Source organism: Leopardus geoffroyi, chromosome C2 (assembly GCF_018350155.1).
Source record: "Leopardus geoffroyi isolate Oge1 chromosome C2, O.geoffroyi_Oge1_pat1.0, whole genome shotgun sequence".
Classification (NCBI taxonomy): Eukaryota; Metazoa; Chordata; class Mammalia; order Carnivora; family Felidae; genus Leopardus; species Leopardus geoffroyi.
Window position 1 is genome coordinate 60,648,022 of NC_059333.1, and position 1,153,433 is coordinate 61,801,454.

General features: G+C 37.8%; 4 protein-coding genes, 1 long non-coding RNA gene and 1 other non-coding gene across 57 annotated transcripts; 2 read left to right on the forward strand and 4 right to left on the reverse strand.

The window, feature by feature from the left end:
- Positions 1-24,939: 24,939 nt before the first annotated feature.
- Positions 24,940-66,969, reverse strand: DRD3 (dopamine receptor D3). Its single transcript, XM_045502105.1, has 8 exons — positions 66,623-66,969; positions 59,286-59,590; positions 47,571-47,683; positions 38,198-38,340; positions 32,195-32,391; positions 31,011-31,088; positions 27,446-27,791; positions 24,940-26,298 (listed from the first exon to the last, which is right to left on the reverse strand). Exons 2-8 carry the CDS (start codon positions 59,553-59,555, stop codon positions 26,102-26,104), a joined length of 1,344 nt encoding a protein of 447 aa, XP_045358061.1. The 5' UTR covers positions 59,556-59,590; positions 66,623-66,969; the 3' UTR covers positions 24,940-26,101.
- Positions 66,970-117,915: 50,946 nt separating this feature from the next.
- Positions 117,916-118,979, reverse strand: ZNF80 (zinc finger protein 80). The gene is given in 3 exon segments (XM_045500981.1): positions 117,916-118,356; positions 118,358-118,443; positions 118,446-118,979. Coding segments are annotated over 3 exon segments (774 nt in total). The 5' UTR covers positions 118,693-118,979.
- A 21,838-nt stretch (positions 118,980-140,817) lies between these two features.
- On the forward strand, positions 140,818-158,327 carry TIGIT (T cell immunoreceptor with Ig and ITIM domains). Of its 3 annotated transcripts, XM_045502106.1 has the most exons (5): positions 140,818-142,574; positions 143,576-143,905; positions 147,206-147,312; positions 156,011-156,311; positions 157,628-158,327. In XM_045502106.1, exons 1-4 carry the CDS (start codon positions 142,511-142,513, stop codon positions 156,260-156,262), a joined length of 753 nt encoding a protein of 250 aa, XP_045358062.1. In that variant the 5' UTR covers positions 140,818-142,510; the 3' UTR covers positions 156,263-156,311; positions 157,628-158,327. The 3 variants fall into 3 exon arrangements, with proteins under 3 accessions (XP_045358062.1, XP_045358063.1, XP_045358064.1); XM_045502107.1 differs by lacking the exon at positions 157,628-158,327 and having other exon boundaries at positions 156,026-156,323; XM_045502108.1 differs by lacking the exon at positions 157,628-158,327 and having other exon boundaries at positions 156,029-156,323.
- A 24,807-nt stretch (positions 158,328-183,134) lies between these two features.
- ZBTB20 (zinc finger and BTB domain containing 20) lies at positions 183,135-954,048 on the reverse strand. Of its 50 annotated transcripts, none has more exons than XM_045436892.1 (15): positions 953,938-954,036; positions 951,772-951,866; positions 801,315-801,366; positions 746,945-746,990; positions 649,420-649,493; positions 542,083-542,130; positions 434,859-434,897; positions 421,553-421,650; positions 370,075-370,129; positions 347,424-347,463; positions 238,494-238,594; positions 230,563-230,726; positions 230,003-230,190; positions 199,057-200,661; positions 183,135-187,533 (listed from the first exon to the last, which is right to left on the reverse strand). In XM_045436892.1, exons 12-15 carry the CDS (start codon positions 230,571-230,573, stop codon positions 187,112-187,114), a joined length of 2,226 nt encoding a protein of 741 aa, XP_045292848.1. In that variant the 5' UTR covers positions 230,574-230,726; positions 238,494-238,594; positions 347,424-347,463; positions 370,075-370,129; positions 421,553-421,650; positions 434,859-434,897; positions 542,083-542,130; positions 649,420-649,493; positions 746,945-746,990; positions 801,315-801,366; positions 951,772-951,866; positions 953,938-954,036; the 3' UTR covers positions 183,135-187,111. The 50 variants fall into 50 exon arrangements, with proteins under 50 accessions (XP_045292848.1, XP_045292884.1, XP_045292846.1 ...); XM_045436928.1 differs by lacking the exons at positions 370,075-370,129; positions 434,859-434,897; positions 953,938-954,036 and adding exons at positions 720,621-720,693; positions 787,341-787,406; positions 799,803-799,808 and having other exon boundaries at positions 801,310-801,366; positions 951,772-953,892; XM_045436890.1 differs by lacking the exon at positions 434,859-434,897.
- LOC123576282 lies at positions 569,628-569,781 on the reverse strand. The gene has a single exon (XR_006701292.1). It is a non-coding gene; the product is annotated as a small nucleolar RNA SNORA62/SNORA6 family (small nucleolar RNA).
- On the forward strand, positions 889,595-919,686 carry LOC123575921. The gene is made up of 3 exons (XR_006701087.1): positions 889,595-889,759; positions 906,165-906,375; positions 919,273-919,686. It is a non-coding gene; the product is annotated as an uncharacterized LOC123575921 (long non-coding RNA).
- Positions 954,049-1,153,433: the final 199,385 nt, after the last annotated feature.

Genomic DNA, 1,153,433 nt, shown 5'->3' on the forward strand with positions numbered 1-1,153,433 from the left:
TTACTTCCATCATTTTATTTTAGTCTACTACAGTGTATTCACTTTTTCAAATTTTCAAACGATTTCCTTTTTTAATTTTCTCTTTTTTCTCTTTTTCATTTCTTTTTCTTGAATACAGAAAGAGAAATCATTTTTATTTTTAATTTTTATTAAAAATATTTTTCTTTAATTTTTTTCTGCTATATTCTTTTGTGTAAGTTTTTTCAAATTCTATTTTACTCCCATAATTTCATTTTAATCTATTTCAGTGTATTCATTTTTTCAAATTCTCAAATGATTTCCTCTCCGCCCCCCCTTTTTCTCTAATCTGTCAAACCACTTTCAACGCCCAAACCAACACACCTAGGATCTAGCATCATTTATTCCATTTGTGTGTGTGTGTGTTTAATTTTTTAATTTTAATATTTTTTAATTTTAATTTTTCTACCTCATTAATTCCTTTTCTCTCTTCAAAATGACAAAATAAAGGAATTCACCCCAAAAGAAAGAGCATGAAGAAACAATAGCCAGGGATTTAACCAACACAGATACAAGCAAGATGTCTGAACCAGAATTTAGAATCACGATAATAAGAATACTAGCTGGAGTCAAAAATAGATTAGAATCCCTTTCTGCAGAGATAAAAGAAGTAAAAACTAGTCAGAATGAAATTAAAAATTCTATAACTGAGCTGCAATCATGGATGGATGCTGTGGCAGCAAGGATGGATGAGGCAGAACAGAATCAGCGATACAGAGGACAATCTTATGGAGAATAATGGAGCAGAAAAAAAGAGGGAGATGAAGGCAAAAGAGCACAATTTAAGAATTAGAGAAATCAGTGACTCATTATAAAGGAATAACATCAGAATCACAGGGGTCCCAGAAGAGGAAGAGGGAGAAATAGGGGAAGAAGAGTTGTGTGAGCAAATCATAGCAGAAAACTTTCCCCACCTGGGGAAAGACACAGACATCAAAATCCAGGAAGTACAGAGGACCCCCATTAGATTCAACAAAAACCGACCATCAACAAAGCATATTATAGTCAAATTCACAAAATACTCAGGCAAGGAGAGAATCATGAAAGCAACAAGGGAAAAAAAGTCCCTAACCTACAAGGGAAGACAGATCAGGTTTGCAGCAGACCTATCTACAAGAAACTTGGCAAGCCAGAAAGGAATGGCAAATATATTCAATGTGCTGAATCAGAAAAATATGCAGCCAAGAACTCTTTATCCAGCAAGGCTGTCATTCAAAATAGAAGGAGAGGTAAAAAGTTTCCCAGACAAACAAAAATTAAAGGCATTTGTGACCACTAAACCAGCCCTGCAAGAAATTTTAAGGGGGACTCTCTGAGGGGAGAAAGGATGAAAAAAAAAAATATATATATATATGTATACATATCAAAAGCAACAAAGATTACAAAGGACCAGAGAACGCCACCAGAAACTCCAACTCTACAAGCATCATAATGGCAATAAATTAATATCTTTCAGTAATCTACCAAATCATATCCCAACTACAAAAGAAGACTATAAAACTGTCTTAGGAGATGAGAGAATGTGGACAATCACTAGATGACAATATCAGTAGATAAATCAAAATGTTAAAGATGTTTATTATTCGTTCTCAAAGGAATAGAACTATGGACCAAATCAGTGAGGTGAGTTTGCCTCTGAGCTGGTGGCTGGGTCACTCCCACTAATTCAGTTTGCATGGTCTCCCTGGTAAGACTCCCAACAAATCCATAATCCCTCAAAAAAAGTATAATCATTCCCTTTTTATATTTGAGAAAACAGGCTGAAACAGTCAAATAACTGCTTAAAATTACTCTGATTTCAGGCATATCTGGTTCTGAAACCTGTGCTATTATTTCTACCCTCACCCCCTCCTCACTGGCGTGTGGGCCCAGGGTAAGCCCCTGCAATGGGTATGAAGACAATATAACCTGCCTACTCTTACTAAATGTGTTTTGGACACCTGGCTGTCTCTATCAGTGGAGCATGTGACTCTTGATCTCAGGGTTGTGAGTTCAGCCCCACATTGGGTGTAGAGATTGCCTAAAAATAAAATCTTTAAAACAAAATAAGCCTGTTTCTATGGACCCATGTCACCAGATTTTTTTTAACAAAATTCTGAAAAATGTAATTTATTCTTGATGTCTAAGAAGATAATCATGGGAATAGAGACCTTTTCTAATGACCCTGCAATTATTCAAAACCTTTTTGGAGCAGTATCTGGAAATCGAGTATGGGAAGGAGCTCAGACCAGAAAGTACATCAATGAGTACTCATAATGATAACACTGTATATGTGCTTTAAATTTTAGAAAACAACAAAAAGGTATTTAAATCCATGTCTCATGAGAAGGTCAAGCTAAGTAATTCTGGTTTTTAAAAGGATGTGGGTATACGGGTTGAAGTGACTGCAAAATAACTTACTGCTGGTTTCCTTGTGTGATTCTGAAGTCCATAACAAGATCCTAGCTACGTAGCCACATTTGGAGTGTTCATTTGGAGATTAGAAAAGCAAAAAGGTTTTCATTTCATAGTCTTAAATTTTTTTTTTTTCAACGTTTATTTATTTTTGGGACAGAGAGAGACAGAGCATGAACGGGGGAGGGGCAGAGAGAGAGGGAGACACAGAATCGGAAACAGGCTCCAGGCTCTGAGCCATCAGCCCAGAGCCCGACGCGGGGCTCGAACTCACGGACCGCGAGATCGTGACCTGGCTGAAGTCGGACGCCCAACCGACTGCGCCACCCAGGCGCCCCTCATAGTCTTAACCTGTTTAGATGCTCAGTGATATTTGTTGGTGAACGATCTATTCATTTCACAAACCTGTATTGCCTGCTTATGTATCCCACATTGGCTAGATGGTGGAGACTCAAAGGTGAAACTGTCAGGGTTTTTGCTTTTGAAATCAGAGCTTACTGGAGAAAATAAATGCTTCATTGCAAAACAGTACAGTAATCACTTTGCTGGTGGGATATACAAAGCACCATGGTATAAAAGTGTGAAAATTTTTCTCACCATGTTTTCTGAACCAAAATAAGAACATGTAGTTTGATGAATCCAAATCTACTTATGGGAGCAGAATTGACTTGGTAACTTAAAAAAGGATGTATAGAGTTTTACCAAGGGAGGAATATTCCAGGTCAGTAATTAAGTGGTCTGAGAGTTCCCCCCAGATTTGCCTATGTTCTTTCCACAATGCCCTGTTGCCTCTGATTATCCTTCCGTTATTTATCACTGACTCACTTAACCACAATTTACTGACTGACTAGGGTGGGCAGTGTAAGTGATACAAAAGCAAAAGAGCATTGCCTTTTTTGATAAAGCAAAACCTAGAACCTGCCAAGTGTAGCACTGGAGGAAGGTGATGCTCCATGAGGGGGTAGCCAGCTGACACTAGCAATTCCAGTGTTCTCCCTCTGAGATTTAACCTCCTCTGGAGCTTTTAGGCGGTCTGTTTCCTGTGGGCTTCTCTCGAAGAAACACTGGCTCAAGCTGGATTTGAAACGTTTGTTTCAAGCAGTTGAAATTTCATTTTTTTCATGTAATAGAGCAGATTTAGACTTACAGTCTTTACCCCCCCCCCACCCCCTTCAGCAACTGGGGATTGATACAGAGTGGGGACACAGGGGAGACTGGCCAACAATTGGGTGTCTGCTCCAGAGCAGAGCTAGGGGGTGTGTTGCAGCCACAGTCCTACCACTCCTGGAGTCAGAAGTGATTGATGTATTAATCAGGCTCAGCCTATCTCCAGTATCTCCTTTGCAGTGAGTTCAATAAACAAGACCCTCTCCATTCTTTGACAGTAACATTAGACAGCAAACTGGTGCCATTTTTTTAGTGGTAGCCAGTCAGTTCATGGCCAGTCTTGTGTTTTCTATTCTTATCTGTTCCCCTTACTCCCATCTAGATTATTTTAAAGAAAATCTCTGACATTTTATAGTTTCATTTGTAAATATTTCAATATGTATCTTTAAAAGATAAGGACTCTAGGGGCACCTGGATGGCCCAGTCGGTTGAACGTTTGGCTTCGGTTCAGGTCATGATCTTGCGGTTCGTGAATCTGAGCCTCACATTAGGCTCCCCGCTGTCAGCGCAGAGCCTGGTTGGGATCCTCTGTCCCCTTCTCTTTGCCCTTCCCCCACTCACACACACACACTCTCTCTTTTTCTCAAAAATAAATAAACATTAAAAATAAATAAAAGATAAGGACTCTTTAAAAATGTAAACACAATAGTATTATTTCACTTAAAAATTAATAGTACCTTAGTATAAGCAAATACCTAGACAGTATTAAAATCTCCTCCATCATCTCGTAATTTTTTACAGTTGGTTTGTTTGAATCAGCATCCATGTAGCTACTGACTGCTTGAAGTGTGGCTAGTCAAAATTGTGATATGCAAGTGTAAAATATACAACAGATTTTAGAAACTTAACACATAAAAAAGGTGTTAAACATTAATAATTTTTACATTGATATGTTTCAATAATAATACTTTTATATATTGGGATAACTAAAATATGGCATTAAAATTAATTTCATGTATTTATTTTTACATTTTAGATGTGGCTAGTAGAAAATTTTAAATTATCTGTGTGGTTTACATTGTATTTCTGTCGGATAGTGCTGATCTAGAGGCTTAATCAGGTTCAGGTTTGATTTTTTTGGCAGAACTATTTCATAAGAGGTGGTGGTTTGTTCTTTCATGTTGAGGCACATAATGGTTGGTTCACTTTTTATCCTGTTAAGGATTGATCGGTAGTTCTAGCATTGCAGCCTGATCCATTTGTGTCTACTACTCCATTAGCTTTTCACCTAGTGGTCTGAGCAGCCACTAATGATCATTTCTCACATCCACTCTTTCTTTTCTTCTTTTTTAAAAATTTATTTATTTAAATTCAAGTTACCATTGCTTTCAGGAGTAGAACCCAGTGATTCATCACTTACATATAAAACCCAGTACTTATCCCAACAAGTGCCCTCCTTAATGCCCATCATCCATTTAGCCCATCCCCTCACCCACCTCTCCTCCAGCAACCCTCAGTTTGTTCTCTGTATTTAAGAGTCTCTTATGGTTTGCCTCCCTCCGTTTTTATCTTATTTTTCCTTCCCTTCCCCTATGTTCACCTGTTGTGTTTTTTAAATTCCACATATGAATGAAATCATATGATATTTGTCTGCCTGACTTATTTGGCTTACCATAATACCCTCTAGTTCGATCCACGTTGTTGCAAATGGCAAGATTTTATTCTTTCTGATTGCTGAGTAATATTCCATTATATATATGTACCACATCTTCTTTATCCATTCAGCAGTTGATGGACATTTGGGCTCTTTCCATAATTTGGCTATTGTTGATAGCTCTGCTGTAAACATTGGGGTGCATGTGTCTCTTCAAATCAGCATTTTGTATCCTTTGGATAAATAGCTAGTAGTGCAATTGCTGGCTCATACAGTAGTTCAATTTTTCCCGATCCACTATTTCATTAGAGGGTGCTGTTGACTGAATGTTTGCGTTCCCCCCACCCCCAAATTCTTGTTAAACCCTAACCTCAGTGTGATGGTATTTGGAGGTGGGTCTTTGGAAAATAATTAGGTTTGGATGAGATCACAATAGAGTCCTTATGTGGGATTAGTGCCCTTATAAGAAGAAACCAGAAAACTTAGCTTTCTCTTTCTACTCTGTGAGGATACAGCAAGAAAGTGGCCATCTGCAAACCAGGAGGAAAGCTCTCACCAGGACCTGAGATCCTGGCACCGCCAGCCTACAGAACTGGGAGAAATGAGTGTTTATTTTTCATGTCACCCAGACTATGATATTTTGGTTTAGCAGCCCAAGTTGACTAAGACAATCCATTGTTCCTTCTGCTTTTAAGTAGGAGTATTTCTATTAAAAATTACTTTCCTTCATCAAAGATTTAGTTATACTGAAGTTCAAATTATAGGAGATGAAAAATTCTTTCCTGTGTTTACCAGTTGTCAAAAAATGAGTTGGTTTTTTGGCCTCCTTTAAAAGTAGCCAATGAGGATTTGAAAAAAAAATTATGTTTTAAGTATAATGAACTCATGGATTTTAACCATTTATTGTTTTAAAAACCATTCCAGTTATTTATTTATTTATTTATTTTTGATGCTCAAATTGTTTGCACTCTGACCAGTGGAGGGACGGGGACCATCATGCAAGCTTCTGAGTCCTTCTGACACAACCCCAATCTTTTTTTATTTTTTTCTTGCTGGTATAATAAGATGTTCCAGGATCACATTTTAAATTTCCTGCCCCCCAACCTGGAATTAATTACTTTCCAAATAAGTTCTGATTCCTTTTATTGGAAAGTGTTTTTTTCAGAGACCATAATCTGGGTTCTAAGAGTATTTATTGCTAAATTTATGGTCGTTGCTTCTAAGTACTTTAGTGGAAAGAGCAAAGAAATACATATTTTTTAAAAGAGAAAATACATTGTGTGTTTAAATTCAAATTTAGACTATGATGTTTTTACAGAACTTTTGTATTTTATATTTGTATCTCTTTGCACTAAAAACTTAGGTCCTGATGGCATCAGCCTAACACTTATTTTGCTTCATCCACACACAGACATATGTCATAGTGTCAGAATAACAATTTCAAATATTATTACTAACAATGCGATATCTCATAACCGTATAAAGGTTCTTTATAATTCTTCATGCTCTTGGAGATATACATGTCTTAGAGAGGTATGGTCAAATTACCGTGTTTTTGAAGTCACTTGAAATGACTCCTCTCTGTGGTTAAATTAACTCTCTTCACTCTCTTTTTAGGGGTTGCTTATTTTCATGAATATTTAATCCAGATAAGAGTGAGTGTTTTTTTTTTTCTTTCAATATTTTTAAATGTTCCATTCCATTCTCTTGTTGCTTGCCTTGTTTCTGAAGAAGTTTGTCATAATTCTTATCCTTGTTCTCTACAATTAAGTTGTTTTTTTCCCCTTTGGCTTCCTTCAAGACTTTTTTCTTCCTTCTTTGTCATTGGTTTTCTGCAGTTTGAATATGATGTTCCTAGATTTATTTATTTATTATTATTTTTTAATATGTATCCTGTTCAATGTTCTTTGAGCTTCCTGGATCTGTGTTTTGATGCCTGTCATTAATTTTGGACAATTCTTCTTCATTGTTACTTCAAATATTTCTTTAGCTCCATTTAATCTTTCTTCTCCTTCTGGTATTCCAATTACTGATATGTAACACTTTTTGAAATTATGCCATAGTTCTTGAATATTCTGGGGTTTTTTGTTTTTATTCTTTTTGTTCTTTGCATTTCAGTTGGGGAAGTTTCTACTGACACATCTTCACACTCACTGATTCTTTCCTTGACCATGTCCAGTTTGCTGATGAGTCCATCAAATGTATTCTTCATGTCTATATTTGTGTTTTTTTATTTATAGCATTTCTTTTTTATTTTTTCTTAGAGTTTTAATCTTTGTGTTTCATCTCTCCCATCTGCTTTTGCACCTTGTCTACTTTCCCCATTAGAATCTATAATATATCAATCATACTTATTTTAAATACCCTGTCTGATAACTTGAAAATCTGTCATAGCTGGTGCTTACTTTTTTTTCTTCAGGCTATGCTTTTTTCTTGCCCCCTCGGATGCTTTGTAATTTTTTGTTGAAATCCAGAAATGATGTATCAGATAATAAGAACTCAGGTAAGTAGATCTTTAGTGTGAGGCTTTATGTTAGTGTGACTAGGAGTAGGGCTGTATGTAATGTTTGTTATAGCTGTAGGTGTTGAAAGCTTCAAATTCTTTTAGTACCTTTGTTTTTTCCCCACTGTTGTTTTGGGTTTCCTTAAGAGCTCCTTCTTAAATAGAGTCTGTGCCTTGCAGCTCTTTCAGCTATCATCCAGTTCTCACATTGGAGCCCTGATGATATGGCAGTAAGATGTGTGGGAGGGGAAGCATTCTATAATCTTATCACTAAATCGCAGTCTGTTAGTGGGGCTGTGTCCCTGAGCTGTGACTTTCAGAAGTGTTTCTTAGTTTTCTTATTCCTGCCTCCCTGGCCCTTAGGTGAGACAGAAAGCCTAGAGAAGGCTGAATTTGGGTAATGATCCTTCCCATGAGGTAATATAAGACTGGTAAAATATCTTTCCTCTGTAATATAGGCCTTTGCTATGAAGAATACTTGGTATATTTCAAAATGGTTTTATTTCCCCTCCTCCTGCAAGAGACTGAAGAGTTTTTTCTTTTACTTAAAAAAAAAAATGTTTATTTGTTTATTTTGAGAGAGAGAGAGAAAGGGAGGGACAGAGAGAGGGAGAGGGAGAGAGAGAGAGAGAGAGAGAGAGAGAGGAGAGAATCCCAAGTAGGCTCCGTGCTGACAGGGCAGAGCCTGACGTGGGACTCTTTCTCACAAACCATGACAACATGACTTGAGCTGAAACTGAGTCAAATGCTTAACTGACTGAGCCACTCAGGCACCCCATCTTGGCTCTTCATCATGAGAAGCTGGTGTGGGGCCTCCCAATACAGTGGGCCCTTGGAGTCTCTCATTCTCACAGTAGTTCATACTCAGCCTCCAGCAATCTGTTAAAATGACCATTTAAGAGTTCCTACCAGAATCTTCTTCCTGATGTGAGCTGATATCAGAAAAGTTGTGCACCTGGGCGACTCAGTCGGTTAAGTGTCCAACTCTTGATTTCTGCTCAGGTCATGATCTCGTGGATCATGGGATCGAAACCCACATTGGGATCTGCACTGACAGCACGGAGCATGCTTGGGATTCTTTCTCCCTCTCTCTATGCCCCTTCCATGCTAGTGCACACATGAGCTCGCTCTCTCTCTCTCTCAAATAAACATTAAAAAAACCCTCAAACTTTCATTTATCATAAAAATGTTCCCATGTTATGAAAATTCCATGTAAATATTATTTAAAATATTTTCTAAATCTCTACATCTGCTCTACACCAATGCTTTCCAATAGAATTTTCTGTGTTGATGGGAATGTTCTAATGTGTGGTGTTTACAGAGTGACCACTGGCCTCATGTGGTTATTGAGTACTAAAAACGTTCCTAGGGCAATGAGGAACTGGATTTTTAATTTTACTTAATTTCAACTAATTTAAATTTAAATAGCCATATATGGCCAGTGACTATGGGATTGGACAGCACAGCTCTTGACACACTAGCCTTCCTTCAGAGCTTCTTTTAAAGCTTGAACTCACAAGTGTTTTTTTCCCCTTCTGGGACCTTCACATGTGTTCTCTGCTTTGCATGGAACAATCTGCCCCAGACTCATTTCATGGAAACTTATTTCTTTTATTTTTTTTTAATGTTTTATTTGAATTTTTGAGAGACAGAGTGCAAGCAGAGGAGGGGCAGAGAGAGAGGGAGACACAGAACCTAAAGCAAGCTCCAGGCTCTGAGCTGTCAGCACAGAGCCCAATGTGGGGCTCGAAATCACCAACGTGAGATCATGACCTGAACCAAAGTCAGACACTTAACCTCCTGAGCCACCCAGGCACCCCCATGGAAAATTTATTTCTATCCTAGAGGATTTTCTATGCATTCCTTCTTCAGATTGGTCTTCCCTGGCCCCTCAATCTATAGAAGGTTAGTTTCCCCTATTCTTGCTCATAAAAGTGTCCTTGCTTCTTTTATAGTATTTACCCCAACTTGTAATTATACCCTCATGTGTATACATCTTTATTTAATATCTCTTTCTCCTACCAAGCTATAAGTCCCATGAAGCCAGAGAGCACACTTGTATCACTCATCATTCTATCTCTGGGCTCCAGAACAACTTCTGGCCCACATTAGAACTTCAAAAATCAAAGGGAAAACAGTGAGTAGCATTCTGTTTGTGTAACTACTAGGGCAACACAACAAGAACCAATTGTTTAATTGTCCTCCTCATGTTTTTGGTTTTTTTTTTCCCTTGACAGGAATTAAAACACACATTCCCATTTCTACCCCTATGATGTTGCTCATCAATAGATAAAAGTAAACAAATAACATAAAAACTTTGAAATTTATCCTACATTTCCCAGTGTGAAACCTGGTAAAGGTTTGAAGGCAATGGTGATAGATGTGGGTGGAGATTGGTGGGATGAAGTTACCAGGCAAGCTTTTGTTTTCTTCTTCATTGAAAGGATACACTCCTAATTTTCTAGCTTTTCTCTAGCGTTGTCACTGAATTCTTTCTTTCTTACTAACATTTCTCAGAGCTGCTCTTTCTTGTTTCTAAGCCATCATTTAATTTTCACTTGATAAAGATATTTTCCTTCTTTCTATTTCTACTCTTTTAGAACAACTTCCCTTATCTCATAGGAACTTTGCTCCCTCACTTTTACCTCCCTTTGCAAATCCTGAGCAAACCTTGCCCTTATCTCCACTCCCCTCTCTCTATCTCAGTCTTCTAGACAGGTTTGTCTTTATAATATTTTCAAAAGTGAAGTAAATCATCTAACAGGATTGGCACATTGTTATCTCATGAAGCACTCCTATTTCTTCAGTCTTTTCTCAATTCCCATCTTTGTGGGGACAGGGCAATTCTTGAGTTAAAAAACTCATTGCTTGGAGTGCCGAGGTGGCTCAGTTGGTTAAGTGTACAACTTCGGCCCAGGTCATGATCCTGTGCTTTGTGGGTTCAAGCCCTGCATCAGGCTCTGTGCTGACAGCTCAGAGCCTGGAACCTACTTCAGATTCTGTGTCTCCCTCTCTCTCTGCCCCTCCCCTGCTTGCACTTGTCTCTCTGTCTCCCAAAAATAAACATTAAAAAAAAATAAAAACAAAAAACAAAACTCAGTGCTCAATGTTTTTTGCTCAAAACCTTCCCTTATGACACTTCATTTCTACTCAGTTTCACACCCAGAATCTCATCCTTGATATTTTCAGGCAACATATCAATGATTAAGCACAAGTAGTAGATACTCTTTTATAGATAGATCACACTTTCCAATTTAAATTTTCTTACCCATGATTTTCCCCCAACAATTCTCTAAAGTAGACAGGACAGAGGTCATTACCCTCATCTTACTCCTCAAGCAGCTGAGACATAGAAAGATTTACTCTTTAGAGTTTGTCAGCAGAAGGTGGACTTTAATTGAAGTTTATAGAAGCAGGTACATTAGGAAATGGAAATCCCCAGTAGTCAGGGGTTACAGACAGGGACAGCCAGTTCTCTCTACAAGTGCTTTCTTCATTTGGCTCCACTCATGGACTTCTCTGGAAGCAGTGGTAGGTGAGTTTTCCTGGTACTGACAAAGGCTTGCTCCAATACATGAACAGAAAGCATTTCAGTTCAACAAAAGCAGAGTCTGGGAGAAAAGCCCAAGAGGCTTGCAAGCATCCTGGAAGGAAGCAGGAAAACAACCAGAGGGGAAAAGGACAAGAGGAAAGTAGGAGGGGGAGGGAGAATAAGTGACAGAGAAGGAAAAAGGTGTGAAATAATTTGCCCCTAATTTGTCTTTATGAAAATTTGATATATGAAAATTCCTACTTGAAAATGAGATAAATAAAGAGGTAATTATTTGCATTACAAATTAACTCTTCACTTCAAAAGAGTATTTACCACAGGTGTGATTCTATGATGTGAGAATTTAGAAAGGAATATGACTTGGGGGAGGTAGGAGATTTAAACAATAAAATCCTGATTATATAATATAGTAGGAAATAATCCACAGATAAAGGGGGAGCCATCTAAAGAAGGAGGTGGTTGTACAGGGAGCTCTCTGCAGAGCTTAGGTTTTTTAAAAGGTATATGAACAAAAGACAGAGAGAGGGGATTATAGATAAGCTTGAACACAAAAGACTATCATACACCTTCAAGAATGAAAAAAAGGAGGCTAAAGTCAGGAATAAACCTAGCTTTACAAAAGTGCCAAAGGCTGCTATAAGGATGTAAAAGCTTTGCTTAGAGTTGAGGGAACAAACATGGGGCAACTTGTTCTTTGAAAGTGAGGTGGTGCAGTGTTAACAGAAGTTAGGTAGTTCTTATGTTTTTCAATTATTTGCTTCTTTTCCAAGGTGCAAAAAGACACAGGAAATTGGATTTTTCTTAGACAGTGTGGAAGGAGGGTATTGATATTAGCCCACCTGGGCAAGGAATGGAGATTCCCAGGGTTTAGTCATCAAAGACAGGAGAAGACGTGGGGCCTCCAGGCCAGATTTGGTAGAAAGGTGGGCAGGAGAAGACACGGGAGAGGGACAAAGCCAGGAAGACAGTGATCTGTCTCTTCCCTCTTCCACAATCTGCTCAGATGTTGAGTAAATTCCACTAAAACTTATTAATTGCTTAGTGTGAGTGGATTTCTTATAGAAATAGATGAAACTCAGCCTGGCTCTCAAGGGCACCTAGGGAAAATGAAAACCAATTTTTAGATGCAGGGGCCAGAGAAAAGGGACAGTAGGATATACCACCTTCAATTTTGAAAAGAAGGTGCAATGAGAATTGAAGTCCCACAGAGTTGAGAAAGGAAGAAAACAGGGAACCTTTCTAAAGTGGATTTAAGTTTCTAGAGCCAGAGGAATTATATGCCAGGAAATTGAAATAATGTGAAATAATAAAGGGGTTCTCAGAGCCTTTATCAGTAATCTATTGGTGAGTACAGCTAATGGAAGAAGTGCCTGAAGACTGAAGGCTTTTTACAAAGGGGAACACATTAGATTCTACCAACTATGGATCGGTGAGCCCTGACATCCATTCTACAGCAAATGATTAGCATAAGGTGAAGCCAATCATGGTATTACATTCCCTTTGCCAGGATGCATTGCAGAGTGCAACAGTGACTTAATCCTCATTAGGAAGACACAAGGGGAAGTCTGCTGGGGGTAACAGGCAAAGAAATGACACCAAGAGAAGGGTGGTTCTGCTGCTGGTAGACATTGTTGTGTTGGATAGGACTCCTGGAACTGCCCCATCATTACCTTGTACTCATGAGGTAGGGGATGAGGAGCCAGCTTGAGCACAAAGCCAGTACAGGTTTCCCCTGTATGTGAAAGTGGAGTGCTCCTATGAAACCTTTTGTAAGCCGAAGTGGAGTAAAGTGAAGAATCAATTACCATTAATTTATATGGAAAATTATTTGAGCATTCCCAGACCACCAAAATAACCTCTCAGGCCCTTTCTGATATCTTAGGACACACCTTGCTAGCAGATACACAAAACAAATCAAGATAAAGCACAGATGCTCACAGACACAGTTCAAAGCTCTGACAGCTTGATGCTGAGATGCTACATGTAGTTCCTGGGGAAGGAGCTTGGTGGGGTCACTCTGGCAACTCTGAATGCCTGCAGCCTCTATAATGGCTGGTTGCAACACAAACTCTGAATGCTATTTTTGCTTTTCACCTTTTTTCATAAAAGAGAAAATCCTTTTTGGATTTCTTTTGTTAGAAAAAATAGGTACTAATGTAGGTCTTTGTAAAAGCAAAGTGGCGTAACTTGAACTTTCAAGAAGCAGAGGATACCTGTACTCGGAGTTTAGCAGAGAGGTGAGCTAGAAAGAACCTAAATCAATGATGACATTGATAAACCACTGAATCTGCCAACCTGAAGCTCATACTACCTATAGTGTTCTTCCTAAGTGGTAACAGTAAACTTTCTAATTAAGGCAATTTGAGACCGGGTTTTCTGCCAGTTGGGGCAAAGAAATTGTAACTGATACAATGGCATATGCTGATTTCAACAAAACATTTTACAGATATTTTTATAGTGTCCTTGATATAAAACTAACTTGGGGCTGGACACAACAACTGCAAGTATATTTGTGGACTGTTGAAAGCGTGGTTATAACCTATGCAAGTCCTAAAAACATTGTTTGGCTCTGAGGATTGAAGCCTCATTTGTTTTATAAATAACTTGACATCAGCCCCTTTGATATCTTCAAAGCCAGTCTAAGACAGAAGATAGAGTTAAAATTCAAAGTGACTTCATATGCTGGAATGCTATGATAAAAGCAACAAGTTGAATAAAGGACAAATACAAGGTCCAGTACTGGCTCCAAAAATCTAGGACCCATATTAGGACACAGAAGTTCAAGACTTTAATGGAAGACATCTGGGAACTTTAGGTGAGCATGGATAGTGGATGCTCTTCTCTGCTGCCTAGATTTCCCTTTCTAAGCTAAGGCAACAGTTGCCCCAGTTGTGGGGTGTATTGGTGGCTAATGGCCAGTGGCTTTCAGCTGAATCCCTCTCCAGACATGGTCCTCAGCCGAAGAGAGCTGTGTCCCTCACTTCCCAAGTTGGGCCTCCTCCTTGGAGATAGCTGCTTTACATACTTGATCAATATGTGTATATAAAGGCCCATGTACCTAAGGGTAGGAAAAATCTGAAGGGCCATCTCAGATCCAGAAAACCATATGTGATCTTCTAAAGCCCTTGTTACAATTGAATCAGAGTGACTTGGGCCAGGACCTGGTAAAGCCTATGGTACAGGAAATATCATTGGTAGGAAAAAATACCCTGTAGATTTTATGGCAAGCCTTAACAGGAAAATCCAAAAAGACCCCTAAGATTCAGAAGTGAGCCAAGCTACCTGTAGCAGGGTACTATATCCCTTTCGAAAAATAACTCTTGGTGTGCTACTGGTTCTTGGTAGAAACAGAGAAGCTGATGATGTGATATCAAGTGTTTATGCAGCCAGAACTACCCATCATAAGTTTTGTCAGACCCCCAACAACAATCAAAAGGAAAAAAGTTGTACATCTGGGATCAAGTATGAGCATAGCCAGAGATAAATAATAAACTGCATGATTGGTGGCCCAGACTTCTATGTCACTCACCACCCTTGCACTGATACCTCACCCTTAGCTCATATTTATGGGTACCATGGGGTGAGAGGAAAAGCTGAATTTGGTTTATGAATAGGTAAGATCAATATGTGGTTGAAAAACTAAGTAGACTATTGCTGTACTTCATGGGTGCAACTCCACTCAGGGATGTCTCTGAAAGATAGGGATGAAAGGAATTCTTCCTAGTGGACAAAGCCTCAGGCAGCATGCCTGTCAAGAGAAATATTTTGAGGTAATAATATATATATATCACTAAAGGGCAGTAATGAATGACTTGGACAGTTAACTCTACACAACCTAGGAAACAGAATGTCTTAGCTAGTCGATGCCAGCCAACTTCTATCAATGCTGGCACAGTAGGCACATTAAGGGATGAGCAGGTAAGAAATGGACTCACCATCCTAGAAAGGCTGATTGATCTTGATCATCAGGAGAAGGTAGTTCTGCTCTTACATAAGGGAGACAGAAAAGAATACTCCCTTGCCCAAGGCCCCTGGGTGGCTCAGTCATTTAGACATCTGACTCTTGATATTGGCTTAGGTCATAATCTCAGCATTCGTGAGACCAAACCCTGTCTGACTCTGCACTGACAGTGTGGAGTCTGCTTGAGATTCTCTCTCCCTCTCTCTACCCTTCCCCTGCTTGCTCTCTCTCTCTCAAAATAAATAAACATTAAAAAAAAGAAGAAGAAGAAGAAACAGACCTTAAAGAATACTCCCTTGCTCAATATCAGTGGTAAGGGACAAATACAACAAACATGGCCTGAGAAATGGTGGCAAGGGTGAAGGTTATGTGTGGCCTCAAAACATGGGCTCCCACTTGCCAAGGCTTATCTAATTACTGCTGCTATTGAATATCCAGCTTCCTAGTAACAGACACCTGCACTGAGCTCCCAAAAAGGCTCCAACTCTTGAAAAGATCAACCAGCTTCTTAATGGCAAGTTAAATACAATGGGCATTTCCACAGTGTGATTCATCCTGATAGAAATTGACTGGAATCAACTAATATTCCAATATGGACTTCTCCTTCCTACTCAGACAACCTTAGCCAGACAGTGCTTATGTAGCGTTTGATCCACTGGAATAGAATTGCATCAGACCAAGATAATTGCTTATATCAATGGAGGTATGGCCATGTGCACATAACAATGAGATCCACTGCTTCTTTTACATATTACACCTCCCAGAAGCTGCTGGCCTAATGGAATGTGCAGTAGCTTTTTGCATGTACAACTGAAGCATCTGCTTGGAGCTGATATTCTGATGATGGAGCACCAGCCTTCAGACACAAGATACACTCCAAATCAAAGACCATTAATGGTGCTGACCCCATCAGTGGAATGCATGGATCTAGGAAACAAAAAATGGAAATAGAAGTGCCCCCGCCTAATGTTATTTTCCCTGACGCACTTGAGGGTCAGGGAAATTTTGTACTTCTTGTCTCTGTGCTTCTGGACTCTGCAGATTTAGAGGTCCTTGCTCTTCTTTTTTTTTTTTTTTAAGTAACTTTATTGAGGCATATTTTACATAGCATGTAATTCACCCACTTCAAGTTCATAATTCAATGTTTTTTAGTAAGTTCACCAAGTTGTACAACCATCACAATAAATCCATTTTAAAATGTTTGTGTTATCCCAATAATATTCTCATGCCCATTTACTATTAATCCCCATTCCCACCCTCTTCCCCAGGCAACCACTAATCTACTCTCTGTATAAGTTTGCCTTTTCTGGACATTTTATATAAATGGAATCCTACAATATATAGTCTCTTGCTGCTTGCTTCTTCCACTTAGTAAAAGCTTCTGAGACTTATCTGTGTCATAGTATGTGTCATTAGTTTGTTACTTTTCATTGTTGAACAGTATTTTGTTGTATGGATACACCACATTTTGTCTATCCATTCACTAATTGAAGGACATTTGGGTTATTTCCAACTTTTGGCTATTATGAATAATGCTGTAAAGAACAGTAATGTGCAGGTCATTGTGTGAATGTTTGTTTTCATTTCTTTTGGGTAGATGTCCAGGAGCAGAATCACCAGATGATATGGTAAATCTATGTTTAACTTTTTAAGGGACTGTCAAAACATTTTCCAAAGTGACTGCATCATTTTACATTCTCATCAGCAATGTATAAGGATCCCCATTTCTCTACCCACTCTCCAACTTTTGTTATTATCTTTTTTTTTTTTATTTTGTAGCCATTTTTGATGACTAATAATGATCATCTTTTTTATGTGTCTATAGGTAATTTTTAAATCTTTTTTACTAAAATGTCCATTAACATATTAAGCTTTTTTGGGGGGTGGGGTTAGGTGATTGAATTGTTTGTCTTATTGAATTGTAAAAGTTCTTTGTACATTTTTTTTTTTTTAAGTAAACTCTATGCCCCAGTGTGGAACTCACAACCCTGACTGAGATCAAGAGTCACATGCTGAGCCACCTGAGCCAACCAGGCATCCTCTTTATATTCTGGATACAGTCCTTTATCAGATATGTGTCTTGCAAATATTTTGCAAGCCAGTCTTATTGTTTCTAAATGGTGTCTATGACATGCAAAGTTTTGAGTTTTCATAAGTCCCATTTACCTTTTCTTTCTTTTTTATGGTGTTTGTAATGTCATATCTAAAAAATCTTTGCCTATGTTAAGGTCTCAAAGATTCTTACCTACATTTCCTTTTTAAAGTTTTATTGTTTAGCTCTTATATTTAATTTTATAATCCATTTTGAATTAATTTTTGGGTATAGCATGAGGTTGGGCCTAAATTTATGTTTTTGCATGTAAATATCTAATTATCCTAGCACTATTTGTTTAAAAGGCTCTCCTTTCCTCAATGGAAAATCAAAAGGATTTGTTTTTAGACTTTTGATTCTGTTCCATTGATCTATATAACTATACTATGCCAATTCCATACTCTTGATAACTGTAGCTTTTTAGTAAGTTTTGAAATTGGAAAGTAAACATTCTCCAACTTTGTCCTTCTTTTCAAAAATTATTTTAGCTGCTCTGGATTGTTTGCATTCCCATATAAATTTCACAATCTGCTTATAAGTTTCTGGGAGAAAAAAAAAAGATTTGTTGGACTTTTGAGAAGGATTGCATTACATACATAGATCAATTTAGAGAGAATTGCCATCTAAACAATGTTGAGTCTTCCAATCAAAGAACATGGAGCCTCTAGGTCCTGTTCTTTTTTATATTTTTTAAATTAAAAAAATATGAAGGTCAAATTCACATAACATAAAATTTACCATTTCAAAGTGAGCAATTCAGTGGCATTTAGTACCTCTATCTGTTGTGAGACACTTTTTCTGTCTAGTTCCAAACATTTTCATCACTCTGAAAGAAATCATACATCCATTAAGCAGTTAGTCCCCATACCTTCTTCTCCCACCTTTGGAAACCACCGATCTATTTTTATCTCTATGGATTTAACTATTCTAAATATCATAAAATATGTGACCTTTTGTGTCTGGCTTCTTCTACTTAGCATATTGTTTTTGAGGTTCATCTACATTGTAGCATGTACCAGTACTTCATTCCTTTTCATGGCTGAATAACATTCCATTGTATGGATATACCACAATTCATTTATGCATTTGTGTGTTGATGGCCATTTGGATTCTTTCCAAATTTTTGGCTATTATGAGTAGTGTTTCTATGAACATTTCTATGCAAGTTTTTTTTTTTTTTTTAAAGACTTGTTTTCAAGTCTTTGGGATATACACCGGAGTGAAATTGCTGGATCATGAAGTAATGCTACGTTTAACTTTTTGAGGTAAAGATCCTTGCTCTTAAAGGAGAAATATGTCTAGTAGGGGATGAAAATCCCATTAAGCTTTAAGTTATGTCTTTCACCTAGTCATTTGGAGCTCCTTGTGCTGGGAGACCAACAGATAAGAGATGGAGCATCCTGGCAAAGATAACTGAATCCTGATAAGGAGAAGTTAAGGATGTTGTTACACAATGAGGACAGGGAAGAATACATTTGGTGCCTGTATGGTCCACTAAAGTGTCTCTTTGTCTTCCTTTGTTTAATTTTGCCAATATATGGATAAGTGTAGCAGCCATGGTCTGAGAAAGTTACAATATCCCTCAGGGTCACTCCATCAGATTTGTCCCTAGACCAGTAGAGTGCTAATCAGTAGTGAGGGGCATCTAGAATAGATGATGGAAGAAGACAACAATGAGAATTATTTTGGCACTGAGACCAGTTGGTTTGACAGAGATTACAGTCCGTCCCACTCAACTTCCACAGAAAGAGAGACCAACTAGATTCCCGATGAAGCTGCTTCTAGAATTTATCATATAAAGAAAGTGGAACCAAATGGCATTTAGTGTATGCTGTGGTATGCACCCAGATCTCCCCTTCAGGATTGAGGAATTTCTTCCCCCAGTTGCCAGGAGTGTTGACAATGAGAGCTTTCAACTGCAGAGAGCCTCCTTGCCTAATGCACGTCTCTTTCCCAGGGATGGTCCACATCCAACTTCTGGCTGGGGCCATAAAAGTCCCTGCTCGCTGAGAAATCCCAGAAAGACTAAGTTCCTTGTATGACTGCATCACAGTTCAACTCCTCCTTCTGCTGAATCTGACTTCTAACTTGCTTTACATATAGGTGTTGATCCCTAAGGCATATCCCATCGAAGTTATCTATTCAGCATGCAAATCTCCTTCTTAGGATTTCAATAGGAGCCCTAAGAGTCTGTGTAATTTTTGGGGTCATTAAAAATAGAATATTTGAATTATGCAGAAATGAGTCCATAGCACTCTGAACTGGTTAAATAAATGGCATTTAGAAGATTGTATTCTATCTGGTGCCGTATATTTTAAGGGAAACACTAACAACATAGCTACATCCAGAAGAAATCAATGAAGATGGAAAGTGTAAGAAAATGTTACCTGGAGTAGAAAAAGGAATTGAGACTTTGGTGAACTGTCTTAATCCCACAATGACAGTCATTGGGAAGATGGAATAGAAGTTTCTGTGCTGGAGGAGGGAACAGGTGTGCAAAGATAGATTTTATAAGACAGATTTTGGTTGAAAGGAGGGAGAAATTTTCTGAAAGATAACCTGTCACTTGTCTTGGGGAGAAGTGATCCAGTTTCTTAATATGGCTGGATGATCATGGGTCAGAGATGTTAGAATTTCTGCAATAAGTTGGAGACTGGGCTAAAGTCCCTTCCAACTTCCAAATCCCATGATTTTAGGTTGTGATAAATGGAAGCTTTTCAGGGGTCTTTAATATAGAATCTTATGGAATCTGTAAACCATAATGCAGGTTAACTTAACTCTATTATGTGAAGTTTTCTTAGAAGGAAAATACTGTCCTTTACCTTAGCCCATCTGCAATGGTGCTAAATGGGGTAGGAGAAGTACATGATATTCCCTCAGCTTTCCTTAGCCCCAGTGGGTTTGCTGTTGAATTCCTTTTTATTTTATTTTATTTTATTTTATTTTATTTTGTTAAGACAGTGAGAAACAACTAAGGATGTTCTTTGAACAGTTTTGACTTTTATTAATAAGCATGTTTGTAGGTTTTTAGGCCTCAGAAGATAATTTATGCCCTTCTAGAATTATTTTTAGCTTGTCTTATCATAGCTTAGGAATCCAGATTTACCACTTTTACTGATAACAAAGTTAAGCACCAGGAAGTTTGCAGAATTGACTCAGGCCACTAAAGAGACTATATGCCAAGGCTGGAATCTAACCTCATATTTTAAGTGACAGAGCTTTTGTGAATTTCCACAAGTCATCCAAATTCCAAGTCCTCTTGCCTTCCAGATCACTTTCACCATATTTTATGGATTGATTTGTGTTCCCTCAAAAAGGTATTTTGAGGTTCTAACCCCCAGAACCTGTAAATGTAAACTTATTTTGAAATAGGGTCTTTGCAGATATAATCAAATTAAGATTGGATTAGGGAAGGATCTAATTCGATGACTTATAAGAAGAGGGAAACTTGAACACAGACATACAGCAAGAGAACTCCATGTGAAGAAGGAGGAGAGATTGGTGTTACTCTGCCCCACTTAGGGACATTAAGGATTGCTGGTAACATCAAGATCTAGGAGGAGGCTAAGAATGATCTTCCCCTACAGCCTTCAGAGAGCATGGCTCTGTCAACACCTTGATTTTGGACTTGGAGCTTCCAGAACCATGAGATAAATCTCTGTTGTGTTAAGCCACACAGTTTGTGGTCATTTGATACGGCAGCCCTAGGAAACTAATGCTCTGTATCCAGTGTGCTTCTCTCAGGAAAAAAGAGATGGAGTAAGAAGAAAAGCTGTTAGGATCATGAGAAGCAAAGATGGAAAGTCTTGAGGAATATCTGTGTTCTGATCCTCATTCCCTGGCCAGGAGAGGAACAGAGGCCCCAAGGTCACCTTTAGCAAGCACATATCTGCCATTAGCCTGGCATCAGATCACTCTATACTTGGGCACATGGCTGGATGAGCAGGGAAAGGGTGTGCTGTTAGGGACTAGCCATTTGCCTAACAACTTCACTACAAATCCAGCCAAGTATCCTGGGAACATTTAGGGAATAAAAGACAAGAGAAAAATCAGATTTCATGTGGGAGGCTGAACAGATTGTGCCTGATAGCATGAGACAATTAGAGAATCAGCAAAGAGAAAGAAAGATGGGCTGTGAACCAGATAGCAATGATAAAAATAGCTGCTTAGGGGGATGATGATGATGATGATGATGAAGATGATAATAATATCAATGATAATAATCTCTCACATTTGTTAGAGCTTATCGTTGTCAAACACTTCTAATTCATAATGTAGTCTAATCTTCGTCTAGTGAGTAAGGCCATTGGGATGGGTGGGGCAAGATGTCCCAGGACTTGTGCTTGGCACAGACTCCTAGGTTCTGCCTCTGCTAGTGTGTGCAACAGAGCAGGGCTGACATCGGCATCACCCTCCACTGAATCTCCGTGTCAGGAGGTAGTCATGGAAACTCACTTCCCTCCTAAGCTGATGAGGAGAGAATTAGGTAGAAAGGAGGAATCAAGTTAATTGCCTGTCATCCCCTCTCTGCTCTTTGTGTGTTGACTCAAATTAAGCTTTTTCAGCTTTCTGATATCAGCAGATACCAAAGGATGGGAGCACAGGCCTGGGAGTCAGGACCTGCTGGAAACAGCCAGTTCTGAGCAAATCCCTTAACCTTTCTGCTCCTCTGTTTAGTTCTGACCCAAGCATTCAGGAAGACAAATCTCTTTGCTTGACCCCCTCGATTTCTGACCCAAACTCTCTGAACTGCCTTAATTTTAACCATCTCTGATTCTACATCCATTCAGCCAGCCATTTCTCCACTTGTATAGAAAAGAGCAAAGAATTCAAATTGAATTTTGCATTTATTGAAATTCACTGTAGCACAGAGGGAAGTAATTAAATAAGTCAGTTAAGTAAGTCGTCTGTAATGTGTGTTGCCCACATGGAGGGAAGTGGGGGAAAGATCTAGAGGTTTTCTGCAAGTTGTATCACCACCTGCTCAGTTACCACCTAAGCAGAGCTGGAGGAGGTCTCCAAAGATGAGGCCCTTTCCTTTCCTGCCCTATGGCCTCTTCTCTACAGCCAGAGGGAATTATTTGAGATGCCTTGAATGCTTCTTCCTTGTTTACATCTTTAGCCCTTCAAAGGTTTTCTCTGCCTGGTACACCGTTCCTACTTTTTAATTATGTCTTAACTCTGACAATACTTGTCTGGGAAGACTTGTTAGGGCTGAATATTGAACTTCCAAACACTATATGAATTCTTTTTACTATAGACAAAAAGTAGGTCATTGGTATATGCATAAGTTAGGCTTTCCCAGTGTGCTACAAGCTTCTGGGGGCAGGGACCTTGTCTTCCTTGATGATGTTTCCCAGCACTAACACCATGCCTGGCACACAGAAGGTGATAAATCAACATTTATTTATTTATTGAATAAGTGATTGATTTAGTACATGAGCAATGAAAGTAGTGTTAGAGGATATGTGCTAGGAAAAGGAAATATTTACTTATGATCTAGAGTTGAATGTTGGTTGCAATCTATCTGGATTTCCACGCTTATTTGCATTTCACCCAAACAGTATGGGAAGCTCTGAGGCTTCATTAGGCCCCAGAACAGGTTTGCCCTCAACAACTCTGCTCTGCTTCATTCAGGGCAACATTTCTCCTGCAATTTTTGGCCATGCTGGCTCTGAGAGTGCAAAGCTCTGAGGTTAAGTGCTGGTTCATAGTGGGAACTATAGAGGTTGAGGTGGTAGAATGAAGAATCCCAAGATGAAGAGGCTGAAGGGAGTGTTTGGGATTCCCTTAGAAAGCTCTGCCTGGATCAGAAGAAAATTCTGGGAAGGGAATGTTGTCTCAGATTAGAGATAAGAGACACTGTCTAGGAGAAAAGAAGCCTCTCAGCTTAATGGTGAAGGTGACAGTATGACTTTCTCCTTGTATCTATATGGAGTTTATAGTTTTTATAGAAGAGTTCAGTATATTTGACTGCGTGTCTGTCATTAGCCAACTGTGGGACAATAGTTCTGGACTTGAGTTTCCTTTTGTACAAATGAAGGAGAGAGTAGAAACAAATACTCTCTAAATTCTGTTGCATGATTTTATAAAAACAGATTATGAATTTCCTGGGTGACTGTTTTAGAAATTGAACATGGCAGGAGAGTGAGAGCAATGCCTCGGGCTGGGTTCTTCAGGAATTTTAGGGGTGGCAGTGGGTCAGGTAGGCTGAAGCTCTCCCAGCGATCTTTGTCCCATTCTTTTCTCCCTTTTTCTCCCACCCATTTACCTCTCTGGTGGAAGGCAGTGTGTCATAGTAGTTAGTTGTATGGGCTTGCGAAGCAGGTAGAAGTATATTCAAATCCCAGCTCTGGGGGTGCCTAGGTGGCTCAGTCAGTTGAGTGTCTGACTTTGGTTCAGGTCATGATCTCACGGTTCTTTGAGGTTGAGCCCTGCAACAGGCTCACTGATGTCAGCACAGAGTCTGCTTAGGATCCTCTATCTCCCTCTCTCTGCTCCTCTCCCATTCCCCGCCCCTGTCAAAAATAAACAAACATTAAAAAAAAAAAAAAAAATCCCAGCTCTGCCACTATGTATAACCTGAGGCAAATTTCTTGACTTCCCTTAGCCTCAATTTCCTCACCTACAAAACTGAGTTTATCTTCTTAAGGTTATCATAAAGTTTTAATGATGTAAGGTTTTCGATGTAAGGAAGGATACACAATATTTGCTATTCATTCTTCCTCATAAATATATTAGTGCTGATGTGGCCTATGTTTTTATTTTTAGTACTCTAATTTTGACATGGAATTTTATTAATTTTAACCCACTATCCTACTTGTTTTCTGTTTATTATGCATGGGAAAATCTAGGAATCATGTACTTTTACTTCTTCAGATATGTAACTGTCTCAGTCCCCAGTTCTGCTTGCACCATAAACCTACTGAGCTAGATGGTATAAGGTACAAGAACTAGTGGGCACACAAAATTTTTCCACTGAGTTAAAATATAAATACTGATATACACAACAACATGTTAAAAATGCTGGCATTAAAAGCATTCAGGAGTAACAGGTAACTAAGTCACTGGGGATATATATTTCCTTCTTATACACTTAAGGGTTAGAGGAATAAAGATTGGGCAAAGGAAGCCTTGGATTCTTTGTAAAGTTCTTGTGCACTTTAAAGCTTTACCAGCACTGGGACACCTGGGTGGCTTAGTCCGTTAAGCGTCCAACTCTTCATTTCAGCTCAGGTTATAATCTCACGGTTCGTGGGTTCCAGCCCTGCGTCGGGCTCCGTGCTGACATCAGGGAGCCTGCTTGGGATTCTTTTTCTCTCTGACCCTCCACCATTTATGCATGCTCTCTTTCTCTCTGTCTCTTTCAAAATAAATAAATAAACTTCTAATAAAAAAAAAAGTAAAATATTACCAGGATTGCTGTGGACATCTGTCATGCCTGTGCACTAACAGCTCTTAACAGTAAATTTATTGAAGTTCGATATGATAACACTTCATAAATTATCTGTAAATTGTATCTTGATTCTGTAGTCAATAAGAAATAGCTTCTGTAGGTGAACAGGTAGTGGTGAGAATATTCAAGTTCCTTCTAAATGCAATTTTGAATGACATCGACACATTATTTTTATAATGCCTTTAATTTCAGTTGTTGGAGTGGTCACGTTCAGATTCTGCACTAGGCCTTTATAAAGACTGTCCGTGTGCTGTCTTTGGACAGCTACATGCCTGGTGCCCTCAGTTCTGAGGTCTACTGGCAGTCTAGGGGAGTCTCTTCCATGCTCACAAATGAACAAACATAGGAGCAGGTGGTGGGATCCTTGAGGGCAGGAGCTGTTTTATTCAGTCATATATCCAGAGCCTGAGAGGTGACCGGCACTTTGTAGACACTTAGGACTTACTGGGTTTAGGGTCTGAAAGTATTGGGTCTCTGTTAAGCAGGAGATGAAGATGCCTGGGAATAAAAAGTTTATAGCATTATGAAAAGCATATCTGAGGCATGTTATGAACTGCATGGTTTAAAGTGATATTACAGTGGGAACCATCATTCCTTTTCCACTTAACAACCTCATCCTGAATTACTCTGAGGTTGAGTCTCTGGGATTATGGGAATGGAGTCAAAGGGTCTTCTTAGCTAGAGCTACAATACAGGGGTAACAAGGTTTGAAAGGAAGCCCATGTCCCAATGTGGGACAATGTCTTCCTCAGGGCGAGGAATTTTCCTCACCAAATGCAGCCAGATTCTACAGAGAGGTAGAAGCACTGGCCTTGTCCTTATAGTTCAGGATACAATGAACCAAAGGAATGACCAAAAGGGTGTTGGCCCACAAAAGTACAGGGTCAGCCTGATAGTTTAATTATAGGCTCGAAGGAAGAGAGACTGGCTGTTTTGCAAGATGGTTTACTGGCTGAGATTTCAAGGACCCCTGGCGAGTTGACAATTATGAGATCTGTTCATTTTTCCTTCACTGTGATGAATCATGCCTCGGATGACAATTTGGTGTGTGTGTGTGTTTGTGTGTGTGTGTGTATAGAGTCGAGTCACGTTTTATCAGCTTCTCTCTGAATTATTGCTTATCATTCAGGGACCTCCCAAGCACTTGAAAATTTACAGGATGAAGTCAGAGTTTTAGCTGGGGAGGTAGAACATTCTGTTTAGGAAGAAGCAGTTGGTTACACCTGCTACTCAGGGATGTCCTGGCTCCAGGAATCCTCCTACCCCATGCCAGAGAACATAGCACAGTCTTTCTCAGCAGGCCCTGGCCAGTTGCCCAGTGGCCTGGTAGCTAAAGGTGGGCACAGCGAGTATGTTCTCCTCTCCTTCAGCAAGACAGGATCTTGAGGAAAGCTTTACGGAACTCAACATTGAAGGTGGTATAGATCACAGGGTTGAGGGCACTGTTCACGTAGCCCAGCCACGTGGTGGCGCTGTAAAGCTCTGGGGACACATGGCAGACTTGGCAGTGGGTATTGAGAACGTGGGTCAAAAAGAAGGGCAGCCAGCAGACAATGAAGGTCCCTGGGTTACAAAGGAAGAGAGAAATTGGGTAAGGGGTTTGCTTACTCTTTCTGTTATAACAATGAAAATGACTCATGGTTGTTTGTTATCTGCCAGCGGCTATGCTGGAATTTTACATACCCGTTTATTTGTATACCAACCCTATGAAGTAGGTGTGATTAGCCACTTTTTTGGCGGGGGTGGTGAGAAAACTACATGCTTACATCTTTGATTCATCTCAGGCCTTTGTTCCTAAATCAGTTTTCTAGTTTGCTATTTAGGTAGCTCTTTACCAGTCTTTTCTACTTCTCAATTCAATTCAAATGTTTATTTAATGTCTAGCTGTGCGAGACCTGATCCTAGGCACTGATAGGGAAGAAGACCTTAAAGACATGACTGACAGTTCCTGCTGTTGAGATTACATCTAGATGTTCTCTCAAAGTCCCTAAGATATGAAAAAGTGAGGTTTGTCAGTGACAATGAACAGAATAAATTGCCTTCACTAACTCTATATGGTACCTGTGACTTATTGATTTTTTTCTTAATTTAAATAAATCCTCTATTTTTCTCCTATAATGACTAACCCTGATTTTATTCATAACCGGAAACTTGGTAAATACAGAAATGTGAAGGAAGGAAAATAACCATCCACCACTCAAAGACAATCACTTTTGACATCTTGGTAAATTAATTTTCGTATTTCTTTTCTCTGTATTTAAAATAATCTAGATGTTATTGCACCATATGACTGAAGTTTTTTGCATCCCTATTTTTTTTCACTTAATAATTTAGAATACAAGTAAGCATTTATTAAATATCCAATATGTGCCAGAAATTTTTATTGAATTGTTATCTTCTTTATTATTTGATTTGTCCATTACAACTCCACGTGATGGGCAACAAACCCAATAGCTAAATGCAGCTCAACTAGGCCACTTGTTAAATTTCATGTTTCGTAAATTTCAGCCTAGGTCTTTTGAATTTTCACTGGAGTTAACATTTATACATAACCCCTCCTCAGTTGTATTGCAAACATTTATAAATATTACAGCTATTGAATTTCCAATTTCTGACGAATGCGGTTCCTTAGTACCCCCGGTCAGCTCCACCAACTCAACCTAACCTGACCAAATCCAATGCAACTCAATGCAACATGACCCAAACTCACCAAGTACAATGGCCAACATCTGGGTTGCCTTTTTCTCCCGAAGTGGCACTCCGCGGGATTGCAAGGGCCCCAACTTTAGAGATGTCGACAACCTGCCGTTACTGAGTTTTCGAACCTCTAAGCTGAGCTTGGGTGCCATGGTGGGGCTGAGGGAGTTCTGAGTCCTCCCCTCCCTTTTCAACTCTCCTCCTGCTTCTTGGAAGCCTGGTTGCCCCAAGGCAGTATCTTGGCAGATGCTGTAGTAGCGCTTCAGCTCCAAGTGTGCCCGGCCAGCGGATAGTGGCTGCAGGTGGGACAAGAGAGGGTCCTGAGACTCCTGGGGACACTGTTTACCTTCTGAATGTTCCTGAAAAGGAAAGAGGATGCAAAAAAGTTAAAGGAAACCATCATGTTGTGAAACCTACATCTGAAAGTAGTGGGATCACAAAAAGTTACGGTATGTGAAATCTGCTTCTGACTTTACAACTAAAAAACACCCATCAGATATAGAACATTTGAGAATCACAATAATCCCCTTAGGAGGGTCGTATAGGGTTATAGCCTGGCCTTTTTGAGCTAGAATGACCTGGATATACAGAGGAACACATTAAATGACACTACTAAGATGTAAATCATAAAATCTGGAATGTGGGGAAGTCTGTAAGATAAATGACTCAGTTTTCTTTTTCTCCAACAAATAAATTGCGACAAAAACAAGAGTAACATTTACCAGTTGCAAAGTATGGGTCTTATTTGAATTTTGATTCAAATAAACCAACTATGAAAAATTTACAAAACAATTGGGGTAATGTGAACACTGATTGGATATTTAATGATATTAAGGAGTTATTGATTTGATATTAAGGAGTTATTGATTTGCTTAGTGTGATGTCTTGTGGTTACATGTTTATAAAATAGTCTGTATCCCTTAGAGAGTCTTACAGAAATATTTTTGGCTTAAATGTTATGATACTTGGGATTTGCTTTGTAAGAATCCAGTAGGCATGGATGAGTATAGGTGGGAGTGTAGATGAAATAAGACTGGCCATGAGTTGATAATTGTTGAAGCTGGCTGATGGCTACTGAAGGATTTGTTATATTTGTCTTTCTACTTTTTTATTTTTGAAATTTTCCACAATAAAAAGTAGAAAGAAAGAAAGAAAGAAAGAAAGAAAGAAAGAAAGAAAGAAAGAAACCCAGGATTTTCATCTCAGCTTTCCTACTTATCAGATATATCCTTGGGCAAGTTAATTAAATACCTCTGAGCCTCATTTGTAAAACAGAAAAGAAATTGGGGGAAAAAAGGTTTAGGATGAGTAGACCCTGAGAGTAAAAAACTGCAGCTATTTGGATGTTTCTGGTATTTGGCGGGGATGTATGTGTTCAACATCTGAACTTCTTTCTATGCTTGAAGAATCAGACTCTGTGTCAATCTTGAGTAGTAGGCAGGACCCCTCAGCTCCCATTATTGAAACCATAAAAGCCATATGTTTACTCTCCCCATATCCTCACTGGTCATCTAGAACTCTGGCACATAAACCAAGCCCAGCAAATTAGAGAATTGTACCTAAGACCTTGAATTGGAGCTTGTGAAGCTGGGAGACTTTAGAATATGTCTAGCAGTTGGGGCACCTGGGTGGCTCAGTCAGTTAAGCGTCCGACTAGCTCAGGTCATGATCTCATGGTTCATGAGTTCGAGCCCCGCATCAGGCTCTGTGCTGACAGCTCAGAGCTTGGAGCCTGCTTCAGATTCTGTGTCTCCATCTCTCTCTGCCCCTCCCCACTCGTGCTGTCTCTCTCTCTCTCAAATATAAATAAAAACATTTAAAAAAGAAAAGAATATGTCTAGCATACTGTGGCAGTCAGTGTCCAGTGTCCTAGGTCTTCCAACCAGATTCTTCCTTAGGCATGAACAGCATCATCTGAAGTTATTCTTCATTGTCTGAGCTACTTTGGTATCCTTCTAGTAAATTCCTTTTTCTGTATGTTAGTCAGTGTTAGCAACCAAGAATGCTCACTACTTTCTCCTTAGTTCAAGGAATCACAGTGCTAGTGCACTGTACACACTCAGAAACATTGCTGAATGAATGAATGCAATAGGCCTTTAATATGATACAGTGTTTTTAAAACTCTGCTCCATACAGGTGTTCATAGGGATTCTAGTATAACATAATTTAAAAATTTTTGATGGGGTTTTAAAATAATTCATATAAACATACTGTGTTTTTTTAATTTTTAAAATTTATTTTATATATATGTAGAGAGAGCACAAGTGGGGGAGAAGGGCAGAGAGGGAGAGAGATAGAGAATCTTAAGCAGACTCCACGCTCAGCATGGGGCCCAACCCAGGGCTCAATTCCATGACCCTGGGATCCTGACCTGAGTTGAAATCAAGAGTTTGATGCTCAGCTGACTGAGCCACCCAGGTGCCCTAGGCATATTGTGTTTTTATCTGAATGGCCATTTAAAACCAATATTATGATTGTGCTGGCATCTAGTAATCTAAAAGTGACAATATTTAACTTCAAATGCATTACTTCTGAAACTAAAGGACTGGGGACAAATTCTTGAGTATTGTGAAATCTCAGGTTTGAGAACATTGATCTAGTATAATTTGTCTCTATTTTACAGATGTGGAAACTCAGTCCTGAAGAAGCAAAGTGATCCTTTCAAGCATATATATTGGTGAGTGTATTTTTCAGCTCTCTGCAAATGCTCATCACTACTGTCATGACCGGCATGAAGAAACACTGGATTCCTCTGGGTCTGGCTGACTGAGCCCTCCACTCCCAGGTGGTAGGACAGGACCTGTTTCTCCATACTCCTGGCAATGCCAGCCTCTTGGCTCTCCATTCTGTCTTTAGAAGTTACTGCTTTTCTTCCTTTTGGCCTTAGAGTCTCCTCAGACCTTAGATCTGCTATAGGCAACTTTAAAATTCTTGCCTATTTTTAAAAAATTATTTACAGCAAGAATCTCTATCTGCTATACCAGGCATGTGTAAAAAGTGGTTAATTAACTATACAGAGATTGGACAAAGCTCAGACCTTCATCATTATGAGGTTTTGAAATTTTATTCCTAATGTTTACTTGGAGTTCAGGGAGAGGAATATTGATCTTCTATTTAACAGCTCCATTCTGTGCTCAGCTTACTTGGGAAGGCAGGGCTGGATTGAAGTAAAAGGACAAGGATAAGGGTGACCACAAATTTGTCTTGGTTTTCCCCCATATACAGTGGGAAACAGAACACTTGAAAGTCTCACATTAGCATCTCTTCTCTGCTTTTTTGGCTCTGCCCATGTATGCTTCATTGATACCCTGTTCCCTCTAGGCAGGTGACTCTGGATGACATCCTCACACCACGCCAAGAGTCAGTGGCTCTAGTCATTGGGATCTATCTCCATAGTGATATGCTTTCTGAATATCATTTGGAGATTCCTATTCTGGAGCTCAAATCAGGATCTCATATTTATTAACAAGTAAGGGATTGGGGCCAGTCCATTCTGGGGTGGAAGTGGAAGCAAGTCAAGTCAGCATCTTGAGAAAAGGTATCCTATTCTCCTATAATCAAAGCCATGGCTTACTTACCATTTTCCCCGTGGCATCTGATGGAAATCTGTCCCTTATTGAAAACTGCCGAATGGGGTGCAGCCTCAGACAGGAAGACTAGGGTAGGTTGAAGGAGAAAAAGCTGTAGGTTAAGTTCTACGTGGTTGAGCCATATAGATGCCAATGTTTGAAATATAATATGTTCCTATCCTCAGTCTCAGGTCCTTACCTCTTATTTCATGGGGACCAATATTCTTGTTCTACCCAAGTCTTGGAATTTCAACTTTGAGAGACTGACTCTCACTCAGGTCATTATAGGTTAATCTAAACATCCAAATTGGACCTGCCTTCAAGATCAAATTCAGTTCTTACTCTGTTTTTGAAGCCCTTTCCTAAGCATATTGACCTCTCTTTTCTCATAACCTCCACAGCACTTATATTTTGGTGTTTAATTGTCTTCATCTCAGTTCATAAACATCGCATCCAGTTTGGGGCTGTTAGTTAACTTTGAGTGGAGGGAGGTGTGCTTTATTTGCTTGTCTGGATTCTAAACTCCATGAAGGCAGAGGCCGTATAATATTCCTGCTACCCCTTCTTTAGCAGATTGCAAGTGACTGGTATCCATCCATTTATGCTTCAAGTACATCTTGTGCCAGACACTGGGATAAATAGGCTTTATAGCTCAAGCAAATGGAAGATCAGTGCTGAGGTAGCTCTCCTTTTCAGGGCCTTGAAAGGCCCCATAAAACACATCATCAGTTTTCCATTTCACAAGCTGGGCAGCATCTTGACACAGGGGCAGATCTAGTAAGGAAAAGAGGTTTCCGTGGACCCCAGTGATTCTTAGAATAAGATGTCTGCTAAAAAGTCAGTCCTGGGGACCTACCAGTGGTGCGTGGGACAACTGCACACTAAGACTGCGAATCCTGTGTGACATTTGAACTTCTGGCCATTTGGGAGCAATGAAAAACTTTGATGGAAAGGAGAAGTCCAGAAACCATCCTATAATATTGCCAAGCAATTTGAGCTCCAAGGAAGACTAGCAGTGCACTTTTTGATTTAATTTCCTACTCTAAAGCATAGCTAATCCCAGCGGATTAGAAGGTGGGTGTCAGATGTGTGTCTCCTGAGGGGCAGTATGGCAAAAGCATGTCCTGCTGGACACAAGGCTGGAGGCCACCAGGCTGGGGACTGTTTCTCCTCTGTCCCTCCAGGGTGCTTACTTGTTGTGGGAAGCTAGGTCTGACACTGATGCACTGACTGTTCTGTCGAGTGAGGATCCGTTTCCGTCTCCTCTGTCTCAACACCACATAGATCCTGGCATAGACAAGGACCGTCACTCCAAAGGGCAGGTAGAAGGACACCACTGAAGAGTAGATGACAAAATCAGGGTTGGAGATGGAGCAGACAGTGGGGTCTCCTGTGAGTGAGAGAAAAGGAGAAAGCAAAGCAGTTTGCCAAGTAGGAGACATCAGTGGGGAGTGTACAATATGGTCTCATATCTTGTGTGGTGTCTCCACCATCTAATCCACACAGAGCTTTGGGAAGCAGGGCTTCCCAGCCCCCCCCCCCCCACTCCCTCATCATGTCTCGGTTCACATCCTACCTCATATGCAGAGGCTCTTAAAAGCCAGGAGCAAAAGTGGGTATAAGTATGCTTCTATTTGTGGAAAAATGGATATACCCACACATGGACACACACATGTGTGTGTCTACATGCTTGTTTCAAGCATTGTCTTTAAGATTACTAGTGTTCAGGGGCGCCTGGGTGGCGCAGTCAGTTAAGCGTCCGACTTCAGCTCAGGTCACGATTTTGCGGTCCGTGAGTTCGAGCCCCGCGTCAGGCTCTGGGCTGATGGCTCAGAGCCTGGAGCCTGCTTCTGATTCTGTGTCTCCTTCTCTCTCTGCCCCTCCCCCCTTCATGCTCTGTCTCTCTCTGTCTCAAAAATAAATAAACGTTAAAAAAATTTTTTTAAGATTACTAGTGTTTGTTTCTAGGGAGGGTCACAGGGCAGCTACCAATCTAGGGTAGAAGGGAGACCTACATATATGTATGTGTATATATATTCCCTCACACCTTATGTTTTACCATGGGCAAGAATTTATTTTCCCATTAAAAATATTGAAAGCATATGCATGAGAAAGAGCAAAGAGAAAACACAGAGCTATTTCAGAATCACTGACCCCTGAAGACCCTCAGTATACCATCACTGAGCCTGCACTGTCATCCTGTCCTTTCTCTCCTATCTGGGTAAACTGCTGCCTGTCCCTAGATTAGGCTTTGAGACCTCTCCCACAATTTCTCCATACTTGAAGTCCTGTGAAGCCTGTCAGTGGGCAGAGTGACACTATGGTGAGCAGTGAGTGGGGCCCTGCCCCAACTCCCATTGGGTCTGGCCTGAGTGTATGTCTTGTCAGTGGGGCAGCAATTCTGGAAGCTTCTCTCTGCTGAGTCCCAGATGAGGTGGTGAGGACAGTGAGTCCTCTCCCCCAGGAGATGAGGTGCTTTGTCTCAATTATTTCATTGAAATAGTACTGTGCTGTTGGTACAATAACTATTGGGTGAATCCAAGAATGATGAATATATGAGCAAAGCAGACAAATGAGCATTTTGCAGGAGTACAGAAGCAGTCATTGGCTGGAGCATAGAGGGGAAAGCCTCATAATGTGATTGACGATATTTACCACAAATAATTTCAACATTTAAGGAGGAAAGGATGATAAGCACTCACCAACTTCCTATTTCAACAAAAGTATATGGAGCACCTATTATGTTCTAGGCACCATGCTGGGTGATAAAAACATTAAGTAGCCTTACTAAGTGGTCAAAGAGGCTTTTGTGAGCTAGCCTGGGAACCTGAGTCCACAGAGGTGTGAGCTAGCCTGGGAACCTGAGTCCACAGCAGGGCTGGAAGCAGGTTGCCTTGACAGGTTCATAAACTTAAAGCTAATTGAAGGCTTTGTCTTCAGCTTGTTTCCAAAGACAGAAGAGCCTGATGCATCTGAACTTAGGATGAGTCTATTATTCTTTTAGTTTTGGGTTTCTCAACTGGGATCCCACCAGCTCCCGTGTTCTGAAAGCCAGATGAGGTGTTCTGCTCAAATCTAGATAGCAGTCCTCCATTTCCTTGTTTCGAAGGAAATTTAAGACCACTGTTTTTATCTGTGAAATGAAGGGGTTGTGCTGCCCATTCAGAGATTTTTAGAGTTTCCTCTAGAGCCACCACTCTCTGCTCCACTGCTGTCAATGATGGGAATTTCAGCTAGACTGCTGGGCCTCGGTGGGGAGCTGGGGCAACTCTAGTGAGCCAGGACCCCCAACCTGGGGACTCTCTGCAACCCAAGATCCTGCCTTATTTCTTATCCAGAAATGCATGTTGCTCTTTTCTCGTACAATGAGGACAACTCCAAGATGGAAGAAACTGATGTTCAACATTTTTCTGCCTTGTGTTGTCTGACAATTCACAATCTCATATAGCAGCCTATTTCATTAAAAAGAGCTCTGCCAGGGGCACCTGGGTGGCTCAGTCAGTTGAGCATCCGACTACAGCTCAGGTCATGATTTCACAGTTCCTGGGCTTGAGCCTAGCATCAGGCTCTGTGCTGACAGCTCGGAGCCTAGATCCTGCTTCAGATTCTGTGTCTCCCTCTCTCTCTGCCCCTCTCTCACTCATGTTCTGTCTCTCTCTTTCAAAAATAAATAAACATTAAAAAAACAGCTTTGCCAGAAAGTTCTTTTGTGTTGCAGTTCTTAGTGAAAATCCAGCCACTTCCAATATCAGGTGTCATTGGCAGTATCCTGCCCTTTTCTCCTCTACTTTTCACAGGGTGAGTAGAAAAAATGGCTGAGAGAAGTCATTTATATTGGGCTTTCGAATGAACTTGGGAACTTCCTTATAGATGGAAGAGGTGCTAGAGGAACCCACATCCATCACAATAATGAAACTGTACTGTGAAGGTCAGGCTGAGGCAGAGAAGGACAGCTGGGCTTCCTCCCTTTGAGTTCTCACTAATTCCCTGAACTGTGCTCTAGGATGAGGTGACTGGTCTCTATGTCCACCAGCAGAACTACTAGTGCTTAGATTTTCTTTGGAGCAGGTGCATAGTTAAATTTTGATGTATAGAAACCTTTTCTAATACACAATAATAACAACAATAGCATTAGCTCATATCCATTGGACCCTTACAATGAACCTGAAGCTTGGATGTGATACATGAATAAGTGGAGGGCTGACTATTGTCTTATTAATAAACTTAAAAGTAAGAGAGAGCAGGGCGCCTGGCTGGATCAGTCAGAAGGGCATGTGACTCCTGATCTTGGGGTGGTGAGTTCGAGCCCCACGTTGGGTATAGAGATTACTAAAACAAAAATAAATTAAAAAAGAAACTTAAAAAAAAATTGCAATAGAATAAAACATGTACTTAAAAAAAAAGTGAGAGAGAGATTGAAAGAGATGAGACAGAAGTGAGAGTGTACGTGTTAAGTCATGGGCATTTCCTGCCTTCTTAATCCTATATTTGAAAATCCTTTTGGAAAGATTTTTCTGAATTTTGTTTCTGGAATAATAATGATCTCACTGGTGACAACAACACCAATTAGCTCATCATTCTTCTGCACTTTAGATGTAGTCATTAACTGGGAACTCTGTCTAACGTCAGAGCTTGAGACTGTTTTAACTGTTACTAGGGTGCGTGTATCTGTGGGAGTGAGTAAAACAGCCCCCGCCAACCCCCATGAATGAGTAAGAGGAACCACTCACCCGAGTGAATGGTGGTGGGGATTTGCTGCTGGCCAGGGGCAAGCAGTGCCTTCGTCTAGCAGTGGTTGTGAGATCCCATACTACAAATTCCAACTTAGAATAATGTATTTTTGTATAGAAAGTAGGTTATAGAGGGTGGTTTAGTTATCAGACTAACCCAAAAAGCACATTTAACACTCATCAAAAATAGCATTTTATTTATTAATTTTTTTTTTTTAACATTTATTTATTCTTGAGAGACAGAGAGAGACAGAGCTTGAGCAGGGGAGAGGCAGATAGAGAATCCGAAGCAGGATCCAGGCTCTGAGCTGTCAGCACAGAACCCCACGTGGGGCTTGAACCCACAAACTGCAAGATCATGACCTGAGCCGAAGTTGGATGCTTAACCAACTGAGCCACCCAGGCACCCCTCAAAAATAGTATTTTAATGCCAGGCAGCCTCTTAGAGTTGGGTTAGGGAATGTTGCTTTGGGGAGTAAATGTGTGTCCACAACCATGTTTGTGTGTATAAAGTGTCATTCAGTGAAAACAACAAAGTAACTAATGGTAAAGAGTAATGCAAACATGATAGTAACATCGTATTTTAGGAACACCTTGAGTTAACTAGGCAAATATTTGTTGGATGATTCAGCTGCTTAACCTTTAATGAAGCAGAGAAAGAAGCCTGACCTTGAGCATGCAGTGTGTGTTTGGCAGGTCTATGTATGTTATTCCAATTTATTCTTGACTTAATCATAAAAAGAAAAGCTCTATGAAGGAAGGAGAGTGGAATTATATCACATGTAGTGTCAGAGTCTAAGGTCAGTGATGAAAGTGAACATTATATAGAGCTGAAATTTGCTTTGAAAAATCTCCTGAATCACATACAAAGATATACATGGTTTTATTACAGCCCTGAAAAGCAGTAAGTAAAGATGTGTGATACATACATTAATATGTCATATATGTATTCTAAAGAGTTCAAACACAGCATGCAATTTTAGAAATGAAGTTACTAGGTTTATTTGCAAGAGGCCATATATACAAATAAATGCTGGTAACTTTCTGACTGAGTATATAGACTCAGTCTATATATTTCAATTTGCTCAAGTTTATGCTTCAGTGTATCCCAAAGTTATCAATATGAAAACTTAGAAAAGTTAAGTAGATTGTTCAAGGAGACACAGCTGGTAAGTAGTAGAATTGAAGTTTGAATGTAGGTTTTTCTAATTCCAGAGCCTCTGTTTTCCTAAATGTGTTTTGACTTTTATTTTATTTTTTTTTAATTTTTAAAAAATGTTTACGTATTTATTTTGAGAGAGAGAGAGAGAGAGAGAAAGAGAGAGAATCTCAAGCAGACTCCATGTTGTCAGCATAGAGCCTGATACAGGGCTTGATCTTATGAACCATGAGATCATGACCTGAGCTGAAATCAAGAATTGGACGCTTAACCAACTGAGCCACCCAGGTGCCCTGTTTTGACTTTTAAATTATTGGTCAGCAAATGACTCTTTGATGACTATTTATACGTTAGGATTTGCCTGTAATTATATGCAATGTGTTACATATAATATCTGTATATATATAAATACACAGCTATGTGATTTGTACATATATATCAGAAATTAATGATCTTAGAAGATAGTAGGACTTAAATCAATCCAAATGGACAAAATAAGAATTCCAGGTGAACACTAAAACATGACTCAATTAGTTCTCTTTTAGCAAATACTCAGTGTTTATTATCAATACCTGTAACCTTACTATATATGCTAATAGTTTTCATTCAACACATGAAATTCCTGAGGCTGAAAGATGGACATGGAACAGCGAAAGAAGACTGACCCCTATGAGGTATAGATTTGGATCAGGGTCTTACGTCTAAAAACCAAACATCTCAGATATTCACATTGTTAATCCACATGTCCGTCCGTCCATCCATCCATCTGTCCATCCAATAGAAGATGTACCATGTGCCAACCATCATGGCCAGAATTTTTGTATATTAAGATATAGGAATATACTCTCAAATAATTTAGGGATCTATACTAGTTCTCAAATGCCAGAAATGATTTTTATGCAGTAAAAAATTAGAAATATAGATCCTGTTTGAGGGCTTTTATAGCATTATTTTGCATTGTAAGCCCATTATGAATTGTCATTTTTTCATTAGCAAACTTCACCTGAATTACTAAATAGCTTAATTTGTTAACTGGCACATTGCTTCAAATAAATACAATATCATTTCTTTCAAAATAAGGATATGCTAGAGTTTTCACTAACTCGGGCAGAACTTCATGTGCCAATAAGTGATGAGATTTTGTTTTATGCTTTAATCAAAATCCAAAACATTGCAGCCTATGGTATCCTTATTTGATTACAAAGTATGCTGATCAGGGTCAGAAATTTCCAGGCTAAGTACCACTGATAGCCACTCAGGCGGGCTATGAATCACATGGGTGTTGTAAGAGGGACCATCATTTTTACCTGTGGTGTTGAAGCCAAAGAGGAGAGGGCAAGACACGGCAAAGGCTAGTACCCACACGGCTGTAATCATGAGGGCCACACGCCGACAGGAGCTCTGTCCTGTGCCATGTTGGTAGTGGACTGGCATGACCACTGCAGTGTACCTGTGAACAGAAGGGGAGAGAGGATAAACATGATGAGAAGGGATGGGGGAATTGTTCAAAAGACAAGTTGATAGAGGCTCGTAGAGAACTAATGTGGGTGATACATGTGGCAGGAGAGAAACAGTTTGGTTGGAGGAAGAGAGAAAGGTTATTTGAGTAAAAATGCAGAAAGGCTGAGATAACAGAGATGAACCCACTGAGCAGGGAAAGGGAGAAAGAAGAAAAAAGTGAGTAAAGCAACAGACTGGGCGGCTGGAAAGCTTGTTTGCCAGTGGCGGTTGAGGACCAGCATACCTGAGCCTTGTATTCATGTACCCTAACCCTAGACTCTGGGTACTGGTCTGCGTGCCTTTACTCTCTCCCACAGTTTTTCAGGTAATGCTAGAACTGTGCCCAAAGAGGCTATTCACCCCTGCTTGTATCCTAATATAAATGCCAACCCTCATAGTGACAACTATTTCAAGTGGCAGACTTTTTTTTTTACAAACTTCTTTTTTTTTTAATTTTTTTTTTCAACGTTTATTTATCTTTGGGACAGAGAGAGACAGAGCATGAACGGGGGAGGGGCAGAGAGAGAGGGAGACACAGAATCGGAAACAGGCTCCAGCCTCTGAGCCATCAGCCCAGAGCCTGACGCGGGGCTCGAACTCACGGACTGCGAGATCGTGACCTGGCTGAAGTCGGACGCTTAACCGACTGCGCCACCCAGGCGCCCCGGCAGACATTTTTAAAAAATAGAGATGAGTAATATCTAGTGAAGGCTTATTTCAAAATCCAGTTTTCATGCTCTCTTAGTCCATTCAGGCTGCCGTAACAAAAATAGCATAGACTGAGTGGCTTAAACAACAAACATTTATTTTTCACAGGTCAGAAGGCTGAGAAGTCCGAGATCAAGGCACTGGCAGATTCATCGTCTGGTGAGAGCCCATTTCCTTGTTCATTGATGGCTGTTTTTTCACTGTGTCCTCACGTGGCTGAAGGGGCAAAGGAGTGATCTGGGGCCTCTTTTCTAACGGCATTAATCTCATTTCTGAGGGCTTTACCCTCATGACCTAATCATCACCAAAGGCCTCATTTCCTAATACCATCACTTTGGGGGTTAGGATTACAACATACGAATTTGGGGGAGACATAGACATTGAGTCTACAGCAAAGGCTCTTGCATGGTTAATACACAGTTCTTTGTGTTATTGGACATCGTCTTTTCTGTGGCAACTCCTCTCACACATTTCCAGCTACTTAGCAGAAACATAGCAGGTCCCATACATTTGCTTACTATGATGTCTTCCCCATTTATCCATGCATCTCTTTCCTACCAGCTGCTTTCTGTGATGGCCACAGCCTCCTGCAGGTCTCTGCTGCCAGGTTCTAAAAGGAAATTTAATCATGTCCTCCCCATCCCTGACCCCCCAGCTGGAAACTGAAAAAGGCAGAATTTCTGCCCTGTACAATCCCCAAAGTTGAATGTAGACTGAACTTGAGAATAGGACATGATGTCACTGCTGTGAATGGATTACTAATCAATAGACTGAGTTATTCAAAAGAGAGATTATCCTGGGTGGGCCTGGCTTAATCAGCCTTAAAAGGGATTGGGCAAGTTCACTAATGAGACCAGACAACTGCCTGCCTCAGGGTTGGAGAGAGATAGCTCCCAAATGATTTGTTACTTGATGGCCAAATCATTTTATAGCTTTGGTATTCCTCATAGGTCCTTGCACAAAGCAAGTAGGAAGAAGCTGTTGATTGATTGCCTTGTGGATTCTGAAGGCCTTCCACATGAGAGGACAATTCTAATTCTAGTCAGGCTCAAGGAATCCAGTGTGCATTTCTGTGTCCATAGAGGCTTAAGTTTTCTTTGTCCTCTCAGTGTCCAGGGAACATAGAGGCCAGATTCAGGGTAGGATCCTCCTTAGCTCCCTTGTTTGTCTCAAGGAAGGGGAGAACAGCCCCTGGGCGGGAGGGGGTGGGGCACAAAAGCTCCTCCTCTCTGTGCCAGCCTGCCTAAATCATCAGCCCCAGGTGCACCTGGCCTTGGAGTTCATGTGTTACATTTGCATTTCCACAAGAGCTGCTTGAGAGTCAGCTCTGAGGGCTGAGATGGAGGCAGACTCTGCAGGACTTGGCCTTGGTACCATGATATGTGACAGAAGTGGCTCCTTTCTCAAGAAGGAGAAATAGAGGTCCTTATTTAATAAGTTCAAATTAAGATCCCACCATCAACCCCAGGGGAGGCCTGTAGGAACTCAGTTCCCCTCTTCTGATGCACAGACATTATAAATCCTGCCTGGAATCCCTAACTTGGCGATCAGGGAGCAGGCCTGTAGTACCTCGTGTTCCTCTAGGCTTCTTGCTCTCCTCAGGGCTTTGGACTCAGGGCAGTGGGCTGGGGCTTTGAGTCAAATATGTCTGGCCCTCAGCAGTGATCCCTGAGGCACCTTGGAAGAAAGACTGAGCCTTGAAAACAGCTGTTGGGAGCTGGGCAGGAGAGGTGTGACCAACTTCCTCCCCTCTAGACCAGCAGTTGGTCCTGGGGCCTTCTATTTACATAATGTCTTTTGATAAAAAAGAGCCTGGCTCTCCAGGTGGAAACAGCCCTAATTTGTACCATTTGTCAATTTCCATGGTAGAAGTACTCCCACCTTTGCCCATTTCAAGCCACACCAAAGGTTTACTAACTGGTTCAAAAATTCTTAAAATGTTGCCCTTTCAGCTCTTGCCAGCTATTAGGAGCTGGCTCCAGGCATGCCGCTGAGCATTTTCCTAGGTATGCTTCAATGTTCAGCAACTCCTTGGAAGCTCCTGTTAATTCAAGAAGTGTGGGGAATGCTGGCTCCATTTTCTAGAGGAGGAATCAGAGACATAGAGAGGTTACATGATGAACCCAAGGTCCCACAGCTGGTCGTGGAAGAGCCAGGTCTCCCACCGCTGAGGCCAGTGTCTCTCTGGTGTGCCTCACTTCCTCTCAAGGACACTGTCAAGTCTCTGAGGCCTTTTGGGGAAAAGGGCTTTCTCAGGAAAGGCGGCATTCTATTCGAGAGCACGTGGGATTCCCAGGATTTTCCCCAGTTAGTTTGATTCTATTAATTACGGGCAGGGGTGCGGTGGGGCAGCGCTCCTGTTAAAATACAGATTCCCAGGCCCCAGGCTAATTTAATTAAGTACTTCCAGAGTGGAACCCAGAAATGCGCATTTTTAAATGCACCCCTACCTATCGTGGGGCCTATCGGGGCTTGAACTCACGACCCTGAGATCAAGACCTAAGCTAAGATCAAGAGTCCAAGGCTTAACCGATTGGGTCACCCAGACACCCTAAATGTGCATTTTGAACAAGCAAGTGTGTCTTACAATTAGACAAGTTTGAAGTCTGCACCAAGGAAAATTTCCGTCAGAAATTCTTGTAACGGTTAAGAAGTGAGAGGACGCTACATTTACCACTGTTATGTTACTTTTTTTGGGGGGGGGGTATTATTTTTTAAACATGATTAAACTTCTGGAATAATAAACGAGGCCCCCAAGTTCGCCTGCAGGGTTTTCCGCCAGGAAGCCTGTTGCGGGTGACCGAGACAAAGGTGCTGTTCCGGAACTAGCCATCGGAGGGCACCATAATGCAGCGAGAACTGCCAGCGCGGCAGGGTGAGAAGTTCACGGCTCACCTGGTGGCGTTCCGGACCGCGTGGGGAGGCAGGGGGGCGGGGAAGGCTCGGCTCTGCAAGTTCTCGGAGGCCTGCGGCGGCCCAGAATTCCCACCCGGGTAGGCTGCTCCACAGCTGGTCTCCTCCCGAATCGGCCGCAGGTGACCGCCGGCAGCGAGGGCAAGGCTGGACGTAGACGCGAGCAGTTGGCGGGCCTGGGCTGTCTCTAAGTGCGGCCGCTGCGCTCACCGAGCTGTTCCAGGGCGACTCTGCGCGCCACCTCGCTTCCTCGCCTCCTCCTGTTTGAGCGCCTAGTTCACCCGGCTCTTTCCTGCGGGGCTGGAGCACTGGCAGTGTGTAAGGTGGTTAAGTCCGTGGCGGTTGGAAACAGACTGATAAGGTCTGAATCCCAGTTCTTCCACTGAACTGTGTGGCCACGGGCCAGAATTTGGCTTCTCCGAGATACAATTTCCTTATGTGTACATTGGGGATAGTGATTCCGCCCGATAGGGCGGTTATGAACACTAAATAAGATTATCTCTGTGAAGTCTTTTAGCACAATGCCTGGTACCTATTCAACATTTAAAAAGCCCCATTATTATTATTATTATTATTATTATTATTATTGTCATAGTATTGTGCTAGCCCAAAGGATCTGTGATTATTCATATGGATGAGTTTACAGGTATCTTCCCCTTGTTCCTGGGAACATTAAAGGGAACATTATTTATCAAACAAATATATATAACACTTTCTATGTGCTAGGCAACTGTTTGAAGTGCTTTACAAATGTTAACTCATTTGATTCTTGTAATAACTGTGTTACTATGATCTCCACTAAACAGATAAGGGAACAGAGGCCCAGAGAGGGTAACTGACTGGCCGGTGGCCACATTGCTATTAGGTGGTAGGGCCAGGATTTGTAGCCAGGCAGTAAGGCCCCGGAGCTAAGGGGCCCAGAGTGTGGCTAGGCGCCTCTGCGCAGGGCAGTGTGCTATAGAAGAAAGCGTGTGACTGGATCCTTACTCCTGCACCTACCAGCGGTGTGGTGTGAGCAGACTACACAGTCTAGCCTCAGACTGTTCACTTGTAAAGTGGGGATAATACACCTGTCTCGCTGGGGTGTTGTGACGGTTAGCAATAATGAAAAGCTTTTAATGTGGCACACAGTACATTCTGCACAAGTGGTAGCTATTTGAGATTAGCACGGAGCAGCCAGGGCACTGAAGACATAGGAGATATGCCTCTTTTACTCCAAGTTGCAGTGGGCTGCCAGAGGCAGCATGGCCAGAAGCTTTACTCTTGATGTCCCATCCCTACTTCCACCAGTGAAGGGGTGGCTCATTATAATAGAGTACTGGTGGGGGAGTCAGGAGGCCCCAGTTCTAGTCCCAGACCGAAGAGGCTGTGGGAGCCCCTACAAGCATGTAACATTTCTGCACAAAAGAGTTAAACTACGATGCCCCTTCTGACTCCCAGTTCTGTGACTGGGCTTTGTAGGCTCCTCACTCTGCTGAAGCTCTCAGGATCCTGGCAGAACGTGACCTCCACCTGAAGCCCCGTCCTAAGGCAGGAGGTATGTGTGGGGGCACTGATGAAGGTGCCTCCTCAGGAAGCTGGCGTGCAGAGTGGGGGAGGAAAGAGACCGGTCTGGGTGGGAGGGCCTGAGTCTAACTCCCTGCCTGGGTTTAATGAGCCCCAGAGCTCTGTGAGGGCTGCTTTTCACCACCTTTTATTTGGTCAGACAGGGGGCTCAATAAATCTTTAGTTCTGTGGACTCCCCTCCTGAAATTGTTGAAGGAGAAAGCTTTTTGCAAATGACTGGAAAGCCCTTTGCAAATATAAAGTACTTATTTAGATGCAAACTAAAAATCCAAGGTGCCTGTGACTCATCTGGTACCTATTGTGCTTGCTGCAAAGACGCGGAGGCTTGCCTGTGTGATGGGTGCCATTTGAGAGCCACTTAAAGAACTCCCTGGTGAATGAATTTGGTTGCATTATTCCTGGGCCCCTAGCGGAGGACTCTAATTCTCACCACTCAGAACGTGTCCTCCTCCTCTGACACTTTCTCAGCCCTCTCCCAGAGTCAGTTCTGACCCAGGATGCTGTGGGAGGGGGCTGGTCCCCTGGGGAGGCAAGGAGCCAAGGAGGGGTGGGGGGGGGGGAAGTAGGGGTTTGTGCTTTTTAAAGAAGAAAAGGCAGCATTAATCCAAGCATCCAGGGCTATGCCTGAGAATCTAATGACAATAGTATTACTTGCTTTCAAAACCCTTTTTATCATTTCCTTTTCTTTCCTATCTCTTACTACCCTGTTATTACATAGCAGGGCTTCATGGCCAAAAAATGCTGAATCCATTTGGTCAAGTTTGTCAGACTGGTGACTAGCATTGTGTGAAGACCAAAGGTCTGCATGAATGACTGCATTTTTAATGAATTGACCAGTGATTTGGCATCACATGAACAGAATTTAATGCTGTGTACTGCACACTGCCATGAAGGATGATGGAGACAGCTTTTCCAAGGCCTGTTTTCATTCCTGGAATAGAGAGGAGCCTCCATCTTGAGATTTGGTGAGGATTGGTTCATGTAGATGTACCAGCCAAGAAGAAAGCATCCTCTGTTGGAGTCTAAGGCATGACTTGTTCCTCAGATTTCAGGTAGTGAGGGCAACGCCTTCTGGGAGTTGTCCCCTATGGGACAGAGCCAATTCAAGGTTTATCCTTTTGGTTGTGAAAGTGGTGAAAAGTAGAAGTGTCTGTCAAGCGTGGCTGCTGCCAGTGCAATGGTGCTCTTGTGCAGGCTAGGAAAAGGCCCCCTCTCTTGGCTGACTCAAGATTTGCAAAGAAACACTGGTTGAATTCAGTTCCCAAACACTTGTGCAGGGCACAACCTGCACAACCTCACCTGCCAGCCCCATGCTTGTGAATGTGTGTGGATGGAGTGTGTAGGCACACTCTTAAGAGGGTGGAGAGTAGGGTCAGGAGCCAAGAGGCAAGGAGGGGGCTGCCCCAGAGCCTCTTCTAAGAAGCTCCCTGCTCTGCTCTTCACCCACTCTCTCATGTTCTTTCTGAAGGTACACATTTGTGCTATAAATGTTGGCTACCCTCAGACAAAGACCGCTCAGTTTTTCAAGGTCTGTAATAGGCGCAGCAGGGAGACTCACAGTGATAAGGAACTAGGACTAGTATAAGAGTTTGGGGAAGTGGAGGTGATGATATAGCAAACTAGATGCAGCCTGCTATTTATGTAAATTATATATTTAGGTACTAAATGGCCAGAAATCACACAAAAGACTTAGAAGAGTTCTGTTCTCAGAGACCTAAAAATATTATAAAATCCCCAACTATCCCTTCATTTTAAAACAGCTTTATCAAGATATAAGTCACATGCCACATAATTCAATGTGTACCATTCAGTGTTTTGGGGTATATTTATAGAATTATGCAACTATCTCCCTTGATTTTGAAATACATTCTTTAATGGTGGGAGTCCCAGCTGTATGGACATCTTCTTTAATTTTCCTTCTCAGGTGGATAGCCAATCAAAGGATAAAGACAAAAGACTATCCAGTTGACTGGCTGGCCTGCAGTATCACTACAGGGAGGGGTTTTCACATCCATTCTTCGGTCACTGTTCAAGATTCCCATTTCAGCCCGTGAAAGGGAGTTTAGCGTGTTGATAGGGAGGGCACAACCCTGGGTGGTGCAAATGTCCAACACAGGGAAATGAGGAGGACCTGCTTTAGATCCTGTAGCGTAGTTACAGAAAAAGCGCTATGAGAGTTCAGGGGTAACTGAATCAAGTTTGTAGAAATTGACAAGTGTGGTAGACCTTGAAGCAAGAGAGGAACTTAGGCAGGGCAACCCAGAAAGTGATGAAATTGAAAAGATAGACGGAGGCCATATTGTAGAAAACTTTGAATCCTAGGCTGTGAAGGTAGTTTTAACATTTATTCCACAGGCCAAGGAGACGCTGAAGGGTTGTGAGTAGGGTAATGGATGTTTGGACTTTACTTCTGGGGAGAGTAATTCTGAGAGTGGTGTGCAGGACCAGTCAGGAGGCTGTGGCAAAAGACTGGGGGAGAGGTCATAGGAACCTAAAATAAGCAGGCATAGTAAGAAAGGAAAGATAGGGGCAAATTTGGGGGAAAATGGCAAAAATGGAGTCTGTAAGCCTTGAGTGCTTAGATGTGGGAGATGAAGGAGAGGAGTCGAACAAAACTGAGATTGTAAGGCAATGATGTTGCCAATAAGGGATGATCAAATTAAGATGGTTTTGGTTCTTTGATGGTTTGATGGTTTGGCTTTTAACGAGTTGCCTTGAAGGAGCCAGTGAGGTATCTAGGTGGTAATGCGGTTTGAAACTCAGGAGAAGTATTAGGGGTGTAGCTGGCGATTTGAGGAGGCTTAGCACAAAGCCTAAGATTATGAACTTGGAGTCAGACATGAATTCAAATGCTGGCACTGCTCTGTACTAGGGGTGTGACTTTAGGCAAATTCCTTAATTCCATTCAGAAGCCCGGAAATGAAGATAATAATAGCAGCTGAGTTGTGAAGATGAAGTGAGTTAGTGCACGTCAAAGCCTTAGTCCAGTATGGTAGATTCTCAGTGATTGGCAGAGTTTGTTTGGGAGTGAGTGGATGGTTTTGCTGGGAGAAAGAGTATAGGAGGGAGAAAGGATGGAAGAGGAGGGAGGTGGGAGGGGACTCAGAAGGGAAGGTTGGAGGCTCTTGTGCGGCAACAGAGGCTGTGGGCTGGAGAGCAAGCTCCTTTCCCCAGGGCCCCCTGTGGTCCTGGAAATGTCCATGGGAGCCATGAGCAAGTTCAAGGCCCAGGCAGGGGAAAAGGGAAAGAGGAGAGGAAACAAAAGGAGAGGAGAAGTGAGGAACAGAGGCTCCTAGGGCCAGGGCTGGGCACTCTTCGGTAGGGAAAGCGAGGCTGCTTAGGTGGGACATGCACCGAGGTGACTCACAATCACAGAAATCCACTCCACCAACCAGAAAGCAATTCTAAAAACATCACTGTTGCCTTGTTTTCCTTAAACTCCACGAAGGAAATAAATAGATCGTAGCCATAATGCCTAAAATCGCCTTTCTCCCCATATGCTTCTCTCTTCTCTCCCTCCTTGCAAATACTCCCAAGCATTTCTCTCTCCTCTGTCTTTGCCTCTTTCTCCTACCTCTTCATCAAAAACAAACAACATAATAATGGGAAATTTTTCCTCCAAAGTCTTGTCAGCTCACCTTTTTTGTCTGTGTCCTGCTCTCCCTTTTCTCCCAATTAGAAATCACAAAAACCCCAGAGGATGGTGGGAAGGCAAAACCAGAATCCTCTTTAGGGGTCTAGGAAGAAGGAAAGGCTAGGAAAGCTATAGGATAATTATTTTTCTCCTGCCACAGGGGTTTCTTCTCTTCTGCAAACATTAGTTTAAAAGAAAACGAGAGAGATGTCCTAAGTGGTTAAGTTCTACTTGACAGTGACCCCAGTGTCCTCAAGTGCAAAGCCTGGGCCTCAAATATAGCAGAAGCAGCTTTCCCAGGCTGGTTTCCCACACCACCTGGCAGCCTAGACCTGGTAGAAGGGGAATCCAAGCTCTACCTGTCGATGCTGATGGCGCAGAGGTTCAGGATGCTGGCTGTACACATCATGACATCCAGGGTAACGAAAACATCACAGCAAATTCGGCTGAAAGTCCAGACTCCACCTGTTACCTGAGCATCAGAGACAAGGATGTTAGTGTTTCCCCCGACAACCCAGTCAAGTCTGTTGCCTTCCCTAGGCTAGCCTGCACGTGCTGACATGCCCTCCCTCTGGCTGGTACCATTGTTGCCAAGGGGAGTCAGACACTGAGGAGTTCCAGGCTGCTCAAGATGATCGGTCACCCAAGAAAGGACAGATTCACAGAATGTTAGAAAATTAGTGCTGGAATTAGTCCAGTGTTTCTGAAAGTGTGGTCCACAGTGGGGTGCTTCTTAAAGATACAGATTTCTGAACCCTTCCTTAGGTCTACTGAGTCAGAATCTCTGAATCTGGAGCCCATGAATTTTCATTTAAAAAAATTTTTTTTAATGTTTATTTTTGAGATGGAGACAGAGCACGAGTGGGGGAGGGGCAGAGAGAGAGGGAGACACAGAATCTGAAACAGGCTCCAGGCTGTGAGCAAGCGGTCAGCACAGAGCCTGATGCGGGGCTCGAACCCACAAACCGTGAGATCATGACCTGAGCCGAAGTCGGACACTCAACCGACTGAGCCACCCAGGCACCCCCATGAATTTTCATTTTTAAATACTCCCTCTGGCCCTCTCCCCCACTCCCTCCAAATACACCAAGATTTGAGAATTACTGATCTAGTTCAAACTCAGGAGGCAACTAAAGCTCCTCGTGGTTAAGTGGTATGCCCGTAGATGCCCAGCTGGTAGTGAGAAGAGCTTGGGTGATAGCCAGATGTGTGCATTGTGCCAAGACTGCCTTTCTGAAGCCCTCCTCACAGTGGAGAGCTTACCATGTACCCAGGAAACAGGCTGGGAACACGTTTTTCATGACACTTACCTCTAAAATGAAAAATCTGTCTGGCTTCTGGTTTTAAAGCTTGGAAGCATTCTAGAACAATATCTGTAAGAACCTGTGTGAAGTAAGTCTGTGCCAATGTACCTGGCTTGGATGCCCTGGTTTCAGTCACCAGGAGGTGGGGGAACAATGGGTCCAGGGCATCAGAAAGGGGTGCTGATTCTATGACTCACAGCACCAGTGAGGATGGTCCTGGCCTCACGCATTTACATGTGTGTTCTAAGCTCCCAAACTTCCTCCTGGTCATGCTTACAGAGTGCCAGGAACTTAGGTAATTTAATTGGTATCCTAGCCCATTTCTATTTTATTTTAAAACTTTTTACATAAGCGAATCAAACCGGACATGTTCAGGGAGACTGTTACTTTCACAGTGCCCATAAACTCCATTCTTGGGCCCTGAGGCATTTGTGCCTCTGCCCTTGGGGACCATGCTTCTCAAGGGGAAACCTGTGAAGCTTTGTGCCCCTGGCTGTAGCTGGGTGCTCATGATATCCCTTCTGGGCAGGCCCAGTGGCTCTCTAAGAGAAAGGGGATTGAAAAATAGGTACACTAACCTCTGAGGTAGCTTCTCAAGGGAAAAAACAGGTATTGTCCAAATGAGAGTGTGTGAAGATGGTGTTGTTCCTCTGGTTAGTTTTTCTCATCCAAGATTCATGTTACGTGGCCAAGTCACTTTACTGTTCATTTCTGATTTATTCCACTAAAGAAAGGTTGTGGAAGTCTCTCTTCCCTAATCACTTCTTTCCCCTTAGATTTATTTCTTTTCAGCACCCGATGTTAGCCCTGTATTTGGTCTTCTCCAGACTCTATTTTGAGAAGCCTTCACCAAGGATATTTTGTTTAAAAGCAACAATGAAAAGTTCAAACTAGTGATGAAGTTGTTATTTTTGTTCATTAGGTTGTGGATTTACTTTCTTATAGTTCAACCATTTGGCTCTATATAAATAAGGCCTAATATGAATTTATAGGAATTCTGAGAATGAGAAACTCATCAAAAGGGAGCTGTATAGTCATAATAACACAATGATTTAAGGGAGCCAGGAGAATAAAGGATGGTTTTCTCAGTACACTGGATGGTTGTATACTCTAAAAGCTTCTTGCAGAAGTTGAATTTTGTATACTAAGTCTCATTTTAACATAAGTCTACTATGCAATTTATGTCTTAAATTGGGTAAAGCCTACTTTTTGTTTTGCAAAATTGTGAATGCCTGTGTCTGTGAGTTGGGGGTGAAAAAAATAGGTGAGAGAGGATAGTTAGAATAATAGCAAACTCCAGTGCTTGCTGGGTATTCGTTCATTTGTTCATTCATTCATTCATTCATTCATGAAGCAAGTAGTTGTGAGGCCCCTTAGTTCGTAGAAGGAGGATTTACTTTGTGTTTTAAGAGGTCTTAAGAATGTACTTCAGGCCTTGTCCTTGAAGAACTTATGTGATAACTGAGGAGCAAGGCATTCTTAAATAAAATGACTAGAGATCATTATGAGATCCTAACATTGTTAATACAATCTAACATTTATTGAGAACTTACTCTGCACGAGTCACTGACCAACATGACCCATTCTGGGAATGTCTATACCTTTGAAGCTTTAGATTCTGAAAACTGAATTTGTTCTTTACTGTATGTGCCCTTAAAGCTTTTGGGGGACAAATGATATGCTTACTTGATAGGAAATTGAATTACTGTTCCTTAATTCTGTAGGAGCAGGGACTCTTCTGAAAGAGTCAGTGGTCTCTGACATAACCTGTATTAGTACAAATAGCTAACATTTCTTGAATGCTTACTAAGTCTTGATTCTGCAAAGCACTCTACATACATGGCCTCTATTGCCACTTGTAATCCTATGAGAGACTGCTACTGTTTTTACCACAGAGAAAGGGACGAAAGCTGGGAGAGGGTCAGCACTTCCCCCAGGGTGGCACAGCTAGCAGAGGCAGACAGGGCATTGGGATGGAGGTCATTGCCTGCCCTGCTATACGGGGGTAGTGAAAGCACACACCTGGGAGGATTTTTGGTACCCTGCTTCTTTAGCCCCTGGAGGCCAAAGCCCTCAAGGTCTCCCCTGGCCACCCTGTTCTGGTTTCCTCTCTCTTTTTTTAAAAATATTTATTTATTTATTTTGAGAGAGAGAGAGAGAGAGAGAGAGAGAGAGGGCAAGCGGGGGAGGGGCAAAGAGAGGGAGACACAGAATCTGAAGTAGCCTCCAGGCTCTGAGCTGTCAGCACAGAGCCCGACGCAGGGCTCGAACTCACAAACTGTGAGATCCTGACCTGAGCTGAAGTCGGATGCTTCACCGACTGAGCCACCCAGTCGCACCTACTTTCCTCTTTTCCTGGCCCCACTTCTACCATCAAATTTCCCATTCTCCTTGATCTCAACTAATCAGCTGATTGAAGTAACTCCCACTAAGGTACCATCACTTAGCCTTTCCTGGAGCTTACTCCTGAAAAAGAATCTCTAACTGGTGGGATATGTAATGGAAATCCGTTTTTTTTTTTTTTTTTTCTTTACTGGAGTCCTCCACACCAAGTAAATACTAATAAGCAATCAATAGAGCTGCAAAGGACCAAGCACATGGTTAAGTAACTCTCACATGTGAATCTCATAGCAACTCAATGAGGTAAATGTTATTTCCAGGTTAAAGGTAAAGAAGTGGAGACTGAGAATGGCCAAGTGATTTGCTTAAGGACGCATAGCTAGTAAAAGCAGCTGGCGTTACAAACCCTGAATATTAACGATTACTCTATTTTGCCTCTCACAGGTTAGCACCTTGGAGCACACCTTCTGGGAAGTCTACAGGTCCACCCCATTCTACCACCTGGGAGGGAGAAGAGCTGGTCCTGGCCCATCCATCCACCACACAGCCGATATCAACTGAGTGTCTGATACTTCGCTCCGGTGAGCATATTCAAGTGAGTGGAGCCTGTGTTTGCCCCCAGGGCCTCAGACCGTAGTGTGCACATGTTCGGGGGAGTCACGTATGAATGGGTCCGGGGGTGAGCTGAGGGCCCATGAGAGAGACACGCAGGAAATAACTAGGATACAATGTGAAAAGTGCTCATGGGGACATAAGGACAAAGTGTGGGGAGAACATAAAAGGTAAGGTGAGCTTGGAAATTGAAGGAGAAAAAAAAAAAAAAAGCAAAACCAAAATCTGATCGATTTAAGGCCCCGTAGAGACATGATTCTACCTTTCTCCTAAATTCTAATGAATAACTCACTCCAGAATTGTGCAGTGGCCAGGTGGTGTTACTCTCACTTGCTAATGAATATAAGTAACTCCCTTTGGCAATACAGAAGGTGGGAGTGAGCAAGGCAGCGTCTTCAGGTACTGAAATTGGCTATTGATTTCCAACAGACACAGCCTGAGGCAGCATTTCCCAAATTTACTGATTAGAAGACAGCATTCCCCAAATCACCTGAGGCTCTTGTTAAACAAAATGATTCTCAGGCCCCACTCGGAATAATAAGTCCCTCCAGTGAATCTTACTGCCTGGGAGGTTTGGGAAACGCTGGTTTGGGGATGCGGGGGTGGGGGTGGAGGGCAAGACACTGTCTTCAGAAACGGTCATCCCTAAAGCACAGCTTCTTGAGCATTCGGTGCCCCATGGATCCCTTTGGTCTCATGGTTCCCTTTCCAGAAGAATATTTTCAAGTGCATACAATAAAATACAGTGAATCACAAAGAATATCAATTATACTGAAATACAGTTACCAAAGTATTTTAATGTATGTGCTTCTTTAATAATGCATTAAATCACAAGACCTAGTGGCAGGCAGGTCCAAAATGCCTGTAATTTCAAAGTACTGGTGAGTGTAAATGGTATTTCAAAGTGTCTGCAACAACTGTAATGCGATTTGAAAATGTAAATATCTGTGATTTCTACTGGTGACACTAAAGATTTTTTCTGCTGTGGGTTGATGCCTACATTCATAATTGAAGAAAATACTAAATGTCAGTCTAGTGAAAATAAAGGAGTAATTTTATTTACATCCAAGTTGATGGCCTCCCCTGATTAAGAGTGCTTGCTCTAAGGGATGGATTTTTAGTTGTTTGGGAGATGTCCAAGAGGCAAACATGGAACTACTTCTCTAGCCTCTTCATTCCATTTTTGTTTGCCACATTTGGAATCTTTTGGGGGAGGGGGGCAGGGGGATTGCTGTGGGGAAAGATAGGGGATTCAATGATCTGAATCCCAATTTCCTCATCTGTGAAATGGGGGGTTTTACAGATTAGTGGTTCCTAAATGTCATATGGTAGCAGATGCCCAGCTGCCTGCACAAATTACTCAGGCTAGGAGTAGGGCTGGGGCAGGGGGTGCTGGTACAGTTACTACAGACTTCCAGAGCCACCCCTGGACATTCTGGTTTGGGAGATCTTGAGTAGGTCCAACAGTGTGTATTTTGAACAAGCAGCTCCCTATAATAAAGGTTTAGCTCAGAACTGCTCAAAGTTTAGACGTGTAAGACTCGTGGAGAACCCATTTAAAATGCTGACTCTCCTTGGGACACCTGGGTGGCTCAGTCGGTTAAGTATCCGACTTTGGCTCAGGTCATGATCTCAAGGTTCCTGAGCTGGAGCTCCGTGCGGGGCTCTGTGCAGATAGTGTGGAGCCTGCTTGGGATTCTCTCTCTCCCCTTCTCTCTCTGCCCCTCCCCCATACATGCATGCTCTCTTTCTTTCTCTCACAATAAACAAACAAACAAATAAATAAAAGCAGAGATAAAAAAGAGAATATATAAATAAAATAAATAAATAAAATACAGACTCTCCTTTATTTCTAACAGTCAACATCATTATAAGGGCCAGAGGCTCCTTTCCCAAAACCCGGTAGCTCTTTCTCATCATCACTATCTGACCTTGATGACTCCCTGGGGTGAGTTTCCTTGCCTGAACCCCACCCTGCTCTTTTTTGCTAGGTCTGCATTACTTCACTCTCACATCTTTTCTCCTGTCCACCCTGGGACCCAAGTATTCTGAGTTTAGTATTCTAAATGTTCCTCTGGCTGCTTACGTTGTCTTTCTGGCTTGATATAAGTGCATTAAACATTACAAAAGGTGGTTAACCGAGTGGAACAAAATGGGATGTTTGTGCTTGGAGAGGGAGCTCCACACAGACTGCAGCTTCTAAAGCAGGAAATTAAAACCTTGAGAGGGAATCAGAGATAGAACTATTTGTTATGGCACAGAAAAGAGTTTTCGAGAAAATGCTGCAAACTGAATTAATGAGACAGCCAGGCCAACGCCCTCTAAAATAGAACCTGCTTTGAGACCACCTGCATGATTTTTATCCTGAACTTCCCTGCTAGGCCTGAGGACAAAGAACACTGAAGAAGGCCTCTGCTAGCCCCCCTGCCGAAGCCTAGGCTCCTGTGAGCCTTAGTGATGAGAATGGTATCAGTGAAAGCCACTGTAGTGCATACTAGCTGGTTGTTCTCTGGAAAGAACACATCATCTATGCTAAACCGACTCTTCTATCCAGTGATTAGTTCAGAGAAAATCATGTGCCAGAAGCCAGTTCAGTCAAAGTACACCTTGACACTTCTACTTGGAATTCTGAGACACAGATTTCCTCTCTTGGTGGAGTGGTATGGGGTACACATGTAAGGCCTATCACTTACCCTGTGCCTGTGGATAAGGCCAATACATAAAAGAGAGCTGAGAGAATTGTGGGGAAATGGAGCTGGAGCCCTGTTCAAACTGTGCCTGTAGCCCACCCTACCACAGGACTTTTAAAGTTCCTGGTATGAGAGCCAATGCATTCTGTTTATTGGCTTAAACAGTCAATTGGAACTAAGTTTTCTTTTACTTACAACTAAAAGTATCTTCCCCTCCCCCCCCCACCCTTTTTAATTTAAATTTTAGTTAACAGTGCAATATTGGTTTCAGGAGTAGAATTCAGTGATTCATCACTTATATACAACTCCCAGTACTCATCACAAGTGCCGTCCTTAGTACCCATCATCTATCTAGCCCATCCCTCACCCACCTTCCCTATAGCAACCCTCAGTTTTTTCTCAGTCATTAATGGTCTCTTGGTTTGTTTCCCTCTCTTCTCTTCCTTACCCCCTTCCCATATGTTCATTTGTTTTGTTTCTTAAATTCCACATATAAGTAAAATCATGTGGCATTGTCTTTCTCTGATTGACCTATTTTGCTTAGCATAATACACCCTAGCTCCATCCACATCATTGTAAATGGCAAGATTTCATTCTTTTTGATGGCTGAGTAATATTCCTTGTAAACATATACCACATCTTCTTTATCCATTCGTCAGTTGATGGACATTTGGGCTCTCTCCATAGTTTGGCTATGGTTGACAATGCTGCTATCAACATTGGGGTGCATGTACCCCTTCAAATCTGTATTTTTGTATCCTTTGAGTAAATACCTAGTAGTGCAATTGCTGGGTTGTAAGGTAGTTCTGTTTTTAGTCTCTTGAAAAAGTGTCTTAACTGAGATATTTATAGCTCACACTTCTTAGTTATCAAAGTGCTTTCTCAGTTGATGACAGTTAAGCCTATCATGAAGCCTGTGACACAGGGGAAGTATAGCTGTCACCTCCATTTGATTCACTTAATTCCATGTCCTCTGACTCCCAGTTCTGAGTCTTTCCGTAGAATAATCCTACGCTGGAATGACATTCATCCCAGTGAATTTCACCAGAAGTGCAATGTTATGGGACATTTTATTTGCCTATCTCACAGCAATTCCTCCCACCACATCTTCTTTTTAAATAAAACCCACATTTTCACTTTCTTTTCTATCCTCCCTTGTATCCTTCCCTTATGATCCAGCTTTGGCTAATTAAACTTAAGTGAAGTCCTTTAGGAGATGCTTTGAGGCACTCCAGGGAAAGGGCTTCTTTCTTTCTCTCTTCCTTTCTTTTTTCCTTCCTCCCTTCTGTTCACTTTCCTTCCCTTCCATTCCCTTTCTTAAAAAAAAAAAAAAAATTACAGTTTATTTACTATTGAGAGACAGAGACAGAGCATGAACCTGGGAGGGGCAGAGAGAGGAGGAGACACAGAATCCGAAGCAGGCTCCAGGCTCTGAGCTGTCAGCACAGAGCCCAACACAGGGCTCGAACTCACAAACTGCAAGATCATGACCTGAGCCAAAGTCGGGCGCTTAACCGACTGAGCCACCCAGGCACCCCTTGTTCCCTTTATTTCTTTTTCTACTGTCCCCACCCATCCTATCTATCTATCTATCTATTTAGTTTTAAATTTACATCTAAGTTAGTTAGCATATACCCACCCATCCTATTTTTGAATATGGCCATGATGCTGAGAGTTATGGCAGCCATCCTATGAGTAGCATGAGGCACTAAGCCAGTTTGCCAAGGATGGAAGAGATTGGTCCTTGATGACACCATGGTGCAACTGAGTCAACACAAACAATTGCCTTCCTCCAGAATTCTAGTTGTGTGAGAAAAGTAACTCCTATTTGTTTAGGCCACAGTTAGTCATATTTTCCAATATTTCTAGCCATACACACTGGAGCTGGCAAAATTTGGCAATTTTCCTTTGAAAGAAGGTATCTGGCTGGTATGAGCCAAAATTTCCTTCAAAGAATATGGATGTATTCAAGTCAAAGCACAGGAAGCTATGAATTTGGCAGCTAGTTTGGCCATCACATGGTGTTCTTCTCATTCCTGTGCTCTCCTCTTGGGTGCCCTCATACCTACAGCAGTCTCTGTGCTATGGTCAACATTGCATCCTTTCCTCTTTCTAAGGGAGCTCTTAGGTATGATCATGTAATTACTCGACCAGCTGCTGAAATCGTATGACCATTAGGACAAGTTTGTGAGAATAATGCTTTGCTCTTCTCGAAGTACTCGAAGTACTCTTTTCTCTCCTTAAGGTTCCCTGTCTACTTTTGAAGTCCACAGAAAGCAGGCAGGTATTTAAGATGAGGAAAAGTATATACTGTGGTTGGTTAGGGAGACCTGGTCCTTTGGATTAGAACCGTCTAATATCTTAACTGGCTGTCTGTTAATTATGGCTGCTTTAAGTCATGTTGTCTTTTATTGAGAGAGACTCTTAGTGGACTGTTGGCCAAATTGGTACAGAAATATTAAGTTGCATTGACTAGAGTTTTAAAGAAAGCGTGTAAGACAAAAAAGAGGTCCCAAAGGCCATTTCCCAGTGGAGAGATGTCTCTCAAATTTTCTCTATAAGATTGTAGACTTATTTGACCATGATTTTGATTACTGAATACTTGCCGCAAAGAACCTGTTGGACAGAATGCCTATGGGTTTTTATGAGAGGGAACCAAGAGCCCCACCAGAGCTCATCTCAGGAGGGAAAACTCATAATTTCCCAGGGTGCCTGGGTGGCTCAGTTGGTTAAGCATCTGACTTCAGCTCAGGTCAAAGTCTCATGGTTTGTTCATGAATTCAAGCCCCGCATCTGACAGTGCAGAGCCTGCTTCTGATCCTCTGCCTCCCTCTCTCTCGGCCCTTCCCCTGCTGGTGCTCTCTCTCTCTCAAGAATAAATAAACATTAAAAAAAAAAAACCCCTCATAGACCTAACCTACAGAAAGTCCAGTAAACCTCTGGCAAGATTTCCTGCTGGCTCTCTGTGGGCTCAGTTAGTCTTCTACACTCAGCAGTAGAAGGGAGACATCATCAATTTTGGCAGGTGTGGCTAGCAGGGGATGGCATGGGTGTCTAGTGTGGAAAAATCACAATGTCCATATCCTACACTGGTATCTACAGAGATTTCCCAATATGGTCTATCCAGAGTCTTGGAAGCAACCACAAATGGACAGTTGACGAGTGACCCTGAATGGCTTTGTTATAGACACCAGAAGACTGGTTTTATTTCAGAGGCAATTAAGGTGTTCATTATCATGGAGGTCCTCATCTTGACCTGTCTGACTGAAAGACTTAAGAATCTTTGTAATGTATACTGAGAAACACTCTGAGGTGTGGCATGGTGGTGTGTCCATATTATTTATTATGAATCACTAAATAATCCATATTGGTTTGTAGCACCTAAAGTCTGCCTTACTCTTGAACAAAAATATCATATGTGCCTAACTCCTTTTCAGTCTCACTATTGTTAGATGTAAAAAAAAAAAAAAAAAACAATTCATTGTAACAATAGATATAGCTGCAGACGGTACAAGCAGGAATTGCCCATATAATGCATACATTACAGAAAGGATGCATTTAATCATTCATATATCAAATATTTATTTAGCACATATTATGTGCCAGGTAGTACGTTTGGGCTACAGGAGAAAAAGAACAAAGATATAGCTTCTGACTTCAAGGTTGCTTCAGTCATTTTGGGTTGACAGAAAAGTCAAGATAATTATAAGATCTTTTGCCATCAGGATTATCCTAACTGGGAGAAATTAGTGCTTATTTTTTTGAAGTCTTTCCTCAGCCTTTACCTCTGCCCCAATAAGCCTAGATGTTTTTCTGCTTTTCCTTTACTTTTCTATTTTCTTGATTTCCTTCTTTTATGTTTCCCCTTTGAGATCATAAGTCTAATTTTAGTTCCCAGTCATTCTTTAATAGGGGTACCAGCCTAGGCAGTCTATGGTTGAGGTTTTTACTCTCCTGTGATATGTCATACTTAATTAACTGTCACCTTCACTATTAATATTAACTGAGATATTAATTTGATGAATTTTAATTTCTCTTAATCATAGCATCATTTTGATCCTTCATTGGATACCTCTTTAAAATGATACATGATACATGGTGCAGGAGAGACATATTTATAGTACATTAAAGTGTTTTTTTAAAAAAACTCTTCAGTAATTGCATGTTTTCCTGGTAAGAATATCTGTTTCTTGAACAGGTGTACCCTGATTCCTTTGTTAGCAAATGGATGTTTTGTCTTGATCACCTCCTGACTCTGTTTTACACTTTCAAATGAAAATACTTTCAAATTTAAGAACTGTTTCTCTCCAGAAGAATTCTCCAGGGTTTGCTGCATTATCTGACTGGTAAGGGTTCTGTACTATTAATGGAGGCATCAAAAATATAAATGTGAAGGTTGGGTCTATTTGGTAGCAGAGTCTGTGGAGAGCTGGTACCCAGGAGGAAAGAACTGAGTCCGAGGGCAACTAAACCATCAAAAGAAGTCTGATCTATTTGCAGACTGTTTTTTTTCTCTTTTTTCCCCTCATTCATTAAAAAATTCTTTCTGGTTTTTCTGTGATTCCTTCTGAGTGCCCCTGCACCCTCACTGTTGTCTCAGGACCTTTCTGTACATCCCCAGCCCTCTATCTATTGAAACACTGATGCAGACACCCATGGACTGCCTCCCCCAAGCCCCCACATCTTTGCAATGTGATTGGCAAAGAGAATAAACCTGATTAATTTTTTTTTAAGTAGGCTCCAAGCGCAGCGTGGAATGTGATGTGGGGATTGAACTTATGACCCTGAGATCAGGGGTCACATGCTCAACTGACTGAGCCACCCAGGCACCCTGGACCTGATGCATTTTTAGGATGAGTCTCCTCACTCAAGTCCAGTCACCTGGTTGTTGGAAACCCAGGAACACAATCAATTCCCAGCTCCTTGGTTCTGATATGGGCAAGTGAGGCTGGATAATGACAGCTCTCAGGCCTTCGGTTTCCTTATGAAAGGGAGAATGAGAGGGGTTCTCCTTCCTTCCCAGTCCCTGGATCATGGCAGGGAGCATTTTGAACCCGGAAGGCCAGTACTCAGGGAAGACAAGGACAAGTACAGTCACACAGGCAGCCTGCACTTGGGGCTTACTCACCTCCAGGTACACCACCCAGGGCATCACCAAGGTGGCCACCAGCAGGTCCGCCACGGCCAGGCTCACCACCAGGTAGTTGGTGGTGGTTTGCAAAGCCCGTTCCCTCAGCACTGCCACACATACCAGACCATTGCCGAAGACGATGGCCAGGATGAGCACGCAGTAGGAGAGGGCATAGTAGGCATGTGGGCGGGCTCGGCTGGCCCCCGTGGAGTTCTCTGCCCCACAGGTGGAGTTGATGTGGCCACTCAGCTGGCTCAGAGGCGCCATAGCCCAATGGGAGAAGAGTGACCCCAATGGGTTTCCTGGGAGGAGACAGAAAACAATGTCTATAAAATTGAATACTTTGGAGCTTTTTTATTTATTGCTTTAACAAATAATTATTGAGCACTTTCTATATGCCTGGTAGTGTTTTAAGCACTGGAAATACAGCAATGAACAAAAGGGATACATATTCTTGCCCTCATGTAGCCCCCATTCTGGAGGAAAATACAGTAAGAAATAAGATAAATAAAGGATGTAGTATGTTTGATAGTGATATGCATTTTGGAGAAGGATAGATCAGAGAAGGAGGTAAGGAGATGGGGAGAATTGTGTGTGTGTGTGTGTGTGTGTGTGTGTGTGTGTGTGTGTGTGTAGGATATCTGAGGGCAATTTTTAATCAGAGTAATCAGGAAGCTCTCGTGGAGAAGGGGACAACTGAGTCAAGACCTGGAGGACATGAGGAAGCCAACCATGCAGATATCTGCAGGAAGAGTGGTTCAAGCAGAAACGATAGCAGGTACAAAGGCAGGACAGGCTGATGTGTGGAAGGTGGCAGGGAACCAGAGTGTCTGGAGTGAAGTGAGGCAGGTACAGAGCAGAAGGGGGTGAGGTTGAGAGGTTGTGCAGGGCCATTGAGAGAGCTATGCTTGGACTCTGAGTGAGGTGGAGAGCTGTGGCTGGATTAGAATCCCAGCTCTGCCACTTTCTACCACTGGGCCCTTGGCATGTTATTGCATCTCCCTGAACTTCATTGTCCTCCTCTGTAAAGTGGAGGGAATCCCGTAGGGTTTTTGTGACTAGCAAGTGAGCTATTAAGTATGTAAGACATTGAAAGTTATGATACCTAGCAAGCTATGTAAGTGTGAGCTCTTTTTCTCTTACTGGTCTGTGTGCCTTAGCTTCCCATCCCTGTTTCCTTGTTTCCTCTGTCTTCTTCTCTGTTGCCTCTGTTTGCTTTTTCCCCTGCTCCCTCTGTCTCTTCCTTTAGTTTCCCATTCTCCCTCTTGTATTTTACATGAGGCATGGTAGGAATGCAATGCTGGCTTGTGGGAGAAAAACTCAAGAGTAATGGGGTATAGAGGCAGTACAGTGGTTTTTATGTTTAGGGAAAATCCTTGTGTGGAATTTTATTTGAAATCTCCTAATTTTAAAAGATTGGTTACCAATTAAAAAAAATATTTAAGCCCCGTGGAGTCCCTCCTCCTTCCACCTGCAAAATCCCACATCCATGGGCCAATGACCCATGACCATCAGTTTTCAGCCTCTGACAGGGTCCAAAGCCCTCACTTTCCAAACAGGGAAATTGAGACCCAGAGAGGTGAGTAATATGTCTTAGGTCGTAAAGCTTGTTAGCAGCAGAACTGGCATGCAGGCCTTCTGATTTTTCCAACACTCCCCTTTGGCATCTGAAAGCTACAACAGTTGTTGTGTTGTGATCCCACTGGGATGAACTAATCCTCAAACTGTGGGGACTTTGGACTTAGAGTGGGAAAGGCTCAGAGCCCATCCGTTGCCCCCATGACACCAGCCTGTTGGGGCTGAAGAAGAGACTCTGGGCTCTTAGAGCCACATTTGTGCATGCCTGGGTAGAGATGGGGGTGGGGAGGGAAGGAGACAAAAATCACCATCTCATGTAGAAAAATATGGAAATACCTGTGTCACAATGGTAGCAGTGCATCAAAGCCTTATGTGCTGGAAGAGGGACTCTTGCCCTGCAATCTTTGCTTTAGAAGGTCCCACTCTGGACCCCCTCTGTCATATCCTCCCCATGGGATGAGGTCATGCCCCCACCCCTCCAACAGTGCCAAGGAATGGGTCCACCAAGAGTTCACACTGCTATTCTGGATCACACTCGGGGTACCAAAGTCACAGAATTCTCTGCCCCAAATGCATGGACCCTGTTTCCAAGGCACAGGCCCTATTTTGGATCTGTCACCCTGAGGGTAGACTGTGTCATGTGTATTTGGGGCCCCTGGGCTCAAGCAATAGCTCTTTCGGGGGCCTCACATGAGTGGCTTGGGTGTAGCCTGAGGTAAGGAGAGAAGAGGATGGTGTCCCTGGGGCAGGAGTTGGGATGGAAGGCAGCTTCTCATGCCCTCTCACATTTTGCATTGAACTTTTAAGTGCCCAGGAATCCTGAATTCAAACCTAGCCTTCCAGATGGTTATGAAGGTATATTTGTCAAGGCAGGAGGATTAAACATTTTATTCACTGGTTTGTTGGTTATAACTAAAATATTTAGACATGGAGTACACAGGAACGCTCGCTCCAGCGTATCCCTGGCAGAGATAGAGGCTGACTTGGTGGCCAGGATTTGCTGTCAATCCTGTATCTGCAGCTCTCCTTCGATGAGGGGATTGGCCTAATCATGTCTGTCATTTTATGCCTCATTTTGAAATGTTTCATCCTGGAATGCAAAAGTGTTAAAATGAATAAATGATTGTAAGGGGCTGACTTGGAATGAATGCAGAGAATTGTTTTTTTAAAAATTGTTCTTTATCTTGGCACACTATTTGTACTCAATATATTTTAAAATATAATAATAGTTTTTGATAATAATTGTAATTTTCTCATTATTTGGAAAGGGCAGCTGCTACCCTGAAGATATCAGTGCTGCTGCCAAGAGCTTTGTGAAAAATACAATGCTTTCTGATTGTTCAAGGATATTTTCACCTTTGAGATTGGCTTGGACACAGAACACCTTTCCTTCTGTGACTGGACCACTTTGAAAAGTAGTGGCCAGAAATTGGTCTCTCATGGGGTCTGTAGCTGACCAATGATGTCTTAGTCTCATCTTGTCTGATAGGTAAGATAAAGCACAAAACCTTGGGATATTTGTTCTGATCTTGGACTTCTTACTCTGCTGAGGTTTGATAGCTACTTAAAAATAGTACAGCTGAGGGGCGCCTGGGTGGCTCAGTCAGTTGGGCGTCCGACTTCGGCTCAGGTCATGATCTCACGGTCCGTGAGTTCGAGCCCCGCGTCGGGCTCTGTGCTGACAGCTCAGAGCCTGGAGCCTGTTTCAGATTCTGTGTCTCTCTCTCTCTGACCCTCCCCCGTTCATGCTCTGTCTCTCTTTGTCTCAAAAATAAATAAACGTTAAAAAAAATAAAAAAAAAATAGTACAGCTGAGTGTCAATGACTAGTTATACAAAAAGAAACCCTCAACTCTGAAAGTCAATTCTGAGCCTGATGTTGGAATCACAACTGCATGGATTTGTGATTTATTATTATTTTTGCATTGTATCATATCTGGCCTAAGATTCTTTATAGTAGAAGGTAGGTGTGAACCTTGGTTGTCCAAGCAGTTCCTGATATGTTGTGGGTGTGGGGGATGGAAGCAGAATATGAGTGAGATGCTGGATTACTCCCTGCCTCTCAGCTAATTGTATCAACTTTCTCCCTCCTTAGGTCTATCTATCCATGTTTTCTTTCTTTCTCTTTCTTTCTTTCTTTCTTTCTTTCTTTCTTTCTTTCTTTCTTTTTCTTTCTTTCTTTTTCTTCCTTCCTTCCTTCCTTCCTTCCTTCCTTCCTTCCTTCCTTCTTTCCTCCTCCTCCCCCCTTTGCCCTCCTCCTCCTCTTTCTCCTCCTCCTCTTCCTTTTCCTTCTCCTCCTCCTCCTTCTCCTCCTCCTCCTCCTCCTCCTCCTCCCCCTCCTCCTCCTCCTCCTCCTCCTCCTTCACTAGGATTGCTTATGTAACACATAGCTGGGCTGGGCTTCTTCATTTCCTTCTCCCTCTGGTAAATATATTATCAGATAGCAAACTGGTTTCAGGAGAGCCTGGAGAATTTGTTACCTTAATAATCACTCTCTAAGTAATATATATTTATAGTCTGGTTTCCTCATCAGCAAAATGAGAATATCATACCCACTCCATGGAGTTACTGTGAAGATCAATAAAATTATATATGTAAAGGTTTGGCAGTACTGACGATTTGGGCTGGATAATTCTTTGTTTGGGGGACGGTGTTGTCCTGTGCATTTTAGGATCTTTAGCAGCATCCCTGACATGTACACACTAGTACCAGTAACACTTCCCTTCACCCAGGTTGTGACAACCAACAAATGCCTCCAGACATTGTCAAATGTCATTTGGGTGGCAAAATTGTCCTCCCAGGTGAGAATCATGACTCTAGCATAATGCCTGGCACAAGCACTTGAAGTACTGTGGCTTTTATTGTTAAAGGAGAAGAGGGAATAAGTGAAGCGGTCAGGTAAACTACCACTGCAGAGTGGCTAATGGACCTGGAGGTTAGGAGATTACTGGTGACCTCAATAAAGGGTGGTAGTAGTTAAGAATGGATGGGAGGTGAGAAAGTGGAGAAGGCAAGGACTAGAAGATTATGGCTGGCCTTACTCTTTTAAGATTCATTCTACATAACACTACTCACAAATTTTAATGAGCCTTTGATCTTCTTACAAAGTATTGATTTATTTTGGTCTTTATAGTTTATTTTAGCATCTCTGAAAGTGAGTGCATAATCTATTTTAAAAAGGAAAGTGACAAAGAGTGGTCAGGTCCCCATCAACTATGACATATATCCTGCTTCACTGATATTCAGTCCCTCAGGGCTGAGCTACCTCATGCCTGGAGCATTTGTGGGGTGCCTCCTTGGCACTTGGTTGCATACCAGGCTTGTTAGGAAGATACTCATTAAGGCTTACAAGGTTTTAATTATTTGTTCCCTTTCCTTAAGGATATTAAATTAGGCAAAAAACAAACACAATAAAAACTAAAACACTTGAGTTCTCATCTCCTTCTGAAGATAGTAGTCATCATCTCTTCTGATTACTACCATGGCCAGGCACTGGTACTTTACATGTATAATCTTAATATTTACAGTAGCCCTGAAGGTGGATATTGATATCCTTTTTTTTAATATAGATTAAAAAACCGAGTCAAAGAAAGGTTCAGTAACTTTCTCAAGATTGTATACTATATAGGAAGCTGTATAGAGCCTAGCTTTGATCTTAAGTCTCCTTAAATATCAAACTCACAACTTATTTAATGTGTCTATTCTGGGGGTGGACATTGATGTATGGAGTCATTTCCAAGTAGAGATGTTTTTTTTCTAAACCCAGAACAGAACACCTTAATAGCAGGGTTCCATGGCCAAATCTTCATTTGTATCATAGATTCCTGTCTTTTGCTATCTCTAACCTTTCACTCAGTTATATCCTGACCTCTAGTCTCCATAGCTTTTCTGGTTCTGGGCTTCAATGCAGATTTGCTATATTGGTTGAAAAGGTTGATAATTATGGCTAAAACTTGTAAGCATTTTCATATTCAAATCTCACAACAACCTGATAAAGGAGGTAGGTGCTAGTATTACTCCCATTTTGCTGATGAAGAAAGTAAGTAATAGAAAGGTTAAGTATCTTGTTGGGGTCATACAATAATAAATGATGAAACTGATTCAACCCAAGATCTGTTTCTAGACCTTATTTTCTTAACTACTCCACTATTGAGGTAAGGAAGACAAACTTGAAATAGAGACTCATTTGAAAACCTTGCCTTTTCAGAGTATCTTGTTCATAGCACCTGACCAAGAACAGTGAAGTCAGCACAGGTGCACACTGCATTTGAAATAGTGGGAGTTACATTGTCATTATTATTAGAGGTAGTCTTTAGCATTTCTATGGCACTTTGTTCTTGAAAATTGTTGTCTAGTTTATTTTCCTAATGAAGATTCGCAAATGCATTAAAATACATAGCATATTTATACATTTGGACATATTTACACTGTTGGAAATTGTACAGGGAAAAACCATAGCTAGTCTCTGAGATCCAGTAGCTAAGGTAATATACATTTTTTTCTCTAATTAAACCTGCCCCATAGAGCAGAGAATTCCCACTTTCCATTACAACTTCGAATGACCAAACATTTTATCATTCTAATCAGAGATAAAATGGGAACTCAATAGATCAGTCAATAAATAAGCAAATTATAATCAATGGCAAACTTCAGTGCATTAGGTATTGACTTTAATATTGAGTAAGACCTATTTGGTATTTGCTTTAATTCATATTCTATAATAAGCAACCTTATGTATAGATGCTTTAATATCAGGCATTCATTTGGATACTGTCAGTATTTTCCTTGCTTGAGACCCCTGCTCACTGCTAGCCATACAGACCTTTGAAAATGTTCAACTAAAAATAAACAAGTGTCTGAGTAAGAATCTTTTTCATATCATGTTTGCTTCTCTTTGGCTACAAGAGATCCAATGGTGTGTCAAGCAGTGATTCTTCACTCTTACCCCAGGACAGATATCTTACTGACCTCCTAGTATTAGTAAGCAAAGGGCTTCACCTATAAAGTGCAGATAGGAATGCAGAATGAGTTTAGAATCCAAGTTCCACTTTGCTATTGCTGCATTATTATTGTGCGTGCGTTTTGATAGTATTCAGTTAAACTAAATGCATGAACTGGATATGCATAAACTAAATGCATGCCTAATTGCAATGACTTCCATTGACCCAATAAGCTACAATAAGTAATGAAAGTCCAACAATTAAACAACAACAATACCCTCAAAATCATATGCTATCATTAAAGAAAACATACACAATCATCATCTCAAGTACTGCATATCTCTGTTGGGAATAATTGAATTCTGACTTGGAAACAGCCTGACTTTAAATAGACCATTGAAAACAATGCCTCTCTAAACCCTCAGCCCTGGATTACCAGGATGCTAAATTGGGAAGTTTAAAATGACAGACCCTTACAATTAAGTGAGACCCTTAAGGGGAATACAATCAACTTCCATACAAATCCCAGGGATAGTAACAGCTTTTTATTTTCCATCTTTTAATTCTGTCTTGATATAGCCTCTAGAGTCCATGAGGATCTAATTTTGGGGGAAAAAGAGAAAGAGAACAGGTTTCTATTGTTCAAGAAATGAGGGAAAAATGACAACAGTTTCTTCGGGGATTTTAGGTTTTTAAATAAGAGAGGGTACAGAGTTTTAATGCATATTCTTAGAGAACCACAGAACCCCAAGCTGGTTAAATAACCTTCCAGGAAATGCTGTGTATTAAATCAGAAACAAAAGGAAGAATTACTTACCCTGAAAATTTCTTCTGATTTCTGGAGACTGTGGAGTTTAGCACCTCAGCTCCTGCAGTCATTTACTGACAGCAGACATGCCCAAGCAAAGCAAACTTTGCCTTTCCTAGGACACAGAAACTGTGCAAATGAACAGAAAGAAAATCACCCATTTTTGCTTCTAAGGTGAAATCACTTGTGGGCTGCTCTTAAAGCTTTCCTATTAGACCTTACTGCATGCTTCATAGCTGCTTTCAAATTCATGCGTTTTCTCTGGAGGACTTGGGAGGGACCCTAAACTGATCGGTGCTTGGGTCAGCCCTTCAGAGGCTCTGTCCTTGGTGCTGAAAGCGAGATGTAGCAGGCTGAAGCAGGAATCGTTTTCTATCTCGCTCTCCTCTTTTCCCTCTGAGCCTCTATCTGCTGCGTGCTATGCTTTTTTAGTACATGTGTGTTTTCCCCTCGGTGCTCTTTTTATCCCAGTTATTCCACTGTCTTTCCTTCAATGCTTTAATTTCTTTTGAATAACTCTAACCTTCCTCAGCTTAATTGCCAGTGCAGGTTTCGGTGGGTGTAAAGATGATTGGTACGGAAGAAGCAACAGATCAACAAATCGATACCACAAGTGGTTAATATAAATCAGTGTAATTTAAAACACAATTGACAGAATAATTGAACTTGGAGGTGTAAGCTTGTCTGGGAAAAGAAAGTTAAAGGAAATATATTACAGTGGAAGCAAAACCAAGGCACGGAATATAACTGGTGATAAAGATGTGATAAGCTTAATACTGTGAAAAATGTTAAATATTTGTTTAACAGCACTCCTTGCACTCAGAGAACTTTACAAAATCATTTGTGGATTCATTCTCATTGTTCTTCTGAGGTATATGTGAGTAATTTTTCTTTTCTTTTTTAAGTTTGCTTTATTTTGAGAGAGAGGCAGAGAGCGGGGAGAGAGAATCCCAAGCAGGCTCTGCACTATCAACCCAGAGCATTATATGGGGCTCAAATTCACAAACCATGAGGTCATGACCTGAGCCAAAATCAAGAGTCGAATGCTTAACTGACTGAGCCACTGTGTGGCTGATGCCCCTATGTGAGTAAATTTTCTAATTTTAGAACTGGCTAAAGCGGGATACAACTAAGTGCAATGTAAGTAAAAGTCAGTTTCTGAAGCACCACTAGAACTTAATCTTAATATGGTCACCTGTCCATATAACATCCTACCATGGAATCCTAACTATTCCCTGTTCTCTTGTTTTTGAGCTCTTCCTCTTCCTTCAGACAGGGTGGCAATTCTTTCACTCCTTTCTCTGCCAACAGTGGATGTGCTTGGCAGTTGCCCTGCAGATTGTCATGGGGAAGCTAGTCCCAGTTTGACTATGCTGGAGACCTCTGCTGGCTGAGAAAGAAGCAGAGGCAACAACAAGGTTTAAATACTGCTGTTACTAACAACAACCACGTTTATTGAGCATATACTATTTAGTCAGTCATTTTTAATGCGCTCTTTCTTTTAATCCTTTCAACAACCCTGAAAGGTAGGTATTATTTTTACATCCCTAATTCATAAATAGGAAAACTGAGGCTTAGGGAGGTTAAAATAATTTCTGAAGGTCACACAGCTGACAAACGGTGAAGTCAGGATTTGGATCCAGACATCTTAGTTCTGGAGCATGTTCTCTTATCCACTGTGCTATAATTCTTCAAAGGTGAAAAATTCAGATTTCCTCAGAGACTGACAATATGTCATAGAGAATAATAATTATAATGACAAAAATTATGATATCAATGATACACTATTTGTATGGTGACTTATAATTTTAAATTCATGTTCTTGTCTGCATCTTACATAAATCCTTATGATGCCCATTTTTATAGAGGCTGTTGTGGATTTAATTGTATCCCTCCACCCCCTACTCCCACCCCAAATCCATATATTAAAAGCCCCTGAGAACATGACTAGATTTAGAGATAAAATCTTTAAAGAGGTGACTAAATTAAAATGGTGTCCTTAATCCAATCTCACTGGTGTCCCTATAAAAAGACAAAGATATACCAGGGAGACATGCAGAGAGGAAAGGCCATGTGAGGACACAACAAAAAGGCATCCATCTGCAAGTCAAGGAAAGAGGACTCAGGAGAAACCAAACCTGCTGACGTGTTGAACTTGGACTTCTAGCTTCCAGAACTGTGAAACAATTAATGTATATCATTTAAGCCCCAATCTGTGGTATTTTGTTATGTCAGCTGTAGGAAACTAATACAGAGGCTAGAGAGGTTAGGTCCCATATCCAAGGTTGCTTATGATTTATAAGGCATAAATACATTGTTATGTGGTATAATTGTATTGAATGTGCCCTAAACCTGGAACTCCCAGCTTGAATGTAAACCCTTAGTGTCTTCTCACGTGGGCTAGGGGATCAAAAGAATATGCACTGTCCAGGGTTGGCATGTCTGACATGTAAAATCAGAGAGAGTGTGTGAGTGGAATGAAGCAGAGGTGTATTAAAAATTCAAGGTCTTAAGTGCTCATTTTCAGTTCTGTGTTTATTTTCTTTAACGTCTGAAGATATTGTATCTAATGATAATACTGCTCTGGTAATGCATAAATGTAGCAGGGAAGGCCACATTTCTAAACTTTCTGTGTTGGGATCCCATGGTGTATCCTCACAGGGCAGCTATAAATGTTGCTGGCAAAATTTTCCTCAGCATTTTTTGGAATGTCTTTTTGGGCAAAGTTCAAAGGAAGATAATGAGGGATAAAGATTCTTATTCTAATTCTATATAGGAGCAATGGATAGAGGAGTTAACAGATCCAGGATGTCACCTCAGTCTCCAATAGCTGTCTCTCTCATAGACTTCCTGACTGCCTTGGTGAATAGAAGGAGATTGGTGTAGGAAATGAAAGGGGGTGGTGAGTGAGGTGGTCTTTTCTCTCAGGACATCAGTGTAGGTGAAGATCAGCAATTGCTCCTTTTAATCTGGCACTTTTCATTCATACTCACAACACTGAACAAATTTAATTATTTTAAGTAAATGGAACTCTTATTCATGATTGGCATTGAAGATTTTGAGATCTGCCTTCTGGGAAGAACTCCAGGACGCCTACAGAACAGACATGCTTGGGCAGAAATCAAGAAAAATGCAGATCATTTTTCTCATCTTCCTTCCAGGAACCCATCTCAATAGCATGACTGGAACATTCCCATGCATCAGCCAAACAGTGCTTCATGAGGGAAGTCTTTATCTTTTGAACTTGCAATAAGAGGTTTAGAGCAAGAGTTAAGAGGCAGTGGGTTTCTGATACATAGGCATGCTCAGTGGTTTTGTTTCAAAGGGAATTGAGGCAAACGTGTGGTAGAAATATTCCCTTATGATTTTTGCAGTACTGTTCCAGGGTAGCGATTCTTTGGTTTCATCACTGGAATCTTGCATTTCAGCACCAAAGACTGAGTGCAACATGGCTGTTTCGCACTACTCTAAACTTCCACAGAGCTCACACTCAGCAGGACAGTGTGGAGACCAAATGTGGAGGTGTGGGGAGCCAATTTACAGGGCCCTGTATGAACAGAGGAACATTTTGTTTCCATGTCTCAGCAAAACTAGCATTTCTTACTGTGAAATGGAAGATATGGTTATGATCATCTTAAATTGCATAAGTACCTATCTAGCCCCTCAATGTGTTTTTCCCTGGAATTGGACCTCATGTTATAGCATGTAAATGTAAGCTAGCAAATGTAGTAAGTGGTCCAGACAGTATAGTTGCCCCTTCCTATCCCAGCCCTATTCCTCCCAATGACACTGTGGTCTTGCCATAGATGAGAACTGTCTGAGAAAGCCTTAGGTCTTATGTTTGAATTCACTCTGCTGCAGTCGTAAATTTTTTGAAAGAGAAAAATAGCTGAATTCATTTATTATTGGCCAGTACTAGGCTCCAATATTGATTCCTTTCTACCAGAGAATGGCAGTAAATAACTTATTAGGCCTCCCAGCCAATCAGATTGGTATCCAGTCACTCTTTTACAGATAGCAGAGTGAGGGTAGGGAAGGTGGGGGTGATATTTGTCTTCATATTCAGACCTACTGTTCTGTGGGCTTGCATCTTACTTCCTTCTTAAACATCCTTCCTCACTTTTCCAACTATTTTCTTCCTGTTTTTTTTCTACTCTATATCAGATAGTCGTCTATTCTTCTACCTTTTCTTCAATTTCTTCCAATGTATTCTATATTTCTTTTCTTCTCCAAAAACATATAAATGGGAATGGAAGTGGGCTAGAATAGAAAATGTATACCATGATTAACTTATTGTATGTTCAAAAAGGATTTGGGGTTGATAAGTATGGCATATTGTATTTCCCAAAGATGACCACAATTGTATTTCCCATCCCTCATGCTCTTCTGGAATTTTGTCATTTCACCATCAAGAGGTAGAGTCTCTTGTCTCTCTTCTTGAACCTGGCAGGCCTTTGTAACTGCCTTAACTAATAAAGTATGATGAAAAGGATGCTGTGTTATTTCTGAGGCCAGGCCATGAAGATGCCATATACTTCCATTTTGTTGTTTTTGAGACACTTGCTTTTAGAACTCTGTCACCATGCTATGAGAAGCCCAAGCAGCCCATGGAGGGGCCCACATGGAGAGGAACCAACATGGTTGTCCCACAGACCTGTCTGAGCTTCCAGCTGAAAGCCATCACCAACTTGCCACCCATAAGAGTGATTCATTTTGAAAGTGACTTTTCTAATTTCCAATTGACCTATCCCACTTAATGTCATGTGGAAAGGAGACAAGCTGTTGTGGCAAATTTCTGCCCAAATTTCAGATTCATGAGCAAAATAAATGTTTGGTACTGTTTTAAGTTAGTAATTTTATTGTGTAGCAATAGATAATACATATACGGAGACTCAGTCTTTCCAGAACTTGTTGTATTTAAATTTTTTTTATGTTTATTTATTTTTGAGAGAGAGGGAGAGACAGAACATGAGCAGGGGAGGGTAGAGAGAGAGGAGGGAGACACAGAATCCAAAGCAGGCTCCAGGCTCTGAGCTGTCAGCACAGAGCCCAACATGGGGCTTGAACCCACGAACCGCGAGATCATGACCTGAGCTGAAGTTGGACACTCAGCCAACTGAGCCACCCAGGTGTCCCAAGAGAACTTGTATTTAGTGTTCAGAAATGCACATCTCAAATTTTATCAAATCCCATCACATTTTGAAACAATTGCCATTTTGTTATTTAGTGTGTTTTGTTTGAATCTCAGATGCTGTTTAGCTTAGACATTTTATAAAAATCTTGTTTCTCAAAGTATGGGCTATGGACCAGGTCTGGCAGCTTCAGTTTTACTTCGGAAGCTGTTAGAAATGGAGAATTTACAGTTGCACAAAAAACCATAAAATACCTAGGAATAAATCTAACCAAAGAGGTGAAAAATCTATATGCTGAAAACTACAGAAAGCTTATGAAAGAAATTGAAGAAGACACACAAAAAAAAAAAAAAAAAAAGGAAAAAGATCCCATGCTCCTGGCTAGGAAGAACAAATATTGTTAAAATGTCGATACTACCCAAAGCAATCGACATATTCAATGCAATCCCTATCAAAATAACACCAGCTTTCTTCACAGAACTAGAACAAATAATCCTAAAATTTGTGTGGAACCAGAAAAGACTCTGAATAGCCAAAGCAATCTTGAAAAAGAAAACCAAAGCAGGAGGCATCACAATCCCGGACTTCAAGCTATACTACAAAGCTGTAATCATCAAGACAGTGTGGTACTAGCACAAGAACAGACATTCAGATCAATGGAACAGAATAGAGAACTCAGTAATGGACCCACAAATGTATGGCCAACTAATCTTTGACAAAGCAGGAAAGAATATCCAATGGAATAAAGACAGTCTCTTCAGCAAGTGGTGCTGGGAAAACTGGACAGCGACATGCAGAAGAATGAACCTGGACCACCTTCTAACACCATACACAAAAACAAACTCAAAATAGATGAAAGACCTAAATGTAAGACAGGAAGCTATCAAAATCCTCAAGGAGAAAGCAGGCAAAAACCTCTTTGATCTTGCCTGCAGTAACTTCTTACTCAACACATCTCCAGAGGCAAGGGAAACAAAAGCAAAAATGAACTACTGGGACCTCATCAACATAAAAAGCTTCTGCATAGTGAAACAAACAATCAGCAAAACTAAAAGGCAACTGAAAGAATGGGAGAAGATATTTGCAAATGACCTATCAGATAAAGGATTAGTATCCAAAATCTATAAAGAACTTATCAAACTCAACACCCAAAAAACAAATAATCCAGTGAAGAAATGGGCAAAAGACATGAATAGACACTTCTCCAAAGAAGACATCCAGATGGCCAACCGACACATGAAAATATGCTCAACATCACTCATCATCAGGGAAATACAAATCAAAACCACAATGAGATACCACCTTACACCTGTCAAGATGGCTAACATTAACAACTCAGGCAACAACAGATGTTGGCAAGGATGTGGAGAAAGAGGATATTTTTTGCATTGTTGGTGGGAATGCGAGCCGGTGCAGTCATTCTGGAAAACAGTATGTAGGTTCCTCAAAAAGTTAAAAATAGAACTACCCTACGACCCAGCAATTGCACTACTAGGCATTTATCCAAGGGATACAGGTGTGCTGTTTCAAAGGGACACATGCACCCCCATGCTTATAGCAGCACTATCAACAATAGCCAAAGTATGGAAAGAGCCCAAATGTCCATTGATGGATGAATAGATAAAGATGTGGTATATGTATACAATGGAGTATTACTCAGCAATCAAAAAGAATGAAATCTTGCCATTTGCAACTACATGGATAGAACTGGAGGGTATTATGCTAAGTGAAATTAGTCAGAGAAAGACAAAAATCATATGACTTCACTCATATGAGGACTTTAAGAGACAAAAGAGATGAACATAAGGGAAGGGAAACGAAAATAATATAAAAACAGGGAGGGGGACAAAACAGAAGAGACTCAAAAATATGGAGAACAAACTGAGGGTTACTGGAGGGGTTGTGGGAGGGGGGATGGGCTAAATGGGTAAGGGGTACTAAGGAATCTACTCCTGAAATCATTGTTTCACTATATGCTAATTAATTTGGATGTAAATTTTAAAAAATAAAATTAAAAAAAAAAAAAGAAATGGAGAATCTTGGGCCCAATGCCACACTTACTAAATCCAGAATCTGCATCTTAACAAGATGCCCAGGATATTCTTTAAAGTTTGAGAAGCACTGGTATAAAGAATAAGCTCATAAAACAGATGCAGGTATAGACGTTAGACAACTTATTATTTGTTTTCCATTTGCTTTTCTTACCACCCTATGAATGAGGAGGCTGTGTGGGGGGGAGGAGGGGAATGAAGGAAATGGATGACAGGTGTTACAACAGAAGTAGAAATGGCTGGGAAAGTGAGGACATAGGAGCCCAAAAGTGTCCTTGAGACTCTAGACTATGTGGAGTATGTTTCAATTGTTTTACTCTTGGAGGTTTGGGACATTATGGGGAATAAGATGGAGGGATAGTAGAAGTAATTTACTTTTTCATAATTGACAATATTCTATTATAGAATAGACTGTGATTTTCTTGAAGATAATATATATGTTTATTTTGTAAAAATCATTTTAAAACCCTTTAGGATTTCCCAGGAGGAAATGTTCTCTGAGATTGGAAATAGACTATTATTATTGTTGCCATAAGTTGGGGTTTCAGTGTTCACATGCCATGCCTCTCTTGGGTAAGTGACTTTATAATGGCTTGATCCCTGCCCTAGAGTACAAAGGAGCTCTTTTATCTTCATATCTGATTTTTCAAGATACTCAGCATGTGTAAAGTATATCTATAGTCCATTCTCTACAGGTTACACTTTCTAATCCTCACAATTTAGTTCATACAAGCAGACAGGACTTGTAGAACTTTGTATGTTAATGACAATAATCTTGCATTCAGTGGTAGCTTTTGTTCCCTCCACAGCTCTTTAGCAAACTTTTCGTTGATGTCCAAATATCTTACTGCACTGCTATGATTGAAATATGTTCACTTCCAGAGTGAAGAGAAGTGACAGACAATTATAAATGGGCTGGTTTGGAAAAGGACAAATACAACCATCAAAACAAGGGCATTAGGTGTCATTAGAGCTCTTGAGGGATTTAAAAACTCTCATTTATTGAGATATTATCCTTTTTCCTAGACATGGCTATTTCTTCCTCTTTCCTATCTTATTTTATCTTAAGAGAGGATTTCTCTCTCAAACTGGTTTCAACTCTTTTTGTCTTAAATATGCCCTATAAAAGTGCTGATGGTCATCAGGCTTTGGTCATGGTAGGATACTTAGTAGAACCATAACTGATAGCTCAAGGAAGTGGATTGTGCTTATATCCATCCTGACCACACCTCTGAAATGAGTCAGTAGATAGAGAATTTCAATGTGGTCATGATTCCTATGCGTTAGGATTAGAAAAGGAAAGGAAAAGATGTGAGTATATTCCCCTCTGCATAAAGGTATCCAAGTGTGTTTTCCAATGTACAAAGGAAAGAATCAGTTTCATTATTTTGGCTGGAGCTTTGGCAAACAACAGAAAATGCTTTTTCTCAACTGAACTAAATGATAAGAAATTGATTATCTCACAGAGGAAGTTCAGAGGTAGGTGACTTCACACTGATTCATCAGGAATCATTTCTTTCTTTCTGTTCTGCCAATCTTAGCATATAGGTCTTGTCCTCAGGCTAGCTTGCCTCATGGTCATAAGATGTCTGCATCAGCTCTAGGTCTTCTATTCTCACACACTATCCAGAGGTGGAGAAAGAGATCTGCTTATAAGATGGAAGAAGCCCTTTCCTAGAAGTTATTTAGCAAATTCTCTTTATGCTTCATTTGCCACATTTACATCACATGCCCATGCTTGAACCAATCCCTAGCAAAGAGAATGAGAACACTGCTATTGAGAGATTTATCAGGACATTCCTGAGTCACAGGGGAAAAGACTGGATACCTGAACAAAATATGCAGTTTTGCTAGCAAGGAAGAGGGTAGGAAGTGGTGAATGGCTACTCTTGAAATTAAAATAACCCCCAACAATGTTGTTAGGGAGAACCACCTAAAATGGAGCCTAGGTGGCTCAGTTGGTTGAGCACTCAACTCTTGATCTCAGCTCAGGTCTTGATCTCAGGGTTGTGAGTTCAAGCCCCATGTTGGGTGTGGAGTCTATTTAACACACACACACACACACACACACACACACACACACACACCAAACAAAAAAGGAATATCATAGCTGCATTAAAATGTTTGTAAAAAGAACAACAATCATGCTACTTTAATTTCATTATGCAATTTCATTCTAATCTTTTTTCACATATGTGTATACTTTTACATAGCTGAAAACTTGGTTTTGTAGTCTGTGTTTACCATGCAAATTATTGTGAATAATATTTGTACACATTTTACATTATTGTTTTCACCTTTGATGACTAAATTATTTTTTATTGAGTTGATTTTAATCCATCTCTATCATTTGAACCTTTTACTGTCATTAATACCATTGCAAAAAAAACTTTAAAAGAGATATTTGTAGCAAGCAAACATGAAATATGAGGTTGTTACCAGCACATCAAGAAAAGCAAGGGCAGGTAGCTGAAAGATCATCAGACTCGGAATCTGAGACAAGAATTTTGTCTTAACTCTGCTATATGTTTGCTTTCACTGGATTATTAATCTTTTGGGCCTCCGTTTCCTTTCTTGGAAAAAATAATTTTGGAATAAATAAGGTATAGGATCATTTCCAGCTCCCATTTTCCATAATTTTATGAATTCTAAGATCCTTTGAAAAGCATAAGTGCTTGGGCCTCAGGCTGGAATATTGACTTAGTAGATTGTCTTATTGAAAACTGGTGGCCACGTTATGGCTGCAGAAAACTTGGGTTTAGCCAGCTCATTTTTATGTAAAGTGAATGCAAGTACTTTTTAGATAGAGCATGCATGATCCATTTAGACCACAGTTTTCTCCACTGTTGTCTTTCAGAAGGATGCCTCATGCTCTCATAGTACTTGTCTTGTCCCTGAAGGACTTTGAGTTTGCAACCCCTGGAAGAGGGTGAGACTTGTGATTAAATGAATCACCTACCTGAATTGAGCTAGCTTTCCATGGAAGTCTTCTTGTGGAGTATTGTTGAGAGGCAGCCTTATTTGTTCGCAAGATCCAGTGATGGTTTCCATGTTATGCACATAAACACCTTGTCAGGCACCAGAGACAGGTTGGAGAGGATGATTGATGGGAGTGGGCTTGTGAAATCACACCTGCTGTCACAGCAGATGGGGAAAAAAGCCGGAGTAACCTGTGGAATTGCTGATTCTTTTTGAAAATTCACTCCTAAAAACATTATTTTAGTTCTTTTGCATACTTTAGAAAGAGCCAGTATCACAATCCAGGCTCTAGGGGAGTGACTACTCTATGAGTTTTCAGGAGCATAATTTCAATAAAATAGCAAGAAGCCTTCAACAACCAGGTGAACTGGTGTTTGAGCTATGGGGTGGTGAGGCAACTCTTTCTTTGCCAAGCAAAAAAAAAAAAAAAAAAAAAAGATGTCATTCAAGCTGCAATTCCTGGCTAGCTGCCCACAGGGCATATAAGCCTATCCTCAGTGAATGTTATCCCAGTCCACACATAGCATTGCCTTTGGAGCACAAAATGCATCTTACAAAAAAAAAAAAAAAAGAAAGAAAGAAAGAGATGAAATTGACTTTGCACAGAGCAAACCAATGAATGGTCATTGGGAAACAAGGGATATTTATACCAATAGGGAATCCATGAAGCAGTGCTCTGAGATCACTGTTTAAACCTCACTTATTGTTGGCTCTGTCTTACCATTATGTTATCCTAATTTTACCTGATATGCATTAAAAAATGTATTCAACAAACTAGTTGACTCTCCACTATATTCACTGCACTGTTTTATGGAAGGTACAAAGAAGTATGTTTAGGTGGGGAGAATATATGCACATGTGCTGAGCTAAGAAGCAGGGGACAAGTTTAACAGGACTAGGCAGCAGGCTATAAAAGAGAGGCATCAAGGCAGGATATGATTAAATCCAAAGGAACCCTACAGACATAGCTGTGTGAAGAGGGAAAAGGTGCAGCATCTGAGTGGAATAAGACTTTCCAGAGAAGCTGGGAATTGATTTGGGTGTTACAGTGCATAGGAGTAAGGTTTGATCTAGGGTATGGTAAGGCAGAACAGTTTCACATAGTAGAGTCTAAAATCTCAGGCAGTTCAATTATTCACTCACTCACTCATTCATGCATGTATGCATTCATTCATTTGTTCAAAAAATACCTATTGAGCATCAGTGCAATGCCATTCCTGTTTTAGGATGAGGGATACAGTGAATAATCATGACAGACAAATCCCTGCTCTGATATGGGAGACAGAGAATAAAACCAGCAAACAAAGGAAAGTTTCAGGTAGTGATTAGCATTATGCAGAGAGGTAGAATTGGGTGATGTGACAGTGATTGGGTGACTACAACAGAGTAGGTACTTTCTTTGCTGCTCTGAAGAGATGATGCCTAAGTGAAGATCTGAACGACAGAAAGCAGCCAGCCGTGCAAAGGTCAGGGGGAAGAGCATTCCTGGCAGAGGAAACAGCTGGTGCAGAGACCCTGAGATGGGAACATGTTTGGCATATTTGAGGAGGCCAGTGTCACTGGAGTGTAGGGGATGACAGGAGGGGTGGAACAAGGTGGGACTGGAGAGGGAATATGCCAGATGGTATAGGAGTTTGGATTTTATTCTAAGTGGGATGGAAGGCATTTGAAGGCTTAAGCAGAGGAATGATATATTTGCAATGCAGAAATTTCTGGCTGCTGTATATGAGAATGGGTCACAATCAGAGGAAGAGAGGAAATAGTGGTCGGGGAAGGGGCTAGCATGGCAATCCAGAAGCACACTGGAGGTTCTTGGATTCCAGTGGTGGAACTGGAGATGGGGGAGAAGTGATTACATTTGGGTTACATTTGGGATACAGAGTTGACAGGACTTAACAGTAGGTTGAATGTGGCCGTGAGGGAAATGGAGTTGCCAAGATAGTGACAGCATTGGACTCACTTATTAAGAATGTGCTGATTTCTCTGAAATGCTTATGGAAGCTCTATCACAGCATTGAACTCTCCAAACAAAAGTTAATGTATTGTGAAAATAAACAAAGACCAACCAAATGAGAAAACCAAGGATTATTTATTCAGAGCTCTTAAAAGCAAGAGAGTCAGCCACTGTCACTAGTGTTATGGCAGACACTCAAAGGCAGGCAGCTTTGTAGTGAAAAAAACGGAAGGCTGTACATGTGCCCTGATTGGAGGCTGTTGGCCTGGAGGAGCTCTATGTGGGCTAGAGGAGGGTATCCTATGTGATTGGTTAAGGGGGGATATTTGGCGTTCTGTGGTTAGCCCTAAGTTGGAAGTAGGGAAAATCCTTAGGGAAGTTGTCAGTTACTAATGAAAACCTCTTCACTTCTGGCTGATTGTTATATAAATTATTATTTAGCTCCTGGGTTGTCACTAGAGATAGAAATCTGGCTTCCTGCAAGTCTGACTTACAGCAAGATGGCTTCCTGGGTTGTTTATTCTAGGTAAAGGGTTGCTTTCCTCAGAAGGTTGCTACAAGTTGTAGGGCCAACTTCTATTTTTATATATGGTCTGACTATTGTAGTCAGACTACATAGACTCTCAATGTCTTGAAAATCCTTGTTTTTATTTTCAAAGCATGTCATAAATTTCTACATATCTTATTTTTCCCTCCAAGCTCCTGCAAATCTATTTCTCTTCACCTCTTTCTTGTTCCATGTTTCTATTTCTGCTCCAACCTCAGTTTTCCATTGGAAATTAGACATTCCTTCAATGGCTCATAGAGCTCTCACCTCTCCCAGATAACTATTTTATAACAGATATTAGTTGAGTTTCCAATCATAAGACCCAGGGTTGCCCAATGACATTTTATGTCCACCTATTTTAATCATCAAAAGAACATTCTCTAGAGTTCAAAGAGTGGTTTACCAAGTAGTGCTGATAAGTAAACTTTGTTACTGGTCTGAAACAGGATAAATACAGAAATTGAGAGTAAGCCTTCAGAAACATGTAACAGTTTGACAAGATAAATTTATATCTGTTGAACTTAATATTTAAATTTTAGGCTTACTAGCTCTTTTTTTTTTTTTTTCTTTCCCCATTTCATCAATCCAGTGTATGGGTTGGAAATTTAAAAAAAACTCAGACTTTCATAACATTAGTTTGAGAAGCACTGTGCTAGAGTCCTCACAGGGATCAATACTAGAAAAACTGGAAGGAAAAGAGGAATGGAGAGGAGAACAGTTAATGCTTCCATATAGGGTTGAAGATAGTGGCTGAGCTGACTGAGGAAGGGCTACTTCTCCAGCCTAGAAGGCTTCCTGTCCCTATATCTCAGAAGGGTTCCTGAGTCAACTGGGCCTACACTGGACTTTGGTTTCTTAAGCTCTGCCAACACAGAACATCCCTACTGTGTATGGAAACATGCTCTGGCTTGGTGGGCAGAAGTGGGTACGGGTCAGGCAGAGGAGGAACACTGGCTCTTTCCTTGTTTCCTAACTGGAATCTCCCTCAAACACTCACACCTCCTCTTCCTGGGGTTTGTGTGTATCTAATCCCTGGAGTCCTTTACACATTAAAGACGTAGAGGGATACAATATCAAGGTCTAGAGAAAAATCTTAAAATAAGCATCTTAGATTTCATTTGTTCAGTTTTTCTGTGGATAAATGATCACACATGCACAGTTTGGGCATATGAACCAGGTTCAGTCAGCGTTTTTGTTGAGTTCACTGAGTAGATACAACTTAGGTTGTCTTGTTGCCCTATTCCTCCGTCACCATCCCTTCTGGGGTCTCCCGGTCAGTTCTAATTTAAAATATTCTATCGCATAAGTAAATTCCTATCTGTTGGATTATGTCTTCTGATTTTTGATTTATAGAATATGGTCAAGGTGTCAATCATATTCCATCCATGTCCACCTCAGTGACCAAGGTAGCATGCCCTAAATGATATCCCAAAATGACAAGTGTGATTTTTGTCCTTCTCCAAGTCAGTGTTTTAAAGTCACTTTCCTCATTCTATTTCCATCTAGCTAGTGGTTTTCCTGTCTAGTTGTGTTTTGGAAGGCACATGCTGGTGGGTCCTCCTGAATCCTAAATCCATTGCATTTTCTTTCCTTCACACCTCTATAGACGTGCCAGGAATGCCAGCCTTTCTGATCTTATAAAACCATGATGCATGCTGTCATCAGTTTTCCCTGGGATGACCTTGGAGTGACCACCTGCTTTTCCACATTCCTTTGAAGGAAAGCATGTTGTCTTATTTCACAAAAGTCACTTCCTGCCTTGCCTCCTTCCACAGAAAAGACTGACATAAGTCTTGGGTCATATTGCAAAGATTTTTTTTTTTTCTTTTGAAATCACTCAAGTAAAACAAAGTCTCCTCTTGCTTTCAAGTCATTTGCTACTAATGTTCAGAGCAAAATCTGCTTCTTGTAGTCATCCACAGTGAAGGAGGAACAACTTTCTTAAGACTTGGGGAAGCTGTCTGCTCTCAATTCTTGGGAAATTCCCCCAGGCAGCCGTCTCCAATCAGCTCTAATCTACTCATCAGTGATTTTCCTTCAAAAGGAACCACTTGAGGCTGAGCCAGAGGCTTTTCAAGTGCTTTAGGTCTTTTGGGGAGTGTGGAGGAAGGCAAAGAGGGTGGGTGAAGAAGGGGGGGGCGATGGAAGGATTTATGAATCTGCTACTAAATACCAGTAAAACCATTTCTGGAGGAAGACTGAATTCTAAGAGGGAGAATGTTATTTCATGTAAGTTACTTTTGTTTTATTTTTGTCTTATTTTCAATAACTGGAAGATAGTTTCAGAAATCTCTGCAAAATGAAGGCCAAGTATGTACAGCCCTAGTTTAGTGAAGGGATGCCAAGCTGACAGGTCCAAAAATGATAATGCACCCTAGGAAAAGCACGAACATCAAAATGAGGCAATGTTAAATGTTTGCAATCACATAGTCAATAAAATGTATAACATTATGGAAAGATTTCAATTTTTCACAAGTTGGCTAAGCAAAGTAAGTTCTATAGCTGTCTTTATTATTCACATAGTAGCAGAAACTGACAAAGAGAGACAATAAGACATAGTGTGACTTTTAAAAGTTATTGGCCTTGTGACTGAAAGTCTAGATAGTTTTGCTTTCCAGTTTGAAGTTAATTCAAAGTGGGGAGGGATAGCTAGCATAATGCAATGTTGGTTTTTGCAGTTAGGATTCAAAGGGTTAAACAGAAAGCATTTCTATTTATATCATAAAACAGTTTAAAATAAAAAAAAAATCTTAGTTCCATATAAAATATCAATTTATCTAAGTAGAGGATTTGACTTGACAATACGTAGGGGATTAACACTTTGTGGGGAGTGGTTGATTGGATTTTAAATTTAAAAAGATTTAACTGTCTGAAAATAGTGAGGCAAACCAAAAGAGAGACTCTTAAATACAGAGAACAAATGAGGGTTGCTGGAGGGGTGTTGGGTGGGGGAATGGGCTAAATGGGTGATGGGAATTAAGGAGGGCACTTGTTGGGATGAGCACTGGGTGTTATATGTAAGTGATGAATCCCTAAATTCTACTCCTGAAATCATTATTAAACTAATGTTGACTAACTTGGATTTAAATAAAATTTAAAAATTAAAAAAAAGGATTTAACAGTCTGATTAAAGGAAATGTCCACAAAACTTCAAAACTATGCCACCTAAGGCTGTAGAAGCAAAAATTTACAAAACCAGGGAGAGAATGTTCTCTTTGTGCTCCAAACTGTCCAGGCAACCTTTGGAATGTTGCTGTGCAACAAGAGCACATTCTGAGCAGGACAGTCCTACTGGTGGAGAGATACACGATGATGGTATTCATGAGGAAGCACTGACTCATGCAGTGTCTCTCACACTATGTTTCATAATCACCCCTAGAATTTTTTCTAATTTGAAGTATGCAATTCGATAAGTTTTAACATAAGTTTGGCACCCCTGGGAACATCACTATGATCAAGATAGTGAACAAATTCATCGCCCACAAGAGCTTCCTTGTGCCCATTTGTAATCGCTCCCAACCATCCCTTTCTGTATCCAACCCCTATTCCCAGGCAACCACTTTTCTGTCACTACAAATTAGTTTACATTGCTAAGAATTTTCTTTGAATAGAATCAGGCAGCATGCACTTTTTTTCGCCTTTCACTTGGCATAGTTATTTTGTATTTTCCTTCTTTTTATTTTTTTTTATTTATTTATTTTTTAATTTTTTTTTTTCAACATTTATTTATTTTTGGGACAGAGAGAGACAGAGCATGAACGGGGGAGGGGCAGAGAGAGAGGGAGACACAGAATCGGAAACAGGCTCCAGGCTCTGAGCCATCAGCCCAGAGCCCGACGCGGGGCTCGAACTCACGGACCGCGAGATCGTGACCTGGCTGAAGTCGGACGCTTAACCGACTGCGCCACCCAGGCGCCTCCTTTCTTTTTATTTTTTTAAAAAGTTTATTTATTTTGAGAGAGAGAGAGAGAGAGAGAGCAAGCACGTGCACACACATAGGGGAAGGGCAGAGAGAGAGGGAGAGAGAGAATCCCAAACAGGCTCCATACTGTCAGAGCAGAGCCTTATGGGGGCCTCAAACCCACAACCTGGGAGATCAGGACCTGAGCTGAAGTTGGACGCTTAACCAACTGAGCCACCCAGGTGCCCCTATTTTGTATTCGTTCATATGGTGAGTGTGTATCGATAATTCATTTCTTTTTAACACCAAGTAGTATCTCATTGTTTATTTATTTGTCTTAGTGCAGATATGTGCTCTATTTCTCATGGGTGAATACCTAGGAAGAATAGAATGGCTGGATCGTGTGATAGGTGTAAAAGAGTACCACACTGTTTTCCAAAGTGGTGGCACTATTTTACATTCCCACTTGCAGTGTATGAAGTTCTAGCTCCCCACATCCTTACCAATACTTGTACGGCCAGTCTTTTTATTTCAGTCATACTGATAAATGTGAGGTGATAACTCACTGTGGTTTTAACTTGTGTTACCCCAATGAACAATGATGTTGAGCATATTTTCATGTACTTACTTACTATCTGTATATCTTCATGTCAGTGAAATGTCTATTCAAATCTTTTCTTCATTTTATAGAGGGCATTTATTTTCTTATTACTGAGTTTTGAAAGTTTGTTATACATTCTAGATATATGTATTTTATCTGATATTTTCTTTAATAATATATTTTTCCAGTCTGATTTAGCTTTCATTTTTTTAATAGTGTCTTTTGAAGAGTAAAAGTTTAAAATTTTGATGAAGTCCAATTTATCAATATTTTCTTTTCAATGGATTATGTTTTGGTGTCTTGTGTAAGAAATTTTGCCTAAGCCAGGCACAAAGATTTTTTTTTTTCCCTAGAAGTTTTATCATATTAGTTTGTACACTTAGGTCCATGATATGTTTTGAGTTAATTTTTGTTTATGGTACAAGACATGGATTGGAGTTCATAGTTTTGCATAAGGTTATCCATTGTTTTCTACCACCAATTGTTGAAAAAACTGTTTTTTTCTGCACTGTATTGTTCTTGCCCCTTTGTCAAAAATGAGTGTCCTTATATGTATAGGCGTGTTTCTGGATTCTCTTTCGTTCCATTAATCTGTTTGTTTATCTTGACACCAGGACCACACTGTCTTGATTACTGTAGCCTTGTAATGGCTTGAGATCAGGTAGTGTGAGACCTCTGACTGTTTTTATTTTTCAATTGTTTGTCTGGTCTAGGTACTTTGTATTTTCATACAAAGTTTAAAATCAACTTTTACTTTTTACCAGAAATGTCTTCAGGGATTCTGTGTATGTTACATGTACTCCATAGATCAATTTGGAGTCTTCCTTACAAATGAATATTGAAATTTTCAACACAGGAATAAAGATATACCTCTTCATTTATTTAGGTCTCAGTTTTTCTCAGCCATGTTTTGTAGCTTTTAGTGTGTAGGCCTTTCATTTTTGTCAGATTTATCTCTAAGTATTTTATATTCTTAATGCTATTGGCAATGATATTTCATATTTCAAGTTCCAGTTATTTGTTGGTAGTATATAGAAATACAATGTTTTTTTTAAAAAAATGTTTGTTGTTTGTTTGTTTGTTTGTTTACAGAGGGGGAGAGAGAATCCCAAGCAGGCTCCATGCTCAGCATGGAGCTCAACACAGGGCTTGATCCCACAACTGTGAGATCATGACCAGAGCTGAAATCAAGGGTTGGTCACTCAACTGACTGAACCACCAGGTACCCTGAAATATGATTCCTTCTTATATATTGATTTTGTATCCTGCAATCTTGAACTTACTAATTCTAGTGCTTTTTAAAGGTAGATTCTTTTGGATTTTATAAATAGATGATTGTGTCATTTGGAAATAATGGTAGTTTCATTTTTTTTCCTATCTGGCTGAGGTTTATTTCTCTTTCTCTTTCTCTGTTGGTATGACTCTTTCTCTATAAACAAACAAACAAATATTTAAAAATTCTTACTGTGTTTCATATTTGATAGTTTCTATTTTTAATGTGAAATTTACTAATCTTTTCATCTGTGATGTCTAACCTGCCATTAATCCCATTCCATAAATTTTTCATCTCCCACATTGTAGTTTTCTTATCTAGAAATTCAATGTTTTTTCCTTTGCACGCTTGTACTTAACTTTCTGAATCTCAAGAATGCAGTTATAATAATTATTTTAACTTTACCTGCCAAATTTAATACCTGGATCAGTTCAGGGTCATTGTTGTTTGATATCCACCCCCACCCCCCCACCCCCCCACCCCCATTATAGGGAGTTAATAACTATTGGAACTAACCCCTGAGTGAGATTTAAAATTTTCCTGGTTTAACAACTGATTAGCAGGCCAAAAATTAAACAGTTCAAATTATAACGTAAATCAGAAGAGCCATGAAGAATGTCTTTAAAGAGAGGCATATACATTATTAATTGGTTGTTGGGAACCTGAAAGTACAAAGTACATTACTGATGAGAAGTAGATGAATGAGAGGTGACAACAGCTGCAACAACAGGGAAATACAATTAGAAATTCAGAAAAAACTAAGTATATACGAGAAAGTCATGTTCTAAAGATGAAGTAAATTACACTGTATGAGATGAGCCATTGATGGAAATGGAAAAGCAGCATTTTCTGAAATAATGAAGTAAGATTTCAAATATTTCAGAAAGATGAAGAGAACGAACTGATGTTTTGTATTCATGTGTCATTTCTTTGGGCTTGTTGTAATTACTAGATTTAATAATATTCCTGCAATGTATTTAGTTTTTCCCTCTTGAAACTAATTTGTCTTTTTTATAGACTATGTTTTCTTTCAGAGCAACCTGTCCCTATTAATTTCCTTTAAAGTTTCAAGCTTTGTTCTCTTTTTAAATAAAAAAATTTTTGTTCTTGTTGTTTAATCTTAGTGGTATCTTCAGATGCTTAAGAGACATTTGATGAAGTGTTACTTCTTGGAAAATTAAACTTATGCCCATTAAGAAACACATATTGAAAAACTTTCACGCAACTACTTAACCCTCTTAATCTCTTAATGATTTTCTTAAATTTTTTTTAACATCAAAGAAAAAAATTGGGGGATGGAAAAGTTCTTGTTTCAGAGAAATTATTTTCTGAAGTTCAGTGATGCCTAAGGTTTTTTTTAGTACATTTTTTTCTGTCACATTGACAATAAAATTATATCTCATAGTTTTTATTTAAGAAGAAAAGATATATATTGACAGCCTTTGTGTTGGGTAAGAAGTTTATCATTCATTTATTTCTTTCCTATCTCCTCTCCCAAGTCCTAGATTTTATTTATAAAATTGGACATCTTAAATCAGATTATTTTTGTTATCTTTTAGATTATTAGCTTTCTGACTACAGAATTACATTTGGCATTATTTTTACTTCTAAAAACAGTGAATAGCAATTCTTTTTTATTAGATGTACTGTAGGTGGTTGTCCCTGGGGAGCAAACATGGAGATATATTACAGTTCAACTTGTTCCTCTGCCCAATCCTGCTTTCCAGGACCCTTGTTCCTAGAGAGGATTTCCTACATCTTCCCTTTTAGGCTTCTCCCTCAGATGCCACCACCATTGCTGTTTCCTCTTATTGAAATGTTTTCAATTTTGTCCTTCAGATTTCTGCAATATTCAATCTGTTATTCATTTGTTTTTATGACTGTTTTTAATTCTCACAATAATGGCCTGCTTGTTTTAAGTCTCCATGAAATCTTTCTTTCTTTTATATTGCTTTCTCTTTATTACTAATGGTTTTAGTTTTGTAAATAAAATGTTCTTTCTCAAGAATTCTAAAAGAAACAAGAACATTTGGGGGACATTTCTCCTTCAAAGAAGACTTTTTTTTTTTTTCTCCATTAGAGTGATATTTTTCTCTGGGAGTATTTACATATATTTTAGATTATATTTTAATTTACTTATTGGTTTTTTAGCTAGAATATTTGTATTACATTTTATTGCTTGCTATAAGGTGTATAATTTACATCTGTAACTGTTCATTGTCTGTCTAGAATTAATATTAACAAGAATAGTATTCACTTCACATGAAATGTAAAAATATTTCAACCATAAAGGTCCATTTATTCCCACCCAGATCCAGATTCTTTAGGCTATGGTTGTTATATGTATTTCATCTGCATACATTATAAACTCCAACAAGGTAATGCTGTTGTTTTGCTTTAAACAATTTAATGTATTTTAATGGAAATGAGAAGAATAAATAGTCCTATATATTTACCAGGTATTAACAATTTCTGATGCTTTTCATTCCTTGCTGCAGATTTTTATTTCCATTTGACTTCATTTTCTTTTAGCCTGAAGAATGTCACCTGATTGCTCTGATAGCTCACATCTACTGCCGATGAATTCTTTTAACTTTCTTGATTTTGTCTCCTTTTTTGAAGGATATTTTTGCTGGATATAGAATCCTGGGTTGACTTTTATTTTTTTTTTTCCTTTCAGGACTTTAAGGTGATTCTCTCTTTATCTTTAACATTTAGTGGTTTGACTATGATGCTCCTGCTACACATCGTTTTCCTTGTGTTTATTCTGCCTAGAGTTGAATCTGCCTAAAGTGAGTTTGCAAATTTATGTTTTTCACCCACATTGGAAAACTTTTGGCCATTATTTTTCAAATAATTTTTTATTACTCCTTTCCACACTTTTCTCCTTCAATGACACAAATTATATATGTTTTAGACCTTTTGATATTGTCTTATGGGTCTCTGAAAGCTGTTTATTTTTTCTTCCAATACTTTTTCTTACTTTTTCAGGGTGAGTAATTTCTATCACTTTATCTTTGTTCTCTCCTTTGTCATCTCCATTGTATTGTTAGGTCCATGCAGTGATTAAAAAAAATGTTTTGATTTTTTAGTTCTTGAATTTATATTTGGTGTTTAAAATATAGTTTCTATATGTCTGGTGGGATTTTCTATCATTTTTTTTTTTCATTGCAAGCATAATTTTCTTTAACTCATCAAGTATAGTTACCACAGTTGCTAATCTAGCATTTGGGTCATTTTGAAGTTGCTCTTCATTTATTTTTCTCTTGAGAACAAGTCGTCACATTTTCCTGGTTCTGTGTGTGTTGAATAATTTCATCCTTGACATCGTGAATGGTAGGTGTGGATTCCATTATATTCTTCTACAAATTTATTTTGCTGGTATTGTTTTATTAGGCAATTAACATGATAGTACTAAAAATGCAAATTCTGTTTTTTTGATAACAACTCAAACCTTAATTCGTTTGTTTTATCTTTTAGTTGGAGTTTGCCCCATATATGTGTGGTTCAGGAGCTAACCAGAGATTTAGGTGGAATTTATACACAGAGTTTGAGGTTCTTCCACTCTGGCTCCCTTTTTTCTGGGATTCATCCCTCAATTTTCAGGGACTGTGGTTCTCTAACACTGTCATCTGGTTCTTCAGGCCAGACAGATTGTGATTTTCTGTTGGAGTTTTAGCTGCTCTGAACAGTTACTTACTGCAGCCTGCCTTCAACCTAAACACTATAAAAACAGCAATTTGACATGTGCTCATTCCTTTTTACACTCTTTTAACACTCCTCCATAATCTACCTGCTTTTGTTCATTCTCTGGTGCCTTTGGATAGTTCGCCTTTTGTATTTTGTGCAAAGTTCATAGCTGACATCTGCAAGAGAATCAGTCTGGTTGGAACTTACTTTGTCATAACCGGAATTGGAACCAAATTCTTTTCTTTTGAATCACAGAATCTTTATCAAGACAGTAATTTTCCTGTGCTTACTCATCTTTAAGAAGTCAATCTATGCTTGACATTTATCAGCTTACTGTAAAGCAAGAGTTGGAATGACTTTTTAAAGAGATTGTTGTGGTCAGTTTCTCAACCCCCAAGTGCAAAATGAAGAAAAAAGTGTAAAGTAAAAGTTTACTTATTTTGTAAATCTGTGTTTTTAGTGTAGAGATGCTGAAGGCTTAAAGGAGTGAAGAGGCAGCTGGAGCCAGGAGCAAACTCTACAGGGGATTTTGCCTCTGTGCCAAAGGGTTTCTCTTTTGTGTTTGGTATGGGATAATCTTCATATGTTTCTGATTTTTTGCCTGGCAGGGCAACCTATACCATATATTATGTTGGAACTAAGCCTCGCCTATCCTCAGCTAAGTACATGAATTAACTTTCTAATAACTAGAGGTTGCCAGTACTGAGTTTGATCCCACATAAATAGTGAGTTGTTTATCACTGGAATTATTCAAATAGAAGTTTGATGATTATCCATACTTTCTTATTATTACCTCTACTTTTATTATGAGAGGTAGTGGGAGAATATGTTACTGTGTTCCCCCTGGTACATAGTAGGTGCTCAATAACTAAAGGTTGCATAAACAAGTATTTATTGAACTCATTACATGAATGAATTGAAATAGAGGGGTTTTTTTTCTGCAACATGGGAAAGCATTTTGCATTTTGAAGGGCAAGGACTGAAGAATTAGGGTAAATATTATCTAATGTCTTTACTTTAGAATATTCTGGTGGAAGAGGACATGAATAGGGCATTAGAACATTTTTAAAAAAGCAATTATTTGATTACAATCAGTTATTTGAAACAATCAGCATATGAAACTGAAAATACCTATTTAAAAATAATTTGAAATTATCACTGTAGAAGAAATTTGGACCATGATGGGATGGCTCATGGCATGCTCTCAGAGCCTAGAAGAGTTTGTGTGTTTAACTCTGCATCTTTCTTTTGTTAGTTCTTTATGTTCTCAAAGAAAAAGCTGTTAGAGTGTTACACAACTGGAACACTCAAACAGGTGTTCCTTGTCTTCTGGTCTAGCTATCAGATAATCATTACAAACAGTACCAAAATGAGTCTTATTTCCTATTAAGAAAGGTTAGAACAGACTTGGTGTTTGTAATTAGTCATACTCAGGAAGCAGTGTGCTTTATCTGAAGATGTTGGCGCAGTCATATTGACTTTTCAAAAACATTTGTAACCATAAGGTGATCTGGACACTAGAAACTACCTGGAAGATTTTAATTGCTTTAGGGATTTCATCTTATTTTTACAGTTACTCCAGCCATGGCTATTATTCAATTCACACCTCCTTCCCTTACCTGCCCCACTTCATTAGTTGAACAAAGCAAGATTGCATAATAGTACAATAGAATACCATTCACATAGTAAGTGTCCATTAAATATTTGAATGGAGAAATGAATGGTCTATTTTATTCATCAGGTACCTGGAAACTAAAGTTAAATAATTCTTCCCTCATTTAAAGTGGCACAGACAGATGTTTATAAGCTTGGGTAGGAAAGTAACTTTGCTCTAAAATACTATAAGCTGTCGTCTAATGTACACTTTGATATGTGCCAGGCCCTTTCTTAGATAATTCATAATTTCATTTATACTTTATAATACCTTACGCGCTAGGCATTGTTATCCTCATTTTACAGAGAGAGAGAGAGACTGAAGCATTAGAGACTTTGGGTAAATAGCTCATGACCAATCACTCAAGAAGCTGCAGAGCCAGGATTTGAACCCCAGGACACCTGGCATCAAGTCTGAGTGCTTAACCACTGACTTAGACTGCAGTAGGAAATACAGCTGAGCAACATTAGAACCTGTGAAATCACTTCAAGTCCTGAGGGAAACTGAGGTGAAAAGAGAATGATCTAATGAAGGCAAATATGGCTTTTGTCTAATTTTTACCCGAGACCATGAGCATATGTCTGTTCTCTAAATTATCGTAGGCAATATAGTAATCTCTCCCCGATTCCTTCTCAGATTATTAGAGCTGAGAATTTACGGAAAGTATAGTGCTTCAAAACTGACAACCAAGGAAGTAGCTGTCAGTGGAAGCAAATCTGACTTCCCCTTACAACCTCTTTCGTGTCGCAGATCTGGCAGGACATAGTCCAAGGCATCCACACTATTGCCTGTATGGCCTCTGCTGATGGTTAAGTATTTAATTCAATAATGTGTCGAGCAGCTACAGTACTACATTATATTAATTATTTTTTTTTAATGTGGAAACATAGATATGACATAAAATTTGCCATTTTAATCATTTTAAGTGTACAATTCAATGATACTAATTACATTCATAATGCCACACAATCATCGCTACTCTCTGTTTCTAAAAACCCTTTCATAATCCCAAACAGAAACTCTGTACCCCTTGTGCAATAACTCCCCCCATTACTCTCTTCCCCTCGTCTCTGGTAATTTCTAATATACTTTCAGTCTCTATGAATTTGCCTATTCTATACAAAGGTGGCAGTTTCTCCACATCCTTACCAACACTTAGCTCCCTTTTAAAAAAAATGATAGCCATCTTAGTAGGTATGAAATGGTATCTCATTTTGGTTTTGATTTTCATTTCCCTAGTGACTAATGATGTTGAGCATCTTTTTATGTGCTTATTGGCCATTTGTATATCTTCTTTGGAGAAATGTTTATTCAAGTGCTTTTGCCCATTTTTAAATGGAGTTGTCATCTTTTTGTTGCTGAACTGTAGGAGTTACATTCAATATCTTTAATCTTTAACACAGCCCTGCTGTGGTATTAGGTATTATTGCCCTAACTTCACAGAGGAAAAAACCAAGGCTTAGAGAGGTTGGGTTGCTTTCCTGAGAGCCTACAATAAGTGGCAGAACCAAAGTTTGAACCCATGTGTGGATGAGTGGTAGGTAGTCGCTAGGATGGCTCCCCATGATGCCTTCCTCCTGGTATTCATGCCCTTGTGTAATCCCTTCCCCTTGAGTGTGGGCTGCTGTTAATGACTCATTTATAATGGATAGAATACAGCAAAAGAGATGGAATGTCACTTCTGAGATTAGGTTGCAGAAAAATGTGACTTCCATCTTGCTTGCTCCCTTTCATTCTCCTGCTTTTTGCTCTGAGAGAAGCTAGTTGCCATGTTGTGAACTATGTGATAGAGAGACTTCTGTGGCAAGGAGCTGAAGGAGGCCTCTGGCCAACAGCCAGTGAGGAGGTGAGGCCTTCAGTCCAGAATACTGTGAGGAACTAAATTCTGCAACAACTGTGTGAAGTGCTTAGAAGTGGATCTTCCCTCAATCAGGCCTTCAGATGAGACTGCAGTCTTAGCCAGCAGCTTGATTGTATCCTTGTGAGAAACCTGGAGGTACAGGCTTCTGGCTGATATGCACCCACATTCTTGATCCACAAAAACTGTGAGATAATAAATGTTTGCTGTTTTAAGCTGCTGTTTTGGAGTAATTAGTTATACAGCAACCCATAACTAACATACCATGTTTACTCCTCTTTTAGTAAGGACCTTACATTGGCTTAAATACTAGGCAAAGATACTTTAAAGAAGATAATGGGGTAAGTCATCTTTGTGGGCCTGTTTGGGCACAGCAGGCCAGGCCAGCCTAAAGAAGAGCTAAATTGGGAAGTGGGAATAGTTGAGCTCTCTGTGGTTGTGAATAGCATACAGAAAATATATCTGTGTATTGACTTCTAGATGGTTCAGGTTCAGCTGATACTCTCGTTTCCCTGGGGGAGCACAGAAGAACCATCTTCTGAAATATCTTTACCTGCTTCTCTGGCTTCTCTTTGTTCTATCATTGGGTAGAAAGGTACAAGGGAGAGGGATGAATGGGTTATGATTTCTTCCTACTATAGAACTTGTTGGAATTGCAACCACAATGTTTATATTCTAGAGTTGTTAAGGCTTTGGGAAGACTGAATTGTACAGGCGAATCCACCACCACCATCATCATCATCATCACCATCATCAACCACAGCATCAGTAACAACTATTGATGGTGACTAGTATTATGAGCCTGTAGTTCTTGAATGAACTATAGGGGGTTCCACGAAGCCCTTGAAATTATAAGCATGACGGTGTATGTTTGTGCAAATGTACATTTTTCTGCAGAGAGGGCCCATAATTTTCCTAGATTCTCAAAGGGCTATGGGATCCTGAAACAGTTAAGAACCACTGCTTGAGTTTCTTATTCCCTGCTGTAAGTCTCCTCACTGTTGTTGATTCTCTGTCTCAAAGCAATCTAGATGTTGGAGAAGATGTTACTAATGTTACTTACACATATGTGTATTTGCTTACATTATGTTATGTTTATGCACACACACATGTGGGTGTATATATATATATATATATATATATATATATACACACACATATATGTGGTATGTATATGGTATATATACATATATGTGTGTGTGTGTATGTGTGTGTGTGTGTATGCCATATATACCATTACCAATAAGTGTTAACATCTAATTTCCCCGCCCTGTAAAGAGAAGCCCACGCTGTAGTAGAGTCTTCCTCTACCATCTCCACTGTGGGAGTGGTGGCAGAGAGAGTAAAGAACTTGTATTTTTAGTCCTATAGCACATGATTAATCTGAGGGTATCAGATGGCAATGTCTATGCTGGGAATTGATTAGGGTACTACCAAACTAATTGAAAGTAAACTTACTGCCTCTCAGGCCAGTGAAAGCTTGGAATAGTTTGTATGATCAAAGAAATAAGGAGATATAACATTATTTAACAACTTGGTTCTTTGAGGTACTTTATACCACTATTTATGGTTATTTAGTTGTATATTGTTTATGGAAGTTTTCATACTAGATTTCCCAACTGGAATTTTAACACTACAATAAGGAGCTTGTCCATTTCAGGCATGTGTCTAAACAGTGATGATCTTTTTGAGACAGTATACAATCTGTATTCCTGTAGCTCTTCCCAGCTTACGAAACATTTTTTGTTTCCTCCAATAATCTTATAGCGTAGGCAGGGATCATTACCCTCTATTTTACAGATGAAGAAGCAGAGCCTCAGAGAGATCAAGGGACTTTCCAACAATCGTAGATTTGGTGAGTGGTGGTGGAGGTGGGTGGTGAGGGGGCTTCCGATGCAGGCTTTAGGTTCCAAGTCCTGGGTGCCATCTGCCACTGCACACAGTGGGGCATAGTGAGCCTGGAATGGAACTTGTGGGCTGTCCTTTTCCAGCTGGTACCAGAAAGGTAGGTTGGAGATAAAGAGTATCAGAATTGCCCTTCTTTTAGCTTCCTGTAAGAGACACAGAATAGTTTTTTAATAATGAAAGTATAATTTACATACAGTGAAATGCACAGACACTAAGTGTACAATTTGATCAGTTTTGACAAATGCAGATACTCATGTAATGCACATACAATCAAGATGTAGAATATTTCTGTCACTTCCTGTCCTTCTCAATCAATCTTCCCCTCCTTCCCCACCAGTTCCTTCAATCACATCCTCTTGCCAAATAACTTCAGTTCTGATTTCTGTCCCGTAGATTTGGGGAACTGGTTTATGATGGTTCTGTTGTGGTCACCTATGGGAACAGTTAGATGGGTAGCAGTGAATGTTATCTCTTTGGTTGCCATGGTCAACCTGGAACCAGGCTACATGTGAGCCACTTGGATAGGTCAGCCAACTTTATCACTGAACAGAGGCAGTGTCTCTGTGACAACAAGTCCCTTCTGTACTCACTAGGCAGTGAGGAGCATTTCAACAGCTTTGAGACCTCGCCTAAGGCTCTTTTTGGCACGCACATAACATAGCACTGGAATCCAGTTAATGTTGAGACAAAATATCACCCCCATCCCATTCCACCTCTGGGGAGAGTGGGTTATAAGCACACAGATATGTACTCCCGGGTTCCTCCTCAAGACACAGACTGTCCCCTGCATACAGGGCGGGGAAGATGAGTTACTCCCCAATGCCCATTAGCCAACATCATTGTCATCTTCAATTGCAACCACCACTACTCCCTGTTTATTAGTGGTGACTCTGGTGATTCTGTCTAGGTGATGTGCATGTGGGGGCCACTCCTTTTTAGGAGGGAAATGGGTTTGAGAAATTGTACAACAACCAGGAGGTGGCAGGTAAGTGACTGGACCAGACTCAGGAGGTGCTTCTAAGGAGAGATGCCTGGCTTCCCAGTACAGTGTCCCATACCTCAGGGCCATTTCTAGCCAGGAAACCTCTTTCAGAGGGTGGGGTCAGCCAGGAGGTTTTCCCTCCCATCCCAAAACTGTCTTCCTTGCCAGTTCCTTGAAAGGATATTCTTTGTCTGCTTCCTTCACACAGACTGAGAGAGTGAGGCCATTTTGTACTCGGAGCAAGATCCAGCTCATGGTTTTCCCATCCTAGGCTGAGCTCACTCTCTGCCCTGATTAGGAAAGGTGCTAGGAGTGTGGAGCACACTATCTAGCCAAGCTGGGGGCAGCAGCAGGAGAGAGCTTTTTTTTTTTTGGAACATGCTCACTGAAGGCTCTTCTTGGTCATGCCAATGAAGTGCAGGGGTGGGGACCAGTTCACCTACACATTCCAGGGTATGAAAGAGAGCATGGATCCAGACAGTAACTTGTTTGCATTTGTCATTGCCTATCTTTGTCTCCAACTGGCAAGCTAGAATGGAGTTGGCACTCCAGCAACGGCAGCAGGGAGTCATAGCCTTTTCATAAACGCGTGGAGAAACAGGGGATCAGCAGGTACAGGGTACAATGGCTCAGGTGGAGCACAGGGAATTTATGGTTTTAAAAAAAGATTCTAGGTTCTTCTTTTCCCCTCGCCAACTGATAATCAGTTTTCCCAGTTGCTTCCCTATTGCCCCCAACTTATTCAAAACTGCACAAATTCAGATAATCCCTCTTCATCTAGACAAAAAACATAAAAGGAAAAGACAGTCAGTCAAGAATCTGCTTGATTAGCGTTTCGGGAGAAAGCTAACACGAGTCTTCGGGGATGAAAATAAATGGCTCCGAGCCTGGGCTGTGGTCATAAGGCTGACCTTGTCACTGCCTAAGCGAGGAAGGCAAAGGAAGGAATTAGAGCTCCCGTCCCAGTGTGATTACAGTTATACCCTTAACAGGACATGGCGGTGTTTTTTGGCATTCAATTATGTTTGCTATGCGTGCGTGCATACACTCACACACTCACACACACAGAGCTGGAATTGAAATCATCTCAAGTGAGAATTCTTGTGATGCATTTAAGGGCCTGCATTTGACAGGTTGCTACCTAGTTATGGACTAAAATCTCACCAGGCACCCCCATAGCTTATCGCCTGTCATTTCAAAACAAAGACATCCTGCTTCCCCTTTCTGTGTCACATCTCATCGACTCATTCTCAGCAGAATCTTACTTTCATTACAAGCTTGGTGCCACCTCCCTGACTTTCATCAGATGAGAACTTGAAAAAAAAAAAAAAAGAATAAAGACAAAAAATCCCGTTCCATGTTTTGACTTGGACTCTAGGTGTTATTCTCTCAGTCCAGCTTGAAAGGAAAAAAGCCCACCCCACGAGGGGGCAGGCCTGCTTCCCTGTCTTCTGCCACCACACAGTCTCTGAAGTGTGTGAAGAAGAGAGGAAGAGACAATTAACACTCAGCACCAATCTGCATTTCCTTTTTAGCTGCCATTTACACGCTGCTCAGGTTTTGAAAACCAGCATTTCATGCTGCTCCCTAGAGAGCCAGCACCAGCTTCAGCAGGACCCATCTGCACAGCAGTCACAGTGCTGAAAGCTTCAGCCAACCCAGAATTCATTTATTTATTTTTTGAAAAATGAAAGAGAGGAAGAGAGAGTGCGAGCCAGTGAGCCGGGTGAAAAGAATAGATTGGAATCTGGTAATATTTAACGCACATGCTTGACCAATCCCTGCGCTGGTCTAGACAGGGGTGAGTCAGTGGAGGTTTTCTTTGATCATCTTCTAGATTAGTGTGAGCAGTGAGTGAATGAGCAAGAGCCATGTGACAACAGGGGCTGACAGGCTGTGAGGTTGGAGGCAGGAAGGACACACTCGATAAGTTTCGGCGCTGCTCATCAGCCTGTGTGTCAGCACGCTCTTGCTGACGGGGAACAGCAGGGAGGAAAGCCATACTGGGAAGTCACTGCTGGTGTGGGACAAGTTACAGGATGCTTCTGGAGGAGGAAAATGTGTGTCATCAACTCCTCAGGTCTGGCCCACTTGCTTTATTTCCTCCTGCCCACCCCCCGCCAAAGGGTTGGGAATGGAAGCATAATAGCTTCGATAACCTTTGTTATTTTATCATTATTATTTTTTAAACTGAATTCAGCACCACAGGAGGTCACAGAGTCAATGGTCACAGCTGGCTTTTAAAAAGGGGTTGAGTCATGTTGTGATTGGTAAACAGAGACTCAGCCTGAGATGAGGGCAATCAAATTTCCTGCTTCAAGGCATGGGTTGATCACCACAGGGGTCAGAAAGAAGTGTTTTTCTCATGCAAGTCCTGGCATGAATATCTAGGTGAATGCATAAAAAAAAAAAAAAAAAAAAAAAGCTAACTTCTCCCTTTGAAGAGGGAGAAGGGCTGAAAAGCCCATCCTTATTTCAATAGACCAATGAGTGTTCTGATTCCATCTAGCTCTGCTCAAATGGCAGTTGTGATTATAGTGTTAGAGATGCATTTCCCATCTAAGCAGGGCAAGATGTCACTGTCTGCTTGGGCGCAGATTTACCAAGGGACGTGCACAGGTGTGCTCAGATGGGGAAAAATACCTCAGGGCAGGTTTGGAGGGGGTGGTGAACATATGGCAGTTGGAATAGAAACTGCTGAGGTTTTTTTTGTTTGTTTTTTTTGAAGAAGACTCCTAAGAAACCCATAGTGATCTATGGATGCAGTTACATGTCAGGTCAAACAAGATGTTCTCAGGATAGATACAAGGGTGTTTTGAATCTCTCATAATAACACAGATATGTAACTTGAGTTTCTCAGCCTGCCAGACAGGGGGCAAAAATAAGGTTATAATAAACAGCTTTTGTTCTTTTGGCTCTGCCCTCACTAGGTGGAGCCTCCAATCCTTCAAATTCGTGAATAGTTCTTAGAGACACTGGTGGCAAGGATGTCCCTCTTCTACTGTTGTGACTCAATGCTACTGGAGTTAGATGGCATGGGTTTGAATTCCACATTCATTCATTCAAAATACATTTAGAAAGAGTGCCCACTATGAACCCAACACCATTCTAGATGCTAAAGAAAAGGTGGTCCAAGCTCCCTTTGTAATTGAGGTTCTAGTGAAGGGAGACAAATATAATAAATAAGCAACTAAATATATAATATTCCAGAGAGGGATAAATGCTATGGATAAAAATACATTGGCATGGGGGGGTAAGGAGAACAGGTGGTGAAGGTAATGGTGGTTCGATGTTAGATCAATTAGGCAGTGAAGGGCTCACTTTTTTTTTTTTAATTGAAGTTTAATTGACATACAATATCCTATTAGTTTCAGGTGTACATCACAGTGATTCAATATTTTTATACATTATGAAATGATCCCCACGATAAGTCTAGTTACCATCTGTCACCATACAAAGTTATTACAATATTATTGACTATATTCCCTATTCTGGAAGTGTGTACCTGGTAATCCCCTTCAGTTATTTTGCCATGCCCCCAACTCCCTCTTACTCTGGTAACCAACAATTTGTTTCCTGTATCTGTGAGTCTGTTTTCTGTTTGGTTAGTTCATTTGTTTTGCTTTTTAGATTCCACATACAAATGAGATCATATGGTATTTGTGTTTTTCCATCTGACTTATTTCACTTAGCATAAAACCCTCTAGAGTTGTCCATCCATGTTATTGCAAATAAAAAGCTCACCTCTGGGGTGATTCTTTTGTAGACACTGAAAGGGACAAGCTCTTTGGGGGAAGGAATCAAAGAAGAAAGAGCAGTAGGCACAAAGCCAAGGGAGCCAAAGTCCAGATATCAAAGGAGAGGTCCAGGCTGGACCTGTCACCTGAGGAATGATTGTAGCTGGAGGAGGGAAAAGATCTGAAACCCTAGGAGATTGTAACATCTCAATGTTGAGGGAGACCAGGAGGAATAAGCACAGGATACCGAGGTGGTCAACTGGTGAGGGAGGGTTGTCCCAGAATGGAAGGGGAAAAAAAGCATCTTAAGGAAGGTGTGGACACCTGCATCAAACACTACTGGCGGTTCATGTTAGAATGAGAATTTACCACTGCACTCAGCAATGAGAGGTCACTGCTGCCCTTGACAAGAGCTGTTTCAGCAGAATGGAGGGAACAAGAGCCTACTTAGGATGTGTTCAAGAAAAGACAGAAGAGAAGAATGGGAGGGAGGGTGTAAAGACAACCATTTTAAGGAGTTTGACTATAAAGGGGAACAGAAATGGAGTAGCAGTTTGATTTAGATGTGGAGTTAGAGGAAGTAGTTTGTGTTTTTGATCAGAGAAATAACATCCTGTTTGTATACGGATTCCAAGAGAAGGAAACTGGTACTAAAGCAGTGTCCTTGGGTAGGCATGAGGGGGTGGGCTCTAGTGCAAAGTGGAGGGATTGGCTTTAGAAAGCAGGTGGACAGTTCACCCAGAACAATGAGAGGCCAGGGAAACACATGGGCAGAAATGCAGAAAGATGGGCAGGCGTGATTGTAGAAACTTCACTTTCTCAGGGAAGTTATGAGCTGTGAGCTCTTTAGGGGGAAGAAGTGTTGGAGATTTCAAGAGAGAGGAGGTGAAAGAGTCCCAGGAAGGCGAGTGGACATGGAAGGTAGGCTGCCAGGCACCGCAGGGCCCACTTGAGGTTTGTGGTAACAACTAAAGGGAGATCAGTCAGCATGGTTGTTTCCTTCAGTTGCACTTGGCTGCCCCCATGCAGACATGGGGTAAGGGGAGAGTTGGCTTGAATAGCTTCGGGTTTTGCCAGCTGAGCATGCTGAAGGGAAATCGGTTGAGGCAGTTGAAGGTATACACAGGGAGTAACACCATCATGGTCCATGGAAGTTGGGTAAGGAGGGCAGAAGATAGTGAAGGGGTGAGAGACAATTATAGGGTACCAGGAACCTTGGCTTGTAGGTCCTGGTGTGGTCCAAGAATTTTTGGGGCTGGGGCATTAGAAAAGGTGAGCTGGAAAGGCCAAGAAGGAGATGCTGAAACAGAGTACAGCTGCAGTTGTGGTTAGTGATGATGTCTAGGCAGGAGCATGGACATGGGGGGCTAGCTAAGGTAGGTAGAAGAAAATCAGCTTCCTGTTGTAGTTTACATGGCGGTGCTCCCTGAAGTCCAACTCTGTGTTTAAAGCACCAGGAACTGTGATAGAAGTGGCTTTGGAAGGAGTCCAACTAAACTAGAATCTTCAAAGAATAAGTGGGAGGGACACAGAGGTCAGGGATAAGGAGGGAGAGGGACAGTGAAGAGGAAGTCTAGCTCACCCTCCGGCTTGAGAGAAGCTTGAGAGAAATGGAAGTGAAGACAACTCCATCTGGGGGGGTAGATGGTCCTCCATTTGTTAGCCATGTGACCCTTGGGGCGTTATTTAACCTCCTTGTGCCTTTGTTTTTGCAAATGTAGAATGGAGATAATAATTGTACCCTCATAGGATTGTTCTGAGGATCCAATGGGAATGTATGAGGTGTGCTTAGCACAGACCCTGGCCCAACATGGGTTTGTTTCTTTGTTTTCAATTGAAGCAGTTCTGTCAGCTTCAATCCGGGTCACCGGAGCTCCTGTTTTTCTGAAGGGACAAGAATGAGTCCTTGCCAGGTGCTGGGTGCTTCTCAGGGAGGGTGAGGTGCAGGGCTGAGACCAGGAGGAGATGCTGGCTTATCCATGAGAGGCACAGTTCAGAGAGGAGGGTGAGGCTAGAAGTCGTGCTGCCAAGACGGAGCAATTAAATATGTAGAAGGCGGAGAGGCTTGACAGAAGAAATGGAAGTAAAACATGTTTCTAATCAGAGCCACGATGAGGGCTGCCTGGAGGCTCTATTGGTAATTGATGTGCCTCTGACAATAATTAGAAACAATTTCTGGGGACTTACAGGATAGAGTCACCTAGTGATATTATTTACCATGGAGAGTAGTGTCTGGAGTGAAAATGGATGTTATTGTTTCCTCAGAACACATTAGAAGGTGACTTCATGGTGAATAGATTTTTCAAGATATTTGACATTCACTGACTTTCTATTTAACTCCTCTTAGTCACAGAGGCCATTACTGTAATGACAATACCTGGATTTATCTCTTTTAATGGCAGAAGACATGTGGGAGATAAATCCTCCCAGTGTTGGGTCCCCGACTCCCTGAGCTCCTGAGACACCTGAGGCATTCTGGGAATGCAGCAGCCCAGAGCACAGCTTCAGTCCAAGGGTGACTCACCCACAGAGGCTGAGGGGCAGGATTAGCACAAACCACATTGCCTTTTTCTAATGTGAGCTTTATTTTATGCTACTTGGGATTAAGTGTGATAATGTATGTAAAGTGCCAGAGCTTGGCACATAGCAAGCACTCAGAAAGTGTTGGCTCATTAATTATTATTTTCTTGGGTTCTTCTGATAAGACTTTGAGACCGAGCATATTTGGCATACTCCAAGCCCTGGGGATGGTGGTAGAGCTGAGAGAGAATCAGTGGCGTTATAGGGCCATGGAACTAGTGGGTTATATTCCTCTTGGGACAGCCATGGTTCAGTGGCTGGAGTTTTTCCTTGAGTTGACTTTTTTAAGCCTGTAGGCAAGATGCCAAATGGCAGTTCAGCAAGGGTACTACATAGGGGTTGGAAATAAAAACTTTACAGATCAGACAACATGCAATTGCCTTCTGCCCCCTCTGTGCTGGCGGACCAGGGAGCACTGATGTGGTGTCCATGGAATGGGGCATCTAAAACTGTAACCTAGCCTCCAGGCTAGAGGGGCAAATGGAGACCTGACAGCTTACCTCACACTCCTGCCAGTTCATCAGGATGTGAAACAACAATAAAGTCTTGTTGAGGTCTAAGCCCTACAGATGGTTCTCAAAAGGAGTATTATTGGCATTTGGGGTTGGGGTGGGGGAACAGTTCTTCACTGGGTGGGACTGTACCAACAATGCAGGATATATGGTACCTGAGGCCTCTGTCTCAGTAACGTCAGTAGAGCTTACCTCACAGGTGCTGCAAGAACCAAAAGGTTTCTTAACCTCCCCAGGTTGGGAACCACAGTGTGAGGAACGACAAGCCTGGGTTATCCTCCCTGCAAATATGCCTGCACACCTGCTAGCTGGTGGCCACCTGACCTCAGCTCCGTCACTCCCTCATCCTGGTTCTTTTTTTGTTTTTGTTTTTTATGTTTATTTATTTTTGAGAGAGAGAGAATATGAGTGCATGAAAGGGGAAGGGGCAGAGAGAGGGGGAGACACACAATCTGAAGCAGGCTCCAGGCTCCAAGCTGTTAGCACAGAGCCTGATGCGGGGCTCGAACTCACGAACCATGTGATCATGACCTGAGACAAAGTCAGATGTTTAACCAACTAAGCCATCCAGGCACACCCTGCCCACCGCCCCCCCCCCCCGCCCTCATCCTGGTTCTTAAGTGTATAAGGCTGGCAGAGTGAGTTCTCAGAGTTGAAAAGTATTTAAAGATTGTAGATCCTGACTGGCCCCTCCTTGGAGATGTGGCCTTTCCTGAGGGGGCTGTATTAGTCACACTACCCCAGTCATGCTTGAGTATGACCAGCAGAGAGTGATTGAACCTAAGGCCAATGGAGCTTCAGATTCAGAACCTCTTCCAAGGCTTGTGTATGAACGAAACTTGATAAGATTCCCAAATTTGAAACATCCTAGAATTTTAGATGACATTACCAGTAACTCCTCACTTGAGAAGCTTGGCAGTGGAATGATATTAAGAATAGCTGCAGATTATTATGTCTGTGTGTGCCAGGCACTCTGCACCAGGTGCTTTCAACGGTTCTGTGCATTCCTTTTTCATTACCCCTATTTTATAATTGAGGAAATTCAGACACAGAGAGGTGCTTAAGATCACACAGCCAACAGGGTTAAGAATCAGGATTCAAACCCCCACGTTTCTGACTCCAAAGTCCCATGTGTTCTGCATTTGGCTACACTGCCTTTCAGGTAGGGGGAATAGCTAATACCAGGAAGTGTGTGTCTAGTAAAGGGGTTTGAATTTATCTGAAGAGTGGGTGTCCAGCTTAGGCTGGCAGCAAGGGGTCCCTGCAGAGGCGGGCTTTGGGCGGGCACGGCGGTGAGTGGGAGCAGTTTAAGAGGAGAAGGGGTGGGGGTGGAACACTCCAGAGGGAACTTGAAGAGTCTGGCCAGGCCAAGTTCAATCCAGAAGTTACTATTCATGAAACAACAGTGGCATTGCCCTTCTCTCACTGATCAGAGGCCATGGAGCCCTCGGACTTGCCAGTTCTGGAGCAGACAGGCAAGGCTGGGCCAACAGGCAAGAGAGTCAGCAGAGAGCATTTCTCTGTTGGCAGAGATTTGGTATTTGAAGTACAGGTTGGGTAAGTATAGGCATTAAGAATGTACGTTTTCAGAAAAGAGTAAATAAAGGCACACGCACAAGACAGACACACCCCAGTATGCACTCACATGGGGCAAGAGCAGTGCCCCACAGAGAGGAGAATTCCAGAAAGGCCAGAAGGAGACACATTATCTTACCCACAGCAAGCAAGGGGATCTCTCCAATGGTTTCTTAGTGAGGAAGAGTTTGAAATGTACATGAGAAACCCCTCTTATCTCACTCGTTCAGTGTTGTATATAATTATGCTTAACTAAGCTATGTGTGATTCTCATTATATAATGTAGCTTCATTATCAACATTCCCCTCTTTGCCATCATAAAGTAAAGAATTAAAGATTCACTGGGTAATCTGACAATTAGCAAAATGGAAAATGCACAAGCTCTGTGAGCCGCTTGTTGGAACGTATCTGACAGAACTACTAGCATGGGTACATAAAGAAATATGGACAAAGATATTTATTACAGGACCAGTTGAATAAATTTTGGGTCAGTAGACAGTGGATTACTATGTAATCATTAGAAAAGGCTTGAATAGATTTATATTAAGTGAAAAAAAAAAAGCAATGTGTAGGATAATCTTATTGTGTAATGTGCAAACACAGTCTTTTTATTATTTTAAAATTGCTGTGTGTTATGTATATATCTACACATGTTTGTGTGAACAATGCAGAAAAAACTCTGGAAGGACTGTGGATACCTTTGAGAGCTGAAGTTAGAAATAAGAAGGAATTTTCAGTTTTTAATTTACACCATTCCCCAGAAGGTAGAAGTAGTGGGTTTGTGGGTGAGTTTTGTTTCCTTTTTGCACTTTTGCAATATTTTTCCAAATTTCCCATAAAGAACCTGTGCTGCTTTGATGATCGAACTTCATTTCTGCCTGGGAAGCAGCATGGTGTACGTAGTAGCCCCACTGTATGCAGAAGCTGAAGCAAAGCATATGGTTGTGCAGTCAGCACACCTGAGTTCACATTCCCTCTACTGCTGTGCAGTGGATGATGGCTGTGAAGAGATGACTTCACCTCTCCGTGTCACAGTTTGTATCCCATGAGATTGTTGGGAGGGTTCAGTGAGACCCTTTGTACAGAGGGTGTGGTCAGGATTTAGGAATGGTTGAGTATGGACTTCCTTGCAGGAAAGATCAAGCTCCAGTGCATAGGTAGACAGGTTGATGTTGAGCCAAGGGCTATGTTTTGCTGTCCCCATCTAAGATCGGAGGGACAGGACCCAACTGGAGGCAAAACAGGCCAGTGAAGAGATGAGAGTAGTGTCAGGACCCTGCTTGGGGTGCTTTTCCTCTCTCAGTAGAGCCACAGGGAAAAGGTCCAGAATAACCCTTCAATTTGAGTCCTTGCCCACCTTACATGTGGTCCAGTGAGGTTTTTCCTTCCTCCTACAGACCTCACTTCTGCCTGATTTTCTGGGACTGAAGTCTGAAGGTTTTAGTGGGGGACCTACCCTTACCCTCCTCCACTGGGAGGCAGGGAGAAAGGGAACCTACCCTTTCTGCCAAGTTCTACAATGCCCTTAGCCAATCTGGTCAGGTTGCACCTGTTACCCAATCTTCCCTCAGCTTTCTTCATTTTGAAGCTTGAACAAACCATCAGTCACCAGGAGCTGGGTTCTGCCTATGGTGGAAATTGGTTTCTCAGAATTTACTGTTGGCCTCTAAAATCATGAACACTGAAAATAACTCATGGCCCCATTTGTGGTTCCTTTTCAGATAAATCATAAGCCAGACAAATCTTGTGTGAAAGTCACAGTGGGCAATGTAGATATCAGCATATTTAGGCTCTCTTATTTGACTGATTTGACTGTTTAATGAAACAGGCCTCCAAATAACTGAAAATGGTCACCTGAAGGCCATGTAAGGACAACTACACACTGAAAAACACCCGAGTGTGTGGAAGCTCCGTGTCTGAAAGCACCCCTCCCTCTTGGTAGGTGAGAACACAGCTATGTCACTTTGCCTCTTGAGATCTCTTACAGTTCTGAGAATACAGGGGAAGGCACAGATGGCCAAGATGTCTCACAGTCTGGCCCTAGTCATTATTGCCAGCCTCACCTCCTACCAACTTCCCTTCCTGCACTTTGCCCCCTGCCTCCTAAACCATCTTGAGAGACTTGCTCCTCTCTGACACCTAAGACATGTGTCTCTCTCCAAGCCAGCTCACGCTTTCCCATCCATAGTGGTTTGTGTTGCTTCTCTGATTGGCTAATTCCAATGCATTCTGAGCGACCCCATTCAGCTATAATCTGCTCTAAATGTCTTTCCAGAGTCTTCTACCTTGGTGTTTCCTAAGACTTTGTTCATACTTCACTGGTCTTACTGTTTTTTAATTTTGGTAATATTTTGTTTACTTAGTTACTATTTGCTTTTATGATCTATACTTATACTTATTTATCTTATCATGGTGTGTTATATACTTAATCAGTAGCTCTCAAACCTCAGGGGGCAAAAGTATTTACAAGTGGCAGTAGCAACAACAACAATTTATTGAACACCTATAACATGCAGGCCTGGGATTGGTAAAATAGTGGACTACGCAATAAACTGGGTCCTAGGATGTATTTTATGTTATTGTGTTCCTTCTTCCAGAAGGGACCTCTGATTCCAGAGCTTTACTGTGGAGCCTGGGAATCCGCAGGTACTAATTACAACCCTGGATGATTCTGATATAAGTTGTTGGAGACACACTCTTTAGGTAACAGTGTAGTAAACTTACAGTTTATATGAATGTAATGAATATCATTTACAATATTGCTGTAGAATAAATTTGAATCCAAGTTCCTTGAGCCTGGTGTGTGAGAACTAGCCACTTAGTTAGTGAGCAAAGCTAATTAACCATCTAGGACCCTCATCTCAACGATAGTGTGTTGTGTTTCTCTTCCAGTCTTGGAGTAAATGGTGTAACATTTCCTAAACAAGTATACTAGTGAACCTAATTCTGCAATACATGGGAAAATGTACTAGGTGCTATAATTGCAGAATAAAGAAAGTGCTATTGGGTAACAGAAGAGGGAGAAATTAATTTTGACTGGGATAATTAATTTATAGCTAGCAGTTGAATGAAATGCCAAAAGCAAACAAACACACACAGGTGTTCAGGATTGTTTTTCTGACACCATTTGCTATTCATTTGTGTGTTGCTTGCTATGAGCAGGAACATGGGTATAACTGGAGATCTGTGAATGCCAATCTTCAAGACAAGGAGCTGCCAAGGAGGGCTTTGATATGGCCAAAGAATTTTATTTTGCATTTCAGAAATCTCATTACAATTATGCCTTAGTAGACAATAGTGAGATATATTCAATTCCAAGCCCACAAAAATCATAGCATGGAGGAAAGGCTCTGTAGAGGTTACACAATAACTTACCTTTATGGAATTTTTACATCTCCCAGAGGAAGCATGAAATTATGCAATTTTTATACGATTAATCAATTCCAGAATAGTCTGTCCAAGTAGCGGACTTTTGGGGCTTCTCTCTCCCTGTAGTAGTGCTTTGCTGGTTGGATGAGGATTTCGTCGGAAAACTGGGGAAAGATCCTGGAATTTAGCAAGAAACACCATATTAACATCAGACATGTATGTTTTCATTAACAACTTCTAGAACTATTTGTTGAGCACTTACTACGTGCCAAGCATAATGTTAAGCACTATAAGTCAATACCCCACAAAACAGGTCCTGACTTCACTCTCATGTAGACACAATCTAGTGGGAGTTACAGAAAAGTGAAGGGACATGGATTTACATTTGAAGTGATTGGTTAAAGTAGTTTGGTTAAAGTAAAGTGATTGGTTAAAGTAGTGATTGGTTAAAGACATTTTTCATGGCCCAAGAAGTAAGGGTAGGTAACAAGCAGTTCTTTGGGAGAGTCCATAAGCTGGCTCATAGGACAAATAAGAAGTACAGAGTCCGTAAGTAGGGACACCAAAAAAAGGCAATTAGAAGCAGCAATTTAAGGACTGGCCTCTGGGTGATCATTCCTGGGAATGGTCCTTTAGTCTGATGCCCTTAAAGACTGGCCATGGGTTTGCTGTGTGGCATATTGTCTTAAGGGTGCTGCTCAGGGACTAATGCTCACAGAAGAGAAACCCCCTGGGCCTGGAACAAGGTCAAGTAGACTGAACAAGCCTGTGCCTGGTGCCCCAGACACTTACAGTGCACTCATTGAGCTTTGTATTGGTGGACTGAGCTTCATACAACAGAAACCACTCTAGTGAACTTAAGTAGAAATATTACCAGATACTGCTATTACCAGATATTGGCTCAAAGAGCTAGCTCTAGGATTCTCCTCAAAGAACACTTCCAGGCTTCAAAGTCATACAAACCTCAGCTATAATCCAAGCAGTTGCATCTCTGCTTCAGGAGGCCACTGAATTAAGAGGCTGCTGACTCAGATTGCCTCTGCCTCAGTCCATACCAGCAAATGGATAGGTGCTTTTTGTCTTCCTCTTTTCAAGTTTATTCGGTAAAACTGGAGTTTTTCTGGAATTCTAGCTGCAAGGGAGCCTGGGAAATGTAGTTTTTGGCTTTCTGGACTCTTCAGCATAGGAAGGCACACTAAAAGGAGGTTAGAATAAATTTGGAGTAAACTAATTACAGTATCTGCTATAGGTATGCATCTCTCCCTGGTCTAATCAGGTACAAGTGGGAGATTCAAATACAACATATCCAACTTCCACCATTTTAATTAATAGGATGAAGGTTTTAGGGATAGAATATTGGATCTCCTGGCCCTGCAGGATCAGGGATTTGGGTACTTTTTCAAAGGTTGTAGGAGCTGGAGAAGGACAGCCATGAAACTGACAGCCAGGATGTAATGGAAAGGGCCAGGCACAGCCAACAGAGAATACTCTGGAATGCAGTGGGAGATGAGAGAGGAGTAATGGAGGTACATAATTCAGAGGGGTAGCTGAGCCTCAAAGGCCAGAGAAAGCAGTTGAGATTTCAAGAGCAGGAACTCAGGAATGGTTCACTTTGTTATTCTGATTAATTGAAGAAGTCATGATGTTGACCTATTACTGAGTTAATTAGGAGGGCATATGCATACCACCCAGTGTCTTCCCAACACTCCGGTCACTCAGTGGTTGATCTTAGTCTCAAGATTTCCTGAGAGACGCAGATCACTCAGTCTGATTACCTCACTGAGCAGCTTTCCTTCTGGGATAGGCTTTGTCTTCCCCAGTGGGACAGATTCACCTGCAGGCTCAGTCTGACCCAGATCCTGAGCCAACTGTGACAGAGGCAGGAGGTGAGAGAATTCCAGCCTCATCATTCAGGAGGATTCAAAGAGAAAACTAGATGCCAACAGACCTGGTATGTGGACCACTATGGGTTCATTCCCTTTATTCATTCACTTAACATTGAGCCCCTGTTATGCACCAGACACATGCACACTCTGCAGGGTGATCTAATGCAAGCAAGATGAGTCAGACACCATTAGGTGGAGAAGTGATGGAACAGCATATCATGCAAGAGAAAATAGGATGTGCATAAGCCTTGTGGCTGAAGTGGAAGTAATGAAAGTTAGCGTGGCTGGAGAGATGGGCAGGGGCTGGACAGTGAAGGCTTTATTGACTCCATTAGAGACTTGTGCTTTTTCCTAAGAGTATAGGGAAGCCATTGAAAAAGGTGTTAGGTGGGAAGATGGACATTAGATCACACTTTATCATCAGTCCCATGCTTGCTTTCTTGAAGGATTGATAAGATGGGGAGAGGCTAAAGTAGGTACAGGGAGATCAGGTAGGAAGCTCTGCAGTAGTAGTGAAGGTAAGAGATGATAATCACACAGAGGGGGGTAGTGCTAAGGAGGAAGAAATTTAGAGGAGGAAGAAGACAATATAAGAAATGAACAGTTTTGTTCTTTTCTCTCTAGTCACTTCAAACACTATTTTCATTTTTATTTTTTTATAAAAATTTTTAAAATGTTTTATTTATTTATTTTTTTTTTCGAGAGAAAGACAGAGTGTGAGTCAGGGAGGGACAGAGAGAGAGAGAGGAAGACACAGAACTTGAAGCAGGCTCCAGGCTCTGAGCTGCCAGCATGGAGCCCAACAGTGGGGCTTGAGTTTACAAACCGTGAGATTATGACCTGAGCCAAAGTCGGATGCCTAGCCAGCTGAGCCACCCAGGAGACCCTATTTTCATTTTTAGACTTGTTTTTTATTCTCATATTTATCTTTCTAACTTTTATACTAGCATAAGAAAATCAAAGGGAATAGATCTATTTAGGAAAAGTCACATCACAATATGGATATGCTTGCATATAACACATGCCAAAGATTCTGAAGTGGTATATAGTCTGTATTATATATAGTGCCATGGTTAAGAGCATGGATTTTGCAGAGTAATAGTGATGTGACCCCTCATGAGCTATTTCACCTTTCTGGGCTTCAGATTCAGTGTCTACAAAATGAGGATTGATAGTACCAAACTCGGTGGCTGCTCTGAGAATTAAATGAGACAATCCCTATAAAGCCATTAGCATAGGTCCTGGCATAATGAAAATGCTTGATGAATGTTAACTTGTGTTGTTCTTCATAGATATTATCTGACCATCCTCTACACAGTTGGTTGATGGTCCTGTGGGCCTTCAGAGCCACCGTGGAGCAATGTGTAAGCAATTATTGCAAGGACCCTAAAAAAGGTTATTCTTTAATTCTGCCTTTTTCCCCTAAAGCGAGGATCTGTCTCTGGGACTGCAGAACTTGTTGGAGAAGGATTTCATGGCAAGGAGGGTGGGGAGGAGGGAGGAGAAAGGATTGGTGAGGGGGAAGACTATGAAGTGGGACACAGGATTTCTGCTCCCGTTGGGGAATGTTGGTAATAGTTTTATTGTGGCTCATTTGTTGTAAAGCTCTCATTTGTTTTTTATTCCTCATTCATTGAACATTCACAGTGTGCCAAGCACTGATACAGGTATTGGGGATACTGTCATGAACAAAGTCTCAGCTTCTATGGAGCTTACCTTTTGGTGAGGTTATCTTTTTTGTCAGCAATTTTATCTTCCTGGAAGTCTTAGTTGGCCCTCCCTTTTTCCTCCATGATAGGAATGAAAGGATCCAGTAGAACACACTGCCTGTTCTAGATCCATATTGAAAAGAGTTTTATTGTGTGGAGTTTGGTGTTTACTCTTCCTATGGAAATTCAGTTTGTCTTCTGTAAGGAAGGGGAATAATAGAGAAGTTAATCACTCCAAAGAATCATCCTCCTATCAGTCTTCAAAATATCCATGTTGTCAGAGATGAAGAAAATGAGGCTGAGAGCTTAAGTGATTTTCCCAAGTGGAGGTGGGACTTAAGATTTGGATTTTACAATCCCATGCTTGATTTCTGTTTTCCACAAACTGGGAGTTATTTGCTGAACTGTAAACAAATAAATTGAATGGCATTAGCCCAGTTGACAGTTGGCTTGATGTTGGTGGTTAGAGTTTCCAGTTAATAGATTTTACAGTGAATACACTTTCAGATAGAGTAGTCTTCTTGGCATATGACATAGCTTAGTGGTTCCCAAATGCTGAGTCCACAGACCAATGTCTATGATAGAGTCATCACCAATCTCAACAAAATGCGAAATAAATTTAAGTTAAAGGCTGTTCTTCTCATAATGTCTTTTCAACTTTTTGTTATGAGATGATGATGAAAGTAAGAGGTAGTTAGGCGTTTGTTTTCAAATTGCTATTTTACAAAATAAAAACTTGGCAAGCCTATGTCTTGCAATTCTTTCTTTGTTACAGTTTACTGCTGGGTAAATTCAAAAGGTTGGGGAAAACTGATACAGCCAATGAAATGAAAAAATAGAAGTTCTGTTTCTAGAAATATGGAATACTAGGTGTTAAAAAAAAAAAGATCCTCCTAGTGCAAAACACCTAAAAAGGAAGTAAAATTGGAAAAATTAGATATAAAAAAATGCATAGTTGTATTGGCAAGAAAGGAAAATTCTTAGAGGCCAGAAATGACAAGAAGGCACAAATCAAAGAAAACTACACCTGAGAGAGACAAGACAAATCTCAAGGTGTGAACAATGTGGGAAATAGGATCTAAGACTTTTGCCTAAAGCTAGCGCTCCCCAATGGTCATATCCTTGGTGAAAAGAGGAAGTAAGAAAAAATAGTGCCCCTCAAAGGAAGCCCAGTATACAACTGCCTGTCTTACCTTTGGGATGCTAGGAAGGATGAATTTCTCCTAAGAAATTCTTAGCCATGAGTCATTCTCATAGGATTTAACGCTAGAATTCCCATTACTAATATGAGCTGAAAAATCCCAAGCTGAGAATCCAAAATAGTCTGAGTTGGGTAGTCTCTCTCTACAGGTACCTGATGGGAGCAGGTAAATTTTCTCTGAAGGCGTGCTTCTTGATTTCGGCCTTAAAGAATTCCTACAGATATAATTCCAATTAACATTAGCTCAAAATTAAAAACCACAAAATATATGAAGAAATAAGATGTCATGGCTAGCAATCAAGAGAAACATCAAGAAACAAAATCAGAACTTTAAAAATTTCAGATATTAGACATGTTGGATACAAAATATAAAAGAGGTATTAAAGTATAAGAAATTACCAGGTATATATATATATATATATATATATATATATATATATATATATATATAAATTTTTTCATGTTTATTCATTTTTGAGAGACACAGCTCAAGTGGGGGTGGGGCAGAGAGAGAGGGAGACACAGAATCCAAAGCAGTCTCCAGGCTCTGAGCTGTCAGCACAGAGCCCGATGTGGGGCTCGAATCCACAAACTGTGAGATCATGACCTGAGCCAAAGTCAGTTGCTTAACTGACTGAGCCCCCCAGGTGCCCCCCCCAGGTATATTTTTTAAAAAGAACCAATTAGAACTTGTATAAGTAAAAAATAAAACCACTGGCATTTAGAAGTTTCACTTACACAGGTGGAAAGAGAGTTAGTGAACTGGAAGATAGATATGAAATAATTACTCTGAAAGCATGGAAGAACCAGGTTGCAAATATGGGAGATAGATTAAGAGAAATTAAAGATAAAGTCAGAAGGTGCAATATACATCTAAGTAGAATTACAGGAAGAAATAATAGAGATAATGAGAGAGATGCATACCCAAAGTTATAATGAAGGGAAAACTTCCAGAACTGACGAAATAGAAGAAACCTTAAATTCAAAAATCCTTATGAATACCAAGCATGATAAATTAGAAAGCCACACCTAGGGGCACCTGGGTGGCTCAGTCGGTTGAGCGTCCTATTTCAGCTCAGGTCATGATCTCACAATCCGTGAGTTCGAGCCCCACGTCAGGCTGTCTGCTGACAGCTCAGAGCCTGGAGCCTGCTTTGGATTCTGTGTCTCCCTCTCTCTCTGCTCTTCCCCTGCTCACATGCTGTCTCTCTCTCAAAAATAAATAAAGATTTAAAAAAAAAAAAAAGAAAGCCACACCTAGACACACTGTATTGAAGTTATAGAATATAAAGATAAACAGACCTTGGAAAAGCTACAGAGAAAAGAAAAATAAGCTATGAAGGAATGATAAGAAGTTGATAGCTGACTTCTCAACAGCATCTATTGAAATTAAAGGAGAGATACACATTCACAATCCTTCATTGAAAAATAGGTAACAGGGGCGCCTGGGTGGCGCAGTCGGTTAAGCGTCCGACTTCAGCCAGGTCACGATCTCGCGGTCCGTGAGTTCGAGCCCCGCGTCAGGCTCTGGGCTGATGGCTCAGAGCCTGGAGCCTGTTTCCGATTCTGTGTCTCCCTCTCTCTCTGCCCCTCCCCCGTTCATGCTCTGTCTCTCTCTGTCCCAAAAAAAAATAAACGTTGAAAAAAAAAATTAAAAAAAAAAAGAAAAATAGGTAACAAGCCACATGTAATATCTAAAGAATTATATCCTCAAAAGGCTTACATTGTAGTAGCATTATGAAAACACCTTTTTAACCATAACTGGAATGAATTGGCCCACAAACTTGAAATACAGAATTTTTCCCCTATATTTTTAGCCAGCCATTTGATCACTCATGTGTCCCACCTGCTTTATTTTCAGGAAGCTGAGTGTCTTCTTTCGAGAGTTACCATGCCCCTTAAATTGAATTGTCTAAGAACACTGGATACTTACTCCAAAGTGTATTAGTCCTCTTCTAATGCCAGATGTAGAGGGAAATGGATTTGGTCAGTTTATACCACCCAGTGCAGTTACTTTTTCACTGATGTATGTATTGTAGTTGAATTTGGCCTTGAAAAATTCCATGGATATTTGTCCATTGCAAAGACATTTTGATGAGTTCAGATCATTGTTTGATCAGTTTAACTTATAACTTTCTTGAGTAGCAATCATAACCTCCCAGAGAGCAGTGGGTCACATTGACTACTACCACCATTTTCAGATGGAAAATTACTGTACTTATTTCCCAGAGTGGTCACCTGCCTTCTCAGAGTGGAGGCAGAGTTTTAAAACCATAGGAAACACCAAAAGTCTCGTATTCATCTTTCCCAGGGCAATGACACCTGCTTAGTCTATACTTATATGACCAGGGGGACTACTCAATGACCCTCACAGGATCTTCTCCAGGGGATCATTTCTCTTCTTCTATAGACTGAATGTTTGTGTCCTCTCAAAATTCATGTTGAACTCTAAGCTCCAGTGTGATAGGATTTAGAAGCGAGGACTTTTGGAGGTAATTAGGTCACGAGAGCAGAAGCCTCATGAATGGGATTGATACCCTTGTAAAAGAGACCCAGGAGAGCTCCCTTGTTCCTTCCACCATGTAAGGACACAGTAAGAAGACAGTTGTCTATGAACCAGGGAGTGGTTGTCACCAGACACCCAATCTGCTGGGGCTTTGATCTTGGACTTGGCCAGCCTCCATAACTGTGAGAAATAAAATTCTGTTGTTTATAAGCCACTCAGTTTATAGTATTTTGTTATAGCAACTTGGACTAAGACATTCTTCTAAGCTACAAGGTCTTTTCACTTCTCATTCACAGCCCACTTTCAGCAACTGATCCCAAATGGGCAGAATCTACTTATATCATGACACAGCTGCCAACTTCTCTTGCTAAAGGAGAACAAAACTCACAGAATCCATTTCTCATGGGGCAACTCTATGAGGCAGACTACTATAGCTGAAATGCCTGAACATACGTTTACCTGTGGGTAACAGGTATGCTTGTGTGAAAATCTCATTCCTTGCTTATTTCTAAATAGGGAAAGTATTTCTGATGGTATATGATTGCCAGTGAATGATGTGAACAAATATTCACATATATTGTGAGGGAGGGTGCAGGCAAGTCTGAAGGTATAATCAGTAGATATCAAACTTGTTTTCCTTTCCAGAAAATAGGTCTGATTGCTTGGCATGAATATTACATTGGAAAGAGGCAGAAATACTTCATTTCTTCTTTCAGAACGCAAACATGTATCATGAGGTCTGAAAGTAAATCCAGTATACCTAACCACATTCATTCTGCGGCAAATATCTAGAAATCAGCTGTGGCCTGCACACGTGTATTTATGTTTGTGTGTATGTGTGTGTGTACACAGATACATTGATTAATAGCAACAAGTACTTTCCTTGTGATCAAATCCAAGGAGATTAAAAACTTGACATCTAGTACCTAACCAGTTGCAAAAGGGTATTTATAAGTTACTAGGATTTCAAAGGAAATGAATGTTTGTTGAAGACTAGCCTATGCTGAGCTCTCTTTTATGTGTTATTCTACATATATGTTAGCTCAGTGTTTTTAAGCTACCTTATCATTTATTAAATGTGGTCAAGTAACTTTGGATCCTTGATCTCAGGTTTTTAAAGGCATAATAAAAATCCTGTAAAATTCAGGCCTTATAAGATATAATAGGAGTCATTTTTACTCCAAGGTGCTATTTTTATTAAAATATTGGAATCAATTATTACAAAACAATATGTGATGCTCATTTAAGAACTTGCAAACAATATTTCAGTAAAAACTGAATATTTAAAGTAAAAACTAAAAGTTCCCTACACCCCTGATGGATTCCACTTCCCACTGAGAGCCACTGGTAATAGCATTACATTTCTCCCTCCTGATCTAGTTTTATTTCCTGCATCATGCTCTTTTACTTAACACTGTATCTGGGAGATATGTTAACCTCAGTACTAACAGAGATAGATTGTCCTTCCATAGTACTTCATAGAACAAATATACCATAATTATTTCTTTACTGATACACACTTAGGCTGTTTTCAATGTTTCATTTATAAAAACAAATTTATAGCAATTATTTTTATACACATATCTCTGTACATTTGTCAGAATATTTCTCTTGAGTAGATTTCTAGAAACTGAATTAATATGTCAAAGGATCTATATATTTATATTTAATGGATATATTGTATTCATTAAAATTAAAAAAAATTTTTCCTTAAAGTTAGCTAGATTTTCTTTAGTTTGTTTTAGCTCCAATTTAACCTCTAGAAAACTGCTGACATGGCTTTGGAGAAGCCCCTCACAGAGGACTAAAGATGCTGAGAAAATGTGAGGGAAAGACTTTAGGCTCACCTGCCTGTGTCCCTGACAAAATGAATCAAAGCAAGTAGACAGAAGTTAAGAAAAACTGAGAGTGCTGGGTGTTCAAAACCAAAGATTTAGAAAAAAAATACCTTAGAGGATCCTGGCTAGCTCAGTCAGTTAAGCATCTGACTCTTGATTTTAGCTCAGGGCATGATCTCACAGTTTGTGGGATTGAGCCCTATTTTCGGTTCCGTGCTAGGCATGGAGCCTGTTTGGGATTCTCTCTCTCTCTCCCTTTCTCTCTGCCTCTCCCCTACTCACTTTCTTTCACTCTCTAAAAAATAAATAAACATTTAAAAAACTAAAATCTTAAATAGTCTCTCTTTTTTTAAAAAAGTATTTATTTTTGAGAGTGAGAGAGAGAGACAGAGTGCAAGTGAGGGAGGGGCAGAGAGAAAGGGAGACACAGAATCTGAAGCAGGCTCCAGGCTCTGAGCTGTCAGCACAGAGCCTGACATGTGGCTCAAACCCATGAACTATGAGATCATGACCAGAGCTGAAGTCAGATGCTTAACTGACTGAGTCGCCCAGGTGCCCCTCTTTTTTTTTTTTTTTTTTTTAAGTAAGCTTCATGCCCAGTGTAGGGGCCAATGCGGGGCTTAAACTCATGACCCAAAGATCAAGACCTGAGCTGAGATCAAGAGTCTGGCACTTAACCAACGGAGCCACCTAGTCACCCCAAAATCATCTAAATCTTAAATGATGCAGGAAGTTTCACAGGCAGTTGAATACGTAGATCCTTATCTCCTTAATTATAAAATAATCTTATGTGGCACTATTTTAAATATTCTAACTTTTTACAAATTTCAAGTATTTCATGACTTAAGCCTTCATATTTCTCACAAAGACTTATGCTCATCAAGACTAGAGGCAGCGTTTTGGAATAAAGAGTGCATTCAACAAATCCTTATAGAGCGACTCTCAACTGTCCAACTCTCCTGTCACTAGCTGTAAGTGAATATGTATATAAAGGACAAATAAAGGGCCAGGCCCTGTTAGCTTTCAGATATCCCCAAGGAAAGAAATGTATGCACATTTCCTTGGGCGTGGCTTTCAGAGAAATATGAGAGAAGCCGTGCACTCATTTGTTTTTGTTTTCTCTCCTGCTTCCTCCCTTCTCCTTGCTCTTGTTTGTTTGTTTGTTTGTTTATTATTTTGAGAGAGAGTGAGAGCATGAGCAGGGGAGGGGGAGAGAGAAAGAGAGAGAGGGAGAGAGAGAGAATGCAGGAGCAGTAGAGGGAGAGGGAGAGAGAGAGAATCCCAAGCAGTCTCCACACTGTCAGCATGGAGCCCGACACAGGGCTTGAACTCACAAAATGTGAGATGATGAGTTGAGCCAAAACCAAGAGTCAGACCCTTAACCAACTCAGCCACCCAGGCGACCCCTTTCTCCTTGTTTTTTGAAGTAATCTTGAAACGGGCTCAGTGACACCTATGGAAAGAAGTGTGACTGACCTTTCTTCTAAGTGCCCTACAACCAAGAGGTCTTTCTCCCGCATGAATATTCAGATGTCAAGTAAGAGGTTTTCTGTGACCAAGTGATTTTCCATAGTAGTTAGATTCAAAAGTCCTTTTCCCTGTATAAGTTCTTGGATGTTGACTGAGGTAGGCACGTGCAAAAGCCCTCCCACATATCTTAATGCTCAAGGAGTTTCTCTCCAACATGAATCCTTCAATGCTGAGTGAGCAGTGAGCAGCAGCTTCAGGCTTTCCTGTATTCACTGCATTCAGAGAGTCGCCCCAGCATCACTCCTTGGGTGTCAAGGGAAGGAAAAGCTGTTACAAAGGGCCTTCTCACACTATTTGTACTCAGCGTTTTCTTTCTCTAGAGCGGATCCTCATGTGCCTCCTTTTGCATGTGGACTAAAAGGAGGAGGGTAGGCAAGGGCTTTTCCACATTCACTGCACTCATAGGGCTTCTCTCCAGTGTGACTCCTGATGTGTTGAGTGAGGGAGACACTGTAGTAAAAACCTTTCCCACAGTCTTTACACTCATAAGGCTTTTGTGCATTGTGGGTCATGCCATGTCCAATAAAAACAGAGTGGTAGATGAAGGTCTTTCCACATTCGCTGCACGTGTAGGGCTTCTGTCTGGTGTGAATCCTCTTGTATTGAGTGAAAGCAGAGTTGTGGTGAAAGGCATTCCCACATTCGTTGCACCCGGAGGCTGGGTCATGCTATGCGGGACAAAAACAGTGATAGTTGAAGGTCTTTCTACGTTCACTGCACTTATAGGGCTTCTTGCCAGGGTGGATCTGCTGGTGATACATGAGGTGTGTACATGGATGTTGTCAGCATGGGGCTAACAACCTTTCCACACTCGATGTACTTATTGGACATCTCTCCAGTGTGAATCCTCATTTGTCAAAGTCTACCTTTTCATGAAAGGCTTTCCCACACTTGTGGCATTCTTAAGGTTTCACTCCAGTGTGAATGCACTGATGTCAGACAAGGAGGCAATTCTTGTTAAATGCTTTCCTGCATTCTTTGCATTTGTTTAGGATCTACTCTGCATGAACCAAAGTGCCTTTACTTGGTCCCTGTGAGTCACAGTCCTGGAAAGCATCTCCTGCAGTGTCTTGCTTCTGTAAAACCCTTGAGTGCAGACTCTTCATCTGTCCCCAGCCACTTGTATTCAAGGCTCATCTTCTCCAGGAGGGCCTCCTTGTGGGAGACTGTAACTGGTCTCAAGTGCCCTTCCTGCATTTCCAACAACCATTCCTGATCTCTGGCTTGCCTCAACCTGCAGGACCTTCTGGTGTCCTGAGTGAGTCTTGAAGCAAGTCCTTCTGAGACAAAGCTGGCTACTCTTGGGTTTAACCTGTCACCTGGACAGGTGCTTCAGTAAAGACCTCTCTGTCTCTTACCAGTGCCTCAGCTGTTAGGTCAACTCTGATTTGGGAACTGCATGCTCCAGTGAGACCGGGGGTCTGCAGGTCTCCACACGCACTCCCCAGAATGGGGTCCTCTGGGCCTGGTCCAGTTGCCCTCACTCCTTCCAAGTGAAGGTCATGGATGGGTCCAAACACTGCCTCCTGGAACGCTGTGCACAAAAGGCACACACAACACTGCTTCCGCCTGCACAGAGCTTGCCTGAGACTACGGATACCAGGGCACACAGTGCCCAGCTGCTGCAGCGGGACTACAAGTCCCAGAGGCCTTTAGTTTAAGTTTTTTATTTTTGGGAATTGAACCTTCAGTTACCCTGCAACAAAGTTCTTACATGTGTGGTAGGAAGTACACTCCAGTTGTGTCAGGTAGAACTTCTAAACATGTACTCAAATATGCATGTGACCATGCTGCATATTTTGTCATGCGGGGTGTGGGGCGTGTCCTACTTGCTGCTTTATTCTCCGTACTGACCCACATAAAACTGTACACAGGGGCTGGGTATGAAAGTCAGTCCAGTCCAGATACTGAGTGTTGGGGAAGGCAAGGAAATTCAAGATGTCTTTTATGGTGTGTATGGTTCTGTCTTTAGTAAAACTGCTTTGAGAAAGTGTGGCCTTGCTTCCTACCAGTCTTTCCAAGGAGAAGCTTTTCCATGTGTGCCTCAGGAGACATGTACAAGAATGTTCAGGACAGTAAACATCTGGAGGGAGTCCTGGAAAGAGGGTAGATGAATGCCTTCTCCACAGAATGGAACATTTCCTCAACCGTCTGACAGTGCTCTAGCCTAGGCTGTAGCAGGGAACTGGAAGCATCACAATTGACATTGCAGAACCTGGGAAAGTTAGGGCCTAGCAGTGCCAAGTTCCTCTGGAGCTGGTGAGGAGCAGAGGCCATCATGGGGAGCGTGGGGAGAGAGTTTGAGCATGACCCTGAGCCACTGCCCTCCCCTGTCGAAGCTGGAACTAGTTATGACCATGAAGAGCAGATCTTGGGACTAGAGAAGGAGAGGCTAACTTGAAGGTTCTGGTAGGCACTGGAAAGAACACCGGTGGTCACTGACACTCTGGATGTTGGGACCTCCACCTGTCATTGATCTTCTTGAAGTTGTTTGGAATGGTCATCTCTGATAGTATGACCAGCTCAAGAGGAGAGAGCTAAAGATGCTGCCAGTACAGGACTCCCAGTGAAATGGCTTGACAGGGTGACTTTCAGCCAATACTTAAACTTTGTTGTATTCTTCTGTCTTCTGTGCTGGCCAAAACCTCCATCTACAATGTTGAAGAGAAGGGGTGATAGCAAGTGCTCTTTTTATTTCCCTGATGTTAAAAAAAATCTAGTATTTCATAATTGAGATTATGTTTAGTATAGATTTTTGTTGACATTACCTGCTTGATCACTTTCATAACATTTGTAAATATTAGGGTCAGAGAAATGAAAGACTAGACAAACATATCACCTGGGAAGATCCAACAGAGTTTTCTCATCCATGGGACTTATTGGAAGTCAGTGCAGTGAGGATACAAGGCAGAGAGGTAGCTGTGTTTTCTCAATATCGAACTCTCTCCAGAATAAGAGGCAATAGTGGATGGCCATGACTATGGCTGGCAGCTATGCATGAGATAATCTGAATAGGTGCTGGACTGTCTTGGCCAGGACAGGTGCCCCCATCAGCCTCAGGATGCTACACATTTGAGACAAAATTTTCTCCAGCAGTGGTTCTCCAAGTGTGGTCCTTGGTCTCAGCTGTATTCACTTTTAAGAGTTCAAGAAAGGCTGGCCCCTAAATACCGATGTCATAACCAGGATAGTGTGGGCAATTACAAAATGAGTTAGCTTTGCTTCTTGAAAAGTCCATTTTTCTCTTTAGTGAATTTAAAATAGTTTCAATCATATAGAGCAGTTTCTGAAATGATTAATACTTTCAGTCATTTGAGCCATCAGTAGCAATGCTTTTAAGTAGCCTGAATATCTTAGCCAGGAGTTGGTACAAATTAGGTCACATCAGAAGCAATGCTATACTCAGAGTCTGTTATTAGCCATTCTCAATGGCTTCACATGAGGCTTCTGTGTCAGCCAGGGCTGCTGCAGTTGACAACCATTGTGAGTGCACACTGTCACAACTTTTGGTTCCTGACCATACCCATGGTCCACCACTATTCCTCTGCCTCCCTTTAGCATTGTAGTCCAAGCATGAGTATAGACTTTTTCTCTGGTATTAGACCGGATTATGAGTTTAATAAGACTTTGCTAAAGGCTGGGGATTTTGAGGGGCTTCCACACAAAGAATAACTTACAATTGGCTACTAGCTATCGTTCTTAAAGCCCTCAGTTCCTAGTCTGTCCTCCTGGGGCCTCCATAAGACTGCATTTCTATTCAGAGAACATTCTTTCCCCTTCAGGAAGAACCCAGGTTTTCTCTAACACCAAGAAACACCTTAAACATGCCTTAATTCCTCAGAGTCTAGGCCCCAAGACAAGGTGTAGGGAGAGGAAGTTTCCTTCCCAACTCCATCTTAGGCCTGTCTTTTACTACACCCACCAATCAGGAGAATGATATAGTATCTACTTCCTTTAGTGGAGACTCTGCCCCCATTCACACAGTATTACCCTGTGTCTTCGTTAGTACATCCCTTTAGGACATAACTGGGTAATATTTATATAAAATATACATACTTACTGGTTGATTGCATCTCCTGCCAAAGATGAAGTCCTAACCCCCAGTAAGTACACACAAATGTGATTTTATTTGGAAAGAGGATCTTTGTGAATGATAAAGTTAAGAATAAGGTCATTAGGATGGTCCCTAGACTAATACAGTTTATCCTTATAAAAAACTTTTAGAAAAAAGAGCTGCTTTCATTAGAAAGAATGATTATGATGGGAAAGAATAGTGTTTTCAACAGATGGTGCTGGGACAACTGGATCCTCATGCAAACGAAAGAACTTGAATTCTTGCCTCACATACACAAAAACTTAAAATGGATCATAGACTCAAATGTGAGAGCTAAAACAATAAAACTCTTCGAAGAAAACAGGCGTAAATTTCTGTAATCTCAGTTTAGGCAGTGGTTTCTTACACATGATACCAAAAGCATGAGCAACAGAAGGAAAAAATAGACAAACTTGGTTTCATACAAATTAAAAATTTGGGCTTCAAAGGACACCATTGACCAGGTGCCTAGATGGCTCAGGTGGTTAAGTGTGTGACTCTTGATTTCAACTCAGGTCATGATCTCACAGTTGTTTAGATTGAGCCCCACATCAGGCTCTGTGCTGGGTGTGGAACCTGCTTGGGATTCTCTCTTTCCCTCCCCCTTCCCCCCCCCCCCAAACAAACAAACAGAAGAAAAGAAAAACAAAAACAAAGGACACCACAGAATAGGCACAAATATTTACAAATTATATACTTGATAAGGGATTTGTATTCCTTGTACAAATAACTCTTATGACTTAATCAAAAGACAAAGAACCCAATTAAAATGAGCAAAGAATTTGAAAAGCTATTTCTTCATAAAGGATATGTAAGTAGCCAATAGCACATGAAAAAATGTTTAGTGCCATTAGCCATTAGGAAAATGAAAATCAAAACCACAGTGAGTTACCATTTCACACTTAGGGGATGACTAAAACTGAAAAGAATAACAAGTATTGGTGAGGATGTGGAGGAATTGGAACCCTCATATGCTGCTGGTGGGAATATCAAATGCTGCAACTGTTTTGGAAAACAGTGTGGTAGTTACTCAAAATTTTAAATGTAGAGTTAGTTACCATTTTAACTTTTACCATTTTAGTTTTGCTAAAGGCTAGGTTGTTTCATTTTAAATAACACCTTGTAGAGGACATCCACAGTGTAATCCAGGCTGCATTTCCACAAGCTCTGTGGGGATCTCCTTTCAGAAGCCCCGAGTGAGGTGAAGATCATCTACTTGGCCACTCTTTGGAAGAATCTAAATCTATTGTTAGAAAGGACATATTCCTGCAGACACCCTCTACTGAGGTACAAGTTTGTCTGCCATGCAGACTAGGAACTGAGGTCCTGTGAACTGAGGTCCACAGGACCACACAGAAAATGTAGCTTGTTGGAACCACAACAGCTCCATGATCTCTACTTTTCTGTGGTCTCCACCTCTTCTAGGAGGTGTTTCCATATGGTTAAGTTCCACTGGTGAATGCTGTGTTTTACCTATTCTGGAAAATATGTGTTTTATTTTCCAGATCTGTTCTGTTGCCAGTTAGCAGAAATACAATACAGTAAAACCTTGGTTTGCGAGCATAATTCATTCCAGAAACATGCTTGTGATCCAAAGCACTTGTATATCAAAGCAAATTTCCCTATAAGAAATAATGGAAACTGAGATGATTCGTTCCACAATGCAAAAATATTCATATAAAAACGATTACAATTCTGTAATATAATACAAAATAATAAATAAAAATAAATAAATTAACTTACCTTTGAAAACCTTCCTGGCTGGTCTGAGGGAGACAAGAGAGAAGAGAGTTATTGTGCAGGATGACTTTCACTATCACTAATGGAATTACTGCTATCTATTGGCTCAATGGAATCTTTTTCTTTCGTGCAACTTCAACATGGACCTTCTCCAATGACACTTTTGTCTCCCTTTGAGGATTTCACAGAAATGTGACGTTGTGTTGTCGTTAAACAGACTTATCGCTCACACTGCTATAGCCTTATTCGGGTGGTGATTTCTATAAAAATTTGCACTATTTCCCACATTTTCCACATCTCCCTAATCTCATTTGAAATAAGGGATTCCTCTGCCTTTTTCTCCTCCTCTTCTGTAGACAAGATGCAGACTTATAAAATCTGGCAATTTTGGCCACTTCGCATACCTCGTTTGTACTTCTCCATGATTTCCTTCTTAACTTCCACTGTAATCATCTCCTTCTTACCACCTTTCTTTTCAACCTTTTTCTGCATGGGGGCCATTGTATATAGTCGCACGGATGTTGACTATAGTACAGTATTAATAAACTCTTGCCATATACTGTATTTAATGTAACTGGCAATAAGGCAGCAGAGGAAAGGGTCTCTACCTGCAGGCAGCCTGACCTAGATTGAAGCAAAGCATTCCTAAGCTGACTCTTGTATGGAAAAGCTAAGGACTGTCCATAGGCACTTTGAAGTGATCAAAAGTACACTAGGGCAAGTTGTGGGCACCTTCCAATGTTTTGAAAAATCACTGTTTTTTGCCAAACACTGCAGCCTGAGACTGAGCATGGGAGACGATCACCCACAATCTCACAGAGAGAGAAAGAGAGAGGAGAACCATTGGCTCAGTTGTGATCATGGGACATTCAGTGTCACGTACTACTCATATTGCAAGACATCACTTGTTTATCAAGTTAAAATTTATTAGAAATGGTTTGCTCATCTTGTGGAACACTCACAGAACAAGTTACTCGCAATCCAAGGTTTTACTGTATTCCTGTCATTTCATCTTAGAATCTGACTCCTGAGTCCATCTGTAGTAGCAAAGGATCCCAGTTCTGTCTCAAAGAAGACCGGGAGCGAGTTATTTCCACCTGGGAAGTCCTTGAGCATGTAGAACGCCCTTTGACTTCTTTCCCACTCAGCACAAGGTACTTCATGGGTTCATCAGTGCTGCTAAGCTTAGAGTCTTCAAATTTATCCTATGCAAATGTTCAGGCCAGGGTGATTGTCCTTCACTTGGTCAGATCCATTTACCATGGCTCTCTGCATAAAACATAGAGGAGGAGAAGGAGGAAGAGGAACTTATAGCATGAAAACATGTAGGACCTTGCTGTGGAGCCAAACCTCCTGTCCCCTTTTCACTCTGTGCTGGTAGAAAGGAGGGGAGCAGACGGGCCAGGAATAGGCCTGGGAAATGGAAGAGAACTAGAAGGCTCCCAGCCCTGCTCAGAACTTCTCTCTGGATGCTGCTGGCCTCACACCAGACTAGCTAGTGGGAAACCCACTCAAAGCAAACCCACAGATTTCTAGAATGCAGTGCAGTCCTACCCCTCGCATCACAGCAAGCCTGCCCAGCCACTCTTTAAATTCCTCAGTAAGGAGATGGGGAAGAGAAACTCCAAAAGCTGATGGGCCGGGGCTCTTAGCAACAAGATCTCCTGACCTGCAGGCAGGAAAATGAAAATCAAAACAGTGACTTTTAAAGAAACTGACAAGAGTGATATATTTCAATGCTGGCACATACTTTGCCTCCAGAAGCAAAATCCAATGGAAAGGAAAGGTCTTGAAATGTTTTTAGAGGTGAGTTAAAACAGCTTTAAGGGCTGGTGGTCTTTTGATTGCTCCCCTCCCCCAGCCCAGGCTCCCAGAGGAGGGAAGCCCCGTGGGAGATTCTCTATTTAAAGCAAAAGGAAGCAAAGAACTAAATCTCCCCAGGCACTTCTGGTGGCCAGCCAGATTCTAGAAACTTTGTTAACTCAATTTCCTTCCTCCTGTAGAAAGGCCTCTTGAAGAACTCATCCTTTCCAGACTCACCTGTGATTTCTTCCTTCATCTCTTTGCCTGTTTCTTGCCCCTGCATGGCAAGTTTTTATTCCTTCTTTAAATGTTCAAGGCCCACCTAAAATGCCCTTCCTCTAAAAACGTGAATTCTCCTTGATTCTCTGTATTAAGAATAAATTCTCCTTTGTATCTCTCTAGTCCTTTATCCTTTATCTCATACCACTTTCACCTTCTGCCTGGTGATAAGGCTAATATTGTGCTCAGCCTGAATCTCCCCAGAGACCACGAGCTCACCAGACCAGAATTCCTGTTGAATTCATCTTTATATCTCCCAGAGTAGGAAACACTGTCCCTCGCATGTGGTCCTTGAGTGAATACATGTTTTGTCTAATTTGATTCCTTATATAACTCAGAAAAAAGGTGTTTTATACTCCTTTTTTATTGTGAAGTATAATCATCACACAGTCTCCTATCAGTTGTACATCATGGTGTTCATCGATCGGTTGTACATCATGGTGATTTGATACTTTTGTACATTACGAAATGATCCCCACAAAAGTCTAGTTAACCATCTGTCACCATACAAAGCTATTACAGTATTACTGACTATATTCCCATGGCCCAAAGAAGAGAATGAAGTCTTACCAGTGCTTCCTGCTTCAAACAAGATTAAGTCTAACAAACAACAAACAAAAATACCGCAACAAAACTCAGGGAAGTGTAGCCATTGATTATCTGTTTGGGGAGCCAGCTTCCCCTTGTGTGGGACTAGTCCACTTCCAAGGCAGCAGGTTGTTACTCCTGCCACCTTGAGGACCAGCTCCTCCTCCTTCCCTTCTGTGGGGAGTTGCCTGTGGGAAACGGAGCTACTGCCATGAGCTGAACACCTGCCTCTCACATGCCCAGTGGACTCTGAAGTCCCTTCCCATGGTGGTTGCTGTAGGGAAGGATGAATTTCTGTTTTCTTCAGAAAATATCCTTTCTGACTAGAGGTTTCCCATGTGCTTCTTGTCTGTTCTACTTGTCTACCATTTGCTGACAGGTTGCCCAACTCCTCAATTATTCATATGCATATATATAAATAAATACTTATTTATTTCTTCTTTGGCATGTTTCCCATTACCAGGCCGACGTCAGATCCTTCACAGGTTGTTATGAGATATCAAAGTCTCCCTCAGTAATATCCCACTAGAAACATTCAGGACTAGGAAACCGAGAGAAAACCTTGCTGTTTTTCGGTCAAGGAGAGTTTGACAACTCAAAATGTGAAGGCCAAGGTTTGAGATAGAATTGACTTGTTGGATAACCTTAGGAAATTCACTTCACCATTCAGTTTCTTCATTTGGAAAATGAAGGATGAGCTCTGATAATCTGGACCTATGAGTTTTCCTCTCACCACTTTTAGACTATCTCAGTCTTCAGTGAGACTATGGGATATGGGGCATCTGGATCCAACTGTGAAAAAAACTACATAAATCTCAGAATAAGGAGGGTACATTAAAGAGAAAATGTGATCAGGGGCACCTGGGTGGCTCAGTCGGTTAAGCCTCTGACTTCAGCTCAGGTTGTGATCTTGCAGTTCGTATGGTTGAGCTCCGCGTGGGCTCTGTGCTGACAGCTCAGAGCCTGGAGACTGCTTCAGATTTTGTGTCTCCCTCCCTCTCTTGTGCCTCCCCAACTTGTGCTTTGTCTCTCTCTCTCTCTCAAAAATGAATAATCATTAAAAAAAAAAAGAGAGAAAATGCCATCAGAAGCAGATTCATGAATTCGTAAAATCATAATTGCATGTATAACTCCAATTTGTAATTTAAAGGGCAAATATCACATGGACCACTGTTTTCTGTTTTAATTCAATATAACTCAGGATTCTCACCTCAAAGCTCTCAAAGTCCTTTGCCAAAAAGTCTGATCCAGTCTTGGCCATCTCTAAGTGTTGGATGGATGACCATTCCACCTCTAAGAACTCATTAACTAACTCCTCCCATGCGTGTCCTTCCCAGCCTGCCACCCCCAGCCATAAGATTGGACTAAGATGAGGAAGGAAGGATCCTGAATACAGTCTTTACTAAAGCCTAACTAGGGGACCTCCCAAACCATGCTTTCCCAGTCTTGGCTGCCTTAGCCATTATCCGTGGCTGCTTCTTGTTTTCTTATCCTTCCAAAGGCTGATCCATAGAGTTGCCCAAAGCTGCCAACTTGAATTCAGTCCCTTCTATCAGTGACTGAATAGGTGTGGCTGTTACTGTTTGAGACCTTCAACTCTCCTGAAGATTTTTTGGCTTCCCTTCCACAATGGGAGTGAATGGAGCTCATCTGGGAATGTTCTAGAAATGTTTTGACCTTTGGTAGAAGTAGGACTGGTTGCTGTGGTACTGCTCTCTGGAATTAGCCTGATACAAGATAGCCTGATTTATTCCAGCCCACTGTCTCTCCAGACTCTTCATTAAAAAAATGCCCAGTTTTGGGGCGCCTGGGTGGCGCAGTCGGTTGAGCATCCGACTTCAGCCAGGTCACGATCTCGCGGTCCCGTGAGTTCGAGCCCCGCGTCAGGCTCTGGGCTGATGGCTCAGAGCCTGGAGCCTGTTTCCGATTCTATGTCTCCCTCTCTCTCTGCTCCTCCCTCGTTCATGCTCTGTCTCTCTCTGTCCCAAAAATGAATAAACGTTGAAAAAAAAATTTAAAAAAAAATGCCCAGTTTTGTAGGTTTTTTTTTATTATGCCCACAGTTTGAAACTCTCCCCTCAGCAATGATAGGGGGTAGCTCCTCATCACTCCCATATTCAGAGTACATTCCAGAACCCCTCCATAACATTCTCCATAATAGAAGAGTATACATCCTTCAAAATACCCAACTGGTTTGGTCCCTAAATATTTCTCAAAGAGCCTCTTTGATTTATTCATTAAAGCTTAATAGATGGGGGCGCCTGGGTGGCGCAGTTGGTTAAGCGTCCGACTTCAGCCAGGTCACGATCTCGTGGTCTGTGAGTTCGAGCCCCGCGTCGGGCTCTGGGCTGATGGCTCAGAGCCTGGAGCCTGTTTCCGATTCTGTGTCTCCCTCTCTCTCTGCCCCTCCCCCGTTCATGCTCTGTTTCTCTCTGTCCCAAAAATTAATAAACGTTGAAAAAAAAAAAAAAAAAGCTTAATAGATGGACTGTGGTTCTGGCCAAGATAGAACAGCTCCATTTCTCACCAGTCTTCCCTCTTACAACTAAAAAGTTCCTGATATAACAAACACAGAGACTCTGAAAGGTAAATGGAACAGATGTATTGCCTTGAAACTCAAGACTTGAGAAATGATACAATGGTGAGCTTCCTGGGTTTGTTTGTTTGATTTTGCCTCTATAGCCCAGACTTCAGGATGCTGAAGTCTTCAACCTGAAACCTACAACAGGTAACAAAACAAAACAAAAACAACAAACAAACAGATAAAATCCAAGAAAAATTTTCTCTCTCTAGTCAAAAGAGCAGCCTAGTAGAACAGAAAATCTTTTTGGTACTACCTGGCTTACTCCAGCTAATGAATAGCCAGTATACTGGAAAAAGAACAATCAATTTGTGGTGGCAGATGTATAAAGTACGAGAGTGAATGAAGACACATAGACAGGTCTTCATGAAGATGCAAGCAGGGCCAACACGTGTCAGAGAGCTTGAGTGGTAGATGAAGTACTATTGCTGAAATTCTTTGGACTCTATTTTTTAGATAAATTTAGAGGCACTACAGACATGATTTAAGGAGATAACAACGGGTTCATATTTATTTAAGTTTTAGGTGCATCATGTCAAGGGCTAACAGGAGGCAACCGAAGTATTCCATGTGAGAGATGATGAAAGCTTCCATTTTGGCAAGGGCATTGGAGATGTGGAGGTGAGGGAAGATTCCAAAAATTTAAGGACTTGGTAATTGGATATGAGGGTGGTGGTAAAGAAAAATTAGGTGTCAAGAATGACTTTTAGGATTCTAACTTGGATGACTGTGTAGATGGATGCCATCAACTGAGATAGAGAGTATAGAAATGAGTGTGTTGGAAGTGGAAATGTTGAGTTCAGTTTTGAACATGGTGAGTTTTCAGTACCTGTGGGTCACCCAGGTAGAGAATTCTCCCCATATCATCAGTTGTTCAGGTGTGGAGGGGGTCTTACAGTAGGGAGGAGAATAGATCCTTGTTTTTATTTAAAGTCTTCTCTCTCACCAGGATCCAGGACCCAGGATCTAGATTATGACTAAGGGTTGGGAGCTAGGATGGATCCAAGTGACACATTCCATTCAGGAACTGACAGGAGCAGAGATTCTGAGAACTGAGGCTTTGTTCCTAAATCAGACTACCAGTGACTCATGCTGTCTTTTCATGCAGAGTCTTATTTCTTGGGATTTCTGGTTTTTTAGCAAATTTTCCAGTCTTTCCTGGGAGGTCTGCCCATCTGGGTCAGACATACCCACATTCCAATTTTTACAATACAAAGAAGGGGTTGAGATGGGAGCAGGGCAAGAGGCATACAAGATAGAAAATTGATAGCTCTGAGATACAGGGGTGAGAGTTATGAGCCTGGTAAAATAGCTCAAAAAGGGAAACAGAGGGCATCACAAAATATCTTCCCGGCATGATGAAGAGATAGGGTGGGCATGGAGACTATAGGAAGTCAGGACTTCCTATGACCTGGCATAGCAGCCAAGTTAGTGAACAAGGATCCACTATGCCAAAGTTGGAGTGTTTGGATCATTAGGAAAGATTCTGAAGAATTAATGAGGTCAGATGGCAGATGGGGCCTGAAAGGGACCATTTGGTTCTTATAAACCAGAGCCACCTTCATCGGCCCTCAAGAAACAGAGGGGAACTCATGGGACTAAGAATAACTAGTGTTTATAGAGCTCTTTTCATTTGAGTCAAGATGACTGAGTGGTAGGAAACTTTGTAGATGATAAGGCTGAACTGTAAATAGCTTACAGTAATTTAAAAAATGGCCCAACATTCTTTGAGACTACTTTCCATTGAGAGGTGGGGTCCATGTCCCCTCCTCTCAAATCTGAGCAGGTTTGTGATTATTTCGACCAACAGAGAATGGCAGAGGTGGAACTCTGTGACTTTTAAGTCTAGGTCATAAGTTCTCTTGAGGTATGCGTAGCATCCATGTAAAATATCTGACCACCCCAAGATGGCCAGGATGAAGATGCCATATGAAGGCTCTCTGGTCAACAGGCACAGCTGAACTCAGCCTTCCAGCCATCCCCACCAAGGCACCAGACATGCTATTGAAGCCATTTTGGATCCTCCAGGCCATCCCATCTGCAAACTGAGTTCTAATGAATGACATCAATGAATGCACTAGAAGCAAAAACTTACTGTTATGACCCAAATTGTATCCCCCACCAAATTCATATATTGAAATCCTGACCACCAATACTTCAGAATGTTCCTAAGAGTGTGACTGTATTTGGAGATAGGGTCTTTAGAGTGGAGATTAAGTTAAAATGACGTTGCATGAGTGGGCCAGAATCCAATATGACTGGGGTCCTTCTAAGAAGAGATTAGGATACAGACACACATAGAGGGAAGACTACGTGAAGGCATATGGAGAAGATGGCCATCTACAAGGCAGAGAGAATATTTTCCACAGCCAATTTACTGATGTAGTAGGTGTTTATTTAGTGATTCATGAATTAGGCAGCATCCATTCTAGAAGTTAGAAAGGAGCTCCAAAGCGAGAGGATTTTTAAAAACCAGAGTGAGCAAGAACAAGGATGTTATACTGGGCATTTGCTGACTGGTTGAAGCATAGTTAATTTTCTTATGTGGAGCAAAGAAAGTCTTTGAGGCAGGTCAGGTAACTCGTGGGGATTGGTTGATCCAGGCCTTCTTTTTTCTGGGAAAGCCTAACATAGAAACTTAGTTAAGTTTTGGTTTGCTGACATGTGGCTTAGCATGAGTGACTCCATCTTGGATATACTCTCATTACTTTAATAGGCCTCAGAAAATCAACCCTGCCTGGCAACACCTTGGTCTTAGACTTCAGAATCGTGAAGGTATTAATTTCTGTTGTTTAAACCACCCACTCTGTGGTACTTTTTTATGGCAGCCTGAGAAAACTAAAATATTCATACAACTAAAATACGAATGTCTCACCTTACAGAAATTGTGAAAGATACTTAAATGGCTACTGTTTTAAGTCACTGAGTTTTTAGGTAGTATGTTACACAGCAGTGGGAATAGGAACAAGTTTGGACTTCTCAAGTTCCTCTTCCTCTTAGGGTTATCTAGTTTCTAACTGCATTGTCAGTTTAGGATGGATCACAGTGAGAAACCTTGAAGAATTGAAACTACCAGAGAGAGAGAGAGAGAGAGAGAGAGAGAAAGAGGATGCTGTGAAAGGCCAGAGCTCAGACTTACAGCTTTTATGACACTGGAGAACCAGAAACTTATAAACAGAGGTTTGAAAATATTTTCTCATTAGTCTGAGAAAAATGGAAAGAAACTGTAAGCAGAATGCAGCTTCATATAGTCATTCTATGGCTATGTCATTTGGTCAGGTGGGATTCCTTGGGAGAGAGAATTACAGTACCAGATTGCAGGCCGAGGGCCCCGTCTGACCTAGATTCTGATTTTTTAAAAGAGTGATTATAGCTCTGGAGGCAGGGGTTAGGTCTCATGGCCCCCACCAGGAAGTACTTTTCTTAGCCGTGGGGGATATTACATTACAGCTAATTACAGGCTGTCTGCTAAGATTTTCTAATTACTTCACTTACATTAGTCTTCCTTTCCTAAGGATCCTGTCAGCTTTTGGAAAGCATCTTGAGGACAGGGGCACACGTCTCTGGGTTTTCTACCCCATGCTGTGCCCTCTTCAGTACCAGCCACCCCAAAGACATCAGCTAGCAGAGGTAGACAGTAGAAGATGAGTCACTGTACGCATGGGCTCTGGGGTCAGCCTGGTTGGGTTCAAATCCGAATTATACTTCTTATTAGCTTTGTGACCTGGGGAAAATTGGCTAACTTCTCCAAACCTGTTTCCTCGTCTGCAGAATGGGAATACTAACAGTACCTACCTTACTTATCATGCAGTTGGAAGTGTGCCTGTACTTCAGTAAATGAAGTAAATGCTTTATTCACATTAGTAAGTTCTCACATTAATATATATATATATATATATATATATATATATATATATATATACACTTCCATTTGGTTCTAAAAGTTCAAGAGCTTCTACCTACTCACTGCTGTCAGGTTTGGAGTTTTGCATGCAAGGAGGGGAGCAGACAGGCAGAAATGGTTGCAGCTAAAGAGCATGGGTTTGGGAAAGATCTAAACCCCAGCTTCCCTCTCTCTATAGGCTGGGTAAATTTGCTTAAGCCCATGTCTTTGACATCAGGCCACATGGCAAGGATTTCCAAGGCCTGGCTGTCACCACTTCTCTCACCTACTACTCTTACCTCCTAGTGGACAAATCCCAGGTGGCCATCTGTGTCAGACCAGAGGCCCCCACCAAAGCCAGAAGGACTGAATATCTACCCCTGCCATAGCTGGGGTTTGAGAAATTAAAAGGGACCATGTTAATTAGAAAATGCTTAATTAGGAAACCAGTTCCCTAGAAGAAAGGGAATTAATTGAAAAATAGACCTTAATCAAAAAGTTTTGGGCACAAAAATCCAGTGTGGGATCTGGTTTGTACTGGCTTGCGGACATGATTGTGTACTTTTCAAAGTTCATGTTCAGTGACATCATGTTGGGAATTTGAAATCACCATGGTGGGTGTATTTACACCACTGACATTGACAAAGCCTACAAACTTGGGACTTTTTTTCTGGGAGAACTGTTGTTCATCATGTACTACCACACAACTGCAAAAATCTAACTTGTATTCCAGTCAGAGGGCTCACTTGTGTCTGGGTCTAGAAACTTGTAGAATCACAGCCTTTGCAATGTCTCAATTCCTTCAAAGCTGATGTCTGCAACATAAGTTGCAAAGATGAGTCATTGGGGTACTTAAAGAAGATATCACATTTGTTATTTAAATATTTTTACATAATATCTAACTTTTTCTATTCTCACGTTCTGTTTTATAATGTATAAAATATGTTACTACAGCCCTATGTTTATATACTTCATATACATAAACATTAGGGAAGTCATTGCTTAATATTTTTTTAATTGATGGTATATAAAATTAAAAGGAAAAATGTGGAGAGCATTGTTTTAGGGTAAAAGAAAAGAGAATTGGTTCTAAGAAATTCAGACAGGATGATGTAGGAGTAGTGTGTGTATGTCGGCGTGGTAGTAGGGACATGAGATGTTAGAGGTGAAGATAAAAAGTAGAAAAGGTGGCCTCATTGCTATTTTAGGGTAGGATATGTTCATTGACATGCAAGAAGGAAGGTGGGCCACTGCAGTGATCAAGGCAGTGAGGCAGGCTGCTCCTGGATCTGGGAGGAGGATTTCACAACCTGGAGGGTTGGTTACAGTGACTGCTGGCCCCACCCCCAAGAGATTAGGATTCAGCTGGGTGGTGATGGGGCCTGAGAATTTGCATTTCTTCCAAGTTTTAAGCCATGTGATGCTGCTGGTCTAGGGTTACACTTTGAAAACAAGTGATTTAAAGATGAGTTTTCTCTTTTGAAGATAAAAGGGATATTGCTGATGGCAATCCATAGGACCTAGAGGGCAGAATAGGAGAGTTTGGAGTGGAGTAGGCAGGAAGGGTGGGAAATTGGGTCAGATTAAAACCTTAAAGGAAGAAGAGTCCAAGTGGCAAGCATTGACCTAGGAGCGTTCGACTTCTGGTGCTGGCTAAGACAAGCAGGAATATAAACCATGCTGGGCTTAGCCCTGTGTGCAATCTCCTTGTTGGCAGAGAGCTAAATTGAGAGAGCTAAATCGAGCTCTGAAGACCACACCTTAATTTTGACTATTTCTTCCTATCTTGGCAGAATTCTACATGCTGTTGGTTATTCATTCCTCAGATCATGTCTCACCTTTCTTATGAAGTCTTCTCAGACACTCTGGAAAGGGAGTGTCAATTCTATAAGTCCAAGAGAATGTGTGTCTGTTTTGAGGCAGGACTATGAGTGCCACAGTCTGACACGTCCACTCGCCCTCCAGCCCCACAGGAGACATGGTGTCCCCAATACTTTTAGAGGAGCATCAAGCCATTTGTGCTTACCACTTGACCTGCTCGGCCAAGGGGGCAGGCTATGCACATCAACCTTGTGAGATCAGGTGGGGATTTATGAATCAATGTTCCCCACCTTTACCGAGATTTTGGTCATACCTTCCCTTGAGCTATGACACCATTCACATCTATAATGTTTTGTTTTCCACAGCGTATGTTTGTAAACATTCAGTTTAAGCATGCCCGAGCGTCCCATCATATTTCTGAAGTGTTGCCTAGGAGCACACGAATCTGGGTATGTGAATTAACACTGTCATCGCGACTCTGTCCAGGCATTGGCTGCATGCCAACACTTGTTACTGCTTCTGCATGTGCCTTCATATTATTAAGCTATATCTCCTTGCTCTAAGATTAGATATCCATACTTCAGCCGCACAACTAGGCTTTCTTTTCTTACCTAATACAAATGACTATCCTATAAATCTACCTTTGCTTGTCTCTGCCAATCATTCGCACATATAGCCTACCTTATATTTTATGGTGTTTTTGTTTGGGCCTAAAACTTTCTACTTGGATTGTGAACTCCTTGAATAACCTTTTTCTTCTTTGTATCAACTATAATGCCTAGCACAGCAGGTTTGCAAAGTAAGTGCTCAATATTTGTTGATTGATTGACATGAAAAAATGTGTTAGGGCTGCTAGATTTGTTATGACAGAGAATCAAGCAGCCTTAGCTCAGACTAGGAACTGCCTACCCAATATGAGGAATTTGGCTAAATACTGAAAAGCTCTAGTTATTATGACATTTTAAATTAATTGTATATTTCCAACTGTATTTTTCAGTTTTATGCATAATTATTATTATGCTAAATGGTATTTATACTTAAATGTTTAGTAGTTAATGTAAGCGACTGAAATTAGTAATGTCTCAGTCAAACCAAATTCATTTTTAATTATTCTCTTCTCACAGCCTTTCTATTGACAATTCCACCAATGCAATGCACCCTTGAATTCTAATCACCCTGTACCATGTTCAGGTGGGTTAAAAGACAGAGGCCCCAAGTTCAGTCCTGAAATAGGTAGGGGCCTCCTTGTAAGGGGTCTCCCCTCCCTCCGCAGCACTGGCTCTTTGACCTTGGGCTTCCCCATCCTGACTGTGCATCCTGCCTGCTGCCTTCCTCTCCCTGCTGTTTCCTTTCCTTTAATTTTGACTTTTTACTATGAATTTTGAGTTTCTAGACAAGTAGAATGATAACGCTTAATACCCATATTCCTATCACCTAAGTTAAGCAGTCAACATTGTGCACCTTTTCTTTATTATTTTTTTAGGGATTTAAAAATCACAGACGTTATGGCATTTCACACTTAAAAGCTTCAGTGGAAATCTCCCCAGACTTTTCCTGTGTAGTCAGTGTCATTATCGCACCATAGTAGTTTGTTAGGGCTGGCATAACACTCACAGATACCACAGACTGTGTGGCTTAAACAACAGAACTTTATTTTGTCACAGTTCTGGAGGCTGGAAGGCCAAGATCAAGGTGTGGGCAGGTTTGGTTTCTTCTGAGGCTTCTCTCCTTGGTTTGTAGGAGATGATTTAAAAGAATATAAGCATTTGGTTAAATATATGATTTAAAAGAATATATTACATATATTGATTCAAGAATTCATTCATTCAAGAATATATATATTTATATATTATGTATATACATAAATCATGATTTAAAATCAATTGTATTTATAGTTCAAATTCAAATTTAATATTACAGGGGTTTATTTAATTATTTGAATGTATACTTTTATTTCCTCTTATGCTGAAAAGTTTGGTTTCTAACAACATTAATATAATTACCTATTTGTTATATTGTTTTTTCAAAATAATGAGAAAACTGAATGACTGGAATATATTTGTTTATCCTAGAATATATCCCACTAAGGAAACACAAAGTGCTAAGTTTTAAACTCAGTTAACTGTTTTCTCTGTGTAGTTATGCTGTTCATTTTAGATGCAATTAGATTAATTTGTTTCTTTATTCCTTCAATTTTAGGGATGGCCTTTCTTTCACTTTTGTTTTATATAATATGTATTTTTAGATATGTAAAACATTGACACCCTAGAAATTAAATGCTATACCCAAAGAAGTTTCTCTTCCATCCCAATACCCCCTCTATCCCGTCCCTCTTCTGCCATCTAACATTAACTAATTTAAAACATTGAGTTCTGATTAATTCTTAACAGTGTTCCTTATTACAAACATAGGCAAAATTGTGCTCATATTCTTATTCCCCTTTACCCCTTCCCATGAGGTTTGCATATTATACACATTTTTGGGCACCATACCTTTTCATTTAAGTCTTCTGGAGATCACTCCGTGTTAATATATCAAGATTACTCTCATTCTCTTCATGGTTGCCCAGTTGTGCCTCACATGAGGGTGCCAGAGTTTATTCAATAAGGAACTGGGTGTCACAGTTTATTCAACAAGATTGATAGACATTTGAGTCATTTCATGTTTTTTTTGCTAGTACACTTAATGCCTCAACGAGTAATGTTTTGCATATGTCATTTCACATTTGTTCTTCTAAAATTATTTTAATGTTTATTTTTGAGAAAGAGAGACAGAGACAAATATGGGGGAGGAGCAGAGAGAGAGGGAGACACAGAATCTGAAGCAGCTCTAGGTTTGGAGCTGTCAGCACAGAGCCCAAAGTGGGGCTCAAACTCACGAACTGTGAGACCATGACCTGAGCTGAAGTCAGACACTTAACTGACTGAACCACCCAGGAGCCCCTGTCATTTCATATTTGTGAAGTTATATCCTTAGAATAGATTTCCAGAAGTAGGATTCCCAGGTCCTTGATAGATACTGACAAATTCTCCTCCAAAGGAATGATGTCATTTCATATTCCCAACAGCATTCTATGGCAAGACTTGCTTCCCCACAACCTCACTACTAGAGTGTTTTGTTACAGTCCTGACGTTAGCCAATCTGGTGGGGGAGACATGGTATCCTAGTGTTGTTTTAATGCACGTCTCTCTCTTTACAACGGGGGTTGAAGAAGTTTCCATATGTTTAAGGAACATTTGTATTTCTCTTGCTATAAACCATCAGCTCGTGTATTTTGGCATATTCAGGGTGGTTGGTCTTTTTCTTTTTTGATTTCCAGGAACTCTTTATGTTAAAGAGATGAATCATTTGGCTGTGAAATAAGTTCCAAATATTTGTTCCTAGTTTGTCATTTGTCTTTTCACCCCTATGACTTTTTAGTGCAAAAATCTTTTTTTTTTTTTTTTTTAATATGTACTCATGGGTACCTGGGTAGCTCAGTGGGTGAAGTGTTGGAATCTTGATTTTGGGTCAGGTCATGATCTCATGAGTTCATGAGTTCGAGCCCTGCATTGGGCTCTGCACTGACAGTGAGGTGCCTGCTTGGGATTCTCTCTGCCTCGCTTTCTATGCCCCTCCCCTGCTTGTGCGCTTTCTCTCTCTCTCTCAAAAAAAAAAAAAAAAATATGTAGTCAAATTCCTCACCACGTTGTATTTATAGATTCCAGATTTTGAGTCACAGTTAAAAAGGTTGTCTCCACTTCCAGGTTTCAAAGGAATTCACAGATGTTTTCTTTTAATATATGTATGATTTCATTTAAAATTTTATTTGAATAGCTGATTCATTATGGGAAGTTTTCTTTGTATGACTTTTGCACATTTCTTGTTAAATTTATTCCTAAATATTCTTTCTTTTTTTTTCTTTTCTTTCTTTTTTTTTTTGCTGCTATTGTAAATGTGGATTCTCTCCCAAATATCTTACAACTGGTTGATGATTGTATATAGGAAAACTATTTGTTTATTTATATTAATTTTATATCCTGCCAATTTAACAGAATTCTACTGTTTATGGTATTTTTCCCATTGATTCTCTGGGTTTTCTGCTTATACAAGCCTTGATAACTAGAGATAGTTTTTTATATCTTTATTTCTAATTCTTATGCCTCTAACTGCATCTTTTACTTAATCAAATTAGCTAATACTTTTGATCAGTGGTTAACTAGTTGCAGCAATAGTGAGTACCTTGTCTTATTCCTGACTTTAGTGGGAATACCTCTAGTGTCTTCCCATCAAAACAGATGTTGGCTTTGGATGCCCAGGTGGCTCACTTTGTTGAGTCGGCTCTTGATTTCGCCTCAGGTCATGATTCTGGGGTCATAGGATTGAGCCCGGCATTGGGCTCCATGCTGAGGATGAAGCCAGTTTAGGATTCTCTCTCCCTCTCCCTCTGCCCCTCTCCCCTGTTTGCACTCTCTCTCTCTAAAATGAAAAATTAAAAATAAAAAAGAAGAAGAAGCTTTCTGTGTGGATTTCACTGTCGATCAATTCATTCGCTCAAAAAAAAAAAAAAGGTTTTGGCTTTGGGGCTGGTTGTGTGTGTGTGTGTGTGTGTGTGTGTGTGTGTGTGTGTGTAATTATGTTAAGAAAGAATTTATCGATTTTTATTTTGCTGAATGTTTTTTTAAAATAATTCATTGGATTGAATTTTCTTTTCAGCATCAAAGGAAATGACCATTTGCTTTTTCTATGTGGATATAGTATTTAATATTAATGAATTTTTTTTGGTATTGAATCACCCTGCAATCATGGTATAGACTCCCTGGTCATTGTGTATTCTGCTTAATATGCTTTTGGCATCTGTGTGGCAACTTTTATTTAGAATTTTTCCTTCAATATTCATAAGAGATTAGGATCTGATTTTCTTTTATTGTGTGCAATCTTAATCATTTTTTATATCAGTTTGAAATTCACTTCATAGAACTAATTTGGAAGTTTTCTTTTGTGTTGTATGTCTGTATATTTTCAGTAACATTGAAATGATCTTCTCTCTAAAGGCTTGTTAGAGTTCCCCTGTGAAATCATCTAGGCCTGGCATTCTTTTCAGTGGGGGAGGGAGAGCTCTTGATGGTTAGGAGTTTCCTTGAAAGATATTTCCCTGTACTTCTATCCCTCATCCTATGTGTTTGCAATACTGAGGGCTCCAGGTGGCAGGAAGTAGGAAATAAGGCTGCAGGGGTAAAGGATACCTTTCTAAAGGCAGATGAGGTCTGGGGTGGATTGAAAGTATAATCACCTTTAGGGTGGAGAAGGGACAAGAGGGGAGTAATGTCGGAGGGGAGGTGTGGGTGCGGCAGGAAGAGAAGCCAGAGAGGCCCAGGCTGAGGAGAGATCAGCTGCTTCTTCCCAAAGATTTTTCTTCTGACTCTGCATTCCAACCTCTCCTGGGGGGTCTCTGTCCTATTTTCACAGCTGAGAAGGCAAAGGAAGTTTCCCGTAGTCCACAGCCTCTGTCAGGGAGGTTCTCAGAATCACCTTACCTAAGGGAGCTTAGACTAACAACAGTCAGCAATCCCCTCCCCAGATTCTCCCCATTTGCATTTGTCCTGAGCCAGTTTTAGCCTACAAGTCCTGTGGCTCACAGACTTATTAAAAATCTTGAAGTCATAGACAGGTCTGAGGCAGCTCTCTCAACAAGAGGTTTGGAACAACCACTCCACTGCTCAGATAGCTCTGCTGTGAGATGGCTTTACTTTGGCAAATGGTAGATGGGGGTAGGCTCTTCTGGGTGCCTTGAGAGTCCATGCCACCTTCTTTCCCTTGCTTCCTGTCTCTCAGCTTCCTCGGCCCTCTGTGGACCTGCAGGAAACCCGCCTTGGCCACGATACAGCCTGTCACCAACAGGTGCTGGGGTCTGTGAGGTAAAGAGTGGGAGCACTTGGCTAGAAAGGTCACCTCCCTGCAGCTTCAGGATGTTGCATTTGATCAAAGACAAGGAAGGGGAGGGAGAGGAAAGTTGTGATATCCCTGAAGCTCCCCACCACTTCTGAACCCAAGGAAAGACTTTGGAGAGGCTGAAGCTCACACGCACTGCTGAGAGATTGTTCTGTGCTCCAAATGGTGTTTCCTGAGTACAGGTTGCAGGCCTTGTGGAAAGTGTGACCACTCTCAGTGCCCCCCTCACCCTGTGCTATGATCTCTTCCAGGCCACAGATTTCTAGCTGGAGCTGATGGAGTGGGCGGTGGGTTTGCAGGGCGAGGGAAAGGCTGGGGAGTGCTTTACATTTTAGGCCAGCAGTGGGGCCTGCTTGGGATTCTCTCTCTCCCCTTCTCTCTGCTCCTCCCTCCCTGGGGCTCTCTTTCTCTTTCTCTCTCTCTCTCAAAATAAATAAACTTAAAAAAAAAAAAAGAGTCAGACACTTAAAAAAAAGAAACAAATAGAGAAACTCTTTAACCTTTTTTAAAAAACTTAGTCTAAGTTTCTTGGGGTTTCTTATTATATAAGATAGATCCTACCTCTATGGTTTTCACCCATCCTACTGTGGAAACCCAGGCTGTAAATTTTTTATAACCCAAACTCCAGTGTCCCCCTCTCTGTGCTCTATTTCCACTACTTGCTCTCAGGTCTCCCACCCTGGGCTTCTCTGCCTGCATAGCCGGTTTTGGAAACACTCTGCCTGTTCAACTTCTCAACCCTCCCTTGGACACACATTAGGTATTACAACTTCCTCAGCTTCAGGCACTGTGACTGTTGAAAGGAGATTGGAAGAGATGTCTCTCCATGTGAGCCTTGAAGCTGAGTTATGGCAGAGAGAAGTTGATGAGGCATATGTTGTCTAAGAGGCTGGAGGTGGGCTATGGGGGGGTGCATGGGTCATGGTATCCAGTTAGGAATGGGTGGAACCCAGGGAAGACAGAAAGTGGTTTGAGATGGAGCATCCTGTGGGGGAGAAGGGGAACAGGAGGACAGGAGCGTGGACAGTGTGGAACACTCAGGTTGCTTCTCTGCAGTGGAGGGGCACAGCACCAGGCTTTAGATGTTCCTCCTGGTGGAACAGCAGATTTTCAGGATGTGCACCATGAAACATGCCCAAGGTAGCAGAGGTGAGCCCTAGAGGCAGGTGAACAGAGACCCTCCACCTCCTTCGCCCAGAGTGTAGCTTCACTGGAGAGCAAGCTTTGAGTATCTGAAGGCAGGGGCTGTGATTATTCATCCTGTGTTCCCAGAGCCTGGTGCTGAGTCTGGTGTTTCGTAGGCTCTTTGGACTCTCATGTGAATAAAAGAACAGAGGGAAGGAAGGAAGAAGGATGGGTCAACAGTACAACTTGATAATGAGCTGGAAACTCCAGATGAGTATTGATCAGCTCCTTTCCAGGGTCAGGTAATTGGGGCTCATCCTCCTCTGCACTAGTGATTTTCATGGGCAGGGGATGGGGGGTCACCAGTCATAAGAAAACTCCCTCTTCTGGTCTCCTCTGACTCTGCTGGGTTAGAGAAACTAAGCCAGAGTTCAACAAAATCTCAGTCCAGATAGACGAGACAGAAGAAATCAGATTCAAGAAGAGGACCTCATTTAAAGGAAAGTTGCTCTGTTGTCTGAGACTTTTTGTCCTGCCCACATCTAGTCTTTGAAGTAAATGCATCTTGTTCACTGGCTCATTAGATTTCAAGCGCAAGTCTTGGTCTGTAAAGTGTGCAAACTTAGATTGCTCTTAATGGGTGCACATTTTTTAGTAGGATGAAGCCAGGGGAGCCCAGTGACCTCCACAGGCTCTTCAGAATCTTGGGCGTTACCAGATACACAGGGCCCTTGAGCTTGTTAGACAAAGGCTGATACAAAACAAGTGCATCAAGACAGAATTTAAAAACAGCAGATTAACTAATAGTAACCCAAAGACCAATGCGTCTGTAACCACATTTTTGTTTATTTTTTAGTGTGTTTCCTTCATGGTCTTTCTTGTGGCTCACCCTATGCAGTTTGTGTACTTGTTGAGAGCTTTTTTTTTTAATCTGTCTCTGACATTGTTTCTGCTGAACTCAGTTTTTCCAAGACCCTCTCTCCTCATAGGCTCAGTTTTGGCCTGCCAGCCACAGTCCTCCAGTTTCCGTGGTAGAAGAGGCCTAGGCTGCTTCCTGTGGGCCCCCCGCTGGGCAGAAGCATGCAGTGGTATCTCCTCCTGATTTGGGCACAGGGGCTGAGGCAGGCTCCCCTCCCCACCTCAGGTAAGGCCTATAAATCCAGCCTGGAACTGGAGAAACAGAAGGAAGAAATAAGTCTGGGAGTGGAAGTGAGGGAAGGAAAGGCATGGTTTTCAGAATCCTGTGGCCCCTCGTGTGAGAAAAGGCAGCATCTGGTAAGCAGGTTCTGTTTTGGGTGGCAGATAGAGGCCTTGGGGTTGGGGTGTCTGACTGGCCAACCCAAGAAAGGAAATGGGGAGAGAAAGGAAACAAGGAGGAGGGATGATCAGTTTGCTTGTAGAAGTTCACTCCTGTTTCATCGTTCTTTCTTCTGTCCTTGAGGAAACTTCTAGAAAGACATTGTACATTTTCTGTGGATCAAAAATGTCTTCTTCACAGATTCCAGAGAGTCTACCATTATAGACTGAATTTACATTAGATATGGTTCCTTCCATAATAAAAATCATAGACATATGTTTCTGAGGGGGGCACAGATATTGAGACACTATATTATAATTTAATTTGTATGTTGTTTTTTTGAACCATTTGAGGGTGGAGCTGTACCCAGATGATGGGCGGTGGTCAGTGCTGAGGAGGGTGGTTTTGTCTAGGAGAAACAAGTTTCTCTCCAGTCTTCCTTTCCTTTGGATTTTGTGGCTTTCCTGAAGGTTTTTCCAGGCACCTCAAACAGCAGTTAGACAAACAGCAAGGTTTTATTTCAAGGAATAGTGTGCCCAGCGTAGAACTGGCTGCTGGAAGATGAAGTAAAACAGAAGTGGTGGCTGACAGGGCTTATGTTGTAGGTAGGGAGACAAAATAAGTACATGAAAATAATCAAAGAGCTTGTCATGAAGCTAGATTATAGCAGCATATCCTGAGTGGGTGAAGTGTAGCAGTTATAGTCCATGTGGGGAGTGACAGGATGGACAGGAGACACTGTCATTCCACAGACCAATTCTAGCCTCAAAGCCCTTTAGGATTTCTATAGGAACATTCCAGGACAGCTGTTGACATAGGACTCATGCACATTTTCTCCCCTTCCCTAGGAGCCGTGTCAGGCAGGGTAGTAACAATGGGGAACGTTTCTGCAGAGGAAGGTGGCTCTGTCACCTTGCAATGTCGCCTCTCCTCTACCACTGCCAAAGTGACACAGGTCAACTGGGAGCAGCAGGACCAACTTCTGGCCGTTCATCATGCTAACCTGGGGTGGTACCTCTGCCCAGCCTTCAGGGAGCGAGTGGTCCCTGGCCCCAACCTGGGCCTCACCCTGCAGTCGCTGACCAGGAATGATACAGGGGAGTACTTTTGTACCTATCACACCTACCCCGACGGGATTTACAGAGGGACACTCTTTCTGGAGGTCCTACAAAGCTCAGGTATGCACTCTGGAGCAGGGTGGCTAATGAACTTTCATCCTCCAGAACAGAAGATGTGTTCCTGCTAAACACTGTAAGAACAGGGTCTTTCAACCCTGGTTCACATTCAAATCACCAGGGAGCTTTTAAATGACACTGATGCTGGAGCTGCATCCCAGACCAATTTAATCAGAATCTCTAGGGGCAAAGTTGGGATGTAATAGATTCTAAAAGCATGCCTGGTGATTCAGATGTGCAGCCAGAATTGAGAGCCACTGTTTTGGTTAAGAAGGGCATCTTATATGTGTTGGTTAGGAAGAACACTTATTAAGGTCATTTGGGAAGGGTTATCATTTATTGGTTTAGGATTAACCAGGCAAATTAGAATTAGCTTCTGGGGCACCTGGGTGGCTCAGTCAGTTAAGTGTCTGACTTTGGCTCAGGTCGTGATCTCACAGTTCATGAGTTTGAGCCCCACTTTGGGCTCTGTGCTAACAGCTCAGAGCCTGGAGCCTGCCTCAGATTCTGTGTCTCCCTCTCTCTCTGCCCCTCCCTAGCTCATGCTGTCTCTCTCTCTCTTTCAAATATAAACATTTAAAAAAATAAAAAGAAAGAATTAACTTCTAAGTTTTTTTTTTTTATGTTTATTTATTTTTGAGAGAGAGAGAGGGAGCAGGGGAGGGGCAAAAAGAGAGGGAGACAGAGGATCTGAAGCAGGCTCTGCCCTGACAGCAGAGAGCCCGATGTGGGGCTCAAACTCTCAAACCTCGAAATCATGACCTGAACTGAAGTCAGATGCTCAATCGACTGAGCCACTCAGGCGCCCCTAGCTTTTAAGTTTTACAAAGGATTAAAACACAGTGTGTGCTAAATGTAAATACATACACTGGGTGTTGTATGGAAACCAATTTGACAATAAATTTCATATATTAAAAAAAAAAAGATATTTGAACTCCTATACAATGTAGGGAAACTGGAGATTTTAGTTAATTTGTTTAGAAAAGCACTTTTTTTCATACATGAATATATGGAATCTGAATGATTATATGTTTGAAAAGTTTGGCTTTTCTAACTAAATTATGATCCAGCATGTATAAAATAACATTGTCGAAATATCCCTTTAATTAAAAATTAATCAATAACCTGAAAAAAAAATAAATGTAAATACATAATAATTTACCTTTGTATGGTACTTCATAGTTTCCAGAGTGCTCTCACATTCATTATCACCTGAACACTTAAACCAGTTCTCTGCAAAGTGGGAAAAGATTTTTGCATCTGAGAAACAGTATAGCAGAGTGGTGATGAGCTCAGACTATGACACCAGAGAGCCTGGATCCAAATCTTGGTGCTGCTGTTGACCTCAGACAAGATTACTCAGCTTCTCTGTGCATTGATTGTCTCATCTGTGAAATGAAAATAGATGTAACCTTATGAGGTTCTAACATAGGACTGAATACCATACTACAAGAAAATGCCCTGAAACAAGCCCTGGAATGGGGCGCCTGGGTGGCTCAGTCAGTTAAGCATCCAACTCTTGGTTTCGGCTCAGGTCATGATCTCACGGTTTCGTGGGTTTGGGCTCCGCATTGGGCTCTTCACTGACAGCACTGCGGAACCTGCTTGGGATTCTCTCTCCTTCTCTCTCTGCCCCTCCCCCACTCATGCTGTCTCTGTCTTTCTCAAAATAAATAAATAAACTGAAAAAGAATAAAAGAAAAAACAAGGCCTGGGACATGGTAAGTACTGTTAGCTCTGACTGCCAGCCACTCCCATGTCACTATTTGATGGAGGTGGAGGCTGGGCCTTACAGTTGCTCAGAGCAGTAGAGCTGGTTTTAACACAGATGATCTGGTTCCATTAAATTACACCCTCAGAGCTTCTTGCTTTTTATTTTATTTTATTTTTTATTTGAGAGAGAGAGAGAGAGAGAGAGAATGAGAATCTTAAGCAGGCTCTGCACTTAGCGTGTAGCCTGACAGGGCTTGATCCCACAACCCCAGAATCATCGCCTGAGCTGAAATCAAGAGTCAGGCCCTCAACCAACAGAGCCACCCAGGTGCCCCTAGACCCTCAGAGCTTCTGCCTGTTACTATCGATTGTGTTGGAGATTAAGCTTTATGAGTTAGCAAAATATGTGTAGACTGAGAAGATAAAAGGCTACTTTAAAGTTCTTTTCAATGCTGCTTCTTGGCTGGCTCTGACATAGGTCAATGCTGCATGTGGGGAAGAGCCTATATACTTTCTGGTTCTATGCACAGCCCGCCGCAGCCCTTCTGCCCCCAGAAGCTGTGTTCTCCATGACTACTTTGCTCCCCATCTGCCCTCTTCCCCTACCTGTGGCCAAAGCAAGAGGCTGAGTCTGCAGTGCAAGAGGAACTCATCCTGGAGAGCTTGGGCTCCCTCCCCCCTGGTACCGTGTGGGTCTATGGGCACTGCCTTGTCCTTAGTGACTGCATTCCTTAGCCACCTTTCCCACAGTGTAAGCCCTTAGAGGGAAGAGGGCCTGCCTCTGCTACACCCTTCTCTCAAAACTTCCCTGCACCCCTGGGATCTGCCCAAGCTCCTGGGAAGGAGGTGGGAATAGGACAAGGCAGCCTGGAAACCCTTCTACCTACAGTACAGCACACATCTGAGCAATTGTTCTGTTTCTCTCTCGCTGTCCTTGGATCAGCTGTCACTCTTTTCAAAACTCCCTTTCTGCTTCTTCTCCTTACACTTTATGTCTTAGTGGAAATTCATTTGTTCATGCTTTAATTCCATATTGCAAATATTTATTAAGCACCTGCTATGTGCCAGGTGCTGAGAAAAAACAGGATAAACCTCCAGAACGTTACTCTCTCCAGGGTCTCACAGATGGAAAAATGTTACAGGTTTAATGTGAAAGGTTATATTCTTTCCCCCCTCTTTTTTGTGCTTTAATTAATTAATTTTATTTTAATTTTTAATTAAACATTTTTTACTAGTATGACTATAAATGTGAAATTTAATAAAATGTTCACTCTCTGGGTTTTTTTTTTTTTTTCTGGATGTTATTTTTTGTTTCATTTCATGATTAGCATGGAAAGCGATTTTGTCGAATAGAGGAAGGGAGTGTTAACAATGGTCTGCTTTGGTTCCAGAGGTTAGCCATTGATTTTACAGGGAGCCAGGTAGATGCTCTTCCGTTCAAGGAGTTGGGCTTAAAGACTCCAGTCCTATGGTTACAGAAAGACCTGGCCAGCCTGCACCTCTGTGCCCTGACACAGAGGCTTCCCTGTGTAATGGCTGCCCTTTGCTTCTGGCTTTCACCCCCCCATCTTCACTTTGTCGCCCCTCCAGTGGCTGAGCGCAGCGCTGGGTTCCAGATCCCACTGCTTGGAGCCATGGCCATAGTGCTGGCAGTCATCTGCATGGCAGTCATCGTGGTGGTCACATTGACCAGAAAGGTAAAGACTGTGGCTGCACATCTCAGTCATGGCCACTCTGCCCCTGCCACCCTGTCCTTTCATGTCCCCTTCCTGTCCAGAGAGAGACCTTGATGTGCTCTCCCCCGCTGCCCTACATATCTGTTTTACGGTCCTTGCTCTGCCTTTCAGTGAAGTTGTTTACGCTCTTCTTCTGTCCTTTTCCTTGTCTGGGAACTGCAGAAAGGCTGGACCTGTATTCCCCCCCATCTTGCTGTCACCTACAGCTCCTAGTTCTTGCCTGTCCCTGAAGCCACTCCCTAGAGAGTTTGATTTATCTATTGTGAGTTTGCTGTATTTTGGGCATCTACTCGGTACTAGGGATTTTTGTGTGTTAGCTTATGTAATTTTAACAACCTTCTGTGGTGTTGGGCTACTCAGCAGTTCTACAGGATGAGAAATAAACATTCCCCAAATTTAGGGGAAAAAGGCAAGATCAGTAGGCTATACATCCTCTGTTGCTCTAGGTTAAGAGGTCATGCAGCTGAAAGAGTGCTGGATGGGGAAGTAGACGATGTCGTGTCTGAGCTCAGCATTGAGGGTGATTACAGGGAAAGTTGTGGAGTCTCCTGGGTCTCCATTTCCTCATCCAGAAAGTGGGGATGATGGTGATTCTACTTGCTCTGTATCACAGAGCTGTGATGAACAGGTGGCACAGTGCCTGTGACAGTCTTGTAAACAACGAAGAATTAGATGAATGTGCTTGTGTTGTAAACTGGTAGCTACTGATTAGGATGAATGAAAGAATTTCTGCTCCCTGTTTTGTCTGCCCTTTTGGACTTTTAAAGCCATCCCATGTCGCCTTAATTTCAGTCACCAAACATTTGGGGGAAAGCAAGTCTGTGATTGCCAACATCGTTTTCCACCTCATCCTAGTCCCTCCTCCCTTGTTCCTGATTCACTTTCCCCCCAAACTGGGTTCGGCTCAGTGAACAACCCAGCTCTTCATCCCTGACATTTCTTTCTCTGGACCATGTGCTTGGTGCTGTTATTACTGATACATGTGGGTTTACAGCTACCACCTTATTTTCTTCATATATGTTTTGCCTGTTTTTTCCCCTACTCTTTCTTGCTGTCTTTTGAATTAAGTACTTACTATTATAAAAAGATCTATTTGGTAATTATGTTAGATTTGCTATTCTTTTAGTGGTTACACTAGATATTACAAATCATACCCCTGACTTATTCAAGTACAGTATAAATTAGTGCTTTAATCATGTCTTGGATTTGGCAAGAATCTTAGGGTGCATTAACTCTTTTTTACCTACTTTCCCAACTTATTGCTATTATTACCATGTGTTTTAGTTTTATATATATTTTAGACCCTGCAAGAAATTAGTATTGTTGTTCGAGCCACTATTCACTTAGATTTACTTTCCAAGATTTTACTTTCTGTTGCTCTTTACTTCTTCCTGCATTTCCTGTCTTCTACCTAGGATCATTTTCCTTCTGTCTGAACAATATTGCTTATATTTCCTTTTGTGTAGGTGATGAATTATCTTGTTTTTTTTTGTCTGAAAATATCTTTAATTTTTCCCTAATTTAAAAATGATATATTTGTTTTGCTGGGTATACAATTCTATGTTGGCAGTTACTTTCTTTCAGGACATGGAAAACATTTTTCCATTGTCTCTGGCTTCCCATATTTCTGTTGAGAAACTATGGGAATCTTATTTTTGCTCCTTTGAAGGTATGGCTTTTTCTTCTCATTCCTTTAAAAACTTTCTTTCTCTTTGATTTTCAGCAATTGTACAGTGATATAATTAGATACAGCTGGGAACATGTAGTACTCTCAAGGCGGGTGGCTTGAAGACAGTTTAAAACGGACAGTTACGAAGTACTGGGCAGCATTAAGGAAACCATTAGGAGAAGTGTAGCAGTGTATTGTCACCCCTAGTCTTTAAGGGAAAGGGGAGAAGGTGATTACTAGAACCTGGAAAGGGAGAGATGTGTGGAGGGGACCAGCTTGAGAAGTACTGTAATCTTTGATTGAAGGTTATAGTCAGTCTAAGGCAACTATGCAGAGAGAATGCCAGGGGAATATATATATATATATATATATATATATATATATACACACACACACACACACACACACACACACACACATACCCTCACTCTCCTTGCCTTCATCCGCTACTGTTGCTCTGCATTGGTTGAGCCCAAACCCAAGCCTGAGGGCAAGGAAGCCTGCTGATGCAGTACACATAGTTCAGTCTTCTTAGGAAACAGAATCAGGTGCAGAAGGCTGGAGAGCAGAGTTGGCAGGTGAACGGATGGTATCCACCCTTGCTGCTCACAGACCTGGAAACTGGGCAAGAGATTTTGACTTTCCAGGGGTGGGTTCCTGGTCTCAGTCTTCTCTCATGTATTCTCGATCTCTCGTCCATAGATAAGCAACACCCCTCCCTGTTGGTTGTCCATCCATATTTATCTTAGGAACACTGTGCTTTATTAGCCATCTTAATATCCTGGTGGGTCAGGCTGCCATTGCAGTAACTACATCCACTTTGTTTCTTAAGTGCTACCATCTGCCCCTATATCATTTTGGGGTCTCCTCATTCCTATTGCTACTAGGGATCCAGGTCTATAAAAGCATTCAGCCCCAGCCTACAGAGGAGAGATACCACTGAGGTTCCCAGTAATGCTGGTGCTTTCTTCACTAGCACATTCTTTTTCACCTTTGTGAAAGAGTGTCCTCTGGATCTTCCCTAGAAACATAATCAGCTATTGGATTTCCAAAATTATGTAGTACAGGGATCGACCAAGTTTCTCTGTAAAGGGCCAGGTAGTAAATCTTTTAGACTTTGTGGGCTATACGGTCTCTGTTGCAACAGTTCAACTCTGCCATTGCAGCATGAAAGCACCACAGACAATATGTAAATGGATGAGTATGGCTGTGTGCCAACAAACCTTTATTTATAAACACTGAAATTTGAATTTCATATAATTTTCATGTGTCATGAAATATTATTTTTCTTTTGAATTTGTTTTCAACCACTTAAAAATATAAAAATCATTTTTAGCTCACGGGCAGTACAAAAATCTGTGGTAGGCCAGATTTGAGCCATGGGCCTTAGTTTGCCAATCCCTGATTTAGTAGGTTATATTGGGGAAAACTCTGTTTTTTTCTTCTTCTCTACTCTTAACACTGCACAGAACACTTCTAAACAACAGATGGGTGGGTTTATTCCCACACTGACCAATTCTTCTATACCATCTGGGTGTCCTACAATCAATTCAGTTCTGACACTATCTACTTGGAGTTAACATCAGAACCCACACATTAAGGGCTCAGTCCTACAGGACTGCCCTCACTTTCAGACACCAAATGCAAGTCCCAGACTGTCACCTGTACTTCTGACTGACCAACTATAAATTGAAGTTTCTACAACCCCCTCCTTGGATTTGATAATTTGTTGATAGCTCACAGAACTCAGAGGAACACTGACTTACATTTACTGGTTTGTTATATAATAAAGAATATGATAAAGGATACAGATGAATAGCCAGATGAAAGAGATACACAGGATGAGGTCAGTAAGGGTCCAAGCACAAGAGTATCTGTCCCTGGAGAGCTGGGGGGTGTTACCCTCCTGGCATGTGGATATTTTTAGAAAACTGGAAGCTCTTTGAACTCCATACTTGTGGGATTTTTATGGAGACTTCATCATGTAAGCAAAATTGATTATTAGCTCATGTTCCAGTCCCTCTCCTTTTTCTGCAGAATGGGGGGTGGGGATGAAAGTTCCAAGCTTCTAATCGTGGCTTCGTCTTTCTAGTGACCAGCCTCCATCCTGGAGCCCACCCAACGTCACCTCATTGGAACAAAGACACTCCCATCACCAGGAAATTCCAAGCCATTTAGGAGTCCTGTGTAAAACATTCCTATCACTCAGCAAATTATAAGAGTTTAAGGAGCATTGTGTCAGGAACTGGGGTTAAAGACTAAATATTAGTAGAAACTGAGGATAGAGACCAATATATATATATGTTCCTTATGATTTTACATACGTCCATCATTACATCCCTACTTGTCTGAGGGTTTGGGTTCTTTCTTCCTTAGTTTGCCAAAGTGGTGTTGGTATGTTTATTGACAGCAGTGTATTAGTATTGTCTTCCAGGGTCCTTGTGAGGGTGTTATATCTTAAGTCACGAGATGTGTCCCAATATTGGCCAGTCTCATATTTTGCTTGCCCAGCATGCCCCTTCGCTCTGAGAATTCACTCCCAGACATGTTCTCCCATTGCTGCCAGTACATGTTGGCCGTGTCCTTTAGGTATAACCTCTCTCCTCCTTAAGCATTCCTGGCGTTCCCTCAGGTACTGTAGGCTGCAGTCTTGCCCTAAATATGGGGCTGATGGCCTGTAGGGAGCACAGGTCCTAACAGGGCCATAACTTCCATCAAGGAGAAGTGGGCCATTTTTGTAGCTCCATAGGATACAAGAGAAGCAGGTGGTTCTCAGTGAGTCTACCCAGAGATCCTCTTCCCAATTCATAGGTATCTCTCCTTTTCTAAGCATAGGAGACTTGCACAAGCTTACAATCCAGCCTGCTTTGAAGTTCTGTCTCTCTTACAGTTAGGTCCTGTGCCTGGTCTTCAGTGCCAGAGATGTGTGTTTCTTGAAATGCTATCAAGAAGGAGCTTTGACTCTTCACACTTTGCTTCCAGGTGCTGAGAGATCTGAGCCTGTCATGCTCCCCGCTCCCATGTACTAGGGAGAATTTAGTAAAAGCTACTCAATCCCACAGTTTGAATAACCACTCTTTTTCCATACTTCGCAAATGTCAGCGATGTGGCACCAGCTCAGATTCCCCTTCCATCTGTGTCCCATCCCATTCCACCACCACCAGTGGGGTTCGTATTCCCATCCAGCTGGGGAGGGATCCCTCCACAATACCATCCTGTGACTGCTTCTAGGGCCATTTCCAGGAGCAACTGTTTTGGATCAGATCCCCATAAATAAATCCTGACATATGAATTTTGGTGAGAGTGATTTACTGGGATGGACTCTCAGGTGAAGGGTAGTGAAGGAGTAGCTGAATAGGGCCAAGGGCAGAAAGCTCAGCCAGACTTGGTCTCAGTTGGAGACTTGACTGCAGCAAGAATTAATTGTATGCAAAGTTGGCTGTACCTTGAGGCAGGGAGCCAGATTTTTGAAAACCCACCTTAGTCAACCCCCAATTCCATATGCTAACCAGAGAGGGCAGGGCCCAACCATCATTCCCCAGAGAAGGGGCAGCTGTGAGCTGCCCACAGCCCATACTCTCAGTGTCTGGGGAATGGGATCCCTGGTCCAGCAGGTAGGATCTGAGCACGGTGCCAACAGCATTCCTTATAGACCTGGAGAGCCCATTGATTGCATTATTTAGGAGCGTGGACTTTGGAATCAGACAGACCTAGCTTTGGATCCTGGCTGTACCACTTCAGTAGCTATGGTAATATCTATAAAGTGGGAATAATTATGATGCAGCTCTCATAGCGTTGTGGGAAAACATCAGTCAAGTAATTCATGTAAGGCACTTGGCATTTTTCCCGGCATGTATTAATAAGTATTAGTTATTAAGTTCTTGTAATTATTATAGATTTTATTTACCGTGGCACTTTATAATACTTGGTACTCAAAAATATTGATATTGCATGGATGTATTATGACTAAATGAATGGATATTGTTTGCTAAGCAGGTATTGCAAAGAGTTTCCCTAGGGGATCTTCTGTGAGGGAAAAGAGAGATGGCTGTGTCCAGCTCCATAACACTGACTACCCACTGTCTGTCCTCCTCACATCTCCCAGGGGGCAGTGTTTGTCCTCATAGGACCCAGCTGCAGTCTCCCTTCTTGCTCCTATAGGACCACTTCAGCCCCAGGCTTGTTTTTTGTACTGGCAATGACAGAGCCCCGATACACAGGGATTAAATGAAAACTGAGCAGCTGAGAGACCCATCTCAGGAATGTTTACATTTCCCAGAAGACTTTGGAAGCCAAAATCGTCAAGATTCCAGGGCAAGGGTGGCCAGTCTAAGAGTGGAACTGAGAACACACCAGCACCAAAGGTCACCATCAGTTCTTTGAGAAAGAATTGGATATTTATATGTTTGAAATGGATTGGGTTGCATCAAGGGATGTAGCACTCTTTTAGCACAGCATCAGCATGACCAATGATGACCCCTTTTCTTCATACCTATGGTAAGGGTGCAGCCATTGCATTGAAAAGGAATGAATGAAACAGTGAGTGGGTAGAGACCACCTGATTCCTGTGTGTCCTTCTAAGACCATGGCTTCTATCTAGGCCAAGTTCCTCAGGGCCTACAGTGTAGTGCCACCCCTAATATTTGATATTTGTTCATGGTGTACATCCGTGCAGCCTATCCACCCTTCCCGTTAGCCTATATGCGTGCACCGCTGAGCTCACACTAGCCAGTAAGGATGCTATTTCCTCTCCTGGGAAGTAGTAGATGATGGGAAGAATGGGATTTGGTTTTGTGTTTGTTGTTATTTTCCAAGCCTGTGTGTGGCTTTTTGTAATTCTGTCATCCAGACCCGTGGACACACCCCATGGTGGGAGTGAGTGACATACTTTAGAGCAGAGTCTCCAGTAAGACTGAGAGGGTGTCACCTCTACAGTTGATGCCATTAGGTGTTTCTTCTGCCATCCTGCTTGTGCCTACTGGTCTTTGATTTCCTTGGCTTAGCACAATCTTCACCTGTGATGCTCTCATATGGGGGCAATGGCTGACCTCATACCCTTTGTTTTCCCAAACAGATTTCACTGTCTGTTCTATTTTCCCATAATAGCAATTGTAGCTGTCTGACTATGAGTCCCTTTGATTTGGAAAATCCTGTTCTTTTAGGTATGGGCTGAGGAAGAGTGTGTTTGTGTGTGTGTGTGTGTGTGTGTGCGCGCACACACGTGTGCACGCGTGCCTGTGCACGCACATGCATGTGTGAACACACACTTTTCAGTCCCAAAACATATATTGAATGTCTGTTATGGGCTCTGAGGTTACAAAGAGGAATACAGCATAGATCCTTCCCTCAGGGAGCCCACAGTTTGGAGAAGTAAGAGGGGTAAACAGATAAGTTCTAGACAGCATTGCATGTTACAACAGAGAACATCTAGAGAACAGGAAGAATGTCACTCTCACAGAAGGTCAGGGAAGGCTTCTTGGACAATGTGCTATGGAGCTGAGTCTGGAGGAAAGAGTAGACAACTTTTTGGAGATCATATAAAAAGTTGGGGGAGGCAGAAAACAGTGCATGGCATTTGAGAAGCAATAAGATGAGAGGCAGCCTGGCTGAGGAGAAAGAGCATGGCCTGGACCCAAGTCAGAACGGGGATCGTCCTTGGGTAAGTGACTTCACCTGTCTGCATATGAGCTCATTCCAAAGCAGAAACTTCAGTAGGGTTGTTGCTGAGATGACATGAAGAAGCTAGCCAGTACGTGCTCATAACAGCTTCTGAATAAATGCTCCCTGCCTGACACCCAGGCCGTATGCCAGGAGCTGGAGTGTTGAGTGGGGATGCACCACAGGTGATGAAGCTGCAAAGGTGAGTGTGACCAAATCACCAAAGGTGTTTTGGGGGGCATCACACACAATCTTCTGCAGGGAATGTAGTGAAATTATGGACTAACCTACGGTGTTTTACAAACCCCTTGACATCCACCTGCAGCCCCTCTAGGAGATTAAGCACCCTTCAGTAGGCAAGGGGAGCCATCCAAGGGCTTTTGGCAGAAGCATGGTGTGATCCAACTTCCAGTTCTAAATTACCACTGTGCTGGTGGCCATGTGAAAGTTGGACCAGAAGAAAGAGGGAGTTCAGAGGTAGGCGGGTGCTGGAAGCACAGGGCGAGATAAGACGTGGGGGTAGGAATAGAGAAGAGGGAAGTGATTTCAGAGGGACTTAGGAATAAAATTGGTTGGGAATTTATGGCCGATTGGAATTTAACATTAAGCTTCTGGTCATCTGGTGCTGTGAACCAGGAAAGAGAACGTAGGGACAGGAGCAGGTTTTGGGGGAGGGAACATGATTGTCTCATTTGAGACAGAGTGAGTCTGAGCTTGCTGTGACTGGCCATTGGGTGGTCTGGAGCTTGGGGCTGGAGCCCAGGGTAATTTGGGTAGAGATCTGGGAATGTTCAGAGGGCAGATGGTATTTGTAGAGGTCCATATACATGAGGTGACTCAGAGAGAGTGTTCAGAGTGAGAAAACAGAGGGCAGAGCTTGGGGAGTCCCTTTATTTGGGGAGCTAATGTGTGAGCAGGAGAAAAGCAGGTCCGGCTGAAGGTGAAGATGGGAGTTTGCAGGAGGAGGAGAACGGGGAGAGAGTGATACTGTGGGAGCCAGGGAAAGAGAACATTTCCAAAAGGAAGAGGTCAGCAGTGTCAGAGGCAGTAAAGAGAACAAGAGAATTGAGACAGAAAGCTGCTTCATGGGGTGTGGGGCTCACTGCATGTGGAACAAGGGTGGTTTCACTGGAGTGGTTAGTACTGAAATCTAGCTGCGATGAGGCTGAGAAATTAAGGGTTAAGGAATTGTTATTGGTAAGAACACAACTTTGCTTGTGTGCGTGTGTGTGTGTGTGTGTGTGTGTAAGAAAGGAAGAGAGAGATGATTGTAACTATGTATCATGTTGGGGAATAACTTCTGAATGACATCCCCTCCTCCTCACTTTGTAGTTTGTTTGTTTTCAGAAGAAATCTCTCAGAGCCCATTCTTCGGAAAGTGGCCTCAGGAGAATGCCTCGTGAACAGGAGGGATGGAGTGCCGGCGTTCTGTCATCTGCTGGAAGCTGCATCCAGGCAGAGGCTGTGCCCGTGGTCTTCTGCACAGAGCAGAGGGGAGATGACTGTGCTGAGCCACATGAATACTTCAACGTCCTGAGTTACAGGAGCCTTGGAAGCTTCAGTTTCCCAGCAGAGACCAGTTAGCTCCCAGAGGCATCGTCTGGGAGATACACTCCTGTCTCTGCTATTACAGGTGGATGATGTACAAGGGTCTGCAGTCTCCATTATTGCTGCGCGTGTGGGTGTGTATGTTCCGTTGAGTGAATGAATGTCATTCTCTTCTCCACATCTCCTCTGCCTTTCCCTTCCCTGGTGGCAGACCCAGAGTGAACAGCTTGTGTCTTGATTATGAATGCAAAGTTAAAAAAAAAAAATAACTTGACCTGGTTTGAGCGGATCTTATGGCTCTGAGAAATGCATTCCCAACAGGAGCACTGGGCAGGGCTTTGGGCTGCAGTTTTGTGATGGATGATGATGATGATATGATCATCTCATTTGTCATGGTCATTTTCATCAACACTCACACATTCAAGGCATTTTATGAACAAGGCATGACATGGGCATGGGCTTCCATGGGGCTATTTGGGCATGACTAACCCACCCTCTCAGGTCTCAGCCCTTATAAACCTTAAAGTTAAATGGGGTGATGACATTTGCATTAAAGGTAGTAAGAAGACAGGGAGACAAGACATGCGTCTTTGGGAAGAGATGTGGTACAGGCTGAGGTGGTCAGGATAGGCTTTGTCTGGGGCAAAGTCCTGGGAGGATGGAAGGAACAGTGAGGCTTATGTGGTCAGAGCAGGAATTTTGTCCAGGGAGGTCAGAGAAACCAAACAGAACTACTGAAATTCCCACATGGAAGATCCTGGCACCAAGGGAGCCAACAGGGCTTCAGATTTTACTCCCTGAGAAGTTAATTCAAGTCTCCTTCTGCTGGGTGTGCTTGGAGTCCAGGGATGGGCTGCAGCAGGGGACCCCAGGTCTTCCAGCTGCCCGCTGCGGGGGCTGCAGCTTAGCCCCTGGCCAGGATCCACCTTTTCTCTGTCAACCCACCACGGAGCCTGTGAGGAAAGAATCTGTGTCCACCAAAAGGAAAACCTGGAGTTTTAAAACAGGGACTCTTCCTAGGGGGGAGAAAAAAGAGTGATTGAGGGTTTAAAAATGAACACCCTCCCACTAGCTGCTCTGAACCCTTAAATTCACCCTCTGACCTCTTTGTGCTGGGCTTTGGGTGGCATCTAAGTGCGAGTTTCTGTTTAGCTGACAATCAGGCCTTTATCCTGCCATCACCTCTCTTATAGGATTGAGGAGGAATGCTGGGCACGGAGGTGACAGATTTTCTTTCATGGGCACAGGAAATGAGAGAGGATGTGAAGCAAGGCTGTCATTTGCCAACAGCTGAAGTGAAGTATTGCTCTGCTCCCTAAGTAGGCAGGCTGAGCAAGAAGAAAATTCAACTCCTACTCCTTGGATTTGTATTTTTATTTTTCTCGCTTCTCTACCAAATAGGTATGTACTTAGGAGCAACGAGCCCAAATCTGTCCGGAGTGCTGAGTCCTTTGGAAGACAGACAGATGCATGTCAAATGCTGTTCTGGGCCATGGCAGCCCAGCACATTCTTCTTGCCGAACTAGTGCAAACGGCTTGGGAGTAGAATACCATTCACTAATTGGAAATGAACTAAAACGTACTGACAAAAGGGAGCTGCAGTTTGCTTTGGAGGAGACATATATTGAGGTCAAGGCTGGACTGAGTGTTGGGTGTAATTTAACATGATTATAGTGACAGGGAAATATCTACAAATACCATTTGGATGGAGATAAAAATACAAAAGAACCCATAGATGCTATAAATGGGCCAGGTTGCTAAAATGAGATTGAATTAGACAGAAAATAAATTTTCAAGTGGAATTCACTGAACTAGATTTTCCTTGGAGAACCAGAGAAGACAATTTCCTAAAAGCCAGATTCCTGGACAGGTGTCCTGTCCGGTGCGGTAGCTGTTCTCCACAGGTAGCTGTCGAGCAGGTGAGATGTCATAGTCTGAATTGAGATGTACTGCGCTGTAAGTATAAAATGCACACTAGATTTTGAAGGCTGGTTGTGTGTAATAAAAACAAACTATCACGTTAGTAATCTAAACATATTGATGACATGTCAGAATGATAGGATTTTGGATATTTTGGATTAAAATATGTTATTAAAATTAATTTCACCTGTTTCTTTTTAATTTCTTAATATGGCTACCGGAAAATCTAAAATTGCATATGTGGCTCCTATTATATCTTGATTGGGCCATGCAGCACTAGACTCTGGACCTGAGCACAGCTGGTACCGGGGAAGGGTGTCCATCACTGATTGGTGGTCTCTCTCTTTTGCTCTCATTCAACATAGGGTTTGAGGAGACTTTCTCCTCTTATTATGTCTTTTGAGAAACACATAGGAGAGGATTATAGGGGAGATGGAGTTAGGAGATTATTAAGTGCAGACAGGAAGTGGTCCTAAGCTCTCTTGGATCCCCTCTTGGATTTCATGATAGGAGAAGGGAAGATAAATGAATTAAAGAATGAGAGTTTGGGGAAGAATAAATGTACTGACTCCCGACCCTTAGAATTACTCCACATTCTAAGCCTGGGCACGTACAGTCTGATCTCTAATCCAAAGAACTATCCTGAACAAATAGGAGAAATTTTGAGTCATAGAGCTTTGAGGTAGGTGATCTTCATGAGTAGATAAGAGTTTTCTCATGCAGTTTTATTTCATGACTCATTCCTTCTCACCTGTCAGCCCCTGGGGATGAATCATCACGCACTCAGGTTCATACGGATTCCATCAGTGCTGAAGCTAGACAGGGTGGCTGTGTGCTGTGTGCAAATGGCAGCATTCTGGTGGGCACGCCATCCCCACAAGGCGGAGGGAAGCAGCAGCATGGCTGTGGCTGCCAGCTGGGGGATGTGAATTTGGTTCCATCTTCTGGGTCTTCCCAGTGCTGCTTCAGGGCTGTAACTAGTAAATTTCTGCATCCACTCCAAAGTACACCTGTCAAGAGGCTCAGAGGAGCCTTATGTGTGCAAGAGCCTGAGCTTTCAGGAAGTCAGAATTATGAACTTCAATGTTTGATAGAATTTTTTTGCAGAAGGTTTAGGTCAGTACTGTCTAGTATAGGCTAGAGTCTAGGATAGTACTATCCAGTAGAACTTTCTTTGATGATAGAAATGTTTTGCATCTGTACCATTCAGTGTGGCAACCACTAGCTACACGTTGCTATTGAGCACTTGAAATAAGGCTAATGTGACTACAGAACTGAATTTTAAATTTTATTTCATTTTAATTAACTTAAATTTATTTATTTATTTATTTATTTATTTATTTATTTATTTATTTATGAGAGAGGGAGAGAGAAGATGTGTGTGAGTTGAGGAAGGGCAGAGGGAGCGAGAGAATCTCAAGCAGTCTCTACACCCAGCGCAGAGCCTGACGTGGGGCTCGACCTCATGACCCTGAGACTATGACCTGAACTGAAATCAAGAGTTGGATGCTTAACTGACTGAGCACCCCCCCCCCAAAGTGCCCCGTCAGTTAATTTAGACATCACAATTCTAGTAAGTCTCTTGCATGTGGAGAAAACACAGAAGAAGTATGTTTATAAGCCATTGGATGGGTCTACAGATGCTATGCATGTGGAAGGGTTCCCACCAGGAATAAGCATGGAGGTCCTCTTCCATTCTCCTGTGGACTTTCTTTGATAAAAACAAAGCATGAGGTGAAAAGCAGGCTGTGCATTTGTTTATTTCAGACTCTTCCCCAAAAGGTATCTGAGGTAGCCAAGGGGTTGTGTTCGTTTAAGCAGGGCTACGGTCCTCTAAAGGTTTGCAAGTCATAGGTGTTATGCAGGAATAGACATGCATCACAGGATTTGCCCTGGACTACAGTCATTCTGACTTTATGTCAGAATGTTGTGAAGAATACATCCTCTGGTGCTAGAAGTCTAGTTGATTTTACAGAGATCAGAAGAGAAGTACCTAGGGTGTGTTGTGGACTGGAAGGGGTGGGGGGACCCGGTTAAGTGCTAAGTGCTGCTACTGAGCTTTATGGCATTTGATAAGCCACTTAACCTCCTGATCTTCATTATAAATGTTTCCTTATTTGTAAAATGGTGATAATAATATCTACTTCTTAAGGCTCTTGGGAAGATGAAGAAAATGTGGTTGAGTCTTTGTAAGCTATAAAATGCAGAATTAATGTTATCATTATTGTGCCTGGCACTGCTTGTGATGCCACAGAGGTCCCCGAGGGGGCATCAGACCTTGTTGGGAGCAACCAGGGTATCTCGAATTATCAAACTCTTAAAAACTGGGATGTAAGGAATGCTAAGAGTTGCAGATATATCTGTGGGATCTGCAAGTTCTCTGTAAGTATTTTAAAATTTTGTGTTTGAAGTGAGACAAACTTTTAAAAAGTCAAACATATCTTGGATAATGATGACTTTTTAAAACAAGGTATTGTTGTTGCCTTCAGTTTCCATATTTGTGTTTACAGTTAAGTTGATTTCAAGACATGGAAGCTTAACTCATAGATGATCCATTTGCTCCAGGAGGGTGGACTGGTGGGAGATTTTGCAGTAGTTGAAATAGTAGGAAAATGGTGGGAAAGCTGTTTTCACTCTGTGCGCAGTTTGGATGCCACCCGCAGAGGGACATGGGACAGAGCAGGCAGTCCACCTCACTTTGTGAGCGGCAAGACATCACCCAGTATATTAAATTCATAGCTATTTTAAATTATTAAAATTAATAATCCATCAAGATGCTGCTACGGTTCACAAAACTCATGTAAGGGCAAACCAGGCATCATGAAATATTTTTTCTTTATTTTCTATTGCCTAGAGTATCAGGAGAACTTAGGGGTTCAGTGATTGAGTTGCAAGAACTTAGTATTTTAATTCACAGAGGTCACCTTTCAGCCCAGAGTTCTCCTTAAGACCCTTCCCCCATCCCACACCCCTGCCTAGGCATCTGTATTCCTCATACTGGTGGAGATGTCCATCCACACTCACTTCCTCCAACCCAAAGTCTGCAAATCCCTGGGAGTCCCCAAACTTGACTGCTTATTGCTTGGACCCTTCCCTGGCATGCCCAGCCCACAGATCTTTCTCTTAGTTTATCAACTTCCATGGCACTGACAGTCTGAATGGTACAACCTAGCTCTTGATTTTATATGAATCTTTCTTTCTGGTTGTTAGATTCTAAGGTTTACCAGGGCTAAAGTAATTTTCTTCATTTCCTTCATAAACAGCACAATGTTGAATGAAATGTAGATGCTTACTGAAGACTTGGTGAATCTACTTCAGTTGGGTTGACCTCCCTAGGTACAAACAAGACGTATGTTTTCTCCATCACACCAGTAATTTCTGTGAGGACCATGAGATTCGAGAATCCTTGTGGGTAAAGCTGCACATGAGAAAGGGACTATGGAGCAAATAGCCTCTTACGGGGTTTCAAAGTCATCAAATGGGGGCATATTTTGAGCCACCAGCTTTCCTTGGATACATGGGTAGAAGGGCATAGTGTCCTACAGTTATTTCCACAGGAGGCAGATAGATACTGATGTGCACACAGGAAGGGGGGAAAAAAGGTGAATCAATTTAGACAGGGGTAAATGAGCCACATGATCACGTGTGCATTTTGGACAGGAAAAGAAGATGCCCAAATTTGCCTTATGTAGCCTCAAAGTGATATCAATACACCAACCCTGGGATTCTTACATCTTGTATCAAGAGGACTGATGTGTTTAGAACTTCTCTGGCCTTTCAGGCATAATCCTCACTTTTGATAATCTCCAACTAGACCTAGACCACGGGGTATGAGAGAATGTGAAGAACTGCCTAAAACAGAAACCCTGCCACAGTACAAAGAAGACGCAATGGGAAACCCAGAGAAGAGTTGTTTTTTGTTTTTTTTTAATTATTCCTTCATATTCAAACTTCACAAACAGTGTGAACTTGTACAATACCTCGGAAAGTGAAACTTACAAAAAAAGTGCTGGTAACATTTAAAAAAAAACAACAAAAACCCCAAAAAACAAACATCATTCTTAGCAACATCAATTACTCTTCCACACAAAACAGAAACCTTGTAAAATTTATTTTCGTATTTTTAAGGCGTAATACTTCCGTATAAAGTATATGCAAGAGATAAAACTTCACAGTATTCCAAAATGTCACAATAATAATAATAATAATATAATAGTATAATGAAGCGCTACAGTTAATTTTTCTTTTTTTGAATGTTTTTTTCCTGTTTAAATAACAAATACAAGTCACAGGTAAATATACGTGAGAAAAATACGAGGCTAATATTAAATGGCAGGTAAGGATACTGTCACTGTAAGAAAAAACTGGCAGGATGTGTGTATTTAGTCTATATTTTAAAGCACTTGATAGAAAAGGCGTATGCAAGGTTTTTCAAAACAATTTTTGTTTGTTTGATAACTGACAACAATTTAAGAGTATAATGAGGAAAAAAAAAAAAAGGAACAAACTCCCTCTCAAAACTATTGACCTGCTCATCCCAAACCATGTATATACTGATGGATGGATGGATGTGTGTGTTGTGTACACATGGATTTAGAGGGTACACGGATTGATACAAGCAGTGTTCCATGCCCACCTGCAAAGATCGGAGGGTATAGTCTCTGCAGTCATTGAGCCCAAGTTCCTGTTGGGAAATTATTCTGTCAATTTAAAGCTCACTCTTTCCTTGTCTTTCCCCCTTTCCAAACTCTTCCCCAGTTCTCAGGTCTTCAGTCTGAAAAGACAATCTGGTTAGAAAAGTTGCCCTCCATTCAAAGTTCACTGGGAAATAGATACTGCATAAACAGTGACACCCGCACAGACATTGAAAATACCACTTGGACGAATGAATATGTGCATGTGTGTGATTGTGTGTGTGTGTGTGTGTACAGTAGCAATTGCAAAAAAGGGACCATATTCCTCTCCATACTAAGATACAATGTGATAAGAAACATTTCTGTGCAGGGAATAGGGTTTCTTCGAATCTTATCACAACACTGTGGCGGGAAAATCAGGAAATGGGTTCACCTTTCAGCAGTCACCACAGTAAACTTCATTGAGAACACACATGTCCAGACGTCTGGTCTGTGCACATGTGCATGTTAACAGCTAGCCATTCAGCCAACAGGTAACAGAAAGACAGCAGATAGCAAAACACGTCGATAAGGTGCTCAAAGAAAAAAGTGGCACCCACTCCTTGAATGGATGGCCACATTAAGGTGCTTCAAAAAAGTTTTTTTTTTTTCTTCAGTTTTTATTTCAAACATTAAGAGAGTACTGATTTGCACATGGTAGTTCTGAGCCAGGCCAAGGGTTTTGAGATTTCTGACATCTTCCATTGAAAAGGGCTTTCACTGTAGTTTTATTCAGTTTGTTGTGGGTCACTTGAGTCTAAAAAATTTTTTTTAATGGCCAAAAACTGAAATCAAATCAACGTTGACTAAAAGAAATAACAGGTGAAATGGTATAGAACATTACTGCATTCCCATTGGATCAAGATGGTCTCGCCCATTTTTCCTCTTTCACTAACACTGTTCCTTTTTTTTTCTTTGTTACAATCCATTCCTTGTGAACATACAGAAATAACCAAAGTCACTGCAAGTGGCTGTTTTTATTTTTTGTGATCTGTTGCAAGAGTCCAACCTTGTTTCCTCTGCTGCTGTTTGGGTAGCATCTGTCATGAGCATCTGGGTTTATGATGAACATCTGATTTTGTTATGTGCATGTGTGTATATATGCACATATACACGCCTATACATGTATAATATATACACTATATATATATGGATATATATAGGAAGTGTGTATACATTTATACATAATATAGTGTATATTGTTTCAACTGGAGATAAACTGAACTGGGTTCAGACACTAGCACATGTTTATCTTTCCCCTGCTCCCTCTGTACATTTTAAACAGTCTGGAGCTTTTATTTATTTTTTAAAGTGCATTTTCAATGCAGAATAACTGTGATCTACTGATTCCTTGGAAAACATTTTTGATGAGAAAAATCTGACGGTTCTCAGCCCCAAGCAAGAGAAACCTGGGTTTGATCGTGCCCGGGGCTGACGTGGCAGTGCCAGGCTTGTGCCTGAGTGATTACTGGGCATTCTGGACTCCGGGCACCTTTAGCAGCACAGCAGCAGCAGCACCTTGACGAGAAGGCGGAGATAAAAGAGGAAGAAGGAAGGAAAGCTCAGATGAGGAAGGGTGGGTTTGCGGTGTGTCTGCAGGTCGGAATTGTTCGCTTTGTATGGGTTTGTGCAGTTCCCGCTCGGCTCCAGCTAAGAGATGCCATCTAGTCTCTTCCCCGCCCACCGACACCAACCTCCCAGTGCTCCCCCCAACCCCCTCCCCCGCCCCCGCACGCTCCAGCATCGCCCGTGCGTCCCCACTCCCGAGGCTGACTTCCGTGTCCGTTCCCTGTGGGTATGTGAGTGCCAGCATCAAGTAGGAATAAGGCACCAGAGAAATCAAAATGTTACAAAAAGATGCAAAACCCCGTTTCAAAGAGCCTCTCCCATTGCTCCATTAAAATATTGCATGTGATACCATTCATTTGTGTGTACTTAAAGTGTGTCAAATGCAGTCTCTGGAAGGAACGCGAGTCCCTTCAGCACCAGAGATCTATAGGAATGCACCCTTTATCGAAGCACACCCACTCCCCCACCCCCACGCCCACCCCATGCCACGCTCAAAAGCACCAAATCCGGAGAACAAGGCTCTTTGCCCTTGCTCGCCTCATTTTGGATAAACATGAAAGAAGTCTATGAAATAGAATTTTCAGGAATTGCTGTACAGTCAAATGGGTTCAGGCTGTTATGTGTCTGGTTATGCGATGCTCCGAGTGTCCAAAGAGCATCGAAGGGGTTGAAATGTTTGTGTCAATATTTAGGGGAATGTGTTCAACAAAAACTACTTCTCAAACGATACCCAAGTCCTCCACTAACACTTCAACCTCCCCTATTGTTTTAAGCACTGTAAAAAGGAAGAGGTTCATCTAACTATAAAAGGAAGAAATGAAGGCACATGATTTTATTCGGTCCCACAATCCTTAAGAAAAATGGTATTTTGCAAGTGTGTGTGTGTGTGTGTGTGTCTGGGTGTGGGTGTGTGTGTGTGTGCACACACACACATGAAATGGGAGTCCGAGGGCCATTGGGGCAGTAGTCCAAGGGAAGGTGGAAAAGAACAAGAGAGAATTTTCAGACAGAGAAGAAAGGAGAAAGGAGGAAATGGAGGCCTCTCTTCGGCTTTCTGTCATTGACAGTCTCAAGATTTGGCTGCTTTAGGGTCCAGAACGGTATTTGTTTGTCTTGGTCTAGAAAGTGCCCCCAGTTAAATATCTCCAGTTAATCATGTTACAGCTTTTGGTGTTTCCCTTTTCCCTTCCCTCCAGCCAAATGATTTTTTTTTTTAAAAAAATCACAGTTTTTAAAAATTATTTTTTCAATGTTGAAAAAATATGGAAAGCTATTGAACAGCCTTAGGACACTCTGCCTCTCCATCTTCACAGTGAGCAGATGGATGGACAATCCACAGAATCAAAAACGAGGCAGACAAGATCCCTTGTGCTAGATGGTCCCTTGCCCTACCTTCCCCAGGGCTGGGGGGTGTCTTTAAAGCACCCAGCTGTTACTTTCAACTGGATCCTTCCTCCCCCAGCTGGTCCATAAAATATGGGCTGCGGAGAAAGGCAGAGCCAGTCTTGGAGAGCGGTGGTAACAGAAGGGTCTTAGAAGCTGAGGGTGGAGGTACTGGAAGGCTCTCTCCTTCAGAGGCAGCCGGCAAGCAGTGTGCCCTCTGGGCAGCCTTGCCTCTGGCAGGGAAAGCGCGGTCGCCTGCTGAGAGGTTGAAGTCCCACTCACGTCTACTTCCTGAGACCTCCGGGCCCCCTCAGGCTCACCACCTTTATGCTTCTCTTTGCATTGGCCCCCCAGCCCTCAAGAAGGCGATGATCCAAGACGGAGAGGCAGAGCCCACTGGCTGCGTCATACAAAAAAGGGCTACGGACAGTGGGATTTCAGAAACAAATTGAACTTTGGTTTTCTGACTTTTTCGAACCATAAAAATTAAAGCAGGGCTTCAGTGGCTTCCATCATCTGACAGCTGTTATATTTTTCTCATTTGGCAAGGCTAAGGCAGGGGGGAAGAGAAAAGGGGTTTCCCATAATTGGTCGAAGACACAGGGTGGTAAAATGCTTCCACACTTAAACTCACAGTCCAGTGTTTTTGACATTTCATAAATAGCTTTTTTTTTTCTCTAAAAAAAGAATAAAACAAGAACAATCCCTTTACTTACTCATCTGAAACAAAATAAACAGCAGTGGGTACAAACTTCTTCTTGTAACAATTACAAAAAACAACAATATAATCCCAACTTTTAACACGCATCTTGAATCAGTTATTTTTTTTTTTTTTAACCTCAAAACTGCAGCATATCCTTAAGGGCAAACTTTTCGATTAGTTTTTTTCTTTTTTTTTTTTTAAATAATGTCTTCACCAAAAAAACAGTCTTGTACCAATAAAATGCATTCAAAAATAGAAAATATTACACAACAAAAATATGTATCCTTCCTTTCCAAAAAAGATTCTTCACAAAAAAATGTAGAAAAAATTCCAACAATTTTTTTCCTCTCCTAAACATTAACTTTCAGTCTAGGGCACAATTAGTTATTGATTTAAATGTCTGTTTTTGCATAAAACATGGAAGATGCAAAACAATTACTGTATTAGGATTGTGAAGTTACATCCACTCCCACCCCTACTCCAAAACAAAACAAAACCAGAAAAACCCAGCAAACGTTAAACAAATGATACAGCCACGTGGCTAGGCCAAACACCTGTCCTTCCTTTTGCTGTGCATTTGTATGGGTTAACTGGCTGTGCTGGTATTGGGAATGCTGAAGAAGGGGGGTCAGGTTGGAGACAAGAGGTTCTTTAGCATTAGCTGATGTTCTAGTGACTCATTTAGTCTCCCATGTTGCAGGCCTACCTGCCACAAATCCTCACGGAGGAAAGAAACACGTGAGGCAATACATGGGCAAAGGACTGAACGGCATCCGCCTGTGTCCCATACACATCCCTCTAGGCAAGCCAGGTTTTCAACCATAGCACATCTTTTTTTTTTTTTCTTCTTCTTCTTCTTCTTCTCAAAACGCAGCCCAAGCATAAAAGGTAACAGAGTTCTAGGAGTTCTGGGCTTATTTCCTCCATGGTTGCGTCTCCCACATTTAACCCCTTTGGGCATTAATTGGAACAATCGCAAGATCTCAGATCTCAAAGGAATGCCCCATTTTCACCATCCCCACTGAGCCCAGGTTTCTTTTAGATTTTCAGCACTGTAACTTCTGTGACTTATCTTTCTAATTTGATATTTCTCTTTCGTGTGAGATGTACTTTGTGTATTTAGTATGAATAGATTTTTTTCATAGCCTTTTTTCTTGTTGGTTATTTGGTTGCTGGTTTTTTCTTTGTGGTTTTTGTTCTGTTTTGTTTTCTGAATTTGTTTCTGAACAGTGAAATGTGTCCAATTTTATTTCCAGTGCATTAAACAAATTTTAAATTAAAGAAAGAAATAAAACTTTTCCCCCCATCCTTCTAAAGGAAATGACTGAAAAGTACAATATAATAAAATCAGGCATCGCCAAAAATAGCATGATGTGCAACTTCAATTACATCAAATAAAAACAAACAGACAAACAAAAATTATAGAACAGAAGCATGAAGGAGCCAAGACTATATAATCCCAACTATGGTATGATTGGCAAGCACTGGTTAAAAAATAGGTAAGGCTACTCTTAGATTTCTAACTCAACATAGTTAACCACTGCTCTTCTGTCTTTTCCTTCAACTCTTAATCTTTTACTCACTAGTTCTTTATAACTTTAAAATGAACAAATTTGTTTTTTATATTTTTGGTCTACAGTAGAATTACATATTAATAATACAATAAAAAGATATTTCATTAACAGGTTGGTACTGCATCCATGTGGGGAAAATAGAAAAAAAAAGTACTCAAATAGACATAGCAAATGGACTCTATTCTTATAAAAATAACCACAAATATAATAGAAATTATAATTGGGGCAACAGATTCAACAGAAAAACAGGTGTAGAAAGATCTATTTTGGATAATACAAACTCTTGACAAGCTATGCCCTAGAATCACAGCCTCCACACCCTTTCTGTCATTTCCACCTTCCCATAGGATCACTCAAAATTCAAATGAAAATGAAAACAAAATGAAAATAAAGTGACAGGTGGTTGAGCCAGCCACAGCTTCCAAGTTATCTTAGTTGACTGGTCAAGACCAGGTGGACAGCATTCTGAGAAACTGGTAGGCCACAGGGGAGCCACTGATGGTATCTGTTTTTAATTTTGGAAGAGTTCCCAGCCCACTGATAAAGAGAAAAACCAAGGAACCAAGTAATTCTTCTGGTAACATAAAGAAATGAGATGACATATAATTCTGATAGGACAGGGGGGTGAAGTGGGAAAGAGAAGAGAGAGGGGAAATAGATAAAGTGTGGGTTTATCTATCGATAAACCCTTGTTTTTCTTCAACACATTGGTTTCCTTCTCTAAGCATTCGTTAAGACTAACTACAGGCCCAATGTGCTCTAGGCAAATATGTATCAGGTCGGCTCTCCATATCATATCTCTGCAGCCTTCCTAAGGGCTTGGTGGCTCTGGAGGAGCCCTGCCCCCCCCCATTGTCTCAAGCCCTTGATGAAGCAAAAGAGGGGCACAAAGTTGTAATGACAGATGCTCTTTATATTAACTATTCCTACCTGATGGTTAATTTACACTGAAGGTTCAGTGTGGGGAAAAAAAATGAAGGAAAAGAACACCAAGTATGAAGTTTTCTTTCAGGGAAAAGAAGAAGAAGGAAATGGAGAAGGAGAAGGAGGAGGAGGAGGAGCAGAGGCAGGATGATGAAGGGGAAGAGGAGGAGGAGAGGAAGAAGGAGAAGAGGCATCAGTCAGAAAATACTGCTTTTGGTTTCATTTAACATTGAACCATCCTTGGTTTTTCTCTCATTCAGTTGCTCCAGTATGAAGTACAATTTAGAATCTAGTGCAAATATCATCAAATCACATCATTCCAGGAGCAAAATATCCTGTCCCTTCATCCTAAGCGAATACTATCCCTTCAGACCTCCTCAGAACACTGGGGGTAATGGTCCAGAAAAGCCTAACTGAACAAATTATTGAGTACTTGCTACAAGAAAGGCACTGTCACAACAGGTCAGCCTCAGTATTGTCCTCGCCATGGGCAGGGACGTTTTAATCACTCCAGCAACCACAATGAAACCCAGATTGTGTCTTTTTCAATAATTGAATTCACTCACCAGTGATCTGACTCCCCTGGCCGTTGCTGTTGGCTCTGGCCATAAAGAACACTGATCTGCTCTGTTGTCTACACCGCCCCATGTTTCACCAATGATCTTTGTTTGGTTCTGTATGATTTAGCTCACTCTCTTCCATGGAAGTTTCTTTCTCTCCATCAGTCTTCAGGTCATGACTCTATTGAAGACTAGTTTACAGTGTCAAAGTACTTTTGTTTATTTTTTTCCCTAGTTTTTTAAACCTCTGACCAAACCCCAAGTCATAAAGACAGTTCAGTAGCTCCTTTAATAACGAGTCTCCTGTAAGTATCACTGTGAACAGAATGAAAACCAAAGCGTCTTCCCTTGACCACCAAAGCATACACTTCAAGCCTGTCATATTACTTTTGTCTGGGAGAGAGGAGATAGGGCTCTGGTGATTAAAATCTTTGGTGACAAAACTGGACCAGGTATGCAAGTTTCACGAAAAAAGTTGTTTCCCCAAAGCCTCAAGAGAGGTATCCTAGGACAGTTAATGTGAATGTATTTTAAAAGGTCAATTATTTCTTTCTATACCTTTGGTTTGTTGCAGTCAATATCCTCTTAGTGCTTTCTTACCCAATACACATCTCTAAGTACCTGTTAAGAGCTCTGAATTGAGAGTTTCTTCTTTAAAACTGAGATAATGCGGGGCGCCTGGGTGGCGCAGTCGGTTAAGCGTCCGACTTCAGCCAGGTCACGATCTCACGGTCCGTGAGTTCGAGCCCCGCGTCGGGCTCTGGGCTGATGGCTCAGAGCCTGGAGCCTGTTTCCGATTCTGTGTCTCCCTCTCTCTCTGCCCCTCCCCCGTTCATGCTCTGTCTCTCTCTGTCCCAAAAATAAATAAACATTGAAAAAAAAAATTAAAACTGAGATAATGCTTTGGGTGCTTAAGGGATTGCTTACATTAGTTTGAAAGCCCTAAGTGGTGTTTTTTCTGACTAGCAAGGCGGACAGTTTCCTTAAATTTTTTTTTTTTTTTTTTTACCTTGTAATAGTAGACTTGGATGGATGCTACGGAGGAGAGATAGGTATCAATGTTGTAATCTTAGGAAAGACACCTCAATTGACTGTTTTCCAAATTGATGTCCCCACATGTGCTAGTGTTCAGAGAAATTCAACATTAGCCATTTATATGTGCTGTGGCCCTTTCTTACTGAACCAGAATCTTCACAGCTGTCACCTTGGGTTCTGGAAGAGCTCTTCGGCACCTTGGCTCTTGTGTTATTAATGCCCCACACAATTGATTGCTTTTCCTGTGGCGCAAGGTTCTTTTATCAATAGTCACTGAAGAGCTGTCACCCTCTCATTACTTCTCAGGTTTAAAAAGGCAATAAAAATAAATCCAGTAAAAAAAAAATTGAAAAAATTCAGCAACTTCAAAACTAAACGTTTAGGCACTGTTAAGGTCTTCTGCTTAATAAACGATAGTCTACGATGGAGCAGCTAGTAAGTAGGTTCTGATCAATTTTCCAACCCTTCTTTTAATTTCAAAGTTGGCCCAGCTTGTTTCAAAAGAAACCCTTCACCTCACTGGTTTTCAGTGTTTATTGCACTGTTCCCTTACTGCCATCTTAAAGGATTTTATCACGTGCATGGCCTTCCTCTTTGGTTAGCCTGATCTAGGTCTCACCCAGGGATGGAAAAGCATGCTCAGGCTGAAAGGATATCTCCAACACAGACAAGGCAATGTTTGTTTGAAAGCAGCGCACACCATTGCCCTCTGCCACACGGAATGTGCATCAGCAAGGGGCTTTGGGTGGAGGCCAAGGTGAAGCCTTCCAGGTCACCTTGGTTATTAGTTTCCTCACCTTTGCAACTCTTACCAAAAGCTTGGTTGGAGACAACATTGGGAAAACTTTTCTTTAAACATCTTCAATTTACTGTACTAGCCCTGCTTCTTTATAATAAGAAAACAGATCCTACGAGCATGGCAGTTTCTGGGCCCGATCAAGAGTTAGCAGAGTCCACAGATTCTCACCAACCCTGCTAAGACCAAGCACGACAGAAACAATTCTCCATTTTTGTGATGCTTCCTGTTTCATAACTGCCTCCTTCTTCCCCATATGTCACACACTCTCTCCCAGCACAAGTAAATACATTTCAGTAGTGCAATGCAGTGCAGTCATATTTAGTGCAAAAAAAAAAAAAAAAACAAAAACAAAAACAAAAAAAAAAAAAAAAACAAAAAAAACCCCACAAAAAACAAAAAACAAAACACAAAACAAAACAAAAACCAAAAAAGACCCCAAGACCCCCAAAACAAACCAAAAAAAAAAAAAAAAAAAAAAAAACCAAAACCAAAACAACAACAACAAAAAAACCCAAAACAAAGAAAACCCAAAAACAAAACAAAACAAAACAAAAAAAGCCCTGTTATAGACCCAAGCTCAACCCTAAACAGCTCTTACTAAAGGTTACCAGTGCCACAAAAGTGGGAAATTCAGTCTTTACCTCACGCTTCTGTGAGTCATCTCTTGTTGCCCCTGTTTCAGCTCAGAGGAGAGAAACAACTAGCATGCACCTATGTATTATTCTGTAAAATGTTCAATCAATAGGCAGAAAATAAAGGAAAGTAGATGAGTTGAAACCAGGGGTAGTGTTTAGAAGAGGAAAATAGCTATTTAATGCAAAGGTCAGTAGTGGTTTTTATTGAATGGTTTTCATCATGTCAAATGGCTCTGATACTAAAGAAATGGGTACAGAAAAAGAAAAAACTTTTCTGTTTCCCCAAACATGTTCTAAATTTAACAGTGCTGGGCTCTTCTTTCAGAATAGTGCAATCAACTCTTCCTGGAGGATTTCTGGCTGTAGCCACCTCACCTAACATAAATAGGGACCCGAGGGGCACTCACTTCTTCACACTGACCACCGTCTCCCTCCCCTCATTCCTCTCCTACCCACTTTTTTCCTGACTACATATAAATACAGATCTACAGACACATACACAGAAATTCCCGAGGCCCCTCTCAGGATGACAGATTGAAAATTGGTACAAATAGCTCAGTGACACACACAAAAAGTACAACTATTAAATACAAAGGTGAATTATAATTACACTCAAATTAAGAATCTGTATTGTACCTCTTCTTGTATTATTCTGTAAGAAAAAAACATTCATAGTAGGATATGTCTTATGGAGCTTACTTCTCACTTAAGACTAATCAGGAACTGGTTTTGGATACGGCAGTACTGAGTGATTCTGGAGAAATGCTTTGTATTTGATAATCCTAAGAGTTGATCGTTTTGGTTTGTCTGGGTCTCCATTCTCCAAATGTCAATTTGCTCGTCTGCTCATACCCACACATGCATGTTGGAAGTCTCGGGAGAATCAATATATAGTTCAGAATAGATTGTAGAAACAAAGGCATTTGGCATTGTGGGGTCAGCACATCCAAATTACTTTAAATCATACAGTTACCATAGATTTTCTCTATCTTATCAGCTTCTTGCCTTTGTTTGCCATGATGAGGATTACTAAGAGATTCTACTTTCATTTTTTTTCTGAAAGCCACAATTTTTTCTACACTAGGGCAAAAAAGAAACCGATGTTAATTGAGTATGTGGAAGTTACCGTTAATTTCTATCTCAATAGGCCCCTCGGGAAAACTGAGGTTCAAGTCAATGGGATAAGGAAGTTTAACAGCTGACAATGCTTTTGAGTATTTTCTCCTACAAATCTACATCCAGATAGTTCCAAATCAAAGTTTGTCCCAAGGAGAGCAGGAACAGAGAAACAAGCCTTATTTTTCAAAGAACCCTCTGCAGTGAACATACACAAAGCACTTTAGATACTGTCCAAATCTTGTATCAAATTTGAACCATTACTTTATTTTCAGATCTCGATCTCTCTCTCTCTCTCTCTCTCTCTCTGCATATGCCCTGGAGAGATTAGTTATAGGAGCAGTCAAGGATCTGTAGGATTTCTCTATATGGGTTTAATACTAATAAGAAGTCCTAAACCATAAAGAAGTGAGGTTTTACTACTAATTCATAAGCCTATAATAGTAAGGATGGGGGACAATGGCAAAGGGTGAGTGGTGTTAGCTTTCTCTGGTAACGCTGAACACTGGCTTTAAAAATCCAGAACTGTATCAGGTTTAGTCCAATCACATTGCCCTATCGCCCCTCTTTGCTTTTCCTCTGTTCACCTAATTGAAATTGCAATTATTTTAAAGATTGAGCTAAAAATGCAAATTATAGCACAAAAGACAGGTTATAAAAAGGTTGTCAGGCCATCTGAAAATTGAGTTGAATTAAAAACAGTTGCTTTCAAATGAAGCACTACAATTTCTCCTTTTTTTTTTTCAAAAAAAGTTTCTAATTTGGTTTTTCCTTCTTTTGTGGTGGTGGGGGTATGCCGGGGTGAAGGAAGTGCTGGCAATGCAGTGCCAGGCTCCCTCTATGACTGTCACCTCCAGTGCCGGGTGGGGGAGATGGGAAGCAATGGAGAAGTGGGTGTCTCTCTAGTTAAGACCCCAAGGACACATCATAGTTTTGAAATGAATAGAAAAGAAACCTGAATAATTATAGAAATCTATAGATTGATTGACTTTGCATTTTAGTAGCATCCTTTCTTTGTCTTTTTTGGGTATTCTGCACTAGATATTAATAAGAAGCATCCAGTGCAGGTTTTCATTGAATTAATTTATTCCCAGCCTTATTCCAAAAATTGGAGGAGGCAATAAGGATTTGTAGTGCAAAATACATGACCTTCATCTGCAATCAAGTCCCATTCTTTGGCCCCAGACCTGTTAGTTTAGGTAAATGGGGTTTCTCTCAAGAAGTAGTTTTGATTTTAACTATTCTACCCTCAAAGTGCAGAGAGAATCTCTCTCCTCAAAGCTCTCACATGTTTATTGAAAAAGAAGATAAGATTTTCATGGAGAAAAGACTCCTTAATGGTGGGAAGGAAAGCTTTCACTCTAAAAGGGCAAGAGTATGGGAAGGGTGGGCATGATCTGACTGATACGTACGGCCAGGGACAGTATCAAATTAAAGAATCAAAATCTTTTACTATCTTGACAAGAAAGAGATAAAGGGAAACAAACAAACTTCACTAAAATACACATTCCTCCAGTTTCAGTTTTCTAAAAAGTAATAATTATGCTTAAATCAAGGTTTATAGATAGCAAAAACTGTTTTAATGTGTAAAAGTATTATCCCTTTGCTTTACTAGGCTAGTTTCACTTTCTTTGAAGGAATTGTATCTGTGCACACTTGTCCTAAAGTCCAGTGCAGAAAATAAACTGGTTTGGTACCAGCTTCAATCTCAGAACGTTTCCTAAGCTATATTTGCGAATCCTAAAACTACATATCTGTAAAATGAGATGCAGACTTTCTGAAATGCATTGTGGTGGTGGTAGGGTGGGATGGGGAAGCAAGCTTTTTATGGGGGGAAAAGAAGAAAGAAATCTCTTCTTATTCTCCCTATTATGTACTATAATGTTTATGACCATCATTTTGCTGCATTAGTTACTGATAGGGGCCTTGGTGCTCCTGACAGGTGTCAGTTTACAAAAGCAGGAGGCTCATAAGCAATAAGAAATTCACACTCTGTAGTCTCTAGAATATTATCAGGATTTACACAACAATCTAGACTAATGCAGAGATGTGGTGAGAAAACCTGGTCTCAGAGTTAGGGCTCTTCTTGGGGAGCCAGAAGGAACAATGTCAAGAAGGCATCCTGGAGAAATCTTTGTGATTGTGACCAAATGGGGCCTGTCAGAACTGGATCCTCTCATACTCCACATTACACTTTAAACAATAGTAGTTAGGATTTAAAAGAGAGTCTTTGTTTCAGAAGCCAAAGCCTGAGGAGAAGAGTACTTTAGATGAAGAATACTTTTTTAAAAAGATAGAGGGAGTTAGAACAGACAAATGAAGAGAAAGATGTGAGATTGACTGGGAAAACATGGCCAAGGGAGGATCACCATCCTAGGCCACATAAATACTGGCTTTAAGAAATGTTGGTGTCCTACTAGATGTATGACTCAGGAAGGTTTTGAACTCTCTGTTTCGTGGCTCTCTAAGGTGTGAGTTGACGTTACAGACTGATTTAATTAAGGGAGGAGATGGGTCAAGCCTCTAGTCACATTAAGAATATACCTCGGATAGGGGCGCCTGGGTGGCGCAGTCGGTTAAGCGTCCGACTTCAGCCAGGTCACGATCTCGCGGTCCGTGAGTTCGAGCCCCGCATCGGGCTCTGGGCTGATGCTCAGAGCTTGGAGCCTGTTTCCGATTCTGTGTCTCCCTCTTTCTATGCCCCTCCCCCGTTCATGCTCTGTCTCTCTCTGTCCCAAAAATAAATAAACGTTGAAAAAAAAAAATTTAAAAAAGAATATACCTCGGATAATAAATTTTGATTCTGTTTGTCAATGGGTAAAGCCAGAATTGAAATAGCATACCTCCAGTGCACTTCAAAGCAGGTAGTACTTTAAATGCCACAGAATTTGTCTGCAGGAGAGCCAAGAGGCAATGTAGGAGCATGGCAGGAGGGGTGGACTGGAAGTCAGGAAAGAAGCTATGACAGGAAAGAAGCTATCCCTGTAAAGGGATAGATCCAGAATGATATCACCCCTTGGGGCAACGCTTTAGCAACCGGATAGTTATAACTCATTAAAACGAGATCTAGCATGATGACTAAATTATATGTTGAATGTTTAGGTACTGGGAAGTGTATTCAGTATCTAGTCAAGTATCTAGTATCCAGTCAGCCCTATTATATATATGGTTTACATTTTAAAAATAGCTGCTTGCAGAATAGACACTTTAGATGCTTTATGTATCTTTTCATCTCTCAGTAAATTACTGCTTAAATTTCTATGTTAGTCAACAATTATTCATTTTTCAGAAAGGTAACAAATGAAAACAATTCTTCCTAATTGTTTCCTCCTACTTGAGTGGAAGTGGCTTTACTTGTTTTAGAAGAGCTCACTAAGGCTTGAGCAGTCAGCAAAATCATTTTAAAATGTTACCTCTTTTGTTAGATTTCTTTAAATCTCTTATCTGGTTAATATATCATTTGCCTAAATATTAGCAGGACTTGAAAGGGTCCACATTGATGAATTTTGGTCTCCCTCAGAAATGGTCCTACTCATACCAGGAATTTGAATGCTATGATATTTAAAGAAAAAAAACAAACAGAAAAACACATTTTTTTTTTTTTTCCTTTACCTTTGGCCACGTGTGAAGGTGAAAGGGATTAATGACCTTTCTGGTACAGATGACATTTAAAACTGTGACTCAGGTCCTCCCACTCTCAAAAGAATATTGATGACTTTTAAAATTTGAAGGTACAGTGAAGACATACTTCTTCACTCTGCCTACGAATCACAAGGAGCTGACTCCTGTCAGTGCTTTTTAACTGCACAAAGCTTAGAGAAGGGCATTCAGAATGGGGTGGGGGAAGGGAGGGAAGTGAGCACTCAGGAGTCATAATTATTCGCATTCTTCAGGGGTCGAGAAGAAGAGGTAATTTAAAGTAGTCCTAAAGAGAAACAAAAAATAAGGGGACATGGTTAGGAAAAGAAAAGGGGAAAATTGATACAATTTGGGTATTTTGCGAACACTGGAGAAAGCAACAGTCCCCTTGACTCCCATTTAATTCACAATTCTGTCTGTCCTGGAGACATATATTTAGTTGAAAGCTTTGGAGAAACAGATTTAGAATTCTGTTACTAGACTCAATATGAGCCCCTTCAAAGTAGGCTGGAGTAGGTCTACCAGGCTTCACAAGTGGAGGGTACTGCTAAGGGTGTGAATAAGGGGAGGGGAGATGAATCTTGTTGCCAGGCAGGGAAGGGGGAACACAGCAGAACAAAATGGGATTTGAAACTAAAAATCTATTAAGAAAGATGAAAGGATGGAATTGGTGTTATTTATACTGAGAGGCCTTAATATTGGTCCAGTGTGGGAAGGGCTTTCACACTGAGTATTATAAACAACTGTTTTCATTTTGTCCTGAATGGAGAACTGAGAGAAGGAATCTGGTTTTAGGTCCCCAGGATGGATGTAAAGTTTGTCCAACTACGGAGTTTTCCAGGCATTGGGTCAAGCAGCTAAGGGAAACTGAAGAAGCTCTTTATCTGAAAATACTATTTGAAAATGTTTCTGGCTGGGAAGACAGGATGCCCGATTTCTGAAGTTTCCATGATGGGCTGGCTAAAGAAGAAAGGCACTGAATCCCCACGTTGACAGACAAATGGAGAGAGACACTGAGGGGCAGAGACCCGAGAGCCAACATTTTATACATTCTGCAGGCTAAAAAATGAGATCCCTATTTCTCGGTTCTATTTCTATCAGCCTCTGTCATGAAAAAGTTCCTCAAATTCTGGTTTTATTTAAGAAAGAAAAATCTCCTAGGAAAATGAATGTTATATTGCCAAGCTGCCTCCAGGGAAGCATTGAAGACTAGTTAAAATAATTGTAAAGCACACTGAAAACAGAAATTAGTCAGGAAAGGAGCTGTATTAAAATAAATGTATGAAAACCCAGTTGGGACAGCTAGGCATTTCACTCCCTTATGCTTCTCAGATGAGCAGCCCTTTCAAATGCAGCCTGTAATTGTTGGTCAGATCATATGGAAATTAAGGAGCCCCTTGGTCATATTTTCAAAAGCAAATATAGAACAGTGACAGTCCTAAAAGGGAAAATCACAGATACATTCATATGCACTTCTTTTGTTCTTCAGATATTGAGAGGGCCAGCTAAACAAGATCACTTTGGATATGAACCTCTTTGTATCGGCCACACCGGAAAAGAAATGTTTTCTTAAAAAAAAGTTTTCACTTTCCTACATTTGCTAAGTCTGAGCTTTAAAAAAAATTCTAAAATCATGTCAAGACAATACTGAAGCTGATAATATAAAAAGCGAACTAGAGCAGTAATGATTATTATTAAATGCACCAGATTAACTGCAGCAGGTTGGTGATGGGTGATAAATGCAAAGAAATAATATTTCAATCAACTCATGATCATAGGCAGATTCAAAGTTAAAATGACTATAATGTAATATATATTTCAATATAGAGTTGTTATATATAATGTGTATGTTCTAGCTTTCAGAAATACTGCAATGTAGTGTACTGTACTTAAGTAAGCATACCTAAATGTAACTCATATTCTTCCACAAAGTCACTAGTACTGTTAATTAAAAAAAACAAAAACAAAAACAAAAACGAACAACTCATTTTTTCTTCCAGTAAAAAGAAATGCCTATGGTTACAGTCACAGACTTTTGGATATAGAAAGACAATATACATTTTCAAAGAGAACAACAACGAAAAGCTGCTAAGTGTAAGTAGCCTGCCTTAATGGGGGAGGGGAAAAGTCACCAAAATAGAAGAGGAAAGAAAATGTCCTCTGAATTCTGCGAATTAGCAGAAATAACCTACATGTCATAAAAAATAATAGACCATCTAGTAAAAGAAGGGCATGGGAGTGAGAAAACTGAACCCGATGGTTTCCAGGCCACCCTTTAAGGTCGGCTACGAGAGCCAGGTCCATTTGTGCAGACCAGTGCCCCAGAGCAGCGTTCTACTTTAACGTTTGAGATGGGCGAGAGCCATCAATTCTTACAGACTACCAAAAATGATTCCCTCCGAGAGTCTATTGGTTTGCTAGACACAGTAAACAACCCACTCCTGGAAAGACTTCGGCAAAGGCCACGTTGGTTTCAGGAGACACAGTCTGGAATTACAATGATGACCCCCCAATGCAAGCAGGATGAGGAAGCTTTAGTTTGGGAGTAAAACTTACGGGCGGGCGGGTGTTTGTGTGCACACATTGGGTTCCATAGAGGAAAGGAATGGAGGCTTTCAAGCCACGGACTGGCTCGGACCAAAGTTTGTCCCAGGCCTTGCTCCCTGGCCTCATGCCCCTCCTCCCCAGGAGACCAAGGGAGGTGCCCCAGCCTGCCGCTCTCTTGCTCTGCGTACCACTTGAGTACTTGTGTTCTACCTTCTCCTGGAGGAAAACAGCCTGTCCCTGTAGGTTTGCTGTGGATCCAACAAGCTGCCTTTGTTTCTCCCAACTCCAAAACGTTACAAAAAGCAACAGAGTGGGCAGGTGACTGCTTCCTGGGAAGGGAGCCACAAGTCTCGAGCACAATGGTAGGAAGAGGGAGCCGTATCTACGCACCAGGGCCTATGCCTGCGTGTGCCTCCTTTGAGAGGCACACACACTCCCAGACTACAAGTATACACGCAAACACATACGTATGCACACACGTCAGGAAATCCAGCAGAAGTACAGAGTTTGTTATGTGCACTCTACTCTGCACAGCATATTCAAGTTTCTCATGAAACAGGTACGTAGAAATGACTGATGGTTGACCTCTTCCAGAATGCCCTCATCACAGATAGCGGATGGCGCTGATGCACCCAACTAAGGCAACAGAGCAGAAGCAGATAGAAGATATGTGAGACCGTTGATTAGCTAGAAATTCCAGAATCTGTCTTGTCACCGGGGAATATGAACGCACAACAGTTTTGTACTGAGAGCACCTCACACTGCGTGTGTACATGCATAATGTGTACTCACGTATAGACATTTTGGACAGCAGCCGTGACCTACTAGCTGGGTTAAGTCCTTTTCATTACTGGAATCTACATCGAAATGACAAGGATTTTGCTGGGCAATTCCAAACTTCTGTTGTAACAGTAGTGGAAACAGATGTTTCTTATGGGGTTAATTTTTTTCTTTTCTATTTTACGTGTATCAGAATCTCACTGAGGTATTTGGAACCAAGGAAACCCCTGAAATTGCAAGAGGACTGGTAGGGACTTTCTATATCCTAATTAGGTATCTCAAAAGCCGGGATTCCCATAACTGTGGCTAGGTTTCCTCTATGATCTGCAGATTATGCTCCATCATTGAAGATTTGCGAGTTGTGAGTTTGCATTTAAACAAAGAACCACCAGATGGACCAGATGCTCACCTACACTGAGGAAAACTGAGTCTAGAAGTAAATATATACTGTATAGGGAAAGAAAGCTTTTTGTAGAGACTATTCTCCCAATTAAAGAAATGATTAAAACTGGCATACCAGGCACCTGTGATCATGTCTTATGGGATTTACTATTTGACTAATATGATGCCTATTTTACACCCAGCCCAGACCTATGTCACTGAAATAAGATATGAAAAAATAGCAGCCACTTCCTGAGAACTGTCAGTTCCAGAGAAGTTTGATGCCTCCCTGCAAAACCGCTGTTTTCATAGTCTTCACTCGTGAATAGGGCTCATTTTGATGATAATGCAACCATTAAAAAGCAAGAAATGTCTAAGTCTTCGCACCCTTCCAAGCTCTCTAACCTCTGTTCTCTTCCCTGGGCTTTCTGATTTAAGGCAATAATTCTTTACTGTAAGTGGCTTCTGGTGAAAATACCTCGACTGAGGTCACTTCAGATTAGATTTCAGCCTGAAGGTTTTCAATAGGCTGGGCCTCAGGAACCACTGGAACCCAGGGTGTTTCAGTCAGTTATTTCAACCCAGGACATTTTTACCACTTTTCAGTGAAATACATAGTTCTGACAAAGAACACCATGCTCATGCAGCCCTCATCCTCTACTTCTCCATCCTAAAAAGAATGAAAAACAAATCCTAGTGTTCCAAACCATTTTTGGGATCTGTTAAGGTGCATCTCTGACCACTGTGGATTCAGTGTTCAAGGACAAAAAATTATTGAGAGACTTAGAAAAATCTCTGGGCAATTTTGATCAGGCTCATTATCGTAATACCTAGTGCTAGAAATGATGCTTTGGGTCAGTAATTTCCATGTTTTGTGTTTACACGGACACTGAGTCACTATAGCTTTTCCTCTTGCAGAGGTTTAAGCAGTATGAGAAATGGTAACTCCACACAGAGAGCCCTTGGGAATATGAAAATATTCTCACTGGAGAGCAAGAGCTCTTCTGCGCCCCCTTTTCTGTCTCCACATGCTGCCTGAGCACCAGGGTAGAGATAGCTTTTGAAAGTTTGCCCCATGCAATCTATTTCCTGGGCACCTCAGAGAAGGGTCTTTTTCTTCATGACAACGTGAAGAGAAAGGGGCTGCCCCCATCCCAATGGGGAGGTTATGTCGAGCCTCAGAAAGCCCCAGGGGGCTGGGTCAGCACAAGCACTCTCTTCAAGCACTGCAGATGGAAAGGCCTTGGGTTGCCTTGCTTTTTCTATGGAATTAGGAAATCTATTGAAATTCTAGTGTGCCCTTCCTTTTGTTTGTTACCAAGTCACATGGTTCTGTCTTTAGTGTCCTATTTTATTTTATTTTTTTAAATTTCTTTTTCTGGGGGATAAAATTGGCCATTTAAAGAAAGTTCTTTTCTAGTGAGTAAAGAGGTTTCTCAGAGCCAGAAATCACTCAAAAGAAAGTCTGTCGACCCTACTACCCATGGAAAAGCCCAGAGATTTCTCTAAATACTTCTTGCCAAACTTCCTAGGGTTGGGATTGGATGTTTTTTGGTTTCGCATTATTGGGTGCTGAATACAGTGTGCAGTCCTTTTGTTCTCTTCCCCAGGGCTTCCATTACCCTGGACTTCAACTCATGACTAAATTAAAGAATTCTTTCAGGAGATTTCTTTTAAGAGTCAGGTCACAACAGAAACGGCACCCTCCCTTCGAAATCCCAAGGGCATCTCAGGTTGTGTCTGCTCTTGCATTGCACCTTCATTTTGTTTCTTTTTTGCACAGCAGAAGCAGTCCTGATTTGGTTATCTGATACCTCTTCTGCAGAATCTCATACCCTCTGCTCCCAGCCTCAGCTGATTAAATAACATCTTCTGTAACAACAGAGAAAGTCTCCTGAATGGGTATGTCGAGTATGAATCCCGGCCAGATCTAGCTCACTGCTCCCTTTCCTAAAGGCAACAGGTGTTGGGGAGCATGATGGAGGAAGCACATCTAGGAAGGTACATGAACCTTTATTATGTTCTGTCAGGGACCTGAGGGACTTTATAAGGGGCACACCTCATTTTCAACTGCCGAGGGAAAACAGATTTGGAGTATGGGCTGGGCACATACTGCTGGTGTGCTTGTAAGATGGACACACAAGTAGGTCAAGGCATTAGGACTTACTTGAAGCTCATACACCCAGAGGAAACCTTTTTACTTCTCATATCAGAATGTACAAATTCTAATGGTTCATGGGTTCCAAAGGGGTTTCTTGGTCCTTATAGAATATTGGGATGGTAAATAAAACCCATAACTTTTCAACAAAGCCAATCCAAGTCTTTTCCTTCTAGGGCTGCGAACTATTGTGGGCTCCAAGATGCCTCAGAAGAAGGAATAGACTAAAGCTGGAACAGAAGAAGGAAATTATCCACCACACTTACTCATGGCATAAACAGTTTCAGAGCATTAGGAATCTGGGCAGGAAAAAGCCTATGAAACTATTATTAGGACCTAAAGTTTACAACTCAATTAAAATATATAGTAAAAGCCATTTTGATACAGACACTTTCATTTCAAATTATTTTTGCCTTGCTTGTTTCTTAATCTTTTCCCATGTGTAAATCTGTATCAGATCCATCTGTTCCAATTCCTTCCTTTTTGGGGACTATATTTTACACATTTGGGTGTTTTTTTTTTGGAACAAATATTGGCATTTATTATAGTTATTGCCCTCTATGCTGAGATGCTACCAATGTTTTCAGTGCTGGGAAATTTTATTTTTCATAACTATATCTAAATGTCATGAGACAAATATTCTCCTTTGACTTTTTTCCTTTCCCTTGTTCAGCTAACCCACTTTTAAATCATAAATTACTAAAAAAAAATGTTCTTTTCCAAACCAGTTCTTGTTCCCTGTATTCATCCTAAGAGGTCTTAAATCTGGAACATTTGCTTCCATTTTATCTATTTTTTTCCCCTGACTACTGAAAAAAAATTTTTTTTAGCACTCATAGCATCCTAGCATGAAGTTCTAAATGTAAGAAGATTGTTGCATTTGAAACTAAAAAATAAAGGATTCATGCTCATCGTCTATTCTTGAAGCAAAATGTTTCCCCATTTCTTAAGATGTTGGGAATCATTTAATTTAAAAGTAAGGATTGCCGATCTAAAAGCATCTCTATCCTTTTGAAATAGGTACAGTCTAGTTTACATCAGTTTAGAAGGTAGCCCTTTCAAGAGATCAGTAATGACCCCGTAGCAAGTTCATGGCTCCCCAGTTTAGATCTGCAGTCTAGCTTCTTCCTCTCTCCAGAGAACAAATCTGCCAACTATTTTAGACTATGAGTGTTTGGGAGGAATAGACATACAGTAAGAAAAAGTCGACTGCTATGCAAACCTGGAGAGTCCGTGTGGTTATAATGACTGCATCACCTCCCCAAGAATTCTCGGGGAGTTCTCCAACATTTTTAAAAAAGAGATGCTTCATTTGAAGGGAAGGGATGAATATTAGTGTTTCAAACCCAAGTGGAAGTTCTTCCCTCTACATGTTCTATAGCAAAATGTGGATTTTATTTTAAACCAATTGCTTAGATTTTCACATGGCAAATCAGCATTAGGGTAAATGGGTCTCCCTCTGATTTAAAAAGCAGATTGCTAAATGTAGCCCACTATGGCACCCAAGATCAACTTTTCTAGAAGTACTGTAAATTCTGCCTACTTTGCTAAGGTTGGAATAAGGACACTATCTTACTTAAGTCAGCTACTGTCAAATAACTGAAAAAATTTTGAAGTGGCTTTTGGCTTCTTCCTTTGTAGCACATGCTGAGTGATTTCATGTCATTTTTCCTCCAGATTAAACAACTTTTTTTCTTAATGTCAATTTTTTCTTTTTTATGTCATGGGTTGAATGAGTTGTTTTCAAGAGATCAAAACAATTCCATGACATGGTTAATTAACTAATGCTCCCTCTGTTGGCAGTAAGTGGAAATATAGAGTCTTAACAACACTGCTACTTTAAAATGCAAAATTAGCAGAGAAAAATGGACTTTATCTTATTTCTGAAGCTGTTCCCCACTAACTTTTAAAACAGGTCAATTTTGGACACATAGCTCTTGTTATAACTCCTCTTAGAAATCATGATGAGTGACACTCATCAGTTAACCATCCAAGTCTACATTAAACTTCTAGCAAATTATTTACCGAATAAAGGACCATAGGACCAAATAAAACCCACATATACCCTAGTTGCACTAATCCTACTAAACATCACCAAGAACTTATGGAAAAGATCCGAGTTAACCAATATCTAAAATATACGAGTAAAAGCATTTTCGCCATTACAGAGTTGCTTCCCTTGGAAGATTTCTTCTCATTTGTTGCAGTTTTTGCAAATAAGTCGCTGACAGGAGAATTAAAATGCAAAGCAATTTTGAAACTAAAATACTGTCTTTGCTTCTTTTTTAAAATTGTGGTTTGGTGTTTCTGCTTTGTTTAAAGATGTCCTTTTCCCCCCTGAAGAGTGTTAAAACATGCCCAGCAATAAAATCACCTTTGGAATATTTGTTAGGCTTAAGAATTCTTCTATTTGAGATGGAATCCCTTCAGGACACTGTCTAGAATGGAAAAATCCCTATTACGATGCTTTGATCAGGACCGAGGAGAGAAATCCCAACTAGGAAGAGAGAGTGGCATCTAGGATGATGCAATGGACTGGTGGCCTTTTGAATGATGGATGTTGCCATCTGAGAAATATCTGTTAATTTCTTTAAAACTTTCCCAAAAGCAAGGGTTAAGAAATCATCTAAAGGACGGTCATCTTATTTAGCCCTCTCAACCATGGTGGAAATAGTCAGAAGGTGACATTTGAAAGGAAGAAAGTAATTTTGGCATCAAGGCATCCTGATCTGTACCAGGCTTCTGATAACGCTACTCTCTGTAGTTGTGAAGGGTGAGGAGGCCTGAACTCCTCCTCCTGGCTGACCACAAAAGGAAAACCCATTTGTCACGGCCTCTAGACTACTAGCGTTTCCTTAAAGAAAAGAAGTAAAGTCAATAGAAATTCTAGAATCATAAGATCTCAATGAACTTACAGAGAAGCAAGGAATCTGTTTCTGAAAGATAAAGTCCTCCCATGAAAAAGAACAGAATTCTAGATGGATCAGTTGAAAAAAATATTCAGTGGAGCAACTTAACGCTTTGCTAAAAGTCAAAGAACTACGTATCAAAATACAAAGCAGCAGGTTCAAATTACAGCAGGGATGGGCTGGCCACAGAGGCCCTCAGCAACCCAGGCAATACTTAAAATAATAAAAATTAAGAAAAATTAAAAAAAATATGAAGAAAATATCCTTCCTCTCTTTCAAATATAACTTTAATTGCCTTTTATTCTTTCTATCTGGAAGCAGTAGCGCTAACCTTAACAGTCTTGACTTACCAAAAAATATATATACGTGTGTGAAATAAAATAAAAGAGAAGGGATCGGTGGCAGTGTATGCAAAACCAAAACGAAAAAAAAAATTACTTTTAACAATCTCACTTTTTTTTGTTTTTTTTTACACAAATACTGTCGTAAATATATTAAAAAAATCAGCATTCTATCTGGTAAACGTCACTTTTGCCCCTCTATAAAATTTTGAATTAAAAAAGCCTCAAGAACTTTTTATTATTCCCCCCCACCCTCCATTTCTCTTTCTTTTTCTCTTCCACAAGAATATATCCTGACACTTTTTTTTTTGTTTTTTTTTTTTGCAAAGATTGTTGGAAATAATCCTTCTCTTGTACCTAGAAACGTAGGTGCAAACCTCTGATATCTTTGTTTTATCTGCATTCCTGCCTTTCATGAAAGTCCCTCTTGATTGTGCTGAGGCTGTGGCTCAGCGAAGACACTGAATAAATACGATAGCCACTGTTGCTTGATGCTTGTCCAAGTCTTCCTGGCTTCTGCTGAAAGGGGGGATATGAAGGAGGTGGGCCAGGGGGTGCGGACTCAGCAGAATCTGGGGGAGAAGCCTGCCATTCGCCTTTCCCACACCACCCGACCCACTGCCCGTTCCCACCCCCCCCCCCCCCAGCCCTTTTATGAAATCAGACAACGTGGTAGGTGGAAAACAGCAGGGCCTTTCCTCTGGGTTTTCAACCAGAAGCGATATTCCACAGTTTTAACTGGTTACTGTGAAGTCCGAGCGGCCAGAATTGTGAAAATGTCCACTGAAACACTGCAAGCGGTGTACTTAAAGACAGTAGGCCTTTTAGATTTTGTTATAGATTTTTTGTAGTGCTCTTCACAAGTGAAAAAAAAAAATTTTTTTTTTTTACTTTTTTTTTTTTTTAAAGATTTTTTTTTTTTTTTGTAAAGAAGGGTTGTATTTAGAGGCCAGTAGCTAGAGATCCAACCAGTGGACCTCTTGAAGCACTACCAGGCCTTAAGGCCACCATCCGAGGGAGGCTGGGAAAACTATCATTCACCCGAGCCTCCGGAAATGTAATGTACCAGCAGGCAAAAAACAGTTCTTCATGTAGTACAAAATGAAACGAAACAAAAAACAAAAACAGAAAGTAAAAACGAAACCAAAACATTTCTTAAATTCTAGTGCCATAGCTTTTTTTGTTTGTTTCTTTTTTGTTGTTTTGTTTTGTTCATAAGAAAGAGAGAAAGATAACTACTTATCCGTCAGACACGTGCATCCTCATGTGGTCGTTGAACTGCTCGATTTGGTCAAACTTTGCTGGACAGACGGAGCAGACGTAAGTGGTCCCCTCGGTGCAGGCCACCACCCCCGGGGGGCCGGCGCGGGCACCTGGGGGTGTTCCCGCTGGAGGGGTCCCGTTGCTGGCACTGTGCAGGGCCACGTGTCGCTCCAGGAGGGTCTTGTGGGAGAACTTCTTTTTGCAGATGTAGCACTCATAGGACTTCTCCCCCCGGTGGAGACGCATGTGCACATTGAGAGAGCTTTTCTGGGTGAAGCGCTTGTTGCAGATACTGCACTGGTATGCCCTCACTCCCGTGTGTGTCACCATGTGCTTGATAAGGTAATCCTTTAAGGAGAAGGAGCGCCAACAGATGCTGCATTGGTGGGGCTTCTCACCTGTCGGTGTGGGAAGAGACAGCGAGCAGGACGCAGCGAGACGCAGCGAGACACAGCAAGGGAGAGAGAATGAGAGACGGGAGAACAAGACAACAGAAAACAAAAACAAAACAATTAAAAAACAAATCTGACTGGTTCACACTGCCCTGGAAAGATCCAGGCCTTCCTGGCCTGTCATGTTCTGAGAGACCTTGCTTTAAGGTGATGCCAGGACCATCTAGTTTTCCACGTCCCCAGGCCAGAAAATGGCTCTCTTGGAAAGCTACAAGATAGTCCCCCCACTAAAGGCTTCCAAAGGACATTCTGTGATGAAAAGGGATGGCGACTTTTAGGGGGTTGTTTTCAGCATCATCATGAGGAGATTTAACTGTGTGTTTCCCATTAATTTTATCAAACACACGCAAGAAATAAGAGAGAGGAGAGATCTTTGAAGACGTAGGGTTCTCTAGAATCTTTAGAAACCCAGGACAGTGGTTATATAGCTTGGCTCTTCGGGGGACAGTCTCCGTTTCCAGTATTCTGTCTAGTGAATGCACCTGTGCCTTGACAGGTCTGGAAAATATTGGCCAAGTCATTACTGCTCCAAAATATAGGCACAAGTCGTTCTGAAAAGCTACACTTTAAATTTGATTTATTTTACACAAAAATCTCCCTGAAATGTAACGTTAGAGTTAACTGGCTATTCCATCTTGACTGCGCTGAGCTGCAGACTGGCTTTGTCTGGTACGGAGGTTGAGTAGGTGGTGGACAGCACAACAGAGTCAAATGGTCCTGTTCAAATCCGGGCACCAACGCTCGGCACGGCTCTCGGACGAATCTCCAAATGCCTCTGAGGTATACAGTCCTACTTACCTCACTGTGCTAGTGTTGACATAAATACATATGAAATCACTTTGCAGACCACCAAGGGTGGTATGGGAATACTCTCATGGTATTCTTATTGCAAGACTATCCTTTCCCCCGACCCCCAATTAAATGGTTCCATACGCATTTTTGAACTCTGGGGTCAATTTAAAAAATAGTTTTCTCTTTCTTTGTTCTCAGCCTGTTGGCAGAAACCCTTCTTTCTCCTGTTTACTGCTTTGGTTTGCTGTTGGCTTAGAAACCGAATGTTCAAGCCTGTTAAAAAGATTAAGGTAAGCAAAAATACTGTTACTAAATGTAATACTACTACTACTAAATGTAGCAACATCCACAGGCCTGTGACATCTCTTTGGATGAACAGACCCTTGTTTTTGTTGGTGCTGTTTGTTCTCAGCTCTGCTCTTGACAGGTGAGATGAAATGCATTAGGGCATTTCCGTCTGCCCCACCTCATTACTGATTGCCTAATGGAGGCACCCACCTCAGAGAAAAAAAGTCCTTCTATGTACTCTTCCATAACCCAGCCCAAGGCCCCAAGCCTTTGAAACTCTCTAGTGTAACTGTTCGATATCTGGATTATGTATCGGGGTAGAAAATCTATTTCTTAAAATTGAGTTAACTTCCAATTAAAATATGTGCCTTGGGGCGCCTGGGTGGCGCAGTCGGTTAAGCGTCCGACTTCAGCCAGGTCACGATCTCGCGGTCCCTGAGTTCGAGCCCCGCGTCAGGCACTGGGCTGAGCCTGTTTCCGATTCTGTGTCTCCCTCTCTCTCTGCCCCTCCCCCGTTCATGCTCTGTCTCTCCCTGTCCCAAAAATAAAATAAAAAACGTTGAAAAAAATACTTAAAATATGTGCCTTGACTGTGTTTCCGTTTTCCCCATTATGAAACAGAAGAGGTTTGAGGTGTCATAGTATAATGGCAATGAAAACAATCACCATGTATTCAGTGCTTAATATGTGCCAGGCTCAGTGTTAGTGCTTTATGTTCATGATCTGTTTTACAAAACTTGATCTCATCAGAAGCCTTTTCTCATTGTGTTTGTAAGTGTAAAAGGATGTGTTTTGAAGCACAGGACAGTGAGGAATGGATGTTTCGTTCAGGAATCACTCTACCAATTTCTTAACAATGTCATTGGTCTTTGAACCCTTTTTTCCTTAGTTATTCACAAATGTTTTGGCCTAGCTCCCTCTCCTCTCGACTCTTCTCTGATTTCTTTCCCTACATTCTCACTGATGGGACAGGATAGGTCCATAGGATCATAGGGTTAGAAGAGAAGAAGTTCACTTCTGGACAAATGGGGGACTTTAGGGAAGCCTCATTCCTAAAAGAAGACTTCAGTCTGTGCATGGTGTTTATGTAGGTACATTCTTTTGAAATGAGAGATTCCCAAAGAGAGACAGCCGTGTGTGTTATTTTTAGTTGGTACATTTCTGTCAGCTGTAAACATGCTTGAACTCAAGCTGGTCTTTGCCATCCTTGTGCTTTGAGTATGTACACTTTCTAGAGGCTACGATAGGCTGGCCAACCATCTTTTAAAACATATCCACCTATCACCTTTAACGGGAAGCTTGCCTTCTTAAGTTCCAGATGGTATTGTGGCTACTGAAACTTTATGTTTAAAATGCTCTTGCTATTTGAAACTTTCACCTTCTTACAGTGTGTTTTTCCTCTAGGCAAGGTCACTCATGAAGGCTTTTGTCACAACCTTCTAATCTGACTATAAATTGATTCTTCACAGTTGTTATCTTTCCCTCCATAGCATACATTTGTATGTTGTTTGTATGCATGTAGTGTTGGTTCAGCTGTTAATTATCTGTGTGACCCTGGGCTTTCTAAATCTCCCTTGGTTCGTTTCCCCTTCTGAAAGCAAGGAGCTGGACCAAGCACTTGCCATGGCCCTTTGCAGATTTAGTGGCCTTCTGCCCACCCTGACCCACAACCCCTGAGCACTCTAGTCCAGGCCTTGTCAGCACATGACCTGAGGGCAACCTGCTTCAATCACTCACTGCATTAGCAGTCCCACATTTTAAATAGGACAAAGTATTCTGTTCCCTTCCCTGCCACAGAAAATGGTATGATAGTTAATGAGGAAAAATGTTTGTAAAGCACTTGGGAGCTCCTTAAAGGAAAGTGCTCTCTATAATTATTAAGGTGCTGTGTTGGTAGAGCATAGGTATTTCAAGAACTGTCATACTAAATTGGGCATATTTTCAGATTAATCAGGTGTCCAGAACTTTCATTTATATATGTGTGAATTTGAGACACTATCACTCAGTAGAAATGTTAATATTTTTCTTTCTTGTTATTTTTCTGTCTGTTGCATATAGGGACCCCGAAAGGGCTTTCAACATTATACATGAAATGGATGTGGTCTGCTAATTGTTGCTTTCAGTGTGGAGAAATGAAGAGTTAAGATGAGTGGAAGTGGATGGCTCTTCAGGACTGAGACTATAGTCAGGAATGGCAAGCCCAATCATTGTGTTAGAAAGAGACACAACATCCAAAGCAGACACTAGAATTATAACATAAGGGAGAAGCTCATATAAGCCCCTTCACTTTAAAATGTTCCATTTTGGGCTATACCGATGTGGGAGTCAGATATGAATTCCATTTCCTTGGCTGAGTGACTTGGGTATGTTACTTAACCTCTATAAGCCTCAGTTTCCTTATCTGTAACTTGAGAGTAATACAATAAGACCTGTCTTGTGAAGGTATTTTGAAAACTAAAGAGATAAAGCACTTAGCACAGAGTATGTGATCATTTTAAGAAAAAAAAAAAAAAGTCAACTGTTCTTTTTAGTAGAAAGAAACTGATGATAAATGAAACCAACTGAGAAATAGTTTGCATTGCATGGGGAAGGCAACTCAGGATAAGAAATTTTTTTTTTTTCTGATAATCAATAAAGCAAGTGATTATACTGCAGCTATGTAATTCAGAGTTAAGGGTATAGTCCGCTCTCAGTTACATATGCTAATGACAGAAGCAGTATCATGAATAAAATGTCAGCAGACAGCGCTGACAGAGGGTTTCTGAGCAAGCGACAACTGAGTTCTGGAGGCCAAGAAACTATACGCAAGTGGAGAAACCAAAGGGGCGGCAGTGTCCTTTACAATTCCAACAGTGTGGGGGGAGCGGTGAGCGTATATACTCCTCCAGTTTTTGATGTCTGTTCTCTAAAGAGCCTCTTTTAAACTCCTTCTCATGGACCAGCACTGATGCTCTACCATGAATGACAAGTGAGGGATAAAGAAAAAAAAAAAAGAAAAGAAAGGAAGAGAGATACTGTTAGGTTAGTAGATACAGAGGGTCTGCCCAAAGTTTAAGTAAAAGATATCCTACTGGGCTGAGACACCCCAATTCTGAATAGTGACTTCTGTATTGGGGGCTCAGCAAGAACCCATTTATTCTGCTGATTCTTTCTCACTCTAACCAGGCTTCTCCAGGCTTGCAGAAAGTACAGTGAATGCTATTACCGGGATGTTTTCAGAGGCACTGTTCCCACCTGTCTCTACCATACTCTTGGCATCTCCATCATCTACTTTAACACGACACCTTCTTTTTTAGGTGAGTATGGTGAGGGGTCAGAAAACCAAAACTGGGAGCTTGGCGAGAGGGTAGGTAGCAGGGAAGGAAAAGGAGAGTAGGGGTCAGGGAAAGTGGTCACTTGTAAGGAAGGAGTCCTGGAATACAGAACATCAAGGTCAGAACAGAAAGTGGGAAAGGTTCAGTGGCAAGAATGGAAGGGTGCTCAGAGTCACAAAGAGCTTTCATTGGCTGGAAAGTCTGCTCTCCACCAGAGAAGTCTAGCTGAAGGAAGGCCTACACACCTGAGATATGGTTGGTGTCCTTTGTCTCCACTTCTGAGGGTGCGATCCTGGTACCAGCTTGGACTGTGAGGCTGACTGGGGGGGGGCTGTTTACTGGGGACACATTGCATTCAGAGAACATCTGTGGCTTCAGTGACAGGTAACATATTTTGGTGTTGGCAGAATTTTGAAGATCTCAGGGAACTTCATCCATGTTATTTAACTTTTCTTACAACTTTATGAGCAGGTAGATACTAACATCCCCAGAAGATGGTATTTCCATTAGAGAGGTAATGTCCTGAGGGTCACCCAACAAGTCAGTAACAGATGAGAGGATGATTTCGGCCTAGCCAGATTATCACTTCCTCCTCCTGTTAATGATTTCCTGCCCTCTGGATTATGCTGCAAAATATATGATATTACTGTAACATATATCTTCTTTTTTTTATAAGTTTATTTATTTTGAGAGAGAGAGAGAGAGAATGAGTGGGGGAGAGGCAGAGAGAGAGAAAGAGAGAATCCTAAGCATGCTCCATACTGTCAGCACGTAGCTGGATTTGGGGCTTGAACTCACAAACCATGAGATCATGACCTGAGCCCAAATCGAGTTGGATACTTAACCAACTGAGCCACCCAGGTGCCCCTAACATATGTTCTTAAATGGCTTTGGTAATTTTATGGTGTTTGTGGTTAAGTGCTTTCACAGAAATTATGCTATTTGATTTTTAGAGCAACCATGTAAAGCAAGTATTATTAAGATCCATATATTTTGTGGCAAAAAAACCTAAGGCTCAGATTGATTGCAGAACTTCTATAAGGTGAAGTTTACCACTCTCAGAGAGTGGTAAAACCAAGGCTTTCTTATTTCAACGTTTATTTATTTTTGGGACAGAGAGAGACAGAGCATGAACGGGGGAGGGGCAGAGAGAGAGGGAGACACAGAATCGGAAACAGGCTCCAGGCTCCGAGCCATCAGCCCAGAGCCAGACGCGGGGCTCGAACTCACGGACCGCGAGAACGTGACCTGGCTGAAGTCGGACACTTAACCGACTGCGCCACCCAGGCGCCCCAAGGCTTTCTTATTTCAAATCTTATACTTGTTCATTTCTTCACTGGCTTGATATAATTAATAGCCCAAATTCTGTGTGAGGATTATCACATTATTACCTTGATCTCAGCATTTTTACACTATTTCTGACATGTTATGTTACTAAATTCCTATATCCATTTACATCAAATTCTTGGCAGAAATAGCTGAGCTTCTCAAAGTAACAAACAAAATTATCATATATGCAGAGGACAGTAACAGACTAAAAACGGTCACCAATAAATGGGCTGTTGATAGTATGATTCAGAAAAAGCCCAAACATCTACCATTTGTTAGTGAAGAAAACACAAGTAGAAATGCAGATACAATAAATTCTTCAGAAAATAAAAAAAGAAAAAGAAGGAAAGAAAAAGAAATTTAAGTCTTGCTAGAAAATAATGCATTTATGTATAAGTCCCTTGAATTAAATTCTCTGGGAAAACATGCCCACATTTCTGAACATTCATTCACTTACTCACTCAAAAAGTATTTGTTAAGCTGCTACATATGCTAGCTTGTATTCATATATAGAATTTAAAGCAAAGAGTCCTAAGATTGGGTCTTAAAAGAAAGTTCCACCTGGATAGTATTGCGAGATAAAATACATGACACCCAGTGAAATCTGACTTTCAGAAAAGAAATGAATAATATTTTAGTCTAAGTATGTCACAAATACTGCATGGGACATACTTATGCTAAAAATACACTTGTTGTTTATCCAAAATTCAAATTTAACTGGACATCCTGTATTTGTGTTTGCTAAATTTGGCAAACCTATACCTGCTGGTAAATAAATACTTCAAATGCCATCCTGGTCATTCAGTTCATTCACTGATCAAACATTTATTGAATGTTTATTATGTGTAAGGTATTATGCTGGGTATATTGAAGTATAAGGTATATAAATATCTTTATCTATCTATCTATCTATCTACCCACCTACCTACCTATCAACCATTTCTGGCTCACAGAGTTCACATTATAATAGGAAGGTGCAGAGACAACCCCGTAATAATAATACAAGTCAGTATTTTAAGTGCCAGGAGGCGTACATCTGCCATGGTCCTTGTGCAGTTTGAGAGCCTTAGCTCACCTCTCATACATGAGATATTTGCCTCCGTAATATAATTTAGCCACTATAAAAATCAAGCTGTTATTTTCAACTGGTTTAGTTGTTGCAAATGCATAGGTTCTTATGAGTGGAATTTTAGGGAACAATGTTACATAACAAAAGCAACCTGATGCCATCCTCATCATCACCCAGCCTTCTAGGGAAATGATTCCTAGCTTAATGTGAATCAGGGCTGACTGAAACACAGATTACTGGGCTCCATCACAGTGTTTCTGATTCAGGTCTGGATGAGCCTGAGATTATGTATGCTGCTGCTATGGGGATCACACTGTGAGAACCACTGCTATTGGGTTATTTTTGCATTTTCCCTATTGCTTGACTTCCATATGCACACTGACACCCAGTCTTATCCTTCTGTGTCCTCTGTCCTTGCCTTCCTATTCTTTTGACTTTTGTTTTGTCTCTTGAGGGGAGGGGACATAGAAGAGCCCTGCTTTGCTCCATGACAGGATGGTTTGTGTTTTTGGTTTTTTTCTCTGACTCTCTTATTTTCAAATACCTCCTTAACTCTTGGTTTCCTTTCTCACAACTTTTATGAGGCTGTAGTAAAGTGAACTGGAGAAACTCTGAGGAGAAACTCTGTGGTTTGTTTGGGAGTGGATAGAATGGTTAGGTGAGGGGTTTTCTTTTACTCTTAAAAAAATCATTAAAGAATGAAAAAAAATGCTGATGTTATGAAGGAAGTTCAGGGGAAATCCAAGGAGCACCACATTGCTTCAGCATTTGAATTCCATAGAGGATGGAAACCTGTTAAGAGCTTATTATTCAGAGATGTGAGACAGAGCAAAGAATCCCAGTGTCTCTTGGGTGGAGGGGGCTAAGATAATAATGATGATGGGTTGTTTTTTTTTTTAAACATTAGCTAGTACTTTACCTTCTATGACAAGCTCTTAAATGTAGCATACCTTTACAGCTACTCAAAAGACAAGAAAATTATTATTTCCATTATAAACTCAAAGAATCTGAGGGTTATAAAATTAAGTGACTTGCTTATGGCCACACAGACAATTAAAGGAACCAAAACTGAACCCAAATAATATAGTTCTAGTATAACTGTCTTTCACTTATGTCCCACTCTAAATTTTAGTGGTTCCCTGGTTCCCTGGTTGCCTAAGGGAACCTGGTTCCCTGGTTCCCTAACGTAGAGCTTAGCTCCAAAGTCAATACAATGGACTACTGATTTGGTTCAAACACTTCCCTTCAATGAATATGTGGATCATTAACCCAGAGCCCCACAGAATTTTATTTGGAATCCCGATTTCAGAATAGATTCTCTGCAGTTGTCCAAAATAAGTACTATTTACATTAAACCTTTGAGTAACTGAAATGCAAAGCCAGGTACCCTGCATAATAGCTGTGATGCAGAGATCTCAAATATCTTTCCTTGTAATTCTATCAAGCTGCTCTTTCTCAGTAAGATTCTTTTAGATTAGATTGTAGAGATTATATAAAATTATATTAGATTATACAGATTATATTAGATTATATAAGAATACTGAAACCATCCGTACTTTTCCAAGTATTCCTAGTACTTTCTAGAATCTTTTTAGAGCAACATTTGGACTGTTTTTCTCTGGATTTTTATCATTTCCACTGGGCTCCTGTGAAGCTGGGAGGCCCCATTTTTTTTTTTTTTTTTTTATGTTTTCCCAAGAAACTGGAGAGAACTTTGTTTTGAAATGGAGGGCGCAGTGAATCCAGGTCCTGAATTACTTCCATATGTTCAGGCTGTCATGACTTTTGAAATATCTAGACCAATTGTTCTTTGACTTTGTTAGGTTATGGATTCGTTCTGTTAGACAAAGGTCTTGATAGACAGATGGCCCTTCCAAACTGCCACTGACAAATAATTCAGGGTGAATGGGAAGAATTATGCTTCTTTTGAATGAGGTGCTCAAGCGATATCTGTGTATTATTAATTGTTCCCAGACGTAGCCATGTCATACACACCAATACAAAACCTTCATAACTTACTGAGGACCTTCATAGTTTACTAGGTTATCTAAAGGCTAAAGGTTTGAGAATAATTTAGATTTAGATTTATGAAATGACTTTACTTGTAGGTTTTGTATCTATGATGTCTAAGTGTACAAACCCATTGCTGGTTTTCTCGTGGGCAAATCTAGTTATTTGGGTTAACCACAGAATCCTTTAGTGAATCCACTGGATAAATGCGTTTATATAGCAAAAAGACAATTTTTGATAGTGCACTGAAAATTTTATGTTCCAAGTTTAAAGTCTTATTTCAATTATGTGATCTAATAGAATTTGTGAATTTTATATCTACTGGGTCTACTGGAAGGGATGCACATTAGGGGAGGGGGGGTGGTAATAGAAATGTATGGATCCAAGACAAGCAAACTAAACTTTGGCTAAGGATACACTTCCACAAATGGTCTCTTTTTCCTCCTTAATCTTTAATTTGATGGTTTATGTGACAACTATTCAGGAAAAGAAAGGGAAAAAAATTTTGAGAGCACCTTTGTAAGCCATAAAGTGCCACATAAATAAAAATATTACTGCTTGATCCATTTACCAAATAATGATGATACCCATACCACATGGAAAACTACCCCTGATTGATCTCAGGTGATTACTGAATTCACATTTACCCCAAATAAACATAGTGACTTACCTACCTGATTTCCTGCTAAATTCAGTAGTGAGTTACCATGTTTATTTGGAGGTGTGAAAATTGTCATCTTTAAGAACAACTGATTCACATAAAGGCACATGCATAGATTTACATAATGTCTTGCCTTAAGCTGACAGTTAAGAAGGCAAAGTTCATTGTAAGTAATGTTCGGTTTTAGTTGTTCACTTCCATATTGGGTACCTTATCTCAGTGTTTGTTTTCCTTCCCTTCTATTTCTTAACTTAAGTTTATGTGCCTTATGTCCTATCCCCTAGATGCCTGCTACCTTATCTGAGAAACAAAGTTGCTTTGAGGAACTAATTTATTTTCATGTATTATAATTCTAGTATATAATTTTTTCTGGCAACTTTTTTTGTTTTTTAACAGGGTGTTCTGGAACCAGAGGTATACCAGAAGAGTGACTCTTGTGATAAGAATTTCAAATATGGTGATCACCATTGGGGTAGGTATTTTCAGGTACAAGAGAATCTATGTGACATCATATCACATATGTGGTCACTTAATATGGAGGAGCATCTGTGGAATCCTCACTTCTGTGTCTGTTCTGTTACAGAGCTGGAAAAGGGCAGCTGGGCTGGGCAAAGGGCTGGGAGGGCAGGAGATCTTAGCTCTAGAATCACAGAATCCAGGGATGAAACACCATCTCACCCAATTACTCACCTAATGATTGGGTCCCCCCTACAACATCCCTTTGAAATGATCATCCATTCTCTCCTTGAACACCTCTAATTATAGAAACTCAGTCCCTTTGGGGGCTGCCTATCCCATCTTAGAGCAGCTCAGACCATTAACAACCCTTTTCTTTTACTTAGTTGAAAGAATCTCCTTTATAATTTCCAATCATTGGTCCAGTTCTACCTTGTGGAGCCAAACAGAATAAGCTTAATGTCTCTTTCCTCCCAACCATTTAAATAAAGTTAGCAATACTAATGTTAGCTACCATTTATAGAGTGCTGATTATAGGCCGGGAATTGTTTTAAGAGCTTCGTGTATTAATTCATTTAATCCTGAAAATAACACTATAAGAAAGATGTATTACTATTATCCTGTTTATATAGACAAGGAAACAAGTATAGAAAGATTAAGCAACTTTCCCAAAGTGACAACGTTTAGTAGTGCCTAAGTCTAATTGCAAACCCAGGCAATGTGGGTCCAGAGTTCCAGCTTAACTACTACATTATGCTGTCCTTGAAGCTCAAATACTTGGATGTGGCTTCTATGATGCCCTGAGTCTTTCCTGCAGGTTGAACAGCCCTAGGACCTTCAACTATGATATGCCATGGCTTTGCCTTCCTTCGTCATCCTAATTATACTCCTCTGAATGGGCCCAATCAGTTTATTGTCCTTTTAAAAGGTAGTGCCCAGACTAATCTGTGGTCTCTAGGTGTTGAAAATAGAGAATAAGCAGTAGAAAATAGAGTGAGTCTATCACTTCTCTTCATTTCAGGGACCACAAATGCAGCATAAGCTTGCATCAGCCTTGTTGTGGTCTCTTCAAGCTGATGATTCATACAGAACTTACTACAGACTAAATCTTTCATTCCTATTCTGCGTATATGACTTTAGTCATATATGACTTTAGCCTATGACCACCGCACTGCTGTCGAAGGAGTGCTCACGGTAAAATGAAGTGACTAGAGTATATAATTTCCAAGGACTTTTCCAGTTCTAACCACCTAGGATCAAACAATGTATTACAAAGTCCGATGCATTTAAAGGATATTGTGCCTGCAAATTCTTCATCAGACTTTTTTCCCATTTGCCCTTCTACATAAAGGGTTTCTGTGATTTTGTATTTTGGTGGCACGATGCTTCATTCCTATGACGGGGGCACCCTTGGGGCTTCTAGAAGATGGCTCCTTCTAATCTGAAAGATGACTCCAAGACTTGCCTTCCACTGCTGTCCTGCCCCTCCCTTCCTACAGCCCCCCACACCCACAGCCCACTTCCAGGTCTCCAGGAGAGCCTACACTCACCTGTGTGTACGAACATGTGCTTGACGTAGTTCTGTTTGGCGGTGAAAGTCTTGTTGCAGAGAGTGCACTCATAAGGCTTTTTTTCGCCCTGCCCACTGGCTGTGCTGTGGCCTGCGGATGGGGCCAGGGGCTGTGGCGCTGGCAGCTGTGCAGTAAAGGTCGACAGGCCGGGCTGGGACACTGTCACAAACTGGGTCTGCTGGCCTGCCAGGGGCTGTGGCAGGCTGAAGAGGAAAGGCTTGGGGCCACTGCCCGCGGGCTGGGTAGTGAAGAGGGCCGGCAGGTAGGTGTTGCCGGCTGTGCCAATGACCTGTGTGTTGCTGGTCAAGGTCAGAGGCATCCTCAAGTTGCTGGTGAGGGTTTCTGTCTGGCGTAAGTAGAGCTGGGTACTTGGCAATGGCTGCCCAATGGACGTGTTGACCGAAGGCTGCTGCAGGACGCTCTTGTCGGAGCTGTTGCTGACAGTGATGACCGTGTTGTCCATCTCTACCTCGTTGCTTCTCTCCGGGGAGGAGGCACCTGTTTCTAGCTGGTGCGGCTGTGGGCCGCCCTCGGCAGGAGCTTCCGTGGCCTGTTCGGCTTGGGCAGGTTCGGCCTGGCCATCCCGCGCTGCCCCCGGCCCGAACTGCTGCTCCACAGAGTCAGGCTCGGTGCCTATGGAGGAACTGACGCCCGAGTCGAAGCTCTCGCCCTTGGGCTCACTCTCGGTGCCCTCCGCCTGGTCGGTGTCTTCCGTGCACTCCTCGGATTCGTTGCGCTCCAGGATCTGCACCCTTTGCTGCCCATAGTAGTCGTAATCGTCCTCCATCTCCTGTTTAATGTGGATGTTGCCCACCAGGGTCTGGATGCGCACTGGCCGGGGCTGTTTGCGGCAGTGCGTGGTCTCGGGGGTGGTGGACAGGTAGCGCTCCATCTGCTGCGAGCGCTCATGGATGCGCGTGATCCAGCTGGGGTCTTCCATGTGGTGGTCACGGGGCAGGCCGAGTGCAGTCTCGTGGTGGCTGACCACCGCACCGCTGTAGAAGGAGCGCTCACCGCTGCCGTTCTGCATGGAGCATGCGTAGAGTGCCGAGTAGATCCTGTCCACGCTGTGCTGCGGGTGGCTCTGCAGGTAGCCCGACTCAGTGTCGCTGCTCTGGCCCGATGTGCCTGACTCAGGAGTGCCCCGTGGCGTGTCCTGGCCGGAGTCCTGGATCCCCGGGAACACATCGCCCACGTTCTGCGACACGATGCGCGTGCACTCATCGATGACTGTTTTGATCTGCAGGATGCTGGCGGCCGTGAGGATCTGTAGGGCTTCCGACTGCGAGACGCGCAGCACGCCGCTGTACATGAAGTCAATGAGCTTTTGCACCGACTGCACCGACACCACGGATGGGATCTCGATGTCGCTGTAGCCCAACAGCAGCTTGTCCTGGAAGAAGGGGCTGCCGGCTGCCAGCACGCAGCGGTGTGCGCGCAGCATGCTCCCGTGGATGCGCACCGTCACGTCACAGAAGTGGCCACGGTTGCGCTGCTCGTTGAGGGTCTCGAGCACGGAATTGCTGAAGTTGTGAAGGTTGATGCTGTGAATGCGCTCGGTCATCCCCTTGCAACTGATGTCACCTGCACGGTGGGTGGCAAGACAGACACAAGACAGGGCGTGTGGGTCAGGGCTAACTGACTTCATTCCTAACACCCATGTCTTAGGTGGGTAATGCCCATGGCTCCTGGAAACAGCCCCAGCCCCCCACCTTGCAGACACAAGCAGGCTCTGTGGCGAGTTGGACATGCTTTGCACAGCAGGCTGAGGTATGATGGCCTACGGGAACAATGCCTTTCTTCCATTTGGCCCCAACAATGCCCCAGCTATTTTGGGTACTGAATCCCTGTCAATGCCCTAGAGCTTCAGCCAGGGTTGTCGAAGTAGAGCAGCCAAATAAACAGATGGGTCATTTGCCTGCTCTTACTACAACTTCAGCAAATAAGACCTGAAAAACAAATGGAAGATTGGTTCTCATGGAACTGTCTACTTCCACTTTAGACAGGTCTAAGACGAGGTCCTTCGGGAAAGCTTACATTTTTCTCAGTTTTTCAAGGTTCTTGATTTTATTCATAGACAGCAATAATATTCATTGTTAAAAAATAAACTCCCTTCCTACTCATTTATATGTATATTTCCAAACCCACACCATGTATGCAAAAACTCTTGGAAAATTCAATCCAGACTAAGACATCCACCAAACAGCTGCTGCCATGTTTTCCAGTTGAGGGACAGGTGATGGAATGCAATCTGCTGGTTGAAGGGGCGCTCACCCACTGTTTTCCGCATGTACACATTCTTTTTGTCATCTCTGACAACCTGTTTGAGAACTTTCTAACTTGGTTGTATGTGATACGGATGGTTTCCTGAATTTCCTGAAACTTAATGTAGAAGGAGTGTTAAAAAGGTCAGAGAGGGCAGCACTGACCTGGCAGACTGTAGTATACTAGGTGCTCATATTTAGTGTTCAAACTGGGCACTTCTGAGAGTGCAAGGGAGCACTGTTAATAATTAGGTGAGGACAGCAGGAGTAAAGCAAGAATGGGATGTGTGATCACCCAAGCCAATAGAGTGCTGTATGCACTTGCTACAGCTCCCCGTGGGAAGGCAATAGTGTACTATGGGGAGGCTGTGGATAGCCTGACCCATTGCTTATTCCCCACGTTCTGCAGACAAGGGATAATGTCGGTAACATCTGGATCACAGATTGAGAAATAAAATGGATGGCTGTAACACTAAGTCTTAGGGCTTTCCTATTTTTCTACCTCACTTCTCAAATGGCTCCAAAGAATCCTTTCCTCTGAACCATCCTTCATTTCTATTCCCTATTCTTGCCTTGATAACTGAACAATCAGCTTGAGAGGCCAAGTGAGTAGGCTTTTACCACCCAGGTGGCTCAAGCACGGATTGTTGGCCTGTGACCCGGATCTCTGTGTCTTGTGAGAAGTAACCCCCAGAGGTAATGACCTGCAGATGGGAGGAATGCCCACCTCCTTTGGTTCTTTCTCGTCCACCTTAGGAGAGAGGACCAGTTCAGGAAAGTCTGAGCTCAACTAGCTCTGCCTTGCTTCACTCGATCTCCTCCTCATGCTATTTGAGCTCAGTTGGTGTGACCACATCCTTTTACATACTCATTTATTTCCTTTGTTTCCATCTTTATATTTTGTCAGCCTCACATATATCCAGTTAACTTAATAAATGCCTAGAGGCTCTATGTTCACTTTCAGTGATATGATTTGCATTGGTTTTTACGTAAGAGAATTCCTTCTTGTTCTGGCTTCCATTTGGTCTATTATGTGCCTAAAATATTGTATTGGGCTACGGTTTCTATTTTTTTCACTGTTGTAAAACAAATGGTCTTTGCCAGATTCAAGAATCATGGTGAACCCTCTATAACCGTGCTAATACAAAATAGAGCCCTAGGGGAAGGCCCCAATAACCCAGGAAGAAATGTTCAGGAAATCAGTCAGCAGACCAATTTCTAAGACCTTGCTGAGTCCTCCATGCACATAGAGCATGATAACGACAAGAGCATTTATTTTTTAAAAGCCTACCACTTATTACCATATCATTTCACTGAATCGTCACAGCAACCCCTATCACATAGGTAGTATTATTATCCTCATTTTTCAAATGGGAAAACTGAGGCCAGAGAAATCAAGAAAATCACTCAAGACCACTTAGGCAATTGGTGAAAGAGTGGCATTTGAACCCAGGTGGCCTGGCCCTAGAATTCACATTCTTACCTGCTTCATTGCATTTGCATGCTTTGCCCCAAATGAAGTCTGGCCCTTAGGTGTCCATGGGTCCACTGTAAAGCTGCATGAAAAGGTTTGTCCAACATGTCCTTCAGTTACTTCTATATCTACCCATAAATTAGCACGGTGTTCATGTTTCTAGGCCTTGGGACTTCAACATGGTTTCAGTAATCTAACTTAAAGACATCTTTAAGTTGCACTAAAATGTAGTAAGACTACACTAAAATGTAGTAAGGCTTTTCTTTGTTTTAATATATTTTTTAAACGTTTATTTTTGAGAGGGGGGGAGGGAGAGGGGACAGAGGATCTCAAGTGGGCTCCGTGCTGACAGCAGCGAGATCCACAAGATCCTGGCCTGATCTGAAGTCAGATGCTCAAGTGACTGAGCCACCCAGGTGCCCCAAAATGTAGAGTTTTCTACATATAATTTTACTATCACTAAGGTCTTTTTTATTTAAGTTAACAGTGAGCACTAAAACTGGCCGAGTCTCTGATAAAATCACCATCTCTAAGTAGGATGGATTTATTAGATAACCTTTTTCCACACAGGTGAAAATACTTTTTTTTTTTTTTTTAACGTTTATTTATTTTTGAGACAGGGAGACAGCATGAATGGGGGAGGGTCAGAGAGAGAGGGAGACACAGAATCTGAAACAGGCTCCAGGCTCTGAGCTGTCAGCACAGAGCCCAACGCAGGGCTCAAACTCACAGACCACGAGATCATGACCTGAGCCGAAGTCGGACGCTTAACCAACTGAGCCACCCAGGCGCCCCAGGTGAAAATACTCTTTAAACACACATTTGCTCATAGCACCAGTCACAGACATATCACTAGATTTGCCATTTATGATGAAGAGGTGTCTTCCTTCTGATTAATTCTGGAAAGAAACTCTACCACAAGTATCATAATAATTAATATCATGTAGCATTTCACAATGGACAAAACTCTTTCACATATAATATCTTAATATTTTCTTAAAACCATCTTATATGTTTTCAGGACAAGTCCTATTACTACTATTTGATGTACAAATAAGTTGAGGCTATCGAAGTGTTTAAATGACTTAGCCTAGGTTTTACACAGCTAGTAAGAGGCAGGGTTAGGATTAGAACCCACACCCTTGATGTTCTTCCCACTGCATACCACTGGATCTCTGAAGAATGAAAACTGGATCGCCTAAAGATCTAAGGCCACCCTAATTCTCAAGACATAGAAGAAAAGATAAAAACACTGAGAGGGATGATGAAGGTTGCTTTACAGAGGGAAATGGTCAACACCAAAAGCTGTCATCACACTGCACGCATTCACACACACAATCTCATGAGAAAAATTCAAACTGCTTGCTTGAGTGAACTGGTCGAGTCTATCCAAACAATCAGGTAACCCTATGGAGAGAATCACAAAAAAACCCATTACATGGTCTGAATTATGGTTTCTGCAGTAATGTCAACCAACTTCGTTAAAGACCACAGTGACAAACTCCAACCTGCACACATGTACAACCTGACCTGACGAGCCTAGTTGGATTTTTATAGACACAATTTTTAAACATCTCCCTGAGTGCACTGGTCCCACACTGCAGTAAGCAGCCATGAAAGGCTGAATGGGCTTTGCTGATACGGGTACAGATGCTATGGGGGACCCTGCCTCTCCATTCAAGCGCGCCTGGTTCCTCCCGCACACAATGCTAAAGCAATTCTTTCCCAGGCTTTCTTTTATATTTAACACTAATACAGTGGGAAAAAGTTTCTGCCACAGCAAGGCAATGTCCAGGCTTTTGTGAAGCAGGCCTTTTCATCCAATGGGCATTAATGTATAGATTCCAACGGAATAAATCTGAAATAGTCTACTGTAGAAGATTTGTTCCCCATTGAAAACAAATCTTGATTAGATGGTTATTCAGGGACTGTATAGGAAGGAATGGTGTGAAAATGCTAACTCCATTCTTTCCTAGATTGGCACTGAATAGGCATTTGGGCTATTCAAAAACAAAACAAAACAAAACAAAACAAAAAACCACCAACCACCCTCTTAACTCTACAAAACCATACAACTTTCCAAAGATTATGTATATTTGGGGACGCCACCTCACCCCAAAAATACCCCACGATGATGTGAACATAGAACTGCGGGGGTAAAATGAAGAGTTGATAAAAATGGTTCTCTATGTGTTTAAAAATAATAACCGACCTCCTTTCCACTAGAGTAAAAATATAGAGTCAGCCTGAGATGGCATTCACTAGAAACACACAAGGCATCCTACCACAGAAAGTGGTCATGTATTCTGAATGACTGTGTTCTGTGAGCGAGCACAATACGGATGGGGCTGAAGCGGGGCGAGCACCGAAGGGAAAATCGGCTTGTGGTGAAAGAGGTGATGGAGGGCCTGGCTCTGCCTTGTAGGAACCCGGCTCCTGACTGTCTCTTAAACTGCGGGTGTTCGGGGACAGGACTTAGCATGAGAATAAAAAGCTGCTTGTGCACAAGGGAAAATGAACAAGAAAGGAAACAGCAGGCAATACAATCTCCTTTAATTAGGTGTGAAATCCAGTCCTTTCTCAGCCCCGGATATATAAAATCAGACCAGTGCAAGGGTGAGGTGCTATAGAGGGAGATGGGAATTTGAAGTCTCTGTGATTTGGGAGGAAACACCAGCTCTCAAATTAAAACCAACATGAATTTCGGTCAAGTCAACACGTCTAAGTCAAATGGCAGGGCCGAAAAGCCCTTGAGCTTTCAATCTGGGCCAGCAGGCTCACATGAGGTAAGTGGGTCAGCTCACAAAATAGGGCTAGGGTGGCCAGGCCTCCACAGCCCAGGCTTTTATATCACACTCTTTGCCACCTTGCACCTTGATACTTTTACTGTGTTGAAGTTTCTCTTTCGTGTATCAGGTGATTAGTGGTGATCGTAAGCTACCGTGTGTTGGTGCTACTTACCAAGTTCGTCATACTAGGAAAGACCCATTCTTCTCCTGAGAAAACAGGGATGCATGTGGTCACTCACGTCCCTTCCTCCCCAAATCTACATCTGTTGCCCCTGCCAGGGCCAAGACCTCGGATATTTGAGTTCACGTATGTGCTGGGGTGGGGAGGAGCTGCTGAGCCTGAGGAGGGCAGAGGTTGCTTCCTCACGGGCTTCAGCATCCAAAGCAGATGGCCCAACACATTCTTTCTATCTCAGGGGCATCTTCACGATCTTTGTGAGACAGGGAAACTGAAGGACTCCGTAAAAACCTGCTTTTTGTTCCCTTTCCCACTTCTATTCTGCTAGGACCTGCATCCCTGCCCTACACATGCCTTAATGTATGTCCTCCTTTGTAAGGGACAAGCAGTTCATGATCTCTTTGGGGTCTTCCAGCACAGCAGATAACATCTAAGGACTGACCAGGCAAGGTCATCATGTACATATTCCAGACCACTGGCGCTAGACATCTCGACGCCAACACCCCCTGGCTCCAGGGAGTAAGTGACTTATGATGGACACCTGGACTCTGTCCTTGTTCTGACCAGTTCCTGGATGACTGAGAGGACATGTGCACCAGACCACAATCGTCAATAAAAAATCCCCAGGCCCCAAGTGAAGATGAGACTCCCTCCTTTCCTTTCCGAGTCTCCCACACACTCTGTCTGTAACCCGCACTCTCTTTCTACCTTCAATAAACTCTGCTTTCACCTCCTCCTGGCTCGTGTTTGATTTCTATCCTGCACGCAGCCAGGAACCCTCTTGGCTGGTCCTGTGGGATGGCCTCTGGGTCGTGGGACCCAGCCTGTCAACATCATTTGGAGGGTGGCTGGGAGCACTGGAGAAATCACTTACCACTGGCTCCATACACCTAGCATATCCTAGCTGTCATTGCCTCTGGATGTGGACCGTGGGAGGGTCATTAGCATATGGGAAAGAGAGCTGCACTGCCTTATGCACCCACTCCTGGGTGTAAAGGGAGTGCTTTGGTTTGTCTCCCAGTGAGAGTTGTCCTCTACCTTCCTGATTGTCTAAGCCCAAGGTACAGGAACCATTAGAGGATATTCTCTTTTTCTCTCTCTTTCTTTTTTTTTTTTTTTTTTTAAATTTTTTTTTTTTTTCAACATTTATTTTTGGGACAGAGAGAGACAGAGCATGAACGGGGGAGGGGCAGAGAGAGAGGGAGACACAGAATCGGAAACAGGCTCCAGGCTCTGAGCCATCAGCCCAGAGCCCGACGCGGGGCTCGAACTCACGGACCGCGAGATCGTGACCTGGCTGAAGTCGGACGCCTAACCGACTGCGCCACCCAGGCGCCCCTTTTTTTTTTTTTTTTTTTTTTTTTTTTTTTTTTTACCGTTGGTAACAGAATTGTTCTCTTAAAACATTAAAAATTTGTTCAACTTTCAGAAATTAGATTTTCAAACTATTTTCAGGAATATACTACCTATGAATGTTGGGAACAGTCTGTATTTACTTTTGTAGTCACCACTTATTATTTTAGCTGGACAGAGATAGTCAACTTACTAACTTGCCTGAAGTGTTTACAACACCATTCTACTTATGATCTCAGTACCATAGTTGGATATGTCTTTCATATTCCTTGAACTCTCATTCATACATGTAAGGAACTTTCATTCCTTCCGAAGCACAGTTTAAGTATTGAAAGGTCTTTAGGAAGTGTATGTGTGGGCTTTAGGGGTATCCACATATTATCATGAATGGGCAAGTTTCTACTTTCTTAGGGATAAGGTCAATGTCTTTCATTAGAATCTCAAAGAGGTCTGTATTCCCCTCAAATTAAGACCCATGAATCGAGAATCAAGTATCTCTCCTCAGGCTGCTCTTAACTACTTTCAGTAATCAGAGCCTCTGAAACTGATGTCGCCTTCATGACTGCATCTGAGGTAGCAGGCCCCGCAGGCTGATGTTTCCCATTTACTTGAGTGGATGCTATTTTATGTGATCAACGCCACAGTCTTAGCCAAAGTGACAGCACTTACCTTTCCAAAGAGAATGATTCAAAAATAAAAATAGGATTGAAAAGGAAGAGAAAAAAAAGAGAGAACAGAAATATAGATGATAAAGTACTAACACTAGCTGAGATCTGGAGGAATAGAACAGAGCTATATAGTCTGACAACTGGTGAAGCCAACTATAGGTTTTTATCAGAGCGGATCCCCTTTGAAAGTTAACACAAATCCATATAAGAACTAGGAAATATCCTTTAATGTTTTTTGGACTGTTAAAAATGAGATATTGTGGTATAAATTGAACAAAAAATAAATACAAACTTAACATGCACTTCTTTTTTTAAAAATCTGAATGTGTACTTCCAATCTAGCCAACAAGGTAGAGTTCACCTGAAAGCCCTGTAGTACTTCAAACAGACAGCTTTTCTTTCTTTTTCTCCCTCCCTTCCTCTCTTCCTTCCTTCCTTCCTTCCTTCCTCCATCCCTCCCTCCCTCTCTCCGGTCTCTCTCTTCCTCCCTCCCTTTTTTCCTTCTGCTACACCCTTAAGTTTTCCTAAGCTTCAAGTATGGGGAACAAGGGGGAAAAACTGTGAATTAGTAACTCATATACTCTGTGATCTTCAGGCCCATTCCCAAATCTGGACTGAGTCTCCATTCTTGCCGTCCTTCCCCTCTCTTCACTCTACCAAAAAGCAAGAGCTTCATGCTTCGTCTGAAGGATAGGAAGAGACTGATACTGCCGGTGGGATTTCCAGGGCCAAAGGAAAAGTCCCACGGAAGCCTTTTGAGTTGGCTCTGGAGGCTCTCACAGTCTCTCTCAGACAGCCCAGGCCTTTGGCTTGCCTGATTCCACATTCAGTCTGCTGTTACCTCCAAGAAGGGACTGAGAAATGCCTGATTATGCATCTAACATTGCAAATACAACTGACTGATGGATGGAGTTGTTTTGGGGGTCACCTGAATATTCACCAATTCATGAGTGAAACATTTACTGAGAAAACCCTCTTGGAAATGGATCCATAAGGACACAAGTGATCTAAAATCTAAAACAGTGAAAAGAAATTGATCCATAAGGACCTTTGATATTTGAAACGTATACTCATCAATCAACTTCTCCCTGAGCTCAGTGCCCAGGAAAAGCTGGTTCTATGTTTATCTTTGTGGACCCTGTGAAAATCGTACCTGGAGCTCAGAATCAAAATTTAGGTCAAATTTTCAGAACTACATGGGACCTCATGGTATGCTTTTCTAAGTCAAATTTACCCCCTGGCCTCATTCTAGTGTCAATTCCTTATTTTACTTCAACTCTGATTTCTTTTTTATAGTTACATGTAAGTATATTTTCCTACATATTTACTAATGTATTGAGTATTCTTTTAAGCCAACTCAAATCCCTTTAGTTATGAGGTGAGGATATAATCAAACAATCAAGAAGTAATTGAACATCAATTTTATGCAACCAATTCTAAATATAAGTTAAAACTTCAGCTTGGGGTATTATCAAGCTACATGCTTTGTGAATTTCTATACTTTGAGCATCTGATTCCAGTGGAACAAAACACTGAATGTTCAAACACCTTCTTTATTCTCTTATAGTACAGCTTGTGAAAGCTAAGTTTTAACTCTGGGAACAAAGGCATCGGACAGCTATAATTCTAGACAACATTCTGAAAGACACCTATGCCCTCATTCCAATGCTGAAATGAAATGACTTCTTCTTGAGAAGGCAGGACCTGCTGGGACTAAGGAAGAAAGTCATTGAAATCTGAGGTTGATGCCTTTAAATCCTCTTATATCATAAACCTTTTGAGACACCTTTTAGGAGTTTGATTTTTTTTATAAAGCTCTTTCCTTACAAATTTAGCTGCTGCCCTATTGTAACCTTTTCTTTTGTTCACTAAATCTGGGGAACAAAAACACAGAGATGCTGCATCCGTGGGTGGGATACAAAAATGAACAAAGGGATCTACTTACATTCACAGTTAAAGTATGCAGTTTGAACTTGGCTTTGGATAGGCCTTAAAGAAGGATCTTTATATTCAAATGTACAGTTAATAAGTTCAGTTCTTTTCTTCTGCTTGAAAAGAAATTAAAAATTTTAAAGTGTTTATATAGAAACCGGCATCTTCTTACTTACTAATCTGTTCTTCTTTTGATCTGTATATCATCCTGTACTTATTTTAAAGGAAAAACACATTTTTAATCTGACTGAGTTCAAAGATCCAGAATAACTCCTAGGAATGGCATTCCTTTGGAAAATATCAACTGGTGTTAAAGTATAGTTAAGTAAGAAATTAATTTTTTGACTTTGGGACAACTTTTATCTGAATTTCAATGAGTGAGAAAACAGAACCCCATAGTGTCATTTTAAAAAAGCTGTTTTTTACTCAAATAATCAGAACTTCCCAATCCACAGAACTTCCTTTGGTCCTCTGTTGCTGCACTGTTTTGAAACTGCTTTTGAAGCAGATCTTCAGATTTGCTCAATGCTCAAATGTTCTCTTTGCTTACGTCTTCCGGGAAAAAATAAGTCACTTCCAATGTGACAACTGGTTTTCAAGCACAGTTCTGTGTATTGGTAGAAGGGGGCTACAGTGTTTCTCTATAGAGGGCATGGGCTTGAGCCATGATAGATTGTTTTACTGAAAAAATGAAGGCCTTCTATCTCAAAGCAACAAGGAAAAGCCAAGGAAAAAGGTTATTATTATTATTTTTTTCTGGATTACTAGAAAAGTTAGAAGCACAGAGGGGATTTGATGTTTAGGACAAGTAGTTGAAACTACCTCTCGACAGCCCAGCTAGGGCGATCCATCATGAAACCAGGCACAGAGTTTCCTTAAGAAAGAATAAGATGTAAGTCTTCTAGGATGAAGAAGATCCTAGGTAAGTGTTGTTGGAACTCAAAACCTTGGGAGACATGGATAAATAAAGGAAGTAGAAGGCATACTTCATATTATTCTAATGAGGAGTAAGATACTTCATTTTTGTTTTATTTTTATTATACTTTATGTGTTCTTTTATATAATATTTTAGTACTATTTACCTGTCATAGGAGAAAAGATATTAAGCTGTAAGAGTCTTCTATAGCTGTAGGTAACATTCTAATAATCTCATCTCACTTCACTGGTTTGATCTTATTTTCCCATTTTCCCCAAATAAAATCTTTGAACTAATCAAAGAAGTTAGACATTTTGCCATCTCTTGCATGCACTGCAAGAGCTTATTCTTAATTCTCCTCTGCTGAATTTGTCCTGAGTTCTGAAATTCTGTGCTTTCCTCTACTTACCAGACCTTACGACCATTTGAGAACCCTATAAAAAGTTCTTCCTTCTCTGTGGAGCCCTTCTCTGATTGCTGGGTCCATCTTAATTTCTCTCTTTTCTTAGTTCCGACTGGTTGGTGAGGTAATAGATTGAAACATTAATTTCTGTTTTGTTTTTTTTTTCTTTTCCCCACTGAATGAGAAAACTTTCGTAGCAATAAGGCAATTAAGAAAAGCTAAGCTCGGGGCGCCTGGGTGGTGCAGTCGGTTAAGCGTCCGACTTCAGCCAGGTCACGATCTCGCGGTCCGTGAGTTCGAGCCCCGCGTCGGGCTCTGGGCTGATGGCTCAGAGCCTGGAGCCTGTTTCCGATTCTGTGTCTCCCTCTCTCTCTGCCCCTCCCCCGTTCATGCTCTGTCTCTCTCTGTCCCAAAAATAAATAAACGTTGAAAAAAAAAATTAAAAAAAAAAAAAAAAAAGCTAAGCTTGTACATAGTTCTGGGCTCTCTTGTCTTAGGAAGTTGTGGCTTCACAGTCCAAATCAGAAGTTAAGCCCTAAAGACAAAGCCCCAAGATGGAGAGCTTTGTTTTGGGAATCTAGGCCCTCTAAGGGAATTAAGCTAGGCCCTTACTAGGGTGAGGAGGGTGAGGCTGGTGCTTTGGAGGTAGACTGAGGTGGCCTGTCAGGGGAGAACAATAATTGCCCCTCAAATGGGGGAAGGTGCTATGAAGTTTGAAGTCTCTGCTTACATACAACTCTAGTTGGGGTAATTTCTTGGTACACTTCTGGAGGATGGACATTAAAAAAAGGGTACTGCCTTGACAGGAGCAGTGATGCACCTGGGGCAAGGATGAGGGTGAGGGGCATCTCTAAACCCAGCTACAGCAGTAGTGCCCAACAGTCAGATGGACCAGGGTCTTTGTCATGTAGACAAGCAATGTTGATGATGGAGACTGCTGTGGACTAAGGATCTGACCTCTCCCTAGATTTTGTAAGTCCCTGTACAAGTCTGGGGAAGGGAGAGGAGCCTTGAAACCTCATGGAATTTCTTGCTATTTTAGTGACAGGTTTAATTTGCTTTAGAAATAAGGAAATGTTTCTTCCACCTGAATGTTGAGAAATAAGTCTGAACTTCTTACACATGTACTACCTAATTTAGTATATTATTGACCACTGTCTCTTTTCACTTGTGCTTGTCTGGGTCTACGAGAATAATCGAAGCATCCCGAAGGCTAGTACCCTGCCTTGTTATAACTACAGCTACAACTACAAATTACTGAACCTTCACACTGCCCAACACATTTCTTTACACTGAGTAGGTCCTAACTGAGCATTTGTTAGGTCAAGTCTCTGTCGAACTTCCTGAACATGCTGACAATATCAATGGGAACTTCAGGCTACACCTTTTCTCTGAGGTACTGCATGTTGTAGTCCCAGGGAGTCTTTCTGTCTCTGAAGTTTGAGCGATGCTCTTCTCCCTCTCCTTTATTACTCTACTGCCTCTCATCAAGGAAGAGCCACAGTTCTATTTTCAGTACACGTTTAAGGTCTAAGGCAATTGGTTTTTTATGAATTCACTGAGTTTCTCACAAACTGTGCTCAATCATTTATGATTTCTGACACAGGCCTTACTGTCCCCATCTCCTGGATTCCATTTCTCCCAAAAGACAGCTCATTAGGTCCTCCTGTCGGCTAAGGAGTCAGTGGAGCTCAAAGCAGAGCCATACCTTAAAACCCCAGGTGAGAAGAGACGATCAGTCTCTCATGTGATCTAAAAATGATCAGGCTAAAGTCCCACCACCCTTGCCTGACTTAGGGAAGCTAAACTGCTTGCTCACAGATGTTAGAGAGATCTCTATCAATCAGTTGTGATAACTGGATATGTATATTTGCATAAACAGTGTCAGAGATTGTTTAGAATATTTTCACTTGGTGGCCACTGGGTGTCCTCATTTACAAAGTAAATAAGTAAATACGCGCTATTTAGTGTAGGTCACCAGAGGGAATAAAGACACTAGATTTCTCTTTGGCCTTTCACATGCTGAGCATAATTTTTTTTATTGAACTTACAACCAGGTCAGATATCAGTACTGTTTATAAATGTTCGGGTAAAATTGGTAAGGTTTATAACCAAAGTAACTTTTGTAGGTTCCAGACATGAATTCATAAGGCCATTTCCTCAACAGAGGGGACCGCGATCTAGCTATTAGAATGAGCTCTTATTTGCTTGAAAATTGGCATGGGATTTTGACTATCTGCGAGAGAGCCAGGAGAGAGAGGAGCAGAGAAAGTCTTCATTTATTCTTAAAAGAAAAGAGAACACCAAATATCTCCATGGGATATTTGTTAGATTCTGTTTTTATCTCAGTTTTTCTGGAAACCAATTAAAAATAATAATGAGAAAGATAAAATATGTCCTTTTCCTGGGAAACCTAAAATAATGTGGAAAAACAGTACATTGAACTGGGGCATATAATGATTATGAATCATTTCATATTGAAAGACAAAGAATTAATTTTATTTACTTATTTATTTAGGTGGACCAGTTATCCCATCTGTAAAATGAAGATTCTTATGCTTCACAGGGATGTGGTAGGAGAAATAAAATAGAATATGGAGGCATCTAGGGATCCTAGGAAAAGCAACTTGTATACCAGATAGATTTTAGGGCAGTACTAACATTCTGACTGTAGCTGAGTCACAGTTGTGGATCTTGTTCCTAACAGCAGACGGGAGTCAAGGCCAGAGTTCATGCAGCCAACAGATATTTCCTGATTCAACCACTCTAAGGCACCAAGTGTGAGACACTGCGGGGCCGTCACTTTGTGCTCCGTAAAGTGATTTGTGCATGCCTAGGATTGTCAATGCTTCTAAACTTGTATTACATACATCCCTGATGAGATTCTTTCCTTGCAAGGCCAAAATGATTTCCATCTCCCTACTCTGTAAATTTCTCACACCTGAGATACAGAGCCACTGTTAAACTTCATATAACAATACTTGCCTTCCAATGTTGTACTTAACCGACTAGCTAACCTTTTTCAAAAGCAAAGTTAACTTTTCTGTAATAATTTTTTCCTCCAGTGCATATCCTCAGCTTAATTATTAGTCTCTGGCATGTCATTTCAGTATATAAATTATCAACATGATTCTGCGCCATAACCAACAGTTTACAACAGATAATACCAGGGAAACGAGGAAGCCCTGTGAGCTATTCACTGCCTTTCAGAGATGTTCTCAGGTCTTACTGGCATTGCTTAACAGCTTTTTTCTGTTTTTAAAAGACCACCCGCCCCCGCCTCTAGTAGAGCTGTCGGTAACTCTCAATCAACCGTTTAAACGCACAATGATGCACAATAGCCAGGTCACTTGCACCCTTGGATTCTACCAAAGGATCACAATGTACTCAGAGTGTATGGAGAAGTATCTCCTTTCTTCTAAAGATCCTTAAATCCCTGGGATTTATAGCATCTTCCAACTCTTTAATTAGTAGATTCATTTTTGAACTACTGTAACCCCAAAGACACATATCTGCAGAGCCCTTGTGACTGTGTTTTTCCCTAAGCCTTTACTCCTTTCAGTTTCCCCAGTTTGCTCCTTTAATTTCACTTTCAGAACTTCTTGAGGCTCAGTGGCTGAACACCACACAGCGCAGGTCTTATCTGATGTACCGGCGCCTGGTGTGGTCTAAGACACACTGGTGTTTTGTTCTTGAAGTACAGGACTGAAGTTCTGAAACCTAGACTCCAACACAAAGGAGATCATTAGCTCGTTTTAAGTGTCTCTTTTCTTCCCTCATGGCCCCCTCCTACCCACCCCAGTGCTTCCTTAGTCCTGTGCACTGGCCACAGATGGCAACCATATTCCAATTCCAAAGCTGAGTATATACAAAATCGTTCCATGGAGAACAGAGTGGCTTCAAAGTTAGCTTTCTATTCAAGTGGGATGGTGGAGACTCTGGAGGAGTGAACTCATCTCTCATTCATTTAACCCTCTATTCATTCAGCCAGAAGCCTGTTTTCCTACACATTCTTCTAGTGTCCAGCCAGTGGAGGGAGGCCGGGTGTGAAGAACTCTCTTGAGGGCCCTTCCAGCAGGAGGGCACTGGGATTCTAAGCCAAGCTCTTGTTTCCCTGGGCCAGCTCTGTCTGCTGCTGATCAAATCATGCCAGTCCCGTGAGAGGTGCTTGGGAGCATGTGTAGGGGGTGGGTTTCTCAAGAGCTGTCTCCTTGCTAGACTGACAGCACATACTGTATTCCCTAGACAAGGATTAGACCAGGGAAAAGGGTGAAACAAGGAGGAGGGTGTGGGGTTTCAGAAAACTCCGCAGGATGGCACAGTAATGGGAGGTGGGAGTGGGAAAACCTTTCCTTTTTCTTGTTTCAAGGTTTGCTGGAGCTTTCGCCTAATCATCTGTTTGAGCATCTTGAAAATAAGTATCTATTTTCATGATATCTATGAAAAAAAGGCACCAGATTATACTACAAAGTTGACCTTAACCCTGCCATATTGTTACTAGAATCAAAACATGTAGCAGCCTACATCCAACAGAAAAGGATTTTGTTTTCCCAGCATAAAAACCAGAGGGTATCTGCAATGCACTTTGTTTCGTAGGTCTGCTGAAGGAAAAAAATCTGATAAAAAATCAGTACCTATACTTTCACAAATGGGCAAAATGCTCACAAACACCATACACCCTTGCTTTTGCTCCATTCTCCCACACCACATTCATTCATTCATTTATTCATTCAACAACTATTCGCTGAGCACTTACTATGGTCAAACACTCTGCTGGGTGCTCAGGATCCAGCAGAGAACAAGACAGGATTTCTTTCCTCATGAGTTCTTCCAACTGGCCCAAAGAAGCACTTAATTTAACTGCTAGCATGTTATTTGAGGAACAGGGATGATTCGTCTTACCTAATATTTCTTCTGAGTCTTTCTGAAACATATTTCTTGAACGTCCAGACTCCTTCAACTAAGACGTTCTGTCTTGAATCTCTCCAGTTCTATTGTTGTATCCATTCCTTTCTTGGCTACAATGTTGAGAGTTCAGATTGCAACTGCTACCTTTTTTTTTTTTCTTTTTCTTTTGGTGGGGCTACAACCCTGAGGGATCGTTACTTTTCAAGCTGCACATATATTTTGTCTGTAGATATTGTACCATCTAAATGGTGTCTTTGGATTCTGCTGAATAGCCGTCAACATGATTTAAGGAAGACTTCATATGAGAATCAGAAATCACAAAATTTCATTATTTTAAAGCTCTGACTTGAGATTTATGTGGACTTCACACAATCTAGGTTAGCATTTCAACTGCATCTCTTACTAAGAGACCTGTGTGCTCAAGTTCCATACCCATGTGTCTCTGGAATTCTATACTCAGCGGCAAAAGTGCTCTGGAGGGAGGAGAAGCAAATGTCCACAATTATCTCCACGCATTACCCAAAACCCACGGGACAGGAAACGCGTACTCGGTACAATGAGCCAACAAGTCTTCCTGAATTTCTTAAGATTATATATATTCTTTCAGCTCCTGCAAACTGCTTCAGAATGGAAGAAGATAAGTGAGCTGGGAGATTCAGGGCAATCCTACTCTGCAGCAAAACAGAGTAACTGAGTTGGCCAACTAAGTTGGCCTCTATTTTCAATTCTTTCATAATACTCTGAAGCCATCGGGTGGACGGTCTTTCAAAAAGATGAAAGGTGCATTTCTTTAGTTGTAAGGATGTCTCTTTGGAGGGGGCCTGGAAGTGGCAGCACAGCTGTTGGCCCGTTCTGAGGACCTCATGTTTCGGCCTTTTCTGGTATTAGTGCTGGTAGGTGGCTTCAGGGAAAGGAAGGCGCGTGGGAGGGGTGTGTACAGATGCTACGAGCATCTGTATTCGGAGCTAAGGCAGCACACAGAGCCATTCTCTATAATTGGAAAATCTCTCACTGACTGGAATGCGCTTGAGGACAAGAAGGAACTCCACAGATCAACACTATCAGACTGTCATATCATATAAAGAATAATCTACACCTTCCCCACGTCGAAAAGGAAACATTCCGAGAGATTTTTGAAGCTGTTTGGGCTGCAGATTCCTTATCTGTAAAATGGAGTGTTTTTTGTGAGAATGACAGAATGTACCTGACACACAGTGGATGCAAATATCAGTCCTCTGCCAATGTCAGGAAAAAAACCAAAATCCACACCAAGACCAATGAGGGCGTAAAAGAAGGCCAAAAGATAATGGAGAGGCTTCCCAGTCCACCTGGGCCTGAATCTGAGAAGGGACAAGGAAAGGGAAAGTGGCCTTTTCCTGAAGTGAGGGGGAAAGTGTCCCACATGCTGTCCTACAGATCCAGGGCCTCTGTCTCCGTCATTCTCAAGGGGAAGTATGCGGCCCCTGCTGCTATGACATACATCATTTATGTTGCATCAATTTTAGTACATATTTACTTAATAATTTAAAACACTTAAACTATAGCTAATGCTCAAATTCTCTGAGTGTTGGCGGTCTTTCTGGTGCGGTTTTAGAAGCTTTACCTATAGCATTTCATTTACTCCTTATAATAACCCCACGAGACAGATACTATTCACATCCTCATTATGCATATGAGGAAATGGAAGTATAGGGAGGTTAAGTAAAAGCATGTAAAATGTATTCATAGGCTGAAGTTCACGTTAAAAAGAGCAAATAAGTAGACCGTGGGGGTGAGAAAACATTTTCTGAGCAAACCTACTCCATTACCAGGTGTTGAAGAAATGGCTTTAGAGGTCTGTTATACCTGTCCCTGCCCTGTGGGCATCTTGAAGAGACCCGAAAGGGCTCTAGGAATCAGTCCACATACGGATGTTCGCATCAGACTTGCTCTTTTGTTTACTTTTGGGGGCCAGGTTTGAGCGTGCAGATTCTGTTTGGGCTATGTCTTGGGGAAGTGGCTCTTTCCTTCTTTTTGTTCTCTGAACCCAGCCTAATGACAGCTATATACTGTGTCTCAGTATATATGCCACTTAGGCAAGCATACATGTGTGCATATCTTCTTAGGAAGTTCATAGACTCTGACAGGGAGGCCCAGTCATGGTATTTTGGTACCTCAACGATTCCTCTTCTAGAGGAATCCCTCTTCTGGAGCTAGAGGGTGACATCTCCATGAAGCCTCGGTCTGTATCACTGCCCAAGGACAGCAGGTCCGTTTGGAGTGCCTCTCAGCATGTAGACCCAGGATTACCGTCTACTTCAGAAGCCCAGGATCCAACCACTCCTCTGGGACCCTTAGGTCAGGAATATAATGGAATAGATCAGATTTCTGGGGGTTTTCTTAAAATTGGAAAAAAAAAATCCAAACCACCCTGTCCTGCATGCAGAAACCTACAATATTTCCCTGAGGAAAGGCTATGCATCCTTTCCCTTGGAGTTAACATCTAATGGTTGAAGTTCAGAATTTGCATGTGTATTTTCCATGAGACACGGAATTATGCTCTGTAGCTCAAATTTACATACACCTTTCTTCTACTGTCTCCTTTATATCTAAGTACCCAGTTGAGATATGGGGCAAAGAGACAATAAGTGATTATACAGAAAAGAAAATGATTACAAAAAAAAATGACAAAGGTAATTTAGATACCACTTCTTGAAATTCTTCATGTGGTGTTCTTCATGCCATGCCAAGCACTCTTAAAAATAAAATAAGATAAAAACCAAGAGGGAGGCAAACCGTAAGAGACTCTTAACTATAGAGGACAAACTGAAGGTTGCTAGAGGGGAGGGGGGCAGGGGATGGGCTAGATGGGTGATGGGTATTAAGGAGGGCACTTGCTGGGATGAGCACTGGGTGTTATATGTAGGTGATGAATCACTAAGTTCTACTTCTGAAACAAACAAACAAACAAACAAACAAACAAACAAACGAATTATGTATGCCTGCTTGAATACTGCATGGGATCTTGGTATACAACCAATAATATGAACTTAGTTAAAACCACTGAGAATAAATGAGTAGGAAGAAATTTTGTTTTGGAGTTGGATAGGAAAGGCAAAACTCAAGGTCCATTTTGGTATCAACTATGAATTCATTCTTGTGAGATGAGAAAGACTCACATTCAAAATTCTCCCATATGGTTGTTTATATAACTTCTGGTAGTGACAAAATAATTTTCTTATTAGTTTCAGAGGTAATTTAATAGCAGAGAGTTGCATTTGATGTAGTTGGTTCAGAGCACCAACCTGAAGTAGAAGGAAGTGTAGATACTGTGTGTCCAGGTGACAGTGGCCTTAGGCATGTCTTCAGCCATCAAAGAGAACAATACAGCCCAAATAAAAAGTTAAAAAAAAAAAAAAACCTCCCCAAAACAATGAACTTGAGGATCTCTTGTGCAAATGAAGAAGTACATGAGACAACACATAAGGTTGTTATCTGTAAAGCAGAGCTATTTGAATTGAACCTATCATAAAAAAATTTCACAGAATGTGGCAGTGGCTCAGTTGGTTAAGCATCTGACTTCAGCTAAGGTCATGATCTGACACTTCCTGAGTTCAAGCCCTGTGTCAAGCTCTGTGTTGACAGCTCAGAGCCTGGAGCCTGCTTCGTGGATTCTGTGTTTGTCTCTCTCTGCCCCTCCCCTGCTCATACTCTGTCTGTCTCTCTCTCTCTCTCCCTCTCACTCTCTCAAAAATAAATAAAACATAAAAGAAAAGAATGTGGCATTTAAAAGAAGATTATGCCTTAAGAGAACTTGTTTTAAAACATTTTTAGAAAATTTTAATGCTCAACGTATATGGTACCTGTCCTCTGGTTAATGCTTAGAGATTACTGAGGGTGAGTGAATGTTTGTGAAGGCATCCAAAGAAGACATGTACAATTCTTGCAGGGCATTAGTTCTTAGTAGCTGAAAGGAAAAGAAACCAATGTTGGAAAGGAGTAGAGAAAGAACTAATATACAATTACTGATTTGTTGGGTTTGGGTAGTGGCTTCAAATTTCTTTTACATAAATTTATCATCCCAATTGCCATGCACATGGAAGGTCTAATTCTCTCTCACCTTGACCAGTTAATTGCAGAGTCTCCCATAACACTGGTTTTTATTCTTTTGTCTGTAAATGGGCTTGAGACTCTCATATCATAAAAATATTCCCTACCCTACCTTTGTATTACCTGTTCATTATTTCTTTGTAAAGTATTAAACTTCTTTAAAAAGTAGTGCATGATTGTTGCTTTCTCATTCATCTTCTCATTGCTCTTAAACACCATTTTATGGTGTTTTTGTGATGCATCTGACTCTGCTGTCTTAAGAGCCACCAGAAAGCTCCCAATTCTTAATATCTGCAGCACCCAACACTGCTGACCCTTCTCCTCCCTGAGGGTCTTTCTGTACTATCCTGGTGTTCCTCCTATATCTTAGACCTTCCTTTCTTTTCCTCCTTTTGCTGGTTCCTCATTCTCTTTCTTTTCTTTTTTTAATGTTTATTTATTTTTGAGAGAGATAGAAAGACAGAGTGTGAGTGGAGGAGGGGCAGAGAGAGGGAGACACAGAATCCAAAGCAGGCTCCAGGCGCTGAGCTGTCAGCACACAGTCCAATGAAGGGCTCAAACCCATAAACCGTGAGACCATGACCTGAGCAGAAGTCGGAAGTCCAACCGACTAAGCCACCTAGACACCCTCCTCATTCTCTTTCTTATCACTCACTGTAAATATTCCATTTCCTTTTTTTCTCTCAACAAAGTCTTCTCTGAATTTGCTCCTATATTCGTGGCATAAAGTATGGCTTCTTGGTGAAAATATTTGCTAGTCCTAATTTCAAATCTTCCTGCTGTACTCCACTACCCTATTTGTGACTCTGTTAATTGTCTCCATTGGGTTTACCCCTGGTGTCTCATTCTCAGTATTGTTTAAAACTGAACTGTATTATACTCCTCTAAACATTTCCTTTGTATCTTCTCTTTTTGATATCTTAGAGTTATCTTTGGTGATTTCCTCTCTCTTAACTAACAGTCAGCTCCTGGAGCTGTCCACCTTCATCTACAAGGTCTGTTGAACCTGGCTCATCATTAGTTCCCTTCGGGTTACCAAAAGTCTGAACTACTGACAAAGCTTCCTAGGCTTTCTCCTCCCCCCCCACTCAGCCACCCCTTCCCACATCCATGCATTCTCTACACCCTTGCTGCTAAATTAGATCTTCCTACAGCAAAGCCTTGAGCATGGCAACCCTGAGTTTAAACCCGTCCACAGCTTTGCACCAAAATGCAAATTCCTTACATATTATCCTAATGCCATGCCGCCAAAAGAGTTCTATTTGTTTTTCAAGAGAGTTCAAATGGAATCTTTTTTGATAAACTCAATGGATATTACTATTAACCACGTTATAATGTATTTTATGAACTTTCTAATTTCTATCTCATATAATGGCAACTTAAGAACATACACTAAGTTTTAAGATTCTTGGTGGCAGGGTCTGGTTGTCTCTACATTCGTATCCCCACAGAACTCATGTAGGGTGAGGCACATAAGACGTACCCTACACATTCCTGCCAAGTGAATGAATCAATGCTGTGGTGAGTCCAGGTAAATGGGGACATACCTTTAACCACTCTGCAGGGTAGTTGTTTGTGAATGTCTATGATATTCTCTACGAGATCCCAAGTCTCTGTGCACAGGGCTCCAGTTTATAAAACTGCATCCTGCACAACACAGAGATCCAGTCCTCCACATTGAAAGCATTCAGTAGATTGACAAATGAAGAGTCCTGACTCTGTTCAGAAAACATAAGTTGTCCTTGAAGCCAACTGGGTACCAGGCTGCACAGTATGGTGAGAGGAGGAGTTGGGCTCCTGTTTGTCTCTTCCACTCACTATATGGAAACCTTTTGGTATGACACTGGCCCTCTTTGGGCCTCAGTTTCCTTATCTGAATAACAATGGATTTAGATCAGGTAAACCTTAATCTCTTTCAGTGCTGGTAAAAAGTACTAACTGCTACGCATTCCCTAAAGAAAACAAAGGATACAGAGGCAGAAGAAAAGCAAAAAGCGCTGATTTAGCTGATAAGTTAACGAGGGGGGTTGGGTTGACTATGGTAGTTGGATGTGAGGTGATTGGTGGAAGGGTTTGACTTGAAATTTCTTAAAGCAAGCAATTTCTAGAATCTTCGTACATGGTCTCAATTGATCCTAAATGACCCATCTCTGAGGCAAATTTTTGTTTTTTTTAAGTCAGGATGTGAGAATCCCTGACAGATATGGAGGAACACTAATTTTATATAATGAAATTTGCCACTAGTGGAGGAAGCACATATGAAACTGCCACTAGCAGCTGCAGATAAGAATTAAAGTTGGGAGATGGCAAGATGAAGAATACAGTCCTGAAAATCAGCAGGCTGTCTTACCAATTCTATGTGGGCAATCATAGGCACCTTTATGCACTATTTGGGAGAACAATAGGGCATCGGGTAACTTGAGGCAATGGGCCAGGATTTGCCAGGGGACCGGGGAGGACTTCATAAGAGGACAGACTGCTAGAATCTGGGGAGACCGTGAGTTAGTGACAGAGTTCCAGCGTGACACTAATAGGTGACTCTGTGGCTCCAAGAATGAATCTTTCTCATTAAGGAAAATTATTTTGAAATCTACTCATCGGAAAAGTATTTCCAGGTCCCTCGTAATACTTTCCTACATCTACTGATCGTATAAAAAGAGGGCATCTTTGCCCATTAGAAAATAAGTGGGCATCTTGCTTTACTTTTTATTTGGGAGGAAATGTCTCTAGAAGGGATATACAATTCAGCCCAGCTGAATTTTAATGACAGGCAATGTTACCCACATATAAACGGTCCTATTAGGTTTATATTAAAATGAAGTAAAGCCTAAGAAGGTTTTAGTATCATAACTGAACTACTCTGTTTACTGAAAACACCGTGCTCTGTCTGTCCCTGTGGCTTCCTTTCTGTTCCTTCTGTCTGGAATGCCATTCCCACCCTCTTTTGCCTTACACACACCTACTCTTTCATGATCCAGGCCTAATGTCACCTTCCCACTGCTTCAGGCTCCCTCGTCAGGAACGGTTTACTTCATTTTATTTTATTTTTATCTTTAAAAATTATTTATTTATTTATTTATTTATTTTGTATGAGAGAGAAAGCGTGAGTGGTAAAGCGGCAGAGAGAGAGAGAAAGAGGGAGAGAATCTTAAGCTGGCTCCATGCTCAACATGGAGTCAGACATGGGCTTGATCCCACAACTGTGAGATCATGACCTGAGCCGAAATCAAGAGTTGGACGCCCAACCGACTGAAACACCCAGACACCTTCAGAATACTTTAATACTGCATGTGTACACCCTTCCTCCTCTCCCTTACAGGTTTATAGTTTTAGCAGGGTGTTTGGGAACACTGAGGGGATAGTGGCCTGTTGCTGTCTTGACCCTTTGTCCTCACTGAGGACTTGGCATAGAAGCAGGGTTCAGTAGCATTTGATGGATGACTAAATGAAGGAATGCATGAATGAGTGAGGGAGAGGACTACCAGAAATTATTGCATTAAGTGACCATGGAAGACGGCCAGTTAATTTTGTGTTGTAGGGAGGGAACAAATTGAAAAAGAGGGACCATTTTATAAAAAGAGGTAACTGTGACATGAAACTTCAAGAAAAAGACTTTTAAAAATAAATGTGTCCCCAGATATACTAAGTAGAGACTCTAGGAATTAGAGCAAAAAAAAAAAAACAAAAAAAACAAACGAAAACCACAACTAACTGGGCTTCTCATGGGCAAGTGCTGGACTAAGCACCGACATCTCTAAATAAGAGGCTATCAAAGGTAATAAAAATAATTCCAAAGAGATTATGTATCAATTAGCTCAGAGGCAGAAAGGTGACCATTTATAAATGGTCTATAAAGACTATCTATAAAGATGTGAATCCACATTTAATAGGTAAGAGGTTTACTTGGCTAATGATATAGCAGAAAGACAATTTAAACTGTTAGCTCTGAAAAGGTAAATATGTAATTCTTTATGGTATAGGAGGTAGAATAAAGAGGAATGCGGGGCACTTGGGGGACAATGAGAACACATAGTTGTACCAAAGATGGCTCTATTTACTGTTTAACTGATACGGTCTCCAGTAGAAAATTAATAGCAAAGCCATAGGATAATAGCTATCTGTGGATACTCATTCCCTCCAATTTTGATTATGTTTCTTCTGCAAATTAGTGTGACCCCAAAATGTTTTCAGGATTGTCCAACTTGTCCTAAATTCCATAAATAAACTCTTTCAGAGGATGCTGTTTTTTGCCATGTCTCTATTACGGTTCTTCACAGATGGACCATTTTTGTCCTTCCAAAGCCTAAGAATAACTCTCTCAGTTATCAAGACATACCAAAATCCAGTTCAGCTGCTCCTGTGGGATTCCAGTTAGTTTAGACACATCTGCTGAGATACATGCATTTGAATCCAAATGAAGCTTTTGTTTGATTATACATTTTGAACAGTTAGGGAAGTTTTTTTGGGGGCCAAAATGTTTTTCATTTTTTGGCACTCCAAACAGAGATCTTCAGTTATAAACACTGCCTTCGGAGCACCTCCAGCAGAAATCCAATCTTTTCATGTGAACAGGTGCCTCAGGAAGATTTTGGAAGGTTTTAGATTGCATCAGCTTTCTGATTGGAAACTTTCTGAACACACACACAAATTTGCCAAGGAGACCTTCAAACTTGCTTGAGCAGTTTTCACTCATACAGACAGACATTCACACATACAGACAGCCCAAGTAAAAGCAAATCAGAGCCTTGTAAAACTGAAGTATCTTTCCTAAAGGTTAAATACCATAAGCAAACAAACTTGAACAAAAAGGAATGCATGGCAGGAGAGAGAACAAATTGATAGCAAGGACAGAGGTTCAAATTCTTCATGAGCATGCTCCCCTTAAAGCGTTACTGGAGAGTTTCAGCGGCACATCCTCTTAGTAGAATGCTATCTCACCCAGTCTTGAATAAACGCCCAAGCGTTTGTGATTTTAAACACTGTACCTTAGGGTATTGCTACTGATCCCTTTCACTCACAAACTTGTTCAAACATTTATTTTGAAACACTTCCTTCCCCAATGCAAATGGGTCAACCGGATTCAAATAGGAAGAGAAAATACTACTCTCTCAACCGGGCTCGTCAGCAAAGCCCATATTTTAGCTGGTTCCCTACAACTTTTCTAGTTTGAGCAGAAGCTGAAAAGTTGATCCAGAGTAAAATGACTTTTTAATCCTTAAGCCTGAAAAGTTATTACAGAGTAAAATCACTCTCCCATTGGGCATGCCCGGGATTCAGGGGGGCAGTCTGCTTCCAAGTTGTTCTTATAGCCCTGGACCAGATGCTCTAAGGTGGCCAGAAACCTTTGTCTACACCCACTTAGCAGATTTCTGGCTCTCTATCAGGGACTAAGAGGTTTATTTGCAGAAATGAATCATTTCCTTCAAAATATCCTTTACCCTATTTACATGCTTGCATATTCCTTCCATTTTGTTTTCCCCCTACAGCTTTACTAAGGGAATTAATTATCTAGAAGAACAGGAACATACAGTAAGTACATCTGAGATCCAGGATGAGACACAGTATGTCATCTATTAGGCCTGGCTAAGACCAGCAGCTGATGCTAAATGGGAAGGAACATGCACCAAATGTTTTTTAATCACAAAGTTAGTAATTAATTGCTCTTTAAAATACATTTTATGCTTCTTTCTGTCTGTGTACATGAAATGCACATTTATTACATGCCAAAAATTACAACATTATGGTTTAAATGTGACTGGCACGGAAGTCCGGAAATCAGAGTTAATGTTCCCACAGCAACTTTAATTCTGTCCGTGTGCACATGTAGGGCCATAACAGCCTTCCGTTCCAGGATAATACATATAGATGGTTTGGGGAGAGAAGCTAAAGACCCATAGCCTCAACTGTAGTTACAGGAGAAAAACAAAGGGTAAAAACCATGTTCCTTTCCACATACGTGGATAAGAAACAATGTTCCCGCGCCTGGTGTTGTGTAATCAGGGAATCAAAGAGTCTGCTGTGCTGCCTGCACTCAAGGGGACAGTTGCTGTTGCTGTGGGAACCTGAACTTTGCATTTCCTGACTTTGGGGTAATTAAAATGTCAGCCTTAATGTGGCATTAATGGAGTTTGCCATAAAAAATCCTCTTTGTTTTGTTCCCTAAAAATTGCTTAAAAGTTCAAACTGAACCAAGTGTACTAAAAATTTTAATCTTGGGGACTTGGATGGGGAGTGGTGGCGGTGGGGGGGGAGGTGGGGGGGGAGCGGAAGATTGGGAGGGGGAAGACCAATGAAGGTGGAAGGCCAGAGAGGGAAAGGAGGGGCCGGGCAGGCTCCTCCACGGTGCTCAGCCCCAGCAGAGTCATGCTACCTACAGAGCTAAAGTTAAACCCACCCACACAACAGTTTGGTAATGTGTAAAGGTTAAATTAAAAATAAATAAAAACTGTTAATGCATAAGTGCATCTTGGCAAGGACACAAGAAATGAGACAGCCTGATGAGGCCGGTGCAAAACACTAGAAGGTAAGTAACCGGGGATGTCAGCTTCCAACAAAACAAAGACATCAGAATAGGTGGATCTACAGCCAAAAGTAGGGAGGATTGCCAAAGGAGTGGGGGATAGAATCACTTGTCTCTTCATTGGGAGCCTTGTTTGGGGGAAAGCAAACTGGAGGCAGCACGCAAGTGAACGTTCTGGTGGAGTCTGTCACATGTATAGGACTGTGACGCACTACAGCTTGATAGTTGTCAAGACAGGGAGAGTGTCATCTGCCCCCCCCCCCCACTTGGTTTAGGCCTGTTTACGCATTTGAAGAGAGAGCCTGAGCTCAGCCAGTTCTGTCAAATACCTAAGGCTTTTCTACCCTTTGCATTCCAAAACTCCTCTTAACGCCTTCTGTTATTATTATCATCATCTGAGTCCATTTACCATTGGATTTTTAGAAATGGTGAGGGGGTGACAGGCTAGGAAGGCATGGGGGAATCCTGCTAAGAGACCATTGTCAGTGGGTGCACTGCAAAGTAACACACATTCCAGTAGCAATAATAACCTCATCATCTCACAAAGGAAAACCTCTCTCCACCATGTTCCTTCTTGTTTTGGATATTACAGGGATCTTTTGCAAAATTTGAAGTGTCTCGGCAGGTTAAATAGACAACTGAGAATTTCATGGGTCAGACATGTCTAAAACACTGTCCTTCAGATGCAACAACACTATGTCTGACCCACCCTTATGGTTCATATGCTGAGAGGACCCTTCTTCTGTGGGGATGCTGATCCCCTGTGTTTTAGAACTCGGTCACCGATATGAGTAGTTGCACATTTTCAAGAATGCCATTTATAGGCTTGGAACAGAGAATTCAGGCTGCCCACAGTAAGAGCAAATCCATAAACATCCCTCAGTATCCAAATGAGTTAACGACTGAGTAAGTCATTCATCTATAGACGTGCCAATTTTCTCAGTTTTCTCATCCATAAATTGGGAAGAATTAGAATGACTGACAGGAAATGGGCATTAAGGCATGGCTAAGAATACTTCTGCTAAACACATAACAAATAAAAAGGTGCTATAAAAATTCAGGCACTTGTGAAAGCTTGGAACACCACACACTGGTGGAATGTTTCTGAAGTTAAAGAGACTAACAAGTCCAGGGCACTATTTTTAAATGCCCCAAATCTGTTAGTTCTAAATAGGAGCTGAATATTTTACCTTAAAGAAATTAGGCTTTTAAATTAATCTGTGGTAAGAATGACATTTGAAAGTAAAAAAATAAAATAAAATAAAATAAAATCTTCTTGAATGCAAGAAGAGCATCCAAAAAATTTAACAGCTTAAAATAAACCTCTTTCCTGTCTTCTCTCAAGCAATCTCCAAATGGACAGATTTCTGTGAATCTTTCCTAAAAACAATTTTCTTCTAAGGGTAGGCTCAAATCAGGACACACTACAATCCAAATATATTTGTAGAAAAGTATAATCGATTGAAACAACAGGTTAGAGAAGAGAAGACTTACACATCTTAATGGCAAAATCAGAATGACTTTCTAAGCAGCTGGAGATTAGGTTTCTCCTCCCTATTTGTTCTCCTTCCAACTGCATTCAGACACCTCGCTGTGAGCTTAGATCTACTGGCTCCCGCAGGGTCACCGAGGAGCTGTGTGGCAGCAGGAGGCTCGTACAGTGGCTTGTACATAATCCACGCTGGTGCCAAGGCCTGGCCAGGGGATGCCTACGGTAAAGTACAATAACTGAAGCCCGGTGCCTTCTCTATTCAGCAAAACGTTCATTTTGCTGTAACAGGGGATGTCTGGGCTAAGGCGGTTCTATGCAATCTTCCCCATAAGGTGTGGCAGAAAGCCAGGCGATGAAGGTCTGCGTGCAGGAGCTCCAGGCCCTTCTCCACAGGAACAGGCTACCTTCCTGGTAGGTAGGGACAGTGTGCACATGTCTATGGGCACTGTGCCACGCTATTTTCCAACTCTTCCTGTAATTACTATTAGGCTGGAGACTGCCAGGCAAGAAGGGCCAAGGATGTCACTATTAACGATGGTCCACAGAACACAGTCCTTGCTTCTGACCCCCAGATTTCTCTATAGAGGCAGCAACTTTGTACAAGCCACACGGGCTGTAGAGATTTGGATCTCATTCTTTCTCGTTTCATTTTCTAGTGACAGTAGGGTCTCAGCCCAGCCACGAGTGGAACAAGCTCCTTTCACCCCAAACTCGATCCCTGCATTTTGTCCCTATACCTAGACGCTCTTACGATGAAACGAGTAAGGAGTGGGATCTCCCAGACTCATCCGCTTCGCGCCCACTTTGTGGAGTCAGGAAAATAACAATAGGAGATTTAGACTCTCATTTCCTAATTAATAATGTTTATGTTCGTGAATGGCATAACTGGAGTCCTTTTTTGAAAATGAAACTTTCTTGGTCTTATCTTCCTCCTTCTAAAAAAGAACACACCAGCTCTCTGCCTGTTACTAGACATCCTTTATGGAGATCAGTTCAGAATACTTGTTGGGTATCTCAAGACCGAAAGGAATATTCCTTCAGCCTGGACCCCAAAGTTATTCTATTCCTTTCCATTGTCAATACACATGTTCCTTTCTCTTTGAAGTACTGGGTTACACTTCAGAAAGAGAAAAGCTCCTAAACGTGATTTATCAACTTTCTTAAAATAGAATTTGAAGAAGTGACTCTCAGATTAGTGGGAAGACAGCAAAAATAAACAGCAATGGAGTGATTTCAATAGCGACGATCTCATTAAGCTGCCCATTTCCAAATTTAGCCCGTAGGCAGTTTTTTTAATTAAAAAATATTTTTAACCTGAATGCTTATTGGCTACGTGAAGTCTGGGTGGATTCTGAATTCTTGGAAGCCATTCTCTTTTCTTCTGTAAATTTATGCTATCCTTTAACCACTTCAAAATAAATTAAAAACTGGAAAGACGGAAATTCAGCCAAGCCAAATGAGACTCCAATAACTAATGCAAAGCTGACTTGTATTATGTAATTTCAAAATGGATGTTTCCTGTGTCTAACTGGCTTTTTGAGGTCCATATTTGGTGGTTCAATTTAGTCATGGTGGAAGTGCCATTATTCAGATCGCGGGGACAAAAGAATAATTAGAAAACAGTAACACAACTTCTTCTTCTTCCTTTTTTTTTTTTTTTTTTTTTTTTTTTTTGAGTGGATGCTATGAAAGAAAATGTGGTTCATGTAATTAATCAGCCTTTTGAGTCCAAATGGCTGGACACCTGGTTTTAAAATACACTGTAGCTTTGAAAATATAGATGTTGGCTGAATCAAAATGGAGGCAGGTTACTTTCGACTACTCTAGAAGACCAGAAGGAAACAGCTTGTTCTGAACGCAAAAACAAAAAAGCCAGAACCCAGGGGAGAAGCATGCTCCAAGCGCCGCGAAGACACCATCACCTTACTGGTGTACTCACAATCAGATGACCCGGTGTGAGCGTGAGAGTTTGTCAGTGAATGTGTTGAGTGGATGAGGGCTGGGTCTGGAGACAAAACAGCTTCAAAGTTCAGGCAGGGAAGGCCCGGCTTGGCGTTGGATCCACCCGGCTGAGTAATCTCATTCTCCTCAGATGCCTTCTGGTTTTCAGCTGTCTTGGGTTTCTTCCTGAAAATAAACAAAGGGCCCTTTGAAGGAACTGACTGCATATTTGGGAAAAGGCATTTTTAGAATCTGTTAAAGATAACTTGATTTTTTTTTTTTCTGAGGGGGGATGGGAGGGAGTCCAGTATGTCCCTTGTTTTAAAACAAGCTGATTCTTGTTTTTTTCCCTCCAGTAATGGCCTAACTGGGAACACATGAAAGCATATGGGCCAAGCAAACAGCACCACATTTGGACTCTGTTGGCTGCATAAAAAGACCCTGTCCCAGAACTTTAGACAGATTGAGCTACGTATGGCTGACATTATCCAAGAAAGCATCCTTTTTTCCCCCTTAAGAGTTTTAACATGGTCTGGAAAAATACTAGTGGAGGTTTACCGTTCTAGCATTTGTCAGGAAGCTTAGAGACAGGACCCGTGAAGTAATGGGAGGAGCACTGGACTGGGAGTCAGGAGACTTGAGCTATGGTACTAGCTGTGCCTCTAACTTGCTGTGTGGCCTTGGGCACCTCACTTCACCTCTCTGGGCTTCAGTTTCCTCATCTGTAAAATAAAGGGCTTGGATTAGAAGGCCTTAAATGTTCCTTCCAGCTTCAAGTTTCTATTCACGGAATACATTAAGGAACATTCAACTTTCTTGCTGTTATTAGATTTACTTCAGATGAACACATAATTTCAAATCACAATCTAAATTTGCAGGCTGTAGAGATGAAAGGGTAGTGATGGAGGTTTTTGTTAAAGTAGCAAATGAAAAATGAAAAGATGAGCTTAGCTGCTAGCAGGTAAAGCGGTAATGTGTCACATGGAGATCCTCTCTTCCAACTCTTTGCTCATCCAAAGCTTAACATTCCCTTTGTTTGTTGATTTGGTACATCGTGACCGTGGAGTGTGGGAGTGCGACTGTGAATTTGGGGCGCGAAGAAGAGATTGGTGAAGGGAATTAGAAAGTAATTGTTGCTAATTGCGATTTGGGGTCAGGAAAAGGAAGTAAAAGACCTCAGGTAGTGGTTGGCTCTGGTGTCCTCTCCCCAGGAGGATGAAACTGATATAAACACAGAAACACTTAGCTTATACTGCATGTGCCCTAGGCCCTAGGCACTCTGGATTATTAGTCATACCCTGAACACGCTCTCCAATTTCCATGGCTCCGTGCCTTTTTTCTATCATTATTTGATTGGTGACCAGAGAAATTATTTGATTTAATTTTTCGGTACAAGATTATGTGTGCAACAGAATTTGTTGTAAGTAGCTTTGCTTCCATGTCTTTCTTGTTTCTATAAGCCTGGCAATGGACTTGTCATACAGAATATTTTGTATCGAAATTTGTTGTACCGGGTAGTTAAAATCTGCCCTCGCAGAATATGGTGTTATGATTAGCATGCTGTGTTTCTCGTCCAACAGGTTGTGAAATCAAATCTGCTTTTTCAGAGGGCAGGAGGCAGAGATGGCATGGTAAAGATGAAAAGACAGGGGAAGTTTTCAGACATATTTTTCAGTATGGAGGAAGCCAATAAGAGAAGCAACAAATTGCAATGCTTTACCAACTGTTTCTTGGATGGGTGACTATGGAATCAATCCCCAAGACTTGAGTGTCTCCATGCACATCCAAGGACTACTTTCTGGGGTTCAGTTTAAGAAAATATCCAAGATCAAAGTCTCACCTTTTTTTAATCATCGAAAGCTAGTGCCTCCTCTAAGGTCCCATTTCCATCAGTGTTGTCTGTCACCAGGTTTGTCATCAGGTTAGAAACCTTAGGTTAAAAACACCTTGCTCTGCCTTAAAGCCAATTCATCAATACCTGAGAATACTGCTTCCTTCATATTTTTCGCATCCACGTTTCCTTTCCATTTCCACCGCTATCATCGTAACACTTTTATTTACACTGCTGTTAATTTTTATTGGCTCTCCATCCTCCTTGACCCCTCTGAGATAACCAGGTTAGCCTGACACCCCAAATGAGTTCTATACATGCTCTAGTTTAGCTCACATATCCTACATGTTGGCCATACAGGACTTTCGAGTTTCTTTTCTTTTTGTTTTTTTCTTTTCTTTTTTCTTTTTTTCTTTTCTTTTCTTTTCTTTTCTTTTCTTTTCTTTTCTTTTCTTTTCTTTTCTCCTTTCTTTTCTCTTTTCTTTTCTTTTCTTTTCTTTTCTTTTCTTTTCTTTTCTTTTCTTTCCTTTCCTTTCCTTTCCTTTTCTTTTATTTATTTATTTAGAGAGTGGGAGAGTGTGTGTGCATGAGCAGGGGAAGGGCAGAGAGAGAGGAGAGAGAGAACCCTAAGCAGGCTCCACACTGTCAGTGCAGAGCCCGATTCGGGGCTCAATCTCTTGAACTGTGAGATTATGACCTGAGCTGAAATCAAGAGTTGGTCACTTAACCTACTGAGTCACCCGGGTGCCCAGGACTTTCAAGTTTTTTGGATATTTGTAGAACATCTTTGGGAATCTGAACATCCTTGGCTCTACATCTTTCTTCAAGTTATTTCTCTTCAACTCTGTTGAAATTGTATTTATCTTTTAACTGTCTTGATTTCCCCCTCTACGAGATAGAATCTCTCTCTCTCTCTCGAGATTCAACTCCCTCCCACCTTTTTCTGAAATTCCAAAAATTTTTTACTTTTCCCTATTTTACTCACTAAATTTCTGTTTCAATGATAATTGTTTATGTGGTCATCACTCCTATGAGACTGTAAACTCTCTGAGGGAAATGTCTTAGTGATTTTTAAACGCTCTGTGTTCATCCTTTCCTTCCTTCTTCCTTCCCTCCCACTATTCCTCTATTCACATAGTTGTCTTATAAATATCATGTGCCTATGGTGTGCCTGCATAGGTTAGGGGATGCAACGAGCGTGGTTGCTACCTTCCCAGAGTTTGCTCTGTAGTGTGTACTGTTCATCAGAGTAGCTTAGACAAAGCTGTCATTCAGTATTTGTTTGTTGATGGAATGAAGCGGAATTGAGATGTAGCTATATTTTGAGAATAGTCCTCGTCTAAATCCCAATTAAGTTTCCTACACTTTATGCAGCAGTGAAATCTACATTGACTGGCTGCTTTTCCTTTGAATCCATGAAGGGCATTTGATAAGAAGAGGACAATTTCGCTCCCCGAAGCGAGCTTGGTCTTCCTGAGTCATTTAAATATCAGGATGAAATACTAATGACAGATATCGCTGCACAGAAAAAATATTTATTTCTGATGCTTATAGACAAAGCCTATGCTAGTTTTGGATGGGTGTTTCAGGCAGTTGAGAAAGCCTGCTTTCAAACATGTGTACATGACCACACAACCAATGTCACTCATTTTTAATGCTGCAAAAATGGTATTGTACTTCATATAAATGTCCTTGCTTCCTTCCCTAGATTTGATCCTGCTTCCTACCTGACATTTTGCACCACACCCTCTTGTTTGTTGTCTCAAGGATCATGCTCAGAGAACATTCATAGTACAGGGGCATTGAAAGCCACCTCTACAAATGAAAATATTGAAAATTCAACCTTTTGGTTCACTCCCTCATTTGCTTATCCTTATACCACTGGGATTTTTCCAACTTCACAGATAACAGAGAGCCACTCACTGTCCTTAGAAGCAACTCATTTCCCTCCTCACCCTCTCTAATAGTTCTGTTGGACTCCTTTCCCTGGAGCTGAGAGACACTGAAACGTAGCAGCAGGCTGTGTCTAGACAGGCACAGGTGCTGTTATTTTGACCCCATTTTTTCAGTTCATAGTTTATTAAGGAGGAAAGAGCAAGTCCTGTAGTAATTAATCGAAAATACCTTCTTTGGTTGTGTAAAAAGAATGATATAAACATGGCACATCTGAGGGTAACTGTCCAAGCCTCTGTGGCTCTGCATTATTCCTTGGAGCCTTTAGAGGGCAGCAGCACACAGGAGACTTGGGGCAGCATGTCAGAGAGGCAAACTCCCTACCAGACCAGAACCTTCTTCCCAGTCACCATGCCAAAGGTTGGTTTGCCAAGCTCTGGCCGCTCAGCCTCTTTCTTTCTTTTCAGTTCTCATTCTCTCTCTCTCTCTCCCTCTCTCTCTCTTCCCTCTCTCCCTCCCTTCCTCCCTCCCTCAATGTTAAAATTATACACTCTGATGAAGTCGCCCCTCAACCGGAAAATGAAAGCTCCAATGAAAAAGTTAGACAAGCCAACAACAACAAAGAAAGAAACCGGGAGAAAGGGGAAAGGGGGATGGTGAGGGGGAAGGATTTAAGAACAAGAAAAGGGCAGATGTTTCGTAAATATATGCAAAGCAAAACTGGGTGTACCCTGAACACTTCCACAGGGAAACAGACCAATCATTGTGCACTTCCTCCCGCCACACTGGTGGAGCTCTGCATTCAAAAAAAAAAAAAAAAAGAAAAAAAGTGTGGCTGGAGGCACCTGCCTTTCAACGGTCAGTTCTGACATTCTCACTGAATATCTCCCAATTGTCCAAAGAGAACAAAAACATTTTCATCTCCCCACTGCATACATTTCTCTTACGAGAAAAAGGGCTGCTTCAAGAACTGGAAAGGCATTTTAAGGTGACTGGTGGCTGGTTTTTAACTCTCATTGTGCCGGCCCTGGCAACAAGCTTTGGGCTGAAACATAGCAATGAGTAAGGTTGTGGATGATGCTGGCTCTTTCCTTACTAGACATATTGCGTGTGGAAAGAAATATGCATTGAAACATATTGATGAGATGGTAGGTATTAGGCATGTTAAACGCGTGGAAATTAACCAGATCGGTGGCATTTGATGTATATATTTCATACTTCTTTGCACATATTGCACACATACAGTGATGGCAGTGCTTTCTGCAACATATGGAAAATAAATATTTTATCCGTGTGAGCTCTTATCAGGCTCCTGGGGCTGTTGAGAGGCGAGTGCTCTCTTCCATCTCCCTCTCCCAATTTTCTCTCTTCACTGGGCTCCCACCCTCTCCTGCACATTAACATGCCTTCCACTTATCAGCCTGGATGGATAGGAAAGAATTAGTCGGAATCTCCTTTTGATAAATAATTACTCAGTCATTGAATCATGACAATTTAGACCAATGATGCTCTCCCCTCAATTTTGGGGGAATGGTAACCATTTCCTTATTCTCTTTCCCCAAAAACCATTGGAAAGGATCAAGAGAGTATTTGGGGAGGGGGGGAAGAGTGGAGGTGTAACAAATCACCCAATGGAACACAGTCCTACCATCAAGTAGCTGTGTGCCCTAGGCAAATTACTGTGTTTCTCTGGGCCTCAGTGGAAACAATGGAGTAATAATACCTACCTCCTTGGGCTGATGTGAGGATTAAATGAGATCATTCATGTCAAGTGATTGGCAGAGTGATGGCACATGGTCAGTGCCCAATGATGGTAGCTCTGAGAGCATCAGTTCTATGGTTTTCATCGTCTCAGCTATAAGAAGGCACTTCCTTTATCTTAGTAATCTTTTTTAATGTCTGGACTTGGGCAGGGACAATGGACTGTAATTGTAGCAAAGATGGAAAGAATGCTAGGATAAGCAATCTCCCCTTCAACACTTTGATCTTACTGTATTACCCTCCTGACACTGTCTTTCTGTTCACCTGTCTGTCATTGCTGCTCCTATACCAAAAGCTCCTTTTGAAGTTGAGGGTTAAGCAGGCTGCACCTGGACCCTGGAAGTCTATCAAACCTGAGCACTATGGTCCATGCACTGAGGTAAACCCCTGGGATTCTCACTTATCATGTCTACTTACAACTTATCCCTTTACTACTCTGTCTAATGTTCCCAGATCAATTTAAGATGTTTTCATAATGAAAACATTTTATTCCCTCGATTTTTTCAACCTTCGTGGCAAGGCTGATTTATAATGTTTTTCAGCGTATTTCTCCCTCACTGTGTCAGTCAGGATCCTGGCAAGAAACAGCTGGCACCCTCAAAGGTTTTAGCCAGAGAGGGTTTACTATAAGGACTGTATACTGAGGTGCAGAGGAGGTAAAGGGGCGTTCGAGGGATGGTGAAGCACCACCAGGCTAGCAGCGGGGGAGAGCTGTTACTCTCAGCTTTAAACTTAAATGGAAGGGGCCAGGAAGGCGTGGCATTTAGTCTAGTCAAAACTGCAGTTAGGGGGCTGGACAAATCAATACCTTGCCGAACGCGGGCTCCGTGAGAGTGGGGATTTTTGTTTTGTTTGCTGCCACATCCCTAGTCCTTAGAGCTGTGTCTGCAACATAGTAAATGCCCAGTGAATTTTAGCTGGTCAAGTAACTATATTCACTTCCGATGTGTCAGACATTATACACATATTATCTCACTTAATTATCATAACAATCCAGATAAGTAGGCAGGGCTGCTGAGTGTGGCTGTGCAGGTTGTGTGGGAGTTGGGCAGGTTTTCAAATCTAACACTTGTGCCCTCCGTACTCACCCCCAAGCCTTGAGACTGGCCCAGGGTACTGTCAACTCACTGAAGGGCATATTTTTGTAATTAGTCCACATTTTTATACTTTATTCACCTTAGTGGTTTGGTATCTAGCAAGTATGTAAGTTTTATTGCTGTTTCTTCTTTATATATGAGAGAGCTGAGTTTCTGAAAAGCAGAGCCTGCAAAAGTTAGAGCCCAATATGTCCCCGGTAGGACCTGTAAAGCGTGAAAGCAGGTGTTGCCACACAGGTAAAATGCTTCCTAGGGCAGAAACGGATGCTCACTTGTGGACCTCCCTGTGTTTTTCAGGACACTGTAAGTCCTGATTTCCGGGCCTGGATCACAGTTCTCTGCAGGAAGGTAGGAGTGGTAAAGACTCTTCCTTCTCCCAAAGGATACAGAACCTGGGAATCCCAGCTATACTCTAGCACAGCTGTGCCACTGGCACCAGCATAGTTATGCTGGGATGCAGAAAAACCCAGAAGACCATCCAGATGTGGGAATTTCTAAGGCACTCCTTGCACTATAACTTAAGGATGAATGAAGGTGTTCATACAAGTAAGTTCCTTGCATGGGTATAAAGAATTTTTTTTTTTTTTTTTAAGTAGGCTTCATGCCCAGCACAGCGGGGACTCACAACCGTCAGATCAGAACCTGTGCTGAGGTCAAGAGTCGGATGCTTCACCAACTGAGCCACCAGGAGCCCCTGAAGAAACTATTTTTGCTCTTCATCATATCTTTGGTCCCCAGTAGTACTGCAGATCGCTCTGATGGTCCCCATGTCTGTGCTGTCCAGGCAAGCCTGCCTGTCACCTACACAGCCACTACCACCAATCACCATCCAGGTGACTGAAAGCATTAAAGGTGAAAAGCAATGCAAAAAACAAAACAAAACAAAAACACCAGCTTTATCCCTTTGGGTATGATTTATGCCAGAATAGCTAAAGACGTAGAAAATAGGAATGTGAAAATCCTACCTGAAAGCCTAAGAGGGATGTTAGTCTCCCAGGGCTAGTGTTTTCCAGTAACAGAGATGTCTGTAAAACACCACCCCCATTACCTGCCTCAAACCATACAGGAAAGCTCGAAAACACAACTAGAACAAGGTTTTGTCCTAAAATGTATAATTAAATTATTTTGCAGGCATAGCCTCTAAATAATTTAAATTTCTGGCTTTTCCAGGAAAAAAAAAAAACGCATATATTCATCTGTTACTTTTAGCACCGGTTAATGAATACTTGATACCAAACTAAGTGTTTTCCTGGAGGCATCGTATCTCCCACCCCAACTTATTTCTGCACCTTGGCTTGTAAGGGCTGTATTCTCCTACATCAATGGCTGACACAGAGGAAACTAAATCACACTCACACAGCCATGCATCCAGAGGGCAAGGTTGAGCTGGAAGCAATGGCTGCGAGACGTGGCTGAGGAACCCAGAGTCCACAGGGAGAGCGTTGGCCTCCTAAAGGAGCAAGGAAGCAACAGCCCAGTGCTGGCATGCAACTTGGACAACAGGCAGATGCGGACGACAGAGCTGGCTCATGGATCTGAGCAGGGTGGCATGAAATGACAAGCTGCGGTGAGAGTCAACAGAAGGTGACGAGAGGCAAAGAGGGGGCGCGGGAGCCGCCATCGCTTCGGGTGGGGGTGCAGACGACCAGGCAGAAGAGCACCGGGCCCTGCAAGGTCTGCCCGGGTCTGGCTCAGCACAGCCCTCTGGTGAGGAGGGCTCGATGCTGCTCAGGGCGGGCGTGGCAGGCACCCCACGACTGAGTCTGGTGACCTCACTGTGTTCCAGACACGAAGCCATCTAAACTTTCATCTGCATGAAAGTTACAACCGTGTGAGTTTTGTTTGTTTGTTTGTTTTTTAAACTGGGCGAACTAAGAAGCCTTTCGTTGGAGGCAGGGTGTACTCACAGTAGTTTCCAAATCAATGGTGTCACTCTTCAGGTAAATCACTCCAAGGCTTGGGCCTAGTGCAGATGTTCATTGGGGCAGGGAACTGAGAGCGGCTGCATCTAGAGCAGACAAGAAAGAAAGACAGGCTGTTAAATGATAGGTGATGGTGATCATTCACATTGATGGAGACAGATCATTCACGTTGATGGGACTCAGGTGAGAGTCTGGGTCTGCACGTTTGCACCAGAGAGCAGCATGACAGGGGAGGCAGAGGAAGAAAAGAGGATGTCACCCAGGGTCCGTTCTCAGGGTGCCCACCTGACGGCCGGAGTGGTCTGGGATCTTCCACCACACCCTGTCTGTGCAGATGGAGTTGATTTTGTGGTGGGGAGATGCAAGCCTGCTTGGAGGATGGGGAAGGGTGGGGTGTCCTTCAACCTTGCCAAGCCTGCTCTTCTTCTGGTGTCCTTGACTCCACTGTAGCCCCTCCTGCTTTGGTGCCTAGTTCTTACCTGTTCTAAAACCACTACTGGCCTGGCCAAGGTCTGAGCTCTTACTGTCACTCCGCCCTATACTATGGAACCTCCACTGTCTCCTGTGTCCTCTAACCTGTGGCTTTCAGCCTTAGGGGCTACAGGACTGACCTCTGATTGTCTCCAGCCTCGCACCCAGAGGTCCTTCCCCAGGTCTTGCCCCTTTGGCCACACGGAGCCCTGACAACCACCTTATTCCCGAAACTGTCCTCTCTTCTCACTGGAACACTGCATTATCCTGACTTTCCTCCCACCTCTCAGTTCTCTCCTCTGCCTCCTTTGCTGGCTTGTCTTCTTTCTCCTGTTCCCTAAATGTACCTATTCCTCAAGATTCTCTTCTCAGGCTTTGCCTACACCCACCCTCCATGAACTCAACAATTACTTCTCCATAGTGAACACCCACATGACTATCTTTAGTTTCTGCTTGTCTACAGAGCTCCAGATCCACATTCTTAATAGCCTCTGGTTATTGGTTCATTCACTCCTTTGTTCATTCGTTCATTCATTCATTCATCTATTCATTCATGCGTGTTTGCTTAGCATCTATCAGGCACCGGGAAAAGATGAATAAGGTAGGGCCACTAACCTCACACCTCCATCAAATACAGCACAGGCACGTCTAATTCAGAAAGTTTAAAACAGAATTCATTGCCTTCCCTCAAACTATATTCCCATTTCCTGCCATCGATCAGTACCCTCTTCACCCAGTTACTTGGTCCTACCATGGAGGAGTCATCTTCAATGCCTCCTTTTCTTTTGCTTCTCACATCCAATCAGCTGCCAAGAGATGTGGTTTGTGCTGAGGCTGTGCTTCCTAAATCAACACCTACTTTCTATCCCAACACCTATTTGTCCCTTTATCACCTGAGCCTGGGCTCATGCCAGGGCCTCCCTATGGCTTTGCTTCCTCCAGGTCCTTTTTACCTCTAGCCAGTCCTTCACACCAATACCACATTAATTTTCCTCCAGTACCGTTCTAAACATATTATTTCTTTGCTCTTTGCCTAGTGGATTAAATCCAAACTTCTGAGTTTGGTATACAAGGCCTCTACAAGATAGCCCCAGTCTAATTTCTACTCCTTTACTCCTACACAGCAGCAAAGTTCCGTTCTTTTGCATCCAAATTCCACCTCATTTATGAAGCCTTTCCCAAAGGAAAGTGTCCTGAGTCCTCAAGCACTTTCTGCACTACTCCCTTTGCACGTTCTATGGACTCGGATTGTTATTGATGTAATTTGGCTCCTTCTCTATAAGCTCCTAGGAAGTAGAGACAGTTTTTACTTGGTGTGCCTCTGTAGTGTGCAATGCCTTGCACACAGACTTGCGCTCGGCTGGTGTCTGCTGAACCAAAGTTAAAAGGAATCAAAATTCTTGCTTAGATTCATGGAAATGGAGACTGAATTGGAAAGACATGAAAGTTCATCACCTCTCATTTTTCAGATGAGATTAAGGGAACTTACTTGCTCAAGGCCACATCCCTGTTCCTGGTTGAGCAGCAATAACTGATAGAAAAGGTTACGAATCTTTAAATATCTATCCCTGCTTGCTTGGCACCAATAGGCCCAGAAGACCGTTGACAGTGACCAGATCAGAGAGAGTGAGGGGCTAATGGGGTACACAGCCAGCAAGCATATACTGGGTTCCAAGATACAAAGAATTTTGTTTCACTTGTTCACTTCAATAAACTGAAATAATAAATACCCTTTTATAGATAAATGACGTTAAAAAAAAACGAGGTGGATTTCAAAGAACAAGGAAGCAAACCTTTCTAACATGATCCACAGAGACAATTATGAAAATATTGCAAATACCACTGGGGTGATAAACTCAGGGTGAAAACCAGGATGAAGAAATTCCTCATGCTTTAGAAAAGCAGTGGGCTCAGCTAAAGTTCTTGGTGAAAACATGCCATAGTAATTCTATGGTTAAATTCTCACCTTGTGGAACCAGAGGCTGTTGGCATTCCTGCTATAATGCAACCCACATCAGTACTTTTTCCACCTAGTTTTGTGTGGGATTTATCCTATAAGTTTGTTTACATTGTCACTTATTTTTCTCTCCTTGTGTCACGACACTTGTGGAAATGCATAGGTGAGTGCTCCCAGGTCTGTTCTAACTTCTTTCCTCTCTCATGATAGGAGAAACAGTAATTGCTTAATCTCCTTTCTATCCTCATCCTCAACCAGAATCCTTTCCTCTCACCCAAGGATGAAAATCTCCACCCAGTAAACACATGGGGATGACAGTGTTCACCTAGGTGAAAAAAAAACAGGCTTTTCCAGGAATCTCCGTAGTGTTCACTTGGCAGGAAAGCTGGGCTCTTAAATGGTAGCCTACAGTGCTATAAGACCTCATCTGCCTCTCTCAGGTGAGTACTTACTCATTGTTAGTCACTGGAGGAAAAACTTGGTACTATTAATCATATTCTTTTTGGCCAGTATGGTGGAGCCATGCTATGAATCGAGACATCCATTCAATAGCAACACCCCAGTAGCCACATAAACAGCAAATTGGGCTCAAGAGCTCTCTATAGTTCTTACTAAACCATCTTATGGCCAGACAGGTTATCAACACTTCACCAGATATAGCTTCCTTCTCTTTTCTCCCCCTGGTAACTACATTAAAATGATAAAGGATATCACTGACTGATATGTCTAGTACATTGCAATGAAAAATCACCTGAAAGCATACAAATTCATTGTGTAATTAGATAAGTGTACATTTTAAATATGCCTAACATTTGATTTAAGTTGTGCATTTTATAATTAAATGGAGACGGAATCTTTCTGTTCTTTACTCAAACTCCCCTTTCTTAGCCTCACATCCCACTGCTGTAATCTTCCTTTCATTTTTTGGCAGCCTGTCACCTAATCCCCCTTCTTACTTCCCTGCATGCCTCACCACACACCTAAGGGGCTATTAGTCAGAACTACTGCACAGTGTGGTATATTTTGTTGCTTAGACGGTGGTTAGGCTCTAAAAAAGACTCCATGAGGGGCACCTGGGTGGCTCAGTCGGTTAAGCGTCAGACTTTGGCTCAGGTCATGATCTCGTGGTCTGTGGGTTCGAGCCCCGCATCGGGCTCTGTGCTGACAGCTCGGAGCCTGGAGCCTGCTTCGGATTCTGTGTCTTCCTCTCTCCTCTCTCTCTGCCCCTTCCCCGCTTGCACTTTGTCTCTCTCAAAAATAAATAAAGCATTGAAAAAAAAAACACTCCGTGAAAATGCCTTCATGAGGTTTCATATTTATTCTATGCAACGGCTTTCCATATCCAATGTACTCATATTTTAAGTCAAAAGATCATCTTTTTTTTAATTTTATTTTTTATTTTTTAAAATTTACACCCAAATTAGTTAGCAAAAGATCATCTTGAGAGGCTACTGGGGCTATGCATTCTTCCCAGAATCTGGAAATCTAGCTGTTCTCTCTGCCTCTTACATCATCACTGTAATAAAGAATCTGCTCTTGGAACCCAGCTGGCAAAGTTCTTGATGGTGTCAGAGGCAGGGGAGACAGTGGGTCATTTCCACTCCAGTCTGTTTTATTGTTGTTGACGTCTCTGTAGCTCTGTCTTGCAAGCCCTTGGAGAGAAGAGCTGTTATGTAACACACTGCCGCAGATCACTGCATGGAATTTTCTGTGGAGGTCTCATTTCACTGTGGCTCCTCCCATTCTTTGGAAATCAAGCCAAAGCATTCTAAAATGACAGACGGGGCCTTTGTGACCAAAGCTTACAAAAAAGATAATAGTAACAACAATAGCTACCATTTGTTAGATGTCTACATTTTTGTTAGGGATGGCATGGGGAATTTTTACACATAAATACATCCTCAATCCCCACAGCAATGTTGTGCTGAAGGTATTAGCGTGCCCATTTGAAAGATGAGGAAAAGTGAGACTAAGAGAGCTCAAGTAACCACTTCAAGATTAGAAAGCCATGGATAGTGAGGTCAGAATTCAAGGTCAGATATGAGCCTGATCCCTCTGACTTTAAATCTGGGTTATTATTATTTTTTTTAATTATACAACTGTTCCAACACAGCATGGACACATTTCTAGTTCCCACTGTGACCTCACCACAAGAAAGAGGCTTATGCTATTTCCATGATGATTCAGAGCCACTGGAAACACAAAAACCGGGAGCACAGACGTCAGGTGAAGGAACTCTTTCAGAAACTATCAATAAATGGAGCTTCCTCCTAGCTCCTTTCTATTTGAAGATGAGAACATCTTATATCGGCCTTCTCAAACGCTAATGAACAAACGAATCATTCAGGATTTCTGATTCAGCATGTCTGGGACTGAGTCTGTGATTCTGCATTTCTAGAAAGCTCCCAGGTAATGCCGATGACACTGGTCTGGGTACCACAGGTCTTATGTCTGACTCTCGCCTTCCTACTGTTTTTGAAGGAGCAGTTCAAGCTGAATAACTTGGCTAACAGCACACACGGCATGACCGGCTTCTGATTCTGGGCCAGTTTGTCAGGTCATCAGGCATTAGACAGAATTCAAGGAGTTTCTGGCGTAGAGCACATTATGAAAAAAAAAAAAAAATTGTTCCTCGATCCCCCAGGGCTCCACTAACCCCATTGGAAATTAAAATGATAATGCCTCTAACATGTAAAGTTCCTATTTTTTACATTATTGTTATTTTTAACAATAATTATCTGGTAATAATTCAAATAACACCTTTCCTCTGAGAAATTCAACGAGCTTTACTAACCTTAATTGTCTAACAGCAATTCCCAGGTGTAGATAAAGCTGTCTCAAAGATCACAGTAAATTTAAAATTGTTCCACTTCCCTCCTTTCTTTGCCCCAAATGTAGTGAGGAATTAGTGGTGAGGGTTTCCTAATTGGCAAAGACCCACTGTCTCATAATTTGAGGCTAGGAAATTTTACAAAGGTGGGATAAATCCAAGAAATAATTGGCAGAGAGGTGGTTGTAGGACACAAAATATTGGTGAGAGAAAAAAGGAGGGAGAGTTAAAGAGAGCAAGAGGATGAAAAGGGAAAGTGAAATGATAGAACCAGCTGGATGACCTTGGATGAGTCATTTAACCTGTAGGAGGCTCAGCATTTTCCATTTTCCAGAAAACGTGGATTCTATGATTTTTAAGGGCCTTTAAAACTCTAATAGTCCCCTGAGAAGAAGGATGTGGGAATTAAGTTGCTCATCAACCTGCTAAACCATTAAACCTGTTAAAGAAATCTATTTGACTTTTAACTATTTAACTAATCACCTGAAATGAATTCCCAAGTCTACATCACTAATCCCACCCCTCTGGAAAGTGGTGAGAAAAACCATTCAAAGAATAAGGCACCGAAGGCATCATGGCCAGGCAAACAAGTCAGGAACCCCATCATCTTCAGCTTTCCAATGTTGTAAGAAATATTTTACTTTAAAATATTTTAGCTCTTTAATTAGCCACTAGTTAACCCATGTCCAGAAGAAATACCTCTGATGGCTTGAAGACCCCTGGGATGGCCCTGCAAATAGAAGGTCCTGCTGTTTGTCACATAAAATCTATGTTAATTTTCTCCATAGAGACCTCTGGATTCCTCTTTGACAATTCACAAACTCTGTTAATAACACTTGCATGTCCCAGGAGACATGGAGCTATCAGGTACAGTTGATTCTTGTTTTCAAAATAAGAGATCTTTGCGATCAGGTGACAGATATGTATCTCAATACATACGTATCATATATGGATATACACATATGTATACACACGTATACAGATGGTAATAATTTTTCTGGTTTTAATGAATGACTGGTGATGAGAACTCCTTCTCTAAGTCCCTCGACTCTGGAATCTTTCTGAGCAGAAAGTCTGCCACAGGTCCTGGCAGAAAGGTCATTTGAAACTATATAATGAGGACTCCAACACGGACACGATCTATGGTGCAGCATATTTGTGTTATAGCGGAGTTCTCTATACCTTGCTTCTTGTACTGAGTATGTTTTCTGGACTAGTCATTACAGGTTGTGGCTAAATGGAGAAAATAGGCACCAAGAATATCAAAATGACATTACCCTGGAGAACACACTGTCACTGTCTCCAGAGTGAACATCACTCCACTTTTCTTGCTTCCATCACCTCCATTGTAACCTGGATGCTGTTAACTAAATGCTGTGTGGCAGGTATTGTGCTTGGCACTTTTCATATATCGTTTAGTTTCGTTTCTTATAATCACTTTGGGGGTAGAGATTATATTCTGATTTTATAGATGAGAAAACTGACATTTAGGAAAGGTGAAAAATATATACCATAGGTCATAAAGCCAGAGAGGGTAGCAAAGCTGGGCTTTAAGGCCAGGTTTTAATCACAGTGCTCTGAATCTTAATCTACACCTAGCTTGTGATCTCCTGCCTGCATCCCACTCCTGTTCATTGGGGTGCTTGCCATAGCTTTATACTAGATTCTGCATCATGGTTCTCTGCTGCTTTCTTGAACCTGTTTTTAACCTTCACCCAAACCTTCCACATTTGATTTATATTTTCCCTCTATTTCAATCGATACTTTAGTACAAAACTCATTACCATTTTCCCCCATGGATTTTTACCACCACCTTTTCCAGTGACTTTATACCCCTCATCTTCGTTCCAATGTACTCTTTAAGGCTTCACATTTGACATCAAATGCTCCAACCCCAGCTTGAGAACCCCTTTCCTTAATGCCTAAAGAATCAACTCTTTTCACCTGGCCATTAGTAGGCCCGGCTGACTTCACTGGATGTCTATGTCCAGCCTGGCCTTACTCTATGATCAACCATTTCAACATTATTCTCAATAACCTTTCAGATTTCCTTGATCCCCGACCCTCTGTATACAGGGTCTTTTCTTGTGTTCTTCAACCATGAATCCATCACCACGTATCATTCTCTCCCGCCCTCAGTACAAAACCTGACACATGCATGTCATCTGGACCCTCACTCCTGCTCAGCGTTGCTTCTAAATACAAATCTCCAGTAATTTTTCTTTTAAAAAAATTTTTTTTAATGTTTATTTATTTTTGAGACAGAGCATGAATGGGGGAGGGTCAGAGAGAGAGGGAGACACAGAATCTGAAGCAGGCTCCAGGCTCTGAGCTGTCAGCACAGAGCCTGACGTGGGGTTCGAACTCACGGACCGTGAGATCATGACCTGAGCCGAAGTCGGATGCTTAACCGACTGAGCCACCCAGGCGCCCCTCCAGTAGTTTTTCTTAATATGTCCTACTTCACCGAGTTCATGCTCCATTCTCTTCTTCAGTTGATGACCTTGCCTCCTACATTGGTAAGATGATCTAGACCATCCAGTGTGGTAAGCTCATTGGCTCTTATCTTCTTCTCTGATATCTCTGGATTTTCATCATTTTGCTCTTCAAGATATATCTATACCTCTTCCACACTCTCTCCATATGCTGGAGGTTATCCTCTTTTCTTCTGATCTTTCTCCTTCCCTTTGGCCCCATCAATGATATCTTCTTCTCTGTAGTCGATGACATATCCATTCATAATAGTGCCAGATTAATCATCACAAGATAGTGTTTTGCCCTGCCTCCAACTCCTGCCCTTCAAAATGTTTCCAGGTGGTATATCTCAAAATGAGTTTTATGGAACACTAGAACTCAAAAATGCACCCCAAAGAAAATTCTTTGGTTACAGAAATATAGGAAACACTGTAGGCAATATGTTTCTCTTGCAAACTTATAATGCACATAAGGGTAGTAAAGGTGCTGAAGACACCCCCCGCCATTGCCCAGAGTTATTAGATTGCAAACCATTCCCCTGTCCTTTTTAGAGGGAACACTTATCAACCTCAGAATATACTTAGAGAAAAGATGGTTTAATGGATTTCCCTGGTTCCAGATTCTTTAGCCTGGACATGTAAGTTTACTGAATCTATACCAAATAGGCCCTCTCAGATTTCCTTTCTGTCAATACTCCATTTGGTCTAGCCCAGTTAACTTACAGGGTGTCAGAAAGACTGAGCACATTTGTATTTCTGAGCCCCTGAACACAGCATTTTGGCTGTTTAGTGCCTTTATCACTTTTTCTCATCTAAGCCTTTCCCCTTCTTCAAGGCCCATGCAAAATGATGTATCCCTTATGAAACTTTTCCTTGTGAAACTGTCTTGGCCCATATTGAGTTCTGCCACTCACTGAGCACTAAAATAAATGCATATAGTCTAATGCCTGTTTTCTGTATCATTGGGGAGAGTGTCTATTCTCTGGGGCATGGATCTTGTTTTGTACATTACAGAAACTCTAGCACACAGTGCAGCCCTTTGTGCATAGTATGGGGTTATAATCATATTAAAAGTTGCCATAGATACATATGGATAACATTGGGACATGGTAGATCCGAATTTGATTTCTGTAGCGATTGGGAGAGTTTAGTATGCTACAGACCCAGGTGGAATGTACCACCACCTTGTTGGGAAGAAATACCACCCACCATTACCATCATCACCTCTTCAAATGGTAACACACATGCTTTGAGGAGACAAAGACTAGACCTGGGTGAGCAAAGGCAGCTGTGTTCTTGGGTGAAAACAGGAATTTGCATTAGTTGACAACAAATGGGGAGAAGGGTAAAATACTCCAGGAACATCCAAGGACCTATAAAAGGTACCACTAGAACAGATGCCTCTCTACCAACGATGAGATTAACATTCATGATCATCAAATCATGGTAACCTGATAAAAAAGAAAAGGCTGTTTTCCTCTACAGGGAAGTCAGGGGCAGTCGTGTGTGAACATTCACTGCTTACAACGCGCCTGATACCCAGAGTATGTAGCGACCACCTGCAGAATGTCAAAGGACTGACAGTACTCTTCCTTTCACTCATATTCCAACTCTCTTTCCCTTTGGGTCATTGTGAAGACACGTTACATTGGAGAAGTCAAGGCAGCTTTACCACCATAGCACAAGATGCAACCCCCAAACAATGAATTCTATCTTTCTCATAAAGTTCTTTTACTGACACATCATTTAAGAGCAACAGCAATTGTAAGTCTCAGGCAATCGCCAGGTATTAAAAGGCTTTGCGTTTTCCAGATTAGCTGTTATCTGAAGTTGGGACTTAATGCGTTCTCTAATACTGAGTTTGTAGTGAGGCTAGGACTAGAAATTTGGTGTCTTGGTGTCTAGTCAGGGAGTAGTATTATGAGGGAAAAGACTATAGTTTTTTTCCTTAAAACTAAAGCAGAAACAAATGATATTCATCTTTTAGCAGAAGAGGACATGCGTTTTATTTAAAGTACAGTCTGTGAAGTATTTTGCTACCTTCCTGGATGCAAAGTGTTATACAAACACTTAGTTAAAAACTATTTATAAATGAAAATGTTTACTTAGGTTTACTTTAAAATAGGTATAGATTGTATTATGTAGTGTGTGAAAATAGTAGGATAATGGTAAAAATTCTATGGTCCTTAGTTAAAAGTCAGGAGAAAGAATTACAGTATTTATTATTGGTAGTAATTAATAAATAAGTGCTTTTAAAACTGGGATTTTCATTGTGGGAGATTACTGGGTTGGTAAAGCAAAACGGCTTAGATATTTTTCTGCCATGCTCCTTTAGCGTTGTCTTTCTGGACAATTTACACATTTGAGAGTGAAAATGAACGGTGGCCTGACTTTTGGATGTGTGATAGGCCATTGGGTCAAGGATGCTGTTTTCTGAGAGCCATGGGCTGTCTTTACAGTAAAATATCTTAGTTCCTTCTTTTTGTAGTAAAATAGGTAGTTTACTTTTATGTTCTGGGTGAAGTCTGAGATCTCTGCATCCCTCTCCTGGATGTCACCTGTGGCAAGAGACAGGGGACCTATTGGCAATGCATTACATTGGTCTAGACACATTAAAGGTTATGTGGTACTTTCATGGACACTCTCTAAAAATGAGTTCTCCCCATCATGAGTTACCTAGATGAGAAGACTGAGGTGGAGAAGAGAGGTTTAAGTTTCCTAGATAATGAGCAGTAAAGCTTAGTCTTAAAACCAAGGTTTTCAGAAGAACCCTCCCTCATTTTTTCCCCTAAAAATACCATGGCTGCCAACAAGCTTTGTATTGAATCTGAGAATCAGAGAACTAGGTGGAGAATCAGAAGATCTGGTGTATCTTCTGGATCTGGTAAGAATTAGCCATGTGACCATAGCCAAGTCACTAACTTTTCTGAACATTATAAACTCAAGTGCAAGGAATCAATGAATGGCATAATTACCTTCCAGCTATAAAGCCTCTCACCTGTAAAAGAGTATTGATTACAAAATGTGTGTTTTTCCTATCTTATAAAGTTGTGGGCTGAGGTAAGCTGAGTATGCGAAAGTAGTTTGCATTGTGAAGCACTGAATCATTGTAGTCTCAAAGAATGAGCACTAGAAGAATTAGGAATGGGTCCCCTGTGTGTGTGGGAGCTGACAGCCCAGTCCATTTCCATTCAGGTTTTGGGAGAAGCTGTAATAAATCAGTCAAATCCCACACTATCCCCTCCTCTCCCAGTCTGTCACAGAGCATCACTTGAGCCAAGTTCCTTGAGTGGGTGAGCCAAACCTCCAAGTTCCAACCTCTCTGAGTAGAAGCGACAGAGGATTCTGAGCCACAGTGCAGGTGACAATCCCTGTTCTTCCAGGTGTTTCTGAAACACTGGGGAGACCCTGGGGACAGTACGTCCAGGGAGCTGGGGAGGAAGGTCAGACGGCACTGCTCCCGAGGCCCAGTTTTCTCTTGCACGACTCTGCAGCCTGCATGATTTTACCTGACAGCCCCAGGAGACAGAAAAGACCCAGAATGAGCAGGGGCCTCCTATCCTGACAACCTAAGTGCTGCTCTGATTGAAAGGCAGAGGGTATCAGCAGAATGGCTGTACTGAGTCGGCATTGATTTCTCCAGCCTTTGTCTGCGTCTGGTTTCTGTCTCGTTTGGAGGTGGTTACTGTTACTACAAGCAGCATGAATCATGTCTCTGTTAAAAAACAGAGCTTCAATTGTCTTACATAACCCCTGGTAACTGAACGTCTAATAATAGCAAGCCATTTACAGGTAGGGAGTCTGTCTTCCTCCCAGACACACACATACACACACATACACACACACACACACACTACTCCCAGTGCCTCACAGTAAAGGGAGACAGACAGGGAGGAGCAGAGGGAGAAAGGGGACAGCACAATTGATTTTTTTTTATTTTAAAATATATTGAGTAATCGTGCATCACAGGCTTGATGACTGGTATGTTTAACTGAGTTTGTTTCATAAACTGAAGGAAACAAGCATTCTTCTTCAAAGAATTCGAAATAGCAAGAAACTCCAAACACGGCAGACAGACACCTTCTCTAACATTCTACGGCTGTGTGTAAAAGCCCAAACCCCAAAGACGGAAGGCAGGTATATGTGGTAGGAGGAGGGTTAGAAGTCTCATGGGGCTGGCTGCTCCACCACCAGCGAGCTTTGATTTTCAAAGGACTTTTCCTCCTATCCCTTCTGCTCAACCAGAGAGAGAGAGAGAGAGAGAGATTCCAAAGGTTCTTGGCTACCGTCATTGCATAAAATTCCAGAGAGAGAAAAGCAACTGAAAACACGGCTGCAGTGTCCCACTATGCCTGTGATACAGTGTCAGGCACTGTAATCTGAGCCACTCTCTTTGGGAGAGAGAACGCGTGCATCTGAAGACTTGTATTTTTCCCATGAGCCTAATCTCTGCCTTGTAAGACACGATGAGGTCTTTTCGTACATGATCCCCACTCAGCCACCCGTTAAGGTGATTACCAAAAAGCAAATAACAGGACAGGCTGAAAAATGACTCAAAAATTATAAAGGTAAGTTGTCTTTAAACCACCCATTTGGAGGAAAACATTAGGCTCCAGATGGCAAGTTAAAAAGTGTATGAGGGAAAAATAATATAAATTTGCAACTTGCATGTCTCCATTTCCTTACTGCCTCATCATGGCCAACCTAAGAACGATCACTGCAGGCATTACTTTTTGCGAGTGCATTCCCAAGAGCCCCACAGCTCTAAACATGGTGTAAAGTGGGCTGGGGGAAGACTTTATGGAAAATTACAGATGGATGCTACATTCTGCCACTCATTTGGGCTAGGCCTATAGAAGGAAAACTTTCTTCTCTCTTTTGGTTATTCAGTAACATGGAACAGTGGACTAGGCTAGTTCAAACCAAAGACTGTACTTGGAAACACCCATTTGGAAGACCAGCACCTGGGCTAGTCTGCTGCTCATCAGTTGTTAGTGATAGAAAGCGGCGTATGGATATGGTTATATGTCAAAGTGGTGTGTGTTCCCTCATAATAGGATTTACTGTGCCTCTTTTCCTTTCAGAATGCTTTCCAAATCCATAAGCAAAGTAGTTTTAAGTAAAGAAGAGAAAGAATAAAAGAATAAAAAAGAAGAGAAGAGAGAGGAAGAAGGAGAATTACTAATGTTTCATTAAGCCCACTTGCAAATCTGGCTGGAGTGCATAATAAAACTCCACTGCTGTTCTCTGATGGTCTTTGCTACTGGCCATATGGATGTGGCTTCTGGAGGAAATGAGTTCTAGGTTTTTCTCACAAATACACAAACGCATAACGGTAGGGATCGTCACCACTAAATCACCCCGCCTAACAACAGGACCACAGTGGTGGGATGTGGCTGATGGGGCTAGAATCTTCTGCTTATTTCATTCACTTTGCAAAGTAAATAGATCTTAGAGTTGGTACAATGGTCGACTAAATGTTTAATATGAATAGCCACAAGACGCCACTGTTTTCTTTATCAAAGTCTTTCCCTTCTAACTACTGTGGTGATATTGCTGAATGATTCCTGCTTCTGGAAGAGCAGGCAGGTTGCCTCTCCTCCTCTCAGCCTCACAAATTAGGCTCTCCTCTGCGTTTGTGAGGGGATTACACTTACCTGAAATTTCAGGGTACTATGTTAGTTCCTTCAACGTAGTGTGGTTGGTACCTGAGCAAGGACTTGGTGGGCCAGACACATTTCAAATGTGCAAGTGGATTATTAATATTATTTGCATTGCAATAATATGAGCATTTCTGGATGGTTGCTGACAGCTAGATCATAATAACCACATGTGGTGCAAGAAACCACATGACATTGTATCAAAAGCTTAGAGTTCATATTTCCAAATAATCTAGAGATTTTTTTTTTTTAAAGAGAAATGGCGGGTGCTGTCCATGCTGTCAGCATGAAGCCCAGTGTGGGACTTGATCTCACAAACCATGAGATGACCTAAGCTGAAATCAAGAGCTGGACGCTTAACCGATTGTGCCACCCAGGTGCCCCCTCCCTTTCATTAAGCATTTATTGAATGCCTCTTGTCAGTGATGTACTGTTTATTCACAGAAGGGAGCTGGGCTATGCCAGGCTCTCATCATGTTCTTTCTCCTCTAACACTGAACAAAATATCAGTATCAAGTCCAGCCTTTTTTGAACCCGATAGGCAATCAGTATGTAGTGACTGGCCATGCTGATGATGGTAGGAGCTGGTGATACTGATGGCAGTGGAATGACTTCCTTATAAAGGCACAGCAGTTTGGGAACATCTCAGGGACAGCTCTGAGGGGGTAAATGAGCAGATCTGGTCTGATCTATTTACGCATTCCAACAAATGTCTGGAGCTCCAGAAACTTTGAAAAATCTGATAATATGATCACGCTATTTTTACAGGAATGATATGATTCTTAGGAAAAAGAGGCATATATGTTTATCTAGTGAGCTTCTCCCTATTTGTAGAATACTCAGAATACTTCTGAGAACCCACCTTAATTTTTAGCATCATTTACAAGAATCCAGCAATTAATTATTATAAAGGAAACTTAAATCCAAAGCAATTTGAGAAGCTTGACAATTAAGAGACATTAAAACAACACTGGTGGAATAAGGCAAAGTTAGTGTTCTCTAAACTGATTTCAGAGAAACTTTAGAGATGACAGAATGGTTTGGCTGGAAGGCATCTGACTATAAATTGGAGGATCCGGGTCCCCTGGCCATGTTTGTTAATAACTGCAACTGTAAGGTTAATGACCTTACAACTCATGAAGCTTCTCTTGAGCCTTACTTTCCTCATATGTACAATGGGAGTGTTGGATGAGATGGTCTTTAAGATTCTTTCCAATTTAACATTTGCTGATTTTAACGTAAGGAAAGAAGACAGAGCAATTCCCCCTTCCTCTCATTTTGGTGAGTATGTTGCTTTCTCCTGATCTGTGTCTCTGTGGTTTGCATTAGGCTTAGGTTTCTGGATTCTAGATGTCATATAGTAAATAATTATGTCATTTTTTTCCTAGTATATGTGGGAAAATAATAGGAGAATAATTCTCCCTTTCCTTCTATAGCAATGTGTCTTCTCGATCAGATTTACACATTGAATAAAACCATGATCATCCAGGCCCTGAGGAAGATTCTTCCTTATCCTCATCCCAGCCCTCACTCATTCTCATGCAAGCTTATCTGATTGAGTTATTTCTATATTTACGTCCTGGCTATTTTTTCTCTTTCAACTTGTTGAAATCCCTGGTAAGCATAAAGCTGCAAAAAACCAAAACAAACAAATAAAACAAAACAGCTCTGTTTGAATAATTTACTTCAGTGAAAGCAATGTAAGAAAACACTGTAACACTCAGGGAAAAAGAAAAGCTTTTTAAAATGCTCCTGTATCTTAGAAAAGACCAAATAAAATGTTACTTCGATGATAGTTTCATATGTAGTTACTGTTTTTTCCTTTTCAAAGAGAATGTTACATATTGGGTTTAGAGTCTGTGTATAGACGTGTCTATTTCTCCCAGTATTTCTCAGGCCACTTCATCCTCAACGCCAGGAAGGTCCAGAGTTTACTGAGCTAGCTTTACGTAGACAAAGGAGCCACACAGAAAACCCAATACTTGGAGCTTATATCATATCCTGACTAGGCACTCCAGTTCCTCATGACTTGCTCTTTTCCATCTCTCTCCTGTTTCTTTGCTGGTTTAATTCCCGTCACCTAGGATGCCCTCTGCTTGCCTCCCTTTACTGCCCAAGATTCTTCCTATCTTTCAAGAGCCACCTAGCTCAAGCCCCATTTCTACAAAGCAGCTTATGTTGACCCAACTTGGGACCCAGTGGTAATTTTCATGGCTAGCGAGTGAAAACTAGCCTATGTGACAACCAGGAATTACTAACAACACATATTTAGCAAGTGCTCAGAGAACACCAGAGAAAAAGACTGTTAAGAGTTGCAGGGTCCTCACAAAAGGAAGAAAGGCTTTAAGAACAAGCCCAATATAGAGGCCATGGTACATAAGAGAAAAGCTGTAGCTTTGTAAATAAGAGTTGTGGCCTTGTAAAGGAAAGTTGGAGTCTTATACAGAAGGGATTGTTTTAGAATGGCCTGACCTTTCTTTTCTTTTCTTTTTCTTAATAAAGGAAAAGTAAGAACTCTCTTAAAAGAAGAGGTTAAGACATGGGATATAGCAACATATAGTGTAATAAAGTTTGATTGTACTAATTAGGAAGCTAAAATGTCAAGATTTTAATAGGGAGAATATGGGGCACAGCAAAAACAGGCAGACAGAGATTATGTGTATAGAATCTGAATTTCATCTACCCACAAACCCCCTCAGTCTGATGGCCACACAATGAATTATGATAAACTCTGACATTGCCTAGCTGGGCTTACGTGATGGGCCATGATATACTCTGATAGTAAAAGATAGAATGAAGCTCCGAAATGCTGGATGCTGTTATATATGTATATGATTTTATTTATGTGTATATTTTTATATCTATATATACAAACATATATATTTGTATGATGTTTGGCAACCTCACTCATGGTATTCCTGTGAAGTAGGCATGTGGTAAACATAATTAGCCCATTAAACAGATGGTAGGGCTCTGGCATATCTCACCATATTCTAAAATGGTGGAGCTGTGAGCAGGAGCTGAAGAGAAAGTGCAGTTTGATGCACGGTTCACTGCAAATCTCTGTGAATTGCTACTTTCCTAAAGACAATCTGGGTAGGCTGCGTTTGGCTGAGAACTGGGGATGGTTTGGGAAGCTTTAAAAATATACAAGGGGACAACTTTTCACATTCATTCAGATATAGTATCTTCATTTTTACTTACTAGGGACATTTTTTGAAAAACAGCTTTTTATCTTAACTCATCTGTGTTCCAAGCAAACTCCCAAATTGCTGAGCAGATTAAAAAAAAAAAAAAAAAACACACACCCACATGCCAAGTAGAAACACTGGGTAAGTGTGTGTGTGTGTGTGTGTGTGTGTGTGTGTGTGTGTGTTTTAATTGTCTTAACAAAGTGCACTATTGGAAAGGATGAAGTTGAAAAGAGCTTTGGTACCATAAACATAAACACATAGCTATCACTGTAGCACAGTGATCAGATACGTGCAAAAGCACGTGATCCACTTTTACTCAGCTGAAGTATGTGGCTGCGGCATTGCCACTCCATGGTACAGCTGGCTTTCGAGAGCCTGTAATTAAATATACCAGCCCAATTCTTTGTTGACAGAAACAGGGGCTAGCAGAAGGGAAAGGGTTACTAAAAGTTAAGACTTGCATTTACAAATGTATTTGAACTGGCTTCAAGAAGACATGAAACATCAATACATCTGGAGAATAGAACTTGCACTTGACTGTTCTTTACCATCTGGTCTCAAGAACATTTTCTGCTTGGAAGTTGCACAAGCAATGAAAACACACACAAACAACTTCCTGTACCATGTTTTTGGTCACTTATAATGACGTATTACAAAGTAAACCAGCTAAATAGGCGCAGCGGTGCCTTACTCCAGATGCCACCATACGTTATATAACTAAGATCAATGACAGCGAACATCTTTATTTTAAAAGATCTGGACTTGAACAAATATTCAAGAATAAATAGCCTTCCTTCCAAGGGGTTTTTCTTGAGTAGTGTTAGCTAGATTCTAGGTTTTTAATGTCACTGCAAGACTTCCTGATTTTTTTCCAAATTAAAAATAAAAGATCAAACAAAACAACAACAGCAAAAACCACTCTGGGGAATGAAATGTCCCATATATGGTTTTTTTTTTAATGACGTAAACTTGTCTCTTTAAGCAATAAACTATATATTACACTTTTTTTCAATACAAAACTTTTACATATCCCTGTTTTCATAAACAGACTAAGCGGATCGTGTTTACATTTTTTCATATGATACGAGGTCACCCTTGCGAGTGCCCATTGCTCCAGTTTTCTTGAGATTTGGACTCATCTCTCACTGCTCAGTCTAAGGGCCATCGGCTAAGTGGCAGCCATTATCCACTGCTGTAGCTCCCTGGCGTCACTGTCCCAGTTTTTCAGGGCCATCTCCTTCCAAACCTCTATGCTAGGTATATTTTCTAGTCCACTTTGGGTTCGAAAATCAGGTAAATGAGTGCTATAGGCACAATATTGCTTGAAAGGAGAGTTTGGTCAGAGACGTTGGGACACTCATTTGGATGTTTGAGGGTCTTTATTCACTTCTTTGTGAAGGGTAATTCAGAAGTCTGAACTGCCAGAAAATCACAACCTCAAAGTTGTGATTGTGTAACACAGAGTGTGACATTTATATTCTTTTATTGCAAGCATTCGTGTTTTCAAAGAAGTTGCTCAGTAATCCATTCTTGATTACTTTGCTTGTAGGTTTCTGATCCATTCCACTTCCCTCCCTTGATTTCTGCAGGCAATGTAACTAACATGTAACTTTGACAAGTAAAGAAATAGTACACTTTTAAGGGTAAGGTAAGTCTTGGAAATTCATCATAGGGGTGGAAGCAAAAATATATAGTCAAGTTAGAACATTTCTCTGGGCTTCCATTTCACCCCTAGATTTTGAACAGGACTCTGGCCTTATTGGACATAATGTAAAGGCTTTAAAAATTGTGAAGGTATTTGTAATAATTTATACGTTCAGAAAAGTAACATCTGATCATCTTTTTTCTCCCTTTCCCCCAAAGGGTAAATCCAGCATCATTTACAATCTGTGATAAGATAGGGATTGTGTTGAAATATACCTTTTCCCTATCTCTGAAAATGGATTTTTAAGTAACAGAGATTTTTAGTTTTCTAAGAAAAATAATTGTGTTAAGACTGTTGGGGAAGGAAACGGGAGAACCATGTTTAACCTATAGGAGGGGAAAAACTTTTTAAATAGTTTAAAATACACATATTTTATAAGCTAGTGACAATTCTTACTTTGAAGTCAGTTCTCAAGAAACTCTAGTTGTTAACAGTTTGAAATCTCAGTTCAAAGTACATAAAAATACTCCATGATGATTCATACTTTGAGCTAATGCAGATCAGTTGTCTGTTTCCTAGTTGGTCTGAACTGGTGAAGTTTTGCAAAATAAACAGCAAAGCTTCTTAGAGCTACATTTTCTACTTGTCTGATTGGTTTGTTAATTCTTGTAACCTGTTTATACGATGAAAAAATACTATGTAAGTGCTATGTCTACTTGTTACCGATTATTTTTGGATAAAGATTGTTTGCGGGAAAGTGTCGATTTTACAGCAGCCAAGGTTACTGCAGACTGAAGCAGAAATTCAGGCATAAACTGGTCTACCAGTTTTCCACAACAGCATCTGAGGACATGGTTAATGAGTTCTGAAATTCATTCGCAACATTGTTAATCTTTTAGGAATCTCATAACCTTGCCTGACCTTTTCATAATTGTGAGAGAGAAGCCTTGACGAAATTAGAACCAGTTGTCTTGTCCTGCCTTCCTTTCTTCTAGTTATTCACTTTCTTTTTCTTTCTTTCTTTCTTCCTTCCTTTCTTTCTTTCTTTCTTTCTTTCTTTCTTTCTTTCTTTCTTTCTCCTTTCTTGTATTGGGACAATCAAAAGATTCCACGTTTTGAAATTCCATAGAAGACTAATGATTGAATAATTCTCTCACATCTCTGTTTGCACTTTCGCAGTCTGGTTGCATTGATTTGTGTCTCATAAGTAGACATCTCCTTTGTTGGTTACAAATCAATGGTATAGAACAAACCTGCCGACACATTCCCACCTCCCCCACCCCTTGCAGTTTGAAAAAACAAAGCATAGTTTTCTTTTTAGAAAATAATTTCATTGGTTAGTAATATACTAAAAGAAGAGAAAGCCCAGAGTTAAAAAAAAAACAAAAACAAAAACAAAAAAAAACAGTCCGTGGGAACAAGAGCTCCTCCCAAGCTGGTCTCTGCTCCTTTCTCATCGCCTAAAGCAGAGAACTGCCTACTTGGAGGGCAGTGCTCCTGTGCCACTGCTCATGATGTGCTCTGTTAACCCAATTAAGGTCCTCGTCTTCATACATCACAAGGCTACCCAAAGCAACACACTGTGATGTCACAGTCAGATATGATTTCATGGCAGGAAAAAACAAAAACAAAAACAAAACAGGCAGAAAAGGTTGAATGTGTTCTGCTTTTATTCAAATCTTATAAGAGAGGGCAAAAAGGAAGATAATTTTTTGTTTCGAAGAGAAAAAGAGCACAAGCTTTCTCACGTGAATGTGAAAACTCAGTTCTGAAGATACCCTGGTGCTTTTACCCCCAAGTGGATAAGTATGAGTAAAGACGCACAAAGAAGTACTATCACCAGTCTGAATGCTCCTGCCTACACTTAGCTACAGGTGGAAAGCAGGCAGGCACGATCTGATTTACCTAGATTAAAAGAGCAATTTTCTGTCCTCTTTTTTTCCTTTTAAAAACAGCCAATCAATTTTGGCCTCGCTATTGCTGACTGCACCAGGCCCATTGTAATACACCACTGATTAAATGGTAGGTTCATGGCTGAAGGCACTACGGCAGGAACAAGCAGGAGCTGCTAAAGGAACGGAGATGGGAAACTGAAGCCCATTGCTCCGGAAAGCTGGCAGGCTTACTACGTTCGGCACTCCGTGCAGGCCACAAATACGAGCACTTCATCGGTGGACTATGAGATAGCACACTGTGGACTTGACCCAACTGAAATAGGAATCTGGGAGTTGGAAACCTGGAATTCATTTAAGCTTTTTAATTGTGACCTTAAGAATTACCGGAGGAAAAAAAAATCAAAGTCCTTTGATTTTTTAAAAATATGGATGGGGGAATATATGGTGTGTCCTAAGTTGCAATGATATCTGAAATGAAGGTGGCACCAGTCTATTTAACTATATCATGAAAAAGTTAAATTTTCATAGGTTGCAGAGTTAGGGTCATCTACCCAAGGGGATATAGTTAGAGACGCTGCTTGGTGAAATTGCATGGAAAGGAAATAATACAGGACTTTTTTATAGGGTGGCTATACCCAGGGATTCGTTGGGCAGCCCGCAGAAAAGTGAGATCTCCACTAGTTGTGGGAATAACCATCTGGATTATAATCAGAAAGTACAACCTTAACCAGAGTGTGTGGCGGGAAAAATATACAAGGGAGGGGCTCTTTCAGGTTACTGTTAATATCCACAGATGTTTCTTCCAAAAACGCCAAGTCTATCTGACAGGTGAGATTGTAGTTCCACAACTGACCTGAGGACACAGGAATTGGTCTGGGAATTTGTGAAATCCAGGTTTACAAAGTGAACCTACCTTTTTTGTTTCTTGTGCCTACTGCTTCTCCCTCCCCTCTTCCCCCCCCCCCTTTTTTTCTCTCCTATTATTGTTTACTTAATTTTCATCATGGCCTTAATGGAGACAGAACTGTATCCATAGGTACTGTTAAGAAATTTCAGGAAGAAAGATTTAATGAGGCGCTTAGGAGTTTTGGGAGGAGGAACAGAAAATTATTTAGAGAGAAATGAGGGAAAAACTAAGAAGTTACATGTCAGAATCAGCGCAATGGCTGTAGACTAGCTTGTTGGAGACACAGATGGTCTGCATTCTCCAGAACAAAAACAAACAGGAAGTAACAGGGCCAGAGCCCCCTCTCCCCTCCATTCCTCCTTCCCGGGTAAACTAGAAACACACACACGCGCGCGCGCACACACACACACACACACACACACACACACACACACACACAAAACCGAAATGTGTTCAGTTCAAAAAGTTTTCCTTTAAACACTGGAAAGTGACCAAAGTAAAAGAAACATGAGAGAGCTCATTCTAGCAGGTAAAATGCTAAAGGGACATCAGATTTTGGGGATTAAACCCGCACACTTTGGAGAAAAAGCAGGCTCTGTGGCTAACTAATATAGCACACAGGTGGCAAATTTGAATTCTGGAGGAGAGGGAGGACTTCATTTTGAGCAGTCTGTTTTCTGAAGGGTGTGTGTGTCCTGGGGCAAATGGCTACTGTTGGGGTGCAGAGGGGGACAGGTGACTCAGAGGAGGGAAGCAGAGGGAATAAATTGGGGAGCCGTCTGGGGGCACACTGAGTCAGTTAGGGTTTCAGTCTGGATGGCAACAAGCTCTCGGGACATGGGAAAAAACTGTCGCTGGGATGCATGGCTATTTGCAGAGTTAAAAATGACAAGCTATTCCATTCCTGAATTTGAATGCTGAAGTACTGCCTAAAGCAGCAAGCATATACATGCAAAACAAAGCAAAAAATCCGCAAAATGGGGGTTCAGGGCCAGAGAGGAGGTTCCTGACACGCACCTCCTTGCCCACAGCCCCGAACAGCATAGAGCTCTGGCAGGGTAATTGCCAGTGAAACCGGAGATTTACAAGCCTTCCTACAGAGATAAACCACCCCAGATCCCCTATGACTCCAGGCAGCAGTGAGGACAGTTTTCATGTTCCAAAACTAATTGGACAGTAAGGAGTGTCTGTAAGAGTAAAAGGGGGTGGGAGTGGAGGATGGAAATAAAAGGGAAAAAAGTGTCCTTGTTGAAAGTTTTAAATTACAGGCTCAGTAAAAAACTGGCATTCCACCACATCCGGTCTAGTTACCAAATGGAAAAATAGGGTCATTAACATGTTTATTTGAATTACATTAGTCCTTCTCTTTCATATTTAATTTATTCTGTTAGAAAAAAACCCACCACACACTGCATGCTGGTGAAAGGCGGGTGTGTAATGGATCAGGGAGCTGAAATGCAATGATCTTTACCCATTATCTACCCTGCTAAGGCTTTCCAGAACTTACTAGGATCATTCAGGGATTCTGCTCCTTAGGAAAAAGGGAAGGGTGCAGAAAGGAATAAGGTACAGATGCCTGTGGGTTATTAAAATAATATTGGAACACATTCAAATTAAGGAGTGGGAGTGGGATTTGACTACAGAAAGGAAGTTCAGGAAAAGAAGAAAACTGACCTCTTCTCTGGATTGAATGTCCAGACATAAGGTAGATGCTGGGCTTATAGGACCTTCTCCACAGGGTATGGCTATTGAAGAACACAGAGAAATCTCTGTGTTCTTGGTATTCTGCGTATAAAAAAGTCAAATCTTCAGGATGACCTCATAAGCCTTGCCATTGTCCAAAACAGTTTAGATCAACTATAATGTGACACATTTAGGGGAAAATGGAAGAAAGTTTATTTTTGGTGTCCAGAGATGACCTGGTTATCATTGTTGTAGTGACATGAAAAGGACATAAAACTTGCCCTACGATTTACCAGCTATACTTGTACACATATTTTAATTCAATCAGTTTTCCTCATCCATAAAATGGGCACGAGAACGGAGTTGGGAAGAGAGCTGATCTATGTGAAAGTGTCCTCTAAAGCACTGTACACATGTAAGACATTCCTATTTCCTGAAGACTGTGGTACCCAGTACAGATTGAACAGCATGTCAAATATCCTTAGAAACAGGGTTGGAAACAAAGGAGCAAAGACTCTGACAAAGCTGAGGAGGACACGGGTCTCCTATCTCAGTGCTGACTGTGTGTATGAGTTGCTCCCAGCAGGGATTTCTCACCGGGATGTTGACCTTGGGTTCACGGATTGCCTCCACCGTAAGTTGCCACCCACTCCCAATGAGTCATATAAAGTTCAAGTCTTGCTTCGTGCCGGCGATGCTAATGTAGAGGTAAGTAGTTTCAGGCTTGTTAGTGGCAGGTTTCTGCTGGCATTGTGGAAATGGTAGCCCCAGCTTCTCACTGCAACCCAGGCCAACCAGTCCAACCTAGACTTGGTTCTGGGTCCCTGAGCGTGCCAAGTCCGGCTTCCAGTTCCAACAGAACAAATGGGCTGGGCAAGCACTGCCTTGTATCTCTTTTTTAGGAACTCCAAAATGAGTAAACATTTCGGTCTCTCCCTTTTCCTTAAGGCAAGTTCCTCACTTTGCTACAGACAGAGTCGCATTTTCTGTGACCATTCTTCCTTTTGGTCCTGTTGGTTGGACATTTTGCCAGCTGCTTGTAAGCTGAATCTTGGCCCAAATATAATTGCATTCACATTAAGATAATTCTGGTTTGGGCCCAAAACCTCCTTGGGATATAATTTTGACAGAGGAAGGGGAGAGTTAAATCACAACAACTCTAGAAGATGACAGTGGCAACCCATGTGTGGGACAGTGTTTCTGGATGAAGTGCTTTAATACATGCATACATTCATATGTCCATATGAAGAGAAGAAAGCTCAGGATCAATTAAATAACCATGATATAAGATAAGGGTTTTCATCCATAACGATCAGATCCAGAAAGGGATATGGTGGTACATGTCTACAAGGAAATGAAAGCCTTGGTAAAGTGACTATAAATTTGTTTATCCTATGTGAATTAGAAGTCATCTTATTCTTCTTTGAAAGAAAGAGTTTAAGACAAAGTAAAATACTACTTTACACAGTAGGCAGTAAACTTATAAAACTCATTAGAGGTTGATGACAAACAGTATCACAAAGACTTAGCTAAACTCATGGATGAAAATTCTACAGTGGCTTATTCATGGAAACTAGGATGTCCAAAGGAAAGTCTCTCTAATTCTTGAAGTGAGCAACAAGGACAATTGTGTCTTACATGACAATTTCCTGGTCCTGTAATCAGAAGGTGAATGCAGAGCTGAAAGGTCCATGGGACCAACCCAGTGGGGGCTTTTCTTATAACCATATGGTCATAAGAAACGAGGGCCAAATGCAGTGCTATAGCAGGCATACTGGGCCCAGAAGTGCCACAGATTCTTCAACCTACCGTCACACATATCATACTGCCTAAGTCATGTCATACCACTCCCTCTCTGCAGCAACTGTGGTTATCTCCATGTTACACATGAGAAAACTAAGGATCAGAGAAGTTCAGAGAGGAAAAGGAATTTAACAAAAGTCACACAGCTCGTAGGTGGCAGATCTGGGATTTGAACTCAGGATTATCTATTTCCAAAGCTATGCCACCACACTGCTTCTGTTTTCTGCCCAGTAGCCTGACATAATAATGGTAACCTACTAAAGCTATATGGTCTTCTTTTTCATTTCCCTCAGTGTCTGAACAATGTGTGCAGTAGCTTCTTGCTAAGAAACCACATAAATATCTACTTGATATGAAGATGTCTCCTGCTGTCATTAAGAGGGAACAAGAGAAGCAAGGAGATCACGAGAAGGTAAAACCATGTAGCTACCAACACATTCGGCTATGGATTACTACAGAGTACCACAGACTACAATGTCAGTGAACAACAGCGTTCTCTGTTGGCTCATCCAGAGATTCATTCTTAGTTTTCCTAATCTAAACTCATGTATTTCAATGAAAGTGACATCTAGGAAGTGAATGAATATCACGGACTCCAACAACTTCCTTGATTGACTAGTTCTTTAAAAAAAAAATTTTTTTTTATGTTTCTTTATTTTTGTGAGAAAGGGAGACAGGGTGTGAGCAGGGGAGAGGCAGAGAGAGAAGGAGGCACAGAATCTGAAGCAGAATCCAGGCTCTGAGTTGTCAGCATAGAGCCTGACACAGGGCTCGAACCCAGGAATGGTGAGATCATGATCTGAGACGATCGTGACTGAGTCACCCAGGTGCCCTTTGATTGACTAGTTCTAATGTTGAATGGGTTATCAAAATGTAAGATGAAAAATGCAAGAAATTTCTGGTGGTGAGGAGAAGCATTGAGAGGAGCAGAAAAATTAAAGTCCAGAGTTTACTTTTCCAGATGCTGGGTGATCTAATCCTCCTGAGCTTTGTTTTCTCCATATTTTAAAGAGTTTAAATTCAGTTGCAGGAGATTCTGTGATGCGAGACTGTTGCTAACCTAAAGGCTGTGATGACATATTTAAGGAGCTTTCTCTCCCTCGTAACAAAAATAAAAAGCCTTTCAAAATTGTTTATGCCTTTGAATATGTTGGTGAATATTTGTATCTTAAATTCTGTCCTTGTAAAATGAGGCCAGTTTTTAAAAATAGATTCAAAATTATTGTATATATTTATAAATGAATAGGAACTATTTATGTATATTATGAAAAATTCAGGTAAAGTAAGCTCATCTATAATCTTTTTTCTAGGGTTCTCTTTCTTTTTCTTCTTTACATTTATGTTCTTCCCCTTACTTCTCCCCCAGGATTTTTGCACAGACATAACAGGTTTCTGTAACATAACTGACAATTCATTGCTTTCACCAATTTACCCCTGGAAATGGGCTCTTCCAACTAGTGACCGTCACCAATGGAAAAGTCAGTGTGGGTTGATATTATTTAGAAATGATTGAAATAATTCTCTGAGCAGAAATTATTTCATTCTTTAAGAACACTTCCCACTTAAAGACTTACTTTCCCTCAAAATTAATTTGACAATCTCACTGCAAGTAAGGCCTGGGATTGTGGCATGACTGACCCTCCCAGCCTATGTCATGATGTCCTTGCTTAACTGAAATGAAGGAACTGATCATGCCAAAGAAGAAAAGAGAGTATGAGGGAATGTCAGGGGGTTTTTGTGTAGGCCCAGAAAAAACTTCTCAACGAAGACCTTAAATTTACTAAAAGACTCCCAACATCATGTACTGACTGTACTCTCTTCTCCTTCCATGCAGCAATCTTGACTACAGTACTTAATTTTCATAGCCTCTTCTTAATGATAAGACCCCAGTGAAGACTGGTTAGCTCAGCTCAGCTCCTTGGACTGAATGCTGACAACCCTAAGTTGCTGGGGTTGATCTCTGCTTGGCTCAGGCCTTTTGACTTGGGGGAGGAAGGGCGTACAGCGGACAGAGCATTAGAGCGATGACCGCCAGCTCTGAGCTCTGGTTCTGGCTCTTGATGCTAATTAGATGTGCTGGGCAGAATGGACAGAATGACTGAACTGTCTAGGCTAAATGCCTTCCTCTGCAAAGTGAAGGACTCCTTTCAGATCTAAAGTTCTGATTTTGTGAGTCTTGTCTGGCTGGTTTTCTTGGTCAGAGTGTGGGTTTCATGAGGTTAACATCATAAATTCAGTTCTCATACAAATAAGATGGCCCTGTATAGTGCTTCACACATAGTACTTGCTCAATAGATACTTGTTCAATGAATACATGTCTTGGTCTAAAGAAAAACTCTATCATCTCATAATCAAAGATTCTACTTTAGGTTAAAATGGAGAGCTGTCAGGAGAGACCATAGGGCTTGGTACCAATGCATCCAAGCCCCTGGGAGAAATAAGTCAAAACACGGGTCTCACTAATGTTGAGCCTGTGGTATTGCTGTAGCTAGTGGTAATACAAGCACAAGGTTACCATTTGTTATTCCTCAGATCGGCTGAGAGTATACTTCCCTGAACCCTTTTCCAAAAAGATATTAATCCTAAGAGGACTCCCAGAATTTAAGATGACATGAAGAGCTCATCCATTCCTCACAACGTTCAGCTGAGGTATGGAAATTACAGATAACTTCCTCTCCATTTTTCTCATGGGAAAAGAGAAGGCTGATTCCACTGCAAGTCGCCTTAGTTCCTGCAGTGGTGGGAAGCAAGTCAACCGGTATTAAAATATTTGAGCATAGACTCTGCCTATGCTCAGGATACCCAATGATTTAGGCAGCAATCATGTGCCCCAGATGATGAGACTCATGTCACAAAAGGATATGTAAACATGTAAATTAACTGAGACTGTATCAACCACCTCATCAGTATGGTCAGATATACCGTAATTTGAATTCTTTACAAACTAGAAAGAGGAATTAGAACCGGGAAGGTGAAAAATCAGACGTTAGAACAAGTAACCTGGGGTTATAAATGTTCTTTGACATCTTCACTTTTGCTCCCAATATTTGGGTTCTGCTTGGCTTTCTTTGGTCTTTGGTTTCCCGTCTCTCTTTCTAGAGCCTGGCCAAGTGTAGACGTGGCGGGTGCAACCTAGTCACGCGGTGTCGACAGAGCTCCTCTTATGGCCTGCAGAACCGACCTACTGAGTCTCACATCTCCTGAGCAGCAGTGACAAGCAAACACTTGATTTCAGCAGCTCTGCTCTACTTCTGCGGGCGGCTGTCCTCACTGTATACAAGCAGTCCCTCCCTCTCTTCAGGGGGTGCTAACTCAACCATCAAAATACCAAAATATGCTCTGGTTTGAAACTTGGTGCACAGAGTCTCAAGCCCCGGAATGACTGTGGTTTGCGTCCAAATTTAAGAAAATATTGAGTTTTGTAGCTTAGTTGTTTACTGTTTTCAGATATGTCTGAAGAGTCCTTTAAACTTTCCATAGGAAAATGTACTAAAAAAGACATGCCATTTTACTACCTTTAATGATTCATTCTGAGTTTCAGCACACCACTGAAAAGGACTGAATGGTGGGAAAAAAAGAGTTTATTTGTTTTATTTTCTTACCAAATACAGATGTTTTGACCACTTGGGTCCTCATCAGTGTTCAAAATATTGGTGTGTTGTAACATAATAAAATAAAGGCGTTAACTTCTTTGTTTTGTTTCTTTCAGTGATGTGCAGAATGGATTAATGAGTTCTTGTTTTTGGCCCCTGTATAACTCAAAAACTCATTTCAACTTAAATAAATTAAGTAAGTAATTAGTTCATAATATGGCCTAATCACCTCTGGTATTTTGAAACAAACAAAAACACAAAAATGGCTGTTGCACATTTGTACTTAATTACTTCCATATAAAATACCCGTGTGGGTTTTATTACAGGTGACATAAATTTCAAGTGTAAGCTTTGTTTGTGAGAGAAACCTGGGCTATGGAATTCTGTAGACTCTGTACCCTTCCCTACTATTTTCCTGAAGAAAGACAGTCTATGGAACTACATTCTTGCTTTCTTAATTGGCAAAGGAGGGCACTTTTATTTCAAAAACTCTGGAGAATAGGCTGCTTCCTACAGAGGCCCAAAGGATGTTAATAAAAGAATAGTAGCATTTCTGGAATTTCTGTAATGTTCAATTTTTGCTCTTGGAGTCTGAACAGTTCTTGTTTGCATACATGTCTATCTGGGGATTGCTCTTGGTGATCAGGACAGCTTATGGAAATTCTTCCAGATGAATATACCCGATAGAGCAAAAAATTGTGCTATGTCTCTAATGTAAAGGAAAAAAAAAAAGACTTTTTAACAACTGTGTAATTGTGAGTTGTAGCCTTAAAGGAACTTTCTTGGCTTAGATTTCTTCCAACCTCCCTCTCAGATACTTAATAATCAAAGTATATGCCAAGAAACTAATGATGCAAACCAGCGTATTGCACATGAACTTGGGCCTCTTTTCCATTGTGTAGTGTGTATAGTGTAACTAAGATTGGGCCCAGAAAGTCAATGATAGAAAAAGACGGTACAACATGATATACAGCCAGGTTTCACTATCTTGGGGGACATTCAAAGATCCATGTCTTAGCCTTCATACATAGGGATAAAGAGCCCCAGTATAGGCTCTGAAGTTGCTAGGCTAATCTGACAACCAGCTGCAAGAGGAAGAAGGATCAAACCTTCATTAGTAAACATCCAGGTCATTTGCTTGGCACGAAGCCACTGCTGTGTCAGCCGCACACCTCACAGCTCTCTAGGTGATACCTGATATTATCATGTATCTGTAATACCTTTTGAGTTCTGATGTGGAAACCTAAGCACAAATAAAAATTTTCCCCACACTGTGGCAGCTTTATGGCTGTCACTCATTTTAGAATTTAGACCAACTTTCTTTTGGATGTTTGACCCGGGAAAGCTCCTTTAGCTTTCTGATTCATGCAAATCCATCGGATGCAGTGCTGTGACTGTCGCTAATTGTGGCCATTCATTCACTTAGTGATGTCTTAAACATAGTAGAAGGTCAATAAACCCTTGCTTTCCAAAATAGAACTGGTCTTATAGGAAGGGAAAAGGGAGTACATGATGGAGTTCTGGATGAACCTGAAGGAGGACTAATAGATGTGGAGTATATTAAAAAAATTCAAGCAGTGAAAACAGTTGGGCTTTGATACAGCTTCCCAGGGGAAGTAGTGGAAGCTTCATTACTCAGGGCACTTAAAACTAGAATAGACAAAACACTAGTGGGGTATGTTGAAATAAAATATGCCTAGTCCGTCTGTGAATTAGTGTTTACTTTCAATATAATTATAAGTGAAGCAACACTGTAATGGGAATTTTTCATACACACGAAAGCTATGGCTACTATGTTTCCACATCGACCATATGTTGCACATATTGGTTGGTGTGGATGTGTATCCCTACTGCCCTCTAGTGGATGAAATGTAAGACCTACCTGATCAGAAGGATCTAACAAGCTACTATGGCTTGGGGGTATATCAATCCTTAATCATTTAGGGTAGAAAGAAAATAGCTGTGTTGATGCATTTTCCATCAAATTATAAAATTGAAGGGCATTAAAAACAACAGAGTCAAACTCTGTAATTAAGACTGCCATTTAATGTTTGTTCGCACACGGTATTCATTTCTGGGTATCCCTGCCAAAGATCCATTGTGTAATGTTGTCCTCACATGACATTAAAAACACCAGTTCCCTGGAAAATGTAAAAAAGAAACCGTGCTGCCTTGAAATACATGGAGCTTACTTTTGGAAACAGAAAATTAATACAGATGCAGTAAGATAATTTGGAACACGAATAATGGCTAGAAGAAACTTGAAAATCAGGACTGCTCCTTAAATCTAAGGAAGCATATTAGCAATCTATGGGTGTGCTGGCTGATACTCAGAAGAGGCCAGGCAAAACAGGCTGCAGAACAGGGAAGCAGATTTGCAAAGGACTGACCGAGCCCACTTTTATATATAGTAATGGGGCAGGAAAGTAAGTCTAAACACACATTTTCTGGGATATATACTTAATGCTATCATATTTAGGCTGCTTTTCAGGTGTAGAATCCAGATGTCTTACTCCACCAAAGAAAGATATGGATCTGTAGTTCGGCAGCATTTTGTCATTAGTCATGGGATAAATCTGAAGGCAGGTCTCTCTGTATAATATTAATTATTTTAAAGGATTTAGACTTTGATCACTAAATTTTAGTCACAAACTTAGCATGTAAATTAATCCTCCTAAAATACTGAGAGGAAACAATTGTACAATTTGAGTTGTGAAAACAGCTGATATACTGGGTTGAGTAAACGCAAACTGAACCAAGAGAAACATATCCTATGCATGCTGAGCGCAGCAAGCCAATGGCCATCACTAGGAACGTGGAGGAAATAAATGGGCTAATTATTTAAATATCATAAATTATTAGAAGCTGGTGATGTGGGGCTACATGTACAATTGAGGGGAGGGGATCTAGTTGGGCATGGAGCCAGATTGCTCCCTTTCGGTTAGTGACGGTTTTCATAGTACAAGATTTGGTAAGGAATGACGGTTTAGCTAGCAAAGGTAGATCCCAAAGAACTTCTTTTTCAACTTAGAAAAAGAAAAAAAAAAAAGCAACAGACCTACCTAGATGAAGGTGAAAAACAACACAAAAATCTCTTATTACCTGAGTGACCTAGAAGAAAATCTGACCCAATAAATATCCTGGAAGCTTGGTTTTCATCTCAATCAGATTTCCATACGGCAATTAGCATCTCTATAGACAAATGACTGGAAGCCCCAGGAGAGTTGGGGGTAAGCAGTATGGGCCACAGGGAAAAAGTACAGCCAATTTCCTACTTAGCACCACGGACAGAGCTGTCAGCAGCGAGAAACATCCCTGGAGTTCAAGAAACACAAAGAAATCAGTGCTGCATTTTAAAGATGCTTCTTATCCGCAGTATGACTGGTTTGTGGAATTGTGTTGGAATTGTGTCCCACAGCATCCCCATAGTACAGCCGTTGGAGCTGAACAGGGCTAGCTCTAAATAAAAAGATGTCTTGCCCACCTGTACATGTGGATGAAGGCAAGGTTGATCGAGGAGAATGATGTCCCCTTGACCTTTCTCTGTCACTTTCTGGTTTTTGAAAAATCACAGTGCTCTGAGGAATAATATCTAAGCTTTTCCATGACAAGATGAGTCCACATGTATTTCAGCCTTAGGATCTGTAGGGCACAGAGATTGCTATGGGGCAGAACTAGGGGAGAGAATAAGTAAATCTAACTTTAAAGGGAAGTTAAGAACCCCTATTCCATCTCCTGTCATGGCAGATCACAAATCAGACCCTCTTTTTCCTCTCAGTTCTGGTATTGACAGAGTGAAAGGACTTTTGATTTTGTGTTTGAAGAACAGAATCTGGGAAATTAATCCCTCTCACATCTGAGCAGTGAGTGGGTCTCCTTTTCTGCCCTGCTGGACCTTGATGTAGAGACCTCATTTTATGAAAGAAAGCATCCTGGCACAAGCCATCTGGCATTAAAGCTCACTGTCACTTGCTGAGGATTTGGACTCATAGCTTCTTCTATTTGATTGCTAATAAGAAACATCCTATTTCTAAAAAGAATCTGATGGTAGGAAACTTCGGGGTTGCAGTTTTAATATATGTTTTTAGGGTTTTCTTTTATATCTTTTGTTTCTTAGTCCTTTATGTCCACAAAGAAGTTTGTGGAAGGTATAAAGGGAGTTGGAACCTGGAATTTCTGTCAGCTTACTACACATGTTCACCAAATGGTAAAGTCCTCACTTTAAACCCCAGCAAGACAAGATAAACTCTGTCTGCCCAGCAGCCTTTCAGAGGCATTAAGGGTAAGAGAGAAGGTAAGTAATTCACTATGCGTCCCCATTTCTATAATGGGGAAGGACGTCTTGATACATTTACAATACTCCTCTGGGGATATTTCATCAGTTATACCTAAACTCTAATGGACAATAATTGATTTGAACTTTCCACTTAGCACAGAGCTGTAAACAGCTTCACTGCAGCCGGCAGCAACGAGCCGACGTTTTGTAAAGTGGAGAGAGATTCAGAAAACTTTTGTACTGGGTCAGGCCGTAGCCTAACAGCTTTTGTATCCAGGGAAGAAACAGTTTGTCCTCCTGGTTTTAATAGCTGGGCTAATCGAGTTTCAAGCCTGCAGTAGGTATAGGTTATCTTCTGAAGGCATTCCATTTTCACCCCTCACTATTATGATGGGTTTACAGCCCAGCCGTAAAAATGCACTTGTGATTTAGACATACATCAAGACCCACTCAGAAACAGAACTTTCAGAATGCTAATTTCCTGATGGAAGGAAAAATAAGACATTATGGTCATTTTAAGACTGTAGTTGTTGTTGTTTTTCAAGCTCTCTGTGGTTGGTGAACCTCTCAAGGAAAATATTCCCTCTCCCTCCGTGTCCCTCATCTGGTTGACATCTGTCTCTTATCCTCTACCCCCACCTCCGCTTTGTCTCTGGCCATATCGTCATGCAGCCAGCCTCTCACAGAATGACCCGAAGACTAATCTGCTGCAAGGAATGGGCCAAGCATGAGTGTGTCTGTGTCCCAGAGCTTCCACGGGCCCCTCTCCAGCCTTGAGGAACTGAGAAGCAGACCAAGTTTGGAGGAATTCTTATTCTTTTTGAATCAGTTTTCTCTCTCCCTCTGGCATGGCAGCAGGGTAAAGAATGAAGAGAAATAAAAGACTTACTACATTTTGCTTAGACCACTGTGTGTTCTGCACACACTGTGGCTTTCCCCCACCTTGTCCTGGGGATTTCTCACAACGGGATTCAGAGCACAGCAAGCAGCTGGTCTAAGACAACAAAGGACAGAGGCCCCCTTGGAGTTGCTGCTGCCCCTTCTCTGGTGTCAAAGATCTACAAACCCCATGGGGCTGAAGTAGGACCTTATGTAAGCACCAGTTAGAGCTTTGTCAAAGCCATTTTGGTCTGAGGAACACACGGCAAGAAGGTACATTTTGTGAACATATCACTCCCTGTCATTACTCACTCACCTCATGTGAGCTTCACATAGAATATGAGTTTTTTTGGTAATTCAGCTGATGAGATTATAAGAGCAAAAACACTTCATTGTCAGAGAATAGATTTAACCTCCACCCCAACTGTGGCTCCCTTTCTAGAAATCTACAGAAAAAATAGGACACAATCGGACATTTTGTATGATGTTGTCCAAATTCTGATGTCGATTAAAATCAAAGGAAATATAACTTGCTCCACGTGGCCCTGACAACAACACTCTGTAGATTCTCTGTAGATAGATATCTGGTTTTGATTTTACCACTGATTGTACAGATAACATTAAGCAAGGCACTTAACCTTACGGAGGCTTAGCTTTCCCATTTCACATTTGGGGAACATGGTATCTGTCCATTCATATTCATTCATATGTGTATTCATTCATATTCATGTACTGATGAGATGAAGGGAGTGATATGATAAGCTATTGGATGCAAAGTTATATTATATATATATATATATATATATATATATATATACACACATATATATATGTGTGTATATATATATATATATATATATACACACATATATATATGTGTGTGTGTGTGTATATATATATATATATATATATATATATATATATATATATATTTAAGGTCAGTCACATTTAGAGTTGCATGACCAATGACTGACCATCATCAAAGTTCACTGCATTTTATCCCCTCTTGGGTAGAATGCAACATGGAAATGGCATTTCCTATCTGTGGGCTGCAAGGGCCTAGCCCTGCCCATATTCTTCTCCAGGCAAACCCTTTTCTTCCATGGTCAAAGGGCAACATTTTACTATCTGATCTTTGAATCAAAATTTGCATTTTCAAGTTGGTTTTACCAAGGTTTAAAACTCACTTAGCTTTCAGTTAAGTCACCAAGACCCTCTTTCAACATCAGGCTCCCAAGAAACACTCTTTATCTACAAAATTTCAGCCAGTGGTACCCAGTGACTTCAAATTACTTTCTGAATGATCAACAGCTTAACAATTACTAGTCTGTGAGGTGTTTATATTGCAAACCATAACTATATCAGGTTCAGCTCTCATAAATTGCACAAAGCATAAAATGTGCTTTATACATAAAATGATGACAAAAGTTAACAAGAAATGGATAACTTAAATTCACCCTGTGTTTTATATCAACCTTAGGATTCAAAGTTCCATAATTAATGGAAGTGGAAAGAGCTTAGAGAGGGTTCAGGGCAAAGGTCGAAGAACTTTCCCTCCTTTCTTGCCCCAAATATTTGAAGAGGTGATTTGATAATGGTTATCAGTAAGATGATGTGTTAATAGATGTTCTTTATCTATAATTCTGATTAAACATTTAAAAAGGGGGGTTAAGAAGCATCAGGGATTTGGTTTACTTAAAAAATTCTGACATATTTCAGGAGATATTAAATCCCCATATGAAATACTGTGATGTCCTATTATAAGTTTTATGAAATACATTTGGTCTCTTTTTGTCTGTGACAATTTAGGTAAAGTGTTGCTAGAAGGCAGGGCAACTGAACCAAATGAGTTCCAGACTTTGGATTTTATGAAAGTTAAAAATGAGTCGTAGAGCTTACCTTGAAATACTCTTTCACAAAAAGCATGTATGGGACACAATGACTGAAACTGCTCATATGCTAAGTTGACTACTGTCACAGGGAACCAATCTTATATGAACTGTTTAATTTCATTATCGATTGGTCTTTATAAATGTTTGGCAGAGGTTAAGGAAACAAATTTAATCCCCATAAAACAAATAAGAGATTTCCTTGTTTGCCTTAAAAAATAACATTTACTGATATTTTTCTTTACAGTATTCAGCTGTATGCAGCCATATTGTAATTGTCATATAATAACCTTAATTCAGGGGCACATCTTTTAAAACAATGTATTATTCAGCAACCTCAGGTAAATGTGTAATTGAGGAGTAGAAAAGATGCACACAGAGACAAGTAATCATAGATACAAAGCTTGGTGAATTTCTGTGCCATGCACTTCACACCCCAACTCATTTCACAGGGAAACTAGAGAAGGGGCAGAACCATTTCTATTATGATAATTCACAAAGGGAGGCCATATAGATATGCATGCAAAGTCTCTCCCCACCTCTCCATTTACATGCCAGGATTTCAACTCTGCGACACTGAGTCCCTTCATTTAGCCAATTAGTCTTTCCAGCTTCATGTAATGCACGCCAAGAAGAAGGAGAAATAGAAGTGCTGACGTTCACTGCTTTGAAAGTTGCTATTCTAATGCCAAAGCTGCCTCTTGAGCAATTTCCAGAATGTATTAACATGGGAGCAAAGCTCTATTCCCAAAGACATAGATCACATTATGCAGGGGAGCCCCCTTCAACGTGTCACAATTGCACAGAATCTCCTCCATCCCTCGTAAGACCTTAACATTTGTAGTTAGCATGGGCTCAAGTTTATGGTACTTACTCAGGCAAAACCTAGGAGGTCTTCCTGAAGAAAAGGGTCCAATTTAAAAATATTTAGCAAGCAAAGCATGTTTTCTGAATTATGCATTGGCCAAGTCTTTGGATGGCTGTACTGAAGAGAGCCAGTCAAGGTCCAGGGCAAACCAGTTTCTCAGCTTAGGTTTGAGTTAAGGATTCTTCAGTTTCTGCCTTCTTTGTGTTGTTTTAACCAACTACATGTAGGTTCAATTTTAACTATTTTAACTCAAGCAACCCTAGGATTTCCCCTCACTATTAAGGACCAAGTTGAAGAGTTGATATTTCGGTAAAATATAAATATGCCTCTATGCTTGCAAAAATGTATAGCTGTGCATCTTTAAGTGCCCTCTTCCACATGTGGTTTAGACACTTAGCAGGGAATGAGAAGTTGCTCTGAAATACTCAAAGGGATTCATTCCCTTCTTCTGGTTGACCATCCTGGCCACGGCTGAAGTAGTGACAGAGATTTTAATATCACTTTCTCCTTTTCTCTCTCATCAACGGATATACACAAGTCATTTTGCATTAGCCTGGCCCAAGACAGTTTCAGCCTTTCTTTGCTTAACTCCTAACATTTGCAAGAGGTGACTGGACAAGTCCTTCACCAAGGGAGCATAGCACAGTGACAAGAGCACCTGACTATGATCAAAGGCTCCTATGCCCAAGTCCTGGCTCTTCTACAAGTTAGAAATTCTTCTGCTTCTCTCTCCTAGGCCTCCTTTCCCCCAGACACAGAATTAGGGCTTTGGCAGAGATTATCCTGCAAGGCTCCTTCAAGCTTGTTTTCTCCCTAAAAAGCTTCTTAAAATGGCTTCCTTTTTTGTCTTCGGTTCTACAGTTTAAAATCTTGACTCAATCTTCAATTGTTCCCTCACTGTTCCTTTACTACCTCCTGAATATGCTGTCCCACAAAAAGCTGACATGCCCATAGTATTTTCTTTTTACAGTCATGTATTTGAGTCCATGCAGTCCTCTGTCCCTTCCCATAACCTACGTCAATTAGTTAGGGTTAAGTTAACTTAGCTAACACTTCCTCTTCCAAATATCTCTGATCAGATCTTTTGCTACGAACTCAATTTCCATCTAGAGCATTCTTTCTTTCCTTTGAAATTGTTCTACAATCTGAATTCTATATAACAGTCCATGACACGATCCGATGATAAACTTCCACATTTTAAAATATGTTGCTTCTCACATATAGACAATTATCAAATCCAGAAAATTTCTTATAATGATCTTAACTCAAATATACTTTTTAATTTTTTTTCATTTTATTTATTTTAGAGAGCACGGGGCAGAGGGAGGAAGAGAGAGAATCCCGAGCAGGCTCCAAGCTGTCAGTGCAGATCCCGACACAGGGCTTGAACCCACGAACTGATATCATGACCTGAGCCGCAATCAAGAGTCAGATGCTCAAAGAATTGAACCACCCAAGGGCCCCTCAAATATGCATTTTAAACTATTATCCTTGGGCAGCTTCTGATCACACTGCATGTGAGTTGTGAAAACTGCCTCCTCACAGCAAACATGTTCTCAGCAATTTGACTGTCATCATTTCCTCTTCAGTCCTCCAGTGGATTCCCATCTTACTTTGGGTCAATTGTGAATTCCAAACTCCCAGCACGGAAAGCCCTCACTGGGTTTGCTCATCTAGTTTGTCAGAAAATGGTGCCACAAAAGCCCACTTATATCCATCTGGCCTCTTCCCATTGAGAGTCTTCCTTTCATGTGGGAAAAGTTCATCTCTGAACCTTTCCTCCATAAACCTGCATCTGTGCTATTCCACAGATATGCACAGAATCCCTCATGCACCGAAGAACATCTTTCCTTCCCTCAAATTATAACTTAAACCCCATTTCTGCGAGAGCGATTTCCAAGATTACTATCAGCCAATTAAAACAAAGTAAAACTGATTTCATCCACCATATCATACTTAAAAACCTTATTGTGCTTTAAATGGATATTGTAGTTGCTTATAAATTCCACCAATGACAGGAAAAATATAGTGGGCACTCAACCAATAGTTATGATTAATTTGTTACCTTGCAAACTTAGGTCTTGATTTTAAATCCCTATATATAAAAAACTCCATCTGTCCTGTTTCATTACTTTAAAACATATAAATAAAGCCACTTAAATCTCCTGATTTTGGGGAACTGTCAACTGCTATGCATGTGGCAGGTATCAGCAAACACTTGTTGAATTGGATTGAGAAAGAACCATCTTAAACAGTTTACTCATGAAGGAAGGAGTAATCAGAAGAAGACTATTAGTGTAAGTATTCCATAACAACATCTGAGTGTAATGAAAAATAATACCCAAATGAGAGTTTCTAAAATCCTCTTATTCTCTTGATTATTTGATATTATATTGATAAAAATATACTTTTAAAAATAGCTTTGATTTTGAAACACTAAATTTACACACTAAGAATTAGACACCAGCAAAATCTCATAGTCTGATTTATTCCTCTGTAATATATCTGTCTTGAGAACATCAGCAGGAATACACCAAAGAAATATGCCCCTCACGGGATCAACTATATAAAAAGACAGAACACATCATCAGCACAAAAATCATTATCCATCTAATTTCTCCCATTCTAGATGGCTCCGGTGAGCCCCTCCATCATTACTGACTAGGGTTAAGATAGACCTTAATGGATTAATTAAACCAAAGCGGGACTGCATTGCAGACCAAAGAGGAGGAGATCCTGACACAGACGAGGCAGCAACCCTGTTCTTTCATTCAAACGTGCAAGACGTAGGTACCCCCTAGAGCTGTGTGCATTTATATTGTAAAGTAGTCTCCAAATATAAGATTTGGAGTTTGTTGTGTGGGTCTTCTCCTGGGCAGTCATCAAAATCTAATACGTGGGTGCTTATCAAAACTTCTCATGGAAGATATGAAATGTTAAGACTCTCTTTTTCTTCAGGAATGTGGGGAGCATTTGGAAAAGAGGTAAACCAATAGAGATGGCACACTCATTTTGGTAATCAAGAGGCACCAACGAGGGAATAAGTTATGTGAGTGCCAGTGTGATTCTGAGATGGCCAGGACACAGGACATTCACAAGAGCTGAAAGGATGAACTGCCCACAGCCTCAAAGTCACCAGGGACACGCCCAACGGGCAACTGCCATAATAGAGACCTTGAGGATTGTTCTTTTAAAGAGGACTTTGAAATGCAAATGTACAAGGAGAAACTGGTAATTCAAAGGGCACAATTTAGGGTCTTTTTCTTCTGGTAAAGGAAGAGGAAAAAAGGAGAGGGAGAAAAAAACAAAACAAAACAAACAAAAAACAAACAAACCCAGAAGTGTTGTACCATACTGGCAGTTTGCTGTCTCTTTAATGAACCAAATCAGTGTATTAATGACATGAAAGCCTACTTGCCTAATGAGGACAATCAGGCTCTATCACACATGACATTAAATATACAGGTATTGAAAAGGAAAAACAATACTGGAAACACCCCACTCTTGAAATAGTGGGGCTGACTGAGGCAGACTGTGTCGTTAATATCAAGCACACTGCGAGTCTAGGAAGGAATCTGTGTATCTAGACTGGAACTGGCGGACCTCACTTCCACCAGGGAGGAAGTACACTTAAAGTTTCCAGAAGGGGGACCTGGAAGCCTTCTGTCTCCTTTTGGGAAAGACAGAAACAGGGCGGGCTCCTCTGGGGTTCAGCATGACCCCACCATGTTGAGTCTGTGTCTAAATGATAAGTAATTGAAATGAAAAGACACCTATTTCAATGGCTGCCCTGAGTTTTAAAAGCAAGTACAAGTTTCCCGCCCCCCTAGATTTCATTTGTGATTTCTGCATTAGGGAAAAAGTTTGTACTAAGTTCGAACAATAGCACATCTCTCAAAGACACATGTCATTTCTCACTAGAGAGAAAGAATAGAATTATGGAGTTGGGAGGCTTTCCTACCTTTGTCATTATTTAATCTAGTCATCTTGTAAATAAGGAAACAGGACTGGCCAGTGGTCACAGAGTTTAATTTTGTAGCTGGCAATTTTATCAGTAATGAGTCCACAGGTGGATTCAGGGCTATTAGTGATCCAATGGAATTGGGTCCCTTGAGGCTTTTTATTTTAAACAATTATATATACAAATATATATAAATACATACAAACAGAGAGAGGGGGGTAGAGATCTATAGATATAGATAGGTGTGTATAAAATATATTGCTGGCAGTAAAAATAGGATCCTGTGTTGTAACACTGTCACTACTGTGGTCAAGAATCCACTGGCTAGATTTCATTTATTCATTAGACAAACGTTTATTGAGCTCCAATGATGTGCAAGTCTTATGAAAGTGAAAAGTGTATGATTAGGCATGGTTTGTGCCGTTTCAAAGAGTTTTACATCTGCAGCACAACCACCTAAAATAATCGCATAGCCACACTCATTCCCATTGGATGAATATAAAACATAATCGTTGATTTTTAAATCAGGAGAGAAGACATAAACTCTGCATTATACTTTAGTCAGAGGCTGGAAATAATTTGGAATGTTCCTAGCACCCTGAATCTAGAGGTTGAGCCATTGATGTCAGCTGCTCCCAGAACTTGGGCATGTTTTCCCTTCAGAATCTACTCCAGATTCACTGCCCTAAGTAGCTCAGAATCAGGGCTCTTTAGGCCTTGCTGCTCTGCTTCTGCCTGGTCTCTGAGAGGGTATTTAGGTCAAGGATGAGGGTGGAGCTGGGGATAAAGCAAAGAACCTGGCAGAGCCTGCGTCTGTCAGATCCAGCACCCTCCCTAACCTTCAAGTGATTTCACTTACAGTTATATTTCGGTACATGGTAAAGCACAGTGATCTCCTTTGAGATAAACAAAAACTGAGTGGCTAAAACCTAATGAATATGCTTGGTTGAAGTCATCTGGTTATGGAGAAAAATCACTAATAGTAGGCTTAAGACCAAAGAAGTGATCATGTCACCCAGGCATTTCTCTTCAAAAAGAAGGGAGGAGAGTAATAACATTTGAGTGCCTACCATGTTCAGATACTATGCTACATATCATTGTGATATGTGATATTCCACATATCATTTCAAACCTTATAAAGACCTTCCAGAGTAGACATTATCATCCCCGTTTCTTCAGGTAAAGAAACTGAGGCTCAGTAAGGCTGTAGTTGGATGAGACTCACAAAGCAGAACATAATTTACGGCACTCGTGTGTGGATCCGAGTTTGTCCATCTACAAAGTTTACTAAGAGGGAGAACCCAAAGGAGAAACAACGATGAATGTCACTGGCCGTATTTTTAGTGAGTGTCTGCTATATAGCGCTAAATCGTGTGCAGAAGTTGATGCAAATATAAACACACATTTTCTGCCACCTTGACATTTAAATATGCTAACACGAACACACTGACTTTAGACCCACCAAAAAGAATATTCATGTGGAAAATTCAAATGGTTCATGTACAAAAGAGTGTACATTTTTTCAGTTATAAAGACAGTCTACTTGACATTGCAAAGCTTTTGTGCAACTAATGTTTAAAAAACATAACCAAACAAACTTAAGACAACGAAACACTTTCAACACCAGAAAAACATGAGCAATCCCCACAAAAATCTAGCATGGTCAGTTCTTCATTAATTGCCAAAAGATAGGGATTTGTCCTCAAAAACATTTAAAGGTGAGCATACAGTTTATACTTGAAGGCTTCATTTTTCACTCCAGGGTTGACATTATCACTGCCTCTGCTTACCTTGTCTTTCGTAAAGCACGGGAAGGGAAAGGTTTGAGTTTTTCTTCCACATAATAAAGGTTTAGCTGTAGGGAAAGACTGTTTTGGTGAAAACACTCAGTTGCTTTCCTGGTGGTAGGCTAGGGCATTGGGAGATGCCCTCCTGCCTGCCCTCCACCATCCACGCATACAAACTTCCTCGCCGAGTTTCATGCAGGGTAGAAAAAGAAAGGGAAGGAAGGAAAAGCACGCAAGGGTGTAGGAAAGGAAGAAAGAAGAAGGGATAGGACGAGAGTTGTGGGAAGTGGTGATGTTCTCCAAGAGGGCTGCATGAAGTGAAAGCAGGCTAAGAGGGAGCTGAGGCAGCAGGGCGCCTCCCTGCTCCCAGGGGACAGCTGTGTCCCTGAGCTCCAGAACTGAAGCCCTCTGTGGCCAGGATGCTGCTGAAAGAAGGCGGGCACTGGACAGATGCTGCACGGTTTTTCAGCCCCTTCTACACCACACATAAAAACAATTCTTCTGGAAATACTTCACTTCCCAGAATATATTCAAGTGCGAGGGAAAGGTGCACTCTAAGATGAAATGTGACGTGAGAATTATTTATTATTTATCATGTGACAATTATTTATTGATCATTATTATCTAACGACGACACTGCAGGCTTTCATGGCCCCTTGCTAATCGAGTGTTGAGAACATGCCACTTTCATTGCTTTGTTAAAGAAATAAGAGGGAGCAACTGAGGTCGACATGAATTAATTGCATTGCAATCACAAGAACACATGACCCGTATCCCCAAATCAACAACAAAAAATGTCAATAGCGAGGGCCGAAAGCCCCGGATCTTTGCTTGATTTTTCCACAGTCAGAACCAAAGTGAAATTCGGGTTGCAACAGGCCCTCAACAGATAGTATCGATGGCTACTGCAGGCTAGCGTTTTCTGAATTAAATTTGTGATTGGGATTCCAGAGTCACCCATGCTGGAAGCAGCATTCACATTAGCTTTGCCAGCGAGCCACACATGGGAAGGAAAGGGTAGAAAAGGAAGCATTAGCACCAAAAATCTCCAGTCATCTTCGACCATCTTGACACGGGTTAGCTGAAGGCCATGGAGAATAACGGATGTGCAGTCGCCTCTTTCTTATACAGACAGCAGAGGTTGGGGGGCGGGGGGGAGCCACACACTTGTATTTTGCTAATGTAAAAGTCCCAGTGGAAACATTAGCACTCAAAGACATTAATGTGGATTTAGGACACTCCCTGAAGGATTTTGATTCCATTAGAAAAAAAAAAAAAAAAGAAGACGGTGACAGATATAATCCTGCTTTGATATGTTTAATGCCATTTAAAGAGAAACTGCACCCATTTACCTCAGGCCGGGACCCCAAGAGTTCAAAAAGTGAAATATCATTTCTCAGTGCAAAGAAAAAGCTTGGAAAATATTATGTGAAAATTAATTTGGCATGCTGCTTTGAAATTTTAGATTTCTGGGATGAGCAAATGGGTACAGTTTTCTTTTAACTGTTTTTGAACACCATGTGTTGAGAAGAAAACAACAGAATGGCAATTGCTCATCCAAAATGCTAACTTGTGGCATGGCACAGTCAAGATGGCCTGCCACAGCCAAAAAGCAGGTGTGCGCTATGCCTCTCGCTTCGGCAGCGTGCGCGCCACATGGCCCTGCGTTCCGCAACCTCTCGCATTTGCTTTGGGAACCTTTCTGAGGGGGACAGGAAACATGACTCAACAGAACGTCTAGCCTGGGAGGCACTGGCTCCCCCGGCTTTCTGTGAGACAGACTCTGAGGAAGAACCAAGGAAAAACTGGAATAACGTATCTATTTTGGAACTCTTTGCCACATCACGTCCTGTGACCCAGCGCAGAAGCGACCGGTTTCAGATCATTTTGTGTGGATGAAATTTAGGACTTAATCAAGTTAGAGAGTAACGGTGAAGGCTTTTGTGTGGCTGGAGAGAACCTATTAAACCGGCTGTCTCATTTGGGCTGAGGACACAGTTAATGTAGCTGCTACAGATCATAAGCACCTAATCTAATGGCTTAGGGTAATAAACCCCTCACCTCTACGGTCCATGAAAAAGTTCAAAACATAGATACACAAAATTATTTGATATGCTGGGATGCCAAAGCTTCCTCAGTCTGACATTATGAATCTATCATGTTTAAAAATTAATTAATTAATTAATTTATTTATTTTGAGAGAGAGCACGTGTGCACAAGCAGGGGAGGGGCAGAGAGAAGAAGAGACAGAATCCCAAGCAGGCTCTGCACCATCAGCACAGATCCCGATTCAGGGCTTGAACTCACAAACTGTGAGATCATGACCTGAGCTGAGATCAAGAGTCAGACGCTTAACTGGCGGTACCATGCAGGCGCCCCTGAATCTATTATGTTTTTTCCAGGAATTAAAAGATTTTTATACAGTCATAGGTCTCACTAAACTATATACAACAGTTCCGTGAGGAAGAAGAGACAGTAAAAAATTTCTTCTGCCCTGTAACAGGTTTGATAAGGAGACCAAATTAAAACTCATGACCATTCTTAAGCCTATGCCACATACCTCTTGGAATGAAATCTCAGGATATCTATATTGTGGGGGTTGAAAGGGTCTGAAGAAAAGCTGTAGAATGGGGATCAAAATGACTATTTTAACATAAAGAAATGGGAAATCATTGCTTTATTCTATGGCTTAAATTAATAAATCAATAATCATTTATTAAAAACCTACGATGTGCAAATACTGTCAGCCAAGAGTAAGGAAGAACGAAACCTATAAATACTAAATTGGAAAAAAAAAATCCTTAAGCTTTACAGATACAGCTGAGTGCTGTTCTCTGTAGGCTAGCTTCTGGATAGGCATTTAGAGAGTTCGGAAAAGAGTTTGCTGCCAAATACTGATATGCTATTGTTAATTTGACTCATTAAAATTACTATATTTACTATGTACCTTTTAGTTCTGCCGGTACTTTCTAGGTGTTGAAGGGGACACAAACTGTGTATAAACACAATCTCTGTATTTATGAAGCTTTCTGTGCAGTGGTAGGAGGAATGAGACACATATAAACATACTGTAGTATAGAACAGTATGTAATCAGTGCCACATGAGACATATAAATAAGTGCTTTAACAGCTGGGCAGAAGTAGGACCTTCTGGTTATGGAACAACCCTTCCACAGACTTACTAAAATGGTTCAATGCACAAAAAGGAAGGGACCTGGACCAAGCTTCAAGTCAACTAGCCATCAGTGTGCATAGTGGTTTAGCTAGGCTGTTGGGAGGGAGGGGGGCGAGGGGAGGGGATATGTACTCTGTATCCACAACACCTCTCACACTGAATTGTCTTGTAACTAATGTTTACCAAAAGCACCCATGGATGAAAGAGGAGTCAATATAGATGACAGGCTAGGTCAGGGGGCCTGCATCAGTCCTAGATATTAAGATGATGATTAATACTCTGTAAGAAGTTGGCATTGTAATGACATGATTTTTTCCCCCATACTAGTGTGAAAACTTCAGTACTTTTTCCACTCCAGAGTGATGGAAGGTGTGATTCAGGGTTTCATCCTTCTGAGTAAGCAAACACTTTGCCCATGAATTCCCTGCTAGCCCCTCAAAAGGATGAGTCAGAATGCACGCACTTTAGAAATAGTAATGGCAGTGGATCTGGGGTACTGCAGATATGTCGTGGTCCATATAAGAAGGCAGGCAGGCCCCCATGCAGAAAGAAACAGAATTTGGATGTTGTGGTTTCTAGGTCTAGGTTCTACCTATAGAATCACCTTTTTCAATTTTTATTCTTTTTGTTAACTCTAGCCCTTTGCATCATAAATAGTGGCCTTCCATATCTGATGTGTGTGTGTCTGTGTGTGTGTGTGTGTGTGTGTGTGTGTGTGTGTGTCTTTTTAAGGGGGAGGATGGCATTACTGATGTGTTTTTATAAAGGATTCAAGGTTGTCTGGATCCTCAAAGAATGCAATTGGAAAAAAAAAATACTGTTTCTTTGATTCAATGGTGCTTACATTTGGGCAGAGTTTTCTTTTTCCATCCTCAGATACAGTATTTGAGACAATCTGCCCACAATGGAAAGCTTTTAGAGCTTCAAAAGTGTAGGCGAACCAAATCAGAATTAATCTCTGTGAAAATGGAGACTCAGGCACATGGAAAAAGTTTAGACAAGAATCCAGGCAAGAGGCAATCCCATAGAAAGATATATGACATCTTCCCTAATTCCAGGTGAGCTGGAGTAGGACAGGTGAGGAAGGACCATGGGGAGTTCCAGCCACTCATATAATCCACCCTCTCACCTGTGCCTAGAGAACTGGGGTCTCTGTTACCAGGGGGTCTAGCTGATTTAGTTCCTATGTGTCCTGTGGTCTGACATGCATTGACTCAGAGGAGACTAACTAAGGGAAGTCTAGGCTAATTGGGGCCACAATAGCGTGGCCAACAGCTATTCACTCAAAATGAACTAACCAGATCAGTCTGCAGGGTAAAACCATAGCAGTGTTTGCTTTTATTATCATATTAAAAGCTGTGCATTTTATTGGGGGGAAAAACTCTTAAAAAAAAAAAGCCTTGCAAACCATAGAAGCAAAAAGGGTGGAAGATAATGATGATCACCTTTGAATACTTGGTATATACCCAGCAGTTTTTTTTTTTAATATATGTGGATTTCTTAACATATGCTATCTATTTGATGCTCATACCAAAAGAGCACAGGACTCATAGGAAGGAGTTCTATTTTGCCTGTTTTCTCTGAGGAGCCTAGGGTTCAGAGAGGTTAGGTGACTCTCCTGCAGTCACCCAGTTCACAGGGGCTAAGCTGGGATTCCAATCGGAGGGACGGGACACAAACCCTGTGCTCTTTGTCATGCCTTGTGCTTTTCGTGGCACAAAATCAGTGTTGGGGGAACTCTGCCCAGCATCTCTGGTTAGCAGAGTGAATCGCTTTTATCATTTGCCAACATGTCATAGAAAAACCCAAAACCACAAAAAAACTTAAAACTTCTGCCTCTAGGAGATTTCCTATTGACCACCTGAAGTTTGGTGTGGTTACATATTATTTGAATATCTGTCCATCTTATAGAAAGTCTAACAAGAGTAAAGAATTTTTCATTTATGCTAGCTTCTACATTAGTTAAAAGTCTCCTCTTCCTATATAACGCTGTGCCCTGGGAACTCTCTTGCTGCCAGAAACTCATCTGGAAATGCTGAAAAGTCAGAATTTGGGGCCTTTATAAGGACTAATATTACCAGCTGTGAGTCGGCTTGAACATCAGTAATATGATATTTCCCGCTACAATTTGATTTGGTTAAAACGTGTTTGAAGTTCACCCTTTTATTAACTAGAATTACCACCTCCTGTAACTGGAGGGCCCCTGAGAGCAGGCTGCTAGTGCAAACCAACCTCCTACCCGCCATCAGCGCATTTCCTGGCAACAAATACTATTAAATTGATAACTACAGAAACAGGTCAAAATGTCTTTTCAATAGTTGCTAATGTTCTCCTAATGCTCCATGGCCTCCCTTTGATTCTCCTGCTAACATTTTCTATCACATCACAGCAGCAACAACTAGTGAAGAGAAATGACTAGAACATGGTGAAGCTTGTGGAGGATGGAGGCACTCTTAGGAGTTTGCCAGATTGCTGGATAGAAGAGCTACGTTTTCCTCAGGGCTGGGGGGCCCTAGCTCAGCTCTGCATGTGGGTTGGGTGACCTGGGAGAAAAAGCCGGGTCCCATCTAAGCCTTAATACCCATGTCTGCAAAAGAGGAAACTCAAGGTGACTGATTATTCAAATTTGCAAAACACTCTGAGTTCACAGGAGGTAGGAGCCTTGATTTATCACAAAGCAGTCAGTTTTAAACTTATTTACTCTACTTTCATAACCATACCCATTAGGGCCTTGACTATCCAAGATAGAAACTTATTTTCATATCAAAAAAAATGTGACTGTGGCATATTTTTGTAACAGAAGACCCTCTGCAATCATCTGGGGTTTGATTATTCACTGTGTAAACCTACATTCCCCCCCCCCCCACCCCGCCCCCGCCTCTCCTAGGAAGAAAGTTTGCTTTTCTGAGTTCACATCACATTATGTGACCAAAGATAAAGATGGGGGTGGGTGGGTATAGTTGCATCGGGATGTCGCTGATTCTAGGCAGACTAGTTTGGCTCCTAAGAGACAGCCACCTATACAGTAAGCCTCCTTGTTCATGAGGTGCATTTCGATTGCCAACACCTCTTCCGAAATGCAAACATCCTGTGTGTGGGGGGGGTTAAGCCATTTGTGCCTCATGCTCTAAGCACTTTAACCCCAAGAGGGCTACCCCCCTTTAAAGTAGTTTTGGGGAAAAAAAATTAAAAAAAAAATAAAGTAGTTTTGAATTAGAGCTAGGGGAAGGCAGGGAGAGGGAGAAGAAGGAAGTCAGATTAACACAAGGACCTTGGGCCCTGGAGGCAGAGGAAAGGAGGAAGGGAGTGGCTATGACTGAAAAGGACTCAATTTCCTTTGCCATTTTTGCCCTGGGCCTCGTCTGGAGAAGCCAAGGTTTATGAATAAGGCTTTTGGCTCTTCTGTTGTGCCACGGTTGTGCTGGTGCTAGACAGGAGATAGGCACTGATTTAAAAACTTGCCAACTTCAGCCTACCTGGTTCAGGCAAGAATAGGCTACTCTAATCTGCAATTTAAACTTGCAAAGCCAACACACAGTCTAGGACGATTCCACCAGATTCCTCCCTCTTTTTCCTTTCCTAGAGAGGAAATGTGTAGAAAAGAGGGTAGAGGAGAAGGAGCAGGGAGAGGTGCAGGAAGCTAACCCTTCCTGAGTGAGCCTCTCTCCGGGTCCTCCCAACAATCCTGGAGGCATTATAAGTGATAGGAAGTATTTTTATAGGTTCAGAGAAGCTAACTAGCTTAAGGTGACCAGGCACGTTCCTTTTTTACATGTAACTCTCCCTGCTCCTAATTTCTCCTGTATATTTCCTCCTCCTCCTGCTTAGAAAATGGTTTATGGGCCGGTCATTAAGAATAGATCTTTTAAGAATGTTGAGGGTGTTCTGAGTCGTCAAAAGCATATCTGGCTAGGAGTCTGGAGGTTTGGATTCTTCTGGTTAAATCCTGGTTCTAACACACTGTCACTGTGGACAGGCCCATGCATCTCCATGGGGTCTAATCCAGGCTTTATGATTTTGTCATTCATACTCTTCTAGGTGGTGGCAGGGGTTAGCATGTATGTACAAAATTTAGCAAGAATCATTCTTATTAGATGCCATATGGAGACTAAAGAGAGGAACTTCCTCCTCCTCATGCCAGTTTTGAGTAAGAAAGATGAAGTGATGGGCTGAAGGCAGGAGGGGACGTGGGGAGGACAGAGGACACAGCTATGGCAGCCACAATGGTGGAAGTCTAAGAGAGACAGAAGCCCAGGGTCAGAGCTGGGAGATCAGCTTGTTTTTAAAATACCCTGGTGTGTCTGATAGCACAATGCTTGGGAAGTCCTAGTCTAAGGTTACTTGAATGTTAGATGTTCAATCTCAATTTAATGGTTGAAGTCTATGTTAATCATCCAATAAAGGGCAAAGACTTTAGTACCACAACTATTTCTCCCAAGTATCAACCTCTAGCAAAGGAAAAAAAAAAACCAAAAAAAAAAAAAAAAAAAAACACCAAACTTGGCTGTGACAACTACTACTGAGTTTCTGATTACAAGACAAGACCATCTTGATTATAATCATCTCAAGTTGTCTGGAGGATGGAAGGAGTGATGGGTTCTTCAGAACCACATTATATGGACAAAAATCTTCTAAGTTTAATACAGGAATTAGCTTCTGAGGAATTGAAAGAGGATTATTTTCAGTAAGAAGAAAAGACATGTGCCTGATACCTTCAGTTGGCATGCCAGGAGAACATAAATTCCAGGTAGGACCGACTATATAATTTGTAGGGTTTAAGGTAAAATGAAAATGTGGAGCCCCTTATTTAAAAACCATAAGAATTTCAAGATGGCAAGAGCAGAGCATGAATCCAAGCACACAGCCCTACTAATAAGCATGGGGCCCTAGAAGGTAGCCCTGATTCTAGTTATTGTTTTCACTAAGCCATTCTACTCCCATAGTTGCCAAGACCAAAATTAAGAAAGATGCACTACTGTTCTCAAAACTCTCAGTGAACCCTGTCTTTCTAGGGTAAGGACGCAACTGAAGTCTGTAGCAAGGATCAGAAATATCTGAGGTCTGCCAACATGTTTGATAGATCGCAACTGCACTGGCTTCTGCTACGTTTGTCACAGACACTAATCCCCACTTCTGTCACAACCCAGAGATGCCCAGGATATTAATGTCTGGGAATTTAAGCATATTTTCTAAAAACACAAATTTCCCTGAAAACACACACACACACACACACACACACACACACACACACACACCAAAACAAGCAGAAGTTACTAAAAAGAAACTGACTTTCCTGGATGTTAAGTCCTGTCCCTGATTTCTTTCTGGCCTTACCTTGAGCAGTTCTTGGACATGTGCACACAGGCTCAAAGCACAGGTGAATTACCACAATGACTCTTTTCAGTTTGGGAAAAAATAGAGGAAACAGGAGAACCTGGTCATAGCCCAGTAGAAACTCCTTGTTTCACTAACAGTATGCTTGTTCCCTTTCTCTCTCCTTATTATGCTAAGTTGGAACTATGACTTCACTTTTCATGCAAGCCAGTTTCTCTTTCTTGGATGCTTGGAATGGACCAAAAAAAAAGTTAGTAGTTGGTACCAGTCATGTCAAAAACATCACATTTATTTATCTTCACCTGCCTTCCTCATATCATTGCTATTCCACTGAGGTCTATATATAGAAAGTAGAGATTAAATAGCCAAAATGAACATCAAAAGAATTGTAGCAGTAGATAAAAGTGGCCTCCTTCCCAATGATCTTAGGGGCTTTATATATACTGAGTCTGATTCTCATTGGGACAGACGGGGAGCCTGGGCAGCTGCCTAGGATATTTGTATAGGTTGAAGCTATTCTCTCTTTATCCTTGTCCCATTTTCTAAAAAAGTAAGTGTCTAATACAGAGCACCAGTTCACTCTACAGCCAGAATTATACTTTGATACTACACCTTGATTTAGGATTTTCTTTACAGTGTCTATTGGCAAAGCTAATCATTTACTTTGCTTAGTAAGCTTCCACTGCCTTTAGTTAAGGCCACATGGGTCCATAAGTAGATAGAAATGTGTTTGAATCTCTATAATTATGCTTAGATTTCCAAAAGCTGTCCATCTCATAGAGGTGATAGAGGCTTACTTATCATTTCTGAATGTTTTAACAACTGGCAATTAATAACGAAGCTCTTAAAAAAAAGTGACTGACCTTCATTACAGTTGCATATATGAAATCCTGATTTGTTTATTTTTAAATCATTCTCCCCTGCTGTAAATAGATAGCTATAAATATATACATTTATATACACGTGTACAATCAGCCTTAGCAATACTGCTGTGAGGGAGATAGGATAGATGGTTTTCTTTTTTTTTTTTTTTTTTTTTTTTTTTTTTTAATTTTTTTTTTTCAACGTTTATTTATTTTTGGGACAGAGAGAGACAGAGCATGAACGGGGGAGGGGCAGAGAGAGAGGGAGACACAGAATCGGAAACAGGCTCCAGGCTCTGAGCCATCAGCCCAGAGCCCGACGCGGGGCTCGAACTCCCGGACCGCGAGATCGTGACCTGGCTGAAGTCGGACGCCCAACCGACTGCGCCACCCAGGCGCCCCTGGATAGATGGTTTTCTATTCATTTGACAAATGCACTGTTATATGGAAGGGTTAAGTGATCTGTCCTGTAAGGAAGGGTGGAACTTGGTAAAAACAACCCTGCCACATCTGTTCTCAAGTTATACCACTCTGGAATGGGGCAGCCATTGTTTTTGGGCTACCTGATCTAAAGATTAGGCAAGGCAATTTTCTGAAAAAAAGAGTTTAACTCTTTCTTCTGTCTCTCATACTTTCTCTCTCTCTCTCTTCCCCCTGAGATTATTATAAACTATTGATAAATGTGCCTGCTCTGTGCTTATACTTGCTCTTTGTGGGCTCTGATGGGTTTTAGCTTTTAAGAGAGCATCAGAAAAAAAAATCACCTCCAAAATGTTCGAAGGATAAAGAGAGCTGGAACAGTTAGTTTGAGTTAATGTGCCTAATAAAAGTTGATATTGATACAAGTGAGGTCTTGGACTCTCCTTACACAAGAACTAGTTCATAGGCTATAGAGTGATAGATCACTCAGCAGAGGCTTTTTGGAGGCAGGACTTGCTCATCCATACCCCTGTTGTCCTCCAGAGATCTCAGCTGAGGGCCAGAGTTTCTGTTGCCTCTTTCTGCTTTCACTTGCTCCTACTGTACCTTAGGGGTGCACCCTCTAAATTCCTGACCTTAGTCTTTCTCTGTGATTGGTACATATTTGCATGTCACATACAGTGCTCTTATTTGATTAAAAAGAAAGGAAGGGGGCGGACTGTTATTTGTCCAGAGAAAGACTATTCGGGTATTATTTTAATTCCTTAGGAGCTATTTTGTTGATTATTTGTGGGAATAAAAAAAAAATCTTACGTTTCTTGCCTCTGCTCCTATTTCCCAATGTTATCTGGTAAATGCTTAGGAAATACAATTTTAATACATCCTAAACAAAACTTAATTGTGCAAGAAAACCAAGAGAGAAGAACATATAATGAATTTGGAAGCTAAATGTGATATGTTACTTAATTCTGAAATATCTGCCATTCTTACTCGTTTGTATCAGAATGTAACACTGTTGACAGATTAGCTATCCACGTGAAGGTTCTTTTTTTTTTTTTTGAATGAAGGGACAGAATTATAAGTTTCCTTTCTGGTGATAAGAACTACAGCCCCTGCAGCACAACAGCACCTGAGTAGCATCTGCTACATGAAGCCGGCTTCTGTGATTCCTCGTGAAGGAGGCTGTACTATCAACATGTTCAAGAAAGCTGCTTCTATTTAGGACCCAGACTCCACGCAGGGTGCCCGCATTTCCCTCGGAACCTCTGCTGGCTGTCGTCCCACGAGGTGCCCAGTCTGCAGCTGCCACTCAGACGTGTGTGTGGGCCAGGAAGGGACACGGAGCTCTGTCGTACCAGTGCAATTATTGTAAGGAGCTAGCTTTGCTGCAACGGCTTTGCTCTTTTATATTCCAGGCAACACGCCGTTGAATATAATTCATAATGAACATATTCAACATTTTTCCATCAGTTCAATACATTATTCATAAATATTAGAGATGGAAAAGACCTAGTAGATTACTGAGTCTAAACCGCCTTCCCGCACCTCCATTCCCCCCAACTGTTGATGCTAGCTCGAAACAACAACAACAAATCACCCAGGAAAAGCAACGGATTCACAATTTTTAAGTAAAAAGGAAAGCTCCCAAGAAGCCTGTGTGGAGGGTGGGGAAGTCCGAGGCCTTCCCTTCCCACTGCTGTGGCTCTCTGAGGACAAGGACTACTGGTGACTCTTTGCTGTGAAGACAGGCCAAGGGAGAGAAATGCCCATTTCTCCTCTGGAGAATCTGAATTCAAGGTAAAGAAAGCCCAAGAGGCGATACCATGTCCTGGGGCAAGTGTTTACTATCTGTTTCCACAACCCGCGTGGACTCAGGCACTCTTCTCTCCAGTTAGAAGTTGAGATACTGACTATAATGATAAAAAGAAAATGTATAAATAAATAGAAAGTTAAAACTACTAGAGAATGCTCCCTGGGATTATCTGTACTATCAAGATAGGAAAACTTTGCAGATGCTACTGTCTCTCTAGAGGAATAAATGCTTGCATTTTAATATTCTCAGCAGCTGGTTCCTGTTGAATACCATCAGGATGATTCAGCCACCCACCAGGAACACCAGTAACAGCAAGTGCACACGCAGAAATCTGCAAAACTTTCTTCTCTTGATGCCAACACCATTACTCTGGCAAAGTCAGAACCCTTTACTGAATTACCAGTTCTACTAAATGTGACCCTTTCCCCCCCGAATACCAGCACACTCTCAAATAAATGGAACTTGTGGCTGAGTAAGAAGCAACATCCTTCCTGACTTGGGCATACCCTGCTAGCAGTCTCTCTTTGGCCATGGTCATATGACCTGCTCCTTTTGACATTTCTCATATATTCGCTGTAACCTTGAAAGACCAGCAAGATCCTTACACACCCTGAGTCCAACTTGCATGTCATCGCACTATAGTGGAAGCTGTGCACTTAATGCTGTATCTCTACACTGACCTGCCTCAGGTTATATCCTCACTTCCATTTTTCAGAAGTTTTCCCTTTCCACAGAATGTGGCTGCCAGCCAGGACACACAGAAATGTTTAGATGAACGGCACTGACCACCGACATCATTGATACAGAATTACCATGCCATACTCGAATTAGAGAAAAGTCTATACTTGCCCCCTTCTTCAAACAGACAAGATTAGGCATAAAGGGGAAAAAATGCCAAAGGTGATAGCTGGCTATCAAAATTGTCTCACTGCCTCATTTTCAGGTCCCCAAAGTAAAATCTAAGGACATTCAACACAGATTCAGGTGCTCTCAACAGCCATGAAAATATATGGCTGGAGAGGGAATCTATAAATGTAATGAATACACAATTGGCTTATAACAGATGCAACTAAAATTAAATTCAATATCTTGACCTGCTCTCCAAAGTGAAAGTTTCTAGTTCAGGCTACAGACAGAGGTATAACAAGCTCATTAATCACATGAACCAGAACTGTAAGCTGACATTTCTGGGGATGCTGCAAAGAGCAATCCTAAGTGGTTGGGGGGGTCTGTGAGGAACCTGGAAGGGAACGCGGCACTGATAGTGCACAGGGAGAAACAGATACCCTTATGGCATATGTAGGTCAGCACTGGCCACAACCAGCCACCATTCCAAACTTCCAGGAAACAAAGTAAGGCCCTCTATAAGGAAGTAATAGACCCTATGGACTTGCATAAGAAGACTCAATATATTTTTATTCAGTTCCTATTATGTAAAAGTCATTGTGTTTGCATTTGTTGCCTGAGGAGATAATGAACTCAATGAAGTCCATCTATGACCTCAAGAAGAATGTTGCTGGGAAAGAGCTACAGACAAGGGAATATTAATAACGGTAGTAGTAACAACAACAATGATATCAAGTGATAGCCACATGCTAGTCCTCGTGCCATGAACTTTCTATACTCCATTTCATAAAATTCTTACAATATCTCAGCAAGGTAGTTATTTTCCTATTTACAGATGTGGAAAGTGAGGCTCAGTGAAATTAAGTGCATTGCCCAAAATTACATAGACTTGTTCCTTACGTTACAAATAAATACACAAATGCCTAATATGTAAGACAGAACACGACAAGAGCCGTTAAAAGACAGAGTATATTGTCATGGTGCCTGGGTAGCTCAGTCAGTTAAGTGTCTGACTCTTGATTTCCACTCAGGTCATGATCTCACGATTCATGAGTTTGAGCCCCACATTGGGCGCCCCATGGAGCCTGCTTGGGATTCTCTCTCTCCTTCTCTCTGTCCCTCCTCTGCTCATGTTCTCTCTCTCAAAACAAATAAATAAAACTTAAAAAAAATTTTTTTTAACGTTTATTTATTTTTGAGACAGAGAGAGACAGAGCATGAGCAGGGGAGGGTCAGAGAGAGAGGGACACACAGAATCTGAAACGGGCTCCAAGCTCTGAGCTGTCAGCACAGAGCCCGACGCGGGGCTCGAACTCACGGACCGTGAGATCATGACCTGAGCTGAAGTCGGACGCTTAACCTACTGAGCCACCCAGGCGCCCCCAAATAAATAAAACTTAAAAAATAAATAAATAAAAAGAGTCTTGTAGAAATAAAGAACACCAAGGGAAAAGGAACAGGGATGTGAAAATGTGGTGTGTGCTTAGGAAGCAAGGAGTAGCCCAGTCTGTAATGTGTTTAAACTTGTTGGCTCAGCACCCTCTGATTAGAACTCATACTTTGATAAGATAATAAGATACATCCATCTGTACAAAAAGATTTCTAGGAAGAAGGACTTCTTTTCAAAAGATCTTCTGGCTACAGTTTCTCAAATTTTTTTTTCTTTTCCTTCCTTCCTTCCTTCCTTCCTTCCTTCCTTCCTTCCTTCCTTCCTCTTTCTTTCTTTCTTTCTTTCTGTCTTTCTTTCGGTGGGGGCAGATGGAAGAAGAGATATGACATACACTTTGGAGGAGATATGAATGTCAGGGGAGCAGTGATAACTGCAGAGGATGTCCAGGAAGTGCAAGATCTGGATGCATTTTCTTTTATTCCCCAGAATGCCTTATCCTTAGCACATGTTTGCCCCTGCCCCATTAAGGTAAGGTTATTGGTTAAGGCAATAGGAACCCAAAGGGCTTGGTTCCTTTGCTCTCTTACTCAATTACTTCTGGAATATCATTTAGTTTTTATTCTTATAAAAAATGTTTTAGGGGTCAGAATGTGGTTAGGAGCAGTAGCTAGAAAACCTGAGTTCTAATACAATTTGCCTTCCTCATCTCGAGAAAATTTTGTCACTTCTCTGTTTAAATTTTCTTATCAGTAAACTAAAGGGTTTAAGCGCAGATAGCATTTCTTAATCTGTCAACCCCCCTGTCCCTTTTGATGAAAATAAAACCTTATCCTTTTCTGAATTTTTTTCACTCTTCTCTATTTAGATCCCTGGTTCACAGAATCCATTGTATATCATCACCACTAGTCAAGATGAAATTCGTGGAGCTTTATTTTCTCTATTTTTTAAGCTTTCCTATTAAAATTTTTCCAAATATAAGTCATTGTAATACATAAAAAATACATATTTTCTCAAATTCTATGTGGTCTTGTGACCATATATTCAGTATTTTTTTTTCTGGAGAGTTTTCACTCACCCATATTGAGATATGTAAGGCTCCTTCAAGCTCTAAGATGTAATGATTATGATTCTATGATGCTGACATTTGCTTTGTTGACACTTAACACAGAGCTTTTCAACTTCAAACAACAGCATAACAAGTTGCTATAACAATTACACTTATAGGAATCTTTAAGCAGATGTATACAACATCTCTTTACCAGTATCACACTGGACAGCCAAAGCTTAGGAGGTTGTTAAAATTCTTCACTTGATTATATCTTATAGAAAAAAGGATTGCCTTCCTATCTACTTTTAAAATTGATTGACTCTATTTTTTTCCGGCATGTTAATTTTCCAGCATGCCACAGCTTTAAACATTCTCCAATAACTTTAATCACTAGCCCCCACCCTGTCACAGCCCCTGTGTCTCACCCTTCTGACCTTCCCCACTGAGTTCACTCTTACTGATGTAATCATACATGCTTCTTTGTAGTGACATTCGTCACAGTGCTCATTTAGAATTATCATCATTCCTACTGCACCCTAGGTCAACGGAACTAAACGTGCTTATGCAATTTGTTGCCATTTTAATTTTGTCAGTTAGGACTTCTTCATCCAGAAGAACAATTTATTTTATCTGATCGATATATAACTAGCCAGTCAAATGACTCTGAAAAATTGGCAGAAAATCATTGGTTGGGGCAAAATTTTATATCAAAGAGAGGGTTTTGTAAATCTGAAAAGTGGCATTTCACTGACCTTGAATCCACAGGTCCAAAATTTATTAGTGTGAACTTAGTTTTTCAGTCTATTAAAGCAATGAGCCTAAAATATAGGTGATTTATACTTACGTGTGTGTTGAATTTAATAAACTAGTCGAGAATCAGGCATTTTTAAAGAAATCTTCAGCCTGTTCCACATTGACTAATTCACTGATTTTGAGATGTAGTGGAAAATATTCTTTTTGCTGTAGCTTAAACTTTTTTTTTTTTTTTAATAAATAGAGCTCAGAGACTGCAAAGTGGCAATGTGGGTCACTGCGACATTCTATATATTTCTCAACTTTGCTCTTTCTATGGTCAGGGTATGCACAAATAAATAAATCCACAGTAGTTTAAAGATAGAAATTTGGCTTAACTATGATAACATAGCTTAATAGACCTGAAAGCTTGGCATCTCATCATGGCTGTATTTTATAAGGCTGACAATGCCACCTTATAAAAGATACATTCGGTTATTTTCATGTTCGATCAAAAGTGAGGGTTTCAGGAATGGGAATGGATTACAGATTGTTCTCTCCTGGTTATTTTTGGCTTTAAGTATATTGATCATTTTATCATTTTCTTGTTTTAAACTGCTTTAAACACAGCACAAATGTTATTCTCATCATGCCAGAAATGGGTTTGGAATTGATTTTCAGTTTCCATCAATTTTACTCTTTGCTCTCTGTGAGAAGTTTTTCACTTGCTTAAATTCAAAAGGATAGTTTTGTTCAAAAGATGTCAGAGTACAACATTTAGAGATCCTTAGCTGGACAAGAAAACTCACATTTTGTGCTTTAAAAAAGAATAAAAATCATGAAATTTATTACCATGGACTTTATTGAAATTAGTGAGGAATCATTCATACGAATGCAATTTCAAGGGCGTCCTCCCTCTTTCTCTTCATGTAAGTGTTCGACAAAAGCATGTATCTTCTGAGAAGCCGGCCTGATTGGTCCAGGTTGGCACTGTTTCAGTGTTTGGCCTACGGCGGCTGCTTAGGAATAATTTTGTCTCATCCTCTCTATTTTCCTGGACCGTATCGGACTCAGACACGTGGTATGCAAAGGAAATCCAAGTCCCTTAAAAATGCTATTTCTTTGGGTTCTAAAGCCAAGCCGAGTTCTACTTTGGCCAAATGATCTTATCAAGATTTAACAAGAGATATGCAATAATATCTCCAATCTGTGAGCAGACATTCACTAAAGAAGATAATTTACTACATACAGAATACATATATTTTCCCTCCTGATACTGGGGAGGGACATGATCGAACTTACTCTATTGGCGCTGAGAAAAACATAACACTGACACAAATTTTATGGCAATTATTCACTTCAGTTAATTTAGAAAGAAATAAACAAGTAGTTCTTTCCATATTAAAACAGATACCGGAGATCTATTTTCAGTTATTGCTGAAAATATTTTGGCTTCCATAAAGGCACCTTACTAACACAGCTGCTTTGCCCTCCTCTGCGCTGTCACAATTCAGAATTTGTAACATTTCAGCCAGGTTCTCTAGACTAATTGGATGAAACAATTGCATTACAGTGTTAAGATTCCTTTGCAGAATCAAATAAGAGGAGATCTGCACAGTTCAGATAGCCTGGAAGATTTGTAACAAATACAGCCCAAATCCTACATGTTCCATACATTTTTCTGCATCTAAAGTAATGATCACTTGTATAATAAGTGCTAGGATTTAACTTCACACTTAGGACTATCAACACAGGGAGATATTTAGATATGTAAACTTCATTTCCCTACCCCATCCTTACTTTTCCCCTGTACCATGTTTTGGGTTTCAGAGCAAAAGCTTTATCTCTTTTAAAAAGTGCCAGGAAATCTCTTCTCCAGTTCTCTAGGCCCTTGATTTTACATGTGTAGTAGTAATGACATACCTTGAAACAGCCCCACAAAGCAGAGTGGGACATTAATTTAAATACAGACTTAGGGGGAAGAGCTCCATCTACTGAATCAGTTAGATCATAGTTTGTACCCTACAGTTATCCCATTCACTACTTTCAACCTCCAGAGGCTCTGGAGAGAATAAAGAAAGTTATAGCCATCAAACAGCTTTGAGTCTGAGGCCATTTTGACTATTTCCCAGATACTCTGAGCCACTTTCCTTCACCCTTCCCAATCTCCAAAGCTTTCCATGTTTCAGTATAAAAGAAAAATGGGATGCTTTGCTATATAAACCATCCTTGGAAAGGCAGGAAGCCTTTGGTTACTAAAGGAAAAGCCTAGATAGCTAAGGGGAAAGCTACAGAAAGAAAACCACTCCACCTGGCCAGTTGAGTAGCCCAGGTAAAAAGCAAAGAGAAGTACTTACTCCTCCCGCCTTGCATCATTGCTGGGGAAGTCTGCAGCCACCCAGGATCAGTTCTTCTGGGCTCTCCCCAGCTGCACAGTGTTGTTGTGGCATTGGGAATTTGCTGTGGCTTCGTAAGATTATGGGGATATGCTTCAGCAAGCCAAAAGAGTCACAAACAAAATTCAGGAGAGAAAAAAAAAAAGTACAAAAACAGCTGATCTTACTGGAGAAGCTCTTGGCATTTTCCTACATATGCCACAATTTTCTTTGGTATTTCCTGGTTCTGTGATCAGAAAAATTATCTTATCATGTTGATTACTGTTGTTTTCTCAGGGTTGCTGGGGGTGAGGGGTAGCACAGTGAGGGCAAACAGACAGACTGGGCAGTAGCAAGGTAAAAATGACTTCTCCCACTTGTTTGAAAGTTTTCCAGGCGATCACAAGGTTAGAAAGTTTCTTCTTCATTATACTGAAGATATATAGAAATCATATATAGGAAAAAATGGCCATAGTCTTTCTAGGCTGGGAAAGTAAAAAAACTTCTTAACACAGTCACAGATATGGAACAAAGCAAACCGTATCTGAATAAACTGGAATGTTAATATAGCTGCATAAAATTCAAGTGTGTGTAAGACTTATAAAAATGCTCTATAAATTAAGATACCTTATTAGAATACAAATAGACATTAATAAGTAAATACATATATTAGATAATCAGATGGAGACAGTAGTTAACTGGATTTCTAAATTATAGAAAAAATAGAATACAATAAATTAATAAAAGTTTGCATTAATGCTAATCCTCTTTTATGTAAAAATAAAATTAATATAAATGTAAAGTGGAGTTGCGTATCTGGGTCTGTGTGTCTACGTATATCTGCACAAAGTATTTCTGACTGACATTGAAAGGTGATATGTTGCATGGAAATCGAAACTTTGAATTATTTTAAATTGTTCATTTAAAATATCAACATTAACCTGGCAGTTTTTCTCTTTCTTTTTTTTTTTTTTTACACATTTATTTTTCAGGTTCTGTTTTAAAGCATGAAAGGAAAGACAAATTAGAAAAACATTGCATATCAGTATGTATTTTGTAAAAGAATCCACCTGTATTTGCTAAAATATTTAGTTCTCAAAAAAAACAAAAACAAAAACAAAAATAAACCCAACAACGGCTCATTGGATTTTTTTCAAGTCTTTCCAAGACAAGTTCAGTTCTGAGTCAAGAAAACTATGAGAAATTTCACCTCAAAATGAAATTTGTTTGGATAGTTATAAAGGCCCGAAAAACAACATTATCTCCATCATAACTATAACAAACAGCTAATGAATAAATATATTTCTGACAAGAATCGATCAGAATTGCAAAGCCTGGGAGGGTCATCGCAGACTTGAGAAAGGTAACCAAGTGAGGAAACATCAAACGGAGTTAATGGAGATAAAACCTTCTGAAAAATGGAAAGTGTTAACAATCACTGACAGGAAAAAATATACTTCCACAACAGTGACAACAACAAAACAAAACAACCCAAAACAACTGGAAACACATATCTCTAGGAGCAAAATATATGACTACTTATTAAACAAGAGGAGAACCTACTTCTTTGTCATTCCCTTTGGAAGCCTGGCTAAAAAAAAAAAAAAAAGAAAGAAAGAAAGAAAGAAAGAAAGAAAAAAAAAAAGGTTGCACAAAAGATACATGTGTTCCTTTTCTGGTATTATTACAGGCCCACCTAGATTTAGCTTTCGATTCCAGATGAGATCAGGCATGTTCAGACTAGCACATCTTTGCTCTGTAAGAACAGAGCTGCTATCATTTCACTGGCAAATTCTCGTATCTCCAAATTTATGCACAATAGATGCCCTTAAAAATCTGCAGATTTTCTACTTCAGTCAAATACCTTACTGAGTTAAATTTTTTCTTAATTTAGTCTGCTAGTATGAAGCCGAAAAGTTAAGGCAAGCGACTCCTATAAGAAAGGAAAGTTGAATAGTACTTACCCTAAGTATAATGTGCAAGCCTGAATGGGGGAATCTACTTTTGCTCTATGATTTTTAGAAGGGAGTCCAGGTCTAAACTCAGCTCTCGCCCTTTTCCCTTCTGGAAAACTGAGTAGACTCCCTGAAGGTAGCTCTGAGAAAGATCATACAATTCAACAGCCTTACCTGTGGCCATTCAGAAGACTGCACTTTGGTGTGTGTTTAAAACTATGAATAAAGTCAGACACAGCGCATGCTCAGCAGGCAATTTAAAAATATTTATAACGTTGTTGTTTCAAAAACAAATTTCCTCAAACAAAGCAAAACTCACATTTCTTATCCATGCCAAGTTTAACGTTCTGAGACAAAGCTGTTTTGGAGTTTTCCGCTGGGGGAAAGAAAGGCTTCTAAAATTTTTTGTTGAACGAAAAATAGTTCTCCCTTCCCTTTTGGGTACTCTTAAAGGGGTGGAATAAATTTCCCTCCAAGTTTCAACAGAACTCACCTCTGGCTAAGATAAGCATTAGAAATTTAAGGTCTGTGAAAAACCATTTTAGAGAAACTAACAAGGAACTAACAACAGTGGGCTTAAAGAATGTAATGGTCATCTGAACATTCAGGGCTGTCTAGTTTATTACTGTACTTTAAAAAACCCTGATACAGACAGGATATATTATGCTTATGCGTAGATAAAGTACATCATGATGAGAATAATGCATAGGCAACCAGCCATTTGCACACACCTAGAGAAGTTATGTTTTTCTTCTGCTAACTAAAATCTGAACTCTCCAAATTGAAAAACAGATACATCAAAAATTTAGGAGAAACCCCATAATAATGTTAGTTTAATTCCTCTGTTTGATACAGGAAGCATGGAGGGAAGGCAATCACATTATCAATTGGCTAAATTGCAAGTTACACAAAATAAAAATTTGATTAAATATGATTCTCAAAGTACCAAATGCAGCAGGAATGCCTGTGTTACTCCTGCCTAGGAATTTCTCTCTTTCTCTTCCCTGAGTATCCCCAAGTTATGCCACTTTACCATCTATCACCAAACCCTTCACGGCCCCCCAGATCTCAGAGATCTTCTTGAAATCTCCCACTTAATTCTGAAGTCTCTGAATGACTTTCAGCCCTTGCTCTACTTTGCAGGGGTGCTCAGCTGACCTCACAAAAGCTCCACAGACACATCGTTCAGGATCTCTGATGCTTTCAAACTCAGCAGAGGGTGCCAAAAAAAAAAAAAAAAAAGCCAACGATTAAAAAAAAAAGTTTATTAAAGTGAAACTAGGAGTGCAGATTTGAAGAAGTTGCTTCTACTTTTATTTCCCTCTCAACTCGGCACAGGTGTTTCCTAACTCACACTACCCTGCATGCTGAGGAAGGGGGGGGGGGGTGGTTAACTTAAGGTAAGGGAGTGGGCCAAGGGCCGACCCGCAGCCAGTTAGGATCTCTACCCTCATGTGTTAATGGATGTGTTTAAAAATGGACCCCCCAAAAAGCCTAGAATGAGGTTTCTTTTTGGCAAATGATTAAACCAGTATACTGAAATAATTAAAGCTTTGTCCTTAAATAAAGCATCAGATCAACAGAACAAAAACAAAGATAAAAATTGCACACACATATGCATGCGCGCACACACACGCACACACACACACACACACACACACACACACACACACACACCCTCTCTCTCTCTCCCTCTCTCTCTCTCACACAGATACACAAAACTAGCGGGTGAGGGGAGAAGGAAATTAAATAAAAGAAAACAAACAGAGTCCTAACAGGCCATTCTCCGAAAAGGAATCTAAATAAAAAGTCATATGATATCTGATAGTGCAGGACACGTCGCCAAGAACTGGAGCGGATTGCCTACAGGAAGAAAGGGCCAGTGTATTCCAGCTCAAAGAGCTTTTCTTTCCTCCTCCTCTATTTTTTTTCCCTTTTCTCCTCGACTGTGAATGTGTTACTCTCAGGTCAGATCCACGAAGAATCTCAGAATGACAGCTATCACCTTTCACTATACTCTTGGCGGCACAACTAGCTGATAGGAGCTGCCTGAGTTGGGATCAAGAGGGGCTAGTGCAGCTTTCAGTAACAGCCTCTTACCCGTAGCCCTTCTGCCCCTTCATAGACCCCTTTGGTCCCATAAAAAATAGACCAAAAACAAAAAAAAAAAGCAAAAAAAAAAGCAAGAGCAAAAAAAAAAAAAAAAAACAAAAAAACAAAACAACAACAACAACAAAAAAAACCAAACCCAAAAAACCAAACCAAAACAAAAAACAAAAATGTAAACACAACAGCCCACAGCAACAAAAGAGTTCAGGGGAAAAAAAAATCAGAAAGAAGCCAAAAGTGTGTGTGTGTGGGGGGGGAAGCTCTTGCCTTCAATATAAAACTTTTTAGAGACTGAGTTTCTTTTCTCTTATTTTGATGACTTTCTCTTTAAAGATCCTTTTGTCCTGAAGCACTATTAGAGGCATAAAAATCTTTACAAAGAGAAAAGTCTGGAGGCAATACAAGAATCTTCCCGAAAAAGATACATAAATATAAGGGAGCTACCCTAGAAAATTTTGGATTTGTCAAAAGTTCCCCTAAATCTAATGTCTTTCAGGGAGTTCAAGTGGCCACCTAGTTCTTGTTTTTTGTCTGAGGGTCATTACTGAGGCAACACACACACAAGTAAGGTTTCCCGAAGAGTCCTTGTTATCAAGTTACTTCAAACATAAGGCGCTCACACCTCCCAGCCAGAAGGGTTTACTGACTAGTAGACATCACACTGCCCTGATATGTGTTACACTCTTAAGAAGTAGTTATATAAATGCAGTCTAAAAATATGAAAAAATGTATATATCTATATTTTCCCTACAGTTTTTCTCCCCAGGGACAGGAATAGATTGTATTTTCAGTGAATGGAAAAAAAAAAAAAAAAAAAAGAAGAGAAAAGAAAGAAAAGAGTTTCTGAATCTTGAAACAACTGTTGTAGCTCATTTTCACTTGGTAAAATAGTTATCTCTAGTTAGGTATTGTACATAATACATATTTAAGGATTTTTCTGGTGCTTGTGCATTTTCCTCCTTGTTCTGTTTTATGTCTGTTAGGTACCTTAAAAAGATTTCCAAGTGACAATCGAGATACAAATGCATTAGGAGGAGAACTTTTAGAAAGAAAGCATTTTCTTGAGTTTGTAATTCAAGAATATTAGTATAAAGATATAAATGCATTTAGAAAACGATGGAATTGGTTAGTACATTTTGCACATACAGTTCACATGCTGATTTCTTTTTTTCTTTTCTCGGAGCATTAATTTGAAAATGATAAGCATTCTGGAATGTTTGCTACAAACACAAATTCATGGTAAAAATATACAAGCATAGGCAAAAAATCAAGTGGAGAACACAAAGCTACATGGCAGTCAGCATCGCTGAAAAATCTCTGTCTAGACTCTATTTCACTTGAACTAGTGTATCATGGAGGGGGCAAGCCATCTCTCCGGGGGTTTTTGGCATTTACGTAATTAGATGGAAACAAAAATAAAATACAAATATCTGCTCCCTTTAGTACCTTTTCCTTAATAACTGACAAGTGACACAGGCAGTACCAACACTTGTGAGACTGAGTGAACTAGTGCACCCCATTGGCATTTGGGGAGCCCGAATCCCTTAATTAACTTTTTACCCAAGTGGCAAAAGTAGAGGATGTTCTCACCACTAAACTGATTATTTGGTGTACTCTCCTTCTCCCCTCCGCAGGATTTTGGGGACCCAGAAAGGGTAAAGAGATGATAAGAGAAGATACATCCTGAACAACTTTTATTGTGAGTAGAAAAAAATAGCAGAGTGAGCATAAGAACAGTTGGATTTAGAAAGATTAAAAGAGGAGAAAAGAGCAACATATCCAACTTCATTAGCCTTTTTCCTTTTTGTTTTTTATGTATATATCTTGGGGTGATGGGGAGAAAAGATAACCGGATTTCTTTTGAATGTCTTTGTGTCATTATAGAGTGAATGTTCTGTTCCTGTCTCTTTCTTTTTAGGCGAAAAACTAATAAAAATAGAAAAACATATATCAGACATTAAGCTCACTTCCCCCCCCCCCCCCCTTCCCTTTGTAAAGAACTCTTTGTTCTCTAGTGAAAATGCTGAAAAATCCCCGGGCAGCTACTCCCTGAAACAAGTGCAAAACACTTAGAGGCTTTTGGGCTGGCTGGGAGCCAGGAGCCCTCCCGCTGTCTGCTTAGAAGAGGGAAAAAAGAGGAGAGAGGGAGAGGGAGAGAGGGGAAGACGGATGGGGGGGCAGAGGGAGAGAGAGAGAGAGGGAGAGAGTGAGGGAGAGAGAGACGGAGAGAGAGTGGGAGAGAGAGAGAGAGGTAGAGAGAGAGGGAGACAGAGAGAGAGAGAGAGAGAGAGAGAGAGAGAGAGAGAAATTGGAGCTTCCTTTAATAGACATAGGAAGCAACGTTTTTTTTTTTCTTTTTCTTTTTTTTCAAAACTGGCGGTCAAGCGTTAAGTAACTCCCGTCCAAATCCACCTGCTAGAAATGAACTTGGGTAACCCCCCAGGGGTGCACAAAGACAGGGAAGACAGTAACATACTCCATACTCTTTCCCACCCCCCGTTGTACTGCTTCCATTCTTTCTGCTCCCATACACAAATGCCCACAGATCTCACGCCACCCCCCCTTACCCCCCAACAACAAACACAGCGAAATACATGCTCCCTCAGTCTCCTAAAAAAAAAAAAAAAGGCTTTTCCATCTCGGTTGCGACACAGTGATAAGGGGTAGCGAACATCTCATACCTGGTGTGAATGCTAATCAGTCAGGAGTTCTCCTTTTCCCAAGACAGGGAACTGTTTCCTTCCAAATTTATTAGAACCTCCTCCACTGCCTCTTTGAAAAACCTTCTTTGTCACCCTCTCCCAAGTCCCGATACTTCTTTAAAAAAAAAATGGCTTCGGAGCTCCTTCTATTCTTGATATTGATTCTCTCTCTCTCCCCCCACCCCTCCTCCTCTCTCCTGTCTGTGTCTCTTCTGAGTGGTCTATTGATAAGTCCCTGGAGGCACTGGGTCAGCCTGCCCGTAGGAAACCAGACACAATGCACAAATCTCCGAGTGCCATTCTGCCATCAGCAAGCAGACCACGTTTAGGAGAGAGAGAGAGGAAAAAAAAAACAGTAGAGCAAGAGACAGAGAGAGAGAGAGACCAACCGAAGGAGGGAGAGAGAGACCGAGAGAGGAAGAGAGAGGGGGGAGAGAGGGAGGGGGGGGGAGAGAGAGAGAGAGGGAGAGAGAGAGGGAGAGAGAGACACACACGGAAGGAGAGAGAGAGTGTGAGAAAAAGACTGATTGGAGCAGGAGGGAGGGAGAGAGAGAAAGGGAGAGGGAGAGAGAGCGCGAGGGAGAGCGACACTGCCAGTCAGGTTAATCATCCCTACTTTAATTAGCTGTTCGGCTTAGACATAAAACAATTGAATTTGAATGATCTGTCAGCAGGCTCGGCTGAACCAAAGGGGAAAAGCGAATATTACAAAAAGACTGTTGGTGTGTTCTGATAAGCAATACTGCTCGTACTGACAAATCCTCAAAGGGGGAACTATTAAAACTTACAACTAAACAAAAAGTGCAAATACAAATGGCACTAGATAGAGGTCTTTTAAAAAAGGGAGTTTTCTCCCCTAGTTTTATGAACAGTAGATATTTGTGTGCAGGTGCCCATATATTAGGGTCTGCGTGTAATGTGTGAAAGTTTATTAACGATGGTCTAGGAGCGTAGCAGACAGATGCTGCAGAGAACAAGACAGGTACAGTCAGATGCCTAGTCTAGATCTTGGAGGGAGATGGATGCTGGGAGAAGAGGCACCGTGGCAAGAGATCAGCACAGACAAAGTCAGTGGGCAGACAGGCAGACAGATTTTAGGCACGGCACGATCTCGTCTAAAAAGGCAAAAGTTCTGATGCAATAATAGGTGCAAAACAATCCATCCATCCTCTCTCCCGGGAGCACTCTAAGGTACAGTTAAAATGGATTAATCTTTGTGACAAACAGAGCTGGCAAGGCAGACTATGGCAGACACTGAAGGCGATTTGCAGACCCAGAGAATACCAGAGCCGGAAAAAGCCACGGAGATCAATCTCCCCAACGCCCTAATTTAGCAGACGAGGAAACTGAGGCCCGGAGACTCAGGCCAATAAATTACAAAGGCAATCACAAGTTGACATTGGAACCCAGGGTCTCAGCAGCCCACACCAGGCTGGTGCTCTGCCTGTCATACCAGCTAACCTCCAGTTTTCGTTACAGACTCTGGCCCAACAGGTATGGCTATCACCCTTGTCTCCAGAATAACAAGATTGCTCCATCCCTGCAGTTACTGCACAAACCTCCAGTTTTTAAAACGTCTAAATAGCTAAGTTGAAACATTTTCTTGTCCATTTTGAATTCTAAGGATAGGGATTTAAGTCTTAATTCAGTGTCAGGAAAAAAAAAAGTAGAAAAATACAGTGTGGTAGAGGGCCTGTCTCGACAAGGTATAGTTGGTGTCACATTCCAAGCTAATGAAGGCCAGTGGATCGATCCACAGAGATCTCTCCCAGAGTTTGCAATTCTATGTATATCATCTGCTGTATGTCACCATGTAAGAAGATGTTGTTTTCTCCTACAAGTCATTTTTAAAATGTAGGCACACTGTGGGTGAAAGAGATTGAGGCTATTAGCCTACAATGCCGTTCTAAATCACTGGTGAGATTTGCTACCTGGAACATTAGCTGTGGGCAACTCTTCCTATATATTTCAATTGAAATGAGCTCCTAAAAGAGAAAGGGAAAACAGTATTACCTGCCCATACATTGGATGGTATCTTTTTTTTTTTGACACATATGATCCTATTCAGTAAGGATCTCCCTTTTGACAACAGATAATTGAAGGTGCTTTTTTTTTTTTTTTCTTTAAGGGGGAAGAGGTGCTTATGAAAAGAGCGGTACCATCAGGTGTCACTGGAGAGATGAAGTCTCTTGTCCTAAAACAAGAATCATGGTGTACGTAAAAGGGAAAACTCCTTCTCAGTCATGCTTCAGTGACGCTGTTGCTACTTAGGGTGGAAGAAGAAAATTGACAGAAATGTCAGGCACCTGGGAGCCCACTGGAGGACGAGTAGGCTGAGAGAAGTCATAGCCAGAGTCATTTAGTTTATTTGTACATCAACTCTTTAACAATGGCTGCTGTGACGTGTCTAAAACACCTGGCCCACAGTCAGTCAATTCAGGGAGAGGTGGGACCAGAGGTGACACTGGTCCTCCTGCAGGTCTCAAAGCACCTGATAGGCAAGAACCTACAGCAGAGAAGTGATGTGCTTAGTAAATCCATGTGGGGTGAATTGGGTGAAGAAGGGAATGAGCTTTGGAGTCAAAGAGACCTTTATAACACTGTGTAAGTCATGGCCACTCTCAGAGCCTCAGTTTCCCTACCTGTAAAAGGTGATAATATTAATCCCACATGGTTGTTCTAAGCATGACATGAGCTAACATATATACAGTCCATGGATGGTATTACGTGGTAATTATTATCGAGGTAGGCATACAGTGAGGGTATAAATAAATAAAACTGCGTGCTATGGATGTGCTGAGTGTGTTATATTCAAAGCATGTAGGTTCAAGACAGGGATACTCATAGTAAAGCAAGGACCTAATATACAGATTTCTACTGGAAAGCACTGGCAGTAGAGATTACAAAACTTAGAATCCCAAAGTTCTAGAATTTAAACTCCAAACATCATCTGAGAATTGTTTGATCTCTTTCTACCCAGACTTTGGTATATTTCCCAGCTCATAATAATAATAATAATAATAATAACCAACGTATTACCGAGTACTTGATTTGTGCTCAGCACTCTGCTAAGTACTTGATATTTGTGTCATACCTTAGTGTCACAGCAACTCTATGAATTAAGCACTACAAATCCTCATTTCATAGAAAAAACCCCTGAGGAATAGAGGGGTGAGATAACGTGTTCAAGAGCACACATCTAGTTAAGTGTGGAGCTAGAGATGAAATCCAGGCAGGGTGACTTTGAAGCCTGTATCCTCAACCATGATGCTGGGCTGCCACACGGTAGGTATTATTCAGTAAATATGTGTTGAATATTTGTTGAATAAGACACCAGTGTTTTGATTTCATTAAAAATAAGTGAAAATCTGTGCACAATCACTTGTGCTCGGATTATGCAATCTGCACCTATATCTCTTCAGTAGCTCACTTCAGGTGGTGGCCCTTCCTCAGAAGCCAGGGTGAGCCCTGTCCCTGTGTGCTGTTGAAAATGGATGAGGCGAAGATTGCTGGCTATGACCACCCAGGGCATTTAAATATCTGACGACATTTTCAGCACTTTGAGGGTAGTGTTAGCACACGGGTTATTAATTGGCTTAATTCCAGTCCGGATAATTACATCGTGTCTCTTTAATTTTTCCCCGACTATGCCATTCTTCATTTCCTGTCACAAATGTGCTCTTTAAAAAAGCATAGGAACACACAAAAACATATAGTTATATTTAAGGTTTGCATAATAGTATGGGGTGTTCTTTTCTTCTAACTGATTACTGTATAGGAGCCATGTAATAAATGAATGAATGGGCAAAAGAATTAAAGTCATCACAAAAAGATAACTAGCTAAAGCTAATATTTGAAGTAAACAGATTTTTAAACCATTTCCTTGGTGACAGGATTCCAATCATATAGTTTTTTTCCTCATGGGCAGATATTTCAAGAGCTGATTTATCATGATGCTCATGATAAACTGATTTCCTTATACTGTATAGTTTCCAGCACAAAAATTAGCAATGAAAACTGATCTTTTAAAGTAGAAACAACACAGCTCTGAATGGTATAGTATACTGAACTCACGGGTTTTAGAACAGTCATTAATACAATTATTAGACCCTGACTTATTTGGCAGGTTTTTTCTTCACCAAACATATTACTAGAATAATCTTCAAAATTATGGAAGAAAAGGACAAAGGATCCCAACTTAATAAACTTAGGAAAGTTTGACAGTCATAAACACACACGACCCTTCTTCTTTTCCCAAAGAATTCTTGGCCTTTGAAATACAGACTGTGTCTACATGATACCAAAGAAAATCTCCTGGAGGCATGTATTTGAATCATGTGCACAAATAGTTGAGTGTATTCAAGGTAGAGCATGGTTTATTAGTCCTTTTCAGTGTACATTTGTATGAACAAGTCCACCAAATATAGGGAGCGCAGAAAGTAACAGAATAAAGGGTTAATTTATTTACTATGCATGAGAGTTTCTAGACCTTTGCTTCCTCGGCTTTTAGTTCAAAATTCCATGCATACTCTGCACATAATAATAAATGCCATAATTCAATGTATGCCATAATTTGATTTACTTTCAAGCACCTTTTCTGGTTCAGCTCTCAAAGCTTTCTTTCCTATAAACTTCCTCCAAATTATTCTTTGTGGCCCTCCGTAAATCATCATTTAAAATCAGTGTTTGCGGGATGACTCCCATGCTGTGGAGAGATCTGTATCAAACTAGCCCGATTTCCTTTTGTGAATCAGTGGTCAAGTTCCAGGTCTTATCTGAGAACTGAAAAAACAAACTGAAAAAAAAAAAAAGCAAAAAGAATAAAATCTCAGCCCTTTTCCATCTCTTTGACCCTTATCATAATGACAGCAGTCACTCAGTGACTATCCTCTAGTTTGTCATTCATGCCTTGAGACCGAGATCTTTGGGACAAGGTCTTTACACTCTCCTTGGCATATTTAATGTATTGTACCTGCTCTTGGTAGTAGATGGTATCTCAGATGAGCTGATGCAACAACTATTCTCTCTTAGTTCTTCATATGCAATTACAGTCTATTCTTTCTGTGTTCCTAGTATCCAATATGTACAATACTAGTGATTTGACGTTTAGACTAAAGTAGTATTATTGGATAGGATATTTAAGAATTAGGTAGCAAAAAGTACTTATACTGGCGATTTTCCTAGCCTCACCATGATTTTTACAGTAAGAAGTCCTTGGATAGCACAACTAAATTCAAAATTTAAGTGAATTTTGAATTCAAAAGAAAGGTGAACAAGATTTACTCTGAATATTAGAGGTGGTAAGCAAGCTCTTGCTTTTAGATTTAAATATCATCTAGATAGATTTAAGGAGGCACAGGATCTTAGATATAGGAAGTGTTTAGGAGATTCTTTGGTTCCGTCAGTTCACAGAGAAGAGCTGAAACATTTTAGAGACATTTTGTCAGATGAGCTTAAGATTACACAACTTGGTAGAAGCAAAACCAGTGCTGGAACCTAGTTCTTCTGTTTCCTGGTTCCATTCCCTCTTCTTTTTCATTGAACCTCTTACGTACTGCTGCCAAGAAAGAAGTACCATGTTCTTAACGTAGTCCGAGAAACATACCACAAAGAGCCTGTGGCAGGCTGAATAAAGACCCCACAAAAGATATCCATGTCCTAACTCCTGGAAACTATGAACATTATCTTCTATGTCAAAGGGGTCTTGCCGATGTGGTTAAATTAAGGATACTTAGATGGGGAGATTATCCTATATAAGGTAGGTAGTCCCTAAATGTAATCATGAGGTTCATATAAAAGAGGGTCAGGAGGATCAGAGGTAGTAGAAGGATCAGAGCTAGTAGTAACTGCTAGTAGTAGGAGATGATGATGGAGACAAGAGGTTGGAGTTATTTGTGGTCCTGGGCTGAGTAAAGATGGCCTCCAGAAGCTAGAAAAGGCAAGCTTCTTCCTTTTATTTTTTATTTTTCTTATTTATTTTAGCAGATGTATTACCTTGTTGACTCAAATTGAGCCTGTGATAAAAGAAACTTCACCCCAGTCTTCAGAAAAACGTTGACTAGGATAGATCAAGAATGGGTCTCTCTTTCTTGCCATTAAGAACATCCTAGGTTGACATGGAGAAATCTATCTAAAGATTGTTGGTTAATGGATCAGTTGTCTATAGAGCCATCTAATCACGTTTGCCATGTCCAGTCTTAAAGCATTTCTTCATTGCTGGGTTGGCAATCAGATACCTCCAAGTTAATCTACAGTAGTAGGGTTTTGCTTTCACAGTAAAAGGGTTTTGCTGTCCAATTCTTGAGTGCCAGAAGATTTAAACTCATTTTAAACAGCAAGGTGCCCTCTTACCAGCTCCCCTCCCCCCACCTGCTCTGCTCTTTCCCAGTGGAGGTCACAAATGGAGAAAAGAATGAGGCATGCGGTGGCATCATGCAAAACAAACTCCCTCCTTATAAGACTATCTTGCCTTAATGTATCATTGCCATTCAATTACTGCAATCTGTAGAACAGCACTCCTAAAACAGTGCTCCTTGGCAGCATTAGAATTGCCTAGAAAATTGTTAGAAAAATAAATTCTTGGGCTGTACTCCAGACCTAGTGAATCAGATACTCAGAGGTGGATATATCAGTGCCTATGTTTTAAAGATCCCTTTAGGTAATTCTAAAACCTGGCTGAGAAGCACTGTCAGAGGGCAAATCTGTGAGCCTTGGCAAGTCTGGTGAAAAATATGGGCTATGAGTGAGGTCACCTGCTCACCTGGGTATAACTGTGGCTTTGTCATCAGCTATGTGACCACAGATCATGTTCTTAGTTTATCTCCTCATCTACAAAATGGGAATGATGATGTTGATAACAATAATAATAATAGTCCCCCTGTCCATGCATACGGCTAATGTAGGACTTAATAAGATCATGAATATGAAAACATGCTATAACTGCAGGATTATCATTATGGAAGAAACATTAATTTGGATTGTGAGTGTCCTGAGACCAAGGTGTTGGGGATATCGCCTTGCTTTTTTGCATCAGCTGGGGCTCTGAAGTAATAATAGCAAAAATTCAAGCTTCAGGTGCCAGGTCTAACTCTGCAAGCCAAAATGAAGGCTGGAAGTCTGTAGACTTGTAAAGGATGCATTATTGAATGGAGGACCCACCGATGTTTTTAGTTTCTGGAACTAAATGCTGAATTTCTTGATTTGAAACTCCGCCTTTCTATTCATCAGGTAGCAAAATTTAGTGACAGCTCTGAATTCTATATTGCAAATGAAAGCTTGCAGCTTCTGCGATTCAGAACCATACTTCTTTATCAACTCCCAGTGATACGCAGTTTTAGTAAAGTGGCCCATGATCTCCATAATTTCCATACCATATTTTTAAATAAGCAAGAAGCTCCAGGAAGCCAGCCCAAAGACAACTGATTTTATTCACAAATTTTTCAACAGAAAAGACATAAATCTTGACAGGTGGGAAGGACTATCCAGGTCAGGATTGAAACTTTTTTAAATATTGAATCCCAAGCTCTTAGGGGGCTGGAAAAAACTCTGATATAACCAGATCAGACACAACCGTGATTTCATGGAAAACCATCAGGACTTTATCCAATCAGTAAGTATGAGAATTCTCAGAATTTACCAAGGACTCTATATAAGGTGGGGGGGGGGTGGTGGTGCACATGTTATAAAAAAGACAGCTAAGCACCCCTTTTCCTTCTTGCATGAAATCATAGCAGGTACGCCTCTTGGCCTGAGGGCTCTTCCATCCTCCGAAGATTTAAGTCTACAGGTCACACTCTGGCAACTCCTGTGTACCTTGAAGGATAGTTGTGGTGTGGCAAAGATTCCGTCTGGGTTGCTGTCTCCTCTGAGCCAGCCACACTGTGAGCATTAGAAGCAGGTGTGCCTTTTAAGAGCTCTGTGTCCTTAAGAAAGTCATCTGTCCTTGTAGACTTCATAGATTCTTCCATTTGTAAAATGTGGATAATGTGTGCCTTGCCAATCTCACAAGTTGTTGAGATCACACACTGAGGATCAAAAGGGATAATGTATCTAGAATGCTTTGTAAACTAAGGATCCCTTTTGCTTGGCATTATTGATGTTATTATAATTTACACTTCAGCAGAAGAGTAAGGTATGTGCAGAAATGTTGGGCATGGTAGTTTGCATACTTTGAGACACTTAAGTTGTATATACCTTCATGGTTTTCCCCTGAACTTACATGAACCTTCTTGTTAGGTTATGACTAAAGTGGTAACAAGAGATGTTATTTCCTTTTAGTCCCTATATGATCTCTGGGTTGATTATGATTGCTTATACATTGAACAGAATTTATTTTGGTTGCGTTCTGGTCAATGCTACTTTGAACATATCCACTATGTAAGACCAAATTCAGTATTATGAAATTGCAGAGAGCATGGCTTCCGAAGCTGGTATTGAGTAGTGAAAATATCTCCAAAAGCCATTCCTTGGCTGCTTGACATCAAACATCTACTTAGAAATATCTATTAGTTCAACAAGTATTCCTGAAGGAAAATTTGTAGTAAAGCTAACAGGCATTCAACATTTAAAAGGACAGGAACATGTATTCTGCCATAATGCAAGTTATTACTGCCTGAATTGTCCAAACTTTGTTGAAACATATCTGTGAATTGAATTCAGATGAAGATCTCATGGACTGTTGCTATTTAGGTGGCTATATGAATATATGGTACCCAATCAGTGAGTCCTTCAAGTGGAACAGAAATTAACTGTGTGGTATATTTTAATAAAATTATTAAGGTAATTGTGCAAAAAACACACTGGAATATCTTGAGCTGTTATTTAAATCTTTAGTTGTTGCGTGCAATTCCACTTTTTCTGTCATAGTATCCTTGACTATGTCAAGTATCCTTGACTAGACTATAGGCTCCTGGAGAATAAAACCTGACTTCTACTTCTCTGAATTTCCCGTTGCCTCCAGTACAGTGGTTTATACATAGCATTTGCTTCAACATATCTGCTGTTTAATTGGATTCACTTCTTATTGGCTTTTCTTGGGGGGCAACTAAGACACATAAAATGCCCATAGATAAGCGCATCATTATCACTGAGGTAAAAGTTGTGATTCTTAATTTTTTTTTTAAATTATGCATTGGGCCACTTATTTTTCCCATGTGACACCTGACCTGACTAATTATATAAGTGAGTAGAAAAACATGATTCTCTTTTAAACAGCTCACTTTACGTGTATGGTGATGAGGGTGGTGGTGAGGCTCTAAGTATTACAGCCCTGATGGAAAATATTTTAAATTAAAGCAAGCTACCCATAAAATTATACCAACAAAAATATGCACTCTCCCACAAACACACATTTGCACATTCTTAAACTTAAAATTAATGCAAAGAAAAGATATATTCTTTTGTTCTAGTGGAATACAAATGATGAAGACTAATAAATGAATAAATAAAGCACTGGGTAACCAAATCAATGTCTGCTCAATTCTGGTCAAGGAGGTGAAGTGAGGTTTCCCTTTGAGTCAGAGAATGTAGTGGATAAAAAGGACGTGAATAGCTGGGGGGATTTCCTGAGGCCATTGCAGACCAGCTCACACACTGTTAAGAGGCTCATTTTCATGAGACTTTTGGTTGCATTTGTAACACTTGCTCTAGGTCCCCTAGAGCATTAAGTGCCACATCACAGCACTACAAGAACAGGACTAAATGTGAGAAGGTGCATTACAAGGTTCTTTTTCTTTCAGATCCAAATATCCAGGAGTGTGTAGATACTTTCATGACAGCTTTTTTCTCCTTTGTTTCTCTCCCCCCTCCCCCAAACCCCACATACTCCTTTCAAGCAGGACTGTGGGGAAAGGACTTTCTGTTTTCAGTGAAAATCTAAATTCTTGTACTTAAAAAAATAACCAACTGTAAAAGCTGTGGATTAGTACAGTTAATTATTTCCATAGGTACAACATATTTCATTAAAAAAAAAAAAAACCAAAACCTGGTCGGACTGCTAAATTTGTTCTAGATTACGGATTTAGCCACAATTTGGTAAGTATTTGTTCTCTATTAGGCTTGGTGCATATTAATTGGTACATATTTTAAAATTCCACTACTGCATTAAATTATTAATAATTTGAAATTATTAGCTGCCACCATTTTCCTGAAGCAATGTGCTACCTATTTCTTCTAAGCTTGTCCCAAACAAAAAGTCTGGAATTTGATTTGTCAAGAAAACAAATGTGAAGTTCAGAAAAAGGATAAGAATCAACAAAAGAATGAGATTCAATCTCAAAATGATTAGGGAGAACAAGAGCTTGTTTAATCCTCAAAGTCAATGTAAAAGATAGGCATTCAGATTTTGGTAGATGAAAAACCTGAGGCTCAGAGAGGTTAAGTAACCCCCTCAACGTGCACAGTGAAGAGGTGGCAGAGCTGTGTGTTAAAGCCTCATCTGTCTGACAAAGCCAGTTCTCTTTCCTTTTAAACGTTCTATCCCTAGACACTTAAGGTCTCTGGCTATCCAGGAGTTTCTCTGGGATCTGCCATTGGGTAAATGGGGTAAAAGAGCAATGACAATCACAATAGTTGTTAAATAGATATGCATATGTATTATTCAGTATGTATAAGTGTATATACTTAATATGCATATGATTATATATACTATGTATACACCATATATATGAATACTTAACAGCCAACACTGATTAGCACTTAGAGCGTACCAGGTATTATTCTAAGTATTTTGTTATTTAGTATGTGGTATATGGTACTATTAGGTCTCATCACATCTCTATAAGATAGAAATCATTATGATTGTCCATTTTTACAGATGAGAAAAGTAAGGCACACAACTAATAAGTGGCACAGCCCAAGGTACTTTCCATTACGCTACCTCTTTCATGAACCTTTTCCTAGTTGTTACCTCCTTGAGAACATACCTGACTTCTAGTCTATTCTTCTATGACTTTGTTTCCTCTGAGATGGTAATGAGTGAATCTTAGAAGATGGGGGAACTCAACTATCAACTAGTCAATAGTTTGTTGCTAGGGAAGAAAAAGACACAATTTAGTGGAAAATCCCCATTTGTAGAAGAGAAAGTTCCCTAAGGAAGACATTATGGCCTGGAAAATAGGGGAAACACTTCGGGTGGATGGACTTCCTGGGTCCTTCAAAACATAATAGCCATTAATACATAAGCCCAATTTATCATATAAAACCAATTTAATATTTAATGAGGACCTGCTATGAACAAAGGACTTTGCTAGGATCTGAGCTCTAGAAAATAGCTACAAAGATAAATAAGAAGACATAAACCTAATATTTAGAATCTGGAAGAAAATAAACACCATATAATTAAAATACAACACAAAATAAGGCAAATACCATAAAAGGTTGCTAACAGAATTCTGTAGGTTTAATGGCTTCAGGAATATTATTTGGTGATGGACACTTAAAAAAGTTACCTGAAGAAAGCAGTGTTTGCGATAGACTTTGGAATATGGGTAAAGTTCTAACAGAACCTGGAAAGAGAAGTTTTAGGCAAGGGATACAGACTAAGAGCACAGGGAAAGGAAAGCACAAGGTGTACTTGGGATTGATTTGATTACTTCTAGACTACCCAAAGGATAGCAATAGGAGTTTGAGGTGCTGTGGGTGGCACATCCAGTGGAGATGTCCAGTGGCAGCTGGAAACCCATCTTCAGGGTACTAGAATTGACAGGTCAGAACTAGATATTCCAATCTTCAGGGGTGTTGCAGCTCTACGGGTTCCATGAACCTGCCCACAGGCTTCAAAGATGTCGTGAGGGAAAAAAGAAACGCAAACATACATTTTGTGAGCACATGAAGGGAGAATTATTGAAGGATGCAATGGAGCCCAAAGCTAAAGAATGCTCTAGAGAAGTGGAAATAGATGGCCCAAACCGTCAAATCAGAAACAGTAAAAACTAACACTGCCAGGAGAGAGCTGGAGTCTTCAGCTCTGTACCCATCCTTGAAAGGACCACCTCTTACTCATTTACACTTTTTCCCCCAACTCATACCTGTACTCAACCACACACATAAACACACATTTCCTTTTTCTGGGAAAAAAAATGGTATTATTAGCTCAAACTCTATCTGGAAGTTTTATGAGTAAAGTTCAAATTTTATTGCTTAAGTTTTACTTAAAAGATGACTGAGTTTTTGATGTGTGGGTCAATTGTTCCTTGGTGGGAGTGTAAATTTATTCATATTTTATTTAACAAATACTGTTGGAGTCTTTCCTATTTGCCAGGCACTGTGCTAAGTGGTGGCATCAGAAGAATTTCCACAAATGCTAAGATGGATTTTTCACCTGTGAGCTTTGCTTCCTATGGAAGCCAAGTGGGACAAAATTGCTTCCTATGGCCAAATGGGACAAAATTGATGCCTTTGTGATGATGAGTTTCAATTCCAGCCCTCTAAGAGTTTTTATGTTCATGTTATTAACTGCATATATATGTGTAGTTTTTCTGTTCCAAGATGTTTTTTTTTAAGTTTTGAATAACTTTTGGTGTTAGCAAAAGGTGCTGTAGATGAACAAACCCATTCCAGGGCAACACAAGAATTGATTCTCCTGCTTTGCCATGATGACAGTCTAGTATGTGGTCAAGCAGGAATATTTTTCAAGTATTTAAAACAACGATGGAAATCTTATTCTTGATTGTATGCTCTAAAGTATAAAGGCAAAAACAATCAGCTTTACAAAGATAATTGAAAAATAGCTCAGTATATGTTCCAACTGCTGGGTCAAAATGGAATAAGGAAGCTTTGGGGAAGTGAATCTATAAAGCTATCCTTAGGGCCTATTTATTAGTTTATTTGTACATATTTTTTACATATGTATATATTTTTCTAATACTGCCCTGAGACATCAGTTTAACCTTTTTCTTATATGCAAATTTTTCCCTTTTATAAAATAAGAATCTTGCTGCATACATTATTTTGTAAACTGCATTCTTTTAAGACATATATTTTTAAACCCTGCATAGTATTCCATTCCACAGATATGTCAACATATATTTAAGAAATTCCCAAGTTTTGAACATTTTGGTTACATTCCAATTTTTGTCACATTCCAATTTTTGTCATTTTCAATAACGCTTTGTTGAGTGCTATTGTGCAAAGCATTTGCGGTGCTATTATTTACTGGAAAGAAATTTTTGGAAGCTTTAAAATTTAAAACTACATGCAAAGAAAGAAAGGAACTTGCTTTATACATCTACCATAAGCAAAGGAAGAAAAGTCAAATGCTTCTAGGAGCCAGGATGATAGAATAAATGAGGGAGGTGGGTGTGGCATAAAACATGGGGTGATAGGAATTTTGTCAAACTGGAAAGGACATGGCTTGTCTGCAGGGAGAGGCCACTGTTCAGGTCCAGATATTGGTGCCATGTAAGAATGCAGGTCTAATACTGCCAGATCTCCAAATTAGCAGGAGAAGCCGGAAGAAGGTGGATTTTTTTTGGTGAGATTTCTTGATCTTTAAAGGCTGGCTCAAACTCTCAAATTATTTTAAGATACTCTTTGGACACCAGTTTCCCCTCATCCCCCCACCCCCCAATCTATGGGTTAGTTAGACACAGCTCACAGGCCACTGGTTTGTAATCTTCAAATGAAAGAAAGGGAAACATGGTATTTGGAAATACATTTCTATGTAGGGAGTTAAGCAAATAAAGTTTTGCTTCAAGTTTTTCCAGTAACAAGGGATGTGATGTGGAGAAACTGAACCTCAATATGCAAACCTTGGGAGATGGGTAAATACTGCTCTCCATTAATTACAAGCTTCTAAAGGGTCTCAAACTTCTCAAAGAAACATGCTTTAATTCCAGAAAACTTTAGCCCAGTGCTCTGTATTTTGACATCTAATGCTGATTTCCCTTCATTTTACAACTGAACAAACATTTCCCATTAACATCCACCTGCACTACTTCCTTGCGTTAAGAGGCGGTGGTATTTGGCTATGCTCTGGTTCTGATTCATGAGAACTCAGCCCAAGCCCAACATTTCTGTTCTTAACAGATTTTGGTTTTTAAATCTGTAGAACACAATGTTTCCCTGGGCTGAGTTCTAGCATGCCAAGTTTTGGCTGGCCACAGACTTTGACATCTGAGTGAAAAATCTTTCAACAATGGCATTTAAACTGAAGAATCAACAGACCTTTAATTATAACACTGCTTGTAATCCCCCCCCCCCCCTTTATCATGATGTTCAAATTGCCTCAAATCACTAACTGCACGGACAGCATGTTATTCATTTGCCATTCCATAATTTGGAAACTCAGTGACTTGAGATTGTGTATTAATTTTTGAAAAATCAGTATGACTTTATTCACTATAAATCAAAGAGGCCTATAGAATGCAGGTCAAAATCACTGATTCATTAGAAATAAGAAACAAAACCACTCAGCATACAATTTCTCAACTTATCTAAAACGTTCAAGATTTATTTAGATAAGAGTAATATTTCTACTTAGAAGTTAGGCATTAAATCTATCAAAATACGAAGTTTCTTTTTTGTGAGGTTTCACTAAGTGCCTCTGTATTTCTCCATAAAATGTTAAGTGACCGTTTTTTATGGCTTTTTTATGACACAGACTCAGATCACCCTACGTTTCCTTTATGTACAAAAGATACTTCTATACTGCTAAAGTACATTGGGAATCCTTTGAAAACTTCCTTTTTTGGAAATCAATGTTGAAAGGTACTTAGCTGATATTCAGCCTATCTGAATATATTTAGCGGGCAAATTGAGATTAAAAATGTAAATGTGCAAGATGTTTTTCTATTGTTAAATCCTACATAGGTTTTTGTTTGTTTTTTAATTTTTTTTTTCAACGTTTATTCATTTTTGGGACAGAGAGAGACAGAGCATGAACGGGGGAGGGGCAGAGAGAGAGGGAGAAGAATCGGAAACAGGCTCCAGGCTCTGAGCCATCAGCCCAGAGCCTGATGCGGGGCTCGAACTCACGGACTGCGAGATCGTGACCTGGCTGAAGTCGGACGCTTAACCGACTGCGCCACCCAGGCGCCCCTGTTTGTTTTTTAAATAGAGAGACTGGTTATAAGGAATGTGGGCATAATTTCAGTCCCTTTTCATCTTGAAGAGAAACCTGGCTCTAAATTTCCAGGAAATGTATTTATTTAGACCAAACAACATGCCAAGCTTTTAAGCATAATTTCTAATCTTTATAATATGTTTACAAGATGGATATCATTAATCTTGGTCAAATTACTTGATTTATCAGAGCCTCAGTTTCTTTATCAGTAACAGATTAATGATAGGGATTTTGGAGTCTTTTGTCCATGGATTTTAAGTGGTGGAGTTTGGAGGCAACTCCAGATCTGACTTCAAAACCTCTGCTTTCTCTTTTGTGGGTGGGGAGGAATACCTCCCTGGAATGTAGACACTTTTCCTTGTGTAATCGACCTTGCTTTCTTGATACAATGGGTTATCAGAGAAGTCACATTCTCAATTATGCTTAGCGCTACCTTGTGATTCTGAAATTCGTCTTCATCTAGAGTATAAAATTCACATTCTAAGAAAGATATGGTAAGTCTCATAGGTCTCTGATTTCCTGGACAGACCTGGTTTCAAATCTTGCCTTTTATTATACCCACAAATATGCTTATATTTATAAAATGATGTCCTGTCTTTGCTCAGAAAATAAGGCTCTCATTATCTACTTTGTGTGTAAACTGTAATAAAAAGGTCCAGGAACCTAGTACCGACCAGCACAGAACACTGAAGAATTGGACCCTCCAAGGTAGAACCGGTAGAAGGAATCCAATTCAAAGTTGTTGAGGGGAGTGGAGATGATAAATAATATTAATAGTAGTAACTATATATATTGGACACTTAACAAAACGTTGCTGATTCTATGTATCATATTTAATCTTCACAGATGCCCATTTTACACATGAGAAAACAGAGGCTTAGAGATGATAAATAACTTGCTTATGTTCATGTCCCTAGTGATTAGCATCTGCCCCCCAGTGCTTAAGCTTCACTTATTTACTAAACGATCTCCAAGAGCAGGGGAACAAAATGTAAAAAGGTAAATTTAAAGAGCAGTTATAAGATTATAAATAGGAGATGGGGCACAACTCAGGATTTGGAGTGGGGACAGAGTAAGACTGAAGGAGGTAGGTCCAACATGGTGGAGGTCAGCAGGTGTCTGCTATAAGGGTGTCATGTGACATTAAAAGTATAGGGACATGCAGAGCTGAGAGAGGAACCTTAGGTGGGGGGTGGTAGATAAGATACACTGGGATGCTTGGCTGATTGCCTATGTTGTTCTCTTTTACCAACATAAATAAAGCTTTGTATGCTGGGGGACAGAGGGCAAAGACGATGTGTCTGAGAGACCTACTTAGAAACATCTCTTTTCACATGTCACTTCCTGGAGGGGGGAAGAAACCCAGTTGTCTAACAAGTTTCTTTTTAAAAATACACATTTCTCTAAGAGGGTTAAACCTCATTCACACCCTTGAGTAAATTGCTTTAATGAGGTTGCCAGACCACCTGAGTGTAATTAAAGTCACGGAGCCACAGTTTTGGGAAAGGTAATGTAACGGAGCTGAAGCATGGAAGAAGGGTTGTGGGCGGTGATACAAATGAGGAGAAGGACTTTCCTAGGAGAGTAGGAGGGCGCCACATCTAATTCTGTGCAAATACTGTGAAGATCTACAGAAATGTCAAGTACTAGCATCATCATTATCGTTAATTCTACTCTGCGCTTATGTTTAGAATTTTGGTAATAGCCAGTGAGAAATCAAAATCACAATTGGTTGCTAATTTCTGATGTAAAGACCGAGCAGAATGCCCTACTTGTGGCATTTCCTCCATAAAGAATTGTCAAGCAAATGGGATGTCACAATTAGTTGTAAAGTTGGAAGCCCTCATATTTCCCAAATGCCAACCTGTTTCTGCAGTCTAGGTTAATCCAGCCCAACCTGTCAGTTTCAGCAGACTATTTCTTCAGTGGGAGGAAGGGAGAAAGAATATAGAAAGTGGAGAAAGAATGGATACCTCAGCCCCCTCCTGCTTTCCACCTGTGTGGCCCAGTACAGAACGCTCTAGGCTTTTGTGGGGACTTCAGAATGTATCTTCCATGAATGCTAAGCAATAAAGGAGCTATGTACAAGTTTAATTCTGAGGTGTGTGATGAAAAACGAACAAAGAGATGTTAAGATGAGCCCATTAATGAGAAAGCTCATGTGCCCCCAGTAGAATCTCATTAAGGTCTTTAATGTCATTCCAGACCTGTGCCGGGTCTATGGTGTGGTGGGCATGTTTGAATTCCCCCAAATTCACATGATGTAATTGTAATACCCAATGTAATGGTGTTGGGAAGAGAGGCCTTTGGAAGGTGCTGAGGTCACGAGGGCAGAGCTCTCCTGAGTGGGATTCGTGTTCTTATAAAAGATGCCCCACAGAACTTCCTTGTCCCTTCCACCACATGAGGATACAAACAAACAGAAGGGAACCATCACCGGCCTTGCTGGCACCCTGATCTCAGACTCTCAGCCTTCATAACTGAGAGATACATTTCTGATTATTATAAGCTACCCAGTCTGTTATAGCAGCCTGGACGACTAAGACAGTCTACACAGGTACTTCAGAAATGCTCATATATACAATCTGACAGGTACAATCAGAGGCAGCACAAGGACCACACGCCTCGACAAGCACAGCCAGAACAATAAAATCATCTCTAGAGCACAGGCGGACTTGAATTCTGAGAATGTAGATGCTCCTCAGGTGTGGCTGGAGGAGAGCATGCTGTATGTGTGCATGGTCATACCCTTCTTGGTTTTCTTCCCCTTCCATCTTCCCCATACACATATCTTTCCTATTTTATAACACCACAGGAGTCTTCCAAATTCAGTGCTTTTCAAATACACTTTGTATTTTACTCCTAACTTAAAGGGGGGGGGCGTGCTTTGTTATAGATGCACTGAATTTAACAGCAAATTTGTTATTTTGGATTCTTATTGGTGACTTGTGGCTCAAAAAGCACATTTTGTCTAAATATTGATAACACTTCAGAATATAGGAGCTGGGAACCCTAGCCCAGTGGTTACCAACCCATGCTGTCTATGAGTATCACCTTGGGAGATTTAAAAAATACAGATTCCTGAGCCTTGGCCCCCACCCCGTGCTTCCCCAAGTGAATCTGATATAATGTCAGTTTTGGCTGCTTGCAGCCAGTTATGGGGACTGAGGATCTTTTTTTTTTTTTTTAATTTTTTTTAACGTTTTATTTATTTTTGAGACAAGGAGAGACAGAGCATGAACAGGGGAGGGTCAGAGAGAGGGAGACACAGAATCTGAAATAGGCTCCAGGCTCTGAGTTGTCAGCACAGAGCCCGACGCAGGGCTCGAACTCACGGACTGTGAGATCATGACCTGAGCCGAAGTCGGACGCTCAACCGACTGAGCCACCCAGGCGCCCCCTGAGGATCTTAATCAACCTTTTCATTTAACTGACAAGACATCTGAGACCCAAAGAGGAACAGTGACTTCCCTAAGGTCACACAGGAATATATACTATGTATGAAGATAAAGATTGTGGATGATGTGAAATTGACCCCATTAGCTATATTCCAAATTACTTCCTTACTTTAGAATATATTTTGTATGTTTGTATGTATAATGCAATAATTCCTTCATCACCAAGCCACTAATGCGGCATTCCAAGTCTGATTAAGAAGAGGAAGGAAGTGAAAACAACTTGCACTCAGCCCAATCTGGCATCAGGTAAATCACACGTAAGTTTCTCTGATGGGCTTCGCTTCTTGCCTCTTTGTCCTCATCGTCTTTGAGACAGAGATGACTCCACATCTCTATCTCCAGGCCTGACCTTTTGGCTGCGCTGTAGTATCACGTCTCCAAAAGCCCCTGGGTATCTCATGGATACCCAGTCAGTACCTTGTTTCAGTGTGTTCAAAATTAAGCTCGTGCCTCCTCCTCCCAAATGTGCACCTGCTCTGTAGCCCTCTGCTTCCATTTATGGTCCCACTCTGGCTCAAAACCATAGTGATGTCTTTGGTGCTTTCTTCCCTCTTGCTCCCCAAAGATGATAGGTTAATTCTCTTTCTGCCATGTCTCATAAATCAGCTCAGCAGCTCTGTTCGCTCCCTCTGCCCCTGCCCTAGTTAGGGCCCTCACTGCCTTCTCCTGCATTGCTGTGATTGTCTCCTACCTGACCTGTGCCCTCTGGTCTCACTCCCTATTCGGGTCCGCTTTATTCACTGTTGCCAGGTTAATCTTTTCAAGGCACAGCTCTGATTATGTTACTCTCCTACTAAAAACTTTCAATAGCTCCCCGTTGTCTACGGAATAGAGTCCAAATTCCTTGGCCTGCTAATCAAGCCCTCTCACTTTCTGGTCTCCATCTGCTTCCACCGCTTTATTTCCCACTCCTCGCCTCTACACAGGGCATGCTCTAGTTAAACTCAACTAACTTCTCTGCAGAATCTTTCCCCTCTGATTCTTCCAAGCATTGTTCATGGTTTCAGAAATGCTCTTTTCTTTTCTCTATCTTTGTGTGCTCAAGTCCTCCTTGCCTTTCAAGGCCCAAATCCAGTATCAGCTCTTCTGGTAAATCCCCCCGTTGGCCCTTCTCTGAACTCCAGTATACTAGTTTATCTGTGTTATAGCAAAGTAGGCACGGGTCTCAGCTCTGCTGCTAGATTAAACTTTTCTGAGGGCAGGACTGGTGTCTAGTTTTTCTGTGTATCCTTTCCATTGCTGTTCACACAGTGCACTGCTCACAAATATTTGCCACGTGAACGAGTTAATGCGTAGACTTTATATGCAACCTAAACAATGTTGGTTGTTTGTTTTCCTAGCCCAAACCGGAATAGAAGTAGTGCATTTGAGAAGGAATGAGGATCTTAGAGGCTTGCACAACAAGAAGTAACTTGATAGCTAAAGAAGATAAATAAAAACTATAAAAAGAAGACATGAGGACTAAAAATATTATGCAGTCTGGGGGTAAATAAGCACAGAAGCAAATAATCTTATAGACTAAGGACCAAATGGTTAATGCCAAATGGAACTGGTTGGAAACCACAAAACAATATTCAAATATACAGAATTATTTTTATACTTCCACATCCCCATTAGACACGCAACACAATTATTGTTTAAAATGATGACCCTGAGTCATTGAAAAATGTTTGAATTATGGTAAGCATATTATCAGAAAGCTGGATATGCACATAAATTCAAGGCACTATACATCAAAACTTAATGTTAATAAAATAAAAAGTCCTTTGATAATTAAGAGGAAATAAACTTCTGTTTATCTGTTTTATGGAATATTCTGTTCCATAAACTGTTTTCCATAGTGAAGTCAGATAAGTAAGCTCTCTCTTCACACAGGAGTAAATTTATATATTTTCCTAAATATTGGGGAAGTAATTTTTGTATCATTAAAAATGAAATATGCTCATGATAGACAATTTTGGAAATATTGGAAAGCAGTAAGACAAAATAATTTAAAAATCTTAGATTTGCAAGATCAATTTTTTTTTAAGCTGAGATTATACAGTATGTAAATTAGGTATACTACTTTTTAACTAATATATAGCATAAAAAGTATAGGCTATTGTTATAAACTCTTTATAAATATTTTAACGGTTCAAACATTCCAACTAGTGGATATGTCATAATACACTTAGCCAGTCCCCTGGAGTTGAATATATAGTTTATTTCCAGTTTTATAATATAGATACATCTAACAAGATTTGCTGTGAGCTGATAAATTGTTGAAGCTGAGTGTGGAACTCACAGGGGTTCACTATGATGTTCTTCATACTTTTGTAAATGTTTGAAATGTCCAAAATAAAAAAGGTAAAAAAACACATTTATCTATGATAAGTATCTTGTTTACAATGATTTCTGTTTATTTGTAATGATTTTCTTGGAGTTTAGTACTAGCTGGGTGGTTAAAAGTCTGATTCTACTATTATGTAGTTATGAAACTGTCGCAAGCTGCTAATGCCTTCTCTGCTTCAGTTCCCTCATCTGCAAAATGGGTATAATAATGGTAACTTAAAAGACTGTTTTAAGCATTATATGAGACGATGTGCATCAAACGCTTTTCACAGTGCCTGGCACACTGTAAGTGGGTGATTAACATCAGCTTGAAAAGACAAAATGCCGGCTGCATAATTGTATGTGTTGTGACTCTAAAAAATCATCACGTATAAACTGAGAAACACGGCAGAAATAACACACTAAAGCATGCAATCACCTCCATCTCTAGGTTAGGCACTTAATTCCAAAGATACTGCCAAGGTTAAAATAATTTTGATTAATAATTACCATTATGGAGCATTTTTCTATGTGGCTGATACTGGGGTAAATGCTTCACAAGTATTATCTCATTTATTCTTTGCAAGAGGTCTGTGAAGTAATTACTATTACTATTCTTATTTTATAGCTAAGGGAATTGAGGTTTAAAGGTTAATTAACTTGTCCCAAAGGACACAGGAACAGGCAGAGCCTGTTGTCAAATACAACTCTGAGCCCCTGGAATTTGTCCCTCAGCTATTGGAAATGGCCTTTGGACTTCGGGCTCTTTTGCACAGATTCAGTGTTTCTAATCTTTATCCTTTAGAGACGAGATTTGAATTTGGGACAAATGTTTGGCCCAATTTTGGAAGTTTAACTGAATCTGTGGTTGGAGTATATTTTTCCTTCCCTTCACTTTAATCCGTCTTATTTGTTTTAAAAATCTTATTCTAGAAGATAATTTTTAGAGAAGAAAAAGGGGTACTCCATAAAATAAGGTGCCCTTCAAAGAATGTGAATCTCATGGTCCAGAAAGATTAATATACATCTCGGTTTTGAACTATGATTTCCCACCGGTTTATCTTATGTTCACTGTAAAATAATCCATTACCAAACACACACCTATACATGCTCTTTAGAAAACTTATAAAGTGGTCCATATTTACATGTTTCGCTTTAAATGTGTGATCTGTAAATGTGTGCGCATCTTTGGGTATGTGTAAGACAAAGACGGTGAAAGTCTGAATTTTGAAAATGCTGTGAAAGTCTGCAAAAGGTGGCTTCCTACAAAGATTATGAAAATTCAGTCACAGGTCGTGATTAAAACAAAAAAAAAGTTCCATGGCAAATTAACTCTTTTTTATTCTGGGTGGGGGGAGGCTACCCCCCATGCTGTCATACTCTCTAGACAGGAACTACCAAAGGGGAGGTTGCTACCCCTCTGCCTCAGACAGCACATTTATGCATCTGTATCACAAAAAATGTGCCAGCTCCAGCAAGCTCACAGCACTGAGCAAAGTGCTACAGTTACAGCTGGGGATTTGTCTTTCAGGGCTGGCTCTATTTCCTGGTTGTTTTTGACTGGTCTGTTCCTCCCTGGGGGAGGGGCCCAGTGGGGTGTTTTTGTGGGGCGGGGGTTTGAAGGAGGGAGTTTTTGTGAGTTCTATTTTGGATTTGGGTGAATAAGAAAAGCAGGGAATTTGCCAGCCTGTTACTCAGTTATACTGAAACATGATACAAACTGCCTCAATTTGGAGCACAGAAGGTGCTGAAAAATCTTTCTGAGGAGGTCTTGAAATATTGAAGCCTGTCTTCAAAGAAGGACTTATTTCTCTCAAAAATCGCCCTGTAAATAATAGAGGTGTGCTGTTGTCTCTTTGCCCATCCCTGGCCCCGTAAGTCACTACTCAAACTATCAAAATCTAAAGGTAACCAATATGAATTTTTAAAATTACATCGTAGTGTTCTTTATTCCCAGGAGAGTATTAAGAGGACTACACTTGAGTGTGGGCCTTCTTTAAAAAGTCACTTCTACGTGTGTACATTGTTAGGAACATGGGCTGCCAATGTGTGAACAAGCTGTACTTTCTATATTTGCATTGTCCTGTCTATTCTCTTTTCCCCTATTTTCCTGAATGTGCCTGAACATATGTGTCCAGTATAAACATACAATTGCATGGACAGGTCTGTGTGTGTTTCCAATTCTACACTACCTTGAAAATGGTTCAGATTTCTAGAAACACAGCCATATAATTTGTTTTGATTTGAAAAACTGCTCAGCAAATGCATGCCGGTCATGATGGCAGGTAACAGACCATTTATTGCAGTCCTGAAACAAACAGAAAACAAGTTCCAGGACAGCATCACAGAGCAGCACTTCCTTGTGAGATCCTCTTGGCTAAGTAAGGATTGAGTGAGACAATAATAAAACAAATACCTGTAGGCTTTTCAAACAGTAACAACCGGCTCAGGGTTATAGCAGCCTTTCTAGACCTTGATGGTAAATGGTATTCTCGACCTCTGCTTTCAGACACTGGATTGCTGCTTAAGTAGCCTTTATCATGCCCCCTACCCCCACCTAATTTTCATTGAGGATGCCCTTGAAATTAGATCATATTTGATCCTGACAAAGCATATGCATATTGTGGCATCACTCTAAAACCAAGGATTGGTTTTAGCTCTATGAGAAAAAAAATTCCAACAACCTTTCATGCTGAGATTTCTCATGCTAGTTCTCAGCACAGAAGTGATTTTTTTTTTTTAAGTTGCATAAAGCCTAGCAAGGTTTAAGTTTTCCCAGCAAGGAGAAAGTGTTTTTCAGCTGTTAAATTTTTCAGATGCTTTTTTTGAATTTGGAAAAAACTCAAAAACATGTTTGTTTTAAAATGTAAACCTTTTTATGTACAGAGGTTTGCATATAGAGAAATGCCATTACTATGTTTTATGGTACTTGCTTTTGAAATAAAGAAGTCCTAGGCATTTAAAGATAATAAACTGTACGTTGCATTATGAACATCTCATTAGGTGCTAACATAAATACGGTGTTCTGGAGGACCACTGATACACACGTTTGCTGACAGGATGACCTATAATACTGCTAGTGAATGTATTTCTGTGCGAGAGCAAAGAGTGGCCAGGTTTGAACTGAAGAGCATCTTTACAGTTAGTATGCTTCTGAAAGATCTTTTACTCCTTGTATGAGGCTTGTTGGCCCCAAACCTACTTGATTCCTCAGCTTCTTGACTGGGCCAAAGTTGATACAACATATGGTATATCAAGCACAAAAATGATGAAGAAACACATTGAGGTATAGCAGCAAGGCGGAGATGAGGGTAAATCATCAGAAGGCTTGCTACATGCCATTTTTAATGGGCTTAGTCACTCTTCAATTTTAAGCAAATTATAGATTGCTAAAAAGGAAAGATACTATCTTGATCTACCCAATTTCTTCAAACATTTTTATTGTATGTTTTAAACTGTGATCCAGTGGTTGTTTACATACATACATGGATATCTATCTATCTATCTATCTATCTATCTATCTATCTATCATCTATCATCATCTATCTATCTATCCATCCACCCATTCATTCATCCATTCTACCATCCATCCATCTAGATCTATCTCATTGGGATAAGGGAGTATGTGTGTACGTGTGTGTGTGTTTGTGTGTGTGTGTGTGTGTGTGTGTGTCAGAGGCAGAAAGTAACTTATCTACCCAAATTTTAAATCTTAAAAGATTCTTCATAATTACATTGATTATTTTATTGTTTGGAGAGCTAAATATCAAGGTCTAGAAATTCAGCACACATCGAACTTCTAATCAAGGATTTTCCAAAATTAAGAAATCTTAAGAAACCCGATCTTCTGGTTTAATCTTTGAAATGCCAACAAATTCTTTTTTCCCCTTATTCATTAATAACTTAATAATTTATTCATTTTCCAAACATTTATTGATACCCCACTACATGCTTTACACTACATACCTGCAACGTATTTTAGCCCAATTACTTTAACAGTTGCTTTAGGATTTATGGCAGGGTTGGCCAGATGGTTCTTGAAAAGGAAAATCTTCCAGAGTAAAACAACCTGTTCACAGTGTTTCTTATCTAGCAACCAAGAGCCCTGGTAGCATCTCTTCTAACCTCTTATTGTGGCTCCAGTATAAAATCATAAGTCTAGTTTTATTTACTTTTCATATTTAACCTTAATTAAAAATACTGAGTGCAACCATGAGATTTTAATGTCAGAATATTAAAAGACAATTTTCCCATAAGGTCTTCCTCATATATGACACATAGAATATTTATATAATTTTTTTGTGCTATAGAAATGCAGAGAACTGACCATTACCTACCTTTATAGTGATTTTTGAATAAATGAGCTAAAGCATGTTAAGTTCCAAGAAGTAGAGTAAATAAATAGATCACATTAGTGCCATTAGACAGTCTGTCTGCTCCCCTCTTAATGAGCACAGTATACATATGGTAGTAAGACAGGTCCTAGATACTTATTACCAGACCTTCTTTAGGTAGCCATGTCCTTCTATTCCAGTAGAAGTGATATATAAGTATATGGCTAGAGCCCAATTCAATTATTTACATGGCCTTTCCAGAAAATGGTTAATGCTATAGACCAGAGACTTAGAAAATGCGGAAGACCGAACAATACACAAGCGAATGAGACATTAGTCTCTATCCTTATGATGCAGGTCATGGTTCAAGGTCATGGAACTAATAGTAGGAGTTGCTACTTTTGAAGAGTGAAGTGCTTTGAGGCTTTTAGGAGAATTTTAAGTAAATTAACTTAATGTTTTGGGAATTATGATTTGGGCATTATTAAAATATTATAATTGGCCATTGTTTCATAAATACAATTACAGGCCACCTTTTCAAACGGCCTTCTTAATAAGTCTTTCAATTTTTTATGGGTATGCTTTGTTGTTTCCCTAAAGTTATTCCATTTTCCAAAGCTTCTTACTGTCTGCACAAATGACAAATTGGCTCATGCTCATTGGCACAGGGAAAGAAGTAACTGCAAAGGTCACATAAGTAGGGATATGGCAGGCTTCAAGCACTGGAGGCCAAAGGCACCAGAAACACAGGCAGACAGCTTAAAATTGTCCTTTCTTATGTTTTTGCATTGTTTCTATATGGAAAATTACATTTCTCTGAGAGTATATGTGTAAATATGCATCTGCTAGTGTTTTGGCAACTCTAAGTTACCTAAATTAGTTTTGATCAACACTGTCGGATTTTTAAACCCACCAACGTAATAAAAGCGAGTTTAAAAAAACACAAACAAACCCTACAGTACATTGTGTGCTCTGCTGTTCTAAGCCTCAGCTTCAAGACAAAAGGAGAGTGAGACTTTGTCATTTGCTAGCTGTTAATAATCAAGAGAAGATCTGCCAGACAAGCTCTTCGAGGGCTCTGTCTGTCTGGACCAGGTATATACTGCAATACACAAAGGGCTTTGCAGGGGGAGAAAAATGAGTGTTCGTGGACAATGATGCAGCTTTCTTAATTAAGATTTTCATTACTGATACATACATTAAGTTCTGCAACTGCAAGAGCCAAAGCACTGTCATGTGCAGGTAGATGTCCCTGATTCCATCTTCAGGCAGTAAAGCTAAAACCTATTAAATGTGCACCCAGCAAATGTTGTGGGAGCCAGGAGAGATCCAGAAATATTTCTGTTGGAATGCAGAGAGGCCCCATTAAAAGCAAATTTGTAATGCATCTAACAGGTACACGAAAAGCTTGCATCAATAGATTGAGTGTGCATGGGTGTATGTGTGTGCATGTGTTCCTGTATGGGACTGCTTTGAGGGCCTGAACCACAGACAAAGGTAGTTGTAGCTGACCTAGAAATAATCTCTATTTAAATACATCAATAGCTCAGGCCTTAAAAGGAACTTTGATCTTTAAGTTTTCCAATGCTTATTGTTAGGAAAGAAAATAAATGGCTGATCCGGGGTAGCTTTTGGAATATGGTGAAGACTCCTGTCCACAGCTGGCCTTGACTCTGTCCCTCTGGGTCACTCAGTCTATTTTCCCTGGATCCTCAGGCTGGTCCACAAGTCAGTGTGGTCTGCCAATGGGTGTACTGTTCCCATGAAATAATCTGACTGTGGTGTGGGGAAATCTTTCTTAGATCAAGTTATTTTTACAAAAATAATTTTGCTAAGAGTTGAGAAGAACTAAACTCTGCACAGTCCTCAAAATGGATGAGTATCTACAGTGCATGTTTTTTATTTCATCTTAACTAAAGCCTAATTCATTTTAGGGTTGCTGCTACTGTTGATGTGCATAGTGCTCTGTTGTTTTTCTGGTTTCTAGTTGCATCCCTTCCTGTTTTAAAGTTCACATGCATTTGGGGGGCTATCCTCTCTGTCTCCTCACTAAAGGAGACCTTCATCTCTTGGTGATCCCAGACTGGAGAGGAGTGTGAGATGTCGCACTTCATGAAATTTAATTTTATTATAATAGTCAAAAAGTACACATTCGTTTCTTATTAGGTAAAAACATTTATCTGGAATTTAAATGTAATCCCCCATTTTCTAAGAAGGAATAAACCAGAATCCAACACCAAAAGGGCTCAAAAGGAATTCTTCCAAGTATTTTGGCTGTAGTTCTTTGTTGTTTGGGTAAAAGGGAAAAATTCCAAATAATAGTGGCCAAGAAGATTACTATTGGATTCCTGCACCAAGATTCAGATCTCTGAAGTAGTTTTCTGGATGTTGGTGTATGTGTCTGAAACTCTTTCCCTAGATGTATTAGAGAGCTAGGGCAGAGTGGTAAACACACTGCCCGCTGTGAGATGGCTGGCCTCTGAATATTCTAGATGAGTGATGTTCATGACTGGTGGTAGTAAGATGATGAAGAAATCAATTCTTTATACGTAGATGCATAGATAGTATGCAGACACCCTGTTAACAGATGCTTCATGCATTTTGGGAAAAGTAAATAGCATTACGATTCTTCCTAATGGTTACCAAAAAGTACTGTTACAAAACTGGTTAGAGGAGTACGTGGAAGCTGTTGGTGAAGAACCAATATAGTAGACATTATCCAAGGCTTGTGATGATGTGAAAAAAAGAAGAGGAAAAAAATCCCAGAAGAGGATTTTAATTGCAGATTTCCCATTACTTCTCTTATGTGTCCTAGACTTCCTTCCTTGTAAGGACCAGACCAAAGGACATTGTTAAAGGATTTATGTGTACCTTTTCCTCAAATTCTCTCATGAGACACATGCTTCCCTTACTCGAAATACAGAGTCAATTTTAATTTAGAGGTGATAGTTATTTTCTACATACCCAAAATCCTAGAAATTTACAAGGAGGTACTAAATGTGGAATCCATTTTTGCCTACTAAAGTGTGAGGGGTAAGATGGCCCACTCTAAATAATTACCTGGAAAATGATTCTCTGGGATAAGGAAGTTATGCCTGATTTGTCATCAATGTGCCCACATTAGGAGAAATGAGGAATTAGAAAGAGGCTAGAGAAAGAATACATAAAAGAAGAATTTAATGGAAAAAAATCTTAATTTTATCACCACAAAGATTTCTTGTAGAAGATGCCTCTGCAAGTGCCCTAGTAGAAAACTTCTTTGAAGTAGATTGTGTAGGTACTACATAGATACAGGTAGAGATAGAGATGACAGAGGTAGAGATAGAGATAGAGATAGACATAGAGACAGAGATAGAGATAGAGATAGAGACAGAGATAGAAAGAGATAGAGATAGAGATAGAGATAGAGATAGAGATAGAGATAGAGATAGAGATATCCCTCCCCAGCTTTGAACAGGCAACCATGATGTTTGGGGAAGAAAAGAGAAGGGTGAGAAAGAACAAGAGGGATACTCATAATATTAATTAATAGCACTCAACCTTAATCATGTCCTCATTTGGCCTCTGAGTATAAGCTATGTTGTAGAGGCAGGTGTATAATAGGTGAAGTTTTCTAAGGGCATAAGAAAGCCAGACATTCAGCACTCTGAGCCCTGGGTACACTGAGCTAGCTGTATGGCCTCTAACAGCACCAGGCACTACTGCAACCTGGCTCTTAACCACATCCTTCCTCCCACCTCCTGGGGAGTTAGACTGTTCAGGTAGAGAACAAGCTGCTAACTAGGCCCAGTTCCTACCGCTTGCCTTAGCTTGTGGTTGGCCTAACAGGGCTTCCATACAATGTTTGACATGTTTTGCCTCTATTTCTTTCTGGACACTGTCTAAGGATTTAAGGCACACAAGACTTCCTTGTACAAAGTTTTTTGCCAAAGACGGACAAAGAATGCCCTGGAGTACATGCCATCCCTTATCATCTGCAAATGAAATTCTTGTGCTGAAAGAATGCTCCAGTTACCACTCAGAACAGTTGTGTACAACTCCTGCTCCTTTGAAAGACTCAGGGAACTCACTCCCAGATTCCAGACGCTCACTCCCTATCCCAAAACGCAGGGAAGACGCCCTGTCACAGTTTGTACTGTGGAAGCAGAGGCTGATGCTGTCAGTGTGGCATTTCTGCCTCTCCAGCGTCTTTCACTTTCCCTGAAGTTGCTGAAAAATATTCCATGTCATTAAGTATGTAGCAATACACATGGGAGTCAGAAAGAGAGAGGGAAAGGTGGAGGACATTGATGACATGGCCTCTAGCACTTTATTTATGAGAACATCCAGAAATCTCTATCTACATCTGGTAGAAGAATAGTGTCAATTCTGCCCTGGAGACATGGATCAGGCAATGTTGCCAGTGTGTATTTTTCCCTTCCCAATAATTTACTGATTTTGGAGTCTGATGGCAGAGCGCAGATGATCATTTTTACACTCATGTGAGTGAACAATTAGCTTGCCTCAATGGGGGATGGCAATACCAAATAAATATAAATATAAATAATATGAATATGAATATGAATATAAATATAAATATAAAAAGTGTAATCAAGAGAAGTACCAACCATCCCCCACCCAGAGACTCCTCAGGTTCCCTGACTGGTGCTTTGCTCCCCACCGCATTTCCCAGGCAGTGAGGGTTGGTGATGCCCCTGGGGAAAAGGAAACAGTGTTGGAGGTGTGCTCGCAGGACTTTGGGGAGCACTGCCTTTGCAGTGAAGAATGAGACTAAGCAGCTAAACATGTGTTAGACTGCTCGTTTGCCCTTCCGAATTTCTATTGTGTCATTCACCTTTTGATTGTTAATTTATAACCACTCTTAAAATATTAGGGATAGGTCACAATTTTTCCCAGTTAAAATTTTTTTTTCTACCACAGTGATTTTTATTTTCATGTAATTACAATTTAATATATTTTCTTTAAGGTTTTAGGCTTTGGTTTCATGCCTGGAAAAAGCATCCCATACCCCCAACATGAAAATATTCACTTATATGGAAAAAGCACAAAAATTGGCATTTGCCAAATTAGTGAAGATGCAGGGAAATGAGAAGTGTCTTTTTTCATTGGTGGAGGTATAACTTGATACATATGTACTGGAGGACAGTTTAGCAATAGATAAATTTTACTTTCATAGTTTCACTACTAGAAATTTATCCAAAGTAGATAATCAGGACAGGGCTTTTTAAATTTTTTTTTTTCAACGTTTATTTATTTTTGAGACAGAGAGAGACAGAGCATGAACGGGGGAGGGGCAGAGAGAGAGGGAGACACAGAATCGGAAACAGGCTCCAGGCTCTGAGCCATCAGGCCAGAGCCTGACGCGGGGCTCGCACTCACGGACCGCGAGATCGTGACCTGGCTGAAGTCGGACGCTTAACCGACTGCGCCACCCAGGCGCCCCCAGGACAGGGCTTTTTAAAAATGTATGTGTGTATAAAGACAGTTATTGTAGCATTGTTTAGTTAGACAAAAAGTCCAAATATCCTAAATGTCCATCAATAGGTGATTGACTAAATAAATTATCCATAGAGTACAATGTAGCTATCAAAAAGATAATGTAGATGTATATTTATGAAATTGAAAATGCTTATTACAATGTTGAGTAAAAAAGCAGATTAGAGAGTAAGCAGCTCTTCCTTTCATTTTGGAAAGAAAAAGACAAAGAGAAAGAAAAAGAGACAAATGAATCGGTAAGTATGGAAATGTATTTCCTAAAGCGTTAATCATGGTTGTCTTTGTGGAGTGAGATTTTGAATGAATTTTATGTTCTTCTTTGTATATCATCATTGTAACAAATGCAAACAAAACTAAGTGTATACTCTAGAACTAAAAATCAGAATTTTACTTTGAGGGTAAGAGAGCTTATATAAACCCTGTAATAGCTACTTAAAAATTCAAATATGAGTTTGATAGTCATTAGAGATTAGTGTCTCTCTTAAAAGGATGACATCATTGCCTCTCCACTCTCTTGATCGGTGACATCAGTGCCTGCCTCAACATTCCTTCGAGTTGGAAATTCCAGGTGATACACTGTATGTAGTTCTTGCCATATAGGACTTTAAAACTGAAATACTGGAAATAACCCAAATATGTATATCGAGGGCACAGCTCGGTAAATTCTAGGGGGTTACATGATTGATAAAAAAACTATTCGCATATTACAGTGGCATTTATAAAGAGTTTGTAATTACACCAGGAAGCACTTATATAATATTTAATTAAAAGTGGGATACAACTCTACACATACAATGTATGCCCAATTATGTTAAAATCCAGAGAAGAGACTAGAAGGTGATCTGAAAAATTATTAACAATAGTTGTTTCTGTATAGTGGCATTATAGATGTTTTCTCTATACTCTATACTTTCTTAATATTTTACAGTATGTGTGAATTGTAGAGTCATGAAAGAAGTAAATATTAAAAAAATACAGCTGCTTTGCTCAACAGCTGCCAAATTCTACCCCAGATGTAGCTGCAATTTAGTTTTGAGTCAAATGGCCCTAATGTCATTTCCTAGAGGAATCTAGCTAGCATAATGGAATGTGTTCAAATAAAGGAAAACTACCATTGCTACCACCTCTTTCTGTTACCATTTTATAATGCTCAGAATAAATCTGAGTAAGGAACCCTACTTCTCCTGGAAATTAGGAATTTCCACATTCTCCAGTTCATGTCTTAGGTTGCCAGAAGCTGGATTTAATTATTCTCTAGTACTCTGGTATGTCTCCAGGTTTGGAAGCTGCTTTGGGGAGGCTGTGGATGTAGGCCACCACTAGAAACGGAGGCTCAATTATTCATTTTGAGTGGGGGTTCCTCTGAAAAACAGGATGGGCTGTTAATATAAGATCTTCTGTAGTTAGTTTCCTTTCCTTCACTACCTTCCCTCCTCCTTCCTTCCCTTTCTCTTCTCTTCCTCCTCTTGCCTACCCACTCTTCCTCTCTCTCTCCCTCTTTTAAATAAATAGCCTTTCTGTACAGTTAGATGCCAGTTCTTAACATTTAGGGAAAATTCACACAGTACTAACATCACACTTCAAATAGATCATCTAATTGTTCCTAAATGATCATATTTTAGCAAAATGATGATGGGAGAAGTCAGAATTGTCACTCACATGTTTATGATGCATGTTAGAGGCTTGGCAATAAGGCAGGCAGTAGATATTTTTTGAGAAAGCAAGAACGTAACTAGGTAATGCCAGGGTGGGAGGAAGGAGCAGCCAGAAGAAAGAAGGAATGACATGGGTTTCTGTGTCTTTTGATAAAAGTTATCTAACCATGTGTTCCTGGACTTTTGGACCAAATGGCAACCTCCAAACTTCCCTACACTATGAGCTATTTTAGGGCAGGGATTGTGCCTTATTCACCTCCGTTTTTTTTCTGTATGCAATACAGTGCTTCGTGTAATGTAGGTGCTCCCTAGATACTTGGAGAACTGAACTGAGCCTTTTTCCTGCCCTTTTATTTTGGCCTCAGCTAGAAAGAAAGAAAGAAAGAAAGAAAGAAAGAAAGAAAGAAAGAAAGAAAGAAAGAAAAGGAGGGAGGGAGGGAGGGAGGGAGGGAGGGAGGGAGGAAGGAAGGAAGGAAGGAAGGAAGGAAGGAAGGAAGGAAGGAAGGAAGAAGGAAAGAAGAAAGGAAGAAAGAGAGAAAGAAACTAAAACCCCTAAATCTTTACACACGTACTGGGTAAAACCCCATTTGAGTTTGAACTCAGGTACTCATCTCTCTGCACTGCCACCTTGGTCACTGAATTGCTGGAGAAAATCACCCAAGACAGATGGATATCAACATTAACCCTCCAGACTCACCTAGGCCTTCCATATTGCCAAGGAGAATGCTCCTAGGTTGCTCTGGTCAACTTAGTGTCCCATTTGTCCCAAGAACTATTTTAAACTTTCACTTTCCTCAAATCTCCACCTCACTTATTCTTAGCAGGACCCTGACCCCCAGGAGCTATCATTTGAGAAACCACTCAGCCTCTCAGTATGTGGCACACATCTGCCCCCATCCTTTCCTTTTTCTTTCTTGTAGCGGTAGAAGAAATGTGGGTCCTCCCATCCCTCATTTATGCTCAGGATTCCATGTCTCTAGGCTTACCAGGAATCTTACATTACTAATCATCCCAACCTCTTCTCCCTTCCATAAACTGAATCTCTCCTCTCTACTGTATGCTTCCCATATGCATACAAAAATACCAATATTTCCATTTTTCTCTAATCTTCTGACTTCACTCTCTCCTTCCCAAAGCATGACTCTAGCTCATTTTCCTTTATAGTAAAGCTTCTAAGAGTTATCCACATTTGCTCTCTATTTCTTTACCTCTCACTCTTTCCCCATACCATTACAAACAGGTTATTGCTTCTACCACTTCAACAAAACAGCTTTTGCCAGAGTCAACAGCAACCTCCACATTAACATACTAAATGCAATTTTCAGTCTCTGACTGACTTCTCAGCAGCATGTCTTACTACAGACCACCCTGTTCAAAATGCTGTCTTCTCTTGACGTGTGTGCCAATGTTTTCTGGTTTTCCTACTATCTCCTTAGCTGTTCCTTCTGAGGGTGTTTCACAGCCTCATTTTTTTTTCTACCCGCTGATTAAATATTAAGAGTTCTTCAAGTCTTGGTTTGGGCTTTCTTCTCTATGGAACCCTGTTTCCTAGGCAGTATCATCCCTGCCGACAGCCTCATTTGCCTTCACTGTACTTCTAATATCCAATTGTGTATATTAACCTGCCTATTCAATATGCTCAGTTATCTTTACCAGAAATGCCTCACACTAGATATCTCAAAAACAGACCTTGTAATCTTCCCTCAATTCCCATTCTCCTTTGGTATTTCACATAACTGTGAGTGGCACCAACCTCCATACAGTTTTATGAGCATAAACCAGTAGTCATGGTTGCTCTTTCTCTCTCCTCCATCTCCCACATCCAGTCCATGAGAACATCCTGTATATCTTGCTTCTGTATTATCTCTTGGTTCCATTTATTTTTCTTCCATTCCCAGTAATTGCCCTGGTCTATCTCTTGTCTGTTATACTATAATAGCCTCCTTATTTTTGCTCCTGTGAAACCATTCACAACGATGGACTAGTTTGAGCTTTTTTGTTTTTCAATGTTAATCTTATGATTATTGCAGATTAATATGCAGTTGTAAGAGATAATACAGAGAGATCTGGTATACCCTTTACCCAGTCTCACCCAACAGCGATATCTTACATAACTATAGTAGAATAGCACAATCAGGAGATTGACCTTGGTTTTATAATGGTACAATCTACCCATCTTATTCAGATTTCACCAGTTTTATATGCACTTCGAGTGTGTTTAGTTCAGTGCAACTGTATCTCTTATGTAGTTTTGCATGATCACCACTATAGTGGAGATACAGAATAGTGCCATCGTGAGGCTATCTTGTGCTACCTTTTGACAGCCATTGGCAGCTCCATCTCTTCCCCACTCCTTACCCTTTGCCAACCACTAATCTGTTCTCCATCTTTATAGTTTTGTTGTTTTAAGGATGCCATATAAATAGAATCTTAAAGTATAGAATCATAAAGTATATAATAAAAAAAAGATTCACTTTTTTTCACTCAGCATCATAACTTTGTGATTAATCCAAGTTGTTGTATATATCAAGGGTTACCCTTTAATGCTAAGTAGTATTCCATGGTATGGATATACCACAGTTTGTTGAAACACTTGCTCATTGAAGGTAATTTGGATTGTTTCCAGTCTGGGGATATTATGAATAAAGCTGTTACAAACATTCGTGTACAGGTTGTTGTGTGGATGTTTCCATCTGTCTGCAATAAATGTGCAAGAGTAGCACAATCATTTTAGAATACAAAATTGGGGCACCTGGGTGGCAATTAAGCATCTGACTCTTGATCTCAGCTCAGGTCATGATCTCACAGTTTGTGAAACTGAGCCCCACGTTGGGCTCGGCACTGACAGCACGGAGCCTGCTTGGGATTCTCTCTCTCTCTCTCTCTCTCTCTCTTTCTCTCTCCCTCTCCCCCTCCCCTGCTTTCTCTATCAAAATAAATAAATAAACTTAAAAAATAGAATATAAATTGATCATGGCACATTCCTTCTTAAGTTTTCTTTTTCTGAGGGAGGTCTTTAATACAGCCTACAAAGATGCTGACATCCTTATATGTCTTTTCAACCTCAGCCTGAGCTGCTCTTCCCTTCATTCTCTCTATACAGCTCTATTTGATGCCTTCACCTATGCTGTGCCCTCTCCTTGGAAACCTCTACAACCACCTAATCTCACTTCTTGTTTTTCATCTTCAGATGGTAGCTCAAATGTCACTTACCAGGGAAGGTCCTTGTGAACTCCTAGACTCACTTAGATTCCCCTCTTCTATTTGCTCTTAGAGCCCCTGGAACTTATATTTCATAGGGGCAAGCACAGTTTGTAATTACAAGTTCTTTTGTGTGACCATTTGATTAGCGTGCCTTCCATCCCCTAGACTGTAAGTCGAGTAGGGCAGCGACCATACCTGTTTTGCTTTCCATTATCTTCAGCATTTAGTAGACATTCACTTTGTGTTTGATAAAATTTGGCCAAGGACTTTAAGACAGATAGTCTTGTATTCAAATTCTATCTTTATCACTCACTAGGCATTCTTTTTTTTTTATTTATTTATTTTTAATATATTTTTTTTAATTTTTTTTCAACGTTTATTTATTTTTGGGACAGAGAGAGACAGAGTATGAACAGGGGAGGGGCAGAGAGAGAGGGAGACACAGAATCAGAAACAAGCTCCAGGCTCTGAGCCATCAGCCCAGAGCCTGACGCGGGGCTCGAACTCACGGACCGTGAGATCGTGACCTGGCTGAAGTCGGACGCTTAACCGACTGCGCCACCCAGGCACTCCACTCACTAGGCATTCTTGAAAAAAATTACTCAAACATACTAAATCTCTGTTTCATCTTCAAAATTAGGATCACAATAGCATCTATCTAATGACTAGCTCTAAAGGTTATTTTGTCCAGTATTTTGTCCAGTGCCTAAAGCAAGTCAAGCACTCAACACATGCTAATTCTTACTGTGATTATTAGTTTAACTAAAGACAAGATTTTTCCGTATTTTTTTCCCAATGAGGTTTTAGTCCATTATCTTAATTTCTTGCCTGTGTCCTGGGGTTCTGATTCAGGTAACTTTGAGACTTTAAAAAGAAACCCTCAGTTTAGATCTCCAATAATCCTATGGCTACAGGCTCCAACCCAAGGTATGTCTCCTTAGATGGTACCTTTTTGGCTATGGTTCACATTTTCATCTCACTCAGTACTTCCTTCTCTTACTTTCCAGACCGTGCATCAGGGGGCTGGCTGGAATGCCTCTTCCCAACTCCTCGTGTTCAGAAGGAAGTTTTCTGAACATAACTTGTCTCTGCCTCATTCCTTATAGTTCCCCATGGAGGTGAATCATCTTGTGGATAAGATCGCTCTTGCTCCATGTCTCTTAATTAGGGGAACTGATATTGAGGTTTGTAACAGCAGGAGTTCAGCCTCTTTCTCTTTCTTTTCCTACAATGGGAGTTAGTAACCTGGAAGAGCACTGATCTTATGCTGATTCAGTTTGCCTTTGGGAGGGCTTTTTCAAAGTATAGATAGAAGGGAAGGGAGTCAATGAGCCCATTTTACCTCTCATCCATCCTACATCCTTCAACCAAGCCTTACCAAAAATTTTTGGTCCCTAGGTTATCAGTTATTTTGTCTTATTTTTCAACGGGTTTAGAACTTGAGTGGGAAAGAGCCGTGCCATTTATTGGACCCATTCAAAGATTCCAAAACTTAGGTTTATTCTTTTGTTTGGAATATCATTTTTTTTTGCTCTTCATCATTTTTTTTTAATTCTAGCCATTCTTCAAGACCCAGCTAAATCATATTTTACATGAAATCTTCCAACCCTCAAGGCTCTCTTTCATGAATGAAATCCTATAGTTCTTACTGGACTGTATCATTTGTTTTGGAACTGTCACTTATTGTCTTATGTGCATATGGAATACTCAACAGTATAACTTCTTTTGCTAATCCAATTTTGAGTTCCTTAAGAGCAAGCAAGGGCAATGTCTTAGATTTATGTTTTAACCCCATACTAAACACAATTCTTTGTATTTAGTAAGTGCTTAATAATATCTTACAGGATGATTGTGCTTGAAGCTGGCCCACTGACCAAGCTGTGGTTTGAAGGATCAAGTTACAATTAATATGGGTTAGTGGCTGGATAGTTTCTGAAGGGGTGGTCGCAGTGGCTAAAGGGGGGAAAAAGTTAATATGAGTATGTCCCTGAGATGTGTATCAGCACAAGTCTGGATACATATAGGTAGTGAAGCTTAATCTTGTTACGTGCTGAGTTTTCATCTTGATAATATATTCCCCTATTTTCCTTTATGAAAAACATAGTATACTCATGGTCTGATAGGTAGAAGGCTAAGAGAAATGCAAGCAGAGGGAAGCAATGCTCCTAGGTGTGGTAGGCTGGTCTGTAGTGTGTTTTGATTCTCTGAATTAGTTAAAAGATTGAAAAAAAAAAAAAAACCGCCACTACTACCTCAGGAAAAAAAAAATTAGAAGGAAGGGTCCTGAAAATGGTATCTGAGCAATGAAAGACAGTGAATATTTTAAAGATCACTGAATTTAATTTATTCAACCTAAATGCATAAAAGTACAGGTGGGAACATTATTTATGCAGGTATATGCAAATCACTTTATAAAATAGGCAAAGCCCTTCTGCTTTTTATAAGTTGCCAAGGTGGTTCCTGATATTTTAAAAGCTATGCACCTTTAATGTAATTTCCTAAGAGTTGGAATCCCTCTGTCGGAATCACAGTCATTGTCAGAGTGAGTATGTATATTTTTCTTTCCTCTGGGACTTCTACAAGGCTCTCATAACCATCACAAAAAGGGTGGTTTCCACAGAGATATGACTGGAAAAATCACTTGGAAGTCACTGAGGAGCAAGTCACAATGTTCAAAGCAGAGAACAGGGCCTTTGAAAACATGAACCCATCTGACCTCTTGAATTTAGTACAGTGAATTCCTGAGCTCTGAAACATGGGGCCCGGCTGTGCATGCCATATTGGTGCTATAAGACTGGCAGTAGGTTGGCTGTGGCATGGTCTATTTCAAACTCCTTCACAGTGCCCAGTGTTGCATGTTCCCAGATGACATTTGGTTGGCAGAAGCTGGGCTTCCAAAGCTGGCAGTCTGGAATGCAGCCCACTATGTTTTGACAAACACATAATTGACCATCTGATCACCAGCCTACAGTCTACACTCAGGTCACTGGGGGGACCTGGGCTTTCAATAGGTCCCTACTCCTCATCTTGTTCATCTTCTCAAACCTTTCTCCAGAAAGCAATATAGAGAAGACTTAAACACACCCACACATACCCTCCCATTTGCAAAGAGAACATGGTCCATGAAACATAAGCTGTTGAAAATTTCCTTTAAATTGTCCTGGCAGCCCAAAGTGAACAAGAGAAAAGCACATTTATGGTGAACTCTAATTCAGAAAGAAGGAAGAGACATACTGAACTGTTTCAACACCAGCAGTATATATGTTGCCATTCAGTTCAATGGCTTGGAACTTCTTAGAAAAGGACAGTATAGACAAATGATAGGAAGTTGGGTATTGCTTGGCTGTAGGGGGACATTACTGAGAAATTGTTTCATTTTCAGGTGAAAGAAGGGAAAAGCGGGACACTGGAAATGGCTTCTTCCTTATCTGCCTGGCACTCCCCCAAATTTACTATGGAAAAGGAGTCACACATCTCTGGAGACCAGCAGGCAGCATCTCAGAGTGAGGTCAGATTCAAACTCAGGTCTCTTTTGAAGCTCCTGTAAAGAGTGTTTTGGCCTGAAATTTGGCCCCACATAACACATCAACCTTTCTCCTAGAAGGCAGGGACTGTGCACTGGGCCAAGATATGCTGGCATCATGCAGATGTCAGTGTCTATGTCAACACTACCAGATAGCCTCTCTTCTTCGCTCCCACCCCCACTGTACAGTCCGGGCCCTTTGTTTTCACTTGTGACCCGGTCTCCCTTTTCCCAGCCATCTCTACATAGCCAGAGCACTCTTTGCTTAAAATTCTTCAAAGCCTCCTCAAGCCTGCAGCATCACATCTAAACTCCCCTGCATGGCTGACAAGACCCTCCGCAATCTGCTTCCTATCCACTTTCCAGCCTCATCTCCCAGGCTCCCCTTTCAACCACCATGTTCCGGCCATACTAAGCTACTGTCCTCTGGAGCAGGCTGCTGCTCGACACTCTTGACTTTGTAAATGCTCTTGCTTTTTTTTTGTGATTATGATGCCCTTTTCTTTTTCTTCCCCTACACTGACTTGGCAAACTGCAATTCATTCTGTAGACTCTTAGATCCAGCTTGCAAGTGGGCACTCCTTTCTCTTTGCTCCTTATTACACCTTTGTACCATCTCCTTGCTCCTCTTGTTACATCTTGTTTATGCCTCCATTCCAGTGTCCATCACATGCTGTAGCCTTTATTTACTATTTATCACCCCTACCAGACCGTGAGATTCTTAGCAACAGGGAGCATTTCTTATTTATCTTGGAGTTCCAGGAATGATGCACAATAACTAGCTTTCCATAAATGTTTGTTGACTGAAAACTGAATAAAGAACTGTGCATGATAATTAATCAAAATGAAGCCAAGCAGTAGCGTTAGCCTCTATAAGCTAAGCATGGAGCCTATTAGCAATCTAAGGAAGGCAGAAGATCACAGCAGTAAGGCACTTTCTGGCGGTTCTCACAGGGTGAAAGGAAGAATGAGGGATAGAGAGTGTGATGGAGGAATGTCTTGTTAGCAGAGAATGCCACTGAGGCAGTGAATTTGCAGCCTTTTCAACACGGGAGTTTTCAATACCGGAAGGTTTTGTTCTGAGAATGAATCTGAGTCTGAATCGTGGAGAGGTCTAATTTATAATAACCTGGTTTCTCAAATAGGCTCAGTCTGTGCTACCTGCTTCCAGGCAGCGTGGCAGGTTACGGCAGGCTCCTCTTTGTTTCTGCTAAAGAGTAACGGAATAGAAAACTCTTGGGGGGAACATCTGGAAGCTGTTCAGTTCCCATTGAAATCTGTGTCAAATCCGGATTGGGACTTTGGACTAAATGCAGTGCCAGGAGAGAAGGCAGCATTCTGCACCTGTCTGGAGAAGGCCATTGAAGAGGCACTAGGAGCTAGAAGCGCTGGGGAGATAATGTTCTGATCTGTTCCCAGGAACTTTTCTTTTCCCTTTGATAGGTATCTGGGGCACCACCCCTGGAGCCATCAGCTGTGTCTGTGGGGCACTTGAGGACAGCAGGGCTATCACAGGCCCTGTCACCCTTGAAAGAAAAGCAGCCTTGGGATTTGGAACAACCCAAGCAAGCATGAAGCCTGGCCCAGGGGTGGGACAAGGTTAGGGGGTACAGGAGTGGGCTATCAGCCCCATTACAGGTCATTCTCCCAGCTTTATCTCTGGTTAAAAATTAGGATCTCTCTAGAAGCTGCCTGATTAATGGTGGAGGTATCATAGAATCAGTTTCACATTTTCCTATGAGCCAGAAACAGCCTTTCAATTACGTTTTTATCTCAAAGGTCTCCCCCTCGATTTCTAATCTGTGACACAGGTCTCCAGTCCCCTGTACTGCTTGTGTCTGAGGCTTGCCCTACGGTGCTGACGTCATAATAGCTGAGCCGTGCGGGCAGGAGTGCACGGTGCTGACTCATCCCCAGTGATGTGAGGATTAATGCCTTGTCTAACACGGAGCTATTCTGTGAACTGTTTTTACACAAAAGAACTGTAACAAAAATGATTTGCCAGTCAGAGGACTAGAAATATGCAGTGCTAGGTAACTGAAGGAGGGACACAGAAACACAAAGTGGTAACCAGAAGCATGTACATTCACACCCTCCAAAGCATTGACAGACCCGCTCTATCAACATGGAGAATAAGGAATAACAAGACCTGCCAGGGACAGGGAGGATCCGGCCCTGCTGTATAAATGCATTACACACAGCACCCGTCGTCCTTGGGGAGTTTCACCAATCTCCTTTCTCTGTCAAACGGCTGTCACTTTGGACTTCAGTCTTAGTGTCCGTCCTTGGGGGGGATACTGCTCCCTTAAGTGTATCTGCAACATGCCTCTAGGAATGTTAGTGGAAGCCACACACGTGCAAGAGAGCCATGGGACCCCCTTTCTGTGCAAATGAGGACCACACAAGAAACACCTCGGAGAAGTCAGTGAAGCAGGACAGAATGTTGTGAATCAGGGACAGTGTTCACCAGAGAGGGAGAAGCAGCTGGGAAGATCTGATGCTTATTTATCACAGAAGGTGACTGCCACCACCTGTAGCGTGTCTTGGGCAGTGTCTCATGCAGTGAGTGACTATGATTATTTCGGTTCACTGCCACAGAATCTCTTTCAAGCAGCCCAAGGTATAAACTTATCCAACACATTCGATGCAGCCTGATTTGGGCTTTAAATAATAAATGTTCTCTCTTTTCATCTGAAATCAAGTTTTCTCTCTCGTTTTTTCTCCTTTTTCAAATGACTCCCATCTTTTTTGAAAAAGGATGGTACCTTCTATAAACCTCTCGGCAGATGTAATCCTGGCTTTCTCTTTTTTTTCCCCCTGGACTTGTGATTACACACACAACTTTAGCCTAAATGGGTCAAGCCTTATAGTTCACTCTTGCACTTCTTAGTAAAAGGGTATGGAAATTTTGTCCATAAATGAAAGATGTGATGTAGGAGTTGAAATTAAAAACTACGGGATGTAGACATGGGTATATAGCTGATGAATAAATAATTGCCCACTGATTGACAGTGGAGCAAAAGCCCAACTATTGCTGATATCTGACTGAAGAATGCAGGCTATGGTTTAGAGGAGCAGTGACTTCTGCAAACAGCAGCTGCCGCTGAGAAAAATGCAGTCTTTATGTAGTCCAACGCCCGGGCCCTGGGCTTTCCAGCTCACTCACGGATGGCAACTACTACCGGCACCAACAGCATCAATTCCAAACCCAAAGTAAGCTAATACATAGTGAAGAAGTGCTGGGAACCACAACAAAGTCAACCAGAAACCATGCCAATAAAGATCTGAATCTCCCAAATATGACACTTTATGGAAAAGTAAAGAAACCACTTTTACTTACAGAAAGAGAAGGGGCAGGCCACAGACTGATGGTCAAGGAACTGAAAAACAAAAACAAGGAATTAAAAATAAACCCAGTGAGGGGAAGGAGAACGAATCTAAGTTGTAGACAGAACTGGTTGCTCCTAAGGGTTAACAGTAGGAACCTGTTTTATTACCTGGAGCCCAAGGAAAAAGAGATCCAGCCCCATACAATTTTCCAAAGGCCATGACCTCCTGCTATATGACCAACACAGCACTCCAGCACATGGCATGCCAACCTCCTTCTTTGCTAACTTCATTCTGATCTGAATGGTGTGAGTACTTTCTAGAGCTGTGCTCCTCAGAACAGTAGCCACTAACTATACTTATCTATTTGAATTAGTTAAAATTTAGTAAAAAACTAAATGGTTAATTCCTGGTCACACTAGCCACATTTCAAGTGCTCAATAGGCCACCTGTGGCTGGTGGCTGCCTTCTAGGGAGAACATTTCTATCACTCCATAAATATCTATTGGGCAGCACTGATGAGAATAGGTAACAGCCATCCCGCATAGCACAGGGCAAATCTTAGATAATTTTGACAAAGATGAATGAAACTGATTAATGTTGGCTCTTTTAAGGGTAAATACAGTATGTTTAATGCGCAGAAGACCCTCTGGACAAATTCAACATGTACGTGTATCATTGGCCCTCAACTGAGGACTTGGTGTAATGTTGCCTCTTGTCGGCTTGGTGCCCACTGAGGACCATATACTGCCTCATCTGCCCCTTCTCTCCAGCCTAGGAATGCCCCCGCTGACAAAATGATTTTAAATGAAAGCATCTGTCTCCCAAAACACATCTCTAAGGATGAAAACCTCAGGTTTGCAGGGAGTTGATCTTAACAGTTCCTCCGTCTGTATTTCAAATCAGATAATTCTCCTTTGTCATCTTCAACTCACAAGCCAAATGAGCTATGATGGGACTGGCCTGCTCACACTACTGTTTTGACAGCTTCTCTTATGGAAAAATAAAACTGAAGTAACAGAAGATCCATGAGAAATTAATAAACCAAACAGGGATACTGAAAAAACAAAGCAGGTCTCCCCACCCACACCCCACTCAAATATATCAAGGATTTAATATATGCTGATTGAACTCTTTCCTCTCTGACACCATGATTTTAACCACTTACATATAAGGCTTCTAAAAAAATGCAAAACAAATTATACTAAAAGAGATCAAGTACAGAGATATGATTATATAGTTTGGTGTAGAATAAGGCTAAAAGCAAAAAAAAAAAAAAACAAAAAAAAACCCAAAACAGAACAACAACAACAACAACAACAACAACAAACACCCCTGTCAATTAAAGAGATTTCACTTCTCAACAAGTTTTCTAGACAGGTGCACTATCATAGAGATTCCTCCAAAGAAAAAGTTTCCTCTTTATGGCTGAGGTGAAACCCTGTACATGCACATGTAAGTGTGAAGGATGGTGTTCACCTTCTTGAATAAGAAGAGTTAAGATGAAAATTTGCAGCCTAGATCATAATGTATGCTAACGTGAGAGAGGCTGGGAGTCTCCAATGCTTTCAAATTATTTCACAAAATTGATGAGTTTAGTGAAAACTTTAAGCAAGACAATTAGATTATGTATGATTCATTGGAAGTACATACAAACTTGAAATATATATAAAGATTGACTAGTCTTCAAAGACTTTAAAGTTTTAAGTTTTGCTAAGTTCTAGTCCCTTCTATAAGCCAAAATCCTAGACCATAGCACTAGTCTATTTTTTAAATCTCCTTCCTTCCTTCCTTCCTTCCTTCCTTCCTTCCTTCCTTCCTTCCTTCCTTCTTTCCTTCCTTCCCCTCTTCTTTCCTTCCTCCCTCCCCCCTCCCTTCTTCCCTTCCTCCCATCCTTCCTTCTTTCCTTCCTCCTTCCCCCCTTCCTTCCTTTCATGCTTCCCTCCCAACTTTTTTGAGCTTGTTTTTTTTCCTCAGCCTTTGAGAAAAAGGAGAAAGATGATTAGTGGTTATCTATGAAATATACTCACTTATCATTTCTCTGTTGCACATTTAAACCCAATAACTCTCAATAATACATTGTGCTTTTTAAAAACTATACTTAGCATTTATGTTCTTATATCTAAGCACATAGGTTTCCTTTTCAAATTCCAAGGAGCATTTATTCATAAAGTTAATCAGTCAAAATTAAATTTTTGATGTGATCAAAAGAGATCAATATAAATTGTACCCAGATTGACTAATACATCCAAGGTCTGGAATGAAGAAGAAATATCTTTCCTGGATGTTAAGTGACACACAGGCTGTCAATGACAGGAATCCAAGATGGAAAGAAAAATCACAGTGTGTATGTCACAGTCTAAGACAAATTAAAGCCAAGTTAAATTGGAGATTTTACTGGATATAATTGTTGTCTTTATATATTAATGAAAAACAATAATACCTATCCAAAATTTAATATTAAGGCAAAAAATTTAATCTCAGAGCTCTTATATAATTTATAAATGTTCATAAACGTCAAAAGGCCCCTACTTCTTGATTGAATTACAATCTGCAATTTTGAGAATATGTATTAATCTACATAGGTTTATTTCTGTTCAGTTCAAATTGTTATTTTATTGATAATGTGCCCTTTCTGCCTAAGTGATATTTACCTTATACGTCTGTAAGTTGTTTTCATCTGAAATGCAAAGAATTATCATAATAGTTTTGCATATGATGAAAAATATTTGCGTTACGCATGCTAGGTTCAAAGCATAACTATCTAGCAAAGAATATATAACTGTAAAGCCCAAATGAATCAGGACCTTAATACATTGTGGGGGGGGGGCAAGAGTAGACAGGGGGAAAAGGGGTGGTTTGTGGTGAACTCTGATCGTGTTTTGTGATATTCTAGTAGAAATTATTGTATAGTGTCAATCTCCAAGGAACTAAATGTACTATTAATTAAATGGATTGTTAATAAAGATTAATCAATTCTGATTTCAGTTTACATTATGTAACAGTCAAGGGAAATTGGTTTCCAATATTTCCAGGTGATATGGATCCCAATGAGAATCCCCTCCCAAAGAAACTCTTTAGAAACACCAAGTTTCAAAAATCTTCCAGACCCCATGAAGGTTGCTCATGAATTCCAGGTTCATCACCCTTGGCTTAGGGGGAGAGGGGAGAAAATGCTCATGCAATCCCACTGCTTATCACCTCTAGGAAGCTTGACAAGTCGCTCCAAGCTGAAGCCAGAAAGAAGCAAACAAAATGTATAGAAAATAGAGCTCTTCACGGGTGTGTGTGGCTAGAGACACACAGACTCCTCTAAAGGCCTCCCAGACTCTGACTTCCCTAGTTCTTTATGATTTCCATAGAGGCTTAGGAACAGTGAGATAGACGAGTAGTGAGCAGAGACATAAGGGTTACTATTTACTCAGCACCTCCTGTGGTTTCAGGCATCCTGCTAAGTAAATGCTTCTCAGATTTGGATGTGGGCATATCCAGGGACGTGGAGCAGCGTAACGGGAGTGCACCAAGCCACAGAATAAGTAATAAAGACATAACTGTCTTTCGGGAGGGTCAGTTGTTCTTGTGGCTAAGCCATTTAAACCCTTATTTGTACACATATTCATTTTCTTGGATGTTATAGGAGGAATAAAACAGATACTGTTTTGGTCCTCATGGAACTTCTAGTTTAGTGAAACAAACAAGAACATAATGAGTAGAATGCTAAATTTGTATGTATTTGTAGGATGCACCCTGAGCCATCACTGAAAAGTCTCATTTGTGGCAGATTGCTTCAGGCAATGGCCCAGCACCCTGAGTACTGGATCACTCACTTGAAAGGGAGGATCACCTCTGTGCAAGAGTTTGAAAAGCAGCATTAGCAGTGTATCATTTAATCCTGACTAGAAGAGGAAATACCATTAACTCCCAATTTACTATAGAAAAAGGGAGATTTGAGAAATTAGGAAACTTACCCCAAATCCCACAGCTGCTGGGATCTGAATAAGTCTGCCCCATTCCAAAGTCTACATATTTTTAACCACTAAATTACACTACATGTAGGTATTTCCCATTTTATGTTTCCCCTTGAAATCTGGGCTCATTCAGGATTTTGTAGGCTAGTTTAAGCTTCTCCTTTGGAAGGAGACAGGTTTGGCTTGATTTGTATTCTAAATATTTCACAGTGGTAAGGGAAAGCTATTATTATACCCATTTTATGGTGCGGAAGCTGAGCCACTTGCCAGCTGAGGTATCTGGCTGGGTTAAAAACGGAATCGGGCTGTCAGTCTTTCATTCCTCTTGACTGACTGAAGCCTAGGCAGCGGTCCTGTCCCAGGGCTTTTTTGTACATGGGATTCACACCGGCTGAGAAAGCGTGAGAGAAACTTTGCAAAGGGAAAATAATAGTGCAATACAAAAATGGAAAATAAGTAATCATAACTCACTCATAAAAATTGGTTACTTTTAGTGCTGTGAATAGAAAAGAGAGAGCTTATTCATCACAAATGAATCAGAAAATTAGAATATGTCACAGCATTGATGACAGAGCTGAGGAACTCAGACAAACTGAAGTTCAACACTTATCCTTCTATCTGAAGAGGTTAAATCGTGTGACAACAGGGCAGAGATGACCTCTTACACACACCTTTAATCTTTCCAGTCTTTTCTCTTCAACCCTCTCTCTAGAAGTTGGGTCGGTTTATGTATCTTTGTTTTCTATGGGTAGAGATAACATTTTAGCATCCTTTTCATGTTCTAGAAGTATTGTGTTAATTAATTCTTATGTGGGAGTCATTCCAAATAGTAGGATGAAGATTTTTACCTTATTGATTTTCCTAGTACCTCTCTGGCTTCTGTGTTTTCAAAGGCTGAGGCACTATTGGATTTTTAGATTCATATGTCTCTCAGAATAAGTGCCAGCTTCATAGGTTCCTGTCAATTGATATTCCATCTTCTCTATGGATACATGATTTCCTTTATCTGACAGATTCAAGAAATTTTATGCTAGATTTAATGACATTTCATGCACCCTGAATTTGGAGGTTTTTAATTCTCTATTTTCTATCTGGCAAAAGGTTTACAAAGTTAAAGTCAGAGGGAAGGGTTATTCAGAGTGCACACAGAGCCTGTGCAATCTCCCGCTAGGTACTTCGGAGCTTCCCAAAGAAAAATCTCTTGAAGTATTTTCATTCCTTTTGGTCAGTCCTAAGAAGACTATAAATGCCACAAATGGTCATTAATATCTTAGGGTCTGCTTTTCAAGACCATCCACTTTTTTGGATCCATCTTGAGAAGAATGGTAAAGAAATCACAGTAATGCCTTACCTGTCCTCAATATACTATATTAACTCTCAATGAGTTAATATCACTCTGAAGGAATCATGTCTACCTTAAAAAAATTTAGGTGATCAGATTTAAAAACGAAGGTTCAGCATTTAGGTCTAGGACTGTTCCTAAGCCTGAGACATTGCTAAGATATAACTCGACATTCCACCCCACTCCATACAAATCCTCCTGAGTCTTTCTGATTTTTACAGGTATAGGGACCTGAAAGACAAGAATGAATTAAAAGCCAGGGAGCCAGGTAGGGTGCAGGGCAGGGCAAAACGCAGTGTCAAGGACTGAATGTGTTTAATACAATTAAGATGATTTCTTACAGCTCCTAAAATAGACCAAACTCTTGTCAGGATGACAGTCAAGAGCTCTCTACAATCTGATCCCAAACAACTTTTCCTTCTTCTATATCTCAAACCTCTGCAGTTGCAGCTTCATGGATTCCAAACAGATCGGTATACCAGGGACTTTTACTATATATAGTACACTGATATCCTTTAGGGGATGCTAGAAAGGTCTGGCATTGTTATCATGTGGTCCAATCAATTAGAAATATTTGGTTAACACTGCTTAATGCCATTAATGCCATTTGGCACAAAAAGGTTGTGCCTAATACAGGGGAAACTCATCTTGAGACTCCTCAGTGTGTAAACTCAGAAAGTAACATGTTAGTGGTACAGAGGGCTTTGGAGTAAATATGGGCACAGCAGGAGAAAGAAACATCCAGATCAGTGTGAACAGAAGGCTGTCTTTACTCAAATGGTTCCCTCAAGTGTTTTTTTTTTTAATTCAAAGGGAAAAATCATGACATAAAATTTATACCAAAAGATATAAATCAAGAAGGTACTTATACCCAGTGATCTGTTAGATACTAAACCAAGAAGACAGCATGCACACAGTATGTGTTTTAAAGACCTGGAAAGAGCTTTCCACAATATAGACTGAAAAATGTTACTTTTGTCCTTGTCACCATCAACTATTTGCTTAAAGGAATCCACAGTCTTTCACAATCTGGCCCCAATCCACCTCTCTTGTTTTTTGTTTGTTGTTTCTGTCCCCCCCCCCCCCCCCCCGCTGCTTCTTCCTTATATACTGTGACAGGCTATTGGCTCCTCCCTGAACATGCCTAGGACATCTTTGTCTTTGAGTCTTTGCTAACAGTTCACACTTGAATCTCCCAAGCCTAGCATAGTGTCCTAAACACAGCACGTACTCCAACATTTGTTGAAGAAATGCTGTCTGTCTATTTTAGGAGACAAAGAGGATAGAAAAAAGTTGTTAAATCGGTAAATAAATAGCACAAGAGAGAGGTCAAGGAAAAGTTAATTTTAGTGTGTTTTAGGAGTGGGGGCAAGATAAGCTTTAAGATTAGGAAAACTGATGCTCTTTATTCTTGGGTCTAGCCAATGCTATGAGTCAGTTACTTTTTTGGGAACAAGTTTCAACCTCAAGGTTAAATGAACACAAATGCTCTGTCCATCAGCATATAATGAAAAAGCTGTGGCTATTTCCACATCAGCACAGTGAAATTAAAATATGCAGTGTCTTTTTCAGAGGCATCATATATGACAGAACTTTTTAAAATAGTCCCCTTTGCCACTCTCATACAGAAAGAGCTATAAAAACAAAAGTGAATGTTTAAAAAAAAACACTGGGATAATTTTGCTTCAGAAAGAAAATGCTGAGGTATATCTTCATGGTTTTCTGACTATAAGAGTTGTTATAAAGAAGATAATGATCGACATTTTTGTCCTAGGGCATGGTGATATTAAACTGTCCAGTGAAGAATTTAAGTTAAGACTTAAAGATGAACATCCTAAAGGTGCAAGTGGTAAATAATCAAATACATTGCTAAGAGCAGTTACAAAATTTCTATCTTCATGGCTATTTAAAAATAGGAAAGATCTTCATCTATTTTGGATGGAATAAATGCAGCTTTGCCTCCAGTCAGGAGATGGATTCAATAACTTCTCTCATCATGTTTAGCTCTATGTGACTACAAAATCCTATAACATGTTGGTCCTAAAAATTGTACAGAATCACAACACAGTCGAGTAAAATACATTCTACAGTTTGAAGAGGATTAGGCAATAAAAAAATCTGTAAATTACTAAATTCAAAATAGTATATACAATGCTTACGTCTCAATTCAATTTGCTAAGTGTATATGTCACAAATAGAATTGAGGAAAATGTACTTGAACCTACTATAGTTTAAACATAATGATTAGCTAGATTAAAACATTCTAACAATTAATTCTTTCATGTCTAAGAAATTTAGCTGAATATTTCATAAACCTGGTATGAATATGCATATAAACTCAATCTCCTATTAAAAAAAAAGTTAGAAAAGACCAGAAAATAATATAAGAACTCACTATTTTTATTCCCAGGACTATCTTCAAAAACATCAGGAGAACCAGTGAACAAGTCCTTTTAAATGACCAAAATGGGCCCCATATGATTAAGAATGCAAATCCAATAACAGACTTAAGGAAAGCTCTCACAGAGGTGGCAAGTTACTGGCTTTCTTGTCTATTTACCTTGCAGTTTTGGAGCTCAGCAGAAGTGTCCATTACATACAGCACACAGGGTTAGATGAACAGTTCCAATGACCTTGTCTGAACCAAATTCATTTAAAGCAGTTTGCTACATTTCTTAAATAGAAGATGAGCCTATTCTATCTATGGCCCACATTTGGACTGGATCACTGAACTATTGCCCAACTCTTATAAGCAAAGCACTAACATGCACCAATCAACAGGCAGCCCATAGCAGAGGCATCAGGAAGGTCAAAATACACACACATAAGAAATTGGCAGTACATTATAGAAGAAAGCTATTTCTAAAGATGAACTTTGGCTACTAAAGCCTTTGAGTGTTATTCAACCTTTGTTAGGAAAAAAAAATCAGTCCCAATGTAACCTGTAATAAACTAGCTAAAAAAATGTTGAGAGAAATACAGTTTTATTTTGCAACACATTATTTTCATAAGAACATGAATCAAAGAGATGGACTATGCCAATTTCTTCATAGCTGAATTGTTATAGGATATTGTTCTAGTCTTTACTAATGACTTCTTGAGGTTGGTTATGCTGTGACTAGGATTTGGAAGGACAGAGGTCTAAGACCTTTCAAAAGAAACTATTTTTTTTTTGGTTCGGTATCACTACAGAAAAAAAGCATTAAGCTAACTTTGACAACCTAACGAGGATAATGGTAATTGCGTGTAGTCATTGCTTATGCTGTTTCAAATGATGGGAATGAATTGAAAAGCAAAGGTGTCAAGCTAACCACAAACTTGAATTTTGAAAAGTTATAGTATAATAAGCAATAACATCAGTTGTTAGACTTACTAAAACTTACACCAAAACTTATGGATGCAGCAAAGGCAGTTCTAAGTGAAAAGTTCATAGCAATAAATGCCTACCTAAAGAAATAAGCAAAAAAAAAATCTCAAATAAATAAGAAAAATATCAAATAAGTGACTTAATAAAAGCAGCTAAGAGAAAAGTTCATAGCAGTAAATGCCTACCTAAAGAAATAAGAAAAAAAAATCTCAAATAAGAAAAGTCTCAAATAAATGACCTAACTTTACACCTTAAGAAACTAGAAAAAGAACAAACAAAGCCCAAAGTTAGTAGAAGAAAGGAAATAACAAAGATCAAAGCAGAAATAAATGAAATAGGGGCAAAAAGAGAAAAGATCAATAAAACCAAGAGCTGGTTCTTCAAAAAGATAAACAAAATTGACAATGTTTGGCTAGATTCAGTAAGACAAAAAGAGAGAGGGCTCAGATAAATAAAATCAGAAAGGAAAGAGGAGACCTTAAAACTGATACCACAGAAATACAAAGGATCTAGGTGACTACAATGAACAATTATATGTCAACAAATTATACAACCTTGAAGAAAATGGATAAATTTCTGGAGACATTAAATCTGGATCATGAAGAAATAGAAGGTCAGAACAGACCAATTACTAGTAAGAAGATTAAATCAGTAATTTAAGAACTCCCTACAAACAAAAGTCTAAGACCAGACAGCTTCACTGGTGAATTCTACCAAACATTCAAAGAAAATAGAAGAGGAGGAAACATTTCCCAGCTAATTTTATGAGGCCAGCATTATTCTGATACCAAAATCAGACAAAGATATCACAAGAAAAGAAAGGTCAATATCCCCAAAGAACATAGACACAAAATTCCTCAACAAAATATTAGCAAACCTATAATTCCACAATACATTAAAAGGTTCACACACTATAACCACGTAGGATTTATGTCAGGGATGCCAGGGTGGAAATCAGTTTGATACACCACATTAAAAAATGAAGGATAAAAATTGTAGGATCATCTCAATAGACGCAGCTGAAAGCTTTTCCTCTAGGATCAGGAACAAAACAAGGATGTCCACTTGTGCCACTTTTATTCAACATAGGATTGGAAATCCTAGCCAGAGCAATTAGTCAAGAAAAAGAAATAAAAAGCAATTATATTGGAGAAGAAGAAGTAAAACTCACTGTTTGCCAATGACATGATACTACATATAGAAAATCCTAGGGGTGCCTGGGTGGCTCAGTCAGTTAAGCATCCAACTCCTGATTTCGGCTCAGGTCATGATCTTACAGTTTGTGAGTTCAAGCCCCATGTTAGGCTCTGTGCTGACAGCATAGAGCCTGCTTGGAATTCTCTCTCTCTATGTGCCCCTCATTGGCTTGCACACTTTCTCTCTCTCTCAAAAATAAATAAATAAACATTAAAAAAGAAGAAAATCCTAAAGACTCCACAAAAAACCCTACAAATCTGTTAGAACTAATAATGAATTCAGTAAAATTGCAGGATGCAAAATCAATACACAGAAATCAGTTGCATTTCTATACATAACAACATACTATCAGAAAGAGAAAGTTAGGACATAATTTCATTTACAGTTGCATCAAGAAGAATAAAATACCTAATAAGTTTAACTAAGGAAGTGAAAGTCCTATACACTGAAAACTATAAAATATTGATGAAAGAAACCGAAGACACAAATAAATGGTAAGATACTCCGTGCTTGTGGACTGTAATAATTAAACTTATTAAAATGTCCATACTATCCAAAGCAATCTACAGATTCAATGCAATCCCATCAAAATTCCAAAGGCAGTTTTCACAGAAATAGAACAAAGATTTCTAAAATATGTATGGAAATATGAAACACCCCAAATAAGCAAAGAAATCTGGAGAAAGAAGAACAAAGCCAGAGGCATCATACTCCCTGATTTCAAACTCTATTGCAAGCTATAGTAATCAAAACAGTATGGTATTAAAAGAGACATGTAGATTAACAGAACAGAATAGAGATCCCAGATATAAACCCACACATATATGGTCAATTAATTTATGACAAAGGAGCCAAGAATATGCAATGGGGAAAGGATAGTCACTTCAATAGATGGTATTGGGAAAACTGGCCATACACCAAAGAATGAAACTAGACTACTACCTTGCACTATATACAAAAATTAATTCAAACAAGATTACAGACTCGAATGTAAGACATTAAAACTCCCAGAAGGAAACTTGACATTGGTCTTGGCAACGATTTTTTGAATTTGATACCAAAAGCAAAGGCAACAAAAGCTAAAAATTAACAAGTGGGACTACATCAAACTAAAAAGCTTCCACACAGCAAACCATCAACAAAGTGAAAAGGCAACTTACTGAACGGGAGAAAATATATATGCGATAAGAGGGTGGTAGATATGCATAAATATATAAAGTACTAATACAATTTAATAGCAAAAAATCTGATTACAAAATGGGCAGAGGATTTGCATAGACATTTTTCTAAAGAAGACATGCAGATGGCCAACAGGCACATGAAAAGATGGTCAACATCCCTAATCATCAAGGAAATGCAAATCAGAACCACAATGAGCGACCACCTCACACCTGTTAGAACGGCTATTTATCAAAATGATAAGAAATAGGGGTACCTGGATAGTTCAGTCGGTTAAGTGTCTGACTCTTGATTTAGACTCAGGTCATGATCTCACAGTTGTGAGTCAGGCTCCATGCTGAGTATGGAGCCTGCTTAAAAATCTCTCTCTCTTTCTCTCTCTCTCAGTCCCTCCCCTGCTCTCTTTCTCTCTCTCTTTCAAAAACAAACAAACAAACAAACAAGTAAAAGCAACAATGAAAAGTTCAAACTAGTGATGAAGTTATTTTTGTTCATTAGGTTGTGGATGTACTTTCTTTCGATTAAAAAAAAGATTCATAGAACTTACTCATGGCCTCCCTCCCTCCATCTCTTCTTATCACCCTATTTCCACATCCATATGCTATCAGGTAGTTGAAGAAAAAGAAACAAATGTGACCAGAACTGCTTCTGTGGGGACACTCTCAGTCAGTTCTCTGTCCTCCTCAACTGCAACTTGCACTCACTTATCTGAAAATCTATCAATTTAATTGTTTCAATACTTCCTCTCAGGGGAATCTGCATTTCCTTAACTGTCTTTACAAGATGTAGATACAGGTTTTTTTCACAGGCAATTAAGGAAGTATGGCAATTATGTTCAGATGTGGTGGTGGATTCTGCCTTGGACTTTTCAAATTTTTCAATTTCACCACTTCCCCAATTGAAGAAGCCAGTGTTGCTTATAGTTTAATTGCAAATAAAGATATATACATAGGTTTGCCTACATCATATATATTTTTTTCCTCTCAAAAGTTATAAGAAATATTTAGGGATTTTTCTGTCCATATACTTCATGGATTGTTCCTACTGATGTCAGAGTGATTTCCATAGAAGTAGAATAAAACATAAATATTTTGCACTCAAACTTCACTAGCATGATCTTCAGTGGTGCTTTCCTCACAGTCAATCTCCACCAGTCCCCGGCTCTTGGTTAGCGTATGCTTGAAGAGTCTTTTTCACAAAATCTTTCTTCCCTAGAAAACTCTGCCTGTGAAATTTCCCTGTAAATACCCGAATTTTCTGATTCACCTAACAATGATCTAGGAATTGAGGATGTTTCCTGCCTGCTCTTTCACCCCCTACTTCGTGAAAGGATTAGACTGTAAACAACCTGGTAGGGATCCTGCAGGCCAAACTAGGGCTGAGCTGATCTCAGCAGGCAGGGAACCTGTGGCAGTCCGTGAAACACAATTATGAAAATAGAAAGGATTCGTCCATACTTTCGGAAGACATTATGTTGTTTCCAAGACGAGACTTAGCAAGTAAGCCGTGTTAAAGAAACCAAGCGAGACAATATGATTTCAAAGAGTCCAGCAGAGGTAGATTTCAAAAAGTGCCGATTGGCCAGGGCTTTCTCAACTGCAGCTTCATTTTCAGTGTCTGCCAGTGGCCTGCACCAGACGCTTGAAGGGAAGTCCATTCGTCTCTCACCAATGAAGCCCAAAGTACTCGTGCTACAAAAGGATTCCTTTCTTGTCTCCAGAGGCAAGCATCAATTTGTGCCCCAGAGTCTGAGAGTTCATAGCTTTCTTTCAATTTTGTTAAGTCTGCACATGCGTGGTTCCTCCTGTGTGATTTGGTCCTGAGGAAGTGACCCACCCACAACTCCACAGAGCTAATTAACCCCATACTGAGTGGGTTTTTCCCCTCATTTCACACATCCACTCAGTGCTTTAAATGACCCAGCAGTAGCATGATCAGATGATTTTTTTTTTCTTCTCAAAAAAAAAAAAATGTATAGTGATGGGAGAGCTAGGGTATATCTGCTCTAATTCAAAACAGCAGTGTAACCCTAAAATATTGCTCAATAACATTTTATCAGAGGGTGTAGAAATGCTCAAAAATGCTTGAATTAAACCCTTTAATGTTATTCAACTTATTGAAGTTTCTATTTTAAATAACAAGTAATACATAATAAATACTGAGGTAGAGAAGTTTGATCTCTATCCAGATTTTTTTTAACATCTCATTTTGCTAGAAAAACTAAAAAAGACCTAGCCTCCTTCCTTATCTTTAAGAGCCTCAAGAGAAGGGCCAATGAGAAGAATGATATAACTCATCTTTTTTTCCATTTCAAGGAATAGGCTCATGTTTTTCTAGATTTATTTTTGCCAAAGTGAATGCCTCGAAAACTCAGAGATGCTCACTGTTTTCTAACTTTTCAGAAAAGAAAAAAGTGAACATGATGATGGTGGGTGATTTAATGGAAGCAGCTTGTCGACGTGATGAAACTGAAAACGCTTTTACAGAATATGTCCACATGCTAAAATAAAAACAAAATCTTTAACATCATGTGTATGGTGTAGAGTGGTTTGTGTCACGGCAGAAGAAAGGAGAATTGTTAATTTAGACAGTAAGTGTGAGGTTCTGCTAGAAACCCTCATGGGTACATCACGGAAATAGTTCTTGGTCAGACAAATGGAGCCAGACAAGTTCTAGTTCTTTCAGAAGTTATCAAAAGGGCAATCAGATTTTAAGTCTGTCATCTCTGCTACATGATAAGAAAAATTCTTGGCTATTTCCTTCAGTTAGACTAGTCTATGACTTCAGAATTTTAAAGATTTATACATAAATGGACAAGAAAATGACCTCCCCTGGATGTCCCATCTTAGGCAAACGGTCAGTTCTCTCTCATTCTCAAAAGCCTGTGTGCCAAACTGGCTCATTCTGGTATGACTCGGTCATAGAGCATGCACGTCTTGTGTGAACTTTCAACCTCTCTTTCCTCTGCAAAGTGATTTATGTGCACACTAGTAAATGCCCAAGAATTCCATAATTCTTAGCACAGCAGAGAGTCAGTACGAGGGGAAACCTATCTAACATTTAAAATTCTTATTTGAAGTGTCTTAAATACTATGCTTTGGGACCAAAGACCTTATGAAGTTCTAAAACACATTCAATATTGTTCCCTAAGCTTCTTGTAGGTGTGGCTGCTAACTGGGAGTGTCAGGTGGGTAAAACTGATTAAACAGGCAAAAAGGAGGTCCAATGAGGCACAGGTTTTGTGTGTGTGTGTGTGTGTGTGTGTGTGTATGTGTGTGTGTTTTACCTACAGTGGTCAGAAATTTTGTATTTGACATATAGCCTAAATCAAACTCTTATATCTGTGCTTCCAGTCTTTGGCTGAAACTGCTTCATCTGCAATAGGGTTGTTGTGATTTCCAAGACTCCTGTCCATCAGGCTTTTTCAGACTCACTGATGCTTGGGATTCTGAAGCCCTTACCATGGTCTATGAGACCCAATCCCTCATTACCTCTCTTGACCTCATTTCCCATCACTTTCATGTAAAAGTGGTCCAAGCAGAAGAGAATATGATTGCCTAGATGGGTGAACAAGAACAGGAATGTGAATGGGATTAAAACGAATAAATCAATAAAAATCAGTGACTTTATGCCCTTGTTAAAATTCAACTATCTCACTGGAGAACCTAACAAAGTTTCTGAACTTTTCTTGAGAATTGGTTACATAAGGAAGAATATGCAAAGCATTGCCCACATGGAGGCATGTATTAATTCATTAATTTAACAGATATTTTTTCAGAGTCTATTATCAATTACTCTGCTAATTGGACTTTACTCTTGCTCTCAAAGACCTTTCACTCTCATGTATGCTTTAGACAGTTATACCTCCATTACCACTGGCAAGTTATTAGCCCACCAGGTTAGGTAATGTAACAACCTCCCCTTGTTCCTTATTCATTCTTTTCAATTGCCCTGTGACATCCACTAAGGCCTCATGAACGACCTCCTTGTGGTCTATATTATCAACTCTATTTCTTACCTAGATAAGAAACCCCTTCCCCACCACCTACATTTTCTTTCTCAAACAGCCAAGAAAATATTATAAAAGTCTGCCCAGAACTATTTAAGTGTTAGAAATGGGTCCTTACAGACCTATTTGAAACATGAATTTTTTTGGAACAATTAATGGGGCCTCAGCCCCTAGGAAGCATATCTTGAACTACAGGCAAATTATGAGTCAATGGTCTGCCAGACACAGCACTCACTACTTTCCAGGATAGAACATTTCAGCACACAAAAGAGGATCCTGGTCTTATTCGAGTAATCCCCATCTCAGAGAGGATTTAATGGAGCACATGTCTCTGGCCTCTATGGTCCTTATATAGAGGAGTACCTCCATCATATTTTAGTCTTTTCTAAACTTCACTATCTTAGGTCACTATGTTAGTGAACATGGGATAAAAGACACTAACTCTTCCTCAACTTATTAAATTTTTCTTCCTCATATGCCCAATAAACAAAAATGGAAGGATTTAATATATGTACAGAACAGTAAATGTTCTCTCCCTACTTCTTTTCAAATACTTCCTTTTTATTATAAACAATGGTGATGGAATTATAAATACCATTGTTTTACATCTATGTTAATACTCTTATTATCTTGCATAAACAGAAGTGAACAAATACGTACCTGACACCAATCAATCCCTTCTTTAAAAATGCAGTTTTCATCTTTCTAAATAGTAGAGGGAGAATTAATGAATTCAACTTGTAGTTTACCTGTTTATATTTTGAATGTTAATAAAGTAAAACCAAATTATTTCTAGAGTTCTTTTTAGAGATGCATCAGCCATTAACACTCTCCATGCCAGCATGGGATGGGGGAGGGAGAAATGAATGGCAGTGGGTCCCAAGAGCCATTGGTGGCTTAAGGGGCTGGAGAGGATGTTAAGCTGCTAGGGCAGGAGATTCCGACCTGTTGGGTAGGTGGGAGATATTTGCTGGCAGTAGAAACATTATTTTTGTATTTGTTTTTTTTTTTCAACGTTTATTTATTTTTGGGACAGAGAGAGACACAGCATGAACGGGGGAGGGGCAGAGAGAGAGAGAGACACAGAATCGGAAACAGGCTCCAGGCTCTGAGCCATCAGCCCAGAGCCTGACGCGGGGCTCGAACTCACGGACCGCGAGATCGTGACCTGGCTGAAGTCGGACGCTTAACCGACTGCGCCACCCAGGCGCCCCGAAACATTATTTTTGTAGAACAAATGGCTAGGAGGAGGTCATGTGGGGCACTAGGTGAGAGGAATATCCAAACATAAAAAGCACTCTTAGGGGACTGGGGCAAAGGGAAATCACTCCTCATTCCATCTCCTCACTGGTTTTCCTTCTTCTCTAGCGTGCTTTCTCTTTTTATTACTACATTTTCTCTCTCTCCTCCGTTCGTCAGCTTTCATTCATTTGCCTCTTTATAACAAAGAAGCATGCAGGGACAATTTTAGGAGACAGTGAGACCAAAAAAGAATTTAGAGAAGACTTATGATAATATACTATACATTTATATGTACAAGAAAATACAACCTATATTTGATTGACCAAGAACTAGAAACTGGGACTTTTGAGATTTAAAAAATTCATGGTATGTCTGGTCATATTAATCTCTAGACCAGCTGGTTTTTAGCAGTGCTGGAAAGAGCTCTAATAGAGTCATGAGTAAGAAAAAAAAAAAAAAGGAAAAAATGGAATTTTATAAGGATTTATATTTGTAAGGAAAAAAGGATCTTCTTCATAGTTGTCTATTGAAGTTCTCACCCTTTTGAACTTACAAATAGACCATATCGAGAGAAGGAGCTTAAAAATTCTCATAGGTTTAGGCAACTACTAAACCCTGTGTATTATGTTCATCATAGTCACTCAAGCAAGTAGAGGATAAGTAGAGCATGGTATCTCACAGTGAATAACATGGTTGGTTACTTCGCCAGTCTGACATAGGGAGACAGGGCCCACAGGAACAGGGGTCTCCTTATGAATACCATAAGGAGACACCCAGGTTCATCTGAATACATAGGGCATGAGGGGTTAGTTGTACAGTGTCAAATGGGAATTACCTAAAAGTATTCTCTAACCAAGCACCAACTTTTTAGCCTTGTCTTTTTGGGGAAAAAAATCCAATATAGAGCTTATGAGAATACTTTATTTGGTCACTGGGTGGGGGAAGGTTGCTGAGACAAATGACCACATTTAATGCCTAAAGGCAGGAGGAAACAAGGAAAAAGAAACACAGAAAGGGAGAGTGAGTGCCAATAGAAGGGTGCCAGCTCTGGAGACTCACTAACAGAATAGAGAATCTTAGAATGAGAGAAATAAATGAGGATGCTTTAAGGAAACATCAGTACATTTTTGGAATCAGGGGCAAAAAAGTAAAAATATTTGCCTCTTGTCATTTATCACCATTGCCCCATTTATTCTACTTTTATATACACAAGTAACACGCATTCCCTAAGGATCTGCAAATTGCAACAATGGTGGTAATGATGGCAAAGCATTAAGTTACTTTAAATCATTGGCTAAGTTGGGAATGAAATCTTAACCTGCAGGCTTTTTCTGGGTCCAGTCTATGCCCTCCAAAGTATTCAGTCTGCTTTCTGTGGTTTCTCTCTGACCGGTGTCAAAAGATATGTGTGGTAGGGGCAAGCTTCTAGAAAACATGGTTGCACAAAACAAGTACTCTACCTTCTTACCAAAGAGTTTTCGATTTTCACTTTTTCTCTCTTTTTTTCCCCCAGATTATTAATCTCCAATTTCTTCTCTACCATCCGGGACCCTCAAGGTTGTTAACTTTAAAGCACCTCATCCATGGTTCTCAAATGTACCTGGCTAGTTCTTGAGCCCAGATGAACCTGCTCATGTGTGTTCTCAGCTCTCAGGCTGCTGAACAATGCTGGAGAAGACTTCCCAAATTGTACAGCTTGGGGCCTCTCCAGAGTCCTGGTTTCCAGCTGGTGTTTCAGAACTGTTACAGTTCTTTTATTGTTCCCAGTAATTTTCCTTTTTTATTCCCTGGCTTCCATTTATCACTCTAATTAACTCCTTATAACTTACCTCCTACTCTTCATTCTCAACTAACCTTGTATCTTTTTTCAAAGAGAAACAGAAGTCATCAAATAGCATCTCATCCTTCCACCTCTCTCAGAACCCACCCATAACGTCTCAGAGAACTTTCTCTCTACTACTTACAACCTGCTCCAGGATCTCACTATATTAATTACTCCTTTCTTCTGTTTTTTCCATTTTGTTTATTGCCTGCCAACATGCTTCAGCTGCCCTCATCTAAAACAAATAATAAAAGCCATAACACACCAGCAAATAACAAACCATCTTCTGTGGACAACATCTTTCCCTTCTTGTACCACCTTCAAGCTTGCTAAAACCCGCATTTATTCCTCCATGCATTAAAATCTGGTTTCTTTAGCTGTTTCTAATTAAACTGTCAAGGTCACCAAAAACCTCTGAATTGCTAGTTTTCAAAGTCCATTCTTTAACCTCATCGTTTTATTTCTTTCTTTTAAAAGTCAGGTTCATTGATGAATAATTTACGTACAATTCACCCATTTTATACCCTTCTATAATTCGAAAAGTTTTGAATTCTGTGCTGGTTCCTTGATGTCTGTAAAATAAAGACCAAATGCCTTTGATTCCTATAGAATTTCCTTCTGAATCTTTAGCAGTCTTCCCCACAAAACCCATTGTTGGTCACACATTATTCAACAAAATGTGCTATGTACATTCATGCCTCTTGGACTTTCTTCACGTTCCCCCTCTATATTATAAACACACAAGTTTTTGTGTAATATAGTAAATGCTATTAATATCACCATATCAGTTTCCATACAGACTCATGAAACTAGATGTTATTTTGAGAAGTTGATGTTTTCAAAATAGAAATTAACCATCAAAATAGTACTACCTTAAGATTTGTTATTTTAGTATTATGACACTATACTTAAATTCTGCCCCCTTGTACCACAGAACACGACTATATTTGGGAATAAGGTCATTGCAGATGTGATTAATAAAGTTAAGATCGGGTAATACCAGAGTAATCTAATATGACTGGGGTCCTTATAAAAGGGGAAATTTGGACTCAGACATGAACACAGAGAGAACACCATGCAAAGATGAAGGCAGAGATCAGGGTGATGTTTCTAGAAGCAAAAAAAAAAAAAAAAAGAAAGAAAATACCAAAGACTGCCAGCAAACCACAAGAAGTTAGGAGAGATCCATGGTACAGATTCTCCTTAGAGCCCTCAGATGGGACTAACTATGCGGACTAACTAGGTGTCCAGCTTCTACAACTGTGAGACATAAATTTCTATTGTTTAAGCCACCCAACTTATGGCACTTTGTTATGGCAGCTCTAGTAAATGAATATGCTTAGTAAATGAATCATTTTTGAGTACATGTGAATACTCATTATCTCATTCACTTATCAAATACTGAGTGCCTACTATGTCCTAGACATGCTCTAGGATGTTAGGATGCATGCCATCAAGATAGATTTGTTGAATGAATGAATGAGAATTTTATCATGTTCCTGCATTTTCTTTTTTAAAAAGTTTATTTATTTATTTTGAGAGAGGGAGAGAGAGAGAGGAAGAGAAAGAGAATCCCAAGCAGGCTCTGCACTGTCAGCACTGAGCCTGATGTGGGGCTTGATTATGAGCTCACTGATTATGAGCCAAAATCAAGACCTGAGCCAAAATCAAGAGTTGGACCCTTAACTGACTGAGCCCCCCAGGCATCCCAGTTCCTGCTGTAATAAGCAATTAATATATCAATCAACGTAGGATTGATTGAATGAATGCTTTCCACTTACTCATTTGACAAAATATTTCCTGAATACTTACTATGCATCAAATACCATTCTGGACCAAGAGGATAAAGTTATTGATAGGACAAATTCTCCACCTTCCTGGAGCTTAAATTCTAGTGGGAGAAACAGACATCAACCAAGAAAACTAGTAAATAAATTACATAATTTCTCTCTGTGCCCCACACTGACAATTATACACACTTATCCTTCTAATTCCTCAACAATGCTCAGGGCATCAGTAATACTTTAAAATATTCCTAAATACCATGCCTTGTTCTTTTTCTTACATTCCTGAAATCTCTAAATAATCCTGAAATATCCCTAAGATTAATGAACTTAAGCTGTTCTCTAGACTTTCTGATTTAAGTATGATTTTAGGAATTTGCATGCTACTTTCGAGTCTACAAAATAATGATCAACACAATAAAGTCTGATAGTGGGGGCAGGGTAATCTATAGGCAGTGCACAGGTTGGAAGTGTTTGGGGAGGGCTTCACCTCAAAAGCTGTGTTTCTCAGTCAGTCAACACATATTTCTTAAGCATTTACTGTGTGCCAGGCCCTGTGCTGAAGATAGTGGAACTGTGGGTAGAGCAGGCATGGTGCTGAGCCACACTGAGATTCTAATCTACAGGGAAACATCTGAACAACTAATATCATAGTCCATTCCTTAATTTCAAAGATGATAAGGATATATGAAAAGTGTTAGGAGGATGCCTGGGATGGGGGACTTTGCCATGAGGGTTTTGTGAGAAGGCTTCCTTGGGGAAGCAATGCCTAAACACTGCTTTGGGTTTGGGGTAGGGGTATTTGTTTGAGCAGGGATGGCAAAGTCTTATGTTTTTTCTTCCTCATCTCCTTTCATCCACGTGCACACATTTCAAACACTTAAAAGCATTCTTCAAATATACTAAGAACACCAAAACTAAAACAAGAGAAGGGCCCTCCAGAGGAAAGAGGCCAAAAATAGAAGGAAAAAAAAACCCCTAATCTCACCATTTGTTTTGAAAACACCCCAAATGATTAAAACATATTATAAACTAAAACATATGAACTAATCACTTGCCAAGTTTCATTTTTAAATCAGTGCTGTTTTTGAGGTTCATAAACTGAGAAAGAGTCTTCAAATATGAACTTGGTTTTTCTTTTCTTGGCCTCCACTTGGCTTGAAGCATTTGCTATTAGGCTGTGTAGAGGGAAAGGGATCCAGCTGGTTAGGAACATGTGGCACACATCTACTAGAATGTAAGCTCCACGAGATCAGGGTGTTGTTTGTTCATGATGGCATCCCTGATACAGAGAAGAGTGCCTGCAAGATAGTCGAGATTCAGCAATCATGTGCTGAAAGACCAACTGAATGAATATTCTGGGACTTTGCGGGAATTTTCCAACTCTCTTTTCTTACCCAGGCTACATCTTGCTCTAGGCCAGTGGTTCTTACCCTGGGGCAATTTTTGTCCCCACCAGGGTACATTCGGCAATATCTAGAGACATTTTGGTTTGTCAAGACTGAAGAAGTTGCCACTGACATCTAGTGGGTAGAGGTCACGGATGCTACTAAACAACTTACAATGTGCAGGACGGTTCTGTACAACAAAGATTCATCAGTCCCTAAATGTTAACAGAGTCAAGGTTGTAAAATGCTGCTTTAGGCTCTTTGTTTTTATTGGGTTATACCTGGAAGTACAATCCTCCAATATATTTGAGAGGAAGTTGAGTCCTAGAGGAAGCAACCAAAAGAGATTTCTTACTTCATTCTCCTTCCTTCTTCCCAAAAGAATTGCCTCCACCCTAATGCACTTTGGGAGACAGCCATTTTGCCTTTTGCCCTCATGGGTCAATATGCATTTGCTGGGGAAATCATCTAGAAAAGTCTGTCTCTACAATGGCAGTGAATAATTTTTATAGCTTATTGGTAATTTCCCTGAGTTTACCTAAGAATATATCCCACTTTCAGTAAAATTAGCTTGTTTACAGACTACTCATGTATCCCTAAGAAAAAAGAATGTCTTCCCCTAACTCAACCAGTTTATCTGTATCTGGTCAGAAGCTATGCACTAGTCTAGCTTTATTCATGATAAATAAGATCAACTTCATGAATTCCAACAAAACCCAATAATGTGCCTGTAGGAAGACTGAGTTTATAGCATTTCCTCTGCTTCCTTCCTTGCCCTGCATATTAAAATAGTACTATCTGATTCTAGTTTTAATGGGGAAACTTCCATGGTGCCAAAGGAGTACATGTGCCGATTTCCCAACTCTGATGGTTGCTCCAGTAATCTTGGTATTGTGGCATGTGTCCCAGTTACCATAGAGACTGCATACACTAACAGTGTAGCACTAAGATTGGTGGGGAAGACACATTTCACAGAAGCTTTTTTGGAGGGATAAAGATAAGACACAAGAAAGAAAGTGAGACTGCCAATAAAGAGGCACAGCAAAGAGAAGTCCCTGACAATCACAGATTCTAGAAATTCGGGACAACAGAGATTACAACTACTACTATAAGACCAACATACACTTTCCATTCAAAGGCTGTCTCTGTCAGGAAAATTTCAACTATGAGGAGAAAGAAGAGATACAAAATATTCTAAAATAAAAAGGTAAATAAATGAACCAAGGTATAGAGGTACCAAGGTATAGAGGTGACAAAAGTGGTATGGCCACAAAACATGTTTAGATAATTCGAGCCAAGGAAAAAATAAGTAATCTAAGAGCACAATGAAATTGGAAGTTATATTTCTATAGGATGAGTGACTTACAGAGAGACTGGTCCTCAGGGAGTAACTGAAGTTCTAAGTGCCTCTGTATCCTTCACTGCAAATGGAAAGAAAACCAGAAAAAGATGACCACCCTCTCATTTTTTAACAGAGGTCTCCTTAAATATCCCAATGGTTTGTGTTATGACAGATGAATATGATCCATGCCAAAGAAAATCGGACAAAAACTCTTAGAGAATACATAAATTAGGGGACATTGTTCACCATGTAAATATGTTCATTCCATGGTTTTTTAAAATAATGAGAGCTTAGAGTTCACGAATGGTGTGAATTCATGCATGTTCTTTTTCTTTGCATACAATTTTGAGATATGCATTTATTACAGCTATCGGGCATGTATTTAATGTAAAGGGTCCAGGTGTTGAATTGCAGATGTTTTTAAATAAGAAGGCTGGGACAGGATGTGGGCTGGTATAGGGGATGAGTAGGAGTGAATTTAAGAGGAAATTAGTCTAGGAAAATGTCAGATAAGTGATCAGAAGTTCCTTAATGTCCAGGTCACATCTGTCTATGTTTATTCCACATACTTTCACACAATTATGTCCATTGCCCATTAGACATCCATGTCTCCCAGTCTGAATTAACATCAATATGTTAATATCTTTCAAATCTGTATTTTAAGCCATTAGTTCTCCCCTGACCTCTGGCCCTCTATAGCAAATGACCTATTGGAAAATTCCAGTTGGATATTTCAATACGGCCAAAGTTGACTCATCTTCTCCCTCAAAGTTTCTCTTCTTCTGTTCTCTATATGAGCAAATAGCATCACCATTCACCCATATGCCCGAGCCCCATACCTGGGAACCATCTGTTGCTTTTTCATCACCCCTCAAATAATCATCAGATTTGTAATTCTAATGTAATTTCTTTTAATAACCGAGGGAGGTTTTTGTGTATAGAAAGCAATATTTACAGTTAATTGGATTTAAAACTATTGTGTGTGTGTGTGTGTGTGTGTGTGTGTGTGTGTGTGTGTATAATACTCTATCAGTCTAGTAATTTCAATATAAAATAAGAAAAAAATACTTTAAGGAAGGGTGAGGCCACTAGGTAGAAAATATGGAAACTCAAACTATTTCAGCTGTCAGTCAGGCAGTTGGAAGAATGAAAGTTAGGGTCTCATCTGGGAATGCCTTCCAGAATGATTCTAACAAAGTCACCAATGAACACACTGAATATTTTTGTAGTAACTATAACAATGAGGGATTCTAAGTCCATATCCTACAAAGGGATTTTTACAACTCATGTCTTCTAAGTTCCAATTCCACTCTTACCTACCTCTTTTATAACCACTTTCCACTTTATAGCCTGATAAGGATAGGCAGTATTTTATTTTCCCCCTCAACCCAGTTCCTTCATTCTGGTGACCTTTCACTTATTGATGTTTCTCACATTTCTAGGTCTCTTGCTCCCACTGTACCACATTAGCTCAGGCCTCTGTTGTCTGTCACTTGTGATATGGTAACAGTCCACTGTACTATGTTCTCTTTATTTTTCTGAGCCTCTGCACATGTCACTACCTGTGTCTAGAATGCTCATATTCCCTGATAAACATTTACCAAATGAAAAAGAAAAGTACTTTAGATGTTGCTGCTTTGGGTGCTAAACAGAAATAGTGGCCTATCTAATATTCTGGATAAACCTGCACAAAGTACACTTACTTTCAAAATTAATTTTGAAGATCTGAAAATTTTGCCATGGAGAATCATGGGGCCCTTGCCACAATATTAAGTTTTGTATTTAATAAAAACGTCTGCAAACTCAGGGAAAGAAGCACTCATTCTTTCTTCACTCACCCAGCAAATATTTACTGAATACCCTTTATAGGCCAGGCACTGTTGTAGACACTGGGGATTTCTTAAAGTAGAAAATAGACAAAAAAAAAAAAAAAAAAACAAAAACAACACCCAACAACCCAAAACCATACAACAAAACCCTGCAATCATTGGGCTTATATTCCGTGGCAAGGGGAAATAAATATATAAATAAAACCTATATCTGAACAGAATAAATGCTATGAAGAGAAAGGAAGCAAAGCTTCTCAGTGAAGCTTGAGAGGAGTGTGTGAGGGATCAGGTGCTCAATAAGGACATGGAAATTAATAGGGAAAACAATGTATAGTGCCTTCTGGACTACTGTAAAGGCTTTGGCTTTTCCTTTGAGTAGATGGATTCCTTTGAGAGAGTTCTGAGCAGAGCAGTGATTTGGGCTGACTTAAATGGCCTTACCTACATTACAAAGAACCACTCTGGCTACCATTTTTGTGAATAGACTATAAGTGGCAAGGCCACAAACAGGGAAGATAATTAGGAGGCTACCGCAATAATCCAGGTAAAAGGTGATAGTAGTAGGGGCGGTGAGGATAGGAAGTGGTTAAGATTCTGAATGTATTTTGAAGATCTGCAGAATTCGTTGCTAAAGTTGAATTTGTGATGGAAATAAAAAACTGGGAGAGAAATAAACCTTTGGGTTTAGCAACTCTAAGGATGAGGTACTGTTTATCAAGGCGGGGAAAACTGTATTTGCTGAGTAAAATAAGGAATTCCATTTGGGGATGTTAGGTCTCTAATGTCCATTAGACTCACAATGGAGCTGTCGAGGAGGCAGCTGAACATGTGAACCCAGAATTTAGGCCTGGACCAGAGGTATGGGCTGGAACCACAAGCTTGGGTGTGACAATGAAGGAAGTGAATGGAGATAAAGAGGTTCAGGGATTGAGCTCTAGGTCCCTCCAATGTTTACATGTTGCAGAAATGAGAATACACCAGCAAAGGAGACTGAGAGAGAATGGCCAGTGAGGTAGGATGAAAATCAAGTGAGTGTGGGAGACTGAAAGCCAACCAAGTGAAGAAAGTGTTTTAATGTGAAAGAATAAGGAGCCATAGAAAACAATCCTGGCAGATGGGGGAAAGACAAGACTGAATTAAAGGACTTGGCAACTTGGAAATTACTGGTGATCCTAGTGGTGGGTGCAAACGTTAATGAGAGAAAGATCAAGAGAGAATTAGAGCATAGAACAGGAGAGTGTCTGTAGTTATTGGAGGTATTTCTTGAGAAGCTTTGGTATAGTGGGACTCAAAGGAATGGGATGGTAGCTGGCAGGGAGTGTGGGTTAAAAAAGAGTTTTTTAGAATGAGAGAAATTATGACATGTTTGGGGGCTACAGGAAAGATTTAGAAGATAGGAACAAATTGGTAAAGTAAGAGAAAGCAGGGGTATCTTTCAGGGGCACTGTTCATGGGTGTGTGGGAACAGGGTGGGATTGAATGCACAGTGAGGGATGGACTGAGACGAGAATGCACAGGGATTATCCACAGTTATTGGGGAGGAGGCAGTGTGTGGGCATGCCTGCAGATGGGAGGGTAGGTGTGCTGGAGAGCCAGTGTTCATGCAAGTTCTTTTTTGACTGTTTCTATTTTCTCAGTGAAGTAGGAAGGAGGGTCATAAGTTGAGAGTAAGAATAGGGAAGGAAATGTTGGAGGTTTGAGAGAGGGGAAAGGCAGGAAATGCTCTTGTGGAAATACGGGGAAGAGAATGGATAGGGAAGTGTATTATGGTTGCAGGGCAGATCTAAGAGCCTCTTGGAGTGATCAGGAGTTTACAGTGAGAGTCATCAGGTTACTTGTGTATTTTTCTCCAGCCACTGTTAGCTGGCATCAGGCCTGGAATAGGTATGGAACTGCAGATGATCACTATGGTGGGGATTTGCCAGGAGAGGTCAGTGAAGAGAAGATGAAAGAAGTTAAGGGCATATGCAAGGAAAAGATTAAAATTGTTGTCCAAGGAATCTAAACTATATAAGGAAGTGAGAATATGAGGGGCTAAGGGTGGAATCAATGAATGAGAGGTCATAGAAGGTTCAGGAGTTGTTGTAATAAGGGGGATTGCAAAAATATTAGGTGGTGGTTGAAGAGAGGGATGCTTGAAATTGAAATTATGGAAAAGTTGTAATTATTAGTAATTAAAATGCCACAAGTGTAACCATATAAGTGGATAGCTATAGTAGGGTGGAGGACAGATCATAAGACAATCAAGGAATTGAGATGCAAGGTGTTGGGAAAGATGATATATTTAAACACAAAAATGACCAAGAACTGTCATAAGGTGGAAATAAAAAGAGGTCAGTGAGTCAGTGATAAAAATCTTTAAGAAATTGAGGGTGGCAGTCAAGGCTTAGTGGGTCACTGCAACAAGGAGGGATTATGGGGCCAGAGAGCTTTCTTACCCAAGTTTTCCTTTCTCTCTTTCCGTCTTCCCAGTGTATATGACTGGCATTAGCTTACTCTTAATTTCCCTGCCTACATAGCTATAAATCACCTGTGACGTCCCTTTGTGCATTCTCTTCAAATTATATCCAAGTCCTAAGAATTTCTACTTTCAAATATTTACTCTTTTCTCTCCATTTTGGGCCATCACTACTCCTGCCAGTGATTCTCTTTTCTACCACTCAGTTTAATGTTGTTCATGGCACTGATGACTCTCTGAAATTATCTTGTTCATTTATTTGCTTGCCTTTTGCTGGAGGGAGGTTCTAATTTCCCTCATCAGAATGGAAGTTCAAAAGGAGAAAAGCCTTGTCTATTTTGTGCCTGAAACATAATACACCATCAAAAAATATTTCTGGAATGAATTCATCAGTGACCCTATCACATGCTGAGGAAATCTGATCGTCTCCGTTTCACACTCTGGCCTCACTTTACCATCCTAACTTGTTTCTCCTTACTCTTCAGCTCAAACCATCCATTTCACCCACCAATGGCATTTTACAGCTTCCCCAAAACACCCTGTTGATTTCTATCCTCACGATGTCACCATATTTCTCCCTGTTTTTAATGTCGGTTCCCCACACACCATTCTTCAAGTCTCAGCTTGGGTCTCATCACCTGGATGGCTTTTCCAGGATTACTCTAAGGTCAGCTTATTTCTCCCTTCCAGAAAATTCTGCAATGACTAATAATATCAACTGCCTTATTTTTTCTAATCGATGTAGGTGTGTCAATGTCAGTCTTATCTTCTCACTTGGAACATAGCATTGTTTTTTGGCTTAGGGATCCTGACTTATATCTATAGTTCACTCCCTAATAACTAACAATGTAGGACCAGATAATGGATGTTCAAAAAAAAAAAATACCATGGCTTAATTGGACAGTTTTATTGACTTCTGTCTTCCTCAACAATCTGACAAACCTGACTCCTGTCTCACCTTTTATTCTGCTTTTAGCTATATCTGACCATTCTTCCTGCTATACAGATATTGTGTCCAAAACCAGACCTTCTGTCCACCACACAGAATTCTACACCCTTGCATTGCAATTTCCATAACTAAATCATTATCTCTGCCATTATTGTTCCTGGAGTTTCTTGGCAATTTTAGTATATTCGGGACATAGCTGCCAAGATCATCTTTCTTGGTGGATTTGATTCTTTCGTTTAAAAAAAATCCTTGCAATTCTTTTTCATCAAACTTTATGTATCCCCTTGGGGTTTATTTTTCCTTGGCTCCACCCTTGGTCTGGTTCTCCTCCACTTTTTCTAACTATGTTCAGTCCCTGCTTTTAACTCGATTTGCCCTTTGTCTCATTTGAGGGAATCAGCTTTCACACCTTCTTTCAAACCACCCTGTATATTTAGAATAGTTTCTCAAATAATATAAAATTTATAATATTTATGAATAAATGACACAATGCCAAGATATTCTGTCTCTTCTTTCAAATAACATCTGAAGATGCACCTGCACCACTGAGTTCTATATTTAAGATATTGAATAAGTATCATTCATCCATCTGTTTTCATTCTGTCTTGAATTTTTTGGGACCTGCTTAAGAGTTGTATTGTGAGGTCTTTGGGGCTAGAGACTGTCTGGCATAGTTCACAAACTGGCCTTTGCTCTGTATATTCACGTTTCTTTGACAAATAAATAATAATAATAGCCCACTGTGCATTTTTACATTCCACTCATAAGTCCCTGGAAAAAGGAAAACTAATAAACAGGGATTATAATAGAAACACTGAAACAAAACTAACCTCTTACCGGGTTTTGCTACAGTAACATAGACGTCTATAGACTAATAATCTAATAAATAATTACCTACTTAAGTCATTTGTAAATTGTTCCTTTGCCAACATTATGTATCATATCAAATGCCTATGTGGTTTATAGGACAGGGAAAAACAAGTAGAACATTACAGCTATGTGGGGGATCAGAGCAAAAGCAGCAAAATAAGAGGTTTACTCTGCTGGGTGCACAGTTTGTAAGAATTAGTCTCACAAGTAGAACTACTTGACAGAATATGTGCCTGCTCTCCAGCTTCCCTCCCCCCCTTTCCCTGCAGTGCTCCACATCTCTTTTCAATAATGGAAGACTTTCTTTCTTCCTTCTCCTCTCCTCTCCTCTCCTCTCCTCTCAATCTCTTTCTTTCTTAAATTTCAGGTGGGAAGTATACATTTTGTGTGAAAAATCTGTTTTCCTGTGAATATAACAAATGTTCTGCTTGAAGCTGCTCTATTAAAATGGCAGTATGTCTAAGGAAAAAAGAGGGGACTGTGTTTAATGGCTGGAACGCCCCCCTATTTATCTGCAGATGAGCTACATTTAAACTCCAGTATTCAAAGGAAGACCAAAATGTTATGATTGCCTTGTTACTGCAGTGGCCACTAGATGGCAGGTCCAAAAATCTGATTGGAGCTTCACAGGAGGGCAATTTTTACATGGGAAATAGAATGTTTCTGCCACTCAAGCCAGTATGGGTTTATCAATAAGCCTCTTCTCTCTGTCAATACATTGGGTGGATAAGACAATATCCACATTACTTCACAGGGCTGCAGTGAGAAGGAAGTCTTTTAATATCAAGGTCTGTAGAGTACTGTCATCACATACTCACATACCCAGATGCAGCTGGATCTTGAAACTTCCATCAACAAACATTCTCAGATCTGGTGTTTATAAATGTTCAGCTGTATTTCATTATCTAACAGTCTTTGTAATACCTTGCCATAATCTCAAAGATATAAAAAGTAGTGGTCTAATCTACCTCTGTAGAAACACATGGAGAAGACTATCAAACAGGCTGGATGGGTAATACACATAGCTGTATTCTGTACACTTAATATATATTTACCAGTAGTTCCAATTGAGTATTTTATATCTCTATATACCTCTCTCTTTCTCTCTGCCTCTAATTTTCTATATACAGGGTGACCATATATTCATGCTAAGTATTCTGGAAAAAATAATGTTTATATAGAAGAGACCTATTATTTAATAGAAAAACATAATTAAGCCTCATGACTGAAACTGACATGAGTAAATTTAGGACAAATTCTTTGTTGTACCCAGTATCATTTCCATTTTCGTGCACTGAAAGGAAGACTTCGAGAAGCGGGTCTTATGAGACCATAAAAGAAGTCATTCTGAGGCAAATTCTTCTGAAAATAGATTGAATTCCTCCCTTCATAATTTTTTTCTTTATCTTTTTTTTTTTTTTTTTTTTTTTGGTTACCAGATTGTTCTGATATGAGTGATTTGACTACATGGACACTGAGCACTTTTCTTTATCTTTTAATTAAAGAACTGACCTTATGATTTTTAAAAGTAAAGAATCACAAGTTCTGAGATAATTTATCATTCTCGCTTAAGAAAATATGTTCTAGAGTCAATTGTATTTTTGTACAAAAGCTGTGACATGCATTTTGATATACATTTAAGCATTGATACCAATTAAAATTTTATAACAATGAAAGCAACACAAACTCAATTATAGCCATCCGACTCACTTACCACTAACCTTAGGTTCGCTTTTTCTTTTAAAATTAGGTACAAGACTATCATTAAACATGCTGATTTCATCCACACTTGGTCTGTATATTTGGACTGTTAAAGATCTACATGAGATATAAGAAGAAGAGAACATATATACTAGCCATCAGAATAAAAAAGAAAGATTTTTTTTTCGTAAGGAGTAAATATGGACTATCTTGATTAGCACAGAAGAGATTTTACATCAGCACTAGCTGACTTCCTTTAGTTTGGCAGTAGAATTTAAAATACAATGACAGAAACAATTTATGATGAAGCTCCATGGTTGTTTCTACATAAACGTGGTGATTGGAACTTAACCCTTGCTCCTCCCCTGCAAAAATGCTACAACTTGTACCTCCCTCACTGAAAGAGCTCTGGAATGGCAGCTGACACCTGGGTTTTACTCTGGTTCCGACAATGCCTCAGAGGATGAGACCCAGAGGGTTTGGCCTCCCTCGCCTCCTCTTCCTTACCTTTAAAATGAGTTTTAAGGAGATAAACTATGATTCCTCTCTGCTTTCAGGTTTAATATCCAGTGAAGTAAATTAGTATGCATTACATATTTTCTTCTCTTTAATAAATGAATTTGCTCAGATCAGAGAACAATGGGTTGTGAAGGAGCTTATGTTAAAAGCTAACATGTCCCTACCGCCACTGTGGACCCTACCCATGCAGGTGAAGTTGGAACAGATCCTTCTTCCAACCCCCACCTTTTCCCATTCTGCATCACTTTTCCATGGACTCCCCCATAATCTCAAAGTCTAAATCCCACCCTTGAGACCCTCCCTGACCCTGGGAAGTCACTGGCTAATATTAAAAAAGCACTTTGTCTTTCCTCTTGGGCACAGAGCTCAACTCCATTGCCCAGCTCTCCTTGCAGCAGGTGACCAAATTCTGGCCAGTGGGTGTTAGCAGAAGTGACAGGAGCTGCTCCAGCCCTGGCCCAACAACATTCCTGTGTAATCATTGCTGTTTCTCTTTACCAGTCTTCTGACTAGAAGTCACACCCAAGGTGACCTTGGAAGCTATGTGCTGAAGATGATGGAGACTCTGTCACCCTGGGTCCCTGAGCACCCTTTACATGAGTAAAAGAGAAACTTCTATTATATTCAGCCACTGAAATTTGGAGGTTTATGTATTATAAAAACCAACATTACCTTAACTAAGATCCCCTCTACACCAGAGATTGGCTCTCCCTCCAAGACACTTTATTCATGTTTCTTAGACCATGTTTTCACCACGGAATGAATTCTTTACTGGTGTGTAAGACCGTCGAGGACAGTACACGCTTTTTTCACTTTCTCATCCTGCATGAAACTCTAGTTGAGAAAATGCTGAATACAATACAGTTTGGAAATTATCGGAGGTGGTAAAAAACATCCTAGCTTTTTTGTCTTGTCCTATTTAGGCAGAAGGTAGAGATGATGAGTTTTTCTGGTGGAGAGATATAAGTATGACATCCATAACCTTTTAATGTATTTTGTATACTGCCTTCCTAATAACTGTGCTCCCCCAAATACAGTGCAAATTAAATATTTTGCAAAGTTAAAACAATCCTAAAGGGAGGGATAAGTGAAGAGATAAATTGAGAAATATGAGAACTAAGGGATTTAAAAAAATGTGATGTCTACCACCACTACCCCTTATGAAATTATGGCTATAAACTATTATCTCAAGCAGATCGCTGAACTTTTGGTACTTTACTCTCAGTGTCAGTATTGACCTTTTTGAGCCAAATTCCTTGGACATTTTCTGTTTTATTTTTGGTTGGCCTTACCACAGCCCCTCCCTGGAACACCTCACCCTTGGTTTCCTCAATGCTGGCCTCATTTTCTCACTCTCTGGCACTGACAGTCCTCTCTTGTCTTTTCTTTGGCTTCACCTTCTTGTCCACTCCTTGAGACTGGGTTTCCTTGTATTCTGCCTGGAGTTTTCTCCTCACAACTCCTGGAGTCCTGCCTGCCATCCAGTCTTACGGCCGCACCTACCAGCTCCTGACAAGTAAGTCCCAAATCTCTGCCACCACCAGAACTTTCTCTGGAGCTCCAGACCTGGATTGTCTATGGCCTCCTTGAAATTTTGAGAAGATCTAAACATCTTGCAGCAGACTTAAATGCAAGTCCCAAATCAAAGGCATTATTTGCCTTTCTTGGAAAACCTCTTCTTCCTTTTCCCGTTTTCCCTCTCTCAGCAGATGACATCAATTTAGACACTTTAAACTTTCCATATCCTTCTCCTCTGTTCCTTATCTAAATTAGCTAATTACAGTCATTACTATAAGTTACTTCACATAAACATATGAAACTGGCAAGAAGTATGGAATGACAAAAAGAAGATTTTCATACCCTTCTATCACACCTGAGTTACACTATAAATCTGCAGGGAACGATTAGTGTGAGTCTCACATTCCATTTCTCAACATTGGGACTGCTTTGAAACAAAATTGAATCAATGAAAGGAAGAATTTTTTGCAGAGGTGACAGGAGCTTTGCTCATTCCCATTCCTTTGGTAACCTTTGCAAAAAAAAAAAAAAAAGAGTTAAAGAATGCCCCTAACGGCTAGAGCTGCAAAAACTCTAGGCCCATGGTTTTCATTTTTTTTAATGTTTATATATTTATTTTGAGAGAGAGAGTGGGTGAGTGTGTGTGCGCATGCGAGCATGAGTGGGGGAGGCGCAGAGAGAAAGGGAGAAAGAGAGAGAATCCCAAGCAGGCTCTGTGCTCCCAGCTCAGAGCCTGATGAGAGGTTCGAACCCACAAACCCTGAGATCATGCATGACTTGATCATGGCGTAAATCAAGAATCGGAAGCTTAACTGACAGAGCCGCCCAGGCGCCCCTCTAGGCCCACAGTTTTCATTCATTCCTGGATATAACTATAAAGGCTCCCATTTATTTTAAGTGTTATGCTGACATTAAAATGAGATGTCCCTTCATCTAATCAGTTGCTTTGATTTCTTGGTCTTAAAATTCATTCTTCAATGTTTTCCACAATTCTTCAACATTAGTAATAACTTCCTATAGCAACTGCAGTCCTTTTTCTTTCCCTGGTGATATATTTATCATCTATTACACAAACCTCCTCTTTGCTTCCTCCCTTTGCACCACCAGCTCTAACATCTTAAATTTTCATTTGACATACTGCTTACCTAAATTATTTCATGTGTGTTCCCATCCATGGAAATTCATTTTTGTGTGACATAAATCCCTACCCTATTCTATTTCACAGTAATAAAACTTTATACTGAATTGCCAAAGAGATAGGTAACCAAGCACGCAGTTTAAATTAAGTGCAAGATACACATGTTTGAATATTCTGCTCTCTGTCTAAGATGTGTAGAGACAGGTCCTGTTTGTGTCTGAGCATTCTGTCAACTGACTCAAACTGTTGGAGTTAAATCATGTAAAAACAGTTTTTTCACTTTCATTCAAAAGTAACTTCTGCTACGCAAAATAAATAAATAAATAAATAAATAGGCAGCACAGTAATGAAATAATATGTATATTTAAAAAACCTCTTCTAATTGATGACTACAGTTGGGCTCAGCCTATGAAAGATGCTCCATGACTGGTGCACATGCCAGCGAGATTAAAACTCTTCCAGGGTTGGCATTCTCATTGATTGTTGTCCTTCAGAACCTTCCATGGTTTCTAGGCCTTGTCCACGCTAACCTTTGCTAGTCGTTGTAGCCATGGTAAATATCCTATTTATTGGATTTTATTAGCATTTCAAATTTTGACATTTGGAAAAGCACAATCCTCCTTCTTTCTCATCCTGTCATTTTTAATGTATAAGTGTCCTGGCTTTTTCCAATTTGAAGTTTCTTTTTCCTAGCGTCAGAAGAATATAATTTTGGAAAGTCAGAATTACTTTGTTAGTCTGTGGCCAGAACGTTGCAATTTCATATAACAAAATTTTAGGCAGAGGCATCATTCACATAAGTTAAGCATCAAAGTTTGCTTCTGCCACAACTATTTGGCATTTTTGGTGAAATAAGTTCTGGTCCGAATCATCTATTTAATTATGTTGCTTCTCCACCATTTTTGATGATATGACAGTTATAATGTTAGACATTTGCATAGCACCATAAAGTTTTCAAAGTGCTGCTATCAGCATAGTTCTTATTTGACTCTCAATATGCATTGTGGCATAAGCAATCAGACAGCACACCCATTTTATAGATAATGAAACACAGGAACAGAGAATATCACTCTGGAGCATGTGTGGTAGGCAGCCGAGGCCGGAGCAAACGCCTATTCCATGTTCTCTCCTCTACATCACATTATTAATAAGTGTTTACTTATTATTGCTTTCCAAATATCCAATCATCATGCCCTCCTGCACGGCACTAATATCATTCCTACATACTTATTTGATTTCTTTCTAGAATGTGTCCACCCTTCCGGTTTCCCACAGCCCTCACTAGAGCTACTCAAGGGCCATGTTTCACCCGTGTTTGTATCCGGGGAGATCCTACTGCATGTTTGCTGAGTGACTCCAAGCTATCAATGTTCTTCTTCTCTTAGGTGTAAACTGTTTCCAACCCATGCTTTTGAAAAATATGTTATACATGTTTGTATTATTTGAGAAGAAGGCGTTTCATCCACGTCACAAGTAGAAGAATGAAAAATCAGGAGAGTGAATGGCTTATTGGAGACTATCTCGTGAGTCAGTGGCAGAGACCTGAAAAAACCCAACACCAGCCAACCCAGGTGTCCTCCTGCTCCGGCAACCTCCATACCACACGGCCAGATGCACTGGGACGATACAGACTGTGCGGGCTGTGGAAGTGGCATAGACAGCACCACTGCATCCCTTGCACAGGCTGCAATTATTTAAAAGAACTGTGGCAAACTGGACATTTTGTTCCCTTCTAATTTATCTGTGTTCCTGTAGCCATGTCTCCACTTCTAAACACTAATCATTTCTCTAGGTGAGCTTAAGTACCTAATTATTAAGAGCCCTCCAAATTTCTAGTGCCATCTTCAATACAGTTAGTGCCCTTTCTGTCCCATTTGCCCCCTGTGCTTGGTACTGAATCAGAACAGCAAATATCCCTAATGAGGAATCATGATACAGGATTAAATTTACAAATTAAGCAATTCCTTTAGTTTTTATGTCAATTCCTTTTATCTTTGAATCCCCACCCTCCATTTGCTTAAAATACATCCCACTGTGAAACTAAAAAAACAATGCTATTATGACAATTCAAAGAGAAACACTGAAACCTAGGTCATTTTCCAGAGACTCCTGTCACCTGTAAGCCCTTGCATATAGCATCAGATAACTGAGGCTTCCAGGGAATGGTAGGACAATGCATCAGCAGATTTAACATTAATCTCCAGAATCCCAGATTTATTTCCTGTCCAGGTTAAGTGCTCTTTTGATTATTATAGCAAAAAATAATACAAAAAATCGATTACAACCATTAATGGAGGCTTAAAATATTAACTTCCATAGCTTTAACCCAATATCTATAATTAAATGCAAAAAAGCTACATTAATGCAATGTTAAGGTTGAGCTTCTAATTGCACAAAAGTCATGAAATTTAAAATTAAGGTTTCTAGTGCCACTCTCTGTCAGTTCTACAACATTCCTCACATGATTTTTTTACAATATATGTTTAATTTAAATGAGTCAGTGATGGAGTTCCTCGGAAAGAATATAAAATATAATAGATTAGGATTGAACTTGTAGATGTCTGCTTAGAGTTTTACATAACCAACATAATTGGGAAAGTGCAATTAATTTTAAATTATGATGCCCCATTGGAGTGATTACCATACTCCTGGTTAGGAATTTATCCATTTCCCCTATAAATCCTTTCACCTTCACTTCTGATTACAAACTAGCCATCCCTTGGAGGAGGAAAGGGAATTTGGATTTAAAAAACAACAACAACAACAACAAAAAACACAAAGAAACAACCTGTGTTGGTACTGTGGGCTGTGATGGTACATATGTGCCAGTTCTGTCAACATATGACAAAAGGTATTTATGTGGGATGATTACTTAAGAAGAATAAGTAACTCTGAATCTTCAGGTTGATGGGCACATCTAACAGAACAAGTAAAGGGTCTAGAGGTGGGTAGATAGGGATTGAAATCCTTTTAATGCTACTTACCAGCCATGGGGACTTTGAGCAAGTTACAAGAGTAATCATGCCCCCTTTGTAGGGTTATTATGAGGATTAAATGAAGTAATATATGTAACATAGGCTTTGCAAAGCTCTCTTTGAATTTATGGCACCAAATCAGCTCTTACCATTAAAGAATGAATCGCCGCAATTTAACTATCATTTAGCCACCCATAGGTACCTCTGAAACACAAAACAATGATCATTTATAATTCATTTTATTGAAAGGTACATAGAATGTTTTTCATAATAGTTTCTTAAGGTTAGGTATGTGTCTGTGGTTTTTTACTGAGTGATCAGATATGTTCAATACATAATGCACCGAGGTGCATCAGCTACCTCTGAAGGCAGGTGAGTGAAATGAATTCTTGAATATTGGGCTGCCATGCCCAACGTTTTCTTCAAATTGTATGAAGCATTTGTGCCTAAATAGAGAATGTGCCTGAGAAATTCTAGTCGAACGTGCAACTGCGACAGAAAGTTATAAATCAGAAATACGAGGGCTTAAAGCGAAAGTGCCACCTCAACCAAAACAACAATAAAAACTCCTAAGTGTGTTCTGGCAGGAATAAATGCAAGCAGCAAAGCCTGTTGTGGACGGTGCAGAGCCCAGGAAGGTAACCAAGTGAGTAAACAGCTAAGGCAGGATTATCCTCATTTGGGAGGAATCCATTCCAGACAGGAATTAAAGGAGATGGGGCTCAGGAGGGAGAATGGAGGCTGGGGGGAAGGGCTTTTGCATCTGAAAGCAGCTAAGTTATCCTGTGGAATGAAAAGGAAATTTGTTTTTCCCTGTCAACAGTAATCTGGTTTGAGGTCTAGCAGACTGGTACACAAAAGGTACATGTGTTCCACCTACTGGATTTTTCTCCTTTGGCAGGGAGGTACACAGGCGGGGTGAAGGTGAAGCAGGCCCACTCAGAATAACGGAACCAAATTCCCCTCCAAAAGTATAAATACTGATTCTGCAATAGCTACCAAAGTCCCTTCCAAAGGTATAAATACTGATTCTGCAATAGCTTTATTCAGTAGACAGATACCTTATTGCATAGTTCCTAGAACATTCACAGCCAGGTTTGCTCCTGGGAATACTACAATGCAAAAAAAAAGGGGGGTGGGGAGACCTGGGTGGCTCAGTTAGCTAAGGGGCCGATTTAACTGATTTAATGCATTTAGTGAGTTCGAGCCCGGTGCCTGGCTCTGCACTGACAGCGGGGGGGTCTGCTTGGGTTTCTCTCTCTCTTCCTCTCCTTCTACCCCTCCCCTGCTTGTGTGCACTCTCTCTCCCAAAATAAATAAACAACAACAACAACAACAACAAAAAGGTTTAAATGAAAGGCAGAGATACCTAAAGATACCTATACCGAAACCATGAATCACAACTGGTAACAATTACTGAAACCAAAATATCTTACACACATACAATACCCAGAAAGACATAAATAACCGATAATTTCTGAGTCCTATTGGCTCTCCCTATGTTAAATAAATGGTGTAGACGAGATTTCAAACAGAGGATCAGAGAGGAAGAATCAAATCAATGAGGTCAGCATCACGTATCACCTTTGACTACCTGTGATATGGACCAAGTTGCCTATCTTATTGGCACTTCATTTTCTAAACAACAAGTAGTAAATTCACTATAAAACCTTTAGGTGATATGAATTCTATTAGAAAATGGGCCGTTTCCAGAATAAGTCAAGGGCTATAGCTGTCTACACCCAAAGACTTGTATATCTGAAGCTTTTTTAACAACGGCAGCATTTATTTATAATAATACAGTTTACACTTCTAAGACCAAAGAAAAAGGTAAGGTTTCAATGGTCATAAAAACAGAAATGAAAGTAATGACTATTTTCTAAGAAAGGAAACAGCTCCCTTTCAGAATAGCCTAACTCAAAAGTCTTTTGAAGTCTTTTGATTTAAAGGTATTCATACAAAACTTACCTTTGAGAGTAAGCAGGAAGAGTCTCAGAAAATAGATAAATATTATGAATTTAAATGCTTCCCTCCAGGAAACCTTACAAAACTAAATAACAAACAAATTAGAGGTAATTAATTAATTAATTAATTCAGCAACTATTTATTGAGCACCTAGTATGTCTGGCACTGGACAAGGCAGTGAACAAGAGGGTCCGGGTTTCTGCTCCCACAGATAGTGGGAGCTATCTCCTACCATCACTAAAGAGAGACTAGTCATAGTTAGGCTTATTGGGTTTGGTCACGGAGATACAGGAAGTTCAAAACAGTGGTCATTCAAGTTTCATCTCATTAAAGAATTTTTGAAATAATAGTTTACTTATATCATTTAAAGTATTTGTTTACAAATTAGCTTCTTGCTAAAATTCTGAGAATTGGCAACTAGAGCCATTTTTGAATAATGGAAACATCAATTAAAAAAAAAGAATTTGGGGGAAGAAAACTAAAAGGACATTACCTGAAGTCAATAAAATTATACAATGTGCTCTTAAAAACTAGATTTTCAAATGTGTAGGATATCTCCTAGCTATGTTAAAAACTCTGCGACTCATTCATTCAGTCTGTATTTACTTAGTGTCTAGAACATGGGAGATAGTATCTCTAGGAACTGATTTTACTCCATCAATAAATTTAGAAGAATGACTATCTATTTCATGTGGCTATCATGAAGGAACCCTGTCAGAAAGCTAAAATGAAATGGCTCATGAAGTTGATGCATATATTAAAATATAAGAATTCTGCTCACACCTGTTCTTTCTCCTTGGAACGGCATTTATCCACAAGTGTCCCTGTATACGAAGGAGAGAAAACCTACCTTGGATATTTATGTTCCTGGTTAGGCTAGTCAAAAAGCAATAGGAATTCTGTTGTTACCGAATGGTCTGGATGCATTAGAAGAACAACTTATAGCCTTTTGTATATAACCAAAAGGGCTGCTACTATCTTCAAAGTGTTCAGAATAAAAGCCATTTATTAAAGTTCTTTTCAGGGTAATTTAGAAATTGTCCTTAGGATTTTCTGTCTCCTAGATAAATTACCATTTGTATACCACTTTACGGTTTACAAAATTCTTTCGTGTTCATCACGTAATTTAGTGGAAGACAGAAGTGTAGGGTTTCAGAGCCCTGGTGTTGGCACCAGAAGATCAGAGTGGGTGTTCATCAATGACACTTACTAGTTGTATATCATGTGTAAGCCACCTGACCATGTTAAGCCTCAATTTTCTTATTTATAAGTTAGGGATAGTAATACCTACATTCCAGTGAAGTAGAGGTTAGACATGGTATAAAGTGATATTATGATTGGTAATCCATAGCGTGCACACCAAGGGTTTCTCAGTAGTCTGCTTTTCTTCATCAGGCTGGAGGAAGCGGCTCTTCATCATTACTTCAGAATACATAATCCGACTCATCTGGCTCACAGAGATTGCCAAGATGCCTAACAGAAGCCTTTGTTCATTCTACTTTAGAGGAAACAGAAGTTGATGTAGACCTTGGAGTTTGGGAAGAAAAAGAGGCCAAGGAGAACAACTCTAATTAAAGTAATGGTCTCTTCAAATCTTATATCTGAACCATCTCCATAAAATAGTTCTTTAACTCATGGCCAAAAAGGCCTTTCCCTATACTCTCACAAAGATGGTCTTCCTTTGGGAGCAACACATAAAATTTAATCCTACTTCTTTAACCCTGGAACTATGTTCCCTAGAGCAACTCATGCACTGCCATCAGATTTTATTAGGTGGGCTAAAAAGAGTCAGAAGGATATTTCTTTACATAACAGTTGTCCCCATGGGACCTTCAGAGAGACTGTTAAAATTTTCTAATGAAGAATGTCTGAGACCCATAATATTAATGGCCTCTCTCTTTTCCTCATTCATTGATAAATCTCAAACATTGGGCTGGCACAATGAGAGTAAAATAGTACATTTTGCACAGTGTAAAGTGGTGGGTGTGGATGTTTTTGGAGGCATCAGTCTCTGGCAGCTGACTGAGTCACACTTGTGTTTGTTGCCCACTTACATCTTCAGAGAACAGCTTGGGTGGGGATGCTTGTCACATGTGCTCATTTAAGGACAAACCCATCTGAATATGATAACATTTGGCAAGCTTCCTCTACCAAATAGTGAACTTGCCCCACTGCCTCTGAGAACTACTGCTTGGCCAGGAAACATAGGACCTTTGACGTTCTTCACACAGTAGAACACATTCAAGGCCTTCCAACTCAACACCCTGCCTAAGAGTCCTGAGTGCTTTACCCACTCCTTAAACATTTTTAAGTTCCTGGTCTAGACCAGTAGATTATGGATGTGCAGTGAGTCCTTTTGCAACGTACAATGAATTTTAATCACAACTGAAGAATCCAAATGTCTTATTGAGATCTAATGGTCACACATTTCATTAAGAGGTTAGAGCAAACATTTACTGAGGTTCTTTATGGAAAGTTCTGTATCATACTTAGGAAAATGCTGTGTACTCCCTTAGGATGTTTATAATCTTGCTGGGAATGAGGAAACAACATCATCTATAGAGGCAAAACTTCTTAATGCTTCTAGAGCAACACAACAGTGAGTGCACACAGAATATATAAAGTCTTTAGGGTAAGCAAGAGGATAGAAGACTATGGCAGGGAGTGGTGGATACACATTTTCTAAGGTAAGAGAGAAGAGCACCATATGGTGGAGAGAGAGCATAAACAAGGACATGGAGGTGGGAAAGGGTGAGTCCTTTGACTTGGCTAAAGCAAGGTAATGACGAATAGAAGTGTCACTGCAGATGCATGGAGCTGTATGAGACACCGACTCATCTGGCTCAAAAAGATTGCCAAGATGCCTAACAGAAGCCTTTGTTCATTCTACTTTAGAGGAAACAGAAATTGATGGGGACCTTGGAGTTTGGGAAGAAAAAGAGGCCAAGGAGAATAACCCATAATAGAGGAACTTTAGAGCCAGATGAAGAATATGGATTTTAATTTATAGGTAGAATGAAGCATGTAGATTCCTAGGTCAAGAAATGAGATCAGGAGAAATAATGGCAGGAACAATTATTTTAGATGCTTAAAAGGTTTTATGAAAACGCCCTAAAGGAAGGGTGGTCTATTTCTAAATTCAGAAAGGAGATAAGGGCCACCCTTTTCAAGGCCCACTGTGAGGTCCTGAAAATGAAAAGAAAGAGGCCAATTGAAGAGATACTGTTGAGGAAGAACTGGCAGTATTTAGTGACTGAACGGAAGAGAAGGGCAAAAGAAGAGACTTTTAAAATGATTTTAGTGCTAGGGCCTGAGGAAAGGGTGTCATGGAGAGTAACTGGGAAATAAAATGGATGGCTGGAGTGGAAGATGCTTTCGGCAGTGATGGGATATTCAAATGATTAGGAATGTGTGTACTTGTGTGTGTGTGTGTGTGTGTGTGTGTGTGTGTAAACTATAGACATGCAGGTCAGATTTAGGAGTAATGCCTCCTTTTCCCTAATGTTATGTGACAGTTTACAACTTTCATTCAATTATCTACTTCTTTATTAAACAAGTATTTATCAAGTCCCTACTACATGTAAGGTTTACAAGAAGATGGTGCATAAGGCTTACGGTAAGGAAATATAACAGTTCCACCCTTAAATGGAAAATGGTTTAAACTTTATAGCAAAATTATTTAAAGGGTGCATTTTTAGTTTTTATATTATTTTCTATTGTTTGTAATTCTTAAGCCAAAGACATAGTAGTACTTTCATCATGATAGATATGCCATCTCAACACAATTTATAATCAAGTAATTTTTCTTAGTGTACTTGGATATCTTCTTTTTTTTTCTCAAATAGCATTTATGCATTTACATGAAGCCAGTGAATAAGGTGCCTTTACAGCAGGTTTACATTTATACTCAGATCAGTCTTAATCAAAAATCTTGTGGTTCCCTAAAAGGGTTACATGTGTATGTGCATATTCTCTGCCTCACTCAGATTTGGGGCTTATGGCCATGGAATCAGAACTACTGTCAATTATATTGTGGATTCCTGCTTGTCTGGAGGTAAGAAGAGAAAGGAAAATTCATGCTTATTTTGCACAAAGCACTGTGCAGGAATCCAACGGTTGTAGCCTCTGTTCATCCTTAATTCAGGTATGATGAAAACTGTGGGAAGTCTACCTGTAGCACTGATCTCTTTTATCATCTCACTTTTCTCATGCAACTGATACCTGAAGAACCAGAGAGCTCCAGGAGATCAGTTAGTCTCAAAATTGAGTTCATCTACAAGTGCATCAAGAGGAAACCAAGTTTTAAAAACATGGCCAGATTATTTTTTTAAACAATTTATAAAGTAAAAGAAGCACAGATAATGGATGTAGGAATCTCCTTTTTTCATAATTATTAAGATCTGAAAACCTACTTTGAAGAAAATCAGTCATGGGTAAGAAAATCATTTCTTTACAGTGGTTAAAGGAAAAAGCACCCAAAGAAATAAACAAACATATGAAAGCCTCTTAATATACCAAGGCATTACTATATTTATTTCTGACCTTTGACTACTGAGAAAATATGAAGGATGACAATTCTATAGCTATTCTATATAATGGCAGATGTTCCTCTTATTGAAGAAAAAATCTTTTTAAGAAATTTCACTAAATACTATCTAACCAAGGAGAATTGTGTGTTCACTTCACATAGTCCTTTCACCAGTCCTTAGAATTACAAAAAATACCTTTTATTAAGCAGGCCACCTTTCAGTAGTGTGTTAAATACTTTCTTTAAGATGGATTCAGTGTTATATAGTACATGACCTAGTAGAGTGGGAAGACTATCTACAAAAATACTTCTATCAGTCCTATATTTCTACCTACTTCACTTGAATATTATCAAATTAATGGCAAAGTCCTTTTACATGTTCAATGTATATCCTTGATGCTGAAGTTTTTGACCTAGTAATAGTACCACAATGGCTCCTCCTATCTTAAATCCATGCAGCACAATCCATTCTCTACTAGACCATCGTTTTCTTTTTGTAAACCAAAATTTGGCTTTCACACAGCAATTTCTACCAGACTATAAAAGTGCTAATGATGCCTGATTTAGGACATAAACAATTTACTGCTGTCCTCCTTTGAGCCTTTCTCTTTTTTCATTTCCCTAATCATCACACTAAGGATATTCTTTCCTAGAAAGCTGTGGGCAGAGTAAATTCCATAATGAGTTACGAACTGATTATTTTTATTTATTTATTCACTGATGCTGATATTAGACTTCGGTGAACCTGTAAGTTAAGCAGTGCACCTTGAACCTGATATTTTTCTTGCTTGAACAACTGACCCCAGCTACTCCGTTTCTACTGCTTTGCTTTTACCACTGTGCTTCCTCAATTTTCCTTCCATAAAATATTCTTTCTGCTTCTATATAACCATATCTTCTTTCATTATTTTCCCCTCACTTATCACATTCAATCTTATTTTTCTTATGTAATTAAAATATTTCCTGACTACATTTTGGCTCAGTGGTAGTTGTATTTACATCACTATTCCATAGTTTGTTTGATGACTTGTATAGAGCATATACATTCATCAAACTGATTCACATTCCCCGTAAATGGACTGAAATCCAAATTGCAAGTTGATTTGTCCATAGCTTTGTGTTAAGCATGATGCCAGACAAGACTTTAATTCTATTTCTTCTTCACTTATGGAGGAAGATTGAAGACAACAAGTGTGTTGTTTTAGCCTTCTAATTTTTTTTGGTTGTCTTTAAGTATTTCCGTCTATCCTTTAGGAAGAAAATTATAATTTCTTATTTTCTGGTCCCATTCACAATCTCTTAGTTTTCTTCCAGTTTGTGTATTTGTTCTCCATTTAAAAAGTCATAATTTATGAGTTATCTTTTGAACATACAGAGTCTTAAGATGATTTTTTAAAAAGATGATCTGGAGGGGGCGCCTGGATGACTCAGTTGGTTAAGTGTCCGACTTCGGCTCAGGTCATGATCTCGTGGTTCATAGGTTCGAGCCCCTGGGCTCTGTGTTGACAGCTCAGAGCCTGAAGCCTGCTTCAGATTCTGTCTCCCTCTCTCTGCCCCTCCCCTGCTCACGCTTTCTCTCTCTCAAAAGTAAATAAACATTAAAAAAATAAAAAAAAATAGAGAGGGTCTGGAGTAAAATATGCCTGAGCATCTGAAACAAAGGGAGCTTATAGACTCACAAGGATTAAAAAATATTTTTATTGTCTTCCTAATTTTGAATATAAAGATGCTTTTATCTATCAGTCTGTCCTATAAGTAGTATGGGAAATTGTCAAGACAAATTTCTGTTTCCAATGAAAGAGATTCAGTTTGAGTTACAATATTTATTGAGAATCTATTCTAAGACTTTATACCAAGTAAAGTTATTTCACTTGACTTCATACCTCGCAGAGGAATTAGACAAATTACAGATGATGATGATGATGATGATGATGATGATGATGATGATGATACAAATTAGGTATTAAGTTTCATAAAAGAAGCACCAAAATTTTGTTAGGGAGTGTTTATAGGAAGAATCAATGACCTTTGCTACAGACAGAGGTGAAGAGAAGAAGGCAAGAAAGGCTTCATAAACATAGTGGCATCTGAGATGGGCCTGAAGGAAAGATACATTTGACAGAGAGAAGTGAACATAGGGGTGTATATAAGCAACAAAGTAAAGAGTGTTAGATCAAAAGTGGGTTATTGAGAAAAAAAATGCTTTCCCTTGGAAACCATAGATAATATTTTGGATTTTATTCTTGCAAATAATTCTAAGCAAAGTTGCCACTCACCCATTGGTGTGAGTGGTATTCAATGTAAATATTCTTCTAGCCTATAAGGTACAATAGTTTTGAAGCCAGAAAGGATTAAGTATGTGTAATGATGTGACTAGACATACCCTGATTGTGCCCAGATGTTTCTGTAAACTTCTCAATATGGTCTTAAAGGAAAACAGCTCACAGAACTTTTATTGTTTTAGAACACTTCTAATTCTATAAATAAATGGAAACTCATCTGCAGCTAAAAACATGGACATTCTGGATATAGGTATATATTTACGATTACAACTTCTCTATATTTCCTTACTATTTTGTCTCTAGCTAAAATTCTCTGGAAACGAATATCAAGGGTTATCAAATACAATCCAAAAAGATCATGATGTCAAGGACAGTGAAGTTTTACTTGACTTTTGGAGTTACTTGACTCTTATTTTTGTTGTTGTTGTTGTTGTTGTTGTTGTTTGCTTGTTTGTTTTTACTTCTTTTAGTCATTCACTAATCAGTTCCACATTAGAGCCATTGAAATAATAGAAAGGTTACAGAGACTCAAATAAATGTTCTTATGGCCACTTTCCAAACAGCACCAAATTAATGAAGGAAATGGTTAAAGTCAAAGAGCTTTTCTCTGACATGGATTTCTAAACAATATAATTATGGTTCACTCCATGGTTATGAGTTTTAAGAGCTCCCACAAAAAAGTCTTTGCTGCAGATGTGGCCACCAGCTGCTCTACTAGACAATTTGATCCATGTTTGTAGTTATTTTAAAGCACACACGTGTGTGTGTATACACACACACACATGCACACACACACTCACACACAATCTTTTTGTGTTTGGTAAAGTAAGATAAAGCTAGGCACAAAGGTCAGGTACTCCAATATGGTCTCTTTCTATTTGCTCTTTCATGACCAACATGGAAGCTTAGAAGGTTGATACATGTGAATATTGTGCATATTATTTTGTGTTAGATTTTTGACTTCAGAATTATTGTTTTCAATAACACTTTTTTATATAAACACAAAAAATAATTCCAAGTTGAACTACTGATACTGTGTCACTTCAAGAAGTGTCCTCAGCATAGCTTCGAAATTTACCGTCTTCTCTCCAAATTGTCTCATAGGGCAGTTATATGGTATCTTGCCAATAAAACAACTGAGAGTAATACCTCATGTTCAGCTGGGCATTTAGACTTGAGAAGCAATCCAGTCCAAGCCTTTACCATAGGACTGCCAAAACAACTGGATATTAGGGACTTATAAAAGACTTTAAGAGCTCTACCATTTTGTATTCTATATAGATGTATGAAGTGGTATGCGAAGTGTTAATGCTTTATGAGAACAGTAGCTCAACTTTTACCAATTTCTGGCATGTGCAGTAAGTTATTTTATAGGAAAAATATAATAGATTAAAAGCATAATTTAACTTTACTTTTCCTGAACATGTAACCTCTTCTTACCAACCTTCTTAAAGTATTTCTTTGATCTTTGGGAGATCAGTGAAAACAGAATTTTGTGTTTGATTATGTGTACATTTACTAAAAGTATACAGGGCTTCCTTTTTCTGATGCTATTAGAAATGTGTTACAGCTTTCCTAACCCAACCTTACTATTAGGCTGGTCAAATTATTTAAAATGAACACCATAAATTCATGATACAACTTATCTGGTACATTCCTTCTACTTGTAGTTTGAAAATGTGCTGTTCAATACTGAAATGGCTCAAATATAATCATATTTTATTTCAAGAGAAGCAATGACTCCATCACCAATTAACTTTGCCCTAATGGAACTAATACAGTGTACAAGTTCAGGAATGGGTAGATGAGAAGAGGAAGGGAGAATGAAACTTACTCCCTTGCTAGGTTCCGCAGAATAGCTTCCTTATTCCCACAGTGTGACATTTCTCTTCCTTATTTCTAGCATAAAGTCAATAGACTTAAAAATCTTCTACATAGAGGTTTGTGTCTCCCCCCCCTTTAAAAACTATAAAGATAAGCTTGCAAGAAAAAGAAGATGTCCCCTGCTAAACTGTAATATCAGATTAAACAGTTACCAAGCCCAATTTTGAAGAGGTAGTCATAACTTCATACTACCTTTCTATCCTTGTCTGCTTCACAGATCTGAGGATGGGGGTCACAGCTAGCTGATCCCTTTGGGTTGGAAAGCCTTTCCAGATGAGGTCATCATTTTCATTACTCTGTTTCTTTTCCCTCACTAGAGTGTGTTTTTAAAGGCAACCGAGGACCTCTTTAGTGAAATATTGAAGGCAGGGGATGCCTGGAATGATTAAAAGAAACAAAGCTTTCCCATAGCACTTGTCCTTTTCTCTGTAAGGAGATGAGGTAATATATAATCTCCTTCCTATATTACTACCACAAGGGCAATTTGAGGGAGGAAGAGATGGATTTCTGGGAGTGAAATCCTACTGCATAGTCAGGGCTATTTTCAGAAGGGCTTATCTTCAATACCCTCATTTCAGAATTGGTCTCTTTGCTCAGAGCAGTACCTTGAGCAGCACCAAGAAACCCCCATCTTCAAGGTAAGAATGAAAGTCATTTCCTTGCTGTAGAATATCTGATGAAGAACAAGAAAGATGGAAAAAATAAAACAAGAGATTCTGCTAATAAAAGGTGATGCATATGAATAAATGTCAAATCTTTCTGCTATTTCTCACGTGGTTTGTGTGTGACACTTCTATTTGATCTTTTGCTCTGCAGTTTCTACCACCAGACCACATGCACATGTAATCTGGACAGGCAGCTAGTTTGCGTATATACAAATTAAATAGCCTCAAGTGCCAGTAGACCTCTGCATCTTTCTAATACCCCAATAACTGCTTCAAGTAGGAATGGTTACAGAGAACCTTACTGTAGGACATGGAATTCGCACTTGCCAAAGAAATCACTGCACGTGTAAATTAGAAACTAATCATCACTTCCTCTCTGGATACAGTGGCAGCTTTGCCTGAGTTTATGTTGAAATATACATTTTTATGAAATATTTCTCACTGTAGTCAGCATCAATTTAGAAGTATCAAACATTGAGTCCCAGTTCTAGCACACCAGAAAACCAGGGAGGGAAGACCTGAAAAAGGAAATTGACAAAGTCCTAGACTTTTCTTACACTTTAAGAAGCTAATTGTATTTGTAAATGCCTGGTTAAAAACCTGACAATTGTCAGTGACAACTGTCACTGCCAGCCTATTCCTGGGCTTCCTCATCATATACTTTTCCCCTAAAGTCTCATGGAACTGAAGGGCTTCCAGAGATGAAAATGAACTTGACAATCATGTTGCAACTCAAACAGATACTGATTCTTTTCGTCACTTTTTAATTCATTGCAGATGGTGTAAATGGGATGTTTACTGGCTGGCAGGTAATGAGTCTTGTTGTAGATAATAGTGATGGACGGAATCTCACGCCTGTTGACAGCCTCGCATCTCAGCAGCTGTATGTGGCTATCACCCATTGCTTGGCAGCACATACAATATCGTGACAGGATGCAAAGTCAAGTCCATTTCCCCCAACAGAAATGATGATTTGTACACCTGAACCTCACAAGGTCACATATGAGTTGCCCTGATTTCATCCTCACTGTCCACATGGGTAGACAGTCTAAGATGTGATCTAATGTCTACTGCTCTAAAAGGAAAATGTAATCTGTTTAAACATCCAAACACTCCTCTTCCCAGGTACCACCATTCATCACAACTGTCAGTGCTTCTGTGGAAGAGTAATGACCCTCAGGCATGGGATAATGCTCCATAGGGGCCTTATGAATGCCACTGCCAAGCACAGAAATTGATCGGTTTTCAGTGGGGCTGGTATGTGCATCATGAAAGACCTGCACTTACTCACTAAATTACAAGTGGCTGTTTACCCCTTATACAATAAAGCCAGGGTTAGGGAGCCACAGACCCTGCTGATTTTAATTGTCCCAAACATGTGAGCAGTAGATCTGGACTCGTCAGTGAGATAGATTTAAACAGCTTGAAACTGAAGTTGGATCAGAGTCATTCAAAAATACATTGGAAGATAACACAGGTATTGTTGCCTTCCACTCCTTCTGCTTTTCCTTTTTTTATTCTCTCTATCAATGGAAGGCAACAATATCCCACCATCCAATATAAACACAATTAAAAAAAAAACCAGAATAAGCATGCCAGTGAGAAATTAACTGTTTCCTTCCTGTGGGCGTTCCTTCACCTCTGGATTTGTCTACACATTCATTCTACAAAGTAGGATAAAGATGAACAGCTATGTAATATGAACTCATGATTTTCAAAGTGTCTCCCGACAGATCTGTTTCCTCATCTAACCTATGTTGACCTTTTTCTTTCGATTCCTTCTACCCTCCCAATCTCAATGGCATTTACTATCAAATCTTGTTGGGAGATAGGATATCTTGCACTCTATAGACTATTCATACCTTGATAAATGATCTATCACTATGAAAGTTTCATCCAAAATGTATCTCTTCCTCAGCTCTCAAGCATCCTTTTTAAATCTGGATATTCTCTTGTGATCTCTTTTGATCCTATCTCCTTTAGTTCTAGTAGTAGTACTCTATCTTCAAGGCTTTTAGATTCTAGAAAGGGCACCGTATTTTTCGTATTTCTGTGATGTGACTTCCTAATATACTTCTGATTTCTAATTTCTGTCCAATCATTTTTTTTTGTTTTCTTTTTAAACCTGATAGCATTAAACACTTAACAACTATAGTTTATCTTTTAGTAAATAACTTTTGAAAGTCCTGTTATTTTATTAGATCATAATATTTTTAAGCTTTTCCTTTTTTAGGGGGTAAAATAGGGACGCCAAACTGAAGGGAAAATGAATGATACCCTTCAGGATGTGACATCTACATTAACTCACAAAGCATCAGTTGGTCTTGCCTTGGAAATTATTTTCCAACCTGTATGAGTTAAATGGCTCAATATGACTAAATGAAGAAAACCACATCTTTTGCTCACAATGACTCATTCCATTTTTAAGAAAATTTACTAAGTAGTGAATCACCTTGTGAAATCATTTCAGTTTGGAGATCTCTTTCTGCTTGGGAGTTCTCTGTTCTCTTGGCAGTTCAGGGTTATGCCCAGCTTAGCTATACATTTGGTGTTCACAAAATTCTGCTTATTAATATCTTTAGTGATGGGACTCAGACACTTTCTTGGGAAGAGAAACTTACAATTAGAGAGATTTTAATAATTAATGCAATATACCAATGAGATAATGAAATTGGGAGCTCTCAGTATACTGCCAGGGATGAAGAAATCTTTTTGAGAATTAGGAATATGCTAGAAGACAATAAAAAAGATCAGATAGTGAACTGAGCAAAATGACCTTTGATGTAAAGCGTCAGCTAGAAATGTCAATCCAATTCAGGACTGGATACAAAGGGACATTGTGTTGCTGAGCAGAGAGGTATTAAGTTACCTGATTATCTTCTCTGGAAGAATGCATTATGGTTTAGACACTTTTATTACCTGAAAGATGTAGACAAATCAGGGAAGATTAACAACCAGTTTTATTAGGAGGTAGCAGATGAGCTGGCATGAATAGTACTGGTTGTTAAGAGTTCTGTATTCTCTTCTCAGCTTTGATATTCTCTCACGTGGGAATAGTCATTCTTGAAATTTAGATAGGATAATTTACATTCTGTTCCCCAAAGAAAGGGCAGTTTGAGAACTGGAGGGAAGGAAAGGTTTAAAAAAGCATAAAGACCTGAAGTGGCAAAAGGTCAGGAAATTCTATTATAGGATTAATAGAACATTAAAACAACAACAACAAACAACAACAGTAATAACCATTTGTTAAGCCTTCACTTAAATAAGCTCAGTGCATTTAGTATTTGCAACAGGTCTTTCATATATAGTACCTAATTGTTTCCGGCCCATGAAATAAGGCTATTTCATAATACTATACTATTATACTCAAGTTTCCCTGGAAATATAATTTGCATTATATTCATTCCAGGAACTCTGATTATGAAATTCAACATCACTTTCAGTTAGTTACCTTTAACTCTAGTGCAATTTGCTCACCCTGTGCCACTTACTCTGAAGCTGTAACTTATAGTCTCATAGGAATGGCAGTTGGAAAAGGCTACTGCCCCTTGCCTTCTGAATGATTTTCTAGACGTATTTTTATACATAGTTGCATATTTTACCAATTTGCATTATTTATGAGTGTCATTGAGCAATGATTAATATAATTTTCTAGCTTATTAGTGAAAATAAGTTGTTTATAAACTAACAATACATCACTGTTTTTACACAGGTCATTATTCTTGGGTGTATTTATTATGGTTTACCATTTATTAAAGGATTTCAGTTGGTTGACAAAGTATAATAGAACTAAAATTCTTGTAAGCAATGTCGGTGACTCACTAAAGCTCCAATACATTACACTAACATCAACTTCCGGACTTAATCTTTTAATTTGATTGGGAAACACCTATGAACAACAGAATCCCTTGCTCTCCTGATGTTCAATCAAGTTACCTTTGCCTCTAACCCCTGTAAATGATCTTCTCTGTGGACTAGTTTGAGTGGTAGATGGTGGTGAGAAGCAGAACATTTAAACCCATTAGTTAAAAGGGGCAGAAGAAGAGTTCAGAAGACTCGTGATCTTAAGCTGGTCTGAGGAAAACAGAAGAAGCAGACTTGTAGTGAACCTTAGTGAAATAGGCCCAAACTCTCACTGGCATCCTTATCTACTGAGGTTCCTGATTGCTGGTGACTTCCTCAGTGATGTTAACAATCCTCTCCCCACCAAATAACTGCTTCATTTGCCAGTATCATTAGGCTTTGTTCATATTTCCTTTCTTCCTTCTCTCAGGAAGAACATTTGTAGGCCAAAACAATCCTTTAGTAGGCCAAAAATATAAGAGATGCTATATTTCATAATTCCGTTTCTGCTCTCTTGGCTGGTCAACATAAGATATCTCGAATTTTCTGTGAGGCAATATAGATGTGGCCATGAGACTATAATCTTCAGCTTTGGGTGTCTTCTTAACTATTAACTATTTACTTAACTTCTTAATTATTAACTAACTGAACTATTCTCTTCTTGCTCCCCTATCCTCCATTTTCTTTATACAGCAACAATTTCTTTCTTTAAAAAAAATTTTTTTAATGTATATTTATTTTTGAGAGAGACAGAGATAGAGTGCGAGTGGGGGAGGGCAGAGAGAGAGGGAGACACAGAATCTGAGGCAGGCTCCAGGCTCCGAGCTGTCAGCACAGAGCCCTATGCAGGGCTGGAACTCATGAACCAGAAGATCATGACCTGAGCTGAAGTCAGATGCTTAAACAACTGAGCCACCCAGTCACCCCAACAATGATTTCGTTAAATCAAAAATCAGACCCTTCCATGTTAAGTCTCCAATGGCTGCCCAATGCAACTAGAATAAAATCCAAACTTCTCAGTGTGAAGCCTATATAATCTGGCTCCTGACTGTTTTTCTGATCACATCTCCAATATACTTTTCCTTATTCACTGACCTTTCGTAATTCACATGCCTAGCTCATTTTAATCTCCGAGTCTTTGCTATTCCACTCTGCTTGAAATGCTTTTCCTCCAAATTTTCATATGTTGCTGGTTTCTGACATCATTCAAGTCTCAGCCACATGCCATCTCCTTACATGCTATTTATATTAGGTTATACTCTTGTTTTCTTCTTTTCATTCATTGGTGTATGTTTGTGTGTTTATATATTTATTGACTATATCCTCTAACTAGAATGCTCCCTGAGGAAAGGGGACCTTGTGAGTCCCACTCACTATTATATTCCCAGTGCCTACAACAGTAGGGGCTCCATAAATATTTGCTAAATGAATGAATAAATAAATGACTGAATAATAAAAGAATGGACAGTAAACAAGGACAATACCAGTGCTTTTCAGTGGTTCTTCAAGTGCATCTCAAATGTTCTAAAAACAAAAATGTACATTCATAGCACATCAGCATCAAAAGTATTAATTTTATTAATTAAAAGCCTGGACCTTAGTGTACATTGATGACTGGTCCAAACTCATGTGGCAAAATAGTATTGCATAGGTCTGGTCTTGAATCACGTCAGACCAGTCAGTTCCAGAGTGTTTTTTTGAGAACACAATTATAAACCAAGGATAATTAATCTGAGGTCTGTCATTAGGCTTGAGGGAGTCTATGAATCCTTTCACAGGGTGTTGTCCATCTTTGGGGCGATGGTTCACAGCTTTCTTGAGATTATTAATGGAAGCTTTAAACCCAAAGAAGCTAGAAATCCTTTTAAGCAAACCCATTCTTTTTTTTTTTTTTTAATGTTTATTTATTTTGGGGAGAAATAGCAAATCAGGGAGGAGCAGTGAGAGAGGGAGACAGAGGATCTGAAGTGGGCCCTGAACTAACAGCAGAGAGCCCGATGCAGGGCTTGAACTCACAAACTGTGAGGTCATGTCCTGAGCCTAAGGCAGATGCTTAACTGACTGAGCCACCCAGGCACCCCAGGCAATACCATTCTAAAGCATTTGCTATGCTATCTTCCTATGTGGTAGCATATGCTTTCAAAAAAAATTTTTTTTAATCTTTATTTATTTTTGAGAGAGATACAGAGTGTGAGCAGGGGAGGAGCAGAGAGAGAGAGGGAGACACAGAATCCGAAGCAGGCTCCAGGCTCTGAGCTGTCCGCGCAGAGTCTGACAGGGGGCTTGAACTCACAAACCACGAGATCATGACCTGAGCCGAAGTTGGACGCTCAACAGACTGAGCCACCCAGGCGCCCCAAGCTTTTTTTTTTTTTTTTTTTTAAGTTTATTCATTTATTTCGAGAGAGAGAAAAAGATGAGCAGGGAGGGGCAGAGAGAGACAGGGAAAGAGTATCTGTGCTAAAAGCATGGACCTCGGTGTGGAGCTCGATCTCATGAACTGTGAGATCATGGCCTGGGCCGAAATCGAGTCCCACGCTTAACCAACTGAGCCATCCAGGTGCCCCTCATGATTTAGCTGTTATTTTTTGGAATAGCACATGACATACATGTCTGTATCCTCCACTCTGCTAAAACACCTTTGGCCAGTGGGATTTAATCTCATTTTTACCTGAATAGGTTGGGCATAAGCATCTTATTAGCCTAAACCTCTATATAGACATTTATTAATTTTACAATTTTAGGAGAAATTTTTAATCTTAGTCCTAGAAGATTTAAATGAGATAACACGGGGTATGTTGAACCATATCAAACTGCCATTTCTGTGGATGAAAAACTGACAAAGTGAAATGGTTCAACCTGTGGTAAGTATTCAAATGTCAACTGTGATTGCTCTTGGAGAAGCAATTCTCACTTTATAGTCCTCCCTTCCTGTAAATATTTCACTCATGTGAAATGTATTATTGGTAAGTGGTGCTGGGGGATGGGGCTGAATTTGCCCATGATTTTAATTTATAATACATAGGCTTTCTTAATTCTTACCACAGCAGGTACCTCCAAATGATACCACAGAGACAGTCTGGAGAATGGGCTTTAGAAGATGAAATTCATAGTCCCCAGATGCACTTTTAACTGGACAGCTTTTAAGTGGAGATCAAATCCATGGAGCAGATTCATGGGTTCTATATTGGTCTCTTATTGTTGCTTAACCAAGTATTACAGTCTTAATGGCTTACAAAACAGGGTTTTTTTTTTTACAGTTCTAGAAGACAGAAGGCCCCAAATCAAGATGCAGGACTGCATTCTTTCTGGAGCCTCCAGAGAAGACTCCCCCTTCTCATCTTCTCCAGCTTCTCAATGCAGCCTGCATTCCTTGGCTCATGGCCCTTCCTCCACCTTCAGAGGCAGCTATCTTTCATCTCATTTTCTCTGAGGTTCTGCTTCATCCTCACATCCTCTTCTCTGATTCTGACCCTATCGCTTCCTTCTTCCTCTTCCAAGGACTATTGTGGTTATATCAGGACCACCCAGATAATCCAGTATAATCTTTCCATCTCATGATCCTTAACTAACATCTGCAAAGTCCCTTTTGCCATGTCAGGCAACATATTCACAGGTTCTGAAGATTAGGATAGAGAGGAGTTACCATGCTGTGTATCACAGGAACCAAAATTGCCCAGATACCTAAATTTCAAATAGCAAGCAAGATAGTATTTTACTTCTTTAAAGCTCCCATCACGGTAAGCTGCATAGAAGGGTTTACACATACCCTCATATAATTTTTAAAGAGACGGAAATTTACAACTCTTCAGCTTCCCTTTTGGCACATGCGTATGGAAATCATAGTCTTACTTTTGGTTTGTAGTGTCTTATTTTACTCCTTTACCCACTTTCAGTTAATCCTTCTTCGATTCCAACTGGTCCCTTTTTGCAGAATTCATACCGCTATCCCTAGCCAAAGAATGATCAGTATGACAAATTCTCTCAGCACTACCTTCTACCAACTCTGAGAATCAAAGGTTGGGTTTTTTTTTTTTTTTTACCCAAGAACCAACCAGGAGAGTTTAAGTGTAGCTCATCACACCTTTCTGTGCCCTTCCTTTGGGCACTAATATGTAGAACCTGTCTCTGAGGGCTAACCAGCATTTTCAGGTATTGACACAAATGACTCCACCATGAGAAATCCCTTCTTTCAGCTCCTTGTTTGGATAAATGTAACTCAAATGTCTTCCTTCTTCTTTCACCTAAAATATCTGCTCTCTTGACCTACATCTCCCCTGTCCACTATCTCCTGTGAACACAAGCCCTCACACATTTAAGCCTCCGCAGCACGGGCCCATCGTGACAGCCTAACATCCTTGTCCTGCTGGAAACTATTCAGCATCCAGAGGACCATCTTTATGCTGATAACACTAAAATATAAAATAATGCCAACAGCTGGTGCTACAAATGGCTTTTAAAAACGATGTTCATTCACTAAAATTCCTCTTGCTACTTTTGACATGAAACACGCAGTCTCTAATTATTCTGATCAAGACGGTGAAATACAAAAACAAACTTTAATTGTGTTTAACAGATATTTAATCAGGACTCACTGAACTACAGATTAAAGCTGAAATTCATAAACCATAATTACCCGATTGTCGCAATCTTTTGGTCCACATTCTCCTTCCGTCTGGGCGTCTGGCACCTTGCCCCGAATTTCTTTTACTGTCTTCTCAGCTTCGTTACTGTTCATGTTTTTCCAGCAGAGATTTAGCACAGATTACAAAATATCTGTTCTTGGCAACTTTCTTCATTAGCTTTTTTTCCCCCTTGCAAAAAAGTTTATTTATTTATTTTTTTCCTACCAGAGTAGCTGGAACAGGCATACGTTTAGGGTGCTTCTGTGACACCAACTAATTATATAGTTATCAGGAGATAATACGGTAGCGATAACTAGCGTTACTATAGTTATCACGTAGGTATCATGCAATTTGTCCAGTATGCCAAGCGGTATGTCCCAGTCACCATGTAATTACCTCATGTCACTACTGCATTGTTTTATGGAAAATGCTTATCTCTCCCTAACAAAACCTTTCCACCACATTTGAAAATAAGTAATAAAAAGAAGTGGAATTCTGAGTTCTCATTTCCAGGACTGCTCATTTCCAGTAAGATGTCATGTGAATTAAGAGAAACACCTGTCCTCTCCTAAAATTTTGGTTAAGGAGCAAACGGAGCACTTCTATTTTCTTTTGCTTCATTCCGTCCAGGTGAGAGAAGTAATTACCAACAATACATACATTTTCTTTTTCTTTTTTTCCTAAAAAAGCAAAGTAACAAACAAAACATACCAAAAAACCCACCGCACCCCACCCTATTTACTTAGGATTCGTTTAGTCTGGCACTTCCCCCCTACTCTTCCCTTTCAAATCTCAGTCACTCACATTTGTTTTTTCCTAGAATTATGGTGTAAATCATTCTTAACAAGCTAGCTTGAAACTTGTCTCACTCGGTAGAAACATTTAACGCCACTGTAATTGAAACACGGAACTGCAAGCTTGAAACTCTTTCTAACTATTTTTTTTGGGCCACTCTTCAGAAGGACACACAGAGCTTCCCTTGCCGTGCAATAACCCCTGTGTCACACAGTCAGGATAACATCATAGACCAAGGCAAGAGGATAAAGAGAAGGCTCTGGCAAAAGAAGAGGTGGGTGGTTCCTTTGTTCCCCCCAGTTGGGCACACAAGCCTATGAAGCAAGGACTGCAGTTCCTACTTATTTATCTCAAGTTCATGGCTTGAAGTCTGACCTCACTGAGACCTCTGGATAGGGCATTCCACCGAGAGTTCCAGTTTGAAACAGAATGGAGTGGCTTACTCTGCGGCACAGATGAAAGCTGTTTCCAATTCTGCTTTTATTAGTCACCTCCCAGTCTGATAGCTGCCCATTCAATTGTACACTTAACTCAAGTTGGGGTAAAAATCACCCCCAGATGATTTAGAAGGGCCTGAAAAATTGCTATTCCATCCCAGCGCATTGTTCTTCAATCACATAGTTCCTCTAAATACAGTTGACAGCCTTTGAGATGCAAAATGCATCACTTTAATGTAGTAGAGGTCCCCTTCACTGCATTGCCAAATCTATTTAGCAGAATCTTCTTGGAATAATCTGTCCCTAGACCTGAGGATGCGCAGTGATTTTAAGCATTTTAAGCTAACGATAATGGTTAGTGCTGAGAACAGATGTACCTGGCTGTGATGTGATCTATTCCAGTAGGCTTTTATGAGCTGTTCATTCCTATTGACTTAGCATTTTATGTCTGTGCTTTTGCCTGGTGTGATGGTTGCATAGGGGTGTCATGTGTGTATTTTCCTGATGTGTGATGGCTGCACAGGGGGCTGTGTGTATTTTCTCGCTGCAATGGCTACACAGGGTGTTGCGTGTGTGTTTGCCTGGAGTTATAGCTGCACGTGTTATTGTGTGACTCTTACCCCCATTTGATGCCTGCTTGCAGGGTCCTATGTGTATCTTTTTCCTAGTGTGATGGTTGCACTCGTTGCTCTGCTAATGATGGACATTTCTAGCAATTATCTATCTACAGGGTCCTGGGGAAAGAATTGCAGCAAAATCAATAAACAGTGCTAGACAAGCCCTTGTAAACATAGAGTAACACCCCTGCATAAATGCCTTTTCCTACTATAACATGTTAAAATCCAAGTGCTGTTACCGTATTGGCATCGGGATAAAATTTCTATGGTCTCTCCATCTCTTTCATATATTGCAGTTGTTTGGGTGAGTTTGAGATTACTGCTGTTTGGAGGGCTTTTACACGTGAATCCATCTAATGACACTTTTCACTACATTGTCCTACATATCACCTCTTATACTCCACCCTGACTTGCTCTGGTACAATAGCTGATGTTCTGAAAGTGAATATGCCTTTCATTTATTCCTGCAGTCTCACCAAGCCCTCCCCACATGCCCCCTACATCACGCACGCACAGCTCCCTCCCTTGCCTCCCTGTAGTCTCTGTATCCCTCCCGTGTTCACCAAATGGAACTGACAAAGGAAAGAACCAATGAGGTTAAAATCTTTTGAAACCCCTGGAATACAGATGAGCTGGGAGGCATCTGGAAACAAAACCAGACACTTGAAATCAAAGAGACAAGTAAATTACTATCCTAATCTAGGAAGAATAACTAAAGGTGTCAGTGGGGTTCCATTGATAGCACTTGGCCCTGGGCCAGAATGCCAAGGGTTCAAACTCCACACCAGCTTTGGGCTCAGGCCCAAGACTTGCCACTGCAGGGCGCAGCAGCATGTGTGGCAGTGTTAAAGGTGTCAGCCTTCTGCAGAGAGCTTAAGTCCAAGTCCTTCTGCCTGCTTGTCATTATACCCCAGAGGGATGCCGAGACAACCCTAGCTTCCTCTCCAGTGCCTTTCTCAACAGGACAGGCTGTGGAGGAGCTAGTGCACAGTGGCAGTATTTGCTAATATCAGTATTGTACATTTACTGAAATGCCCCTATTCTGATGAGACTGCTTGAAGGAATAAAGCATGTGCAAGAAAATCCAACAACCCACCAAAAAACCTGATGTCTGGCCTAAAGATTCTTCCATCAATGCAAAGAGCTAAGTTTGGAAACCTAAAACCACGTGTCTAAATGAAAGGAAATGTTTTCATTGGAACAGCTTACATGTCTGGTACACTTGCATAAAAACTATTGCATAGCATTTTAGAGCTAAAATTGCTATAAAATGCTTAATACAGTAAGAATAATTATGAGATTTTGCACGCACAGCTGGTATACAACTAAAGTCTCAGCCACAGATTCAATGGAGCATGGGAAAACCATTTATAAAAATTCCTAGTATGCCAGTTTAAGTCACCATCAACAGCCCATCAACACTTCCTCCATTCTTTAGGTGGATGGGGAAGAGATTTACCTGTTAAATGCTTTATTTCTTCTTTCATGGATGTCATTAATACTTTATTCAGGGAATTCTAGTTATTACTTGACAATAGCAATATAAATTATAACAGGACACAAAAGATTTGAACCCAAGGCTTCCTTCCCCATTGAGCATAAAGGCTACAAATATAATAAATAATGAACCAAAAGACCAAATTATGAGGTCTGCCTGCAGTACCCTCCCACTTCTTTTACTTCTTTCTATCCCTTCACTTCTTCTTATCTCCTCTCTTCTCTGAGATTCAAATCTCTCAGTGACTTCCTGGGTGCTCTGCACCCTCCCTCCCTCCCCCACCAGTCACAGCCCACCTGGCCTGGCCTTGCCCTAGGTAACACCTCAAGGACAGAATTCTTCCTTCTCTTTCTCCAATCAAATTATAATGGTTCCTTCCTCTCCATTCCTTTTAGCCCCAACTAATAATCACTTGAAAGGAGCTAAAGTAGTTTGAATGAGCTTTTAGTGGTTAATAATAATTTAATATAGATTATTTCTATATTAAAAAAAAGTGAATTTAAGAGTCAAGGAAGAATTTCTTTATTGTGGCCTCTTAGGGTCTATAGACAATGCCAGAGCAGGTGAGATGATTCTAATCAGAGGAATTTCTGGATGTTCCATCACACTATTTTGGTCAAAGGATAAGAAGCCACTGTAGATATATGGGAACCCCCCAGAGGGACAGTCTGCCAACACAAAGCTAACATGGTATAATATAAACTGAACTGGACCAGAATCATGAAACCGAAGTTTGAGTATCAATAAACTTTGCCACCAAATGTTTGGGGAAATCATTCAGTTCCTTCAGCTGGGAAGTTAGGCCCCTGTATTAGCAAATCTCTATGGTTCTTCCAGCTCTAAAATGAGGGTCATGTCATGGCTCTCTGACTGAGGGTCAGTTGGCTCTTCTGGTTTTGATGCTTCTTCCAGCTAAAATTAGAGGTTCTGAATAAAAATGGTTACCAGTAGTTCCACATGGAACCTAACTAAAGAAGTGTTGAAGCCCATAAGTAAGTTTTAAGTTCTCTGTTTACTAACTACATATACTACCTTTGAGCTGGCTCCTTTATGCTGTACAGCTATTTTCTTAGCAGTTTGTTTTCTCCCATGTATTAATTCAAAAATCATTAAAATATTTTTTTAATGTTTATTCACTTACAGAGAACGAGCAGAGGAGGAGCAGAGAGAGAGGGGGGACACAGAATCCGAAGCAGGCTCCAGGGTCTGAGCTGTTAGCACACAGCGCGATGTGAAGCTCGAACTCACGGACCAGACCGCGAGATCATGACCTGAGCCAAAGTCAGATGTTCAACGGATTGAGCCATCCAGGCGCCCTGATTCAACAATCACTTAATGAGCACTTTCTATATATGAAACACAGAGGTAGTCACTAATGATATAGCTTCTCTGCTTCCTAAGAAGCACAAATGAATCTACTGTTTTTGTCCATTCTCTCTGTCTCTCCCCTTCACTTCTATGAGTAAATACATATACCTCTAAAACTATAAAATTAGTATAGAAAAAATAAGAGGAATTAAATTTATCTAATCTGCACCCAGTCCAAAGTACTGTTTATCTTCAACAAAAGAATATGATAATAATTTTGTATTAGAAAATTATAGTCATTCAAATATGCACTTCAATAGTATCAATGGTATTTCTCAACATGTATTTTGAGGTCACTGATTTACATTAAGGACAATAATTTGGGTGGCAAGAAAATTATAAAGGTGAAACAATCCCTTCTATAGATAAAATTCTTGGATAAAATCTGAGACTCCTATAAATAGCCTCTGAGAAAGTGAGAACACAGAGTATTTTTGTTTAGTCTTTTTTCCTCAGAGGATTTAGGGTTCTTATCCCTCCAAACTTTCTTTCCTGAATTAATAATAATAACTGCCATTTGTTGAGTACATATTAAATTCCAGGCACTTCCAATACATTACTGCATGTTAAGAAAATGATTCTGTAACGTAGATATTCTTACTCTCACTTTAAAGATGTGAAAACTGAGGACCAGGGAGGTGAAATAATTTGTCAAAGATAATACAGTGTGCAGAGTTAAACTCAGGTTTGCCTTGGTGAAACATCGTTCCATAAACATTTCTTGGTTCTACCAAATCTAACTTTATTTAAAAAATAAATAATCTTGCTTGAATGCTTTGTTCGCAAAAGGGGAAACACCCTTTACATTCTTTCTTCCCATTCATTCATTGCATTACATACAGTACAATGAAAACAGGAGATGGTTAAGATTTTTCTAAGTAGGTCTGGCTACCTTTTCATATTTATTTGGACTGAGATGAATAATTAAATTTGGGGCTCTCAATCAAAGGGAAAGAATGAGCTATTTGCTATCTGAATATGTGCTTGTTATTAATTGATCAGACATGGATAAGGTGTGCCATTACAACTATATTTGTGAGGTCTGATTTATGTTGTTCTATTGCATATTACTCTGTGCTGTTTTTCATTTTCTTGCACTTTGGACTTTTTGTTTTGTTTTTATGAATTTAGTCACAGTTGGTTGTGTTTTGAACTTTATAAAAATGTAATACTCAGAAAATTTAAAAAATAAAAAGAAAATATTTTCAAAATGATGTCAAAATCAAATCTACCCTCACTAATTTGATTTGTAGGAAATGGAGAACAAAGTATTGCAAGCAGAATGCTTTTAAATACATCCTAATTACTTCAATGTGCAAATGCATTGACTAAATCAAAGCATGCATTTAACACTTTGCACTTCAATTGTGCTTATTCATCTAAGTTCTATAGATAGCAGGTCCACGAAGAAACAGGAGATAAACTTCAGTATAGCCAATCATTCCACAGTTATAGGAGCAAAACTACTGTTCTGAAGTTCAAGCTTACCTGTCAAGTAAGCTCACTTTTGGACTAATACAAAAGACCACCACTCCAACTAATACCAAGTAACAAATAATTTACTGCAGCTACTCAAGTTTTCCTGATTAACTCTGTCTTCCCTATTCTTCCCTTCTGCTTTCAATGGGGCAGGACGAAGGAGTGGGGGCAGTAAAGCCCCACTTAAGTATTCAGTAGGGTGAGTCCTGGGGAATGATGCCAGGGGGCTGCAGGCGATATGCAGTTGAGGGTGGGAGAGAGTCATGATGTTGGGGTTACCTAGAGCTTGGTCTGGGACCAGCTACACCAGAATCATCTGAGGAGCATGTCAAAAAGACATATATCAGACTCACACCCCAGAGCAAATCAACTAAATTAGTGTGTCTTGAGGTGGAACTCAAAGATCTACATTTTAAATGAGCTTCCCAAGTAATTCCTATGCTACTAAATAGCCTGAGAAACACTGGCTTATGCACTTAAGTTCTCTGATTCTAGAGCCAGTGTGAGCCCTGATGGTATACCAACCCTCTGTCCCAGTTGTCAAGATACAAGTGCAAGTACAACCAGCTGTCCTGGGAGGAATTAATTCTGGTAATAATAGGCCCAAAAGGGCTTAGCCAGGCATGATGCTGTCTGATATGCAAGATCTCATCCAATCTCCACAGCAAGGACTATGAGATAAGCAATACTACTATTCCCATCTTTCACTTGAAAAAATCAAGATTCAGAGATTTAGTAACTTATTGTGGATTTCACACTAGTCATTGCAGGCGCTCTTAAGAAATACACTACTTTAATTCTTAGCCTTGTGCCTTGCAGAAAAATATGTTCTTGAAAGATATTTACTTCCAAAGATGTTCATGATTTGGTGATAGCATCATTGTAATGGAACTTGCCTAAATGTTAGGAAAATAATACATAGGGTGTGAACATTTGAAACCAAGTTAACTTTTCCTTCATTTATCTTTATAGATATTGAAGTCATCTAAAGCAGCTAATCTTTCATTAGTTCATTCAACAATCATGCACTTTGCCAGATCCTGAGGTAACAAAGATAAATAGGACATAACCTCTACCTTCACTGGATTACAGTTCTGAAAAAGAGATGAGCTTGTGTACAAGTAGTTCTGGGTTAACTTGTAGTCAGTCAGTGGAGGCCTGAGCTGGAGGGAGAGTGGTTCATTCTCCTGGCAGAAGGGAAAGAGGGTGCCGTCTGGAAATGTTTAGTTACTCCAGCACTTTGCCATTGGCTAGTGTAAGGAATTTAGATTTTTAAAGATTACATTTTCACTTACACAGTTTTGTTAGAAAAGGAGTGGACTAAGTTACTTGAGTATTTTGAGCCAATAAAACTTTATCTGGTTCATTCTTTCTGGCATCTAAGTGGGTTTCTTTTTTGGCTAAGTTCTCTGTACAGAGCCAAGTAAGTTGTTATGTTTATTCATTCTTACACAGAGTAGCCAAGATTCTATTCTTGAGATGGGTGCCTGATAAATGTTATCAGTAGTAGTTTATTCTACCAATAAAAGTGACTTTATGTTGACATATTGGCTGTGTCCTTTACTTCATTTTCATATGTCTCAATTACTCAAAATGTTATTATTAGATTATTAAATTATTACAGGATGAGAAATTTTGAAGTTAAAAACAATTGAAAACATAAAGAGTGATCTAGATTTCTTCCTTTATGATAATCTTATATACATGTACATGTGCTTTGAGCATATTAATGTCAGAACTGATTGATGGAGTAAAGAAAATGAGGTTCTAGAATGTTAGAGCACAAGCTGAAAACCTGAGGCAAATGCACAAGGATCACAAAAGAGAGAGAGAGAGAGAGAGAGAGACTCTGAGAAGCACTGAGCAATAGAAACAATGTGATGTGGCTCAGAAAATACACACCATATCATATTCAATATGATCTAATTCCAAAAATCTGTATCACAGATATTTCAAAAGCTTAATACATTGGAAAGCAAAACATTTTAATTCCATTAAGGGTGATAAATATTAAACATATATTAATTTCTTAAATTGAATTATCAAATTTTAAATTAATATTATTTAAATTATTTGCTGTTTGCTTAAAAATTTTATTTTTTATAATTATTAGCATATATTTAGAACATTTAGAAAGTTTAAGAAAAAGAAGAAAAAAATCACTTAATTTCACCATACAAATGTGGTTCACATTTTAATGTATTTCCTTTGATTATAACCAAATATTTTCATTTTTATAATTTAGGATCATGTTAGGTATACAAATTTCTTTTGGATTATGCATTTTTAGTTACATTATTTCATGAACATTTCCTAGTAAAAAAGTTCTTTAAAATATCTTTAATAACTATGTAAATAATACTTGTTATATGCAAAGATAACTATGGATGTTCCATAATTTGTTTAATAATTTCTCCAATTAAATATTTTTTAGATTTTTTTTTAGGATTTATTAGGATTTTTCCCCCTCTTCCACTTTTGTAAATGACACTGTGATGAATATCTTTGTACATAAATCTTGGTCTGAGTTTCTACTCCCAATAGATAGATTCCTAGAAGTAAAATTATTGAGTCAAAAAGATACGTTTTTTTTAAAGAAAGGTTATTGATGATATATTGCCATTTTACTTTGTAGAATTTAGTGTCAATACAATACCCCCACCATCACTATATGAATGCCAGTTTAACTGCACTCTTACTAGCATTGAGAATTATTATTTTTATAAGTCATGCCAATAAGTGCTAGTATGTTATAATACTTTTTCAGATGTTCATTAGACATTTGCATGTCCTCTTTCATAATTTTTTTCTTTTCATAATCTTTTTAGATTTTTTAAACAAATAAATATCTCAGTATCTTCATATCTTTGCTTCCATTCCATCTCTGATATTATCACTATATACTGCCTGTCTGTATTCTAGATTTCTTCTATTCTGATTCCTTGTTTATATTTATAATATAAAACATATTAATATAATATAAGGTATATTATAAATATAAAAAAGATGCAACTCTTCATAAATAAAAAAAAAAAAACTGACTCAAAGCATTCAATAAATTACCCAAGAGAAGAGAACCTGTTAAATGACAGAACTGGGACCCAAAACCAAGTCTCCTGATTCCAGTTACAGTGACTTTTAAACAGAGAATAATAAAAATCATTTCTACAATGTAAAGAATAGAAACAGCTAAGAAGACAGTTTAATTTCAATCTGTTCTTACATACAAAATACTATTAAAATCATGCCACATAGGAGGCTTGAGTGTTCTTATAAACACAAATATGCACTTCTTATAAATCGATCAGATATGCCATTAAAATTTCCATAAAATTTGCACATCAGCAAATGACCCAGTTTATACTAGTTTGCGTTTTTCTTGTTAATCTACATTGTTTCATTTAATCTGCTTTGCTACAATAGAAGCATCATATATTTTTAAGCATGTTACAGATCATCATTAAATTTCTTGGTACTATCTAGTGGTGTTCAAAGGAAAATCCAATTTCCTAGCAACTTCTATAAAGAATTTCCTTTGACTATGACTGGGGATTTTAAGAACTATCCTTAAAAAGTAAAACAAAAGAACTACTGCAAAATGCCTGCATTTAAAGAGTAAACAACATGAATTACTGTGGAAGAACATGGACCAATAACAATTGAATATGATTTAATTATTGATATTTAGTCACTATTTCATATTCAAGAATCACACATTATTTGCCAAATGAAAACTTAACAGTAGTCGCTGAGTGAGAATGGGAGTTGCCAGATATATTTATTATATGTAGGGGTAAGGTAGGATAAGAAGGGGCAAAGGCGGAATTAGCTGTGAGTGAAACTAACTTTGATAGAGGCTCATTGATTGCAAAGGGTTGGTTCACAAAGCAGGTGTCTGCCTAATAAAAGAAGTAAAAGAAAGAGTATTTATTAAATCATATGGTGGCCCAACAGTTTATAAAATCCAAGGTAGCAGTAGAAGTAGATTCTAAAGACATTTCAGATATGTTTTCTTTCTCTGTATGTATTGTACACAAAACAGGTCCATTGGTTTCATACTCAACACCTATTTATTAAGTACCTACTTTGTGTTAGAAGCTCTCTACTACCCAAATAAATGATTTAACTTTTTGCAATTATCCCCTCTACAGCTGTATCATAAAACTAATAATAATCTGTAACTGACGTAATATGTTATAACAAAAAATGGGAAACTGAATAGGAGGAGAAATAAAGAAACAGCATCTTAAGTTTCTCATTTCATACAGCATACAATTTCATTAATGATGATAATTAAAGAAAATAGGGCTGGATTTTTAAAAAATAATAGTAATTGTTATTTTAAGAATAAACTATGCTTTATAACTTCTAAATTGCTAGATTAATAACAAATAGAACAATCATATATTAAAAGAGAAAGGAAAGAGAGAGGGAGAGAAAAAGAGAGAGAGAGGGATAGAGACATGATCAAGGTTACATAAAAAAAAACCGGACAATATAAAATAAGATTTCTGAGGTTTAGGAGCAGGTATATTTTTACAATAAATAACAGTTAGTTTATTTAATTTATTAAAATAAACACTATAGCATAGGTTTTTTTGTTTTTTGTTTTAAACACGAAATCTAACCAGAGGGTAGTACTTTAAGAGCACTAATTTTGGTAGTGGAAAAACCTGAGTTCAAATCTTACTTTTGCCATTTATTATTATAACCTCTTTCCTAAGGGGGAATTTAGCCTATCTGCCTCAATTTCCTAGTTTATAAAGTGGGAATAAAAACAATTGATTATAGAGAGGACTGAGTAAGATAGTATCTATAAAGTTTAGCGTCTAGTACAACTAGACATTCAATAATAACAACGGTTATTTATAATATTTGTTTTAAAATGATATATCTAAATAAAAGAGAGGTGAAATCAAAGGAGTACCACCTGAGATATACTGTTAACTAAAAAAATTGATATGGTATAAAATGAGAAAATCGAAGAGGCAGAGTTGAATTTTAAAAAGGATCGTTTTTACAAAGAAACTAAAAGAAGCAAATGGGGCTGAAGCTATAAGCCTGCTCAAATCTGGACTCAGAAGCACACAGACATGGCTGGGAGTCTAGCGGCTTTTTGGAGTAAATGAGGCCAAAAGGCTCCATATAAAATGGTGGACCCGAGCCTGGCTCACTGCTTCAGCAAGAGGCTGCAAAAAATTTGCCTAACTGCTACGTTGGGCAACAACCTATATAGCACTTTAGGCACTGAGAAGTAGAAGGATAAAGACACAGCCTCATGATCAAATAGCCTTAAAGAGATAAAGCTGAAAGCTACTGGTACAAGGTTTGAATTGAGATTAGGAACCCAGAAATCCCAATAAGAGGCAACTGAAAAACCACTAGCCAGGGATGCATGAACAAAGAAAAAAAAGAGGAAGAAAGAGGACCAAGAGGCAAGTCAAAAAAAGCCTTATGACCAACATCAACCTACAAAATAAAATTCTAAAACATAGCAAGAAATCTAATGATAAGAAAAACAATGAATAAAATTAATAATTGGAACATTCACTACAGGTGAATTTGATTTTATAGAATTGTCTGACAACAACCTCAACATGAGTATGCTTGTGATGCTCAGAGATAAGAAATCATACTTATAAGAGAATAAGAAATTATTAAATAAAAACATAGAGCAGTAAGATAAGAATAGGTGAATAAAGAACCAATCAGAAATCTTAAAAATGAAAAATATGTTCATTGACATTAAAAATGCAATAGATAGGATAATTTAAGATTGGGCAATTTCAAGAAGAGCATTAGTGACTTGGAAGGTAATATTAAGGAATTCACTCGAAAAAAAATCACAGAAAGTAAAATATATTTTTCAGAAAATGAAAGAGCAATTGAAATATGTAAATTGACTAGGAAACACCAATCAATATACATCTTACAAAATCCCAGAAGAAAATGGGGGTAATAACAAAGAAATAATAAAGGAAAAGATAATAACTGAGAATTTTCTAGCATTAGAGTCCTGAGATTAGAAAGTATACCCTGAGTTCATGATTGATAATTCAAAATAAATCCACATCTAGACACATTTCAGAGAAACTATAAGACATCAAGAATATAGAAAATTTTTTTTAAGTCACCAAAGGGAAAAGGTAGACTAACTACAAAGAGATGAAAACTAGATTGATAACAGATTTCTCTTAAGTAATGATAGTTGAAGAACAATTGTGTAAGATTAATTGAGTAATATCCTCTAATGCTGAACAGAAATACCCAGATAAATTGCTGTTTAAGACAAAAGATAAAATAAAGACATTTTTATTTTTTTTTATTTTATTTATTTTTTTTTAATTTTTTTTTTCAACGTTTATTTATTTTTGGGACAGAGAGAGACAGAGCATGAACGGGGGAGGGGCAGAGAGAGAGGGAGACACAGAATCGGAAACAGGCTCCAGGCTCTGAGCCATCAGCCCAGAGCCTGACGCGGGGCTCGAACTCACGGACCGCGAGATCGTGACCTGGCTGAAGTCGGACGCTTAACCGACTGCGCCACCCAGGCGCCCCAAGACATTTTTAGATATATAAAAAGAGTATACTCCCCAGGGCCCTCCCTAACGAATTACTAAAAGATGTAATTCAACAAGAAAAGTGCACCCGAAAGGAAGCCATATCATCCAAGAATAATGGTGGACACAGTAATAATTAAAATATACGAGAAAATATAATTAGGCATTAACTATAAAAATCAATGATAACCACTTTTCCATATATTTAAAACAAATAGGTAAAACTAAAACTCCATTCAGTACTTATAATAATAGATTGATAATTAGTAAGTAGATAAAACATGCTAAAAATGATAAATATAAAAAATCAATGATAAAAACCAATGATAACCACTTTTCCATATATTTAAAACAAATAGGTAAAACTAAAACTCCATTCAGTACTTATAATAATAGATTGATAATTAGTAAGTAGATAAAACATGCTACATGCTAGGCACCTTTTTTACATTAGGGAGAAAGTCAGAAATACTAAAAAGTGGACTTTATCTTTTATTAGAAAAATATATAGTTAGGTATACATATAAAAATTTTAATATGAGCACTGAATAAATAGATAACATGTCCTAGGTCACAAAAATTAAAATTTTTGAAAATTAAATCCATATAAAACACATCGTCTCATTACAGGCAATTAAATTCAGAATTAGTAATAAAAATAGAGTAAATTTATATTTAGAAAGTAAAGATATATACTTCTAAGTTAAATATAAATCAAAACAGACATTACTAAATATTTAAAATTGAACAAAACTACATACCAAAAGAAGCCAAGCAACTAATGAAAAACTTAGAAAAAAGTTTAGAGACTAAAGTTAACTTTAAAATAATAAAAAGCATTGAAATTAAATGAGTAATAATTTAACTCAGGAATCTAGAAAAAGAAAAATGATCTAATTTTAAGTAGACTGAAGAAAATAATATTGATAAAAGCATAAAGTAATGATATAGAATATAAGAGACAATAAAGAAGATAAAAAGACAGTTTTTTTTTTTAACTTTTTTTAAATTTTTTTTCAACGTTTATTTATTTTTGGGACAGAGAGAGACAGAGCATGAACGGGGGAGGGGCAGAGAGAGAGGGAGACACAGAATCGGAAACAGGCTCCAGGCTCTGAGCCATCAGCCCAGAGCCCGCTGCGGGGCTCGAACTCACGGACCGCGAGATCGTGACCTGGCTGAAGTCGGACGCTTAACCGACTGCGCCACCCAGGCGCCCCAAAAAGACAGTTTTTAACAAAAGTAAGTGAAATAGAAAATTGTCTAACAATGATAATAAAAAAGGCTCAGATAAATAATATTAGGCATAAGAAGGGGACATAATTAAATATAAAATTAAAAATCTAAGACTATTATCAACAGTTTTATACAAATAAATTGGAAAGTGTGGATTAACTGGGTTTTTTTTTAATTAAAAAATTCTTTTAATGTTTATTTTTGAGAGAGAGAGAGAGAGAGAGAGAGAGAGTGAGCAGGGGAGCGGCAGAGAGAGAGGGAGACACAGAATCCCAAGCAGGCTCCAGGCTCTGAGATGTCAGCACAGAGCCTGACATGGGGCTCAAACCCACTAACTGTGAGATCATGACCTGAGCCAAAGTTGGATGCTTAACCAACTGAGCCACCCAGGTGCCCTGATTAAGGATTAATTGTATATTTTTCTTTAAAAAAACAAAAAACAAAAAACAAACTTACTTCCTAAAATTAAGATGAAATAGAACACTTGAATAAACCAATAACCATGGAAGAAACTGAACTGATAATCAGAAGTCCACCCTACTCTACCTACTCACTATGGACCAGATGGTCCAGATGATTTTACAGGCAAGTTTAACCAAATTTTCAGAATAGGTAATCCCAATTTATATGAAAGCTATTTCAGAAATAGAAAAAAAAAGAAAAAGAAAAAAATGAATGTTGCTCAACTTATTTTATGAGGCTAGTACCACTATAACACCAAAACTTTACAATAACAGTTTAAGAAAGAAAAACTGAAGACTAATCTCCCTGTGCAAACATATTACATAAAATATCAGCAAATTAAACTCAACCGTGGATTAAAAAAACATACCAGGACCAAGTAAAGTTTTATTCCAGGAATGTAAGAAATGTTTAATATCAGGAAATACATTAATATCATATAAAATATTAACATATTAATGGGAAATTTTATCATATTGATGCAGAAAATACATTAGATAAAATTCAACTAGTATTTCTGATTAAAAATGCATTGCACACTATAAATAGATGGTGGCAACTTCCTTAACACAAAAATTCCAATTTATCAAAATCCTAGGCAAATATCACATAACAGATATTCCTAATATCATTGCTTTTATTCAACATTATATAAAATTCTTAGTGCTGCAATATGACAGGAAAAAGAAATTGAACACTTATGAATTAGAATTGAAGAGAAAAGCTGTCATTATTTACTGATGATACACATACCTATGTAGAAAATCTGAGAGAATTTTCAGTTTAGTCATTAAAACTAATAACAGAGTTAAGCAAAGTTTCTCAATATATAGTAATGATGACCAATAAACAATGAAATGGAAAACAGACTCTACATAAGAGCTCAAAGATCCAAGTAATATGAGAAGAAATCTAACAAAATAGGTTTTAGCAAGACCTTTATGGTAAAACTTATAAAAAATTAATAAAGAATAAGAATAAAGATCTGATTTAGTAGAGGAATATAGTCTGTTAATGGGTAGAAAGACATAATGTTATCACAATGTCAATTCTTCCCCAGGTTATTCTCTAAAGTTAATGTCACTCCAAATAAAGTTCAGCAAGGCTTTTGCAAAACTTGACCAACTAACCCTAAAATTTATATTGAATAATAAAAGGCCAGAAGGAGCCAAGAGAACTTGAAAGAACAATGTAGAGATCTGCCTTACCAGTTACCAAGAATATTATAAAGCTATGATAATTAATTATAATTAATTATGATCATTATAGTGTTAACACAGGAATAGAGAAACAAATGGTTGAAATAAAGATCCTAAGAATAGTTTTAATGTAGGCAAAAGATGGCATTACAAATTAGTGGGTAAGGATACCCAACTTGTTAAATGGTGCTGGGATAATTGGGTCATCTATGGAAAAAAGAAAATGGGGTGCATTTAAAATACCACATACAAAAATAAATGCCAAGTTTACAGATCTAAATGTAAAAGGCAAAACTTTGAAACTGTTAGAAGAAAATGAAGGAAGGTTTTCATATGGAGGTATTTCTTAAACGACATAAAAACACAAACTATATATATATACATACACACACACACACACACATATATATATACACACACACACACACATATATACACATATATACATACATATATACATACATATATATGTATACACACACACACACACACACACACACATATATATATATATATGTACATGTTTTTAAAGTAGGCTCCACGGCCAGCCAGCATGGGGCTTGAACTCACTACCCTGAGATCAAGAGTTGCATGCTCTAACTGACTAAGTCAGTCAGGCGCCCCAGCACAAACTATAAAGGAAAATATCAATAAACTTAACTGCATTAAAATGAGAAACTTTAAAAAAATAAGCTACTACAGATACGGTTAAAAAAGAAATTACACATTAGGAAAATATATTTGCAATCTCTATTACCCAAAGGATGATAATCCAGAATACTACAACAATCCAGAATACGACAACAACCAAAACCAAAACCCAAACCGGTCCAAATAACAGTAGCAAAACAAATAACCTAATAGTAAGATGGGGAAAGACCCAAACAGGCAACACACATGAGAGAGTCCCGATGGTTTATAAATTAATTTTTTTAAATGAGGCATTATTTAATACCTAACAAACTGACAAAAATTTTAAAAGCCTAGCCATTCCAAATGTTGTGAAGAATGTGGAGAAGTTCTCATGGGTAGTTAATGAGAATATGAATTGCTACCACTACCATTTTGGGAAGAGATTTTACATTCCTAGTGAAAGTGAAAATGCATGTTTCTTACAGTTAAGCAATTCTTCCTCTGTGTAAAAATATGTATAAAAATGTTAACTGTAGTATTTGTTGTGATTGGGAAATACTAGAAATAACGTTCAACAACGAGAGATTCAATAAATACATTCTAGTGATATCTACAGTAGAATACATTTTATATAAGCCATACTATGGCTTTGGCTTGTGTAAAACTAATTTGTAGTGATAGAGGTCAGAATAGTTTTGCTTGTTTTCAACCTCATGTTAAAGGTTTGGAGAATATCACACACGGGAGGGCACAAAGACTCTTCCTAGGTATTGTGAATGTTCTGTATCTTGGATTGGGTGTTGCCTCATGGAAACACACTCACATAAAAACTCATCAAGCTATCCACTTAATTTATGTACATCATCGTATGTAACTTAGAATAATAAAAGACAAAAAACAGTTTTGAAAATAAGTGTGCCAAATTAGTTAAGGTTTGTTCAATTTGGGTGCGGGATTCTTGTATGCTCACGTTATTCTTTATATTTTTATGTGCTAGAAATATATTACTTTAAAATAATTGATAAGGCGAAGACTACCGCTTTTCCTAACTAGAATTAATCAAGGTGAAAGAAGGCACTAGTGTCACATTCTTTTCACTGTCCCTGACAATAGACCCGACCCCAATACTCCAGGAATCAGCAAGCGGTTCACAGCCGTTTAAACATACTTACGAAGTGCTCATTTTGTCAAACCAAAAGCAAACCTTTCATTTCTTGACTATGTGTAGAACCTAGGCTTTCTTAAGTGAGTGACTGGCAGCGTATATTGTTGATGTGGCACTACCAGTGCACAAAGATCATCTATTTAGGTTTTCAACAAAGTGGGGGATGCCTCGCCAAGTGGGGGACAAGGTGGGGGATGCCTTGCCAAGGACTTTTCTGATATAAATCAGCAGGTGGTTTGGCATCAACATTGCTATTTGCTCGTGCGTTTCACCTCTGGTTTCAGAAAAGAAAAAGAGACAATACCTTTTCAATGCTGTTTCAAGTCGACCATATGGAAAGCAAGGTTTTATTCCAGCCAATTCTCTTTCTCTCAAAGCGTGGAGGAAAAGTGCCAGTCACTGCTACACTCGCCACCAGCCACGGTACAGATGTTTGGAAAATGCAAAAACAGAGAAATGAAACAAAAAGAAAACCCTCAAAAATAAAGTTTTGCATAAATGAAAAATAGAGTATATAATTATCATAGCTGCAAAAAGGTAAATGCATTTTTTTAAATTTTCCCCTTGTGCTAAATTAAAAGAACCAAAACAAACAAAAACATTGATGTCTTAATCAATGTTTTGTTGGGGAAACTGACAAGGACCAACTCAAACATGGCTAAAAATGGGAATAAAAAACAGATTTCTTTTAACCTGATAAAAGATTTTTTGTCTCTAAGAATGTTAGAATATGATCTACTTAAACGAATATTTATTAAAGGAACAGACCCGTTTAAAAATATGTTTTCAGGTGCCAAAATGGGAATGGAGAAAGTGTTCCCTTGAAACCTTGTAAGAGAAAAAAATTCATTGAAATTGTAATGGCTCCTTCCATGACTCAGATTAAATACAGCTTAGGAAGAAATATCTCCAAACTATTCAAACGTACGTCCCTAAACTGGCTTTGCCAGTATGCAACCCCAGTTATTCCAAAAATGAATGCCCTATTAGACTTAAGTACATCAATGTAAGTTATTCAAATGAGAGTGTTTGTTTAGAAGAAAGTTTTAGGCCTTGATCTGCCACAATCTTTTTGGGTATCTTCATTCATGTTATTAAACATCTTTTGGTCTCAGTATCCACCTCTCAAGCGTGAGTATGACACAAAGTCACTATCATCAAGTTCCTTTCCAGCCCTAAAATCCTATGAATTTAATGAGATTACTCCAGCAAAAGAATTTTTCTTTTATTTCTTCCTTTCTTTCTTAAAATAAATAGACAAATAATCAAATAAGTAAGTAAATATATATTAAAAACACATACACATACACTAATCAGCTATCACTCTGAATAGGAAGAGGGTATGTTTTTTATTGTTGGTACCATTATCTATTCCCTAATGTGTATTTAAAAAGAGAATTCCCATAAAAAAAGATTTTTATTTTTTTCCTGAATCAAAAACAGCATACTATTTCTTTGCCATTTAAGTTCTATTAAAAAGGAAAACACAAAATCATTACAGAAATCCTATTAAGGAACTTTAAAAAACAAAGAAAAAGTCACTAAAATTCCATTTAAAATTCAAATAGTTTGTTTACAGGTGTTCTTTTTCAGAAAATGTAAGTGCCCCAACCTCAAACTACTTCCTCCTCCTTTTCTGGGGACAGATCCTTCCCTGTGTAAAACGTAGGACCCTGCCTTACACCCTTCCCACCTGTCTTCTGAGGTAACAAAGCTGAGGTATCGATTGCAGCATGAGATATTTGGGATGGGAGTAGAACATTTCATCTGGGAGACAGTACTGTGGTCAATTTGCCAAATCTAAAAGAAAGGTAAGCCCCATCACTACTTTGGCAAGAAATATGGGTTCCCGTGGCTGAACGACGATAACCATTTTTACACAAGATGGTTAAAAATGAAAGCACCTGAGGCAACAGCCAGAAAATAAGTCTGAGAATGCGAGTTTTTCTCACCGATAGTTAAACCAGACAAGACAGTATCATTGCACCTTTAACCAAGGGTCTAAACGGAATCCAGGGCACCTGACACCTTGATGAATAAGAGAAGCTAGGCTTTATGAAAAGGCTAAAGTCTTAGGGCCAATGCTCCATTGTTCAAGGGCTGGTATGCCCAAGGCACCAGCAGAGGCAGAATGCAACAGGCAAGTCTCCAGTTACAGGCGACCGCTCAGCTCTGTGTGCTGATAAGCCTGAGACCCACCACACTGCACACTCAAGGAAGCTCAAGGGTGGGTCCCCCACGGGAGGAGGGCTACACAAACAGTAAGGCAAGAGTTGGAAGTTGCACAGTGTGTGAGCACTCCCTGCTGGCAGCTGAGGTTGGAGATCAACGGGGAGTGTGTTAGAGAGGGCTAATGAAAGTGTCTGCAAGGAGGCCGACGGACATTCCTCACTTTTCAGGGGTAAGAGCATGGCCCTGACTAGGTTTAGATAGTTCCAGATGCTCTTCTGAATGGGGAGGAGATTAGGAGAGGCCACTAATAGGGGAACTCCAAGAACTGGCAAAAACTATGTTTGAAGCTGGCATACACTTTTCATTAACTTTCCCAGCTATTAATATTTTATGAAGTATATACAGGTCTGCGTGTGCACACGTGTGTGGGGAACGGAAGAGGTGCAGTAGGAAATGAAATCTCTGTGCATCTCCCTTTATCCCAGCAAGAGACTCCTTGGGACAGTGCAACGTGTTTGCAACATTTACAGTTTCCCAGGAAATCCTACCCATAACCCTGACGGAACTGCCTGGTGTGTCCCCTATACTGCTGCACCTAAGTTCTGAACAGGTGGTCCTTGTTTATCTGTACAGCCTGGGGCAACAACACTGGTATCTCCCTAGTGCTCCGCTCTGTTAGGGTTCTTCTGTAGAATAAGATGAAGGTCAAGATGGCAGCCTGCTAAAAGCAGCAGTATTTCAGTTGCAGGAATAACTTGCTTGTCATCAACTTGTTAATGCAATAGTCAAACATTTCTTTGACATGCACAGTATCAGCTAACTTCAGCAGATAAAGGGTCTAGAACAGGAAGATGCTGCAGATGCTTTAGCTCCGAGGAAGGCTTAGCAGAGCCAAAACGTCAGCAGGGCCTGTTTGTTCCATCCTTTCCATCGGGCTCTGTGAAAGAAATGTTAGATTACTGCAATGACAAGTTTGTGACAAGCAAGTCATTTGTGCAACTGGTGCGCTCCTGTTTTTATCTGTTTACCATTCAGACTTGTGAATGCCATTTCAAGCACTTACAGGATTTCTGGCTCCCATTAAGGGGAAATGGTTCCTCCATGTTTAGAATTTTCTGCCTCAAAGAGAATTACTAAGCAATTATTTATTCCTGTGGTCACAGTGTCACACAAAAGCACTCTTGAGTTGTTTAGTTGGACTCTGAATCATGAAATGGAGTCCTGCAGACTGGATAGCTTGGAGCATCAGAAATTTCTTGTCTAGTTTATTGGAATGACTACAAAGAAAGCCTGTGAGAGTCAATAAAATTGTGGCCAGCTTGAAATACCTTGCTCTTTTGCTCTGGGATCATATATCAAGGCCATATGCTTCAAGGCACATAAACTCACTTGTAATGAGTAGATCCTGGGAAGCCAAGGCCTGACTATGTCACAGACACTGACATGTGATCTAACATACGATAGTTTTGGTGACAAGGACTACTTTAGCTGTTAAGAAGGGAACTGACACAGCTTTCTCCCTGTATCCTGTGGGTAATCAGAGGGCAAGTCCAAATCCAGAAAACATTTTAAGCATGTGGTAAAAACTAATAACAGAATATAAAATTTCCTGGGGGTCATCCTCTCCAGGCTGACTTTTTCTCAGTAAATGGAGACCCTGGCAGATTTTAGATCAAGATTTCTAGATTGATTCATTGGATTCCTCATCTGAGATCACTGAGTGACTTTTGGTGAGTCATTTTAACCTCCCAGGAAGACAGTATAAAATAATATCTTGTTCACTTGACATGAATGGGCTCAGGGTCAATGTTATAAAAGATGAAGAGTGCCTTCAGAGTTCAAGAACAAGAACAGTATTTCCTAGAAGTCATGTATTCTTTTTATGATTTGAAATATTTGCACATTGTTGGTACTGAATTTACAAACCATTGTAAGTATACCTTTTAAAGAACAGAAGCATGAAGTTTTGAAGCAGGGAGATAACACAGTATCTGGGGAAGCAGGTCAAAGCTGAAACAGTGTGGAATGTCAAGGACCAGACAGAAAGTAATGACGTAAGATGAGGCAGAGTTTGATGTAAGTGACCAGAAAACGTTACGGAAATGGGTAACAGTCCTCACTGAATAAAAATTTTATTGTTAATAATTATTTGCCAGACACTACATGTGTTACACAATTCTCATGTGTAATATAATCTTTAGAAGAGCTCAGTGGTGTATGCATTATCAACTTTTTTTAACATGTGGAAATGAAAACTTAGAGAAATTTAAATACTTTCCCATAAATCTATCTGTTAAGTAGCAGAGGATTGAAACCAACTTTCCTCACTTTAAGCCCTTAGACTCTTAACCACTAGAGAACTAAAGTCATTTCCACTACCTTCAGAAGACTTTTCTCTCTCTGGTGTACTGGAAAACATTTTAATCTGCAAATGTAGATATTCAAGATTTCATATAAAGGGGCCAGTGAGAATATTCTGGCTCTAGCTGTGTTGCCGCCCTTTGTAGGCCCCTGGGAAAGCTGAGCCTCATCAGGATGTCATTCCTTTTGCCTCAGCCTGACCTATTCCTACTTGCATACCCTGGGGAAGAGGCGAAAGTGATTCCAACCTAATCACGCATCTCTGCTGTGAATGCAGGGTGTTTGGCCGCATCTCCTGTGTCCATGCCAACCCCTTTCTCTCTCTTCGTGTGTGCAGCCTTTAGTCCCCCTACTCGTTGCTCCCATGTTACCTCCAGGGAGCCTCCTTTTGTCACTTGTCTGCTATTCTTTTCAGGTGGGTGAAGGGGCGGACATCTTTCTTACCATGACAAGGATCTCTGAAACAGTCTAAACTTCTAACTTTGCACAGAATGTATCCTTTGTTCAGTTTTCTGCTTTGTTTCTCTTTAATGATAGCTTTGCTACAGGTCCCATTCGAACGAAACTTGGAGCTATGCAAATCAAACTGGAAAGCAAGACTTTGCAGCAGCTCTGTCTTTAAATGAGTATATGTCCAAGAGGTAGAGACCTCTGAGGGAGGCATGTCTTCCGAATATTATGTGTCAAATAGCTGCTTTCCTTGTAAGAGTGGCAAAGAATAAGCTCAGTGAGATCTGTAATGACATTCCCTCATCTCTTTTTAGTGTGTGTTCAGAGTGGGTCACGAGCATTTAGCTCACAAACTGTTTCGTTTCTTTTGTTTTTCATGATATTTCTACTTTTTTTTTTTCTTCTAGGGGTTTCCCCAAGTGCAGGATTCTTACTTAAAAGCTACTCGAAAAAACCCAATGCATAATATAAAATCATAGGATCAGCAATGTGTATAGAACTCTAATCAGTGGCCTGAGTTTTGACCTAATGCCTGAGTTTGCTCAAGACGGTCATTCAGCCTTTGCTGCACACCATCAGGGGCATAGAGCTCTCAGCCTCATAGGCAACCCAATCCTGCTTTAGACTCCTTCTATTTGTACAAAATTTGGCACCAAATAAGGTTTCTTATGTTGAACCTTAAGCCATCTTTCTAAAATTCCCTTCATAGCTTCTAGTCTTTTCTCACACCACCTTTCAGTCGGGAGAGCTTCAGGGGATCCAACAGTTTAATGGCTCATTTAAAGATACCCTTTGTGCATACCATATACCAATATGTGGGTTTAGATTACCCTGCCTTCTCCTTCTCTCCTCACCTCACATGAGTTAAATTCCCAGTTTCTTCCTCTGACAACGCTGGGAGAAATGAAAGTCAGTGTACTAAGTTTTTCATTTCTATTTCTATTTGAATGTAGACAACATGTGTGGCAAAGCATTCTTAATCTCTTTGATTGTCTGTCCTAATCTGTGGAAACTCTCGCTAGACAACCTCAGGCAGATTTGACGGCTATAGCTATTTATAGGGTAAACGTATAACTTACTGTCTAAACCAGGGCATATAAGGACCCTATGAATAATTAAACCACCATAGGCACAAACCAGAATTGTCCCAGGAAAATCTATAGAGTACCTTGCTTATACCTTTACTCCAATACATATCTATTTAACTAGAGTTACCCGTGTATGTGTCTGTTTGTTTTCAGTAGTCTGCGAGCACTCTTTACTGATGGAAACTTATTTACCTCTGAACCTCCAGTTCCTAGATGAGTGCTTGGCAAATAGGAGGAGTTTGGCAGATTTTTTTCTTTTCTAATTGAGGATGTCTTCTCCCTAACTGCATTCTGTGGGTCTCTCTCCTTATTTATAGCAAATACCACCAACACTTATTGGCTTTATATTTTTGGAGATGAATCAAAAATATTTCACTTACTGCAGTAGGAAGGGGATGGTTTAAGTTTAAATTTTTTTTAATGTTTATTTACTTTTTTTTTTTTTAATTTTTTTTTTCAACGTTTATTTATTTTTGGGACAGAGAGAGACAGAGCATGAACGGGGGAGGGGCAGAGAGAGAGGGAGGCACAGCATCGGAAACAGGCTCCAGGCTCTGAGCCATCAGCCCAGAGCCTGATGCGGGGCTCGAACTCACGGACCGCGAGATCGTGACCTGGCTGAAGTCGGACGCTTAACCGACTGCGCCACCCAGGCTCCCCTAATGTTTATTTACTTTTGAGAAGGAGAGAGAGAGAGAGGCAGAGCGAGAGCAGGGGAGGGGCAGAGAGAGAGGGAGACACAGAATTGGAAGCAGGCTCCAGGCTCTGAGCTGTCAGCACAGAGCCCGATGGGGGCTCAAACCCATGAACCATGAGATTATGACCTGAGCTGAGGTCGTACACTCAACCGACTGAGTCACCCAGGAGACCCTAGATGGTTTAAGTTTAATGGTAATGCGTTTGACTTTGAATACTGACACCAAAAGCAGAGAGTGAAATGTGATAACTTTTGCACCAAAAGTCTACTATACCTTTTTATAGAGCACTGAACAATATGCTCTAATTTCTTTGTTCACGAGCAAATTTTTTTTCAACCACTGTTGAAAGTTTGTAGTAAATCAATTGTTATAGGAAATGATTGTAACAGAGTGTGATGGCTACATAAGTGAGCATATGTAACACAGAGTAATCTAGTGTGATTCATGATTCATTGGTGGCTCTGCTATTGCTTTCCCATTTGCCAGGCACATTTAGAAATCCCCGTAGCTTCCCGCAGTTTTTGCCTCAGAATAACAGTGGCTTTAAAAAAAAAAAAAAAAGGGAGAGAAGAAACGTGTGAAAAATGTGAACCGCCTAGAGAAATCATTCCTTTTCTTCCCCCTGACACAGGTAAACTGGTCCAGAAGATGGGGGTCTATCCGATTTAAGTTAAAGAGCCTCACAGAAGCCAATCTCACAACTTCCCCTTCGGTATTCAGAAGCTTCACTATCAAGATCCTACCTCATTATCAAACCTAAAGATTTTTTGTTGCAGGATAAGGATAAGCATATTTTATTACTATGGATCCTCAGTGAAGAAAACAGAGAAAATCTCATTTCTTATTTCCCTTAACTTGCTTAAAAGCTGGAATTAGCTCAGTAACTCAACTTTCCTTTTTCTAAGATAAGCAAAAAAGTCTCCATGTCTTTGAGACATTTGTCCCTTAAAGAACTTTTTTTTTTTTCTCAAAATGTTAAATTTAAATTGGGGAGGGAGGGGTTTTATAACTCTTTCTCACTAAGATGTTCCTTCAAATTTTAGTGAATTCAGAGAAGAATGATTAAGTGTCTGATCTATGCTCAGAGGAAATAGTGGCAATGTCTATATTCTGCATGCTTCTTTTTTTTTTTTTTTAATTTTTTTTTTCAACGTTTATTTATTTTTTTTGGGACAGAGAGAGACAGAGCATGAACGGGGGAGGGGCAGAGAGAGAGGGAGACACAGAATCAGAAACAGGCTCCAGGCTCTGAGCCATCAGCCCAGAGCCTGACGCGGGGCTCGAACTCACGGACCGCGAGATCGTGACCTGGCTGAAGTCGGACGCTTAACTGACTGCGCCACCCAGGCGCCCCTGTTCTGCATGCTTCTTAAGAATTTCACTATTACAGCTATTTTTAAATTTCTGTTTTACCTTTCACACTCCTGATTAACTTTCTGTGCTCTACTTCTAGATGCTATTGTGCCCACAGAGCTAGTCATTCTTTATTTTCAGTCCATCAGTGACATTTGCCAAACCATGGTGGGTAATGGAAAATACAAGACTTAAGAGAAGATTCAAAAGAAACAAAGTTATATGCCTTCCCCTGCAGACTCTTTAATTTGTGGAGAAAGAAGACAGTCCCACAGAAAGCAAGCAATGTGGATATGTATGTTCAGGTATGTGGCATTAGTTTAGCAGCTGTTAACATATGCAAGCTAGTAGAGCTATTATGAAATTTTATATACATGTAGTGAGGGAGGTGTGAATGGACTGCCACTTGGGAGGTTTGCTTTCCCTCCTGTGAAGAATGCTACCTCTCCCCATTATTTAATGACATGCTGTTTATTTTCTGTTTTACTGAGTGTCCATTTCAAATGATTGTCCTCTCTCCCAAGTCTCAAATTACTGTAATTTGGCCACTGCGCATAAAAGCACCATACTTTTTTTTTTTTTTTACTTGTAAAAGGTTTACACATTATTTTATTTTTTTTTAATTTTTTTTTAATATATGAAATTTATTGTCAAATTGGTTTCCATACAACACCCAGTGCTCATCCCAAAAGAAAAGCACCATACTTTTAAAGCATGCATTCCCTGTCCTCGACGTCTAAAATCGTGATTTGCAACCATTTAAAATTTCTGGTGTCCTGTTATCAATGTGGTTTTGCATCGCTTTTTCCTTCTTACTCCTTCTTAAAATACAATTTTAAATTAAAATTGATTTTGCATATTGAAGTGCTGTTACCAATAATTTAGACTACACCGAGTTTGCTCATATTGGAGACCATGTGTTTAGATAATCAAGGCAATCAAAAACCAGAATCCAGGATGGACCCCAATGGCATACCGTTTCTACACTTCTCCATATTGACTGATCCCTTCATAGACATTTCCTGAGAATTCTGAAGTGCTTGGCATCAAATAAAATAAATGAGAAATTTTAATGATTTATTGGTGGATTGTCATTTGAGGCAAAATTCAAAGCTCTGCTAGTTGAGTGGAGTGATATCATAACTCTAGCTTTGCCTTAGTTCACCAGAGCTCTCACTGGGCCAAGAAAGAAAACATACCAGTATGCATTGCATATTACCTAATGTCCTAGCATTGTCAGAGGATTGGCAAATCAGTTCACCGGGGTTTTTCTGGAGTATTTCCTTGCATGGAGGTTAGATTTCCATGTCAATAACTTACAGATAGAAGTATCAAAATGACTATTTTCAGGTACAGTTTCCCAAATAGTGAGTCTCATTTTGGCAGAGAAGGGACAATGAAGTCAAATGTGGAAGTATTATCACCCACAAGCTAAGCTAGAACATAACTGCAGCTTTCCTGGGTGATCAGCCACAGGGCACCATTCTTGTCAGAGTTTGAATTTCTATGATGATTTTATTTTAAAATGATATTAAATACAAATATAACAATGTTTTTAATGGAAAGCTCATTTATTAAATTTCTAGAGAATCTTCCTCTAAAATACTTAGTCCTATCTATTCTTAATCCAACCTATTCTCAATTTTTGACTAGCCTATTGTTTTTATAGAATTTTATTCTATAAAAGCTATAGTGTATATTTTCTAACAGGATAATCCATTCTTATACCTATTACAATTAATCTAATCAACTAATCTAAGCCCTGATCTAGTCTATTCCCAGCACACAATTCCAAGAGATTCACCTACAAAACTGAACAGTCATTACTTCTGGGCACATAAATGGTCACTGGATCCATGGCTGCTATTTAAGCAGGTGGCATCTAAGTCACTATTACTTGAGTAGAAACTGAAAAGTATATCCTTTGTAATTATTGGGGAAAAGAGGGCTTTGATTATAGAGAAGCATATAGTTATTTCAAAAGCTCACTTTTTTCAAAAAGAACAAAGGCAACGGTCTCCATTCTGGTGTACGTACATCAGAAATTCAGTTTTTGCCTTTTCTTTAAACTAGATCTTGAGATGAGTCCTAAAAATCACTTCTTGAGTAGTAATAACACCTCTTACATGGGGTCCTTTTCAGTTAAAAGTTGGCAAGTAGACTTCTTAGGAGGGTGGAGGGAGTAACTATTATAAATCACTCAAACATTCATGAACTAAAAATAAGAATGACAACTTATTGATTAAAAAATGGAGGAAGACTGATTTCTGAGTAAAGGTGTCCCTGTGACTGGGACCTAACAAAACCAGATAGACCCATTTACTTTTTGTGCCATGTGGGGTGGGGGTTGTGGATCTCTCTTTGAGTGATGTCTATCACCAACAAAGGTCATCTCCATAGCAATAGAAGATTGCACTTTATGTTAAGATAGGCCTTGTAAACAACCCATTCAAGTGTTCTGTTGATTATTAGCCATCCAGTCAGGCAGCTATTTCTTTTCTGGAAGGGGTAGCCAATGCTGAAGAGTCAATGTATGCGCCTTCCCTACTTAGGTGGGATCAGAGGTACTCCTTCAGCACTCTGTCCCACAGTCCTTATTTCTGTCACTTTACTCGGTGATCAGTAGACAAAATATACACTGGCAAAGAAAGAGCTGAAGAAGTGGCTAGCATCTCTAAGGGAGAAGAATCCAAGTCTTTCCTGGTTTAAGTGAGAGAACATTCTAGTATTAATGAAAAGAGATGGTTAAATTGCAGCCCATCAAATTTCAACTACAGTTCCAAAATGTGTCTGAAGTGATCCAAAAGAAAACAAAATTCCTTCTGTCCTTAGCTATAAATTCTGCAGGACGATTCTTTATTCTCATCTTATTCTGGTTTCTTTCTCTGCCCCAGAAAGGATTAGTGTCTAACATTAAACAAACAGTATATAATAAAGAACAGATATAATGTATATTCATAAGATTCTGAATCCAGAGCAAGAGGAGGTTACATTCTAAGCCCAGCAGATGAGTTTTACTGTTAGCAATAGAGACGTTTCTAATTCGTCCATGGAAGGTGCTGAAAATGTTCTCTATTATATCTCGAAATAAAGTTTTGGTAGTATAAAAATTTTATGACTAATGCCATATATTGGATTTTTCCTCTTCCTCTATGGGACCACAAAAAGATCTAAGTACAGACAGGAGACAGGAGAGCATTATTTCTTCATCAGCATCTGTGGATGTTACTATATATTTTTTGTAAATGAATTATGAAGAAAAATACCAAATCTCTTGATCCAGGCCATGTTACAAATCCATGTATACCTAGGCTCTCCTTTTTCCTGTTCTCTCAATCCTTGTGCTTATTTTTTTCTTTTTTGAATTCAAGACCTGCCCTTACACTGCCAGATGATCTTTGATGGTTGGAGTCCTTGTGACGTTTCTTTGTCCATCTATGCTGTCTAGTTTAATATGACACTCCCAAGAGGCCTTCAGCCTACCAAAGATGATGACTGATTGGAGTTAAAAAATGATTTATATATTATGAAATAAAATCTGGAGGCAGCATTTATAGCTGATCAAGTGAACTTTTAGCCTTACATATGAGTCATAATTATGAGGCAAATAAATATGTGTGTTTCCTTTTCTGAAGTATAACTAGAGGTCCTAGAAGTCCTGAGTTTGTGTTCAGTTGTATTGAAACTACATTAATACTGTTAACTAGGTACTTTTTTCCTCAGTCCTAACAAGAAAGCTTCCCATGGTAAGTGAGTACTCATATGTTAGGGACCTGGACTGAAAATCCATACTGGGAAAGATCTGTGAATGAAATGAAGCTTGGGTGAATTCATTCAACTTAGGAGTTATTGCTGGTCCAATGAGTCCAAGGAAGCAGTAGCTAATAATTCCATCCAGGGGCATTAATAGTTCCAGGATAGTCTCTTGGATATAGGAAACCTGCATTATTTAATCTGAGCAGGACCTAAAGCTTGGCAAATCTTTCCATACCCATCCTTGGGTTGGATGTAGATCTCCAAGAGAAGACTGGTTTGCTGGTAAACTCTCATCTTCCATGTTCCTTTCTTTAAAGTTCTGATTCCTGGCAGATTCTCATTAGAGGATATCATCAAGATTATACACAGGTTGAGAGCGCACAGTATTTCCGTAACTAAAATGTTGCCCTAATATTGGTCTCTCTTACAAACCTCGAAAGGCCAATATGCTATTATCTAGGGTAGTTCTTGGGAAAGTTGACCAAATAATACTTTAATGATTTAATTTATAAATGGCCCATTTCACTGAGAAGTAGAAAGGATCACTAAGAAATGTTTGAAAATGTAAACAGTTTTTGTTTACAAGAATTATCTTGTTTCTCCAACCTACTAATATTTCTTTTTATGTAGCTAAATCTCTATCACACTAGACTCATACATAAACTATGGAGACTTCACCTAGAAAGTCTTAACATATATATTTCTGCCATAAAATAGCAACAATAATTTTGGTCCACATACAACCAAAGCAAAAAAGAAATACCTCGAATATAATAAAGACTGTGTTTCCTATGCATATAGCTATATACTATAAAACCTACCAAATCAAGATTGCACAATGATGCCATTTATTTTGGTTTCATAATAGCATGTTTCAGAGATTCCTATTTTTTTACACAGAGGGAAAAGTGACATCATATACACAAACAGAAAGGTGCAAGAGGCAAATGCAAGATGCCCATATACTGTCAACAAAGTCTTGCCAGTTGTAAAAGAATTTGACATGCTAATATCCCTTCATTCGGACTTGTTACTGAGATACCAAGAGAGTGATCGCTGGCAGGCACTGCATTTAAGTGCGGTTACTGAGGCCCCCAAATATTGACAGAGTGCCACATTCCAAGAAACTATTGATGTACACAGCCAGCCACAGCTCCAGACACCTCTCAGACAGAGTCTTTAAATGTCACAGATAAATGAATTTTCATGAAACTGGGAGAGAAAGGAAGAACAAGAAGAGAGAAAGAACACACATGAGAGGCAGGATAAGAAAAAAGAAAGAAGAAAATTGTTTCCATACCACTGGCATGAAAGTATGTGGCATCTCATCCCTAAAGTACCTGATAAACGATGTGAGATCAAACCTTCTGAATGCATTCTATGTTACCAAAGCACTTAAATGCCTTTAATAATTCCATTGCATATTTAAAAAGTTAAGGTGGATACATATTTTAGAATAGCTTCAGTAAACTATTTACGAACAAAATAGGATTCAAATATAAATACTGCAAAACTCCATCTTAAAAAATTCAAAATAAAGGAACTACAGGCACAAATAATCACGAGAAAGTCTCCTACATAGGTCTTCATGTATAGTAGAGGTTAAAAGTTAAGGTGCTATGATATCTGTTTTTTTGCCAAGACACAGATGTGTCTTCTGACAGTTTCCTTTCCAGAGTCCCACCGAAAGCAGTGACACCTAGTGGGTTTATAACAAGATATTAAAGAATACCTTCCTCCACCTTTTTCACTGCCCTTCCACAGAAAACACCTGCCAGAGAAACAAACATGAGGTAAGTCAGTTACTTGACACATGATTACAGAAATGAGCCATGGTTATAACTGCAACAACCAAGTGTTCTTCAGAAATCATGTGAAATGCAATATATTTTAAATGTAAATGAAGCTTTTTCACTTTGAAAGTCTTCCATCTGCTGAGGGCACCTTCTCTTGACCTTGATGCACTGTGTCATTAAAAGCAACCACATATTCAAGGTTAGAATATGGCTGGCTTGTGCATTTTCTTTTCTGTATTAGAGATGTGTGCAACCTCCACATTTTACATAGAGCAATCATGCCAATGCCCACAAACAAAATTCTTCCTTCAACTCAAAAGCACATAGGTTAATGTTTTTTCAACCTGCAGCAACATGGTTTCAAAAAGCTTCAACTGCCTTTTTACTAGCATTACAATAGGTCTTGGTATGAATTATTTTCCTGCATCTGGCTCTGTCTTGGGTAACTGGGACCTTAGCAAGTACTTGGAGAATAAAGTTACATAGCTCATATATTCAAAGGAGGATTTATTTTTATATCAACTTTTTAATGATTTCTTAGGTACTTTTCTTTCTTTATGTCAGGAGATAAAATGAAAGGAATCAGATTCCTTGCCATGGAAATAAAATTATTTTCTCTGGTTTTAGAGACCTATTTATTTATTGTTCTTGAGGTATAATTGGCATACATTATTATACTAGTTTCAGGTGCACAACATGGTGATTTGATGCTTGATTTGATTGGTAAATGTCCACCACAATAAGTCTAGTTATCATCTGTCACCATGCAAAATTAATATGTTATTGACTATATTCTCTATGCTTTACTTTATATCCTCATGCCATTTAATTTACAACTAGAAGTTGGTACTTCTTGATCCCTTTCACCCATTTTATACCCTCAACCCCTCCCCTCTGGCAAACACCAACCTTTTCTCTATATTTATGAGGCTGAGTTTTGTTTTGTTTGTTTTGTCTTTTAGATTGTACAAATAAGGGGAATCACGTGATACTTGTCTCTCTTACTGACTTATTTCACTTAGCATAATACCCTCAAGATCCATCCTTGTTATTGCAAATGGTAAGATTTTATTGTTTTTTTATGGCTGAGTAGTATTCCATTGTGTTTACATACCACATGTTTTTTATCCATACATCTATAGATACAGAAAGGTTACTTGTAAGCAATGCCGCAATAAAGATAATGGTACATATATCTTTCTGTGTTAGTGTTTTTGCTTTCTTCAGATAGATACTTTGGATAGATAGTAGTGAAATTGCTGGATCATATGATAGTTCTATTTTTAATTTTTTGAGGAACCTCCATTCAGTTTTCCACGGTGGCTATACCAATGTACATTGCCACCAACATTACACGAAGGTTGCTTTTACTCCATATCCTAGCCAACACTTGTTACTTCTTGTCTTTTTTATTATAGTCATTGTAACAGATGTAAGGTAATGTCTTATTGTGGTTTTGATTTGTATCTCCCTGATGATTAGTGATGTTGAGTAACATTTCATGCACCTGTTATCCATCTGTATATCTTCTTTACAAAATATTTATTCAGGCCCTCTGCCCATTTAAATTTATATTGTTTGTTTTCTTGTTATTGAAATGTACGAGTTCTTTATACATTTTGATAGTAATCCCTTATTGGATATATGATTTGTAAACATCTTCTCCCATTCAGTAGGCTGCATTTTATTTGTTGATGGTTTCTTTCACTGTGCAGAAGCTTTTTAGTTTGATATAGTCCCATTTGTTTTCCTTTGCCTTCAGAGTAAGATCCAAAAAGCATCACTAGGACCAATGTCAAAGGAGCTTACTGCCAACATTTTCTTCTAGAAGTTTGATGGTTTCAGGTCTTAGATTCAAGTCTATTCCATTTTGGGTTAACTTTTGTATATAATGTAAGATAATGGTCTGGTTTCATTCATTTGCATACAGCTGTCCAGTTTTCCAACAACATTTACTGAACGGACGGTCCTTTCCCATTGTATATTCTTGCCTCCTTTATAGTAATTAATTGGCCTTATATATGTGGGTTTATTTATGGGCTCTCTGTTTCATTGTTATATGTGGCTGTTTTATGCCAATATCATATAGCTTTTTTTTTTTAATTTTGTTTTTTTAATTTGCATCCAAATTAGCATATAGTGCAACAATGATTTCAGGAGTAGATTCCTTAATGCCCCTTACCCATTTAGCCCATTCCCCCTCCCACAACCCCTCCAGTAACCCTCTGTTTGTTCTCCACATTTAGGAGTCTCTTATGTTTTGTCCCCTTCCCTGTTTTTATATTATTTTTGCTTCCCTTCCCTCATGTTCATCTGTTCTGTGTCTTAAAGTCCTCTTATGAGTGAAGTCATATGATATTTGTCTTTCTCTGACTGACTAATTTCGCTTAGCATAATACCCTCTAGTTCCATCCACGTATTTGCAAATGGCAAGATTTCATTCTTTTCGACTGCCGAGTAATACTCCATTGTGTATATATACCACACCTTCTTTATCCATTCATCTATTGATGGACATCTGAGCTCCTTCCATACTTTGGCTATTATTGATAGTGCTGCTATAAACATTGGGGTGCATGTGTCCCTTTGAAACAGCATACCTTTATCCCTTGGATAAATACCTAGTAGTGCAATTGCTGGGTCGTAGGGTAGTTCTATTTTTAACTTTTTGAGGAAACTCCATACTGTTTTCCAGAGTGGCTGCACCAGTTTGCATTCCCACCAAAAGAGATCCCCTTTCTCCATATCCTCGCCAACATCTGTTGTTGCCTGAGCTGTTAATGTTGGCCATTCTGACAAGTGTGAGGTGGTATCTCATTGTGGTTTTGATTTGTATTTCCCTGATGATGAGTGATGTTGAGCATTTTTTCATGTGTTGGTTGGCCATATGGATGTCTTCTTTGGAGAAGTATCTATTCATGTCTTTTGCCCATTTCTTCACTGGATTATTTGTTTTTTGGGTGTTGAGTTTGATAAGTTCTTTATAGATTTTGGATACTAACCCTTTATCTGATATGTCATTTGCAAATATCTTCTCCCATTCTGTCGGTTGCCTTTTAGTTTTGCTGGTTGTTTCCTTCGCTGTGCAGAAACTTTTTATTTTGATGAGGACCCAATAGTTCATTTTTGCTTTTGTTTCCCTTGCCTTCAGAGACGTGTTGAGTAAGAAGTTGGCTGCGGCCAAGATCAAAGTGGTTTTTGCTTGCTTTCTCCTCAAGGATTTTGAAGGCTTCCTGTCTTACATTTAGGTCTTTCATCCATTTTGAGTTTATTTTTGTGTATGATGTAAGAAAGTGGTCCAGGTTCATTCTTCTGCATGTCGCTGTCCAGTTTTCCCAGCACCACTTGCTGAAGAGACTGTCTTTATTCCATTGGATATTCTTTCCTACTTTGTCAAATATTAGTTGGCCATACGTTTGTGGGTCCATCTGGGGGTTCTCTGTTCTGTTCCATTGATCTGAGTGTCTGTTTTTGTGCCATATCATATAACTTTTTAAGTTTGAAATCAGGGAGCATGATCCTTCCAGCTTTGTTATTCATCCTCAAGGTTTCTTTGGTTGACCTAGTAGGGTCTTTTGTGGTTCTACATGAATTTTAGGATTATTTGTTCCAGTTCTGTGAAAAGTGCCATGGAAATTTTGATAGGGATTGCACTGGACCTATAGATTGCTTTAAGTGATATGGACATTTTAACCATATTAATTTTCTCAATCCACAAGCACAGAATACCTTTCCATTTATTTGTGTCTCCTTTAATTTCTTTCATAAGTGTCTTACAGTTTTCACCTCCTTGGTTAAATTTATTCCTAGGTATTTTATTCTTTTTGATGAGGTTTTGAACGATATTGTTCTCTTGATTTTGGTTTCTGGTAGTTCATTATTAGTATATAGAAATGCAATAATTTCGGGGGTGCCTGGATGGCTTAGCTGGTTGAGCATCAGACTCTTGGCTCAGGTCATGATCCCAGGATCATGGGATCAAGCTCCAAATCAAGCTCCACACTCTCTTTCTCTCCTTCTGCCCCTCTCCACTCTCTCTCTCTCTAAGAAAAGGAACTGCAACAATTTTGTATATTGATTTTGTATCCTGCAACCTTACTAAATTCATTTATGTGTTCTAATAGTTTGTTGTTGTTGTTGTTTTGGTGGAGTCTTTAGGATTTTCTATATATATAGCATAGAATCTGCAAATAGCATCAATTTTACTTCTTCCTTTCCAAGTTGGATAACTTTCATTTGTTTCTCTTCATCAATTTCTCTGGCTAGGACTTGCCATAATATATTCAATAAAAGTCAGAGTAGGCATCTTTGCTTTGTTCCTGTTCTTAGAGGAAATGCTTTTATCTTCTACCTTTAAGTATTATATTAGCTGTGGACTTGTCATAGAAGGTTTTTATCATGTTGAGGTCTATAGCCCCTTTGTTGAGACTGTTTATCACAAATGAATGTTGAATTTTGTTAAATGCTATCTCTGCATCTTTTGAGATGTCATATGATTTTTATCCTTCATTTTGTTAATACATTGTATGATGTTGATTGATTTGGGGATGTTGAACCATCCTTGTATCTTGGAGTAAATCCCACTTGATCATGATGTATGATATGATCTCTTTAATGTACTATTGTATTTGGTTTGCTAATATCTAATTGAAGACTTTTGCACTTATTGTTAATCAGGGGTATTGGCCTATAACTTTCTTTCCCTTTTCCCCCTCCCCCTCCCTCCTCTCCTGTTCTCTCCCCTCCTCTCCTCTCCCCTCCTCTCTCTCTCTCTCTCTCTTTTTTTTTTTCTGGTGTCCGTGTCTGCTTTTGGTTTCATGGTAATGCTGGCCTCATAAAATGAGTTTGGAAATGTTCACTTTTATTCTCTTTTTTGGGAGAGTTTGAGAAAAATCAGTATTAAATCTCAATATTTAGTAGAATTCACCAGTGAAGCTGTCTGGTATTGAACTTTTGTTTTTTGGGAGGCTTTTTGTTACTAATTAAATTTCATTACTAGCAATTAGTCTATTCAGATTTTATTCTTCTTCATGATTCAGTCTTGGAAGACTGTAGGTTTCTAGGGATCTATCCATTTCTCCTAGGTCATCCAAAATGTTCACAGTAGTCTTATGTTCCTTTGTATTTCTGTGGTATCAGTTGTGATGTCTCCTCTTTAACTTCTGATTTTATTTATTTTCACCCTCTCTCTTTTTCTTGGTGAATCTAGCCAAAGTTTTGTCATTTTTGTTACCTTTTCAGAACATCAGCTCTTAGTTTCATTGATCATTCATTGCCTTTTAAATCTGTATTTCATTTCTTTCTGCCCCAATCTTTATTATTTCCTTCCCTCTATTAACTCTGGGTTTCATTTGTTCTTTTTATGGTTCTTTTAGGTGTTAAAAGTTGTTTATTTAAAAATTTTCTTGTTTCTTGAGGATTGTGTTGTTAAGAACATCTCCCTAAGAACTACTTTTGCTTCATTCCATAGACTTCAGTATGTGATATTTCTGTTTTCATTTGTCTCTAGGTGTTTTTTGATTTCTCTTTTGGTTTCTTCTATGACTCCATAGTTGTTCAGTAACATGTTGTTCAGTCTCCATGTATCTGCATTTTTTGCAGTTTTTGGTTTTGTTTTTTAATTGATACCATTGTGGTCCAAAAAGATTTCTGATATGATTTCAGTATTCTTTAATTTACTGAGACTTTTTTTGTGGCCTAACATATGATCTATCCTGGAGAATGTTCGATGGGCAATTGAGCAGAATATTTATTCTGCTGCTTTTGGATAGAATGTTCTGTATATATCTATTAAGCCCATCTGGTCTAATGTGTTGTTTAAGGTCAATGTTTCCTTACTGATTTTCCTAATGGATAATCTAAATCTATTCATTGATGTACATGGGGGTGTTAAAGTGCCCTACTATTATTGTATTGCTGCAATTTTCTCCCTTTAGGTCTGTTAATATTTGATTTACATATTTTGGTACTTCTATATTGGGTTCATGTATATTTACAAGTGTTATAACTTCTTGCTGGGTTGATTTTTTTATCATTATGTACTGCCCTGATCCTCTTTGTATTTTATTACACTCTTTGTTTTAAAGTATACCTTGTCTAATATGAATAAAGCTATACCAGCTTTCATTTCATTTTATTTGCATGGAATATCTTTTTCCACCCTTTACTTCCCATCCCTTTACTTTCAGTATGTGTGTATCCTTACACTGAAGTGAGTCTCTTGTAGGCAGCATATAGATGGGTCTTATTTTTTTATTAATTCTTCCACTCTTTGTCTTTTTATTGGAGAATTTAGTCCATTTACATTTAAAGTAATCATTGATAGGTTTGTACTTATTTCCATTTTGTTAATTGTTTTCTGGCTGTTTTATAGTTCTTCTATCCCTTTCTTCTTCTCTTGCTCTCTTCCTTTGTCATTTGATGACTTTCTTTAGTGGTATGTTTAGATTCTTTTCTCTTAATCTTTTGTGTATCTGCTATAAATTTTTGCTTTGTGGTTACCATGAAGCTTACAGAAACAACTTGTATGTATAACAGTTTAATTTAAGTTGATAACATTCTAAAGCTCTATATTTTAACTCCCTACTGTTTCATGTTTTTGATGTTACATTTTATATCTTTTTATTTACGTCTCCCCTAACTAATCATTATAACTTTAGTTAATTTAACTATTTTGTCTTTTGACCTTCAGAGTATCTTTCTAAATGATTAATCTGCTACTTTACTATATATTTATCTTTTCCACTGAGAGTTTTAGTTTCATAATTTTTCTTGTTATTAATTAGTGGTATTTCTTTTCAGCTTAAAGAAGTCCCTTTAAACCTTGATAGTAAGGCAGTTTAATAGTGACAAACTCCTTCAGTTTTTCTTGTCTTGAAAACCCTTTATCTCTCCTTTGCATCTGAATGATAACCATGCTGGGTACAGTATTCTTGGTTGGAAGTGTTTTCCTTTCAGTACATTGAGAATATGTCATGCCACTCTCTTCTGGTGTACAAAATTTCTACTCAGAAATCTGCTGATAGCCTTATGGGGTTTCCCTTGTATGTAACTTTTTCTCTCACTGCTTTTAAGATTCTCTGTTTGTCATTAACTTCTGACATTTTAATTATAATGTGTTGGAATGGATCTTTTTGGGTTTACCTTACTTTGAACTTGCTGGGCTTCCAGGACATGCAGGTCTGTTTCCTTCCCTAGGGTAGGGAAATTTTCAACCCTTATTTCTTCAAATAAGTTTTCTGCTACTTTCTCTCTTTCATTTTTCTGGGACCCCTATAATGCAAATGTTATTCTGCTTGATATCTTATAGATCCCTTACGTTGTCTTCATTTAATTTTTTATATTTTTGCTGCTCTGTTTGGATGAGTTCCATTGCTTTGTCTTCCATCTTGCTAATACATTCTTCTGCTTCATCCAGTCCGTTGTTGAATCCCTATAGTGTAATTTTTCAGTTCAGCTATTGTATTCTTGAGTTCTATGAGTTCTGTTTGGTACTTTCTTATATTTTCTACACCTTTGCTGAAATTCTCAGTGTATTCATCCATTCTTTCTCCCTGTTTGGTGGTCACCTTTAATGACCATTGCTTTTAATTCTTGACCAGGTAGATTACTTATTGACCTATCATTAAGGTCTTTTTCTGGGGCTTCTTCTTTTTCTATCATTTGAAACATTTTCTCTTCATTTGAAATATTATCTCATTTTACATGGCTCTCTGTGTTTGTTTTTATGTATAAGGCAAAACAGCTATCCCCCGCAGTCTTGAAGGAGTGGCCTTATGTGGGTAATCAACTTCACCCTTAGTTGATTCACCCTTAGGGAAAAGTTTAGCTTTTCCCTAGTTCTTGGTTGTGTCTGAAACATTTGTGATTATCTAAACCACTTGATTTTCTTGATATGTTCCTATTGTTGTAGGTATGCCAAGACCTGTCAGTGTTCCAGGGGAGGAATTTAATTGAGCACCTAGTTTCAAGATGACTGAAAGCCAGACGCTGACTCAATAGCTTTTAATGTATATATGGGGTGCTTGGGTGGCTCAGTTGGTTAAGCATCCAACTCTTGATTTCAGTTCAGGGCATGTTCTCATAGTTGTGAGTTCGAGCCCTGTGTTGGGCTCTGCACTGACAGTGTGTAGCTTGCACTACAAGGCTAGAGAAGATAACCACGTTCATTTGGATTCTGTCAGATATGTCACCTTGTAATCTTGAATAAGAGTGAGAGCAGGTAGCAATAATACCTCTATTGGCCTATCCTTTTTAAAGTTAAATATCAATTTTGGGAGTGCCTGGGTGGCTCGGTTGGTTGAGTATCAGACTCTTGATTTCAGCTCAGGTCATGATCTCAGAGTCATGAGTTTGAGCCCCAAGTCGGGCTCTGTGCTGACAGTGTGGAACCTGCTTGGGATTCTTTCTCTCCCACTTCCTCTGCCCCTGCCCCCACTCTCTCTCAAAATAAGTAAATAAATCTAAAAACACACAAACAGACTAAAGTATATAAACCTATACAATCTTGTGGGTCTGCAATAATAATCCCTGCTGCACTCCAGGCTAGGAGTTACAGGCGTGTCCCCTGGGCAACAGGTGCAAAAATTAGGGCTCCAAATGAGTGTATATGTTCCTTTCTGGAGTCTTGTCAATCTGTAGTGAGGCCAAAAGGTTGTACAAGGTTGATGTTTTCTTGTTTACATTCCTTGGGAGTACCACCTTAGTTTCTAGATATTGGGAAATCTAAAGCATATCCTTTAGGCTGAATGAAGCTCCAGGCTAAGTATGTAGGCTTTTTTCACAGGAAGACTGGGATTGTGTTTCACACTGCTGTCTGTTCAGTGCCCTGGGGGTGGCAGACTGTCAAGAACTGTCTTTCTGATTTCATGGAGCTCAAGAATGCCAACCCCCTTGGTCTCGAGGGCCAGGAAATAAAGGGGCATCCCCTGTGTGGATTGTTGCATCCATTGGCTTTAATTAGGCAGCTGGAGACTGTAAGAGCAGGCATTCTTGCCAGCTTCAGAAAGGCAGCAGGTAAATGTCTTGACTGGGTGCACCCATGGACTTCAAGAATGCAGGAGAACAGTGTCTTATCTGTGTGCAGGTGCCAACTTTAGGCTAGGAGCATATTGTGACTGCTTGTGCTTGCCAGCCCCACAGCCTGGGAGTAAGATAGTGTTGCAACCACCTGCACTCGCCTGCTCAGCAAGACAGCAGGATAGTGCTGTGACCACTTGCCCTGCCTGTCTTATCAAAATGGTTGGAGAGTGCCATGTCTAAGCTCACTTGCCTGTGCCAAAAGTGTTGGTTGAGAGTGTAAAAATAGTGTCCATCAGGGCCTCCATCCCCAGGCCGTGTTTCAACTGTCCCCTGCCCCTCCAGCATATGATTTTAAATCAGCAAATAAGTGTCCTTCATGCATAGTCCAGGTGCTTTTCAAACTGCTATTTTTTCTCTGGGTCTCGGGGCAAATGAGATAGCATGTGAACCCTTTAAAAAAGGTCAGCCCTGATGGTTTTCTAAGCCAGAAATTTTGGGGGCTCATCTCTGGTGCGGATCCCAGGAGTTGGAGCATTTGAAGTGGGGCACCAGCCTCTCACTCCTCTAGAAGTGCCTGACTGATGCGATCCCTTCCTACTGTAGGTTGGTACACTAACAGTGGGGTTTTTGGTGAGACTATGTCTCTGCCTCTCTTAGCCATCTCAGTGTGGTCATTTCATCCTTTGTTGTGGAGATCCATTAATTTAATTTTCAGATCTTTCCCAGAGGGAAATGATCCATATGAAACTGTAGATTTGTTGTGCCCCGGGGAGGAAGTGAGCTCAGGATCTTCCTACACTGGCACCTTGCAGAAGCCCAAAGACTTTTGTTTTGAAGACAAAATGAGTTTTAACTCAAGGGAAATTGCAGTAAAATCTCAGACACTGTAATCAGTGACTGCATTAAAACTCACTTGAAGTATGCCAACTTCCATGTGAGGCCACAATTCAGCCAGGATTACAAAGAAACATTATCCACTTTGCTTGTGGCCATTCTGACATTTTATACTGTAAAATTATAGATCAAGGCAATCATCTCTAATATGTTACACACAAATATACACACATACATACACAAACATACAGTGATTTTTCTTCTGTGATCATATAATAAACAGAAAGTTTTTAGTTTACTCCAGGCTAAGGTCTAGCAAACACATATAAAAAGCATATTACATTTTTCTGATTATAAATATAATAGTGTTCACCAAATATTCAGTGACTGGTTAAACAACTGTGGTACACCTTTACAAGAAATCCTATGAAGTTGCCCAAAAAAGGTAGGTTGATATGTTATATGACAAGACACATGACATATATGATAAATCCTCTTGCATGAATAAAATGAAGATCTATGTGTATATATACTGGCATATACATAAATATTTTTTTCTGGGAAGATATACAAGACACTTTTGATTGGAGGGACAAGGAGAATTATATATTTTTATATATTATATAAATTATATCTTTTATTTATATTTATATTTATTATACATTTTTCTATTGTTTGAATTTCCAATTATATGCTTAAAAATAATGCCAATAAGAACACCTGAGTAATAAGGTTATGGGTAATTTTTTCTCTCTTTTTCTCTGTATTAAAAACCACATATTTTAAGAGGAAATATCTCTAAAATATGTTATATAAAAGTAATTCATGTTATAAGAAATTTGAAAGTACTAAAAAAAGAATTTAAAAAAGCCTTGTAATTCTCTGGCTCAACAATAACCACTGTTGAATTTTTGGCGGGTTGTGTTCAGTTTGTGTAGTCTTTTTCCCCTCCACTTTGGGGAAAGTAGAAAGATTCTTTTCATTCTTTTAGGTGGAGGGACCTAAAAGAATGAACTGCTCCATGAACTGTTCTGCTATCTATCTTTCCGTACGCCCTCCATCAGTACACTGTTTTTGATTGCTAGGATGCTGTTGGAGCATCACAGGCTATATGTGACACTTCTCAAAATTGCACAAGTAGTCCTGGTATTGCTCCCTGAAACGCATGATCCCTGTATCACTTCATAATACTATCTGGCATCTCATTATAGACATCTTGTGATCTCTATGGAGTTGGAAGCAAAAGTATCCTCATCATGTCCCACAATTATTATAGTGTTGGCACCAAAATAGTTTCTGGAGGGCTCAGAAGTGCTCTGTTTTTCTGAACATATAGAGATGCTTCCCTGCAAGGTACTTGGGCCTTAGAATTTCTTCAAAGGTAAGGAAGTTGAAAGAACACAGAGAAGTGACATACTTTGTGTTATTTCTTAGGCAATTGACTTCTAGATTACAACACCTTCCAGTACTTTATTTCTTGAGGATAATTTTCTGAGGTAGGATTTTAACCCTCTCTTCCATGCAAACACCTAGGTGTTACCATTCAGCTTTTAAGTACCTTATCCTCTTTTCAACAAATTTAAGAATTATCCCACCTTTGTTGATGCTGTTATTGAATATAAGATAATAACGATAATCATTATTTTTATTATGGCTAACTTTCATTGATTTTTTTTATATGTTGGGCAGCCTACTTACACTATTTTTATTTAATTCTCAAAATGCCACTATTGTTGTTGTTATTTTATAGATGAGAAAACCCAGACTCACAAATGTTGAAAAACTTGTCAAATGTCACAAATTCATTAACAGGCAGATGAAGACTCACATCTGCCTTGGGCTGATTCCAAACCTCCCTTAAGATCACTTTTCAGATTAAGTTTACATGACTCCTTACTCAGAAGTGCAAACTATGCCCACAGCTTTCCTTTTTGCTTTCTTATCTTTCTATTACTGTGTGTGTGTTTGTGTGCACGCATGTGTGTGTGCATGTGTGTGTGCAAGACAGAGAGAGAACTCCAAATAAAATACTACAAAAATTCCTTCTTTAGGACTCCATTTTTCGCACCTCTAAAATGGATAGCAACTATCTCAGAGGTTTATTATGAAGACCAAATGAGATAATATACATGAAAGCACTTAGTACACCTAAAATAAAACATTATCCTTATTGCTATACATGTTTCCCTCCTTTGCATAATGGATGTGTTCTGGAGAAGGTGATTATGGAAATGTATAGGCTTAACTTCTATTATCAAATCACAGAGCAATTACATTATAAAATCGTAGAAAAAAGATTCCCAACAGATTGTGATGAAGACTTGATGTAAGGCAGGGGTTCAGGTGGAGGTTGTGCCTCTGAGTGTTACACTGGAGGCATTCTGGTGTTGGCATCACTTTCCAAAACCCCTATCTCTTTCTCTGCAGCCTCCAGATAATTCCTGAATCTAACTCATCAGTTTCCAGAGATGATTTCATTCTTTTCTTTTTGTCTGATTATGAGGTCCAGTGGAATTTGTATGAAACAATGATGCTTCATCTGATGGCCCCATCCCACACGTGATACAGAATAGTTAGAAAATTCCTTTAATTTGAGATTTCCAATTAGATACACTGACTCTGTATGTTGGGTTATAAGTTTCAGTAATATGTATTAATAATACTTAGATTCATCATATTCATCATACTGAAAGGCTTCTGGGTCAGGAACCATGTCTTCCACTTTTTTGGAAACCCTACACTTACAAATGAGTCCTATAAATAAAATAAAACTTTAAATAGTACTGACTTCACCTTCAACTCATAACTAAACCTGACTCTGGGATTGAAGTGCTATTTTCTCCCTCTAGTCTCATCAGACATGAGTGTGTTATGTTACTGACAGAGGCCAAGCTATATGCTCCCATAATTCACTTCTTTGTAACAACCAGCTGCATCATGGTGCTTGCCTTTTCTTAAAGAACTAGGACTTATTCTTAAATTAATGCCTTAATTATTCTTCTCTCAGGACATCCTTTATCTGTGAAAAATATTCAGAAAGAATGGAATTTTAAAAATAAGCCATCTGTTGCCCAAATCCTGAGAAAAGCAGTGATGTCTGAAAACACTAGATTCAATTAATCAGAGGGCACAAAAGCCTTATTAAATGTATTAGCTTTCTTATGTTTAGAATTCAGGTAAGAAACAAGATCCAACCTTAACATGCCAACAGGTATCAAGTAAGAGAGGTCAGCAGAGTCTACACTCTTATGAGGTAGCTTGGATACATCAACTAGAAATATTCTTTATAAATTCTAAGAGGAGACCTTGTTCCAGATTATCTTACACATGACAGCAGCCTAGGAAACCACCAGATAGCCTCCCTAATTCTAGACCAATTCAAACAAGGTACACTTATATTTCATTTAATATTTTCTCATAAGCAGACTATAGGATCTACTCAAGATCACCTTTATTTCACTGCCTGTTCATATTTCCATAGCTGTCCTCTATCCCCATTTCACTATTCATTCATTTATTCATTATACAACAAATATCAAATACCTTAGGAGAATGAGTAGATAGACATGATAAATGATTGATAAATGTTGATAGACAAAATAATAGCTAGCTAGATTAAAAAATTTTTATGTTTTTTAATTTATTTTTGAGAGAGAGAGAGAGAGACAGAGACAGAGACAGAAAGCATGAGCAGGGAGCGACAGAGAGAGATGGAAACACAGAATCTGAAGCAGGCTCCAGGCTCTGAGCTGTCAGCACAAAGCCAGATACAGGGCTCGAACTCTTGAACTGTGAGATCATGATCTGAGCCGAAGTTGGCCACTTAACTGACTGGGTCACCCAGGCGCCCCCAAGGTAGCTAGATTAAATATATGTGAGTCATGACCTAAAGAAATGGTTAAGGAAGAAGATTCCAGATGAAGAAGTCCTTAAACTAAATATTGAAGGATGGATGGGATTTCAAAATATAGAAAGGAAAGAGAAATCATTTGAAGCAGAATAAACCGCATGAACAAAAAATTGATCATAAACTGGGTAAAGCAAATCATTTAGTTTAGTTAGTAGCAAGAAGTAAAATTGATAATTTTGGGGTAAATTAGCACTAGATCACAGGGGAACTTGAGTGCCAACCAAAGAACATTTACTCTGTCAAGATTATAAATCTAAAGAAAGTTCAATAAACCACTCAACAGAATCATAATTTTATTGGAGAATTATAACCTGTCACAGCCTCTGAGGTTTTGGGCTCCACAGGGAGATGCTACATTAGTGGTAGAGAAAAGGTCTTCATCTCTAATGAGTCTTACTCCAGCTGAGATTATCATGCTTCATCTATTGAGGTTAATCACATCATATGACTTGAGCAAGAATCTCACCAGCTCCTAATCACATCAGCATTGGTCCTTCATTCTCAATAACAAATTCTATAGAGTTGCTTAAAGGGTGATGGTGAGTCTGGTTCAGATAAGAGAATTGAGTATCTGCTTACATGTAAGATATCTGTAGAAAAGTTTGACATAAGCTGTCATTTGGCTTTAGATAGAGCCAATATGTTCGTAAATGATTGGTTACCTACCTATATTTAGTTCTGCTTCTCCCTGTGATACAAATAATCATTTCAGTGTATTTGGAACTCTGAGATATCTAAATTGCTAAATGTGTAGAATTCTTTGATTCTAGACATCATAGAAATATCCCTTTCACAACATTTCCCATCCCCTTCCCACTTTTATTGCTCACTATTGTACTTACTGACTTCTCATATGCTTTGTATTCTATGTGTGTTTATGTTTATTCTCTGCCCTTCCCCTCCAAATATTAGCTCTTTCAAGATAAGGAGTTTCTGTATGTGTCTATTTTATTTACCTCAGAACCTAGAACAGATACTTGTTGGAAGACCACTTTTGAAAGTGAAAGCAAAGGGCGCCTGGGTGGCTCAGTCGGTTGAGGTTCCGACTTCGGCTCAGGTCATGATCTCACGATTCATGGGTTTGAGCCCCGCATTGGGTTCTGTGCTGACAGCTCAGAGCCTGGAGCCTGCTTTAGATTCTGGGTCTTCTTCTCTCTCTCTCTGCCCTTCCCTTGCTCACCACACTCTGTTAATCTCTCTCTCAAAAAATAAACATTAAAAAAAAAACTAAAAAAAAAAAAGTGAAAGCAAAACATAGAAGAGGGTAAGCAAATATTAACTGGGAAAAAAGTTTTCTACCCAAAGCCCCCTTCTAAAAATTCATATATTACATAATTTGAAAATATCATCAACTAATAACTTTATGAACTAATTTTCTATAGAAAGCAAGGAACTTTTTTAAATGTACCTACTGGCTTTCTTACTGTTACCAAAATAACAATCTCATTCTTGCCATTTTATCCATATGGCAGTCATGGCAAAGAAAGATGCTCTGGGGTACAGCAAATGAATTCAGAGCCTCTGACTCCAGGGGCTAGGTTGTAGGCACTGTTTACACCAGTTTGCATTTGATAAGCAACAAGATTTTAGTGCTGAATTGTAGAGGATACTGGAATTTGAACCAAAATAATGCCATTAGCTTATGACCTTTCTACTAGTAGACAGCCTTCTCACAGAAATAATGAAAGAAACAAACAAAAAAATAAAACAAATAGCAACATAGAAAAACAAAAGCTAATTTGCAGCAACGTGGATGGAACTGGAGGGTATTATGCTAAGTGAAATAAGTCAGTCAGAGAGAGATACCATATGTTTTCACTTATATGTGGATCTTGAGAAAATTAACAGAAGATCATGGGGGAGGGGAAGGGGAAAAAAGTTACAGAGAGGGAGGGAGGCAAACCATAAGAGAATTTTGGATACTGAGAACAAACTGAGGGTTGATGGAGGGTGGGTGAGAGGGGAAAGTGGGTGATGGGCATTGAGGAGGGCACTTGTTGGGATGAGCACTGGGTGTTGTGTGGAAACCAATCTGACAATAAATTATATTTAAAAATATTGAAGGTGTTCAATAAGTAATTACTGAATTAGTTAATGAATTCATGCATGCTTCTGGTCCAGGTCCAAAAATTCTGGAATGGGGATCACCAAAAAATAATTCTATAAGCTCAGTTACCCTTATGTACAATTCAGGGTTGACGGAATAAAAGTCTCATGTTTTTCTTTCTATAACATAAAAAAAAAACAAAGGCTAAACATAGTCATTTTTAAGTTTAATTTTAAAATCCAGATTGTTCTTTTTCATTGTAATTGTATTGTATCCTACTGGCAGAAAGGAATGAGATTTAGTATAGTATGTAAATGATAGTAGGTCAGCCACAGCTCAGTAAGCTCTGGGAACATTATGGTTTCTCTCTCCTCAGAGCCTCCTTTATCCTGAAAATATTTTCTGGATTAAAATTCTCATTCTGTAAATCATATTTTTCAATATAAAAATCTAAACTATCAAAGTACTAAAAGAAAACATGGGTAAATCCCTTTATAATCTTGGCATGGGGAAAGACTTTCCACCTATGACTCAATATCTAGAAGCCATAATAGAAAAGATTGAATTAAAAACAAACTTCTGTCTGGCAAAAATATATGTACCATAATGAGGAATTTTTTAAAAAGATAAACTGGGAAAGATAATTTCAATATTCTCATGTAGATAAAATAATTCACAATATTCCTATAGATGAGCAGATTATCTCTTTAATATATAAGTAGCAGGAAACCAATGAAAAAAAGGCTAAGAATCCAACAGAAAGAAGTAAAGGAGATGAACAGACACATTATAGAAAAATAAACGCCCAGGGGCGCCTGGGTGGCACAGTTGGTTAAGCGTCCGACTTCAGCCAGGTCACGATCTCACGGCCCGTGAGTTCGAGCCCCGCGTCGGGCTCTGGGCTGATGGCTCAGAGCCTGGAGCCTGCTTCCAATTCTGTGTCTCCCTCTCTCTCTGCCCCTCCCCCATTCATGCTCTGTCTCTCTCTGTCTCAAAAATGAATAAAACATTAAAAAAAAAAAAAAAAGAAAAATAAACGCCCAAATTATCAAACACATTAAGGGATGCTCAGAATCATTCATAATAAAGAAAATGCAAATTAAAAATATAATAAGATATCATCTTTACCAATACAATTGGCAAAAATTCAAAGGCTAAAGATACCCTATTTTGTTGAAGCTGTGGTTAAAGGGGTAGTTTCATATATTACCAATGGGGCTGCTCATTAATATAACACCTCTGGAAATCAATTTGGCAAAGTTTCTCGAATTTTAAGATGCATGTATCCCTCTGACCAACAATTTTACTTCTGAGAATTTATCCTGCAGAAACCAGCACATCTACAAAATGATTAATGTACAAAGCTTTTCATTGGAGCATTGTTTCAAATGACAAAAACTGTTTATAAGTAGGGACTGGTAGAATAAACTATGACACTGTTAAGTAATGGAATACCATGCCACTGAATAAAAGATTAAGGTAGCTCTCTCTGTTTTGAAATGGAAAGATATCCAAGATACACTGGAGAATGTAAGATTGAGACCTGCATTGAAAAGTATAAGAATGACCAATTCAAGAATAATCTCAGATGAAAGGGAAAATGAAATTTTCATGGCAATGATATAAACGTCCCTGAGCTCCCCCATCTTTTAGCCACTGGTACAACCAACATTTGCGCAAATATGGTAAGCCAGTGTTTGACTTCCATGGGACTCCATCACCTTGAACCATAAGACGATTTAGGTTCTTCTCTCACAGGCTCAACAGCATTCTCATGATGTTATTAAATCTTATAAATTCCTTTCTAGGCCCAATGGAGTTATTAGTAAAATCTAATATGACATTAAAATGTTGTAATCATGAACTAGCTGGGATAAATTTCACTTAAAAGGCTGAGGTGATTCTCTATATGTTCTACTTTCCATGTGTTGAATGGAGATGTGGTTACCCACCTGTTGCTATATGAGAAGAAAACACATTTCGGTGGGAGTTTAAATGTATGAGATTATTAAAAATAATGACCTTAATATATTCATTTGCTAGATACTATTTATCAAGATTCTAGGGTACTCAGGTGGTAAATATTCAGTATGCATGAGTTTATTAACATGAGGCAGAATACAGCATTAGGCAGATGATGTATGCTGAATACTTGGGGGTTCCTAAAAGAGAAGCCTATGTAAACAGTACATTATTATTAATTATAAGTTTAATAACAACAGCCTAATTTTTGCACAATAAGCGACACATTTATTCACTGGTCAGAAATTATAGCATTAGTCCAAAAAGCTGTTTCTCCAAAGGTTTCCTCATTCACAGTCAGACTGCTATCTGGAACAACCTATAAAATTTGATTCTCCATTTCTTTTGTCCTATTACTTTTTTGGTAAATAGATAACTGATGAGTTATCCATTCAGTATAAGAATTTCTTCCTCTGGGTATTTATTTATTTTAGGCCATGATTTTAAAACATAGAGGAATGTAGGAAGGAAGCATTGATTGATTCTTTATTAATTAAACACCCAATATGTTCTGGGTATTTTGCTGGCATTAAAGATACAGAATCCCTGCCCTCAAATATTTTAGTCTTTTAGGGAGAAGGGAAAGTAAAATCCAATGAACTATGACATAGGGTGACATCTGCTATACCCAAATTAAGCATAAATAGCTATGTGAGAACAAGCATGGGACCCTGACTTTTAATGAGGAGGCTCAATAACAAGTTTGGAGGAGATGATGCCCGAGATGAAACCTGTAGGATGGGAGGAGGCAAAGACTAGAGGATGGAAGGAAATACCAGGTTATGGTAACATCAAAAATACAAAATAAAATTTAAAAATGTTTAAAATTACAGAGAAAGGCAGGGTATGGCCCATTCCGCAAATTGTAGGTGGTTTCAGACAGAGCACTTGGTGATGTTTGGGAGTAGGAGAAAATGGGGTTTCAGAGGTGGGTAGGGCCCACCCAGGTTGTGATGGAAGCACCACTTTAGATGAGGTGGTCAGGGAAGGCTGAGACTTGGATGAAGAGAAAGTGCCAGCTACACAAAGCTCAAGGAGAAGAACATTCCCAGCAGAGAAGTGCACTCAGTGCACAGATAAGTCTATTCCAAGGAGTGGTTAAAGAGCTAGGGGCACTGATTCCTGGGTGTCAGAGATGAGCAGAACAATTCCAAATACTATTCCCCTGACTATTATCTAATCTCTTTTGTTGTCTCTGGAACCATGGCTCTTTCCCATCAATGAATTCATTCAGTCCCTGTAATCAACTCTGATTAGTGTTGTTTAACATCAATCTTTTCTACTTTTTTTCAAAGAAAGATACCAATCAGTTCTGCACACCCCTGCTTGTTAAAAGCAGCACCTCTCCTGCTGACTTACCGTTCTCTTAATCAAAAGGGCAGGAGGAAGCAGTTGGGATTCACTTTTCTTTTTTTTTCTTTCAAAGTACACAAATGTCAACTTCCTCGAGGATGTTTGGCATAGCTGAGTTCAGTCATGTAATGTACAAAGTCAGCTGCATCAAAAGGCTGCAGGCTGCTCACTGCTAAAATGGAGGGAGAAAAGGAAACCAAGGGCTTCTCTGAAGTGTGAATGAGTGCATAGGCCACTGTCATATGTGTATTTACACTGAGGACATGCTGAGCTGACAAGGGAGTTTAGGAAACATAAACCTCTACCACTATACTTCTCTGTCTTCACCTTCAAAACTCTGGAGCAGCATTTTCTCCCTTTCCTGTTTTTATTGCTGCACCCAGCCAAGCAGTTTTGATATAGCTTCATAACACTCCCAAGCTATGACTATTTATATTTATTTAAAAATTATCTTCATTACTAGTCCTTCGACATTTAGCTGAAGGGTATAATTCTCCATGCCTCTATGGACTTGGAAGTATTAGCACCTAGAACAGGCACTGGCACCAGGTTGTTGGTTGGCTGGTTCGTTCATTCATTCATTCATTCATTCATTCATTCTCTTACTCATCACTATCCATCATGTGACTTCAATATGACAAGCCCTTGTCAATGATTATCCTGGAAGATGCTTCTAACAGTTAGAAGCAGAACGGCAGTTTTCCAAAGAGTTTATTATCTTAAACTATAACTTAACTTAGTTTCAGAAATAGGTAAAAACTCTGGAAATAATATTTATGAACATGTCTAAACCTGCACATCCGATTAAGCACAAAAATCATCGTATATGGTTATGGTCCCTAAACAAAGTCACAGAAGTTATTTAATATTTGTAATGATATAGAGCTGGTAATGGTTCACAAGTAACATTTTCTGCAACCTCATCATTGTTCTAATGTGAGCAGTTAAGCTATGAGGCGGTACAAGGTCATAAAGGTGAGAATTTCAGCCAGAACTACAATTCAAGCTCCAAATTCCTAATCTAGGAACTTCTATTTTACATGATTACCATTTATTAGGTAAAGCAACAAACCCTGATCTAGAGAAAGACCTCCCTTACCCACTTAAAATGCTTCTGACTTCCTGGGAAGAACACAAGAGAAATGTACATGTAGGATCACTTTTATATGGAATAAACTGATCCATCACTCCTTCTTTTCGTGTGTTCTAAAAAAAGTCTCTTAGAGTAGTGTTTCCCAAATTTCCCTGATCATACCAACTGACTAGGTTTCTTGTATCAGGTACAAACACCAAGACTGCTCCATGGAAGTTTCTGATTCTCTAAGTCTGGTGTGGGACCCAGAAATGTGCATATTTCACAAGTCACCCCTATGATTCTTAGGATCAAGGGCACACTTGGGAAACACTGTCCTAGAGAAAGATTTACATTGGCAGCTAAAAAATTCTTCATTCCTAATGAACCATTCCATTTTAACATTTTAAGCAGGTGCAGACTCTCCTAGCAAAACTAGAAACTCACTATTTTTAAAATAAGTTTAGATATATTTGTGAGTTTTAGGGCTTTTATCAATAGCAACATAGTCAAATAAGGTTCTTAACTAGCTCACTCCCACAGAAGTATCAGCTTTAGGGGCGCCTGGGTGGCGCAGTCGGTTAAGCGCCCGACTTCAGCCAGGTCACGATCTCGCGGTCCGTGAGTTCGAGCCCCGCGTCGGGCTCTGGGCTGATGGCTCAGAGCCTGGAGCCTGTTTCCGATTCTGTGTCTCCCTCTCTCTCTGCCCCTCCCCCGTTCATGCTCTGTCTCTCTCTGTCCCAAAAATAAATAAACGTTGAAAAAAAAAATTAAAAAAAAAAAAAAAGAAGTATCAGCTTTAAACTCCCAAATATCAATGTCTAATTATTTTTTTAAAAAGCTTGTGTTCAGTAAACATCCTTAATTGTAAACAGGGTTTCCTTTTTTCATTTTTACTTAATCGGCTGCCAATCTGGTTGATCAAATTATTAATTTCTATCCTTTTGGAGGTGGTCTTCAGAAAACTCAGTCTGCTTTTGCTGCATCCCAGACATATTAATAATAGTAATAAGAAGGAAACATATGAAAGAAAAATAATTCAGAATAGAAATCTCTATGTTTGAGCCCAGTACCCCTCCTGCTCAGTAAAACATCTGTCTTCTACCTTTTTGACACTCAGAAATAGGCCTTTTCACATCATCTCACCTCTCTCTGATGAGTTAGTCTCTTGCCTTCCAAATTCTGGCTGAGACAAAACTCTTCTGCCTTTCCCCCCACCTTTTAGAGAAAGGCACAGTCAAGAAACACTAAGAGGAGTTCCATTCCTTGTGTCTTTCAGTCAGACTTTTATTAAATGGATGCAAAGTCAACCAACCGAAAAACAAAAATACTCCTGTCACTTCTTTTGCAATAATTCCACAATCTTGACGAAAATTGAATTTGGGGGAAAAGAATGGTCCATGCCCTCTTATAAGCATGAGAAGGAGGGGCAATGACTGTAAAGAATGTCTTTTAATTGTGGTTGTACTGTAGTTATATTAAGAATTGCACAATTAATTCCCACTATCAAATTAAACTGGTAAACGGGCCTAGATTAAAAACACAAGTTGGCTGTGCTTGTTTTCCTCAGTTATATACAAAATAATAATAAATTCAGCTTGCCATCACTACTATGTTGTTATTTTAGAGGAAAAATGTCTTTTTCTTCACAAGGCATATTGCATATTGATGGTCAAGACCAGGCACGGTGATGTATGTATTTGTAGGGGTGTGACTGCTGCTAAAATAAGCACCGAAGATAGTAGACGATTTCCCTTAGAAGCTTGAAGCACAATGATTTTTTTCCAACTGGTAGAGGCTGTGTCTCTTGAGTGGGGTAGAGGCTAACAGACAGAAAGTGGTAGAGGTTGCAGCAGGAAATGCACCTGACAGAATCCAGGATAAGACAGCATCAGAACAGCATTAGAGACAGTGCCTGGAGGTGGCAGAGAGGTAGGAGACTCTTGAGGTATAACTGAAAGATTATAGATGGTAGGTGACCATGGCTGTAAGACCTCATCTCCACTGGCCACACAACATTGGCAGACAACATTTGTAAGGTCTCCTTAGTTTTGCCAGTGACCAGAGCTAGCCTCCTGGATTAGGCTAGAATGACAGCTGACAGGATTCCTCTGGCCTCCTGTGGGACTCAAATGATAAAGCCACAGCAGCAGCAGCAGCAGCAGCAGCAGCAGCAGCAGCCAGAGCACAGCTTTGACCTGCAGTTCTCGCCCATCACAGAGCTTGCCCTGTCTGCTCCCACTGACAGGCAGATAAATACAGAGATCTGTTGGCAAGTACATATTTATGTATATCTACAGCTCCTTCATACAGATCTACAGAGAATGCATAACAACTTCCAGTGGTGTAACACATTCACCCACTAATGGGGTGAGGCCCATTACTCACAAATGGGTGAAAGGAAGCATCAATATTCAGGTCTTAACCCCAGTTTGTGGGCAGAAACCTGTCATTCCATTGCAGGCCGATAGGTCTCCTATTCAGACAGTCCTTGTTTAATTTTCTAAACACTCTTCCTCTAAATGGTGCTACTCTACCCTGTGAAGACAGACAGGTTTGACGAGCAGAGCCATCAATTTCACATTCCCTATGCCAACTGCTGGGAAAAATTAGGCCTAGTATATATCTGGGACTATTGGCTGGGGACACCAGCGAGTTTGATACTTAGGAGGTATTTTCCACATTAAAGACGCCAGACTTCATGGAGGATTGTCCCTGTTCCAAGTACATGAAATCGGGGGTGCCTGGCTGGCTCAGTCGGTAAAGCACATGACTACTCATCTCGAGGTTGTGAATTCAAGCCCCGTGTTGGGCATAGAATTTACTTAAAATAAATGCATGAAACCAGGAGAGTCCAAAAATGTATACTGGTGTTCTACTGTGGGGCATACATTATGCTGTACCCAGAACATAGAAAAGTAAGGCATGGTCTTACCTAAAAGGAGCTCTGAGTAGGCAAGAAAATACTCTAATATAGTATAAAATGGGGAGAGGGTGTGTCAAAGAATGAAACAAAGGAAAGTATACACGCAATTTTTGGTCAACAGAAAGTTAAATATAGTCATTATATATTGGCCAAATTGTTACTCTCTAAGAAATGTCAGAACCATCCAAAGAAAGGCCCAACTGGGAGCATGATTGATAATGATGGGTGAACTAGGCACACAGCAAAGGACAAGTTAATGAGCATTGTTTCTCACAACAAAGTATGAGGATACTGTTGGGATCTCTGAGACTGTCTCTGGATAAAGACAAAGCTTGGGATGGACTTGAGACTTATGCTAGCATATAGTCTTTTGGTTTTGATCTGGTTGAATTGAAGAAGGAAGGAGGAAAATGGTTCTATTGCTATTTAAGAGTTGGGCAGTGAGAGTTGGGAACTGTATAGTTAAGAAACTTCCTCCTGAAAAAAAAAAATGGTGATGGATGGAACAAACAAACAAAAAGAACCTTCTTCCTAAATCCCCCTAAGCAAATCAGAACTTTATGGTATTTGAGATTTCCTGCACAGTCATGCATTTCTGGATCTCACAAATGGGAACCGAGAGATGTCTGTGTGTCCCCGAGTTTATTACCTGAGCAGTTGAACTTTGAGATCACATTAGGTTGTTCAGGGATATAATAAAGCCCTCACCGGTTGGAGGCTTGAGTGACCCCGGGGGTCCATTCCTCAATCTGGTTCTACCTTATGAGTAGTAACCAACTTCACTAAAATCAACCCAAAAGGTAAGGAGGACCCCACAGTTAGAGAAGATATTTTTCAGTGAAAATTATGGTTAGCTGGGACTAGGGTTAGGGCTGGTAGGGAAGAGACAAGGAGAGTGCTGTTAATATGTTTTAGAAATAACCGCCCCCCTTTTTAAATCTCCACAATCATGACTATATTTGAGTTTTGATTGCTCTACATCTGAATGACTGCAATTTTCTCCCAGCTGGCATCTCTGACTAGAATCATCTCCCTCATACCACTCTGCACACTATAGCCAGGTCAACTCCTAAAACACTGCTTTCATTATTTTTGCTTGCTCAATTATTCAGCAAACTTTATTGAGTTTTAATTGTATGACTGTATGTTCTCATCACCCACAAAGAATAAATTCTGGATTCCATCTGCCTTTCCAAATTCATATCTTAATTTTCACCAACATGGATCTCATCTCTAAATTCCTTACTTCCTCTACACGCCATCATTCCCACTGCCATCCCTTCTTTCTGTTTGAAATTTTTCTTCATTCTCACTACTTCCCTGTTTCTGACAGCACACCATGGCAGTCCATCTTTCCTTCTCCCTGAAAGACGCTTTTTCCGTCATTCTTCAATGCTCAGCTTTTACATACACATATACATATACAAAAACATGTACAGTTAAAGCTCTCCCTCTACTATGAAGCCTTCCATGTATTAGTAGAGGTTATTCTGATATGAATTCTTATAGCATTGACTGCCTTTCGTTATTGCTCATTTTGCTGCATAATAATAGACTAGTAATTTCCACATAATTAGCTTTAGGATCTAATTACTAATCTCTGCAACAAGACTATACAAACTATAAGCTCTTTGTAGGCAGGTATCATATCATTGACAATCAGTAACACTGTTAACTATTGTGACAGGTACTAATTAAGATTAGCATCATATTTGTTTCTAAATTTAAATTGTAACTCTTCTGGTGGTGCCTGGGTGGCTCAGTCGGTTAGGAATCTCAAGGTTCAAGAGTTCGAGCTCTGAGTCAGGCTCTGTGCTAACAGCTCAGAGCCTAGAGCCTCCTTCAGATTCTGTGTCTCCCTCCCTCTCTGCCCCTGCTCTGTCGCACATGCTCTGTCTCTCTCTCTCAAAAATAAACATTAAAAAAATTAAATTGTAACTCTTCCCGTTTAAGAGTCTGACAAATAGTGATAATAAAGAGAACACAGTAAATATATCAACATATAATGGTTAATGGTCTTTACTGGATGCAACAATGTTGCATTTTGCTTTTAGTTCCTCCCCCTTTCACATGTGATATTTACTACTAGACACATTCTACACTAATGCCAACATTGCCCAATTAAATTTTACATTAAGATTTGGATGTTGTTAGCACCAACCCAGAGGTAAAGCAGCTATAGGGCAACTGAGACCTAGTTCAGGATATAAGATCTCTGAAAATTCATCAAGGGGTTAAGATAAGGACCATTGTGGGAGGCATAGCAAATAGTACAACACAAAGTCTGCCAAGGTTGTTGAATGCTATTTCTTACAGATATGGCTTGATATCAGCTTTCATTTACTTATTATTGATATAAGCATATTTTCCTCAAAATATAATAAATATAGAAAGGGTTATGTGAACAACATGATATAAAGATCAAAATCAAGGTTGGAAACAAGGACATCAGATTAAAATGTGAATGGATAATGAATCACTTGTAAGATTAAATTCAAATTTCAAATGGGAAGAAGGCATAGGTAGAGGCATAAAGAACATAGTTGTAAAGATGATGTCCATGGCACGATGAAGGAAAAAATGAAGCAGATAGAAGGGTAGGCCTTTTATATTTATTGGAAATTTTTGTTGAGAGTTTCAAATCAGGCAAGAAGACAAAATTAACTGGGAGAGTTTGGACTGGAAGACTGAGAATAATAGTGAGGGACAGTGAATATTATGACCTAGGTAAATAATGAGGTCAGCATTTAGAACATCAGATAGCCAGGACTAAGACCTAAGTGAAGAGGCTGGAAGTAGAAGAACATTCATTCACTCAGTCATTCATTCACCCATCCTACATTTATTGAGCTGACATAATAATTTATTGAACTATACTGCTGAACTGATCAATAGACCTGGATTTGGCCATGCTTAACAGAATCTACAGTTTAGTAAGAACTTAAGTGATAAGAAGAGAGGAACTAGAGTGAGTAGGTAATAGGAGTGAGCCCAGCAACTGAGTAATTCTGCATCAAGTACTGGAAACCAGCTTTTAAGGCTAAACTGGAATCAAACCCACCACGTCCATGTATGAATTCCTTATATGTTCTCTGCTTAAGATGACATTGAGCCTAATGAGACATTGAGATTCATGTGAAGGTGAAGTTTAAGCCCACAGATGGGATACGCAAGCCATCTTAGGTGGATAGGGTATGTGTGCGTGCGTGTTTGTATATGTGGACATACCTACCCTTGTGTAGGTTTTTTCCTAACAGGTATTAATCATGACTTTACAGGGAAGGAATAAGTGATGACGAGGAGGATGATATTGGTGATTATAACAGCAGCCAATGTTTACTGGGTGCTTCCTGTGTACCAGGTATTGGGTGAAATATTTTACATTCATTAGATCATTTACTCCCCACAGTAATTTTATGATTATGGTATCATCATCTCTATTTTACAGATTAAGAAACTGAGGCACTGAGTATTAAACAGCTTTTTCAAATTCACACAGCTACTAAGTGGTAGGACCCAGGCACTCTGCCCTCTTAAGCACGCTGCTATGCTACCTAAATCCAGAGGAACAATAGAAGAATTGTATTCTCTCACGTCAGAACTTGTCTATGTCTATATAATAACTTTTTACATTCCCATAAATATAAATGTTCTGAGGATACTCTTACTTGAGCAATAGCCCTTCTCAGAAGTGTAACAATGGCATATTACGTTGTTCAAGCATATAATGAAAGTATCATGGTAACAGATGAGAGAGATTGGGCTCTTATAGATTTTAATTTTTAGGATGCTACTTAAGCAATAAAGAAATACTGTGATGAAGTGGTAGAACAATAGGCAGGTCAATATGGAAAGTGAAAATATCAGTTTCAGTCGGCCCCTGTGTGGGGGTCCAGCTCTCGACATTTTCATTCTCCACTTCTCCACAGGGTGACATAAGAGTTAATAAGATGACTATTGAACACCTTTACCTTATGAGGAATCATAAGTTCTATTATTACTGTGATTTTTCTTAACCATGATAATTCTGCTAGAATTTCTTATTCAGACAGCATGTGGACAGATGAATCCTAAACCAGGAATGAGAGTGACCAAATAAAACATCAGGACCATAATGGCTGAAGGAGTTGGGACTCCGGTGTCCAATTTTGTAGTGTCTACTCTTGACAAAGTTGATTGTTAATGTAGGGGTATAAACATGAAATTTTCATTAAAACAACAACAACAACAACAACAATAACAACAACAACAACAACAACAACAACAAAACATACCATATTTAGCTTTGATTCTTTCTTTTTTTATCTCCTGGAATCAATTCCAAAGCATCATAGACATTCAAGTCAATTATTACTGTTTGCAATTTTCAGCTTGACTATATCTCAAGACAGAATGCCCCCTTTAGACATCAAGGGAATCACTTTCATGGAGCACTGTATAAGCTGCATCTTACTGGGTATTAAGACTATCCAGTACTATTATTTTCATAAGTGATCTGGGTCAAAAAAAGAGGGGAAAGAATGGGGCAAGGACTTCTAGGCTGTAAACCCTGTTGTACAGGTAAGTCCAAATATCCCTGTTTTGTAGCCTCAACATGCCAGAAGACCCCGACCTCACATTTGATAGAGAATATCTTGAAGCAGAAAAACAGGAACACCCAACCTCTGAACTCGTCAAGGGTTTCTGCCCCCTTTTAGCATTTGACCCTCAATGAATAATATAGCTGCTTTTGGCCCTTAGCTTGAAGTAGCTGCAAAGGTGACTGACACCTGTCATATTTTAGGACAGCTTATCACCTCATCCCCTGGAGTGATTGAGTATTTATAGACACAAAGATAGAAATATAAAGCACATATGTATAGGCAGGAGTCCCCTGGAGGTGGCGATTAGGACCAGGCAGTAATTTTAGCTTGAAGTTCCTACGACTTAAATAGCCACTTGAGCTCTGCTCTTGCAGTTTACGATGTCAATAGAACCCCTAAATGAAATTACAGCCTTCTGATACGCAGCAGGATATCCTTTCTTTGCCATGCAATGTACACGGCCAGGAGAAATTGCTCTGTATATGGAGTTTCACTAAAGCAGAATTTATCATAAGGCTGCTCTGCTAAAATATCATTATGCTGTTATTCACTGGATAACACATCTAATGACTCGGGGTGCACTTGATAGCCATGTTTCAGTGAACACAGACGCACGCCCTGATGTGAACTGGGCACTCCAGTGCTGCAAAGCGCTATCGATTTCAATTCTACCATAATTTACACCTGGCTTGTTTTGCCAATAGCTTGAACCCATGCTAACAGTGGAACATACACATACAAGTATTAGAGACATCAGAAAGGAACTGTATAGCAAAAATGCATGCCGCCAACATTCTAAGATCCTGCTTTTATAATAATCTCCCTTGATGCTAATTAAGTATTCCACACAACTTTCTCTGTTATGCATGGGCATTTCCTCTGTTCTGTTAGCACTGTTCCATGGCTGTTGGTGAGAGTAATAATAACCTCTTACATTTGTACAAACTGTGGGTACTTCCGGGGCAGGATCCGGGTGCCAGTCATCTTGGTTCCCCCACCATTTGGCATGATGACCGGCCTATGATAGTTGCTCATAATAGTCATCCTTTCTAAGGCTCCTCTTCCTCTCTCTGTTCCATCAATGTGGTAAACTCCTAAGGATCAGCTCCCTTTTGCTTTCTGTCAATAAATTTTCTTTGAGAAGAGTCCATTCTATAATTTTAACTACTACCATGATGCTGACAATTCAGATGATTGTCCAACTTATGTCTATCTCTGACCTATCTTCGGTTTTCCTGACTAAATCCAACAGCCTACCAGAAGTCTGGATTCTCCCGATGTCTCAAAACAAACACATTCAAAAGCAAATGTATCAGCTTTCCAGCCTACAAAACCTGCTCCTCCTCCTCATAGATTTTCTTGCTTAGTTGTATGAGGCAGAAACCTGGGAGCAATCCAAAATGCCTTCTTCTCTCAATGCCCAGCCCAAAGGTTATTAAATTGTGCTCGTTCTGCCTCTTATCTCTTGAACGTGTCTCCTCTCTATTCCCACAGTTATTGTCCTAGTTCAGGGCTTCACTGTTTCCTGTCTGAATAATTTCAGTTGCCTCCTAATTTTCCTGCCTCCATTCTCCCATTCCTCCAATCCATCCTCCAGCCTGCTGCCAGGGCGATCTTCCATAACACAATTTGATCATTAACCTTCTCTACTTAAAACTTTCGATAGCTCCCCAAATACCACAGGATGAAGTTAAAACTTCTTTGCATGGTGATCAAGGCCCAACATGATTGTTCCCTGCCTACATCTACAGCATCATTTTCCCCCACTCCTCTGCTAAACATTGGTGACACCGATCCCCAACTCTGCCTCATTATTTCCTATTTAAGTGCCTTTGCCCCTCAGCCTTTCCTCCCTCTGACCATCTGGGAAAATCCTTCAAAGCCCAGCATGGATTTATTAGCTCTTCTGTGAAGCTTTCTCTGCCCCCTGCCCCAAGGTACGTTCAACTGAACACACTCTTTTGTGCCTCCAAAGTTCCTTGAACATCCTTCAATTATGATACTTAGCATATGGCATCATCCCAACTTGTCTGCCTATCTGTCCCTCCCATGGAGCAATGTGAGGTCATGTCTTATTCATCTGTGTATTCTCACTGACAAAGTCAAAACCTTCACCACAGCACATAAAGGCCTACATGCTCAGGTCCCCACTGCTTCCCTTCCTTTAGCTCCCACCATTCTTCTGCCTGCCTACTCTGATCCTGCCACAAAGACTACCATGTTACCATTCAAACTTGCCAGATGCATTCTTGTCCAGGGCCCTTGCACTTGGTTCCATGGCCAAAAATGCTCTTGCTTAGATATCTATAAAATTTTCTTCTTCACCTTTCTCAAATGTTGCCCCCTCAATGTGGCATCTCTTCTCTCTTCAATTGAAAATTACAAACTTATCCCTGATACACTCTTACTCTCTTTCCTTCTTCACTTTTCTCCTCTTCAACATGATACACTTGACATATGTACTTGCTTATTATTTTTGTCTCTTGACTAAAATGTAAGCTTTATGAGAACACAGACTTCTGTTTGTTGTGTTTACTGTAGTATCCCCAGCCCTTGCAAAAGTACTGGGTGTACATAATGTGCTCCTCCATAAATATTTGTTAATAAATGCATCCATCTTTAGTTTCTAGAATAATACCTGACACAGAGTAGGGGTTCAAAATGTTTCTTGAATTAATAAATAAATGAGTGAGTGAATGAATTAATGTTAAATCCATGCTTAATGAATGCATTGAAAGAACAGTCTTTGTAATCTGATCCTCATAACCACACTGGTAAGTAAGCTGAGTGGGTACTATTATCCTCGTCAGACAAATGAATTAACTGAAAGGTAAGGAGCCTAAATTAAGACTGCATGGGTAGTTTAAGGTTTGCTACACTTTTCATTTCAGTATTAAAAGGTACAGACAATTCTTTGCACTCTGTTCATGATGTAGTTCTAACATTTATTACACTATTTTGGTTCCTCTTGACTAGGAAGGCAATTAACGGGAGGTGCAAGGTGCTAATACTTTTTATTACGATTTGTGTCTTTCCTTATTAGGTGCCTTTCATAAAGCAGATCCTTTTCTTTCATTTTCAAAAGTGGATTAGGCACTCACACAATTTTGCCCCTCGGAGTGGTTCGTACATGACTACCCAAGAGGACATCATGCTACAAATCCTGCCAGAATGAACTGGAAGGTGAGCGTGGCATTTGTATCTTGAGGATGAACAGGTTGTTGATGCCAAGTTTGTGCTAATGGAGTTGTCCTTAATGTGTTAACACCCAAAGGAGAACAAATTCAACAACAAAACATTTTATTTTTTGGCATGTCTGTGGAGAGTTAACATTTCATTGTTCAAGGGTTAATTATCTATTATGTGAATCACTTCTCCTTCTCCCTCTGGCTGCTTACCTCTAGGAATTCAGTTTACTAAAGGATAAGTAGGGAAAATAAAAAGAGATGAAAAGGCAACTAGTACATTTCATTATATATATTAGAAGTTCTAGAAAAGAATTCTGTGTAGGAGAGAGAATTAGATGTAGTCTGCACATTGCCAAGTTGACTGACCATTGGCAACAGATTTAATTAAAGCACATTTTACACAATATTTTGATTTCTTTTAGTTGTTGTTTATCAGGGTTGGTTTGTAGCATATGAAGTAACTCCCTGAATGTAATTCATGTCAGCAGGGTGCCATTCAAGGTGCTGGAATTTCTCCTCTCCTCTGATGTTCCCAGAGCACTAAAGGCTCCTTAGTGTGCTGTGGTTTAATGACTGAAGCAGCACCAAGAGACCCCACCAATTTCTCTACTCATCCATGAGAAACAATTGCACTTTTTAAAGCTGTATCGTACCTAAAAAGGGGGCATTTAATTAGTGCTTGTTAGGATAGTGCAAATGATTTGGCTGCCTGTCCTCTTGCCCCTCTCTTTATTATGCTGTCCGTCTGCCCCACCCCTTCCCTGTCTAGTTCACAGGGCATTCATAGGCAGTCTTCATGCCTTTCCACATCTGACATCAGCCTGAGCTCCTAAGATGTTGGGTTTGAGGAAAGGAAGAACCACTGATTGACTGTAAGTGAGTACTAACACACTGGAGAGGCCTTTGGTCAATATGATATATTCTAGGTGAATCTGGTACTTTCAGACTGCATGAGCATAACAAGTTGGGTATTTGGCCACCCTCAAGAGTCCTGGAAAATGAATGGAACCACTGCAAGCTCAAAACCCCATGTCCCATCAGAAATCACCTGTGCATTGTAGAAATCTGAGAAGGTACCTTGGCAAAGGGCTGCAGATGCTGTCAGATAGTTGGAAGATCTAATATGGGAATTTAAGGGGTTCAGATATAGAAGAGTTCATTGATTTGTTTTCTGGACATATTTCTTTTGTTATAAGTAAAACATATACATTGTCAATGAATTCGCATATAGATATTCATCCATCACCTATTCCTCCATCCTCCACTTAGAATGAGGCAATTAGACATTGACTAGGAGGGCACTGCATACAAAAAACTTCAAGTCAAAGCAGTATCTGATAAGGGCCAACCGATTTTCTAAATGCTAACAGTGTCAGAAGGGGAAGTTAACTTTTAGTTTGGGTTATCATAAAAAGCTTCAGAGAAAAAAGTGTAACTTGACAAGGATATGATATGGCTGGGTGTCTTGAAAAGATGCCTGGAAAATTATAGTTGCTGATGTTGATATGTAAATACAGCATCAAAGTATTTAATGTACAACTAACTGAGAACCTAGAATAACTTGGGACATTTGTATATAGATTCATTCTTACAAAATAAAGCAAATTCATTAAATATATTCTCACTTTTAAGATAATTAATAGCAATTTAATTTCCTTCCACTTAATTTTAACTACTTTATACATATAGCCATTATTATTTCGAAACTGTACGTAATAGAATCTAGGCCTGTAATTCAACATTTATATTTGTCAGAGGATAATTACTAATCTTATTGGCTAACCAAATCTCACCTTTTGCAGACACTCTTCATAAATATTTGTACAAAATTTCTGTGTTGTCAGTATGATAAAGTGTCAACTACAGTTCACTTAAGGTCAATTTACAAAACATCGGACTGAATTCAAAGGCAAGGAAGCCTAGCTAGTAGTTGGTCATATTATCAATAGCTGAGTATACATATGTCATTATGCAAGTATATATGCATTTACAAGCTAACATACATACACAATCACATGAAACAATGAATCAACCCCTTCTTTTTAACTTTTGAAAATATGCATCTTTTTAAAGGACTCACATCAATATAAAAAGCACTTTTATGTAAATAAAAAATTTACTTTTTTAAATTTAGTTTCTTATTGGTGTGATCATAATTCTGTTATTTAGCAATGTCACTTTTGTCTAACTATGACTGCCTAATTAAATGAATGCAACATACGGGTAGTGAATGCTAACATGATGCATGCAAGAAAATCTACATTTTACAACATGCATCCTCTGAAATGACATTTCAGTTTTTCAAGATGAGCACTGAGAAACTGCACTACTGGTAGTACACTATTAAGTTTTATAACATAAGCATTGAAAAAAATCAGGTAATAATACAACCATTTAAACCAAAAGAAATACATCATTATCTTAACTTGTATATCAGAGATATACTGATCATATTCTGACTTATATACTCAAACTTAGCCGTGGAATTCTTCCACAGCCACGTGGACCTCCAGATCTTGCCAATAATAAGGAAAATCTCTCTGGCAGGTTATATATTTAAAATGTCATCTCTTGGGATACACTCTTAGAAATTCATGTTTACCTATTCTCTGCCTAAGGATGCTCAGAAAATTATATATATAGACGTAGGAGATTTCAACATTAAAATGTTTTCAAAGAGTTAGAGAGTCAGCCTGCCTTAGGTGTAGTCCTAATAGACATCCTTACCAGAGGCTTACGGATAGTTCTCCCGGGAGTCTGCAGCCTGAGTGTTAACTGAGGGAAGCGCAGCCTCCCAGTTAGGTCTTGGTGGTAGTGGGATAAAAGCTAGTTACTTTTTTTATACCATATTTAAAAATTTTTAACACCATTTTTCTATTCAACTTCTTTCTTTAGAAAACAAGAGACTAATGGAAAATCCCCAAGAAAACATTATAACATACAAACAGCATGGCCATAACTAGCATGCCTAACTGAACAGCAAACTTTACCATTACGTACCATTAAACTTTTGTCACACTGGCCTTAATAAAACTGGGAGACTGCTTCCTGTCACAATGACAGGTGAGGGATTTGATGTGCCTCACAAATTGTAGTTTTGTGATAGGAGCCTGACTCTTTGTTCTAGAGGTCATGACAGATCCTTGATGAGGCTGTTGCAGGGGTCCATCTCTGTAGAGAACTTGGGATATATGAGCATGTGTGAGTTTCCTGGTTAAGAATGTGAATCGCCCAGAGTAGCAAACAAAATTCCGAAGCTAAGTACCAATGTAATACGTTGGATGACTGCACCGGCTTGGACAAGAGTGCATACAACAGGCACACACAGTACACATCTGGTTCAATGTAAAATCAATGATTGCTAAAGCATTTTCAACTTTTAGGAGGAATCTACTGGCAATGTGTTAATAGCAAGGACAACTAAAACAATAAAATAGCATCTCTTTCCAAATATTTAAGAACATCGAGTAAGTGCCCCTTAGGCTGGGTTGTGGCTCTTGAAAGTTTTAGCCTATGAGAACCATATTGGGGACATCAAAGACTCCTCCCTACTTCCAAAGAGCAATTCACTTCAGATGCTGCCACACAGTCAAATGTTTTTTATGGCCACCAAGGGTTTTTTTTTGTTGTTGTTGTTTGTTTGGTTTTTCCACTTTTAATATTTTGGAATGTGCCAGATTCTTGAAAGTGGAAAAGAAGATAAGAAAACACGGTAAGATCAAATACCTTTGAAAAAGCAGCTAAGTAGGCACCTGATGGCAAAGGGCATACACACATTCTAGTCGAAATTCCACTTCCATGGAGAGTGTGAGTTATCAGTAAGGACATGGAAGGCACATATTGGCTCTGGAAGTTCGTCTGTGGACTCCTCTGCTAGTCTTGTATCAGACAGGATGCAACCACCCTCATTCCATTCCTTCGACAACTTCCCAGAGCACACTCAACCAGTCTCTTATATTGAGGACAATACTATATTTGGGTTTAATACTGTGAGGACAGTCATCTAGTTTTCCTATGTGAGGATGATAAATTTCCCTGGAACCAAATAAGGATTCTCACTGCATTCTTCTATTCGATACCATGAATGCAGAAGAAGAAAGAAGAGGGTGTGACAAATAATATTTTCCAAGTGTCGGGTGAGGGGAGGTTCCCTAACATTTAAAAGCAACTGGTTCTTAGCAAAGTGATCATTAGAAGAACAGTATTAACAATATTCCTTTGCTATGCATCTACGTTTCTTCCCTGCTCAGCTGGGTACGTAAGTATTCTGAGCAGAATGTAAATGCTTAGAATAGAGTTGCGTGAAGTTGGTAGAGAGAAACTCCAAACGCACGATGAATCCCACTTTCATTTCCCCCTCTTACCAGCCCGAAAGCTACCTCCCTGCCCTCACACACTCACCTACCTTCCTCCTCCCACAAGCATGTCTGCTAGGCATGTCAAGGCTGACATCCATCGGTGGCAGCGTGAAACCTATGCCTGCACGATCCTCCTGAGAACAGACTCAAGGCTCTGCCATTGTCCATAGAATGCTCTCAGCTGTGCACACTAAACTCTTCATCATTCCGTTGGATTGTTTGGTAGCGTTTGAAAAAAACTGTATTTTTTTTTTAAACACCCTTTATTTCCTGACTGCCTCAGAGACACCAAGAATAGAATCCTTGACACATCAAATTCTGGAACCTCACCACTCACCAGGACTGTGGTTCCTGATCCAAGGAGTGTCGACTGAGAATCAGCACAGTCTCTTGAGAGTGTCCAGGCCTGGCTGCTAAGCTCCCTGCTCTGATTAGTTTGTCGAGTTCACAGTGTTCCAGAGTGCTGAAGCACAGAAATTAGGGAGGGGAGGTGGAAGGAAAATCACTGGAGCCTCTTACGATCTAACTTCCACTAACTGAGAGGAAATGTCTTATAAATAAACAACAGCAAGAGAAACAAAAAAAAACCCCATCCCGTCCTGCCAGAGGAATGTACATTATTGTCTCCCGACGGAAAACTTTACACCACACCAGAATGCAGCCATGTCTCCTGAAACTACCTCCCTCAAAACAGAAAGAAAAAGAGAATCAAGAAGAAAAAAGGAACCAAAAAAAAAAAAAAAAAAAAGAGTTTTCATCCCCTTGAATTCTGTTGGGAAGTTCATGTGAGTTCCCAGTAGACAAACTAAACGAAGCAGTTTTAACAGTGTCACTGTTCCAGGATTTCTTGCGGAGGCTGCTTATTAGCAAAATTTCATTTCTGCCCAGATCATTGCTGTGCCATCCGGACATTTTCAGAAGGGAAGTTCAGGGAAGCGGGGGAGGGTACAACTGTGGAGGAGAGGAAGAAGAGAGGACAAAGGAACACTCCTGATGAACCGGAATGCCCTGGCCACGGCCATGAGAAAGCCAGCCCCCACCCACCACCCGACCACTGCTTGTTGAGGACTGGGTGATGCAGTGTGTGTAAGCTACTTACTCTTTCTGCTCGGGAGGCTGAGGTTCCTACATTTCCAGCTCATGCTGGACTGTACCGTAAGCAACAAGTGAAATGAGTTCAGTGATCTCATTCTAGTCCTTCGACTCCTGTCCACATCGCTAAGCGACTGCACAGCTTGGCACAGGCCAGGATGAGTCAGCAGTCTCTGGTCATGAGAGGCCAGGCCTGGAATAGCAGGGGGGTTTAGGTCAGGAGCAAAATGAAGCAGAAAGGCAGTCTAGATGGCAGGGCTCAGCCCTGCAATACACGGAGATACTGCAGGTCAAAACGAAAGAGCCTCATCAGCTCTGGGGCGAAGACTGCAGGATTGTAGAGAAAGGAGCAGCAAGGGAAAAACTTAGAACAGCTGCCTACCAAAATAACAAGAACAAATCAGAGTACCCCAGGCAGAAAAAAGGGGCACTGGCAGAGCCCTCGAGGAGAAAAGATGTTCGTTAAGATCTCTGGAATTCCTTGTTTTCCAGTGTGCTCCTGAACTTGATTTCAGAAAGCAGTGGTTATCTATATACTATCCTGGTATTTTGGTATTGCTTTCCCAATTTGGTAAGCAGCAACACAAACAAATAAAAGCAAAGCACTGCAGTTAAATAGCAAGAAGCCTCTACTTCCTAAAAGAATGTAATTACAAATAAAAGACTGATATCTGAAAGATGTACAATTTGAGTCAGTAGTGTCTTTGTATATAACCTGCAAAATACTGGTCATAAAATAGCTAAAGAGTACAGAAGTACTCCTTAAGTCAAACTTGGGTGGGGGTAAAGAAGAGCTGAGAGAAAAGAAAGGGGCAAGTTCAGTGATGAAACACAATGGACATATGATATTGTGTCCTTATTTCTACTCCATGGGGTCAGCATAGATGTACATCAGAAAAAGAGGCCTCCCACTAACAGGACTTTCTAGCATCTCTCCCTGTACAGTATTGCTCCAATATAGCAAGAGGAGAGGGAAAACAAAATCTCAGAGGGAGGAACAAGTTTCAACATAAAAAATAAATCACTAACAGGGGTGTGTGGGTGGCTCAGTCGGTTAAGCATCCGGTTTTGGCTCAGGTCATGATCTCACAATCCGTGGGTTCGAGCCCCGCATCGGGCTCTGGGCTGGCAGCTCAGAGCCTGGAGACTGCTTTGGATTCTGTCTCCCTCTCCTTCTGCCCCTCCCCGGCTTGCACTCTGTCTCTCTCAAAAATAAATAAACATTGAAAAAAAAATTAAAAAAAAATTTTTTTTTTCAACGTTTATTTATTTTTGGGACAGGGAGAGACAGAGCATGAACGGGGGAGGGGCAGAGAGAGAGGGAGACACAGAATCGGAAATAGGCTCCAGGCTCTGAGCCATCAGCCCATAGCCCGACACGGGGCTCGAACTCACGGACCGCGAGATGGTGACCTGGCTGAAGTCGGACGCTTAACCAACTGCGCCACCCAGGCGCCCCGAAAAAATTTTTAAAAAGACCACTAACAGACATTTTGTTTGGGAGGAGGCAAATCACCCTATGAGCCAATGGATAAGGAAAAGTCTTAGTATCTGAAACAACCTTAGAGGAACTGTATCTGGATACGGAGACTGGGGTGGAGACTGAGAATTATCAGCAAATAATAGTGATGACCTCATAATAAGGAGGAAAGCAATCTCAAGTCAGATGGTGTGCAGCAAGAACAACATGGAAAGAGAATAGATCTACAGAGTTGGGAAATACTAGTAGAATAATAAGGACCCACTATATGTTCCTAATTGTTATCCTTCAGAGTTGCATACATATGTAAGATGTGTAAGAAAATGGAGAGTAAATTGCATTTAGTTCTCATGCCCCACTGTATCAAATTATTTCAACACATCTTTATTAAATGCTCAACCTTGGGCAGATGACCTTTCTAGCCTCAATTTTCTTTTCTTTGAAATGGAATGTTATCACCCTTATTGAATTATTTATAAGGCTTGAGGAACTGTTTGTCAATCCTTATCATAGCAGTGTCTGTCACATGGTAAACACTCAATAAAGTGCTATTGTTTTTATTTGATTGTCATATCATCTTCGTAAATGCCCACTGAAAGAGTCATTTCCAGTGTTGTTTTACTGAATCCAGTGGAACCAATATAAAGCCTCCAGTAAAATCAGCTGTGTAACACTCTTCAGAGAATGCTACTTTAAAAAAGTTTATTTCTATTTGGATATATTAAACGTTATCCTTGAACACAGAGGATGTTGAGAATCTATCATGTTAAAATCCTGACTTGGGGTATCTACATTATCAAAGCAGCTTGAAGCTTAACAGTGTCCAGTAACTAGAAGCCTAAAAAAAGAAAAGAGGGATTTTTAGAAGGTTCTCCAAAAGCAACAGGATAAAAGTGCTATTGGCCTTGACCGCATGATGAGGGTTTTTTACCAAAGGGGAAAACTTAGTCCAGTTGATCATCCCAGCCTAATTGATTAATTGTGGGTCTGACCATCTGGCTGATGAATGCTGACACCCAGCAGTGATTACTGTGTAACACAAATCCGGATGTGCTCTCCCTGATGCCTCCCACAATAATGGCAACTCTGAACTTAAGGTTAGTTTATTCAGGCCTCTTGGCTCAATCTCTTCATGGAACAGTGGTTGTGGCAGGGAATATTTTACTAGACCTGGTCAAGCATTATCTTCTCTTATTTCAGTTACCCCCTCCTTCCCAACTCCACGCCTACCCACTCCTGAGCCCTCACTTGCCTATAATCACTTTTCATGCAAAGCATTCCATCTGTAGTTTTCATCATACTGCCTGATTCTCTCATTTCCGGTTGCTCTATTCTGAAAAATATTTGGTCTAAAAGACCTGTACTGCTATTTCACAGGGAATCCTATTGAGACATTTTTATTGTATCTTCCTTGCCACTGGTTTGCTTTAAATTACTCTGAGCTTCTAAAGTAAAAACAAACAACAACAACAGCAAAAAACAACCAATGTGTGTGTATATGTGTATGTGTGTGTGTGTGTGTGTGTGTGTGTGTGTGTGTGTATTTGCTCAAATTCTCCATGAGGTTAATAGAATACAAGGGTTAATAGAAGATAATTCTTATATCTTGAACATACATCTGATCCTCAGTTAGGAGTGTCCTATGGAGAAGACTCTGGAGCATTTTTCACTCCTGGAGAAGGAAAGCCAGGCTCCTGTAAATCACAGGGATCAATAGCAATGCCACCCACAAACCCATCTACACCTGGAGATAACCTGCACGTAGGAGAGTTCGCTAAGCAAATCAAATCTGAATGCGTAAATATAAACCCGGGGGATTACAACCAAAGATTTTATTAGTTTTTGTGGGAAGGCACGGGGGAGTAAACTGACATAAAGTGTCTTGCACAAGCTTGGCCAATGAGTCACAACCAAGCGGGATCATCCATTTCCTCTCTCCTTTTCCCAGACTGATTTCCATCTCAAAATTCATCATGTTTCTTGTTCCCCACAGATGCTGAATTCTTCTATGTTCCAGGCTGGGTTAGTGTTAATTTTCAGTAGACGACGGCAATAGCACGCTGAACTACGGAGTTCCAGACTGGGAACTGGGAAATGTTTTTTGCCTGACTGTCAGTAAACAACTATGTGTCTAGGGCAAGTCAAGTCCCTTAACTCCCCGTGTCTCAGTCTCTTCATTGAAAAATGATAGGGTAGGACCACATGAACTCCATAGTCTCTGCCAACACTAAGATTCTATGGTCCTATAGCTCATTTCCTTTTTCTCTCTGGCATCAACTGCTCAACCACTCTGCTTATAGTCATTTCTCTGCTCTCAGTTACTGATGGAAAAATATCTCCTTCATTTACTACCCGGTATTTGGTATTTGTAATCCCGTTCTCTCTCTCTCTCTCTCTCTCTCTCTCTCTCTCTCTCTCTGATGCTGGATATTTGGAGTCATAAACACAAACATATCCAGATAGATGCTTTAAATTTGAAGGCATTTAAGGAGAATAGCTTTCCCATGTAGAGCATTTAGCATAGCTCGGCATGGAGGAAGCAAGCCATCCAAAAGTGGAGCAAAGGGGCCAATTCACAAATGAGAGGAAGCCTTTCATAATAAGAGTCTCCAGACTCTTCAATTTCGATAAAGCTAAATGCTACCAAATTCCTACTACTTTTCCAATCAATCTCAGACATCATCACAGACACTTGGGACTACAAATTTGAGGACCGGCACTGGCAGTGATGCACTTCTTATTTCACCTCCACTATGTATTGCCAAGTAGGATTTAGGATGGCATAGTAATAAGAGCCAAGAGGACAATCTGTCATTTATTTTCCTCCAAACTTTTCGAAATTTCCCATTTGGGCTCTGTTTCCCAGTTTTAATTTGGTAACTGCCATTTTTCAGCATTTCTTTTAACAGGTTACTAATAATTTCTGATACAGGATCTCATATTTCATTTTGTGCTGCTAGAACTGCTGTTAATATTTCATCTGCCTTCAGTTCAGCTCGGAATAAAGGCTGCTAGGTTTTTGATACACTGTTAACACTTTGGTTCTGAGGATTTGATGACCAGTATTCATCCAGTTTGTCCATATCTTGTTGGGTCAAAGTAAGAGATTGCTTGTCTCGGAAATATTTCAGGGTGTGGTATACATTCTAGGGATACTTCAGAGTTTTTGTTTTTGTTTTTTTCTGGATATTTGATGAAAACAACAAAAACAAATTTTTGTGTTTGTTCTCCCAGGTAACTTGCTATCTGCTTCAGTGGTAGTGTTCTGGAAGCAGAGTACAGTGGCTAAGAACCAGGGCTCATAGGGATATCTAGGTTCAAGTTCTGGCTCTGAAACTTACCACACATATCATGTTAGGCCAGTTCCTTAACCTTCCCAAGCCCCTGTTTTCCCTCTGGTAAAACAGAGATAATAATAGTATCCACCTGTATTGCTATGAGGATTCAATAAATTAAAAAAAAAGTGCTAAGGACTTTCCGAGTTCCCAGTAAAGGATGGGTGTCATTATTACCCTAGTATTAATAATCTACCAATTCACATTACAGTGTTATTTTGCAACATCTTTTCAAGGACAACAAATCGCTTTTGAGTCCAGACTTCTGTTGTTTGCTTTATTATATTGTTCACATTTAAAAAATTCTCAGTGAAATCAAGTAAAATATTTTAAAGTTGATCCTTAGCATGACATATACTTAAAAATAGTATATAACATCATATCATTATGTCACCTTTCAATGTAGCATCAGATTCTCAAAGTTTTTATTCATCTAATAGCCAGGCCTAGAGAAGGTGCCTTGTACCATACCAACGCTAATCCATTCCATAAAGAGATGGCTTATCATATTTACTTTCCCATACTCCCAAAGAATACAGATTATTCTAATATTCTTTGGGTATGTAGTATTCCAGGTCCATTAGGAGAGAGAAACCACATAGCAATTTGAACAGGAAAAGTGTAATATAAAGAATTATTAACTATAACAGCGGATTGCAGTAATGAGGGAGTAGCTAGTAAGAAGTAAAGAGAATTCTAAATTATATAAGAATAGCAAATATAAGGAGCAATCATTACTTCTAGGGCTGAGACACGGTGCCCAAGGAAGAGTCTCCTGAAACCCAGGAGAGGGACCCAGATTTTGGTGGACCAGGCATGGATATTTATGAATGGTTGGCAGAGAAACTGCTGGGGAGCTGTACCGGCAGAACTTGCTGGACATCTGCACTCTGGGGAGCAGGGTGGTGTCTCACCTGAGGCACTCTGCTACACGAACCACCCAGTGTGAGTGTGTGTGTGTGTGTGTGCGTGTGCGTGTGCAGGCGTGTGTGGTGGGTGCTGGAGGGAAGCTACCAGTCGCTGGGCCCTGGAGAGGCTATATGTTCTTCAGCTGCTGGACCCCAAGGCAGTTGTGTGTGCTGCAGGGGTCGGGCCCTGGAGAAACCATATATACTGCTGGAATCTGCTAAAGGAATACTCAGGAACCAGGAAGGAAAACCACGTCCTCCTGAAACTTCTTTCCAAACCCCCTGCTGACTCCCACCAGCTGGGAAAAGAAACATATTTAAAGAACTCAGATACCTCTTCCTAAGGAATGTAAGGAAGGGTAAATTTGGATTTGAGAGGCAGTGCATTGATAACTGGCCCAGTTATCATTATTTGCTCACATATTTTATAAAAATACTTAACTTTGCTGATTACAATCCAACGTTCTGTTCACCTTCACTAATAAATTAACTCTGTACGGCTAAATAAATACTGTCAGAATTAAGGAAAATAACATTCTATTAAATAAGAGTAGAAATACTAGTATTTGTATAATATTTTCCCTCAAGTGATGCCCATGTATGTTTTACCTGTTTATAACTTACAGATGAAGAAAAAGATGTACATAAATACTAAACTATTGACCTAAATTTATGCATCAGTAATCCCAGTCCAGAATCTTAACTAAGTGGGTAATCAGAGAGCCATTACAAAGAACCCACAGCTTCGAGACAGGTAAAAATTATTTTAATTATCATTTTTACTTTTTTTTCTCCTTTTCTTTTTATTGACTCGAGAACTCATATTTGCTGTTGACTCATTTTTTGGGGAGACTGTTAAGTATAGGTTGCTAGTTTTCAGGAAAATGTATCATCTATTTAGCAGGAAATTTTCCCTATGGTTCCTGTCCTATATTGTCATATCCTCAATATCAAATAGAGAAGCATCAGGAAATGACCCATGTGGTGCATTCTTCAAGGTACACAGTGATCACTCTTAGAATTGGTTTTGCATATGAATAGGGAGCTATCTTGCTGAAATACTGCCCTTGTTTTGCCTAATTCCTCAATTCCTTTAAAAGGAGGCTTGAATCTGGCAGGCCTGGGTGGCTCAGTCGGTTGAGCATCTGACTTCTCAGGTCACGATCTCTTGGTTCATGTGCTTAAGCCCCATGTCAGGCTCTGTGCTGGCAGCTCAGAGCCTGGAGCCTGCTTCGGATCTGTGTCTCCCTTTCTCTCTGCACCTCCCCCGCCGACTCCATCTCTCTCTCTCTCTCTCTCTGTCTCTGTCTCTCAAAACTAAATAAACATTAAAAAGGGGGGGGCTGTACTTTTTATTCTCTAGTTAGAGGAATTAGAGGTAGGGTTTTAAAACACAAACCTCTGACATTAGGAGAGGTTGTTGTGGTGAGAGGCTGAAGGTACAGTAAGCAGTTCTGTGGGGAGAGGGACTATGGAGCACAGACTATCACCTCATGTTGACAAACACCACAAAGCACACGTCTCACTCATTCACCCGTTTCTACCCAGGCCTGGCCACAAGTTGTAATGCCCTCACTGTTATGGGAAGGACCTACTTGCTTCTTCCCAGTTGTGTTTTCTGAAAACCAGTGGTATCATCGAGCCAAGCAAGCCTTGTTGGGCCGTCTCGAAGTCGTTGGAGGCAGGCAGGCGTATCTAGGATGTTCTTTCGTTTGTGTTGTGTGTGAGGACTGAGGTTAAATCTCATGACCCTATACACATTTGATCCCCACCTCCCCCGCAAACACCCACACACACACACACACACACACACACACACACACACATCTCTCCCTTGCAATTTCTGAGTCCAAAGGGAGATGATGACAAAGGAGAGCTGTACGTCCACGTGAATCAGGCGGGCGAGTCCCTTTTATTTTAGTTTGCCCTTCTGTTCAGCAGGCTTTTCTGCTCTGACCCACTATACTTACCCTGTCGGCTGCTCTTACTAGCAACATGCCTTTTTAATCAGCCTTCCTGGGGTCTGCATTTGATTACAGCATTTGTGTTCTATTTTGATTCTTTTGTACTGTGCCCTGTGGTGTTAGCTTGAAAGGTGTTATTTATAAAATGAAATTCTATTGTATTGCCACTTGGATTCAAAGAGGACATATAATATTAATGCAGAATGTATTTAATAATATCTTGAATCTATTAAATCAATTTCTTCATGAGAACACAGAATGGGAGGGAGGCCAGTTGGTTAGTAACCAGGTAATGAGATTTAAGAATTACCTGAACTTTCCTTCACAAACACTTGTGAAAGCCGGCACAAGAATCATTCTCTTAACGTCAGGGTTTCCAGAAGGAGGCGACTACCTTTCCTCAGCCAGCCCAGTGCAGCATGCACCTGTTTAAACATTCAATTGTGAAGGCCAAACATTTTCCTAGGCCCTTAGATGCAAATTTTTTGACTAAGGAAACCATGAGGCGAAACACGGATATGACTTTTTTACTACCTAGGAAAATTTAGGTAAAGAGGGAAATATAATCACCTGTTTCCAAGGAGCTGCTTGCAAGATTTGTAAAAGAAAAAAAAAAAAAAAAAAGACATTTCTTATGTTCCTGACTCCTCTGGAAAGCAGGCTAGGAAAATCCTAGTGATACTAATAATGGAGGCAGAGTTTTCAGGGTGGCTTGTTTAGAATGATGTTCTCACCTAGCATAAGTGCAGCTTTCTTTACAGCTGCTGGTTCTCTACACTCAAATGTGTATGGATTAGATCGATGAAGAAGTCCCCAGCTTCTCTTCTAATTTTAATGCATGCCCAACACTGAAACATTATATCACAGTACCACAGCTTGCTTATCACATCTGTTGCTGTACACATGCCATTCTTCCCCTATACCCTTCCCACCCAGCCCCCACCCCCACCCCCGTTGATACAACTGAAATCATCAATGGCTAAAGTGCTGTTTGAACATGGAATAAGGAAGGATCCAGTGTGGAAGAAGTCTGTCGGGCCCTATAGAACTTGCTAAAAGAAACTGTCACACCCAAGGAAAGTTGGCTGTGCAGTTCTGGATGACAGCTCCTAGATTTCCACGTGTTCTCACTCACTGGCTCATCATAGAACTCCAGGAAATCTAGGGTCCAGTTTCTAAACAGGAAAATGGGAATAATTACATTTATCTTTTTCTACATGCATTGGGCTTCTTTAGGGTTGATGAGATAATAGTTCTGAAATGCTCTAAGTTCTCTGCAGTGATGGTAGGATGCAAATGCACAATTTTATTAAAATGATAATTCAGACCCTCTTTTGGGTTCTTCAAATCCAGATATCAGAAACAGTGATGAATGAATTTGCACCCCTTTGGGAATAAATTATATACCCTCATTCATAAATAACATCCCAAATACAAGGAGTGAGGATTTGTTGGGAAATAGACATCTCAATCTCGAATGCATCAAATTACAAGCTACTTATATAAAAAGATCATATTATTCATCTCTGTATCCATCCAGATTTCACCATATTGATTTGCATTATGTAAGTATTCTACTCATATTTCTTGAATTGAACTGAAAAATGAGATCATACAATTTTAGAGCTGAAAGTAGCTAGAGACCATGTAAGTCCAGTTAACTCATTTGGCAGGTGATAAAACCAATGCCCAGATAAATTAATAACTTATCCAAGTGCAATATTAGCAATGTTACAAGTCTTTGGAGGAGTTGTTAAAGCTCTGCCATTGAAAATATATCCCTCAATCAATTAAAACAAAATAGATGTTCTTTTGTCAAATAAGAAGCACTCGTCAGATCAAATAAATCCAAAGTATTCTAATCTAACCAGGGAGGCTGAAGTCTAAAGTAACAAGTAAATTTCATTAAATGGCTATAGACCATAAGTGTGCTAAAAATGCCAACTTACTAAAGTTGCCTATTTTATTTATTTTTAAAAAATTTCTAAGGTTTATTTATTTTGAGAGAGAGACAGAGAGAGTGAGCAGGGGAGGGGCAGAGAGAGAAGGAGAGAGAATCCCAAGTAGGCTCTGTGCTCTCAGCATGGAGACTGATGAGGGACTTGAACTCACAAACCATGAGATCATGACCTGAGTCAAAACCAAGAGGCGCAAGCCTAACCGACTGAGCCACCCAGGAACCCCTAAAGTTGCCTTTTTAAAACACTGTGCCTACCCCCCAATCCATTGGTGTACTTCTCAGGTAAAATCAAGGTCGTACATATAAAAAGTAATGTTAAATCTTTGAAATTATATCGGATTCATGGTGGTGCAATTTAAAGATGAGATTACTTTTATCTATTATTTCAGTCTACTATTAAGCCATGTAGTAGACCTGTAAACCAAATTTAAATTCTAGGTTTTGGGAAATAAAATAGGACAAGAGACTTTATCCTTTGTTAAATAAAAAAAAAAAAAAAATAAGCAGGCCTTATAGTGAGAAAGGCAATTTCTCTTTGGTAGAAGTTGCTTATACAGTATTTGCAGAAACAAGTTGGTTTGACTCTTGGCTGAGTCAAGAATTGTCCAGTTAAATTAGTACCATAATAACAAAAGTCAGTCAAACTATCCTTCTGACTGATTTGATTTCTTTTTTTTTTGAAGAGTATTAATTTTTTTCTTTTATCTTAAATCAATAAAAACATTTAAATTATTAATTAGAATGTAAGCAACTTGTAGTCAGAGTTATTTCAATAACCTCCTAAAAGCTGTAGCAGGGTGACTGGCATACAACAGACCCTGAATAAATATAAAAACTTCAATTGTTGTAGAATAGTAATCGAGGAAATCTCCAATGAGCGACTTTTCATTTTTCAGAAGCTCCTAGCACACTGGAAATCCCTGGTCACAGAGAACAGAACTTGGAGCAAAAGGAGCAAAAGAGTGCTGTGGGAGTGGTGCTTCCAGTGCTTGGAGGGCCCGTTGGACACTACTGTTTGTGTACCACCAAAACTGGATTCTGGAAACACAATTGGGCTTTCACAGGTCAAGTTCAAATTATTACCTTGGTATTTCAGCCTCTACTTCTTGCTCTACCTTGCTTAGGCATCCCAGGTCCCAATACATCCCAACAAGTATTCTGGGGTAGAGCCAGACTATGTTAGTTTTTCCCTTTATCCTGGTATTGTCAAGGGAGTCCTAAATTTTACATTTTCTCTTCTATTATCTCCATAATTTGTGAAGTCATGTCTGGACTTCTGGGTTGAAATATTATGCGTTCATTTACTGTGATTCAATAATCATCTACTGTGTGTGAGACACTAGGAAAATAAAAAGAAATAAGGCTTACTTCCTGCCTTCAAATAATTAAGGAATTCACAATGCGGTGACTACTTCTCATATACAGCATATGTGTTCCTGCTCTCAGCTTTTGTTCTTCTCTTGTTGGAGGGTCCTATCGTTATTCTTTTATTGATCTCATTGTTTTAGTTACTCGTAGTCCAGCTTATGTTCTACCTCCACATACATCATTTTCTAGTTTTTGTGGTACACATTAACTTCCCTTTGGTTCTGGTGAACACGAATAAGAGTTGACACGAATGCCCCCCCAATACCCATTCCCCCAATTCCTCCTAGCTACATACCCCTATTTTGTTCAGAATGGTAATGTGCTCAGTCCTGGATGATGACTTGTGATATTTCCAAGCCAATTATGACAAATCTGTTTCCTGATTTCCTTGCCTCCCTAGCAACCAACGGCGGCTTTGGGACCCAGTTCTAGTTAGTAAGTTCCATATGGCAAATCTGCTGAGAAAGCTTTTTCTCTTCTGATAAAGGCAGAGGTAAAAGGTGATCCTTCGGCATCTCCCTTCCTCCCGTTTTTTTTCTCCTTTTCTAAGTGTGTATTTAAATTCTAGTTAGTAAACATATAGTGTAATGTTAGTTTCAGGTGTATGATATACTGATCCAACACTTCCAGACAACACCTGATGCTCCCTTCTTCCCTCTTTCAACATAGACATGATGCTTGGAGCTGTAGCAGCTATTTTGTGATCCTAAAGCAACAGACACGAACAAAAGGCAAAGAGAACCCCAGAGATGTTGGCCCTGGCTTTATCACATACCAGCAATTCCCTACCTCTGGACTTCCTGTTCTGTGAAAAACACAAACCCTTATTGTTTAAGCCACTCAAGTCAGGATTTCTGCTACTGTACACTTTCTAATCAAGAAATAACTTTCATAATTTGAATTATCCAAACTATTCTTCCTAACGAGATGGCAAACACTGGTTACATTCTTGGCATTTAATAAATACTCATTTGCTTCCTATCTTGACTATGTATACTAGACATTCAATATACGTAATGAAATTCTCATTCTGAAAGCAGGAAAGGGGAAAATTGTACTAAAACATGAAAAGAGAATTAAACAAGGTCAAAAAAGAAAAAAAATGAGTCTAAAGTAAGAAGTTCTATGAGAAGAATTTGTTACAACCCAGTTCAGTTACAACCTATAATGAAAGAATCTTTCTAAAGTTTTCCAAAATTAGTAGAAATATTTTTAAGTAAGAAGTAAGACATTAGAATAAGCCCCAAAGGGATGAATATTTTAAAGAAGATATCATATAAACAAGATTTCTATTAAATACAAAGAAGACAATGCAATGCAGTTCCAGCTGTATTAAAACTAAGTGAGGAACCAGCATTGTTAAATATCACTTTTAAGGAGACACTTTCTCTGTCCCTTAGGTAGCAGGACTGACTCATCCAAACGCTCAAGTTCTTAGCATGCTAATTAGTTTCCAAAATCTTTCACCTGAGGTTTAACCCATGCTTGAGGAAACTATTATATATAGCATTTGCTTTTGGAGAAAAACTACAGAAGCTGGGACAGAAGCTATTTTCAAGCCTTCCAAATATTACAGGTAATGGGGAACTGTTGAGAGAAAGAAGTAGCTTTGGGTCGTTTTAGGTTAGTGACCTTTAATATAAGGTGTGATTTAATCAGAAGCCAGAGTAATCATAGCAGGAGGTGGGGAAAAGGACTCAGAGCTGCCTGGAGTTAGTGATGACTTTGGTGGCCACTTTCAGCTTGAACTCAAACTGCAGGATTCTGTCAGAGGCTCCACAAACAAAGGGCTGCATTATGGAACACATCTTGTATTCCTTTGTGAAGGATTCCACAACAAAGTTTCATTAGTTCCCCTCCCCACCACATTTTTCCCACTTCCAGGCTGCAACCTGTCCAGAAGGGAAACTTTCTCCCTCAAATAAAAAGTTAAGTTGAAAAAAAAAAAACAACCTGACTTTTTTTTTGTTGTTGTTGTTAGGAACTGAATGAAATTGATTTGAACTTTATACTGACTGGGAAAACACTTTTTTGTTTTAAATATTTAAAAAAAAAATAATGTTTATTTTTATTCTTTTGAGAGAGAAAAAGAGAGAGCATGAGCAGGAGAGGGGCAGACAGAGGGAGACACAGAATCCCAAGCAGGCTCCAGGCTCTGAGGTGTCATCTCATGAACCATGAGATCATGACCTAGCCAAAGTTGGATGCTTAATCGACTGAGCCACCTGGGTACCCCACTGGGAAAATACTTCTTAAGCTAGGTGGAGAAAATTAATCTCATCTGAAGAATTTCCAACTAATTCGGCAACAGTTAGCAACGACTGTCAAACTCTCTGTCTAGATTTATCATTTTCTGGTAGTGTTACTCTGTTGGCTATACCGCTCTTAGAGGGTCACCATGCAATATAGCATTTAAAAAAATTTTAACCTTTATTCATTTTTGAGAGACAGAGAGACAGAGCATGAGCGGGGGAAGGGCAGAGAGAGAGGGAGACAGAATGTGAAGCAGGCTCCAGGCTCTGAGCTGTTATCACAGAGCCCAATGCAGGGCTCAAACTCACGAACCATGAGACCTGAGCCGAAGTCAGACAGTTAACCGACTGAGCCACCCAGGCACCCCTCAATACAGCATTTTATAGGCAAAAATGGAAGACTGAACATTGATGATGCATAGCAATATATTTTCATAAATAGTATCTTTTTTCAAAATAAAATTTATTTTTGTGCTTGATATGAGGATGTTCTAAGATTAAACACAATCCTATGCTATCATATTTAGCTTTGGTGTATAAAAATCTATTTTTTAGCCCTGTGATTTTTTTTATTAATTACTAACTTAAGACCCTTCCGTTACACGATATTATTTTGATCGGCTGTAAAAATAATTTAACTGCTGAACAGATTTTTCCCTTTTAACATTTCAAATGTTGGCTTAATGTTTGTCACTTAGATCCCTATAAAAGTGACTGAAGTTTACAGAGTAATACTGCATAGAACATGTCTTTTGGTCTGAGTCTGGGTTGTGCATAGGCAAAGCTTAGATGGGAGCCCCCAACTACCAAGTGGTATTAAAAACGTTAGGCTTTGAATTTCAACAGGTGACCCTCTTCCTTCTGACTAGGTCTTAAATGGATGTAACATTCCATCACCTCTTGGGCAGAGCAGGAGACTGAACCAACTTCATGGTAGCTGGAAATCAAGGCAAGTTACATGTGGGATACCTGGCTGTTCATTCAGCTGGTCTTTTTTCATTCAAAATGCATCACTTTTAGACTCAGGATTATGTCTTGTATATTGGGTAACCATATCTTCCCATCTAATTCCAACTGTCCAAGCACAATTATTAACAGTGGTCACTTATACTCTCAAAAGTGGCCCAGTATGGATGATAAATTATAGGGCTATCCTACATATGAGCTTTAAAAAAGTTATTTATAACACCATTTGCAGTGATAATCATTCTCTTTAGAGCAAATTAAAATAATCACTATTGGTCAACTTCTGTAAAGAGAGGAATAAACTAAAAGCTTATTACTTTAATCCCAATGATTCAACCATAGAGATTTTGCCATCTCAAAGTTTATTTTAAGATGAGAGTAATTTTGGAATATCATATTTCTATGAATTATTTAGGATTCCTAATTTTAGGCAGTATTGGTTTTTTTGTTAGCCCTATTTCAAACAAGAAGGCTCATTTCCCCTTAAAATTTGTTATAATGAAAAAAGCACAAGATCTGAAATGAAATACTTTGCATCTTGGATTTGAATCCTAATTCAACTATTTGCTTCAATTGGAAAATTCAAATAATCTCTGAGAACATCATTATTATTAACCCCTCCTAAACTGCCTTTAAGGACATTTTAGAAGCCATAAGTGAAAGAGCAATGTATATTGTAAAAAAGGTAACATAATTTCAACATAGTTATTATTTATTTTTATAATAAAGACAGCTTATCCCTTTGCAATTTCTAGGACATTTGTATGCTGAAGAAAAACTGCTCCAACGTAGCTAAGATTGAGCCACAGGTGTGGGGGCTCTTCTCTGACACAGTTTCATCACATTTCGGGTGACACCTGTGCATGGACATCGATGGCCCACAAAGATCAAAGGAGGAAAGACTAAGGACCTTACGCACTAAAGCCAGAGAATGAAAGGCTGAACTTTAAAGTACATAACTCTGGTCAAAAGTTTTATTAGTGGTTTCATGAGTTTATGATATAGATCATCTTTCCTCAAAAGGAAAGGGGAACATGGCAATCAGAGGGGCTGGAGTAGAAAGGTTAGCTCATGGAACAGGAGATTTTCTTTTTACTGGTCACATTTTTCAGACATTCCTGGATCCTATAGATACACTCCTCTTTCTTCCTGTTGATGTTCTGCTCTTTTTTCTCTGAAATTCTTTTTTTTAAATTTTTAATCTATTTTTTATTTTAGAGATTGAGAAAGAGAGATTATGAGCAGGGGAGAGGGGAAGAGAGAGAGAGAGAGGGTGAGAGAATCTGGGCTCAGCATGACGAGGTCTCATTACCCTGGGATCATGACTTGAGCTGAAATCAGTAGCTGGATGCTCAACGGACTGAGCCACCAAGGCTCCCCTCTTCTCTGAAATTCTAAATTCTCTGGCCCAGAAAAAACATCTGGGTGTTCAGACTTAATTCTTTTAAACCACCTGACATCAAAAATTATGTGAGAAGTGTTTTTAGTTTTTCATCTATATGAATGTAATCAAATTTTATTTTATGAATATTTTATTTTATTTTATTTTATTTTATTTATTTTAAAATGTTTATCTATTTTGAGAGAGACACAGCCAGCCTAGCAGGGAAGGGGTAGAGAATCCCAATCAGTCAGCCCAGAGTCTGCCAGGCTTGATCTCATGAACCGTGAGATCTGAGCGGAAACCAAGAGCCCGAGGCTTAACTCTTTGAGCCACACACACAACCCTCAAATGCTTTTATTTAAAAAAAAAAAAAAATAATGACCGGGGCACCTGGGTGGCTCAGTTGGTTGTGTTGACTCTTCATTTCAGCACAGGTCATGATTTCACGGTTCCTGCATAGGGAGCCCCAGCTTGGGCTCTGCGCTGACAGCATGGAGTCTGCTTGGGATTCTCTCCACCTCTCTCTATGCCCCCACCAAACCTCCCTCAAGATAAATAAATAAATAATAAAAACATGACTATCTGATTTCCCCCCACCTTGTCATTGTTTCAAAGACATTTCTTTAGGGACACCTGGGTGGCTTAGTCGGTTAAACATCTGACTTTGGCTCAGGTCATGATCTCCAGTTCGTGAGCTGGAGCCCCACTTCAGGCTCAGTACTGATGGAACTGTCAGCTGTGCTTCGATTCTGTGCCTCCCTGTCTCTCTGCCCCTCCCCCACTCTTGCCCCTCCCCCATTCTTTGCCCCTCCTCCCTCTCTCTCTCTCAAAAATATTAAAAAATTAAAAAAAAAGACATTTCTTTAGAACTTTTAGTAATTGTAAGAAGAGTTCTTATAAATTATCCTTCATCCCAATAATTAGACATCCCAATAATTACGCTAAAAGGAGAGCTAATCCTGTAATATATGGCATTTTTGTCTGTTTAGATCGACTTCTCTGAGATTAGAGCTCTTGTATCTAATTTAAGGCCTCAAAAGATCTTTCAGTTTGTACAATGTTCTGTCAGTTAGCCCTGGAACCAATGGTCCTCAATTTTAAATATACTCTGGTTGCAAAGATGGGAGGACCCAAAGAGGAGTGAATGGCAAGAGACTTCAGAACGCAACAGAATGCCAAAACTACTTGATATCCCTGGGCTGAAAAAGAGCTTTAGATATCTTCCCCCACCCCTTGGAGAGAAAAATCTCTCTCACACATTCCATCTATTAGAAGTTCATTTGTGTTTAACAAGCCCCTCTTTTAAAATGCAAATCTGCCTCGTGAACCTGTAAACCTCCTTCACACCTTATTGTTAATTACGTTGATGTTCTAGAATATGATCAACACTTAACTGATATTGGCAATCCAGGAATGAACAAACAGCTCAGAGTGGAAAAAGGGAATTTTTGGTGGAGAGGGACTGGAGGCAGTAGCCTAAGGATTTCATTTGTGAGCAACAGGGCACACCAATTATTTTGTAGTTTTCATCTAGGAGAGTGGCAGTAGCTGGAGTACTATAAAAGGAGCATTTTTCTTTTCTTCTTTTAATTTTTTTTTAATGTTTATTTATTTTTGAAAGAGACAGAGACACACATAGTGTGACTGGGGTGGGGGTGGGGCAGAGAGAGAGGGAGACACAGAATCCAAGCAGGTTCCAGGCTCTGAGCTGTCAGCACAGAGCCCAATATGGGGCTCAAACTCACAAAGGGTGAGATCAAAGGGGCGCCTGGGTGGCTCACTCAGTTAAGCATCCAACTTCGGCTCAGGTCATGATCTCACGGTTTGTGAGTTCGAGCCCTGGGTAGGGCTCTGTGCTGACAGCTCAGAGCCTGGAGCCTGCTTCGGATTCTGTGTCTCCCTCTCTCTCTGACCCTCCCCCATTTATGCTCTGTCTCTCTGTCTCATAAATAAATAAACATTAAACAAATTCAAAAAAAGTAAAAAAAAGTAAAACAACAACAACAACAACAACGAAGGGTGAGATCATGACCTGAGTTGAAGTCCGACGCTTAACTGACTGAGCTACCCAGGTGCCCCCAAAGGAGCCTTTTTCTTGATTGCCATTGTCTGACTGAGATCAGAACAGGTCTGGAAATCTGCCAACTTAAGTTTAAATATTCAAACTTTAAACTTCAAACTTTAAGTATTTAGCCATAGCAACTTAATTGAGTTTAGTGTTTCCTGGAAACCTTTCTAGCTAATTCTCACTATCTCTAAAACTTGGCAACCTTGGATTCTAAGACTGTTCTGGTTCAACCTACCAGCTCTGAAGCTCAACTGATAAGTGAATTCTAAAAATAAGTGAATGTGGGCCAGTCCTTTTTCATTGTGTCACTAGTCATTCACTTCTTTGGAGATTATGGTATGTAATCTAGAACACTGTGAGCAACTTTAGAAAATGTAAGATATATTATTTCTATATCTGTTTTAGTAAGTGCTACTTGATCTGGTATCAAAAGGTTGCAAAATTTGAATCAGACTTCAATTGACTTAAGTTACAAGTTTTAGCTAAACAAAAATTCAAGGAAAAATATTTTATGACATCTTATAATATCATCTGTCATCTCTCCATTTATATTAAAAATAAACATGCTAAAATCTTCACTATTAAGAAAAGGGGTCATCTTTCCCGCCCAAATCACTATTTTTAGTTTTCATGTGGTTGGATACATTTATAAACTATTACATAAAAACATATGGTTGGAACATGCTTATTCCTTCATGAGTTCCTCTTTTGAGGCTGCAGAATTTTCTTAGTTGTTCCATGTGCTTTTTTGTTGTGCTGACGACTTCTTGTTCTAAATAATTTTCTTCCTTTTCTATTGTTAATGGAATGAATTTCAATAAGGAAAAAAAGAAACCCTCTAATGAAAATCCCTTTCTTCATAGACATGGGCTGGGAAGTATTATAGGACACAGGGGGACAACAAATATGTTGCACATTGTTCAATTGATCCCTCTGTGGTTTATTCACCTGAATGCGTTTTGAAAAGCAGTGAAGCAACAGTGGGAAAGGGATTGTTTGTGTGGCTAATTTCAGTTACTTATAAAGTACTAGACAGGTTTGTCTTATTATTAAACATAAATACACACAGTTTTATGTTTCCTCAAATCAGTGAACCCCCATTTTAACGTATCTCTCCCATGAAGAGTGCAAAGTCCCAGAGGTATTAAAATTGCACCAAGCCTGAACTTGGAGTTTTGTTACATGATTCTCAGTTGACCTTTAAGTGTGACAGTCAACTATTGAATTGGTATAGTTGAATTACAGTTCTTTCAAATGGAAGAGTATTGTTGAACAATTGAGAATCCTTCCAACTATTTAATTTGATTTTGTACTTTATATTTTGTCTTTACCTTCCCTTATAACACTCTTCCTCCATTCCCTACATACTTTGACTCCCATACCTCTCAATTCTGCTTGACAGTGAGACTCTACAGTTTTGGCACATGCTGGGTTCTCTATAAATACTTGTTGAATGCAGGAAAAACCACCTGGATAAATATTGTGAAACAAGCAATAGGAAAACTTTTAATTAGGCAAATTAACAAATCTATAGTTTTGGGGGACATCCATGATAATAACAAAATGATTAAAAATTCCAAGGATATTTAGAAGGAAGTAACCTAGAAGGTTAAAAATGAGAAATTCTAGAATTGGAAAAGAAAAAAAAAATAATACAGCTCAATACAATTGAAAGCACATGCAGAAGAAAGCTAGTATATTGTTTATTAAAACATTAAATGGAAAGACTGAAATTAGAATGCTAGTTGGTATTATTATATCAAAGCAGAAAGTTCTTTCTTATTGTTCCAACTCTGGAGAGAACAAATTCTCCAATGCCACCAAGAACAGAATAGGGAGAAATGTTTGGAATTTAAGAGTTGCAGAAGATAAAAAAGCTAGATGTTCAAGGTAAGTCAGCTTGGTTTGTGTGGTAACCATCTTCCAAGATGAGCCCCCCCATGACCCCTGTCTCCTGGTATTCACTCCTTTGTATAGTCCTCCCTACACATTGTAGCAGGGTGGTCTGTGTGACCAATACAATGTGGTGAGAGTGACTCACCATGCTAGGTCAGAAAAGTCATTACTGCTTCTTCTTAGTCTTTTTGATCTTGGCTTCTGGAGAAGCCAACCCCTATATCATGAAGACACTCAAGCAGCCCTACAGAAAGGTTCATGTGGCAAGGAAGTAAGACCAACAGGCAACACTGACTTATGAGGCATGTAAGTGAGCCAACTTGGAAGTGGATCCTCCAGTGCCAGTCAAGCCTTCAGATGACTGCAACCCCTGCTGACATCTTGACCTCAACATCATGAAAGAATTGAAACCAGACCACTTCTCTAAGCTGTTATTGAATTCTTGAGCGTGAGAGATCCCTGAAAGATAATACATGCTTATTGCTTGAAGTCTCTAGATTTTGAGATTTTTTTTGTAGCAATAGATAACTAATACAGTGATTATGGCTTCCCCCCATCCCTACGCCTGAGGTGCACAGAATTGGATTAATCATAATCCTTGGTGCATGAGGCATACTCATTATTGGTCCATACTTGGCCTACTTTAATTCATATAGTTAGCTATTTTTTTAATAAGTTAATAAACACCAACCAACTGAGTCCATAAAGAAAGAGCTTGGAGTTTTATAATAACCTACATCTATCCATATAGTTTACCCCATCTTATCTTCTTGTCTCTCCCACCTAAGATAACCATTATCCTGATTCTCATGTTTATTATTTATCTGAGTTCCTTTTCATATAGTTTATCATGTCCAAAGGTATGCTTAAATTTATGTTTGTGTATGTTCATGTATGCATATATATTATGTATCTAATATGTACATATTTTGGTTGCTTTTAACTTTATAAAATGTTATTATGCTGTATATAATGTTTTGAGATTTAATTATTTTCACTTAATATTGTTAAGGTTTATCCATGTTGTTGTGTGTCACTGCAGCTCATTCATTTTGTGTCTAATTATTGATGTTGCCAAGGTAGTAAGAAAGAAAAATAAGACTAATAGACTTTACATCACAGAAATATGCAGTTGTAAGTGAGTAGGATAAAACATATCTAGGATAGAATTTCAATAAATTCACTAGCTCTAGACATTAAAAAAAAAGCAGAAAATTAATTTAGAAGTTAAAAAATTATTTCCTGGGGCACCTGGGTGGCTCAGTCGGTTAAGCGTCTGAGATCACAGGTCATGATCTCATGGTTTGTGGGGTTCAAGCCCTGCATCAGGCTCTGAGTTGACAGTGTGGAGCCTGCTTAAAATTCTTTCTCTCCCTTGTTTTCTGCCCTCCCCCATCTCAAAATAAATAAATAAATAAGCCTTAAATATCTTAAACAATTCTTTCCTTATGGGTAATAGCATATTTTAGTAATGTATACATATTCATTTTAAATATAATACAGTTTACTATACACACACACAAATGATGTACTCTACAGATGTTTGTTAAGCTCAAAGATCTATGAAAATACAGTAAGAGTTGCCTATATAAAAATAAAATGCTAATGTTTTGAAGGACTCATTGCAAGAGACTACATTGGTGAGTGAACACCAAAGATTATCTTTCTTTTGTTTAAGAATTCATTGGGGAACCTGGATGGCTTAGTCGGTGAAGTGTCTGACTTCAGCTCAGGTCATGATCTCACAGTGGTGAGTGAAAGGCCCACAAGGGGGGGTGCGGCTCAGATCCTGGAGCCTGCTTCGAATTCTGTGTCTCCCTCTCTCTGCCCCTCTCCCACTCTCACCCTGTCTCTCTCTCAAAAATAAATAAATAGTAAAGAAAGAATTCATATATTTTTATGTAAATAATATTTGTGTACAGAAATTTTCTTTACTACCAACTGTTCTTGCACACATACACAATTTCAAAGAATTCCTAAACATGATTACTTAATGTCTACCTCAAATCTTTATGCATACAATTTGAAGTATTACTGACAAATCGAATTAATTATATATCCAAATAGAAGGGTCTTTCAGTCTTACCTCTTAGCTTCTTTCCAATCAAAGTGCATATTCCACTGTCTTGACAGCACTACCAGATACTAGCCTCATTTGTTAATAACAGACATGTTTCAACTATATTTGTGTCAGCCAACTATTTTCTGATATCTTTCTCACTGACATCAGTTTAAAATGGATAGTATTGTTGAATGTAAAAGTTACTTTATTTTAAAATTATTATTAATACTCTTGCATCCCTCCCCTCCCCCAACCCCCACCCCTACCTCCCACCAGTGCTTTATGAATGGATGTTGATTCATGGAGATTTAATATGTTTCCTTAAGCTAAATCGACTTCTAGTACAAGTAGATTTTTGTTATGGAGTAGCCAAATTAACTCTATCCATTAAATCAAGATCTATTTAGCCATTTGGCTTTACCAAAGAGACACAAACACTTTTCTCTGACTTGATACAATTACAAAGAATGTGTGTGAAAACTATCTATAAAGCAAGAAATATTTCATTCTCGATTCTTCACTAAACAAATGGTGAAGCTTTAAGGAACAGAAGGAAAAGAAATATTGATGGAATAGAGCCCTCAACTATGGCATAAAGTCCAAAGCATGGAGCAAATAAAAAAAAAAAAAAAAGTAGAGGATTAGTAGAAGTACTGAAGGTGATGAGAAGTACTGATAGAGGAGAGTCACCTTTTTTTTTCTGTAGTCATTTCCCTAAGGCCTTTACTAAAAAAATTTAAAAAGAATACATTTTTCTTAAATTTCTCAGTTAAAAAAAAAACCAAACCTCTACACAAGAAAGAAGGACTATTTGAAAAGCAGCTCAGTGGGAGGATGATAGGAGGTATGGGCCAAAAAGGAGGCTACCTGAGCCAGCCCTTGCCATGATGCCCTCTCTCAGTAGCCTTGTGGTAGATGGAAGAAATTTGAAAAAATTTCATATGGGAATGAAAATAAGTGGAAGCCCTGGTTTAAAAAGAGTTAAAGAAGTATCTTTTTCTCCCTCGTACTTGTGTTTGTATTTGGTGAAGGAAGAGTCTACTTCCTTGTGATGAAAACTTCTTCCTAATGAACACTCCACTAGGAATGTTTGCAAATAGGCAAGACACAAGGCAATAGGCAATGGCAATGGGAAAGACAGACCAGGTTTAAGATTTGCTTTGGAGGTTGAACTGATAGAATGTGGTAAAGCTATAGTGTACACTAAGGCAAAAAATAGAATAATCTCTTTCTTCCAGTCTATTGTATAAGAGAGAGTTTGTTGACTTAATGCTGTAAATGTAAAAAAAAAAAAAAAAAGTTTCATTCTTCCTCCTGTAATAATGCCAGTCTAATTTGCTATTAAATTTCCATTTAAATGCTCTATTTTATTTAGTTTTAAGGGATTAGATCCCCTTAAATTTACCCAGGAAGTTCCTATGGAAGTCAGTTGCTGAGAGTATTCTTAGAGGAATCTCCAAAATGTTGCAAGATAAATAACCTCAGTATAAGAGGAAGATTAAGTAGAATGGAAGGCTTAAGAGTTACCTTTGGAAAGGAAAAGAAAGGATTTAGAATTCTGGGCTAGAGTTGCTAGTTAATCACTGATTGAAAAGAACTTAGTCAAGGTAGTTTTACACTACTTCCCAGGAAGGGAGGACTTCTACATTTCTCCTCATGGGAACAAAGCTAAGAGTTTTATCATGGAGAGAAATCCAGAGAGGAATGTTCATCATTCTCTCCCCTCCAAACACACACACGCGCATACACACACACACACACACACACACACACACACACACACACACACCCTTCCTTTTCTTCTTCCTTTCAACTCCACAGCTCTTCCTTTGGTGACTTGAAGATAAAAGACCTAACAATAATAAGCCATAGATGGTGCCTGGGAAGTCTCAAAAGCCTAAAGGGAGGTTTAGCTTCTGGAAAAGGCTTTTGGCAATTTACTTAGGTTGAGTGAAAAAAGCAATGTGATAGGCAAAGCATGGGTTTAGGATCAGACAGCCAAGACTTTGAAGCTTAACTCTACTACTTATTATCAGTGTCACCTTGAGCAGGTTAGTCAACCTGTTTAAACTTCAGGTTAGTCACCTCTAAAATGATGATTACCTATGGAATCTGTGTTCCAAAGACCATGCAGGTACTCAGTAAGCACTCAGTACTTCTCTAGTGTCTCTCTAAACTGAATTTGGAGTAAGGAGCTAGTAAGCAAGACATTTATGTGAAAGAAAGGAAAGATACTTAATCCTGAGAGCACTCACACTGTCTAACAACCATTTGTTGACATCTCTTCATTTGCTAATTGGTAAAATGTTTAGAAGTGGAAGAAAAAAGATTAATCTCTAACTTCTATCATCTGAAAAAAACTAAAGGTCAGAACCAAGAAACAGAAGACAATACTAGATTATCTCTAAGGTTAATCTTCCAGAGATTTTTCACAAACATATAGTATTCAGTGTTCTCACATTATAGAACATATTCTCTACTTATACTTTGATATAGTTGTCTATCAGAAGAATAAAAAGAAGTACTTTAAGTGTAAATTTTAATTAAATTTCGTGCTATGTTTCAATTGGTTGTTTTACCTGCACTATTGGATTTGCTATGACATTCCTTCCATTATTGTCCTAGCACCCTAGTTAATATGAAATTTACCAAGGAACCTATTAATTAACATAATTAATATTTGTTACTTATCATGTACCAGATATTGTACTAATCACACTATTATTAGTATTTTAATATCATTAAGAACTATAAACATATTATGTATAATAATATACTACCTATTGAATGCTTATTGTATACCACATTTTGCTAAGGATTTTATATATATTTTCAGTTAATATTTTCAAAGATCTAATGAGCTAAGTAGCAGTCGATAAATGAAGAGACATGTTCATCTTTTCTTGTTATAGGAAAACTCACCATATCCAGTCTTTTAAGCACTGATAGAACAGAATGGTAATGTCTTAAATTTAGAAAGTGTCATTCATAAAAGTGTACTGTTGACTACTTTACTGACTTGTGCTACATGCAATAATAATCTTACATTACACAGGACTGAAAGGCTGCTCCCTAAAAGATAGCATTTGATAAGTTGTACACAAGAATCCATTAGAATAACAGCTTAATAGAGGAACAAAATTCCATTTGAAATATAGAAAGAAGTTAGAAAAACCAAACACTTTAGCTTAACTGCAATTTGTCCCAATCTATTTCAGAGTTCATAAATATAATAGGCAAAGATCATTGACACTGTCAGGGGATTATCATGAAGTTTCAACCCAAAGGCAATAAGCTCAAGCAATGCAGATGTAGAAAGCAGCGCCTCCTAAAATAAGAATGAAGCAAATATCATGACTTATTCCAGCTCCTACTCTTTTGACTAACTAGCAGGCTCAGAAAGTAAATATGTAAAGATTTTAAAATACTACAACTTTAAGCAGTTGACCAATATGTTACTAAATAAAATAATCATTATTACATTTGAAGTGTCTCATAGTTCAAAAATTTAACTTATACTCATCTATCTCCTATATCCCCAAATAATAATAAGAACTTAATTATCCCATAATTTAATCTGGCAGAGGAATCAAAGAAAATATGATATTCTTTCATTGCTACTTTACTTCAGGGTAAGGAAAACCATATAAATTTTATGGAAAACTTGGTGTGTGTGTGTATGTGTGCGTGTGTGTGTGTGTGTGTGTGCATGTGTGTGTGTGTGTGTGTGTGTTCACCACAATGCTTTTGCAAGTAACCCTCTTGCTGACTGAATACAAAATGTTACCATTCAATCACATGAGTCTGCAGGAAGTTAGCAACATCCAAGTGGAATTTATAAAATAAAGAAGATAAATAGACTCCAGAATTTCCAGTTCTTGACAAGTGGATTATACAGAAAAAGACTATTAAAAGTGAAGGGTTAAAAAAGTGAAAGGGTTAGTAGAAAATCTTCTGAGTTCATTTAATAAGAGAATGTGCAATTCCATGAGATTCTTTTCTAAAGAAACCACTAACAATGCTGTAGATATACAAAATCTGTAAGAGTGCACAATGTACTCAAACCCCTGCTTTGTGACTCATGGGTATAGTTCATCAGGATGGACTTCCTCTTTTAGAGGGTCATATAGGTGAATAAGCTGACAAAGTCTACAGAGACAGAAATTCCAGATGTGTCACGGGGATAAAATGTATTTGATCTCAGGTTCTATATACACATAAAAAAACTAATTTTAATCCAAACCTTAATGAAGGTACTGTTGGTGGTCTTTTGCCTCTAGAATGTCCCTTTCTTTTCTGCCTCTAGAGAATAACTCAAATTTATTTAACTTTAAATTAACACTAGGTAAAACATAAATAAATAAAAGTAAATTTATACTAGGTAGATTTTATATTTCTCAAATCCTTTATAAAAAGATAAGCTAAATGAGATAACTTCTAACATCCAGTTGAAGATTTTCTTTTGAAAGTAGTAATAACAACAACAATATTAATATGACAATGATGAATAACTGAATACACACCTTGTATCAGGCACGTAGCTGAGAGCTGTACATGCATTAATAAATTAATAAATCAATCAATGCTTTTGAGAACCTACTCCAGACTAGGCACCATACAAAATGTGTCACACACACACTTACAGAAGATAGAAGTAATTTTAATTATATAACACAGAAAATATAGTGGATAAGACTATCATGGGAGATTTTTGGTAACACTGAATAGATCTTTTCATATTTCTCTGTTTGAATCTCTCCAAATATCCCTAACGTCTGCTTTTAAAAAGAAAAAGAACTATAATAATTTTGAAAAAAAATTATTCACAAAGAAAACTGCCACTCATATATAAACACTGATGGTTAACTTCTTAAGATAGACAATATTCTCTACTATTCCTAAAAATCATTGACAAATAGCCATAAAAACCTAAATAATAACTGAAGATATTCTTCACAGATCAATAGGCCAGGAAAAATTATTGTAATATGCATTGGCCTCCACCTACATTTTTCAATGTCATGTACTTCTATCCATCAAAACTCTCTTCTGTGATTTTTTTCATATTCCTAGATTAAGGAATAGCAACATTTATTTACAGAAATATTCTGAGAGTGTGCCTACAGCTGCATATTTCTATGAAACCAAGAAAACAAGAAGAAAGCATGACAGCTACCTGGTGTCTTTTTAGTTTTTCTTCTTTTTCTTACTACCATTACTGTTATTAAGCCTATTGCCTATTTCTAATAAGCTGCATCTTTCATTAGACCCGAAATACAGATCTCTTTATTTAGGACTTGGACATAAATATCAGTTGCTCAGTTGTTATTTTCATGATCATTTTAAGTTATTTCAACCATAACTGCTTTAATTCCCTGAATATCCTAAAGCTAAGTACGTATATACTCCCACCACATTCCTCTGGGCTAACATAGTAAAGCAGTTGTAGTAAAGTTTCATTAAAATATATGAGAGAAAATGGTACATGATTAACACTTAAAAATTAAACAATAATAGAAGATAGGACATAAGATACAGTCAGGTTTCAGAACTTCTGATGTGTCATTTTAAAACATCATTTATCATTTTGATAGAGCTGAGGTCAAGTTTCTAAAAATGCAACTTGTTAAAAGCAGGAATAAATGAATGAGGGATGAGTCAGCTCATTTGATGGAAAGGGTAAAAAAAAATAGTTCAAAAGCATACCACATGACTTGGTAAATATTCAGAGTATCAAAATGTAGTTGCCATCTGGCGTTGATAGACTGGACTAGAATATGTGTTAAAAAAAAACACAAGAAAGGAAATAACTCAGCCAGGTTAATGTGCTCTTGTCTACATTTCATAATTCAGGTACTAAGTGCTTTAATAAATATTCACTACAAAAGAAAGACTGCATTACAACTCAGAATTGGACAATGTTTGTTGAAGACATTCACAGATTTGTTGGGGGTGGTTGGAGAAGAATAAAATCAGATAAGACCTGATGAAACCTATATAAGCTGAAAACAAAAAAGTGTTATAGGTAAAGTAGAATTCTCAATTATAACGATACCGCCTGGATACCAGCTTCACAGATAAACACAGGGAAGTGGTAAGCCTACATTCAGAAAAAAAAACAAACCCTGAAATCTTGTTTATTGTCAGCTTTGAATATTCAATTATTCTTTTCTTTGACTATGACAATTTTAAAGTATAGAGTAAACCAAGGAATAAACAAAGCTAATGGTTGGATTGGAGAAAGAAGGAAAAATTTGAAAACCCTGATATTCTTTGAAGTGTTTAAGCTAGAGTTTGCTATTAACTTTGCAATATGTAATCAAACAAAAAGTAAATGTGAAGGATTTTATTCCTTTTACTCAAGAAATGAATGAAGCACATTTACAAAACAATATCATTTGCAAAAGAAAGAAAAAAAAAACAAACCCTGAACATGAGCAGTGAAAACTTGCCTGTCCAAAGCCAAGTCTAGAGGGTTGTTATTAAGATACCTCTCTCCTTAACCCTGAATAGTCCCTGAGTTTCCACATCTTGACAATTTATGTTCTACCCACATCTCTTAAAATCATGGCAGTAGGCAGAAAATAAAAGTTTTCAAAAAGCTTTACAGGTCAATTAGAACAGAGTCCAGGGAAACTGTTAGCAAAATAGATGAAATACTTCAGGAGAGAGTTGATTAAGGTCAAGCATTGATTTTTTTTTAAATGAGGTAAAATTTATATGAAGCAAGATTCACAGATTTTAAAATGCACAATACAGAATTTTGATAAAAATATATGCCTGTGTAATCACCACCCTAACAGACATATAGAAAGTTCCTTTGTGCCCACTTCCTGTCAATTCCCATCTCTATAAACAATCAATATCCTGATTTTTATCACCACAGATTAGTTTTGCCTTCATATAAATAAAATCATACGATGTTGTAGTTTTCTGGGGTCCTGACTTCTTTTGCACAACACATTTCTGAAATTCATCCACATTGTTGTCTCTATTATAGTGTATTTTGTTTTATTTTGCTTGCTTATTAGTATTCTATTCTATGAATACAGCACAATTTGTGTATCCATTTTCTACATGTGGGTGTTTCCATTTTTAGACAATTATGAATAAACTTACTATAAACATTCTTGTGCAAGTCTTTTTGAGGGCACAGTTTTCATTTCTTTTTGTTAAATACCCAGGAATGCAATTGCCAAATCCTATGGTAGGTATATGCGTTAAACTTTATAAGTTGTTGACCCAGTTTTCCAAATTGGAACATTCCCCACTAGCAGATGTAATAAGAATGCCAAGTATTCTACATCCTTGCCAACACTTTAATGTGTCAGCCTTTTTTATTTGAGTCATCCTAGTAAGCATGAACCATGATCTTGCTGTGGTTTTGATGTGACTTTTCCTGAAGATTAATGATACTGAGTACCTTTTTAAGAGTTTATTGGCCATTCTTAGATCTTCCATTGTGAAGTGCCAATTTAGGTCATTTGCCCATTTTTAAATTTTGTCTGTTATTGATGTTTAGGCATTCCTTACATATTCTAGACATGAGTCTGTTGATATATTTTGCAAATATTTTCACTCAGTTTGTTGCTTGCTTTTCATTTTTTTAAGTGTTTTTTTTTTTTGATAACCAGAAATTTTTAATTTGGATAAGATCTGACATTATTTTTTTCTTTTATGTTTAGGGCTTTCTGTGTCCTCTAAACAATTTTTATCTACCCCAGTGTCATGAGATTTTTGTCCCCTATGTATCACTCTAAAAGGATTACAATCTTAGTTCTTGCAGGTTTAATACATATCAAATTAATTTTAGTGTGTAGTGTGAGACAGAGGCCACAGTTTAATTTTTTCCCATATATTTATCCAGTTGTTCAAGCACCAATTTTTGAAAAGATTTTCCTTCTCCCAATTACATTATGTTGTCACCTTTGTTGATATCAATTGACTACATATTTAGAGTTGATACCTGGACTCTCTATTCTGTTACAATGACCTATTTGTGTGTGTGTGTTTTTTCCCCTGGGGGTAGGTAGGTTGATATAATCTGTCTTTATTATTACGTATTTATAGAAAGTCTTGAAATTACATAGTGTGAGTGCCTTAACTTTGTTCTTGGTTTTCTAGGTAATTTGCAATTCCACGTGAATTTTAAAATCAACTTGACAGTTTTTCCAAAAGTTAGAAAAAAAACCGTTGACATATCTTGACCTCAGATTGTATGAACTCTATAGATCAACTTAGAGAGAAGTGACACTTTAACAACCTGAGTGCTCAACCATGAACAGTGGTTGCTTTTCTAGGGCCTTTTTAGTTTTGAGAGTAGAAGCCTTATATTCCTTTGTGAAACTTATTCCTAAGTAATTTATATATTTTTGCTTTAAAAATCCATATTCAGATTATTTGCCACTACTACATAAAAACATAATTAATTTTTGTATAATAATCCTGTGACCTTGCTAAATGCACTTATTAACTCCACTAGTTGTTTTCTATATATTTTTAAGATTTCTAATGTGAACAATCATGGTATATGTGAGTAAAGACAGTTTTATTTCCTTTCCTATCCTTATACCTTTATTTTTCTTGCTTTATTACTCTGGCTAGGGTCTTCAGTACAATGTGGAACAGAAATAATAAAAATTGATAACCTTGCCTTTTACCAGATCTTAAATGGAAAGCATTCATTCAGACTTACATCATTAAGTATGATATTAATTGTAGGTTTTCATAGAAGCTCTTCATCAGATTGAGGAAGTTCCTATATTTTCTAGTTTTCTGACAGTTTTTATTATTAATGCCTATTAAATCATTTCAAATGCTCTTTCAAAAAATATATTTTTCTTTCTATTCTAGTAATATGGTAAATTTACATTTGTTTTCAAATGTTGAACTAAACTTGAATTCCTGAGATAAACTCCAGTTGGTTATGAGTTATTACGCATTTTGCATATTGCTTCATTTACTCGCTAATGTTTTTAAAAGATTATTGTGCCCAGATCAATGAGGAATACTGGCATGTAATTTTCTAATAATATCTTTTTCAGGTTTTGCTAATGGGATTATCCTGGCCTCATAAAAGAATTCAGGAAGTGTATTCTCCCACTATATTTCCTGAAAGAATTTGTGTTGGGATTAATATTATTTTATCCTTTAATTTTTTATAGAATTGTTCACTGAAACAATCTGGGCCTGGGGTTGTCTTTTCAGGAGTGTTTTTGATAACAAATTCAATTGCTTTAATAAATACAGGGTTATTCAGATTTTCTGTTTCTTGTGTCTGTTTTGGCAACATGTTTCAAGGAACTTATTACCTATTTCATCAAAGTTGCTGAAATTATTAGTGTATGTTTTCATAATATTCCCTTGTTATCTATCCTTTCAATATATGTGAGATATGTAATGATATCCACTCTTTCATTACTGGTATTGGTAGTTTGTATCTTTTCTTCTTGATCATTTTTGCTAGAGGTTTATCAATGTTATTTATCTTTCAAAGAGTAAAAAGTTTTGCTTTTGTAAATCTTTGTTTTCTATTTCTTGAATTTTTTACTTTGTTATTTATTTCCTTTTTTTCTAGTAGTTGGCATTTAATGTAATCATATATATATATATATATATATATATATATATATATATATATATATTTTACTTTATTAAGGTGGAAACCTATGTTGTTGACTTTAAACCTTTCATCTTTCGGGGCATCTGGGTGGCTCAGGTGGTTAAGCATCGACTTAGGCGAGCTCATGATCTCGCGGTTTGTGAGTCTGAGCCCTGAGTCCGGCTCCAAGCTGACAGCTCAGAGCCTGCTTCAGATTCTGTGTCTCCCTCTCTCTCTGCCCCTCTTCTGCTCATGCTCTGTCTCTCAATAATAAATAAACGTTAAAAAATTAAAAAAAAAAACTTTCATCTTTCTTCTGTTTAGGAATGAAAACTCTTGATTTCTCCTAAAACCTTCTCTTCTTTAACCTATACCGAATTTTCAATATAACTTGGCTTAAAATATTTTACAATATCTCACATGACTTTATCCCTGCATATATTTAGAACTTAACTTGCTCAATTTCCAAATGGTCTTTTCTAGATATTTTATTGTTTTTTATTTCTAATTTAATTACATTCTGATCAGGGAATACATTTTTTTAGTATCTCAATCTTTTGAGGAATGCCTGAAGCTCATTTAATGGACCAGATTATTGTCTACCTTGATAAAAGCTCCATGTATAGAGAATGAACATATAAATAATTTTTGTAAGTGTACAAAACAATGCATATTTTACAAGTGGGAATAATTTTCTATAAATATCAAACAGGTCAAGGTGGTTATGGTGTTTTAATATCTTGTCTATCTTTATTGATTTTCTGTCTACTTATTTTATCAAGTACCAGGAGAAGGGTATTAAAATCTCCAATTGTTATTATGGATTTTTCTACTTCTCTTTTCTGTCATTTTCTGTATACATAGTTTATTACTTAGGTTTTCATGATGATTTAACACATTTCATTATAAAATACCCCTTTTTAACTTGAATAATACTCCTTGTCTTAAAGTTTATTCTGTCCAATATTAACATAGTCAATCCAGCTTTCATATGTGTACTGTTTGTATTATATATATCTCCACATTCTTGCACTCTCAAGATATTTATATCTTTATATTTAAAGTGCATTTCTTGTAGACAATATATAGTTGAGTTTTACTTTTTTTCATCCAGTCTGACAGTCTCTGCCTTTTAATTGTAGTGTTTAGACCATTTACATTGAATGAAATTATTACTATGGTTGAGTTTAGATTTTCCATCTCATTACTTGCTTTCTACTTTTTCTTTTTCTTCTTTCTTTCTTTCTTTCTTTCTTTCTTTCTTTCTTTCTTTCTTTCGTTGTGCCTCAGCTTTTCTTTCTTTTTTTTAATGGGTCAAACTGGTACAATAATTTAATATTCTGTTTAAAATCCACTACTGGCTTGTTAATTGTACTGTTTTGTATTAGTTTTTAGCAGTTGTTCTAAATTTCTTTAATTTATTACTGTATACTCAGAAATTATATTGTAACTCTTCTGGTAAACATGTGAGTCTTACAAGAGTATAATTCTATTTAACACCACTCTGTCTTTTGTATTATTTTCTTATATATTTTAAATCTGTAAATATTACAAATCTATGATAAAATGTTATAATTTATACATTAAATGGTCATTTCAAAATTAATAAAGAAGGATATTCTTTTACATGTACTTACTTTGACAATTTTTAGTGCTTTTTTATTAAAAAACAAAACAAAACTGTTCCCATCTGATGCTATTTCCTTTCAGCCTGAAGAACTTCCTTTCACATTTTTTATAAGAGTTCTGCTGAAAATAAGTTTTATTCATATGAAAATTCTTTACTTTTTCCACTATTGGAAGATATCTTTGCTATATGTAGAATTCTGGGTTGACAGCTCTAAAAATAATTTTTAAAAGTGAAATTCCATTGTTTCTAAATTCCATCACTTATGATGAGAAATCAATTGACATTTACTTAATTGCTCCTCTATAGGCCATCTGTTTCCCATATCCCTTTCAAGATTTTTCTTTTTATCTTAGACTTATAGAAGTTTGAAAACAATGTCTGCATGCGATTTTTCTTGTATACTTTTGCTTTTACATCAAATTTTGGACATTTGCAACTACCATTTCTTTATTTTTTTAATGTTTTTTTATTTTGAGGGTGAGGGCAGAGAGAGAGAGAGTCCCAAGCAGGCTCCACACTGTCAGCACAGAGCTCAACACAGGGCTGGAACTCATGAACCATGACATCATGACCTGAGCTGAAATCAAGAATCTCATGCTTAAGCAACTGAGCCACTCAGGTGCCACTCAAATATTGTATTTTAACACTTTGGTTCTTTTTAGTAATTCCATTCATTTTCTATGCTTCTGAGACATTCCAAGAATATTAGACTGTTTGATATCATTCTATAGATCATTGACAGCATATTGTTTTTCAGTCTGTTTTTCTTTTTGTTCTTTATTTAATAATTTCCATTGATCTGTATTCAAGTTTATTGTCATTTTCTTCTGCCATCTCCAATATGCTGTTAAGCCTCTCCAATTATATTTTTTGTTTCAGATATCATATTTTAACTTCTTTATTCTTTTCAATAACTTCATTTCTCTACTTATTTTCTCACCTGTTCCCTGATTATAATCATATTTTTCTTTAAGTCCTGAATAAGTTTATAACTTTTGCTTCATAGTCCATGTCTGCTAATTTAAACATATGGATCATCTAGGGATTTGTTTCTATTAACTGTTTTGTTTTTTTAAGTTAGAGGTTACATTTACCTGTTTCCTTGTCCAGTCATTATTTAATTGCATTTGGACCTTGTGTATGATATGTTGTGGAGACCCTGCTCTGTTATCTTTTCCTAAAGAATATCTTTTTATTCTAGTAAATAATTAAATTACTGCCTGACCACTTTGACATTCTGGTGGCTTAGTTTAAAAAAAATTTTTTTTTCAACGTTTTATTTATTTTTGGGACAGAGAGAGAGACAGAGAATGAACGGGGGAGGGGCAGAGAGAGAGGGAGACACAGAATCGGAAACAGGCTCCAGGCTCTGAGCCATCAGCCCAGAGCCCGACGCGGGGCTCGAACTCACGGACCGCGAGATCGTGACCTGGCTGAAGTCGGACGCTTAACCGACTGCGCCACCCAGGCGCCCCACTGGGGGCTTAGTTTTATAGAGACTTTCAATCTTGCAATTTTGTCCCTTTTTCTTGAATTAATTTCTTAGTCCTGGGTAATCATCTATATTCTTAAAGCCTTCTGTGTTTTAAGTAAAACCTTAGACATTTAACAAATCCTTTTAACTTAGTAAAATTCAAACTTCTAATTTTGTCTTCCATTCATCTGATGTATTTGTTCAGTTCTCTCAGCCTTCTAGTTATTTCTTTCCTCCAGGTTCTTACAGCCTCCCCTGTATCTGCACAGTTCACAAACCAACCAAAACACTAGGAGAGTTTATATGCAGATTTATGGGTAACTTCCCTCTATGGCTCCATCCTTTCCAAGATTTCCTCCCTCAATTTCAGCCATCTTGCCAACTACAAACTCCAGCTTCTGATACCTCAAACCAATAACATTGTAGCTTGCGTCTTGAATTCTAACTTCCCCACACCACATAGACTGGGAGGTTCCTTGGAGGAAAAGCTGTGATAAATGTGGATTTCACCCAGAACAGATTTTGTCTGTTTTTGGTCACTCTCCAATGCCTTCAAATAATTGTTTGTTAGTTTTTAATTGCAATTTAGTTGTTTTTAAAAAATCATAACCAGAGCTTGGAATTACTATCTGAGGAAATGTTTGTTTTAGAATGGGACAAGTTACTCCTCCATTACCAAAATCAGAACTATCAAATGAATTGTTTTAAGGTAGATAGTACTTAGAAATGGATTTGGAAAATTGCATTATGATTAGTGTCAATAGGATTTTCTCCTCTAACAGACTGCTTGTTCCTTTTGAGAAAATACTATTTTAAAAAAATTTTAGGAAAATCATTCACAGTGCCTAGGAAAATGGTATGGTATCCACTTACTAAGTATGGCCAATGAATATTTGTATAGTTAAATTTAACAGAATAATCTGGATAAGTGAAATGAAATAGAGTTAAAAGTAAAGAAAACCATAAAAAATATGCTTGGGAGATTAATGGTATGTGATATTTCTGATTATAACAGATAATCTGAACATGTGGTACAGCTATCCAGGGAAACTGGGTAACTCAATCATCACAAGTTTTCAAAATTTATTTATTTTGAGAGAGAGAGAGAGAGAGAGAGAGAGAGAGAGAGAGAGAGAATCCCAAGCAGGCTCCATGTTCAGTCAGTGCTGAGCCCAACACGGCTCAATCTCATCAATTGTGAGATCATGACCTGAGCTGAAATCAAGAGTGGGTTGCTTAACCAAATGAGCCACCCAGGTACCCCCCATACTCACCATTTTTAAAGCCTTATTTTAAGACAGGCATTTGCTAAGTATTTTGTATGGATGAACTTATAAAGTTGCCCAGGTAATCAGACTCCAAATTAAATTCCAACCATTCCCTCTTATTGCCTACTCAGAATTAATATCAACCTCATTCACAATACTCATCACTAGTTCTCCTAATACGTATCTCCTATTAATATTCTTCCCATCTCCTACATTAGCAACTTGCTTCCTCTGTCATGCAAACTTACTCTCCATCCTTCCTGTACAATTTTTGCTCATTTCACGAAGCAGTGGTAAAATAGAGATCTCAGATTGAAGCAGTGAGTGGTTAAGAAATACCTCTGGAATCAATAAACCTGAGACAACTTGTCCAGTTCTGCCTACCTCTCATCCTTTAGAATCAGTTTGAAATTCATCTCTTCCATAGAGCCTCCAGTATTTAGCCTGGAACCACTTACCACTCCATCTGACCAATTACCCTGGCAAATTGATACAATAGGACAACCATTAATTATTTAATTTTATGTGTCAACAATATTCAAGGTGCTGTGCAAAAAACAAATGAAGAACAAGACAAGGGCCTTAGCTACAAGCACATTACACTTTGGTTAGGAAAATTTTACCCATCACAGTCACCTACAGTGTAAATTTCATCCAACTTAACTCATCAATCTCTATGAATACATATATTCCAAAATGTTGTTTTACTTTTCTTTCTTCTTTGTCATTATTTCATGCAAGCTATTTCAAGAACCTAACTGACTTCCTATTGGTACTCATCCCTTTAACGTTCAGAAGTGGGGCCAAGTGGAGCCATGTGACTCCTATCAGTTCTGTCTGGTGCAACTACTCCTTGCTGCCTCATCCAACCTTCCTCACTCAGCTTGTAGTCAACTTAACTTTTAAAGTCTTTGTACACATTAGGTAATATTTGTCCTCTGTACTCCCAGGGGACTGTGGTCACTGCCCAGCTAGGAAGCCCTACCCTTCATTATTCAGCAACAGCTTGAAGAGTATTCTAATTCTAACCTTCCGCCCTCTGACGGACCAGCTGCATCAAAGGCTGTGTTCCCTTGTTTGTTTGTTTTTTCCCTGAAGCAGAATCATGATTTCAAACTAAGTCATCTATTAGAAAAGCAAGGACTCTGGGTCCAAATTTTCAAAACATGTCTCTTCTGTGAACCACAGCAAATCTAAGCTGGATTATGCCTTATGTTAGAGTCAGAACTCATGTGGTCCCCTTTTCTCTGCCCCTCTGGATCCCTGCATGCTGTTCAGGGGAAGTTGCTGGCTTTTGAACTGACAGTTTGGAAATGAAGGCATTTTTCTTTTAGGGAGAATAGTCCTTCAGTGATTCAAACAACGAGCCTTGTGATCAAAATAATTCATAAAGGAAAAGATTTATGAAGTGACTTCACTAGCACACAATGCATTTTTTAAACTTTGTTTTTAAAATAAATCTGTCAGTACACAAGCCAAGACAACACATCTGAATGCAATATCAATGGACACACCCTGAATCTCTTCTTTGCTTGTCCAAGACTGTGGCAGAAAAGGAAAATGCTTCTCTTTGTCTTTTAAATTTAATATTAGTTTTTTTAATTAAAAAATGCTAGTTTGATGAAAAGACTTTTAAAAATTATGCATATTATCGTTTCTACATAAAACCTGCCTTTAAAAAATGTGTTTTCCATCTACCGCTGAGCTTGTTTAAAGAAATAAAAAATAAATAAAAAAGTATAACTTATAATGAATTCCTCTGGCATAAGGAAGCCTGTTCTAATCTCCCTTTATCAGGTTTGAGTGATAGTTCTGCTCAACGAGTATTGACAGGGCTGTCCTGTTTCTCAGGCTTTCGTTTTCCTCAGTTGGAGAAGGATACAGTGCATTTTCACATTCTCAGAGTCTGCAGTTGTTTTTATATAAGAAGCAATTTGCTTGGGTCACGTCAGGTCGAATGGGATGCCTGCCCAGCTCTTGGTTTTAAAGGAAAAACATACAGAAAGACACAAAAACACAGCAGTTTCCTTCATTAAATTCCACTCTACCTGCCATGGGCTTCTAGCCACAATGGAATTTCCCACCCTGGCCTAGTCTAGCCTAACTTTTATTTTTAGGGATTTTTTTCCCCTTAAATCTTATGAGCTTTCTTTCAAGTGAACTTTGAGGTAAGGATTATTAAATGATAGAGTAATTGCCTGTTTTAAAAGGAATCGGATATAAGAGACAAATGCTTAGTGACCTTCATAATATTGTTGGGTAACCATCCTCTGGATGACAGCCTTTCACAAACCTGTTCATAATCAGTGCAAGACAGGTCATGTAAATCAAAATCAAAACCCAAATCATGAAGTGAAGAGGGGAACAGCACCTTCTCGGTAATACCCTCTATTTACCATTACATTAGAGAGAATTTTGGAGGGAAAAACAGAACTGAATGACTAAAAAGCAAGGAAATACACAGATAAAGAAGAGAGAAGACAGAATAGCAGAGAGTGAGGGGGAGAGGAGGAGGGGCAGGGAGGAGAGAGGGAGGGAGAGAGAGACACACACACAGACAGGCTTTAGGACTAGGACCATTTTCCCCTAAAAACCATTTATGCTTTTGTCCATAGCCTAGGGGTAACTGATTTAATCAGTATTGTTCATGTGGATTATCTAAACTATGAAAAGCAACAGGGAGAACTTCCCAAGAAATCCAGACTGGGTTTGCTGCAAAATACTTGGTTTGGGGCCTCGAGCTAAGGAGACTATTCACATTGTACTCTGGGTCCTAAGGAAAGTGCCTCACCTCCTCTATAATTCTTTGTCCCTTTGATCTACCTCACTATTTGGTGTCTTTTGGCATTATAAATGCTCTTGAAAATGACCCTGCCTAGTTAAATGATTTACAATCTGAGGACAAAAAAAAAGGAAGAAAGGGAAAAAAAAAGTTTAGTAATGAGAGAGGAAGATATACCTACTTCCTGTCTTTGCTCAACATCATTAAAAACTGAAAGATGTGATTTAGGGGGATGTGAACCCCACTCTCTCCACTTTTAGCAATGGCACTGTCAAAGCCAAATGGAAGCCTTCTCTCAGTAACTCTCTTTAAAACATATCAAGTTGGCCTCTTGTTCATTATTTTCAGGCTGTATTTTACATAATCTTCCTTCACATGATGAAGTTTACTTTTCAGGCATGTCATTTGCCCTTAGCATTGCTGTTTTTCTTTACCCACAGCAGCTTCTTACCCTCAAATCCCTGATTCCTTGTTCAAGTTTATTGTTAACGTAGCCATTCTTTAGCATCGCAGCACATATCTAACCAAAGATAAGTTCACTCTCTCTGACTTCCAAAACCATTTGCTGCTTGAGACCATTTCATGAGTTTGTCTACTCATGTGAATAAACAAAAGTGTGTCTATAATGTGAATTTGGAGAAGGAAAGTGCAGCTACATGGAACAAAGTCTACAGAACCAAAATTACTGCCACTAGTTTCATGGATGCCGCCCTTGCATATGCTATTCTATATTAACTCTATCTTAGATATTTGAAGAATTCTGCTTCTTAATGGATGCCATTTTCCTCCAATAAAACCATGTGGTTTACCCTGACATTTAATAGTGATTTAGTGATTTTAGAGTGTCTTCTAACTCAAAAGTAAATGTTCCTGAGACTCATGAACGTGAATCCAGACAATTAATCTGAGCATTTTAGCAGTTCCCTGAGGCTGCGTATAATTTCCCACAATCCCTTGCAAAACCTAAGATTTTAAACCACCTCTAGTTTGTGGTTGCACTGCCAAGGAATAAAGTAAAATCATTACTTATGGTGACTCTCTCAAGCACTGTAGTGAACTGAAGTACGAGGAAGTCTTTACTATATTTCAGATAGAACATTAGGATTAATGCTGACAACCAAGTAACTAAGAGCCTAAAAATATACCAACCTCAAGGAGAAGAAATTAAACAATACTGGAGTTTAGAAGCAAAAGTAGTACTGAATCAAATATGTTACTATGCAGCCAATCATTACAACAAAACTAACCAAAGCACAGCCTAAGCACCAACGCTACTTGAACTGGATTTGTAGAAAACAGTTTTCATGGGTCTATTACTCATCCTTCTTCCCAATGCACATGTGCACATCCGCATGTATATATATACATATATACACATATATATGTGTATGTATATACATTTATACATTACTAGACTAAGCCTATGGCTCCTGTATTAAATTTGTGTCTGTGAGCCACTGAGAGGCTGCTTTATATATACACCATAGAAGGTCCAAGTGAGAAAATGGATGTCACCATGGTTTTGTGTAATATCACAAGGAAACAAAACAAGCTCAAAGCAAGTGAAATGGACAGTGGTGGACATAGAGAATAATTCAGGATTCCTTAGGAATTGGTAATAGGCCTAACTTTGCATAACACATCTATAAATGACTTGGTCACCCCAGCATCTCATATTTTGCCTGGCACATAGTGGAAGCTCAGCCCAGTTTTGCTGAATGAATGGATGAATAATCTGCTACAAGAAGTACACAATAAATTATCCAAGTATGTGGATGGAATTAAACTTCCCTGAGCAAAAAAAAAAAAAAAAAAAAGAAAAAAAAAGAAAAAATAAGGTAAGCTGATGGGGCACAGTACTTGTCCAGGTATGCAGAAAGGTGGCAGTGTGAACATAGACAACCAAAATATCCAAATTACAAAAAAAAAAAAAAAAATAGCTTTAAGTCTTAACTAGGAAAGGGACTTGAAGGTCACTGGACTGTTTCAGGCAAAAAATCCTTGAAAATTTTAGTCACTGTTAAGAGAAAGAATGAAAATAAAAGTTATACTTTATGTAAAACCTTCTGCTCTTAGAGTACGTTCCTATGACATGACATCCTGGAGTTCCTTACACAGGGCAGTCATTAAAGAATTCAAACTAGATTAATATAATAAAAGCTGGTAGAGAACAAGTTATTTTGTGATATCATAATACATATGTGAATATGATTCACTGACGATAAGAACAATGCAAATGGCAAGGTTGTTAAATGTTATTTAGCTGACGCCATATTGACATTTCTTAATAACTTGCTGCCATGGCACCTTCCTAGTAAAGTCTGATTTTTTTCCACTCTCTGAGCTTATGCACTAGTGATCTTGCAGATTTAGGTGTTTATATTTGTTAATCCATTCAACGAACTTCAACTGAGTTCTTACTTCAGCTGTACCAGGCTGGTAATAGCAGACTGGATCCTTTAGGTTTTGTCACTATCATAAGTGAACCCCAGGCCTCTTTTCTCTGATTTTTACTTGTGGTAATCTATCATGATTATACATCCAGATCCTTGATCCCAGTTCCTTTCCCACTTATTTTCCTTGATTTATTTCCTTTTTCCCCATGTGTCTTTTCCTATGAGGAGTCGAGAGGTTGTCTAGTTCTTAGCAGTGGTCATAGTGTTATCGAGAGCGGACCTCCATCAGCCCCAAACACATTGCCTTGTTGAAGAAATATACTTTCTGCAGTCAAGAATGATTTGATTTCCTTTTCCTCCATGGATATATTACAAGTTAACAGTGGTTCTCCTGTTATAAGCCACAATAGCAACCTATTACCAACATCAGTTACTAAATTGTATCATGATAGAATTCTAAAATTCTTGTTAGACCTTCTTTCTACAGGTTGCCTATTTCCTCTGGATACAGTTAATTTACCTAGCAACAAAGATTAATTAGCCACTTCTTTTATGCAGTTAGAAAGAAGTATGGTTTTTCTTCACTTATAGAGACTTCTGGTAAGTGGTGGTAGCTTTCAAAACCCTCCTCTTATTTGGTAACCATGGTTCAATTACCAGGAACTCCAAGTTCAGAATCTAAGAACAGTGATTCTGTTCTGTGATTTTACACATGCTAAGGATTAGTAAATTGCTGAAGACTTCTTAAATAAAAGAAGAGAAACTGTTCTCTTCGTCTGCAAGGAAAAAGCAGGCATTTTAAAGGGGTTTTAGAGTACACAATAACTCTTGGCTTTCTTTTTAAAAACTATCCATGAAGTTCTCTTTAGAAAGAGGACAGACTATGGTGAATGTGGTATCTCATTTCTATGAGGTATGGATGGAAATCCCATCTGTAACAATACTTTGCAAAAAAGACATACTAGCAATACCTATTCCAATGAGACGCAAATACTAAAAATAGATATGAGCTGGGCAAGATAATTTAAAAATATAGGTAGAAAATAATCAAAACGACTGTGATAGTTTATATTACATATGTAATATAAATAAAAGACTAATAGAAAATCTTCTCTATTTTTTTAAACTATGCCAGAATTTCCCTCCTATGCTACCAGCATGCCTCTTACATGTTTACCAAAAGTAACTTTTTTAGGTTCATGGAGAATGCCTTGATAACCATGCCACAACTGTAAGCAAAATAATTTTGAAAAGAATGAGTCTACATATATAATTTCATCATTTTTAGAAAAATGGATGTTATTAGACTTGCAGGTAACCAGTGGATTGAATCAGTCCATTCTGATATCAACCAAAATGTGATCTGATTGCAGGCTACTGTGATTAAACACTTTCGAAAAGAAATTGGTCTTCTCTATGCTTCTCAAAGTGCCCACCCCTCTTCCACCACAAAATAAAGCAGCCTCAACTCAAACCAGTAAGTTAGAGAATTGGATGAAATATCACTTTGGCATTATTTTTTTAAAAATTACAAATGATCAAAAGAGGTGACCCAAATGTTTTAGTGAAGATGATCAGGATTAAATTAAGAACTAAGGGTATTTACCTGTTGACTAATATTGATGCTTAGAAAATTTTATGAATCAAGAAAACCTTTCAACCACAGGATTCCAGATTTAGGAATTTTTTAGTGGGTATAGTATATAAACAAAGATGCTTGGAAATTCATAATTAAAAAAGATAATGACATCTGATTTATTTATTTATCTAAGTTCTTGTATTTTCTGGAAACAGTATTTAAGAGAGGTATTTATCTGACTGTTAATGAAGGAAAGTAGAAATCATCCATTGCAGGCCAACCATATTCATGAGTAAAATAATCTCTCAATCTCCAAGTGGAAATGGGGCATTAGAAAATAATTTGAGATTCTGTGGATGGAACAGATATTTTATGAGGATTCTATAAATATTATGTATTTTAAAAATAGTGTAGTACAGTTATAATATCGCTGATTATTAAATATGTAAGTAACCCTTTCTTCTTAATCATTTCCCTCCCTTAAATCTGAAGGGTCAATTATTTTCTTCATTCATTCTTTTGCATAAATATCCTGTTCATAGATGCTTGATCTACAGCCCATGATTTTCCCTAAATTCTAATATATTTCAATGGACTTGAGAAGATCGACAACTGTGGAGTACTTACTAATTTGGAACTTGCCTCTGTCTCTCACAGGCTGTGTGACGTTGAGCAAGCTACTGACTTCAGTAGCTCAGGCTCCTCATCTGTGAGAACAGGGGTTATGCTGCTTCCTGGGGTTATGGTGAGGAGTGAGGTTTATACAGTCCAGATGAGGCTGCCTCTCTGCATCTTTGAAATTGACTGAAATCATGTTAGTTAAGCAAAACTTTGGTCTCTTCATTTGGCTAGTGATCTCCACATTTTGCTTGTGGCCTCTGACCTTCTGAAACAGGTGGAGCAAATCCCTGCTTGTGTATTTGCCATGTTTCTGTCTCAAAGCCAGGATGGATTTACCTGTCGGTTTTAGTTTCCACTGAATCTCTCGTTGGCTGCATGCAACTAAGGGTAAAATATCAACTATTAAACTGTTTGAAGCAAGTAAATGTTGAAAGGGGAATTTAGTTAAGTCAATAGCAGTGTGCCAGCTTGATCTGCCTTTCAGAAAGATCACCATAATAAGGAGACCAATAAATAAATAAAAAGAATAAAATATACATCTATGTCGAATCTTAGAACCCTTTCTCTAACACATATCATTAAAGGAAGCTCTGAGTCCTGCCTATGTAATTTGACATTTAAAATAGAACCCATCACAGTTCTATGGAAGAAATTCACAGGTGAGAACTACCAACTTTCTTCAGATCAGATTTTTCTATACTCCTTTAAAAATAACAATGAAAGCAAAACAAATCAACAACAAAAACAGTGCTTCTGGTTGCATGTAAAGTATACTACTAACCCAGAGGTTTTTAACCAGGGGACAACTTTGTCCCCTCCCTCCTAAGGACAGTTGACAATGTCTGGAAGAAATTTTGATGATCACAAGTGAAGGGTGCTATTGGCACCTCGTGGGTAGAGGCCAGGAATACTGCTAAATGTTTACAATGCACAGTACAGCACCTACCAGCACCCCCAAAAGAATGACCTGGTCCAAAATGGCCATAGTGCTGCTATGAAACCTTGTACTGACCTGTTATCCCAGAGACACTGGCCGTAAACCATTAGGCGCATCAACATTTAAGAGACTCCATCTATGGGAGAGTCCAACAGTCAAAGAATATGCCTACAAGGAACACCACTTCAAATAGACACCTTGACAAATCTGGATATGGTGCTACGGAAAGAACTGGTAAAGTGAGTAGTTGTTTGGTAGCTAATTAGGCCAAATATTACACAGATAATTTTACATTACTGAGTCAAACAGACTCAGATCCTTTTTTTTAATTACAGCGGGGGTGGGGGGGGGCTAAAATTATGAAGTTACGGACTAATGCAATGTTATCCTGACACAGAGATCTTTTGAAATGATTTATAACAAGCAGTGAACACATTGAAAAAAAAAAGATGGCACAAATGAGTTATGAAAAGTTAGGAGTCATTTATGTGGGGCAGATTTTTCTTCTGCACACAGGATTTTCCAGATGTATCACAAACACTTGTTTGTGCAGACCGTAGCACCACACTTGTAACACTGCTTCTCTCAGAAGGCAAATCAGGCTCAGGCTCAGAGTTTAAGAACCATTTCTGTGCAAGCATCATTTTCAGCAAAGGGAGTGCATAAGCTCTAAGGTAGGTGTGCAATTTATTTTTTTAATGAGCCTCAACTATTCTGCAAACATTCAACTCCATGCCACCGTTAAAGAATGATGATTACATGTGAAAGGAAGAACCCAAAAAATGAAATTGGAAAATGAAGAAGATAAAATATGGGAAAATTATTTTCATTACGGCTAAGATTCAAACATGTGACATTTTATTTTTTGAGGGGTTCCCTGTCAATGGAAACACATTTTTCTGATGAAAGAGGCTGTCTGAAACTGACAGGTGTCAGTTTATAGGAAACTCACACACACTGGGGGTGCATGAAGATGTGCTTATTCACCTCTGCAGTTACCCTCTTGCTTTTGAATTTTATTTTGGTTAGTGGTACTAGAAGTTAAAATGTGTTGAGGGCCTCAGAAAAACTGGCATTTACTTCTTCTCTCTTAGACCCCTGAGAACTTGCTTCTGAGGCAGTCACTTCTCACTGATGAGGAAACAAGAGGTGAACTTGGCTTAGCCACATAGAGAATGGAAACTCACTAATTTCTGAGCTGCCAGTATCTTTTCCTCTCCTGTTTTCAATTTTAATTTCTAGATTTAGCTCCAAAACATTTGCTTTTTCTCCCTTAAGGGGAAGTTCTAGAGTCAGAAAGGTAGTGAAAGGGAGGGTAGGGATGGTTGTACGTTTTCACAGCAGTTCAATTCGAAACTGTTAAATACACTTTTTATCAAGAGACCACCACTAAAAGCTACTTCTAGAACAAAGCAAAAGAAGAGATCTAAAGTAAGGAAAAAATAAGAAGGAAACAGCAACGTTCTGGCACTAGGAAAGACTCGGGAGAAAAAATCTGATTTCTGCTCTCGTGATGCTTACAAACTTGCTCTAGACAAAAAAAAAAAAAAAAAAAAAAAAAAAAAAAAGATGAATGAAAATAGCCAAATTACAGTAAGAAACAGAATAATTAAGTGAAAAAATAGGTGGTAGGAGCAACATGCTGTGGGAAGCCATGCCTCTTACATCTTTTCCAACTCAGAGCTAAGAGACAATGGGTCAAAAGCAACCTACTCTAGCTTCTGATACTAGTTTCATAATTCCGCTACAATCCCATTACAAAGAACTTCAAGGAACTGTTGACATTTTTTGCTGCCCTGTAGTTTATTGTCTCAAGTATTGCTTGAAATACTAAGCTACAAACAGAGGTGTCTGCCCTAATGGTATTTGTTGCCCTGCATTAAGTTAGGGTGAGCCTGAATAAATGGAGATGAACATCACAGGGAACCAGTCACTCCAATTGCTGGGAAGTAGGCTGGCAGTATTTTTTAGAATGTTTTATTACTTTTAACCTAAACACTAGACATTTAAAGTAGAACATTATTCTCAAATAATCTTATTATTACATAAAACAGTAATATTTATTATGGGTGCCTCTGTAAAGACCAAAATGGGGATATGCAGAGGTGGGTTTCCTGGGAATTTAATAAAACTTAAACTTCAGGGCCCTCACTTGCATGGCCCCTTGCAAGTGTCTGTAGTTAATTTGTAATTATAATTTTGTATTCTTTTTCTTAGTGAGAATCTCCCAAATAGTTTAAGCTTCTGGCAAAATCTTGATTCAACCTGTGTATAAAATAACCTTGAAGGGATCAAACCTGAGAGTCCTGAAAGGCCTATTTTGAGAAGGGTACAAAGTGTACTATTACAAGGATATATAAATTACATTTCCAAATGTATCCCTCCTGTTGTCTCTGCCCTCCACTCTTGCCAAAGAATAGATGCCATCTTACCCCACTGTTACAAGGATACTAGGTTCTTTTAAATATAAACTCTGATTATTCAATGACTGGGAATAATCACAGATAAAAAGACAAAAAATTCAGAGGCAGAGGATAATTTCTAGGAATAAAAGGTAATGTTAGAGACCCCAAAAAATTTTTCACTAAAACAGTAATAATTCTTATTCATAGCTAAGGGATACATGCATTTAAGAAAACAAAGGACATGGAAATTTTCTCAGTACAATTTACAGTAGTACCTACTGAAAAATGTGGTGAGTTTATGCAGAGTGTGGGAATTTTTACCATGAGTAACACCACGTGTCTGTTTTCTGGTTTCTGAAAACCCCAAATAAAATCCACAAGCACCTCTAAACCCCACCATGGAATTCTGACACTTCTGAGTAAGAGGTTCAAAACAAAATAAAATCTTTAGATGCACTATGTCTGTCTGCAGTTTTTCCTATAATGCCTTGTCCCAGTTTTTGAAGAAAACTGAATAAAAATTAATTCAAGAAAAAATGAGTGAAATTACCCCAAATGGAATACTAAATTGAAAAATAATAGTTAAATTGTTCATAATCATTTCCTGTTATATTTTTTCTCTCTGTCTTAGAAATGGAGTAAGAATGCTTCAAATAAAAAAATGTAAAACCCATCCCATCCCATAAAGGGCCCACTCACGTAAACAGGAAGCTTATTAAAAGAGCTTTTCTTGGTTTTCTGGCAGAGCCCACTTTTTATTTTGGTGGCAGTACCTATTAAGGAGAGGACTCTTTTTGTGGGCAGAGTGAAAAATCAAAACATTGCAAATGCATCAGGCACCCGCTGGATTAGAGTTAGTTGACTGACTTGTTGGCTAGAGGGAACAGAATGGCTCTGAGATCGAGAAACAGGCTGTGTTCAGCCTAGCCCTGCCCAACAGATGACGGCTTTCTCTGTCCAGGTGTCACAAATCAACCTGAGGTTCCAGACGAGCCAGTGCACCAGCCCATAACGGTGCAAAGTGTTTCACATGCACGTTGAACTAATCTCTACTTTCCTTAACCTTTAAGTACTGTTTTGTTTCTCTGATTTCCCTTTCTAGGAAGTATTGTAGCATAATTAAAAGAACACTGGTTTCGGAATCTGAAAACTTGGTTTCTAGTTCCAGCTCTGCCAAATACGGTGACGTGTTGCCTTCCCAAGCCATCATTTTCTGATAGGCAGGATGGGGACTAACAATTCTTCCATAATCAGCTCAGGTTTCTCAAAGCATAGGGAAGCATCATAGGTCTCAAAATCACCAGGGGTGAAAGTACAGATTCCAGGGCTCCTTTCTGACTTATTAAATTAGACTCTTTGTGAGCTAGAAGGCCTTGGAATCTGCACTTGAAACCCATTTCCCAGATAATTTTTGCACATTAATGTTTTAGAGTCACATCCTAACTGGTCTTGAATCAGCATTAAATTAAACCATTTTGGTGAAACTTATCTGTGAGCTGCAAATCAGGACATATATGTGAGCTGTTCTCACTACTGTTATTTTCCAAGGTAGCTCAAGGCACCAAAGCCAGGATACAGGGCCATCTTCCCAAAGATCTCCCTTGGAACCATCCCCTGCCAGGCCACAAACATTCCTCTTTATCTTCAATTAGGCAGGATGGGTTCACTGGGGTGGGAGGAACTAAAGCTCAGTTGTGACACAGGCAGGATTTCTGTAGAATTTCATTTATGTGACTGTACCTACCCTACAGGGTGATATAAGGATTAATTCCTATTTGGTAATTTACTGTGTGTAAAATGCCTCAAGCCCCTTGGAGGAAAGTGCTATATAAATGTAAAATAATAATTACAATAATAATAACCTTGACTATTTAACTGATCAGTGAATTAGCCAGAAGATTTAGGCTGCCAAGGGACAAGGCAGAAACCATTATAAGTAGAAACACTGTACATCATCATATCTCATAACTGTTATCACAAAAAGGGGAAACAAAGGTTGAAAATTAAGATAAATCCATGTTCTTCACTGACTTAAGTGACAGAAGATCACAAGTAATGTTTCATGAAAGCCAAGAAATGCAGAAGTGACAGCTGCATTGTAATTCTAACTCAGGCACACATCCTGAGGTTTAACACACTTTGGTCTTTTATTTGTATAGAATATATGTCATTGGTGCAACATCTAAAGTTTTGCATTATTAAGGCACCTGACTACAATTTTGCTTACTTAAAATATGTTCATAAGTCATGCCTGTTGATAGGTAATGATTTTTCTACCTGAAAAAGTATTGATGTTACCCTATGAAGTTCCAGATAATATTCAAATCCTCTGTTTACTAAATTTGACTCCTGTATATCTTCCTTAGAAAACTAGGTGTATTTCTATTTCTGAATTCAGGAAACTAAAACATACATAGATACTTTTCTTCCCAGGAAGGAAATATTTTGGTGCATAAACTCACATGAGCTTAACTGCACTCAGTTCTTACATTATTTGTTTTATTTATTAGATTCACGGAGACCCTCCCACTAAAAGCTCAAGGGGCTGAACTCAGAACTTTCATATACTGAACATGAATCACTTCTTAAACCACAAAAAGCAAAAGAAAAGGCTATAGAAATCTTAATGGGCAAGCTTCAGATGCTCAAAAGCAATTGTTTAGTTACTCTACTTAGTTATGCATCATTCAAAACACTTTCTAAATCAGGCAAAAAAGGTTCTTTGTGAAGAATAGGCTTTGGGGCCTTGGACAAGTTTTAATTCTAGTTGTTTTATAGCTCACACACAAAGTAGTTTCGATGTGTATTTAAAGAGGTACTGTACTTCTAGGCAATAAAGTTTTCAGTTGAGTATTTTGAAAGGGAAAGAAAGAAAGCAAGGAGAGGAATGAATATATGGTACCTTGCTCTAGTTTTAATTATTAACTCATAGACTCAAAGATTTACATAAAAAAATTCCAATATTGGGTTAAAATAGGTATAGACTAAAGTGAATGAGTACCACAAAATACAGTTAATCAGTAAAATTCTTTATCTTGTACATACTGAGATTAAGTTTTACTATGCTTATAGGGTAGGGAGAGAAAGAAAGACAAAATGACAGAAAGAAAGTGAAAAATCTAAAAGACAGAGTTGTAATTGCTTTTCTTTGTATGAAGTAGTAAATATTAAAAATACCTTTTAATTTATAAAAAGTCATAGGATACATAAAACCCAACACAGCAAAATATTCCAATGTGATGTGTGTTTAAACACACACACACACACACACACACACACACACAACACACACACACACACACGTCAAAAATATGGGTGTTTTGGTAAAGCTTTTTGTTTTCAAAGGGCCTCTGAAAAGGGCAAAAGAAAAAGGGTTTCTGATAAACTGCTTCTGCCAGGGTCACTAGCAGAGAGCAAATCCAGCCAAGTGCTGCCAATAACCATTTCTATTATAAACATTTTTAAAATCCGGCTTTCTTTTACATGCTTTTCCTTCCATATAGCTGATATGGTAGCCAACACCCTGGTCCGCTAGCCACATTGGAATTTCTTGCCCTGCATCACAAGCCCAGCTGTACTCATCAACGTAGAAAAACTGACAGCATTGTCTGAAAGACACAGCTTGGGATAATTGCTCCTTGTAGTTCCCCTGTCAATGAATATTATCATATTCTTCTCACGAATAAGGTTACTGTACTTTTTTTTTTTTATTTCTACACACTTAGCCACTAAGCACATTACTGTTCCTTTAATGAAATGGACTAAATGTGACAGTGTGAGCTAAGGTTTAGCATTCCCAAGATTCTGTTCTAAGGTTTCTGTGTGCACATTTTTAAAAACAATCTAAGTACAGAAGACGTAAAAATGACAATAATTTTTTACTTGATATTACTGTTTTCTTAAGAAGGCTAACAGAAGTATCAATGGACAGGCACAAAGCAAAGCAAAAAAGAAAACACATGAGGCTCTCAAACATATCCTCTTACCGAACTTCTTTCACCCAAATATACAATGGAATCTCTGACATAATGCATTTTTTTTCCCATTGTGCTAGGCTGAAACTGAGTTCTTCGGTTGAAAGTGGGAAAAAAAAAAAACATGCTTTAAGACTTCTAATGATATACACCTTTGAAATATTAGTTTCTCTTTAAATTTTAAATGCAAACTCATTTAGATGGAAGAAATTTCAAAGTATTGCAGTCACTCATAACAACAGCAGAGCTAACATTCATTGCATGCACAGATATTCTAAGTACCACTATAATCACAAGTATTGATTGATTCATTAAATTTTCACAACTCTAGAGGTAATGCTATGACTCCCATTTTATAGATGGGAAAATACAGACACACAGAGATTAAAAACTTGCCCCAGAACACACAGCCAGTAAGTAGAAGAGTCAAGATGCAAACCGAGGGAGCCAGACACTGCCACACAGTAAATATTTGGTCCCATAAAGCCCAGTGCTCCTTATTTCTCCCAAATCTCCTCCTCAGCTAATCAGCCATCAGTGCTCACTTTCCCTTCTGAATGCTTATATGCCTGTTTACACACAGCCTACTTTGGTTATCATAGTTGTGTAATACTCAGGGCCCTGGAGTCTGACAAAAGGGTCTATCCCCAAATATAAGCATTGCTTAACTCTACTGATACCTACACATTAGTCTCCTCCTGTGTAAAACAGGAGTAATAAAACCAGTTTCATATAGTTGTGAGGGTTAAATGGGAGAATGCACATTAGAGCTTAGTGGGGGTCAATGCTTAATAATCTATTAGCTTCATTATTACTGATTATAATCTTTTTTTAATTTATTTATTCTCAAGTTAGTTAATATACTATGTAGCCCTGGCTTCAGGAGTAGAATCCAGCGATTCGTCACCTACATATAACACCCGGTGCACATCCCGACAAGTGCCCTCCTTAATGCTCATCACCCATTTTTCTCACCCCCCCCAAACCTCTCACCCCACCAACTCTCAGTTTGTTCTCTGTATTGAAGAGTCTCTTATGGTTTGCATCACTCTCTGTTTTTATCTTCTTTTTCCTACCCTTAATCTCTTAATACATGATCCTTTTCCTCAATTAGATTGTATCTCTTTTCAGAGAAATTATCAGTATGAATCCTCATTGTTTTGTGTACAGCTTCCCAGATATTTAATATATGTTGTTGAAGTCTTAGATTTCCTAGACACCACTGTAATAACATGTATGGACTCATTAAATCTTCATAATAATTATATCAGGCCGTGTACTTATTCATAATATTGCAATTAATATAGTATTTATAGCAATATCTAAAACTTAGTGAACACTTACTATGTGCAAGGAGCTCTACCAAGTGCATTATGGCATTATCTCATGTAATTCTCCCCATAATCCTCCAAACAAGGGACTTTCATAATCTTCACTTTACACAGGAGGAACCAATGCTCACAGTACACACTTAAGTGTTCAAGAATGTGAACCCTTAACCACAACCTTATACTAACTTCTAAGGAATGAATTTAAAGCAGGCATTAATAGGAGTGCCTGGGTGGCTCAATCGGTTAAGTGTCTGACTTCAGGTCAGGTCATGATCTCAGGATTCATGCATTTGAGTCCCACATCCAGCTCTGTGCTGAAAGCTCAGCTTCGGATTCTGTGTCTCCCTCTCTCTCTGACCATTTCCCATTCACGCTCTGTCTCTCTCTTAATCTCTCAAAAATAAATAAATATTAAAAAAAATAAAGCAGGTGTTAATAAATATTTGGTCTCAATGATGAACCAATTGAGTTAACTACTTTTGTTACCAGAAACTTTGTGCTTACAGCAAACTAATGTGGTCTATCTAATATTCATTCATTAGTTAACTATTACAAAGAGATTATTGTGTGCTAGGTAGAGCCAAGTATGGGCAATAAAAAGAACACTATGGGTCTAAAATTTTGTCATCAAAAGCAATTAAAATTTCATGTAATTTCACTACCACCATCTTCTATGCTTACTCTTAGAAAATCAAACTCCTTCCTCTCCCTCCTTTCCAAGTTTCATAGTATTAAATTTATACAAATTTTTTGCCCATAAGAAGCTTAGATGTCAAGGCAAGGAACCATTTTAATTATATTTACTCTTCATTTTGAGTATATTTCTTTTTCATATCTGACAAAGACTTTTGAAGTGACTAAAGAAAGGCGAAGCAACCTGATTTTTTAAAAAAAATTCTTTCATGTACAATCTTTTGTCTGTAATATTCTCATAATAGCTTAGAAATTTTAAAAGAAGATTTTAGTTATTTCTGCTTCTTTCAAATTGGCAAAATTTGAATTTTTTTCTTCACATGTTTAGATTGGCTTTAAAACCAACAAACCAGAAAATAACAACTTACAAAACACACTCTTCATGGGTGCCTGGCGTCTTCAATTAGTGACAGCATCACCCTGAAAACTGAATTTCTGTTCTGTTTTTTTTTTTTAAAAAGGTTGAAAAAAAGTTGAAAAATGCACACATAGAACTCACACAACACCAAGCCTGCTGTCTTAAGGACAGGACCTTGTCAATATTTCCTTTGCCTCCACACTGAAGGTATAGGCATTTTGTCTGTGATTATAAACAATATCTATTTATGTGTTTGGAGTGGATAATTCTAAAGTTGGTAGTGTTCAGGTACACTTTGAAGAATCATTGTTTGTTATGTATGCCTTTTAGTTGTATTGAGTTGATAATTTCAAAAGGAGGGGACTTTTGGTAAAAGAAAGCTCTCTTGAAATTCTGTCATTAAATGGTTCAACTCAGCAGAATTATTTAAAACATAGCGCCAAAGAAGAATATTTTATATCTAAAATACATGGCATAAGAATGTTCTTCAGAAGTTAGATGAATGGGTTAATTCATTAAAGATAAACTTATTGTGTACCTACTGTGTGCCAGGCATTATAATAGACAGTGGCAATACAAAAAATGAACAACTAGATCTGAAAAATAGTAGCAGGGGTATAAATGAGGCTGGCGAGAGAGAACAGAGGAGGTGATAAGATGATTACAATCACAGCTCCCACGAGCTGAGGGCCTGTCATGTATCAAGGCAACGTATGAGGTGCTTTATGTGAACCCCCTCACACCAATCCTACAGGACAGATACCAGAATCTCCAGAGGAGAAAAATCAAAGTGCTGATTGATTACAAAGGGCTTTGTAACGACATACGATAAAGGTTATATTTTATTTTATAAGTAATGAGAAAACATTGTTAAGGTGAGAAATGATAAGATCAATTTCTTTTTTAGAAAGGTAACTTTGGTGTTGCATTCATTTTGATATAGTATCATTTGCATTGGCTAAAGTGTCTATCCTACAAGGATGTGATTTTTTGGGTGGAACTGTGATTCTCTATCTGATCCAGAGTTCATCACCAATGGAGCCCACTATGAATTAAGTAGTATCTGGCTTCTGAAAAGCAGATTGGATGCCACTGTTCTTTACTTAAAAAAAAAAAAAAGTCATGTTTAATGATTTCCATGAACTAGTTAACAGAACTTCATTCTGAGGCATCCATGATCTGCTCCTGAACACTGGTACAGCCTCGTCCTCCAAATTTTGTAATGCCTTAATACCCTGCCACACTTGTCTCCTTCCTCACCATTCCTGAAACACACCAGATTCTTTCATGTCTTCCTGACTCAGTTCTCCTGACATTCCCTCAGTCTAGGTGGGTTTTTCTACCAGGTGACAACCTCATTCATTCTCCAACATTGCTTGAAAGACCACAGTCTTTCCAAGTTTTCCTTCTCATTCAGCTTAGATTCATCCACTTTCTCTGGTTTCCCACAGCATTTTGCCTATTCTACCACAATAGCATCTTTTTCATTATACCTTATATTGAAGCTCTTTGTTTCCAAGTCTCTCTCCTTCTAGAATCTAGAAGATTAACAACTGAGGGTATTGAATTTAATCGTTCACCTAAGTTTTACAAACAAAAAAAGGATAAGAAGCATGGAGTGTTGATATACTTGGCCAAGTATGGTATCCAGATGCTACACTGCCATAACCAATGCTCGATAACTGTTAGATGAATTAGATGGAGTCATTCAATCATTCATTCACTCATTTTTCATTTGTCATTAATTCTAAATGCTTATAGATATAAGGAAAAAAGCTCCTTTATAAAAAAGTTTTCTGTTCATTTGAATAAAAACCTTTCACAAATCAACAGGCACAGAAAGAGAAGTCTATCATATATTTTTTTCAATTTTTTTTAACGTTTATTTATTTTTGAGACAAAGAGAGACAGAGCATGAATGGGGGAGGGTCAGAGAGAGGGAGACACAGAATCTGAAACAGGCTCCAGGCTCTGAGCTGTCAGCACAGAGCCCGACGTGGGGCTCGAACCCACGGACTGGGAGATCATGACCTGAACCGAAGTCGGCCTCTTAACCGACTGAGCCACCCAGGCGCCCCAAAGTCTATTATATCATAATTACTATTATTGAATCAAATAAACAATGGGTACATCTAAAGAGTACATTCCATGCTACAGTCAAGAAAACTGGTTATAAACTGTAGAAAACCGAAAAATGCACCAGCTTACCATTTAACATCACTACCTCCATATAGCCTATAGGTATTTATTGACTATCTCATAGTAATATGAGAGTGCTTGTGATACTGGCAAAAATAGATGAATCGCCTGCCCAGAAATGCTACTGAAAGGAAATAAAACAATTTCATAGCAATACAAGGGAAAAAAGACTAACACTTAGAGATCTGTTTATTGTCTAGGCAAGGTAGTAGATTCCAAACATATATTATCTCACTTAAATCCTCATTAAAACACTAAAATGGCTAGTATTTATCCATTTTAAATAAAAACATAACTGAATGTAAGAATCGTAACTAAATTCCCAGAGGCCACACTATTAAGAGGCTGGGAGCCAGTATTAAAAACAATTTAGAGCTCTTACTTAGTTGGTGTTTTCCATTTATATTAAATTACTTCTTAGAACCTACTTATAAACCAAAGAAGTTGAAATAAATGTGGATTTATATTTTAATGAAAGGCTTTATGGGAGACTTTAATGTAGGCATCAAAAGACAGAAATGATAGTTAATATTTATTGAATATTTACTACTGTTCTAAACATTTTGGATGTATTCACTCATTTAATCCTTACAACATTTTTTGGGAGGTGAGTGCTATTATTATCGCTGTTATCACTTTAAAGCATGGAAACTGAGCCAAAGAGAAGACAATAAACTTTCACAAAGTAACAAACTTAGTAACTGGGTGTGCAGTCAGACTACAGCCTAGAGAAGTTCACCATCATGTATACTGCTCATCAGGCTAAATGTTATTAAATGAGACAGCTTAAATAAAGTTCCAAGAATAGAGCATGGCACAGAGTAGGCCTTTACTAAATGTTACCGTCCTTCTTTTTCTTCAATTTCTAAAGTTTTATAATTGTGATAAAAATAATACTTTATTTTAAGGTATATTTTGCTTTTTAAAGACTTAATATCTGGGGCGCCTGGGTGGCGCAGTCGGTTAAGCGTCCGACTTCAGCAGGGTCACGATCTCGCGATCCGTGAGTTCGAGCCCCGCGTCGGGCTCTGGGCTGATGGCTCAGAGCCTGGAGCCTGTTTCCGATTCTGTGTCTCCCTCTCTCTCTGCCCCTCCCCCGTTCATGCTCTGTCTCTCTCTGTCCCAAAAATAAATAAACGTTGAAAAAAAAAAAAAGACAATATCTGATTACACAAAATAGGTACTGAATGTATAATACAGTAAATTAGTATTAAAATGGTGTTGAAAAGTATTTAACAGTACTGCATGTGACTTATAATATAGATTTTAAGTAACAAAGTATGATTCAAAACAGTGTATATCATGTTTTACCAAAAATAAAAAGGCACAGAAAAAAAAAAAAACAAATAGAAAGCTATATCCCCAAAAAGTTTAAAAGGAAATTATTTCTGGGTGATTGTGGATGATTTTAATTGTCCTCTTGTATTTAATTCTATATATTTTACCATGCTTATATATCCTTTTCATAATAAGAAAAATAAAAAAGAATAGCTGGGACAGGAACATTCCTGATTGGTTGGTACAATACTGAGCAACAACATTCATAGAATTGTGTAAGATTCCACACTTGCTTAGAGATATAGCTTGAGTAGAACCCAAGGCTCCTCATTTTTAACTTAGTGTGTTTTCTCTGACACCCTATTCTCTACTCAGTGCTTATCTTTAAGAGGAATTCACAAGTAATCTATGAAGAAGACGTCTGGAGGGTGGTTAGAGATACTGTGATTGCAAATGTGTTATGAGCACACACAGGTGCTCTACCACGTCAAGGCTTCCTAAGTTGCTTAATGCAACTGTGTAAGCCATTTGTTTCTGAGTCCAAACCAATACCATATATGGAAGACTGATTTTCTCAAATTCTTCACACTCTTTCTGCAACAGAGCTGTACATCCACACAAAGCTCATGATTTTAGCATAACTCTCAGTAGTGTGTGTTAATGTGGGGAAGAGAGTATGTATCCCTGTACCCTAACTTTGAGTTTGGTCAAGTTACTTGCTTTGACCAATGGAATGTTGACAGAAATGCCATGAGTAGTGATTTGGCTTGACTTCTTATGCCCATGGAATTTGGAATAAGAAAACTTTGTCTTAAGTATCTGGTCTCTTCATCCTGAGTCCCAGAATGAAAAGCATGTAGAGAAGATATGAAACCAAATGCAGCCTAAAATAGTGGTACCCAGATGCCACATAGACCTGTAAGTGAGAAATAAATGTTTACAATTATAAGCTACTTAAATTTGGGGGTTATTTGTTATGTAGCATTATCACAGCAATAGCAAACTAGTACACAAACAACTATTAATGCAATCTGTGGTAGCAGGTTTTATAATGTGTGTGTGTGTGTGTGTGTGTGTATACTATGCACAGACACGTATGTATTATATATCTATATCTATCTATATATAGTATACATATTGTCTCTCTATATAGATATTTCTCTTCTCTCTCTCCCTCTCTCCCTCTCTCTCTCTCTCTCTCTCTCTCTCTATATATATATATATATATATAGACACACACACACACACCCCAAATGCCATATATATCCTGAGACAGATATATATATATATGCATACACACACAAGTGTAGAAAACCTGCCATCACAGATAGCATATAGATATAGATATAGACATAGCTATAGATATTGGTGTATACACACAGATATATATATATATATATATATATATATATATATAAAATGGTTGTCAGTAGAAAGTTCATAAGAGGAGAAGCTACTATGCTTTTTAGTTAGCCATGTATGTATTTTTCACATTTCACTGCACAGAAAAATCATCTAGGATTTTATTAAAACGCATGTTCTCATTTAGTAGGTCTGGAGTGAGGCCTCAGATTCTGTATTTCAAACAAATTCTTAGGTGATACTGATTTTACTAATATTTCTATACTCTGAGTAGTGAAGGCACAGAGGACAGATAACAATAGCCATATGTAGGAAATGGCCACAAACAAGGGAGACACTCTGCAACTAAGGATGGAAATAATTTTGATTACAATTTTTATCTTTATCTTATAATGAAACAATTCATGTAAAAGACAGAAGAATCAAAAGAAATGGGCCCCGTACACAAATCAGATGACAAATCCAGTTAATGGTGAGCATATATTCCCAGTCATAGATATAGATAGAGATATATAGATAGATATAGATATAGATGTAGATATAGATATATATAGATATAGATGGATACACATACACAAAATATGCCTACTAATGACTAGTACTAGAGTCCCCCTCCAACAGTGTAAATGTAGCATCTCAGTGCATTTTGGATGAACATATATACTGATAAACTTATAACCTGGTAGCACTCCCTTATGGAAAGCCTTACATATAAGTTCACTTTCTGAATTGTAGCTTTCTAATAGCAAACTTGTCTTTATTTGTCTATTTTCTCTTTTTGATACTTCATCTACTCTTCACTAATATCCACTGGATTAGTTGTCTTAGTTGGCTCAGGCTGCCATCATAAAATGCCATAGGCTTGGTAGCTTAAACAACAGAAATTTATTTTTCTCAGTTCTGGAGGATGAGAAGCCCAAGACCAAGATGCCAGCATGATTGAGTTCTGGTGAGAGGCCTCCTTCCACTCTGCAGATGGCCACCTTCTCACCATGTCTTCATATGGCACAGGGAGAGGAAGTTCTGGTGTCTCCTCCTCTTGTTAAAAGGAGCCTCCAGCATGCAGGCTCCACACTCATGACCTCATCTAAACCTAATTAGTCCCCAAAGACCCTACGTGCTAATACCATCACATGGGGGTAAGGGGAAGGGCTTCTACATATGGATTTTGGGAAGATACAAACATTCAGTCCATAACACTAGTACTTCTCAAGTTTTTTCAGGTCAGACATGCATAGAAAAGGGTAATATTGTCCTGGTCACTAAGATAAACTAGGAGAGATTTGGAGCTTTGGAGGAGGCTCTGCTGGGCTATGAAAGACCAACCCTTGGGCTCCAGCTATCACTAGGCCTCCTTGAGGGGATCCATAACCATCTCACATAATGTGGCAAATTACACACTGGTTAAGACCACAAACTCTTCAGCCCACAAACCACATTACCAATTACTGTCACTGTTTCTGAGCCTCATTTTGGATCTTTCATAATTGAGCTTATATTTTCTGGAAAACACTAGTATGGAAAGAGGTTTCCTAGGCAGTTGATCAATAACCACTACAGAAAAGATGAGAGAATTTAGAACATTATGCTGGAAGGCATAGTAAAAATTTCAAATAAGGCCACTTTGAAAAAACAGCAGATAAGATAGTTGACTTTTCTTGAAGAATATGTTTTTAAATGTTTATAACTTTATATATTTCTCCAGGTATCACAACAGATGCTAAGAAAGTAAATGGGAATCGCCATTTCTTCCTGAGGCAGATACTTGTTTCTTTTGGGGGGCAAATTCAGTAATTGCTCAAAGCTTATCTTCTCAGAATAAAAGCTTAAAACATTTTTGAAAAGTAGGGAAGGAAACAGTTTTCTTCCCACAGGAATATAACTAACATGAAACATCAGGTCCTTTGGTACTCCAATGCAGACAAAATAAACTAGTTGGGAAACTGAGGTGCCTTTTCTTGTAGTATTCTTTATCCTTCACATTCTTCAGTCCAGATTGGGTCATTGGGTTATAAGGAGGAGGCTTGTGGTGTTAGGGTGATCTTCCTGGTCACCACACTCTGGAAATAGCTTTAAAATATCCATTGTCTTGGACATTAAGAAGCATGAAGAGAGTTTCAAACTTCCCATCTCATTATTATTTGTGTTCCGGAGCCTAATAAATTTCTTTCACAGAAGCTGGACTCTTCCCTGGTGCTGACTATACATATTGTGGATCTTATGTTTCTGTCTAGAAAACAGGCACAAATAAGACTTCACCATGTTTTACTCTAGACTGGATTCACATGGACATAGAAACAAATATCCCCAAACAAGAGCCATTCAAAAGCCTGTTGAACTCGATCAGATATTTCAAATGGGAGCAGATACTGCCACACTTCCTATAGTATGATCCTAAAGTCCTCAACCTTTTCCCCCCACCTTGAGGTATGAGAAAGATGATATTTAGATTTTAACACATTCTCATGGGTTTATCTAGAGTTATTTGCAATTTCTGGAGTCCAAACTAAAATATTACCCATTGGTTCCCACTTAATAAAGCATGTTAGAAAACACAAGGGGCTCCTGAGTGGCTAAGTCAGTTAAGTGTCTGACTTCGGCTCAGGTCATTATCTCGCAGTTTGTGATTTTGAGCCCCGTGTCCAGCTCTGTGCTGACAGCTCAGAGCCTGGTGCCTCCTTCAGATTCTGTGTCTTCCTTTCTCTCTGCCCCTCCCCTGCTTGTTCTCTGTCTTTCTCTGTCTCTCAAAAATAAATAAGCACTAAAAAAAAAAAAAAAAAGAAAACACAAGTATATGAGGGTAACTGTATATAGGAAAAATATTGTTTTAATTTAATCTTTAAAAGAGTAAATTAAATACATGTACTTCATAAATTTATTATTCATAACAAATTTACTGTAACACATCTCATGCTTGATTGAAACACCAGTATTTCTTATTACTGACAATAAAAGTCATTGGTATAAATTATGAACTTATTCACTCATCCAACAAACATTAACTGAGCACTTACTATGTGTCAAGACAGTGCTAGGTACAGGAGACCACAGATGAATAAAACAATGTCTCTCCAAGTGTTAACACTTATTGATGTGAGTAATTGGGCATCTATTTGACTTTGGGAACCAGGCTATGAATGGGCAATAATTCACTATAGGTAGTAGACAATAGAGAAGAATATGCTGTGACCTGACTAATTAAAACACACAAACAAACAAAAAATCTGAGTACCTGTCTCATTTGGGGATCTTTCCAAAGAAGAGTTTTCAACAAGGACCTGGGTACAAGCTGTAATTTGGAAGGTGATCTCAGAAGGCAGGTGTGAAGGAGAGATTGGTGAGTCACAGAGGAAAACAAGGCAATGATAAAAATGTGTCAAAGTAACACCAGTTTACCAACTGGAGCATAATTCCATTTGCATCTCTGAGACTTGTACATAATGCCTCCAGAGTCACCCATCTGAAAGAAACAGGCTGGAACATTTTTTCTCCAGTTCTGTTAGAGAGTTTCTCCCATTATGCTCCCAGGGCATTAAGCTGCCAACCCAATTTCCCCAATCCAGTGTAGATTTATTGAGCTCCCCTAGCCATGGAAAAGATCCTGGGAAAAACACTCCTGATGTGGGAGTCTGGGCTAACACAGAACTGCTCCAAGTGTAGCAGAAATCAGAGGTGAGGTGAAGGGCTGAGGTAAGTGTCAGCCATATCTGCTAGACTAGCTTCTAAAGACTTCTGGGGAGTGGGGCACACTATATTGCAGCCTGATCTAGCAGCCCCTAAAGGATGGTCTGGGGAAGGTTAGAATGACATCTTTTTACTAATTATATTCCACATAAAGTGTCTCTGACTCCTGTAAGAAGTCAAACTTTGCGACAGTAAATCCTGACACTGCCCAGGTAAGAAATAGAAAAATGATGATTTGCTAATCGGCTTACCTGATTCTCTGGCTAGAATGTCAAGATTGGACTCAGCAGTTCTTGTGAAAATCCTGACACTCATTCACCAATTATCCCCTAGAAGTTGATATGTATCGATCTCCCTGTGTTTCAGCGAAGAAATCCTTGAAGTGCTTTAAGGAGATTTTCCAAAAATGGTGGTACATTTTTGCATCATTTTGTCATGGCTGGACCTATTGAAAAACTTCCTGCACTCTGAATTCGTGGCAGTAATATCTATGTTGCTGTATTTGGCTTGTATTTTTTGTTGTTTTGTTTTGTATTAAAGTGGAGAAGAAATGGGTAAAGATTAAATATTGTATCTAAATGTATTAAGCTTGAAGGCTTTCAGTGTAAATGAGAAGGTTTATAGGAAGTTATTCAGACCTTTAAGCTTCCATAAACGTTTCATCATTGCTGACAATATCCACTTTAGGTAACCCTGCGCAAGCAGTTCCTGTGTTGCTATAAGGGTGAAGGGGAGTTTTTTGTGCAATTCACCAATCAGGGTAGGAGTCTGCTGGAGAAAATTTGGTTCGGGGGCCCAGAGCATAAGGTTAAACAATAGATACTTCTGTGGTGACCGGAGAATTGATAGACCCCTCTTTCTTTTATCATAATGTATAAGGGAAAGAACTGTATTCCTAATCCTTAGAAAATGTAGTGGTGGTGGTGGCAGGTAGCTAATGGTCCCTTATATGAACATATGTGGCCTCCCTGTGACAATGATAGGCAAGTCTTTAAAAAAAAAAAAAAAAAGCTCTGAAAAAAAACAAAGAAAGAAAAGCCCCACAGACCATTTAGGCTCTGTCAGTGGTTCCATCCTGAGACATCAAATCCAGTTGCACAGAAACCAAATGTCAATATTTCCAAAGCTCTTTCCATCTTGTATCCCACTTCCTTTCTCTTTTGTGCTTTTTCATCCTCTTTCTTCTTCTCTATTCCCTTGAACCTCTGTTTCACTCTTTCTCCCATTTGTGCTCACTTCCCCCACCATTAGTCAGGCCATAATCTGTTCATCCCCAAAGAGGCTTCAGTGATGGAAAAGAAAGGGCTTCAAACAAAGCCACTGTCTAGGACGGAGAGCTCCAGAGGCTGGGGAAGTGCCACTGGGGCAAAGCCTGAGGACGGGGCACCCACTGCTCGGAGGCTCTTCACCCAACAGGCGATTAGGCTTCAGTGGGCTTGATAGCTGTACCAAGCCTGGTGATTTCAAAGCTTTCAGGGGCTGACAAGGACTTGCTAATTTCAAACTTTCTAACCAATTACAACCACAAAGAACTCAGGACAATCATCAGTGAGCAGAATGAAACTGCTGGAGCTGAGCAGCCCTTTCAGGTTTCACTCTTGTGGGTCCGCCACACTGCGTGCAGCTCAGACTCTGCCTCAGCGAGTAAATAAAAATACACTATAAAACAAAAACACACACACTGGGTCCCGCTTGCTGTCTTGTTCCCGGTAGTTGGGCATGGAGGAACCCTGTCCTGCATGTAGTCCGTTAATTTCTGATGGTGTTAATTAAAAACTTTTGATGCTGGTTTGAATGGAAAATACCTCAAACAGTGTTTCCTTTATTGAAACACCAAGTTCCAAGTCTTGGATTATTAGGTTAAGCTCTGTCACAGCAGTGAGACCAACATAAATGCTTTTCATACCATTTGACTAATAATAATAATAATAATAATAATAATAATAATAATAATATATTATATAAATGATAATTATTTCATTAATAATAATGAAAAGAAAGAAGAGAGACTGTTTAGGTTGAAACTCCCTTATTTCAACCTGTTTTTTCCTTTTAGAACTAAATTGAAAATCCGGGTCCCTGAATGTAGAACATATGATATTTTAAAAATCTTTTTTCAAATCCTTACAGAACATTCAAATCACCCAATGTTCCAGGACCTGAATTTTTTATATTTTAAAATGGGGAAAGCTGCTTAAAATAAGTGAATCAGCTGCTAAGTGATTTCTCTCTGTCTCTTCCCCTACTCTCTTTTGAGAGGCTGAAAAAAATGCTTAAAATGGTATATGCAATTGATATGTGCTGCTTAAGAAGCTTAATATAATTACTGAGGACTCAGACTTTCTATTTAAAATGAAGAGAGGCTGGGGCAATAGAAACTATGGGTTGTGAGTATTCCTCCCTCATGAGGTGTGGAAAAGGTTTCCAAATGTTTAATCCACGGAGCAAAGGAAGGGGTGTAAAGTAGTTATCCGCAGATCTCTCTGTCCTCCTAGTAAACCTCGGGAAACCTGGGAAACCCTACTAGTGATGCCAGGACCCAGCAGGACAGGTACCGAGAAGGAAGTGAGCAAATAAAAATGCATCTCTGCAATCCAGTGCTTTTGTGAAGTTCTAAGCAAACCACCAAAACGTTCTGATTGGTTTCTGAGACTCTCCTCTAATTTAATTTTTCAGTCGCTCTTCCCACTTGTACCGGGGCCTGAAGCTTTGGATGTCCAGTCAGAGAGGCCCTATAAACGTCATTGCACAGATGCCCTTTTCTCTCTTGTGCCTTCATATACTTCACTTTCTCTACCATTTTTCATCTCCCAATCTGTTTATTCATGCTGTCTGCAACATCAACTGAATCCTTGAGGGACGACAAAACTTTCCTTTTTTACCCTGAAGGTCTTCATCAGTCTTATTCTTGTTTTGATCTACATATCCCTGAAGTGGATGAAGTTCTCCATAAAGGAGAAGCATTCTGGCAAATCTCCTTCCCTTCCCTCCCTAACCGCAGGCTGCATTGACCTCACCCTCTTCAAACAGTTTGCAGAACCGGCCTCTCAGCCTGATGTGACATGATGGTGATCCTTCAGCAACATCAACAACAGTCACAGACAACCCTCCTTGTGAAGCACGCGAGGGGAATATGCAGAGCAATGGAAAGAGCTAAAACTCCAAAGGGGACGTAGGCCTGAGCAAACCACAGCATGAGTCTATTCACAAAATTTATGAATTTTCCTGAGTAAATTGACAGGCGATATTGTCTACAAAGGACTAGTAAATGTAAATTAACGAACAGATATGTAGCAAATGAGTGCGTTTAAAGATGATTTCCAGCTGAAATGATTTTTCTTCCTAGAGACCAAGTTTTTGTTAAACTTAATCCTACTCTCTTCCCTCTCCAGCAACAGAAACATCTGGTCGGTTTTAGATTCCCCTTGGATTTCCAACTTCAAAGGGAATTATAAAGAATAACAAATTCATGTACCGGCACTAAAAAAAAATTAGAGCAGCAGGAGAGAATGGTAAAATTGTCCTTATTTGACTGCTAGTGACAGGCGCCACAGGCAGAACTATGAGAAAAGACAAAGGCAAGATCACCGGTTGACAACCAGAGTTCCTAGAAGGGACAGAATCTTTGGCTTCATGCAAATATGCACAGGGCCCTTAGCAATCTATAAGGAAACTTCTCCGTGCTTAAATGAGGAAAAAAAAATTAAAGGAGTTAGGAGGGAAGGAGGGAAGGAAGGAAGGAAGGAGGGAGGAAAGGAAGGACAGCAGGAGAGAGGGAAGGCAAGAAGGAAGGAAGGAAGGAAGGAAGGAAGGAAGGAAGGAAGGAAGGAAGGGAGGAAGGAAGGAGTGATGGAAGGAGGGAAGGAAGGAGAGAGGGAGGAAAGGAAGGAAGGAGGGAAGGAAGGAGGGAAGGAAGGAGGGAAGAAAGGGTAAGTGAGTTCACATTTACCTGTCACATAGTAAGCATTAGCAAAAGTTTGTTCAAAGAATGGCATGGAGAATGTCTTAAGGACTCAGCCTCTGGGTTTTTTATTCTATCTACAGAAAACTGTGAGTTCTGATTCCACCAAGAGCTATAGAAGCCATGTCAGAAGTAACTTGGGCTCCTAAGAATCCGCTAGAACCATCATTTCCTCCTAAAAGATAGACCTCCAAGAGTCTCAAAATTAGTCTCTGTTTCTTCCTTGCTCTGGATCTTTATCAAAGGATGGCCAGAAATCAAAGTCCTCCAGGAGTGGAGGACTAGGGCTTGAATGAACTATTGATATTGGCAGTTGTGCTAAATTATGCTTGACATCACTTTATAGGACTGGATTTATCTTTCTCTTCTGTCATTTCCCTAGCAAAACTGCAACATACTTCTTAGAGTGCAGGTCTTGATATAATGAAACATTAGAAAATTAGAGAACAGTTAGAGAAAGTACAATTTTGCCATTATAATTAACTCTTACAAAGAGCCTCGTTCCTGTTTTATGTACAACGTATACCACAACAACAATAAAAATAAACAAGACATGATTAACCAATCAACTTGTTTGTGGACAGAGAAACAGTTAAGGGCTAAAATGTCCTTAAATAATTCATTATAAAAGTCTTTAAACTGAGTGTTCAGAGGTTACAGTTCCCCACATCACAAATACATTAGGTTGATTCACAGAGTCGTCATCAAAAACCAAAAAGTAAATTACTTTTGGCCAAAAAGTATATATCAACAACATGTTAAGAATATTTCACACAAGAGGACAGAACACACAGAACCAATTCCCTGTGGACCCTAGCACAGTTTGCAAATGGAGCAGTCCCCCAAAGAGAAGACCATCTCCAAAGTATGTTGTTTATATCACAGGTTTTGAGTAATTTCTAATGAAGGAAGAGAAAGTTAAGCCTTCTCTTCAGCATTTCCAATGTAAAGTGACTGTGCTGGCTGCAAAATCATCTTGAATGTCTGTCTTGAATGGGGTATTCAGTCTTCCCTCATCACTCCAGGTAAAGCAGGATCACCCAGTATCTCACTCAGAGAATGTCATAATTCATCCTTATGGTAATTGCACATGATGATGTATTACATATCCAATAAAGTTTATCCAGAAAATACACCAACTTCGGGAAACATGGATATGATGATATAAATAAACTGTTTTTTTTTTTCCTTTTGCAACTATCTGTGTCTTTGGCCTAAAATGAAAATCCTGGCTTGATGCAGGCATTTGCAAAGGATTCTCTGCCCTATATAAGCAGAATCATCCACCAATGATTCTGAACTTACATAGGGGGAAAGGTGTAGAGGATATGGAGTACTACTTTATTCCAAGAAATGCTGTTTTATAGCTTCAGGGTACATACAGTCACAAATGTAACAACAATTGAACAAACACCAGACCCAAAGGCCAAGCATAAGGAAACCTCATACACATATCAAGAAGCAAACACTATCATTAATAATAATAATTATTATTATAGTTATTATCAGAATGAGGCATTGATGGTTCACTTGGGTGCAGTGTATAATACATTAGCTAGAGAGAACCAAGGGCAAACTTCTTCTTATCTTTAAAAGGCAGTTTATATTCTGGTTTATATGACATGAGCTATATAATTAACACACATAAGAAAAGGATGCAGGAAGAAGTGAAGACTTACGCCTTTATTACACTTGTCTTGTTGTTAATATCAATCTTAAAAATAATGATGAAAAGGTTAGCTGTTTTACAATATGGATGTTATGGGGTATGGTAAAATGTCTTTGCAGCTTTAAAATAGTGGCTAGTTCCTACCTCTTTCCTTAGAATGCCTGGCTCAATGCCAAGCTATCAGATTGTTTCCTGACCTTTTGAGGACATTTTAATGGTAGTAATGTCAGATCAGGGTAAAGGAGAAATAGAGAGGATCAGAAGACCGAGGGGAAAAATGAAATGGAAAGAAAAAAGTTTGCATTGTTTACACCATCCAGTCCGGCAAATTTTACAGATGCATTCTGTTTGCTTGGGATAGTTTATTGCTTATGTTATTTCTTTTCTTTTCTTTTCTTTCTTTTTTTTTTCAAATGTGCTTTCCTCTACCAACTTTGGCTGAAAATACTTTGTATGTGTCCATACTGTAAGCCGTCATATTTTTCTAGAGATTTAGTGTAGTTGGAGAAGCTCTTTTTTTTTTTTTTTCTTCCCCAAGGGTTATGCACATCAATATTCTAGCTACTCACTTTCGAGGCCAATGGAAAATGTGCTCCTAAGATTAAATAGACCTGAGTAACACATAAATCCAGTTTATACTGATGCAGTATGTTACATAGTTACTCACATCCTGAATTTCTGATGAGTGGAATATACCTTTTGGACAACACACTGCTACTGAACCGACACTGACTGCAGTTCAAAGATGGCGAGCAGGACTAAACCCTAAGTATAGGTTCTCTATGGAGAGTCTAATTTGCCCAGAGCCCTCATCATCTGTGGAGCTCTGTGTATAAAGGATCTAGTCTACCAACAGAAAACTAGGTTCTTTAAACATTCTTAGAGTAAACTAGAACAATACATATAAGCACATAGGGAGTGCCTTTTTTTTATACAATGAACCATCTCCTTTGACCCTCACTTCCCCAAATACAGCGCTTTTCTTTTTTTTAATTATTCAGACTATTAATATATAATTCCTCCCTTTTCAGACTTTGTAAATGCCCTCTTAGGAAGAAACCTTTCCTTTCTGCCAATATATCTTTAAAAAACCCGATACTTTTAAATCCAGTGTTAGGTCTGGATTAAGTAGGTTGGCCACATTGATCCACTATGGGTTGGCTGTAACCATGCTGGACTTCTAGTCAGAGCACTATGTTTTCCTTTCACCTCAGATACAGAATTGTATATAACACAGTGTACATCCCGTCATGAGTCTAACTAATGCTATACAGAACTAGCAGCAAATTATCATCCTAAATTTGAGGCAAGTAAAAAAAAAAAATGTCAAAGAAAAGTTCCCCCATGAAACCTAGCCAAATGTGTGAAATGTCTCTCTAGTCAACCAAATTGCGCTTTGGCTTACAGATGCATCTAAGAATATTACGAAACACTCTGCTGAGATTTTCTAATCAATTGTTACGTTTTAGGAAACATAATGGCAGTATACTCAGAAGAAAAATACTCCTATATATAATGATTAGAACTATTTATCTCAATATTTATAACATTAACATATGAAAATGTCCTTGTGGGCCCAAAATATTTATGGACTAAATTCTGTGATGTCTGGGGTTTGCTTCAAAGTAACATGGTAGTAGAATGGGAAAATGGCAGGCCACGAGTTCATCATTGTGCAAGCTAAGTGATGGGCACATGGGAGTTCGCTACAGTAATGTCTACATTCGTGTATTTGAAAGTTTTCATGATAAAAAGTTCAAAAATATATACTGATTTAAACTTTCATTCTTTTACTCATTACTGATTGATTTTGATTGATTCATCTACTCTTTGTATGCAAGATATTGTGGAAATGTGAAAAGTAAAACAAAACAGCCAAAATGCTCTTGTCGGACACTTAGGTTAAATAAGCAATTCCTCTTCAGGAATGAATATATATATATATATATATATATATATATAGAGAGAGAGAGAGAGAGAGAGAGAGACCCACCCACACACACACACACACACACACACACACATACACACACACACATTCGTAAAATGATGTTTATAAGAACCATGTAATTACATGTAAAATTCTTAGGTTAAATTTTGAAATTCTGTAGAAAGTACGTTTACAGCATGTTTTTAAAAATATATATATCCTCAGGGAAAAAATGAGAGTAAAGAAATACATCAAATGGTTACTAATGATTGGATTTAAATTATAGAAATAATTACTTGTATTTTTCTTCATTTTACTCCTATGTGTTTTTCCAAATTATTTTTAATGAACATGTATCATTTTAAAATGAAAATAAATATTTATTCATTACTGGATAAGATGTGCTCTCCTTTCCCAGGGAGCTTTTCACTAAAAACAGAGAAACTGCAAACACACAGCTTTGCCCAGATACTTTAAATCTTCATACCTAGAAGCGAAATACACCCACAGGAAAAGAAACGTCAATACAGATTTTATCTGATCATAGAAACATAAAGAGCTTTCTGTGTGTTGGACAGAAATAGGGGAGGAACCAGTTTCTCTGCAAGCCAGAAAGAGTGTGAAATTCAGGCCATTTTGTGATGAGATCCTTTAGCCATGAAAGCAATGGGAGCAACAAATTAAAGTTACCAAATAAGCCTGTCCCTGGACTCAGGCTGCTCACACTGATACGCGCGTTTCTTTTTAGTCAGTGTAACAAATAAAGCGTGGGAATGCACATGGGGTGGTGGGGGTAGTTACAATCCTAAAGGCTTGAGGCCTTCGCTGGTGAGATGGATATGTTCAGAGGTAGATGTGCGACAGAATTAGGAACAAAAATACAGCGACAGCTATGGATTATGTGCCATGGATACAGAAAGTCCCTGTTAGAAAGCTATCTTTATTGCCCCAAGAGATTATTTTCCCCATTTTATGCACATTCATATAAAGTGAAGTCAAGAGTGTAACTTTTAAAAGTTTGGATGAATATGATGTTCATGACTAACTCGGCCTGGCTGGAGCCAGACAGAGTCTCATCAGATGCCAAGCAAGTCACCCCCTTTCGTCTTCCTCCCTCTCATTTCAGGGCAGGCCAGCCTCTACAAATTCAGCTTTTATGCTCTTTCAGACTTGATGATGCTCTGCGAATATACCCTCAGTCCTGACCTGCACTCTTCCTCTCAGCCACTGACATCTCAAGAAATCAAGAAGGCCACAGTCCCAACCTTCCAGAAACTTCACACATTTCCACTAAAAGACATGTAGACCTCAAAGTTTTCAAAGCGAGGCTCACTTGCAGCTCTGGTCTTGGCCCTATTAATTCATTAAAAAGGTGGCTATCCATATTCGTGCTCCTAAAGGACATTTTTCCTCTTCCATTTGTGGGTGTGCACAAGAGCAATCAGGTCTGATTTTCAGATTGGTTCAAATGAAGCAAATGCATTTCAAATGTTTCGCCTATCATAGAATAATAATAAGTAGTTGAAAGCATCACAAAATGTGTTTGGAAGGTTCTGTGTTTGTTTGTTTAATGCCAAAGCGTCCGATGTTCCACATGGAAAATATCCACATGGAGACGTCCATTGAGGTGTCTCCTTTGGAAATATATATCTCCAGAGAGCCTGCCAAACAAGGCCTTTGAATGCTTCCACCTCTGCGTAGCAAAATCATTGTGAAATGTTCGTTGAAATCTGTGATCGTAGGTACTTGGGATCACATGTCTTATCATTCTAAATGATGGTATTTCAAATGAACAAACTGGATATAAAATATGTACCGCTCACCAATGTCAAAATACGTTCTGTTCAAATAGTACTTGGAGGTGGTGGACACACCACAGCCTTCAGGTTGAATTCTTTCAGAGGCTGGGAGAAGTGTACTTGACTTCTTTGCACCACAATATTCTAGACTGTCATTTAGAAATAATGAAAGTTACTTACCAGACAGCAATGTTGTGAGAAATATCCAGTTAGTGATGGTGAAACATTCTGAAATGAAAAGAATACGGTCAACCCTGGGTATTTAATAAATGTATGACAACACGGTGATCATGTAAAATTAACCCATTCGCCTCTCACATTGGGACGGTGCCTCGGTGACACTGTAGGAAGAGTAAAGGATGCTTCCTTTTGGAAGGAACATACAAGGGTTTGCTGAGAAGGTGACGAGTGCAACAGTCTGCATATTCAGCTCGAAGGGCTCCAGCCAGTTGCAACTAGTTGTGAAAGACTTGCTGCCCATTTCTGCAAATGCACTGTAACTTGTATTGGGAAAGTTATGTTTTATGGTTAATTATCCATGGTCTGTTTGAAAAAATAAATCAAACCATTGTGAACCACCAGGATTTGCAGCTCCATTTGAACTTTACTGTACTTTTGATTAAACATTTTGTAAATAAAAACAAACTGGTTTCTTCTTGTTTTTGGTTGCTTGTTACTTGTGTTCTGGATATAAATATTGCGGCAGTGGTGGGAGAGCAAGTTATGGATTATTTACCCCCTGGTTTCATGAGTTGTGAGTTACTGGCCTTATTCTCCTTCATGAGCATAAATAAATGTATAGTATTATATTCCAAGTCCTGTAAGACAAATGGAACGAGTCAACTGAAACCTTTTAAAACCAAAACCTTTTATGCTAAGTCACAGAGCAACAAAACAAACCCCAAATTAACATTTAAAAAGATTCTACTGTGGAGCAACGAAATCCCCCAATATTATATAATCTGCATTTTAAAAACTGCTTGCCTAACAAGCAGCAGTCTATCAATAATTCCAAATGCTTGTTTTTTTCTCTACTTTTATAATTTAGAAGCCATAGATGGTTTATCAGAGATCACCTCCCACCCCCAAAATCATCACCAGAATGACGCCTTGAAAATAACCAGCATAACTAACCGAAGCCAACATAGATTTAGAAAGATCTGGAATTATTGTAACTAAAAGTAATGAAACTACGTAAAAGAAAAACTATATAAATTTGTCTATATTCATCATCCTAAGACTTATATAAATAAAAGAAATCTAAAAAATAATTGTCCAGGGAAAATGAGAAAAGCCAAGATTCAAAGGACCCTGTAGCACAGTGCAAGAGGAATATGTTTGAGACCCAGAATTTCCTAAGTTCCTGACACATCTGCATATGAAACTTAATGAGAACCACCAAAGTAGCTTGCCAAAAATTATGTTTTTTTAAATGACCCACTGTTTGCAGCACTGACCAATGAAAAGGACCTCTAGGAAATACACAAAATTGCCTTCTGCAATTTGCTACTTTTATAAAGACAGAGGCAGGATAATAAGGGGTTTCTTATAAAATGGGGTGATCTGTCCATTGCTGGGACTTGAGCGCTGCATCTGACTTCATCTTATCCCTTTACTCCTCTCGTGGCTTACTGCTCACCTGCATAAGCACTGGGAGGAAAGTGCCATAGCAGGTCCCTCATCAGCTCATAAAAACGTGGTGAAATATTTATGAAGGGGCTACTATATGCTACTATATGCACAACTAGAGTAATTCTGTTTGGAAAGGTAAATCAGTGGCTAAGGGTCTTGTCACAGCATTTAAAAATATCTATTACTAATGCCAACAGCAAGGAGAAGTTAGGTTGAAAGTGTTGTGAAGGACTTCTGAAAAATGAGAAAATGTTTAAAACTCTCCCTAGCTTCTCGCATGTCCTGGGAACATAAGGTGTAGGCCTGCTAGCCCTTCTTAGCCCGGATCCCATATTACAAAAGAAAAACTAGAAGTGGCCTGTTTCCAGGGCCCTGGTTACAATTGAAAATGAAGGCTGAACGGAATTAGTTGGCAGCCATTGGACGCCGGAAGGTCAATTCTGCCCTAAGTATGGTCCAGAGAGTGTAAAAACCCACCGAGATGAAAATGGAAAACTATTCTGAGAAACAGGCAGAAAAAAAGTTCAAAGATATTTTACTTCAACACATTTTCCTCTATTTCTTTTATGATACATGCTTCCAACTATTTTGACAACCAAGAAAATGCTCATCGATAGAGTTCTAAGTTGTCTTTTAAATCGTTCCCTGCATACAGAGTGTTACAGAGCGCTGGTTACTGAGGAATAATCTTGTTCAAATTGTATTATAAAGTATGGTATTTTACATGATGCAGGTATATACAAACCGAATTGTATACTGGAATCTAAACTCAGCTATAACACATGTAGAGGGACACTTAGAAAAAATATACATAGGAGTATGTTTTCCTGGTGAAAGACTATTCTGATTGACTGTCATTATTTTTCCATAAACAAATCTACCTGAGCCATAGATTTTTTTAAAGACAAAAACCAGGAAGTGTATTTATAAATGGTTAAAAATATATCCTAGCTTACTCATGATTCATTAAGACAATTAAAGATGCTCCCATCATCAGAGATGCAGAGACATGATAATCCCAAGCCTCTTGATCACTCGGTTGTTGCAAGAGAGACAAATTCAGGCAATGAAACCTGAAAAACCAGACAAAATTCGCCTGGCTTTGATTTTTATCTTTATGCACCAGATTTTCCCATACAAAAGGAGTCATAAATTTAATAGCTAACACATAAGAGAAAGGTAAACAAACTAGGAAATAGCCTAAATCTTTTTTTTTAAGTGAAGGAACACTCATCTCTTACCTTCAGTAAAATCAAATGAACCATTTCATCTGCCTTTTCCATCCAGAAGGAAAGTATGACCTACAGCAATGTTATTGACCTCAAATACAAGGAGGTGAAGTGCCTCAAGAGTTCTACTCACGTCTGCCCTCTTCCTTGACTGTTTTCACCTTCTCACAGATTACATTAAGAACGATCAGAACTACCACCAGAAGTACCCCTCATACATCTGCTCTTACCTTCCTCTAGCAGATATCCGACAATGCCTAGTCAGGCTGTCTCTACCATTTTGGCATCCATTTTATAACTATTCAATAGGCAGAAACTCAAAAGGAAGAATAAAACAAAATCAACAAGTCCTCCAACTTCCCTCATCAGGTGTATGTCTGATTCCCAGAGGACACGAGTCCGTTAAATGAAATAAAATATTGTAACAGGGAAGGAAGACTGATAAACTTCACACAAATCTCACCGAGTTCCCACTCATGCTGGGAAGGGAGTTATTCTAGTGAAAACACGGGGGTGTAGGAAAGGAGTGAAGGGCTACAAAGGGACTAGGAGACATAAAGGTGGTGCAATGGACCCAAAGGTGTTCCAGGGAATGGTGTGACAGAAAGTTCAAAAGGAAAATTCCAGAAACTGCAAGTTTTTAAGTGGAACTGTTGTTTAGGGGATAAATTCTATATGGAGTTTGAATTAAGTGTGTGCTATAGCATCTAGATGTTTTCTTTTTCATTAAGACTTTGGAGTTTGAATGTAGTTTGTCATGAGAAAAAAACATGAGAGCTTTATACAGCCCCCAAAGTAAAAGACACGAGAAAGACAGGGTTTATATAACTGGCTTTTTACATAAATATTACATCAGGATACTTTTCAAATGAAAACACACACAAACACACACACACACACAGCCGTCTTCCTTATCCTCTATTTTAAAATTCATTTCATACTTTAAATGTTGTTGATTTTTCACAAAACAAGTAAAAACCAAGTCAGCATTAAACACCTCAGAATAATTTCAGTCTTATATTACTTGGAAAATTTACCACATCATGGTGGGTCACAAAATCCTGTTTAAAGCCATTTGAGGCACTGACAATTATGGGATGTTTTGCTGCAGCCTAGGGCAACTAGAAATGGCCACGGATGTTAACTAACTCCCTCCTCAACAGTCTGAGAAAAGGGAAAAAAAACTGTAAGTTTCCCCATCTGTTATTTCCTTTTTTTTTCTTTTTGGCTGTGGAAAAGTAAAATTATGCAAGAGCTTTTGAATGTAAAGGCTGTGTGTGCTTTTTCCCTTTTTGTCTCTGTGTACCGGTTATGTGATGTTGCGTAACTGAGTACAGAGTAGGCGGTTAGCGTTTACTATTGATTTACACTATGCCATCTAATGAATTCATAGCACTCAAAAGAAAGGAATGAGAGGGGGAGGGAGGAAAAGGAAAGGAGGGAAAGGGGAGGGTAAAAAGAGGAACAGAGGAAAGAGAGAAAGAGCTCATTTAGAGAAACAGTTCTAATGTCCAGAATAGTTTCATTCTTATTCCCTCTAGCTCTTTTGGTTGTTGTTCAGGTCTCAGAAAAAAAGGACTTTGAGCTAGTGACCCCAATATTCCAATCTTATTTCTAATGAGGATCACTGACAGGTGAATGTCTGAAAGTACTAATGTGTCAAATGACTTGAAAGCAATTCCACTAAACTGTCAGACTTCTCCGTATGCACTTATTTATGATTCTCTCTGTGCATTTGGGAATCTGTATCTATGATAGCCTATGCGATGGTCCGACTGGTTTACCTAGTCACGGATATTATTTGAAAGACACATGGGGCAAGGAGAAATATGTCCCACTCTACCCATCTCCTTTGAAAACTGCATAAAGGATGCATTTAGAAATCTTTGAATAGGTCACTATTTTACTTTGGAAGAAGATATGCCACAAATTATTTGGCTCCACAGAAGTGCCTAAGACAGGAATGTCAAAGAGAAATGGGCAGAACGAGAAAAGATTCTAAACTGATGAACAACACTTGAAAAAGAAATTTAAATAATTTCTTATATTATGCCTATGGAGAGCACTCAAAATATAACTTTTGATCAGGATGATGGTAGACATTCCTAGTCCTCAGTGTTTCCCCTGCTGTACAGTGAGCTCCCAAATTATAGGCTGGAAAGGAAGGGTGAAGTTGATTTTGCTGCTAGGCATGGGACCTTCCTGTACCTGAGTGCCCTCCAATGGCTGAGAACAACTACTAATGTGAGGAAGATAAGCAGATATTTTCTTTATTAGCAGCCAGCTTGAGGGCAAGGCAGGGAGCTGGTTTCCTTTCTGAATGCGGGTTTGTAAATGGTGACGGGGAAAAATCACATGAGGTCGTCCAAAAGAAAGAACAAGAGTCTGAGGTTTCATTTCTGATCGTCCAATCATCTCCTCCACCCAATTTAGCTTATTCAATATTAAACAGATGCCTACTCCATTCGTTTGCCAGGGATGCTTTAATTAATTGACAGCTGTGTGCACACGGTTGTATGCTGAGCACTTAGCACAGTGTTTGGCGCACTCTCTCTGCTCAGCAAGTATTTGTCGAAACAGTAAAATGATTATAGGAGACACGTCACTGTGGGCAAAGTAACCAGAAAAGCCTCGGAAAAACATATTCCAATGATTTACAGGCAATCTTAAGCTGTATTTCTCTATCATTTATCTGTAGACACAAAAGGTTGATATAGAGCAAGAATCGGGCAGTTATTTGGGGACAGTTGACTTCAGTTCCATTTTATTGGAAAAAAGCTTAACAAAAATTATAATGCTGATAGCATCAGCGAAGTTTCGTGTTCATTTCCACCAGCCCTTTTGGACTATTTTTCATTTCAGTCTTGGGCACAGAAAAGTCCATTTTAATTTCCATGGACACATTCTAAAGGGAAAGTCATGGGATATCAACATAATTCATCTTTTAAAAAATACTGAGAAGAATGTGGCCATTTAGTAATGGGAGAGAATATAGTTTTTTTTTGTTTTTCTTGTTTGTTTTGTTGTTGTTGTTGTTGAAGGGCAAGGCAGGTTGAGTTTTGATTAGGTTATGCAAATTTAAATTAATAGCAGGGCAACCAAGAATGTATTGAATTCCATTTTCTTGGTGAAACAGGAGTTTTATATGAACAAAAATTCTGGATTACAAAGTCAGAAATGCCATCTTTCAGCCAATTGGAGAATGAGACCTTTAGAGGAAAAGTTGCATGGGCAATCTCTCAGAAATTCCAGTTGAAGACTCAACTAAAAGCGTGTTTGGCAGTGGCAGCCGAGGCACTTTTTAGAGAGCAGGGCTACCTGCTAGTCCATCTGGGATGAGGCAACATTTCAGTCAAAACCTTCAAAAAGTTTTTTTTTTTTTTTTTTTTTTAACTTCGGTCAATGATATAACCTCCTCAAACTCAGCAACTCCCTTAAATAAGCATTCGGGCAGTATGTTGACAAGACCATCCCATGTGCCATCCCATTTCACGGATTCTAAAACATGAATGAGAACTTGCTGGATCCCTTATTTCATTTATGAAGATTCTGAGGTTTGAGAGGTAATTTTCTCAGGGACATATATTTTGAGATAAAGCTGGGACTAGTGTCTAAAGCTCACAGTTCACTTCCCCACAGCATAGAAGAGGTTAATGTTGTATAAATGGAATCTTACTTTATTTTATTTTTAGTTATTTATTTTTAGCCCGTTCTTTCTTTTTTAAAAGTTTTAATTTAAATTCCAGTTAGTTTACATATAGTGTAATATTAGTTTCAGGATGTGTCTTATTTTAAATGCCATAGAGAAAGATTTGAAATGATTCTTTGATAGGGAATCCTTACATTATGTAACAACGTTCACCTTAAACTATCTTATACTTCATTTTTTATCTTTAGTGGTTTCTCCTCTTTCCCGTCTTCCTCTTATTCTTTGGATCTTTGATTAGAGTCACTTTTAACTCTGTTTCTAGCTCATTCATGCCTATTCCTGACCTCAAATGCTTTCCTTTCTCTCACTTTGCATCTGAAGAACCAACTTTTATTTGTTACTCTTCCTCATAAACATCATTATTTTGTTGATCTGCTTTGAGAGCCTCAGAAATCATAAAGGAAGAGAAATTTTATATTTAACAATATACAATAAATATACCTTTGGTATATATTCAAATTAAAAAATAAAATGTGCAACAGGACACTGACAACTTGCAGGGTCTGTCATAGGATGTTACAGCTGTAGAGACCTGCATCGTCGATGAGACTGGAGCCTCCTGTCACAAGAAATCTCCAGACCACTCATTTTCCACTACACCAGGTCACCTTTCTTTTCCCTTTTCTTTCTTTCCATTCCACAGACACAATTATTTTGGGACTAATTATGGCATAGCAGGAGCAGGTCGGGAGAAATCCTAGTGGCTGAATGTGGCTTCATGATACTGGCCAAACTCTCTCAATTCCAAAAAAAAAAAAAAAAAAAAAAAAAGTCAGAAAGAGTTGCATACCAAAATTGCAGCTACACAGAAAGTGAAGTCTGAGGAGGTTAAAAGAAAACTTAGACTTTTTCGAGAAAAAGAGTCCCTGGATAACAGGAATGTTGCTGCCAGAATCATTGTAATTAAGATTGTGTCATTGTTTCCTTTATAAATGTTAACTCTTGTGGGGTTTACAAACGATCAGCTAAAACGATCAGCTCTAGGCTGAAACATAGCTCCAAATATCTTAGATTGGGAAGTATTTTTTCCCTCCCTATTCCTTAAAAGACAAAACATAAAGCAACTATTCAGAAATTTCAACGACATTGGATTCTGACCACATACCTTTCCCAAAAAAGAGTAGGTGCTAATTAAGGAGTCTAAACGTACAGTGAGCTGAGGTGAACAACATCCACTGTGGGATGAAGGACATTAGCCTGGTATATGAGTGAGCAATAAAATAAAAAGGTGTCCTATTATTTTAAAAGGTTTAATGTACATCACTTGGATAGATATTTCATTCTGTTCTATCGATCTGAATAGGATTTTGGCAACGCTGTGTTGAAAAGTCTTTTGCTCTTATTTGCTAACTAGAAAAACTTAACAATTATAGAAGGCAGGAATTTTGACGGTTTCCTTATATGCCCATTTTCAGGGTGGGTATTGCATAATCAATAATTTTTTTAAACCCATTGCTCCTATTTCTCTGGCATTGGCTCTGGTGTTTAATGGCTGCAGAAAGATGCTCACAGTGGTGACGAGGGACAGGAGGAGGAAGTCACAGACTCACATTAAAATTAATAGGCCAGGAGGAAACTAGCATTTACTTAGCACATATTACATGCCATGTACTTCATTAACATTATTCCATTTAATGCAACCCCCCCCCCCCCCCCCCCCCGTGAAGTAAGTAAGATTGGCTTAAGTTTCAGAGATTAGCAACCTAGTCGAAGGGTTGTCAGCTAACCTGCTTAAGGACATAGCCAATTAAAAAGTTGTGCAGGTGAGGATCAGGACCTGTTTGACTCCCAGGCCCACAGGTACACTGTAAAACACCACAAAGCCAATGATGAGAGCCACCACAAGCTCCAAGTAGGAGGTGGGAAGGGTAAATGACTCCTAAAAAGAAACAGGTTCTTGCTTTGCTCTTGGTTCCAATAAATCCCTGTTTTCTAAATGTATATTTGGAAAATGCTTTTTTTTTTTGTCATAGATAAGAAAATGCACAATTTCCTGGGAACCTTTAAATCAGACATTTGAGTGTTTATAAAAATCTCTTTAAAGATTTATACTAAATAACTAGATAATAGTTTAAAAATATAATTCATATCAAATCAGATGATTAATACATAACAATTTAATGACTGTGTGTATGTGTATATATGGGTATATATGATTTGTGTGTGTGTATATAATTTTTTCCCTTGCCAAAATTTCTGGTAATTTACTATATACAGTACTTGTCAAAAGCTAAACAATAAATATGTTAAGGCAGGAGAAAAGGAAAGAACAAAGAAAGAAAAGAAGAGTGTGTGTGTGTGTGTGTGTGTGTGTGTGTGTGTGCGCGTGTATGAGACGTACTATTCTCAAGCCCCCGGGGACATGTTTCAAATATGTTTTTAAAATCCTAGTTTGGTGAAGAACTTTACAACAAAGTAATTGTAGCCAAACAGATTTGAAAGGATGAATTAATAATTCTTTCGGCAGCACACATTTATTCCTCAACTTTTAATACATCCTTTGCTTTGTCCTTTCCTCCTTGTCTGCCTTAAGTCTAAATTTGATTGGGAGCAGGAAGGAAGAAATACTAACTTCTGGCTTAGCAGAAGCACGAAATAGGAGAGAACTAGACTGTCTTCCTGGCCTTCTTTTCTCATCCTTATAAGGAAAAGCTACAGTAAACTAAACAACAGAAAAAGAAACAACAACAACATTGACAGTTTTGCTCAGGCAAAAGCAAGATTCATATCTGCACAACTTCAAGGACTTTCTTCAAATGTTAGCTTCTCTGCATGGTCTTAACAACAAAGCCGAAGAAGAGATGAGATCTGTTTAAGGAAACAGATGAGATTTGAGAGAAAATAGGAGGCCCTCCTTATTTTCAAATAGTATTTAAATGCATGACCAAGATAATAACTTGCAACGTTAAAAAAAATTACACAGTTAACTCAAACCTGCTAAAAATAACTCACAATACCCTCTCCGCTAAAACAAAACAAAATAAAGCAAAAACTCACAAACAATTATTTTGACTGGTAAAAACAGTGACATGAAAGTAACAGATGGGACAGCCCAGTTTTACTCACATAACACACTCACTAAACACAATTGCAAGCGTACCCACAAAAATAACTCAACAATGGTGACTTTGGCCTTGTGCTTCAAATATCTCCCTTAGGTGAGTTTCCTTACAGACTTCAAAGGGCTTGTGAGAAATAATGTAGAATAAAACCAACTTGTCTGTAGGAAACTAGGAACGGGAAGGGGCTGCCAGTCACAGCCTGCAAACAAAAGGGATCTTGTCACCTTCGTCAAGTCCTTTCTCAGGACTGGAATAGGTGTTCTTTCCCTGTGTATTATTTCTTGTTGTCTGGTAGTATTTTTAGGAAAAGTGACATATCTGTACTCTTAAGAAAACATCACACTACATACCATCTAAAAACTTTCATAAATCAAATAATTAAAAGTAACAAATCTTCCTGCTAATTGCTCCTCAAAGTTGAAAGACAGGTTATTTTCTTACCTTACACCATGGCTTCTGATCTGACAGTGTCATTCAATCAATAATTTCAATGTCACTTACTGATTTTCAACTCTTTTATTACAAAGACTTCAAGCAATAATGAAATGGTGCTGATCTGCTTGCTTTCACTCTATATAACGTCTATATTTATATGCTTTGCTTCTATTTGGATCTATATTTATCTGCTTTATCTGCCTACAGTGCATCTGTTTCTCATACACACAGACATATATTTATATATATACACACATACTGTATATATATAGGTTATATATAAACACACATACCCACAAAAATGTATGAATGTATGCTAGTGTGCTTATTTCAACAAGCATGCAGGTGCATAAATACTCAGACACATGACAAATATACCAAGAACATAAATGTACATGTAAACATAGTTGTACAGGGAAAAGCGTATGTTAACAATAGGCCTGTCTTTGATACTTGGCTGTTGGCCTTTGAGACTTACACACTCAGGAGTGACAGCCACAGACTACCCTGGGAAGGAGAAAAATCTTCAGAAAGTGAAACTATATAGCTAAATAGAGATCATGCATTCTGACTTACTCATTTTAAGATGAGGAAACAGAGACACTGAGAGGTTAAGAGAGAAGGTCTGACGGCTTTCTAGCAGCAGACCTGGAAGCAGAACCCAGGACTCTGCCTTCTCTAGATAAATGCTCTACTATGCTGACCTGAAACCCAATTATCACCTTCTAATTTCCACTCTTTTCCTATTTTCCCCTTTCTTTGCTGCATGAAATGTAAGTAGCCAACAAACATTCAGTGCGAGTCAGGCCTGCTTCCAAATGTTATAAATGTGCTATATCATTTAGTCTGCACAATAGCTCTACAAAGTAGGTATTCTTGTTCATGTCCATTTTACAGATAAAACATCTGAGGCCTGACTACTATATAACTCACTCAAAGCTACACAGCTAGGAAGCAAAGAAGCTGAGCTCCTATGATACTCCACACCCTGTGTTGTTCCTACTAGATCATGATGTTTTCCCTTAATACACATCTGAATGCCTTTATGACCCACCCCCACCCCAGTACCACAGCCTAAGCATGATATAAATCTGTTTCAGGATATATAATAAGCCTAAAGCAGAGGTCCTCTCAGACTGAGAAAAAAATAAAGGGGAGTGGAACAGGTGTGAGTTCTAGTGCAAACCCTCTAATAGAAAACTGAAACATGTAAAATTCAGGCCCCCCAAATCACCCCAAGGGTAGTCTTATATGATTTAAAGTCTTAATGACTTGTAGCCTATGAACATTGTATGTCTTCTCCATCAAAAGATCATGTCAAACTGATAAAATTGAATCAGGTGGGATATAGAGGCACAAGAAGGCAAAAGGAGGGTAGCAAAGGGAAGAAAGAACTGCACCCCCTCTTCTACTCTTGGGACAACACTTCCAAAAATAAACATCTTATCAAAAAATCCAAAGCCAGTACCACAAAACGGTATTTCACTCCCAGTGAAGTGTTAAGAACAAATTCAGAAAAGAAAACATGTCTATGGTAATTTCATACAGATTTCCTCAGATAGTAACCAGTTGTGAGCTATCCCGACACACAGGAGTTTTACACGTTGTTCAGCTTACACAGAACCCAGCACCAGGAGATGCCATGTGGGTTTGTGAAACTCCCTGGGGCATACTGCATCCATAAGCCAAGGAACAGAAATTGCACTGATCCATACATGCAGCTCTTCATCTGTGACATATTGATAATTACTCTTTATTTGTGAATTAAATCCAAGTTATAAAAACAAGTTTCAGACATTTGTCACAAACAGGGTGCATTTGACTTAACTCTTTCAGAACTCAATCTAGCTACTGTCTCCAGGAAATGGGAGCTAGCGTTGACAGGGCCTGATACTATGGTAGGATTATGGCCTTGATAGAGAGAGAGAGACTGACTTGAATTTTAATCCCAAGTCTTCCACTGATTAACAATATAGATTTAGGCGCATCACTTAAATGGATCTGAATCTGTTTCATTACCTGTGGAATGAAGAATAAAACCACTCATTTTGTAGGAACATTGTGAGGATTAGAGATAGTCCCACAGCAATGTCCTCCTCATAAAGGAGGCCATTAAATATTAATTATTATATGTTTAAGAAGACCTTTTGGCTGTGTCTTTCCATTGTATAAATGATACACAATTCTTTTGGGAGTAAAAGAAGAAGTAAGGTACTTTTTATGCTTGTTTAATCAAAGGCCAACTTTTTGGTGATCAGGTGTGTTCCAAGTAATGCTAGAAATGAAAGCATCTCATAGTGTAACATTTTCACTGGAGGATCTTAAAGCACTTAGTAAGCCTCAACTTTTGTGATGCGGCTACTCTCATTTAACTATTGGGCCAAATGAAGCTCGGAGATCCATCCCCCAGATGAATAACAACTTTTAAACAATCACCACCAGGGGTGAGTAGAAATTCTGTCTTTAACATCTAAACCACATAGTGTCCAGCTGGGTAATAACTGTGGCAAGGTCACAGATACAAAGGGCCATGCTCTCCCCAGAGCTCTTTGAGATTATGCAGTGAGGCCAAAACCATTAGGTAATGCTGTGTACATCTGCTGAGATAACAAGGGTGAGTCAGGGTTAGGTCAGGGTTTCAGGTTATAGGGGTGGGGTGAAGAGTGGCTTTCAGATCGAATGCTGAGAGCGGTTTGACTGCAGCAGCAGACAAGCCCCATAGTATTTAACATAAGAGGAAAGAAAGAGGAGGGAGCCACTGCTGAGAGATGGTGGGTGGGAGCACGGAACCCATGGGGCTCCAACAGGGAACTGTGCCTCAAAGAGGAGACCCTCCCATGTGTGCACACACACTGAGAAGCGGACAAAAAAGCCCAGGGTGCAGCATAAATCCTGCTATCCCAATAACACACACAGATGTTCTACCATTGTTTTCTTTTATGCACATTTTAATTAAGAGATCAGAATCAAGCATTAAAATGTTATTAAATGGCTTGTTTACATTTTCACTATATGTCATTTATTATGCATTTTCTAAATGTGTATCTATTCAGAAGGGCTATTTGGAATTTTTATGTCACTGTTACAATTGTGCCTCTAACGCACACCAGTTTGAGCTAACCAAGAAACTGTCGGAGAGTAGGATAGAAACTCTGGCTTCTCTTACTCTCAGTCAAGCAACCCCATACCCCATCACACCTCCCTGCAGTGTGACAAACGGCACTGGCACCACTGTACTCAGCACTACAGGACGTCCCAGGTCCACAGCAGCCTTGCTGATTATTCATGAGAGGCCCATTTTTGCATATTGTCCTGTTGTCTTCACAAGAAAACAGTCTCTCTATCCATGCCATACCCTTCCCTGAGCAGTTCTGAAAACCTCAGGAACTCAAAGCTACCACACGGAGGAACCTGGCCCCCTCCCAGTGGCCCAGGCTCTCCCGGAGGGGACACAGTGGGAGAAGCCAGAACGAGATTTTTTTCTCTCCTCATCCCATTACTTATTTCTAGTCTACCACTTATCTCAAAGTATCCCTGCAGGAATCCCTTGAGTTTTCTGTATTATTCTAGAGTTGAAACAGACACCCAAACCTCACGTTCTCCCAGGCTCCACAGATACTAAGACTTATTCACACAATCCACCTGCAAATGTGGGGCACAGGTGTCCTGTAGTCTGCCTGCCCCATACGGCCCAGAAGCCCATGGTCATGTTATGCCTTATGAATCGTGGTGCACAGAATTATAAGGCAGAGGGCAGGATTCATATCTCATGCATGTTCGGTTCAGTGCCTAACATATTGTGAGTGCCCAATCAATCCAAATAAGAGAGGTAGGTTTCCTTCCTTCCTCCCTCCTTCTCTCTCTCTTTCTTTCTTCCTCCCTGCCCCCTTTCCCTTTGTCTGATTGCTATCCAGGATAAAGCAGAATGCTTGCACACAGCAGGCACAAGACAGGAACGCATTCTAATTCACTGTCAGATTATATTGCTTATACTGTCTCATTTGCAGCATTACTGATCTATAGAAGTATTTCCATAACTCTAAATATAACCTTGAGGTTAAGAGTTGAGTTGAGTCTGCTATACCTGGTGGACCAGATAGGATCCTGAGAAAAGTAATGGCACAGCTTTAAATGGAGTTTCTTTTAAAAGGAAACTTTAAGATGTTACCACAGAAAGAGTAAAATTGGCACAATTCTCTGGAGAGCACCTTAGCAAATAATGCATCAAAAGCTTAAAAAGATATGAAATACTACTTGACCCAGAAATTTCACATTTAGCAGTATATCTAAAAGAAATAACCAAAGGGGCGTCTGGGTGGCTCAGTCGGTTAAACATCTGATTTGGGCTCAGGTCATGACCTTACAGTTCATGGATTCGAATCCTGTGTCGCGCTCTGTGCTGATGGCTCAGAGTCTGGAGCCTGCTTCAGATTCTGTGTCTCCCTCTCTCTCTCTGTCCCTCCCCCACTTGTGCACGCTTTCTCTCTCTCAAAAATAAATAAATAAACATTAAAAGATTTTAAAAAATAGGAGAAATTACCAAAGATCTACACAAAGATTTAGAAGCAAGAGTTTTTATCATGGCATTACTTATAATTGTGAAAATTTGGAAACTTTGACAATATATGGTTAAGTAATGATTGCACATCCATGTGTTGGAATACTATGTAGTTATTAAAAATCATATATTGAAAAAAAATCATATATTGAACATTACTTAATGACATGAGAATTTTTTTTGGAATATTGTTAAATTAAAAGGCTTATCAGCCAACAGTATGGAAAGGTTGATCTGTTATTTAAGTAAACCTTTCTAAATTAAGTATTTTCTTTTTACTTATTTATTTAGAGAGAGACAGAGACAGGATGAGTGGGGAAGGGGCAGAGAGAGAGAGGGAGAGAGAAAATCCCAAGCAGGCTCTGCTCTGCTTGCACAGAGCCTGATGTGGACCCAAACCCATGAAACCGTGAGATCATGACCTGAGCCAAAATGAAGAGTTGAACACTTAAATGACTTAACCACCCAGGCACCCTGCTAAGTTAAATATTTTTTAAAGAAATGATATATGTATATACACCTAGTGAAAAAAGACTGGAAAAAAAGTGGTTGTTTCTGGAAAGAACAATTTTAAATAAGTTTTGTTTCTTTTGAACTTTTCCATAATGAAAGCCCATTACTTATATAGCAAAATATTACTTAAATATTACTATTTAATATTTACCATAAATATTACTATTACTTAAAATAGTAATCTGCACATAATTTCCTTCCCTAAACATAAGTTTCTTCCCTAAACTTTCTATAGGCATTTTTGTACCTAGGAGTCTTCCCTTTCCCATTTTTATAGATACTCTGTATTGCTTTCAAACATCTTAAGTGTTTGATACTAAGTAGTTGTAATAGATACCTCCTAAACAAAAACTTTTAGTAGTCTATGATTTTAGTCTTAGGCCTCTCCTTAGAAAAAATTCCAATGGCCTGTGAGTTAATGATATGGAATCTTAAGAAGTAGAACAGGGCTACTATGGCTGGTTCTCCTGAAGTCATAAATTTTGCTTTCAATTTAGGCTTCATAATAGTAATGCATATCATCAAGTTGTATTACTTAAGCCCGCCTACCACTTTTGCCTATTTTGATTTCCAAACTCTTATTTGTGTCACCAATACTATATCTGTCTTATATATGCTGATGCTGTAGAGAATACATGAAACTTAGAGTCCATCATTCAGGAAAAAGTCATCATAGGTTTGGCCAAGCAAGGAGTTCAGCTGAATGCGGTCTAGTTCCCCCTGCGGTGTTTGATGTAATAATCAGGGTGCTTCCTGCACCCACAGCTCCTTGTTAGAGATACTGCTCTTTCTGCAACTTTACTCACACATACACCCACCAGGCATAGGCTACTCTTCAAGGGATTATAAGGTAGAAAGAAAATGGAGGAGTCATAACTGGTCACAGGTAATCTCAAGTCATAAAACAGGACAAGGACATTTAGTACCAACAGAAGAACTGAGTGGAGATGTGAAGAAAAGCCAAGCTCTGATACCAGGTCTATAGAAGTTCCATGAAGCCCTGCTGCAAAGGTCACTGGAACAGCCCTGGACCTGGAATAGTCTCAACGGAACTTCTTGGAACTCCTTCATTGTGCCATGTATATCTCAAAAACATATCCCCACCACTGAGCAAACAGAGTCTCTATTTCTTAAATAAAATAATAATACGAGTAATATCTGACATCCAAACTTTGAGATTTCAATAGATGTAAAACACACTTTTTTAAGCCTGAGTTTCTGATTTCACCATGGAAATTTGAAATAGCTAAAGTGGAGCATCACAAGTTTCTATGTCAAGTCAATGGAATTATAAATTTAAGTGTAAATGATGTATAAGTGGGGACACCTGGGTGGCTCAGTCCGTTAAGCTTCTGAATTTGGCTCAGGTCATGATCTCATGGTTTGTGGGTTCGAGCCCCATATTGGGCTGCCTGCTGTCAGTGCAGAGCCTGCTTAGGATCCTCTCCCTCCATCTCTCTCTGCCCCTCCCCCACGCTCTCTCTCTCTTTCTCTCAAAAATAAATAAACATTTAAAAAAATGATGTATAGTGATTACAGTTGCGTGGCAACCATTTACTTAGGCAGGAAGTTACCCTTGAAATGAATTTGCAGGCTTCTGGGTTCCTACTGGATAATGGTGGCAAACTAAATTTGAATTTTTCAAATATTCTCTAAAAGTAATGTAGATCAACAAGGAGAGAAAATAAAACAACTCATGTCTATAGCATAACTAAAAGAGAAAGTTACAAACTTCAATTTCTGCGTAAGTAGGGAAGTAAACATTCGGAAACGAGAAGAGCTAACTTGGGAGCCCGTACTAGAATGGTATCTGGAGGCAATGCTACCTGGGAGTCCAGGAGGACTGTTTTCTCTAGGAAGTAATCAAAGCTTTAGGAAGGAGAGGTGTTCTGGAACAACCATCCCGTGAAAAGTATAAATGCCAGGGCCCTTCCAAGACCTATAGAATCAGAATTTCCAGAAGTGATATCCAGACGTCCACATTTTTAAACTCCAAAAGTGATTCTGAAATACCCCAGGGATGAGAACCAGTGTGCTACTGGGCAAGTTCAACCTTTATAAATTCATCTCCCCTAACTTCACAAGCACAAAAACTCTGCTCTTGCCAGGCTAGTCTCCTTGTTCTCCATCCTTTATTTTTATTTATTTATTTAGAAGCGGGGAGGGCAGAGACAGGGAGAGAGAGAATCCCAAGGACATTCCACTGTGTCAGCACAGAGCCTGATGTGGGGCTTACTCTCACGAACCATGAGGTTATGACCTGAGCTGAAATCAAGAGTCAGACACTTAACCGACTGAGCCACCCAGGTGCCCGTCCTTGTTCTCCATCCTTGCTTTCCCCCAAAGAGATAGTTAATTTATGTCTTCATGCATCTTCTCCCGACTTCTCTCCCTCTGAAATACTGTGTATTCTCCTTACTGCCTGTTTAAATTCTCCCCACTTCCAAAATTGGGTTCAAGTTTTACCTCCCTTCTAACTCACATGCATTCCACCTACATTAATAAACTACAGAATATGTGCTTTCCCCTCTGTCTTATATCCTTATGGAAACAACAATTTATCTTTGTCTTACATCTCAGTGAGATTATAAACCTTGTAAGTCCTCAGGACATGTTCATATGTTTTTGGTGGGACCTCTTTGCTATATATACATTCAAGACTTTCCAGACACAGCAAAATGAATGAAAGTAGCACCTTTGTATTCATCATCAAATAACATAGGGGATACATATTTACCTCAAAAACTGCTCAGAATCCACTCCTTGTACTCTGTAAGCTTACATTCTAAAGACTATGTATGTAGAAGTGAAAAAAAGTGAAGAAAAAAAAAGATAAGCAAGGGTTTGCAGCTCTAGCACTATTCCTTCTTCTGCGTTCCTGAGTCATATATCCAAATGCCTACTCAATTTCTTTACTTAGATAAGAACTGCAAAGTCAACATGCCCCAAATCAATTCATAATTATCTCTGCCCCCAAATCTGCTCTTTCTTCCATTTCTCCCATAGCTCCCAATTCCACGGAGTTCATGATACTGCCATTCATCCAGTTGCTCAGGGCAAACACTTGGGACTCACCACACCTGGTGCATCTCCTTCTAATCTCTACCACATCAAGACCCTCAGCAATTGCTTTCAAATTACATTCAAATTATTCGGAATTGAACTCCTTTCCTGCTGCCATTACCCATCACATACTGGGCTCCCACAATAACCCCTGACTAGTCTTCCTCCTCTACCTTTGACGCTTTAAGCCTATTTTCCACAGAGTAGCCACAGATCTCTTTTAATTTATAAACTAGAGCATATACCCTTTTGAAAACCTGCTAACAGCTTCCTGTCAGTCTTTACCATGGCCTCTGTGATCTGGTCTATATCTAGCCACGTGACCATTTTTGCTTTACTCCACTTGAGCCACACATTTCTTCTTCTTCCTGGGATAATTTAAGTTGTTCTTACAGATTTTATAATATGTATTCCCTCCGCCCCAAATCCTCTTCCTCCTGATCACCACATGCTTGGCTCCTTCTCATTATTTTAATCTCTGTTCAAATGCCCCTGTTCAGAGAGAATTTTTCTACCTGCCCTACCTCAAAGGACACTCTCTCCATCATCTATCCCTATTTTTCACCCCTGTATCCTCCCTTGGTTTCTTCCTAGATCTTGTCATTATTTTAAATGATATATTTTTGCTTACTTAATTATTGGTTTTCTCTTCTTTCATTATAAAGTAAGTTTCATAGGGGATTTTGGTTCATTTTTCATTATGTCCCCAGTAAGTAGAACAACATCTAAAACATTATAGGTGGTTGATAGATATTAAATGACTGAATGAATAAAGTGTTCCAAATCTCATCCCAGTCATATCAACTTTAAATAGAAAATTTTTATTCTGCATGGTGTAGTAGCTGCCCTGGATTGTCCCAGACACCTCTGTTCTTTCAGTCAACTGCACAAGCCAATCTGGGCACCCACCTACATGCTACAGCTCAGGTCTTAGAATATAGTTCTTGGGAGAAGTAAAGTGAAATTAGATAGTCAACTAAAACTAATATCTCCTTTGAATCTACAAAGGGAGAATTTCTCCCTGGTCCTGGTGTCTTAGACTGGCATGGAATGCCGACATGCCCATCTTGCACTCGAAGAATTCCCAATCTGGAGGGAAAGTGGGGTATCCTTTTGTACTCTTTATTTTGTGAAACTACCAAGTATGACTCATCCTTCTATCCACAGTGTTCAGAACATTGCTGAGCAGATAGTAGAGCTTCAATAAATGTTTATTAAACAAATGAACAAACCAATCCATGAAAGAAACAATAACAATTTTAAGTGCTATTCTTCTATGTCTTAAGCTTTGTAATAGTATTAACTGATCTCAGTGAATAAAGAAATTGCCTCAATTAGACATATACTATATAAAATTCATTCCTGCAGCTTTCCCCCCCCCTCCCCCCTTCACAGGTTAAATTGAAAAACTCCTTGTGAAGGACTCTGTCTTATCCAACTTGTATCCTCAGTTCTTAGCAGAATGTCTGGCTGTAAAAGGAGAAAAACTCCAAAGCAAAGGATAGAGAAGTTATAAGTCCTGGCAGTAATCGGAGAGTATTAAAGAACGCCAGTCTGACATGATTATCAGATGTTAGGTGATGAAAATCATGCCAGCTAACATATGGATTCCTACCCTGTTTCTATGGAAGACTTGAGCTCTAAAATTATTTCCTGAACACAGGGGATCAGAGCTGATGCTGATTATTTACTATGAGACTGCTACTTTCCAGAATATTGCTGATCAAAGTGCTAGACACTCAATGCATGCAATTCTACACCTCTTTACTCAAGTCTCCTATAGTTAGGTAAAATGCTTTAGCAAATGGATGCTATAAAAAATAGTTCCTAATAGCAGGTTCTTTTCAAATATAGGATGAAATATACAACACAACTATTAAATCAATAGGCTCATGAGTGTCCCTTTTGGTTAGGGTAACTGACTGCTTTGGTTTACCTGAGAAGATTCCTAGGATGTAGGACTTTCAGTGCTAAAACAGGGAAAGTTCTGGGTTAGCCAAGAAGAGCTGGTCACCTAATCATGACATAACTTGTTAATTTAATTAACAGCTATTCGTATACATCTATACATAGCAGTTTTACATATATATAGAATATGATAGACCCTGGGCATTACCAGGCCACAAACATGAGAGGATTAAGGATGAGTCCACCTGTGTTGTACTAGTACACTATAGGAAGTGCAATTCCCTTTGTTTAATTTTCTGTCCGTGTTCCATCTCCCCCACCACCATATTGGACCTCTTTCTTATGTTTTAAAATTGTATACTTGTATTGATTTTATTATAGTCAAAGGATATTAATTTGGGCCGTTAGGACAATTTCCTTCTCTCCAAAAGAAAGGGAAAAGTGAGACTGGTCTCCATTGACGCATGGACTCATCTGTTTTTTACAACCCCAAATGTGGTAATTTATGATGGTGATGTCACTGCAGAGAATTAAAATTTTCCTAACCCAGAATGTGTGTTTTCTACATATTCCAGGACTGAACACATGCAGATTAAATTCTAAAATCCAAAGTGAGATCTACAAAAGGATCCCAGTCTGAATTCTGCTGAGGTTTTATTGTAAGACAAACTGGGACAGCCTCTCATGGTTTCCTCCACATCCTGGTGGCCCCCTCACATGCATCATCTGGCTTTAAGGAGGTTGCCAAATAGTAGTCAGTCTGGGGGCAAGGGATAGTCATTCGAATCTGGATTACAATCGGAAAAGTATTGCATTTTGCAGAGTTTACACTGCTAGGCTTTAAACATTGAAGGGCAATATCTTCTTTCTAAATATCTCTGGTCAGTCTTAGTAACTAGACCTACTTTTGAGGCTCCATTTCTTTTATGTCTTTTAAATTTAATGATAAAGAGGAAAGATCTAAATTTATAATACACATGAAACAGTGAAATTAGGAAAAAAATTCTATTTGATGTGAGCCTGTTTTTTTTTTAAGCTCCCATGACTAAAAAGATCAACAGTTACGTACATTTGTAATATTTATGCCTCCCAGACTCAGTGTAATGAGTTTCATCTCTGATCGAATTTTTATAACTGACTTTCATTTACCTGTGAAATAGAAAGCTTTGGTAGGCTCTTGCCCTAAAGAATCAGATGTGAAAGTTAGTTCTATTGCAACGAACGGTAGGAAAAAAATTCACCCTAACATGCTACTACTGCATTCTTCTGCTTTTTAGAGAAAAAGAAAGCTAGGGCTCTAGATACCAATGCTGCCATATGTGAAGTACAGCAGACTGGTGTATCAAAACCTGAGAAGCATGGTCATCAGCTCTCTTCCATGAAACTGTGGTGTGTCCTCTTGACTTGGGCCAAGTGCCTGGCTGAGAGAACTCTCCCACAAGATAAGTACGTTTCAGAGCACGCCCTTGTCCTAGCTTGGGTTTAAAAAAGCCCAACTCTACATTCTGTTCAGGGCTGTGGTTATGTAGGTAAGCCCAAACAGAGGAGCACGACTGCCTCCATTAAACTGGCTGGAACCCAGGTTATACTAATTCAGCCTAAATAGAAAACCTCTGCTTTTCAATCCCTTTGTTCTCGTGGATGTCACAGCTCCCTGCTCTATTCGCTTCCTTTTATAGTCTTTCCTCACCAAGCATTTCAGGGAAAAAAAAAAAAAGCTAAATAAAGATCACAGCCTGTTCCATTGTGTCCCCTTCTTCTTCATCATCTTCTTTTCCATTTGTGCAATGTTGTGGCACCTATTAACTACCAATGTTTTCAGAATGACATTATACAAGGTGCAGGCTGTACCACTGTGCCCTAAAAATATCAACAACTGCATTAGTCTCACAATAATTAATGGCAGGCATTATGCAAATGACAACTTTTTCGCTGCAAAATAATGACATTTCTTCATTTTGAGCAGAGTTATGCAAAACAATGAATTTAGGATGATAAATCACACAGGAGAATTAAGAAAGCCATAACGTTCCTGCCCAGGCAGGCAGAAAGATAGACAGACCAACAATTTAGAAGACATTGTTTGTTCTCACACCACTATAAAAAATCATAGCCAGTCGGCCATTAATGTGTGTGGGTTTTTTTCCTTCTCCCCTTTAGGCAACAATGCATAAGGGGATGCTAAATTCTAGCAATTGGATCATTACAAGTCACAAGCAAATTTTTCTTTATTAACCTTAATAAGTCATTCACTCAGAGACTATAGTCATCAGGCAAATAAAAAGTATCACATGCCATTCTGCTACACATTAACTAATTCCTTATGCAAACATCACAACATATAGCAATTACTGCCGCTCAAAAAAACAAAGTCATTTTCAATTTATTTTATTGCTTTTATACTTGGCCATTTCCTGTAGCACATTATCGTTTCTTTCCATAACAACCCGAGGTGGAATGGAGAAGAATTTCAGTAGCAACGAGCACTTCCTCTAGCCACCTCTGTCATACCTTTTTCCCCTTCAGTGGCTGCTGAAAGAGGTTAGGAACAGGGTGGGTGTGCATGTGCTCCTTCACAGCTAATCTCCAAAGCTCTAATGGGAATGGCACTGTCAACCCCTACCCCTGTGACAAAGGGGGTCAGGAGTAGGCTAAGAGACTGGGTCTGTCTCCCACACTTGCTACCATAAGGCTGACGGCTTTCCTCGATTCTGTAGCACAGGGTAAGAGTGCGGGTTTGGATCTGCCACTAATAGGTGAACATTAAAGTCAATATATTCAGTGTTAAGCTGAGAGATGCCTGTTACGGTTAGTGAGAATTATGAGGCTAGTTCATCATGCATCACTCAGCGCATAACCTGTCCCTTCAAGAGTTCTAAGTGAAGAACAATAATAAATATTGAAACCCCACCCTCCAATGTCAGATAGACCCTCTTTGTTGTTTCTGTTTTATTCCATAGCACCGTTTATCCAAGCTCTCAGGATGTAAGACAAACACTAAGCAAACCTTACCTGTGCCCAGTAGATTTTTTAGCCCATTTTACAGATTGACAAGTGGATTCTAAGCAACTAGGGGCTTTTCACAAAGTTGGACAAGGAAACAGGTCAGATCTGACTAATTCTCCAATGTTCTAACCTCTGAGGCCATGGCCTCTTTCTCATAATCATGAGCACTCTTTCCTGCTGGTAAACAATTATGCTGAAAACAGCCTGTACATGTCCCTGTTCACACAATAGGATCATCATCTCTCTCTGTTCTCTTAAATCCACAATCCATTCCCCCTTTTAAAGGTAGAACATTTCCAAAATACACGAGGGAAAAGCTCCCTTTTCAGCTTCTCTTCCTGAAGGTAATAACATTTTGCAGTTCTCCTTAAATAAAATCCAGCCCATGCTGGATCAATAAGAATGATGCCCATTTCCCTAATGGCAGCCGATTGCCATTTGCTATTCAAATCAGACTAGATAAATTACAGTACATGCCAGGGAACAGGCCAGTGAATTAAGACAGGCCTCCAGAGGACCAGCGATATTATTAATCTTTTAAGACACTATCATATTTCTTCTTGACAGTGTGCGTAGACTCACAGACACACTGCACCCAGATTGAAATATCAGCTGCTGAAAAAATCAATAGTGTTAGAAACACAATAATTTTTGGTCTGCAGGGCCTACACTAAGCAACACTTGTACCCCTCTGTGCCATCTCTTCTCTTCCCAGTTCCCATTTTCTCCTCCTACTTTCTTGCTCTTCCCTTTCCATTTGGATTTAAAAGCTAGTAAGGGCCAAATGACAAGATACTATGAAGGAGTTTCCACTGCTAACACTAGCCATTGTGGTCAAAGCCTTGATTTTCCACGGGGTGTTTGCAACACAATATCACTAGACTAGTATCGGATTTTGGTGTAGGATTGTTCTTCCTATGCGCTTAATGCAGACCCCCTAACCCTATGCATTTGGTTCTGTTTTATGAAGAAATGCAGATATTGGGGTGCCTGGGTGGCTTGGTCTGTTAAATGTCCGACTTTGGCTAAGGTCATGACCTCATGGTTTGTGGGCTCAAGCCCCACGTCGGGCTCTGTGCTGACGGCTCGGAGCCTGGAGCCTGCTTCAGATTCTGTGTCTCCCTCTCTCTCACTGCCCCTCCCTGGCTTGTGCTCTCTCTTTCTCTCAAAAATAAATAAACATTAAAAAAATTCTTTTAAATGTGGATATTTAGGGAGATGGGCATACTCAGAAATCCCTGGAGAAGTAGAATGGAAAGAAATATAAATAATAGAAACCTGGACCAAAAATGGAAAAAAGGGGAATCACTGAAAAGTGAGGTGAACAAAACAAAACAAAATAAAACAAAAGACTACAGGGGAAATAGGGAGCACTATGAGGTGGGAAGAATCTTTGAGTTATAGTCTAAAATTTGGAGTTTCAGCCCTGCTCCTGCTATCTACATATTGTACGATTTTGCCAGCTACTTAATCTTTCATAGTCTTGGTTACCTTATCTATTAAGTAAAACAATATAGCCACTTACCTTGTAGCAGTCTTGTGAGGGTTAACTAACAAGATGTGAGAGCTTTCTAAATAATAAAGAGTTTGTAAGTGGTTAAAAACAATATAAATTTTATTTCTACTAAAGAAGGGTTTCTGGAAATATGTCTGTTGTTTTTTCCTTTCTGGAACTAGAATATTATAAATGGACTTTGCATGCTATCAATAAATAAGTAGGCAGATACAGAAATGGTATTTAGGGCCTTATTACTGGGAGCCGGTAGAATTTGACCTAAAACCAAAATCTGTTGACTTTCAGCCAATACCTTTCATATTTTACCAGGCCGGTTTTGCCTTTTTTATCTCTTACTCCAGATTTGAGGCTTCAATTCTAATTAGTATTGTTTTTCAACTGGGGAAGCAAATCAAACAAAGACAAAGCATAAAACAAGACAAGAAACCACCATGCTTTGCATATCTTTGTTTGATACTCTCTTGATCCCAAGTCTCTCTCCAGTTACTTTCCATTTGTCTTCCTTTCCTGGCAAAATTTATTGAAAGAATTGTCTCTATGAGCCATTACCGTATCTTCACTTTCTATTCTTTCCTCAACACAATCCAACAAGGCTTTTATCCATCCCACTCTACCATGTCTGCTGTTGCCAAATCCAAGGTGCACGTTTTCATTCTCATTTTACTCAACTTCTCAGAAGCGACTTAACTCAACTTCTCAGCAGCGACTTAACTCCTAGAGACTGTGGCTAGCTTCTGGGACACCTCTCTTTCTACTTCTTCCTCCTACCTTATTGGGCACTTAAAACTTATTTAAGTCTCTTCAGATTTGAAATTTATTACTTATAATTCTACCTTAAGTGGCTTCTGACTTGGGATAAACACAGCATATTTGGCAAAACAATCTTAGAAGGTGCTTGTGAGATACCCAGATTTTGAATGTCTGGCTTTATGACTCTGAAATGCAGAATAGAGCAGAAAATCTGGTTCTTCTAAATAAATGGCTTCAAGCTCATTTATTCTTACAGCAAAAATTATTAACAACTAACAATTATCCTTTGAGTAGAAACCAGCCAAGTAGACTACTACATATAGCCAAAACACAGAGTATCTTCAATGGCACAGAATTTCAGAGCACATGTTAAACTTGACATGCACATATATGCAGCCCCTCATAGTCCTACCAGATTTACCTAACTGTTCCACCCACTTTCTTCCAACGGTTGATCTTTGAGGTCTACATTGCAAGAAGTAAAGATGAAAACCCAGAATAACTTGAATATGATTTCAATTCTAGGTTGGACCCGTGAACCCTAGCAAAAGCATGAAGATTTCTCATAAGAACACAATATAACCTCTAGCAATCGACAGATGAAGCTTGAGTTCGCCTTTATCTCAGGAGAAGAAACAGCCCTTTCTGACTTATGAATACATCCGAAGAGCAATACCTGAACAGAGTCATTTCACCACACATCTGTCTCTAAGTTTTGATAACATTGTAACATATAAGGTCACTGATATGACAAAATATCACAAGATAGCACAGGGATTATCAAAGCCTAAAATTAGCCAAATATGCTGTTTGGAGAGATTCCCAACAACTTCTTTTGAATGTGATATTACCAAGAATATGAATACAGGGTATTTTCTTAAGAAAAAAAAAAAAGGGATGTTCTCATTATTTGCATGTCATTTGCAACCCAGGAGTAGACTCTGGCGTTCCTTTCTACTTAAATTCTTCCACAGTCAGCTTGCCAGGTCTGTAACCAAGGTCTTTCTTTTATCTAGATTAGAACAAATATTCCATTTTGAATCATGAAAACATATCAGCAAAATTCCCAGAGTTAATACTTTTATTTAATTATATACATATATTTATTATTTTTTTTATGAGCTGTTCCACTAAGTTAAACTTTAACCATATTAATCCAGGGGAAAAACTCCCTGATTGCCAACCAACAATTTTGTAAACAGTTATCTCATGAGTTAAATATTAACTTGAAAAATTTAACTCAAAACTCCAAACAAGCAGGAAGAGCCAAAAGGCCAGTAGAAAAGAATAAAGATTTTGCTGCCTCTGGTATATCAGATCCCCTTGGAAGAGACTGACAGTTAGGCAAGGGAGTATTTTGGTGGCAGCTGGATGATGTGTAGAATTGGGGTAAGGAAGGGGAAAACAAGAAAGGAGTCTGGAAGACACCTACTGCTTATCATCAAAATCTCAAAACTTAGAGCCATGAGGTCAAGATCTCATGGAATAGAAAATTCATGGGAATATGAATCCACTGAAAATGTCCACAGGAATTCAGGGACAATAAAGGTATGTGCTTCCAGAATATGGACACATTGTTTTTTTAAAACCAACATAGGTAAGCTATACAATATAAGGCTGGCTGGCCCTTATTGCCTGCCTGCCACTGAACCTCCTGTGGAACATTCTGGGCCCACTCTGCCATCAGAAACCATGGAATGAAGACTGATCTGCCTGTCCTGGTTCCATTTGGTAATAATAAAATAAAGTTGAAATGCCTCTGTGCAGTACTGGGTTGTTAGGGACTATGAGTTCAAGTTCTAAACCACCATCACTGTCCATCAATTCATCTCCTGATTAATAGAAACATAGCACCTAAGGAAAAATTGGATCTAGGCAGTGGACCAATGGTGTTATCATAAATATTGTCCTCTGGTTAGGTTTTTGGCTCAAAAATTTCAAGAAAATCCACATGGTCAGATAATTTACACAATCTTGATCTCTGTGTTGTAAGATAAGCTTGATTCATTTTTCATGCTGTTTCAGGGGTGGTTAGGAATTATTAAGGTTCTTCCTGTCGGTCTGCTAAAGAATAGTCCTGTTTGCTGATTAAAAAAAAACCAAAACGTTAAAATAGAGTCTTTTTAGTGAAGGTCTTTTAAGAAGACTCTCATCTGCCCTGTAGATAGATTGAGGCTGCATAATGTGAGTTGCTCAAAAGAAGGGTGGGATTAGATGGAAAACGAGGAAATCCATGAATGCAGAAGGAACAATCCTTAGATAGACATGGATATCTTATTTAGATACAAGAAATATGATACAGCTCATCAAACCTTACTGTTGATAGTGTTTTAATTTTTTTTGTACTTGTAGCAAGAATTACTATTGAACTCCATTCACTGGGCCAGAGATCCTTGTGGTGTTAGTGAAAGACTTACCCCTCACGTAGCACACAACCTACACTTGTGAGCTCATTGGCCAGTCAGAGGCCTCAATTCCAAGCTCCAACAATGTGCAGAATATTTTAAGTACATATTTAATACATGAATGCATGCTTACTTGAAGATATTTAGGCACTATAAACTATACCTTATGGTTATAAAGCTTTTTGCAGTTTATAAAATACTGTCATATACTGTTAAATAATGTCATATCTATATACATATGCTATCATTTTTGACAACTCCCAAAAATAAAAAGAGCAGGTTCTATCATCTCTGTTCTATAGATAAGCAAGTATCACCCTAGCATTGATGTAGTTAGTACAGAATGAACTAGAAAGGAAAAACCAGAGCCTATTAGCAGCCTGACTGAACACGATGGGTGAGGGGATAGCATGATGGCTGTGGAACGGAAAGGCATTATAAGTGAGTGATCAGAGGAGCAAGGAGGGAGAAGTTTCAAAATATGCACAGACATACACTATGAATAAAGGACAAAATTCAAAGTGATTTGTCGGAAAGAAAAGGTGGTTAGAGCAAGGAAGAAACTCCAAATGGAGACCTCTTATTCATTTGGCATATATTCATTGTATACTTATGTTTGGGTTTGTTTGGATGCCACTGGAAAAAATTATGTTTGAGACACTGACCTGTGTCTGAGGTACTTAATATCTAATTATTGAAATAACCTCAAAAAAACAATTGCAATACAAGGCAATTCAGCATTCAGAATAGGGATTTAGAGAAAATCACCTCTTATATCGAGGCTGACAATGGAAAGCTTCACTACAGTGAAAAAATACACTTGAACTAAGAAAAATGTGTAAGATTCAGGAAGTGATAAGACTCAGGTTAAGTGAAGAGCAAGAGAGAAGGCATGGAAGCAGAAAATTGAAAGACATATTTGGGAGCAACAAATAAACAAGTTAGTGGGAATTATAATAGGTAATAATGTTGGAAAGATAGGTTAGGTCTGGAATGTGAAGGGGTCCTTGAATATTGGGCTGACTAATGCACTTTATTCTATAGGCAAAAGAGGTCTATTAAAGGCTTATAAGTAGGGCACTGGCATCATCACAGTGGTATTTTAGTATAAGTAACTGGGAAGGGTAGACAGAATAAGTTGATAATAAACAGGGAAAGCCCAGGGGCGCCTGGGTGGCTCAGTCGGTTAAGCGTCCGACTTCGGCTCAGGTCACGATCTCACACTCCGTGAGTTCGAGCCCCGCGTCAGGCTCTGGGCTGATGGCTCGGAGCCTGGAGCCTGCTTCCAGTTCTGTGTCTCTCTCTCTGCCCCTCCCCCGTTCATGCTCTGTCTCTCTCTGTCTCAAAAATAAATAAACGTTAAAAAAAAATTAAAAAAAAAAAAAAAAGAAAGAAACAGGGAAAGCCCAGAAATAATGACAGAGAAAGAGAAAGGGAGAACCACTACAATAACCCATACACTATGAGATAAATATCTGACCTTGGTAGCATTGGTACAGATAGAAAAGAAACGAAAAGTTCTAGAGACACTGTAAAGGAAGAAAGGATAATATTAAGCCCCTACTACGTACTAGGCACTGGATTATGTGCTTTATGTACATTAACACATTTAATCTGCATGTCAATCCTAAAAGGCAAGTCACTTTATTGTTTCTTTTTTAAAGATGATGATTAAGCAAATTTTTCAAGGTTATACAGTTAATAAGTGATAAAGCCAGAATTCAAACCCAGGTCATCTGATTCCATAGCTTGCCTGCTTAACATCGATGTTTAGGAGTCTTGATGTTGGATCATATATGGCAAATTTTGACAGGACTTGATGATGGATATTTTATGAGTCATAAGAACTTAAGATTCTTGGGAATTCTGATTCTGAGATTTTGCGGTGATGGATAGATTTGTGATACTATGAAAAAAACAGGGAAATAGAAAAGACCTTTTGGACTTCATATTTTGCACTTGTTCTTAATGTTCCAATTGCTCTTTGGATTTAAAATGTCAATATACAGGGGCACCTGGGTGGCTCAGTTGGCTCAGTTGGCTCAGTTGGCTCAGTTGGCTCAGCGTCCAACTTCAGCCGAGGTCATGATCTACAGTTTGTGAGTTCAAGCCTTGCCATCAGGCTCTCTGCTGTCATCACAGAGCCTGTTTCAGATCTTCTCTCCCTCTGTCTCTCCGACCCTCCCCCACTGATTTTCTCTCTCTCTCTCTCTCTGTCTCTCTGTCTGTCTCTCTCTCAAAATAAATAAATAAACTTAAAAAATGTTAACATGCAATAAAAGCCACAAAAGCAACCGAACCACCAAACTTAAAAGCTTTTTAAGATAGATATTAGGTGATTCTTCCTTCCAGGTTTCACTAATGTATATGTGGAGTATAACACAATACATGTAGGAGGTGCTTAGCAATGTGTTAAATGAGTCAATTAGAGGGGTATTAACCATAAATTAGTGAGAATAAAGGGAGGAAGGAGAGTACAGTCAAAAGAGATTGGCCCAGAGTCAGACAAATCTTGGTTCAAATCCTGGCTCAGCCACTCTCTAACTAACTAAAGGACTAATGTTTACTTTAAGCATTTTGTATAAGATGGGCTAACAGTTCACAGGGAAGCCAGGTACCTTTCTGGATTCAGTTCCCGTATGAAAGGTAGTGGGTCCATGCAAACCTAGAAAGGATGCTTGAAAAGGCCAGTATCTCTGACAGAAGAAAACTTGCAACCCTCTTCTCTTATTGAGTTTAACTTCTAAAAATTACAGTGAGACTTATAGGAAAAAAATGTGTCCAGTAATTGCCAGTTTTAACAGAAAAGTAAATTATTTTCAGAGAAGTAAAAACTATAGAGCTTCAACTGAAGGGGAGATTTTAATTGCAGACAGACATATCAGCTGAATGGTTTAGCTTGGACTTGTGGGATCAGGAACAGCCAGTGGGATATATATTAAAGAAAAACCAAGTTTAATTAGCCTTAAGATTTTATATAGCTTGGCTCTTCCCTCCCACACCTGGTCTGATTCCTTCAGGTCAATCTCCCTTTCAATCACATGCTCTCCCATCCTTTTTTCAGTTGCTGTCATGACAAGCCAATAGGAGAATGACATACAGATGAAAACAAGGTTTGAATAATTACTGCACTGCGGCTGCTTGTTGTTTGAGCATCATTTTATTTCCTCCAATCACACAGGTCCTTGGACTTCACAGCCCCATGTTTCAGATGGGGGTGATGCTGATTACATTACAGCAAAGACAGGCAGATCAGACAAAGTGAATTTCACTCAGTAATTAAACTGCAGTATCTTTCGTCTAAAGTCCAGAGCAGGATTAATCTAAAGGTAGCTCTTTGTCATCTCGATTAGTGCTGGGATTTGAAGAGTGAGCTCTGATTTGATAGCTAGCCCTGAGTTGGGCTGACTAGTGGCCCCATATCTGTCTATCTTGCAAAAATAATATGAGATCAAGATACATTTGCAAGGTTATGCCCTTCCCTTTTATTTTATTTTTATCTGAAGGAAATGCAGATAGATTAAAATATGTTGCTATTTCCATTACCCTGTTTTCTATTACAAAAATGTCTATTAAAAAGAACAGGTTCTTCCAAACCCCACAACATTTTACAGATGGTTTCTCATAATTCCACTTAGTACCATGCTCTAATGGCTTCTTATTTCTTGCCTTTTCATTATCTGAGAGTCAAATCTGAATATTTGGATAGCCCAAGCAACAGCTTCTCAAGCTGCTCATGAGTTCCACTTTTATTTCCAAGGACTCACTATAGGACTTATGGAGTCCTTCAATTGCTCTTTTAGTAAATAAGATATTCTCAAATTCTTTGCCAAGTAATGAATTAGATCACTGATTCTCAATCCTACATGCCTATAGAAGCACTTGTGAGGCTTTATAAACAATCCATGTCCAGCCCCCACTCCAGACCCCATGACTCAGTATCTGTAGGAGTTAGACCCAAGCATCTGTGTATTTTTAAAAGTCCATAGGTGATTTGAATGTGCTGCCAAGGTTAAAAACCATTGAGTCGGCCATACAGAGGTACCAGCTGTATTTGCAAAAGATTTATCAAAACAAAGCATTGTTGAGGGAAATGAAGCCTGATATTGTTGTAGAAAATCCCTTAATAAAATGATAAAAACCTTTTTGTAGTGATCTTTGCATAGAATATATATCAGGTCTCTTAAGAACAATAGAAGACAAGGAAGACTATCAGACAGGTTTATGTTGATGATGCTTCCATTGATCCATCTGACAATATTGAAGGTGATTGCTTACTGATTGAGCCTGTCACATGATAACACTACAGCTACCAGCCAATAATGTAAGGACGACTATGGACTAACATCCTAATATCTCAGAGTTTGGACACAAACCTGGAATTAGCTGCTGTCAGCTTTACTGTGCAGCTGGCTTTTTAAAAAGGGAAAGGCAGGATTGAAAAGATCTGATTTCAAATTGTGACTCACTCCTGTTTTGGAGTTTAAGAACACACATTCTGGAGTCAAACTGAATCCAATTACTAGTTGGGTGACCTTCAGAAAGGTAATTACTTCTCTAAGCCTTAATTATCTCATCTTTAAAATGGGGCCAAGAATACTTATATCACAGAATGATTTGGGTTTTGAATTGATTAATTTAGGTAAGAGTACCTGGCAAACAAAAGTATCCAAACTAAATAAAAGTCTGTTGAAGGCAAATACAATAATAACTTAAGGTTGTCACTGAAGCTCTCTGGCTAAAAGACATCAGTGTTGAGACTCACTCCTCAGTTTTCTGGAAGATTTGATCCCCCAGAGGGAAAAGAAAAAAAAGAATTAATCCAAATAAAAGTGACTTTTCAAATTTAATTGTGCATTCGCATCACCTGGAAGTGATTGTTACAAATGTAACTTGCTGGGCTCCAATCCCAGGGATTATAATTCAATATGTAGGGATGGAATCCAGGAAAATGCATTTTCGCAACCATCCATGTGACTTTGACTTAGGATCGAGGATCCTCACGATGATGGAACAGCTATAAAGCAATAGAAATTGGCCAAATATTTATCCCCCAAATAGTCACACATTGTGGCCTGTACCTGGGAGAGGCTATGATTTCTTTTCCTTAGGTAAGAATTCAGCCAGGTGAACTTAAATAATGCACAAATATAACATGTTCACAGAGTATGTTATGCTTACAGAGTAAAAAACCTTTTTTTTCAATGAAATACACTTCCTGAATAATTACTATTTAGCTGCTAATATTATCTTCATTTTTTTCCATCACCATTATGTACATGCAAGTGTACAGGCAAGGGTCAGATTCATTTTCAACTTATCCTTTTTCTTCTTATAAAACAATCAACTAACTTCCTGAAAATTGGTAAATTCTTTAAATAACAAAAGTAGCTATTCCCTCCTTTAAAGGCATTTTTATAAAGTATTCTTGAAATTCATTTATTAAAATTGATGATAAGAATCAATGCACAATTGTGAATTGAATATCTTAAATGCAATCGATGAATTAATTTGCTAAAATAAAGATAATCTATAAGTGGACAGCTTTCTGGATCTAAGAGGAAATGTTAAAACCTTCACTTTCAAGATTTTCCAAAGAAAAAGCCAGACAAATTCCAGAAATATTTAGAATTTGTAATACAATATGCCAACAGATAAGCATTAATTCTCTATATTCTAAAAGTTATTGTAAAGACAAGAGAATGTGGTCTTTAATTGCAATTGGGCATACAGTTAAGCTGGGGAGAATAAAAAAATACCAATATGAGAAAAGTTTATCAATGTTATTAGATAATATAGCATAGTGAGTAAGTCTAAAGGAGAATCTTCTTTTTAATACTTACCGTGTGAGCTAGGGTAAGCTACTTAAGATCTCAGCAACTCAGGCACAGGACTCTTTGAGAAGGTTGTGATGACCATAGTGGGTACTAAATAAATGCAATGTTTATTGTAATAGTTGACAGTTTATTATAAAAGGTATCCAAGAAATGTCATAAGGCTTACATGAACAGTATGGACACTGAGAACTAAGAAAACCAAATTGAGAGAATGCTGACATGACTGGTAAAGTTTTTGCAAGGAACAGTATTTGAGTTGGATGATTCAGAATGAATAAAAATTTGTCTAGAAAGAGACACAAAGATCATTTTAGGATGGGGGTAAATGTTGACATGAACGGCAGGTCGAGGTAAAAAGTATTCAATAGTTTAGGATACAACTGTGAAATAGTTTACAAAAGATAACTTGGGGTAAAATGATAGAGTTCTAAATTCCAAAAGTCACTGTTGTTTTTTTGACAGAGTTTTTACTTGCTCCAATATAATCCCAGTGTAATTCAACATCTTTTTAGAACACTGGTTCTCAAATTGTATTATGTATCAGAATCACCTGGAGGGCTTCTTCAAGCACAAACTGCTGTACTCCACCCCGAAGTTTCCATTCAGTAGGTTGGGCTGAAGCCCAAGAGTTTGCGTTATAATATATTCCCAGTTGTGCAAATGCTGCTGGTCACTTTGAGAACCACTGCTTTAGAAGATGATGACAGTTGGATAGAGGAGGGTTTTCCTCAAAGTAAGAAATAATTGAATAACTGAATACCTTCTTTATTTCCTGTAAAATTTCATCCTCCTTTGCATACCAAGTCACAGAAGCACCTACATGGAAGTTACCCAAGGAAACACAAATGCTTACTTTGACTCCTTGTCTCTCTACTGAATTCAGGTCTTTAACTGTGGGAATGAGGAGACCCGTGACGCACGGGACCCCAAGCCAACCAGCCTGGAAACTTAGAGAACACTTCATCAGCATTAAGGTTATTCAAGAATTGAAAATAATAGAGCCAAGAGATTAAAGACGGTGGGTGGACTTTTTATTCTAGAGAGCCTCTATCGATCCATGCCGCACATTTTGTACCCGTGTTACACTTGATTGCCTGCCCCATAATCCTCAAGCTACTTTCAACTCCCTCTGAGGTGCAGGTCACTGCTTAACTATTTCCATCTCCTGCTTCAAAATCTCTCTCTTAAACAGACTTCCACTATTTAGTAACTACACTTTAAGAATTATTTCAAAAGGCAGAAAGAGGAAATGAAATTCTCTGACCCTATTTTCTCATGCATGACTCTGAGGACACCATCTCACTAGTTAGTATTTTATTTTCAATGGTGGAACAAAAAAAATGTTCTGTTTGAAGATTCAGGTAGAATGTGCAAAAAAGTCAAAAGTGGATTTAAAATGTTTGAAACTCCAAACATCTCTCTGTAACAGCAACTTGTTTATTTTCTAGCCACTTATCTTTCCTTAAAATAAGAAGCTATATAATTATGAAGTATAATTAATAATAACAACAATTACCACAAGTGCAACAGAAATAATGATAGTAAGCACCATGGGCCCAGATCCCCACAGTTTCAAAGGATAAGAATTTGTCTTAGTATTTTCAAGAATAGACAGCAGCCCAAAAATACAGGGGAAAAAAATAAAAGGAAAAAAATGTTTTCTATGTTCCCTGGGAAGTACCACAGAAAAACAGACAATAAACTTTAATGCCTCTTGTTAAAGATCTTCATTTTACAGATCAGTTCAGGCAATTTAAATAGACAAAAACATGAGGCCTCTAACGTCTCTTAGGAAACAGTATCAACGTTAATTCCTGGCTGGTCCCAATTCCATTTCTAGTTAAGCATCCCCATCCACTCATAAGAAGAAAGAAATAGCATTTGTACAGTGTTTTACAGTTTATAAAGCACTTTCACAAACATCATATTATTTGATTGTCTCGACAATCCCGTGGGATAGGTAAGTAGGGAAAGGATTAATATTATACCTATCAGAAGGTGAAAGAATTAAGGATCAAAGAAGGAAATAAATTACATTGGGTCAAACTCTGTGCAGACCTGAAAAGAAGCCCAAATATAGAGTTTTACATAACATGGAATAGGCTCAGAGAATCTGATACCTGCCCGAGGTCACAAGTGGCAGAACTAGGAGGCTGGGATACGGGTAATCCAGCTCAAGCTGCCATGCTCTTTCCAAACCAGAGATCCTACTCTCAGTTGTAAAGGTCTAGTTACAGTAACTGGCCCTCTCAAGGGGAGGCAATGTTCAATTGCCAACTGTTACAATCACTGTTAGTGTTCAGGTTTTTTGTTTGTTTTTAGTTCATCTGACAAAAAAGGTATACATTCCTTGAGAAGACGTGCTACTGTATAATACTACTTAGTCTGTCAAGAGAAAAAGAAGAGAATATATTATTTCACTGGCTTAGAATACTGGCTTTTAAAGGTAACTCCAACTACACACAGACACAAGAGACAACACAGCCCTATTTCCACAGAAATACTCGTTATAAGAAAGACAAACCAAAAGACTAACCAAACTCAGAGCCTGGCTTCTAGCATAGGTTCAACTTTAAACTGTTAGTTTCTAAGCATGGGGTCAATACCTATGCATATTAAAATGAGGAATAACAGCATTGCATGTATGAACAAAATAAATCATTCATTTGTTGTTCTGAACTCAAAAGCCTCAAAGCCGTAGATTCAGACTTTGAAACCTTTGGATTAAGTTAACATACCTCTTGTTATTTTTACTTTTTACATGCATTTACTTGTACAACTTCCCTATTTCGCCTTTTTGTTTTAAGATAGTTACATTCTCCCTTCACTTACATATGCACAACTTCTGACTTAGAGCATTTGGAGGTTTGGCAAAGCAAGGTCTTCCCACAAAAGACACAGAGGTTTCACCTAGAATGCATCTCGGGAATTTGGGCTGAAGAAGTTAAGGGAGGTCTAGCATATGAGTAAATATTTGTGAATTAGACTGAAATTTCAAATAGTAAATGAAAACATTTATTAAAGAAGGTTGTTGTATGTACTGAACAACTACCTTCCGACTGAGCATTTCAGGGCATTGCAGAATTTCAGAGGTGATGCTCCACTGGAGATTTTATTTTTATAATGACAGAATATTAGTGTTGGAGTTCATTAAAATTATAGATTATAATTACCTACGGCTTTAATACCCTGTAAAGCGTCTCTGCAAAGTGGCTGTCCTTGCTCAAACACCCTGGTCTCGGGGAGTTAATATTTGTTGATATTAGGGACTGTTAGGGACTGAATATAACCCCTCCTCAATCTCCCAATTCACATGTGAAGTCCTAACCCCCAGTATGACCATATTTGGAGATAGGGCCTTTAAAGAGATAAATACAGTTAAATGAGGCCATGAGGGTGGGGCACTGGTCCAATAGGTCTAGTGCCCTCATAAAAAGAGGAAGAGACACCAGGGATGAGGAGACACAGTGAGAAGAAGGCCCTCTGCAAACCAAGCAGAGAGACCACATGAGGAATCAACTCTGCTGACACTTCAATTCCTGGACTTCCAACCTCCCAAACTGAGAAACAACACATTCCTGTAATTGAAGCCACCTGGTCTATGATACTCTGGTATGGCGGTCCTAGCAAACTAATACAGGCGCTAAAGTTCTACAACTTGCAAGGTAGGAATTGGTTAAATCCACTTATTAGGTACAGAAACAGATTATGGGACATTTGAAACATGTCCCAAAGAGACAGAAACGATAAGTGGCATAGCCAAAGTTTAACCTAGGTTTGTCTTCCAGACTAATATTTTTTCTTTCTTGTCTGTTTTCCAGCTTTGAGCACATAAGGGTGTTACAAAGTTAGTTTTTATAAATTGACCTGAATATATATTCTTGTATATTTTACCACTGGCTTGTGTTCTACTTGGAGTCACAGGAAACAACATAATTTATCTTCCATGTGACAGTCTTTAGTGTACTTGAACATAGTTATCATATTCATTCCTCAAGAATTTCTTTCTTTATTTTTTTAAGTGTATTTATTTATTTAGAAAGAGACAGAGACAGCATAAGTGGGGGAGGGGCAAGGAGAGAGAATCCCAAACAGGCTCTGCACTGTCAGCACAAAGCCCAATACGGGGCTCGAATTCATGAACCCGTGAGATCATGGCCTGAACTGAAACCGACAGTCAGTCGCTTAACCGACTGAGCCACCCAGGGGCGCTGTGAATTTCTTTCTTTTTTTTTTTTATATTTATTTATTTATTTTGAGAGAGAGATAATGAGAGCAAGAGCACCAGGGGAGGGGCAGAGAGAGACAGAGAGAGAGAATCCCAAGCAGGTTCTGTGCTGTCAGTGCAGAGCCCGATGTGGAGTTTGATCTCACAAACTGTGAGATCATGACCTGAGCTGAGATCAAGAGTTGTACATTCAACCAAGTGAGCCACCCAGGTGCCCCCATTCTTCATGAATTTCTAAACAATCCCAGTTCCCTTAACCATTCCTTGTATCACATGTTTCATTTCCCTATCATTCTGGTCACTTTCCTCTGAAGATGTTCCTATTTGTTTAGGTTTCTTATACTGGCTTGTTAAGCCATATACCACCCATATAACTCATGAATAGTCTTTAAAAATATGAAGACAAAGTCTGGCCTTTATTCATTTTAGAACTTTCCTCTAGCTAGATGTATCCCATGGCTCCAATTTTCCGAGATGTCTTTGGAATTTGATTACTTAATTCAACAACTTTTCTATGCATTTGGATTCACGTCATCTGCAACTCTGATGGACGTGCTTTCATCCCAGTAATTGGAAAAAAAATGGTGGCCAAGAGAGGCTTAGGTTATTCCTGAAATATTCCATAGGACTCCCTTCTAGTATGACATTGAGACATTTATTTGCACTTAATAGTGTGGTCATTCAACCAGTTACTAATCCATCTGTACATCTAACCAGGCAAGATCAGATCACATATTGTAGACCTGCTTTCACTGAAGCCATTCTGGTTTCTAGCAAGAACCACTTCTTCCAGGGGAATCATAAACCATTGCTTTATGCTTTATTGTTTTAATAATACATTCTAGGCCTTTGCTCAGGGCCGACATCATGTTGTTTGTCCTTATAAACTACCTTCTTCTACTTTCTAAAAATCAGAACATATTCTACATCTCTAGTCATCTAACTTTTTTGTTTGTTTGTTTTTTGCTTTTCCTCAGATATGAATGGCAGTAATTAGTCATCTTATTGACAAATCTTCTCACTAGCTTATGATTCTCTAGCCCTATTTTCAGGCTCTTCTCCTTTTCCTTTTTCATATTTCCTGCCAAGGAAGAGAGTCACTCATGTGTAATCATGGACTGCATCCAGAGATGGCATGCTGGTCAGAGGTGGATCTGCAAACTAAAAGAGTAGGAGAACTTAAGGTGTTGTCCTTGGGCCTGGGTGTATTGCCAGTGGAGAATGGGCTGTGATTAGGTGAGGCTTTGCTTCCATCTCTATGCATGGCTCTGCCTGGCTTCTGTTGTTGACTTCTAGCTGTGCACCTGGACACGGTTACATCCTTTTCTTATTCACTCTGGATGATTTTCTTTGCAAAAGATTCAAGACAGCTTTGTATTTTTCAGTCTTTAACAGAGAAAGGTTGTGACATATAATACTTTTATTTTCCCATGAAACCTTCTCTGAGGTAGGCATGTACCCCGACCTTTACCTAATCAAGAAAAGTTGTTTGGGGGATGGGAAATGGGAAGGCAGGTTGGACTTTAAATGCACAAATCACTTCTAATAAAAACACTAAGATTCAGGTGCCTGAGGTTAGAAATACTGGAGGGAATTCAATTACACTAATTAATATTTAAGAAGGGCTAGAGATCACATACTGAATGTGGGAAACTAGGCCAGTCAGACACGAGCATATGGGGAGGGCAAGATCAACTGATAAAAGTAACAAACAAATCATACATAAATGCTGCAACAGGAATGAAATAGAGAATAGGAAATAAATGTTTCAACAGACACTGAAGAGGAGGTAAATGGTCTACCACATAAAAGCAAAATGTTCTAACACACACAAGACATTTTATTGGCTTTATGTAAACACCTATATTATAAAAAAATGATCTTTTTCAAGTAAGTTAGTAGAAATGTTACCTATTCGTATAAACAGGCTTAGTTTGCGTTCTGTGAATTCACAGCATACTATATTGCTTTTGTTTCCTCACTGGCTCATCAAGTAGTGGTCTCAGTGAGGCATGACGCTCATACTGGGGAGCTCCCTAACGGCTAAGCTTACCTGGATACCCAAAACCTACGGAAGGGTGGAAAGCAACAGCGTATTCTGAGTTCTACACAAGTTTTTCTTGCTCTGGCTCTGATATCATTTGGTTGGTGTCATAGCTTATGCCACATTCTCTCTTTGGACTTGATTTTGTATTTGTGGCCCAGAGAGTCAATTCTGATTTTTGGCCACTCTTCTGCACACTTCAATGCTTTCAGAGAAGGCACTAGTAGTACCAGAACTATCTTGCCTCTATCACGTAAACGGCTCCTTCTTCCACACTAGCATTTACCTCACCTTTTCACTTCTTCTCTACCTCTAAGCCTCCTCCCCCTCCTTCCCTTTGCTCTAGTTTATCAGAAGGTCCTGTCCCTGAACCTTATTCCACCCCTCCAGCACTCATTCTTTCAAAGTGCCACCCTCAAAAGCCACAATTTGTGGATTCACAGCCCCATCTTGGAAGCTCTGAAACCTGGAAGCCCAGAGAATTCACTGAACCGTTTTTGTTATCAACATCATCATGTGGGAACAGAAGTAGAAACATAGAGCGATAGATGAGAGGGGGGTTGAAACTGTGATTTGGGCCCTTTTTGCAAATTCTCTAGTGTGCACAGATGGTAACTATGACTGAACGAACCCCATGTCTATACACAATGTGTAATATTAGTCTCATGAAGAGAACAAAGCAAAGAAACAAAAACAAGATTCTTGCCCTTTAGGACTTTAACCTCTAGCTGAAGAAAGAATTCAAATACACCAAAACCCACAAGAAAAAGCATCCCCAAAGGGTTGAAATGTCTTCAAATAATAGAGGAACAGAGAGGAAAAAATAAGGTTACTTCCTAAAAATTTGAACCAAAGTAGTGGTTTTCAAACTATGCTTCATGGTCCCCAAGCTCACAAACAGATGATTACAAAGAGATGACTGAGCTGTTAAATGTTTAATTAAAATGTAAATTTATAATTGTGATAAAAATGGCATGCAAATTAAATGTATTATGTAATTTTATTTTATTTCCTATTTCAAGTTTTTATTTAAATTCCAGTTTGTTAACATACAGTGTACTATTTCAGGTGTAGAATTTAGTGATTCATCACTTATATACAACACCCTACTGCTCATCACAAGTGCCCTCCAAGTACCCATCACCCATTTGACTGGAAAACAGACTATTAACTAGAGAGAACAAACTGAGGGTTGCTGGAAGGAAGATGGGCAGGGGATGGGTTAAATATATTTATGTAATTTTAAAAAACATATTGGAGACTAATGTGTTGCTAATAGATAAGTACATACAATAGGTTTAACTAGTTTTCATGTAGGCCTCAAATTAAGACCCTGATATCAGAAGGCCAGCTGTTCAAAACAAACAAAAAACTGTTGCTTACGCGTATCTTATGATTTTCTTGACACCATAAGTACTCCATCCCTCATACAAAAATACACTGAGCTTAGTCTGCTATAATAATCCAGTCCTGAGTTTCCACATCTTCTCATATTCACCTTTATATTCTTAGTAATTGACTTTTATAATATTAAAATGATACATAATTTTAATTTATAATACAAGTTTAATAAAATACTACTCTTACTGGTTCATATATAAAGGCTCCAATCATTTATTTTGAAAGGAGGATTCTGTTGTTAAAAGAAATATGAAAAATCTCTGGATCAGAAAATTTGCATGAACCCTCCAATTCAAGGCAGTACAATTCTCATGCATCTGGCTCCAGAATACTCAATTTCTGAATTTAGTGACTTGCTGGCTTAGAACATTTCATACAGCAGATATATTGGGTCCAAACTAGATTTCATATACTGGTTATTATCCCTTCAGGCTTAAGAAAGATGGTATTTTTACATTGAGGAATAGATTACCATGAAAACATCATGCAACCAAAAAAGTCACCTTGTCTTAAGTTTACTGAGTACATGAAATTTACCAGATAGTCTTAGAAAGCCAGATCATCAGAATTTAATATATTAATTTAAAATTAAACCAGTACTAACCAAAAAATAAGTCAATGGAAACTTATTTAAGGACTGCTTTTATTAATTATGTAATACATGGACATTTATTCATTTATTTTACATTTACTCAAAATATATATGTCAAAAGACTCCAGAAGACTTTTTTGCTATCTAACATTAATCAGTCACTATTTCATGTTAAAAAAAGAGTGAGCTTGGGGCGCCTGGGTGGCGCAGTCGGTTAAGCGTCTGACTTCAGCCAGGTCACGATCTCACGGTCAGTGAGTTCGAGCCCGGCATCAGGCTCTGGGCTGATGGCTCAGAGCCTGGAGCCTGTTTCTGATTCTGTGTCTCCCTCTCTCTCTGCCCCTCCCCCGTTCATGCTCTGTCTCTCTCTGTCCCAAAAATAAATAGACGTTGAAAAAATAAAATAAAATAAAATAAAAAAATAAATAAAAAAAGAGTGAGCCAAAAACGACTTTCCACCACTACAGAGAATGAAACTAGCAAACCTGAGTTGAAAGATCCATTTTCCAAAACCTGAACCATGCTCTACCATGGAAATATTTCAAAATTTCTTAACACCGAAGTATATGTCAATAATAAATTGACTTTAAGGTCTTTCATGGTCTCTTCTATATAGTAGTCAAACTGGAATTTTGCATGTATTTATTTTTTAAAGGCTGTAACTTGTAAAGTACCATAGCATAAAGGTTACAGATGTACCTGAGTTTCTGTTTGAGCTCCACAGTCCTAGCTATGAGACCCTAGGCAAATTACTTAAGCTGTTTAAACCTCAGCCTTTTGCTTCCATAAAATGGAAGAAATAATTAAAATGCTGATTCTTGTAGATTTGTCAGAGGAATTAAACGTATAAAATAATGAATGAAAGTTGTTTAACATGTTGCCTAGAACATAAAATGCTCTTAATAAATATTAACCATATTTATTAAAATTGCTCAGCACCTAAAAGCCAGTTGTCTTCTGATTTTTCCTATAACCTGACTTTACTCATAATTAATTAACTACATGTTCTTCCCTTTAAGAATAATGTTCTATTTATGGGGCACCTGGGCACCTAGATGGCTCAGTCGGTTAAATGTCCGACTGCAGCTTGGGTCATGATCTCATGGCTCGTGAGTTCGAGCCCTGTGTCAGGCTTTATGCTGACAGCTCAGAGACTGGAGCCTGCTTCAGATTCTGTGTCTCCCTCTTTCTCTGTTCTTACCCGGCTCACAGTCTGTCTCTCTCTCTCTCTCTCTCTCTCACAAAAAAATATATTTTTAAAAAATTAAAAAAAAATGTTCTATTTAGATTTCTTTTTCTTTGTTTCTAGAATGTTCTCTGATATGTTATCAGAGAATGTTATCAGATAGGATTGCAGGGCTTCATTTTGATAGTACTGTACTTGCTTTTCTTTGAATGCTTGTGTTATTTTCTCGTTCCTACTCAGTGATTTAAAAAGTAAAACTCAAAGAAGAACTAAAAATTATGAGGAATTTATTGAGACTAATGGTTATCAAAATTGGGCAAAAAAGAATGTTATTAAAAATAAATCACACCAAGGGAGAGCAGCTGATGACAGCAGCTGTGAAATGACTGTACATGGTGGGAATCAGTGAACCCCAAAGAAACAAAAGAAAAAAAAAAAAGGAAGGCCATGAAACTTACATGATTTACAAGGAAGGCCTAAGCTTAATGAACAGACTCTTTAGACTACAGGAGCCAGGGAAGTCATTTCCGGATGAATATTTGCACAAGACAGTAACACTGGAAGGACTGATATTCTCTGATCAAATGGAAACTACTAGTAAGAAAAGAAAGAGAAATAAGACAAATGAAAATTTTTACTACATTTTATTTCATTACTGCTTTACCTGCACTGAGGGGACAACATCTTCATGTAATATACTGATATAGATGGGATGCTGGAAAAAATGCTTGGTGCTGATGGCAATAGCAATAAGGATGATATATTTTTAAGAGGCAAAGTTAGAAATTCATGGGCAAGATAAATTAAAGTTAGAACCCATTTGGCAGACATTGGGACAGGGTATTCTATGACACAAAAGCTTTTCTTAAATAGGACTCTAAGAATTTAGCCGTTTGAAAAACATTTCAAGTAGGCAATAACAAAAACAAAAACAAAAACAAAAACAAAAACAAATAGCTGCTTTACTGCAAAGATGCATACAGGCTTATAACTTTTTGCCTTGTGCCTAGATATGGACCTGCCTCTCAACCTCCACAAGCAGTAAATTCAGTTAAAAACTAAAAATTAAGATGGTACTATAACATCATGCTTGAGAGAATAAAATATCAAGATGATGAGCAAAACCAGCTGAAATGGGACTAACAACTTAACCCAAGTCAAGGAAGCAGTCTACAGTGTTAAAACAAAAACACTACTAAATAGAACCAAACATGCTACTCATGGGAACAACACGTGAATTTTTTTCCTGAGAATCTAAGTGGATAATGCCTATGAGATTACTCTAAATGTGTAGATTGTTTTCAGAATTGCCACTGTTTCCAAATGAAATTTAAAGACATTTTATGAACCACGTGAAACCTTATAAAAAATGAAGTCTTTAAGCCAAAAACAAAAGCCTGGCCTAATTAGGAAAAGAAAATTTAAGTCAGTCACAAGTGTTAGATCACATTAATTCAGAGAGACATAGTCTGAAGTATTTCCATTATAACCCTGATAGCTTCCCTTCTTGAGAAGAAATCACTCTTCCCTGCTAAAAAAAAAAAAAAAAAAAAAAAAAAAACTATATTTAGTTGTAAACCAGTACTCAATGTATATTCACTTGAAATCTCCATGTAGGAAAAAAACAAAAAAAACCCCAAACCACCAAAACGCTTTCATCTCCATTCCAATATGAGCTATATAAACTTCTAAAATCATCTTAGAAAGAAAAACATCATTCTCTCTTCTTATTAAGTATTGTTGCTTTTTTCAGTATTTGGACATTTTAAAAATAACAATATGCAAGAGTATGATGTCATAGTGAATATAACCACCAGGTCAATATGATGATTTAATGTATGACTTTAAATTTGAGCTTTCCTTTAATCCTACTATTCTATAAATAACTTCATCATTCTGTCATGATTAAAATATCTTTTCATCAAATTTGATATAAATGCACTAGGTATGGTAAATATATTTCTGGCTTAAAATGGCAACAATGCAAATTGTATGATAAAGACTATATCATTGTCCCACTTTCATTTTGATAAAATCTCTTTTTTGGTGATATCATTTCATGTTAGGCTTTTTTGTGCTGCTTAATATTATAATTAATAATTCATATTTTTTCTTTCCCCTCTCACTCTGACAACTTTTATTTTTAATCGGTGGGCATGTGCCAAATTGGTTTGTTATTTATTTATAATGTAAAATGACAAGGAAATTGAATATGTGGAATAAGAGAGAGATTTTCTTTCATATGACAAAAAATTCTTAGCAATGGGATATTTCTTGCTTATCCTTATAGACTCAAGAATTTTCGAGGTTAGATCAGATGGCACCAGTACTTCATATGCAACATGTAATAGACATATTAAATGGAACTGTTCACTTATGTTTTTAAAATTCATTTTAGTTTTGTGAAGACAGCTGGGCACATGCATAAAAAAGAGAACAAAAAAATAACAAAATTTGTAAAAGACTCCTTATTCCGATAGATCCTATAGTGCCAAATTAAGTAAAAATTCTGACCAAACAGATCTATTTGTATTCTTTCCTAAATGCTAAAACATGCAAATTTAGTAAGAACAAACAGATAAAATTTTAAAGATATGGAATCTCCATTAAAACAAATAAAAAGTTCTGTCTTGCAGGGCTTTACAGAGCCTTAAATAATCCCTTCAGTTTTCCCCATAACCAGAAGCCACACAGTTTGAAGGCTAGAGCATTGAATGGCTATGACAGTAAATTCCGAGAATGGTCTCAAGGCCATCAGCAACCAAATCACCAGAGGAGCTAGTTAGAATGAAGAATCACAGGTCCACCCACAAACTACTGTGGAATCAGAATCTGTAGGGGTATGACCCTAGAATTTGCAGCCAGCTCCTGAGGTAGAATTAACTTTGAGAACAGTCTTATGCCAAAAACGCTGCATCTTCCCCAGAGCTTCCCCTTGTCAGATAAGCCTTTTCAATTCATCCTTTGAGTTGAACATTGGAGAATTCACATAACATAACACAAATAATACGCTTCCTGCAAGATGTCTCCCATTTCTCCTACTAATTTAAAAACCATAGTCCACTGCCACTGCCCTGCTTAAGGCTCCTTCTCTCTGGCTCTACCTTTGTTGTCAACCTGTACAAAACAATCAGACTGTGACATCATCCAATTAGTCTCCATCATTTGGAACAAGAAACTTTTTCCCAAGGATTTGGTCCAAATTTCCATTTAAAACTTGATCATTAACAGACTGTATTTGTATCTAATATTGAACACTTAAAAATAACTTGATGACCTTAATTTTTTTGATTGTTATTAACATGTAGGAGGTTGTAAGTTGACATTGAGACAAACATGGGAACTGATGCACAGGGAAGTTAAATCCTTTAACCTTAGTTAACTCATTTAGTGGCAGAATCTGAACTAGAGCATGTACATCTAACATTATACCACCGTGCCTTTCAACCTGCTCCTTGAACAAACTTTCTCCTGCCTTTATAGAAAATGCCTATTTTATGGGCTCTGTATCTCTGAGATATTTCATTTAGACTTTGTGTACGTGGTGTTTATCTTTCAAAAATGAATTATGAAAAATAATTTTACTGTAGGATTATATAATCTGGGGTGGTCGAGTTAAAATGGCAATAATAGTGATGCTGATGCCAGTCTTGTGAGGCACTATCTCTGACCCGATAATAGCTCACTTTTAAAAAACTTAAAAAAAAAATCATTTTGAATTTCCATAATTCACTTTAAGGTTTGGTGCTAACATGGATTTAAGAAAGAAACATAACTGCTGCCATGTTGAATGTGTATCAAAAAAACTAATAGTCTTGACTACTACTTGGTTAGCTATATTTCACTATTTGAATGTAACTATGGAAAGTGGTGTTCTAGAATCTCATTCATAATAACTGCCATATAACAAAAGGAAATAGAAACTATTAGCATAGGTATAATGTTAATGAACTGGTGAGTTTTCAATAGAGATTTATCAGACCAGATTATTTGAAAATGTTCCCTGTCTATAGGAAGAATACAACGCCCCCCCCCCACACACACATACACACCCACACATGAGCATATCAAAATTATTCATATTTAAGTTTCCAGGGAAGAAGACCAATAAATTTGTTTGTCAAGCACTTTTGCTTAAATGGTATTATAGGATCTTTTACAAATGGAAGTTGATTCAGATTTTAGTATACTCTGATCCCCGGAGTTTAGGGCAGGGGGTGAGCTAAGGAAAAGGAGAGTAGGCAGAGAATGTGTGTGTTGTGGGGGCTTGGAGTGTGTGCACTTGTGTGAATTTAAGTACCCTGAATTTAATGAAGAAAAATTTCATTATTCTGTGTTTATATATCTTTGTGTGAAACAAGTACTTTTCTCCATAACTGGAGTTTACATAGGCTCTATCATAACACCCTTTGAGAATCCCTTTAAACATCAAAATGGATTTTTCCAAATAAAAAATCCCATGATTTAGCTTTATTAACATCTGAATGAATGTTTCCATTGAGTTGTCCAGAAGAGGGACTGAGTAAGGTTTAGAGAGCAATTTTTTTTTCATGATGATTGGTAGCAATGTTTCCCTTCTATCAGAAAGCGAGCTATAGACATACAAAGCATTAGATATACACCTAGATAAAAGTAATATTGCAGAATCCAACTGGTATCCGAGAGGTGAGGACAGGCTGAGATGGACTCCTTGGCTTCCTTATGTCCAAAAATTTTCTGTTTCCTTATTTCCTATGGTTACCACCATGGAACATGTTAAAATCTCAGTAGGGACTCTGCTTCAACTTTTCCTTTCAAAACACAGTGAAAAAGCTTAATGGAAAAAAAATGTCCTTCCTATCTCCATGCCAGGCACAGTGTAAGATCCACAAACTTAAAAGCCAGGCAAATAGTCTTTTATGTGCCCCAAAGCTCGGCAAGTGACCTAGTGCTACAAAAATTCCCAAATAGGCATGTGACCTGACTAATGTGTGCTGTGAGATGAGTCAAGGAAAATGGAACCATCTGTACTTTTATTGGACAGTCAAATAATTCCCCTCTGTCCATCCAAAAACATAATTGGATACTTTAAGGAAGAAACAAGGGGAGTTTTTTCAAAACATCTAATTTTTTAAATTGGTGACATAAAATGTTCTGAAGTGTATAACCTAGTCAACATAGACACAGATAAGCCAATAGGTTTAAAAAAAAACCATGGCTGCCTTTAAAAATTGTTATTACTCAACTGTATTAAAGCTTCTTTAAGACTCACAGGAAGAAATCAGGGAGAATGAAGGGAATTGAAACTGTAATCTTTAAGAAGTAGGGTATGAGCACCCTTCCTCCTCTGTGACAAAATCTACCAATGATTGAACTCTCAGAGTGGGTGATGGCAGAAAACAGAGCAATCGCCTGGAAGGCCATATTTTTGTACATGTTTACAAAGCTTTGCCATTTATTTCTTAAGCATATTTGTCAACCATACATCACACCTCCATTACCCCATATGAGAATTACAGTGCATTTTTTCTATTTTTCAAGTTTTTAGTATTGATACGAAGGACGAGGACAGACTAGCAATAGTTGGTAAAATATAATAATAAAGGCTGAGTCTGTCAAAGACTGCACCTAACAAAATATGCGTATTTAGGAAGTGAAAGGGCCTGATGGAAAGGAGTAGGATACTACGGGTAAGGTGACAGGCAAGCATCTATACAGAATCCTAAAATATCTGTCTTCCATTTCATAAATAACTCTCTCACTGTACAGATTAAGAAATCAAAGTGCACTATAACATTGGCTAACATGTAAATAGGTCCATACCATAGGCCAGGAACTATGTTAAACATTTAAGTGCATCATCTCATTTAATTCTCACAAATATCTTACAAGGCTAATGTTATTATTTGCATTTGACAGATGAGAAAACTAAAACTGACAGAGATTAAGTAACTTGTTCAAGTTTGCACCGTAACTGAGTGGAAGCACCAAGAAAGGGATTCAGATCTAATTTCAAAATCCAGGCTCTTTAAGTGCTAGGCCTGTAGTTTTTAACCCAGATTACACATTAGAAACATCTGGAAAGCTTTTAAAAACTTCGGATGCTCAGACCCTACCCCCAGAACAGTTAATCCGAAATTCTTGCACATGGGGCCCAGACATGGGTGTCTGTTTCAAAGCTCCCCTAGGTGACTGTGACCCACAGCCTGGATTGTGAACCATGGCACTATGCTGTCCTGCCCTCTGTGAAGATCAGCAGACCCACGCCAGGGTGAGGTAGCACTAGAAACAGGGTCCTCAACCTCTTTGCAGTGGCTTCTCCCCTTCCCCAACATGTATTCCTCACCAAATTCATTCATCATGACTACATGAAGAAGTAATATACATGTGGAAACTTTTACAAAGCACTGTCACAGCAGAATATGGTCACAAGTCCACCTAAAAGAACCCGTTCATATCTATCTATGGGCTATGATGAATGAACACAAAGAAGAGTCAAGTTTATTACTCTTATCCCCAAAAGGGAAGTATAAGGCTGGCCTTAAAAGCCCTTCATAGCAAAGCAAGTCACTAAATTTTGGAATGGCCCCTTCTTCTCTTTTCACAAATCCAATAAGAATAGCTACTAGATCCAAGGGGGGAAAGATCCAATTACCACTCCTTTACAAAGCTATTTCACTGAGGATCTCAAGGCAACTGAAAGTCATTCAAAACATAAAAGCAGTAGAACTAAAGAAAAATGTGTGCAGTGGAAAGACAGTAAGATTTCAAGTCAAAAGTCCCAGGTTTTTGACTGCATTCTGCCACTTTACTGCCATGACTTGAGATCACTGGGCCTCGGCTTCCTTTTCTGTACTTAAGCTATATCTCCCTTAGTGTAGTGATTTTATAAGTGTGGTTCCCACCAGCATCACCTGGGAACTTGTTAGAAATGCAAATCATCAGTCCCTACCCTAGACTCGGAATCAGAAACTCTATGGGGCGTGGGGTGGGGTGGGGTGGGGGGTCCAGCAGTCTGTGTTTTAACAAGCCCTCTAAGTGACTCTGACACATCTACTTCCATAGGGTTGTTGCCTAAGGATAAGAGGAACTTGTACATAAAATTGTTACTTTTCATTACTGTCTGCTTAAGTCAGAATTCTCAAATTCTCTTGCAGAAATATTTAGAGAAATAATGTCATAGTCTACATTAGTTAGATTAATAACCTCAATTCTGAATTTCACTTTGAGTGTGTAGACGAGGCACAAGTCAACCAGAGGTTATGCAATTAGCTTGGAGTCAAAGAGAAAGCAAGTTGTAGAACTGAGAAGGAAACCCCAGAGTGAACTTGATTTTAATTCAATCAAACTGTTAAGGTACCAACCACGCACTTTCATCTATAATCACAATGAACCTTTTTATAAACAAATCTCTATCTTCTTAGCTTAAAAAATTTTAGCAGTGCCTTTTCAAATTTTAAAATGGATTGACTTCTATAATTAGGGGCTAAAGGCAGCTCTGGAAGCAATAAGAAGTCCCAAGCTTTCTATAGTGAGAAAGGGCAATTGCCCAGACCGCTCTTTGTGTGAAGTGCAGACAATACTCCCCTTGCTCACCTCATAATTCTGATTACTGCAACGGTGGAAACCATGATAAATAAAAGTGCATATCTAGTGGTTGGGTTCAATCTCTAATGTTTCTATAATTATTTCTGTAATATTATTATTTGGATAAGATATATCATAAACTGGATTTTAGGAGATGCTTTCGAATGGTTTTCTTCCCCATGCTTCTGTCAGAAGCACTCTATTTTTTTTTTTTTTTTGCTGTAATTTATCTGATATAGCTACTAAGATGCTTGATACTTTTACATGCAAGGGTGCAGAAAAACAAAGACAGGGAATGGGCTGTTAATGAAATTCTCTGATTGTAAAAAGCACTTTGCAATGATCAGGTGGTAAATAATAATAAGAGGAAATAACATAAAGTGCCTAGATGCCATAGCAATAGTCACTATATAAATGCAGAAGAGATCAGACATGAATAGAATTTGCATTTTATGCAGCTTCTGTGTGTGTATATAGAATATACAGTTGCTAATTTTTCCATAACACTGGTAAAATATTGTTCAAAATCTATTCTTGCCATCTTATCACTTTAAAAGACATCATATAGAAACACCCATCTGTCCTAATGAAATGGGAAATGGGTTCAAAGAGACTAGAGAAAGAGCCTCTTTGCACACAGGGGAAAAAAAGAGCTCAAATAAAAGGAGAGGATGAAGAAGAAATAGTAACACAGGTAGAACAGCTTTGGAGACTTGCACAAAGGTGATCTTTGAGAAACACAAGGGATGAGTGACTGTTAATGTGTGGCAGAAGAGCTACAATGAAGATATATGGTCAGACACCAAAAATAGAGATATGTCCTGTCTCTTTCCTGGGCTGTTTTTACGATGGTGGTTCTTTTTAAATGGAATTGGGGAGAGGGGGTTTTCTTTGTTGTTATTGCTCTTGAGTTTAGCTATACAGCAACTCCATACCAGATTTTTCCAACAGTTCCCTGACCTCTCAGTGCTTCTAATGAACTGCCTTCGATTTTGATATTATTTTCCCTTCGTACTTGTTCATAATCCATGGCCCATTCATTAGGTATACTAAATCCTAGTCCATGATCACTTTACTTTTGAAGACATGGAGAAGATGCTAAGAGTTGGGGAGATTCTTTTAGACATAGGGCAAGAGTCTGATCCGGATTCTGAGAAAGCAGAGACCTTGATAAAAAGACCACTAGCCAAATAATACCGAGCACTGAAAACTGAATCAGCCAAAGTACACAATTCTCTCCCTTCCTTTGTCCTCTTTCTTTGTCAAATAAAAGATTGTTTCTAAAATCTTTTCTGCCTCTGGTCTTAAAAAGCAGGATTGGACTTGCACATACAGCTATATTTCAAAATATCTCAAATTTCCAACTTGGAAGAAGACACGTAAACTTTCTCAGAGAAAGAGAAAGCAACTCTGCATATTCACAAAACTTTCACTTATTTCTAGAATAGGAAAACGGAGAGATCATTACCAACATAAGAAAGGAGTAATAATATTATTAACAATGATATTAATACAAATACTTGGGATCCTAGAGCATGTTTTATCACAAAGATTCACCTGTATTAAGGGAGACTCCAGGACAAGGAGGTCGTTAAGGTTATATTTCTATCTTCAAGATTCAGTCCAAGTCAGACTCTCCGGAAAGCTGTAAATGCTCTCAGAACAGACCTTAGTAATGAGATTGGAACGAACGCTGGGACCGTGGCATAAAAGCATCTTCCTGTCCCTTGTTCTAAAAGTTAACTATTAAACCATATGTTGTTCATCCTGATTTGTTTTACTCAATTCTAGAAACAAGGACACTCTGATCAGATTGCCCTGGGCAACTGAATACCTCGTGAAACCTTTTTGAAGACAGTGTTCTTCCCACCAATGCTACCGAAAGGGCTTCTATTATCAGACTATCAATTCTGTACTACTGGTGAAGGATGGAAAGTATCTTCTTTTGAAGAACAAGTTCTTTCTCTCCCTGAGTTTTCTGCTTTTAGTACACTTAACATTTTAATTACTTGATCTCCCTACCCACCCCCATTCCCTTTTTTCTACTTTAGTTTATTCTTTTAATTATTTACAGACTTGCTTGTCTGGACACTTCATTTTAGTAGAACTTGGTTGATTTTTTTTCAGCACCTTTTAGTGGAATGCAATAATAGACACATAGAGAAGGAATTGGTCTTAATGGTATTTTTAGTTTTCTTTTTTTTTTTTCTGTGACAGAAATCTTTTCCCCTTATTGATTTCCCCCCATGGACTGTCCACTCTACAGCTTGAAATGGCTGCAACCGTGTTTGAAAAATTGGTTGTTAGTCACTGTTCAAACCATTTTTCAAAACAGCTCTTGCGAGCCCCATTTTACTCTGTTTTAAGGACAGTTTTGTTAGGGCTAGTTTCGTTTTCTTTGAGGAATCATGCTGGCAAAGAAACACAGTCTAGAACTTTGCTTTTAAATGTGGTATGATTGGGATTATAACCATATTGAATCTACATTCAAAATATATTACATTGAGTCTGTGCAGCTAAAAGGAAAAAGAGGTCATAAGTCTTCAGTATTTTTCATAAAGATGAACACCAAGGGATGCAAATGTTAAAGTTTACCAAGCACAACATGATATCTCGCTGTTGGAAAGATATTTTCTCGTGCTCAAAATTTGTTATGGAGTGGGGTGGGAGGGAGGGGTCTGTGTGGTTCAATCGGTTAAGCATCCAACTCTTGGTTTTGGCTCAGGTCATGATCTAGCATTTTGAGAGTTCAAGCTCCACCTTGGGCTCTGTGCTGACAGTGCAGAGCCTGTTTGGGATTCTCTCTCTCTCTCTCTCTCTCTCTCTTTTTCTCTCTCTCTCCCTGCCATTCCCTGGCTCTCTCTCCCAAAGTAAATAAATACTTAAAAAAATTCATTGTGGGAAAGATATCTATATGAGGAATTTTCCTCCATGTTTTTAATACTATCTGTGAATATGCCTTATATCTATGTAATATCTATGCAAACAGCATGAAAGGAAGTCCATTTTGAATACAGCAAAAAACAGCACTTTCCTATGCTAATCTTCTAAAACAGTTAATTTTCACTTGTATTTCCAGGACTCAATGCTCTCCAGAGAAGAATAAAAGTTGAAGAATTTGGGGACCAAGAGAAAGGGTGAAAATAGGCAAAGGTATTCAGCTTCATAGAAAATGACAATATTTGTTTAAAAACAAGATTTGGGGCCAAGTTTGACAGTGATTATTGATAAATGCATAATATACCTTGCTGAATCTTCAAAAAGTGAAAGAATGAAATACCTACCTCATTTCAAATTTAGAGTAATAAAACATGGTGAAGACACATACCAAAATTGGCAATGGCTCAAGTTTGAGAGAAGGACATTGAAACGTTTGCTGTGACTGGAGGAGAGGCAAACATGAGAGACGCAGCCTGGGAAAAACCTCATACTGTGCAATCCAAAACTTGGCATTGGACAATAAAGTTTTCCTATTTTTCTTTTCAGGGACATATCTGAAGAAAGATGATTCCAAGGTTTTTGCTATTCTCCTTTTCTTTTCTTTTCTTTTCTTTTCTTTTCTTTTCTTTTCTTTTCTTTTCTTTTCTTTTCTTTTCTTTCTTTCTTTCTTTCTTTCTTTCTTTCTTTCTTTCTTTCTTTCTCTTTATTTCTTTCTATTATTATTATTATTATTATTATTATTAATTATTTTAGCTAAAATTTCACTCCAAATTCTGGGGAAATTTCAGGAGCTCCTCTTAGAAGAACTGACCCAAATGAAGTAAGTGGTTGTAGTACAATAATACACTAAGCCAATCTATGCTAACCCCCAAGTCCTTACTCAAAGCAATGTCTCAGGGCTCAGAGTGCAAACTGGCACCTCATGGTCCAACTGCACAAGGGTAAATTAGAAAATCAGGCCTAAGTATTACCCTGAAAAATAACGATTCTCAATCTGAAAGGGAGTCATACCAAGTCTTTACTGTATGCAGAAACTGTGGCTAAATTATCTCTATTTTCATTGACTCTATGGAAAAAGCAATGTGCCTTTTTTTTTTTTTTTGGTATGTATTTTCCAAACTGTAAACTGTAAAGAGGCATCTAAAAGTGGTATTAATGCTCAAAAGAGAAATATATAGATTGACAATGAATGGATTAAAAATGTATTAAGTGTTTGCTTTAAAAAAAATGCTAAACATTATGGTACTACTACTACTAATCCTTCCAGAAAGTTGGTGGGAAAAAGGTCTATGGAATACAATTGTTGACAATAACCAGCAGATTTTAATTTTAGCAAAAAAGGCTAGGACAAGTCACAGAAGGCTTTTCACTAGAAGTCAAAAACCCTTGGTCTATGCACCACCCATTTTAAGCTCCGGTTTCTTCAGAGCTAGTAATAACTTGTCTCCTAAAGCCAAAGGAAGCATTCCAGAAAGCTGCCTGGATTCATGTGCCTCACCCTTCTGGAGATCCAGTGAACCCATATCTTGGGGTTCATATTTCTATTAAAATGATAACACAGTAAAATCTCATCGCCACTTTGTTTGCTTTGATGAAATTGGCCATGCCCCCAATTAAATTATACGATAACCTTCTCTCCCACTCCCAACAAGGTAAACATAAAACCAGGCACAAACATTTGGTAATGGAGAAAGGACGGATTTCAGAGTCTTAGAACCTTGAGTTTGTATCCTATTTCCACCCTTTAATAAGTCATTTAACCTCTCTAGGTCAAAGTTTTCTTACCTATTAAGTAAAGATAATGGTACCTATCTCACAGGATTGTTTTAAAAATTAAAAGTAAAATGCTTGGTGTAGAGAGGTCACTCAATAAAAGGCAGCTGAATCACTGCCTGCAGTAAATCCAGATAAAACATATTTAGGCACACTATTGCTCTGTGAGGTATATCTGGTATCCATGCTACAAAATCCATCAAGACGAAATAATTTGGTCATTTTAACAATATTCTTCAGAGATTCTTTTTTTTTTTTTTTTACTCTTCAGAGATTCTTAAATGACATTTCCCCAAAGCCAGGACAACTCAGAGTTACATAGAATTGTTGCATTTAAAAGGGGGCTTTATTCAGTTCATAAAATAGTGTATCTAGTCTTGTCCCCCCAAATCTAGGATCAGAGAGACCATCAAGCGCCAAAGGTAAGAGAGACGTTTAGAAAACCAGGTTTTTTAAAAACTATAGCAGGAAATGGCTGCAGCTGATCAGGATGACAGGAAGTGCCCCCCCAAGTCAAAGCAACGTGGATTAGAAATCTGCCCTGCAGATGAAGAAGGATGGCATGACACTCTAAACACTTGCAAGGAATGGAGGAGGAAAGAGCAATATTGAGTCCCAGAAGACTGTAAGTTAAAAAGTGATGGAAACTCTGACTCTGAGGTGAGAGGGAAAGGCTCAAGAATACATACCTGTGGGAAGAAAAGCAGTGAGAGCAAAATTCCTAGGAACTGAGAAGCAGTTAGGAGTAGAATCCTTAAGTGGATGTTCCAAGGTGGTGCTAGCTTCAGAAAATACAAATATTGATGGGTTAAATCAGGACTGAGGAAAATATAAAACCAAATATGGGCAGCTCGGAGGGAAAAAAATAGGCAGCTTGGGACTCAACTGTCATCACAATTCATTTGTGTTTCACATCCCACTGTTTGTGACATTAACAGAATTTCGAATTTAGCAATGAACTATTTTTGTATCGTGAATCTCTGCAGCCATTTTCCATATGTAGCTACCACTGCAACTAGCAATAATAGCCTTTTGATCTTTAAAATACTTCCAATTAATACTATTCAAATTAGGGGTCACCCAAGAGTTTCTCAAGTTAATTCACTTTTTCTCCTATTTGAAGCAGAGTGTTATCCCTGCTCTTTATTTGCATCAAGTCCAAATTATTTGACTATTTTAGTAACAAATCCTTTGGTGGCTTTTGCTTTTATTGTCATTTTTTTTTCAAAAGATAAAGTTAGTTTTAGATTTTTGAATTCTATTTTCATTTCACTAGAAGAGCTAAAGCAAATTTTGCATTTGAAAAATGCAAATGCTTTTGCATTTGAAAAGGTAAAGTTTACGCATAGAGTTCCTACTGTGTGTCAAACATTAAGCAAAACAATTGTAAGTATTAGTATTTTTATATTAACACGTATGAATTATAAATTTATTATATGATGAATTATATTCATTGTACCCAGGACTGTTATGTTTTCTTGTTGTCATTGCTGTCACTAGTGGATATCATTTACTGAGTTACCCATTATGTTCCAAGAGCACTTGTAGGCACTATACACCCATACCATGGAATGAGCCCACTATTGCTCCATTTTCCACTTGAGGCCTTAGACCCAAGAAACAGCACATCCAAGAGCATGCAGTTTGAATGGTAGAGGCGATGACCAAAAACATGGCTGTGCAAGTATGGAACCTGCATTCTTTTTCACTATGTACGTCTTCCTTTCATACAGAGGCAGGCCTACAGTTTTAGACAGTTACCATAAAGTGTTGTCAAGATTGCATACAACTGCTTTTTTCTAATACATTGTTATTCCCTTGTGTCATCATTCTCTTAAAATCTTTTTTGCATTTCCACAGAACATCTACACTGATGTGCACATGCCTTTTCTTATAAAATGTAATTCAATTTAAACAATTCTTTAAGTGCCTACTATGTGGTGCATGGTAGGCTAGATATCTTTGTTCACTATCATGTTAAAATGCAGATCTACAATGCAGAATCTTCTCCTTCCTGAAGATGCTTCTTTAGCTAAAATTGTCTTTCTCATCTTTTTCAGCCACTGATGGTATAAAGAAATGTAGCACTGTGTGAAAAACATGAGCTTTGGACTTAAAAGTTCCTTTTAATAAAACAAACTAGTTAGTCACAAATTGTTGAAACAAAATCTGTAACATGAAGGTCATTTAAGGCAGATTTAAACATCATTTCTACCTAGAAACAGAAAATTAGTCTGCATAATGTCATTTATCTACTGAGCTAAATTATATTATAATTTTCAGCTATAAACCCAGATTCTTAATGTGTGTCGCAAAGATGATATCTCTGACCCCCCCCCCCCCCAGTAGGAAATGTGTTTTGAGTTGTTTTGTCAGTAGTGATAATGGAGTTGCACCGGACAAAATATATTTTTGGCAACTTTTCTTGATAATGAAAATAACTGTAATAGTAATAATAATAATAATAATAATAATAATAATAATAATAATCAGCATCATAACAATAATAGCATTTGTTGAATACTCTACTATGTGCCAAGTACTGTGATTAACACTTTACACACACTATCTTATTCAGTTCTGAAAATATCTCACAAAGTCATTAAGTATATACTGTTGATAATCCAATTCAACAGAGAAAAACACTGAGACACAGAGAGGTCAAGTAACTTGCACAAGACCACACAGATGGAGAAACAGAGCCAAAATTTGAACCTAGTGAGTCTGACTTTCACAACTACATTAGATAGGGGTTAGGGCAGGTGCTCTGATATGTGTGCAGGAGAATACTGCATTTGTGCCAGTCTATCTACATCAACGAGAACGGGATCCAGCTGGTTTATAAGCCCAAATCTGAAGACAGCGAACAGGAGTTACAATTTGAGTGGCTGCTATTCATACTGCCTGCTAATTAAAATGCTCCCTTCTGAGACGACAGTGGCCGGTTGGCATAACCCTAGAACATAATACATGTTCAAAAAAGTATCTGCTGATTGTTAACAATGGTTTCTCTAGGTGCGGAGTTAATAGGTGATTTCCCTTCCCACCTTCTTTAAAAAAAAAATATGTTGTCCAATTGTCTAAAATATTTTCACCAAGGGCATATGTTACTTAGGTGATCAAGTGAAAAATTAGAGCTTTACTTTAAAAAATTCTTTTTGTTTTGTTTTACTGTTAGATTGTTAGTCTCAGTTAAAACATGACTCCCTCTGGGAAACCTTTCCTGTTGCTCTACTCTGATCTATTCTAGGACAGTACTCCTTACTCTGTCATCCATAGAACCTTATCAAAGCTACATACTACTGCTAACTGTCTTTTCTACCGTTAGTCCTGTGAAGACTGACCCCAGAACTTATTTACCTTAATTTAGACCCCTGGGCATCTAGGGTGACTTGCATTCAGTTCATTAAAAACAAACAGACAACACAGAACACATACACACACACGCAAACACACACACACACACACACACACACACACACACACCATGAACAAGCAAAAAAAAAAAAAAAAAGAAAGAAAAAGAAAATGAAAAAAAAAAAAAAGATCTTGTGGTTGACTGCACACTTTTTGGTCCTTGCTTTCTCCCTTTACATTATGTACCGGTCTCCCTAAGAAAAGGCTTCCCAGAACTAGGAATATGCTGAATTGTCTTCTCTGTTTATGAAGTTTATAAATGCATTAAGGTAGATGGTAGGTAGATAGGTAGGTAGGTCAACAGATTCACACACAGATTCATACAAACACATTATGAAATATCATGAATATAATTGAGAGTCATGGCAAATGCAGTAGGCAAAGTCTCAAAAATGAAGCATATTTTTTCATATTTATATTACTCTACATTTTACATTTAGCAATTTTACTTTCTATCACTAATATCCTACATACCCTAATATAAAGTTCATGAAGGTGTAAACTTTATTTTATTCACCACTATATCTCTGGTTGTTAGAAGAGAACATGAGCTAAATATTCACTGTGTGGTTTTAAAAAAGGAAGAAAAAACAATATAGAAGTTCTCACAATATTTCTCATATTGTTCTGGAAATAATAAAAGGGGCGGGTGTTTTCAGTACTCTTCCAGAAAAACATGAATCAGCAATGAGATTGCAAGCTCTCATCCTGTTCCTCAGACCCAACTACCCAATTTCTTCATGGACAATATGTCCCTGCTAGCCTACTGATACCCAATTCTGAGACTTGGGGGAAGAGTACTAGGTGAGAGCAGCTTGAGACCCTCCATAATTTGCCCTGCCTACCAACTAGAGAGGCTGCTGCCATATAGACTCCAGTATTTCCTACCCATCAGCTGAGCCCAGAGAGGGGCAATGGAAACAGACACAGAAGTCCTCATATTGTCAGGTACACTCACTAACGTATTTCTTCCCTCCTCTCAAAGAGTATAGTGGTAACAAATCACTGAGTGGCGATGGGAGAAATGGAATTAGAAGGTCCCAGTGATACCTCCCATCTCACTCCTGGGGGATACAATCTCTGCTGACAGGGAAGATGGTGGACCCTGTAAACCTCACTTATGTTTTGCAGTTTCCAAATTGTAGCAGGATTCTTCCATATGAAATTGCTGCCAGCAAATGTATACTTATACTGATATGATACAATGTAAATCTTGAGTTTTGCTGAAGAGGAGATTCTGTGGCAATTCATACTCACCCTAGTATGGAGAAGAAAATATTCTAGTGATAATAAATTACCCTAGATTATGAGTTTTTGCAGATAACAGACTTTCCAGTTCCTACACATCTTTGTATGTCTAGTATCCAGAGATACAACATATGACTTACCATATAGTAGTTTTCAACAAACGGTAGCTAAAAAAATTAAATAATGTTTTATACAACTCTGAGATATGGCTTAAAGGGCTCAAAAAATGCAGAGTTTTTCTAAGCTTGATCTTTCCAATTTTATTAGCAGGTAATCATCACTTATTAAATTGAACATGCATTAGTGTTTTAGTTAGTGTTAATATAATAAACCCTCATAAACTGTGGTATGGAAATCCTCCCATTTTATGCTCATATACCAGAAATTTTACAGTCAAAATCTCAAAACACTGGTTTACAAACTGAGTGTGCATAGCTAAGCTGGGTAGCTTTCTAAATTATAGATCCCTGGACTCCCTCCTCAGAGCTTCAGAAATTCTGTAATGAGGCCCAGGAATCTTCATTTTGACAAGCAGCCTAGCAAATTCTGATACAGGCGGTCCTTGGACTATTACTGTGGGTTGAGTTACAAAGATAATGTGAAAAAAAATCCTTATGCTTCACCTTTTCAATATGGAGAAAAGACTAGCCTATTCAATGTGACTTAACCATCAAATTTACCTGTGAAAAGACCAGGCAGTTTGCGAAGACTTTTGAAAATGAATCAGGGGAGGATGCAAGGGCAAGAAACATTACATTGTAAGCTAGAAGAGTTTCCTCTGAAAACTTGACAAAGACTGGCAGTGAGCTTAAAGTAAAAGGGGAAGAATGTCAGCAAGGCAGCAGCGTTCCATGACCAACTTAGGGAAGCAATGTTGATTTAAGAGGTTTATTTGATAAAATGTGTTTTAATGGCTATTATAAATGCTGGTGCCTTCCAAATCTTTGGTTTACTAATAAAATATACATGTACATTTATATGAAATAATTTTTAAAATTCCCCCCTTAACTCCCAATTTGCCATAAGATCTTGGTCTTGCCAACATCATTGCACTAATCATAGCTTTTTTTCTCCCCTAGAAACTCATCCTCTAGGATTGAAAGGAGATTAGTCTACTTCTCCACACATGTCCCAGGGAAGGTATGGCTTCTGCCTCTGTCCTGGCGTTTAGGTCTCCACAGCCTATAATTGTTTTCAAGAGGAGTTGTCTTACCAGTGAGTTCTCTAAAAACTCAGGGTTGGTCATTTTTTACAAGCTCTAGCAATCAATGAGGGAATTTATTTTATATTCTTATGAATGTTGGAAAACCTGTCATGGTTTTCTCTTTGTTTTGGCTGCAAGGAAGTTTAAAGACAAATGTATAGCACTTCCCTGAATGTAATTTGTACGGTGACTTCACTCCTGATTCCACTTTTATGTCCTTGCCCTTGTTTATGGTTTTGTTTTGTTTATCGTTCTTATCTACTTCCAATTCATAGATTTCACTGTACTGTCTATTTCGTTTCCTTTGTCAGCCATTTTAATTCCCTCATGGCAACAGGGAGGCAGAAAGAAATGAAGAAAACAAAACAAAAAGTGTGTGTGTGTGTGTGTGTGCATGCGTGTGCTAGGTATATATATATGTGTCAAACTCACCCAAAATTAAAAAAAAAAAAAAACTAGCCCCCTGAAATAATGGAAAAATTTTGTAGTCTTTGGGCTAAGAGGTTCACTAGATTATTTGTAGGATTGCAACTTAGGGAGGCATAAAATTAAAATATCTCTATGAGAAAATCCATATGAATTTCAATAGAGGTATTCTCAGCACCAGAGCATTGATTCTGACATCCCTCAAGAACGGAAAGCCAACTATACCTGTGTTAAAATATGTGTGTTCAGTCTTTAGACTAACTGTACATAAAAAGTCCTAGGCTTAATCTGCCTAACAAAGTGCACAATTTTGAAAACATGTTGCTTTTACAAAATTTTATGCGTATACATGTAATAATATGTGTGTATACGTGTAATCTATTTATAGTATTTACACACATTTTATTTAGAATCTTCAAACCAAACACCTTAGTCCTTTACCTCCATTATTATTTTCTTTTAATTAAATAATTTTCATTAAGCAAAGGGACTGATAGGTCATCTCAACACCAATAAGTCAAGTTGGTTTCTGCATTTCTTATAATAATGATCTAGCTAGTCTCAGACTGATTTTAGTAAAATGCAGGTAAGTTAAAAGTACTCCTACTGGGCACTAGCCACCTTAACACTGATACTCATCTTGATTTGTCTTTATGTGATGGCTCTGGGCTGCAATGCCATTATGTTTGGGATTTCAATGTGATTTTTGTTCTTATATTAATTTCTAGATCTCATATCCTTCCAGATGCCAAAGAAACATAGTACTACCCTGGAATAATGTCAAGTTATGCTCATTTTAGGGGGCTTCCCCCCAGCATGGGCAACCAATAGCTGATTCATACTTTCGTTACATCACAATTAGATTATAGGAGTGCTCTTTAGTGTGCCCTCTGCACGTCTCTTGCAACTCATTTGTAGATAGTCCAGAAGCTAGCAGCTGGACTTCGTTTTTGTTCCAGCAGTCACCATTTTATGTTTCTCCAATTCACTGAGAGTTTCACTATTGACAAGTCAACCCCAAATTCCAAAAGGCACTTAAATTTAGTGGGTTAAATCAGAGAGAAAATATTACCATTACCTTCCCATAGATTCATGTCACTTGACTACACTTTGCCAGGCATTCCGTACATATCAAAAGGGTGTAATGATACTATTCGCTCATAAAAGACTCATGAAAATACTTAGCAAAAGTAAGTGGCTGCAAAACACTTTTTAAAATCAAAGCGCTGTAGATTCTTTTTAATCTTGCATAGAACTCTGGTTCAATTTTTGAGCCTTTCCAAGTCCTCATAATTCTGTGGTATTCATAATAAAGCCGGCAGATGGTTTAGTCTCTGAACATATGCTTTAAATGCCCCCTTTGCTATTCCAAAATAATGGACCAAATTGTGCCCTCAAATAGTCACAAGAAACTTTAAGGAGGAAATATGAGGACAGAAGGTTATCCAGTGGGAATTAAACCTTAAAAATACACATTTTCTAAACTTTCTTATGAGCTCTATTCTACATACAAAGACAAACGATACTTTTTAATAAAGTAAGATATAGTAAGGAAAAATCCAACACAATATTGCATGGTTCAAGGAATAGATTAGAAGGTAAAATACAAGTTTCTTATATTTATATTTTAAATTTCTCATTCTCTAAAACTTTTTGAGTCATCTGATCTAATTTCTGGGTGATTGCCAGATTTTCCATTTTTATTATTATTCCCACTATTATTACTATCATGTAGATGTTGTATCATTAAAGCACTTTGCAATTATTAATTAGTTAATTTAGTTTAAATTATGTTTATGTCTTTGTTTTAAATCCATGTTATTCGTAGTTATTATAACCCTAAAATGCTGTTTCACCAGCCAATTATTCTCATTTCAAAAACAGCTTGTTGTCAATGAAAGCAAATTTTCTAGGTTTTCACAGAATATAGAATTTACCCTCAGTGGATATACATATTTTGATAATGCTGTTCATATAAACTAGCTATACTTAGCAGAGTATCTCTGTTTCTTACTGCCTACATTTTATACGTGGAATGAGCCTTTATTTCTATACTTATATTTTGATACATTTAAATTTGGTTTTGAAATAGCCTCTAAACTAGTCTCACTTATTTCACAACGTCTACAAAACGTCTACAAAACTACTAACGTGACCAACATTTCAGATAAAAAGAGCACACAATTGATAATAAGGACACTTTTGTTATTACAGAAGCCTGACGTTTAAGTAACTATTCTAGAACTGTAATGTCCCTTTCGAAATTCTGAACAAGGACTAGCCTGGTGCAAATGCACAACTGAGTTTACTTCAAAAAATAAATGCAATCGTTGTATCCAAATATGTTTGGGACACTGTTAAAACAGGTCATAATTAAATGTTGAGAATAACTAAAGAGCCCTAACTCAGGAGATAATTTTATACAGGTATCCACAAATACCGGAGCAAAGTTTATAACTATTATTGGGGCAAAATATTAACACATATCCTTCTGCTGATAAAGACATAAAGTAACTCTAAGAAAACAGTCTCTCTCGTTTCTCTAACTTTCACCGTAAATGCAGCACTGAAACTAAATTCTCAGTCAACTTAGAAATACACCGAGCAGTATTCCAATAAACAACAAATTGATGTTAAAAGCCCACCAGATTAAAAATTCCCCCCATCTCTCCCTTGCTTCCCCTTGTTCTTTCACTTTCCATGCACACACAATCACACTTACCTGCACAAGTCTGAAACATCAGTCTATGTATTTTTTTTGAAATGTACTCTGTACCGATGCATTTTTCTGTGTTTCTTTCTAACCCTCGGGAATGTTAAGAATTTAGGAAGAGAGCCACAGCTTAAGAGAGCAATTATTTGCCAGTAAATACTCAATTTGCTTGTCCTGTGATTTTTCTTCTAACTTGCATATTCAATAATCCGTCCCTGACTGCGTCACGAGCACAAAAAGTCTTTTCTCCAAAGGAGAACACTTTCGCCAATCAACCTTCAGCCATGCCAGGGCACAGCTCGTCAGGGTGATTTGTTAGCTTTAATTAATAATTCCTCACGCTGGCCATTTTAACAAATAACACAGTGAGACTAGGACGCTAGATGGCTATGATTCAGGCCGATAAAACTACAGTGAAAGGGGGTGGGAGGGGTGTGGGGGGGAAATTCAGACGCCGTTTATAAACACCTCTAATCATACTCTTTCAGTTTACAATATAGAGGACATCTCAGCTGAATTACCACGTTATGTCCACCAATTTGTATTCAGATGGGAGCCATATGTTCCTCCACTTTATCTGCTAAGGCCTCCTCGGTGCCAATGCATTTTGGGCAGACAACATTTACAAAAGAGGTCTCTAGCCTCCAGATTGCAAAAGTTTACTGCAGGGTGAAGTTGAGAAATCAGACATATAAGGCACTTCTCAGTGAGCCTGCGTAACAGTCTAGAAACACAGAGGTAAGAGTTACGAGTGTCAGATACTCTCTTATTCTGCTGTCTGACACTGGGCATTTCACTTAGTCTTTTTAAAAGAAATCTCATACCTCATCCTCAAAACAGTGAATAATAATGGCTGATTTGTTCATGCATTCCACATTTATTGAATCCCAACTATATGCCAAGCACTGTATTAAATGCTGAGAGTTTTTTATGCAAGTAAGACTTTTCTAGTGAACTGACACAACCCTTGTTTTTTTTCCCCCACATACAGATAATATGCTTGAACAAAGCCACCAAACAGTATGCAAATAAAAAAGATTTGTAACACTGTCTCTGTGGTTCCATCAAGTAATCAGTACTTGATAGCACACCTGAGTCCACGTGCAAAAGAGACGCTCAGACTAAAAGCAAAGAATATGGAAAGGTAATTTTTTTCCCCCAAAGATTAGAAAATTTCCCCCAACGTGACTAGAACACTCAGAAACATATCAATCTCTTCATAAGCAAGTTAAAACATTCATAAGCAGTTGAAAAACATGCAAAGACATAGGAAATTTTATTCGTGACCCTAATCTAATGTGTGTGTATGTGTGTCATTGCAAGTTCATTAATTTATTGGATGCATATTTATTGAACACCACTTTATGCTAGGAACAACTAAGTAGTAATACTGGATATCTAGATATTAAAAAAATAATAATAACACAGGCTTTGTCTTCAAGAAACTTACAATTTAGTCACTAGACTCTAAAAGAAAAAATACATAGCTAATGTGAAAACAGAATAATACAATATAGCGAGAGCAGTGATACAAATATGCATAAAAGTAGGAAACAGAGCTCCTAGAAGTAATATATGGACTTTTCCTAATGGAAGAGTGGGAATATCACTGGTAGGAAGAATATTCTAGGGAGAGGCAAACCTTTGAACCCTTTCTAAAACTCTTACTAGAATTAGATGACCAGTTCGAAACTGTGGTATTTAAAGCATGGTAATTTCAGATCCATAACAGCAAACATTTCAGGATTTAAAAATAAATTAACAAAGGAAAAAAAGCTCCTGCAAACTATAATATCTTGACGTCATCAGATAAGTATGCAGCATCTCCAGGACTGGGACAAACAGTGACAATATATGTCTTTCTTACTTTTAATGTGTTACTTTCAGTGAGTTTCCGTTGGGTCAGACAAGTAGGAAGCATTCGTGACACACACTGCCTTTTTGTTTTGTCCAGGCCATTTATCTTCTTTTACTGTACATACTTGGACAGCTTCTGTTTTCATTGTACCATAAGATAAATCATATCTACATGACTATTAAAGAGAGGGGAAAATCTATATCCACTTGGTGGTCACACATACAACTCTAGTCACAAAAGGCAGGCCATACTGTACTAAGGATAAAAATCTTGAGGAAAAGAAATGATACTCCCAACTCCCCAAAAAGGCTCTTTCAGAATCAATAGGTGCTTCTGCAAATTGTGTACGATTCTTAATGACATTGAACATTTTGTTTTATATTAAATTCAAAATGTGAGGCAGTAGCCAGAATACTGCATTTGCCAAAGATCAGTAACACATAGTCAGTTTAAAGAACTGATACCATGTATTCATCCATTCAATAGATATTTTTTGAGCTTCTAGAACTTTGGATATATTATCTTATTTAACCTTCACAATGATATTATGAAGTAGGTCCTAGTACCATCTACGTTTAACAGATTATGAAACTCACAGGTAGCGAATCTGGATGTGCCCTGTGTGGATTCATTCTAAATATGAGACCAGTGTCACCAATACCCACCGAAGATCAGTTCCATCACTTTATAGTTACATAGTCACACATGTGTTTATGTTATGATTTTTATTCTAGCAAAATTAAGGTGGGTTTAGGTTAATTTGAGAATTAAACTAAACTGTAACTACTGAGAGGCATGTCTCACAAAATAAGACTGGAAAGTAGTGTTTAGGGTATCAACAAGCTAGTAGGCTGCACTGAGAGATTAACTGACAACAAGCTCGAATGTTTTAGGTGATAAAAACTAGCACCAAAAGCCATATGCCACGACAGCCCCCTTCACCCTTGTTAAAACTCCATAGACTTGTAGAAGATAATGCAGAAACTTCTCCACTTTTAGAAGCAGAATGAGTGAGTGATTTTAAAAGAGGAGAAGAGGACTTTAAGTCAGAATGGCTTACATTTTAATCCTAGCTTGGCCACTTACTAGCTTTGTGTCCTCCGTCAAATGAAGTAGGTTGTCTGGGGCTCCGTTTTCTCATCTCTAAAACGGTGTCTTGGGAAAATTAAAGGACATGGTGTACATAAGGTGCACCATATAGAAACTAGGTCCTAAAAGGTGCACAATACATGGCATTTTAAGTATCCAAAGTTAAAGCTTATCAGATACAACTTAGACATACTATTTCTGGACTAAGCCTGCCTTAGACAATAAATGTAAATAAGTCTTAGCTAATGCAAATTGGAGTTGGTAATCTGGCAGAATATCCTTTGAGAATGTTTATAATATAGCCAAATGGTTGTGTTTAAGAAAACAGCTGACAGACAAAATAGAAAACATGGGAATTTAGCAGTTAATAATAGAAAAAAATTCCTACGTTTCCAAGTGAATAATACAATAAATATTACATCTTATTTAATGGAGATGGGAAAGCTTCTTAGGGATTCACTGGGGAAGCCACTCCTCAGCACAATCACACGCTCTCCTCAGATAACCCGACGTTGCTAACTTAACCAACCACCAGCCAACAACCAGTGTTCTCCAACTCCAGGCACTCTGATGCCCTCTCCACATACTTTCTTCTCTTTTGGACCTTGATTAAGTTCGGTCATCTCCAGTTTCTGACTATTGGAGCAAATATTATTGTTATGTTCCACACACATTTATTGATGGTGATAAAGCTGGTTCTAGGTGAAATGCGGTATTTCTTCATGGAGGAGTCATTGGAGGGGCTTCACACAGGCTCGTCTCATTTACTTGAAAATGTACGTAAAGTTTCTCCTTTGGGTATTTCTTTGGGATAAAGGACTTGCTAGATCCTGCATAATTGGTCCTTACCCTATGGCCTCTGGCCGAGATCAGGTTTGTATGGGAAAACTAGCAGATGAGTTAGTGAGCATAGGGAATGCCTGCACCATACTCACCTGGGCAGCCAGAGCTTTCTAGAATCTGCTCGTTTCTCAGCTGGAAATCCTAACTGATAGGGAGTTAAAGTATAGAAGATTACTTCATGTGCTCTTTCCCTAGACTGGTAACAATGACTTTAGTGGTAACAATGACAATGAATTTTGGCCTGGTTGGTTCCCTCCTTCTTTATTAACTGCTTGAGTCTTCGGCCTTATAAAGGGAAATTTAATCTTTTTGTTGAAAATGACGACAAGCAGAAGTTATTACAGAAACATTTCAAAGTAGATGCTATTTGTATAAACTTTTCCCAAATAAATCCCATATACTTAATACTTTACAAATGTATACATTTTTGCATATGTATATAAATACCAAATTCTTAAATGTTTTACAAAGTGACAATTAGATAATGAAGGAGGGGGAAGATGATTTACTTTCAGTTTCAAATTGAAATTTCTGTCTAAACAAAGAATTTTAGAATTCTAACATTCTGAAACTGTTAAATGTTGATCAATATATTTGGCTTACTAAGTTGAGGTTAAAAACCTTAAAGTTTTTCAAAAGTTTCTAGTGCCTGGAGGCATTGCTTCCTCAACAAAAATCTCCAACCTTCACAAATGTGAAAATTGGGATTCCCTGAAGGAGAAAAATGTTTCTTGTCAGAAAACTAGTCATGGCTAGTTCAGAGTGAAGGAGTCTGAGATCTTATCAGCTTTCCTGTGACCTTGCTATGTGATTTGCTAAAAGCCATTTAATATCCTCCTATGTCTCAATTTTCTGTCTTCTTATCTATATTGCCTGAATGACATTAAGAGTACAATGTGGATCCAATATTTTGATCATCCCATAGAGCATGAGCTAAAACCCTAAATTTCATAATATCTGAATGATACTACCAGTATCAAATCGGCAGACACTTAACACCCTGCGCAATCTTAAACAACATATTTAGCATCTCAGTGTCTCTACTTTTTCAGCCATAAAATGGGTAGTCATGTTTACATTGTCCATCAAACAGTGTCTTGAAATGGAGGAATGGTCTCATAATCTATTAAAACTTTCAGCAAAAATTTCATACAATGTCTACATTTTGACCAATATCGTCAAGCCACAAAAGTGATTTTCAAATATAGTACAGAATTTATTTCAAAATACTGAGGCATACAATGAAGTAAATGTTTCCAGATACTTATGAAACAAGCCTATGAAAAGATAGGGAGGAACCCTTTTATTTGTGTGGCCACATTTTATGGTAGATCCAAGACCCCAGGAATGAGAAAACAGAATCAAGGAAAGCGATTTTTAGCAGACTGGTGAATGATATAGAAAATAAAATGTATTCACTGATGGGTTGGCAGAAATGTTATACATGTGCTTGGAGAACCAGAACTGTTTAAGCAGCTTTTCCTACTTGGCAGAGCTGTGTTCCTGAAGTGTCCCCTTACAACCCCCTCCCACCTCTCATTTTTTGTCCTACAGTGCCAGGTGGGTGCAGTGATGACCAAAGGGAGGGGTAAGACAGAGTCACTCACTGTGGCAGGACCCACTCCAAGGATCAAAGAGCCGATCTTACTATGCCTGCCAAAACCGGAGCTTGCCGTAGAGGGTAGCTCAATGGCATGGTACCTTGGGAACCCCAGGGGCCGCTCCCGGTAGGTCTGCACCTGGGGGTGCGGGACGACTACCTGAATGTGCACATTTCCTTACCCACTCACGGCGTTTGATTTCAACACGATGCTGTGCTAGTAACACGTTTATTGAACGTTCTCAGTAGGACAGATCCTATACACATCACAAAAAAGCATAATTTCTTTCTAGTCAGATTTCACACCTTATAGGATTCTAAGGAGAACTCGGATTCTCCTACATTAATGGGTAAAGTCTTGGGCAACTAGTAGTCAAAATAATTCAACTTCCAATATTTTTATCACCTATATATTAAAATTTTTTAAAATGTTTATTTATTTTTGAGAGAGAGAGAGATATAGAACACGAGTAGGAGAAGGGAAGAGAGGAGAGACACAGAATCTGAGGCAGGCTCCAGGCTCTGAGCTGTCAGCAGAGAGCCTGACGCAGGGCTCAAACTCACAGACTGTGAGATCATGAGCTGAGCCAAAGTCATACACTTAACCGACTGAGCCCCTCAGGTACCCCTATCAGCTATATTTCTTTAGTTTACATATGTATCAGGAGAAAATTATACATTCATACCTCAGTTATTCAGCAAGCCCATATTCACTGATAGGCCTGTCTCCATTTAACATGGTAGAGAACCCAGAAAAGGAAAATAGAGCCCTTGAAAAACTTCAAAAGATGTTATAAAATATACATTGTTGCCCAAATTCCTCTTTACACATCAGTGAGACTTTAATTTAGAACCAATACATTCTTTAATACACAGTAACAATTCTTGGGACTCTCCATTCATGTTCAATGGGAAAATGGGACACTTCCAGAAGAAAGCACAATGGTAACTATAAGCAATAACTATAAGCAAATATAATAACTATAAGGAAACAGAGAGAGGAGGGGAGGGATAAAGTATCCAAGGCTGAGAGCTATGTACACCTTGCAAACATGTTTATAATTGAGTCTCTCAAAAATCAATGTGATAGAGCTTGACACACAAAAAATAATGTTCCTAACTGTCATGGGTTGAATTGTGTCCCTTCAAAATCACTATGTTGAAGTTATAATCCCCAATACCTTAGAATGTGAACTTATTTGGAAACAGGGTCATTACAGATGTAATTAGTTAAGATGAGGTCATATGGGAGAAGGGTAGTCTCCTAATTCAATATGACTGATGTCCTTATAAAAAGGGGGGATTTGGATATAGACACACACAAAGGGAGAACACTATAAGAAGATAAAGGCAGAAATCAGGGAGATGCTTCTACACACCAAAGAAAACCAAAGATTGCCAGCAAACCATCAGAAGTTCGGTGTGAGGCACTGGACAGATTCTCTCTCCCAGCCCTCAGAAGGAACCAACCCTGCTGACAGCTTCATCTTGGTCTTTCAGCCACCACGACTCAGACACAATACAGTTCTGTTGTTTGAGACACCCAGTTTGTGGTATTTTATTTTAGCAGCCCTAGGGAACTAGTACAATGATGATGATTGAGGAATCGTGATGTAAATATTAAACCATGCTCAGAACACTTTGTTTAAGAAGATTGAAAAATAGAAGATTGACGGCAAAGAGAAATGTTATTAATATGCTTTAAATAAATAAATCACTTAATGTTTGAGTGGCATCTAGAGACTAATATACATGGAACATACAGTTTTTAACTTTTGCTAATTCAATAAAATGTTGCCACCTTCACTAAAAAGACAAAGCAACGTGCAGTCCATAGAAGACACCAAAGAAAGACTCCCCAGCCTCTAATGAGCATTTCTACTAGCCAGGTTGATAAATACTAACTTATTTTTTTTTTATTCATTTAAAATACATAGCTTAATGAGGGTGGGATGGTTACCACAAGAAGTTATCAGTACAGAAGAGGCCGCCTACATAGAAGGGAACTATTAAGAAATGGAATTTGAGTTTAGATTGAAATTAACAAGTATTCATGCAGATAAGAAGCTACACACATTTCTAAGTATGGGGAAAAATGGGGGAAAATAAGGAAACTGAGGCGAAGGAAAAGTGGAAACAATCGTAAAGAAAATATGAAAGAAGGCTAGCTGGTATTGAGACTAAAACAATCTAAAATGGGCACAGAAAATGATAAAAAGTCCTGCAGGTGGTAACAAAGACAAGAGATAGTAGTAATCCTGTATTCTGAACAGGAAGAAAGTTAAAAACATCTAGTCCAAGAATTAAGCTTTCTTTAACACTAGTGCTCTGAATGCTTTTGTGTGAATAAGAAAGACTGTACCTTGATTTTTCTTTAAAAGGATTCAGTTGTGGAATGGAAACTTTTTTTTTTTTCTTTAAGCATAAACTAAGCAGTTATGGCAGGTAGGTCAAGGAAGAAATAAAATACTTCATGGACAGGAAGCTATAACTTTCTACAGTGTTCCCTGGAGAAGTTACAAAAAATAAAAATAAAAATAAAAAATAAACAAGGATAAAATAGGACCATAAAGTTTGTTTGTTGTGTTAAATAGCTTTAAAATCCTACCTCTGCTAATTGTTCTTAACATTTTATTCAGCCAATTATCAACTTAATCTGGGAAAGAAAAATCAACTTGACTTTTTGACAGCCAAGTCAATCCAACTGGAAAATTCAAATCCTACAAGAACAGGGTACAGGGAAAACTCTGCACAGCAACATTTTCAACTGCCAACAGAAATCCATAATAACAATCATCTTTTTCTTTCTTTCCCAAGCTCATTCTCTCTATAAAAAAAATTAATGATGGTACAGAGATGTTGGATGAAATGAAAAAGTGAAGAGAGCTATTCACTCTTTATGGTAATAGAAAGTTGTTACTCAGGATGGTCAAAACTGTAATCTTTTTCTTTTCTTCATAGAAGCTGGAGCTGTCCCTATCTACATCTGAAAAATAAGTCAATTATATCATTAAATAGAAGAATTACGGTTTAATTTCATCTATTTTCTATGTTAAACAATTCACACATCAATTTAATTATTTGTTTTATTTTATTTTTTCCATTGGGGGAAATTTTAAGCTTAGGTAATTACGTTCAAATAGGGAATGAAAATGTTGAAAAGGAAGGTGAGGGATATTTTTTATGTGGATATTACCTTTTCTTTCTACTGATTTCTGAATGCTTTCTGCTACAGAAATGCCTTTTGGAGAGATTCACTACTTCTGGTGGATATGAAAGAATGCTCTCCCAACTGAGATGATAGTAAAATGAATAAATTCACATCAATGGGAAAATAAATGAGAAGGGGATGAGGAAAGGGATAATGTTATAGCATTAAAAAAAAATATTTTTGGTCCTTACTCAAAGTAGTTCTTACTCAAACTTTCTCCTCTGAAGAGAAGTAATTGAAAAGAGAAAGGGGAAGGAAGGAAGGAAGGAAGGAAGGAAGGAAGGAAGGAAGGAAGGAGGGAAAGTAGTGGGGGAGGGAAGGAGGAATGAAGGGAGGGAAAATGATTGAGTGATTGAGCATAAAAGCAAGAAAGTAATAAAGTGGAAAAGAAGGAAAGAAAGAGAGAAAGTCACTAATAGAGGTACTCTCTCATCCTTTCTTAGAGGCTGGCCCTCTAAACTTCCTTCCTCACTACCTACATGATCCAAATGTTTGAGACACAACTGGAATAGTTGAAAAGGCAGCGGAGGATGGAAATTTCTCCTTTCAAGTAATGTTCACTTAGGTACAGAATTTGAAATGCACTGGGTCCAAGTTTTTAAGCTCATGTGCCCTTTTGAGAATAAAAAAGTTATGATCCTCTCCAAAGGAGAAAGAAAGGACATATTTACAAATGCATATAAAGTATACATAAACATATTCATATACATACTTATAAAGTACATTTGCATACATTTTCAAAGGGTTCATATAAATTCTGAACTGATCCCTGCACTCCAATCATCCATTACTTCAATGTAAAGATCTATTAGCTCTAGAATCAGGACCAAGCCAAAATAAATAGGTGAGGATAGGGACATGGAGAAATGGGAAATAAAATGAACCAAACCAACCAACGAACACATCCATAAAAAAGATGTCCCTTGTCCCCAAGTCAACTTTTAAGCTTTTGATTGTTTTCATTATTTTTGGAACTTAGAACAGAGAAAATTATGACTTCAGTAATGGATTATTTAACAAAAATAAAGATAAAGATAGAGAAACATCTATAATGTTATAGTGATTCTGTATATTTTTAATCACTAATTTTACATTCCTCCTGTTAATTGCCTTTGGTAATGCACTGACATGTAATACTGTTCTGATTTTGAATATTAGCTCTAACATATACAATAGCATTGAAAACCAGTGCTACTTAATATTGGGAATAGCAACTCATCAGACACATAAGAAATGACATGAAGAAGACCTGGTAATGAAAATGAAAAAAAAAAAAAAAGGAATAATAAACTAATTTTAACATTTTAATTAGACTGTACATATTTGAAGACAAAGACCATGCCATAACTGTAATAGTGAGGATTGTTTACATTTGTTTAAAACATAATAATTTTCATAGTATTTCATAATCTTTAAATGCCTTAGGGTATCTTTAACTCATCTGACTTGAGTACCAACACTGGAAAGTAAATAGGAGAGTTATCTTTATCTTATAAGTGAGGAAACTGAGGTTACAAATGATTAAATGACATGTTTAATATCATATATGTAACATGTGGCAAAGCAAAGACTTACAACCCCAGTATTTGGATTTTTCTGCTGTCCTATATTTCACTCAAGATATGTTCATTACACATAACTTACGTGTTAGGAACTTAATGTCGCCTTACTTTGAAAATGAGGAAAATGCTTTATACCCTCAAATGAGTTCATATCCATGACATTTGTGTCCCACACCAGGATTTGGTGGATGCAGTAGAGTGAAACAGAAAGTATATTAGCTGTTTTAGAGGTGCAGGTAGATATATTTAAATGTATATTGAATATATTATGGAAAGTCTCTACAACTGACATGTGTATGTGTGCGTCCATGCATATGTGTGTGGAAACTAATGTGTATTTATTTATTCATCCTATTACAAAACAATACTATCAAGTTAAACTTGCACTTCATTATTATTAATCTTGCATTCAGTGGTGGCACATATTTGACAAACAATTTATACATCTTTCTTACATCCTAGAATTCAGAACCCACCTGCAGCAAAACTGTGAAGTGTAGATGAACCTTATCTCCAGTTACTCTCCCTTATCTCCCTTGACCTTGTTTCCTTTTGATCTTTTTAGCCCATCCTTCAACCTTACCAAAAGATTTATTTCTGGTCCCTTTTCCCTGGGATGCTAGAACCTTCCTCTTTAATTCCAGCTATAAACTGGGGTCCTTATTCAACTTGGATTCCTACTACTGTGTCCTTAGCCCAACCTGCCAACCCCTGAATTGAAATGCTGCCATCTATCTGACTAATTTCACTTTGCCTTGTGCCATGCCTACACTTACCAGAGCACACATTCTTAGATACCAGGGAGAGACTTGATATTTTCCTATTTCATGGCAAGTTATAACTGCATGTATCCCAGCCCTCCAGGTAAATCATCTTTACTAATATTTCAGCAACCCCATTTCTGGTTCACTCAATCTTGACTTCTTTTGGCTACCCTTTCCCAGCTGGACTACCACTATGGTTCTACCATAAAAAGTAGTGCTGATGAATAAAAGAGTGCTGATGAATAAAACCTGGACCATAAGCCAAAAAACCTCCAGTCTAGCTCAGGTCCTAATGATCAGCTTGGTTTCCTGTGCTCTCATTATTCTATGTATCAGGTGAGAAAAAAAAAAAAAAACTTTAACCAAATTCAATGAGATATATAAGGATCAATGTTTGTTAGGAGAAAATGTACTGACAGATTTTGTAAGTATTCATATTGAGTCTTTTCTTCTACTTCTAGATCAAAAAAGAATACTCAGAATAATCTAGAAATATATAATAGAGGTGATCTATTCCTCTAGAATTCATCTATAGTAGGCTAAATAATTGCACCCCAAAAGTGCCCATGCTCTAATATCCAGAACCTCCAGAACATGGAAAAATGTTATGCTACATGGAAAAGGGACTGTGTAGATATAATTAAGATCGTGGAACTTAAAATAGGGATAATATCCTAGGTAATCCAGATGAGTCCAATCTAATTACCTTACAAGCAGAGAATATTTTTTCTGGCTGGAACTTGAAAAAAAAAAGATGAGGTAAAGGGGAAGTCAGAGAGATTCCAAGTGTGATAATGATTTGAGGCACTCTTGCTGGCACTGAGATGCAGGGACCTGTGTGCAAAAGGCTAAGAATGTCCTCCTCAGGTCATAAAGAGATGGGCACCATAGTTCCACTACCACAAGGAATGGAATAAGCTTGGAAGCAGATTCTTCCTAGAGCTTCCAGTTAAGAAACCAGCCATCTGACACCTAATTTTCATCTTGTGAAAACTGGAGGAGAGAAATCTGTTGAGCCAACCCAAAAATATGATCCACAGAACTATGAAATAATAAATTTGTGGTGTTATCAGCTGCTAAATTCGTGGTCATTTGTTATAGAGGCAAAAGACAAGTAATATACCATTCCAATTCTATGGCCAATAGATATAATAGTTTAAAATTATATGGTGAAGAGCTGGAACAGGAGCCACTATGATGAACATAGTAGGTTCTTGGTATACTACAAACACATTTTTTTCCCTTGATTTTCTTTTTTATAGTCATATCCCTAGAGAAAGTGAAATGACACAGGACTGAAAGACAAACATCATAAAACTGTCTATCTGCTTAGTGCAGTGTCCTCACCAAGAAGCTTCACAAATATGCTTTTTCCTCACAGGCAAGAATACTATCCTACTAATGTAACATTACTCACACCAATTAAATTCCCTGTCCTGAAAAAGAAAAAGAAAAATCTCAGAATAGTCACAGGTTTATAAAGACATGATGATAATGGTCATTTAAGAGACACTTAAAAGAAGGTAAAGGAAATCCAAGCAAACATACCTAAAATTCAAAGATCATATGTATACTAGGGTGTGCTGTATGAGTTGTCTTAAAACTGTATCTTTAAAGGAAATTATTTTCTAACCTACAATTATGTATTTTTATATGGCATCACCAGAGCTATTTTTCAAAGTAACTTCCAAAATTAATTTTCTTTCTTATTCACATTTTTATACAGCCAGATTCTGGCTTCAACAGAATATAACAATATTGGAAGAAAGGCAATAACTTCCAATGATCTTTTTAAGCATGGAAGGTTTAGAACTTGACTTTGGAAGATTTACTCAAGTTCATAACCTAAAACTCTTTGAGGTATAACAACAACATGCTGAAAATGGATACTTTTGTAATCAACTAGAAATGATTCTCATGGTAAAGGGTAAATTCTCAGCAGGTTGTACATATCCTACTTTATAATTATATCACAGTATGAAATAATACCAAAGAAAATAGGAGGAAATACAAATACAGTGATTAAAAATTCTTGTTGAAACAGGATAAATGCAGTTAATTGTTTTTTCTGTAGAGACAGAAAATACACTAAAAATTACTAATGACACACTGTGCAGCTTTTCTTTTGTATTCCATGAGGCCATAACAGGAAGTATAGTTCTACTATACTTGATATAGCCTTGATATGGCCTGGTTAAGAGCAGTGCAGAATGGAGAAGGCCACTGGAGAAAAAGACACTCACCTTTCTCCTCTTGTGAACACTATGTTCTGCTTCCTACAGACCTCTGAAAACTTATTTAAAAACTTTGGTCATTTTACCGGAAAATATCATAATTTTGAGGGACTTTGAGCCTCACACACAGCAAATTAATACCCATTTTATGTCTGTCCCAATTTAGTATTTCTAAAGGGAATGGATAATAAATCCTGCCAACTCTCTCTCTCTCTCTCTCTCTTTTTAGGGCTATTCAGATACTAAATAAACCAGGAACATTTTAAAATCCAATCTCACAAAAATCTGCTTTGCTTAACCTTCTCTCCTTCTTTAAAAAATAAGAAAGGCATGATGTTCTTTTTTTTTGTTAATTAATTCACTTTAGACAATTCCTTAAATTTTCATTTTAATAAATTTTTGTGTGGGTGCATTAATTACTTTCAAAGACGCTTTACAACTGTTACCTATTAAAAGCCTTTGTTAGTGAATAAAAAAAAAGGAAAAAACTTCCAGCATGCCCCCTCCCTTCTCCATTCTGAGCAGGTCCTTGCTATCAACTGCTGGAGTATGCTCGCTTTGCACCTAGAGCTATAATTATTTTGCTTTAATTTTACAAAACCTTTTGTTCCATTCCCACGAGCCCACCTGATCCTTATATTACACTCGCTCTATTAAAACACTCATGCAGAACAAAGCATGGCTGTACTGATTCATAAGTAACTTTTTTTTCTCAGTAAAATGCCACTGGCTAGGGTTTGGGACATAGTCCTGGGCTTCACCCTCCTCTGCCAGTTTTCATGCATTAGAGCAAAAAAATATGTTGTTTCAGAGTGCCGTATTCTTCCCCAACATCCTTTTTTTGCCCTGCTGGTTTTTTGTGTGTGTTTTAAAAAATATTTTGTTATACTTCATTTTACTCTGCAGCAAAATAAGTGATACAGTGTTGAGGGTTTCTTTCATTCATATGGTTAAATTCTTTTCAAAATCACTTGCATTGCCTTCTTTAATTTTCCTTCTCTCTCCTTACTCCACCCCTTTTCCTTGAGATCTTGCAACACATGTGGGCTTTTGGCAGAAAAAAATTGCAGTGACTCATCAAGAGAATTGTTTGTTTGCTCTGAGGAGCACCCTGAGGACCCTCTGGGCTGCACACGGAGCCCTTTGATCCTAGGAAATTTATTTCTTCCAGATGTTTTCCCCATAGCCACCTTTCTGCAATGTCCCTCTTCATTATGTAGCATAAGAATAAACACTCAAGACCCATTGCTACAGCACACAGTTTTCCTGAATGGAGTGTGACAGGGAATTGACATTTGATTGAGCTGTTGGGATGTCCTTGCCTTAGGCAAAATGATGGAGGAAGGTTAACACTGAGGAAGGCAGAACTGGGTCTCTTCAGGCAAGTGTCCTTAGGATTAATATGGAAATTGTGTGAATCAGGCCAAAGAAAATATACAAATCTGCACACCACTGCTCATGGACCTAGTCTTATCCAATCCTATAAAGTATTAATACTTGGATCTATCATATTACTTGTCCAATTGTTCCATCTAAAGTCTAAAGTATGGGTGGCCAGGAAAGTAAAGTCTTTGGATACCTCTTGTACTTTCTTGGTCTGGCTAAGGATGCTGGTAGAAATGAGAAGGGAGACAAAGCAGGAGATGGAAAGTAGGCACACAAGATGATGTGCACTCCCCCACCCAATGGTACCCACATACTCTCGCTGAAACCTATGACTGTTAACCTTATATAGAAAAATAGAACTTTGCAGATGTAATCAAGGATTTTGCGATGGGGAAATTATCTAGATGGGCCCTAAATGCAATCACACGTAACCTTATAAGAGGGAGACTTCACACCGACACAAGAAGACAAGTCAAGATGACCGTGGAAGCAGAGACTGAAGGGATGCAGCCACAAGCCAAGAAATGATGGCAGTCACCAGAAGCTAAAAAAGACAAGGTTATGCATTTTCCTTACAGCCTCCAGAAGAAATGCATCTTGATTTCAGCCCAGCAATACTAAGTTTGGACTTCTGGTCCAGAATTTCAGAGAATATATTTCTGATGTTTTAAGTCACCAACTTTGTAAGTAATTTGTTAAAGTAGCCATGAACAAACTAATACAGAGGGTAACTTTAAGACCCCACTATTGGGCACATTCCTGAAATCACCAAAGGTCCAAGGAGGAGTGGAAAATAGGATCCCAAGACTTTATGTCAAAATTCTTTATGGAGATACTAGACTTCTTTTTTTTTTTAAGTTTATTTATCTATTTTTGAGAGAGACAGTGAGCATAAGTGGGGGAGAGCAGAGAGAGAGAGAGGGAGAAACAGAATCAACAGCAGGCTCCAGGCTTTGAGCTGTCAGCACAGAGCCTGATGTGGGGCTTGAACTCACGAACAGCGAGGTCATGACCTGAGCCAAAGTCAGATACTTAACCAACTGAGTCATCCACACATCCTGGAGATGCTAGACTTCTTAAGAGAATTTTTGATCTACAGCAAGTCATGAGTGAAAATAAATAGGGCAAAGAGAGTACATGAGGGCATTTAACAGGTTGTATGGATTCTGAATGCAAATACTCTTTCTAATACAAATTTGCATATTTTATGAAGAAGGACAAGTCTATCATACTTTCCCTTTAAAATAAATGTTTATATATAATGTATTACTAGTCATTTTTTCTCCATAAATCATCAGTAGAGTGAATTTTAGTGACCATTGATTTGGCATGCTTATATGATATTTGGTGCATATACACTATGCTATAAAAGGTAAAGATCCTCCGCCAGCACTTGAGGTAACTTTCCTTTAGTTATTCAAAAGACAACAGATTTTTGAGGATTAACCAAAAGATAAACCAAAATTCCTGATACCTAAACTCAGAATTTTTAAATACACGTATTAAAACAATAACTGAAGTCTAGAAAAGCCCAAGAACAAAATGATTATTGTGTGACCAAATCACCCAGCTTATTACTTTCTCCAGCTCATGATAAAAAATCTATAGCAGCTGCATCATTAAAAAGGACCAAGGAAGACTCCTCAATTCCTGTAATTCTTTTCAGCTATTGGGCTTTTCAACAACCAAACTATTAATCTTCATAATCAACATGACATGATCTGTAGACTAGGTCACTGATATAGATGAAGAAATAAAGTTCTGGAGGGCCAAAAGAGATTCTAGATCAATCAGAAAATCAGAAGAGCTGAGAAAATTAGGTAGAAATGCGACTCTATTCTCCAGTACCTTTGAAAAGCAAATAGAGATTGAGTTCTCCTTTTGAGGATAACACTCCAAAGACAGAACATGTAAAAGATGGTTATTTTTTGCTATTTTCATATTGTTACCACAGAACATTCATTTGACAGTGGGTTTAAAACCAGAAAGAACTCTATTTTTTAACAAAATAAGCAAATGATAATCTGATGATTAATACAACTATTGCACTGAAGAAATATATCCCAAGACATTCAAACTACCAGGAGGCAAAAAAACAACACACACACACAAAACCCCAAAAACAAACAAACAAACAAACAAACAACAAACACATACATTTGGGGGAAGCATGAATAATGAGAATCCCAATATATTGTGTTTTTCCATTTCCTACCACTACTAGCTGTGTCCTGACCCGAGGCAGTTCAAGGTCTCAGGACTTCAATGTTTCACTATCTGGAATGGAGAGCAATCAATATAAATTCTACCTTCATACTCCCATGTCTCATTGTTTTATTTGCTTTAACACTATGTACACCTTATCTTCGGAAGAACAGAATGCATATCTTTGCTTTGAGTGTGGTGCAGGTTTTCATAGTACCATATAATTACAGATACTCTTCACTCACTTATTAACCCTTCCAACAACCCAGAAGGCAGTTGTTAACATTCTCATTTATCAGCATCCTACCTATTTCTATAAGCTCCTAAAGAGCAGGGAATGTTTTCTTTTTAACTAGCTCCCCTTAGCTCTACAACATCTGGTAAATTCTTATGGAATAACTGCTATCATATAACCCAAGGTACAGGAGAATGGGTAGCCAGGATCAATGGGGATTGGCCCATTTGACTTTGCAAACTTTATAATAAAATACTGAGCGCTGAAGAGATGAAACACGTAAGGATTTTTTAAAATCCTAATACAAAAGTACCTTAACTCCCTTAGCATTTATTATAATACTGAAAGCTAATAATCTACACTGCTCCATAACAAATATACTGTGTCATAACAAATATAGGAGAATGAGTTTAGTGTGATGCAGTTTGCTACAGTAGGGAAGTGGTTGAGATGAATAGGGCTTTAAAAATCAAGAGTCAAGGACATTTGGGAAGATATAAGATGTACTTGGGTACCTTTTAAAAGGATAAGGACTTGTCTCTAGCATTTTAGTCATCATGTTCTTGGGACCTGAATTAATCAAACTCCCAAGGTATCGGTTACTTAGTATAAATTTTCCAATAAACACCCCCTTGATTATGCACTTAGATCTTCAAATTGGGTAGATTTATACAGCCCCTTTTACATAGGCAAATTATGCACACACACAAAAAAGTAAAGCTAATATTTTTTTTCTTTGAAGCTGTTTAGTGAATTTTAAAAAATCCATAATGAATAAAATTAGACTTTAAATTCTGGGTAAAAATGTTCTACATCAGTGACTGTCATAATGTGTCTTGGTTATAGATTACTATATTTTTTTCTTAATAAAATGAGATCATCATCAAATATACAGATAGATCAGTCTTCCCATAGGGAACTTTAAGATCATCTAATCCAATGCCTCATTTTACAGATGAAGAAACAATATGTGAGTGTTTTAATAAAGCCTACTTGAGGATTTGTGTTGAGACAAAATGGCTGTTACATGAAGACAGAAGCAGAAAAAGACTTAACAGGAGAAGGTTAATGAAGGAGAGAGGAAAAAGAAAAGAGAAGGGATTTTTCATGGAGTAGGGCACTAAGCAGAGATTCATTCTCTAATGTGTATCCAGTTCTTTGCCAGAGACTGGTTTAAATATTACAAAGATGGTAGCATCCATTTTTTAAAGAATTGCTTAGATTATTAACATATAAACAGTTTAAACAGGTTTATCCCTCGAGAATCACATGACTTGTCAAAAATAAACAAGCAGGATCTATATTTCTAACATGATCACTGTCAACTCATTATACTGCGTATCACCACTCACTTCCCCAGCACATGCAAATTGAAGGGAAACACAATGACCATGGTTAAAATTTATTTTAAAATAAATATTAACCCATAACCAGAGAAAATGTGAATACTTTTTAGTGTTGTATAACGATAAATTTTAATTTGGCTACTTGCTACTAAGGAGAATGTAAACTTGTTAAAAGTGAAAACTCTGGAATCAGACTTCCTGAGACTGAAGTTTGGCTTTATCATCTACTTGACCTTGAGCAAATTTCCTCCTCTGTGCCTCAGTTTTCTCACCAGTAAAATTAGAATAACAATGGCAACTACTAAAAGAGCTGTAGTGAGGATGGAATCATAGATCTTTACATATAAATATCTTAGAACAGGGACTGGCACATACTAATTACTCAATAAATAGCTGTTACTAATAATGCACACAAGGCTGTTAAACATTTTCAGGGGGTAAGAGTATTCTCATTAATGAGACTTGCTTAAGTATTCTGTGTTTCAATGTGTTGTCTAACTTAATTTATGCCAATATTCCATTTCAGTATGAATAATGAAATAGTATGAGGAAAAGCCTCAGTTTAGTTTGCTTAGATGTGTTTGAGACAGGGATTATCATCCTTTTGAAAGGAATAAGCTAAAAGGCTCCACTCAGTTCTGGCTTAAAGCAACCGAGAGGTGATTCTTAAAAAGCAAAAGGAGAAAATGAGGGAGCAGGGGAGGTTTAGCAGGATGCACATATCCTCTGATGTTGTGGGAGCATGAGAGAACACTCTCAGAGGCAAGTGAAGGTGCTGACTCTCTGGCAAGCAAATGCCCCACTTATAGGACCCCATAGTATCTTATGCATGTCTCAAAGCAATTAACCTTCTACTGTGTAATTAGCTGTTTACATTTTTTTCTTTGATTATACAGTGATCTACTTGACAAAAATCGTTCCATTCATTTATGTTCAATAGTTGCTTAGTAAAATATTAACTGAATGAATGACTTAACGAGTTACTTGACTAGTTAATACTACAATAGGGGAGGCTAGTTAGCAGTCCCCAAAAGGAGAGGTAAGGCTCTCACAGGTACTCCTCAATGGAGGGAAGTGTTGAGGCAGAAATGACAGCTGTTATGGATCTCTGACCTCTGTGCTGGAGACAAATGCTTTCAGTAAGAATAAAATACACTTGAAGTTATGGAGCGCCTGGGTGGTTCAGTTGAGCATCTGGCTTCGGCTCATGTCATGATCTCGAAGTCTGTGGCTTCAAGCCCCATGTTGGGCTCTGTGCTGACAGCTCAGAGCCTGAGGCCTGCTTCGGATTCTGTGTTTCCCTCTCTCTGCCCCTTCCTTGCTCACACCCTGTCTATCTCTCTCTCTCTCTCTCTCTCTCTCTCTCTCTCTGTCTCAAAAGTAAATAAACATTAAAAATATATATATTTGAAGTTTAAAGTTCTATTAAGTTTTATAAGGTTTTTTTTGTTTTTGTTGTTTTTTTTTACCATAGCTTTCTTTTTTAAAAATTTCACAAATATTTGGGGTACCTGGGTGGCTCAGTTGGTTAAATGTCCGACTCTTGATGTCACTTCAGGTCATGATCTCACAGTTTCATGGATTGAGCCCCATGTTGGGCTCTCTGCTGACAGCACAGACCCTGCTTGGGAGTTCTCTCTCTTCCTCTCTCTCTGACCATCCCCTGCTCGTGCTCTCTCTCTCAAAATAAATAAATAAACTTAAAAAGTTTTTCACAAATATTTGAGCATCTACTACGTGGCACTTTACAACAGGCAGAGGAACTACGTGCAACACGGGGTACAAATATAATCAGACCAACAAACCATGGCAAATATCTAAAAGTAAATTTAATAAGAGTCCCAGATAATGTGCTGTAGTACATCAGAGAATAAGTAACTACTGATAGCTGGTAGGATCAAGATAATTTTAGTAGAGGGGGCAGTATTTGAACTCAGTCTTAATTATAATAATTAATCTAAATCTATGAAAATAGAGCATTGTACACTTAATCTGGAAACCAAATGATGCAGAGATACACATGAAAATATCTGTGAATGAATGACATAAACATCAAAGGTGTGCCCAAGTCAAAGTACCAATATATATGAAAATCTGGCTATTAGTTGATGCATACATCTCTGTAATGGCAATCAGTCTGATAAAAAAAATAATAACAATGCCCCTTAGAAGAGTCATACATTGATGAATACATGCATTCATTCTTTCAATCTTATGTGAGGACCTATGGTCTATCAGGTTTTGAACTGTGCTGAGTACATTGGATATTGTGGTTAAGACCAAAGTAGATTCTGCCCAAGAAGTAGATTCAGATAATTAAATTAATAATTACAATATGATACATGCTATGTTAGGTGAACAACTGGATATTCTGGGAAAACATACTGTAAGCTATTTATACTTTAACTCATTCCAGAAATATGGCAGCACTATATTTGGGCAAATATAAAGTGCTAGTGGTTTTTACTGACCTTGGATTTCTTCTGATTTGGTCTTGCTTATGTAGAGTAGATTGCCATATGTGGGTCTTACACACACTGTTTGGTATTCAAAATCTTGTCTTTGAACTACCTACCTAATTATGGATACATCAAGTACAAATACATTTGTTTTCTTAATTTCTTTAAGACTAAATATGGCAGCATTTTTCCTACCTCAGTGTTTCTTTTTCCTGTTAAAGTATATCTTTTATTATAAATGACAGCAACCTCAAGAAGATGACGGTGACGATGTGTGAAACAGAAAAAAAAATATGCTCTCCTTGTGAGATTGTATCTACAGGCCCATGAAAAGTAACATCTTGTTTGGACTGGTAAATTGAACGAACAACACAGGAGTCAGAGGAAGCAATTATAGGCAATGCCAATTCTTATCATTTTAATAAGTGAAGGTTTCAGTTGGTCTTTTTTTGTGTGTGCTTCTTTAAATTCAAGCTATAGCCTATATCTTATAACAAATATTCCACACACACACACTCCTGCCCCACACAAAAAGTGTCATCCACAAAGTGCATCCTGCCTTAGAAACCAAAACTCTAGAATTATTAAAGCAGACAACATGTGGTCCTCCTTCATTTCAACCTTAGGGAGGAAGAAAACTGCCTTTTTTTTTTCCTTTGCATGAAAAAATATACTTAACTAGAGCTGCCACAGGCTAAGGGACTAACAGGGTAAAACACTAAATGATCCAATACATAGGGCATTTATCTCACTGGATTTCATCTAGTTCAGCATCATGGCTCTGTAGTCTAAGCAGTAGATGAAAAGCTTCAATAAGCTGGGCAAATAATGTTTTATGTGAATAGCATAGAAAAAAAATGAATAGAAACACAACACTTCACCACAGCACAGAATACAATTAAATATGATTATTAAAAAAAAAAAAAAAGAAAAGAACAACAGCAGCCAACCCTCTGCCCCATCACTGAAAGAAATGTGATCAGTTCAAGTAGTCTTAAATACGGTGAAAATGTTCTTAGGACAAGCAGGATGAGAGAACAGAAAAGTCTCACTCTCATCTGCTGGACTCAGGGCAGTGTGCTGTGTCGCTACCATTTAACTGCTCTGTGTTTAAGTTTTCCCAACAATCCTATCAATTATGTATGCATGTTTGTGTTTTATAAGTTCATAATTTTTTAGATTAATTCGTGGAGCTGTGTTAAAGGATGAACAAATCATGCTGCAGGAATGAGAATGTGAGTAAATGCCAATTCTTCCCCAGATAGGAGATGGAATACCTTCAGTCCTAGGATAAGAAAATGAAAGACAGGATCAGATGTGGACTAGTCCCTTCTCTTAAGGATCTCGAACTAATTAAATACATTGACGCTAATTGTCACAATAACAATTATTGAGCAATAGCTATGTGCAAGGCACTATTGCAATCATTTCACATACATTTTCTCATGTAATGATCACAACACAATATTACAGATAAGGAAACGGAGGCAAAGAGAAGTTAAGTAACTTGCTGAAGATCCACATGCTAGTAAAAGGTGGAGTTAGGAAACAAACCAGACATTCCAGAGCCCATACAATTTTAGAATATTCTGACCCAAAGAGTTGAAAGGGGTCTAACCAATACCTTGGGAACATTATTCAGCTTTTCTGGACTTTAGGTTCTTCATCTAGAACAGGGTTGGGCAAACATTTTCTATAAAGAACCAGATCATAAATATTTTAGGCTTTGTGGGTCGTTGTTGGTATTGTTGTTATTACTATTATTACTGAAACTCCTATGGTTAGTCATATGAATTTCCCAAAAAGCTTCTAGACTCATTGTCAGCTTTCATAGGAAGTAATAAAAACAGATGGCTTCCAGCATACACAGAATCTTTTCAACACACACCAAAAGAAGTAGAGATTTTGCCCTTACTTAGAGCAAAAATATCAAGAACTTACTGTCTCACATTCATTTATACTCAACTGCCTGTTTTCAAAAAAACATTAAAAAGTCAATCTCAGATTTGAGGTCAAATATCACATGATTTGTCAATCACTGAAGGCATAATTGAGCACTTCTGTAATATTAAAAGTAATAAAATTAACAATTCTGAAACTTGGAGTAAGTTTCTGGTATCTGGTTCCTGATTGAGTCAAAGATCTATTAAATGGTGCCATTATGCAAATGTTTTGATGGTCCTAAATAAGATTGGCCCTGGCAAAATTCAATTTTATATTTACTCCAAATACTACATTTTATTTTTCCCAGGTAAAAATGAATCAACAAATCAATTAATGCTATTTTGTATATACTTCCTAATGATTCTTCCAAGGCAATAGTTTTTAATTTTACAGGGGCTTTTTATTTGAAACTATTAAAAACTCTCCCTCCTCCATAAACATACATAAGATAAAGTTTTAAAGAATTACAAACATTCCCACCACTTAAAATAAATTTTAACAAGAAGTAAAAGAATCTTCCTCCATACCTTCAATCTTTCTCAGTTACCACCCAAGATAACCAGTTTGGAGTACACTCTTCCCATATCTTTCAGGCAGTTGTATTTCATTCTGTACAAGGTAAGATGAGAATTACCTACACTAACCTACAACTTCCTATTTAAGCTTAAAACATGTAATGCATATGTCATCACAGCAGTATGTATGGATCTATTTTATGCTTTGTAATAGTTTGATATAGTCTAATATAACAATGTTTTAAGCCATTTATCTTTTTTTTAAATGTCTATTTTGAGAGAGGGAGTGAGAGGGAAGCTGGGAAGGGGAAGAGAGAGAGAGAGAAAGAGAACCCCAAGCAGACTCCGTGATGTCAGTGCAGAGCCCCATGAGGGGCTCCATCTCACCAAGCGTGAGATCATGACCTGAGGTGAAATCAAGAGTCAGTCGCTTAAATGACTGAGCCACTCAGGCGCTCAAAGCCATTTATCTTTTTGATGGAAATCTAGTATGTTTTGAAATGTTTGCTATTATGAATAAAGCTGCAATGAAAATTGTTGTAATAGGGGCACCTGGGTGGGTCAGTCAGTTAAGTGTCTGACTTCAGCTCAGGTCATGATCTCATAGTTTGTGAGTTCAAGTCCCACATCAGGCTGTGTGTTGACAGCTCAGAGCCTGGAGCCTGCTTCGGATGGATTCTGTGTCTCCCTCTCTCTCTGTTCCTTCCCTGCTCATGTTCTCTCTCTCTCTCTCTCTCTCTCTCTCTCTCTCTCTCTCTCTCTCAAAAATAAATAAATAAATAAATAAATAAATAAATATTAAAATATTGTTGTAATGTATGTGCATGTATGGAACCACAAGTACCACAAGTGGATTACTGGATCTTAAGATACATTCATTTGAGAAACTTGTTTTTGAAGGTAGATTCTTGAAACATTTAAAATACCAAGTAATTTTGTTAATTAAATAATGACCATTATTTAGTACCTAACATTCTAGGCAGTGTGGCATGACCTTTAAATGCATTAATACATTTCAACATATGAAGTTTATTATATATGGAAACTCTACTGACCAAATCCTGATCACACTTTGGAGTTGGACTGCACCTCTACAAGCAATGAGGGATCAGTGAAAGTTTCTGAGTAGAAGAAAGGCCCACTTTCCTCACTCAGAATAAATCATTTCCAGGAAGGAAAGAGATCCTAGTAGCTGGAGGAGACATTAAATAATATCTAGTGAGCTTGGGACTAGACAATAAAGAACAATCCTTGCAAAGAGCTAACAGGAAAAAGGCTTAACATGGAGCCAACTTCTGTATCCAAACTAAGGCAAAATGGCAGCATTAGCAGGAGAAACACATCTCCCCTCAAGTATTATCTGTCAGACAGACGATGGCAACATGCTGGGAGCAATAGCAGATTAAGAACATGCTGAGCCATCCTGCCTATTATATCCAATGGCCTCCAGACAGCTACTATTAATTGAAGAAGGCAGGGATAGGGAGAGCAAAAGGCCCTTTAAAAAATAAACACAGAGATTTCAGGCTTAAAAAGTATGCCTAGTTGGGGGCACCTAGTCGGTTAAGCGTCGGACTCTTAATTTTGGCTCAGGTCACCATCTGAGATCACGCCCCACGTTGGGCTCTGCACTGACAGCATGGAGCCTGCTTGGGATTCTCTGTCCCTCTTTTCCTCTCCCCCACTTCCTCTTTATCTCTCTCTCAAAATAAATAAACATTAAAAAAAATATATGCCTAGTTGAGAGTTTCTGCTGTGGTTACTCACATACAGAAATTATCTAAAACAAATGGACCAGACCAACTAAGTGTCTAAGGAAACTATATTGACCAAAATATAAAAATAAGAAAAAAAGATGAGACAGAGCATAACAGGACGGTGCTGTTCACAGAGAATGGGAAGAAGAATCAAGATCTTTTACTACATTTAAGATGCCTGGTGGGACATCCAATGAAGACAGCAAGTGAATGGTTGCTTTTATAATAAGTCTGGAGCCCAGGTGACAGGTTAAGGTCAGACTTGAGATAAATATCTGTTATCATCAGCATATAAGTAGTATTTAGAGCTACTGGATTGGATGAGCTCATCTAGAGTATATTGTGGAGCAGAGAAGGGGGATCTAACACAAGAGACTGACAGATCAGTAAGGTAGGAGAAAAATCAGGAGAGAGTGAGGTCATAGAAGTCCAGGGTAGACATTATCTCTCTCCCTGCCTCTCCCCGACACACTAAAGGATTAAATCACATTTTGAAATGCTTCTGAGAGGTTGAGAATAGGCCTCTATATATCAGGGTACAGACAATGTCCTGCAGCAAGGAATAATAAACAAATTAGTGAATTATGTATGCTACATTATGATAAAAAGAAAATATTTGTTAAGAAGAATAAAAATGTTGCCTTTCTTGTCATCACTGGTAGCTAGATGTGAATCCTGAAAATAAATTTGGAGAGGTGAAATAACTTGCCCCAGCTCCAAAGCTACCAAGGGGCAGAAGTCAGGCTGTGATGCAGGTCTTCTAATTCCCAGAACAGGGCTGTTTTCTCTAAAAGAAAATGTGTGCTTATTAACATAAATATGTTTTCATTTTTCCAAAATGTTATTTTAAAGTAGAGACTAAAACCTATTCAACACCTGATGTGGTGATCTTGAAGAATTTTATTTCAGGAACCACATTCTCAAATATAATTTGCCTCAACATTAGAAGTATGAACAGAGCTATAATTTGCTTTTTTTTTTCAGATTGCCCTTTCCTGTTGTATCACATATTATTCATGTAACTGGCCAAGATATAGCAAACACTCAAAAACCATGTACTGAATGAATACAGTAATTTTCTTATATCTCATATTTATATAGGTACATACACTATCTTAAGTATGTTAGAATTTAGATATATAGAGGCAAAATTTTTTAGATCTTCAAAAAGGAAATTTCTGAAAAATTAAATGAATGTACTATCATAGGGGAAAAAAAGGCAATTCTGAGAACACTAGAGAAAAAGCAACTGTATCAGAAATCTAAATATAATAGACTACACTTTCTTTTCCTGTGGGGGGAAAAAAGTACATACGAATAGAATATCTCTAAAACTAAATCAGGAAAGATTATGGCCACAGAATCACATTGTCATCTATAGTTTTATTTATTTTATAATTTTTTTAATGTTTATTTTTGAGAGAGACAGAGTACAAGCTGGGTAGGGGCAGAGGGAGACAGAGTCACAGAATCCAAAGCAGGCTCCAGGCTCTGAGCTATCAGCACAGAGCCCAACGCGGGGCTCGAACCCAGGAGCCACAGGATCATGACCTGAGCCAAAGTCGGATGCTTAAGTGGCTGAGCCACCCAGGCACTCCTCAGCTATACCTTTAAACTATGTAGTTAAAAAATGAAAAAAGTGTTTCCGCTCCACATCTATTACACTCACTAACGTAATAAAAATACCTGTTGTCAAGGCTATGGAGCAACTGGAACTCTTATCCATTTCTGATGGGAATACAAAATGATATAGCCACTCAGCAAAACAGTTCAGCAATGTCTTATAAAATGAAATATACATATGTCATGTGACCTAACAATCTGGCTCCTAGGTATTTACTCTAAAGACTGAAAACTTATGTCTGCACAAAATCCTATACACAAATGATTATAGCAGTTCTATGATAATTACCCTCAAGTGACAAAAATAAAAAAACAACCAACTAAATGTTTTTCAGTGGTTAAATGGATAAACAGTCTGGTACAACCATACAAGGGAATATTACTTAGCAATGCAACATAGATGAATCGTAAATGCGTTATGCTGAGTGAAAGAAGCCAGCCTCAAAAGGTTACATACTATTTGGCTCTATTTATGTGAATAACAGTTCTCAGGAGGACAAAACTATAGTGATAAATGAGAGATCAGTGGTTGTAGGAGTTGTACGGGAAAGGGATAAAGAGTTAGCATAAAGAAGTTCTTTGGGTGAGGGAACTGCTCTGTATCCTGATAGTGGTGGCAGCTGTAACACAAATATATATATGTATTAAAATTCATTGAATTTTAAAACAAGAAATTTATAAAAGGTAGTAAAAATGTTCAGCATTTTCAGAAGGAAAAAAGAGAAAGCAACTGGCTTACATATTGAATTATTGGAAAATATGGAATATTTCTAAAAATATGGACTCATACAAAACTATGGCTTCGCCTACCAAGAAAATAATTTGGTAAGAGATAGTATTGTTGGTGAAAAAGTAGCTGTCAGCTCTGCCTCTACCATCAGTTAATGAAAATGAGAATTCTAGTACAGCTATGGCACTTAATAATAACCCTCTTTAAGATTTGGTCTCTATAGTTTATGACAGTCATTACTGCTTATGAATCAAGGATAATACCAGCACTTGAATATCATAAATACGACAGGCCTCAATAGCAAAGTAAAGATTATTACTTAAACTAATAAGTTATTATATTTCATAGAGCCCTCGTGAATCTGTGAATAGACTACTCAGTTCAGTTGCGCCTCTGCACCCTGTAACTATAATCCATTTGCAGTGAGAAACCTCAAGTTTTAAAATGTACGTTCCTTTATTTATTTATTTATTTATTTTTATTCTTTTTATGTTATTTAGTGGTAAAATATATGTAACATAAAAGTTACCATGTTAACCATTTTTAGGTCTGCAGTTTAGTGGCATTAAGTACATACACACAGTTGTGCAGACATCAGCACCATCCTTCCCCAGAATGTCTTAATCTCTCAAAATGAAACTCTGTAACCATTAAACAATAACTCCCACTCTTCCCTCCTTTTAGCCCCTGGTGACCTCTATTCTACTTTCTTTCTCTATGAATTTGACTGTTCTAGATACCTTGTATAAATAGAATCATACAGTATTTGTCTTTTCATGTCTGGCTTATTTCACTGAATATAATGTCTTCAAGGTTCATCCATGTTGTAGCATGTGTCAGAATTTCATTCATTTTTAAAGCTAAATAATATTCCATTGTGTTCATATGCCACGTTTTGTTAATCCATTCACCTACTGATGGCCATTTGAGTTGTTTCCGCCCTCTATCAAATACACCTCCCTTTGACATTATTGTCAGCCACCATTCCCTCCCCACCCCCACATAAATGAGACGCAAGACATATTCTGATACTCTTCAGCAACGCAAAACATTTCATTTACAATAGTCAAGTTTAAAGAGAAATTTTAAAATTTGGTCACCTATACATAGTTTCTAACTGATAACTATGGAAATAGCAATTTTATATTCCTCAAGTATTTGTTCAAGTTTGGTCATTAGCTTAAAAATGCATGTGACATACATGTCTGTGAGACGCATAGAGCTGCATTATGCATGTTAAAGTTTTATTATTGTCTGGTTAGGAAGGTAGTCATTATCTAGAAAAATGGTTTTCTAGTGTGAAGCAGCAGGTTAAACCAAACACGAATTGAAAATTCCGAGATGAAATAAGAGTTTGGCTCCTTTAAGGTATAACTTGCAGCTAAACTCCACTTCCGACAAATCAAAACAGAATATCTGGGGGATGCCTGGGTCAGTTGGTTAAGTGACCAACTCTTGATTTCAGCTCAGGTCAAGATCTCACAGTTCGTGCTCTCTCTTGCTCTTTTAAAACAAACGAACAAAAAAACAAAAACAAAACAAAACAGAATACCTGGGGTGGGGCCAGTGCATTGTTTTTGTTTGTTTTATTTTTTTTGGAGTTTTTCTTTTTCTCTTTCTTTCTTTCTTTCTTTCTTTCTTTCTTTCTTTCTTTTCTTCCTTCCTTCCATTCTTTTTTTTTTCTTTTTTACTTTTTAGGTGATTTTAAGATGTAGCCAGAATTAGGAAACTCTGAGCTAAAGGAAGAAATCCTGAGTTAAAGAGTGTAAGAGTAATCAAGTGAAAGCAACTGTAAAAAGCAATTGGGGCCTGGTACATCAAAATGAAAAGAAGAGAAATTCAGAATTCTAAGTGGCAGAAGAATCACTTAAACAAGGAGAAATTAAATAGCCTTTTAGTTAAAACAGAAGAATAGAAGAGTTGTCAATTATAAGAATAATTAACATCTATATTCTAAAGAGCTCCAGAACCTAAACTAGAATGTAAGCCATGAAAATGGTCTGAGAAAGTCCTAAGCTGAAAATAAGATAAATAGGTAAATATTTAGAGGAACAAATTTTTAGAGTTTTGGAAATATCAACTTTCTTGATTGTATATAGTTTTTGTTCCATTTAAATGTTTGTACTAACTGAACTTTATAGGTGTAACATGAAATAATTTCTCATCTAAGTAAACATTTACTTTATACACAAAAGCATAGTTTGAATACATCCATTGACCTACCTTACTTCTTTGGGCTTCTCACACATGAAGTGACAAGAGTCCTGTTTGCACTGTACTAACCCATCACCAGGAGCTAGAAAATGTAACGTCTCTGTCACAAACCTCTTCCCCCAATCACTCCACCAGAACTGAAGGGATGCTTGAACATTAAAAATGACCAGAACATGGTACCACAATAGCAGTCTAAAAAAACTGTCAGAAACATTATCATGTCACTCAAACTTGAGGTGAAATCTCTTTACTATAAAGGATAACAATATTAAAATTAACACTGATCAAAAGCGAAGAAACAAAATGGCAAATAAGGAAGAATATCCCAATAACACTTTTCCTTTTATTCCCTCTCTCTCTCCCTCTCTCTCTCTCCTTCTCTCTGGACATTTTAGAAAATGAAAAAAAAAATGGAAAAGAAGTGAATAATGACCTCTCAGAAATAAGCCCTAATATTTTATATGTTTTGTGTCTTGCTTTTTTTCTACCTAATATGAGCATTATTTGTCTCATTAAAATCTCCTCATAAACATTATTTGTTTTTCCAATCACACCTCTATTACACACCTTAATCACACACACACATCTTTCTAGCTACAGTTACTGTTCTCACCAGCCTATTGGGGTACTGGTAGGAGTCACATAATAGACAAGAATTCACATTCTTGTGTAAATCCTCTCAACTGAAGGCATAGGGAGGAGAAGGGACCTACATTTTTGGGCAAGCTTTCCATGATCAGCTGCTTATTGATTTCTTCAGCTCCCTGGAGTTAAGAGCAACAAACATAATTGCAAGCATATTCTAGAGATTTCCTCACACCTGTAAGTGGTTTACTCTGAGTCAGCACTCTCAAAATGGAAGGAGAAGACAGCTGGCTGGCTGGAAGTGCCAAGACGACCCAGCCCACCCAGGGTAGGACCCATGAGGGACCAGGGAAGATTTGTGCAGATATAAACGGCTGGAGTGTCAAAATACATTTCATTTGTTCATGCTTCCGAATCTCCTAACCAATCACCTTCTTCCATTCATCCACCCTCTCTCATTTTTATTTGGGAGGAAGGATTCTCTCTGTCTCTTTTTCCCTCCCTTCATTCCTCTTTCCTTCTTTCTCCAATTCTCTTCCTCTCTCCTTCCTTTTTCGTAAAGCCTTTATCGTAATTGGCTATAGCATGAAGTAAAGTATGCCTGTTTATCATTAGTTGTGGTTATCATATTACAACTTCCCTGTGTTTTAAATTTAGCTCATGGTGCCTCTCTCCTGTATCCTTAAAGATCAGTCATTGTCAGGACTACTCTGATGGGATGTAGAACATACTGACTCTGTGAAATATAGTATCTCAGACTGCACGGTCCTCTCTTGCCTGGTTCCAATTCAAATATTCTGCCCAATTCAGAGGCTCAAGGGGGCCTTTGGTGCCTGTCTTTAACCTAAGGTTTCTGGGTCTGACCCTCTGAATACTTAAAACTCCTGTGAATTTTCTGTTGGGAATATAGTCCTGAAACCTTATCTTGCAGAGGTGTTTTTCTTTTCCTTCTTCTTCTTTTTTTTTTTGTCCCCCTCAGTGAGTTAAAGTCTAGTGAGATTTCCATCAGAAAGGGAAGAAAAAGACAGACCCAGCAAGGAGTTGAGAAGTGAGCAGAAAAGTTAATTGACCTGGGCCTGAGAAGGGTTAGTGAGAGCCCTTGAAAAGGATTGTGAGGCAAAGGCAACAGGAACATTGGGGCAGCTATTGTGGGAGATGTATTGTGGATGAGAGATGGCCAAAAAACCAAAACAACCCCCAAAATGTTTAGAAATAACCTCTCAGAAATAAGCGCTAATATTTTATATGTTTTGTGTCTTGCTTTTTTTCTACCTAATATGAGCATTATTTGTCTCATTAAAATCTCCTCATAAACATTATTTGTTTTTCCAATCACACCTCTGAGTCTTTAGACTCCGATTACTTTGAACAACTTTTGCTTGTTCAATTATTAATTCTTTGTATATGATTCATGTATGAACCTGCATCATGAAAGAGTTCAGCTTTACACACACACACACACACACACACCACACTTACTAACAAGAACCAGTACCATCACGAAGCTCAGGAAATATTTGTTGACTAAATGAAACACTCTATTTAGAGTATGTACTTTACTCTGTCTTATGGAAGTTGAGGCACTACAATGAAGTTGAAAGTTCTGTATGGTGATTATTTTTCTCGGGCTGCTTTTCCAAGGAACAAAAGGAAGTAATTTAAAAAATAATTTTACATATTCATTTTCAGACATACTTTCATAAAATTCATTATAACTAATGAAACAATAAAAAATGGTTAAAGAAAAAATTACTAATCTTCCATCAGTCCTTTGTGATTCTCAACCCTGTAAGATGACCATTGTGAAGAATATGGTCATAGAAAATGCACAACATTTATTCATAAATGTTCATTACCCTGAAAATTTGCTCTTTTCATCTAATAAATATGGTCATCCTCCCAGTTCAATAGTGATAGATAGAATTCATTCTTTATCTATATCTATATCTATATCTATGTCTATGTCTATGTCTATGTCTATGTCTATGTCTATATCTATATATCTATATCTTATATCTTATATTTATATATTTATTGTATATATTATATAATACATATTTATTTTATATAATATATATACATATACATCTATATATTTATTTTCAAGAGACAGAGCACAGATAGTCGGGAGGGGGGTGCGGGGGGGGGGGGCCGGGAGAGAAGTAAACACAGAATCCTAAGCAGGCTCTAGGCTCTGAGCTGTCAGCATAGAGCCCGACACGGGGCTCGAGTCCACAAACCGTGAGGTCTTGACCTAAGCCAAAGTCAAACGCTTAACCAACTGAGCCACCCAGGCATCCCAAATTCATTCTTTTTCTAATGGCTCTATAATCTTCAATAACATCTGTCCATATATGGTATATATATGGTCAAATTAATAAATTTAATATCCTTTTTAAAAACAAATTTTATTAAATTTTACTAAATTTTTACACAGGATACTCAACACTGAACACCTATTTGGTACCAGCTTTACATACTGAGAAAACTAGTAAATTACTCATGGTTCTTTACCTCAAGAAATTCACTGTCTAATATGAGATAAAACAGTTAATTTTTTTTTTTTAATTTAAGAGGAACTGCTCAGAGAATTTATAGTAAAGAATGCTTTTAAAATAAATCTTTAAAAGGAGTAACATATTACTGGCAATTCATTCTTAGTCATTGCTTCAAATGTAGGAACAGTGCTTAGCAGCTACAGAGTAGCTCCCTATATGGCAACTCAAAAAACAAACTAATTTTCTAAACAGTAAGAACTCAGATAAAGCACCTTACTCCCGAGACCTCAAAGTGATTTATAATTCTACTAATACTTTTACTGTAATAGTAATACATGATATTTATGAGCTATCTTTATTCCATAGAACTCTAAATACTTCATATGTATATTTGACTTGTTTGTATAATGTCTGCAAGTTTGAGAAAAGTGTGCCCTACAGATAAGGAAAATGATCTTAAGACAAAACTATTTGACAATGCCTGAATCAAGTCTCCAGATAATCAGCCTCATGTTCTTTCCTTTCCATTACATTTGCTGCCTCCCTCGTGGTAACTGAAATGATAATGTGGATATTATGATGTAATCAAACAGAAAGTCTCATGAAGCATGAGAGAGTCAGTACTTATTAAAAAACAAGGGTTTTTCATGCAAACTATTTCTCTGTCTACTTAAAGGGCTTATTAATAAAGCTTCGCTGACAAGTTTTCTAGGTGAGATGAGTCTGTTAACTTATGGAGCAGCCAGTCTAGTGGGCCCCTCCCACTAACCAATGCTGCAAGAAGATAAGACAGATAAAGCCCTAAATGTGTAACCCAAATTCACAGCTGTTCCTACCAGCCCTAGTCCACAGAACAGAACTCTGATAGTAATAACAGTGGCAATGGCAACAATGTTAGACATATATTGATTATTGACTATTTAATAAAGTCCTACAATATTCAAGTAAGTTAAGCAAAGAACAGTTCAGTAAAATTGTAGCAAATTTCATATGGTCAAGTTTAGTGCAAAATTGCAAACAAGTAAATGTCAAAAATCTTAATCTTCGAATACTCAGTAACTGTCAACATGAGCAAACTTATTTTACTATATCTTTGAGGACATTTTATCATAGGAGGTTTATAAGTCAGAGAATCTGATACTACCCAGAACACTGAGTTCATTCTATATTCAATTTTCATGACCTCCTGAAAGAATGTCAGTTTAGCACGGCCTCTTCCCTTTTCCAGATGACAAAGAATGGTGCTTTCACATTGTCATTTGGGATACATGACGGGGTGCATTTAGAGCCAATGTATTGCACCTGATGTGTAAAACTCTTTATCGTTCTAGAGAAACTTGTGCCTAATTCCCTGGCAATTAACTGTTTCAAAGAGTCACAAGTCTCCCAACTGCTTGTCACCAGTCTCGAAAAGATTAGATAAGCTTCCTCCCTGTTACAAAAGCTTTTCTTCATTCAAAATTCCTTTGAGAACAAAACATTAAACCAGAATTGGATTTTTTTTTAATGTTTATTTATTTTTGAGAGAGAAAGAGAGAGAGAGAGAGAGAGAAGAAGTAGGAAGGAGCAAAGAGAGAGGGGCACGGAGGATCCCAAGCAGGCTCTGCATGGACAGCTTGGGCGCTGACAGCGGTGAGCCAATGTGGGGCTTGAATTCACTCATGAACTGCGAGATCATAACGTGAGCCGAAATCAGACACTCAACTGAGTCACACAGGCGCCCCCAGAATTGGATTTTTAACAAAATACTATAAGATTGTTGAAAACACTTCTTCTTTCTCCTGACAAGCAGCAGTTCAAAAGATATATTAATGTACTTTGATTTAGGGCTACTAGCAACATATTGCAAAGTGCAAGGATGAACCAAAGAACAAAGTCCCTTCTGCAAAGTAGAAAAGATGGTTTTCACTGAGTTATTTTGAAGACTTGAAGGGACCCTTTCACACAGAAAGACTTGGAAGTCAAACTCAAGAAACAGAGAGGACAAAGTAACAGCTGTAGAACCCTAACAAGTAGGCATCACTTTTAATTACCATGAACTTATGTGTATTGCTGCCATTCTACAGTGACAACGGGTTTTCAAATAATTGTTCAAGTATGTTGATAATAGAAAATGACTTTCTCAGAAATGAGAAGCACTGCTAAAGTTGACACATAGAAGGAAATTCAGTATCATGTCTGAGTGGGAGCTGCCATTAACAAGTGTTTCAAATATCTTCCTCTTCTTTCCCTTTTTTCCCTCCCTCTTTCTGTCTCTGTCTCTCCTACTTTTACCAAGAAGTTCACTTCTAATGTAGTTCTCAGTGGTCATTAGAAAACAATCTAACAATTCATAAGTGTGTTTGGATTTTCAGTTTTGTGCTTTTTTTAGAAACAGTAACAATGAGTTCTTTCATTAACCTATATCTGATCAGGGTTATAAGGCTTCAAATAAGTTAATCTTGAGAAGGAAAACATAAAACTTCTTCCTTCTTATTGGCCTCATAAACACAATAATTTTACTTCTTTTACTTTTCAAAGGTGTGTTCAAGTATGGTATAGCTTAGCAGTATCATTGTCTATGATGTGATTGGGGTCTTGCACACAGACGCACAGTGAGTCGAGATAATGTGGAGATGAAAGACTAATGTCATAGATTTGACCTATCTTCCCAGCTCCTCATTTCTCAAAGAAGGAAACATATACAGGGCATTGCTTTTATTTCTAGACAAGGTGATACAACTTAATTATAAAAGCACCCTTCTGACACACTCTCTTCCTTCTTGGGAAGTTTATGAGAGCATTCATTACAATTCTACTTTGTCAGATAAAGAGCTGAGGTGCGAAGACCACAGAAGACTAAACAGCATCCAGAAAAACAGACTTGAAGGTTGGTGGAACAATGGAAAGAATACCTGGGATCAGACAGATCTGTGTTTGAATTCTAGTGAGGTTTTTACTAAGATGTGTGGGCAATTTCATCTCACTGAAACTAGGTTTCCTAAATTTTAAACTAAGGATTATAACATTGATCTTGAGGTACTTGAGGGAATTAAATGTGAAAAGATTTAAGCAGAGAGGGCACCTGCTAAATGTAACTTTCTTTCCTAACTCTTTTCAAAGTTTGAACTATTAGAGAACTAATGACCTATGTGACCACATGAGCTAAGGCAATAACAAAATGCAATAGATAAAAACACCAAGCAGGAGATAGTACAGAGTTTGAATCAGTTAGGCCTGGCATCAATACAAACTCACTTACTGGCTTTGCAATCTTGGATGTTACTTAATGTTTCTGGAGCTCAGTATTCTCATTATAAAATGGAAATGATTCCTACTTTGCAGGGTGGTTGCTGAGTGTGGTAGCAAGGATTAAAGACAACTTTTATAAAGCATCTGGTACATTAAGTAAACAGATTGTGAGTAATACATATTGTTCAGATTTTTATTAATTAAAGCTTGTCTATAGACTCATCTCCTGTACTTAATATTCCTTTTTCCACCCAAGACCTTGAAAGGGTGATTGTAGGGGTGCTGATCACTGATTAGCTGGTTTAGCTGTGTTAATCTAGCTCCTAAGGATTAGGGTTACAGTTCCAGCCTTGCCATTAACTATTTAACTGTATGTCTTAGATACGACTTCTAGGCCTGAATTTTGTTCATCTCTAAAATGAGGAGGCTGGAACAAATAATTCCTAAGGTTCCCTGTTGCTATAATATTTTATGATTATAGTGTCTTTTTATTGAGTTATAGCAGATAAATCCTCATATCTTTAGAGCTTAACCTACTTCTCTATGGTTTAATTTTCACATTCCCTCTACTGTATTTATTTTCTCCCTCCCTTCTTTCCTTTCTTCCTTCTTTCCTTTCTTTCTTTTCTTTTCTTTTTCTTTTTTTCTTTTCTTTTCTTTCTCTTTATTTCTTTCTTTCCTTCCTCCCTTCCTTTTTTCTTCAAAAGGGGATAATTTCTATCTATATTGGTTTTCAAGCAAACCAATATCTCCATCTTGACTTAGTGGTATTCCATGATATTAATGCATCATACTTTAATATAATCTGGATTCGGGGGCACGTGCATGGCTCAGTAGGTTAAGTGTCTGACTTTAGCTAAGGTCATGATCTCGCGGTTTGCAGGTTCGAGCCGCGTGTTTGACTCTGTGCTGACAGCTGACAGCTCAGAGCCTAGAGTCTGCTTCAGATTCTGTGTCTCCCTCTCTCTCTGCCCCTCCCCCACTCATTCTCTGTCTCTTTCTCTCTCTCTCTCAAAAATAAATAAACATTAAAATAAAATAAAATAAAATAAAATAAAATAAAATAATGTCGATTGTGTTTAATCCAGAATTCAGTAATATTATAGGTAGCAATAATGAGGATAATGATGATACATTTCAAGCCTTTCTATGCCTCCAGGCCCCTGGTCATTGCACATAATAAAATATACCAAAATTAAAAATAAGATTAAGGTTTAACAGATAAAAATACATCCTAGGAGTAAAACACATTTTTGGTACTCATTCCGACATTACGCAATAAGCACTTAAAAATAAACAAAAATAAGAGATTCATTAACCAACAACAGAATCTTAACAATTATTAACTAGAAAAGAAATAAAATTAACTTGATCTTATCTTAGAAGGTTGCCAGAAATCAACTTTGGTTATGTAGATGGGAAATATGTTGTGAACTATTAGACCTTAGTTTCAGAAATCCAAACCCTCCTCAAACTCAGAAGTGAACCTTCAGTTAAGATTCGAAATAAATGTAGAGATTCTATGAGCTTGTGCATAGTATTTACTTTTGAATTATTTTCATCTTAGTCTATTCAATTAGAATATACATTAGATATTATATTTACTTATTTATTTTATATGTACATCTATTAATGTGTTTTTCCAGTGTATTCAAAATAAAGTCCAAATTCCTCACCCTGGCTACTCCTCTGACTTCACTTCCAATTACTCTCCTCCTTTGTCTACTTTCCTCTAGCCACTCTGGAATTCCTTTATTTCCTTGAATACACAAAGTTTGTCTTTGCCTGAAGGCATTGTCCATGCTGTTTCTGTCTGGAGCTTTCTCTTCCTTCCATGTTTCTACCCCCACTCCAAATTCTTCACCTGCCTGATTCTTCCTGTGCTTCAACTATCAACTTAAATGACACTTTCTATGAGAATTCTTACCTAAGCACTCAATGGATAGTATAGCAGATTTTCTCCATGCATTATAATCTTACATACTTATTTCCTCTTTTCATGAACTAAAACTTGTAATTTTGTAATTATTTGTTTACTTATTTAATGTCTGATTCCTTTAGGAGACTATAAATTCCATGAGAGCCTAAGGGATCACTTCTATATTCCCAGGATTAAGCATGGTTGGATAATGAATTAATGATTCTATTGTGGTAGATTGTGTAGAGTTTAGAAATGTTAATTAAATATGGACTCTATTCCCAAAGAATTTATTTTCTAGTAAAAGGATAAAGCATACACATAAGTGTTGTTAAAAAATATAGAAAGTAATTCGTGTCTCAAAAAAAAGTGTAGGTAAATGCTACATTAGTTTCTTAGGCTATTGTGAAAAATTACCAAAAACCTGTTGACTTAACAGAAATATATTCTTTCACAATTTTGAATGCTAGAAATCCAAAACCAAATTGTCAGCAGAGCCACTACAGTGTTAAGTGAGTTTGGTAAGCAGGGGAGAGTGGATTATTTCTGGCTACATCAAGGAGGGAAGGTTTCATGGAATTAACAGTATTTAAAATAGACCCGGAAGGATGGGTTAGATATGCACATGGAAAAACAGAATAATGGCCATTCCAGATGGCAAGAACAATATTAATAAAGGAGGGGGGAGGGGATAGTTAGGAAATTTGGCTCGAGTGTGTGGTATATTAAACCACAAGATTAAGTCAGAAATGAGGTTAGAATTAGATTTTAGATGGTCATGAATACTGGTTAGAAATTGTTTGGTAATTAATCTAGAATTACTAAAGTTTTGTATGAACAGAGGTGACATAATCTTAGAACTCCTGCTTCAGGAAACCTAATGAGGCAGCAGTGTTTAGGATGAGCCGGTCTTCCTTCCCCCATCTCTCTTAATTAGAAGATAGATCATTGCAGGCAAGAGAAGATGAAAGCCTAAGGCAGAGGTACCAAGGAAGGAGAATTAACAAGACTTGGCCACTTATTGGACACCTGGAGGATGGTGGAAAGTAAGAATGATATATTTTGAGTCAAGATGACCTGGGTAGTTGAGATGAAAAAAATTAGTATAGTCAAAAAGAGGATGATTTTTAAATAGAAGGATAAATTCAATATTGATATACTGACTCTGAGGTTTACATAAGGACATTGGAAATATAGGACTGGAATTTGGGAGAAATATCAGGACTAGAGATATAAATGTGTGAGTTATCAGTAGTGAAATGACTGAAGTCATGCAACCCTGGAAAGCAGTGTCAAATTATGGGAAGAGTATGAATGTGGGGTTTGACAGATATATTCACATTCTATCCTTTATATTACCTGCTGTATGACCTGGGACAAATTGTTTAATCCCCCCACTTTCTCAAATGCATGGGGGGGGGGGATAATATTATCCTTTAGTTAGGATTATAGGATTTAAGTATCTAAAAGGACCTATCTTTTTAAGATATGCTTTCATATTTTGGCGGCATGATTCCCAGTAAGAAATATATTTATTTTGCAATCCATTATCTTAAAAATTTGTAATACACTTTTTATCAATTTTTCCCTGTGATACTATTTCATTAAAAGCATATTGACTGTGATCTTTCAATTGATTCCATGACATATGAATGAGTTGCAACCCACACTTTGGAAAACACTGGTTCCAACCAGTATCCTATACTCAGATCTCACCATTACTATTCACTGTTCCCTCAACTTGTATTTTTGTTACTTCCTCTACTTGGGCTACTTGTTAATATCCTGTAATTTCTTGATAGTCCAGAAGAAATGATAACTATTTACTTACTCCACTGCACCCACATAACATTCTGTCTTTAAGAAAGACATATCTGTTGTCCAAACAGATTATGAACTCTTTGATGATAGGAACTGTATGTTATTTACCTCAGTAAGATGATTTGTTCATAAGGGGCACAGAATAAATTTTAATTTATTATTATAGAGAAAAGAGAGAAGCGGTCTGGGGAGAGAACCTTGTTGGACACTTATATCCAAGGCCCTTCCCTGGCATCCTCATGAATGCTTCAATTCTTCCTTCTCTCTACGCCAAAGCTTCCATTGAATTTTTTAAGGCAGAACACCATCTCCTTATTTGGGGCACAAAGACATAAGCCACCGATATTTGTGTATAGAAACTTGAGCTTCTTCACAGTGGGGATGGAAAGGTTTGGAAGGTATAAAATAAATCTGAGGAAGAAAGTAAGATATATCCAGGACTTAGCTGTGGGTAAAATAATAGAAAAGTTCCTACACTGGTCTCTTTGGATTGCTAAATGACAGAATCCAATAAAGGCAACCTGAAATAAATTACTAAGGCAAGTAATTCATTTTAAATTATTAAAGTTTATTTCATTTTTTTTCAGACCCTGAAAAACTTTTCTCTGACAGAAATGACCCCTGGCAACAGTGACATTCTGACACCATGTGTGATGCACTCACTTGGGAAGTCTGAATTCCATGTCACAATGGCTCTGTTCAGATTACTAGTTTTATCATGCCTATAAGCACAATTAAACTACTGAAGTTTCCAATGGTCTTCTGTCCACTTAGTAAATCATCATAAAGAATATTAAGTCAACCAAATAAATTTGCTTCCATGTGACTCATTGTACAACCGGAGGCATGATATCAAAATGTATAAAAAAATGAAAAAAAAAAACTTTTGTTAACAATGAATGTTTTCAGAATACCCTTATATATTAATTTTGGGCTAATCAGTGGAGGGGACTAACAGTTCAATGGGTCTCATAAAATGAGCCTAAGGCAATTTGTTCCTTAGAAACACTGTTCAGGCCCTGAGTACAGAGGAAAGATCAAAACCCCAGAGTCTAAATTTGGGTTGACTCTCAGGCCTAGATGTCTAAAGGGTGATCTGCACTGCTGGTCATCATGGTTTGGGTAATTTACATGCCCTACCCTGGGCCTCAAATTATTTATTTCAAAATGAGATTATTGGACTTCTACTTACAGACTTTCTACCTGTAATGTTTGATGAAGCTCTACCTTAAAATCCCTTTCACCTCAATTATTAATCTTAAAAAAACGTTAAATGTGTTTACAAAATTCTTTGATGTCCTTAAACGTTATTCAACATGATAACAGTACAATTCACTAAGCCTAAATTTTATCATTTTAGTTTTGCCTCAGAGGCCACGTTTTATGAAAGCCTTAATTTGCATCACCAGCAGCTGATTTAATAAAATGAAGGGACCCCTTTTGGAAATAAATTAAAATCGGTGGGGGAGGGCAAAGAACTTTATGCAAAGAAAACACCAAAACAAACAAACAAACTCAGGAAGCTAAATTTAAAAGGGGTCAACATGTTCTGAGTTCTAAAGAATGTTGTGGTGTTATTAGTGTTGAGAAACTGGTCCTGGCTTTTTATGCACTGAGAGTTGAAGTTTCTAATCACAACTTAGACCAACAGGTGAAGAGTCCATCCTGGAGTCAGGTAGATTTATCTTTGGAGACAACTCCAGTGTATGGAATGTGAGACACAACCTAAATGGAAAACTTCTGGAAACCATTTCACAGAAAAAGGATATAGTATGAATGCCCTCCTCATCCTGGTGATGAGACAGAAGTGTAAAATCAATGAGGAGAAAGACTGAGAGACTGATACCTGATGCGATATGAGGAACAGCTCGTTTGCCTTTGACAAATTCCTTTAAAATTGCCTTCCTGTCAAAAACTTTCTTCAACCCCTCTCCACAATAAATGCCCTCTGAAAGAATGAATCCTGAAGTTCTGACTATTAATAAATTTTGTAATTGTATTAATAACAGTAGCTATTTCTTGATTACTATTATTATGCCAAGCACTGGAGATTACAAAAATGAATAAGAAACAGACCCTACTTTTGGAGACCTTCCTGTCTATGAGTTTGAACTGTTGTAGTTATGACAAAAACATGATAAGCATCATTTATCACTCATACTAGCCAAGCACTGTGCTCAGTGGGCAACATGCATAAGCTGTCTGTCCAGGCTCCCTTTCCATTCATCAGATACTCTGACTGTGAGATGATCTTGCTCTGTTCATGCATCATCTCTCTCCTCCCACCAAAAAAAATGGACGTAGCAGAAATTCAGACCATAGGTAGAGATATTTCAACAACTTCCGGACTATCTATAGTCAACACACAAGAACTATAGCCAATAGTGAAAGGGTGCAATGAACCAAAGTGAAAATGGAAGAAACCGAATCACCTTTAGTGCACTCTGTTGGACAGACATGGTGGCACTCTGAAAACCACAATGCAGTGTACCCTGCATCCGGGATTCCAACAATGACTCAAGGGGATGAATGTTATTGAAGTGTTTTGAGACTCTAAGGAAAGACCTTGCAATACATTAAACTGCAAAACTTAGGAAGACATCATAACCTTCTGGATTTCATTACCAAAACGTACATTTTCATCTAAAATTAAAAAAAAAAAAAGATTGACTTTTCTCCTAGTATTTCACAACCTTTGAGTGCAGCATTAAAATGCTTTTCTTTTATCCCCCACCAACTATAAGCTTCTGTTTTCTTACCCTGGGCGTCTGAATCTTTTATATGCTCGGGTTCTATTCACTGCCTGTTATTCAGACATTGAAATCCCAAGTGTTAATTGTTCTTCCAAGTACATTGACAAAACAGCAGCTAAATAAGGGTAGACCAGACTGTGGTAGACTCTGACATGCATTTATGGAACAATGGGGCTCTGAGAGACAGCCTTGTAGCTCACGGGAAGACATAAGATGTGCTATTTTGACTGCTTCATAGCAGAATGGGGAACACACGCACACAAGGGAATTATGCATTTTACTTAGTTTTGCCCAAAGTCCTCAAGGCAACAGAATCTTGTGATGTCATCATGAACTTTTTTTCTATCCATTTCCATTGACACAAAGGCTAAAAATTTCTAATGACATCACAAAGGAAAAAGGAATCTATTTTGATTCCATAAGAAATCTATTACCTTCCATGAGACTTAAACAAAAATGTGAGAATCCTTCCTGTCAGGGTGTATGTCACTGTGCGGATTCACAGTGGGTGACACCCTCCCTAATGCAATTCAAACCAGGCAAAAAAAAAAAAAAAAAAAGAGGATTCACAATTTGGGTTGAATAAAAAAGACATATTGAATATTGTGCCCAGCAAATTTTCTTTTTTTATAGAAGGAAATCATTTAAACATATATTTCTTCAGGGATATTCAAATTTTTACTCATGCTTGGTTACTATGTTACCAATGTTTTTGTCTTTTCTTGGGTTGGTCACAAAATCACAGAGAAAGAAGGTACAGGAAGCTTTCACTTACAGGAATGCAGTGCAGCTCAATCTTTTGTTTTTAAGGTGCAGTGATTTTAGTCTCTAAATGTAACTTCAGGCAGTCTGAAAAGAAACAGGTTAAAATCTCTTTCAGTTATAATTGGTATTTCAGATTTAATTAAAAATTAAACTTTCATAATGTTTCACCATCCAAAGCAATGCATTATCAGTCAAGCGTGGCTTTTTTTTTTTTTTTTCTGTTAAGGAAAAAAAAAAAAAAAAACCTCTTCCCAGACTAGTTTTTTAATGAAAAGAAAAGGATCTAAAGAGTAAAAAAGAAAAAAAAAAAGCAATTCTGAAAAACAAAATATGCCTCCTTGTTTAGGACTTCATAATGATACGACTAGAAGCTCAGTACCTCTGAATTTTAGCTAAATTCTATCTGATTTTTTTTAAAACTCCTAAACAACAATTTCACAGCCTAAAGATTACATAAATGTTAATTTTAGAGAATAAAGAAGAAAATCTATTATCTGAATACACATGTTGAAGGGAAATTAGGACTTGACATAGAATTGGAAAAAAATGTTAGATCTACTACTTTCAAGGGACTGAATTGGTGGTGGGGCAGATGGTAAAGTAGAGGTAAATGGACATATTTAGCAATACAAAATGCCCACTGCAGTGTATTGTGGGTTTGGCATGCCGTATACCACATCATCTATACGTATATCTCATCACATGCAGCTACTGCTCTGTGAAGCAGCACGGGAAGACCCTCAGGATTTGAACCAGAACTTCCTGGTTTAAATAACTGAACCACATTTCTTAATATGTATTTCCAATCTTCAGATTGAGAGTCCAGACATTAAAATCTCCAACTACATCATAAATATTTGGGCTTAGAATGTCACACTATTTTTTCAATCCTTTCTTTCTTCATTCGACACCATCTCTAAATAAGATAACAGTTAAAAAAAAAAAAAGAAACAGACTAGATTAAGTCATCCCTATTTTTAGCTTTAGATAACTGACACTACAGGATTTAGAAAAATACAGCTTTTTTAGTGTGAAATGAAGATAATACAATTATCTTTTGCTTACTTCACACCATGGCAGTACATTTTTTATATATTTGTAGCACTAAATGTGGTATGTTTATGTCCACTTTCACATTAGTGCAAGGTAATATTTTAGTATCTCCACATATGAGAGCATGATCATAAATCACCCCTGAAATTGCCCCTATTATTAGAAATTGCATCTAGTTCCAACTTATGAATTCTATTTTCTTTTTCCCTTGAAGTATATGGAGGAATATTTTAGGTATTGTGTCTACTTGATATATATATAGATTTTAAATGCAAACTGGTTGAGATTCACAAAATCCATCCATGAATGGATCAGAAAAAAAATCACTGACATTGACTAACTAAACTTTTCCCCTGCTTCTCACATGCCTGAATTAGACTAAAAACGCACCAGTGTAAAGACAGAAATTATGGAGGCGTCACCAGGGACAACTGAATGAGAGGAGGGGAGTGCACATATTTCCTTATAAGGCAACAAAACATTCATAAAAGAAACTGACAAAAATAACTCATGCTCAGAATTATATGGAATAACAATAATCCTCGATAAATGATTCAGAAATATAGAAACTGCCCACCTCTATATAAATCTGAACTACCGATTGGTATTGTTCTACTCACCACTCAAACAAGGTTAGTGAAAAACTGATTCACTATGTAGTTCATGCAAGAAAATGTGATGAAAACTAGGCTGCATATTTATGTATAAACTATTTAACTGACAACTAGCAGTTCAATTTAATCAGTCAGATTTCCTTTTCCTCAATTCACCAGATGTTGAGTCAACTGAACTATCAGTTCAAAATAAGAAAGTAATTTCTATGAACAGACTGTCTGCTATGTTACGTTCTCCTCCTTCCTCATGTATTCCTCCTCTTTGACCTTTCTCTTCATTTCTGTTTCTGCATGTTTCTTCCTTACTTTCACTTTCTTCCTTATTTTTTTCCCTCTCTTTTTTTTCCCCTTGGTGAGGGTAATGAAGCTCAAAAATAACATCTTGTATCCTGTTGAGGGAAACTTGGTCACAACTATCCTTCCAGATGACAAACTCATTCTTAAATGTCTGTTTCTCAATCCAAAGAAAACAGAGCAATTGAGAAAATAGAGACGCAACATCACTTACCACTACCAACACCACCACTTTTAATTCCCATGCTACATTCATCACAAGGAGGACTAAAGTTTATTTATATTATCCCCTAACCTCAAATAGGACCACAAATAAGACTAATAACAGGACCATTTTGTGGCACTCAGGCAAACGGCTGGGCAAAACAGATGGATCTTACTTTGCGCCAGGACTCAAAAAATACAGTCGCCAACTCACTGTTGGCGACTACATATCTTGGCCCAAAGATGGACCTGGAAGTGGGACCAGTTGTCTTTGATATGAATACTGTTCCTATTCATATCTGCCTCATGAGATAATCATTAACTCTGTCACTATGTAGTGGGGTTAAGTATTGGATAGAAACTGGAAAAATGGTCATCAAGGAAGTGAAATATTCTGAAGGCATGTCGGATTAGATTAAGGAGCACAGAATCAGGGCTGGAACACTTTTGGCACTACTGTCCACTTTTCAACTTCCTGTTTTTTTTCAAGTTCAGTACTGTACACGGTACCCACCTTTAAAATAGTAGATTTCCAGAGTATGTGTCAACAATAAGAATATTTTGTTCTTGACATTTCAGGTTCTAAAATCTGCTAATTTTTTTTTAAGTCACCGAGATCGACCTCGGTCATTATTAAAATTGACCACCAGTGTTAGACTTCTTTAATCAGGACAAAACTATGTAAGGCTTTATAGATTACAGTCAACACCCAGTGATGCACTGGGAAACAGCTCAGTCAGTAATCAATGCAAATTACAAAGCCCGGAAGAATGCTTCTCTTGGCAGAGACCCTTTAGCAAAAGAGTTGTGCATTCTGCACTAGTTAGAGATTCTGAATGGCTTTCCAGAGAAGTAGCAAATGCATTATATTACAGTAACCTATCCTGTAACTCACGAGTCCAAAAAACAAAGCCCTAGACAATAAAGAAAACTGAAGGGGGGTGAGGAGCTATAGATCTTAACACTGACTAGTAACAAAGGGCTGCTTCTGACCACACTCTACTTTTTAAAAATCTTCACATGCATACAAGTTTTAGGCATCACCAGGTCACAAAACTTCAAGAAAAGAACAACAAAGCACTCCAGTTTAGGAGGTCTATGCTAATTCAGGCATTTCTCTTAATGTTCTCTCAACGATTCAGCATTGATTGTATCTTGCTCAGATCATTTTTGAGAGTTTATTCACCTATGATTTATCCATTCTGACACTGCTCAGATGATTTTTAAGAAACAAACCCTGTCTGTGGTCAGTGTAGAGGGAAATTATAATATTTTAAATATTTCTCTTAGTCCTTTTTTTCTTTTCACTTAAAAATTTTTTATTATGGAAAATCTCAAGCACATGCAAGAGTAGGGAGCTTAGTAAAATGAGCTACCATGTACTTACTCAACACCCATGGTCCATCTTTTTTTTATCTATACTCATCCACTTTTTCTTCTATCAGCTCATTTTAATGACAATTCCAGATATCATATCATTTTATCCACAAATATGTTAGTATGTAGTACTAAAAAATAATGACTTCTGAAAATCATAACAAATATCATCATACCGTGTCAAAAATAATAGAGATTCTTTAATTTATTAAATATCTTAGGTCAAATGATTGAATTTTAAATGCTTTTTGTTCTTTGTTCATTTTTATGACTGGTTAGTTTGAATTAGGATCTAAATAAGATCCACATTACACTTAAGTCATAACTCTCTTTGAACTGATAAATCCCTCATTTTTTATTTTAACTTTTTATTTTGGAACAGTGTCATGCTTATGGAAAAGTTGCAAAGATACTTCAGAGAATTCCTGTACTTTCTTCACTACCTAACATTAACATCTTACATAACCATGGTAAATTTGTCAAAGGAAGAAATTAACATTGGTACAATACTATTAACTATATACTTTATTCAGATATTACCTGTTTTCCCACTAATATCTTTATTCTGTTCCAAGGGTCTAATTCAGGATACCACACTGCATTTGGTTGCCTTTTCTCCTAAATCTTCTCTAATCTGTGAAAACTTCTCAGTTTTTTCTTGTTTTTTTTTTTTTTTTATGACCTTGATAGTTTTGAAGAGTGGTGGTGGGATAATCCTCAATTTGGATTTGTCTGATGTTTCTCATGATTAGGTTGGGGTTATAGTTTTAGAGAAGAATGCAAATGAATGAAGAGCTCTTCTTGTAACATCCTATGAGGGGGTACATGATATCCATATGACTTATCACTGGGGATGTTAATCTTGGTCATTTGGTTAAGGGAGTGTCTGCCAGGTTTCTCTTTCCTTAGTTTTAATTAGCATAATTTCATGATTTTAACAGTCTATTGAGGTGTAATTTACATAACATAACATTCACCCTTTTAAGTGTACAACTTAAGGATTTTAAATAAATTTACAGTGATCATCACCATAGTCCAGTTTTAGAACATTTTTGTCATCCCAGAAAGATTCCTCATGTCCTTAGTCAACCCACTCTTACCCCAACCCCAGACAATAACTAATCAGCTTTCTTTCTCTATACCTTTACCTTTTCTTGACCTTTCATATAAGTGCAATCATACAATATGTGGTGTCATGCATGTGGCTTATCATACTGTTTTTCAGAATCTTCTATGTTGTGGTATGTAGCAGTAGCCCATTCTCTTTTATTAACAAATAGTATTCTATTGTGCAGGTATACTACATTTTGTTCATCCATTCATCAGTAGGTGAACATGCAGATTGTTTTTAGTTTTTGACTATTATGAATAATTCTGCTCTGAATGTTGACATAGATACAAGTCTGTGTGTGGACATATGTTTTCATTTTTCCTGAGTAGATATCTAGAAGTGAAATTTCTGGGTCATAAAGGTAACTTTATTTTAACTTTTTAGAATGGTTAAGCCATTTCCTAAAGTGGCTGTACCATTTAAATTCCTACCAGCAATGGGGTGCCTGGGTGGCTCAGTCAGTTAAGTGTCAGACCTCAGCTCAGATCATGATCTCGCAGTTCATGAGTTCAAACCCCGAGTTGGGTTCTGTGCTGACAGCTAAAAGCCTGAAGCCTGCTTCGGATTCTTTGTCTCCCTCTCTCTCTGCCCCTCCTCCACTTATGGTTTGTTTCTCTCTCTCTCAAAAATAAATAAGCATTAAAAAAAATTTTAATTCCTACCAGCAGGTTCCAATTTCTCAGCATCTTCACTAACACTTGTTATTACATGTCTATTTTTATTGTATCCACTGTAGTTAGTGTAAAGCAGCATCTCCAATGGTTTTAATATCCTTTTTTCTAAGGATTGATGATAATAGGTATCTTTTCATATTCTTGTATCTTCTTTGCTGAAATATTTATTCAAACAAATTTTTAATTCGGTTGTCTTTTTATTATTGAATTAAAGAACTCTTTACATATTATATGAGGACAAAAATCCTTTATCAGATATATATTTGCAAATAATAAATCTTGCAAATATTTTCTCCCATTCTTTTCATTTCTTTAGTGGTAGATTTTGAAGTATAAAAGGTTTTAATTTTATTGAAATCCAAATTATCAAGGTTTTATGTTCTGTATCATGCTTTGCTGCCTTATCTAAGAACCTGTCTAACTCAGGCCATGAAGACTTTTTTCCTGTTTTCTTATAGAAATTTTATAGTTCTAGCTCTTACATTTAGGTTCATGATCCATTTTGAGTTAATCTTTATGTGGGTATGAGATCAGGACATACGGTTATTTTTTTCATATAGGTCTAGCACCACAGATATTTATTTTTATTGCATATAGTCTTAGCGCCAATTGTCCTAACACTATTTATTTAAAAGCAAAAATAATACAAAAAAACCTTATTCCTTCCCCCATCAACTTGTTTTGGCACCTTCATCAGAATCAATTGACCAAAAACACAAAGGTTAATTTTCTGAACTTACAATTTCATTCCATTGATTTATGTGCCAGTACTATATACTCTCTTCCTTACTACAGTTTTTATAGTAAGTTTTAAAAACAGGAAGCACAGGTCATCTACCTTTGTTTTCCTTTCCAAAATCATTTACACTGTTCTAGGTCCTTTGCATTTTCATACAAAGTGAAAATTAGGATCAGCTTGTCAATGTTTACAAAAATGCCTTTATTCTTTCTGATGCTATTGTTTTTAAATTTTACTGTTCACTGCTAGTATACTGAAATACAATTAATTTTTGTATAATGCTCTGGTATCCTGCAAACTTGAACTAATTTACTTGTATGTGAATGCATTCCTTAAGCTTTTCTACATAGCTTGTTTTCTGTAAGTAAAAAGTGTTAACTTTTTACTGTCTAATATGGATAACTTTGATTTCTTTCTTTTCTGTTCTTTTTTAACTCCTTCCCTTGCTTTCTTTCCTCTCTTTTCCTATTTGTTTGTTTGTTTGTTTATTTTTATCTTTCTGGAAAAAAACCCCAGTAAAATGTTGAATAGAAGAAATGAGATCTGACAACCGTGCCTTGTTCCCAATCTTAGGATTAAACCAGAGTTTATGAGGGTTAAATGTGATGTCAGTTGTAGATTTTGCATAGATGCCCTTTACCAGGTTACAGAAGTTCTCTTCCAGTCCTGGTTTGTTGAAAGTTTTAGTCATGAATGGACAGTAGATTTTCTCAAATGTTTTTTGTGTATCTATTGTGATAGTCATAGGGTTCTCTCCTTATTCTACTAATATGGTATATTGCATTAATTAATTAATTAATTACTGAATGTTTAACCAGCCTTGTACTCTTAGGAAATATCCTACTTGGTCAGGGTGTATAATACATTTACAGATTGCTGTATTTGGTTTGTGAAAATTTTGTTGAGGATTTTGATGTCTAAATTCATGAGGGATAATGGTTTCTTTTCTTACAATGCATTTGTCTGGCTTTGATATCAGGATAATATTATTGTCATAGAGTGAATTGAAAAAGTGTTCCTTCTTTCTCTATTTTCAGAAGAAGTTTGGTGTTGTTTCTCTTTAAATATTGGATAGGATGCAGTGAAGACATGCATCCAGATTTTTCTTTGTGGGATGATTTAATAAGTCTCTCTGTTTACAATTATATATCTATTCAGATTTTCTATTTCTTCTTGAATCAGTTTCAGTACTTTGTGCATTTTTGGCAATTAGATGATTGTACCTAAGTTGTCTAGTTTCTTGAATATATTTGTTCATAGTATTACCTTTTAATCTTTTTAATTTTTAATTTTTTTAGGGTTGGTAGTGATGTCCCACTTTTATTCCTGATTTTGGTAATCTGTTATCTTCTCTACTTTTCCCTCCATCATTCTAGTTAAATGTCTGTCAATTTTGTTGTTCTCTGCAAAGAATCAACTTTTATTTTCATTGGTTTTTCTCTATCATTTTCTTGTTTTCCATTTCATTGATTTCTGGCCTAATCTTTATCATTTTCTTCTTGATTTGCAATCTGTTATATATTTATGCCATGTCTGCATTTATCTACATAATAATATTATATAAGTGCAATTTATTTCTTTGGGTGGGTTTTAATTATTTTTGTCATTTCCCTCAACCTAAAGGATTTTCTTCAGTATTTCTTATAAGGCCGGTCTGCTAGCAACAAATTGCCTCAGTCTTTGTTTATCTTGGAATATCTTTCTTTTATCTTCATTTTTGAAGAACAGTTTTGCTGAATATAAAATTCTTGATGGTCACTTCTTAAAAATCTTTTTTCTTTCAGCACTTTGAATATGTTGTCCCTCTGTCTTTTGACTTTAATTGTTTCTGATGGGAAGTCAATTTTTAGAGTGTTGTTTCCTATAGTAAATTAGTCTTTTTTCTCTTGCTTCTTTCCAGAATTTCTCTTTTTCTTTGGCTTTAAAAGTTTGACTAGCATGTGTCTATGTATGGATACTTTTGCATTTATCATACTTGGAGTTTGTTGAGCTTCTCATATGTGTAGATTAATGTCATTCATCATATTTGGCAAACTTTTGGTCATTATTACTTCAAAAATCTTTTTTCTGCTCTTTCTTTTTCTCCTTCTTTCCTCTTCTCCCATTACACACATGTTAGTATTCCTGAAGGTATCTCAGATCTCTGAAGCTCTGTTTATTTTCTGTTTTTTTTTTTTCTTTCTGTTTTTCAGATTAGAGAATTTCTACTGATTTATCTTCAAGTTCACTGATTCTTTCTTCTGCTATCTCAAATCTGCTGCTGAGTTCCTCCAGAATATTTTTCATTTCAATTTTTGTGCTCTTAAACTCCAGAATTTTTGTTTCTTTTAAAAATAATTTCTGGAGTGCCTGGGTGGCTCATTGAGTTAAGCATCCAATTCTTGATTTCAGTTCAGGTCATGGTCTTGTGGTCATGGGATCAGGCTCTGCAACAGGCTCCGTGATAAGCATGGAGCCTGCTTGCAATTCTCTCTCTCCCTCTTCCCTTCTCTGGCATGCTCTCTCTCCCTCAAAATAAATAAATAAACATTTAAAATTATTTTAAAAATTCTATCTTTATATTGATACTCTTTATTTAAAAAGTAATTATACTAATATTTTATTTAATTATTTAACATGGTTTTCTTTAGCTATTTGAATATATTTACAATAGCTGCTTTCAAGTCTTTGCTAAATTTGACACCTGCTCTTCCCCCTCCAACCTAGAGATAGTTCTATTAACTACTTTCATAACTGGGTATTAGTTACACTCGTTTCCTTACATATCTGATACTTTTTTCCTTGTAAACTGACATTTTATACAATATATTATAGCAACTCTAGCTTCTGATTTTTCCTTCCAGGGGCTTGTTACTTATTTGTTTATTTAGTGACTTATCAATCTAATTCTGTGTGGTCTGTCTCCCTCAAGCTGTGCAGCTGCTGATGTCTCTGGTCAGTTTTTATAATTCTTATTTTCATTTTTTAGGTAAGCCTTGCCCCTATGTCAGTACAGTTTGTAACTCACATCTAATAATTTGTCTTGGGGGCAATAAGCTAATATTCCTTTGCTGATAAATATATGTATGGGATGGAAATGCATTCAAAGCTCAGACAGTTTAACATGTTTTCCTTGAATCTTACTTTTCACTGGCATTCCTCTTCTCTTTGCACAAGGCTCTAGGGTCAGCCTTGGGTATGTGGATACCTTGGACCCTCTCTGGTTTGTGACACCTAGGGGCATGTGGTTTTTCATGCTCTACTCCATCAAGTCAGGACGATGTGAATTTTCATGGCTTGGCCTGTCCTGGAAGATCTATTGTTGTCAATGGAGTTTGGGGAAGGGTAAGTAGTGGAGGTAGTCCCAGCTAAAATACCAGATCTCACTTATGCCTGTTGTCTTACCACAATTTTTAATATGGCCCCTTTTACTCTCAGAAGTATCCAGTTTGGGTGATATAATTTATGATCTCCTTTTAGATAGTGAGCATAAAAAATTATGATATTCCTTCAACAGATAACCATTGCCTAATTCTTTTCCTTGTAATGCAAGATTTGGAGGCCCAGCTGCAAGGGTGTGTATGGGTGGGTGGGGAGGTCCAACTGCCATTGAATGAAAGTTTCCATGATGGTTACATGTATATAGCAAATCCTCAATTGCCTGTTCCACTACATTTCTAAAAGGTTTAAAAGTTTTGGAGATTAAGAATGTCTGTCAATCATGAGGATTGGGAGGTAATTGGAGGATGAGGGTGAGGGGGCAATACCTCCCTTATGGGAATTCTGCATGACTTTTTTAAAATTTAATTTAATTTTTTTTAATTTTTAAAATGTTTTTTATTTATTTTTGAGACAGAGAGAGACAGAGCATGAGCAGGGGAGGGGCAGAGAGAGAGAGAGAGAGACACAGAATCAGAAGCAGGCTTCAGGCTCTGAGCTGTCAACACAGAACCCGACGTGGGGCATGAACTCATGAACCGTGAGATCATGACCTTAGCTGAAGTCGGACACTTAACCAACTGAGCCACCCAGGAGCCCCAATTCTGCATGACTTTATAGACCTGAGGGAAATCAGTCAAGGAGAGGAGATAGAATTACATGTTTCAAAATGGATTGCTAGAAAATTTGGAGCTGGACTGAGCTAGAATAAACCCATTCCAAGCAATTATGGAGAACATGCCATCTAGATTTAATCTCATACAAAGTAGTAGCTCCAAGATCTCTCTAAAGAGGCCCAAATACTGAAGTGAATCAAGTTAGTATTTTCCAACTTATTCACTCATAGTTTCCTGGCATGGCCAATCCATATTTCCTCAGGAACATACCAAAGGAATATACTTCTCTGGGAGCTTAAACACTCTTGTAAATCAGAAAGTTCCCATATTGAAATAGGGAGCAATATGCACTTTAAAAATGATTTTTCCTTTACATAATGATCCACAATAAAATTCTCCTGAGAATAGATTCTTCTAGAGCACTTAAATTATGAATAGATTTACAAAATCACTCATCACATAAAATGAGATAAACACGTAGTATCTGCCTCTAGGATTTTCAAAACTTTTTTTTTCTAAATGGAGATTGAAAGGAATGGGAAAATCAGCAAACTTTGTGCAGTAGAAATTCAGCGTGTATGATGCATTAACTTTGAATATCTTATTGACATTTCTGGATCAACACTAATCCTTCACATTTATAAAGTGTCAAAGAAATCAAAGTATTCACCAAACTTCATCTTACTGAAATGCCATAATAATTCACCTTTAACCCAGGAACCTGTAACAAGTAAATATTACTCTTTCTATTTGGAAAAAAAAAAGGAATCTAATCCATAAGATAAAGCATGGAAACATCACATAAATTGCTCAAGGACACAAATAAGTCTGGTGATGGAGCATGTGATGAAATTCCCTCACCTAATGAGAATTAGACAATATCCAGGCTGTAGCAAAGAAGAACTGGAGCCTCCACTTCCCATTTGTCTGTATGTTATGGCAGAATGAAAATAAATGTTTAAAGAGGGTTTTTTTTTTGGTCCTACGAAATGGCACTTCTCCAGCTAATTTCTCAGGTAAAGTGGGTGGACATTTTTTTGGCTGTGTGTTTTTGTTGGGCTTTGCAATTTCTACAATAGAATTTCAACCCAACCCCTAACTTGATTACTGTTTCTGCTATTAATTAACAAAAATAGCTGTTTTCCAGTCATACAGTCTAGAATTCACTGTTATCTCAATTAAAGGCATAACTTAGAGAAATAATATCTATAAAAAATTGCAGTTCTTTCATTAGGGTTTAGCATGTAGAGATACTCTAAAATCTTCCTTTGAATTATATCAGAATGGAGTGTCATCTACCTAGTCTGTATCTTATAAGACTGAAAATACCAAATTATACATCACTGAGATAGAAGTATTCCTATAAAATATTCTTTGTTTCTCACAAAAGTGAGTATCTATCATTGGTATTTATGATATAATTCAGTGATCCCTTTATATAATGAAGAGAATTAGAGGAAGACAGTTCTTTCTAGTCTGAGTATTGGCAATGTATTTCTTCAAAACATATGGTTAAGAACCCAATTTGTAAATATATATGACTCTATATAAGATGATTTTTTTAATATATAGTTCTAATTCTTACATTTTTACCTTATGTTTTTAGTTTTCAATTATTTCACTTATATCATATATTTCTTTATATTTTATTTACATTCATTTATATATTATTTACATGTATATGTATAACATATATCTACGTGTCTTTTAAAACATCTTTCTTTCTTCTTAGAACAAGGAGATGTCCATCTATGTCTCTTTTTATTTACCCTTTGTATATCAAGCCATCTAAAGTTACAATAAGATATTCCAAAATTTTAGATGCAATTTCAAAATGCAACCTAGGTCTTCTAGGAGCCAGACTTGATAAACTCATCTGTGCTTTTGTGGTGACTTTATTTCATTTCCTTCTACCTCAATGCTATTCAAATCAGATGTCTGAAGCGAAGTAATAGATTTGTATCATCAGGGTCCCAGACTAACTTAAAGCTTAGATAAGCATCTTTTTTTTAAGTCACCTGAAGGTGATTCTTGGCTTTCTGCGCAAGAAAAGAACAGTATGGAACCTATTTCCAAATCATTAATAAAGCATAGAATATAGGGTAGTCGTGACTGAGTGTGCAGGTTGTGTCCTGCACAAGGGCACCCAATCTAGGGGTGTGCTCCACTCTAGAAGCTATCCTCCTTGGCCCAAGCTGCATCAGCTGGAGCAAACTATTTTTATAATTTGCACAAAGGTGCTGAAAGACGTCACATTTTTCTAAGTTGTACTAAACATTTATGTAAGTAACAGAGGCCTAGGGTAACATATTTCTACAGTATTTTTAACAAAAAAAATTAATTCCATTAATATTTAGCTGGCTTTCTGTTACATGTTACATAAATATTCAGGTAAGCCTCCTAGTAATGCCCTCACCACATGAACCCGAGTCTCCATGACTTGGACTAAACAGGATGGTAGTTATACATACAGTTCTCCTTGGGGAAACTAACTTTGAAACAGACTAGGAGGTAAAGGATCCTTCTAACACTTTCACCATAGATGACGACAACATATAGCAGATCATATTCTCAACATAGTAAAGCTTTTTGTCCTAAGTTGAGTCAAAAAGTGGGTGCAGAACATAATGTTATTCATATTATTACTATTTCCTTGATTAAGCCGTCTCCAGTTTGGAAGTTTCAAACTGAGAAAGTGATATCAAAACTTCAATAAGTTCTGAGACAATGGATTATATGTGCAATGGAATATTTTGCCTTTAAATTTAGCTCATGGTGGGGCGCCTGGGTGGCTTAGTCACTTAAGTGTCCAACTTCAGCTCAGGTCATGATCTCACAGTTCGTGGTTCGAGCCCTGCGTCGGGCTCTATGCTGACAGCAAAGAGCCTGGAGCCTGCTTCAGACTCTGTGTCTCCATTGCTCTCTCGTTCTCTGCCCCCCCCCCCTCCAACTTGCCGCAGCTCATGCTCTCTCTCTCTCAAAAATAAACACTAAAAAAAATTTTTAAAAATAAATTTCGCTCATGGCTTTCACTCTCCCTAGGAGACTTTATACAGTTAACTCAATGAATTATTTGCAAATGAGGATAATACATAACATATTTGTACATAAACTTTTCCTGACTACAAAATTATACATGCCCATTGGGAAACACACACACACACACACACACACACACACACACACACACACACGCAGGAAAATACAGAAAAGTGTAAGAAGAAGAAAAAAAACCCCAGAAAGTCTGATCACAGAGACCATCAATTACTACTGGCATTTCAGCATTTCATTCAAACATGACAAATTTCAATCCCAGTTTGGCTTCTTTTTCTCCAGCACATCATTCAGTTGCCTCCATTCCCACTATTTGGTATGCACTCAACAATAATAATTATTTGTTACAAACTAATTTAGCAATGAACCACGTACTATTATACTTCATAGGTCTGTTATTAATTATTATTCATTCTTATTATTACTCATTATTATTGCTCATTATTACATGAGTTCAGTTTTATCCAATCATGCCTTGTGAAGATTATCATATGTAACAAAATGTGACATTACACAAATGTTAGACCATTTCTGTTCCATAATATGGATGTTAGAAATATGGATGTTAATCCATGGAAAACAAAAATAAAATGGTATTTTGATGCTAAAAAGTCAAATGTTGTATATGGAGGCCAAAGAGAAATTATTTCAGATAACAAGATTGTTTATTTTTATTTTTACTATATTTACCACAACACTATATTAGTATAAAAACCCGAGAGTTAGCTGTGCTTACAAAGGTAAAGCACTATAAAAGCCCGAAAGCATGTATCTCAAGAGTCTAATCCAATTCTATCTGAGGAGCTATCCTCTTTCCGTGAGCTCTGTCATGTAGAATTACATCATCTCCCATGGCTCAGATTATCTCCAATTCATAAAATGCTTTAACAAAAACTGTTATGAAGTAGGTTCTATTTTATATTCACATAACTTCCTCCTCACTTTGGTTTAGCACGGAAATACACAATACATCAATATGTGTTTCATTAAGACAGTTGTTTCGATATAGTAACAAGCTGGGCAAATAGAGGAAGTGTGCTGGATGTAATTTATTTACATTTTAATAAGACCTCAGATGAATGATACCACACAGGAAGCTCATAGTAAGGTTAGAGAGAGTGGTGACTGACAAACTGCCTTGAAGTTTGGAAGCTGTAAGTATTACTTAATCAATACTATTACTTCTGAATTAAGATAGGATAACAGTTCCACAGGGATAGGTATTGTGGTCTATGACAAACATTATGCAATGCAGACACTAAAAATTGAGGGGGATATAAATTTTCCAAAATATGATAAAATTTTAAGGTTATAACTTAGAACATAGATCAAATGCTAAAGTGTAAAATAGATATCTCCATGATATAAAAATCTCATCAAAGCCCAAAGGATAGGACTCTACTTCCTTAATACACCAAAGATTACTGCTAAAATTCCCAGTTAGTAGAGATGCTAACTTCATGTTAGCATTTGGATTTCTCCTACTTTACATGTTATCTCTTGTGTGAATGGTTCTAAAAATCAGGGCAAGTTTTTTAATGAAATAAGAGATTCAGAAAGCAATGATTTTCAGTCTACAATTACAGTAGCCTGCACTACTCCTGTTTCCAAATGCTGAGCAAGGCCATCTTTGTATGAGACAAATTATCACTAATAATATTTCAGAAATTAATGTGCATGACATTTGTCTATCTGGTGTTGTTCCAAATAGAATTTTAAAAATCTTTCAAAAGTAAATACAACATTTAAGCAGCAGGTGAAGAAATAATGGTAAAGATACAATAGAACAGGAAAACTATGAAGAGGCCAGGGTGAGGTCAATATACAAAAGGTGCATTGTAAATTCTAATACATTTGCTTGAATGCAAAACAAGACTATGATCATATTTATATTAGCTACTATAAACATAAATATTTCATTAGGATTTGCTGTCATGCATTTTTTTCTTGTTTACATCTTATCTACCAACTAGAAATTTAAGTTTCCTGAGTTTGTGATTTATGTTTTTCTCTAGTACAATTCATAACAACTAGCATGATGCTAACTAGAAAATTGATTCTTGATCACTATTTGCTGATTTGATTTGTGTGAAATATAAAGAATCTGGTCAAAAGGGTATAGTTTTAAAATATCAGATGCTCATGCATATTATATAAAAGAACAAAATAAAGAATTCTGAAAAATAAAATAAATTAAAACAGTGGATTGGAAAAACTAAGAACATTATGCTAAACTCCATTAAAGCAATAAAACTAATTTAAAAAAACTTCATTGAAAATAAATCAATGTAAGTGGACACTTAAATCCCACAGATAATACAGAAGACTCCCAGAGAAATGAAAACACAATATTGGCGTCATAAAAGTGATTTGCCCCCAAATCACATATCATTTGTGTCATACGATATAAGAAGTGATAAAGTATGATTGGAAATTCCAATTTGCTGATTGTATAGAACATACACAATCTATATTATAGAGGTCTATGAATTTTCTGAGACGGTACCAGGTTTTATAGATGCTCTTGATTAGAATCTGAACACTATTATTTCAGATGTAAAAACTCATAATTTTGATTTAAAAATTTTTTTTTTCAACGTTTATTTATTTTTGGGACAGAGAGAGACAAAGCATGAATGGGGGAGGGGCAGAGAGAGAGGGAGACACAGAATCAGAAACAGGCTCCAGGCTCTGAGCCATCAGCCCAGAGCCCGACGCGGGGCTCGAACTCACGGAGGGCGAGATCGTGACCTGGCTGAAGTCGGACGCTTAACCGACTGCGCCACCCAGGCGCCCCATCATAATTTTGATTTTAAATAATAATTTTAGTTTTAGCAATTTTTAAAATCCACATTTTGACATGGTATACAATTGGTTTATGAAAGCCTTCAAAGTGTTCTTCATAAAATACTAAATGTGATGTTTTACTAGTTATGCAAGGACAATTTAATAATGGGAAATCAATTACTATAAATCCCTTGCTGAATTATCATGCTCCGAATAATCCTATGTTTTTAGAGAAAGAAACTATGCATCTGAATTCTAATGCCCAGCAAACAATTTCTGGCACATAGTGTAAGTACTGAATAAATGTGTGTTAGAACTGACCTGAATTGAAAAAGACATCACAATAGAATTCTATGTCCATCAGTTAGAGTTTAAAAATATTTATTCAAAAAGGCATGTAATGTACTTCAACACTCATTCTTAATAAACAAAGAAAGGGTTAGAAATAGTTTTCTGAAGAATGTCTTAAATCAACAACTAATATCCACCTTGTGACTACGGGAAAAAAAAAAAACAAACAAACAACTAGAGACATTACCACATAATCAAGAACAATGATGCTTCCTATCTTCATGGTTACTTAGCTGTTTTGGAATTTCCAGTAATGAAACAGGGTATTAAACAGAAATAAAAAGGAAAAAAGATGATAATGTCATTATTTGCAGATAATTTAATGACCTTAAAAAACTCAAGACAAAAAACTTAACTAAAAAATTATTACGAAAGTTGAATAAAGTAGCTAGATAATAAATATTACACACTGCTATATGATATACAATGATGTTGTTAAGACAGTAAATCATAAGAGTTCTCATCACATAGAAAAAAATTTTTTTCCTTTTCTTTTTATTGTATCTATATGAGAAGATGAATGTTGGCTGCACTATTGGAATCATTGAAAAATTTTAAAAATTATGTAAAATCCTAACAAATCATAACAAAACTATTATAAAGAAAATATGGCTTTTCTTGGAATATACACAATTAAGGACAACAACAAGGCCATAGCATGCCTTTACTTAAGTATAATAAAGAATTTGGGTACCTATATGAATAGAAAGACACAATTTATTTATTATAAAACATTACATAAATAAAAACATATGATGCTGCTGAATGTGAAGACAATATTGCAAAGATACTGATATTAATTTATAGGTTTAATAAAATTCCAATAAAAATTCCAATGGAACATTTTTACAAACTGAATGCAATAAGTTAATTCTGAAAAATGAGTAGGTGACAATACAGCCAAGTATCTTTGAAAAAAGAAAAATAAGGAAGGTTTCACTTAACCGATGTGTAAACTTACTATGAAGCTCTAATGGAAACAGTATAGAACCAGTGAAAGAACAGATAATTCAAAAATAGATCCTAATGTTGATAAAAATTAGTAAGCAATAAAGATGGTACCAATTGGGAAATGGTTTGGGGACAATTGATTAACTATGGGGAACAAAATCGAGATGCTTATCACATACCTTAGGCTAAAATAGTTTCTGGAAGGAATAGAAAATTAAAAATACAAAATAAAATCATGATATACCAGAAAAATGGTGAGTTCTTATCAAACTTCAAGCTGGTAAAAAGAAGATAAAAGCAAAGGCACAGTCATAGGGAAAGCAATATAATAGAATTGTGTTGCTTCTCACATCAACAACAACAAAAACTATTCAATGGAATATGAAAACTGGGAGAAACATTTTTACATTACGTTGACAAAAGCAGCGATTTAACATTTTAAATATCTTGCAAATCATCAAGACAACAACTTGAGTAAAGAACAGGAGCAAACAATTTACAGTAAGAAAAAAAAAAACAATGGCAAATAAGCATATGAAAGACATTCCAGCTCCATATTAATCAAATTGTTGCAAATTACAACAAAATAAACAAGGGTGTTTTTTTTTTTTTTTTGCCTGCTGAATTAGTAAATATTTGTAAAATAATACTATTCAAAGGAGGTAAGAGTGTACTTAGAAAAGCACTCTCATATACAATTTGGGAGGAGTTATCAAAAGAACCTTGAGAAGTTTACATACACTACCCCAGAAATCAACCTTCTAAAAATGATGCTGAAAACATAATCCAAGATGTAGATAAAAGTATGTGTGTAAGAATGGTTGTCAGAGTAGTAGGAAAAATGGTGGAAAATAACTTACATGTCAAATATGGAGAAGTCTAAAAGTTTTTGGTACATAAATAAAACATAATATTGTGCAGCCATTAAAAGTATTTCACGATGCTGAGAACTAATAATATAATTAATGCTAATTGAAAAAAGCATAATATTGACTATATGATCCAAAATTTTTAAAGAAAATACACACACATACACACACACACACACACACACATCCACATCCACTTAGAAATATACATAAAATTGGAAGGAAGCAGAGCAAAATCTTAGAATTGTTCATCCCTGATTTGAATTTATGCACTATACATTTTTTCTATTTCCATAATTATATGCAATGAGCATATTTTATGTTTTAAGCTGAAAATAAATACTCAAAACCTTTATTTTAAACCTAAAATGAATTTATATGTGTTCAGAACCCACTCGGGAAAACAAACACCAATAGAAATCACTTTTCTTATATATATGGAATTATTGTGCTCATTCATTTGTGGATCTCCATAATTTTGTGCATAAGGAACCTCTATTGAGATATTTGATTTTCTTATTTTATTTCCAAAGAACATAATATATCTCCTGAATTAAAAGCAAAGGAAAATAAAGTCACTCTTAAGTACCATATTTGACCACAATGCTCTTCCAATGCTCTGCTGGCCCTTTCTCTGATCACTTCTACATGAAGTTTACCTATTTTGTTAATAACTATTTTGGTATCAAGTTCAGTAATATTCAATCTGAGAATGTTTATCTAGCCCATTAAGCCAACACCAAGAAGTCACCTTCAACCAACTGTGACCAACACAGTGAATAGTGCATTTGATTTTCACATCTCCTTTGCCTGGAACACCAGCCATGCTGAATATTCTGAGAGTAACAATGGATGGGACTTAGATTTTTCATCAGTGCTTAAAAAATAGCTGCCAAAGTCAAGACATGCAGTAACCTTCTAAGTAAGTTTGCTGGCTCCATATTGTGTTTGAAGGCACACCCCCTCCAAACGTCTGCACTCACCATCTGCTACTCAACTGCAGAATAATGCACTCAAGTCTGGTGTTGCTTGGCATAGGCAAGGATAGTCAATGTCCAACTCCATTCAGACATGTGCACCATATCAGGAACCTTATGACACAGTCCTCAACATCAATGCAGCACTTTCAAGCCCCACTGCACATCAATCAAGTATGTATGACAGTCAAGCTGATAGACAAAATCTAAGCCAACCCTAAACACCTACTGTGCATGGATCTCTCCAGTTTGCCTGCAGCTCACCTTCTATTAAGACGATAGCTTTGGCCTAGTCTTCCATGCCAAAACAAGTCCATGGAGTCACTCTGGCAAGAAGAAGGGTCTATATCAATGTCAACGAACAAGTTCCTTGCTGCCGACCCTACCATCTGTCCTCCTGCTTCCCACCTACCTTACTTTATGTGGACCTTGATGAATGGGATTCTAACAGTCCAAGATTCTAGGTTAGCCAGCCTTTGCAGATGGGGTCAACATGACTGCCCTCTGGCCAAACACCCAGGGTGACATAGCTGAAGGTTACCAAGAGAGTGTCTTTTTGCAAATTTGATACTGGAAATAAAGCAAATAAAGATGTTCCTACCTGTTTTTGAGGTTTGGGTTTGTGAAGAGAATGATATGTTCAGTGCTTAAATTGAGGATGATTTCTCTTTAAATTTTTTGAAAATATTAAAAATGCTAAAGAATAAATCCCATTTCAACACTATGGATAAGAGAAGTAAGGTAAATAAAAATAAAACTGAGGTTGTTTTAAAGTATTTACAAAGTAGGTTTGAGGAAATGACTTGAAAAATCTCAGAAATATGTAGAAATAAGACTTTATAATGTAATATTAATATAGAAATAGAACATTTCAATATACATTAGATGCAACAATATTAGAGAATAGTGTATATGCTAAATGGAGAATAATAGCTTTCAGACCTATTCTCCATCAGTTGTATAGCACTTACAGACTTCATGGCTGAACAGTAGAATTTGATATAATTTTAAATATGAGTAGTTAATGGAGAAATCAAATTTTTTGATCTTAAAAAAGATATTATATGAAATACAATATATGAATATTGCCTTAAAATTGAAAATAAACTGTTTTTGTGAACATGTTGACAAATCTTTTCAATTAGGTCATTACAAATGCACTGGAGACGGAGCCTAATGACATATAAAACCAACAGAAACACCACTATTTTCAACCCAACTCAGCTTAATAAAATGATATAATGATATGCCTTTATCTTTTCATTCAAGAGAAACTAAATGTACTTCTAGAATGGTCTCTGGACTCACCAAAAACAAAACTTTACCCTAAATTCAAAATATAGTATCATCTAGGCAATTTAGATAAGTAATAATTATAAAGTGAATCTTTACCACACCAATAAGATAATGAACGTGAAAAATATGTTACACATATTAAGTATCATACACAGAATTATTCAGAGCTTCTATCTCAGTGCTTTGTACATAGTAAGCACTTACTAAATGCTTGTAGAATTGATTAGAATTTAATTGAAAAGAGAGGTATAATGAGACTTCTATAAGTAGAATTCAGATCCTTTCAAGATCATGGGAAAAAGTTCAATCAAATTATATTACTAGGTACATCAGTTGTCTTTGATGTTATAAATCAAGATGAGCTTCTATTGTATCTAAAGAAAATTTTTGTAGGATTATCTCTGGAGAAATCACAGTGGAATAAAAAGCATGATTATTTTTAATTTCTAAATATATCCAAATTTTTTATCATTCTTTGGCCAAGTAAGATAATGCTATAGAAATCCTACATAAAACCCGAATTTACAATGTCCTGGCCTAATCATCTGGATAATCTCTTTGAATTTTCCTAAAATATGCTCCCATCCCATTTTCTATGGGAATTCTCCCACTGATTAACACAGAGAATGAGAATTTGGCCTGTGCTCTATAGACACCATTGAAATGTGGCCACCTGAGGCATGTAGGGAGGGCATCCAGCTGGCACGCCACATGTTGCCCTGGAGTAGAGTACAATGAGAGGGATATTTTGGCTAAGACTACCTGGACAATCTCTACAAAGGCCCTGATTATGAAAAGGACTTCAGTATCATCATTGTCTCTTGAGTATAATATGAGCCAAGGAAACTTCTGTTTCTAAGTTTATATATTTTACCAAAAAAAGCACTTATAAGAAAAATCAAAGAAGCCTGGGCCATTGATATCAGAATCTGAGCATTATCCATATCACTGGGGGCAACTCTTTTGATTTTGAGAACCACAGACACTTTAAAATTGATGCTAAAGCACACTAAAGACTTGACCATAAACTGCAACATAGTAAACTCTGTAAGGCAAAGGATGCAAAAACACAGAATGCAAATTTGTCTTTAGTGCAATTGCTAGTTATATATTATGAAAATCAAGAAGTTCATATACTACACATTTAAGAAATATTTGATTTTATTTGTACTTTATAAAACTTGTGGGAAAGAAAAGCCATGCAGTTGAACTGCAATGCCAATGAAATAATTTTGTCAATTTTGAATCCTTTTTTTCAAAACACCATACGTGATTAGAACACATAATAATGCACTACTATTTTTGCCAATTTTCGTTTTAAAACCAAAGTTGTTTTTGTATTACATAAGCACAAAATCAGAATTTCAAAACCAGCAAACATATTTAGGAGTGAATTTTAAATTAAACCCACTTGATTCTTTGTTAGATCAACTTTGAGCGCCAGGAACATTTTTGTAAAATTCCACTGGGGTAAATAGGGTAGCTAGGAAACGCTCCTAATAGTGAGAAGAAGCATATGCATTATTTTCAAGTTTTGTTTAGATTTTTTCATCCTCCTACTGAATGGTTCTAGTGATATTTACAATACAACATGAGTATAAATCTTAAGGGATTTATGATGTCACCAAATGCTGAGAAAGAATTACAGCTGGGATTTACATTTGTGTTTATGTATTATTTTGCCTATAGATTCCAAAAACCAATGAAGAAAAACTTTTGATACAAAACATATCCTGGAACTGAAAGACAGATTCCATCTATCATTATAACCAGTTGATAGTAATTCTAAGACAGAGTTTGACAGTAAGTGAAACAAACAAACATAATGGTTTAAATATGCCACTTCAGCCACTAGAGCTGTCAGTCAAGAGGCTTTTTTTTTTGTATCATTAATTCAATGCCATAAAAATAGGAATTCTTACTTTTCAATAAATTTTGGTGACAAGTTGTCTACACAAAGAAAACCAACACCTATAGGGAAACTTTTAATTTGTCATCATGAATGTCTATTTGAACTTATTTAAAATTTTATAATTGTGGGCTTAACTTACACCCATTTTTTTTTTCCCTACAAGCTCAAGAAAATCACAATGATCACAGTGTTCCTAAGCCTAATGAGTCCCAATTTATGACAGAGAAAAATGGAAGCTCAGAGAGATAAAGAGTACTGGAAAGGATTATATTGGAAGTCCAGGAATATATTAAGTGCAGTCTCATGGAATTTTAATAAAACCATAAAAATTACCCTTTTATATTTTTCATTAACTTATCATTTTACTTAACTCAAAATATTGTGCAGAAAAGTTTTATTGCTGACTTAGGTAACTGAACATTTTTATTAATTTAATTAGGTTTTGCAATTTGTGACCAATAAGATTTGGCTTACATCTTGCCTTTTTCTTCAGGAATTTAGAGACTTTACAAATCTTAATACCCTGATGGTTACGTAAGACTTACGAGGCTAGGAAATAATGAGATTGAACTTGGCCCCTCTTCCATCTTTATTGACAGATAGCCCGAGTGCCAAAAGCCAGCGCTGCTGGTTGTCCATCATCATATCTAAATATTGATTTTCCTAAAACTTGTATTTTGAGACTTTCTTCATTTTAGAATTACAGGTAAAGTCACTTCCCTTTGATATAAACTGCATGCAATAAAGAAGGAGGCAGTCCTACACAATAAATATGTAGGGAATGGTTTTCCACCTCTGCATGCTGCAGAAAATCCCACTGAGTTAAGTAGGGTTCTACCAAGGCCACTTAAACATATTAGCCTATTATGCTCTACATTTCTTTATTGTTCTCAAAAAGCTAATGAAATGTTCCAGTGTAATGTTTATGCTGGAGCACTTTTAAAGGCATTTTCAAAGTGATATTTCTCTCATAACTCCAGAAGGGGGTTCCACTTCCTACAAGTATTTAGTAGACCATGCAGAGACCATGTAGTCTCATTACTGAGACTGTTTAGTTGCATGGCTGGAGAAGAATTCTTAAAGATGATCACTTACGAGTTTCAGTGTGGGCTTTAACATCACTGTAGAGTGACAGGAATTACAAAGCTGGCAAGCACACATGGCATATTGTCCTACTGAATAGATAGATTTTTAAAACTGTGTATTGTCCATTCATAGATAACACTGACTTATATTGTCAATCTATTGGTTCAGGGTATATCAGTTGTAAATTAAACAACTGGTTCTCTAGATTCAGTTCTTTTTAGAAAAATAAGAGACTATGGTCTTCTATCATGAAAACAGTCAGTATGGAGAATGAAACCCCATCAGTTACCTTAGGCTGTTGGGGTGTCAGTTTCATCTGTAAGAGACACGAATCAGACCTATTGATCTCCGTGATATCTTCCAGTTCTAATATATGCTGGTTTTATGATTCCAAATACCAACACTGTGTATTGAGAAATAGCAAAGTATGCAAAGAATAAGGGAAAGAACTTCATTAAATTATTAGCTTTACAGCAAAACTGAAGTTATATAATTGTGCCTTGAGTTCTCATACACAACCATCTCACTTACTAAACATCATCAATAATATGAAAGAAAGGGTGAATATTAAGGTCACATGTGGTAAGGTTAAGGTTAAAGCCAAGACTAAAAATATAATTAATTGAGAACTGAAAAAATTAGAAACTTCTACCAAAATAATATGTAGTATGCCTTGACAAATGACAATTCCTTATATAATCATTCTCAATTAAAAGCAACAATCGGGAGAGATGTTGGAATTTTTTGTTTTTTATTTTCAAGAAATCATACTATAATCCTAAAAAGTATTTAACAGGAGTCATAGCTCTGACTTCTACTGGATAATGCTAAGAATGTAATATCCTCATTCTTATTCTTTTTTTAAAAAAATTGATGTTAACATTTAATATAGATACTGCACTTAATTAATGCCAACTATGTTCCACATGGTTTATTTGCATTCACTCATGCATTCACTCATGCAATCCTTCCATCAACACTAGGGAGTAAGTACTATTAGAACACAGAATTATGGAGGTGGTTATCAGTAATGCTAGACTATCAAACTGACTTATGGGTCCCCCCACTTTTTTTCGGTGTGCAAAGCTAACATAGTGTGCCACCGTGTTTCAAGAATATCACACCTATCAAATTATTATGTTTTTGTATTCTTCCTAATATTAACCAAAAGATGTAAATTCTTCCACGTATTATTCTTCCATACATGAAAGTAGAGATTGAACAGACATGAAATTAGGGGCGCCTGGGTGGCTTAGTTGGTTAAGGGTTCAACTCTTTTTTCAGGTCATGTCATGATCTCATGGTTTGTGAGTTCGAGCCCCACATCAGGCTCCATGCTATTAGCATGGATTTTCTCTGTGCTATTAGCACGTGCTATTAGCTTGGGATTTTCTCTCTCTCTTTCTCTCTCCCTTCCTCTCTCTTTGTCCATTCCCCGCTTGTGTGTGCATGTTTTCTCTCAAAAGATTTTTTAAAAAGAAAGAAAAGAGATGAAATTAGAAGGTACACACACTTTTTTTCTCACTATAAGTGTGAAGTCATATCCATAAATTACTAGAGGCATAAAAACCAATAACCAGTGAGAATGAAATGGTTTCGAATGACATTATAAGCTCTTTAATAAGTGGATTCTTATAGAGTAATGAACACTAGAATGGCACAAGGAACCTATATTTTATTCCTGAAGCTACCACTATCAAATTGTATAATTTTGGGCAAGTTAACTTAACATTTAAGTGCATCCATTTGCTTATTTTTTTTCCAATATGGGGAGATTTAGATCTCAAAAGTTTCCTTCCAAAAATAGCATTCTATAGCATGCTACCACAAAGTCAAGTCATGATTTGCTTTGTTTCATTTATTACATAACAGCCATTGATGTAAATGAATGGTATTATATTCACAGCTTTAATTTACAGCAAAGATTGGGCCTGCTTTGTACTCATCTCTCTAGCTGCAGCTCTGATATAATAAGGTGCTATCTTGAACATTGTGAGATATGTCATGTTCATTCCTGCTCAAGATATCTTGGCAGTAATCAGATCATATAAAAACTAAGAAGTGCATGAATACTTGGACTTAATCTTTTTTGACCTCTCCCATAATTTTTGACCTTGACTTAACTATCTCAGCCTGCTCCCCTTGACCTCTAATATTGCTAAATACTAAAGAAGTTCCTGGATATTATGTACCCAAACCAAGAGTGGCAAGCATAAAACAGGTGGAGGTAAGGGCAAGAGTATTATAATTCAGTAACATTTCTCATGCTCCCCATTATTTATTTAGTTATATTTGTTCCAGAAACTATTTTAACATATGACTATAGGAGAAGTCATGTGCAGCAGGCTGGTATTATTAAGTAAAATCAAAAAAAATCATGGGAACATGGAATATCAGGTTCTATCATTTAAGCATTTCTACCACTAGAAATACTTGACGACCATACCACTTTCTTTGTAATCTGGAAATTGTTTTAAGATAAAGTCAGAAAGTAAAAATCCAGTTTCTATATTGTGGGCGATCAAAGGTCATTTGAAAGGAGAGCAGAGGTCAAGAGCAAACCCCTAGGTCTACTCCAGAAATTTCACTAGAGGGTGCTCTTGGGCTTTTATGAGTTGTCAGTTCTCCAATAAGAAAACCAAGTATTGCTTAGAAAATGTTCTGCCTTCCCACAAGTTGGATTCCATCATGGAACCCATGTCCAATACCTCATTATAAATGTAAGAATACTTCAAGAAAACCTTGAGCCTGTTTCCTATTTCCCTTTGAAATTGACTTGTTTCTACCGGTATTATATTTGTAGGCTTCACAAATGTAAGACCCACGAGAGATCTCACAAGTCTTCAAAAGTCTGCATTCTAATTAGGTAACCACAGAAACTTCCTGAGAAATCAAAATGAGCTTAAATGGGGTTAACTGATGAAGCTATTTTTGCAAATGTATTTTTGCAAACACAATTTTGATCTTGTAATTGGTTCATAATTTATATATCTACTGAAAGGATTTTCATTATTCTATAGGACCTGTAGATGTAATCTCACTGTCAAGCAGAACCAATCTCAAGCAATTATTTATATATTTATTATTTGTTTTAATGACAACATCTAATATTGAGCACTGAATAAGTACTCAATAAATATGTCTGTATCTTTTACTGGGTATAGAAATTTCTGCAGTATATTCCCGAGAAAATGTCATATAATTAATTCATAATCTCTACTCCATATGTTAGACAATTTTCCTTTATGACTATAGTTTTCACATTTCTTGAATTTATATTAAATGACTTATTCTAATTATTCCTGATGCTAGCTTCTTTCTATATGCTTCTTGTTTTTGCTACATTCTTAAGAGAAAATGGAATATGGAAATTGTTTTCTGTGATTACCTTTTAATGTTTATTTTTTATTTATTAGGAAGACTGAGCATGTTTTTTGTTTGCCTACACATTTAAAAAATGGCAATAGCATATGATCATACATGATAATGCTCTTCTTAAGAATCAAAATTAAAGTCTAAGTAAAATTCTTCTTCACCTTCAGAATGTAAAGAGTTCTGAACCACTGATGGCCACTGGCCATTATGCCTGGCATCACGGTGACCTCTCATCATGCATGCTAGCAATATTGATCGCTTTAGCATCTTTACAGTTGATCGGATAATTCTGAAGATGATTATGGAATACTAAGGCTTTGTCTGCATTTCTATTCTGGTTAAATTTGAAGTTTCATTATTCTTTAATTGAATCAAGTTAAACAGTTTCTCTCAAAAATTGGCTTGAAGCTTTTGACAAATTCAGGGCCAAAGAGTAGCCCTTTATACTGCATGATTCTGTATAAAGGTATGTTTTAACTTCTCATTTGATAAAAGACAAACCAGTACCATCTATGAATTCCAGCTCCTTTCAACATCCTGCATGGATTGCAACCAGCATGAAAGGTTGGGAAAATAAGTGGATTCTGAGCTTATGAGGGGCCCTCTGTGAGAAGCACCAGATATTTAAGCACGCACATCTGATACATGTTATTCCCCCATTCAACCTGCAGAGGATAGAGTCACCAGCATATATTCAAAGTATGCTTCATCCAAGTTGGTTATAAATAAGTTTAAAGCACTCTATAAAGAATTGGCAAAATTCCCATGGATACTGTGAAAATAAAGGGAATCGATGAAAAGATATAATTATTTTAGCCCTAGATGTAATTAATTTGTGAGTGAGGTCATTTTCTCTCAAATACATTCAAGTTTCTCCAAATACAGGTCAATGTTTGCTGGCTGATGGGAGAAAAGACCTATTTGGTTTGAGTTTGCCCACGTTCATATTCATTTCTCTATCATAGCAAAATAAAATGTCTTATAAATCTTCACATCTGCAAAGAGGGTTCAAGCTGAGGCAGAGTGACAAGTATTGCTGATTGGCAACAAGAAAACCTCTTAACTATTCATAAGTATCATTTCTATGATTTCCTATTCTAGTCTTTCTATTGGAAAGAAACAAAATAGTTCTACCTCATTTTATGAATCAGATGCACTAAAATGTTTAGCTAGAAGTTACACAGCAGATCTCAGTCTAACCTGATTATTTCACAATTAAGACACTAAAACACAGGAAAAACAAGTGGCATCCTTTCCCAGGCCATGCAGTTAGTAATGGCAGGTATTATTCAGCGTTCCTAATCCGGTGTTCTTTCTATTGCACAATTTTCCAATGCCACTTGGTTTTTCCCAAAGGATCTGTGTATCATATCATAATTTCATGTTGACTTCCATTGAAATTTCAGAGAAAGAAAAAGAGATATGGGAAAATTACTTTTAAGTAGCCAACTCTTCAATGTAGGCAACATCCCTATGTCCAACGGTCTAGTAGTCAGGTGATCTACATGAGCTTGCATGCTGATTAAAAATGTATGCATCACAGGGCACCTGGGTGGCTCAGTCGGTTGAGCAGCTGACTTCAGCTCAGGTCATGATCATGCGGTTTGTGGGTTTGAGCCCCACGTCAGGCTCTGTGCCACAGCTAAGAGCCTACTTTGGATTCTGGTTCTCCCTCTCTTTCTCTGTTCCTCCCTCATTCACGGTCTCTCTCTCTCTCTTTCTCAAAAATAAATATTTTAAAAATGTATGCATCATAAAGTACAATTAATATTCTCCCTGACTACAGCACCCTCATATGTTTTCCCAGTTCCCAGCCAATGCCATACTGAATCCTGAATCCTGCATTCTTATTTCCCTGAAAGTCAGCCCAGCATGAAAACCCTGCTGTCTTGTGGGAAGAAGAGTGCAGGTGTACTCTTTGCTTTAAGAAGACTCAAAAAGCCAAATTCTGAACTTACCAAGCAGGCAAATTAGGGGGTGATTATTCACATGATAAAAGCATTCACCACAGGATGCTTTTAAATCATAAGCTGCTCTACTACATTCAACATAAGTTATATTACAAGGCTTCCTTTTCACATCCTAGAGTCCATGGTCCCTTATGCAAAGGCGGTGAATGATTGATTGGTGGGCATAAAGTCCTACCACTTATTACCTGCTAGGCAAACCTTCCTTTTCCATACACAAGAGGAATTGGGAGTGTAATTCATTTTTTAAAAATTAATGAATCTTCATTCCTGAAAAAAACTAGTATCTTTTGAGCACTTACTATGTGCCTGGCACAGTGCTAAGCATTTTACGTAATGATCTGATTTACTCCTCCTCACCATATGTCTACAAGATTAATACAGTTATCCCAATTATAGATGAGGGAACTCAGAGTCAGAAAAGTTAGACTGAGTACTTAGTTAAGTACCCCGACTAAATCTAATAAAATGATACTGCCAGAATTCAATGCCAGATCTGTCAAGAGCTCTGGCCCTCACATGCCTTACAACATTATTTCCGATGAAATGTAATGTCACCCCTTACCTCTCACCTGAGCACAGCTGTACTCTGACACTCTGACGTACCTTCCCCATGCAGCAATCCTGTCTACAGCAACAGGAACCACACACGCAGCCTGTATACACAGACAGGGAACTCACTAACAAGGTGACTTATTTCGATTACCACACTGCTTTATTAAGCCAGAACTCATCTCCTTACAATTCCCACCCATGGGTCCTAACTTTATTCTGTTGTTATTGAAAATTACTAGAATCCCATTTCCCCATAGCTATCACATTCCTCCCATGGTTTCTTCTTTATCTAGGTAAAATTCTTCAGTTCTTCAAACCTTTTATTTTATATAATGGGTATGTCTGCTGTTCACACATATTATATTCTTTCTTAAAACCGGTTCTTCTGGAGCACTGAGAATTCATCCATGCCATTTCTAAGCAGGTATGTAACTCATAAATGCTTGGGAGGCTGCATAGCACAGTGGTTAAGGGCAGAAGCTCTGGAACCCAGACCGACTGGCTTCAAATCCAAGCTTTACCACTTACTCTGTCTGTTTCCCTAGTGAATTTACTTGATCTCCTGAGCTTCAGCTTCCTCCTTCAGTTATGAAATGAAAATAGCAATAGTACCTACTTTATATGGCTCTTATGAAGATTTAAAAGAGAGATTGTAAGTAAACCAATTAGGGTCCTTCTCAGCAGGTTGTTAAATGTTTGCCATTATTATTCATGCTACAGGAGTGGGCGAACACTTAACTGCCTAGGAAAAAATATATGGCCTACATTATTCTATGGTATTGACTTTATTGTCCAAATATAAAGAAGTCAAGCTCTGCTAGAAATGCACTCGACTAAAGACCTGCTTCTACTCCCAGCTCTTCCAAGCACTCCAACTTAAAGATCTTGGACTAGTCACCTTACCCAACTCACCTATCACACGGGAATGGGACAATCTTTCTACCTCTAAAAGGATATGGTTTTATTCTACGATTCTACAATTCTATGATTCTATTCTCCTAGGCCCTGCTTAAATTTCTTTACTAATTATGTTTGAAGACTACCATTAAAATACTAACTTTTTATCTGAACATTTATATTAATCTTTTGAGATTTCAAGCAGCTTAACTGCATTATTTCCATGAAAGAGAATAAGCCTCTAAGATTCTATAGACAGGTCTCCTGGAAAATGAAAGATGTTATAATTACATAGAAAGGAATTTAATGTTACTTTTGAGGTGATAACCCAAAGTCCTATTCTGCCAGGTCAGCAGAATCCTGCCCTCTTTCTGCCCCACTTGGCCCAGGCTGTTCTCAGTCATCTTGTTGAATCTCAGAGTAGTCCCTTAGATAAACACAACTCCAGGTTTGGGTGGAATGCCAAGTTGATACAACAATCATTAATGTTCTTGTCCACAAAAGTGCATCCAGGTTGGACTGCTTCTTCCCTACCCCAAATCACTTCATTCTGTAATATATATAATGTTCAGCTAATTCTGTTATGGCTGAGTGTGCCAGTGCTACTTGTGTGCCCTATTGTTTATCTCTACATCTAATAAAAGCATGGGGACAGGTGTCAATATCCAATCAATTGTCTGTCAAAGAGTGTGACAATCTACTCTAACAAAGCAAATTCCACAAAGCAGCAAAGGGACAACCCCAAGTTGACTAATGCCAAAATCTTTGACATTTTGTAACTGAGAATAATGTATTTTTCTACCAATAAAAATGGCATTATTATATTCCTAAAGCTATGAAATGTTATCTTTTCTATTTCTAGAATTCTCTATGTTCAAAGTTAACAAGTTTAATTGATTGTATTCTTAATTGCATGGACAGCTATGATATTTTAAATCTTAAATACTAAATTTGTGCATTAAACTAGTCTAGCCCACTTTAGGTATGACCATTCTTGTTCGTATATAAAACAATTAATATTTTAGGCCAGTGTTCTGTTTTGGTTTTTGGTTTTGGTTTTGGTTTTGGTTTTGGTTGTTGTTGCTGCTGCTGTGTGTGTGTGTGTGTGTGTGTGTGTGTGTGTGTGCTCTGTTTTGATAATTGACTTATAACATCTATTTGAGAAGGTAGAAAGGTGACAACTTATTTCAGGATATCTACAATTTCATAACACTAATATGGCCTTTAAATATTCTGCTTAAATAATGTTTAAGTATCAGTCTATCTATAGCCTTTGCATTGTAAAGAGGAGCTTAAAGCTGAAGTAAAGACTTCAGTAAAAAGGATCTGAACTTTATATTCTGGAAGGTAGAAATCTTACAAAAACCAAAGAAATGAAATTACAGATTTTGGAATTTCTGTTTTTTTTTCTGTACATAAGAAAATAGTGTGGTGTATATTCATTTACCAAAAAATCATAATATTACTCAGATTGTCTAATACTAATTTTGCTATACCAGCTTTAATTTGGTTAACATTTGCATGACAACTCTGGTTATGTTTTTAACAAAATGCTCGGCAGAAATGGAGTCATTTATATGTATAAATGTGTATGTCATATACATGTCATGTCATATACATGTCATGTATGTCATGACATGTCATATACATGACATGTCATATACATGACATGTCATATACATGTCATATACATGTCATATACATATATATGTATAAATGTGTACATTTATACACATTTACATGTGTACAAAGTCATCCCTTAAAATGCAATACTGTTGCCTTTGAGAAATAGAATGTATACAAAATTTGTTTAAAAGATTAAATCAGGGGACACTGGGTGGCTCAGTCTGTTAAGCATTCAAATCTTGACTTCGACTCAGCCCGCATGAGACGGGGTCCACACGGACAGGAGAATCCCTGCTTAGGATACTCTCTCTCCCTCTTTCTTTGCCTCTGTCTCTGTCTCTGTCTCTCTCTCTCTCATCTCTCTCAAAATAAATAAACATTTTTAAAAAAAAATTTTTTTAAAAACATTTTCATAGCACTTTAAGCTTCCCTAAGACTATTATTTCACTGAGTGTTTAGAGACCTTTACAGATAGGTATTATTAACTCCATTTTACAGATAGAAAAAAAAATAAGGCACAGAAAGGTTAAAATGAGTTGCATAAAGTCAACAACTGGCAAGTAGAATATTTTAGACTGCACTGACATACTAAGTATAAGGGAAACCCATCATCTGTGTGTATTGCCCCTCGGTAATACAGAAAGGTAAAACACTATCCCATCAGAGTTTTGTAACACCTATTAAACATTTTAAATCTCAGTGGCATTGTCAAGTATTATAAATCTTAAAGAAGTAAAGAATAATAGCACCAACTTTGCATCCCTTCAAATTTGTAACCCTTGGGAACCCAAAGTAAATTTCTAACTCCTGACTTATAACCCCTCACTGAGGAAACTTAAAAGAAAACCAGAGACAAGCCCTTGGTTCATGGTGCCTATGACGCCACGGATATACAAATCTGCCCCATTTTACAGTACACAAAGAGGAATGGAATTCAGCTGTTATCAGAGATAATAATAAACTTCTGCTGGTGAGTCAGTCTCTTAGCCTCAGATTTACATTCCCACTGTCAGCAAGAGTTTTTCAGTTAAACACTTTTTAAAAGTAAAAATTCAATAAACAACGTTTATATTACCAACAGAATGTATTCTCATTGCTTTGGTGCTAAACTATCAGATGCTTTTCGACTTTGCTCTCTTCTTTCTCTCTTTTGTCCATTTCTTAGCTCCCTCACCGCAACCCTTGCCGCTCTCCATACTTGCTCTCTCCCTGAAGCTGCAAACTGCCTGGACGCCTGCACCCTCACGCTTCTGAGATTAAACCCAGACCAACCCATGGCATGGCTCCCGTTCTTTGTCTGAAGCCAGTGTCTAACTGAGTCAGATATGGACTTACTATCAAATTGAACAGCAAGCCCAGATTTTTTCCTGTTTAGATAAAATGTATGATACTTATGTATTTGTATAAAAAATGTCCATCTAATAAATTCTCTCAAAGAAAATGGTCTCATTATATTTTCACCTTATTTTCTCATTCTATTTTTAAAGCCACAGTGAAAGGAAAATTATTGTGGTCACTCTAAAATATTCTCTCCCCTCCCAGTTAAGGTCTGGTTTAGACAAAGCTAAGGCAGTAATTTCTAGTTTGTATTTAAGGACACTAGTTACTGTTTACCTATAGATGTTTGCATACTTGGACTAATGGGGGATGGGGTGGGGAGGTTATCCTCGGAGTGATAACTAAAGCTTGCCACTTCGTTGTCATTATGTTGTAGGTGTCGGGAGGGTTTTTGTAAAGTTAATTTTCTCCCAATACCATTTTATTCCCCCAGGGAGTGAGCAAGAGGGAAGAGTTGCTTTTCCGCAAAATAAGTCTTACAGCATTGACCAGGGCATTTAAATGTATCTTTACAATTCTCCACTTGGTCTCCCAGGAACAGTTTTTATAGATTTAGATTTTTTTTTTGTCATAAAGTATTCTATTTATTTCTCAGCAGCTGGTGTCAAAAAAGTTGTTGTTGTGTTTTTTTTAATATTCCTTTTAAATAAATAAAATCTGTTTTCATATTGTGTAAAATTAGTTTTGCCTGCTGTGAGTTTGTGGCATTATGAAGTGATCATTTCTTCCCATGAATTATTTAAAGTGAGGATATCAAAATCTGACGGAACAATACAACGTACTATACAATTTAATTTTATAATATACCAGTTCATACTAGTACCTCACAATGCACAGCAGTTATATAGTACACTGGCTCAGAAGTAGCAGATCAAGACTATGCCCCTCAGTTTCATATTTTAGTATCTGAGAGTCCCTTCTAAATTTCTCAGTGTGCTAGAGAATCACTCCATATTTGGCTAAAGACATTTTTGCTAACTACTCATGCAGGGCACTGATGTTCAACTAGCCTGGATGATATTTAGCTTCTTTTTTTTTTTTTTTATTTTTTTTTATGTTTATTTATTTTTGAAGGAGAGAGAGAGAGAGAGAGAGAGAGAGAGAGAGAGACAGAGCAGGCGAGCGGGAGGGGCAGAGAAAGAGGGAGACACAGAATCCAAAGCAGGCTCCAGGCTCAGAGTTCTTAGCACAGAACCAAACGCAGGGCTTGAACACACGAACTATGAGATCATGACCAGAGCTGAGGTCTGACGCTTAACCGACTGAGCCACCCACGTGCCCCAAGCTTTTTTTTTTTAATTCTTTAAGACACTGCGTTTGATAGTTGTTCACTTTCTCATTACTGTTGGCATTATTAGCCTTTTCTCTGGAGTCTTCTGATCACTTTGTCTTATGGGACAAATGTATGTATGTAACTGTCATTATTCTCATTACAGCGTTTGTAGAGGAAGGGAAAAACAAACCACTCAAATTTCCCACTGCATCTATGGGACTTTTAGCAAAGTTGTTACAAACTTTTAAGGTGAGTGGGGTGTCATGAAGAAATTTCTAATGAATAGGGAAAGGCATGATTAGAAGCTATAACAAAGTTTGGATCAAGGAGACAGCATTGACTTGTATTTGATATATATGTTATCTGATATTTATATTATGTGGTATTTATGTTATGGTAAATTATAACCAAAATACTACATGGATTTTTTTCCTCAAAGGATTTTGTAGCACTCTATGAAACAGATTACATCTGATTAACTCACTATAGTGAAAGGATGGAGTCAATCGACATATGTTATGTAAGCATCAAATAGCCTATGACAAAACTCAACCACAAACACTAAAAAAGAAAAACAAAACTCAGGAGGAAAGAAGATATTATGGGATGTCAGAAGCAGTTTTCTAGACTAAGAAACTGGGTTAAAGCATAGAATAGAGATTACTGGGCACTTCTCTTGTTAGTTTCACATGATATAGACTAATACAATGCATCCAGAACAAAATTCCTGATTGCATAGCACCAACGGGCCACCACCTCCCCCACCAATCAGACTGCACGTCCTCAGTGGAAGGTGCCACATCCATCCAGTTGATCAGACCGGGCACTGGAAGCCTAGGAATTCCTTTTGCCTGACCCAACGCATCTAATCCACCAATAATCACCATCAACTCCATCCCAAAACTACATTCCAAACCCAACCATTTCTCACCCTCTCTGCTATCACCAACCTAAGTCACAATTATCTCATTTGGTCTCCTGATTCTCTGCTTCCACTCTGCTTCTTAAAACCCACTTTCTGAACAGAAGCCAGAATGGGCTTGAAATGTAAAACAGATCATATAATAATTCTCTTGTATAAAATCTACAACACAGAACAAATTGAGGGTTGATGGGGGGTGGGGGGAGGGTAGGTGATGGGTATTGAAGAGGGTATCTTTTGGGATGAGCACTGGGTGTTGTATGGAAACCAATTTGACAATAAATTTCATATATTAAAAAATAAAAATAAAATAAAATCTACAACGCATATATGTTGCAATAAGAATGAAATTCAAATTCAAAATCATGATCAGTAAGTCCTATTATTGCTGCACACCTATCAGATGTCATTTCTTACCACTCAGTGGTCCTTTCCGTCCCTCAAACAAGCCAAGCCTATTCCTACTATCCCTACTCTAGCTATCTCCTATACTTGTACTGTTCTACTGTATCTTCACATGACTGACGCCTTCTCATTTACTTTCAGCTAAAACATTATCTTCACAGAGAGGTCTTTCTCTCCCTGATCATGATATCCAAAGCATCCCTAATTCACTCTACCCTGATTTATTTTCCTTAGAAAGAATAACTACTATCTTCCTGGCTTAAATATATACATATTGTGTGTGTGTGTGTGTGTGCGTGTGTGTGCGTGTGTGTGTGTGTGTAGCCTCTATCATATTTTAGGTTCCATGAGAGTTAGGTTCTTAGCCATATTGCTACATTAGTTATCTATCATGGTGAACGAACTTATCCTAAAACTTGGTAGCTTAAAAAAATTCATTATCTCATAGTTTCTGTGGGTCAGAAATCTGGGTGTAGCATGGGTGAATCTGGGTCAAAGTCTCTGGGTCAAAGTCCTTCAGGAGGTTGTGATCAAACTTGGGCAGCTCTATGGTTTCATTTGAACTAGAATGGAGAACCCACATCCAAATTCATTCACTTCATTGTTGGCAGGACTTGATTCCTTGCCAGTTGGGTTTATCCACAGAACTGCCTCATGACAAGGCATTTGGCTTTCCCTGTAGAAAACAACCCAAGAGAGAGTGAAAGAAGTACCCAAGATGAAAACAACAGTTTTTTCTTTAACTTAATCTTGGAAGTGACAGCCTATCACTTTTGTCCTTTTTAGAAATGAGTCACTAGATCTAGTCAATACTAAAGGATAGGGAATTACACAAGGAGGTGGGACATAGAATATGGAGATCATTGGAGGTCCGATGAAGTTAGAAGTTACTTATCATAACTGCTTACCGCTTACTCTCAGTGTGCAAAAACAGTTCCTGGAATTTAGTGAACAAACGAATAATAAATGAATTTCCCCTGGATTAGCACTTGAACTTATCCTAATTCAACATTGTGTCAATGATCAAGAAAAGAAAGTAGTGAATAAAATTTCACTCAAAGTAGTGACATTCACACCATTCAAACTAAAGAGATAACTAGTAGGAAGGTTAGGTTCTGTGAGTAGCAAAAAGTAGCAATACAGCCACAGTTTCTTCATCTGTAAAATACAAGTAGTTGTACCATGTTGTTAGAGATTTAATGAGGTAGCTCATCTGGAATGTTTAACTTGGGGCCTCAAAAATCAAAGCCATTGGATAAGTGTTGCCTATTTTCTTTTTTGTTGTTGTTGGCTATTATTCTTAATGAAAATAAATGCAAGCCAAACATTTTGGGAGAAAAGAACACAAATTATGTTTCTAAGATGATGGTATCTGAGATATCAGATACAACTAAAAAAATCTATGTATCACTTTGAACTATTTACTAACGATATTACAGTTTAATATGAAACTATGGCCAAAAATAAAATGTTGGGACTAATCAAGTGCTGAAAACAAGGTGCAAAAGTGTTTTTTTCTATTTTTACGTAAAATTAAGACACCTTTGAATGCGTGTAATTATGCATTTCCAGTCTGTACAATACGTGAAAGCTTTTTTATTAAAAAATTTAAAAATCTTTATTTATTCTTGAGAGAGCGACAGAGTGAGAGTGGGGGAGGAACAGAGAGAGAGGGAGACACAGAATCCGAAGCAGGCTCCAGGCTCTGAGCTGCCAGCACAGAGCCCAACGCGGGGTTCAAACCCACAAACCCTGAGATCATTACCTGAGCTGGAGTCAGCTGCTCAACAACTGAGCCACCCAGGTACCCCTCAATCCATGAAAGCTTAAATGGAGAGGGATGTGTGCAGCTTTGGGATTGGAATATCCACCGTGTGACTTGGGGTTGAACTTTCTGAAAAGTTAAAGGAAGGGCACTAAATCCTGATCTATTATATAATGGGGTTATGAAAGTTAAGAAGAGAGTTAAGCATAGAACTATTTATGAAATCCTATTTAACTATTTATGAAGTCCTGAATATTAACACTAGAGGACAAACTTCAAGTTCGGGGAAGCACAAATAGGGTCAGAAAATGAAATACTATTCCATATTTTAAAGAATTCCTACCTTGAAAGGCAATAAAGATTAAGAAATTAAGTAAGTAGTTGAAGAAATTCATAGAAGATACCAAAATACACTATAATGGTATATAGACTTGAGGTTGGCATCAGAGAGGGAAACTAGATGTCTTATTATGAGGTCTCTATTTGCAATCAAATAGGCAAGATGAGTCACAGCTTTAGTGAAGCCCCTCCAAAATCATGAACAGCATCTGATAAGATTTTATCATTCTTGTTCTATTAGTGAGAGAGTGATACTCACTATTTTACAGATGGTCTTGATGAATGAAACTTTAGCTTTCTGAATTTTGACTAGTAAATATTCCAAAGGTTTATCTACTGTTTTGAGAGCAAAACAGTTCCTACAATACCCAATGTATGAGGTTGAATGGTGGCTACCTAAAAGATACACCTACATCTTAAGCCCCAAAACTTGTGAATGTGATCTTATTTGGAAAAATAAAATAAAGTAAAATAAAATAAAATAAAATAAAATAAAATAAAATAAAAGGTGTTTGCAGATCTAAATAGTTAAGGCTCTCTAGATGAGATCATTCTGGATTATTCAGGTGGGCCCTAAATACAATGACAAGTCTTTATTTTTAAAAAATGTTTTAATGTTTATTTATTTTTGAGAGAGAGTGAGACAGAGCATGAGCGGGGGAAGGGCATAAGGAGAGGGAGACACAGAATCCAAAGCAGGTTCCAGGCTCTCAGCTGTCAGCACAGAGCCCGATGTGGGGCTCTAACTCACAGACCACGAGATCATGACCTGAGCTGAAGTCGGACGCCCAACTGACTGAGCCACCCAGGCGCCCCCAATGACAAGTCTTTATAAGAGTCACAGGAAGAGAAGACATGTGATGATGGAGGCAGAGACTATAGTTATGCAGCTACAAGCCCAAGGAACAGCTGGAGCCACCAGAAGCTGGAAGAGCAAGGAAGGATTCAACCCTAGAGTTTTTAGAGGGGTTGCAGCCCTGATGATTTGTTGATTTCAGATTTCTGTCACAAATAACTGTGAGAATATTTCTGTTGTTTTAAGCCACTAGGTATGTGGCAATTTGTTACAGCAACCTTGAAAAACTAATACACCCGGAATAAGTCATGATTTCACAAGGAGGTGTTGGAATGGAGTAGAAAAATCACTTAAGCAAGACAGATTCAGATTTAAGCCTGAGGTTTCTCGATACAAGTTGTGTGATACTAAAAGCAAGTTACTTTATATCCTGGATCTTCAGGATCCTCATTAGTAAAATGGTGGTAACTTCTCACTGTAGGATCACTGTGGGATATGGAGATATGTAAAGTGCCCCACTTGTTGTAAGCTTTCCAACAGCAGAATATTACTCTGCTCAATAGTCAATACTCAATTAACCTGTTAATAATAAATTCAAAAGTGTGTCACATATCTATAAAAGTTAAAAAAAACCTGTTGTTTTCCTTGAGAAAACATTTTAGCAAGGTATTAATTGGAGCATAAGGGATTACTTCATGTGGAAACTGGTTGTGTAATACCAAATGTCTCAATGAACCTTTATTACAAACTGACTATGCCATTTTAAGCAACCTCCTTGGCTGTCAGTGGAACCATATTCTGTCAGGTTCCTCGCTGTCTCATCTTTAATATTCTCTCTAGTTACTTATAGGCAGATACTGGAAAGCAATGCCAGAGCATTACTGAAAAATGTTTCCACCTAGCTTGGGCTTAAGACAGCCAGGTACAGAGGCAAAGACTGTGATAACAGAATTTTCCTAAATGTTAGTCTAAGAAAATTGACAACAGCATAATAATCTCTTGGACAAAGTTGTCAAATTCATTCCAATTAAGGCCAACAAAAAAATAATAAGAGGAGATCGAACAATAATTTTCCTAGAGAGAAAAATATAGGAATCATGCCGTTCAGATATTTCATATTCAGGAATAACTCTTAATACCAGAAAATTGAGACTCTAGTGAGATTTATTCAAAATACATAAAATAAAATGAAACAAATTTTCCAGAAATTATATTTTTTAAATTTTTTTATTTAAATTTTTTTTTTTACTTTTCTAGGGACAAACTGGGCAAATATCACACAAAAAAAGTTAAACTGAAAAATGTAATGGATTAGCCATAACATTATTTCTGCCTATTCAAGTTATTTATTCATTCATTTACTCATTCATTCACTCAACAAATATCTATTAAATGCCTAATCAATACCAGGCATTGTGGTAGGCACTATGGACATAGCCTTGAAGGAGATTACTATTCCCTATCTTAAAGGTAATCTTGGCAAAACAATCAATAGAAATAAACCATGCATTATAGGAGTACAATGTAAGGCAATTTTAATTAGCTGGGGAATTAGGGAAGGCATCCCAGAGAAAATGAGATTTTAAGTTGAGATTTACTAAGTTATTTCAGTGTATCTGAGCACAAGGGGAAAGAAGGGAGGAACGGAAAGGTATTCCAAATAAGGGAGGAGAGACTCAGGTGAAAGCTAGAAATGAGAGTGAAGGTGGTGCAATGCAGGCACCAAAAGAAGTTCAGTATTATTGGAGCATAGAATGCTAGAGAAAAAGTGATTTGAGTCAGGCTAGCAACAGAGACAGGAACCAGCCTATAAGATTAAAATTAAGGAGATCTGAAGAATGTTGCAATAATTTTGGAGAGAAAGATGGTCTCATAGATCAGCCTTTGGTAAGGAGAAGAGTAGATAGAGTTAAAGAACACTTAAGAGTAAGCATTAGTAGTGCTCAGAGAACAGTCTGAGCTGGAGAGAAAAATGTGGTCATCATCTATATGAAGATGGTAATCGAAACTATGGAAGTGCATGAGATTGACCAGGCGGACTGCCCAGAGTGAGGAGAGTCCTGAGAACGTCAATTTTTAACACTGCAGTGGTTAAGTAACATTGTCTATATGGGACTTTGTGACCCATCCTAACAAACGCTTACGTTTCTACAGCAATTCAACACTTACTCTTATATCCATTGTCTCTTTTGGCTCTCAAACAAGACTATGGAATAAGCAGGTGGACAGTATAACTCTTCTATGTATATGAGAATCTAGTTTCCAAAAAGTTGGGCCTGAAGTCATTGCATTTCAATGTTAAGACCGGAATTTGGGCCTCCTTTTTTCAGATTCATTTTATTTCCATGACACCACTGTACTCTCAAGCATCAGCTGCTTACGGCTTCTTCCTTAGTATCAACCTGGGCAAAAGCCTAGGTCTTGATTCTAAAGGTGTTATGCTTTATGCACATCTCATCAAAAACCTCTCCATTTGGAACTGCTCTTAGGACAGAGAGCTAACCTGAAGCAAACAATGAAGGGGGAGAACTGTTTCTTAGCCCTTTGAGCTTCCTACGGTCTCCATCCCTGTCTTCTTTTCTCTAAGGACATTTGTTCATTCACCCAAAAACTAGTTACTAAGCCAGATACTTTGTGAATACAGGAGTTAACAAGTCATACCCAGTCCCTCCCTGAAGTTTCGAGTTTTGAAAGTTCTTCATATTTTCTGGATACAATCCTTCATCATATATATTCTTTGCAAATATAACCTTACCATCGGTGGCTTGTCTTTTCATCCTCTTATAATGTTTTCAAAGAGCAGAGTTTTTAATTTTGATGAAGTCCAATTTATTCTTTTATGTATCATGCATAAATGGGTCATGCACTTAACAACTCCTAACATATTTCATCTTTTTCACTGATGGATCCCAAGTACCTAGAATAATACCTGATACACAGTATGTAATCAGTAAACATCTGATGAATATATAAAAATTTCAAGGAGTGAAATGCAATTGTAGAAATTTAGTTTGTAGGCATCTTTGAAAATAAAGTATTCTTAAGTGCAAAGTCATGTTTAATTTTTGTTATCTGATCTAGTATAACATTGTATTGATATAAGGACCCAAATGTATTAAGTTCTCCTAACTAAAGAACCTGGTACTTTTCCTGGAGATAATTCTTTCTCTCCCAAAATATTAATTTGAAATTCTGCAGAACTTCAATGTAAAGCAGTAAGTCCCCTACCCATTTCCATTTCCCACCTCCTCAATAACTCAAATACTATATTAATCCCTGTAAATAAATCAAAGCTGCTGAATTCTCGAAAACTCTAATTGTGCCAATTATAAATAAGCCTCAGGATGGATTTCAACCAGCAGCGTCCCCAAAACCATTATCTGCAACTATAATCCATTATTTTTTCTTTCATAATTAATTTTTCTAAGTAGGTCAGTACTATTCATTTTATTTAAGTGCTGTTCCAGCAATCCCATTTTCCCAACAACTAAAGTCAACTGTAACTATATACATATTTTTATTAAATACACCAAAACATTCTTATATTACGCAAAACACTAAAGTAGGCAGTAAAGCTTTTTCTAATAAGTAATAAGGTGATGTACTACATTGGTCTTCAATTACACATGTCTTGACCATATGAAATATGATAGAATCTTGAATAAACACCTTCCAAATATGTGGTGCTTAAATAGATACCAATACCTCCCCCCAAATTCTTCTTTTCATAGATTTTAGCATCTAAATCACTAAGAACAATTAGAAGAGATGTAAATAGGTAGATGGATAGATGAATACACAATGTTCTAGGCATATATATTATATGTCATATAATATATTTTATATATACCTATATAGTGTGTGTGTTAGCAATCAAAACAACTCACTGGAACACAGGAGAGATGATGGTCAAGTAATCAACAGGATTCACCTCACTGATAAGCTTGACTTCTAACAGAGCTGCTCACGTCCTCACTGGAAGTCTATATATTCTCCATTTAGACACAATTCTAAAAACCTTTGGGGATGTGCTTTTCCATCAACAACAGATCAAATTCAAGAATGTAAATGAGCTTATGGTTTATACTAGCTATAAGCAGCTTGATGTAGGGAGAAATGAGAGCTCTAATAGGGCCCATCCAGGTAGTATCCTGGCGGGAGCACTGAGGCCTGCTCAACAGGAGAAGGTCTAGTGCATGTGGGCAAAACTTCTTGGATAAAAATAATTAATCAGGGAGTTCATTTGGATGAAATCTTTGAGAACTCAGTGACAAGGGTATATGGATCCAATAGGACACTAACAACAAACAGAAATTAATGATTTTGTTATATAGTGCTGGTTTTTTTTGAGTGAGTGTCTCCCTATCCATTTTACCACCAGGTATTTGTGAACCATTCTGAGTGAATTTATTACTGTCTGCATTTTTTAAACCACTTTTGACACTATATATTAGCCAAATCTTTCTATACATTAGCCAAATCTTTCTTAAAAGAGAAGATAGTGGTTTGCATTTCTCATAAAGGGAAAAGAATACCACAAATGTACTCATTACAAGTGTATACATTACACACCATGTATTCATTTAGGCACGAATTTAGGAGAAATTAGGTTGAATATGGGATTACTATCCTAACTTTCTATAACACCCTGTGTGGCTATCACCAGAGTTCCTAATTCAAATATGTACTCTTGATCTAAAAATTAAGCTAGTCCAAGGAACTGAGCTGAAAGCATAGTGATTTAGTGAGGTAGGAGAAGTTTCATTTCACTCTAGCAAATGGTTTTGTGTTCCAGCTAAAGGACAGCTTCATCATGAGGGAGCCATCATTATAAAGGGATGTGACTGGATTTTTTAAATGTATTATAACATAGACCTCTAATAAGGGCTATTTTTCATAGTGGTCATCCTGGGAGAAACTTCCTCCAGGGATCCTGTCATTGCTTGAAAGATGGGGCACTGTCTTTAGCATTAGCTCATGAGAAAAACCAGTCCTTTCTGCTTCACAGTTACCTTTTCCCCTTTACTACATGCCCCTGACTTCCCTACTTTGAATGTGCCTCATTTACACTGATCAATGAAAATCCTCCTCCCCGACATTGGTTTCACAGACTGTCCTGGGCTTTGCTGGGGGTCAGGGGTTGGAGAAGGTTTCTGGGAATTAAAAAAGTCTATTTTTGACCGTTGCATTGTATGGCATATCAAACTCCTTTGGCCAAAAAGGCAACAGAAAGACTATCAGGAGGTTTTTATCCCTGGAACTCGTGAATGGGAAAAATTCTCCATGCTCAACTAGAGGTCTTTGAGGTATCGTTTCTCTTCTGAGGTTTGAGTGTGTGTGTGTGTTCCTGGGTTGTCTCCTTACTGAACTGCTCTTCCAGGATCTACTGCAGTCATTTGCAATCTGGAATCTGAGAGAAACCTCTGACCTCACCCAGGCAGTTGTAGAGCAACACAGTAAATAAAGCACAATGAATTAAGCTTAAGCACCTAATGTGAGGTTCTGTGTACCCTGTGGGTCTTCAGTACGTATTTGCTGATTGACTGAATGTCTGATTCACTACCAATGTGAATAAAACACACACATCTTGCTTTTAAAATAAAACAATTAACACAGATGCTTTCTAACTTCCCGGAAGTAAAGTAGCAACTTGGCAGAACCATTCTCACCCTTCCTAATCCTCACTCCCTCCAAACCAATTCAAAGGAAGAGAAAGAATATGAAGAGAAAATGAACATAAGAAAAACAATTAGCCAATGCACTCTGCAAAGCCTGTAACATTATCTAGAATGACAGCACAGCCGTTGTTCAGGCTGCCAGAGCCCTGCATGCTTGCTAGCTCACCCGAGGCCCTGGGAGAATAATAAACTAAGCAGATTAGATGTAGACTGATGCCTCCATGCCACCACCGCCTCACACAACACACACACTGTTCTGAGTGTCTGAACACACGCAGGCAGGTAAACCTAGAGAATGGGCACTCCGTGTTGGCGGGAGGGGAAGAGGCTGCCAACAAACAGGGCCTGTTTATTATTTAACAGTTGGTCCCGCTAGAGGCCTGGCGCTGCTATAGAGCACTCTCTGTTCCAGTGCAAGTCAGCCTGATTATGAGAGCGTGTGAGCCAAATCGTGTTTACCGTAGTCTGTGAGAGCCTCAGTGCCCCCAACAGACATGGAAATTCTTACAATAGCTCTTGTCCAAACAGAGAAAAGCATTTCTGAGATGGACGAAAAGGGCTCCACATCCTGAAATCTTGTCTGGTCATCTGCTCAGGGTTTCAGCATGTACCTGCTTTTCCCTACGCAAGACCAGTCATTCCTCTTCAGTGATACAGTTTCTACTCCTCTGCTTCTGGTTCCTTTGCTTGGGATCTAAATCGGCCAAATAATGTATGAATCACCCATCTACTAATGTTGCCCATGCTGTCCTATGCGCCTTGGCTTTCCAGCAAAAGAATCTGCTACCCAGGACAGCTACCTCCTACTTGGCCAGGACTGCCTCACGGCAAGTCTCTTCCTGCCAATGTGGCCACAGGTGGATGCCTTCCTACAAATCCAATCAGCAGGATAATGTGCTACTATCACAAGAGTGGACCTTAATGACAAAGAGCCCTGCTTAGATGGTCACCCCATTAACTTTGATTTGATTATTCTGCCCCAACAGAACACTTGGCATCACAACCACAGATGGCACCAGCCCAACATAAAACCTGTAGAGAAAGTGGTCTTGTTGGGTTTATACATTTTCAAAATATTAGATTTGATGTAAAAAATATAAACATGAGGTAGTATTAGATACTCTCTGACTCCCCAGAAAGGCACAAACTATGTTTTTTTTTTTTAATATACTAAGGTCAGAGCAGATAATTGCGATAACTAGGCAACACAGATAATCTAATCATTTCCTTTGAAATTCAACATAAATCAACATTTCTTTTCATGTAAGAACCTTGGCTTTTATCTTCGATATACAACCAAGGCAGGCTTTGATACTTTATGTGACTCTTTTCTATACAACTGTTTATAAATTTGAGATAAAATTGGCTCCATATAAGCTAGTTCAGTATTTTGAAACTTAATCGTTCCTTGGATACACTTTCTCTGTGACCACAAGTAAATCACCGGATGCTTTCTAACAAAGAGGATAAAGGCAGAGCAAACTAGAATTCTTACTTGAAACTGTATATATTAATTTTTTTAATTTTTGTTTTCTAGTTGACAGCTGATATTCATATGCTTATATAATAAGCTGTCACCTTCAAATACTGCTCAAAAAAAAAAAAAGAATATATGCTGAGTAAAGTTAAATAAAAAACAATTTTATATTTTCACTTTATTGTGTTTTTCAAAGAAAGCAGTTGTCTTTAGGTCATAGATTATATACACACACATAAGAAATAAAACTTTACAAAAACAGAGAAAATACGAAAAAACAATTCCTTTTTTAGGATGAAGTTAATCCCTAGTTCACTTTAATTGCTTCCTCTATCGAACAGAGATGATTAATAAACAATCCCAAATTAAGGAAGGTAATTCTAGGATTATGAGTCTTCTTCCAACATACCCTGCACGTGACAATGCTCATAACTACCAGTTAATTGAAGAGCAATGGATCCAATCGTAGGTCCACAAGGGGAATGGTGCTATCTATTTCAGCCATGATCAAAATGTGAGGAAAGATTGTTCACAATGAGTAGATTAAAGACAGGTGATGTGATTATCTCTGTGCTAAGAGTTCACAACTAGTAGGAGACATTAATAATAGTTTGTGCTTGTGGAGAGCTTCCTCTGTGCTGGGCACTCTTCTAAGAGCTTCTTATGTATGTACTCATCTAATTGTCATGATGGCCCTATGAAGTGGGTACTGTTATTTCTCCCTTTTACAGATGAGGAAACTGAGGTACAGAGAAGTTAAATAACTTTCCCTAGGCCTTGCAGTAAGTAAATAAAGGGGCTAAAATTTAAACTACAGTGGTATAGCTCCAGGGTATCACTGCAATCACCATGTTTGTTCTGCTGTTCACAATGATGATGATGATGATTCCATCTGAGGTCTGTGTTCAGTTTAAAGCTGTACAGTCCCCGAGGCTGTATAAAGCAATTTAGAATTGTCTAGTGCATGGCTCTAGAACTCCAGGTGTGGAGAGGAGGTCTGTGAAGAATGTGAAGCCTTAAAATTTTGTGGATAGATACAGCTTTCTGGGAAAAGAATATGAACCAGGAATGTAGTCCAAATCTCTTAGTTGAGAGATTTAAAAAATAAAGCCATAGAGCAATGAATGCAAATGTTACATATTATAAGCAAGAAGTAGCAGAATCCGACCTAGAAACCAAGGCTCTTTTCATTCGCCTCTCAGACCTAACTCTGTTTGAGGCAGAAGAAACCTGAGTGAAGGACACAGAGACAAGTGCCTCTACACAGCTCCCCACAACACAGTTAAGCAAAACAATGAGGAAAGATGTACCCTCCTGAAGAAAGAACAGAAATGGCCAGAGGAGTCTGTTCTTGACTACTCAGTGCTAATGGAAAAAAGTTGAGGGCACATTTAAAAGATAAGAAAAAAAGTCATCTCTTAACCAAGCTGACGAACTGATTTGTTTAGCAAACACACATGCACACACACACACACACACACATGCTTTATTTAGTGGTAGCCCTGAAACTTTCTAAATTTATTTCTATTTCTCTTGGATCAATCTATATTTACCTAGGACACACCCATTGTGTCTAAAATATTCAAATTTATCGGTAAACTATTCATTATAATTATTTTAATTCCTTCTATTTCTATGGTTACTTCCCCTTTTGTATTTCTAATTTTGTGCATTTGTGGGCTTTCTCCTTCAGTAATTAAACCATGTGATATTTATTTATTTATTGCTTTGTTTTTCTCTTTGAAAAACCCAAATCTTTATTAGTGTATTTTCTGTTTCTGAATTCATTAATTTCTGATTTTATTTTTTTTCAATTCGTTATTTCTGCTTGGCAGATTTATTTATTTTTTAATTTTAACCAACTTCATGAGATAAATGCTAATATATGAAAAAATTTTTTTCATATCATATTAGTATTTAAAGCTATGGATTTTCCTCTGAACACTGCTCTATATCTATCCATCTGTGCTTATTTTCTCTAAATTCTATAATCTCTCTTTAATTCAAAAATGGATTTTGAAAGTTTAAATTCTACAGAGAGATATTATTTAAAATTTTTCTTTCTGATATTAATCTCCAACTCATTACATTGTGATAGAATAAGGTCTGAATTTTCTCAAATGTCCCTTAGGTACCGTATTTTTTTTCTTTTTAATTTTTTTTAACATTTATTCATTTTTTGAGAGATAGAGAGAGACAGAGCATGAGTGGAGAGGGGCAGAGAGAGAGGGAGACACAGAATCTGAAGCAGGCTCCAGGCTCTGAACTGAGAGGACAGAGTCAGACACCAGGCTCGAACCCACAAACCGTGAGATCATGACTTGAGCCAAAGTCAGACACTTAACTGACTGAGCCACCCAGGCAACCCAATATACCATATGTTTTTAAAAGATGACTTTAGCCCTATATTTATTGCTATAAATGTATACTTGATCTTAATTTTCTCATCCTATTTCACAGTATTTTAAACATCACTTCATTTCTTTTCTAATCATTTGCTTTGCTACTCTTGAGTTTTCTTCCTAACAGTTTGGAAGTTTTATCTTAGATTAATTCTTCTACTGCAGGGTTTCTCAGACCTAGAGGATTTATTGAAAACACAGATCCCAAGCCTCATTCCTCTCCACCATAAGATCCAGTAGGTTTGAGTTGAGATAGTGGGAATGTATTTTTTAAAAAGACCTTTGTAATACTCATCCTGATGGTCTGATGATCCAACTTGAGTACACCATTCTAATGCTTAACTTTATACATTTTAATAAGAGAGGTAAAGTCCTATTTTTGATTTGATAACTTTAGAATACAACTTTGGATCCTCGAGAAAATTATGAAAATACCCCCACTACATTTCCTTTTGTCCTCCACTCTCCTTCCTCTTCACCACCAGACTAGGATTGAATTTTTACTTTTAATTCTTCAGCTTCATAGCTTTAGAGAACACACCCACATCTGTTATGTAGTTTGCCAGCTTTGATGGTATTGATCCCTTATTCTCTACTATGAAACACAGGTAATCAATGCACTCCTTCCTCCTTCTATTTCCTCTTCTCCTTCCAAATTTCTCAGGTTCTGTCATGTTATGATGTCTATGTCATCAAGATTTATACCACTTACATTCCAATCTGTGATATACTCCCCACCCGCTCCCACTGTTTAGTGAGAAGCCTAGTTTTGAGTCACCTAAATCCACTTGTCTGTCATGGCTTCTCTCAATCTTTCAGTAACCAAAATTTATCATTCACCATTTTGCTTTGTTTGTTTACCAGAATAGGTAATGGCGTTACAGTCTCTGAACTCTAGCAGTTTAAAATGTTTAGGCAAATCCAATCTCTCCCTTTTGGATACTGTTTCCTGTAGGCTTTCCATGTTTCCTTGCTCTGCCTTGACGTTCTGTAACTTGATCAAATAGGTCTCAGTTCTTACTGCTCAGCCCCACAATTTTCCTAGGATACATTGTGCCCTTTCAGGACTACCTTTATTCCATAAAAAGTGTATTCTTTTACATACTGAAAACAAATTGTTTTCCATTTGTTCTGTTCTTTTTTTTTTCTTTCACAAATATCAGTTGTCCCTATATTTCCTTTGCCTTTCATAGGTATAACATAAAATTTTCATCCATTCGCTTTTAATAGATAACACATTCACATTATTCCAAAATACAAATATGTGAAATGATATATGGTAAAAAGTCTCTCTCTCATCCTGTTTTGTCAATCCAGTTCTTACACCATTTTCTGACAGATAACCACTGCTATTACTTTGCTTTCTAAAAAACAGATATGCAAAAATAAGAATAAAAATTAAAAAACAGATATGCCAATGAAAACAAAAATAGATTCTTTATATATATTGTTACATTATACACACTGCTCCACATCTTGCATTTTTCATTTAAAATATATATACTGGAAGGATATCCAATAGTTAATTAATCTAGTTCCTTACTAGCATTTACATTATTTCTAATATTTCCAACAACAATGCTGTAGTGAATAATCTTGTACATATATTATTTTATTCATGTGGAATAAGTTCTTAAAACCAGAGCTGATAGGTCACAACAAGTAATAACATGTACTTGTTATTTTGGTAGATATTATAATATTTACCTCAATTTGAAGTTATTTTTAGCATTCTGATAGATGAAAAATGCATCTTGATATATTTCTAATTCGTTTCTCTTATCATGCATATTTTAATCTTTAGTTCTCTTATTATATATGAATTAAATATCTATTAGTATGTTTAAGCACCATCTGAATATCCTGTGCTAGTTTTCCTATAGAGTTGTTGGTCTTATCAATTTGCAGGAGCTCTGATTTATTAGGGAGATAATGTTTTTGTCTAATATATGAGTTGCCAATCATAATTATCACTTTGTCCCATCATTTTAAAACTATTTTAAATTCTTTGTTTTATTTTTCTTCCCCAAAATTCTGGTGGTATTGTTAGAAGTTCTTTCCTTCTATTTTCTGCATCTAAAATGGCTCTCTGTCCTAAGACAGTTTTATTTTTCTCTTCCATTTCTTTCCTGTTTTCTCACAGCTCATTTTATTTCCCTTTTTGTTATCTTATCTCTTTGATCCTATATATCTAATCTTTGACTTCTTATTTTAAAGAAGCTACAATTTCTTCCATTTCTTTGCTACTCTGGAAAATATGTTATTATTTTCTGGTATAATCTTCTCCTAGTATATAGCATAATCTGCTTTTCCTAATGTTACTTTTGTCTTATAATTTGGTAAGCATGGGTCCAATGCTGGTTTCTTTTTGATTATTTCTCATTTTTCAGTCAGTTAATTTTATCAGCTGTTTGCTGAATAAGAAAGGCTGGGGGAGTAAATTGCAGGAGTAGGGAGTTTCATTTTGGTGCCATATTTCTTAGCACATTACAGCTTTCTCACTAACTCCACACTACGTCCATTGTTCAAGGGATATGCCTCTGCTCACTGATTTTCCCACTTAGGTTAACAGTAGCCTAAAAAGATTTGCATGAAGTCTTGTGCATTACACATCTTATGGGTCATGATTTAGTGTTTCCTTTTCTTTTCCTCAATGTGATCAATATGGCTAAGCTGATGTGGTTTATTATCTCCACCTTGCCACCCTGACATGCTAACTCTGGTTTCTCATTCACTGCTGCCTACTCTGTTAAACAACCTCTGCTGTAGAATGAGGCTCACAGATACTTCCAGAGACCATTTGTGGCCTTAGGCTTTCCTGGTCCATGTAAGTAATTGTAGCATGTGTCCCTTGGGATCTTTCTATCTATTTTTTGAAGCTTCTGCCTTCTGCATGTATTTCATTTACTCTCAACATCCCCCCGTTGACTAGATCTAAATTTCATAGTATTCCATGTTTTGTGATTTGGGATTATTCTTACCTTTTAAAGAAGAGGGTTTTCATGTGTGTCATTTTACTTTGTTTTCTTGGGGGGGTTTGCATAAGAAGATATAAAATGGGATTGCATTTTTTTTTCCTATATGTCCTCTTAATGGGCAAAAGCAGAACTTTCACTTCTTAGCTCCTCTCCAACCTTTTCCTCAATTAAGTTCTTGGCCATTTCTGTCCCCAAAACTGGACTAATCCATTGTAAGTTGTCAAACATAGTATTCATATTAGTTGACCATTGCATGTCTCCCTTCATAGGAATATTTGCATTTAAATAGGGAACTTTACACCCTATGCTAAACCTTGGACTTCCAGATGAGGCCATGAAATGAAGCTGTGATTGTAGAATGACAATATGGTAGTTGTAGGAAGGAAATAGAGGACCCCAATTAGTAGCTGTAAAATTATCTCATGTGGGTGAGTGATCAAGTTGTTTGAGTTGCTTCAGTCTCTTGAATTTGCTACTGCAATGCCTCTTTTCCCCCTCTATAATAGAAGAATAACAGGAGAAAGTAAGTTTTCTAGTTGACTGAACAGCTTCCTTTTAAGTGTTAGGTAAAAATCTTTAAAATAATTTCCTATTTTTTAAAATAGAGAAATGACTTGATAAAGTGAAAATATACTGAAGTAAGTACACTGGACTTTTTTTTATGTTTTATTTATTTTTGAGACAGAGAGAGAAGAGCATGAGTGGGGGGAGGGGCAGAGAGAGAGGGAGACACAGCATCCTTAGCAGGCTCCAGGCTCTGAGCTGTCAGCACAGGGCTCGAACCCACGAACCATGAGATCGTGACCTGAGCTGAAGTTGGACGCTTAACCAACTGAGCCACCCAGGTACCCCATTACACTGCACTTCTAAGCACGGTGGGAAATAAAATTCCAGCAAATCACTTATGCTACCCAAGCCTCAGTTTCCCCACCTGTATAATGGGTATAACAGTACTTCTTTTCCTACCATATAGGTTTTCTGTGAGTGGCAAATGAAATAACATGTCAAAATGCTTTGTAAACTAATAAACAATCAAAAAAAAAGTACAAGGAATAAAAGATGATCCAGATAAAAATAGGGACTTACAATACTGTCAAAGATAATATAGATATAAGGGCAGTTTATCCTACACAATATGATATGATTTTGCAGCCCTTTTGTGCACTTTTTCTAATTGTTCATCTAAACTCTGAACTACCATTTCATTTCTCACTACTTTCTGTGAGTCTACCTCCAGTAACAACACTTCTCTTTTCCTGCTTCCTTTTCCCCAGCACATTTATATAGTTCTTGTTTGTTTCTTTGTGTTTTTTGTTGCCTTAAATCTGCTACAGAAGATAGTACTAATAAAAAGAGAAAGAAGCTTTGGAGTCAGACAGACATGGTTTGAATCCTGGTGTTTTGTAGTTGTGCTTATGTTAACATCCTTGAATCTGTTTCCTCACCCATAAAATGAAAGTTATGAGTATTGTTATGAGAAAAATGAGACAATATCTACACAAGGTTTGGTACACAGTATTGGATCCATAAATAGATTTTAAAATCAGAGATTTCTTCAAGGGCTATCTAATGTAAAAGTTCTTGGACTTTATCAAATCTCATTTGCTTTCTTAAAAGCATATTTTGCTTATTTCTATGTTCTTAATTGAGATTTCATGACACTTGACAACTAATCTATTCCCATGCTTTGATCAACAGCTTTTCTATTCCATGAACCATTTCACTTTTTTCTAAATGGCACCATAGAATCTACTTTTCCTTAAGATCTACTTTTTGTTGATGTCCTTGACTAATTTTAGAGTTACAAAAGTATCTCTGTTCCAGTTAACAGCTTTTGTCTTAACTAACTTTTTTTCTCTTATAAAAGAATATATTCTACTTTTAACCTTCAGGACAAAGATCATATGGTCTCTGTTTATAACGCATTGGATATTCTGTAAAAACTATACCACTATTAAGTAATCATTATATATGTGAGCGTTCTAGATTCGACAGAATTTATCTACTCTGAGCTCATTAATTCTCATTCCTAGAAGATCACAGAATATTATTATATATCAATTATATATATATATATACATATACATATGTGTATATATATATATGCACACACATATATATACATATAGTCATTCTGCAAACATTTCATAATCATTTAATGGAGGTCTTCAACATACTAGTATAGACTGGTCTTGTTATTACTATTGGCAAGAAGAGGAAACAAAGATGGAATGATGAAATCTTGTCAGATCTCAAATCCCATGCCACCAGGAAAAACAGAAGTAGGACTCAGTCTCTTCGTCTCTGATCTGCTGATACCCTGTTGAGCTAGGTTTACCTTAGCATCAGAGGAAGAAATGGATCTCTTCCTTTCCAAGTATTATTATTTGGAAAAGGTCTCCTCGGTATTGAAGAGGTGGTTCTCTTTATTTTCAAAATAAATAAAAAGCAAATCCTGGTGATTCTTGGGACTTGGGGTTGGAAAGCAGGACAGGAAAACCACAGGCAAGGGCCATAGAGCAGGAAGAAGGTAAAGGAGATAAAATGGGTTATGGGTGCATCTTCATCCATCGTTACATGGGAGAAATATTTAAAAAGGAAGGCCACTACCTTCTCTCATCTGAGGCTTTCTCCAGAACCTGTAGGAAAGGAAGGCATACTGCTGAGTCCTCATTTGGGGAGCAGCAGGACAAGGCAGTTTCTCCTTAGTCAAATGAACCCCTTCCTGACAGCTGTGGGGAAATGTGCCACCAAGTCCCTTTGAAAATTACTCCTAAAATTACTAATGTTTACTCAATTAAAAAAAAAAAAAAAACTTCAAAAGGAAAACAATGTGGAGAGCAAATAACATCCCAAACTTGATGTGACCCTCCTAACATTTCCATAAGGCCTCTGAAGGTGGAGAGTGGAAAACACCCTGAGCTGGGATTTAGGACTCTTGATTTTAGTTTCAACAATTTCACTATCTGGCTGTGTGGCCTCAGATAAGTGGCTTAACCTCTCTGGCTATGTGATCCTTCATACTTCAAACGATGGATTAAGTGATATCTAAGAGGTCTTCTAGGGGTAAAAGTTTCCCAATTTATAATAGTAATAATTAACGTTTGATGGTGCTTTACCACCTATAAGTGGTTTCCACATATATTATCTAATTTGATCCTCATGCCAGTTCTGAGGTAGCATTATTATGATCATGCCCATTTTTACAGGAGAGATTCAGAAACCACAAAATGGCAGAGTTGGCATTGAACAGATGTTCCCAAGAGGAAAGTACCCCTTCAGTAAAAGAAGCAGCTGATGCTAACAAGGATAAGCAATAGCAGATAATTTAGGCTGGGAGCCCTTGTTTAGGGGTGCAACAGAGTTTCTGGATGCTGCATCGGGGCAATGATAATCCACTATGTGGAATGTTATCTGATGATGTATTTATCAAAAAAAAAAACTAATAAAAAGAAAATTAAAAAAAAGATACAATAATTGTTACTGCACTACACCCTAATGAATTATTGTGTTCAAGGTTCCTACAAAAAAAAAAGTAATATTATACTCGGCTTATGTTTTAATTGATTTATTAATATTTTATCACAGGAATGTAATTTAAGCTCCTCATGATTTAGATCTCATAAACCTTTAGCATTTTGCAAATTCAAATTCCAATTTAAAGCCAGGGCGAGCAATTAACTTTTCTATCATCTTGTCAGGGGAGAAGGTTCGTGTTTAATTTGAGACAAAGTGACAGAAATATATATACACTGTATGCATTACTCCAATTTAATTTATGAGTCAGCACCATCCACCTTCAAAATGTAGATTTAATAGAAGGGGAGGAAGAAAAGGCCGTGCTGTCATGATAGGGCTGTGATATCTGCCCCGAATTTCTTACACATATATCCATAGTCCCCTGTTTGTTGAGATATCAGGCTAGATTGATTGCGGGCCTATTTCCAATTCTTTTGTTTTAAATTCCGTTAGTAATTATTTGCTCACATAGCACACCATCTCATGGATACCACAGGTAGTTCCTACCCCTGTGTCCACGCCTACTCCTAACCCCTCCTCTATTCTCGGTTTCTGGAGAGCTGCCCCTCCAGGTTTATCCTGAAGCTAGCTAAGTGAGACACACTAGGGAAAAGATTGCCTTTCGTTTATTTCTTCATCCCCTTTCTCATTTTCCAAAGCAATCTTTTCAATGCTCTTTACCTAAAACAAATAAGCAGACAAAACAAAAAACAAACAAACAAACAAAAAACAAAAAACAAAAAAACCTCCCCACAACTTAAAGGATATGCATTACAAGTTAAAACCATGGTATTTTCCAGTGATCCTTTACAAAATATTTAAGGACAGGGTCAGAAGAAATGAGCTCAAACCCCAGAAGGTAGTCAGATGAACTGAAGGGAAGTACTTCCCTTTGGTGGTTATTAAACACTGGAACAGGGCTGCAGAGAGAGGTTAAGGAATTCTTCCTAGCTCTGTTATCCTATAATTCACCAAAGGCGCACAATGCTCTATGCTGATGAGATGAGTTACATGACATCTCCTCCCTGGTTCAATCAAAGGGAAGCAATTTACATCTCAAACCAGTTCTCTCATCAGTGGGACATAAAGACTGCAGAACAGAGACACAGCAAATGTGCTTATTTATACAGCATCAACTCAGTTGCCACTGTTCTTTATTATTTTCCTTTGCTCCCTCCTCCTCTGTATGGTGGCCATTTTGAATAGGATGCTTTAAATTCTAAAGTGAGAAAAATACAGGACTAAGAACAATTCAGGATCAAAATTAACTAAAGATTTCTTGTGATTCTGACAATCACTGGCCTTTGTAGTGTCAGGCCAATCCCTTTGTTCCATTTAAAAATAAAATTGGATTCCCTTTGCAGACCACAAGAAGGGAATTAGAAGATGGTTAATGGAAAACTCTGGAAGGTAGCCTGACAAATGTTTATTCACTTTCCAGGCATGCAATTCAGTGGTACATAAGTGAATGCAGTGCATTTGTCAAAGAAAGGCTATGTTGAATGAGTGTGAGTTCTTCATTCATAAAACAAGCTTATTTTACTAATAGTCTCTATTAATCTCAGCTTAATTATGTCAGACATTTTGCACTTGCACACAACCGTGAAAATCGCCAAAAGTGCATTTACTGCACCTGCTTAAATGCAGTCATATCCCTAAAAACTACTGCAGGAGCAAAAGCTCCCACAGACATGGCTTTTAGGCAGAATATGGGATTATGGCAGAGGGGTTTAAATACATGAGGTAAAAATGGTAATCATATTCATCAAGTACACAAAGAAGTAAAAACAAGAAGCTCTAGATAATTCTTTTTAGTGGACTCACTAAAATAACAATAACAGCTTGATGAAGAGAACATGATTGTCGAAAGCTTGTCCATTTTACATTTTCTCTTTACACAGTGCAATAAAAAGGGAGCACCTGCAGTTTCTACTTGTGTTTTTTTTTTTTTCTTCTTCTTCTTCTCTGATGTTAAAAGAAATCATGGGCCATCATGTTTGTTTTAGGAGCTAGTAGTCTAATCTCTAATACACACTCCCTACCACAAACTTACATTTGAGCCCTATGGGAATACCTGTGCTGTTCAGAGGCGATCTGCAGTCTCAAAGTACAGTCTTTGCTTCACACCCCTTTTCTTCATTCAAATACGTCAGCCCTTTATCACTTCGGAAATTCTGCTCAAACAGGGCTTCTCTGTCATGAGCCTTTTTAGACAAAATATGTTGTGATTTCCATTATTTGGTTGCATCTACTTTAGTATAGATACCAGCTGCTACAGCATCACCATTGTGGTGTCCTAATACTTATCCAAAAAAAAAAAAAATATCGTTAACTACACATTGTGGATATTTGAAAGTGCCTAAGAAAGCCATAAACTTAATTACATTGGAGAGCTGGTGTGAGCTCACATGAAATTTGAGCTATCATTATTAAAAATAGAAATTGCATTTACTTAGTGCTTCTTACAGTATACCAGTCAGCCTTAAATTTTCAAGGTTTTATAATGAGACAAAACAATATTTTTAAAGAAAAAACAGAAAATGAAGAATTTAATAGAAACATTTTACATGTCAAAAGAATCATTCTTCCTCTTTGTCCCTTTTTACCTCCCTCTCTTTTCTTCCCTCTCTCCTTTTCTTCCCCTTTTTTCCCCTTCTTTCCTTCTTTTCTTCCCCATTCCTTCCTCCTTTCACCCTCCCCCGACCCTCTCTTCTTTAATTTGGGGGAGGTGGTATTTAACTTTGAGTAAGGAAATCATATTTTTGTTACAGAATCCATATGCTTTTACTACTCAAAGCACTGAGTTAGAGGAGGAATGAATTCTTATGGTATTCTTTTTTTTTCCCTCGGAGTCTAGAACTATCTTTCAGGTATCAAGCTATTTCCAAACAGTCCTACAACAGCCTCCAATATTCCACACTGTAGTCTGTATTATACCTTGTGAAGGTAGTCTTTCACAAAAGACTGCAATAGTCAGCGAAGAACTATTTTTTTCCAATTATTTTTGTAAAGGCACAGAGTAAATGACAGTGGAATTAGATAAAGCAAAGGTTCAAACTGAACTTCACAACTACAATGTCACTAACAGGCATCATCTGCTTGCGGTTGGTTCTACACATCTAGATTCAAGTCTGAGGCTGTGAATAATATTTAATAGACAAGACAGGATAAGGGACTAACTCGCCTTTCATGTTCCAATACTATAGAAGGTATTGGAGAAAAATTTCTTTCCACTGTGAATACCATATATACAAAATTCTGAAATTATGTCAAAGTGAGGATCTGATTATGTGTTTTACAAAATGATTTGCCATAGGCTTCCACTGAGGAGATAGCAACTCCAAGTATGTCAAAATTTAATTTTCTTTTATCGTCATAAACTTTTTAAGAAAGGGTGCCATAATATAAGATATGTCAGTATCTTCAGAACAAGCAGAGGTTTCCCGAGGCAGAAAAATATTATGGATTACAACATTACAACAGACGTTCCTCATACTCCTGCATCTAACAAGATCGGTTCAACCAGTGGGCAGAAGGTGCTTATAGGCGATCATGAGGGTAGATGTTTTCTAAGTGGAGAAAGGCTAAAAAATAAAAGAGCACCTACAGATGTGCATTCATTCATGTCTCTTGCCCTACAGTCACCCTGCATCTCTCATGGATGTGCATTAACTGTCTTGTGGCATTACTTCTCAAAGCACTCTTGGAGGAGTAAACTTCAGGTGTTACTAGGAGAGATTTGGTCCTGTGCCACCAGACAAGGCATTCAATCCTTCTATGGTTTTACTAATATCAAAAATAGCATGAAGACACCTTAAAATCTAAGACTGGAACTCACATTGTAAGGATGCCTCAATGTCTTCCGCCATATAAGGTTGTATAAGGAAAATTAAGTGTACATCATATGGGTCAGTTTCTACCTGGCTCTTCAGGATTTTAGAGGTTGTCAAAGGTCATAAAGTATTCCTTCTTTCCTGGGACACGCCAGGCCAAGTCCCACCTCAGGGCTTGCAAACTTTATTTTACCTACGCCTAGAATGTTCTTTCTCCAGAGATTGGCATGTTCACTCTCTTTATTTTATCTGGTCTCTTCTAAAATTGCCTTTTCAGGAAATCTACACTGAACTTAATATTCTAAAAGAGCTTGCCACGCCCCACCCTTGCTACCATACCCTGCTTGATTTTCTTCATTGTATTTATTCTTTCCTAAAATTATCTATTTACTTGCTTCTTATCTGTCTTCTCTACTAAAATATAAGCTTGGTGAGCCAGACTTGTCTTATCCCCTGTGTTATCACTAGTGCCAAGAACTGTGCCTAATGCACATGGTGGGTAGTCACTATATATTTGTCAAATAAATAAAACTTACAGCTAAGATACTCAGCTTTGAATTTTCCAATTTAAACTCATTCCATCTGCTGAAGAGAGAGCATCACATACAATGACCCTTCACAGTCTAGACAATGTTTGAAGTAAACATGGAAGAATCACTATTCTGGGAAGAGTGTCTTCAGACCTGGTTTAAAATCACAGCCTGTTGCTGTGGGACATTTATGGTCTGCCATTTTGGTTAGACCACTGAATGGATGGAGTTAACCAAAGGGCTGACAAGACCCACACATGCACACACACACGCATGCGCGCGCGCACACACACACACACACACACACACACACACACCAAATAAACCCCACAAAACAACAACAAGTCAAACAAAAGCCCTCCTTACTCTTGGAATTGGAGTGCATTACTACTTTAGTCCAAGACCACAACAGCTAAAGAAGAGAGGCGAAAAGCAGAAGACTTTGGAAACCATTTCACCAGAGCTGCCACCTGTCATTTATATTAGAAGAAGCAATCATCCATCTGTCCAGACCAGAGAATCATAAAGTCCTAAATATCATATACTGACCCCAAACTAGTGATTTCTTAGACATGTTTTATATCACATAATAATGAAATGGCATGATGTTTATTTATTTTCCTTAGATATACATTGAACATTTTCTTTAAGGTACATTCAACTTTTAAAATATGAACACCAATTAACTGAGGTGTTTTTTGGTAGAGGAAAAAATGTCTATCATAATTTTAGCGGCAATAATAGTTCTGTATATTTCTCTTAGCAAATTTAACCTCACATTTCTAAGCACTATGCAAACATTAATTTACTAAGTTCTGCTGTGTTCTCCATGTGAATTAGATGATCACATCTTCATTATTTTCAGGTGAGAATAACATGGAAGGGCTCATAGCTTGCCAAGACCAAACAGCAATAATAATAATAATAATAATAATAATAATAATAATAATAAAGAGAGATATCTTTTTCTTTTTGAAAGGGAAGATTAATGAAATAAAGTAAGAATATACCTAAAATAGCATAAGCTGATAACTCAGCATAGAGGCTAAGGGCTCTGAATAAACATCCCTGAAAATAGTAGAGTCAATCTTTAAGAAGAGCAGTTAGCAATTACTGAGCATTCAATATGTGCTGGGCACTGTTCTAAGAGCAAGAGTACACAAGGACTTTGTTTCTTGCTCACCACTGGGAACTAGGACTGTGCCCAGGCCAGAATGTATGGTGAATCAATACTTGTGATCAATGTATGAATGACAGAAGAATCCTTGGTTCCAAGTGCTCAATTGTCTAGATTTTGTAACACAACCTGTTTGTATGTTGGGAACAGCCTACACAAATGCTTGCTCTTGGAAATGGGGGAAAAAGGAAGAGATTTGACTTGACCTAATGTGTAGGTAAATCTAGGGTAACAATGAGTCTTTTTATAATAGAGTTCATCTATTTAATAAACATTTGTTGAACACACACTATATGCCAGGTATTGTAAGAGGTTCTAGAAATAAAGACAAGGTGCTTGTTGCTGCAGAGCTTAAATTATTGTTTATGTGTCTGAGAGGAGGACATCTTTGTATATAATGTAATTACAAGGCAAGAACTTTCTGTAAACCAGTGATTCTTGTTTGTTTGTGTTTACCATTTTACTATCCTAACTTGCTAATGTTATGATAATTCAGCCCATAAGGAAATTTTAGCAAAATGTAGGTGTACTGATTAATTAAAACCTATCTCCATAAAATGGAGTGGCTAACTGACAATTACCTAGACAAATTGATTAATGCATGGAAGACCATTTAGGCATGAGGGTGAGTTCTGGAAGGTATGAGTCATCTATTTTACCTACCTATACTGTCAATTCTCAGCTTCATCTATACAAGTCTTCAGCTTCATTTGGGCTGTCCCAAATTGGAATCCAGATGCAGCTCTTAATAGATAAATTTAAGGATAACACCATTTCAATGAAAAGAAATAAGTACACAAAATAATATAAGACAAATAAGGTCTTCCCAACTCCCTATCACATATGGACTAATTAGAAAAGTTATTGCTACAAAGGTTGGCAGTCTCACGCATGTTCACCCTCTGGGACTATAACATGTGCTACTTCCTTCTACTACACAAATTCTCTCAAAGCATAACTGACCAAAGTATAGCTTGTTGAGGAGTATGCATAAATGAATTAATTTCACTCTGATAATCCACTTGAGATGTCTGGTTTCTCTAAAACAATCTCAGTTCTTTTGGCTTTACTTTTACATGAAATTAAGCTTTTGCTCGTTCTCTGTCTCTCTCAAATATAAAATAAAACATGAGAAAAAAAAGGAGGGATGCCTGGGTGGCTCAGGCAGTTAAGTGCCTGACTTTGGCTCAGGTCATGATCTCACTGCTCATGAGTTCAAGCCTTGCATCGGGCTCTGTGCTGACAGCTTGGAGCCTGGGGCCTGCTTCAGGTTCTGTCTCCATCTCTCTGTCTGTCCCCTGCTTGCAGTCTGTCTCTTTCAAATATAAAATAAAACATGAAAAATAAATTTTAAAAATTAAGCCTTTGCACATATTTCTACTTGTAAATTGACTCTTCACATATGCTATGGAAGCTGAGCTCTGTAAGAAAACCAAGGGGTCCAAGGCAACCTAAGTTTGACGTTTAACCATTTCTAGCAGCCTACTTAAGGTTCCTCCTCCAAAAATAAAGCTGAAATATATGTTTTAGCTGGGAATTCAGCAATGCTGGCAAAACATTCTAAGTACTTTTTGGCAAATGAAGAAAATTTTAAAAATTACATTTGATTTTCAGTATATTGAAATCAAGAACTAAATACAGGTAACAGATCTGCTTCAACCTGCTGCCCTGTGCATTTGTAATACTGAAATTTGATATCTAAAAATTACTCTTGTATACAGAACTACTCAACATTCCCTTTCTGTTTACACACATTTATGTCAATGATACAACAGCCTCAGGCATGCTTCTACCAATCTCCCTGTACATGTCCATTGACATTGTCTCTATCAAATTCAACCCAATAAAATTAAATGGAATTAAATAAAGCAGTCTGCTTGAACCTCAGTCTTTCTCATCTCTTATTGTATTGTACGTCTTATCATTTCTTATTTATTTAGCTAAGGCAAAAAGGTTTCTAGACACAATTACATTTTCTTTCCTGGTCTCCTATTTCTTAAGTATTTTTTTTCTTTGAGTAATGTTGTTCATGTCAATTGCCACAAATAAGTAAATAAATAATCCTAATAGTTCTATGAAAATAAAAAGGGTATGATAAAGTAACTGCTATCTCATACCAGAGAAGACATTTTCATCTGATGTTTACCCACAAAATTTTCATCTGATTCCATTCGTTTTCACATAACAATATCTACAACTATTGCCTATTTGCAGAAGATTCCAAGTTGTAGGAGGCAGGTGGGTGGTAGGTAACTCAGAGAGAAACTTGGTAAGGAAGGTTTCCACCACCAGCTTCAGGAGTTAAAGTTAAAAACAAATCAATGAGAATACAAAAGTGGTGCCGATGAAACGCAATTCACTTCCGGTTTCTCCCCCCCCCCTCAGGCAAGAAGGTGCCTCCCATTTTCCCCCATTGTTTCCACATTCCCCTCAACCTGCACATGGGTTTTATGTTTCCCCTTCAAGGCTACCCTTAATATTAATTTTAACCTGATTTCAAGTGTAAATAAATATTTTGGAGTGAGGGGGAAATAAGACACACAATGATTTTCTCTGGAGTGCTCTTTGCCTAAGCAACATCCAGATGACAACCAACCTCTCATTAATCTCTTGAAAAAAAGTCAGTAAGTTTCTTATGTCCTTCATACAGGATTGCTGTTTATTATAAATTGTGCTGAAGGACCCCACACACAGCAAACTGAAGCATGTGGCATTTAATCCATCACACAGAAGGATCAAGGATTGAGTCAATACTTCTAGGGCTTCTACCCCCCCAACTATGCATTTCCATGGTGCCCATTTCCATGGTGTTTAGACCTTCAAACAAATACATTTGTCTAAAAACAAATACATATGTAGGAAAACAGTTCTCCAGGGCTCTTGCCTTTTCAGCGGCTTTTGGTTGACAGATGACAAATCAGATACAACATTCTGAAATTCTGAGCCTTCTTGTCTTATATAGTGGAGAGAGAAATATCTGGTCCCAGATAGTGGATCTTTCATGGCTTCTATTAAACACGCAAGAGAGTTACAAAATGAGGTCCTAGGATTTTCATCCCACAATGGACTCCTCCTTGACTTCTTTTCACCTCCCATCCATTGGTTTCAACTTCATTTGGAGGATACATGCAATTATTCTGAACGAAAAACATTATTTTTATTCTCTCTCTCTTTCAAAAAAAATAAGTTTTCTAAGAAATTTGTTTCAAAGCAATGCTATCTATAATATGTTAATGTGCTTTTAATACTTTTCGAGCTTTCATAAATCTTACCCATCTTAGGAACAGCTGGGATAATTTGAAGGCAACTGAAGAAATCTCTCCTCTACAGTCTTCCTGTGGCTGAAATTCTATCACTTAACGTTTATAGATGAAAGCAATATCCCTAGAAATCTTTTGATTCTTTGTTAGTCTGGGAAGGATACTATTTTATTCCTATCTTAGAGATGAGGAAACTAAGACATAGAGAAGTTAAGCAACTTGCCTAAAGTTTCTTGGTAAGTCAAAGAGTCAAAATTTGAACTCACAGAGTCTAACACCAGAGCCTTAACTACGACATTATACTGCTTCCCTGCAAAATAGAGGTTAGCAGAGAAGAATGACTAAATGCCTCATTTCACCACTTACTAGCTATGTGACTTGGGCAAGGGTCTCAATCTCCCTGAACCTTTATTTCCTTGTGCAAATAAAAAGTAGCTAGCCTTCACTGAGTACTACACTATGTCCCAGTCTTCAAAGCTAAGTGTTTTATATGTATTATTTCATTTGATTCTTACAATAACTCAACAAGGTATATAATACTATTATCCCCAATTTAGACATGAGGAAACTGAGGTTAAGTAACTTGCTTATTGTTAGACAGCAAGCGGGGGAGACGGAATTTGACTAAGGGCAATCTCACTATAGAAATCATACATTTAATCATTAAATTTGGTGATAATAACCAATAGTATTTACCTCATTGAGTTTTGGGCTTTATTTTGGCCAGGATTAAATTAGGTAAACCATGTGTGATGGTTACTTTTACGTATCAGTCTCACTGGGCCACAGAGTGCCCAGATATTTAGTCTGATATTATTCTATGTGTATCTATGAGAGTGTTCCTGGATGAGATTAACATTTGAATTGGTAGACTGAGTAAAGCAGATTGTCCTCCCTAATGTGGGTGGGCCACAAACAATCAGCTGAAGGACTGCATAGAACAAAAAGGCAGATCCTCCTTGGAGTAACAGAGAAATCCCCTTAACTTACTGCCTTTGAGCTGGGACATCAGTGTTTTTCTTTCTTTGGATTCTAACTAAAACACTGATCCTTCCTGAGTATTGAGCCTACTGGCCTTTGGACAAAAACCACCCCATCGATTTCCTGGGTCTCCAGCTTGCCAACTGCAGATCTTGGGATTTATCAGTCTTCATTATAATGTGAACTAATGCCTTAAAATAACTTCATATATGCATAAATACAACTCTGTACATACCTATCTCCTATTGATTTGTGTATATGTATAATGTATATATACATATATATCTCCTATTGGTTCTGTTTCTCTAGAGAACCCGACAAATAATGGCATGTAATGTGCCTAGTGTCTGACATACAGAAATAGTCAATAAATGCTTCTTAAATTTCTTTCCCAAGTAAACCCAACATAAAAGAAATTATAAAAGGACAAAGCCTCCTTCAGTAATGAGAGCAAAGATCAGTGCAGAGGAAAAAGATGAATAGTCTGTGGGCCCTGGGCTCTTAAGAAAGGAGTGGGGGCAAAGGGGAGTGGTTAAAACACAATTTGCAGCAGGTCAGATGCTTAGCTTCTTTCTGTAAAAGAAGAGATGGTAGAGACACTGGTTTGATCTGGACATCTAGAATAAAAGCTACTAGCATCTTTCCCTAAGTAACATGGAAGGGAATTTTGGCTCCCTACCATAATGACAAACTCAGTGAGAATACAGAAGTGAACTTCTCCTTACAGAGGTAAAAGGTTACAGGGAATGAATTGACAGAAAAGGTCAGGTTTGTTTAATGCCTGACTTACAGTGCACTAATCCAACCAATCCAGCTCCTACATATGTACTTCGTTCCCAGCTATAAACTATGGGGAATAAAAAGACTTCTCTATGGAACAGGTTAGGGCCACAAGTTTTTCAGCTAAAAACATTCTAGAAATGGCATATTGAAGTTTCCTAACGTATGTGATTTACACTGATACCCTTGAAATAGTGACTTAATCACTCCTATCCACCACGGCCATCACTCACAAACATCTCTCCTTGAACGTCTCCTTCTAAATATCATTATTCAGTTAGGGTTAGCCAGTAACGTGACCTCAAGAAGTCCACACAGGAGGAAAAAAGTGGGCTTTCCTCTTAAGAGAGTGTGTGTTTCGCCCATCATCTGAGCTAAAAAACAAGGAAGCTGCAACAGCTGGGAAAAGAAGGAAAAGCAAATTTAATTCCTTAATTGTTAAAATAGAAAATAAAAGCAATTTGTACAATTCCAATGTGTGGCATCTATGCTGATTTTCTCAAGGAAAAGTGCTTATTGTCAACCAAATCCCCAGAGTAACCACAGCTGACACACTTCTCAGCATTAGAACGCTTGGCAACTGGCAATAAGGCCTGTTCCTTTCCCAGGCAGATGAAAAGCCAGGCCCTCCCCAAACAAAACCAGTGCAGCTTTTCTTGACTCTTCAGCTGCCTGCGTGTCTTCTGAACATAGCAGTTTGTCCTGTGCAGTGGGACTCTTGTGGAGCAAATGTATTTGGCCCAAAGCACCAAAACCAATACAATGAATATTTCTATTCTTTTAGCTACTTTAAGGAACCCTTACTGCCCACTCAAACGTTGCCACTGCTGATGTACACATAATTGTACAAAGACCTGAGGAGTACTGTCGATAAACAGAAAAATAAGTCCTGCTAAAGAATGCCTAAACATGCAAAGGAATGCAAATCCTTTACCATACACAGGATCTTTGTTTATACCAGTTGCGCATGGCCAATAGAAGAGGACATGAAAAACACTTTTTAATAAACAAATTGTCATCTCGCATTAGCTTATACCAGTAGAATTCTTCCAAGGTTTTTTTCATAATAAAATGTGTATAGATTGTTTTGATTATTTTTCATTCTCATCAGAGGGAAAAAAATCACCTAACTTAAAGTGTTTCCTCTTGTGCGAAAGCAGGAAGCCAATTTCAAAGGCTACCATTTTAATAACAAATGACTTCATTTATACTTTTGTTAAAAAACAAGCCTATTTCCTAATCTGAGTTCTATGGAAGTCTTTCTTACTTTTCACACATTAAACTGCATGTGTGAAATTCTATCAGTGTTATTACCAATATTTATTCCTGATGGCCACAGCTTTTCTAATCTTTGTGTAGCCATATGTTTAATGTTACATAATCCAGTGGGAATTCCTTTTTAAAATACAATAAAATAAATGTGGGTTTATTAAACTATGTTCTTTTTTTTTTTTTAATGCCAAAAGTAAAAACACAAGAAAGTTTCCGAAACGGACATTAGATAATGTATACAGTTCACCTTATAAAAGATGTTACTTATGTCGGGAAGTCTTCACACAGACCTGGAAGTCCCAGCCCTGGGGTGGCACCAAGTTCCCAGACACATCAACTGAAGTATGTCCACATATGTCAGTAGTCAATCTTACAGAGAATGATTTCATGACACAACAGTTACGCTGGTTGAACTATAACTAATTCCTAAATAACAACAACTAACAGCGTTTTATCAGATAATGTTTACTTGCTATCATTTCTTATAGGAATCTTGATTAATTACCTCTCATCCTCCAAAGATTATTCCAAAACATAATAGTGCCTGAAATAAAAAGTTTTTTCCTCTGAACCTAAGCATGAATTTGCTGCGGTTAATATGAAATTGCTTTGCAGAGCTGACCCCTCACAAGTAAAAAAACATGAATTAAGAACAGCATGTAGGTGAAATGTACTAGAAATCAGGCCATCTTGAGGGAACTGCCATCTGATATGGATCACATACTAGTCGGTCATCATCCTTCCTCTCCTGTATTTTTCTGGTGTTAAACTTAACATCAAGAACAACTGATAAACAGAGCATAAATCACAGAAGCCCACAGATTCCTGAACACTGGGATAATTCTGAGCCTCACTTCTTCACTGTGTTGTGTTGGTGATGGAGGTGGAAATGTGAGAACAAAATTGTGGCGATGTTTTACCTAATTTTGATTAAAAAAAAAAAAAGCTGCCAAGGAGAGAAACACACTAAAAAACAAAACAAACAAAAGAAAAAAAAAAAACAGCCCATTTTGTTTAGTTTCTCAAAACAAAACAAAACAAAACACACCAAAAAGAGGGAGAGAAGAATCCCTCCTCTTTGTCTTAGCCACAATGAATATGGACAGAAACAGTGCCCTAGAATCTCTCTCATTTTCACCTCCAGCACCGACCTCTCCTCATCCTGTCTTTTCCTCACAAGTATCCCCCACTCCTTTCTTCTTCCCATTGTTCTTCCCATCTCTGTTCTTTTCCTCTTATTCTAGTAAACTCTTGCCACTCGGTAAGTCATCTGCCCCTCCCCCAGCCAACGTCACTTTTCCAGTTGTTTTCCATTCCCCTGGTTCTACATTACCAAAGTCCTGACACTTCACCAGCATGAACAGAATTCTTAGAAGGAAGGGAAGGAGGGGAACTGAGAAGAATTTTCTTCTGTGATAGAAGAAAGTCAAGGGATATGAGCACTCATATGAAAATATGCAGGCCTCAAATTTTGTAAACCACTTGCTGCTATCCTCTTATTAAATCCTCTGCACATCGCATCTCCCATGTCATATTTTGGTTAGTTATCAGTCATAGATAGTTAACTTTCAACACACAGGGTAGGGAAGTTAGGTTACTCCCTGGCATCTTTTTTTCATCAGGTCTATGGGTCTACGTCTACGCCCAAATGCAAAAATCCATTAAACCGATTTTTCAGTATCTCCGCCTTCTTACAGTCTTCTGATAGCCATCATTTTATTTTTATTTTTAGAAGACCTTTTCACCTTCTTCTGGCCAGAACAATATTGTTCTTATTCATTTTCCTTTCCTCCCCGAATATCTTACCTCTGGCTTAACGTTACATGTGCTACTAGTACAAAATTCATTTTTCTCATTAAACAAGACCATCGTCTTCAAATCATGAGATCCAAATCATCCAAAGTAGGAGCCCTCTTTAATTATAATCAATAGAAGTGACTTAAACTCATATACATTTATTTTTTTTTAATTTTTTTTTTCAATTTTTTTTTTCAACGTTTATTTATTTTTGGGACAGAGAGAGACAGAGCATGAACAGGGGAGGGGCAGAGAGAGAGGGAGACACAGAATCGGAAACAGGCTCCAGGCTCCGAGCCATCAGCCCAGAGTCCGACGCGGGGCTCGAACTCACGGACCGTGAGATCGTGACCTGGCTGAAGTCGGACGCTTAACCGACTGCGCCACCCAGGCGCCCCTAAACTCATATACATTTAAATGAGAGGTAGAAAGTGATGTTAAAGGATACATGGTTCAGGAAGATGAAGTGAATTATTTAAGGTCATAAAGCAAGTATGGAATCCAGCTTGGACTTGGATTCAGACCTTCTTTCTGACATGATCCCTCATTGTTTTTTCCTTGCATTCATTGATTGCTAAATCTCACCATTTCTTTTTTCACACATAAAAAAGCTCCTGTCCATATTCTTGTGACATAGTGTTGTCTTGAACACAAAAATACATTCATGTTGGAAAGTGAAGATTATTCACACAAAACATTAAACAGCTTGTAGGTCCTTCATAATACATTCCCAATTTAACTTTCTAGACTTCCTTTCTGTCACCTGATCCCCTGCTTTCCTGCCACCAATCAACTGTTTGTACACATAAGCTCTTATTCCTGCATAAAATTTATTTTTCTTCCCTCTTTCCTCCAGGAAAAGAAAATAAGAACTTTTTTTAAAGGGCAAACTTAGACATTATTTCTTCTTGGAAGCCTTCCCAGTATCTACTACACGAAGCCTCAACATCTTCTCTTCCTCAACACTTTTCCTACTCGTAGATCATATGTGTTACTGTTTTAAAACTCTTGCCCCTTGTTAGCTTGTGAGATTCCTCTTGGTAGAGCACATGATAAATATTGGGAATACAAGAATTAAAGACACTATCCTTGCCCTCAAGAAGTTTCCAGTATGGTCAGGAAATCAAAAACATAAACAACTACAGTCCAGCTCTGACTTAAACAGCATATTTCTGTATAATTGACTTGAGTTATAGTTGCACATATTTTTTGTTGTTGCAATCAAGGCTATATTACATATGGTAAACACAAGTACCCAAAAATTGACTCAGAAAAAGCAGGCAAGTAGTCAACGTACATAAGAAGGAGAGCAAGGAGAAATAAACTATAAAGATGTAATGGGAGAAAAAATACCAAGTTAATTGAAGTACAGGCTTAATGCAAGAAAAAGCAGCTTGGGGAAAGGAAGTTGAATTAGTTCAAGATATTTTTGGTAGCAAGAGCCAGAAAGGCTACAGTTGCCAGAAATGAAAAAGGGACTGACTATGGAGCAAAGCTATGTTCCAGGGTGCCGCTGGGCATTGACTTCAGTGATTTATATAGTTTATTTCAACTAATACTCATAACCACCCTGTGAAATAGGAACTATGAGGAAACAGAGGCTCAAAGCAGTTATGACTTGCTCAGCTAGTAACTGAAAGAGCCAGGATTCAAACTCAGTAACGGTGGATTCCAAAGTCCACCCTTTATATATTCAATTTTGACTTAAATCCAAGGAAGCTGTGTCCACAGAATTAGTCAAAAATTACCTTATTTTCTCAAAGATCAAAGTCTAAGAGAGACTGTGTATGAACCTAAAGATCTTCACATCATTAATAGAGAATAAATTCATTTTATAGTATAATCAGATTATCTAAATAACTCTAGCACAGCATATTTGAAATGAAGATACCTTGGAAACCATTTAGTACAACTTCTTATTTAGCAAATATAAAGATACTAGTGCTAGCTAATTGAATTATATAGATTACTAAGGAGAAAAGTTTTGAGAAGGAATAAAGTACAAACTCTGTGTTCTTAAGCCTGCAGATCATGAGAAAAATACCATTTTGTCCTGTGTGGGTGAGCTCCATAATGCTGGGCACTTGTTTCTTTTTGAATAATTGCATCTCCATTATTCAGGATGGTAAATGGTACTGTTACTGGCACATAATACCCATTTTATAAAATAGTAGTAGTTTCATAAAGGGATGAGTGGGTCTGTGTGTGGGAGTGTGTGTGATGTGGGTGCAAGTGTGTAATTAATCAGAAGTTTGGACATATTAGCTAAATTAATTTTTGTTTGCCATTTGGTTCATATCATTTTCTCCTTGAAACCTTCCAGCAACCTCTTAAAGTGCCTTACATAGCAAGGTCTCTGCTTTAAAATGACTTCATCAGAAATCAAGTTTAGTATACTGTCAATGAGTGGAACTGGCAAGGTATCCTTTGGGTAGAATCATTGGGAATTTTTTAAACTTAGCAAGAAATAACTCAAAAGACTTTTGATAAAGTGGTAATATGAACATTTCATCTTAATCTTAGTTTTGGGGGGGATGGGAAACACAGAAGCAATGTTTCATTTCTAAAACCATGTTCCCATGAAGCTGAGCAGAAGGACTGCTTATAACAGAATTTTCCAGCCAAATTCTCAAAGGGCCCCCAACAGGCTTTCTCAATTTGTGGGCGCTGTCCTCTAACAATCTATTCCTTTCCAGACTCTCCTTGGAAACCAAAGATTTATGACATTCTCTTCATATTTTAAAATGAAATTGGTCCTGGTTAAAATAAAAAGGAAAACTGAAGGCCTGTCTTTATTCCAATACCAGTGCTGTCTGGACAAATCCCTCATTAATATGTCCTACTCTGAAGATATCACCCATGACTTTGCCTCTGTAGGAGTCTTACCATTATTTGGACATTTCCAGAAATCAAGCTCACTACAGGCATTTGTGAAGATGAGCTGTACTTAGGCAGAGGCCTGAAAAGGAAAAGTAAATAAATACTTGGTTTATCAGGTTGTAAAGGGGGAAGCAGACCCTCCCTTTTATAAATGACTTCTAAATCTCCTGCTCAAATTCCAGAGTAAAGGAAAAGTCACATGGACCGAACATATTTCTTTTAAAAAAAAATGAATATTCACTTAGTAATCCTGAAATGCTTTCTGCTCTTTGAATACATTCAAACAAGTGGGTATCGCAGCATTTCATGATAGCTTATCAAACCACAGAATAGAACAGGAGGAGTGAATAAAAAGGGCTTTCCTAGGGGAGCTCCATGGTCATTGTTCTATAAAAACATATGAACATATTGCTATAAACTCATCTTCACAGGAAGTCACCCAGCTTAATAAGCACAGACCTGCAAGTTAATATTAAAATTCACTTTGATTTCTGCAGCAACAAGGCTGATCCAACTAGGAGCTATTACATAAAACTCTTATTGTCATATTCGTCATCACCACCCTCAGTAGAGACCACTGCCAGCACCAAGAAGCCCTCAGTTCATCTCAGGAAATGTGCTACACAGACGGCCATCCCACTAACAATGTGGTGGTGAGATGGCCCTGTTTATTTTATCAGAATGGCACTCCTTTAATTGTTCAATTCTCTTTATTGATGTCCTCTTTCATGTATAGGTCTATTAGATTCTACTTCCTCTACTGTCCTCCCAGGAATTGGTGCTTGCCAACTACAATAAGTTGTTTTGACAACTTGTCTAGCTATACAATACTCTGTTTCTTTCCCTCTGCAGTCTTTTTGGCTTCAAATGAGTGCCTTCAAAATATAGCAGAGACTATCCAACCAAACTACGCAACAGGGGGAAAAACAGCTTTCGATGCGTAAGCACCGTCCTGCCAAAACCACAGTCTTTCGTGTGCTCATAGTTCTCTCTCCTTTCCTCCTTATTTTTATGGAAAAATCCCCTTGCTATCTTGATGGAAAAATCCCCTTGCTATCTTGTCTACTCCTATCTTAATAAGGAATGACTGCCGTGACTACCCCATCAACCAACGCCATTCACCGCCAGCACCTCTGCTCTCCTCGTGTGCTTCAAGAAGAACTGATTAGCACTTTGCATAATTAACCTGATTAGCACTGTGCATAATCAAACTGATTAGCACTTTGCATAATTAAAAAGAAATAATAATAATAACAATAATAAGCACTAAGTAATATCAAAAGCTGTTAGTCCCACAGCCCTTTGGTTACCTCCAAGATGAGTTCGGTAGGGCATATTTTGCACCTTCACATGGAAATCTTTTCTTTTACTCAAAAGTCAAGAAAAATACATTAAAATGCTTTCAATCCATAGACCCATCATGATTTTAATATCCATATCAGTTATCAAAATAACCATTCTTGTCCATGTGTGCATTCCTCAGTTTCAGCCTTGCATATTTTACCCATATCAAAATGGACAACAGGTGGCTATAAAACCAAATAGATAAAAAATGTTTGGAATCAAATTAGAACAAGGATGTATGCTTCTTTCTTTTTTAAATTTTTTTTAGTTTATTTATTTTGAGAGAGAGAGAGAGAGAGAGAGAGAGAGAACATACGTGCAACTGAAAGAGGGGCAGCAGAGAGAGAGGGAGAGAGAATCCCAAGCAGGCTCTGCACTGTCAGCATGGAGCCTGATGTGGGGCTCAATCGCATGAACCATGACATCATGACCTGAGCTGAAACCAGAAGTTGGATGCTCAACTGACTGAGCTACCCAGGCACCCCCAGGATGTATGCTTCTTATGTAGCTATAGAACTATCCTATGCATTGTTTCTGGGTGATAATGAGGTATATGAAAAGAATTGAACAGCTTTTCAGGAAAGCCTGGCTCTGATATTTACCCTGTGACCTCAGCTAAGTCACTTAACTTCTCAGTAGTTCAGTTCCCTCACCTGTGAAATGGAAATAATAAGGCCAGTTCTGAAACCTCAAAAGTTGCTGTGATAATAAAATAAAACAGTAATTTAGGAAGGTACTTTGTAAACTGTAAGGCACTACCTATACATGAGATTCCCCAATTCTAGGTCTCTACACCTCTTATCCCCTAAATTTTATTTCATACCATGGACAATCTTAAACATTATGAACAATAATATAATTTTATATATTTAATGCCTTAGAATTAAAAAGTTATAAAATTTTTTGCATACTTTACCTTATTTCCTATTCAGTAGCTGAATGTGATTAGAATTTTGACTTGGAGTTATAATTTAGCTTTCGTCATTCATGTATCCATTACACAGCTCTCATTTGTGTTTCTACAGAGGTTAAAATCAAGCTGTTGCTGGAAATGCATAAGAGAATAGAAGAAAATCTAGTATGTTTGTATTAACTTGGTACTGCAACTTAGAGAATTCTGCAACTTGCCTTTTCTCTACCAACCATGGCCAACCATCTGCTCCTGGTGACCTTCAAAGGATTCATTCCTTCAATCCCACTTTCCTCCAGGAATCTAGGAAACCATCTCAGATACTCTTCAGTCAGAATTTCTTTCCCTCTTGCTCTCTCTCTCTCTCTTTTTCTGGTGCTCCCATAATATTTTAGCTGTAACTCTACTGTGTATGGTTTGCTATGTTTTAAGTAGGTGGTATGTGTCTGATTCCTCTGGAACACTAGGAGCTCCCAGAGAGAAACCACTCTGGCTTTTCATCTTTGCCCCCTACAACAGCTGCCACAATGAGTGATGGACATGGTGAGCACTTGACTCATTTGTTACTGTGGGCTTGAGGAAACTAGACAGTAATGTATGTACTTCACTGTGTGCTTAACCTGTAACTGCTGTATGCAAATCTGGGCAATTGCTTTACTAACTGTTTGCTGGGGACTACAAAGGTATTTGACATACCCATAACCACTTTATTGACCATTAAAATGTTTAACATATGTCAAATTACTTTTTCTTTATTTACTCAATCATTCATTTAGTCTTTCAAAAATAAATGTGAGTGCCTAGTAAGTGCTAAGTTTTGTGCTAAACATTCAATATAGCATTGAGCAAGCTCAAAAAGAACTGTTGGTTCCTCTGAGGAAGTTTATGGTCTACGTATCTTTTAAGGAGCCTACAGTAGCTTTTGTAAGGCTGGGGTGGACTAGCTTGGAAGGGGAACCTTAAAGTAGCCAAGATCATCAGTTGCAAGCTACCCACCATGGAGCCATAAGCCTCTCAACCTAAAGGAAAGGAACCCACAAAAGCAGTCAGTGTTCCTGAGCCAATCATCCATTTTACAATTCATTTAATTCAAGAAAGAAAATGCTGCTGTGGAGATTATTCAAGTCCAAATGTTCCTGGTGAAGGTGCTTCCAGTAATTCTGGGAAGGAAGCCAATCCCCTAGTTTTATATGTAAATATTTAAAAAACACACACATATATATAAGCACAAAGGAAAGGTCAGGAAGACGTAAGTCTTTTAAAAATCTATTTTAATAATTTTTTTCTATAACTGTCCACAGAAGTTTGGGCTTTTTTGTAGCCTTACATTTTCTTTTACACAATACACCTGCTTTTTTTTTCTAAACTAAATATTTCTTCCATCTAATGACTCTCTTTATTAGACAGCATCTAATTTGCATACATTTACATACAATTTAACTGCTAGCTTGTGAGAACAAAGAAATGGCTCTGTATTGTACTGAAGGACAATACTCAGTAAAGGAAGGTATAAAAACCAACCAGCTCAGTGACTGTGTAAGCTCTTTGTTTCAAATATACCAGGCTTTTTTTTTCAACATACCAGTTAAAAGGGGCAAAAATTATTTCATCAAACAATGAAAGATACAGCACTACTTTGTTTAACTGCCCATTTCTTCCTCAGCTTGGTTACTACAATTCAGGGGTCCAAGTTCCCTGAATCTACTATAATTTCCTTTATTAGATTTGATGGATTCAATCCCTCCACATATTTTTGTTTAGAGTCTTATTCCTAAATCCACCTGGGATTCCACTGGGATAAAGCTCTGTTCCGATGCTAATTTGTGCTGCCACAGGCCTTGTTCCACTAACCATCAGGGTAGATATGACATGCTGTTCACCAGTGAAAAATGCCTACCCTTACCCTTAGTAAGAACAGATTTTACTGAGACTTCAGGGCTTTCTGTACGTTATGAACCAACTCTTCAAAAGAAATGTTTTTCAGCATCCACTGGGGAGTAGATGGGAAAGGAAGACCTGAATATAGGGAGAGAATATATGCTGAAGGAGAAGTGAGAGATAAAGAGTTGAGTCAACTCCTCTCCACTTAGCAATGGCACCATTTTTGTAAGTCTCCAAACCCGGAAGACTACTGAGAGATTTGAATAAGAGAAGAAAAGAAAAAAAAAAGAAAGGAAAAAAAAAAAAAGAACTGGAAACCAGGGGTCCTTGATCCTCCTTTGAAAGTGAATTCATACACTCTGTGACACAGGGTAAGTCACTATGACTCTTCTCTGTACCTCTCATCTTTGACGCATGGAAAGGGAGATTATAGAAAGCAATCTTGAAGAGTTTGTTCAGTGTTTTGTAAATATTAACTATTGAAAACACATAAAATAAGTAATAAAGCTGCGGTCACAACCAACTGAAAATAAACACTAGAGGGATTTGAGTTTCTGAAATGCCATGTGTAAAATACCACAAAAAATGAAATATGGTATACAAAAATACTTTAAAATTATAACAAATGATACAGATATAAGGCAATATAGGAGGACAAACCAAAAAACATAAAGCCACATATGAATTGGCCCCACAGGCTCAATGAAAATATAATCCATAAGTGGGTGCTAAAAGAGGTCATGGAAGATGCATTTTCTTGGAAATGCATTTAATATCATTAGTTTGGCCTGTTTTCTGCATCTGATAATGCAGATTTACAATTTTAATGACCAAAAGAGGTGTGAACTTGCCAGTGATAAGTGAAGAAATTCTACCACTCTGTGGGGCTGCAGAATGCCCACATGATTTGGAACCTTCAGCAGCCAAACAGATTGCACAATCTCTACCAGCGATCTTGAAGCATGTCTGATTTTTCCACCTGGTGAGAAGAAGCCTGAGTTAGAGACTTGTATTAATGCTGGAGTGCTGGCGTAGACCAAGTCTGCCAACTTCCTAACCCATAAGCAATTCCAAATAATGATCCAAAATAGCACTTAAAAGAAATGATGAGACGCTGTCCTTTTAAAAACCCCTAGGTACTGACTAGATTCTAGTCCCTGTAATGAGGGGAAAGGAAGGAGTTGATCCGCTGAAAACCATGACTTAGCTCGAAAAATCGTTAAATTCCAGGGAACCTGACCCTGACCCCCATACCCTATGCTCCATGACAGATTGAGGCAATCACTTCGTGAGTGACTGTCAGTAAGTTTTACGTGTAAGTTCTGTTTCTAAGGCTCATTAGCTATCTCCTGTTGATATAAATTTGAGGTTGTACTTATTTTTCATGTCACAGAATATTATCTGTTGACACCCAGCATCAGACCTATTTTCTACACTCTGACAGATTAAATTCTGCCTTGTTTGTTTGTAAAGCATCTCCTAATACTAACTCAGCCAACATCACCTGTGTTGGAGGTGGTTAAGATCCACCTCCCCAAAGCATGTTACCACGGTGACAAAGTAGTGACCTAATTTGCACACACCTGCTGGGTTAATTGGGCCAAAATGAAAGATGATATATATGCTCAAAATCCAAAACTGATTTTTTTCCTCAAAATTAAATATTTGATTTTTTTAAATTAGCAGTTTCTAAAGCTAAGTAACATACTCCAGGTGTGCATTTGCCAGTTAATATACCCTGAATGTTTCATGACTCTTGAGGAGCAAAATATATTGAGTGATGAATACAAATCTTTTATGTATTTTCTGTGTGCAATGATTAGTATGAGTAAGTGGTCTCAATCACTGAATACATGGGGTGTGCCTGAGGGGTCAAGCCATTGCCTCAAAGCAAATAGGGACATTTCAACTGTGCCAAGTTAACATTCAGAGTCTGAACCGCTTCTGAAAATGCAAGTTCATTTTGGAGCTGCTCTCCATAGCCTGTGGCAGCCTGCAACATCTCCTAGACAAAAACGTCACTTAACTCTGGTTGACCTCCTCTACCCCTCTCTACTCATCCTTCTGAGACCACTGATAGTTTTTCTTTGAGCCATATAAAGTTTCATATCAAGAACTGATTAAGATATGAGCAGACACTTGCAAAGACTGCTGACCAAGCCGCAACAACAGGTAAGTGGTATAGCTAAATGCGTCAAAAGCTTGAAAAACGCATATATCTGTGACTCTATTTTGCTTATAGTAATTTATCCAAAGGACATAATCGAGGATGTTCATAAAAATGTGTACACAACAACATTCATCATATGTTATATTTTTTAATTTTTTCAATGTTAATTTATTCTTGAGACAGGGAGAGACAGAGACAGTGAGCAGGAGAGAGGCAGAGAAAGAGGGAGACACAGAATCCAAAGCAGGCTCCAGGCTCCAAGCTATCAGCACAGAACACGATGCGGAGCTCGAACTCATGAACCATGAGATCATGACCTGAGCAGAAGTCAGATTCTAAACCGACTGAGCCACCGAGGTGACCCATATGTTATTTTGAATAGAGAAAAACTGGAAGCAACTTGCATGTCCAAGAGTAAGAGATTGGCTAAATTATTATAACACATCCATTGAGTGGAACACTATAAAATCAACAAAAAAATCATGCCACAGAAAATTTACTTATTAACACAAACAAATGTTCACAATATATTGCTAGTTGAACAATCAGAATCCACAATCACGCAGAGTATAATCCTATATTTTTGAACGCACACATACACACATCAAAATGTTAATAATGATTGATCTTCTAAGTGACAATCATAATATCAAGGGTGATTTTATTGTCTTCTTTTCTGCTTTTTTTTTGTGTTTTCCAAATAGTTTTACAATGCTGATGTCTTACTTTTACAATAGAAAAATGAACATTCTATTAAAAATAAAGGGTAGAGGGGCGCCTGGGTGGCGCAGTCGGTTAAGCGTCCGACTTCAGCCAGGTCACGATCTCACGGTCTGTGAGTTCGAGCCCCGCGTCAGGCTCTGGGCTGATGGCTCAGAGCCTGGAGCCTGTTTCCGATTCTGTGTCTCCCTCTCTCTCTCTGCCCCTCCCCTGTTCATGCTCTGTCTCTCTCTGTCCCAAAAATAAAGAAATGTTGAAAAAAAAATTTAAAAATAAAGGGTAGAAAAAAGTTAAATTACATTTCTTGATTCCTCTCCCTCACTTAGATTTCACATCTCACCTGTCCTTAGGTCTCTCCTTGTCAATTCCAGTCATGAATAGAATAGCTGTTAAATTGAATAATATTCTTTTATTGCTAAATAGTCCACTCTTCTAGCTTAATTATTTACTTTACTTACTTACAAACTTTCAAAAATGAAAGCCATCAGACCCCTTCTAGTCTTTGAGCTGCTTTTTAAGCTTTAGAAAAGCAAACAAAGTAAATGCCCTTCGGTAATGAAGGTGACTGGAAGGGAACTTTTCAAGGTACAGATATGTCTATTTATCACCTGGCTATTGCATCTTGCTTAAATTACAACGTTCATATTTTGATTTTATTTGTACAGTTATAAGGTCTTACTGATAAGTAAGTGCTTCTCTTAAGTAAGTAAAATTAACATTACCATATGAACTGGAATTACTGTTAAAAGTATCTCGCTAGGGGTTTGATTTATTCTATGATGCTTTCACTGATTTAATCATTGCTGGAATTATCAAAATACAATAATTTATTCTCACAAGTAAAAAAGTTTCTCGGGATTTTCCTATGTCATAAACAATAGACATCAGTGATTGATAAATAAAAGAAAAATATGCCATTTTGACATTTTAGTTCTTATTCTAGGACTTTTTTTTTCTGCCTTAGTGCTTTAGTGACTTCCTATAAAAAGTTCAGGGGACAAAAAAGTGACTCTTTTATTTCAAATAATGAAATAAAAATGTATTTTCATGCCCCAAAATAAGTGTTAATATTTTTAAAACATATAATGCACAAAAATAAATTTTTGTTGAATTAAAGATGTAAATATTGAAAGAGACTAAATCACCAAGGTATAGAAAAAAATATGGATAATTTTTTGATAGGAGTTTTCTATACCATAAAGGAACTGACTGATAAATCTAGCCACAGAAAAAGTCTATAGTAAAAGTCAAACAGCAAATTAAAAACTAAAAAATGTTATATTTTAATTTTTATTATTTTTTTAAAGTTTATTTATTTTGAGAGGGAGAGAGAACGTGCGTGGGAGAATGAGTGGGGGAGGGGCAGAGAGCAGGGGAGAGAGAATCCCAAGTGGGCCCTCACTGATAGCCCCAATGGGGAGCTGGAACCTGTGAACCGTGAGATCATGACCTGAGCAGAAATGAAGAGTCAGAAGCTTAACCAATTGAGCCACCCAGGTGCCCCCAAAACAAAAATATTTTAAACACCCCTTACAGAAAGTGTTACTTTCTGTGATATAAATACCGGTTATACACATCAATAAAAGATTTTATAAAAACCTCTACAGAAAAAGTAAAAAAAAAAAAAAAATTAATACCAATTTACAGAAAAAGAAATACAAACACTAGTAAACACTTTAAATGTTTTAAAATCTAACTCAAATTAAAAGGGCAAATCAAAATAATGATAAAATACCATTTTCACTTTTCAGATTGGAAAAAAGTTGTTCAAACTCAGTTTTGGTGAGGTTGTGGAAAAGCAGGAATTCTCATACACTGCTGTTACAAGTATATATTAGAGCAATGTTTATAAGGGGGGCACTTGGGTGCCTCAGTCAATTAAGCTGTCCGACTCTTGATTTCAGCTCAGGTCATGATCTCACAGTTCATGGCTTCAAGCCCCACATCGAGCTCTGTGCTAACAGGACAGAGTCTACTTAGGAGTCTCTCTCTCTCCCTCTCTCTCTGCCCCTTCCTCACTTGCATGCACAGTCTCTCTCTCTCTCTCTCTCTCTCAAATTAATAAATTCAAAAAAAAAACCAATGTTCATGAGGAAAAATTCTTAATAGCCATAAACATTTTAATTATGCAAATATTCTAGGAGATTATATTATGTATATTAAAATGAGTACAAGATACATGTAGAAGGCTGTTTATTGTAATATTTTTGAATAGAAAAGAAATTGGAAATAACTGAAGATCCATAAGTTAGGCACTAGTTAAGTACATTTTGTTAAATCTATAAAAGAAAATATTAGGTAGCAATTAAAAAAGATGATATAGCATAATATACTATAGTATAAATACTATAAAATCTCTGAGATATGGTATTAAGAAAACAAAGAAAATACATGGGAAACTGGAATGATATGATTTTCTCTGTATTTTTATTTATTTGTTTTTCCCTCTCTATTTTTAAAATGAAGGTATGTTGGTACATTTCTGTACATAAATATACTTGGACCTGTTTAACTCTGGGAATAGCACTGTAAGTTGAGGAAGAAATACTTTTCATTTTATATCCTTGTGTACCACTTTATTTTCAAAAATTTTTTACCATTTGCATGCATTTTTTAAGATAAAAATAGCAAAAATGATTGTTTGGTGTTATAGAGTACAAGGAAAAAGAGTACTGCATTGCTCATCCCTCACTCTGTACTTGTCTAGACCTATTCGCTGTTTCCATTTCCCCATCTATAAAATAACTGAATTACATTAGAAAGATGATATGTAAATTATCTTATAATTCTACAGTTTATGTTTTTACGTCTTAAGAATCCAGTACAGAATAGTGGATAAATACATTTGAGATTTCAGTATCTACTTTGAGCATCGATAGCTACTACAATGAACAAATCTCTATTTGGTACTTTGTAGACAAACTGTATTCATGTCTTTATGATGACAGAAAATGATGTATATTGCTGAAAATTTTGACAGGCTGAATAAACTAAATATACTCACTGTACAAGTAGTGCTTCTGGGTCTCAACAGGTCTCAGGTGTTGAAATATGCCAAACAAAACTGATCAGGAATGTATTTCTTATATGCTTTACTGCCAACTTCTAACCTTGGCCCAGCTGTTTTCTTGAATTTGTCATTGATATATGCTCTCAAATACACAACTTGAGTAGAACAAAATGTCAAAATGGTTTATAATTTCAGGCATATATTGCCATACACACTCTTTAAGAGTATGTGATATTCTATAACATTTTAGTGCATGATTGCAAATTATAAGAAGTGCTCTGTATCTTTTTAATTTGTAGTACCTGAAGCTGCAGTATGATAATGACCTTCTTCCATTATGACTTAACATTCTGGTCACTTGGATAGTTGTTTTTAAAAGCAAAATTTCTCAGTCATGGTTTGGATGACAAATATTAGCTCATTTAAGTTACATAGTGAAGACTTTGTACTGTGTTTTTTTTCCGAGAAAGTAGTTCTTTCCTCCATTTCTGGTTGCCATGATTGTGATAAGAACAGCACCATGATTCATTCAATGGTATCACTGATAACAATGTTGTGTTATCAATCACATCATAGTTTCGTTTACAAATTGGAATGGAGGTAAAGCCTATCAAAAATTGTATTAAGAGATTTTTTAGTTTCTCTGGTGAAAAAAAAAAAATTAAGCCCTCTCATCTAAAAACTTAATCATTTCTGAAAATGCTATTTGGCTCCATTTTTCAAATGCCCACAGTAGACTGTCTACTTCCTTGTGCATTTTTTCATATAGTATCAGCCTGGGTCATGGTAATGCTGTCATCTGTTACAGCAGCAAGCAATGGGAAAATAATAATGCTGTGAGTGTAATGTTGATTAGACACATTAAACTCAGGAAAATTCAATCAAATCTCATCAATTTCAATAATTTACCACTACACGTCCTTGTCTAGTTAGAGATAAACAATTTAATTTTGAATGAAGCATTTGGAGAAATTTCTACTTTGGAATGAAAGTAAAGATGAAAAGAACAGATTTCCTGTACTCACCTGAAATGGAAAGATAACTACATATTCTTGAAAAGTTCTGTGCTAAATCTTGGCCTGCTATGAGAGTAATACTTAAAAAAAAAAAATTAAATCTAAAGATACTCAGTTTGACCGTCCACTTTCGCTTATGGCCTGGATACACAGAAAAAGAGATAAGGGGGTGATGTTACTCCTAGGAAAAATGATTCGCCAAAAGGATACATGATGGTTCAAGAAACCCTGTGCCTCCTTTACTGATTCCTGTTACCAGAGCATGCAATGGAACTCAAAAGGAAAGCTAAGAGTAGCAATGAATCCAGTCCCTCTGTGGCCAAACCAACTTTGTTTTTCACACACAGCAGGTTTGTTAAACTTTAAGGAGATACAGTTGAGCATTTTTAGTCCATTTCTGAGTGCTTACTATTGCTGTGTTTACTATCAGGATAAAGAGGAAAATCAATTGGTTGACCTGAAGCATACCTCTTAATTATACATCGTTAATAGCTAACAGACAGCTCCTTGCTCCTCAACTCTAATACATATACACGTTGGGAGCACAATTCTGAGTAACCTGTAAGAATACGGAGATCAAATTTCTCGTACTCCAGATGTTCCCTTGACTGGATCCTTCATATTATTCAGCATTAATTTAGTTCTGGTATTATTTCCTCAGAAAGTCCACTCATGATCATTCCCCGTGCCCCCAGCCATTCTTCATCTTATTTTTTGTTGTTGTACTTCTTGAATAGCACACACCACTTTCTAAACATATTTATGTATTTGTGAACTTGAAACTGCTTATGGTCTCTGCACATACACACACACTACCACCCCACCGCTGTATTAACTCCATGAGGTACAGGATCAGGGTCTTCTTGTTTAAAATGTTTGTTTGTTTATTTGTTTGTTTGTTTATTGTGAGAGAGACAGCATGCACCAGTGAAGGAGGGACAGAAAGAGAGGGAGAGAGATAATCTCAAGCAGGCTCTGCACTGTGAGTGCACAGAGCCCAACCCCAGGCTCAATTTCACTAACCGTGAGATCATAGCCTTAGCCAAAATCAAGAGTCTGATGCTCAACCAACTGAGCCCCAGGGTCTTCTTGTTTAGATCTCTATTTCCAGTGTCTGTGACTAGGTCTGACTTTCCCTATTGTATTAAGAGAGTGATCCATACCAGAGAGAAATCTGCAATTTGGTAGAAGGATACTTTGCTCTCTTTGGTTCTTCTAGCAACAAGAAGAAGCCAAATTAGAATAGGTTAATTCGGGAGCACCTGGGTGGCTCAGTTGGTTAAGTATCCAACTCTTGATTTTGACTCAGGTCATGACCTCAGGGTTGTGGGATTGAGCCTCGAGTCTGGCTCTGGGCTCCCATACTGAGCATGGAGCCTGCTTGGGATTCTCTCTGTCCCTTCCTTGCTCTCTCTCTCTCTCTCTCTCTCTCTCTCTTTCCCTCTCTCTCAAAATAAATAAAGAAACATAAAAAAAGAATAGGTTAATTCAATTAATGTAGTTTGGGTGCTAATCACAGTTTTGTAAATCAAAATCACATTTTCAAATTTAACTACATTACTATTTCAGAAAATATTTAATTTTCATTTTCACCTCTTATTTTATCCTGATTTTTTTGCTGGAAAGGAAGTCTAATACCTCTAAATTTTTATGTCCTATTAGCATAGTATTATGTGTTAACCAGAACACAAGTGCACCATAAAAGCTGTAACTTAATAGAATTGTTCAGTAGATAAGACTGGTCATAATTCATATAACCACTCTACTAATTATCTATTTTTAAAATTCAAATTGTTGATTTATTGAGTATTCTTAAAGAAAACACACTTGTAACAGACCATAATCATGAGGTGGAAAGGACCAACAAATGCTTTCACTTCTATTCCATTTCTTTTAGGATTTGCTCTACTTTGCTACCTCTGTTGGCCCTCATCTTAATAGTAGTCTACTCCTTATGAGAAACAAAAAACACCGTCCAGAACTTGAGAATCGACTTGGAAGAAGTACAAAGAATGCAAATGTTTCAGGTGGGCAGAGCTGAGCTTAAATTCTGTCTCAGTCACTAACTGGCTACACAGAGTTCAAAACTGACCTTTCTGAGCTGAGCCCTGCGTTTTCAATCTGGTCCTGGAAACTCACGACTTCCAGTTATGAGTATACTTAATGGCTATATATTTTTATAGATAGCCAAATGGATGATTCTCTAATAAAGACCTTGCCTATGCTAAATACAGAGAGAGATTAGTATAGCTAGTTCATGGTTTCAACAGCTAAAATCTAGCATAATGACTTTGTCACCCTACAACACTAAATTTCAGTTGCATACCTGGTTTACAGAATCTGGAGACGATCATGAAAAAATGATTCAGGTTATGAATAAAACTATTTTAAAGTTGTACTTTATGAGATATTTGGTATCTCAACACACATGGATTCACAAAAAAGCTGAATAATACCCAAGTCAGTTTTTAATTTTGCACTGCATCTGTGGAGTAACTGTAACCCTATGAATTACCGAGTCTATGCCTCAAGTTTAACGTTTATAACAAAGAGAAGTTTCAGTAGTTTAAAAGAATATGCAGGAGAATGACTCATGATTCAATTAAATCCATAAAAACACCAAAGAGCTAAGGCAACAAGTATTCTATAAATTCTGAGCAGATAAATTTTGTCAACTGCAAAGTGGAGAAAGGATCAATATGTGAAATGTAAATAAGCCTTCCACAGATATTTACTATAGAAAAATAAAGTTACTCTCTATAGTAGGTTGAATACTGTCCCTCACAATCTCATGTCTACCTGGGACCTCATAATATGATTATTACTAGGAAATGAGGTCTTTGCAGATGTAATTAGTTAAGCATCAATAGATGAAATCATCTTGGATTTAAGGTGAGCCTTAAATCCAATGACTGGTGTCTTTATAAGAAGAGGAGAGAACAGAGAGACAGAAAGAGGAAAAGGCCATATGAAGATGGAGGCAGAGTCTGAGCTCATGCTGCCAAAGCCAAGGGATACCTGGGGCCACTAGAAGCTGTAAGAGGCCAGACAGACTCTTACATAGAGCCTTCAAAGGGATGTGGCCATGCTGGACCTTGCTTTTGGACTTCTGGCCTCCAGAACTATGAGAGAATAAATTTGCTTTAAGCCATCCAGTTTGTGGCAATTTGTTACAGTCCAGTCATCCTAAGAAAGTAATACACTCTCTCTGTACTCCATAAAAGTAGAAGCTGACACAGCAGTTTCATGAGAGTAAATGGTGACCTCAAAGTCTCCAACTGATAAGGGCATAGAAGTATGAGGAAAGATCAAAGAGAAACTTACTGGGAGGTTGGGGTGATGGTTGCTAGTAGTCGTAACTCAACTTTAAGAGGAATATACTGCCCACTATTTAGAGTTGTTACCCCTTAAATCCTATGGAAAGATGCTATCCCAAAGTAGTGTAAGCTCTTCTAATCCTATACTTACAAGAAAGCCAAAGACTGGTCTTAAACAGGTGCTGGTCATTTTTTCTTAAGAAAATGATGAGATAGGGGTGCCTGGATGGCTCAGTTGGTTTAAGCATCTGACTTCAGCTTGGGTCATGATCTCATGATTCATGAGTTCGAGCCCCACATTGGGCTCTGTGCTGACAGCTCAGAGCCTGGAGCCTGCTTCAGATTCTGTGTCTCCCTGCCTCTCTCTCTGCCCCTCTCCTGCTCTCTCTCTCTCTCTCAAAAATAAATAAACATTAAAAATTTTTTAAAAATAAAATTATGAGATAATAAATAAAAAGATATTTAAAAATAAAATTATGAGATTTATATTTTTTAGAATCCTAAGTGAAATATTGACATGAATAAATAATAAATATTTTATGATGCTGCATGATCAATAGAACAAATATTCTTAAAATCATTTAAGTAAACATAATTTAAATCAGCTAACAAATTAAAAATTATTTATGCTGTTGAAGAACTGGATTCAGAAAAATAAATATACCCATTTCTGATCAATGGAAATTTAAGTATGACATCAAGTGACAAATATACAAGAGAAAAAATCAATTTCTTTTGGCCTAGGGTTTATCCTATCCTGACATTGGCAAAGACACTAATAAGTATGTATCGCTTTGCTTGAGGCATCAGACCAGCATTATTAAAAATTATGTTTGTCTCCTAATATCCAAAATTAATCATTTTTTAAAAATAGTTCTGGACTCACCTATCCCATTTGCTATATAAATTTAAGACATCATAAAAGCAACATGTTTAGGTAATTTTCAACTCACCAATTTTTTCTGTAAATACCATTATGTTTCTATACTTGCTTAAATCTCAAAATTCAAAACTTACATTTTTTATCTTTAAAAAGTTATGTACTATAGTACAATCCTATTTTTATCTTCTTAACAAAAAAATGAGAATAGTAAATAGTGTGAAAGTTTCAAATACTTTAAAGAAAATGTATTTTGAGAAATAAAAGATTTATTCATACATTTTACCCGAAATATACAGAAATGCATATATTTAAAACATTAGAAATTATTTTCAAAAATTCCCTTAAAGACCCTCAAAATCATAAGAATGCTACATGCAGATATCCATCATTAAATGTTGCATGTTCAAATCAGGAAATATTGAAGGAATTATCCTTCTAGGAAGCAGCAAGTATCAATTATTATTTTTGTCTCTTTTTTTTTAACCCAAGAGATATGCAGTAATCATTGACTATTAGTAAATGAAATTGTTTCTGTAGTTAGTACATTTTAGTTAGCCAACCTTCTGATCAATCTTCTAGTCATCAAATATTCTAAAGGTGGGAAAAAATGGTTCTTAAAACTCAGAGATGAGTTCATTTATATTCAAATTGTTTTCGGAGACTTGGTCTCTGAACACTGTATTAGCTCAGCAAGATGTAGCAGATTAAGGTATTTATTATAATCAGGTGGAAAGTTGTGGGTTCGGCTTTCGGCTTTGTCCAGCAAAGCCGAGGACGGCAGAAAGCATTACTCAAGACTCCATGCAAGTCAAGAGAGGAGAGAGGGAGGCTAAGGGAAATCTCCCTGAGCTGTGCTCAAACTCCCGTATTTACTGAGCATGCATTCAGGGAAACAATGTGCAATACATCAGTGGGCTACGTGCCAGTAAGAACATACTGAAAACGTGCAGAAAAACAAGTTAAGACAGGGTAAAATATTCCATGCGATAACATGGTCTAAGGAATTTATGAGTATAGGCAGGACCGAACCCCTAGATGTACATTAACTAGATAAGTGAAGTGAGTGCCCCCTAGATATACATTAACTAGATAAGCGAAGCACAACCCACAGTTTTCAGCAAGGCCAGAAAGCAGCGTTCCCTATAATCTCCTAATCCAGGACATAGCAATTTGATTTCCCACAAAAGTGAATATAGTTATGTCAATAGCTAGAACAATTTCCAATGAATGAATGAATGGATGAATCAAACACATAAAGGCAATGTTTAAAATGGATCAATATAAAAAATTAAAAAATAAATGGATCCATATAAAACAGTTGCTCTAAATATATAAATTATTAATATTAAATAGTTATATTTCAAATGAAAGAGAATTGAGGAGCTATTAAGTTATGGAGGAGCAAATGATTCAATTATAAATATTAGTAAGGACTAGGTTATGGAGTGTTTCTTAAATTCTTGGTTTTATTAGAGCAAATAATAAAAATGGTAGGGGAAGAAGGATCTATATAGTAGACCACGTTAAACATTTTAGTACATGGTTTCAGGGTAATATTATGATAATGAGGATAAAGGAAAAGAAAGAAAAGGAGGAGGAAAAGAAGAAGAAGGAGAAGGGCTAATTGTATTTTCAGTCTTTGGTGTACTGTCATCTCTAATATACAGATGAGCAAACTGAGCCTAAAAGCACACGGGGGCCTGCCCAATTTCTCATAACCAATAATATGGAATGCAGAAACTTAAATCCAGATCTTCTATTTGTAAACCTCACACTCCTTCCACCATAATGTATTGTGTCTTTGTTCCCTGAAACGAGAAAAATGTACTAAAATCCTTAAATACTATGGTTAAAATAAAAATCCCCCAAAATTAGTGTTGAGAGTGCCGTAATATTTACAAAAGTAAAAATCAGTTTTTTAAAAAATATTGTTGTTACTTACCTTTATAGAGGACAAAATCCTCTTTGAATCACCCTCAATTTTTAAATATAGATTACTGGCAGTGAGAAGATGCTCCCCAAACTGTTTTGTACCATGAAGGACAAAAATAAGAAATTACAGAAACATAGGAGAGCCTAATTTAGATAGGAGAAGTCAATGAAGTTCTCTCTGACAAGGTATTGTATAATAAATAATAATATAATACTTCATGGAATTTATAGTCTATCAGAGGAGAAAAACTTTCAACTAATAATTACATAACCACCTCTATATTTACAACTGAGGACCATTCATTATCCTTGATTATTCACACAATTCCATACTTAACTCATTTGTTCATAGAACTCCTCAGCCTGAAAACGATCTCCTTTCTCTTTTCAAGTTACTTACGTCTTATGTTTCATGTTATTTCAAGGCCTAGTTCAAAGTCTCACTTCTTACTTGCAGCTCACTGAGCTCTCATCTCCATGGAATATCTTTAGTACTTAATGACTTTTTCAGCAATGGCAAATTGGTTTCATCTTACATCCAACTTCCATTAGTCGGTAATGGTCGCCTAAGTGTTGACTTCAGGAGGAGTCTTAGATCAAGTTCTGGGTTAATGGCAGAGAGAACCATGACAGATTGTGGTGATGTCCTTCATGGGCACCGAAGGGAAATAGGAGGACATTAGATCCAGGGCATTTATTTGACAGGAGTGCTGATATTTTCACTTTTACAGCATTCATTTGACACCACACCAAATCCAGGTCTAAAGCATGAATTTAATACTGAGGGTGATTTATTTTCTTTTATTTTTAAATTTATATCATGTCTCTTCAAGAATACCGGAAGATTCCTACAGTCAAGGACCATCTATAACTCTTTTTGTCCATAGTGTCTAGGCCGGCCTTGCAAAGTAGGCATCTGCTGATGATAATGAAATTTCTTTTTTTTCATAATTCACTATTACTATTATTCATAAACTCAATTTGTCTCTTGGTTTCTCCCAAAAGATCATCAATGTCAAAACCATGTTAAAAGGACTCTGTAACATGAACTATAAACTTTAAATACATTGTCTTTGTCATCTCCAGGTTGAAATGAAACACTAGGAAATTGGTAACATTTAAGGGTTAAATATATGCATATCAAATAATATAGTGGGATGAAGAGAAGATAAAGTAAATACACATTTTTAAATGGATTTAAACCTTTTATAAAAATTCCAAATCTGTATCTTTGAAAATATATTTTGTATATTTAGTATGTCCTAAAATTTTTTTCCCGTTTTTAGTAGGCTGCCCTTCTTGCACATAATAAGTGTTGAAGAAATCCATGTCGATTGGAGTTACATTAGAGAAATAGTTCCATTTTACATTTCCCCCCTGCTAAGCAAATGTATTTATCATATTCCATAACAGCTCACAGTTTGTTATACATTAACTGCTCATTCTCTGTGCCAATAAGACTGTGCTGGAACAGCAAATGAATTTGGTGCGTTCATTTAAATGATTCTGCAAACCACAGGCTACCCAGTTGTCTAATGATAAGAGGGCCCCAAAGCCACCTGATCACCATTATACTCCCCCTTTTCTTTTTTTTTTTTTTTTTTTTTTTTTGGACTAGCATGGTCAGTACTGTCAGGATCCCGATGCTGAGAAGAATGAGAAGGAAAAGTATACTTCAGACATAATCATGAAAAGGGGGCTTTATTAATTCAGGCACCAATGATGATGTGGCTAGATTGGAAAGAGAATGGAATATAGGGTCTGAAGTGCTTTATCTGCTCCAAGACCAATGCTGGTTTTGGCACTTCTCTCACTCTAGTGAGTTGCAAAAAAACAAGCAGGTGCTAGCAATCTGAGAGACCACATGCCAGCTACAGCTGCTTCAAACTGATTCAATTACATCTGCCTGAATAGTCCCAGGACATCAAACCAGTTGAAGAGATCCATAGGTTGCAAGGAGACCTAGTCTGTCCTGAGACAACCACCTGCAAATATCTCCAGGTTCGGATATGAGTGATCGTTCTACCCTGAGGCACAGGAAAAAAGACGGGTGGGGGCACAGGGAATGTGATTTTAATTCACTTTAAAATTAGAAATTGGTTGGAGAGAGCACAAAAGACCCCTTCTAATTTTCATGTTTAAAATCTGACAGTAGCTGAGGTCTTAAGGATACCTTGAAACAGCCTGGTTTTGTGAGAACATTTCCCAAATCATTGGGTACAGCACATTTACAGAACATGCTCTTGGGATCCGGACTTCGCTCCAAACCTTGTTTGTACAAAAAGGGGCCAAGCAGCTGGGAAATTCTGGAGTGGAGTGTGTCCTCATTAGTTCCCATCTGCCACCAGAACTCAGCTCATGGCAAGTTTGGCTAAGTCCTGGTGTACTCAGGTCCAAATGTGGGTCAGTTTTAATTACACTATACAGAATTCAGTGTGCAATTTTAAATCCTTATTATACAGCACAGAGGAATGGGCAGCTCTCCAGCTAATCAATTTTTTAAAAGTACATATATAAAATTTTTAAACCAGGGTAGACAGACAGTGGGTGGAAAAAAATCTTATAAATGAGTACAAGGGTTACTTAAGAGAATTATTAGTGAAATTAGGTCATGAGCAAGTTCTGCTTTAAAACCTCAAAGTGAGAAACAAACTGTTCCATGGGTAAGATACGAAACTCAAATAAGGTACACAATGCCCCTTGCTCTGGTAGTTTGCATAAGCAACAAGGCTGCAGCCAGTTTATAGTAAACACCTACAGAAGCACTAGCTTTCCCGTAAGCAGAGATATTTCCTACACTATCATTCTTCACACCTCATCCCTTTCAATGTTTTTCACTCGTGGCAGGAACTGTAAAAAGGGGGAAAAAAATCACAAACTACCTGTTAAGAGTAAAACAAAATCAAAAATCAAACATAAGGGAGAATGCACAGAAAGCGGAGCAGTGTGCACATGTGCTGAGTAGCAGACCCTGGGCATGACTTGGCTCTCAATGCCATCCACACAAACTGGGGCCAGAATCAATCCATGCAGTCTATGTTCAGAATCCATCCTGTCCAAAGGCTTCATCAGGTGTGGAAGAGCTAAAACACTAAGACTTCAAAGACAATTATCAGCAAAAAAACATCAGGAGTGAAGAGGTAGGCAGTCAGTGCTGGGCATTTAGCAATAATAGCACAATGCACCATTTTCGAGGGATAAAATGTCCTTTGGCACAAGCCCTAATAATGACAAAAAAAAAAAAAAAAAAAAAAGGAAGAACTTCCTCGAAGTATTCTGGGGGCTTGTGACTGAGTTGTTATGAAGCTCATCCATTCAAAATGCAGCCTGGAATTATGTGGGTTCAAATACTAGCAATTTGACATGTACTAGCTGTGTGATCTTGGACATATTGCTTATTCTCTCCAAGTTTAAGCTTTCTCACCTATAAATGGAAAAAGTAACATCACCTAATAGATTGTTGTAAGGACTATCAATAATAGATATAACACATCTGAAATACAAAAGTCACTCCATAAATGTTAACTATTAACCCGACTGTTATGAGTTAAATTGAGCCCTCTCCTCTAACAAAACAAAACAAAACAAAACAAAACAAAACAAAACAGGTAATCAAACTAAAATAAGATAGAGGGGGTCCTAATCAATATGAATAGCATCTTTATAAAAAAAGGGAAATTTGGATACATAGATCAGCATGGAGAGACGATTATGTGAAAAGACACGGGGAGAAGATGGCCATCTATACATCCATTAAGATAAAGACCTGGACGAGATGCTTCCCTCACAGCCCTCAGAAGGAACTGACCCTACCAAAACACTGATTTCAAACTTCTGGACTGGGAGAATATGGATTTCTCTTGTTTAAGCTGCCCTAGCAAACTAATGCCTAACTAATTAAAAATTTCATTAATCATCAATGTTTACTTTGACTCATCATGATCAAAACTGTACACTTGACATCAGGCAACACAACTTTATGAACTCTGCTGAGTAATGGTCTATTCCATATATTAGCTAGTGCTTTTCCCCTTCTTTTTTGATTGTTGTTCGGGCAGATACTGTTGCAATATAAATAGGATGACAGGAAAAAAAGATGGTTTACCATAATTAAGATCATCTAGTTTTTATTAAAGATAAGTAAGGGAAAATCATACACACAAATTCATAATCCACTTTTCTACTGCTGAGGGAGTTTGCATAGGAGAGTATCAGGATATTTTACCACACTAATTTCCTTCTCAAGGAAAAAAAAATAAAAGCCTCACACAGCCATTTACTCATTGCCAACCATGTTCCCTACATCTGAGGCCGCTTACATTGTGACACCCTTCCCAACAGAACCACGTTCAGTTCACTAGGATGCATATGAGTCCATGGTTTAATGGGGAAGACTGGTTCTTCCCTGTTTGCAAGAGATTGTTTTCCTGGAGTTGTATCAACAGACCTTCCATTGAAAGGCACATTTCCATAATACAGACATTGAAGTGGATGGGATTATCCTCATCCTAAATTTTTCTTTAAACAGCCCCAGTCTTCTACAGACATGTAGCATGTATAGTTAGAAATGGTGAGTCTGGGGAGCCTGGGTGGCGCAGTCGGTTAAGCGTCCGACTTCAGCCAGGTCACGATCTCGCGGTCCGTGAGTTCGAGCCCCGCGTCAGGCTCTGGGCTGATGGCTCAGAGCCTGGAGCCTGTTTCCGATTCTGTGTCTCCCTCTCTCTCTGCCCCTCCCCCGTTCATGCTCTGTCTCTCTCTGTCCCAAAAATAAATAAACGTTGAAAAAAAAATTAAAAAAAAAAAAAAGAAATGGTGAGTCTAACCATGGCGAACTGAGATACTCAACTACCATCACTGAAGATTTAACTTTGCCAGAATTAATTTTCTTGATGAGTGAATCCTACACTTCCTCCCAATTCCTATACAGCACATCATAACAACTTTTATATTTTAACAAGAGGAGAAAGAAGAAAATTAATATGTAGGGAACACTGGGAATACTAGTGAATGTTGCGCACTAAATAAAGCATTCTGTATACCTAATCTACTTTAATCCTCACATCTATCATTGAAAAGGTAGATATTCTTATCACCATATTTTAGACAAAAAATGAGGTTTAGTAAGGTCAGGTAACCTTCCTCAGGTCCCACAGCTACTGAGGTTTTGGACTAGGATTTCAATGCAGGCTATTTGGACTCCAAAGCTCCTAAATTCAAATTCAGGCAAGAGATTTAGAATCCAGATATCCTAAAAGGTATTTGCAATCCAGGGACTCCTTTAAAGTATCTGAAGTCACAAAGATAGTAAATGTCTTGCTAAACTTGACTCAATTTATCCTCTTTAAGAAGATATCAATTATTCACAAACACAAACTGAGAAGCTTTAATAAGCTTAGATAAAATTAACACCATTATAAAAATACCTGCAGATCTTTTAGATTCAGTACTATGATAGCTTTTCTTATGGTTAATATTCTTGCAACTTGACCTAGTCCATTTACTTCCTGGAGATAAACAATAAGCTCTCAAATCACTAGTAAGAAGATATTCCACATGAGGTATCTCACACTAGACCAAAAATCAAGAGTCAAATTTACATCTCTCACCTACTGGGCTGTATAACATTGACAAGTACATGAATGTTTTCTGAGCTTCTTTCCTCACCATGGATAAAATAAAGATGTTTCACAGATGACCATTAAGGTCCCTTCAAGTTCTAACACTGTATGACATTTAGAATCTCTTCTTAGGTATAAGAAGCAGAGGTAAAATTGGATAAAACCTCTAAAACAATCTATGTGACAATGACCAGGCCAGGATCTCTGCTTTCAGGCAATTAGATGTCTTTCTTCAGTATCTAAGTTATAGTAGTGGTGATAGTGATAGAAATAATAGTAGTATAGTTAAGATTTATTGGGCATTTGCTATGTGCAAATCATCAAACTAAGAATTTTACATGTATTGTCTGATATCTAACTTGACACAACACTATATGAGGTAGACACTATTATTTTTCCAATTTTCCAAAGAAGTCACAAAGGAACAGAAATATTAGATATGTTGACTGGGTCCATACTCATGATAAGTGATGAAACCTAAAAGAGTTCTAAACATATCTTTGCTTCCTGTACTAGTCTGTATGCTCTCTGAGGACAAGAACTTTGCTTTATTCATTTAGCTTAGCACTGTGTCTGACAAATAGTAGGCATCCATTTACTGTGTAGAATAAAAAGAAGAAAGAAAATGAGTAAGGGAGGGTGGAAGGGAAGGAAGGTGAAAAAGAAATTATATTTAGACATTCTTAATAAATGTTGATTTTCTTCCTTTATTTCTTTAACTCTAACATCACAGAAAAATCTGTAATTATGCCCAGGAATCCTGGCGCTTGGTGATTTCTCCTTCCTGGGGATTCCATACTATAATTCCTGGTACAAGTCAGTGAAACAGCTACCATTATCCAGTTTAGTAATCTAGCTAATCAATGTTCTTACCTCATCTCTTAATTTCTAATGTTAAGACTAAAAGAAGAATATAGTTTATTCTACCACACTAAGCTTCAAGGAAAAAAAAAAAAAGAATGTCCTTGATACTGGCCCCTCACCAACTGGTGTAAACTAAGGTGAAAGAAAAACTGTTCCCAGAGGAAAGGTACTTCCAAGCCTAACAGTACCTATGAATAACATTAATTAGTGGCACCAAAAATTGAGAAACATAAAAAAAGAAAAAATGTTTTGATGCACTAGATAGACATTGGCTCTTACTGCACCCTCTGCCATTGTTACGTGACTGCCGAATGTCACACAAAATGGATCTCGAGAAGGGCTTATCCAAGTAGGTCTTAACTACCCCATTTTGACTGTACCTCTACTTGGCTTTATCTCTACTTATTTACAGTTAGAATTTAGTGAATAGCAGAAACCATAATTATAAACATGTATACAGTAAACATAGGACCCATTACTTAATGTTTAGCAAAAACAGTTACAGATTTTTAATATAATCTGATCTTATCTGACCTGAAGAAAGTTAACATACATTTTACTTTTGTGTTTTCAGTGAGGTAGAGATTGGGAATGAGGGAGACGGTGATGAAAGAGAGAAACACAGAGAGAAAGAGAGAGAGAGAGGGAGAGATGAAGAGAAAGTGATTATTCAGGGAACCTATGGCATTGATCATACAACGCAGAAGATTTGTTTATTCCTATGCTGCAAAGTATTTCTAAAGTTACCAGTAACTTAGTCATTGAATGCCTCAGCATTGTGCAAAAAAACAGGTATAATATACTTTTCTCATACTCAGCAAAAATATATTGCAAATCGTGTTATGTAAATTCTTAATTATAATGAGGATCAATTCTTACATATTCATTTCTCATTTTAAGGACAGAATTTATCAGTAGTCTCATCTCTGTCTAATCAGCAATATGAGAACTAGAAGTCCAGAGACCCATTCAGAATATATAAGAAGTAACAAATTTCTAAGACTCTCTATTCCTCTGTTTCTAATACAACTCCAGACATGTTTTATTCACATATACCCTCATTTCTTAATGACCACCTACTATGTATAAAACATTGTATTATAAGTTGATGATTAAAAAAAAAAACTTAAATGATCAATAAAAAGAAAAGATATACAAGTTCTAAGATTTTGTTACTAAATACTAATGGAAACTCCTTAGGCTTTTTTAAAATATAGTACTCTTAAGGAGAATAATGCAAATTATTTGAATAAGTTTTCAATATCAGGAATTTGGGGCTACCAAATAAATTATTTACTTAAGGACGTTTTTTATATTAAGTTGCCACTTTTTATACTGCATTTAAAGAGCTTCACCTAATTAGTATAAGACACAGTTTCTCATAGCTTTTCTACACTAAAAATTTAGATATTTATCAGAAAACAGAGCTATTGACATCTAAAACATCAACACTTGGGAAAAAAATACCAGGTGACAATGATTTGATGAAAGTAAATATTAATATTCCAGCCTTAAAATCCTCACCTGGATTTTAGCCCCTTTTCTAGGACTACCACAAAGTAAGTTTTACCTTTTTTTTCCTCTCTCACTTCCACCCAACTGCAACAGACACATGCACAAATCAAGAAATCATCTTACAATATACCCTTAAATTTTCTGAATATGCCCCATGTGTCCACTAATAGCCAAATGCTTTCAAATCTGTTCAGCTAAATGGATCAATAACTACATCCAGCCTCATATAGTGGGGTTGCCAACATGGTGAAACTGAGCCAAACACAAAATGTCTCTACCAGGACCAAAATCATTATCCACCCAGTAATCTAGAGAGATCGACTTTCCCAGGTATCCCTTAGAGAAGTTAACATGCACATTATCTAGGGCAGTCAACAGCTAGTTAAAAAAAAAAAAAAATGAGACTCAGAACGAAGGATTTCGAGAAAATAATGAGTTTTATAATAAACCAATGTAATAGTTCAAGGTCTATATCAAGTAGGAATCCTTCACACTCAGAGTACACAAAATACGTAACAGCACGAGCAAACTGCTAACAAGCTTCTCTGTGCACTCACTCATATGACACAGCTGCAAGAAACAATTGAGCAGGTGCAACCAAGCTTTTGAGAATTCCTGCCTGTTGCCCAGGAACCACAACACTGCACAGTTGAGATTTTAAACAGGTGCAAACATTTTTTTTTCCATTCCTGTAGTGCTTGAGACAGTGCAGCAGACAGTACATCTGCAACCACTCCTTACCTAAAACAACCACCACAGAAAATAAACTCACAGCAACAAAAAAAGTTTGAAAATAAAACAATAATGTCAAAAACAGTGGTTTTGCAATAGTCTCTGACCCCATATCAGCAGTCGCTTTAATAGAACAGTTCCATAAAATACTCTCTAATCTCTTCACCAGATGAATGCTTTGTAATTAAAATTATTCTGCCTCATCAAATCTTAGAAATGTTTATTTGATTCTTACAATAGAGTGAAATGCAAGGTATGTATAAAATGCACTCCCCTTTGAAGCTGTCAATATTAATAAGTACTCAAAAATTAACATTTTCACATTATGAAATCTGTAAGCAATTTTAAAATACAAAATTGTAATAACTTGCAAGTTCATACGTAGATTTACATAACTATTGGTAATTCATATACATACCTGTGCAGCTATGGGGCACAGACAGACGTGCAATCTACCAGGCACTCTGAAATGCAAAAGAAATATATCATATAAGTAAAAATTAATTTTCTAAGTGGAGCCAGTATTTATGCTGAGGCAGTCTCTGCAGAGAAGTAGAAAAGACTGCTGTCCTTAAAGAGGTGGGTAATTTTATATCTATATTTTCCCCAGATGATATTTCAGATCACCCCAAATTTATATGTGTGAATAAACACACACAAAGAGTCCCTTAGCAGTGTTATCAAAAACAAGTACCAGCAAGGGACTAAGACGCATCATGGCCCCTGAAACAAAATGCTTTCACTAGAGAACAAGGTAAACACTTAAAAATGATTTTTTTTATTCTTTCAACACCATTGCTTTCCTAAAACAAATATGACGCTACTCTCTAAAAATGAAACCACTCAGATTCATCTGCACTAAGTTTGGATTGAACACTTGTGAGGAAGAAAGGTGCTTTTCATAGGGCAGTCCACAAACAGGCATAAATAAATAAATAAAAGTAAGCCTTGAATGTTCATTAACTTCAGGTTATAACAGCAATAGAAATGAGTGTTGTTTACCTACAAGAGAGAACACTAAAGTCACACCAGATAGAATGCCCCAACCCAACACACTTTAAGAAAATTGCCAGTGATGTGGTATCAATACAGAAGGTAACGGAAATTCTTCCGGCTCAAAGTATGCAGAGTTTACAACTAGACCTGAAACATATTTGTTTGTAGGTGGAAACTGTATTGCAACACGTAACCTCTGAGCTACTGTGACCCTTGAAAATATTTCATAATTCTTTCTGAAAGCAAACTGAAGTGTTTAATTTATATACTTCTGAACATAGCGAATGAAGGTAACATATTCAAGTCAGTAGGTCTACTGAGTTAACCCTTGCTGAAAAGCATGTAGAGGAAATAATCCATTTGGATGGTGACTCAATGAAACACCATCTTCATACACTTCTGATGGGAGTGTTAATTGCTATAAATTTTCTGGAAAACGATTAGGTAATGTGTATCAAAATTTTTACTCAGTTGTTTTTAGTACTAGGAATCTATCTTACATAACTGGAAACCATAAATCTAAAAAAGAAAATTTGTATGATAGCAAAAAACTAAAAGCAAACTAAATGTCCAACAGTGGAAAAATAATTAAAGCATGCACATCCATGTAAAGGAATATTTTGCAGCACTCCAAAAGGTAACTTGTGGTACTATAATATTATATAAGCATATAGGGTACCAGTTGCATAGACATACTGCAATTGTGTAGATGAGTACAAAAACAGAAAGAACACACAAAAATATTGAGTGATTATATCTGGATGATAAGACTATGGGTAATTTTAATTTTTGCTTTTTTAGTTTTGTATATAGTTAAACTATACAGTAAACATTAGTTTTATAATAGGAAAAAATATTAGTTGGTAGGGTAGGAATAAAAGAAAAAAGTTACAGACTGCCATATGGAAATCATAAATCTAACCTTCATAAGTGAAGTAAATTAATTCAGTCACACATAAAATCCACAAAGTACACCTACAGTGAGAAACTCATTCACTGCTTCCTCAGAGGGGTACGGCTAGGGTCTCTTTCATCCCAATGCTTTAGAATCTACACCAGTAATTCAATAACACATTTTTAATCATCTTAGTTAAACTTCTTTAATTATGCAGAGTGAAATGATGGCAAGAACAATTTAGGACTGCAAATCTGTTCAACCTATTAGAGACTAATTTATTCACTAAGTCAACAATATTTAGTGAGCATCTAGTACACACAAAGGGTTGTATTTGGCATTATGATATGCTAACAGATAAAACAGAACATATCTTACCCTCATAGAGCTAACTATGTAAAAGTGCTAAAAAATATGTTCACACACCTTCCTATTAATTTTGCTGTCAATCCAACACTGTTCTTAAATAATAAAGTCTTAAAAACAAACAAAAAACCAAAATAAAAAATATGTACATATAGCTCATATAACACAATACAGTTTAACGTATTTAAACATCTGTATTTAAACAGATATGGTACATTTTATTTTTTATTTTTTAAATGCTTATTTTTGAGAGAAAGAGAGAGAGAGAGAGAGAGAGAGAGAGACAGAGGGAGAGAATGAGTAGGGGAGGGGCAGAGAGAGGGAGACAGAAGATCTGGGGCAGACTCCGTGCTGACAGCAGACAGCTCAATGTGAGGCTTGAACTCGCAAACCTGTGAGATTAAACTGAAGTCGGATGCTTAACCGACTGAGCCACCAAGGTGCCCCAGATATGGTACATTTTAAAACAAGAAAGCATATATCAGACATCTCCTTTCATATTAGTGCACAACAACAACTGATACTTAGGTAACATTCAAGGAAATGTCATGAGTACATGAGTGTGTATCACTTATAAAATACCCTAATAAATTAAGTGTTTAGTTTTGTTTCTTACGTGATCTATTTTTTGTTAATACAGAATTATATAACAGGAGACCAGTTATGAAGGCATATTAACCCAACCTCAGATGCCAGATGTCTAACTAAGCTTGTCTCAGATTATGTAAGGCCACACAAAACATATGCACAATTATTAACAGCTATAGTTATTTATTGGCAACTAAAGTAAATAAGTGGTTACTTGCTAACCTTGCCAAATGTACTGTTACAATACTACCAGGGAAAGGAAAGGAGATAGGAGTGGACAGACTAAATGCTGAGGGGATCTCTAACAGCAGAAGGTGGTGATGGAGGTGGGTAAGACCATTTTTGTTGTGCAGATAAAGTGATGCAGCAGAGTTTCTCTTACTAGCAGCTCAGCTTCCTTTTGGCCTGTAAGCATAATGTAACCATCACGTGCCCTTCTGAAGCGAGTGACACACGATGGTTTTGAGGTTCGGTCAATGGGGTCAGCCTGTGTGAAGTGGTGCCAAGAATGGAGAGAAGCTACTCATATGACCAATTATCTGTAGTTCTGTCCAGAGTTCTGGACAGCATGAGAGTTATATGAGGTAGCATGGTGGTTACGAGATTAGCTTTTGCCATCAGACAAACCTGCAATTGAATTCCAGCTCCCGCTCTTCAACTGTGTGGTCTTGAGCAAGTGACATTTTCCCTGTCTGTCAAATGAAGATCATGTTACCTACCCTATAGGATTGTTTGTGCCTATTACATGTTAAAGGCATGTAATGGAACCAGCACAGTTCCTGCTATAAAGTAAGCATTGCTGAAGGGAGGCTATTAGTTTGGCCCTAGTTGTGTGAGAAAAAGAGAGGATGTCTGTCCCTTTAAGTTAAAGTGGTAAACTAAACAGTGAGTAAGGAGATAGAAAGAAAGCTTACTCAAGATATCACTCTATATTCCACAGCTCATCCAGGAGCCAGTATGGATGTTCGCAGAGTATCTCTGAATCAGGAAAACACAGTAACAATAGTAATAGCCACAGTACCCAGCCCTAACCAGCTTTTTTTTTTTTTAATTTTTTTTTAACGTTTATTTATTTTTGAGACAGAGAGAGAGAGACAGAGCATGAACGGGGGAGGAGCAGAGAGAGAGGGAGACACAGAATGGGAAGCAGGCTCCAGGCTCTGAGCCATCAGCCCAGAGCCCGACGCGGGACTCGAACTCACGGACCGCGAGATTGTGACCTGAGCTGAAGTCGGACGCTTAACCGACTGAGCCACCCAGGCGCCCCCCTAACCAGCTTTTTAAACCACCATTCCTATTACTGAAGAGGAAGGCTGTAGGATCTCAGTAATATATGCCCATTTTTCTGAGTGAAAATGAAAGTTTATTTTCCATACTTAACTGAAACAATCCAGGAAATAGAAAATAAGGATGACATAAATGTAATTATTCAACTGGAATTAGGCCAAGGTGTTGTGGGCCCTTAACAATAACATGTGGCAGAATCACCTTTTCATGTTTTCTAAAGAGACCCTGCAAATGACCTGAGCTCACATAGAATACAAAGTTTGCACATATAATGAAAAATATCATAGTCAGTTTTTCTCTCATGGTTTGGAATACGTGAGTGTATAATGATGTTGTTATGACAGTCCTGCGTTCTGTTTTGATTTGGAGGACAGCACAGATCTAGAACTGTTAAATGGTATCTTGAGAGTCCCTAGAATGGTTTGGGTCACATGAGGGTGAAGTTGCTATCAGCACCATTCCAGATGGAGATATACTATAGAGGATTTGCGTTAAGTTCTTTTTACTTGCAGGCTGGCACAGCTGTATTCCCCAGTGGGGACTGAATAAGTCCAATTCCATGCTGTGAAGTGCAGGAAAGTTTATCTTCCCTCTGTACTGGTTAGGCCTGACTAGACATGGAAGAGGGGGGTAATCGGTGGTGCCTCCTGGGCCATTAATAAATTGAATAGCTAATTCATTTAAGGCACTGAAAAGGGCCTCAGCAGGGTCTGCAGGGGACAGTGGCTCCATAAAAGAACTCTGAACCTAAATTAGACTGCAGACCATTTCCCCAATGACCTAGTGAACATCCTTAGGAACATCTTAAGTGCTTTACATTTTAAGTTTGACCTATTTTGAGAAATGACATTATGTGATCCAAAATATTTTTATTTTATTTCATATGTGTTTACTTTTGGACCCACTACCGAGCTGAGCTTGGTGCTCTATCATTATTACATTGTTATTATAAAATGTTGAATTTAATCATCAATAGAGGCAATTTAATTTTTAAAATCGAGGTGCCCCAATTTCTGTGGTTTTATCTGAACAGAAAGCCTATGAAGAATAAGAGGAATTATAATTTTAAAAGTAGACTCAAAAAACTAGTTAATTATGCTTATTTTTATAAATTACTAAGCTAGATTTAGCCCTCCACACATAAAAAAATCTATCTTCCTATCAGAAAAAGGAAGTGTGAGAAGCAACAGTTATCTATTTATCTATTCTGTGAAATGGAAATAGATAAAGGGTAATAAGGAAGGAAAAGGGAACCATACAATAAACACCCATTAACCCAAGAGCACAGCAGGTCTGTCTAGACCTCAGGTCAGACCAGCTATAATGAAGCCACTACCTGTATGAAAACCTAAGCTTATAAAAAAAAAAAAAAAGTGAGGTTTGACTTTTCTAGTATTAATGGATACCACTTAAAATGAAACAATATCAAATTTTATGTATAAACATGATGAATTTGAACTCTCACATAGAAGCCTGATCTATAATATATTATAAATAACTCTATTCTGTAATCCACACTTCACAGTTTATTAAGGAGAAAATAGTTTTATTAAACAGATGATATCTTAAAATTTAAATTCTTTAAATCAAAGTTTAAGAGCTAGTCAAGAAAATGCACAAAACTAGAATTTAGATAAAAATTGGGAATTATATCCTCAAATATAACTTGACATTATGATTACGGAAAGAACTTATTCTTGGACAACGTAAAAATTCTACTGACCTGCATGTACACATCCCTGGGGTATCAGTTTAGATATTTTCTTCCTCCAGAGTCTGAAGCCCTGTCCTTAATCTTGTCATAATAATCATAAGACTGCATTGTAATTGCCTTTAATATAAGACATGGGAACAGGGGTTTTGTCTCATTCATTGTTACATCTCTAGTCCTTAGTACAATACCTAAAAAATAGTAGGTATGGCTTAAATATTGGTTAAAGAAATACTGAACGAATTGGGTTACCATCTGTTCCCGATGATTAAGAAAATTTACACTGCATAAAAATATTAAGGAATTACATTCCTAAACAAATTCTTTTTCAACTTTTAAAGGACTAACCTTCCAAACCTCTTTTTACTTTCCCCTCCTACTTTTCCTCTTATTCTGTGGAAAACTAAATGATGACAATCCTAGTCTCAAATATTCACAACAGATTAGAAAGCCTGGTTGGTGTGGCCCCAGGGTGGGCAGGGGAGAATGCTCCAAATCCCTCTTGTCCACAGACACATTGAGTCATAGTGCCCTAGAAGATTTCCGCAGTCCCTGACCAACGGCGTGCTTCTATTCTCTCTGAGAGGCCACCTCCAACTATTGTTTCTGAGACAGATCCTGCCATTATTTTATTCTTTTGTAGCATTTATGACAGTTTGGATTATTCATGTGGTCATGGGTTTATGTGTTTATTCTCTCTTTCCCCAACTAGGTTGTACACTCCATAGAGGTCACATTATTTAGTTTGGCATTCCATATCCAGGGTCTAGTTTTGTGCCTGACACACACAAAAACACTCTATTACTATTAGTCAGATGTATAAATCTGAGGCTTGGAGCAGCAGGTTTCAATCAAAAGAGACTGTGAAATCTGGTAGGTAACAGCTACCCCTACCATTGTTTTTTCTACATTCCAACTCTGTCTACCACTTGGAAACCTCAGTGCTGTAAGCATGCTTTAATTATAAATTCCATTCAATCAACAGCAAGTCAGGAAAACTTCAGAAGCAATTCTAGGTAGGCTGAAGGTAGAATATCTAGGAGAAGGAATGGAATTATAATGAGAACAGCAACCACTTCCAATTAAAAGTTTGGGTTTGAATTCCAGCTTCCTAAGTGTGTATCCTAGGGGAACTTACATAATCTTCCTAATACTGTTTCATCTTATTTAGAATGGGGGGATTTTATCTAAAACACAGAGTTTTTAATGGCAATTGAATGAGATTATATATATGAAAGCAGCTGGTAGTATAATTTATGGCATTTAGGAAAAGGGGCTGGCTACAAATTAGTTCCTTTGCATTGGCCAGCCAGTCTGCAGCAAGATAGAGAGATGATTTGACTAAAAGCCCAGGAACAGACATTTTGGATGGAGAAAAATGGAAGAAACAAGAGCTCAAAGGCAGAATAAAAGCAAGTAGGTGCTAAGGACTATAACTAAAAAAAGCCTAAGACAGACTAGTAGGACTATAACAACAGAAATGGAAAGAGATTTTAACATGATAGAAAAATTGCCAAGAAAACTATTAGCTTTTCACTTACGTGATACAGCATTCCCCACATATAAATAAAATAATTGCCACTCTTATAGTTAGGAGAAAAATCAACTGAAATGTACATTAAACACATATTAGAGGTTTAACATTCTTCACATGATTTCATGTGCTGGAAACTCAGCCCGTGTAAATATAGCCACGAACTTTATTATTTACTATGATAAAGTAACAGCATATCCTCCTGTATGTACTACCTGCAGAGGTATAAAAGGCAAATGTGTACTTGCTCTTTAGGTACAATTACAAGGCAGCACAATGTAGAAGTAGGACCTTTCTTTGCATTCTGTGCTTATCAGACAGTGGCTACCATCACTGAAAAAGAAACAGTATCATCAAAACTTCATTAGAAATTCTTTTTTCCACTCTTAGGTGCTTTCATTTTTCTCACTGCTCTAGTCAAACTTATGTCAGCTCCCTTGTTAAAACTGTTTTCTAAATCAGTGTCTTTCTCATCCGTGTGTGTGTGTGTGTGTGTGTGTGTGTGTGTGTGTGTGTGTGTATTCTTTGAACTGTTCTTACACAAATCAAAAAAGAGAATAAGAGGTCTTAGATGCACTGCATACCAAAAGTAACCACCATGGCTCCATACTTGCACCTCAAGGAATGCTGACCTGGTATCAAAAAGTTTACCAAAAGAGTCCTTTTGAGTTTATAGCATTTGCCCACCTGTGGTGATAAAATGTTTTCTAAAGTCTATGTTCTCTTCAAGACTGTCATCTTCATGAGGGCTGAAATCGTGTCTATTTTTCTATCTTTCATAGCATCACGACTTCGTTCAGGGATAGGCACCCAATATACAGCCACTGAATATTTCATTCACTTATTAAACAAAAATTTATTGAGTATTGACTATGTACCAGTCATTTCTCTCGATAGCAAAGATACAGGAATGAATAGATGAAAACTTCTGGTCTCATGGAGATTACATTTTTGTGTGGCAAGTGACAATAAGCAAGAAAAAAAACACTAAAATATATACAATAATAGACAATCATCCATATTAAGGAATTAAAATAAAGCTAGGAAGAGGAAAATAAATGTTGGGATGGAGGAATTGGGGGGTAAAATTTTAGAAAGGGTAATGGGTGATGATATCACTGAAAGATCACATTCAGGTAAAGACCTGAAATAAATCAGGGAATGAGTTAGGAAGATATTCTTAGAGAACAGGTATTCAAGCCAAAGAAATAGAAGTCGAAAGGCCTTCTAGGAGGAATATGCCCTTCTGTTTCCTATAAAATGTCAGGCTAGATTCATAGAGGAATGTTCCTTTTATAACACAGAGGTGCTACATTTAAAAGAGAAAACACACAAACACATATACAAACAGAGTCTTTTAAATGTTTGATTTCACAAGAAAGAAATTAAAATTCCAAAAAGATAGAAACAAAAAGGAATATAAAGGACAGGGAATTTGGCATATTACTATGATGCTGCCACAACACTCAAGGGTTTTATGCAATTCAGCAATTGCATATTCAGTCAGAGACACAAAGCAAGTTTATGATAACTGCAATCATAGAGAATGGCAACCAAGTAATATACCTGGACTACCTAGAAGAAGCAAATCTACTCTTCTAGAACAACTTCAACAAAGCATACTGCAATGAAAAAGAACTCACATAGCAAAAATATCAAACACATGAAAGGTTTTCCCATAAATAAGTCAGAAGATACAAAAGTGCTTTATATTAAATATGATCATTAAGTTAGAAAATGAACAGAGCACAGTCTTAAGAACTGAAGTAACAACAGTAATCTCAGATTTAGTGGGGCAAAATGTTTAAAATGCTAAGAAATTTAAAAAGAAAAGGGTGAAAATAAGGAGGAAAAACATAAATAGGTAGATTTGATTAAAAAATAAAGAGATTCTGGGTGGCTCAGTTGGTTGAGTGTCCGACTTTGGCTCAGGCCATGATTTCATGGTTCATGAGTTTGAGCCCCATGTCGGGCTCTGTGCTGAGAGGCTAGAGCCTGCTTAGGATTCTGTGCCTCCCTATTTCTCTGCCCCTCCCCTGCTCATGCACATGTGCTTGCTCTCTCTCTCTCTCTCTCTCTCTCTCTCTGAAAAATGAGTAAACATTTAAAAATTTTTTTAAAATAAAGATATTCATAGAATTGAATTTTTTATTAAAATTAAGGTCTGAGATGAAGCTATACATCACATTAACGCAGCTAAAGGAAGAATTACTGAACTGAAAGATAATTCCAAGGAATTTACTCAGAATAAAAGGGTGAAAAACATAAAAAAGACATTAAGGAATATAAGAGACAGAATAAAAAGATCTAATATATGTCTAAAAAGTATTTGAGAATGAGGGTAGTCTGAATTTTAAAAAGTCCTACTAAATGCTGTTTGTGAGAGACTTAGCTAGTACATAACAAGAGAGAATGTTTGAAACTACAAGAAAGGTAAAACCTGAGGTAGGCATATTAAGGCTTAATAAACCAGATTCTAAGTAAAAGCATTATTAAAAAATAAAGATAGTCATTAAATAATGAAAATGAAACAGTTCATAAGAAGACATAGTAAATTGTTTAAGCATCTAACAGCACAGATGTAAAATATATAAAACAAACAGCAAAATTCTTAATCATAGTACAAAATTTGGTCATATTTCTATCATTAATTCTAAGAGAAACCAGGCAAAAAAAAGTAATGATAATTTAATAAGGCAGATCTAATTATAAATATAAAACACTACACCTAAGAATTATAAGATACACATGCCTTCAAAGCACGCATGAAAAATGTGCAATAATTGACCTTATGTCAAGCCACAAAGTAAGTCTCAACACATACTAAATAATTAAAATCATTAATTATCTCCTCTAAGCACAGTTAAATTTATATTTAATAACAAAAACATAGTCTTGCCCCCTAAATACCTGGAATAACTGGAATTTTTCTTAAAGCTTCATAAAAATCATGGGTCAAAGACTAATGAAAATTCAAAAATTACAGAAAAAAATAGAACTTAATGAAAATGAATAAAACAACAAAACTCACAGGATGCAGCTTAAGCAAAGAAAAATGTATAGCTATAGATTTTTATGTTTAAAAAAACTAAAATTATCAAGTTAGAAAAGGTAGAATAAAGTAAAACCAAAAATGTAAGAGCAGAAAAATTACACAATAATATCAGAAATAAATGAAATAAAAAAACATACAGATAGTCAACAAAATAAAATTTGGTTCCTTGAAAAGATTAATAAAATAAAATTTTGGGAAGTTTTATTAAAAAGAGAAGGTACAAATAAACAGCATTAAAAAGGAAAAAAAAAAGAGCAAATCTGTTTAGAGATTTAAAATGATTACTGAATACCATGAACAACTTTATGCTATTATTTAAGCTAAATATTCAAGCTATTTTAGAACTTCCATGAAAAGGCAATTTTATTGAAAAATTTTAACTTGCTTGAGAGGAGTCAGAAAACCTAAACAGACTATTGTAAATAAAAATATTACATAAGGAGTTAGAAACCTACACACACACACACACACACACACACTCATGGCCCAAATACATTTATAAAGACTTTAATAAACCTCCAAATCCAGTTTTGGTCTCTATTATAAAAACTACCAGGAAAAACAGGAAAGTATGTCAACTTACTGTATAAGACTATTAACAATCACTAGATAAAGGTGTTATGAGAAAGGAAAATTATTTGCAATAATGAAAATTAAGAGAGACAACCAAGCAAAGAACACTCAGGAAAAAGATTAGAACAGCTATCATTTATATAGCCCCTATCAGGTGCTTTTTCAAGAGTTTGTGTGTGTATGTATATATAATGTATGTATATATATGTGTGTGTATATATATATATGTGTGTGTGTGTGTGTGTATAATGTATGTGTATATATGTGTGTATATATTTATATATATATAATATATACATATTATATATATATATATGTAATTTAATCTATAAATCAGCCATGTGAGGGAGTTTTATTTTCATCTTTATCACTATTTTATAAAAGAAAAAAATGAGGCTCAAGTGATGCTCTTTTCTTTGAGACAAGAAACTACCTCAAGGTCAAAGATCTAGCTAATAAATAGCAGAGCTTAGTTTTAGCAGACTAAAGCCTATTACTTAAACACTACCTTCTACTGTTTCCTCATCTTTCTAAAAGTAAATTAAAAAAAAAAAAACAAAACTAAATCTGATTTTGAATGCAATATAATTTTGGCTTTCAGCAACTTTATTATGATACTCTTAGACATTGTTTTCTTAAATGTATTGTGTTTTGAGTTCACTAAACCTTGAAAATCTATATATGTTCTTGCAAAATTTGGGAAGTTTTGACCTTTATTCTTAAAAAATTACAATATTTTTTCTGCCCTATTCTTATTCTTTAATTACCTATATGCTAGATCTTTTTTTTTTTTTTTTTTTTTTTTTTTTTTTGCTAGATCTTTTAAAATGTCCTTCAGGCTTCTGAGGTCCTACTTATTTTTTTCCATTCTTTCTCTCACTCCTTTCTAGATAGGATGCTTTTTATTGAACTATCTTCAAGTTCATCAACTTCTTCTGTCACTTCTATTAATGCTATTAAGCCTATTAATAATTTATTTCAGATAATGTATTTTTCTGTTCTAAATTTTCCATTTGGTCATATGTTTATATATATTATATATATGTAATATATATGCATTTCTCTTTGAGATTTCCTATCTTTTTATTCATTTCAACAGTATTCTCTTTCACCTCACTGAGCACAGGTAAAATAGCTACTTTTTTTTTAAGTTTATTTATTTATTTTGAGAGAGACAGTGTGTGTATGAGCAGGGAAGGGGCAGAGAAAGAGGGAAAGAGAATTTCAAGCAGGCTCTGCACTGTCAGCATGAAGCCTGACACAGGGCTTGAACTCAGGAACCGGAGTTCATGATCTGAGCCGAAACCAAGAGCCGGCCGCTTAAGTAACTGAGTCACCAAGGTGCCATTGGAATAGCTACTTTAATTTTCTTGCCTGATAATTCCAACATTTGGGTCCTTTCAGGATTGTTATCCGTTGGTTTTCCTTTAGAGTTTTTGTTTTTTGTTTTGTTTTGTTCATATTTGACTCATTAGGGTTTTATCTTGGACATTTTCAATGTTAATTGTGGATACAGTAAATTCTGGTATATAGAGCCAAAGAGTAGTGATATTTTTGTTTTAACAGGCCATTAACTTGCTTCGTCTCAAACTGCAAACTCTGTCCTGTTCAGATCTCAGTTGATTGCTTTCAGGATGTCATATACATATGTTTTTCAGGAGTCAGCCATAGTTAGGCAGGGTTTATATACAGAATTTGAGATTCTCCCATCTCTATCTCTTTCCTTTCCTGAATTGCCCCTTATTCTCTGGCATCTGTACCCATTTCCAGGATTCCTCCAATCAGAAAGCAGTGGGCTTTCTTTTTGAGTTCAGTTGCCCTGTTGCCACCAGAGCTATAGTTACCCTCAGGAAAAGCCACAAAAATGTGAAACCACCCCACCCCATTCCAGTTGCTTAATCCAAGTTTCACTCTCCTCAAAAATCTTCCTACTATTGTTCATTCTCCATAACCTTCGATCATTGTATTGTTTTTTGTTTTGTTTATTTTTCTTTTGTTTTTTGCTTTTGTTTAGAGTTTTGTTCAGTTGTTATTTGCAGGTGGGGTGTTGGTTAGAAGTTTCTTTCTTTATACCAGAAGCAAAACTCATATATTATTATTAGTTGGGGGAACAGAAAGCTCTTAAAAAGTATCAAGAAGTATAGATAAAAATTGTAGTAAATGGGCTAGTAATATGTCATTTGCTTCTGGAAGAGGCCTGAACACATGAAGAAAAGGGGCAATAAAGTGGGTAATAAATTTAAAAAAATATGTGCCATCAAATGAGTAAGAATAAAAGTGAAATTCATATACATCAAATCCTCAAAAGTTTTGGAAATGGGAAAAAATGTCAGTCATATGTTCCAAGACCAACATTTTTCATCAAATCTCAGAACCAAAGTAAGGAAAACAAATAGATAAAAGAACTTCTGTTCAAAGAGGGTTTTTTTTTTTTGTCAAATTTACATTAACCCACAACATATCTTAAAGTTTGAAAAACTGTCTCAAGAACTGACAATGATTAAGTTCCCAACTAAATTATATTTTCTAAATTAAAAACAAGCACCTACTCAAATGTAACTTTTTTTTAAATGAAACTAAAGCACATTCACTTTATAGATGAAAATAGAGCCCATACATCTTTATCGTTACAAGATCTGTTTCCAGACTTGATACATTATAGGACATGATAATATTAGGCAATGAGAAAAAAAAATCTCATTGAAAATTCAGCAAAAATCTAATTTCTGCAAGAGATCTATCATTGGAAGTAATTTCACTATACTCCTTTCTCCGTTGGTATACCTCTGGATCTAACTGCATCAGGGTACAATGAAATATACCTTCAGCTATCAGAAGATATGGTTCCACCATCAAGCAGCCGAGGGATCTTGGATAAGTCCCTTCACCTATCAAGGCTTTAATTTGTTTATCTGAAATGTGAGGCCAGAACACTTGGTTTCCACTCTCTAACTGCAGCATTCTATGACTACATACATAGTCTTATTTCTGGATTTTTCAATGTTATGGGCATTATTGTATGATTTCTGCATAACAGATCTGGCAAATTCCTCAGATCCCAGGCCTATGGAAAAGATTTAGGAAGAGATAGATTATCCTCATCACAAAGGAGAGTTAGGCAGGGCTTCCACATACAATTTCAAATAAATCATCAACTGACATCTGAAGTTGCCATGTCTCCAAAGATAAGAACTGTATTTACATCAGTACTTCAGGTGAGTGGGATAATTTCGTGAACGGTGTGTTAACATAATTTTAAATGTGAAGATTAAGCAATTGGACATTTATTATGAATTTCAAGGAAATGATGTTACAATTTTGTTTAAGATTCTGAGAACTTTAGATACATCTCCTTATAAAAACTGCTTACTTGTGATGAGCGCTACGTGTTATATGTAAATAATGAATCACTGGGTTCTAGTCCTAAAACCAATAGCACACTGTATATTAACTAACTTGAATTTAAATAAATAAGTTAAAAAAACACTCTGCTTAGAACCAAAAAGTGTTATAAGCAGTGCAATGTTCTTTAGAACTGCCTGAATTACATTCATTCAAATAACCTTAACAAATATGCATTAAACACCTGGTTGGTACAAGGTGCTATACTGTTCACTGTTCACACATACATATAAGAAAGAATTTTATGCCTGCCTTTAGGGAGTTTATAATTTATCAGAAGCAATGCATACTAGAAGGCATCCAGACATAAATAAGAATAGTGCATAGCAGGAAAAGGTAAATACAATGAAGGAGGAAAACAGAGAACCCTGTGCTTCAGGCTTTGCTCCCAGCAGAGAACTAAACAAGTGGGGATGAGGATCACACTGCAGGAGGTGGCCAACCAGATAGCCTGAAGGACACTCAAAGTTAGCTAGTGAAGCGGGAAATAGGGGGATTGCTAGAGGAGCCTGGAGAAACAGGCAGAGCTGTGGACCTAGAAGACCAGCAATTAGTTGAAGATCTGACAGGTGGCAACTTGGAAGATAAAATTCCTATATTCCTATCCTGAAAGGACCCAAGGATGATTCTGTGCAGCTGGGAGTTGAGAAAGGAGAGAAGTGAAGTAAGTTTTCTGTTATGGGAACAAGATTCTTCCAAGTTAAGGAAATATGAGCAAAACCATAGAAGAAGAAATTTTGAGTTTGTCAAGTTTTCCACCTCACGGCCATGTCAATATAAGCAGAAATTATATGAACAAGTAACAGCTTTATCAGTTTACAAATTCTGGCAGGCTAAATTAAACCTGAAGACGAGGACAAAATTACCTTCAAGTTCCTGTTTACAACTTTCGATTCCCTAAAAGGCTATTTATATAGGTCATATGTGCAATTCAGTTGCATCCTTTCTAAATAATTCTATTTAAATGTGAAATGGTTGGACTCAAATATCACTGGTCTTCATTTTGTTTTGAAAGGACAGTAAGAACAAATTAATCTATAATCACTCTAATGATAAGAATCAGAATTTTAACTCCTTCCTTTGAAATGAAGAGGCAAATACTTTAGCCAAGAGCTTGCAAGTTTAATTTACAATTCACAAAAATCTACAAACATAAATCAAGTGATGAGAATTTCCCTTATCCTTACTTGAATATCACTGCAATATTTTGAATATCAGTTTTAACAAAATGAATAAGAGCGCAACAGAGTTCAGATGAAGCTTATTTCTTGCCAATATCCATATGAATGCCAAATACCATCCAAGCAGATTGTGTGGCTACTTACTACAAATGAATAATCTTGCTCTCCATTCAAACTAAAAAAAAAAAAAAAAATTCCTCAGATTGGGCACTTGCCACTAGTTAGAGTCCCCCTAGTCACTGCTTCATAGTGAACAAGATCTAAGAGAGACACAGTGACCTGTTGAGGCCACCTCGGTACCATACTGTAGATCACTCATGTTGTGCTTCTTCAGAAACAAGCTATGAATAGTAGAAAGAGAGGGTATGTTACACTTTGCCTGTGAATCTTGCTTTTTGGATGGAGGAAGGAAGAATGAAAAAAAGGAAACCAATATTTAGTTACGCTCTGTTTTGGGCTAGCCACTTAGCAAATGTTTTCCTATTTAATTATCACAATCAAAGGAGGTATTAATCCCATGTGATGTAAGAAAGGAGTGGAGTTCAAAAAGCCAAGTTATTTTTGTGACATCATGTGTCATCCCAATTTGACTCTGAAGCACCTGTTCTTTCCCATACATCTTATTTTTGTTCATTATCCACTTTTAAAAGGTAGCATACTTCCTTAGGATTGCAGCTCTGGTTGGCAGGAGAGTCCCCTCAAGCTGTTTTCGGGCAACTTGTTCAGGGGTTGTGCACTGATTGTGTTAACGGTCACCTCCTCTCCAGGTCTGGTGTCATGGATCACCTATAACAAAACACACTGAAGGAGTATTTGCCTATGTACAACCAAGAGAGTTGATTTCAAAAGTGCTGAGCCTCACAACTAAGAGAGTGGCAGCAGCCTGTACAGAGGCTGATCAATGAAATCATGTTTTTGTTCCACTGGTTTCTGTTCTTTGGAGTCCCCAGGGTGCACTCTATCACTGTTGGATCTATGACTATAGTCTCCTTTCCTTCCAGGCTTCTCTCCAAGCCATACTTATCATGTCTAGTTTTTTGATATCACAGATATTGTCAAACCCTAGGCCTCATAAATTTTCTACTCTTTGAACCCCTTTTATATTGTCTTTCTATCCTAGCCCCAACCCCATAACACATCACTTTCTTCTTTTGTTAATACCCTCCATTCACTTTCTGATTTTGCTTCATTTACCAAGCTCTCTTGGTTGAGATTCTAAGATGGGAAATTTAGTGTAAGTAGTTTATTTGGGAGACAACCCCAGGAAACACTAGTACGGAATAAAGGAAGTGAAGCAGAGAAGGGAAATAGACTGTTAGCAAAGATAACCATCAACAGTTCCTCAGGTCCTTGTTGTTGAATGTTGCCCCTCATTTCAAAAGGCAAAGTTTAATAAGAGACTCTTAAATACAGAGAACAAACTGAAGGTGGATAGGGGGTTGGGGGGAGAGGGGAAAATGGGTGATGGGCATTGAAGAGGGCACTTGGGATGAGCACTAGGTGTTGTATGTAAGCGATGAACCACGGGAATCTACCCCAAAAACTAACAGCATACTTTACATACTGTAGTTAGCCAATTTGACAATAAATTATGTTTAAAGGGCGGGGGACAGAGTCTGTTTCCCTTCATCTTGAATCAGGGTTGGATTTGACCTTTTGACCACAGATTGCAACAGAGGTCACACTGTGCCCGTTCTGAACAAAGGCTGGAAGAGTCCTGGCGGCCTCCTCTTTTGCTTTCTTGAGATGCAGACACCATGTGAAGAAGCTCTGACTAGACTGGTGAATGATAAGAAGCCATGTGGACAGAAAGAGGTTCAGACAGACCCCAGCTATTCTAGCCACTGCACTGAGGCCTCAGACTTTGGTAAGTAAAGCCATTATGGATATTCCTGACTGAAACAGGCTTGCAGTAAAGTGCAGTTACATGTGTGACCTCTGGTATCAGTAGGCAGGAAAGAAGAATACCCCAGCTAAGTCCAGCCACCCCACAGTGCTATAAGAAATAGACCCTTATTGTTTTAAGTAACTAAGTTTGGGGGTAGTTTGTTACACAGCCATAAATGAAACATGTAGGAAGCCATAAATGAAACATGTAAGAAGTTACATTTATTAAGCAGCTTACTGCTATGGTGAATTGGAGCTCAATCTTACTGGGACATTTTGGCAAACAGTGCAGAACATGCTGACAGTTAGCCCATGTAAAGGGTGAGGGTCTTAATTTATCCAACAACTTGCCACCAATTATTTGCTTAAGGCTTCTTCTAGTGACATTAGCTCTTTGGCACTTGAAGCCTGCCCAACATATTCGCTCAACATCCAGAAAAAAAGCCTGGGAGAAAGTCACAAGTATCAGCCATAAGTCCTCAGTGACAAGATAGGAGTGGTGAGGAGAAACAAAAAGAGTGCGGACACTGGTGAAGACCAATTCTGGAGCACCTGCCTTCTCCACTCCTAGAGTTCAGAAGCTACAGAGGGTCTTATAAATGCACAGACTGTAACTACTCCCTCCACGCTTAGCTGGGCCCAAAGCTGCTGAACAGTCCTCCTCTGTTTCCCTAAGCAACATCTCTCCACTTTTGTATATGATATCTATTTCAAATCTTCCCTCTTCCTGAAATCTAACACTATACCCTCTGTCCATTCAGTGTCTGCTACCCATCCTAGTGAGAATATAAAGGTCATTAGATCAACTTTTTTGGTAGCTTACTTACAAACCAATTCTGCTAATATCCATCTGTTCCCCCTTCCCTACCAAGGCCAAAGGAAAGGACCAACTTCAATCCATCATTTACCCACCCACCTCTCTGTCACTGAAACCCTCTGCCTTAGGGCTTCTGCCCCTCTTATGTAATTGCCCAATCTCTCTCTCTCTCTCTCTCTCTCTCTCTCTCTCTCTCTCTCTCCCTCCCTCCCTCCCTCTCTCTCTCTCTCTCTCTCTCTCTCTCTCTCAACACACAAATATGATCAAGCCCCTGAATTACTGAAATTCTACATACTTTTTTTCTCCCCTGACATATACTCATTTCTTCCTCACCCATCTGCCAGACTCTTCCCTGGCAAACTCCCCTTCACCCTTTAGCTAAACTTAGCTATTTCCTCCTCAGGAATGCCTTCTCTAACCCTGCTGTGCATCACTTCCCAAATCTCCGCTTACTCCCATCAGCGCAGCTGGCTCTCTATTGAAAGTTCCATGTCCCCTTTCCTGATATTCCCCCTTTTCCTCCCATTGGATGTAAGGTCCTCCAAATCAGATATTTGTCTTATAAATTTTTGACTACAGTTTCTCTGGAGTCAAACCTGGAACACATCGGGTGCTTAATACATATTTATTGAATAAATAAATGACTGGGGTCCTTTTATTCTCCTCTTCTTACCATTCCAGAGTAACTTAAGCAAGAGCTGCATTCAAGATATAAATAAGCATGCTGTGGTCCTTCTTTCCATTCTCTTTTTTTTCTTTTTAGTCTTCTATAAAAAGGTATCATACTGACACCTTCTTTTCAATTTTTACATTGTTTAGTAAAATAAATAAATAAAATAACAGAGCAAAATGCACTTCCTTATTTGCTCAGAAGCTCAGAAATCCCTTGCTAACTTGGAACTTTTTGTCTTTTTATAATGCTATGGAGAAACAGACTTCAACACTGGTTTCTAAAATGGAATTTGTATTTCTTAACATCAAAACTTCACAATTTCTTAAGTTTCAAAAGGATTTTCATAGGTAAGAACATATACTTGTATATTCACAGTGAGCTTAAGAAAATTTTTCTAAAAAAATGTTAAACAACCTCCTTTTTTTTTGTAGTCAAATTGACGAGCCTGTCAACATCAGTTTTTACAGTAATGGTTTTTATTTTCATCAAAAAATGAACCATCACCTTTAAGAGAAATGAAAAAACAATCAGTGTGGGTTTATGGTCACTTGAGGGCCCTCCTACCTAGTCTTAGTAGAGTCATTTCTTAAACCATAGGCCAGATTTCCCAGGAAAGGATTTGGAACAAGGAATAATTCTTTCTGCCTCCTCCCCACCACATTCTCATCGATTAGGGAATGTGAGACATTTTAAGTCTTTAATATGAAGTAAAGCTCACCACTTAGAATGCCTGAAATCCTTTTCCCACCATGCCACCCTTTGGAATAGTAGGGGAGGAAAGGTGGCTTTTACAGGCTGGTCTTCAGGGAGATAAGAACATTGAAATGCTATTATTTTTATTTCCTGCCACCTCAAATTCAGAGTATTTTTGAGATGATGAAGTCTTTCTATTCTTCACTAAAAACACCCTGCCAATTCAGATTGTTAAAATTTAAGTTAAAGCAAAAAAAAAATTTTTTTAAGGTGAAATCAGATTAGCAAACCATCTGAAAAGCACTGTCGTTTATAAAACTTGGTAAAATGTAGGAAGAAGCATATTTCCTACTCTATTTTCTTGGTCTGTGGATACCTGGGACATAATTCAGTTTTCCATCCCCTGTTCCCTGATCAGCTCACTCTTTGTTCAGCTCTATCTTCACTCTGGCATATAATTACTTCTTCAGCTCCTGTGCTATTTGGTTTTAAGCACCTCTTACCCCCAAGGCCTCATGGCTCTAAGGGCTTGTTGAATTTAAACAAGCACATTTAAATCTTTGTCTTTAAATGAGTAAAATAAAAGTCTTCACACCTAACAAGGAGAACTATGCTATCCACCTACACTCTAAATGCGCATGTTATAATTGTCTACCAGATCATAATGAGCATCTATCCATCCTCAAAATCAGAGAAAGGAGGATTCATTCTAGAGGTAAATTTACAATAAATGGTTTTATCCTCGATTAGCTATGTGTGTTTGGGGACACAGAGATTGGCACGTGCATAATTTAACCTAATAAGGATTGGATGATCAGGGACATCTTAGAAATAAAGGTGGGGGAAAGATAGTGGAAGAAAAACAAAAGAAAAAAGCAAGATTACTAACAGAAAAATATATAAGACAACAAAGTGAAGCCTTAACTCTCACCCAGCAAACTCGACATACTTACACACATCCTCATACTCACACGTGTGCATGCACAGGCACATGCACGTGCACAGACATACACACAGTGTAGTTATGTTAAATGTTAAATGTTAAAACGCTAGGCCTTCCCTAGAGACCTACAGAAGGCCTGACTCTCTATTACTGCTGCTGCTAGAAAATCATAAATAGCATCTATGGTCTTAGTTTAGCCTTGAGTAATCAGTGATCATGATATTTGTTACATGTTCTTAATTTACCTCAGCCACTGGTAAATGAGTATTGAATGAGACTCTCATTTAAATACACTGTCAAAAAGAAGTATTTAAAAATAGGTATTATAAATATAAACTATATGAAAAGTTTTTAGTGAAAAAATGAATAAATTTTAATAGATCTCAAATGAAAAACAAGAGATATTTAATCTCATGAAGGAAATACAAATTTAAAAAGTGAAATACAATTCTTTCATCTATCAAATCAATGAAAGTTAAAAAAAAAAAAAAGGAAAGAAAAATCCAGTGTTGAAAAATTACACTTCAGTGAGGATGGAAACTGGTACAAAGTTTTTTGAAGGAAAATCAAGCACTCTGTATCAAGAGTGTGAATAATGATTATCTGCTGTGTCAGTTTGGGTCCTCTGGTGCCAATGCCAATTGGGTGTGTAGGATACTTATTAAGGCAATAGACTGTGAATGATAAGGAGTGAGAGACTTAGGCAAGGAGAATTCTGAGGCCGTGATGCAAGTATGACACCGATAAAAGAAAAGAGGGGAGAAGAGTTTCGCACGCAGAGCAGCTCTGAGAAAGTCTCAGCCAGGTTGGTGGGAAATCCTTGAGTCAAAACTGCCCCTCAGAAGAATCTCACGTGCAAAGAGTACTCCAAATAAGGTTGGTTACTGCCTAGGAGCAGCCCAGGGTAAGCACATGGATGCCGGAGTGCTTTGGTGAACCTAAAAGTATGGCATCTGGAAGCTGCTAACTACCCATACTGTCGAGAACAGCTTCTCTTGAAAAGAGATCTAAAAAGGGCATTGTCATGGTCAAAACATATGACTTTATTCCAAATCTAGGAATTTATCCTAAGGAAACAAACTAAATACTAGGGGAGAAAAACTTTCTACACAAAAAGCTCATCATATTCTTTTTAAAAATAGCTGAATCTGGAAACAATTTAAATATCTAAGTATAATGACTAAATCACTATGGTATATCTACTCAGTAGAATATGCTGTAGCTATTAAAATGGAAAAGCCACCTATATTTTCAGTCAAATTTAAATATTAGACACAACGTAGTGTAATCATTAAAATTAAAACCTTTGAAAAGACTGGGAGAAAGTGAACCAATATGGTGATATAAATATTTTTCTTTGAGACTTTTAAATTTTTCCAAATTTTATTCTTTAATAAAGAAATCTTTATTTGGAGGAATGAGGTATGAAAAATGAAAGAAAAAAACATAATATTTAAAAGGATTTATAATGGAAAGTAAATAAGAAAAACATTAAGATATAGAAAAAAAAACAAAGAAAACAAATACAAGTTTGATGAATAATATCTTTAAGAATTCTAGAAAATGGCTTCCCGGATTCAACACAGTAATTTTTTTCTTAAATGTAAAATGGCTTCATGGAGTCAACACACTATTTTTTTTTAATGTTTATTTATTTTTGAGAGAGACAGAGACAGAATGTGAGCAGGGGAGGGGCAGAGAGAGAGAGGGAGACACAGAATCCAAAGCAGGTTCCAGGTTCTGAGCTGTCAGCACAGAGCCCTATGCGGGGCTTGAACTCATAAGCCGTGAGATCATCACCTTAATTAGCATATTATATCATGACTTGATTAGCATATTCATTTTTCAAGTTAGAATTGAACAATTTTCTGAGAGTTATCATATGCCAGGAACTATGCAGGTAACTCAAAGGTCACAGAGTAATGTGATAAAATGTTTGCTTTACCCTGTATAGGCATACCTTGTTTCATTGTGCTTCACTGTATTCTGCTTCACAGATACTGCAGTTTTTACAAATTGAAAATTTGTGGCAACACTACATTGAGCAAATCTATCAGTGCCATTTTTTTTCTGACAGCATTTGCTCACTTCATGTCTGTGTGTCATATTTTGATAATTCTTGCAAGATTTCAAAATTTTTCATTATTATTATATTTGTTGCTCTGTGATAAATGCTCTTTGATGTTACTATTATAATCATTTTGGGTCAACACCAACTGTACCCATATAAGACAGCAAAATTAATTGATAAATGTTGTATGTCTTCTGACTGTATGTGTTCTGACTGCTCCACTGACCATTCCCCCATCTTGTTCCTTTTCCTTGGGCCTCCCTATTCCCTGAAACACATTATTGAAATTAAACCAATTAATAACCTCAAGACAGCCTCTAAATGTTCTAGTGAAGGGAAGAGTTACATGGCTCTCATTTTAAGTCAAAAGATAGAAATGATTAAGTTTAGTGAGGAAGTCATGTCAAAAGCCAAGATAGGCCAAAGTTTAGGCCTCTTGCTTGGCCAAATTTTGGATGCAAAGGAAAAGTTCTTGAGGGCAAATTTTAAAAAATAAATAAATACTTATGAAATGATGAAAAACTACTCCAGTGAACACAGAAATGATAAAAAAATAAAACAGTCTTATTACTGATACGGAAAAAGTTTTAGTGGTCTGAATAGAAGATCAAACCAGCCACAACACTCCTTTAAGCCAAAGCCTAATCCAGAGCAGGGCCCTAACTTTCAATTCTGGGAAGGCTGAGAGAGGTGAGGAAGCTGCAGAAGAAAAGTCTGAAACTATGAAGTTGGTTCATGAAGTTTAAGGAAAGAAGCCCTCTTTTCATCTTTAACATAAAAGTGCAAGGTGAAGCAGCAGGTGCTGCTGTAGAAGCTGCAGCAAGTTATCCAGAAGATCTAGTTAAGATAATAGATGAAGGTGGCTGCATTAAACAACAGATTTTCAATGCAGATGAAACAGCTTTCTATTTGAAGAAGACACCATCTAGGAGTTTCATAGCTAGGAAGGAGAAGTCAATCCCTGAAAGCTTCAAAGAACAGTCTAACTCTCTTGTTAGGGTCTAGGACAGCTGGTGACTTTAAATCAGAGCCAATGCTCACTTACCATTCCAAAAAATCTACAGCCCTTAAGAGTTCTGCTAAATCTACTCTGCCTATGCTCTGTAAATGGGACAACAAAGCTTGGATGAGAGCACATGTGCTTACAACATAGTTTACTGAATATTTTAAACCCACTGTTGAGATCTACTGCTCAGAAAAAAACAAAAACAAAGAACAAAACAAAGATTCCTTTCAAAATTATACTGCTCATTAAGAATACACCTCGTCACCTAAGAGCTGTGATGGGGATGGACAGTGAGATTAATGTTGTTTTCATGCCTGCTAACACAGTATCCAGTTTGCAGCCCATGGATCAATGAGTCATTTGACTTTCAAGTCCTACTGTTCAAGAAATACATTTTGTAAGGCTATAGCTGCAATAGATAGTGATTCCTCTGGTGGATCTGGGCAAAGTAAATTGAAAACCTTCTGCAAAGGATTCACCATTCTACACTTGATCTTAGCCAAAAGGCCGAGAAGCGATGGGATTCACCATTCTAGATGGCATTAAGAACATTTGAGATGGGATCTACTCCTGGTAAAGATACCAAGAAGACTGTTGAAACAATAAGGATTTAAAATGTGACATAAACTTCTACTCTGGGTAAAATGCTATTACACAACATTTCATGCTACAGAGAAATTATTTGCGAAAAGTAAGATGCAGAAGCTTCATTGTTGTCTTATTTTAAGAAATTGCCACAGCCACCCAGCCCTTCAGCAGCTAGCACCCTGATCAGTCAGCAGCCATCAACACTGAGGCAAGAATTTTTTCAGCAAAAAGACTACAACTAGCTGAAAGCTCAGATGAAGATTGACATATTTTAGCAATAAAATAATATTACTTAAGGCATGTATATTGTCTCCTCAGACATAATGTATTGTACACTTATTATACTACAATATAGTGTAAACATAATTTTTATATGCACTGGGAAATCAAAAAATTCATTTGGCTCTCTTTATTGCAATATTTGCTTTATGTGGTGGCCTAGAACCGAACTCGTGATATATCTGAGACATGCCTGTATTCTGGAATTGTTTATAGGAAATACATATTTCAAACCCATATGTCCATGTCCTTAGAATATCTGTCCATTTGAGTATAATGTGTTTCATTGCTTTTCAGATTTTATTTAATATATACATGAGGGACAGAGTCTGATTACAATTTGATTAATTCACATAAATGAAGAAAGGAGGACATTATCCATTTATTTCTTACTCTCTTTTGACTGTCAAAAGTATCCTGAACTCTGCTATAGTGAGCCAAACCCTCTCCAGGTAGAACTCACAAGCTCTGGTTTCATAGATTGCTGTCATGCTCCCTAATTAAGCGAGTTTTCTAGGTATACTTGCATAATGTCTCTGATATAATGCATACCTATCTTCTTATTCAGCTTAAGCATGCATTTTTTTTCATTTAAAATCCATCAACTAATGATCTGTGTCCTTAAGTAATTAATTCAATGATTACATGAATTAATATAATGCATATCCCTTTAAAGGAGTTAATATTTTCTATGTTTATGTTACAGAACTGGCCTTGGGTGACTATTATCCATGCCCTGAATTTCATAGTGGTTCAAGGACAAACTATTTCCCCTTTGTAATTCGGTAAGTTTGCTCCAAAGGAGCCTAATGCTTCTCCACTCAACAATGAGTAAAATGCATTCAGAGACCTTAGGGGACCTATTCTTAATAACATAGAGTTCTGTCCCAGTTTGTTAAATTCACTGAATTTATAACTCATTGTTACTGTCAAAGAAGTAATCCAAACATGTTACTGGTTTGATCTCCTAACATCCACAGAGCAAATTTGGAGCCATTTTTTTTTTCAAACAAATAGAATAACAAAAACAAAAATACACTAGATACCAATAAGTTACACATAGGAAGGCAGACTTCATATTTATCACTAGAAAAGCTATAGGAAATTTGTCTCAAAACTGTCTTATGCTTTTGAGCAGTGCTATAGCCATCCACTATCATCAGCACCAATAACGATGATGAGAACAATAATAATAGCCCCCTACATCTGCGTGATAGTTTCACTTTGGGAAAAGACTTTCACATGCTACCTCTAATCTGGTCCCTGTAATGACTCTGAGAAAGTAAGGTAAATGCTTTCAATGTCTCATTTAATGAAGGAGGAAATTGGAGTCCGGAGAAGATAAAAGCCTTGCGTGACAGCAACATGTACCTGGAACTAGGTCACTGGCCACTTGACTTTGACTTCCGGGTTTGTATTTTAATACTTTCAAATCACAAGAATACATGATTTGCAATGTCTTTATAAATTATGTACAAACCACTTGAAATCAAAGCAATTTATGATATAGACAAAAATTTGAAAGATATGTCTTTGATCGGCAGGGCCAAAGGGGAGATAAGTCAAAAGATATCTAAGGATTCTATAGCCCTTGAAATAATTACTCGGTACTTTTACTTATATTTCATTCTTTGTTTCAGAAAATATTTAACTTTTGAGGGTTTCATGATTATAAAATATAATGGATTGTTAATAACAATGAATAAATCTTCATTCTGTTTAAATAGGTGTGCTTATCCAGGTCCTTACTATTCAACTGTCATTACAACTGGTTCATTTGACCCAAGTTTCCAGGAGTGGATCCACTAGGACAAGCACTGATATATCTGCTGCTGCTGATTTTACTAATTGAATATTATATTATACCAATTCATCACATTATCCAGGGAGACAAGAAAATTTCAGGAAAAAAGTGAGTAAGTCAAAATTCTTTAAAAAATTATTTATACTCCACTTACAAAACTATTTTCTATGCCTCGTTATTTACTACTCTCACCACAAGATATACATGAATGAGAGTTTTTAAATAACATTGACTTCCCTTTATCGACCCCTTTACCCATTGTTAAAGGAAACTGGCACCAGTTTATTACAAAGGAAAACATTAATCATGGTTTAGAACACAAAGTGGGGAAGAATATTATAGCCCACTAAAACTGCCATTTTTATCTGGATTCTCGGGATGCATGTAACTAGAAGGTTTCCTTTGTACCAGGTATAACCAACTTCATTTTAGAAAACAGTAATGGTATTTTTGGTGATTTTTAAATTTCAAAACAGTATAGGTTTAGCTAGGGAGATTAATGTAAGTGTTCAAATGGAGATTTATCAATTTGTACAAGTCAAATGAACTTCACTAACAAATTCTTTTTGTACTTTTAAATACCAAAGAAATAATGGTTAGGTCCAAATACATGTAAGAAATTCATATAAAGAGGAGTATAAATATATTTGAAAGTGCAATATATCTTCATATATTACTTTTTAAAGTAACAAGATAGTTAACTCAACCCACCCCCAAATAACCTGTTAACCAAAATAGCATCCTGAGAGGGCCCCCAGTTCTACCATGATAGAGGGGCTTGCATCAAAGCACCCATCCTGCTGAGAAAAACTATACAAGGTAAATAAAATAATTTGAAAAACTGTTTGATAAAGGGGCCAGGAACCAACCAAAATGTTTTTAACTTAAAACTCAAGATATTGTTAAGAAGAGAAATGCAATAAATTAAATCCTGTCTGTGATATCTACCCCTTTTTCACTTAAAGCATCTAGTGATCCTGAGTAGCACTGGGCTGAGACACAGAGCACAAAGCTCTGGATCAGAGCACTAAGTACTCTAGTGGATGGGGAACAAAAATTGCCCTTGGGAGCTGTCAAAATAACCATGACATCAGAAGCCAAGTTCCTGGACAGTTAGTAAATGCAATAAGGTGAAAACTATATTGTTTTACACTTTTAACCCTTGAGGCATTTGCAGATTCCTTTTCATGTAGTGAAAACCCCCTCCCCCTGCAAAAAAAAAAACGAACAAGCAGAAAGCATCAACATGGACACTAAAAAATTAAACAATGTTGGATGCCAAGTTCTTATGATCTTATGGTGTCAAGAAGGCAAAACCTGGAGTTTAGGGACCATATAAGAATTATTCCAGAATTTTATTTGAACCTCTAAATAGCTTTTTATAGAGTAAGGGCCAAACAGACAGATGCTAGCTATCACAAAGGTAGAAACCCAACTACAAATTGTCTCAATTCCTGATTAGATCAAGGTGAATTAACTTTAGTCTAATTATCCACAAGAAGAAAATTAAATGCTCCTTGGAAAAGCACAATATCACACAAAGCCTTTTTAATTTTTATATGCAAAGATCATCAGACAAGCCAGGAGGTATGATCAGATAACCAAAAACCAAGGGAAAAAAATAAACATAATCTCAAAAAATATAAAAGACTCACAGGGCACAAACTTTTAAGTAATGTGATTAATGTTGTTTCAAAAGTAGAAGAAAAGATTGTGAATTACCAGAGGACTGGGATCTATAAAAAAATTAAATGATACTCTAGAATTAAAAATAACTGAAATCAAGAACTCAATAGACGTGGCTAATGCAGATTAGACAAAATATTAAAAGAGATCATGAACCTGAAAATAAATCAACAGACTAAAACAGAGAGAAATAATGAAAGAGAAAATACGAAAAGAAAATATGAAAGAGAAATAATGAAAAATACAGAAAAAAGACAATAAAACGTGGTTAGGAAAAAAGTGTCTAACATACAAATGTTTATAGTTCCAGAAGGAAAGGGTAAAGAACATAAGAAGAAGTAAAATTCAAAGTAATAATGGCCAAGAATTTTCCCAAATTGAGAAAAGATATCAAGCCACAAATCTAATTAAGAACGTCTAAGTTACCCCAAGCAGGATAAACACAAAGAAACTGACATAAGAGGACAGATGTTGTTTTTTTTTAAGCTGCTTAAAATAAAATATAATTAAAGAAGAAATCTCAAAAAAGTCAGAGGAATAAAAGTGCATTACTTTTTAAGGAGTTATAAGTCTGATAGCTGATCTCTCAAGAAAAACAGTGGAAATCAGAGAACAAAGCAATAACTTTAAAGAGCTTTAAGAAAGTAATTATCAACCTAGAATTCTATAACCAATGAGAATATCCTTTAAAATGAAGTAAAATAGCAAATATTTTTAGGAAAATAAAACTGGAAAAAAATCACCAATAGAGTCTTACTATAAAGAATACTAAAGGATATCTTTCAGGTAGAAGGAAAACTGTCTAACAGTGATATGGAAATTTAGGAAGAAATGAAATATACCAGAAAAGACTAATATCAGAGTAAAACAATATATATAGGCAGGGAAAAAATAACAATAATTTCTTATAAGAATTAGAGCCCTGGAAGTACCTTTTAACTTAAATTTTAGTTAGTTAGCATACAGTGCAATATTGGTTTCAGGAGTAGAATTTAGTGATTCATCACTTACACACAACACCCAGTGCTCATCACAAGTGCCCTCCTTAATATCCATCACCCACTAGCCCATCTCCCACCTTCCTCCCTCCATCAACCCTCAGTTTGCTCTCTATTGTCAAGAGCCTCTTGTGGTTCTCTTCCCCACCCCCTTCCCGTATGTTCATCTGTTTTGTTTCATAAAATCCACATTAGTAAAATCATATGGTATTTGTCTTTCTCTGATTGACTTATTTCACTTGGAAGTATTACAATACAGTACAACAATAGCACAAATGGTGAGAAAGGGACAAATGCAATTTCCTTGCTGGAAAGAGATAAAAAGTATAATTTTATAGTAGACTTTATTGGATAGCCATTAAAAAATGAAAAATATATAATTAGCAAGGTAAAATGGAGGAGGGAATAAAATAAAAAGATTGACTAGTAACAGAAGTTAAGAGAGAAGAATTGGCAAACATAAAACAGGTAGAAAAATATAGTAAGATGATAAAATTAAATCTACAAATATTACTAATTGTATTTAATGTAAATAGACTAAATATTATAGTTGGAAGACAAATGCCATCAGACTGCAAGTTAAAAACAACAACAATATGCTGTCCATAAGAAACACACCTCAAATATAAACATACAGAATAATTGAAAGTAAAAGGACGAAAAAAAAAATTACCAACCATTTTCTTATAACATCAGTCTAAGTAGAATTCAAGACAAGATATAGTAGAAAAAAAGCACTTAGTAATGATCAGAAGTTCTAGTTTGTCTAAGATGGATCACAATTCTAATTTTGTATACAACTAATAATATAGCCTTCAAAAGCAAAAACTGACAGAACTAAGAAGAGAAATAGACAAATCCACAATCATAATAGTATATTTTAAATGATAAATATCAATAAATGATAGAACACAAGAGTAAAAAACCAATAGAGAAATAAAAGTTTTGAGCACCAAGATTTAACAAATTTAATCTAATTGATATGTATAGAACTCTATACCCAAAACTACAAAACACACATTATATTCAGGCACATATAGAACATTTACCAAAATTTCCCTTAAACTGGGTCAAAAAGCAAGTCTCAATAAATACCAAAGTATTTAAATCACATAGCATATATTCTCTAACCATAAACCCAAGATTAATTATAAAATGTTAATCACAAAATACCTGAAGTACTTTGAAACAAAGCAATATATGAACAAATCCAAAAATTCCTTTTTGCTAAGATAAATGAAAGTGATCATCCTCTAGAAATACAGATTTTAAAGCAAAGAGGAATAGGCACACATAACCCTAACGGAAATGAAAAATGCAGCATTCCTCTAGATACTACAGACATTACAAAGGTAAGAGGATATGATGAGCAATTTCACATTGATAAATTTGAAAACCTAGATGAAAAGGCAGATATTACAAAGATAATAAGAGGATATGGTAAACAACTTATCAATAAATTTGAAAAATTAGATGAAATGGATAAATCTTGTGAAAACACATATTACCACAATGGACACAAGAAGAAGTGGAAAACTGCATACTTAATTTAAAATCTTTCCACAAAGAAAGAAACTGCATATTTAATTTATAACCTTTCCACAGGGAAAACTTCTGGCCCAAATAGCCAGGTAAATTCTTTCTAACGCCTAAAGAAAAAAAATAGCACCAATCATAGACAAACTTTCCCAAAGGTAGGAAAAGAGGAATACTTCCTAACTTGTTTGATGTAAATACTATAGTCTGCAACCAAAACCTGACAAGAACATAATATTATAAGCCAAACTCTTTTTTTGAGTACAGACAAAAATATCTTAAGGAAAATATTAGCAAACCCAACCCAGTTCTCTATAAAAAGGATAACACATCAACATTAAGTTTATTCCAAAAATTCAAGGATGGATTAACATTCAAAAATAAATGAATTTAATTTAAATGTCAATATATTAAAGGGAAAAAAAGGATTTCAATATATACAAAAAAGTATGTAATAAAATTAAAAACCCTTTGATCATTTAAATAAACGTGCGCATGTGCACACACACATACACACACATACACTCACATAAAAGCCAATTCAGAAAACTGAGAAATCAAAAGGAACTTCTTTAATTTGATAAGGGCATTTACAATTAAAAAACAAACAAACAAAAAACCGAGTGAAAATATGCTTTTTTATTCAATATTGTACTAGAGGTGCTAGCTAATGCAACAAGAAATAAAAATTAAAGGTATATAGAGAGCACAGACTTCAGTTATAAGATAAATAGCCTGTGGGATATAATATAACAATACTGTATTGTATACTTGAAAGTTGCTGAGTTTTCTCTTAAATGCTTTTACCACAAAAAGGAAGTGGTAATTATGTGAGGTATCAGAGGTGTTAACTAATCCTGCTGTGGTAATCATTTTCTAACATAGAAAGCTAAAAATCATAACATTTTACACCTTAATCTACTACAATGCTATTGATCAATTATATCTCAATAAAGCTGGAAAATTAAAATAAAGTTATATGAAAAGGAAGGAGAAATAAAACAAATTATTTACAGAAAACATGATTGTGTTACTAAAACTCCAAGAGAAGCCACAAATCTAATAGAATTAATAAGTGAATTTAGCAAGGTCCCTAGCTACAAGGTGAATTAATATACGTAAATGAATAGTTTTCTTATATACTAGCAAGAGACATTTAGAAAATGAAACTTAAAGCTGGGTGGCTCAGTTGGTTGAAGAACCGACTTCAGCTCAGGTCATGATCTCACAGTTTGCATTGGGCTCTGTGCTGACAGTTCAGAGCCTACTTCGGATTTTGTCTCCCTCTCTCTCTTCCCCTCCCCTGCTTGCACTCTGTCTCTGTCTCTCTCTTGAAAATAAATAAAACAGAAAAAAAAAGAAAAGAAAACTTAAAATATAATTTACAAAAACATAAAAATAAATACTAGAAATCAATCTAACATAAAGTATACAAGTCTTCTGCACAGAAAACTACAAAACATTACTAAGAGAAATTAAAGACACTAAAATAAGTAGGAAATGTAATGTTTTTATAGATTGGATATCAATTTTCCCAAAATATAATCTCAATCAAAATCTCAGAAAATTCCATTTTGTGGATATTAACAAGCAAATTCTAAAATTTTTATGGAAACACAAAGGACCAAGAATGACCTAAACAATCTAAAAGAAGAATATATGTAGGGGCACCTGGGTGGCTCAGTTGATTAAGTATTGTACTCTTGATTTGGGCTCAGGTCATGATCTCACAGTTCATGGGGTCGAGCCCCGCATTGGTCTCTGTGCTGACAGTGCAGAGCCCACTTGGGATTCTCTCTCTCCCTCTCTTTCTGCACCTCCCCTGCTTGCTCTCAATCTCTCAAAATAAATAAACATTAAAAATTGTTTCTAAATGTCAAGAAAGAAAGAAAGAAAGAAAGAAAGAAAGAAAGAAAGAAAGAAAGAAAATATGTAAAGGATTTACACCACCAGATTCAAGATTTCTTCTAAATCGACACTAATGAGCAATGTATTATTGGTAGAGGGAAAGACAAATTCTGATGGGACAAATTCTGGGAACAGAAGAGAGCATCCAGAAATAGATCCATTGTTTATGTAAGCACTTGATTTATGATAAATTTACTGCTGAAGTAACTAGGGAAAGAGCCACCTTTCCAACACATGGTACTTGATCAATTAGACATCTACACTAAAAAATAAAGAAAGAAAATTAAATGAATCTTTTATACCCAACCCCCAACTTCACACCTAATACAAAAAATACATTCCAGGGAAAATTCAGACCTAAATGTTAATGGCAAACAATAAAGCTTCTAGAAGATAACAACAGAAAATATCTGCATGATCTTGTGGTAGGCAGAGGTTTTTCTTTTTAAAATAGGATATAAAAAAAAACTATAGAATAAGAGATTGGCAAATTAAATTTTATTAAGATGAAAACTCTTGTTTATCAAAAGACAATTATAACATAATGAAAAGACAAAGCTTAGAGTAAGTGAAGATATTGCAATATGTATACCTGACAAAGACATACATCCAGATTATATAAAGAAACACCACCAGAAACAGTAACAAGCCCAATTGTAAAATTGGGCAATGAATGTCAAAATGTACATTACAAAAGAGGATACTAACTGGAAAATAAACACATGAAAAGATGCTTAACCTTCACTAGTCATTAAAGAAATGCAAACTAATGTCATAATGGTCTGCCATGTCACACATACCAGAAAAGCTAAAATGAAAAATACAGATCATACTAAGTATTGTCAAGGATTAGAGCAAGTGGGACTCTCATACTGATACCGTGAGTAGAAATTGGTATAACTTTGGAAACTACTTTGCAATATCCACTAAAGCTGAACACAGGCATATCAGCAATGTGACTCTTTAGTATACATCGAACAGAAACACTTAGACAAGATACACAAGAATGTGCATATGATAACCCCTATTCACAATGGTTCTAGGTTGGAAATAACCCAAATTTCTATCTACAGCAGAAGAGCCTTAAATGAGTTTTAATGTATTCATACACAGGAATATCATAAACCAATGAAAAGTTTTTTAAAAATCTGCAGCTGAGGGGCACCTGAGTGGCTCAGTCGGTTAAGCGTCTGACTTCAGCTCAGGTCATGATCTCATGTTTCATAAATTCAAGCCCTGCATCAGGCTCTTTGCTGTCAGTGCAGAGCCCACTTCAGTTCCTCTGTTCCTCCTCCCTCTGCCCCTCCCCCGCTCATTCTCTATCCCTCTCTCTCTCTCTCAAAAATAAATGAGATGTTTAAAAAAAATCTGCAGCTAAACACAGATGCAACACAACAGGAATGAATCTCATAAACATAAGCAAAAGAAAAAATACGCCACATATATTGTTCAAAAACAATCAAAGCTAATTTATTGTATTCAAAGTCATGATAGTGGTTACTCTTGGAGAGTAGGAAGGGAAAAGAGCAGACCTCTGTGGTCTGGTAATGCTTTGCTTGTTGGCCTGGGCAGTGCTTACATGGGTATATTCACTTCCTGAAAACTCACCTAAATGTATACTTATAATTTTTGCACTTTAAAAAATATATGGCAATTAGACAATTAAGAAATTAGCTTAAAAAATAGTTGTGGTCCCATGAGGGTTTGGTGAACTCACACTGCATTTATTTTGCTCTCTCTGTGCTCTCACCACTTGGCCTTGAACATAGGCAGTTACAGAAATAGGCATGAGAGTACAGTAAATAAAGCCACAGCTTGCTACCTGGAGGGCCAAAAAAGGCAACTGCAGGGAAATGAAAAATACCATCAATATCATGGAAAGAAAAGGGCTCAGAAAGGTAATCCCATAAAATTGTTATGAAATTCTGGGCTCATCCCCAAGCTGCACATATATGTATCTGATTTTAATCAGCATACAAAAGAAATTATGGACTAAATTAACACATAGGGCTGTGCCTAGGTCCAAGACTGGCCTCTGATACATACACAGGACAAATCTGAAAATAAAACTAGCATTCCAACTATAGAATATACAGCTTGTAACTTGTGACCTGAACCTAACTACAATTGCCTGCTAAAACAAAATTATCAACATTCTCCATAGAATTTAAACAAAACTCAAAATCTCATAATATTTAAAATGTCCAGATTAAAGTGAAATAAAAATTTCTGGGCAAATGAAAAACCAGGAAAATCTCAACTCACATGAGAAAAGATACCTAACAGTCACAAACACTGAAATAATACAAATGTTGAAATTATCTGACAAAGACTTTAAATTAGCTATTACAAAAATGCTTTAACAAGGAACAGTCTTGAAACATAGAAATAAAATAAATAACAAGAAAAAGATCACAGATGCTCTCTCAATTGCAAAATGAAGATGACAGAAAAAGAGTCTTTGAACTTTAGGATAGATCAACTGAAACGATCTAATATGAACAATAAAGAGGAAAAAAATTAACAAGATTCAGAGACCTATAGGACAGTGACAAGAAGTCTAGCATTCCTGTCATTAGAGTATCAGAAGGAAAGGAGAAAAAGGGTACAGTGCTGAAAAAAATATTTGAAAAATATTTGGAAACTTCCAAATTTAGTGAAATAGATAAAACTACAGATTCAAGTATAGTAAGCTCAAATAGGATAATAACAAAAATAATCCACACCCAATACATCATTTCAATTTATCTGAATATTAAAGTGTAGAAACTGAAGATCAGAAAAAAATATCTTGAAAGCATTCAGAAGAAATCACATGTCACTTATGGGGGATTAACAATTCATAGGGCTGTGGATTTTTCATTAGAAGCCCTAGAAGCCAGAAGGAACTGATACAACTTTTTAAAAGTGCTGAGAAGAAGAAAATGTCAACATAGAATCTATATCCAATAAAAATATCTTTTCAGAATGAAGCAAAATAAAGACACTGTCAGTTGAAAAAAAAAAAAAACCTAAGAAAATATGTTGCCAGGAGACCTGTTCTAAAAGAATTACTAAAGGAAGTTTTCCAGACAAAGGAAAATTATACTACGAAGAAACTTTATACAAGAAGAATAAAGAGAAAGCAATAGAAATGATAAACATATCAATAAAAACAACAAAATTGTTCTCTGCTTGAGTTCTTTAAAATATGCTTAGCAGTTGAAAGTGAAAAGTATAACATTATCTGATGGGGTTTCAATATATGTAGATATAATAGAGTACAATAACAGTGCAAAACTGGGAGAGTAAACAAACTTACATGGTGGCATGATTTCTACATTCTCCTTGAAGTGATAAAATACTGATTCTAAGAAGACTACGAAAAGTTAAGTATGTATATTGTAAACCTTACAACCTTAGAACCCCTAAAAAACTACACAAAGATAGTCAAAAGCATAATTAGTAACTTACAGTGGAATACTAAAAAAACATTCAAGTAACCTGAAACAAAGCAGGAAATGGGAAATGGAAGAATGGAAAAGAGAGGGAAAAAAACAGGAAACAAAATATAAGAGGATAGACATAAATTCAAACATGTCAATAGTTATACTAAATGTAAATGCAATTATTGATACACACTCACACTCTCTTACAGTTTCCTGGGCCATATATGTTACGGAGGAAGTAACCATGGTACTGCGGTATGGATTAACAAGAGGGTCTTACTTTAGAATGATCTGAGAAAGTTGCTTTAGAGAGGTATTTTTTAAGCTGAGACTATTGAGTCAAGACAAACCCACCCAAACAGTGAGTTTAAGAAGTGCCAGTTCCAGTCTGCTTCAATAATATGCTTAGACAGGGACGACTGGGTGGCTCAACTGGTTAAGTGTACGACTTAGACTCAGGTCATGATCTCGAGGTCCATGAGTTCGAGCCCTGCGTCAGGCTCTGTGCTGACAGCTCAGAGCCTGGAGCCTGCTTCAGATTCTGTGACTTTCTCTGTCTCTGTCTCTCTCTCTCTCTCTCTCTCTCTCTCTCTCTCTCGGCCTTCCCCTGCTCATGTGCGCACCCACGTGTTCTCTCATGTTCTGTCTCTCAAAAATAAATAAACATTAAAAAAAAACGCTGAGAAAAAGTGAAAGCTGAATAGTTGCAAGTCTCTTCTAAAGTAAAGGATTTGTGGCACCTCAAGTGCATTCAACAGCAAATACTATGTATTAGAAGCCCGGGAGAAATACCAGAGGAAGAGATACTGGGTCCTGGCTGGAACAACATCTTGTCAAGCTGGGTAGATCCTACCCTGCTTTGACTAATACTAGGGAACAAGGGGGAAAAAATGTGCTTTCACCTGCAGCTGCCATTGCTGCAGACAAAGCTCCTTTACTATAGAAAGGCTAAGTCATTCCAAAGGAAACCACTTTTACCATAGCAGATAAGTGGGAGTTTTGGACTGTGCTTCATACCCCACAACTATCCCACCGGAGCAGGTGGGTCCAGTACTACTGCCACTATGGTCACCTGGAAGTTAGAGGTCAAGCTTTCAGCCACTCACCAGCCCAGCCTAACTAGTACAATAGGATGAGCCATCCCATGACTGTGAATGAATTCTGACAACTCCAGCTCCAGAGACTCCTGGGCAAGTCCCTAAATGGCAAAACCAGCGACAGGATAGCTGTGCCTCCTTCTACGTACATGGACACTCTAACTAAAAGTCAGAATATCTATCCATGTCCTCTTTTGAGGACCAAAAGAAACAAGAAACAAATTCCTGAGCTCTGTTCATAGGGTTAACCCAGATCCTACAAATATAAATCTCCAATTCATTACTCAAGCCATTCTGTAATTGTCACTGGATCAACACAACAAAATCAAGGATGAAGCTAAATCCTGGCTTTTTCAGTCAAGCTGGTGAACAAATGCTCATGAGAATAGCACGTGAACCAGAAGGATGACAGCAGAAAATTGCCCATGCTCAACTCACCTCTGTGTGACTAAATGCTGTTCTGCCCAGTTCCCGATGACTTAAGAGAGCAGGGTAGGTATCTTGGATAGCCAAATAATCATCCTCTGCTAGGAAGACATATTAAAATCACTACAAAAGCTTTTTTTTTTTTCCAATTAACCTTTACCTCCCTCAGCTGAGAACTGTGGACTAGATTTAATTGGTACAAGCACTCCAGGTGAAGGACATGAAGAAAATTAAGGCTTGCCATTAGTAACTATGGCCCTTAAAAGTACTCTGAAAAGCCAATATTCTGACAATCTTCTAAGAAGCCAAGAATTTGGTTAACTTTATACAACCATGATAAATTGGGCACCACACCAAAACATGCAGGCTACTTGGCTTCACATTTTCTTCAATCAGCAACATGCAAGGGCAAGGAGGCCCAATATGGCAAGTCACCATCCCACAGCTTAGGGATGACCCACTTTGACAGGAAGAGCAGAGTGTTTCACACTCATCTCACTGAATCTTGTTCACTGTAATGTAATACCACAGAGTTCCTAACATGCACCACAGAGGCCACTTTGAGTCTTTGGATCCAAATGCTGTGAGGGAAATGAAAGAGTGCTCTCAGTTTTTCTTCCCTCACTGTCATGACAACAGAGGACAAAGGAGGCTATCAGGCTTTATACCTGGATGGCTGGCACATAGGTCTAGCCTCTCCTAAAACAAAATTTGGACCATAGTCACACATGGAAATTTTGAGCTCTGCTTAGGATAAAAGGAAACCAAGTCACAATAGAGCAACACTTCAGTTATTTTGTCTTTATCCTGCTCTTACCAGGAAATGTAGATCTCTGCAACACCGTTTTTCAATTTGTAGGGTATACCATTAGTGGTCTTGAAATTAAGGTAGTGGGTTGTAGACTTTCAAAGAAAAGGAAAAAATAGCATAGGATAGAATGTAAAATATTTGTAAGCATCAAGCATAGGAAGGGTAAATAAATACTGTCTTGTGAAATTTTTTGTTTCAATTATATATATATATATATAGTATCTGTGTGTACTAGGTTATGATTTAATTGTATTTCTTTCAGTTAGCTACTATGAAAATGTCTAAAAACTACTGCTATAAAAGATACCTGATTGCCCAAATAGCATTTCTCTACAGGAATGCTACTGGCTTTGAGAGCTGGCCAAGTTTCCTTCCTAAGTAATCAGTTCACATACCATAGAACTTAAAGCCATCTCTTTGCCCTACCCACTAAAATACAATAGTGCTTCCAGGTCATTGTAGCAACCACACATTTCTGAATGCTACTCCTGAGGTGATGTCACTCTCTGTAAAGAAATATGAATCCACAGACAAAAAGGTTGCTAGTTCAATTCATACTTGATGAGAAGCAAGTGTTTGCAAGTATCCTTTTCTATCTAGAGGTTGACATCCAATAGAGATCACTTTGCAGGCCTTTAGCTGGGATATATACAGCTGCTCTAACTACTTCTGCAAATTGTCTTCTGTTCCAAGCACCCATCAATCTGATACTAAGTTCATTAGCAAAATACTATGAAAAGAACACAACATGCATTGCTATTAATGGACTTCCATGCATGTCACTCCCCACACAATGTACTAAAATTGGACTCTTCTCTATTTGAGTGCCTCCACACTAATATCTGTGCTTTTCAATACATAGCATTTCAGGAGAGAGATTTTCCCTAAAGCTAAGCAAGATTACTTATTTTAAAAGCTCCCTTTCAAAGCTAAACTTCAGGTATTTTCACCATCAATTTATGTTGACTGAGTATTTACTCCTTGGAGGATCTTCCACAGAAAAGATCCATAGAGAAATCATGGTTTCTAGTCTAAAGAATTTATATTGTAATATTTTTTAGAGTCCAAATATTTCTTACTTCCTGTGACTGACTTTGTGTGACAGTGATAAACAGCTCATAATGCTTCATCTGCCATCCTTACCCACAGAATCAGGGAATAGTATAATATGTAAAAAATTTTAAATGAAGATGGTATCAGCTGGTAGCTTCCTATTGGAGTATAACATTTACATTTTCACTTGAGTTGGGGAAGTTTTCTCATTTAGAACAGAATCAAGTCTTTATTCAATAGATTTTAAGTTTGAAATAATAGACATTTTGAAGATACCAAGAGAAACAGTCTGAATTCATAAATAACCCAGAGATGGTAATCTTACACTTATTTTTTTTTTTCACAAACTCTCCCATTTCTGGCTAGCTTGGAACCGAACTATGTGTAACCATAATTTAAGGAGACCCAAAACTAAAAGTCATAAATACTCTTAATTATTCAGCTCTTTTCCTTCCAGAACCTAATAGGAAATGATCTCTCATTTCCTCTGAAGAACACTAATAGACAATTAATTAGAGATAGACAAGCAAACCTTAAAGGAGTGTATTTATTTATTTATTTGTAATAAATTGTCCAACGTGGGGCTTGAACTCATAGCCCCAAGATAAAGAGTTGCAGGCTCCACTAGATGAGCCAGCTAGACTCCCCAAAAGGAGTGTTTTTAAAACAGAAAATCACAAAAGTTGTTCAAACATTTACTTTTTTATACAATAAAATGTCAAGGACTAAAAACGTGAGCACAAAGGAAGAGAAAAGTGGAAACAGAGACTATCACACTATATGTTTAAATGATAAAATGAACAAAGAAATATGAGAGAAAGGCCATTTATTTTTTAAATGGAAAGATTGCTCAGATGAGTAAAATTAGGCCACGTAGTGAAAGGCCGGAGGGGATAATCCAGGTAGATTACACATTGCAAGTGTTTAGCAAAAACTATCCAATTAGAGAAAAAAAACCTCCATTAGATATTGCGTAAGGAACCTAAGTAAGGAAAATGAGGCCACATTTGCAAGGAACAGCAACACCAATACGAAGTGTGTTTTCTTTTGTTGTTGTTTCAGTTCTTTGGTTTTTTGTATGGCAACGTAATAAATTAGCTACCAATAAGTAGGAAAATTTAAAGATTAGCTTTACTAAATTGATAACAAAAATATGTAGGTACACACACACACACACACACACACACAGAATAGGAAAACATTAAGTTGATTCCCACACCTCAAATATATTTAGAGAACACAAATTAGTAGATTCTAGTTTCAAAATAATGACAAATACAAAGGTCATTTTAAAATTAATTAATAAGCTAGATCTAGATCAATCATTAGCATCAAATGGGCACCAACCAAAAATAAAACTGTGCTGTGAATATCTAATTTAATATGTACTTAAAGCGGCCATTTTCACAGAGTACTGAAAGTACACTGGCAATGTCAACCAATCACAAAAAACAGGTTTAAAAGCAATGTGGGTAACCGAACACAAACAAGGGAAATATGTACAAAAGTGTAAGATACCTACAAAGCTTACCCCCAGGAGTTAATTGAACACTTCACACCTGGACTTCTTGTGGTATTAAATGAATATCTGCAAGTATAGAAACCAGAATACATAATCTATTCAGATTGTCAAAAAGTTTTTGATAAAATTTCATGGCAAAACTGTCTAAAATATTTTTAAGCAAACATGGAATTAAGAATATGTATTTCCATAAGCATGGAATTACCTTAAATAAAGGAAGCAATGTGTGAAATGTAGTTGTGGAAAAGACAAACATTTTTATATAAACTTTGACTATGGAATTCAAAGTGTCATCTGAATATCCTTTAGACTTTACTAACCTCTTCAGATTGTAAAATAGCAAACCACAGCATCACGAAATCTTAAAGAGCTGGGATGGCTCCCCATATACTACTGATAAAGAAACTAAGATTCTGGGGCACCTGGGTGGTTCAGTGGTTTAAGCACCCAACTCTTGGTTTCATCTCAGGTTGTGATCTCATGGGTTCGTGGCTTTGGGTCCCACATCCGGCTCTGTGCTGACAGCGTGTAACCTGCTTGGGATTCTCTGTCTCTCCCTCTCTCTGCACTTCCAGTGCTCACTTGCTTGCTCTCCCTTAAAATAAATAAATAAACATTAAAAAAGAAAGACACTAAGATTCAATGAGGATTAACAACTGCCCAAGGTTAAAACATAAACATCAGTAAGATTTTATAAGATATACAATTACAACCAAAGTTACCATATGAGTTCCCCTATGGGCATGTGTTGAATGTTACACATTACTTAGTAATAAAGAATAAAAGAATATGTATTTAACCATAATCTTTGAAATGTGGTCCTCCCAAAAGAACTTTAAAAGAATTATGGTACATTCTCCAAAAACATCTCAATGTGTTGTGGCTACAAAGATGCCCCAAATGCTGGGCATCAACAGAAATGCTTTGAATCTAACCTTGACAATTACCAACATTCAATAGCTGGATATGGAGACTAAGACTGCAAATGAGGTATCAGGGAATAATAAAGGGCATAGGGAAAATATCAGGAGAGTATAAGGCCATGGAAAATGAGGGTGCAAAGCATTTCAAAAAGAAGGAAGTGTGACTACTTCCACAAGGTCAAATGTCCAATGAGATCTCAATAAGAGTTAGTTTGTTGAAGTGATAGAGGTCTCTGAAACAGACAAGGTGAATTGACTAATGTATTGGTGAGGAAATGAAAACAGACAGGATAAACATCTCTGGAGAAATGAGTGTATTTGGGAAAAGAGAGAAGGTAGTAGCTAATAGCATTTTCTATCTTTTTATAAATGACACTAAAACTCACAAAGCCAGGAAACTGACTCATTCATGACTGCTCCCCCACCTTCCATATCTATTTGATTATTATGTGGTATAGATTATATCTCCACACTCTTGAATATATCATCTTAACATTCATCTTCCATTGACTTACCAACAGTGATAGGATATCCAATCTCCTTAGTGTAGGATTTATGGCCTTTTTTAATCTGACCAACATTACCCATCTAGCCTTACTTCTTACTTCCACACTAAGACACAGATGAATCAGTCAGGCTTTCCCATTCCTTTGGGCTTCCTTGCACACTGTTACGTTTTTCCAGAACATTCCCCAATACGGCCAGTCCCCCCCTCACCTTCATGTATCAAACTACTATTCACCTTTCAAACCTCCATTCAAGTATTATCTTTATGAATTCTTCCTTGATCTCCTACTACGTTCCCATAGTAACTTTTTTAGGCCCCTCTTAAGTTATTAATACTTACAGAATTCTACTGTATTTGAGACCTCTGCAGCCCACAGGTCTCTTGAGAGCAGCCACCCTATATTTTCATCTGTACGCTTCACAAATAGTTAGCATTAATAAATGTTTTTAAGTGAATGAAAGGATGGATTTGTTACTAAAGACATAGTACAAACCCAGAGTATCCTAGCTTTAGATGAGGTCATAGGTGGGATATACATAATTGGCTACTAGGGGAAACTAGTGATTTGGGAGTCACAGGTGAACTTATTTCCTTGAAAATTTTATGTATTTGAAAATTAGGATGAATCATATTCTGATATAAAAAAAAAGTTCACTGAATTACCTTTCAATTTCATGACTCTCTTCACTGACCTCAGCTTGTCCACATTAAAAACAAGAATCACCTAAAAATGCACTACATACCTGCAAAATCCAAAGCACTAATGAGGATACGAAGTTATAAATAATACATTCCTTGCTCCCACACTTCATAATCTGGTGTGGGATTTAAGAAATGTGAAAATATATACTGCTTTGAACCACTTTCAGTGCTGATTAGGCAATAAGTGCCTTATAAAAATCAAGAAAGGTGACTTTTATCACCTTTGACAGAGTGATCCTGTCAAATAAAGGGTTTGGTGAATGCCCCCATAATGAGAAAACATTTCATCCTAGAATTCACAGCCAAGGAATATCCTGCTTCTACACAAGGATGATCTCTCCTGTTTTAAATAGGTTTTAAGTATCCTCCTGCTTAGAGGTAGTAGAATAGCCACAAATTAAATCACTTTGCCTATCCTTCTAGCATCCTATTTAAACTGTATAATAGAAATAATTAGAAATTAAAAACAAATCCTTTTTCAAAAGGATTCAGTTTAAGTGTTTTATGGTACAAAACAGTTTTGTCCTTTCTTATTGCTGTGCAGGATAGATGGGTGATTAAAAAGAGTTTAATGATTTTGTGTGTGTGTGTGTGTGTCTCATTCAGAAAACTTGGCGTTCTTTTACAAGTGTTCATTTTTTTTAATGTTTATATTTTTTTGAGAGTGAGACACACACACACACACACACACACACACACACACACACATAGAGGGAGAGAGAGAATCCCAAGCAGGCTCCATGCTATCAGCACAGAGCCCAATGCAGGGCTTGAACTCATGAACCATGAGTCAGATGCTTGACTGACTGAGCCACCCAGGCACCTGTTGCTTTTACAGGTGTTTAAACCCCAAAATTAGCAGCCCCTTTGTCTTCCTTAACATTTATATGTTATTAGGGGGTTTGTTGTTTTTTTTCACTGAGCCCCCAAACTCAGTGTCTGTTAACATAAGATAGGAAGATATAACAGAGGGTACAGGGAAATACTGCAGTAATAAAATCTTTATTCTGTTCTATTTAAACTTCAAAGGAATGATAGCAGCTAAATTATCAATTTCTAGTATCTTGGCTCTTAGACAATTGTCTACACCAATAATTGTCAACCTGAGGGAGGTTCGTTTGAAAAGACCCCACAGGTGGTGATTCCACCTCTACTTCCTCCACTTTGAGAATCACCGTTCTTATTCAGGCAGCTGATGCATTGCAACTGTAGTGACTCACCCATTCTCTTTTCAACAGTGTTATTTTTATTCTTTGGACTTCAAATTTTATCCAAAGCTGTAGAAAAAACCAAAAAACAAGAACAAAAACAAAAACAAAAACAAAAACATGACCACTGGTCAATATAAAAGTCCAGGCCCAATGATTTTAAGAGGAGATTCAATATTACTCATAATCATGCTTTTTTCACCATAATTCCCAGTCAGACCTGTCATAAGCCAGGAAAGAAGGCCTCAAAAGAACCTACTCAGAGCTTCTCTCTATTAGGATGGAAAATAAAAGGCATCCGGTTTGCAGTAGGGCTATAGACCTTGCAAGACTTCTGCATTTTGGTTTAATCAGAGATTTTCCAGAAATCTAAAATGATTATGCATCTTAAAAAAAAAAAAGAGAACCATACAGCTAACTAGCTCTGTAAACAAAGAGAAAACAATGATCTTAAGAGATGCTTATAGGCTCACTATTTCACATGATGAAATGAGAAAGACTGGGTGTGGGGGGAAAGTCACAGAAGTCTTGGATCATTGGAATTGTTCTAATTGATGAATCTTCTTCAAGGAAAAAAGTGGGCTCCATTTCTGTTTTTAACAATCCAGAATGTCTGTAATAGTGCAACTAATGACAACCTTCCCGTTGTTCTCACTTAGGAGGAAACCCTATAATAAGAGCTTCCCAAAATGTCAAATAATACTTGTCTCATAACAGGGCTTCTTTGTTCATTCACCATGTCTCTTTTGATATGCACAGATAATAAAAGTTCATGTAAAACTAAAGGTAATATAGAGCAGAAGCCAACACTAATTCTGTATAAATATGTCTGATTAATAAGAGTGCCATTGTTATGGTTATTTCGTAATGTCACGATTGTTACAAGAACAGAGGATAGAAGTACTCTTACTCTCACTGTTTTTGTTCATCCTCTGTCATCCAACCAGTTTGTGAATTTTTGTTCAATGGGGGAAATGAAGGATAGAGTTTCGTCCATTAATTATTTCTGTTTCATTAGTTCATCTCGTGAGCTGTGAAACTAGCTTTAAATTCAGGGAAAAAAATTAAGGGTTTTATTCTAAAATTAAACCTCACATCCTCTAAAAAAAAAAAAAATGAATACATGCTCCAGGCTTAATACATGCTCTAGGCTCCCTTTTCCACATGCACAACTACTATTTTGCTCTGGTGCTCATGAGCTCCTGAAAGATAAAATTTAGCATGACAGCACTAAGACCTAACTAGGAGCCTAATATGTTAAACCTAAACTATGGTTTAATTCTACAACCATAAGAAAGGTTTTAGGTCAGATTCAGTCCCATGAATTAGAAATGCACCCTGGTGAAGTAATAAGAAAGTCCAGAAATGAGTACAGAGTATGGTTCCTTATTGGAAAGGAAATAGGAAACAGGTATTTGAAAACAGAATATGTTCACAGCAAGCAAGACAGGCTGACAGATTTTGAAGACAATTCTGAGGCTGGTAGATAAGTTTGTATTGTCATTACTTTGCTTTTCTCTTTAAATTCTTATCTCCCAGATCCTGGCCTCCCCTCTTGGGGCAGCAGCATAATATAAAAACTTAACAGTCGATCTTAAATTTAGCTGACATTTTTATATCCTTCACAACATACTCTTTAGATTGCACCCAAGAAGGAGATTATTAAATAGTAGCAGGAGACCAGTTACCAGACCATTTTGACTGAACAAAAAACAGCACTATGCCTTCTTGCTGACAAATCAAACAACATTTATATAATCATTATAATCAATTTCATAAGTAAAGGGCTATAAATGACTGGGGGGGTGGGTAGGAAAGAAATTCTATTTCTCCCAAGTCCCTTCATCGACTCCTCAAACCCTACATTAGATTCAGCAGTGGAGGAAGCTACGCATGAAAAAGAGAGGACTCAGCTGAACTGGAGTCTCCTGTGAAGCAGATTCTGTCAGTCAGAAGGCAAGGACACATTTCTGTGATTATTTCAGCCTATTTTTTTGTAGTAATTAGCCAGAGTTCCATTTTGCTGGGGCTGGCATCGCTCACAGCTCACTTATTTTCTTTTTTTTTAATTTAGGCTTTTCTTTCCTTTTTATAAAGTAAATTTACATATTTTCAGTCTCTCAATCCCTTCTATGTTTTATTTATGAATATAGCCCTTCTTGGTGGTAACTTTAATGTGAAAGAGGTAGTAATTAATGTCCCAATCTGCTAGGTTAATCCCTTTCCACACTCTCTACAGAGAAGTTTAAGGTAAGTAACAGTTTACAGTCAATATTAGGTTTAATTATGCTTAATGAGAGTTAGTGTCTCTGTTTACTAACTGCATTTAGGTGTGTGGATCCTAGATGAGTTTTCCCTTGGCCTCATTCTGATTTGTTAATAGTGCCACTGTGTACTGTATACTCAGTGCTTAAATCTATAAAGCTGCTTCTAGAGAACAAAGCAAGTAAGGCACCTGTTTCAGCTGAGACACCATTAAATGAGTGCAGCCTTAATACAGCAGCATCTTTCTTTGGGCAGGGAGCTATTATTTTATAATGCTTTCCAAACAGATCCATTTGAGAGGCTAATATTGCCTAAATTTCAGATCCTGGGTAAGTCTATACATATACAAAGCTGTTTCAAACTAAGTACAATCATCAATAATGGTTACTACAAAATCATAGAGCATTAAAAACTCTTAAGACTTCATGTTATTTCACATGTGAAGATCTGAAACTGCCTTGACAAGTCACTGGTTTGTTCCTCTTTTTTTTTTTCCTAATAAATGTTTTTTGTCTTAAAGTTGTACTTAACTTTATGCCTGTAGGTATACCAGCATATAGAACACAACATTTATTTCCTTACTGAGCTATAGAAATAAACACCAAAACAAGTACTCAGACCTAAAGGAAATCATGCAGTGACACAAAGGAAACTTAGTACACATATTTTTTAAAGGATCCCTTTTTGCTATGTTTTTGTTGTAGATAAATTCTAAGTACAACTGATAATATAGTTTCTCTGATTCCCTTGATAGACAAATCAATTCAAGAAAAATTTATTGAATACCTGGTCTGAGATAAACACAAAAATGAAGAAGGCATATTCCCTTCCCTCAAGAAGCTTATCATCTGAGAAAGGAGACAGGCATCACTAAAAACTAACTATGAGACAGTGTTAGAAGAGTTATACTTATGTGAGCAAATGTGAAGGAAACACTGAGAAAGTATGTGTTGACTCTGTATTAGAGGGTAAAGACAGCATTTTGTGGGCCACATGAAAGGCCACAGCAGGCTGACTGAACTGTAAGAACAAAGGCATAAAACATGACAGGACATAGCGTGTTAAGACAGCAAACAGTGCAGTGTGGGCAGGAAGAGTTATGTGCTTAGGGAAAGAAGGTGAGGCAAGGTGGGAAAAGCAGGAGAGAACTTTAGAAGTTAGGGGCTCAAAAAGTGGACTGGGACCTAATTAAAAATAATTTTTAATGTCATCCTGTACTAGCTTTTAAGTAATATGAAGAATAGGAAAAAGTGAATCTTTATCAAACAATGGTGAGGTCAGTATAAAACTTGAAAATTAAACTGAAATTTTCTCAGTCTACTGATCTCTAAAAACTATTTTCAAATTTCATAACTCCCATAATGTGTTTATAAGCCCTTAAATTGAGTTCAAAAAATGAATGATTTGCTATGGGAAAATAAAATTCCTAAAATGTGTCCATCTAAAAGATTGTTTGATTATATATTAATCGAAGCTAGTGGGGAGAAAAGCTGGTATTCATATCCCTGAGAAATCTGAAAATGATGAAATGTACTTAGTGAAATAAAAATTTGCTTTGAATTAGTTTCATAAATTTTTTACCTCTTAAAAATTCTACATTTAGCTGGTATATACTGCCTTTACTTTTGCTTTCAGAAAAAAAAAGAGGTAAACATTTCCTTAAAAATCACAAACTCATGGGTCTAAAAGAAAAACAATACATTCTAAGCTATATACTTAATCAGAAAAAGATCCATACATCTGGATGTCTCTCTACACTTAGCTAAACAGACCTTTCTGCTACGTCCTTTTCAGAAAATCTCAGTACTCTGAGCTATGCACATCTGTGAAAACCACCTACTAGTTTATATTCTTCCCCATCAAGCTACTTTGAACCATCTAGAGGACTTTCAAGTTCCTGTCAGACACTGGCCACTCATAGGTAGGTACCCACTTCTGTACCCTTGCTTACGGAAAAGAAAAAAGCCTAGATTCAAATAATAAAAAGGTCTCCATCACCGTGATAAACATACATAAATAAAAAGTCAGTCTCCTCCTGATACCAGAGTTATATAAAATAAGTCTGATCTTTGTCTTAACTCACAGGTTATTATAGAAAAATCTTTATGGGTATGTATAACAGACTTAATGTACTTGTAGAAATATGCATAAATACACTTGATTATAGCATGCTTATGCAATATATTATAGCATATTCATATATAAATATATATTTATATTATAAATTAAATATATAAATATATATTATTATATATTATATAAATACAATAAATAAATATATATGTAAACACACACACATATATTTATATGTCAGCATTTATTCCTGAAAGTTAAAGAAAAAATACTTAAACTGTTTTCATAACACAAATTCTAACTGAAATAAAATGTCCTTTAAAAACTATAATTAATGGCTGCTGTGTCAAACAGTGAACCAAAGGGTCAAACCTTATAATTCACAGTTTGAGAGGTCATAGCTCAAATTATAACTTTAAAAAACTGATTATCTGTGAGTAATTTGACAAATCCATCTAATATACTCTGAATGCATATAAAATCTTTTTGAGAGTAAAAAGGATGTATGTCCAAGTGGACAGCTGATGGAGGAAATGGCCTTTTTACTGAACAAGGCTGAAGTCCAGCATAATGACTTGGAATGCCTTTGAATGGGCATGCAAGGCTTGAAGGCCAAACAGTACACACATCCAAAGCGAGCATAATGAACAATGTGATCAGAAGACAAAAATATTCCACACACATGTCCAAAGAGAGTAAGGAAAAATACACATTTCGATCAGCTACTATTTTATCACCATTACTATAACCCAATTAACAGGTAAACTCTGGACTATTAATAAACAATCTTTATAAGAAATAATATTTTGCAATTTAAAAAATACTAGAAATTTCCATGATTTTTCAACCTGAGATTTGAAAACACCTACATCATATATATTAAGCCTGGTTTACAAAACCGTTTTATTTATGTTTTAAAGCAAATATTGCTTCATCTATTTTTATTCCAAGGCCACCCATCCCATAAAACATAATCTGAAACAATTTGGCCAACCTGCATTTTTAAAAGAATTTTTTTAAATGTGTATTTATTTTTGAGAGAGAGGGTGAGAGAGCATGAGCAGGCGAGGGGTACAGAGGGGGACACAGAACCTAAAGCAGATGCCAGGCTCTGAGTTATCAGCACGGAGCCAGACGTGGGGCTTGAACCCATGAACCATGAGATCATGACCCGAGCCGAAGTTGGACACTTAACCAACTAAGCCACCCAGGTGCCTGTGCATTTTTTTAAATCTAGAAGTGATCTACTATTATTAATAAGGGCAGTCATTGAAGATAATTTCTCCGCTATAAATTCCCTAACCCACACCAGAATTGAGAAGTCCAGCAAAATAAGTCATTTAATTACATATCTATGTTTGTAATGTTTATTTATGTGTTTATTATATTTTCCTATTAGACGGTAAGCCTCACAGGAATAAGGACTATGTCTCTATTGTTTGGCAGTTATATCTAACACCTGGGATGTTCCTGGCACAGAGCAGACATTCAATAAATATTTGCTGGAGGTAGGAAAGAAGGCATGGAGAGAAGGAAGATGGGAGGCCTATGGTTAGCAAACCTTCTCTCCATTATTTGTGTGGCAATGGGGAGAGAAATCTAAAAGCATGTACATTCTATTTGGTCAATTTACCTACCCAGCAATTCACTGATCCATCTATCTGTCCCAGAAATCAAAAAGATTTAAAACAGCTTCCAATGGTACATAGTTACAAGATAAAATAAAATAAATGGAAAATGAAAAATATGGAAATTACAGTAGGAAACAAGATGTTTATATATGCACACATGTAAAGACAATTAACTCATAGGAAAGGAAGGGAATTTATTTTCTCAATTTCTTCAGCTTAAATTAATCTTATTATAACCACTATTATAATGCTCTTATTATAACAAAACACTAAAAAAATATTTATTTGATCCACATCTGGTCATACACTATAAAAACCACCACATAACCAGGTTCCTTATATCATAAGCCATACAGTCTATTGGAGGAAATAAATATTCAATTAAAATAAAAATGTAATAAGTAAGTTATAATAGTAAACACATAGGTTTGCATGAGAGAACAAAGCAGGATTCTTCTCTGGACCAGAAAAAGTGCTTACATGGTAATTGCTTTACTTTGATGCCACTATGTCCTATTCCCAGAGTCTTTTCTGATGTATATAAACATTCCTGGCTCTTGATGTACAGGGAAGTATATACTGTCAAATGTTACTACTACAAATGAGGTCTAAACATGCAAATCACTATATCATAAGAAAACACATTTGAAAAACGTCCTTTTTCTTATAAGTGAAAGCCTAACTCTGATTCCACTTAGCCTGGTAATGTGCTTCTGTCATTCCGTTGGACCAGCCCACACATACTGGGTTCTTGATAGGTCCTGGGCTCGGCCATCTGGCCCTTTATTTACTTAATTCTTTTTTAATACTGACAAGTGTATTAGTAACACTTCCTTGATCACTGGTAAATATAGAGCCACCACACAACCAAGATTTTCCCTAATTCTGAAAGTCACTAATTAGTTGTGGGTAGGGGTTGGGGAGTATTACAAAGATATGTTGAGCAGTACTACAATAAGTAATCTAATTCCCAAGAAGAAAGCATGTTAATCTGCTTCCCACTTCATTAGAGGAATAAAAAACATCTTGTCATCACTAAAGGATACAAAGAGAGACCTGGATATTAGGGGGGATGGTAGATAGGGAGGAAGAATGAAATCATCATTTAGGCAAGAAACACAAATCCCCTACATATCTTGGACAATGTTCACGGTTTTTCTTGGTATCTTTTGACTGATCTATTTAGCAGTGTGTTTCATGAGTGTAGTTTATTCATTAATAAATACAAGCTTGCAAGGGAAATGAAGGGAAATGAATCCTATTCAGAGGAACTGGTACTTACGTTATATAGTAGGCTACTCTGGAAGCTGCCTTAATCTTTTCAAACCAGTAAGGTCTCAATTACTTGAGCTTGCAGAATAAAGCAGTGTAAACTTAAAGGAGAGAACACAATTTCCAAAGGGGCTAAAAGTCATTTAGAGAGGATATGGTCAAATTATAAATACTGAAACTGGAAATTTATGTATTTTAACTCCATTAGGAAATATATTTATTTTCAGGGTTTTTTTTTTTCTGTAGGATAAGAGACAGTCTAACAGATTTAATATTCCATAAAATTCTTCAAAGAACATTAGATGATCATTGTATGTGTTAACACCAGCATCAAGTTTAAATTATCAACTCCAACTCCCTGAAATTAAAGATTTTAACTGTATAACATTAGGTCAATTGTTCTCATTTCTAGAAATAATGCAACATCAAGCAAGAGCCTTTTAAGATTATTTTGGATTTTAGTCTATCTCCTTTGTTCATAAACATTTTTGGGGAAAGGATGACATTCTCTTATAGTACTCACCCCAAATAATTAGAATCTCAATGAGAAACTTATAAAACTGTGAATTGTGAGGTAGCTGTTAGTATTTCCTTGACCAAATCCCATTACTAATGAATAAAAGTTAATTGGTACATACATGGAAGTAAACTGGTGAAAGGCAGATGAATATAGTAAGGGGGAAAAGTATGTTGTTTAACATGTAATTTAAGAATTGTCAACAAAGTGTGACATGTCTTATTTATCAGTATTTGCAAAAAGAAGAATAGATGTTTGGTATACAAATAAATGCAGGTATAGACACATAATAGAAGCTTTGTGTTACAGGGGAACTTAAACTTCTCTGGGCAGTGATCTGCTAAGAAGGAACAGAGACAGTTACAATGCAGTGATTAACTAGCTGACAAATCTATTATTCATGGCAGGTATGTAAGCAGTCAGGGCAGCGATGTTGGTGGCCTCTACTCATCAAGCAGCTTTGCCAGTACAGACTGGATGTCTGGAACCAGGCAATACACAAAAACAATAAAACCTATATCCAGCTAGAGGAAGATTCAGCACAATCCATCTCCAATTTTAAACAGTACTAGAAATCTCCATGCAAGAATGTTTTCCCTTAGGAAAAGATGCTGACCAACATTTATGTCTATTTATCTTCCTTTGCAAAGCAACAGGCCTGAAACACCTATGTAGAAATTCCCAACATATTATCCCCAAAAAGTGATTTTAACATTAGTTGGCAGAAATTTCTGTTGATAGGTATGACCATCATGTCGTTATGTGAACAGATGGTCAAAGTGTGTCCATTTCACTGACAGTGTATTATGTGGGGTTTTTTTTATCCCTGAACAACCAAACAAAAGCACAACACAGAAGAGGTCATTGTGCCTTCCCTCATTTGGCTGGCAGCTTCATCTGTGAAATATGAATAAAAAACCAACACAGACTATAATTCCTGTGTAGTACCATTTCTGCATAACATTTAATCGAATATTTAAGTATTCATATCCAAAAGTCATCCTGACGTTTGTGAAGATGGAAAAATACACGGAATCTTTAAAAATCTTTTAGCTCCATGATCTCCAGTAAAAGAAGAAAAACAGTCATATTTCTTGTTCTTTAGTTTTGTTTTTTTTTAATCTAACTGACAGTTTATAGGAAAAAAGGCAAATTAAAACTCTTTATTGGTATTCAGGTCTTTTAATGAAACCTCAGGAAAAAAAATATTGAAAAAAAGTAAATCCCTGTATTAAAATCTATTTCCCTTTGAAACAGAGGTGCTCTCCCTTCGTATATAATATTCTTACTGAATAATTTCTAAATATTACAGCTGAAATGTTCATAACCAAATGAATTAATAGTCTAACAGATATCCAATCACCAATGACTACATCTTATACCATGAGATCTCTTAAAATACACACACACACACACACACACACACACATTGCTGTTTGGATGCTTAATATGGTAGCTTCACCTCTGTAACTAACCTAAAATAGTTTACCTTGATTTTGTGAAATAAAAATAAATAATATTATGAGGAAAATGAGAGATTGAAAATTAAGAATATATTTCTATCTATAACAGCTACTAGTAAAAACAACAGCTGACAATTATATTGCCAAAATGCATCTACACATGTGGCTGTAGAAACTTATGTGCAAGAATACTGCTGCTACCCACCTTCAAAAAGGGCTGATGAAGTACGAGGTTTAAGAGTACATGTTTCATATTTCTGTAACTTAAAATATTGCCGAGTATTAATTTTTCATCAAGTTGTCATTTTCTCTGACATTTGGTTTTATTAATCAAGGCATTTATCATTAATTTGTAGAAAATATCGTAATTAAGCCAAATAAAATAAAATCCTTAAAAGGTTAAAATTAGAAAGCAGGTGAATTAGAACTTTGACATTACCCTGTTGACATACTGGAGCATTTTGAAAGTATGGGAATCAAGTCTTTGCAGTGAGTTTGGTGCCTCAATCTTGGGGCTGGCTGGTTTTTAAAAATGTTATAAAGATTTGATTTAAAGCTCTCTGACAGTTTTGACATTCAGGTGAAAGTACTGCTGCTGCATTTGGAACAATTTGCATATCCCACTGCTAAACGGAATGTTTGAGGTGTGCACTGGTGTAAAGAAATTAAAAACAAGCTATCACACATGCTTAAGTGTATGTATTCACAAAACTGATGGTTGGATTGCAGCGCCCCATCCCCCTCCAATGTAATCCGTGATTTACTCTTCTATAATAAATTACCCTACCATGTTATTCTCGCTGGAAGATCTAACCATGCATGTAAGAAGCAAAGTAATTACAGCCCCCTCTTGTCTCAGAAACCTTCTTCAATCCCTATGAGCTCTTTACACACAATGCAGCAACGCAAGTCTATTGTAAACTTCTTGCCTGAAATTCTGGACTTCTCGCTATGAGTAGCCACTAAATCTCATCTGCATGGTTTCCCGTACAGTTTTGTTGCCCGCAACAAATGCATTTTATCACTTATAGTTAGTTGTAAAGCTCTTCCTGAGAAGGAATGGGTGCTGACTTCTTGGGTTTGAGCCAATCTATTTAAGAAAAGGGCAAGGTAAAAAATCAGAAGAGTTCCCAACTGATTTCAAAACCAGGGAAGGGCCATCATACATTCTCACAGAGAAGGAAGAAGAGGTATAGCAACAGCCAATTAGTCTGAGACATTCTGAGATAACACAAGGGTTCTTCTTTTTTGACTTATAATTTTAGTTTATTTTTAGGTAGACATAGAAAAAGACATTTAATGTGTTAAGGGGCAATAAAGGAAAGACCTGATACAGTAAACACAAGACCTTAAATATTAAGAAACTTTTCAAGAAGATAAAACCCATTCAAGAAAATATCACTGGACATTACCTTCAGCCTTCAGAGTCTCAAAGGGCAATTCTTAATACTTCTTTTTGTGTGACTGTAAAAAGAAAATACTTAAAATTAAAAATCTTCAAGGAAACAATTTACATTTCCATAGCATATTTATGACCAGTCATGAGAAGTATATAGCTGAGTTTGTGTATGTCAACTAATATCTACAGTTTTCAAAAGAAAAATAAAGGCTAACACATTCATTTGTGTATATGCAGTACAAGTACATAGTAAAGTGTGGCACGAATACACAATTTAAGTCACCCGGTGTACAGGGCTTAGATGTAGACCAGGGTATTTATTACAGTATTATCAGGATTTCTTAATTTACACAATTAAAGGTTTTTACACTTATGTTTTTGTAAATAAAAAAACTAATACCAAATAGTTTTTATCCCATGTATTTGTTTATTCTTCATTATCAGGGATTTTGCAAAGATCTGCTGTGTATAATATGTTGGTAAGTACTGATGAGTTAGGAAAAATTCAAAGATAAAACACAGGCGCTATCCCAAAAACAATGAATGAGGTAAAAGAGATTTGCATAAGGGAAGATAATCCAGAGAATGAAAAGTAAATGGATGGAAGAAAAAAGGGACCAGAGGCTAACATGTCCAATATAGCTCGAACTGGTGCACAGTACCTAATGAACTGACATTAGAACATGGCTTTATGTTTCCTGTCTCAGCAAGAAAGCTATGATTATAGGGTCCTACTCAGATTTGGAGTCAGGGATGTCAAACAAATGGATGAGTCACTTTTACACTGCTTTCCATCCAAATGTATATGATAGTATAGAATCAAAGCTGAGACTGGCAGCAGTCAAGCAGGCAGGATGTCGAGGTGCCTTTAAAGCCAATTTAGTGAGTTTGAATATAAAAAAAATTAACTAGAAACAACTCTCCTATTAAAAATTGAACTTGATATTTTACGTCCTCAGAAAGCTATCCCTCCAAATTTGCTATGAAATTTCAATGATGACCTTGATGTCATATTAACTAATAATCTCCACAGAGATTCAGCCATTCAAAGTCTCAAAAGCAGTTTTACTAATGGAAACGCATACATGAACATAAGCCAATCCTATCAGCCAGTGCATCTACAGTAAAAACAAACAAACAAACAAACAAACAAAAAACAAAAATGCAACAAAAACAACATATTAAAATGAGAAAGATCTAAGGTTAATTGATTGGATATTTAATATGCATAAGTAATATTTTATGAAGGGAAAACAAAGAACTAAATAACAAAGTATACTAGTAAACTAAAACAAACCTGAGTTTAAGCTGTACTGATAAATGGGATAGAGAAAAGGAAGGTGATATCCCTGTCATAGTCAGGATACATGAGTAATACAGTTATTCTGCAACACCAAACTTTAGAAGAGGCACTGAAAATTAGAATCTTTTAGGAGGAATGAGATCAGAACCATTCATCATGGATAAACAGAGGATAACAAAGAATAGGGAAAAAATGTTCAGATTGTAGAAATGAGGTCGGGAAATTTAATTTGGAGAAAACTAACTTGGCCATTACATGATATATTATAAAAGTAATTTTAATTTACCTATTGTCTCCCCGACTAGAATGGAAGTGCCATAAGGGCAGACACTGTATTTTTCACATTCCCAATTTCACAATATGCATTCCCAATTTCACAATGAGTGTCTGCCACATACGAAGATCAATGAATACTTACCAAATGAAAGAATGAACAGCTTGACCAACCTATGAGACAGGCACTAGGTCTATATCCATTTACAGATAAAGAAATTTAGGCTTAAAGAAGCTGAATTTTGTATATTAAACTTTGCTGTTTTGCAACTCTAAACATTTACAACCCATTGTTTAGTCTTCCATTCAATATTCATTCTAGCAGTGGAAAACAAGCAAATAAGCTGTTAAACTTATAATGTCATATAGCTAGTACTGTGAGTACAAACCACAAGGTAACAGCGTTGAGAGTTACATGGGCTTATATTTTAAATAGGTTTGCACAGGAAAGCTTCTCAGAGGAGGTGACAATAAGGAAAAGTGTGCATGAAGTGAGAGAGTCAAAAAACTATCTGGAGGACTATTACAGGTTATTACAAGAGGTAAACAAGTTAGTATATATTACCTTGCTTTCTACAATGCACACAGCAAACAATACTCTCAATAACTATTATTTTATTATATTGCTCTTATTTTTTATAAACAATGAATTTCCCCACTAAATTTTAAATTTGTCAGACATTCATTTTTCTTTCCCTATAGCTCTTTAAATAATGCCTACCAAATATTCAATAAAAATTTATAGAACTGAAAACAGGAAGACACAATTATCATTTCATTAATTAGAAATAGTAACAGACTATATATAAAGTCATCATATTTCATATGGCTGAGTCAATCTGACTCTGTTAAATCACTGTCACTTAATCTCTTCTGGACTTAAAAGAAAGATAAGAAGGAAAAAGTTATACAATGTCTAGAGTCAATAAGTCATAGATTAAAAAAAAAGAGTAAAAAGAATCAGAATAAAAATGAAGTTACCAATATTAGGCCACTATCTTGACCATTTACATGCTCTGTTTGCCTCCATCAGATTAATACATTTTTCTAGCGCAAGGACTCTACCACACAGGCTTCCAATTCTTTATGTCTTCCTAAAACAAGCACAGGGACTGGTATATAGCAAACATTCGATAAATCTTTATTTAACTAAATTGGACTAAAATTAACTTTAGTAGTTCTGATGCTTTAAAGTTAGTTCAAATTTTAAAACAAAACAATAAAATAAAATAGGAGGTTACAACAGAAAAAATATCAAGTGTTAGGTTTTGACTCTGCAGTAAATGAGTAGAGAACAAGGTGAGTTTTTACCAAAGGCTGAAATAAGTGATGGTGTGGTACAGGCAGTATTAGAGACAGTCTAGTGGAACAGACCATAGGGACTCTAGTATGGGGTAGCATTTTCACAGTGTTGAGATTTTTCTCTACCTCCTCCCAAGCAAAATATAAATCAGATTGATACATCTGAATATAATAAGTAATCAAAGAGCTGTAAGAAAACATATCTATAAGGGTGCCTGGGTGGCTCAGTCAGTTAAGCCTCCGACTTCAGCTCAGGTCATGATCTCATGGTCTGTGGGTTAGAGCCCAGCATCGGGCTCTGTGCTGACAGCTCAGAGCCGGGAGCCTGCTTTGGATTCTGTGTCTCTCTCTCTCTCTCTGTCCCTCCCCTACTTGCACTATGTCTCTCTCTCTCAAAAAAAAAAAAAAAAAAAAAAAAAAAAAAAAAAAAAAAACATTAAAAAATTTTTTTAAAAAAAGAAAACATACCCGAATGGATAAAGATGTGATATATATGTATATATGTATACACACACACACACAATGGAGTATTACTCGGCAATCAAAAAAAAATGAAATCTTGCCATTTGCAACTACGTACGTGGAACTAGAGACTATTATGCTAAGCGAAATTAGTCAGAGAAAGACAAATATCATGACTTCAGTCATATGAGGGCTTTAAGATACAAAACATATGAACACAAGGGAAGGGGAACAAAAATAATATAAAAACAGGGAGGGGACAAAACAGAAGAGACTCTTAAATATGGAGAACAAACAGGGATACTGGAGGGGTTGTGGGGGGCGGATAGACTAAATGGGTAAAGGGCATTAAAGAATCTACCTACTCTTGAAATTATTGTTGCACTATACGCTAACTAATTTGGATGTAAATTAAAAAAAGAAAACATATGTATATAATTTTCTGAACTCCAAGGTGAGAAGATGTTTTAAGCCACATAATCAGTAGTAGATTATAACCTAAGCATAAAGATTTATGAATTTGACTACTTAAAATTAAAAAATTTTCAAAGTCAAAAAATATCTTGAATAAAACTGAGGCCAACAAAAAGGGTAAATTTTTTTTAATATATATGACATCATAGAGTTAATCTTAGTAAATAAATAAGTGAAAGAAATATCTCATTTTTTCAAATGAATAGGAAATTTACAATAAAAGATATATAAGCTAAAATATATAAAATAATATTAATCTATAATAGATAATTATCTGTAATGAATATTCTTTAATAATTAATCTGTACTGAAAAATGCAAAAAAATAGCCTAAATATTCCATAACAGTGAACTGGTTAAATAAATAATATGTGATACAATAATAAACTTTCATTAAATACAGCAAGTGAAAATTTACAAAGCATCATGAAGCTTAAAAAGCAGGTTGCAGGGGTGACTGGTAGCTCAGTCAGTTAAGTGTCTGACTCTTGATTTCAGCTCAGGTCATGATTTCACCGGCTATAAGTTCCAGCCCTGCATCCAGCCCCACATGGAGCCCAGCATCCATTCTCACTCTCTGCCACTCCCCGACTGTGTGTGCGTGTGCACATGCACTCTCTTTCAAAAATAAATAAATAAACTTAAAATAAACAGGTTGCAAAATGGTATGAATAAGTAACAATTTTTAACAATGCTTTTAAATTTTTTTAATGTTTACTTATTTTTGAGAGAGAGAGAGAGACAGAGATCAGAGACAGAGCATGAGTGGGGGAGGAGCACAGAGAGAGGGAGATGCAGAATCTGAAGCAGGATCCAAGCTCTGAGCTGTCAGCAGAGCCTGACATGGGGCTTGAGAACCAGGAGATCATGACCTGAGCCAAAGTTGGATGCTTAATTGACTGAGCCACCCAGGTGCCCCAATTTTTAATAATTTTTTCGTATGATATATATGTATATAGACTATGCACAATGTTTGAGAATATGAGTAAATAAATGTAGATCTTATGTATGTATGTATATATGTATCAGAAAAAGCATTTATGCATTAGAAAAAGCATGAAAGGACCTATACACTAAATTATTCCTAGTACTGATCTCAGAGAGTAACATTATGGCACATATTTTTCTTCTTGTGATTTCTTTCCAAATTTTCTACAATAAACACAAATTACTTTTTATAAACATAAAAGTCACTAAAACAAGTCCTAGTCTATGTTGCAGAAAAAAGATTAGATAATATATTACTAGATTTCCGAAATGTTAAGTAAGCCTGTTGAAAAAGTCTATCTGTCCCTAGAAGTTTACCTCTATAAGCTGCATAGACTTAAAAAAAAAAAAAAAAAAAAAGTAAGGATGGAAGGAAAGAAGATGGAGTGAGGAGGGAGGGAAGAAAGAGAATAAAGAAAAAAGAAAGGAAAAACAAAGGAAAGAAAAATAAGATTTGGCAAAAACAGCAACCACTTGTAATGGTATCTATTAGATTTCTGGAAGCCAAACTTTAATCAATCACATCTTTAACCAAATTTTCAAAGAAATACAGAGTGGAATGAAGAAAACTTGAGAAGTTTGAGGGTATATTTATATAGTAAACATACTATTATAAGAGAAAACAGATAAAACATGCATCAATTTCAGTGATAGAACCATTATAGGTACAATTTCAAATAAGTAAAAATAAAAAGCAAGCAATGATAACTTAGAACAAAATAAATAGAAACTGCTAAAGGCTATTCTCTACCAATAATCATAGAAAACAAGTCTTCCTCATTAAATAAAAATTTAGGTATGAAGTTTGGTTGTATCTCATCAAAAATGAAAAATGAAAACCAATTTATAATCCCTAAAAAACTTCAGAAAGAACCTGTACATACATGGTTAAGAGGACAAGATGCAGTCCCTCGAAGACAGGAAAAGGCTACTTCAGTTCTAGCCCATGATGGTGCTTCTCAGAATGAAGGTATTCATTCTGGCTTAGGATATTACCAGAGTTTTTAAAGCACCGAAGAATCTGATAAGTTCTATGGTAGACGTCTCCAAGAATCCATAAAAGTGACCTGGCCAAACTCCATAATGAAGCCATCTAAGATCAAATCAAATTCCACTGAACCAGCCTCTAGGGCAACAACAAAAGACTATTCACTTGACTCAGTCATAGTTGCTGTTAGGTATTTCAGTTTCTCTTCCAAACAGAGGGGAAAAGTTCAGAAAGATTATGTACTAAACACTTCTTTTAACCCTGAAATCCAATCAATTTCTTTTTTTGTCACTTGTCTCTTTAAAAGTAACCCAACCCCTTTCCTTTATTATGTGCAGCTTTACTCTGTTCATTTTTATTTCCCAATAGCAGAATGCCTTAAATAAATTCTTAAAAACCAACACACCAACAAATAAATAAATTAAAACTCAATGACTATAAAAAGTACACCGTCTAACCTGCTTAATTATTAAGAGGTAAACAGAATGCATTTCTGAATTATTTAATCTCCTTCCACTAAAAACTTTAAAGTTTTTGAGCTTGGAATGTGTACCCTTTCTAAGAACCCATAATCAATTATTTTAAAATATTCTATTAAGCCATTTTAATAAATGCAATTTAAAAACATCAAAGTAAGTGTGAATTTAAACATTTGCATAAGTGCATTAGAAATACAACACATTTTTAAGATTTCAGAGGTCAGTAAAATTTCCTTCTTTCTAATTGTCCATTGTCCTCTTTCAAATACCCTACTCCACAATACATTTCAACACAATGAGTAGAAATGTTCTCTTCTAAATTATATTAATGAGATTGATAGAATACTGGCTTTGGAGCATTTATATAATGTTCTTGCTCCTAAGCATATCATAAGAAATATACCACTATAAAACTATGGAAAATGTTAATAATTCTGAAACTATAAGGAAATAAAGAATGAACAGTAAATAAAATTTATCATTTTCTCTGGACAAAATACTAGCTCAGCTAAGAATGACTGCTGCTTGACACAAGTAAATACTGATTCCCTGGAAGTCCAGCTAATTAAATTTCTGGCTAGCTAAGTGATCACCAGAGAAAATAAAGTTTTTGTTTTGATTCTTTTAACTAAAAACCTAAGATGTACTAGCAGATTTCCCTGCCTTGGTAAATAGGTAAATTTTTCTTCATTAAAGATGAAAAATTTATACTGCCATAGAGGATGGCCCTTAATCTTTTGGGGGGGGGTGGTCATAAGCCCCTCTGAGAAGATGATAGAAAACCAAGGATCTCTTTCTCTAGAAAAGTGTACATGTTCTCAAAATTTTATATGTTTCCAGGAGTCCAGGGACCCACAAAAGATCATGTGCCTTAGAATTTTATAAAATTTTAAATGCATACACACTGGAGATTGTACAGACAACACAGTGATCCCAGGCAGAACAAGGATGTTTAAAGTTGCTTTTTGAAGACATCTTTAATAGTGAAGTACTTTCTTAAGATTTGTTTCCTTTCCTCTAAAAGGGGAGTGTAAAAACAACTCTGCTTAATTTAGTCTTGGTTAAAGGTTAAGTATGTTTCCTTTTAGGATAATTGCACTACCAGAGTTTGAGCTTTAAAACAAAATAGTACTGTTTTCAAATCATTCCATATTCTAGAAGCGGCAACAATTTTCTTACACTTTTTTAACTCTTAGAGGAGGCAGTGTCAGAGAGAAAGCTATTTAACGTTCACCTTTACTTCTAAAAATTATCAGATAATTGCACATACATAAACATTCCCTGTAGTGAGGTTTTATTCTAAGTACTTTATGTGTATTTACTTATTTACACCTGACAAAAACTCTAGGTGGTGGGTACCTAGATACCAGATGTCATTTTCCACATTTTATTGACATTTAAACTAAGGCATAGAGAGATTATGTGATTCACCAAAGATCGCCTCTCTACTGAATGGCAGAACCAGGATGCATTCACAGTCTGGCCACTCAGTCTGCACTTCTGCAAACAATATTACGTTTCCAGTGTCATGAGCTGATGGGTTTTCTTGCGTGGTTGTGTATTTAACACAATATAGTCTTCACTACCATGCATGACACATTCATACTGGTTTTCCCAGACATAAACATTTGAGGAGTTGTTCCTAGGTTGCTGACAAAACTGGCACCACCTGTGTGCAGCTGGCAATTATATACTGCTGTTCACTTAAATGCCCAGATGGAAAAAAAAATAAAATGTCGCTATGTCAGTAAATGTGGAATCCTACAATAAAATCTGACCCTTCATTTCCTTTTTGGAAAAAGTTCCAGTGAGATACAAAATTCAATGATTGTACAGTCTAAAGGCCAACCAAGACAACAGGATGAATGGCCCATAGTGTCATAATCACAGTTCCCAAAGGTGAGGGCCTACGAGATGCTCCAGTGGCTAAGTTAGCTGCAACAACATGAACATTTCCTTGGCATATCCTTCTCACTGACAGATTGAGAGCTCCCAGAGATAGCGACATACTTGTCTCATCTGCTTTCAGTGCACCAACCTTAATATTTCATGTAGTCCCATAAAGAGCAAAGGCTGGTAAGAAAGGAATAAAGGAAGAGAGAAAGAGAGGAAGAAAGGGAGAGAGTGAGAGAGAGAGGGGAGAGAAGGAAGGAAAGAAGAAAAGAAAGATACAAAGAAAAAAATTCCATTTTTATAGTTTGTACAGAAGAGTTTTCAGTTAAAAATTTGTTCCATTTAATTTTTATTCAATTATTCCTTACACATAAATGCAATTAAGCAGGTACCAGTGAGATACAAATATAAAAGGGCAAAATAAGGCAGAATGTTCAGAGTCCTAAAAATGGTTAAAGATCAGATAAACAGGAAAATAAAGCACAGCACAAGGCTAACAGGAATATAGATGCAAGAATGCAGAACAAGAAAGAACCTTGGTAACTGAGGCAGCTTTTCTTCATTAGACTCTGGGATTTTTATGAAGTAATTGATTCCAAAGCAGCCAAGTAAGGCTGGGAATGAAAACCTGGTCAAAATAAAATAACATCTTCAGCAACTTTTGTCTCTAACTCATCCTATATGCCATAATAAAACAAATATTAGGAAATCATCTAGCCATTACCTTATTTCCTGTAATGATTCCCAATCACGTAGAATATCAATGTGTTTGGTTTATAAAGTCTTCCATAATCTGGTTGCATTGTGTATTCTGTCTTCCAAATAATAAAGAAATTTTACCCTCCAATCCAATCAGATAAGATTTTAAACCAGTATACATTGATTTGGCAAACATTTATTGAGGTCTATAATATGTTAAGGAGTGTTCATGTAATTGAAATCTACATGGTCTGGGAGCCAAACAACGAATGCTAATCTCCAATTTCTCCAAAACTCTATCTCAATGCTTTCTCTCTTTTCTTATTCTTATCCACACATCTCTCCATGGTCTTCCCTTGGACTCAACAAAAAATTGATTCCAATACGATCAGTTCAATCACTCTCATTTTAGCTCAGACACATTTCAGTTTTGAAAATCTGATCATAAAGACATACATACAGAAGGCTATCCTTATGGGCTGTTCCCACTAACACTCTCACACAGACACAAACATGGATCTCAAATTAACATGACACACATAAACTCTTACTAGGATCCAGACACACTTGTTTTCTATCTATGCCTTTATCAAGCCACGCTTGTTTGGGGCTTTGGAACTTGGTCTTCTAAGGCTCTTCCCCCAGATCATTTCATGGTGGCTTCCCCTTCTCATCATTCAGTCTCAGCTCAAATGGCACCTCATTATTCTTTATTCCGTTATCCATATTTTCTGACCCAAGTCACTCTTTCCTCCACCATCCAGTTTTATTTTCTTCATAGGTTATCACTCTCTGCAATCATTTTGTTTATTTAAAAACTCATTCACTGTGTGTCTTCCTACATTAGGGATCCTACCAATTTAGCTACATGTAATTCACTGCCAAATCACTTTCCCCTGGCATTATGCCTGGCATACAGTAAGCACTCAAATATCTGAAGAATGAATAAATATATACAAAAATAATTATGGAGTTAATATTCAATCTGTAAATATTTTTACCTACAGTGAACAATATGATTTTTTTAAGTTAAATCCCAGACTGAGGAATGCTCTGCCCCTAACATAATTACATTTAGGAGAAAGATCCAAGATACATTTGATGACACTTGAGAGTTTTAACAAAAGAGAGTATCACAGAATTAGACCTAACTTGTCTTGATACTTAAGACTAACATCATTGCTCTTCTTAACCACAGTTCCCTCTGTATTCCCCCATTAACCTACTGATATATCATCATCAACATTTATAATGTCAAGAACAGTTGAATTTAACTGAATGAAGGCAGTGACAGTGTCACATATCTCATTTTGGATGTTTATTGCTAAAATGGATGAGTCAATACCCATGAAAGATGGAAGATGCAGGGTACGACTAGACCCTAAGTATAACATGTACAGATTCACTGCCTCCCTCATTCAGTGTACAAATATTCTACCTATGCCCATATTTGACAAAAATTCTAAATACTTCTAAAGATTAAAAAAAATAATTCATTTAAACCAGGGATCAGCAAACTTTCTGTAAAAGGCCAAATGATAAACGTTTTTGGCTTTGTAGGTAATACAGTTTCTGTCTCAATTACTCAACTCTGCCATCATCTCATGAAAGCAGCCACAGGAGGAGCGCCTGGGTGGCTCAGTTGGTTAAGCGTCCGACTTCAGCTCAGGTCACGATCTCATGGTCCGTGAGTTCGAGCCCCGCATCGGGCTCTGGGCTGATGGCTCAGAGCCTGGAGCCTGCTTCCCATTCTGTGTCTCCCTCTCTCTCTGCCCCTCCCCCGTTCATGCTCTGTCTCTCTCTGTCTCAAAAATAAATAAAACGTTAAAAAAAAAAGCAGCCACAGGCAATAAATACATAAACAAATGACATGCCTGTATCAATAAAGCTTTACTTACAAAAACTTTGGGATCATCAGGGAAATGCAAATGAAAACCAAATCACCTCACACCTGTGAGAATGGCTATTTTCAAGAAGATAAGAAACAAGAAGGGTTGGTGAGGATGTGGAGAAAAAGAAACCTTTGTGCACTGTTGATGCGAATGTAAATTGGTACAGCCAGTATGGAAAACAGTATGGAGGTTTCTCAAAAATTTAAAAATAGAACTCCCCTATGATCCAGCATTTCCACTTGTGAGTATATCATGAAGGAAACAAAATTACTCTCTCAAAAAGATATCTGCACCCTAATGTTCAGTGTAGTACTATTTACAATAGCTAAGACTATTAGTTGATAGATGGATGAATGGATTTTAAAAAAAAGTGGCATGTATATACAATGAATGGAACATTGTTCAGCCATAAAAAAAGAAGGAAATCTTGCTATTTGAGGGCATTATAAGATACGTGAAATAAGTCAGTAGAGAAAGACAAATATCATATGATCTTATTTATATCTAATGGAATTTTATATATGTGGAATTTAAGAAATGAAACAGATAAACATAGGGGGAAAAAAGAGAAAGGCAAACAAACCATAAAACAGACTCTTAGCTACAGAGAACAAACTGAGGGTTTCTATGGGGAGGTAGGTGAGGGGATGTGTTAAATGGGTGATGGGTATGAAAGGCACCTGTGATGAGCACTGGGTGTTATATGTTAGTGATGAATCACTAAATTCTACTCCTGAAACTAATATTACACTATATGTTAACTAATTGGAATTAAAAAAAAAAACTTAAAAAGTAAAAAAAATAAATACCCCCCTCCCCCCCAAAAAAACAAACAAAAAAACTAAACTCATAGAGACAAAGAACAGATTGGTAGTTGCCAGGGTGTGAAGGAGGGGCGGGGTGGGGCTGGGTGGGTGGGTTGGTTTGTATGTGAAATGAGTGAAGGTGGTCTAAAGGTGCAAACTTCCAGTTATAAAATGAATAAGTCCTGGGGATGTAATGTGTATTATGGTGACTATAGTTAAAATATTATACTGCACATCTGGAAGTTGCTAAGAGATTAGATCTTGAAAGTTCTCATCACACATACAAGGTGTTAACTATGTGTGGTGATGGGTGTTAACTAGACTTCTTGAGGCGATCATTTTGCAATATATGCATATATCATATCATGTTATATACCTGAAACTAATATACTGTTATATATCAATTATACGTCAATAATAAAAATAAACAGTAGGACAGATTTGTTGACCACTGATCTAAATTCACCAGTAAAGCCTACTGAATTTCTACATAGAGGAGATTTAACAACACAATTTAATTGGAAGGGGTACTATGAGGACTTGTGTCAGAAGCTGTTTTTGTGAGATATGCATGTTGATTTTACATGAATTATAATACTATCTGGGGGGAATGATGCGAATGTCAAGGGACCTAAACCCCTCAGGTCACCCTTGTCACTGCCATCTGATTCCACAATCAATTTGGGGGTATTTTTGGCATTACATTTTGGCCTTATATATGATTCATTGTCTTTCCATAAATATCCAATACATCAGATTATTTGTATCCTAACATTAAAATTATTTTTGAAAAGCCACAGTAAATACTTGGTTGAAGTTTAAAAAATATATTCCCTTTATCCATGCTAATTTTGCAATTCTATTTTAAACAACTATTAATTTTGTCAGGCATGATTTGTTTGTAATAAACTCATTTTGTTCATTGCTCATGATTCCTTTGTCTTCAAGATGTTTACTGATTTCTCTGCCAGTGTTTTATTGAAAATGTCAGGCTATTTCAAGTTACATTTTCATTACATCTATCATAAGAATTGTTTCTCCTTCAAATTCCTTTAGGTCATCTAAATTTCTCCATTAGAACATACTTTCATATATCCAAAGAATTAAATATCCCTTTATTTGATTCTTATTGATAACTATTTTTAAAAGACATTTTAAATCCATTTTATGCTTCTCAAAATTGTATCCCAACACCAAAATAGCTACACAATTAAACTAAAATTTGGTGCATAAAGATTCCAAATGATCCACATTGATCCACATTGTCATGAGATAAACTATTAATCAGTAACACTATCATTTTCTATTCTCCACTTTACATTTGCTATAATAAATTCTTGTGCCAATCAGCTTTCATTAACCTATCAGCCCTTCTATCTGTGATAACCAATAATCCACCTTTCTGACATCCAATTCTGCTTTATCTCTTCTGGCTACATAAATCTCTAGAGCCTATGGTGTCAAAATATTTTTTTGGCTTCAACCAGACTACTGTAAAAACACTACAGCTATAACGTTTAAATGTAAAGTTTGCCATTATGTTACATCCGCACATCATACAGCCATGAATTTTAAAATAAAATAAGAAAATATAAGATTTTTAGATAATATTATAAAAACTGCCTCAATTGTATTCAGTATTCAATAAATGAAAACACTTGAGAATTCTAGCAAAAGTAAACCTTGAGATGGTTGAAATATCCATTCTAAATAATGGGAACATTTAGGTAATTGTCTGTACAAAACAAGGATCCGACTTTTTGAGGTCATAAAAAGTTTGACCTTCCCAGGTAAGATGAATGTGGAAAGCTTACCACCAAATTACACAATAGGGATAAGATTATTGAATCTGTCTGCAAAATAACATTCTCAAAATCTTCATAGAGTAACTGATTCATTAAAGAAATAACTGAAGATTCTTTCTCTTTTGAAAGATATGAAAGAGAATTGCAAAACATTGCAATATTTACAAAAGAGGATGGAGTGCTCATGTCTCACTTGTGAAACATGAATACCTCCTTTATTACCTATGTTCTTGCTATGTATTGAAAATACTGAAGAAAAGCAGTTCCAAAAGAACACAGGTTTGCTGATCCTGGGTTCCTGTTAATATCACATGATAGAGTAGAAGCCTTCACATACAATCAAGATGACAGTTACTTTGTACTCTGAGGGGCCGATTTTTCTCTGTAGACATGAGCACAGCACAAATCACAAAGTACCAAAAATTGAGCGTAAGTGCAAACCTCTCAACTTCACTCAGGTAACAGCAAAAGGACAAGTTTAGCTACATATGAAAAGAAATCGGGTCCAAGAAGTCGAAGGGGAGAGCAGACTGGCATTAGGATCATTTATCTGACTCTATAAGTTCATCTGCCTCACTGAAAAGAATTAAAGCAGCTTTGCCAAATATTTGTCTTGTTTAGCTACAAGCTGTCTTACTGCAATCTCACCCACACCCCATCCTCGCCCTAGCTCCCGTCCTCTCCTCAGCTATCACTTCCTTCATAATGGTCTCTCTTCCCACCTAAACTCTGACCTCTCTCTCCCTCTCCCTCCCATCATGTACACACACACACATACACACACATACACACACACACACACACAAAGAAATACACACTGCGTGATGTTAACTGTTAAAGGATATTTTCTTTGAAAAAAATCACATATGATTATTGATATGACAATACAGAAGTATGTCAGCCACTGAAGAATTACCATGCTATAAACAAACATGACAAAGATTCACATAAAGTGCCTAATGGACCTATAAGAAGTAGTCAGACTAGTATGAAATGCTATTAATTGCAATAAATATGTCATATTCTACTAGTGATTCTATATCTCCACTTCAAATACACAGATATTTAGGATAATTTGGTAATTAAAAAACTGAGCCAAGTTAGAATGAAAGATAGAAAGGGAAATCTCTGATTGTCAGAAAAGAACAGAGAACTCAAAGGTAGAGCCAAGGGTGGAGCTGAAGCCTTGTTGGACCCTAGAGCATCATATTCACATATACCCAGGTATTTATGATGTTATATGGAATATCAACACCAAAGCATGGGCAACAGACAAGACCTAAATCCAAAGAGAGGCAAGGAGGAACAATTGAAACATGCTTATTAATGGATTCCCCCTCCATAAGGTGTAGAAAAAACTAGACTAGCATGGAGAAGCAGTAAAGATGCCTCAATTCTTCTTAGGGCTCTGGGTGGTATAAAGTCACATGAAAGATATTTGAAACCCAGATATGTTCCATAGGCACCTTAGGAGTCAGCATTTACACTATTCTTTTAGAACATAAAATCCAAGTTTAAACATTAACACAAAAACAATCTGGATTTCTTTAGACTCTTATGGGCACAGATCTAGGGTCATGGGATAAAAGAGAATGCCAAAACACTTTGGAAGGAGCCACAGAACTCTCACATAACAAACTCCTTCAACTGAAAAGGAGCTCACCGTAATATCAGAAATAGCTATTCTTTTGCTCATTCAGTCAACAAATATATATTAAATGCCTGTTGGAGGCAAGTATGATTTTAGACCCAGAAGGTAACAATAGTGAATAAAACATTGTTCCTGTCTTCAGCAAGTGTATTTTCCTGTAAGGGAGACAATGAACATAAAATATAAAATACAATGTCCCATACTAACAAATGCCATAAAGAAAAAGCAGGATGAGGGAAAAGAGAGAGAAGTTCTGAAGAGGCAGGTGTTTTTTTTTCCAGTTTTTATTTAAATCCAAGTTATAACATACAATGTAATAATGATTTCAGGAGAATTTAATGATTCATCACTTACGTATAACATCCAGTGTTCATCCCAAGTGTCCTTAATGCCTATCACCCATTTAGCCCACCTCCCTCCAGCAACCCTGAGTTTGTTCTCTATAGTTAAGAGTCTTATGGCTTATGGTTTGCTTCCTTCTCTGTGTGTGTGTTTGTGTGTGTGTGTGTGTGTGTGTGTGTGTGTGTGTGTCTTTTTGTGAAGAAGCAGGTATTTTAGATAGAATGCTGATAAAAAGGCATTCTAAGGTGAAATTCCGAAAGAACTCTGAACAAAGTGAAAGACTGAATCCCGAGGCAGAAGATACTTCAAGAGATGAGCCAAAAAAAAATCAGTAAAGATATAGAAGATTTAAACAATATAATTAATAATATTGAACTAGCTGGTGTGTAGAAACTTTTCCCCTCGAGGATTGTATGTTCTTGCCAAACTTATGTGTAGTATGTATAAAATTCAACAATAACTGATCCATAAAAGAAGTCTCAACAAACTCAAGGAATTCATACCCTACAAAGCATGTTATCTGGCCACAATACAATAATATCAGGAATCAAGGCAAAAAGACAATTTAAAAATCCTTATATATTTGGAAACTAAAAAACACATTTATAAATATTCCATGAGTCAAAAAAATCATAATGGAAATATTAAATATTTAAAACTAAACAACAATGAAGACACTACATATCAAAACCTGTGGGATGCAGCTAAAGTGGTACTTAGTAGAAAATTTATGACTTTAAGTGCATATATTACATGTTAAAAATTTCTAAAATTAATTAGTTAAGGATCTAACTTAGCAAGTTAAAAAATAATAGCAGAATAAAGCCAAATAAAGAAGGAAATAATAAAGAATATAACAAGAATTAATGACACAGAACTTATGTACAGTAGAGTACAGTAGAGCTAAAATAGGTCCTTTAAAAAGACGAAACTGGTTCCTTGAAAAGAAAATAAAGTATTGTTTTAAACCATATGAAATTGTCAAAATTCAACCTAATAATAAAATCTATACTGATAAAAATATTATTAATCATTAAATATTAAGCAGGAAGAGGCACTAATTAGAAACTCTAGGAATGAAGAGAATATATCTCTAAAGATAGAGGAAACATTAAAATATTATGAGAGAATATACTAAACAACTGAAGGACAATCAACTTACAAACTGAAATGAAATGGGCAATTTCCCAGAAAAGTGCAACGTAACAAAATCAATACAATAAGAAATAGAAAACCTGAGTAACTTTATGATCAATAATTGATAGTAAAAAAGAGAACACAAGAAAGGAAAAGTATAGTCAATCTCACTTAAGAACTTAGGTGCAAAAATTCTAAATGAAATAACAAACCAAATAAAGCAAAATGAATATGCATTTTTATACATATACACATAAATACATAATAATTATAGGAAATTTATCCCAGGAACGTAAGAATTATTCAACATCAGAAAATACAAATACAAAAACACTAATTCAAAAAAATATATGCACTCCCATGTTCACTGCACCAGTATATACAATAGCCAAGATACGGACACTACTTAAGTGTCTATCAGTGGATAAATGGATAAAGAAGGTGTGGTATATATACACAATGGAATACTACCCAGCCATCAAAAAGAAGGAAATCTTGCCATTTATGACAACACAGATAGGCCTGGAGGGTATTATACTAAGTAAAATAAGTCAGATAGAGAAAGTCAAATACGATATGATTTCACTTATATTCAGAATCTAAAAAACAAAACAAAAAAAAATTCATAAATACAGAGAATAGACTGGTGGTGACCAGAGGGGAAGGGGTTGGGCAAAATGGGTGAAGGGGTTCAATTTTATGGTGATTGGTAGTAACTACATTTATCATGGTGATCACTTTGGAGTATATACAAGTACCAAGTTATAATGTTGTACACCTTAAACTTACATAATCTTATATACCAATTTTACCTCAATACAAACAGAAAATATATTAAGTGATACACACCATATTACCATATTCAGAGATTAACTGAGAAAAAAAAACATCGTTTCTCAAATATAAACTAACAAAAAAATTCAAACATTATAAACATAAATAAAAGACATGCAATAGACTAAGAGAAGTTATTTGTAACATATATAACCAATAAAGCATTCCTATCCAAATATATAACAAGCATCAACAAATCATGAAAAACAAAACAAAACAAAAGCATTATAATTTTAAAAACTGCTGAGAGAATACAAATGGAGAAATCAGAGAAAGCAAAACATGTTTGGCCAATAAGAATATGAAGAGAAGCTCAACCTTATAAAACGATTAAATTAAAGTAACAAATGGATACACTACCCTATCTTCTTATCAAAAGTTTAAAAGTCTATCAGCATCGCTAATTGGAAAAGGTATGAAGAAAGGAGAACTCAGAAAAATCTGGAGACCAATTTCTCACACCCTTACCTTTACCTTGTAAAGTTAAAAAATGTATATTCTCTAAACCAGCAATTCAAATACAGAAGTTATCTCACATTTATACAAGGAGATATTTACAAGGATATTTACTGTGACAATGACTGTAACATAAAAAAGAAGAAAGAAAAAAAAGGAAGGAAAGAAGAAAGGAAGAAAGAAGGAAGGAAGGAAATAAAGAAATGAGTGAAGGTGAGGGAATGAAGGGAGGGAAGGGAAGGGAAGAGAAGAAACTTTTAAATGTGTTTCAGTAGGAAATGGATAAATTGTGGCTCAGTCACACAATGGAATAATGCACAGGACTATATACAGCGGCTAAAATGCCTTGGGTCTGTAAGTACCAACATAGATAATCATAAAGATAATGTTAAGTGAAACCAAAATATGCTGTAGAATGACTCAATATTTCTCAGTTCACAAGAACCTTCAATGTCTCATTCTTATTTTTTAACAGAGTCCTTAGTGTCTTAGTAATGTTTTCACAGCAAACTTAGCCTAAAAATATACCTAACAGAACCATTTATTTTGTAGTTTAGTTCTAAGCAACTCAATAAGTATTTATGTCCCAGCCACTTAGTGGTCATACAAAAAATAATAAACACAGATTAAAAGAAAAATATTATGTTAATTCAGCGCTTACATAACCATCCTTAGTTATTATTGGGATGTGTGTACCTGTTGAGCATTGCACAACTTCTCAAGCCTTGGAATCAGAATGGATGTGGCCACCTTTTCTCCCTGTTCTATATCAATTTTCACACAGTTCCTGCTTTCTATGACAGCACTTGACAAAAAAACCAGCTTCTCAAACACATGACACCATCGAGATTAAATTAATTTTATTAATAATTAAAATATTATTAAATTAAATGCTGAAATTAAAATGTTGAAATTGTGAACTACTTCAAGTTGGTGACTGACCTAATGTTTGAAAAATGTGGAACATTGCCACGTTTCTCTTGAAAACTGAAAATACCCCACAACACACGTGTAGGTTCACTGTGGCACTCTGGGACACCTTGGTACCTACATTGGAAACCACAGCATTATAGTAAGGTATGATGTATGTATAACTTTTGTTAATATTCAAAACTACACCAATTTCATGGGGACACACAGGAAAATTTAAAATATAAAATAGTAAAATTATGAACTGAAAGCATATATATTAACCTCAGGAGAATAGTTGTCTCTGTGTAAAAAGATGGGGAAATGTAAACAGGAGGGGAAAAGATAAGGAAGGTAAGGAAAAGATAAAAATGAAAGGAAGGAGGCACAGCAAGAAGAAGACACAGACAAGACTACTAAGAAAAACATACAGGGCACACACACAGAAGGATGAAACAAATAAATAAATTTAAAAAAAAAAGTAAAATTTTCATTTTTTTAAAACACATAAACCCTGCTCTACAACTGAGCAAGTTACTTCTCCCTAGAATGTCTTTTCTTCGATCCTCACCCGTCAAGGTTTCCGTCTGTGTCCTTCTATGTTCAATTTATCCATCATGCCCCAGTTAAAACAAATCCCTCTCTCTCCTGTATTTACGTAGTGCTTTGTAACTCCAAGAGAACACTGTCTTGCAGTAGACTCGTTGAAAAGTATTCCCCTCTCTATTTATTCTCTGCATTTTGCCTCAGCGCCTACTACAGTGTTTTGCATAATATATATGCTCGGTGCATATTTACTGCTCTGTACTGAAGTTACATATCAGATATCCAAAAATCAAAGACTTAAATATCCTCTATTGCAGTGGAGGTAGTATCTTTATTCCATAATTCTACCATTTTCAAAGCACTGTAAGTTATATCTCTTTTGAAATTGCCTTTAGAGACTACACAAAGCCACACAAGATAAATGGTTTTGTCAGTTCTGTATTAAAAAAAAAAAAAATGCCCTCATTGATCATGCAAAACAGACAGGCCATACCCCTAGAATTCTAAGAGTAGTGTGAATGGAGTGGATGGGACAAAGGGCATGCAATTGTGTTGCAGAGTTGGAGGTGAGGAAATGATAAGGGATTTTAGAGAACTGTACCAGTCAGAACAGGCCAGGTTTTGCTATGGCAATAGACTTGTTTCTATTCAGTAAACATGGCTCTAAATTACTCTTGACTATTTCTAAAAATCAAACCAAATTAAAAGTAGTGGTCAGTGAAAATATTCAAAAGGTTATGTTGTTACCTCTAAAGGCAATTCAGGGGCACCTAGGTGGCTCAGTCAGTTAAGAACCTGACTCTTGGTTTGGGCTCAGGTCATGATCTCACAGTTCATGAGTTTGAGTTCCACATCAGGTGCGATGACAGCACAGAGCCTGCCTGGGATTCTCTCTCTCCCTCTCTCTCTCTGCCCCTCCTTTGTTCTGTCTCTCAACATAAATAAGCTTAAAAAAATAAATAAATAAAAATAAAGGCAATTCAAACACATTAGGATGTTTAGAGCAATGGCTCTACTATTTATTTTAAAAATTTTTTTTTTTAAACGTTTATTCATTTTTGGGACAGAGAGAGACAGAGCATGAACGGGGGAGGGGCAGAGAGAGAGGGAGACACAGAATCGGAAACAGGCTCCAGGCTCTGAGCCATCAGCCCAGAGCCTGATGCGGGGCTCGAACTCACGGACCACGAGATCGTGACCTGGCTGAAGTCGGACGCCTAACCGACTGCGCCACCCAGGCGCCCCAATGGCTCTACTATTTAAATGAAGAAATATCTCTCAAGGTGACTACTTTACAAAGAATAATACTCATTTAGATGCATAAAGTTGCATTACCTAATAGATGGTTGCATTTGTTTAAAAAATAGAGTTTTAGAATATAGAGTTCTTTTTTATGTTATAAAGTGCAAGTCAAATTTTATAAAGAAATTATACTTTTAAAATATTTTGCAAGCCATAATTCCATATAACAAGCCACTGTTCCTTAATTTATCTCTTTTTGCAAATCTTACCTTTCCATAAATTAGGTTTTTAAAAAAGGAGATCACCTGAATTATTATGTGGAAATATTCTAATCTCCAGGATAAATTTCTCTTACTTTTTATTCAAACTATTTTGAATACTGTGTCTTAAAGGCCAAAATACTGCCACTGTTCAGAAAAAAAAGGTTCAAACTGCAATCAATTCCTAAATCCTTAGACTGATGTGTAAATTGCATATTTATGTTGATCTGAAAGTCTAGCCATGTTTAAGATGCCTCTTCTCAGTTTTTTGTTTGTTTTTTTAAATGAGGACAAGGACAACATTCTCCATAGAAATGTGTGAATATTTTAACGTAATACTTAGTTTAACAATGATACAACCATTCTAATTGTAAGAATATACTTTTTTAAAGGATGGTGATTTTTGGGGTATGGAGGAGAGGAAACTAAATAGTAAAAGTAGAACTTCGTGTTGACACTGCAACAGAATGATGGTATTGTCCTTCTTTCAGACCTTCTCAGTGTGTATAGCAGGACACAGGCAAATATGGTTATTTTTGAAAGGATTCATGTTTGCATTCATTATATGAAAATTTTAAAAACTTTTCACAATATAGGATATCATTGAAAAGAGCAGCTTCATTACACAGAAACTTCATTTGGTAATATTTGTAGTGTGACATAAATACAGATTTTAATAAGCTGTGTGTGCATATATGATATACATAAAAATATATACTGTCCCCATCTTTACAGTAAGATGTTAGACATTATTATGTTACAACATAATAATGCTTTTTCAGTAAGGTTGCTTTTGTTGTTGCTGCTAGACTTCATAGGTTTAAGCCTGACTTCAATGAGAAATCAGAATTATACCAAAAGTTCAAACATGAAGTTCTTTTTACTCATGCAAGTTATTATCCAGGAAAAGAACAGTTAAAGATTTCTTCTAAAAATACCATAAATTAAAAATGGTATTCCAAATATATGAAGGAAGAATCAAATAGCACACAAAATGTAAAGCTGACTTTTGTCACAAGATAAAAATCGTCTGCTAAAGTACGAGTTATAGAAATAACTAAGAGATAAAAAACCTGTTGTCCATGACTGCTTCTTGTCCTTTACTCAATCTAACAGCCTGCCAAAAATTTAAATTAGTTTAGAGTTCTACAACTTATAGGACATCCAACCACATAAAGTTAAACTGTAACAATAATGTTCTGCCTCATTATGGTATTAAAACAAGGTAACATTTAATAGAAGGAAAGCCTTCATTTGTAATAGAACTATTTGATGTAAAATCAATCCACCCCAAACAAATATTTCAGCAAATGTTCTAAAAGATTTACTATATAGGCATAAATAGAAGATTATGAAATATATTTCCATATAGAAAAAGTACATATGTGTAATATATGTTCATTTAAAGAAAGAGATGAATAAATGTAAGGGAGCAAACTAGATTTATGTGTTAGGCAGGAGAGAGACTATAATGAGTACAGTACAATGAAGTCTCTACATTTCATCTTTTCTCTCTTACTCTCAAAAAAGACAATTAATTGTTTTTAAAAGAAAAAGGAGAAAAAGAAAATACTTCTTCGTTGAGCTGCTTTTAAGATTCTTTTACTCAAAGTTAAAGACTGTGGCTGCCATCATCTAGTCGGGTCATTAATTTATCTAAATCTGTCTAGACCTCACTATAGTGTTTCTCATTATGTGTCTTTGAATTCATTATCATTCGCAAAGATCTGAAACCTCTGCCACCAAAACCACTTTCATGGGATTTAACAAAACACTTTGAAGGATTTTTAAAACACTGAGGCTAAATTGACTATGTTGATTGACTCTGATTGGTATTATTTTTGGTACTCCATAGATGCAGCATGACCATGCTCACACACATACCAATTTGAAAATATCATTTGTCTTTCTGGTATACACCATAAACCACAACAGGCAGTATATTACCTAAGACCCTGGGTGCTTCAGGTGGCTGAAGACATGTGGCTTTCAGGACTTTACTTCCAAGTAAATTTGCAAAAGAGCAACTAATCCTAATGTGGTGTAGTGTTGCCCAGTAATGCCTCGCCTGTCAACTCTCACAGGAAAAATCGAATACTTCATTTCCAAACATCTCTGCTTCTTGAACACACAGTTTTAAAATCCTTTTTTGTCAGCTGGACTGCTCTGCATTGACATCTCCGGAATTTTTGTTGTTCTTATTTTTGTTGAGGCATTTTATTTCTTCTCTAATTATTTCTAGCTCCTCCCTGCATTTTTCTTTTATTGACTCAGCTTTTCCTTCTACTGCTTCAGTGCCACCTCTTCAGAGCTTTCTGTCCGACCAGAATTTTTTTTGCAGTTTTCTATAACCACAGGGACTCTCCTGTCGCTTTTGGAAGCCTGGACCGAAGTAGGAAGAGACTACACTTTGTTTCATAAATGTTCCTCAAACATCTTCCACCTGCATTCAGTATATAACCAGACTTTATTTCACATTCCTTCAAATTCCCTTTCCGCCCTCAGTCCATTAATTTTTCAATATAACTTTTATATGAAACAAATGTTTTAGGCACACTGAAGACTAAAAGAACGAATAAGGTACTCAGATATCGTCTAATTTTCCATGGGTCTAATGTTAACATTGAGACCATTTCAATTTCTATTAAGTCTGTAACTTGTTTTTATTGTATGTACATCATGAATATTTGCTGCTTAAAAACTAAAAAACAGATTGGACATGCATTAAGTGCCTCAGGGCACCCCATATTAGAGAATTCCGCACACTAAATCCCAGACAATTCTCAGCCTTCATTTTGTTTAAAATACAGTAATTTCTTTTGGTGAATCATACATCTCTTTTTATTTCTAATACAACCCTTGAATATGATCATTAGTGATTCATCAACAAACTATCTAGGTTCAAAATTAATCCATCTCAAATTGTTTTCTCTGTCAAGAAGAAGGACAGATTTAAACTGCTATCTAAAAGACAGATAGGTAACTAAAGCATTGGGAAAAAATTAGATTTTTCTTTTTTTGTGGCAGTACTTACAAAGTATTTAGTCGTAAGTGAGTAAACAGCTAAGGTTCAAACTATAATTTGACCTCAGCTCAAAGGACAAAAATCACACAATCTAGAAGGGAGAAAAGTTAACACTGTACTAAAATTGTCAAGCAACTTCTAAACTAGATCAATTGCCTTCATAATATTCTCAGAACAAAATGTTCTCTAAGAGCAGATCTGATATGAAGAGCCAAAAAATGGAAAACATTCACTACCAACTTACTGCAGTCACCCATAAACTATTACAAGAACATTATGTATTGGGGTTCAAGCCAGCAAGCTATTAAAGTGGACTGCCCTGGTGTCTTTTAATTTTACTTTAATGCTACCAAAGCATTAATAAGTCCTCGGGGAATTGTACTTATGTTGAAACAGTCTTATCATGTAATCAATTTTTCAAATATTCCAAGACTTCTAAATGTGCTTTATTTCTTTTGTTTCTTGTTTGGTCAATGTCATTCCACCTTCACAAATGCCATCATCATTTTTTGTCTGCTCCAAGTCATGCTTTCACTTTGGAAATATATCAATCTAAATGGTGCTAATTGCCATAACTAATGAGTGCCAAGACATCTAGCACCCTTGGCCCCATTGCCACTCTATGTGCTTCTGCTCATGTAGAGATCAAAGAACAAAGGATGGAAAGAATCATCTTCAAAAAATAAAAAGATGTCACATACACACCTTTTTAGATTTGTTTGTATGTTTGGTTTGGTTTTAAACTTTGATTGAGGGCATAAATAACCCTGCTGAAATTACTTTCCTTTATATAGTCGCTGGTTAATTTTAACTTGTTAAAATTTTTCTAACTTAATTTTTTTTCTTATTTAAAGGATAGTAATGCTACTCTGGCAGAACATAATTAACCCAACTATTTAATGCTTTAACTCACTTTTCACTGTTTCCCTTGGTGGCATAAATTCCAGGCAACTGAGGCATCTTCCAGTAATAATGGAAAATATTAGTGCATAAAAACATCCTACAAAATAAGAAGTCTCTGTAACCTTCATGGATTAAAGCAATGATTCAATTTACAACTGAAATATAAGAGGAAAAAGAACCTTTAGGCACACAAAAAAACTTTAGGCATAAAGCACAAACTTCAAGCATTTTTTTTTTTTTTTTTGGAAAAAGTCATTGAAATGCGAATCCCAATGATCTAGGTATTTCTTGCTATTACAAAACTAACCACAACTTAGTAGCATTATGTGAAGTAAATATTAATATATTTTTTGATTATTTAATATTTATATGTGTATGTGTGTACATGTGTGTAAATATACATATCTATCTCAATTATGTTGTGAGATACAGGAGCCATGCTCCATTTTATCACATTGTATCTCATATTGCAGCACAGTACCTGTAACAGCATTTACTCAACATATATTTGTTGAAGCATTATAAGTAGGTAATAATACAAATGCAATAGTACACAATTCAAACTTTTTAAATCTTTAATATAAAAGAAATCCTGGGGAAACAGTGAGAACATACTTCTTCAATAGGTAGTTCAATTCATACCTCTCCACGCCAACTTATTATTGCTTTTTTTCTTGGCCTACTACAATGAAGATTGCCATCTTAAAACATTAATTAATTAATTAATTTTTTCAATAAATGAAATTCATTGTCAAATTGGTTTCCATACAACACCCAGTGCTCATCCCAAAAGGTGCCTTCCTCAATACCCATCACCCACCCTCCCCTCCCTCCCACCCCCATCAACCCTCAGTTTGTTCTCAGTTTTTAAGAGTCTCTTATGCTTTGGCTCTCTCCCACTCTAACCTCTTTTTTTTTTTTTCTTCCCCTCCCCCATGGGTTCCTGTTAAGTTTCTCAGGATCCACATAAGAGTGAAACCATATGGTATCTGTCTTTCTCTGTATGGCTTATTTCACTTAGCATCACACTCTCCAGTTCCATCCACGTTGCTACAAAGGGCCATATTTCATTCTTTCTCATTGCCACGTAGTACTCCATTGTGTATATAAACCACAATTTCTTTATCCATTCATCAGTTGATGGACATTTAGGCTCTTTCCATAATTTGGCTATTGTTGAGAGTGTTGCTATAAACATTGGGGTACAAGTGCCCCTATGCATCAGCACTCCTGTATCCCTTTTAAACCATTAATTTATACCATGAACTATCCTTGAAGATATTTATTGGCAATTTGGTCCAAAATAACTTTATCAATCTATCATACAGCAATGAAACAGTATGTTTCTTTTATCTGTGCACACACCATACCTTCTTTTTACCTCATACTGCTTATCTTAATTAGCAGATCTAGAAAAGCTGTTTTATGTTTCTTGTATAACTCTCTCATGTAATTAGTCACATTCCAATCAAACTTACATTAAAATAATAAGCAATGATTTCTACCTGCAATAGCATATAGGGCATCTGAGACTCATCACACAGCAAGTAAATAAACATAGCTCTAGCTAAACTTCTCTGTTCCCCTTGCATGTTTGGCCCTTCATAAAAGAGCTACAAGATGTGATGTCATTAGAACAGCCAGTAAGGTTTTCATCAGAGTTGTTTCCACAGGCTTTTAGAAGCAACTTCAACTTTATAAAGTGACAAGTGATGCCAGACAATGAAGAGCTGGTTTGTTTTGTCCTGTCCTGTTTGGTTGGGTTTCACCAGACTCCTTGACAAGCTGCTTACACCAATGTTTTAATGAGAAATGTTTTAAACCTCAAATAAAAAAAAACAAAAATTAAACAGAAACAAACAAACAAAAAGACACTGAGAAACATTCTTTGATCAACAGACACTTTGAATTTAGAGTCACCTCTCAGAATTAAACACTAGACTATAACCTCCGTAAGAGCACTATTTTCGTTCACCGTAATAACTGCAGTACCTAGGAAGCCCCATGATTCATAATAAAACCTCTACAAATATTTACTAAAATGAACTGATTCCTACACATACTTTAATGACAAAATACAACAGACCAGTCTAAAGGAGGCAAGCAATTTGAAACTAAAAATGCCCTGTCTTCTTCTATTTTCTGTGTTTTCTGATTGGACAAATTCATAAAATAGGCTGTAGATGAATTGGGGTGGTAATCTAATGTAAACAAAGCCAACAAAAAGAATTTCTCTAGAAACTTCTTTTTAGGACCAAGAAAAAACTTTAAAAACTATATCTGAAATACTAACTTTTTTGTTTATTGTTATTTATTGAGAGAGAGAGAGAGAGAAAGCAGGGGAGGGGCAGAAAGAGACAGAGACAGAATCCCAAGCAGGCTCCACACTGTCAGCACAGAGCCCTATGCAGGGCTTGAACTCATGAACTATGAGATCATGACCTGAGCTGAAATTAAGTCGGACACTTAACGGACTGAGTCACTCTGATGCCTCTGAAATACTAACATTTTTATGAATGAAATTTTATGACATCTGGATTTGCTTCAAAATAACTGGGGGTGGATATGGTTTATCAGCCTCTTATTGATAATTATTGAAGCTATGAGATGTACACATAAGGATTTATTATATATGTGTAAATCTGAGATTTTTCATGATAAATCTTTTTTTAGAAATGAGAACACACATACATACATTGTGTATTTTAGTATTTTCAAAATAAAATAAAAGTAATTTGGAGGCTTCTGACAGAACTTTTCTCAGTCCCCCCAAAGAAAATAATTGCCAGCAATAATTAATAAAATGATGGAACACAACTTCCTTCCATAACTATAGAAAACTTGCGGCCAAAGAAAGATAGGCAACTAACACACCTCCTAATTTGCAACATTCTGTTACATCAGAAATAGTTTTTAAAAACTGAGTGGACAAAATCCTAAACAGAACTTTACTGATAGCCCCCAGTTTGGAGAACATTTAAGAGAAGTGTGAAAATCTTTAGGTGGGAGTACAGGAATTAAAAAGAGAGGGAGAGAGAGAAAGAACACTAGAAAACCCTTCAAACTTCCTTTGGTGGGAAAGGTAAATGGTCAAGGGTTACCATTATGTTTTTTCTTTACTGGGAAAAAAATAGGAAAAGGAAGACAAAACCATAATAATTTCCCAAAGCTAACTACCTTTACTAATAAATACGCACTTAGTAGAATGTAAAACAAAAGAGAAAAATAAATAATACAGACTAGTCTGAGGAAAGAGGTGGCTGGAAAAGCCACATGAACAGGCACAAACCGAGTCCCCACTTGCCAGTTCTAGTCTTTTATGGACTGAATGTTTGTGTCTCCTCCAAGTTCATATGCTGAAATACTAACCCTCAGTATGATGGTATTAGAAGGTGGGGCCTTTGGAAGGTCATTAGGTCGTGAGAGTGAAGCCCTCATGAATGGGATCATTGCTGTTTTAAGTTGAGGCCAGAGAGCTACCTTGTTCTTCCCACATGTGAGGGTACAATGAAATGTCAGCTGCTTGCAACCCAGAAGAGGGTTCTCAGAGAACCTGACCACGCTGGCACTATGATCTCAGACTTTCAGCTTCCAGAACCATGAGAAGTAAATTTATGTTAATAAGCCAACCTGTGTATGGTATCACAAGCTAAGACAAAGTATAATTGTAATATCAAAACCCAATAATTTTCACCTGATTTGTCCTCATACTCTAAAAAAGGATGAGAAGGGATGGCCTTAAACAAAAGCTTAGAAGATAAATCAACATGTTTGGATTCACAGAGGGTGGGAAGAGCATCAAAGGGTGTATACCCACACTATTTTTTTTTTAATTTTTTTTTCAACGTTTTTTATTTATTTTTGGGACAGAGAGAGACAGAGCATGAACGGGAGAGGGGCAGAGAGAGAGGGAGACACAGAATCGGAAACAGGCTCCAGGCTCTGAGCCATCAGCCCAGAGCCTGACGCGGGGCTCGAACTCACGGACCGCGAGATCGTGACCTGGCTGAAGTCGGACGCTTAACCGACTGCGCCACCCAGGCGCCCCTACACACACTATTTTTAAACATATATATTGAGGACTACATAGTGGTCTGTATATTGCATATTAAATGAAACAAATGTGTAAGAATAGTACAGAGAAAGAATATGTAGCATGAAAAATATATCTGAAGAGTATGTTCCAGAAGAAAACCTAACCCAAGAAACATAAGAAAATTGAAGAAGAAAAAAGCGGTCAAAGGATATTAAAACATGGTTCATAGAAAAAAAAATATAAATGTCCAAGAAACATATGAAAGTATGTTCAATCTTATATACACACAGACCAGACCATTTTCCTTTATCAGATTGACAAACTTCTTAAAACCGAATAACATTCAGGGGCACCTGGGTGGCTCAGTCGGTTGAGCATCCTGCTTTGGCTCAGGTCATGATCTCACCGTTTGTGAGTTTGAGCCCCGCATTGGGCTCTGTGCTGGCAGCTTAAAGCCTGGAGCCTGCTGCAGATTCTGTGTCCCCCTCTCTCTCTGCCCCACCCCTGCTTGTGCTCTGTCTCCCTCTGTCTTTCAAAAATGAATATACATACATTTTTTTTAACTAGATAACATTCAAGGTTGGTGAGCACATAGGAAACAGATATCATACATGGTGGGTGAGTAAGTAAACAGTGTAAAAATTTTGGAGAGCAATTTAGAAAAACTCTCAAATTTTTTAATGTACAGTAAAATTCCACTAGCAGAAATTTACATTGTGTGTATATACATATATTTGTGTATATATACATAGATATGTGAATGTATATACTTTGTTTAGACTCTGCATCCTATATTATTATGCCCTGATTTATCCCCTACCAAAAAGAAATGTTTGTCATCACACAGATTGGGGGCATGGAGGCATTACTTATTTCTAATATTAAAGAAATACAAAAATTACAGAAGTAAACCTAGATTTTAATCCTTGTTCTTTCATTAACATGTCTTTATCTTAAATATGCATCTCCTCTCTCTAAGACTGTTTCTCCATATATGATTGCTGTGTGGGATTTTTAGAATGTTCAAGGACCATTTCACCTCTTAAACATTCAATGTTATTTACTAAGAATTGTCCTTTGCATTTAACCTACTCATTACCAGTAGCATTTTCATGGTTATTTTTCCAAAATTGGTTAGGGTATTGATGACAAATTTCCTCTAACAGAGACATACATTCTCCCCTCACTCTGCCTTCGATCCCAGCATACAGATCTATAAGGCAACTGCAGGGGAATAAAGGAAAGAGCAAACTCAAGGTTCTTCCAGACCACGCTGGTGGATGATAATGCCATTCAAAGAGATGGAAAGAACAGAAGAAATATGACATTTTAGAGTGAAGACGATATCTGCAGTTTTGACCCATGTTAAGTTTGAAGTGTGTATGGAATGAACATTCAGCTGAAAATATCCAGTGGCCAGGTATATGTGGAAGTCTGGAGGGGGATAATAGAGCTGACATATGTGTTGGAGCTACATATCTGAAAGTCATCACAATAAAGATGATGGTTGGAACAAAAGATGTGAATATAATCACCCAAGAAGAGTTATGATGTGAGAGCAAGAGAGGGAAGGAGGAGGAGGAGGAAGAGAAAGAAGAAAAATGAAAGAAAAAAGAGAAGGAAGAAGAGGAGGAGGAGGAAGAAACGTAAGGGCAGGAAGAAGACCCTGAAAAGGAATTTAAGAGAGGCCAGAAAGAGGAAAAAAAAAACAAAAAGTATCATGAAACCAATGGGAGGACAGAGTTTCAAAATAAAGGAGTTGTCAAAGTGTTAAAAACATCTGAGAAATAAAGTAAGGTCAAGACTGAATATATTCTATTGGATTTCACAATTTTCTTGTGTGTAATCTTGGTCACAATACTTTAAATTCTACTTCAAGGACAGGAAGTCAGATTTTAGTGGTCTATAGAGATAGTGAGAGATGAAGAAGTAAAAATTCTTTCCTGAAGCTTTGAATAGAAATGAAAGAGAAGAAAGTGGAAACAAAGCAAATCTTTAAAAAAAAAAAAAATGATTTTCCTTCTTTTTTTGTTGTTTGTTTTGTGGTGTGTGTGTGTGTGTGTGTGTGTGTGTGTGTATTTGATGGGAAAGCATTTTGTATATTTTGATGGCAAAGCACAAGTTTATATGCTGAGAAGAAAGAACTAGTAAGGAAGAAAGGTTCAGTATAGAGTTGATAAGAAGTGATAAATAGTATAAAAATAGCAAGTGTTGTATAAGTATTTACTGTACAGCTAATTTTGAATTAGCAGAGTTCTGGGAATGAAAGTGTGACAGCATTCAGAACACACATAGCACACTTTATTTAAAATATTCTTTAATTATCTCTTCTTTCCTTCTCTTTCTTTTCCTTTTCTCTTTTTCTTCAATTTAAGAAAATGGTATCCCTCCTTTATTCAAATTTAGTAGATGTCATTTGGTAAATTAAATGATGAAGTACATATAGGAAACAATATCTCAAGAAGCTGAAGTCATAAATGATATTTCACTTGATTTTATCAATAAAACAGACATGTTTTTCCGAAGAACCAAGAAGAAAATACAATAAATGTATTTCAGAAATTTACTTAAAACATTAAACAGGGGTATCTGGGTGGCTCAGTCGGTTAAGCATCTGACTCTTGGTTTCAGCTCAGGTCACGGTCTTAGGGCTCGTGGGTTCGAGCCCCATGTCGGGCTCTGTGCTGACAGTGCAGAACCTGCTTGTGAATCTCTCTCTCTCTCTCCCTCTCTCTCTGCTTCTCTTTCTGCTCCTTCCCCCCCCCCACCAAAATAAATAAATAAGCATTAAAAAACATTAAACAGATTCTGGTGTGAATTCAATGACTTGAAAGAACAGAATTGGCACAATGAGAAATGGAAACAAATATAAATGAAAATATTTTGCAGAGAAATTCCAAATACTCCTACTCTCATCATTAAGTTTACTAACAATCGAAAAGACTGAACCAAAAAGAAATTTTCTGATATTGCTACGTTAATTCAGGGGAAAAGTCACCTAACTGAATTTCTAAATAAAAAGAAACAACAAAATTAGGTTAAACTGAAAAGATTTCAAATGAATCTAAGGGCATAACTAGTAAAAATTCAATAGACAGGAGAAACCTGGAATGATTAAACACCTACAACTCTAAACATAAATGTCAGACTGCTGAAACACATTAAGAATTAGACGGGTTTCCTTGGAAGGTGTTTAGACCCTTGAGCCTAGTGATGTCCAAGCACAGTCCCCACGAGCACGTGGTGGAGGATTTGTAGAGGAGGCTCAGGCCGCGGGGGGGTGATGGGAATAGATGGGGTTTAAGGGGCTCTTCAGCTCCATGGCACTACGATTTTATGATTCTTTGAGGTATTTTTCTGAAACATAAAGCCACAATATGTTTTGGGTTGGCCAAGCAGGAAAATTGTATGTTCTGAGTAAGGAATAATATTCAAAGGAAATAAAAGAAGTGCCATAATTTCACATATGCCAAACTTTACTAAAGGACAACAAAAATACACAAAGTGGTAAAGAATAAAATATACATTGCCAATTGGGTAAATTTTATGACTATAAATCTAATTAATATGAAAACTGATTGATTGATTGATTTGGTCATTTATTCATCCAGTAAATATTTACTGAGTGCCTACAGTGCTGAACATTGCATAAGGATAACAAATAGAATATCCCTGTCCTCATAGAAATTTCAGTGTACTGTGGGGAAAAGGGAAGGATAGATGGTAAACCAATAAAATAAAGGATTACAAATTAAGAAGGTCCTCTGACAATAACTAACAATGATCCAAGCAAGGCGGAGAGGGTATCTCTTTTAACTGTGGTATTTTAGTTGAAACTCCAAGAATGAGAAGAGTCTGATGATGCAGAAAGCCAGAGAAGAGAACAGCATGTACAAATGCTCCAAAGAAGAAAAGCACTTGACATTGTCTAGGAACAAAAAGGACATCAATGTGGCTAGAATGTCCTGAGCCTAAAGGAGAGAGGATTTGAGATGAGGTTAAAGAAAAGTGGGAAGAGACCATAAAGAATATTACTCTAAGTGACATGGGAAGCCACTGGAATTCATGGACACAATCCAAGAATACATCTCCTTTTCATGTAGAATGGTTGGAGGCAGCAAGACAATGAAGAAACAGTTAGAAAGACTAATCCAATGGTCTCGAATAGTAATCACAGTAACTTCCACTAATGCAGCAGCGGAGATGGAGAAGTAGACAAGAGATTGCCAGGTCCTGAATCACCTTAGTTGTTACCTACTCTCTCTGAGCCTCAATTTCATCTTCTATAAATAGGAGTTAATTATACCAAAGCAACGTGATGTTCAGAGCATTGTGTGAGACAAGACGTAATACGTACATGGAATGAGGTAGGTTGCAATGAATCTTAGTTCTTGATGAATACCTATTTAAAAACAATGTTCACTCCAAGTTTAAAATAGTGATAACAACTAAATATCTGGTCCTATATGAATTTCTTGGCTTTAAAAAGAGGTATATCATTTCTGAGATAACAAAGGAAAATGTTTAGAATTAGATTCATGAAATATTTGGAATCATTCAAAAGTTAAACAGACATTAACTCAATGCCCTATTGGCTACAACAAAAAAATTAACCCAAAAGGTGGAAATTTCTATTTAAATTAGTTTTCAACATCAGTGTAGCAAACCTTTAAAAAACATATTAAAAATAGAGAATTAAAAATAAATTCTTCTGAATAAAATTCTTCTTCCTAGAAATGTGCCTAATGGTTCAAATGCAATGACTGCCCACTTTCCCTCTGTCTCTGTTTCTCCTCCAACAAAACACACACACACACACACACACACACACACACACACACACACACACACACACACACACACACACACACACACTCACACTGAGCTTTTAGCAACCTTGTTTAACTTTTGGAAAGAAATAGCTGACACAATAGAGAGGGGAGAAATAAATACATGGCATCGGCTGTATATAAATGAACATTCTTCAAATTCTTTAAACAGAAATTTCAGTACCATGGAGATCCTTGAAATAGACAGATAAATGTGACCAATTATAGCCAAATATCTCTTGCCAAAAATTTAGAGAAATCTTCCATGAAAATGACAAGTAAATTAAAATCTCACTTTGTAATTATATTATAAATTGTGTTCCTCAGTTCAAGTATTATACCCTTTAAAATAGAGCAAAAGAAAAACTGGCTGTGTTCTGTGTGAGAAGAAGCCTCATCTCTGAACAAAGAATGAAATGGAACCGAAGAATGGGGACTGTGGCAAATGGAAGACCCTCTTCTTCTTTTTCTTCTTGTCTTTCCCTTATTAATGTATAAAACTGAAAAAAGAACAAAGGTACAAACTCTAGGGCTTATTACACTACACAGAAACTTGTTTTCTAAGAGTCAGTGCTAGATCTTGCCATTTAAGTCCCCAATAGCTATCTTCTAATGAAAGATAAATACCCTGCTTCCTAGAAAGAGGAAGTGGGGAGAAGGAAGGAAAGAAGTTAGGAAGGAAGGAAGGGAGGGAGGGAGGGAAGGAGGGAGGGAGGAAGACAGGAAGGAGAAAGGGAGGAAGGAAGGGAGGGAGGAAGATAGTAATGTAGAAAAGAAGGAAAAAAACACCTTTTAACTGATGTTTGAGAATACTTCTCACAGACAAACTCAAATTTGGGTAAACTTTTAAAATATGGAGTTTTCAACTACTCCTCTTTGTACTTCTTTCTTTCCTTTTTTCTTCTCTCTCACTTCATTTCTTTGTACTATCTCCAAATTTTACACTTTTTTTTCTGCCTACATTTTCTTTCTCTCCTAATTTACATGACAATGCTCATGTCCACAGAGAGGGGAAAAAAGATAATAAAGGCAAATATTATTTTCAATCAGGACATTACTAACAGTACTTCCAAGCATTGTCAGTTCAATCATGCAGGTTCAGCTAGAATTTTAAAAGAGGATTCGAAGTGATATCTCCCTTCTGAATTAAATATTAAATGACTAGTAGTTTGGAGATAAACTTATTAAACGATTTTTAGAGAAACCAAGTCTTTTATATTTGATATGTACATTCTACTTTCCAACTATGCTGCCCTAATTTATAGTGCACAGAAAGTTTCTTTAGCTCTCCACTACTTGCAGGATGAAATCAGAGGACTACTACTACCAGACGGCAACACTGGTCAAGGCAAAAAAATGGACCTGATGGTGTTTATCAGACCCTCCATAAACCTGATCTCCTAAAGCCCCTATTTTCTTTTATTCATTTGATAAATTTTTGCTGAACCCTAACTATTTGCCAGGAACTATGATAGGTGCTATTGATAAAGAGATGGATTAGGCTTTCTCTGACATGGAAAAGTTTACACCTAGGTGGAGAGGTAGGAATGGACCTAATCATTTGATAAGGTCCTTAATGAAAGTAAGAACAGATTGCTATCCTCATTATGCATCTGGCTACTCAGAGTCCTCTATTTTATTCCTTAGGTTTTCCCTGTACTTGCAACCCACCTCTCTCTTCTCATTAAACTTACCTGTTGGTTAAGCCCATTTTTCCATAAGGTACACCTCTTGGACAGGTGTCTTGGGAAAACAATCTCACAAATCAACTCATACTGGACATTAAATGAGTAAAGCATGCACATCACATCTCACATTATAACAAATCACTCCATTGGAAGAGAACTGGTTGCTAAATAGTGGGGATTACAAGAACTATATAGTAAGTTCTTAGGAGAAAAAACTTAGGAAGAACTTCTCACACACATCAATCACACCAGCAAGGGGTTAATTCTTCTACATGAAATTTCCATTTATATGCCTTGACATTATTATTTTTAAAATTTTTTTAATGTTTATTTATTTTTGAGAGAGAGAGAGAGAGAGAGAGAGAGAGAGAGAGAGAGACAGAGCATGAGCAGAGGCAGGGGGTGCAGAGAGAGACGGAGACACAGAATCCAAAGCAGGCTCCAGGCTCTGAGCTGTCAGCACAGAGCCCAACACAGAGCTTGAATACATGAACTGTGAGATCATGACCTGAGCTGAAGTCTGATGCTTAGTCTACTGAACCACCCAGGTGCCCCTTGACATTATTATTTTTAAAAAATGTTTTAATGTTTATTTATTTTTGAGAGAGAGAGACAGCATGAGCAGGGGAGGGGCAGAGGGAGAGGGAGACACAGAATCTAAAGCAATTAAGTTTCTCAGGATCCACATAAGAGTGAAAACATATGGTATGTGTCTTTGTCTGTATGGCTTATTTCACTTAGCATCACACTCTCCAGTTCCATCCACGTTGCTACAAAGGGCCATATTTCATTCTTTCTCATTGCCACGTAGTACTCCATTGTGTATATAAACCACAATTTCTTTATCCATTCATCAGTTGATGGACATTTAGGCTCTTTCCACAATTTGGCTATTGTTGAGAGTGGAAGGAAAAAAAAAAAAAAAGAGGGTAGAGTGGGAGAGAGCCAAATCATAAGAGACTCTTAAAAACTGAGAACAAACTGAGGGTTGATGGGGGGTGGGAGGGAGGGGAGGGTAGGTGATGGGTATTGAAGAGGGCATCTTTTGGGATGAGCACTGGGTGAGGTATGGAAACCAATTTGACAAAAAATTTCATATATTAAAAAAAATAAAAATAAAAATAAAATAAAAACTCAACCGTAATGCAAAAAAAAAAAAAAGAATCTGAAGCAATTATTATTTTTTAAACAACACAGCATGCAACATACTTCTTCACTTAAGAAATACAATCGAATTTGGGTGCCTGGAAGTCTCAGTTGGTTAAGCGTCTGACTTTGGCTCAGGTCATGATCTTGGAGTTTCTGAGTTCAAGCCCCTCACTGGGCTCTGTGCTGACAGCTCAGAGCCTGGAGCTTCCTTCAGATTCTGGGTCTCTAGCTCTCTCTTCACCTCCCCTACTCATGCTCCCTCTCTTTCTCTCTCTCTCTCTCTCTCAAAAATAAATATTAAAAAATTTTTAAAAATTTAAAAAGAAATACAACTGAATCTGATTACTACTGTTAGTAGTAGTAGTTACTATTAGAAACTACTGTTACTAAAATAGGGATTATAATTATAAAAGTTTCCCTTGGGGCGCCTGGGTGACTCAGTCGCTTAAGCGTCCGACTTCAGCTCAGGTCACGATCTCACACTCCGTGAGTTCGAGCCCCGCGTCAGGCTCTGGGCTGATGGCTCAGAGCCTGGAGCCTGCTTCCAGTTCTGTGTCTCCCTCTCTCTCTGCCCCTCCCCCGTTCATGCTCTGTCTCTCTCTGTCTCAAAAATAAATAAACGTTAAAAAAAAATTAAAAAAAAAAAGTTTCCCTTATTCTTTGACGTTATTATGAAGGTTTACATTAGATACATAAAAATAACCTAGGATTGTCTTCTAATTAGAAATACATGATTCTGCAATAATAGAAATAAAACAAAATTAGACATATTTAAGTATATCAAGAAAAATGATTTATGGAATCACAAAATCAAAATTGTACCTATCAAGGAAAACAAGGATTATTTAAGATAATATCTATAGGAAAAAATTATTTAATATCTGTGGAGCTAGGTATCCTCCCCCGGAAAGTGAAGGGCTTAAATCAGAATAAACTGTTTGTTCCCATGCTTGATATATGTGTAAATATTTTGCATAAATATATCCCAATATTTCTATGACATGAAATTTTATAGATTCTGCAATATCATAATTGAAGAGTCTGCATGAATAATAGGAACTTCCTACATTTGTGTCCACAATACTAATAAAATGCCTAACCCAAAGTAAGTGGCTTAATAAACTTTAGCTGGATAGATTGAAAATTATATGAATAGAAAAACACATTAATGTAAATGAATGTTGCAAATTACTCCTGGTAGTTTGAAATCATTTCACCTGTAACATGCAAATGCCCCACATACCTCACTGCACAAATCTCAGATCTCATCTCACCAAAGTTTCCTGAAAATTAATGGTTCTTCACCTAACATCTAAAACTAAATTCCCCCACCTGTAGAACAACAACACCTATATTACAGAGCTATTGTGATAATCCACTCAATGGATATCCACTCAATGGATATCATAATTTCATTTATTTATCTTCCAACCCACTATCATTATCCTTCTCCTTGAGGCCACACCCTCCACCTGCATACTTGATTTTTATAATCTCCTAAAATCTCTAGGACTTTGCTGTATCAATTATCACTTCTTTCACCTTATCTTCAATGTCTTCTATACTGGCTCTTTACTTTAAGAACATATAAATCACCTTCACCCTAATACAGATCTCCCTTAACCCCTTGCCTGTCGTTAGCAACACCTCTCCCTTCTGTTCTCACCTCGGTTTATTGATTAAAAAAATAAACAAATTCAAAGGATTTACCTTTTGATATGAAAAACATATTTGGGCTTTTTTTTAAGTTTATTTATTTATTTTGAGCAAGAGAGAGAGAGAGCATGTGAGTGGAAGAGGGGCAGAAAGAGAGAATCCCAAGCAGGCTCTGCACTGACAGTGGGGCTTGAACCCACTAATTGTGAGATCATGACCTGAGCGGAAATCAAGAGTTGAACGCTTAATCAACTGGGCCACCCAGATGCCCCATGTGGGCTATAAAAAAAAGGAAACAACAAACACCTGTTGTCAAATGCAGGCGTTTCTTCCAATGTAATAAATAGTTACATATAACTTAACTGGACCTATCATCTACAGTTTTGAATCCCAATATTTCCACCTAACAAACTTATATGCCAATTCTCCCCAACAATTCATAAATTTAATGCAACCCCTATCAGAAGTCCAGTGAAATTGAAGATTGGGCAGGATAGGGTAGAGGGAGCTTGATTAAATTATTCTGAAGTTCATATGGAAGATTAACCACATAAGAATAATCAGTAATATTTTAAAATGAAAAATAATAAAAGGAAACTCTCATTAATAGATTTAAACTGTATTGTAAGAGCTACAGCAATTAAAATAGCATGGTCCAAATAAAGAATACAGAAACTAATAGAACCGAAGAGAAAAAATAGAAAGGCTAGAAATCGAATAGAAAGGCATGAAACAAATCCATTTGTAAATTAAGTATTTAGCATATGATAAATAATGCATATCAAATCAACGAGGAAAACAGAGATTTTTCAATTGATGGTGCTGGGACAACTGGTTAAATATTTAGAACAGAGTAAATTTAGAGCCTATCTCACACTGTATATCAAAATAAAATTCCAGATGGCTTAAAGAGTTATATGTAAACAATGAAACCATAAAAGAACTAGAAGCAAATATAGGAAAAATTTTAATCTAAGTTGGAGAAGGTCTTTCTAAGCATAAAAGCAAAGGCAGAAGCCATAAAAAAAATGTAATAGATTTTTTTAATAGTAGATTTGAACACATAAAACAAAGAAAAGGTCTACATAGCAAAAACAAATGAAATTAAAAGGCAAACAATAAATTCAGAAGAATCATTTGAAACATATGACAGAATACTATGTTAGCAATTTTTTAAATATTTTATGAAAAATAATTAAGTACCTGAGAAAAATGATCAGCAGATGCTACTAAATGAAGAAAGCATTACAAATCAATATATATATTATGATCCCAACTTTGTAAAATATATGTATGTTTGGGTATAATGGCTTCCCCCACACACTATGTTGTTTATAATCTCCATAGTTTTACTCATGCAGTTCCCTCTGACCAAAGAGATCCCTCCCTCATTGTTGAGTCCTCTCCTATTCATTTTTCAAGGATCATTTCAGACATCTCTGCAGATATCAAGAACTTCTGTCTGAATTATCAGGCCACAATAGGTACCCTTTCTTTGTTTGCTCATAGCACAATGTTGCACACCATTAAATTAATGTCCCATAATATTAATATTATCTGTTCATATATGTCACTGTATATGATTAAAGTTCCTCAAGAGAAAAAAAAAAACTGTATTTTACTCTCTGTGCATCACCAGTACTTGTTACTATATCTATCATGTAGTACACATTTTAAAAAATGGTTTGAATTATTGTTGAAATCTCTTCTAATCACGCATATTCCAAAACAAGAGCTAATGCCAACAGGGAGCTAAACAGCATAAGAAGGATCAAAAGTATAAGATGGATGAAAGAAAAAAAAAAAGACATAGCTATTTAATGAGAATTCATTCTATGCATCTTTCCAAGACATATCAGAAACTTCCTTCAGGGTACAACTAAATGATTCACCCTAGAGTATCCCAGGTATATATTGATCTTTTCAAAAATCTTAAGATGTCCTACTTACAGACTATGCCCCACAATTTATCACCTAAAGTTTATTTTTATTTATTTATTTCTCATTTATTAATCTTTTCTTTCTCATCAAATGCTGAGCTCTGTTATAGGAAGAAGCCATGCCTTATTCTAGTGAGGTATCCTACAATATATGTGGCTAAATAGCTCATTACATTGATAAACATTCAATATATATTTATTTTATTTATAGCTATGGATGATTATCTATGTTTTTATGTACATACTTCTCTAATTCTCTAGGCTAGGGAGAGTCAATTCCAATTCCCTCCTTTACCTATTAACATTCTGAATGGTGGAAGCATATGGAGTATTACAAAAATACTTGCACTCGCTGAGTAAACCTGATTTCACCTAATCAGAAGGACAGCTTCCATTATGCTTACTTCTATCTGTGCCAGGCCACAAAGCTTTCCTAATTTTCATTAATTACTGGAGATGATGTCACCTCACTTTTCTAGTGAGAGTACATGAGAATATATAAATGAGCTCATCTCTGTAAAATAAAAAGAATAATTTTCACTAAAAAGTATTCAATAGTAGGTCTTCGTGAGATAAATCGTGAGAAGACAGACTAGTGAGGGGTTTTTTTGTTAGTCAAAACATTTTTCTACATATAGCTTAGTATATACAATATCCAAAACACACAATCTTAATTTACAGCTAATGTCAGTTTACTACCACATTGTTTGATATATTCCAAAGTTTTCCAATAAGATATTTGACTTCCTATAGACTGAAAATAAAATCATTAGATTTTAATTATTTAATGCCAAGGAAGAAAGTCATCTTTTTCTCCTTCTTATGTCTTTGTTTCACAAAACTATTATCAGAGAGGCCATGCAAACAACTAAAAACAAAAAATTATATGGTGTAGTTAATTGAAAAAATGCTTTTGCTGCACACAGAAATTGACACTAAGTGCTGTATTAGCAGGAAATCAGTGATTTTCAATTGACATTGCACAGGAAATCACTTAGTGTCAATTGATATTAAATGGGCAAAATTGTACTGAATTAGTACAAAATGATTTGGTGGAAAGAAATGTGCTTCCATCAGGTGACTTGGTATTAAGTGGGCTCAAATGTAATACGTTTTAGAGGTCACTAGTCAACAAAAATTAGGGCATGCTATCCAACCCTGAGTACATCAGACTGGTTGCTTTTAACATCCTTATCAAAAGATAAGATAGTATCATATTATCAGGACAAAATTGTCTTCCTATGAGCTTTCAAGGGAAGTGGTAAAATTTAAATTGTTTAAATGAATTAAATTAACCAGTGGTAAGAACCATGACTTCTTTAGCCCATTTAGTTCTATTTCTTTAAAGAAAAAATACACACACACACACACACACACACACACACACACACTATACTACATTATAGAATCTTTAGCATGAACTAAAAGACAAAATAATAGCATACGTTTTATGCAATATGGTCCAGATTGACTTTTCTCTATAAAATGGCCTCAACAGTAAGCACACAATACGTTATTGGTTGGATGAGTGATATCAATGGATTTTATGAAGAAATTACTTAATGTCATTTAAAGGAACTGATGCTTTTAAATCTGAGTAATGGGGAAAAGAAAGTGTGTAGATGCAGGAGCTATGGGGAGTGGGAAGAGGTGGGAGAAGATATGTTTTACAGTTACTACAAAGAGAACAAATTAAATACATAAAATACTTCAGATATTTTCTGAGAGTAAAAATGGGAATGTTTGAAGTATAAAAAACTATAATATCACTTGTATTAGTAATACAAAAACAATTATGGGGTAATGGGCATACACAGAGCTCTCTGCCAACCATTAAAAATATACATTCTTCTCAAGTGCACATGGAACATTTTCCAGTTTAGATAATATATTAGGCCGTAAGTTAAATCTCAATAGATTGAAAAAGATACTCATACAAAGTACTTCTCCTTGTTCATGAGGAAAAGATAGGCTTTTCAATCAATGGTGCTAGGAAAACTGGATAGCCATACTTAAAAGAATGAAGTTGGACCCTTATCTAACATCATATACAAAAATTAACTCAAAATGGATCCATGATTTAAATGTAAGCCTTAAAACTGTAAAACTCTTAGAAGAAAACATAAGGTAAAAGCTTCATAACATTGGATTTGGCAGTGATTTCTTGTATAAGACACCAAAACAACAAAAGAAAAAGTAGACAAATTGGACATCATTCAAAATTTTAAAATTTATGCAGTGAAAGATTCTATCAACAGAGTAAAAAACTACTCACAGGATGAGAGAAAATATTTGCAAATTATGTATCTGATAAGAGATTAATATCTAAGATATATAAAGAACGCTTAAACCCATCAAGGGGCACCTGGGTACCTCAAATTGTTGAGCATCCAACTCTTCGTTTAGTCTCGGGTCATGATCTCATGGTTCATGAGATGGAGCCCTGTAGCAAGAAGCCTACTTGGGATTCTTTCTCTCCCTCTCTCTCTGCCTCTACCCTGGCACTCTCTCTCTCTCTTTGTCTCTCAAAATAAATAAATAAATAACATTTTTTAAAAAGGGGGAAAAAACTCAACACAACAACAACAACAAAAACCAATCTGATTAAAAAATAGGCAAAGGGTGTGAATAGATATTTCTCAAAAGAATATATACATACGGACAATAAACACATGAAAAAGATGTTCAACATCATTTTTTTAATTGTTTACTTATTTTTCGGAGCAGGGGGAGGGGCAGAGAGAGGGAGACAGAGGATCTGAAGCAGGTTCTGCGGTGTCAGTACAGAGCCCAATATGGGACTTGACCTCACAAACTGTGAGATCATGACCTGAACTGAAGTTAGATGCTTAATCAACTGAGCCACTCAAGTGCCCCTCCACATCATTAGTTATTAAGGAAATGCAAATCAAACTATAAGATACCACCTCCCACCCATTAGGATTGCTATTACAAAGAAAGAGTGGGGGGAGGGAGGGAGGAAGAAAGGAGAGTATTGACAAGGACGTGGAGAAATTAGAAAACCTGTACACTATTGGTGGGAATATAAAATGTTACAACCACTGTGGAAAACAGTAGAGCAGTTCCTAAAAAAATTAAAAATAGAATTACCATATGACCCAGCAATTCCACTTCTGAATATATACTAAATTTTTCACATATGCTACAACAGGGATGAGCCTTGAGGATATTATGCTAAGTGAAATAAGTCAATCACAAAAAGATAAATATTGTATGACTCCCCTTATATAAGGTACTTAGAGTAATCAAAATCATACAGACAGAATATAAAATGGTGGCTTCCAGAAGCCAGAGGGAGAGGGGAATGGGGAGCTATTGCTTAATGGGTATAGAGTTTCAGTTTTTCAAGATGAAAAGAGTTCTGGAGATGAATGGCTATTACACAACAATACGACTGCCACTTAAAATTGGCTAAGATGGCAAATATGTTATGAGTATTTTACCACAATTTTTAACATGGGAAAAAAATGGTAGCAAAGCTTTGTAACTTTTTACTTGCCCTTTCCAAAGTAAAAGAAAATTGTGGAGAACTCACCCTGCTGAGCATTGGGCTGAAGAAATAGTAATAATTTTCTTGTCCTAATTTGACTTAGACAATGAAAAAAAAATTCCTGTGAAAGAACTTGAAATCCTCAGAGAATTCATCATGAAGCACAAAAAATTAAACTAAGAACATGGTGTAGAATTAACAGGAAGCAACCCAAAATAAAACTCAGCTTTAACCCCGAAGGAAGTATACAAGAAAACTAGAGGTGCATTCAGGATAATCTTAAAGGGATGGGAGCTAGTGAATTAAATGGATGATGCAGAGAAATATGATTGGATAGTAATATATAATTATGATAATTACTATTTATTGAGCTCTTATTAATGGCAAACCCAATGTTCAGCATTCTTTATAAAATATTACAATTTTTTCTCTTAGCAGCCTGATGAACTCTGATATTTTAGAAACAAAGATCATGAGACCAAGAAAACTGACCAAAGTCACAAGCAGAGTGGTTGTTAAAACTACATCTATCTGAATCCAAAGTCAAGGATTTTAACTAGGAAAAGAGGACTTTCAGTTGGTATTTAAAAGAAAAATCCGGGGCGCCTGGGTGGCGCAGTCGGTTAAGCGTCCGACTTCAGCCAGGTCACGATCTCGCGGTCCATGAGTTCGAGCCCCGCGTCGGGCTCTGGGCTGATGGCTCAGAGCCTGGAGCCTGTTTCCGATTCTGTGTCTCCCTCTCTCTCTGCCCCTCCCCTGTTCATGCTCTGTCTCTCTCTGTCCCAAAAATAAACTTTGAAAAAAAAAAAATCAAAAATAAAATAAAATAAAATAAAATAAAATAAAATAAAAAAAAAAGAAAAATCCTCTTGCAAGGGCACCTGAAGCTAAAGAATAGCTGCAGCTGACCTGCACACAAGCTAGGAGGTTTTAAGTACATGTATGAATACACTGGATGACTTCATCTGGGGTGAGGAGGGAAGCTGAAGCAGTGATTCACAGAAGATCAGTACAAAAGACACATAGCTATGCCTCAACGTGGCTGTTCCTTTACATCTTGCTTTGACTGTTGGGGCGCCTGGGTGGCTCAGTCGGTTAAGTGTCCAAGTCTTGACTTTGGCTCAGGTCATGATCTATCTCATGGTTCATGGGTTTGAGCCTCACCTCAGGCTCTGCACTGACAGTGTGGAGCCTGCTTGGGATTCTCTCTGATTCTCTCCCTCTCTCGCTCTCTCTCTCTCCCTTTCTCTTGCTCCCACCCCAGCTCTATCTCTCAAAATAAGTAAATAAACTTAAAAAAAAATCTTGCTTTGAGTGTTATTTTTTAAAATAAATACATTTACTAGGAAACATTTATTCTGTCATTTTATTTTATTTATTTTTTTTATTTTTTTTTCAACGTTTTTATTTATTTTTGGGACAGAGAGAGACAGAGCTTGAACGGGGGAGGGGCAGAGAGAGAGGGAGACACAGAATCGGAAACAGGCTCCAGGCTCTGAGCCATCAGCCCAGAGCCTGACGCGGGGCTCGAACTCACGGACCGCGAGATCGTGATCTGGCTGAAGTCGGACGCTTAACCGACTGCGCCACCCAGGCGCCCCTATTCTGTCATTTTAATACAGAATTCTAGTTTAATTTCTAAACAGCACAAATGAGTTGAAAATTACAATTAAATAATTAATTTTGTTATTCTAACTATAGAAAATTAATCTATCTTCAAGTAATGAAATTTCTCACATGCGCCACTACCACTTACATAGTCACACATTATCAGGTTATAGTCAAATGTGTATGTGTGTGTGTGTATATATATATACATATATATATATACACACACACATACACACACACACACACACATATATATATATATATATATTAAAAAAAGAAAAAACAACTAAGCAGCTTTTCAGGTTTAACCTTCCAGTTTAAATCCTACGTATGATGATAAATGTCATAGGCTCACAGACCTGTAAGGAAAATTTATGTGAGCTTTAACGTTGGCTAACCAGTATGTACATCCAAGACGCATTTGTTAAGAGCAAGCAAGTACTACACACCCTCACTCTGAAGGTACTCACAAACCCAGTTAACAAACTTCAGTAACAAAACTTGCCCCTTGTGTGCATATCACCAGAAAATTCTATAAGAGCAAGTATAGTACAAGCAGAAAACTGCCTTGCTTATACAGATTTTATAATAGAAAGTTTAAAAATCACAAATAAATAAATGGATACACAACCAGTCAAATGAGTAAATATACTCCACACACTTAGTAAATTATTAAGTATTTAAGAAAGTAAGGAATGAAAATAACAGACATAATTGTTTAATGGGCTAAACTCATCTGATGCAGTTTCCTTAACAAATTTTTTGCTATGTAAATCATATTTTTTCTTAAATTTTTATTATAAAATCAAAGGTATATTTTTCTGAAACAAGTTTATTTCTCTATATAAAGAATTCACCCAACCTTAGAGAAGTCACAGATTCCATAAAAATAGATGTTTTTGATAAACTATTAACACTGTTGTTATAGTCAAAGGAAATGCTAAAAACTGAAATTTAAATTATAATGTGGTTTTAAAATCTCTAATACTATCAACATTTGCTTAACATATTGCAATAAAAATGCAGCAAAATCTAAAAGTTTAGCATATTTTCAATAACTTCCAGCAATTTAATCATATTTATATTTAGTTCACACAATTTTCTCCCTTTTGTTTATTTTTTTTTTCGTTTTTTCCATTCTCTCCCTTTACTGAAGATCACTGGCTTCTTCTCTGACATCATTGTTAGATACTATCTCAGTGACCTGTTACTGTATCCTTGGATAGGAAGAGATAGTATCTCCAGTAAGGTCAATATGACTCAACCATGTGATATGGACATTAAAAAAAATCAGATTAAATCTTAAACTGCTAGCAGAATAGCAATATCTACAATGAGGAAGATAAGAGCCCTCACTCTCGTCAGCAATGGTCAGATGACATGATGAATATCATGATACAGAATTACCCAGAATCACTAGAATATTCTAAGAAAGGAAACAAGAAAGAGTGCAAGACTAGAATCATGGAACGGTTGAAAGACTCAAGGGTATTGAATGCTACTATTTATGGGATTAGGGAAATAGAGTAGAACATTTCCAAATGTTTGAAAACTTCATATTAGATTTATTCTGCATGGTATCAAAGGATATACTAAAATAATGGGCTGGTAATACTAGATACAGATTTCAATTCAAAATAAATAAGAACTTGAACATCATAATGGATCACAGAGATATTAGTGAGTATAAGTGACTGAAGGTATTTATTCAAAAAGTGAGGATTACCCTAAGAACAATTTTTTCAATATTGATTCAGTGATTCTTCTCAAAACTAAGAACTAAAATGTTTAATCTTGCTAAGCTGCGGATGTTTTTCTGATGGTACCAGGAGTCTGCTGTTATCAATCTATTATTTCATTTTTATCAGCAAAATATCAAAAAGTTGTTCTTTTCCCAGTAAGTAGTTTATGCAATGGGGAATGCTTTTCAAAAGTTGTGGGGGTTTTTCTGCTTCAAGAAATATGGACTGACAAAGTGCTAAATGACTCATTGACTGATTGAATCATTCAGTTATTCATTCAACAAATATTTATCCAGAGCCTGATATGTGCCAAAGACTCCAAGGAGGCATACAAAAAGAGAAGAGATAGAGCCTCTGCTTATAATCTATTAGGGTAAGTAGACACTTACAAAAATCATTTATAAAGTATTGGATCTTATTGTAGAAGCATGTGCTCAGGGAACATACTGAAATGGCGTTTAACTTTCCCAGGAGAATCAGGGAAGACATTTAGAGGAGATGGTATTCGAGCTGGGTTTTACAAGATTATTAGAATTTCACTAGATAGTAACGGAAGAGAATGGTATTTTAGGCAGAGGAAGCATCATGTACTCTGAGGCATGTAAATACACAGCATGTTTAGGAGAAATGGCAAAAAAAAAAGTGTTAAGGCTAAAGTGTAAGACATAGAGTGAAGAGAGAATATAAATAAAATTGACAAAGCAGCTTATGGTTAAATACCTGAGGACAATACAAGGATTTGGGTTTACCTTGAGTGCAAAGGGATGATGTTTCTAGGCAGAAGGGTGACATGACCAGATATGCATTTTTAAAAATTTATGAGCATCAGTGTGAGAAATTCATTTTCTTCAAATACTAATTTTTGCTTTGAAATATACTCAGGGGGAGTTGAATCCTCCAACCATTGGCACCAGCAAGGCTAAGTTAATAAGTGCCAAATGGCAGCACAGAGCACCCAATTCTTTACAATATCAGTTATCATTTCTGAGCCTCTATTTTGACTTAAATAATTCACTTATTCAAAAATTCCATAAATGAATGAACACTATTTGGACTGATTGGTATGAAGGAGATTACCGTAAAAGGAATAATAAGCCTTTTTAGAGTTAAAGACCATGTTGATGCACAATGGAGAAAAGGCAGTTAATTCAAGAAAGATAAACATATCTGGATCGACTTAGAAATACAACCTTGCTGGGGCGCCTGGGTGGCCGAGTCGGTTAAGTGGCTGACTCTTGGTTTCGGCTCAGGTCTTGATCTCACGATTTGCTTCATGGGATTGAGCACCGTGTTGGGCTCAGCGTGCACAGTGTGACATAACAGAGCCTGCTTGGGATTCTCTCTCTGCCTCTCTCTCTGCCCCTCCCTCACTTGCAATAAATTAAAAAAAAAAAAAAAAAATTCCAACCTTGTGTTCAATGGACTCTTAAATTTTTCTTGGAGAAGTTGCCATTTATTTTGAACTTATAACAACACATATGTATGTATACCACCTAAAATTTGTGAAGTGATTTCATATTCATCATCTTTCCTCTCTGCCTTAATTCTCATATGAATATGAATATACATTACTATTCCCATTTTATCAGGAATAAAACTGAGGTTCATAAAAATTAAATTACTTGCCCAGTTTACATGTTACAGATAATAAATGATAGTGTCAAAACCAAACCTCTAATTTGTGATTATAAGTCCAATCTTCAGTTCACTTTATCATGCTTCACAACTAAAAAACGGTTGAAAACTAGGACAGAAAACTAGGAGGTGACAGAACCAAATGATTCTATGTAATTCCGTGGGAAAGAGACAGAAAGAGAATGGAAATACTATAAATTGGATTTGCATTATTTTCTAAGAATTATTTTGAAAGAATTTTTCATGTCAAAGAAAATAATGACCAATATTTAGGACCATTAGGGAATTTACTAGAGAAGCCCTTTACTTTTTTTTTTTTTTTTTTTTTTTTTTTTTTTTGGTTGGAGGTGCTAATTATCAAAACACACAGAAATAACTTACTTAGGACCTAAAAAAGTTCAAATGACTATAAATTCTTTATGGAGAAATCAGTTCTCTTTGTCCCACATCATCGTATCTTTAAAATTAGGCACAAAAACGTGGGTAGTTAACAATGAAACTGTATATTTAGTAATGTGGAAGGTCACCTTCACTCTATGTCCTATGGGGAAGAAACTATAATAACTCATCCTGGATTATGAAAATAAAGAGTTCTTTCTTTTCTCAGAGAGGTTATTCTAACAGTGAGAGATAAAATTTTTTGCAAATTTGAAAATGTCCATGAGATCAACAGCAAGAAACTAGACCTTTTCCATGCTTTCTTACTACAGTCCACTTTTGCAACTAAACAAACAAAACAGTTATGCAAAGAATAGAGACCGATACATTTGATCATAAGTGTTGTAATCCAAAGTTAAATCTACCCTTTTGGTTTTAACACAAAAAGAGAAAATAATTAACAGAAGACATGTCATTCGGAAATATTTCATTACCATCTATCTCCAGAAATTGTGGTTTTTCCCAATTTTTGGCTTCATGTTTCCAGAAATGTACATCCTCTTCCTTGCCTCACTCTGAAAATAGCATTTTTATCCATAAAGTTTCATGTTGACAGTGTTTCACATCTCGAGTCACAACTTTCTATGATATCAGAATGAATCGGCACATTTTATATGTGGTATTTTAACCCCTGAAAATACATTCTCTTAAATTAAATACAAAAAGGTAACTGGACTAAGAAAAGAAGAGGTCATCAAACACATCAGAATAGGTTTGAGATACAGTTTTACTTACATTTTCTTTGTCTCTTATCCCTCCTCCATCATTTCTACTTTCTTGAATTCATAAGCCCTACTTTCAGGATTTATTCTCTAAGAGATTGCATATCATGTAAGACTGAACTCTGGCATGTTGCTGCCAGCCAGGCTGGTTTACCCTCTTTTATTCCCCAGTGAGAAAAAAAATCACTTAATTCATAAAGCTCATTTTGATTTACAGAGGTAAACAGTCTTTTTATTTCTAAGTATCACACATACATTTCTCCAAGATTCAGACCATAAAAGAGAAGGTAAAGCTGAATGTATCTCAGTCCTATTACCTGGTTAATCTAAAAGGCAAAAATAAACAACATTTAAAAAAAATTAAAAATAATTTAAAAAAAAAACACCTAAGCCAAATGGCAGTGGTTTATGGACATTAATGAATAGTTATTAAATTTGCACAAAAAATGAAATTACTTTGGTCATTATCTAGGTCAGGACTTCAAATCACGGCTAAGCATAAGAATCACTTGGAACCTTTTAACACATACCAAAGCTAGAGCCCCACCCTATACTGATTACATCTCAATCAGCAGGGCCAAGTTTAAAGCATACCTGGGATAGCATTTAGTTGTTGCTGCTGACTATTTAGCAGTTATTAAGAACACAGGCTGCTTTTAGCCTATAAGATTGTCAGTTTCCTCAACCCCAAAATGGGCATAATGATTATGTTATGTGGGTACTGTGAAGAGTTAAAGGAAATAATGCTTGTAATGCTTGTAAGGAGCCTAAAACAGTGACACACCATGCACTCAAATATTTGTTGGTGCTGTTGCCATTAGAACTCTTGCTGTTCTGCGTGGATATGGGGCCTATCAGTGCAACAGAAGGAATATGGTGTTCCTGTGAATAAGAAGGAAGAATATTCTTCTAACATCAATCTCAGCAAGCAATGTGCTACAGGGTGAAGCAGGGGGAAAAGCAGCAAATCATATTTGGGCTTCCTCTGATAGATGTTACCTCACTGAAGTATCCTCATGCCATGAAAAACTGTGGAATGCAACGTTTAATTTATTGTAAGAATTTATCTAGACACCCAGGGGTGTCTGGGTGGCTCAGTCAGTTAAGTGTCCCACTCTTGGTTTCGGCTCAGGTCACGATCTCATGGTTTCTCATGAGTCCAAACCCCATGTCGGGCTCTGCGTTGGCAGCACATGGAGACTGCTTGGGATTTTCTCTCTCCCTCTCTCTTTGCCCCTCCCCCACTCACACTGTCTCTGTCACTCTCAAAATAAATAAAGTTAAAAAACATTTTTTTAATTTATCAATCCCATTCAGTTAGTCATCTTGAACATTCCTCCTCAATTTCTCTATATCAAATTTCAACCACAAAACATGTAGCATATGATCCTATTTATATATGCATATATAAAATAAACATATGTTTATATATACATATATAGAAAATTTTGTTTGGCCTATATAATTTTTTTTGCAGTGGCTGAATTTTCTATAAGAAGCACACACCATTATTATGATAAATAAAACAATAGAGTTAATGCCATTTGAATTAAATAAAATTTATATCCACTAAAAAAATTAAAGAAACTATATTTTTCTAAAACTAAATTTGTAAAGAAGATATTTACAGCAAGGTTTGTATTCTAAAGAAGTTCTGCTTTCCTATCTCAGCGAAAAATCATGTTGACTTTATAAGTTAAGGCCATTTAAAAACTGAAACATATAACTTAATGATGCTGCTTACAATTATAGGAATAGTCTGGATAGGCATTATAAGCATTATGAAGAAATATTTCTCTCATTCCTCATTCATACTTGCCAAGGTAGCTTATGAATTGGCTTTCAAGAGAAACCGTTTTGATTCATGTATAACAAAGCTTCACCTTGATATGGGCAAGATTCCCTACTCCATACTGTAACAATGACACTTCCAGTCAACATCACAGCTCAGAAAATCATTATTAAAAACAAACACAAATCTCTTTTGTAGAGTATGGGTTTTTAGTGATAAGCAGAACAAAAAGTCATCAAGCACTTCTCCCTCAGATATTCTTGGCACAAATGCCAAGAGCTGATTCAGACCTTCCAACTTGAAATTTAATTATCTGCTAGCACATACATTAGACGATATCTATGTTTCCACAATGCATTAATGTGTCGATGTTATCCCAAATCAAGCAATGTGGTTTGATAAAGGAATCTTATCAATAGTTTCTTCTCCTTTGTCTCTAAGCATATTTGCCACTAACTTTAAGGTTGACTTGCCAGATTTTAAAGCAACCCTGTGTATTACTTGTATCTGGTTTTGCTTTGAGGAGTACAACTCTGAATCAAGCCTTTGTAGTTTTGATCTTTTCACCCTTGGCAACAAAAGTCATCAAGTTTTGTACCAGGAAGCATTAAAAAGGAAGTTTCAGTAGCTTCCATTGATTATGTGACAAAGTTTGAGAGAGGCAACAGTAGGAACTAGGAGACGGCTGCTGGTATTCATCACTAGGCTTTTCCAATTATACTTCTCAAGTACTTGTATGAAATCATCACATCTGCATCTTCACTTTTCCCAGCATATACCAAATATACATTCAGTATCACTGCAGAATACTCACTATAATATTATTACAAATTATTTAGTTAAATTTTTTACCTATATTTTTATATTTCAGTGAGGCTTTTTTAAATACATTTTTTGTGAACTGGGAATATAACAGAAAACAACAATCTGAAAGGGTTTTTAAATTTTTTTTAATGTTTTTACTTATTTTTGAGAGAGAGAAACAGAGACAGAGTGTGAGTGGGGAGGAAGGGCAGACAGAAAGAGACACACACAGAATCTGAAGCAGGCTCCAGGATCTGAGCTGTCAGCACAGAGCCTGACCCAGGGCTCAAACCCAGGAACAGTGAGATCATGATCTGAGCTGACATCGGATGCTTAACTGACTGAGCCACTCAGGTGCCCCAACAATTTGAAAGTTTTATAAAGATATCCTAGCTAAGACATGTCATATACTGTATCCCATTATTAATTGAGATAAACTGTCTTTGCAATATGTATATGTGAACAATTCACAATACATGTATGTATACAAAAACTCGTGAAAATATAATTTATGCTGTGAAATGATTGTGAAATTAATGTGAACAAAATTATTTCATTACTTTTTTTCCCTCTAAAACTACCAAAATTCATGAGTCACTTGATAAATTGTCAGGTCCATAGGCAACAAATTAGGGAAACTGTTACAAAAGGACCAAAACTGGAAGGTCGGAGTTGGGGCAGGTGAAGCAGGAAAGACAGATCTTTATTACGCATTAAAAAACTAAGTAATTGAGACACTTTCAATAGCAACCCTTTCACATCATAAACAATCCTCCTTGCCTTCATCTGTGACTGAAAAAACATGCTTCATCTAAATACTTTGTTATGAAACACTGAAAGAAAGCACCAGCCATAATCACATTCAATGGAGCTCTTGAATAATATAACATCGATGCAGTCTAGTCTATATAAAAGTGGACTTCCTTAGTACAGCATGGCTTGGATAGTATCTGAAAAGGATCGTCTCTTGATCAATGGTTCAAATGAACAAGCAGAACAGAATTACGTATTGTAGATATGATTTCAGAAGATTTTCATTACAAATGTTAGTTTTATTTTTACAGCAAACTCATGCATGTGTGTGGCACTTGAAGATACAAATCCTAATGTAAATACTCACCTACAAATAACCACACACTTCAGTCACAGTACCATGACTTCTTTAAACATATTGCAAAATGAGAGGTCAAGAGGCTATGGTAGTAGAACCAAGAACAAAGAAGATTACAGATAGGAAGTATGGGTTCTTTCAAAACCATAGGCACTTTCCTCTCCCTTGGTATTATTTTTCATCAATTCTTTTCTTTTCACTTTTTTTCTACTGCAGTATTGATATAATGTCTGACTTGGTAATAAACTTGTTTCTACTCACTAAAAGAACACTGTAAGAGGTTCTGCTTTTGGGAGCACAAGACTTTTCTGTCCCAAATATGGATGGTCTATAGGCAGGTAGTGAAAAAATATAACCTGGAGAAGCTACCTCCTACACTTCTGCTGAGTTTGCTTACTCTATACATACTGCAACCAAAATTTCCTTAGGAAAAAAAATGTACTCAGGAGTACAGACTATAATTTATTTCTCTACTTATTAAATTCTTAGTGTCTTCTGGCATATGGTTGGAATTATTATATTTTACAGGAAACAAAAAAACAGAGAATATGAAGCTATGTCAGAATGTTGTCATAATTTACTCAACACAAACAACTCACGCTTTAATTGATGATAAATAGCTACTCTCATGTATAAGTTTACCTCACATATGATGGAAAGGGGTGCTGACAAGTCTTGCTCCCTGTGCAGTTAGCCTGGAAATGTGGCAAGTCCCTGACCCCAGAAATAGTATGATCATGATGTTGGAACAAATCAAATACTCATTAATAGCTGATACAATTTTCTATATCAAATATCAATTTTCTTTTTACTTGAAGTATATCTACACACACAAGAAAAATCTTTAATTTTTATTTCAACCCAATTAGTCTTTATTCCTGAATTGGTTTGGATAAAAGAAAAAAGTCTCCACATAAACCTGTCCATTCTGAGACCACCTCAAGACCTGTCTACTCAAGGCAATTTATGTTTTTATTTTTTAAATTATGCAACCAGATTTATTAAATGGACACAAGTCAATGAGAGTTGATATAGGAAACAGTTTCCTGCCCACCTCCCCTACCCATTGCCTTCAATAATATTATGCTCTTATTCTTCATTTTTCCACCTCCTGTTTTTCCTGGGTCTTTTCTAGGATCAGTGGTGGAAGTAGGCAAGTAGAAGGAAAGGGGCAAAAATCTTTTTGCTTATTTGGGTGCTGCTTATCCAGCTCTCTCTTGGTCCTTGATGATGTCGATGTGTGACATGCTTACACATATCATCTCCCTATGAGCTGCTCTTCTGAGTTCTTTAGAGGACTCTGGGGACCTCTCTGCTTCATTGTTCTTTGATACCCTCTGAGCTCCTGCTCCTGGAGGTTGACCCCAAAATCTGTTACTCAGTCAGCCCTTAAATTTTTTAAATTATTTTTATAATATAAATATATAATATTATATTTTAACATATTACATTATAATACATATATAATATTATATATTATTTTTATAATTAACAGTGTTATATTAGTTTCAGGTGTACAATATAATGATTTAATAATTCTACGCATTACTCCTATGATAAGTGTACTCCTAATCCTCTTATGTATTTCACCCTACTTAATGTGGTTTAAATCCTATGCCAAAGTCAGGGCCTTGGGTTCATATAATTTATATTGATAACTGATAACGATAATTGTAATAATATCCCAACAGAAGTGTCTGTTGTTTCAGGTAAAATAAATAATCTTGGCTGAATTAAACCAAATGTTGAGATGATTATTACTGTGTACATTTCAAAGCAGCCATAAGCTTCACAAAATGAATCAAACTCAACAATTGTTGCTATCATAGAGTTTATGTATTAAGAACTACTTTGAAAGGTCATTCCTCAGTCTTTGCTCACACACGTAGGAAATAAAACCAATAATCTGTCCTTTGTTTATAAAGATGTGGCTACTTTTAAATTTTTATTTACATTTTAATTGACGTTTCTTAAACACTTGTCTTAAAATAGTAACTCTGGATGATCTACAAAAGAATATATATTAAAGATTTTCTATCTAAAAGGAGATTTATAGTAATCCATGCACATTCTAGTTTACCTCTACAACTTCATCTTTTACAAACTCACACACACTCACCTACAAACTTCACTCCAGCATATTAAAGTGTCTGCACACTCATGAACCTGTCACACACTGTTTTTCTGCTTCTTTTTTCTTTTTTTTTTTTTAACTTCCAAGTTTTAGACAAGCTATTTCCTCTTCCTGTAATACCCTCAACACATCTGCCCCTGGCTAATTCCTACTCATCTTTCAGTGCCATCTTGCGCATCATATCCTGTAGGAAGCCTTTCCTCGCTTGTGTTAGGTGCCCCTCCTATATGCCTCCATACCTCTCTGTAGTAAATTGCTTCTACAGCAATTATTGTACAGTATTGAAAATGTCTGATGACCTGCTTGTCCCTCCTTCTATACCATATGTTCTTTGAAGACAGGGAGTATTTGGTGATTACATTTATACCTGTATCTAGACAAATAGGAAGCATTGACTAAATATGGTAAATTTCTGGATACAAGGCAAAATGTTTACTCAATGTTATTTTTCATAAGAGAGGTTCCATATTATGAAACACATTCTCAATTACTTTATTTTAAACAACAAAGTACTACTTGGGAAAGATGTATTAGCTAGAAATGACCTCAATCAGTACTGGTTTTAGATGGTCTTATAGGTCATTCTGATAGAATAGTTAAAAATGGAGACAATGTTTAGTGTTTTTTCCTGGCAATTTTATTCAGAATCGTATTAGATGTCAATGTAGATAAGGTTTTCAAAGATCATTTAGAAAAACAAAGAATTATATGACTATATCATAGAGGTCATAGTATACAATTGAGGGACAGTGTTATTTTAAAAAATAATTCCCTAGTGTTATGCAAATGGCATTTGTGTCTTCTGATGATATTTTAAGTGACAGCATCAAACCTGTACATAAAATGTGCTATAACCAAACTAAATTTAGGTAAAACTAAAGGTAGACTGAAGAAAACTTTAAAAGATTCTGACTTTAAAATTTTATGTGTGGGGCGCCTGGGTGGCGCAGTCGGTTAAGCGTCCGACTTCAGCCAGGTCACGATCTCGCGGTCCGTGAGTTCGAGCCCCGCGTCAGGCTCTGGGCTGATGGCTCAGAGCCTGGAGCCTGTTTCCGATTCTGTGTCTCCCTCTCTCTCTGCCCCTCCCCCGTTCATGCTCTGTCTCTCTCTGTCCCAAAAATAAATAAACGTTGAAAAAAAAAAATTAAAAAAAAAAATTTATGTGAAGAATCTGAATAAACCTCTGTAAATTAGAATTAAAAAATAATATTAGTAAATTATAATATCATTTTATGTGACATTATTTTTAATTATACACATGTTACTAAATTACCAAGATAGGTAGGTAAACATTTATCTATTTCATCTGAAGCTCTCCCAATCTTTTTTTCCATGATAAAACAGGGAATCCATTGATTTACAATCAGATTATGGAATTTGCCAAATGTATGATTAAATGAGTAAGTGAATGAACTAAGTTCTCTTCTATCCTCTCTTATAAATCAAAACTTGGATTACATTATCAAACACTCTATGCAAAGACAATTTACAATACATTTTACAAGTTAAGATAACTTGGGAATTGGGGCACCTGGGTGGCTCAGTCAGTCAAGCATCTGACTTCAGCTCAGGTCATAATCTTGTGGTTCGTGGGTTCAAGCCCCACTCGGGCTCTGTGCTGACAGCTCAGAGCCTGGAACCTGCTTCAAATTCTGTCTCCCTCTCTCTCTGCCCCTCCCCCACTCATTCTCTCTCTCTCTCTCTCTCTCTCTCTCTCTCTTTCTCAAAAATAAAACATTAAACGATTTTTTTTAAAACAGATAACTCGGGAATATGTGCATTTATACCATTACCATTGATCCTCTACAGCTCACAATCATTTCTTGACTTCTTTTTCACTTTCTATAATCCCTGCAATAAGTATTCAAGTACATACCATCTCACAAATATAGCCTAATTGCCATGTAAATTTAGGGATCTTTTCAACAAAATTTTTTATGTGTGGATGCTAGTTCTGATTAAAGTCTATGATCAATATGTCAACTAATATGGACATGTGGCTAGAATATTACTATGTAGTCTTATCTACAGAAAAGGGTGGCATAAAAGGATGGTACTAATAAAAGCTACTGCAAAATTCAATTAGAACAACAGAAAGTTAAAGTCACTCCAAAGTCATAGGAAGACACATATTTTGTTCACATTTTTATATATTGTTTATCTGTTTATTTGTTGGGTGAAAGAAGTTTTTAGATATTCTGAATACAAATAATTGGTCAGATATATGTATTGTAAATATTTTCCTAAAGTATATGGCTTACCTTTACATTTTTTAAAGAACCTATTTAATTTTACTTATTTGATGAAGTTTATTTTATCTTTTATTTTCTTTTATGGTTCATGCTTTTGGTATTCTTTTTCAGAAAGCTCTGCTTACTCCAAGGTTACACACATTTTCTCTGGTCTTCGAGAAATTTTTTAGATTTAACCAGTTGTACTAATATTATTTGTTAGGGAGATTTTCTCTGCCTGTTGAATTATTTTTGAACCTTTGTAAAAAAAATCTACTAGCCTTATATCTGTGGGTCTATTTCTGGGTTCCTTATTCTACATGGGGGTCTACATGTCTATCTTTATTTCAAAAACTACCCATCTAGATTACTACTGCTTTAGAGTTAAGTCTTAAAATCAGGTAATATAAATCTTTTTACTTTGTTCATTTTTTAAATTATTTTGCTATTCTCAGTCATTTACATTTCCAAATAAATTTTAGAAATTCTTTGTCAATTTTTTATAAAAAGCTTACTATTATTTTAAATGAGATTGCATTGAGTCTACAGATTGCATTGGGAAGAATCAACATTGTTAACAATATTGCGTTTAGGGATACATGAACATGGTTTATCTGTCATTATATTTAGGTCATCTGTACAATTTCACTAATATTTTGTTAGTTTTCAATGTACAAGTCATATGTATCTATGTGTATATGTCTTATGTACCTATCTATGTATACAGAGTTAATTGTATACCTAAATATATCCAATTTTATGCTATTATAAGACATCATTTTATACTTTCTAATTATTTGTTGTTAATGTAATGCAGTATAATTGATTTGTGTATATTTATATTGTATACTATAGCTATGACATATTATCTTACAAATTTTAGTAGTTTTTATAGAATCATAAGGATTTTATATAAAATTTTGCTTTTATAAACAAGATGATGTCGTTTGTGAATAAAGTTCTTTTTCCCTTCCAACATGTATGCCTTTCTTTCTCTTGCTTTATTGCACCTCCTGAATACATTATATAAAATTGGTCAGAGTAAACATTACTTTGCCATTGATATACATAAGAAAGCATTTAGTCTTTACTTCATCATCAAGTATTAGGTTAGCTGTGTCTTGTGGAAAATTTTCCCATTTCACCTAATTGCTCAATAATTGCCATAGAGCTGTTTGCAATACTCAAATATTCTCTTATTATTAATATAATATCTAAAATACCTGTAATGATTTCTCTCCATTACTGATATTGGTAATTTGTACCTTATTTTTTTTAAATCAGTGTACCTAAAAATTTATCAATTCATTCGTATTTTCAAGGTAAAAGCTGTTTTCATTTTTTCCTACTGTTTATGTATTTTCATTTATTTTATTTTCAGCTTTCTTGTTTACTTATTCCTACATATTTGTCATCACTTCCCAAGTTTTGTCTAGCTCCTCAAGGCAAAAGCTAAGATCAATATTGTAGATCTTTCTTAATATAAGAATATAAGAATTTTGGGGCGCCTGGGTGGCGCAGTCGGTTAAGCGTCCGACTTCAGCCAGGTCACGATCTCGCGGTCCGTGAGTTCGAGCCCCGCGTCAGGCTCTGGGCTGATGGCTCAGAGCCTGGAGCCTGTTTCCGATTCTGTGTCTCCCTCTCTCTCTGCCCCTCCCCCGTTCATGCTCTGTCTCTCTCTGTCCCAAAAATAAATAAACGTTGAAAAAAAAATTAAAAAAAAAAGAATATAAGAATTTAAAGCTATAAATTTTCTTCTAAGCATTACTTTAGTGGCATCTCCAATATCTAATATTTTATGTTTCATTATAATTTATTTAAATATATTTTCAGATTTACCTGGTGTAGTGAGTTGAATGAAAGCCCCAGAGATATGTCCATGTCCTAATTCCTGGAATCTGTGGATATTACCACATATGGCAAACAAGTAAAAATTACCTTAATGACAAAAATGTGATTAAGGATCTTGAGAGGAGGAGATTTTCTGGACTACACAGGTCAGTCTCCTGCAACCACAGATTGTCCTTAGAAATGAAAGGCAGAGGGAGTTTGGACACACAGACACACAAAAAGATGTGGCCACAAGCCAAGAATACCAACAGCCACTAGGAGGTAGAAGACAAGAATATATTCTTCTGTAGAACTTTGAGGGTCTATCTCTGCCAACATTTTGATTTCAGCTCAATATAGATTATAGGTACGTCTGGTTTCTAGAACTATAAGAGAATAAATTTGTGTTGCTTTAAGCCATCCAGTTTGTGGTAATTTGTTACAGAACCCCCAGGAAAATAATACATCTGGTGATTTTGATTTTTGACCCATGGATTATTTAAAATAATATATATATAATTTTAAATAATATATAAGACATAAAATTATATACATATATACATATATATGTGTATATATATATATATATATATATATATATATATATATATAATATTCCCCCCATGTTCATCTGTTTTGTTTCTTAAATTCCAAATATAAGCAAAATCATATGGTATTGGTGTTTCTTTGACTGATGTATTTTGCTTAGCATAATATACTCTAGCTCCATCCATGTTGTTGCAAATGGAAAGATTTCATTAATTTTTATGGCTAAGTAATATTCTATTGTGTATATATACACCACTTCTTCTTTATCCATCCATCAATCAATGGATATTTGGGCTCTTTTCATAATTTGGCTACTGTTGATAATGCTGCTATAAGCCTCAGAGTGCATGTATCCCTTCAAGTCAATATTTTTGTATTCTTTGGGTAAATACCTGGTAGTGGAATTCCTGGATCATAAGATAATTCTATTTTTAACTTTTTGAGGAACCTCCATACTGTTTTCCAGAGTCGCTGCACCAGTTTGCATTCCCACCAACAGTGTAAGAAGGTTCCCCTTTCTCCGCATCCTCGCTCACATCTGTTGTTTTCTGTGTTGTTGAGACATTCTGACAAGTATGAAATGATATCTTATTGTAGTTTTGACTTGTATTTCCTTGATGAAGAGTGAAGTTGAGCATCTTTTCATGTGTCTATTAGTCATATGCATGTCTTCTTTGGAAATGTCTATTATGTCTTCTGCCCATCTCTTAACTGGGTTATTTGGTTTTGGGGGGTTGATTTTGAAAAGTTATAGATTTTAGAATACCAATCCTTTATCAGATATGTCATTTTCAAGTATCTTCTCCCGTTACAAAGTTTGCCTTTTAGGTTTTTTTTTTTTTATTGTTTCCTTCACTGTGCAGAAGCTTTTTATCTTCATGAAATCCCAACAGTTTATTTTTTATTTTGTTTCCTTTGCCTCTAGAGATGTATCTAGTAAGAAGTTGCTACAACTGATGTCAAAGAGGTTACTGCTTATGTTCTCTAGGATTTTGATGGTTTTCTATCTCACATTTATGTCTTTCATCCACTCTGGACTTATTTTTATGTATAGTGTAAGAAAGTGGTCCAGTTTCATTCTTTTGCATGTTGCTGTCCAGTTTTCCCAACACCATTTATTGAAGAGACTGTCTTTTTTTCCATTGGATATTCTTTCCTGCTTCGTCAAAGATGAATTGATTATATAGTTGTGGGTCCATTTCTGGGTTTTCTATTCTGTTCCATTGATCTATGTGTCTGTTTTTGTGTCAGTACCATAATGTCTTGATTATTACAGCTTTGTAATATAACTTGAAGTCTGGAATTGTGATGCCTCCAGCTTTGCTCTTGCTTTTCAAGATTACTTCGTTCTAGCTCTGTGAAAAATGCTGATGTTATTTTGATAGGGATTGCATTAAATGTGTAGATTGCTTTAGGTAGTATAGACATTTTAACAATATTTGTTCATCCAATCTATGAGCATGGAATGTTTTTCCATTTCTTAGTGTCATCTGTAATTTCTTTTATAAGTGTTCTATGTTTTCAGAGTACAGATCTTTTACTTCTTTGGTTAGGTTTACTCCTCAGTATCTTAGGGTTTGGGGTGCAATTGTAAATGGGATCAATTCCTTGATTTATCTTTCTACTGCTTCATTATTGGTGTATAGAAATGCAACAGATTTCTATATGTTGATTCTGTATGCTGTTACTTTACTGAATTCATGTAGTAATCTAGCAGATTTTTAGTGGAGTCTATCAGGTTTTCTACAGAGAGTATCATGTCATATGCAAATAATGAATGTTTGATTTCTCCCTTGCTGATATGGATGCCTTTTATTTCTTTATGCTGTATGATTGCTGAGGCTAGGTCTTCCAGTATAACGGTTAAGTAACAGTTGTGAGAGTGGACACCTCTGTCTTGTTCTTGAACATAGAGGAAAAGCTTTCAGTTTTTCCCCAGTAAGGATGTTATTAGCTGTGAGTCTTTCATATATGGCCTTTATGATGTTAAGGTATGTTCCCTGTATCCCTACTTTGTTGAGGGTTTTTATCAAGAATGGATGCTTTACTTTGTCAAATACCTTTTCTGCATCTATTGAGAGGATCATATGGTTCTTATCCTTTCTTTTATTAATGTGGTATATCATGTTGATTGATTTGCAAATATTGAACCACCCTTGCAATCAAGGAATAAACCTCACTTGATCATGGTGAAAGATTCTTTTAATGTACTATTGGATTCAATTTCCTAGTATTTTGTTGAGAATTTTTGCATCCATGTTCATCAGGGATATTGGCCTATTATTCTCTTTTTTAATGGAGTCTTTGTCTAGTTTTGGAATTATGCTGGTCTCATAAAACAAGTTTGGGAGTTTTCCTTCCATTTCTATTTTTTGGAACAGTTTGAGAAGAATTGGTGTTAACTCTTCTTTAATTTTTGGTAGAATTTCCTAGTGAAGCAATGTGGTCCTGGACTCTTGTTTGTTGGGAGATTTTGTTTACTGATTCAGTTTTTTGCTGGTTATCAGTCTGTTCAAGTTTTTCATTTCTTCCTGTTTCAGTTTTGGTAGTTTATATGTTTCTAGGAATTTATCCATTTCTTGCAGATTACCCAATGTGTTGGCATGTAATTTTTCATAATATTGTCTTATAATTGTTTGTATTTCTGTGGTATTGGTTGTGTTCTCTCCCCTCTCATTTGTGATTTTATTTGTATTTTTTTTCTTTTTGATAAGTCTGGCTAGGGGTTTATCATTTTTAGAAATTGGTTCAAAGAACCAGCTCCTGGTTTTATTGATCTGTTCTACTGGATTTTTTGTTGCTGTTGTTGTTATTGTTTCTAAATCATTTATTTCTACTCTAATCTTCATTATTTCCTTTCTTCTACTGGCTTTAGGCTTCATTTATTCATCTTGTTCTAGCTCATTTAGGTATAAGGTTAGGTTTTGTATTTGAGATTTTTCTTGCATCTTGATGTAGGCCTGCGTTGCTATATACTTCCCTCTCAAGACTGCTTTTGCTGCAACTCAAAGGTTTGAACTGTCATGTTTTCATTTTCATTTGTTTCCATGTATTTTTTTATTTCTTCTTTAATTTTCTGGTCAACACATTCATTCATTAGTAGGATGTTCTTTGATCTCCATGTATTTGTGGCCTTTCCATTTTTTTTTCTTGTGGTTGACTTCAAATTTCATAACATTGTGGTCAGAAAATATGCATGGTATGATCTCAATCTTTTTGTACTTGTTGAGGCCTGATTTGTGACCTAGTATGTGATCTATTCTGGAGAATGCCCCATGTGCACTCAAAAAAAAATGTGTATTCTGCTGCTTTAGGATGAAATGTTCTGAATATATCTGTTAACTCTACCTGGTCCAGTGAGTGTGTCATTCAAAGCCATTGTTTCCTTATTGATTTTTGCTTCGATAATCTGTCCACTGATGTAAGTGGAGTGTTAAAGTACCCTACTATTCTTATCAATGATTTCCTTTATGTTTGTTATTAATTTGTTTTGTATATTTGGGGGTTCCACATAGGGGGCATAAATATTTACAACTGTTAGATCTTGTTCAATAAACCCCTTTATTATGATATAGTGCCTTTCTTCATCTCTTGTCACAGTGTTTGGTTTAAGATATAGTTTGTCTGATATAAATATTGCTATTCCAGCTTTCTTTTGATGTCCATTTGCATGATAAAGTTCTCCATCCCCTCACTTTCAATTCGCAGGTGTCTTTAAGTCTAAAATGAATCTCTTGTAGGCAGCATATAGATAGATTTATTTTTTTATCCATTCTGACACCCTATATCTTTTGATTAGAGCATTTAGTCCATTTACATTCAGAGTGATTACTGACAGATATGAATTTAGTGTCATTTTATTACTTATTTTGTCATTGTTTCTAGAGATATTCTCTGTTCCTTTCTAGTCTTTGTCACTTTTGGTCTTTCTTTCCCACTCAAAGATTTCCCTTTAATAGTTCTTGCAGTGCTAGTTTAGTGGTCACAAACTCCTTAGTTTTTTTGTCTGGAAAACTCTTTATCTCTCCTTCTATTGTGAATAATAGCCTTGCTGGATAGAGTATTCTTGGCTGCATACTTTTCCCATTAAGCACATTGAATACATCACTCTTTTCTGGCCTGCCAAATTTCTGTGGAGATATGTGCTGCTAACTGTCTTCCCTTGTAAGTGAGGTACTTCTTTTGTCTTGCTGCTTTTAGGATTTTTTTCTTTATATCTGTATTTTGCAAATTTAACTACAATAGGTCTTGGTGTTGACTTGCTTTTATTGATTTTGATGGGAGTTCTCTGTGCCTCCTGGATTTTGATATCGGTTTCCTTACCTAGATTAGGGGAGTTTTAAGCTATAATTTCCTCAAATAAACTGTCTACTCCCTTTTACTTCTCTTCATCTTCTAGGATTCGTATGATATGAATGTTATCATACTTTATGGAGTCACTGAGTTCCCCACATCTACATTCGTGATCTAATATTTTTCTTTCTCTCTTCTTTTCAGCTTCATTATTTTTCATAATTCTTTCTTTTGTATCATTTATCCATTCCTCTCCTTCTTCCATCCTTGTGGTCATTACATCCAGTTGGTTTCAAATCTCAGTTATTGCATTTTTCATTTCAGCCTGACTAGATTTTAGGTCTTTTATCTCCACAGTAAAGGACTGGTGTCCTTCTATGCTTTTCTCAAATGCAGCTAGTATCATTCTGATTGTTGCTTTAAATTCTGGATCGGGCATATTACTTATATCTGTTTCAATTATATCCCTGGCTGTGGCTTTTTCTTGTTTTTTATTTTGGAATGAATTCCTCTGTTTTGGCATTTTGTCTAGGTCTCTGTCTTCTTCTCTGTGTTAGGAAGGTCTGTTATACTTCCTGGCCCTGACAGTAACGGCTTTATGAAGACTGTTCAGGGCTTGGCACTTCAGGATGTGTCTCTGGTGTATGTGGTGTGCACTCTGCTGCTATATCTTGGCTGTTCTTTCCTTTAGGTCAGTTCTCTGTAGAGTTTCTTCTTGCCTGCAGTATGGAGTGTTTGGACCTTGGCCAGAGTGTGGCAAGTTTTAACTAAGTCTGTTCTGGTCTGCTTGTTAAAGAGACCTGATGCTATTTCCAGTAGAGCTGAAGCTTTGCATAACTCTTGTCAGTAGACATGGTGTGTGCAGGGGTTGTGTGTGGCAGTCTTCTGGGGGAGGGTCCTGCCGCTCTGGTTCTTAAGTACACTTCCCTAGCAAAGCAGCACCTGCAGAGTGTGGGGGGTGGATGGTTTAGTCCAAATGGTTTAGGCCACCATTGTTGGCACTGTGCTGCCGACTGAATTTAATTTATGCTAAGGGGCGGGGGAGGGAGATGGCACCCACAAGCTCTTTGTCCCTGGTGATTCAATGCCACCTCTCTCAGATGTGCTCCACGAAGAGGAAACTGTCTCTTCCAGTGTGTCTCAGAGGATCTTCAGATCACAGTGTTTGCCCCCAGGCTATCTGCCCTCCTTCTCCACAGGAGAACTGCAGCACCCTCAGAGCTCCACACTGGCCACTCCACAGACCTCTAAAACTTCAGTCTTTGAGCCCTGCTGGCTGTAAAAACTGATGAAAATAGCTCCTCATTTTCCCAGTCAATGGCCTTGCAGAAGTGCTTTCCTTGTGTCACCACCAGGCCTCCCTTCCCTCTGCAGCACCTGCAATCCGTTTCTCCCCCAAACCACATCTCTGCACCTCCTGCTTTCCATGATGTCACCTCTTCTCTCCCTCTAGTTGTGCAGTTTGTTCTGTCAGTCCTCAGATCAATTTCTCTGGTGTTCAGAATGATTTGATATTCATCTAGCTGTGTTTGAGGGATGAGACAAGCCTAGGGCCCTTCCCCTACTACTTTGCCATCAGAGCTCTTCCCAACTTTCTTTATGCTTCTTATTTCTAAATTAATCCCATTGCGTATAAACAATATATTTGTATGACTTCCATCATTTAAAATGTATTGAGACTTGCTTCAGGGCCCAGCATATAGACCATATTGGTGAATGTTCCATGTGTACCTCAAAAGTTGTGTATTATGCTACTGCTGGATGTAAGATTCTATAAATGTCAATTACATCAAGTTGGTTGATACTGTTATTTAAGTCTTCTACATCTTATTGGTTGTTTTGTATATTTACTCTATCAATTACTGAGAAGTATATTAAAATCTCCAAGTATAATTATCTACTTTTTCTCTCATTTTTATTAGTTTTTGTTTCACTTATTTTGAACCTGTTATTAGATGCATACATCCTTAGGATTTGTATATCATCTTTATCTATGGCAATATTCTTTGTCCTGAAGCATACTTTGTTCTGTTAATACAGCTACTCCAGCTTTCTTATGATTAATATTTGCTTGGTATATCTTTCCCATCCTTTCATTTTTAGTATTTTAAATATTTGTCTATTTAAAATTGTAATATTATAGACAGAATATAGTTGGTTTTTATCTTTTATCTAGCCTAATAATCTCTGTCTTTTAATTGAACTGTTTAAAGCATTTAATGATATTTAATTGATATGGGTGAATTGATTAATTCACTTCAGAATTTTGCCAGAGAGAAAGTTAACTCTGTAGATTACAGAATTTGTCTTTAAATTTTTACACATTTGCTTATATCTGGTATTTGATACCTTCCAACTCTCCAAATGTGATCATATCTGGAAGTTATGAATTTCAGTGGAAAAAGCATAGCCTTTGGAGCAAAATTCATCAAGTTTGGACTCCAGATGCTTTGATGAGTTGAAAATTTTATTTAATTTCAGTTAACATATCTGTAAGTGGAGAGCATAGTGTCTTCTTGGGTATAGTGAATAAAAAATGAGAGTAAATAAAAAGGTATGAACTAGTGCCTACTATTCAGAGTAGTAGTAGCTACTTCTCAGGATCACTATAAGCATCTAGTGAAAATATATGTTGACAATTCTTCGAAAAATACACATGGTATAAATGTGCAGGGTGCTTTTTTTTTTTCAAAAATTATGGTTAGTACTATCATTCTAGAATAGAATTTGCCAAACTTTATGGAGTTTGGTTCTAAATTTGCAAAAAAAAAAAAAAAAAGCCTCTTAGTAACAATTCAATTGTTGATTTCCATTTCCTTCTTACAATTTGAAGATTTTTCCTCTTAGTAAAAAAAAAAAATATATATATATATATGTAAACAAAGTAAATGTTCATCAATTCTTCCTTCTCTGTATCACCTTCTAAAATTATGCCATATTCTTCCAAGTAATAACCCTTTCTGTTTAGTATGACGTGACTTTTCATATACTTATAAAAGTTTATGATTATAAAAGAATAGATTGGACATGTTATTGGACATAGAGATAAAAACTTAAAAAAACTGGAACAGATTTTCACAAATAGCAGAAAATATTTAATTAGGATATCCTAAAAAATCAATAATTAAGTATAATTAATACTAAAAGTCAATTATTTATTTTATGAAGGAAATATTTCAGTGTAGTTATATCTGAGTATCTACTGAATTTTTTTAGGTCATAAACATTAGTCCCTTCACCAACCACTACACAAAAACTAAATAATATGCACTCTATGCCACAAAAAGACAAGTACACAAACACACACACACACACACACACACACACACACACACACACACACGTGTGTGTGTGTGTGTATTCCTATCTCTATTAATTGACCAGAAAGTACTTTCTGACCCTGAACTTAGACTAACCATAATACAGAAGCTGTCATTAAGTGTTCAGTTCACACACATACACTCCAAACTGGTCCAACAACTTCTATTATGCCAGTTACCAGCATTGCCAGCCCCTTTGCCCTTCACTGCCTGGAGAATGTCCATCAGAAACAGGGAAGCAGAGCAAGCTGCCACAATGCACCATTGATGTGTGAGCAAGGCTGCCCAAGCAGCTGCAACAACAGGGCAACTCTTCAAAGTGTCAGCATTGAAACTTAGAATTCTCCCTCCCGTACAACCATCAATGAAAACCTTTATAAGCTACAATCAATTACAAAATAAATCTTTGAGACAAATCATGTTCTTTCTTCATTTCTTCTCTCCCCCTTCTCCTCTCAACACCAAATGTCCTTGGTTCAAAAAAAATATATTCAAAGAGAAATTCCCTTTTTCTACCTCGGTCTCTGTTTCTGCCTCTCTTATGTTCTAAAAATTCTTTCAAGGAGGTTTAAGATTGTCTGCTAAACCCTTTTGTTTATAAGACATGTTCTGGGGGGTTTTTTGTTTGTTTATTGTTGGGCTTTGTTGTTGGACTTTTTTATTTAAAAACTTCAAAGGCACTTGATATTTTGAGCACACTTGTAATGGATTTTTGGCAAAGCATTTTTTGATTATTGAAAGATAATCTAAATTCTGAACTGCATGCACTGAATCACATAACCTCCATATTTTTGTAAACCACAGCCAAAGTGGTTTTACATTAGCTATAGATGAATAGGTAATGAGTCAGTGAACAGTTAAAAGCATTCCATGAGAATGCATGAACTAGCCATGTGAAGTTTTCAAAAGGAAAAAATCTTAAGTATTTAGACTACTTGGAACGAGTGGAGGCTATTCTTTGTTTAACAAATAAACTATGTTTAATTTGTCTTATATGCCTATATCTACCAAATCAAATGGAAGTCTGTTCACGAGTTTTCCATTTCTCCCAAGCCCTCTGTCTTTTATTTGGAACACATACTTAAGGTCTGAGAATTGTGGCAACAACTTTAAGATTTCTTACCATAGTTTTCACCATGCAAACAGCACATGTACCTTATAGGGATAAGAGGAAACGTCTCCAAATAATAGTTAATCTCCAAAAACAGAATGCCCAAATGTCAGTAACGCCAGGATATAAATGATTTAGTTCCTCCAAACAACTAAAATATGTACTTAATCAAGAGCTACTCTTCTATATGAAAAAAATCAAAATCCAAAATACTTCTATTTCCAGTCTTCTAAATTTTAAAATTACAATTTCTCATTGTTTCCAAAGTAGTACATCTATATAGTTTAGTAGTTAAATAGTACCACAAGGTTTAAAAACAAAAACAGCACCCTATATCCTACCCTTTCAGATACCCTGTCAAAATTATTTCTAGTGTTTATCTCTTTATCTGTAAATAATATACAAAAATGTATAATTCTTATTTTTTATTTGTATGTTGTAGAAAATCTATTACTTTCCTATCATGAAAGATAAAGACTTAGCTCTCTTATACCACCCACTTTTCTTCCTTTCATCCTCCCAATATTCATCCAGTTAGTATAATTTTAATACATTTCCTTCTTTGAGTAACAATGTTTCCTGCCTATAGTTAATATTGCCACTTTGACCCCATTCCAAGTGTCTACAACAGAAATGTAAAACCTGTCTGAATATATTTCACACTCTTAAAATTAAGCATCCTGTTCATTCTAATTCTTCCTTCTGAACATACCCATTTCTGGAGTTTCTCATCTTCCTGCCCAACTAAGGACTAGTTACTCTTATGGCCAATGCATAGCTGCTGTCCAGGAAATTCTCTTGGCTTTCTCACCTCATTATCATCACCTATTTCCTGAATCCTCTTTCCTCCTCAATTTCTCCTCATTTGGATGTAGCACATACTCCAAAAGATTCCTAAGAAAGCAACAATGTAAGGTAAAGTATGAGGATCATTTGTCTAAAAATGTCTTTTTCCTAACCTCACCTCACATGTGATTAATAATAGTTTGGCTAGGTATAGAATTACAAGTTAAAAGTTATTTTCTCTCAGAATTTTAAAGCCACATATGCCAGCTTTGAATATAGCCATTAAAAAAATCAGATACTATTCTCATTCTTAAGCCAAAATGTAAGGTTTATATTTTCTGTCTAGAAGCTTCTATCATCCATATATTGCTGCTAGTCTAAAATTTTCCAATATGTATCTTGGTATAAATCTGCTTCATATTTTTTATGAGCACCCAGCAGACTCTCTCAAACTAGAAACTAATGTCCTTTAGTTCAGAACTTTCTATAATATAATGTTATGATCATTCCTTCCATATCATTTTCGTTGCTCTCCTCTGTTTTCTGGAACTATTAATCAGATTTAGGGCTTGTTAAATTATTTGTCTGATTTTATCTTTTCTCTCCATTTTCCATCTAACTGAATTTTTGCTCTGTTTTCAGGATAATTTCAATCCTTCCATTAAAATTATTTCATCAGCTATTGTAAGAGTGCTTATTCTGATTATTCTTTTTTTATCATCCTATCATGTTTCATGGAAGTACTATCTTTCCTATCTAAATATATTAAGTATAATTTATTTTTACTTCAGCTGTTGTCTTCCAATTCTTGAGCCAGTTCTTGAGCATGAACTGACTTGTTTTCTTCTTGGCATAACACTCTCCAGGCACCTGTATTTAGATTTCTTGGTTCTACGAAATCCTCCATCCAGTTTACATCTTCCAAAAACTTTGATAAGTTGCTTCCTCTTCCTTATGTTGGTGGATTCTTTTTTTTTTTTTTTTTTGTCTTTTATTTTTTAGTCTATCATTTATACTTTTAGTTCCTTACCAGAAGGGAACAAGGAAAAACATGTGTTCAATCACCAGGTTTAACTGGAAGTCGGTTGTTAAAGTTTCCAAAGATGGTAATCTTACAGGTGTAGTCATGCTATTCAATGGGTCATAAAATCATAGGATTTTTACTGTTAAGAATCTTTTCAGAAATTAAGATGGTTCAACCCTTCTATTTTAATTTTTTTTTTTTCAACGTTTATTCATTTTTGGGACAGAGAGAGACAGAGCATGAACGGGGGAGGGGCAGAGAGAGAGGGAGACACAGAATCGGAAACAGGCTCCAGGCTCTGAGCCATCAGCCCAGAGCCCGACGCGGGGCTCGAACTCACGGACCGCGAGATCGTGACCTGGCTGAAGTCGGACGCCTAACCGACTGCGCCACCCAGGCGCCCCAACCCTTCTATTTTAGAGGTGAGAAAACAGAAACTCAAAAAGGTTAAGTGGCTTGTACAAGGTTATTTAACTAGAAATTTATATGGCTAAAACTTGAACTTCCCTTCATTTCCATATGGCCTCCTCATATAAAGAACACCTTAAAGCAGCTGCTCTCTGAGGACTCCCAGACACATCATAATGTTAAAATTTTTGAATATGCCAGTCTAGCTTTTGGTTCACAAAATGGAGGAAAGCTGCCATGAGGAATATCTGGCAAAAATGATTCCAAGAAAATAAATATCAGATTCTAAACTTTCTATTTTCCCTTCAAATCCCCTACTCAGTACTCTCCCATGAAATTCATTCTCGTTAGCCTGCTTCAGCATGGCAGACTTACCATACTTTATACTCTTTTAGGTCACAGCATCACACCATAGTTTCTCAAAGCAAAGTAAATTTATGTTTAAACTCAACTGAATTATATCCTTCCTTATCTCCCACCCTCACCGTCTCCCTGACCTCACAATGGCCAGTAACCCGTTTCTTCTAAAATAATCCTTTCTTCCATGAATAGTAGTACCCAGGTCCTCAAGCAAAAATCTTGAGAGTCACCTTTTTTTCCTTAATAGCATCCAACTCCCACCTAGGCAGTTCCCAGATGCCACCTTCTAAAAATCAATTCCACCTTCCAAAAATCTCTGGAACCCATCCTTCTTGATGTTCCTCACATCACAGCTACTGCTTCAGTTGAGGCCCTCACTGTACTTCATCCTGATTACCATTAATTGTTTTGTCTCCAGACTGTAGTCCTTTCTCTTTACCTGAAGTGTCTTGTCTCAACAGAACTAAGTAGTCATTTCCTCACTTAAAACCCTTCAGTGGATCCCACCTCATTTCTAGCTCCTTAGCAACATACATAATACAAGTTACTTCATGGTAGGCACTTGCATATCTCTCCATCTTTATCCCCTGTGGTTCCTAACCTTGTATTTTATTGAACTAGAAACCAGGTGGAAACCAAAAGGCTTCTACCTTGGTCACTACCAAATGTCAATTGTCCTTTACCATCTCTTCTCCCAAATAAAAAAGGAATCAGATGAAAGGAAAGAGGGTGATATGACTAAAATCAGTATTGTATCTATAAAAAGTATTTGATAAAGTTATGATTACCATAATACTTTATATTTATATTTAAAACATTCTATGTTATCTTTAGAGATTATAATCTGCTTAAAGGTATTGACATTACATTAAATTCAGTATACAGAATACTAAAGATGCAAATTAAATATTTGATCATAAAAACAATAATTAGACCGTTAGGATGTAAAGTAGTTAAGAGACCAACATATTATCATAGTAAAGACCAAATCTAAGAATGTTTTATATAAAAGCCACTAAACTACAAATTTTAGTAGGTAGGGACATTGTCTTTTTTTTTTTTTCAATTATTTTAAATGTTTGTTATTTTTGAGAGACAGAGACAGAACATGAGCAGGAGAGGGACAGAGAGAGAGGGAGACACAGAATCCAAAGCAGACTCCAGACTCTGAGCTGTCAGCACAGGGCTTGAACTCATAAACCATGAGATCATAACCTGAGCCAAAGTCAGATGCTTAACTGACTGAGCCACCCAGTTGCCCCTGGCAGGGACCATGTGGTAATCATCCTTGCCTTACCTACCACATACAATCCCTAACATAATAGGTGTCCAGTGAAACAATGAATGAATGAATGAATGAATGAATGATTAAATAAAATAATAGATAACATCAGGCCAACAAACTTAGGTTGCAAAAGCTTATTTGCTGTTTGATAAGCTACATAATTCAATGGAACTTAATAGCTGATCAACTTAGTCAAATGTCATGAATACATATTTTAAGTATGTGTATATATATCCAGCAGATCTTTATATGAAACATCAATCTGATCTTTTTTTGAGCATCTGTTAAATCATTCAATTGATAGCAAAAAAATTCAACATAACAAAAAAATATACTATTTGAAAAGCAAGTAAAAGATGTTCCCATTGTTAGCATTCTTATTTTAGATTGTTCTCCCTACAGCTCTCCAAAACAGAGAAATGAGAACTTAGAGAAACTAGAACTGTGATCAAGTTACTACCTTTCATATTTCGTATCATTTGCAATGATACCCAAACTTCCCTTCTAAACAAAATAGAAATAGCATCATTGTATATGAACAAAGCCTAATTTTACATTCCTTCTACCATATCAACTTATTGTTTCATGATATTCTGAACATTATTATGCACTAAAGCCAACTTTCTTGCCTACATAGCAAATCACTATTAATCACTATGAACCCATCACCTGGGGTTCAGCAAAGCATCCCTAGCCGGTTACAGAAATACCTTAATCTATAAATTAAAATTTAAAATATCAAGGGGCTGGTCCCCAGGGATATGAGTCAAGAACACAGCATTCTGAAGATATCCAAACTGAGACTGACTCTTTTCTCTGCCTAGAAAGGTGCTTGGCAAAGGGTTCTGAAGATCATGTTGACTGACAGGAATTTCATATGAAGAAAGACATTCTCTTGAATTTTAACTCTCTAAAAACATCTTGCATAACCAGAGGGTGTAATGAGTAGGTCCTCATTGCATAGAAACCTGAGTACCTAGTTTATTGTTCTTCAGTATAAACACTGCTATTTTCTAGGATACTGCCTAGTTTTTATAAGTTCTACTGTTGTCTTCATGTGAAATAACTCTATGGAAATGCTATAGCTAAAAAAAAGTGGGCTAAATTTAAATCAACAAATTTAGGAATAAAAGTGTAGGTTACAAAGATGGATACAAGTTAACAAATGATACACAGAAGAGAAATTTATATATATATATATATATATATATATATATGGATACATACCTGAGGACAGCTGAAATTGGGAGGACAAATGATTAAAATGAAAGCACAGGAAAGACAGACTATAGGAGAAATTTGAATAACATTCATGGGTAGGAAAATGTTGTATGAGCTGAGGTAATCCCAATCTTATGATGAGCCATGAAGTAGTAAAACAATATATATTTCTTTTAATCAAAAATATTATGACAGGTAAGGGTAGATTACAATACGAAAAACAAATAGACCTAATTCCATAATAGCCATAGAAAGTGACCAACGGTGATACTTGTAATACTTAAAAACACAAAAGGGTACTTAACAAATTTAGATTATGCCACTTAAAGTTTTTTGAACTTTGGAAAATGTCTTATACTCTATTTTGCTTCCTATTTGCTTTATTTTTAAAGATTATGGAAGTGCCACATAAATCATTTATAGAAGGCAAATAATATCACTTATTTGAATGATAATAATAATAATAAATGGTTGATAAATTATTCACTCTAATGCCACTGGAACTGAATCAATCACTAACATCCAAACCAAGGGGGAAACTATCAGCAGTGCTGGTGTTCTCTCTGACCCTGAAGCACAAGCTTCTTTCCTATAAGGAGCACATTCTAAGGTAGGAAAACTGAATGTAAAATGGTATGAAAATGTGTGTGTCAACATTCAGAAAGAAAGCAGGTAAATGCTTAATTCTCCTCTGAAAAGCAATTTCTAAATATGGATTCAATAATGAAAACCTATAACGTACCAATTTGCAGAAGCGTTTAGGAATTGATGGCACACAGTAGAAGGCTACTGTTCTAGGCAGTATTTGACTACCACACAACTGTTCAAGTTTAGCTAACAGGGTATTTTTGTCACTTTTTTCCTTTTCCTTTGCTGTTTACAGTTGTGAGAGGGCAGTGATCGTGTCGCTTAGTATTCATTTAAGTGAGACATCCCTAGACTAGATCTAGGCTCCACGTGGGCAGGTACTATGTACACATTCCACACCACTCCACCACAACATGCTAAACTCTCCTTTCCATAGTCTTCAGCTGAGACTACACCTCGCCCTTTCACTTACATCTTACATACAGTTTCAGCTCTTAGCATCTCCTGAGAACAGGTATAGTAAAACTTCTTCCTAAAAATCCTGCAAAAAAGGGTGCAGTGAAAGTTGGAAATACATAGTTTTGCTAACTGAAATAGAATTATTACGTTTTACTACTAAAATATTCCAATCACTGACAGTATTTTAATATAAGTATACATGAGCCCTATAGCAGATAATCTCAGATGATGATGATGATGATGATGATAATTAAGAAGACAACTTTTTTTTTAGTACTTGTGACAGGCATTGTTCTAGGTGCTATGCATGTACTATTTCATTTAATCCTCACACACTCAAAAAAAAAAAATCCTTGTCAGTAAAATTATTTTTATCTTCATTTTACACATGACACTGAGACAAAGACAGAAGCTGGTTAAAGCAATTTTCACATATTTAGTTTATTTAAAGGTAAAACATGGGGCACCTGGGTGGCTCAGTCGATTAAGCCTCTGACTTTGGCTCAGGTCCTGATCTCGTGGTTTGTGAGTTCTAGTATGCATCAGGCTCTGTGCTGACAGCCTGCTTCAGATTCTGTGTCTCCCTCTGTCTCTGCCCCTCCCCTGCTCACACTCTGTCTCTCTGTCTCTCTCTCGCTCAAAAATAAACATTTTTTAGAATTTTTGTTTTAAAAGTAAACCATAAACTCTTTACACCTGTGGACTAACCTTTTGATGTAGGACCAATGGGCTGTCACTGATTCTTAGTCAGCTAAGTCACATTATTCTTCCTGTTCAAACTGTACCACATCGTATCATCTATTGAAAGATGATATTGAAAGTCAGAGTTTAAAAGTTTTTGATTCCTTAAAGTCAGTGAGCGATTATAGGGACTGGCCAAGCAAATTCAGTGCGAGATCTTTCCAGAATTTTTACATTCATCCTCTAACCCCAAACCCCGGTAATTTTACACAGTTATCTAGCCCACACCTATTTAGATTGTAATCTGTTTTGGTAATTCACTTTCAAAAGTCTTTCCAAAGCATTCAACTTAAATTTCATAAAATCAACAATGCTTTATCCCTTTTTACTCAAATTTCATCAGTTTGCATAATTAAATTACAACTGCACATTCAACTAGCATAAACAAATCTGAAAACAAACACAAATGACCCTAGGTCAGCATACTAGCAGGTAAACAGATAACCAAATACACCATTTTTCAGAGTATCCTATTGGCCTGAAGCAGGGGTTGGCTAAAAGGGCTTCTATTATATTCATGTCTTCCCTAATTGAAAACAATACTATTTAATAGGTATATGGATAGGTATATTAGATTTACAACAGAATGGATATGCAATTGAAAAATACAATCAAATTTGATAGAGGAGTTCAAAATAACACCAAAATTCTACACTAGAAAGGTAACACATTCCGTCTTATTTTTCTTAATTAGAAATCTTAGGAGACTCCTTCACTAATAAAACTAGGGCTACAAATTGCATCCCAAACTCAATGGAAGGGATGCCGCTTCCCAAAGCATGAACATACACACTCACACAAACAAAACCTTGTAGTTAATCAATAAGGAAATTTAGGTTTTAAGAAAAGAAACTTTCCCCCTACTATAGGAAACCATCACCTTACGTAGGAAAAATTCTGAATTTAAAGCTCAGATTCAGCCAGTTACTACTTACTTAGTGTGGGCTAAGTTACTTCACCTCCCAGAGCTGTAGTATCTTTATCTGAAAAAGGAGACACTAATAACGTTCTCCCCACCCCACAGAACTATGGTGAGAATTATATAAAATGAAATATATGAAAACACTCTGCAGACTATTAATCATCATACACATACAAATTATTACTACTGGAAATCCTTGTTTGTATTTTGGACACAGAACTTCAGAGTCAGGGGAGGTCATTTCACAAATGATGAGGCTGAAAGCCAAAAGCCTGAATTACTTTCCTACTGACAGTGGCATGGATGACAGAGCAGAAATAGAGAATTCTTGATTAACCAGGAAAAGAATATCACAGCCATGGGAGTGGGATCATTTGGAGATTCAAGGAAACCAAAGGGCCCAGAATGAACTAATGCTGCAGCATAGACTGTGAACAGAGATGAAAATTTAAAGGCTGAGCAGTTTTATACAGTAAGTCCTAACAGTGACTTTAGTGAAGATATTAGGAAAGAGATAGAAAGGTCAATCAAAAAAAAAAAAAAGTTGCACTATACCAAACATTACTGTTATTTCATCTTACATAATAAAATTTTGATAGCTTGTCAAACTAAAGAAAATAAGGAATTTAAGATAATCCTCCTATTTATGTTATTCCTTTTCACTGGTCAGAATAATTAACCATAGGTTAGGAAGTTAAGACAACAATAGGATGGACGTCAGTGAAGTTCAAGTACTTTAATTGGATTCCTTCGGGTACAGTTTGTTTCCCTTTTTCTCTGGCCATTAATCCGGCAGAGGAAAGTGATCTAACACAGCACCATGGCACGAAGGGATGGACCCTAGAGCCTGTCTCTCTATGATGACTGTTCTTGTGCATCCAGACTGCCTATTGAAACTAACAATGCCTGCTGCTGCTGCCGAGGAGGATCATCCAAACTCTGAAAATGAAACACATCACACAAAGGGATGAAAGAATTCTTATTCCACAGGGTTTAGCTTGCAGCTGGTCATGCATGCCAGAGGGATGTGCCATGAGGATGAGAAAGAAGCTTCCAAAGAGAACGGCTGGGGCAGCCAGTTGAACATTTTGAAATACTTAGGGAACTAATTCTTTTGAAACTTAGGCAAATAACTAGACTTCTTTAGAGCTGAACTTGAGAGCCAGGGCTTTTTAATTTCTGCAATCCACCTAGGTGTGAATATTCCTGTAAGCAAAAGAAACAGAGAATTTCTAATTGCTTATACATTTTGGTGGTTCCCCACTCATAGTAAGAGATCATAGTACATATTTTTCCCCCCTCTGGGCTACAGCTCAGTAATACTTCGGAGTTTAACACTGTTTGCAGGGATAGGTTGGGTTTTTCTGCAAGTGATGCAAGTATACTGATTAATATGCTTGTTATACAAAACAGCACAGTAGTTAAGACTGAGGTCAGATCAGTTGTGAAACTGATGTGGAACTCCTTACATGGTATTGGGTCCCAGGGGCTCTAACTGTGTAGAATAGCTATGCCAAGTAACTTTTCCCACAAAAGGTATTCCTAATAGAGTTATAAGTTGTAAGAACACTTCCCTGTGGCCACCATTGCTCCTGGTCTCTCAACCGACCTCATCAAGGTATAATGGTTTTCAGGTGCTCTGGACATCACTGTTCAATGGATTGCCAAATAGTATCTTTGCTTTGGAAAGATTTGCCACTGTGAGGAATCGGCCTTTTTATTCTCTGATAAACTCACTCTGTCAAAAACACAAACATTTCCCTCCTCTCCTGGCCCTTTTCCACTTCAGGTCCGAGAAGCTCATCTTCCTCTGTTTACTGCATAAAAATGAGCAACTTTTTTCATCGTACATAACAGTACACACATCAGACTTTGTGATCCATTTTTACCTGTTATAACACTGATTTCAAATAACTCCACTGTAACCAGATGTGTAGCCTTATGAAAGTTTCTTAATCTAATAGTTGATTCTTCATTGATAAAATGTAAGTAATACCTGTCTTATTGAAGGTATCTTGTTACTGAAGAATAAGATAATATTTACCTGCTAGTCCAGTTACCAACACAAAGGGCAATTCAATAAATAATAGGCATTGTGTCATTCTCTATAACAGGAGTAAGAAATAGTTCACATCAGACACTGAAATAAGAAATGAAATATAGTATCAAAAATATTCCCCTACCTTGTCAGGATGCTATTGTTGACTTGAACATTGTATCATTTTTCTTTGGTTAGGTCATACTTCTCAAGAAGCATTAGTTCCTTAGAGAATTATGCCAAAGTGAATAGAACAAATTGGGAGAAATTTTCCTTCCACATATTCAATCTGTTAGTTCTAACTAATGTCCTTCAGACCACTGTAAACATGTTCTTGTTAGAAGTGTCTTAACTTTTCAAATAGCTACTATTATATACATAAATATTGGCACTGGAGGGTTTCCATAATTGTTTTAATGTCTCTTGTTCTCCCACTTCTATCACTGTTTCCACTCTCTCATTAGCTCTTCTAATGTCTCTCAAAAGGAAAAGAAAATTTGGGTGACAGGCAGTACTACAAAATCAAAGTTAAAATATATTTGAAAAAAATTAATTCTCACTCTGGGTCATTCTACAGGTACTATCTCACTCAACTGCATAAAGTGAACTTTTAGCCCTGAGTTCATTACCAACATATTTTAAAGACTAAAAGAAGCAATCTTTCAGATAAAAATTAAAACTAACAAGGAAAGATGTATATATGCTATATATATTATCCAAAGAAAAGGGATTATAATGAGGAAAAATATAAAGAGATAATGATATTTGTAGTACAACAGAAAATTATCTCTACATAAGAAAATAAAACCCATAAGCCATTTTCCTTTAAAAATTACAAAATACCTTAAATTCTGAGTGTATTCTAGTAAAAAAAACTAAAGCAGAGTTTAGATAAACCCTTAACATTAATTACTTCTTTACATTGTGAAATTTAGCTCTCAAATTTTTACACTAAGATCCTTCATTTAGGTGCCAAAGAAGACAAAATAACCTAATATTTCATTCTAAAGGAACTGATCAACAATGTGTGAAAACAAGTCTTCATTTTTCTCACCATTCCTTTTAAAAGTGCCCATCCAAACAACCCCCAGATCCTGCCAATGCTCTTTCTTTTCCCACTGTTATTGCCGAAAATCCTAAGTAATCTAATTATTTTCAACGCCTAACCTTTTTTATCTATCTTTATGCTTCTAGAGTTATCTTCTTTAAAAAAAAAAATCTATATATCTATATATCTATAGATATAGATATAGATATAGATATAGATATAGATATAGATATAGATATAGATATATAAAGGCTCAGGGAATTTCCCTCACCTCCTCAAAAATCCTGAGTGATTTGTTAGTGAATAAAATCCAAACTCTAGTGTAGTATTCAAAGTCTTTCACAGTATTGCACAAAACTACAATTTGTAGCAATTAAATTAAAAGTAAAAGATATCCATTAACTATCTGCTATGTGCCAGACTCCAAACAGTAGTGGGTTGGTAGTGGGGTAGAGATGAACCAGACACAGTCTCCATTCTCAAAGAAGCCAATGCAGTGAGGAGGCAGATAAGCTAACTAAAACTTGGAATGCAGGTAGTGAGTACAGAATGAAGTACCCAGCTACAGGGTGTAACGCAATTAGATGATAGGTCCCAAACTCAATAAGGAGAAAAGTGAAAGCAATGTGTTGGTCTTTTGCTTCTGAAAATGATGGAGTAACAGAAACAGGACTTAGTCTCCTGCCTCAAACTGCTAAAAACTAGACAAAATAATGGTTTACAGATACTGGACAATAGGCATAACATGCCATGATCAGCTCTACAACTGCTGTAACTTACTGCCTAGAGCTACCAGACTACATCTCAGAGACAGAAACATGAACAGAGCCTGATTTGCCCAGGGCCACACAATTAATGAGTGGAGCTGGGCTTCAGAAACGAGTCTTTTTGACTGCAAGGTCCCAGAAGTTTTATTTTTAACTTCTCTACCACCTTTAAATCTTTGCTTAGACTATTCACTCAACCTAGAAATCAGTTTGCCCCTACCTTTCCATTCTTCCTTGCCCTATAGAAATCATGCTTCGAGGTTTCAGTTTAAACATTACTTCATCTAATAAAGCTCCCCTAATTCCATTCCCCAGCCGCAGTGAAAATTACTTCTACCATCTTCTATAATACTGCATTACTTTGTATTGTTTTAAGGCATTAATTTTATTCTGTTCTACATAATAATAATATTAATGCTCACCAATATTTATTGAGAGCTTATGTTATCGCTCTAAATTCTGTGCCTGTACCCGATCATTGAATCCTCAGGACAATCCTATTCAGTAGGTACTATTTTCGGCCTCATTTCGTAAGTAAAGAAACTGAAACACAGATAAGATAAATAACTCACCTAAAGTTATACAACTAGTGTTAAGGCAGGGATTCAAACCAAATAATCTGACTCCAAAATCCTTGCACATAACCTTGGTGTTTCCTGTCTGAACAATCTACTAGACTTCTTGAGTAGGGACAGTTCATGTAACTAATCTTGCTATTTTGTAGATCTCATACCACTCAGAACAATGTTTTGAACCTAGTATATACTCTATGTTATTTTCCATATGAATGAATGAACAAAGGAGCTCTATGAGGCTGTGGAAGAATAATTATACTGAGTGCTAAGTCAGAACTCCAGAAAACTCTAACCTATGGACAAAATGTACCTATAATTCTTTGAGAGAAATTATTCTTCATCCTTGCAGCTCCTCAGAAATTTCATCCACAAGCAATGAAAACTTTCACATCCTCCAGTGATGGGAATCTTACTTCCAACTTAGCAAATTTCAATATTGAAAAATTATATAAAATGTTATTTATGTTGATTTTTTAATGACCAATATGAGACATGTTTCCCACATTTATTCTAAGCATAAACCAACACTCCTAGTAAGACTATATCTAGCTGGAAAATTGTGTGGGGGGGTGGGAGTGAAGAGCCAGCAAAGGTAATAATAAAATAAAAGTAACAAAACCACTACCATATTCAAGCACTTACCATGAGCCAGGCACCTGCATTATCATATTAATGGCAATTATAATGCCAGTGCATTATCTCACTTAACACTCAAAACAACCATTCATAGGAATAAAATGAACCCTGAAATTCTGGGATTTTCATTTGTTAGCAATAGATTGTGTCAGATGAATTAAGAATGTATCCACAAAGTTAGTATTCATTTTACTAAATTAGAGTAGAAGTTCAAGTCATGGGACTATTACAATGAATTACATTTTTATCACTTACTGTTTTTCATCAACTTCCCAAGTGTTATATAATGGGCCAGCAAACACTATTATTCTGCTTACATCAATAATATATGTTCAATATTTATTCCACAAAAGTTCATTCATGATCTAGTGCATTGTTTACTAAGAAAATGTAGTGAAGTCGCCAGATACTTGAGGTAAAACATAGTGGTTACAAGACTTTAAATTAGATGCTCACATCCACTTAGGTAGGTAATAAGTGCTAGAATCAATGTGATCCATGAATTGGTGTGAATAATCACTCTAGGTGATCAAGAAGTTCCCTCCAATTGGTGCAGCCACTCTGGAAAAGTGTGGAGGTTCCTCAAAAAATTAAAAATAGACCTACCCTATGACCCAGCAATAGCACTGCTAGGAATTTACCCAAGGGACACAGGAGTACTGATGCACAGGGGCACTTGTACCCCAATGTTTATAGCAGCACTTTCAACAATAGCCAAATTATGGAAAGAGCCTAAATGTCCATCAACTGATGAATGGATAAAGAAATTGTAGTTTATATACACAATGGAGTACTACGTGGCAATGAGAAAGAATGAAATATGGCCCTTTGTAGCAACATGGATGGAACTGGAGAGTGTTATGCTAAGTGAAATAAGCCATTCAGAGAAAGACAGATACCATATGGTATCACTCTTATGTGGATCCTGAGAAACTTAACAGAAACCCATGGGGGAGGGGAAGGAAAAAAAAAAAAAAAAAAGAGGCTAGAGTGGAAGAGAGCCAAAGCATAAGAGACTCTTAAAAACTGAGAACAAACTGAGGGTTGATGAGGGGTGGGAGGGAGGGGAGGGTGGGTGATGGGTATTGAGGAGGGCACCTTTTGGGATGAGCACTGGGTGTTGTATGGAAACCAATTTGACAATAAACTTCATATATTGGAAAGAAAAAAAAAAAAAAGAAGTTCCCTCCACTTACTCTCCAGAGCTAAGGAGTCTTGCATGCAATAATCAAAATTAAAGCAGAAGTGATGGAAATATATGTGCACAGCTATAAAATACCCTAATCTTTAAATTAATCTTTGGTCCCCAGTGCATTAAATCACCAAGGTTCATGAGAAAGTTTAAGTTTTTTTCATTTCTTTAATTCACTCCATTCTTGTAGTAAAAACTGATATGATAAACTTTCAATAATCGAACAACATATTAACCATACTTTAATAATGACATTATTATGTTACATCACATTATGTCATATCACATTACATTATTAATGGATATCAGTAATTGAGTGCCTACTATGTGCTGGGCAAAATATTAGGTGTTTTACTATATATGATCTTGTTTACCCTCCACCACTCTGGGGGTTTGGTTTTCTTATCTGTGCTCTATAGATGAGTAAAATGGCTCAGAATAACTTGTCCATAGTTTCACAGACACCAAGCACTGTTCTAGAAGCAGGGCTCAAACCCACCTTAGGCAACCATAAACAATTAAGAGAATTTTGCAAAGTGAGGGTTTGCAAAATTAACATACAAAAATCCATAGCCTTTCTACACAGAAACAAAAAGCCAGTTAGAAAATATTATGGGAGAGGACTCTGTTTAGGATAGCAAGTTTGTAAAAAAAAAAATATATAATAAGCAGTTGAATAAACAAATGAATAGAACACCAAGGAGCAAACTTAGTAACAAATGTTTAAAACCTTTATAAGGAGAAAAGATGCAAAACTTTTGAAAGACACAAGTTATTGAACAAATGGAAAGAAGAAGCAGGTTCTTGAATAAGGGAACTCAAACTCGTAAAGATATTAATTGTCCCTATGTTAATCCATGAATTTATCATAATTTCAATAAAAATACCATCAAGTTTTTCCCCCCTCAAGGCCTGCTTCTTGATTATAAAGTTCATTTGGAGTTACAAGAAAGCAAGAAAGTCAGGAAAACCCTGAAAAAGAAACATGCTGGTGGGGGTGGGGAGGGAGGCTAACACTTCAGATATTAAAGCATATTCTAAAACCTCTATAATTAAAATAATGTGATAATGGCATATGAATAGACAGACCAATGGCATAAAGTAGAAAATCTAAAAATATGTATGACTGCATAGGAAAATTTACAATAGGAAACCATGTAACTACTGGAAGAAAACATGGATGAATTCCTTTACAAACTGCAAGTGGGGAAAATTTGTCCTAATTATGCCTCAATGACATAAGTCCCAACAAATTCAACTAAATATTATTAATGGCAAATGCCTCTCTTGGTCAGATAATCATCATTTTTATGAATTGTATGGAAAGCAAAATCCAACACACCCCTGGGAATCACGGAAATTGCACAATCGTTCAGTAGAATAAACTAATACCTTCTCTTTCTTCATCATCATTTTTAAACCCCAACAAAAAGATTGTATTAATATAACCAAAACCTGGGAGAAAGAAGCTAAACCACATCTGTTGGATTTAGTTGGAAATAAAGTACACTACGTCATATCCCAATTCATCCAAGACTTTCTGGATTTTAGCACTATACTTACTTTTATGTTTTTAATGTTTATTTACTTTTGAGAGAGAGAGAGAGACAGAGCAAGAGTGGGGAGGGGCAGAGAGAAAGGGAGACACAGAATCCAAAGCAGGCTCCAGGCTCCGAGCTCTCAGCACAGAGCCCTACAGGAAGCTTAAACTCACCAACTGTGAGATCATGACCTGAGCCCAAGTCAGGCGTTTAACTGACTGAGCCATCCAGGCGCCCCCATATACTTACTTTTAAAAGGGATTGCCATCCTTGAATATCTTAATCCACTGTTTATATTAGCAAATGTATAAGTAATTTCTATGTGCTACAGGGTAAGGGTGCTTAATAGATATTTAGATTTATCCTATAATTAAAAAATAATAATAATGCAAATGTATGCTAAAGCTCTGTAAACAGTATCTTTAAAAAATTTGTTGTGGAGAAGGACCCCTGGTGTCCAGCTGGATTCAAGCCAGTCTATAGTGTGGCTGTTGACTGCATAGCATTTGAGTCCATGATGAGACAGCATCTTTGTTTACTCTGAGATATTTTACTTCACATCAAAGATGTCAGACCTCTAAAATTTGTAAAGATGACGTGTAGGAAGGAATACCTTGGTTGTTTTACATTTTTCCCAATAAACATTTCAAGAAGCGTAACATAGATTCTTTGGACACCAAATACGCCATGACTGACTGCTAGGAATGTATCTCAGACACAACAGTTACAGTGTCTGATTGGAATCTCCAGAACATATAGATAACACCTACATTTATTAAAATGACTTCTATCTCCACAAGTAGCTTCTGAAAAAGGCTTTTTAAAAACAACATAAAAAACGGTGTGTTGGCAAAAGACATGATCACAGCCTTGCTGTACACTAACATTGCCTTGCAAATGAAAACGTGCACCATTCCTTATGATCAGGGTTTCACCCATTTATTTGGTTAATCATTCAAATGGCTAAACAGACCTCTAATTTGAAAATAAAAACCAATTGATGCAATCACAAACAAGTTCTAAAATTGCGGTTTATAAAAATTGAAATCTTGTTCTAAGCCAAAACACACACACAGTTACCTTTTCCTAATCAGAGCATTCATTTCTCCTCATTATGATCTCACAAGCACATTAAAATCTTATTAACATTAATTACTTCTGAGCGCCTATGCATGAGCAGTGACAGTCGTGAGCGTGCGCGTGTCTGGATCATATCTACATTTATATACCTTGCTGCACTTTGCTTATAAAACATGTGAAAATATTTCTGCTAACACCAATTAGCTAATTTCACACACACACAGATAGTAAACTGCTGTCTCACTGCACAGCCTATCAGAGACCCATAAACATATGGACAAACGGACAAGAAAGAAAACAGAAACACCTCTTGAATGTGAGAAATAAAATGCTTTATTGTTGAGCCTTAATTCCTGAGGTACAAACAAGTTGAAAGAACAAAATAGCAAAAAATAAAAAACCATTAAAAATTTAAAAACCAAGCATTTTATTTCCTACCCAGATGGATTCAATGATAAAAATGATAGACACAAAGAAAAACTGGCAAGCAAAAAGCAGCTGACACAGGAGAGATGGAAAGAGACAGATAAACAAAGAGACGGAAGTGAAAGTGTCCTTCTTTACATGTGTACACATCCACACGTGTGCGCGCCCACACACACACATCTGCTCCACATAATTATACTCATACTACAATTTGAACAAAAACAATATAAACTTTACACTGACCATAAGGTAAGAATAATAGCACACCACACCTCAAAATCAAACAGGTCTATTTCCATAAGCAAATAAAATTCCTGCTCAATCCAAATGATTTATGAATTCTACTTATACCAAGAATGTTATACATAGGAGCCATTTGTCCCTACAACAGAAACTCAGAGTAAGTGCAGTAAAGGAGGCAATGATAGCCACAGAACTACATATAATCCTTATCTCTTTTCTTCACACTCTCCTTCTCTCAGCATGCAACTATTTTACCCTTCACACATACACTCTACCAAACTGTCCCTCTTTCCGTCCTTTAGAAGGAATTTCGTAGGAATTTTCATAAAGAATTACCTATTGATCATTACAGCCACATTTTCTTGCCGATCCACAAGTCCATCTTCTTTCATAGCCTACAATTTATACTAATCCAAAGACCTATGAAATACACTGTATCTATATCCATACATCCTGAGTCTTTCTGCCATCTTTAATTTCTTGTTTACTATTGACCACTGTACCAACACTGTATCATTTTCCCAAAGAAAATATTTCAAAATTCCTAGGAAAACACCAGGCATCGGCAAAAAAAAAAAAAAAAAAAAAAAGTTCATGCTTAGTTCCATAATGACTATTTTTCGGTGAGAAAAACACTTAACTTCATTCAGTCACAATACTATGTTTGTAGGAAAAGAGAAAAAATATAACTTAATCTTAAAAGTATTTTAACAATTGACTATAGTCATTAAACGATTTTAGAATGTTTAACTAAGAATGAAATAGAGAGAGAATATGAGATATTCAACCATCCAGCACAATTAATGCTCACGTTGATTTAAGTCGGTATAACTCATTCTAAAATTCCAATGTTCTACCTATTGTCTAGCAGCCTCACTGGTATATTATGGGGGCCAGTGACTTAGAGCAATACAAGTGTGCACTCTACAGGTATGCTATGTAACAGAGGTCTAAGTGCATATGAGGAAGGAAATGGTGGAGAGTAGATTTTTGAAACTTTATGAAATCATATTTAAAATATATGACATTGGTATCAATATAAAATTTAAATGATAGCCAAGAATACTGAAGTTTATTTTAATTTAATGTTTTATTTAATTTATTTTAATTTAATATTATTCAACATGCTCATAACTCAAAACAAGATGTAGTGGACATTCTCTGGGAAACTCAAAACATGCCAATATAAACATCATTAGCAAATGAAGTGTTAAAAATTTTTTTAATAAACTAGAGGATAATAAAATAAGGCCAAATACAATAAAATGGTATTACAGATGAGCAAGAGTTATTTCAAGTAATTACCAACTTATCATAACAATTTAAAATAAAGTGAAATTATCATCCCTATGAAGTTTACATAGACATTATATAAGTCAGTAGCAATTGTTAGAGTACTATATATGACTTGCAAATATTCTGATTTACCAGATTTAGCAAACAGAATCAATGTGGCCTTTACAAGAAAGTCTACAGAACTGACAAAACAAAAATTTGAAACTAAAAAACTAGTGGTTGCCTATCACAACACAAGAGAACTCTATGCTTTAAAAATATATTCATTTTTAATTAGTAACACCTAAATATTTGTTTATAGGTCATTAAGAGCTTAACAGATTCTGGAAACCAAAAATTAAAGTATTAGCAACCACTGCCAAAGGAAGATTAATTTGATTTTATTTTTAAATCTGTAAATTTACAGATCAGTAGAAAAATATGAGATATATAAAAAAAAATTACATTGACATTTTCAGGAATATATTGCATTAAGATAGACCCCCAGTGATCAGAAAAGTATGGAAAAAGAGTAGGCACCAAAGAAATAATTTGGGGTAGACATCAAAAAAAAAACAAAAAAACCTCACAATAGTACAATATTAGTCTGCATGTTGCAGATAGCTTTACAGTGATCCACTGACAAATGACCATGACAGAATTAGCAAAAAGTGTAAAAAAATAGGTTGAGACTTAGAACCCACCTTCCCTCTCATAAATACCACATAACAAACTGCAGAGATTAGGTGGCCAAATTTCAGCGTCAAAGGTATACTTGGCATTTAAACCAGATCTAAGAATTATGGTCTTTGTTTTCTAGTAAAAGCTAATAAGCTGAGGTTTACTTAACTCTTTCCTGGTTTTTCTGTTTTTGTTTTTGTTTTTTGAGCTTCTCAAGGATTACTGAAAATGAAGAGTACATATAAAAAAAGACAGTTCATCATTTCCAAAAAAGATATTCATCCAGATTGCCCTCCAATCCGTGAAATCTGAGATGCCTAAGGAGTCTTCTTTGTGAAAGCCTTACAAATATATCCAAAGATGGTGAGTCCCATATGGCTCTGATAAATGAAACCCGTTATTGTGAATTTCAAGCTCTTCTTTAAAACAAAACACTACTGGGTGAATTTGGTGCTCATGAAATAAAGCACTAATTGCGTGGCCTAACAACACTCTGAATCCTCTCCCTAGCAGACATTTTAAGTTGTGCCAAATTGGTTTTGGGATGTGAACAAATATCCTGGAGCCAGACTCTCACATGCACGCACTACTCCCTGGAAGTAAGTTGGACACTCTTGGAAACTGCATTAACTCTTTCAGGCCACCAGGGAACCTAAAAAAAAAAAAAGTGCCTCTTTTAAGAGGAAGACAAGTCATTTGGTCTAAAGTTAAACCCAAGTAAATGATGAAATAGCAAAAACTGATTTGGGGCCATTTCAACATAAAGTATCCATTGATATTAGATAGCCCCAATAGATGCTTATTCAAATGTATCCAGAAAATCTTATTCCTCTTTTCCTATGTGTGCATAATTTCCAAGACATTAATAAGACTTGTGTGCATTCAGGAGAGGAGAATTCATTTTAAGCTTAATATGCCACATTTGCCTCAGGCATAGTGATAAGAAACTTTTGTTTCTTTGGTAACCACTTTCACCTTATTAGAACAGAAAACTTCTTGACTTTGTGTCTCACCACATGAAATATAATTTCCACACTATAATTTTTTCTATGGTGTTTCCATCTTGGTTCAGAAAGATGACTACAAATCTGGAACTGCATATTTAAATGGAAATTAATCTAATCCCATCTCCCTCTCACTTGAATTTAGGAATTAATAAAAACAATTTTTTTAATTAAAAGTACCTACATGTAAAAAAAATTTATAACTACCAGATTCTTCTTTCTTTCCTTTTTTTTTTTTCTTTCTTTTTCTAGTCCTAATTTCTTCAAAAGCAAAGTAATTCTTAGTTAGAAGTTATTATATTTTTAAGGAATTTTAACCGAGCATTTTATTTACAGTATGCCACAAGCAGCACATCCCCTTGTAACTCACTGATAAATATCCTGAGTTATATTTGTCCTAAAGATTACCCAAACTCCACTAACTATAATTTTACACTTTTAGGTCACTGTCATTCTGTGGCTACCATTCTCTTCTTTCATCTTAAAGGTTTAGTAAAGACATAGATAGAAGAAAAATTACTTTTTCTGTGGGTAGAAAATAATTAAATGCCTATGAAGAAGGTTTTTTAACCACTTCTAGTTTAAGCCTTCTACAATATATTTCCTAGAGAACCATATTTTATTTCCTTCCAATTGGTGTGAATTGAAGAATATTACCAGAAGTCTATGTTCCGTTTCTAACAAAGCATTATATTCCAACAATTAGCCTGTATACGCTACTGCCAATGACTTTATTACTGAGATATAAAACAACGACAACTTTATCAGACCCTAAAAGGAAATTTACAAGTAGACAGGACATTTAGTGAACTAAATGTGGAGCTGCTTCTGACCTCGATTAAATCAAACTACAATTCTTAGAAGAGAAACCAAGTCTGCAGATGTGTCAATATAAGAATATACACCTGACTTTCACAGAGGTGGTGGCACTCTGAATAACTCTTAAATATTTCCTAATAAAAATTTAGAGGATCTGTTAGTGCACTGGGGTCTGTTTGTAGCATGTCTGACATCACAGCATTACTTCTATGCTCTGTTGCATATTTGTGTAGTTAGTTGCTGATAACCAAATAAAACTCACATTCTAGTTGAGTTTATTTGGAATTTAGAGCCATACTAATGGCATTAAAAGGTAATGGGTTAATACTCAACAGGCACCTCAACATCAAAAAAACTTTTATCTATGCTTAAAGCCAATATTCATTACATCAGTGAGAAAATGACTCAATACATACCCACCACTTCAACAAAGTAATAATAGGGCCAAGAAGCAATTTTCCCATGAGGTCCAAACAGAGAGGATATTTGGGGTAGTAACAAACCCCTTATGGAAGACTAAAGTTCTGATTCATATTTCTACCATGGTCCCCTTTTTCACCCCAAATTCATATAATGACATCAATTTAGGAGAAAAGGTATCAAAATGTAGCGTACGTTCATTTCAAATTCCTATGACAAACTACAATTAGGACTTATAAAAACAATGGTCTTATCAGGCACCTGGGTGCCTTAGTTGGTAAATGTCTGACTCTTGATCTCAGCTCAAGTCATAACCTCATGGTTCACAAGGTCAAGCCCCATGTCAGGCTCTGTGTTTGGGATTCTCTCTCTCCCTCTCTCTCTGTGCCTCGCCTGCCCAGGCTCATTCTCTCTCTCTCTCTCTCTCAAAATAAATAAATAGACTTAAAAAAATAAAACAACCAATGACTTTTCTTTAGTAGTATGCTCGTATTTTTTATTAAGCTTTTTATTTTAATTCCAGTATAGTTAACATACAGTGTCATACTAGTTTCCGGTGTACACTATAATGATTCAACAATTCTATACATTATTAATTGCTCATCATGATAAGTATACTTGTAAGCTTATATCTCTCTTTATCTTTTGTGTATTTACTGTATGTAAACCTTATGGTAACTCACAAAAGGTAAAGAGAAAGGAATATAAGCATACAACTAAAATCTAACCACAAAGAGAGCAAGGTAAGAAGAAATAGACAGGAAATACAAAAATAGTCAGAGATAATTAACAAAATGGCAATAAGCACTTATCTATCAATAATTACTTTAAATGTAAATGGACTAAATTTTCCAATCAAAAGACACAGAGTAGCTGAATGGATTAAAAAAACAAAACCCATCTACAGGCTGCCTAGAAGAAATTCACTTTAGATGTAAGGATGCACACAGACTGAAAGTGAAGGGATGAAAAAAGATATTCCATGCAAATGGAAACTAAAAGAAAGCTGGAGTAGTTATACTCTTATCAGACAAAATAAACCTTAAAACAAAGACTGTAATAAGAGACAAAGAAGGGAATTACATAATGATAAAAGGGTTGATGTACCAAAAAATTATAACATTTGTAAATATTCATGTATCCAACACAGAAACATCTAACTATATAAAGCAAATGTTAACAGACCTAAAGGGAGAAACAGACAACAATACAATAACAGTAGGGGACCTTAATACCCTATTTACATCAATGGATAGATTATCCAGATAGAAAATTAATAATCAAACATTGGCCATTGAAAAAAAGAAATAACAAAGATTAGAGCAGAAATAAATGAAATAGACCCTACAAAGACAATAGAAAAGATCAAGGAAATTCTGAGCTAGCTCTCTGCAAAGATAAACAAAGTTCACAAACTTTTAGCTAGACTTAATAAGAAGGAGAAAGAGGATTCAAATAAATAAAATCAGAAATGAAACAGGAGATGTTACAACTGACACCACAGAAACACATAACATTATGAGACTGCTTTCAATAATCATATGCTAACAAACTGCACAACCTGTAAGAAATGGATAAATTCCTAAAAACATACAACGTACCAACACTGAAACATGATGACATTGAAAATCTGAATAGATCCATTACTAGCAAAGAGATAAAATCAGTAATCAAACCCAAGAAAGTCCAAGTCCAAGACTGGAATACTTCACTGGTGAATTCTACAAAACATTCAAAGATGAATTAATTCCAATCCTTCTCGAACTCTTCCAAAAAATTGAAGAGGAGAGAACTCTTCCAGACTCATTTTACAAGAGTCTGATTTGTAATCAGAATTACCCTGATACCAAAACCAGACAAGAATGTTACAAGAAAAGAAAATTATAGGCCAATATCCCTGATGAACATAGATGCAAAATTCCTCAACGAAATATTAGCAATCCCAATTCGACAATACATTAAAAGGTTCATACACTGTGGTCAAGGGAGATTTATTCAAGGGATGCAACATCTGCAAATCAGTTAATGTGATATACAACAGTAACAAAGATAAAAATCATATGATCATCTCAATAGATACAGAAAAAGCATTTGACACAATTCAACATTTATTTGATAAAAACTCCCAACAAAGTGGGTATACAGGGAACATATCTCAACATAATAAATGCTGTACAGGACAAGCCCACAGCTAACATCATAAAGCTTTTCCATTGAGATCATGAACAAGACAGGGATGGCTACTCTCACACTTTTATTCAATATAGTATTGGAAGTCCTAGCTAGAGCAATAGGAAATAAAAAGAAATAAAACCATCCAAATTGGAAAGGAAGAAGTAAAATTGTCAGTTTTATGTCATTTGCAGATCACATAATATTATATATAGAAAGCCTAAAAGACTCCATCAAAAAAAAAAAAAACATCAGAATTTTAACAAATTCAGTAAAGTTGCAGAATACAAAATTAACACACAAAAATCTATTGTGTTTCTATACACTAATAATGAACTATCAAAACGAGAATTTGGGGTGCCTGGGTGGCTCAGTCAATTAAGCATCCAACTTTGACTCAGTTCATGATCTCATTGTTCATGAGTCCAAGCCTGCATCGGGTTTGCACTGACAGTGCAAAGCCTGCCTGGGATTCTCTCTCTGTCCCTCTCTCTCTGTCCTTCCCCCACTGGTACATGCATGCATTTTCTCTCTCTTTTGCTCTCTCTCAAAATACATAAACTTTAAATTAAAAAAAGAAAACTATAAGACATTAATGAAAGAAAGTTAAGAAGACACAAATAAATTGAAAGATATTCCATGCTTATGGATTGGAAGAATTAGTATTGTTAAAATGTCTATGTCATTCAAAGGAATATACAGATTTAATATAATCCTTGTCAAAATTCCAATGGTATATTTCACTGAAATAGAACAAATATCCTAAAATTTGAATAGAAACATAAAAGACTTTTAATGCTCAAAGCAATTTTGAAAAAGGGGAACAAAGCTGGAGGCATCATGCTCCCTGACTTCAAACTATATTACAAAGCTATAGTAATTAAAACAGTACTGCATTGGCATAAAAACTGATACACAGATAGATCAACATGACAGAACAGAAAGTGTGGAAACAAACCTACATATATATGATCAATTAATTTATGACAAAGAATCCAAGAATATATAATGGGGAAAACATTCAATAAATGGTGCTGGGAAAATTGGGCAGTCATATACAAAAAGATGAAACTGTACCATTACCTTACACCACACACAAAATTTAACTCAAAATGGAGTAAGGACCCGAATGTAAGACCTGAAACCATAAAACTCCAAGGAGCAAACATAAGCAGTAAACTTCTTGACACTGGCCTTGGTGATGACTTTTGAATGTGACACCAAAAGCAAACAACAAAAGCAAAAATAAGCATGTGGGACCACATCAAATTAAAGAAATTCTGCACAACAAAGAAAACCATTAACAGAATGAAAAGGCAATTTAGTTAATGGGAAAAAATATTTGTAAACCATATCCCTGATAAAGGGTTAATATCCAAAATATGTAAAGAACTCAATAGCAAAAATACAAATAATCCAGTTAAAAAATCAGCAGAAAATCTGAATAAACATTTTTTCAAGAAGAAATACAGATGGCGAGTAGGTACATGGAAAGATGCTCTACATCACTAATCATCAGGGAAATGGAAATCAAAACCACAATGACATCTCACCTCACACCTGTTAGAATGACTATTATCAAAAACACTAGAAATAACAATTGTTGGCAAAATGTGGAGAAGGAACCTTGGCGCACTGTTCGTGAGAATGTGAACTGGTACATCCATTAAGAAAACCGGTATGGAAGTTCCACAAAGAAATGAAAATAGGACTATAATAATATGATCCAGTAATCCCACTTCTGAGTATTTATTTGAGGGAAATGAAAACACTCATTCAAAAAATATATATGTACCCCCATGTTCATTGCAATGTTATTTACTGTGGGCAAGATATGAACACATCCTAAAGGTCCATCAATGAAAATGAATAGAGATGTAGCATGTATACATAATAGAATATTATTTGGCCATAAAAAAGAATGAAACTGTGCCATTTGAGACAACCTGAATGGACCTGTAGGGCATTAGGCTAAGTGAAATAAGTCAGACAGAGAAAGATAAATACACGATCTATCTTATATGTGGAATCTAAAAAAAATTTTTTTAATTAAAAAAAAAAAAACCTTGGGCGCCTGGGTGTCGGTTAAGTGCATCTCACTCTTGATTTCAGCTCAGGTCATGATCTCACAGTTCCTGAGTTTGAGCCCTGCATCAGACTCTGTACTTATAGTGCAGAGCCTGCTTGGGATCCTCTCTCTCCCTCTCTCTCTGCCCCTCCTCCACTCATTCTTTCTTTCTCTGTCTCTCTCTCTCCCTCTCAATAAATAAATAAACCTAAATAAAAAAATAAATAATAAAAAAATACTTTACGAAAAAAACAACCCTAAGCTTATACATAGAACAGATTGGTGGTTGCCACAGGTGGGGGACAGGAGGTGGGAGAAATAGTTAAAATATTTTTGCTTTTTTATTGTTGTTGTCTAACTAAATTGAATAAGAATTTTTAAAAACCTAAGGAAATTTGAATAAACTATGGATAATCGTTAATAATAATGTATCAACATCAGTTCATTAATTTTAACAAGTGGGCTGTATTAATGTAAAATGTTACTAATAGGTGAATCCATGGTGGGGAGGAAGACTAATATGTGGACTCTGTACTATCTGCTCAATTTTTTTTTTTTTTTTTTTGTAAATCTAAAAACAAACAAACAAAAAAAAACAATGGCATGTCTTTTATTAGGTACCCACCCGATTTTTTTCATATTTGGAAGTCTGCCAATGAGCTCAGAACTAATTTATTCAAAGCCATTTGTTTTCTGCTCCATGTTCATTACCTGTGTACACCAATAAAATAGAGGCAAAAAGCTTAACATGATACACACCGCCCTTCTAGGTCAGCTAGTTCTCAATAGTTTTAGTAGTCAAAATATACTTGTTCAAAAGCTTCTAACCCGGAAATTATAACCAGAATGATTTTTTAGATGTTAAAAGATAGCAGCAAAAAAAAAAAAAAAAGGAGGAAAGTAAAAGGGGGTAGGAATATTAGAAGGGCATCTTGATCTATAGGGAAAATGGACTGACTAATCATCTTATTGAAGCAATGAGTAACCTAGTTCCCAGGACCAACTCAAATACTGGAAACTACTGTGTAACTTTAGCCAACTTATTTAACCTCTATTGGCATCTGTTTCCTAATCTGTAAAACAGGGGTAAACTGCAGACACCAACTGCTTTCTTTATCCCTACAACTGGCTAGGATCTTTTAAAATTTATTCCCTGAGCCAAAACCTCACCCACATGCCATCCGTTATTTTCCCTCCTTTTTCCTGTCTCCTTTGCCTCTGCAGAGAAATAAAATTAGCAGTCAAAATTAAACAAGCCCAGTGGGCAAGACAGCCTTTGGTTTAAGGAAAGGGATGGAGTAAGTTGTGTTAAATTGCTTATTTGGCCCCAAAAGGTTCATTGTTGGGATATTACCTCCCACAACTAGCTCCACCGGAATTTTTCTCAGGAAAATGGAGAACTGTTTTAAGATAGACATGCCCTTTAAGTTGGTCTCAAATCAAAATAAATTTAGGATATTCAAAAACACCCTACAGGATTTTCCCTGTGGAGTCTAAATAAATCACTAACCAAATTTTCCAATTTATGCTCTACTGCTAAATGGGACTTTCTAAAAAAATCATGTTTTAATTTTTACATATGAAAAGGGAGTATAGGTAAACTTCTTCACTATGTATTTTCACCCTCCTTTCTTCATGGTAGCATTCATTTTCTTCATAGAATTTAAAAGAATGCCATTTGGGAAAAGACTTAAAGAAGAAGGTTGAAATACAACCCAAGTTTCCAATAAACTAGAAAGTCAGCTAAAGACAGCACTATATACCTTGGTTAGTGTATCTTTTAAAATATAATTATAGAGGCATTAAGAATACCTCCCAAATGTATGCATATTAAACTGTAAAATCATGATTAGTTTTACACTTAAAAAATGCATTTCAGAGTTCCTTTAAATTAATAACTCTACTGTATTTAAAATATTATTAAATCTATAAAAATGTACATAAAATATCTAGCAATTCATATACTTAGTAAATGAGAAATTGTATTAGTTTGTACACTGCACTGTGTACAATAGGCTGTCATTGTATATGAGGTTTTTTTTTTTTTTTTAAACAAGAACATCAAAAAATGTTCAGGAATAAGTTTTTAGATATTAGGAAGCCCTGTGGCATTCACACTATTAATATACGCATTGGATTTTATTTATCATAAAGGTTTTTTTTGTTTTGTTTTGTTTTGTTTTTTAGAAAGAGACAGAGCACGAGCAGGGGAGGGGCACAGAGAGAGGGAGACACAGAATCTGAAGCAGGTTCCAGGCTCTGGGCTGTCAGCACAGAGCCCAAAGCGGTGCTTGAACCCACAAACCGTGAGATTATGACCTGAGCCGAAGTCGGATGCTTAACTGACTGGGCCACCTAGATGCCTCTATTTGCATTGGATTTTAAATACAAATACATTATTTTTTTTTTAATTTTTTTTTTCAACGTTTATTTATTTTTGGGACAGAGAGAGACAGAGCATGAACGGGGGAGGGGCAGAGAGAGAGGGAGACACAGAATCAGAAACAGGCTCCAGGCTCTGAGCCATCAGCCCAGAGCCTGATGCGGGGCTCGAACTCACGGACCGCGAGATCGTGACCTGGCTGAAGTCGGACGTTTAACCGACTGCGCCACCCAGGAGCCCCACAAATACATTACTTTAAGACCAACAACAATGGCTATGTTATGTTATGAAATTATTGTTTCATGGCATGTCATTCAAATAATCTCTTCCATCAAAGAGTTTAAATTCTCAAAAATAAAAATATAAACAAAAGATTATTCACTTCAATGGATATTCCCTAAAATATTATGCATTATTAACATCAAACTTTACAATACTTAAAAAAAAAATACTGGACTGATTAAGTGTGGCAAAATGGTTTGTTCCCCACAAAGGAAATGAATTTAAGTCCCAAAAAGTTTAATTAGCATTTAGTGGTTTGAACTTACCAAATAGAGGAAACGGCCTGACTCTGAAGGTTAACTGTAGAGTCAGAAATTACATATACTGGTGGTTAAAAGCACCGACTGCTATCAAATTTAGATTGAAACAGTTCAATCTCAGTTCTGCACTTACTAGATCTGAAATCTTTGGTAAGTCACTTAAACATCCCAAATCAGGCTTTTCTTCTCTGTAAACTGGGTTAAGAAACTCCTCATAGCAAAGGCATGGGAATTAAAGGAGATTCCACAGACAATGTTCTTTAACAGTTCAATAATTGTGATTATTATTACTACTTAGACCCCTTCTGATCATTCAGAAAACTTAAATTCTACCTCCGGCTAAAAGTTACTTCTCAGTGGCAGAATAAGAAAAAAATATATATCAATTTAGTTTACATGGGATAAGTAGTAGTTATTATACCATAGCAGTAATACACTTTCTGGCCCTCAAAGCTAGACATTATCATTTAACATAATAGGATCCTGGTAAAGATTTATTGATTAGGGAAAAATACAATATGATATAGTAGAAAGAGTATAGGCTCTGAATCTGGCTTTGATGCTTAACAGCTGTGTCAAACTGGCTATCAATGAGCTTCATTATTTTTTGTTGCTTTTGTCTGTCACAGAGACAGAAAACCAGGGTATACAACAAAGTCATTGGTAAGACTAAATTAAGCAATGTCTATGAAAAGTCCTCAGTAATTTCTCTTTGCCTTAATTCTGAGGTTATAGGGCAAGAATGGTAACTGTTTTTCAAGGCCGAACTTTTCTTACTCAGCTGTATCAACTTTGTCCTTCTATGTAAAATGAGATTAGATTTCATTAGGGAATATTGTGAATTATGAGAATGAATTCAGGTGCAATGGTAAATAATATACTCTAAAGACAATACACCCTAAAAACAAGAGCAGTGATTCCCAAACCTTGCAATATTATTAGAATCTATGAGATAGTTTTTTGTAAAATATTGATGCCCAAATCCACATCTAAAGACACTGATTTAGGGTATCTGGGAGTAGAACCTAGAAATGTGTTCATTTAGAAAGCACCGAGCTGATTATGATGTACAACAGCCAAGGAAAGTAGCGTTTCTAACCCATGCGAACCAGATAGAACCCAGGATGCCTGAGTTCCATCCCAGAACTTTTAGAGATGGAGCTCAGAAATATGAATTGTCGCAAACACCCTAGGTGATTTTAAAGTACACTAAAGTTAAAGAACCACTAGAGTAGAATCCAATACTACACTATCAAAAAGGTATATACAATTCTTCATATTTGGTTATTTTAAATTTTTTACCTTCTATTTTAATAAATTTATCACTGTCAAAAATGAACTTATGAATGATAGGTAAAAAATTTATCCAAAGAAAACACTAATTTTAGACTCAAAGGCATTATCATTGTCATTATCACAGGTTTTTAAACCAAAACATAGGAAATAGGGTAAACATAACATCCATCTCCAGAGCCTAAAACCAAGAAACACTACAACTAAGAAAGAGATGGCATCAGTTTCAGTGTTTTTAGAATCTATGTTTTTTTGCTTTGACTTAGGTTTCTATTATCTATCCCTTCTCTAATTAGAACAGTAATAATGATAAATATTATTAATATTGGTGTAGGGCTTTACTATTTATGAAGAAATTCCATATACATTAACCATTTTAATCCTTACAATCCTACCTTGTGAGGTAGGAAGGAAGGGTAGTAACATCTACTACTACCTTTCCACAAATAAGGAAAACAGCTTAAGCAACTTGCCCAAAGTCATATAGTTTGCTGATGTTTATGGTAATACATGGATTGAAATCCCAGATGTAAGTTCCATGCAAACATTCTGAAATTTAAATTTTAGCACTCATTTTTAAGTGTTACTTAAAAATCTTCAAAATAGCATGAAAGAGTCTCTGAATTGCAAATAGTCTATGGTCTCATACCAAAGCATGAGTTGATCTTACTATTTAAAGTTACTGTAACTTATTTATTCTACAGTTGAAGGATAGAAGGAAAGTGGAGCTCAAGTAACCAAAAAACAAACAAACAAACAAACAAACAAATTAAACAAAAAATTGGAATCCCCATAAGTTATAATTTCCCTGCCCACTTGCAGTTCAACCCTCTATGAAAAAAAAAAAAAATCTTCCATGCCTCAGTTTCCTCTTCTAAAACATGGTATATTAAATAATACTTTCAAAGGATAGCAACTTAATTTTCAACTATACGGTACTTCAAAAAGCATTAAACAAAATGTACAACTAGAGTAATACTACCAAATAACCAATCCCTACAAAAACCCTGAGTCAAAAGTACCTTAAGAGCAACTAGTCCAGCCTGCTCATTTTATGCACGGGGAACAGACCTAGAAAGGTCAAATACCTTACCCAAGATATCAGCAAATTTGTTATAAAGCTAAAACTAGAAATTAAGTATCTCTACCCCAAAGTCAACTACAATATATTACCTGTAAATAGGCAATGCAATCTCTTCTTATCAAAAAAGTCATTTTAATGTGAGAGAAAGTCAGTCTTTAAAGGGAAATTTGGAAAGGAGGTGGAATCAGAGGTGTTTTTTCCAAAGAGAAAAGGCCCTAAAATTATTTAAAACCAAAAAAAATGAAAACAAAAATAACAAATAAGAAGTTATAAACCATCTGAACATAACCATTCATTCAGATCTCAAACATCTGAGTACCTCTGGGCTGAATACCATTAGAAAATTCTGGAGGCAGAAGGATGAATAAGACACACACTCTATCCTTGAGAAGCTCATGGTTTAGTTGAAAGATATGCTTACAAACAATACAAAACAATGCAGAAAAGTATTACAAACAATATAATGTGAGAGTGGTATTAGCAGAGAATATAAAAGTTGCTCTGAGAATGTGCAGAAAGGAGTCCCTCACTGTCTAGAACGATTGGGCTAAGGCTTTCCAAGTGGTAAGAATTAGGTGAGTATCTTAAACAATCCCTGCCCTCTTCATCCCCAATTCTAAATTGAACATTTGTGCCTATTATATCTAAAATGTTTTTAATACAAAGTGGGATGAGGGAAGGGGTAAAGTGCATACATAATTTCTCCTTGGGTAGCTAGAATTGCCAAACACACTAAAGCATGTATTTTTGTGCAGCTACTGCAAAATCAGAGCTTAAAACAATCTGCCAAATTTTTGCAAATGTCCTGTTCTTTCCTTTTCACTGGCTCATGCATCAGGGACACAAGGTGGCACTGTCGTGCTGACATTCATTTCAGGGCCCTTTCTAAATGGACAATTTGGAAAGAGGCAAAAGGCCCTACTGTGATAACTAAAACCAGAGTGGTAATACTGGCCTTCTGCTATGTCTACCAGCATTAATGGTGGCTGAGGAAAGAGTAAATAATTTTGTATTTCATGAACATCACATGATGCCTGTATATAAAAGAGAACATATTCTCTGATGGTTCCTACAAAATGTCATGTTGTGTGTTCATAGAAATGTCCAAAGGAATACAGTGCCCCTCTGCCAGTGGAAAGCCGTAAGTGAACTGTTTACCATGGGCAAGGCCGTGGACATGGACCGCCTCTCCATCTAGTGGCCAGTGGGAAAGAATGGAACCATAGTGTTCGCTTGGTTAAAAGCAGGCCTTTTATCAAACCAACCATTGGCAATTATGTCACTTTGTCTGGCAAATGACAATTTGGGGTTTATTGCATTCATTGAATCATTAAACAGACCTAATAATACACTGAATTGACATCTACTTAAGCTAAAGACAACAGCAACCAATAATAATAATAATAATAATAATAATAATAATAATAATAAAGTATGTGGGCTCTCTCAGAGCAACTAAAATCCCTTTATTCTTCCATCATTACCAACTTAAACTTCTCTCCAGATGTTTATGATTTATAGTTAGAAAATGTAAGCAATATTGTATAGCTATTTAAAATAAAATTATACATTCTTTAAGATAAAAGAAAATCTGCAAAGGAGCTTTCCCCTTCATTTTATAGGCAAGGAATCTGAGGAATAGGGAGGTTATGATTTATTCAAAGTCATTATAGTCAGGACTAGAAACCAAGCCTCCAGATTTAACCACTTTAAATCCTTTTTGGCATTAATTAATGCCTCCTGTTCTGCAGAGTAGTGCCTTTTTTTTTGTTTTGTTTTAACCACGCCATAGTGTTTCTCCCAACATGCTAGGAAAATAGTTTCTAAAACTTTTATTCACATATTTTGATGCTAGGTTGATAGGACTGAAGCTATTGTATATAAGTCCTTACACATCATCATATGCATGGGCATATTCTGAGGCTATTATAATAACATGCTTTTAAAAAAAACTAACCAATTAGTCACATTCATTCAACATTTAGAAAGCAAAGTGGGCAGGGAATAGAGTAGAATGTGCTAGTCAAACTCACTATACAGAAATGGTTTCAGAAAGCCATTTTGTAAAAAGAAACCTAAATTCATTCAGACTGACAGGAAGTTTAGAGTTGTTTTTTTTTTTGTTTGTTTTATTTTATATAAAAAGTATTTGATTTCATTTTAAGAGAGGAAACACACACACAAACTTACACTGTCGATCACTTCAACCATTTTAATTAAACTCATGATGCAGTTTTGCTACATGCCTTGGGAATGCTTTATTGGGAAGGTTTCATATCAAAACGAATGAAATCTGTCCACCAACTATGAAAATCTGGTCACAACTCCAAACCTAACACTTAAAATAAGACAAAAGGTATGAAGAAATCCTGGCAAGTGAATATAGAAGTATGAGATGTTCTGGCTTCCTCTTCTATGATCTTTTGGGGGCAACTTTGGAATCTTAGAGCAGAGGAGGAATTTAGCAGATCTACAACAGATAGGTGTAGGAAGAAGGTAGTGCTGTTGTTGGATAGGCTAGATGGCTTTTGGGGGGGGGCGGGTTGGGAAGTCTTTTTCTTTCGCAATAAACATAGAAGCTTCAAAAGCACCCACCCCTCCACTCGCAGCTTTACTCGTATTCTTATCCCCATTTGCTTCCTAATCATCTCTATTCTTCTCCCCTCTTGAGATGAGGTGAGGCAATAAAACCACTGTTGATGTGAGGAATTCAAAAAAGTTAAGAACTATTCCAATTCTTTCTACCCAACTTACAGTGCAGGTGGTAGGTGCATAAGACCAAGAAGATGCAAACATTAGTAAATATGTGCAGACCCATAGTACATTTAATGTGCCAAAGAAATTGTGTAATGTTCAGTATTTAGAAACAGAAAAACCCAACACATAAAGCCACTCTTGCAACTCTATTTGCCTTGTTCCCGTTTAAACGTAAAAGAGAGGATAACATTTACACTGCTTAAATGTCTTGGTACCTAAATAAGGTGTTTTTGTTTGTTTATAATAGTAGCCTTACAGTTTTCATATAAATACATACATCTACCAGATAAATTACATAGCCTAGAACATTCATAGTTTTCTGCTAGCAAGTTTTTTACTAGGTTTTAATTTTGTACCTGAACAAACTGACAACTTTACTTTAATTTTCTCTCAGTTGCATTTCATTTACTGGAAAGAAGCTCAAACTATAAAAGGAATTTGCCAACAACAAATCACAATTTGATTACAACAGTAATTCAGAGAACATTTCTGAAAGAAAGGTAAAAATAGCAAATACCCAGGTTCATTTAGTAAAAAACCCAAGGCTTCTAACCATTAGATAGAATTAAAATTTAATTAATTTAAAGTCAAACATGGATTTTTAAAAGTTTAGATTAAGAATTTTCAAAAAAAAATACCATTATGTATGAGATTAATAATTATTGCCATTTTTAGTTTCAATTTATTGAACATTGGTTTAATTTCCAAAACCCTAAATTTCATTTAGTAGTTTCATATGTATTGAATGCAAATCTTTACATTAGTTTTTTAATATTGAAAGTTTTCAAATACTTAACATTATAACATATGTACATTAAATTCACGATACCTTGAGACCCACAGGTATTCAGTATCAAAATACTTCTAATATCAAGGAGGTAAACATATTATGCTATAATGACCACCCTTTCAATCAGTTTCAAAGGCTAACTATTCAGAAATTAATAATATCCCCAGTTTCCATCTAGTAACGAGATAGGTCAATGAATTCAGCCATTGCTCCTTGTCTCAATATTCCTACTAGGAAATCAGTAGCTAACTTTCTCCGAGTTAAAGCAGTTATAAAAGGGTTGCTTTGGTTAACTGAACTGTAAAACTGCTTGGCTGGAGTTTCACTTGAGTGTCAAAAGACTCCCTAAAGGTAAGTGCCATGCCCTCAAGCTGATTACTGTCAAGTGAACTGCAGAATCACCAAAGGCAAGATCCTGGAGTAGAGGAAAGGTTCTGAAACCAAAGTTAAGCAGAATTTGCACACCACTTAATTATTATCACAGTCGAACAGCTAGAGTGGCAGAAAAGCCCTTTTTTCTTATGGGCCCTTGAATGTTGTCCCCAGCATCTGTTGTGGTGGTTACTACATATACTACAGTAATGATAGATGGCATTATTTCCTCCCACAACCTTAAAAGATTGCCTATGATAAAATCAGAAGTAAAAGAGCTCAAAAAATATATTTTTGATACATTAAATGTAATTGGTATCAATATTATTTGATGATTAAATGTAAAATAACTATGTTACAGGAAAACATAAATTCAGGCATTCTCTAGAATTTCTTGATACAGATATTGCCCTTGGGTTTTTGGTAAAGAATTAAAAGGATTTTACTAGCGATTTGACATTGGCTATAATCCCTGAGGATTCTGCGAAATGCCAGAAATTACTTAAGCAATGAAAATGCACAAAACATAAGTCTGTGAGAAAATTACACATTTCAAGTTTTGCCAAATACCTACGCATCCTATACAGAATTTGAAAGTTCGGAACAAAGAATCAAATGGCCAATGATACTCTAGTATCATTATAAATAATACCTAATGATTATACAAGGTAACCAAAATGGCTTATACAATATGAAAAAAAAAAAAACATTTGAAAGAGTTGATTTCTAAGTTAATACTAATGCTTGCATGTATACACTTACTCAACTGCTAGGTGTTTATTGTCCTTGTTGTAAGTGAACTATAAGTGATATTTGATTTCCATAATTTGCTTGTGATAGTTACACAGCCATAAAAACAAAACTATTTAGATTTTCTTTTCAGCGCTCTGCAACTTTTCATGCTAATAAGATTCTTACTGGTTAAGGAACTTGAGATGGATATACTATTTTACTTTTTTCATAGAAGTTCGGTATATTCTCCAGTGGCAACTGTAGTTTGTTAAAATGTATTTGTAAAGTGGCCTGCAAGGCAAATCAGCTCTAATATCCTTTATCAATTTTAGACCTAAGGAGGCCACCCTTGAGACTGAAAAAGACTGGAACTAGCAGCATTCAAAGAATGTCCACACCAGTCCTTCCTTTGCCAGAAAGGATCACTAATTAGCAATATCAGCAATATCCACACACCTTGCCAGACCCTGGGACAACACATTTGCTCAGAGTCTGAACTTGGTTTCCTATGTGGTAGCATGGCCAGCCCCTACTCAGACTTGGGTAAGTCCATGAACACATCCACTGATCATTTCTGTATTTGTAGAAAGCCAGGACATGTGTAGATAATCACACAATTGGATATTTATGAAGTGCCAGATTTTATGAATACGGGAATTTGTTAATTAGCACAAGGACTAATCATTAAAATTCAAAAATAGATAAATAAACAGGAATGCCATTTATTTGTTCACATTTCAGAGGAAAGTATACAGCTGTGATCCTTTTGATGAATGTAGACTTCTGGAGAAAAATGTGAAGAAGTAAAGTATCTGCAAGTTTTAAAATCTTAATGAGTAAAATCCAGGAAATTACTATATAATCTTTATATTAAAAATAATCATAGTAATTCTTTCCTTAAGTTAAAAAAAAAAAGTTAAAGCCAATGTGTGCTTAGCATTTGAATTATACTGTCTTGCTATTCCACTGTTTTTGGTCCTTTCCAAGGAGCCAAAGCTAATTTTTACCACACAGAAGTTAAAAAGCACACACACGTCACTCTGTACCAAATTGTTTTAGCTGTAGGGCATGGCAAAGCATGAAATAACTGCTTTAGAGCACTTCCTCATGTGGGTGTGTTAGATAACTGTCTGCTCCAATATTAAAATGAACCCCACTGTGACCTGACCAAGACATCAGGGCTCTCAATAGTCTTCATGTGCTGATAGGAAGGGGCCACCATAACCAGTAAGGCTACTTAATGACTCTTCCGGTACCCGATAGACCTGCAGTGACACACACCTTTCAGCTTTCCAAAGCCCCATCTAGCAGAGTACACTGGTTTTAAGTTTACTTATGCACATTTTATGATGTTCTGTACTATACAGACTTTGACAGTCCCTCCCCAAAGAGGCCAAGATTATTTTTCATACTAAAAATATTTTATACCTACTGAAGGCCAACAATTATAATGCAAAGGAAAACATATGCACATTCTAAAAATCAAGCCAACCATAAATATGACTAAATTTTTGCCTTCTTATATTCTTTCTAGAAGGTTAAGATAAATTTTCATCTCCTAAAAGCCTGTCCATTTTTTGTTGGCTTCTCATTAACATAAATATACTTAACATGAAATTTTTAAAATGTCATATCTGCAAAGAATCTGTGATTTCTTTACCCATACCTGTGTGAGAATATATACATACTTTCACATATATGCACACAGATATCTCCACACATACACATAAATAGAAAAAGAATTGTTGATCAAGAGATACATGAAAGATTTCTTTAAAAAAAAAAAAAGGTAGAATTTCAGATAGTCCTCACAATGTTAATATAGAAAATGACAGGTGCATGAGACATGCACACTTTTGACATGACACTTTTTTGTTTTAAAACAAATTTTTGGGTCAAGAGTTTGAATTGGAGAAAAATCACATTTGAAACAGTATATACTATGTACCATATTAACATGCACTTTCAATAGGCTCCCCCAAAAACTTTCCCTTTAAATCTTTGGGGGAAAAAACCTCTGACAGGACCTGAATGTACTTAGTATTTGTTCTGCTCTTGGTCAAAGCTGTCCTTTCCAGTTTAAAAGACACTTTAGGCAATAGAAGCAAATTAAAAGTCTCCAAATAAATTTTTAAAAAGAAAGGGGGAAAAAAGACTTTTAGCAGTAAAAGTTCACCACCCTCTTGGAATAATGGATTTTTAATAAACATTTTACTAGGTTTGAACCTTGAGAATATGTTTGGGAATCTGCTCTAGCGTCCCAGGTGGCTTAATAATATTGCTTTATGGACTTCTTTGTGTTGTCAGAGAGGCCTAATGGAATTAAAAAAAAAAAAAAAAAAGTCTGCCACTTCTATTAAATAAATATTTTATTACGAAAAAGGTGATTGTTATTATCAAAGATCTTTATAGATCAGCGTCCATTTTTTATCATTCCTCCTGTATATGCTCAAAAACGTTTGCGTGTCTTACTGACTTAATTTTTATCAAAGGAATGGCAGTTTTACTTTCGGACAAATCCGAATAAAACTCCATTAAGAGTGCATTTCAAATGGACCTATTTAACTACTCTTTTGAATTTCGAAGAACACTCTTCTGGGAAAACTGTTCAACAATGTCAGCTAGTTGTGAAATGCAACTTTTCCCACCATAAAAAAGAAAAAAATAAATAAAGGAAAAACAAAGCACCTCAGAACTATGTTTGAAATAACAAATACATTATTTATAGTTCCCGAAATGTTCAATGAATCCTTGCAGTTGTGCATAAGATGGCCTGATACACTTCATAGCTTCCACTTTATAAAAAGATAGCCAGCCCCCACCCTGTCCTCCCCAAGCATAAATACACAGTAACATACTGAAAAGAAACTGTCCTAGGATAAAAACTGTTTGTTAAGAAAGTTTGCATTCTTACTAACCACAGTGATATCCCTATAAATGCAAAAGTCCATCTGCAAAATAAAAGTTACAAAACAGAGTACCTTGTTCCTTTCAAAATACACCCCCCAGATGTAACATAGAAGAGTGTATGATGATAAAAATAATTTCTAGATTCTTACCCACCCTCAGTGACTGCCCCTCACCTTATAGCCAATGCCATAAAATAAATATGCTGGCAAAAAGTATTCAACCTGCTTCAAGGATTTAAACTGTAAATATGGACTTTAAACTTCAATGTAAAACAAAGAACAAGAGTCTCACTTTAGTAATACCCGCACTGGCACTGCAGCTAAAACTCATTGGCACATAACTAACAAAACCCAGTTAGCAATAAATAAGGACAACATGATATATAGACAGACAGATGGAATTGCATAAACAGACAAGAAAAGCAAAGAGACTAACAAACATACGGAGGGGTCTGTTATAAAGAGTGAAAGATACTGATTTATCTGGTACTGTAGTGAGAAAAATAGGTTTGTTTGTAATTATTTTTAAAGTAATTAAACTGAATCACAGGGGCACACCCTTAAATAAGTAAGAGGAAAATTGGTAGAGGGTAGGCCTCCTATAAATGTTCCAAATTTCAAGCTAGCAACAGCTCTGTCAAACTTAAATCTGGAAATTAAAATTCAAGGGAGAAAGAATAAAAGCATTGGGGGCTAAAGGAGATGATAGGTAGAGGGGGGATTGAGGAAGCAGGCATTTTTTTTTTATGAAAGTTGTCTGCCCTACCTTCTTCCCCAGCGCTGAGTTTCTCTTCTCATAATCGGTGTCTCCCTGGAAGTACAGTGTGAGTGGTAATGACTGCCTGCCTCCCTAATGAGTCCATTTTCCTGCTCTTGATGTTGTGTATATACACACACTGCAACCTACCTTACAAACCACAGAGACGGGAAGAGAGAGAGAGAGCAAGAGAGAGGGAGGGACGGGGGGGGGGGGCAGAGAGGGAGAGAGAGAGACAGAGACAGAACAAGCGAGTGAGAGAGAGAGAGAGAGAGAAGAGGAGGAGAGAGAAAGAAAAACAGAAAGAAACAGAGAGAGAAAGGCACAGACAAAGCCCTCCTACCAGACAGCAGACAGCCCTCCTTCCCCTATCCAGCAAAATGCAACTCGGTCTAATGCAGCAACAGGTTCAGTATTGCCAGACTAACAGAGTGAAAAAGGTATATTCTCTATATCATTACTGCTTGCAAATAAACAGTTTAAGAGCAGCTGGCTCCACCTTCTTTATTTATGCTCCATTATGAGGAATGTATTGTTTCAGTTCTGGCACACAGTACATGTAATTATCATAAATACATTTTTGCATATTAGCAGGAACTAGTGAAATGCATAGCTTATTTGTGCAATCTTTTAAAATTTTTTTAATGTGAGAAGAGTGTCAACAAATCTGCTCTGACAAAAGCCTAGTAATGATTTTAAAGTCAGAGGCAGTCTTAAAGGAGGCTCTGAAAGAAAGACTCCATACAATAGGAAACTGATCTCAGACAAAACTGATAACTGCAAAGAAGAAATCACTGCTCAGTAAATAAATCAAGACCATACACAAAATTGCAGACAAAAACAGAATTAAGTTTAATTAAGTACTAATAGACTAGTACTCTAGAAGACTTAGATTGGTTTCTTATTTGAAGCATCTATCTGTACAAATATCACAATGCATTGTACTCTGTGTGAACAGGTGCAATGCATATAGTACATAATGTTACAACAACAGAAATAAATCCCATTAGGAGCTTCTGTCATAAATAGGACAAGATTTCAATGAATATGGGTCTGAAACCATAGCAGAAACCCCTTGTTCTTTTATAAGGAGGGAAAAATAAAATTAATCAGTGTTTCTAAATAAGTCTTCCTTAAAAGGGAAAAACAAAACGAACCAAAACAAAACTGTTTTTCTTTGTCTGATATACGAACCATTTTTTTCATGGGCTAGAACCAAAATACTGCTGGTATTACACTTCCCACCACACTATGTGATCCTCACACCTTTTCTCTACTCCCAGGTGACTTTTCCTCCCTTAAGTGATATATTTGCAGCTATGGAATTACAAACATCAAAAAACAGAACAAGTTTCAAGCTCTTCTTCTTGTCCTCAGATTTTTTAAAACTATACTCTGCTTGTCTACCTACACATCCACCTTCCTTAAAATATTTCTATACAGTTTGGCTGTGTGTCACTATGTGGGACTTAGAAACATCACAATAGAAGTTAAATATTCTAAAGAAAATTTACACAAAAATGAAAAATGTGAGTGCCTCTGACCTACTTAAACCCTGAATCTGGGCACCAATAATTAATTGCATATTAAGTATATTAATTTTAAAATCATCCTTTTTATATGGTTTTGTGTTTTACCATGCTTCAAAAATTAGAATATGTTCCTTTGCATAAACAAAACTACTGTACCATATAAGCATCAATTCCTTCCTTTAGAAGCCAGTTTTCAGTTAATAAAATAAAGAACTTAATCACTTCAATATATAACTTATAGATCAAGTCTATCGTGAGCTGATTCACAAAAATATTTTAGAACATCAGTTATACCTTGGGTCATTATGTTGGTTCAGAATGGAGATAGGCATTGATTTAGCTATTATAAGGGTAGATAACCTATAGAACAGAAATTAGAAGATGCTGTCTAGCCACACACTGTGCAAACTGTCCTGGGAAATTCTAGTAGGAAACCAAGAGTCCAGCCCTCCACTCTCACTGAAAACCACTAATTCTAATTCTCAGGTGCTGCTGCAATAGTGTTTTACCCCTCTCAAGGGTGGTTGTGTAATAAGGAGGGGACAGATACACAGGAAAGGGGATGTAATAAAATAAACAGATACGCTTTTGGTCTCACGTCTTAAGAAAAACCTTTCTAAAATACACTCAGTGTTGCCTAAGGTACCAGCACGCATCTCACCCCTTACTGCTCAGCCTGGCAGTTCTGTTTTTCTACTATTGCCCTATTGTTTCTCTGAAGCTGTATTCCAATGTTTGAAGAAAAATGCCACTTAAAAAAGCACACAGGCCTCACAGTTTGACAGACTGATTCAAATTAGATATAACCATGTCCTGATTTTTAAAATAAGGTTCTAGGTATTTTTGTTTTGTATCGTTTTGTTTTAACCCAAGGAGAATAAGAAGACATTATTTGATTTCCACCAGCAGGAGTCAAAAGGAATGTAAAGGACCGTGAAAGCTATTCACCTTTTCTAAAAAACAACTAGCTAGTTGAATTTTAAAAAGAAAAAGAAATATTTTGGCTTAGTGCAAAATGCACAATACCTCAATGCTTTCTCCATATCTTCACACTTTACTAGATTCCAAGCACAGTAAGTGGCACATTCTTAGTATTTTCTGGAGTTCAAGATACACTCTCCCCGCTGGGACGCAAGACCCATGCACTGAATTAACCATAGCACCATGTGAAACAATAATCCTAATTGACTATCAGACTCTGGAAGTTATAGTTATTAAATTAAGTGGTTTTGTATGCTGATATGCCATGGAGCAATTTCATCTGGTAGAAAGATCCTAGAGTGGGAGTTAAAAACTGGTTTTGGTCTCAGCATGGCCACGAGTAGATTGTATGCCCTGTGCAAGCCATGTAACCATCCAAATGGAAATGAAGTTTCCGCTTCTTCATATAAAAAAATAATTAAATTTAAAAGGAAGGAACTGAAGTAGATAACATAACAATGATTACGATGATAGCTAATGCTTAGGTGGTTACTATTTGCCAGGTCCTCTTCAAAGTATTTTTCATTTATTAACTCATTAAACCCTAGTGACCCTATGAGGTAGAGATTATTTTTAGTGGCACTTTCAGGTGAAGAAACAGAGAGGTTAAGCAATTTGCCTGAAATCACACAGCAGAGGAGTAATAGCATTTGAACCCAGCCTGTCTGGTTTAGAGCACAAGTTTAATCCCTACATCCTACTCTCTCCCAGTATCTAATGGCAGCTAAGTCCCCATCTAACCACAAGATTCTGTGCTTAGGAGTCAAACTCAACACATCCTGATGATTTCTCACATCTTGCTTACTAATACAGCATAGTACAGATTTGCTCTTCTAATTTACAGAGTTCTCAACACATCTGGTTTAAGAGTCTAGCAACTCTATTTAAAAATTTACATAATCCATTCAGTTGCCTTTCTTTGTTTCCAAATGTCCATAAATATGTGCTTCCATTTGCTTGAACTGAAAAACAACCTGTAATCAACAAGTCTATCAATGTATAAAGCCTACTTGCATTATATATAATTCCCATAGATTATTTGCTTAAGTGCCCTCTGTTTAAAAAACAAACAAAAATTTTTAAAAATCTACATAGTCCTTAAAGTTTCCTTAGTTCAGGTATCAAATATCTAATACTAATGCAAATGATTGCTTTAAAAAAAACTAAATAAATAATAAATAAAATACAATAAAAAATACCGTTTTCCAATAGCCTGAGAAAAGCGTGGAAAAAGCAAGGATTCAATTATACATGATTTGTGAGAGATGCTGAATAACCATCATTAGATTTTACACACTTGGTTTTAACTTTGAATTATTTAGAGATATATTCTGAACACTTTGATACTAATGACTCATTCTGCAAGAAAGAATTTGCCCTTGCTCTGATCTTTGTGCATTAACTAAACATGGATTATATGCCCACTCTGTGCCATTCAGGATACTTGGGGGTAAAAAGTGAAGATAAAACATATGATTTAGTTTCTGCTTTTGAAGACTTCACAGCCTGGTTGGGGGACAGACTTGCAGCAAACAATATTAGTATAAGCAAATAATCGTGCCATTACATGGCGTGATATCTCATGTAATGCAGTGCCTTAAACTTTGTGCTTCTCCCTCAGAATAAAGTCCAACAAAATAAATACCTAAATTTAATATGTGGCTTATGAAAGACATGTGTACGCACGCACAAGACAGGGACTAGTACTAAGGTTAGATTGGAGACAAATGTGGAGCAGAGGGAGGTACTGGAGACAAATGGTTTATTCTGTAGCAGTGTAGTTTATAGACCCATTGAGTACACTTTATTCATTGCCCCCACGGCGCCTAGAAAAGTGTCTTCTACAAGTACACAGTACATGAAATTCTTAAATGACTGTGGAAATCAGTGATAGATATTAACCTGGAGCATACAGTTTCATTAATTTTAGAGTCACAGAGTACTCTGGGAAATGAACACTTCCAAAAGTACCTGAAGGGTGAGATTTTTTTTTTTAATCTTGAAGACAAAAAAATTCAACTAATTTCAAAAGCATTTACCACTATCCTGAACACACTTTAATCAAGTCCTTTTTCAGACATCTCTAATGTTTTTATATCATGTGAGGCTAAACAGGAAAAGAACGTTGAAACATTTTAAGATTGTTCAAAGGAACATTCCCAAAAGAAAAGAGAAGGGGGAGTAGTTAAAAAAAAAAAAAAGTCATATTGCAATGAAGGACAGAATAAGTTTTAGCCCTGGTACATGGTTGGAAAAGCAAAGACTGGGGTAATGGGTCAAAATGAGTAAGTGCTATACTAAGTACTGATTTTGTCATTGAGGCCACCATCATAAAGTAATTCTATTGTGGTATATATAATTAGACAATAATCCTTAATTTGAGTCATCAGTTTTAAAACTGTGTCCCAGGAGTCCCAAGAAAAACTAGAAGAGCCTGTAGATAAATCATAGTTTCCTAGTAGAAGACCAGTAGTATGATCCTTAAATGGGAAGAGATACATTTCAATTCTAGTCAACAAATATTTAAGTTTTAAACAAAAACAAAACATTACATGAAAACTACATCATTGGGAGTATCTTTAGTATGCCCTTTGCAGTGCTACAGTCATTTTATCCTTTAATATACTTCCCATTGCCATTGGACTGAAGGACCCACCAGAACACGGACTCTATTTATCAAGCTTTGACAGCCTAATATCTGGAAGAACACCTGGAGTACAGTTAAAGCTCAATAGAGCTTTCTTGAATGAATGAATGAATGAATGAATGAATGAGTGAATGAGTGAAAAAACAAAGCAACAATATATGGAATTTATAAACCTTGGTTAATTAAATATTTTAACAAACTTGGGTTCTAAGGATGATATAAACCACCTCTAAATAGCATTTAAACTTTTTAAATTATATATAAAACATATTCTTACTTTAAGATCTTGTGAAAAATGAAAATGGTACCAAAAAAGTAATATTATTCAACTTTTCTCTATGTATGAAAAATTTTTTAATAAAATGTTGAATAAAAAAGTATTGTCCTATATAGCTAGCAGGATTTTAATTCGAATCATCTCTGAGAAGAAAATTCAGCTTCCCTTCACATTTCACTTATCCATTATTTCTTTCACTTCTACTACATAAGTGTTCAAGTATAAGTTGAAAGTTGGCCTTAAAATTCCTCATAGGAGAGGAACAATCCCTTTTGAAGAAAACACTTTAGTAAGCTGGTTAAGGTCAGAAAGTGGGTGGGAACTGAATAATTCTTCTTGTGGTGCCAAAGTGTACTCCATAAGAAACTAATGACAATTTGAAGGCAGGGGAGCGTAGAGATGACAGAAGAGGAGGAAGAGAGGAGAATGATAAGAAAGAAAGGTGGGTAGTGAGAAATTCCCAATGTCAAGGTGGCCAAAAGATTTTTCTAAAAAGAATGATGCCTAATATTAACTTCTAACACATTTACATTTTGCCAATCTTCTTCTCTTCAAACCTTCTGGAAAGCTTGTACGGCTTTGTTTACTAGTGTAATGAGGAGTACAAGGATGGAAAATGAAGGTACTGTGATAAATTCATCCATATACTGTAGCCCTTGCAAACATAGAAGCTTCTTAGAGAGACCAGAGTTCCAAGGAGTGACCAGTAGCACTGTGAACAGTGGTCAGTAAACGGTGGATGGTGAATAGCAAAAAGTCAAAAGCATGTTTAACATAGAATGACTCAGATATAGATATGAGTCAATCACCTTTTCCCACAAATATACAGGAGAAATACGGTAAGAGAGAAAAAGCATATAGATTAATGTCTGAATTACAATTTATTATAATTTAATTGTTAATACCTCCATCAATTAAATGATATGAATATCTCCAGAAACACAGGAAAAGAGTACCTTCATGACACAATAAATTTTAAATCAAAGGGTTAAAAAGCATTAAAATGTCATTTGCAATATCTCCCTTGCTCTAGAAAAATGTATTAGACATGTATACTACATGAACTTTTCCTGCTCCCTGCTCAATCGTCTCTCTTAAACAATCTAGGACAGTGCTGGCAACTGTCTTTAAAGTTTCAACACTTACATAATAATTTATTCATATGTACAGGTTATATTCAATACACAAGGAAAAAGAAACAGAAATTATGGCGTGTGTTCTATAGGAAAAATAAAAGTCACATAGAAGATACATAACAGGGGCGCCTGGGTGGCTCAGTCGGTTAAGCGTCCGACTTGGGCTCAGGTCATGATCTCGCGGTCCGTGAGTTCGAGCCCCGCGTCGGGCTCTGTGCTGCCAGCTCAGAGCCTGGAGCCTGTTTCAGATTCTGTGTCTCCCTCTCTCTGACCCTCCCCCATTCATGCTCTGTCTCTCTCTGTCTCAAAAATAAATAAACATTAAAAAAAAAAAAAGAAGAAGAAGAAGATACATAACAGAGGCATCTTAATTGCTAACAGCTGTTATTTGTCCAGCAGATTGGTGAGCTCTCCACCATCCTCCTTGGTGATTCTACCCGCAAAAACTCCATCTTGTTTTTCTGATCTAAAAAGGTGCTACTGGGGCGCCTGAGAGGTTCAGTCGTTTAAACGTCCAACTTCGGCTCAGGTCATGATCTTGTAGTTCGTGAGTTCCAGCCCCAGTTGGGCTCTGTGCTGACAGCTCAGAGCCTGGAACTGCCTCAGATTCTGTGTCTCCCTCTCTCTCTCTGCCCCTCCCCACTTGCACTCTGTCTCTTTCTCTCCAAAATAAACATTAAAAAAAAAAAAAATTAAAAAGCTGCTACTATTAGAAAAGATTCATTCTTAAAATAAAAATTACCACTACTACACGTGTCAAGGACTGTGCTTAATGCTACTTACGCATGTCATTGAATCCTCCCTACAGCCTTGTAAGAAAGGTAATATTAATGTTCTCATTTATAGATAAGGACACTGAGGCTCCAAGTCACCTAGCTACTAAGTGGTAAAGTCAGGCCTAAAATCAATCCAATGGAATTTATGAGGGATAGAGGGAGAGGCTTGACAAAATTATTTTAAAAATGTTCTAGAATAATAAACTGGTGGTATTAGGAAGATTTTGAAAAAAGACTAATGGTGGGAAACAGGTTTGAGGGCACATGGATTTCCCAGATAATTTCAATACTTATTTCACATATTTTGAGAAAAATCGTATTAATTGTCACAAAGTAAAATTTAAAGAAAGGATAATGAAGAAAAGCAGCATATAAACAATGTTCAAAAGTGATAAAAGAAAGCTACCATGAACCAGTTTGATTAAGGGGTTGGAAACATTAGTAACAATCTGTCCAGTAATATTGAAGCCAGTTATTAATAATAGAGTCAGCATGACAACAGCCTGCTAACTCCTCTGAGGCAACAGGCCACACGGATGATTCAAAATGGGTGGAAACAGTATCTCTTATTTTTGTTTAAGAAAGCCCATTTGACCCCAATAGCTTATAAGTTTACAACCACAGCCTTTTAAACATATAAGGACATATCAAGTTTTTAGAAAAGAAGCTGCATAAAATCTCAATCTTTTTCATTTCTATTAATAACAAATACAGAAATATCTTATTAATCAGTGTGTATGTGTGTGTGTGTTTGTGTGTGTGTGTGTGTAATGTATATATTATACATTCTGGTGTGTGTATATATATATATATACACATATATATAAATATGTAAATATTATAAATATTTATATATATTTTTATATATATGTAAATATATGTCTAGTACATGTATATATATATATATATTTACATATATATATATATATATATATATACATGTACCAGACATGTTTTGCAGGATTCTTATGAAATAGAAATTTTGAAATGAATTATATTAAGTAAAATGTTATTTTAATAGTTATATCAGGTATTTCAAAATTATCAAAAGTATCAACATAAATTCTATTTCATGTTGAAAATCCATGGGGCGCCTGGGTGGCGCAGTCGGTTAAGCGTCCGACTTCAGCCAGGTCACGATCTCGCGGTCCGTGAGTTCGAGCCCCGCGTCAGGCTCTGGGCTGTTGGCTCAGAGCCTGGAGCCTGTTTCCGATTCTGTGTCTCCCTCTCTCTCTGCCCCTCCCCCGTTCATGCTCTGTCTCTCTCTGTCCCAAAAATAAATAAACGTTAAAAAAAAAAAAAAAAAAAAGAAAATCCATAAATCTAGGCTTATGTCCTACTCTGTTTCAAACTGACATTATATTACTTAAAATGTAATAATGGGATCTTTCAAAACACAAATAGTATGTCCAACATCTGTTAAACCTATATAGAACAGGAGCCTAAAAGAAGTGTCTCACCAATTGAGGAAATAGTTTTACTAGTAATCAGTAAGAGAGGAAAACTGCCCATAATTAAATCTGTATTAATTATGAAAAGGGCTATGAAAGAACTGAGTCGTCATTTTGTGGAGTTCATTTTAGAAATTTAGTGGTCTGCTACTCCAATACACACTTCTTATGATGTCATATCTAGAAGTCTGCAATTGACATAATTGAAAAACACTCTAAGCTAATAATTTAATAAAATGCATGTTGTTTTTGCCTAAAATAACTAAACTTCACCTACACTCTATCCACCAATAAGTGCATTAATTCAATGTGCCACTAAACAATTTATGCTTTAGGAGTTTAATCAGATGTTTAAAGTATATTTTATAATAAAATAATAGATATTATAAAACATAATATTAGGCATTATAAATTAAACAAACTCTGAAGTCTTCAGGTGCTGCATTTTCACTATCGTTATTACTTTAAAAGTTAAATTAATAAATGTATAGAAATTAACAATAAATCAGAGGAGATTTTAGGAAGTGGTGGATGATATACAAAATATTTATGACTGAAGGTCTGGGCACAGACCAATAATAAATGTCACTGTAACTAATCAAAACAAATACTGGCTGTAAATAAATGATACAGTGCCAGTGTTTGCTTCCTGAATAACAACGCTAGCTTTAGATAACAAACTAGAATACATTCTAAAACAAATAAATAAAATTTGAGGATGTAGTTTTACTACTGCTATACTCTAGAGCAACGGTTTCTCCAATTTTTAAAAACTATAGATCCCATAATTAAAAAATATTTTAAACTCTACAACAATCATTTATCTGTTGGTTCCCAACTCCATTCCCACCCCTTCCATAGTCTTCTGTGTTGGAACCTGAAAACTACATTTCCCAGATTACTTTGCCAGAATGAGAAGCCCTGGCAAATGATCAAAGAACATTTTTTTTTTCTTCTTTTGCTTTTGGCATTAGCAACCTCAACAAAGGTACTTCAGCAGCCTCTGCAGTGCAGGGCTCTTGGGATCTGGCTCTTAGGACTGCTGATGGCAGCACCAGTACTGCGGTTGCAGAACAGCACACGCTCTAACAGCCTTGGCAAGTAAAACAGCATTGGTGGAACGGTGGACTGCTGGGCTCTTGCCATGTCAGTAGGAGTGCGGGTGCCTGGCTTCCTGCAAAGAGTGGCAATGATGAATCCAACAGCCGCAGCAGCAGCAGTGCTCCAGCTGCCTCTGCAGCACAGTGCTTGTAAGCTCCGGGTAACAAAACTTTCCCTTGCTTTCTGCAGATATTCATTGTTACATACCATTGCCACTGTCTTTCCCTTCCATCAGACTTTCCAACACATTTGTAACCAATTCTCGGATTAAAGTCTCTCTGTCTTGAGTCATTTCTGTTTTTCTGACTGGGCACTGATCAATATAAGCGCACACCTCAATATATATAATGATTTGTAAGTTATAGACTTATACTACCATGCTATATACATTACAGAACATATGAATAAGCCCTTTAAAGGATAAGCACTTTAAAGGATAAGAAAACAAGAAATAAATGATGCTTTAAATAAATTTTAATTTTGTTGTATTTATTAGCAATTTTAAAACATTTTTGCTCTCACTAAAACACAACACTTTAGAGTAATTTGGTTAAATATTTGCCATTCTTTATATCTTAGCTTGGTTTTACACTTTGTGACACAGTCACGTGAAGATCTGTTACTACAATCCGGTTATTGTGATACCTGCTGGAATGGTCACGGTGGGAGAAAAGCCTCACAAAATAATAGAACCAAACGGAAGAAGGGCATCATTGGCTGTGCTTATTAAATCACAATACTCAATTTTCAATCTCAACCAACAATTACGTTGAAGATTTTCTTGAAATTTGCCTAGTAAATTTTCATCTTTCCAAATGTCCATGAGTTGTTCTTATAAACTAAAAGGTATTTGTAGTATTTTTTTATTTAAAAAAAAAAAAAGAATTTTAACGCCTCTTTAAAGATTTCATTTGGAAGATTTTGAAACAAGTTATAAAATTCTATTCCAAATTTTAAAAAGTTCTCAGATACAGTTTTGATACAGTTTTTCAATTATGCAGAAACTAGAGTTTTACAATTACATTGGTTTTGGCAACAAAATCACATTATAATGAATATAACTACAAACATTCAATATGAAAATGTTCTCTCCATACCCTGAGTCATTACCTTCTCAACTCATTGTTAGTATCACTAATACTCAGCCACTGAATAACCAGTGAAACTCCAGTGGTGCAAATAATATTCATGTCCACTCTCCATCTTATTACGAACTATCATAAAAATTCTACGAAAATTTTAAGATTCTTCTATATTTGATGTATTTTCTACTATATTGCAAAGCATCTGTTGAAAAAAAAAAATAACCACATCAATGATATCCTACAGTACCCATGTATACTTTTGACTTTGACTGATTTGCTAAAATAAGTTGCTTATAAATGATGAGTAAAAGAATTTCATGTGTAGAAGTACCTCTGTAATCTTACCTAGAAATCTTTTTTTCCATTCCACCCAAGCCCTCCGAAGCTCCAAAACTATGTTAACACAGGTTTTTCAGTAGGCATTGTTTTACTTAAAGAGTATTTTGAGGCTTAGCAAGTATCTCCCCAAGCAAGCCTTCTAGTGTTTCATAAAAATGTAGTTCTTTGTAGTAGTGAAATTGAGCCTAACAAATACCATTTGTTGAAATATTGGAAATATCAGTACTTTCATTTAACTATATAGTAAACCTTTCACACTGTATAATTTTTTCAAGGACTTATTTTTTTAATCTTCAGCAATGTTTTCTATGCATCTTCTAACATTTGCTGACACATAAATGTGATATAGTTTGCTGCCACTTATTTTTCATGCATTATTTCAGTCACTTTGGCTCAGGGCACATCATACACTAAGGGTGAGGTTCATCCTTAATGAGAATGAATATAAGTATACATTTCAAATATGTATATTTGATCATTATTTTTGGCTGACTTGTATTCTTGTATCTTGATCACTGATGTATTCTTGATCATTATTTTTGGCTGATTTATTGTCAAATGACTAAATCGTCATTGTTTTTACTTTATAATATAGCTGACATGTGCATAATATGTATTAAAGATACTCTTGTTTAAATATGCTTGACTATTATTCTATCTTTGTTCTGTTATTTTTTTTAAGTCAGTTGTCTGTTTTGTAAGAGTTAGTTAAAACTGGATAGCATAAACTGTGATTCCTCACAACAAGGCACAAATAAAATTCAGTACCCCCAAATCTTAAAGCAAATCCACTCCCACTCTCCCTTCAGGATACTTTGCACAATGCATACAATGCATACAATGCATATGATTGACACTTTGACATTGCCAGCACCAATCTGCATACTACAGATTAGTAAACTTTAATCTTAGTTTTGTTAAACAAAAAATATATACATAAAAGTTTTGATTATCTTCTCAAACCCTAATATGTCATCCTGCATATTCCTTAGGGCACATGCCCACTGTTTTTGAGACTACTGTTCTACAGTATGAGCCTTGAATTCAGATCTGAATAATACTTATTGACTATGTATCCTTAAACAAGTTATCTATCCCTGTCTTTGTATAGTTCATCTATAAAATGAGAATAAAAATAGCTATCTTATAGAATTGCTTTAATGATTATATTTAATAATAGTAACAGATAATATTTGTTGACTACCTACTAAGTGGAAGGCATTATTCAAAGCACATTGAATGCATTAATCCTTTTAAATTTTTTTTTTTTAACGTTTATTTATTTTTGAGACAGAGAGAGACAGAGCATGAACGGGGGAGGGTCAGAGAGAGAGGGAGACACAGAATCTGAAACAGGCTCCAGGCTCTGAGCAGTCAGCACAGAGCCTGACGCGGGGCTTGAACCCACGGACCGCGAGATCATGACCTGAGCCGAAGTTGGACGCTCAACCGACTGAGCCACCCAGGCGCCCCGAATGCATTAATTCTTGAGTACAGTGTCTACATATAATGAACACTTGATAAAAAAAAATAGTTTCTTCCCCAGGAAAGACAGAGATTAATTGTACAAAATCAGTAATATTTATTAAGGCAAATAGAGTTGGTTGTTTGCATACTTATCCCTTCCACAAAATTTCAAGTTTCCTGGAGGCAAAGTTATGTTGTAGCCATCCTTATATCTTAATAGAGTGCAAAGTACAATGCTTTGAATGTATTAAGTGCTCAATAATTAAATAAATGTTGTTGAATGAATGTACATAGGATACCACCATAACTTGCTGTTTATTGTTTGTAAAATGTCAGCCAACTCCATAACTGACAGGAATGATCAGTTAACTGCACATGCACTGCAAAACACGCTATTGTTTTATACATACTCCATTATACCTTTGCAGTAAGAACAACACTCTCCACAATTTTTGAAAATACAATAACCCTTGATTATTTGTATATACAGATGAAAAGTAAGGTATGGATAATACAAAAGTAATTTCTATTTGGATTTTGACGTGTGTTTCTATATTTATATTAAACTATTGATATGCCTAATATTCTATAAAAGAGACTGCATGTGAAACAAAATAAGCTACATTATGAAAAGCTGACTTAGAAGGAAGTTGAATGCAATTTAGTTTCTGTGATCTTTCCCTTTATTTAACTCTTCTGTGTATGTAACCCACACCACTTTGATTACTCAAACTACATGGAACTTTCTATTTCTCAAGCCCTCCCCAGAGGAAAAGAAATGTTTAAATGTTGCTTTTCATGGGGATATTTTCTGTGTAAAGTAGGCAATTCTCATCAGTGAATCTGAAATCATGACTGCCTATGTATTATAAAAAATCAGTTAAAAGACATTATGAAATACACTATTTGCTTCACTTAAATTAAGAATTTTCATTTTTTATAAAATATTTTATTCATTTGTGAAATGCATTATAAATGTTCTTCATGACTTTTTTTTTTCAGGTAAGTGACCTGAGGTAGAGAAAAACCAGCTGGTGATATACTTAATCACATGTGAAATCTCACAAAGTTTTCTATCCAACTCATAATGCTGTTATAAAGGGAAAAAAAGAAAATTATTTTCAAATATTTAGAGAAAGTAAAGGAAGTAATAATAAATGCAAGGCATCACTGTATCTTAATGAGAAACTAAAAGATTAGCTTTTCATCTTTCTCTTAATTATTCATGAATAGTACACCCCATCTCTAGGTGTACAGAAGGTAGAGTGTTTAGGTAGAAAGAACATGGGCTTTAGAGTCAAACAAGCTGAGTTTGAATCAAGCTCCCGTATTTACTAGTCATGACCTGAAATAAGTTATTCATTTTCCCTGAATTTCAGTTTCCTCATTAGGGAAAACTGAGCAAAAATATTCAATGAAAACAGATACAAAGTGTTTGACTTATAGTGAAAATTCATTAAATGATAATCCATTTCCTCCTTTTATTCCTAAACCAGAGGTTCTCAATTTCTTTTTTGTACTATGGATCTCTTCTAACTAGCAATGATTCACATCAAAAGTTTATATTTATTTGTCTATCACATAACAGCTTAAAACATTTCTTCATATCAACTACTGAATTTGATCTTCACTGTCACCCTGTGAAGTTATTTGACATTATCCTAATTATTCACAGTAATAAATTGAACTTCAAAGAGAGTAAAGAATTTGTACAAGATCTTGCAAGTAGTAAGTTACAAATTGAACTTTCACCTACCATTCCATCAAGCCTGGTTACCCAATTACTCAAAGGGAAAAAAAAAATCCTAGCCAGAACTAACAAACAGAATGCTTTATACTAAGAAAATTAAATCTAATTAATACATATTATTAAACTGGGCTTAATAATTAAAATTATTAAAGTGAAGTAAGGACATATTCACATTATTATCACTAGTGGTTCTAGGACCTGAGAATTGGTTGGTGCAGCCAAATATTTTAGTAACACTTTCCTAGAAGATAGCTTTTTATGAAAAAACAGTGAATTAACGAAGATATGAAAACTTGTAATAGCTAATCTGGTTGTTCATTGTAGAAAATGACTTTAAAATAAGATTTAGAGTGTAACTTTATATTTTTCAGTAATACACTAAATGTCCCCAGTAATCAATATATTTCTTCCCAAATGACAGTATAAGATGAATAAGTTCTGGGTAGCAAACATACAGAATAGTGATGACAGTTAACAATACTGTATTGTATATTTGTAATTTGCTAAGAAAGTAAATCTTAAGTGTTCTCACCACAAAGGAATAAAAAAGGTAACTATGTGCCGTGATAGATGTGTTAATTACCTTGATTGTGGTTATCATTTCACAATGTATACGTATATTAAATCATCACATTGTACATCTTTTAAAAATTCATTTTGTACAACCTAAATATACATAATTTTTATTGTCAGTCATACCTTATTGAAGCTAGAAAAAAAATTAAAATAATAAAAAATACAGATAATCTTAAAAAAAAAGCAGTTGTCCTGAGCACTGAAATCATGTACTTTTTTCCTATAAACTTTTCTGTATTTTCAATACTTCCTATGTAGTACATATACTATTTTTATAGTTATAAAATATCTTAATAAAATACCTCTTCATCAAAAACAAACAAAAAACCCCACAAAATACTGAAAAAATAGGTGTGTCTAAAATATTGGGTGGGCCATTCAAACAAGATAACCATTTCATCCAACCAACTCTGAAGGAACAGCTAATGAATCACTTAGATGATCAAAGAATCTCAACAGTACACTTAAAGAATCATTTATTTGAGCCCTTATCTTTCCTTGTATCTGTTTCTTACTTATTAGGAGGAAATAAGAGCATAAAAATTAAAGGTATGTGGGTTCTGGATTCTGACTGCTGAAATTCAAATCTTGGCCCTACTACTTTAGACAAATCCTTTCAATATCATTAAACCTTTTGTCCTCTTCTTTAAAATGGGGGAGGGGCAGCTAGGTGGCTCAGTAGGTTAAGCTACAGACCCTGGGTTTCCTCTCAGGTCATGATCTCAGGGTTCCTGCAATTGGGCTCAGCACTCACAGTGTGGAGCCTGCTTGGGATTCTCTGTCCTTCTCTCTCTGCCCTTTCCATGTTCACTCTCTCTCTCTCAAAATAAATAAATAAACTTTAAATTAATTAGTTAATTTTTATTGATTTTATTAATTCATTAATAAAATGGGGGAAATAACAGTACCTATAGAACAGGTTTTCATGATGATTAAGTGTGACAATCTAAATATTGGTATTAAGTAGCATTTATCAAGCACTTTATCAAATAGTGAATACCATGTTAAACATTTTATATATATTATCTTATTTAATAATCATAAAATCCTGTAAGTACTATTATTATCCCATTTACAGATGAAAAAAGTGAGGCCCAAGTCCTACAACCAATAATAACACTAAACCAGGATTTACATTCAGCAGACTAATTCTAAGTACAAATGCTTAAAGGCTAAATTCAATAAGCTTAATGCCAGGCACATAGTAAGCATTTAATAAATCTTATTTTGTGCTCTGTGTTTGTTTCTACTTCACCGAAGTGTCAATTTCTTATTTAACAGTTCTAAATTGAATGAAGTAGTTCTCAAAGACTGCTATTTCAGGATTCCTTGGACTTACCCTACTGAACACCACCATTCTAAAAAGGGATTTTTAGGATGGTGAAAATACTCTTCATGATATTATGATAAGGAATATATGACATTGTACATTTGTCCAAACCCACAGAATAACATCAGTGGTAAACCCAAAGTGAAAAAAAAAAAAGATGGACTTTGGGTGATTATGATGTGTCAATGTAGGTTCATGCTTGGTAACAAAAAAAAAAAAAAAGTACTATTTTGATGAGTGATGATAATGGAGGAGGCCATGCATGTGTGGGAGAGGGGTATACAGGAAATCTCTGTACCTTCCTTTCAACTTTATCATAAACCTGAAACTGTTTTAAAAATATAAAGACTTTAAATGTAACATGGTATCCTGGACAGGATCCTGAACCAAAAAATTATATTAAATAAAAAAAAAACAAATCTGAATAAACCAGAGACTTTAGTTAATAATAATATGTTAACACTGGTTCATTAATTGGAGCAAATTACCATACTAATACAAAATATTAATAAGAAAAACTGGGTATGGGATGTATGAGAACTCTATACCATGCTCTCATTTTTTCTGTAAATCTAAAACTGTTCTAATAAATAATATTTATTTGAAAAAAAGATCAATTAAAAAAGTCAATAGAAGGGGCACCTGGGTGGCTCAGTTGGTTAAGCATCCAACTCTTGGTTTCAGTTCAGGTGATGATCTCATGGTTCATGGGTTCAAGCTCCATGTCGGGTTCCATGCTAACATTGTGCAGAGCCTGCTTGGAATTATCTCTCTCTCCTGCTCTCTCTGCCCCATCCCTGACTCACACTTTCTCTCTCTTTCTCAAAATAAATAAATAAACAGTTTTTTAAAAAGTCAATAGGAGTTGTTTGGGGAATGCAAACATATGACGTGAAGACTTGAGTAGGATGTGACCACAAGGATGAATTTAAGTCAATGACTTGAGTCATTTGTCTGTCATTTAAGACAGAGTGTCATAGTACCTTAATCTAGGAAAGGAATTTTTTTTAAAAAGTAGCTTTGAATGGTTAAAAGTCCCAAAATGACAAATTAAAGACAATTTCAGATTAGAAGATTTTATGGAGTGAAATAATTACACAGAATCATTAAGCTAGTTCATGGAAAGCTGCGACTGAAAACTCTTCACTCCCAATCCAGTGCTCTTTCTACTACAACAGATTGGTGCATTAGCACATGTTTGACTCAAGGCAGTAATTAAGTAAGCTGAAGGGGGGAAGAAAGTGACAAATGGAAAACCTTTGAATCAGACTCAAGTATTCTAGTTAGTATGGCAAGGAACAACCACAATTTCAAAATGGCTTTAACCAGAAAAGAAACAAAATAGACTAGACATTTGATAAGGGAGGAAACATTGGAATTGAAAGAAAATGATGGCAGGCTCCCTGTTTGGTGGTTTCAGATCCAAGCTTTTGCCTTGAAGGTAATAATTCAAAGTGCTTTAAAGCCTGGACTGACTATACTAAATAACATAGAATTATAACCTGTTGAGATAAGATCATTTTATAGTCTGTACCCTGAAATTCCCAAATTCATATTATTTCTAACTGGGCAACAAACCGATTGTTGGTTGGGCTAATTTATCTTATTTTTCTGACTGCATTAAAAAAAAATTATCAAAATTTTCAACCATACAAAAATAGCATATAATAAAGGATTTCTCTTGTACCCATTATCCAGTTTCAATAATTCGCAACATTTTGCCTATTGCCACCACCACCTTTCCCCCAGCCCCAAAGGTACTGAACTCACTTAATATGAGGAACAGAACCATCTTTGGGAAAAGGAAAAAGGATGGAGGCAATGTTTTCAGTCTGTCATCCATTGAGACTTAAACCAGAAAGATTCCAGACTTAGAGGCAAATAAATATAAGCCAGGGATAATAAAGTGAAAGTTTGCTAGCAGGGTAGTCTAAATATGTTTTTCAAGAATCAATGGAACTGTTGTCTTTGTGGAAGGAGGATATTTTAAAGAATTATTTTCCAACTTTTTAGTTTGACACAAACAGGTGGGGCAAGAATGATTATAAAGCTTCATTGAGATTATAGTTTCTAAAGATGATTTTAGTTTTGAGGAACACAAAGTTTAATTTCATCATCATGTTTACATTCACACAATCACAGACCTACCATATTCCAATAAGCACCTAAACAAAGAACAGTTGGCACTATTTACCAAATTTCAATATCACCAAGACTCAGTTTATTTTGAGAGGTCAGTTTATTTTTATAGTAAAATATTTTCCTATGAAGTCTCTTTGTGTGCTTGAGAATGTTTTCCCATTTTTAGATTTAAATTATTTTAAAATTAGAATATATAGTGACTTTGTCAAATTCAATGGTCTTTTTGTAATCTTAATGAAACTACATATTTATGGACCCTGGAGGATTCTTCCACACATTTAGAATTTCACTTCAGTTTCCTGTCTAAATGTTGAAGGCAGAGACTATTAGAAGCTGGCTATGCAGCAAATATAAGTACATCTAAAACATCTTCATTGAAAAGAAAACATGAACGTTATGCTGAACTATTTCAATTTTCATCATGAAACAAAAGACAAAAATTAGCAGGTAGAGATGGGAGATGATGGGGAAAGGGGAATTAAAATGAAATAAGTAGCAAGGCTCAACTGAAGTTTTAAAGCATGTATCTAAATACAGGTGGGTACTTTGGTAGGAAATGTGGGGCAGGCTGGACAATGAGAATAACTACCATCTGAGCCAATAAAGTTACACTGGTTTTGAAAAATACACACATACATACATACACACATATCAAGATACACAATCTCCTTCTCAAATCTGAACCTCCCAATTGGCTTTAGATTGCAAATGGCAATGAACAGAATTTAGTTCTTTCCTCCATCTTCATTAGCAAAATGTTAACATGTAGCTGTTTCTTGCTTTCCATTCTTTCTTAAATTATAAAATTTTTCTCAATCAAAAAATTCCTTCCTATGTTTCATATAAACTAAGCTGTATCTCTGACAGTCCTACATCTCTCAGGACATCCTTAGTTCTCCACAGATTTTAATTCATTCAATAGTATCACAGCCCCATAATGCCTTTATATGCCCTGGTTCTCCAAAAAGTCCAAGCTCAGACTTCTCCAAAGAACATTTGTTTATAAAGACCATCCACACATTGATCCTATTCTTCATTCTTTCTGACCACACACTCCTACAATTGCTATACATTCTGACTAATATATTTCTACCCCTCATAGGTTATATCCCATTTTAAGAACCGCAGCATCCATCCCCTACTGGCAATCACCTTTCCACTCACATAGCTAGATCACTCTCCAAATACTGCTCTCCCCTCTAAAGTCTGCCTTCCTTATATACTAATTTCTAATACCAAACACCCACTCTTGAGGCAAAAATATATCAGCTAAAGGTCAGGGCCTATTAATTTATCTCAAAATTCCAATCATCATGGAAAACATGCACGATTTTCCATAAAGTTCTAACTCTTGCTACTTTCTAAATGATCTGTCTTGGGTAGTTTTGTGTACTGTGCTATCCTACATCTCTCTTTATTGTATCCACTACAGCTCAGTGAAGGTTCTTTCCTCTGCTTTCTTAAATCTACATCCCCCTAAGATATCTGGTCAGCACACAGGAAAAACATTAAAACTCTCCTATATCAGCTCTTTGTCACCATCTCTTGATATTTTTGCGAGCACCTATTTTCACTCCATCACACAGAAACTTCTTTCTCCTTAACGTTTGCCTTTCACATAATTTAACAAATAATATCTAGAATAGATTAAACTTGAAGATGTTTTCATATATGAATTATTAATAAAACATGATCATTTATCTATCTGGTTGCATATTTTTATTTTAAAAATCATAATAGACACAGAATAGGAAACAAAAGAAATAAACATTTTAGAAACATAAAGGATTAAGAATGGAGACAGATTAAATTGTCAAGTGTGTCTTTAATAGAAACAGTAAATAGAATACTTGTCAATCCTCTGACAAATATACCACTGTACAAGCTCTGGACATCTGAGAAGGGAAAAAAGGAAGCAAGTAAGAGAGGTTCCCCCAGCCAAAGCGAAGAATGGCCTGAGCCCTGAAGCTATGTCATGTATACAATCAACCTACTACTCAAAACCAGTAATTATATATCCAATCCCCCAATTCCAAAGCAATTTTATATATTTCTTCAAGGTTATGTACTTTATATTTTATGTTCCCTCTCAAGATTGGCTTTGATATCAATTTTTAACTTGATTCTCCTGAATAAAAATATTTGTCTTTGAGACAGAACTGAGGCTGGTATCTAACTATCACAAAATTAGTTTTGCTGAAGGATAGCCCAGTGACATTTTCATAGAAAAACATTTCATAGCACCATCTGGACTTACCATCTGAACCCCTACCTAATAAGTAAGCTACCAGTCTAGTTAATCTCTCTCAGTTTTCTTCCTTCATCTATAAAATGGGGATAATAATATTAACTACCTCATAAAGTTGTAAGGAACAAAGGAGTTAAAAAATGTTAAGTAATTAAATATTGTCTGACATTTGGTGATATTAAAGAGCTGAAAATTATAATAATCCCTGAATGGTTGTGATTCCATAGGTTATATAATTTATCTTTAGCTTTATTTTAAAAAACTGCTAAAAGTAATGTAAGTGTACAGTATATGTTTTTTGTTTTGCTAAATTAAAAAATGATAACCTGAAATCCTAAAAATAAATAATTAAATTTAGAGTGGTATTCAAATTGAATTAGCTTAAATACTTTAATATTGGCTTTAAATTTTGTTGTTGTTGTTTTTGGTTTTAAATTTCACTGGCTGGCATCATCAACAAACTGGAAGCCAAAATAGTAGTTACTAGAAGAAGTGTTTTGGATAAACTTGAAGATACTTACAAAAAAAAAAAAAATACATATATATATATATGCATATATATATATATCTCAATAACTAGGTTGTATACACAAAGAATGAAGCAAAGCATATAGTTTCTAATTAAAATTTAGCTGAGGCTGGAAAAGGCTGACATTTAAGGAAATGGTAGAACTAAAAAGATGAATTCTGGGGGCCTCTCCCTATCACACATAAGAACTTATTAGAAAACTCTAATAATTAAGAAAATGTATTGTTGTCATAGGGATAGTCAAATCAACCAAGATCACAAAAAAGGGTCTACAATCAGACCATTGCCTTTATGGACCCTTGCTATATGAGAGGTGGCAGGGCAGATCACTGAGGAAAGATAATAACATACATTAAATATAGGCGGAAAACTGTGTCTCTCTTAAGAAAACAACTTAAAGTTTAATCTTTACATAATATACAAAATCAATGCCAGGATAAGCTGCATTAAAAGATACAAAAAGCATTAACTATAAAAAATAATGATGAGTATGGCCGCATAAAAATTAAGATTTTTCTGTTCATTAGGATACACTAAAGGAAGTGAAAAAACAACCTATGAATCAGGAGAAGAAATTAGAATTTAGAATATATAAAGAACTCATGCAAATCAATAAAAAGGCCCACAGAAATTTAAATGAAGAAAATGGGAAAGCCATGAACAGCTATTTTACAGAAGAGAAACACATATACATGTTCACAACTTCATGGTAAACTAGAAAATGCAAATCAAGACCACCGTGAGATATTTGTTACCTATTCAAGTAGCAAGAATTAATAAATCTGACAAAATACCATGTGTAAAAGAGAATATGGATCAACAGAGATATCTTATACATCATTGGTGAGGGTATAAATGGGTAATACAATTTTGAAAAAATAATCTAACAGTCTTTTGTAAAGTTGAGCAATTATATATCCTATGATCCAGCAATTCTAAGCTCAGTATACACCCAAGAGAATGTCTTCAAACATCACCAAGAAACATACACAAGAATGTTTATAACAGCACTCTTCATATTAGCAAAAAAACAAAAAACAACCCAAATGTCCATTAAGGGGAAATGATAAATGGCATTGTCATAAATATTATATAAAAGCAAAAATTAACCATATGAATTTCAGTTACCTACAAAAACATGGGTGTATAATCTTAATAACTTAATTTTGAGATAAATACAGCATGATATGAATATATTAATGCATATTATTATATTATATTATATTATATTATATTATTTATTATTTAGTCACAACTTTATACTTTATACAACTTTATACGTGGCATAGCTATATATATTATTTGCGGGAAAAAAAACTATGGAAAATAAACACAAAATTCAGAATGGTGGTTACTTTTTTTTTAAGTTTATTTATTTTGAGAGAGAGAGACAGAGAGAGAGGACATAAGTGGAAAAGTGGCAGAGAGAGAGAAAATCTCAAGGAGGCTCCAGCGCTGTGAGTGCAGAGACTGATAGGGGTTCCATCTCACAAACTGTGAGATCATCTCACAAACTTGAGCTGAAATCAAGAGTTGGGCACTTAACCAACTGAGCTGCCCAGCCTCCAAAGAATGGTGGTTACTTCTGTTTGGGGAGAATTGATGTGAATAGGGGAAGAGCATATAGATAAGTGTAAATTATTGTTAATTTTCTCTTTCGTTGGGTCTTGGATTCACAGATATTTATTTTGATTAAAAATAATGAATGAATGAATGAATGAATGAATGAGTGTAATAAAAGAGGATAATAAATGAACAATGACTCTGAACCATATTATAACTAACCAATTCTGTGCACCTTAAGTCCAATTAAAAATGACAACATTTTAGTATTACTTTTCAAATTTTAATATACATATGAATAACTTGAGATATCTTTAAAAATGAAGATGATGATTAATAGGACTGGGATGGAATTTGAGGTTCTGTATTCTAAGCTCTCATATGTGGATGCAGCTGGTTTCACAGACCATAATCTATCAATACTATCCACTGATTTCCAAATAAGAAGTACAATGGATGCTAAAAAGATTGATACACTCAAGGCAACAATAAATGTAAAGCTTGCCATCTAAGGGTTTAAGCAAGTAAGCATTTTTACTTGGTCAAGATAAAATCCACTTAAAAAAAAAGAAAGAAAAAATTTAAATAACCTTGGCTTTAAGATTGAGCATCAGTGACTCAATAAATTCAGAGGCTTGAAAGGATAAACTAAATAAACTGACCTGACCACTGAATGGGATGATAGGCACCATATTTTGGAAAGTTGATTATGCCTTTAAGAAATAATGATTTGGTTTCACCTCATTCCAAAGTGACACAGAAGATATTGATAAAAGATACTGAGATTCAGAGTTTACTCTGAAGTGAAAGAAACTTCTTTCCTGAGTTTTAAGAAACTGAAAGAATATTAAGAATTAATGAAAGATCACTTTGGTTTCTTTAGGATGAGAATAAACAGATTAACTTAAAGATTTCCTCACTCTTCTCTATCACACTACAACTTACATTTGGGGAATAATCACTGGTGATTAGAAATTTTCTTGGAAGGAGGCAGAAAAACAATTAAAAGATGACTATAATGGCACATACATCCAAGAATGCATGCAGCATATTCTAACAAGTACTTCTACTGCTTTAGCAACACTAGTATTGCTAAGCAAGAGTAGAGAGACATGTTTAAAAAAAGGTATCTATAATTTCTGTTAATTTCATGTTGAATAAAGATAATACACAAAGAGAAAGTAGAATATGCCTGATTTTAGAATGACTTCATAAAGTGAAATCCATGGTATCAAAAAGAATCAATTCAGTAGTTTTTACTACTAGTGTCAGATAAGGTCTATTTAAAGAAATGCAAAGGCAGATTGCTATCTCTTTTAAGATTCTCTTTTAAGATCTACCTTTTCAGTTTCCTAATAACACTGTCTCCATTACTGGAATAGTAAAAAACAGAAGGAAATTAGACCAAGGAAATAGCAAGAATATTTCTAGAAAAAGTGAAAGCTGAATTACTGGGGCAAGAAAATTTTAAAATAAGGATGTATTCTTGGAAAGAGTCAGGTATAATAATATTCGAGTTAGGAAAACACATTTATACATTCCATTTTCTCCAAACCAAAATCTAGATGGCTTTAATAGTATTCTACAGTACAGATTCTAGAGAATTAAGATTATATTTATGTTTCTATAATAAAAGAATGTAAATGTGTTTTTTGTAGTGTTGTGTCTAATAAATTACAACATAGGTATTTCCTGATAGTTAGTTGCCTATCCCCCCAAAATTAGCCAATGGCAAATTTGGTGTCTGGCAACTAAAAGATAATAAAGATTTTACTATTTAAAGTATTCATGCTATAGTCACTAGTAATTGTAGCTATAAATTACAAGGAGAGAATCTGTAATGAAATATAACAACAGATTACACAGCTGTGCTTAGCTGTTCAAGGCCATTTATTAAGTCAAAACACAATGCAACATTATCATTATGTCCAGATGTGATGAAAGCCCAGACATCCCACAAAACATTAATATCTCTATATTAGAAGAAGAGGTCATCAGGAGATATACCTGAATAAACAATTTCCCACAATCACCAGAAAAATAAACACAGAAATTCTGGAAACTCATCTTGGACTTTAAGCAATTAAATGTATTCACACCTTCCATGAATCCCACTGTTTTGTCTGTTTGAGGCTTTGAAACTTTATCAGTAATATGTTCTATTATTGAAATGTCAAGAGGCTTAACATCAAACATACGACCTGAAATATATATATATGTCATATAAATGTATCATATAAATATATGTCTATTAAATGTAAAATATGACTGCCCTCAGATTTTCATTATCATCATTTTTTTGCACAATGCATGGTTTTTCAAAGCACTTAAACATTTATTACTTCCCTTGACAAAAAGATTATGTGAAATAAGTGAGGAAAATATTCTATTCTAAATATTAAGATTCTGAGACACAGAAGTCATTTGCCTAAAAATCATACATATGCTGACTTTTAGTTTCATTTAAAAATACCCTTAAATGCTTTTATTTCCACATTTGTTACCTTGTTAAAATCATTACTGTACCTAAAATTATGTCAAGTCAGCAGGTATTTAATAAGCAACTTCTATGTGCAAGTCTTCCAATCATGCATAATTGTTGTTATAATTACTTTGTAACATTGACAGGGGTGATATTAAAAACACTTAATTAACAACAGAAGGTACTAACCAAAGAAAATGAACACGTGAACAAACTGAAATATATCACCTATATTTTACCAAAGGATATCAGCTGCATGTCAGTGCTGACATAGATATGACTCAGAGTTTGATTTGATCTTAAAATACCAGTCATTTGTAGATAAGCTTATTTGGTCTGAAATGCTAGATTAGCTAAAGATTTGTTAGAATATGTAGAAAATTCTAATAGTATGTGGTACAAAATTAAAGAAATCGCAAATGTAAAAGAAAAAAATATTTCCCAGGTGAGAATCTTTGAAAATATGGAGTCATTACCACCAAAAGTGGTCATACTTATAAATATTTTTATTTAATTTCTTCAAACATATATGTTCAAATTTAATTACTTTTATTAAAAAGCATAAGTGGGATTCTGAACATGCTTTTACTGCAATTTTTCTTTTCCTTCCATTACTTGACTCTATTCTCCCGCTGCATTTCCTCCCATCCAAAGTAATCCATTTTAACAACTTAGTGTGCACCCTTCCATGTTCTTCTCCCTTTGCAAATAACTCTGCTATACAGCAGATATATACATATACATATACATATCTTACATGTATTTTCTATACCTTTTCTATACCTTGCTCTTCCTGCTCATCAATGACTCCTGGAAATTCTTCCAGATCACCTGAAACAGCTGTAATTCACATCTTTTCTATACCTTGCTTTTCTATACCTTGCTCTTCCTGCTCATCAATGACTCCTGGAAATTCTTCCAGATCACCTGAAACAGCTGTAATTCACATCTTTTAATGACTGCATTATAATCCACGTTGTAAATTTCCATTACCTATTAGCATTACCTTATTAATAGAATTATTTTGTCCTCCAATTTTACCACTATAAGCTGTAACAACTTTGAAACCAAAAAAATACATATGTCCTTAAACATTGATACTTAACTTCTGTGGGATATATCCCCAAGGAGGGCATTGTTAAATCAAATATTATGAATTGCAATTTTTAATAGGTATTACCAGATTGCATTTCAAAAGTTAACATACACATTTCTACCAGTAAAAAAATAAGCATCTCCTTCCCTTTATCTCCACTAGCAGTAGTTTTAAACCCATTAGACTAACAAACTTTTTAAATACTAAGACATATTGCCTATTACTTAAATGTGAATTTCCCTAATTTCCTAGTGAAATTGAACATCTTCTCATATGTCACCCAATTGAATTTGCTTTTCTATGAATTGTCTTTTCCTTTTATATTGGGTTGTTTTATAATTTTTTCTTAGCAATATCAAAGAGATCTTGGCTATTAACCTTTCATGTTAACACATATTACAAACATTTTTCCAAAACTGTATTTCCCTAAATGATTTCAATAGTTTTTTTTTTTTTTTTACTGCTATTGTTAACTCTTAAACTTTGTTTGCACTCTTGTTAAAAAGGTTTTATAAGTAGTCTTCTAGGTTTTTTGACAAGTTTTTTGTTTTGTTTTCATTTAAGCCTTTCATCTTAAATTATTTTTGTATGGGGACACCTGGGTGGCTCAGTCAGTTAGTCGTCCAACTTCAGCTCCAGTATTTTCTCATGGTTCATGAGTTTGAATCCTGCATCCAGCTCTGCATTGAGAGTGAGGAGCTTGCCTGGGATTCTCTCTTTCCCCTTTTCTCTGACCCTCCCCCTCTTTCTCAAAATAAATAAACTTAAAAAAATTATTTTTGTATGATGTGCAAAATGAGAATATACTTTCACTCTTCCACAAAGATAACCTGTTATGCTAATCCCACTAATTAAATGATCCATTATTTTCCAACTGAATTGTCATCTGTTTTAGGATTCTCTAATCTGTTCAATGTATCTACTTGTCTATTTCTATGCTATTACCATATTGTTCTGGTTAGCTGGCTTGGTAATATGTTCTAGCATGTATAATGTAAATCCCTCCTCACTGTTCTTGTTTAAATTTTCTTGCTTTTTGTTAACACTTAATCTTCCATGTAATTTTGAAAAAATATTTTTAATTAAAAAACGTCCTCATTGAGAATCTAATTGTAATTGCATTAAATAAATATATTTAATGTATAAACATAAAATATAACTGGAAAAATTAACATTTTGCTATTGTTGTCCCATACAAAAACATAATCTGTCCTTCCTTTAATCAGATATTGTTTGTCTTTGAATAAGATGTTACCCCTTTTTCATACAGATCCTATATCACTTTTAATAATTTTATGAATAAGCATTTTGTAAATTGTGTTTCAATGGGAAATGAAATAATTTTTTCCTACTGGGAGAAAATGTTTCTTAGATACCAATCACTTCCAGAGAAAATCTATTGATTTTCATTCAATTATCTTCCATCTTAACTACCTTTTAATTTACCTTACTAATTTTTCTAGAGTCTTAAATTAGAGTTCTATAATTTTTTTAAGGTCACATATCAGCCAAAAAGACACTGTAAGGTCTTCTGTACAAATGTTAGTGTCATCTATATCATTTGCTTACTATAGCTGCTAAGCCTTCCTCTTTAGTATTAAATAATTATAATAATGATTACTTATCTCATTTCTGATGTTAATTGAAATATTTTTAGGATTTAACAATTTTGGATTATATTTTCTATTGGGTATGAATGAAAATACCTTATTATATTCAAGCAATTCTATTGAAGATGTATGTATTTCTCTTTGTTGATACAATGAACAATGTTGATACATTTCCTGTTGTTGAATCATGCTTGAATTCCTATTTAACAACAACAAAAAAACCTCCTATATCCTGATATATTATTCTTTCAGTCAATTGCTGATATATTTCCTAGCATTTTATACAGAAATTTTGCATTTATTTCATAAGTGAGATTGGACTAATTTATTTCATACAATCTTTATCGGTTAGATTTTAAATAAATTAGGAGAGGCTTCAATATTTGTTAATGACTTAGAATGATTTCAATTACATCCAATTATTTATTCCTTTAAGTGACCACGTTTGGTCAACTTTCCAATCTCTTCTATGCTAACTACTAGGTATGTTTTCTACTTCTTCTTAGGTCAATTTTATAATTCGCATTTGAATAAAGATGTTCCATTTCTCATAGGTTTCAAATTTATTGCCAGCCGGTTGCATTTAGATTTCTTTTAAAATTCTTTCCATCTTCCAGTTTTATCTACTTTCTCATTCCCAACTAGTGTCTATATTTGCTCATTCTCTTTTCCATAAACTTTATTATTAAGATAAAAATTATATAACAAACTTCACCATTTTAATCACATTAGTGTATAATTTGGTTGCTTTTAGTACATTCACAAGGTTGTATAAACATCACCAACTACCTGGTTCCAGAACATTTCATCGCCACGAAAGGAAATCCTATACCCATTAAGCTGTCCTTGCCCATCTTGTCTTCATCCAGGCCCTGGCAACCACTGATCTACTTTCTGTTGCTAAATATTTGCCTATTCTGAATATTTCACATAAGTGGAATCATGTAATATGTGGCTTTTTATTCTGGATTCTTCCACTTAGCATAATGTTTTCAAAGTTCATCCATGTTTGTAGCATGTATCAATACTTCATTCCTTTTTATGACTGAATAATACTCTATTGTCTGGACACACTACATTTTTATCTATTCATACATTAGTTGATAGACATTTGAATTGCTTCTACTTTTTGGCTACTATGAATAATGCTTTTATGAACACTTGTTTTATGTGAACACAAGTTTTATGTGAATATATGCTTTCAATTATCTCCCACTTCACAAAATTGCTGGGCTGATTTTCTTTTTTGCTTTTTCATCTTCATAAGGAGTTTATATATTTTATTTGTCTTTCCAAAAAGCCAGCTTTTAGATTGATTTTTATTATATTTTGTTTTCCATTTCATAAATTTCAACTTTAAAAAATTAATTCCTCGGGTGCCTGGGTAGCTCAGTTTGTTAAGCATCGGACTCTTGATTTCAGGTCAGGTCATCACCTCACGGTGTGGGATTGAGCCCCACGTTGGGTTTTGCACTGACAGCACGGAGCCTGCTTGCGATTCTCTTTTACTCTCTTTCTCTCCCCCTCCCCACTCACGTGTGTGCACTCACACTCTCTCTCTCAAAAATAAACTTAAAAAAATTTAATTCCCTCTTCTTCTACCTTAAATTATTCTTTATTCTGATTTCTTAAAGTTAGTAAATTGCCCTTTTTTCCTTCTTAACAATGAAGGCATAGAAGGCTATCAACTTTCTTCTGACAATTCCATTAGGTATTTTCCATAGGTTTTTACATAAAATAATCTCCTTTTCATGGTTTTTCAAGTTACTTCCTCTTTACCCAAGAGTTATCTATGAGTATTTAATTTCTAAGTGTTAATAATTTTTGTTACCTTTTAAATTCTATTTACACTAGCTTATAATCAGAAAATGTGCCTGTAAAATCTTTCTAAAATTTAGTTTTCTTTGTACCTAAACACAGAGATGTTCAAAAAAATTTTTAAAGAATATCAGATTTTACATATATATTAGATTATTTTTATGAATTACATTCCATTACTCTCAGTCATTATTTGTATGGTTTAACAGAACTGTCTGGACCTTTCCCGTAGTTTTTGCTTTATGTACTTATTTGCTACAAATAAACCTGCTGTATATACAGATTTATGCAGTAATTTTCTTCATTAACTGCCTTTTATCAGGACAGTATCCCTATCAATGCTGTCACTTTTTTTTTTTCTACTTTCATTTTGTTTGCATTGGCCTAATGTCTTTTATGTCCACCATTTTAAAACCTGTCTTTTTAACTCTGTCATAGGTGTTATTCCTGTAATATAATTTGAGTGGTTTGTGTTTTTAAACTCAATCTACATGTCTTTTAATTAGAGAATTTTGGGGGCTCCGGGGTGGCTCAGTCTGTTAAGTGTCCAACTTCAGCTCAGGTCACGATCTCACGTTCAGTGAGTTCGAGCCCCGCGTCGGGCTCTGGGCTGATGGCTCAGAGCCTGGAGCCTGCTTCCGGTTCTGTGTCTCCCACTCTCTCTTCCCCTCCCCCATTCATGCTCTGTCTCTCTCTGTCTCAAAACTAAATAAACTTAAAAAAAAAATAGAGAATTTTGTGCATCTACATTAAACATAATAATTGATGTGCTTGTTTATATCTCTTCCAATTACTTACATTGTCTTATTTTACATTATTGTTTTCTTGTTACCTTTTTAATATTTTTTATTTGATCAACTAGCTCTGCATTCTATTTTCTCCTTGCTAATATGGAAGTTCTACATGGTGCTCTATTGTATTCCTTTCTCTACCTCCCTCTTCTACTCCAATTAACAGACACTTTCCCCCCTACCAAGAGATTCTATCCCCTTTTCCTTTTCTCCTAAATAGATGAGATCTTCAGGAAACATTCACTTTCCTCCCTCTTCTCATCCTTCTTTCTTCTCATCTCCACAACTCATTTTCCTCCTCTTTTACATTCTTCCAGCCCATCCCCTCCGTCAACTAAGTTTCCATGAGACAGTTTAGTACTTAAAACATTTCTTTACAGAAATATGATCTTTTTATTTCAAAAGTCTGAAATTGTGTTTTATTACATATTTGCAAGTTATCCATCTTTATCTTTTTTAAAAGTTTTATTTATGTTTTATTTTTCTTATCTTTATTTATTATTTTATTCAGTGTAGTATTTTTCTATGCCCAATGTGGGGGTCAAACTCACAACCGTGAGATCAGGAGCCACATGCACTACTGACTGACCCAGTCAGGAGCCCCTATCTTTATCTCTTAAATGAAATTATAACACACACACAATCATATTAAAATGCTTATTATTCACCACTATATTCCTTTCATCTTCTTCAACTTGAAGTCTTTGTTCCAATTCATTTGTGATTGATTGTAATCTATTCTCAGGCATTTTCTCAGATGGGGTATAGTAATTATATGTTCTGAGTTCTTGATTATCTCTTAATGTATTTCTTTCACCTTGACGAGCAAATGGCAACTTCGGGGGTGTTGATTCTTGGACTGTAGTCATTTTCCTTTTGTAGTCTATAGATGTCACTTCACTATCTTCTACCTTGCTAAGTTGCAGATAAGAAGCTGTATGATATTTTGATATTTTTCCCCTTTATAGAAACTTGTTCTATCTATAAGATAGTTCAATGCATTTTTAGAGTTCAGAACTTTTATCAGGATATGCCTATGTAGGTCTTTTCTTTCAATCGAAACCATAAACACTTTCAATCCACAGATTCTTATCTTTCTTAATCTCAGATTTTCTTCTGTTAATTTCCTCTCTTCCATCTATTCTTATTTTTCCCCTCTAAAATTCCTATTATTCACATTTTGACTTCTAATCTGACCTCAAAGACTCATCCTTTCTTTCAAGATTTTCATCAGATTTACCTATGTTCTATGTGCTTTGATATAATTTTTGCACTTGGTATCTAAGTTCACTGATTCATGTTTCAACAGTGATCATGTTCTCCGTCATGAGAAATTGTTCAATTGGGATATGTTTTTTATTAGTATCTAGAATTCCTTTTGTTCTGTATTTTAATTTCCTTAAATGCTCTTAATTTTTTTTTTTTTTTTTTTCAAATTCAGGTTGCACTTATTTTTGCCAATAGCACTAGTTGCCTAGGGTATGTGCTTTGATTTTCCTACCCAATCTTCTATCTCATTCACTACTGGGTCCCCTTAAATGGGCTGTTATTTTCCACAAATAGCTCACTAGAGCTCAGATCTGGTTGTGTAGTATCCTCCATGGAAGAAGCATCACAATTAGTAAAATGCAAAGGTAAACAATCTGTCAGATCCTGCCAAGGCACAAGAGGAAGATTTTTGTTGTCCTATCTCTTTTTAGCCTCAGGGGCGGAGGAAATCCAGCCAGCACATTTAGTAACTTTGGCTTCTTAGTCAGTTGGGGAGACCTGGATACTTAAATGAGAAATACTGATACTTTCCCATAGTGGTTCACACATCTCTGAAGCCCAGGCCCTTCTCAATGTCTGCAGTTTTCCGATAGTTATCTGTGAACTCCAGTTTGTCCAAGTGAAAGTAGAAGTTTCAAAGCAGCATCTCTGCCTGACATGTCATGGCAACTGTATTCAAAAAGGCAGTCAGAAATTGGAAGTGGAGGGGAAGACAGTCATACACAGGTCACTTTGTTTTCAGAACCCTTATTAAGTTTTTTCCTTATTATCATTTTATTTTGAGAGAGAGAGAGAGAGAGAGAGAGAGAGAGAGAGAAGGCAGGGTAAGGGACAGAGAGAGAGAGAATCCCAAGCAGTGTGGAGCCCGATGTGGGGCTTGAACTCATGACAGTGAGATCATGACCTGAGCCAAAGTAGGGTGCTTAACCGACTGAGCCACCCAGGTACACCCAAAATCGTTGATTTTAAAAATGTTATAGGAGGGAGGTATATGGGTCTGAGATGTGTCTGGGACCTCATTATAATGATTCCCAAGAATCAACACTTCCCTCAGAAAGCATATTCCTAAATATATAAAAATGACAATGTGTTCTCTTTATGCTTTGGGATACAGATCCCAAAATATACTACAGCTATTAATCACTTGAAGTAAGCTTTAATGCAATCCCAGTTTTAATTATTTCAGGACATAATTATCTTTTTTTTTTAGAAATAACTTCAAATCAATGTGCTGTAGTTGGTAGAAAGACAAATTATGACTTTGCCCAATCACATAAGTCTCCCAAAGTCCAACAGCAAGTCTTATAAATATGAAAAAGCAGGGCACCTGGGTGGCAGGGTTGGTTAAGCATCTGACTTGAGCTCAGGTTATGATCTCACCACTCATGAGTTCGAGTTCCATGTTGGGCTCTGTGCTTACAGCTCAGAGCCTGGAGCCTGCTTCAGAGTCTGTCTCCCTCTCTCTGCCCCTCCCCTGCTTGTGCACTCGTTGTCTCTCTCAAAAATAAATAAACATTAATAAAATATAAAAAAGCATTGTCAGTATTATATAGGAATTAAACATGCATCCTGCACAGTGGTTTACATGACATTACCCTCCATATTGTTCATAGCCCAATAACCCTTTTTGCTTTCTCGAAAAGCTAATGATATCACCTAACATTAAAATGTTTCTCTGGACTAGACTTCTAAACAACTTAGATAATAAGCTAAAACTCTTGTTTTTTAATTGTATGAACTTTTATGAACTTTTTTTTTAAGAATTAGGAAGCTCATATAAAATGTTCAAAATCTCAATTGCAATCTAGTAAGAGCAAAAAATACTGTGGGTTATTTGTCCTACTATCCTGATAGGAATCATATAGGATATGAAATTTGGGTTTCATCCTTGAATCACTAGGTAATGTAATTCTGTGTACTCTATTCAACACAATATCCTGAATTGATTGTAGATTTGCTTTACCATTGATGGGTGATATCTGATATATTTCTTTTCTGAATCACAGTACATATAATTTTATATTGAAACTTCTGCCATGACAGAATTTCATTAAGTATCGAAAAGAATAAAAGATCATGAGCATGTGTAAAATGTTTGGGTCTTAGAAAAGTACAGAGAAGGCCTATAATAGGTAACAACTGTAACAAAGCTAAATTTGAACCAGTCAACAGAAAATAAAGGAATGGATAGCCTGGTAAGGAAGAATCCAAGTAATCTTCCTAGGACAGCTACAAAAGAGCCTGATCAACAATGAATTCCTCCAAGTGTGCCAGGTAATATCTTCGACACTAGGACTTTAAAGATTAATAAAACATGGTACTTGCCCTTAAAGAAGTGCAGTTCAGTGTAGTATAATTAATTCTAAATGCTACCTTTCTTGAGTGATGAATGTCAAAGAATTTGAGTTATGAGTTAAACTGCATCTAAAACATGAAACTGAAATTTACTTTATACTGGATGTACCCATTTTTGCATAATAAAACTCATAATTACACAAATAATAGAAACAGAGGTATTATGCATAACATGAAATTACAGAGAAGCAACAATCATTTATTTTTGGCTTTTATACACTTTGAATTTACTTTATAACAAATATTGAGAACATAATGTAGAATATCTGAATCAGAAGTGCCTGGAATCCTGCTCACATTTTTCCATACTGTTTTTCAGCTCAAGTCACCCATTTCAGTATAGTATTGCCTTGTTCTCAACCCTTTACTAGAGTAAGATTACTGAGAGCATGAGTTTCTCTAAGGGTCAGATAGATATATAAAGGAAGGTTAGATGCAAACAATATAGCTGTTAAAAAGACTGGGTACCAAAAGATGCCAATCCTGAATACTCATTTACCTTTCTACCTTCACAGGATATTTTTCTTAGTGATGTATCATTTAAAACATACAAAATGAATATTGTACTGTATTTCCTAGTACACTAAAATTAAGAGTCTGAGGAAAAGATCAGAGATATTGTCCTAAGGAACAGTGAAGGCATAGAAGTAGTGGTATAGTACTCTCACTATTCTTTGACCCCATTCAGATGATCCGACTCCTATAATATGGCTTAACAATGAATATTAGCTCTTGAAAACTTTTGAAGTCTCTAGTACCTTGTAGACAAAAGTATGAGTATGTATGTATACATGGCATATATAGCTGTTTGTAATTGGTTTGATGTCTTTAAAATTATTTGAATAACAAAACCTCACTTGGCAAGTTTCTGTAATTCCCCTTTCCTTAACTCATGCTGACTAACCTAAATATAATCCAAACTCATATATGCTGACTTTGCCTGGGCTGATCATTTGAGCCTATTACTCTGACAGAAATGCATTTATCCTATCAAATAGAATTAAACGTTTCTTTCAATATAGTGACAAATTAAGGAAAAGTTACAGTTACATAAGAGAAGTCTAGACTCTATTCTACCTTAAGCCCTGTGGAGCCTGATTTAAAACTCCTGTGGAAAGGAGGAGATCAAAAGCTAAGTTACATAATGAAATAAAATAAAATAAAAGTATAACTTACTTCATCATTCAAATCCTTAGAAAAGCTAACAGGTGTTTTCTTGTATTTGAAAACTGGACAGCAGACAGCAACTTATAAATGCCCCTAAAAACAGCGATTTATGAATTGAGTGGCACATAGTAGATAATAAATGACAGCTATTCTCAGGTTTACCACATAGGTTTCTGTGCTAAACTGCATCTCTCTGTAATGCATCTAAACTTAGTGCCTAATTCTAAGTTATTATTGATGAGCATGTTTTTGTGTGTGTGTGCCAAAACCATAGCAATCTTTCTATCCCAAACACTGGGTGGCCCCTATTTAAGCCAGCTGTTCATTTCTGACACAAATGTAAGGGAACAAACAATAAATTTAAGGGCCTTCCAAAGTCTGTAGAATCTGTCCCAGTTTTATATATATTGTTTCTATTCTGCTTCATCCTTTTTTTTTCCCCCCTGTATGATCCCTAGTTCTTGGTTACTCAATATCTGCTTAGATTTAGTTCTCCTTTTTGACCTCTACCTTCTCAGGATGCTCAGTATCTAATGCTTCCTTTGACCTGCTCCTACTTAGGATTTTTTTGGCCTTCTTTAACATGTAACCCAGCTCCACGGTTGTCCACTGAACCAAATCAGGCAGCAGCTACCCAGTCCATAAACTGTGAAACCTTTAGACAAATTCCCTCTCAGCATTTGTAATTCTAGACTGGAGAGTTACATTTTAAAAACAGACTCTACCATAGCAACCATTCCTCCCACTTACAGCTCTTTCACCTTGTGCCCTTCTCTGAAGCCTTCTCCAAATCCACTATGCCTTTCTTGAAATAAAATGATCAGTACTAATCTGGGCAAGCACTGAGTGAAAATGATCCCAGAATAGAGGCATGTGGGGTGGTGTTTTAGAATTTAGGTGCTCTAGAGTTGGACTTGAGTTTGAACTCCCAGCTGTGTGACTTTGAACAAGTTACTAAACTTTTATGAGCCTCAGCTTGCTTATCTTTAAAAATGCCATAATAAAAATACATGTCTCATAGGATTATGGAATTAATGGAGAAAATGCAGATATAACCAATGCCTGGTGCAGAGTATGCTCTCAATAAATGTTGGCTACTGTTGTTGTTATTTTTATTATTGGTTTATTTTCAGATTTATTTTCACTATGCTTTCCACCAGTAATTTTCCTAGTCTTTTTGGCACAATGCCTTTGGAATAGAGTTTACATTGAGGCACCTAGGTGCCTCAGTCAGTTAAAGGTCTGATGCCTGATTTCAGTTCAGGTCTTGATCTCATGGTTGTGAGTTCAAGCCCTGCATTGGGCTCCATGCCCACTTAAAAAAAAAAAAAAGAAGAAGAAGAAAGTTTACATTAATTCTTCAATATGTGTACTGGGTTTCGGTTTACTAATCGTCTAAAATCAGTTTCCCTTCTAAATATCCCTTAGAATATTTTTCCCTTATTTGCACGCATTAAAGCAATCATATCACCTTTTGTGTCCTATGTTGGATCTAACTGTTTTCTTGACATTTCTCCCTATTGGTAGGCCCGAATAGCTGGGTATTACCTACTACATTGGACAGTGTGCATATTTGGCCTAGGAGGAGATGTATAAAATGTTTATAATCAATACCAGAACATCTACAGCTATGGGTGGGTGTAGGGAAGAGGGAGGACCCAGGGATTGTATAGCTTTTTTCAGACTGCTGTTTACATTTGTGAATAGGTAAGTACGTGATGTTTTTGAGCCTCTCGCTATCATTCATACCAGCCAAAGAAATGTGAGTCAATTAAAAAGAAACTGAGAGTGAAATTTTAAGTGAAAACTTCAAGGTTACCCCTAAATAAATACCTACAAGTAGGCATACAAGAATTGTGTATAGCTGTTTGTTTCTATATATGACAGAACATTATTTGCAAAGCCTTCTCTAACACAGATTCTTTCCGCTTTTCTTCACCAAATAAGAGTTCATTTCTTTGTCTTCCTTGCATCCTTTCTATGTAAATCTATCAATGGATAAGTATAACGAAGGATCAAAAATCAAATGCAATAGTTAATTATATGGAGATGGCCCGATTACCCACAGTATATTTATTTTTTGCTTAGAGAAGCACAAAAACCAAGTTTACCTTTTTTCTTTGAAGAAATATATCTATTTTTCTATATATTTTATAGAATTAGAAAATGACTCTGAGTTACTTCATGCTGCCATTACCTGCTTTCTCCAGTTAAGCAACTTTATGTGGAATAAAATGCAAGAAATTCTGTTAGCAACATATCTTCATAAGCGAAAGTGAGTTGGTGAAATTTATGTAAAAATAGTAAGCTTATCATAGTTACTAACTACAAAAGATTGTTAAGTACTTAATTTTTATATGTATGTATACTTTTATAGACATGCTATATTTGCAAGCAAGTATCACTAAAATGAAACTTGTATCAAGGACTAAAAGTAAAAAGCAAAGTCAAATATTTTACATAGGCTTTTTTCCAGTGCCCTACATATCACTTCCAGTCATGTTACCTAAAGCTAAAATAGGGACCCAAGTGTCAAAAGAAACATACTCATATTATGAGAGCTGAAAGAGACCCTGAAGATGAAAAAGCTAAGGCAGAGATTCAGATTATGTGACATGCCCAAGATGGTACAACTGGTGGCACCACTAGACCCAGAACAACCTCTCCTAATTCTACATCTGAGATTTCTGACAACGTGCAATGAAAAAGTTAAATCTAATGCATGAGAAATTGATTAAAAAATTAGATGTCCCCTCAAGTTGAAAACCTTTGGATTTCATAACCTCTACTTACATGATTTTGTATTAATAGGAAAATAAATTTTAAACAACATAAACTTGTAAAAACTGACTAGAAGAAATGAAAACTACAAAGAAAATTTATACTTTTCCTTAAATCAGAACCATGGAAACAGGTGTTTTTTTAAAGTCTAAAAAAAGCCAGAGATTCATTTATTGTGTATGCATGTGTGGTAGTAGTGGGTTTGGTTTGTCTTGTATTGTTTTATTTTGTTTTGTAAATTGTTAGAGGACCTTCCAGTTTCCTGTGCAATGGTAATCTGTGTTCCAAAAACGGGGGTACATATAAAATTAATTTCTGATAATTCATAAAATACTTAACCATGAACAACTAAGTCTCTAGAAATTTTAATGACAGAAAGAAAAAAGTACCAAGAATTTCAAGATGAAAAATCTCTATCTTTTTAATGTTGTGCAAATTGGAAATAAAGAACATCTTTTAAAAAGTCAAAAATAATTGAAAAAGAGATTAAATCAGTAAACCAATTGTGTATATTTTTCCTGAAGTGCATATTCATGAGCTGACAGTAGAAAGAGGCTTGCTGCTTTGTTTGACTATAGTTCTGTTTACCTCATACTGTCAAGAATGGATTTTGACACTCACAGTATTAATATTGCTATTTTTATTGATATAATTAGCACTGTTATAAATAATTCCTCAGTCTGCTATATCTAAGTATATCATTACAATCAGCAATATTAGAGCTTCTTTTTCTTATATGATGCTTTGGAAATAGACTGCTAGCCCAAAGAACCACAGTGACCTCATGATGTGGAAGTTACTAAAAAAACACTGCCCTGTCAATAGAGACTACTGTTTTGTGTATAACTTCACTAAACAAACTAGTTTATATTTGTTTGAAACTAAAGTTTCTCACCAATCTGCTGTTTCAATTTCACATCACACCATATTGTACCTAAAACAGGCAATCTGGATTCCTGTTGCTACTTCCCCCCCCCCCAACCCCACCCCCAAACAGCTCAGGAACAGTTTGAAATACAAGGCTTGCATATATAAAGCAAAAGAAACCAAGACACCCAAAATTCAGAATGGGTGGGTGAAAATACGTGTGCTTGAAGTCATTTGTATAACTGCTAGTGGGTGGCCCACTTGTGAGTTTTTGATCATCACATGAAAGCAAAATCAAAACATATTTTATCATGCCTCTGGATCACATCAGCTGCGATGATAACCTTATCTAGACCTTGAATAGTTTGTTCATAAAACAAAGTGGGGTGACCAACCCAGTGCATATTCAACACAGAGAATGAAGGCCAAAACAAAATGACAATACAATTCAAAACAAGTTTGTAGAAATTTTAGGCTAGTATATTAAACCTTTCTTTGTCTCTATCACTTGACAGATGGTTAGCCTTCACACAGCCTAGTATCTCTGGCAAAGAAATGACTGTATCTAGCCAATAACACCCCAAATTTTTATTTAAAATGCAGTGTACACATACTTACACTTACCTTAAAAATATGAATATTAATAGATTAGTCATTTTATTCTATTTCTTGTTTTATCACTATAAAAACTTGTCAGATATCAAGATTTGCCTTTTGCCCTATGAATACCTCTTTCAAACTTTCAACTTTCTTATGTGGATCCAGGGTTCTAAGAACTCTTCACTTTCGATTTTGTTCATTTAGGGGCTACTGGCTAATTATGCTTTAAAAAAAAAAAAAAACTTCCAGTAACTTTTAATCCAAAATTATTACAAAAGTTACAAAGATTTAATTAGCTTATGTTTCTATGTAGCTTGGAGCAAAGTTTTGGTAGTAACAATGAGTTAAACAAAATCACCTGGGAACATGTCAAGGACCACAAGGCAGGACTGGAATTATTTATCCAATACTGAAATATGTCTTTATTCAACTGCTCATATAAAAATGTATACTCACACACACATAAACACACACTAACCAACCATTAGAATTAGCAAACACTCTTAGTTTTTAACATTCTATCAACCATTCTTCCCCTTTCTCTTTAAAAAAAAGATTTCATCGAAGACAATATATTCCATTAGCAACATTCTCTGCTTTTCTTCCTAAATCTTCCTATTTATAGCTTTCCAATGCTGGCAGGTCGGTATACAAATAGCCAGAGGCAACCTCAACGTTTTCTAAAGTGCATTAATATGTACCCTTTCTGGAAGAGGTGATTATGCTACAAATTAGCATAAATAGAGATCTAATGTAGGTATAGAAATTCAAGCCCTTCACAGCAGGGGATAGGAGGGCTGGCAGTGGGAGGATTGTGTGTAAAAAAAAAAAAAAAAAAAAAAAAAGTTATCCTACTTACCAACTGAACACTGATTTGGCTAACAAAACAAGACTCACTGTGGCAGAGAAAAATAGCGAAAATCAGAACTTGTTATTTGAGAACTATGAACTAAGTTTTGGAAAGGTGAGACACCCACTACTTAAAGCAACAAACTCAGCGTTAAATCATATACTCTGTTAACTGAGCACCAAGTTTCCTTCTGTTAGAAACCTAGGATTTTTACACCTACAGACTAAATGATTAAAGTAATGCTAAAATCTTCTGTAATGTTCCTCTTGCATTACAAATGGTCTATTAAATCAGAGAAGTGCCAATCAAATGCCTTTGTAGTTTGAAAGAAAGGTTTAAATAACAAAGCATTTTTTGCAGGCCTCTTTTTCTCTCTTTAATGTCACCTATAAATTAATTACAACAAATTTCCATCTTCTCTTCATAAAACCACAACTGAAAAAGATTTAGGCACTTAATTTTTCAGACATACTCCTAAAACAAATTCTTACTAAAAAATTAAGATATTCTAGCTTATGTTTTACCACAATTTTCTAACAAGACAAAAAGCTCCATCGGAATTTTACAGTAAATTCCAAGACACAGATTTTTTTTTTAATATAAAGTAACATTTTATTTATTTCAAAGGCATGCTTAAAATTATGAAAAAAAGAAGACCCCTATCTGTTAAAAAGACCTACTAAAATGTATGGAGAAAGTTTCATGACAATAACGAAGGGTACAAATAAAGTTAGCTCTTCCTTTCTTGCCATTGGCAATTAGTAAACAGCTCCATGTCCCTCAAACTTCCGTACATGCTTTCAAATTGTACTCTCCAAAATGAGAAAACAGCTAGGTTTTAAAATTTCATACAAAAATCTCTTCTCCTAGCAATCTTAAGTACGCAAGGATATGTGACATTAGAATGTAAACTCCACAAAGGCAGGTTATTTTATGTCTTGTTCACTGTTACATCTCAAGTGTCTAGAACAATTTTGTGAATGTAAACATCCATTTCAGAAAAGCATGATTATTTCAAAGAATAAAGCAGAGCTCATCAATCTCCACTTCTATATTCCAAGTGTTTTAAAGAAATCTTTGTCACTCATTCTAAAATATTTGAAATAATTTGTAATTCACTTATAAATTTTAGATCTTTTAGAGTAACTTAGTTGTATCTAAACTGACCTAATTATTCAGTCAAGTCCAATTTGGTAAGAAAGCCTTCTTTAGACTTTCGCTACTGAGAGAAAAATAATTCATTTAACCTGGCTTTTTCCCTAGATTTTATTCCTATGCCAAGTAGTCAGATTCACATTAATTTGACAGCAAAATTAGTTGGGTATTTGTGGGTCACAAAAACTTTCTGAACAAACTACATAGTAAACTGCCATCTCATCTAGTAGTTCTAAACACACACACCCAAAATTGTAACTCTCACTAGCCACACAGACATAGAACTTTTTTCTTTCCTCTAAACTCATGTTGTCTTTCAGTAGCCAGTGAGTGTACACATGAACTGTATCTGATTTTCTTGCTGTAGTAGTAAGCTTAAAATACTGGCCTCTTAATTGAGCTAGACAGATAAGCATAAAGACTTCTTCCCCAAAATGGATAAAATTTAACAATTTTTTAATCTTAAACTTTTTTCTTTAGTCTGTTAAAATTGGGACCTCACCATGAAAGGGCGTATTGCTTTGGAGGCTGGTAGACAGTTAACTTGTCACCTGATCTTCATATGCAAAAGGCCTGTATTCCACTGGTCTGTGAGATCTGAAATCACAAAACCAAAAATACCCAACTGCTGGACTCACTGAGCAGCTAGTATATTTCTAGAAAATTCACTTTTCTTCTTCCTCTCACCTGTTTCCTTGAGCACCATAGATTCTTAAGCCTAAAGCCCTCCAAAATTGAACTCAATGGAAATCACAACCACAATCTTAAGAATTAAACCTTGAGCCCTGAACAAAGAGTAACATCAGCAATTCTTCAAGGGCAATTCCAAAAGCTTTTTTGAGAGAAGCCCATTCCCAAGAGGGCACAGTGATATTACCATGCACAATTTGTACACCAACTTTGATACATTCTGATTAAGAATGAGAAGAGTGAACAAAGGCATGTAAAATCAATGTAAATTGTTTTTTTGTTTGTTTTTGTTGTTGTTGTTGTTGTTGTTGTTTTCCTAGAAATCTAGAAGTACCTAGTTGTAAAGCTGAAATGCAGAAAGTAGCCAAATATGGCCTGGTCAAACTTACGTGAGGGGCAGAGGAGAGTGTATCTGAACTATTCCCATGTGATAGCAAATGGTATTTGAGATTAGGAGCAACAGGTAAGAAAGTAAACCATTTATGAACTGAATTTGCTAATACAAATGCTTATCATTTAAATTTAGTGTTTAAGCTAAAGAATGTATTTACAAAATGGTCGCTACAATTTGTTTTCAAACTTTCACTAGCAACAAGTTAAGGATAGCTAACTTTGGAATAGAACTCGCTTGAAATCATGGGGAACGAGTGGCCTCTGTTAATTCTATTAGCTGAAACTTACACACGACCACGCAGTGAGAAACTCTCCACTTTAGCATCATCTTGGCATACTTTTTAGCATCATTTACCATACTTTACCATTAATGGTTAAGTGGTGAAGACAATTTCCAGAGGTCTAGAAAGTTTACGTGTGCCAGTGCTGATTCTGAGGACATTATTTAGCTCACAGACTTCCAAATTACTTCCTATTTCTTCCAGATTTTTATTTGAGAACTGTCATCCAGCCACTGACCCCATTCAACTGAGTTCAGTGTTAAGAGATCAGCGGATTACCGTGCTAGGTAGTGTAGCTGTACGCCATATTGTGTTTTTCGCTAATGTTTATAGTTTATGTGTGTGCCTAGCATATGTTTGTGCAAGTGTGTTTATCAATAGAACTTTTAGAAAATCCCTGCCTCCTGCCTCTTCAGCATCCTTAAAAAGGATAACAGCTGCGGAGAGGGGGGTGGGTGGCGGGGGGCGTGAGGTGGGTGGTGGAAGAGGACCAGAAGCCACACAGTAATGCATTTAACAACGTAGGAAAGTGCATTTCTTTTCAACTTTCAAAAAGCTTCCAACCGTTCTATCTCAACTATCGAAAAGCGTAAACATTGTTTAATGTTTCCAAAGGGGCCCAAAGGACAGAAAGAAGGAAAGGCGTATCTTCCCTTCCCAAGCCCCCTCCTCTATAGTCGTAGCAGCGAAGCAGGCGGGGGGCCGGTAGCTTTGGTGTCTGGAGGGGCGTCCAGCGGCTCTGGGGCCAGGACACCTCCCGCCCCCCCCAGTTCTCTGAAGACGCTCCAGAGACCGCGAGAGCCACGGCAAGCGGGGGGAGGGCGAGGAGGGAGGGGGCGGAAGACAAGCCGGCGCCTCTAGCAGCTCCTGAGCCCCGGCTAGTCCCCCTCAGCTCCTCTTCTTGGAAGCGGCAACTCCAGGCGCAGGGAGTAGAGAAAAGAAGGCAAAAGACACGTTTCCAGCTGCGGGACTGCCCGCCCGCCCGCTCCTGGGACCCGGGACCCTCCCGCGCTCCCTCCCTTCCCGCTGGGTCGCGCGAGGCCGCAGCCACCGCCCCGCGCGAGGAGGGGCGCCCGGGGGGGAGGGGGCGCAGGCGGGGCGGGGCGCGGGGGCGCGCGCCCTCGGCCGGCCGACGGCCCGCGGGCTTGTCTCTCTAACTCGCTCCCCCAACCCCACCCCAGTCCCTTCCTTTCCCGTCCCGTCGCCCCCCCACTCCAAGTGTCTCGCGGACGCCTCGTCCCCCTCGCACGCACACTCCCCTCCCTCCAGCCCGCCCCACAACAAATTAGAGTTTTGGGGGTTACCTCCTCGCGCTCTTTAATCTTCTTTCCTCAACTCCTAAACTTCCCCCCGCCCCTACTTCTTCGGCAGAAGGCCCACATTGGGTACCTCACGCCGCGAACCCTCTATCTTTTTCCGCTATTGGGTTGTTCTTATGCCACTCTTGGCTTCAGTGAGCCAATCAGAATGGGGCGCCCCTCGTGAGGTTGCCGCCCATAAACAAAATGCGCTCTTCCTCCTCCTCTCCCCTGTCCCCGCCTTCATATGCTTCTTCCCTCATCTCTACCACCTTCGATTGGGCTAGAAGAGGCCCAATCCGCTATCTCAAACATCCATTGGGGCACGGAAACTTCGCTCAGAGAATCCTTAATAGGCGATTGGTCGACATTCTTCCCACTCCCCCTACCTCTGCCGCACCTTCGCCCACTCGGGAGAGGTCAGTCGTATCTAGTTGTTCAGTGATCCGAGAGGTGGAAAACTATTGGTTCAGAGAGCCCGTCAGACCGGATTGGAGTGAGCCATGATTGGTCAGCACCGACACGATCAGGTTTGGTTGTCTGCTCCTCCGCCCCTCCTCCCCTTTTCCTCTACCTCCGCCCCCCCCCCCCCCCACTGCTTTTACTTTCTACGCATTTCTATTTCCTCCTTTATTTATTTATTTGTGATAAACTTAAATGACCCGGCGACGGAGGCGGGACTCGCGGCGAGGCGGAGGATGACGAGGGACGGCCCGGGGCCAATTGCCGAGGGGGCTGCAGGGTGAGGGGCAGCTTCGGTGGCCAGTGAGAGGCAGGTGTCTGGAACGCGCTAGGCCTGTGGAGCCGGGATGCCCCAGCGGAGGCGGCGGTTACCCGCTGTCTGGCGCGGCGAGCTGGCGGGGAGGGGTAGCCGCGGAGGGGAGGAGGGGGTGTCGCTGTCGCAGACAGCTGAGGCAGCAGGATGGAAGCTGGAGCTAGGGCCGTGGGAGGAAAGCTGGAGGGAGGGTCTGGCGAGGAGGCGGCTCGCAAGGCCACACTGGGTCACGCTTGATTCCTGCGGGGTAGGCTGCAGGTTGCCAAGCCAGGAGGTCAGCAGAGGCCGCTGAAGCAATGCCAGGGCGCAAGGAGAAAATTTGTCCGTTCAGGAGGTTTAGAAAAATACTATGTAAAACAGTTCGTAGTAAGCCGCCCTTAATAAAAATGAGGATATTATCCTAACGGGAAAAGCAGATTATGTTTCTTATTACTAAACGCCTGAAGTACCAACGACCCAACCGGAGCCCACAAAATTCAATATCCTGAGGGCTAGAAGGAACAAATAAAGCAACATGGAAAATTAAATGCGGTTCAGATGCTTCAATAAAACCTTCATCCTCATCCATTTGTCACTCAACATAGCATTCCCCAGAGCCAAATTCTTACCAAGTTTTGGTCCAGTACTCAGGCATTGGGAGAAAAAAAAAAAAAAAATGAGGCTCAAGGCCAGCAAGATGTTCAGGAAGGATTCCTAAAAAGGGGTAAGATAGAAAAAAGTGTATATATTCCCTTTCACTATACAAAGAAAAAAATAAATCTCTGTCAAAATAAAAAGTTGCATTTTTTAGGGAACTTATATAACAATAATTTATCACAAATTAAGGGACTTTATGAAAAATAAAGAATTTACACTCTGCAGTTTGAAAACAATTTTTTATGGAACATGCATGTGGTGTAGAGTTTCTGATAGACTGTGTTAAGTTCTGTGAATTTTATCCTAGACTTCCTTGGGATATGCAGCATGCATTAAAGAAAAAAATATTCCTGACTTTAGTTAGAGATGGTAAAAACAGACTTTATTCAGGATCATTGAGATAGGTATAGATACGACCACTGTGATAAAATTTTTGCAGTGGAAGGAGATTGGGCTGAACTCCAAGTATATCATGGGCAAGTGGGAATTTTAGCCAGGGAGCAAGGTGGAGCGGTTGAAAAATTATGAAGAGGCAACATTAGGCGTAAGTGGGAATTTTGGCTAAACCAACCTAAAACGATTCTTGCTGAAGACAGGCCAGGGTGATCAGGGGGATGGTGGAGGAAAAGGACCCTGGTCATCTATGAAGAGTGATCAGATTGGGAGTAGGGGGAAGGTGCTTGCTAAACTGGCTTTGAGGAGTTCTTGTTCTTGCTGAAACTGGATTTCACAAGAAAGTGTACAGATGCCTGGCTTTGATTAGGGGTCTTTGGCAGAACCTAAGCAAAAGAAATTGGCCCTGGTGGGGAAAAAAAAAAAACAAAACAAAAACGTAGAAGCCTTGACCTCATAAATACAATTAGCTATCTTTTGAGGAGTATATGAGGGTTTCAGAATGTATAAAATGATTGCATCAGGTGTCAGGTTTTGAAGTCCAATAAAGTGTACAAATTGCTATTGAATCTGGAAGCTAAAATATTTCAGAACTTACGTATAAATCTTAGAAGTGATGTAGTGACTGTAACATGTTCCATACAGAATAGTCAGCTTTACATGAGAAAATTCAGTAAAATTTAACAAAGATGTTTAAACAGTTAATCCCTTAACTTTTCCAAGGGGCAGTGGCCACTCCCTTTATGTACTACTTAAAACTCATCCTTTTCAACAAGGTTGGTGTTTGTTTGTGTTTATGTTTACTTATTTATTTGGAGAGAGAGTTCCAACAGGGGAGGCACAGAGAGAATCCCAAGCAGGCTCTGCTCTGTGAGTGCAGAGCCCAATGCAGGGCTTCATCTCAAGAACCAAGAGATCATGACCTGAACTGAAATCAAGAGTCCAGCACTTAACCAGCTGAGTCACCCAAGTGCCTCTTTTCAACAAGTTTTTAAAGCTATGATTCAGTGTTATTGGTGTGAGACTTGTTAGGATTGTAATGATAAAGCATTTGGAAAGCAATGTAAGGTGCTCCAGTGGTGCAGTCGGTTAATGCATGGTGCTTATACAGGAAAGCAGTGTAAAATAATATTCTAATTTATAAATATTTGTAAAATATTCTCATTTATATCCAGTTTTCCTGATGTCAGATTGTGGGGTTAGAATGATGTGTCTATAAGGAATATGTCAGTCTTTATATTTACATTACCCACGCACAGACTTCAATCACCAACCTACCCACACACAGATATACAAAAGTCCCGAAAGATGCAGCAAGAATTCCACACTTGTATCAAGGGGCAAAGAGAGGTTTCTTTGATGTAGCAATTAGCAGAATTGAGAAAAGGGGTACAATAAGAAGGATGTGGTAACAAAGAATGAGAGGGTGATGAAGAAGGCATGATTGATAGAAAATGAAAAAAGTGAGGATTGCTTAGCTAAGGAAGAATTTTATAAGGAATTTCTCTCAGGACCTTAACCTGTTTCCTTCACAGATCTTAAATAGTATACAAGCCCTAAAATTTTAAAGGTGATTAAAAGAAGCCAAACTAGTAGTAAGTGAATTCTTCGTATGTTACAAATGAAGATAGACTTTCAATGCTTTATCTGCATCACAAGTGGCAGAGCTTGTTTTCAAACTCGTCTGTTTTCCTTTTTTCACTATGCCATTTACTTATTCATTCATTCAAGAAATACTAAGTGCATTTCCTCATAACAGATATATTTATGAGCCTTTAAAATCCCTGGGAATTTAAAAACCAAAGATACACAAGATTTGGCATTTTTCTCCAAAGAGTTTACTGTGTATTGGGAGAGAAGTAAAGGAATCAATTACTATGCTGTGTACATATGTGATATATATAACATGGAAATACAGAAGAGAGAATGCCTAACTCCTTAGAATTGGGGAATATTTGTAATACACTGAAATCACTATACTGAATACAAAATTAGATAATGCTCCCAAGTGGCTTAGATTCTAATAAGGGCACTAATTAGACATATACAGTAAAAAAAAAAAAAAAAAAAAAAAAAAAAAAAAACAAAAACACCTATATTACTAGCCAAAACAAGAAGAGTTTTTAAAGAAGAGTCTTAATGATAGAATAAATAGTGTTATGGGAGGTCAGAAAAATACTGTTTATAGCTTGAGGGATGCAGGGGTAGGAAATCAGGAAAATTTTAATGGCAGAAGTAACTTTTGAGATGGTCTTTGAAGGATGTGTTAAGAGAAATTACCACCTTTCCACACATAAAACCATATATGAAATACACTTGATATTTTTGCCATTTACTCAAAGACAGGTACCACTTTTCTGTATATATGCTCACCATTAATCTAAGCAAATAATAGCCAATAAAATGTTAAAAGAAATGAATCTTTTATAGTGAAATAAAGTTGAGTTAACATCAAAATGTGTTAGGACAACATGCCAATAATAAAGGTTAGACAATTCCATCTGAATCTCTCTAAAGAGAGATTTCTATAAATCCAGTTAACCCAGATGTGATACGAGGTATTCTAGCCCTAGGTACTTATTTAAAATTTGCCGTGACCCCCCAATATGGTAGAAGCATGAAGCCCTTTATAATGTTTCACTGGATTTGCAGGGGCTTGTGTTTTCTTAAGTTCCTACACTCAGATACTCATTTCCTTTTATGTTTTCTCTTTTGCCCCAAGCCATTGATTTCAATGGGAAAGTCACAGCAGAGCCATGAGTTTCCACCAAAACCTCATTCACATAACAAAAATATAATGGACTTGGCTAAAGATTGTGATATTGGGATAGGAAAGTAGAGAGAGTAGAAAAGAAGAAATCTGCTAACTGGTGAGGGGCTGGCCCAGGATAGGCAAACTGAACAAGGGAATAGAAGAGAACCCAGAAATAGACTCATGCTCATGCATAAATGACAATTTGATAGTATTATATATCATCAACACAAATTACTGGGAGAATAGAGACTATTCAATAAATGGTGTTAGGAAGATAGGGAATAAAGGATATTGAATCTCTAGCTTACATAAGATATAAAAAAAATCTGGGGCGCCTGGGTGGTTCGATCTGTTAAACATCCAACTTCAGCCCAGGTCATGATCTCACCATTCAGACCAAGCCCCGTGTTGGGCTCTGTGCCGAGAGCTTAGAGCCTGGAGCCTGTTTCAGATTCAGTGTCTCCCTCCCTCTCTGCCCTTCCCCCACTTGCGCACTCTCTCTCAAAAGTAAATAAACATTAAAAAAAAATTTTAAGCATAAAAAAATCAATTTCATTTTCAGTCCTAATAGGACTAGATTATGTGTTTGACCTGCAAATGGGAGGTGGGCACTATAATTGATGGTTCTGTCTGAATTGCATGACTGGATTCTGGGAGGAACAGTCCCCAACAGGAGCACAGGATAAACAACAACCATACAGCATAGCACAAAGCTCAGAGATCTCCTGAAGGCCTTAGACCCTGTTGTGCCTGAAACCAACTATATCCTTGTCATTCTTAATTATCACAAGTAAATGATTTTCTTTTAATTGGTTAAGGTGGTTTGAATTGGGTTTGTGTCACTTGCAATTTTACATTTGTAAGTCTTAAAGTCCATTGGTAATTTTACAGTTTATTTACATAGATCACACGAAGTTTCATCATTGCCACCAAAAATGTTTTATAGTTGTTGCCCACAATTGTACACAGGGACGTTTTTCATTACTTATATGTAGGAAAACTACTTGTGTTTATATATTGACTTTATACTCAAGACATCTTAGCAAAAACTTTACTTACCACTCATCATTTGATTTCTCTTGATTTTATGTTAAAATTGATATCATCTCCTAACAGTGGTGATTCTTCTCTCTTTTCAGTGTTTGTGATGTATGGTTTCTTTCTCTTGTTTTGTTGACCAGACTGATGGCAAAATGTTGAACAATAGTCATGGTACAGTGCATCTTTGTCTTCTTTCTGAATATTTGATGTTGCACCTTTAAATATGTTTCTTGCTGAAAGTTCTGTTAAAGCAGTTGCCATATATTCATAGTTTGCAAAGTGTTGTATCTTGAAAATCATGAATAAGTATTGAATTTTATCAAATATCTTTTCTAAGTGTACAAAATAATCATTATTATTTTCCCTTTATTCTGTCAATGCATTGAATTACAATGACAGATTTACTGATATCGACCCATTCTTCCATTCCCAAATTAATTTTTTAATTTTATTACTATTTAAAGAATAATGTATTTAATTTGTTGATATTTTTATCTGGGAATTTGAAAAATTCAGAGATTGATATTTATAAGTAGGATGAACCTTGTTCAGCCTTTATCTAATTTTGAGATTTTTATTGGGATACTCTCCTAGAATTAGTAGGGAAAATTATGTCTTTTACCATGCTTATGGTTTTTATTCTTTTTTTTTAAGTATAGATTTTTGTTTTTGTTTTTGTCTTAAATTTATTTATTTTGAGAGAGGGAGAGCGAGCAGGAAAGGGGCAAAGAGAGCAGGAGAGAGAATCCCAAGCAGGTTCCACACTGTTAGCACAGAACCTGACACAGGGCTTGAACCCACAAAGTGTGAGATCATGACCTGAGCTGAAGTCAAGAGCCAGAGGCTTAACAGACTGAGCCACCAAGGCACCCCTGAAAGGGTAGACCCCATCTATCTTCTCAGTTCTATAGTTGTGGACACTATACCTATCTACCTCCTCCTGATTCATTTTGATAATTTAAATTTTCTTAGAAAGGTATTCCTTTCTCAAATTTAGGTGTTTTTTTTTTTTTTTCAAATTTCCATATTTACTTTTTAATTTACATAGTGTTATTTTATTTTTTAACCACTTGTCTTTTTTAAGTGGCCATAACTGGTGTCTTTGACAGCACCACATTTATTTCTTTGTGAGCAGATGATATTATTTATGTATTTATTTATTTATATAATTGTGTTTGCAGTTTAATTTTTTTAGCTGCAGGCATCTGAATCATCTTCCTACATCTGAGGAATTTTAGAATTTTGGACCTTATCTATCACTGTGTAACGAACTATTCCAAAACTAAGTGGCTCAAAACAACCACTGTTTTCTTTGCTCCCTATTATATGAGTTAGCAATTTGGGCTAGGTTCAGTTGAGTGGCCCTTCTACTGGACTTCCTATTGTTTGGGACTTCACTCCAGATCACAGAAATGTCAAAAGCCCCACTTGTTTCCCCTTTACATTACTAGAGTCACCCTGTGACTCTATTTTGGTTTCTCAATTCTTCTTTGTATCCACAGGTCTCTGGTTTTCTTAAAAATACAGTTTGGGGGAGCCTGGGTGGCGCAGTCGGTTAAGCGTCCGACTTCAGCCAGGTCACGATCTCGCGGTCCGTGAGTTCGAGCCCCGCGTCAGGCTCTGGGCTGATGGCTCAGAGCCTGGAGCCTGTTTCCAATTCTGTGTCTCCCTCTCTCTCTGCCCCTCCCCCGTTCATGCTGTGTCTCTCTCTGTCCCAAAAATAAATAAAACGTTGAAAAAAAAATACAGTTTGGTAATGTATGTAATTTTTTTTTATTTTCTAGTTCAAGTGGGAGTTATGGCCTGTTACTATCTTCTGCATCTTGCCTGGAGGCAGACATTTAATATTTAAGTTTTAATTTCAGATATTTTTCAGTTGTAGAATTTCCACTTGATTCCTTTTGATGAAGTCATATCTATGCTGAAATTCTCCAGCTTTTCCTCTTATTCCAACATATTAAACTTATTTAGAACATACTTATTTAAGTAAAACTCCCACACTTGTAGGCTTGTTTCTGTTGTCTTTCTCTTGGTTTGAGTCATTCATTCATGTTTTTTTAGTATGTCATATAATTATTTACTGAATGCTGTTATTGTGATGAACAATTATGAAGATTAAGTTTTCTTCTGGGAGGCAGAAGAGTGTAGGCAGATCACTTTGATCCTGATGCAGGCTGGTGTTAGTGTTTATTTAGGAATGTCCCTTTGAGACAGGTTTATTTCCATAGGCAGAGCCTTTCTAGGGTCTCAAATGAAAGCCTTGGTATTTACCGGTTCTATTTTAGCAGTCTCTGAACTCCATCCTCTGTCCTGAAGCAAGAAATTTCTGCTCAGCTGTAGCCTTACAGCTGCTGTTTTCTGGTGGATTTCTTGAAGTTACTCTCTGCATATATAGCTTAAAGTCCACAAGCTTCTCAAGATAAATCACCTGCATAATTTTGGCCTTACTTGGGTCAATCCTTCCTCTCTGAAATTTGCCCTTCAAGTTTCAACCACTTTGGCAGAGTCAAACCCTGTCCCATCATGCCTGGAGCTCTCTACTCAGACTCTATTCCCCACTTTGTGAACTAGCAAATGGCTCGGGGAAAAGGCCAGACTGACTTTCAAGTTCACCTTGTTGTGCTTCTCTTCTCTCAGGAATCATAGCCCTTCAAACCCTGTCTGCATCGATTGTCTTCAAGTATTTTATATATTTATAATTTATTCAGCTTTTGTAGTTGTTTCTGGCACAGAATTAGTCTACTAAAAGTTACTCTATCATAACTGGAACCCCTATGAATAATATATATCACTTTACCATGTTGAACACGTAAAACCAGTTTACCTGTCCTTTAATATTCAAATTAAATATTTGTAATCATCATCTAATAGAGTAAAGAGGTCCTTCATTCCAATTCAGGATATCCCAGTGATAAGTCTAAAATTCTCAGAGATGCTTACTAAGTTATGACAGTCATTCATGCTTTTGTATCATGACCAAAACATCTGATTTACTCACTAGGAAAGGTTTCCATTGATTCTGTTGCTTCCATCCAGTGTTGCTTTCAAAACTGACAGATCTCTCTCTAAGATAGAGTGCCTAACACATATGTCACTACAGCTGGTCCCACTTTGGTTTCTTAAGGGTCAGGCATGGTGTGGAAACCTCTTTCCCTATGTTAGTATCATTTATGGACCCGTGAGCCTAGACTTCAAACCTTATAGTGATTTTGTTATAGAGATCTTCCAAAAAAAAAAAAAAATTAGAGATAGTTTACTCTTGGCATCCATGCGGTGAATGGGTGGTGGCTTCAGAAAGATTTCTTGCCTCATCCACATGCTGGGCCAGAATAAGCCCTTTCCTCCAAACTTTGTGTTCTCATCCTCAGGTAAGGATGGAATTATTTCCTTCATTGTCCTAAGACTTGCTGTAATTTCTGTCACTAGATAAATCAATAAATCACATTTTTGCTTGGGAAAAATTTACAATAATGTCAAAAAATAATCTCTTAAATATTATTTACCCAGTAAAGTTCTCCCTCTCTAAGGTTCCATTGTTCAGTGAATGCCTCAATATTGACGTGTGGACCATTTCAGTGTTAAAGAATGTCCATAGATGTGGTATACATTAGAAAGCTACTAGAGATATGTTAGTTTCCTTTTGCTGTTGTAACAAATTATCATAAGCCTAGTGACTTAAAAAACATAAACTTATTATCTTACACTTCTGGACATCAGAAGTCCAAAATCAATCTCAGTGTGTCAAAATCAAGGTTGTCACAGGCCTTGATCCTTCTGGAGGTTCTAGGAGGAAACCCATTTCCTTGTCTTTTCTAGTTTCTGGAGGCCACCTGCATCCATGGAACTATGAAGCCCCATCCTCCATCTTCAAATCCAGCAGCATAGCATTCCAATCTCTCTCTACTTCTAATATCTTCTTGTTTTAACTCTGACCCTCTTGCCTTCCTCCTATGAGGATCCTGGTGACTGTATTTAGCTACCTGGATAATACAGAATACTCTCCCCATCTCTGAGATTCTTAATCCCATCTGCAAGGTCTCCTTTGTTCTGTGACATATTCTAAGGTTCTGAGGATTAGATTATGGACATCTCTGGGAGAAGGATAGATATTCATCCTATCAGAGAAGGCCTCTTAAGCACTATGATCTATATACTCTCAAAAAACCCAAGGAATATAGGGCTCTTGTTTTAGAAATGGAACCTAATAGTCTAAACATAACTTCCTAAGTCTTAACAACAATCCTTGAGTATATGTATTTTTACATAGCAATTCTATAACCCAAAGACTGAAACACTCAATTTCTATAGCTCAAGGATTTCTGGACTATTTCCTAATGTATAGACATTAGAGTGGATGAGGTGGAGATGGCAAGTAGTATTTCTCCATTGCTAAATGTTTTTTAGAGAACAGTCCTAAAAGCTATTCTTTTAAGATCTTTCAAAATCATGCAACAGTCTAGAAATAGCTCAGTTTATCAAAGATTAATTACACTCTCTCTCACAGGCTGATGGAAAATGCATTGGAGTCTAATCCAGAATCACAGCCAGAAATCTAGAGTCACAAGAATTCACAAGTCCATGAATTTCACCAAGATCCTTTTTTATGCCCCTCCTCAAATTCAGTAAGTGCACTCTCTAAGCTATTTTATTGATTTATTGATTTATTGATTTATTGTCTATCTGTAATTGGCAGAAAGGAATAAAAAGACCTTTGGTGACTTGTTTTTTTTCTTGAAAAATATGACTTTAAGACAGAAGTCACTATCTTTGTGAAACCTACAGAAAAAATGGATCATGCCTCTACATAAGGAAATACTAAAGTCATCACCTAGTAGAGAAAAGCATAAAGGAAATTAGAGATTTTTTTTTTCAAATCGTGTATCCCTAAACTATTTGTGCAGAAAACTAATCTGCTCTGTATTAAATCTCCAGAGAAGATTGGTTTAAAAGTAACTCCAGTGTTTCTTCAACATCTTAGTTAGAATTTTCATGTTTCCAAGTTTATGAAATGCACCTAAATGAATGATATTCTAAATGCCAAGGACATTTTGAGTTTCAAAACCGGATGCCTTCCTGAGAATCAGATTTAAGCAGCTATCCTCATAAAAATCTTTGGCAAGTACAGAAGCCACAGGGGGAAATGACAATAAACTTTTAAGTTTGAAGACTGGATATTTGAAAATATGATGCCTATTTTCAGCACCTTTTATAGATATACAGTAAACTTGGTTGTTTAAGAATATGCAAGTATATTATGTTTAACTTGATTTTCTTGGCCTATTTAGAGATCATAAACTCCCCCACAAGGTAAGATTTTTTCCTACTTTTTAAACAAGTCATCATGAAAAATGTTTTCCTCACCTTCTAATTTTACCATTTCCTTCAAGCCTTCATGGGCTATACACTTTGCAAATAATATCCAAAATTGGAGACTGAGGGAGTGTCATTTTAAATGAAAAATTTTCAATGGATCCATACACATCTTTCATTATGGCTGGTAGTGACTCTGGGAGGGGGAAGGCTTGTTTTAGAGCAGAAAGATTTAAACTTGTTGAAGGATTTCACTGAAAGACTGGTATTGTTCAAAGCACATAAGAACTAAATACTTGCAATAAGTGGTTATATTCTCAGGAAATTTGGATGATTTAGATTTGGGGGACAAGCAAATGAGTGGTTCCCTGTAAATAAAAGGTCCAGGAGCAGAGACTCACAACCCTTGCTAGCTCTTCTGCTTCCTGTATATCCTCAGACATTTTAGTGCTTCCCATATCAGTAGTGTAGGAGAAGTAGTACATAAGCCTGAGGTAAACTTGAGTTTCTTCATAGAGTACCAGAGACCAAGGGAAAGAAAAGGAAAGACGTTTAGACCTATTTCCTGATTCTCATTGGGAACACTCTGATTTACTTTAATCTGTACACATTGGATCATGCTTGCGTTCTTTGCATTCTCTACTACCTACCCTTCAAATTCAGAGATGAGGGGCGCCTGGGTGGCGCAGTCGGTTAAGCGTCAGACTTCAGCCAGGTCACGATCTCGCGGTCAGTGAGTTCGAGCCCTGCGTCGGGCTCTGGGCTGATGGCTCAGAGCCTGGAGCCTGTTTCCGATTCTGTGTCTCCCTCTCTCTCTGCCCCTCCCCCGTTCATGCTCTGTCTCTCTCTGTCCCAAAAATAAATAAACGTTGAAAAAAAAAAATTTAAATCAAATTCAGAGATGATACAACATTTGAATTTAGAAGGAATGCAAAGCACAAATCTTGAAAATCAGCACATTATTACATTGTTATTTGAATTTATATGTGATGATTTAAATATGATTTAAATATGAAAGTCTTGGGGCGCCTGGGTGGCGCAGTCGGTTAAGCGTCCGACTTCAGCCAGGTCACGATCTCGCGGTCCGGGAGTTCGAGCCCCGCGTCGGGCTCTGGGCTGATGGCTCGAAGCCTGGAGCCTGTTTCCGATTCTGTGTCTCCCTCTCTCTCTGCCCCTCCCCCGTTCATGCTCTGTCTCTCTCTGTCCCAAAAATAAATAAACGTTGAAAAAAAAATTTTTTTAAAAAATAAATATGAAAGTCTTTTTCCTGTTTTCTTTCATGGCCAAAATTTAAACTCTAAAATTCAATTGAGAACTTCCTAATTTTGCTAAATATTGTATGCATAAATACACATTACCCTTATGCATCAGACAATCTCCTGAAAGAAGCATGTTAATTCTACTGCAGTCTAATGAGGGCCATGGTGGAGGTATGTCCTAAACCTAACATTTTTTGAATGTTTATTGCATGCTTAAGGACTATATATACAGTTAATTTTTCCATAGCTTTATGAGCTAAGTACAATTATTATCTCCATTGAAATACAAGAAGAATTGAGGCTTAGCATGTTTAAAAACATAGTGAATTTTTGGGGAATGTCAAATAGTTTACAGTGACTGACATCTAGGTTTCTGTTGAGATATCCTTTATTGTGGGATAGAATTGATTCATTAGGTTTGTTTTTCTTCTTCTTTTTTTTTTAAGTTTACTTATTTATTTTGAGAGAGAAAGAGAGACAGAGAAACAGAGAAAGAGAGAGAATCCCAAGCTGGCTGCATGCTCAGCATGGAGCCTGACTCGCGGCTCAGTCTCATGACTGTGAGATCATGACCTGAGCTGAAATCAAGAGTCAGACGCTTAACAGACTGAGCCACCCAAGCATGCTTCATGAAATATTTTTTTGATAGGCTGGTTGAAGTATCATCTCATACAGCTTCTCTCTCACCCAATCTGTATTTTAACCATTGAGCTTATGGCCTTCTAGTCTGACTCCTCTGATGTTTGTTCTGTCCATTTGTGAGAGGTGAAGGGTGCTGGGAGTAGAAAAACTCTTGGAAAGAAGGGTCCAAAATTCATGTGACAATGATAGATGCATGAGAGAATAGTCTAGAATAGGATCCTTCCCCATAAAGATAGCATCCAAAGAGGAGATTTCAAAAATAATAACTGCAGAAAGAAGAATAAAGCCATAGCAATGTCAAACCTCTTGTTTTATATTAGAAGTTTTATCCCTTAGCACTGGAGACCAGCAGAACCTTGAGCCATGCAATCTTTCTTTATTCATGGTTGTTTGGAGAGAGAGAGGAAGCTTTGAGTGTCCTTTGGAGCCTGGAGTATAAAATAGACAATAATCATCCAATGGGAGCATATAGAACGAGCCCCAATCAGTATTGAAAGGATGATGTAATTTATCTAAGCCATTTTTTAACTTTTTCTGTAATTTTTAGTTAGTACTATCTCGTAAAGTAGCAAATTGGTAATTTTGCCTGAATGACAACTTAAATTAAGGTGTTCTGACCAATGGTTATATTATATTATATTCAGAACCTAGTTCTGAAAGATTATAGTATTTGTTTTATCTCTGTTTTGTTTTCACATCTAGTTCTTATGATGGCCTTTGTGATGGAATAATAATTCAGTCTTGGAACCAATAAGAAACACTACTGAATTTGTCAGGAGTCCACATTTGCAAGTAGAATAAACCCAGCTCAAATCAATTTCAATAAGAAGGGATAATATATTAATTTACATATTAAGGAGGAGCCTCATTGCTGTTACCAGCACTCAGTCTCTCCAGCTCTCTTTCCTGGCTCTTCTTTTCTTCACTTTGGCTTTATTCTTGGGTGGGCCATCTCCATGTAATGGCAGATGTGGTAATGAAAACTTCAGGCATACATGATCTTAAGTGCAAACTGGTTTAAATAATAAATGTACTGAGGCGCCTGGGTGGCGCAGTCGGTTAAGCGTCCGACTTCAGCCAGGTCACGATCTCGCGGTCTGTGAGTTCGAGCCCCGCGTCAGGCTCTGGGCTGATGGCTCAGAGCCTGGAGCCTGTTTCCGATTCTGTGTCTCCCTCTCTCTCTGCCCCTCCCCCGTTTATGCTCTGTCTCTGTCTGTCCCAAAAATAAATAAACGTTGGAAAAAAAAATTAAAAAAAAAAATAATAAATGTACTGGATCACATGACAGATAGAAGTCCAGATGTAGTGCAGTTTTGGATGGGTTCAATCAAACTCTCTGGGATTTTCTTAGACCTTCATAGCTTTCTAGGCCTCACAGATCCATAGCTCATCAATGAGAGTAAGAGAACAAATCTTTCCCCTCAATTATTGGATAGAAATCCTGCATTTCATTCTGTGAGAACTAAGCTTAGGTCATGCCCCATCCTGGAACCAATAGCTAGGGCTACAGGGATAGGAATTCTTCTGATTGGCTTATACTACTCAAGACCCACCTCTGGACAGTGGGTAACAGTCCTACTCAAGACAAATGCCTGCTGTGTAACAGGTGACAAGTGAGATTGATACTGGGGAAGGCAATACCCACAGGACAGAATGAATAGTTCTTCATTATTCCAGCAAAAGTGTTGAAGGAGTTTCCCATTGGAGAGTTCCATTGGCTCAGGCTCATCTAGGCCCCACTTGACTGAAGAGAGTGAATGGGTCTTCATAGGCAGAAAAGAATTTTGAGAGCAGTCCAAACAATAGCTGTGTACTATAAAATACTTCCAAATCACATCTCCACTTGCTCCATTTTAACTTCTAAATGGAAGTTAGTCTTGTCTACTGCCATAGACACACAGACTAGAAAAATAACATTTTAAAATTCTTGAGTACTAACAGCTGAATTTTTATTTAGAGTATGAAAAGATTAGGTAATATTTTCCAGTGGGAGGGGGAAATTGAGATTTATAGCAATAGCATTTCTTACACAGAAAGAAACAATGTCTGTTTTTCTGGAAACAAAAGCTGGAAGAGAATAAATCATGTTTTAGGAAAAATTGGTAGAAAATGACAGAGTCTCCCAATCCTTTCATAAAATGCTAGAATTAGCACGGTTTTCAAAGGGCAAAAATGCAATGGTGGCTGATATAGGGACTTAATTCTAATGAAACAACACAGAGAATAGTCTCTGCTTTTAGGAAGAACATTTGTGTTTTTTTTCTTTTTCTTTTTTAATTACAAAAACATAGTACATGCAATTTGATCCTGAATATATTTTAAAAATACATGATTTCTTTTCTTGCATCTTTATTGAGTATATTAAAAGGTAAAGCTTTAAAATTTTGTGAAAGTTTCAGATTCAAGTATAGACTTCCAGGGAAGGATCAAAGTTATGAGATGTAATTTAAGAATATTGCTAAATAAAATCCTTCCAAGGTAACCTGCCTTTGATTTATCTTTTCTATTAAAGATTAATAGTTTGAAATGTCATAACATCACAGACTTGAGGAAAACTAAAGCCTCGTAGAGTTACTGTGTAAACTTACATATAATGAGCCTCTGGTGTGCTGTCAGAATGCAGTGTGGAGATGGAGGCTGAGAGATAATACCCCACCCCCTACTTCTATTCCCCAAGGTGGGTGTGGCTAACTGTGGGGAGTGCAAACAGCTGGCAATATAGTTACCTGGTACTTTTCTGGCTTGCCATCATTTCTCATTCTTCTTCTTCGTAGTATTTTTTTCACCTCCAGATATGGTTTTTATTTATGCAAGGAACCAAGGGGTGAAAAGTTTTGCCAGCAGATCATTTGGTGCTATGAATACACACTAGTAGTTTAAGGAAGTTGCTGGCTGCTTCTCTGTCTCTAGTGTAAGTAAATTAAATGCAGAAGAAAATAATAGATTCTATAAACTGTTCTGTTCTTTCTGCTGTCTGGGAAGAAGTCTTATAGGACATCCTACATATGAAAGAAAGAATTCAGCTGTCATTATTGAAAATAGCATGTAACAGATACGTTTAGAATAATTTTTAAGTTGGCTTTAGGAAGAATATTGGGATTGGATGTCACTCGAATTTAATATGTTCTTCCTGGGGGTTTCAGTGTGTCTGAAGACTGGGCTAGCTCCTTTGGGAAGATACATGTCTCCGCCTTCAAAGAACTGATAGTCTCTATAGATGTAAAGACAGGCATGCAGTTCAACAAAAGACACAAGAGAGCAAATAATAAATGGCTAGTGTTTTAGTTAGTTTCATTTCCAATCATAGGGACTCACTGGGGGTGGGGATGGGGGTGGGGGTGTCATTAGAATTCATCTAATAAGAGAGATGGGATCTCATGGAGCTGTAGGGTAAAGATCCATGCCACGGAGTTATAGAAATATAAGAGCTGGACGCTTGTCCTGGATTCAAGGCAGCTGATAGGACCCCAGCACCAATGCTCTACCATTAATGGGATATGACTACTGTCTGGGTCTATTCTTCTCTGTTTTTCTCTCTGCCCCACTCTCTTGTAGAGTTTGGGTTCAGATTCCTGAGAGAGAATCTCTTTGACTTAGCTAATTATTAGAACCTCACTTAGCCTGAGCTAACATTTTCCAGTGGGAGAGAGTAATTCTCACCCAGCCATTGGCAAAAGGATAGGTGAGCCAGCTGTTTGTTGGAGTTGAGGGGAGGAGTGATTTGTGAAGGACACAAGGGCTGCCTCTTCCACAAGGCATTGTGAGTGTGTGGCAGAGGGCAGCAAAACAACATGAAAGACGGCAGTTAAGCATATTACTAATAAATGCAGTGTGAGAACAAAGAAGGGAGTACTTAATATGGAATTCTTAGCCTAGTGAGACTTTATGGCAAATAGGGATTTGAACTGTGTCCTGAATGGTGAACAAGAATCTAGTTTGTAGAGAGTAGGGAGGAAGGGATTCTAATATAAAAGTATTGCGCTGCCTGAATAATAGCTACAAAACAGCCTTTATCTTTATCCATAGTAACTGGGACACATTTTTAATATAACTTTAAAAATTTGACTGTGAGCCCAAAAACACTTATAGCATTTAATTAGTCTGATTAAGGACTAATTTTCTAGTTGTGGAGGTGAAGCCAGAGGCAGTTTTTTTTTTTTTCCCTCTACTAATTGAGTGGGTCTTTATACAGAGATGTGATCTCCAAGTGGAGATAAGCATACACTAGCTATATTGTCATCCTCACATGAACTAGAAGGGAGGAAAGGGGAGAATCCCCAGCAAATAGAAAGAATTAGGAAGTGCAGTTTCTTCCCACTCCAGGAGAAGTACCAAGAAATTTCCTTTGCCTCCCCACCACTGACAGAAACTATGTTTTCCAACAAATTTGTATTTGCCTATTATGGTTAGTCCAAGCACCTAGATGTGAAATATTCACCCTGATGCAAAATTTTTAGGACAAGAACCCATTTGCCCAACTAGGACCAAATGTCCACCCCAGAACAAGTCAACTGTACCTGGGATATGGATCTCATTTTAGAAATGGAGCATCTCTCTCTTTGCAAATTTACGGTTGCAGGGTTTGATGGAGGCAATACTCAGAAAAGGAGTGCTGTGTAGACGCCACAACAATTGTTCATTTTAGTGTCCCTTTCATACCAAGGAAAGTATCAAGCCTCTCTTCCCATATGGGGCTTTGTTTTGACTTTCCTTCCTTCAAAACCTGAGCTGCTGATATCCTTAGCTGAAATTCTCTAGAATTTAACACTGAAGAAAGTTTGTGAAGGAGCCTAAACTAGTTTTGGTTGCTCCTCCACATTTGTCAGAATTGTAGGATCCCCTAGGCACCATAAAGAATACAGTATACTTGTCCTTTCAAGAGATCTTTCAGGGGCCTCTGGTATATATTGGAAACTGGGCAAGATTATGTACCTTTCCTGGGCAGTTCTTCAACAACAGCAAGACTTCTAATAGGAGGTAAAGGAACTGTTATCTGTATAGATTTCCATTTTCTTCGTTGGTCTTTGTAAGTTGCTAGAGAGAACCATCATCTTCCTTTATGGAGGAAAGCAACTAAACCAAACATTAAAGTCCCATGGGAATCTTCTGTTCATCAGTTTAGGGTCTACTTCCTCATACCTGCTGTGACATAAGAGTAATTATAAAAATTGCCAAAAATTATTTAGTACTTATTATGTGTTATGCACCTTCTAAGTCAGTACTCTACAAACTATTATAGATTGGCCCAGTTCAAATCCAGCCTGCTACCTATTTTAGTAAATAAGTTTTTATTGGAACACAGCCACTCCCATTTGTTTACATATTGCCTATGGCTGCTTTTGCCCCCCAACAACCAAGCTGAGAAGTTGCAACAGAGACCCTATGGTCTATAAAGCTGAAATATTTACCATCTGGCCCTTTTCGGAAAAAGTGGCAGACCCCTGACTTAAGCACATAATGTTTATCTCTTTGAATTCTCACAATAATCCCATAAAGTAGATACTTTTTTTTTTCATTGTTATTTTACAGATGGCAAAAATGAGACACAGAAAGTTTTAAAAACTTCCTCAAGGTCACACAACTAGTAACTGTTAGAGAACTAGACTTATTCCTTTCAGAATTTTGAAACATTGGTCAGATCTAATGTGTGTTTAGACCCCAATGATAATAGTTACCATTAGTAAAGTATATATATATGAGGGCTATATAGCTGCTGTTGGATTCGATGCTAATTCATAAGTCAGTGATGCAAAGGTAGTGTAATCCTGGGCCTTGTAGCAAGGTAATTTGTGGGTAAAGAAAACCTTGTGGCAGTGTGATAAATTGCATTAATGACCCTAGTTCTTTACCCTTCCCTGTATCTGTGCTGTTTGCCATAAGACTTCACATTCTTCCTGCTAAAGAGGTACAATGTATTTTCTCATTCTTTGATTTTGGGTGTGGCCACAAAATAAATTTATTTGGCCAATGGGATGAGGCAGAAATGGTAGTCTGCCAGCACTAAACCTGAGTCAAGAGGGACCTGCATTTTTCTTATCTTTGTGTGCTTCTGTCATTGCCACAGAAAGAGCAGACCTGAGCCAGACTGCTGGACCCAGGAAAAGAAAGAGGGACATGCAGAGCATAAGTTCCCTAACTGGCTCACTTCCCTTGGTCCATTCCCGATCAGTCAACCTCTCGTCAACCCACCCACTGATACATGAGCTAAATGTTGCTGAGATTTAGAGGTTCTTTGTCATACAGCAAGAGCTAACTGACACAGGCAGATTTCTTCAACGTAAGTCTGTGGATATGGTAGCTTTAACCAGAATGGTTATGAGAATGGCAGGCAGTCAAAGTGCCACAGACTTCCCTTATTTCTTCAAAATATGTCTGAGGATGTGGAAGCTTTAACCAGAGTGCAGTTGTGGGAATGGCTCCAGGTGTCCCAGATTTTCCTCCAGAGGTGGTTCCCTTAAAGCCCAAGACAAAGATATTGCAAACAACTCAAAAGACTGATTAAACAACAACAACAACAACAAAAATCTCCAATAAGGAAGAATGTGTCTTCTTGTGTGAGTACATACAATATATAGGGACCTCAATCCTTGGTACTCTAGGCTTTAAAAAGTATGGCCAATAAATCTAATGTAGTGGTTATAAAACCAGGCAGTAGAACCACAAGGGAAGGAGTGCCAGACATCTACTGGAATGGCAAATATATTGGTAGCCAAGACTTTCTCATACCTTTCCATAATGTTAAGCAATGCTCATGGAGAGCTGTAGAAAATGCAGGACAACACAGATATTTGATGAGATCAGGAAGTATAAATGGAGTTCAGGTGTGACTTGGGCAAAAATCCAGGACTCGAGAATGGGATTTCCTCTGGTGAAAGATCTTGGCTTTCTGAGGCTGGCTGGGAATTTCAACATAACTGAAGGTTGAGACTACACAGAGACTTTTCCTATCTACCACTTTTTATGGCACATGGCAAGAATGACCACAATTAGTATGTTTGAGGCATTTGTAAGCATGATAGCCACTACTGTGATTTTCCCCTCACATGCTATTTAATACCTTAAATTGCTTTTATTTAAATAATACTTTGTTTAATAACACTTTTTGGTACTCAGTGGTTGGTGTGCCTTCAAGAAAAAGAGAAGAGTACATGTTAAGTTTCCCAACATATAGAATGAAATTTTTTCAGGCACAAAGTATGGCTGAACCCTACAGAAGTATGTGATGCTTAGAGCTATAAAGAGCAATGTACAACATTTTCTCTGTCTTCTATGTATTTACCCTGTTGTTGAAGAGACAAAATTCTTATGTAAAAATAATCATTAACTACGGAAAAATGCTAGCTGGCTGAGGAAATTCCTAGCAAAGTCTTTTCTATAAAATCTTTTTGGATAATATTTGGCATAATAGAAGTAAGGTTGTTACAACAGAACTTTTTTTTCTTTAAACTGGTAAATATGTTAGAAACTGTAAACTGTGTTATAGTCTAGGACAAACTGTACTATTAATTCCGTAAAAGCTTTTTAATTTATGAGTAGGCTATGGCAATCTGGTCAAATAAATGAAGACTCATGTAGACATGAGTCAGACAATCAAACATTATCATTCTTAATCTGTTATGCTTTTATGACCATACACATAATTTTATTTTAAAATGTTAAGCTTACAATGGTGCAGAAGGGATTTCATCTTTAAGATGTTGATTCTGAAAAGTTTAGACTTTAAGAAACAATTCTGGCATTTCATAAACGGATAAGTTTTCTTGATTCTCTTTCTATTGTTAATATATGTAGTAAAGTATACCACCACAGAAGTGTCTCTTCTTCAGACGTATAAATAACAACAAATACTACTATAATAACCACCTTGAAGTGAATTTTTAATTGGTTTGATGACGATAGTAGCAATTCCCAAAATATGCTAGCTCTGTTTACTCTCAATTTTATTCAGCATATGGACATAGGAAAGCATTAGCATTTTCCAATTCCAAGGACGAATGTGTTTAATGTTAAAATAACTCAGAACAGTTCTATGTTTTTCATCATAAAGTTCAAGCAAAAAATATAAATACAAAAATTCAGTTCTGCTGCTGTTATTCTCTATAAATTTGGTCAGGCTGTCAGGGATATGACCTTGTGGATCAATTATCGGGGCTTCCTTTAGCTATCAACCTAGTTGAACACAATATTGTTTCCACAATATTCTGAATATCCTTTCCATGGAGGCTAGAGCCACAGTGATTGGTGGAATACCTGGTAGTAAAGTATCAGACAAGCATAGGAGTTTGGGTTTGAGTCTCAGTCCACACAGCCAGCTTGCAAGAAATATAACTTTCATCTCTTATTTCTCACCTGAACTTAATTTCAACTTTCAAACTGCATTCTGCTGAGTGGTGGAAACTTAATCTCTTTGGAATTACACCCCTGGTTTCCCAGTGTTGAGTCCAAAGTCCATGGGATGGGAGTAGAGGAAGAATCAAACATAGTTTGTCTTCTGTCAGTCCTGGAATCTTCGGGACAGCTTCTTTCTCACCTGACCTTCAGTTAGCTATCAGCACAGAACATTTCTGGGTTTTCATTTTTTCCTGGCAACGAGATTCTTTCAAGGTTTCTCCATAAGCTTGTCAAAAACAAATTTCAAAGCCAAGCCAAGCAGAAATTTATAAAGTTTGACCATTCTCTATTCAGTCTTCAGGGAGAAATTTTCTTGGGTGAGGGCTGCTGTAGCCATGGAAGTACATTTGCGGCTTCTTGTGGAAGCTAAACCACCCTTTCCCTCTGCTGATTTGCTTCAACCCAGCAACCATGGCTTGACTTAACCTGTGCTATACGCTGGGAGAAGAGGCTGCCATGACACTGGAGAGCTCTGTCCCTAGACCATTCTTTGGAGTACCACACTGTGGTGTAGTTTTGCCTGTGAGCCGAGATCAAGAGTCAGAGGCTTAACCGACTGAGCCACCCAGGCGCCCCAGGATGTATTTTGTATGGCATCATTCTCAAGTACAAAATACCTCAGCACTATAATTGATGGTGAGGACTGAGCCAGAAGTCACAATACAGTCTTACTTCCCACCCATGCAACCTTTTTTTCCCCTAACAAATGATGTCTTTAGGAAATCTTATAGTGTTCATGTAAGAAAGAGTCTATTTTTAAAATGTTCCAAAAACAAGGCAGCAGAAATTATAAAATATTGCCCAGAGTAGGGGCTCCTGAGTAAAGTGTATTTCTGAGACCAGCAGCATCAGCATCACTGGGAAACTTGCTAGAAATACAGCTCCTTGAGCCCTTCCAGAGACCTGCCTCATCAGAAACTGGAGATGAGGCCTTAGAAATCTGTGCTTTAACAAGCCCCTTAGGTGATTCTGATGCATGCACAAGTGTGAGAGCCACTGGCCTGAGGCAAGGGTGGGCAAACTATAGCCCAGGGACTAAATCTGTCCACCTATTATATAAGAGTGTTATTGGAACACAGCTTTGCTCCTTGTTTATGGCTGCCTGTGCTGAGCTACAACAGCAGACTGGAGTAGTTTTGATACCTTAAGCCCCACAAAGACTAAAATATTTACTTTCTTATCCTTTACAAAAAGTTTGCCAACTCCTGGTCTAGAAAAAAGGAAGCCTCTTCAATTTTAGCTTGTACATATTTTTTCTCCATTTGAAGTACAGAATCTATCTTAAGCATTTACCCCAAGTATTCTATGACAAAGTGGCCGTGAACTTAGAACTTTAATTGAATATGCTGATGTGGATTCTATTCGTGTAGACTTTTTTGGAATGTGGAATGACCATTCTTGCCTCCTATCATTTACTTCTCTCCTAGAAATAAATATTAAGTGTAAGAAAACAGTAATTCTTAAAAATGAAAGCCCGAAGACAGATATTGCTGTTTAAAATAAGAGATAAAATAAATCTAAAGGGTTCCACCTGCTGGTGGAAATAAAAAATGACTACAAATTAATGTAAAAATTACCTGGTCAGTCAAAAGTGATAGTCACAGAAGTTTAGACTGAAAGGACAATCACCTAGTTTCTTTATTTAAAAAAATGAATTAATATTAATATGAAAATAAAATTAGAATCCATTCCTAATAGGTTATACAAAGCATACAGACAATACAGTTTTTAGACTATAAGCTTTGTGAAGGTAGGGGCAGGGTCAACTTTGTTTATTAGGATATTCCCATCCCTAAGTAAGGTTCTTTGCAAATATGTATAAATAATTTTGTCCTATGATTTAGAGTTGCATGAAACACTAACCGTTGAAGAAACTTATGTATTTTTAATTTAAAGAATCATAAAATTATGTTATGAAACTACAAAAAAACACATTTTGTAACAATTTTACTCCTTAAATGAAAAATTTTCATGGAAGAATCTAACATAAGTATGTCATAATACATTTTATTTCTTAGAAAACTAAATGTGCCAATTGGGATAGGCTCTATTATGCCTAAATCTTGGTGGCTTACAATGACAAAAGTTGTTTTCTGTTCACATCCATCATGGTTTGCCTATAGCTCTGTTCCACGTATGTCTTCATTTTGCAACCCAGGCTGTTGAAATAGCATTTGTCTGGAACATAAATGGTCGTCTTGATACAGAGAAGAGAGACTTAAATCACACACACAGACTTTTTTTTTTACTTTTTAAAAAGAGCTTTATTGAGGTATAATTTCCATACCCATTCTAAGTAAACAACTTAATGATTTTTAATAAATTAACAGAGTTGTGCAACTGATCATGGCAATCCAGTTTTAAAACATTTCATTTTTAGCACTCCCAAGAAATCTCCTGTCCCCATTTGCAGTGAACCCACATTCTTACCCCCAGCTGTAGGCAACAATTAATCTGCTTTCTGTCTGAAAATTTGCCTTTTAGGGACATTCTTTATTAACGAGGGAATACAATATATATTTTCCGTGTCTGACTTCTTTCACTTACCATGTTTTTAAGGTTCACCTGTGCTGTAGGGTGTATTGGTAGTTTGTTTCCTTTTTTATAAAGGAATAATTTTCTGTTGTATGGATATATCACATTTTTAATCTATTCACCAGTTGATGGACATTTGTGTTGCTTCAGGTGTTCAGTTATTGCACATAAAGCTGCTGTGTACATCCATAGCACAAGATTTGTGTGGACATGTGTTTTTATTCGTCTTGGGTAAATACCTAGAAGTAGATTTGCTGGGTTGTAACATAAATTCATGTGTAACTTTTCAAGAAACTGCCCAAGTTTTACAAAGTGACTACCCATTTTACATTCCCACCAGCAACACATGAGGGTTCCACTTTCTCCATCTCTTCACCAACAGTTGTTATTGTCTTTTTTATTATAGCCATCCCAATGGATATGGAAAGGTATTTCACTGCAGTTCTAATTTACATTTTCTAGTTCAAATGACTAATGTGATTAAGCATCTTTTCATGTGTGTATTAACCATATCTTTGGTGAGATATTTATTCAAATCTTTCACCAGTTTTTTTTCAGTTGTCTTATTATTGAATTTTAAGGGTTATTCATATATTATGAATAATATCTTTATCAAATATATGATAGGAAGATTTTCCCAGTCCGTAGCTTGTGTTTTCATTGTCTTAGTGTCTTTTGAAGCACACAAAAAAAGTTAAGGTTTACAAAATCCAATTTATGAACTTTTTTTTCTTCTATAAAGTATGCTTTTGGTGTCACATCTAAGAAATCTGTGCCTAACCTAAGGTCATGAAGATTTTCTATTATATTTTCCTCTAGAAGTTTTATAGATCTAGTTCTTATATTTAGGTCTGTGATCCATTTTGAGTTAATCTGTGGTTTAGTATGAAGAAAGTTGTATCATCCTTAAATCTGCCCATTATATTTCTGACAAGTCTGGCAGTCTGTTGCTTGCCCTAATCTTAATCACAATTTAAGACTACCTGCAATATTGTCCCTCCCAATTGTCATCAAGTTTTTGACAGTGCCCTGGGCATGGAGATTTTCCATTCTGTTCCAAATCAAGTCAGTCCACTCTGGCAGTAAGATGATAGTGTTCGTGGCCTGCTTGCCCTGAGGGTGGTGTTGGAGCCTCCCTTGGCTAAAATGCCATAAACCCCACTGTTCTTACCCAAGGTTTGGTAGTTTTTCTTGAACAGATGTTTCTTAGTTAATTGTAGGCCTTTGGTTAATTTTCATAGTTGGGAATATATATTTTTAATGTCCAGCAATGTTGTTGCTTTTGGGGAAGAGGATTTGCCAAGCTACTCACTCCACCATTCCAGAAGTTCCAGCCTCTCTGAGGTAGTTTTCATAACATAAGGTTTTAAATGCTTGAAACATTATAAAGTGTCTTATTTCTGCCTAGATTACATGAACCAAAGCAAGTCACATAGTTCAACAAGATAGGGCTGCATAATCCTCATGTAGCAGAACATCACAGAGATGATTTGGCAGGCAACTTCTGAAATGGTTCCTAATGGTCTTGTCTTCTGGAACTCACACCCTGTGTCATCCCTTCCCGTGGAGTGTGGCCTGGACTTAGTGACTGGCTCCTAATAAATGGAATTCAGCAGAAGTTTGGGGATATGATTTCCATAATCAAGTTATGTAACAAGACTGTTACTTCCATCTTGCTAGTACTCTCTTTCTTGCTGGCACTTTCTCATTCTTTCTCTTGCTTGCTTGGGTTGTTCACATTGACAAAGCAAGATGCCATGTTGGAGAAGCTCATGTGACTAGGAACTAAGAGTGATCTCTGGCCACAGCCAACACAAAACTGAGAGCCTCCTACTAAGTGCAATAGCCAACAAGGAACTGGACCCTGCCAACAATCACTGATGAGCTTGAAAGCAGATTCGCCTTCAGTTGAATCTTGAGATGACTTCAGCTCTGACAACTTGATTGCAGCCCAGTGTGAGACCCTGAAGTAGAAGACCCAGTTAAGCTTCCACATTCCTGATCCGCAGAAACTGAGATATTAAATGCTTATTGTTTTAAGCCACTAAGTTGTTGGGGTAATTTCTTATGTGGCAATAGTTAACTGATACAGAGAGGAACTGAAATATTTGGTGAAGAGTCATATAATCTACCACAATAAGCACATTAGGCATGGAGCTGGATAGATTGCTTTTTGTCATATACAGGATCAATGCTTCTAAATGAATCAAATTTTATTCAAAATGGATTTCCATGGGACTTATAACCTGGCATTTGCCATGAATTTTTATTCTTATTTTATAAAATCATAAAATATTGGAATCACAATTTTAGTATTTCCAGAAATTATAGAAATACTGCTTACCACAGCAAAATAAAGTATGGTTTTGTAAAATGGGATTAAAAAATTATATTTTCTTGGTCATTCTCACTGATATTTTATAATTGCTAAATGTTTTGATAACTGTTTAATCTTTATAATATATTTTAAAAGTCTATAAATGCTAAAATCAATAACCTTCACTTACATAAAAATATTCAGTTAAAAATATAAAGGGAGATTATTCCAAAGAGTAGATTGTGGAGAAGAAGACCAAAAATGGTAACTTGACAGCAGAAGAACCTGACTAACATGACCTCAAGCCAGGTGACCAAGGTTAACATCAACAGTGATAAATCATTTTGGCAATATGTGCCTTTGATATGACATGATGAGAATGCCACTTTAGCTCTGTGGATTCCTTCTCCAAAACACATTACCCTAGTCTAATCATGAGAAAAATACCAGATAAATACCAACTGAGGGACATTCTACAAAGTACCTTACCAGAATCCTCAAAACTGTCAAGGTCATGAAACCCAAGGAAAGTTTGAGAAACCATCACAACCAAGAAGAGTTGTAGGAGATATGACTGCTGATGATAATGTGGTATCCTGAAACAGAAAAAAGACATTAGGTAAAAGCGAAGGAAACCTGAATAAAACATGGGCTTTAGTTAATGATAATGAACCAGTATCAGTTCATTAATTGTGACAAATGTACCATACTAATGTAAGATGTTAATAGCAGAGGAAACTGGGTGTGGAGTAAAGAAGAACTCTCTTTATTACTTTCACAATAAATTATTTAAATGTAAAACTTCACTCAAATAAAATTGTTTATTATAATACAAGAAAGATCTCCTTCTTAATAACAACAAACCCATAAAATATCTCAAAATTTTAAAAAATTCAAGATCTATATGAACAATTTTTCTAAATAAGGAGATAAAAGATTTGAATAAGATTTAAATAAGTATGTTGTGCTCCTGGATCAGAGGGCCAAACATCAAGTTTTTTCTTCCCACGTGTATTTATTATTTCAAAGTAATTCTAAATATACCAATAATATTCCTTCTTGAACTGGGAAAAATGTCTTATCTGTTAAAATAAATGGACAAAGGTACTCAAACTACTTTTTAAAAATAAAGTAAATTTGATGATATATCCAACCAGATAGTAAAACATATTATAAAGCTATAGTTAAGTCATTAAAATAGTGTAGCACTGGTAAAATAATACACTCTCATTTTTTTCTTTTAATACATACTACTCATCACTTTGGTAGGCACTAAGAATAGTGTGGAGGAGGTCAGACATTATCCCTGTCCTCGTGGAGCTTACAGTCTATTGGAGAATGTAGCTATTGTTTACAACAATTACAACACAATGTATTGAGTGAGTTGGGGAAGATTTACTGGAGGAAATGGTATTTCAGTGAAGGTCTCAAGGATTTTAGTTAGTTAGGTACAGGAGGGAAAAGAGTTAAAAAGACCATAGTGGACAAAGTAAACACTCCATGTGAATGAAGGAAAGATATTAAGCCAGCTGGAGATAGAAACCAATGGGGAGAATGTGAGATAGGCAGTTAGAGTTAGGCAAGTACCATAGTGCATATATTCTCATGAAGGGTCTTAGTTTTTACCCTGAGAACAATGGGAAGTCACTGGGGATTTTTAAACTGGAGAAAGACCCAATAAGATTAACATCCATAAAATGATTGGTATGATTTCCCTGAGAAAAATAAATTAGAATGGAGCTAGAAAAGTATGCTGGGAGATAGGAAACTACTGTAATCGATGAGATTATAAAGATTTAAATATAAAGGCAAGAATAGAAAGATGGTGGAGATTTGAGTGTGGTTAAAGAGAAATGGACAAATAAGAATGTTATTTAGGAAATTTAGTCTGTATTGTAGTGGAAGAAAAACTTTCAAAAAATAATAGCAATGAAAAAAATCAAATAATTAATTTGCCTACGTTAAAATTTATTTTTATTTTGTATATAAAAAAATTCAGGTACATGGTGCACAGTTCAGAGAAAGAGAATAATATTTGTAATAAAATCAGAATAAGATAAATACTCTCATGAAAAATGGACAAAGAATATTAACAAGAATTTTATAAAACAAGATTTACAAACACTTGAGAAATATATAAAAACATTAAAACTCAGCAATGATAATTCCTATTATAATCAATAACCAAGGAAATGCAAATTTCAAAATAATACAGTCCCAATTTTAATTTCTGGAATAGGGCAATTTAAAAGCAGTGATAATTTCCAGTGTGGGCAAGGATTTGGAGAAAACAGTCATTCCACAAATGAAATGTGGGTTTTTTTTTTTTTTAATTAAAAAAATTTTTTTTAATCTTTATTTTTGAGAGAGAGAGAGAGAGAGAGACAGAGTGTGAGTGGGGGAGGGGCACAGAGAGAGGGTGACCCAGAATCCGAAGTAGACTCCAGGCTCTGAGCTGTCACCACAGAGCCCGACGCGGGGCTGGAACTCAGGAACCGTGAGATCATGACCTGAGCTGAATTTGGATGCCCAACCAACTGAGCCACCCAGGTGCCCCAAAATGTGAGTTCTGATGAAAAGTTTAAATCAGAACTCTTTTGGGGGCGCCTGGGTGGCTCAGTTGGTTAAACGTCCGACTTCGGCTCAGGTCATGATCTCGTGTTTCATGAGTTCAAGCCCCGCTCGGGCTCTGTGCTGACAGGTTAGAGCCTGGAGCCTGCTTTGGATTCTATGTCTCCCCCTCTCTCTGCCCCTCCCCGCTTGTGCTCTCTTTCTGTCTCTCAAAAAATGAATAAATGTTAAAAAAAATTTTTTTTAAATCAAAACTCTTTTTACAGAAAACATTTTCACCATCTACATGTATAAAGAGATTTTAAAAACATTCATACCTTTTAACTCAAAATAATTCTAGGAAATTAACCTGAGGAATTAATCTGTGATGTGAATAAATATTTATATAATAAAATATTTTCACTACAATATTGGTTATAATAGCAAAACCAATTTTAACAATATAAATAGGAAAATGTTTAATGGCAAGTGAGAAATTACTTAAGTCATTGAAAATGATATATTTGAAAAGCTTTAATAACATGGGGAATTATTTATGACCTAATTTTAAAAGAATAAAGTTATTATACAATGTTATGCAATAATACCCCAAATATATAATGACTAGTTTATATCAGAAAGAATGCAAGAAGTTGGATAAGTGAATAAGAGAGTTTGAAACACTCCAATATTCAAATGAAGACCTTGAGCATAAACACGGAATTTGAAAAGTATGGAATGCACTTTGAAGACCACCCCATGAGAACATACCTCTGGCTGGATTGCAAAATCCATATTTTGAGGAGTAAAAGAAAACATGGTAAGTCCTAGAAGCTGAGTTCTAACTCCTTCTCGTGGCTACCAAAACCCTGAAGGAATAGAGGTCCAAGGAGCTTCAGTTTACTACAGGGATGTGGGGCATTGCTTAGGAGGATTAATTTTATAGCAGCAAGCAAAAGAAGAGATGGAAAACAGAAGAGGAAGTAATACTGGTAGGGAAGCCGATATTCAGTTGATGATTGGTGGTTGAACTGAGATAGTGTTGGTGAGAATAAAGAGGAATGTGTGTTACAGATATTGAGGAAGTAAAATCAATAGGATTTAGCAATTGGATCTATAGACACTGGGAGCTAGAGGGGTTTCTAAAAGGTGATTAGAAGGGTGATGCCTTAGGGGCGCCTGGGTGGCGCAGTCGGTTAAGCGTCCGACTTCAGCCAGGCCACGATCTCGCGGTCTGTGAGTTCGAGCCCCGCGTCGGGCTCTGGGCTGATGGCTCAGAGCCTGGAGCCTGTTTCCGATTCTGTGTCTCCCTCTCTCTCTGCCCCTCCCCCGTTCATGCTCTGTCTCTCTCTGTCCCAAAAATAAATAAAACGTTGAAAAAAAAAAAAATTAAAAAAAAAAAAAAAAAAAAAAAGAAGGGTGATGCCTTAGTCTGCTCTAGCTGCTGTAACAAAATACATAGACTGGGTGCTAATAGACAACAGAAATTTATTTCTCACAGTTCTGTAGGCTGGAAGCCTGCTACTAAAGTGTTAGAAGATTTGGTGTCTGGTGAGAGCCCTTTTCCTTGTGCTGTCTTCTCACTGTGTCTTCACGTAGGAAGGACACAAGGGAGCTCTCTGGGGTCTCTTTTGTAAGGGCATTCATCCCATTCTTGAGGGCTTAGTTCTCCTGACCCTAATCATGTTGAAAGTCCCTACCTCCAAATAGCATCACATGGGGGATCAGGTTTCAATATGGATTTTAGGGAGATACAAACATTCAGTCTATAGTTGATGGTATCGCCATCCTTGGAAATGGAGGAGATTCAGCTTATTGTGCGGGAAGTTGATGAATACGTTTAGACGTTTTGAGTTAGATCTACTAATGGAGAACACCAATTGGAGATCTCTTCCATACAGTTGGAAATGTAGGGTTTAGGCTGTGAGACAAATGGGGCCAGAAATAAAGGTACTCTTTCTCTCTCTCCAACCCACCATGAAGCCTGGAAGAGGTTGGAGTTAGCAAAGGAGTCAACATGGGAGAAAAAAGGTAATACCAGAACCTATGAAATTGACTACACTTAAGGGGAGGAGGGAAAAGAGAAGCAGAAAGGAGACCAGAAAACTGAAGTGCAAAGTGAAGTGCGGAGAAAACTATGTGAACCTGAGCCTCTGTATACAACGTTTAGAATTTGGGCCTGGTTAGATCAGGAATTAAGGGAGAAAATTGAAAAAAATGAATAGGATTTTATGTATTTTAAGACTTATTATGATGGTGACTATGACATAGGATGAAAGCAAAGAGTGGACAGCAGGCATTCTAAAAATTACTATAAAGAAATGCACCAATAAATAAGCTTTTATATTTTCCTACAATTCCTAGTTTCTCTTTATCATGCAGGTTATTTTCTCAATAACTATTAGTAATAGTATATAAAATAAATCTTTTTGGGGGAGGCAAATGTGATATAAGGGACAAGGAACAGCCCTATCAAGCTAGTATAATTCATCTGTAAAATGGGGATAATAATACTTATCATCAGCTGATCTCGGAGAACTGTTATGTGAGCTAATTGAAAAGAACTATGCAGCATTGCCCGCATGTAAAAGCTACAGTAATGTACCACAGAATTAATATTTAGGGAATTTTTTTGCTTCTGATTTTATGCTGGTAAAATTGTCATTACTTTAAATAAGACATAAATATCTATTTTTTGCTCTATGTTCAGTAAACAAATGTTCTATTTCTTACACTTATAAATTTACTGTGATTTTGCCTTCTGTGAGATGTTTGCATTTATCTTATTTTTGCCCGCTTCTGCTCTGGCAAATACGTGCCAAATAAAATGTTAGTATCAGCAAACAAACATTTTTGTTGGGTGTGTCCTCACTGTCCAAATGTTTGTTTTTAGCCAGAGCTATTTGTTTCTGAAGCTTTCATGAAACATGCATTTGTTTTTGAACCCTCCCAACAGCTCGGATATTCCTGACTACATTTCCTTAGGTCACCTTTTACTCAGCACTTCTTTCTTATGAATTCTCCTGTTGGCCAGAATTTTTTCTGAGGCTTCAGTACTTGCCTGGTAGGAATGCTTATAAAAACATTTGTGGATAGCCCCAACATTTTCAATAACATTTGCTTGGAAAAATTTTACTGGCAGTCAGGACACATTATTTAAACATATTTCAAAATATTTATGAGTCCCTGCAATACTTTGGCGGTGTCTGTATAGCAAGGCTGAATTGATGGTTTTCTAGTTAAGTCTTTTTGTTTGTTTGTTTTTGGTCATTCATAACGGTTGATTGATGAGTGCATGATAGACTTTCCATGCAGTTGATTTGATTAACTCGATAGTAGGGTAGCTATAATAACCAGTGAGTGGTGTTTGAACTTTCTTCCTTCTCCGAGAAGGGAGCTTTATAAACAATTTAGATTAACCTTACTGTAATATCTTCAGATGCTTGATTCCCAGTTGTTATTTTAGCTCTTTCTCTTCATCTCCTTCCCAGCAGTAATTCAGAAAATGGTAGATTTGTTAGGATCGTGTGGGGATTAGGATTTAGTAAAAGAAGCAGCTGAGACCTATGTTTCTCTATATAGGATTTACATCATTTTTAAAAGTCATTTTTCATGTTTCATGACTATGTCTAAATGAAGAAAGAAAATGAATGAATTATTTATATATTTAGGTGGAACAGCTAAAATAAGAATTTGTTTTATTTTGTATATGTGTTATTAGTAGAGTACTTCGTTGTGTTTTTTCAAAATAAAGAGGGAAATCTAAGTCTGTGATTATAGCCAATCCTTGATTTTAGATCATCTGACCTGCAGGAGAAAAAGCAGGACATATTAACTTTGGCTACCAGGGATGATAAGGCCACATAAATTTAAAAGGCCTTAGTAAGTGTATCTTTAAAAACCATATTAGAGGGTTTTAATTCATGAAAGCCTCCTTTCTGACTTTGCCTGTCCCCATGTTGCTAAGTCTACTTTCTGCATATCTTATCTTGCATCTCTCTGTTCTGTACTTTTGTGTGTAGATTTTTTCCACATGTGCTTGTGCTGTATTTTTTTTTATGTGATTTCACTCTATATACCACTGTGTATATACATCTGACTGTCATTTTCTTTGCCTCTGCATGTATGCCTAGCCTACATTTTCTTTAGGTGTCTCCATTTACTTTTAATCTCTGTCTATGCCTTCATCAGTGCACCTCTCCATATATCTATGTTTGTGTGTATATAGATGTGTAAAAGGTTTGTGTCCTCTATTTCTATGCCCATTTTGATGTATCCCTCTGCTTCTATGACTTATTCTCTCTCATTGTCTTTCTCTCTGTGTTTCATTTTATGTGGCTTTCTCAACTTTTACTTGATTTCAGTTTGTTATAAATATCTTCCTTCTTTTATGATTTATATGGTATTATATTTACTAACTAGAATTTAAAATTTCCTGTTCCATTCCACTAGAAAAGTGAACAGACCATTCATAAAAGAAATAAGTGGGGTAATAAATTTATAAAATGGATATATTCTCATTAGTAATCAGGTACATACAATTAAAATAATGAGATTATATTTATTGACTATCAGGTTGACAAAGATATCCATCATAAAAGAATAGTCAGTTATAAATTATGATGGCATTGAATCAACATTTTAGGAAAACAGCGTGTTGAAGTTTTAAATATATATAAATTTTGATTCAGCAATTCCACTTTAGGAATTTGTCTCCTCAAAAACTGGACAATTGTACAACTGTTTATTTGAGAATTGCCTTTAGCAGTATAAAATTGAAAGTAAATTATCCTTAGTAGGAGCTTGGTCAAGTGAATTATTATACTCAAATACAATAGAATATTAGATTTCTATAGCTACAGAAAAATTCTGTGGTATATTGATAGCTGGAAAATAATCAGTTTCAAAAAAGTGTGTAAAAATGTACATGTTGTATATGCCATTTATTTATTTAAAAAAAAATAGGGTGTGTGGGTGGCTCAGTCGGTTAAGTGATTGGCTCTCTATGGGGATTCTCTCTTTCTCTCTCTCTCTGCCCCTCCCCTACTCACTCTGTCTCTGTCTCTCTTAAATAAATAAACCAAAAAAACCCACCAAATTTATAAATATATATATATATTAGATATATGTAATATATATTATAAAATAATAAAAAATAAAATATACAAAAATATACAAATATATATATAAGTCTATATGTATATAGTGTGTGTGTGTGTGTGTGTGTGTGTGTGTGTACTTTCTATGTGCTAAGCACAATAAAGACACTATAGAATCATTCATATTATTTTATATGGGGTGTAAGATAATGAAAGAACTTCCACCTTCGCTTTACTATGGATTTAACAAGCACATAATGTAAAAAAAAAAAAATAAAGTTGCAGCAATTTTTACAAGAGTTTTCTTAAATTTTTAAACAGACAAATGCTTTTCTACTTTAAAATATTAAATTAAGTTGATCTCTTCTTTTGTGGTTTTTCTTTCCTTTTTCTTCTCCTTCCCCCACACTGTGGAACAGTGATCCTCTATATAAAGTGATCCCCAATCCTGGCCAAGAAAGTATTCTTAGGTGTTCTGGAAATGCTATGCCTTAGTACATATGCCTTAGTATAATTCTTAATGAGTTGTCAAGAAGAAACATTTATTTAAAGCTTTTGGAAAAATAAAAAAACTTAAGCCATGTACTTGTCAAAATGTCATTCCAATGTGAAGCATGGAGAGTCTGAGCAAATGTAATATGAAACAATAAAGGTGAACTCTTGGCTCAGTCATTGCAAATTGACACTAATGTCAATGGAAAACCAAACTTGAAAATCTAATGTTTACTACAATAATTTTCAAATTTTTAAATGCAGATTCTTAGACCCCACCTTCAGAGATTCTGATTTGATAGATCTGGAGTAAATCATAGATTCTGTAGTTTAATAAGCTTCCCAAGTGATTCTAAGTTTAAGGGCCACATTTCAACAAACAGTGCTGATAAGCTAATCTACAATAGCTAATCTACTTTAAAAAGTTGACAGTTTTACCTTCAATCATATCTACTAGATATTTCTCAGAGAATTTTTTGCACATGATTACTTAAGGGATCATGGAAGTTATTTAAAGAGATTGTGAGTTCATAAGCAGGTTATATTCCAATTCAAGACCCATTGGCTTTCTGGACCACAATTCTGAGCCAAAATTTTAATGAGCTGCCAATGTTTACTTCCATCAAATAAAAATTATCATGCTTTTTCTTCAAAAAATAGCATTAATATTAATAGGTTTCATTTCATTGCTATTATTTTATAATAGGTAGATAGTGCGAGTTTTCAGTAATAATGTCAAAAGTATGACAAAAATGTATAAATAATAGAAGACTACAAATGCAAAATTCTGATCAATAAAAGCAGCTATGTAGTATAAATAGAAGACTATAGTATAAATAGAAGACTACTTCAGAACATTTGGACACAGTCAAAATAGCAGATCTATGAGTTTTAAAAGATTGATATGCAATAAATATGTTGATAGAAAAAATTTATATGTCTAAAGTAGAAGTTTGCCTGAAAAGTAACTCTGAACTTCCTGCACAGAAGAGTCATGAGATGTACAGCAAGTTTATCATGTTTCTATAAGATATAACCTTCCTGTGTATATATAATTAAGGTGTACACTAAACACACAATTTAAATATTTTGTGGTCATTTAACACAAATCTATTTGTAATTCTATTTTAAATAAAATTTATATGGGTGGGAGGAGTATCTGGGTGGCTTGGTTGAGCATCCCATCCTTGATTTCAGCCCAGGTCATGATCCCAGGGTTGTAGGATTGAGCCCTGTGTCAGGTTCTGTGCTGAGTGTGGAGCCTGCTTCAGATTCTCATTCTCTCTCTCTCTCTCTCTCTCTCTCTCTCCGCCTCTGCCCTTTTCCCCCACTCACGTTCTTTCTCATGCTTTGAAAAAAAAAAAGAAAAGAAAAAAAGAAAAAATCAATTATATGGGTCAGGATCCAAAAAACCTCACACAATGTAGCTGATAAATGAAACACCTGACCAGTTCAGAGAGCTTTATAGCTGTGGAACCATTTAGTTCTGTGTTTCTCAAACTTTACTGTGCCTATGAATCCACTTGGGAATCTTGTTTAAATGAAAATTCTGATAGTCTAGAGTATGTGACCTGAGAGTCACATTCCAAATAAGCTGTTGGTACAAGGACCACCCTTTTCATTGCAAAGATTTATTTCAACCCTTTTGTTTAACAGATGAAAGAATTGAATGTGGGAAGACATGGCTTTGTAAGGCATTACTAGGACCTTGGTGGACTTAAAGTCATGGAACTGAATTGTATTAATGGTATCAAACTCTTATCACTAAGGTAAGGCTTTTTTGTTGCCCTTCCTGAGTTGAGATTTCAGCTTTCTGTTTCATTCTGTGAGAGAACCAAAAGACTCCTTTCAATAAATTTCCCCTTTTTCTTTAAGTTTCCAGAAACAGTTTCTGATGCCTGCAATCAAAAGAATATATTATAGGCTCTGTGTTGGGACTTGTGTTGCAAAGAAATATACTATATTTATATCACAAGGAAATAAATTATTCTACCCCTGGAACATAGTTACGTATATATTTCCTAAAAAAATTTATACAAGTCTGCTGGTGGCTCTCAAACATCTCTCTCCAGCATGACTCTCCCCTCAGTTGCTGAGGTTAAAACCTAGGAATCATTCTCCGTTTCTATTTTTCCCTTCCCACATTCAATCCATTAACAAGTTCTATCAGTTCTGCCTTTAAAATCCAGCCAGAAATCAACCACTTTTCATCTTAACCACTTTTCATTGCATTCTAGTCTAAACCATCACCATCTTTACCCTGGACATCAGCAACAGTTTCCTAATCCTTCTTTTTGTTTCCACTCTAGCTTTTCCACACAGTAGCCAGTGTGATTCTTTTAAAATGTCATCAAGGGGCATCTGGGTGGCTCAGTTGGTTGTGTCTGACTCTTGATCTCAGCTCAGGTCATGAGCTCACAGTTTGTGGGATCAAGCCCTGTGTAGGGTTCTTCACTGTCAGTGTGGAACCTTCTTGGGATTCTCTCCCTCCCTCTCTCTGTCCCTCCTCCACACTCTCTCTCTCTTTCTCTCTCTCAAAATAAATAAATAAACTTAAAAAAAATATATAAAATAAAATGTCAACCAGATCATGTTACATTCATGCTCAGAAATGCTCAGTAGCTTCCCATACCATGGAGAATAAAACCCAAACTCCCCACCATGATTTATGTGGACTTATGTGATATGACCCTTTACTAAACCTCTCTTACTTCTTCTTGTCTCACCTTCCTCCATGTACATACTGCGTCACCTATACTACTCTCCCTGATAACTCTTTAATTGGAATGTAAGTCCCAAAGACAAGGATTCTGTTTACTCACTCTTGTATCCCTAGTACCTAGGATGATGTTTGGCATAGATTAGATTTCAATTACTAGTTCTTGAATGAATGAGTGAATGAATGAATGAAGAAATATATAATCAATGAAATCAATTAGGCACAGTAAACAAGATACACCCAATTACTAGAACTCTGGTAGAAGTAAGCAGTTGGTTGTGGAAGTGAGACAGCAAGATCTTTCTTAGTTATTACTACTAACTTTTTATTACTACTTATACTCCTAATTATCTATACATTAAAATCACCTTCAATTTTGAAGTTCAAGGCCCTTCCCAAAGAATTTAGGGCAAGACTAGCAGTAAGGTAGGTTGGCTGACACCTGAGCCTCTTGATTTGTCCCAGCCAGAGGAATACACACCTTGGTGGCCTTGAAGTGGCCTTAGCAGAGTGTAGAAGAGAGATGTCAAGACAAGCAGCCAGACAGATGATTATGTTGTTGTTGTGGACTAAATGTTAGTGTCCTCCAAAATTTATATTTTGAAATCCTAACCCTCAATAAATGGTATGAGCATGTGAGGCCTTTGGAAAGTAATTACATCTTGAGGATCAAATCCTCATGAATGAGATTACTGCCCTTATAAAAGAAGCAATATAAGAGGTTGCTTTCTGTTTCTGATGTCCAGTATAGGAGGATAAAAGAGAAGACAACCATCCGCAAACCAGTAAGTGGCTCTCACCAGAACTAAATCTACATACACCCTGATCTTGAACTTTCCAGTCTCTAGACTGTGGGAAATAAAAATTATTATTTATGCTAACCAGACTATGGTGATTTGTTTTGGAGTGTGAGCTAAGATAGTTGCTGTGACTATAGAGAGTTACTATGGTACCTTTGGTAAGGAAATAAAGTGGATACCTTGCAATGCATCAATTAACCAAATGAATTGCTTATCATTCATTTTTAAGCCTGTTCTCAGGAGGAGAATAGAGGCACAAAACATTCATAAAAACTTTATATAAGGGAGGTGTCACTGAGAAATCTTTTAATTAAAAGAAGTGTGAGTGTTCACAAGGACAAAGGAATAAACAATGAACAGAGATTTTCTTTTTAATCACTCAACACACCTCTGCCATGGAAAGATGGCATTCTAGTTTCTGTGAAGTAGTATACATGAGTATTGCTGTTCTATAGGCATTTAAGTATCTTTTAGTCCTTTTGCCTTCATTTGCTCAGGGATATATATTGCTTTCTCAGTCTTGTCCAGATGCAAGCTCTAATGACCTTTCTCCAATAGGCTCAATGCTGCAACTACCTGAACCAGTGGAAACCAGATTTTAATTGCTCAAATTAACAAGTGAATAGGGTCTGGAAATAATCTGTGGCCTTTAGTCTGAATTTTAGTATCCTGGGCAAAGCTCATTGCCACCTGCTTTTACAGTGAGGGGCAATCTGCCCAGTAATGTTCAACATATGTAACTAGTCCATGTGCCAGGCTTTCTGCTTCCTTTTTGGTGTGCAATCCAGCTTCCTGCTGGGACGGTAGCCTTGGCTTAACCTCTACCTCATTTACCTGGTGCTTTGATCCTCTTTCTTTTTTTCTGCTGATCTCCTTTTCTGGGGGCGACCCTTACTTTCAGGATGTCTCTCAACCTAGCTTAACCTAACTGCAACCAAAATATTTCCCCAAGAATTCAGAGACTCTTCGTATAGTGCCCTGTCTTCTTAGGAATCCCTTAAACATATCAGCATAAGCCAGGACTAGGTTCAAATTTATGCTCCTCTTTGTGACCTGCCCTACTGCCACATTAATTCCCTTAGCCCAATCCTCTGCTCTGGCTAACTTTTTTTTTCTGCTATTTACAGCATAGCATGCCTGAGCACAGAGTCTATGTGCATTGGGACACATCCCTAAAGGTCTGAGAAAGAATGAGATAATTAAGATGCTTGTGAATGCTGCTGTGTTATGGATTTGAACCTGTTGCACAATTCTGTGCTCTGGGGAAGGAGATAGATCACTAATGGAAATGAAAATTTCATATGGCTCTGTGAGGACTTCTAAAAGTCCAAGGTTTTACCTGTTGGTTTACTACAAGTTAGACAGTCATAACAGAGATAGGATCTCTACTCTCAATCATGTAAAATAATAATGCTGATTTATGGAAAGGTTAGGAATGTCCTAATTGGGATGAAACCATTCTTTTTTCTCTCTAAGTGAGACTTTTCTCATTTAGAGATTACAGGATTGGGATCCTGTTCTAGCAAGCCCAATTCTCACTAATTTATTACCAACACTAACAAAAATGAAATGATAGTAAGAGAGGGCAGGGATAGACATTTGCCATAGAAGGAAAAACTGCTAATTGAGTTGCTATGTAGACAATTCCAGGATAAATATGAGACCTGCGTGGATTAGGATATCAGCAAAAGGTAAACTTAATAACTTAAATAGGAATAATTGGTTGATAAAACAGTATAGTATTCCTCAGTCAGCTTGGTCAAAGGACATGTGCTTTTCCAATTTTGATAGAACTATTAAAATGTTCTCAGTAGAGGAAAATAATCTTTTAATGCTGGATTTTAAGAAATTACTGTTAGGGGTGCCTTGGTGGCTCAGTCGATTCAGCGTCCAACTTCGGCTCAGGTCATGATATCACAGCTTGTGAGTTTGAACCCCACATTGGGCTCTGCACTGAGAGCTCAGGGCCTGGAGCCTGTTTCGGATTCTGTGTCTCCCTCTCTCTCTGCCCCTTCCCCACTTGTGTTCTGTCTCTCTCTCAAAAATAAACAAACATTTAAAAAGTTTTAAAAAGATGTCAAAAAAAGAAACTACTGTTCTTAGAGAGTATCTATCACTGCTAATCAAATTAAGAACAGTTTGGAAGGCTATGTCTACTCTCTGGAATAATGACAAGTGGGAGATGGCTATCAGATAACAGCCTAGAGGAGAAGTTCTTCCAAAATAGTGCCTAAGGATTTCATCAGGTGACAATGACCACCATTTTGATACAAGCCAGAAAAAGTGGAAACATGTAATCTGGTTATGAACAAGATAAGCATGTATCTCTAGGATGTCATAGTTATATAGATTGTATACATTTTATGGGATTTAGGTCAAAAGGGATTCTGTACTGTGATTAAGATTTTATTTCTTCTTTACCAGAAGATGGAGTGAGCACAAAAAAGAACTATACTCCATAAGGCTACGTGACCCTAGTTATTCCAAAAATGTTTTAAGAAATTTGTTCATTCATTTATTCATTCAACATGTACGGATAGGGTACTTACTAGTAGGAACTGTATAAGTCACTATATACAAAGGGAGACAAAATAGTCACGGTTCCTGACAGCTTCACTGATTATAATCCAGTGGGACCTTTAACGTGCAATAAAATATTAATAATTATAATTGTGAATAGTGCTAAGAGGTCAAGACAACAGTGTCTATTAGAAAAGCAACATGGTCTCATAACTTTGATTTTGTTGGTTGGGGGAGGGGCAAGGAAAACCTCTTTGAGAAAGGGACATGTAAGCTAAGAGCTAAAAGATGTAGAAGTTGATTAGAGTGGAGGCAGGAGGAATTCAGGCAGAAAAGATCAGCATGAAGGAAAGCTCTGAGGCTGGGGAAAGGGTTTAGTGTGTTCCAGGAAATGAAGGCTCAGTGAGGTTAGGACAGAGAGAGTGATAATGGTTCCAGATATGTTTGGAGAAGCAAGCAGGGACCTGATCCTTGCAGAGCTTTGTGACTGTGATAAGTTTATATTTTAAACACAGTCGGAAGCTAATAAAAAACAGACTGATTTGTGGATGGGAAGTCACACAGACATTATCACATGTGGTACCCACCCCATCTCCCAAAAGGCAGATTTATTTAGAATGGAATGAATGTATTGAATTATGAACTACAGATTTAAGTAGAGCAATGCTTTATAATGTGTATCCTGCTTTTTCCTGGTTTCCTTCTAGAGAACCCATTATTTTTGACATCAAACCTACATAGTATTTACTTCCAAATAAATAAATAAATAAATAAATATAAATATATAAATTTATAAATTTACATATATTTATATAAATTTATAATATATTTATAAATACAAATTTATAAATATGTATTTATAAATATAAATTTGTAAATATAAATAGATACTTATGGATATAATTATAAATAATAAATATGTAAAATATATAATAAATATATAAATATATATGAAATAATATATATAAATAAATCTATAAAAATTTATTTACATATATATACATATATATATATATATATATATATATATATATATATATGTATGTCTAGTTCCTCTAAGACACAAAGGACAAGAAGGGATTAATTAGGGGCACCTGGGTGGCTCAGTCAGTTAAGCTTCCAACTTCAGCTCATGTCATGGTCTCACAGTTTCTGGGTTCAAGCCCCGCATTGGGCTCTGTGCTGACAGCACAGAACCTGGAGCCTACTTGGAGTTCTGTGTCTCCCTCTCTCTCTGCCCCTCCCCCACTCATGTTCTGTTTCTCTTTTTCTCTCTCTCTCTCTCAAAAATAAATAAGCATTAAAACATTTTATAAAATAAAAGAAGGGATTACTTAAATGTATTTAATTAGGGAAATTGCTGGTGTGATAAAATGATGAGGGAGCTATCACATGAGATAGATGGAAGTCTGACTCTGAGTGAAGGACAAAAGGAAGGAACTTTGATGAAAGCATCCTAGAGTGCAGACCAGTCTAAGCAAGGCCCACTGGAGAGTTCTAGAGCCAGAGTTGGTTTTCAGATGCAGGAATAGACCTGTTAGTATCCCTGCCCACTCAATCTGGCTGGAAGGAGCCATTGGGAAGCACGGCCTCAGGGCAACCACAGAGATGGATTTCAGAACACAGCAGCTGGACCCTTGCTGATTACATGACCAATAATTGGAGGCCTGTGAGGCACATCTGAAGGCCATCACAGACAGAGAATACTTTTTGTAAAAACTACAATTTTTTGCTTTTGAGGGTTTTACAATTTGAGGAGATGCTCCAAGAATTTAAAGAGAGTCTATATAGTAATGTAATGTGCAAAGTGGGCTAGATCTCTGAGAGAATAACAGTGATAGATGAGTCAAAGTGGTCCTGTCTGTCTAAATTCATTTTTTTTAACGTTTATTTATTTTTGAGACAGAGAGAGACAGAGCATGAACAGGGGAGGGGCAGAGAGAGAGGGAGACACAGAATCTGAAGCAGGCTCCAGGCTCTGAGCTGTCAGCACAGAGCCTGACGCGGGGCTCGAACTCACAGACCGTGAGGTCATGACCTGAGCCGAAGTTGGACGCTTAACCGACCGAGCCACCCAGGTGCCCCTAAATTCATTTTTTTAATTGAGGAAGAGGAGAAGAAAAAGATTGCAAAACAAAAGAGTTCCAAACACTTGCAAAACAAGTATCAATAATTGAACACTCACGTTTTTGAAGAGTAAATAGTGATGTTACTAAATAAAGTGCTGACCTTTAAGGGTTTATTTTTAGTCTTCAAATAATTGGACAATTGATATTGTGTAATACAAAACACACAGTACAAAAATGCCCTGTTGAGCATGTAGAGAAAGTGAAAATGTTAAGAAAATCTATACATGGACTAAAATAAAATATTAAGACTATTTATTTTATTTTATTTTTTTGACTTAACTTTATTTTTTATTTTTTAAAATTTACATTAAAATTAGTTAGTATATAGTGACGCAATGATTTCAGTAGATTTCTTAATGCCCCTTACCCATTTAGCCCATCCCCCCTCCCAGAACTCCTCTAGCAACCCTCAGTTTATTCTCCATATTTATGAGTCTCTTTTGTTTTGTCCCCCTCCCTGTTTTTATATTATTTTTGTTTCCCTTCCCTTATGTTCATCTGTTTTGTCTCTTAAAGTCCTCATATGAGTGAAGTCATATGATATTTGTCTTTCTCTGACTAATTTCATTTAGCATAATACCCTCCAGTTCTATCCATGTGATTGCAAATGGCAAGATTTCATTCTTTTTTATTGCTGAGTAATACTCCATTGTATATATATACCACATCTTCTTTATCCATTCATCCATCAATGGATATTTGGGCTCTTTCTATGCTTTGGCTATTGTTGATGGTGCTGCTATAAACATGGGGGTGCATGTGTCCCTTCGAAACAGCACACCTGTATCCCGTGGATAAATGTCTAGTAGTGCAATTGCTGGGTCGTAGGTTAGTTCTATTTTTAGTTTTTTTGAGGAACCTCCATACTGTTTTCCAGAGTGGCTGCACCAGTTTGCATTCCCACCAACAATGCAAAGGAGATCCTCTTTCTCTGCATCCTCGCCAACATCTGTTGTTGCCTGAGTTATTAATGTTAGCCATTCTGACAGGTGTAAGGTGGTATCTCATTGTGGTTTTGATTTGTATTTCCCTGATGAGTGATGTTGAGCATTTTTTCATGTGTTGGTTTGCCATCTGGATGTCTTCTTTGGAGAAGTGTGTATTCATGTCTTTTACCCATTTCTTCACTGGATTATTTGTTTTTTGGATGTTGAGTTTGATAAGTTCTTTATAGATTTTGGATATTAACCTTTTATCTGATATGTCATTTGCAAATATCTTCTCCCATTCTGTCAGTTGCTTTGTAGTTTTGCTGATTGTTTCCTTCACTGTGCAGAAGTTTTTTATTTTGATGAGGTCCCAGTAGTTCATTTTCGCTTTTGTTTCCCTTGCCTCTGGAGACGTGTTGACTAAGAAATTGCTGCGGGCAAGATCAAAGAGGTTTTTGTCTGCTTTCTCCTTGAGGATTTTGATGGCTTCCTGTCTTACACTGAGGTCTTTCAAATAAACTTTGAGTTTATTTTTGTGTATGGTGTAAGAAAGTGGTCCAGGTTCATTCTTCTGCATGTCGCTGTCCAGTTTTCCCAGCACCACTTGCTGAAGACACTGTCTTTATTCCATTGGATATTCTTTCCTGCTTTGTCAAAGATTAATTGCCCATATGTTTATGGGTCCATTTCTAGGTTCTCTATTCTATTCCATTGATCTGAGTGTCTGTTCTTATGCCAGTACCATACTGTCTTGATGATTATAGCTTTATAGTACAGCTTGAAGTCTGGGATTGTGATGCTTCCTGCTCTGGTTTTCTTTTTCAAGATTGCTTTGGCTATTTGGGGTCTTTTCTGGTTTGATACAAATTTTAGGATTATTTGTTCTAGCTCTGTGAAGAACGCCGGTGTTACTTTGATAAGGATCGCGTTGAATATGGAGATTGCTTTGGGTAGTATTGACATTTTCACAATATTTGTTCTTCCTATCCAGGAGCATGGAATCTTTTTCCAATTTTTTGTGTCTTCTTCAATTTCTTTCATCAGCTTTGTATAGTTTTCAGTATATAGATGCTTCACATCTTTGGTTAGATTTATTCTTAGGTATTTTATGGTTTTTGGTGCAACTGTAAATGGGATCAATTCCTTGATTTCTCTTTCTGTCACTTCATTGTTGGTGTATAGGAATGCAACCTATTTCTGTGCATTGATTTTATGTCCTGCAACTTTGCTGAATTCATGAATCAGTTCTAGCAGTTTTTTGGTGGAATCTTTTGGGTTTTCCATATAGAGTATCATGTCATCTGCGAAGAGTGAAAGTTTGACTTCCTCCTGGCCAGTTTGGATGCCTTTTATTTCTTTGTGTTGTGTGATTGCAGAGGCTAAGACCTCCAATACTATGTTGAATAACAGTGGCGAGAGTGGACATCCCTGTCTTGTTCCTGACCTTAGGGGGAAAGCTCTCAGTTTTTCCCCACTGAGGATGATATTAGCATTGGTCGCTCATATATGGCTTTTATGATGTCGAGGTATGCTCCTTCTATCCCTACTTTCTTGAGGGTTTTTATCAAGAAAGGATGCTGTATTTTGTCAAATGCTTTCTCTGCATCTATTGAGAAGATCATATGGTTCTTGTCCTTTTATTGATGTGATGAATCATGTTAATTGTTTTGTGGATATTGAACCAGTCCTGCATCCCAGGTATAAATTCCACTTGGTCGTGGTGAATAATTTTTTTAATGTATTGTTGGATCTGGTTGGCTAATATCTTGTTGAGGATTTTTGCATCCATGTTGATCAAGGAAATTGGTCTATAGTTCTCCTTTTTAGTGGGGTCTCCATCTGGTTTTGGAATCAGGATAATGCTGGCTTCATGGAAAGAATTTGGAAGTTTTCCTTCCATTTCTATTTTTTGGAACAGTTTCAAGAGAATAGGTGTTAACTCTTCCTTAAACGTTTGGTGGAATTCCCCTGGAAAGCCATCTGGCCCTGGACTCTTGTTTTTTGGCAGATTTTTGATTACTAATTCAATTGCCTTACTTGTTATGGATCTGTTCAAATTTTCTGTTTCTTCCTGTTTCAGTTTTGGTAGTGTATATGTCTCTAGGAATTTGTCCATTTCTTCCAGATTGCCCATTTTGTTGGCATATAATTGCTCATAATATTCTCTTATTATTGTTTTTATTTCTGTTGTGTTGGTTGTAATTTCTCCTCTTTCATTCTTGATTTTACTTATTTGGGTCCTTTCCTTTTTCTTCTTGATCAAACTGGCTAGTGGTTTATCAATTTTGTTAATTCTTTCAAAGAACCAGCTTCTGGTTTCATTGATATGTTCTGTCTTTTTGGTTTCGATAGCAATTGATTTCTGCTCTAATCTTTATTATTTCCTGTCTTCTGCTGGTTTTGAGTTTTATTTGCTGTTCTTTTTCCAGCTCCTTAAGGCGTAAGGTTAGGTTGTGTATCTGAGATCTTTCTTCCTTCTTTAGGAAGGCCTGGATTGCTATATACTTACCTCTTTGCTATGTCCCAGAGGTTTTGGGTTGTGGTGCTATCATTTTCATTGACTTCCATATACTTTTTAATTTCTTGTTTAACTGCTTGGTTAGCCCATTCATTCTTTAGTAGGATGTTCTTCAGTCTCCAAGTATTTGTTACCTTTCCAAATTTTTTCTTGTGGTTGATTTCGAGTTTCATAGCATTGTGGTCTGAAAATATGCATGGTATGATCTCGATCTTTTTGTACTTACTTAGGGCTGATTTGTGTCCCAGTATATGGTCTATTCTGGAGAACATTCTATGTGCACTGGAGAAGAATGTATATTCTGCTACTTTAGTATGAAATGTTCTGAATATATCTGTTAAGTCCATCTGGTCCAATGTGTCATTCAAAGCCATTGTTTCCTTGTTGATTTTTTGATTAGATGATCTGTCCATTGCTGTGAGTGGGGTGTTGAAGTCTCCTACTATTATGGTATTACTATCGATGAGTTTCTTGATGTTTGTGATTAATTGATTTATATATTTGGACGCTTTCACATTTGGCGCATAAATGTTTACAATTGTTAGGTCTTCTTGGTCTATAGACCCTTTGATTATGATGCCCTTCTGCATTTCTTGATACAGTCTTTATTTTAAAGTCTAGATTGTCTGATGTAAGTATGGCTACTCCGGCTTTCTTTTGTTGACCATTAGCATGATAGATGGTTCTTCATCCCCTTTTTTCAATCTGTAGGTGTCTTTAGGTCTAAAGTGGGTCTCTTGTAAACAGCATATAGATGGGTCTTGTTTTCTTATCCATTCTCTTACCCTGTGTCTTTTGATTGGATCATTGAGTCCATTGACATTTAGAGTGAGCACTGAAAGATATGAATTTATTGCCATTATGATGCTTGTAGAGTTGGAGTTTCTGGTAGTGTTCTCTGGTCCTTTTTAATCTTTTGTTGCATTTGGTATTTATTTATTTATATATATATATTTTTATCTTTTGTCCCCTCAGAGAGTCCCCCTTAATATTTCTTGCAGGGCTGGTTTAGTGGTCACAAACTCCTTTAATTTTTGTCTGGGAAAGTTTTTATCTCTCCTTCTATTTTGAATGACAGCCTTGCTGGATAAAGAATTCTTGGCTGCATATTTTTCTGATTCAGCACACTGAATATATTCCACCACTCCTTTCTGGCCTGCCAGGTTTCTGTGGATAGGTCTGCTGCAAACCTGATCTGTCTTCCCTTGTAGGTTAGGGACTTTTTTTTTTCCCTTGCTGCTTTCATGATTTTCTCCTTGCCTGAGTATTTTGTGAATTTGACTATGATGTGCCTTGTTGATGGTCGGTTTTTGTTGAATCTAAGGGGAGTCCTCTGTGCTTCCTGGATTTTGATGTCTGTGTCTATCCCCAGGTTAGGAAAGTTTTCCGCTATGATTTACTCACATAACCCTTCTACCCCTATTTCTCTCTCTTCCTCCTCTGGGACCCCTATGATTCTGATGTTGTTCCTTTTTAATGAGTCACTGATTTCTCTAATCCTTAAATCGTGCTCTTTTGCCTTAATCTCCCTCTTTTTCTCTGCTTCGTTATTCTCTATAAGTTTGTCCTCTGTATCGTTGATTCTCTGTTCTGCCTCGTCCATCCTTGCCGCCACTGCATCCATCCATGATTGCAGCTCAGTTATAGCATTTTTAATTTCCTTCTGGCTATTTTTTACTTCTTTTATCTCTGCAGAAAGGATTCTAATCTATTTTAGACTCCAGCTAGTATTCTTATTATCGTGATTCTAAATTCTGGTTCAGACATCTTGCTTGTGTCTGTGTTGGTTAAATCCCTGGCTGTCATTTCTTTGCGCTCTTTCTTTTGGGGTGAATTCCTTCGTTTTGTCATTTTGAAGGGAGAAAAGGAATTAATGAGGTAGAAAAATTGAAATTAAAAACATTAAAATTAAAAATTAAAAACACACCCACACAAAAATCGAATAGATGATGCTAGATCCTAGGTGTGTTTTGGTCTGGGTGTGGAAAGTGGTTTGACAGATTAGAGAAACAAACAAAAAAAAAGGGGGGGAGAGAGAAAAAAAGGAAATCGTTTGAGAATTTGAAAAATGAATACACTAAAGTAGACTAAAATACACAAAAGTAGAGAATATAGTAGGAAAAAATTATAGAAAAATATTTTTAATAAAAACTAAAAAGAAATATGAATTTTTTCGTTTTCTGTATTTAATAAAAAAGAAAAGAAATGAAAAAGAGAAAAAAGATAAAAAAAGAAAAAAGGAAAAGACAAAAAAAAGAAATCGTTTGAAAATTTGAAAAAGTGAATACACTGTAGTAGACTGAAATAAAATGATGGGAGTAAGATAGAATTTGAAAAAATTTACATAAAAGCAAAACATATAGTAATAAAAATTAAATAAAAATATTTTTAAAAGAAATTGAAAGTAAAAATGAAGTTTTTCTCTTTCTGCATTCAAGAAAAAGAAAAGAAATGAAAAAGAGAAAAAAGAAAAATAAAAAAAGGCAATTGTTTGAAAATTTGAAAAGGTGAGTACACTGAAGTAGACTAAAATAAAATGATGGAAGTAAAGTAGAATTTGAAAAACTTTACACAAAAGTAAAAAATATAGTAATAAAAATTAAAGACAGATAATTTTTAATATAAATTGAAAATAAAAATGAGTTTTTTCTCTTTCGGCATTCAAGAAAAAAGAATTGTAAAAGAGAAAAAGGAAAAAGAGAGAAAAAAAAATTGAATAGATAAACCTGCTGACAGAATGAAGTAGGACTGAAATTGTTTCATTTTCCCCTAGAGGTCAGTCCATGTAGCTCTTTATAGTCCATAGATTAAGCCGGTGGTGAGGTTTGTGTTCTTGAAGAGCAAAGTTGGCCCATTTGAGCAGGGCTCGGTGTAACAGTTCTGCTATCCTCTAGATGGCGCTGCTAGCCTACTGGGGTGGATTGTTGCGGTGCTCGTCAGTGCGCATGCGCATGCACGGGAGTGGTAAAAAATGGCGCCACCCAGCCATCCAGTCTGTTCTCTCGGATCAGCAGTTGCACACCGGTCCTCTGCCTTCAGCTCTCGTCCACTCCCCGCTTTTTCACTGTCCATGACCAGGCCCCAGGCAGTACCTCTCTCCCAAGTTTTGTCTCAGATATGGCTGTTTTCCTCGGCCCCTTACTTCCGAAGGACTGCGACTTTGACCTGCTCCGCCCCTCTGCGGGAGGATCTCACTAAGCGATGGCTGAAAGAGCAATGGCCGAATGTCGGTTGCACCCAGGAACGCCCACTGGATCCTACTGTTGCCGGTGCCTCGAGACTGCAGCCAGGTGCCAGCCCACCCCTCAAAAAAATCTTGAGAGAGTGTAGCCACAGCGTTTCAGGGACCATGGAAAATCGCAACACGCATCTGACACCAGGCTTCACCCTCAACAACCTTGCCCCAGCACCAGCAAATGTGGCTGCTTTCCGGGTCTGCTGGGAGGTGGCTTCAACAGTCTCTACCAAATATCCTTCCAGCAGTGGAACCACTTTTCCCTGTGTGGTCTGAGAACCTCCTGGACCCCACTCTGTTTCTGGGGATTCACCTTTCCCACCAGAGCACCACCAGGCATGGAGCTGCGGAGTTGCAGCCTTTGCACTCCCCTTGTTTATAGTCTTAATGGAATTTAAACCCTCTCCTTTCTCCTTTCTCCCTTTTTAGTTTAGTCCCTGTGGCTGTTTCCAATTTTCCACTTTCTCTCCAGCTGCTTGTGGGGAGGGGTGCTTTTCCCGTATGCTCCCCCCATCCCCAGTCTCCATCCTCTCCCTGCCTGCAAAAGGGGTTCCCTACCTTTCGGGGCTTCTTGCTCCCCAAGTTCAGCTCTTCATGTCACATACCTGCTGAATTCTGTGGTTCAGGTTGTGCAGATTGTTGTGTTAATCTTCCGATCGTTTTTCTAGGTGTGTAGGACGGTTTAGTGTTGGTCTGTCTATATTTCATGGACGTGAGACACACCAAATATTAAGACTATTTAAACACACAAAAATTACATTTTGGTTTACAAAAACAAAGTAATGCAAAAAAAAAAAAAATACAGAACTAGAAAAAGAAAGAAAGAGAAAAAAGAAAGAAAAAAAAAAGAAATTTTGACCTCAAGATAATTGGGAATACTGGAGGAAGAAAACCAATTCTAGCACATAGAAACTATTACAAAATCACCAAATGATATTTTTATTGAAATAAAAGATATCTCCAGGATTTGACTTCCAATCAGAAAATATTCTCAAAGAAAGACTTCCTACACATTCAATTCTTATATTTTTTAATATTTAAAAGATTTATTTCAATCTGCTACGTAGAGAAAACTATACAAATACAAAGATTACAATGATTTCAAATCTGTTTTTTAGAGTTAAGGGGGAAAATACTTGAAGCTTTAGTTTTCTTAGGTAATTTTAACTAAACTTTTTTTTTTCTGAAGGCAGAAAAAATATCTTATTCCAGAGAAATATGAAATAATTTTTCAAGAGGCAAGAGCCAAAAAGATCAGAATGAGGAAAAATAGAAACTTCAGAGCAAATCAGAGTTATTTGTAAAGTGATTAGAATATGAACATTAATTTTTCAATTGAATGCTTTATCATGAGAATTTTAAGAAATTTTTTAAAAATTTGGCAACTTCCAGAATATAACAAGGAAGAGAGAATATGAAAAGAAATGATAAGCTCTGTGTTTTTAAAAAATTTTTAATGTTTATTTTTGAGAGACAGAGCATGAGTGGGAGAGGGGCAGATAGAGAGGAAGACACAGAATCTGAAATAGGCTCCAGGCTCTGAGCTGTCAGCACAGAGCCCGACTTGGGGCTCAAACTCACAAGCTGCGAGATCATGACCTGAACTGAAGTTGGATGCTTAACCAACTGAGCCACCCAGGCGCTCCAATAAACTCTGTGTTTTAAAGTAAATAAAAAGTTACTAAATTCATAATAAGTTTGAGTATATAAATTGTTTAGAAATTATTATAGTAACTGTGTTAACCCTTGAGAAAAGTTGAGAAATTAATCATTTAAATTTTTTTTTTTAACGTTTATTTATTTTTGGGACAGAGAGAGACAGAGCATGAATGGGGGAGGAGCAGAAAGAGAGGGAGACACAGAATCGGAGACAGGCTCCAGGCTCTGAGCCATCAGCCCAGAGCCTGACGCGGGGCTCGAACTCACGGACTGTGAGATCGTGACCTGAGCTGAAGTCGGACGCTTAACCGACTGAGCCACCCAGGCGCCCCGAGAAATTAATCATTTTAAAATATAGTAAGTGGTTACATAATTCTTATTCTGTGCCCAAGTCTTATTCTAAATTCTTTACAAATGCTAACTAATCTGCAAACAGTTCCATGAGGTGGGTGCTAATATTATCCCAGGTGTACAGGTGACCTCAGGTCACTTGGTTCGTAAGTGGCAAAGCTAGCATCTGGACCAGGCAGTCTGTCTTGGTCTTTACTCTGCTGGACTGCCTTCCCAATTCGGTGGTAATGTTTCTGTAGGGTTAAGCTAAATTGGTTTTTGTTTTTGTTTCCTTTTTTAATTAAAAAAAACAAAACACTTTATTAAAAAAAAAAAAAATGGCCACATTTTTAATGTGCTTACAGGGGTACCTGGATGGCCCAGTCAGTTAAGCTTCCAACTTCGGCTCAGGTCATGATCTCACAATTCATGAGTTCAGGCCCCGCATGGGGCTCTCTACTATCAGCATAGAGCCCGCTTTGGATCCTCAGTTCTCCTCTCTCCCTGCTCTACCTCTGCTAGTGCTATGTCTCTCTCTCTCTCTCTCTCAAAAAGAAGTAAAATCATTAAAAATCTTATTAAAAAAATAAAGTGCTTACTCTAGTGCTTTACCATTATCTCATTTACTCTTCAGAACCACCCCTTTCAAAAAGTTACCATTGTTATCCTATTTTGCAGATGAAAAAAGTAAGGCCCAGAAAAATGAGTAACTTGTCTGAGATCACAAAGAAATAACTTTGGAATCTGTACTCAAGCAGTCAGGTTCTAGGACTAGCTTCTTAAACAATGTGCTATACTGCTTCTTTGATTATAAAATTAACATGCTCATTGTATAAAAACAATGTTAACTGAAGAGTATAATAATTGTTCTTAGTCTCTTGGAGGATATATGAGTTTCTGAAAATTAAACCTGAAACAAATAAACAAACCTATAGTATTTGTGGATAGTGGATGTTTTCTTCAAATAACATTTGGCTCAATTGAGAGCTCTGCATAAGGTTAAGCTCTGGTAAGAATCTTTTAGTCCTGTAGTCTGGGTGGGCAAGCAATCCATATTCCAGTTGGTGAATTTGTGTTAGATTATATTGAATTTGAAGGCATTACAGGTATCTATATTGAGTTGTTCTAGATTGTTTTTGGGAAAAACACATACACAGAATTTAAAATCAAGACTATTGTTCAGGGGTGCCTGGGTAGTTCAGTTGGTTAAGCATCTGACTCTTGATTTATGCTCAGGTGATGATCTCTTGGTTCTTGAGATCAAGCCCTGTGTGGGCTCAGTGCTGATAGCACAGAACCTGCTTGAGATTCTCTTTCTCCCTCTCTCTCTGCCCTCCCCCACTTGCACTCTCTGTCTCTCTCTCAAAATAAATAAATAAATAAACATTAAAAGAGAAAAAAAAAAAAAAGAATACTGTTCACAAGCCTGGCATTACTCAAGAGAAAAAGGAGTGTTCACAGTCAAAGGCTGGAAACTGTCATACCCTGGTTCCTTAAAACATCCAGATTACATGCTTTATTTTATACAAAACTATATCCTCAGACTTCTCTGAGAATTGCTTTGTGTTGGGGGTGGAGGGAGTTCTTCTGAAACATTCAAGTGGGAAATATGGAACCAAGTGGCTACTTGGCAGCAAAGGAGGAAAGAACTTTGTTATGGGTGAGCAAACTTCAAATGTCTTTTTGGAGAGGGTACTGACAGCATACCTTCAAAAGTATGTCAGGTTGTAAGGCCACATATAAATAAAAATATTGTTTTTATAAAGAAGTTATAGCAGTTTCCTAGGAGACTAAAGATATTGAAGATAATTTTCATTGAAGATCAGCTATGATTTAAACTTTTAGGGGCACCTGGTTGGCTCACTTGGTTAAGCATCTGATGCTTGATTTCAGCCCAGGGCATGATCTTATGGTTCATGAGTTCGAGCCCTACATTGGGTTCTGCACTGATAGTGTGGAGCCTGCTTGGGATTCTCTGTCTCTCCGTCTCTCTCTGCCCCTCCTTCGCTCATTCTCTCTTTCAAAAATAAATAAATATTTAAAAATAAAATTTTAGAACATGTGACAAGAGGGTCTGATGATCATAGAGGGGCTGATTTTCTCACTAGTAGGTGTTCTGAAGATTTGGGTCTAGAATTCAAGAGGGGTCAGAGATGAAGGTGCCAACCAGAGAATGATTATCATAGAGGTGACAATTAAAAGCACATCAACTGATAAACTGACCCAGGAAAGAGTGATGATCAGTGATTCATACTTTGGGCTGCAATTAGGATCATCTGGAGAACTTTTAGAAATGGCGGTGGTAGGCCCACTCCCATAGATTCTACCTTAGTTGGTTTTAGGGATTGGGCACCAGGTTTCTATAACATTCTCCAGGTGATCATAATATGCACTCAGTTGAAAACCTCAGTAGAGGTAGAAATGAACTAACAATAAGTGGCAGTTATGTAGGGTGTGTTAGGCAGAATTTTGGCCCCCAGGATGACTTTCACCCACTGGGGCTACTTGTAATTTTTTTACCTTAGGTAGCAAAAAGGGATTTTTAAGAGGTAATTTAGGCTCTTAATCAGCTGGTTTTAATATAGGAGCTTCTCCTGATATCCAGGTGGACCTAATCTGTAGATAGGTGCCCTTAAAAACAGAGAGCATGCTCTTTCTGGTAGAAGGAGGAAATCTTATGCTCCTAGCCTAAGAAGGATTAGAAATGCCTGTGTGGGTATGAAGATGAAGGGGCTTGTGTGTCAAGAAAATAGGGAACTGAGTTCTGTCAACAACCAGAATAAATTTGGAAGTGGAATCTTCCACAGGTAAGAGTTGAGCCTGACTACTTGATTGCTGCCTTGTGAGGCTCTGAGCAGAGAATCCTTGTGAGTTCTCTGTGCCCAGACTTCTGACCCACTCATTGTGAAGTAATAAACAGGTGTTGTTATAGGTGGCTAAGTTTGTGACAATTTGTTGTGACAGCAATGGAAAATTAATACACAGGAAGAGAGCTGGTGGAGTCTAGTATCACAAAAGCCAATGTAGAAAGAAAAGATGTTGTATTTGTCCATTTAGAAGTTGTTGATTTTTGAGAAAGTAGTTCCTTCCCCTTAACGAATAAGGTGTGCTTATGACCAGGGCTAGTTTTGGTAATTACCGTGGCTCATACATCTGGATTTTAAGTATACCCAGTAGACAGCCTGATACATGAGTTATTTCTTATACATAGCATTTTATTTTTTCTAATGCACTTAAATCACTTCAGTTGGGTCCTGGCTCTTTTTTTTTTTTTTTTTTTTCTTTTTCTTTAAGTTTATTTACTTACTTTCAGAGAGAGAGAGTGAAGGCAGGGCAGAGAGAGAGGGAGAGAGAATCCAGAGGCAAGGCTGAAACTCATGAAACTGTGAGATCACGACCTGTGCTGAAATCAAGGGTCAGATGCTTAACTGACTGAGCCACCCAGGCACCCCTCTGGGTCTTTTCACAATTAAAGTGGCCTCAGCTGTAGCAATACCAGTCCTTACTACAGGATTTTGCTATGTGGCTAGGGTCTAGAGGTAGGAGTTGGGGACTGAATTTGGTGATAGAGGGCAGGGAAACAAGGTAAGGATAGAAGCAAATATTTGGGAGAGAGGATGGGACACAAAAGTAGACCGTCGATCTAAAATTGTCAGGAGGCGATAAGAAAGCAAATGCATTTATTTGGATCAGAAAATTGCAATTCAGTATACACAGATTTGGACAGCAACCTAAATAATAATCCCTTAGGGAACAAAAGTCGGGGGTTTTAAAGACAAAATGGGAATGCTTGTATATGTTATTCACAACGAATTTTGGTTGGTATTGGCCACAGAAAATGAACCCTGGCTAAACCTTATTGGTTGATAGGCTATCACTAAGCAGAAGTCTGTTACTGTAGCAAGTTGCAGGCATTTGTGCAGACTCCTTGGAATGTTTTCAGTTTGGTCTAGTTCAAAAGTTTGTGGTTCCACCTGGTGAGGACATGCATAATGCACACCTCTTTATTGGCTTCTGTGCTTCATTTTAAAACCCCTGACATAAGTGACTATTTAATTTCCTCTTTTACAAGAGTGGGAGCAGAGTCTTGTGACAGAACAGTGGGCAAAAGCCTCCATGTGGTAGGAGGCACTTCTACCCCGTTGAAGCAGGTACGTGTGTTCTGGAGTGTGATACTGGGATTTATAATGAGAAATATATATTTGGTCTTTGTCCTGTTTCAAGCATAGAGCTCCTAAAGCTCTCCCAATTTCCTAAAGAGCTTACAAAGGTATTGTTATGTTAATGAGCCCACTTTTGGATACACCTATGGAAGGGGGCTGGTTGCCAGAAGAACCAACTGTATGGATGGAGAGTGGAAACTTTCAGTCCCACCCCCTGACCTTTGGCCTGGAGGTTGAATCAGTCACCAGCAGCCAATGATTTAATCAAGTGTGCTTCTGTTATGAAGCCTATGTTATGTCCTTATAAACCCAAAAGGACAAGGTTTGGAGAGCTCCAGGCTAGTGAACTGGAGGTACAGGGGGAGTGGCCCTGGGGAGGGCACAGAAGTATCCCTTACCACATACCTTGTCTTCTACATCTTTGCCATCTGCATGTTCATCTGTGTCCTTTATCATTCTTTTACAAAAGGGCAAGCCTGAGTAAACGGTTTTCCTAAGTTCTATGAGCTCCTGTAACAAGTTAATTGAACCTGAGGAGGAGTTCATGGGAACCTGTGATCAGTAGCCACTTGGTCAGAAACATAAGTAACAACCTGGGCTTGTGACTGACCTCCAAAGTGGGTGTGGGGTATTGGGAGTTTGGCGGATGGGGGACATGGGCACATGTGCAAGCAGTAGCAGTCTTGTGGGACTGAACCCTTAACTTCTGGGATCTGATACAATCTCTGGGTAGATCACGTCAGAATTGAGTTGAATGGTGGGACACCCAGCTGGTGTTGGAGAATTGCTTATTGTTGTGGGAACCCCCCCCCCCCCCGCCGACTCCACACACACACTGCATCTTAGAATTGGTTCCAGGATCCTAAAAGATGGCATCTCAGTGGTGGGAAAGGCAGCAATGTGGTGGTTCCAGGATCCTAAAAGATGGCATCTCAGTGGTGGGAAAGGCAGCAATGATGTAAAGTGACTGGGAGAGGGTTGGCCGCTGGGAGAGTAACTGGGATGCCAGTGGGGGAACTGTAGTTCCTGGCCCCCATGTTTTCTGTAAGCTGTTTATTGTTCTTTCCCTACCTTGTCAGTCAGGTCTCTGCCTCTGTGCTGCAAACACCATATTTATGCTTGGTTACAGTGCCTCACCATCCCAACAAATAGAAACAGTGAAAGTTCTCTTCAAATAGATAGTGAACTTCTGGAAGGTTGGACCCTTGAACAACATGAGGCTTAGGGGTATGGACCCTGGTGCAGTCAAAACTCCATGTATAATTTTTGACTCCCCAAAACCCATGTTGTTCAAGGGCCAACTGTATATCTAGTTATCTTTGTTTACTAAAAGAAGCATTCAATGTGTAGCTGAAATTCATGGTGATTTGTTATATGTCTCATACTTTTTAAAAAAAATTTTTTAATGTTTATTTATTTTGAGAGACAGAGAGAGAGAGGGAGAGAGAGAGACAGATAGTTAGTGGGGGAGGGACAAAGAGAAAGGGAGACACAGAATCTGAAACAGGCTCCAGGCTCTGAGCGGTCAGCACAGAGCCTGATGCTGGGTTTGAACTCACAAACTGTGAGATCATGACCTGAGCCGAAGTCAGCTGCTTAACCAACTGAGCCAGGCACCCCAATGTTTCCCCTTTAAAATGTGCACATTTGGGGCACCTGGCTGGCTCAGTCAGTAGAGCATGCAACCCTTGATCCTAGGGTAATGAGTTGTAACCCTATGTTGTGAGTGGACATTATATAAAAAATTAAAAATAAAATCTTAAAACAAATTAAAAGCATGTTTACTTTGATACTAAAGGTGTGGCCCATAGACCATCATCCAGGTATGGGCATCACCCAGGAGCATTCTGAGAAATGTTGAATCTCGGGATGCCTGGATAGCTCAGTCGGTTGAGTGTCCGACTTCGACTCAGGTCATGATCTTGTGGTTCATGAGTTCAAGCCCCACCTTGGGCTCGCTGCTGTCAGATTGTTAACACAGGGCCCACTCAGACCCTCTGTCCCCCTCTCTCTGCCCCTCCCCTGCTTGCACTCTCCCAAAAATAAATATTCAAAGAAATGCTGAATCTCTGGGGTGCTTGGGTAGCTCAGTCAGTTAAGTGTCTGGCTTTGGCTCAGGTCATGATCTGCAGTTTGTGAGTTGAGCCATGTCAGGCTCTTTGCTGACAGCTCAGAGCCTGGAGCCTCCTTTGGATTGTGTGTCTCCCTCTCTCTCTGCCCACCCCCGCTTGCACTGCTTGCTCTTGGTCTACCTTTCTCTCAAAAATAAATAAACACTAAAAAAAAAAATGCTGAATCTCAGGCCCAAGACTTGGTGAATCAGGGTCTGTATTTTAACAAGAACCCCACATAGTTCATATTTACAGTATAATTTGAGAAGCACTGGTGTAGGATATAGTTCACCTAATAGAGAGTTCTTTTGCATTCACGACATACAAAGCCCTTGCTAGTGTTTTCCACATATATTCTGATGGAGTATAGCTTCTTAGGAGTTGATAAGCTTATCCCACCATCCAGAAAAAGCTTGCCTTGCATAACAAAGTCCATTACTCTGAAGAAATCATTGATTAAAGGAATTTATGTTCCTGAATCTGGGTAATGGTGTATTCTGTAAAGTAAGCTGAAAGCAGCTATCCTCCAACTGCGAGGTGGCCTCACTCATCAAAGCCCTGACCTTTCTCATGGACAGTTCTGGCATTTGCTTTGGCCTCTCAGCCAGTGAAAATATCTGCTTTTTTGTTTGTTTGTTTGTTTGTTTGCCTGTAGAAAAGAAACAGATAACAAACATACTTATCTTGCATTGCTTCTGTTACTCTTATGTCTTTGAAAGCTTACTCTAATTTCCCATTTTCTTATGTTCTCTGAAATTCTATTCATCCATCACACTGTCCTTAATATAGTCTAATCTTTTACTCAACTCTTGTCTCAAGAATATTAATGAGATAAATATGAAAGGCTGCATATCGACAATTCCATAGTCCTTTATTTATTCTTTAGTTCTAGTCAGTTATTCCAGAGTTTTGAATAGAGTACAGCATCTTTATATATATTACCCCTTTATATCTTTCCATATCCTAGCATTATTATTAAATATTTACATGTGGGCATCAATATTTTTTTTTTCTGGAGTTGTGCTCATCTACCTTGAGCAGTGTTCCTCTTTGCTTTGAGGACTTGATTCGTCTCCGAAAGCAGACTTCTACTTGAGGTCTAAGCTCCTGTTTTTCAAGCTGGCCTTTCTTATGCTTAAAATACTCCAGATTTTTCTTGAATAGCATCATCTCCAGTTTATTTTTTTATAGCAATTAGTTTGTATTGTTTCACTTTGCTTCTGCAAATTTAATAACATCCTTCCTTTTAAAATATCCTTATACCTTTCAACACAGGCCAAACCATTTTTGTTGGCTCTTCCATAATTTTCCTCTAGTGTGTCAGAGGACACGTCCTGTTAGCAGAGGTAACCAGCCTTTAACAAAGGGCTTAAAGTCTCCTTAGAGTCCTTTCCTTTAAAACTTTACGGTCCAACAACACAATGTGGTTAAGCAAGGTGAAAGGAAAGCAGGGGAGAAAACAGGAAATTATACTATCACAGGAAATTGTAGTAATAAAGTGAAAAGCCAAGAAAGCAACTGGCCAGCAAATCATAAAATTCTAATCATGCAGCAGGGATAAATTGAACCTCTGCTCACTGGCTAGCAGAGTATTGTATTGGTCTTTTAGTCTTTATTCACATCTGTTTACCTTTGTGACTTAAAGGCTATCTGGTCATTGTACAGTTGAAGTAATTAAGAGACTTAGAGTGATGTGACTTCACCACTATGGCTGGCAGAACCAGGTCTGGGATTTGGGTCCTCGGACTCCGAGAGCAGGACCTTTTCCCTAGTTCAGGATGTTTCTTAAATTTATTAGAGTCAACAAGTTGCTAGGTCCTGTCCTCTGTGCATTTTAATGCAGCAAATCTTTCCCACAAAACAATGAAGTCTACTTCCCATTTTACAGATGAGAAATCTGAGGCTGTGGGAGACAAACTTGACAACGTTCTTTGCTGTGAAAATGTTCTCTTTTGCTCCTAAAGGTAGACTTACATGCATGAAATGACTTTACCAAGTCAGCAATAGTATCTTAGGGACCTAAGAGGGGCAGAAAGAAGAATCAACCTTTCCTAAGGATAGGTGCCCTCTAGTTGCTATAACATCTGGAAGCTGATGCAAAGGCTTTTCTGCTAGAGATTTTTTTTTGTATGGAAGGGATTGTCCTATCTGACCAGTAGCTGAAAGAGTTTGATTAGCCTTCTTAATTAAAGCAGAGGTATCCCAAATGGGGGACATGGACCCTAGGAAATACGCAAGTCAGTCTCTTGAAGTTTGAGAAAGTATTGTTTAAAAATATTTCCTAATGAGGTATAATATATACATAAGTACACATTTCATAAGGGTATAACTTAATGAATTTTTCAAACTAAACACATTTGCCTAGCCAGCATCAAGATCAAGAAATAAAACCATAGTAGTATCCTCGAAGTCACCCCTGTTCTTCCCTCTAGTTAGTATCCTCCCCCCCCCCCACCACACACAGGTAATCACTGACTCCTAAATCTATGCGTTAGTTTTGTCTGTTTTTCAGTTTTAAGTCAATGGAATCCTACAAAAATGTATTCTTCTGTGTCTAATTTATTTCACTTCATGTTATGCCTGTGTGTAGTAGGACTAAGTTTTTCATCATCTTTCTGTGTATATATTTGAATGTATATAATATAACCGTTCAGTAGTAGATCCATATAATGGATAATGGATAATGTATATTGTATTATATATACATTATATGTGTATATATATATACATTATATGTGTATACATACATTATATGTGTATATATACATTATATAATGTATACATTATATACATTCTATATACATACATATACATACATACATATATATACACACACATATATAATGTATAATGTCTAAATAAGTATAACATTTGTTGGGAATGCATTCTCAAAATTTAGAGTTCCTGGCTTAAATTATGATGCCGCTTATATGCATATCCTGACTTTAAGGCACAAATGGACTCATTCTCTTTGCTTAGAGAGAACCATTCATAACTAGACTATGATCTTGACCTCAGCTAGATGTTTGCTTTCAATAAACCTATTTTTTGAGCACCCACTATGCACAAGTCTTTGTAGGTACTCTGATACTTAGGCAAAAACCGAAATGGCCCAGGCTCACAAGGAGCCTATGACCAGTGGGAGAAACCGAGTAGTAAAGTCAAATAATTACTACAGGCAGAACTGAGTCTATAAAATAGGCACAACTAAAATGAGGTAGGAGGCTGGATAAAGGAAGCTTACAGGAAGCTAGGAAAGTCACATTAAAAGTCTTAGTATATGAACTTTGAGCCCTTTCAGCTATCCAGTTTCTAAGATGTAATCAGATTTCTCATGACAGAAACAGGATTTTTATTCCCACAGTCTATCATTGCATTATGTTTCAGGTTTAAGGCTGTATGGTATATATAGCTCTTAACAGTCAAAAGGGGGCAGCATTCACCCTTTTTCTGAAAATCAGAATCCTGTGGCCACATCCCTTTCTTTCTAGGAAAAGAATACTTTGATCAGATAGCATTTTAGAACATACATATATTTTAAGCCCCCCTGTTTTAATTGTTCATTTGCAGAGATAGCAACTGATTTGCACCTTCATGTCATTGAGACCAATATATCACACATCTATAAATAAAGTCGGCTGTCTCTGTGCCCAGAGTTCCCCTATTTCTGCCTTTGTCCCATGACTGGGCGTGGCAGTCTTGCTCAGACTCAGATTGCTAAAGGGCGGTGGCTGGAATGAACAAAAGGAATCAGACCTCTACTTTTACCCTGAGAAAGATTACCAGGGGAAGCCTGGGGAGAAAGGAATGCTGTGCACTCCATTATTGTTTGAATTACCAAATGCTTTTTTTTTTCTCCTGAATTTTTTACTCTTTAAAAATCTTTTTTTATGAGCATAAAGATTGTATTAAAGGTAAATGAGATATGTGCGCTATGGGGATATATGACTACCCTCAATCTTCAGGGCATTCTTTATTAGCCAAGTAACCTTTAGAGTTTAAGTAATGCAGTTCTTTTCTTGCTGATGCAGTAGCAGAGGGTGTAGTGGTGGAAAATGAGAGGTTTAATGCTCAAGCTGTCAGACTTGAGTATCTCTATGACCTCTAACCACCAGACCATCAGATGACTGATTCTGTTTTGTTAGTCAAAACACCGATTTTAATGACTGACTTCTATTGCCTCTGTTCTCCTTGATTGGTTTTCAGAAAATCGATGTTAATAACCAAAATACAAAATTAACTATCTCTTTCTAGATTTCCTCACACCATGTCCAGCTCTAAACAGTACCCTGACTCTTCTTTTTTTAAAGACTAGACCTTAACCAAATGTCCCTGAATGATAAAGGACACTCGCCCGCCCTATAATTAGCTTTTGTAAATATCGAGTCAAAGGTCAGAGCAAAGGTCATCTGATTTCTCTTTTGTGAAGAAAACAAGGGTTTTAGTCACTATGACTGATTTCAGAATAGTAGCTAAGGATGAGGTCATTGCTTCCTTTCTGAGCAGAGACTAGGATTGCATTTGGAAGAGTCACAGAAACCTATTAATGTTAATATTAGAGAACAATGATAATTTTTGTAGCAGTTACAAATACCTATGACCCTTAGTTTTAGATTTAGTGAAGTGCTTTGCCCTGTCAGATAAATGATGCTGAGAGAGCAGCTCTTGAGATGATTGCTGATTACATCATGTCACTGTGCTTTCCCACTTCTAGAAGATGCCATGCCACACAAGAATTTCACAAGGCAAAATAAAATCTCAACCTTTGGCTGTGTTAGCACTCATTTGACTAAATTAACAAACATTGAACAATCTAAAAAGGCTAAAGCCCATGTGAGAAAGAAGACAAAAATGTTTGCATTTCTGTTGAAATTAAACCTCATGAGGTTGAGATTGTTGTCATTTAAACCAAACAGTAAATTGAGATGTGTGTATCCAGGTATGTGGGTGGCTCAGTCATTTAAGCGTGGGACTCTTGCTTTCAGCTTGGGCTATGATCTCCTGGTTCATGAGTTTGAGCCCTGCATCCAGCTCTGTGGTGATGGTGCAGAGCCTGCATGGGATTCTCTCTCTCTCTCCCTTGCTCTCTGCCCCTCCCCTGCTCATGCTCTCTCTCTCTCTCAAAAAAAAAAAGAAAGAAAAAGAAAAACTTTATAAAAAAATTACTTTAAATGTGTGTATCAAGTGAAGAGTCAGGGCTTCCTCACAGACCAGCAGAGAAAGTTGGGTGACCACCTCTCTTAGGCTGCCAGGGACTGAGGGGATCTCTAGGATGTGAGGCTTTCAACTTTAAAATCAGGGCCACTTGAGGCAAACTGGGAAAAGTTGGTTAGCATAGCTGGAGGACTTCTTTGAGGCCGTCTAGTCCCATTACCTTGTTTTACAGTTGAGAAAACCAAGGCTTATAGAAATTTTCTTCAAATCTGAAGATCTCTACAGAATCCTTTTTCTCCCTCATTCTTGTCAATGTCTTGTGTTTTCCTAGTTTCTCAGGTCACATACTACATTTAGACCATAGGATCAAACAATGGAAATAAATGGCCCTTCTCATCATGTGGGCCTAGAATGGGGCTGAGCATGGGATTCAGTAGCTCCATTCTTTGATTTGAAGGTCACTTGGCTGGCTGTGGGAATGCCTAGCTACTCTTCAGGGGGGGTGGAGAACACCCTTATCAATAGCTTGTACACTATTCTGCACTTTTCTGAGGGACACGGCAAAGTACCAAAGATCTGCATTCACAGTCACAGAGAAGGGGGAACCAGGTCCTGAGTCTTGGGCTACATCAGGAGTTTAAAACCTTTCCAAAGTAAGGGAGAGGTTGCTGACATCTGTTCATTAGGGTCCTAAGGAAAGCACAGGGGTAGAGGCTTAATTCACTCCTGGGAGGATCCGCCTTTCCAAATGAGGACTGTAAAGGGTAATCATTACTTAAATGAATGTATAGGCTGAGTGGGAGGCATAATATAGCTGTGTGTATTGATGAGTTAGGTGATAGAGTGGGATAAAGACTGCTTTCAGTATTTTCTTCAAGTCCTTTTATAGAGAGGAGTGCTTTTATCAGAAAGAAAAAGAGAACTAACAATATTTCATTTCTATTCATCATGAAGAGTAATTATAGAACTGAGAGAACAAACATTGTAAAAACATGGTACAAATAAAACATATTCAGAAACGATGGGTCCCTGGATAATCAAAGCCATTCAGAGCCCTGGTACAACCCTGGTTACCTTCCACTGAAATAGAGACCTGGCTCTTCCATCCCTATTTCCTTTCACCTGCCAAATACATTTCCCCATCTCCTTTTACTGGATTCACCTGTATGCATTCTTAGTTCTCAGCCTGAATATTACCCCTCAGGAAAGTCTCCTCCCTCACCCTCTAATTCTACTTTAGGTCCCCGTGTTAAATGCCATTATAGCATTTCTGTAACTTTTTTTTTTTTTTTAACCATGATTTGACATAAAATGAAACAACATGAATTAAACTAAATTTATACTTATAATAATGTCTGTATCCCTTTTAGACTTAAATTCCATACAGGCAGAGACTGTATCTTTTTTGGTCATTGTGGATTGAGGCTCCAGGCACATAAATACTAATTTTTTGCTGAGTTAATAAACTAACCATTTGGAATGAGTTCAGGGTTTCAGATTTTGTGTAGGCTTCCTATTGTATAGATGTATAATATGTGGAAAAATCAATAAAATGTATTATATACAAAAGCATTTCCAATGTATATATATAGTATTGCTGTTCAGAATTGTCTCTATAGAGGACAACTGGATCCAAATGTTGGCTCTTACCTCTAGAAAGTGGTTCTGGAAAGGCTTTGTTTCCCTCATTTGCAAGATAAGGATAATTGTGTCTACTTCACAAGTTTCCCCTGAGGATTAAATGAGATAATACAGGGCAAACATTAAGTATAGTGTCTGGAACACAGGTTTTCCATAATTAGGTTATTAATTTGAGTAAAAATATAGAAACAGGTAAATGGTCAGTTTTTCAAGACGGTGGAAAGTGTAAATGGCTATGTGATTAGAAACAAGGATTTAGTTCTAGTTTTTCCATGGAGTCATCATAGGACATTAGGCAAATTACAAATATCTCTGGGCTTAAGATTCTGCAAAATGAGATTTAAAGTGTTCTTTTAGGGTACATAGTGAGAATCAGTGTTGTGAAAGTCCTAAATTTATATAAAGTTGAATGTTATTCTAAGCAGAGTTAGATCTCTTATTAGATTCTTAAAGAGATTGTATTGTAGGTCTGGTTCTTGGAAAGCAGACAGAGATGGAGGTTAGTGTGCAGGAAGTATACCAAGTCGTATTCTTAGCATTGACACCTGTTGGGGAAAGGAAGGAACTAGGGTTGGGCAGAGGGAGAAGGAAGCAGTCAAATCAAAGGCCTTGGCCAAGCCTTCCTTGATGAACAAACATTTGCCAGATTCTTTAGGATGAACATGACCAGTATCACGACTTCAGCATTTTTTATTTTGAAGTTTGTGGTAGATGTTTTGCTACTATCTTCCCAGCATCCACCCCCGCCCCCCCCCATGACCTCTTCCTTGTCTCATTCCAACCATGGAATTTATAAGATAGAAGCCATATTCTTACAGACTCTGCTCCAGGGTTGAGTGCCTACCTTAAACCATGGGCAATTTGAGTCAGTTTTGAGAAAGAGTCATTCTTTGGCAATGGGGGACAAAATGTGAAATTCAGTCTGGCATTGCTCATGACCTCTGAGGAAATCATGATGGATTTCAAAACCTACTCCTGCATGTGACATAATAATAAAGAATTTAGTCTCCAAGAAGTCGTAACAATCCTAAATATACATGCACCTAACACATTTCAATTTATATGAAGCAAAAGTTGTTAGAACTGAAAGCAAATATAGATACACTTACAATTATAGCTGGAGAATTCAAGACTCTCAGTAATTGAGAGAAGACCAAATCAGTAAGGATATAGAAGACATGAACACTCCAAACCAATTTGAACTAGTTGACATTTATAGAACTCTCTACCCAATAGCAGAAGAATATACATACTGTTTAAATGCATATGAAACATTGATCAAGGTAGACTATGTTCTGGGCTATTAAACCAAAAGAAATTTAAAAGATTGAAATTATAGAGTACATTCTGTTACCATAATGGAACTAACTTAGAAATCCATAACAGCAAGATATCTGGAAAATTCACAAATATTTTAGAAAATAAACACCACTGCTAAATAATCCTTGGGTTAAAAATAAAGTCAGAAAGGAAATTAGAAGATATTGTGGATTAAACGAAAGTAAGAATGCCACACATTAAAATGTGTGGGATGCATCTAGAGCAATGTTATATGTGCAATTCATAGAATTAAATGCTTATATTAGAAAAGAAGAAAGGTCTTAAATCCATGATCTAAGCCTTAAGAATCTAGAAAAAGAAAAATTAAACCTCAAAGCAAACAGAATAAAGGGGAAAAATAAAGAGTAGAAGTCAAAGAGAATCCATGAAATGAAAAGCTGGTACTTTGAAAAGGTCAATATAATTGATAAACCCAAACTGAGTCAAGGGGAGGGGAAAAGAGAAAACCAAAAAAAAAAAAAAAAAAAGACTAATATCCACAATGAAAAAGGAAACATCACTATTCTATAGACATTAAAAGGATAAGGGATTATTACAAACAGCTCTATGTCCGTATAGTCAATAACTGGATGACATAGTCTTTGTCTCGAAAGTCTAGCAAAACTCCTGCAAGAATACATAACCCCAATAATGTATCTCCTAAAATGTGGTACTTACTAAACTTCTAGGAAAGAAAGAATACCAAATCTACACACACTCTTCCAGAAAATAGAGGTGAATGCTTGTTAACTCATTTTACTATAATGCCAAAACGAGAAAAAATATTACAAATAAACTAAAAATATTCCTAATGAACAGATGCTAAAATACTCAAAATATCAGAAAATTGAATCCACTATATAAGAAAGGATAATACATTATGACTAATTGGAGTTTATCCTGTAAATGCAAGGCTGGTTCAGCATTTGAAAATGAATCTGTATAATTCATCATATCAGCAGACTAATGAAAAAAACTACATATTTACAATCTACAAAAGTGTAAAATTTAATACATATACATGACTTATAAAACAAAAATTCTCAGCAAACTAGGAATAGGAGACTTAATCCACCTGTGATGGGCATGTACCAAAAAATGTACAACTAACGTCATATTTAATAATTAATGCTCTTCCCCTAAGATTGGGGGAAAAAAAACCAATCATGTCTACTCCTACCACTCCTGTTCGACATTACACTGGAGGTCCTAGTTAATAAGGCAAGATCAAGAAACTATTGATACATGCAACAGCATGAATAAATATCAAAGACCATTATGCTCAGTGAATGAAGTCATACTTAGAAGACTGCAGACTGTATGGTTTCATAGGACATTCTAGAAAAGGCAAAACTGTGAGGACAGAAAACCCAGTCAGTGTTTGCCTGGGGATGAGGTTGCAGGGAGAGTTTGATTGCAATGGCTTGAGGGAGGTTTTGGAGAGTGAGAAAACTATTTAATATTTTGTTTATAATGGTGGTTATAGGGCTGTATGTGTTTCACAACTCCTTGAACTGTATAATAAAAAGGGTATATTTTGTCATATGTAAATTTTACCTCCATATACTTCACAAAGAAAAGGAGATCCCACCCACAGAGAAAAAAACATGATGCAGATTTGTCTTTGGAACAAAATTCTAGTGGTGTTTTTTTGTCTATAGTTGCATTTTTTTTTTTTTTTCCCAGAAGCCTAGATATATCTCTGGTCTTTTTGAGGTTTGATTGTTCATGTATTCTATGAATTATGTGAGTGACTCAGGATATTTCCAATTTACTCTCCATATTTTTACCCAAGCAAGTTCAAATTAGGGTCCTATCCCCTACAACAGCCAGTCCTGAGTAACGCATGGAAATACACTTGCACAGGTAATTGTTATATGAGGATGTGTGAGGAGTGCTATAACAGAGGTAAAAAGTATATGAGAGCAGAGAGGGGAAAGTGAATAAGTTTGACTGGGGATTCTTAAGGATAGACAGTAGATGAGTTGGCCTTGAAGACTTTTTGCAATTGGAGTCAGGGGAAGCATATCTCATTTTGAGCATTATGATATGATTAAACAGACAGATGGATGATTATGTATGGTGTCTTTAGGGGTAAGAGGTGCAGTAGGGCTGAAATGTAGAAACCATGGAACCAGGAAAATGGTGGAAGATAAACTTGGAAAGGTAGACTCTTACCAGACCGAGAGACCTGCCTGTGTGCAAGTGTTTGAACTTTATTCTACAGAGAGTAGGCAAGTGGCATACTCAGAAAAGCATTTTTGAAAGGCAATATAGATGCAGTTTGAGGAATTAGACACAGTTATGGATAGGTCAGTGAGGAGGCAGTTGCACTAGATTAGAAGCCTAAAGATGACATACTCTGAATAGATATAAAGGGTGCGATACTGTTGATGTTATGATAGCAGTTACCACTTATTCACCACTTGCTGTGAGCGAGGCATTGTGCTGAAATGCTTTAAATACACTCTCTCACTTCATCCTGATGATCATATAAGGTGCTTGGTATTATGCCAAGATAGTAACCAATGATTTTTCACTGGGACCATATAGGTGAAGCTGACCTATTGCCTTTTCCAGCTTCCCAGTGGTGGGAACATTAGGGATAGGCATGTGTTTTAGGCCATCTAAGAAGCATCCTTTCCCCCCCCCCCCCCCTCACTACAGCAAATGGCGAGGGACAGATATATAACTCACCATATTTATCTAGATAATTCCTACCAAATTTATAGGACTAATTAGTAAAGGATTAATTTTATCTGCATTTGATAAAAAAAATGGAAAAGTTATTTGGAATCATTTATTAATTGATTCTTTATCCCTGTGTTTACCAATGGCTTTTCTTTAAACATTAGTCTTAAGAAATATTCTGTGAAAACGTTTTCTATTTTGCACATTACCTGGGAAAACCTTGCATAGAATATCCCCCTCAGAACATATTAAGGCTCTAGAAATCCAGTAGAGAAATCTATTTAACTGTGTTTAATTCATCTTTCTCAAAGTTATGCAATGAAGGTGCCCTTTTCACACATCTATTGGTTACAGTCTACCACATTTTGGGAAATACAACAGTAGGAATTTATCTTCCAAACTATAGTTAAACCATTCAAGATTTTAATAGCTGGATAAAGGCACTGCTCACCTTATCTCCCATGTCTCTTGAGGCAGCATTTCTCAGCCTTTTTCCTCTAACACTTACGAAAGTGCAGATCATGATCTGAAAACAAATTGTAAAATGTAAGTGCCAGGGGCATGTTTTGGTCAATTTGGACTTAAGCAATCCCATATAACACCATTACACAGCCTTCAGGATACTCCAGAATTCATTACTTGACAACTGTGGAGAAAACGGTGTCAAAGTTGGCTTATAATTTGCCTGAGACTCCCAGACATAATACCTAAACAGATTTCTTAAGCAAATGAAGGGTTATTGAATGATATGAGGTAGAAGTTTACATGCTCTGCAGCACAATTACCTGAGAGTCTCACTTTAAAATCTGGAATGTGAAAACAGGCTTAAGGAGTAATTGAGAAAATGCCCAGCATGCCTGGCATAGTACTGGGTGTGGTAAATATGGCAGTAGAAAGATCCAACATTGTTTTCATGGAGCATTCTTGTTGTAACTTCAAGTGTGATATCTCTGATAAACCTCCCATCAATTTATAATTTACCTCAAATTTCTTTCCTTATAAATTTTGATGAAGTGATACATAAAATGCAATGAAAATGAGAAAGAGCAACGTCATTCCTAAAAGAGAAGCATTTTATAAGATCTAAAAGCAGGTTCATACAGAAGGCCATCAGTGGGGCACCTGTGACTACCATAGGATCTGAAATAACAATTATAATTACAAATATTTCTTAGTCATTTCAAACGCAAAGGAACTCTTCTCTCCTCAGGAAACTTCACAGCGTTTTGCTGATGACAAACTGGTGTAATAAAAATAAAGACACACTGAAATGGAATTTTTACAATTGTGATTCTTAAACATTTAGCACTGCTATGGAAAAAAATACAATACACTTTTACATACCCAAGCTATCTTATTTAAGCACTGTTTTTGCAAACAATTGAGAAGTCTTAACAATCAATCCATGCTAAAATTAGCTCAAAACATGTGCTCTCTGAATGAATTACATTGAACATGTTCAGGGAATCCAAGATGATTTTAGTTTTTCATTTAGGAAAAACCCACAACTAGTGTTTCTCACTAAACAAGTAGCTTTTTTTGCTTACCAGAAGGGTTGAGAATTATAGAAACTTCTAGAAGGTATACATGTCTTAGAGATGATGATTTTGAGGCTGAAACAATATGGGGGACAGAAAAGATCATGGGCAATGTTTGAAGGGCAGTATAATCTCTGTTCTGAAAGAGCTTACAATTTATTCGATGGGAAACCATCATGTATACAACTGATTACAATTAGGGGCATCATGGAGTGAGCATGGAAACTATTCACAAAGCTTACTTTTACAATGACCTGACTTTACTCTCTGCTCTTGTCATCAATATAACATTATTTCTATATAAGGGAAGAAACTTTTTTTCCCTCTGCCCTACTAGGTTTTCCAGCTGGGGCTCTGCAAATTAGACCAACAGGAGAGAACAAAAATTTGTTTTATATGTGTATTCCACTTATAAATGGGAGCACTCAGATGAGTAACTCAAAGGGGTTGTTAGAACTTGGGCTTAGGTAGCATCTTAACAAAAGAACCATGAATTTTTAGAGAAGTGACAACACAAAGGTCCTTAAGGTTCTAGGGGAAGTAAATTGTAGGAAGGTAAATATATGAGAAAACTAATGAAAGACAAGGGCTAGTTAAGTTATGTAGATTCCTCTGGTGTCATCTCTGCACTATGAATCTAGGGTTCTCTTTGATGATGAACTTCCTGTCCTTCCTGTTAGAGAGTGGAGAATAATACAAATTATATCTAAATTTTAGACAAATAGGGGTGGGAAAGAGGGTTTTTTTTTTTTGTTTTTTTGTTTTTTTGTTTTTTTTTAACCTGCTTTTCCATTGCCTTGAGAGTTCAAAATAATCCTCATGCCAAAGTGACATGTTTTGTGGTAGTGCTTTCTACTCTTCATCAGGATGTTCTTGTCCTGGAAGACAAAAGTTACATATAACTTCATTGTTCATTCCAGGAACTTCCTGAAAGGCCCATTGACTCTTTAGTAGAAAATATCAAAGACCATTTATACCCCAAGACCTCAGAACTTCTTACTTCAAAATACTTGTGTCTACCAACATCCTAAACCACCATATGATGGTTCTTATCCATTTCTAACCAAGTGTCTTCATTGAAGGAACTGCATTATTTATTTATTTTTTTATATGCAATTTATTGTCAAATTGGCTTCCATACAACACACAGTGCTCATCCCAACAGGTGTCCTCCTCAATGCCCATCACCCACTTTCCCCTCTCCCCCACCTCCCATCAGTTTGTTTTCAGTATTTAAGAGTCTCTTATGGTTTGCCTCCTTCCCTGTCTGTAACTTTTTTTTCCCCCCTTCCCTTCCCCCCTGGTCTTCTGTTGAGTTTCTCAGGATCCGTATATGAGTGAAAATATACGGTGTCTGTCTTTCTCTGCCTGACTTATTTCACTTAGCATAACACTCTCCAGTTCCATCCACGTTGCTACAGATGGCCAGATTTCATTCTTTCTCATTGCCAAGTAGTATTCCATTGTATATGTAAACCACATCTTCTTTATCCATTCGTCAGTTGATGGACATTTAGGCTCTTTCCATAATTTGGCTATTGTTGTGAATGCTGCTATAAACATTGGTGTACAGGTGCTCCTATGCCTCAGCACCCCTGTATCCCACTAGCAGTGCTATTGCTGGGTCATAGGGTAGATCTATTTTTAATTTTTTGAGGAACCTCCACACTGTTTTCCAGAGTGGCTGCATCAGTTTGCATTCCCACCAACAGTTCAAGAGGGTTCCCATTTCTCCACATCCTGTCCAGCATCTCCTGCTTTGTTGTCTCCTGCTTTATTGAAGGAACTGCTTTAAGCCAGACTAAAATCTCAATGAATATCCCAGCTTTCTCTCTTTCCCCTCTGAAATGCTACTAAGACTACCAAGGCAGTTTTCTCACTGCAGTGAGATTTGTTTTGTTAACAGGTTGTCTTGCTAATCTTTAGTATATTTGGGGGAATCAGCATTCAAAAATCTTGGGGGCTCCAGGAAATCCAATTGAAATGAGAACACTTTAACACTCTGTTTTGACCTGAACACAGTTTTTCCCTTTGGTCTTTCAAGCCTTTTCTTACCTTACCTTCAGGGGAGTCTCTGAATGGATCACACTTTGGTTTCTTTTCACTGAGCAACTCAAATGTTAGGTTTATTTTTAATTTTAAAAGTAAGAAACCCCTTTCAGGAATCTTTGATTATCTGATCATATTTTAAAAAACTGTTATCTATGGTGGAAATCTGCCTTATTACCAGTAATGCTGCTATTTGTCTCTATGGCTTACATTTTGCTCTTTCCTTTCTCCTAGGATAGAGGCCATTATTACCAGCTCCTTTACTGCAGAGGCCCAGATTGCTAGAGTTGGTGTCCACAAGGGAATATGAGGGCAGAACAAAAGACTTATGGAGCAAGGAGTTGATGAAAATACCTATGGAATAATGAGCTTCATCATTCACTCCTTTGCCCTACCCCATCCCCTGGGAGATTGTTTCTTTCCCATGCTATCCTACACATGGAAAGGTGGAAGTTTGAAACTCTTTCATAAAAGCATAAGAGCAAACAGTGAACAAAAGTTGCTGCATGTGGTGGTGGGGAATGGTTATTTCTTGGTCTGCTCAGGCCATAACAAATATCATAGATTGGGTAACTAAAATTTCTTAACAGTTTCAGTGGCTGGGAATTCTGAGATTAGGGTGCCAGCATGGTTGGGTTCTGGTGAGAACTCTCTTCTGGCCTTGTAGATGGCTGCCTTCTTGCTGTATCCTCAACACGGCAGGGAGGGTGAGGTAGGGTGGGAGAGGAGCAGGCACTCTGGTCTCTTCTTCTAAGGACCTAAATCTCATCAGGGGGACTCCACCCTCATGACTTCATCTAAACCTAATTATCTCCCAAAAAGCCTATCTCTCTAAATATCATCACCTTGGGAGTTAGGGTTTCTACATATGAATTGGGGGTTGGAGGATAAAAGTTCAGCCCATAGCAGGCTGTAATCAAGAATAATTGTGTTCTTCTGGTTTCTCCTTCACTAATTCATCCCTGTACCCTCCTTCTATCCCTAGTAGCTTCCAGCACAGTGATCTCACTGATGCAGTGATGAAGTCTTACTAAGTAGTAGGTAGGTGTTAGCTCCATAGCTTGGGGCTTTGATAGCCACAAGCACTGTGATCTCTAGGATAGATTTTAAGAGATAGTGGTGGTAGTAGTAAGATCACTTAGCTAAAAGGTAAATCAAGAAGGATAAGACCTAGTTTCAGATGCTTGGAAAGGCACAGATAGTTTTCAGCCCTGCGAATGGGGTAAGGAAAGTTAAAGAATAAATGCAAGATTTGTGAAAGCTTCAGGGAGTCAGAACTCTTCAGAAATAAGTCCTTTTAGGTAACAGGTTTACCAACTTAAAGTTTTTTTTAAATTTAAGGCACTTATTAAAGATATATTTCTAAAATGGATTGTACATTTTGCTGCCTTAATTAAAGAAGGTTGAACATTATTTAACCTTTTCTTGATGACTCAAAGTCCTCATTGTGCACATCAATGATTATTCTGCAGAGCAGTGATGCCCTCCAGGGCCATCAGGGTATACCAGGCACTCATTTCTACATTACTCTTTCTAGATTGCTATGATATTTGAGTTTGTATCCACTTTTAATTGTCTTTCGTGTTGTGGGCACTATGCACATACCTTTTCCCTCCACTATCAATGTACTATGTGATCAAGAAGGTCTTCTCGCTAATAAAAACATGTTGCTTGTAGTACACTGTGGTCTTGTAAATGACAGACAAACTTGTTAGAATTATACACAAAGTACAATTGAGAGTGATTAGTTTCTGATTGGAATGGTAGAATGAAAGAGTGCTCTGGCTCATAGAATTTAGTGACAATGACTTTGGCCATTTCGTTTCCCCCTGTATATACCTACCCTACTCCAGGTAGGGTAAAAAAAGAAAAAAAAAAATAGCTGATGTGCTCCTGATAGGTGAGGTTCTCTTGAAATAGTGTACCACTATGATTATCCGTTCTTCAGTGACATCATGGCCATCCTGAAAGGTGAACGCTTAGCTGCTGCTCTGTGCAGGATTTCTGGCACAAATGTAAGAGCCCAGTATCCCTTTACTTGGAATGTTAGCCATTTGGGAAGTTTCCATTTTAGTCTCTGATTTAAAAATCAAACAAAATAGGGGCACTTTGGTGGCTCAGTTGGTTAAGCATCTGACCTCTGTTTAGGTCATGATCTTGCAGTTCATGAGTTGGAGCCCCTCATCGAGCTCTGTGCTGTCAGTGCAAAGCTACTTTGGATCCGGTTTCCCTCTCTCTCTTGCTTCGGATCCCACCTCCCCCTGTCTCTGCCCCTTTCCCATTCTTTTTAGTCCTCTCCCAAAAATGAACATTAAAAAAAATCAAGGTAAAAATGATAGCAAATGTATTAATTTGGCACCATTATTAGCATTTCAATGGCAGTTCCTTCTTTTTTTTAATCCCTCACAGTTTCCAGATATGTTGTATGATTTCCTTGATTTTTACCACTACCTTCTGTGGCAGAACTGCTCACAACCTGGCACTCACTCAGGGCCGTTCATTTCCCAACAGACAGGCTGTACGGATTCTCTCTTAAGCTCGATGTCTCTGAGATCCTTCCTGAATGTCAATGAGGAACCATCACAAGCAGTTGTAGCAATTGTCTCCCTCAGAGGTAACAGATACGCTCATTAAAAAATTGCTGAGGACAAGGGCGCGAACCTTGAAAGCCAGCCTCCATCAAAAATAAATACATAAAATTATTGTGCGTACTTGTTTAGAAGCCTCTGGGGAATTCTCAACAAGTGAATGACTGTCTCACAGCACCCTAGCTGCATTCTTCAGTAATATTTTAAATAATCTTCAGCATAAAGGTCATAAAAAGCAAGGGACATTTATTTGCAAGAAGGAAAGCCACTTTTACTCTTTTACTTTTTCAGTTCAACCTCTCAACCTGCACTTCTGCAATGCAGCACATTTGTTGAGCTTATGATTGCTTTCTCTCCTGTGAAGGACTTTTTCCCCTCATCTTAAGTCAGTATGTGAGAACACAAGATGAGCCTTGGATCTTGCACTAAGCTTGCTGTGTTCAAAATCTTACTCATCTGAAGTAGCTTCTATCCAGTCAACACATTTCTTGAGCTCCTAACGATAGTCCAGGCGTTGTTCTAGGTGGTGGAGCTTCAGCAGCAAACAACAGATGAGTGCTGGAGGCTGGAAAAGACTAACAGATTCTCCTGACCTGCACTGAATGGGTTACTGTATAGACCCCTTCACACATGGGGGTGGTACTGACAGGCAAGAACACCAAGCATCACAACCCATCACTGCTTTTTTGCCCCCAGTTTCACATTAGTGTCAGAGAGCTTGGGGGGGGGGGATGGAAGAGTTTAAGATTTTACTTACTTTAGTGGGCATTAGGACTTGTTTCTTGCTCCTTCCTGGATTTGCACTAATGAAGTTTTAAATGTGGACTTTTAATATGGTGCTAGTTGTGGTAGAAAAGTCATTAGAGTCAGCACACCAGGGTGAAGCCCCAGATTTGGAAGAGTACGTGATTTAGGGCAAAGAGTGCAGGCTTTGGAGTCAGATTTTATTTGCATCCAGGCTCTCTGACTTCTTAGCTGGGTGAACCAAAAAACACTCTGAATTTTGGTATCCTCTTCTGCAAAACGAGCATTTTAATACTTAGTAGAATTAGGAGTATTAAATGAGGTTTATATACATGAGTGTCATTCTAGCTAATATTTCTCTTACTAACTAGCTGGTGTGTGTGTGTGCTTTGAAATTATTTTCCTACCTCTGGGGATTGAGATGGTATCTAGATATTCGTTGTAGTCTATCATGTGCATAGACAAGTCATCTCTTGCAGAAGCCAAATCATTTAAGTGCCATCTCAGAATTGATTCACACCATGGAAATCCATGTAAATTTATACTATTTAGGTTGAGTAAAAGTTGGCCAAAAATTATAGGAAGTGCAGTATATACTGTTTGGTGAATTTGCTTTAGTGATGATAAAGTGCTGTGCTAGACTACTCTGTTGGGTCTGTTTCTTCTACCTAAAATGCATGATGTTGTTCTGGGGGAAAGTGGTGGAAATAAATCTAGTCTTCTCAACTGGGATATGAAAATACACATTATGGTTTCTCATTGTTAAAGTGAAGTCACAGGATTTAGAATATGGAAAAGACAAATGTAAGTAACAGCATGGATTGGATTATTTAAAAGTTTTAATGGTTAATAAATAATGAGTGCATATGTTGTACTTAAGCTTAAGCCAAGAGGGTGCTACTCTGTAATTTAAGACCTCAATACCCTAACACTGTTTATTAGGAATAAAAATGTTTCTCTCCTCCTCTTGCTTTAAAATACATGAAGACTTAAACTGTTACTTTACGACGGATGGAAACACTTATTACATTCTGTAGGTATGTGAATCGCTATTTTGAAGCAAACACAGGGTTCAAGAAGCCTGGGAGCAAATCAGGATTTCCTTCAAAGGGCGCTCCTGAATCAAGGATTCAGAGTCGCATGAAGGAAGAGTGGCAGATGGAGGGCAGTAATTTGCCTCTCTCTTTCCCTGGCTGGTTATGCCTGATTGAAAAAGAACTGGGTATGTTCACAGTAATGAGTAAGGAACAGAGGAGATGTATCAGATCAGGTTAGAGCGGTGGATCTCAACTTCTGTATTAGGTGGCTGACAAAGGGGAAGCTATTGCAGAGGTGTTTTGGAGCTGGCTTATTTCAGTTCATGAGAGTAGACTGTTAAATTTTTAGGAATCCTGTGAATCAACCATTATAAAAATTAAGTTATACTAACATACACTTAAATACATAAAGTTAGGAAAACAAAGGCAATACATACTCCGTCATCACTTCTTAATTGTTCTACTGCATTTTACTTTATGCTGTTTACATTTACTGTATCAGTATGCTGGAAATGTCATCTAAATAGCGTGCTCCTGTGCATCTTTTCCCAACTCTGAATTCAATGATATCATATTGGCACTTGGAATTGGCCATGGTAGTATTTACACTATGAAAATTGGCAAATGCTGCAAACCAGGGCTTTTCTCTTTTTTTCCCCCTAGAGCTGGTTTGCAAACATTTACTAGCATACCGCTGGATGTGAGAATGAAGTTTTAGATAGGATTGGACTGAATTTAGAAAAAAACTACTTTAGGAAAAATTTCAAATATACATGAAAGTGGAATACTATTAAGAATACTCATATGCCTATTTTCCAACGTCAGTAATCACCAACATATTGTCTGAAGTATTATAAATCAAATCCCAAGTACCTCATAGGTTTTATTTAAAAACATTGCTGCATATATCTCTAATGCTTAGGAACTTAAAGATGTAATCACAATTTTATTATACTAAGTATTAACAATAATTTCATGATACTCTTTAATACTAGTCCATATTCAAATTCTTTGACTATTTCAAAGATGTGTTTTTAGAATTGGTTTATTTGAATCAGGAACCAAACAAGTGAACTGGTCTTTTTAATAACTGGAAGAGAGCAGAAAGCTATGAAGTCTGTCTGAGATGTCATTAAAGAGCAGGAAAGGAAGATTTGACAGAACATAGTTCAAAGTAAGGATTAGAGAAAAATAAAACTGTTTCATGTTTATGCCCTGCTGAGATCAGACTCTTCAATAAACTGGTTATACAAAAAAAGCACACAATATATTTGGTGCCCTTAAAAAGTTCATGTTTTAGGGCTGTAGTGGATGTTTAACTTTTTTTTAGGTCATAGGCACCTTTTGAGAGCTAACGAAAGTTACCTGCATGTGTGGACCCACATTTGCACACAGTTATGCATGTTATTTGAAGGCGCATGGAACTCTCCAAAACTCATCCTGGAGCCAGTGGAACCAGAGCTAAGACCTGGGATTTGGAGGGTAGGAGGAAGACATGTTCATGAATAATTAGAATCTATAGTAGTAATGTTAGAGCCTAACATATTCCAAGTGCTTTTGGGACACAGAGGAAAAGAGTTGCTAATTCCTTTTAAGGCACAAGAAAATTGACATTGGAAGTGGAGTTTGACATTTGGAGTAAGAGTTTCTCAATCAGAGATGGTAATTAAGGCTGGCATACTGAAGTTGGAGGTGACAAGAGATAATACTAAACAGACAGCTTAGCTAAGAGGTCAAGAACCACAAAGAGCTGTATAAAGGAATTTGAGTTTCACTTGGTTTGTCATTGCAGGATTCTAAACTAGGGAGTGACATGATCAGATTTGCATAAGGGCAAGTTCAGTGCAGCAGCAGTTTAGGGGGTGGGAATTTCAGGTGGAGACTGAACACAGTGAGGCCTGGTAGCAACTGTAACTATTATAATAGTTGAAATTAAAGATGACAGGGTCTGGACTATGGCACAATCAATGAGGTCAGAAAAGAAGGAAGGACTTTAGGAGGTATTTAGGAGATAGTAGATGAAGTAGTGTGGGTGCATGTGCTAAGATTCTTAGCTTTAAGGCTCTGATAGAAAAGGTAATGCTATTTACTGAAATAAAGAATATAGGATGCATAGCTGTGGTCTAGAAGAGAGAGAGGACAGAAGAAGGCCATTGGTTTGGAGCACTTTGAATTTGAAGTATCTATGGAACAAACAGGAAGGGATTCCCATAAGGAGCTAGAAAGAAAAGATCAGCTCTGGGAGCTGGCCCAATGCTTTAGGTGCAGAATGAGTATAAGGAGGCTTAGTCTAGTTTGGGGTCATTTCTGGTTTGAAGTTGTTTATGGTCAGAGATGGACCATGATTAGTTATGGGACCCAGTGAACCTTCAGGGCTTCTCCATGGCAAAATTTTATCCTTCAAAAATTTACCCAAGAAGCATTTCTACTGAGAAAAACAAACGAACAAAACAAAAAAAACCCTGTTAATCTCACAGTATTCTTTTTTTTCTTCAATCCGATTTCATCTCCAAATGGCAGAACTTTACAAATATAAATCTGGTCATATCTCCTGCCCACTTAAAACCTTTAAATAGTTCTCCATTGCCTAGGACAAAGCTCAAACTCTTCCTTACCCTCTCCTAATTTTAATGACAATGATTGTTTTTTTCATGTGGATAGTAATTCTTCAGGGAACCCTTTCTAACCCTTCAGGGCCAGGTCTCAGTGATAGTGAAAGTATTGTAGATAAGTTAAAAGTTGATTACATTTCCCTCTACTAAACAACTTTTTTCAGCAAACTGGTATCACTGATTTAGAAGATACTACTATGGAGTAGAATTGAAGTCCTGCTATGTGCTAGGTAGTTTGAAAGCAGTTGTTTGAAACTACAGTGATGAAGAAATTGAAGTATAAGCTCCAAATTGCCTTGTCTCAATTATATATTGTGTTGTCAAGAGATTAAAATACTAAACTTAGTGTTTAGGCATAGGATAATCATGTTCCTGGTCATTTTTCCTGGGTTGATCATAGAATTTTTTGTGGCTGTACAACTGGATGCCAGTTTCTACCCTCTGCTGACTCCCAGCCAGATTATTCTTTAATCTGTCCTCAATTTGATTTTCTTATCCAAAAATAAAAAATGGGACTCTAAGAGTCTAAAATGAAGGTGAGAAAGAAGGCATAGAGGCTGAGTGAGAGAGAAACAATGTGTAATTTTTACTTGGAAAGACAGCAAGGGAAATGAGCAAAAGAATAGGCTCTTGGAGTCATGTTAAATTCTGTGCTGTGCTATGTAAACACATCATGAGAAAAGTGTTAATCTAATGCTAGGCACCCTATGAAAATCTGTCATTCCAAAACTATGTTCCGTTTTCAAGGGACTAGAGCTTTGCATTTCTTGGAAGCATTGATCAGTGTAAGTGCAGGTCGATCAAGGCTTTTGTGTTTGCATTTAAATGTTAATCAATCACATTTTATTAAAAATTTAAGGCAAGAGTGAGAATGGAAAATTGTATGGGTCTGTGCTCATGACAAAGAAGTCAAGTTGAGATCCATTTTGAAATGACTGGAGAATTCCATAATGTGTACCGTATTAGGGACCCATCTGGACAACAGATACTGGTGGTTGTAATGATGGGCATGGGTTGGGGTTGGGACTAATGAACATTTATTGACAATCTCTACTTTGCAAGATGAGAAAGTGCCTTCCGTGATGTCTGGACAAATGAACAGTGCATCCGGGGATCCCATTAATCATTCCATACATAGTTATAGTAGTAGTTATCATTTTAAGTGTTCTGAATATACCATTTAAAAAGCTTATTGTGATAACACATATATAACCTAAAATTTACCATTTTATCTATATGAAATGTGTAGTTCTATGACTTTAAGCACATTCACGTTGTTCTGCAACCACCACCACCATCCATCTCTAGAATTCTTACATCTTTCCGAACAAACTCCACACTCATTATATAATCACTCTTTATTACCCCTTCTCCTGAACCCCTAGCAGCTACCTTTTCTTTTTTTCTATCTCTGTAAATTTGACTACTCTAGATAGATCATATAAGTGGAATTATACAATATTTGTCCTTTTGTGACTAGCTTATTTTACTTAGAATGCCCTCAAGTTTCATCCATGTTGTAGCATGTAGCAGAATTTCCTTTTTAAGGGTTGTGTAATATTTCATTGTATATACCATATTTTGCTAATTCATTCATTAATAGATCGTTCAAGTTTCCATCTTTTGGCTATGGTGAATAATGCTATGAACATACATATACAAACATCTGTTCAGTCCTTCCAGTTCTTTGGGGTTTATACCCAGAAGTGGAATTACTGGATTACATGGTAATTCTGTGTTTAATTACTTGAGAAACCAGCATACTGTTCTCTACAGTGGCTGCATCATGTATTCCCACCAGTAATGTGCAAGTGTTCTAAAAAAACATAAAAATATGTTTTTCTATAACTGAAAGTTAATAGGAAAAGTGCTGTAAAATGTTAAGAAGGAAAGCTGGGGTACAAAAAGTCAAGTGGAAGAAGGGCAATTTGTTCTTCCTTTTTAACTCTCTAAACCAGAAGAGCTTCCCAACTGATGAGCTTCAAATATGCTGCTCTGATGTCGATCCCCTAAACTCTTAGGTGGGGTAGACTGTGGAGGATGAGGTCCTGGGACAATAGGCAGGTCCTGGGGCTAACAGCTGGGAGAGTCTGGAGCAACCTCCCCTATTTACTACAATGTGCCTAACAAACCTGATCATTTTCTCTGTGGGCTAGTATTTGAAAAAGGTTGGGAAACACTGTTCTGAAATATAGGGGTAAAGCCAGTATTCAAATCAGGAAGAGATGTAGAAGCATGAAACAAAATAGTTCAACGACCATATTTATGTTCTATGTTACAGGGCCTAGGTCAGACTGGGGCAGGGTGGGGGGAGGATACCTAGTGGATACTATGGAGTAAATGAGGTAGAATCATTATCCTTTCAAAGAGCTCAGTCTCTTGAAGCTGAGAGATAGGTAAAGGAACAATGGCAATGACTTCTAAAGTAATCTGCTGAGGGATGAGGGAACTACAAGGTGCCCAGCCCCTGCCTTTTCAGGCCTTGAGATTTGAAAAGAGAGTTAGAGAGTTCTCTGAACTCTTTTCATTTTCCCTCCCATGGGAGGCCAAATGTAATCCCTGCTTCTCATTTTGTGGGATGTGGATGCTCAAGGTAACTTGGCCGTGTCAGGAAGCAAATGAACTGTCTGAACTGAATGGAGCTGCTTGTTAAAAAGCTTGGAAGTACTGTTTGGATAAGGTGTCAGGACTTAGGAAGATCATTTGCAATACAACAGAATTTTGAAAACTCAAGGAAGCCCTCCCTGAAGACTTTTCCTCATATCTGGGCTCTGGGCTCAGTTGGGCTCTGGTTATCCCTATTCTCGGCACCCTGGGTTTATTTCTTATGAAGGCACATAAGTACTGTGGTTGTCTGGTTATTTACCTAAATCTCCCATTTGTCCCCAAGTGTCATGGAGACAGAGATCCTACCCAGAAACATTGTTGGATGAGTAAGTAAGTGAGCAGAGAGAGAGCTACAAAGTAATCGGGTCCATTGACATGAAGTAGTAAAGGCACTCACAATCACTTAGATTGCTTTTGGAAAGTAGATATTCAATCTCTGTTGTTAGAAATTCTGACAGCTACAGAATGGTGACATGGTGCTATCATAGTTCTTGCACTGTAGCTCAATACTTTCCAAAATGTTCTATTAGGTCTCTATCCCAAAGTTTTCCCTATCCCATCCCCCAAGTAATCAATATATGACTGAATGTCTCTATAGGTTGCAATTGTCTGAGTTCATTATGTTGTTGTATTTTTTTGCTAAATGTTTGTAATACTGCATGTGAGACACAAAAATACTGCCACACTTTATGTAGAATAATTTTAAGAGACTATTGATATAATTAGCCCAATCATTTCTATTTTTCATCCAATTTGATTATATTATACCTACCTTTGATTCTAGGTAGGAGGATAAGACCGTTTCATTTTAGCTTTCCCATTTTTAACTGGAAGTAATATGATTCCTAAAATATCAATGAATGATATCCCAGAAGAATTGAGGAAATAATGGGATGAGGACTACGGTAAAAAGTGCTTTGGTGACCAGCATTTTTATCTGAAGTGTTGTAAAAGTATACACAGCCTGCTGGGAAGAGGATCAGTAATCTCTTTCTAACTCAGAGCAGCAGTATTCCAATCTGGCTGAAATTCTGGGAGTGCTGGAAATCCCCGAAGCAAAGTGCCAGATGTCATTTTTGGATCCTGGCTATGTGGGCTTGGTTGCTAAGAAGATGATGACTTCCTTCTCCCCTTTGCCACACTCATCTGACGCCCGAGCGACAGGGAGTTGATGTAAGCAGAGCAGGGATCTAACAATGTCAACTGTGCTGACATCATTCTAGCTGTGTGGGGCTGATGGGAATTTAGAATATCAAACATCATATCAAGGGCAGTGACCAGGTGTGAGTCATTTCCCTGGAGAAGCAGGAGAGAGGAAGAGAGGGCAGGATTATCTCACGCTGACACATACAGCATTTCAGGCTGAGCTATTTGACTGGCTTATTTAAAAGCAGAAAAACCTTGTGTTTTCTCTCTCTCTCTCTCTCTCTCTCTCTCTCTCTTCTACCGGAAATACTTTGTATTCTGGTTCTGTGTGTGTCAGTATAGATTCGAGTGTTTCAACATCATAATATGTTAAAATACACATTCTTTAGGGTCATTAATTTCTATATTATGTAAGAAATATGAAAACTCAAAGAATTTTGTTTTTCTCTATTTTCCCTTCAGGTATCACCTAGTGAATTGTTCAGCTATCACTGAATTGAAAAGGAGCTGAACAAAAGAGCATGCTCTAGGGCTGATGACACTGTTTTGGGATTGCTAAATGAGTACAGCACTTCAGTATTCTAGCAGAGTATACGGCTTAGTGCAGGGAAAGGGGATGTGCAGTGAATATTTCTTGGATAAACAATATAAAAATCCTGTAAGTTTGTGAGTGTGGATGTCAATATATAGGCTCTCACCTACTTTATGGAATTATTTATCAGTTGCTTTTAAGGGATAATACACATGGAGCCTGGGTACGGTAACCATTTTGGTGTTAATGAAGACACTGGTTTCACAAAGCCTTTGCCCATTTCATTAGAATGATTGTGCTAGGGCAGTTAAGTCAGAAAGGAGTAAACATCAAATCATCCAAAAAGCCTTCTGCTTCCCAAAGATTCAGTGTTTAATAGTAATGCAAGAGGTATATTGACATATGGTTGTATGGTCTCCAAAATAATCCCAATTGTGTCTTGTCACTCTGTGGAGTACTAATTTATCTGTCTTATGTCAGCCATAATGCAAGGAACTGAAGAACAGTCGTTGTTATCCTGTACTCAATGTTAAAAAAAAAAAAAAAAAACAGCATTTATTATTCCATTCAATGTGAATGTTTAGTAAAATGGCATATGCATGACAGATTGTGCAACATATTGGAATTGATGTGTATCGATTGTGATTGGTGTGGATTGGACAGTGCAAACAGAATGGTGTGGTTCAGATCAATCTATCGGGCAGTACTTGTGTAATACAGATGGTGTTGGAGGCAATGGGAGGGGAGAATGTGAAAAGGGAGGGATGGCTTCTTTAGAATGATATGTAGAATGACATAAAGAACTCCAGGTTGTTGTTATGGGATAATAAGTAAGTTGATAAGAGAGATGAAAGGGTGTTAGCATGTTCCTAGAAGGCATCTTAAATGTCTGAAGCAGATGTTAAGAAATGTAGAACAAATTTACATTTCATTTCCTTTCCTTTGAAAGTTACTTGGTAAGGGATTTCTCTGTCTCAATCACAATTTCTAATATAGGGAGATTGAGATTCAAACAATGGTTGATAGTAACGTTTGATGATGGTCTGTGCACCCTAAACAAGTGGTTCTCAAACTGGCTCTTAGGATCCTTAAAAAAAGGAAAAAAAAATCCCAGGGGAACATTTCCACATGCCTGAAAATTGACATCACAGTATTTCTTGGCTCATAACTGCTATAAAAGTCTGCTCTGGTTTTCTCCTTCCACTTCCAGAAGGACCTACCTAAAAGTTCCATGTCCCTTTTAGGATGACATGGTGCTATTATGGGACCCTCTAAGAAGGAAGTGGAAAGAGTAAAAAAGATGTGAAATAATTATTGAGACAGATTATTACTTCAGATGAGAGAATTTGGTTAACACTATTTTATAAACAATGGGAACTATAGCAAATCATCTTGTGTATCCCACAGAGAGAAAATAGCAGCAGCCCTTATCACCAATGGATGGAAAAATACTGCAGAATGTCTGCCTTTGTGTGTGGGGGGTCCACCTTAATATTCAGACTGAGATGTAAAGGAACAATTTAGAAGCTATATGGGGACAATTTTCATAAGAGCTCAGCAAATTCCTCTTCTTGGGTTAGGTTGAGGGGATGTGTGATTGGTGGTCATGTCTCGATTTCTTTTAAAGAGAGGCATAGTTGTTTCACTCTTCAGATAACCACATCTAGTAAAGAAAACTATATGGTTCTGCACAATAGGATACTGAATTGGACCAGTTGTAAAGAAAGAATGTGGGATGCTTGAAAACTTCTTTAGCAACATGCAGAATAGAACTCACAACAGTTATAAACAATGTGATCTGTTTCTTTGTTGACTAGAGGATTATAAAACTATTAGCCCCCTTCAAGGTCCTTTATGCTAGAATTGCTTAATCAAGGATTATTGTTATAGTTGGGCTTATTTGTCTTGGAAAACTGTACTACTTAGGCGATTTGGAGAGTGACTATAAACATACATGGGAGGGAGATTTGCTATTTACAGATTAAAATTTCAATCACAAATGGAGCTCAAAATACTGTAGTTTAAATAAGAGTTTATTTCTCTCTCATGTAATCCAGATCTGTAAAATAGTGCTGCCAATCTCAGCCTCAGGCTTTCATCTCTGGGTTTAGGAGAAAAGTTCCCTTTCTTTCTGTCTCTTAGGCAGTCAGTGGGAAGTAGAAAGGAATCAGGGGAGTATATGTCCAATTGTTTTTAGCAACAGGACCTGGAAGGGACACAACACTTCTCACATCCCAGTGGTCTGAATTAGTAACATTGGACTCTTTCACCTTCACCTACAATGAAGACTAAAAAAGATCCTTAATTAGGTAGTCATGTACTCAGGTAAAATATTGCTGTGGAAGAAATGGAGAGCAGGTATTAGGGACAACTAACAAGGTCTTATGGCTAAGCCCATAGGACATCTGGGTTTGGAGTGTACTGAGAGATAACAAGAGACTCTACTATAGTGCCCTTCAAGGGATCTTTATAGCCCTGAAGAATCACTCTAACCTAAAGGAGAGTAGAAGGTTTATGCCTATTGCAGGATCAGAGAAGGAACGCCTATATAGGGATGTGCTAACATGTGATGCCAGGAGGAATTGTTTTACCTGGTGACAACTGAGAGAATGATTGCAAAACATCACCCCCAAACTCCTTCAGAAGGCTTAGAAGGTATATACATGTTCTCAATGGAGGCTAACAAAGCCTAATCTTTAGCCATAGAATAACAGGAATAGCCAATAGACTTGGAAGCTGAGTAATGAGGAGAAGGGAGATTTGGGGAATGTTAACGTGAGTGGCTGATGGACAGAAATGTGTAATGTGGAAGATAAAAGGCTTGGGGACATTGATCTGTACTCTATGGAACCTGGCCCGTTTCTAATTGAACCCTTGCATGGTGTTTGGTCTCATGGCCTTAGCCAAAACAGTGCCCGAAGCAGTCTACATGCCCTGCAAAAGTTTCAGAGAAGTGGTTCTCTGTCCAAGTAGAAACTACTTACCATGGACCTACTAGTTTCATAGCTAAGAGAATACTCAACCTACAACTTCTAGGGGATTTGTAAGTACTTAAATATGACATTATGGTTTGTATTTCTTGTAGCAACAGAGTCATGTCAAAATAGGATGCAAGTTACCTATGCTTGTATGCTGTTTAAATGGTGTAATGGTATTTGGCTAAAAGACTTAGAGTCTGCACATCCAAATCTTTCCTGGCCATTCTCACCTAGGAAGACTCTAGGAGATATTTTCACAGAGGAGGCCAAAGCAAGAAAAAAATAATATATGTCCGTTAGCTGGAGCTTTGGATCCCAACTCCAATGTAGAACTCTGGTGCAGAGAAGTCTTTTTCTAAGCGATGTATATTGAATGGCCTAAAACCAAAGAGGCCGAGAGGCTTACTTGCATCATTTTCACCTTCCAGCTAAAACCCAGGCTTGGATATTATAGTTCAGGCCTTACATACACCCTTGAGAAGCAGAGGAAAATGCAAAGTTGAGAGATCTAAATAAGGTGGATAAGAGTATGCATACTTGGATCATATCTTAAATCTCCAAATTCTTGGGACAATAAGTGTACAAAAAGGAACCTGAGGGGCATTATTAATTGATTGTTGAAATTTTCAACATTTGAAAGGCCCAGTGTGTGTCCTCTTATTTGAACAATTTGGATCAGCCAATCTGGAGGAAGGTGGGCAATGAAGAAGATAAAGACAGGGAGGTACTATCCATATGTATCCATCAATCAAGCTCTTTGAAGAGGCCAATAGTGACCTCGTTCTCTCCAGAAACTCTGTGTGTGTGTGTGTGTGTGTGTGTGTGTGTGTGTGTGTTGTCTTTGTTTTGTTTTGCAACACAGTGTAAACCTGAGTAATAGGCTGTATTTGTTGGCTATTCCCTATTGAGAACTCTGCTATTAAATGTTTATGCTTCTGGCTTTACCTGGGCTCATTATAGCATAGCTTCACTGGATGAATATTGAGAAGGGGTATATGGAAAATACTTGGGACTCCACCGACAGACATGGTCTGCCTCAAATCATCACAGTAATCTCAATGGAACAATGTGAAATAGAACCCAGAGCTTTTACTGTTAGGGTCATCGCCCTGACCAGATCAAGCTTTTTTCCTTCCTTTGAAGAAATGCTGCCTGTGGTGAGTTCTGCACATATGTTTTAAATAGCTCATTATTTTCTCACAGGATCCCTTGCTAATGTTAAGTTATTTAGATATTATTCCCCTGATATATATTTCAATCTCTTCTTTCTTACTTTACAATATTAATTTTGTTTTAAATCCCGTATCTCCTAAAGCTCACCCTTTTCTTGCCTGGGGATATAGTTTTCATTTTGGCACTTCCATTTTGATTGAGGGATTGAACAATAAAGGCTCATCTTTGTACAAAGGACAATTTATTATTTATGTGAGTCAGACAAATGTGCAGTTTTTTGCAGTATGTGGGTAATGCAGGGAGTGAATATCCAACCCATCCGATTGATATTTCTATTAAAGATTGTAGTCAGCTAAATAAGTCCTTTGGATTGATATAAGAGCCTTATGTTTTCATTGAAATATTATTTTGGTAAATATTTGTTATTTATACTTTATTACTAGTCCTGATATATTCTTTAACTGCTATACACCAAAGGATCACAATAGGAATATTGTTAGTTTTTGAGTCTGTTTTGAAAAATATTGTTTAACAAAACTAATATTTTGAAAACTATGGGCTTCCTAAAACTAAATATTGACATTTGAGGTCCTAGGTTATTGCATTGATCTTTCTCTAGTGACTCTGGAAAAAAAAATCCCTTCAGGCAATATTATTTAACATAATTGGTTTCTTGGCATTCTGAGAGATAAGGAACAATATAGTCTAGTGTTCCAATTTGGAATTGGAAAAATCATACAGACCAAGGCCAAGCTATAGTTTTTCTCTACTGCAGGGACTGGTACATTTTTCTAGGTTGAAGCTTTCTTCTTTATTTATTTATTTTCTTTTGAATACCAATCCATTGTTGGTTATTAGAGGATATTTCTAAAAGAAAAGAAAACTCTCCACACACGTTGTGAAGGTAGAGGCTGAAAAATTTTTAAATGTCACCAGGTTGTTTTTAACTTTTCATTTGGTTACAAATATTTTAGGAGTTGAAAAGAGTCAGTGTGAGTAATATTCTGAAGTAGTAACACTATTTGTCTGTATGAATTGACCATAGTGTCTCAACTGTCTAGATATTAAAATTAAGCCTTTTAATTCACTATCAACATTTATACTGTTTTAGAATTCCTGAGGCTCCAAACCATACTGAAATAATAATTGCCTTTACAAAACTAAAACTACTTTGTAACATCCTCTTGTTTGGAAATGAAATGGGCCATTGGCTGTATCTTTTTTTTTTTTTTTTTTTTAATTTTTAAATGTTTATTTTGAGAGAGCACAAGTGGAGGAGGGGCAGATAGAGAACCCCAAGAAGGCTCCATGCTCCTTGCTGAGCCTGAAGCAGGGCTTGACCTCATGACCATGAGATCATGACCTGAGCTGAAATCAAGTCGGATGCTTAACCAACTGAGTCACCCAGGCACCCCTGGAGGTATCTTTCAAAATGATTATATGATGGGGTGGTTTTCACACTGTCCAGTCTTCTCCAAATACAAGTGCTGAGGACTTCACAATGCACACTGCTACCAACTAACTTTTGGGTATCGAGGTATACACCATCTGTTTCAGGGGCTTACAAGTGTCCTGAGAGTTCAGTGAATTCTCATTTTATGGTTGGATGTGAGCACAATTCAAGATGTCCTGCAGGACCTCACTTACAGGAGGAATAGAATATCCAACTTGGACCTCAGTATATGTATTGTGCTCAGTTGAATGGTGACAGATGGTCTGCAATTGTAGGTTTGGTTCCCATGTGGATTCCCTTTAAGGGGGATCCCAGGTCTTTCCCCTTAGTTCCATATTAACTAAGCTATTGAATTAGAAGATATAGGGCTGGCAAGGATATAGCATAGATTTCTTTGGCACCTGACAAAATGAAGTACTGTAATCTAGCTATGAAAAATAATCTAGAAATTTCTATTACAATCTGAAAATAGATATTCAATACCCAGTGACCTCCCCACCCCATAGAGCTTCATCTTAGAAATAAAAGCTGTATGTAAGCCATATGCACAGGAATGTTTAACTGTGGTGCTATTTGTAGTGACAAAAGTATCTAGAGAAGAGTTGAATGGCCATCAACAAAAAAATGGTGGAATAAACTAATATATAGTTTGGGGCCATTATGCAGCTTTTATCAGAAATGAGTTAATTCTTTTATCTATTGACTTGATGGAATATCTATAATATACTATGAGGAACAACGTTCACTGAAAGTTTATAGTTTTTGAGATCTCATTTTTACTTATTTTTTTAAATGTTTATTTCTTCATTTTCAGGGAGCAGGGAGGGGCAGAGCAAAGGGAGAGAAAATCTGAAGCATGCTGCACACTGTCAGCACAAAGCTCCATGCAGGGCTCGATCCCACAAACAGTGAGAACATGACTTGAGTTGAAATCAAGATGCTTAACCGACTGAGCCATGTAGGTGCCCCAAGATGCCATTTTTATAAAACAATTACAGCCACCACAAAACACTGTGTATACTTCTGCTTGAAAATCTTTGTGTAGGTGTGTGGTAAGCTATTGGTAAGAGACATAAACTGGTTAGCTTGAGAGACTAGAAATGGAGGAAGGGTGAGGGAAGAGACTTTTTTTTTTATATGTATCTGTCTTTTTTCACTACTTCTAATAAGTATGTATTTATATATAGTATTTTAAAATAATACATTTTGAAAATACTTATCATACACAAAGATTTTCAAGCAGAAGTTTACACAGAGTGTTTTGTGGTGGCTGTAATTGTTTTATAAAAATGGCATCTTGGGGCACCTACATGGCTCAGTCGGTTAAGCATCTTAATTTCAACTCAAGTCATGTTCTCGCTGTTTGTGGGATCGAGCCCTGCATGGAGCTTTGTGCTGACAGTGTGAAGCATGCTTGAGATTCTCTCTCCCTTTGCTCTGCCCCTTCCTGCTCCCTGAAAATGAAGAAATAAACATGTAAGTTTGCATTGAGAATATTGCAAAGGGATCTGTTTTGACTCTCTACGACCCATTCTGTGGAAGATTTTGTTGGATAATTACAATGTAAAAAAAAATCTATTGGGTTCCTACAATATAATTTATTTTTACTGATGTTGAGAAGCTATTATAATGAATCTATAACTCTTAGATTATAAACTCCTTGAGGGTAGGGTCTTACAGATTTTCTTATCTTTCTCAGGAGTTTGAACAGCATTTGTTGAAAATAGGTCAAATAAAAATATCTCCCAAATTGTACTTTTTTCTTTATCATATTCCTTCCAGACTTCAACAAAAGAATAATATGAATTGAATTTTATTTGGAAAATCAACAATTGCAGTCTGGATTCAAACATCACTGTTTGATGCACCCAACCTGAATCAAAGGATCTTTCAAATCCCACTAGGCTGGAGATAAATAAACTCAAGGCTTTGAGAGGAGTCTCTTAAGGGAGTTGAGAATGAGACAGCCTCTCAGCTTTATTTCACAATTTTAACTATCAAAAGAAATAAAGTAAAACCATCTTGTAACCAATTAAAGATTGCCAGGCTAATCTAGGAGTTAATCTTAGCCACCAATTTTAAATAAACTTAATTTTAATACTTTAAATGATTTCTGTAAAATACTGTATTTATTGTCAAGTGCTAAAAGAAGCATGATGTTTCACAGAGCATAGTGATTCAGAGTATGGGCTGTAAATCCAGACTGTCTAGATGCTCAAGATTTCAGACCTGGCAGAGCTGGTTTCACAAGTTAATCTGTGTGCCTCAGTGGCCTTTTCTGTAAAATGGGGATAATGAGAGTACCTATGTCCTGTGGTTGTTGGAAAGATATTAGAACACTTTTCGGCATACAAGCAAATGACAGTCCCCAATATTATATGCTTGATAATTAGTATTACAAACTACTCAGAGATATGGCTCATAGGTCAGAAACCTGTGCAGAGATCTGGATGCTGAAAACTTTCATTCATGGTCTCTAGCAATAGAAAAATCTGCATGCACAACTCAGATATTCATTATTTCCAATATTTCTCCTCAAACCCAGTGGAAGTTTTTTGGTCTTTCTTATTCTTGTGCTTATCACAACCATGATGGATTAATGTATTAGTTATATATTGCTTTGTAAGAAATTATCATGAAATTTAGGTCTCAAGGCCATAGACCTGTTATCTCACAGTTTCTGTGGGTCAGGATTTCTGAAGCAGGAGAGTTGGGTGATTCTGTCTCAGAGTACAGTCAAGATATTAGCTGGGGCTGTAGTCATCTGAAAATTTGGATTGGGGAATCCACTGTCAAGATGGCTCACTCATGTACTAAACAAGTTGGTGCTGGCTGTTGGCAGAAGAGTTCAGTTCCCCACCATATGACCAACCCATAGGACTACCCGAGTGTCCGTATGACATGGTTGTTCCCTTTCCCAAGAACACGTATGGAAGAGAACATAAAGTGGAAACCACAGTATCTTTTGTTAAAAAAAAGACAACTTTTTAGAGCAGGTTTAGTTTCATAGCACAATTAAGGGAAAAATACAGAGATTTTCCATATAACCCCTGCCTTCACAAATGCTAGCCTTGTCCATTATCAACTTACCCCACCAGAGTAATACCTTTGTTACAATTGATGAACCTACCTTGACACATCATAATCACCCAAAGTCCATAGTTGATGTTATGGCCACTCTAATGTTCATAATATCTTTTATGACATTATGTTTGAAATCCCATTCTGTCATTTCTGCAATATCTTATTGGTTATTCAGTGTGGGAGGAGGTTACACAAGGGCTAAATACCAGGAGGCAAGAATCCTTAGAGACTATCTCAGATGTTGACTCCCCTAGTGTTTTACCCATTTCATAAATTTCATTTATTCAGTTAGCATATATGTACAATATCTCTTATAGCCAAGGCACTAGGCCAGATGCTGTATTGGTGCATAGACATGTATAAGTTTTCACTTCTCTTAAAAGTATAATACTGGTGGAAAGGATGAAATTTGCATTGTTGTAGTACAAGGCAATATGGAATAAATACCAAGGAAGTAATGATATCTAAGCTCCCTAGGTGTTCAGAGGAAGAATAATTTTTGGTTGGAGTTTCAGAAGAGAGGGAAAGTAATCTCCGTCATTAAGGATGAAATAGAATCACTGTGGGTGGAAGCAAGAGAAAGTGTGTCTTACAGAGTAAACAATATGAACAAGACCATAGGGCTGAGAAAACAAGGTGAGTTTTAAAGGCCAGAAACCAGAATAGAAGTTTATGTGGGGTGAGAGGTAAAGGGAGGGAGAAGTAGACAGAGGCCAGTTTATGGAAATCCTTAGAAGCTATGTTAAAACTTTTAAAAAGTCATTCGGCAAACAATGGGAGAATATGAAGTTTTTTGTGTGTCTTTTTTAAAGTTTATTTAGAGAGAGAGAGAGTGCACATGTGTATGCATGCCAGGGAGAGGCAGAGAGAGAGGGAAAGAGAGAATCCAAGCAGGTTCAGGGCTGTCAACACAGAGCCTGCTTCAGGATTCAGTCTCACGAACCAAGATCTCAGTCTCACAGAGATCATGATCTGAGCCAAAATCAAGAGTGGGATGCGTAACTGACTGAGCCGTCCAGGCACCCCCTCCTTTTTTTTCTTTTTTAAACTGGCAGGTAATGTGATGTAAAGGGTCTTTTAGGTTATACTTCAGTTGGAGTTGAGAAGGGAGAGATCAGAAATGGATACTGCATAGGAAGAACTTGTAATAATACTAAGGAGAGGAGGTAGTACAACAAAGGTAGTAGTAGGATTAGAAAGTAACAGGAGTAATTTTGAAGAGGGAATTTGCAGCATTTAGCATCTCATTAAATGGTCCTTCATTTGAGTAAGCTGTCCCAATAACTTGAGATTTGGTGCTTGCTTTAGAAGAGGAATTGATTTAAAGAGGAAGAGGAGTTTGTAATAGGACAGTGGGTTACAAAGGACTAGATATGTTATTTCCTTTATCCCACACCAAGGCTGAGTCTCCCTGAGTAGTTGCTCTCTGAGATGGATTAAATCTTCAAAGTTTGGGGGTGTCTGGTTGTCTCGGTTGAGTGTCCGACTCTTGATTTCCCCTTAGGTCATGATCCCAGGCTCATGGGATTGAGCCCTAAATGGGCTCTGTACTGAGCATGAAGCCTGCTTGGGATCTTCTCTCTCTCTCTCTCTCTCTCTCTCTCTCTCTCTCTCTTTCTCTTTTTCTCTTTCTCTTTCTCCCTCTCTCTCTGTCTCTCTCTCTCCCCCACCCCTCTCTCCCTAAACAACAACAACAAAATCAAAAAACAAGCCAAAAAAAAAAAAAAAAAAACCAATTCAAAGTTTGGGAAGTTGGGGAATCCTACCTAGCATTGAGGTGAGGAAAGAGTGGCGTGTGGGGCAGAACCTCAAGAAATTGAATTAGTTGGCTCAAGATTCTGTTGGACTCCACTGGAAATCATGATAGTGAGCAAAAGATGAGAAGGTGAGACTATTAGGGGCTGAGAATAATATAGTTAAGGTACTAGGCTTGGGATCATATAGACATAGTTTGAAATCCAGCTCTCCATTTCTAGCTGACTTTTGATTACGGTATTCAATTTTTAAGAACCTCAGCTTTCTAATTTTTAATAGGATTTATAATAGGGTCTTGTGAAGTTTCAATGAAATGTTTGGCATGTAAAACTCTTGAAATGGTGGCTAGAAAATTTATTACATCCTGTAATAAATTAAGTAGCTTTATAGAGATGGTAAGCTTTATGCTACTGAAATATGAAAATTGATATTGTCCCAGGATCTTTTAGACCAAGTGAACAGAACTGTCAATCTCTTGGAATTCAGTAAGTCCCATATTACACACAGTTGGGGGAGAGGAGACCCTACATGTGCTTATATTATGATCTGTTTATATTAGGAGATATCAAGTAGAAGGTGTCAACAAAACCATCAGCAAATGTGCCCATTAATAAACACACCCTAATATTCATTCTCCTTCCCTAGGAACTTACATTCTTGTTCATTGGTTTTAAGTTTAGTGTTACCTTTATCCAAATTAACAAATGAGAGTTGGTCTGTACTTGTGGATTCCTTCCTGATGGGAAGGCATAATTAAAATAAATTACATACTTCTACAACTATACATAAAAATCATAAATGTGATTTCTTAATGATTGTCTTTTCTATCAGTTAAGGGTACTAGAAGGAAAGTTGATATCCTTTGGGATAATTCATCAAATATACAAATAGGTTTGTTATTATTCTTTGAATTGCAACTGACAATAAATCCAATTCAAGCTGAGTATGGAAAAAAAAATTCTCTTTTTTTAAAGTTTATTTCTTTTTAGTAAGCTTTACTCCCAACATGGGGCTTGAACTCATGACCCCTAGGTCAAGAGTCGCACACTTCCAACTGAGCCAGCCAGGTGCCCTAAAAAAATTCTCTTAAGTAACTGAGAATTCCAAAGGGGATTGTCTCTGGAGGGGTTGTTCCTAAGCGCTGCAACAGTGGCTTTAGGGTTCTTTCTTTTGGAGCTTGTCTCTGGATTAGTTCTCTTCTGCCTCTTTTAATGGCAATATGGTTGCCAGCAGCTTCAGATCCTTAATCTATGCTCTCATAAACTTCCCCAGAAATAAGGTATCTTGGTGACTCTGGAAAATAGTCTCAGATTGCTCTGATACTATCATGTGCTCTCTCCTGAACCAGTCAATCACTGTAGTTAGGGGAATGTCATGTGCTGGTCACCTTAGCTTACATCACATTTCTTCCCCTGTTACAGGTGATGGAATCGGTTTTAACAAATGTCATGGGTTGAAACTAGGAAGGGGATTTTCCCAAGGCAAATCATTATCCTATTACCAGGGGTGGGGCGGGGGGAAATGGATACTCTGAAGGCAAAAACTTCCCACAAAAATTTCCTATAATTCATGAGTTAAGTTGTGAGTCAAGATTCAGGTATAAAAGAGCACCAAGTACAATAGGTGAGAGAGCTTTAATCACTCTCCTCTCTGTAGGTTTTTTACTTTTTAGCTTGCTAACCCTGTGATAGCACATTGTAGGCAGTCAATCAATACTTGTTGAATTGAGTTGAACCTGATTCAGACTCCTGCATTCTCTCAGGGTTGAATGATTCAGGTTTTCTCCCACCAGTCATTCTATTTAGTTTACACAACCATTTTTACGGATATGTGATCCAGAGCTGGAAACCAGGGGTTCTAAAAACAAAATGAATCTTTACTTTTTTCTTTCCCCAGATTGACCCCATTCTCCCATCCTCCTGCCCTTCAAACTTCTCAAAACTTTTTCAGAGAAGGAAAAGTGGATGTTTCTGAATGACCCATTAGTTTTTAAGAGGAAGCTCTGGTGGAAAGTTGGAAAAACTATACCAGATGTAGAAAATTAATAGATGGAAGAACTTAAGTGGCTCTGGATGACAGAGAAGAAGGCATCTCTTTCTAAGTGCTCTGGAGGGGTAACTCAAAGCACTTTAATCTTTGATGAATGTGATTGAACTCTTTCCGCTACTCAAGGAAAGACAGAAGTGCTCACAAGGGCTCATTCTGTGCTGGCTCCCTGCCACTATCAACCCTGCCTTCTGCATAATTATCAGGCCTTTAACTTTTCTGTTCGTACTATTTTAAAATTCCTCTCTCAGACAAGAAAATATGAGATACGTGTAGCAAATGGAAGCCAGGTATTGCAGTAAGAGTGTTAGAATGGGAGCCAGGAACTTAGAGTGGGTGCTGCATTAGTGGACTCCGTGTAGCTGTAAGTCTCCAGTGTCTGTTCTCTTTCATCTACCATGGCCTCTACTCTGAGTTCCTTTTAGCAATATTGTCTAGGATTCATGGAAGAGGTACACATACAAAGATGCTATGGCATTACAAATCTAGTCATGTTAGGATTAAACCAAGGAGTAAAACATATCCTCTGAGTCAGTATGTAAGACTTTTACTGGTTAACTAAAATATCTTTTCATTTGATGGTAAAATACTTATGAGTACACAGGAAAGGTACACAGCTCAACCACACTCCAAGGCTGACAAACACCATGATGCTTCTCTCTGGGAATACTGTGTACTACCTATGCCATAGATGGAACTGGATTGAGAAAAACACACAAATCAACAAACCAACAAAATAATGATGGATCCAGACTAGAGAAGACTGAGGAAACATACTGGCCAATCACCAGGATCTGTGCCCACCACAAATCCAAGCTATTTTTCTGCCCCCTGTGGAATTCTGCTTTTTGCATTGTCTTTATTTTGATGCTACAATTTTCTAGCAATCCTTCTATAAGCATTCAGAAATAATTGAACGTCAGAATAAGGAGTATTTGCGTGTGTGTAGACTAATGTGGCACATTCCATCCTGGAAGGTGTACTTCTCAAAGGAATGTAAAAAGGATCTGGGTAGTAGTATATGCCCAGAGTTTCCATGTCCCATGGACTTTGTGGATTCAGAGAATCAGAAAACGAGATATGAATGTGACAGATTCTGCAAACTTAGTAGAGGGGAGTTGCCCCAGGTGACTGCACAGAAATGAGAAAGGAGACTTTTTAGCCCTAATATAAAGCTGTGCATCTGAGAAAAGACTTTGTTTTTGCATTTCTTTATTTTCCAAATTTTCCCAAATCAAGAAAATATAGAGAATCAACTTCCGTTCATTTTGCACTTTGTAGTTTTAAAGCATATTTTATATTCATCTCTTTTTTTAATGTTTATTTTTGAGAGAGATAGAGAGGGACACAGGATTCGAAGTGGGTTTTGCTCTGACAGCACAGAGCCCCATGGGGGACTTGAACTCATGAACCATGAGATCAAGACCTGGGCTGAAGTCAGACACTCAACCGACTGAGCCACCCAGGCACCCCTATATTCATCTCTTTTGATTCCTGAAATAATCCTGTAAGTTGGGCATGGTAGATGTTATGCTACAAATGGTGCTGCTAAGGCCCAGGGAGATTTAATGTCTTGCTTAGCTTGTGAAAAGGGAATGGAAGTCAAATGTTATTACAGAAGACTAGTTAGCTTTCTATGAAGTTTCAGACAAACCACCAACAAGGACAAAGGGTTAAATCAAGATGTACTAGAGATATTTGGAGACCAAAATAGAGTGAAATGGTGACAAATGGCTATCTTATAATTATGGTCTGTATATACAGGTAAAACAGTACTGTGGAGAGAAGGAATTTGGGGCTCAAAGCAAGGGTGAAATGAAAAAGTTAGGAAAGCTAATGTGGTGGAATAATTTTTGTTGTCATTGGTAGTGCCACTCTGTTTTTAACTTTCCAAACTGTATGTATGACAGAATACTTATTCTTGAATTTATGACACTTTTGTAACAACTGTTTGTTTCTCACTTTCCCCTGTGGCTTAAATAATTAAGTTTTCTTTGCTGCCAAGTCACCTCTGCAACGATAATCCAGAACTACCAAACTTCCCTGTTGGTTTTGTGGAAACACCTGTAATTATCTCCTAGCAATATCTGCCTGATTTGTGTACCCAAGAGGCAAGCGCTGGGAATAATTATCCATTCTGTAACCTACCTTGAACAGACTTGCAAAATACCAAGCCTTGCTTTGCCCCCTTTATCCTTCCTGACTTCATACTCTAGCCCCAGGTCATTGCATAACACTGTGCACCTCACTGGAAGCAGGGCTACAAGCCAAACAGGTAAGCATGGAGCTTTGTGTATGAAGGACATGCAGGTTTACTCTCTCTGCTTCAACTCCTTAGTGTTTGATGTCTTTATTCCTCACAGCTCTGCAAACCTATGTCTGAATGTGTGCTCCCCTAAAACCCAGAAGCAGATGAAACTCATTAGGTCACACCAGTGCTGTTACTGATCTTTATCCCAAACCTCAGGAAACAAAGCCAAGTATGATATCCTCAGCTTTTATCTTCTTCTGCTTTTTTTGGGGGGGGGGGGAGGGGGTGGAGTGGGGGGAGTCTAGGCCTGGAAAGCTGTAGATAGGATACATCTAAAATCAGAGTTTGGGAGGAACACTTTTTCAAAGGGTTTTTATTGGGCAGGAAATGCCACATCTTAAAGTGTATCTGTGTGTCTCTATAGCTAATGCAGACATCTGAAGTTTTTGAAAACCAGCAGGAAAGATAAGCAAATTTTGGCCTATAAACTCATAGAATAGAAGAAAGAGTTGGCAATTATTTGGATTGTGTATTCACTGTAAAGGCCCAATTAAAATATAGATAATTCAGGATCTTTTGGATTTAGTTTGTTGGCTAGCCAGCAGCATAAATGAATCACAAAAACCATTATTTCTATTACTTTGAATGTGTTAAGTGAAGCGATGACTTCTGAAACATTGAATGAAAAACTGAGGACCTAAGGCTGGGTCAGTACAGAGTAAGCCTTTGCAATTGGCACCCCCATGGTTCCGGCTGCTTTTTCTGGCACAGCACTAAAATGGCACGTACAACTTTCATCAGCACTAGCGTGTTGCTCATTTAGCATTTAGGAAACACAGTGAATAGCAATTATCAGCCAAATAGCTGGGAAGTGAAAATGACCTAGTAATCAGAGTAAATATACATTATGCTGTCATATTATAATGTGTAAATATTGGAGAGAAATTGCAGAACATGGACATGCAGTATCTTTCTTTTGAAGCCTTGTACAAATGCAAGTCCTGTCTTTGCTCCCCAGCTTGTTTTCTGGGTGACTGGTACTAAACATGCCAATTTGGTGAATAGTAGGTCATCCTCATTATTTGCTTGCTTACAGGTATCATGACCAGGAAAGGCATTGCCCTGATTTTTGTCAATTCTAAGCTTGGCTCCCAATGACCAGGAGACATATGGAGAGATGATAGCAGCTTGGTGGGAGTTTAGACATCATAAACCTTGCACAGCCAGTTGCTTTAGTTGCTTATTCCCATCCAAATGCATGTTAATATTACAGAAACCTCCTTCCTTTGTTAAACTTGGAAAATATGAAAAGCTGCCACTGTCATTTTGGTTATCATCATCTTTGAAGCAAGGCAGGTGGGGATAGTAGCAGTGTTGCAAAATGTTACTAAACGGAGCACCTGGATTACGTGCTGTGATCCAGAGGGGCATAAGAGTAAGAAGAATATAGTACTAGGGAAATTGTGCTAGCTGATGGCTCAAGTTCATTAGCAAGGTTCTAAACAGCAGGCACATATAATTTCTCCACTTTGTTAAGCTAACAGAATAGATCTAATGATATATCTATGGCAGAAGAGAAAGTGGAATGTTGGTTGTAGTGGATGTTTGTTGTTTTGGAGGCAAACAATATCCTTTTTCCCATTGCTTAAAACTTCTTGATATTTGGGGAGTGGATGTAGTAGGGGGCAAATTCTCTCCCTACATGGGCTGCAATCTTACTGGATTGGTGAATTCTGGAGCCCATCCTGTTTCTATGGAATCATGGCCTTTCCTTGGAGGTTCCTACTCCTAGATTCTCTCTCCGGGACAGCCAAGCACTGAACATGTGCCCTAACCTTAGCTAATAACACTCTCTTGGCCAAAACAAAACCCCAAAGCTTGCTCACTGGAAGCATCTGCTGAGATAATGCTGAGACCTTTGGGAGCTACCTGGTTCTTAACTGTTTTAAGTTGGGTTCTTCAGGCTTCTGTTTGATCATGTGCATTGCCCAGTCACTTTCCAGTATTACAGCCCCAAAGTAACCAGAGCTGTCTCTGTTGCTAGCAACCAAAGAACCCTAATTAAGTTTTGTTTGTTTGTTTGTTTGTTTGTTTGTTTTAACTGAAATGTTGGGACTGCCTACTTAACAGAAGGTCAAAGGGACTGTCAAGTCTGGGATGGATCTTTGGTAGTAACAGTCAATTTGAATATGGTATTATAACATTTGGAATGTCTAAACCGCAAAGACCATCTAAATACTTCAAAATGGTAGGTCCTACTCATGTTTCTAGATATTTCTCTACTTCACACTTGATTAATTAAGGTGGAGTTGAACCATCTCTGCCCTTGGCCTTAAGATGCATATGCATAAGGCAATATTACTAGAGAGATCTTTAAAAAATTTTTTTTACATTTATTTATTTTTTTGAGAGAGAGAGAGAGAGACAGACAGAGCACAAGTGGGGGAGGGGCAGAGAGAGAAGGAGACACAGAATCCGAAGCAGGCTCCAGGCTCTGAGCTGTCAGCACAGAGCCCGACCGGGGGCTTGAAAGCACAAACTGAGATCATGACCTGAGCTGAAATCAGACGCTTAACTGACTGAGACACCCAGGCACCCCAGAGAGATCTTGATTCAATATATATACCTCAAACACTATCTGATTTCAGTAGGCGAGGTTGCAAAGGAAGCTGCAACCAGTGTCCCCAGATAGAATCATTTCCCTTGTCCATATATCAGCAGCAGTCAGCAAGTATTTTAATTTTTTGTCTTTACAGAACTCTAAAATCAAAACCTTTATTAACAAGGATATACAAGTTATTTGTCTTAGCTGCTGTAAGGAAAACAAACGTAACATAGAGTTTCTGCCCAAAGAGAACATGTAACCTGTTTTTTTTTTTTAATGTTTCTTTATTTTTGAGAGACAGAATGAGCAGGACAGGAAAGGGGCAGAGAGAGAGGGAGACACAGAATCTGAAGCAGGCTCCATGCTCTGAGCTGTCAGCACAGAGCCCAACACGGGGCTTGAACTCACAAAGTGTGAAATCATGACCTCAGCCGAAGTCAGATGCTTAACCAACTGAGCTACCCAGGTACCCCATAACCTTTTTTCAAAAGTTTGCCAGATAAGCAGATTTGAAAGTTTTATAAGAAAGAATCTTCAAGCTGGAGAGACTAGGAAAGACTTGGTGGAGTAAAGTAGAATTCTGTCATTGAGAATTACTGCTGACTTTCAGCAACCTGCTGATTTTACAGGACTTCCTGGTCCAGGGTAGACCTGGACAGTTCACTGCTCTATCAGGCCACTCTTGCAGTTGATTTTACCTAGGATGGCCTCTACCAAAAAGGACTTGGGATAGTGATAACTAAATGATTTTGCTTTAGGGTGTGTGTGTGTGTGCGTGCGCGTGTGTGTAAGATAAAACTCCTCTGCTGTCTTCCATGAGCTTTCTTGAAAGAAGTAGAAGTAGAGTATATCTCAAAGCAATTTATTTCCTAATTTTGTGAATTGCTGTGAGAAGGAAATTAGTGAAAAATCTATTGCACTGCACAAATAACAAAACAAAATGTTTGAATTGGAGCTCAGAAGATGGGTGCCCCTCTCTCTACGTACTTGCTCTTTTATTGTGGGTGAACAGGACTGAATTCTCTTAGAAGGTTCAGTCTCTGAACCTGGAAGGTCTGTTTGCACATGGCTAAATTGGGCTGGATTGATTATATTCACTTGCTCTTATTTTGTAGCATAAGAAACAAACAGAACCAGTACATTCCAGTTTCTGTTCTGAGACAGCATGTGAAAGAATTAGGATTCATGATAACATTGAACACTTTTATTCCCCTTCATTATAATAAAATATAGGGGGCAGAAACTATTCTCCACTTTTTTCAAATGGGGAAAACACTGAGGAACTTTCCAAATATAACTCAGTGGCAGAGTCGGAATGAAAACTCCCATTTTCGGACTTCAAAACAGCTTGATTCACTAGGGCATGTTGCTTCCTTTTGAGCATAAAATAAAAATAGCCCAACTTAATCAAACTATGTTTGCCAAGTTCTAGTCTATAGGGAACTTTTATTTTTATAGCCAAGAGTAATACACGCTTTATACTAGGCGATTTTAATGGCAGTATTGGGACAAACCACACTATAGCTTCACAAATGGAGTACAAAAGCCCGTGGGTATTTTTACCTATTAGAAGTTGTGTTTGAGAAGAGAGCAGTCCACAAATATTAATGCAGGACTACTTCACCTACCTGGGAAAAATCCCTTGTTTAGTTCCAAAACTGGAATCTTGTTTGCAATGCTTCTCCTCCCATACTACTCTTTTCAACATTAGCAAATTATAATTCCTACAAGGCAAGCCCTACATCTTGTCTCTGCCTTTCAGAGATAAACATTCGTTGAATAGATGAAGAATGAATATAGTTAATGAACATTTTGTTTTTTAAAGTGTATGTGTGTTAATGGGGGGAGGGGGTGGTGAGGGAGAATCTTAAACAGGCTCCATGCCTAACATAGAGCCTGATGCAGGGCTTGATCTCATGACCTTGGGATTATGACCTGAGCAGAAATCAAGAGTCTGATGCTTAACTGACTGAGCCACCCAGGTGCCCCTGAACAATTTTTAAAGCAAAAAAACAATTTATATCTGTATGAGTAGGAAGCAATGAGTATATAGACAAAATGAATCCAACTATAATGTAATAGTGTTTGAGTACCAGTAGTATTTACTATCACTCAGAGGTGGGTTCATTATATAACACAACCTTTTTATTTTATTTTATTTTATTTTTTCTGTTCTAGGTGTTTTGTGTATAGATTAATTCATTTAATCGTTGGAACAGTTCTGTGAACTACGTATTCTTAGCTCCATCTCAAAGATGAGGAAAAAATGTGGGTGTGATCAAGTCACTTACTTACCACAGTTTCACAGCTAGTAAAGAAAGGAATAAGGGATTTGACTCCAAAGCTGGTACTTATACCATTTATTTACAGTTTGGTGTACAAATAGCCATGGCAAATGCCCATCAGTAGGCGTCTCCCAGATGAAGTCCTTTACACTGACTACTATGTAGCCAAACCCTTAATTTGACTGTTTACGCTCAGTCACAAAAACCACTGCTTTCTTTTCCAGAGGGGCTTTGGCTTGATTTCATTTAGAACATGGGAAAAAGTTACAGAAAAATTCAGTAGTCTGTAGACAAATTGTAGAATTTCAGAGGAAATTGTAAATGTGAATATTCCAGTATCACATTTTCTGGAGAAGGTTCAAGTGTGTATTTTCTTGGGTATTCAGGGCCAGGGGAGTCATGTGAGAGCCTCATTCAGAGGTGGGTTCATTACAAAATGCAACATTTTTCTTCTTTCTGAATGATTGTGTACCCTGGCTACAGGATAGCCCTCAGCTTTCAGCCTGATGTCACCCTGACCTTGGAGTCCTTCTAACTTCTCAATAGCAGGCTGGTCTTTCCTCAAGGACTTCCTATCACATTGGCTTACTGCGACACCAATTTGCCTGCCTCTCCCCTCCTCCAAATTTTATTCTAAACAAATCCTACGTAAGAAGAGTCAATAACCTACGATTCTCAGTGAAAAGAAGGGTCACCTCCATTTCCCTTCTCTCATCACTGGTACAGTGGTGGTCTCTGCATTCAAGCTTCCTAGTTCTAGAGCCTGACTTCATTCTCCAAGGTATGAGAGCTCTGAGGGAAAAAAGGGCATATCAGAATAGAATCTGTTTTCACTAAACAAGATACTTAGAAAAGAAAAAAAGTCAAATTGGAATTTAATGTAATTTGGCTTTTGGTTTTGGAAAATTCGTGCATGTTTTTTTTTTGGTCCATACATGTGAAAACCTGTTCTGAAATCTACTGGCCAAACTTATCTGGCCTTAGCAACTCTGAACCAGGTTGCAAATCCCAAGAAAATGTCATTGTGTGACATGACATGGCATGGTGAGAGCTCTGGGATCAGGAGGTACAGAGGTATTCTGGGACATATAGGGAAGCAAGGCGACATGAGTGTAGAGATGGCCCAGGAGTTTTCAGACTGGAGCTGCAGTGTATTGATTTTGCTCCAGCGTCCAACTACTTGGGGAGGCCATACTCTGGATGAAAATCTGGACACTCCCCTCTCTTGTGATTTTACCATCTTGTGCATGATGAAAGGACCAAAGTGGCCCCACAGCCCCCATGACTACTTCTCCTAGAGTATCACACACTCCATTATTGGTGCAATTCCAGAAATATGTGTGATCCTTTCTGCTGTTTCTAACTTGACAAGTGTGATCCACAAATCTCTAAAGAATTTTGCTCTGCTAAATATTCAAGAGGGTGTTTGACAGAGTGAAGGAAGGGAAATTAGCAGAGACAAAAAGGAGCTGGGCAAGAGAAAACAGTTATGAGAATGTAAAAAATAGGAACTTTTTACATACCAAAGATTCTACCGAATACTAGTGGGAAAAGTGAATCCGCCATATTAATATATTAACCATTTCCATTAAACTATAATATTTCAGAAAAGAGGATAATCAGCTTATGGTGGCATGATTCCCTTATAATTTTATTTCATTTAAAACGTCTTTTGGATAAGTTATTTGGAGAAAGTATCCTGTTTCCTAGTGAGAGGAAAACTCCACCCCTTTTTACATGGTGCGATGATTCTAGTCCAAACGCAATGAGTTTCTGGAAATGGCAAGTGAGACACTTGTTGCCATGGTGATTGTTAATAGTTCTGACTCAGATGTAGTGTTGCTATAGCAACTGCATGGAAGCCCTTGGGAGGTGGTGCAGTCTTTTTTTTTTTTTTTTTTTTTTTTTTTTTTTATTCAGCAAAAAAGAGTCTGGGAAGAACCGTTTTAGTAGCTTCTTGCTGCACTGCAGTGACGAAGCTTTCAAGGCTATTTCATCCAGATGAAAGATCGTCCTGTTCCTGCACTGATGAAGAAGATATGTTACACTGCAGGATAAATATAGTCCCATATATCATAGTAGCAAGCACATTATCTGTCTGCTAATGAATTCTAATTTTCTGACTAATGGTTTCTAATAACACAGGCAATATCTTGAAAAATCCTAATGTTACTGGCAATAAAAGAAAGCCAAAGGTTGAAGGCTGAACAGGTCCACATCATTGAGATGTAGACTGTTTCAGCTTAGATGCATCCCTGTAAGGGTGAGACACATAGCTAATAAAGCATTTAGAAAATCTGTTTTGGATGGTTTGGTTTGGTCCCCCAGATTGTATGCTTGTATAGCATCTTATATGTATCCAGTGATTGGCACGTAGAAGGTCCGCAAGAAGTCGCGAGGTGAGTGAATGAATCAACTTGTCAGGCAGTGAACAGTAGTGTTTACTTTTCCCTAAGACTGCTCATATAATTCCACACCATTGCAAGGCCTTTGCTACATTCTGTGGTGCTTAGAAATGAATGCGTGCAGTAGGTCTGTGTTCTAAAAAACTGATAAGTGGGTGCAATTCTCAATGTTAGGACTTATTCCTGGCTTTCAAGTGTTAATTATCCAGGATCAGACCTTCCTTGAGCTCTCAAGCTTTGATAGACATATGGGGGCAGCTGGAATGGAAGTGAATGGCCTCTTCTCCAGTCAGTAGATCAAAGCAAGGCTCTAAGACTGTCCTCATTGCTGAACCAGGATTTGAAAGGGATGAAAGAATCCCTGGCTCTACCCTGAGACCACCTTCTCCCAATTTAGTTCACTATCAACAGCCCCCTTCTGTTTTCTCCCGTAGACTCTTGTGCTAAGGTGAGTTTTCCCTCCTCAAGTTCCTTTGAGGACTAGGATGGTTCTTTGTTCATCTGTGCATATTTCCTAGCACGTACATGATGGTTTCATTTGGTAGGATCTGAGTAAAACCAACTTAAATAAACATAAAAGAAAACTAAATGTCTCCTAATATGACTTGCCTTTTGAGTGCATTCCTTCTTCCTGCCTCTGAAGGTAGCAACTAGTTAATATGAGAAAAGCATAGGTGTTAACTGATAGGTTTGGTGTTAATGGGAACATTACCTTTTGGGTGGAAAGGAAGTTAAAAAGGTGGCTGGTGAGCAATCAGAAGCAGTGAAATTCTCCATTATAACACACCATGGAAGGTAGCTGCTGATTCTGCTCATTTAAGAAGTAAACCTGATTCTGTATCTATATAATAAATACTTGTGGAATAAGAGATTATCTTTTTCCATAAGATTTATACATGGACTGATGATTCCAGAGAGCAGTAGACTTAGTATATTCTCTTCTTAGTTCCCTGCACAGCTGGAATGTTGGCTATGTGCTAATGAACAATCTACCCCTCATTAGGCCAATATTGAAGACAGTTATTCCCTTAAGCTGGTTGAAAAAGAATTTTATTTACCAGGATGGCTCTTTGTAATGTCTTCTTCTTGTCCCATGTTATTAGACCATGCTTTAAATGTTTGAAAGTGCCTGGAACCTCTCATTTCCCATCTTGATAGTTCATAGTTTCTTCTACCCCCATTCTAATCAGTTTCTAAAATTTTCACGGACTCAATATCAGGCTGCTTTTTTTCTTAGTTGAAAAATTTTAAATATGAATGGAAAGTTGATTTGAAATATTTTAATGAGCTTTCCCTTTTTAAATGTTTATTTGATTTTGAGAAAGAGAGACCTCATGAGCAGGGGAGGAGCAGAGAGAGAGAAGGAGGCAGAGAACCTTAAGCAGGCTCCACCCTGTCAACACCGAGCTGTTGAGGGACTGGAACCCAAGAACTGTGAGATCATGACCTGAGCAGAAATCAAGAGTCCAATGCTTAACTGACTGACCCACCCAGGTGGCTTTAAATGAGCTTTCTTTTAAAATGAACTGTTTCTGTAAAACAGCAGCTTGATAGTAGCTCCTAATAAAATTGTCTCTTCCTTACACATGTACCTACAAAGGTGAGAAAAAGGTGAAAATTTGCAGTTGACAGTGACCTTCAACTTAGTGCTGGAATCCAGGGGAATTTCCATCAGCTACAATGTCTTTGGGTCTATAAGGAAAGACAATTAGTGGCTTACTTTTGTTATGCTCAACTGAAAGTAGTTAAGAAGACCTTCCCCCCTCCATCCTCACCCCCAGGGTCTGTGTCTCCTTTCACAAAAGCTAGTTTGTGTTCAAATAAAAATCTGGGCAGCAACCCTCTGCCACTTATCTGCTGCCTTTTGAGGGTAGCCATAAGGCTGGCTGTCTTCTATCCTTTTCCTTTTTGTTAAACCTAATCAAGAGCTAACTCTTTTATTTATTTTTTTTTTTTTGAATTATGGTAAAAAAAACAAACAGCAAATTTATCATGTTTACTGTTTTTTTGGTTTTTGTTTTTTTTTGTATACAGTTCAGTAGTCTTAAGTATATTCACATGGTTTAGAAGACCTCTCTTTTTATACCCAGTTAGAACCTGTAACACCAGAAAAAAAAAAGTGAGGGGAGGAAGTAACATGGAGGTTGGGGAGGTGAAGCATTGCATCACGGGAAGTGGAATCTCCACAGGTAAAATATACTAGTTGAGAAAAAGAGGTCAGGAGAGTGATGGTTAGTATACAGGTTTCCCCCACTATCCAAAAGTGGAGTGTTTCTATGAAATCTTTTGTAAACAGAAATGGGATAAAGCATAGCAATTACCATTAGTTTATATGAAAAAAGATTTGGAGCTTTCCTAGGCCCCCAAAATAACCTCTCAGGTTTTTCTGGTACTTCAGGACTCATCTTGCTACTGGGTGCACAAAATAAGATAAAGCAGAGATGCTCACAGACACAGTTCAAAGCTACGGCAGCTAGATGTTGAGATGCCGAGTGTAGCGCTGGGAAAGAAGCCTTGGCGGTGCCTTCTACCTTTATACTGGCCTGCTGCAAAACCAATGCTGAATGCCATTTTTACTTTCCACCTATTTTCATAAAAACAAAAATTCCCTTCGATTTTGGTGGGGGGTGGTTAATGACAAGTACTTAGGTAGATCTTTTGTAAAAGTGAAGTTGTATGATGCAAATTGTCAAAAAGTGGGAGGCCCTGTTTAGAGTGTCAGCAAGCCAGGAAGTGGGCTGGTCCAGAAGAAGTTTATAGAAATACAAGTTGTAGACGTCAACCCAGACCAGTTGTGTATCTGAAAAGAGGATTCGCCTGGTGCTTAACTGTGCAGGGAGGTAGTATGAGCCAATATGGTGAGTATGAAGAAATACTGCAAAAAAAGGGGAAATATAATTATGAATATGTAGGAGAAAGAGATACTGTTGAAAAGGATTTTCTAAGATCTAGAAGAAAATTTTAGGAAATTGGCCTTTCCTAGACAATACAATAACACATAAAGTCTAGGAAATAGAAGCAGAAATCTGAAAGCATTATAGGATAGAGGCAGATGGTTGGCATAACATATAATGTGTAACACAGTGTCTAGCCCCATGGACTGCTATAAATCATTTGAACCTAAGACGTGCTTGAATATTAACATGAAAGAATGCCTAGAAATCAAGACAACACGCAAAGGCCTATTAATTAAGGGCCCAAGTAAATGATCTAGATCTTCTGTGCACTGGGAGATCAGGAAGAGGCAAGATCAGTGTTGGCTGGAATTATCAGAGAGCTGAAAAAATTTGGCTCAGTAGGAGAGAAGGGAGAATAGAATTCCAGGGGCAGTGGCATGATCAGAAGCTTTTATTTGTTTTGAACAAATGCCATCTTCTTCAAACTCTCCTCAGATAGTCTTACTTCTATAATTTTTTTTCAGTAATTTGTTTAACTTATCAAAATCTGACCCTACTTTCTGGGCCAATATTCTCTTACCTGGAATTCTTCTGAACCTTTACATAAGGTTTAGTTCACCTGTCTCCAACTCATGGACTTTGCTCAGGCAAGGTTCTCAAACATCTAATGTCTTAATAATATGCTAATTTTTCTAACTTCAGTCAGATCAGGCATTTTTCAGGCAATTTCATAATAATTTTGTGTGGTAGTGATAATAAATATTCCATTTTATAGGTGAGAATATTAAAAAAAGCTAAAGGGTTTTCCTAGACTTTTTTTTTCTATAGAGTAAGAAGGTTGTTAAAAGGTTTTAAAAATTCCAAAATTTTGATTCCCAGCCTCGTGCTGTTTATAACAAGGGCAGTAAGTGACTGAGTTGTAAGAGTAAGGGAAAAGAAAGGTGGTGGAAATGCACAAATGAAGATGTTTTATTTATTTGTGTCAGGTAGAAGTAGGGCTATGAATGCTTGAAAACACTGGGAAGGAATCTGACTTCCCTCCCCCAAAACAGATATCTACCCCAATTATTTATTCAGCTAGGGGATAAAGGATGTTAAGATCCAAGTATTCTTCTTGAGAAATAAAGGTTAGGGCATATAAGATAATGGGCCTCATGACAAGGAGAGTCTGTTTGGACAGGGGCTGGGACCATTGACCACATTCTGGAGAAGTGATAGTATGGAATATAAAATTCACTTGATTTAGCAAGTCAATGCAACTGAGTAAAGGGAGAAAAAGCAAAATACAAGAAGATCAGACAAAGGAGAAAAGCAAAGAGGGATAATGACCCAGGGAAGAGCATAATGTCCGTAGGGCACATCCTAGAATAGAAAAATCATATAACCAGAACTGTGATGCAAGCTTGGTAACAATCATTTGACAACTGACAGTGAGAAAATCATACATTCTTTTTCAAGGCAAGAGAGTGTGTCTATTATCACTGCTTTCCACAGTGCTACTGACCTTGGTCTACGTAAGGGAATGGGAGTCACGCCTTGTTGATGGAACAGAACTGTTAGGGGAAAGCAAGATTCAGGGATGACTGGAAGAATGGTTTGTGGTATGAAGTTTTCACATGATAAATGTAACATAGTACCTCAGTATAGTCAAACTAGTCCAGTAATCTGATGCGACATTTGCCAAATTATTTTATGCAATTGTATATGTGATTGTTGTTATATTTTCTTGATGCATATACTTTTGATGGTTGAATACGTTTCTCATTGCTCAAACTTAGTCCTTTCTCTCCTGTTTTTAACATTTTCTAGCTTTAGGAATCATTATGTTCTTTGTCCTCGTGTACTCATACACACATTGGATTTGTTTAAGCTACAATTTTGATAATGCCAGTAGCCACTTCTCCCTGTTTGAAAGATGTGTCAGGACTCCTATGTAGGGATATCATGGCCAGAAGTCCTATAAGTGAGAACAATGTAACTCTTTATTCATTACCCTTGCAAACTTACAGAGCTCACCTTAGTCACATTTTCAAAGAGAATTGTTAAAAGTTAGCCTGCATTTTAATTTTGTTCTGTTTTACCCAGAAAATTACCATTCAAGCTGCAGGCACTCAGGTTCTCAGCAGTATTTTAGGCCTAGGGAGAACCAGACTGCTGGACGGGTCTGACTTATCAGGTTTATCATGTCCTCCACCTTGCCTGACCTGTTTGCTGCCAGGAATGGAATTCTGAACCCTAGAAGCACTTGGTAACCCTCTCATTATTTTAATGCATTTTGGATACACATAATAAAATGTCTGCTTTTCCTCCTTTTTCATTGAATGAACACTAATTGGCAGTCTCTGTCCAGCTGTTGGTTCCCTGTCTGCCCCGTTCCTAATTCTCTCCAATTTCTAGATGTACAGCAGAGAGAGCCGTCTCTTTGGACAAACAGACATGGACCCATCTTCTTGAGGACCACTGCAACTGCCTCGGAAGCCGTTGGTAGGGCTGCCATAATAAAGTACCATAAATTGAGTGTTTTAAAAAGAAATTGTTTCCCTGTTCTGAAGGTTAGGAGTCTAAAATATATGCTTTAGCAGAGCTGGTTCCTTCAAAGAGTTGTGAGGCAGAAATCTGTTTCATGCCTCTCTCCTAGTTTCTGGTGGTTTGCTGGTAATCTTTGGTGTTCCTTGGGTGGTAGAAACATTGCTCCGATTTCTACCATTATCTTCACACAGTGTTATACTTCTGTGCATGTCTATTTTCAATTTCCCCTTTTTATAAAAATACCAATTTTACTGGCTTGGAACCCACCCTAACAACCTCATTTGAACGTTATTTCTGTAAAGATGCTATCTCCAAATAAAGTCACGTTGTGAGGTACTGGGGATTAGGATTTCAACATATTAATTGAGGTGGGGGTGGGGGGAGCGTATGGCGCAGCTCACAGCTCAACCCATTACAGGACTATAGACTTTCTACATCGGAAAACAACAAAATAAAGACCTTGGAATCTGGTGGGTTTGTTTGTTGTTTGTTTGTTTGTTTGTTTACTGGTTTGGCTTCTTCCTGTGGTCTTTATCTTTTTCTGTTTGTCTCCTTTAATCCTTTCTTGTCTAGGACCCTCCCTTAGAAATTTGTTTTCTTTCAGTTTTAATTATCTCCTTCAAAGTTTGTTTTTCCTTAAATTGTGTTTCTTGATAATTTCCACTTTTTTTTTTTTTTTTTTGGTGAATATTTGCTTCTGCTCCTTTTATTCAAAAGAAGGGTTAACATCTCTGGGTGTTTGGGTGGCTCTTTCCCTTAAGCATCTGACTCTTGATTTAAGCTCAGGTCATGATCTCAGGGCTCCTTGAGATGGAGCCTTGCCCTGGGCTCTGTGCTGACTGTACAAACTGCTTGGGATTCTCTCTCTCTGCCCTTTTCTGCTCAGGAGCTTCCTCCCCCTCCCCCCCCCCCCAAATAAATAAATAAACTTAAAAAATAAGAAGGGTTAACATCTCTCTGAACCGCTGATTATCTGCCATAGAGGTGAAGTAACCTAGTGAGTCCCAGGGTTGGGAAATAGTTCAGATAATTTATTCCTTACCATTGGTAAAATATCCAATTCTACCAAATGATTTGCCTTTTAAATATGTAGTTCAGAACAAACCCTTAATAGTCACCCATTCATTTACATTTTGATATGCTGTCTTGATGCAGGAAGAAAGGGAAGTTCTAGCCAGTGTGTGGGAATTTGTATGTAATGGATAGATTATCATAACTGTTCCCACGGAGTCTGTAACACATGTGACTTATCCATCATGTGTGTTGAGGCAGAAAACAAAAGGGTGAGAGTCCTTCCTTTAGACCCAAAGAGTTCTTGTGGACCGGGGACCTCCCTTGAGGAGGTAAAGAATAATTTTTCAGTCCCAACATGTCCTTTTAAAGTTTAAATCAAATTATATATACATATTCTCGGATAAGACAAAGCAGATTTTGTTTATATGTGACAAATTTAATTGACTTTACCTTTATACTTTGATATTCATAAAGTATTTGTGTATTAATAAGTTTAAATTTTCTCATCAAATTTAAAATATCAATGATCAGTATCTCACAGCGGTGTTGACAGTGGGCAGGAGTTGTGAAATCTGAGTTTATCATAGGACAGACACTGACAATTTACTGTCACTTCAGCAAGTCACTTAGATTCAGTAGGCTAAAACTTCTTTGTGAATTATGATGTTTATATCAGTAGCTGCCAATTGTTTACAAGTTTTAAAAGATAATTTAAAAAAACGTATGAATCTCCTACTAATATAAATGAGCACCTGTCAAAGACTTTGATTTAACTCATTAATTAATGAGGGAGCCAGTAAAATGTGACAACTAGTTCCCAAAATAATTCAAAGACATACATACTATATAGGTAATAAATAAGTTTACAAATAGATGCAAAGCCAATACCCACAAGGCAATATTTCACCCGAAAAAAATAATTTGCCTTCCTACGGACAAGAATCACTTGCATTACTGTGTTTTATAACTTACAGAGTTGTAAAATACCTCAAAGACAACAGAAGGTCCAGGCTTCTCCAAGTGAAATAACCCAGAAGGACTTAACAGGATTCCCAGTAATCTATTTTTGTCCATTTAGAAATCCTTTACAATTTCTGCGGTAATTATTGGAGTCCTTCATCCTTTCAGATGTTCTATGAAATCACTCTCCATAACACACATGAAAAGCAAAATCACTTTGGTTGAAATGAGTATGGGGGCTTCTGGTTAAACTTCCTTTTTATTCTTAGATCATTCACTGAGATCCCAACTCAGAGTTTTCAAGATCTATGTAAATCACAGTTTGAAAACCATCAGATGTGGGGTGCCTGGGTGGCTCAGTCGGTTAAGTGTCCGACTTTGGCTCAGGTCATGATCTTGAGGTTTTTGAGTTCCAGCCCCGCGTTGGGCTCTGTGCTGACAGCTCAGAGCCTGGAGCCTACTAATAATTCTGTGTCTCCCTCTCTCTCTGCCCCTCCCCTGTTCACGTTCTGTCTCTCAATAATAAATAAACGTTAAAAAATTAAAAAAAAAAAAAAAGAAAACCATCAGGTGATTTCTTTAATTACTGAAATAATATTCAGTGCCTTATATTCAGTCCCTCAACTTTTTTTTGGTAGTTCCCGTGCCCACACATTGTACCCATGCCTCTACCTGCCCACTACTGAACACACAGACAGAAACACAAACCCATACTGCTATATCAGGCAATAAAGTTATTCCTTTCAAGGTCCTTATATATCCTTACAAATCTGAAATTCTAAGACTGTCCATGACTAAAATTTTTCATCTCTGAATTTTATGGAATAATTGCAAGTTACTTAAAAGAATACTTCCCACTTGACTAAATAACCTGTACCCTAAGAGCCTTAGAGTATTTTTGAAAATGATTTATAAATAGATCAGTTGGGTGTTTACTGTGATGGCATCTTTATCGTTAATGTATTCTCTTTATTTTGAAAAACAAGGCCATATTTTTTAAATGCCTCTGGGCACATGTACTAAAATATATCTATAAATTCTGCAATCATGTTTTCCTGTTCTTTATTTCTATTTTAAGTCCTATGGATTGTGAAAGTCTGTTGTCATGGGAAAAATAGTGAAGGACTTCTTCACAAACAGGACATAGTTTACTTGCTACCCATTCTGGTCTAAGCACTTTTCCCCTCTATCCTGTCTGTAGATTTGGCCATAGTCTTACCTCTGTCTTAGTCTTGGGCATGGCATATGTGAAATTCTTGCCTTAGTGGCAATGGTAGACCCAGACTCACTGTTAGGAATTCCCATCTTACGACCCAATGTCTACTGAACCAGATCCTCATAGTGAGACTTAGATGGTCAATTTTCTGATTCTTGCTGCTTGTTCTTAGAACTGTACCCTCCATCCCCTTGACCTATACCAACTATATTAAGCTGATCTCCTTAGACTTGACCTTTTGCCTGCCTGAGCCCAAGATGCCTTCCCATTTTCTTTTTCCTGCCTTATCTAAGAATACCTCTATACCCTCCAGTCCTGTGTCATTTTGGCTAGTCTTTCCTGGTCCTCTCTGTCCTTTAGCTGCCCAAATGCTGCACTGACCTTCTTTCCACTGTGTCATTTCAGAGTTGTGAGAGACCAAAATACTTAAAGTAAGCTTCAGTATTGCTTAGCAATATCCAAAAAGTAGCTTTTCTTGTCCTAAAACTGTTACTCCCTCTCCCTGTCCCAACATTCATTCACAGCGATAATAGAGACCACTGTTTTCTTAAAGCAGCATTAAATGAAATCACTCTTCTTGTTCTACAAGGATCACTGTCTGGAAACTTCTTTGCTTTTCCCTCCTTTCTAAACTTTGTCTCTTGACTAGGACAGAAACATAGACAAAGAGAAAAGGATAGATTATTTTATTTAGTAAGGACTACCTACTAGGTAAATGTTTAAAAATGTTTAAATGTTTTAAACATGCTAAATGTTTAAAAATCGTATTTATTCTGGACGAATAATAATGTAATAAATAAGCTTTTCTAACTCCAAGCTCACTAAATTCTACATCCTCCCAGGATAACAGACTAACGTTACAGTTTTTTGTAACGAGATACTGTGATTGTGGCAACCTTGACTGATTGTCATGTCAAAACATGTACATTCACTTGTGGTAGAAATTTTTAGAGACAAATCATTAACCTGAAGGAAATCTCAGAAAAAGAGAAGACTCAGAAAGCAGAGGTGAAGATACAGGTCACTAGACCCAGGTTCTAGTCTGAGCTCATGGGCAAGAAGCTCTCAGGATTTCTGTTCTCTCCCTTGTAAAATCAGACTTTCACACTAAGTCATCTCTAAGGTTTCTTCCAAAAATGTAGCTGCTTCCTGAGTGGCCTTAGAAAAAAAAAATCATACACAGTATAATCAATTTCTACAATTGAAAGAAAGTTTTGGCACCACTGTTCGTGGGTTAGGCTTGTGTGGTGAGGTTAATTAGGCAAGTCAGTCCAACTCACCTGTTGGCCTTGTCCTCTCTTGCTCTGTATCAGGGCAACTGCTGAATGAATCCACTGACAACCAGGCAAATTTGGGCAGCAGAGTTACTTCTTAAGACTGCTGTCACCAGGGGCACCTGGGTGGCTCAGTCGGTTAAGCGTCCGACTTCGGCTCAGGTCATGATCTCACAGTTCGTGAGTTCGAGCCCTGCGTCGGGCTCTGTGCTGACAGCTCAGAGCCTGGAGCCTGCTTCACATTCTGTGTCTCCCTCTCTCTCTGCCCCTTCCCTGCTCATGCTGTGTCTCTCTCTGTCTCAAAAATAAACATTAAAAAAAATTAAAAAAAAAAAAAAAAAAAAAAAGACTGCCGTCACCAGAATGGCAGGTCATATCACCAACAGGAAGGTGTGGGATGCATTCTGCCCTAAAGCCAGTCTCTCAGAATGGAGGAAACATCTAACCCACAGCCACTAGGTTGGGCTTATGTGGAAAAAGGGGGAACGTTAAGAGATGTATCCATAGCAGATGATGTATTGCAAGTGAGAGTCTAAAACTACAAGATGGAAATTTCTAAAACATGCCGTACAGATTCCTTGGAACACAGCTTGCAGGAGGGAGGCCTGTGTATTGTTGAACAACAAGAGCAGCAGACAGATCCCATATATGCAGTAATCAAGAATGAGGGTGTTGGAACACCTGTTATTTTGTCTGCCTGGCTCCCCTTTCTTTGGAAACTGCTTCTCTACTACACCAAGCAATTCTGATGTGCCCTTCTTTCCTGCCACAGGAGTGGGCAAATGACTCAAGGTGGCCACTCAGAGTATCTCATTCGTCTGGGGTCCAGATATTCATTGACTAGGGGTGGCTGTGAGATCTAGGTAGGAACAATCAGTGTCCTGCTGGGGGAATTGCTATTGTTACAGGAAGAGAGAGAGGATCTTCTTCTGTGCTCATGACCTGTAAAGATCATGGTAAGGTGTGGGACGCCTGGGTGGCTCTGTCGGTTAAGCGTCCAACTTTGGCTCAGGTCATGATCTCGTGGTTTGTGGGTTCGAGCCCCGCGTCAGGCTCTGTGCTGACAGCTCAGAGCCTGGAGCCTGCTTCAGATTCTGTGTCTCCCTCTCTCTCTGCCCCTCCCCTGCTCACACTCTGTCTCTCTCTGTCTTTGAATGATAAACGTTAAAAAAAATGAAAAAAAAAAAAAAAAAAAGATCCTGGTAAGGTGTGAGTGACAGGTGGGCCATTGGAAACAGTAAGTTAACATGGAGGAAGGGAGGGCAGGAGACATAGGGCTAAGGACCTTGCTTAAGTACTCAGCCCCAAATATGTCTGAAAAAGAAAACACCCAGCCTTCTTACATATATGAGCCAATAAATACCTCTCCCCCTGTTTGAACATGTCTATTTGGGTATAATTTACATGCAGTAAAATTCACCCTGTTTAGATAAATAGTTACATGAAATTTGATCAGTGTTTAAAGTGTGTAATTACTACCACAATCAAGATATAGAATATTTCTATCACCCCAGAAAGTTCTATCCTGCTTCTGTGTAGTCTGTCTTCTTCCACCCTTCCTTCTGGCAACCACTGATTTATTACCCTGTCCCTACAGTTTTGCCTTTTCCAGAATGTTAAGTAAATGGAATCCTTAAGTGTATAGCCTTTGTGTATTGCTTCTTTCACTTGATTGAATGCATTTGAGATCCATCCACATTGTTGCAAGTATTAATAGTTTGTTCCTTTTTTTGCTAAATAGTATTTCATTATATGGATATATCACAGGTTATATATTCACCAGCTCATGGGTATGTGGACTGTTTCCAGCTTTTGGTGATTATGTGGAAAGCCACAATAAATAATCGCATACAGATTTTTGTATGAGCATATGTTTTCACTTCTCTTGGGTAAATACCTAAGCGTAGGATTGCTGAGCTATATGTTAAACATTTATTTAATGTTACAAGAAACTTCCAAACTGTATTCCAAAGTGGCTATACCATTTTGCTTCACTACCTGCAATGAGCATTCCCATTGCTCTGCTTTCTCACCAGCATTTGATATATATATTTTTTAATTTGAACAATTCCTATATGTGTGCAGTGGTATCTTACTGTAATTTCAATGAAAAATAATGTTAAGCATCTTTCCACATGCTTATTTGTCATTTATACATCTTTAGTGAAGTGTCTGATCAAATGTTTTGCTTTTTTAATTTTTATTATTATAATGTGAGAATATATATTCTGGATACAGGTCCTTTATCACATTTATGTTTTTGCAAATATTTGCTTCCAGTCTGTTACTTGTCTTTTTATTTTTTTAGAGGTGTTTTTCAAAGAAGCAAAGCTTTGAATTTTGAGCAAGTTCAATTTATCAATTGTTTTATTTTATGGTTTATGTTTTTTGTTTCCTCTTTAAAACTTTGCTAAACCAAGGCCATGGAAAATTTTCCTTTTTTTTTTTTTTGTTTTTTTTTTTGTTTGTTTTTTAGTTTTTAGAGTTTATATATGGAACTGGGGTTGATTCTTGCCTGCAGTGCTCCCCTCTTTTAAAGATGACTTAGTCGGAATTTGTTTCTGGCAACCAAAAAGTTTTGACTAATGTAGATGGGATTGTTCACAAATGTTAAATCATTTCTTAAAATGTTTGTCATTTATCTTTGGAGTTCTATTTCAAGACAACATGTCAGTTCTTTCCAAAATTAATTTCAGTGAAAATCCCATCAAGATTTATTTATTTGAACTTGACAAAATGATTTTTTAACCAGGAAGAATAAGTGGGTGAAAAGAGCAATGAGAATTTTAAAAATGAAATAGACTTTGGCTATAAGGTATTAAAAGCTACAATAAACCGTGATAATCGAACCAGTGTGGGGCTGGTGTGGGAATCAATGGGCAAAGCAATGGAACAACATAAGGGGTGTAGATACAGGCCTAGCATGTGTGTTTTATATTAGAAGAGAAAATAATTCTCTAATCAGTGGTACTGGTAAAATTAGTTTAAAAAATATATCTTTAACTGTCATCAAAATGCCATATGAATTAGAACAAAATATGGAAAACTGAAAGATTCAGAGTCTGAAATTGCAATCCTGAGCGGGCTGGCACCTTCTTGGTCTTTTTCTCAAGTCAGATTTGCTCTTTTTATGTGATTTAACCAGATTTCATGATTGCGCATACAGTCTGCATCCCATTACAACACACTCAGGTCATGCAGCAATATAGGTTGTATTGGTCTTCTTTGTTGAAAGCAGAAGTACTCTGTTTTGATGCACAAATTTATTTATTTTAGTCTACTACTCGTCAGAAGCATTTGTATTCAGGCAAGATTTGTGAAATAGTTTCCCTGCCAAATTAAATGTGGCTTCTAATATATTTCCAGAGGGAGCATTTTATATATATTCTTGAGAGTGTGGGGTCTAGGGAACAAAGTAGAGGGCCTGGATTGACTGTAGTGTTTCCTGTGAGGTGAAGCCACATTTTTCTTCTCTTCATAGATGCTCCAGCCTGGGGGATTAATGTTTACCTTGATTTAATGTCTCATCAGAAGCATGACATCCACAGCAGTCTGGCTGCAGCAGAATTAAATGAAGCATGGCCGTTTCTTCAAGACAGACTTAAACCTCAAGCCTTCAGCCCTAGAGGGGCGGGGTGGGAGATGAAGAGAGAACAAAAATCTATTGAACTCCCAGTGGTAGAGGGAGAAAGAAAAATTTAAACCCCTTCACCACGGGCACAATTTAGGGGCTGAGATGAGGTTTATATTTAAAAAAAAATTCTAGGAGTTAAATCCAAGTTTAGGAGGGTTTTGGCTCATAGGTATACCACTCTGGGGGTCAAGGACGATGTGCAGCTGGCCCTGGACCACTTCTACCCCACACCCCATCAAAGTGACCTTCAGACAAGGAGACAAACTCAGTCTTTAAGGCAGAAAGAAAGGGAGATTATTTTCAGAGTTTGGAAATTGAATCTAAAGCCCTGTCAGGACAAATTGTGCCAGAGCAGCATATTCTTCCTCCCGAGAAGCAGGTCAATGAATATAGGAAATGCTAAACTAGGGCAGGGTGAGGTCCATCCTGCCCAGAATTCTGCCTCTGACTGAGGATGGGTGGAGGGCTGTGGGAATTGAGCTTTATGGGTTTCTCTTTCCACCCCCAAATTTTCTGGGTTCCTTCACCAGAATCATTAAAGTATCTGGCAGTCATGAAATTTTTTTACAACCCTTGTATTTTTAGCCAGTATTATTTCAATGGGATAATGAGTACTTTAGATCACTCATTGCTATATAAAGTGGTACTTATTTGTCCTAGAATCAACCACTTCCAGTTTCAGGGGTAGATCTAAATTCTTACATAGCAGAGTTTGGGATTCTCATATTCATTCCTTCCATCTTCTGTATGACTTCATAGACTCTATCCAGCCTTTCCTCTTATGGCCACTCTTCCCTCCTCCTCACATGGAGTTCATTGATTATCCCCTCCCCCTTTTTCTCGTTCCTTTCTGGAACATTCTTTCTCTCCATCTCTCTCTCTCCTTCTCTTTCTTTCCTAGTTGTGCTAAAGAAACTTATACATGGTAAGCCTTTGAGCCATGCCTGTTCTTCTGTCACATTGTACTCCTCTTCCAGTCAGTGCCTAGCTCTGTAAGGGCAGTGAGTAGGCAGAGAGAAAGAACATTGGGCTAAAGAGACAGACCAAGTTTAAAAATCTTTCAGAATCATTTAATACCTGTATGACCTTGAGTAACTCAGCTTCAGGTTTGTTTTTTTATTTGCTTTTTTGTTTTGTTTTGTTTTGTTTTTCAAATGAGAATACTTCACACATCTTTATAAATGATTTGAAAAGCCTTGGGTATGTAGTTCAACAGTCTGATAAAACTAGTCTATGTTTTGAACAAATCAATGCAGGTCTCAATACAGGGTCTGATTTGTTATCATTTCACTCCCATACTATAAGTAAGACAGCTGAAAAGTCTAGTGGGTCCAGGTAATTAGCGACATCCACCTTCTTTGTCTAATTGGCAAGAACATGGCAACCAGTGGCCAGCAAGTAGAGATTTATATCATCACTTCCCCATCATACCTTGTAGTAGCAGTCTTTTTTTCCCCCTTAAGTCTATTTATCTATTTTTGAGAGAGAGAGAGAGAGAGAGAGAGAGAGAGAGAGAGAGAGAGAGAACAAGCAGAAGAGGGGCAGAGAGAGAGGGGGCAGGGACAGAGGATCTGAAGCGGGCTCTGAGCTGACCACAGAAAACCTGATGTGGGACTTGAACTCATGAACCATGAGATCATGACCTGAGCTGAAGACAGCCACTTAACCGACTGTGCCACCCAGGTACCCCTCTTGTAGTAGCAGTCTTAAGGGAACATAATGATGAGAATCCTCATCGAATGAACCTAAAAGCTGGACACATAGGGGCTAATGTTTGCCATCACATTCTACAACCTCAAAGAAACTATCTCCAATACAACTATCCTCACAACCTATTTAAAAGCCTTGGGAAAATCCATTAGGGAGCTCTTGAGCAAGAATTGCCCATCAGCAATGTCACCTTTTGGGCTGAAATTGCTGGGACCTCATATTCCCATCTCATTCAGTCATTGGGCAGTCCCAGAAAAGGCATGACCTTCGAGAGGCATTTCTCAGCGGCTGATATAAACTCTGAAGGAGATGATAGTTGGAGGCTCTCTGCTAGCTGCATGCCCCACCCCTGGACAGCAAGTCCTTTCTTGAAGGGGGATCTGGACAGCAAATATTCTTGTCTACCATAATAAGTTATTGTTTTTTAAATATACTCTAGTGCTATGTTTTCATTCCTATGTCTTTAATATAACATTGCAACATGCATTACTTATTGCTGCATAACACTCCAAAATTTTATTGGCTTAAGTGACAATGATTTAGTATTTTTCAAAGTTTTGTGTTGGTTGGGATCACCTGGGTGATTTTTCTGCTGGTCTTCTCTGAGGTCACTCATGTATCTGTAGTCATACTCTCTTTCAGTCATAGGTAGAAGGTCTGAGATGGTCTTACTCACACATCTAGGGCCTTGATGTTGGCTGTTGGCAAGCTATGTCTCTTTCTCCATGTAATCAATCTCTCATTTGGTAGCTTAGTCTATTTTTTTTTTTTTTTAATGGAAGTGGATTGTTCCAAAGGTAAATATTGAAGCTGAAGCCCAGACACCAGAATTGGTTAAATCCTATTGATCAAAGCAAGTCATAAGATAACCCATATCTAAAAAGTAAGAGTAGACTCTACTTGATGGTAAGAGCTGTAACATATTGTGACTCCATTTTTCATCTACCACAGTCTATTCGTTAGCCTTCAAATACAGAACGTGCTTACTCCCCTCAAAGTTATTCCCATTACAGCATCATTATCAAGCTTGGAGACCACAGTCTCCATGTAATTTGGAACAAAACTGGATCATTTTGAAAGCCATAGATATGGTTGTGCTAAAAATAGCTGCATCTAAGAATTGCCATTCCTAAAAGAAAAACTCTTGATATCCTTAGTGACACAGATTATTGCCTAATCTTTGCTTTGAGGTTGGCTGGTTTTCCTGGGTGACTTATGGAAAGATCTTTAGATTTGCCATAAAGAATGCAGACATAACTCACACCCTACATTATTAAACACCAGGGCTTCTCATTGTAGAAAATCAGTCTTGTTAATGTCAAATCAAATTCTGAACTTGATCAATTTGTATGGTAAATAGGTATTTCAGTTGGTTCATTCCATAAGTAAGTCTCATTTCAGCCAAAAAGTGGAAAAGGGTTGTTTCTCAAATATTAGCTTGAAAACTGTTGCTCTTCAAGAAAAAGTTGAGGATGAGGGTTTATTTTTTTTTTTATCTCAAAGCATTCTGAGCCATCTAAAACTTAACCACATCTATTGTGGAAAGGTATGCTTGTGAGGGTGGTATCTCAAAATTTTTCTTGGCTCCATCTAGCTTTTGGGAGTCATGAACTCATTAAAAATCTAATGGCAACCATTAGAAATTATCATATGCTCAGGATTTGGGGTTAATGGATCCCTTGGTATCTTTCATGATAATGTTAGAGTTCTTAAAATTTAAGAGGCCAATGAATTAGCTCAGGTGCTTGTCAACAAAGGTAGAATCCCAGCAGGCTCCAGCATTTGTAATTGGTGTAGCCTGGATAGGACCAGGAATGCCCACCCCCCACCCCTTCTTTTTTTTCTTTTAACAAAAACAGCAAATGAATCTGATGCAGGTTAATTTTGGCTGCATTTGAGAAACTTAGGGTTCATAAACCCTCCAATTAAAACCTTTGATGTTTCTGGATACACACACACGAGTGCATGCACACATAAAAAAGACTAAAAATAGCAGATGAATTACTTGTTTTCCTTTCCTCCAGTCCCAGTTACTGCACAAGAATTTGAGGGGTGCCTGAGTGGCTCAGTCTGTTAAGTGCCTGATGTTTGATTATGGCTCAGGTCATGATCCCAGTTTGTGGGATAAAACCCTATGTTGGGCCCTGTGGGAGCCTACTTGGGATTTTCTTTCTTCATCTCATCTCTCTCTACGTCACCTCCCACTCCCACCCCATGCTTAGGTACTCTTTCTCAAAATAAATAAATAAACTTAAAAAAGAAAAAAAAGAATTTCAGTGATTCAGCGATTACATCTGCATCAATCTAATGATTACACTGGAGTGGACTTAAACTGTGTAAATTTGTCTCATTGTATATGTAGAAATATATGGACTTCTTGGTTACTTAGTTGCAGTTTTAAAATCTTGACTCCTTGAGGGGCGCCTTGGTGGCTCAGTCGGTTCAGTGTCTGACTTCTCAGGTCATGATCTCATTGTTCTTGGGTTTCAGCCCCACTTCAGGCTCTGTGCTGACAGCTCAGAGCCTGGAGCCTGCTTCAGATTCTGTGTCTCCCTCTCTCTCTCTCTGCCCCTCCCCCGCTCATGCTGTCTATCTGTCTGTCTCTCTCTGTCTCTCAAAAAGAAACATAAAAAAAAAAAATCTTGACTCCTTGAAATTGCTATTGAAGACTAAACACCAACTATATATTCTCCAAATGATGTAATTACTGTTAATTTATATGTATTTATTTTCACAAAGTTGGAATCAGTGTGGTTATCTGCTGCTTATAACATTTTCCCTATGCAGGGATGCCGTTATTTCCATATATCAACATCATCCATATACTTGCTATTTTATAAAGCCATAATACTCCATTGGGAAAATATGCCAGAATTTATTTCTCATTGGCAGGTTTTGTGTGTGTGTGTGTGTGTGTGTGTGTGTGTGTGTGTGTGTGCAGGTTCTATTTAACATCAGCTGTATGCTGTGGCACCTCTTTTTTAAAATGATTATTGTGACCAGAAATTATCAAGTGAAAGCAAGATGGAAACATCCTAAAAGATACTTGGGTCTTAAATTGATACATAATTAGGCCCCCAAATACGTAATAAATTTAACCCAATATATTGTCAAGAAGTGAAACACAACTTTCGGCATTAAGAAGTTTGATGTTTTTAGATTCTTGACAGGAATGTAGCAACTAGGAATAGGTAGAGAGAAGCTCCTCCTGTGGGAAATATCAACTGTATGCAAATTTATGAAGTTTAGTTCATAAGCAGGGTAAAGGGCAGTTGGATGATACAGAAAGAGAACTAAATTGAAATGATAATGGGTGTTGTTTCACAGACTTCCTCAACAGACAAAATAAGCTTCTACAATGGCAGATTCTAAAGATAGATATTGGTGTTTCAGGAGACATCAGCTCTCTTGAAATCTGTTGGAAGTCTAATTTGGCTAAACGGAGGGTAACTGAAAAATTTTTGACTATGAGACCATTACTGAGAAAGTAAAAGATTTAATATAGGCAAATATCATCCTAGACTTGAACCAAAGAAGGAAAAACTGATTTATTAATGTAATAGTAAATGCCTCATGCCAAAGAAAAGGAACACTGGGCTTAGTTATTCATGTGCCATAGACTTTAAAAGCCAATTGTTAAAATGCATCCTTGACATTCTGAAAGGGAAAATAGATGATGAAGGGTGGAAAGCTCTCTAAATGTAATTTGGACTGTACAAAAGTTTTGGAAGGTTCAAAGAGAAAGGCAAAAGGAAAGACATCTAAGGAAAATAATGTGGTTGCATAGGTATTCCATTCTACATCCAAGTGAATAAAAGACTTTTGCAAAAGATATAAATAGACATATAATGAAAGATAAATATAAAAGAATGACAGGAATGTAAGAAAAGCACTAAGAAGCCTAAAGCACAGAAGTGAATGGGGTTTAGAGAGAGACAAAAAGAGGAACAAACGTTTATTCTAACTATGTAGAATAAGAAGTTATAGGTCCATGGTATCAATGAGGGGTACAAGAAACCTGAGATTTGCACATGCTATTTCACTTTTTTTTTTCTTAAAGTAGGCTCCATGCCTAGCTTGGAGTCCAGTGCAGGGCTTGAATTCATGACCCTGAGGTTAAGACCTCAGCTAAGATCAAGAGTTGGACCCTTAATTGAGCCACCCAAGTGCCCCACTATTTCACTTTTTATTTTTATTATTTATTTTTTTAATGTTTTTATTTTTATTTTTGAGAAAGAGAGCATGAGAGGGGGAGGGGCATGGAGGAGGACAGAGGATCTGAAGAGGGCTTTGCGCTGACAGCAGCGAGCCTGATGTAGGGCTCAAACGCACAAACCTTGAGATCATGACCTTAGACACTCAACCACCTGAGTCGCACAGGCACCATATTTTACTTTTTAAAGGGAGACACGTTAATGCAAGGAAGTATGGCCTAAACAACTGAATTTTAATTTTTATCAGCATTTGGAATTAAATTTTAAGTAGAAGGCTTGTGAACTTTTAAAGAAGAATGTGATGATCACCAGGAACCTATAAGCATTCACCAAGTATGAGGGAAGCATATTGATTTCATATCATTTTAAAGTAGTGATTTTGACTGCTAATTCAGGAAAATATCATTGGCTTAGGGTTTGATTTAAGTGTAGAATTTTATCCTTTTTCCTTCTTGTTATTTAGGATAAGATGGTTAAAACGCTTTGTAGATTATTAAAAGAATTAATAACTTGTCTAATAGCTATTGTTTAATATTTAAGGAGAGTCTTCGTCTTTTTGTCTAGAATATGGCTCTGTCCTGGAAGTTCAAAATTTACACCAGTGACTTGAGAAAAGGAATATATTCAAACATGAGTTTTAGATAAAAAGAAATCTCACTATGACAATTTTATGTGGGATGTTGCTTACTCAGATTTGATTCTTGGACACCACAAGTGAATCCAAGCCAGCCGCAATGGACTGTAAGGATGACAAGAAGGATTTTTTGACTTTTTCTAACTATCCCCCAGTCTGTGAAAAGAACTGAGAGTTCACTCCACTGTGGTAGGCTGAATAATGGCCCTGAAAGACATCTAAGTCTTAATCCTTGGAGACTGTGAATATGTTACCTTTGTGGTAAAAAGCACTTTGCACATGTGATTAAGGATCTTGAAATTGGAAGTTTCTCCTACTTTGTGAGTCCATAAGTGAGTCCAATGTGATCATAAGTATTAGGAGAGGGAATAGGAGGGTCAGAATCACACAGGAAGATGTGAAGATAGAAGCAGAGGTTGGAGTACATGGGCAGCTTCTAGAGCTCTGCCCTAGAGTTTCCAGATGGAATGCAGCTCCTGACTTCTGACTTCCAGAACTGTTAGATATAATAAATTTATGGTGTTTTGAGCCATCAAGTTTGTGATAATATGTTACAACAATGAAAACTAACACACCTACCATGAGAAAACTAAGGGTTGTATGATGAGATCTGATATAAATTTCTAGTTTTTCCTCAGGGAGGAAGAGATGATAACTGTTTATTAGTGGGACTAAAAGACTCATCCTTATCTAGACCCACCTGTATATATCTTATGTTGTTTTTGTTCCATTTTGTTCGACTATAGTATAACTGCTTACTCAATGCCCTTGTTACTTGGCATCTTGCCAAATTTTAGTTGGTGGAAACAGCCTTTTTTTTTTTCTTTAGACTATAATTCTAGCCTTTATTAATAATTTTATCTAAGGGATGTTTCAAACATTTTGTGAAAAATTTCAAACCTACCTTTGGACACTGTTAAGGAGTTAGCTAATCTTTTATGTTCTTTTCCCCCAGCTTTATTGAGATGTAATTGATATGACATTTTTTAAGTTACAATGTGATGATTTGAGACATATGTATATTATGAATATTTACCACAGCAAGGTTAGTTAACACATCCTTTGCCTTACATAATTACCATTTGTTGTTATGATGGTGAGAATGTTAAGGCTCTACTTTCAAGTATACAGTACAATATTGTTAACTATAGAAACCATGCTACACATTAGATGCCTGGAACTTATTCATCTTATAACTCAAAGTTTGTACTCTGACCAACATCTCTCCTGTTTAAGCCAACCTTCAGCCCCTGGAAACCACCATTCTACTGTTGGAATACATTCTACCTATGTATTTAGCTTTTTTTTTTCTTCTTCAAGGTTCCACATATAAGTGATACCATGCAGTATTTGTCTTTCTCTATCTGGCTTATTTTACCTAGTACAGGTCCATCATATTGCCCAAATGGCAAGATGTTCTTTCTTTTTGTGGCTGAATGGTATTCCTGTGTGTGTATCTGTATCACATTTCCTTTATCCGTTGATGGACACTTAGGTTATTTCCATTTTTTGACTATTGTGAATAATGCATCAATGAACATGGGAGCACAGATATCTCTTAAAGGTAGTAATTTTATCTTCTTTGGATATATATCCAGAAGTGAGATTGCTGGGTCATATGTTCTATTCTATTTTTAATTGTTTGAGGAAACTCCATACTGTTGGCTATAGTGGCTGCACCAATTTATATTCCTAGCTATAGTGTACCGGGGTTGCCTTTTCTCCACATCTTCACCAGCATTTGCTATTTCTTGTCTTTTTGAAAATAGCTATTCTAACAGGTATGAGGTAATCTCTCCTTGTGGTTTTGATTTGCATTTCTTTGGTAGTTAGTGATGTTAAGTACCTTTTCATGTACTTGTTCATTTACATGTTTTCTTTGGAAAAATATTCAAGTTCTCTGCCCAATTTTTTAATCAGATTGTTTATTTTTTTTTTTGCTATTGAGTTGTAGGAGTTCTTTATGTAATTTGGATATTAACCTTTTATCAGATATATGGTTTGGAAATATTTTCTCCCATTCTTTAGGTTGTTTAATTTTGTTGATTGTTTCTTTTGCTATGCAGAAGCATTTCATTGGATGTTGTCACACTTGTTTATTTTTGTTTTTGTTGCCTGTGCTGTAAGTGACGTATCCCAAAAATCATTGCCAAGATGTCAAGGGGCTTTTGCCCTGTGTCTTCTTCAAGAGTTTTAGTCTCAAGATTTACATTTAAGTCCTTAATCCATTTCAAGTTAACTTTTTTGAGTGGTATAAGATAGGGTCCAATTTCATTCTTTTGCATGTGTTTATCCAGTTTTCTCAACACCATTTGTTGAAGGGACTATCCTTCCTCGTTTAGTAGTCTAAGCTCCTTTGTCAAATGTTAGTTGACAATAAATGTGCATTTGTTTCTGAGATCTTGATTCTGCTCTACTGGTCTATGTCTTTTTTTTTTTTTTTTTTTTTTGACTGAAATATAGTTGACGTACAATATTCTATTAGTTTCAGGTATACATCATAGTGATTTGATATTTTCATAGATTATGAAATGATCCCCATAAGTCTAGTTACCACCTATCATCACACAAAATTATTGCAGTATTATCGATTATATTCCCTATGCTGTATATTATATCCCCACGACTTTTAGAACTAGAAGTTTGTACCTCGTAATCCCCTTTACCTATTTCATCCTACCCTTCCTAATTCCTCGTACCTCTGATAACCAAATTTGTTTACTCTATGTGAGTCTGTTTGTTCATTTGTTTTGTTTTTTAGATTCTGCATGTATGAATGAAATCATATGGTTTCAAACCCTGATTTCAAATTATGTGTCTATTTTTATGCCAGTGCCATATATACTGTTTTGATTATTACAGCTTTGTAATATAGTTTGAAATAGGAAGTGTGATGCTTTTAGCTTCTTTCTCAAGATTGCTTTCTCAAGATTTGCTTCAGGATCTTTTGTAGGTGCATACAAATTTCAGGATTGTTTTTTCTATTTCTATGAAAAATGCGTTAAAATTTTAATATGGATTATGCTGAATCCACAGATAGCTTTGGGTGGTATGGACGTTTTAGCAATATTAACTCTTCTAATTCATGAATGTAGGTATCTTTCCATTTGTTTGTGTTGTCTGCAGTTTGGTTCCTCAATGTTTGATTTTTATGGTATATGGATCTTTTGGTTTCTTGATTAAATATATTCCTACTTATTGTTTTTTGTTTGTTTGTTTATTTGTTTTAAGTAGGCTCCATGTTGGGTGTGGGCTGGGCTATATGCAGGGTTTGAACTCATGACCCCGAGATTAAGACCTGAGCTGATATCGATACCAACTGAGCTTGCAGGTGGCCCTATTTTATTTTTTTGATGCTATCATATAAGGAATTATTTTCTTGATTTCTTTTATAGATAATTCATTGAGAGTGTATAGGAATGCAACTGATGTTTGCTTTTTTGTTTTTTTTATCCTGAAACTTTATTGAATTTGTTGATTAGTTCTAATAGGTTTTTTGTAATCTTTAGAATTGTCTCCATTTAAGATCATGTCATCAGCAGAGACAATTTTACTTCTTTCCAGTTTGGTGCCTTTTCTTTTTCCAATTTGGATGCTTGATTGCTTTGGCTAAGCTTTTCAGTACTATGTTGAATATTATGTTGAATATTAGTGGTGAGAGTGGGCACCTTTTTGTTGTTTCTGATCTTATAAGGATGGTTTTCTTTTCTTTCTTTTTTTTCTTTTTCTTTTTTTTTTCTTTTGAGAGAGTGAGAGAAAGAGTGAGAGCGAGCGAGCAAGAGAGAGAGGGGAGGGGAGGGGCAGAGGGAGACAGAGAGAATCTTAAGCAGGCTCCATACCCAGCATGGAGCCCTACGTGGGCTTGATCTCACAACAATGAGCTCATGACCTGAGCTGAAGTCAAGAGTTGGATACTTAACAGTCTGAGCCACCCAGGTGCCCTGGGATAGTTTTCAACCTTTTACCATTGAGTACAATGTTAGCTGTGGGTTTGCCATATATGGACTTTATTATGTTGAGTATACTTCCGTATTCAATTTGTTAACAGGTTTTATCATAAATGAGTATTGAATTGCATCGAATGCTTTTTCTGTATCTATTGACATGATCATAAGATTCTTTTGTTTTTCCTTCTATTAGTATATCACACTAATTGTTTTTCCATGTTGAACAAACTGTGGCTGCATAGTCTTCCCATGAGAGTGTGCACTGCAGTGGATGCCAGTGATATGGGTTGGGCCAGGGTGTGCAGTTGGACAGCTGGAGGGTGATTTTGGCTAGTTGCAGGTGAGCCGACTGGTGCAGTCCAATGGTAGGAGACAGGCCCAAAAGAGGCTGTTGGGGCCTTGGCTATTAGAGTATTTCCATACCTACAAGATCTTGCCATGGGTGTGCACATGGCAATGGGTGTCAGCTACCTGAGTGTAAGCTGTTACCTTGCACTCAGGCATCTGCAGAGGCCTGGGCTGGCTACTTGTGTGGGTCCTAGGCTCCAGTGGTGGGGGTGGGGGGAATGAGAGAGGAATTTAAGTGTCTGGCATCAGTAAACATGAATATCTTTGGGGAAAAAACCCAGTGAAATATGCAGGGGGGTCCACAACAGCTGTTCTGGCTATGGCTTTGTTTCTTCAGTGGTGAAAGCTACTGGGATTGTCTCCAGAGCTGGTCACTGGGAAATGCAGTCAATTCTGCTATATGGATGATATTGGTAGCTTCTGCTTTTCTTCCCTCTTCCTCCCAGCTATTTCATCTTGGTTTTGCCTGTCTCTGGGGTGAAAATGAAGTGCGTTCTTTGTACAGTATCCAAAAAGGCTGGGAAACCTGATGGCTCACCTTACTCTCCCTTTCCCTGTGAAGGGAACTATTTCTCATTGGGAAGTTCTCTTTTGTTGTTGAGCCATGCCAGTTTGGGGAATGTGATGACAGAAGCAAAACGAAGCTGGTACTTCTTTTGTCATGAAGTTATTCTCAACTTTCCCCCACTGTGTTGCTAAAGTTTAAGTGGATTCCAAAGCTCTCACAGTGCAGTTTTGTTCCTGGATAGCTATCTAATTGATCTTTGTCAGGGGACAGAAGCTGGAATCTCCTAATTTGCCATCTTGATGACATCACTATGGAAACATAACTTTTCAGTGCTAGCTCTTCATCAGATTATTTTCACTAAAGATTTTGTTTCCTCCAAATGCCTGCACTGTCTGTAGAGTATTGTAGCTCTCTGTCCAATCCAAATGTCCTGCATTGGTGTTCTTTTTTGTGATAAGTGCTCTCTGCTCTGGCATCATAGTTTTTGGTGAATTGTGTTGATAAGGGGAGCTTTAAATCCCAGAATGTACTCAGTTGAAAAAGAAACCTAATCATAGTGATTCAGAGGATGTCTGGATGAAACAAATTATATCAGTAAAATGTGGAGGTGTCAATTCAATTGATAATAAAGGAAAGGTACTGGAAAGAGCATCAAGAATCAGTTCCCATGATAAACACACAACCAAGACCATTCTTAACACTTCAAATGGAGGGATGACAGTCATATCCACAGAGAGGTAATGGGGAAGAGCATCTTTCTTAAAACCATCCGCTTTACTGAATAGTTTATGGGGTTAGTGATTTATTTCAAGTCTCAGTGCCAACCTTAACTAGCTTAATCTGGCCCTTCAAGTTTAAATCAAAGGATGACACTTTTACAAAAGCCAGAGTCATAACAAAGGCGTGTTTTACATTCAGTCAGCAAACCAATGGATAATTACTATCCATGTTCCCATAAAAAAACCGAGATAATTTTCTCTTTGTGAAGAAGGGAATAAAGCTGTTAGATTTGTACCGACACCACACTCTTGACAATCCTTAGCAGTAACATAAACAGGCCATGAAAGGACATTGGAACCACGTTAGAATCCAGACATAATGCAAGATAAACTTTGATCACATAGAACTTTGTCACTCTACAGACAGTTTTACAATATGTAGCTTTTGCAACATGAGAGATATGTGAGGTCTAAGGTGAAGAATCATAAAATGAGTAAAATGTGTAAAAAAATATGATTGGGGCAATTACACAAAAATAACATTATTCCCAAATAGCCCAATTAGTGGTAGAACCAAGGATACAAGGTCAATTAGCATTCTTCCAAGTAATACAGTGTGAATTGGCTAAATTGTAAATGAAGAATACTTGATCGGTGAATATCAGAATTGCTCTAGTTCCTACCACTACCCAAACGTACAGCTCAATGTATTTACTTTCCTTCAGTATTCTTAACTCTGCTCCCATTTAGTTTGTTTTGTTTTTGTTTTTGTTTTTTAAGTAGGCTTCTCACCCAATGTGGAGCCCAACACAGGGCTTGAACTCAAGACGCTGAGATCAAGACCTGAGTTGAGATCAAGAGTCAAACACTTATCCACACTTAACCGGCTGAGCCACTCAGATACCCCCATTCAGCTTCTGTTATTATTCAAGGGAATTATAAGAAACTATTGATCAGTAACTTAGAAGTGTGTTTCAAGACAAATGTCAAAGACCGTTCTGTAGTGAAAAATCTGCCTCAAAAAGGCCTTTCTGACCTAACTGAGAACATTCTGACTCTAGTCCTTCAATTAGAACATAAAGAGGGAATTTAATTAGCATGTCAAATCACGAGGTATTAAATACTGATAAAAATAATTTTAAACTGAGACTGCTAACTACTTTATTATTGGGGAGGATGGAAAGGAGAACCTCTCCCCAAATTCGTAGTGTGTGTTAATTTGACTGCCCTGTAATTGCATAGTCTTGTGCCATAGGTTCTTACCTGCAGCTGCTCAAATGAGCACATGAACCACTTATCCTGACAATTACCTGCCACAATTCCTGTCTGCCCTCTCCCTCACCAATCCTGTTAATCCTTTAAGACCCAGCTTGGACATTATCACCTTTGAGAAGATCCTGGCCTAGGCTGGATGCTCCCCCCTTAGGAGCTCCTATATGATACTGCACTCTTTCTTTCTCTTTTTGTAGTAGCATTGACAGTTTATTATTTCACTCACTAGATTAAACCACTTAAGGAAAGGGACTGGTATTTTTATGAATGCATCCAAAGCAAATGCTGACACATTGTAGATGCCCAGTGATCTGTTGAATGAATAAAAAAGGAATGAATATATTATTCCCCATAAACCAGAATAGAACAGACTTCTGAAAGGGCAGTTTCTTAGCAAAAGTCTCTAAAGGGTGGGACGTTAGAACTTAATGGTCTTTATTAGAATGTAAGTGCCATGAAGGCAATGACTTGGTTGACTTTATTTACTGTTGTGTCCCTAGTACCAAGAATAATTTCTAATATACAGTGGACACTCATTGAGTGTTAAATGAATGATTAAGTGCAAATTAATGAATAGAGGATCATTTGAAAAAAAAAATCCGGTTTCAAAGACTTCTATGGGAAGAGTCTCAAAGGTAACCACAATTATAATTTGAATATTTTATAGTTCATAAGACATACTTATTTAATTCTCTTAACAACATTGCTCAGTATATTTTATTATGACCACGTCCATTATGAAAATGAGGAAACCTGAGCTGAGAAAATGGCAAGCAGAACTGAAAACCTGGTTCTATGACCACAGATTTTGGGACCTTTGCACTACACTGAACTTTCCCAACCCATGACATTAAACTTAATGGTTAGTTGGGAAAAAAGGAGCCCTATTTCATGGGTAGCATAATTTTATTTAAACAATAGACATTTGAAATATCTGACCATCAAGTGACTAGACATAAAAATAAATAACTATGGTTCCCTGAATAACATAAAAGAAAGGTGATATAGGATACCATGTCTAGGGTATAATTCTCCTTTCTAAAAATAAAAGAAAATTAACAAAAAAGATGCTCTGTGAGACCTTCTGTTGATAAAGAAGACAGATTTGATTTTTAACTCACTGAGTGAAACTGTCAGTATGCTTGCCTTAAGTGACAAGCAACTGACAAGTCTTGGAATAAACCAGAAAGAATGAATTATTTGTAGTAATTAATATAAACACTTATTTACCATTTATTTATTTACAATCGTGCTATAGGTAATGATAAATATGACAGATTGAGAAAAAATTAAAAGGATTATACTCAGCTGTATCTAGGGAAGATTATATCAGTTCATCTTATGGATATGCAAAGAGATGATGGAGTGGATTTTGGAATCCAGTCCTAGATCTCTTCACCTAATCAGTGATATGTTTAAAGTCATTGCTTTAGGCTGAAGAATGCCCTTTCCCAAGAGATAATCCATGTCCTAATCTCTAGAACAGGGCAATTTTACATTATACAGAAAAAAGGAGGGTGGCTTACCGATGTGATTATATTAAAAATTTTGAGATGAGGAAATTATTTTGGATTATCCAAGTGGGCCCTGAGTGCAATCACATGTGTCTTTATAAAAGGGCATAGAGAAATCTCCTCACCTAAAGGGAGATTTGACATAGTCACCAGAAGGAAAGGCAATGTGACCAGAGAGGCAAAGGTTGGAGTTGACGTATCCACAAACTAAAGAATGCTGGCAGTCATGAGGATCTGGAAGATGCAGGGAATAGATTCTTCCCTAGAGCATCTAGAGGGAGGATGGCTGTGCTGACACCTTGAGTTTGGCCCAGTAAAACTGAGTTTAGACTCCTGGCCTCTAGAATTATGAAAGAATAAACTTTTGTTTTTTAAGCCACCGAGATTGGGGTAATTTGTTATAGCTGTCATAGGAAACAAATACACCCACCACACATATAGCATTAGCAGGTAGTTTTGGAAAGTGCTGCTTTGATTTAGTTGAGGGGGCCTGATAGAATCAATGGGGGACAAGTATCCTGTTTGAACTTGACTCTGGTCCTGAAAACAGGAGACATTCTGCTTGATACTAGAAAAGCACATTGTTTTTTCTCTTCCCTAAAGAATTCAAATTGGATTTGAACATTTTGGGGGCGGGGGAGCTAACACATGGAAGCAACCATGTGGATAGCATGACGGAGATAATAGTCTTATGTTTAATGATCTCTCCTGGAAAATTGAGGAATAACTCTTAGGTTTTTAGCTTGGGCAAGTAGAAGCCATGGAGGAGACTACTAGAAGAACCAATTGGGCTAGTGTGGGCAGAGGTATAAATTGAGAATTTCATTCTCGACGTGTTAAATTTAGGCTCTCTGTTAGGTACCTAAGTACATAAGTCAAGTAGTCAAATGAACATAGGGATTTGAAGCCCAAGAGAGAGGTTAAGGCAGAAGACAAACATTTGAAAGAGTTAAAGAGAAAGTAAATGTTAGAAATCTAACTTAATATTTTGTTCTGACTATCTAATATACTGATGCATATTTTATTGATCATGTATTTTAAAATAGTATTTCTATTCCTTGCCATTTTTGCAGCTCTGTTAGTTAAGATTATATAAAATATCATTGAATCCCTCATTGCATTTATTATTTAGAAAGCATAATGCTCAATGAAGTCATTTCTCTGTACATAAGTAAAATGTGATAAAATCTATATACTAGGTAGCTTTCTCTCATTAAGCATGAGAGATATCAGAACACTGTTTTTAGTAACTTTTTTTTTTATCAGAAGTGAGACCAACCCCTTGCTAAAGTAATCATAGAAATCAGAAAAAATATCATTATACACATCATAGGACTGCATGTAATTATATATTTTTTAACTTTTTTTAGTGTTTGTTGTGAGAGAGAGTGAGCACGAGCGGGGGAGTGACAGAGAGAGAGGGAAATAAAGAATCCCAAGCAGGCCATGTGTTATTGGTGCAGATCCTAGTGCAAGGCTTGATCTCATGAACTGTGAGGTCATGACCTGAGCCAAAATCAAGAGTTGGACACTCCACCAACTAAGCCACCCAGGCACCCCCTTAGAAACTTAAATATTTTTCAGACCTAACTCTTGTAAGGATAACTTCCCTATTATGTACTACTAGGGACTTTATGGAATTTTTTAAATATAAATTGAATGTCTTTTTTACTTACATGTAAGTACTGTAAAGAAACTTATGACAACCCCACTAAAATACTTAAGTCTGTAGGTGATATGAAGTGTGCTATAGTTGTAGTTCACAAATATAGTCATATTATATTTTGGATTAACCTCTTGAGCCTCCACCTTTGCTTTTATCAGGAAATCAAAATCTTTTGAAGTGTCCAAAAATCATTAGGATTTACTATTATACTCTACCTGCACAATCCCAAAGAGGAGCTGACACATTGCTGTCATGGAAGAGATAGTGGACTGATTAGTCCACTATCATGTAAGTGTTGCCTCTTACCACCAAATGATCCCACAGATGAAGACTGACCTTACACAGCCTGTTTGACTATACTTATCCAGTACTTTTAGAAGGATGCCCCATGCTTGGGGTTCTGAAGCTTAGCACTCAGGTTAATGTCACTTTTCAGGGATTAGCTCATGCTGAGATTCCTTGTCTGGTATTTATCTTTTGTATCAGAATGCCTTTTTTTCCTAAACCTTTCAAACAAAATGGTCTTACTACTCATTTTTTATCAAACGGTGGGGTTATTTAATCACCCTCTTAGGAGAGGCTATTCTTAATGACTCCAGGGTTCCTAAAACTACCTTTCTTTTTCTTTTTTTTTTTTTTTTTAATTTTTTTTTTCAACGTTTATTTATTTTTGGGACAGAGAGAGACAGAGCATGAACGGGGGAGGTGCAGAGAGAGAGGGAGACACAGAATCGGAAACAGGCTCCAGGCTTTGAGCCATCAGCCCAGAGCCCGACGCGGGGCTCGAACTCACGGACCGCGAGGTCGTGACCTGGCTGAAGTCGGACGCTCAACCGACTGCGCCATCCAGGCGCCCCTTTCTTTTTCTTTTAATTAAAAAAAATTTTTTTTAATGCTTATTTTTGAGAGAGAGAGAGAGAGAGAGAGAGAGAGAGAGAGAGTGGCTAGGAGAGGGGAAGAGAGAGAGGGAGACACAGAATCTGAAGCAGGCTCCAGGCTTCAAGCTGTCGGCGCAGAGCCTGACACAGTGCTCAAACTCATGAACTATGAGATCATGACCTGAGCTAAAGTCTGATGCTTAACCAACTGAGCCACCCAGGTGCCCCACACAACTATCTTTCTAAAGATGGCTATTGTCAGAGTCAAAAGTGTTTGTCCTAAGGAAGATTTTTCAAGTGATTTTGTAGGCATTTGGTCCTTGTCCACTATAAGAAAAAAATCATAGTTTAATCCCTTTTTGCACATTCCATTTCATAAAGGATGAAGAATTCCAAATAAATTATCACTTAAATAAAAACGCAAAACACAAATCATTCCTTGAAGGGATTTGCATGATTTTCTAAATATGGCAAAAATTTCAGTGTGCCTGGATATCATCTGGAAGAGAATGATCTTTAATTAGGAAGTTCCATCTCAGCATAGTAACAAACTGTCACAGGTTTATACTGCATTACTCTATAAACATTTAAAACATGATAGCAAGTTGAAAGGACTTCTGTCTTGGCCATGCCAGAGTAATGTGTTCCAACTTGCCCTCTTACTGTAATCCAGCAGATAACTGGAAATTAGTACAGGACTGTGGTTCCTACAGAAGGGAAACAAATGAGGTGAGCCCTATGATAACCCTGGCTTGGACTCTTGAGGTACTTTCCATAGATCATATTGTAGGAAGAGAAAATCAAAGTAAAGCCTGACGTGCTTACTGAATCAAGGAGACAGAGATCAAAGGTTGGAGAGAAGACAATACCCAGAATTTGTGGAGCAGAGAACTGCATAGAGGGAAACTATGCATAAAAGGAGCTTCAGAAATATACGCTGGGTCACTTATGTATGTTGCTAATTATGAAGCTGTGCATAATTTAAGCACAACTCCACATGGCCAGGCAAGTATTATTGGGAGATCTAAGCTGAACAATTCCAGGAGATATCACAGAACTGGGCCACATTCAAATTCTAATCAGCTGGAGCCTAGACTCTTTGCTGAATACCTGAGGTATTCATATGAATTGCACCTAAAGAGTTTGCATCCTAGCATCAAGGGTAAAAGAGCCCTAGAATAAAGGGTATTTTATTTTATTTTTTAACGTCTTATTTATTTTTGAGACAGAGAGAGACAGAGCATGAACGGGGGAGGGGCAGAGAGAGAGGGAGACACAGAATCGGAAGCAGGCTCCAGGCTCTGAGCCATCAGCCCAGAGCCTGACACGGGGCTCGAACTCACGGACGGCGAGATCATGACCTGAGCTGAAGTCGGACGCCTAACTGACTGAGCCACCCAGGCGCCAAATAAAGGGTATTTTAAACCTCCTCATCATTGAAATGATCAAAAACAGCTCTAAAAAGGATCCACAAGTAAGTTCAATGCTTGAAAGGACAAAATTCAACACTCTTAAAGAAAGGTGATAAAATCCAGGCACTAAACAATGTAAAACGCAGTGTCTAGCATCCAAGAAAAATTTGGAAGATATGATAATAAACAGAAAAACTGACCCACTGCCAGGAGAAAACTTAATAGAAACAGAATAGATACATAAAGATAGAATTTGCAGACAAAAACTTTAAAATAGTTATAAACATGCTCATTGATTAAATAAAAACAATAAAAAAGAGACAATGTAATAAATACATAGGTGTATATATCCAGAAAGTTTTCCCTTCTGTGTAAGCTATAGAAAACTGCAAGAAAATGTCACTTCCACCCTATAGGAGGTTGAATAATATCTCCCTAAAGATGTCCAAGACTCAGTATGATAAAATGCCAGCTGTCCCCAAATTTATCTATAGGTTTAATGGGATCTCAATAAAAATTTCAGCAGACATTTAAAAGAAATTCACACCCTAATTATAATTTCTGCATGGAAATGCAAAGTTTTGGGAACAGCCAAAACATCCAAAAACAGCTTTTTGGAAAGCCAAAGTTTTTACGTAACAATGTAGCGTTTCTTAATTTCAATACTTGCTTACCATCAAGCTATAGTAATCAACATTGTGTGGTGGTGTGTGGGGATGAATATATAGATCAGAAGACTAGAAATAGACCCATATACATCTGTTCATTAGACTTTCCACAAAGATACCTAGGCAATTCAATGAGGGAGAGTATACTCCTATAAACAAATGGTACTAGGAAAACCAGATGCTTATTTGGAAATAGAACTGACTTTCACCTCACACAAAAGTTTTTAAGTCTAAATTTATCATAGATCTAAGCATAACCAAATCTATAACACTACTGAAAACAAAACCTTCACAACTCGATATTATACAAAAACTTCTTAGCATACAACCGCATGAACTAGGGAAAAAAAAAAACCCCAAAAAACTGATAATTGGACACCACTAAAATTAAAGCTTCATTCTCTTTATAATAATAAAATGGAAGGACAAGCCACAGACTGGGAGGAAATAGCCACAGTAAATATGCTATATGTTCATGGTATATATTTAAAATGAGTAGCAGGTAGTTTTCACAAAAGAGGATATTTGGGTGGCCAATAAATATATGAAACTGTTTAATATTACTTACCATCATTGATATGCAAATTAACACTACCACCTACACACCAGAATGGCTAAAATTTTAAAAGAGTGACAGTACCAAGTGTTGTGGAAAAAACAGCAATTGGAGCTCTCATACATGTTGATGAGAAGGTAAAAATGCTACAACCACTTTGTATAAAGAGTTTATTCATTTCTTATAAAGTTATGGACAATACTTACGATGCAGTCTATCAATTCTATTCCCAGATAATTACCCAAGAGAACTAAAATGTAGTCATCACAAAGATTCATGCACAAATATTCATTGCAGCTTTACTTGTAATAGCACAAAGTTAGAAACAACCCAACCATCTATCAGCATGTCAATGGACAAATTGTGGTCTATATTTGTGACATTTATATGACAAATACAGGAATACTGTACAGTAATGGGCAGAGATACATATGCAGTGACATGGGTATATCTCAAAAACATTCTGTGTGAAAGAAGCCAGACACAAAAAAGTAAATATTATCCCAGTGGTGGGATAATGGAGAACAGGTAAATGTAATTTATAGTGAGATAAAGCAGACCAGTGGTTACCTGGTACCATGAGTATGGTGATTAATGCAAAGGGACACGAGGGAGTTTTTAGGATGAGAGAAATGTTCTATTTCTTGATTGTGATGTGGTTACACAGATGTATACATTTAGCAACATTCATTAAACTACGTTTAAAATAGGTGCATTTTATTATATGTGAATTATATTTTAATGAAGTTGACTTCAAAAAAGGCAGTAGGTCTAGAGAAGGGATGCTAAATTAATAAAAAGGATTTGGAGAAATGATAAATCTTAGACTCTAGCTTGGAAAGATCAAGTCTGAGGGAAAATAAGACTAAAGCTTTAAAATTTTGAAGTAGGCTGAACATAACTTTTCAAAAAAATTCAGTATTTTATTATTTTTTTTTATTTTTTATTTTTTTAATTTTTTTTTCAACGTTTATTTTATTTATTTTTGGGACAGAGAGAGACAGAGCATGAACGGGGGAGGGCAGAGAGAGAGGGAGACACAGAATCGGAAACAGGCTCCAGGCTCTGAGCCATCAGCCCAGAGCCCGATGCGGGGCTCGAACTCACGGACCGCGAGATCGTGACCTGGCTGAAGTCGGAGGCTTAACCGACTGCGCCACCCAGGCGCCCCAAAAATTCAGTATTTTAAGAGGAAGTGTCCTTTATAAGCCAAATGTTTGTGGTCTCCCAAAATTCCTATGTGGAAGCCCCAACCTCCAGTGTGGCTGTATTATGAGATGGGGACTCTAAGGAAGTAATTATAGTTTTTAAGGAGGTCATAAGGGTGTGTCCCTGATCTGATAGGTTTAGTGTCCTTATTAGAGGGACACACTAGAGCCCACGTACACCATGGAAAGCCAAGTGAAGACAAAGTGCGAAGGTGGCTGTCTGTAATCCAGGAAAGAGGCTTTCACTAGAAATTAAATTTACCAGCACCTTCATTATGAATGTGTAGTCTCTAGAGTGTGAGAAAATGAACTTCTATCATTTAATCCATTAGATCAAAGTATTTTGTTAGACAATTAAGACATATTTTTTTCTTTTTTTTTTTTTGTATTTGTTTTAAGTAGGCTCCATGCCCAGCATGGAGCTTGAACTCATGACCCTGGGATCAAGAGTCAAACACTTTACTGACTGAGCCAGCTAGGTGCCCCCAGACTAACACTATTTTTTAAACTTAAAATGGCAAGTTTAAGAATATAAAGGTTTGTAACACTTTACAGAAGAGGTAGTGATCTTATAAAGCTCAATAGTCCAAGAAGAGAGAGTTGAGCCTGAAAAAAAGTAGGTTCAATAGTAGATCATGGAAAATAATGGTAGGCAGGACATCAGTGTATTTCAAGGTTTACTGTTGTTTTTATAATGTTGGGTCAAGAATGGAAATCTCCATCCACAAAGAACTTTGTTCTAAGGTACTATTCTTTTCTCTGTCTTGCAGAGAGAAAGTCTTCCAGTGTATATCCCTTGGCTTATCTTTTATTTCTTAATTACCCTTTCAATATTCTATATATGTTAATATCACTTGTCAGTGGGTACATGGCTTCCATTATAACACATATCAAGGTGCATGAGGAAACATAAGAGCATATTATCACATCTTATTATCTTATTATCACTGTTTTCATAGCACCTGTCACAGAGCCTGACAAGTCATAGGGACTATATACCTTGTACCTGAATATAATTCTCAGGTGGTATTCTCCAACCCTAATGTGCTCAGCACATTTTCCATCCCTTTCGTTTCACATAGCGCTGCAGCTTAACAATGGAGAAATGGCAAGAGCTCCAGAGAAGGAGTCAGTAACCTTGGGTTCTGGTTTTGTGGATGACTTTTTGACCTTGTAAAATTTATGACCTTGTAAAACTTTTTGATCCTTGGCTTTAGCTTTTCACATATAGAATGGGGCTAAAACACAACTTCATTACTTTACAACTACATTACTGATATCAGAGGATATTATGAGAATGAAATAAGACAAGGTATGTGAAAGTGACTTCTAAACTTGTTAGTTCAATTTAAGTGTCAATTACACTGTGTTTACCTTGCTATTATCAGATACTGTAGATTGAGCCTAATATCCAGTATTTACAATGTTTCCTGTCATGGCTTGGTTATACTCCCACTGCCCATGATGACTTTTGGAAAAGAGGGGGAATTGAAATCTTTTTTATATCTATTTTTTTAAATAGTGTATCAATGAATTAGTGGATTCCTGTTTTTAAGACACACCAAGAAAAAATTAGTGTTGTGATTATTCTTAATCTTGATTGCTCCTGGAAAACTAATTGATACTTTATTTTCAGACTACCTAGCTACAAAGAATTATATTTATATCTTAGAAGACTTTAATGTGAGTCAGTTGTATTAATGGACATATTAAAATTAATATAAGTAAAATGTATTAATATAAATTATCTCATCATTTACCTGAATTTCAAAAACAAAATTATATAAAAATATAAAAATGTGACACAAATACAGGGAGTACACTTTATGTGCTGTCATACTAAAAACTCAGGCTTTATGGTGTACATCCTTTTCCTGAAAGATGCAACAAGCATAATGCAGCACTAAAAAAGTATATTACATATCTGTTTACCAGGAAATACCCATTTATTTGAAGGTAAAGTTACAAGGAAATCACATAGGAACAGGATTTGTTGGCACAGCATCTGCAGACACCAAATGAAACCAACCTTTTGAAAATATGTCATTTGCCATTTTTTTGTATTGTAGCTTTCAACCTTCTTGCAGTTCATACACAGTTATTTCTGCTCTGTAGCATGGGCATTATACTCTGTGAGGTTTATGACATTTTCATAACATGAAGTAGTCTCTGACAAATTTATTTCCAGTCTCTCCACTGAAGTCTGTGCTGCCTGTTGTTCTTGTATACGTAAGGCATCAAGTGGTCATTTGTAGTACACTGTCCACAAAGACCAAACGCCATGGAATTTCATTGAATTATGGGCAGGTCATGATTTTCAAATGTTTAACTTAAAAAAAAAATCTTTTTGAACAATCCCATTGTTTGTACGACCATAAAGATTTTCTGACATCCTTAGAAAACACTTATTTAAAAACATTTTTTAAACATTTATTCCTTTTTTGAAAGGAGTGTGAGTGGGGTAAGGACAGAGAGAAAGAGGGAAACACAGAATCCAAAGCAGGCTCCAGGCTCTGAGCTGTCAGCACAGAGCCTGATGTGGGGCTTGAACCCATAAACCATGAGATCATGACCTGAGCTGAAGTTGGACGCTTACCCGACTGAGCCACCCAAGTGCCCCAAACATTTTCTAGTTAAATAAACTGAATGAATAAATAGAATCAAAGCTAGTCCTGAAACACTGTTTCAAGTCCCTCTGTCAAATACTCTGTCAGAATTTCTGTTTATCACACAATAGGTTTGTATGGACTTACTTTCTGTTACTTAGGATTCTCCTGCATGGTCAGATAAGGAAGGTTCAGTGTTACAGTGATCCTGCAGAAATCACAAATTGAATCCTAGTCCTTTAATAATTGAGAATTAAGTGTATATGCCATTCTTTTGAAGATCAAATATAATAGCTCTAAATTTCAAATTGGCTTTTTCCCCTCTGTTCTTTTGCGGTAGTTTGTTAGTGCTTAAAAATATGTACAGTGGGGGTGCACAATGAAGTCCATAACATCTTTGTTATTAAAATTCAGTCATGTGTCATTAATTTAAAATTATACATCTGAGGTGCTTAGGTGGCTCAGTTGGTTGAGTGGCCAACTTCTGCTCAGGTCAACATGGGGCTCAAACTCAGGAACTGTGATATCATGACCTAAGCTGAAATCGGACACTTAACTGACTGAGCCACCCAGGTGCCCCAGAAAACACTTAGATGTTCAGAAATAGATAAAATTTACAGCATGGGCACAAGTGAAAAAGTAATCAAGTCTGCTGATGGGGGCAGGGGGAACTAAAGAGAAAGTTACCCTGGAACTGGGTATGAAGGAATGTGTATGAATTTCCAGGAAAGATGACAAAGTCTACTCTTAAGAGAAAATAGAGGAGTATATTGAAATGATGAGAGAGAAAGTTGGGTAAGCAAAGGCTAGAGGGCTAAATCAAGACCTTGGACTTAAATCTTAAATGCTAAAGAATTTTTTTAATTAACAGTTTTGTTGAGGTGTAATTCACATACCATAAAATCTACCTTTTCGTATACAAATCAGCACCATTCAGTGTTTTCACAGAGTTGTACAATGATCACTATAATCTAATTTCTGAATACTTCCATTACCCCAAAAGATACTCTATACCCATTAGTAGTCATGTATCATTCATTTTTCTCCCTAGCCCCTACCAGCCACTAATCTACCTCTGTCTCTATAGATATTCCTATCCTGTAAATCTTATGTAAATGGAACCACATAATATGTGGTTTTTTGAGACTGGCTTCTTTTACTGAGCATAATGTTTACAAGGTTCATCCTTGTTGTAGCATGTAGCAGTGCACCCTTACTTTTTATGGTTGAATAATATTCCATTCTATAAATATACTACATTTGGCTTATCCATTTATCAGTTGATGGCCATTTGGATTTCCCCTTTTTCCCTGCTTTGAAAATTTGGGTACAGATGTTGTGAATGTTATCACTTCTCTGAGATATATACTTAAGAGTAGAATTTCTGGGTCATATAGTAACTTTCTGTTTAATTTTTTTTGAGGAACTGCTACGATGATTTCCAAAGCATCTGCACCATTTAACATCCTAACAGCAATATTTGAGGGTTTCAATTTCTTCCCTTGGCAACGTTTTTTTTTTTTTTTTTTTAATTTTAGCCATCCTAGTAAGTGTTAAGCACTATCATTGTGGTTTTGATTTGCATTTTCCTAATGACTACAGATCTTGAGCTTCATGTACTTATTGGCCATTTCTCTGTGTTTATTTACATCCTTTCCCCATTTGTTATCAGTCTGCTTTGGCTACTTTAACAAGATATCACAAACTTGACAATTTAAATAGCAGAAATTTATTTTCTCACATTTCTGGAGGCTGAAAGCCCAAAAAGATATTAGAGGTTTGGTTTTTCTTGAGGCCTCTCCCCTTAGCTTGTAGATAACCATCTTATCGCTGTGTCTACAAATGACCTTTATTCTGTGCACGCACCTCAAAACTCTTCTTATAAGGATACCAGACATAATGAATTAAGCTCCCACCCTTAATACTCACTTAACTTTAATTACTTCTATAAAGCCCCCCTCTCCAAACACAGATTGAGAGTTAGATCTTCAACATATAAATTCTGGGGTGGGGGATGGACACAGTTCAGTCCATTATACCATTTTAAAATTGAGACATAAGTCTTTTAGTTGTTGAGTTGTAGGAGTTCCTTATGTATTCTGAATTTAAATGTCTTATCAGACATTGGGATTTATGAATATTTTCTCCCCTTTAATGGGTTATTTTTTTTACTTTCTTGATGGTATCTTTTGTAACAAAAAGACTTACAATTTCAGTGAAGTCTAATCAATCTATTTCTGTCTTCTGTCATTTGTACTTTATTTTTTAATTTTTTTAAATTTTTATTTATTTTGAGACACAGAGACATTATGTGAGTGGGGGAAAGGCAGAGAGAGGGAGACACAGAATGCAAAGCAGGTTCCAAGTTCTGAGCTGTCAGCACAGAGCCCAATGCGGGGCTCGAACCCACGAACCATGAGATCGTGACCTGAGCCAAAGTTGGACACTTACCTGACTGAGCCACCCAGGCACCCATGTCATTTGTACTTTAGATGCCGTATCTAAAAAATTATTGCCTAATCCAGGGTCATAAAGATTTGCTTCTATGTTTTCTTCCAGGAATTTTATAGTTTTAGATTTTATATTATTTTCTATATATTTGAGTTAATTTGTATATATGGAATAAGGTAGGGTTCCAACACTGTTCTTTTGCATGTAGATATTCAGTTTTCCCAGTACCAGTTGTTGAAAAATCTTCTTTCCCTATTGAATTATCTTGGCACCCTTGTTGAAGATAAGTTGACTATAATGTAAGGATTTATTTTTGGAATCTGAGTTCTAATTCATTATATATCTCAACTTACACCAATACCACTTTGTCCTGATTATAATAGCTTTATAGAAAGTTTTGAAATTGGAACATTTAAGTCCTGTACCTTTTTTCCTTGCATTTCCATATAAACATTATGACCATGTTATCAATTTCTGCATCAAAGACAGCTGAATTTTTGTATTTTGTTGAATTTGTAGATCAGCTTGTGATGTATTGCTTTCATAACAATATTACATCTTCCAACCCATAAACTTGGGATACCTGTACATTTATTTAATTATTTTTAAATTTCTTTCAACAGTGTTCTATAGCTTCCAGTATTCAAATATTGCACTTCTTATGTCAAACTTTTTCCTAGGTATTTTATTCTTTTTGGTACTATCATTAAAAAACGGCTTTCTTAATTTTACTTTGATATTGCTGATTGCTAGTATCTAGAAACACAATTGACTTTTATATATTGGTATTTTACTAGTTAAAAGATCATTTTAACATTGCTGAAATAATTTATTAGTTCTCATAGTTTTTTTTTTTTTTTTAATTTTTTTTTTCAACGTTTATTTATTTTTGGGACAGAGAGAGACAGAGCATGAACGGGGGAGGGGCAGAGAGAGAGGGAGACACAGAATCGGAAACAGGCTCCAGGCTCTGAGCCATCAGCCCAGAGCCCGATGTGGGGCTCGAACTCACGGACCGCGAGATCGTGACCTGGCTGAAGTCGGACGCTTAACCGACTGCGCCACCCAGGCGCCCCGGTTCTCATAGTTTTTTTGGTGGATTTTCTGTATGTTAGATCATGTCACCTACATATGGAGAGAGTTTTACTACTTTTCCCATCTAGATGCCTCCTATTTCCTTTTCTTGCCTAGTTTTTCTGGTTAGACTCTCAACTACAATGTTGACTAGAAATAGCAAAAGTATATAACTTTGGTTCCTCATATTAGGCTGAAAACATTCAGTCTTTCACCATTAAGTATAATATTAATTGCGGATTTTTAATAGAAGTCTTTTATCAGATTGAGGAAGTTCCCTTGTATTCCTACTATGTGTTTTTAATCATGAAAGGTTGTTGGATTTGTCAAATGGTTTTGTTGTGTGTCTACTGAGGTGATCATGTGGTTTTTGTTCTTTGTTCTATTAATGTGTGGTATATTGATTTATTTTCATATGTTGAGGCAATCTTGCATTTCTGTCATGATATACCTTGTTCATGGTATACAATCCTATTTATGTTATTGGATTCTGTTTGCTAGTGTTTTAAGGACTTCTGCATCTATATTTATTTGGAATATTGATTTGTATTTTTCTCTTCTAGTGACACCTCTGGTTTTAGTGTTATGGTAATACTTGCCTCATAGAAGATGTTGAAGGATTTTAAGCAAGACATGGTGCTAAAGCTTAACCTGATCCTGAATGAAAAATTTTTTTCAGAGAGGTCACTACAGAGCATGGTGTGAATGGATTAGAAGATGCGAGGATGGGAAGGATGAGACTGGGAGTCTGGGAGACCAGTGAGGAGATAATGGAATGATGCAAATTGGACACATTGTGGTGCTGAATAGAAGTTATGGTCATAAGGATTGAAAGAAAGTGCTAAATACAAAACATATTGAGGAGCTATGTGAGAAATCACATTTCTGTATTCTCTAACAAGTCTTTTCTTGGTGTTCAGAGGATAGGTATTCAGGCCCTTGGGGTTCTTTTAGTTCTGCTGACACTGCTTCTCTCTCTTTCTTCATGTCACTGGGAAAACTATTCTCTGCCTTTATAACAGCTGAGATCAGATGAATTTTAGGAAAAGAACTTTGCTAAAGGACCTAGGGAAAAAATAAAAGGGAAACAAGATCAAGTATTCAAACATACAAAATGTGCCTCAAAACACCATCATACAAACATTGTATAGATTTCTGACCATCTAGTAGCTAATTCTTAGCAAGTAAGCAGGCCCAGTTCTAATCTGCACCCTGTATGATGACCTAGCCTAAAGAATCCTCTTTTTCTTCCTGCTCATAACCCCTCTACAGGAGCCCATGTTGAAATAGAACAGATTATCTATAAAAATGAATGAGTGTTACAGGTGCTTGAGTCATCCTTGGTAAAACAATCACACTTTCTGTAAGAGTCCATCATCAGAGAAATAAATTGTGTAGGGGGAGAGATTCACATTTTTGCCTCCCTCAAATGATGAGGTCACTGAGGAAGTTTTTTCTTTCCTCTGTGGCAGAGTTCACCCTAGAAATTCAGCATCTTGGTAGAGATATCAGCTCTCCTTTGTGTCTCCCAAAGGGCATAGAAGGGCATTTACTCATCCATTCACTAAACTAACTTTTTCTGACAGCTCACTATGCATCTATCAGTAACTTGCCAGGCCCTGGGTTCACAGTAATAAAAAGGCTCATCCGTTATCCCCAAAAGGCGGGAGTTGAGGCAAGCAGGGCAAACACCTCAAGATCCATTGTGGAACAGTGGGTGAGAACACTGATGAAAATTAGCAGAGCACAAAGAGGCAACATCTCAGTTGAAGATGTTGTAAGGGAAGGGTATCTGGGAAGGCTTGTTGGAAGTACTAGTAATTTGTGCTTGAACAATAAGTACTGGTTACCCAGAGGAAGAAAGTGGGGGATATTGGGGAAATAATGGGGGACAATGGGAGAAAATTGGGGATATGTCTGTCAAGGAGAAGCATCAAAATTAAGAAATGAAAAACTACCTGGATTTTTGCATGTATTTGCTTTCAGGATACGTTAAAATTCTTCCAGAAGTTCCCAAAATAGTAAACCAACTAGTCCTCTGATAGACTACTGGAATGAGGCTCACAGATTGCTTGGAGAATAAATTGGCACAAGTTGATTTCTCTCTCTAAACCTTCATTATTTTAACCTTTAAAAGAAAGGAGCTGGACTGTACGAACTTTACTGTCTTTACAATGTATACTCTCCCTGAGAGAAATATATATATATATATATATAATATATATATATATAATATATATATTATATATATTATATTTATATACATACAATATATATATATTATATTTATATATACAATATATATAATATTATATTTATATATACAATATATATATAATATTATATATATATTATATATATAAATATATATAATATATATTTTTCCCCCTACGGAAAGGTAGCTAAGATATCCAGAAAGGAAGTTGCAGAGTGTAACTGGAATTCTGGGATGGCTGGAGAGTCTTTTGGTGCAGGGGAACTGAGTGGACTGGAATAGTAGGTGGATTAGAAAGCAGCACTGTGGCTTCAGCACCACTTCATTGGGAGTGGGTCAGAGGAGGGAGAAAAAGTGAAGATGTGTGTAGTGCACTGGGGTTGCAGGAGATTCAGAAATGAATTTGAAAATCTCAGTTATGAAAGATGCTTATTCTGGAATTTCGAAACTGTGGTTCTTAGTTAGCAGCGGTGTGCTGTGCGTATCTACTCAAAGCACTCATGTCCTTATGTCCCGGACATTTTTCTCTTATTCATTCATTTGTTCATTTGTTTTTTCATTTGTTTATTCATAAGGAATTCTTCATCTTGTCTCTCCTAATAGTTTTTTCAGAAAGAAAATGCAGAAAGCGCTAACTGCAGAGATGTCATTATTGAGGAGATCCCTTTATGAAAGTGTGCTAAATACCAGAAACACAAACCACTGTCCTTTGGACTCAATGCTGCACGTTTGGTCCATAAAACGTATAAAGATCATGAACCATAATTCAAAACCAAGAATTCAAATCTGAATGGTTACCTTATCAAATCAGATTTGACAGCACAAGATCACTAATCTTAATGGCAACAATTAGGTGGACTTGAGTACTATATACCCCCCTTCGTAGAGGTGTATGTACTTGGGTCTCAAATGCTTTGTGTTTCAGTTTTTCTGTGTTTATTTTTTATTTTATTTTATTAAAAAAATTTTTAATGTTTTATTTATTTTTGAGAGAGATAGCGTGTGAGCCAGGGAGGGGCAGAGAGAGAGGGAGACACAGAATCTGAAGCAGGCTCCAGGCTCTGACCTGTCAGCACAGAGTCCGATGCAGGGCTCAAACTCACCAATTGTGAGATCATGACCTGAGCTGAAGTTGGATGCCAACTGAGCCACCCAGAACCCCATTTTTCTGCCTTTAAATTGGCAGATGATAAGGAGACTTAACTCATAGGATGGTCCTAAGGGTTAAATAAATTAATACATTAATACCCTTCATCCCGTGCCTAGTACAAAGTAAGTGCTATGTCAGTGTTTGCTATGATTATTATTATTATTCCTCCCCAATTAAGCTTAATCTTTACTGCTTGCTATTGTCTTACATCCATCTGGAGTTACTCATTTTTGTTTCCTGCATGGTTCCTAGAAACATTTGTGTTTTGATCCCTGCTGTAGGCTCTTAACATTTGTGGATTTGACATTTGTGATTTTACCCACTCTGTGATTTTAAAGCCACCCAAATATCCATGACTCATTCAGATTGTGATTTTATTGAAGCAAAAATTAGAATCACTCATCTTGAAAGCCTGGTCAGCAGAAGCAAACCACTCAGCCAGTGAGTGGGCCCAGCTCAGCCTCCACGTCTCATGTGGTGCTGTTGTTATGTTCTATACAGTAACTGTCTCAGGGTCTGCCTAGAAGGGAACATCTATTGTAGTATTCATTTGGCTATCAACGCATGCCCTCTATGCACCTCAGGATCTGTGGGCTTTTTGCTGTGACACAATGTTATCCTTGCTCCCGTAGTAAACACTCTTAACAAAATATTCTGTAGCTCAAAGGATTGGAACACTTGAAAAATACAATTCTGAATACAACTGTGAATAATTTCTGTAAGAAGGAAAAGAGAGGTTCCACAGATTTTGTGCAGCCTCAGCATTTTTAATGGACATACACCCAGCATAGCAAGAAGAGCATAAAAAATGAATGCAAAAAAGAAGATCTGGCACCTGGAAAAATAGTTGAAGAAAGCAAAAGTCCAGTGGGAGCTCACTTTTGGGGGAAGAAAAAAACAACCAAAACTGAGAAGATAGGGGTGGGGTTGAAGGAAGAAAAGTAAGTACAGGCAAGGCCTGCTGCTGCAGGATAAATGTGATAATAAGAGATAGTAAGGAGAAGGCAGAACTTTTTGGCTCAGGTCCTGTGTAACCCGAGGTGTCTAAAAATGGAATAGGTAGGCTAACCAAGTTCTTATTTTTAGACATTGAAAAGTGTTTAAGCAATGGCTGGGAAATCAAAGGTCCACCTGGCCCTTGTTCCTAACTACCTCTTTGCTCAGGGGGGTTAGAGGCATGAGTTCTATACCCCAAGGCCCTGGTATCCTTAGGATGGATGCCATTCTCTTGGATCTGTTGTTTCCTATCTTGTTTCTGCTGCTTTCCCCAGCTCCTTTGGATTGAGGTTTTATTTGCTTGGTTCTTAGACTTAATGTCACCATGGGATGTGATATTTCAAAAGTCTCTTAGGCATATTTTTACCCACCTGGAGTCCAGCCCAGTCTCCTGCCCCTTTCCTGCATCTTGGAACTGCTCGTCTGGGAGGAGAATTTGGGGATATGTTATCATAAATCTAGTTACCAAATGAAGGAATTCACTTTTTTATTCATTTGTATGGCCTATTTTTCTTTTTTATTTGATGATACTGTAAGTAAGTAGGGTATTCAGCTAAATTACCTTTGCAGATAGGTTCATATCATTGGAAGACTATGATTTTCCAGTGTTTGGAGAAAACAGACATGTTTTCCTAATAAGTTCTATGGAGAGGAGAAGATGACTATAGAAATTGCAGACAGAAGGAAAATTATTTTTCTGTTGTCCCTGTCTCCTACTGGAGTTAAGTTTTCTTCCTGTTAGTAAGAAGCTATGCTGCTCTATCTCCACTCCCCTGTGGCAGGTCTTCAAAGGCCAAAAGGACTCTTGCATCTGGCAACAGCATTATGCTGTAGGTGCATTGAAGAGTCCTGATGGTGCTGCTGTTACATTCTTCTTTGGCTTTACAGGCTGAACTGGAGTGCATAGTGGAAATTGGCTCTAAGCTAAATATAGCTGAAGATACTGCTTGACCAGTTCTTGGCTATCCTAATAGCAGTTGCTTGATCACAGGACTATAATTAATGTGCCTCTCCACCCAGATGACAGAGTTACCTTTAAAGAATTGGCTAAATATTTCCGTAAATATTGCAAGTTCCAATTCCTCCATCAAAAAGTCATGAAATTCATTAAAATTATTGGAGTGGTCATAATAGGTTACTTGTTATATGTGTGCTTTCAAGATCAGAGAAATATTGCTGAAATCTCACAATGGGGAGTAGGGGAGGCAGAATAGATGGAGGGGGAGAAAAAGCAGAGAAAAGTTCATGTCCTGAAAAAAGTGGAAATATTTCTAGGGCATGGTGCTCCATTGAACATGCTGAACAGACAGTCTTATGAAACTCAGAGGCCAACAGTGGAGTTATGCCCCACCAAACTGACATTGTGGAAAATCTCTATCTGTCTGTTTTTGAACCTCTGCTGCCATGTACTTGTACTTCTACTTCTCTTTCTCTTTCTTCTTCTGTATCCTATAACTTAACATCTGTACATCTGTGCTTCAGTTCATCTCTCTTCTACTCATTTCCATATTAGGCCTTCTGCCTCTGTCTTCTCTGTGTGTGTATGGCCACCCCCACCTGTCCTCAGGCATTGACAGGATGGTGTTGACATCCTTTCCCACACACCTCTGCCCACACACTTCCTGCATTTCATGGCTTCCACTGTGCCTTTGTTGGTGTCCTCCTTCACCAGCACTGACTCAGTGGGGCTTCCTCTGCAATTCAGTGTTGGTGTCTGTTTGTATCAGTGTCATCCTAGTCTGATATGCAAAAAAGCACCACTTAGAGTTGTCCCTACAGAGCAGAAAGCATGGAAAATGGTCTAAGGAAAGAGAAGCAATGCCATCTGACTCTAAATGCAGTAATCAGACTCTTCACCCTCACTGTTCTTAATAAGTACTTGACACATGCAGTCTTTTTAATGAACTCTGGGTTTTCCCCCACATTAAATGTTTCAGTTCAGGAATTTTTAATTTGGGGTTTTTTTGGGGGGAGGGGTTGGTATTATTTGTAAAAATATCCAAATTTTTGATATTTAATTTTAATTGTTTATTCATTTGCTTTTTATTTATTTTTTTAAATGCTTGCTTATTCATTTTTGAGAGAAACAGAGAGAGTAAGCATGCACACTCAGGAACAGCAGAGACAGAGGGAAACCAGGAATCCCAAGCAGGCTCCACACTGTCAGCACAGAGCCCAACGCAAGGGCTCAAACTCACAAACTGTGAGATCATGACCTGACATGAAACCAAGAGTCAGATACATAACCAACTGAGCCACCCAGGTGCCCCTATTCATTTACTTTTTTAAAAAAGACTTTGAAAAGCTGTTTTAGGTTCAAAGAAAAATTGAGAGGAAGATCCAGATATTTCTCATATATTCCTCACCCCCCACAAACGCATAGCTTCCTCTATGATCAGTATCCCCCACCAAATGTCTAACTTCTTAAACTTCTTTTGTATGATTTTTCCTATTTGTTTTGGCAGTTATCTTCTAACCTAAAACCTTCTCTGGGATGGGAGGGGTTAGTCCCCTTTGTCTGTTCCACCATAGCAATTTGTTCATATTTCCATTTGTGTCACTTCTCATTTTGTATTATAGGTTTACATGCACCACTTTTTCCTGAAGACAAATTTTTATTTTGGTCAACTTTGAAAAGATTGTACAGTAACTAAAGAACTGACCCCTCTAAATGTATAGCACAATATAGTCATGCCTATCATCAGAAAGCCTCTAATTTGACAGAAATAGAAAATGCCTAGGTCACACAATGCAGAGTTGGGTGAGAGTTGCATAATCTGAGGCAGAGGTTCAGAAATAGAGGGATTACATAAGCAAGAATTTCAGTACCCAAACACTTACAGTAAGTCCGTGTAATGCTGCTTGTTAAGGAGCATAACTTTCCCTACCTGAAGCTGTAGTTGTTTCTGAGCACCTTCATGTTTCTTGGTGCCATTCCCACAGGAAGCAGATAAAATCTCGAGAGACTCTTTTCCAGATACTCTGATCTGACTTTTCCTTTCCTCGTGCTGACTGCAACAACACTGCTCTGGACACCCCACCCCCAAGAAACAGGAAGGGTTCCCAGGGAACTTTGTTCACTGTGATGTACACAACCTTTTGTCTCTTGCTCATTCCATTTTGATGTTTGAGAAAGTTTGGGCATAGAACTGGTCATTATCCATGAGTTTTATTTCTTCAGTTCCTCAAACCTAACCCTTATCTTTTTAGACCTGGATTTAAGACAGAATTTAATGAATAGATTTGTCTATTCATTATAATTTGATGTTTTAATTCCCATTATATTCACAGGTCCTGCCCACACCAAGTAAAGAAGATTATATAGGGAGTGTACACCAGTGGGTGGAAATTCTTCCTCATCAAAGTTTTTAGTTTTTACTCTGAGACTAAAGTTGACAATGATATTATGTGTTGCCTATCAACCAATAAAGACTTAACTGATCTGTATTCAAGGTTATACTGGTGAGCAAAATATGATTCCTTCCTTTAAGGAATTATCTGTAACCATGTTAGGACAAGAGAACAGTAGATGAGGGGAGGAGATTAAGGTAATCTATGTGATTTGTACAATGTATACAAATACTGTAAAAGATAATGTGTGAGAAGAGTCAGTGAAGGCTAGACCAGTGTAGAACATTTCCTGGGAAAAGTTGTTGTAAATGATGAACAGAAGCAAACATTAACCTGTGTACTGGTCTTATACTTCCATTGGTTTCCTAATTGTAGGTCGTGAGGACAAATAGCATGAAACAGAAAGAATGACAGTGCAACATAATTCATATGCTTGAGGGAACTATATAACTAGATGGTCAAGATGAAGAGCACAGGCTTAGAGGAAGAGATTGGCCAGCAGCACATGGGCTGCTGTCCAATGTTCTGAACCATAGTTGGTTTTTGTTTTGTTTTGTTTGTTTTTTCTCCTAACCCTGGCTGATTGGTCTAACTCTCAGGAATGCTGAACCAAGTGTGGACGAGGTATTGATGGGAGAGACGGAAGAAAGGGAAAGAGAAGGAGCATAAAATAAGAGATTTTTTTCAGTGGTATTGCCATTGAGAACTATGACAGTTTTCAAACAATTTCAGATATAGGAAAAGAAACCACAAGTATACTCAGACAAAATAATGGATAACTGTATTCGTTTTCTATTGCTGTACAACAAATTCCCACAAAGTTAGTGGCTTATAAGCAACACACAGTTATTATCTCACAGTTTTTGTGGGTCAGAATTCTGGGCCTTGGTTAGCTAGGTCTTTTCTCAGGGTCTCATGAGGCAGAAATCAAGGTGTTGACTGGGTTATATTCTTTTCTGGAGCTTGGAGTCTTCATGCTTATGTATCTTTTGGAAGAATATAAACTTGTGCTTTTTTTTTTTGCGGTTTGTAGGACTGAGACCCCTGCATTCCTGCAGGCTCTTAGCCAAAGGCCACTCTCAGATTCTAGAAGCCACTCACACTTCCCTGTCAAATAGCCTCCTCCACAGGTCCTTCAAATCTCTATAACTTTGAAAAGGACCTAGTGTCCTTTAAAAGCTTATCTTATTGGGTCGGGCACATTCAAGTAATTTTTTGATTAAAGTCCACTGATTAGTAACCTAATCATAGGGATGATATCCCATCATATTCACAGGTTCTACCTTCATTCAAGGGAGACAATTATACAGGGAGTGTATACAAGGGTGGAGGAATCTTCAGTGGTCATTTTAGAATTCTGCCAACTACAATAAGCAAAGGAAGAATGAACTTGCACAACAATTTCTATATGAGGATTCTTTAATTTTTTTTAACATTTATTTATTTTTGAGAGAGAGAGAGAGAGTGCAAGCAGGAGAGAGGCAGACACAGAATCTGAAGCAGGCTCCAGGCTCTGAGCTGTCAGCACAGAGCCCGACGTGGGGCTCAAACCCACAAGCCGTGAGATCATGACCTGAGCCAAAGTCGGACGCTTAACCAACTGAGATACCCAGGCGCCCCTATATTAGGATTCTTTAGATTGCAAGTAACTATGTTAAATTTAAATGATTTAAAGTAAAAAGGAATTCATTGGCCATATATTAGACTATTTTGCAGATTTCAAGCAAAAATTGAATAAGTAGCTATTGGGAGAAGTGGGTTCTAGGGAAGCTCTAGAGACCTTAGTTAATGGACCAGTTCTTCAAAGCACCAATACCTGCCCAAGGTAATTCTGCCTCTTCAGCTGAAAAGTATGAATGCTTGCTAGGTAATTTAGGGATAGATGTTTGCTAGATTAATCAAATACAACTGGAGATCGGATCTCAGAGTATAGATATAGTTTATAGAAACTACTTCTGTATATTGGATATGGTTGTCAAAGAAATAGTAATCAATGTCAACTGTGAAGCTACCCCAAAGGGAGTGTTTGCCAGAAGTGAGGCAAAATGATGCAGTGTTGACATATTGACAATAGATAACACAAAAAATGTCAGCCGGGTAGAAGTGGTGTGATCAAAGTATTGTTGGTTAAGTTATATTAAAATACTCAAAATTTTTCAGTGTTATAAATTTTTCTGTTTTGATTAAATTGTTGCATTTTTGGGAGGACCTAGGTTGCTCAGTCAGTTAAGCATCTGACTCTTGATATTCACTCAGGTCATGAACTCACAGTTTGTGAGTTCAAACCCCTTGTCAGGCTCTGTGCTGGCAGCGTGGAGCCTGCTTGGGATTCTCTGTCTGCCTCTCTCTCTGCCCCTCCCCTGCTTGCTCATGCTCTCTCTCTGTCTGTCTCTGTCTCTCTCTCTCACAAAAGTAAATAAATAAAACTTTAGGGAAAAAAACCTGTTGCCTTCTTAAATGATGCAATTTAAAGAATATTTAGCCACAGTCTATATAGTTTTATTCATTTTCAATAGTTTAAACATGTTTCTAATAATTAGAAAGCATTTCCACCTTGGAAATTTGAAAGTGGGTGAGAAATACTTCTTTTTCCTCAGGATACTTTCACACTATGTCACACTTGTGAGATAGGCTGAAAGGGTTAGACTGGTGGAAGTAATATGAGAGAAGTTTTGGCATTGTGTGCTAATTACAGTTGTCTTTGGAAGCACCTCCTCTGCCACCATACTTCAGCTTTTGATATGAGTGGGTTTGATGTTGCAGTTTTTGATGTTCAGAAGCACTACTGGAAAATGACATACATTGTACTTTTGCTGAGATAGGAGTTGGAGATGCGTACTGGGAGATTGAGGTGGAATTGTGAGGTGCTTTGTTAGTGAGTGAGCGTAGCTGACTATATAGATCCTGAAAGTCTTATTTATTTTGTTTCTACTGCTATTATACATTTTTTTTAAGATGGGGGAATTATTTGCAATGGTGGTACTCATCTTAGTTTCATTAAAGTTATAGGGTGTGTTTTTTAATATAATGATTTTATGTGCAGTTTAATGTTTATATAATATTCAACAGATAAGAAAGCATTTTTCTATATAGGATCTCTCTTGATTCTCACCATAACCCTTTGAGGCAGCCAGGTAAACCCTATTCAGAGGGAAGAACTCAGAAGGGGTTCAAACAGAATATACCAAATTCTGGAGCAGAATCCCTGGTCTTTTGACTTCTATCTCAATACCTTTTCCTCAATAAAAAGATGCCTTTGTTTCTGTCTGAAGTTGTGAATGCCAGCAAAAATAAAACCCCAGCATTAGCATACCTGTGAGCTCTTGATAAATATTCACTGTGATGTTTTGACCATTTTTTCTCAATTGGGAGTCCACAGATCTTAGTTAAATGTAGAATCATCCTAGTAATGTTCTTCCTCCATGGGCTTTATTTCTAGAAGCTCTTTGAAGCACAAACAAAATAGACTCATCCATTATAATTATTTTTTAATTTCTTTCCAATATGGGCATCAGGGAGAAAAGACACTGAGCAGTAGAAAAGAAGTGATACAAAGCTAGTGACAGGTTGAGCCTTGGGGAATCCCTGGGAGTCCAACAATGCAAGACACCAGTCTTAATTAACAGAGAAGTGAATTGTACACAGCTATACACAGTTTAGTTGTGTCTTCTATTCCTTTGTTAAAATAAAAAATACTAGACATGAGTGTATGTGTGTGGGGGAGTAATAGTGGTGACAAGGTGGTCTGGAAGGGGCAATGATAGATGATGTTTCATATATATATATATATATATATATATATATATATATATATATATTAACCTCAACTGCCTTCTGGGCTCATAGTTAGTCTTTTGATTCACAGCTGTGTTCTGCTAGTTGGTTTATGTGCCAGGTGTCTTTTTTATAATTGAAAAACAATGAAATATCAATGCAGCATCTCCTGTTTGTACTATTTAAAGATGCAGTGATGACTATTTAAATATACTGTTGCTCAAGGGCTCTGAGTGGTCCTGAAAGTCTATTGTGTTCAGGATGTGTATAAATCCTGAAGGTGATATTGCACAGAGAAAAGATTTTTGCCTGGGCAATAAACATATGCTTTAGTGTCCTTTGCATCATCAGATCCTTTGTATTACTGTCCTTTCCCTCATATCCTCTCTTTACCACATTTGGTGTATATTTCGAAAAAAGGACTCTCCTTTTGAGGTGATTTTTGTGATTTAGAGAAACTGTATCTTTGATACTTTTTTTAATCTCTCTTTTTAATATTTATTTTTTTAATTTTTGAGTCTTCTTTTTTCTACCAAAATAGCCACTTCCCCCAGATCTATTGAAGAGAAAGATTATCTTGCAAACTAAATCACAATAAAGGGGTAGTAATTTCAGATAAATTTGCATTTAAAAGGGAAGGTTTCAACAACCAAGTTTTCTTGATCACTAGGTTATCCTTTCACAGATGATGAAATGGTCGCAGGAGAGGTCAGGAACTTACACAATTGATAGAGGATGCAGATGAGATTTGTCTTCCTCCAAAATCTGATCTAATTTCATTGCCTAGAAACGCTTGCCATAAAGGGAAGAATTTCTTATAGAGGGAATTATGGAATTTTAATACATAGGGTTGTGAAATCTTGTGAAGAACTCTCAAACCTCTTTGTGTTTACTTATCCTGCTCAAGGAAAACTCTACTGCCCAGAAAAAAAAATCTTTGGTTAAAAAAGCAAATCTTGCTTCCCTCTCTTCATTAGGGAGGGCTCATTGAGGGGGGAAAAGACGTAGCCTTGAATAGCATCTGTTCTGTGCTGTCCTAGGGTCCTCAGTTTTCTCCTTGCACACATGTCCTCTGGTCCTAAATTTACTGCAGCCTGGAGAGAGTGGCCGTACCTAGCATGGGGGAGTATAAAATAATCTACCACTTATCTTTCTTAGGGAAGCAGAATCACTCTTTACCTGCCCATGAATAGGATTAAGGCTCACTAGGGAGGAATGGTGGGGGATGAAGCTATGTGCACAGTACTTCAGAGTGTGGCATCTCCTATCAGCCAGACCCAGGTTTGAGCCCTGACTTTGCCATTTATTAGCTATGGGACTTCAGGCAAATTAATTACTGTTTTCACTTATAAGATGAGATAATATCAGAGCCTACCTCATAGGCTTGTTGGGTGGATTAAATGAGATAATGAATATAGTGTGCCTAACACAGCAGAAGTGTTTAATAAATGTTAGCAAATCTAACAATGCTGATTTAAATAAGTTCTGTGTTAGTTCCATGTAATTGTTGCTTTCAGCCATATCACTAATGGTGTGGCCTGCTTCTAAATGGCATGCTCTTATGGGAGAGAAAGAAATGAAAAAGGGATGTGTGTGGAAAGGAGAGGGGTATATCTGGCTAGATAGCACATAGATGCTAATATAACTGGTGGCCTCAGAAAAGCCTGGATATCCTTCTCTTGAACAAAAACCTATTAAAGAAATTCTGCTCAGCTGTGCTCTGGGAAGGTGAACACGCTATTTCCTGCAGCCCTGGCTGCTCGCTTCATGTTGTAGGGTTAGCTCAGCCCCACTTTGCCTGTCTCTGCAGGGCTGTCATTGTGTGATTCATAACTCAATATTAACCGCAGACGAGGGAGGAATGGATAGGGGAATTTTCTTTCATGTGACACAAAGTAACTGGGACCAGGGATTTTCTATAGAAGCATTAATTACCCTTGTCAGTCTAACCAAGAACAAATTTTACTTCAAACAAGGATCATGGTATTTCAATGATATCCAGTGAATGTATGATGAAGGTTTTGCCATTTATCCATGAGTATAATAATATAATAAATGCAGAGTCTCTTGTGATTTATGTTTTCCCCCTTTCTGTTTAAACCAGTATGGTATCTATTAATAATAAATACACAATTCTGGAATGTGAGACAGGAGGAAGGTTATTATTGACAAGACTAGATTATCAGTGTGTAAGTTTTTTTGAGATTCTCAGAGCATTGCTTCTCTTACTCTTTTTTCTTCTCATTTCCCTTCATTGATTGTGGGAACTAATTGAAGATAAGAACTGGAAAGAGCCTGAGAGATTATCTAACCTATCCTAAGAACAAATTGTGAAAGACTAAACTTTGGTGGGTGCCTTTATTAGTTCTTGTCTTTGATAAGGATATTTTACAACTTTGCCAAGATAAAAGTTAACTTCTAAAAAGACTGATAGAATACAAATAATTCCTGACCATAGAAATGTATCTGATAAAGTGCAATTGATTACTACTCTATGGCTATAGATAAAGTTGTACTAGTTTTGCATTTATAAATTCATTTATATATAAATTGCATTTATAAATTCAGCATCTGACTCTGGTTATGTGGCACTTTGAGGTCTCTTTTGAATTAGTTGTAATACCTTACTGGTTCCCTCATTAAAATCTGGGACACATGTTTATTTTGTAACTGTATGAGTAACATGATTTTACCTTTTAAAAAATAATGCTTTAACACTATAGATGACAAAACAAACAAAACATGAATTATACAAATATTTTTTCATAGCTGGCCTCAAATCCATGTCTTCTGACCCCAACTCTAGGAACTATAATTTATTCCCTGGATTCTTCCCCAGTCTACTTGCCTCCATTCTACACTTACTCAAATTTTCTTGGTCCTTCAATATCCGACCATGTCTCCATTGTACAATTACTTGATGGCTTCCATATCCACTTGCAACATAGCATGTTTCCCCCAATCACATGTGTAGCAATCACTTGGTTTAAGGTGGTGAGGGTGACTATGGTGTATGCTCTGAGGAGTTCTTGAGATCCTTCTGCCTCATCTTCCCACGCTCCTTCCCCAGACTACTCAAAATACATTTCTTCATCTGACTCTCACTGACACTTTGGTGAGTACCAATGGGCATCATTTATTTGGCCAGAAGGTACTTACCCTAAATAAAATATAAATACTCTTGGAAAGAGGAAGTATAGTACTGTATACAGATTAGTTCCTTGAATTATTTCCTATTTAAACTCTAGATGAAGAAAGGTTGATACAAGAGAAGACTGGCTGAACGGATGCAGGCATTTGATGTTTGGAGAGAGGCTTGTTTTGTTACACTCGTGATCTTTTGATATCTATTCTATAGTTGTGGTATTGGAGAGAACTGGATTCTACTCTCATGTCTCTTGATCCCTTAATCATGGTGCCTCTATGTGTATTTCTTCTTTCACACAGCTATACTTAATGGTGAGAGGTTTCCTAAGACTGAAGGTTATGGTTGTTGGACTCTCTCAGATTTGTATCTGGGAATTTCAATTCAATTTGCAAAGTCATGGTTGCTTTTTTTAATTTTTTTTGTTTTTGTTTTTTTACCAGTTCTCAGGGGTTATAATTTTTAGACCTTTCTCTCTTCTAACCCATTCAGCATTAACACTTTCTTATATTCATCTGTTTAACTTTGGTAACTAACCCTCTCCTATAAGCTTTCTTAATGGATCTAGCAATGGTATATTATCACTTCCCTAGATTCCAGGTTTATGTCTAGTCATTGAAACAGGTATCTGTCAGGTTATTTAAAATCAGTTATAATCAACCCTAGTCATACATAGACAAATATTGGTGAAGCTTCACATATGGTATTCTACCACACATTTTGGAGGGCCTTCATTTGTACACACTCTGGCTTTCTGAATATGCTTATACTCTAGTGAATACTTACCTTTCTTTCCAGAGGAATCCTTAAATTTTTTAACTAACTTTCTTCCTTCCCTTTTCTTTATATTCTTTTTTCTTCTCTCCCTCCTTCCTTCCTTCCCTCATTGACTATTTGCTAAGTTCCTAATGTGCAGCATTTTGCTGGAGACCATGGAATATGCTGTAATACCTAAATTAAACATTTTTCAGTCCAAGATTTAGAGATTACATATACTTAATGTGTACAAAAAGCCCAATTTTGCCTGGAGATGGTTTTTGTTTTGTTTTTGTTTGTTTGTTTGTTTGTTTGTTTTGTAGGGAAATGTGGAGAACATTGTTTGATATGCCTATCATTTAGACAATTTAAACTTTTAATTATTTACTTTTTAAAATATTTATTCTTTTTGAGAGGGAAAGAGAGAGAGAAAGAGGGAGGGAGAGAGAGAGTGCATGAGCGGGAGGGGCAGAGAGAGAGAGGCAGACAGAAAATCCAAGCAGGCTCTGTGCTGCAGGGCTCAAACTCATGAACTGTGAGATCATGACCTGAGAAGAAATCAAGGGTCAGATGCTTAACCAGTTGAGCCATCCAGGTGCCCCTATCATTTAGAAAATTTAGATAGAAAGGCTATCTTTAGGTTGGATCATGACAAAATGTAACCTTTGAACATGGTTAATGATCACTAGTTTTGGTATGTTTTTTTAAAAATACTAATGGCTATGATAATGATAATTATATACATTTGGAGGAAGAACCTCTGGTATTGATATTTAGATATTATGCTCTCCAGAGCAGAACTCAAATTGAGCTATATCAGCTACACTGAACTCTTCCTTTGTAATTGTGGAGAAATTCACAAGCACTACAAGTAAACCTTTGGTAAGTCTTTTCTGTATTTGTGTGTGTGTGTGTGTGTGTGTGTGTGTGTGTGTGTGTGTGAAACTACCCCTTATTAAACTGTTTCATGTGGTAAGTTATAAGAATGGGTCTTGCTGGATGTGGAGAAACTGGAACCCTAATACATTGCTGGTCAGAATGTAAAATAGTACATTTGGAAAACCAGTTTGGCAATTCTTCAAAATGCTAAACATAGATTTACCATATGACTCAACAATTTCACTCCTAGCTCTATACCTAAGAGAAATGAAAACATATGTTCACACAAAACTTGAACACAAATGTCCATAGCAGCATTACTTATAGTAGCCAAAAAGTGGAAACAACCCAAATATCCATCAATTGATGAATGGATAAATAAAATGGAGTATGTCCATACAATGGACTATTTATTGTCTGACAATAAAAAGGAATCAATTATTGATACGTGCTACGACATGAATGAACCTTGATAATATTATGCTAAGTGAAAGAAGCAATATACAAGTGACGGCATATTGTGGGATTCCATTTATATGCGAAGTCCAGAATAGGTAAACCCATAGAAAGAGGAAATAGATTAGTGGTTGCTTGTGGCTATGGGTGGGAGGAAATGAAATGACTGCTAATGGATAAATTTATTTTTGGGGTAATGTTCTGGAATTAGATTGTGATGATGGTTGCACAATTCTGTGAATATACTAGAAACCACAGAATTGCGTACTTTAAATGGTAGATTTTCTGGTAGGTGAATTATATCTCAACAATGATGTTTAAAAAAAAAAGCTTTCAGATTTACAGGAAAGATGGTGGACTAGGAGAACCCTAAGCTCACTTTTTCCCATGAATACAACTAGATAACATTCACATCAGTGTAAATAACCCAGAAAATGACTCAAAGACTGGCAAAACAGAGTTTCCACCACTAAATGTAGAGAGGAGGCCACAGTGAAGAGGATAGGAAGGGAAGAGATGTGGTCTGGAGCTAAATGGACTCATGGAACTGTCCACTGGAGGGAGGGATGCTGTGGATGTGAAGAGAAGAAACAGACCCCAGGCACTTCAGGCAGAGGAAGGACAAAACCCTCATCCTCTAATATTTGGCTTTGAAAACCAGAGGGACCAAATTTTATGATTTCTTCAGTGGGGCTTAACACCTGGAACTGCAAAAATCACTGGGCTCAGCTCTGGGAGAACCGGGAGGTCAGAGTCTCTGCCTTTAATGGGACAGCACAACAAATAGCTCCACTGAGATACAGCATAGAAGCAGCAGTTTGAAAACTGCCTGGGGTATACAGAAGGGAGATTTGTTTACTAATCTCAAGAGCGTGTACTGGAGGAACAAGGATCATTAGGATACTTCTCCAGGAACAAAAGAGCTGACAGGTGCCATTTCACTCCCCACCCTTCCCACTCCCTCCAGCCTACATACACAGATACCTGCAGGAACAAGCACAGCACCAACACTCTCCGCCAAACTTTCTAACACTGTGCACTCCAACCTCTTGTCCTCCTAAAGACCTGCCCCCTCCAGTATATGCACTTGGCGAGAGCCCATCTAAAGCAGTGCCACAAATCTGGCAGTGTGCAAGCAGCCCAACAGGGGCTAGCAGGACTCCAACGTGACTCCTGCCCAGGTGAGAGGGGAAAACAACCACACATAAGAGTCCAATTGAACACCAACAGTGGGCTGGTTCTGAAACTAGCAAGTTTCTCAGGGTACAGTACAGGGAAAGTACCCTGCAGTTTGATGCTACTGCATCTATGGCAAATTCCTGGTCTGATTCAACTCAAACCAAAGGTTGCCCTAGACATGCCCAGTAACAATACAGGGACCACATCCTACCCACAACAGGCAAAAGAGCCATTGAAGACAACTACACGGAAGACAAAAGTGGCTCAACCACAATAGTAGGGCAAACATAATACACATAGGAGACTTCAGATCCCTGAAGTGCTGGGATCTGGTGAACATGACATTGTTCTATAGAGCACTATAGGATGTCTTCTTCATAAGACCATTACTTTCAAGAGCAAGAAACATAGCTGACATAGAAAGAGATGCAAAAAGTTAGATAAAATGAGAAGACTATGTCCCAAAGGCACAGAGAATTCGATAAGTGAGGACACTATGTCCCAAATGAAAGAACAGAACAAAATCATAGCAAGATAGAAAAATGAAAAAAATCATATGCCTGATAGAGAATTTAAAGTAATGATCATAGGGGCACCTGTGTGGTTCACTCAGTTAAGTGTCTGACTTTGGCTCAAGTCACAATCTCCTGGGTCATGAGTTAAAGCACTGTGCAGAGCCTACCTGGGATTCACTCTCTCTCCCTCTGCCCCTCCCCAACTTGTGCTCTATCTCAAAATAAATTAAACTTAAAAAAAAATAAAAAATAATCATAAATATACTCACAGGACTTGAGAAATGAATGGAGGACCTCAGTGAGACCCTAAACAAAGAGAAAGAAAACATAAAGAACCGATCAGAATGATGAACTCAATAATTAACAATACACTAGATGGACTAAAGAGTAGACTAGAGGAAGCAGAAGAACAGATCAGTGACCTGGAGGACAGAGTAATGTAAAGCAATCAAACTGAACAGGAGAAAATAATAACAAAAAATGAAGGGAAGATGGCAGCATAGGAGGGCACTGGGCTCACCTCGTCCTGCTGATCACTTAGATTCCACCCACACCTGCCTAAATAACCCAGAAAACCTCCAGAAGACTAGCAGAATGGACTCTCCACAGCCAAGCGTAGATAAGAGGCCCATGGAAGAGGGTAGGAAGGGAAGAGAGGCAGTGCACGCTACACGGACTGGTGGGAGGGAGCCAGGGCAGTGGAGGGGCAGCCCGCCTGGCAAGGCAGAGCCCCAGAGTCTGGCTTGCAAAAGCGGAGGGGCCAGACTGTGTGAGTTCTGACAGCCAGCGGGACTTAATATCTGGAATGTTAAAAGTCAACAGCTCTGCTCAGAGAGTGGGAGGGCGAGAGGACACTGGGAGGGAGAGGTGTCAAGCCCTGGAAGACGGAGCTCAGATTGGCAGGGAAGCAAGGTGCTGGCCAGCGCCATCTCCCTCTCCCATCCCCCAGCTGTAATCCCAAAGGGAACCAGTTCCCATCACCAAATTTGTTTGCACCACACAAACAGCCAACGCTGTGCTTCTGTGAATCCATTCTTCCAATGGGTCTGCCTCCCTCCCGGTGCTGCAGGGCCCCTCCCGCAGGGGACCACCGGCTGCAAAGTGAGCTAAGCCTTTCTCTCCCGCCCCTGTGCATCTTTGTGGATCCACCCTGGCTAATATGCCAGATCCTGTCAAAGCAGCACCACAAGCCTGGCAGTATGCAAGTAGCCCAGACAGGGGCCACAGCACTCCACAGTGAGTCCTGCCTCTAGGAGAGGAGACGATAAGGTACACACCAGTCTGACTGTGGCCCCAGCGGTGGGCTGGGGGCAGACATCGGGTCTGACTGCAGCCCCGCCCACCAACAAAAGTTACTCCAGACAGCACAGGGGAAGTGCCCTGCAGTTCCACGCCACTCCAGGGACTATCCAAAATGACAAAACAGAAGAATTCTCCTCAAAAGAAACTCCAGGAAGTAGCAACAGCTAACGAATTGATCAAAAACGATTTAAGCAATATAACAGAACATGAATTTAAAATAATAGTCATAAAATTAATCGCTGGGCTTGAAAAAAGTATAGAGGACAGCAGAGAATCTATTGCTACAGAGATCAAGGGACTAAGAAATAGTCATGAGGAGCTAAAAAATGCTATAAATGGGTGCAAAATAAAATGAAGGCGACCACAGCTCGGATTGAAGAGGCAGAGGAGAGAATAGGTGAATTTGAAGATAAAATTATGGAAAAAGAGGAAGCTGAGAAAAAGATAAAAAAATTCAGGAGTATGAGGGGGAGAATTAGAGAACTAAGTGATACAATCCAATGGAACAATATCCACATAATAAGAATTCCAGAAGAGGAAGAGAGAGAGAGAAAGGGGCTGAAGGTGTACTTGAACAAATCATAGTTGAGAACTTTCCTGATCTGGGGAAGGAAAAAGGCATTGAAACCAATAGGCACAGAGAACTCCCTTCAGACGTAATTTGAATCGATCTTCTGCACGACATATCATAGTGAAACTGGCAAAATACAAGGATAAAGAGAAAATTCTGAAAGCAGCTAGGGATAAACATGCTTTAACTTATAAAGAGAGACCCATAAGACTAGTGGCAGATCTATCTACTGAAACTTGGCAGGCCAGAAAGGAATGGCAGGAAATCTTCAATGTGATGAACAGAAAAAATATGCAGCTGAGAATCCTTTATCCAGCAAGTCTGTCATTCAGAATAGAAGGAGAGATAAAAGTCTTTCCCAAACAAACAAAAACTGAAGGAATTCATCACCACTAACCCAGCCTTACAAGAGATTGAGACAAAGTACCAGAGACATCGCTACAAGCATGAAACCTACAGACATCACAATGACTCTAAACCCATATCTTTCTATAATAACATTGAATGTAAATGGACTATATGCTCCAACCAAAAGACATAGGGTATCAGAATGGATAAAAAAACAAGACCCATCTATTTGCTGTCTACAAGAGACTCATTTTAGACCTGAGGACACCTTCAGATTGAAAGTGAGGGGATGGAGAACTATCTATCATGCTACTAGAAGTCAAAAGAAAGCTGGAGTAGCCATACTTATACCAGACAAACTAGACTTTAAAGTCCGTAACGAGAGATGAAGAAGGGCATTATATAATAATTACAGGGTCTATCCATCAGGAAGAGCTAACAATTATAAATGTCTGTGCGCCAAATATGGGAGCCCCCAAATATATAAAACAATCACAAACACAAGCAACCTTATTGATAAGAATGTGGTAATTGCAGGGGACTTTAATACTCTATTTACAGTAATGGATAGATCATCTAGACACAGGATCAATAAAGAAACAAGGGCCCTGAATGATACATTGGATCAGATGGACTTGACAGATATATTTAGAACTCTGCATCCCAAAGCAACAGAATATACTTTCTTCTCAAGTGCACATGGAACATTCTCCAAGATAGATCACATACTGGGTCACAAAACAGCCCTTCATAAGTATAAAAGAATTGAGATCATATCATGCATACTTTCAGACCACAATGCTATGAAGCTTGAAATCAACCACAGGAAAAAGTCTGGAAAACCTCCAAAAGCATGGAGGTTAAAGAACACCCTACTAAAGAATGAATGGGTCAGCCAGGCAATTAGAGAAGAAATTAAAAATATATATGCAAACAAATGAAGATGAAAATACAACAATCCAAACGCTTTGGGGTGCAGCAAAGGCAGTCCTGAGAGGAAAATACATTGCAATCCAGGCCTATCTCAAGAAACAAGAAAAATCCCAAATACAAAATCTAATAGCACACCTAAAGGAAATAGAAGCAGAACAGCAAAGACACCCCAAACCCAGCAGAAGAAGAGAAATAATAAAGATCAGAGCAGAAATAAACAATATAGAATCTAAAAAAACTGTAGACCAGATCAATGAAACCAAGAGTTGGTTTTTTGAAAAAAATAAACAAAATCGATAAACCTCTAGCCAGGCTTCTCAAAAAGAAAAGGGAGATGACCCAAATAGATAAAATCATGAATGAAAATGGAATTATTACAACCAATCCTTCAGAAATACAAGCAATTGTCAGGGAATACTATGAAAGATTATATGCCAACAAACTGGACAACCTGGAAGAAATGGACAAATTCCTAAGCACCCACACACTTCCAAAACTCAAACAGGAAGAAATAGAAAACTTGAACAGACCCATAACCAGCAAAGAAATGGAATCAGTTATCAAAAATCTCCCAACAAATAAAAGTCCAGGACCAGATGGCCTCCCAGGGGAATTCTACCAGACATTTAAAGCAGAGATAATACCTATCCTTCTTAAGCTCTTCCAAAAAATAGAAAGGGAAGGAAAACTTCCAGACTCATTCTATGAAGCCAGCATTACTTTGATTCCTAAACCAGAGACCCAGTAAAAAAAGAGAACTACAGACCAATATCCCTGATGAATATGGTTGCAAAAATTCTCAATAAGATACTAGCAAATCAAATTCAACAGCATATAAAAAGAATTATTCACCATGATCAAGTGGGATTCATTCCTGGGATGCAGGGATGGTTCAACATTCTCAAATCAAACAATGCAATACATCAAATTAATAAAAGAAAAGATAAGAACCATATGATCCTGGCAATTGATGCAGGAAAAAGCATTTGAAAAAATTCAACATCCTTTCTTAATAAAAACCCTTGAGAATGTCAGGATAGAAGGAACATACACATCATAAAAGCCATTTATGAAAAGCCCACAGCTAATATCATCCTCAATGGGGAAAAACTGAGAGCTTTCTCCCTGAGATCAGGAACACAACAGAAATGTCCACTCTCACCGCTGTTGTTTAACATAGTGTTGGAAGTGCTATTATCAGCAATCAGACAACAAAAGGAAATCAAAGGCATCAAAATTGGCAAAGATGAAGTCAAGCTTTCACTTTTTGCAGATGACATGATATGATACATGGAAAATCCGATAGACTCCCCCAAAAGTCTGCCAGAACTGATACATGAATTCAGCAAAGTTGCAGGATACAAAATCAATGTACAGAAATCAGTTGCATTGTTATACACTAACAATGACGCAACAGAAAAACAAATAACGAAACTGATCCCATTCACAATTGCACCAAGAATCCTAAAATACCTAGGAACAAACCTAACCAAAGATGTAAAAGATCTGTATGCTGAAAACTATGGAAAGCTTATGAAGGAAATTGAAGAAGATATAAAGAAATGGAAAAACATTCCATGCTCATGGATTGGAAGAATAAATATTGTTAAAATGTCAATACTACCCAAAGCTATCTACACATTCAATGCAATCCCAATCAAAATTGCACCAGCATTCTTCTCGAAGCTAGAACAAGCAATCCTAAAATTTGTATGGAACCACAAAAGACCCCAAATAGCCAAAGTAATTTTGAAGAAGACCAAAGCAGGAGGCATCACAATCCCAGACTTTAGTCTCTACTACAAAGCTGTAATCATGAAGACAGCATGGTATTGGCACAAAAACAGACACATAGACCAATGGAATAGAATAGAAACCTCAGAATTAGACCCACAAAAGTATGGCCAAGTAATCTTTGACAAAGCAGGAAAGAATATCCAATGGAAAACAGTTTCTTTAACAAATGGTGCTGGGAGAACTGGACAGCAACATGCAGAAGAATGTAACTAGACCACTTTCTTACACCATTCACAAAAATGAACTCAAAATGGATAAAGGACCTGAATGTGAGACAGGAAACCATCAAAACTCTAGAGGAGAAAGCAGGAAGAAACCTCTCTGACCTCAGCCGCAGCAATTTCTTTTTTTTTTTTAACTTTATTTTTTTAAATTTTCATTGAAATTAGTTAGCATATAGTGAAGCAATGATTTCAGTAGTAGATTCCTTAATGCCTCTTACCCATTTAGCCCATCCCCCCTCCCACCACCCCTCCAGCGACCCTCAGTTTGTTCTCCATTTTTATGAGTTTCTTCTGTTTTGTCCCCCTCCCTGTTTTTATATTATTTTTACTTTCCTTCCCTTATGTTCATCTGTTTTGTCTTTTAAAGTCCTCATATGAGTGAAGTCACATGATTTTTTTCTTTCTCTCACTAATTTCACTTAGCATAATACCCTCCAGTTCCATCCACATAGTTGCAAATGGCAAGATTTCATTCTTTTTGATTGCCGAGTAATACTCCATTGCATATATATATACCACATCTTCTTTATCCGTTCATCCATCGATGGATGTTGCTATAAACATGGGGGTGCATGTGTCCCTTCGAAACAGCACACCTGTATCCCGTGGATAAATGCCTAGTAGTGCAATTGCTGGGTCATAGGGTAGTTCTATTTTTAGTTTTTGAGGAACCTCCATACTGTCTTCCAGAGTGGTTGCACCAGCTTGCATTGCCACCAACAATGCAAAAGAGATCCTCTTTCTCTGCATCCTCACCAACATCTGTTGTTGCCTGTTTTGTTAATGTTAGCCATTCTGACAGGTGTAAGGTGGTATCTCATGGTGGTTTTGATTTGTATTTCCCTGATGATGAGTGATGTTGAGCATTTTTTCCTGTGTTGGTTGGCCATCTGGATGTCTTCTTTGGAGAAGTGTGTATTCATGTCTTTTACCCATTTCTTCACTGGATTATTTGGTTTTTGGATGTTGAGTTTGATAAGTTCTTTATAAAGTTTGGATACTAACCCTTTATCTGATACATCATTTGCAAATATCTTCTCCCATTCTGTCGGTTGCCTTTTAGTTTTTCAGCTGCAGCAATTTCTCACTTGACACATCCCAAAGGCAAGGGAATTAAAAGCAAAAATGAACTATTGGGACCTCATGAAGATAAAAAGCTTCTGCACTGCAAAGGAAACAATCAACAAAACTAAAAGGCAACCAATGGAATGGGAAAAGATATTTAAAAATGACATATCGGACAATGGGCTAGTATCCAAAATCTATAAAGAACTCACCAAACTCCACACCTGAAAAACAAATAATCCAGTGAAGAAATGGGCAGAAAACATGAATAGACACTTCTCTAAAGAAGACATCCAGATGGCCAACAGGCACATGAAAAGATGCTCAATGTTGCTCCTCATCAGGGTAATACAAATCAAAACTACACTCAAATACCACCTCACGCCAGTCAGAGTGGCTAAAATGAACAAATCAGGAGATGATAGATGCTGGTGAGGATGTGGAGAAATGGAAACCCTCTTACACTGTTAGTGGGAATGCAAACTAGTGCAGCCACTCAGGAAAACAGTGTGGAGGTTCCTCAAAAAATTTAAAATAGATCTACCCTATTGCTACCAGCAATAGCACTGCTAGGAATTTACCCAAGGGATACAGGAGTGCTGATGCATAGGGGCACTTGTACCCCAATGTTTATAGCAGCACTCTCAACAATAGCCACATTATGGAAAGAGCCTAAATGTCCATCAACTGATGAATGGATAAAGAGATTGTGGTTTATATACACAATGGAATACTACTTGGCAATGAGAAAGAATGAAATATGGCCTTTTGTAGCAACGTGGATGGAACTGGAGAGTGTTATGCTAAGTGAAATAAGTCATACAGAGAATGACAGATACCATATGTTTTCAATCTTAGGTGGATCCTGAGAAACTTAACAGAAACCCATGGGGGACTGGAAGGAAAAAAAAAAAAAAAAACTTAGAGAGGGAGGGAGCCAAACCATAAACTGAGGGTTGATAGGGGGTGGGAGGGAAGGGAAAGTGGGTGATGGGCATTGAGGCCACCTGTTTGGGATGAGCACTGGGTGTTGTATAGAAACCAATTTGACAATAAAATTCATATTAAAGAAAATGAAAAGAAACTTAAGGAACTTAGTGACACCATCAAGCATACTAACATTCCCATTATAGTGATCCCAGAAGGAGAAGAGAGAAAAGGGGGCAGAAAACTGTTTTGAAGAAATAATAGCTGCAAATTTTCTGTATCTGAGGAAGGAAACAGAAATCTAGATCCAGGAGGCAGAGAGCTCCCAACAATATTAACCCAATGAGGTCCACACTAAGACACATAGCAATTAAAATGGAAAAAAGTAGTGATGAGATGATAATTTCAAAAAGAGCAAGAGAAAACAGTTACATACAAGGGAAATCCCTTAAGTCTATCAGCTGATTTTTCAGCAGAACCTTTGCAAGCCAGAAAGTGGCATGATATATTCAAAGTGCTGAAAGGAAGAAAACCAGCAGCCAAGAATACTCTATCCAGAAAAGCTATCATTCAGAACACAAGAAGAAAGAATTTCTCAGACAAATAAAAGTTAAAGAAATTCATGACCACTAAACCAGCCCTACAAGAAATGTTAAGGAGACTCTTTAAGTGGAAAGGATAGACCATAAGGAGGAGTAAGAAAAGTAGGAAGCACAAAAGCAGTAAAATTAAGTATATCTATAAAAACTAGTGAAGGGATTCACAAATAAAAGGATATAAACTATGACACCATATACCTAAAACATGGATGGGAGAAGAGTAAGGAATAGTTTCAAACTTAAGGAACCATCAACTTTAAGTATAGACTGCTATGTGCATAAGATGTTATATGTAGATGTAATGGTAACCACAAATCAAAAATGAGTAATAGATACATGAAAAATGAAGAGAAAGGAATCCAAGTATATCCTTAAGGAAATCAGCAAACTGTGAGAGAAGAGAGCAAGAGAAGAAAGTAACAGAGAACTCCAAAAGTGACCATAAAATAACAAAATGGTAGTACGTACATACCTATCAATAATTACTTTGATTACAAATAGACTAAATGCTTTAATCAAAAGACATAGGGTGACAGAATGAATAAAAAAGCAGGAGCTATCTATATGCTGCCTACTAGAGACTCATTTCAGACCTAAAGACATGTGCAGATTAAAAATGAAAGGATAGAACAGCATTTATCATGCAAATAGAAGTGAAAGGAAAGCTGGGTAGCAATATTTATATTAGACAAAATAGACTTTAAAATAAGACTGTAACAAGAGACAAATAAGTACACTGTATAGTCATAAAGGGAACAAACCAACAAGAAGATATAACAATTGTAAATGTTTATGCACCCAACATGAACACCCAAATGCATAAAGCAGCTAATAACAAGCATAAAGAAAGTAATCAATAGTAATACAGTAATAATAGGGGACTTTAACACCCGACTTATAACAATGGATAGATCATGCAAACAGAAAATCAACAAGGAAACAATAGCTTTGAATGACACATTTGGGCCAGATGGACCTAACAGATATATTCAGAACATTCCATCCTAAAACAACAGAATGCACATTCTCTTTAAATGTGCATGGACCACTGTCCGGAGTAGATCACATATTAGGCCACAAAACAAATCTCAAAAAATTTAAAAAGAATTAGAGTCATACCATGCATCTTTTCTGACCACAATGCAATGAAATTAAAAATCAACCACAAGAAAAAATATCTAGAAAGAACATACATACATGGAGGTTAAATAACATGCTACTAAACAATGAATGGGTCAACCAAGAAATCAGAGTAAATAAAAAAATACATGTAGACAAATGAAAATGAAAACACAATGGTCCAAAATTTTGAGGATGCAGCAAAATCTGTCTTAAGAGGGAAGTGTATAGCAATACAGGCCTACTTCATGAAGCAAGAAAAATCTCAACCTAATGTTACACATAAAGGAGCTAGAAAAAGAAGAACAAACAAATCCCCAGTGGCAGGGGAGGAGGAAATAAAAAAAGATTAGACTAACAGAAACAAATGAAATAGAAACTGAAAAAACAATAGAACATATTGATGAAACCAGGAGCTGGTTCTTTGAAACAATCAACAAAATTGATAAACCTTTAGCTAGACTCATCAAAAAAAAAAAAAAAAAGTCAAAATCAGAAATAAAGAGGAGAAATAACAAACACCACAGAGATACAAAAGATTATAAGAGAATATTATGAAAAATTATATGCCACCAAATTGGACAACGTAGAAAAATGGATAAATTCCTAGAAACATAAACCTCCCAAAACTGAATTGGAAGAAATAAAAAATTTGAACAGCCTGATTACCAGCAATGAAATAGAATCAATAATCAAAAATCTCCCTACAATCAAAAGTTCAGGACCACACAGCTTCACAGATGAATTCTACCAAACATTTAAACAAGAATTAATATCAATTCTTCTGACACCATTCCAAAAAATAGAAGAGGAAGTAAAGCTTCCAAATTCATTCTATGAGGCCAGCATTACCCTAACACCAAAACCAGATAAAGACACTACAGAAAAAGAGAACTACAAGCCACTCTCTCTGATGAACATAGATGTAAAAATCTTCAACAAATAGCAAACCAAAACCAACAATATATTACAAAAATCATTCACCACAATGCAGAAAAAGCTCAATGAAGTAGAACATCCATTCATGATAAAAAACCCTTAACAAAGTAGACTTAGAGGGAATATACCTCAATAAAGGCCATACATGAAAAACCCACAGCTAATACAAGCAATGGTGAAAAACTTGAGAGCTTTTCACTTAAGATCAAAAACAATACAAGAATGTCCACTCTCTCCACTTTTATTCAATATAGTACTCAAAATCATAGCCACAGCAATCAGACAAGAAAAAGAAATAAAAGGCAAGGAAGAAATAGAACTTCCATATTGGCAAGAAGAAGTAAAACTTTCACTATTTGAAGATGACATGATACTCTATATAGGAAACCAGTAAGATGACCAAAAAACTACTAGAGATAATAAATGAATTCAGTAAGGTCACAGGATACAAAATCAATATGCAGAAATTCATTGCATCTTGATACACTAATAATAAACCAACAGAAAGAGAAATTAAAACAATCCCATTTACAAAGATAATAAAATACCTAAGAATAAACTTAGCCAAGGAAATGGAAGAGCTATACTCTGAGAGCTATAAAACTTTGATGGGAGTGCCTGGGTAGCTCAGTTGGTTGTGCATCTGGCTCTTGATTTGAGCCCAGATCATGATCCCAGGATCATGGGATTGAGCCCAGTGTCAGGCTTGCTGAGCATGCAGCCTGCTTAAGATTCTCTCTCTGTCTCCCTCTGCCTCTCTCCTTAGTGTGGGCTCTCTCTTTCTTTCTCTCTCTCTCTAAAATATAACAAACAAACAAACACTAATGAAAGAAATTGAAGATAACAAACAAATGGAAAGATATTCCATGCTCATGGTTTGGAAGAACAAATATTGTTAAAATGTCCATTCTGCCCAAAGCAATTTACAGATTTAATGCAATTTCTATCAAAATACCAAGAGCATTTTTCACATAGCTATAATAAACAATCCTAAAATTTGTATGGAAGCAAAAAAGACCCCAAATAGCCAACGCAACCTTGAAAAAGAAGAACAAAATTAGAGATATGACAATCCCAGATTTCAAGATATACTGAAAGCTATAATAATCAAAACAGTATGGCCACTGGCACAAAAATAGACACATAAATCAATAAAACAGAATAAAGAGCCCAGGAATAAACCCATGATCATATGATCAATTAATTTTTGACCAAGGAGGCAAGAATAGGCAATGGGAAAAGATAGTCTCTTCAACAAATGGTGTTGGGAAAATGGGACAGCAACATGCAGAAGAATGAAACTGGATGACTTTCTTACCTCATACACAAAAATAAACTCAGAGTGGATTAAGGACCTAAATGTGAGGTTTGAAACCATAAAAATCCTAAAAGAGAGCACACGCAGTAATTTCTCTGACATCAGCTGTAGCAGCATTTTTCTAGATTTATCTCCTTAGGCAAGGGAAAGAAAAGCAAAAATGAACTATTGGTACTTCATCAAGATAAAAATAGCTTTACAGCAAAGGAAACAATCAACAAAACTAAAAGACAACCTACTGAAGATATTTGCAAATAACATCTGATGAAGGGTTAGTATCCAAAATATGTAAAGCACTTACACAACTCAACACCAATCCCCTCTAAATAATCCAATTTAAAAAGGGCAGAACATGAACAGACATTTTTCTAAGGAAGACATATAGATGGCCAACAGACACATGAAATGATGCTCAACATCACTCATCATCACAGAAATGCAATCAAAGCCATAATGAGATACCACATCACACCTTTCAGAATGGCTAAAATAAAAAAAACACAAGAAACAAGTAGTGTTGGTGAGCATTATTTACAATTTACAATGGAAGCAACTCAAGTGTTTATCAGTAGATGAATGGATAAAGACGTGGTGTATTTATACAATGGAGTATTATATCAATTACAGCTATTAAAAAATGTATGAAATTTTGCCATTTGCAACAACATGGATTGATCTAGAGGGTATCATTCTAAGTTAAATAAACCAGCCGCAGAAAGACAAATGCCATTCCACTCATTTTTGGAATTTAAGAAACAAAAGACAGAAAAAAGACGCAAACCAAAAAATAGACTCTTAACCCTAAGGAACAAACTGATGGTTCCCAGAGGGGAAGTGGTTTGGGGGATGGGTGAAATAGGTAAAGAGAATTAGTACACTAAGATGAGCACTGAGTAATGTATTGAATTGTTGGATCACTGTATTGTACACCCGAAACTACTATAACACTGTATGTTAACTACACTGGAATTAAAATTTTACAAAATGGTTAAGGTGATTAAAAAAAAGCTTTCAGGAAAATATGCTTAAATGTAAAAAATAAATCTATAATATATGGATTTCTTTATGTACTAGGACTGAGAATAGTACCATATATATAGTATATAGTAATATAAAGTATAGTAAATAAATAGTGTATAGTGTGTGTGTGTGTGTGTGTGTGTGTGTGTGTGTGTGTGTGTGTATTAGGAAAACAAATAAATATTGGTCTGACTGGCTGGAAATTTGAATTTGAGGTCCTAAGGAATTCTAGGTGTTTTTTTTTTTTAAAGAATTTGAAAAATTCGGCAAGGATTGTGGAGTTAACATCATCAGTTTACTTTTCCTGCTGGGGTGCTTGGGTGGCTCAGTTGGGTAAGTGTCTGACTCTTGATTTTGGCTCAGGTCATGATATCATGGTTCGTGACTTCCAAGCTCTGTATCTGGCTCTGTGCTGATAGTGCAGAGCCTGCTTGGGATTCAATCTCTCTCCTCTCTCTGCTCCTCCCACACTCTCTCTCAAAATAAATAAATAAGCTTAAAAAAGGAAGTAAGAAAGGAGTTTACTTTTACTGCTATCAGTTACTAGCTGTGACTCCTGGCTTTTGTTTTCATTTTTCTAGAAATAACTGTAATGATATCTCACAGTTGGGCGTGTGGGGTAGGGGGGAAAGAGAGAATGAGCCTGATATGTAGCAGGTATATTATTATTTTATTACTAGGGTTGTCATTTATGTAGGAGAGCACAGCTTTATTGCCAGGTGTAACATTTAGGATTTGTGTTTAGGGTAAAAAATATATTTAAAAAGCCATGGAGACACTTGGCTTGTAGCTCTAGTGTGTCTAAAAAAAATTCCCTTCTTTGTCTAGGCAAATCATGTCTTTAGTGAAGTCAATTTTTTAATTTTTGCATTTGCAAAGTATGCATTTTTTGCACTACAATACTTTGCTTTGAAAAGACTTTTTAGGAACACTAAAAAAAACATCGAGAGCTACTGAGATGAAATACAAAATTGAATGTTAACTAACTTGAATTTAAAATCTTGGAAGAAAAATACAAAACAGAGTTATATGATTAAAAAGCAACTGAATTTAGTTATTTTTTGAAAGAAAGAATTATCAGTTTAAAATTAAAGAACAAAGTTCTAATTAAATAATAATAATCAATAGTAATAATAGCAAAAATATCCCTCTGAGATGGAGAGAATTTAGGGACTAGGTGAGGGAACAAGGTGCAAAATAAAAGCAAGAAAGAGAATTTCAAAGGGATAGAGAGAAAGAGAACAATACTAATGCTTCCAAAGATTCTGATTGCTGAAAACCTAGAACATTTAATAATGTTACTAATCAGTTCAAAGCTTAAAAAGCACAAGTCTTTGAAGCATACATGGTTTCAAAGTCTGTACTGTTTTTCAAACATGAATAAAGAGCTTTATTCAAGAATGTAGTAGCTGTTGCCACTCATCTCTGGACAGAACTATAGACACAAGTAGAATTATGTTTTCTACATCAGAAGCCTGAATAATTTTCTATTTTAAAATCCAAGGTTATACATATTTTCATATGCATATGATGGAGAGATTTGATGTCTAGGTTGATTAGTTGAGGTCACTAATAAGGCAGGGTTTTGACACCAACCTAGGGTATTAATTTCATGTAGACTTTTCTTTTCAATAGTCATAGAGATGTTCTTAAGCTTAGCTAGAAGCATCACAAACAGGTGTTTACAGACTCGGACTGGATGAGAAAGTATGAAAGAATCATTCATTCAGCAAATACTTACTGAACACCTACTATGTTTTTAGTACTATATTCACACATGCTGCAAAACACTGTCCTTGACCTGAAGAAACCCTATCAGAACAGATAGAATTAAGTAAGGCTATTCTGGGCTAATACCAGAGGTAGGTTCTGTGAGAACACCGTGAAAGGACCCTACTTTATTTTTTTAATTGTTTATGTGCCAGGAAGGTGGGTTACTTGGTGGCGGAGGAGAAGTTGCATGAATACTTCTCTTTTATCCCCCACAGAAGTCTAGCATAATCCTAAATTCATAATAGATGGTCAGCATATCAACTGAATAATTTTTGTAAGTATCAATCACTTATTTAGATTTTGGTGGTTTTTTTCTTAAAGTAGCTACCTTTTTTTAAAAAAAGATTTAAAAAAAAAATCAAAAGAGAACATGGTCAGGGTGACCCTGGAAGCTGAGGGTGGTTGTGTGAGCAGAAATTAAGCCAAACATAATAATCTTAAATTTTAATGTATGTTAAATTTAATCCTTATTTTAATATCAACCTCATGACCTTATAGAATCCATCTACAAAGGTTCATTTTCTTTCTGCTAATTTTATGATGAACCATAGATAATAGGGAATCAAGTCTGAACACTACCTACCAGGTTGGAAGCAGTCCAGACTTCATAATACTGGGACCCTGATAAGAAAAAAACAAAAAAAACAAAACAACAACAACAACAACAAAAAAAAAGATACAATGTAGATTAAGGTAGATTAAGGCAGTTGTAGTGAACTGTAGGGTGGGTATCAACTCTCCCGAACACATTTAGGGATTGAACAATTCCAAACTACCATTTCATTCTCACAGTTGCCACTAGATGGATTGTCCAGTTCCTTCTACTCTGTATTAAACAACATATCTAATAAATATTCAACACTTAGCACATGCAAAATACACTTGTTGAGCCTCCCTAACAGCCGCTAATGAGGACATTAGCTTTCAATTAACTATATAAAGCTTTGGGTTTGGACAAGAACATTCATTCAGCACAGGCATCAATTTGTAAATCATTATAGGACATTAGTTGGTTGCTAGACAACCACATGTCCTAGCAGATTTTAGGCTGAGCTCCAGTGATAGGCAGGGATCTGATATTTCATCTCTTAAATTATATCTTATCTTTTTCACCTCAGCTATTCCAGCAACTCTGCAAGTCTCTTAGTCAGTCCCCCAGTCATTTGGGGGAAGCAGTTACTAAATTCAAATGATGAGGTAAAATATGAAAGATTAGAATATCTACCTTGAATGTAGAAGTAGAAATGTTAGTGTAGCTTGAGGCTGGTGACAAGCTCAGCCAAACTGCCAAGAAGACTGTCACGTGAGGCAGATGAATCTGCTTACCATCAAGTATGATTATACAGCTTAATGTTAGTGTCTTCTTTGGATTTACTAGAGTTTCTTGGTTAATATTTTTAAATAAACATCTTATATGAGAAATGTGATTTATATTTTCAGTAGCTGATATTTTGTTTCATTATATATGAGTGTTTTCTATAAATATGCCTGTGATATCACACGGGAACTAATATGACAAATAGATATAATATGAATATTTAGTAAAGCAAATTGTTCCACTTCAATGACCTATTTAGTTAAGGGCATCTACAAGTAAAACTTAATAAATAGATCTCTCAGATTGATAAAATGGCCACAACAGAGAGTTAGCAAGTTGGAAAGAAGCAAATGACTTGTTCTGTATCACATATATATCTGAGTTGGGTTTGAAAATTTTGAGAGGCTTATCTGTGGAGTTCCAGTAATTGTTATGGTCTCTGGAATTGTTCTATAGCCTATTATATTCATTGCATGAAGCAGGTTATGAGCCTTGTCTTCCTTGTTGTTGTGGCTTGAATCACATCCCCCCCCCAAAAAAGTTCATATATTGAAGTTTTGGTCCTAAGTACCTCAAAACATGACCTCTTTGGGAAATAAGGTTGTGTAGATGTAATTAGTTAAGATGAGATCATATGGGAGAAGGGCAGATCGCTAATACAGTATGACTGGTGTCCTTATAAAATGGGGAAATTTGGACACAGGGCTAACAGGGAGAACACCATGTGAAGATGAAAGCAGAAATCAGGGTGATACTTCTATAAGCTAAGGAACACCAGAGTTTCCTAGCAAATACCAGAAGAGATTTGGAGGCATAGAACATATTCTTTCTCACAGCTCTAGGAAGAAAGCAGACCTACCAACACCTTGGTCTTGGTTTAGCCTCCAGGACTGTGAGACAATCAATTTCTGTTGTTTAAATAACTCAGCTTATGGTACTTCCATGTGGCACCCCAAGAGAACTAATACACCTCTAGTAGTAAAGTGAGCAGATGCCATTCAGTTCTGGGATAGCCAGTTCTGCCAGATCTTCTGCACAGAGATAAGGCCTCAAGCTACTGGCCATATAATATCTTCAAAATGTAGAGGAGATCTAATCAATAGGCTTAAATGCTGCTATGAATTCATTTGTGTCATCCATCAATAATACAGCCCTTGTGGCTGATCCATAGCAAATTCATTCCAGCAAGTGATTTTCAATGATATCAAAAGAAACCACCCCTTCTATTCATTTTCAGAAGCATGTGCCAGCACTCCCTAAAACCTGTACTGATCTCATTCCAATAGCTGCCTTTTCTTTGAGGGAGCAGAGAAGGACCTGATAAAAGCCCAATTAAAGAGGTTTGCCATTGACTGGGGCACTTTTCCAGATAGAACTAAAAGCACCTGATAAATCTTCAGTCCATTAGGGTGAGCCACACCTGCCAGAGGCTCATCAGCAATTAAAAGTTGTGAGACACTAAATGTCCCCAGTGGGTCCTGTATAGGTGAGAGACAAACACATACTGACCTGGAGAAATGCAGTGCATTATGATGCTCTTTGCATTTGATACCAGGCCCTGGTTGAGCTCCATGGTTATTTATTGCCAGTATTCTTTCTATGTGGTACTGGTCCCCATTCATCATATATAGTAAATGCTTAATAACATGCGTTAATGGAGTCAGTGGATGGATAAATAAATAGAACCAAGTCCCTAGAAGTGGGTTCTGGCTTCACTCCTAAGCTTACCTTTATCTGTTTTGAAGAGCCCATGATTGGGCATTAGCACTATGTCACTGATCCCACTGTCTTAGTCACAAAATAAAGTTCCTATATATTCTGGTAAACATACTATTTCTCCTCGCCACAGGCTTGACTTAATGCTATACTTCTTATCTCTTGCTTGGCATCAAGTTGTACCTCATTCCTCAAAATGTGTCAAAATCCATCTTCCTCAGTGGTCCATTTGACAGATATCAGGGACTAGTATGTTTTACTCAATTGTAAACTTAAGTTTTATACATTGGTCAAAATTTGGTGGACACATAAGCCATAGCACAGGATCACTAATTTGTTGGGATTCAGATTCATTTATCTCCCCTAAAGCTGCCTTAGAATGCTTTTAGTTCATGTTATCAATTAACCACTCTAATCCTTGCCATATGTGTATTCAGATATAAGCATAAACACTCACACTCAGCGTCATTCTCTACACTAAAGCAGCAGTTGTGGAGACTGGAGTTCAGACTGGATTCACAACTGTGATCCTCAAAGGGCAGTAGTGCACTAGCAGATGTATAATTCCAGCAACTTTTTCTGGTATTCTAAGTAGGATATAATTAGTTAAATTGTATTTAGCTATTTCCTCTCCTGATCTAAAGACCTAGAATTCTTATAATTCCCTCCTTAGTCATGATTAGTGATAGTGCCCTTTATTTGAAGGACAAAGAGTGACATAGATATATGAGAAAACAGAGGTCAGGTTGTGTCAGCCTTTGAACACAACAGAGATGACCCATCATCAGTGTAGGGGTTTACCTTGTCTGTCCAGTGGTCAGGATGGGTTGTCTACTCATCTAGTTTACACATTCTCATTTGGTATCTTTTAAAATCATACTTTGTATCTGTAAGGCTTTAGCCTGAAGTTGGAGAATGGAAGGGGGGTGGGCTATGGCCTGGACTAAAGCCAACGCAAAGTGATGACCCACCTCATGGCTTTGGCCTTATCAGCATGCTGTTCTCATCTGAGACAAGCATGAAAAGTAGAAAAACCATGGGTCTTAGAGTCATGCACACCTGGACTGGAATCCCATTTCTGCTACTCACAAGGTATGCTTCACTGAAAAAACCTATTCAAACTTTGAGTGATTCGTGTTTTTTTGTTTTTTTTTTTTTAATTTATGTTGAGTCAAGTAACAGTACCTCCCTCCCACATTTGTGTGGGTGTATGTATGTAGATCAGGAGACAGCATATATTAAATAGGGTAATATATTGGAAAATGCCGGCCATGGTGCCTGGCACCAAGCAGGGGTTCAATTGTTAAGCCATTTTTCTTCTTTCTTTGTAACTGAACCAGGGTGCTGGAAATATTCTGACTCATACAGTCATGCTTGCAAAACACTGTCCCTTTAAATCAGAAACACGCAAACAAATAAAAATCTAATTTGGACAAATCTGTATATTCTTTTTAAATCAGTAAAAATAAACTTCACCTTTAAAGGACCCCTAACTGCTCAACAACGACCCCATTGTTTTTAGCCACTGCATAATTGTTACAGTGTGATATGGAAGCAAGGTGGGTATTTTGCCAAAATACAAATGTTATAAATGCTTTGAGTATGTGAATAATACATATCCAGTTACTACCTGTTGGTTACAAAAATGTCATTTTTAAAACCAGGATTTGGAGAATAATCAGAAGACATAGATATACATTAATAGTGAATAAACCTCTTCCCAATTTGATGTATATGATGTATGTCCCCTTGTATCTGAATTATGCATTTCCTTTTTTAACAAAATAGAGATAATTTCTTAGGTTATAAAACATTGGCACAGGTGTTTGTTGAGAGGAAGGACTTGCTTATGTCTCTTTTGTCTATATTTAGGTAGAAAGTTCTCAAGCATCTTGTGCTTTTTTGTGATTTTTCCTCTTACCTAACATAGTGCTGGCCACATAGGAAGTAAATTCCACTGATGAGAATTGAATGAGTCAGAACACAGAATTATGACCAAGAATAAAAGAGCAGAATGAGTCATAGAGGAGGCAGGTTTTGAATGGAGAAGTAGGAAGAGAAAGGAAAAAGTAATGTGTGGAGAGATAAGAACTGCTCTAGACGAGGCAATCACTTGGAGATGCAGGTGTCCTAAAATCCAACAATCCATATCTGAAACATTAGCCAGAAAACATCCTATTTTAAGCTGTCCTGTGAAAGTAGAGGGAGGGACCTAATTCTATTTGGATACTCAAATTAGCCTCCTTGTCTCCTTCTGGTCATTGCTCAGCTTATCAATAAAGTCTTCTCTGACAACTCTGCTTAAAATCCACCACCATTACCACCCCAATCCTTCCTTGCATTCCCTATACTTTTTATTATTTTAATTTTTCCTCCATAGAACTTATCCTCATCCAACATACTCCATGTTATATATTCCTCCTTTATAATGTTGGCTCTGTAATTACAGGATTTTTTTCACTATTACTCGTCTTGCACACAAAACATCACATGGTACCTACTAGATGCTCAACATGTGTTGAGTAGTGAAAGATGAACTAATGAATGGATAGATGAATTCAATGTCCACTATATCCTTGGTACTATGCTAAGTAGGTATTGGCAATAGACAATTAGGGAGGCTCCCTGATTTCAAAGTACTTAGAAAGGCAGACAAGTAAAATGATAGCCTTCAAAAATTATGATTAGTATCCTGGGCATTATGGTAGAGGGAAGTGAGTGTTTCTGTGGGAACATTGATGTGAGATCCCTAACCTTGTAGGATATGGGAGGCTCAGGGAAGTCTTCCTCAAATTAGTGAAGTCTGAATTGAAGGGCTGGAGAATGGGTACAAGTTAGATGCTAAAGAAGGAAAAGCCCCTAACTCACCCAATAAATGTTTTGGGTATGAGCAGCCAATTAACCTAAAGTGTAAGTCCAACTGTTTTATGCAAACCTCTGACCCCACAAGCTTTAATGTGCAAGGAGAGACTGGCCATCAGAACTGTGGTAGAATAAAAATTTCTTAAGCTGAAAATTAAAAATGAAGCCCTAAAATACAAATCAAAACCACACTGAGATATCACCTCATGCCAGTCAGAGTGGCTAAAATGAACAAATCAGGAGACGATAGATGCTGGTGAGGATGTGGAGAAACGGGAACCCTCTTGCCCTGTTAGTGGGAATGCAAACTGGTGCAACCACTCTGGAAAACAGTGTGGAGGTTCCTCAAAAACTTTAAAATAGATCTACCCTATTGCTACCCAGCAATAGCACTGCTAGGAATTTGGAGGAATCTGCTAGGAATTTGCAATAGCACTGCTGGCACCAAGGGATACAGGAGTGCTGATGCATAGGGGCACTTGTACCCCAATGTTTATAGCAGCACTTTCAACAATAGCCAAATTATGGAAAGAGCCTAAATGTCCATTAACTGATGAATGGATAAATAAATTGTTGTTTATGTACACAATGGAATACTACTTGGCAATGAGAAGGCCTTTTGTAGGAACGTAGATGGAGCTGGAGAGTGTTATGCTAAGTGAACTAAGTCATACAGAGAAAGACAGATACCATGTGTTTTCACTCTTATGTGGATCCTGAGAAACTTAACAGAAGACCATGGGGGAGGGGAAGGAAAAAAAACTTAGAGAGGGAGGGAGCCAAACCACAAACTGAGGGTTGATGGGGGGTGGGAGGGAGGGGAAAGTGGGTGATGGGCATTGAGGGCATCTGTTGGAATGAGCCCTGGGTGTTGTATAGAAACCAATTTGACAATAAATTTCATATTAAAAAATTTTTGAAAAATGAAGCCCTAGACTAGGCACTCAAAAATCTAGTCGATGCCCAATGGCAATGGGAAGAAATAAAAGGTAATAGGAACTCTATTTCCTTTCTTGAAGAATACATTAAGAATTTTTAAACTTAAATGAAGAGATTATCTAGTGTAAAAAAGGAAACCTTACAATTTTTGATGTCCAAGACTGTAAAGGTACCAGCTATGTAAAAAAAAAAAAAAAAAAAAAAAAAAATCATCTACTTGCAACCTGTGGTATGCTGGAGTTGGCTGTTGTGACTCTTAAGAGCTAATTTTTAATTTTCAGAAATCTTGTGAGCTGGGTGTTAAACATCAATTATTAACATAAGTTATATAAATTTTCAATTAAATAACTTATTTTAAAACAAAAATGAGTACTCCAAGCTTATCAGTTCCTAGTTGCTATACTGTACTTCACTATTAGCTCTGCTCTTGAGGATATTTATATCTATTATATCTGTGTGGAAGTACTTTGGACTGGAGTGCTCCTGCACATCCCTTCCCCAGACCCTGAATTCAGTGATGGCATGTAGGTAGAAGTCAGCCATTTGGGGAGTATTTACAACATGGAAACTGGCAAATGCTAGAAAGCAGGTGTCCCCTAGCCCAGAAAGCTAGCCATTAAATATTTTGTTTCACACTACTGCTTTGAACCCAGAGACCTAATAGTTTAAAGGTCTGAGAGCTTAGTTTGTCAAACTCAGCCCACAGAATAGATCTGTGTCATAACTGTGGTTGCTCAATACCTCTTAAGTGTTTTTCTTACATTTTGGTCATTTCCTGTATTTAAAGTCCTAAATGCCTTTCCTCCTCTCTTTTGACACCTGGTATAAACTATGACCTAAGAAGGGAGTGCTACTTAGAATTTCTGTTGCTGGCAGACTTGGTGGAGAGTGGTGGAGGGCCATGGAGTCAGGGGCATAGTGGAGCTGTGGTGGCCTTCTGGGTTTCCTGGGGTGTGAGAATTGTGCTGTCTGCCTTGCCCTGCGATGGACAGATCACACCTTCAGGAAACTAACGGAGTAATCTGGCTCTAATTCAGGGCTAATCAACCTCATAGCTGAGCCTTAGCCTAATTTTTCTGGCTGCAAGCTTCTGGAGAGCCTGTGATCTTCCTCTTGCATCAATTTATCTTCTGCTTGAAATAACTTGATGGGCTCTGAGGTTTGAAACAAAGAACCTGGATTAATGCAGCAGCTTGCTTCTATTTTAACACACCATAAATGAAACTATAATTGTTTAAACTTTGACATTATAGAACAAAAATACAATTACATTGCACATATTAAAATCTTTACTACCAATTTATATTTTTATAAAAAAGTTGGAAAATATAGGGATGTTTATTACCCCTGACTCATCACTGCTAACACTTAATGTTTCTTCCTTTCTCTTTTTGTATGCAGTATATATTTTAATAAGAGCAAGTTCACACTGTTTATATTGCATTGCATTGTTTTACATTGGTGGCATTCATTATATATAATATATATGTTCATTTTTTTATTTTGAGAGAGAGAGAGAGAGCGTGCGCACGCATGCATAGAAGGGGCAGAGAAAGAGAATTCCAAGCAGGCTCCACACTATCAGCACACAGCCCGATGCAGGACTTGAACCCACAAACCATGAAACCATGAGCTGAAGTCAAACGCTCAACTGATTGAGCCACCCAGGTGCGCCCATTATATATATATATTTAATAAACATTACCTGCATTTGTCTTTCTAAATCAAAATTGTATTCATTTCTGAATTTAGATGTAGTTTATATGAGGGCTTTCTTTTGAATCTATTTCTTCTGAAGCTTTGTTAAGTTTTTGATTTTTGGAGAGACAGTGTGAACATGGTTGTCTGGAACAAACATGGCCTTTGGAATTCATTTATTCATTAATTCATTTATTTAATAAATGATTAAGTATCTGTCAGGTGCAAGGCACTGTTGTTAATTGGTGGAGTGAGTACATAAACAAAAGTCCTTGTCCTCTAGGGGTCTATATCTTGATGGTGGAGATGGGCAGCATAGCTGATGAGTAAGTAAATTATAGAGCATGGAGAAAAATAAAGTTGGGCAAAGAAGATGGGAAGCACTGGGGGTGGGGAATGTGCTTTCAATTTTAAATAGGGTGGTGGGGTAGAACTCCCGGATAATGCAACAACTGAGCCAAGACTCCAAGACGAAGGAGCTTGCCGGAGAAGGCCTTCCAGGCACAGAGCTGAGCTAGTGGAAAGGCCTGAGGCAGGATCTTGTCTGTAGTATTTGAGGAACGCTGAGGAGACTAGTGTGGCTGAAGGTGAATGAGCAGTGGGGGAGACTAGTAGTATACGGTGAAAAAGGAAGTGTTGTGGAGAGAGGGGGAGTTGGATCATTTAGGCTTGTCGGCCATTGCAAGGAGTATGGCTTTTACACTGAGTGAAATGGGAGGCATTGGATTACTCTGAGCACAGGAGAAACATGATTTTATTTGTGTTAAAGGTATTTCTGTGACTTCTTACATTCAAAATGTTGTCTGTGAACCAGGAATATTAGCATTTCCTGGAGCGTGTTGGAAATGGTCACTCGCAGGCCCCACCCCGGATCTGCTAAATCAATCTGTCTTTAACAAGATCCCCAGGTGATTTGTATGCACAATACAGTTTGAGAAACAGGAATAGAGACTGAGGAGGAGGTTAAGAGAAACCACCAGGGAAGAGTTAATAGGCCTCAGCTATACTCCTGGTAGGAGATAATAGCATGGGTCAGGGTTATATCCATCAGTAGAGAGAAGGAACTGGATGCAGGGTATAAGAGAAAGGAAAAAACTAAGAATGACTTTACAGTTTTTGGCCCAGGCAAATGGAAGAATGGGTTTCCTGATTAACTAATTAGGGAAAGAAACAGGCAGAACAGATTTGGTCAAATTATATTTGAGATGTGTGATGGTTAATTTTATGTATCAACTTGAGGAGAGTATTTTGAGATGAGATTGACATTTAAATCAATGAACTTTGGGTGAAGCAGATTGCCCTCCATAATGTGAGTGGGCTTCATCCAATCAGTTGAAGGCCTGAACAGAGAGAAAAGACCAGCTTCCCCAGCAAGAGGGAATTCTCCAGCAGACTGCCTTTAGACTTCATCTTCATCTGTACCATTAGCTTTCTTGGGTCTCTGCCTACCGGCCCACACTGCAGATTTGGATTTCCAGTCCCCATAATCATGTGAGCCAATTACTTACAATAAATTATTGGTTCTGTTTCTCTGGAGAAGTCTAATACAAGATTTTAAATAGTTATTTATGTAAGTCTACAGTTAGGGAGAGACCCAATCTCTGGACATAAAAAATTGAGACTCACCGGCATATAATCTAAATTTAAAATCATTGGATTAAGTAAAACCACTAAAGAAGTGAGGTAGACAGAAAAGTGAGGAAGATAAAAGGACTAAGCCCTGGGATCCTCCAATGTTGAGGTCAGAGACAAAAGAAGAAACCAGCAAAGGCTTAAAAGCAGCATCCAGGGAAGAGGAGAAAAACCAAATGAATGTGACACCTTGAAGTCAACAGAAGAAGTGTTTCAATAAGGAAATTATGATCCCAGTATCTAACGCTAGTACTAAATTAGGTACACTGAGGACTGAGAATTAGATATATCAATATGGAGGTCTTGGGTGACTATGATGAGGTCACTGTGAGTGGAGAGATGGGACCATGGAAAATCTGATAAGGGTGAGTTTAGAGGATAATGCTTGGACAATTAAATATGTGTGAATCTTTTGTTGTTTCTATTATTTTTTAAATAAATGACTTTAATAGCAGTTTTAGGTTTACAAAATTTGAGCAGAAAGTAGGGATAGTCCTGTACACTTATTACTTCCCACACAGTTTCTCCTATTATTAACGCCTTGAATTAATGTGGTACATGTATTAAAACTGATTATAATATCTATACATTATTATCAACTGAAGTCCATAGCTTACATTAGAGTCTGCCCTTTTTATGTATGTTCTATGGGTTCTGATAAATCTGTAATGTCACGTATCCGCCATTACAGTTAAAGTTTTGAATCACAGATCAACCGTTTACTAGCTGTGTGACCTTAAGCAAATTACTTCAAGCTGAATTTTTATCAAATAAGATATGTGAAAATGCCTAGCATAATTACCTGCATCTATTAAATATTAATTCTCTTTTACTGTCTTTTGGATGAAAACCAGGAGCTATAGTCAATACTTAGTTTTAGTAAAATGCAACATTGAAATTTTTTGATAACTTGGATGTTTCCAGCTTAATAGGAAGTTTTTCAGTACATAAGTCTACCCCAAAGGTTCATAGTGATAAAGAGGCCAAGTCATCAGTTGATCTCTATGTGGGTCAGCTAGTTCTCCAATAAGAAAAATGGTTACATTGCCACGGATAACACATCTCACCAACCCTGGCCATCCATCTCTCAGGCTGAAAGAAAACCCAGCCTAAGTGTGCAGATATCCCAAGCAATCTCATCATTTCTCGAAAAACAAGAAATGTTATCAGGCTTTCAATGGTAGAGCATATCTTTAGGTGAAAGCCATTTCCATACATAATTTTTGGTAGAAATTTAAATGTTGCATGAGAAGTTATTTAGATAGCCTTAAAGACTCTTTTGACCTGACCCCTTCACAAAATTTAAGAGCTGGTAAAATAAGTGTGAGATTACAGGGCCAGAGAACTGTATTCTTAAGGGAGAAAAAAAAAAAAACTGTTGAAAGGAATTCTGTTTGAAAACTTGAAGGAGTTTTGATGGACTTTATAAAGCAGGTGGATAGTTCTCCAGGCTCTACTAGAAGGAAATTTTTGTTTGGTATGGTTCTGGAAGATGTAATGATCTTTTATTTCATGGAATCAAAATCTTTTTGATAAGATAGCATTTGGGGAAAATATCTAGTTTGTGGAATGATGCAGTTAATGACTAGACTAAACTGGTTTGGTTCAATAAGAATATAGAATATAGAAATGTTTTTTCCCTGCTTTTCTGAAAAATTTAGTAATTATAACCTGTCCTCTTAAATTTCCAGTGGAAGTTCAATAGTACTTGTTAGGTCTCAGATCAACAGTAAATTCTGGCATGAGGTGAAGTTAACTAAAATGAGTGAAGATGCTAGTACAGGTGTTTAGAAGAACTCAAAATGGGGCACAATCCATCTACCAGGTATAATAAATCAAGTCAGCAGCAGTTTTGGTAGCAGCCCAGGATTGGAAAAGGGAGGATTAGAATGGGCACAGGTTGGTGGTGCCTGGGTGACTTAGTTGGTTAAGCATCTGACTTTGGCTCAGGTCACGATCTCACAGTTTGTGCGTCTGTGCACAGTTTGTGCGCAGGATTCTAGTCCTGCGTCTGTCTGTGGAGCCTGCTTGGGATTCTGTCTCCCTCTTTCTCTGCCCATCCCCTGCTAATGCTCGCTCTCTCAAAGAAATGAACATGTGAAGGAAAAAAAAAAAAAAAAAGAAAAGAAAAGAATAAGCACAGGTTTCACAACAATACAGAGCTTCAGATAAAGACCAGGCAATATTTAGGGTCAAATTAACCAGATGAAGGCACTGGGAATCGAATGAGAACTCAAAGGTGAGACAAGATCTTCTGGCTGAGCCAGTTTGTTTCATTTCGATTGGTTATCCAGGTTTCCATGCTGGAGCCATCTACCAAGTAACTCTTTGTGGCCTTCACATGATTAAATTTCCATTTGCTCAATAATTCATGTAACATCTTCATGAGTTTTTATCATTAGGTTTTGTTTGTTTTGTTTTTTACATTCATTTATTTATTTTAAGAAAGAAAGAGTGGGACAGGGGCAGAGAGAGAGGGAGACAGAATCCCAAGCAGGCTCCATGCTGTCAATGCAGAGCCCAACACAGGGCTGGAACATATGAACTGTGAGATCCTGACCTGAGCTGAAGTTGGACACAACTGACTGAGCCACCCAGGTGCCCCCACTAGTTTTGTTTTTTGTTTTGTTTTGTTTTGTTACTCTTTACTTAGTTATTTTGAGAGAGAGAATGAGAGCACACACAAGCAGGGGAGGGGCAGTGAGAGAGGCAGACAGAAAATCCCAAGCAGGCTCCATGCTGTCAGCACAAAACCCCACATGGGGCTCAATCGCAGGAACCTTGAGATTATACATAACCTGAGCCGAATCAAGAGTCCACTGCTTAACTGACTGAGCCACTCAGGCGCCCCTTATCCCTAGTTTAAATGGAAACATTTTACTAGAAAAATAAAGTGACTAATAATATAAATATAATGGAAACAAAGCAAAGCTAATAAAATTGTAACTATTCTATTGATACCCACTTCTTAATGAAATGTGAGGTTACCTTAGTGTTGGATCCCTGATTAACTAGTACCAAATCAAGTCTCCCTCCCCAATCAGAAGAGCTGACAGAAAACAGAAAAAGACAGAATAAGTTTATTCACTATGTGATTCAATGTTATGTTTCCACCCAGGTGATATAAAGTGTAATGTGAAAGCTTATATGCCACTCCAATTATTAAATTATCTGGCATCTATTAAATGTTAATTCTCTTCCAGTCAAAATCATTTTAAATGTCATATTTGGGGAAATACTACTCTGGAATTAAATTTCCAAAATCTGAGGGGCTCCTGGGTGGCTCAGTCAGTTGAGTGTCTAACTTCAGCTGGGCTCATGATCTCACATTTCTTGAGTCCGAGCCCCGCATTGGGCTCACTGCTGTCAGTTCAGGGCCTGCTTTAGATCCTCTCTCTCCCCCCCACCCCCACCACCTCTCCCCTGCTTACACTCTCTCTCTCAAAAATAAATAAACATTAAAAAAAAATTCAAAATCTGAGGGAAATTTTGCAAACCTCTGCAGACTTCTGCAGCTCTCTAAAAGCATTGTTGCTGGTCCATACTTAACTAAAAAATAAGGTAAATATGTGAATTTTTCTTAATGTTAAGTTCATTCAACTTATGGTTATTATGGGATTATAGCTTATTTTTTTAATGTCAAAATGTTTTTCTCATGAAATCATAATGGAGGATGAATTTTTTCCAACTTTATATTTAAAACACATAAAAGCTTGTCCTCCCCTATTTTGTAAATTTTTTTAATGATTGGTCAACATTACAGTTTTGGAACCCAGATATCTAAACTTTTTTTTTTTAATGTTTATTTATTTTTGAGAGAGAGAGAGAGCAGGGGATGAGCAGAAAGAGAGGGAGACACAGAATCCAAAGCAATTCCAGGCTCCAAGCTGTCAGCACAGAGCCCCACATGGGGCTCAAACTCAAGGACTGCGAGATCATGACCTGAGCCAAAGTTGGATGCTTAACCAACTGAACCACCCAGGCAACCCCTGATATCTTAACTTTTGACCTTGAAAAAATGTAGATTCTGGGGCACCTGGCTAGCTTAGGTGGAGCATATACGATTCTTGATCTCAGGATCCTGAGTTCCAGCCCCACATTGGGTGTACAGAATAAATAAAAATAGAACTTTAAAAAAAAAAAAAAGAAAAAGAAATACTGCAGATTCTCTACTTATGCTTTTATCCCTTTTGCTTTGCCATTCTAGATTGTGATTTCTATCTTCTGGTTTAATATGGCTGCTATAGCTCAGCCATAATATTAAAGTTTCAGGTCAAAGAATGAAAATATAAAAATATAAAAACTGGTGCCCCTGCCTGCTGATTCATGTCATTTTAGGCAGCCATTCTAGTTGTCTAACCCACTTTGCTTGGATCTCATTGGTCAGAACCTAATCACATGGCTACAACTAAGTATATAGTATTCTAGGAAATGTCTCTTGATTTCCACAAATAGAATTAGATTTATATTCCTAAGTACAAAGAGGGAAATGGATAGTAAGTGGCAACTGGTGTCCTTGCCACACCATATTTCAATTGTCGTTCAAATCCTATGGTTCTTTTCCTGAACTACACAATCTCTTATAGATTCCATCTCACCTACAATAACCTTATTGATCTTGATCATGTTCCACTTTGCTTGCTTTCTTGTCTTTTCTATCCAACTATACAATAACTCCTTTAGTTATTTTTATACTACTTTAGATCTATATATATAGTGTCTACCACAACATTTTGCATATAGTTGATGCTTAATAAACTTTTGTCAATTATTAGTGTATCAAGAATTAGTAAAGATGTATAATGGAGAACTAGTAGGATATCAAGGTAAACTTCAACTCTTCCTGCACCACCATACCAGTTTTTTTTTTTTCCAAAGTTTTTCTAGGGTTGATCCAATTTGTACTTCTCAAATCATGTGATAGTCCATCTTTTCTATTTATACCATGGGTAGCTTTTGGTAGTACTACTTTCTCTCATGTGAACTTCCTTTCAAATTTCATTTTGTGTGCTTCATGACAAAGAGAAAACTTCTCAGGAGTATAGATGGTTCTCTGTGTATCAGGAGTTGGTAGCTATCCAGCTTCCCTGGGCAGAAATCCACGCTACAAAATGTGACTGTCCAAATTGGCAAGAATTCTCTGGATTCAGCAGAAAGGACACTACCTGGATGGACAACAGAATCTGAGGTTCAAATTGCCTTTTTTGGCTTGAGCAACTCCCTAAAACTTTGTTGACAGTCTGGATTAGCTCTGTGTGCCTCTCTAACGCTAGACACTTAATAGCCTGGGTCTCCATTCTAAGAAGAATTAGCCTGGATCCTTCTCCCAGGGCTATATTTTGAAAAGACTTAATTCCAAGATTAAGAAGAGGGCTTTTGTTTCTCAGTTACCTACAAGTATATCATTATAGCGTAAGAGAAAAATATGGTTGAGATTATTTTTAATAGCTGTATCATTGATTTCTGACACCAACATATTTTCTTCAGAAATTCTAACAGTCTATTAGAAGTTCTGGAAAAGGTGTTACTGAGTTATCCTAGATGCTTTATTCCATTACTTTATTTCTGGACTTTCACAGATAAGACAAACTTCACAGATAAGACAAACTTTTTAGCTATTAATTCCAAGTACCAAAGGTTAACCAGGTTAAAGCATTTAGAGGTAAAGATGCACTCAAAGACAAGAATTTATAATAAATTTTATATACTAATTTGTACACACACACACACACAAACACAGTCTCACTATTTAGTCTTAATATTAATCTTTAGTATATGTAAATCTATGATGATAATACAGGAAAGTGGCAGCTTGGAAATGTAGCCATTGTGATGTGAGCAGAGAAATCACCTGAGAGATTTTGTAAACTGTGCTGCCTAACCGTCTGAACTAAGATTAGGGCATTTGAAATGCAAGGAGATAATTTCACCAATCTGGACTATAGAGCAAGGGCATGCAAAGTAATTTTCAAGTAAAAATCTTCTTAACATCTTTAGGCTTTGGTTTCTTCACCTTTAAAATGAGAGAATTGGTATAAAGAACTTATCAAACTCAACACACAAAAAACAAATAATCCAGTGAAGAAATGGGCAAAAGACATGAATAGATACTTCTCCAAAGAAGACATCCAGATGGCAAACTAACACATGAAAAAATGCTCAACATCACTCAGCATCAGGGAAATACAAATCAAAACCACAATAAGATACCACCTCACACCTGTCAGAATGGCTAACATTAACAACTCAGGCAACAACAGGTGTTGGTGAGGATGTAGAGAAAGAGGCTCTCTTTTGCACTGCTGGTGGGAATGCAAACTGGTGCAGCTACTCTGGAGAATGGTATGGAGGTTCCTCAAAAAATTAAAAATAGAACTACCCTATGACCCAGCAATTGCACTATTAGGTGTTTAACCAAGGGATACAGGTGTGCTGTTTCGAAGGGGCACATGCACCCCAATGTTTATAGCAGCACTATCAACAATAGCCAAAGTATGGAAAGAGCCCAAATGTCCATCGATGGATGAATGGATAAAGAAGATGTGGTGTATATATATATACAATGGAGTCTTACTCAGCAATCAAAAAGAATGAAATCTTGCCATTTGCAACCACGTGGATAGAACTGGAGGGTATTATGCTCCAGTGAAATTAGTGAAATTAGAGAAAGACAAATATATGACTTCACTCATATAAGGACTTCAAGACACAGAACAGATGAACATAAGGGAAGGGAAATAAAAATAATAAAAAAACAGGGAGAGGAACAAAACATAAAAGACTCTTAAATATAGAGAATAAACAGAGGGTTGCCCGAGGGGTTTTGGGAGGGGAGATGGTCTAAATGGGTAAGGGGTTTAAGGAATCTACTCCTGAAATCATTGTTGCACCATATGCCAACTAACTTGTATGTAAATTAAACAATAAATAAATTAAAATAAACAAAATAAAATAATTAAATAAATTAAAGTAAATAAATATATACATACATAAAATGAGAGAATTGGACTAGGATATCTCAGAGGCTTGTTTCAGCTCCATGTTTTATGGTTCTGCAGAATCAGCTGATGAGAATGAAGATGGCAAATCTACTTCATGCCAAGTTTGATGAAATTTCTGACATTTACTAAGGCTTTCCTATCTGAACCAACATAATCACATTGAACACTGATTATATTATGTTTCCTACCCCTCCCCATTTCTTCATAAATATGGGTTGTTGCAAACAATTTTCCTAAGGTTTAGACTGTGGTTTGGTTGAATTCTTACTGACTCATTTAGATGCTGTATCATTATCTAATTTTGTTCATTGCTCACTTAATCAGGTGCTTCTATCGAATGGCAGTCTCTAGAATGCAAAAAGCAAATTGTTAGTCAGGGCAAGAAGTGGAAAACAGGTGCACTGTGCTCAGCACTGCTAACTTAATATAGCAAAAAACTATAATCAGGTTTCTGGGGGGCACCCAGCCCTACCTATCATAACCTGGGTAAAGTTATTGCTTCTCCCTCATAACTTAATCACTTGCCTTCATTCTCAATATATATGAAACAATAACAACATCAATACCATCTCCCTTCAGGCTATTACAACACCCATAGCTTGCATTTTCTGATTGCTTCAGACTTCTGTAAAAATAGGGCACAAATTACTTTCTTAATGCCTCTCCTTCTCTCTTCCACTTCTTTCACAAGAAAGTTGTGACTTTCTTTTTAATTAAAATAGATAAGTGATCTTAAATGGCTTCACTTCCTTCATCTATTTTTTGCTTGTTTTTCCCACTGATCTCAAAGTATCCCTGAAAGTAGTATATTTCCTTTTAAATAGTGAATATATGTTCACGATGTCATCTCATAGACATCTTTCTAACTATCCAAAAATTCAATGAAAAATATTTATTAAGTACCTACCATTTGCTAAATATCAGGGAAGCTAAAATAAGGCATGTTCTCATAAAGAGCTCAATGTCTAGGGGGATTGGTAGACATGTAAACTGACAAATACAAATGGTGTGTGCTATCTTAGAGGTAAGTACAAATGTAGGGAGCAAGTAAGAGAGAAACACCTAAGTCAGGTAGGCCAGTAGTACAGGGTCAAAGCAAGTTTCTCAGAGGAGAAAGCACCAGCAGTATGTTTTGAAGGACAAGTGTGAGTTAAGCATTGAAGTGGAGGAAATGAGCATTTGGGACAGAGAGAGAAGCTAGAACCCATGCCAGGAGGAGAGCATGGAGCAGTGGAGGAATTGCAAATGGCTGAATATCACTGGAAAATAAAATGGGAATGGGATTAAGGGACGATGACAGGAAATGACAATGACAAGGTAGACTGGGGTCATGACATGGACACCCCAGTAAGCTATACTATGGAGCTTGGGTTTTTTTCTAAGCACCTTAGACAGTGGAAAATCAAAGAATTTGAAACAAAATAATCATATAACCAAATTCACATTTTAGTAGTATCATACTGCATGCAAGGTAAAGTCCAGAACGAAGAGAAGAGCTAGGCACATAGTAGGCCCCTAGAAGTTTTTGATGAGTGAAGAATAGTATCCAGATGAGAATGGATCAAATACAGACAAGTCTGGGCAGGGGGTCCCAGTGAGAGAAAATTGCAATAATGATTTAAAGTAATAATGCTGAGGATGGGGAGAAGAGAATGTATTTGAAAACAATTAAGAAAGTATAATTGGAAAGAACTTGGTTTTTCTTTTATATAGGTGGGCAAAAGGCAAATAAGGAATGCAAAATGACTACCAAGTTTATGAATTAAAGAACTGGATAGAGGACCCTGTGACATTCACTTAGGTAGAAAACACAGAAGGAAGAAGAAATGATGGAGGAGAGGGTGAACATGAGTCATCCAAATTTGAACAAATTGAATTTGAGATATAGAAAGACAAGTTGAAATATTCTGTTGGATGTTTCAATCAGGAACTCAGGAGATAAATATAAATGGAAGGATATAGATTTGAGAGTTATCTGTGAATAAGTGGTAATTAAAGATCAGTCATGGAGCCTAAGTAGAATAACGTGAGGGCTGTAAATAAAGTTGGGCCAAAGATGGAGACATGTGAATGCCAACCACATTGATAGACTTTGTTACTTCCCCATTAGTTGTGAATTAGTTGTGCTTTAGTTGTGCTCTCCCATCCACTGAGCTATCTAAAACATACTGATGAAAATTTGAGCTTCTACATTTTCTTTAAGATCTAAAATCTTAGCTCCTTTAGGACTTCATACTTGTACTCATTCCACTACTCTGGAACCATCTTTGTTTCTATCATCTTGAATTTCTTCAAAGGCCCTGTATCACATTTCACCTGTGGCACCAAAATTTGAATAGGTCTTCCAAATACTGGAATATTGACATTTAAAAGTAGACATTATTAAAGGTAAAAAGGAGAATCCAATCCAATCCAATCCAATCCAATCTAATCCAATCCAATATACTATGCTTCAGTCTTCTAAAGCCTAGTATTTTTCTTTACAGCATTCCATTGCTGAATCATATTTAGCCTGTGCTGAAGATAGCATTTTGATCTAGTCAGTCAGGCTTGGGAAATAAAACCTTGTTTTCCATGGCACCTAAGCCAACCTATTTGATACCAGATTTGTGCTAATAATATGAAAAATAAGGAAATTAGAAGATCAAGATCTTAAAATTTAAAGAATAAAAATAATTTGACTTTTTTTAGATAAAAGCTCATAATTGGGAAATTTAAAAAAATGAGTGTGAAGGGGGATAGGGAAGCTTGAAGATGTTGAGAAGCTGTAGACGTGGAATGAGGTAGCATCATTCAATCCACTAGCTGAAGATTGTCAAGACAGCTATTTTAAACAGCCGTAGTCCATTCTCTCCTATCCCCAGTTCTTCCTCAAGGTCCCTGTTCAAAGCTTCAATTCCCATTCTCTTCCTTCACCATTCTCCTTTCCCTTTCTTTCTCCCCTCCATCTCTCACCTCTCCACCTTTATCCTTCCTCTTCCTTTTCTTCTTTCTCTTCTCCCTCATTACTGAGGTCTGCAACAGGGAATTCAGAAAACTTGCCAGTCTACACACAAGTATAAGGTATAAATAAAGGCAAGAGTAAATATGGAATAGAATGATTGGGAAGCATGCCAAATAAATTCCACTATTCAATACAGTTTAATTCACTTCAGTAATAATTTATAAAGCACCTCCTACATGCAAAGCATCATAGTAAGCACTGAGGACAAAAAGATGGAATTTAATATGTCATTGTATTGAAGGATATTCCAGTGTATTTACTTCAGAAATTCGTTGACTACTTTCTTTTTGCTGAAGACAATTGTTATCTTTTTCATTTTTCATCTACGTTTACTAAGGAGTTTATGTAGCAGCACTTGAGGACTAAATAAGATCTGGCAATGATGATTGTTGGCTGTTTTGTTGTCTGGGACAGTAAGTGTTTATCAGAGGAGTTCTTTATGTGCCTTGATATTTAAAACTCTAGCATTATACCATAATTTAATTTCACCCACATGGAATCAAAAACAAAAAGATAAAACTAAGTCAGCCCAAGACTTCCCTTCTTGTCTTTATTATAACAAAAATATCGTATAGCAAAGTCCCTAAACTGAAAGCTCCAGTCTGGTTTTGCTGTGCATGGATACCTTTCCACTGCATCAAAAGAGTGAGGTGGTGATTCTGGTACTTTCTCCCTCAGCCCTCCATTCTTTCTTTCCATCTTTCCATTTCTTTCTTAAGCATCTTTGACTCTCTACTACAAGCTAAGCACTATAGTGTATTCTCTTTCTAAGGTTATTTTAAGGGCTACCAATGGTTTTTGAAGGTATAAAGTATGCGAATTATATAAGTTACACAGTGTCTGTTAGTTCCCACATACAATTTTTAAATTTAATTTCTTTAATCAAAGTTAAACATGAACTTTAAGGAGTCAAAGACTATAAGATGTGAAAAATTACATTATTCTGCATTCCCATTTTCTTCTCTGAAGAGGCAAGTTCTTTCAGCACTTTTAACTGTTTCTTTTGTAATATACTCTATTTTTTTTAACGTTGTTTGTTTGTTTGCTTGTTTTTTGAGACAGAGACAGAG

Excerpts from the sequence above, each read along its gene's own strand:
- DRD3 (XM_045502105.1), bottom strand. The coding sequence starts at position 59,555 with ATGGCGCCTCTGAGCCAGCTGAGTGGCCACATCAACTCCACCTGTGGG. Across the intron at positions 47,684-59,285 it reads CCTGGGTGGTGTACCTGGAG|GTAACAGGTGGAGTCTGGAC; the intron begins GTGAGTAAGCCC and ends TCTGATGCTCAG. Across the intron at positions 38,341-47,570 it reads TGCGCCATCAGCATCGACAG|GTACACTGCAGTGGTCATGC; the intron begins GTAGAGCTTGGA and ends TTCTGTTCACAG.
- TIGIT (XM_045502106.1), top strand. The coding sequence starts at position 142,511 with ATGCAGTGGTATCTCCTCCTGATTTGGGCACAGGGGCTGAGGCAGGCT. Across the intron at positions 142,575-143,575 it reads GGCTCCCCTCCCCACCTCAG|GAGCCGTGTCAGGCAGGGTA; the intron begins GTAAGGCCTATA and ends CCCCTTCCCTAG. Across the intron at positions 147,313-156,010 it reads TGGTCACATTGACCAGAAAG|TTTGTTTGTTTTCAGAAGAA; the intron begins GTAAAGACTGTG and ends CTCACTTTGTAG.
- ZBTB20 (XM_045436919.1), bottom strand. Across the intron at positions 200,662-230,002 it reads TCACACCGGGTCATCTGATT|GTGACATCAGTTGCAAGGGG; the intron begins GTGAGTACACCA and ends CCCACCGTGCAG. Across the intron at positions 187,534-199,056 it reads GCACATGTTCGTACACACAG|GTGAGAAGCCCCACCAATGC; the intron begins GTGAGTGTAGGC and ends CCACACCGACAG.